General features: G+C 32.7%; 9 protein-coding genes and 1 long non-coding RNA gene across 24 annotated transcripts; 6 read left to right on the top strand and 4 right to left on the bottom strand.

The window, feature by feature from the left end:
* The first annotated feature begins 459 nt into the window (after window positions 1-459).
* On the top strand, window positions 460-36,400 carry LOC114327291 (NADH-ubiquinone oxidoreductase 49 kDa subunit). The gene is made up of 7 exons (XM_028275865.2): window positions 460-623; window positions 802-1,027; window positions 6,426-6,627; window positions 7,412-7,599; window positions 9,097-9,260; window positions 16,773-17,022; window positions 36,041-36,400. The coding sequence occupies exons 1-7, from the start codon at window positions 526-528 to the stop codon at window positions 36,314-36,316; spliced, it is 1,404 nt and encodes a 467-aa protein (XP_028131666.1). The 5' UTR covers window positions 460-525; the 3' UTR covers window positions 36,317-36,400.
* A 6,464-nt stretch (window positions 36,401-42,864) lies between these two features.
* Window positions 42,865-73,439, bottom strand: LOC114327272 (peptidoglycan-recognition protein LB). 2 transcript variants are annotated; one of them, XM_028275826.2, is made up of 3 exons: window positions 73,198-73,439; window positions 47,400-47,738; window positions 42,865-43,212 (listed from the first exon to the last, which is right to left on the bottom strand). In XM_028275826.2, exons 1-3 carry the CDS (start codon window positions 73,259-73,261, stop codon window positions 42,893-42,895), a joined length of 723 nt encoding a protein of 240 aa, XP_028131627.1. In that variant the 5' UTR covers window positions 73,262-73,439; the 3' UTR covers window positions 42,865-42,892. The 2 variants fall into 2 exon arrangements, with proteins under 2 accessions (XP_028131627.1, XP_028131644.1); XM_028275843.2 differs by lacking the exon at window positions 73,198-73,439 and adding an exon at window positions 55,522-55,737.
* Window positions 73,440-132,237: 58,798 nt separating this feature from the next.
* Window positions 132,238-275,588, top strand: LOC114327244 (DNA ligase 1-like). 7 transcript variants are annotated; one of them, XM_028275789.2, is made up of 12 exons: window positions 132,238-132,496; window positions 177,391-177,590; window positions 188,125-188,220; window positions 205,440-205,699; window positions 229,611-229,789; window positions 234,445-234,628; window positions 243,584-243,724; window positions 243,788-244,021; window positions 246,313-246,481; window positions 254,784-254,855; window positions 260,599-260,885; window positions 267,485-275,588. In XM_028275789.2, exons 2-12 carry the CDS (start codon window positions 177,407-177,409, stop codon window positions 267,857-267,859), a joined length of 2,181 nt encoding a protein of 726 aa, XP_028131590.2. In that variant the 5' UTR covers window positions 132,238-132,496; window positions 177,391-177,406; the 3' UTR covers window positions 267,860-275,588. The 7 variants fall into 7 exon arrangements, with proteins under 7 accessions (XP_028131590.2, XP_028131605.2, XP_028131614.2 ...); XM_050648828.1 differs by lacking the exon at window positions 132,238-132,496 and adding an exon at window positions 134,579-134,603; XM_050648827.1 differs by lacking the exon at window positions 132,238-132,496 and adding an exon at window positions 136,228-136,272.
* Window positions 275,589-278,810: 3,222 nt separating this feature from the next.
* On the top strand, window positions 278,811-912,193 carry LOC114327208 (scavenger receptor class B member 1). Of its 4 annotated transcripts, XM_028275754.2 has the most exons (14): window positions 278,811-279,007; window positions 524,337-524,369; window positions 571,757-571,791; window positions 726,446-726,607; window positions 767,892-767,983; window positions 769,091-769,251; window positions 850,759-850,897; window positions 880,264-880,467; window positions 883,876-884,131; window positions 896,175-896,312; window positions 897,586-897,704; window positions 900,984-901,109; window positions 901,189-901,366; window positions 911,922-912,193. In XM_028275754.2, the coding sequence occupies exons 4-14, from the start codon at window positions 726,472-726,474 to the stop codon at window positions 912,050-912,052; spliced, it is 1,680 nt and encodes a 559-aa protein (XP_028131555.1). In that variant the 5' UTR covers window positions 278,811-279,007; window positions 524,337-524,369; window positions 571,757-571,791; window positions 726,446-726,471; the 3' UTR covers window positions 912,053-912,193. The 4 variants fall into 4 exon arrangements, with proteins under 4 accessions (XP_028131555.1, XP_028131564.1, XP_028131574.1 ...); XM_028275773.2 differs by lacking the exon at window positions 524,337-524,369 and having other exon boundaries at window positions 278,816-279,007; XM_028275763.2 differs by lacking the exons at window positions 524,337-524,369; window positions 571,757-571,791 and having other exon boundaries at window positions 278,812-279,007.
* LOC114327233 (sodium channel protein Nach-like) lies at window positions 321,949-378,318 on the top strand. The gene is made up of 10 exons (XM_028275780.2): window positions 321,949-322,083; window positions 335,967-336,173; window positions 339,186-339,363; window positions 343,729-343,886; window positions 343,953-344,070; window positions 355,718-355,867; window positions 364,231-364,432; window positions 368,302-368,452; window positions 369,462-369,559; window positions 378,071-378,318. The coding sequence occupies exons 1-10, from the start codon at window positions 321,959-321,961 to the stop codon at window positions 378,217-378,219; spliced, it is 1,536 nt and encodes a 511-aa protein (XP_028131581.1). The 5' UTR covers window positions 321,949-321,958; the 3' UTR covers window positions 378,220-378,318.
* Window positions 608,656-609,354, bottom strand: LOC126883362 (uncharacterized). The gene is made up of 2 exons (XR_007697624.1): window positions 608,993-609,354; window positions 608,656-608,783 (listed from the first exon to the last, which is right to left on the bottom strand). It is a non-coding gene; the product is annotated as an uncharacterized LOC126883362 (long non-coding RNA).
* Window positions 727,070-729,097, top strand: LOC126883359 (piggyBac transposable element-derived protein 4-like). The gene is made up of 2 exons (XM_050648829.1): window positions 727,070-727,359; window positions 727,421-729,097. Exons 1-2 carry the CDS (start codon window positions 727,135-727,137, stop codon window positions 728,897-728,899), a joined length of 1,704 nt encoding a protein of 567 aa, XP_050504786.1. The 5' UTR covers window positions 727,070-727,134; the 3' UTR covers window positions 728,900-729,097.
* Window positions 912,194-923,566: 11,373 nt separating the features above from the next.
* Window positions 923,567-949,641, bottom strand: LOC114327174 (uncharacterized). The gene is made up of 4 exons (XM_028275711.2): window positions 949,531-949,641; window positions 949,340-949,473; window positions 945,488-945,687; window positions 923,567-923,848 (listed from the first exon to the last, which is right to left on the bottom strand). The coding sequence occupies exons 1-4, from the start codon at window positions 949,543-949,545 to the stop codon at window positions 923,649-923,651; spliced, it is 549 nt and encodes a 182-aa protein (XP_028131512.1). The 5' UTR covers window positions 949,546-949,641; the 3' UTR covers window positions 923,567-923,648.
* Window positions 949,642-956,192: 6,551 nt separating this feature from the next.
* LOC114327198 (metacaspase-3) lies at window positions 956,193-970,028 on the bottom strand. Its single transcript, XM_028275736.2, has 3 exons — window positions 969,794-970,028; window positions 969,581-969,703; window positions 956,193-958,996 (listed from the first exon to the last, which is right to left on the bottom strand). The coding sequence occupies exons 1-3, from the start codon at window positions 969,864-969,866 to the stop codon at window positions 956,244-956,246; spliced, it is 2,949 nt and encodes a 982-aa protein (XP_028131537.2). The 5' UTR covers window positions 969,867-970,028; the 3' UTR covers window positions 956,193-956,243.
* Window positions 970,029-970,305: 277 nt separating this feature from the next.
* LOC114327157 (TBC1 domain family member whacked) lies at window positions 970,306-1,024,912 on the top strand. Of its 5 annotated transcripts, none has more exons than XM_028275690.2 (8): window positions 970,306-970,526; window positions 996,650-996,937; window positions 1,003,146-1,003,338; window positions 1,003,918-1,004,132; window positions 1,005,780-1,005,977; window positions 1,009,242-1,009,354; window positions 1,011,440-1,011,552; window positions 1,015,231-1,024,912. In XM_028275690.2, the coding sequence occupies exons 2-8, from the start codon at window positions 996,673-996,675 to the stop codon at window positions 1,015,232-1,015,234; spliced, it is 1,101 nt and encodes a 366-aa protein (XP_028131491.1). In that variant the 5' UTR covers window positions 970,306-970,526; window positions 996,650-996,672; the 3' UTR covers window positions 1,015,235-1,024,912. The 5 variants fall into 5 exon arrangements, with proteins under 5 accessions (XP_028131491.1, XP_028131498.1, XP_050504779.1 ...); XM_028275697.2 differs by lacking the exon at window positions 970,306-970,526 and adding an exon at window positions 970,809-970,821; XM_050648822.1 differs by lacking the exon at window positions 970,306-970,526 and adding an exon at window positions 973,647-973,681.
* The last annotated feature ends 815 nt before the right edge of the window (window positions 1,024,913-1,025,727 follow it).

Raw genomic sequence — 1,025,727 nt, 5'->3', positions numbered from 1 at the left:
CATATCAAAATAGCGTGTACCAAAATATAAAGTCACTGAGCACGCTAAATAATGACGTCACTGGCTTGATGAAGTTTAATTCGCGTGTACCTAACTTTTTTATTTGCGTACACGTTAGCGTGTACCTAGACACAGCGTCTATTTTAACGGGCAAAATATCTGGAAAGAGGGGTACCGGTCCAAGAAGAATAGGGCTTCGCAACATAATTGAGTGGTAATCAAAATTCGTCGTCTCTATAGAGTTGTAATAGCTCATTTAAGATAACTAACGTCTAACGTACATTAATGGAATTAGCACGTAGGGAGCTATGTTTATGCATCTATTAAAAACAATTGTTCTTTAAAAATGAGCTAGAAAAAGGCTTAACATCTGAATTGTCATCAATGACGTAACTATATACGTCACTACCAAGTGAGTACTGTCACCGGTACTGTGTACAAAAATGTGTACTGTTTGGTGATGTCAATTGTCATTTTGTCAATGTCAATTAAATAAATGTCACTCGGCTGTCAGTGTCAGTGGCAATGGCTACAGCAATAATGAACACAATTTTAAAGAAAACCGTGGAATTACTTCCATCAAAATTATTTTTGAAAAATGGAGCTGCCCTGATCCACACCAGGTAATATTTTCCTAATTAAATAATCGTCGTTCGAATGTAGCTAGATGATATTATGCTATTATATAATTGTACAGGTTAGGTGTACCTATTTTGCACAGTTAGACTGGAAGTTTAGCCAATAATTGAATATATAAACATGTTACTGTAATCTTATTTAAGTATACAATTTTTGTTTTAGCCAAAAAGTAAATGCTGGTAAATGGTATCCAGATACAGAATGGATAAAACAATTTGATGGCCCTGTGATGTATCCAGATGAGATAACCAAGAACTGGGCTCTACAGCCTTGGAATGCTACTAAAGCACCAGTAGAGAAGGAAGTTAAAAATGTTACGTTAAATTTTGGTCCTCAACATCCTGCTGCTCACGGTGTGTTGCGTCTAGTGCTAGAATTAGATGGGGAGGTATGTATTAGTTTAATCCACTTGACTTTTTCGTGAATATAGAAGTATTTTAACCCATTCGTGGACACAACTGCATATGCAGACACTTACAAAGGGAAATTACTGTTTGCATGTGCAATTGTGTCAGTGAATTGATTAAACTAACAAGTTGTTACAACATAGTTTTTAAACAAGATTACCTGGAAATTTCATATGAATGGAGATCTCCCAGCTTAAACCACCATTGCTTCATTTGATTAGATTCATTAACAAATTTTTGTGTGGCAGCTGTAGCGCAATGACTATGTTACTACCTTAACAAACTGGGGGACCTGGGTTTAAATCCAGACACTAAATTTTTCAATTTCTAATTAACTGAGCTGCCACCTGCTTAGAGGGCATATAAAGCTGTCAGCCATCAGCTATGGCTACGTAGGTAGCTGTTAAGTCATGTTAGGGGTGCTTGTACTACCATAATACAGTAGACTCCCTCTATAACAGGAACTGAAATGGCAGACTAGTTATATCAGACAACAATAATATTGTGCGTACCACCACCACTGAAATATTTTGATGCCTCTTACGAAGTTTATTAGATGTCGATAGTCGACATCAACAATGAAACTTGGCTATTGTAAATTGTAAATTTCCTGCAATATTCAACATCGGTCGATAGATAAACAGGAAGGAAGAAGTTTATTATAGGCGGTGGAGTTTATTACAGCACTGGCCTCGATAAGCACACAGATGTTGAGCATTCCTGTATACAGGCAGTTGGGGTATTTATTTATAGCCATTACTGCACTAAAAACAGGTAAAGAAACATATTCTTCAATTTCATTTTTCCTCGTTAAAACCAAATATGCCTCGTTATAGTTCAATAGGAATTTCATGGGACATCTAGTGTACCTCGTTATAAGCGAAACCTCATAATACCCGTGTTCGTTATAGAGAGAGTCTACTGTACTAGGTCTTCACCAGAAGGTTACATGAACTAACATTTTGTACCAAGTTTTGTTCAATATTATTTCCCCTACATACTGTTGAGTTACATTACAATTTGTTGGATTGAAAGATCTATTATTCAATTCATGTATTTTGTGCCATCTGATCTGCTTATGTTTGTGATACTGTGGATTTGCTAACAGATTACCAATGTTCAATGGTTCTATTCGTACTGTCACATAAATACATTATTTCTATGGAGATGTAAATGCTTCAAATATGGCAGGTTATTTTTCTACTAATGTGATGTAGCTACTGTCTTTTGGCTTTGACACTCATAGTTTGACTCAGGTAAGACCCAAAGTTTTTTTTCTTGAATTATTAAAACATTTCATTTTTAGATTTATTAATTCTTACAAAAGTAAATTAACTATTTTTATTGTGAAATATAAAATAGTTAATTATAAAAATGCCACAAGGAAATAGCTTCAGAACAATACAAAAGTAAAGTTTCGATGAGATTTTGCATGCACAATTTTTCTGTTTTTCTGCTTTATCCTTTTACTTTTCCTAACTTATCCAATTAGTATCTCCTGGTTTGGTAATTATCTTCTTCTTTCAGTAGGTACCCTGTTCGATTATCGAACGTTGGTGATCATATTGGCAATAATAACTTTGTTTACAAGAAAGGCCTCTGCTTCAGGCAATCTTGTCCTATATTATGAGCTGTAGAAGGTTATATTTGCTGGATGCCTCATTATATTGCCGAAATGTTGTAACTTTCAGAATTTTATTGTTTTCAATACTCCTGTACACTTTTTCAATCCTTGTAAAGACTCTCATTTTATCTAACAATAAAACACTGAAAACATTTGTTTTCTATACTTTCACAAAATTTATTACAACTATGTGACTACAGCTGTTTCAGCAGAGTGCCTTTCTCAAGTGATTTAGATTACTATGGGTTTGCCTTTTTAAGGTACTAGTACACTTTAAAAGACCAAAAATAAGCATTTTTTCAAGATTTTTTTCTCAGAATCTTAAAAATGAACATAAAACTTTTTACATATTAATATCTAACTCTTAGAGAATACAAAAAACATTTTTTTTTCATTTATGCATGTACACTAATATTGTAGAGGGCGCCAAAGTGGAGGCATCGAAAAATTGGAGTTCTGGTGGCAGACAGTTAATCTCAGGATTGGGATCTCTAAAACAAAAAAATCGTATGGCATTTAAAAAAGGAAGGTTTCTTACGTGACAATTTACCACCGTTAATGAAAAATTCCGCAAAAAAAAATTTGACGGAAATTTGAAAAATTTTTGTGAAAAAATCACTTTTTGCGAAAAAAGATTTGTTTTTCTTCATTTTTTCATGGTTAAAAAATATTGATTTTTTATTTTTTGGTCAGATTATGGTAAATTGTCTTATAAGGAATCTTCCTTTTTCATATTCAGTACGATGTTTTTGTTTCAGATATCCCAATCCTGAGATTACCTGTCCGCCATCATTTTCGAGGCCTTGAGTTTTGCGCCCTCTACAATATTAGTGTACATGCATAAATGAAAAAAGATATATTTCTTGTACTCTCTAAGAGTTAGATATTAATATGTAAAAAGTTTTATGTTCATTTTTAATAAGGGTTCTAAGAAAAAAATTCTTGAAAAAAATAATTATTTTTGGTCTTCTAAAGTGTACTAGTACCTAAGTCTTTAACTGAAGAGGTTGAGGAGTACAGAGCTGTTTGTCTCGAGTTGGTCATTCAGAATTATATCTGTATTTTTCAATTTATTAATTTCCATAGATTCTAATAAAGATAGCCTTTATTTTGAATATGCAGAATTTGAAACTGTTCATTAAAAGAATGATTATGATCTAGAAGGTGAAGTGCGTATGTAGAAGTGTCTGTTTTTCTATTGTTGAAAGCCCTTTTGTGTTCTGCTATCCGTCTGTCAAAGGTTCTGCCAGTTTGATCGATGTAAGTTTTCGTACAGTTACCTCAAGTTAGTTTGTAAACACCACTCTGTATTTGTATTCTCTTTCGGCTCTTATTGTTTTTAATATATTTGCTTAAGTTGTTGTTAGTTCTGAAAGCTGGTGTTATTCCTTTCTTTTTTATGTATCTGGCTATTTTTCTTGTTATCTTGCCAGTATATGTGATAGAGCAGAAGGTACTGGGCTCTTTCTGTGGTGGTGGATAGACTAATTTCAGAGCTTTCTTATGGAGTTCTTGGTTTAAAATTTTGTTAATTGTTTGTTCGTTATAGCCATTGTTTACTGCTATTTGTTTAATGATGTTCAGTTCTATCTCGAAGTTATTTTTTGACATGGGAATTTCTGTGAGTCTATTTCTAGACTGACAGAAATTCCCATGTCAAAAAATAACTTCGAGATAGAACTGAACAAACAATTAACAAAATTTTATACCAAGAACTCCATAAGAAAGCCATGAAATTAGACTATCCACCACCACAGAAAGAACCCAGTACCTTCTGCTCTATCACATGTACTGGCAAGATAACAACAAAAATAGCCAGATACATAAAAAGAAAGGAATAACACCAGCTTTCAGAACTAACAACAACTTAAGCAAATATATTAAGAACAATAAGAGCCGAAAGAGAAAACAAATACAGAGTGGTGTTTACAAACTAACTTGTGGTGACTGTCCGAAAACTTACATTAGTCAAACTGGCAGAACCTTTGACAAACGGATAACAGAACACAAAAGGGCTTTCAACAATAGAAAAACAGACACTTCTACATACACACTTCACCTTCTAGATCATAATCATTCTTTTAATGAACAGTTTCAAATTCTGTATATTCAAAATAAAGGCCTTAAGCTATCTTTATTATAATCTATGGAAATTAATAAATTGAAAAATACAGATATAATCCTGAATGACCAACTCGAGACAAACAGCTCCCCACTCCTCAAACTCTTCAGTTAAAGACTTTAAAAAGGCAAACCCATAGTAATCTAAATTACTTGAGAAAGGCACTCTACCGAAACAGCTGTAGTCACATAGTTGCAATAAATTTTGTGGAAGTATAGAAAACAAACGTTTTCAGTGTTTTATTGTTAGATAAAATGAACTTCCACCAAGTAACGGTCGAACCCATCAACTCTTTCATTTCTTATTCAATTAAACTTATGTATCCGTAGTACTAGTGGTTACATCCATATCTCAAAGGTCTCCAGCAATGTGGAGAATATGTAGCAGAAAATTGTTCTGTATAAAAAATTTATATATAATCTTATAAGGTATACACATGCTAACAATGCAGCTATCATTTTAAAGCATTCATTTTTTTGTGAATTTGATGGCCTTGGTCGAGGCAATTAGCCAGATATCTTGTTATTTTAAAAACAAACAAATTTTTTTTTCAATCAGAGGAATTTTCTCTATTTCTAACTCTAAATACATAACAAACTAACGTATTAGTTATTGTACCTACAATTATTATCTAAATAATACACTGTTTTGGTTGTTAATATTTTTTTGTAAATATTTATTTTTTTTTGTATTTTTTTATTATATTTTTAATTTGTTTTTTATTATTATTTTTTATTAATTGTTTTTTTTACTACGCTAAGACATAAACCCGATTCAACATCTCAAGGGTTTACATCTTCTTAGTTTTTTTTTTGTTTTTTTTTTCTTTTTTTTTTACCTTTTTTGCTTTTTTTGCTTTTTTTTCTCTTTTTTGGGTTTATTTTTCTCTCTTATTTTTTTCTTGTTCTTTTCTTTTTTCAATTATAATATACAGTAATTACTTAAATCTACAGGGTTTAAAAAAAATAACAACAAAACAAACATGTTTGTTTTGCTTTAACAAACATGCTTGCTTTGCTTTATCAAAATTACTTAAATACAGGCAAATTTTATTGCTACAATTTATATTTACAGTTTTTGATATGTTCGTAAAGTGTAAAATGTATTAATATCTTCAGAAAAAATCAAATTGTTCAGGTAGACGGGAAGTGGAATTTTTAATATATTAAGATTATCATAAAATTTGTTTATATTTACTAATTGATGTGAACATTCTAGGAGAATATGTAGTAGATCACCTTCTTTTCCACACTCACAGTTAGGTGACTCTGTGAGACCCAAACTGTACATATAAAGGGGGTAAGGGCGTGATTACATCTCAATCTATTTATAACTCTTATGAAATGGCGATTTGATACAGAATGAAACCATCTTTTAATGGGAATTTCAGGCTGCATTTGTTTATAATTACTTCCAGTTCTCGTGTTTCGATAATACATTTGCCAATTTTCTTTTTGGTGTCGTCTATTAATAATGTCAATATCCGAAATAGGTAGTAAGTTCATGGGAAGTTCTTCGTCTATTTCTAGGGCAGATTTGGCTAGCCTGTCTACTATTTCGTTACCCCTAATGCCTGCATTGAAAGGTGTTATAACCGACTCTTATGACATATATATTCTTGTATGACTTCCAGACTGTCAAGAGATCAGATCCCCACATTGGTCTTCTACATAGAGGCACAGAAAAGCTGATTGAATACAAAACCTACACTCAAGCCTTGCCATACTTTGACAGATTAGATTACGTCTCTATGATGTGTAATGAGCAATGCTATAGCTTAGCAATTGAGAAACTTCTTAATATTGACGTACCTTTAAGAGCTAAATACATTAGAGGTAAGTACATATTATACTGATTTATTGTCGTTTTTAAAGAATGTCAGGTATAAATATAAATTGTTTTATTGTGAGAGATAGTTTAAACATGGTGCACAGATTTAGTGACTAATTTGGTGTTAAAAAGTCATAAAAAATAAAGGTAGAAGGCTAACAAGTTGTTGTTACAGTAGGTAGGTTAACAACAAGTACAGTGTAACCTAGATAAGTCAGATTAATCGGGACCGCGGCCGATCCGGGTTATCGAAAATCCAGGTTAGTCGGAGAATATGGTAATAATTAATAAAACACTGTATAATTACAGGTAAACTTCATTATAATTGCGAAAACATGAATTAAATATGGACAATACATCTAAATTACGTACAGTTGTATATGTAAGTATGGTATTGTTCATTTCTTGGTAAAAAACTCAGTTAAACTGAAAAAATGTTTGTTTTGTCTGATGAAAATGTTTGTCCGGCTTAGCCGGATTTCCGGGTTATGGGAGGCCGACTTATCTGGGTTCCACTGTATTTGTCAATAATAAAACCTGAGCCAGAAGGTTATATAAATGGAAGATTCTTTTTCATTCTCATTTAACTCTTCAAATAAAAGCTTACAACCTTTCTTTTTTTCTCTAGAGAGATAATAGAGGCCCTATCTCTGACTATAGGATCTATTCATCAGCTGACTCACTTTTACAATCAGTTTTTATACTGCTGTGTTTGAAAAATGTCTGAATGGTAGTGAGGTTGACAAAAGATTTTTACATACATGTATTATCAATTTTTGGTTCTTTCAGTTCTATTTGGTGAGTTGACTAGGATTTTAAATCACATTATGGGCATCGGAACCCATGCTCTTGATGTAGGAGCCTTGACACCATTCTTCTGGCTCTTCGAAGAGCGTGAAAAGATCATGGAGTTTTATGAAAGAGTTTCTGGAGCTCGTATGCACGCTGCATATGTTAGGCCAGGAGGAGTATCTCTGGTAAGTAAAACTTAGTGAATAATATATGTCGATATTTATTTTATGTATACACTACATATAAATATTTCAAGCAACGAGAAGTCAGGAGACTTTCTAAGCTACTGAAAGCTATTGGACGATGTTTGCCAATTGAAACCTCTATACTCTGGGTATTGAGATTTTTGAAGAGAAAGAACTGACGAAATAGGGGAAAAATAGAAGAGAAGAGATTTAAGACTCTAATGCAGAGTGGCTTAGCTCAGAAGAACAAATCAAATGGGCAGAGACACTAAATCTCAAGTGAGTATTCGGGCTAGCTTCAATACACTGAATATTGGCTTTATAGATATAAAAACAGATAGATGGGATGATGAACTGATGGAAACAAGGAAGAAAATGAGACCTGTTAATACAAAACTTAATACAACTAGATAAGATCACTGGAAATAGACCGATATGAAAAGGATGATAAGTAGAGAAGAAGAAGAAGGGCGCCAACTCAACAATGGTTGAGATTTTTGAAGTAACGAATAACAGGAAATGAATGACACTGGATACAATCACCTGAAATACAAAAATACTCAATACTAACCTTGTCTTGCTATATTATATACTGATAATAGAAACTGAAATAAGAAACCAACCTTACTAATAATAAATATATTTATAATAAATATTTTATATATTATATAAACAATTAACATATAACGCAAAACTGAATAGCAGTGGTAGTTGGTGGGGTAAAGATCGAACAGGACCTAATAGCCACTTAACAAGCAAATAACCACTACCACTGGGCCAAGCAAAGGTATTAATATCACAATCTTAAACAAAGTCCGTTAGAACAGCACAAAGTCCTTACAACTAAAAGTTAGTAATATTACCTAAATGAACTCGACTAGAATGAGATACACAAAAAGAACATCTACGGTTACCAAAATATAAGTATCTCACCTAGCAAAAATAATAATTATATAATGAGTTGGTCAGTACTCTTTATATCATATTTGAAAAAAAACATATATTCCCTATTTAAAAATTATTTTATTCCGACAATATATCTACAGTTTACCCGTAAAAAGCACCATCTTTTGGACTCTTTACATAAAGAAAAACGTTGAAATGAACTGTAACGGCCCTATAGTTGAGAGCATTTCATTGATATATACTTTCATATAAATATTTACTTATATGAGTTAAGGGGAAAATGCTCTACTGTTCTGTTTTAATTCCTGTCCAATGACTAGTCATCAGAATTGGCTCACAGATCAATCAGTGACATATTGAGAACATATTTCATTTTATTTAAGAAACTAGATAGGCTAGCAACACTTGTTGAGGTGACTATACCTAATAACAACAATCTGCGTGTTAAATACAAGAAAATTGCCAAATATATGCAGATATATTGATGTAGAAATAAAGAGACTGGAAAACATAGGGCGTCTAGGTGACATTAATAATTCTATCGAATAATATGAAAACTATTTATTTATAGTAAATATTCATATTTTCTAGGATCTTCCTTTGGGTCTGATGGATGATATTTACGAATTTGCTTGCAAATACAATGAACGAATTGATGAAGTAGAAGATGTCCTCACCCATAACAGAATTTGGGTTCAAAGAACCAAAGATATTGGAGTGATTTCTGCTGAAGATGCATTGAACTATGGATTTAGGTAAAAAATATTTATAGTGTATGTTCATAGAGCAACAAGTAACAAAGGTTGCTAAACTTTTGATTTCTGATGTGCGTATTAGATCAATAGAAGTTATCAATGTAATAAAGTAAAGTTGAAATTCAGATTTTTCTATAAATCAATCCGAAATATAACGGTACACTCATTATTATCATAATTAGTCCATCCATGTACTTGTCTTCTTTATAAATCACCTGTTTAATTGCCCTTGTCTATTCTAATTTAGTGTCCAACGTATATGTATTAATTAATCAACAAGCTCTACTTCATTTTTCTGAATTTTTAAATTGTTACCGGGCACGAGGTTCGTCATGTATTTTGTTTTGGGATAATTTATTTTTAAACCGATTTCTCTGCGCTCTTTTTCAGTTCTAACAGGTGTTGACTTCGCCTAGGTAATCTCCTATTAAAACATTATTAAATATAATAAAGTGCGATCTTTCCCCGTCTACACTTATCCCTTTATTATCCCAATCAAGGGTTTTAAACGCACATCCTAGGGCGGTTATAAAAAGCTTTGGTGATAGTGTGTCATCCTCTGACACTTCTTTGAATTTCGTGTAACTTTATTACGCTTGTCGAATTTATATATTGTATACTAATTTGAAATAGCGTCCATCACTGGGAGTTTCATTTAATGCTTCAATTACGTTATCTAGTTTTACCAAGTCAAACACTCTGTGGAAATCTAAAATTGAAGAAAAAGATCTTCTGTGTAAAAGGTATATTAGTTTGAAAACCCCAATAAAGGGCTACATTAAAATACAGAACGTTTTCGCTCTAAAGAGCGAACTCATCAGTGTTCTAAGCAAGCTCTACATGTTGGATTTTACCTTTCTCTTTGTGAAGACAGAGAAATCAACTCAACCACCCACATGCATGTGGTATAGTCATATGGTGCCTTGAGGTATACCCTTTAAATTTCACTCATCGCCAGGGTTTCATAAATAATATGCCAATGTAAGACCTTTGGTCGGCATTTTAAGGATTTTAACCCATGTATTTTTGGTGGCTTAGCATGTAGAGCTTGCTTAGAACACTGATGATGCTCTCTTTAGAGCGAAAACGTTCTGTATTTTAATGTAGCCCTTTATTGGAGTTTTCAAACTAATATACCTTTTACACATAAGATCTTTTTCTTCAATTTTTATAAACACTAATACCATAGACCTGTTGTATTCTATGGATTTTTCAAGAACATGCCTAGTTTTTTATGCAATCTCTTTCTTATGATTCTTACGAAGAGTTTATATGGCTTAACAGGCTAATGGGTCGATAATTTTCTAGGTCAGTTTTATCTCTTACAGTCTTATTCCATTTAAATAGGCAGTATCCACTTTTCTCTTAAGCATCAATATTAAAAAGTTGTTGTAGTTTGTGGATCAGAGTATCACTTGCTTATTTCTTTATTTCGCTTTATATCTTTATTTCGGCTAGTCCCGGCTACTACTGTATAGTTCTTAATAGAAATGTTCCACAGTTTTTAACCAGACAGTCCTGTTGATTATTATTTCAGCCTGTTTGTTTATTGATTTAATTATTTGACCCTTTTCAGTTTTTAATTTTCTTTGAAGTACCTTTAAGATCTTTGTTGTGAAAACAACAGTTGAATTATTTCGCATTTGTGTAATAAATCTCTCTTGTAAATCTGTTGGGACACTGTATTGTGTTTGAAAGATTAAATTATCTGAAAACTGTTAGTGTTGTGTTAGGGCACAAAAGCTAACGGACATATGGTTGCTGCTTTGGCGTCTTCGGTGGTCGCAAGGGTATAAACATGTGTGGATGCCATGGATACGCTCTTGTTAAGTGACATTCTTACCCTTAAACAAAATATTGCAGTTTTAGAATAAAAACTGAGTTGTCTATCGCCAGCCTCTCTAAGGCGAGGTGTTAAGTGTGTGCTCCTGTTTTCGTCGTGAAAATACGTTACGTTTTCGCAATAATTACTCCTCTTGCTAATTGTCAACACGGAAATTTGTATAATAGACTCTTTCTCTCTCTTTCGCTACTAAGACAATTTATCGTTAAGCCGCTTATTTATCAAACTCGTTGTTGTTAATAAATGTTTTTGTCGCTTATCACTTTTATTTCTCGTGTGCGCAACCCTTCATATCGTGTTAATTAGTAACTATAAAACCAGACCAAATAAATTCTCAGAACCAGTCGCTCTAAAAGTTCACTAGTTTGTTAACATCGAAGGACTCCCCGCTTTGGGACATATGCGTGTGGTCCTAAAATATTCACCTATGTCCAATTAGGCAGAAGGTAATAGGTTTAAATAATTAAACCATTTTCGCCACTGTTGGGGTGAGATTCAATAAAAACTCACACCAATCTTATTTGCCTGAATCGTTTGTTTGATTCTTCCGTGATTATATTTTCTCAAATCTGTTCTGATTGCTTTGTGAACTTATTGATTCATTAATGTTTTGGTTTAACTGCCGTGTTTCTCTTTGTTCTTTATATTTGGGCAATGTTTCTTTTGGTTTTCTCGGATATTTTCTCGAACAATCTCCTGTTTATTTTTTATCTCTTGTCTATGAAATATTAAATGACGAAAAAGTCATTAAAAGTCCACCTATGTTTATTAATGCCGTCCAGATGCAGTTGCCGATAAAACGAGAAATATTTTCTTTATCGCTGTCTATAAACCCAGAAAACAATGTATCCTACACTAAGCACCAAAATTAATGCACCCCTTAAAAATGGGACATTTTTGATGTCTTGTATTTCCTAAACCTGTTGTCCGATTTTAGTGATTTTTTTAATATGTTATATAGGTCTGGATCCCGCGTATGAAAAATAAGTTGATTAATAGCAAGCTGAAAATTTGTTAATAGCTTAAGGGTGTCTAGTCGGATAAACTTTGATATATGGGAACACTGGAACAGGGGCAATTTTAATTGTGGAACAAGTTAAAAATTTGGAACGGTCAGACCACGAAAACGGCACATTTATTTTGTCCGACAGAATAGACTTAAACTCTCCGAACAGAGATTAAACTCTTATGCCAAAATCAGACTGCTATTTATCACCTGTCATAATTCCTGTCATTTGACATATTCTACATGTTCCACTCATTAAAACGCCCATTTGGTGATAAATAGCAGTCTGATTTTTGCATGAGAGTTTAATCTCTGTTCGTAGAGTTTAAGTCTGTTCTGTCGGACAAAATACATGTGCCGTTTTCGTCGTCCGAACGTTCCAAATTTTTAACCTGTTCCACAATTAAAACTTCCCCTGTTCCAGTGTTCCCCTATATCAAAGTTTGTCCGACTAGACACCCTTAAGCTATTAACAAATTTTCAGCTTGCTATTAATCAACTTTTTTTTCATACGCGAGATCCAGACCTAATACATAGCTGTATTCTCCAAGAATATCGATGTAATAATATTGTTGTTAAACAGATAAGTGTCATTGTATACCGGGTGTAACAATGATAGTGTGTTTTTTCCTCGAAGTTTGGAACACCCTGTGGAATATTCTGGCGTATATAAAATATTGAAATTAAAACTCAACTGTAGCCTTATGCTGTTTAACATTACACTTTTTGATTCATTAGCTTATGTTGGAAAATAAAAAAGTTAGGTACTTTAATAACTAACAACGTTCTTCATCAATACAGGGTGTTTCTAAATAAGTGCGACAAACTTTAAGAAGTAATTCTACATGAAAAAATAATGACCGTTTCCTTTATAAACATATGTCCGCAAATGCTTCGTTTCCTAGATAGGGGATGTTAAATTTTTTGTTACAAATTGACGATTTATTTATTGCTCTAAATCCGGTTGCGATATGCAAATGAAATTTGGTAGGTTTTAAGAGGTAGTTATTGCGCATTTTTTGGCATACAATTAAGAATTTTATATTCACCATTGGCGTGCATACGGGTAATATGACCGGGTAATATGACCCGTATGCACGCCAATGGTGAATATAAAATTCTTAATTGTATGAACAAAAAATACGCAATAACTACCTCTTAAAACCTACCAAATTTCATTTGCATATCTCATCCGGTTTTAGAGCAATAAATAAATCGTCAGTTTGTAAGAAAAAATTCAACATCCCGTATCTCGGAAACGAAGCATTTGCAGACATATGTTTATAAAGCAAATGGTCATTATTTTTTTATGCAGAATTACCCCTTAATAGACGGAGAGGCAGCGCTGAAAAATCTCTTTGAATTTACTAAAGCTAGATTTTTCACAGTTGATTACTGTTAGTGTGTAGAGAAATATACTGGGGTCGGTCAAGCGAAACGTAGAACATGGGTTACTGAGAAGGTGTCAAAGTTGCTTTCCTACGAAGGTAATTAATCCATTTACTAAGGCTGAAAATCAGTACACACATTCTAAATTAAATATAAATAAAAGTTATTATAGTCGGTCAGCTGTATGACGGGACAGAGCCGGTAGTTTGGCCCCAATAATCGATTGAGGAAATGAAGCATTTTGGCTCGCAATTTTTTCGTCCAGCATGGATTTACTTGAAATTTTCACAGAAGGTAGGGAATAGTCCAAGAATCATTTTCTATATCATGCTGCTATCATACGCTAAAACCTTGGTGGTGGTTGCGACCTCATCTCGGGGGGGGGGTGGGAATTTTTGAAGTTATACTTCTTTACCGGTGATAGAGGGTGATTTTTTTATATGTTAAAACCTATCAGCCCGGCGCATGCGCATTATAACTTTGTTCTGATTGGATGTTCAAATGACATGTCAAAAATTATCCGATATGGCAGCTGTGGTTTGGAGGTAAAGGTAAAGGTAAACAAATGTATAATATATTAGTTTTATTGTTGTGAGGACAGAAACAAAAAAGTTTATAATATTGTAGTGACTTTTAAATAGTTTTTAAAAGCAACAGGTACGTAATAATTGTTAATGTATCATGGGTATAAACCTACCTATTTGATCTGCCAAAATACATAGTATGTAATACTTTTATTTATATAATTTGATTACCATCAAAATTTCTATCAATATTCACCTAATATATTGTTTTTTTATTCTATGTTTTGTTGTATTTTTTCAATTCTAAATCATTTCAATTCAAAATTAAAATAATTTGATCAATTTTCAAAACATCAAAATATCACAAGTTTAATCCGTTTAGTTAGTCGATCTTCGTAAATAATGACACATAGTGTCCGTGGCTAAGCGGAGAAGGCGAATGAATTCCAATACCAACAGCTCTTATCAGCGCTGGTTCGAGTCCCAATAGAAACTTTCTTTTTTGTTTTTTTTTAATACATTTTATGATTGTAAGTATATTTATTATATAATTGTATTCTCAGAAAATACGTATTTAGTTAAAAAAATTTTCGACAATTAATGTTCAGACATCATTTGTGGCTTGTTTAATGTGTTTGTGTGTGTTTTATTCTTTTATTCTTTTAATTTTTGGCACTGTTCTAATAAAAATGTTTGAGAAGTAGTAAGTATAAATTAGTTTAATATTTAAACAAAATATAAATAAAAAGTATATTAATTTCGTTTAAATCATATAATAGAAGTATAACTTCTTACGTGCGTACAAAGTACACACACATTCTTTTTTTATTACATTTTAACCATGTAATTCGATGGAAAAAGTGATTCTAAGAAAAAAATGTTTATTAAATTTTCTTCGTAAAACTAATATTTTTTGAGTTATTCGCGCTTGAAAATAACAGTTTTTCGACGAAAAAATCGACTTTTTAACGGGTTTTTTGAGAATACCTCGAAAAATATGCATTTAATAAAAAAAAAACTGTATATATCAAAATTTTATCTTTTAGTAACACAAACCAAATTCTTTTCCATTAATATTTTTAAGACCAATACAAACCGAGATACGTCATGTTAAAGGTTAGCTTATTTCGTCAAATGCATAATTTGAAATATTCAAAGCCAAATAATGGGAAAAATTTGCATTTTTCGAGGAAAACCTAAATAACCTTTTTTCAAGTGTACAATTAGCCCTTTCAAAAAAAATAACAAAAAGTTTGTAGCATGAAAATTGGGCGACTTATAATTGATAAAATGTCGGTACCTGCTTTTCTATACGAAAAAATCAGTGAAAACAACCCCCTAAATTTTTTGCAATTTGGTATTTTTCACCTTTTACTTCAAAATATATCCGAAAATACTGAAGATACGAAAAAAATTATAAACTACTAAATTGTAGCTTTTTTAATGTCTAAAATTATCCTGTGCATAGATTTTCATCACAGTGAATAGTTAGCCAGATATAGCTGTTTAAAACCTCTGTTTACCAACAAACACCCCCTTATTCAAGCCCTTTAAACCCGCCCCAATTAAAAACTAAGGGATCTTATGGAATTTAATTTACACAGTCTTATAGCTCTTTAAAAATCCTAAAAAATAATTTTTGAATAAACTTTTTACCGCCAAAAATATATAGAATATTATTCGAGGTATTCTCAAAAAACCCTCTAAAAAAGTCGATTTTTTAGTCGAAAAAGTGTTATTTTCAAGCGCGAATAACTCGAAAAATATTAGTATTACGAAGAAAATGCAAAAACATTTTTTTCTTAGAATCACTCTTTCCATCGAATTACATGGTTAAAGTGTAATCAAAAATTCCCACCCCCGAGATGGGGTGGCAACCACCCCCAAGGTTTTTGGCGTATAATAGCGGCATTATATAGAAAATGATCCTTGGACTATTCCCTACCTTCTGTGAAAATTTCAAGTAAATCCATGCAGGACGAAAAAATTGCGAGCCAAAATGCTTCATTTCCTCAATCGACTATTGGGGCCAACCTACCGGCTCTGCCCCGTCATACAGCTGACCGACTATAATAACTTTTATATATATGTATTTAATTTAGAATGTGTGTACTGATTTTCAGCCTTAGTAAATGGATTTAATTACCTTCGTAGGAAAGCAACTTTGATACCCTCTCAGTAACCCCTGTTCTACGTTTCGCTTGACCGACCGCAGTATGTTTCTCTACACACTCACAGTAATCAACTGTGAAAAATCTAGCTTTAGTAAATTCAAAGAGATTTTTCAGCGCTGCCTCTTGGTCTATAAAGTTTGTCGCACTTATTTAGAAACACCTTGTATTGATGAAGAACATGGCTAGTTGTTAAAGTACCTAACTTTTTTATTATCCAACATAAGCTAATGAATCAAAAAGCATAATGTTAAGAAAGCATAAGGCTACAGTTGAGTTTTAATTTCAATATTTTATATACGCCAGAATATTCCACAGGGTGTTCCAAACTTTGAGGAAAAACCACACTAGCATTGTTACAACCCGTATACAATGACACTTATCTGTTTAGCAACAATATTATTACATCGATATTCTTGAAGAATAAAGCTATAACATATTTAAAAAAATCACTAAAATCGGACAACAGGTTTAGGAAATACAAGACATCAAAAATGTCCCATTTTTAAGGTGGTGCGTTAATTTTGGTGCTTAGTATATGTGTTACTGTGCCAGTTTTAACTAAACTTTTATTTTCAGCGGTGTGATGTTGCGAGGTTCCGGTATCAAATGGGATTTGCGTAAACAACAGCCTTACGATGCATATGATCACTTTGAATTTGACGTTCCCATCGGTACCAATGGTGACTGTTACGACCGTTATTTATGCCGCATAGAAGAAATGAGACAATCTTTGAGAATCATAGATCAATGTCTCAACAAAATGCCTGCCGGGGAAGTAAAAACCGACGACGCTAAGTTAACGCCACCTAGCAGAGCAGAAATGAAGGTAAGGATTTGTACACGATCATTTAATCTGTCTCTTTATTAGCTTTTTTAATCCTTCACAAATTGTTTAGAATGTTGTCTTTTATTTATCGGTAAGCTGCCGATTGAGTATGTTGAGCTGCCGTCTTTAATACGAATGGTACTATCTTTAACAAATCAGTACAAATCGTCGGATACGCAGATGACATAGACATCATAGGTAGGTCCACAGAATCTCGGTCATTAAGAGCATCTGCACAGAGAATGGGAATATATGTAAATATTCAAAACACCAAATGTGTGGCACTAGGTCAAACAACCCGACACCTACAAGAATAATAATTGACGACGTGGAACTGTAAGGTGTCGACATCTTCATATACTTAAGCTCGTTTTACTATGGCTTAAGAAGACCGATGGCCTCAAAACTACCTAGAAAAATTAAATTGACCGTCTATACAGGGTGTCCCGAAAAGATTGGTCATAAATTATACCACACATTCTGGGGTCAAAAATAGTTCGATTGAACCTAACTTACCTTAGTACAAATGTGCTCATAAAAAAGTTACAGCCCTTTGAAGTTACAAAATGACAATCGATTTTTTTCAATATATCTAAAACCATTGAGATTTTTATTGAAAATGGACATGTATCATTCTTATCGCAGAAACATCTTAAAACAAAATTATACTAAAATTTGTCCACCCCATAAAAATTTTATGGGAGTTTTGTTCCCTTAAACCCCCCAAACTTTTGTGTACGTTCCAATTAATTTATTATTGTGGTACCTTTAGTTAAACCCAACGTTTTTAAAACTTTTTTGCCTCTTAGTATTTTTTAGATAAGCCAGTTTTTATCGAGATGCGGCTTCTTTTTTAATATATTTACATAAAAATTGTATGGGGTTTTTGTCCCTTTAAACCCCCCAAATGTTTGTGTACGTTCCAATTAAACTATTATTGTGACACCATTAGTTAAACACAGTGTTTTTAAAACTTTTTTGCCTCTTAGTCTTTTTTTGATGTCACCTTTTTTCGAGATGTGGCTTCTTTTTCAAAATATACCTATTAATTTAAATTATAAATAAATTTTCAGATTATTAACAGGTCTCTATAATCGAACTTGACAAATATTCAAAATATCTCGATAAAAACTGTCTTATCGAAAAAGTACTAAGAGGCAAAAAAGTTTTAGAAACATTGTGTTTACCTAATGGTGCCACAATAATAGTTTAATTGGAACGTACACAAAAGTTTGGGGGGTTTAAGGGAACAAAACCCCCATAAAATTTTTATGGGGTGAACAAATTTCACTTTAATTTTTTTTTTAAATGTTGCTGCCATAAGAATGCCTTATGTCCATTTTCAATAAAAAATCTCGTAAGAGTTTTCGATATGTGAAAAAAAAACGATTTTCATTTTTTAAATTCAAAGAGCTGTAACTTTTTTTGTGTGCACTATTATATATAGGTAAGTGAGGTTCAATCAACCTATTTTTGACCCCAGAATCTGTGGTATAGTTTATCACCAATCTTTTCGGGACACCCTGTATATAAAGCACTAATAAGACCAGTGCTAACATATGGTTCAGAAACTTGGCCACTTACACAAAATGACCAAGAACTGCTCAAACGTTTCGAGCTAAAAATTCTAAAGCCGGACTCAAACGACTCGTGTACTAGGCGAATAATTGTCACTTGCTTATACTTGCCATGTCGTCTGAGTGGGTTACTCGTACAATTATTTGTCACTCGTTCGTCTTCCAACTGTTGTCGGTAAAAATGACCCGAGTCAAAGGGATCACGATTATTCGCACACTTGTGAAGTACATACTTGTCTATACTTGCAGAGACGGTCAAACGAAATGTATAAATAATTGGCATTTACTGCGACTATTCATTTAGACCAGTGCATTTAGCACTAAAAACATCGGAATAAATCGATTTTTAAATACACCACCTAGAGACTTATGCTAGTTTTGCATTGTTTTCAGGATGATGTCAGGAAAAAAGTCTACAATAGAAAAATGGGTGGAAATCCCTAATTAATAATTGCTTTTTAAAGTTCTTAACATGCAGTAAAAAGTGCATAAACATGTCAAAATAAGCATATTAAGTTTTGTTACTCGCGGGGTTTTTGAGGTCGCTGAACATGACTACGCTATCAGAACCTACCCCCGGAGCACCTGATGCCCACGGTCACTGCTAGGGCACGTCATCTGGAGGTTCGAGGGCTAACGTCCCTAAATTGTCGCAGTCAGTTTACTTGGAGGTTTGTGGAGTCGCTGAATACGAATATGCCATCAGAACCGACCCCGGTAGCCCCTGGTGTCCAGTGTCACTGCTGTAGCACGTCATCTGAAGTTTCGGTGGATTTCGGCACTAAATTGATGCAAATAGATTACTCGGGGTTTTTTGGAGTTGCTGAACAACAAGAATTCCAAGGCACCATGTGGTTCGGGTGTCAGTTATGATGGCGTATTCGTATCCAGTGACATCAAAACCGCCTAGTAATCTATTTGCATGCATTTAGTGCCGACAACCTTCGAAACTCCAGAAGATGACGTCGTTCTTGGCAGTGATCGTGGGCACTAGGTACTCCGGAAGACGGTTGTGATGACGTATTCGTGTTCAGCGACCAGGGCCGTAACTACGATGTTGGAGGCCTCTGGGCAAACGTGATCTGGGGGCCCCTTACGGGGAGCCTGGGGAGTTTACCCCCCAGCGGAAGGGAGGGGTCCGGAAAAATGTTTGACATCATTCGCTTGAAAACGCATTTTGATGCATTCCGTGACTGAAGATTCTTGTACCTACATAATTTTAATTGACCAACACAAAAAAATTGAAATCACCTTATTTTAGGCTAAATAATTTTGCCAGTACCATCAATATAACATATTTTCTGTTTTCATGAAAAATATGCTATAATGTTAATTACGATGTTCGGTTAAAATGTAGGTTAATAATCGCGTTATATTGCCTCTATCAGTATAAAGCGATACCAACTTACAGTGAAGCCGAACAATGTAAAAGGCAATGTGCCTTTTTACAAATATGTTGTTATTATTATGTTCGTCTCTTTCATTTTTTTTGTTACTTGTCAGAACAAGACTTAAAAGGCACTTCAAAACATTGCAAAATCGTATTTCAATGCATTGACTGCTTCAAATCTTCCAGCCCAGCGTGTTGGATTGAGAGGATTTACAGTCACTTTCGCAGAACACCTTTCAGATTGGTATGAGAACTTCAGTGCCTCCTAACGAATGACACTGTGGCCAAAAAAACAAACACTTTGAACAGTTTAAAAAAACTGACAGATGTCTATCGTCTACAGCATCTTTCAACACAACATTCAAATTATGCGACGCGCAATGAACAAAAAAGACAAGGTTAAGACAAAGTAGCTGGGAAAGGCGACCCTATTCCGGTTGCATTTTAGTTTTTTTTTCGCCAAAATAACTAATTTCCTCAGTAACAATTTATATCTTTACGAAAAGTCTCGGGGGCCCCGGGCCCCCTCTTCCAATGGTATTTTAGGTTTTATTACGCCGAAATAACTAATGTCCTAAGTAATAATTTAATTTTTTATATTAAGGTGCCGGGGCCCCAGCTTAGCTCATGTCTCAGGTACCCGTGTTGTGTTTCAAGAGCAATAGACTAATTTCACCAGAGAAAAATTAAAACTTTATGTTGAGGTTTACGGTGCCCCTGTAAGATCTTTTTAAAATTGTGTCATTTGAAAATATTTCGTTGGGATCGACTTTTAAAATACATATTTTTATTTTCGTCGTTAAAATCTATGCATTGTAAACCAAACGGTGGCCCCTGCGGGGCCCCCCCTTTTCCGGGGGCCCCGAGGCACTGCCCCGGTTGCCCCAATGGTAGTTACGGCCCTGTCAGCGACTCCAAAATCCAAGTAATCTTGTTTTCGAGTTTCGAGGGATTTTGGTACTAAATTAATGCAAACGGATTATACAGGGGTTTGGGTACAGTAGAACACGAATACTCCATCATAACCGGCCCCCGGAGCACCTTGTGCCCGTGGTCACTTCTACTTCTAAGGCACGTCAACTTCTGGGGTTTTTAAGGTTTTCGGCACTGGATACATGCAAATAGATTAAGTAGGCGGTTTTTGGGGTCGCTGAATACGAATACGCCATCAGAACCGACCCTCGACGATGCACCGACCACCTGGTACACCATGATAAGGCATGTTATTTTCAGGAGTTTGGAGGGTTTTTAAGCATCAGGTCCAACGGGGAGTCGGTTTTGATGGCGTATTTTTGCTCAGCTACCAAAAAACTCCCGAGTAATCTGTTTGCATAAATTTAGTGCCGAAAACCCTCTAAACTCTAATGACGTGCTTTAGCAGTGAACCTGGATACCACAGGTGCCCCGATGGTCAGTTTTGATGGCGTATTCGTCCTCAGCGACCCAAAAACCCACGAGTAACAAAATCTGGCCCTGATACACTTATTTTGACATGTTTATGCACTTTTGCATGCATATCCATGCACTTTAAAATGCAACTATGCATTTCCAGCCATTTTTCTATTGTTGACTTTTTTTTCTGGTGTCATCCTGAACACAATGAAAAAAGTTGTAACTTTCTACGTGCTGTATTTAAATATCGATTTATTTTTTCCTAAATGTCCTGGTCTATTTATTAGTAATCACACCACTGATTCATTTGTCAAGGTCATTAAGCCAAATGTTTACGCTCGCGTACTTGTAAAGGTCACGTCATATTATAATTAGTGTGACCAACTAGCCCGAAAAATCCGGGACATGGCCCGAATTACGAAGTCGTGTCCCGGCGTCCCGGACATGGCTTCCGGGCCATCCGAATTTTCAAAGTTTTCGTAAAATTCTATTTTGAAATTTTGAATACGTTATTCTTCTAATAATTCACATCAAATTGAATTGGTGGGACGAAATGAAGTCAACAATTTCTAGCGTGTAATACTAATACCACATCCAAAACGTCCACATTTTATATCGCGGTATTATAGTTCTACGAAAACTCAAACTCTGGACTAGTCCGTCCCGTTTCTGTATTTTAATTATCGTCTTCTGAAAAGACGATTCAAAAAGATGGATATTAAATAATCATAATTATATTTTTATATTAACCTTTATTAAAAGGTTCCATTTACATGGAAATCCAACATCAGTTAATTTTTTCCTTTTTTGAGAACGATTTCCGGATTGGAAGTCGAAACATCAAAAACTAACAAAAATGTAATTATCATTACAACCCATCCCACCAAAAAAAAAAATTGTTAAGATAAAAATGTTAAATAATCAATAAAATTATTATATTAAAGTTGTAGATATATTTAAAAAAAAATAGCCCGTTTTTCATTGAAAAGTCCCGGATTTTAGGTATATTTTTTCAGCCGTGTCCCGAATTCGACAGAATTGGAGTTGGTCACACTAATTATAATGCACGTCGCGTTTTCGGCACGTAGCGTTTGCAGACCGTCAATCGGACTGCCCATTCACATTATCATACATAGAACGTTTACGTTGGTTTCAGTTTGGTGTGGTGCAGATGTGTTTATTGTCACAACACATGTTTACATGACAAATTGCCTCGAAAACTACTTTTTAAATTAGACCGGGCAGTATCGTCGCCCCGGCTAGCGAAATTATTCCGATTCGATATTTTTAAACAAACTTACTCAAAAAGAAGTCCTTATAACATATCCACAGGGTGCCGGGCGGTACCGTGGTCGAAAAATTGTTTAAACATTTTTTTTAAACAAATTCACAAAAATATTTTTTTCATTTCGAGCAATATTTTTTTAGATAAACTGGGTCATTCTGGGCAAAAAAGGTCTCTTGTCATTTTTCTCTAAAATTGACTGTTGTCGAGTTACATGCGATTAAAAATTTGAAAAATGCGAAAAGGCCATTTTCAAGGCTTAATAACTCGATTAAAAGTATTATTATGAATTTCAATAAGTGACCAAATCAAGTTTCAAACCCCTTCTTCAAGGTCCCAAAGAGATTTTTGTCATTATTTTACTACAAAGCTGTTATTTAACAATTAGCGCTATAGTCCAACTGTATCGTCGCCCCCGTTAGCGAAACTATTTCGATTAGATGTTTTTGCACAAACTTACTCAAAAAGAGTCCTTATAACAAACACATCCACAGGGTGCCGGGCGGTGCCGTTGTCAAAAAATTGTTTTTACAATTCTTATTAAACAAATTCACAAAAATAATTTTTTCATTACGAACGATTTTTTTTAGATAATTTGGGTTATTCTTAGCAAAAAACATATCTTGCAAAAATGCGGAAATGGCCATATAACTCGACAACAATCAATTTTAGAGAAAAATCACAAGAGACCTTTTTTGCCCAGAATAACTCAAATTATTATTAATTTGGGTTTAATTAAATTATTAATAAAAAATTATTTTTGTGAATTTGTTTAACAAAAATTGTTTAAACAATTTTTAGACCACGGCACCGCCCGGAACCCTGTTGATGTGTTATAAGGACCTCTTTTTGAGTAAGTTTGTGCAAAAAAATCTAATTTCGCTAACGGGGGCGACGATACATTTGGACTATAGCGGTAATTGTTAATAGTTAAAAATAACAGCTTTGTAATAAAATAATGACAAAAATCTCTTCAGGACCTTGAAGAAGTTGTTTGAAACTTGATTTGGTCACTTATTGAAATTCATAATAATAATTTTTAATCGAGTTATTAAGCCTTGATTTTTCGCAATTTTAGAGAAAAATGACAAGAAGCCTTTTTTGCTCAGAATTACCCAAATTATCTAAAAAAAATATTGCTCGAATGAAAAAATATTTTTGTGAATTTGTTTAAAAAAGATTGTTTAAACAATTTTTCGACCACGGTACCGCCTGGCACCCTGTGGATATGTTATAAGAACCTCTCTTTGAGTAAATTTGTGCAAAAAATCGAATCGGAATAATTTCGCTAGCGAGGGCGACGATACTGACCGGTCTAAATACTCGGTATCAAATTCAAAGAAATACCTACATAAACAACAAGGGGAAACGACCCGTATCTGTCAACATCCGAAAAATATTGTTTTCGAATGAACCGAACGCAGACGTAACGTGTCTTATACGCTACGTTACGTGTCTTATACGCACAATATGAATGGTTCAATTTAAAAACCATTAAATTATATTTTTCGCAAACGAAACGCTACGTGACGAAAACGCGACGTGCATTATAATACGAGGCGACCTTAAATATTCAAAACACCAAATGTGTGGCACTAGGTCAAACAACCCGACCTACAAGAATAATAATTGAAGACGTGGAACTGGAAGGTGTCGACATCTTCATATACTTAAGCTCGTTTTACTATGGCTTAAGAAGACCGATGGCCTCAAAACTACCTAGAAAAATTAAATTGACCGTCTATACAGGGTGTCCCGAAAAGATTGGTCATAAATTATACCACACATTCTGGGGTCAAAAATAGTTCGATTGAACCTAACTTACCTTAGTACAAATGTGCTCATAAAAAAGTTACAGCCCTTTGAAGTTACAAAATGAAAATCGATTTTTTTCAATATATCTAAAACTATTGAGATTTTTATTGAAAATGGACATGTATCATTCTTATCGCAGAAACATCTTAAAACAAAATGATACTAAAATTTGTCCACCCCATAAAAATTTTATGGGAGTTTTGTTCCCTTAAACCCCCAAACTTTTGTGTACGTTCCAATTAATTTATTATTGTGGTACCTTTAGTTAAACCCAACGTTTTTAAAACTTTTTTGCCTCTTAGTATTTTTTAGATAAGCCAGTTTTTATCGAGATGCGGCTTCTTTTTTAATATATTTACATAAAAATTGTATGGGGTTTTATTGTCCCTTTAAACACCCCAAATGTTTGTGTACGTTCCAATTAAAATATTATTGTGGCACCATTAGTTAAACACAGTGTTTTTAAAACTTTTTTGCCTCTTAGTCTTTTTTTGATGTCACCTTTTTTCGAGATGTGGCTTCTTTTTCAAAATATACCTATTAATTTAAATTATAAATAAATTTTCAGATTATTAACAGGTCTCTATAATCGAACTTAACCATATACAAACATGTGGTGGATTCGACAAATATTCAAAATATCTCGATAAAAACTGTCTTATCGAAAAAGTACTAAGAGGCAAAAAAGTTTTAGAAACATTGTGTTTACCTAATGGTGCCACAATAATAGTTTAATTGGAACGTACACAAAAGTTTGGGGGGTTTAAGGGAACAAAACCCCCATAAAATTTTTATGGGGTGAACAAATTTCACTTTAATTTTTTTTTAAAATGTTGCTGCCATAAGAATGCCTTATGTCCATTTTCAATAAAAAATCTCGTAAGAGTTTTCGATATGTAAAAAAAAACGATTTTCATTTTTTAAATTCAAAGAGCTGTAACTTTTTTTGTGTGCACTATTATATATAGGTAAGTGAGGTTCAATCAACCTATTTTTGACCCCAGAATCTGTGGTATAGTTTATCACCAATCTTTTCGGGACAACCTGTATATAAAGCACTAATAAGACCAGTGCTAACATATGGTTCAGAAACTTGGCCACTTACACAAAATGACCAAGAACTGCTCAAACGTTTCGAGCTAAAAATCCTAAAGCGGGACTCAAACGACTCGTGTACTAGGCGAATAATTGTCACTTGCTTATACTTGCCATGTCGTCTGAGTGGGTTACTCGTACAATTATTTGTCACTCGTTCATCTTCCAACTGTTGTCGGTAAAAATGACCCGAGTCAAAGGGATCACGATTATTTGCACACTTGTGAAGTACATACTTGTATATACTTGCAGAGGCGGTCAAACGAAATGTATAAATAATTGGCATTTACTGCGACTATTCATTTAGACCAGTGCATTTAGCACCAAAAACATCGGAATAAATCGATTTTTAAATACACCACCTAGAGACTTATGCTAGTTTTGCATTGTTTTCAGGATGATGTCAGGAAAAAAGTCTACAATAGAAAAATGGGTGGAAATCCCTAATTAATAATTGCTTTTTAAAGTTCTTAACATGCAGTAAAAAGTGCATAAACATGTCAAAATAAGCATATTAAGTTTTGTTACTCGCGGGGTTTTTGAGGTCGCTGAACATGACTACGCTATCAGAACCTACCCCCGGAGCACCTGATGCCCACGGTCACTGCTAGGGCACGTCATCTGGAGGTTCGAGGGCTAACGTCCCTAAATTGTCGCAGTCAGTTTACTTGGAGGTTTGTGGAGTCGCTGAATACGAATATGCCATCAGAACCGACCCCGGTAGCCCCTGGTGTCCAGTGTCACTGCTGTAGCACGTCATCTGAAGTTTCGGTGGATTTCGGCACTAAATTGATGCAAATAGATTACTCGGGGTTTTTTGGAGTTGCTGAACAAGAATTCCAAGGCACCATGTGGTTCGGGTGTCAGTTATGATGGCGTATTCGTATCCAGTGACATCAAAACCGCCTAGTAATCTATTTGCATGCATTTAGTGCCGACAACCTTCGAAACTCCAGAAGATGACGTCGTTCTTGGCAGTGATCGTGGGCACTAGGTACTCCGGAAGACGGTTGTGATGACGTATTCGTGTTCAGCGACCAGGGCCGTAACTACGATGTTGGAGGCCTCTGGGCAAACGTGATCTGGGGGCCCCCTTACGGGGGGCCTGGGGAGTTTACCCCCCAGCGGAAGGGAGGGGTCCGGAAAAATGTTTGACAGTATTCGCTTGAAAACGCATTTTGATGCATTCCGTGACTGAAGATTCTTGTACCTACATAATTTTAATTGACCAACACAAAAAAATTGAAATCACCTTATTTTAAGCTAAATAATTTTGCCAGTATCATCAATATAACATCTTTTCTGTTTTCATGAAAAATATGCTATAATGTTAATTACGATGTTCGGTTAAAATGTAGGTTAATAATCGCGTTATATTGCCTCTATCAGTATAAAGCGATACCAACTTACAGTGAAGCCGAACAATGTAAAAGGCAATATGCCTTTTTACAAATATGTTGTTATTATTATTATGTTCGTCTCTTTCATTTTTTTTGTTACTTGTCAGAAAAAGACTTAAAAGGCACTTCAAAACATTGCAAAATCGTATTTCAATGCATTGACTGCTTCAAATCTTCCAGCCCAGCTTGTTGGATTGAGAGGATTTACAGTCACTTTCGCAGAACACCTTTCAGATTGGTATGAGAACTTCAGTGCCTCCTAACGAATGACACTGTGGCCAAAAAAACAAACACTTTGAACAGTTTCAAAAAACTGGCAGATGTCTATCGTCTACAGCATCTTTCAACACAACATTCAAATTATGCGACGCGCAATGAACAAAAAAGACAAGGTTAAGACAAAGTAGCTGGGAAAGGCGACCCTATTCCGGTTGCATTTTAGTTTTTTTTTTCGCCAAAATAACTAATTTCCTCAGTAACAATTTATATCTTTACGAAAAGTCTCGGGGGCCCCGGGCCCCCTCTTCCAATGGTATTTTAGGTTTTATTACGCCGAAATAACTAATGTCCTAAGTAATAATTTAATTTTTTATATTAAGGTGCCGGGGCCCCAGCTTAGCTCATGTCTCAGGTACCCGTGTTGTGTTTCAAGAGCAATAGACTAATTTCACCAGAGAAAAATTAAAACTTTATGTTGAGGTTTACGATGCCCCTGTAAGATCTTTTTAAAATTGTGTCATTTGAAAATATTTCGTTGGGATCGACTTTTAAAATACATATTTTTATTTTCCTCTTTAAAATCTATGCATTGTAAACCAAACGGTGGCCCCTGCGGGGCCCCCCCTTTTCAGGGGGCCCCGAGGCACTGCCCCGGTTGCCCCAATGGTAGTTACGGCCCTGTCAGCGACTCCAAAATCCAAGTAATCTTGTTTTCGAGTTTCGAGGGATTTTGGTACTAAATTAATGCAAACGGATTATACAGGGGTTTGGGTACAGTAGAACACGAATACTCCATCAGAACCGGCCCCCGGAGCACCTTGTGCCCGTGGTCACTTCTACTTCTAAGGCACGTCAACTTCTGGGGTTTTTAAGGTTTTCGGCACTGGATACATGCAAATAGATTAAGTAGGCGGTTTTTGGGGTCGCTGAATACGAATACGCCATCAGAACCGACCCTCGACGATGCACCGACCACCTGGTACACCATGATAAGGCATGTTATTTTCAGGAGTTTGGAGGGTTTTAAGCATCAGGTCCAACGGGGAGTCGGTTTTGATGGCGTATTTTTGCTCAGCTACCAAAAAACTCCCGAGTAATCTGTTTGCATAAATTTAGTGCCGAAAACCCTCTAAACTCTAATGACGTGCTTTAGCAGTGAACCTGGATACCACAGGTGCCCCGATGGTCAGTTTTGATGGCGTATTCGTCCTCAGCGACCCAAAAACCCACGAGTAACAAAATCTGTCCCTGATACACTTATTTTGACATGTTTATGCACTTTTGCATGCATATCCATGCACTTTAAAATGCAACTATGCATTTCCAGCCATTTTTCTATTGTTGACTTTTTTTTCTGGTGTCATCCTGAACACAATGAAAAAAGTTGTAACTTTCTACGTGCTGTATTTAAATATCGATTTATTTTTTCCTAAATGTCCTGGTCTATTTATTAGTAATCACACCACTGATTCATTTGTCAAGGTCATTAAGCCAAATGTTTACGCTCGCGTACTTGTAAAGGTCACGTCATATTATAATTAGTGTGACCAACTAGCCCGAAAAATCCGGGACATGGCCCGAATTACGAAGTCGTGTCCCGGCGTCCCGGACATGGCTTCCGGGCCATCCGAATTTTCAAAGTTTTCGTAAAATTCTATTTTGAAATTTTGAATACGTTATTCTTCTAATAATTCACATCAAATTGAATTGGTGGGACGAAATGAAGTCAACAATTTCTAGCGTGTAATACTAATACCACATCCAAAACGTCCACATTTTATATCGCGGTATTATAGTTCTACGAAAACTCAAACTCTGGACTTGTCCGTCCCGTTTCTGTATTTTAATTATCGTCTTCTGAAAAGACGATTCAAAAAGATGGATATTAAATAATCATAATTATATTTTTATATTAACCTTTATTAAAAGGTTCCATTTACATGGAAATCCAACATCAGTTAATTTTTTCCTTTTTTGAGAACGATTTCCGGATTGGAAGTCGAAACATCAAAAACTAACAAAAATGTAATTATCATTACAACCCATCCCACCAAAAAAAAATTTGTTAAGATAAAAATGTTAAATAATCAATAAAATGATTATATTAAAGTTGTAGATATATTTAAAAAAAAATAGCCCGATTTTCATTGAAAAGTCCCGGATTTTAGGTATATTTTTTCAGCCTTGTCCCGAATTCGACCGAATTGGAGTTGGTCACACTAATTATAATGCACGTCGCGTTTTCGGCACGTAGCGTTTGCAGACCGTCAATCGGACTGCCCATTCACATTATCATACATAGAACGTTTACGTTGGTTTCAGTTTGGTGTGGTGCAGATGTGTTTATTGTCACAACACATGTTTACATGACAAATTGCCTCGAAAACTACTTTTTAAATTAGACCGGGCAGTATCGTCGCCCCGGCTAGCGAAATTATTCCGATTCGATATTTTTAAACAAACTTACTCAAAAAGAAGTCCTTATAACATATCCACAGGGTGCCGGGCGGTACCGTGGTCGAAAAATTGTTTAAACATTTTTTTTAAACAAATTCACAAAAATATTTTTTTCATTTCGAGCAATATTTTTTTAGATAAACTGGGTCATTCTGGGCAAAAAAGGTCTCTTGTCATTTTTCTCTAAAATTGATTGTTGTCGAGTTACATGCGATTAAAAATTTGAAAAATGCGAAAAGGCCATTTTCAAGGCTTAATAACTCGATTAAACGTATTATTATGAATTTCAATAAGTGACCAAATCAAGTTTCAAACCCCTTCTTCAAGGACCCAAAGAGATTTTTGTCATTATTTTACTACAAAGCTGTTATTTTTAGTTATTAACAATTAACTGTATCGTCGCCCCCGTTAGCGAAACTATTTCGATTAGATGTTTTTGCACAAACTTACTCAAAAAGAGTCCTTATAACAAACACATCCACAGGGTGCCGGGCGGTGCCGTTGTCAAAAAATTGTTTTAACAATTCTTATTAAACAAATTCACAAAAATAATTTTTTCATTACGAACGATTTTTTTTTAGATAATTTGGGCTATTCTTAGCAAAAAACATATCTTGCAAAAATGCGGAAATGGCCATATAACTCGACAACAATCAATTTTAGAGAAAAATCACAAGAGACCTTTTTTGCCCAGAATAACTCAAATTATTATTAATTTGGGTTTAATTAAATTATTAATAAAAATTATTTTTGTGAATTTGTTTAACAAAAATTGTTTAAACAATTTTTAGACCACGGCACCGCCCGGAACCCTGTCGATGTGTTATAAGGACCTCTTTTTAGAGGTCAGTAAGTTTGTGCAAAAAAATCTAATTTCGCTAACGGGGGCGACGATACAGTTGGACTATAGCGGTAATTGTTAATAGTTAAAAATAACAGCTTTGTAATAAAATAATGACAAAAATCTCTTCAGGACCTTGAAGAAGTTGTTTGAAACTTGATTTGGTCACTTATTGAAATTCATAATAATAATTTTTAATCGAGTTATTAAGCCTTGATTTTTCGCAATTTTAGAGAAAAATGACAAGAAACCTTTTTTGCTCAGAATTACTCAAATTATCTAAAAAAAATATTGCTCGAATGAAAAAATATTTTTGTGAATTTGTTTAAAAAAGATTGTTTAAACAATTTTTCGACCACGGCACCGTCTGGCACCCTGTGGATATGTTATAAGAACCTCTCTTAGAGTAAATTTGTGCAAAAAATCGAATCGGAATAATTTCGCTAGCGAGGGCGACGATACTGACCGGTCTAAATACTCGGTATCAAATTCAAAGAAATACCTACATAAACAACAAGGGGAAAACGACCCGTATCTGTCAACATCCGAAAAATATTGTTTTCGAATGAACCGAACGCAGACGTGACGTGTCTTATACGCTACGTTACGTGTCTTATACGCACAATATGAATGGTTCAATTTAAAAACCATTAAATTATATTTTTCGCAAACGAAACGCTACGTGACGAAAACGCGACGTGCATTATAATATGAGGCGACCTTAAATTGTACACGTCGTGTGAGTGCCCTGTTTGTCATTGCAATCGCAAACTCGTATACTTTCCAAGTAGGCGAATAATTCTGTACTTGCGAAGTACACGAGTCGTTTGAGGCCGGCTTAAGAATAATATGTGGAGGGATTAAAGAACAAGGTTTGTGGCACAGGCGTTACAACTTTGAGTTGTATAGACGTTTTGGAAAACCTGACGTTGTAAAATTCATTAAGGTAGCACGCCTTACATGGATAGGGCATGTAATCAGGCGAGAAGATGTAATCAGGGCCGATAGGACAACGAGCAAGAGGAAGACCGAGACTTAGGTACCCAGTACCCAGACAACTTAGAGAATTATTTAAAACATGTTGGAATTAGAGCATGGAGAAGAGTTGCCAGAGAAAGGGGCGAATGGAGGATTGTTTTGAAGAGCTCATATGGCTTTGGCTCATAAAGAGCTGTGACGGCACTGATGATGAATAATAATCGAAAATTACTTAATGGTACGCCGTAGGTATGATCGTCCAAGTTCGGCTCATGGAGGCACCCTGATTATCTCTAGAAATAATGATTTTTCTCTGGTAACAAAATATGACTTTTTGTTAAGTGAATCCTTCTTTGAGTTTTCCTTAGTTTATAATAAAAATCTTAATCTTTACATTATTTGCATTTATAGATCACCTGATTCTACCGTGGAACTATTTTTTCAGAACCTGCTAAATTTGTTAGATGACCTGCCTCATAAAAGCAGAAAAATTCTATGCGGTGATTTTAACATTAATTATGCTGCTGCTAGTGCTACCCAAGTGTCCCTGGCAAACATATTTGAATCGTATGGTCTCTCAATGCACGTTGATTCTCCTACAAGGATTACAAAAACTACATCTACCATAATCGATTATATTGTCTCAGATTTCTCACCCCTTGATGTCTGCTCTACAGTTATTAATGCGGGACTATCTGATCATGAAGCAGTGTATACGAAGTTTAACATCTTCAGCAAACCCTCCTCAAAAACCCGACGTTTAGGTAGGATTTTTTCCGCCCGGAATTTTCGTAAATTCCAAAATTTATGCTTAACTTCCGAGTGGCAATTTCCTTCTATCGACGTGGACTATAATTTCAGTGTTTTTCTAGATAAGCTTCTCCACATCTTCAATAAGGCATTTCCTTTAATTCCTATTAAGCCAAAACATCGGAAACCTTGGGTTACGAAAGGTATTCGCATACCAGCTAAGAATATGCGTTCACTACTATACATCAAGAAATTTACTACCAATGTTGCTGTCACTGAATATATAATGAAGTACAGGACAACATATCTAAAACTTGTCAGGTCAGCTAAAAAAGCCTATTATCAAAATCGTCTGGGAAGCTCTAAAAGTGTTGCAAAAGAAACTTGGTCTATAATAAACGATCTTCGAAATAAAACTCACAAAGCTCAATCATTTTCCCTTCCAAATCCTGAAAGTCTAAACGACTACTTCGTTAATGTGAGTAAAAATATAACATCAACAATTTTGCCGCAACAAGATCCTATTTCCTATCTTCCTAATTCAAGACAGGTCTCGAATTCATTCTTTTTACGACCAGTCGATAACTCTGAACTTATCCAAACAATCAATTGTATCAAAAGCAAATCATCCTGTAGTACTGATGGACTATCTATAAAAATTTTCTCTAATCTCACAGAAAATGTGTTGGAAATCCTCCTCTCACTAATTAATGATTCCTTCGAAAAAGGTAAATTTTCAGAGTGCCTAAAGACAGCCATTATTATTCCTCTTCATAAGGGTGGCGAAAAATCTGATGCCTGCAACTATAGACCTATTGCCTTACTACCGGTACTCTCCAAAATTATTGAGAGACTCATTAAAACTCGACTTATGTCCTTTATCGTTGATAACAACATTTTATCACAAAATCAGTTCGGCTTTTTAACAAATAAATGTACCACTGATGCCATGTTTTCTGTACTACATGAGGTTTACCAAGCACTAAACAATAATCTTTATACTGCCACTGTTTTCTGCGACTATGCCAAAGCTTTTGATTGTGTAAATCACGACATCTTGATTACAAAACTAAATTTCTATGGAATTCGAGGTATTTCTTTGAATTGGTTCCAATCCTACTTGAATAATCGGAAACAACTAGTTAGAGCAAATGATACTGACTCTAGTCTCAAAAACATCGTCTGTGGAGTACCACAAGGTTCAGTATTGGGTCCTATACTGTTCCTTATCTTTATAAATGACATTACTAATTTAAAAATCAATGGGAAAATTTTTCTTTTTGCTGATGATACCAGTATCACTTGGAGCAACTCAACTATTGCATCTCTTCATGAAACTATAACTTCGGATCTACTGACGATAAAGACCTGGTCTGACTCTAATTTACTCTCTTTTAACGTAAATAAAACAGTAGCATTATCCTATAAAGGAGCTCTTCAACCTTTGCCACTTCATAACAGCCAGATCAGTACCGTTGATTCTCTAAAATTTCTTGGTATTTTTTTAGACAGCAACCTCAAATGGTCCCTTCATATCGATTCGTTAAGTAAGAAACTCGCCTCAGCTTGCTATGCAATACGATCTGTCTCAAGGGAACTCAATTTAGCATCTTCTAAAATAACATATTTTTCGTTGTTCGAGTCTCATCTTCGATATGGTCTTCCTTTTTGGGGTTCTAGTACAGCTGCTCAATTTGATGTCATTTTTAGATTGCAAAAAAGAGCAATAAGATATTTGTTTGGCCTCAGAAGATCTACACATTGCAGAAGTTACTTCAGAGATCACGAAATTTTAACACTTCCATCTTTATATATTCTAGAAACGGTTTGTTTAATTCGTAAACACCTTCATGTCTTTCCATCAAGGCCCAATCATCTTTACTCCACCAGAAATTCAATCTTTGATATTTATTTACCGATTCCATCCACTGAGTTAGTAAAGAAATCTATATTATATTCCGCAAAGAAACTGTACAATCATCTTCCGTTACAACTTAAATCTGCAACATCTTTCCCTAAGTTCCGAAAAATGACAAAAGCCTATCTATCCAAAAGACCATATTATTCAATAGAAGAATTTCTTAATGAATAACTAAGAAAATTGGGTTCCAGCATAAACTTGTCAGTTCCTTATGTTGTACCTATTTTATTTTATTTGTTGTATGTTCAATTTGCAAATTATATATGTTCTGCAATAAATTGTTTTTGTCTTGGCTTTTATATCTTATACTGTACATTGTTGACGATTTATCTAATTTTAGTAAATTGTAGTTGTTATTTGTTATTTATATTATGTTTTTCTTTTGACTGTATGTAAGCTTTGTCCATAAAATTGTAAAAATTTTCAGTGGCAATAAAGCATATTTCTATTTCTATTCTATTCTATTCTATTCTAATCTTGATGCCTTCATTTTATTCTTTCAGTGCCTCTTGTTTACGATTTAAATTCATTTGTTATATTTTATTTAATAGTTGTTTAAATCCCGCTGCGACGGGCCTGGACTGTTTTTTGTCACAACATATAGATCCAAAATCTAGTGCCGAACCAGCCGGTTTTCATATATTCCTATTTTTATGTATAATGACTTGGCCTCGAGACTGTGAAGAATAAACACGTTCTTTGTCACGCATTTTGTAAAATTGTACAGTAGTCAGTTCTTAAATAAATTGTAAAAACTGTTATCTACGTTATTGTCACTCAACTGAAGTGAACGAGATTTATTCTCATCAACCAATGGTCCTTCGAGCCGGTGTAGGACAATTGCCAGTAGGTAAATCAATCGCTGACGATACCGTACTTTTAGCGGGAACACTAGAAGAATTGCAACACCTTGCTCAACAACTAAATATACATTGCAACGATTATGGACTAAAAATAAATTTGAAGAAAACCAAGTTCATGGTATTTACAAAAGCACAAAACATCAGAGTTAGACTAGTACTGGATAATACAGAAATTGAGCAAATATCTTCGTACAAATACCTTGGAGCATGGATCACAGAAGATACTGATCAGACAAAAGAAATAAGATGCCGCATTGAAATTGCACGATCCATTTTTAACAGAATGAGGAAACTTTTCTGTAATCGCAATATCAATATAACGCTCCGGATAAGAATGTTTCGTTGTTACATTTTCTCCACCCTTTTGTATGGGGTTGAGGCATGGACACTAAAACAATCCCACATTAAAAACCTGGAAGCATTCGAAATGTGGTGTTATAGACGTATTCTGAAAATATCATGGACAGATCGTAAAACAAACGCACAAGTGCTCGAACAACTAGGAAAACAATGCGAAGTTTTAAATTCCATAAAAATCAGGAAGTTGGAGTACTTGGGGCACATCATGAGAGGTGAAAAATACGAACTATTAAGGAATATAATGCAGGGCAAAATCAAAGGCAGAAGAAGCGTAGGAAGACGTAAAATCTCGTGGCTACGCAATCTCCGTGAATGGTTTGGATGCAGTTCAATTGAAGTGTTCCGGCGCGTAACCAACAAAATTATAATTGCCAGAATGATTTCCAATCTTCGATAGGAGCGGAACTTTAAGAAGAAGAGAAGAAATCAATCACAGACAGTCGTCATATTATGGCTGTCTTTGTTTGATGTATGCTGTTAGCTATGGACAGGTGGTTTAAGTTAATCGTTTCAGTTTTTGTTAGTAGGAAAGAGACGTAATATAAAAAATAATTCGTGAATAATGTCATACTGTGCAAAGATCCAGCGGATGAACCGCATAGCACATATCATCGTTTATTTTATTTTCATATATCTTTAAAAAATCTTTACTTACAATAATTTTGTTTTACACAGACATCCATGGAAGCTTTAATCCACCACTTCAAGCTCTTCACCCAGGGATACCAAGTACCTCCTGGTGAGACATATACAGCCATAGAAGCTCCCAAAGGAGAATTCGGCGTGTACCTCGTGTCCGATGGAAGCTCGAAACCCTACAGGTGTAAGATTAAGGCTCCAGGATTCGCCCATTTGGCCGCCTTAGACAAAATAGGAAAGAACCACATGTTAGCCGATATTGTCGCTATAATTGGTACTCTTGACGTTGTATTCGGTGAGATCGATCGATAGGTTATTTTTAAATTAATTCAATTGTTTATTTAAGGTAAAGAAACATTTTTGTTAAGTGTAAATAAATAAAATGTATAATTCCAACTGGGCTGGTCTTGTGATTTCAATTATTACCCAATTTGATACCACAAAATCCGATTTTTCAAATTTTATGTATATCCGGTTTTATTATGTGGAATGGAGGCGTGGACAATAACCGCAACTTTAATGAAAAAAGTAGAGGCCTTCGAAATGTGGGATTGCCGACGTATATTACGTACATCCTGGCAGCAAGTAACCAGCGAGGAGGTACTACGCCGGATAGGTAAAGAGAGAGAGGTAGGAATAACTATAAAGAAAAGAAAGTTGGAATACTTGGGTCACGTTGTTAGGCACAGTACATATAAAATACTTCAGCAATTATCCAAGGGAAAATAGACAGCAGAAGTGAGAATTGTAAGAAACCAAATAGACTATGTATTAATTAGACAAACCTACAGGAACGCAATTATATCTCCAAAAACAAGTAGGAAAAACAGTAGGTCCAGACCAAATCCCAGTAGAAAGCTTAAAATGCATAAATGATGAAACTTTAGACATTATAGTAGACTAGTTTCGCACAGTGTACAAAACATAATACATACAGTCGGAAAAATGAAAGAATACCTATCAACGATCATATCAACCACATATTATTAACATAATTGAGGGGGCCAGACGTAAAAGGGTTTATGTGTAGTTTTGATAGTTCTGAGATAATCAGCTTCAAAGTTTGAGTTTTATAAATTCTAGGAGTCATTAAACTAAAATATGTCTAGTGTACAATGTACTATAAAATGATAAAAATATAAGGGTACATTATTATCTTACTATATCCTCCCTTTTTTCAATTATTAAAAAAATGTACTTGAATCAGTACATGGTGTTGAAAAGAGTTACTGGTAAAACGGTTCAAGTGCAGATGTTAACTACATATTACTATCATTTTTGTCCCAGCTGTTATCCACGGTGTAACTACAACTGGCACGTTGCATAATATACTTCGTCTAATTTACTAACCGTTGCACGTCATCTGCGTCATAGCCTGTGATGTCGCATGATACCAACACGAAATATTTAGGCGGTAGATGTGTTCTTTTTTAGAATCACTTTGCCGAGTACATTGGAATTACAGCAACTAGACATATTTTATTATATACGCGTAGAAATAATATTTGAAGATTTCTATTAATGTTTTTTTTTCTTTTTTGGCTTGGACTATGGTCATTCAGCCAGTCTCAATCAAAAGTAAATGTATTAAAGATATTGCCAATTAGTGAAACTTGGTTATTATAATATTATTACAATTTTTTACTTCTTATTTACCTACTCATTACAGCTAATATTTATTAATGTTAACCTAAAGAAATACACAATAACATGTTTCATTTAATTTGTATAAATGGATTATAAAGCGTTTTTATGAAGCAGATTTGTTCGGATCACACTGTAACTGTAATCGAACGAAGGTGACATTTTAGAATAAATTGGTACCATTTATTTGACAGTTGCGGTGATGACACTTCATATTTGTTTATATTCTATAAGTATCTGTTTTATTTATTATATTTACTGTTTTTATTATTTATTTTACTATAAAAAGATCCTCTACTATAAAAATATAAATTTCACCTAATTTTATCACGACTTGGAATAATCGAGGTATCTGACAACTTTTTTAGTTGTTATTGTAGACATATACAAAGAAACCTACCGGCTTTTTGCCAAGAGTTCGGAGCCGTTTTTTAATTATTAACAATGCAGTGCAAAAACGCTTGCACTGCAAATCTTAAAAGATTATAACTTACTTCTTGTTATCTATTTCTTAAGTTTTTACTTATTTACATTGAATATTAATTTGTTTTGTTGTATAATCCACGTTTACAATAATTATGTGATATATTTGATTTAAAATGGATTCACGATTTTTTTATACTTTGGCAACTATGTCAACTTAGATCTCTGGCGTAGATGATGACGTGCAACGGTAAGTAAATTAGATGGACTGTACTTAATTTTGGTCAAAATTTGTCACAAATCTAATATTTATTTAGTGGAAATTAATACTGTATTAACATGTGTTTACACATTACAGAATACTAAAAATAGTTTTGTGGTAAAATGGTTCAAGCGCACTTAAACCCTTTAATACTATTTGTTTTTACAGAATACTAAAAATAGTTTCGTGGTAAAACAGTTCAAGCGCACGGTTAAACCTATTTACTACCAAAGCAAAACTGCAGTTGTTTTCAGTGAACTAAATGTAATGGCGGTAGATGGCGACTATAGTGCGAAATATGCTTAAATCGTTTTACTACCAAGTTCTAATACCATTTAAGTATGCGAATTTGCGATCTGTATTTAGAGTAAAATTTTAAAAAAGTGCCCTTAAACCCTTTTACTTCTAACCCCCTCAATTAATAATCTCTCTCTCGTTTGTTATTTATAGAAAAAAAAAACAGCAAATACAAAATATGTGATTGTATGTGATTGATATGAGCGTTCATGGGTATTCTTTCATTTTTCCGACTGTACCTAAACAAGTGTTACTATCAGTGGCGGAGCATCCTTAGGGGCCAGAAGGGCCGGGCCCCACCAAAAAATATGTAATATATGTAAATTTTTAGTTACGATTCTATTGTATAATATTTTATATAAATATGCATTAAATAATTTATTTGCTCATGCATATAGTTTTTTCTCGAGATATAACAATAATATATTGCCAGTGGCGGTTCCTCCATAAGTGCACATGTGCACGTGAACCCCCAAAATTATTTTCACACCAACATTCATATATGTAATATTTATCATTCTATAAATAACATTTTAATCTAACTATACAGTAATTGAAATTCGAAATAACAGATCCAAGGAGTTTATAAGTATCTAATACGTAACATTTAATTATTTTTATTCTATTTCAAAGGAGAAAGTTCACGGATGCGAGGCCTTAGACACAACCCCGCGTTCACCGCTCTCACAGTGGTTCCTATACCAATGACTTTTCATACTACAAAATACAACTCACCACCCACCCCGCTACCCGCTATAGCCCGCAAGTTTAGATGGCTTCAGGATCACAAGTTGGATGTGATCATATGGCATGATCTTTGGTGTTTTCAACGTGCGCGGCACACGTATGTTTAAATTTTGCTTTCATGAAGTTCGAATTTCGGAACTATATTAAGAATGGAAGGATTTGTGGACGTAAATGTTAGCGTGGAATATTTAAAATCAATTAAATTTTCTTCATTACATTTAGAAGAAAAATTAAAAATGCCGAAACCAAATTTGTTAATTAAGAATGTACCAAAGTGCAAACGTCGGGATTATAAATGATTATTTAAAGTGGAGATTTGTGTAAAAACTTACAAATTGTGTAGGTGTGAAGCACATATTTGGAGAAGAGGAAGCATAATGAATAAAATAGAAGATACGATTTTAACTATCCAGTTGGAATTCCAGATTGGAATTCTCCAATTATGTACTTGTTACGATGCCAGTGACAACTGCAAAAACAGAACGATGTCTCTGCATTGAAACATATCAAAACTTTCCTTAGAATAGCTATGGGCCAGGATCGATTAACTGCACTCGCAATGTTTTCAATAAAAAAAAAATGATTCAAGAAATTCCAAATTTTACTGAATTTGTTTGTGAATAATTTATCTAAAAAATAACAGGCGACTGACTTTCGTTACAAAACTTTCTTGTAACATTTAAACAGTAAATTATAATTTTAAGTAAATAAAATAATTATTTATTGTAATTTTTAATAAGGTCCTTTGATTTTTACAATGTGAAGACACTCAAAAACCTTTACCTACGGAAATAGGGTCTCAAGGTCTTTTTATATGTTAATATTATGTGTGCACCCCCAATATTTTACACCAGGCGCCGCCACTGTATATTGCACAATCACTCACCGTACTAAGTAGAATCTTCTCTATTAATTGTCACCATGCGCTGCACTGGCCGCATAGAACCGTCCAATGGGCCCGTTTACCCTGGCCCTTGCTTCAAACAATATTTTATTTCTTTGACTAGTCGTTGCCGTTGCAGTCACGTAGGTACCGGCTGTATTGCGTTGCATGTTCTTCGCTGTCGTCAATAATTCAATAATCCTAGGCAGGCCGTATAAGATGTTTAGGGGCCCGTTCTGTGTGGCCCTTCTGTGTAGTTAATACGCTGTTTCGGTGTGATAACGTTAATTTAAAATGAACAAAGTAGACTATTTATTACAAAGTCCTTTTTATACGTTAGGGATAGAGGAAAAGAATGAAATTAAACGATTAGGTGTAATAAATAAATAAATAAAAGATTAAGTAATAAATAAACTAAGTCATTCGTTCTTCTTTTGCCCTTTAGTTCGTCCAATTTTGAACCTAGGCGTCCCCCAGTTTCCTCCATTCGTTTCTGTTTAGTGCTTCTGTTTCCAGTGCGTTCCTCCTATCTTTTTAATGTCATCTCCCCATCTCATCTAGGGTCGTCCTCTTGCTCTCTTTCCTGCTCATGGCCTCCATTGTTGTATCGTGCTATTCCACCTATTGTCCGTTTGTCTGGCGTTATGACCTGCGAAGCTCCATTTTAGCCTGGCTATAATATGTTGTCCTGCGTCTTTGACTTTTGTTTTATTTCTTACCCAGTTGTTTTGATTTTTGTCAGTATTTTACTCCTAACATTGCTCTCTCCATGGCTCTTTGTGTTTTCATTATGTTATCAATGTTTGCTTTGGTCAAGGTCCACGTTTGGCATGCCTATGTAAGAATTGGGAGTATGCACTGGTCAAACGCTCTTGTTTTTAAGTATTGCTGTAATTCGAACAACAACTGTCATTAATATGAAGAAAAACTTTTATAGCTATCCATAAAGTCAGGTGGCTTAACCACATAAAGTAATAAGAGGATATCCCATTACTTAGGGCATCCAAAGTAACGTTCGGTACAAAGCCTCCCCATTTGTTATGTCCTTCGATGGGGAGAGGTGGTGGTATAGCTTGAGGGTCAGATAGGTACCACTTCATTATAGAGTGTGACCGGTTTGATCTTCGGACATGTGGGTCCTACTGTTCCATTGGAACACATATCTCTCGAAGCTGGGGTTGTACGAGTATGTGTGTGCGTGTTATTGGGTCAGTTCAGTACAGTACCTGTATATATATATTTTTTGAGCCATGTTTTTCATACTTCAATTTTCTTATTGTCGTCAAATTTATATGCGGCCCAGGCCCCACTAACTGAAATTGTCACGAGCCGCCACTGTTTACTATCCACAAAATTCCTAAAAATACAAACGCTAAAGACTACAGTGAATACCGAACAATATTATTAAACGACATTTTGGATGCCAATTAATGTTTGCTTCTTAATTTTTTACGTTTGGAATATATACAGCGTGTCTACTTGAGTTGGAAACACATGGGAAACTTTTTTATTATTCATTTTACGAAAAAAAGTTATTCTTTATAAAAAGTTCTGCATGCCCCAAAACCTAAGATTCAATTATCAGATATCAAATTTTCTCAATATTATACGAGGTATGTCAAAAAATATGAATTTCGGCTAAGGGTAAAGTACCTTTATTTCTCTCAATATCGAAAATTCTTATTATGAAAAGTTGTTTGGAAATAAAAACCAAGCTCAAATATGTAATTACATGCTTCTAATTGGAAAAAAATATTTTCCAAATTTTTCTCAAATTTATTGATACTAACTTCGTTTTTATTCATTACACATACGATAACTCTTTTATTATTACTTTTACGAAAAAAAGGTATTCTTTATAAAAATCTCTGTATGTCCTAAGACCGAAGATTCAACCAACAGATATGACATTTTATTAATTTTATACGAGTTATGTCAAAAAATATGAATTTCACTCAAGAGTAAAGTACCTTTATTTTTCACAATATTGAAAACGGTTATTAAAAAAGTTGTTTAGAATTAAAAACTATGTGTCAATATGCAATTACATCCTTCTAATTGAAATACTGTGAAATATAAAGGTGCTATAATATTGAGCGAATTTCATATTTTTTGACACACCTCGTATAAAATTAATAAAAGTTGATATATCATGGTTGTGTCTTAGATTTTAGACCATGCAAAGTTTTTTATGAAGAATAACTTTTTTTCGTAAAATGAATAATAAACGAGTTATGATATTTGTAATAATTAAAAACGATGTTGGGTATCCATAAATTTGAGAAAAATATTTTTTTTTCAATAAGAAGCATGTAATTGCATATTTCATCTTAGTTTTTAATTCCAAACAACTTTTTATTATAAGAATTTTCGATATTGAGAGAAATAAAGGTACTTTACCCTGAGCCGAAATTCATATTTTTTGACATACCTCGTATAATATTGAGAAAATTTGATATCTGATAATTGAATCTTAGGTTTTGGGGCATGCAGAACTTTTTATAAAGAATAACTTTTTTCGTAAAATTAATAATAAAAAAGTTTCCCATATGTTTCCAACTCAAGTAGACACGCTGTAGAATTGAGGAAAATAAAAATCACAAGAATAATAAATAAAATGTATTACTTAAATCTAAACAGTTCTTTTTTCTAACCTATTAATACCATTGTCATTATTGTCTTCATCTTTATCTTCCTTATCCCTACTATTGTCATGTACAGTTTTTTTAAGGAACCAAGTGTTGTTTGTCCTTACTGCTATCTCGTCTGGTTGTTCACAAAAATTCTGCCACTTGTGTATCTCTTTGAAGAGCCTGTCACCCGGACATTCGGTACCTTGTCTAACCTGCCTATGGCCTACCAATTTGTAGTCCTTCTGGATGTACCCTTCTCTCACTCCTTTTTGTATTAGCTCATGAACTGTCGCTAGCTGATTTTCTGGTGGAAGTTCAACTGGAAAATAAAAAATAGCATTAGTTGAACAGGTTTATACTAGAATCTGTTATATGGAATATAACAGGGGTCGCCAAACTCCATGAGAGTCCGACCCATTTTTCAAAATTTGAAATTTCTCCCGAGCCGCAATTGAACAATTATTTAAAAAGTGTAAAAATCTATTAAATTTTTCTCTCAGAGTTTAGAGTTCACGAATTTTAAAGTGACATAAAATGTTTCACATAGTTGTTTCAAATATGCAAATAATTCTACAAGCAGCTTTTGCTAGTTCAGAATACTCTTTCAGAATATCATTCTCTTTCACCTGTCTCTCAAAAACACTGTTTTAAAGACTCTGTCTTCCTCTGATCTTATCATATGACCTGCACATTTTATCTTAGCTTTTTGATATATCTGAATCTGACGATGATTTCAGTACCATACAGTCACCAATTCAGCTGTCAATTCTCTTTGAGGGCCAAATATCATTCTGAGAACTTTCCTTTCACGTACGATGTAGAGTCCATGTTTCACTTCCATATGTAACAATTGGACGATCAATAGACATGCACAGTCTTAATTTAGATTGTCTTTTTATCAGCTTAGATCTTAATAATGATGGTAGGGAATATAATGCTCTTTCCCACGCAGCTATCCTTGATGAGAGCTCTTTTTATATGTGGTCATCATCTGTGATTACTGCCCCTAGATATTTAAACTCTTACTACTTCGAAGTTGTGGTCATTAGTTATCTCTTCTCGTCTTCTCTTCGTTTATTCGAAGCCCCAGACTACCCGTTTCTTCCTCGAGTTGTGAAAACACCTCTCCCACGTCTCTTGTAGAATGAGCGACTGCACCTAGATCATCAGCAAAGACCAACAATAGTTTTGATCATCGATTCGCAAGGCCCCTGTCAGCTCAGATGATACTTTACTTATATTCTAAGGCCAAATTGAATAGCAACGGTGATAAGGGGTTTCCTTGTCTAATTCTTGATGTTACACTAGTCTTTTATATTTGTTGTTAGTAATTTAAGACATTTTGAAACACAAAATTAAAAGTAACGCAGGTAGATTTATTGAGAGCCACAAATTATCCTTCAAAGTTCAAGAGCCACATGTGGCTCGCGAGCCACAGTTTGGCCACCCCTGGAATATAATAAGGTTCTTGAACTCCTAAGTGAAGCATAGAGTTTCAGTGAAAATGCGCCATCGGGTTCTATTTTGCGCTAAGGCCTTCACATCATTTCAAGACTTTCCATGACCTCTTATCTCGTCCATGATCTTCACCAAGTTTGTGCTGAGCAACCTCTTTTTCCTTGGGAATTCCACTCTAGGTCAGTCTTTGCAATACTGGAGCTATTTTTTTGGAGTGTGTGATCGATACAACCCCACTTTCTGAACTTTATTTCATTTTCTACAATATTTTCTTTGGCTAGGTGTAGTAGATCTTCGTTTCTGATGATTTTAGTCCAGAAAATAAGAACAATTCTTCGTAGACATTTCTTAACAAAGACCTGCAGTTAGCCTGTTAGGGTTTGTTTTTGTTTTTGTCACTTTCCAGGTTTCACATCCGTAGAATAGAACAGACATGCCATTTGACTGGAATATTTGGATCTTTGTCCTTGTAGTATACTCGCCTGACCTCCAAACAGGATTGAGTATGCTGAATGCTTGTTGAGCTTTTCGTATTCTCATACGAGTGACGTATTCTCATATGGTCTAGAAAAAGGTGGAAAAATGATCCTCTCAAAAGGGGACTGGAAAAAATAGGAGCAAGACAAGGGGAAGTAATGAAAATTTAAAATGAGGGTTTCCTCAAGAAGAACCTGAAGAACCACAAGAAGAATGAACCTGTAGAAGAATTATGAGGGTTTCCTGGGTAGATAGAGTTACGAACAACGAAATACTAAGAAGAATAGGTAAAGAGAAGGAAGTTGAACTTGCAATTAAAGAAAGAATACTACAGTATCTCGGACATGTGATGCGGGGCGAGAAGTATGGCATCCTGCGACTCATAATGTAATGAAAGATAGATGGCAGAAGAAGCATCGGAAGAAGACGAATTTCATGGCTGAAGAACGTGCGAGAATGGTTTGGATGCAGCTCAAAAAAACTATTTAGAGCTACTGCCTCAAGAATTAAAATAGCTATGATGATTGCCAACCTCCGTAGCGGAGATGGCACCTGAAGAAGAAGAATGGGAAGTAGTGGCACTGGATCGATAAAAATGGAAGGCAATAGTAAACACGGAAAAGTCTAACAAAGACTTGTAACGCCATTGATGACAATTTGAAAATAAATTCCAGTATATTAGTGCAGTCACTGAAGGTTTTCACCTCCGATTTCGTTGAACCTCCCTCGATTGTCGTGAAAATTGGTGAGCAGTTAGAGGATACTTCAAGGAACAAAGGTGACATGATGCTAACTTGCGCTTTTACCCTGGGGGTGGATGCCACCCCTTTTCGGGGTTGAACATTATTTTATTAAAAATAATACCACAAATCGATAGAGGGACAAATTCTCTGCAAAATTTGTTATATAAAGTTATTAACATAAATGAACACTTTTTGAGTTATTAACGATCAAAGATTTTATTTTTTTCGTAAAAAAATGCATGTTTTAAAGCTGTTTTTCACGTAGAACTCACAAACAATGAGCTTTTACAAAAAAGTTATTATTACCAAAATTGAAGATAATAAAAAATTGAACACACTCTTCACTTAAAGAACTAAACTAATGTTAACTCAAAGTGAGTTATGGCTAATTGAATGTATATTTTTTTCGACGATTACTCAAATCTATGTATTCGAGCTTAAATAACGGGAAAACGATGCATTTTATAAAATACACTTGCTAAACACACTTGTCAAAGTACATAATTCGAATACCTATCAAATGAGCTCCAGAGGAAGTTAATAGCATTAAAATTAGACAAGTTATGATGAAAATAAGAGAACCCCTTCGAATTCTTTAGGAAAAAGTGAAAATAAAACGTACGCCATTTCCACAAAAATTAAAATTTATAGTACCTAATCCTTACAAGAATTTCTTTGTATTAGCATAAGTAATGATTTTAACAATTTTCGCCGTTTTAGAGGGCATATTTTTGAAAAAAAGATATAATTTAAAAAAATCAGAATTTTTAAAATTATCGTCATTTTAATTTTCTTTCGATAATAACTCCAAAAATACTCAATATACGTGAAAACTCATATTTAACCAAATTTTAGTTTTTTCCATATCAAATATTTTAACTTTTTTACTATTTCTCTAGAGTGAAACATAACTGAGATAGAAACGTTAAAGCTTAAATTTTTCTGCGAGAACCATGCAACCGTGGCCATATAACCTTTGATTTTTAAAAAAATGATGGGTTTGAAAGATTAAATTCAACGTTTTTTAATAGTTCTTGGAATTATCTTTTAAATCGTTTTTAGGTAAACCTGATATCGTAAAAATTAACGGAGTTAAGAGATAAAGTTTGAACAATTTTTGGAGCATAACTTTTAATGCTATGAACTTGTTCGGGATTGCATTTGATAGATATTTCTATGTACTTTCACAAATATTTAATAAGTTTATGTTATAAAATGCATCATTTTCCCGTAATTTAAGCTTGATTACCTAGATTTGGGTACTCGCCGAAAATAATATACATTCAATTCCCTATAACTCACTTTTAGTTAACATTAAAAGGCTTTTTTTAGTAAGGAGTTTATTTAATTTTGTATTACCTTCAATTTTGATAATAATAACTTTTTTGTAAAAACTTATATTTTTTGAGTTATTTATGAAAAATTGGTTAAAACATGTATTTTTCTCACGAAAAATTAAAATCTTTGATCTTTAATAACTCAAAAAGTTTTGATTTATTTTAATAACTTTATATAACAAATTTTGCTTAGAATTTGTCCCCCTATTTAACTACGGGGTGATTTTTAATAAAATAATTTTCACCCCCGAGAAGGGGTGGCATCTACCCCCAGGGTAAAAGAGCAAGTTGACACCATGTCACCTTTGTTCCTTGAAATATCCTCTAACCACTCATTAATTTTCATGCAAATCGATGGAGGTTGAACGAAATCGGAGGTAATAGCTCATATCCACTTTCAGTGACGGCACTATATGGCTAAACCATCTAAACTATAATACTTATTTGATAGTACATTTATTAGCTAATGTTATCATGAAAATAGCTTTTACCTGTCCAATCTCCAATGATACATATTCCAATACTTTTGCTGTTGTAATAGGGAGCATGAGCACCAACTCTGGACCATCCCCTTCCTTCGTAGGCTCTACCATCTCCGCCAACACCAAAGTTGTAGCCAATATCCGCCCAACCGTTGGTGTCTTGGTGAAGGTCTTGCATCCAACGCATGGCTTTGAAACAATCGGTTAAATTGTAACAAGCTGGTGGTAGATAACTGTGGTGGATAACGACGTAAGGTACTGGGTTCGCCATATTTTCTATGTTTTTAGGAGCGCGGGCCCCCCATTCTTCTCTGGAGACTATAACTGGGTCTGAAGATGCTGATGTAACTAAAAATAAACAATTACAATTTATTCGAAGCCACACAAAGATCACAGTTAGAATTGATACAAATCAAATTACTGTTTTGTTATAGGTATTGACACAATTTTAGAATACGAATAGGTTGCTTTATATAATTTTTTAAAATAATCTAATTTTATAACCGTTTGGGACAAAAGAAATAATCCTGGATATCCCATACGTGGTACGCATCATAAAATTCTTCATTTTGGAACCCTTAACAGCATTTTATTTAAGTTGTTTAACTAGACCCTTTCTTACGTAAAGCATGGCGAAAAAAAATTGTCACCCAAGAAAATATCAAAAAAAATACATAAAATAATTCTAGATAATCGATGATTTAAATAAGACATGTGTTAGGCCCGTACTGACATACGTAACTGAGTGATATCAGAGAGTATCACACTCAGAGATAGAATACGAAACGAAGACACATTGAGAGAGCAAGGCGTTCAAGACGTAGTGAGATGGACAAGAGCACGACGACGCATGTGGAGAGACCACGTAGATTGGATAGGCCCTCAACGTATGGCGCATTGGGCGAAAACACAGAAGCCTAACACCAAGCGACCCATAGGAAGACCCAAAAAACGATGGTACGAGATCTGGAGCTCCGGATCGCAGCAGAGACTATAACAGAAGAAACAGGACATAGTTCTATTAAAAGAAGATGATTTAAAAGACTCTGTTAAATTTATAAAAAATCTTCCAATAAGAACTTTCGAACTTTGCCAGTTTGTAGCCGCGATATTGTTCAAGCTAGGTACACCTGTAAAATTGGCTATCATTTAGTCAGTCTACTTTGTTAAATCACCTGACTGTAAGAGTGGACAGGAGAATTCGAGGCAGTCAATTTTACATTACTCACAATAACTTGGCTTGCCACAAGTCACAACTTGTCGAATTTTGCATCGTGACTTGGGCTTGTGGTTTGTAAAGGGGTGGTGAAGTGCAATACATGATGCTTTATCCTGTTGGCATCATTTAGCTTCTCCTACCTTATTCTTATCATCACCAAGTTCGTATACACGGGTAACCTGAGCAACCCCAGTGGAGATTGGGTAATCAACTCCCAGTGGAAGGTAGGGTCGGGGCTGATGAAGAAAGGAGTCTTGGTCCTCCGATGAATAGGGGGTTGAGCGAAGGACTAACAACACCCTTGTAAAACCCAATTATTACGCATACTATTGAGATAAATGGATGGATTTCACAACAAAGAACTCGACAAAGAAAAATGGACATGATTATAAATTTATAATTTGGAACCTGAAGAACCTGGCAGAAGACCTTGGAATATCATCATCATCAATGGTGCTACAGCCCTATGAAAGAGCCTCGACCTTCCCAAGTCTATTACGCCAGTCAGTCCTATCCATTGCCAACCGTTGCCAGTTTGCTGCGCCTTGGAATATATGTAGTTGAAATATTTGCCTTCAGGAAATCAGATGAAAGAGCCAGGGAGAAATTCGTAAAAATAAATTTTCAAACGAAACCAGACAAGGTGAAGAGAAGTAGGGTTTACAATAACCAAAATACTGCGAAAATTCATTATCGCATTTACACCAATATCAGACAGAATTTGCACCATAAGCCTCAAACGTAAACTAGATGACGTGGCAGTGGTTAATTTATATGCACCGATGGAATATGAAAGAGGCTGATGAAGAAGAGGTTTAAAGACAATGGACAGTGTTGCACAATTCGCAGCAGCAAATAATTATGTAGTTGTCAGTACTAACTTCCAAGGAAAAGACATCCATAGAGGATCGTGGAAAATACCAGGAACCAATGAAGCAAATCAAATTGACCACATATTCATCTCAAAAAGTGGACAACAGACATAACTAATATAAGAACATATCATGGGATGGGGCGAACTCTGACCCTTTGAAGACAAAATTGCGGCAGAAAATCGCGACAGTGGCAAAAGAGATAAATAGTTGAATTAAAAGATGTAATGTTGAAACAACAATACCAAAATTCTCTTCAAGTAAAATTGAATGGAACCAGAGAAAAAGATACTTCAAAGGAGAAATGGAGACAATTAAAAGCAATAATAATGGAATCTGCAGAGGAAACTGTCGGAAAAGCCAAGAGACAAAGAAATGCGGAATGGTATGATGACGAGTGCAGAACTGCAGTATAGGAAAAAATGTATTCTGGAATTAAGTAACTTCAAGTAAATACCAGAAATAGCAGGGAAACTAACAAAAAAACACTGAAGAGAATACTCACAAGCGACTAGATGATTAGAATATGCAGAAGAAAAAAAGAGAGGCTTTAAAAAACAAGTACAAGAAATCCTAGAGCATAACAACAGATAAGACAGTAGAAAATTCTATAAAATAATAAAAGAAAGCACACAATCAATTAGACAAATATTGGCGATATGCAAAGACAAGGACGAAGAACTACTAACAGATAAGTAAAAATTTATAAGGAGATGGAAAGAAAAGAATAAATCGAACAAAACCTAAACGCATCAAAATGAATAAACCAAGATATCTTATAAATCGGAGCAGAACATTGAAAATCCGAGTTACGAAGAAGAGGTTCAGATAATAAAAAAACTAAAAAACAATCAAGCACCAGGGACGGACTGAATTTTGGCAGAATTATTAAAACATGGAAGATCCGAACTCTGGGAAGAATTCATTATCTAAAATAATTTTGACCAGTGGCGCACCTAGAATTTTCCTCTGGGTGTGGGTTGGCTTGGGCACCGAATTTTTTTGTATTTTTAAAGACAAGTTACAGTAAATAATTGATGGATTCGACCGTTACTTGATGGAAGTTCATTTTATCTCACAATAAAACACTGAAAAACGTTTGTTTTTCTATACTTCCACAAAATTTATTACAACTATGTTATTACTACAGCTGTTTCGGCAAAGTGCCTTTCTCAAGTGATATATTTTACAATGTGTTTGCCTTTTTAAGTCTTCAACTGAAGAGGTTGAGGAGTGGGGAGCTGTTTGTCTCGAGTTGGTCATTCAGAATTATGTCTGTATTTTTCAATTTATTAATTTCCATTGATTCTAAAAGTGATAGCTTAAGGCCTTTATTTTGAATATGTAGAATTTGAAACTCTTCATTGAAAGAATGATTATGATCTAGAAGGTGAAGTGCGTATGTAGAAGTGTCTGTTTTTCTATTGTTGAAAGCCCTTTTGTGTTCTGCTATCCGTTTGTCAAAAGTTCTGCCAGTTTGACCGATGTAAGTTTTCGGACAGTCACCACAAGTTAGTTTGTACACACCACTCTGTAGTTGCTTTCTCTTTCGGCTTTTATTGTTTTTAATATGTTTGCTTAAGTTGTTGTTAGTTCTGAAAGCTGGTGTTATTCCTTTCTTTTTTATGTATCTGGCTATTTTTGTTGTTATTTTGCCAGTATATGTGAGAGAGCAGAAGGTACTGGGTTCTTTCTGTGGTGGTGGATACACTAATTTCAAGGCTTTCTTATGGAGTTTTTGGTTTAAAATGTTGTTAACTGTTTATTCGTTATAGCCATTGTTTACTGCTATTTGTCTAATGATATTTAGTTCTGTCTCGAAGTCATTTTTTGTCATAGGAATTTCTGTCAGTCTATGTATCATGCTATGGTAGGCTGCTAATTTGTGTTGTGTAGGATGGGATGATGAATTGTGTATAGTTGTGTCAGTATGGGTAGGTTTATGATATACGGAGAACTCATGTTTGTTGTGTAGTCTGGTAATCGTTACATCTAGAAAGTTTGTGGAATTTATTTATGAACCAACTTGAAACAACAATTTCTAAACACCCCTTCTTTAAACAGTTCTTATATTGGTGGAGATACGTGGATGACATACTAGTCTGCTTTACAGGAACTAACAGACAACTTGACCAATTTCTATCATACATTAATTCACTTCATAGTAATATTGAGTTCACAATAGAAACAGAACAGAATAATTCCATAAACTTTCTAGATGTAACGATTACCAGACTACACAACAAACATGAGTTCTCCGTATATCATAAACCTACCCATACTGACACAACTATACACAATTCATCATCCCATCCTACACAACACAAATTAGCAGCCTACCATAGCATGATACATAGACTGACAGAAATTCCTATGACAAAAAATAACTTCGAGACAGAACTAAATATCATTAGACAAATAGCAGTAAACAATGGCTATAACGAACAAACAGTTAACAACATTTTAAACCAAAAACTCCATAAGAAAGCCTTGAAATTAGTGTATCCACCACCACAGAAAGAACCCAGTACCTTCTGCTCTCTCACATATACTGGCAAAATAACAACAAAAATAGCCAGATACATAAAAAAGAAAGGAATAACACCAGCTTTCAGAACTAACAACAACTTAAGCAAACATATTAAAAACAATAAAAGCCGAAAGAGAAAGCAACTACAGAGTGGTGTGTACAAACTAACTTGTGGTGACTGTCCGAAAACTTACATCGGTCAAACTAGCAGAACTTTTGACAAACGGATAGCAGAACACAAAAGGGCTTTCAACAATAGAAAAACAGACACTTCTACATACGCACTTCACCTTCTAGATCATAATCATTCTTTCAATGAAGAGTTTCAAATTCTACATATTCAAAATAAAGGCCTTAAGCTATCACTTTTAGAATCAATGGAAATTAATAAATTGAAAAATACAGATATAATTCTGAATGACCAACTCGAGACAAACAGCTCCCCACTCCTCAACCTCTTCAGTTAAAGACTTAAAAAGGCAAACACATTGTAAAATATATCACTTGAGAAAGGCACTTTGCCGAAACAGCTGTAGTAATAACATAGTTGTAATAAATTTTGTGGAAGTGTAGAAAAACAAACAAGTTACATTATCCTACTATTCTTTATATATTTTCTATGTGTGCGCCACTGACAGGACCGACGAACAAATTGAATGAAGAGCACGATATTGTAAGATTTTTTAATAAAAGTCAGAGAGAGTCATGGCTGGAACATGTCTATAGGGGAAAGAAGATACAAAATCAACAAAGAAAATATTATAACGGAAGTCGATAGGTTGACGAAAAAAGGAAAATCCAGAACGAGACAGTTGGATGACGTGGAAGACGACCTGGAAATGATGAATGTAAGACAATGGAGGAGAAGGGCACAAGAGAGATCTGAATGGAAGGACATAGCCAGACAGGCAAAGACCCATCCAGGGTTATGATGCCAAAAGAAGATAAATAAGAAATTTAATGTAGTGAAGAAAAGGGCTAGGCAGTGCAGATAAAGGCAAGAAAATACTTAGGTATAGGTACATCATCGAGTTAGTAACTCGATGGTATACCTACATACAGGGTGTCCCGGAAAATAGTGCGTTCCTTAAAGGTATAGGTAGAAGGCACCATGTAGAACAAAAAACTCTTATAAAATTTTTTTCTAAATGCAACCGTTTGACCAAAAAATTAAAATGTATTTTGGTAGGCAAATTTAAATCTGACAACTATGTGCGGTACGCAAATTTAAGCATAGACGGTCCCATGTAAATAAATAGATAGAAGATAGATAGTAAACAGATAGTTTTAAGAATCCTGTTTAGTGTCAATGCCGAAAATGTTTTCGAATAGTGAGTCTATTACCTATTATGTTATTACCTATGAATGGTGTTTGTGAAAGGTTACTTGAAACATCTATTCGGTATAATAATTATTTTCAAGTAAGTACAACTTAGTTATTTCAGTTCACATGTAAACAAATTACTGAGACATTATCTGGTGTATTTAAGTTCCACTGTAAACTATTAAAACTATGTAATTCAGTTAAAGCCCTCAGCAATACTCAGCATTCAACCCATTTAAACCTTACTAAATACATAATACTAGTTCAGTTAAAAGATGTGTTTTTATGTTAAAAGATGTGTAATTCGTTTAAAATTATGCAATAGGTATTTCAATACATTTCAAAAGAAAATAATTTTAGTAAACAAATAGTAAATACATAAGTATTACCTACTATTAGGTTGGATTATTTTAAATACTGTTAATCACAATCACAAACGAGTTTTTATTATGTTATTATTCCGTAGTGCGTACGATGTTGCCAGTTTATTAAAATTTCCAAACATTAAAATACAGGTATATGGAAAACAATGTTAACTTTTTTTTGGAAACGGTTAACTTTAGAAAAAAATGGTATAGGACTTTTTTGTTCCAAATTGTGTATTCTCTCCATACCTTAAAGGAACGCACTATTTTCCGGGACACCCTGTATTATACCACATGGTCTAGAAAATTACAAAATCGGAAATGGGAAATATACAGAGTTTATGATAGTTTCGGAAAATGAGAGTTTATGACAACGGAAATACCAATTATGTAAACATTGAACGAGGAGTGCGTCAAGGGTGTATTCTCTCCCCTCTACTATTTAACGTCTATGCCGAACATAATATCAGAGCTTGTTTTGAAGATCCAGATCTTGAAGGTGCCAGAGTCAATGGCATTATCATTAACAGTGTAAGATATGCCGACGACACCGTAGTATTAGCGGAAACAGAAGACCAACTAAAAATAGTGATGAACATACTATCAGAAGAAAATAACAGACTGGGCTTGGATATTAATCTTTCCAAAACCAAAATCATAGTGTTCCACAAGAACCCCGACAAATTACACCCAACATACAAATCAATGGTATCACCCTTCAGAGTTCACAAAGCTTCATATACCTGGGCAGAGAGCTAAACAGTCAGCTAGACCACTCAAAAGAAATTAGAAGACGCATTGAAATAGCAAGATCTGGCTTCATGAACATGCGTAAAATGCTCTGTAACCCCAAGCTATTAGTCACAATAAGATTGACAACACTAAAGTGTTAATGTGTGGTTTCTATTAGTATATGGCTGTGAGACCTGAAACCTGGACATTAAAACAGTATGACGTCAACAAACTGAATTCATTCGAAATGTGGATGTACCGCCGAATGCCAAGAATAAGCTGGACCAGCAGAATTACAAATGAAGAAGTTCTGGAAATAATGAACACACGTCTTCATCTGGTCAATACAATCAAAATTAGAAAGACGTCATACCTAGGACACGTAATGCGCCATAGGGAATTTGAGCAGCTCCAGGTAATATTAGAAGGCAAAAGGGGTATAGGAAGAAAGACAAAAACCTGGCTTTGAAACATCAGAGATTGGACCCATACGATAGGGAATGACTTAATCCATCAAGCCCAGAACAGGGAGAAATTTGCCATATTGATTGCCAACCTCAATAGAGAAGGCACTTAGGAGGAGGGATGATAGTTTAAGAACTACCTACTTACTTAAAATATGAAGAACATATAGAACCAAGAACATATTTTAATATTACACATAGATAACTAAACGGTGCAGGAGACAATAATGATTTGTGCTCCCCATTGAAAGAACAAATTATAAATTCATAGAGAATGGTCTAGCAAGCTTGACAATCTTGAGGTTCTGTTGACCTTAAAGCAAGGTAAATCTAAATTTTCATTGAACTTGAATTACAAACGACTTATGTCTAAATAAACTAAAATTTTGTATAAAAAAATCCCAATTGAATATATAATGACACGAGATAATCTATTATATTGATACTCGGGAAAATATAACATCAATGTTTAATTTGATAATTACAAATAATTGTCAAAACTATTTATATTACGCTTTAAATTTAAATTATACTATAATTATTATTATAAGTATTTGTATTGAGTTAGGTATATACGCAACCATAAAAATCCTTGAAGTGTATTAGCAAAACAAGTGTTACATACCCATTTTATTTATATATTTAAAATTTAGCAGATAATGATACTGATAAAACACACACGTGAACCACGGAATCACAGTTACTATCACAATATATTTTATTAGTTAAAAATCAATAGTTTCAAGAGTTTTTTACGTGTTTTCGGTCCCTACAAACTACAACAAATTACCACAATACAAAACGACGTAAACGCGAGTGGTATTTGGTATCTCCTCTTGTCTTGATGATCTGTATACTTGTTTATTTATTATTAAAAATACATGTCTGCGCGGGTCGCGAAGGTAATTCCCCATGATAATGCAGTCCACAACATTATAGGCGAGGCAACGAAGCAATATACAATATAATATGTACCTACCAAATTTTTGCAGTTTCGATAGAACTTTTTGCGTTCAATTCGTAAGAGCCTTAGGAAACTTTGTGAACTAAACTGATGATGAAGAAATGAAAATTGCATTATTGTACAAGGAAAATGCATTTTCCCAAATTTATTTGAAAGTGATGAGAAATGATAAATTTGCAGTTCGAAGATACTTGATCTCCAAATCTCGATCTCCAAAGATTAACACACATCTTCAATACAACAGCCAAGAAATACAATATGATAATATCAGCAGAAAAAACCAAATGTATAACAACATCTAAATACCCACTACGACGTAAAATCGAAATTGATGGGAAAATAATAAAACAGGAAGCAAGGTTTAGATATCTGGGAATAGATATAATCAGTTACGGAGATATTGAAGAGGAAGTACGACAACAAAGCTTAAAAGCAAGTAAAGCGGCGGGATCTCTTAATGACACAATCTGGAAGAACAAACATCTAAGACAAGACACAAAAGCAAGAACCTATAAAGCAGCAATTAGACCTATATTAACATACACGGCGGAGAAAAAACCTGACACATCTAAAACGAGACGACTACTAGAGATGAAAATACTCCGACCGATGAAAATACAACAGAGATGAAAATACTCCGACGAATATCAGGGAAAAGTCTGTTGAATAGGGAGAGAAGCGAAAACATAAGAAGATCATGCAATGTAGAAGACATAAATGGATGGGTGACAAAACGGAAACAAGAGTGGAACGAATACATTAGTAAAATGGCAGATAGGATAGTACGAATAGCACGAGATAAGTCACCAAATGGACGAAGAAGTATTGGCAGACCAAGAAAAATATGATGCGATAACTTAAACAATTTAGGAGGCTAATATTGAAGAAGAAACAGGCTTTAAAGCCTACATAAAAGAAGGAAGAAGAAGAAGGAGATACTTGACAAAAATGAGTTCAATATTGGTCGAAAATGACCAGAACAACACAATAAAAGTAAAAGTAGAAGATGAACTAACTGACCCAATTGAAGCTGGAAATGGGATTAAGCCAGGGGAGGGTGGATTACTTGAATCCTTTATCGTTCAATCTAATCATGGATGAAATAATAAAAAAAGTAAGAACTAAAAAAGGATACCAAATGGGAGAAAAACAATTTAAAATAATCTGCTATGCAGACGATGCAATACTAATCTCTCAAACTCAAAGTGAAGATGTTTTACAACGTATGCTGCACCCAGGGCCGGATTTAAGGAGGGGCAGACTGCGTAGCTGCCCGGGGTCCCCACATTCCGGGGCCCCCACAAAGCCCCAAACGTAAGAGGTCTTCATTTAAACAGATATTGGCAGGAGATCAGGAACTCGAAAATGTACGACAAGTATGTTAAAAGAAAGGAGAGTAAGGGCGAAATAATACATTGATCATGGTTATGTTTTTCAGCTTCCACCGGGCGAGTGTATTGCTTCGTTTAAATTGTTATCTAATGTTTGTACACCTTTTAGCCACAGCGGATTCTGTGATTGGAAATATGTAGGTAGTAGGCTTATCGATCACGAAATGTTTAAAGTACACCTTAATGCAGTCGTTACAGTGGCCTGTAATGCGACAGAATTGGGGCGCATTGACACTGAAATAGCAAAACAGGCCGAAGAAATAGAAAATTATTGAAAAATGGTAACTCAAAAACTAACTAATGTTATAAAGTTTGTGAACGAGGTTTAGCATTTCGCGGCGAAAATGAGTTGTCGGGTTCAGCAGAAAATGGAAATTATTTGGGAATATTCGAGTTATTAGCTGAATATGATGAATTTTAAAATAGTTTTAAAGATTAAGAAGTCAAAATATTATTCAGTTTCTCTTGACTCGACAACTGATGAATGACATACCTATTAATTAACTAGAATATTTCATTACATAGGTTTCATTCCTGTTGAAAGGTTTATCATATTTTTGTCAAATCGCAGTCATAAAGCAAAAGATATATTTAATTCTCTAATGACATTTTTGCAAGAACATGATATCGATTTGAAAAACTGCAGGAGACATTCCTACGATACTGCGTCAGAATATTGACCTTAATTCAGGAGTTACGGCACTTACATCACTAAAATCATTTATACAGTCAAGACGTGACAATTTTGAAAGATATGAGAATATCAGAGAAATTTAGGACTCAAAATTTTATCGATATTATATATCACTTCATTACCTCTTTAAGTTAGAGGCTTTCTGGATATAAATCCATCCATTCCAATTTTGAATTTTTACATCTTTTGGAAAATTTAACTCTCAATGAAACTGAAGTTCTCTCATTAAAGCTTACCAACATTTTTATAGCAATGATTTAGATGAAAACCTAGGTGTCGATCTGGTACAACTTGTAAAATTGTTCAATTTATTTAAAGAGGAAATCGGCTCGTCAAATATAGGCAAAGAACTTCAAATGTACCGACTGCTAAAAGAAAAGAATTTGAATAATGCGTTTCCAATTTCCAAACGTTGAGGTGACACTTCGTTTATTCTGATGCTAACTAACTGCAGTGGGTAGAGAAAATACTCAAAACTTAAGTTAACTAAAAATTGACTTCGGTCTATGATCATCTCTGTATAATGAGCATTGAACACTATGTCTTAAAGTAACTAGACATGTCTGACATAATCAAGGAATGTGCTATTAAAATATCTCAAAAAGTACCCAGACTTTAACATCTTACTATATAGCAATACCCTGAACTTACGCTATAGGTGGGACCGAGCGATAATCGCGTAAGTCGGGGTATAATTTCGTATATATGTATGTTTCGATGACATTATTACTCTTTCAAGTCTTCTTAGATATAAAACAAAAAATCCCTTTATAAAAGTAACAAACACCCACTCCATTAGACAAAACTGTAGATGAGAAATACCTAAAACGGGCTCCACACTCTCGGCGAAGTTACTTCGCCAAAGTTGACCGAAGTCCGAAGTACCCTCTCTACACACTCGGTCGAAGTGCGATACCGACAAAGAGCGGTGCGATACCGACAAAGATCCCTTTGACCAGACCGACAGAGAATGGAAGTAGATCGAAGTCAGGCAAAGTTACACAAGGTGGCCGTCTACACTCTCGTACTTGTTGAACCTTGATCGACTTCGGCGAGAGTGAAGTGCGGGCTAATACAAAATAAAATCGCTGATTCCGTATTCTGTGTGAAAAGTCCAAACATGTATTAATACATTGGATGAGCAATAGTGTGTGCGGGTGGTAATTCTATCTCGTCGATAACTAAACGATTGTGTGGCGCTTAAATAATGAATCGACAAGATTTTAAAATCGCATATCAAATAACAAATCGACAAGATTTGAAAATCGCGTAACTCTGGGTTCGCGTAAGTCGAAGTATTACTGTATTTATTTTTATTATTTTACTATAACAAGTTGGAGCTCTTGTATTTTTTATTATTTAAAGATATATTTCTGAAAGTAGATCAACATTTTTTTAATGGTAGGAGTTATGGTCCCCACACCATATCTGTCCAGGAGCCCCCACTGCCTTAAATCCGGCTCTGGCTGCACCAATTTAATATAATTGCCAGAAAATTTAACATGTTAATTTCCCCCAAAAAGACAAAACAGCAAATCCAATAAGATGCAAATTGGAGCTGGAGGATCAGATAACATAACAAGTGATGGAGTTTAAATCACACTCTACGGAAAGCTCAAAACAGAAGTGGAAGATCAAGTGAATAGAGCAAACAGAGCCGCAGGTTGCCTGAATGACACAATAGGGAGAAAAAAAATATCGGAAAAGAAATATAAGGCAGAATTTACAAAACAGTCATCAGACCATATGCGGCAGAAACACGACCTGACACAGAGAGGACAAAAAGAGTGCTCGAAACAGCGGAGATTAAAACCCTTCGAAAATCGAAGTAAGATTCTATGGGACAGAGCTAGGCTAGAAGTACCTACAAGTATACGACGGAGATGCAAGGTGGACAACAAAAATTTTATAGTTTTATTGCTTCATTTCCTCGCCTATAAAAATTAAATCGTCAATGTCGTTGCATCATCCAATTCCGGCACAGCGAAAATATTTATAATAAATATTATGTGCATTTTTTAAACCCATTAGTCCAAAATTATTTTTCCCAAAAGATTTTGGTAATTTGTATATTAAAAATCACTTACATCGGTGAAATTTGTGAAATACAGAAGTTCGTAATATTTTGTAATAAATAATTTAAATTAAACCAATAAAAGTTAATTGATACCAGGGTATAATAAAAATGAATAAAAAGATTTGTTTTTTTTGTAAAGGATAAATCGAAATTTTTTCTAAGTATATATTTTTATATTATTTATATATTAGTCATAAAATGTGTTCAAATGAGTTGATCTTCTACTTCTTTCAAAACAAACATCTATGCAATTAATCAAGGCAAGGGCGGATTCACGACCGATTTTCGAGGGGGGGGGGTTCTGTGGCAAAGTGGTGAGTTTTACGGCACTTTCCACCCACACATATTTGAGTGCCATAAAGACATTTAAAACTTATCATTATTAAAAACCATCATTAAAAACCAGCAACATTTTTAAATTCTGGGGAGGGGTCATGGCCCCCTTTCTGGATCCGCCCTTGAATCAATGCCGTTATCAACATATTAGGACTGAAGCAGCAAAAGTAGCAATTTTAGGTCATGTCAATTTGGAATTTACCTTGCTATTAAAGAAATAGCTGACTGTTTTTTCGCATGCTACTTTCCAGAGTATCGTAACATTAAAAATTTTATCCCTACAAGATAAAAAATGCAAATCACACAAAAAGAAGATACAAGCAGCCGACAACAAATGCTTGAGAGACATAGCGAAAGTGCCAAGGTACGTAGCTGAACACTTCTTGTTCATAGACCTGAAGCAGTACTTACTGGAGATAATGGAAGAAAATTCAGGGAAAAATTCGCTGAGCTTGAAAATCATCCAAATCGGATCGTACTATGCTCTGTTTTTACACCAGGAGGAGTAATTCAAATTTACCGCGCCGTAATGCTTGTTTGTAATTGGTCCAACCTCAGGCAAGTTTACTCCACTTTTATGAAATTTTGTCACTATTGACATTTATGAAATTTTGACACTGTTGGCATTTCATAGGTTAATTAAGTTTTATCGGCGATTTTTTGTGTTTTCGGCGTTATTAATTTATTACTTTAATTTTTAGATTTTTAGTCTGCTTTTATATAAAGAACAGTTGTTTTCAGAACTCTTTAGCGACGTATTAGTATAACAGTAGCGGATCTACGAGGAGGGAACATTCCCCTCGAATTAAAGAAAAAAATTGTTGAAACATAAAAATACAGGGTGTCCAGAAACTCTACCGACAAACGAAGACAGGAGATTTTTTAGATAATTTTAAGATAATTTAACCCAATTCACCTAGTCCGAAAATGCTTCCCAAGGGAGCTAGAGCTCTTTGAAGATGGCGTCATGTAATTAGTTTTTATTAAATAACTCCAGAACGCTTCCATTTAGAAAAACGAAAATTGGGGTGCGTATTTATTTTCCAGAAATGAATCGATTCCATCCATTGTGAATTTCTAGTACCGGTCATAGGCGTCCGTTTTGGGTAGAGCAACGGGTATTTTATCACATAACTCTTTTGTCTTTAACTTTTAAGCATTTTTGACACTGGATTATTAAATTGTGAGGTATTCTAGTACTAAAAGGTACTCTTGCTTTAGGTTGGAAGGACACACCGTTTTCTAGAAAAATCGATTTGAAAGTTTTTCGTTTTTGGAATTTGAAAAAAATTGAAAAAAAAAATTAAAAAAAAAAACGATGTATTTTACTAACTTAAAGCAAGAGTAACTTTTAGTACTCGAATACCTCATAATTTAATAATCTAGTGTTAAAAATGCTTAAAAATTAGGGACAAAAAAGTTACGCTATAAAATAACTGTTGACCTACCCAAAACGGATGCCTATGACCGGTACTAGAAATTCGCAATTAACGAAATCAATTCATCTCTGGAATATAAATAAACGTGCCAGTTTTCCTCTTTCTAAATAGGTTTTTTTTGATGTTTGATTTTTGAAATTGATTTTTCTAGAAAACGGTGTGTACTACCGGCTTAAAACAAGAGTACCTTTTAGTACTAGAATACCTCACAATTTAATAATCCAGCGTCAAAAATGCTTAAAAATTAAAGGCAAAAAAGTTATGCAATAAAATAATCGTTGCCCTGCCCAAAACGGACGCCTATGATCGGTACTAAAAATTCGCAATTGGATGGAATAGATTTACCTCTGGAATATAAATAGGCGTACCAATTTTTGTTTTTCTAAATAGAAGCGTTCTGGAGGTATTTAAGAAAAACTCATTACAAGACGCCATCTTCAAAGAGCTCTAGCTCCCTTAGGAAGCATTTTCGTACTAAGTGAATAGGGTTAAATTGTCTTAGAATTATCTGAAAAATCTTCTGTCTTCGTTTGTCGGTAGAGTTTCTGGACACCCTGTATATTAGCTGACATGAAACTTCACGGCAGACAAGCAAATTTAATCCAATAAACACGATAGTTAGGAAAATTAAGGGAACTTAATGCATATAAGTTATTAGTATGTATGATAAAATTGATCCAAATAATGGCATAACCCAGACATCCAAAGTGAAAGTTATCCTCCAACACAAAATTGCTCTATATGGTCCACATAATGTTCAGAAAAAAGTCACACCATTTTGAGCGTCGGGTTTGGGGGGGGGGGAGAGGGGGGAGTAATCGGTAAATTAGTAGTTTTTTAGGTTTTTCGTCAATATTTCTAAAACTTCGTAGTTTTTTAGGTTTTTCGTCAATATTTTTAAAACTATGCGGTTTAGCATGAACAACCTTCTATACAAAAATATTCTACATTAAATTTGAAATAAAAAAGGCCCTATGCATAATCCTTCTAAAATGAACGGTTTTAAAGTTACGGAGGTAGTATAGTATAATTGGTCCAAAAAAGGCCTAACCCAGACATTCAAAGTAAAAGTTTTCCTTCAACACCAAATTGTTCTATATGGTCCACATATTATTTAGTAAAAAGTTACACCTTTTGAGCGTCCGGTTTGGAGGGGGGGGGAGATGGGGGAGAAGTCGGTAAATTAGTAGTTTTTTTAGGGTTTTCGTCAATATTTCTAAAACTATGCTTAAGCGTAAACAATGTTCTATACAAAAATGTTCTACATAAAATTTAAAACAAAAAAGGTTCTATACGACATAATTGTTATAAAATCAACGGTTTCAGAGTTACGGAGGGTGAAAAGTGGAGGTTTTCGATACATTTTATCTTATTTGGGCAATTAATGATGATTTTGGGTGGGGAGGTTGACGTATCTTCAAGGGCTTATCACTATTACAAAACCCAATCCTGTTAAAGAAAATTTCTATAAATTGCCCAAAGAATATAAAAAGTATTGAAAACCTCCACTTTTCACCCTTCATTAGTCTGGAACCGTTGATTTTATAAAAATTATGTATAGGATCTTTTTTGTTTTAAATTCCATGTAGAACATTTTTGTATAGAACATTGTTTAGGCTAAAGTATAGTTTTAGAAATATTGACGAAAAACTTAAAAAAACTACTAAATTACCGACTTTTACCCCATCTCCCCCCCAAACCGGACGCTCAAAATGGTGTAACTTTTTACTGAACAATATATGGACCATATAGAACAATAATTTGGTGTTGAAGGAAAACTTTTACTTTGGATGTCTGGGTTAGGCCTTTTTTTGGACCTATTATACTATAGATACTACCTCCGTAACTTTGGAACCGTTCACTTTAGAGTGATTATGCATAGGACCTTTTTTATTTAAAATTTAATGTAGAACATTTTTGTATAGAAGGTTGTTCATGCTAAACCGCACAGTTTTAGAAATATTGACGAAAAACCTAAAAAACTACGAATTTGCCGATTTCTCCCCCCTCGACCATATAGAACAATTTGGTGTTGGAGGATAACTTTCACTTTGGATGTCTGGGTTTGGGTCTAGTTATACCATACTATATTATTTATGTCTTTTATGTAGTTTTGGATTTATCTTTTTTATGTCTTTTGGTTTGATCCGCCACTGTAGTATATTATAATATTTATGGATTATCATCGAAGGCCGACATGATCAACCAAAAAAGAAGATGTATTTGGTGATTTTTCTAGTGACTTTATTGGGTGTGAATCTGTCTTTTTAGTTTACTCCTCCTGGTTTAAAACCAGGAGGCATAGAACCAATAGGCTGTAGAGTGTAGAGTATTCTATAGATGGAAACATAGAAGACCAAAGCAACAAATATAATAGTAAATGCTTAAACAAATAATAAGATGACAAAATAACCACGTAGGTCTACCTGAAGTATCCATGAAGTTTAAATCGCAAGAAGATAAACACTTTAACCAAAGTCAGGCATCATTAAGATAAATATATTTAGACGCCCCCCTCCAGAACATATATTTTAAGCAAAGAAAAAACCGGCCTAAACAAAACTAACAAAACGGCGCAAGCAAACGGATTCCGCTAATTTTTTTTTATTATTTTAGGGTTTTCTTTAGTATTTACACAGTCATGCAAAGGTTTATTCAAACTTTTTTTTGTACTTATACCGGGTGGAACAAAAGAAATATTTTTATGTAGACATCGAAATTGTATTGTAGTCTTATGTTTTGTGAACATTTTGTTTTCTGAATGTTCCTGATATCTTTAGAAACAAAAAAATAGACGGTTTTGTAATTTAACATGCGTTTTAACCGAAACCAAAGTTAGAGACACCTTGTAGGGAGGAAAAGGCTCAAAGGCGAGTATACAGTATACCTCGATGTTATGTTGTAGTCTCATATTTTGTGAATTTTATTTATTTAATTTTTCTGATATCTTTAATAATAAAGAAACTAGACGGTATTACTCTTTAATATTTGTTTTAACTGACGACATGCGTCACACATGTTAAACATAGAAACACATATTAAAGAGTAATTCCGTCTAGTTTATTTGCTATTAAAGATATCAGAAAAATTAAAAAAATAAAATATTCAGAAAATATGAGACTACAACATAATATCGAAGTATTTCTCACCTTTCTGCCTTTTTATCCCTACAAGGTGTCTCAAACTTTTGTTTCGGTTAAAACACATATTAAATTACAAATCCGTGTATTTTTTCTGTTTCTACAGATATCAGGGACATTCAAACAACAACATATTCACAAAATATAAGGCTACAATACTATTCTGATGTATACTAACATTTCTTCCTCGTTCTTCCTACAGGATGTCTCAAACTTAACATAAGAGAAACATTTCTTTTCTTCCACCCGGTATAAGTACAAAAAATAAGTTTGAGTAAACCTTTGCACAACTATGTAAATACTAAAGAAAAATCTAAAATAATAAAAAAATAGCGGAATCCGTCTGTTCACGAAAAAATTAACTATGAAAATCAGCATAATTTTCTATATCCCTGACTATTGACGGGCAGTTTATTTTGAATTATGAAGTCCAGTTTATTTGTTACGTTTAATAAAGTTTCCTATTAATGTTGCAAATTTCGTTATAATGTACTTTTGACGTGACGGGAAAAATTGAAAAATTTTAGCTAAACATTGGCGTTACATTTGGTTTTAAAGAAGGCAAAACTTTTGATAAATTGATACTTTTCCATAAGAATATAGTCAATATGGAAAAAATCATGGATCCCTGAAATCTCCAGCGAAATACCCCTCTAATAATGTGCCACATATGGTATATTCCCTATTTAAAATACAGGTTTGTGGTACTGGACATCATTCAGAAAACTGTACTTTATTAGAGGACAAGAAAACAACAACAATAACAAGAAAAAATAACAAATACACATAGATACATGGAGAGACAAATGCAAAACTAATAGATAGAAAAAGAAATAATTGGATCTGCAACAAAACAAAAGTGTGGAACATCTCAAAACAAGTAGCAAATTCGCAGGACACACCCTAAAGCAAAAACACGAGGGATGTAATAAGATACTTATACGGTGGAGACCGTGGAACCACAAACTAAAGAGAGGGAGGCTTGGGCAATAGAGTAAGAGTAGGCTAAAGGAGGTAATGAAGAAAGAAGATGACGTTTTTGGTATTATTTTACGAAAAATCAACCTCGATTTCATTTGCCTTTCAAAAGTCCCTATTTTTAAAGCTTCTTAAAATAGTTTCATTGAAACATTTGTTCAAAATATAATATTATTTATGCCGTTCCAGGCGTTTTTATCAAGATCTAAGAATTCGCTAAACATAGAACAACATATCAAATAAATATAGACATACTTATTTTTCCATTAACTGTTCTCTTCTTCTAATATAAAACATTTTTTGGTATTATTTCTCCTATTTTTTTTATTTATTTTGGTGCTTCAAAAATAATATAGCTACTTTTTTTGTTGAATTTAAAAGTAATTTAAGTTTTTTGTCTGGTTTGCCAGGTGTATTAATTTTTCATTAATCACACTTTTTTGCTAAATCATAATGATTAGCTGAATAAATTCTGATTGAACAATTCTAAAAACACAATTTTTTGTTATTATTCCGCTTACTTGTTGTTTATTTTGGCACTTGATATTATGTATTTTTTATCGAATTTATAGATAATGCCACAAGTTCTTTGTTTGGTTTGCATTGCTATTGATTTTTTATTTGATGATAATATCTGACTCAATCACACTTTTTTGATATATCATAATATTTAGGATAAATAGAATATATTCAATAGATTGTGAGTGAAATTAGTGTGACCTATACCTCTAACCCCTTCGGAAAAAGTTATAGGGGAAAAGAAAAATCACTGTAGTGTGTCTTTTTTCTTGTTTTTCTTTAATTGATTAAAGTTTTATTAATATTAGGTTTTTTCTTGGGATATGTAGATATTTACTTTCTACCTTTGATTTAGTGAGAAATCTGAGAAAACTAAAACAATGTTGTTCTGAAGCTATTTCCTTGTGGCATTTTTATAAATAACTGTTTAAATGAGAAATAAGCCACAATTAAATTGAAAAAAAAAATATTAACGTTTCGACGCCCAACTCGGTTGTCGTTGTCAAAATACAAAATACTACTAAATTAAACAAAAATGTTGTTGCTCAGTAAAAAATTTTTCTAATAATTTATTTAAACCCACTCATTTATATCGGCAATTCAGACATATATTATACGTTTTAAAGTATAAGACTTTAAAATGATATTGCTAATATTTATGAGTTGCAATAACTAAAACAATAGGTAGTATTCAGTAAAGAACCAGTCAGATGTAAAACGGAGACTTGGGCAAAGAAGTGAGAAATCAAGTATAAAAAGCAAATAGACTGGCAGGATGCCTTATCACTTGACTATATGGCGAAACAGATATATTAACAAGATGAAGTCAAGAATTAATAAAACCAGTATAAGACCAATAATCGCATATGCATCAGAAACAAGACCCCATACAGCCACAACACAAAGACTACTGGAAACGCTGAGGAAAGGAAATACGCTGAGAGATCGAAAGAGGAGTAAAGACATTAGAAGAAAATGTAACATACAGTGTATAAACGAATGGACACTAAATAAAAAAAAAGAATGGAATAATCACATAAGAAGAATGCGGGAGACACATGTGGTCAAAAAACAAGAGGTAAATCACCAATCGGTAGAAGAAATATCGGCCAACCGCGCAAAGAATGGAATGACAACGTTCCATACTATTCCATAGAGGTAATTCCCATTAAGGTATTAATCCACCAATGAACACGCAGAATTGCTTATAAAGGGGAAGAAGAAGAAGAAAAAGAAGAAGAAGAAGAACTAGAAGGAGAAGATTTGGTGAGCGCTATTTTCTTTCCCACTCTCATTGACGTAGCAGGTAGCGGTGACTAACATGTTTAGGTCATTAATGTTTAGATTTTCAAAAAGTTTTCACTTTTTGGTAATATTTCCTCTATTTTGTCTTTTATTTTGGTTTTTCTAGTGTCAGTTTGTCCATCTCTAACCCATCATGTATCATCCTTAATTAGTCGATAATTCAAAATTTTAAAACGATACAATCAGAAAACTTATTATTAATATTAATATGAAAAATGAGGAATGACGCAAAATGATAACTAAAATTGGAGTTATATTTTTAACCCGCCAGTGGTCGCTATATGAGATTTTCTCTCACGGTTTCACAAAATTGCGCACAACTTTTTTTCTGGGAAATTATACGCGCTGTAGTTCCTTCTAGTCTCCTAACTATTCTCCCTCGACAATCTATTAGACTCATCCGCTCAGATAGTGACTCAGTTTACTTAGTATCACCACATTATTGAGTCAGTGCGCTTCATGTGAGAGATTCTCTCATCAAGCGACCACCGGCGTCACCAACTGTGTATAAAAATTAATTTTATTTTTCCCCTTAAAACCTAAAATAATATTCTTTTACAATAAAACCTGCCAATAACGGTCACTAAAAATGACAGAACTATTGGCCGATATAAAAAAGGTGGCCGCTAATACCAGGTTTTGTAGTCCACAAATTTTGGTTTGGGGAACTTTGAAATTGGCCAGCTAGTACAGGTGGCCGGTTTTGACAGGTGGTCGTTAACACAGGTTTTACTAATGTAATAAAAGGCGCCGCACGCCGTGGACGTGGTCGATGATATGAAAATCCTATATTCTGTTTCACGGGTTAGTTGTAGATGGTCACTTACCATATATTTCTCAATGTTAAATATTGGCGGCATCAATAGTCACATTTTATATAAAGATAATAATAATAAAATAGAAAAACGTCGTGTCTTTTTAAAGCAAATGGCTTTATCGTTGATGAAACCTCATCTTTTTTGTAAAATTTTGTAAAGAATGGCAAAAGTTGGATATGTGAGAGAAAATCTCACGCGCGACCACTCGCGTAACAACCTACCTAGCGACCAATGCCGGGTTAAGAACAGTGAAATGAATTACATATTATAATATGACTTAATATATTGATAAATGAAAACATAAGACAAGAACTGGATGTCTATTCGATCAAAGAAATACTTATAAACCAAAAGGAAGAAGAACTGTAGAACGCTTATGAAAAGATAAAGAAAGTTCGATCTTGAAATATGGATGAAAGTAGATGAAATTAAAAAATATAAAACAAGCACGAACCTTCCAATACCTAGAAGTAGAAAAAAAAGATGAACAATAAATGCAAATGAAATAACAAAAAAAATTAATGTTTCAGGTCAATATATTTTCTTCTTCAAGTGCCCTGTCTGTTGCGAACGTTGGCTATTAACATGGCAATTCTGATTTTGCTTACGGCAATCCTGAATAGTTCGACTGATGTGAGCCCGAACCACTTCCGCAGGTTTTGGAGCCACGAGTGTCTTCTCCTGCCTGGCCCTCGCTTACTGTCTATTTCCTCCTGGACAATCGTGTACGTATCGTATCTCAATATGTGGCCTAGATATTCAAGTTTTTTTTTGTTTAATTGTGCTCACGATTTCTTCCTCTTTGTCAATATATAGGACCGTATTAACCTTTGGTTGCGAGTAGTAGGTTCTAATAGAAAGACACAAGAGTAAAATACAGGCAGTAGAAATGAAGAAGAAGTAGTAGCGAATAGATACACTTATACGATCCCGGTGTAAGTCAGATCTATTTCAGGGACGCGAACCTGCTCACGCAAGCCATGGCTATCCCCCAATTCCAAATAGGGGAGGTCATGTCCCGATCCAAGTTTCCTGCCAAATATCCAAAAAGCCTTTCCGATTATCCAACCCACAGGAGTAAACCTAATGCGTCAGAAAAATCATTGGGGAAGGCAACGGGAAACCACTCCAATTATTTCTCCCGAGTAAAGTTAACATGGTGCAATCCAAACATAATCAGAGTATTACTGATCGTGGATCTGGGAAACCAAGATCCGGTAGGGAAGGGCGCGCACCAGACTGTAGGGCCTTCCCGGTCGTCACCACACGAAACCCCTACAATTTAAAAAGTACGACAACTTTAAAAATGTCTAGCAGTACAACCAGATTAGGCACATGGAATGTTAAAAGCCTCTATGCAGCAGGCAAGCTCAGTAATTTAGTTCAAGAGGTTAAACGCTTAAAAATTGATATAATGGGCATAAGTGAGCTCCGGTGGCCTGGAGCGGGAACATGTGAACAAGATGAAGGCACACTATACTATTCTGGAAGTGTAGAAGATGACGTACATCATAGGAGTGGATTTGGCATATTTATAACATCTAAATTCAAGAAATATGTGAAAAATTTTGTACCTGTGAACGACAGACTAGCGATACTCCAATTAAATAGTAAACCATTTAATGTCAATGTTATCCAGATATATACCCCTACTTCAGAAAAGAAATATGACAATGATTTTGAGTCATTCTATAGTCAATTAAAACAGACACTTAACAATATAAAAAGTAACGAAATTACATATATTATTGGAGATTTTAACGCGAAAATTGGTCAAGGACGAAGATCTGACCTGGTAGGTGAATATGCACTAGGGGAGAGTAATGAAAGAGGCGATAGATTATACCAGTTCTGTCAAGAACATTACATGATAATCGCAAATATATGGTTCAAATTACACAAAAGAAGATTATACACATGGAAGGGACCAGGAGATAACTCACTTCATATAATTAGAAATCAGATAGATTATATTCTAGTAAACAAGAGATTTAAGAATGGTGTCAAGAGATCAACGACATATCCTGGTGCAGATATCGGTTCAGACCATAACCCTCTAACAGCTGACATCCAAGTGAAGCTAAAAAAGTCCAAGAAAGCCCCAAAAAATCAAAATTACATATCTCAGCATCCAACAAAACGCTAATAGAAAATGACCTGAATAATCAGCTAAAGAATTCAACAAATGAAAACAATACAGAAATATGGAACACGTTTAAAGATCTTACCTGGAAAGTAATGGAAAAATATACAACAACGATGCAGAGGCATAAAAAACAACAATGGATGACTGATAAAATCCTGGAATTGATGGAGCAGAGAAGAAAACTGAAAGATAACAAGACAGAATACAAAGAAAAACAGAAACTAATTAAGCAAAAAATAAAGGTGGCTAAAGAAAAATGGATGGAGGATAAATGCAAGGAATTAGAAAAGTTGAATGAAAAACATGATACGTTTAATATGTTTAAAAAAGTTAGAGAAGTAGCTGGTCTTTATCATAAGAAAACTCCACATACTATAACCGATTCGTCGGGAAAAATGCTAATAGACGAACACGAAATTCGAACTACCTGGTATAATTATACAAATGAACTGTATAATGATGATAGACCCGAAGACTTTAGATGAAGGTGAAGGACCAGAAATACTAAAATCAGACTATACTATATGCTATAAAATTGGCAAAAAACAAGAAAGCCGATGGTCCCGACAACATACCTATGTAAAGAAATGTCAAAGCTCATAAATGAGGAAAACATTGGAATACTAGTCAAACTTTTCAATGATGTTTATTCGACTGGTGATATCCCTGAAGATTCGTTAAAGTCCGAATTCATAACCCTACCAAAAAAACAACGTCCGAAAAACTGTAGCGATTATAGAATGATAAGCCTTATGAGCCACACTTTGAAAATCTTTCTACGTATCATCCACAGTAGAATCAGAGATAAATGTGAAGAAGACCAGGATGAAACACAATTTGGCTTCAGAAATGGACTGGGAACTCGGGACGCACTCTTTGCACTAAATGTATTATTGCAGAAATGCCGAGATCAAAGGAAAGACGTCTTTGCTATATTTATTGACTATGAGAAGGCATTTGATTGAGTGCAACATCACAAATTAATTAAAATATTAAAGGAAAAAGGAGTTGATAGTCAAGATGTACGAATCATAGAAAAATTATACTGGCGTCAAACAGCGACAGCTTGCATAAATGGAAAATCAACAGAAATATGCAAAATACAAAGAGGTGTCAGACAGGGTTGTATACTGTCCCCACTGTTATTCAATTTATATTCAGATATAATATTTAAGGAAGCGCTGCATAATTTGGAATGGGGTGTTAAAGTTAATGGAATTCTGATAAATACAATCAGATATGCAGACGATACAGTTATTTTAAGTGATGATATGAATGGATTACAACACCTTTTAAATGCCATTGACGCAGTGGGAAGAGAGTTTGGCCTAAACATAAACTGTTCAAAAGCAAAATACATGGTATTTAGCCGTTTGGCCGATCAAGATTCACGGTTATATGTTGATGGTCATATAATTCAAAGAGTACCCAGTTTTAAATATCTTTGTTACCATATTACTGAACAACTAGATGCAGATAAAGAGATAAAATGTTGAATCGAGATAGCCCGCACATTTTTAAAAATGAGGTCATTCTTCTGTAATGATAACTTGCAACTTCAACTTCGAAAGCGCATGATTAAAGGTTACTTTTGGTCAGTCCTCTTGTATGGTGTCGAAGCATGGACATTAAAAATATCCACCATTAATCGTTTGGAGGCCTTTGAAATGTGGCTGCACAGACGTACACTGAAAATACCATGAACGGCTATGGTGACAACTGTGGCAATCCTTAAGAGAGCAAATGCTGCAGGCGAGCTGCTTGATAACATCAAATATAGAAAGATGGCCTATTTTGGACACGTAGTAAGGGCAGACCGGTATAATATTCTTCAACTTATTATGATGGGTAAACTCGAAGGACACAGAGGAATTGGTAGAAAGCAGGCCTCATGGTTGAAGAATATCAGGGAGTGGACAGGAATAAAGAAAGCAGAACAACTATTTAGAATAGCTCGAGACAGAAACAGTTTCGCCATGTTAATCGCCAACGTCAAGGGGAGTTGATAGGGCACGTTAAGAAGAAGAAGAAATGAAGAGTTACTAAAAGAGATAGACTACGGAACACCCAAATAAGAGATGTCGAAATAGAGTCAAATTAGAGTATATAGAAAGAAGGCTACTCAGTTTGTGGGGTTACCTTCAGAGAATAAAGAATACAAAACCTGCGAAAGAAATCTGACAGGAAAAAGCACAAAGAAGAAAAAAGAAAGGTAGGTCGCGATGAACATGGGATATAACCCTAGGAAACATATTCAAAAAAGGGGAAAACATGGACAAAAGCAAGGACGCTGGTCAGAAATAGGAAGGAATGGTCAAAATTGTACATAATATAGATATAGAAGGATATTAGTTAAGTTTACAAATAAAATAAAATTAAGTTTGTTATTAATATTAAATTGTTTTTGTATTATGCTGTATTGTTGCTCTACACCACTAAGGGTTTTAAAACTAATGTTACTTTCAAAAATACCTGGAAAATTGTTTCAACTCACCTCCCAGTACACAACACAATGCTTGAAGCATTTTCAAAAAACTGAATATGTTCAACCGGCTCATATCTTTGGTATAGAAATTTAAAATTTAAATGAAAACAAACACAATATACATAAAGCTATTAAGTACCGACACAGTCACTTCATAAATATAAATTATAATAAATCGGCGATAACAAGTTTTTTGTCCGCGCACAGATTTCACGCTGTGCTTTGTATAAAATCTGATCATATTTTATAGAAAATCATCACCGTTAAAATGAGATAAAAAGTGTATTACGGCAAGGAAGGCACGCCATTGGCGGTTTAGCCCGATGTAGCGGGGAGCCCCGTTCCCCATGGGGCGTTCTAGGAAGGGAATTGGTTCTTAGAGCCAAGGTGGTTCTTTTTTTCCCAATCACCTGCAAGGCAAGATTTATGTGTTCTGGTTCTAGTAGCATGTGATACAATTTATTCTTTCGGAAACTTTGTTCTTTTACAATTTTCGTAACTGTGCCATTGTGCCAAGCAGGGTAATTCCCCTACAAGTTATTGGAATTTTTGTAGGTACTTTTTCCTCTTTCTGTGTTCTTCTTCTTCTTCTACGCCACAACAGCCCAAATTGAGCCTTGGCCTCCTTTATTTTTTGCCTCCACCCTTGCTTGTCTGTGGCTGCTCTTCTCCATACACGGACTTAAAAGAGGCTTGTGCGTCGCTGTTTACTGTGTCTTCCCAGCGCTTTCTTGGCTTTCCAACCGGTCTCTTTCCCTGCATTCTAGCATTCAGTGCTCTTTTTGGTAGCCTATCCTCTCCCATTCATATCACATATCCGGCCCATTGCAATCTTTGTATTCTAATGAAGTCTGACAGGGGGTGCTTCCTTATAAAGTTGATAAAGTTCGTTGTTGTATCAACTTCTGAAGATTCCGTTTTCCCTCGCAGGTCCTAGTATTCTCCTCAGTACTATCCTTTCGAATGTGTCGAGTTTGTTTTTGGATGTTTCTTTCAGGACCCATACTTCACTGCCATAGCATGATGCATGATATTGGTCGAATTAAAGTTTTATAGATTCTCATCTTTGTATTTCGGTGGACACTTTTAGACCGAAATATATGGGAGAGGGCAAAATAAGCTCTGTTTGCCTGCGTTATTCTCTTCCGTATTTCTCCATCTTCTGATCCGTCGGCATATATTTCTACTCCCAGGTATGTAAACTTTCCAACCGTTTCAATGTCATCTTCATGTATAATGTTTTGTAGGACCATATTTCTTCTCGTCTGAGTCATTATTTTTGTTTTCTCTGTGTTAATTTCTAGACCTAACATTTTTGTTTGTGTTTTTAACTCTGCGTATGTTTCCTGTGCTCCTGTTGATGTTCTACTTATAATATTAATGTCATCCGTATAAGCGGCCAGTTGAACCGTTCGGTTGGTCAGTAGGTTTCCTCGTCCAGTTTGCATTTACCTAACCGCATAGGTACTCCAGTGCTAGATTCAACAATGTTGGGGCCAGCCCATCTCCCTGCTCCTGCTTTAGTCCCTGCGAAATTTTGAAAAAGTCTGTCCGGTGGTTTTGTATTCGTACACATGCCTGAGTTTCATCCATTGTGGCTTTAATGAGTCTTATTAGTTTGTGTGATATTGCTAATTCAGCTAATATATAGTATAGTTTGTTCCTTTTGACTGAGTCGTATGCCTGTTTGAAGTCCACAAACACGTTGTGAACATCAATATAGCGTTTCCATGATTTCATCAAGATCTTTCCATGTTATATGGAGTAATTATAGAGTAGCCCGATGTAGTGGAAGCCCCCTTCCCCATGGGGCGTTCTAAGAAGGGAATTGGTTCTTGGAGCCAAGGTGGTTCTTTTTTCCCGTCACCTGTAAGGCAAGATTTATGTGTTCTGGTTCTATTGACAAGTGACACTATTTATTCTTTGGCCAAATTCGTTCTTTTACAATTTTTTTTCAACAAAGAAATGGATATATGAACGGTACTTCACTTTTTAGTCGTTGTAGATGACCCCACCAACGTAACTGCCCTTTTTCAACATACTTTGCCATCGACTCTATTTTAACTCCATTCATCTATTCTAACACCATTTCCAACCAAATCTGTTCTAGTCACTTCCTATCTATCTCTATATTTCCTTCCCTCCATAAGGAGTATTGAGCGCTCTTGTGTTACTTAACCAAAAGTGAGAGATAGTGTGTTGGATCAACGCATCCTCTTAGAAACTGTCTTTCGGTCCTTTTCCTAGACGAAGAGAAGGTAAATGCGTGGCCTAAGTGTCCTCTATTTGCTTTCTCCTATTTTCGTCGTCTCTGTGCTTATATATTGTAAAAGCCGGAGATACAGGATGCAGCCAGAAAGCAGTTTATTAACGAAAAATCTTAGATTTAAAATATTGTTTATTATATTTTTATTTCAATTATTCTAATTGTTTAAAAAGTAATAAACTTTGTATCTAGGGCTTTTCGTTGTTTTCCTCGTAATACGAGAGATATCGCTAGATTGCGTCTCAAAAGGTGGAATCATTGTATCGCGATGGTTTCCCTTAAATAGGCAGATTGTTGATATTTCTTTCAGAGTTGTGACTGCATAGCTTCACTGAGGATGCATGAGGATGCTGAAATAGCTATATGGAGATGGTTGTGATGTTGGGGGTTGCTGGACGAAGACACTCCCGAACAAACAAACTTAAACTTTTTACATATCTTTATTCTTATAAGGTTAAAGGTACAGTTACAACTACGTCGACCGACATTATAGTTAGGATAGGTCAAGGTGACCCATATCTCGGTAACTATATCCCCTGACCACGCGCCAGCAGAGTTCAGCGAACACACTGATACAACAATGAATGTCTCAGGTACTCGACCTTCCCACTTATATCTTATTATATTAAAAACAATGCCCATATGTATTACCATATATGGTTATGCTATACGTATTTCAATAATGACGTGTGCTGTGTTTGCAGTCTTGCGAATGAGTTGAATACTTTGAACTTTGCTACTATCGTAATAAATTATACAAATTGCAACTATAATATTGACCTTATTCTTATAACAAATAAATTAGGAAAATTCCGTGAGGGTTGTCGTGTACCATCACATCTCTCTGGGCGGGGAAAAGATGAAAGGGAACTTCAGTAACAATTTCCTTTCATCTCTATTTTATATTATTTATGCTGACTGACGTCTCTCCTTTATAAGAAAATTAAACAAACATATTAAAGAAAATGAGAAAAGAAAAAAAAATGAGATATATAAATATTTACACTGAACCTTAAGTACTAGTAAAAGTCTTATGGTGGACTATTATTACACTTTTACACTATAACACTTTTCAGTACTTATTCTTTTTATATATTATACAGCTTAACGTTATTCTTATGTATGACTACTTGTTTACCCTTTTTCTCAATAATTACGTTAGGCGTTTCATCTTTAATTACGGTATATGGACCCGAAAACAAACAGTTAAGTTTTGTGTTTGGCTCCTTTTTTATTAATACCTTATCTCCTGGTTTATAAGTTATTTTACTCGTTTTGGCATCATATATTTTTTTTTTGCTGTGTTTTGTATGTGTTAGTGTTTCTCTGGCCTCCTTTGCGGCTACTTGTAGTCTGTATTTCAGTTCCATGGGATAGTCGTCAAAATTATACAGGGGTTCTATTTCGTTTTGAACATTTGTCGGCAGTCTACATATTTTTCCGAACACTAATTCGAACGGAGTATAACCCGTTGCTGAGTGTACTGAAATGTTATACGAAAAACAGAAATATTGCACCCATGTACTCCAATTTGTAGGGAATTTTGATAGTTGTATCCTAAGGTACGCATTTAAATGTTTGTGAGTATTTTCTAAAGCTCCTATTGTTTCGTGGTGATATGCTGTTGAGTTTAGTTTCTCTATTTGCAATAATGAGCATGTTTCCTTAAATGTTCTTGCCATAAACTCTGAGCCTTGGTCTGTGACTATTTTTCTGGGTACTCCATACCTCAGAATAAAATTTTCTACCAATGCCTTGGCTACTGTTTCGGCTTCTTTGTTCTTTATTACATATCCTTCTATGTATTTACTTAGCTCACATTGCAGTGTCAATATATATCTATTCCCACTGTCATCCATCTCAAATGGTCCTACTAGATCTATAAATATTGTGTCGAATGCGCAGGTGGCAGTCGATGTGATAGTTAGAGGTTGTTTGGTTATGATAGAATGCTTATGTCTTTGACAATCGTCGCATCTCTTCACAAATTCCTCGATATCTTTTCGTAAACTATTCCAAAAATAATATTTCCTTATATTTTTGTACATTCTATTTATTCCGGCATGCCCTCCTGTTGGTAACATGTGAAAATCATTAATTATAATTCTTCTTAATTTTTCATCTGCTATATTCTGTTTGTCTTGTACTATACATATTTTGATATCTCTTTCTTTAAATATTTTAGGATCCTTTCTTATCTCTTCAATAATTGGCTGATTCTTATTATTCTTTACTAGTACTAGTTCCTTTATATTCTTTTGTGCGCACATTTGAATCAAGGCTCTCAACGATGCTCGTAGCGCAGACGTTGATCGAGGTTCTTGATATGTCGAGTTTCTCAACGACGCTCGTAGTGCAGACGTTGATCGAAAATCTCGAATCAGATAAATAATATCGTCTTCTTCATTGTACAATATACTACTATTTGTATTTTCTTCAGCCGAATCTAGCTTCATTGTTTTGCAATCGTCCTTGTCTATCAGTTTTACCTCTACCGCACTTTTCGGGAATTTCAACAATTCGACTACGTCTGGTTGATCAGTCCATTCGTTCTTCGAATCGGTGATTTCCTCCTGCTTTTTCGTTTGTGCTCTCGTCATCACTAATATACTTTTCTCTGAGTCCTTATTTAGTTGCTTTAGTTCTTCTGATGTAACTTCTATTCGTGATAAGGCGTCAGCTGTTACATTTTCAGCTCCTTTCACGTATTTAATTGTAAAGTCGTATTCTTCTAACTTCAATCTAAATTTGGTTAATCTGCTGGAAGGGTTTGTCATACCAAATAGGTACACCAATGGTCGGTGGTCTGTCAAAATAATAAATTCTTTCTGTAGAAGGTAATGTCTCCATTTAGCAATGCTCCATACTATTGCCAGTAATTCTTTTTCTATCGTAGGATAATTCATTTCCGCTTTATTAAGTGTTCTACTGGCATATGCTACCGGTTTGTCATTCCCGTTTGACAAAGTTGCTCCTAGTGCGATGCCAGATGCATCTGTCCGTAGAATAAACGTGTTCTCCTCCGATAAATCTGGGAATTCCATTACGGGGGGGTTTGATAATGACGTCTTGAGGCTTTCAAAAGCTTTTTGGCATTCTGTTGTCCACTCAAATTTTACATTTTTCCTTGATAGTCTATTTAGAGGTGCGGCTATTTCTGCAAAATGATTGATATGTTTTCTGTAATAATTTGCAAAGGCTACGAATCTTTTTGCTTCTTTTGCATTTTGTGGTATTGGATATTGTTCCAATGCGGTGATCTTTTCCGGATCTGGTGCTACACCTTTATTCGAAATCTTGTGTCCTAAATATAATAGTTCTTTTTTCATAAACTCGCATTTAATTGGATTTAATTTCAGATTTACTTTCCTTAGTCTCTCTAATACCTTCACTAAATTCTGATTATGCTGTTGTAGACTGTTGCCAAAGACTATCAAATCATCAAGATATATAAACATGTTTTCATAATTTAAACCTGACATTGCCATAGTCATGGCTCGTGAGAAACATCCTGGGCTTGTCTTTAACCCCATCGGAAGTCGTGTCATTTGATATTGACCTCTATCGGTTGCGAATGCTGTGTACGGTCTGGACTTAGAATCGAGTTCTATTTGGTAATATCCTTGGTATAAATCTAAATGTGAAAAATATGTTGCTCCTGATAAAGCGTCTAGGATTTCTTCTATGCATGGTAATGGAAATCTGTCATTCTCAATTTTGTTGTTTAGTTGTCTGTAATCTATCACAACTCTCCATTTCTTGTTTCCATTTTCATCGTTTTTCTTTGGCACTATAAGTAGTGGAGATGAGAATTCTGATATTGCATTTTCAATAATCCCGTCTTTTAACATTTTGTCTACTTGTCTATTTATTTCCGTTTTTTGTCCGTGTGGTAATCTATACGGTTTTGTATAAGCAGGTGATACTCCTTTTTGCAATTTTATTTTTGCTTTGTATACGTCCGTCGTTGTGCATGGATCGTTTTCTAAGAAAAACACATCGGAATATTTTACACATATTTTTTCTATTGCTCTTTTTTCCTCTAGCGATAAATTTTTTGTGTTTATTATATTCAAAAGTCTTTCGGCACGACTCACCGATTGTTTTGATTCTCCCATGTGGAAAACGTCGAACTTGTCTAATCTTTCGACCTTCGGTCTAAAATTCTTAACAATTATTTCTCTATCATTGATATTTAATATCCTTATTGGTATTTTTCCGTCGACTGGTTTTGAGACTGTTCCTGCCGAGAAAATTCCTTCCGCTATCTCCTGTGGTATAGTTACAAAATCTCCGTAGTGTGTCCCGATCTCGAAAAAAAATAATTTTTCACATCTCCTAGGTATTATTATCGTATAAATTTCTCCCATAGATAGCATTTTAAAATCTCTTCTCATTCCTTCTACATGTAACGATAATTTTAAGGATTCGTAATCTATTGTAGCAAAATATTGGTATAAAAAATCGCTACCAATAACCCCATCGACTTTATTTGTGAAACTCTTCATAACTGCAAATTCCTGTGTCAACGTTATCTTCTCTGAGTTATCTAATATTTCAAGGTCACACAATAAGGTTCCCCTTGTATATATAGTTTTTCCGGTAACACCTCGCAAGCTAATACGTCGGGTTTTGTTTATGTCGGTGTAGTTTTTATCTAAACATTCTTCAAATAAAACGCTGACTGTTGCGCCATTGTCAATTAATAGTTTTTTGCGTTTTCCTCTGTAATAAACATTAATATAATTTAATCCACTTGCTGTGGAATTATCTGCCTCCATTTGATGGGCCACGAAAAAAATCTACTTCTTGTATTGTGCTTGTGTGTGGCTGCTCTTGGCGGGGCTGCTCCTCTGTTGCGAAATATGCTCCTGGTGAATTTCTGTTGCTGGGGTTTCTACCTTGCGACCAATTATTATTTCTCCCTCGATGACCATGTCCTGCTCCTCTGTTTCTTTGAGACCTACCTCTGTTATGATATTGTCTTACTTCGTTTCCATTTGTATTTCTATTATTATATGTCTTGTTACCTTCTTTTCTCCTGTCAAAACTATTTTTGTATCCGTTTGTTGTATTTCTTCTTCCGCCTCTATATGTTTTATTCATGTGGTACATTCCTGCAGTTTCCGTTCGAGTTAGCGATTCTTCGTTCTTTGCGCTTGTTATCGCTTCCGCTAAAGTGCTAAAGTTCTTGGCTTTCAAAATTGTCTTTATCTTGTCATTTTTTAAACCGTTAGTAAACACGCTTATTGCAATTTTTTCGTTTACTTTGGCCAGCACTTCTTCTGCATCTCTGTTTCCCTCTGCTTGTGCTATTGTTAATTTAGCCATGAGCTCCTCTAAACTTCTTCCAAATTTTTCTATTGACCTATTCTCTTGTTTCGCTGAGTTGATCTCCGCTGACAGAACAGGGATAGATTGTTTTACTAGAAACTTTTCTTTAATATCGGTTATTAGTGCCGCGTTTGAGTTGTAAGTGGTCTTCAGTCGTAATTTTGCTGCTTGCGTTAGTTTCACCTTCAACAGGTACTTTGTTAGTTGCGGTTTTCCTTCATCATCTAAAAATTCATCGTACAGTTCAATTGCGTCTATGAATGCTCTAATTGATTCTTCGGTGTTTCCTATGTGAGGGATCAGGTTCCCTGCTGTTTTCAGTTCGAATTTCTCTCCCATCTTGTCGTTGTTATGTTCAACTTGTCTTTTCCGTAGTTCTGTTTGGACTTTTCCGATCTTTTCTCCAATTTTTGCAATAATATCTGCAATGAATTTGTCTTCTGCTGCCTTACAGCTGTCACCTTTGTATATTTTATGCACCGTCCTAAACTGTTCCGTGATAGTCCTGAGTTTTTCCCATCTTACGTGTAGAGCTGCATACCTCAATCTATATGCGAACCAGAAAACTCCATTCTTTAACTTAAGGCACGGGTCGCCATGTGATGTTGGGGGTTGCTGGACGAAGACACTCCCGAACAAACAAACTTAAACTTTTTACATATCTTTATTCTTATAAGGTTAAAGGTACAGTTACAACTACGTCGACCGACATTATAGTTAGGATAGGTCAAGGTGACCCATATCTCGGTAACTATATCCCCTGACCACGCGCCAGCAGAGTTCAGCGAACACACTGATACAACAATGAATGTCTCAGGTACTCGACCTTCCCACTTATATCTTATTATATTAAAAACAATGCCCATATGTATTACCATATATGGTTATGCTATACGTATTTCAATAATGACGTGTGCTGTGTTTGCAGTCTTGCGAATGAGTTGAATACTTTGAACTTTGCTACTATCGTAATAAATTATACAAATTGCAACTATAATATTGACCTTATTCTTATAACAAATAAATTAGGAAAATTCCGTGAGGGTTGTCGTGTACCATCACATGGTGGTCCAACTCTGAATCAAATATAAACAAAAACTGCCTTTATCTTTCTGCATCCTCTTCTGTTTTATTCTTTCGAAATTTCCTCTACAAGTCTGTTCCCTTCCTCTCTTCTTCTTCTAAAGTGTCTATCTTCTGGAGATGTTGGCGACCACATTGACCCATTTTATTCTATTTACGGCAGCTCGAAATAGATCAGTTGACGTTAGACCGGTCCACTTTCTAAGATTGGCCAGCCAGGAGATACGTCTACGTCCAGGGCCTCTCCTGCCCTCAATCTGGCCTTGTAGAATCAACTGTAGCAGTCGGTATTTTTCATTACGCATAATGTGGCCGAAGTAAGCCAATTTTTTGCTCTTTACGGTGTTAATTATTTCTTTGTCTTTTCTTAGCCTCTGGAGAATACTTGTATTAGTTGGGTGGTGTATATATGAGACCCTCAACATATTGGTGTATATATGAGACCCTATGTAGCACCACATTTCAAACGCCTCTAACCGTTTTATGGTATCTTCTGTCAGGCTCCAGCTTTCAACTCCGTAGAGGAGGACACTAAAGACGTAACATCTAAGAATTCTTATGCGTATATTGATACTTAAAGACAAGTTGCACAGAATTTTCCTAAGACTGTTAAAAGAGCTTCTGGCTTTTTCAATACGAGTTTTTATTTCGTAGCTATGATCCCAAGTATCCCTAATGTTGCAGCCGAGATAGTATACTTTCTGTACTCTCTCTAGGGGTGTATTGTTTACTGTAATTTGGGCGTTTATGTTGGTGTTTTTACTAATGATAATTATTTTTGTCTTCTTACAGTTTAGTTTTAGGCCGTATTTGTTATATGCTTCTACAACATTATCCATGATCTTTTGGAGCCCCTGCGCACTATCTGCCAGCAATACTGTATCGTCTGCATATCTAATATTATTTATAAGTTGTCCATTTACTGCAATACCATCTTATCAGGTCCAAGGCCTCTCTAAAGATGTTTTCAGAGTATATGTTAAATAGTGCTGGTGACAGTATGCAACCCTGACTAACTCCTTTTTTACTGTGAAATTATAGTAGTTTAGTAGTATAAGTATAGTAGTATATGTAGTTTTCCCGAAATTATAAGTCTCTCAAGATTATCATCACTTCTTGTTGCAATATGGCCAAAAAATTTTAAGACTGTGGAGAGGCAAATAGAGGAAAGTCAAGTCTGAATATTAAGCTCTTGGAGGATTGAGTGATTTGTTCTGTGTTCCGTCCATGAGATCCGAAGCATTCTTCTCCAGCACCACATTTCAAAGGCGTCAACCCTTTTTCTGTCGTCCGATTTCATTGTCCATGTTTCGGATCCGTAATTAAATATGGGAAAAATTAAGGCAGGTACTAATCTTATTTTGGTGTTCTTCGACAAGGAGCGATCTTTCCAGATTTTCGATAATCGACTCATAGCGTTTTTGGCCATGCCTATTCTCCTACGTATTTCTGTTTCACAAGATCCTGTATTACTGATGTAGGACCCTAGATAATTGAACTCTATAATAATCTACTATCATAATTTTTCTTTTTTGTTTATTGATCTTGAGATCACATCTATTGCTTTCGGTTTCCACTAGCTGCAGCAGGCTGGACATTTCTTCTTCGAATTGAGATCAAGAACAGATAAATGAAACAGAGAGGAAGGCCACCATACGCTGGCAAGATGATTTGCAAAAGATGCCGAAATATGGAACTATACTGCAAAAGACCTTGCACTCTGGATACAAACAGGGGATGCCTATGTTCTGCAGTGGAGTTAAACAGGCTCACGATGTTGAGAAGTCGTTTTTTCTTAATGCCGTTTTCACATGCGTTTCATGCGTTTGTTCATTTATATTTTCTGGGTCTTCTTAACATTCTCTATTTATACAGGGTTTTGGTAAAGAATAGGCCAAAGGTTAACCGTAAATTCCTGGAGTTAAAATAGGTGGATTTAAGCTAACTTACCTTAGTACAAAAGTTGAAAATAACCGAAATACAGGCTGTCAAAGTTAAACTTTTATTTTATTTATTTTTGAATATTTTCTGACAGGCATGGAACAACAACACGGAATTTGGTACGTGGTGCTAGTACTGTACCCACTACTAAATTATGACAAACGTTTCTGGCTACTACAAGAGGCGTACGACGGGGGGGTTGGTTGACCCTTCTCAAATTCTACGCCACTGGCGGAATTTCTATTTTAGTGCAATTTTTGGCTTCACCAATACTTTCCATGTAAATAATATACTCGTCATTCGTAACGATATAGCGATTAGTTTTCGAGATATTTGAAGCTAAAAACGATGGAGCTAAATACATTAATCAAAAAACTGTGCCTTTTCATTTTTAACTTCAAATATCTCGAAAACTAATGACTTTATCGTTACAAATGAAAAGTATATTAATTGCATAGAAAGTATTGGTGAATCTAAAAATTATGCTAAAATAGCAGTTACGTCAGTGGCGTAGAATTTGGGAAGGGTCAACCCTGCACTTTCCCCTGTCGAACGCCTCTGGTATTAACCAGAAACGATTGTTTAATATAATTTAGTAGGGTGTACAGTACCTACACTTTCTGCCAAGTATCATAAGGATATGTCAAATAGTTTTAAAGTACCTGGAAAAATAGTTCTTATAGGTTTAAAAATAAATAATAAATTATTAAAAAAAAATAATACTTTCAAACAATTTGACATATCCGTCTCATACTTGGCAGAAAGTGTAGGTACTGTACACCCTACTTCTTCTTCTTCAGGTTCCTTCCCCTATCGGAGGTTGGAAATCATCATCGCTATTTTAATTTTATTGGCCGCACTTCTAAATAATTCTAATGAGCTGCAACTGAACCACTCTCTCAAATTTCTTAGCCAGGATATTTTGCGTCGTCCTGGGTTTCTCTTCCCTTGTATCTTCCCTTGCATAATTAACCTAAGTAATACGTAGTTCTCGCCCCTCATTATATGACCCAGATATTGAATCTTTCTAATTTTAACAGTTTTTATGACTTCACATTTTTTCTTTATTCTTTGTTACACCTCTATATTAGTTACTTTTTCAGTCCACGATATTCTGTGGATTCTCCTGTAGCACCACATCTCAAAGGAGTTTAATTTTTTAATTTCAGACTGTTTTATTGTCCAAGCTTCCATGCCGTATAGTAAAGTAGAAAAAACGTAACAACGTAGCATTCTTGTGCGGATCTCTAGATTAAGGTTACGGTTGCAAAGTAAGTTCTTCAATTTTATGAACGTGTTTCTTGCCATTTCTATTCTAGATCTGATTTCTTTTGTTTGATCTCCATCTTCGGTTAGCCACGTTCCTAAATATTTATATATTGTTACTCTTTCGATTGTTGTATTATTGATGATCAGGTTATCTACATTTTGTGGTTTTTTTGAGAATATCATTGATTTCGTTTTCTTGAGATTCATTTGCAGTCCGTACCTTTCACATGCATTGTATACATGTTGTATTATGTACTGTAGATCTTCCATGTCACTTGCAAATATGACCGTATCGTCCGCATATCTAATATTATTAATGCTATTTCCGTTGACCAAAATACCTTCCACAATATCCAATAAAGCTTCTTGAAATATCACTTCACTGTAGACGTTGAATAAGAGTGGTGAACACCCTACTAAATTATGTTAAATAATCGTTTCTGGTTAATACCAGAGGCGTACTACAGGGGAAAATGAAGGGTTGACCCTTCCCAAATTCTACGCCACTAACGTAACTGCTATTTTAGCAAAATTTTTAGATTCTGCAATACTTTCTATGCAATTAATATACTCTTCATTCGTAACGATAAAGTCATTAGTTTTCGAGATATTTGAAGTTAAAAATGAAAAGGCACACTTATTTTGATTAATGTATTATGCTCCTTCGTTTTTAGCTTCAGATATCTCGAAAAATAATTGCTTTATCCTTACGAATGAATAATATGTTATTTACATAGAAAGTATTGGAGAATCTAAAAATTATACTAAAATAAAAATCTTGCCAGTGGCGTAGAATTTGGGAAGGATCAAGCATTCACTTCCCTCGTCGTACGCCTCTGGTAGTAGCCAGAAACGTTTATTTAACATAATTTAGTAGGGTGTACAGTACCAGCACGACATACCAAATTTCGTGTTGTTGTCCCATGCCTGTCAGGAAATATTCAAAAATAAATAAAATAAAAGTTTAACTTTGACTTTGACACCCTGTATTTCGCTTATTATCAACTTTCGTACTAAGGTAAGTTAGCTTAAATCCACCTATTTTAACTTCAGGAATTTACGGTTAACCTATGGCCCATTCTTTACCTAACACCCTGTATATTTATATATCTGTTTGTCATATCGAATCGTCTGTTTTGATTTTGTGTTTAATTTTTTATAATCCGATCCTGCTTATCATATTATTATTACAGTAGGTACTGTATAAGAGTTAATCTGGTTTTGGGATTAGCCTAAAATTGTTTTGTTGTTTATTATATCTGTACGGTTTTTCACATTTGAAATTTGATTTGCAATTGCGGTAACATCAATTAGTACATCTAATTGTCAGGAGATAGTGTTAATATGATTATTTTTCCATGGGGTGGTGACAAAAAAGTACTGGTATTAGTTTTTGATTAGACTAGATTATTGGTCCCATGGGTTTACATAAACAAAAATCCCCGTGAAATATATATCGGAAATTTAATTGAATACAGGTTATTTCTAAGATAATAGTCTTGGCATATTATCCAAAAAGGGTATTTTTGGGAAAAGTTTTTTTCCAGCAATTTTATTGCTTGAATCGAATCTTAAGATTGCATATATTAGTAATATAGGTATGCAAAGTCCACTAGACGAAGCAACGAAGCATTAAACCTAGGAAGTTTGTGCAGTAAGATGAATCGACATGCAACTTTTTGCATTCGATCAGAGAGAGTGTCAGGCAACTTTGTGAACTAAATTCATCTAGGGCAGGGGTTCCCAAACTTTTTTGTACCACGCCCCCTTTTGTTGAAATGAAAGTTTCTCGCGCCCCCCCCCTTTACAATAAATTTTATGCGCCTTAATAGGAACAAAACAAAAACAAATAAGTATTAGCTTGAAAACGAAACATTTATTTATTCTGCCATAAGATACAATGATATCAGTTTCCATAAAATACAAAAATTATTAATAGAAGAAAAATATATTAGGTTGGTTAGTGAGATGGATGTAGGGTTTCCAATCCCGCAGCCTGAGTTCAATCTCGGTATTTGCGGGACTACGAATTTTCAATCCCGCGAGATCTCGGTATTTGCGGGATCCCGCATATTGAAAATAGTCATATTTTCATATAGTCATATATTCAAACAGTAACAAATACTGAAAAAACAAAAAATCTATCTTCTTCAAAAAATACACCAAAAAAATTTTAAAAATCAACCAAACAAACCCATTTTCAACTGAAAATTAATATAGTTTACTACTTTAGTTGCTATATTACTTAGGTATCTATAAGTTACTATTATTTAGCTAAAGCTTTAAATTGAAAATGTTTGCAAAGGAAACACAACATAGTATTGGATGGTATGAATAAAAACGGGAGTATAAACTCCGAGTACGTTCTCATGAGTATGAGCATAAAGTATAACGTATAACTTTATAGTACATCTCATATGAATAAAAATATATGTTGATGTGGTGAGTTTCTACTCACCGTACATAAGAGTAGATACTACCGCGTGGAGTATGTACTCCAAAATTTGGAGTATAAACTGCATTCTCATTTTTATTCATACGAACCAATATCTAAATCTAAACTGTCATCTGCCAAATTCCTGCGTATTTTAGACACAAATTTTGTTGTAATTACAGCAGTAACGTACGCTTTTTTCAGTCCCGCAAATCCCGCGGATCCCGCATCACGCGGGATTGGAAAATGACGCGGGAACCCGCAATACCGAGATCTCGGTATTGCGGGATTGGAAGCCCTAGATGGATGTGCTTGCATTTTATTTACTAGTGAGCCTATTCGTGGCTGAGTTTTAGTAAGTGCACAGCACAAGTCACTAGCAACATCAAGTTTATTCCGATAGTTTTGTTTTAATTGCCACAAGTTTTGACTTAGTTAAAGTATTTGTAAATAACACAAATAGTTACTTGAAAAAGGTAAATATAAATGAAGAGCTTCCTGTGATACACTAAGATACACTTTGAAATATTTTAACCAAAATGAAGGTTTGTCCATTATAACAAAGTATTTAGCAGAGGAATCATTAAAAAAATAATTTGGATTTATTTGCAAAGCATCTTCTTGAACTGATTCAGACAGGGAGTCTATGTTGACATGGAATGGATCAGTTGACATTCTGTAAATAAAATTGTCGCAAGTGTTTGAGAAGTATTTCTGGAACCCTTCAATTAGGCTCTCCAAATGGTTTGATATTTGGATATTCAAACTTGATCCTTCTTAAATGTCCTTGAAGCGTGTTTCTTCTGAGATTGGCTCTACTTTAGAGAAATTTGAATAATTTTAGGGGTTTGCTGATATTTTACGCCTCCAAAGTTGAATTACTAAGCCTCCATCACAATGAGTAACTACTATATTTGAGTCTCCACCCTGCAGTTTTCGGTTAAGGCTGTTCAACGAGTCAAATATATCTGACAAATAAGCCAATATTACTTGGGTACAATGTTTTTGAAGGCCATGTTTAGCTCATTAGCCATTTGCTTTTAATGTTCCAAGGTGATTACTTCATCTCAAAGGTCAAATAATCTTGCCAACATGTTTCCTTTTGAGAGCCATCGTACTTCTGTATAAAGTAGCAGTGTTTTGTGCTCACTTTATAATTCTTCACAAAGAGTTTTAAACAGTCGAGTATTCAACGCACTGTTTTTCATGTACTTTACTATTTTAATACACAACTTCAAGACAGCCATAAATTCATTTGGAAGGGTTTTTGCCGACAAGGCTTGTCGATGTATAAAACAATGTATCCCAATCACATCAGCATTTTTCTCTATTACTAATTGCAAATAGCCTGAGCGAAAACAAAGCATTGAAGGTGCGCCATTTGTACATAAACTGATCAGTTTTTGCCCAGAGAGTTCATGTTCGTCAAAAAGCTCTCACACTGCTTTCATAACATTAATAGCTTTTGTCGTGGACTCCCGTCTCCAACTCTGTAGAAAAGAGTAGCTTGTCTTTCATTCTTTCGTTTTGAATATACCGAACAACAATTAACTGATAACATTGTGCTATGTCAGTACCCTGGTCTAGCTGAATAGCAAAAAATTTTATTATTTAGGCGATTATTTTACTGCATCAACTACCTGGTTTTGTATGCCTTCGGTCATATTATCAATGTTATCAAAATCAATCACAGTGTTGTCAAAAAGAGGTATTTGAGATAACTCTTGCTTACTCTGCGTTACTAGACACAGTTTAACAAGCGGTTAATTTTGAATTTTAGAAAAATAACTAAATTTAATTTAATGTTCAACTTGTCTCGCGCCCCCCTTGATATGTCCTCACGCCCCCAGGGGGGGCGCGCCCCCCAGTTTGGGAACCCCTGATCTAGGGCAAACATTTTTGTGCATAAGAAAATGCATTTTAAAAGTGCAACTCGAAGGGGTGAAAATGAAAAATTTAGAACTCGGGCAATATTGATGAAAATGAGTTGAATTTTTATAATCGGGGGTTTTGGGGATCGCTGAGCACGAATTTCATATCGGCGATGGTCTCCAAGGTACCTGGTGCCCACGGTGGAACTCGTCGCCTAGAGTTTTACGTTATAATTATTAAAAATCAGTTAATATCCATTACTCGGGGGGTTTTTGGTGTCGCCGGCCATGAATTTAGTGTTGGCGATGGTCTCCAAGATACCTGGTGCCCAGGGTGGAACTCGTCGCCTGGAGTTTTATGTTATAATCATTCAAAATCTGTCAATAACGATTACTCTGAGGATTTTGGGGGTCGCTGAACAAGAGTTTCATGTGGTCGATGGTCTCCAAGATACCTGGTGCCCAGGGTGGAGCTCGCCGTCTGGAGTATTATGTTATAATTATTCCAAATCATTTAAAACCATTACGCGGGGGTTTTGGGGGTCGCTGAGCACGAATTTCATGACGGCGATAGTCTCCTGTGTACCTGGTACCCAGGGTGGAATTCGTCGCCTGGAGTTTTATGTTATAATCATTCAAAATCAGTCAATAACCATTACACTGAGGATTTTGGGGGTCGCTGAACAATAATTTCATGTGTTCTATGGTCTCTAAGGTACCTGGTGCCCAAAGTGAAACTCGTCGTCTGGAGTTTTATGTTATAATTATTACAAATCATTTAAAACCATTACTCGGGGAGTTTTGGGGGTCGATGAACATGAATTTCATGACGGTGATGGTCTCAAAGGTACCTGGTGCCCAGGGTGGAACTCGCCGTCTGGAGTTTCTTGGTATAATCATACAAAATCAGTCAATGACCATTACTATGAAGGCTTTAGGGGTCGCTGGGCACCAATTTCATGTTGGCGATGGTCTTCAAGGTAGGTATACAATAATCTAAAAAATACGTGGTAAATTTAATGTTAGTGCACGTATTCATAATCAATTTATTTGTATATTATATTGAAAAAATTAATAAAAAAGTAAAATAAAATAAAAAAATATATTCATTTACTTGAAGTTACACAAATTTCTCTCTTCCGCAATTTCGAAAACTAAAATTTTAAAACAGCGCAGCTATAGACTGTAGATAATGAAAATTCTTTTAATACCAATCTTAAACGGCTTGATATTATAATATTATTATTTATTCTGTAATTAACAAAACTAATAAGTATAAAATATATGACTTTTTCAAAACACCAACAGTAAAAACTTACTTTGCTTTAAATACGGTATCACTTTTTAGATGTTTTTTTATAATTAATTAAAAATTTTTAAAAGAACAGAACTACATAAAAGTGTAGCTTGGAGGTATTCACATATATACTATGCTTTGTTTTTAAACCAGGAGCAGTAAAATAAAAAGACAGATTCAAACCCAAGAAAGTCAATACAAAAATCACCATATACATCTTCTTTTTTGGTTGATCATATCGGCTTTCGACGGTAATCCATCAACATTATATTATTATTAATACGTCGGTGAAGAGTTCTAAAAACCACTGTTTTTTTATATAAAAGCAGACTAGAAATCTAAAAATTAAAATAATACCGCAGAAAACACAAAAATTCGCTGATATAACTTAATTATCCTTGAAATGCCAATTATGTCAAAATTTCATAAATGTCATTAGTGTCAAAATTTAACGACAGCTGCTTTAAAAGCGACAAAATTTTAAAATAATTTTTAAATACATGAAGAGAAGTATCCATTCTCAAATGTGGTGTCGAGGTAAGGAAGTACAAAACTCAAAGAAGTACCACAAAATGTAAAATGGGCGTTATCACCACAAGCTTAAAATTTCCATTTTACATTGTAGGTCAGTTTTGTCTTTGCTCCTGTATTTTTAAGCTGATGATGACTCGTGAAGAGCCGAAACGCGTCAAAAAAAAATACATTTTGTGGTACTTCTTTGAGTTTTGTACTTCCTTAATTTTTAAATAGGTAATTTTTTAGGATATAATACAGAAGTGTTTTAAGAAAAATTATTAATGAAAAATATATTTAGCGACCCCCAAAACACCGAAGTAATGGATATTGACTGATTTTAATGAATATAACATAAAACTGCAGGCGACGAGTTCCACCCTAGGTACCAGGTACTTTGGAGACCATCGCCGACATGAAATTCGTACTCAGAGACCCCAAAACCCCCCGAGTAATGGTTATTGACTGGTTCTGAATGGTTACAACATAAAACTCCAGGTGACGAGTTTCACCCTGGGCACCAGGTAACTTAGAGACCATTGCCGACATGAAATTCGTACTAAGCGACCCCCAAAACTCCAGGCGACGAGTTGCACCCTGGGAACCAGGTACCTTGGAGACCACCGCCAACATTAAATTGTGTTTAGCGACTCCAAAAACCACCCGAATAATGGTTATTGGCTGATTTTGAATGGCTATAACATAAAACGCTAGGCAACGAGTTCCAACCCTTGGCACCAGGTACCTTGGGCACCATCACCGACATGAAATTCGTACTCAGGGACCCTCAAAACCACCAGGGTAATAGTTTTTGACTAATTTTGAATAATTATAACTAAAAACTCCTGGCGACGAGTTCCACTTTAGGAGCCAGGTATCTTGGAGACCATCGCCGACATTAAATTCGTAGTCAGCGACCCCAAAAACTGCCGTGTAATGGATATTGACTGATTTTTAATTATTATAACATAAAACTCCAGGCGACGAGTTCCACACTGGGCACCAGGTACCTTGGAGACCATCGACCACATGAAATTCGTACAGCGACCCCCAAAACCCCCAGGGTAATAGTTTTTGGCTGATTTTGGATAATTATAACAAAAAACTCTAGGCGACGAGTTCCACCCTGGGCACCAGGTATCTTGGATGCCATCGCCAACATTAAATTCGTGGCCGGCGACTCCAAAAACCTCTCGACTAATGGATATTGACTGATTTTTAATCATTATAACATAAAACTCTAGGCGACGAGTTCCACCGTGGGCACCGTACCTTGGAGACCAGCCGATATGAAATTCGTTCTCAGCGATCCCCAAAACCCCCGAGTATAAAAATTCAACTCATTTCCGTCAATATTTCCCAAGTTCTAAATTTTTCATTTTCACCTCTTCAAGATGCACTTTTAAAATGCATTTTCTTATGCACAAAATTTTTTGCCCTAGATGAATTTAGTTCACAAATTTGCCTGACACTCTCTTTAATAGAATGCAAAAAGTTCCATGACGATTCATCTTACTGCACAAAATTCCTAGGTTTTGGGCTTTTTAGTGCTTCGTTGCTTCGTCTACACAGAAAGTGTGCTATTTTGTTTATAAACAAATTAGCGCTCCGAAATCTCCTTTTTTTTCAATTCTTGATCTCTAACTCCTAAGATTTTAACTTTAAATCAAAAACACAAAAAAAATTCACTGTAATTTAATTCTGCGCAGAGGTATTTTTTTTATTTCCTTCGATGAAAATTTTCCACGGAAAGAATCTTTGAACAATTACCTCTTATTTCGTTCCAGTTTGTACAAACAAATTTTTATATTTTCAAGAGACTCATAACGTATATTATAATAATAAATAAAAAAATGTGAAAAAAATATTTTTAAGAAACGCTTTTCTTTAGTTACGAGTGACTAAAATTAAACATATTATAAAAAAATCAACCAAAAAGCAAAAAATAAAAATTGAAAAAATCTAGCACATTCGTCAAAGAAAAGCCTTCATCGAAAAGCCGTCTTCATCGAATAAACGGTTTTCGCACCACGCTTTTCTTTAACGAATGTGTTAGATTTTTTCATTTTTGAAGTTATACTTCTTTACCGGCGATAGAGGGTGATTTTTTTATATGTTAAAACCTATCAGCCCGGCGCATGCGCATTATAACTTTGTTCTGATTGAATGTTCAAATGACATGTCAAAAATTATCCGATATGGCAGCTGTGGTTTGGAGGTAAAGGTAAAGGTAAACAAATGTATAATACATTAGTTTTATTGTTGTGAGGACAGAAACAAAAAAGTTTATAATATTGTAGTGACTTTTAAATAGTTTTTAAAAGCAACAGGTACGTAATAATTGTTAATGTATCATGAGTATAAACCTACCTATTTGATCTGCCAAAATACATAGTATGTAATACTTTTATTTATATAATTTGATTCCCATCAAAATTTCTATCAATATTCACCTAATATATTGTTTTTTTACTCTATGTTTTGTTGTATTTTTTCAATTCTAAATCATTTCAATTCAAAATTAAAATAATTTGATCAATTTTCAAAATATCAAAATATCACAAATTTAATCCGTTTAGTTAGTCGATCTTCGTAAATAATGACACATAGTGTCCGTGGCTACGCGGAGAAGGCGAATGAATTCCAATACCAACCGCTCTTATCAGCGCTGGTTCGAGTCCCAATAGAAACTTTCTTTTTTGTTTTTTTTAATACATTTTATGATTGTAAGTATATTTATTATATAATTGTATTTTCAGAAAATACGTATTTAGTTAAAAAAATTTTCGACAATTAATGTTCAGACATCATTTGTGGCTTGTTTAATGTGTTTGTGTGTGTTTTATTCTTTTATTATTTTAATTTTTGGCACTGTTCTAATAAAAATGTTTGAGAAGTAGTAAGTATAAATTAGTTTAATATTTAAACAAAATATAAATAAAAAGTATATTAATTTCGTTTAAATCATATGATAGAAGTATAACTTCTTACGTGCGTACAAAGTACACACACATTCTTTTTTTTTATTTTTTGCTTTTTGGTTGATTTTTTATAATCTGCTTAATTTTAGTCACTCGTAAATAAAGAAAAGCGTTTCTTAAAAATATTTTTTTCATATTTTTTTATTTTTTACTTTTTAGTCTTATACTTTTCAAACATTAAAATATATCGTCATGTTTATTAAAATATGTATAAAACATATCATATACAAACATGAAAAGTAGTCAGAATCAGAAAAAAATTTGAAACTTTATTGTTTAGTTATGAAGCATAACGTAAGCAATTAACGTAAAAAGTGAAATTATGTATAGTTCATATAATTAGCTACAATCTGTAAAAGTTTCAAGTTTCTTCATTGTAAAAAACAAGAGAATTTAAGCATTTTCCGTTAAAATCGTTTTTTTTTATTTAAACAATTAATAACCAAAAATTTTTTTTATTGACTATTCGTGTATTGTTCCCGCGAATGCATAATATGTCTGCAAATTTTTAGTCATTTGCATTGAAGAAAAGGCAGTCAAATTAACGTCCAAAGATTTGACCCAAACGATTGAACTAAATTACGACAAAACGAATTCTAATGTTAATTGTAGCACAAAACGTCTCTACCGGTGGTTTTTCTAAGGCTACGATAAAAACATGAATTTTTTGAATTCGAGTTTTGGTTGAAGTTTTGTTTCGTATCGTATTGAAATTTGACACGAATAAACGCCGATTTATATATAAACAAATATATGAGCGTTCAAAATTTGAAACTTTATTGTTTATTTATGAAGCATAACATAAACAATTAACGTAAAAAGTGAAATTATGTATAGTTCATATCATTAGTTACAATCCGTAAAAGTTTCAAGTTTCTACATTGTATAAAACAAGAGAATTTAAGCATTTTCCATTAAAATCATTTTTTTTATTTAAACAATTAATAAACATAAAAAAAAATTTATTGACTATTCGTGTATTGTTTCCGCGAATGCATGTCTGCAAATTTTTATTAATTTGCATTGAAGAAAAGGCAGTCAAATTAACCTCTAAAGATTTGATGTAACTATTTGATGTAAACTATTGAAGTAAAGAAAAGCGTTTAAAAACATCGTTATTACGATTGAAAAATACCACAATTACCAAAATCCCAATCAAAAACGGTCATCATTGGCCAAAATACGCACTATATCGTATCTTCGGTATCCAATCTCCTTTCATTTAACGCCATATTTGTTTTTTCTATGAGAACGGTATTCGCCATCCCTTCCGCTTTCCAACGAGCCCTCCTACGTCACAATCAGATGAGCCGTTTTATCCCCACCACAAAAGGCTAAAAAAATGACTAGAATGAACCTTAGTGATTTTAATCGTTTTTCCATAAGAAATAACATGGGACATGGAGGCTTCCATCAAATATGCAGAACTATTGCTGTCTGTTTCAATGAGTTCAATGGGTTCTCTCTCTTCAATCCTGACCCCCGGAGGGAATGTAGTGGTCTACGTGATGTCGTGTATTGCCCGTCTCCAAAATTTCTGTCTCTAGTCATTTCTTTTAATAGTCTGGGCTGATTATCGGAGAATAGGCTATTTTTGGGAAAAGTTATTTACCAGCAATTTTGTTGCTGGAATCGAATTATAAGATCCTATATATTAATAATATAGGTATGCAAAGTCCTCAGATAGTGTGCTACTTTTTTTATAAACAAAATGGCGCCCGAAAATCGTGTTTTTTTCAATTATTGCTCTAGAACTCCGAAGATTTTAACTTTACAACAAAAACACTCAAATAAAAATTCACCGTGATTAAATTCTGCATAGAGACGTGTTTCTCCCGATCTGCTCCGACGAAAATTTTCCTCGGAAAATGTGGGTTTTCCCAACAAAATCTTTAATTTTCAAATAAAGTTTTAGGTAAGTAATTATTTACCAATAATTAAATAATTTGGTGACTTAAAAGCCTTCTTGGTAGAGATTATAGTTCCAGAAGCTGGTGAAAATTAAACGAATATTTTAGCAACAATTCAATTGTTAATTAATAATTTACGGTCGCAATAATAACCAAAATAATTATGATACATTTATCAAACTTTGAAATCTTATAAAGATGAGATGCCTATTTAACATTTTGTTGACAAAATATAAATTTTTTATTTTTTTCCATAATCTTTAAATGTTTTAAAAAAAATAGTTATAAACAAATTAACGTTTCTCAGAAAGTTTTTATTATATTATAATTTTAAAAAATAGCTAAAATGCGCATTTCAAATATCTCGAAAATAAATGCTTTAAAACTTTTTTGCAACCATTTGCAAAAAAGTTATGAAACAGCAAAGTAAACATACGATTACTACGGTGTTAATATATTTTTTTAATTCTTTCAAAGCGTAGAAGTGAGTTTAAAGTACAAGCTAATTATTTATAAAACAATATCGATTATCAGCTTAATGGTTATATTTTAATTAAAGATTATAAATATATTTTTTTGTAATTTACACGCGCGAAAGTAGAATAATACAGTACCGTAGCTACCCGCCCACATACACAACTCACGCGAGTTTAAGCGTGTCAGTCGCTTCGAGTGAACATTTTATCTCCGGCTCTGTATCAAGCCTACTTTCGCGCTAAAAATTACAAAAAAAAGTCTTATTAATCTTTGATTAAAATATAACCATTGCACTAATTTTTGACATTCTTTGTGAGTAATTAGATTGTACCATAGACTCACTTTTAAGCTTTGAAACAATTAAAACAAATTATAAACAATGGAGATATCGTATATTTATTTTGCTGTTTCCTAACTTTTTTGCAAATGGTTGGAAAAATTTTTTAAAGCATTCATTTTCAAGACCTATGAAATACGCATTTTAAGTATTTTTTAAAATTAGAATATAATAAACAATTTCTAAGAAATGTTAATTTGTTTATAACAATTTTTTTTTAAACATTTAAAGATTATGCAAAAAAATGAAAAATTTATATTTTGTCGACAAAATATTAAATAGGCATCACACCTTTATAATCTTTCTAAGTTTGATCAATGTCTCATGATTATTTTGGTTGTTATTGCGACTGTAAATTGTTAATTAACAATTGAATTGTTGCTAAAATATTCGTTTCATTTTAACCGGCTTCTGAATTTATAATCTATACCAAGAAAGCTTTTATTTCACTAAGCTATATAATTATTGATAAATATTTACTGGCCCAAAAAATTTATTTGAAAATTCGAGATTTTGTTGGGAAAACCAACATTTTCCGAGGAAAATTTTCGTCGTAGCAAATCAGGAAAAACGTGCCTCTATGTAGAATTAAATTGGGGTGAATTTTTATTTGAGTATTTTTGGTGTAAAGTTAAAATCTTTGGAGTTATAGAGCAATAATTGAAAAAAATACGATTTGTCGGCGCCATTTTGTTTATAAAAAAAGTAGCACACTATCTGTGGACTTTGCATACCTATATTAATAATATATAGGATCTTATAATTCGATTAAAGCAATAAAATTGCTGGTAAATAACCTTTCTTTGTACTTTACTAATTAGACCAACGTATTATAACTATTTTTTTTTCAAATTTTAAAGATTATGCAAAAAAATAAAAATTTATATTTTGTCGATAAAATATTGAACAAGCATTTCGTCTTTATAATCTTTATAAGTTTGATCAATGTATCATGATTATTTTGGTTATTATTGCGATCGTAAATTGTTAATTAACAATTGAATTGTTGCTAAAATATTCGTTTAATTTTCACCGGTTTCTGGAATTACAATATATACCAAGAAATCTTTGATATCACTAAGTTATTTAATTATTGATTAATAATTACTTACCTAAAACTTTATTTGAAAATTATAGCTTTTGTTGGGAAAACCCGAATTTTCCGAGGAAAATTTTCGTCGGAGCCAATCGTGAAAAACATATCTCTATGCAGAATTTAATTGCGTCAATTTTTATTTGGGTGTTTTTGTTGTAAAGTTAAAATCTTCGGAGTTATAGAGCAATAATTGAAAAAAATACGATTTGTCGGCGCCATTTTGTTTATAAAAAAAGTAGCACACTATCTGCGGACTTTGCATACCTATATTATTAATATATACGATCTTATAATTCGATTCCAGCAATAAAATTGCTGGTAAATAACTTTTCCATGAATTTTGCTAATTAGCCCAGAGTATAACTCATGCATAGGTCTTTTGCATATTCCTGTAATTTGATCGATCCATCTTGTTGGGGATCTTCCTCGTGATCTTCGGCCTTCAGCCTTTCCTTGTATAATGAGTCTTTCCGTGTTTTCTGTGTTTGCTCTCATAACATGTCCAAAGTATTTTATTTGTTGGAGATGGACTTGACTGGAGAGTCGTTGGCTAACTTCTAGCTTAAAACTGAATTATTTGTACTACGATTGGTCAAAGGCATTCGTAACATTCGTCTCCAACAGAACATTTCAGTGGCGTCTATCTTTCTTCTTTCCTATTGTCTCAGGGTCCAAGATGCAAGATCAACCTCATCCTTATCGCTCTTGAAATTTAACAGTCCTTCCATATTTTGGTTATTGGTAGTGTGACCAACTCCAATTCAGTCGAATTCGGGACAAGGCTAAAAAAAATGCCTAAAATCCGGGACTTTTGAATAAAAATCGGGCTATATTTTTATATATTATAACTTTAATATCATCTTTTTATTGATTATTTAACATTTTTATGTTGACAATGATATTTTGATGAGATTAAGCCACCATTGTTTGTAATGATAATTATTACATTTTTGTTAAGGCCCATTTAAATCAAAGCGAATACGAACGAACGAACGAATTCGTTCGTTAACTTTATTTTATTTGTACAGCGAATCGAGCACGACCGAACGAATTCGTTCGCATTCGCACATGTTCCAACTGATGTCGGTAAGTGAGCGAATCATCAAAGGAAATCGTTGTTCAATGTGGACAGTGGATAGACGGTAGCGAACGAATTCGTTTAGAAGTACTGATTTAATTTATTTACAAACATTAGTTTGAGAGGGTTGTTTATTGTGTAGTTGTGAAAACATAATTTTGCATTATGGAATATGCCTATGAAACCCAAAATCAAAGCTATATAAAATAATAAACAGAAAAACTGATGCTTGTTTTAACATTTCTATAGGAATGGGTTGTGATGTCTCTGAACTAAAAAAATGAATTAGCTTCTGGCATCATTTAGGCGAGAAAGACAAAAAGAGGGTTCGAAGTGGTTTGCTTTTAAAAGCCTAATGTTTTTATTGGATAAATTTCAACCCAGAAACACTAATGAGGTAACCAAATCAAAGTAATTGCTAAAATTAATTAAATGCAAATTTATTTTGATACACCAATTTTACAATTTATTATTTAAACATAATATAGTCATAATATCAAGAGCAAGTAACTTTTTCGAGGAAGAATTTTAAGAAAGCTGGTTCTTTATTATGTTATTTTCTAAGCTCCCTCAAACAGCGTATAATACCTGCTACCTGCTATTTTTGTAAGCTATTATTGTATTAAAATTTACCCAGCAAGACACACGAAAATAAACTTAAACACAATGTGTGACTGGCACTGGCCCATCTTAAAAACATCTGCGGGCAATATGCACTCCCGATCATCAACGAATGCGAACGTTCGCTTCAATGTAAATGGCCCTACTTTGTAGCGAACGAATGACCAAGCGAACACCTACGAATTCGTTCCTTCGTTCGTTCGTTCGAGTTCGCTTTGATTTAAATGCGCCTTTAGTTTATGACGTTTCGACTGGTTTCGACTTCCAATCCGGAAATAGTTCTCAGACACCAAAAATTAGAAAATCAACTGATGTTGGATTTTTATGCAAATATAACCTTATAGGTCTGGATCCCGCGTATAAAAAAAAGTTGATTAATAGCAAACTGAAAATTGGTTAATAGCTTAAGGGCGTCCAGTCGGACAAACTTTAATATATGGGAACACTGGAACAGGGGAAGTTTTAATTGTGGAACAGGTTAAAAATTTGGAACCGTCATACCACGAAAACGTTACATGTATTTTGTCCGACAGAACTTCCAATTGATTGGTTACCCTTTCATTAAATTCTAATGCAAAAATCAGACTGCTATTTATCACCATATGGGCATTTTAATAAGTGGAACACGTAGAACATGTCAAATGACAAGAATTATGACAGGTGATAAATATCAGTCTGATTTTTGCATGAAAGTTTAATGAATGGGTAACAAATCAATTGGAAGTTCTGTCGGACAAAACACATGTGATGTTTTCGTGGTCTGGCCGTTCCAAATTTTTAACCTGTTCCACAATTAAAACTTCCTCTGTATCAGTATTCCCATATATCAAAGTTTGTCGGACTAGACACCCTTAAGCTATTAACAAATTTTCAGCTTGCTATTAATCAACTTTTTTTTCATACGCGGGATCCAGACCTATTAGGGTAACACAAAAATGTAATTATCATTACAACCAATTGTGGATTAATCCCTTCAAAAATATAATTGTCAAACATGCCACAAGAAAACATCTTCAGAACATTTTTATGCTAATTCCTTCTTACTATCATATTTGTCGAACGATTCAATTTGCTTAAAAATGAAAAGAATTCGATTTGATGTGAATTCTTAGAGGAGTATCGTACCTGTTTAAATTTGAAAATAGAATTTTGAGAAAACGTTGAAAATTCGGATGGCCCGGAAGCCTTATCCGGGACGCCGGGACACGACTTCGTAATTCGGGCCATGTCCCGGATTTTTCGGGCTAGTTGGTCACACTATGGGAAATAAAGACTTGTATTTTTGAAATGTACTTCGTGTCCAATTAGGCATCCGTTTTCGAAGGGGAAATCTAAATTTTGGATTTAGTGCAGTCACTGAAGGTTTTCACCTCCGATTTCGTTGAACCTTCATCGATTTTCATGAAAATTGGTGAGTAATTAGAGGATACCTCAAGGAACAAATGTGATATGATGCCAACTTGCGCTTTTACCCTGGGGGTGGATGCCACCCATTCTCGGGGGTGAAAATTGAGGAGCTGAGTATCAAAGAGGGACTACTCCATTTTGTACTTTTTTCAGGAAAGCTGAAAAACTGTAGCGCCTTACATTCTCGACATCCAATTGTGATTTTTTTTATGAATATACCTCTAGCGTCTCTGAATACTTCTCAATAACGAAAATGTAAATATATTTATGGTTTATTCCCTAAAATCAATAAAGAAAATGGAGTTGGCCGATTTTGCAACCAAGCTCTGGAGCTGTCCGTTTTTGAACCCAATGTTGACCATTTTTGTCAAATAATTTCTTCCTGGCTTAATTTTTAGGTGCTTCAACTACGTTCACTTGCATTTTTCGGAAAAATAACGCGAAAATATTTAAAAAACACACAAAAACGGTTAAAATAACGTCGTAAACTGTTGCAAACTTAAAACGCAATGGCCACTCTCAGTAGGTTTATTCTAGTGCGCATGACAACGTGACGGAAATACTACCATTCGATTGGCTGTAACGGAGTAGTCCGATTCTGCTACAAAATCAAGTTGGAGCTGTCCGTTTCTGAAACTGATGCTCGTTTTAAAATGCAATTTTTTGTATTTTCTAGCCGCTTTTGAAACTAAAGCAATTCAGATTTGAATTCCCCGGAAAAAATCCTATAAGACTGTACATTTAACTCAATTTTGATAAAAATGGAGTTGTCCGTCTTTGATACTAAGCTCCTCAATTATTTTATTAAAAAAACTACCATAAGTCAATAGAAGAACAAATTATAAGCAAAATTTGTTATATAAAGTTATTAAAATAAATCAACACTTTTTGAGTTATTAAAGACCAAAGATTTTATTTTTTCGTAAAAAATACATGTTTTAAATCAGTTTCTCATGTATAAATCAAAAACTTTAAGCTTTTACAAAAAAGTTATTATTACTAAAATTGAAGAGAATAAAAAATTGAATACATTCCTCACGTAAAGAACTAAACTAATGTTAGTTCAAAGTGAGTTATTGGCAATTGAATGTGTATTTTTTTCGACGAGTACTCAAATCTAAGTATTCAAGCTTAAATAACGGGAAAATCATGCAATGTATAAAATATTCCTGCTAAACATTTTGCCAAAGTACCTACTTAGAATATCTATCAAATGAGGTTCAGAACAAGGTAATAGCGTCAAAAGTAAGCAAGTTATAATGAAAATAAAAGAACCGTTTCGAATTTTTTAGGAAAAAGTGAAAAATAAAACATACGCCATTTCCACAAAAATTAAAATTTATAGTAATCCTTACAAGAACTTCTTTATATTAGCATAAGTAATGTTTTTCATAATTTTGACCGGTTTAGAATGCATATTCTTGACAAAAAGATATAATTTAAAAAAATCATAATTTTTAAAATTCTAATTCTCATATTCTTTTGATAATAACTCAAAAAATACTCAATGTACGTAAAATATTATATATAACCAAATTTTAGTTTTTTCCGTGCCAAATACTTTACCTGTTTTACTATTTTTATAGGATAAAAAATAACCGAGATAGAAACGTTTAAATCTTAAATTTTGCTGTGGGAACCATGCAACCGGGGTCATTTAACCTTTTATTTTTTAAAAAAGTAAGAGGTTTAGAAGATTAGGTTCAACGTACTTAAATAGTACTTGGAATTATCTTTCAAACAGTTTTTAGATGAACCTGATATCGTAAACACGAACGGAGTTATTAAAAAAAAACAATAACATTCTTTTGAAAAATTTTTAAAAGATAAATTTCGAAAAAATTTTGGACCATAAATTTTAACGCTATCAACATGTTCGGGTGCTCATTTAATAGATATTTTTAAGTACTTTGACAAATGTTTAATAAGTTTATGTTATAAAATGCATCAATTTCCCGTTATTTCAGCTTGAATACTTAGAGTTTTTTACATTCAATTACCTATAACTCACTTTTAGTTAACATTAAAAGGTTTTTGTAGTAAGGAGTTTATTTAATTTTTTATTATCTTCAATTGTGATAATAATAACTTTTTTGTAAAAACTTACACTTATTGAGTTATTGATGAAAAATTGGTTAAAAACATGCATTTTTCTCAAGAAAAATTAAAATCTTTGATCTTTAATAACTCAAAAAGTTTTGATTTATTTTAATAACTTATAACAAATTTTGCTTGAAATTTGTCCCTCTATCGAATTATGGGGTTATTTTTAATAAAATAATTTTCACCCAAGAGAAGGGGTGGCATCCACCCCCAGGGTAAAAGCGCAAGTTGGTACCATGTCACCTTTGTTCCTTGAGATATCCTCTACTCCTACTCTAACCACTCACCAATTTTCATGCAAATCGATGGAGGTTGAACGAAATCGGAGGTAATAGCTCATATCGACCTTTAGTGACTCCACTGATTCAAGGGACCGATTTGAATTGTTGTATGGACTCTTTGTGCTCTCAGTTTGAGAGAATGTTCCCAAATAATAACAAGAACCCTTTCATATATTATGAGCGATTTTGTGAACTATTATTAATAATATCATTATTTACTACAAAGTATGGTATAATCACCTTAGTTACCCAATAGTTTTGTGGGTAATTAACAGATATAGTTTATTATATATAATTAGACAAAAAGTACCTACATAACAAACCGATAATAATGATTTTTTCCTTGAAATTCATGTTTACTGACACAAGTTTTTATAATAATATTTGCAATTAATTAATAATAAAATAAAGTACCGATTACCAAAAATATGTAATTCCCAATCCCAAACCTTTTTCTTTCTAATGAGGTTGACAGATTCCTTAAGCCGGTATTCAGTGGCAGCGTTAGAAATTGATACAATTTGTTAAGATCCTAAATAAATCTGCTAAGAAACTAGACAAAATAGACGAACATCCTACTACTACGAATGATTGCCGCTCTTACTTAGAGCTCTCTGATTGGCTTATTGCAGTGAATCACTCCGCATTCCACTTGTGTGTTGTCAAAGTTTGTTGTATGACTTTAACAAGAATAAAAAACCACCAAACGCCGTAAAAATGAGTGGCGCATACAATATTCCAGCTACAAAAGATCTGATATGAATATTACGTGGTGCGAAAATGTATTTTTATTTTGATGCAAAACAAAATTCTAGTTTTATTTTAAAATTTTTTTCCATAATATTTGCTAAATTTGAAGTAAAACGCGCCACAAAAGAGTAACTTTGATACAGTTTGAATTTTGAAACTCTTTTGTGGCGCGTTTACTTCAAATTTAGCAAATATTATGGAAAAATATTTTAAACTAAAACTAGAATTTTGTTTTGCATCAAAATGAAAATACATTTTCGCGCCACGTAATATTCATATCAGATCTTTTGTAGCTGGAATATTGTATGCGGCACTCATTTTTACGGCGTTTAGCGGTTTTTTATTCTTGTATCAGGAGTTTTTCAAAGTTACTTATAAATTAAATGTATGAAGTTGAATGCAATGTTCCTCTATTACACGTTAAGCTTTATAAATGGTCACCTTTGTTGCATTATCAGTAGTAATTGCACAAGAGCTCTAAAATTATTGAATTTTTCCCGAGTGACACTTTGACAGTTTTAATTTATGTCAAAGTGTCACGAGGGAAAAAATTCTATATTACTTTTAGAGATCGAGTGCAATTTATTGCGATTATTTCATGAATAAAACTGTTCAAAACCAAAATTTTATTGTAATTTATTTATGTAAGTACAAATTAGTACAATTAAACACACAGTTGTTATAAATATTTGACGGTAAAAAGTCTATTTATTAGTGTATGTATAATGTATAATCCCTCTGGGGCTCAGTGGAGAATGTTGTTCAGATGAAAACACCAATAGCGATAAAGGAATTTATTTATAGAACCGACACTAGGGTATTTTTACCCCGGGAGAACTTTTGAACACTGACTTGTTGCTGGTACGCGTTTAGTTGAAGACTGATGAAGACTCTATTTGAAGTTACATCTTGACAGCTTGAATTGATTCTTGAGACTCATTCTAAATGAGTATACTTTCTCAGCGGTGGTACTTAGTATTGGTGTCAAGCCACGCGCTGAGTATATTTACAAATATTGAGAACAAAGAAATATATTTGATCATCAAATTAAATAATGCGATTGCCCCAATTATTGTTTACAATTTACAATTCGTGAACTAAATTAGAAACCCGTACATGTAGTATACCATAACCATATACCATAATTGGCTCATGTGATATACGGGGTGATAAAAATATACTGTTCAATATCGGATATGAATAATGAATGTTTGATATTGGATAGTAGTCCTGTCGCCATCATCTCATTGTTTGATTTGCTTGTCTAGAAAAATGCTTTAGAAGAAATGCGAACAATGTGTTTCCCTGTTTAGGATTTTGTCCTCTTCAGGGTTTGAGGTGAATGTTTAGTGTTGGCAGCAAAAGCAAACAGTCCGAAAAACACACTGGGGCAAGCGCCGTGTCCTGGTGTTCTTGGATCCTTGGTTATGCCGGACGGTGGTGTCCAGAAGGCTAAGAAGTCAACAGAGAAGAAAGTTTGATGGATTGTTGTTGGTTCCATAGACATTTACGTGTACTGTCCGTGCTTTGCTCTCGACCAGTCTCCCTAGAAACCATTGTACAACGACAGGCGAACCTGCGTCCCTCGTCGGCGGTCAGGAGGTGGCTTTGAGCGCAGCGTGGACAGTGAGCGTTCGAGTGGAGAAAATAGTTGCGGCTATTTTCTTGGGACGAACAGGTATAATTGTGCAATGAAGTTGGGAAACCGCAAAAAACCAACTTCTCCCTGTTCGGGGTAGGGAAGAGGAAATGTTAGAGGTGGGTACGGTAGGCTAACGGGGTAGCCTCAAGGATGTTTTCGTACTCCACCGGGAGTTCGTCAATGCATGTTTGCATTAGAGCGGACGGTACATGAATCTTTTTGCGTTTGGGCTTTCGGTGGAGTACGTGGCCGGAAGATGAACAGGAACATTTGAGAGATTCTTCTGTGTCGGAAGGGGGGCCGTTGATTACTTTGATTGTGAAGTTCCTGTTCAGAGAGTTTATTCTCTCGGTGATTTTGGGGGTGTTCGAGATGTTATGGATTTCGTTTGAGGGATATCGCCAGTGCTCATAGTTACATCTACGCAAGATTCTTCGCTCCGTCCTCAACAACCTCTCTTGTTTTTGTCTTGAGCAAAGAGAGTAGATACATGATTTGTACTCCATGACGGGTCGAATAAAGGTCTTGTAAGTGTGAATGAGAGTCTTCTTGTGTGTCTTGCCAATTTTTCCCGAGAGAGCGTTGAGAAGTCTGGCCCTGTTCCTTACCCTATCTAAAGTTGCCTTTAGATCTGCGTCCCAATTGAGAGTCCTGGTAAACAGTACTCCCAAATAGTTCACAGTCGGGCTAACAACAAGCCTTTCTCCCAACAGACTCAGGGGATGTTGGTCGTCATCATTACAAATGATTCTATTTGACACAGAAGGGGCGCGAAACACAATTGTTGTTGTTTTGTTCGCATTCAGCGTGACTCTCCACTTACAACACCATTCGCCGACGCCGTCCAACAGAGCCTGGGCTCTTCTGAAGAGGAGTCTTGGGTTGTATCGAGAGGTAGTTGAGAGCAGAGTCGTGTCGTCTGCATAGAGAAACAGCCGAGTACCTGGGATATTTTGGTTAGTGATGTCGCTGTTGTAGATGATGTACAACAGCGGCGCTAGGACTGAACCCTGGGGAACTCCAGCTTGTGGAGTGAAGGGGGTGGACTTTTGATCGCCTATTTTAACTCTGACAGTACGGTTGTGGAGGTAGGAGTGTACAATTTTGGTAAATTGCAATGGTAGCCCGATGTCCAGAAGTTTCCGAACAAGCCCGTCGTGCCAGACCTGGTCGAAAGCCTTCTGCACATCCAGAAATGTGGCTATGGCGATTGAACCATCGTTGATGGTTTGAGTAACTTTGGTGGTGAAATCTATTAATGCATGTTTAGTAGATTTACCTGACTGGAATCCATATTGGAATTTTGGTATGATATTGTGGTTTTCGAGAAAGTTATTGAGCCTCTCTTTTAGGATTAGCTCAAGAACTTTACCCAGAGTATTGATTAATGAAATTGGTCTGTAGGATTCAACGTCGGTTGGGTTTGCCTTTTTTCAAAAGCATGATGGTGTTGGCCACTTTCCAAGGAGTAGGAAAGTGGCTGTTTTTGAGACATGCATTGAATATTTTAGTTAGAAGAGGAATGATACTCTCTGGAAGTTTTTTGAGGCACCTTCGGTTGATGCCATCAGGTCCGGGAGCGCTGTTTTTGCCGATTTGGCAAAAGCTCTACGTTTCCCTGTCGGTGAGGGGGTCCATGATAGGATCATAGACTGGAATGTAGTGGTTGAGAGTAACATTTACTATGTATTCTGTGTTGAATTTAAATATGCGATCAAAGTTCGGGTTATCTGGCGTTTGAAAATTGTTTTGAAGCGAATTTCTGAATGCTTCGGCTTTCCCTTCTGGGGAATTGACTATGTGATTGTTGACCAACAGATGAGATGGTTGAGATAATTTTTGTTTTGTTAGGACTTTGAATTTTTGCCAGAATTTACCTCCGTCTCTGTAGTCCAGTTTTGAGGTAGCATCTTCCCACCGGCGAGCCGTTAGGACAGATATCTCCCTCTTTATCCTGGCACAGATCCGGTTGTACTCTGTTTTGATTAGTGGGTTTCTGTTGGCCTTGTATTGACGTAGAAGACGTCGTTTTTGTTGAATTTTGGCAATGATGTATTGTGGAAGTGCCGGTGATGTATAGGTTATTTGTTTGAGTGGAATTGCGTGCGTGATCGCCTCAGTGATGAGGTTCTCGATATCGGTTGCACTTGTGTCGATACTTTCGTTAGTATCGAGTTCGCCTAACATAGGGAGATTTTGTGTGATGAAGTTTTGGAATTCAGTCCAGTTAGCGTGACGATAGTCTCTTATAGATCTTGGAGGGTTTGGTTGTTTTGGAATGAGTATGTTGGTGTCGACAAGAAGAGGTAAGTGGTCTGACGTTATCGAATCGCCTATGTGGCATCTATCCCCGAACCGATCCAGAATGTTACTAGTAACTAGGATGTGGTCGACAATAGAGGCCCCATTGGCATTCAAAAACGTGAATTCAGTGTTGGTGATTCTTGAAATAGGAAGGTCTAGTAGATAATCCGTGAGGCGGATGCCTTCTGGGTTTTGACGGTGATCACCAAACTGTGTGTGTCTACAATTTAGATCGCCCATCAACACAGCCTTGCCGAGCCTCGAAAAGTACTCTAGCAAATGCCTGTTGAGTGGTTGATCCGGGTGTTTGTAGTAAGAGACTATCGTGAGGGTTTCGTTATTGGGGATGTGCACGTCAATTGCCAGGAAGTCCACATCAGGTGGACGAAAATTTTGTGGGAATGTGTGTGTGTTGTGCGGTATTCCGTGTTTCACGAGAATACCATTCCCACGTGAAACCTGACAACGGCTTCGATGGATGATCGAATATCCTGCGAAGTGTGGATCGTTTTTCGACAGAGTATCTGTGAGTGCGAGGATCTGGATGTTATGCTTCGACAGGATATTCTTGATGAGGGGTCTCTTTTTGGAGAGACCCTGACAGTTGACTGTGCCTAGGGTGAAATCCATAAAGGGAGGGTGTTTAGTGGTTGGGGCGGAATGTCACCGTGACATTGCTCCCGTACCCGTGGACCACTGTCGAGTGGTCGTAGACTTGGCTAATCAGATTAGCCGTGATTGCAGCGATATGCTCGCGAAGTTCGGGCAACAAGTTGAGCAACAGAGCAGTCTGAATAGACAAGATGTTCTTTGTTTCTGTAGGGAGTTCGAAAGGGGGAAATGATCTTTCGATCGTAAGTGGCTGTATTTCGTGTTGGGCGGAGGGGATAGTGTGTCTTTGTGGACACTTGTTGGAGTATGCGGGGTGGTCACCACCGCAATTCGGGCATTTGGGTTCCTGCTGTTTGGTGCAGGCGCTGGACTTGTGGTTGCCGCCGCAGTGGGGGCAGACGAATGCTTTTTGAGGGCATTCGTCGATGGAGTGTCCGTTTATGCAGCATTTGCTGCAATATTTTGGAGTGGGGATTGTAGGGTCGGAGCCATGAGGAAGTTCGGCATTGTAGATTTCGCCATCTAGAGTTATGCCTCGGCTCAGTGCTGACGTGAATCTCTCCAAGGATTTGGTCACCACCTTGATCACTTTAGAGTCCTTGCCTGTTTTATAAGCTTTGACTCTCCACAGTCTTTCGACCGGGAATTGCTGTTCTGTGAGCAAGTCGGTGACCTCCTGCTCGGAGTAATCTACGTCGATTCCAGTAATGCAGAGGAGGTAGGTGGGCTCTTTAGCGGAAGTGTTAGCATTTCTGCTACGGCTATGGACCGTAACCATGGTTTGGCCAGTTGCTGAGTGGATAGCTTTCTCGATATCTCCTGCATTTATAGGATTGAAAAGTCGAAGATGTGCGATTCCATGTGAGAGAACTTTGCAAGAATGTATTTTGTTGGACAGAAGAGTGGTGGCATTTATTTGCCGAAAGAAGGTACGTTTGTTACAAAGATCTTTTGGGAGATCTTTGATGAGATACTCGGACAGTGTGGGATCGTTTATGGCGTTAATGACGTTTTGGTTTCTGGCTTGGGTTTTGGGGCGTGGATTGGCTGCGGCATTGGCGTAAGACATTTGTCTTATTTGTCTTCTTTGGAAGACGAAATCGTTGGGTTCAGGATTGTTTGCAGTGCTGATGGTTGCTTGTTGTTGAGAAGAGGGTTGCTGTTGAGATGGTTGTTGTTGCGAAAGTTTGGGTGCTTGTTTTGACGTTTGGGTTGGGACTTTTGGTATGTCACCATGTATATTCCGAGCGCTCTGACGCTGAGGACCAGCCTGTGCTGGTGTTCTTAGAGGCGGAAAATCGTTAGCATATCGCTGCAGAAGGGGGTTGGAGGCGTCGTCCTGCTCGATGCGAAGGTAGGCCTCGCGATACTTGTTGCGGACGATTTCCATCTCCGCGCTAAGCGTCTCGAGGTCTAGCTCCGCCGTGAGCCGGTTGTAACCTCTGGATGGGGGTACAGTGCCTTCCTGTTGTAAGGAAGAGAACTGGTTGGCAGTAGTGGTGGTGGTGGTGGTGGCAACGCTTGTCGAGGTCGTCGTCCAAGGACGAAGCGACCGGGTGGAGCTGACTGACCTTACAGATGAAGGCATGACAAATGGGGGAGGATGCAAGTCTAGCGATCGGAGGGCACCTCAGCCTCAAGGTGTTCTGGGGGGTAAACCCCAGGGATAAAGGTGGCTTGTCCACCCCTCCGTGCTTTTCCGGCGTTAGACAGTGACTATACTACCTGATGGGTGCAGTTTACCCTGCTGCTGGTGGGTCCCTCGTTGAAAGCCTTTTTCGCAGTTAGTTTGGCCCCCTTACTCGCACTTGTTCTTGTAACCGTGTGTGAACACTAGGTAGAGTTCGGGGCGAGCGAACTCGCTCGAGCCCAGGGCCAGAGTATTCCTCTGAAACCCCGCAATCCGTCTACCTTTTTGGTTTACACGGCCAAGCGTCGTTGGTTTTTCACTCTGGTTCCAAACTAATAGCTTAGGGCTAACCGTGCGCCGCTTCTTCAGCACTTGGTGCTCTCAGGCTTCTCGCTGTTCGTCGGTAAGAGTGGGGTGTGCTAGCAGTGACCTTACTCTTCGACGTCCGGGACGAGAATGGCCTGTCGCCAGGGGGGTACAACGGCCTCCTTTATTCAGATGGACTAACCCAAGTTTTTTTTATGTATTTTGACCCGTAGAACACGAATTTTTTGGGTAACAGTTGATCCGGATGTCGATAAGATTGTTATAAACAAAGAACTTGAGGAATTACATAACAGCGATTTCTCGCAACACAAAACATTTTTTTCGTATTTTTTGGGTCATTCTAAGCAAAAAATGTTTCTACAAGTTTTTTCGTAGGATTTATAGTTTTCGAGATAACCGCTATTAAAATTTCAAAAAATCGAAAAATTGCAATTTTTGAACCCGAATAACTTTTGATTTAAATATAAAATAGCAATTCTGCTTACCGTATTTGAAAGTTCAAGTTAAATTATATCGGTTTTGATTATTTTCATTGCTAAAAATTTATTTTTTTATTGTCAAACAAAGCTATAAACACATAGTGTTTCCCGTACCTAATACATGCGTTTTAATACATCCTACGTAGATATTGGGTGGAATGCATAAAACGTAGTAGCTGCTAATGCTTCAAGTACGTACTACATTTTTGAAGAATTTGCTACACTTACAAAGCATTTGCTTTCCTCCGTAGCATCTGCTACTATTTACCAGATACATAGAAGGATGTACTACGCTTCTGAAGTATTTGCTAGTTTAGTAGAATTTGCTTCAGTTTAGGTGAAGTTGGTGGATGAACGACTTCGGCGTATGTGTTTTTTGTTAAAAAATTGCAGCATTTATGAATGTATTTAGGTAATTATCATGAATCGTGCACTTTTATTCATACAGTGTTCTAGAATATTAACTATTACTTCCCATATTAAATCATTTATTTTTAGTATATAAGCAAAACGCTCGTAGAGGTCAATGTTTCGAACTTTACGCAATCCCTCTTCAGGTGACAGTCATAACTATGATTTTTTAAATGGGAAAGTACATCATGTGACACCCCATTTAAAAGCTTCTGAAATACTGATTACTAAAATGTATAATACTTGGGCAAAATTTCGGTCAAATGCTTTTTAAATGTATTAATTTTTTTCAAATCCTGAGAAAACTAATTTAGTATTTTTGAAAAATTTAAACGCAGAATGAAAGATTACATTATTACCGAGGGCCAAAAGTCCCTTAGACTTAGAATAAACAAAAAGTTTCTTTTGAATGATATATTTGAAATTAAAAATCATACTAAATTTTCTCTTCGTTTCCCCCCTGTAACTTATTTAAATAAACAATATAGAAGTTTTTAGGGACTTTCGGCCCTCGGTAATAATGTAATCTTTCATTCTGCGTGTAACATTTTAAAAATTTTTATTAGTTTTCTCAGGATTAAAAAAATGAAAGCATTTAAAAATCAGTGGACCGAAATTTTGCACAAGTATTATAAATTTTTGTAATCACGTATTTAAAAAGCTTTTAAATGAGGTGTCACATGATGTACCAACTTTCCCATTTAAAAAAATCAAAGTTATGCCTGTCACCTGAAGAGGAATCGCGTAAAGTTCGAAACATTGATGCTATAATATACTATAATTATTTTAAAAATCGACATGTCCAAGCGTTTTCCTTATGCCGAAGCTTCTGCCGAAGACTGTTGAGCTCGAGCACAAGAAATTTGAGCTTCGGCTGCTTCAATTTGTTTTCGTAAGCATATCTTCTGTAGTTCAATCAGCGACTCCTCCTTCGCACTAGGATATTTGGGAGCTCTGCCTGTTAGTTTTTGACAACCAGAATTGGAGCTAAAAAGAACGTTTTCATCATTATTCTTTTTGTGATGAAACCCCAATCTCCTCTTTTACACGGACTGACAAGCACCTGGTACCCTGTACAAGACTGGATTTTCTCCAATGTTCCATAACTCATAATTTTATTTGCCAGTCAGTTAGTCCGATTTTTTTGTTACCAGTTTTTTTACGTCAACAATTTTTTTAACTTTTGTTTTCATGTTGTTGAATTTCTTCAAAATCTGTTTTGAATCCAGGTTTTTTCGATTATTTTATTAACGGCAGCAGTTAATTTATTCAATGCAGCTTCTTTTTCATTTTTAATTTTTGGGATCATTCTTTTATCAAATAAAATTTGATAATTTTCAAGAAGATTAACAAACAATAGGGCACTACGGCTGACGCTATGTTTAGTAGCTGATCCTTCAGGTCAGCAGCAGGTACTTCGGTTGTGTAGTACGGTCTTCGCAACAAAGCACCTACTTTTATGTAAAAGAAAATGCTACAAATTAGATACTATTTGCTGAAGCAATAGCATCTACTACGTTTTATGCATTCCACCCATTGCCTCGCTTGCACTAGTACCTACTCTACCTACTTGTTCGATTTTAAATGAGAAATCATTGAAAACATCACTCACGCACTAGGTGTTTATTACTGTTTATAGCTTTGTTTAAGAATAAAAAAATTAATTTTTAGCAATGCAAATAATCAAAACCGATAGAATTTGACTTGAACTTTCAAATGCAGTAAGCAGAATTGCTATTTTATTTTTTAATCAAAAGTTATTCTGGTTCAAAAATTGCAATTTTTCGATTTTTTGGAAGTTCAACCGCACTTATCTCGAAAACTATGCATCCTACGAAAAAACTTGCCAGAACATTTTTTGCTTAGAATGACCCAAAAAATACAAAAAATATTTTGTTTTGCGAGAAATCGCTGTTATGTAATTCCTCAAGTTCTTTGTCTATAACAATCTTATCGACATCCGGATCAACTGTTACCCAAAAAATTCGTATTCTACGGGTCAAAATACATGAAAAAAACTTGGGTAAGTCCATCTGAATTAAGGAGGCCGTTGTACCCCCCTTGGCGACAGGACTAATAGTGTATGTGTTAGTGTAAGATTGACAACGTTTGGATCAAGACGGGTCGATTGTATAATATGTATGTTAGATGTTTATGTGCAGCTGTAACCTAAATTGTTAAGGTCAGTTCTTCTTGATGTTTTAATGAAAGGAGTAGTGGTCGTATAAGGGATGGCCAATCAGAAAGCTTAAAAGTTGTAGCTAAAATATTAAATTAGCAGTCATATAATAGAAACAGTAATAAATGTGAATTGATAGACAACAATGTAGGTAGGTACATGAAACTGAGATATAAATTAAAGGGTGGAGAATTAGAGTAAAAAGAAAGATATGAACTAAAATCCAGTTGAAAGTAATTACAACAGTACAGTAATTACTTTCAACTGAATTTTAATTCCTATCTTTCTTTTTACTCTAATTCTCCACCCTTTAATTTATATCTCAGTTTCATGCACCTACATTGTTGTCTATCAATTCACATTTATTACTGTTTCTATTATATGACTGCTAATTTAATATTTTAGCTGCAACTTTTAAGCTTTCTGATTGGTCATCCCTTATACGACCACTACTCCTTTCATTAAAACATCAAGAAGTAGGTACTGACCTTAACAATTGAGGTTACAACTGCACATCCACATCTAACGTAAATATTTAGAGTTCGGATTTAAAAGCATAAAGAAACGCAAAAAAAGCATAACAATTTTACGAAAAAAGCATTTTATTATACAAAAAAGCATAAAAATAAGCATATAAATTTTGACAAACTTTTTTTTAAGAAAATATAAATATATACCTAATTATCTCTAGGCTTAGCTTAAGTACTAGTCAAGATATATTATAAATGTAATAATAAAATAGAATAAACAAAAAAAAAAAAAAAATAGATAACTGAATCAAAAATGCTTTAACCTAATTTTTACTGACACGCTTTAGATGAAGGAAAATATATAATTTTTGTTTAAAGCGTGAAATAACTAATTACTCATTTAAATGTTCCATCGTAAAGTTTCGGCACCTATCACTCAAAACAGTTTTGTATGCATTTTGTATTTTTTACAATTTTTATGCATTTGTATTTTTGCATTTTTGTATTTTTGTGTTTTTGTATGTATTTTGTATGCTTTAAAAGCTTCTTTCAATGTCCACATCGGTTATCGGTGCATACTTATACTTTGCCACTACTGCTGGATCCATATTTATATCTTCAACGTGTTCTCAATTTAAAATTGAAAATATTTTCTTCATCTTTTGAAATCCTTCGTTTTTTGTTAATACATCTTTGAATTTTGTTAATAGTATCTGACCAATTTTTCCAGGGATACCTTCCATCTTTTTTTTCAAAACTGTTTTTTTTTGATCGACTCAACTAATGACATTTGCTGTTTCTCCAAATATTTTATTGTTTCACTCACAGAACAAAAGTTGCTTTTGATAAAAGCAATATTGTTTTGTAATTCTGCTTCACCTAAAAGATCCTGACAATATTTTGTCGATTTGCTAGCAGTCTCTTTAAGTTCCAATACGAAGCTTTTAAAATTTTCGAAATAATCGGCGTAGTATAAAGCTGCATCTAACCATCTACCCCACCGAGTTAACACTGGTTCCGGTGGTAATGGAGTGTTAGGGAATCTGTCTCTAAAAAGTTGCACCCTTAAAGGAGCTTTAATTAAGTTTTTTCCATTTTTTATTAACTCATTAACAAGTGGAAATTCGTATAGTCTCAGCAACGCGATTCAGGCCGTGTGCTAGACACGTACAGTGAATTATAATTGCGATAAAACACTTTTAAGATTTTATGCTGTTTTGATCATATAATATGGTGCAGCGTCGAAAAACATTAATACTATTTTGTTGGTGGGCACAGCCTCAGAAAGATAAAAATAAAGCGTCATTTACGAATCTTGGAACTGTATTGTTATTATTGCTTCTAGTTCTTTTGAGCACACTAAATAACCCTTCGTCAAGTTTTTTTCGTGAAGTACGCCTATGATTAAATTAGCGACGTATCTTCCATAAATATACGCAGTCTCGTCCACAGCAAACCAGATTTAATTGTTTCCCACTAGTGTTTTACTTTTTTCTGGTTTTATTGTAAATGCAATTAACACATTTTTTCGCAGAATACTTTCAACTGGCACATGTCTTCGATAGTAGGTACTTTTCCAAAAATGATTTAAAACTTTCATTTTGCAATTTATTTACTGGGAGATCAGAGTCCACAATTGCACTACATAGATCAAAATTAAATTTCTGCTGTTCGCAAGTGCAAAAAATGATAATAGTATATAAAAAGCACCAAATAAGCACAAATATTCAAAAAGGCATAATAATTTTAAAAGAGCAAAAAAAGCATAAAAAAGGGCTGTCAAAATGACTTATTTTTGCATGTTTCGTTCATATTTAAAAAGAAAATAGTCCTGCTTGTATTATTTACCACAAGCATTATGCTTAGAAATCCGGACTCTACATATTACACATTCGACCCGTCTTGATCCAAACGTTGTCAATCTTACACTAACACATACACTAATAAATAGAAGTCTTTTAATAAATATAAATAAAAACAAAATCTTTTAATAAATAGAAATAAAAATCTTTAAAACCATTAAAACCATCACATTTAAAAAAATTGTATATATGACATTCACTGACTTAAAGTTTTTCCCTTCTTGGCATCTTGTTTTCCCAAATAAACCATAGACATTCACTGTAGTTTATTTCACAAACATAATAACAGGCACATATTTATTGGTTGTGTTTCAACAACTATCTATTCACCCTCAAGAATTCTCAAATCTCATAAACTTGTTTACCTTTGCAACATTCTCCGTCTATTCCACCATATCCCGTTAGCATAACTTAAGCAAAAACATCATGTTAATGAATACTGAGGTAGTAGCTCCTTGTATCCGAATGTAAGTATGACACGTTATAGTTGCATGATTATAGACGGCTTACATCTGCATGTGTTTGTAAGCTTGGGGACGTTTGTTACCGCCCCCGATTTTCACTACTTTTATGTATGTTGTTCAACATTGGCTTGATCTTATGGATCTTTAGCATCTTTTACAACCAGACATTGTTCTAACTCTGGTTTTTTTATTTGTAGCATTTAGTGACTTGTAACCGTTGACCTGAAGATGCTCTGCATACTTTAGAGAGCAAAACCGGTCGTCGGAAGTTACAATAAATGATTGGGAGTACGTCTGTCTTTTACTTAATTTAAAATGAACTCTCACATGCAACCCATTCAACATTTAAAAAAATTGGACCTTGTCGGAGGGATTCCCCTATTTCCCCCTCGTAGATCCGTCATTTCTATGCATTCTGATTAGGCAGAGATGGAAATTCTTATAATAGTTTACGTTTAAATTCGCGACCCCGCCAATGGCCAATGACAACTGTCGTGTTTTGTAATATATTTCAACTTGAGGTTGGCACTTACAAGAAGGTAAACGATTAAGTAAATATCTAAATTGAGGAAAATATAAATACTCGAATGGTAATTATTTACGCGTTATTTCGTTTTTGAGGGGAACTACATCGCTATTACATAAAAGGGTACCACCGTTGATTGATAAATATACAAGGTACCACAGTTAAACAAACAGCCTTGGGCCATGGATTTTTATAGGTACAGCATTTTAGGTATATAAAAGCTTTTAACATTGTACAGAGAGGTACTACTGAAAAACACAAACAGCATCATAAATCTTCCTGAAAAAAGAAATCGCTGAATTTTTGGTGATTATCTGCAATTGTTACGTAAACAAAGCTCGAAATTCTTTAGAAAATATTCCAAAACTACATCATATAGTACATATTGTTCCAACTCTTTTTATTATTGCCGAATAGTCAGCTGCAATTTCAGAATTATTTTTAGGAATGTGTCACTCTTTCAACTGTATTTTAACATTTTAACTCCAAATCCTGTCGTAAAATTAAACCAATATACACTTAAACACTATCAAAATACACGTAAGAGTCCATTTTGTCTACGCTTTCTATCTTCAGCCTTTGGACTAATTTTTCGTGTCTTACTTTTTTCAAATTATTTTTCAAAATCAACGTAACAAACTGGACATCCATGTTCATAAATATCCATGCAGTTCTGAGCTATCACAGTAACAGTAGAAGCAAATAACCCCTCTCTGGTCAGTTTCTGAAACCGAACTAACTACCACCTACCAGAGTGCATGGAACGATCATATCGAAAGATCAGATTCAAATACATTTTGATTTATTAGTCCACTGAAATATTCTCAACTGCCCAAAATTGGCAAAGAAGACGAAACATTTTGCAAATATGTTTTCGACCCACAGGAATCCGAATCTGAAATTAGTTTTGCGAGAAAATGCCAGGAAATCCGAAAAAATAGTAAAATAGAGATTTTCCGCAATTTTCTCGAAAACTAAAGTAGCTAGCAGAAAATTAATTAAACCATCGTGCTTATTGAATGATTTTACATAATAATAGATTTTTTTTGCGAGAAAATGCCGGGAAATCCGAAAAAATTGGAAAATAGAGAATTTTTGCAAATTTCTTGAAAACTACAATAGCTAGTGGAAAAATAATCAAACCATCGTGTTTATTGGACGATTTTACTTACAAATAGATATGTTTTTTGCGAGAAAATGCTGGGAAGTCCGGAAAAATCGTGAAATAGAGATTTTTCGCAATTTTCTCGAAAACTACAGTAGCTAGCGGAAAAATAATTAAACCATCGTGTTTATTGGACGATTTTACATAAAAATAGATGTTTACTATATTAAAAAATAGATAAAATCTAGTAATAATTATATAGGGTGTCCCAAAAGTAATGGGACGATCGAATATCATCGCATAAAAAAAATGAAAAATACGTTTTCAATCATTTTCAAACATCTATCGAATGGCACTGTATACGAAACCCGCTTCCACACCTTAGAGGTGTGGTGGAGGGTAACTTTACAATCTTAAATAGGAACCCACATTTCTTATTGCAGATTTAAAAACCTCATTAAAAAGTAAGTAACTTTTACAGGAGACATTTTTCGAATTGTGGATAGATGGCGCTATAGTCGGAAAAAACTATTTATCGTAATACTCTAGTTGTAGTAGATAAATTATAGAAACGGTCTAATATCTCGATAACTACACATCCAAGTGAAAAACAAAAAAATACGTGTTTCATATTTTTCAAAAACCTATCGAATAACACTAAACGCGACCCCCCACTCCATCCCATGTAGGTGGGGTGGGAGTAACTTTAAAATCTTAAATAGGAACCTCCATTTCTTATTGCAGATTTGAATAGCTCATGAAAAAGTAAGTAACATTTATTTGAGACAGTTTTTAGACTTATTGATAGATGTTGCCAATAAATCGTATTTTTCCAATTACAGCGTCATCTATAAACAATTCTAAAAAATGTTTCGAATAAATATTTTTTATTTTTTCATGAGGAATCCAAATCTGCAATAAAAAACCGGGTTCCTATTTAAGACTTTAAAGTTACCCCACCCCATCACCATGGGATGGAGTGGGGATTGATTGTGTTTAGAGTTATTCGATAGGTTTTTGAAAAATATTGATCACATGTTTTTTTTATTTTCACATGGAAGTATAGTTCTCGAGATATTAGATAGATAGATAGATAGATTTATATAGGTGTCTTTCTGGCCTATTCCATTGCGACCTTTTCAGATCTATTGTGGTCTACTAGACCTATATAACATTCTCTAGTCTAACCCTTTTTAAAAAGTTTAATAGCTTTGAGACTGAACCTTCCGTGATTTACCGGTGGATTTTTTTCTCCAAATGCAAAGAACCACACATTTCTGCTTTTTCTTCTTCCAGGTGACAAAATCTGCACAGGTAATCATCTGACAATCCCATCAGCTTCAAGTGCCTACTCAGCTTATAGTGCCCTATTAGTAGACCTACTATGGCTTAGACTGTTTTCCTTTCTTTGCTCATTAAGTCTGCCGTAAATTTTGGCGAATGTTCTGTAATGAGCTGTTTCGCCTGTCTTTGTCCTGGTGAATTCCTCCACCATTGCAAGGATTCGTGAGCTATCCACTTCCTTGTAGCCATTCTTGTTACTGCCTTTGCAACGTCGCAGAAGGGTTACAGTCCAACGAATGGCATTGATGAGCCTTGTTTGCCTATTTCATCGGCTTTTTCTTTGCCCTTTTGACCCTCGTGCCCCAGTACACAGCCTACCGTAACCTTGCTACGGTCTCCTAGTTTATTTAGGACACACACATAATCCCATACTAGCTTAGAATTGACCTCTGTAGAATTGAGTGCCTTAAGCGCTACTTGACTATCTGTGAAAATGGAAACTGAACTGAACGTTGTTTTCTGCCTTTCTGTATCTTCCACGCAGTGATGGATTGTCCCTATTTCCGTCTGGAAAACTGTGAGATCCTTTGATAGACTAACCGGGAAATCTATCCCTTGATTTGTCCCTAATATACCGGCTCCCACACCTTCTTATGTTTGTGAGCCATCAGTGTACCAGGTAGCATCAGCTTGTGTGGTTACACTTTCCTTTCAGTCTTTCCTGCCTGGTATATTAATTATGAACTTATTGTCAAAGCTATATATCACAGCTGTTGCATTGATAGGCTGCCCCATGTCAATATCGTCTTTTAGCTCCTTAATTAGCTTCCTGTTGTCAGCACCATGCACCGGGCTTATATGTAGCTGACTATGCATGAATCTGTACATCACTGATCTGGCTTCGCCCTGAACAAAGAAATAAAGTGGTGGTTGATTCAGCGAGACTTCAAACGCTGCTGTAGGAGTTGTTTTTATGGCCTCTGTAATACACAGGCATGCTTGCCTTTGTCTATTTCCTAGAAGCCTTATTGCTCCAACTTGCTGCGTCTTTGTCCATCACGTAACCGAGGAATAGGTTATCATGAGTGTAATAACCCTTGTTTATAATCATAGAGTCTTTTTGAGGTTAAGCCCCAATTCTTACCGCACATTCTTCTACATCTGCCCAAGGACATAGTACCCTAGATAAATTATAGAAACGGTCTAATATCTCGAGAGGGGCCGACGGATACGCTCTTTTTCTAATGGGCGTAAAGCTAAGCGGGGAAAAAACTAATCTCAGGGGACGAGCTTTGCACGGAGAGTCTTAGGACTTTGCAACTCCTTAAACCATCCCAAGATCGCTAAGTACTCCCTTGATGATTGGGGGTGTGTAATTAAACTTTGATTGCACCCTTCTCGTGGTAGCCCTGTTGAAACTAAACTCAGCGGATCTAGACTAGACAGTCGATAAACAATCCCCAAGCCTAGCCATGCGATTTTAAGTGAAAACTTCTTTAGAGAGGTTGTGCACTTTTTGGATGGGAAAAAAGTATTCAATTAGCGACCGTCATCACTTCGACGAAATAAATTTTTGAAGTGAAAACTTCTTTAGGGACGTTGCGCACTTTTTATATGGGGAAAAACTATTGAATTTGCGACCGTCTTCACCTCGCAGAAATAAATTTTGTACGTGTATATTTATATGTGTATGTATATGTACAAAAATAGCATAGGACGTAGGCAACGGGTATATAATATGTATAGGTATATCACTTTTTTTGGATGGCGAAAAAGCATTGAGCTCGTAATTGATATACTATAAGAAGTTTTCACTTCTGTCGGCACTCTCACGAGTGCCCTAAATTTTTATTAGCTACAATTTTATTCTTAATGTTTTTTTCTATAAAATTAATTTTTTTTAAGTTAATTATGAAAAACGGTTATAAAATGTGAGTTTTTGCGATGAAAAATGCATAGTTTTAATCGCTAATAACTTGAAAAGTATCAACTTTGCAAAACAATTTTATAAAATAAAATTTACTCAAAATTGGTCACTCTATCGACTTGAATAGTTATTTTATTTGAATATAATTATTATAATCCCCTAGATGGGGTTGTTTTCATCCGCACGGTAAAAGTTCGATTCGGCATAGGGTAGGTTTTGACAACGGTTATAATTACTATCCAAATCCAAATGTTCAAGGAAATCGAAATGGCTGTTGAGTGGACTACCAATATTTTTGCCATCAAGACGATCGTACAAGTCGATAAATCACATTTTTTAGTGGAACTATAATTTTATTTTACATAAACATAAACCTACATATATATTGCCTCACAGCGAATATATTATAACAAATTAATAATCAAATCATAACTACATCATAAAAAATATCATAAATCGTATCATATCAATATCGTAAAAATACATATAATGGGTACGAATGTAGGTGCGGGAGGTACGATAAAACCGCCCCAATATTTTTGCTATCAACACGATCGTAAAGTCGATAAATGCTTAAAACATTTAATAAGATAGGTCTATATATTTTCGGGTACAACTATGTTAAAATAATTATTCAATTGTTAACAGAATCTTCTCGTATTCCCGTCATCCTTTGCCAAACCTATCTGTCCAAGGCATCGTCTTCTTGTAAATTGTGGTCATACATCGATTTCCTGACGCTCTCATTACACGACCTTCACTGTCTACCCCGCTTTCTTCTTCCTGGTGGTCTCCACTGAAATATTTGTTTAAACCAACGTTCTTCTAAAAACAAAAACAGTAACAATCCAATTTACCAAAATTACATAAATCGTCAATATATTTAAATAATAATAATAATAATGAAGTTAAAACAGAAATAATCAATTGCAAAAATTTAAATAAATTGCACCTAATAATTAGTAAAAAAGGTTTAAAAGTTAAAAAGTTAAGCTGCTGCATATATGACACCCAAATCTAGATAAAAAAATAATAAAAATACTACTTGTGCAAAGGGTACTGTAATTTCTTAGTTATTGACTAAAAAAATCTTCTACTGAATAATATGGTCTTTCAGACAGGTAGGCTTTTGTCAGTTTACGGAATTTGGGGAAAGATGGTGCAGATTTTAGTTGTAGGGGGAGATGGTTGTACATTTTTTTTGCGGAATATAATATCGATTTCTTTACTAACTCCGAGGACGGGGTCGGCAAATAGACGTCAAACGTAGAATTTCTCGTGAAGTAGTCATGATTAGGTCTTGGTGGAAAGACATGTAGATGTTTACGAATTAAGCAAACAGTTTCTAAAATATACAAAGATGGAAGGGTTAAAATTCCGTGATCTTTGAAGTAACTTCTGCAATGTGTTGTTCTTCTGAGGCCAAACAGATATCTTATTGCTCTTGTTTGTAATTTGAAAATAACATCGAATTGGGCAGCTGTACCAGAATCCCAAAAAGTAAGACCATAACGAAGATGTGACTCGAACAAAGAAAAATATGTTATTTTGGAAGATGCTAAATTGAGTTCATTCGAAACAGATCTTATAGCATAGCAAGCTGAAGAGAGTTTCTTCCGTAACAAATCGATATGGAGGGACCATTTAAGGTTGCTGTCTAAAAAATACCAAGAAATTTTACAGAATCAACGGTACTGATCTGGCTGTTATTAAGAGGTAAGGGTTGAAGAGTTCCTTTATAAGACAATGCTACTGTTTTATCTACGTTAAACGAGAGTACATTTGAGTCAGACCAGGTTTTTATTGTAAGTAGATCAGAAGTTATAGTAGCATGAAGAGTTGCAATATTTGAGTTGCTCCAAGTGATACTGGTATCATCAGCAGAAAGAAAGATTTTTCCATCGATTTTTAAATTAGTGATGTCATTAATAAAGATAAGGAAAAGTAGAGGACCCAATACTGAACCTTGAGGTACCCCACATACAATGTTTTTGAGACTAGAGTCTGCATCATTTGCTCTAACCAGTTGTTTCCTATCATCCAAATAAGATTGGAACCAATCTAAAGAAATGCCTCGAATTCCGTAGAAATTTAGTTTTTTTATCAAAATGTTGTGATTTACACAATCAAAAGCTTTGGCGTAGTCACAAAAAACGGTGGCAGTGTGAAGATTATTGTTCAGTGCTTGATAAACCTCATGTAGTACAGAAAACATGGCATCAGTGGTGCATTTATTATTTAAAAAGCCGAACTGATTTTGTGATAAAATATTGTTTTCAACTAGAAAGGACATAAGTCGAGCTTTTATGAGTCTCTCAATAATTTTGGAGAGTATCGGTAGTAGTGCAATAGGTCTATAATTGCAGGTATTAGATATTTCACCACCCTTATGAAGAGGAATAATGATGGCTGTCTTCAGGCACCCTGGAAATTTACCTTTCTCAAAAGAATCATTAATTAGTGAGATGAGGACTTCTAACACATTTTCTGGAAGATTAGAAAATTTTTTTATCGATAGACCATCATTACTACAGGAAGATTTGCTTTTGATACTATTGATTGTTTGGATCAGTTCAGATTTATCGACTGGTTTTATAAAGAATGAATTCGAGACCTTTCTTGAATTAGGGAGATAGGAAATGGGATCTTGTTGTGGCAAAATAGTTGATGTAATATTTTTACTCACATTAACAAAGTATTTAGATTTTTAGGGTCTGGAAGGGAAAATGTTTGAGCAGTGTGGATTTTATTTCGAAGATCGTTTATTATGGACCAAGTTTCTTTTGCAACACTTTTGGAGCTTCCCAGACGGTTCTGGTGTAGACTTTTTTAGCTGATTTTATAAGTTTAAGATAGGTTGCCCTGTACTTGGTGATATATTCAGTGATAGAAACGTTGGTAGTAAATTTCTTGATATAGAAAAGAGAACGCATATTCTTGGAAGATATTCGGATACCTTTAGTAGTCCAGGGTTTGTGATGTTTTGGCTTAATTGCAATTAAAGGAAATGCTTTATTGAAGATACAGATAAGCTTATCTAAGAATTCACTGAAATTATTATCCACGTCCACTCAGAGGTTAAGCATAAATTTTGGAATTTACGAAAGTTTCAGGTGGAAAAAATCCTGCCTAAACGTCGGGTTTTCGAGGAGGGTTTGCTGGAGATATTAAACTTCGTATAAACTGCTTCATGATCAGATAGTCTAGCATTAATAATTGTAGAGTGGACATCAAGGGGTGAGAAATCTGAGACTGTATAATCAATTATGGTAGATGAAGTTTTTGTAATCCTTGTAGGAGAATCAACGTGCATTGTTAGACCATACGATTCAAATATGTTGACCAAGGATATTTGTGTAGCACAAGCAGCAGCATAATCAATGTTAAAGTCCCCGCATAAAATTTTTCTACTTTTATGGGGCAGGTCATCTAACAAATTTAGCAGGTTCTGAAAAAATAGTTCCACGGAAGAGGCAGGTGATCTATAAATGCAAATAATATAAAGATTAAGATTCTTATTGTAGACTAAGGAAAACTCAAAGGAGGCTTCACTTAACAGAAAGTCATATTTTGTTACCAAAGAAAAATCATTACTCGTAGACAGAATTAGTGTCCCCCCATAAGCTGATCTTGGACGATCATACCTAGCAATTGTGGTGTATTTATCTACAAAAAAGGCTCGTTGACTTCAACTTCAAGGCTCGGATCTTCTTTCTATTCTATTCATTCGTGTTCTTACTTCTTCGTTAGTTTTCCTTTCCCATCTTGAAATTCTTACATTTCTTCTTATATAGTCCATTTCTACGGTTAGTACCTTTTTTCAGATCTGCGTTGAGAGTCCATATTTTACCGAATACCGAATGCACTGTTGCTCTGCCCACGCTTTTCTTGCTTTTATTAGAAATATTCTTATCCCACCAAAATTAATTCAAGCTTCCCTTCCTGCCTTTCCGGATTCTCTGCTTTATCTTTGCTCCCCCTAATCCTAGTTCCTAAATCCCAAGGACAGGGAGCTTATTAGACGAGCGACACACCCCTAATTTGAGGCTTAAGGCGCATTTAAATCAAAGCGAACACGAACGAACGAACGAAGGAACGAATTCGTTGGTGTTCGCTTGGTCATTCGTTCGCTACAAAGTAGGGCCATTTACATTGAAGCGAACGTTCGCATTCGTTACGTAAGCGAACGTACGCAGTCACACATTATATTTAAGTTTATTGTCGTGTTTCTTGTTGGGTAAATTTAAATAAATAGCTTATAAAATGCAAAGTGTGTTCTGTAAGGAAAAAAATATGTCATATTCATAAATATAACTTATATTTATACATATAAGTATAAATTTTGATACGACTTCAATAATTTCATTTTTTTCTGTCTCTATTCTATAATTATTTAATTTGAAAAATTTGATTTTATTAATTAAAATAAAATAAAAATTATTTCCAGACTCAAAAATAATTTATCCAGGTATTTTTTATTATTTTGTTGAAAATTTTGATAAGTTTTATTTATTAATATTTTATTTAAATCTGGCATAATCAACTAAAGTTTGAGATGAATAAAACGTCCAAAAATGTCTAGCAATTATAAATTCATATTTCTTCTTCTTCTTAAGATGCCGTGTATTTCTGCGTAGGCGTCCACCGTACATTGTCTTGTTTATATTGTCCTTTTCATGATCATTTTTCAGTGCGTAACAAATAATAGGAAAAAGGGTAAGTCCGTGATAATACACATTTATGACATTTATTCTAACATGACATTTTAGTTAAATCTGACAGTTGTTACATTTTATTTTCAATTTCTGCCCCTGGTAGGAGTTCGAATCCTACCAGGGGCAGAAATTTTTCATTTATTATAAATTAATAAATGAAAAATAGTTTCTGTCTTTGTGGGATCGGTACTCACCGGAGGGACCGCAGACGTTCGGAAACAATTAGCGTCTCTTTGCAAAGACAATGACGTCGACTTTTGCAAAGTAACAAGACACTTACTCAACACACACACTACACATTACTCCCCTGACTTAGTAATAAGTTATACAATTACGTGGCTAAAGGTTCTAGTTCTAAACTAAAGCCAAAATCAGAGAGAAAAAAAAAAGAAAAAAAAATTTGGAATAAAAACAAATCAAATGTGTTTCTTGCATTTATAAAATGGTATTTTCTTTGATTTGTATAGTCTTATAAATTATACAGATTATATTTGTAATATTATTATCTAATTAAAAAAAAATTATTTTTTTATTATGGCGCCATCTATCGACAACTAGAATAATCACCGAACTAGAAATAATTACCGAAGTAATCACCGACGTGCCTTTTTTTCTGTCATATACAATTTAATACGTTAGAAAGAAATCGAAAAAATGTGACGCACTGAAAGATGATCATGAGAAAAAGAATAAAATGCATTCTATGATCGCTGCCTGTGGTAAAGCTATTAAGGACTGTGACATCGTTGAATATACAGGGTGTTTCATTAATAATTGTCCATATAGTAACTGGAGAAACCTTAACACAAAATATGAAGATTTAACCTAAAACACTTAAATAAAATGTGGTTCCTTACTGAGTTACAGGGTTTTTTATCTAAAAATTTAAAAACTATTTTTGCTCAGCATTTTAAAACTATTCGACGTATCCTTTTCATACTTGGCAGAAAGTGCGACTACTAGACATCCTACTAAATAATGATAAACAAACGTTTCTAGCTATTACCAGAGGCGTACGACAGGGGATGGTAAATGGCTGGCCCTTCTCAAATTCTACGCCACTGGAGGAATAACTATTTTAGTACTATTTTTAGATTCTCCAATACTTTCCACGTAAATAATATACTCTTCATTGGTAGCGATAAAGTCATTAGTTTTCGAGATATTTGAAGTTAAATATGAAACGGCACAGTTATTTTGATTAATTTATGATATGATTCATATATGTAGTGTGACCAACTCCAATTTAGTCGATTTCGGGACAAGACTGAAAAAACTACCTAAAATCCGGGACTTTTCAACGAAAATCGGGCCATTTTTTTTAAATTTTAATTTTCATATCATCATTTTATTGATTATTTAACATTTTTATGTTGACAAAATTTTTTTTGACGGAATGGGTTGTAATGATAATTACATTTTTGTTTTTTGACATTTTGTTTTTGACGTTTCGACTTTCAAGCCGGAAATCGTTCTCAAATAACGAAAAATTTGAAAATCAACTAATGTTGGATTTCCATGTAAATTGAACCTTAGGTTAAAATATAATTATCATTATTTGATATTCATGTTTTTAAATCGTCTATTCAGGAGACGATAATTAAAATACAGAAACCGGAAAAAGTCCAGAGTTTGAGTTTTCGTGGAACTATAATACGACGATATAAAATTCATGCGTTTTGAATGTGGTATTAGTATAACAGTCTAGAAATTGTTGACATTTTTTCGTCCCACCAATAATTCAATTTGATGTGAATTCTTAGAAGAATGATGTATTAAAAATTTCAATATGGAATTTTACCAAAACGTTGAAAATTCGGATGGCCCGGAAGCCTTGTCCGGGACGCCGGGACACGACTTCGTAATTTGGGCCATGTCCCGGATTTTTCGGGCTAGTTGGTCACACTATATCATATGATTAAAATTTAAAAATTATTTGTACCCAGTACTTTAAAACTATTTGCCGTATCGTTATCATACTTGGCAGAAAGTGTAGGTACTGTACACCCTACTAAATTAAGATAAATAAAGGTTTCTAGCTACTACCAGAGGCGTACGACAGGGGATAGTGGCTGGTTGAACCTTCCCAAATTCTACGCCACTGACGAAATTGCTATTTTAGTGTAATTTTTTGATTTCACAATACTTTTTATGTAAATAACATACTCTTCATTCGTAACGATAAAATGATTAGTTTTCGAGATATTTGAAATTAAAAATGAAGCGACACAAAACATTAATGAAAATAATCGTGTCGTTTCATTTTTAACTTCAAAGATCTCGAAAACTAATGCCTTTATCGTTACGAATGAAGAGTATATTATTTTCATAGAAAGTATTGGAGAATCCAAAAATTGAACTAAAATAGCAATTTCGCCAGTGGCGTAGAATTTGGAAAGGGTCAACCATTCACTTTCCCCCGTCGTACGCCTCTGGTAATAACCAGAAACGTTTGTTTAACATAATTTAGTAGTTTGTACAGTACCTATACTTCCTGCCAAGTACGAAAAGGATACGTCGGATAGTTTTAAAATGCTGAGCAAAAATAGTTTTTACATTTTTAGATAAAACACCCTGTAACTCAGTAAGAAACCACTTTTTATTTAAGTGTTTTAGGTTAAATCTTCGTATTTTGTACTAATGTTTCTCCAGTTACTATATGGACAATTATTAATGAAACACCCTGTATATTTTTTGTCACTGATTATGTAGTCTATCTCGTTTCTGGTCTTACCATCTGGGCTTTTCCACGTCCATCTTCTGTGATCTTTTTTAGAGAAGAAACTATTCAAGTTTCTTGAACTGATGCCAACGATCAAATAGCATCGGGCACGTAATGAGATAATTAGACAGATAAAAAATAATTTTGGTTGATCTTTGAACGAAAAATTCAGGGGAAAGGGTTAAAAGGAAAAAGATGAACTTGCGAAAAACTTGTAAACTTGTGAAAAAGATGTGTTCTTAATATGGCCTCATGGAGTTGTTGAATATTCCTCAATAATTAAAAGGATAAAGAAAAGATATTTAGCATGGAAATGGAATATAATAACACACTATCTTTTCCCCAAACCACCTTATGATGGTCCATGATTTTTCAACATCATCCGCAGTTGCCATACAGAGAACCTATTGTTTATTTCCTCTATATATGCCTTTTTGTATAGTTGTTTTTTAAGTTTTCTAATTTTTGACGATGCCCTCTGGTTCTTGTATATTTTTTATCAATCAACGCCAATAGTCTGCAATATTAATGGTGATGTCAACTTGGAGAAAATTTTCAGAAAGTAAAAAGAACAGTTTTTTTTGTGTTATAGAAATAACCTTGGTGTATGTAATGACTTATTCAAAAAATAATGTTACCAGAAACAGAAGTATCGTATGATCGATAAAATAATATTTGCACTTTCCAATCGTTACATTTTTTCCAAAATAGTCTAGTAAAATAAAATTACACTACATGTATGTAAATCAAAATGTAAATTCGTACAGGTTGAAATAAATTTTATATCAAAGTTTAGGTGGGTACAAAAGATATTTTCAAAAAAGTATCCAAATCATACAAGGGGATCATTGTTTAAATAATTAAAAAGGGGTCATTTTTGTAAAAAAATTACTTTTTTAACTGCTGAGGTCATTCAATTATTAATGAAGGTCTATAGGATTGTTTTCTGTAAAGTTGAATGGTAAATATTTTACATAAGACTTACTAAATTAAATTTGACCCCCTATTTATTTAAATAATTATACATAAAACTTTAAAAACAAATTTGCAAAAAATTATTTTTAGCTTTTTAAATAAGCACTATAAAATATCTTATTTTACAGGATAAGTTGCGCTATCTTATCAGTATTATTAAAAAAAAATTGGTCCAAAAATATTTAATATTTTTTGAGATATTGAATTTGTTTATTAAATGTTACTCTATTTTCAATTGAAAAAACGCGGTTGTTACCAAAGAAATAATTACCTGTCTTAAATCTTATTATTTTTATTTTTATGTATATTTTCGACAAATGTATTGATAAATTCAAATTTCAATTAAAATTCCCCCTAAAATGGCATTTGAAAATAATTCAAATTTGTTTATAATTTATTTTTTTAATAACGTCGCGGGGATTAAATATTTTGAAATGCCGTTTCAATAATTGGGTTCCTGGGAATTTTTCACCAATTAACAAATTTTTTTGTCTTTTTTTCCTCTTCTTTTTTTTTTCTTGGCATTATATTACTACGGGCCCTTTTTGGGTTAAGTTTCATTAAGAATGTCGAATCTCTAAGTTGTAGATTCTAGACCTAAAAATATTAAGATTGGTCTAAAATCACTTTAATAAAATGTGGCTACTTACTGAGTTACAGGGTGTTTTATTTACAAATTTAAAAATTATTTTTACCACGTACTTTCAAACTATTTGACATATCCGTATCATACTTGGCAGAAAGTGTGGGTACTATACAATCTACTAAATTGTGATAAATAAAAGATTCTAGCTACCACCAGAGGCCTACGACAGGGGCCAGTTAATGGTTGACCCTTCCCAAATTCTACGCCACTGAGGAAATTACTATTTTAGCGAAATTGTTAGATTCTACAATACTTTCTATGTAAATAATATACTCTTTACTGGTAACGATTAAGTCATTAGTTTTCGAGATATTGGTCGTTAAAAATAAAACGGCATAGTTATTTTGATTCATTCATTCATTCATTTTAAATTTCCAATATCTCTCAAACTGATGACTTTATCGATACCAATAAAGTTATTTACATACAAAGTATTGGAGAATCGAAAAATTTCGCTACAATAGTAATTCACTCAGTGGCGTAGAATTTGGGAAGGGTCAATCATTCTCTATCCCCTGTCGTACGCCTCTGGCACTAGCTAGAAACGTTTATTAATCACAATTTAATAGGGTGTATAATAGCCACACTTTCTGCCAAGTATGATAAGGATACGTCAAATAGTTTTAAAGTATTTGGTAACAATAATTTTTAAATTTTTAAATAAAACACCCTGTAACTCAGTAAGTAGCCACATTTTATTTAAGAGATTTTAGTTAAATCTTAATATTTTTAGGTCTAGAATCTACAACTCAGAGATTCGACATTCTTAATAAAATTTAACCCTAAAAGGGCCCGTAGTAATATAACTCAAAAGAAAAAAAAAAGAAGAAGAAAAATGACAAAAAATTTTGTTAATTAGTAAAAAATTCCCAGGAATCCAATTATGGAAACGGCATTTCAAAATACTTAATCCCCGCGACGTTATTAAAAAAACAAATTATAAACATATTTGAATAATTTTCAAATGCCATTTTAGTGGGGAGTTTAACTGAAATTTGAATTTATCAATAGATTTATCGAAAATATACATAAAAATAAAAATAATGAGATCTTAAACAGGTGAATATTTCTCTGGCAACAACCGCGTTTTTGCAATTGAAAATATAGTAACATTTAATAAACAAATTCAATATCTCAAAAAATATTAAATATTTTTCGACCAATTTTTTTTTCCTTAATACTGATAATATATCGCAACTTAGTCTGTAAAATAAGATATTTTATATTGCTTATTTAAAACGCTAAAAATAATTTTTTGCAAATTTGTTTTTAAAGATTTATGTATAATCATTTAAATAAATAGGGGGTCAAATTTAATTTAGTAAGTCTTATGTGAAAAATTTACCCTTCAACTTTGCAGAAAAAATCCTATAGACCTTCATTAGTAATTGAATGACCTCAGCAGTTAAAAAAGTATTTTTTTTGCAAAAATGACCCCTTTTTAATTATTTAAACAATGATCCCCTTGTATGATTTGGATACTTTCTTGAAAATATCTTTTGTACCCACCTAAACTTTGATATAAAATTTGTTTAACCTGTACGAATTTACATATTGACTTTTTTATTTTATTAGGCTAAAATCCTCGTAGAAATATTTTGGTAAAAACTTGTTTGGGTTTTTGTTTTAAAAATAAAACCGAAAAATAAATCTATTCGATCTAATATTGAAGAAAAGTCCGGAGACGAAATGAAATATTTGAAATCAGTTACTGAGAGTATGCTAGTGAGAAAAACGCGTCACACTTTACAAAAATAGTTACAGCTATTTCGGACCGGCACTCTGAAAATGTCTGCCGCACTGAAAATCAGGAATCGCGAAAATATCCACACATTCTGAACGTTACGAATAAAAAAGAGTTTTTTTTGACGAATTTTCGACCATTGTTTTTTCGGTAGTGAGTGCTCTGTAGTTTTGTGAGAAAGATATTGTGATATTTACTAGGTACTTAATAGATAAAGGATATTCAGTTACTAAAGGTAGGAGTCATAAAAAATAAGAAATTATTTATATTATTGTATAACTGTCTTTCACGCGCCTTGTTCTATCTGAAAATGAGCTAGCACTATCTGATAGCATTCTTTATTTTGTATTTATGATTTTATGATTTGTATTATTTATTATATAGGGTGTTAGTAAATAATAAATTTTAAGTCGAATGGTATGAATTTCAGCAGGAATTCTTTCCTCTAGTTCGTCGATATTATTGTATGGTGGCATATACTTTTCTCACAAAAAAATTAAGCGGGGTAAGGTCTGGCGACCTAGCTGGCTATTCTTTAAAGCTTCTACTTCCAATCGATTGATTTGGAAATATTTCGTTGAAATAAGAAGCTCAGTCTTGTTGATACTACAAAGCTTCATTTGGGATGTTCGGGTAGTATCTGGTACTATTTGCTGTATAAACGAGCCTAAATATTTTGCATTAGAGAGTGCACTAAAAATCAGCAATCTCGAAAATATCCAAGAATTCTGAATGTTACGAATAAAAAAAAAGTTTTTGACGATTTTTTGACGATTGCGACTGTTGTTCTTGCGGTAGTGAGTGCTTTTAGTATGGTATAACTAGACCCAAACCCAGACATCCAAAGTGAAAGTTATCCTCCAACACCAAATTGTTCTATATGGTCCACATAATGTTCAGAAAAAAGTCACACCATTTTGAGCGTTGGGTTTGGAGGGGAGAGGGGGGAGAAATCGGTAAATTCGTAGTTTTTTAGGTTTTTCGTCAATATTTCTAAAACTATGCGGTTTAACATGAACAACCTTCTATACAAAAATGTTCTACATTAAATTTGAAATAAAAAAGGTCCTCTACATAATCCTTCTAAAATGAACGGTTCAAAAGTTACGGAGGTAGTATAGTATAATTGGTCCAAAAAAAGGACTAACACAGACATCTAAAGTAAAAGTTTTCCTCCAACGCCAAATTGTTCTACATGGTCCACCTATTGTTCAGTAAAAAGTTACACCATTTTGAGCGTCCGGTTTGGGGGGGGGGGGAGATGGGGGAAAAGTCGGTAAGTCGGGGGTTTTTTTAGTTTTTCGTCAATATTTCTAAAACTATGCTTTAGCGTAAACAATGTTCTATACAAAAATGTTCTTCGTGAAATTTAAAACAAAAAAGTTCCAATACATAATTGTTATTAAATCAACGGTTCCAGAGTTACGGAGGGTAAAAAGTGGATGTTTTCGATACTTTTTATATTCTTTGGGCAATTTATAGAAATTTTCTTTAACAGGATTGTATTTTTTAAATAAAATTTACTATTTCAGTGGCCGATGATATGCTAGTGATAAGCTCTTGAAGAAACGTCAACCTCACCACCAAAAATCATCATCAATTGCCCAGATAATATAAAAAGTATCGAAAACCTCCACTTTTCACCCTCCGTAAATCTGGAACCGTTGATTCTATAACAATTATGTATACGACCTTTTTTGTTTTAAATTTTATGTAGAACATTTGTATATAGACCATTGTTTACGCTAAAGCATAGTTTTAGAAATATTGACGAAAAACGTAAAAAAAAACTACTAATTTACCGACTTCTCCCCCATCTCCCCCCAAACCGGACGCTCAAAATGGTGTAACTTTTTACTAAACAATAGGTGGACCATACAGAACAATTTGGCGTTGGAGGAAAACTTTTACTTTAGATGTCTGGGTTAGGCCTTTTTTGGACCAATTATAATATATTACCTCCGTAACTTTGGAACCGTTCATTTTAGAAGGATTATGCATGGACCTTTTTATTGCAAATTTAATGTAGAACATTTTTGTATAGAAGGTTGTTCATGCTAAATCGCATAGTATTAGAAATATTGACGAAAAACCTAAAAAAATTTCGAATTTACCGATTTCTCCCCCTCTACCCCCCAAACCCGACGCTCAAAATGGTGTGACTTTTTTCTGAACATTATGTGGACCATACATAGAACAATTTGGTGTTGGAGAATAACTTTCACTTTGGATGTCTGGGTTATGGCATGATTTTGATCAATTATATCATACTATTTGTAGTTTTGTTAGAAAAATATTGTGATATTACGACTTAACAGATAAAGCATATTCAGTTACTAAAGGTGAGACTCACAAAAAATAAGACATTCTTTACCTTATTGTATAATGCTATGAGCTCTGACTTTCACGCGCCTGTTCTATCTGAAAAACAGCTAGCACTATCTGATAGCATTCAATATCTATCTATGAGTTTGTATCTTTGATTCTATGGTTTGTATTTATTATATACTATAGGGTGTTATATATATAATATATAGGGTGTTAGTAAATAATACTTTTTAGGTTGAATGACATGAATTTCAGTTCGTCGATATTATTGTATGGTGGCATATATTTTCTCACAAAAAAATCCAGCGGGGTAAGGTCTGGTGACCTAGTTGGCCATTCTGTAAATCCTCTACTCCCAATCAATTTATTTAGAAATATTTTTATTAAAATAAGTAGCTCCGTGTTGTTTATACTACAATTTTTTACATTATTGTATAATGTTGTGAGCTCTGACTTTCACGCGCCTTGTTCTATCTGAAAATAAGCTAGCACTATCTGATAGCATTCTTAATTTTGTATTTATGATTTTATGGTTTGTATTTATATAGAGTGTTACTAAATAATAAATTTCAGGTCGAATGGTATGAATTTCTATACGAATTCTTTCCTTCAGTTCGTCGATATTATTATATGGTAGCATATATATTTTACAAACAAAATCCAGCGGTGTAAGGTCTGATGACTTAACTGGCCATTCTATAAAGTCTCTACTAACAATCGACTGATTTGGAAATATTTCGTTGAAATAAGTAGCTCCGTCTTGTTGATACTGCAAAGATTCATTTGGGATGTTCGGGTAGTATCTGGTACTATTTGCTGTATTAACTAGTCTATACATTTTGCACTAGAGAGCCGCACTAAAAATCAGGAATCGCGAAAATATCCACACATTTTGACGTTACGAATAAAAAAGAGTTTTTTCAACTTTTCAACGATTGTGACTATTGTTCTTTCGTTACTTAGTGCTTTGTAGTTTTGTGAGAAAGAGATTGCGATATTTACGACTTAATAGATAAAGGATATTTAGTTACTAAAGGTGAGACTCATTCGAAAATACGAAATTCTTTACGATATTGTATAATGCTATGAGCTCTTAATTTCACGTGCCTTGTTCTATCTGAAAATCAGCTAGCACTATCTGATAGCATTCAATAGTTTCTATTTATGATTCTATGGTTTGTATTTATTATATAGGGTGTTAGTAAATAATACATTTCAGGTCGAATGGCATGAATTCCTGTACGAATTCTTTCCTTCAGTTCGTCGATATTATTGTATGGTGGCATATATTTTCTCACAAAAAAATCCAGCGGGGTAAGGTCTGGTGACCTAGCTGGCTATTCTTTAAAGCCTCTACTTCCAATCGATTGATTTGGAAATATTTCGTTGAAATAAGAAGCTCAGTCTTGTTGATACTACAAAGCTTCATTTGGGATGTTCGGGTAGTATCTGGTACTATTTGCTGTATAAACGAGCCTAAATATTTTGCATTAGAGAGCGCACTAAAAATCAGCAATCTCGAAAATATCCAAGAATTCTGAACGTTACGAATAAGAAAAAAGTTTTTGATGATTTTTCGACGATTGCGACTGTTGTTCTTTCGGTAGTGAGTGCTTTGTAGTTTTGTGAGAAAAATATTGTGATATTACGACTTAATAGATAAAGGATATTCAGTTACTAAAGGTGAGACACAAAAAATAAGACATTCTTTACATTATTGTATAATGCTATGAGCTCTGACTTTCACGCGCCTGTTCTATCTGAAAATCAGCTAGCCACTATCTGATAGCATTCAATATCTATCTATGAGTTTGTATCTTTGATTCTATGGTTTGTATTTATTATATACTATAGGGTGTTAATATAATATATAGGGTGTTAGTAAATAACACATTTCAGGTTGAATGACATGAATTTCAGTACGAATTCTGTCCTTCAGTTCGTCGATATTATTGTAAGGTGGCATATATTTTCTCACAAAAAAATCCAGCGGGGTAAGGTCTGGTGACCTAGTTGGTCATTCTGTAAATCCTTTACTCCCAATCAATTTATTTAGAAATATTTTTATTAAAATAAGTAGCTCCGTGTTGTTTATACTACAATTTTTTACATTATTGTATAATGTTGTGAGCTCTGACTTTCACGCGCCTTGTTCTATCTGAAAATGAGCTAGCACTATCTGATAGCATTCTTAATTTTGTATTTATGATTTTATGGTTTGTATTTATATAGAGTGTTACTAAATAATAAATTTCAGGTCGAATGGCATGAATTTCTATACGAATTCTTTCCTTCAGTTCGTCGATATTATTGTATGGTAGCATATATATTTTACAAACAAAATTCAGCGGTGTAAGATTTGGTGACTTAGCTGGCCATTCTATAAAGTCTGTACTAACAATCGACTGATTTGGAAATATTTCGTTGAAATAAGTAGCTCCGTCTTGTTGATACTACAAAGCTTCATTTGGGATGTTCGGGTAGTATCTGGTACTATTTGCTGTATTAACTAGTCTATACATTTTGCACTAGAGAGCCGCACTAAAAATCAGGAATCGCGAAAATATCCACACATTTTGACGTTACGAATAAAAAAGAGTTTTTTCAACTTTTCAACGATTGTGACTATTGTTCTTTCGTTACTTAGTGCTTTGTAGTTTTGTGAGAAAGAGATTGCGATATTTACGACTTAATAGATAAAGGATATTTAGTTACTAAAGGTGAGACTCATAAAAAATACGAAATTCTTTACGATATTGTATAATGCTATGAGCTCTTAATTTCACGTGCCTTGTTCTATCTGAAAATCAGCTAGCACTATCTGATAGCATTCAATAGTTTGTATTTATGATTCTATGGTTTGTATTTATTATATAGGGTGTTAGTAAATAATACATTTCAGGTCGAATGGCATGAATTTCTGTACGAATTATTTCCTTCAGTTCGTCGATATTATTGTATGGTGGCATATATTTTCTCACAAAAAAATCCAGCGGGGTAAGGTCTGGTGACCTAGCTGGCTATTCTTTAAAGCCTCTACTTCCAATCGATTGATTTGGAAATATTTCGTTAAAATAAGAAGCTCAGTCTTGTTGATACTACAAAGCGTCATTTGGGATGTTCGGGTAGTATCTGGTACTATTTGCTGTATAAACGAGCCTAAATATTTTGCATTAGAGAGCGCACTAAAAATCAGCAATCTCGAAAATATCCAAGAATTCTGAAAGTTACGAATAAGAAAAAAGTTTTTGATGATTCTTCGACGATTGCGACTGTTGTTCTTTCGGTAGTGAGTGCTTTGTAGTTTTGTGAGAAAAATATTGTGATATTACGACTTAATAGATAAAGGATATTCAGTTACTAAAGGTGAGACACAAAAAATAAGACATTCTTTACATTATTGTATAATGCTATGAGCTCTGACTTTCACGCGCCTGTTCTATCTGAAAATCAGCTAGCCACTATCTGATAGCATTCAATATCTATCTATGAGTTTGTATCTTTGATTCTATGGTTTGTATTTATTATATACTATAAGGTGTTAATATAATATATATGGGGTGTTAGTAAATAACACATTTCAGGTTGAATGACATGAATTTCAGTACGAATTCTGTCCTTCAGTTCGTCGATATTATTGTAAGGTGGCATATATTTTCTCACAAAAAAATCCAGCGGGGTAAGGTATGGTGATCTAGTTGGTCATTCTGTAAATCCTCTACTCCCAATCAATTTATTTAGAAATATTTTTATTAAAATAAGTAGCTCCGTGTTGTTTATACTACAATTTTTTACATTATTGTATAATGTTGTGATCTCTGATTTTCACGCGTCTTGTTCTATCTGAAAATGAGCTAGCACTATCTGATAGCATTCTTAATTTTGTATTTATGATTTTATGGTTTGTATTTATATAGAGTGTTATTAAATAATAAATTTCAGGTCGAATGGCATGAATTTCTATACGAATTCTTTCCTTCAGTTCGTCGATATTATTGTATGGGTATGGTAGCATATTCTTCTTCTTAACGTGCCCTATCAAGTCCCCTTGACGTTGGCGATTAACATGGCGAAACTGTCTCTGTCTCGAGCTATTCTAAATAGGTGTTCTGCTTTCTTTATTCCTGTCCACTCCCGGATATTCTTCAACCAAGAGGCCTGCTTTCTACCAATTCCTCTGCGTCCTTCGATTTTACCCATCATAATAAGTTGAAGAATATTATACCGGTCTCCCCTTGTACGTGTCCAAAATAGGCCATCTTTCTATATTTGATGTTATCAAGCAGCTCGCGGGTAGCATTTGCTCTCTTAAGGACTGCCACATTTGTCAGCATAGCCGTCCATGGTATTTTCAGAATACGTCTGTGCAGCCACATTTTAAAGGCCTCCAAACGGTTAATGGTGGATATTTTTAATGTCCATGCTTCGACACCATACAAGAGGACTGACCAAATGTAGCATTTAATCATGCGCTTTCGAAGTTGAAGTTCCAAGGTATCATTACAGAAGAATGACCTCATTTTTAAAAATGTCGTGCGGGCTATCTCGATTCTACATTTTATCTCTTTATCTGGATCTAGTTGTTCAGTAATATGGCAACCAAGATATTTAAAACTGGGTACTCTTTGAATTATATGACCATCAACATATAAACGTGAATCTTGATGGGCCAAACGGCTAAATACCATGTATTTTGTTTTTGAACAGTTTATATTTAGGCCAAACTCTCTTCCCACTGTGTCAATGGCATTTAAAAGGTGTTGTAATCCATTCATATCATCACTTAAAATAACTGTATCGTCTGCATATCTGATTGTATTTATCAGAATTCCATTAACCTTCACACCCCATTCCAAATTATGCAGCGCTTCCTTAAATATTCTATCTGAATACAAATTGAACAACAGTGGTGACAGTATACAACCCTGTCTGACACCTCTTTGTATTTTGCATATTTCTGTTGATTTTCCATTTATGCAAGCTGTCGCTGTTTGACGCCAGAATAATTTAATTTTTCTATGATAGCATATGGTAGCATATATATTTTACAAACAAAATCCAGCGGTGTAAGGTCTGGTGACTTAGCTGGCCATTCTATAAAGTCTCTACTAACAATCGACTGATTTGGAAATATTTCGTTGAAATAAGAAGCTCAGTCTTGTTGATACTACAAAGCTTCATTTGGGATGTTCGGGTAGTATCTGGTACTATTTGCTGTATAAACGAGCCTAAATATTTTGCATTAGAGAGCGCACTAAAAATCAGCAATCTCGAAAATATCCAACAATTCTGAACGTTACGAATAAGAAAAAAGTTTTTGATGATTTTTCGACGATTGCGACTGTTGTTCTTTCGGTAGTGAGTGCTTTATAGTTTTGTGAGAAAAATATTGTGATATTACGACTTAATAGATAAAGGATATTCAGTTACTAACGGTGAGACACAAAAAATAAGACGTTCTTTACATTATTGTATAATGCTATGAGCTCTGACTTTCACGCGCCTGTTCTATCTGAAAATCAGCTAGCCACTATCTGATAGCATTCAATATCTATCTATGAGTTTGTATCTTTGATTCTATTTTTTGTATTTATTATATACTATAGGGTGTTAATATAATACATAGGGTGTTAGTAAATAACACATTTCAGGTTGAATGACATGAATTTCAGTACGAATTCTTTCCTTCAGTTCGTCGATATTATTGTATGGTAGCATATATATTTTACAAACAAAATTCAGCGGTGTAAGGTCTGGTGACTTAGCTGGCCATTCTATAAAGTCTGTACTGACAATCGACTGATTTGGAAATATTTCGTTGAAATAAGTAGCTCCGTCTTATTGATACTACAAAGCTTCATTTGGTACTATTCATCTGGTACTATTTGCTGTATTAACTAGTCTATACATTTTGCACTAGAGAGCCGCACTAAAAATCAGGAATCACGAAAATATCCACACATTTTGACGTTACGAATAAAAAAGAGTTTTTTCAACTTTTCAACGATTGTGACTATTGTTCTTTTGTTACTTAGTGCTTTGTAGTTTTGTGAAAAAGAGATTGCGATATTTACGACTTAATAGATAAAAGATATTTAGTTACTAAAGGTGAGACTCATAAAAAATACGAAATTCTTTACGATATTGTATAATGCTATGAGCTCTTAATTTCACGTGCCTTGTTCTATCTGAAAATCAGCTAGCACTATCTGATAGCATTCAATAGTTTGTATTTATGATTCTATGGTTTGTATTTATTATATAGGGTATTAGTGTGTTAGTAAATATTACATTTCAGGTCGAATGGCATGAATTTCTGTACGAATTCTTTCCTTCAGTTCGTCGATATTATTGTATGGTGACATATATTTTCTCACAAAAAAATCCAGCGGGGTAAGGTCTGGTGACCCACCTGGCCATTCTATAAAGTCTCTACTCCCAATAGATTGATTTGGAAATATTTCGTTGAAAAAAGTAGCTCAGTCTTGTTGATACTACCAAGTTTCATTTGGAATGTTTGGGTAGTATGTGGTACTGTTTGCTGTATTAACGAGTCTAAATATTTTGCACTAGAGAGCCGCACTAAAAATCAGGAATGGCGAAAATATCCATCAGTTGTGAACTTTACGAATAGAAAAGAGTTTTTCAACTTTTCGACCATTTCAACTATTGTTCTTTCGGTAGTGAGTGCTTTCTAGTTTTGTGAGAAAGATATTGTGATATTTACGACTTAATAGATAAAGGATATTCAGTTACTAAAGGTGAGAGTTATAAAGAATAAGAAATTCTTTACATTATTGTATAATGTCATGAGCTCTGACTTTCACGCGCCTTGTTCTATCTGAAAATAAGCTAGCACTATCTGATAGCATTCTTTATTTTGTAATCATGATCTTATGGTTTGCATTTATTATACAGGGTGATAGTAAATATATGCGATAAACTTCAAGGGTTCTATTCTATGAATTTACATACTAGTGATGTGCAATGGAAATATATCAAGCCATGATATTCTCGGAATATGCCAGTGAAACGAGAGAATGATAAGATGGGACACTTTAGTTTGAAAATTAATAAAGTCAAAAATTACTCTTCGAGTATTTGGTGACATTAGGAAATTTATAACCAACAATCAGGAGATAAGAGGGGGCATCAGAAAAGCTAGATCCACCTTCAACTGGATAGGAGTCTTCTTTAAGAGCCACCAGTGGCGTACCGATAGATCAGCGTGCCCTGGTTCCAGTGGGGATGCGGGCCCGCCCGCCCTATAAAAACACACATTGCATATCAAAAGTTTTTAACAAACATTAATAATAAATCATCGTAATATATGTCAAAAATATAATCATATGTTTTTTATAAATTGGATTGGAAAGACTGTAAGACTTGTACACACTTCTAAGTAGGTTAAACCGGCAAACGAGTGTATGTTCTCAAAAAAATTGATAGTGTGTAAAAAATGTTTTATTATCAGCTAAGTAATTTCAACACATAACGTGCCATCATCAGAGCTTCATCCTCTTATAAATTTTTTATAAAGACTCAAGCTAATTTATAGTTCATTTATTCACAGTTTTTGCTCCACATTTTAAAGAACCGCTTGAATTGACATGAAAGGCATACACAATATACACATAGCTAACATGTCAAACAAAAAAAAGTGATACCTATTGTGCCGATGTGTGCTTTTGTCTTGGGGGTAACTTTCACCCCTTCTTGGGGGTGAAAAACCTACGTTCAAGATAAGTCCAGAATTGGATAAACTGCCTAATTCTAAGCAACTTTAGTTCTATAGAGTTTTTTCACTAAGTCAATACTTTTCGAGTTATTTGTGAATGAAAATATTCATTTTTAAACAAAAAAAAACACGTTTTCGAATATTTCAAATATTGTTTCTTAATAAATTTTGTTTTCAAATTTTTTGATGAATAGGTACATATAAGTACCGTTTGGGTTGACATGAAAGGCATACACATTATACGCATAGCTAACATGTCAAACAAAAAAAAAGTGATACCTATTGTGCCGATGTGTGCTTTTGTCCAGGGGGTGAGTTTCACCCCTTCTTAGGGGTGAAAAACATACGTTCAAGATAAGTCCGGAATTGGATAAACTGACTAATTCTAAGTAACTTTAATTCTATAGTTTTTGATTCACTAACTCAATAGTTTTGAGCTATTTGTGAATGAATATGTTCATTTTTCAACAAAAAATAAGAATATTTCAGAATCAGAATTTTCGAATATTTCGAATATTATTTCTTAATAAATTTTGTTTTCAAATTTTTTGATGGATAGGTACATTCAAGTACCTACACCAAAACGAAAATAGATTAAGTAGTTACATTTCCTAGTGTGTACTTGTGTAGTTCAAAATATCCCCATCAGATTAAAAACAAAAGAAGCAAAACGCGCGTTAGCGGGCGGGGAACCGGGCCCTGGTTCCACGGAACCCGCGGAACCATGCTCTGTGCGCCACTGAGAGCCACAATCTCTCTTGGTGTAGAAGTAAGAATACTGCGATATTACGTCTTCTCTGTTTATTTTTATGGTGTTAAATTGTGGACCTTGAACGAATATATGTGCAGAAGATTGGAAGCATTTGAGATGTGGCTATATCGGAGAATACTTAAGATCCAGTGGACTGATCGAGTCACAAATGACGAGGTCTTCAGGAGAAGAAGTGAGAGGTACTGACCACCATTAAACCTCGAACGATACAATACTTCAGACACATTATCCGGATATGCCCTCTTACAAGCCATCCTGCAAAAGAAAAATATTTGGAAAGTGGGGTCCAGGAAGAAGAAGAACATCCTGGTTAAAGAACCTTTAAACCTGGTTTAACACAACATCTCTGCAACGTTTCCTCGCTCCTGCAGCTAAGATAAAGATTGCCATCCATGATCATCGCCACCATTCGTCACGGAAAGGCACATCAAGAAGTAGGAACCATACTTATTAATTTTCGAAAAAAATATATTAAAATGAAAAATGATTTTTGCTGTGTCTTGCCCATAATGCTGGTAATATGTGTAATAGGGTGGTGCGAAAAAAGTCAAGTTGATAATTCCGTATCGCTATAGTGCGGAAAAGTTGCAACTGGTAATTACAAGAAAAACAAAAAAGAATTATTCAAATCGGACTTTATCTTCCGATCCTGCAACTGACCTAAAATTATGAAAAAAATGAAATTTTACCTTTTTTTCAAAAATTTTTATTTACCCTTCGAGTACGTTTTATTTATCGCTATAGTAGCATTTATTTACACTTTGCACGGTTGAGTACTAAAAATAGTACATTATATACCGCGGGACTGAAGTAGTACATTTAATCCTGAAGGTAAAGTTTATGGCCCGACCGCAGGGAGGGCCATAATTTACCTGAAGGATTAAATGTACTTCAGTCGCAAGGTATATACGATACTTTTCGTACTTCCGGTATGATTTTATTAATTATTTCAATAATTTCAATCAGTTTTTTCTCTCTTCAACTCATTTAATAAACTGTCTTTAAAATAAGTTACCATAGTAACATTGCGTTGTGACAGTTATAATTTAGAAACATTGTCATTACTAGTGTCATTGTAAAGAAACATTGTTATTGATAATTATTGGTATCATGAGTGAAGAAGGTGTATCTGATATTGATAAAAGAGCAGCCGAAGTAGGTGAAGAATTGTTACCACCGAAATCTAGAAAACTATACGAGCAGCAGTACGATGCTTTTAAAAAGTGGTGCCGCTTAAAAAATGTGAGACAACCTACTGAAAATGCGCTGTTAGTCTACTTCGATGATAAATCAAAAGCGGTTTGTGCCTCAACTCTCTGGGCACATTACTCAATGCTGAAATCGGTTATTAACATTAGAGAAGATATTGATATAAGTAAATTTCCAAAATTATTAGCTTTTTTGAAGAGAAGAAATGAGGGATTTAAGCCAAAGAAGTCAAGAATTCTCACGTCTGAGCAGGTAGATCAGTTCTTACGGGAGGCTCCGGATGATAAATATTTAATGCTTAAGGTAAATTTGGAAATTTGTTTATATTCAGAAATTTTAAGAAATCAATTTTTTTGTAGGTTGCACTTATTTTGGGCGTTGCGGGAGCTTGTCGTGGAAAAGAGTTGGTTGATTTAGAAATCGACGATGTGAGAGATTTGGGCGATTCCTTCCTAATTGCGATTAGAAACACCAAAAATAAAATTGACCGAAATTTTGTGATCAAAAATTCAGAAAACAGTGCCATCAGTTTTGTGGCGATATTTCGGAAATATGTGGCATTGCGAAAGACAGGGACAACTCATTCAAAATTTTTTGTTCAATACATCAACAAAGAATGTACTACGCGAGTAGTAGGAAAAAACATGTTTGGTACAATTCCACGGCAAATAGCAGCTTTCTTGAAATTAGAAAATGCGACGTCTTATACGGGACATTGTTTTAGACGCACATCTGCGTCTTTGTTAGCTGATTCGGGAGCAACAATAGACGTGCTGAAGAGACATGGAGGATGGAAATCCTCCAACGTGGCCGAGGGATATATTGAATCGTCTATTAAAAATAAACAAAAAATTTCAGATAAAATATTTGGTCAAGTCGCCGATTCGTCCACTATAGTTATGCCACAGTCCTCATTCTCGCTTCCTGTTTCCGCAGGATCTTCGAAACAAACACCAGTTCAATATGAAAAGGACCTATCTGTTACTCGTCAGTTACCTGCTGCATTAACCCAGGAAAGACTGGTCAATATGACGAACTGTCACAATATTAATTTGAATATTAACGTTAATTACCATTCTAATTAATTATATTTTTCAATAAAATATCCCTTAAATTCGTTTGTTTGTGATTTAATCAGTCCGGGAGTTTCGTCAATATTTAATCCCGGAGGGATTAAATGTGACACTTTAGTACCTGTCACAAGGGAGTGAAGTTGTCACTTTAGGCCCGGAAGTACGAAAAATTGTTTTATGCATTTAATGGATATTTTCCGATCCCGCAAGGTCAATCAAAATCTATAAAAAATTGAAATTTTTGATGATTTTGAAAAATTAAAAAACATTTAGTTATCTCATTTTTTTGTTACATTGTGAAGCTCTTCGCTTGTTTATATATTGTATGACAATATTTAAACAACCCAGATCTCAAAACGAGGGGGTGGTTGCACTTCTAGCTCCACAAGCACCCTTGTCTCCAATCAACCAATGAGTGTGTGTTTTTTACATTATTTACAGTGCCGGCAAAAGAAATCTTTAAATTTTCAAATAAATCACCAAATTTGAAGACAATTTGCATGCGTTCTGTCTGCGCTTGGTGGGAGGGTAGGGGAGGGAGGATAGCGTACTTGCGACGGCAATTATCTGTAGTTTACGGACCACTTGGCTTATTTAGGGTATTCTGCGCGTTTGCACTGTAAACATTTGGCTTTGTGCGGGTAGCCGGTGTTAAACTTCGTCTAATTTACCGCGTAAAGTTTGAGATCGTCAAACTCTAAATTGAACTGACAAATATGGGTCGAAAGAAACTCACAAAAGAGGAGAAGGTTCATGCTTTAACATTACTGGAGAAAGGAGACTCTGTAATTACCGTAGCACGTGATATTGCTACATCAAGAGGGGCTATTTATCAACTGAAACGTTGCAGCCGAGCGTTTCAGTTGATAAATAGCCCCTCTTGATGTAGCAATATCACGTCCTACGGTAATTACAGAGTCTCCTTTCTCCAGTAATGTTAAAGCATGAACCTTCTCCTCTTTTGTGAGTTTCTTTCGACCCATATTGGTCAGTTCAATTTAGAATTTGACGATCTCAAACTTTATGCGGTGAATGAGACGAAGTTTAACACTGACTACGCGCACAAATCCAACTGTTTACAGTGCAAACGCGCAGAATACCCTAAATAAGCCAAACGGTCCGTAAACTACAGATAATTGCCGTCGCAAGTACGCTATCACTCTCCCCTACCCTCCCCTGCAAGCGCAGACAGAACGCATGCAAATTGTCTTCAAATTTGGTGATTTATTTGACAATGTAAAGATTTTTTTGCCGGCACTGTACATATGTACATTTCTTTTTTATCTGTTTGTGTCCAGCTCTCAAACACCAACTTTGCATTGTGATTTCTTGATATAATCTGGCAGCATGGACCTTGATTTAAGTGTTGTCTTGATGCATCCATCTCTTGATTGAGGCCCACATATATTAGCATTAGACGATGCTTCCGTGGCCAACTTTAGACACCGCTCATCAGTTGGCTTGTGGCAGGGATAATTTTGTACATACATTCCAGTCTGACATGTCGACCGATGTAATACAGGGAGTTATATCTTCATTTGAAACTCTTCGAGGAAGTGGTGGAGAAGATAGTTTTGCATCATTCCAGTCTATTATTTTAGTTTAGTCCTGTGCTTCAAAATTTCAAGTAGTAGGAAGCAAGGAAACACATTATAGAGAACTAGGGCCAAGAAGAGTGTTAAAAGCCGGACAGACTAAAGCCAAGGGCAAAAGTATTAGAAATTTCATCCCTCCCACTTTAAATTTTCAAGCACAGGACTACACTGAAATAATAGACTAGAATGTTACAAAACTGTCTTCTCTACCAGTTACTCGAAGAGTTTCAAATGAAGATATAACTTCTTGCATTACATCGAGAGACATGCCAGACTGGAATGTACAAAACTATCCCTGCCACATGCATGCTGACGAGCGCTGTCTAAAGTTGCCCACGGAAGCATCGTCTAATGCTAATGTATGTGGGCCCCAATCAACAGATGGATTCATCAGGAAAACATTTAAATCAAGGTCCATGCTGCCAGATTTTACCAAGAAATCACAATACAAAGTTTATGTTTCAGAACTGAATACAAACAGATAAAAAATAAATGTACTTATGTAAATAATGTAAAAAACACACACTCATTGGTTGGTTGGATAGAGGGGTGCGTGTGGAGCTAGAACAGCAACCACCCCCTCGTTGTGAGTCCTGGGTTGTTTAAATATTGTTATACAATATCTAAACAAGCGAAGAGTTTCACAATGTAACAGAAAAATAAGAACTAAATGTTTTTAATTTATCAAAATCATCAAAAATTTAAAATTTTTATAGATTTTGATTGACCTTGCGTGATCGGAAAATATTCGTTAAAGGCGTAAATCAATTTTTTCTACTACTCTACCATGCAAACTGTAAATAAATTTTAATATAGCGATAAATAAAACGTACACGAAGAATAAATAAAATTTTTTGGAAAAAAGGTAAAATTTCATTTTTTTCATAATCTTTAGGCCTGTTGCGGGATCGGAAGATAAAGTCCGATTTGAATAATTCTTTTTCTGTTTTTCTTGTAATTACCAATCGCAACTTTTCCGCACTATAGCGACACGTAATTATCAACTTGACTTTTTTCGCACCACCCTAATTGGTCCAAGAGCTGTGAGACATTTTTGAGTAGGTATTTTAGGCAAGCTGAAAATTTTTCAGGTGACTCTTCCATAATAGCCTAATACAAAAATGCCGGTCTGGCTGGAGGGTAGCGGTTATTTTCCCCAAAAATCCCCCCCAAAGTTAAAAAAAAGGTAAAAATTGTTATTACAAAAAATATCATTGACGTGACTTTAAAGTAAATTCAAATATTCAAATATTAGGAAAATAAACAAGCCAGGCGATTTGAGGGCGATTTTAGCTCTGCAAGATACTTGCATGGGCGTCCCAGGATTATTTTCAGGGGATGCATATTAACTTCAGAAGATTTTATCTGAATCTGTACATACTATTAACATGTATAAAATATACAACTATACATGCATAGCTATGTATATTCCTTCTGGACAGGGAGGTACAATTGTTATTTTGACAGGGTATTTTTTAATATTAAAAATAAATATTCTAAAAAAGGCAGCTTTTTGGTGAAATTTTCCAACTGCCATGTGATCAAACAAATTACGGGTTCATATAAATGAAAAGCGCTATAGGTAAGCAGCAGTGTGAGAAAGAGCGTATACCGATAGCTGTTTGCGTCCTCTGTTCTAGCGAAGTGAGTCCGTTCGCTCGAGAAAAATCACGTGACCTGGTGATACCCATGTTGTTGTGCCTCGAAACGTTAGAGTAATTGTTATATATTATAGTTTTTTAAGTAACTTTTCCTTAATTAAAGGAAAATAATACGTACTATACAATAGATTTTGCAAATATGATAGGAAATGACAAATTTATTATTATAAATATATAGGTAGAAAATTATAAAACTATAAACTAAATAAATTCTGTGTCCGAATCTTGTACTTCTTCTTCAAACTCCTCATCTGAGCTTAAATATTCATTCTTTTCTTCTTCGTCAGACTCCCCTCGAGACTCAGATTATTCTTCTACATGAACTGTAGATAGTTGTAATATGCATTTAGAATTTATTAAAAATTAATTACTGATTAATTAATTGATTTGCTACGTATTCTCTGTCATTTTGTACGGAGTCGAAGCCTGCACAACCACGGGCGCATCTGAAGAAAGACTTGCCATTGTTGAGATGTGGTGTTATCGAATAATGTAAAAAAATAATGTACACAACACGTAACAAACGCGGAAACATTAAGAAAGATGAAAATTAGACAAGAAATACTCAACACTATGAAGGAAAAAAATGAGCTACTTTGGTCATATACTAAGAAATAAAAAACCTGATGTGATTGGTTATATAAGGAAAAGTATTAAGTATTGGTTTTAAAAGAAAGAATACGTAGCAACTCAATTAATTAATCACTAATAATCTTTTAATTAACTCTAAATACATATTATAACTATTTACAGATTAGGTAGAAGACGAATCTGAGTCTTGAGGGGAGTCTAACAAAGAAAAAGAGAATGAATATTTAAGCTCAGATGAGGAGTTTGAAGAAGAAGTACAAGACACAGAATTAATTTAGTCTATAGTTTAATACTTTTCTACCTATATATTTATAATAATACATTTGTTTTTTTTTCTATCATATTTGCAAAATCTACAGTGATGAGCGCGCTAATAACCGGCAAAACAGCTCAAAAGATGGAAAACATAATACATCTCGAAACAAAAAGAGATGAAACTCTTTTTGTTTCGCAATGTGTTATGTTTTCAACCTTTTGAGCTATTTTGCCGGTTATTAGCTTGCTCATCACTGTATTGTATAGTACGTATTATTTTCCTTTAATTAAGAAAAAGTTACAACAACATGGTTATCGCTAGGTCACGTGATTTTTCTCGAGCGAACGGACTCGCTCAGTTAGAACAGAGGACGCAAACAGCTATCGGTATACGCTCTTTCTCACATTGGTGCTTACCTATAGCGCTTTTCATTTATATGCACCCGTAATTTGTTTGATCACATGGCAGTTGGAAAATTTCACCAAAAAAAACCTGTCTTTTTTAGAATATTTATTTTTAATATTAAAAAATATATATACACCGTTCTTAAGCGTCAACGCCCTTCGGTAGGGATCTATGGGGGAGTATCACCGAGCCGCAAGCCCTTATCCCTTGCCGTACTGCTCCCTCATAGGTCGATCAGATGCCCGCATATTCAGGTCTAAGCGCCAGATTCATATTTAGAATTTTATACTGACGCGTTAGCCTTTTTGTTTTCCGATGGCCTGGGCTGGGCTTGAACTCTCGTACCTCACGGCGAAGTGAAGTGCGGGTCAGCCGCTAGTCGCACTGAGCTATCCGATCGACTAATATTAAAAAATACCCTGTCAAAATAACAATTGCACCTCCCTGCCCGGAAGGAGTGTACATAGCTATGCATGTATAGTTGTATATTTTATACTCGTTAATAGTATGTACAGATTCAGATGAAATCTTGTGAAGTTCAGATGCATCCCCTGAAAATAATCCTGGGACGCCCATGCAAGTATCTTGCAGAGTTAAAATCGCCCTCAAATCGCCTGGTCTGTTTATTTTCTTTATATTTGAATATTTAAATTTACTTTAAAGTCACGTCAATGGTATTTTTTGTAATATCAATTTTTGCCCTTTTTTTAACTTTGGGGTGGATTTTTGGGGAAAATAACCGCTACCCTCCAGCCAGACCGGCATTTTTGTATTAGGCTATCATAGAAAAGTCACCTGAAAAATTTTCAGGTTGCCTAAAATACCTACTCAAAAATGTCTCACAGCTCTTATACTAAATGTGTAAGTCTCTGGGGTAAGATAAAGATTATAACACATGATAATTGTTTGGATCCGCAGAACTCGCAGACGTGGATGGTTTCGTCGTTATCATCGCCAATGTCTGCATAGCTATTATATACCATTTGATCACACAATTTATGCATTAGAGAGATATCACACAATTTAAGCCCTAAGTTAAAAGTTCCTTTATTACAGGATCTTTAAATAAAGAACAAATACAGGATATGTCTAATTAGAGTTATCGGAAACGCAGTTTTAAGGAATCTCTTATTTTGACAAATGACACATTTAAATATTTTTGTAAATATAAAAATAACCTATAAAATTCTATTTGTTGATAAAAATATAAATATAAGTGAAGTTAGACGCCTTTCTTTTCTTGTTTCTTCACATAATTTGACAAATTTGTCACATTTTTGACACGTTACGTCAAAATACAGGATCCTTTATTAAAAGATTTTTGTCCTCTATTTTTCCTTAAATACGGGCGGCCTGTATTTTACTACAGGACAAAAATAAAGGACCTGATACTGCGCTTGCGTATATGTATGTCAAAATAAAGGATCTTTTATTAAAGAACGATGTTAAATGGGGTTTCGATATCTCTCTATTCTCTCTTCAATGGAAATTAACTACAGGTCCATATAATACATACATTCTGATTTTTCTTTCCATTTTTTCCATTTTTTTCTTATTTATTGGGCATATGTTCGGATTTTTTTAACCTCTCTTGATTGGTTTTTGTAAAGGATTTTCCATGTCTACTTCCTCATTTTGTGGTGTGGTTTTAGATTTCTGTTTCTTCCGTGACTTATGAAGACCTATAGCAGTGGTGCCAGCCCTATAATTAGCAGGGAGGGCACCACACATTTAGTTTCTTTATTTTATCTCTCTTCTGGTTGTGGATGTTCGTACTCTTGACATTGTTTGCATTGTCGAATCAATTTTGGTTTTCTGAAAGTTTGTATGGTCATTTCATGTGTACAGTTTAAATAAGTTCATGTACTTTTTTCGTACTTTTTAGTAATTGGGTTACGTTTTGTATTTTATATCCCTTAATTTGTAGATCATCCCCCACGTCTTTAGCTTGACAAGTAGGATGCAGTTTCCTTGCAAACAAATTCAGCGGCCTATTTTGTTTATCTTCAAAAGAGTATCATTCAAGATCTGTGCCATTTAGTGTCTTTGTTAGATTTCTGTACCTATTTTTGTCATTAACATTAATTATTATATTTCCACTTGCTAGCATACTAGTTTGTTGATATTTACTTACCTGATAGGGTGTAGTGTCGTATTTTTCCAATATGTTTACAATGACTGGTGGTGGTTTACGTGCCTTTTGAGTATCTTCTGAATAATTCTTCTCTTTTGGTAGGAGAGGGGCTGAAATTTCTTTTTTTTTGCGTTTTGAACTTGAATCCATACGGTTTCTTGAACCCCGTTGCCTTAGAATAAATTGATTCGAATCTCAGTAAAAAAACTTAAAGAAACAAAACTGGTTTTTCTCTTCCGGGTCACAGTTATTTTTATTGTTCATATGTGCTTTTTGTTTTTACTCTTTGTTAAAATACATACTACGTTTTTTTTCTAATCAACACTAACTTATAAATGATAATGAGATATTTTTGAAGACCCACCATATAATTTTCATTTCTGTATTATTAATATCTAATACTTTTATCAAAAATAAGTAAAAGTGTACTTAATTTGTCATTAGAATCAATATAGCATTGAATATGGCATTCGACATTTATCACTCTAATAAAAACTCAAAATTCGCTTTGATACATTTTTTTTGGCAAGCTTCGCGATGTATTTATCTGTGCCCTGGCCTTGTTAAAAAATAATAAAAAATGATTATAAATAGAAGTCGAATTACACAAATATTGATTTTGGTACATTGGATGGATCGGAGTGGTGGAAGCTGCACAAGATTCTTTTAATAACGTCAATCAGGATAGTTTACTCAATATTTGTGGTTATTATAGGTATCAATTATTATTAAAAATATATGTTGTGTTAAAAAATACCATAAGCTTGCCAATAAGCATCATACTATATCCTACCATACTATAAGCACCAAAAAATGGTAACTTACAAATTCTAATAATTTGAGGATATTACTATATCATTACTACTGTGAAAGAAGAGAGAGATCTTCTTTGAGAATATGTTCTTGCCATTATCAAGTTTTTCGTTCCTATTTCCTATATTCCTGTTTTGTTATATACTGTACTTCTTTTGCCTCTTGGTAAAAGTGTCTTGTAGTTTTTGTCATATGTATGCCTCATTTCTTTTTTCTACGAGTCTTTTTTAAAATCGTCATGTCAGTTTTGTATTTTCTATTAGAACCCTCACCCTCCAGATATTCGGAGCAGTTTGTAAAAACGGAATATGGACATGTATAGTCCGTCCGCTATAACTTCCATGCGGTACGATTCATTTTCAATCAAATTAAGTCAAAACAGAAAGTGAAACGTACGCCGATGTGTGTAGTATATAGTATACAGTATACAAAATGTATATACACATCGACGTTCGTTTCAATTTATGTTTTGACTTACTTTGATTGAAAATGAATCGTACCGCATAGGAAAAGTTATAGCGGACGGACTATAGATATAACTTTGAACTCCAGAATATCTACAAGCATAAGATTGGTGGAATCCACTATAACCATAACCACTATAATCAGGCGAAACCATCTGTAGTTGAAGGACATGTAGTACGGGTACAACAGTGCACCCATTGGGTATGGGTAGACAGAGTAGATGAAGGCTGAAATGGATAGATGGGTAACACAGGATGCCGAGAAGATAGACGGAGAGGCAGCGCTGAAAAATCTCTTTGAATTTACTAAAGCTAGATTTTTCACAGTTGATTACTGTGAGTGTGTAGAGGAACATACTGCGGTCGGTCAAGCGAAACGTAGAACAGGGGTTACTGAGAGGGTATCAAAGTTGCTTTCCTACGAAGGTAATTAAATCCATTTACTAAGGATGAAAATCAGTGCACACATTCTAAATTAAATATAAATAAAAGTTATTATAGTCGGTCAGCTGTATGACGGGACAGAGCCGGTCGGTCGGCCCCAATAGTCGATTGAGGAAATGAAGCATTTGGGCTCGCAATTTTTTCGTCCAGCATGGATTTACTTGAAATTTTCACAGAAAGTAGGGAATAGTCCAAGGATAATTTTCTATATCATACCGCTATCATACGCTAAAACCTTGGGGGTGGTTGCCACGCCATCTCGGGGGTGGGAATTTTTTATTACATTTTAACCATGTAATTCGATGAAAACGGTGATTCTAAGAAAAAAATGTTTTTACATTTTCTTCGTAAAACTAATATTTTTCCAGTTATTCGCGCTTGAAAATAACAGTTTTTCGACGAATAAATCGACTTTTTTAGAGGGTTTTTTGAGAATACCTCGAAAAATATGCATTTAATCAAAAAAACTGTAGGTATCAAAATTGTATCATTTACTAACACAAATCAAACTCTTTTCCAATAATATCTTTAAGACCAATACAAACCGAGAGACGGCATGTTAAAGGTTAGCTTTTTTCGTCAAATGCATAATTTGAAATGTTCAAAGTCAAATAATGGGAAAAATTTTCATTTTTCGGGGAAAGCTTAAATAATTTTTTTCAAGTATACAATTAGACCTTAAAAAAAAATAATAAAAAGTTTCTAAAAGCAAATTAAGCGGCTTATAATAAAAAAAATGTCGGTATCTGCTTTTCTCTACGAAAAAAAAAAAAAAACAGTGAAAACAACCCCCTAACTACCTTCCTAATTCAAAATTGGTCTTCACCTTTCTGTAATTCCTTTTATATTTATATTATCAATACACTCAAGGAGTTTGACCTATGTATTTAAAATGCCTAATTTTGGAAAAATTGGAGTTCAAAGAAAAATTTTTACTTCAAAATATCTCCGAAAATACTGAATATACGAAAAAAATTATAAACTACTAAATTGTAGCTTTTTTAATGATTAAAATTACCCTGTATATATTTTCATTAGAGTGAATAGTTAGCCAGATATAGCTGTTTAAAACCTCTATTTACCAGCAAACACCCCCTTATTCGAGCCCTTTAAACCCACCCCAATTAAAAACTAAGGGATCTTACGGAATTTAATTTACACAGTCTTAAAGCTCTTTAAAAATCCTACAAAATTATTTTTGAAGAAATTTTTTATCGCCAAAAATATATAGAATATTTTTCGAAGTATTCTCAAAAAACTTTCTAAAAAGTCGATTTTTTCGTCGAAAAACTGTTATTTTCAAGTGCGAGTAATTCGAAAAATATTAAATGTTATGAAATAAGGAGTCTAATGCTCATAATCTTTTTGAAGGTTTTATTAACTACAGTTTGTGGGCGACCGGTTTCGGCGTTTACAATTTGTACGCCATCATCAGGCCCTTAGAAACTAAACAAAGCTAAAAATAAATGAAGCTGTGTCAAAATAAAGTTGCCCTAGGTTAAGTTATAGATGTTAGGTTTAACAATAGGTAATAGATAATTAATAAATAATAAAACACAGAAGGTGTCGGTGTGGTTATTATTTATTAATTATCTATTACCTATTGTTAAACCTAACACCTATAACTTAACCTAGGGCAACTGTATTTTGACACAGCTTAATTTTTTTTAGCTTTGTTCATTTTTCGATGGCCCTTCAAGGGCCTGACGATTGCGTACAAATTTTAAACGCCGAAACCGGTCGCCCACAAACTGTAGTTAATAAAACCTTCAAAAAGATTATGAGCATTAGACTCCTTATTTCATAACATTTCACAATGTGCTCATACCAGCAGCTAGTTCATCATTCGAAAAATATTAGTTTTACGAAAAAAATGCAAAAAACATTTTCTTATTACAATCACTTTTTCCATCAAATTACATGGTTAAAATGTAATAAAAAATTCCCACCCCCCGAGATGGGGTGGCAACCACCCCCAAGGTTTTAGCGTATGATAGCGGCTTGATATAGAAAATGATCCTTGGGCTATTCCCTACCTTCTGTGAAAATTTCAAGTAAATCCATGCTAGACGAAAAAATTGCGAGCCAAAATGATTCATTTCCTCAATCGACTATTGGGGCCGACCGACCGGCTCTGTCCCGTCATACAGCTGACCGACTATAATAACTTTTATTTATATTTAATTTAGAACGTGTGTACTGATTTTCAGCCTTAGTAAATGGATTTAATTACCTTCGTAGGAAAGCAACTTTGATACCCTCTCAGTAACGCCTGTTCTACGTTTCGCTTGACCGACTGCAGTATGTTTCTCTACACGCTCACAGTAATCAACTGTGAAAAATCTAGCTTTAGTAAATTCAAAGAGATTTTTCAGCGCTGCCTCTTGGTCTAAGATCGGTATTGTTAGCTGGAAATCGAAGCAAGGGACAGAATGTACGAAAAGTCATCGAAAAATACCGAAATAAATACTCACAAAGTATGGAATGTCAGAAAATGTATTAGAACACAGGAAATTGACAGTTCGAAGAACAGCAGTAAGTACTTGAGTTTTTTGAATAGTTGTCGTTGGGTAAACGTTATCCAGTATTGTTATACAGGGTGTTAGTAAATAAGTATGAAAAATTTTAAGGGCTAATTCTACATGAAAAAATAATACCAGTTTGCTCTTTAAACATATGTCCGCAAATACTTAGTTTCGGAGATACGGGGTGTTGAAATTTTTATTTCAAACTGCCAATTTATTTATTGCTCTAAGACCAGTTGTGCTATGAAAATGAAATTTACGAATTTTTTGACATACAATTTAGAGTTTTGCATTCATCATTGGCGCGCCTACGAGCAATGGTCTGAATTTTTTTAAAGAAAAAAATAGTACGCCACTGAGATATTTCGAGTTAAAAATTATTTTTAAATTTCACGTCTAATTTATAATAAAAAACCTTTCTTGCCTTTTTTTCATATGATGTACCGTTTTTATGCAGAGAAATAAAACATCCTGGCGCGTATTTCTCATTTCTTAATACATCATCAAGAACTATCCAATATAATAATACTAAACTAGAACAATAACAGAAAATATTACCAATAAGATTTCAACTAGGTGCAAAGCTGCAAGAAATGTTTAAAATGATCTCCTTTACAGATAACAGAAGAATTTTATATTCATCATTGGTGCGCGTACGGGTAATGGTCTGAATTTTTTGAAGAAAAAAATAGTACGCCACTGAGATATGTCAAACTAAAAATCATTTTTGAATTCCTCGTCCAATTTACGACAAAAAATCTTTCTTTCCTTTTTTTCATACGAGGCGCCGTTTTTATACAAAAACATCTTAACGCTTATCAAGTATTTGAGGTAGTTTCCATATTTTATGCATAGAAACTTAGTTCAAATACTTTGTAAACGTTAAGATGTTTAATTTTTTTTGCATAAAAACGGCGCCGCATATGAAAAAAATACAAGAAAGATTTTTTGTCGTCAATTGAACGAGGAATTCGAAAATGATTTTTAGTTTGACATATATCAGTGGCGTACTATTTTGTTCTTCAAAAAATTCAGACCATTACCCGTAAGCGCGCCAATGATGAATATAAAATTCTTCTTTTACCTGTAAAGGAGATCATTTTAAACATTTCTTGCAGCTTTGCACCTAGTTGAAATGGTATTAGTAATATTTTCTGTTATTGCTCTAGTTTAGTATTATTATATTGGATAGTTCTTGATGATGTATTAAGAAATGAAAAATATGCGCCAAGATGTTTTATTTTTCTGCATAAAAACGGTGAATCATATGAAAAAAAAGGCAAGAAAGGTTTTTTATCATAAATTAGACGTGGTATTTAAAAATAATTTCTAATTCAAAATATCTCAGTGGCGTACTATTTTTTTCTTTAAAATAATTCAGGCCGTTGCCCGTAGGCGCGCCAATGATGAATACAAAATTCTTAATTGTATGTCATAAAATTCGTAATAACTACCTCCTAAAACTCACCAAATTTGATTTTCATAGCGCAACTGGTCTTAGAGCAATAAATAAATTGGCAGTTTGAAATAAAAATTTCAACACCCCGTATCTCCGAAACTAAGCATTTGCGGACATTATGTTTATAGAGCAAACTGGCATTAATTTTTCATGTAGAATTAGCCCTTAGAATTTTTCATACTTATTTACTAACACCCTGTATATTTTGCTTTTTTTAAATTACGAATAAGTGTAGCAATATTTAAAATGTCATTAGTCATTACAATCGTTAAAAATGATACATTTTTGTAGTACATCTTGACAACTTAATCTAATCACTTTAATTAATGATAATTATCAGCAAATTGTTTAATTTTTCTTTGTTATTAGGATTACTTAAGATGTTTGTTTTTGTTCTGTAAACAAAAATATTGCTAATTTACATCTATGTTAGAAATTCAAAAGCTTAGATTACTGAAAAAAACATGTTTTGCAGCTAAAGAATGTGGTGATATCTAAATTTTCATAAGATAAAAAATAGTCTTAACTGGTCATTGACTTTAATAAGATATATTCGAGATATCCAAAGACCGGTAACAATTTTGGCAAATTTGTCTCTGTCTTAAGTCTTCATAAGCAAATATTTTGAGCCCAAGCTTCTCCCTAATTGTCCTAGGACAAATGTTTCTCTCTCTAAACCTGTATAAAAATTCAGTCTTTTTAAATTAATTTTTCTAACGGTAACGGTTAAAAACTTATTCTAATTGTTTTTAAGTAAGCAAAAAATCGACATGTTCTTGCAAAATAATTTTACACTATTTAAAATTACTTTTTGTCATTTTTTTTAATTGAGTGAATAGAATAAATGTTCTTCTTTCATACATTGTCCGAAGTATTACTGTAACCTCATCCTTTTCGGACATCTTGGATTTTAAAGCGCCCTATGTAACGCACAGCCAGCACAGCTGAATGTGACTGAATTTTTATGTTTGTGCATCACAGTGTTGCCATGCTGTTTTCTATATATTTCTTTCATAATTTCAATCAACGTTAAATGTACCTTCAAGAATAATAGAATAATAACATTTACTTCTCCGTCATTATACTAGGTATAATGACAAATGAGGTGTCAAATTAAAGCTTATAATCCAAGGATAGTACTAAAGGTAAGAAATTAGACCTAGGTTGTCTGTCCGTCTGTCTGTCTGACCGCGAATATAACTCCTCCGTCACTATACCAGGTAGAATGACAAATGAGGTGTCAAATGAAAGCTTATAATCCAAGGATGGTACTGAAGGTGAGAAATTTGACCTAGGTTGTCTGTCCGTCTGTCTTTCTAACCGCGAATATAACTCCTTCGTCACTATACCAGGTAGAATGACAAATGAGGTGTCAAATGAAAGCTTATAATACAAGGATCGTACTAAAGGTGAGAAATTTGACATAGGCTGTCTGTCCGTCCGACCGCGAGTATAACTCATCCGTCACTATACCAGGTAGAATGACAAATGAGGTGTCAACTGAAAGTTTATAATCCAAGGATAGTAGTAAAGGTGAGAAATTAGACCTAGGTTGTCTGTCCGTCTGTCTGTCTGTCCGCGAATATAACTCCTCCGTCACTAAACCAGGTCGGACGGACAGGCAGACAGACAGCCTATGTCAAACTTCTCATCTTTAGTACCATCCTTGGATTATAAGCTTTCATTTGACACCTCATTTGTCATTCTACCTGGTACAGTGACGAAGGAATCATATACGCGGTCGGACAGACAGACGGACAGACAGCCTAGGTTAAATTTCTCACCTTTAGTATCATCCTTGGATAAGCTTTCATTTGACACCTCATTTGTCATTCTACCTGGTATAATGACGGAGGAGTTGAGTTTGCAAACAGATAAACAAGACGGACGGACAGACGGACGTGGACAATTCAATGTTTTCACATTTTTTCAAAATTGGTGAAAACAACAACATAATAAACTTTACTTAATTGGTGTTTCAAAACTAATTACTTTTAACACATTAGGTACACAATATTACAAGGTTTCTAGCAAGTTAAACGTCACAATGATTTAAAATAATCAAGTAAAAACCTATGTATACATAACATATTAGAACATACCTAAAATACACAAAAATGATACATTTCACACACAAATATGATATCACAAAAAATTGTAACGTGATAGTATGAAAAAATAGAGGATACGGCAACGGTGTTACATGTGACGGTCGGACCGGGTCGGATTTAATGCCAATATCTACACAGACATATTAGGGTGCTTTAATATCCAAGATGTCCTAATTTTCTTACTTATAGTGTTACAAAAAAATGAATTTGGGATAAACAAATTAAATAACTTTTAAACTATTTGACCAATTGCTTTGAAATTTAAAATATAATTTAAGTACAAGAAGTCTCAGCATTCCGTGTAATAAGAAGGTTCTAATTTAATTTTTACAAATGTTATGAACATTTATGCAATCTCAAAATTTATGACCCATTTTGCAATTTTCTAAACAACAAATAAGGATGGACACATTCAGCGAACGCCATATTAAAGTTTTTTTATATGATTTATGAGTTTATTATTCTCAAATTTGTTTAGAATGCTTCATTTTTTAGTAATAGACAAAAAAGCGAAAATTTACCGTTTTTTGATCTTCATTTGTTTATAACCAGTGCTGTTTTTGTAACAATATAGGTTCCGGTACGCAATGTTCCGGGGGATCTAGCGAGTGTTCATAAGGGTAGTCCGCCCCGGCGAAATTTTTTTAAATTTAGCCTCAGTAAGGGCGTTTTGAAGCTATTTGGGAGCAAGAAAAAAATTCAGGAATTTTTCTATAACTTTGTTGTTTTTTTTTATTTTTTGTCTCAAGAGGTACCGGTACGGCGTACCGGCGCGTACCGTCACAAAAACAGCACTGTTTATAACTATGTATATCATCAAAATCGGCTGCAGGAAACATATATAGGTTATTAATATAGATGTCCATACTACTCAAAAAATTTTGTTTCGCCCTGGAGGGGGATGTGTCACGAGAAAGATCTTATTTCTCTGGACTAATTCTTTATCCGCAAGTTTATGCACTTAGAAAACTAATTATTATGAGAAGATTGAATTTACTGTTGCATCAAACAAAAATAAATATCCACACCTACACCAGACTAACCTCCGGCCGATATGTTGCGAGTTGCAATTTTCGAAAACGCCAAATCCTGTTTTATATATATTTTTTTGGAAAATTGAGTGATTCTCTCTAAAATTAGACCAAGTATTACTTCATTCACCACGCTCTGGCCAACTGTTGCCAGCTATCTTTAAATCTTATTCATAGAATGCGTATGTTTGTAGATGATGATGATAATAATAATTATAATTCAATTCAGACGGTTAATTATACGCAAAGGATTTTAAAAAGATTGTTTTGCAAAATAATTTTATTATGGTCTTTTTAACGAAAAACGTCTTTAAAAAACCAAAGAAAAAACGAAAAAAAAAACGAATACATCTGGAGAAGAACCAAGGTGACTGACGTCTTCGAAAGGAGAGCCAGACTAAAATGAAGTTGGACAGGACACAGGACTAGCTGCAGGTATGACCACCAAAAATGACCAGGTACTGACCACGGAGAGGTGAATGGCCAATTTTAGACATACTGTATGTTTTTGCCGGTGCTGAAAACGAAAATGAGATTTATTTTGAATTTCACGTGGGGGAACATTCTCAAAATCGCAATTTTACCCTAAAAATAAATGAAAATAAAAGCATGTTTTTTTGCGTTTACCTCGCTACAACTCTGATCCATTTTAATATTTTTTTCTGAAATTTTTACAGTATGTCTAACATTTCTGAAGACAACGGTATCTGTTTCAAACTTTAGTTCTTATTCTGATAAAGGTTATGAATTTTTCAAAGGAAAAGGTGCGGAGTTGTGCATTGCAAAGTTTAATCGCAAAACTTGAGTGACGAAATTTACAATTTAGCCTTTTAATCTGGTTTATGTTAAAATAGAGAGTACATACAAGGAAGTTTTCTGAAAATTTTTAGATCAAAATGTTTTATAGAAAAAAAAATAGTGCAACTTTTATTATCGACATTAGAAATTCCCAATATAACGCTTATTCTTCGAGATACTGACCTTGGGTGGTGACTGGCTAATTTTGGTCTTAGATTATGTTTTTGACGGTGGTGAAAACGAAAATGAAATTTATTTAAAATTTTAGGTGAGGGAATATTGTCAAAATCGCAATTTTACCATAAAAATAAAAAAAGTGAAATCACGTTTTTTTGTGTTTAATTCGCTACAACTCTGGTCTATTTTAATATTTTTTTCTAAGGCTTGTACACTATATATGTTGCTCACTTTTTTGAAGACAACGGTATCTCTTTTATTCTTTTAGTCTTATTCTAGCAAAAGTTATGAATTTTTTAAAGTACAAGGCGCAAATTCGTGAATTGCAAAGTTTAATCGCAAAGTTGCAAAATGACAAAAGTGGCAAAATTTAACATTTATCATTTTAGTCACGTTTACATTAAAACATAGAGTACAAAAAGTTTTCTGGAAAGTTTTAGTTACAAATGTTTAATAGAAAAAAATGGTGCATTTTTTTATATAGACGTTAATCCCCAAAATAACGCTTATTTTTCGAGATACTGACCATGGGCGGTGAATGGCTAATATTGGTCTTATTTTATGTTTTAGATGGTGCTGACAATGAAAAAGAGGTTTATTTTGAATTCCATGTGAGGAAATATTGCAATTTTAACCTAAAAATGAATAAAAAGTGAAGTCACGAATTTTTACGTTTAACTCGCTACAACTCTGTTCCATTTTAATATTTTTTTCTAAAATTTCTACCGCATATATCTCTCACCTTTGTGAAGACTATGAAAGCAACTGTAGTCTTTCAGTATTTTCTTCATAAAAGTTATGAATTTTTAAATATCAAAGGTGCAGATTCGTGAATTGCAAAGTTGAATCGCAAAAATTAAGAGAAAAAATTTAAAATTGATCTATTTGTTTACGTTTATGTTAAACCATAGAGTTCAACGAAGTTTTATTTGCAGTTTTAGGTCTAGATGTGTTATAGAAAAAATATAGTGCGACTTTTAATTTTAAGAAAAACGTGGTTTAATATTTTTTTATTCTTAGGGCAAAATTGCGATTTTGGCAATGTTCTCCCACCTAAAATTCAAAATAAACTTATTTTCGTTTTCAGCACCATCAAAAACATAAAGTACGACCAAAATTAGCCAATCACCACCAATGATCAGTATCTCGAAAAATTAGCGTTATTTTGGGGATTTATAACGTAGATGTTAAAAGTTGCACCATTTGTTTTCTATACAACATTTTGATCCAAATCTTTCCAGAAAACTTCTTTGTGCTCATGTTTTATTTTTGAATTTGATTTAAAATCTATATTTCAAAATTTGTCAGTGAAATTTTGCGATTAAACTTTGCAATTCACCAATCTGCACCTTGTACTTTAAAAGATTCATAACTTTTATTAGAATAAGACTAAAAGCTTAAAGCAGGAACCATTGTTTTCAAAAAAGTGGACGATATAATACTGTACAAACTTTAGAAAAAAATATTAAAACGGACCAGAGCTGTAGCGAGCTAAACGCAAAAACGTGATTTCATTTTTTTTTTATTTTTAGGGTACAATTGCAATTTTGACAATATTTCCCCACCTAGAATTTAAAGTAAATTTTATTTTCGTTTTCATCACGGTCAAAAACATAATCTAAGACCAAAATTAGCCATTTACCACCCATGGTCAGTATCTCGAAAAATAAGCGTTAAATTGGGGATTTCTAATGTCGACATTAAAAGTTGCACTATTTTTTTTCTATAAAAATTTTGATCTAAAACTTACCAGAAAACTTCTTTGTACTCTTTATTTTAACATAAATGTGATTAAGAAGCTAAATTTTAAACTTCGTCACATAACTTTTGCGATTAAACTTTGCAATGCACAAATCCGCACCTTTTCCTTTGAAAAATTCATAACCTTTATCAGGATAAGAGTAAAAGCTTGAAACAGGTACCGTTGTCTTTATAAAGGTTAGAGCTATATACTGTAAATTCAGGAAAAAATATTAAAATGGAACAGAGTTGTAGCAAGGTAAACGCAAAAAACGTGATTTTATTTTTTTTTATTTTTGGGGTAAAATTGCGATTTTGACAATGTTCCCCCACATGAAATTCAAAATAAACTTCATTTTCGTTTTCAGTACCATCAAAAACAGTATGTCTAAAATTGGCCATTTACCTCTCCGTGGTCAGTATCTCGAGAAATAAGCGTTTTTTGGGGGTGTTCCGCTCGTCTACAAGGCGTTATGGGAATGGAAACCAAGAGAAGACAAGACAAACGTATCGGTCGACCCCCGACAATATTTAAGACGGCTAAATAAAAACTAGATGAGAGCGGCGCAAAATAAACGAGGTTCGAAATACTAGGAAGTAGCCTATGTTCAGCAGCGGACTTTTGAGGCTGGATGATAATTGAGAAAGGAACTAGACCAGTGGGATGGAGGAATCACTATAGGAGACAGAAAAATTATTAAAAAGCTGAAAACCCCGTCCATGTTGCACAGAATTGTAGCCAATTGAGACAGCAAGCAATATTTAAAAGGTAACCACGCCCTAGTCGCACTCTTCATAGACTTTAAACAGGCATTCGACAGAATGAAAAGAAAATAAGTATTTAAAGCACTCATTAGCTAAAAATTAGCAAGAAAATGACTAAAATAATAAAAATAACATTAGATAAAATAGAAAACAAAGTCAAGGTACATAACAGCCTAACCGAAAAATTTGAAGTCAGAGAAGGAGTGCGACAAGGGGGCCCATTGTCATCGCTGTTGTTCAATATATTAGAAAAAAACCTACAAGAGGTACACATAAACAGGCCTCGTATATTCCAAGAAACGCCAGTGCCTAGCATTTGCAGACGATATTGTGATCATAGCCAGAAGTAAAATAGAATTAAGAGAGACAGTGAGAAGATTAAAAGAAAAGGAAAATAGCAAGGGCTTGTATCTTAATGAAAGGAAAACCAAATATATGGAATGGACAGACGAACCGTTCATTAATGGACAGTACCAAATGCTGACTACATCAAAGAATCAAATCTACAAATTTGAAAAATATCAAGAAATTTGAATACCTGGGAGCGAAATTCTCGTGTGAACCTGGTGACAGTGAGGAGATACCAAAAAGAGTTATGGCTGGAAATTGCAGTCTGTATGTCTTAAATAAAGTGCTGAGAAGTACTCACATATCTAGAAGTGCCAGAATCAGGATCTACAAAACCGTAATCAGACCTATGCGAGTGAAACATGGACACTAACAGCAGAAGAACAGTTGAAACTTCGGATATGGAAACGAAAAGTGTTGAGAAAAATATACGGCGGAAAATCCATAAATGGCATATGGACACGCAGAACAAACTAAGAATTAAAAGAACTACACAAAGAGCATAACATAATAACAATTATAAAGACACACATATTAAAATGGATGGGACACTTGCAGAGAATGCCTCAAAACAGTATACCAAAGTAGCTCCTAACTAGTGCAATTCGCGGTGTGCAAGTACTTGGAGGGTATACGAGAAACGATCGTGCGCGAATAGCGGAGAAATATTGCAACTTTCTTAAATAATTCATATTGTCAATTGAAATTGTCACATTGACGTACATTTCATACCTACTGTCATTGAAGAAGAAAAATTATATATTGCTCCACAATATTGATACGATAATATGCAATTATTATATAAAGGTAAATTTAATTAATTTTATTTTGCTTGCAGTACTGCATTTTAATAACTAATTTTATTTACTACATACAATTGTTTACTTTTTAATAACATAACCTGAATCTTACTTTACTTTAAAATGTTATGTGTATCCTGTATTACTATATGGATGTGAAACCTGGATCATGAAGGTTAACATGATGAACAAATTAGAAGCCTTTGAGATGTGGTCGTATCGTAGAATACTCAGAATATCTTGGGTTCAACGCATTTCAAACAGAGAAGTCTTAAACAGAGTAGGTCAAGGCGAAGGTGACTTAATGAAGATGATAAAAAAGAGAAAACTTGAATATCTGGGGCATATAATGAGAGGTAGAAGATACAGGATGCTGCAGTTAATACTCAATGGAAAGATCGACGGAAAAAGAGGAATTGGTCGAAAGAAATATTCATGGCTCCGAAACCTTCGTCAATGGACTGGCTTATCGGCAGATCAATTGTTACATGCCGCACAAGATCGAGAACGATATCGGCAAATTGTTATGGAAGCTACCCACGCCTAAAAATTTGGGCACGGTACTTAAAGAAGAAGAGAATCTTACTTTGTCTTCTTATTATTTTTTTTGACTATCGCCTTGACAATTATCCAGTAACCAGGACTAATATAATTGGCCAATATAATTAAAAGTGCGAAGAAAGTTGCTTAGCGTAGAGACCAGGTGTCGCTTTACCGAACTTGCACGGTCCCAATAGGAGGAAAGAGGAGAATAGGAAGATCAAGGACAAGGTGGAAAGTGGAAGTGCAGGAAGATATAAGAAGATTAAAAGGTACCAACTGGGAAAGAACAGCAAGGAACAGAAACGAATGGAGAAGAATAGTCAACCAGGCCGTGAGCCGCCTAGACCTGTAGTGCTAATGTATTATTATTATCAACCAAGCCCTAACCAGGGCTCAAGGAATGAGGAGGACGCCTGCGAATTTGATAGCTGGGAATTCTAAGAGTGAAAACATGCCTCAGATAAATGGATGAGCGCGGTGTACGTCACGATCACGGTCGCTACATCGATATCAAAACAAACCTTCATTTTCTTATGAGATCGCACATTGCGATGTGTCACCCGTTCACCCTCGCGACCTTGCATCGCGGTTTACAGCGATTTCGATGCCAAAACAGGATACGGAAAGTATCTTCGGTATGTTCTGCCCGTCATCGATGTTAACCTCGACCGCGATCGCGACCTACACCGCGCTCATCCAAGTATCTTCGGCATGTTTTTACCCTAAGACGGTGTAGTTGATTGTGTATTAGCAGCGCTGCATTTATCACATTACCACTTTAATACATTAACACACCATTGGTTCATTGATTTGTTACAAACTCCACGAACAACTTGTATTCTATGTAGGTTACACCTAGCTTACAAAGCCGTCTGGTTTAATTGTGTGGTCCTCTATCAGACTAGAATTTCTAATGTTTGGGCTCCATTCGTCCACCCAGTGTTCGTCAGTAATGAAATCAAAGAGTTTTAGTTTAGAGTTTTAATATTCGAATATCTGGATCTTAGTTTTAACTCTTAACTGTCTTTGGCATAGTTCAGTCACAGTATAAAGAGGGACAGTAGAACCACTCTCCGAAAAATTGGAAGTAAAATCTGTAGTCGCGCATGGCGACCGCGCAATGTTCTTAGTCGCTTTTGCCCCACTCTCGCATTGCTAGTCGCATAGAAACGTACGGATTTTAACAGGGAAAACCCGCATCCACCACTGGTGAATTACTAATTGCGTACTGCCGGTATTACTTCTTGAGATCAAAGCGCCGACAGAGGAGTGGTTTTACTGTGGAACCTCTATATACTGTGGTTCAGTGACGTCTGTATTTATGGGAAGTGCTGCGTTTTGTTGGCATTTTTGATCTTGAATTTTGATTGTAGCTACGCTAGTCGTCTTGTTGTAGGTGGAGCGATGTTGCTCAGAACTGGAAGCAATTGTGTTGGTGTGGACTTCATAGTGTAGACTTATTATAATAAAAGTATGATACGAGTAACAGAAATGAACATAATAAGTTTTAGCAGGCAAACTTTTCGGATTGTGACAAACCTATACTGTGGTCAAACAGCAAGAGCAAAAATTGGCAACGAACTTACTGAAAGTATGGAGATGAAAAGAGGTGCCCGGCAGAGGTGTATCTTATCCCCACTCCTATTCAATATTTATTCCGAGGAAATATTTAAAAAATGTATGGAAAATGCAAATGAGGGCATAAAAATAAACGGTGAATTAACCAACAATATAAGGTATGCCGATGATACAGTGATCCTTGCTAGTAGCATAGATGAATTACAACAGGCAATGGAAAGGGTTAATTCAGTTAGTGATGAATACGGACTCAGCTTCAACTTCAAGAAGACAAAATGGATGCTGATAACCAAAAAGCAACAATCTGCTCGACAGTTACGGATAAACAACATACTAATTGACTATGTAGAATCTTATGTATACCTTGGCACCAACGTAAATGCAAAATGGGAACAGGGCACAGAAATTAATAACCCGGTCTATATAGACATTTCTAATAACAAAAATTGCCGGAGAGCCAAATTTTGGTGGAGAGCTAGGGTATACCATAACAAATAAAGTATTAAAAGTCCCCATCGATCCCATGTGTGCAACAAAAGTTATTCGGGGTCAAAGTCAAAATTTGAGATTTTTTGGATTTTCTTCGAAAACGGTCAGTTTTATCAAAAAAGAACCTTAAACCAAAGTTGTAGATCTTAAAATTCTCTACAAAAATAGTCCTTACTATTTTTTCCCTAAGAGTTGCTATTCCTGAGATATCGCGTTCTAAGAGTCACATTATACATGATATGCACACGTTTCCACACCACCTGCGAGGTAGTGTACTCGGCGCGTTTTTTTTTACCTTGGTTTCCCCTGTCCCTGTAGGCCTACTCCACTGACTGTTTTGAGAATTTTAGGATGTATGTATATACACCGTTCTTAGGCGTCAACGCCCTTCGGTAGGGATCTATGGGGGAGTATCACAGAGCCGCAAGCCCTTATCCCTTGCCGTACTGCTCCCTCATAGGTCGATCAGATGCCCGCATATTCCACCGATGTTGTAGGAAGACATGATAGTTGTACTTGTTTCTTGCTTCGCGTATTTTTTACAAAAGTTAAGTATCGGTATTTATCAAGACAACTAATTTTTTTTGGAGCTCCATAAACCGCAAGAAGAAAGCGAATTCCTTCAGTAATTATTGTTTTCGGTGTGGAATCAAGTTCTGTAAAAACTTTACAGCAGTCAGTCAAATCTTTTTTTTTCGAATAATTTAAGTACTGACGTTTTGCCCCTTCTGTGCATTGCTGACGTAGTGTCGCAGCCGGTTATCGCATGTAAAAATAAAATGTACTTTTGGCATTTGGGATAAGCCGAAAAACTTTTCGAAGAATATATCTCTGTTCGCTGTTGAGCCCTTCCAGGTTTCAGAAAATAAATAACTTTATCTACTGGAGTCCTTGCAGTAAGCAGTACTAACAAATCAACATCTTCACCAAATACAATTGTGTTGGTTGCCTTAAATTTTTCAATTGCTGTCTCAATTATGGTAGGACGTCTGCGTCATTTTTAGCTTGTTTCACTTCAATATTCGCAGCTGTTAATTTGTCAGTTAACATGGAAATGAAACGAGATTTATTATTGATGTTAGCGAAAAACTATTGTTGATTCGCTGGAACTGTTATATCTTCATCAAAGATAATCTCGGAACCCGATGATGTTTTTGTAGTTCGACGACGTTGTTCTGCAGCTTTAATATTCTTTGTCGAGTCACTGTAGCCGTCAAATACAACTGTCACTGTAAGCCCGTAATGTCTGCTAAATGATAGATGCTTGTAATAAGCGTTTTATATTCACTTGAACTGAACCTTTAGCACTAAAAGAAACAGATAATATGAACAAAACCTACGGACAATACTGTAGTCATTGTTTACAATAGACAATCTGTTCTTTTTTAAACAATGGTATAGCCAAATGTTTTTCAAGGCCATGTGGGTAGAGGAAATTCAGTTTGGGACTGATTATCTTTTGAAGAAATATTTTCGGAATAGTATAATATATAAAAGAGATACTTGTCTTAAGTGCCCCATTATGCATATACGTGGCTTATATGTATAATGTATAAAGTAACTTTTAAAATTGCCATATCTCAGGAATGGTAACTCTTAGGACAAAAATTGTAAGGACTATTTTTTTAGAGAATGTTAAGATCTACAACTTTGGTTTGATGTTTTTTTTTTTGATAAAACTTACCGTTTTCGAGAAAAATCCAAAAAATCTCAAATTTTGACCTTTGACCCCGAATAACTTTTATTACACACATGGGAACGATGGGGACTTTTAAAACTTTATTTGTTATGGTAAACTCTAGTTCTCCACCAAAATTTGGCTCTCAGGCAATTTTTGTTATTTGCCAACTATTTTGATGTCTAAGTTGACCGGAATATAAGGTGAGAATAGAAAAAGCATTTAACAATATGAAAAAGCTCCTCATATGACGCTGACGAAGAATCTAGAAGCATTCGAAATGTGGGTGTACCGACGGATTCTTCGTATATCCTGGACCGAATCTGTCACCAACATACAGGTAATCCACAGAATCGGAAAAGACACAGAAATCGTGAGCACAATTAAACAAAAAAAACTTGAATATCTAGGCCACTTGCATATCTAGGAGGAAATACGACAGTAAGCGAGGGCCAGGCAAGAGAAGACACTCGTGGCTCCAAAATCTGCGGAAGTGGTTCGGGGTCACATCAATCAAACTATTCAGAAGTGCCGCAAGCAAGATCAGAATTGCCATGTTAATAGCCAACGTTCACAACGGACAGAGCACTTGAAGAAGAAGAAAGCAAACTTAAGGGGGACCACATATGAAACAAACACATAAGAGTGCAGTCCGGTAATATAGTAAGGTAAGAAGAATGGACTTGAATGGAAGACATTTTCTCTTATTTTGTTTAAATACATTTTTTTTAGAAAAATCAGTGATAATTACAAACGAAGATGACAGTAATTTTTTCACGCTACACGTATTTTCGCTTCTCGTTTGCCATGTTGCCATTGTTCGCTTTGGAACATACTTATTTCTGTGTTCAAAACATTTATTGTAGGTATGTGGGCCGGCGTGTTACGATCACTTGCTATTTTTGTGAAATAAAAAATCGGCTACGTAGAAACGCAGTTTGTTATGAACGCGCGATGATTGGAAATAAAAATAATAAGGAAAATATTTAGAGTTGGTAATTTTAATTGTTTCCCCACACGTGCAGATGTGAATCGCCATTATTCCAGGCTGTAGCTTCGCAACCGTTAGGTAAATTATTTAGATTCGATTTTATTGCACAAACTTACTCAAAAAGAGGCCCGTATAATAAATCCACAGTGTACCAGGCGGTAACAGAGATGCAGAGACGTAAATTGCGACGTATACGCATGCCTGGTTGATTACGAGAAGGCGTTTGATCGAGTACAACACGTCAAGATGATGCAAATACTAAAAGAATCAGGAATTAACAACCAAGATCTGAAAATAATTAGAAACCTTTACTGGAATCAGACTGCAAACCTCAGAGTTGACGGTGAACTCACCGAATATGTCAAAATCATGCGTGGAGTGAGGCAAGGCTGCATTTTGTCCCCCCTAATTTTCAATCTTTACTCTGAAAGAATATTTATCGAAGCTTTGCACGAAACTGAAAAAGGTATTTTACTAAACGGGTACCGGCTAAATAATATCAGGTATGCAGATGACACCATAGTATTTGCGGACAACCTAAAAGACCTACAAGTCCTCATGGACAAAATCACGTATTACAGTCAACAATATGAACTCAATATAAACGTAAAGAAAATAAAGCTTAAGATCGTCAGCAAGAAAAAGGTAACAGAGGGTCAACTCTATATCAACCACACCTCTGTAGAAAGAGTGAGGTACTACAACTACCTCGGCACCATAATAAATGAAGAATGGACCAACAACCAAGAAATAAGAGCGCGCATCGGAAAAGCTAGATCAATCTTCAACCGTACGGGGGCGTTTTTCAAGAGGCACAACCTTTCTCTTGGTATAAAAGTAAGAATGCTGATAGACGGAGAGGCAGCGCTGAAAAATCTCTTTGAATTTACTAAAGCTAGATTTTTCACAGTTGATTACTGTGAGTGTGTAGAGAAACATACTGCGGTCGGTCAAGCGAAACGTAGAACAGGGGTTACTGAGAGGGTATCAAAGTTGCTTTCCTACGAAGATAATTATTTCCATTTACTAAGGCTGAAAATCAGTACACACGTTCTAAATTAAATATAAATAAAAGTTATTATAGTCGGTCAGCTGTATGACGGGACAGAGCTGGTCGGTAGGCCTCAATAGTCGATTGAGGAAATGAAGCATTTTGGCTCGCAATTTTTTCATCCAGCATGGATTTACTTGATATTTTCACAGAAGGTAGGGAATAGTCCAAGGATCATTTTATATATCAAGCCGCTATCATACGCTAAAACCTTGGGGTGGTTGCCACCCCATCTCGGGGGTGGGAATTTTTTATTACATTTTAACCATGTAATTCGATGGAAATAGTGATTCTAAGAAAAAAATATTTTTTACATTTTCTTCGTAAAACTAATATTTTTCGAGTTATTCGCGCTTTAAAATAACAGTTTTTCGACGAAAAAATCGACTTTTTTAGAGGGTTTTTTGAGAATACCTCGAAAAATATTCTATACATTTTTGGCGACAAAAAGTTACTTCAGAAATCATTTTGTAGGATTTTTAAAGAGCTATAAGACTGTGTAAATTAAATTCCGTAAGGTCTCTTAGTTTTTAATTGGGGCGGGTTTAAAGGGCTCGAATAAGGGGGTGTTTGCTGGTAAATAGAGGTTTAAACAGCTATAACTGGCTAACTGTTTACTGTAATGAAAATCTATGCAAAGGGTAATTTTAGTCATTAAAAAAGCTACAAGTTAGTAATTTTTTATTCTTTTCGTATCTTCAGTATTTTCGGAGATATTTTGAAGTAAAAGGTGAAAATACCAAATTGCAAAAAATCAATTTTTGTTTAAACTCCAATTTTTCCAAACTAGGCATTTTAAATAGGTCAAACTCCTTGAGTGTATTGATAATATAAATATAAGGAACTACAGAAAGGTGAAGACAAATTTTGAATTAGGAAGGTAGTTAGGGGGTTGTTTTCACTGATTTTTTCGTAGAGAGAAGCAGGTACCGACATTTTTTGATTATAAGTCGCTTAATTTTCATGCTAGAAACTTTTTATTATTTTTTTTTAAAGGTCTAATTGTATACTTGAAAAAAGATTATTTAAGTTTTCCTCGAAAAATGTAAATTTTTCCCATTATTTGGCTTTGAATATTTCAAATTATGCATTTGAAATCAAATTATTTATGAAATTATCAGAAAAAACCTAACCTTTAACATGCCGTATCTCGGTTTATATTGGTCTTAAAGATATTATAGGAAAAGAATTTGATATTTGTTACTAAAAGATACAATTTCGATATCTACAGTTTTTTTTATTAAATGCATATTTTTCGAGGTATTCTCAAAAAAACGTCTAAAAAAGTCGATTTTTTCGTCGAAAAACTGTTATTTTAAAGCGCGAATAACTCGAAAAATATTAGTTTTACGAAGAAAATGTAAAAATATTTTTTTCTTAGAATCACATTTTCCATCGAATTACATGGTTAAAATGTAATAAAAAATTGCCACCCCTGAGATGGGATGGCAACCACCCCAAGGTTTTAGCGTATGATAGCGGCTTGATATATAAAATGATCCTTGGACTATTCCCTACCTTCTGTGAATATATCAAGTAAATCCATGCTGGACGAAAAAATTGCGAGCTAAAATGCTTCATTTCCTCAATCGACTATTGGGGCCGACCGACCAGCTCTGTCCCGTCATACAGCTGACCGACTATAATAACTTTTATTTATATTTAATTTAGAACGTGTGTACTGATTTTCAGCCTTAGTAAATGGAAATAATTACCTTCGTAGGAAAGCAACTTTGATACCCTCTCAGTAACCCCTGTTCTACGTTTCGCTTGACCGACCGCAGTATGTTTCTCTACACACTCACAGTAATCAACTGTGAAAAATCTAGCTTTAGTAAATTCAAATAGATTTTTCAGCGCTGCCTCTTGGTCTATGAGATGTTACGTCTTCTCTGTACTTTTTTATGGTGTTGAATCATGGACCTTGAACGAGGATATGTGCCGAAAATTGGAAGCATTTGAGATGTGGCTATATTGGAGAATTCTTAAAATCCCATGGACTGATCGGGTCACACATGAGGAGGCTCTTAGAAGAATGGGGAAGAACCGAGAAGTACTAACCACCATCAAATCTCTAAAGTTGGAATACTTTGGACACATTATGCGAAATGAATCCAGATATGCCCTCCTACAAGCCATCCTCCAAGGAAAAATATTTGGAAAACGAGGTCCAGGAAGAAGAAGAACATCCTGGTTAAAGAACCTCAGAACCTGGTTCCTCAGAACACAACATCTGTGCAGCTTTTCCGCGTTGCTGCAGATAAAGTGAAGATTGCCATGATGATCGCCAACATTCGTCACGGATAGGCACATCAAGAAGAAGAACCAGGAGGTAACGTGGTCGAAAAATTGTTTGCATAATTTTTTTAAACAAATTCACAAAAATAATTTTTTCACTTCGAACAATTTTTTTTTGACCAGGTGAATCATTCTGAGCCAAAAAAGTCTTGTGTGATTTTTCTCTAAAATTGATTGTTGTCGAGTTATACGCGACATTGTTTCGAGTTATACGCGTTTTTTGCGTTTAAAAATTGAAAAACGCGAAAATAGCCATTTTCAAGTCTTAATAGCTCGATTAAAAATTATTATTATGAAAGTCTTAAGAAGTGACCAAATCAAAGTTTAAAGTCCCCCCTAAAAGATCCTGCAGAAATTTGTGTCATTTTTGTATTGCCAAGCAGTTATTTTTAATTATTACCAATGAGCGCTAAGCGCGTATTAGGCGGCCGTCAATGGTGAGTGCGAAAGAGATGCACCATTCCGGCCGTCCAATGGTGAATCTCACTCGCACTTACATTTACGGCCGCCTCAATACGCTCTTAGCGCTTATTGTTAATAACTAAAAATAACAGCTTAGTAATAAGATAATGACAAACATATCTTCAGGTTTCAAACTTTGATTTGGTCACTTTCTGACTTACATAATAATGGTCATTTTCGCATTTTTCAAATTTTAAATCGCATTTAACTCGACAATCCTTAATTTTAGAGAAAAATCAGAAGAGACCTTTTTTGCTCCGAATGACCCAAATGATCTAAAAAAAATTTGTCCAAAGTAAAAAATTGCTTTTGTGCTTTTGTGAATTTGTTTAAAAAAATTGTCTAAACAATTTTTCGACTACGGTACCGCCTGGCACACTGCAGATTTGTTATAAGCAGGACCTCTTTTTGAGTAAGTTTGTGCAAAAAAGTCGAATAAAAATAATTTACCTAACGGGGGCGACGTTACAACCTGGACTACACGGCTAAGACTACGGGCTAACACCGAAAATAAACTGTTGGATAAATTCATGAAATAACGTCAAGATCAAATTGAACGGGTTTAAAGAAAATTCATGAGTTCACGAATTAATTCATGAAAAAATTCGCAGAATAGAACGCGTCTTATTTTCGTCAGTTTATTGACGTGAATTCAATGTTATCAAGCTATGTCGTCTCGGAAAAGCTAGGGTTGAGGTTTATTACTTTGTTTATTTGTGGTTTTTTTCTTGTTGTTTAGCCACACGTCGCGCATCGATGTTTTATTTTATAAACTTGTTTATATTCGGATACAATTCAAACCTAAATTACCTTAAGTCATTTTAAATAACAGTAACAAGCTAACTTCTTCTTCTTCTTCTTCTTCTTCTTCTTTTTCTTCTTCTTCTTCTTCTTCTTCTTCTTCTTCTTCTTCTTCTTTTTCTTCTTCTTCTTCTTCTTCTTCTTCTTCTTCTTCTTTGTCTATTCTACTAGTAATTTAAATTACCTACCTTTAACTTTTTTCTTGTTCATGTTCTTCAACGCCTTTTCTCCCCTTTCCCTTCCTTTTCTTGTCTACACTTCTCCTTCAGCTCTTCCTTTTCTTGCCTTCGCTTTTCCTTCAGCTTTTCCTCTTGTTTACGCTTCTCCTTCATATCCAAACGTTTTTCCTTTTCCTCTTCCATGTTTAAAAACCGTGCAGAGGGTCAGGACGTATTAATTTCTTTATAAAATTCAGAAGAGAAAGAGAAATTTCTCTTCCTAGAAAATTTTGAAGGTCACCCGTTTATGTCTTTTCAAGTTAGGTTGTTCTTTATTAGTAATGAACTCGGCAATTTGCGGCAGGTTGTTATTCGAAAGATAGTTAGACTCAAAGTGTGATTTTCGTCTAATAGACGGGGTGTTAGTGTTTGTGTCTAAATCGTCATTACACTTAATGTACCCCAGTTCGTTAAAAAACATCAAATAAGGGAATAAAAACTATGAGGAAATTCTTTTGAAATGGTTTGATGAGGTAGAAGACGTCATAAGCGAAGTGCAATCAATTTGTGATTAAAATGTTGCCACTGACTACCATTTCTACACTGTACTAACAACTATAGTACCTGTCAGTTTTTTTTTGTTTTAACATTTTTTAAAAACCTTTTTATTTTTATGTTTCTACTCTTTGTTTAACTCGATTATAAATTTTGTTTACGATTCTTGAATTTGTTTAATTTTTATCACACTTCAGGAGTAAAAAGGCACTCAAGTAATCCTTATATTCTTGTTATAATGTTTTTTATTTTAATAAATACAGAAAAACTAGATTAATTACTGTGTTTTTTAGATAATCAATACTTTCCGTAAGTCATCAAGATATTTTTTTGCATTAAAATATTTAACAAAAACAAAAATTACCACTAAAATGTTAAACCAGTCTGTCAGGCGGTTAGTTAGTGTTTACGTCATTGATTTAAGATGTTAGTACTTAAGGTTTAAGGTACTAGTACACTTTAGAAGACCAAAAATAAGCTTTTTTTCAAGATTTTTTTTCTGAGAACCTTTATTAAATATGAACATAAAACTTTTTACATATTAATATCTAACTCTTAGAGAATACAAAAAAATATATCTTTTTTAATTTATGCACATACTCTAATATTGTAGAGGGCGCTAAACTCGAGGCCTCGAAAAAAAGTAGTTCCGATGGCGGACAGTTAATCTCAGGATTGGGATCTCTGAAACAAAAAAATCGTACAGCATTTGAAAAAGGAAGGTTTCTTGTGTGACAATTTACCACCGTTAGTAAAAAATTCCGCAAAAAAAATTTTACGAAAATTTGAAAAAAATTTGTGAAAAAATCGCCCGTTTTTCTTCAGTTTTTCATGGTTAAAAAATATTTATTTCTTATATTTTGCTCAAATTGCGGTAAATTGTCACGTAAGAAACCTTTCTTTTTCAAATGCCGTACGATTTTTTTGTTTCAGATATCCCAATCCTGAGATTAACTGATCGTCATCATTTTTCGAGACCTCGACTTTTGCGCCCTCTTCAATATTAGTGTACGTGCATAAATGAAAAAAGATATATTATTTTTACTATTTAAAAGTTAGATATTAATATGTAAAATGTTTTATGTACATTTTTAATAAAGGTTCTAAGAAAAAAATTCTTGAAAAAAATTATTATTTTTGGTCTTCTAAAGTGTACTAGTACCTTAAGTATTTTATAATTTTCAAAGCTATTTCGTTGTGGCATACCTTTAAAATTTTTAACATTTTTAAACACTTGTTACTACCTATTTACTTTTTTCAAGTATCAAATATTTCGTTATTGTTACAGAAACTCCTGAGGAGCTATGCCTGCAGGTAAAGAAAGTGATAGTGATACGGGGACGGTAAAAAGAACGACTTTCAGGCCACCATGGGTGAAGGAAGGTCCCAATCCTTTGCCGACTCCAGCAACACCATGGACTCTCAAATCTTCACCAAGGAAGGAGAGCGTTACAGAGACCACAGAAAAACAGGAGTATAATCCATTGGGTAAGTTGTGTTTAATTAATGGAGAAATAAGCTCAATGAGTATATGTTATTGGTACCCTAGTTTTTCTAATTTCGTGTTTTGCCTTTATATACAGGGTGAGGCAAATAAAGGGTCTATTAGAAATATCTCGAGAACTAAAGGCAACAGAATCATGAAAATTGGAATAAAGGGGTTTTGAAGGATGATCTATTAAATAAAAATATTTTCATCTCTTTGCAACTTCCGGTTATACCGGAAGTTGATTATAACTTCGTTTTTTTAAAAGGGACACCCTGTATATTTTCACATTTTTGGATTCTCTTCGATGTCTTCTTTCTTAAAATATGAGATTTTGTAATATTATACAGGGTATTTTAAAAGATAATTAAGTTTTTTTTATTAATTTCCTAACAAAATTAACACCCTGTAGAATTGTAGTAGTTTGATATCTAAAACTCTACTTACGTTCAAATAATTTTTAATATACTCTACTATTGTTAAGAATCATTAGTATAGCTAAATTTTTAATTTTAGTATACAGGGTTGGTCGAAACTCGGAATGAGTATTTTCTGAGTTTTCTGAAATGGAACACCCTGTATTTTAGTATTGCAATGAAATGATATTTTATGGTACTTTTTTATTTCTAAGACATTCCCTATACCTAACTGCTTTAATTTGTGCTTAATTGTTAATCGCACCAACAATCTTAACTACGTAGGTATTTTGATAGCTAAACCATTATTGGTAATTTTAAGGACCAGTCTGGATTAATATGTATTTATTTCTGAAAAATGATTTGGGATTGAGTATTTTCACGGCCAACCTAATAAAATTTTACGTATTTTCTGTTGCAATTAATGTTTAGCTTGAATCACCAATAACTCACAAATTAAAGCAGTTAGGTACCTATAGGGAATGCTTAAGAAATAAAAAAGTACCATAAAATATCGATTCATTACAACACAAAAATACAGGGTGTTCCATTTAAGAAAACTCAGAAAATACTCATTCCGAGTTTCGACCAACCCTGTATACTAAAATTAAAAATTTAGCTATACTAATGATTCTTAACAATAGTAGAGTATATTAAAAATCATTTGAACGTAAGTAGAGTTTTAGATGTCAAACTACTACAATTCTACAGGGTGTGAATGTTGCTATGAAATTAATAAAAAAACTAATTATCTTTTAAAATACCCTGTATAATATTACAAAAACCTCATATTTTAAGAAAGAAGACAATGAAGAAAATCCAAAAATGTAAAAATATACAGGGTATCCCATTTAAAAAACGAAGTTATAAGCAACTTCCGGTATAACCGGAAGTTGCAAAGAGATGAAAATATTTTCATTTAATAGATCATCCTTCAAAACCCCTTCATTCCAATTTTCATGATTCTGTTGCCTTTAGTTCTCGAGATATTTCTAATAGGCCAGTTATCTGCCTCACCCTATATAGATAAGGGATTTAGCACTAAAACACTGTAATACATCGATTTTTAAATACAGCCCCTAGAGATATGCAACTTTTTGCATTGTGTTCAGGATGACCTCAGGAAAAAAGTCTACAATATACAAATTTGTGGAGATTCAAAATTGCATTTTAAAGTGCATAACATGCATCCAAAAGTGCATAAATATGTCAAAATCAGTATATCAGGCCAGATTTTGTTATTCAGAGGGCTTTTGGGGTCACTGAACACGAACACAAAGAGGAATAAAAAAATACAACAATACAGTGGAACCCCGATAAGTCGGCCCCCGATAACCCGGAACTCCGGCTAACCCGGACCGATTTTTATCAGACAAACATTTCAACAATAAAAATGTATTGCTGTTACAAAATCTCGTGAACCTAATTCATTCATTTGGTGACGTCAATATACGAACGAAACGATTGAATCCGACATTACTGAAAATATCAGGGTGCAGATGGGACCCTGTCGCGCAATTCGCAGCAAATAAAATAGTCGTATGTTTTTGGCTTCATTTTATTTCGGTTATACATACATACGCATTTTCAAGGTTCACGAGGTTTTGTACCAACTCTATGTAATATAATATTTGAGAGATAATGGGTATTTGTGTAATTTGAACTACATATACCATAGTAAAAATTACTCATGGCACACCACATTCATTGTCGTGTTATCGAAAACAACAGGCACCTGTATTATCCTTTATTTATTTGAAACTTTCTTAGCATTGTTTAGAAAAGACTATTAAAACTCTTTTTTTAACAATGGTCTTAGTCATCACTGTTATTAAATAACATAACATCAGAGACGGTATTGTGTGTAGTAAAGCCGTAGTGTTCGCTTCCGTTCTAAATCGTTCGTAAATCTATTCAGATTTTGTGTGCGTGTCGTTTGTATATAAGGGCAACAAAACGTAAAAATGTTGTAGTGACAATGGAAAAGAAACTAGAAGCATTAAGTAGAATTGATAAAGGTGAATCTTGCAGCATTATATGGTGTCGGTACATCTACAGTATCGGATTGGAAGAAAAATAGAACTAAAATCGAAGAATTTTTTTTTCAAAATGATAACAAAAGACAGTTTGGACAATCGGTGCAAAGCTAATAAAGCTAAGAATAAGACTCTTGATGACGCTTTGTATGTGTGGTTGTGTGTGGAATGCGAACGTGGTTTACCAGTGTCTGTGTGACAATTATAACGGAGTTTATCTGTAAGCATACCATATTTTATTAATTTTTACCATTATCTCCGGCTAACCCGGATTTTCGATAACCCGGATCGGCCGCGGTCCCGATTAATCCGAGTTAACGGGGTTCCACTGTACTTGAGTACAAAGACAAGAGAGTTTGACCAGTGCATACTCCCAATTCTCACATACGCATGCCAAACATAGACCTTGACCAAAGCAAACATTGATAAAATAATGAAGACACAAAGAGCGATGGAGAGAACGATGTTAGGAGTAAAATTAAAAGATAAAAAGCAAATCAACTGAATAAGAAATAAAACAAAAGTCAAAAACGCAGGACGACACATAGCTAGGCTAAAATGGAGTTTCGCATGTTATAACGTCAGACACAGACAAAACGGACAATAGGTGGAATATTGTTCTGAAGCTATTTCTTTGTGGCATTCATGTAATTTACTATTCTAATTGGGAAATAAGCCACAATTTAACTTGAAAAATGATTTTATTGACGTTTCGACTCCTACTTCGGAGGTCGTTATCAAAATACAAAATATTAATAAATTAAAATCAACAACATTTTGTCTAATTTAATAATATTTTGTATTTAGATAACGACGTCCAAAGTGGAAGTCAAAACGTCAATAAAATCATTTTTAAAGTTGGATTGTGACTTAATTCCCAATTAGAATAGTAAATAGGTGGAATACCACCATACAACAAGGAATACCAAGGACAGGAAAGAGAGCAAGACGACCCCAGTTAAGAGATTGGGAGATGACACTAGAAAGATAGGAGGAACACACTTGAAATAGAAATCACAAAACAGAAGCAAATGGAGGAAACTTCTTCTTCTACGGCACTACAGACCAAATTGAGCCTTGGTCTCCTTTATTTTTTGCCTCCACACTTGCATGTCTGTGGTTGCTCTTCTCCATACACGGACTCCTAAAATGGCTTGTGCGTCGCTGTTTAATGTGTCTTCCCAGCGCTTTCTTGGCTTTCCAACCGGTCTCTCTCCCAGCATTCTAGCATTCAGTGCTCTTTTTGGTAGCCGATCTTCTCCCATTCTTATCACATGTCCGGCCCATTGCAATCTTTGTATTCTAATGAAGTCTGACAGGGGTGCTTCCTTATAAAGTTGATAAAGTTCGTTGTTGTATCGACTTCTGAAGATTCCGTTTTCCCTCACAGGTCCTAGTATTCTCCTCAGTACTTTCCTTTCGAATGTGTCGAGTTTGTTTTTGGATGTTTCTTTCAGGACCCAGGCTTCACTGCCATAGCATGTTATTGGTCGAATTAAAGTTTTATAGATTTTCACCTTTGTATTTAGGTGGACACTTTTAGACCGAAATATATGGGAAAGGGCAAAATAAGATCTGTTTGCCTGCGTTATTCTCTTCTGTATTTCTCCATTTTCTGATCCGTCGGCAGACATTTCCAAACCTAGCATTTTTGTTTGTGATTTTAACTCTGCGTATGTTTCCTGTGCTCCTGTTGATGTTCTACTCATAATATTAATACCATCGGCATAGTTGAACCGTTCGGTTGGTCAGTAGGTTTCCTCGTCCAGTTTGCAATTGCCTAACCGCATACTCCAGAGCCAGGTTAAACAATGTTGGGGCCAGCCCATCTCCCTGCTTTAGTCCCTGCGAAATTTTGAAAAAATCTGTCCGGTGGTTTTGTATTCGTACACATACCTGAGTTTCATCCATTGTGGCTTTAATGAGTCTTATTAGCCTTTAGCCCATCTCCCTGCTTTAGTCCCTGCGAAATTTTGAAAAAATCTGTCCGGTGGTTTTGTATTCGTACACATACCTGAGTTTCATCCATTGTGGCTTTAATGAGTCTTATTAGCTTGTGTGGTATTGTCAATTCAGTCAATGTATAGTATAGTGTGGAATCCATATAAATGGAGGAAACTGAGCGAAGCTTATGTTCAATATTGAACGAATTAAAGGGCAAAAGAAGAAGAAAGATAAGAAAGAAGAACACAGTTACGCAATCAGAACCGACCTCCGATGCACCTGGTGCCCAGGGTTACTGCTAAGGCACTTTATATGAAGTTTCGAGGGTTTTTGGCACTAAATTGATGCAAATAGATTACTCGGGGGATTTTGGGATTGCTGAACACGAATACGTCATCAGTACCGAACCCCGGAGCACCTGGTGCCCAGGGTGACTGATATGCACGTCATTTTCTGAAATTTCGAGTTTTAGTTTTAAGTAGCTTTTCAAGTAAGTTACTAATATTAATAAACGCATATACTTAATACATTGCGGTCTAAATGGTGTTAGCGTTATAGCTCTTTCCTTCTTCGTTGCCTCTAATCAAGACATTTTGACATCAAAAGAAATTGAGTGAGTCACTAAAACATGTTAACTAGTTTCGTAAATAGCCCAGGTATCATTAATATAAGCCAAAGGTGTACGCCATCGGAAAAAATAAAGTAATTTGGCAAAAACAAGTGAAGTGCTTGATTTGTCATCAACCCACTTTCATTTTAATTAAATCAGTGGCGTAACAATTATTGATTAAGCTTGTTTTACCAGTGGTAGTTATTCGTAGTGGAATAAAACATTTTCGAAATTGATCTTCTTTGTCTAATAAGTCAGTTAGCTCGGAGTTTTGTGGATTTTGTCGAAACCTAGAAATTATATTCTTTTATTTTCATTAAATCAGTGGAGTAACAATTACTTATTAAAAGTGTTTTTCGGTTAGAGGCAGTTATTCGTAGGGGGAAAAGAAACTTTCATTTTCTTTGTGTAATAAGTCAGTATTACTTTGAGCTCTGTGAACATTTTATCGAAATCTAGAAAAATAATAACAAACCTTGATCATATAACGTCACTTGCAGTCCATTGAGAGATTAAGTAGCTCAGTGGGCTGTTGTCGATCTCAAGCCCGGGTACAAGAGGAGGGTTGGAACAGTGGGTTAGCATCTCATTTTTCGTAAAAACTACATACGCTAAATATATTTATGAATCTAGATGGAGATACGGTACGACAAAGAATCAGAAAAACATTCCGGGGCTGAGAACCAAAGAAATAGAAGTATTTGAAGAAGTAAAGAATAATAATATAAACTCCTGGACAAAATTAACACACCACTCATATTTTTCTCAATAATCTTTATTTAATTGATAATTTGACTGTACGACAAGTTGCCTATGGACCTTGTTTGACAGTGACAGTTGTTATGTAAGCTAATAATAGTCTTGTTTTAACAATAATTTGTATTAAACTTCGTTTAAGACTAAAAGTTAGTTAAACTTTTCATAAAAAGTGCCGAGTAAAGCAAAGTGTTTGTGAGAAACAAGGTTTTTATTGTGATATTTTTCATCACATGCATGTTTGGAAGTTCATTTGCACAAAAATCAAATAAAAAAATGAACCGCCAAAGAAATTTGTCAATAGAGGAGGCAGTGCGAGCATCGACTCGCCTAGATGAAGGATATTCAATGCGATACGTTGCAGGTTGTTAGGAAGACATCATTCCAGCATCAGTCGCAAGGTGAGGCGATATAATGAAACAGGGTCGTACCATCGAAGACCAGGACAAGGGCGAAAACGTTGCACTAATCAAATTGATGATCGTTTTTTGAGACAACGTGCTCTCAGAGATAGGAGTCACCAGCAATTTGCTAAAAAATGAAATAGCAGATGTTCGAAATGTCGCGATATCGTCTCGAACAGTTAGAAGACGTTTACATGAAGCAGAATTGAGCAACAGGAAACCGGCCAAAAAACCCTTGCTTACCAGAAACCACAGGGTTCAGAGATTGAATTTGGCAAGACTGCATCAAAATTGGACCATCGATGATTGGAAACGAGCTTTTTTCTCCGATGAGACTAGAGTAAGCCTAAAAGCTCCAGATGGTCGTGAGCGTGTCTGGCGAAGGCGAGGAGAAAGGTTTGCCAGCTGCAATATCTCTCCAAAGTACCTTTTGGTGGTGGCTCTAAAATGTTTTGTGTGTGGGGGGAGGAATTTGTTTTGAAGCTCGTACGGAGTTGGTCCCCATACGTACGATGTCTATGAATGCCCATTATTACTTAGATAACATAATTGTCGAACATGTAATGCCTTTTGCTCGGCTTCTTGGACCTAATTTTTATTCATGCAAGACATTGCTCGTCCTCATGTGGCTGGACAGGCTATTGGCTACCTAAATGATGTTGATATTCCATTATTAGAGTGGCCACCTAACAGTCCGGACATGAATCCTATAGAGCATCTATGGGACTATCTCAAAAAAAATATTCGAAGTCGTAGACCCCCTATTGCCAATCACAACCAACTCATTGAGGCCGTTATTGAAGAATGGGAGAATATTCCGCAAGCTTTTGTTGAACATTTGATATCAAGCATGCCTCGACGCATAAATGCAGTCATAATAAGTAGAGGAGGGCCTACACGGTATTAGTGTTGGCCCAGATGCATTTTATTGTGTTACTTTACTGATTTTTTTCTTTTTGCAATTTGGAGTTATGCTAGCTTATTTACGCATTTCCGGCAAAAACAAATTTTTAAAGAAACAATAAGGCAAATTAAGGCCATGATAAAGTCATGTTGGACTTATTTGTAGGTGTTTATTATTATTTCAATGTAACTTAGTTTTATTTTGTGTTCATATTGTAAATATTTAGATTAACTAAAGTGGTGCGTTAATTTTGTCCAGGAGTTTAGATCTATGATCTCTCAAAAACAAAGGAAAAGGGAAAAGGAAATGAAGCTAGAGGAGAATATATTGTGTTGTTATATGCACCGCCAGCATGTTGTGATCCTTAGGTCTTTAGTTTGGGACCCTAATAAAATAAACTGCATATAGACTTCAACTGATTAAAATGATATATGAATGCCCCGGCATGAACCGTAATCAATATAATAATCAATTGAGTGTTTTTCATACTTTCTATTTAAGTGTAACTATTTATCGGAATAGTCGTGTCTTTTGCAATGCTATATCGCCCAACGCGTGTTTATTTAACATTGCTCAATATGTGTTTATTTACTGGTGAATGTCAATGCCTCAATTGTCAATGGTCTCTCTATGATTCAATCAAGTTCAATCTCATTCCAGAATAATTAATCTCAACACAATATCCATTTCTATAATGCTGTATGGATATATTGGTGAATATTGCCCAATATTAGGGTGGATTCTATTGAGTGGCCGACCTTGTACACCAAATTTGTTGAAAGACTGTCGATTATTTTATAAAATTTATAGGCTATTGATTATATTCAAAAGAAGATAGCTAAAAGGAACTACAACATTAACGGGGTTTTATTATTTATTATGGTCAATGGACATCTATATATGAAAAAACCGCGGAGTGCTACTGGGTGCGTTTTTGAGAAATGGGTGAATTAGTCCCTGGGCACAGGTTACATTAGGGCGAGTTCTATGCACTTTTGGTACAAACATGTCTACATAAAAATTGTTTCTGGTTAAATTTTCTATCTAAATATCACTTTTTAAAGTCAATGATACTTTTTTTTACAAAAATATATTCAAAAGAAAAAGCACAAAGACACCCAAAAGAAAGAAATTTTGTTTTTTGTCCCATAACTTTTGTCCACGAGGATATAGGTATAGCCATTGCTTTACAGAAAAAAAACCCACATATTTCTTCTCTAAAATGTTGTTTAGTAGAGGTAATTAGGATTTATAGTTTTCGAAATATGATTTTTCAAACTTCGCCACTCACAGCAATTTTAGGCAATTTTCCTTGTTATTTCGCAAATATTGTTCTGTAACTTTTTTCTACGTAACTTTAGGTATATGCAATGGTACACGTAATAGGAATAGAAATCAATTACCTTTAAAATGGTTTACTGTATAACGTTGTACGACTTTTTTTTAAAGAGATTATGTTTTTTCAAAATTTTAACGATTTTTTCTAATATAATATAAAAACAAAATAATAATATTCTATAATATATTATATATTATATAATATTATATTATATATTATATATTATATAATACCTAATATAAAAAAATTATTTTTTACATTTTTTAGGAATACTTTTGAAATTTCTGACCTTTTTTTTTCTTGTATATGAATATATTACATATTGCTCAATAAAGAGGGCTTACTTTCTGTTCTTTGAAATGGTGTATCATCTATATTTAAATATGTAATGGAAACTGGAAACCGAGTGATTCTTTGAAATTTTTTTACCTGTATTATATAAATTTTTTCTTTTAAAAAAATTACATAAACATTAATCTTAGAAAACATCACTTTAGTTAAAATTATTTAAACGTTGAAATTTAAAAAATTTTCAAAATCAAAGTCCATCTCTTTGTTAGCATTAGCTTCAATATCTTCCTCTGATACCTCAGTTATCTTAGAGTTCCCACAATTAGTACCCATGCACATGCACCCTTTGCAGAATATTGAACAACTAATTCCTATCTTCCTACAACCGCAGTTTTTTGTACATCCTTTGGTATTTTTTAATAAATGTTTTTTAATAAAAAAAATAGCATGTAAATGGTATAAAAATACCATTTACATGCTATTTTTTCAAGCAAAGCTTGTGGTGCAGGAGCTTTGACAGTAAATATTGGATTTAATCCATATTTTGAAGTTTGCCCGGCCGAGTCAAGTGGATCCTAAGTATTACCTATAAAAAATAAGGTTCAATCATAACACATAATCACATAAAAAAGTTATAATGAGGAATTTAAAAAATAATCCTAAAATCAAAAATCGTTGCAAGTACTTATTACATTTTGAAAAAGCATATCTTATTCAAAAATAATCATAGAATTTTTTATAATACACCATTTTAAAGTAAATAGAATAAGCTTTGGTCTTTATTATATAATATATACCTAAATGAAGAAAAAAAGGTATAATGGGAAATTTAAAAAATAATCGTAAAAAATATAAAAACTCGTTAAAAGTATAAAGTCTTGAAAAAGATAACCTCTTTAAAAGAAGTCGTACAACATTATACAGTAGACCATTTTAAAGGTAATTGATTTCTATTCCTCTTACATGTACCATTGCATATGCCTAAAGTTACGTAGAACAAAGTGACAGAACAATATTTGCGAAATAACAAGGAAAATTTCCCAAAATTGCTGTGAGTGTCGAACTTTGAAAAATCATATTTCGAAAACTGTAAATGCTAATGACCTCTACTAAACATAATTTTAAAGACAAAATATGTAAGTTTTTTTTCTGTGAAGCAATGTCTATACCTATATCCCCGTGGACAAAAGTTATGGGACAAAAAACAAAATTTCTTTCTTTTGGGTTTCTTTGTGCTTTTTATTTTGAATATATTTTTGTACTAAAAAGTATCTTGGACTTTAAAAAGTTATATTTAGATAGGAAATTTAACCAGGAACAATTTTTATGTAGAAGTATTTGTACCAAAAGTGCATAGAACTCACCCTAATGTAACCTGTGCCCAGGGACTAATTCACCCATTTCTCAAAAACGCACCCCTTTAAATGGTAGCACTCCGCGGTTTTTTCACATATAGAGATTCATTGACCATATGAAATAATAAAACCCCGTTAACGTTGTAGTTCCTTTCTATAATACTTAATCAATAGCCTATTAATATAATTCATATTATTATTTATGATAATCGTATGTGTAATCATTGTAATTGGTTGCAAATTTTTATTTTTTTACACTTATTGTAAATGTGCAAATGATCCTAGTTATTGAGACACGTTAATATAAATAAAAAAACAAGGGTATCGATAAAAAATAATACAATTCTGAAAGTTATATATAAAACAGATATATTGCTTGCTTCTAGAAATATAGTTATAGATAATTAATATTTTAGTAAATCCATCGCTTCTACATTACATCATACATTAAACAAATCAACACTTTGCAAACATTTTTTAGCCGAAGTTCAATTGAAACCTACCAAAGTGAACAAAAAACCGCCACCGCCAGAAGAAAACGGGGAGGAAGGGGTGGTTAGAAAACATAAATTACTAGGTAAGGTATAACCATGGAGAGGTTTATGGTGACAGTCAGTTTTTCAACAATTTTTATAATTTTTTATATTTTTGACTTATATTTTTGAATTATATAGCATATTTATAATTTTTTTTAAACAAATTACTGTTTTTATTGGGAAGAAGCCACAATTTTCGTTAAATATAAGTTTATTTTGACGTTTCGATTTCCACTTCGGAAATAATTCTCAAAGTACAAAACATTTTATACAGGATGATTGATTAGTGGGGAAAATCTCAATAGATCCGCTATAGTAATAGATAGCAATAAAAGTTAATAACAAAAATTTTAATTGATGGATTCGACCGTTACTTGATAATATTGAGTTCACAATAGAAACAGAACAGAATAATTCTATAAACTTTCTAGATGTAACGATTACCAGACTACACAACAAACATGAGTTCTCCGTATATCATAAACCTACCCATACTGACACAACTATACACAATTCATCATCCCATCCTACACAACACAAATTAGCAGCCTACCATAGCATGATACATAGACTGACAGAAATTCCTATGACAAAAAATAACTTCGAGACAGAACTAAATATCATTAGACAAATAGCAGTAAACAATGGCTATAACGAACAAACAGTTAACAACATTTTAAACCAAAAACTCCATAAGAAAGCCTTGAAATTAGTGAATCCACCACCACAGAAAGAACCCAGTACCTTCTGCTCTCTCACATATACTGGCAAAATAACAACAAAAATAGCCAGATACATAAAAAAGAAAGGAATAACACCAGCTTTCAGAACTAACAACAACTTAAGCAAACATATTAAAAACAATAAAAGCCGAAAGAGAAAGCAACTACAGAGTGGTGTGTACAAACTAACTTGTGGTGACTGTCCGAAAACTTACATCGGTCAAACTGGCAGAACTTTTGACAAACGGATAGCAGAACACAAAAGGGCTTTCAACAATAGAAAAACAGACACTTCTACATACGCACTTCACCTTCTAGATCATAATCATTCTTTCAATGAAGAGTTTCAAATTCTACATATTCAAAATAAAGGCCTTAAGCTATCACTTTTAGAATCAATGGAAATTAATAAATTGAAAAATACAGATATAATTCTGAATGACCAACTCGAGACAAACAGCTCCCCACTCCTCAACCTCTTCAGTTAAAGACTTAAAAAGGCAAACACATTGTTAAATATATCACTTGAGAAAGGCACTTTGCCGAAACAGCTGTAGTAATAACATAGTTGTAATAAATTTTGTGGAAGTATAGAAAAACAAACGTTTTTCATTGTTTTATTGTGAGACAAAAATTTTAGACAACTTTGAGATTCATATTACAAAATTAGTTAGAATGTTACAGGGTGTCCGATAACGGAGTGGAAGACCAAACATGTTTTTTTAAATGGAACACCGTGTATTTTATTTTATATTCGAAATCTTCTTAACTTCTCCATTACAAAAATATAAATAAAAATATGCACAACGGCAAAGTTTTATTGATGCCAATTTTTTATTTATTGTCACAATTTTAAAGAATGGTTGATACTGCTAATTTTCTTTATATCGAATACAGGGTGAGTCAAAACGCAAGTACCTTATTTTCTCAGTAATTTTAAATGGAACACCCTGTATTTTATATCACTATTGAAAAGTACCACTTACTAGACAAGGCGAAAACGGCGGGTTCGTTGGAAAAAATATTCCCATGAGATTTTTTTGCACAATCACATACTTGAGACACCCCAGAATAAGGTTCAAGAAGTCGCCCACGCGAAAAGTGGTCCAGTTTTTTTAACATTTTTTTTAATCAAATTGCAAAAATCAATATTTTTGGCCCGGAGAAATTTTTTTTTAGATTTTTCGGATCATTCTAGACAGAAAAGGTCTTTTATTATTTTTTCTCTAAAGATGATCGTGTTCGCGTTATAAGCAATTTAAATTTAAAAAGACGCGAAAATGGCCATTTTTAAGACTTAATAACTCGGTTAAATATTATTATTATGAAAGTCAGAAAGTGACTAAATCAAATTTAAAGCCACCCCCTTCATGATCCTGAAGAAATTTGTGTCATTAATTTATTACTAACCTATTATTATTAATTATTAATAATGAATGGTAAGATCGTATTGACGCGGCTGTAAATGTGAGTGCGAGTGAGATTCGCCATTGGACTGCCTGAACGGCATCTATTTCGCACTCATCATGGACGGCCGCCTAATACGTGCTCATTACTTTTACTTAAAAATAACTGCTTAGTAATCAAATAATGACAAAAATTTCTTCAGGATCTTGTAGGGGGGGGGGGCGGAGGCTTTAAACTTTGATTTAGTTACTTTCTGACTGTCATAGTAATAACTTTCAACCGAGTTTTTAAGCCTTGAAAATCGCCATTTTTCGTTTATTTCAATTTTAAAATACTTTTACCTCGAAAACGATTACCTTTAGAGAAAAATTATAAAGACATTTTTCATCCAGAATGGTCCAAAAAACCTAAAAAAAATGTGTTCCGGCCAAAAATATTGATTTTTGCAATTCGATTAAAAAAATTGTTAAAAAAAATTTGGACTACTTTTCGCGTGGGCGACTTCTTGAATCTTATTCTGGAATGTCTCACGAATGTGATTATGCAAAAAATCTCATGGGAGTATTTTCTCCAAAGAACCCGCCGCGCCGCTTTCGCCTTGTCTAAACGTACTTTAATTTGTATACAACATTCCCTATGTCTAAATTTATTAGTTTTCGAGATATTTTCATTTTTCACTGGACCAGTAGCGTGGCCACCCAGATCACCAGAATTTAATAAACTGGACTGATTTTTTTGGGGTTACGTTAAGAATGAAGTTTATAAAATGCCTCCAACAACAAGGGATGAGATAAAAAATAGAATACAAAGTGCATTTCGAAGTATGAATTTACAAACGTTTCGTAGTGTAAGTAACTCATTCAATGACCGTTTTTAGGCATGCATAAATGTGTTAGGAGGTCATTTTGAACAACTTATGCAATTAAATATTTAAAATATTTTATTAAAAGTAGCTTTTAATTTTTTCAAGAATGTTGTATTTTGTGTTCATGTAAAATTTTTTACTGATAAATTATTGTTCGTTCTTTATTTGTTACATTGCTACATTTAAGTACATAAAAAGTAGTTTTTAATTGTTTTCACAAAATGTGTATTTTGTGTTTGTGTTTTTCTTGTAACATTTATAACTAATAATTTTTCTTTCTTTCTTTATTTGTTACATTTACATACAACAGTATGTAGTTTTAAATGTTTCAAAAATGTTGAATGTTGTGGTTGTGTTTTTTTTTTGTAAAATTGATAACTAATAAATTATTTTTCTTTTTTTATAATTTGCTACATTGTTACATTGATTACAGGATTTATAATCTTCTTCTTTAAGTACCGTGCCCAAATTTTTAGGCGTGGGTAGCTTCCATAACAATTTGCCGATATCGTTCTCGATCTTGTGCGGCATGTAACAATTGATCTGCTGATAAGCCAGTTCATTGACGAAGGTTTCGGAGCCATGAATATTTCTTTCGACCAATTCCTCTTTTTCCGTCGATCTTTCCATTGAGTATTAACTGCAGCATCCTGTATCTGCTACCTCTCATTATATGCCCCAGATATTCAAGTTTTCTCTTTTTTATCATCTTCATTAAGTCACCTTCGCCTTGACCTACTCTGTTTAAGACTTCTCTGTTTGAAATGCGTTGAACCCAAGATATTCTGAGCATTCTACGATACGACCACATCTCAAAGGCTTCTAATTTGTTCATCATGTTAACCTTCATGATTCAGGTTTCACATCCATATAGTAATACAGGATACACATAACATTTTAGGAACTTGATTCTTAGTTGTAAGTTCAGCTGAGAGTTGCTCAGAATAGATCTAAGTTTCATAAATGCTCCTCTTGCAATTTCTATACGAGTTTTAATTTCTTCATCCGGATTTAGTGTCTCGTTTATCCAACATCCTAGGTATTTAAAATGGTTAACTTTTGTTATTGATTCATCATTGACAATTAGTTGCATAGGGCCGACGTCTTGTTTATTAACCACAAGTAACTTTGTCTTTGTTGCATTTATGTTAAGTCCGTTATTGGAGCATTCTCTAGTACTCTAGTGACTCGATCTATAAGGAATTGAAGATCTTCGATATTTTCAGCCATGATCGCGGTGTCGTCTGCATATCTGATGTTGTTAATAGTTTCTCCCCCGATTCGAACTCCACATTGGATTTATAATAAGTAATCGTAAATTGTCAGTTTTAGACAATTCAGTCATGGCTTACTTAAAATTTGGAAAGATTTTGACCCCTAATTAATAATTTGCTCTGAAAATGAAAATATCTCGAAAACTAATAAATTTAGACATAGGGAATGTTATATAAAATTAAAGTACGGTAATGGTACTTTTCGATAGTGATATACAATACAGGGTGTTCTATTTAAACTTACTGAGAAAATAATGTACTTCCGTTTTGACTCACCCTGTATTCAATATAAAAAAATAGCAATATTTTTTTTGAAAATTTTGACAATAAATAAAAAAATATGGCATCAATAATCCATTGATGTTGTGTTTATTTTAATTTATACAGTGAGTGGAACTTGTTACGATTTTCATATAAAATTGGATATAACTTTGTAAATACCCTGTATAACATAACAAACCTTTATATTCTTGCAATGGAGAAGTTAAGAAGATTTCGAATATAAAATAAAATACAGGGTGTTCCATTAAAAAAAAAACATAAGTTTGGCCTGCCAATATGTTACCAAACACCCTGTAATATTCTAATTAATTTTAATATACGAAGCTCAAAGTTGGCTAAAATTTTGTAATTAACTTTTATTACTATCTATTACTATAGCGGATCTATTGAGCTTTACCCCACTAATCAATCACCCTGTATAAATAGGGTGTTCTTTCAGTAAGAATTCCGAAATGTGTTGATTAATTATTAAAAAAAGCATATTGTGGCTTGTAATACCGATTAACAGAACCTATTAAATGTTATTAAATTATATTAATTATGAAGGTTTATAAACAATTTTAAACTAATTTATTTAATACTAGCTGACCCGGCAGACTTCGTACTGCCTCAATAGATAAGAACAAACTTTTGTAAACAATAAACTTAAAATAAACAAAAGGAATTCGTAATTAATAAACAAAAAATGCTCGATGTGAATGAGTTTTTATTATTTTTAATGAATTACACATAATGTTTGAAGAAATAAAGTTTAGTTAGAAAAAGTTTGCAGTGCAACAGTTGCAATCTTAAATTTGTTTTTCTTATAATGAATATAACAGCTTTATTTTATTTACATTCAAAAAAACCCTGTATTTATAATTGGGTTCGGGGTTGTCCAACTATATAGGTGTTGAAAAATAAAATAAAATTAAAATTAAATATCATTAAATAAAATGAAACAAAATTTCATAAAATTGAATAAAAGTCAATAAAAATAAATAAAACTGAATAAACTTAAATAAAAATAATAAATAAATTTAAAAAAATAATAAAATAAAAAAAAAATAAATATAATCTAATAAAAATAATTAAAATTTAATAAAATGAAACAAAATTAATTAAAATTAAATAAAATTTTATAATTTGCTGCTTGTTCTTTTCGTTTGCTCAGAACTTTTCTTCTGCTTGCCGTTCGTCAGAAAAGTTCGGTAGAGATATTTTTTGAAAGTTTCGAAAAATTAAGAAATTCATATTTTGCCCAAATTAAGTCCAAAAGTTAAACAGTTGCACTTTTCTTCGATGAAATTTGTTGCTCGTTCTTCTTCTGTCTTAATATTTCTAAGGCTTAAGATATTGTATTTTGGACACCGATTGAGCTAGAAAAAAAATTTAGTAAGGTTCTGTTCGGAATTTAGCAAGGAGTACACCGAATTAATTTCGTATTTTTCACGTCACTATTGTGAGAGTTATGACGTCACACGCAACCCCCTTATGACGTAGAGGTATAAAATATCGACATAAACCTACTCCCAGTCCGGTCGAACATAGCTGCCAAATTTCATAAAAATCGGTCAAGTCGTTTCGGAGGAGTATGGCAACAAACACTGTAAAAAGAGCATTTTATACATATAGCTGTAGAAATTTTGGTGGCTACTAAAATGACAATATAAAACCGTATAAACCTTCCCTGAACTTCCACAAATAATTCAACATCAAAATTAGCCAAATCGGTCCACACATTCTCGAGTTTTAGCGAGACTAACGCACAGCAATAGATTTTTATATATAAGATGCAAAACTTTAGATGGCTATTAAAAAATAACGGTCGAAGATAGAAAAGTGAAAATTTAGGGTTGTATTTACCTTTGCCTTCCACATCACATAAAATTAAGAAAAAACAGTTTGACCAAAAAAATAAAAAAATATTTTAGGGGGGCAGCCCCCGTTACGACGTACGGATATGAAAAATACGTAACAATCTATTCTCGGTCCGGTCAAATACACGTGGAAAATTTCATAAAAATCTATTCAGTCGTTCTCGAGTTATGTGTTGGTAACTGTCACGACTTTCTTTTGTTTATATAGATGTAAAATATTTAAATGGCCATTAAAAAATAACGGTTAGTGCTGGAAAAGTGAAAATTTAGGGTTGTATGTATCTTTACGTTCCACATCATATGAAATTAAAAAAAAAGAGTTTCTTTGAACAAATAGAAATAAATATAAGGCTGGCAAGCCCCCTTAAGACGCACGGGTATGAAATATAGATAACAACCTACTACCGGTCCGGTCGAGTACACTTGCAAACTTTCACAAAAATCGGTCAAGTCGTTTCGGAGGAGTATGGCAACAAACACTGTAAAAAGAGCATTTTATACATATACCTGTAAAAATTTTGGTGGCTACTAAAATGACAATATAAAACCGTATAAACCTTCCCTGAACTTCCACAAATAATTCAACATCAAAATTAGCCAAATCGGTCCACACATTCTCGAGTTTTAGCGAGACTAACGCACAGCAATAGATTTTTATATATAAGATAAATTTTTTTTTGAAATTTTAATGTTTTTTGGTTTGATCAACTTTATTGTTGAAATACTGATGAGTAAATATTCTCCAAAGTGGTTATTTCTAAAAATTGGCATACAATATTACTAACGCGTTATCAGAATTATTTTCTGAAATAAATATAATATAATAATAGTTGTTATAATATTATAATGTTATGTATTATGTGCTGACTTCCTGTTATTTATATAAAGGTAGGTATTAGATGACTAAAGATAAATTCCACATATGTAAATGATTCATTTTTTCTACCAAAGAGCCAGCGATCTGTGAAACTAAAGAAGAAATGTAATTCGGCTGCATTTGTTCATACCAAAATGTAGTGATAGCCCAGAAAGCCACTGCGCATCCGCTAGGAAAAATATTCTGATTCGGATTTTTGCACAATCTTACTCAAAAAGGAGCCCTTTTAACAAATTTGCATGTTGCGAGGACCAAAAGGTGGTCAAAAATTTTTTAAACGTTTTTTTTTGTTTTTTTCCTAAAATTATTTTTTTTGCATGGAAAAAAGTTTTTTTTTAGGTTTTTGGATCATTCCAAACAGAAAAGGTCTTTATTGACTTTTCTCTAAAAATGATAGTTTTTGACATATAAGCGATTAAAAATTGAAAAATTGTGAAATAGGCCATTTTTAACCCTCAAAAACTATGTGAAAAACTGAAAATTTGAATGTTGCCAAGGTAGGTAGATATTCTTTAAACATCGATTGATGAAATTCCGAAGAGTTTTTCGCAATACAATAATCAAAACTCCTTTGTTTTTTAATTGCTAATCAAGCGTGCGCGACACTACTTTCCACCGTTGCATGTGTATACAGTATGGTGCAAATGAAAGGAATAAATTCGTTTTTTCGTAAACCGGCGACTTTAAGGAAAAGAGGTCGATTTTTATTTTTAAGTTATGATATTGTGGCATATATGGTATACTAGTGACGTCATCCATCTGGACGTGATGACGTAATCGATGATTTTTTTAAATGAGAATAGGGGTCGTGTGCTAGCTCATTTGAAAGGTTATTCAATTTTCTATTCAGTAATATAAAAATTTCAATAATTATTCATACAAGATGTCCAAAAAAAATTTTTAAATAAATTATTTGAAAGAAAAGAAGAATGTATGTAATTTATTTAATTCAAAATACATTTTACTGTTATCCGAAAACTAAAAAATGTTTATTTCACAAATAAACATTGCTTTTCGATTAAATTCAATGTTCAAACCAGCTCCCGCCAGCCACCTCTTGGAAGTTTGAACATTGAATTTAAGCGAAAAGCAATGTTCATTTGTGAAATTAACTTTGTTTTCTGATTTTTGAAAGCAGTAAAATGTATTTTGAATTAAATAAATTACATACATTCTTGTATTTTTGTCAAATAATTTAATTTAATTAAATTTTTTTGCACACGCTGTATAAATAATTATGTAAATGTTTATATTACTGAATAGAGAATTGAAGAACCTTTCAAATGAGCTAGCACACGACTCCTATTCTCATTTAAAAAATCATCGATTACGTCATCACGACCAGATGGATGACGTCACTAGTATACCATATATGCCACAATATATGGGACGACTTAAAGTCACCGGTTTACGGAAAAACGAATTTATTCCTTTCATTTGCACCATACTGTATACATATACAACGGTGGAAAATAGTGTCGCGCACGCTTGATTAGCAATTAAAAAACAAAGGAGTTTTGAATATTGTATTGCAAAAAACTCTTCGGGATTTCATCAATCGATGTTTAAAAAATATCTACCTACCTTGGCAACATTCAAATTTTCAGTTTTTCACATTGTTTTTGAGGGTTAAAAATGGCCGATTTCGCAATTTTTCAATTTTTAATCGCTTATATGTCAAAAACGATCATTTTTAGAGAAAAGTCATTAATACCTTTTCTGTTTGGAATAATCCAAAAAACCTAAAAAAACTTTTTTTCATGCAAAAAAATAATTTTAGGAAAAAAAGAAAAAAAAAACGTTTAAAAAATTTTTGACTACCTTTTGGTCCTGGCAACATGCAAATTTGTTAAAAGGAGTCCTTTCTGAGTAAGATTGTGCAAAACATCCGAATCAGAATATTTTTCCTAGCGGATACACAGTGGCTTTCGGGACTATGAATTGTTAATTAAAATTTATTAAAATAATTGTATATGTCATGACCGAAAACTCATTATTTTCCATACCTGTTATTTATGTGCGTTATATCGGTTATTATCTACCGCTGTCAACTTGTTCTGTACTAGTTTTATTTTGAATAGCGTCTTTCTTGGCGCGTTTTTCCATATTCAAACCTGTTGGGAAAAGTAGATGCTACTAATATTTATCTGTAAGGTTTAGTATAGTTTTCAGTTCATGTACAATATGTGTCTGACAGTTATAATTGTGATGTAGAAGTTTTTTTATTAAACTTTAAAATATCGTTTTTGATTTAATTTTATATATTAAAATTAAAATCCTAATTAAACCCAAATATCTTTGATTAAAACTTTCAAAGCAAAAGGTACTCTAGTACGATGCCCTTTTCTGAAACCTGTCTGTATATTTCTAATAATATAGATATCTCACTTCTGACATTTTTAAAAATATCTTTGGTAGATGGTTTATTAGCCACGTATCAAATCTTTTTGCATTAACTTTTGCATATTTTCGTTCAAACTAAAATTTCAATAATTTATTTTTACTTCTCTCTTTTTAACAAGCGCTCCCTTATTTACTTTAATACGTTTTCTCCTTACAAAATACAGTCAACTCCCATTTATTCGTGGGTTTTATTGGTATGGTATTTACTGCGGATAATAACATTGCGGATAAGCCGCTAACTGGTTAAACGCAGTCAAATAAAAGCCGAAAGTAAAATTTAGTTTCACCTCAAATATCCTTCAGTATCTTAATTCTACAGTGCATTTTACACATCATCAGTTTTTCATTGAGGAATGCGTCGTTCTGCTCCTCTAGATACACTACTCTAGAAGTTTACACTTTACCCTTTATTTTCTCCTTGACATTTTCTTAAGATTTCTTCATCTGTTAGCTGCTCAAATCCCGGGTCGGTAGTATCGCTGTTTAGCCATTCCTGCAAGTTTCTTGCGTCCACGTTCTCTCCCCCAAGAACTGAATTCACTAAACTTGTAAAGTCAAGTACCGAGATCATTTTCATCTTCTTGAGATTGTCGTTAAAAATGGCTTCTACAGAGTCATAGATGAACGGGAGTTGGGTATGTATTCCTCGAAACGCATTTTCGCTGGCTCTTGGACTATAATCTACACTAGCACTATGCATTTTGTCAAATCATTAGTAACAGCCAATAGTTTGCAAGCTTTGCAAAGTAGAATTATATTAATTTAAACTTTAATAATTGCCAATACTAACATTTTAGCTTGAAAATATTTTAAAATCTCTAAAGCTGTCAGACCTGACATTAGAAAATACAAGGAGGAGAAAACTATAACAATTTGAAGAAAAAAAAAGCATGAAAGCATTGAGGAGAAAAATCACAAACGGCAAAAAGGAAATCTTCCAACTTAAAAGCAATAATGGAAATACAGTCTTAGATAGGCCAGGCATATTACATATTGTTCGTCCGCTATAATTTTTCCCATGCGTCACGATTCATTTCAAACAAATTAAGTCAAAACATAAAGTGAAACGTACGCCGGTGTATGTAGTATATAGTATACAGTCTACAAAATGCATATATGGTCTATACGCTGTGAGCTCGTAGGTAGAGGGGATAATTAAAAATTCGCGAGCGCCAGTAGCGACATGTTTGTAAACCTTTACTGGAAATTTGCTTTTTGACGTTCTGCATTAAGAGTTGCATATTATAGCTTTTAAATGTCTCACGAAAGTTGTTGTATTAAAGAGTGTCGAAATACTGGTTAAAATAGTAACTGTGTAAATATTCTACAACTTTCCTGTCGCTAAACATAAGGTGATTCAACGATAAAAATGGATTGATGCAATTAGAAAAAAGTAAGTAAACACAATTTTAATTTTAAAACGGTAGAAAAATTTGAGCTAGAGGATCAGTTAGCACACTCTCGAATTTTGGAATTTTGACGGTTTCAATTTTACAATCCAATCCTGAAACAAAATTTGAATGCGTGAAGATAACGACCAATCACAGCAAACGTAGGATGCCGTTAACTGTCATTCATAAGTTAATATTTAAGAAGTATTATACTATAATTATATTAAATTATTATACTTTTTTGCAGAATAAATTTTTTCTAATATTAGTTTTCAACATAAACGTCAAAACGATAAGCAAAGTCTTAAAAATAATCATAATGAATACCTAATAAATTATGTACTTACTGCTATTAATTATCGATTACAATCCAATTACTTCTTTACGTTGTAAATATTACACGATAAGAATTAAATAATAAGTTTGAAACAACTATTATTTTCTTTTCTACTGTCCTCTTTAAAATTCCGGCCGAAATAGGAACACTAGTCAACCGTTAGATGGCGATACCAGCCATACCAGCGAAACTCACAGAGTATAGGCTACACTTTTTTCTTTTCTTTCCAGAAAATTTCCGTTAAAAGTTATACTAGTAATCCTGTAGGTAGGTGGCGATACCAGCGAAGCTCGGAGCGTATAGACATTTTTCAGTGCGTCACAAATGATAGAAAAAAAGGTAAGTCCGTGATAGTAAACATTTATAACATTTATTCCAACATGACATTTTAGTTAAATCTGACAGTTGTCACATATTATTTGCTTTTTGGCATAAAAAAAATCAATTGTGTTTATTGCATTTATAAAAAGGTATTTTCTTTGATTCGTATAGTTTTATAAATTGTACAATTATATTCGTATACTTCGTCTAATTTACTAACCGTTGCAGGTCATCCGCGTCATAGCCTGTGACGTCGCATGATACCAACACGAAATATTTAGGCGGTAGGTGTGTTCTTTTTTAGAATCACTTTGCCGAGTACACTGGAATTACAGCCACTAGACATATTTTATTATATATGCGTAGAAATAATATTTGAAGATTTCTATTAATGTTAACCTAAAGAAATACACAATAATATGTTTCATTTAATTTGTATAAGTGTTTTTATGAAGCAGATTTGTTCGGATCACCCTGTAACTGTCATCGAACGAAGGTGACATTTTAGAATAGATTGGTAACATTTATTTGACAGTTGCGGTGATGACACTTTATATTTGTTTATATTCTTTACTATAAGTATCTATTTTATTTATTATATTTACTGTTTTTATTATTATTTACTTTACTATAAAAAGATCCTCTACTATAAAAATATAAATTTCACCTAATTTTATAACGACTTGGAATAATCCAGGTATCTGACAACTTTTTTAGTTGTTATTGTAGACATATACAAAGAAACCTACCGACTTTTTGCCAAGAGTTCGGAGCCGTTTTTTAATTATTAACAATGCAGTGCAAAAACGCTTGCACTGCAAATCTTAAAAGATTATAACTTAATTCTTGTTCTCTATTTCTTAAGTTTTTACTTATTTACATTGAATATTAATTCGTTTTGTTGTATAATCCACGTTTACAATAATTATGTGATATATTTGATTTAAAATGGATTCAGGATTTTTTTATACTTTGGCAACTATGTCAACTTAGATCTCTGGCGTAGATAATGACGTGCAACGGTAAGTAAATTAGATGGACTGTAGATATATTTTATAATTCGTAAATAATTTTTTTCGATTATAGCGCCATCTATCGACAACTAGAGTACATGTTATAAATGTCTGTAATCACGGAACTGCCTTTTTTTTTCTGTCACATACAATTTAATGCGTTAGAAAGAAATCGAAAAACTGTGACGCACTGAAAGATGCCTATGAGAAAGAGATTACACATCGACGTTCGTTTCACTTTATGTTTTGACTTAATTTGTTTGAAAATTAATCGTGACGCATGGGAAAAGTTATAGCTGACGAACTATATAGTGGAAAGTTTCTATGAAATGTTAAATCATAGTCAAGTTATACCACAGTTCACCAAACAGCCAATACGAGAAGTCCATAATGTATGATCGGAGGATATACCAGATATATCACGGGAGGATATTCAGATGATCTCAAAAATAATATGAAGAATAAATGAGTTCCGAGGGAAAATGGTGTAGTCATCAAAACAATAATTAAACTAGCTTTTGATGTCACCAATACAAACACTTTTTAATCTATTTCTGCATAACGAAAACATTCTGAATAAATGAGAAAATTCAGTTCATAAAAAAGGAGATTAATTAGAGTAAAATTTAGATTGGTCAGAAACCTTAACTCCCACAAAATCATCAGCGGAATAATTGAATCGCTTATTGTATAAAGGGAATAAGTCCATCTCAGTACGACTTTTAAATAAGATATACATTTTGTTAAATTAACGTCGACGGATCAATGAGCCTATAAGGGAAATTGGTATCTCTTACCAGACGCGAAATATCGCAGTTGCAATGCGAATGCAAAACAATCTTACTTTTCAATCAGAATACGGAGCGCAGTCCAGTCCTCTGAATCGCGATTTTCGGCTCTTATTGGAGCCTCATCGGAGAGAACGTAGTCTTGTTCTCCATACTCCAATTGATCAGCACCGAGAGCTTTTCCCACCCATTGCAACTAAAGTGAAAATATTAGGTGACTAGCGTCATCTGGCTATTAAAAGATGAAGTTTTCGATCCTAATAGCATTATTAATAATATTTAAAAAATATTAAAATATTACTAAAAGATTTTTAAATTGAAAACTTATTGGTCCATTTCCTTGGTAACACCTCCAAGGCTTCTAAAATTTGCAAACCAAATGGATGCTGAAGCGAAGAAGACAAGAGGGAATTCAAAAAACTTACAATTCACGACCCCGTCTGTTCAGCTGGTAAATTCCAAAGCAGACCTAGTTACTCGAAGGAGTAAAGACCAATATAAAAATAAAATAAAAAATTTATTTTTAATTCAGTTGCAATGCGAAGGCAAAACAATCTTACTTTTCAATTAGAATACGGAGCGCAGTCTAGTCCTCTGAATCGCGATTTTCGGCTCTTATTGGAGCCTCATCGGAGAGCACGTAAGCTTGTTCTCCATACTCCAATTGATCTCCATACTCCAAGTGAGTATGGAGAACAAGCCTACGTTCTCTCCGATGAGGCTCCAATAAGAGCCGAAAATCGCGATTCAGAGGACTGGACTGCGCTCCGTATTCTGATTGAAAAGTAAGATTGTTTTGCATTCGCATTGCAACTGAATTAAAAATAAAATTTTATTTTATTTTTATATTGGTCTTTACTCCTTCGAGTAACTAGGTCCATTTTCTGTTGGAATTTACCAGCTGAACAGACGGGGTCGTGAATTGTAAGTTTTTTGAATTCCCTCTTGTCTTCTTCGCTTCAGCATCCATTTGACTTGAAAATTTTAGAAGCCTTGGAGGTGTTACCAAGGAAGTGGACCAATAAGTTTTCAATTTAAAAATCTTTTAGTAATATTTTAATATTTTTCAAATATTATTAGTAATGCTATTAGGATCGAAAACTTCATCTTTTCATCTATTAATATTTATTTTTATTTTAAACAATATTCATTAGCTTCGTGTCTGATATCTCTGATGCAAATGGTGAAAGTATTAAATTGAGAAGAGAAGAGAAACGGAAAAGGGGCAAGCGAAACCCTGAAAAATATAAGAATGATGTAAGTATTAAAGCTCGATTACTTGGAAAAAGTGATGTTAGTCAAAATTACAAAACCTGATCGACAAACAGAACATAACTGCAGGTGTGTACTTGTACAAGATTTACGACTATGTACAGGTTGGCGCCTTTTCATATAGATGAAGGTTATATTGGGAGGAAATCTACTCACTACTTACTTAGAAAATGTACCTTAATATATATCTATTACCTATGTTTTTTTTCACTTACATTCCCGAAGAAGATAAAGAATTTTTTGAGCAATTTAAGGACTGACCGAGGACAAATAAAGAATATGATAGTGATTAGTTTTTTAAGTAATAAGCTTTAAGATTTACTTTAGGACTTGTTTGTAAAAATAAACGTATTTTTTATACATAGATTAATAATTATTATCAACTATTTTCAATGGGAAATAAGCCACACTTTTACCAAAATTAGGATACATTCCTAAATATTATAAACGATCATGAAGAGACAATAAAATGTACAATGGAAAAGGAATATAATAACACTCTAGAGGAAGTCAATAGAAAGAAAATACCACGAGTAGTAAGTCAGTAACATATCGAGTTAGTACATATTTTATATTTTAGTATTATTTATATAATATCTATGTATTTTTAATATTATTTATAATTTAAAATAGCATATATATTATATTAAAGTCAGAATTTGGTATTAGTTTTGAGAGTAGATTAAACTAAATGTAAGCCCAAATATTTACGATGTCGGGATATTACCTATCACGAGGTTTTTTCCTGGTTTTCCCTCGTGATTTACTATGGAATCTCTAGCGCGAAAATTTTATTGTCACCGTTACATTTGGTTGTCTTTTAAAAGACAGATCACATGCTATGATTTTTTGTGGCGGATATTATTGAGTTGGGTCGATTTCATGTAATCAAATAAACTACCTTTTAGTAAGTCGCCCCAGGAACGCAACTCATCAATATTGGCAATATCATTTTAAAGTCTTCTACTTTAAAATGTATAATACCTGTCTAAATTACCGATATAAATGAGTCAGATTAAATAAATTAGAAGATTTTTTTTACTAAGCAACAACATTTTTGTTTAATCTAGTATTATTTTGTATTTTGACAACGACACCCGATTTGGCCGTTAATAAAATCATTTTTTTGGTAAAAGTGTGGCTTATTTCCCATTGAAAATAGTTGATTATAAAAATGCCACAAGAAAATAGCTTCACAACAACATTAATAATTATTACCTGTAGAGCAGCAGCATTATTTCGCCTTTCCTTCATTTATTTTATAAAGGAAACAGGTCCCACCCCCTAAAACCGTCCTTTTGGCCTTAATAGTTTTCAAAGCCAAATTTGTTGTATCACAGGACACTCTACTAGCTTATTTCATATGTAGAACATTTGATAGGTCAAGTTTTTAAACTAATTAGTTTTTTTGAGTTTTCTCAAAACTAAGTACATGCGGACTTATATCCTTTATACAATAAGCGCTTCAATCGTAAGGAACACAACGTAAAATAGATGGACTGACGACCTCAAAAGAATAGAAGGAAATATTTAGATGAGGCTATGTTCAACAATGAACAAATCTATGATGATGATGGTGATTCTATTTGAGTTAAAGTTTGTTTAGCAGTAAATGGTTGACTTCAATTAGTGCGGTCGTAAATATTATTAAATTTATCTGACTTGGCCCATTGTTAAGACCGGTCCGCAGCGATACGCAAACGAGGTAGACAGAGTTGGTCTTTTGACAATTAATACTGACTAAACGGTACTCCTATAATAAAGCAAAGGATCCACAAAATTTACAATAATTACTACGACAAAAACAAAAAAACGGATGTAAAATATATTGCTTTGCCTTATATACCCGAAATTAATGTTTTCAAATGAGTTTTAAAATAAATTAAATCTATTTTAATTGCTAAGATTATAGAAAAACCAACATTCAAACATATGTAAATTTTACCTGAAACCGGGCCTTTTATACTATTATCGGTTAACTCAGGATGTTTATAATTGGTACTATTTGAAGTCAACCATTTACTGCGAAACAAACTTTACCTACTATCTTCATGTAGATTAACTGGTCTTATGGTGGCATTGTATATAGGATCTACTTCGATTTACGAATTCATTGCATTGTTCGTGAAGACAGTCCATGGCTGTTTTTTGACTGATTCGCGCACCTGAGGGGGTGCGCTTTCAAGCGAAAACGGAACTGCGCATGTGAATCAGTCAGAAATCAGCCAGAAACCAGTTATGCACTGTCTCCACGAACAAAGCTCATTTCAATTATATAATATTGTTATTATTATTGTGATATGAGCTTCGATTTTTTTGCGACTAATTTTCAATTCTATTTGGTAGAATTTTGTTCTTCTATCATCTTTTCCAATTCGTTCCAATTGGATTCATACTATGTAGGTACTAAATCATATATAGGTATTTTAAAAGCATCGTAACGTTACAGCTGGAGTCCAATTAAAGAAAATTAAAAAAGCAGAACCCAAAGAACCTCAGGAAAATGGAGCGAAAGAAAGTTTCTTTCAGAAGCCAGCGCTCAAACCGGTTCCACAGAGGGAAAAATCTCCCCCTAAAAAGGATCACAAAATTCACAATCTTCCGACTTTACAAAAAGCTTCGGAAAGAGTGTTGAAGAGTCCTCCAAGGAAGCCGTCTTTAGCTAGAAGTGATACATTGACGTCCGACGATGACGTTGAAATTGATAAGGTGAGTGCATTGCAAAATATAGGTTGATTCATTTTTTAAGCTCATGAAAATGATGAAAATATAATGACAAACACTCACAGGCACAAAATTCCGACACTTAAAATTTTTCTTGCGCCAGTTTGTAGGTACATGTATTGATATCGTTTGGTATTATTCCGGTAACAAAAAAATATGCTTGCATGGCATTATCCATACATGGGTCAATGGAAGCATTGTATTTTCTCCTAACTTTAAAAAATTACGTGGAAAAATGGAATAGCTGATTTTGTTTCATAGGCCTGTCATATTATCCTGGAGGCATCAATAACATTGTGTTTTTTGAATTATCCGAATATCTCTATTCTTGTAAGAGCTGTACCATTTTTTGTAAATAAAAACACTGATTGACTCATAAAATAGAGGTTGGATTGATAAGATTAGAATGGCCCGCATGCAGCACAGATCTCAATCCTATTGAGCATGTATGGGATGAATTAAAAAACCTATTCGCTCCTAGGCCTTCAGAAAATTTGGTACAGGTATGACCCTGGAAGAGGAATATCGGGCTATTCCCCAGGCAAGGATAACACATCTTTATTCGATGCTAAACAGATTGCGAGCAGTCATTGCTGCAAGAGGTGGACATACCCGCTATTGGATTATTTTGTTTTGTTGTTAATTTTGTTTTGTTTTGTTAATTTTAGTGCGTTTGATATTTTTGATTAAATGAACCTTCAAAGCAGTGTTTTTATTTACAGCTCTTACAAGAAAAGAGATATTCGGATAATTCAAAAAACAAAACGTTAGTAATACCTCCAGGATAATACAAAAGGAGTATGAAACAAAATCAGCAATCCAATTTTTTCACAGAATTTTTTAAAGTTAGGAGAAAAAACAACGCTTTCATTCACCCCCGTATAATGCCATTTAAGAAAAAAATTTTTGTTACCGGAATAATCAATACATATTACATCAATACATGTACCTACAAACTGATGCAATAATCTTGAAAATCGGAGTACAAATAATAAAGTTATAAATTGTCAAACTTAATCAAAAAATTTTAGTAACGGAATTTTGTGCCGGTGAATGTATAAATACATTATATATATGGGTGTTTATAAACAAATAAATGCTTCGAAATCTTCTTCTTTTCAATTATTGCTCTGTAAATCTTTAATATTGAACATTTTAGGGACGTAATTATTCATCAATAATTAAATACATAGCTTGGTGACATAAAAAAGCTTTTTTGTAGTAGATTATATTTTCTGATGCCGTCGACAATATAACAAATAGTTTAGTAACAATTAAATTGTTAATTAAAAATTTACGGTCGCAATAATAACCAGAATATATGATACACCAGAATAACTATGATATTCATATAAAAAGACTATACAGATCTAACATACATACTATAGAGAATTCAAATTTTACTATTTCAGCGGCCTCAGGAATGTTTTAAAGTTATAAACAATTTTTTGAACTATAAAAAAATATAATATCTCAGCAACTATTAGATTCAATTAAGAAAACGGCATTGGAAAGGACGCGGTAGGACTCTTCTTTTAAAAGAAAAAAAAGTTGAATTGCGAGGAGGGGTTCCTGATATCCAACCGGTCAAAGTTGACCAGCATTTGCGACGAAGTTATAAACAATAGGATGGTAATCTTCGAACTATTACCTTTTTATGTCGGTCCTTTTATAAATACAAATTTTCATATCTTCAAGAGACTTATACTTCACATATATTATAATAATAATAACGATTGGTATTACGCGTCAAAGATACCAAAAATACCAAAATCCCAATCAAAAACTAGGTTGGAGAAAATAGAATTTCAAAGTTCAAAATCGGTATACGTTAAAAAATATATTTTCTCGGCTTCCCATAGAGCAATTTTCTTAATCTTTTTTAATCAGAAGTAACTCGAGTAGAGCCACCTAACTGATGTACATATTACTAAATGTCAAAAATGCTTTAGTTTTGTTATAATAAATTATTATCCTGATTTTTCTACGCTGTAATGGTTCCCTTTGGAACTTTCTTCATAACAACTTAAAAAACAAATAATGGACGGATTATTTTTCTCTTTGTAGTGTCTTTTACTATTTTTAGTAGATTATTATGAGTTAAAAACTGCAGTTAATAATTAATGTTTTTCACCATCTTCATTCTAATTTTATGTACCTACCATCTTCATAACAACTTCGAAAATAATTTCCCGTCTGGCTTACTTTTCTCTTTGCAATTTCCTTGACCTTATTCAAGTGAATCACGATTGAGAATGAAATGATTTGCGTTGCAATTATCCAATCAATCACCTCTTGAGCATTTTAAGTTGCCAAAGTCTCTAAATTTAAACAAATCCACTCGATGGCAGAGTAGCGTGTGCGATCGCGTGGATCATTTTTTGTGAAATCAACTTCTATTCTGAATCAGAATTAGTTTAAAGAGTTGGTATAATCTTTCAGGTAAGTCTTCAAGTTGTTTAGTTATAATTAGTACAATAAATAATACTGTAATAAATTTATTCCTAATAAAACTATTGTTATACTAGGGCGACTATTCAAAAGTCGTATTAAGTCAATACAGCAATGCAATAAAGTTGCTCTGTTTTGGTTTCGTAATAGGGATTTCCGTTTATTGCTTGTTCTTAGAGTGCCGTCTCCCAATTTGGAGGTCACCATCACTATCTTTACTTCAATTACCGCTGCTCTGAAAAGTTCTGTTCTGTTCTGTCAAAAAATGCTATTCTAAGCATCCTTCAGTAACATCACATTTGAAATGACTGTAGCTTATTTAGTGTTCTTGCTTCATTCTCCAGCTTTCAAGTCCATTTTTACTCTGGGCTAATTAGCAAAATACAAGGAAAAGTTATTTACCAGCAATTTTATTGCTGGAATCGAATCTTATGATTGTATAATATAGGTATGCAAAGTCCGCAGAGAGTGTGCTATTTTTTTTATAAACAAAATGGCGCCCGAAAATCGTGTTTTTTTCAATTTTTGCTCTATAACTCCAAAGATTTTAACTTTATACCAAAAACACCAAATAAAAATTCACCGTAATTAAATTCTCTATAGAGACGTGTTTTTCCCGATTTACTTCGACGAAAATTTTTCCCAGAAAATGTGGTTTTTCCAACAAAATCTTTAATTTTCAACTAAAATTTTAGATAAGTAACTGTTTATCAATAATTAAATAACTTGGTAGTATAAATGCTGTTTTCGTATAGATTATAATTCCAGAAGCCGATGGAAATTGAATGAACAGTTTAGCAACAATTGAATTGTTAATTAAAAAATTACGGTCGCTATGATAATCACAATAATTATGATACATAAGATGAGTTTTGTATAAAAAGACACTGTACCTATCTAATGTACTTTACAGAATTGAAATTGGACTATAGTGCAGCCGATACGTGAAACAATTGTGCATTTAATGATAGAAGTATATAATTTGGACCACATATTATTCTGCACATATAAAGGTTCAAATTTAGATATGAGGCCATCTCAGATTTTGCCTTTTACAAAAATGGCGAGGATTCAAAATGGCAACTATACATTGTGACTAATAGCCTGATAACTTTTGAACGAGACTTCAGCTTTCAACCAAATTTGGTATATAGGTTCTTTTTTTGATGTATAAGATCGAGGTCTCGAACCGGAAGAATCGGTTTATGAGAAGTTGTGTTTTTCCTGGTTTTTATGTAAAAATATGCTGTTTTTGAAGTTATACTTCTTTAGGCGCGATTGGGGGTGAATTTTTATTATTCTGCGCGCATGCGCACACAGACAGTATGGAGTTCGTTGCTAAATCCAAAGAATATATTAGATATACTCTCTCTTAACGTCTATATTCTTTGCTAAATCTATTAAGGTATGTATTTATCAGTCCAAAAATGGTGCGAAAAGAATATATTAGTGTTTTTAGTAAATATATTTATTACAATTTTTGTGTCTTTGGATATGATTTGCTCGGGAGTAAGATAATAAGAATTATTAAAACATATTTATTTTTATACTTTACTTGATCTATTTGTCACCGTGATTATAATTATGTCCGAGAAGTGATGTAAACAGAACCGTGATAGGTTATTGGTAGAGCATTCGACTACAGATCGAGAGGTCCCGCGTTCAAATCCGGACAATTCATATTCCTTCTTTTTTTCTCCTTTTTTTAATTGTTGGTAATGTTTTAAAAAAAAATTTTGAAAGTGGTAAGTATTAAAATTAGTTTAATATTTAAATAAAATACAATTAAACTGTTTAAAGTATATTTTTTTCGTTGAAATTATATAATAGAAGTGAGGCGTGTAAATGCAAAACCGGACATGTCACAGTTAAGTAGTTTAGAGAAAAACTCAAAAAACTGTAGAATAGGTAAAACTTGATGGGTATTTTTAACGTTTTTTTACTATGAGGAAGATTGCACACAAATTTTTATAACTGAAAGGAATAATTAGCCTATCTTTACTGATTAATAATCTACACGGTTATTAAGGTTACTTGCGTTCGAGTTTGCAACAAAAATTTGGATATGTCTTGCTTTAAAACTTATATGACACATATAAGCGATGGGAAAATTAATAATGAGATTTTTTACTTTGACAGTGTATTCTATTAAAAAGGCAAAATGAACAAGATTTTTTTTTTGTTAAAAAAGAACAATTTTTATATTAAACATGGAATATTATTTTTCTTCTAAATATTCGCATGGTGGATTGTTATCATCATTATTGTTATGTTCAGTGGTGTGTTGGTCTTGAACACTATCGAGAATGTTTTTGTAAAAATCACATTCAGGCATAGATGACCAATCATTTAAAAAATGACAGCATAATAATGTCTCGATATCCTTCTTCTTTTTAAAATTCAGTGGAACACCGATTGGCAGTTCTGCTGGAGTAATTTGGGATATTTTTTTACCTTTTTTAGTAATAGGCAATGCATTTGACGCAGAAGAATAATAAAATCTAAAATCTCTAAAATATTGTAACAAAGCACTGTAACGTACTTATTATAATTCGAAACTAGTAATGATCACGCTGCCGGGAATAACAAAACAGACACGTGCTGCGCTACGTCATGTGATTGCAGTCCATTGGTCGAACGTCGATGTCCGATTTTGCAACCAAGACGCTTGGGCTTTGTCCGCTTTTGAAACTACAGCAATATTTGATTGTAATATTTTACGGTAAAAGACGTGTTTTGCAACGAATTTTCATTGTAGACTGATGAAATAGGTTATAATGAACATGAACAGAATCCCGGTGTTAGTTTCATTTCGACCAAAATGTGACATGTCCGGTTTTGCATCTACACGCCTCAAGTATAACTTCTTACGTGCGTACAAAGTACACACACATTCTTTTTTTTTTCAATTCCTTCACCCTGTATATAATAATTTCTCAAAAAGGTGATACCGGCGTTGAAAAGTGCAATTTAGTTGTGTTCGTTATAGTTAGTTTTGGTTATGTTAATTACCATTTTAATAAGGCAAAACGTATCTTCACATGTTCCTATATGCGGCAGATTCGTGCAAATATTTTAAGAATTATTGTGCATTTAATGATAGAAGCATATAATTTGGACCACATATACTACACATATAAAGGTTCAAATTTAGATACGAGGCCATCTCAGTTTTTGTTCCTTTTATAAAAATGGCGGGCATTCAAAATGGCGACTATACATATTATGTGACTAATAGCACGATAACTTTTGAACGAAACGACAGATTTCAACCAAATTTGGTATATAGGTTCTTTTTTTGATGAATATTATCGAAGTCTTGAACCGGAAGAATCGGTTTATCAGAATTTGTGTTTCTACTGTTTTTTTTATGCAATAATATGTTATTTCTTTTTCAATTCTTTCACCCTGTATATATAAATTTTTCAAAAAGGTAATAACGCCATTAAAAAGAGTACAAATATATTTTTTAGGAAATATTTTGAATGCTTTAGTTGTGTTAATTACCATTTAATAAATGCATAACGTAGGTTCACATGTACCCATGGGCGGCAGATTCATTTTGAATATCCGCCATTTTTGTAAAAGACTGAATCTGATATATATGTATAGTATGTGTGGTCCAAATTATATGCTTCTACCATTAATTGCACAATAATTCTTATATTATTATTTGCACGAATCTGCCGTACATAGATACATGTGAAGATACGTTATGCATGTATTAAATGGTAATTAATATTACTAGAGTTCAAAATATTTCCTAAAAAATATTTTTACGCCCTTTTCAACGCCGGTATCACCTTTTTGAAAAATTAATATACAGGGTGTCCCGAAAAGATTGGTCATAAATTATACCACTGATTCTGGGGTCAAAAAGAGGGTGATTAAACCTCACTTACCTATATACAATAGTGCACACAAAAAAAGTTACAGCCCTTTGAAGTTACAAAATGAAAATCGATTTTTTTTAATATATCGAAAACTCCTAGAGCTTTTTTATTGAAAATGGACATGAGGAATCTTTATCGTAGCAACATCTTAAAAAAAAATATAGTGAAATTTGTGTACCCCATAAAAATTTTATGGGGGTTTTGTTCCCTTAAACCCCCCCAAACTTTTATGTACGTTCCAATTAAATTATTATTGTGGCACCATTAGTTAAACACAATATTTTTAAAACTTTTTTGCCTCTTAGTACTTTTTTGATAAGCCAGTTTTTACCGAGATATTTTGAATATTTGTCGAATCCACCACCTATTTGTATATGGTTAAGTATGATTATAGACACCTGTTAATAATCTGAAAATTTATTTATAACTTAAATTTTTTGGTATATTTTGAAAAAGAAGCCACATCTCGATAAAAGTTGACTTACCAAAAAAAGACAAAGAGGCAAAAAAGTTTTAAAAACACTGTGTTTAACTAACGGTACCACAATGATAGTTTAATTGGAACGTACACAAACATTTGGGGGGTTTAAAGGAACAAAACCCCCATAAATTTTTTATGTAAGTATAGTAAAAAAGTAGCCGCATCTCGATAAAAACTGGCTTATCGAAAAAATACTAAGAGGCAAAAAAGTTTTAAAAACGATGTGTTCAACTAATGGTACTACAATAATGAATTAATTGGAACGTACACAAAAGTTTGGGGGGGTTCAAGGGAACAAAATCCCCATAAATTTTATGCCCGTTTTCAATAAAAAATCTTTGAGAGTTTTCGATATATTGAAAAAAATCGATTTTCATTTTGTAACTTCAAAGGGCTGTAACTTTTTTTATGAGCACATTTGTACTAAGGTAAGTTAGGTTCAACCGAACTATTTTTAACCCCAGAATGTGTGGTATAATTTATGACCATTCTTTTCGGGACACCCTGTATACAGGGTGAAGGAATTGAAAAAGAAACAACATATTTTTACATAAAAAAAACATTAAAAACACAAATTCTGGTAAACCGATTCTTCCGGTTTAAGACCTCGATATTATTCATCAAAAAAGAACCTATATACCAAATTTGGTTGAAATCTGACATCTCGTTCAAAAGTTATCGTGCTATTAGTCACATATGTATAGTCGCCATTTTGAACCCGCCATTTTTGTAAAAGGAACAAAAACTGAGATGGTCTCGTATCTAAATTTGAACCTCTATATGTGTAGTACATGTGGTCCAAATTATATGCTTCTACCATTAAATGCACAATAATTCTTATATTATTTACACGAATCTGCCCGCATATATAGATACATGTGAAGATACGTTTTGCACTTAATAAATGGCAATTAACATAACTAAAAAGCTAAAAATATTTACTAAAAAATATTTTTACGCTCTTTTTAATGGCCGTATTAACTATTTGAAGAATTAATATATACAGGGTGAAATAATTGAAACAAAAACAACATATTTTTTACATAAAAACCAGGAAAAACACAACTTCTCATAAACCGATTCTTCCGGTTCAAGACCTCGATCTTATACATCAAGAAAAGAACCTATATACCAAATTTGGTTGCAATCTGAAGTCTTGTTCAAAAGTTATCGTGCTATTAGTCACATATGTAGAGTCGCCATTTTGAATCCCCGCCATTTTGTAAAAGGCAAAATCTGAGATGGCCTCCTATCTAATTTTCACCCTTTATATGTGTAGTATATGTGGTCCAAATTATATGTTTCTATCATTAAACGCACAATTCTTATAATATTTGCACTAATCTGCCGCACTACTACTTAAGCGGCCTCGAGAATATTTTAAAATTATAAACAATTTTTTGGCTTATAAACTAATAGAATATCTCGGGAAATATTAAATTAAATTAAATCAAAACATCAAAACGGTATTGGAAAAAAAGCGGCAGGGCTCATTTTATAAAAGAAAAAACGTTTAATTGTGATAAGTGGTTCCTGAGATACTACCGGCCTACCGGTTGAGAAAGTTGACCGGCATTTACGGCAAAGATATAAACAATAGGATCATAATTTTCGAACCATCACCTTTTTATTTTTATCCTCTTTCTTCACACCAATTTTCATATCTTTAAAATAATCATAACATATATTATTATAATAAAAACTATCAATATTACGAGTGAAAATTGCCAAAAATAGCAAAATTCCAATCAAGAATCAGGTTGGAGAAAATGTAATCTCAAAGTTCAAAATCGGTATACGATAAAAAAATGCATTTTCTCGGCTTCCTATGGATCTTCATTCTTTTTTTGTTCCCAAGTATCTCGAGTAGAGCCATCTAACTAACGCATTATTAAATGTCAAACTTGCTTTTGTTTTGGTATAATAGATTAATTTATTTATAAAAAAAGAAAACTACATATTTTTCCAGTTGTAGACTTTTTTTAGATAAACTTACTACAAGTATATCTTTTAACTGCACAAATTTTCTCATTTGAAAGCTGTATAATTATTTAAACAATCTTTATTTAAACAAATTAAAAATTTTGTTATAACAAATAAATTAAATTATTATAACAAAACAAAAGCAACTTTGACATTTAATAATGCGTTAGTTAGATGGTTCTACTCGAGTTACTTGGGAACAAAAACAGAATGAAGAAAATTGCGCCATGGGAAGCCGAGAAAATGCATTTTTTTAACGTATACCTACCGATTTTGAACTTTGAGATTACATTTCTTCAACCTAATTTTTGATTGGAATTTTGCTATTTTTGTCAATTTTCACCCGTACTATCGATAGTTTTTATTATAATAATATATGTTATGATTATTTTAAAGATATGAAAATTGGTGCGAAGAAAGAGAATAAAAATAAAAAGGTGATTGTTTCAAAATTATTATCCTATTGTTTATATCTTTGCCGTAAATGCCGCTCAAATTTGACCGGTTGTATCTCAGGAATCACTCACAACAATTAAACGCTTCTTCTTTTAAAAGAAGCGTCCTGCCGCTGTTTTTCTAATACCGTTTTCGGGATTTAATTTAATTTAAAATTTCCCGAGATATTCTATTTGTTTATAAGCCAAAACATTGTTTATAATGTTAAAATATTCCTGAGACCGATTAAATAGTTCAATTTCAATTTTGTAAAGTACATTAGATAGGTACAGTGTATTTTTATACAAAATCAAAGTTATTCTTACGTATCATAATTATTGTGGTTATTATAGCGACCGTAAATTTTTATTTAACAATTCAATTGTTGCTAAACTTTTCATTCAATTTCCATCTGCTTCTGGAATTATAATCTATACGAAATGAGCTTTTATGCTACCAAGTTATTTAATTACTGATAAACAATTACTTATCTAAAATATTAGTTGAGGATTGAAGATTTTGTTGGAAAAACCGGCATTTTCCGGGGAAAATTTTCGTCGAAGTAAATCGGAAAAAACACGTCTCTATGAAGAATTTAAGTACGGTGAATTTTTATTTGAGTGTTTTTAGTGTAAAGTTAAAAAAAACATGATTTTCGGGCGCCGTTTTGTTTATAAAAAAAGTAGCACACTATCTGCGGACTTTGCATACCTATATTATTAATATATACAATCATAAGATTCGATTTCAGTAATAAAATTGCTGGTAAATAACTTTTCCCAAAAATGGCCTGTTCTCCGATAATCTGTCAAAAATCTATTTGTAGTATCAAAAACATGTAACATCTCAGATTTCTTACTCTCATTTCTAATCGAAGGTTTCTATTGAAGAGAATTGTTTTCATTTTTACATAAGCATTTCTTACTATTTTTATTCTGACCCTTAATTCTGTTTTTTACTCATTATTTTCTGAAAACTAGGTTCCCAGCCTATTTGTGTTTTTCAACCCTTACTATCGGTAGGTACATCTTTCAAATGTATGTTTGTTAGTATAATTGTTTTCTTTGTTATTATCATATATTTTGTCTTCTTTCTATTTATTTTTAGTCCATTTTTCACAGAGACCAGAGACTGCTTGTACTGTTTAGTAGTTGGAGTTGTTCAGCAAACTTGTAGTCCATGTGCTGAGACCGCTCCCGTCTGAAAAACATTTCTAATTCGGTTTCTCTGCGGATTAATATTCAAAAATGTCCCCTTTAAAGAAATATGAAGGGTGCCGGACGGAATTTTTGGGCAGAAATTGTTTAAACAATTTTTTTAAACAAATACATAAAATCACCTGTTATTGCTCCAAAAGATATATTTTTAGGGTTTTTGGGTCATTCTAAACGAGAAAGGTATCTTGTGATTTTTCTAAAAAATTGACAGTTTTCGAGTTATAGGCAATTTAAAATCTAAAAAAATGCGAAAATACGCAGTTTAGAGGCGTAAAAACTCATATTTAAATTAGTATTTTTAAGGGTGCCAATAACTTGGATTAAAGTTTAAACATTCCTTTTCAAGATTCCGAAGAGTGATCGGGTCTAACTTCAATTTAGACCGTAGTTTTGTAATTGTTAATTATGCGTGTCTATCCGGTTTTTTACCGGTGCGGCGCGCAATATTTTCAAATATTTCCAATTTTCCTCCAAAAAATATTTTTTCTAGATTCTTTGGGACATTCTAAATAAAATAGGTTTCTTGACATTTTTCTCAAAAGTTAATAGTTTTAAAGTTATAAGCGATTTAAAATCCGAAAAATGACAGAAAAACACATTTTCACATTTTAAATCGCTTATAACTTTAAAACTAGTAACTTTTGAGGAAAATGTCAGGAAACTTATTTTATTTAGAATGTCCCAAAGAATCTATAAAAAATATTTTTCGGAGGAAAATAGGAGATTTTTCAAAATAGTGCGCGCCGCACCGGCAAAAAACCGGATGGACACGCATAATTAAAAATTAAAAAACTACGGTCTAAATTGAAGTTAGACCCGATCACTCTTCGGAATCTTGAAAAGGAACGTTTAAACTTTAATCCAAGTTATTGGCACCCTTAAAAATACTAATTTAAATATGAGTTTTTAAGCCTCTAAAATGCGTATTTTCGCATTTTTTAGATTTTAAATCGCCTATAACTCGAAAACTCAATTTTTGAGAAAAATCACAAGATACCTTTCTTGTTTAGAATGATCCAAAAAACCTAAAAATTAATTTTTTGGAGCAATAAAAGGTGATCTTATGTATTTGTTAAAAAAACTGTTTAAAACAATTTCTGCCCAAAAATTCCGTCCGGCACCCTTCAGATTTGTTTAAAGGGGACATTTTTGAATATGAATCCGCAGAGAAACCGAATTAGAAATGTTTTTCAGACGGGAGCGGTCTCACCACATGGAGTATTGCTATAATCACGGTGTTATCTGCATTGTCATAATGTTGTTAATAATTTTTTATTATATAGTAATGCAGACATAACACATTCCTTTTAACTCCTCTTCTGATTTCAATTTCTGAATTGGGTTCGTTATCTATTAGGTACAATTTGTGATTTTTAATTCCAGTAAAGGTTTGTTATGCTAAGCCCTTTTTGTGCATGTTGTTTACAAAAATAATATAAAAGACATAAATAATAACTTATATTATGCATTAATTTCTCCTTATTTTCCTAACTAGCATGTTTATTGGGTTGAATTTGTCTGTCTGTGGTTTAAGCTTAATGTCAGCTAATATACAGGTCCAGCGATATTTAAACGGGTCATAGCCAATACATGTATTTCGGCTCTAGGCGGTTGGCCAACAAAATATTTTCAAATAATTATTATATTATACAAGTACAATACCTCAGTCGACTGCTGGATTCTGAACTAAGCTACGTAAATGCAAAAGCTCGCCTACATTTACCATTTCATTCTGTTTTAAATCAACCGAACGAGTCTAGAGGTGGGCTAATTTACGATAGTGATATTTTATTCATTGTGATTTTTGTCTGTAACTGAATCAGTCATTGTGAAAACAATACATGTTACAATGTGTAAACTTTTAAGGAAACGTAAAAATATTTTCATTAATAGTTGGATATTCCGAGATAATACAATATTTTAAAAGTGAGCACGTAAAGGTTGGAATAAATTCATTTTCTCGAGAATGGACGATTTTGGTAAAAAAATCCCAAAACAGGTCAATTTTTATTTTCAAATTGCGACTTTTTGACATATGTATCATACTGGTGACGTCACCCATCTGTACGTGATGACGTCATCTATAATTTTTTTAAATGAGAATAGTCGTGTGATAGCTTATTTGCAAGGTAATTCAATTCTCTATTCAGTAATATAAACATTAACTAATTATTTATACAGGGTATCCAAAAATTTTTTTTTTGAATTATGTAAATTTATTGACAAAAAGAAGAATTTGTGTAATATATTTAACTTAAAATACATTTTACTGCTGTCAGAAAAACAGGAAATAATGTTTATTTGACAAATAAATATTGTTTTTTGAATAAACTCAATATTAAAGCCGCCACCCACCTTCCTCTTAACAGTTTGAACATTTGATTTAAGCGAAAAGGAATGATTATTTTCCAAATAAACACTTTTTCTGTTTTCTGAGAACAGTAAAATGTATTTTGAACTAAATAAATTACATTCATCCTTCTTTTTATGTCAATAAATTTAATTCAAAACAATTTCTTTTGGACACCCTATATAAATAATTATGTAAATGTTTATATTACTGCATAGAGAATTAAATTACCTTTCAAATGAGCTATCACACGACCCCTATTCCCATTTAAAAAAATAATCGATGACGTCATCACGCCCAGATGGTGACGTCACTAGTATGATATATATGACAAAAAGTCGTAATTTAAAAATAAAAATTGACCTCTTTCGGGATTTTTTTCCAAAATTGTCCATTCTCGAGAAAATTAATTTATTCCAACCTTTACGTGCTCTCTGTATAAGTATTATGGGTTATAAATGAATCTTTCTGAAAGGCAAAACAAGTTTAAATGTTTATGTATATATTTATATGTAAATTTAATGGCGTTGAAAAGCGTCGTCATTTTACCCAAAATATGGTCTTAGATTGTTTTCGCAATGACCGATTCAATTGTGATTTAACAGAGCAACGAAATATTCGTCCTAATAAAAAGTGTTACCACTGTGGACCATCGTAAAATTCTACACGTATTATTATTTTGTTTAGGTCACTATTACAAAATTGGGTTTGCTATTAGAACGCATACCATGCCATTAGTGCCAAACAAAAATAGAAAAATTTAGTAGTTTATGGAACGTTTTTATATAAGTGGATGATAATTATGCATCATGCAATATTTGTAAGATAAAGCTGTCTTATCAAACTTAAAGAACGTAGAAAACAAAATTTTAATACATTATTGTTTCCTATAATGCACAAAATGTTAAAGGTGGTACAAAATGATGTGAATATGAAACATTTTGGATGCTTTGCACACACAATAAATAAACTTTATTGTGAACGATGGCTTAAAGGATGAGGAAATCAGCCACAATTTAACTTAAAAAAATGATTTTATTGACGTTTCAACTTCTACCTCAGATGTTGTTATCAAAAGTGATATAAGAAAATCATTAAAAATTTAACCAAAATAAAAAATACCATTAGCCACTTTAAAAAGAGTTCTACAAGCAACTGCTAAACTTTTAGATTTTGAAAAAATCCAGGAAACGGGAATCCTCTCAAATTACTGCAAGATGTTTCCACATGTTGTCATTCGACATTTTATATGTTGCAAAGATTTATTCAGCTAGAAGAAATTGTTAAGGCTATTATAAGCATAACAAATATGTACGTAAACACTAGTTCAACAATGTATGAGTATTTTATTAAACTGTCGATAACTGTCGATTTCAACTTTTCTTGGCAGAATAAGGTTTCGACTAATTCCTTTTAAGGATCCAACAAATGCGGAAATAGCACAGAAAATAGAATCGCTCTTATTGCAGAAAAACTTGGAATGGAACAAAAAGATAAAGGATTTACGACTCAAATTTTATTAGAACATGAGAAAACATCTGCAGATCCCGATGATATTATGGGATCGCAGGATCAGCCACGAGGCACTACGACAAGCAGGGCAATAATAGAAATGCAAAGATTTAGGGAATGCGATCGGTTGCCGCGAAATGAAGATTCGTTAAAATGGCGGAGAGAAAAATAAATATATTTTTCCTTATCATGCACAAGTAGCTCAAGAACGAATTAGTGTCATTGGAACATCAGTGCCTTGCGAACGGTTATTTCCAAAGCTGGTCTAATTATTTCTGATTGAAGAACTCGAGTTAATTATAAAAAGGCTAAAAAGGCTGCTATTCTGAAATTTTAATTTAAAAGTACCAAATAGTAACTAATAAGTATTTGTAGCAAATACTGGTATTTAAAGTTTACTTTGTATTTCGTTTTTAAGAGGGTAGGCGCAAAATTTCGGGACAATGCTATTTAAATGCATTTATTTCTTTCGAATCCTAAGAAAACTAGTAAGTATTTTTGAAAAATTTAAAAGCTGAATAAAAAATTACATAATTACCGAGTGCTAAAAGTCCCTGAAAACTTCTATAATGTGTATTTTAATAAGTTACAGCGGTAAAAAGAAGAGAAAATTGAGTGTGATTTTTAATTTCAAATATCTCATTTAAATGACACTTTTTTATTCTAATGGACTTTCGGCCCTCGATAATAATGTAATCTTTCATTCCGCGTTTATATTTTTCAAAAATACTTATTTTCTTAAAATTCGAAAAAAATGAATGCATTGAGAAAGCATTGGCCCGAAATTTGGCGCCTATGCTCTTGTTAGATTTTCTAATAACAATTAAGACAATGAAAAAAACATGAAATTATTTATTAATGCAATATTATTTTCATTACAACAACAACTTTTTGAATAAAATTGTTTCCTACCTAGACAAAATAATAACACCTGTTGAATTTTTTTGAACATTTTTAATTAGGAGTTTAAAATACGACTATTTTGTTGCTCTGTTAAATCACAATCACATGTAAAAATTACGATGGGTTACCGTTACATGATTGCAAATACTTCTAGCCCACCTCTAGGTCAGAATCAGGTATAAGAATTATTATACGACCGGTTCCTATTTAAGGGTCCGCCTCGCGATCGCGCCAAGGAATAGAACCGAACCGACCGGCGACCTGACTACATGCAGAAGGCGATTGCAGAATTTGCAGATCCTTCTAGCTTTTTGTGCATACGCGGTACGAATAGATTATTTTATTTTTATAAGTTTAAGTTTATGGATACGTCCCTATTTAAAACATACTTTTTCACCTAAAATATTGTCTGAAGCTATATCTTTGTGACGTTTATGTAATTTATTATTCTAAATACGAAATAAGCCACAATTTAACTTAAAAAATTATTTTGTTAACTTTTATTTCGAACGTCATTGTCAAAATACAAAATATTCATAATTTAAACAAAAATGTTGTTGCTTAGTAAAAAAAATCTTCTAATAATTGCCGATATGAATGAGTTAGAATAAATTATATTATTAGAAGAAATTTTTTTTACTAAGCAACAACATTTTTGTTTAATTTATTAATACTGTGTATTTTGACAACGACGTCCGAAGTGGAGGTCGAAACGTTAACAAAATCATTTTTTAAGTTAAATTGTGGCTTATTTCCCATTTAGAAAAATAAATTACACAAACGCCACAAAAAAATAGCTTTAGAACAATATACATAATATTATGTATAATGCCAATCATCATTATCCATAAATAGATACACATGAAATATTTAGCACTATAAATATTAAAATAAATATTTTAGGTTAAATTATATGTTTTAAATACATATCCAAAAACTTATAAAAATAATAACCCATTCGTACCGCGATCTGCAATCGCCTTGTCTGTGCATGTAGGTAGTGGGTTCGGTTCGGTTCTATTCCTTGGCGCGGTGCGGACCCTTAAGTCCGATTATGTACCGGGTGTCCCAATAAGAATGGCTCTCGGCCATATCTCAGGAACCGTTTATAGTAAAGCTTTGAAATAAAAATTTTTATAACAAAAGTTGCCTCAGGAAAAGCCTGGAAATTATTTTCATAATTGTGGGACCACCGCTAGAGGGCGTAATTGAATATCAAAAATTAAAAAATCTAAATTTTACAAAATTTTCCTAAGGAAGGGGCACTGGAAATCCGATCGTCGTATTCTTCATAAAATTCTACGCATATTTGATTTGACAAGTTTAGGTCTACCTTTGGAAATAAGAGGTGGGGGTGAGTGGGAACCTTGTTATGAAAAACTGGTTGTGAGTCCGGTTCTGCTTAATCAAATTTTGCAAACTTGGTCTTGTTGAAGACAGATCTTTTTCGTCAATGTAAAAGTTATGATTTCGAACCAACTTACTGAGTAATATGCCAGCTAGAAGGCGTTATTTAATTTTTTTCAGAAATCTAGTGTTCCTTGGAAAATATTAAATACAAACATGCATTTTTAATACCATATTACAAAATTAGACAAAATTAGAATAGAATAGCGAAAACCGCATGTTAATACCTTTTTTCTATCTCGAGATATCTTACAAAACGTGTAAATTTAAAAACATAACTGTTACTGTCACCGGTAAACGAAATAATTCATTAAAAGTAGTGTGCTATGGAAACAACAAAGAAACATTTTCCAGCTGTCAACGTATATTAGGTCTTTTCAACGCTTCTCATTTGTTTCGAGCCTCGTTCATATCTCGTATATTAATATTATACACGGATTATACGGCATATGACAGAGGCTCGAAACAAATGAGAAGCGTTGAAAAGCCCTATTACAAAGAAATAAAAACAACTATTTAGTGATGACATAAACGTTCAAATTTTTGCCCATCATTTTCGTTGCAAACATTTACTCTTTCAAGAGTAGATTGAACAGCAGTCTCAATTTCTGCTCTCCATATGCTTTGAATGGCGTTTAGTATTATCTGGATAATGTATTCTAGAGTAGTATATGATGGGCAACAATTTGAATATTTAGGTCGTCACTAAGTAGTTCTTTTTGTTCTGTGTTATATTTAATTTTAATAGTATTGTTTCTCTTTATATTGTTGTTTTAATTAATTATGTTTTTATACGTTGACATCTGGAAAATGTTATTTTGTTTTTTTCCACAGCACACTACTTTTCATTAACTTAGTTTACCGGTGATAGTAACAGTTATGTATAAAATTTACACGTTTCTCGAGATATCTTGAGATAGACAAAAGGTATCGACATGCGGTTTTCGCTATTCTATTGCTAATTTAATCTAAATTTATAAAGTATGATTAAAAATGCATACTTGTATTTAATATTTTCCAAAGAAAACTAGATTTCTGAAAAAAATTAAATAACGCCTCCCAGCTGGCTTATTACTTATTAGGATGGTTCAAAATTATCAGGCTTACATTGAAGAAAAAGATCTGTCTTCAACAAGACCCAGTTTTCAAAATTTGATTTAGCAGAACCGGACTTACAGCCATTTTTTCATAACAAGGTTCCCACTCACCCCCACCTCTTATTTGCAAAGGTAGAGTTAAACTTGTTAAATCAAATATGCGCAGAATTTGATGAAGAATACAATAATCGGATTTTCAGTGCCCCTTCATTAGGAAAATTTTGTAAAATTTAGATTTTTTTATTTTGATATTCAATTACGCCCTCTAGCGGTGGACCCACAATTATGAAAATAATTTCCAGGCTTTTCCTGAGGCAACTTTTGTTATAAAATTTTTTATTTCAAAGCTGTACTATAAACCGTTCCTGAGATATGGCCGAGAGCCATTCTTATTGGGACACCCGGTACTTTCGGCTCATTCGGCTGGGCTTGCTATTTTAGTAAACTCCCAAAAAGAGAGATAGAAGTAGGAGGTTCTAGTTCAAAGATATTTTCTACATGCCAATGTTAATGTTGCTATGATTTCTGGTTTTAATGTCTGGAACTTTTACATCGGTCCACTATCTCAAATGCAGTTCAAACACTGTGTCTTAAAAAGCTATGTTCCATATTTCTTTAATTTATACTGTTATTTTTGTTTCAATAATATTTTTCACCATTTTTCCTTCCCATAGATCCGCCACTGGTTGTTTGTCTTTAGAATTTGGACTAATAATTTTCCCTTAGAATAGCTCCACAGATTTATATTTTGTGTTCCAATGTAATTTTTTAAACCTAATTTGTGCATTTATCTCCTGATATTCTGAAATTTAAAAATTTAAATTTTAATAGTTTTTAATATACGTTATTTCACCTGAACAGTCGGCAACTTTATTATCGCATTAGTGAAATAAGTGTTGTGTGGCAAGACAGCCATCATAGAGAATTCAAGATGATGAAGAAAAATTTAATTCATAAAAATGAGTATGAATTTAAAATTATTAATATATTATATAATATTCTAAGTGACAGTCATAAAGATATATTGGCTACATTTATTATATAAATTATTATTGAAATTTTAATTAAAGCGAAATAAATTAGAATAATTATTAGTTTATAAAATTCATGCGATGTTACAAATTCATTAAAATGGATTTTCAGTTTTTGTAAATGTTAAGTCGACTTTACACTACATGATTTATCATGTGATTTGTCATATGATTTTTCCCATGACGAGCCGCATGACAATGCTTATGACAAAACGAGCCGTATAAACAATGCAAAATCATATGACAAATCACACAGTGTAAACATGTAAATTTCACTCCATGACCAAATCATATGACAAATCACATGATAAATCATGTAACGTAAAGTCGACTTTAGAAATTCACATAAAATTGAATTTTCATTTATATTTAAATCATAGTAGATCTATTGTGTAAGTTATTGTTAATGAATCCCATTGTGCACCTATATACCTAAATCAAAATGGAAAAAGGTTCACAAAGACCAGAAACAATAAAAAATATCTAGGTATACAGGAGAATCGTAGGGTAGGACAGGAAAGACTGTGAAGTTTATCGAAAAGATCGGCTTCCAGAAAAAAAAATCGTAGGATGCCAATTCAGGGCTGATTACATCACAGGGCTGATGCCAATAAACGCTGCAGATGAGGGGCTAACCAGAGCCAGAATTTTAAATAATAAGAAAGAAAAGAGACAAAAAAATGAAAGATATGAAATTAGAAACTTAAAGTTAACAGCAAAAATGCAGAACATAAAGTGAATATAAAGAAGACTATGTAGAAAACAAACAAAAAGACGAGGAAATTAACAAAAAATGGGAAACGTATAAAAACATCAAACAAGAAGCCGCTAAAGAAACTCTGTGTATTCAAAAAAGGTAAAAACAACTGTGATATGTATTGAAATACATAGCGTAGTAGGATGCTTTTACTTTTATTTTATATTACAAGAGACTACAAGAGACACTCTTAACCTAAAAACTAAGCGCGATTTTCATCCTCGACATCCGTCATCTGTCACGGCTCGCAAGGTGGGTTCCGTTATACACAACAAACTACAGGGCAGTGATTTGACGAAGAATGTTGTATTGTCATCATCATAATCAATCAGCCCCTAGCATCCACTACTCGATATAGGCCTCCTCTATTTCCGTCAACTGTCTTCTGTCCTGGGCGCTTTGAATCCAATTATTAGTGGTCATTCTTTTTATCGCCCGTCATTCGCGTGGGCGGTCTTCCTTTACTTTAGTCACCTGACATATAGTCCAAGTAATGAAGCTTAAAATAGGACAAAACCTCGCAATTTTTACAGAATGGATCGATTTGCTTGAAAATTTGAGAATAAGTAGTGGATAGTCCAAGGATCAAAATCTATATGATGCCAAAAGGCGCTTTTACCATGGGGGTGGTTGCCACCCCATGTCGGGGGTGAAAATTTTTTATTATATTTTAACCACAAAAGTTGGTAAAAACATTCATTCTAAGCAAAAAATGTTCTATACATTTTTTTGATAAAATTAATAGTTTTCTATTTATTCGCTATCGAAAATGTTAGTTTTATATTAAAAAAATTAATGTTTTTAATCAGTTTTCTGCAATTAACTCAAAAAGTTTTTGTTTTATCAAAACAACTTTGGTTAACAAAAATGTACCTTTTGAAAAAATCAACAAAACCGTTTTTTTAAATTTTCTTTAAGACCAATAGTAATCGAGCTATACTTTATTATATGTTAGGTCTTCTTCGGCAAATGGTAAATATTGTAGTTTCAAAGTCAAAAGACGGGAAAACTATGCATTTTTCGAGGATCACTTGTTTAAACTAATTTGAAGTATTTAAAAAGGTCTATCTTCAGAAATAAAAAAGTCTTTAGCTCAAAAATTAGGTGGCTTATAATGAAAAGAATGTCAGACCCTATATTTTTCAGCGAAAAAGTGATCGAAAGCAAACCCCTAATCACCACCCTGATTAAAATTAGTCATTGACCTTATTGCGTCTTCTTTACTTATGTATTATTAATAGGTTCTAGAAGTTTAACTGGTTTAGAATGATTAGTTAAAAAAAAATGGAGTCAAAAGCAAATATCGAATTTTTGAAGTTTGGTAAAATATTCCCTTTTCTTCAGAATAGAAAGATTATCATCAGAGATACAAAAAATATTTAAATATAAAATTGTAGCTTATTTAATTCTCAAGAACATGGTTTGCAAAAATTTTCTCTATGGTAAAAATTAAGTGAGCTATTGACAATTAAAACTTGTAATAACATGCAAAAATCACCTTTACCAACCCTTTCAAAGTCACCACTTTTTGCGACTGAGTATTTTAAAAGGATTTGGTATTAACACTCTTATAGATCTTGTAAAAACCTACAAAATTATTTTTTAATAAACTTTCTAAGATAAAAATTAAAAAGGTTACGGTTAAAAAATCAATATATTTTTTTCAAAAAAAAAAAAAAGAAATCCAATTGGAAGCATAATAATGTAAGGTAGCTTTGCTTTTAGTCATTGGCCTTATTAATTCTTCTTTATTTATGTATTATTAATATATTTTAAAAGTTTGACTGGTTTAGAATGATTAGTTTTTAAAAAACTAGAGTTAAAAGCGAATAACGACTTTTTGTAGTTTGGTAAAAAATGCAATTTTTTTCAAAATAGAAAGATTAGCATCAGATATACGAAAAAATGTTTTCATATGAAATTGTGGGTTATTTAATTCCCAAGAACTTGGTTTGAAAATATTTTTTCTACGGCAAAAATTGAGTGAATGGTAAATGAGTATATATCGAAAAACATTGATTTTTTCTATATAAAACTAACATTTTCGATAGCGAATAAATCGAAAAGTATTAATTTTATCAAAAAAATGTATAGAACATTTTTTGCTTAGAATTAATGTTTTTATCAACTTTCGCAGTCAAAATATAATAAAAAATTTTCACTCTTGAGATGGGGTGGCAACCACCCCATGGTAAAAGCGCCTTTCGGCATCATATAGATTTTGATCCTTGGACTATCCACTACTTATTCTCAAATTTTCTAGCAAATCGATCCATTCTGTAAAAATTGCGAGGTGAAATGCTTCGGTTCCTGGACTAATACAACATATATGACTTCTGTTCTTAATCGTAGTTCTTCGTTTGTTATATGGTTCCGCAATGACACACCAATCATCGACCTCTCCATCTTACGTTGAGCAATTCTTAACTTCTTAGCTTCTATAGGTCGCATATGGTTGTATTGTACAGAAAGAAAAAATAGTGCATACAGACGATTACAACAACGGCATAGAACACGGCTAGCAGAAGAAGAATATAGAATGCCAAGAAGAGAAAAGAGGATAATAAAAAAAAGAAAAGGAAAAATATAGAAAACGCTTCTAGCCCAAACTCTAACCTTTAGGTTGGGAGGTTGAGGGTTGGGATGGGTCAAATTTTTAGCAACTAAAATTTCTAATTTTGTTTATTTAAAACCGCTATATTTTTAACGTAGTCCTGATTGTAAGTACCTAACTTGTGTATCTGGTAAAAATTAAATAAAGAATTAAATAAAAATAAAATGCAATAAGGTAGTAGCTTCAGAAAAAATTCCTAGTTGTATTAATTTCAAACTGCTGTTTTTTATCTACAATATTTCACTAAATCTCAAAAACGGTACCCAGTCAAAATAGCCCCGTCGAAAAAGCTCCGACAAAATAGCCCCGGCATACTATCCCGCATACAAAATAGCTCCGACAAAATAGCCTGCAGACAAAATAACCACGGAGCACTAGTTCACCCACAAAATAGCCCCGACAAAAAAGCTCCCTTCAGAATTCCTTTCGGAAATGGTAATTATCCTCTATCCAGATGTTTATCTCAACCACATTAAATAAAAATAGTTTTTTCAGAGAACTATCCTGTGTCTTCTGTTAGGAAAAAACAAGGAAAAAATTCCTGGTTTTTCCTCGTAATTTACTATGGAATCACTAACACGAGAATTTTACTGTTACCATTGCGTGTGGTTGTCTTTTTGACGGATCACATGCTATGATTTTTTTGTGACGGATATTCGTAAGTTAAAGTTGGTTTCATATAATCGAATCAACTATCTTTCAATAAAGTCGTCCCAGGGACGCAACTCATAAATATTGGCAATATCATTTTTAAGTCTTCTACTTTAAAATGTATAATATATTATGTCCGAATTGCCGATATGAATGAGTCAGCTTAAATTTAATTATTAGATGATTTTTTTTTTACTTAGTAACAACATTTTTGTTTAATTTATTAATATTTTTTATTTTGACAACGACGTCCGAACTGGAGGTTAAAATATTTTTTTAAGTTAACTTGTGGCTTATTTCCCAATTAGAATAGTGATTTAAAATAAATAATACTCCGTTAAAAGGTAAAACTTTTTTTGGGGGTGTTTTCGCCGTGGCTGTTTTAGTCGGGGCTGTATTAACCGGGGCTATTTTGTTTGCGATCTATTTTGTCGGGGCTATTTTGTTTACGATCTATTTTGTCGAGGCTATTTTGTATCCGGGCTATTTTGACGGGGCTTTTTTGACGGGGGTGTTTTGACCGGGCCATTTTGACGGGTCACGCTCAAAAACAGCTAAGAAAACATTTATCAAAACAAAATTCTTCCTCTATTTAACATTGCTAACTTACAATCGGGGTTCCCATCTGACATTATGCGATAGCGGCTGCATGCACAAGAGCATACTGAGCAATAGAAATCAGAACTCTCAATGGTCTTCAAAACGTATGTATGTAACAATGTATCTAGAAATAAAAACCTAAAACGTACAGTAGCTCAACATTTTCATTTACATGTAGCTTTACATATACATTTATTTACCCTTAATACGACCGTTTTGATATATGGAGCTGAAACATGAAGTTCATCCCAAAACGACGAGGTACTACTTGGTATCTTTGAGAGGAAAATGGTAGATGATGAACTTTTGTGGAGCAATAGATTTGATTCCCAGTCCTAAACAAAAGCTTAATACGACTGTAATAATTATTGGAATTTTACTTTCTATTTATAGTTGTATTACTTTATTATGAATTTATTATTCCAGTTTTGATTTCAATAAGTATTTATTTACAAAAATTCAATATAAACTGTAGTAATCTTACGTATGTTTACTTGCTATATTTCCATTTCAGGAAATACCCACAAAAAGAAATGCCCTCGTGAGGGAGGCGTCTATGAGAAGACTCTCACATTCTAACGTACCACCACCACCTCCACCACCAGGAATGCCTCCTCCTCCTCCTGCCATGCCGGGTGCAATGCCCAAGAAACCATTGACTGACAAGCAGCTTTCAAGATTAAATAAATTAAAGTAAGTAGATTTTTTGTAATTTATTTGCATTAGGAGTGTAACCTAGATAAATACCACTTGAAATTTCTAGAACATCAAACTCTGGCTAAATGTCTCTCAAAACCTCTCCCCTCAAGACATACAGTTTACAGTTGCGTCACTACAACAGTACATAGAATGTATGTCTAAGAGCTTTCGATGAAGATATTGGTAGGTACTATTTCATCAGGCAACAATTACACATCTGCAGTTCCAGAAGAGTCGCGTAGTCCTGCTGAATATATTGATAATATGAGTGTTTCAATTGAGTTTGGAAGCCAGGATTATCCCTAGATACTTGTCATAATTGTTTCAATTTAGTTCCTCCCCAAATAATTGAACTCACTCAGTCCAGTAAGCTTCCTATTGTTACTAATTTAGTTTTGGAAGGGTTCACAGAGAGGTTCTTGTTCAGACACCAATTCTCTATGTAATGGTATATTGCTCTGATCCGTAACAGTACTGGGAAATTTCTCTACAGTCACTATTAAAATGCCGTCTGGGGAACCATGGAACCAGATTCCTTGGCTGCTAAGTCCATGAATCAGGTCATCAACGACTATGTTTCATAATGTTGGTGACAATATACTACCTTGAGGGCACTTCTTAGTTGCCTTCAAGTTAATGGATCTTCATCCGTAAATGTGGACATTATTCTGCACTGAATAGAAATTAGCAAGCTAAGAAACAGAGCTGGAAAAGAAACTACGAACAGAGATGAAATATTAACAACAGTCGAAGAGTTCTACACAGAGCTATATAGAACAAGAGAAAGAGATAACAGTACGTAACCTTCAATTACAATAAAAACTGGGATCTTAAACCTTAAACCACGGATCAGATTTAACGTCCTATATAACAAAATCTTGTTGATATTAATCTTTAGTCCGACCTCTAAGGAAGCGTGATATAACTTGTTCAACATTATTATTGCATCATCCATACAATTGTCTATAAGGACGATGTCATCTGCGAATCTCAAATGACCGAGCTTCTCTCCATTTATATTGATACCATATCCGTTCAGATCTGCCTTCTTAAAAGTGTGTTCTAAAAGGGTTGTCAACAGCTTTGGTGTGACGGTGTCTCCTTGCCGTACTCCTCGCTGAATACAGAATTTATTAGTTTGTTGATTAGAGAGTCTTACGCTAGCCGTTGCATTGGGGTAGATATATTTTATCATGTTAGTGTAGCGATGGTCTATTCGGCATTCTGTCAATGCTTTTAACATTTTCTGTTTATTTATGGTATCGAACGCTTTCTCATAGTCCACGAATATCAGTGCCAATAGTTTGTTGTATTCCGCCGACTTCTCTATCAAGTTTTTCATTACCAGTAAGTGGTCGTTAGTGCTATATCCGGATCTAAACCCAGCTTGTTCATCTAAATAGTTGATGTTATATTAATATGATTAAAAATGTAACATCAACTATTTTGCCGCCCCATTTCCTATCTCCCTAGAGATAGAATTCATTCTTTTTAAGACCAGTCGATATCTCTGAACTGATCCAAACAATCAATAGTATGAAAAGCAAATCATCCTGTAGTACTCACGGACTATCTATAAAAATTTTCTCTAATCTCACAGAAAATGTGTTGGAAATCCTCGTCTCATTAATTAATGATTCCTTCGAAAAAGGTAAATTTCCAGAATGCCTAAAGACAGCCATTATTATTCCTCTTCATAAGGGTGGTGAAAAATCTAATGCCTGCAACTATAACCTATTGCCTTACTACCGGTACTCTCCAAAATTATTGAGAGACTCATTAAAACTCGACTTATGTCCTTTATCGTTGATAACAACATTTTATCCATGTTTGCTGTACCTACTACATGAGGTTTACCAAGCAGTAAACAATAATCTTTATACTGGCACTGTTTTCTGTGACTATGCCAAAGCTTTTGATTATGTAAATCACAATATTTTATTAAAAAAACTCAATTTCTACGGAATTCGAGCTATTTCTTTGAATTGGTTCCAATCCTACTTGGATAATAGGAAACAACTGGTTAGAGCAAATGATATTGACTTAAGTCTCAAAAATATTATATGTGGTGTACCACAAGGTTCAGTATTGGGTCCTCTACTTTTCCTTATCTTTATAAATGACATCACTAATTTAAAAATCGATGGAAAATTTTTTCTTTTTGCTGATGATACCAGTATCACTTGGAGCAACTCAACTATTACAACTCTTCATGAAACTATAACTTCGGATCTACTGACGATAAAGACCTGGTCTGACTCTAATTTACTCTCTTTTAACATGGATAAGACAGTATCATTAAACAGCCAGATCAGTACCGTTGATTCTGTAAAATTTCTTGGTATTTTTTTAGACAGCAACCTGAAATGGTCCCTTCATATCGATTCGTTAAGTAAGAAACTCGCCTCAGCTTGCTATTCAATAAGATCTGTTTCAAGGGAAATCAATTTAGCATCTTTTAAAATAACATATTTTTCGTTGTTCGAGTCTCATCTTCGATATGGTCTTCCTTTTTGGGGTTCTAGTACAGCTGCTCAATCTGATATCTGTTATTTTTAAATTTCAAAAAGAGCAATAAGATATCTGTTTGACCTCAGAAGAATTACACATTGCATAAGTTACTTCAGAGATCACGGAATTTTAACACCTCCATCTTTATATATTCTAGAAACGGTTTGTTTAATTCGTAAACATCTTCATGTCTTTCCAGCAAGGTCTAATCATCTTTACTTCACCAGAAATTCAATCTTTGATATTTATTTACCCATCAAATCCACTGAGTTAGTAAAGAAATCTATATTATATTCCGCAAAAAACTATACAACCATCTCCCTTTACAACTTAAATCTGTAACATATTTCCCAAAGTTCCGTAAAATAATGACAAAAGCCTATCTATCTAAAAGACCATATTATTCAATAGAAGAATTTCTTAATGATTAATTAAGAAAATTGGGATTCATACGCAGTAGCTTAAACTTGTTAGTTCTTAATGTTGTATTTTATTTGTTGTATGTTCAATTTGCAATTTATATAAATTTTGCAATAAATTGTTTTTGTCTTTGGTTTTATATCATAATTACTGTATATTGACGATTTATCTAATTTTAGTAAATTGTAGTTGTTATTATTTGTTATTGATATTATTTTTCTTTTGACTGTGTGTAAGCTTTGTCCATAAAATTGTAAAAATTTTCAGTGACAATAAAGCATATTTCTATTCTATCTTAGAAATGACTTTGCGAGAACAACTAAAAAAAACGAAGATATCGGGAGAATAACCAAGGTGACTGACGTTATACATATAAAGGTTATCCAGACTAAAATGGAGATTGGTAGAATTCTAGCACACATAGCTAGAATGACGTATGGGAGATAGAGGTTATTGGAATGGGGATAAAGAGGTTATTCGAATGGAGAGAAAGGGAAGATAAGAGAAGCATCAGTCGACCATCTACAATCTACAAGGATAAATAAAAACTGAATGAAAGCGGCGCAAGATAGATAGTGTTGGAAACACGAGAAAGAGGCCTGTGTTCAGCAGTGGACTTTTGATATCGGATAATGTCTTATCATGCACCTTATCTTATAAAATGCAGATGTCTTTATCTGCATTTTATGCTATTTGACCCTACGTTAGGCGCGTCGCTATTGCTGACAAGCTTAGGCGCGTGGTTTACGATTGTAGACCAATAGTTTTTTGTCATATAATACCGGATTTTGACAAAATTAACAAATTAGTGGTTAATAACATGTTTATTTATGTTCGCACTTTGATATTAGATATGTTTTGTTCCTTGGCTTATCTCATTTTGACAGTGGTAAAATTAAAAACGAGGTCATGATTTTTTGGGTCTTTATTCGCAAGTAAATGAAAATGGTCACAAAAATAAGCTCAATTTAGTAAAAAACACAAATATTTTTTATCTTTGAACTTATAGAGTGACCAATAGGGATAAATAATAAAGAATAGAACTAAAAAGTAAAAAAAGAACAAAACTATTAAATGGTCAAAATGGCACAATTTTAGTCCGTCAAACATTCAGTGCAAATATCCCCAAAATGATCCTTGAATGCAAATGTGTCACATCTTTGGCATGCCCTTCTTGACATATTGCAAATTCATGCACAAATACAATATCGTCCTACGTAATTTGTTGGAATATTAGGGGAAGGGGGTACGACTTCTTGAACTCCGAGCAGTACGCGAGCTCGTCGTCTAAGTTCTCTTAGGAGGAAAGGCATAGTTGATCCATATTTAATTTGTTTGATTAGTTACCATGCTAAGTTTTCAATGAAGTCGCTTCTTGAAACATTTTGATTTATGTTTTTAGCTTTATATACACAGCAGGCTACATATTAGTTTTATATATATGTACAACTAAAAACTGGAACGCGCTTAGTCGCGTGGTCTACGGTTGTAGACCAGTGCTCTTTGAATAATGGTAAAAAAATAATGCAAACAGATCGGCGGCGTTTAGCAAACTGAAGAGTAAGTTGGAAGTATTAGTGACAGCTACTAAGCGGGATGGGGGCGTATGTGCAGTTTTATGCAATTGGCGACCACTTAAAGGAGAGTGGTCTACGATTGTAGACCACGCGCCTAACGGAGGGTTAAATTAATATAACTAACCACATTTTTATTTTCAGGGCTAGACCGAAACATAGGCCAGACTGGAACAACTTACTAATTGAAATCGAATCTAAAAAAGCGTTAAAACATGTAGTTTGTAATGACAGATCTAGTCCTCTTTTACCAGAAGCAAAGACAGCTGATGAACACATGATATATAAAAGTGAAGAGCCTAACGTCCACAATGAATTGCTTAAACAGGTGAGAAATTACTTTTACCGTATTTATTAAACAGGCACGTTTATGGGTCATTCCACTTCAAATCACTCAATTTTGGGGCAAAAAAAATTTTGGACCTCCGATTTGTCTGAATATTGGTATATAGCTTCTGCGGGACGTAAAAATAAGATATTTAAGGTCAAAAAATCGGCTTCTTCTTTTTTTCTCAAAATGTTATTTTATGCGATTTTACAGTGATTTGGTGTTTATTTATACAAATTTGCATTTTCTATCGTAAAGTATCAATGGAAAACATAATATTTTAATAGAAGGGACTAAAAAATGTCATTATATGGCATTATAACAAGTTACTTTGATTCAAAACAAACTTTTGATCAAATTTTATTGTGTAGAAAACGTTAAAATACCGTTTTTTACATTTTTCTCAATTCCCAAAATACATCACAATCGATTTGGCTGAAAATTTGCCCACAGATAGACAAAACATAGGACTTTAAGTGGTGAGAAGGATTTGAATTATATTACAATAACAAAAAAGTTACATGCAATATTATAGTCAAAAATATAGGCGTCTACTGTAAGTACAATTAACTCGAAAATATCGACCTCACGATAAAAATTGTTAAAAAGAAATTGTAATAATTGTAAATACAATTTATTTGGAACAATTTCAGTTCCTACCATTTTTGTCGAAAAGTTAAAAATGGCGGAGATATTGAGCAAAACAGGTTCTCCTTTAAAATCAAGATGGCGGCTAACGTAACGGAGGAATTCATTCGTGACTTTAAATTTAGGCTACTATTGACTCCTATAAAGATCAGAAAAATAAAATTTTGGGCAGCTCGGCATTCAAGGTCAAATGCTATCCCGACTGGGCTAATATATACTTTTGAGTCTGATATTACTGCATGTAACTTTTTTGGTATTGTAATATAATTCAAATCCTTCTAATCACTTATAGGCCAGGAACTCAAGCTTTTCACCTCGCAATTTTTACAGAATGGATCGATTTGCTTGAAAATTTTAGAATAAGTACTGGATAGTCCAAGGATCAAAATCTATATGATGCCGAAAGGCGCTTTTATCATGGGGGTGGTTGCCACCCCATCTCGGGGGTGGAAATTTTAAATTATATTTTGACCGAAAAAGTTGATAAAAACGTTCATTCTAAGCAAAAAATGCTATATACATTTTTTTGATAAAATTAATAGTTTTCGATTTATTCGCTATCGAAAGTGTTAGTTTTGTATAGAAAAAATCAATGTTTTTTGATATATACTCATTTACAATACACTCAGTTTTTGTCGTAGAAATTTTTTTTTTAAACCAAGTTCTTGGGAATTAAATAGCCTACAATTTTATATTGAAATAATTTTTCGTATCTCTGATGCTAATCTTTCTATTCTGAAGGAAATGGCATTTTTTACCAAACTACAAAAATTCCTTATTTGCTTTTAACTCCATTTTTTTCAAAACTAATCATTCTAAACCAGTGAAACTTCTAGAATATATCAATAATACATAAATAAATAAGAATGAATAAGCCCAATGACTAAAAATACCGCCAACTTACATTATTATGCTTCCAATTGGATTTCTCCTTTTTTTTTCAAAAAGATATATTGATTTTTTAATCGTAACTTTTTTATTTTTTATCGTAGGAAGTTTTGTAAAACATAATTTTGTAGGCTTTTACAATATCTATAAGGCTATTAATATTAAATCTTTTGTAATCCTCAATCGCAAAAAGAGGTGACTTTTAGAGGGATGGTAAAGGTGGTTTTTGCATGTTATTACAAGCTTTAACTGTCAATAGCTCACTCAGTTTTTAACGTAGAAATTTTTTTTATAAACTGTGTTCTTGGGAATTAAACAAGCTACAATTTCATATTTAAACACTTTTTCGTATCTCTGATGCTAATCTTGCTATTCTGAAGAAAAATCCATGTTTTTCCAAACTACAAAAATTCGTTATTCACTTTAAACTCCATTTGTTTAAAAACTAATCATTCTAAGCCTATCAAACTTCTAGAACCTATTAAAAATACATAAATAAAAAAGACCAAACAAGGTTAATGACTAATTTTAATTAGGGTGGTGATTAGGGGGTTGCTTGCGATCACTTTTTCGATGAAAAAAATGTGGACTGACGTTCTTTTCATTACAAGTCACTTAATTTTTGAGCTAGAGACTTCTTTTTAATTTCGTGATAGATAATTTTAAGTACTTTAAATTACAAAAATACCAAGTTTCTTGTAAAAGGTATATATTAAAATACCCTAAATAAGGGTCACAATACAAAACGTTTTCGGATTAAGGAATCCATCATCAGTGTTTAAAAGCCCTAAAATTAAGTATAACCTAATTAAATGAGATAAAAGTTAAAATTGACAGAGGTTTTCAAGAACAAGAGGTCATACTTACAAAATTTGCATGCCTGAGCCACCAAAATGTATCGGGTAAAAACCCTTTAAATGTAAATAATAAGGATGTTTTACATATTTATATAAAATTCATTGGATGGTATAGATAAACCTGGATGTTACCCAGGGCAACACAGGACTCTCCCCACGTGGTTGGAACTTTTTTTGGAGAAAACCTCACATATTGGATTTCAATGGCCAACTGACAAGTGAATTCGAGAGCAACCCAAAATGACATCAAGAACTGTCAATGTAACCTAGTTGTAATATTACTTCAGCCACAACATTAAAGATTAATTTAAATGTTTTAAGATAAAAAACAGTATCAAATTTACAAATAGTAAAAATAAAAGATGTTCACAAAATATGAAAGATTTTATTCTAAAAATAATGCATTATTAAATTAATCTTTAATGTTGTGGCTGAAGTAATATTACAACTAGGTTACATTGACAGTTCTTGATGTCATTTTGGGTTGCTCTCGAATTCACTTGTCAGTTGGCCATTGAAATCCAATATGTGAGGTTTTCTCCAAAAAAAGTTCCAACCACGTGGGGAGAGTCCTGTGTTGCCCTGGGTAACATCCAGGTTTATCTATACCATCCAATGAATTTTATATAAATATGTAAAACATCCTTATTATTTACATTTAAAGGGTTTTTACCCGATACATTTTGGTGGCTCAGGCATGCAAATTTTGTAAGTATGACCTCTTGTTCTTGAAAACCTCTGTCAATTTTAACTTTTATCTCATTTAATTAGGTTATACTTAATTTTAGGGCTTTTAAACACTGATGATGGATTCCTTAATCCGAAAACGTTTTGTATTGTGACCCTTATTTAGGGTATTTTAATATATACCTTTTACAAGAAACTTGGTATTTTTGTGATTTATGGTATACAGCCAGCTACAGGAAGTTTATTTTCCTCCTGGATTTTTTACTTTAAATTAATTTGAATAAGTTGTCTTCCATAGATTAATCCATTAATGCATAGTTTTCCAGTCTTTTGACTTAAAATCTAGAATATTTAGCATTTGACGAAGAAAAGCCAACATATAATAAAGTATAGCTCGATTACTATTGGTCTTAAAGAAAATTTAAAAAAACGGTTTTATTTATTTTTTATAAAGGTACATTTTTGTTAGACAAAGTTGTTTTGATAAAACGAAAACTTTTGGAGGTATTAGCAGAAAACTGATTAAAAACATTGATTTTTTCGATATAAACCTAACACTTTCGATAGCGAGTAAATCGAAAACTATCAATTTTAGCAAATAAATGTATAGAACGTTTTTTGCTTAGAATGAACGTTTTTATCACCTTTTGCAATTATAATATAATAAAAAATTTCTACCCCCAAAGGGGGTGGCAACCACCCCCATAGTAAAAGCGCCTTTCGGCATGATATAGATTTTGATCCTTCGACTATCCACTACTTATTCTCAAATTTTCAAGCAAATCGATCCGTTCTGTAAAAATTGCGAGGTTTTGTCCTATTTTAAGCTTCATTACTTGGACTATTAAAGTCCTATCTTTTGGCTATATGTGGGCAAATTTTCAGCCAAATATATGATGATGTATTTTGGGAATGAAGGAAAATGTAAAAAACGGTATTTTAACGTTTTTTACACTATAAAATTTGATTAAAAACTTGTTTTGATTCAAAATAACTTGTTATAATGCCATATAATGAGATTTTTGAGTCCTTTCTATTAAAATATTATGTTTTTCATTGATACTTTACGACAGAAAATGCAAATTTGTTTAAATAAACACCAAATCACTGTAAAATCGCATAAAATAACATTTTGAGAAAAAAAGAAGAAGAAGATTTTTTGACCTTAAATATCTTATTTTTACGTCCCGCAGAAGCTATATATCAATTTTCAGACAAATCGGAGATCCAAAATTTTTTGCCTGAGTGATTTGACATGGAATGTACCTTATACAACTTCTATTCACTTCTTGGTTTTCTTAAGGCGCATTTAAAGCAAAGCGAACACGAACGAACGAACGAAGGAACGAATTCGTAGGTGTTCACTTGGTCATTCGTTCGCTACAAAGTAGGGCCATTTACATTGAAGCGAACGTTCGCATTCGTTGATGATCCGAAGTGCATATTGCCCGCAGATGTATAGATGGGCCAGTCACATTGTGTTTAAGTTTATTGTCCTGTTTCTTGCTGGGTAAATTTTATTCTTGTTGGGTAATAGCTTATAAAATGCAATGTGTGTTCTGTAAGGAAAAAAATATGTCATATTCATAAATATAAGTAAAAATTTTGATACGACTTCAATAATTTTCATCTTGTTCTGTTTCTATGCTATAATAATTATCTATGTATTTAATTTAAACAATTTGATTTTAATAATTAAAATAAAATAAAAATTATTTCCAGACTGAAAAATAATTTATTCAGGTATTTTTTATTATTTTGTTGAAAATTTTGATGATAAGTTTTATTTATTAATATTTTATTTAAATCTGGCATTATCAACTAAAGTTGGAAATAAATAAAACGTCCAAAAATGTCTAGCCATTATAAATTCATATTTCTTCTTCTTCTTAAGATGCCGTGCATTTCTGCGTAGGCTTCCACTGTACATTGTCTTGTTTATAAAATATTACTGCAATTTATTAAAATATTATATTTTTAGCATTGCAAAGCATTTCATAGCCGTGGATTCTTGTCCACTGGGGATTACGCAGCCATGACATCTTTTTCCCAGACCCCTCTTACTATCCTGTAAACCCGCTCTTCTTAGTACTTAATCGTTTCTGACTCTGTCCGTCCATGATATTCTAAGCATTCGACATAGGCACCACATTTTAAACACTTCAAATTTGTTAATGGAATTGGCCTTTAACGTCCATGCTTCCATTCCGAACAAGAGCACAGGTCAAATGTAACACTTTTTAGCATATAAATTACTGACAAAAGATTTGTAATCATATTTCTAATAATGACAAAAGTAATGACAAAAAAAATTACCTTCTTAAAATAATTTTGAATTCAACATATCTAGGTAGGTAGGTAGTACCTGTATAATGTGCTTCGAACTAATGCACGCAATCTGTATCAGGAGACAGGTAGTTGGTATTATACGCTGTTTGAGGGAGCATAGAGAATAATATATTAAAGAACCAGCTTTCCTAAAAATCCTTCCTCGAAAAAGTTGCTTGCTCTTGGTATTATGACTATATTATGTTCAAATAATAAATTGTAAAATTGGTGTATCAAAATAAATTTGCTTTTAATTAATTTTAGCAATTAATTTCATTTGCTTACCTCATTAGTCTCTCTGGGTTGAAATTTATCCAATAAAAACATTAGGCTTTTAAAAGCAAACTACTTTGAACCCTCTTTTTTGTCTTTCTCGTCTAAATAATGCCAGAAGCTAATTCATTTTTTTAGTTCAGAGACATCACAACCCATTCTTATAGAAATATTATATCAAGCATCAGTTTTTCTATTTATTATTTTATATAGCTTCGATTTCGGGTTTCATATGCATTCTTCATTTCTATATAACTCAATTAATTGAAGTATCTATTCATTGGTCCATTCCATATTGCAAAATTATGTTTTCACGTCTACACAATAAACAACCCTCTCAACCTAATGTTTGTAAATAAATTAAATCAGTACTTTAAACGAATTCGTTCGCTACCGTCTATCCACTGTCCACATTGAACAACGATTTCCTTTGATGATTCGCTAACTTACCGACATCGGTTGGAACATGTGCGAATGCGAACGAATTCGTTCGGTCGTGCTCGATTCGCTGTACAAATACAATAAAGTTAACGAACGAATTCGTTCGTTCGTTCGTGTTCGCTTTGATTTAAATGCGCCTTTATGCAATCCACTAATGGATGTTCGCGATCACGTTTGACCATTTTTCTCTATCCGTTGTAGTGTGTATTAGGTCTCCTACGTTTCTTAGCCCTGTCCATTGTTTGACATTACGGAGCCATGCCATTTTCTCCTTGCCCACCCCTCTTCTTCCTTCGATCTTTCCTTCAATTACGGTTTACAGAAATTGCTATCTTTCGTTTCCAATTACGTGCCCCAGGTATACCGTTTTTCTCTGCCTAATTGTGCATAGCAGTTGTCGTTCTGTACCAATTCTTCTCAGGATTTCTTCATTTGTTATTCGTGCGGTCCAGGGAACTTCAAGGATTAGTCTAGTACGGGATAGTGCCTTAAAGTAGCATTTTTAACGCTCCTATGGGGTGTTAAAAATTGCATTTTTAACACGGTTGTAGAAAAAAAATATTAAATACATTCTAAATAAACAACTAGGTATTCAACGATTTTATCTGCATCAAAACTACTGATTTCGTGCACAATGCATTTTAAATGGATGTTTACTCTTTGCACCAAAGCCATCAACTGAAGTCCCATCTCCTTGATTTGTTACCTGATTGATCTTAGCGGTTCAGATATTTCAGAACAATGGTAGGGGAGCCCAGGCAGGGATTTTTGCAGTTACTCTAGCGCGTCAGATTATCATATGGGGAGATACCTGGTACCCTGCAGATGTACTCCTACCATATATTGGCTCTTAACACAGGGGAGTTCGTTAAGGGAGGCCCGAAAAAAAATCTATCCTTAAAAAAACTCGAAATTATCAGATAAGGTAAGTTAAGTACATGCAGAAGAGTGTATATTTCAAAAACTGACGATTTGAGCCGGGCGTTAGGCAGGCCGCACATCAAAGAAACATGAAACGTAAATTACTTTTCATGGAAATAAACCACTGCTAAACAAATATACGTCCGGCCATTTATAAAACTCTCCGAAAATAAAAAAAAGAATGTGTGTACTTTGTACGCACGTAAGAAGTTATACTTCTATTATATGATTTCAACGAAATCAATATACTTTAAACAGTTTCTCTACTACTTTCCAAAAATTTTTATTAAAACAATATCAAAAATTAAAAAAAATAAAAGAATAAAACACAGACAAACACATTGAAAAATGCCACACATAATTTCTGAACAATAGTTGTTGCCAAAAATTTTAATTAAATACGTATTTTCTGAAAAAAATTATATAATAATATACTTACAATCATAAAATCTATAAAAAAAAATAAAAAAATGATATAACTTGCATTGGGCTTGAACCTACTTCCCGTGTATCCCGCCGTACGAGAGTCGAAGCGATTTCAAACTGCACCACCTTCGCGTATATGTCATGTGGGAATATACACAAACTGAACAACTTTTTGACATTTTGTTTATATTAATTTTTATTAGTTTGATTTTTGTCGAATTAAAATACAACAATATATAGAGTAAGAAAACGATACATTAGATGAAAATTTGTAGAAAGTTTGTTTGTAATCAGATTATGTAAATTAAAGCATTGCCTACTAGGGGTATAGCATATCAAGTACTAGGTAAGTACATTCTTTTTTTTTACATTTTCCAAATAGGTATGAAGATAATTTTTTATTGGAATACAACTGAAACATTTAGAATTACGTACCTGTGGCTTTTCAAAACTATTTAAAAAGTCACTATAATTATAAATTTGATTTTATTTCTCTCCTCACAACAATAAAAACTTATATATTATACAACATTTTTGTTTACCGATAACCTCCATATTGAACAATTATTGACAGATCATTTCAACACCCAATCAGAGCCCGTATAAAGACTAATACCAAACTGTCGGTGTGCGCATGCGCGCAGATCAATATAAATTCACCCTCAGTCTTAATCGCGCCTAAAGAAGTATAACTTCAAAAATGTGTCATGAGCATGAATCACACTCGTTTCATTGGTAGGCGGACCTTGAGATTTGTTTAGCAGTGTTTTCTTTTCATGAAACATGTTTTTCGTTTCATGTTTCATGTTTTTCGTTTCATGTTTCTTTGGTGTGCGGCTTGCCTAAGGAAATGGATGAGTCCCAAAGTTTCACAAGAAAAAAGGGAATATTTCGCGAAATGAATGACAGATCGAAAAACTGTAAAATACACTTATTCAATATTTTTTAAAAATCTATCGAATGATACCAAACACGACTTCCCACGGAGAGGGGTGGGGGTAAATTTAATATTTTAACTACGAATCCCGCGATATTTCGCGAAATGAACATCAGATCGAAAAACTGTAAAATGCACTTATTCAATATTTTTGAAAAATATATCGAATGGCACCAAACACGACCCCCCACGGAGGTGGGGTGGGGGGTTACTTTAAAACCTTAAAAACTTTTATTCGAAACATTTTTTCGAATTATGCATAGATGGCGTTATAATCAGACGATTGTTGGAAATGGAAAATTAAATTAAAAATGGCAAGCGCCCACTAAAATGGAAAACTTTACTTAACTTTTTTTGGTTTTAGGACCTACTCTTCACAACCCAATAGGTCCCCATAACGCTCGAGTGACTGCACATTTAGCATACTTTGCTCCCCTACTACCAGTACGCATGTACTTGTTCTTTATTTTTACTGGTGACACTGATATTTGATTTATAGCGAGAGACTTATTTGAATATTGACTTTTCAGCTATTTCAATGTGTTTCAGATTGAATCAGGTATAAGGCTCAAGAAGGTCAAAACTAACGATAGGAGTAAACCCGTCCTCGATGGTTTGAGGAAGTTCAGAAGACAAATGACAATAGAAGAGCAGATCCAGAAGTCAATGTCAATGGCTAGTATAGCTCCAGTAAGTTACATCCAAATTAATTTTTGAAATTAAATGTCGTTCTAATGATATATATCGTTACAGGAAGAAATTGCGACAGACGAAATAGATGAAATGGACGATATAGACAAAGTGCGGGATGATCTTCAGAGTACCAAACAAATGTTGGCTTTAGAACTAAGAAATAAAGAAGCTCAAGAGAGAGAAAATAAGAGATTACTGTCTAGGATCCAAAATCTTCAAGCGGAGTTGGAGAAAGAGAAGAGCGTTAACAAGGACGGTGGTAACACTGCTGCCCATAGTGCTGCAGATGAAAAGGTAAATCTATTAATTACCTACATCAATACGTCTATAATAGGGGAGTGCAATTAGAACGAAAATATGCATTGTTTCGGAAACATTCAAACAAGCTTATATTTTTCTAAAACTTTTTTTTAGTTTATATCCATGTTAAAGTAAAAAGTTCTACTCGCAGATTTGGCCGCTAATTGTTTATTAATTGTTTAAACAATAACAATTGTTTTGTATAAATAATTTTAAAAATATCAATAAATTCATTATTTTACTTTGATCAAATATGTTTCTATTTTGTTTTTGATTATGCTGAATCCAAATATGGCATTGCAATTTAAAAATTATTATACAGAAGCTCTTATACAGTGTGTCTGCATAGCTAGGAACCACATGGAAAACTTTTTTATTATCAATTTTACGAAAAAAAGTTATTCTTAATAAAATGCTCTGGATAGTCAAAAATCTAAAACTCAACAATCAGATATCAAATTTTATCAATTTTATACGAGTTATGTCAGAAATATGAATTTCGTTAGATAGTAAAGTACCTCTACATTCCAGAATATTAAAAAATGCTATTATGAAAAGTTGTTTGAAATTAGAAACTATGTCTAAATATACAATTACATCATTCTAATCGAAAAAAAATTTTCAATTTTTTCTCAAATTACTGATACTCATCATCATTTTATTACAATTATGATAACTATTTTATCATCATTTTTACTGAAAAAAGTTATTCTTCATAAAATGCTCTACCTGGTCTAAAATCTAAGATAAAATCATCAGATATCAAACTTTTTAAATTTTATACGAGGTATGTAAAAAATATGAATTTTTCTTAAGAGCTAAGTGCCTTTATTATTCGCAATATTTTAATTAGAAGGATGTAATTGAACACTAAAACAAATTTTTTAATTCCAAACAACTTTTCTTAATAACAATTTTCGATATTGTGAAATGTAAAGGTACCTACTTGGTACCTCTCTTGAGTGAAATTCATAATTTTTGACATACCTCGTATAACATTAATTAAATTTGATATTTGCTGATTGTGTCTTAGATTATATACGATGCAGAGTATTTTATAAAGAATAACTTTTTTTCGTAAAACTGATAATAAAAAAGTTATCAATAGGTTCCAAGTTACGCAGACATACTGTATAAGAGCTAAAAAAATTTTTTTTGCTGAACATTTATTATTGTTGAAGCTTATTATTGAATGTATTTTAGGTAATTTTCACAGAAAAAAGTTTTGATCACTTTGTATAAACATTTTTTTAGCTGGTTATTTTCGGTTTTTGTATTACATTTTTGTTATCTTTCTTAATTTTCTTAAAAATAAATAGTTTATTTCATTTCTAAAGTAAAATAATTCAGTGCATTTTAAAGATTACATCATAAGCTTCAAAAAGTACTTATAAAACTGTAATAGATCTGTTCAAACATGAGTAATTCCGTCTTAAAATGGTTGTAATTCTATAAAACTACGAAGATTTCAAAAATTACAATTTTTCAGACGTCATATCATTTGAATTAAATTTTTGAGATTTTTTTTGAATGAAACATCATTTAGTAAGATGATTGAAAGGTAAGTTCTGCAAAATTGAGAGTTTTATAAGAAAAATTTTATTAGTTACACATTTTTAAATCATTTTTAAACAAAATTCAAGTAAGGCTCACTTTCCGCCCACACCGTACTTATGCCCATACATTTGATTTATTTCTGTTATAACCATAATATAGCTTATTTATTTTACTTTTATGTTCAATTTGTAAAATTTTATTTGATCGATTAGTTAAAGAATTACATTAAAATAACTGAACCGTGCACTTCGCCGTACGTTAGTTTACAGTGCGCCAATGTTTGTGAGAAGGGTGACTTTATCGTTATAAATAAAAAATTATAGAAGATACAGATTTAATTTTAGAAAACTCTTTATATAGGGTTTTTTTTAATTTTCTGAATTTTTCAATGATCAAGTCAGTTTTCATCAAGTCAGAAAAACATCTAATTTCGTAGTTCATTTGTTTAATAAAAAATGAAGTACTTACCCACTTCTCGAATAGAACTTTTTGATATGTTGTTTATTAGACATTTCTTAATGAAATTACAAAAAGTTCTATCTTGTTTGATTTTTTCCGAAGTGAAATTCTATATGCACTCCCCTATAAGTATTGTTATGTTTGTCAAAACCAACGAGAGATTATTCATCTTTACACAATCAAATCTGCAGAAAAACCAACAAACTACATATATTTATATCTACAAATAACTTTGGCAATGAAGTCTACAGTTGAATGATATTTTCTAGGTAATTATTGGATTAAAGAAAGAAGCTGAGCAGGCCAGAAAAACTTCTCAAGATCTGGAAAAGAAGTATACGACAGCTGCAGAGGAGCTGGATGCGACTAAAGCAAAAATGGAAGAACTAAGACGCCAGAATCAAGCTCTCGAGAAACGAGTACAGGACGCAATGATGGGTAAGTTTTATATTCTTATAACAATCTGTAAATATATTTTACTGTGTATAACTGTAGAAAATAATAAAAAAAGTAAGAACAAAAAAAATTAATCTCTTAAAGTAAAGATGATTTACAATGTATTATCATCATTCTCTTTGCCTTATCCCTATGCGGGGTCGGCTTCCCTAATTGCATTTCTCCATACAATTCTATCTTGGGTCATATCAATATTAATCCGCTTTACCAACATGTCCTGCCTAATCGTCTCCCCCGACGTCTCCTACTCCTTCCAGGAATCTGCACTTCAACAATTCTTCGTATTGGGTGATTAGCGTCTCGACGTTGAACATGACCAAACCATCTCAACCTATGCTCTCTCATTTTGACATCAATTGTTGCCACACCTAAACTTCCCCTAATAAACTCATTTTTAATTTTATCCTTTTTTGTCATTCCACTCATCCATCTAAGCATTCTCATTTCCGACCCATGCATTCGTTGTTCCTCTTTCTTTTTCACTGCCCAACATTCAGTTCCGTACATCATAGCCGGTCTTATAGCTGTTTTATAGAATTTTCCCTTCAACTTCATTGGAATTTTCCTGTCACACAGCACACCACTCGCTTCCTTCCACTTCATCCATCCAGCCCTAATGCTACTGCATGCATCTCCATCTATTTCTCCATTACTCTGTAATACCGATTCCAGGTACTTAAAAATTATTGCTTTTTACAATCTGTTCACCATCCAAAGATAACATTTTATTTGTAGTAACTCCATCGTTACATGAACATTGCAAATACTCTGTTTTTGTCCTACTAAGTTTTAAACCTTTTTCCTCCAGAGCTTGTCTCCACTGTTCCAGGTTTTGTTCTAAGTCTCTTTCACTATTTCCTACTAACACGACATCATCAGCATACATTAAGCACCATGGAATGTTACCCTGTAGTTTCGCTGTTATCTGGTCCAAAACTAATGAGAATAAATACGGACTAAGTACCTAGCCTTGGTGCAATCCTACTTTCACACGAAATTTATCAGTCTCTCCCACACCTGTCCTAACACTAGTCGTTACTCCTTTCTTATTGAGTGCCCACCACAGAATCTCTCGAGGAACTCTATCACATGCTTTCTCAAGATCAATGAATACCATATGAGCGTTTTTTTCTTTACTCCTGTATTTTTCCATCAACTGCCTTATAATGAAAATTGCATCTGTTGTTGATCTGCCCTGCAAATTGATTCTCGGATATTTAGGTCTCTTCACGTATCCGTCTATCAATTACTCTTTCCCATATTTTCATGGTGTGGCTAAGCAATTTTATAGCCCTGTAGTTTGTTCATTGTTGTATATCTCCCTTGTTTTTGTAAACAGGTACCAGTATACTGCTTCTCCATTCGTCTGGCATTTGTCCAACTTCCATAATTCTATCAAATAGACCTGCTAGCCACCTTGTTCCTGTCTCTTTCAAGGAATATCATCTGGTCCTACCGCTTTTCCTTTCTTTATTTTTTGAAGCGCTTGAGCCACTTCCTCGTTGGTTATTTTGGTGACCATTGCTGCTACTGTCTCCGTTGACTCTACGTCTGTCAAATTCTTCATTTAATAAGCTGTCAAAGTACTTTCTCCATCTCTTTTTGACATCCTTTTCGTGAACTAGTATTTAATATTTTCATCTCGGATACATCTAATCTGATTAAAATCTTTTGCTTTCTTTGCTCTCTGTTTGACTATTTTATATAAATATCTTCGTTTCGCCTTCCCTGGTATCAAGTTGATCGTATAAGTTTGAATACGCTTCTGTTTTGGCTTTTGCTACTGCTACTTTCGCTTCCATTTTCGCCACCATATAGTTTTGAAGATCTGTGTCGGATCTGGTTTCTTTCCACTTTTTATATAATTTTCCCTTCTCTTTTATTTTTCCTTGCACTTCGTTTGACCCCCACCAAGTCTATTTATCCTCAAACTTTTTTCCTGACGTTTTCCCAAATATTTCAAAAGCAGTCTCTGTAATACTACTGGCCATTTTTCTACAAATTGTACTAGGGCTTCCTTTCATGTTCCAACATATTTTGTCTACTATTCTTTCCCTAAATAGGCCTTCCTTCTCATCTTTTAGCATCCACCACTTGATTTTTTGTGGTCCTCTCCGATATTTTGGCTTAGCTTCCCTTTTTACTTCAATGTCCAGAACAAGCAGCTTATGTTGTTGGCTTACTGTCTCACTAACTATTACCTTGTAGTCCTTGCATTCACGTATGTCTGCTTTCCTTATCATGAAATAGTCTATTTTGGATTGATGTTGTCCACTTTTGTACGTAATAAGACGAGTTTCTCTTTTTTTAAAGAATGTGTTAACAATGGCCATCGAAGTTCTGGACATCGAAGCCGTTCTGGACATCGAAGTAAAAAGCGAAACTAAACAAAAATATCGGAGAGGACCACAAAAAATCAAGTGGTGGATGCTAAAAGATGAGAAGGAAGGTCTATTCAGGGAAAGAATAGTAGAAAAAATATGTTGGAACATGAAAGGAAGCCCTAACACAATTTGGAGAAAAATGGCCAATATTATTAGAGATACGGCTATTGAAATACTTGGGAAAACGTCAGGAAAGAAGTTTGAAGATAAAGAGACTTGGTGGTGGTCAAATGAAGTACAAGGAAACATAAAAGAGAAGAGAAAATTATATAAAAAGTGGCAAGAAACCAGATCGGACATAGATCTTCAAAACTATATGGTCGCCAAAAAGAAAGCGAAAGTAGCAGTAGCAAAAGCTAAAGCAGAAGCGTATTCAAACCTATACGATCAACTTGATACCAGGGAAGGCGAAACGAAGATATATAAAATAGCCAAACAGAGAGCAAAGAAAGCAAAAGATTTTAATCAGATTAGATGTATCCGAGATGAAAATAATAAAATACTAGTTCACGAAAGGGATGTCAAAAAGAGATGGAGAAAGTACTTTGACAGCTTATTAAATGAAGAATTTGACAGACAGCCTGTAGAGTCAACGGAGACAGTAGCAGCAATGGTCACCAAAATAACCAACGAGGAAGTGGCTCAAGCGCTTCAAAAAATAAAGAAAGGAAAAGCGGTAGGACCAGATGATATTCCTGGGGAAGTATGGAGAGCATTGGGAGAGACAGGAACAAGGTGGCTAGGAGGTCTATTTAATAGAATTATGGAAGTTGGACAAATGCCAGACGAATGGAGAAGCAGTATACTGGTACCTGTTTACAAAAACAAGGGAGATATACAACAATGTACAAACTACAGGGCTATAAAACTGCTTAGCCACACCATGAAAATATGGGAAAGAGTAATTGATAGACGGATACGTGAAGAAACCGAAATATCCGAGAATCAATTTGGCTTTATGCAGGGTAGATCAACAACAGATGCAATTTTCATTATAAGGCAGTTGATGGAAAAATACAGGAGTAAAGAAACAAACGCTCATATGGTATTCATTGATCTTGAGAAAGCATATGATAGAGTTCCTCGAGAGATTCTGTGGTGGGCACTCAATAAGAAAGGAGTCCCTGGTGAATATGTAAAGATTGTGAGGGATATGTATGAGGGAGTAACGACTAGTGTTAGGACAGGTGTGGGAGAGACTGATAAATTTCATGTGAAAGTAGGATTGCATCAAGGTTCTGTGCTTAGTCCGTATTTATTCTCATTAGTTTTGGACCAGATAACAGCGAAAATACAGGGTAACATTCCATGGTGCTTAATGTATGCTGATGATGTCGTGTTAGTAGGAAATAGTGAAAGAGACTTAGAACAAAAACTGGAACAGTGGAGACAAGCTCTGGAGGAAAAAGGTTTAAAACTTAGTAGGACAAAAACAGAGTATTTGGAATGTTCATTTAAAGATGGAGCTACTACAAATAAAATGGTATCTTTGGATGGTGAAATGATTGTAAAAAGCAATAGTTTTAAGTACCTAGGATCGGTATTACAGAGTAATGGAGAAATAGATGGAGATGCATGCAGTAGAATTAGGGCTGGATGGATGAAGTGGAAAGAAGCGAGTGGTGTGTTGTGTGACAGAAAAATTCCAATGAAGCTGAAGGGAAAATTCTATAAAACAGCCATAAGACCAGCTATGATGTACGGAACTGAATGTTGGGCAGTGAAAAAGAAAGAGGAACAGCGAATGCATGTGGCGGAAATGAGAATGCTTAGATGGATGAGTGGAGTGACAAAGAAGGATAAAATTAGAAATGAGTATATTAGGGGAAGTCTAGGTGTGGCACCAATTGATGCCAAAATGAGAGAGCATAGGTTAAGATGGTTTGGTCATGTTCAACGTCGAGACGTTAACCACCCAATACGAAGAATAGCTGAAGTGCAGATTCCTGGAAGGAGTAGGAGAGGAAGACCAAAGAAGAGCTGGGGGGAGACGATAAGGCAGGACATGTTGGTAAAGGGGATTAACATTGATATGGCCCAAGATAGAATTGTGTGGAGAAATGCAATTAGGGAAGCCGACCCCGCATAGGGATAAGGCAAAGAGAATGATGATGATGATGATGATGTGTTAACAATGGCCATATCTAGTCCTGTTGCTAATTCAAGCATATCATCTCCAGCTTCATTTGTAGTTCCAAAGCCTAATCCCCCATGTATTGCTTCGTATCCTGCCTATCCTTGGCCTTAGCTTGGCCTTCGATTTACAACGTATGCTGCACAAATTTAATATAACCACTGGAAAATTTAACATATTAATTTCCCCAAAAAGAACGGAAAATCTACTAAGATGTAAATTGAAGCTGGAAGGTCAGAAAATAGAACAAGTGACGAAGTTTAAATATCTAGGCATCGCACTATCTAGCTACGGAAAGCTCCAAACAGAAGTGGGAGATCAAGTGAATAGGGCAAATAGAGCCGCAGATTGCCCGAATGAAACAATATGGAGAAACAAAAATATCGGAAAAGAAATGAAAGTCAGAATTTAAAAAACACTAATCAGAGCAATAATGACATACGCGGCAGAAACACGACCTGATACAGAGAGGACAAAAATAATGCTAGAAATAGCAGAGATGAAAACCCTTCGAAAAATCTATGGAAAAACACTATGGGACAGAGCCAGAAGTGAAGCTATACGATGGAGGTGCAAGGTGGACAACATTAATCACTGGGTAAAAAACAAGAGTAGAACGGAACTTTTCAATGATGTTTATTCGACTGGTGATATCCCTGAAGATTGGTTAAAGTCCGAATTCACAACCCTACCAAAAAAAAAAACAGCGTCCCAAAAACTGTACCGATTATAGAATGATAAGCCTTATGAGCCACACTTTGAAAATATTTCTACGTATCATCTACAGTAGAATCAGAGATAAATGTGAAGAAAACCAGGATGAAACACAATTTGGCTTCAGAAATGGACTGGGAGCCCGGGACCCACTATTTGCACTAAATGTATTATTGCAGCAAAGCCGAGATCAAAGGAAAGACGTCTTTGCTGTATTTATTGACTTTGATCGAGTACTACAGCATCACAAATTAATTGAAATATTAAACGATAAAGGAGTTGAAACATGTTAATCGCCAACGTCAAGGGGACTTGATAGGGCACTTTCAGAAGAAGAATGGAACGATCACTTAGGGCGAATGACAACAAATAGAAAAGTAAGAGACACGGTTTCCCAATAGGAAGACAATCATTGGGACGACCTCGAAAGCGATGGAACGACAACTTACTGGAGGAACATTGAAAAAACAGGCAGTCATGTCTATACAAAAAGAAGAAGACCTTATGAGCAATTTTCTTGACAAGGCTCACAGTTTGTAGATGGACAATTTTTATAAATCCGTTGGTTTGTCAGAACAGTTGTTGGGGCGAAACGCTTTCTGCAAAGGAGCATTTAAGTCCGATAGAGAGAGAGAGAGAGAGAGAGAGACCTTTCGAAGTGAACAATGTAAAATTAAAATAGTTGATTTAAAAATAAAAATATATACCATTTTTATTCAGTTGCAATGCGAATGCAAAACCGTCTTATTTTATTTTTTACTTAGTATAGAGAGTGCAAACCAGCCATGGCTTCTAAAAATTGCAAGCTAGATGGATGCTCCTATAGAGTTAAATAGGTCCATTTTCCGTTGGAATTTTACCAAGCTGTAGACGAGGTTGTGAATTGCAACTTTTTAGAATTCCCTCTTGTCCTCACTGCATCCATGTGGCTTGCAATTTTTAGAAGCCATGGAGGTGTCACCAGGAAAATGATCCAAAAATTTTTCAATTAAATATTTTTTAAAAATATTTTTCAAATATTTTTATTAGGTTGAAATACTTTCACTTTCATTTAGCAGATGTCGCTAGGCACCTACTCCATAACGTCAGTTGCAATGCGAGCACGACTCTCGGTAGTTTGTCACTTGAGGTATCTATACTAAGGGCCGGTATTTCCAACCTCACTTAAGCCAAAGCTTACTTTAAGCCTTTGCTTAAGCTTAGATGCCTGTATTTCCACTTCAATTTGAGGCTTAAGCCTAGGCTTAAACCAAATAATTTTAAGCTCGCGCGGGAGTTGGTTTAAGCCTTTGCTTAAAATTTGTTTTCTGTTTTTTGAGGATATTTCTATAGATTATTAATTATAGAGTTGTTTTGAAAACCAACTTTTAAGTAACAACGTTATTATTGGATTATTAAATAATAATCTATTAATTTATTAAGAGGAAACAGTAGCGATCAACAGGTAGCGAAAACGCGTTCCAAGATTGCGGCTGTAATTTTGAATATTTTTCCGAGATATTTGGCACACGTATTCGTAATATAATAAAGAATGGCGGTACATAGCCCAATTTGAAAAATATATTAATATGTGGAAATTACTCTGTAATTAAATAAAATATTAAAAAACGAGCCTGTACCGCCATTAAGAAGAACAAAAAAATACACTTTCTTCAAATAAATTTTTTATCCGATGCCTAGATTTTGTGTCATTTTGGAACTACTAATGAAATAAAAAATTTTAGTAGTTCCAAAATGACACAAAATCTAGGCATCGGATAAAAAAGTTTATTTGAAGAAAGTGTATTTTTTTGTTCTTCTTAATGGCGGTACAGGCTCGTTTTTTTAATATTGTATTTAATTACAGAGTAATTTCCACATATTAATATATTTTTCAAATTGGGCTCTGTACCGCCATTCTTTGTTATATTACGAATACCTGTGCCAAATATCTCGAAAAAATATTCAAAATTACAGCCGCAATCTTGTAACGCGTTTTTGCTACCTGTTGATCGCTACTGTATCACCTTAATCGTAATAACGATTATTAAAATTCTTACTACTTTTGGAAGGTGTAGGCACATGAAAATTGTTTATTTCTACAATGCTTGGTAGGTATATTTATTTTACAAAAATAAACTTACATTCCAATTTTACATTTTAAGGAATATATCCAATAAACAAAATTACAAAGACGGATCTATTGCTTATGCAAAATAACAATAAAAATATAACCAGAGAAAATATAGACAATAAACTAAAAACACATGTACCATATATACAAAATTAAGTGAAGTAAAAATAACATTGATACAGATGACAAGATAAAATTAAATGTCAACAGTAGTGGTTTTTACCTCAGAACAGTTAGCTTTGGCACTTTGACGTATTCAGAGGTACCAAACCAATTAACTTTACAGCTGAGCATCAGTTCAGTTAAGAGAATGATGGAAATACGGCACCCAGCTTAAGCTTCTCCTTAACTTTTGACACAGGCTTAGCTAAGCAAAAGCTTAAGTAGCTATTGAAATACCGGCCCTAGTGATAAATAAGGCGGTTTTGCCTTCGCATTGCAACTGAATAAAAATGGTATACATTTTTATTTTTATTAGTATTACTCCTATAGAGTAATTAGGTCCATTTTCCGTTGGAATTTTACCAAGCTGTAGACGGGGTTGTGAATTGCAACTTTTTAGAATTATTCCCATAGAATTTGTCTTCACTGCAGCATACATCTGGCTTGCAATTTTTAGAAGCCATGGAGGTGTCATCAGGAAAATGGTTCAAAAAGTTTTTCAATTAAATATCTTTTAAAAATATTTTTGAAATATTTTTATTAGGTTGAAAAACCTTGATTTTTTTATAGTTGATTTAGTTCAACTGTAAAGGAACACGCGTTTTCGTTGTAGCGGAGAGAGGGATAGTTTTTAAGCAAATCCTGTCATCGAAAATAAATGTTTATTGTAATTATTCTGCTCTATTTTTATATGACGTTAAAATTTTCGCGCTATTCAACTTGTAAATATCATTTTTTATGTCAATTTTTATTTACACTGCTGTTATTAATAATTAGGAGTAAAGAAATCAAGTTCTTCCGGCGGATTCTGGTTTGAATCTGATGATGAGTATGAATATAGGAACGCAGGCGAGTAAGATATCTTTATATGTACTTATTGGCGTCGTCCCCGTAACAGATATGTTCATCGCAATTTGGTACTTGCCCATTTGTTATTAATATGTCTATTTTGTTATTCTAATGAGAAAAACCATTTTATATATACTTTTGATTGATATTTTTACGTTTTTTATATGATATATTTAAAACATTATTTGCAAAATGTCAGTGGCGGCTCGTACCACTTTAAGAAGGTAGTGCCACAACTCGGGCAGCCGCCAAAATTTTTAGTGACGGATTCACGATATTGTCAAAAAAAGGTATACTGACAACAAAAACTAAAAAAAATATGCGCGGATACTTTTATCTTATGTACATATCTCAAGTTTATTGATCTGAGGTGCCAAGCAATTGTCCAACATTGATCAAAACAGTTCCGTAAATTAATTAATAATAAAAACCTCTTAACCTACCACCAGCATTTACTGCTGATAGTGCTTGAAAATTGTTATTACGATTTAGTCTCTATTTACCAATTTATAAAAATAATACTATTTCATTATTCACACACATGCACAAATTTTTGTAATGTCACTTTTAAAGTTTACGATATATGAAGTTCATTCTTCTATTTTTTGGTTGCAAAGTTTTCAATGACTTTATAATTAAAATTATCAATACAATTTACAAAATGCTTTTCTGCAGATAGCATACCTAAAGCACTAGGTTTCGATGTAAACATCGAAAAACAGCGTTCTGCTTCAGATGTTGATATAGGAATGGTAACTAAAATACTTAAAAGTTTAATAGTTTCTTCAAATGTGCTTTTTGAACCTTCCCTCTACAATAAAACCGATAGCGAAACAGCCCCAGAGGTAGTACTTAATTCGTCTCGCTAATACAGTACCTACTTCTAATTCAGTTTTAAACCGAGTTTTGCTTAAAAATTAAAATTGTCTCCAGTCTCCATGGTTCATTAAGAAATGATTCGGAGAACTGATGCTTATAAGCAGAAAACTTCTCCGACATAAATAAATTAGAAGCAACTAAATGTCCGGAGAAGGTAGACCTTTGAAAGATCTGGTACTTTGAATAATATGAACCTTTAAGTCGTTGTCTAATTCGGCGCTAAAATTGACCAGCTCCTTAAATATGCCTCTATTTTCTGAATTTTCTTTTTCGTCGTGACCTCTTAAAGCTAACTCGAAAGCTCCACAACACCTTATAACATTTGTAGTTTTTTTTTCTAGCGAAAAACCACCAAAAAAAATTTTAAAATACTAATCTTTATTGTCAATTAATAAATTAAACTTAAGAAATAATCAAAATATTATCAAAATACCCACGATCATGATGCACCAAAAGTTTAATTATTAATACAAAAACTTTTTAACAGAAAATATACATAATAAAAGCGACAAACCAGCACGTAAAGAAACTCAAAATAAATAGACCTGGCTTCATACCCTCGTGCCTGGCACAGAGATTCTAATGTTAAGGTATACTAATAGTCCAATATAGCTCTTTCTCTGTCACTTACATATAATGCTCGTAAAATCTTTCTCTCTTTACTCGTGCCAGTACTGACTTCGGCGCGAAGGAGATTCTCCTGTCGAATACTCTCCGCTGTCGGCAGGGATTGTATTGCGCCCATAGTTGCCATATTTTATATAATTTATGAAGATCAAAAGAAATACACACAAAAAAATTAATAGGAATTAAAAAGTTTTGAAGATAAAAAATATGTTTATGGATAGTTAGCAAGGTAGTGCCATGGCTCTATGGCACTACCTCACGGGCCGCCACTGCAAAATGTTATATCATGTTCAATCATAACTGTATTATCTGAATATTGGCTCACATACATGCCGTATTATTGTATTTTGTCGGGTTCCCACTGGATTAGCCAGGTATTTTACAAAGAAAACAACAAAACAACACTCAGGGCCCCCGCAATTAAATTTCCCCTTAAATTTTTGTGAATCGCGAAATGTCAAAGTAGAAAAAAAATTAAAATACGACTTACAACTTGTTAACCACACTGTATATTTATTTTATATTTAACACCGGATATTTTTTAAGGTATCAAACCATTTAATTTATTTACAGTTATAAAAAATCCAGGGCCGGATTAAAAAATATTGGAAAAATGTTCCTACCCAAAAAACACTCCGTGCATTAAATTTTTTTAAAATGGATTTTGCATTTGAAAATAAGATGAAAAACTAAATTTAGTGGTATACTTTAAATATTCGGCAAAATGATTTTTCTGGTAAAATTTTGAATTTGAATTCTGAAATTATGTGAATTGCAAGAGCTCGAAGTAAGAACAATTAAAATTTGACTTAATTTTAATTAATACCATTATTTAATCGAAATTCTTAAAATGTTTACATTTTAGCATTTTTTTATTATGGCGACAAATAATTCATAACAAATATTCACCTTTAATTAATGAATAAATAATAAAAAGTCCACAAAAATACATATGTAACTTTAATCAACAAACTACATATCTTAAAAATTAAAAAACCGAAAAAAAATTGCTGAAAAATAACGAAAAGTAACGAGGAAACAAATAGTAGGGATGAACTTCTTGACCGGATTCGAGACTCCTTTTAAGAAATGAAGAGTAAGCCTGAGGAGATTAGGAAGTCAGTCAGACAAATAACAAAAAGGGTAAGATTTTGTATTCCACAAGGTGGTAGCCATTTTGAACAATTACTATAGTTTTGATAAGTTATTTTTTGTAAATTTTTGTTTAATTTTTAAGATAGTTCGTAGATTAAAGTTACGTATTTTTTGTGGACTTTTTATTAGTTATTCATTAATTAAAGGTGAATATTTGTTATGAAATATTTGTCGCCATAATAAAAAACACTGAAATGTTAACATTTTACCAAGTTAGATTAAATAATGGTATTAATTAAAGTTGAGTCACATTATAATTTTTTTACTTCAAACTCTCGCAATTCACATAATTTCAGAATTCAAATTCAAAATTTCACCAAAAAAATCATTTTGCCGAAAATTCCTTTCCACTAAATTTGTTTTTGGTCCTCTCTTTAAATGTAAAATCCATTTAGAAAATAAATTACTGTACAGGGTGTTTTTTTGGGTCGGAGCATTTTTCCAATATTTTTTAATCTGGGCCTGGATTTTTTATAATTGTAAATAAATTAATTGATTGGGCACCTTAAACAATATTCGGTATTAAATATAAAATAAATATACAGTGTTTAACAAGTTGTAAGTCATATTTCAATTTTTTTTCTACTTCGAGCTTTCGCAATTCACATAATTTCAGAATTCAAAATCAGAATTTGATCAAAAAAAGATGATTTTGAGTATACCACTAAATTTATTTTTTCATCCTCTTTTCAAATGGAAAATCTATTTTAAAAAAATTTAATGTACTGTGTGTTTTTTTGGGTCGGAAAATTTTTCCAATATTTTTTAGTCTGGACCTAGATTTTTTACAATTTTAAATACATTTGTTTATTGTACACCTTAAATAATATTTGCGTACCAAATATAAAATAAATATACAGTGTGGTTAAAAAGTTATGAACCAAATAAAAAATGGCAAAATAGATATAACACCCAGTATCTTTGTTATTAATGAAGTAAGACCCATTAAGTATGGTATTTTTGAGACCGCTTCTACAGTTAACGTATGTTACTTTCCCAATGAAACACCCTGTATAGTTTATTTTATATAAGTTAATTCTCTGAGCAATTTGATTGGTAACAATTAATTTTTTTATTTAAAAAATAAGGATATATTTAACGTGTTCTTTCTCATTAGAAACTGCAAAAGTAACAAAAACAGTGTTTGTATAAAAAACCGCTCAATTGATCGTTGTCTGTTATTTATTTCATGATATATTTAAAACCTATGCCTACCGGAAATGCAGGCGTCGTTTTCCCTTGCGCAGTTCCATCCTGTTTTTATGTGATATATAAATACGTTTACAGGCTTACATCGGTCAAACAGGAAAAACCTTTAACATACGTTTAGTAGAACACAAAAGGGCTTTTAATAATATGTAGAAAAACAGATTTTACATTTGCATGTCACTTTCTAGATCATAATCATTCTTGTAATGACAAGTTTCAAGAATGAAAGAAAAAAAGTACTAGAATAACATAAATTTTGAAAATTTTACAGCCTGAAACCCTATTAATATATCACAAATATTAAGTAATAATATTAGAAAATATATTTACTAAACTATGTAAGATTTCTTTCTCATTTGTCGCTCTTTCTCACACATCTGAAACAAAACGATAAATTAATAATAATAACGAATTTCTAGTTGTTCCTTGAAGTTGGTAAGATAGCTAGATGGTTGCCGCATAAGAAAAGGTCTCAAAAGCCGTTATTTCTCTGTAAAAATGTCCTCTTCCACAACTAACTAATCTTCACATATTTGTGTTGAGCTTTTTGCCCACTAGACTACTCTAGAGTACCACCTATCATCGCAGGACTTGTTTCTCGAATCATTTGCTCTCTTATCCTTAAAATTTTATCTTAGAAACTAGCGCTTGTAGACTTTACTGCGATGATTCTTATGTCGTCTGCATATCTGAAATTATTTAAACGTTCTCAAATTATCAGTAGGACCTAACCCCTGTTTAACACCTATATCCATCACCATGTCTTCGCTCAGTTGGTTGTCTGTCCTGATTTTAGCTGTTGGTGATTATTCTGTCATGGATGCCAGTACTCCTTACTCCGTTATTAGTATAAATATAAATTTATCGTGTCTTACTCTAGCAAACGCTTTCTGATAGTCGACAAAACACATACCTGTATCACACTTGACATCTTTGCAGTATTGGCACAGAACTTGTGTCGAAATCTTACACGCGATAAAGATATAAACTGGATCTTCAAGGTTTATAGATTTCTGCAGATTTCTTTTACTTTTTGTTTATAAAGATTTAACGAGTCTTTGCTCCAATATTTCAATTTATTTACATTGTTTACCCATTCATTTAATTGTAGCGTGATTAATAGCACGCCTTATCTCTTTATTAATTTTCTTGTATTCTGCTTGTATTCTTATCACCATTCTCCTTTTTATCACATCCAGTGTTACACCAATTATCCACAGTTTCTTCTTCTTTCTTCTTGTTCTCAAATATTTACCTTTGATTTTCTGAACCATATCGTTTATTATTGCGATTTATTTTTTTTCTTTCTCATCTATTCTCTATCAAGGGGTCGCTGTTCCTTTCTTTTCTTCGCTACTCATTTCTGTTCATTATTTCTTCTTCATTTACCCCGTTCTCCTCGATGTTTTTATCATAGATTACCCCTCTCATTCATTTCCAGTTAAACCCCCAGTTATGTAGGTGCCAAAGTATTTAAATTATCCTATTGGTTCTATTTTGCCCCAAGCTTTTCGATGTTACCAACCATTCCTTTTCCTACTAACTACATACACTTCGTTTTCGACCTACCAACCTTAAGTCTTTCTTCTTCAATAGCCTTTCTCCTACACTCCAACTTCTCCTCCAGCATTACTTTCCTCAACTACCACTATATTATCTGTCAATATATCCATAAAAAGATTAGATAGGTAGGACTCAGTGAAGAGCATTGATGGAAATCAGTTGTCACTGGAAAATCTTCGGTCAATCGGACAAAAGTCCGGACATTAATAAAATAATATTTTCTAATATAATTACAGTGAAAAACAAATTATTTATATCACCAAAATTTTTTTGAGTTTCTGAAAGATTCTTAAACCTTTTTCAATTTCAGGCAAAAGATTCTCCATCTCCGACCGCAAACAAAGCGGAGCTGCCCAAGGAAGCGACGACGAATTCGAGTTGGAGGAGCCAGAAGAAGAGAGCGATGGAGAGGATACTGAAGAGAAGAGGGAAAAGAGGCTAGTGAAGGAGGTGAAGATGTTGAGGAAGAAGTTGCAGAGTCTGAAAACTAAGGAGGATAATTCGAAGAAGGAGAGAGTCGCGTTACGGGAGATTATTAAGAAGCACCAGACTGAAATGAAGGATGAGAAGAAGAAGTATAAACAATTGAAAAAAGAGGTAGATGTATTGCTTTTAACAATCTTTTTCTATTCATCATCATCATTCCTTAACCTCTTGCATCCACTGTTGTGCTGTATTGTGCCTTCTGTATCCAATTTTCCACTACTTTTCCCAAGTCATTCATCCATCTTCTTTGTGCTACATGTCCAACCCATCTCCATTTGGCTTATGCAATTCTTTCTATGACATCTGTCACTTTAGTCCTCTCTCTCACTATCCTATTTGGTACCATGTCTCTTCTTGTTATTCCCAACATTGCTCTTTCCATTCTTCTTTGGGTTATTCTCAATTTATTTGCAGAATGTTTAGTCAAAGTTATGGTTTTGGAACCATATATGTTATTACCGGCAGTATGCATTGGTTGTAAACTTTTTTCCTTCAAGCAAATCGTTAGCGTTCCTTTTAGAATATGTCGCAACTTGCCAAATGCTGCCCATCCCAAGCCTATACGCTGCTGAATCTCATAAGTTTGATTGTCTTTTCATATTCTAATTTCATGCCCTAAATGTACAGTATGTCTCTGTAAGTTGTATCCATATGGAAAACTTTTTTATTATTAATTTTACGAAAAAAAATTATTTAAAGTTATGTCAAAAAGTTTGAATTTCACTCAAGAGTAAAGTAGCTTTATTTTTCACAATATTTAAAATTGCTATTATGAAAAGTTGTTTGGAATTAAAAACTATATTCTAGTATGCAATTACATCCTTCTAATTGATTTTTTTTTGAAAAATTATGGATAACTAACATTATTTTTAGTTATTTCAATTCAGATAACTCTTTTATTATTAATTTTACGAAAAAAAGTCATTCTTAATAAAAAGTTCTGCATGGTCTAAAACCTAAAATACAACCATCTTACAGTGCCTCAGAGCTTAAATGGTGCAGTCCCTACTCAATAAAACTAGCTTGTGTCAGTAGCTCAATATTTATTAGAAAAAAATTACATACTAAAATTAAATAACTATTAGGCTTATAAAATAGCATAAGTTATATTTAGGGTTTCAAATATATCAGACTTAAATAACAAAAAATATTTCATTATTTTATGTATGATTTTAATGTCACAGCTAAAATGATGCAAATACGATAAAGCATTACACAACTAATCAATTTGAAATTTGCGAAGTAGGCGTTAGATTAAATTCATACTGCAGTTATTTCTGTTTAATTTGACATTTGACATTTCAAAATATTTAATTGTTAAATAACAAAATTATTTAAAAATGTGCCGCCGAACTACGATTAATGAAAGAAATTTAATTATTACTCACCATAGAAATGGATATAGCCAAAGAAACATATCCAAAATGGTAAATAAATGTTCATCAACACTTCAGAACATTATTGAACGTTATCGAAATGAAAATAGAGTTGAAAATAAATCAAGGCTGGCGCCTAATAAAATTTTTACCGACCGCGAGGAAAGATGGATTCTTAGAGAAATAGCAAATAATCCTAAAAAAAGTGCACCAAAATTGCGAGATGAGGTGGAAAGGCAGTTTGGAAAAAGATGTAACCCCGAAACAATTAGACGAATATTACGAAAAAATAATCTGCACGGCCGAACTGCTAGAAATAAACCTTTTATTAGTCAAAGAAATTGGCGTATTAGACTGGTGTTCGCCAGGGAGCATGTTAATAAAGATTTGAACTTTTGGAATTCAGTAATATTTGCCGATGAAACCAAAATAAACTTGTTTGGATCCGATGGAAAAGAAAAATATCAGTGTGGAGAAGGCCGAATGAAGAACTAAAATTAAAAAATATGAAAGCTACGGTAAAGCACGGTGGAGGTGGAGTGATGATGTGGGGGTGTATGTCGTCTGCAGGAGTAGGTAACATACATTTTAGTGAAGGGAATATGAACCAATACATGTATTTGGAGATACTAAGGCAGCATCTCACCACTAGTGCTCAAACATTAGGTATCAATAACAATTACCGGTTTTATCAGGACAACGATCCAAAACACACGTCAATATCTGGTTCGTACTTGGTTGCTTTGTAATTGCCGAAATGTCATTAAAACACCAGCCCAGTCGCCATATTTAAATGTTATTGAAAATTTGTAGTTGAAATTAAAAAATAAAGTAAATAGTGCCACAATATCAAATCGAAATGAATTAAAAGTCAAAATTACTGAAGCTTGGGACACAATTTCCCCATAGTACACTAGAAAGTTGGTGGAATCCATGCCTAGACGACTACAGGCTGTAATTGATAATGAAGGAGGACCTACAAAATATTAGCAATAATTTTTCAATGCTTAACGCATTTCGTTACGCGTTTGTTTTCTTAATTATAACATTAGCAGAAGAACAACAAGGTTTTAGGTCGGGAAGGTCATGCACTGACGCTATATTTATAATCAGGCAAGTTCAAGAGAAATCGTTGGAATACAACAAACCGGTATATTTATGTTTCGTGGACCTTAAGAAAGCATTTGACAGGGTCACATTAAAGGACGTTATATATATATATATATATATATATATATATATATAGTGGCTAAACACCCCTTTAGGGGTTACGCCGCTTACGCTCTCTAGATCTATGTTTTGAGGTAGATCAGTCCTCATGTTCGTTATTTAATTTTCTCTGTTATTTTTCTCCACTCTTTCCTGTCTCTGGTTTTCCCTTTCCAATGTCGTATGCCCGCATTGTTGAGATCACTTACTACTTCTTGTAACCATGTAGATCTTGGTCTTCCACGTCTTCTTTTGCCAGCTGGTGTCCATTCCAATATTGAGTATATCGTCGTAGTTGATCCGGATCTCCATATGTGTCCTAGCCATTTTGCTCTTTGCTGTTTTATTTTACATACTATATCCTCCTCAATTTCTTCCAGTAACTCAAGGTTCGTTCTTTGTCTAAATTCATTGTCATTTATTTTTATTGGTCCTAATATTGCTCTTAGTATTTTTCTTTCTTGTATTCTAAGGTTTTCCTCTTGTTTTTTTGTCATGCTAAGAGTTTCGGCTGCATACATCATCGTCGGTCGAATTATTGTTTTGTATACTTTCATTTTTGATTTCTTACTCAATAACTTATTTTTAAATAATTTTTTATTTGCATGGAAGCTCTTATTTGCTGTAATAATCCTTTCTTTGATTTCGGTTTCTCTTTCTCCATTGTTTGTTATTAATATTCCTAAATATTTAAATTTTTCGACTTCTTCAAAAGTGTATTCTCCTACTCTAACCTTTCTGTTTTCAAAGTTTTTGTCAAATCTCATTATTTTGGTTTTCTCTTGGTTTATTTTTAATCCCATTACTTTTCCTTCTGTTACCATTTCGTTTAACATTCGTTCCATTGTTTTTCTATTTTTTGTTATTAGCACAATATCATCAGCGTATGCTATTATTTGTCCTTCTCTCGTTCGGAGGGTGCCTTTGTTGATCTTCCTGACGACGTATTCTAGGGCAAGATTAAACAGAGTTGCTGATAATGAATCTCCTTGTCTCACCCCTTTATTGATGACAAATTCTTCTGTGTCGCCTACTTGAGTTTTTATACTAACTACAGTTCTACTCATTGTCATTTGTATTAATCTTCTTAATTTATGTTGTATTCCCATTTCTTTCAGAGCTACCATTAGTTTTGATCTATTTATTGTATCAAATGCTTGTCGAAAATCTATAAAAAGCAGTTCAATTTCTATTTTATATCCATGAGCTTTTTCCATAATTTGTTTAACTGTATGTATGGCATCTGTTGTAGACTTTCCCTTAACAAATCCGCATTGATAGTGTCCTATGATATTCGTGGTAGCTTCGGTCAGTCTTCGTTGTATTAAGGCGGACATGATTTTATATGCTGTGTTTAATAGCGTCAGTCCTCTGTAGTTTTTACACATCTGTTGATCTCCTTTTTTATGAATCGTGATAATTTGTCCTTTGTACCATTCTTCCGGCATTTTTTCTTCGTCCCATATGTCTTTTATTAAATTGTATAATCTATCTTTTAATTCTTCACCACCATATTTTATAAGCTCCATATTGATACAGTCCGATCCTGAGGCTTTACCATTACGGCTGCTATTAATAATTTCCTCAACTTCCTCTTTTGTTGGTATTTGTAGCTGGTTTCCTAACATCATTGTCTCTTCTCCTCTGTTTTCATTTAGGTCTTGATCTTGTTGTTCTGTTAATAATTATTTAAAATAGTTAGTCCAAATTTCTTTATACTCTTCATCGTTTTCTGATACTTTTCCATTTTTATCTTTTATGCTTTTTATCTTTCCTTTAAACGTTTTGTTCTGCTCACTAATTTTCTTATAGAATTCTTTTGTGTTTCTGTTCTTACTCTCTTTTTCTATTTCTTTTATCTTATCATCCAACCACTCACGTCTAATTTTCCTTATTTTTTTCTTACATGCATGCCTTATTATATTGTATTCTTCCCTATAATCCTGTCTATTTGTTCTTATCCACATTTGTCTCATTTCTACCTTCTTTTTTAACATTTTATGGCATTAAAGGACGTTATCCACTTGTTATACTCGAGAGAGGTACCTCTGGGAATAATTAAAACGATAGAAAACATCTACCAGAACAACACAATAAAAGTAAAAGTGGAAGATGAACGAACTGACCCAATTGAAGCCGGCAATGGGATAAGACAGGGGGATTCCTTGAGTCCTTTATTGTTCAACCTGATCATGGACGAAATAATAAAAAAAGTAAGAACTAAAAAAGGATACCAAATGGGAGAAAAACAACTTAAAATAATCTGCTATGCTGACGATGCAATACTAATCTCTCAAAGTGAAGATGATTTACAACGTATGCTGCACCAATTCAACATAATCGCCAGAAAATTTAACATGTTAATTTTCTCAAAAAAGACAAAATGCATGGTTATAACAGCAGATCCAGTAAGATGTAAATTGGAGCTGGAAGGTCAGATAATAGAACAAGTGATGGAGTTTAAATATCTAGGCATCACACTATCTAGCTACGGAAGGCTCGAAACAGAAGTGGAAGATCAAGTGAATAGAGCAAACAGAGCCGCAGGTTGCCTGAATGACACAATATGGAGAAATAAAAAAATCGGAAAAGAAATGAAAGACAGAATTTACAAAACAGTCATCAGACCTATAATGACATACGCTGCAGAAACACGACCCGACACAGAGAGGACAAAAATATTGCTCAAAACAACGGAGATGAAAACCCTTCGAAAAATCGATGGTAAGACTCTATGGGACAGAGCTAGAAGTACAGATATACGACGGAGATGCAAGGTGGATAACATTAATAACTGGGTAAGAAACAGAAGAATAGAATGGAATGACCACATAAGCCGAATGACAACAAATAGGGTAGTCGGGACAGCGAGAGACGGTTCCCCAATAGGAAGACGATCAGTGGGAAGACCACGAAAACGATGGAACGACAACTTACTAGAGGCACATTGAAAAAACAGACAGAATCATGTCTATACAAAAAGAAGAAGAAGAAGAAGAAGTTTGTTTTCTTTAATAATTTTCTTCTTTTAAAATGTGCATCATTTAACTGTGACATCAAAATCATACATAAAATAATTAAATATTTATTGTTATTTAAGTAAAGTATATTTGAAACCCAAAAAATAGCTCATGCTATTTTAGAAAACTAATATGTAGTTATTTAATTTTAGTATGCAATTTTTTTCTAATAAATATTGAGCCGCTGACACAAGCTAGTTTTATTGAGTAGGGACTGCATCATTTAAGCTGTGAGTCACTGAATATCAAATTTTATCAATTTTATATGAGGCATGTCAAAAAATATAAAATTCGCTCCAGAGTAAAATACGTTTATTTTTCACAATATGGAAAATTTTTATTATGAAAAGTTATTTAGAATTAAAACTATGTGTAAAGGTACTTTACTTTTGATCTAAATTTATCTTTTTTGACATACCTCGTATAAAATTGATAAAATTTAATATAAGATGGTTGTATTTTAGGTTTTAGACCATCCAGAACTTTTTATTAAGAATCACTTTTTTCGTAAAATTAACAATAAAAGTGTTATCAGAATTGAAATTAATGAAAATAATGTAAGTTATCCATAATTTTTCAATTTTTTTTTTAATTAAAAGGATGTAATTGCATATTAGAATAAACTTTTTAATTCCCAACAACTTTTCATAATAGCAATTTTCAATATTGTGAAAAATAAAGCTACTTTACTCTTGAGAGAAATTCAAACTTTTTGACATACCTCGTATAAAATTCATAAAATTTAATATCTGATGGTTGAATCTTGGGTTTTTGGCCATGCAGAACTTTTTATAAAGAATAAGTTTTTTTCGTAAAATGAATAATAAAAAAGTTTTCCATATGGATACAACTTACAGGGACATACTGTATATAGCTAAAAACCTGATGTACTTCGTGCCCACCTACCCTCATAACATCACTTGGAACGAAATTGGTCATGCATTTTGTTTTTTAAAGTTGATTTTCACGCCTACTTGCTCTATTGCCTCTTTTAGTTCTTCCATCATTTTGAGAGCTTAATTTAATGATGGAAGAACTAAAACAGGCAATAGAACAAGTAGACATGAACATAAACTTTGTAAATAATTTTCCTTCCAAATTTCAGGTTGATAAAATGGCTAATCTCATGAAAGACACGGACGAGGACGAGGAAGATGAAGAAGAAGAAAAGGAAGAAGCCGAAGAGGAAGAATCCGAGGAAGAGGAAGAAAGCAGCGAGGAGGAAGAATCGGAAAGTGACAGCGAAGATACCGATTCCGAGAAGAGTCAAAGTGAAGACGAAGATGCTCCCAGTGACAAACACAAGACGAACTTGACCGCAAGAACGAAACGGCACGAGAACATATTAAACGCATTAAAGAAGGGCAACTTCTTATTGAAAACAAACGCGGAGAGGCTGCAAGACGACCTGAACAAACAGAAGGAATTGACAGCTTCTTTGCAAGAGGATTTAGATTCGGTTCTCTCAGAGTTGGGTTAGATTTTGTTGTTATTTCGCGTTTTTGTTTATAATTTTGTAAAAACAAATTGTATAAAAATAATTTATAAATACATAGTGTATATACCCGCTAAGTATGGCATCTGAATTTCAGTTATTTACAAAGTGAATGAGGTTTTTTGTACATTATCAAGGATTACAATTTTATATTTTATTTTCAAATATGTAGATCCATTTCGCATTTTGCATTTGCTTAGAACAGCTCAGCGAATTGGTTACGTATGATATTGTCAGTTGTTCAGCTGTCTCATCTTTGCATAACTTATAAATTTTTTATTTCTTCTTTTAACACTACAGTCAAATCCGCTTATTAGAATAGCCTTCGTGCCAAGCAAAAATATTGTTATAAGCGGGATATTCTAATAACTGATCATTGGTAACTAGCTGAAATAAGTGTACCGAATATACGTTATAATAGTACATACTATGTCAATATTTATATTATGGTTTTAGGTCTTTTTATGTCAATAAAAATTTATAATCTATTTACAAATATAATTACGAAACGATTAGACAATAAACTGGAATTGGTTTTTTCGAAATAACTTCCGAACAAAGAACAAACGATCAACTATTGGTAATAAATAATCTTATAGAAAAATGCTGTTTCTAAAAACAGCCAAGTGTGTGGCAATGTACCTATAGAAATTTGTAGACAAATAAAATTATTTTATGACCTTGTCGGCATACGATTGAATTTTCTGTGGGAAAGGAGCGTTTACTCAAAACACAGTAATAAAGTGTTTATTAGGTACCTGACAAACCGTAATAATATACAAAAAAGCAGGCTTTCGAAGCTCTTACCGACAAACCATTATATCAGGCAAATTTAAAATTTTTAGGAAATTGTACGAAAAAATTTATTTTGTTGACCTGAAAAAATTATTCTAAAAAGCGGTATTAGGTTACTAAACCATATTCCAATAAACGGATAAATTTATTTAAGGGTAAATGGAAACGTTTCGGGACCTCGAATTTATATTCCATAAACCGGGATATTCCTATAACCGGTACTCTAATAAGCGGGTTCGACTGTATTTGTTGTATGTCAAATATCAAAGATCTTGCTTTCCATATTTATTATTTTAGTTTTTCATTTTCTTTCATTAGTTCTTTATTCTCTTGAAAGAGTTGTTCTATATTTCCTTGTTTTCATTTAATTTTGTCCTTTATTTTATTTCATTTATTAAATGTTCCACTGTTATAATATTCCTGATTTCCAATGATTTATCGTTTTTTGGTTTTAATGACAGTCCAACATTATTAGTGTAACTTTTTTGAGTTATCAATTTCTTTTGAATGATTTCTTTTTATCCTTATCTAGGTCTTCCTTTCTTAACTTTGTTTTCATTTCCTCTTCTTTTTTGCAGCATTGCTGTCAAATTTTCTACTATTTCGTATATTTCGTTCCAAGCATTGAATTATTTATAAAAAATAGAGCTGACCAGAAATTATATACACTTTTGCAACGTCGCTGTTCTTGTGAATGAGAGAGGGAGTTATGAGAATAGATAAAGAAATACTATAGCAAGTTGTATTGCTCACACTTACAAAAAAATGGAACCGATGAGTCCGATATAGCCAGAACGGGAAAGCAAACCAAAAAAATTAAGAAAATACAAGAGACAAAAATAATCTGAGGTAGAATAAATTGCAACAGGAAAGAAAACATTGAGAAATTCCATTTAAAAGGCCGATTTAAAAGGCTTTTCACTTAACGATATATGATATTGCAATCGTAACTGATTATTCTCTGTGGAGAGCCACTAAGAAATTAAATTGACCTATCTTGCAAAATTTTTAATTAAGAAATACAGATAAAACGTCACACAGGAAGAAAGTGAAATTAAACTAGTCACTCCAAAAGAAATTCCCAACGAAATTAAAGCTGGAAAAATTCCAGGAAAGCACCTAGGTTTGATTTAAGCACTGGTGAAATTTAAAACAACACAGTTCAGTTCACTTTTGATAAAGTATGGCACGACAGACTTAAACATAATTAATCAGGATTTTGCCAATATACAGAACTATTTCAATCATACATTAAAATCATACATTTCAGATAGAGTTTTGGGGTTAAGTAAGAAGAAGCCTACTCGAAATTAAAGGAAAACAATGCAGGTATACCATAAGGTATTGTGATAGGACCAGACCTGTATCTACTATACATTAGTGATATCCCTGAATTAGATCAAAACACAATAGCTACCTTTGCTGATGATACTGCTGTGTTGACCGCACGTAAAGATCATGAAGAAGTAACCAGGAAACATTGGACTAAATGTTGGCGAATTAAATTAAATGAAATGAAATCGATGCATATTATTTGTAAAAACCATAAAAAGCAACACAGTCCTGCTAATGTAAATAATACTAGGCTACAGTGGAGGGCTCATCTTGAAAAGAAAAGAGAACAGCTTAACATCAAGTATAAAAAAATGCATTGGCTATTTGGAAGACAATCCACTCTCAATCTATCTCAACAAAATACTTTTATATAAACAGATTCTAAAACCTATATGGACATGTAGCATTCAGCTGGGGTTGTTCTAGTAAGTGCCCACATAACAATGATGTTCGTATCATGTTCTAAGCATATACTACCAACATTCGTCGGAGTATATTCTTTTTAGTATATGCTTAGTACAAGCATAGCATGTACCTTAACAAACATTCTAAATTTCATGTTATTTGCATATACTTTAAAGTATATTCTCGTACCGAATATACTGAGTACATTCGTGTACGTATTAACTCGGAATATTCGTAAAAGTTTATTCTTAGAATATACCTTTATCGAATATGCTTAGCACATACTTATAAGTACATTCTTAACACATACTTATAAGTAGATACTTTTAAAATATCTTAAAAATAATATGTATGTATAGGAAGTATAATATTAACCTTATAGATGATCAACTTCGTTATATTTTAGAATAATTAATAGAATTTATGTATGTAGGTAGTATTGGACGAATTCCATTTGAAAATTGTTGTATGGTAAAAAAGTTTAAACATTAATTGTATTAACGTTTATTATTAAAAATTCGTTTTCATAATTGAAATAACTTTACCATTTCGAGTTTATCATGAGTATTTTTACATCGTTGGAATTTGAATTTAGGTACATTCAATTCAATACGGGAGGCTGTGATACGGGCCATTCCAGAACCAGAGCATGCCAAAACCCACAACCAAAGGCTTTGGTGTGACCAACCATCAAGTAAGCTTTTTCCGTCAACCTTAAAAATTCCCACTTTTATAAAAAAAATCCCTCCTGTTTACAAAATCTGAGAAGATATGTTTAATTATTTTCAAATATTTTGATTTTTTTTAATATTTTACAATTTGGACCGGAACAAAAATTCCCTTCTGAGTTAACTTTTCCCTTTATCACCTTTTATGTTGAAAATTCCCGCAAAAAGTGAAATTTCCCTCCGTTTGGCAACACTCAGCGGTGCACCGATATTGTTATTCCACTTCCACAATACATATCCCCCTAACCCCGTCTTGTCTTATTCTGACCATTTCTTACCTGAATGGATCAGGGTAGGAAACAACGGTAAAATATGAAATCGAAAATATGTATCTATCTATGCAGTGTGGCAGTGTTAAGGATGAAGACCAATGATAATAAAGTATTAGGACTAAAGAACATACATAATCTCTTTTGTTTGCGGTGCTTCAAAATAGGTATAACATATTTTGGTAACTCAATATTATTTAATAAATACATATAAGTAAGTACATATACCTCGTCCAATTTACTTACCGTTGCACGTCATCCGCGCCATAGCCTGTGACACGATACCAACACGAAATATTTAGGCGGTGGGTGTGTTCTTTTTTAGTATCAAAATGATTCTAAAGGGGAACACACCTACCGCCTAGATATTTCGTGTTGGTATCGTGTCACAGGCTATGGCGCGGATGACGTGCAACGGTAAGTAACTTGGACGAGGTATATAAGTATATAAATTTTAGTTACCCATACATAGTTTAGTTTAGCTAAATATTATAATATAATAGTTTATATAGATAACTAAAATTTATAAATATGTACTTACTTTTTAAGTAATATTGCAGAATATAGGTACCAGCTACATTCTCATTTGCCATTAAAATATGTAAATATAATAGGTATTTGGTAGAACCAGTAGAACCTAAGATGAGATTAGGTGATGCTGAAAACATACTTCTGAGCAATATAGCACTTGATAGCACTTTCTTAGAATATCCTTAAAAATATATTCTTCTAATACAAAGATGTGCAGTAGTACGTTCTAAGTATATAAATATAAGGTTTATAGCACTTCCTTGGAATATTCTAAAAAGTCCGTTCTTAGTATAAACTAAAAAGATGTGCGGTAGTACATTCTAAGTATATTCTTAGTATATACTGAAAAGAAGTGCGGTAGTACATTCTAAGTATATACATAGAACGTTTAAGTACTGTAATGTAGTATATACTCAGTATGTGCTCTGCACATTCGCAATGGTAATTACGCATATTCTTAGTATATACTTTTTCTGAAAAGTATGTTCTATGAATCTACTAAGAACATGAAATTGTTATGTGGGTGTAAGTTAGACATTATCCAGCGATTCCAAACAAAGTGCTAACCTCCATATGGGACCTAGAAATGGATACTGTTATCAAGACCATTGAAAAATTTGCCACGAATCAGGAACAACGACTTCTTCAACATGGAAGTGTTGAGGCCATCCAGCTTCTTGACAACACAGATCTGGCTAGAGGACTTCAGAATTTAATTTCATTGAGTTAATTCAAGTGAAAAGTAGAGTATAGTGCAGGTGATGGCTCATGCTAATATTTGTGCAATAACTAACAGAACCTAAGGGATACTGATAAATGAATGAAGTAAACATTCAACATTTAGATAAACATTCAACATTTTAAAACCCATTCAACATTTGCATACTGATAAGTTTGCCCTTAGTTACCAGTTTTCAGTACTAATTTAGGCTAAAAAAAATTTGCTCATTGATCATATTGCAATACTGTTTGATCAGATGTTAATGTTCTAAGCATCTTGTTGATGTTTATTTAAAAAATATATCAGCATAAATTTCATTCACTTTGTAAAATAATGGTCACAGCTTGATAAGCTGCACATACCGCATCAGAAAAAACGCTTTTTTAAGACTTAAACACGTATTTATTTCATACTTTACTGATTGTATTTATATTAACATATTCAGTTGTTTGTATTGCTTAAAGCTCTTAGGCCTGGATCCCACGTACCAAAAAAAAGTTGATTAATAATAGGCTGAATATTTGTTAATAGCTTAACGGTGTTTAGTCGGACAAACTTTGATATATGGGAACACTGGAACAGGGGAAGTTTTAATTGTGGAACAGGTTACAGGTTTCGAACGCCAGAGTACGAAAACGTCCCATTTATTTTGTCGGACAGAACAGTTGAGTTGTTACCCTTTCATTAAACTCTCTCTCATTAAAAACGGACTGCTATTTACCACTAATATAAATCCCGTCATTTGACATGTTCTACGTGTCGGACTTATTAAAAGAATTCTTTAGCGACATTCTGACTACAGCTATGCTACCCCCAGAATTCAAAAGAACAAAAATTATCGCAATCCAGAAGCCTCGCAAAGACAACAAGCTGCCTGAAAGTTACCGGCCTATCGCCTTACTCAGTTGCTGTTATAAATTACTAGAACGACTCTTATATAATAGAATATGTAACACCATTGAGGACGCTGTACCAATTGAGCAAGCTGGATTTAGAAGAGGACGAAGCTGCTGCGACGAAGTGCTGTCCTTAACTACATTCATCGAAGCTGGCTTTGAAAGACGTGAAAAATCTGCCATAACATTTATAGACCTTACGGCTGCCTATGACAATGTGTGGAGGGAGGGCCTTATTTATAAGTTGATGAAAATCATATCCTGTCTCAAAACTTGTCAGCTGATAAACAGTCTACTAACTAACAGACTGTTTCAGGTATACATAAATGATGTACGGAGTAACGTTAGAAAACTTAACAACGGCTTACCTCAAGGCTCAGTGCTAGCTCCTTTATTCTTTAACCTTTATACGGCAGATATACCTGAAACAAAATCGAGAGAATTCGCTTATGCAGACGACCTGGCCATTGGCTTCCAAGATAATAGTAAGGAAGCTGGAGAACGAGCTCTAAACGAGGACCTAACTACACTAAGTAACTACTTTAAGAACTTTCGCTTACGTCCTAACAAAAGCAAAACTAAAACCTGTCTCTTTCACCTGTCGAATCAACTTGCGGGCGATACTCTCAATGTAACTCTAAATGATGCAGCTATCCAACATAACAACAACCCCAAATATCTAGGCGTCACACTTGATAGAACACTCACCTTCAAAAGCCATCTTACAAATGCAGCCGGTAAACTGAGAACAAGAAACAGTATAATAACAAAACTTGCTGGAACAACTTGGGGTGCTTCTGCAGATACTCTTCGGACCTCTGCTCTAGCTTTGGTTTTTTCAGTGGCAGAATATTGTGCACCAGTATGGCTAAATAGTGCACATACAAACAAAATCGCTGTCCAACTTAATCAAACCATGAGAATAATCACTGGAACAATATAATCAACCCCAGTGAGATGGCTGCCTACTTTGAGCAATATTGCTCCACCAGATCTACGCCGTACAGCATCATTAGTGAGAGAATACCAGAAAATTTTAGCCAACATACAATTACCAATCCATCAAGACATACCAGACATTGGTATGTATCGAACAATTGGTGATTCCTATGATATACAAAGGCAATGGTCCACAAGATGGATGCCAACAATAGCAGCAGACTATATTCAGATATCCACCCTAACCCAGGGTTTCATCGGATCGGGTCTGCCCCGGTCCACCTGGGCGAGGCTTAATCGCATACGTACCGGACATTCTCTGTTCAAATGGGGTCGTGCGGAAAGTCCAGAGTGCGATTGCGGATCACCTAGACAGACTATAAGTCATTGTGTTTCAGATTGCCTAAATCGTGCCTACCGTGGAAACCTCCAGGACTTTGTGGAATGCTCCCCAGAAGCAACTGAATGGCTATGTAAATTGGACATTAATATTTAGGTTCAATCATTATATTTTAGTGTTTGAATAATATATGTATTATATTTGTGTATTTATCGTACTGTGAAAGTCCATACGCTAAATAAATAAAACAATAAATAAATTAAAATGCCTAACATATTTGTCGGACAAACATTTTCTTCATATGTTACATAAAGTTTTCTATTGAATAAACTTAAAAACAACCTGCTAGTTTTCACAATCATAAACTTGTCAGGATGAAAAGTTCCACAATTAAAATCACGTCCCACAATTAAAACTTCCCCTGTTCCAGTATTCCCATACATGAAAGTTTGCCAGACTAGACACCGTTAAGCTATTAACAAATTTTCAGCTTGCTAATAATGAACTTTTTTTGGTACGCGGGATCCTGGCCTATCTTCAGTTACTTTCTAATGTACGATTACCTATTACTTGAGGAAATAATGTTTGTAGAATAGGCCAAATTGCAGCTTAAAATTTTGCGGAATACGTAATCAGTCTGAAGCACTAGAAAGTAACGTTTTTTTGAAAGAATGGGCAATGATATCTGATTTCAGAAATGTTTTTCAATTAGTAGAAGTTATATTCTTTTCGAAATAAATAAAATATTATTTAAATTTGGTTTTATTGAAGTGCAGTATTCCTTGACTTAGAAAAGGTATTTGACAAGGTGTCGTATAAAGAGATAAAGACCAACGAAAGAGGAGGAACCCTGATTGGTTTTCTTCTTCAAAATAACTTATTCCAAATGAACAGCTTTGTCCACAAAAAACAACAAAGAAGGTAGAACTGGCAAATCCATAACAAAATCAAAAACAAAGTGTTAGTAACTATATTACTAACTATATTTAGTTAGTAACAAAACAGAAATCATGAAAGATGTTACTGTTTTAAACAAATTATACGCAGTTTCAAACAAATAAACAACACATTTTTTGACCACAAAGACCAACACAAAAATATACAGGGTATTTGGTAAATAATGGGCCATAGCTTAACCTTAGATTCCTGAGGTTAAAATAGGTAGATTTAAGCTAACTTACCTTAGTACAAAAGTTGATAATAACCGAGTCAAAGTTAAACTTTTATTTTATTTATTTTTTAATATTTCCTGACAGGCATTTGACAACAACACGAAATTTGGTAAGTGGTGCTGGTACTGTATACCCTATTCAATTATGTTAAACAATCGTTTCTGGCTACTATCAGAGGCGTACGACGGGAGAACGTGAATGGTTGACCCTTCCCAAATTCTACGCCACTGGCGGAATTGCTATTTTAGTGCAATTTTTTGATTCTCCAATACTTTCTGTGTAAATAACTTACTCTCCATTCATAACGATAAAGCCTTTAGTTTTCGAGATATTTGAAACTAAAAACGAAGGATTTGAAACTAAAAACGATACATTAATCAAAATAAATGTGCCTTTTCATTTTTAACTTCAAATATCTCGAAAACTAATTACTTTATCGTTACGAAAAAAGAGTATATTATTTGGATAGAAAGTATTGGAGAATCTAAAAATTATGCTAAAATAGCAGTTTCATCAGTGCCGTAGAATTTGGGAAGGGTCAACCCTTCACTTTCTCCTGCCGTACGCCTCTGGTAGTAGCCAGAAACGATTATTTAATATAATTTAGTAGGGTGTACAGTGCCTTCACTTTCTGCCAAGTATGACATGAATATGTCAAATTATTTTAAAGTATTCTTGTTTTTTAATAATCTATTCTTTATTTAAAACTTTAAGAATTATGTGTGCCCGGTACTATAAAACTATTTGACATATCCTTATGATACTTGACAGAACGTGTAGGAACTGTATATCCTACTAAATTATGTTAAATAATTGTTTCTGGCTACTACCAGAGGCGTACGACAGGGGAAAGTGAATGGTTGACCCTTCTCAAATTCTACGCCACTGATGAAACTGCTATTTTAGCATAATTTTTAGATTCTCCAATACTTTCTATGCAAATAATATACTCGACATTTGTAACGATAAAGTCATTAGTTTTCGAGATATTTGAAGTTAAAAATGAAAAGGCACACTTATTTTGATTAATGTATTATGCTCCTTCGTTTTTAGCTTCAAATAGCTCGAAAACTAATGGCTTTATCGTTACGAATGAAGAGTATATTATTTACATAGAAAGTATTGGAAACTCAAAAAATCGCACTAAAATAGCAATTGCGCCAGTGGCGTAGAATTTGCAAAGGGTCAGCCATTCACGTTCCCCCGTCGTACGCCTCTGGTAGTAGCCAGAAACGTTTGTTTAACATAATTTAGTAGGGTGAACAGTACCAGCACCACTTACCAAATTTCGTGTTGTTGTTCCATGCCTGTCAGGAAATATTCAAAAATAAATAAAATACAAGTTTAACTTTCAGAACCAGGCTTCACTACCATAGCATGTTATTGGTCGAATTAAAGTTTTATAGATTCTCATCTTTGTATTTCGTTGACACTTTTAGACCGAAATATATCGGAGAGGGCAAAATATCCGGCTGTTTGCCTGCGTTATTCTCTTCCGTATTTCGCAATCTTCTGATCCGTCGGCATATATTTCTACTCCCAGGTATGTAAACTTTCCAACCGTTTTAATATCATCTTCATGTATAATGTTTTGTGGGACTATGTTTCTACTCATCTGAATCATTATTTTTGTTTTTTCTGTGTTAATTTCCAGACCTAGCATTTTTGTTTGTGTTTTTAACTCTGCGTATGTTTCCTGTGCTCCTGTTGATGTTCTACTCATAATACTCTCGATTAATATCATCGACATAAGCGGCCAGTTGAACTGTTCGGTTGGTCAGTAGGTTTCTTCGTCCAGTTTGCATTTGCCTAACCGCATACTCCAGCGCCAGGTTAAACAATGTTGGGGCCAGCTCATCTCCCTGCTTTAGTCCCTGCAAAATTTTGAAAAAGTCTGTCCGGTGGTTTTGTATTCGTACACATGCCTGAGTTTATCCATTGTGGCTTTAATGAGTCTTATTAGCTTGTGTGGTATTGCCAGTTCAGCCAATATATAGTATAGTTTGTTCCTTTTGACTGAGTCGTATGCCTGTTTGAAGTCTACAAACACGTTGTGAACATTAATATCGTGTTCCCATGATTTGCTCAAGACCTGTTTGACTGTAAATATTTGATCCAGTGTCGATCTTCCCCATCGGAAGCACGTCTGATACTCTCCAATAATATTTTCTGCTAGTGGTTGGAGCCGCTGGTTTATATGCTGTACATAGTAGAGAGATTCCACGGCAGTTTTTGCACTGGAGGTTGTCTCCTTTTTTATAGATCGGGCATACTATAGTTTTCTTCCAGTCGTCGGGTATTTTCTGTTCTTGCCATATGTCTTTGATGAGAGCAATATAAGTAATAGCAATAGGAAAAAAGCAAAGGGATGAAGAATAGCGAATACTATAAGCGAGGTGATGTATGAAAGGATATTGATTAGAACTTAAAGAGCGCCAAAAAGAAGGGAAAGTATATGTTAAATACATCTCGAAGGAGAGTAAAAAGGAAAGGGACGATAATTTAAAGCAGATACGATCGCACTGTTCAAACAAGTAGTATTAAGTTTGAACATTTGTTTCCGAACTGCTAATAGTAAAATCGAGACATGTTTCTTTTGTGTCCTGCTATATTATTAGCTACAAATACATCAATAATCAATCACTGGCTTTTCTTCTGAATACATATTGACGTTACCTAATGTACATACAACTAAATAAACAGACAGCCGATTCTTAAAACATTTTTAATCTACCTTAACCTTGTACCTTAGTCTTTGATACTAAAATGTAGCTTGCAATAAAACAATTAGATGCTTTTAGCCTATGCCACTATTCCATCCATCATTTGGCCAACAGTACTGGAAAAGGTTTCGGTGAAATTGTTAACGATTTTCGCGACAATTAATCAAAAGTGTTTTGCGCGATACTTTGGATTAATCGTTTTTAGAGTGCGGTAGTCTAAAAAAATAATATTTTTCTCGGTGTTTTGAGTGTTTTTGATTCGAGAAAATTATTTTTTTGGTAAGTTTAAGTTGTACGTATATTTTAGGTTGCAGGATTTTTTAAGTGTAGTAATTATTTTAAAGACAAATCTTTGAATAATAGATATTTATGGTATGTAAATACAATAGATTGTTTATTTTATGTACGCTTTAAATTTTCTTGGAAAAGAACATTTTCTTCTTTTTTATATTGGCTTTATGAGAGTACCATTTTCGGCATTATTTCCTTTCCCATTCTTTCAATGTGCCCTAGTAGTCAGACAGAAACAGAATTTGTGCTATTTTGTTTATTATCAAATTAGCACTCCGAAATCTTGTTTTTTTTTTCAATTAGGTACTGCTCTGTAACTTCGAAGATTTTAACCTTAAACCAAAAATACCCAAAAAAAACACCGCAACATAATTCTACAGAGATATTTTTTCTGATTTCCTTCGACGAAAATTTTACTCAGAAAATTTTAATTTTCAACAAAAATTTTAGGGAAGTAAAAGCAAAAACAACACGAAACAAAGCAGTTTTGTTTTTTGCGCCCTAAATTTTTTCCACGGGGATATAGGTATAGGCATTGTTAACTGAAGAAGAACTTACATTCTTTTTCTTTAAAATGACGTTTGATAGAAGTGTCTAGGATTTATAGTATCCGAAATATCATTTCAAAGTTCGCCACTCACAACGACTTTGGGCCATTTTCCTTGTTATTTCGCAAACATTGTTCTGTAACTTTTTTCTCCGCGGCTTTAGGTATGTGCAATTAATAGGAAGAAAAGTCAATTACTTTTAAAATGGTCTATTGTAGAAGGCTGTATGACTATTTTTAAGCAAGATATGGTTTTTCAAAGTTTTATACTTTTAATGATGTTTGATATATTTTACGATTATTTTTAAATTTCTCATTATAACTTTTTTATTAAAAGAATTATAGACCAGAACATCCCACTCCCTGTAAATATTCTCTATTCTGTCACTGAATAAAAAGAAAATTTTTGACTGTTTGGTATCTTTCTTGTCGGATAGTAAAATATTATTGTAATTAGTTATAAGTATTTGTAAAATATGTTTAAAAAAATAAAAAAAAATAATAAAAAATAAATTAAAAAAAAAATAAAAAAAAAATAAAAACATGAAACAAAAAAAAATAAATAAAAAAAAATTAATAATTAAAAAAAATATTAAAGAAAAAATCACTAAGAGGATTTAAACCTCCGCGGGGATGAACCGGGTTGACATCCTATCGTAGTGACAAAAAAAAACAAAACAAAAAACAAAACAAAAAAAAACTAAAATAAAATACAAAAAAGAATGCATTTATTTTAATATTAAGATTAATATTTTTATTTGTAAAATGTATACACTATGTGTTCTTGATAAACATTAAGTAATATAATATATTTATATTTATTAACATAGTATGTACATTAGCTGTAATGAGTAGGTAAATAAGAAGTAAAAAATTGTAATAATATTATAATAACCAAGTTTCACTAATTGGCGATATCTTTAATACATTTACTTTTGATTGAGACTGGCTGAATGACCATAGTCCAAGCCAAAAAATAAAAAAAAACTTTTTTATTGTATATTTAGGTACATACAGTGCACTGGAATAAGTGTTACCCACCCTTATTTTTATTTTTAGCAGATAAGCAAAACGCTCGGACAGGTCGATTTTTAAAATAATTATAGTATATTATAGCATCAATGTTTCGAACTTTACGCGAACCCTCTTCAGGCGACAGGCATAACTTTGATTTTCTTAAATGGAAAAGTACATCATGTGACACCTCATTTAAAAGCTTTTGAAATACTGATTACAAACATGTATATTACTTTAATCCTTGTTGAGAGAGTAGGCGCACAATTTTGGTCGAATTATTTTTAAATGCATTCATTTTTTTTTAAATTAACAATGCTAAAACAACTTCCTAAAAAAGGTATGATGAAGTTATTGTACATATTAAATGCAATCTTAAGACTTAATTATTGGCTTATATCACTAAAAATTCTAAAAATTGCCCAAGTAATTATGATACCGAAACCTGGTAAAGCTTTAACAGATGTTTCATCATACCTCCCAATAAGTCTACTGCCAATAATGTCAAAACTTCTTGAAAAACTGTTACTTAAAAGAATTATGAGCGACCTAGAATTCCAAAACTGGATCCCAGAACACCAATTTGGATTCCGGCAAGCTCATTCTACAGTGCAACAATACCATCGCATATCAAATGTAATTAATAGAGCTTTGGACAATAAACAGTATTGCACAGCAGCCTTTTTGGACATCAGCCAAGCATTTGATAAGGTATGGCACCCAGGATTACTTTATAAAATCAAAAAATCTCTACCCAACAAATAGTTTGACTTATTAAAATCATATCTAAATCACAGAGAATTTGAAACTAAAGTGGAGGATGAACTATCAAACCGTAACAAAATTCAATCAGGAGTCCCACAAGGTAGTATATTGGGTCCACTTCTTTATGTACTATACACATCCGATTTACCAACCTCTCCAAAAACCACCATTGGAACTTTCGCTGATGACACAGCAATATTTGCAACTGAAGAGGTTCCAACAGCTGCAGTATTAAAACTTCAAGAACACCTAGACCAAATTGGACAGTGGTTAAAGAAATGGAAGATAAAAGCTAATGAAACTAAGTCAACACATATAACTTCCATACTAAGGAAAGACCAATGCCCAAATATTAGCCTTAATCAAGTCAACATACCACAACAGAATATCGTCAAATACCTGGGGCTTCATCTTGATTCTAAATTAAATTGGAAACAACAAATTTTAAAGAAGAAGAAACAAATTGAGTTGAGAGTGAAAGAAATTAATTGGCTTATAAGTAGAAAATCTCGATTCTCAATTGAGAACAAACTGCTGATTTATAAAACATTCATCAAACCTATATGGACGTACGGTATAGAACTATGGAGTTGTGCCAGCAAATCAAACACAAAAATTATCCAAAGAACTCAATCAAAAATTCTACGCACCATCGCAAATGCCCCGTGGGACATTTCCAACCAAACCCTTCATAGAGACCTAAACATCCCGTTAGTCAGCACAGTAATTCAAGAAAGAGCCAACAGACACCACGAGAAATTGGAAGGCCACCCCAACCAATTAATATTACCACTACTGCATGCAGCCACTAAACAACAGAAGATTGCGAAGATTATGGCCCATAGATCTTCGCTGAAACTGAGGTGAAACCGCTGGGTGATGTACCTCATAACGCCATTTTAGTGTACAATACTATAGTTGATATAAGTTATTGTACTTGTTATCAAATTAACTCATAGAATATGTAATTCTTGCTTACAAAAAAAAAATTAATTTTTTTCGAATCCCGAGAAAACTAGTAAGTCTTTTTGAAAAATTTAAACGCAGAATGAAATATTACAGTATTATCGATGGTAGAAAGTCCCTAAGAACTTCTATAATGTTTATTTTAATAAGTCACAGGGGTGAAAAGAAGAGAAAATTTAGTCTTATTTTTAATTTCAAATATATCATTTAAAAGCAACTTTTTGTTTATTCTAAGGGACTATTTGCCTTTGGTAATAATGTAATCTTTCATTCTGTTTTTAAAATTTTCAAAAATACTTACTAGTTTTCTCGGGATTAAAAAAAAATAAATGCGTTTAAAAAGAATTCAACCGAAATTTTGCGCCTACGCTCTAAAAAATGGTTAAAGTAATATACATTTTTGTAATCTGTATTTCAAAAGCTTTTAAATGAGGTGTCACATGATGTACTTTCCCATTAAAAAAAATCAAAGTTATGCCTGTCACCTGGAGAGGGATCGCGTAAAGTTCGAAACATTGATGCTATAATATACTATGATTATTTTAAAAGTCGACCTGTCTGAGCGTTTTGCTTATGTGTTAAAAACAAATAAGTTAATAAGGAGGGGACACTTATTCCAGCGCACTGTATATAGATTGTGCATTAAAAAAATTTAAAAAATAGAAAAAAAGAAATTTAAAAAATAATTAAAATATATTAAAAATCAATAAAATTATTAAATTTTGAAAAACCATATCTTGCTTAAATATAGTCATACAGCCTTCTACAATAAACCATTTTAAAGGTAATTCACTTCTCTTCCTACAATGTACCATTGCGTATACCTACAAATGCGAGGAAAAAAGTTACAGAACAATGTTTGCAAAATAATGGGGAAAATGGCCCTAAAATGCTGCGAGCAGCGAACTTTGAAAAATCATATTTCGGAAACTATAAATCCTAGAGACTTCTATCAAACGTAATTTAAAGAGGAAAGACGGAGGTTATTTTTCTGTGAACCAATGCATATACCTATATCCCCGTGGAAAAAAGTTATTTTTGTAAATATTTTTGATTTTAAAAGGTGATATTTCGGTAGCAAGTTTACCCTGAAACAATTTTTCTGTAGATGTGTTTGTACCAAAAGTGCATAGAACTCACCCTAATTCTCCCTGTGGCTAGGTTCTAGGTCACCCCTTTCTCAAAAACGCACCCCTTTAAATGGTAGCACTCCGCGGTTTTTTCATATTTAGAGGACCATTGGTCATATGAAACAATAAAACCCCGTTAACGTTTATTTCCTTTTATCTCTCTTATTTTGAACATAATCAATAGCCTAATATTGTTGTTGCCCGTTTCGTACTGTTCAGTGGTTGTTATATTCTCATTAATTGAGTCCCCTAGAACACAAGGAGTGTAAGTGACAATTTTTAGGAAATTGGGTTAAATACAAAAATGGACTCCCAAACACATAGAAAACATGGTGGCTTCAAACGTTCTACATAAACTATCAATAACATGATCAAAAATGACATGTCATTGAAAACAGGCTAAGTAGTACATAAAGTCGGTTCGCTAAACTCAGACACAACTGGCTAGTGATTTTAGTAGTTAATTTTTTGTTTTTGACCAATTTTGCCAAAATTGGCAAAATTACTAACTATAGTCTGTTCGCTAAACTCAGACGCAACTTTCTAGATATTTTAGTCGGTAATTTTGCCAATTTTAGTAAAATTGGCAAAAAATAATTACTAAATAGTTAATAATCACTAAATAGTTAGTAATTTTGCCAATTTGTGCAAAATTGGCAAAAAATAAAAAAACTATCGACTAAATTATCTAGCCAGTTGCGTCTGAGTTTAGCGAACCGACTATATTTAGTAATTATTAACTAATTGATGGATTCGACCGGTACTTGATGGAAGTTCATTTTATCTCACAATTAAACACTGAAAAATGTTTGTTTTCTATACTTCCACAAAATTTATTACAAACATAGTTGTAATAAATTTTGTGGAAGTATAGAAAACAAACGTTTTTCAGTGTTTTATTGTGAGAATTATTAACTATTTAGTAATTATTTTTTTGCCAATTTTACCAAATTGGAAAAATTACTTACTAAAATCACTAGCCAGTTGTGTCTGAGTTTAGCGAACCGACTATACCTAGATTTTTTAAATTTGTCTAGAACTTTGAACATAGTTTTCTCGAATCTTGGCACTTACACCCCTTGTATTTTAAGGGCCTCAATTATGTTTTCAGTTTCGACATGAAAGTATATTCGTAATGATTCAATAAAATTGTGTTTTGACTGGGAAAGTTTTGGGGTAGTTCTGATTTCTTTCATTATATATGGATTTTGGGCTGCTGAATCCGAATATGAGGTTTGCGGATAAAATTTCTTGCCGGAACATTGAAAAAATCGCGAAAAAAGTGAAACATTTCAGCTTTTTTCCGCTTTTTTGCTCAAATCTCGAAAACTATTAACTTTTAGTAAATGATCTGTTAGCAGAAATTAAAGTACTTAAAATTATCTACAAATATCACTAATCACTTTTTTTTTCAGACGAACGGTTCTGTCTAAAGTACAAGTTGCTTTTTAAATTCGAAAACTTTATTTTTTATTAGAATGCAGTCATTTGATAAATTTCTACTAGTTTTCTGTACAAATAATAAATGTTAGTTCATAGGTATGGTATGTCTCTTGTGACAGCTTCCATGAGTCCATTCCGTCCTAAGAGGCCGCGAATGTCTCTGCTTTCCCCTTAGAGCCACAGAAGATCAGTCACAGATAGAGTCACAGTTTCAGTTGGTGTGAAAATTTCCTTCGGATCTGTTATCTTGATTTCTGATAAACCTTGAGGTTTTGTCCTTTTAAAATGAATTAGCTGAACAGCTCCCTGACTTCCATAAACCTCAGGCGCGGTTTTCTTTTTTATCCGAGGAATGGATTGCTTAGGAGCTACTGCATGTTTTGGTGCAATACAAGAAATGCCACATATGATGTGAACAGTGTGGTATTCGTCAATTGTATGTACGTTAAAATCAGCGTTATCGTACACCTGCTGTGTAAAGCACGGCAGGCCAATTTTTTGCGGATCGCCTGCGAATACTGACACTTCCAGGCGAACAGCTTCTGTATAGGATGGACAAAACCCCAAAGAAGAAACTACATCAACCTATTTTCTTGAGCCGTACTATTTGTAGAGAAAACGGTCAATCCGGCAAGGAATGGTGAGACCAACTAACTACCTAGGCCTTACTGCCGCCACAAGACTTTGAGCAAGCGCGTTGCTTATCTGGAAGTGTCAGCAATCGCAGGCGATCCGCAGAAAATTGACCAGCCGTGCTTTAAACAACAGGTGTACGAAAACGCTGATTTTAACCCTTTCTATGCTAGGCCTTAACTTGCAAGTTGGTCCCTTAATCCCAAAGGTTTTTTCATGCTTAGAGTCCCATTGCCTTATATATACGTCGCATATAAATAAACAAATAAATGACCAAAACATGTTCTTTAATGAGTTTTTTAACCAACTTAAACGTTTTCTTTTCAAAAGTACTCATCAGAGAGCAAAACCAACTTAAAAAAATGTAACTAATTTAAAAAAAAAATAATGTAATGTAAATTAACATTAAAAGTTTTCTTTTGTGTGGTACTCCTCAAAACATGACACTACGCAAAGACCGACTCCGCATCTTGCACACATGTATCTCGATTCACTTCTTTTTTTTTTGCCTTTTCTGTGGCTACAAACGCTTCACCTTCATGGGTCCGCGTGACCTGTCTTAGGTGCCAACATTTTGAGGCTTTGGGAACAGTAATCTAACATTTTCGGACATATTTCTTTCGCATTGGGACACCAATGAGTCTAAAATTTTATAAGCAACGCATATTTTCGGCTTTGGTAAATTGTGACCATAACACCTTGAATGTATATATACGGCGGCTGGGAATACAGACCCACTTTTTCAAAAACATATATATGCAGCGTTGGGACAGAAAGGGTTAACGTACATACAATCGACGGATACCACACTTTTTACGTCATGGGTGGCATTTCTTGTATTGCACCAAAACATGCAATAGCTCCTAACCAATCCATTCCTCGGCTAAAAACTAAACCCGCACCTGAGACTTATGGAAGTCAGAGAGCTGTTCAACTAATACATTTTGAAAGGACAAAACCTCAAGCTTTATCAGAAATCAAGATCCGAAGTGAATGTCCACACCAACTGAAACTGTGAGTCCATCTGTGCCTGATCTTCTGGGCTCTAAGGAAAGGGAAAAGCAGAGACATTCTCGGTATTTTAGGATGAAATGGATTCATGGAAGCTGTGAGAAGAGACATACCATATTCATATTATGAACTAACATTTATTATTTGTACAGAAAACCAGGAGAAATTCATCAAATGACAATATTCTAATAAAAACTAAAGTTTTGGAATGTAAAAATTGGATTTTGCCGAGACCGTTAAAAATTGGCAATTTTCAACTTTAGACCGAACGGTTCGTCTGAAAAAAAAAGTAATTAGTGATATTTGTAGATAATTTTAAGTACTTTAATTTCTGTTAACAGACCATTTACTAAAAGTTAATAGTTTTCAAGATTTGAGCAAAAAAAGCGGAAAAAAGCTGAAATTTTTCGCTTTTTTCGCGATTTTTTCAATGTTCCGGCAAGAAATTTTGTCCGCAAACCTCATATTCGGATTCAGCAGCCCAAAATCCGTATATAATGAAAGAAATCAGAACTACCCCAAAACTTTCCCACTAGAGGGCTCGTAGAGTAGAAATTCACTGAATCATAACAGAGGGGCGTTATGAAATCAGCCCCGAATATAATGCGGACGCTTACAACAAATAGACTGACAGTAAAATTTAGTGCAATTGGTTAAATATATTTTAATGAAATAAGATGTATTTTAATACAAGTTGCAACCGAAAAGCGAATAAAATTTCAACAGAAAAGTGTGAAGATGTTAATTGTTTCTACGTTAATTTTCTAGGGAGCCCCGTAACCCTTCCTAACCAGTCGCCACTGTTATTATCTCAAGTCTACTACGATTTTTCTCGTATGTTAACAAGCTAACACGCTATTACTTTTTTGTTTGACTTTTTGGTAATTATTTTAATGGATGAATTGTAATTTAGTTTAGTTATTCAGTTTGATGTTTTGTAAAGTACCATTTATTTAAAATTACAGTTTGAATAAATTTTCTTCAATTATTTGATTAATTATTTATTTGTTTTTTTTTTACTGAAATAAATGTGTCTCGACAGCTACGGCCATTGGCACGTTTACTTAAACGTGTGTTGTGTTTTATTTAAATTAAACACAATAAGTCACATTAGAGATAGTTAAATAGGGTCTGTTACAACAAAAATCACTACCATGTATGAATCTATTATAGTACCTATTGTTTTTTTAATGAAGTTTTTTTATGTAAGATGACATAATCCGCAATATTTTAAAAAGTCGATTAATAGGGGAGTTCAATTAGAACGAAAAGATACAATGTTTCGGAAAAAATCAAACAAGGTTATATATTTCTAAAACTTTTTTTGTTAGTTTATAAATATGTTAAAGTAAAAAGTTCTACTCACAAATTTCGTCGCTAATTGTTTATTAATTGTTTAAACAATAACAATTGTTTTGTATAAATAATGTTAAGAATATGGGTGAATTCAACATTTTATTTTGATAAAAAATGTTTTTATTTTAGTTTTGATTATGGTGAACCCGAATCTGACATAACAATTTGCAAATTCAAAATAGCGGATTTTTTCCTAAAAATCCTTAAAAAGTAGTTGTAAAATCCGAATTTTTCTATAAAACATGTTTGTTTACACATATGTGGATATTTTTGAGATGTTGCTGAACCTGAATCAAATTTTGATAATTTAAATTATAAAATGGCAGATCCAAAATGGCGGATAACTTAAAAAATAGTTGTAAAATCATAATTTCTTTACAAAATGTATTTATTTCTACATATATTTATTTTTGAGAGCTCTGATAAACCTAACTTAAATGTTAACTTTATAAACTATAAAATGGCGGATCCAAAATGCGGATTTTCTAAAACGAACATAAAAAAGAACATTTTTCTAAAACATTTATTGTCTTTATTTTTAACAGGTTGTTGAATCTGAATTAAAGATTCAAAATTTAAATTTCAAAATGGCGGTTCCAAAATGGCGAATATTTAAATGAAAAACAAATAGAATCCAATCAAATAAATATGGAATTTCATTCCTTAAAAAAAGATAAACAAATAATTTTCACAATAATATTAAAAATTAAAATGTATTAGAAAGAAAGAACAAATTATTCAAAATCTATCTCTTCAATATTAAAAAAATTGTTGCAACGGGATCATAAATAAAAAAAGATATTCTTAGTCAAAAGCTCTGCATATTCTAAAACTTTAAATGCAATCATAAAATATCAATTTTTATCAATTTTGTACAAGATATGTCAATAAATAAAAATTTCAATTAAGAGTAAAATACGTATATTTTTCATAATACTGAAAATTGTTATTATGGAAACTTGTTCAGAATTAAAAACGATGTGTCAATATGCAATTACACTCTTCTAATCGAAATATTGTGAACTATAAAGGTACATATTTATTGCGCGAATTATAATTTCTTTACATACCTCGTATAATATTGATAAAATATAATATTTTATATTTGCATATTAAGCGTTAGACCATGCACAGTTATTTACGACGAATAACTTTCTTCATAAAATTAATAATAAAACAGTTATCATAAATAATACGTTATATAATATTTAATTTATTAATATTAATATAATATTAAAAAAAAACAAATTTTTGATTAGAAGGATATAATTACATATTGGAACATAGTTTTTAATTCCAAACAACTTTTCTTTATAAAAATTTTCGATATTGTGAAATATAAAGGTACTTTACTCTTGAGTGAAATTCATATTTTTGAGATACCTCGTACAAAATTAACAAAATTTGATGTTTGATGGTTGCATCTTATGTTATATACGATGCAAAGTATTTTATAAAGAATAATTTTTTTCGTAAAACTGATATTAAAAAAGTTATCAATAGGTTCCAAGTTACGCAGACATACTGTATAAGAGCTAAAAAAAATTTTTTTGTTGAACATTTATTATTGTTGAAGCTTATTATTAAATGTATTTTAGGTAAGTTTTACAGAAAAAAGTTTGGATCACTCTGTATACACATTTTTTCAGCTGGTAATTTTCGGTTTTTGTATTACATTTTTGTTATCTTTCTTAGTTTTCTCAAAAAGAAATTGTTTATTTCATTTTTAAACTAAAATAATTCAATGTTTTTTAAAGATTACATTCTAATCTTTAAAAAAGTATCAAAAAAATTGTATTAGATTTATTCAAACTTGAGTAATACCGTCTTAAATTGGTAAGAATTCTGTAAAACTACGAAGTTTTTAAAAATTACATTTTTTGAGACATCGTATTATTTGAATTAAATTTTTGAGATTTTTTTGAATGAAACATCGTTTAGTAAGATGATTGAGAGGTAAGTTGTGCAAATTTTAGAGTTTTATAAGTAAAATTCTATTAGTTACACATTTTTAAATCATTTTTAAACAAAATTCATGTAAGGCTCAATTTCAGCCCACACCGTACTTACGTCCATACATTTTATTTCTTTCTATTAAAACCATAAGATAGCTTATTTCATCTTCTTTCATGTCCAATTTGTAAAATTTCTTCTGACCCATTAGTTAAAGAATTACATTAAAAAAACTCAACCGTGCACTTCTTCCAACGCTAGTTTACAGTGTGCCAATGTGTGTGAGAAGGGTGACTTTAGCGTTATAAATAAAACATTACAGAAGCTAGAGATTTAATTTTAGAAAAATCTTTATATGAGGTTTTTTTTGTAAAATTTTCTGAATTTTTCAATGGTCAAGTCAGTTTTTTTTCTAAAAATTATATTTTCGGAGTTATTTAAAAAAACGTCTAACTTCGCTGTTCATTTGTTTAATAAAAAATGAAGTACCCACTTCTCGAGTAGAACTTTTTGATATGTTGTTTATTAAACATTTCTTAATGAAATTACAAAAAGTTTTATCTTGTTTGATTTTTTCCGAAGTGAAAATCTAAATGCACTCCCCTATAAAGTACTTTACACATTTGGCAAACTAAGTAGGTACAGTCCATACAATATAGATACCATTGCACGTCATTTTTCTACGCCAGAGATTTAAGTTGACATTGTTGCCCAATTACAAAAAATTGTTGGATTCATTTTAAATCAAATGTATCACATAATTATTGCGGAAGTGAATTATCCAACAAAATAAATTAATATTCAATGTAAATAAATAAAAACATTAGAAATAGAAAACAAGGATTAAATTCTAATCTTACGTTAAAGTAAATAATAAAAACAATAAATATAATAAAACAAATACTTATAGTAAAGAATACAAACAAATCTGAAATGACATCACCGTAACTGTCAAATAAATGTTACCAATTTATGCCAAAAATGTCACCTTTGTTCGATTGCAGTTAGAATGTAATCCGAAGAAGTGTGCTTTATAAAAACGCTTTATAAAACACTTATACAAATTAAATGAAATAAGTTGGGGTATGTTTCTTCAAATTTACAATAATAGAAATCTTCCGATATTATTTCTACGCGTATCTATTGTTATGATCTGCTTTATATTACTTTTATTTTAATTGAGTATTTATTTAATTAATTATTGAATTGACGCAAATCATACATAAACAATTAATAAAAAATCTCAGGGTGCCTTTTTGTCATAAAAATTAACTAAAATTATCTTAGGTTATACTTATCCTTTCTCGTGGCTTCAGTATCTCTTAGTTGATCCTTATCGGGATAAAATAGGAAAAGGAAATAAATAGAAAAATCATAAATAAGCACATACAAATACCTTTATTATCAAAAGCAATGCTCTGAAAATCTATCAATTAAATCCTGTGGGCATAATTGTCCAAATGAAACTTTTACCATATAATTAATCTAATTTAAAAAAATATTTATCGCTTTGTTCCTGATACCATTTATAAAATAAGCTAAACAAACAAATTTAGGTATTTGCAAAACTACTTATACTTCCTATTAAATTATTGAAATGTTGGAATCTTAACTCATATGCTTTTACGCAAATATTTTATCTTCTGATTATAAAAAACATCTATCACATAAGTTATCGACTGACCTTTTTAATTCACACACAATGATGTCTCCTCTTAACCCAAACAGCTCTTCCTTGTTGATTATGTTAGGCTGCCAATCAAAGCCCTCTCCGTTCTCAGCATCAATCCAGCAGCATACCAGCAACTATTTCTCCAAAACACAAGCCAGGCCGTTTTTGACCAGTACTCGTTCAATAAACTCCAAAACTCTCTCCTCTCTTTCTCTCAATAATAATCTCCTGAGACCCAAGTATCTTTTTTACTTGGTGTCACAAATAATTTTAATAACTATAGTTCTTGTAACTTACTCTCTTGGACTTTACGGAATCAAAGAGGTTTTTCTTATCGATTTGATTTGTCTCTCGTTCCACTTTTCAGCTACTCTCCATTATCAAACAACCCTAGTACTTGCTTCTGAACTATCCGCGAAAACTTTTCGACTGCCTCTCTCGGATGTCGACCACACAATAATTTTTCTTTTCCAAACAGTCTCAACATTCAAACTTCCCTTTCCCCATTCTAAATTGCCAGGCCAATCAGAAACATTTCTCATTCCACATTCCTCTTTTTCATTCGAAAAAACCCAGGTATTCTTTCAAACAATACTTGTACTCATCCTAATCACTTTCCGGAAATTATACAAATACTCTTGTGCTTAAAACAAACAGCCTTAAAATTTCAAATCTCTCTACCTTTATTTTTATAAAAACTAATAATTACAACTACCTGTGGATTTTACCTTCCCGTAACAAACAATCTTTTTAAATTATAATCCGAAATAAATTGTCATTTCACTTCACTGTATTTACAAATGTCTTTAAGTCTTCAGGGAAAAACTCATTAGGGAGAAACCCACTGCGTAAAAACTACCTTCTACTAAATAGTTACAAATCAATATACAGGGTGTATCAAATTTATTTGCCCGCGTTATAATTAAAAATTTAAATTTTTACTCTATCTTAGATTGATAAAGTGATACATAATACTATATAATAAAATATGTCTAGTGGCTGTAATTCCAGTGTACTCGACTAAACGATTCTAAAAATGATCAGACATAAATATCACTTAAATATTTCGTGTTGGTATCATGTGACGTCACGTGTTATGACGCTGATGACGTGCAACGGCATGTATATTATACGGACTGTATCTGGTTAAGTTTACCGTTTATATTGGAATCACGTTTATTCTAGCATGTAGTTTTGTATGGTTTGACACCAGATTATTGTACTGCTTTACTGCGCATGTTCAATCCACAAACTGCTAACAAACTGTTTTTTATTAGAACTCGTTTTTATCTGAGTAAATACCAACGTCAAATGTGAAATAAAATTTCTCTTCTGTGACTGATTCAAGTTTGTTTTCATTTATATTTTGAGGTTAGATTACAAATAAATTTTTCTTATAAGTACATATCCAAATTTTCAAGATTTATGATAAATTTTGAAAATTAATGTTATAAACGTAAATAATGGTAAGTATTATAGTCAAAACATATTAATTTCATTTAAAATTTGTCTTTAAAAAGACAACCAATCACATGCAATGATGACAATAAAATTTTCCTGTTAGTGATCCCATAGTAAATCATGACGAAAAAACCAGCAAAAAACTCCATGTTGCTATCCCGACATGGTAAGTATTTGGTCTTACATTTAGTTTACTCTCAAAATTAACACAAAACACTGATCTTATATGTATGTTATTTTAAAACATAAATGATGTATCCTCGATGTAGTCCAGAGAAATAAGGTTTTTGTCGGAACATTTGAGCAGCCAGGTTGCAAATGGGTTTTTTGGGTAATATATACCTAATACATCATAAATACAAAAATGCCGGTCACAGTTCACACGAGAATTTTAATTATTTTGTCGCAAATTCAATACAAAGAAAATACCACTATTAGTAAGCCAATATCACATTACGCCAGGGAAATAAGGTAAAAATATACCATGTTCGTGACACATGAGCAGCCAGATTGCAAATGGGTTTTTTGGGTGCTGTATACCTAATACATTATAAAAAATACAAAAATGCACGTCACAGTTCGTACGAGAATTTTAGTTATTAACAAATAAGTGTCAAAAATGGCAGTTTTTTCATTTAAATCGCCACAGGTAAAAATAGGGTAATTAAATATCTTATTTATCCATCTTTTAGTAGATGAGCAAAAGTTTAAAATGGCTGTTTTTGAATTTTGGTCTGATCATTTGTTGCTTCAGAAATTTCAAAATAAATCTAAAATTTCGAAAATAAAAAAAATTGCTATAACTTTGCTAAAATGACCTTAAGACTTTCATATTACACGAAAAGTTGAGTCAAATAGTCCAAATAATGCACAAAAAATTTTGAGACGATTCGTCAATTAGTTTAAATTTTATTCAATTTGTTTATTCCAAAGGGCTTTTTTTGCAATGTTATTGTTCAGAAAATAATAATGACATAGCAATTTTGTGGAAACCCCGTGAAAGAAGAATAGTTACATTTTTAAAGTATATAATTAAATCATTAAAGAGTCATTTTTATCATTCCGAAAACATTTTACTAAAGTAGAGTCATTTTTGGCTTATAAACAATTTGAATAACTTTGGTAATATTGACTCTAGTCTAAAACTACTTTAGGATTTAAAAAGCTGGTATTTTTACACGAATTTTCAAAAAAAACTTTTCGCCTAGGTTAATTACAGTCAAAGTTAGCCACTTTTTTTTTATTAAATTCACAGCTACTTTGTTTATAACACTTAAGCAACCTAACTAGAGCCACTTTGAAGATCAAGGTGCGTAGTTTATGTGTAAAAGTTTGAGTAAACTTTGAACTTCAACAGAGTGGTTAATGAAGCTTTAAAAATGACGTCCTAACGAAATCGATTCGTGGTCGGTGAAGGGAAACTATTAAAATCCGTGCACCCAAAAAATGAAATTGATTCCTCAAACATATGCTGCAATTAATATCTCCGGAGCTTGTTGATAGATTTTGATCATAATTTTTTAAATTTGTATGTCTCGTAGTTTTGTAGAGTACGTTATGTACATATATCCCCACAGAACATTACAAAATGTTAGGGGGAACCCCCTTACTACTCAGGGATATGAAAAATAGATTACGACCGATTTTAAGGCCTACCGAATATAATTTCATAAGAATCGGTCAAGCGGTCTCAGAGGAGTACTGCAACTAACACTGTGACAGGAGAATTTTATATTTTAATATTTTATAAATAGGGGTTGGTGGAAGAAGAGTGAAAATTAAGGGTTGTATGTATTTTTTAATTCTACACCATATAAAATTAAGGTAGATAATTTTGTCCAAAAAAATAAATAAAATGTCAGGGGGTAACCCCCCTTATAATTTATGGGTATGAAAAATAGATTGAAGCTTATTCTCAGTCCTACAGGATATACGTATAAAATTTCATAAAAATCGGTCAAGCCGTTTCGGAGGAGTATGGTAACTAACACTGTTATAAGAGAATTTTATGTATATAGAAGTAATTGTGAATTAAATAATAAAAGTGGCTAACTTTGACAGCAATTAACCTAGGCAAAAAGTTTTTTTAAAGTCGTGTAAAAATACCAGCTTTTGAAATCCCAAGGTAGATTTACTCTACAGTCAATATTAACAAAGCTATTCAAATTGTTTTTAAGCCAAAAATGACTCTACTTTAGTAAAATGTTTTCGGAATGATAAAAATGACTTTTTATTAATTTTTTTAAATGCTTTGAAAACACAAGTGTTCTTCTTTTATGTGGTTTCCACATAATTGCTGTATCATTATTATTTTCTGAACAATAACATTTCAAAAGCTCTTTGGGATAAACAAATTGAATAAAATTTAAACTAATTGACGAATCGTCTTGAAATTTTTTGTGCATGATATGTACTAGTTTTCTCAACTTTTATATGCAATATCAAAGTCTTAAGTTCATTTTCGCAAAAGTTATAGCAAAATTTTTATTTTCGAAATTTTAGTTTAATTTTGCAATTAGCGAAGCAACAAATGATCGGATCAAAATTCGAAAACTGCCACTTTGAACCTTTGCTCATCTGCTAAAATATGAATACTCTAAATAAGATATTTAATTACCCTATTTTTACCTGTAGCGATTTCAACGAAATTTTTTATTTAACATTTAATATTAAAAATCATTTAACATTTCCCACCAAATTAAAATGCCATAAGAAAAAATAGCTTCAGATCAAAATTTATAATTATTCTAAGTTGATTTGTTACTCCTTATTTCCCGAGTTTTTGACAACCCTGTATATTAAGGGCATTACATATCACTATATCACTTACCTGAAAACAATTTATTATCGTAAAACTATTCTTTTATGGTACAGGCTCAGAAGAAACGTAAAATACAATGTCATCTTTTGTAGTAGATTTTTATTGTCCATCAGCAAGTCTATAAATCGTTTCAAAGTTGGTCATTGTTCGTTTATTATTTACTACATACAGCTTGTTTGCAATATAATGACAGGCGTAAAAAGTAATGTTTGAATTATAAATGGTAAACACGCTTTGAGCTGTCTCTTAATTACGATGGGTAAACTTTTAAAACCATACCAAAACGGAAATGATGGTCGGTAATATAGGTCAATGATAGCTAATTTTTAATAAATACAAAAAAAAAACAATTTGTTACTTTTTACTCATTTCTTTAGGATTGATTTAGGCTTACCATAATTGACGGAACGCAGAAGAGGAAGAGGCTCATTTTCGTTTTGCTTTTCGCATTTGTATTTTTCTTATTTGAAATGAAATGCAAAAGAAGATAAAGTACAATTAATACGAACAACACTAAAAATTTGTCCAGTTTTATTATTCGCTGACGCTTGTTTAATATTTTTTACTAGAATGCACATTCTTCAGAATATTTTTGTCGTGCTTGTCGTGCCCCTATCGCGCATCAGCGTGCTGTAGGGGAGAAAGGGATGGCCCGGAGCATTGGAGCGCGGTGGAGTGACTCTGTCTCTAGAGATACGAAACAATCGATAGTAGACACCATCGATAATTATCGATATTTGGTCTTCGACCATCGATAACTATCGATTGTGTTCTATAGTGGTTTCGTATTCACACAGATGTCACCGATGAGTGATGACAGATGATTTATTTTGACAAATGACATTAAATTTTTTTGTAAATATAAAAATAACCTATAAAATTGTATGTGTTGTCTTTGTTGATACAAATTAATATTATGAATTATATTAAGATCATTGAAAAGAGTAAAACGTTGAATTGAATTATGTTTTCATTTAAAGAACAACATAACCCATACTATAATATTCATCGTACAATATGCAAGTTCAATTACTAGTAGAAGTCCTATTTTATAAGTTGTTTTTGTTTGAATATAAAGTTGCTTTATACAAATCGGCAACCCTAAAATAACAAAATGGGACACAGAACTCTAGAACACACTATCTAAATTTCAATAAGCGATCAGCTCATCAAGGCCGCGTCCCACCATCAATTAATTTGATCAAACTGGTTTGAGCAAACTGAAAGTGACAAGAAAGTGAAGGCCCCGTCTCACCATCAAATAATTGACAGTTATTTGATCAAACTTGACAGTTAGTGACACAAACTATACATACTAACTGTCACTATCTGTCAAGTTTGATCAAATAACTGTCAATTATTTGATGGTGAGACGGGGCCTTGACAGTTAGTGACGTCACATCCTGAGTGTTCATTGTGGATAATAATGAAAAATTTTAATTTTAAAAAAAGTACAAACAAGTTAGACAACTCAATACAAAAAATTTGATCAAACTAGACTGATAGTGAGAGCACAGATTTTTAGAATTTCAAAAAAACTGCAATTGTGACGTCACTTTGACGTACTTCCTTAAGTATGTCAAGTTTGCTCAAACTGTTTAAAACTTTACTTTAAATTATTTGATGGTGAGACGCGGCCTTCAGCTTGATGACATGACATGTAAATTGTAATTTGTAAACTCAGTAAACAAACAACTAACCATAACCAAACTGTAAACTGTTTTTGTTTTAGTAAACCAGTAAACAAAACAAAACAACTGGGGTGCGGCTTGGCTCAAAATGAGCGTGAGCGGAAACAGAAGTTCACTATCGAAAACTATCGATAGTTTGACAGAACTATCGATAGTTTTCGATTATTCGAACTATCGATAACAATCGATAGTCCCATCGATTATTTCGTATCTCTATCTTAGACTCGGGTTAATACACCTCGCTCCAATGAATTGTTACACCCGAACGTACTTCCTCAGGGGTGAACAAGTCTCACGGGTCGGGTTGAATCAAATTGCTTGCTTGCTTGCTTGTCAAAAAAATCACTGCATGACACCTGATGACACGTTCAAGTTGAATTTGTATGTAAGCAAGGCTTCCACAACGCATTTTTCCATCCTCCCCCGATCGTCAGACCATATGTTTTTCATCTGTGAAAAAATTCTTTCCACTGGCGTTGAAGTACCGGGTAGCATATTTACAGATGCTTGCGTGTGTAGACACCAGGGTGTTGAAATCAGTTAGGGTTTGGAAAAACAGTACATTTACACATGCTAGCGCGTGTAGACACCAGGGTGTTGAAATCAGTTAGGGTTTGGAAAAACAGTACGTTTACAGACGCTAGCGTGTGTTGACACTAGGGTGTTGAAATCAGTTAGGGAATCAGTTTGGAAAAAAAGTACAGTTACAAATACTAGCAGATTTGGACACCAAAGTGTTGAATCCAGCTAGCTTTTTTAGTAATTAATATACATGCATAAATGCTAACGGCTATTGACTTTAATTTTATATACCTACTGCTGTGGAAAAATATTGAAGTGATTTAGGTATTACTAAATAATTAAACGTTGTTGGGATATAAACAATAATATATTAACACAAAAGAACAACATAAAAAATAATGTTGCTCTGAAGCTATTTGCTTGTGGAATTTGTATAATTCACTATTTAGATCGGAAATAAGCCACAATTAAATTGAAAAAAAAAAAAATTTATTAACGTTTCGATGCCCAAATCGGGTGTCTTTGTCAAAATAAAAAATACTACTGCAGGGTGTTTGGTAAAGAATGGGCCATAGCTTAACCTCAGGTTCCTGAGGTTAAAATAGGCCGATTTAAGCTAACTTACCTTAGTACAAAGTTTATAATAACCGAGATACAGGGTGTCAAAGTTAAACTTTTTTTTATTTATTATTGAATATTTCCTGACAGGCATGAGACATCAACACGAAATTTGGTATGTGGGGGTTTTTCGGGACGAGAAAACTAAATTCCCTACCAAAAGTTATGTGTTGCCCAGAGGGCGCCACATACGCCTTTCAGCACTCATTTAATACGTTCAATTTTTTTTATCCGTCACTCCGCATAATTTTGACATTAAAATTTGTATTCCCCTATTAGTTTTACTTAAAAAAGGTAAACTCCCTAAACTCAACCGTTTACGAGATAAACACATTTTAAATCTGCGGTGCAACATAATTTTTAGCATAATATCATTGTAGTTACACCAGAAAAATAACTTAAAACCATAAAATTATCCAAAAATGTATCGCAAATTTCTTCAAATGAAATTTACGATGCAATGCCATAAATTTGAGAACTGGCACAATTATTATGGTTTTAAGTTATTTTTCGGGTGTAACTACAATGATATTATGCTAAAAATGATGGTGTATCGCAGATTTAAAATGCGCTTATCTCGAAAACCGTTGAGTTTAGAGAGATGAAAGAAGTATAGCTTTTTTAAGTAAAACTAATAGGAGAATAAAAATTTTAATGTCAAAACTATACAGAGTGAGGGATAAAAAAAATTTAACGTAATAAATAAGTTCTGAAAGGCGTATGTGGCGCCCTCTGGGCAATATATAATTTTTGGTAGGGAATTTAGTTTTCTTGACCCAAAAAAACCTCACATACCAAATTTCATGTTGTTATCTCATATCTGTCAGGAAATATTCAATAATAAATAAAAAAAAAGTTTAACTTTGACACCCTGTATCTCGGTTATTATAAACTTTGTACTAAGATAAGTTAGCTTAAATCGGCCTATTTTAACCTCGGGAACCTGAGGTTAAGCTATGGCCCATTCTTTACCAAACACCCTGTATATTAAACAAAAATTCTAGTAATAATTTTTTTAATCTGACTCATTTATATTGGCAATTCATACATATATTATACATTTTAAAGTATTTTTTACTAAACAACACCATTTTTGTTTAATTTAGTAGTACGTATTTTGTATTTTGACAACGACACCCGATTTGGGCGTCGAACCGTTAATAAAATTATTTTTTTTAATTTAATTGTGGCTTATTTCCCATCTAAATAGTTAATTATAAAAATGCCACAAGCACATAGCTTCACAACAACATTATTTTTTATGTTGTTTTTTGTGTTAATATATTATTGTTGTTGTTATATATATTGATTGTATAAATCACTTAAATATTTTTCCACAACAGTAGGTATATAAAATCAAAGTCAATAGCCGTTAGCATCTATGCATGTATAACCACTAAAAAAGCTAGCTGGTTTCAACACTCTTGTGTCCAAATCTGTTAGTATTTGTAAATGTACTGTTTTTACAAACCCTAACTGATTTCAACACCCTAGTGTCAACACACGCTAGCGTCTGTAAACGTACTGTTTTTCCAAACCCTAACTGGTTTCAACACCGTGGTGTCATCACACGCTAGCATCTGTAAATTTACCGTTTCTCCAAACCCTAACTGATTTCAACACCCTGGTGTCTACACACGCAAGCATCTGTAAATATGCTACCGGCAAGACACATACATAGCCACCTTTACTTTACAAGCCATGAAGAGAAAAAGGCAACGTCGCAATTGATGACGTCCGTAGTCCGACTATCGGACTACCGCTTTCGAAACTACGATTTTAAAGTACAAATTCTGGTAAAATTTATAGTATTTTTTGAGTCGAATAAGAAAATATTATTAATTAGAAGTTTGTACAAAATAATATTAAAAGTAATTCCTTGTAAGTAACGTTTATTATACAAAAAAAAGCAATAACAAGAATATAAACGGGATTCATTTTTTTCGAATCCTAAGAAAACTAATAAGTATTTTTGAAAAATTTAAACGTAGAATGAAAGATTACGTTAGGACCGAGGGCCGAAAGTGTCTGAAAACTTCTATGTTTATTTTAATAAGTTACAGGGGTGAAAAATTAAGAAAATTTAATGTGATTTTAGTTTCAAATATGTCATTAAAAAAACATTTTATTCATTCTAACGGACTTTCTGCCCTCGGCAATAAAGTAATCTTTCCTTCTGCGTTTAAATTTTTCAAAAATACTTATTAGTTTTCTCAGGATTTGAAAAAAATGATTACATTTAAAATACAGGCGTCAAAATTTTACATTTTGTTCCTTTCCACTTAAAGTTTGTCGCACTTATTTAGAAACACCCTGAATTGATAAAGAACAAATCTAGTTGTTAAACATAAGCGAATTAATAAAAAAAAACAGAATCTTAAGAAAACCGGAGTCTATAGTTGGGTTTTAATTTCAGTATTTTATAAATGCCCGGTACACCATAAAAATTTAACTGGTTAGCAACAATATTATTACAGCGGTATTGTAAAAGAATTATAACATATTGAAAAATCACTTAAATCTGCCAACAGATTTAGGAAATATAAGACATTAAAAATGACAAAATTTTTAAGTGGACGGATTTCTACATGCACGCAAGTTTATATAAAAATATATTATATTGAACTAAAATCATCTTAATAACATACCTTTAAATGTTCTTTATAATTTGGAGCAAATATTGTAAAATATTTCAGTTTCTCTGTAAATACAGTGAAAATTATTTAAAAACAAATGAGAACTGTCAGAATTAATCGGTCTACCAATAAATGTTGCCAAATTTCAACTTCATGGCTTGTTAAGTAAAGGTGGCTATGACACATAGCAAACTCTACAATGTTTTTTTTAATTTCTCACCTCAACTCAATGCTGCTTGTAAAAATGGGTACAGAGCTGGCGCCATTTCTCGGAATAACTAGCTTCATTAGAATTTTGGAAGTAGCCTTTTGCTAATAACACCTCATCAAATAGCTCATCAATCATTATTTGGGATTTCGATTGAGGTTTTACATTTTGTTTATATTTTCTGCTGCTTTTTCGATTACATTCCAGTTAAGCTCATTTTTTAAGCATATCCACTCAAAATTTTCGGCCCTGTCGAAGCTCTCTTTCTACAATTCTAAATACGAAATGCAGCGGTCATAAAAAGCGTCAGCCTCACTCATGAAGTTTCCGACATTTATGAAGAACTAAGAACACTCATGAAGACATGAAGAAATTTGTTTTTCCCTGTTTTGAAGATGAGTTTTTAACTTTGGCAACTCCATACCTACATCTGTCGCAGTTGAGCTAGTCTTCTCCATAGACTAAATGGTTTTGTTGAATACAATTAACTGTCCGAGCCCAAACCAAAAGTAAAGTGCTCAAATTTCTGTTGTGAAGAACTGTTGCAATACGAGATGGCAGTTTACTTGAGCAAGAAAGTAAGATTTCAGGCCTTCGTGCAGCTGCAGGATCCTTTCCACCGCTGGTAATAATGCCGGAAATTTTGTATTTCCTTGTTTCACTAATTTTTTGTACTCAATGTCAGCTGTCTCACAAAACTAACTTTGGAACGCGTACGATATATTTACAAAAATATTTTTGTATATTTTTACAACGACAGCCTCTATTTCGACAGGACATGTAGTATAGTATAGTTAATCCAAAAGATGGCATAACCCAGACATCCAAAGTGAAAGTTATCCTTCAACACCAAATTGTTCTATATGATCCAAACAATGTCCAGAAAAAAGTCACACCATTTTGAGCGTCGGGTTTGGGGGGGAGAGGGGGAGAAATCGGTAAATTCGTCGCCAAAATTTCTAATACTATGCGGTTTAGCATGAGCAACCCTGTATACAAAATTGTTCTACATTAAATTTGAAATAAAAAAGGCCCTATGCATAATCTTTCTAAAATGAATGGTTCCAAAGTTACGGAGGTAGTATAGTATAACTGGTCCAAAAAAAGGCCTAACCCAAACATCCAAAGTAAAAGATTTGCTCCAACACCAAAATGTTCTATATGGTCCACATATTGTTCAGTAAAAAGTTACACCATTTTGAGCGTCCGGTTTAGGAGGGAGATGGGAGAGAAGCCGGTAAATTAGTAGTTTTTTTAGGTTTTTCGTCAATATTTCTAAAACTATGCTTTAGCGTAAACAATGTTATATACAAAAATGTTCTACATGAAATTTAAAACAAAAAATGTTGTATATATAATTGTTATAAAATCAACGGTTCCAGAGTTACGGAGGGTGAAAAGTCGAGGTTTTCGATACATTTTATATTTTTTGGGCAATATTTATGATATAACTATACCAAAAACCCAGACATCCAAAGTGAAAGTTATCCTCCGACACCAAATTGTTCTATATGGTCCACATAATGTTCAGAAAAAAGTCACACCATTTTGCGCGTCGGGTTTGGGGGGTAAAGGGGGGAGAGAAATCGGTAAATATAAAAAGTATCGAAAACCTCCAATTTTCACCGTCCGCAACTCTGGAACCGTTGATTTTATAACAATTATGTATAGAACCTTTTTTGTTTTAAATTTTATGCAGAATATTTTTCTATAGAACATTCCTTACGCTACAGCATAGTTTTAGAAATATTGACGAAAAACGTAAAAAAACTACTAATTTACCGACTTCTCCCCCATCTCCCCCCCAAACCGGACGCTCAAAATGGTGTAACTTTTTACTGAACAATATGTGGACCATATAGAACAATTTGGTTTTGAAGGAAAACTTTTACTTTGGATGTCTGGGTTAGGCCTTTTTTTGGACCAATTTTACTATACTACCTCCGTAACTTTGGAACCGTTCATTTTAGAAGGGTTATGCATAGGGCCTTTTTTATTTCAAATTTAATGTAGAACAATTTTGTGTAGAGGGTTGTTCATGCTAAACCGCTTAGTTTTAGATATATTGACGAAAAACTTAAAAAGCTAGGATTTTGCAGATTTCTCCCCCCTCTCCCCCACAAACCCGACGCTCAAAATGGTGTGACTTTTTTCTGAACATTATGTGGACCATATAGAACAATTTGGTGTTGGAGGAGAACTTTCACTTTGGATGTCTGGGTTTGGGTCTAACTATACCATACTAATGTTAAATTGTATTGTGAACGATGTATGCGCTGCAACCAATGCATTTTATGTTACCGTCGAGACCTTCTTTTAGCCTGGAATATACGTTGTTGGCACTTCTTATCAGCAAAGCAAGCAGCCACATTGTTTTCAATTTCGTGTTATTTTGCCAAGATTTCAGACGTTTCTCTGCAGACAGATCCAAAATCCAGTAATTACAGATATACCTCTCTCTCCTCTCTCTGATACAAAGTACCTAATAACTATCAGTGCCAATTTAACATCATGTCTGTTTGATATACTCAGTGACATTAGAAGTGTTACTCCCAGAAGGAATCATTTCTGGAACTTAATTTTTTTGGCAACATGGTACATTTTCATCAAGAATGAAACGATAACATTGGCAAGACTTTTTATTGACATGTAATCTAAAAAAAATTAATAATGTGTTTGGCGACCCCCTCGCTGAATACACTCCTGTACACGTCTAGGCATTGACAAAATTAGATGATCGATGTCTGCTTGTGGCACCTCGTTCCAAGCAACTTGAATTTCATGGAATAACTGTGCCACAGTCTGTGGAGGATGGTGCAAAGTGGACAGTTTCCTCACCATCATATCCCACGCATGTTCGATAGGATTTAAACCCAGTGAACGGGGTAGCCACGGCAAAAAATTAACGCCAGCTTCTTGGAGAAAGTTCATAGTTCGACGAGCAATATATGGGGATGCGCGTTGTCTTCCTGAAAAAGGGCATTTCGATGGCCGTCTACATAAGGCAGTACAGTGGTTTGTAAGATGTCATCAACATAACGCGCATCTGTCATATTACCTCGAATAAACAAAGTGGTGATCGGCTACCATAGGCAATAAGCCACCAAACCAATACTCCAACTGTCCTGTGTAGATGCCTCTCAACAGCAAACCCGATATCTCGTCGCTCTTCACGGCGGCGTCTTATCATCTTATGACCATCATGGATACCTAAACAAATTCGCGATGCATCGCTGAATGCTGCATTATGCCATTCTACCACCAAATGCTGCCGTTCTCTGCACCAATTCAAACGTTGACGACAGTGGTCCGCAGTCAAAGAAAGCACTCGTTGTGGGCTGAATGAAACCAGTGCAAAGGCTCGAATGTTACGGTATAGGGTACGTATAGTAACAAGTCTACCTTCTACTCCAAACCACTGGTCAGCAATTTGACGCGTAGTAGCAAAACGGTCTAGCAGAGCCAGGAGTCTAAAGCGCCTATCTTGACGCCCTGTGGTACGCCCCGTTTGACCAGTTGGTCTTGTTCGTGTTCCTCTACCTTCGTTTGTCCACACACAACACACTCACATAACTGTCATTGCCGTATAATTAACACGACAACCAATTCCGCGTTACGACAAACCCATGTCTCTATAGGCAATAATTCTGCCCCTGTCAAAATCACTAAAATGGTGGTAATTTTGGTGTCTTCAAACTCGAGGCATATTCTTGATTCTTGCACTGAATACAATTAGACTGAGGAATAAAAACTAAAAATTTCTGTACCAACCGGTCTTAATAAATTGGTTTTTTCAGAAAAAAATTTAAAGATAAAACTTCATTTTTACAAAAACTATAAAATATAAAACATTGATATGGTTATCATAGCATGCTTTAAATATAGTCATTGTGCTGCCAAAAAATTAAGTGCAATAAATAATGCCTTCTGGGTGTAACACTTCTAACTAATGTCACTGAGTATATATCTGTTGAAATCCTCAAAAATTGCATTCTTTTAGACCCGTGTTGAGCTGGCCCCCCCCACTTGCAAAAATTAAAAAACAAATAGCCCTGATTTATGAGCTATTTATGAGCTCTCATATTCCGCAAACTAAAAATTTTGAGCTCGTTCCACTGAGCAGGAATTTAATACCCTAGTATTTAATATTTAATACCCTAACCTAGTAAGTCAGCCCCCCCCACTACTTAAAAATAGGAATATTGAATCGGTTTTTGCGGCAGAATTACGAGCTATTTATGACCTCTTGAAATTATATAGTTTCGATTTTTGAGCTCATCCCCTTCACCCCCAAACAACCCGTTAATTGATTTAACTTAAGAGAAAGATGCTGAGAAAACTTAAAATATATCGTATTGCGAATATAATTCCTACAGCTTATATACTCTAAGAATAAACTATTAAATCAAGAGCATTTCGATTATTGAGCTACAACCCCTTCGCCAGAAAACCACCCTATCTTCCCGGCTTAAGAGAAAGTTGTACTTAAAATGCGTTAAACTAATTATTTGGCGACTACATATCATTTAATAATTTATAACCTTCCAAATTACGCGCATTTAGATCAGTAAATTGCAATTTATTTTGTATAGTGCAGTCACTGAAGGTAAAAATAAACGATTACCTTCAATTTCGGTGAACCTTCATCGATTTTCACGAAAATTGGTCAGTGGTTAGAGGATACGTCAAGAAACAAAGGAGACATGGTACCACCTTGCGCCTTTACCCTGAGGGTGGATACCGCCCCTTCTCGGGGGTGAAAATTATTTTATAAAAAATAACTGCACAAAACAATAAAAGAACAAATTAAAAGCAAAATTTATTATATAAAGTTAATAAAATAAGTAAATACTTTTTAAGTTATTAAAGATCAAAGATTTTAATTATTTGTGAAAAAAATGTATGTTTTGAAGAGGTTTTTTGTAAATCACTAAAAAACTGTAAGTTTTTACAAAAAAGTTAATAGTAGTTTAATTCGTATAGCTTATATTCTAAAAATAAACTCTAAAATCACGCGCCTTTCGATTATTGAACTACAACCCCCTCGCAAGAAAACCATCCCATATTCCCGGCTTAAGAGAGGGTTGTACTTAAAATAATTTAAATTAATTATTTGTCGACTATATATTGTTTAATAATTTATGAGCTCGCAAAATATACGCATCTCAATTATTGAATTGCCATTTTCTTTCTATAGTGCAGTCACTGAAGGTAAAAATCAACTATGACCTTCGATTTCGGTAAATCTCCATTCATTTTCACGAAAATTGGTGAGCGGATTTTGATACTATCAACTTTTTCTGGATCTTATTTTTCATAGGTATTTCTAAGTACTTTGACAAGAATTTAGTACCTAAGTGTTATAAAATGCATCTCTTTCCCGTTATTTAAGCTTGAACCCTTAGATTTGAACAGTCGCGGAAAAAAATATACATTTAATTACCAATAACTTACTTTAAATTAACATTAAAGGGTTTTTCAAGTAAGCAATTTATTATATTTTTTATTAGCTTCAATTTTAGTGATGAAAACTTTTTTGTAAAAACTTACAGTTTTTGCATTTTCTTTCCAAAAATTAAAATATTTGATCTTTAATAACTAAAAAGTATTGATTTATTTTAATCACATTATATAACAAATTTTGCTTACAATTTATCCCTCTCTCGATTTGTGGGGTTATTTTTAATAAAGTAATTTTCACTCCCGAGAAGGGGTGACATATACCCCAGGCTAAAACCCTAAGTTGTTATTGTCAATTCGTGAAAATAAATGGCCGATTTACCGAAATCGAAGGTAATAGTTGATTTTTACCTTCAGTGACTGCACTATAGAAAGAAAATGGCAATTCAATAATTGAGATGCGTATATTTTGCAAGCTCATAAATTATTAAACGATATGTAGTCGCCAAATAATTTATTTAAATTATTTTAAGAACAACTCTCTCTTAAGCCGGGAATATGGGGTCGTTTTCTTGCGAAGGGGTTGTAGCTCTATAATAGAAAGACGCGTGATTTAAGAGTTTATTCTTAGAATAGAAGCTATACGAATTAAACTACTATTAACTTTTTTGTAAAAACTTAAAGTTTTTCAGTGATTTACAAAAAACCTCTCCAAAACATGCATTTTTTTCACAAATAATTAAAATCTTTGATCTTTAATAACTTAAAAAGTAATGACTTATTTTATTAACTTTATATAATGAATTTTGCTTTTAATTTGTTCTTTTATTGATTTGTGCATTTATTTTTTATAAAATAATTTTCACCCCCGAGAAGGGGCGGTATCCACCCTCAGGGTAAAGGCGCAAGGTGGTACCATGTCACCTTTGTTTCTTGACGTATCCTCTAACTACTGACCAATTTTCGTGAAAATCGATGAAGGTTCACCGAAATTGAAGGTAATCGTTGATTTTTACCTTCAGTGACTGCACTATACAAAATAAATTGCAATTTACTGATCTAAATGCGCGTAATTTGGAAGGTTATAAATTATTAAATGATATGTAGTCGCCAAATAATTAGTTTAATGCATTTTAAGTACAACTTTCTCTTAAGCCGGGAAGATAGGGTGGTTTTCTTGCGAAGGGGTTGTAGCTCAATAATCGAAATGCTCTTGATTTAATAGTTTATTCTTAGAGTATATAAGCTATATGAATTATATCCGCAATACGATATATTTTAAGTTTTCTCAGCATCTTTCTCTTAAGTTAAATCAATTAAAGGGTTGTTTGGGGGTGAAGGGGATGAGCTCAAAAAGCGAAAGTATATAATTTCAAGAGCTCATAAATAGCTCGTAATTCTGCCGCAAAAACCGATTCAATATTCCTATTTTTAAGTAGTGGGGGGGGCTGACTCAGCCCCCCCCACTAGGGTATTAAATTCCTGCTCAGTGAAACGAGCTCAAAATTTTTAGTTTGCGGAATATGAGAGCTCATAAATAGCTCATAAATCAGGGCTATTTGTTTTTTAATTTTTGCAAGTGGGGGGGGGGCAGCTCAACACGGGTTTCTTTTAGCTCGTTGTGTAGTAGTTCATCTCTTGCCATCGCGCATCGGTGCGATCAGTCCCGTGACGACCGCTTCGCACTTGGTAGTGGTACCGCAGACCCGAATTTGGGCTCACACAGCTTCGATAATAATTTTAAGGAGTAATCAGATGTTATAAAACTTACATCGTGCATTGCTGTAGGGAATGCAAAAGAAGCTTCTTTAGCAGCTACTATTTTCTGCGGGTTAGGCATTTTTGAAAAACGATATTATCGTATATGAACTTGCAATGGTACTTCTGCTGGCCTTGTGTTTCAAGCACTTTATATGGTCCTTGATCAAATGCCGGGGTGTCGGTGTTGTTCAAGTTTGACCGGGACGCTAATGCAAACCGTCCGGGACAAGGGTCTCAAACCGGGACGTATGGTAAGCCTAGGTATTAAGTATTAAACTCTACAAAATATTAACGATTATGACTACGTCTCTCTTGCATCCGAGTGATAATAGCAACCTGACTCTCTGTCCTTTGACTCTTTGCAAAATTAGACATTTTCCGTATATTATATCCCTTACTTTTTTTATTTGTTCTTCTTAGCAAGTTTCCGTATGTTGTCCTAACGCCAGCGAAAATTCCTCACAATAGGTTCATTTCCCAGATCTCGATTTTCATTTCATCTTTGTTACATATTCATTGTCCAAGACCCACAAGCATTTATTGACTCCAAAAGTTTTTTTAATGATCCCAATGTTCTGCTCCCTTTTAGTAGTCTCTTTTCTATTTCTTTTTCCTCTTTGCCTTTATTCGTTATTGTTACTCCCAAATAATCTAACTGCCTGACATTTTCAATTTTGTAATTATTTTTTCTTACTCAAAGTTTTGCTTTTAAGTAATCTTTTATTTGAAAAATAAGGTTTCTTCGGTTTTGCGTATTGCCACTCCAAGGTATTCGAAGGTACTACTTAAAATTCAGGATTAAATAATTCTGTTTTTCTACGGCCGTGCTAAAACCGCCACTTTCCCGCACGCATTTCGTTTCGAAAGTTGCACTTTTCCGCACGGCGTGCGGGAAAGTAAAATACCTTGTAATATGGCATTATAATATATTATAATACGTGCAATAAACTGATAGTTAGATACTATTTACTAATTTATTTTAAATTTATCTTATTTTGTTTATATTTTAATGAAATTAACGCGATTATTTCATTCATAGGAGATTCTGAACAATAGAAAGCTACATAAATCTAAATTAAATCGATTATTTTTTTATGATTTTAACTTCCAATTGTATAGTAAGATATTTGATCACGTGTTTAATTCTGTCCAATCAGATTAAAATTATACTGAGAATTATCTACTGTAGAAAATTACCGATAGAATTTTTTTAAGTAGATTGTTTCTGTTTAATGGCAACCAATTTCCTAGTTTTGACAATTGTCACATTTAAGAAAATATCCATAATATACGTATTAAAAAATAATCTTACGAATATCACACGATAGTAAGAATAAATAAGGAAATAATGCTTCATTTTTACTCAAATTTGTTGTTATTGGGCAATAGCCACTCGAGCCCTGCGGGCTCTCGTGTCTATTGCCAGACAACAAATTTTCGAAAAACTGTCGCATTATTTTCAATTTATTCTCTCTTGTGATATTATACCCGATAATTTTTGATAATTTCCCGTCGTCAAGTATATTACGTCAGATGCCCTTCGTTGCTACGAAAAAATACATTCAGTGACATTAATGACAATTAATGTTTTAAAAATTATAAAAGTGATGACTTTCAACCGTCAAATTAATATTTATAACAACTGTTTGTTTAATTGTACTAATTTGTACTTACATAAATAAATTACAATAAAATTTTGGTTTTGAAGAGTTCTATTCATGAAATAATTGCAACAAATTGCACTCGATCTCTAAAATTAATATAGAATTTTTGCCCTCGTGACACTTTAGACATAATTTCACTCGCCTTCGGCTCATGAAATTAACACTGTCAAAGTGTCACTCGGGAAAAATTCAATAATTTCAGAGCTCTTGTGCAATTACTACTGATAATTCGTTGAAATAGAATTATTTTGACATAATATTCAAAAAGTCAAATCAGTAGACCATAACAATGGTTTTGAATCGTCATCATGGAAACCAATATCGTCGTTATGGTAACCAATTATATTGAAAGTTTGGTTTTGACAACCTTGTCAAAGAATTAATTTGTGTATTTTCACTCCAAAATAAAAATTGATATAACTCTGTTTTTTGTGGCTTTTTTCCAAACGTACGGCCCTAGAAAAAATTTTGTTCCTAACTCATGCGTAAAGTGTCTTCCCCGCACTCGACTCGACTTGCCCGAACTCCGCTATCGCGTCCTTCGGGTCAACGGCAGTCTCGTGCGTGAAAGTATCACTTTCCGCACTAGTTAGGAAAATAACTATTTTAGCAGAATTGCAAAGCTGTGGATTCCTGTCAATGGGCGAATATTGCGCAGCCATGACATCTTTTTACGTTCCAGACCCCTCTTACCCTCTATCTTTCCGTCGAGTATCAGTTGCGGAAAAGTGTATCTTCACAGTGTTCTTACTTTTAACATAATTAAAAAGTTCCCTATCCTTTAAGACCTCTCTTCTTAGTACTTCCTCATTTCTGTCCGTCCATGATATTTTAAACATTCGACGCAGGGACCACATTTCGAACACTTCAAGTTTGCTAATGGAACTGGCCTTTAACGTCCATGCTTCCCTTCCGTACAATAGCACAGGCCAAACGTAACACTTTAGCATCTTGTATCGGAGGTTGAAATTCAACTTGCGATCAGGCAGAAATTTGCGAAGTCTCAAAAAAGCATTTGTGGCTTGTTCTACTCTGCTCTCTATTTCATTCTCAGGGTCCCAACCCTCGTTCAGCAGACAACCCAAGTCCTTCAATGGTCTGACTTGTTCGATTTGTTCTCCAGAGGCACAATCTTTGCGTTGAGGTAATTATTTCTACTTATAATAATTGTTTTTGCCTTCTTCATATTTATTTTCAAACCCGAGCTTCATTTGCAAGAGTTAGATCATTTAAAAGGCATTGAAGATCTTCGATGTTAGATGCCACTATTAGCCCGGGAGGTAGTGTCAAATTTGACCGGAGCATTTTAGCATGGCTGTTTTCTTTTTATTTAGTTAGGTGTTCCAAAGCTTATTAACAAATGATGTGTCAGCTGGCCCAAAACCGGGGATTTTAGGCAAGAAAAGGTAAACTGTGAAACTTGATGGAAAAACACTACAACTTATATGTCAAATATTTATCTCCGTGACTTACGTGTATAATAGCCAAGAATACCTAGCTACTGGCTTTCACGCAGACGACTCAGGTTCAATTCCTGGCCCTGAAAATCTTTTTGAAGTTATACTTCTTTAGGCGCGATTGGGATTGAGGGTGAATTTATATTGATCTGCGCGCATGCGCACACCGACAGTATGGTATTAGTCATTATACGGGCTCTGATTGGGTGTTGAAATGATCTGTCAATAATAAATAATTGTTCAATATGAAGGTAAACAAATGTATAATATATTAGTTTTATTGTTGTGAGGACAGAAACAAAAAGTTTATAATTGTAGTGACATTTAAATAGTTTTTAAAAGCAACAGGTACGTAATAATTGTAAATGTATCATAGGTACTTACCTATTTGAACCTACCAAAATACATAGTATGTAATACTTTTATTTACATAATTTGATTACCATCAAAATTTCTACCAATGTTCACCTAATATATTGTTTTCTTACTCTATGTTTGGTTGTATTTTTTCAATTCTAAATCATTTCAATTCAAAATCAAAATAATTTAATTTAATTCAAAAATGTCAAAAGCTTAATCCGTTTAGTTAGTCGATCTTCGCACATAATGACACATTGCCTCCGTGGCGAAGCGTTTAAGGCGAATGAACCCCAATATACCAACCGCGCTAATAGCTGGTTCGAATCCCAATAAAAACTTTAATTTTTTTATTTTTTTATACATTTTATGATTGTAAGTATATTTATTATATAATTTTATTTTCAGAAAATACGTATTTAGTTAAAAAATTTTCCGACAGTTAATGTTCAGAAATCATTTGTGGCATTTTTAATGTGTTTGTGTGTGTTTTATTCTTTTATTATTTTAATTTTTGGCACTGTTTTAATAAAAATGTTTGAGAAGTAGTAAGTATAAATTAGTTTAATATTTAAATAAAATATAAATAAAAAGTATATTAATTTCGTTTAAATCATATAATAGAAGTATAACTTCTTACGTGCGTACAAAGTACACACACATTCTTTTTTTGTTTTTAAAATTGACATTTTGATTTGAAAAATAATTATTTTTTGGTAATACCACGTTTTTATTATTTATACGACACAATATAAAAAAGTCTCTTATAGAATCGTAAACTATGCATTTGATCATAATATGATAATATTATAATATTATTATGATTGACCTCCTTAATAAACAAAGTTGTTGTACATAATCCCCTAAAGCTTCCTTAGTTAGTACGCCCAATCTAAGTAAAAAAGGGGGTTGCCCCCTCCCCCCGACGTTATTTTTTTGGACCCTAATTTTTCACTTTTCTATCACCAACCCCTTATTAATCTAAATATTTCCTTGTTCTCTATAATATATAAAAATGAATGTTTGTCTGTATGCCCCTTATCGAATCGTAAACTATGCATTTGATCATATGATGACCTCAAGCAAAGTTGTTGTACATGAACCCGGGAAGGTTTCTGAGTTAATACGACCAATCTAAGTAATCATTATTTAAGCAGACACCACAAAAACAATATTGTTTATTAGAAAAAAAAAGTATACGCAATATTTTTGAGTATTTTATGGCTTTCTGGTAATTTTTAGGTATTTAACTTTTAAACATTATTATTTAGTTTTAAGGCGGTACGAAGTTTGCCGGGTCAGCTAGTTAATAATAAAAAATATGCTTGAACTATGTAGTTTGGCAAGGATTAAAAAGTATAAATCATTAATTTATGAATTTTAGATTGTAAGAAAAATGCGTCAACTGAATATATTATGATCGAATGCAAAGTTTACGATTTTATAAAAGACGTACAGACTTTTTTATATTGTGTCGTATAAATAATAAAAACGTGGTATTATCAAAAAATAATTATTTTTCAAATCAAAATGTCAATTTTAAAAACAAAAAATATTTTCAGGGGCAGGAATTGAACCCGAGTCGTCTGGGTGAAAGCCAATAGCTAGGTATTCTTAGCTATTATAGACGTAAGTCACGGAAATAAATATTGGACATATTAGTTGTAGCGTTTTTCCATCAAGTTTCATATTTTACCTTCTCTTGCCTAAAATCCCCGGTTTTGGGACAGCTGACACATCATTTGTTAATAAGCTTTGGAACACCTAACTAAATAAAAAGAAAACAGTCATGCTAAAATGCTCCGGTTAAATTTGACACTACCTCCCGGGCTGTATCGCTGTGTCATCGCCATACCTGATGTTAATAATAAATATGCTAACTTAATACGCTTATTAGAGTCTACCACTGCTTCTGTGGAGGCTTTTTCGACATATAAACTGAACAACATTGGAGACGGTATACAACCTTGTCTTACTCCTTTTTTAATTGACAAATCTTCGGTTTCGTTGAAATTTTGAAGACGTATTGTTGCTGTCTGGTTAAAATACAGATTAGCGATAATTCTTATGTCTTTGGCACCCAATCCCAACTCTTGTAGTAGTCCAGTCGGGTTAGACGAATAACAGGCCTAACCTTGCATTAGGAGCTGCCCCAAATTTTATTTTTCTAATCTTTAGGGAGGGTCAATATTAGTATAAATTTAAAATCTCGACTGAATTCCACCGTTGCGTTAGCCGCCATCTTGATTTTAAATGAGAACCGTTTTTGCTCAATATATCCGCCATTTTCAATTTTTTGACAAAAAGTGTAGAAACTGAAATTGTTTAGAATGCGTTTTCTATAATTTTATTAATTATAAGTTTTTTCGTGCGGTCGATATTTTCCGAGTTATGAGGGGAAAATAGTGAGAGTTGGAGCATAATTATTGAATTATTGAATTATCTCGTTTATTATTAGTTTTACAACAAATATGTACCTATATAAAAATGAAGAGAATTAAATTCTACACAATTTTGATCTCTTTAATTTTTTTGCTAAAATTAATATTTAAGGTAGTACGTATGCGGTAATGGCGTATGCGGAAACACGTAGTGCATACCAACTTATTAAACATTTAAGACAGGGATACAAACCGAAGACTAGCCTCTGCAAAAATAAGAAGGGTGAAATCATTAGCGATATGGACGAAATTAAGATAACCTGGATGACATATTTTAAGGAAGTATTAAACAAAGGGGCACAACCACCATTACAACAACAGAGGCAGCAGCAGGCACGGCAGGAGGTACAACAACAAGAGCTGGGGGAAGATGGAGAAGAAAATGAATTAACTAGACCCCCAACGCTAGAGGAGGTCCAAACGGCAATCCACATACAAAAAAGCCATAAAGCACCGGGAATAGATAAAATACCGGCAGAACTACTCAAGCAAGGAGGAAGGAATTTGACACAACAGATGTATCAGCTAATACGAGAGATATGGATAGAAGAAAAAATCCCCCAACAATGGAAGAAAAGTATAATCTGCCCTATTCATAAAAAAGGAGACAAACTGTTGTGTCAGAATTATAGAGGCATCTCTTTACTTTGTTCGGGATACAAAATATTCACAAACATCCTTAATCGAAGACTTCAACCTCTCACGGAAAAAATCATCGGGGAATATCAAGCAGGGTTTAGGCAAAATAGATCTACCATTGACCAACTATTTACAGTTAAACAAATACTAGCCAAAGCATGGGAATATGACATGGACGTTTACAATCTCTTTGTAGATTTTAAACAAGCCTATGATTCAATAGATAGAAGAATTCTACCTAATATATTGGAAGAATTTGGCATACCATCAAAATTAATACGACTAGTGCAAATGACAATGACAGAAACAGAAGCACAAGTATGTATTCAAGGACAAATCACTGATGCGTTTACGATAACGCAAGGACTGAAACAAGGCGACGGACTGGCTCCAACGCTTTTTAATCTTGTTCTTGAATATGTAATTAGACGGTTGACGGTAAGCGGAAATAACATACTTACAAACAAATCTACCCAATTAGCAGCATACGCGGATGATATAAACATAATGAGCAGAACAATGAATGCAGCGGAAGAAACCTACGTTGAGTTGAAACAGAGTGCAGAAGCAGTAGGGCTAGCAATAAACACAAATAAAACAAAACTACTCATACAAACCAGATCAAATAGACCGGCGCAACAACACTTTATTGACGATATAGAACATGTGAATAGATTCACGTACCTAGGAATGGATCTGGTTGCAAGGAATGAAGAAGAACCGGAAATAAATAGAAGGCTTGTGCTGGCAAATAAAGCCTATTTTGCGATGGGCCACATATTCAAATCGCGAGACGTACACCGGAAAACAAAACTCCGGGTATATAAAACAATAATCAGGCCCATAGTAAGTTATGGCTGCGAAACATGGGTGGTAACACAAAAATCTGCCAATGCATTAGATGTGTTTGAAAGAAAAGTATTACGTAGGATACTGGGCCCAATAAGTGAAAATAACAACTGGCGAATTAGGTATAATAGAGAAATATACGAGCAATATAGCGAACCAACTCTAGCACAACACACTAAACTGCAGAGATTACGGTGGGCAGGGCACGTGGTCCGCATGCATGAGAGTAGAATCCCCAGAAAATTGCTTAATGCAAGAATGCAGGGAAGAAGACCTGTTGGAAGACCTAAAAAGAGATGGGAAGACGAAGTCGATGAGGATGCCAGGAACTTTCTGGGAACGCGTTCATGGAAAAGAACAGCGGTAAATCGAAATGATTGGAGAAGCTTATTGAAGGAGGCCAAGGCTCGATTTGGGCTGTAGTGCCATTGGATGGATGGATGGATGGTATGCGGTAATGGCGCGAGCGTAAGACCGGATTGATTTTATAGCAATTGTATTTGTTCAATATTTACGCCATTTTCAACTAAAATTGTTCAAAATAAAATTTCCTACAATTTCTTTTTAACAATTTTTTTCATGCGGTGGATATTTTCCGAGTTACATGGGAAAATAGTAAAAAGTGGTGGGGGAAGCATAATTATTGAATGGAATTTTGTTTCCGAGCTGCCCCAAATTTTATAATTCTATCCTTTAGCAGAGATCAATAGTAGTGTAAATTTAAAATCTCGACTAAATTCCGCGGTTGCATTAGCCGCCATGTTGATTTTAAATGAGAACTGTTGTTGCTTAATATCTCCGCCATATTCAACTTTTCAACCTAAATGGTGTGAAAGAAAATTGTTGAAAATGCAATTTCCTACAATTTCTTTGGCACAATTTTTTTATACTATCAATATTCTCCGAGTTAAGAGGGAAAATAATGGAAGCGGAGGGGAAGCATAATTATTGAATTGTCTCATTTATTATTAACTTTACGACATAATTGTACATAAACAAAAATAAAGAGAATTATATTTTATACAATTTTTGAAACTTCCAATGAAACATCAACCAAACTAAATATATAAAAGACATAAAAAGACATTATATGCATTAAGTTCACTTATATTTATTAACTAGCGGGTTTTAGTGGTTGAATTTGTCTGTCGATATTTTAAGTTTCATGTCAGCTAATATATTTTTATTTTCAATAATTTTTTTTTAATTTTGGACCCTGTTGGGGGAATTTCCCCATTCCCTCTCCTCGTAGACCCGCCACTAGTTCTCTCGAAAAATTGTAGTAAATCGTAACTGCAACAATTTCATTTCTTACACTTTTTGTCGAAAAGTTGAAAATGGGGGAAATATTGAACAAAAACAATTGCAATTTACCGCATACGTACTACCTTAAATATTGATTTTATCAAAAAAATGAAAGAAATCAAAATTGCATAAAATTTAATTCTCTTCATTTTTGTATGAATAGATATTTGTTGTAAAACTAATAATAGACGAGATAATTCAATAATTCAATAATTATGCTCTAACTGTCAATATTTTCCCCCAATTACTGACGTTATCATTAATATTTTGTTTTTATAAGGACACATTTCAACCTACAAGGCAAACAACTGTTTTTATTCAAATTTATTAGTCCTGTATGTATTTCTGTGGATTCAGTGTAATAAAAATTCTAATTTATAACTAGAATCCTGTTCTAGTTCTTCGTTCTAAGGAACTGTTATCTTCATCTATATTTATGATGATCTGAATCTTAGACTATAAATTAATAAATCTAATCAGAAACCAGAATATACCAAAAACGTTTATTAATTATTAAAAAAAAATAATTTATTAGTTTATAACTTTTTTATTTTCCATTTTACGATAAAAAGTAACATAAATAAAGTTGTAGACATTTTAATTTGCTATAAAATGTCGTATAATATTTTCTGTAGGGTTGCTAGTCTACGAGATGCAGTGCAAAAACCCTTTGCACTTCTTTTTCCAAGATAGTGGCCACGGCAAACTTGACCTTAAGCGTATACTAAACCCCCTACACATCAAAAAAATAAAACTGCGTCCTCGAAAAAATGCATCCTAAATGTAACTTTTTTTTACTTTACGGGCACTACGGGCACTTTAAGGCTCATTCGCCGGTACCTACACCAATTTTGCTCATTTATTTTAGAATATAATTATCCTATACTTAATACATATTATTTCATATCCTACTTATTTATGCTACTTAATTTATTTAAGGATTGACCACTGTTTAGTAAAGCGACTACATTAGGAAAAATCATAGTTGTGCGTTTATAGTATATATACATTTTAATTCCTATTGGTAAGGGAGCAAGCCCAAGCGGGGATTTTTGCAGTTACTCGAACGCGTCAGAAAATCACATGGGGAGAAACTTGTACCTTGAAAATGTACCTTTACCATATATTGGCTCTTAATGCAGGGGAGTTCGTTAAGGGGAGCCGAAAAAAAATCTATCCTTAGAAAAACTCGAAATCGTCAGATTAAGATAAGGTAAGTTAAGTACATAAAAACAGTGTATATTTCAAAAATCTGACAATTTGAGTAAGGAAATGGGGGAGTCCCCAAGTTTCACAAGAAAAAAGCGAATATTTCGCGAAATGAATGACAGATCGAAAAACTAAAAAATACGTACTCAATATTTTTCAAAATTATATCGAATGATACCAAACACGACTTTCTACGGAGAGGGGTGGGGGGTAAATTTAATACTTTAAATACGAATCCCGTTATATTTCGCGAAATGAACATCAGATCGAAAAACTGAAAAATACACTTATTCAATATTTTTGAAAAATCTATCGAATGGAACCAAATACGACCCCCCACGGAGGTGGGGTGGAGGGTTAATTTAAAATATTAAATGGCAGCCCCCATTTTTTATTGTAGATTAAGATTGCTTACGTAAAAATAAGTAACTTTTATTCGAGACATTTTTTCAAATTATGGATAGATGGCGCTATAATCTAAAAAAACGATATTGTTGGAAATGGAAAATTAAATTAAAAATGGAAAGTCCCCACTAAAATGGAAAATTTTACTTAACTTTTTTTGGTTTTAGAACCTAATAATCACAACCCAATAGGTCCCCACATCGCTCGAGTTACTGCACATTTAGCATACTTTGCTCCCCTACCATATCTTAACGTTAATTAATTTACAATTTAATTTTTATATTTTTAATGTGTTCTATAAACAAGTGCATTAATTCTGTATTATTAGTTTGTGTTAATATATAAAATATGTTTAAAGGGGCAACTAATCATGTGTTCAGCATCTCCTATTTCTCCGCATTGACAATATGGATTGTCCTTTAAATGTGTTTCATGTAGGATACAATGGATTGAAATCAATGCATGGTTAAATCTCAGACGGCATATTTGTCTCACTATGTAACTTTTCGATGGACTAATATTCTAGTCTGTTATGTAATTATAGCAAAGACATGGACAATGAACTTTGGTGCTATAAGAAAATGTGCCTTCAAGATGTGGGAGTTTAGAAAACTCATGAAAATACTTAGGGTTGTTGATGGAGGGAAAATTGAAGAAAGCAGATGTCCAGATAGGAGATGTTTATGGTTGAAAAACATCAGAGAATGGACGAGTCTCGGTACTCAATCCTTACTGATAGCCGCACAGGATAGAGAAAGATAATGTAAGAATTGTTGCGGATCTTTAGAGATTTAAGAAATTTTTAACTGAACTAATAGTCCTGGGGCCCACATATAAAATTATTATTTACGACCACAGCGTCAAAACTTTTTGTACTTGTTATTTGGGTGGAGTCGGACAAATTTGGAGCTTGGCGCATTATGGTAGTGGGGCGATTGTCTGTCAAGCTGTCACGAAGTTGTCAACTTTATGCAAGAAAAAAATGTATAACCACATTGGTCATTTTATTTTAATCGATGTTTTTTATCATATAAACAGCGAAAACAATTATGTCGGACAAAAATAATGGGCCGTATGACGCGTCGAACACTTATCTCTGATTCTACTGTGGATGATACGTAGAAAAATTTTCAAAAATGACCTATATTAGTAAAATACCAGCTTTCTGTAAAGCATTGTTTTCATGCTGTAGATCTTTAGAAACAAGGTTGAATTTTGAAACAATGATGAAAAAAAGACAATAAGCACTATAAAATCGAAATTTTCCAAAACACTAATTATATTTTTACACTTATCACGTTCTTATTTTTTATTAAATGAATTTGTATGAATTAAATTAAATTTAATTCATACAAAGTGTTTATTTCAAATAAATATTTTTTTATAGCCGATAAAGCATCGTACGTTGAACACCATCTAGTAGGGCATACTTTCTTGAAAGTTATTTTACATATTTTATACAGTGCGTCCATAAAGTAACGCATAAATTCATTATTTCGTAAACCGGAGACTTTAAGGAGAAATCCCGAAACAGGTCGATTTTTATTTTTAAATTACGATTTTTTGGCATACATATCATACTAGTGACGTCATCCATCTGGGCATGATGACGTAATCGATGATTTTATTAAATGAGAATAGGGGTCACGTAATAGCTCATTTAAAAGGGTATGTAATTCTCTATTCAATAATATAAACATTAATATAATTATTTATACAGGGTGTCCAAAAAATGTTTTTTTAAATTAAATTAATTGGTACAAAAAGATGAATGTATGTAATTTGTTTAATTGTAAATATATTTTATTGGTGCCAGAAAACAAAAATGTTTTATTTAAAAAATAAACATTGATTTTCGCTTAAGCGTAATGTTAAACTTCCAAGAGGCAGGTGGGTGGCAGCTCTAACATTGAATTTAAGCAAAAATCAATATTTATTATTTGTCAAATAAACATGTATTCCCGTTTTCTGACAAAAGTAAAACGAATTTTGAATTAAATAAGTTACATACATTCTTCTTTTTGTCTCAATTAATTTATTTAAAAAAAATCTTTTTGAACACCCTGTATAAATAATTATGTTATTGTTTGTATTAGTAAATAGAGAATTAAATACCCTTTCAAATGAGCTATCATATGACCCCTATTCTCATTTAAAAAAATTATCGATTACGTTATCAAGCCCAGATGGATGACGTCACTAGTATGATATATATGCCAAAAAATTGTAATTTAAAAATAAAAATCGACCTGCTTCGGAATTTTTCCTTAAAGTCGCCGGTTTACGAAATAATGAATTTATGCTTTACTTTATGGACGCATATATACATACATAACGTTTGTTTTTATTTAGAAAATTTACACAATTCTATATTTTGTCACATTATTCAAAATAAGAGTTTTCAGCTTTTCTTCTGTACTGCAATCAGCTACTGATATGAACCCCAAAAAGACCCGAAAAAATATTTTTATTTCTTTGGTTACACACTCATTGTTTTCTGCTATTGACACGTATCGAAAAACTATAGAAAATTAGTCAGTTCTTGACAAGTCTTGAGTTGAATCCAAATAATCGCCATAAATGGAGCTTTTTAAAATTTAAGAGGCAATTGTTTTCTTAACTGCATTACCTTATTTACCATAAGACTTAATACGGAAATATTGTGGAATATTCTTTTTAATTTTTATAAATTGAATTTTAGTTTCAAGATGTCGGGGACCCCTGCATCTTGGGGGCCCCGTTTAATTGGCACGGTTGATGCGGCGGTAGCTAAGCCTCTAGTAACTCTATTTTTATAATATCTTTTATATCAGCTATTATTATTTTGTTAAATCTTGGAATATTCAACTTATAATAAAAAAATCCAACTTACATCGTTGACCTGGCCTATTACAACTTGATCATTACACAGGTAAACATTCTCCCAAACTCCTCCTACTTCCCGTTCCCCGATTTTCTACACCTGTTTCGATTTTCAATCGTTTGTCAAGTTCATTGCAAACATCATGAAACACAAGATTAAGCATGAAAATATCGAGAATATGCCTTTTAAAAACACATACGAAGAGTATGTTTACCATTCTAGTTTGGCTGGGTTTGTTCATCTTAATTCACCGGGAGCTATTGAAAGGTATGATACTTTGATTGTAATATACATTTAAATAGAAAAATTGTAGATATGTTCATAAATACAGTGCTAGTCAGAATTCCCCATCCCCCCTCGTATCTTTTGAACGATTGTACCTATAATAGTAAAATTTGGAGGGAGGAAATAAACGGACGTACTGTCTCTCAACTCAAGTAATCATAACAGGTGATGTAATACCTAGTAGATAACGTTGTACATGTCATTGTGACCGATTATTTCATTCATAGGATATTCTGACCAATAGAAAGCTACGGAAATCTAAATTAAATCGATAATGTTTGATAATTTCCCGTCGTCAAGTATATTACGTCAGATGCCCTTCGTTGCTACGAAAAAATGCATTCAGTGACATTAATGACAATTAATGTTTTAAAAATTATAAAAGTGATGACTTTCAACCGCCAAATTAATATTTATAACAACTGTTTGTTTAATTGTACTAATTTGTACTTACATAAATAAATTACAATAAAATTTTGGTTTTGAACAGTTTTGTTCATGAAATAATCGCAGCAAATTGCACTCGATCTCTAAAATTAATATAGAATTTTTGCTCTCGTGACACTTTGACATAATTTCACTCGCCTTCGGCTCGTGAAATTAAAACTGTCAAAGTGTCACTCGGGAAAAATTCAATAATTTTAGAGCTCTTGTGCAATTACTATAGGTCTGGATCCCGCGTATGAAAAAAAAGTTGATTAATAGCAAGCTGAAAATTTGTTAATAGCTTAAGGGTGTCTAGTCGAATAAACTTTGATATATGGGAACACTGAAACAGGGGTAGTTTTAATTGTGGAACAGGTTAAAAATTTGGAACGGTCACAGCACGAAAACGGCACATTTATTTTGTCCGACAGAACAGACTTAAACTCTCCGAACAGAGATTAAACTCTCATGAAAAAATCAGACTGCTATTTATTACCTGTCATAATTCCTGTCATTTGACATATTCTACATGTTCCACTCATTAAAACGCCCATTTGGTGATAAATAGCAGTCTGATTTTTGCATGAGAGTTTAATCTCTGTTCGAAGAGTTTAAGTCTGTTCTGTCGGACAAAATAAATGTGCCGTTTTCGTGCTGTGACCGTTCCAAATTTTTAACCTGTTCCACAATTAAAACTACCCCTGTTCCAGTGTTCACACATATCAAAGTTTATTCGACTAGACACCCTTAAGCTATTAACAAATTTTCAGCTTGCTATTAATCAACTTTTTTTTCATACGCGGGATCCAGACCTACTACTGATAATTTCAAATTGGACCTTACGGCAAGTGATAACTCGTTTGAAAGATATTGAACTTACCTATTCAATTATACTAATTTTCAATGGCGGCTCGTGATTTTTACAATAGGGGAGGCTATACCTAACTGTAAAATATCTAGACAAATTTGCACTAGCAAAAAAAATCTGCCAAAAAAATATAATTTAAGGCCCCATTTTTTTGACCATTTTTTATTTACATTTTATAATATCATCATAATTCACAATTTGATAATATCATATCATTTTAAAAATAGTTAGTCTAATTGTAAAAGTGTATTACCAAAGTTTGTGTCGTTTATTTGTTAACAATCTTATCTCTGTAAGTAGATATGCATATCAAAATAAATACAGATTTGAAGTTTTGCAGTCCATTCAGGTTGAAGGTTCACATTTTTTAAGATACTCAACTGAATTTTTTTAATTCTAAAAGCGGCCTACTGCGAATCCAAAAACACGGTAAATTGCCGATATTTTTCTTTGCATTACAGATATCGGAAAAAGATAGATATTTGAACAAGTTGTTCCAAATATTATTCTAATCCTACATACCAAATTTCATCACAAAATTCGCACTTTTAGTTTTTTCATTATTTGCCGGGCAGCGTGTGCGTTAAGGCTATGGGTACATAATTCGCAAATATTTTACATATATCCCTACTTTTTCTGTCTTTACACGGCAAATTACGTGTAGTAAAATTCACACTGGTATGGATATGTAAACATTACTAGAATGTCATTCTACTTGAAAATGTCATCATTAATTTAAAGAGATGGCTTTTGAATGTTCTTGGATAACTGTTATTTTTATAATTGCAAATTATTAATTCAGTTAATAATAAATGTGATAATTTTTTCACTAACTATGTAGTGGAGTCAATGAAGGCTTTCACCTCCGATTTCGTTGAACCTCCATCGATTTTCATGAAAATTGGTACGTATGTAGAGGATACCTCAAGAAACAAAGGTGACATGGTGCCAACTTGCGCTTTTACCCTGGGGGTGGATGCCACCCCTTCTCGGGGGTGGAAATTATTTTATTAAATATAATACCACTAATCGATAGAGGGACAAATTATAAGTAAAATTTGTTATATAAAGTTATTCCAATAAATCAATAGTTTTTGAGTTATTAAAGATCAAAAGTTTTGATTTTTCCTGAAAAAAATCCATGTTTTAAAGGAGTTTTTCATAAATAACTCAAAAACCATAAGTTTCTTCAAAAAAGTTGTTGTTACCAAAATCGAAGATAATATAAAAATAAATAAGCTCCTTATTCGAAAAATCCTTTATTACATATACGAAGTGAGTTATATGCAATTGAATGTATATTTTTTTCCGCGAGTACTCAAATCTTAGTATTCAAGCTTAAATAACAGGAAAACGATGCACTTTGTTAAATAGAGATACTAAACATTTTAATAAAGTACTTAAAGGTAACTATCAAAAAGCTATATAAGAAGTCGATAGCATCAAAATTAAGCAAGTTATGATGGAAATAAGAGGACCCTTTCAGATTTTTTAGGGAAGAATGGAAAATGAAACCTACGTCATTTCCACAAAAATTAAAATTTATAGTAACCCATTTAAAACTTTATTTATTTTAACATAAGTAATAACTTCAACAATTTTAACCGGTTTAGAATGCATATTTTTGAAAAAAAAAGTACGATTAAAAAAATTAGAATTTTTCAAATTTTAGTGAATTTCATTTTCTTTTGATAATAACTCCAAAAATACTCGATATACTTAAAAAATGGTACAGAACAAAATTTTAGTTCAAACTTTATTTAAGCTTTTTCTTTTTTTAATATTTTTTTACGATAAAAAATAACCGAGATAGAAACATTTAAACGTAAATTTTACTGCGAGAACCATGTAACCGGGGCCCTTTCACCTTGTATTTAAAAAAAAATAAACGATTTACAAAATTATGTTTAATACAGTGTTATAGACCTTTTACTTAGCTTTGTAATGGTTTTTGGATAATTCTCATATTTTAAAAATTAACGGAGTTATTTAAAAAAAAACCAATAACATTTTCTTTGAAAAAATTTTATAGCGGAGATTTTGTATGTATACAGGTTGTGGGAAGTCCAATTAGTCGTTTGTTGTAGGAGATATGAAAAAAGTTTATTTAGGTAAGATTGGGGTATAGATAATATCAGAATTTAAATACATTTCCAAATATACAGGGCCACCCATATTGACAGGGTGAAACAAAATTATCTTTTGTTTAATGGAACAGCCTGTATATTTTTACATTTTTGGATGCTCCTCTATGTTTTATTTCTTAAAATATCAGGTTTTGTGATGTTATACGAAGTAGTTTAAAAGATAATTACGTTTTTTTTTCAAATTTCATAGTAATATTCACCCCCTGTATAATTGTAGTGATTTGACATCAGAAAATCAATTTATGTTCAAGTGCTTTTTAATATAGTCTATTATTGTTAAAAATTATTAATCTAGCAAAACGTTTAATTTTAGGTAATACAGGGTTGGTCGAAACTGAATGAGTGTTTTCTCAAAGTTTGAGAGTATGAGTTTTCTCAAACGGAGCAGCCTGTAATGCCTGTAATGAGCATTGTAATGAAATGCTATTGTATGGCACTTTATTATTTCCCACCCTGCCAGTGAGAACTGAATTTATTTTTGAAATTCCTAACTTTATATCTTTAATTATTTTAAATATTGTAAACGATTAAAAAACAATCAAATTAAATTGAAATGAATAACCAGTGTATATCTTCCACATTTACTTCATATTTAACGTAGCCTGTACCATAACATTGCACAGATTATTATCCCTGTATAGCAACGATATACCATGAATGTGAATTCATACTTGAGAAATGTCCTATATCCAGTCTCACAAAAAAAGGGATTCCTCAAACATAATATATATGCAGACAAAATCAGCCAAAGTGATTTGCGATATCTAATGAAAGGTATGTTCCGTTTGTTTGTAGAATTATATTTAATTAGATTTGCTTTAATTACTAAAATAAATAAATTTTCAATTATATTTTATGTATTTGTGGAAAAGGAAACCTAGCATTAGTGGCCACATTTCTATAACGGCCAATTGTTTTGTATTTTTAGTGGCCGTTATTGACAGGTTTTACTGTACCAATAATATTTTATTAAGTTATGAAACATTATTTAAATAAAAAATTTATAAACTTGATAAAATAAAGTTCGCTTAGAATTTACTCCTCTATCTAATTATGGGGTTATTTTTAATAAAATAGTGTTCACCCATGAGAAGGGGTAACATCCACCCCCAGGATAAAAGCGCAAGTTGGTACCACGTCACTTTTGTTTCTTGAGGTATGCTCTAACTACTTACCAATTTTCATGAAAATTGATGGAGGTTCAACGAAATCAGGGGTGAAAACCTTCAGTGACTGCCTTTTTGGAAATATAAAAGAATAATTCTTTTTCGTGATTGTCAATTTGCTAATTTTCTGATTTTTGGTTGCTATAAGGTTTGAAAAATTAATAAAAATTATAAATCATGCACATAAATGTAAAAAAATAATTATTTTACTTAATTAAACGAGATTGCTTGAGCCAGAATGCTGAAATCTGCATTTTTATCATTAAAAAAAAGGTGGATTTCACCCCTAAAATGCAGAAAGCGCAACTTGGTGCCATATTACTTTTGTTTTTTGAGGTATCCTCTAACTACTCAACAATTTTCATGAAAATCTATGAAAGTTCAAAGAAATCGTGGGTGAAAACATTCAGTGACTACACTTGAAATATAGAAGAATAAGGTTTTCGTGATTTTCGACTTGTTAATTTTCGGATTTTTGGTTGCTATAAGGTTTGAAAATTAAAAAAAAATGTAATTCATGCACATAAATATAAAAAAAATATCTATTTTTCTTAATTAAACGAGATTACTTGCGCCATAATGCGGAAATCTGCATTTTTTACAATTTAAAAAGTAGGGGTGTATTGCACTCCTAAAAGGCAAAAGAGCAAGTTGATGCTACATAAATTTTATTTGTTGAGGTATCCTCTAACTACTTACCGATTTTCATGAAAATCGATGAAGGTTCAACGAAATAGGAAGTGAAAACTTACAGTGACTGTACTTTCAAAAATCTAAAAAATAATTTTTAAAAAAGGGGTGTATTTCACCCCTAAAATGCAAAAAGCGCAAGTTGGCACTATGTCACCTTTGTTCCTTCAGGTATCCTTTAACCACTCACCAATTTTTATGAAAATCGATGGAGGTTCAACGAAATCTGAGGTAATAACTCATATCTACCTTCATTGACTCCACTAATGTATTCAGTGATTGTAATAATTTATTTGTACAACAAAAACTAATACTCAATCGAGAAAAGAGGAAAAGTGTTAAAGTGATTTTTCAATAATATATTGTTATGGAACGCTTACAATTTTGAACATCTTTAACAACAAAATACTTGGATCACAGAATATATTATCCTGATGTATTCTCTGCTTGGATCTTCCACAAATAATACACAATAAATAACTTTTTATTAAGTTCACGTCTTAAATCAATTATTTATCAAATACACTATATATCAATAATATTTAATCAATAACTTAAAATATTCCCGATGCAATGTCAAATATTTAAAATGGTCACTGATTGTCAGTGTCTGACTGACAATATATGCTGACAATATTATATTCGGCTGAGTGCGTTGTAAGACAAAGATAGATTTGGAAAATATTACCACGGCATTGAGTTCATTTTTTTCGAATCCTGAAAAAACCAATAAATATTTTTGAAAAATTTAAACGCAGAATGAAAGATTAAATTATTACCGAGGGCCGAAAGTCCCTTAGAATAAATAAAAAGTTTATTTTGAATGAGATATTTGAAATTAAAAATGACACTAAATTTTCGCTTAGTTTTTCACCCCTGTAACTTATTAAAATAAACATTATAGAAGTTCTCAGGGACTTTCGGCCCTCGCTAATAACGTAATCTTTCATTCTGCGTTTAAATTTTTCAAAAATACTTATTAGTTTTCTCAGGATTCGAAAAAAATGAATCCCCATTTGAATAGCATTGCAGCCGAAAATACGTACCGATCCTCTTAAGCGATAACCCAGCTCTAAGCGAACGGCTCCACGGGCGAGAAATTGACGCTAGCAGTAGCAGTAAAATGAACTTAAGGTTCCGCGGAACGGAATAGGAATAGCCGAACTGTACCGACTACAGGACTTGTGCGTAGTCGGTTCAGTTCGGCTATTCCCATTCCGTTCCGCGGAACCTTAAGTTCATTTTAGTGCTACTGCCAGCGTCAATTTCTCGCCCGTGGAGCCGTAGCCTTAGGAGACCGGGTCTCCTTAAACTACCATGCTTAAACGCTGCTGGGCTGCGCGGAGCATTAGCAAGTGAGATTTTCCGGCCAGCAGCCTCCTCTGCGATTTTAGGATCCTGACTACAAATAATAAAAAAAGTGCGAATTTTGTGATGAAATTTGGTATGTGGGGTTAGAATATTATTTGGAATAACTTGTTCAAATAACTTTTTCCGATATCTCTCACGCGAAGCAAAATAGCAAAAGTAAACAAAACAGTGTAGCACGTGTAAAAAATTTATGGGGAGGCTAAGCCTCCCTTGCCTCCTCTGACCAGCCGCCACTGCTAATTTTGTTTGGGTTTAAGTGGGTTTAAGCTAATTTTAATGAATAAATTAAATAAATACTAATGATCTCCCTTTTCCTTTTATACGGCTTTGAGTTTATAGTAGGGTAGTCTGCTATCCCTAGGGCCTACGGTATACACGGAAGGTAACATGCCCAGTGCTACGCTTTAATCCCCTATTATTACCTCTGGTTTTACCCTAGATTCTCATTTTATTCAGGCTGAGTCGACCTGGAGTCTATACGTAAATATTTAAAAATATCTAGATGTTTTCGCCGGCGCTGGAAATTGATCCCCAGCTTTCTGCGTTGCAGTAAGAGATCCTACCGTCTGAGCTATCCGGCTAATAAATTAAATCTTCTTCTTCTTTTACTTCTTGGAGATCTTTCGATCTGTTTAATTCTGAAGCTGCCTCTAGTTAATTTCCTGGGAGGTAGATTGCCAACTATCCCTCCATCTTTTAGGTGGTCTTCCGGAGGTCTTGAATCGGGCGGGTTGTTTTCTAGGCCAATTTTTGGGAGTCTATTCTCATCCATTCGTCTTACATGGTTGTACCACATCCGCTTGCGCTGCCTTCCCCATCTTACAATATCTTGAATTTTGCATTGCTCTCTAATGTCTGTATTTCTAACTCTGTTTCTTCTTGTTTTCCCGACTATTGCTCTTAGGGTTTTAATGTCGGCAACTCTTAGCATCTGTTTCATTTTGTTGGTGTCTTTGCGCACTTTTATGCCATATGTCATGATCGGTCGTATGCAAGTCTTGTATATAGATTCTAATTTTACTATCTGTGCGCATATACGGATTTGACCAGACTATCTCCCGCAGACATCCTGACAAGGCAGATGCTTTGTTGATCTGACTCCTCAGGTCCTTTACTGGGTCGTGAGAGCTTGATATATCTATGCCCAGATATCTGAATTGCATCACCTGGTCTATGGGGTTGTTCTCAACCACTAACTTACATATGAGCGGATCTTTTGCTATTGTCATACATTTAGTTTTGTTGGTAGAAATGTTCATATTTAGTTGGCGGCATACTTGAAAGAACTGAAAGAGCTGTCTCTGAAGATCATCTTCTGATTCAGCAATAATTGCTGCATCATCTGCGTAACACACCATACCATTTCTTTTTTTGCACATTCTATATCCGCGTTTAAGAGATGTTACTTTGTTTATAATTATTTTGTCCACGAGTAAATTAAACAAGAAGGGGCTTAAACTGTCTCCATGTCTAATTCCTCCCGGTGTTGGAATATTTTCAGTGACCTGGTCTTCTGCTCTAACTTTGGTTACGTTGTTGTTATTTAGGTTATGGACTATCTTTGTTATGCTGGTCGGTGTTTTATTTTCTATTAATATATTTAGAATGTCTCCCAGGCGAACTCTGTCAAACGCTTTCGTCAGATCAATGAAGCAAATATACTCTGGCATGCCGAACTCTATAGCTTTCTCTTTTATTTGTTGTATTATAAATACTGCGTCTGTTATAGATTGCCCCTTTGTAAAACCTTTTTGTTCTTCAGCATTAGTGATTTGTCTTTCCAGTTAGTCCTTAAGAATACCCGTGAAAAGTTTCATCGTTGTATTTAAGAGGGTTATTCCTCTGTAGTTTTGTGGCAAGTTTTTTGTCCTTTTTTAAATATGGGGATTGTGATGCTCTTATGCCATTCCTCTGGTGTTTCTGTTTCGTTTAAGATTTTTTTTAAAGAGTTGCGACAGTTTACTTGCAAGTTCAGGGCCCCCATATTTTAAAAGTTCATTGGGTATACCATCCGTTCAGGTGATTTTCTGTTTTTTAGCTTCTTGATTGACTGATTTTTTGCTTCTACCTCTTCGTCATTGATTGTAGCATTTATGTGTGTTTCGTATTCATTTATATTCAGCGTTTCTTCAGCATCATATAGCTCTTTAAAATGCTGTTGCCATGTCTCTATAGGTACTCCCTTGGTCTGTACGAACTCGTTAAGTGGTTTTTTCCTGTTCCGAAGCATTTTTCATACTTTCTTTTGGGCACCATATAGGTCGTAGTCCATGTCGCTATTGAATTTAGCTCAATGTTCTCTTTTAATTGATTTAATTCTTGAGTTTACTTCGTTTCTTACTTGGACATATTCTGCGAGAACTTCTTCAGATTGTGTGCTTTTAAATCTCAGGCAGCATTTGCGTTTTAATTCAGAGAGTTCTTTTACCTCTTGACAAAACCAAGGTTTGGTGGGGTTTGTCGCTCTAGTGTTAATTTTCCGCTTTCTAATCGCTTCTTCTGCTGCTTCGTTGATGTATTTCTTAATTTTTTTGCAGGTATCTTCTACTGCCCATTCTGTTTGTAAGTCGATCTCTTTAAGTCTGCTAGTAATCCTGTTCTCATAAAGGAGTTTTTTACTCTCTATTGCTAGCGACTCAATATTGTATTTTTCAATGAACATTGGGGATTTTCTGCTTCGTCGCCGACGTTCTAGTAGCATCTTACATAAAATAAGGTCGTGATCGGTCCCCAGATAATAATAAATTAAATAAATACTAAAATTATAATTTCGCATTTAATTAATAAAGAATCTAACGTCCGCCTCTGGTTATTTGTCAAAAAAGTTGACTTTTTTAATTCTCTAGTTGTTTTCTACTTTGGTAAGTATTTGCAAAAGTGTCTATACCTTGAATATTGTTAATTATTATTTAACAAGACCACATAGAGGTACCGCAATCATCCTATCTTCTTCAACGTGTTTTCATCCACTCCTGGACAAAGGACTCCCCATGAGTTTTCCACTCTTCTCAATTTTGTGTTATTTGGTGTCAGTTTCTTCACATTTTTGCTTTGATGTCGTCTAGCCATCGTTTTTGTGGTCTTCCTCTACTACGACTGTGCTCGCGTGGTATCCAATGTACTATGTTTCTCGTCCACCTTTTGATGTTTTGTCGTGCCACGTTTTCTACCCAGTTCCATTTCACTTGAGCAATTCTTCCAATTACATCTTCCACCTTCGACCTTTTTCGCACGTCCTCATTTCATATATATCCCTCAAAGATACTCCTAACATAGCTCGTTCGATCGCCCTCTGTGTCGTGCTCAATCTATTGTCTGATACCTCTGTAAGTGCCATGGTCTCCATTCCATAGGTCATAACTGGTAGAATACAACTGTTGAATACCCTTTTCTGTAGATTTATTGGTATCTTTTTGTTTCTCAACACATCTCTGAGTCTTACTATTGCTGCCCAAGTCATTTGGATTCTTCCGAATTGGAATTTGATCCTCGGCAACTTGGAAATAACGTTTCAACAAGATGGTGCTCCTTCACACTATTATGGTGCAGTAAGATGTTACCTAGATGAGAAATATCGTGGTAGATGGATTGAACGACGAAGTCCAATATAATGACAAGCTCGGTCACTACCATTAGATTTTTTCTGTGGAGGTACTTGAAATCTAATGTTTACGCTACAGTCAGGGCCCCCGCTACCGTATGTGCAAAGTGTGCAATACACACGGGCGCCATTCTTTAGCGGCGCCAAAACCAAGGGTCAAAAATTGAAAAAAAAATTTGCAAAAAAAAACAAAAATTAATTTTAAAACAAAATTTGGATTAAATAGGATTAGGTATGAGTACACAAGAAACATATTTAAATTAAGTGACAGCGATCTTCTAAAAGGTTGTTTTGTTCTTGAAGAAGTTATTTGTATTACCTGATGGATATTGATTCCTTAAGTATTTTACGAGATTCGAATATCTGGGAGTCGAAATATGTAGTTATGGAGATGTTAAAGAGAGCGTCCGAAAGCAAGCAAATAAAGCCAATTACGTGTCAGGATGTCTGGGGGATGTCATCTGGAAAAACAAGGATATGAGGCTGGAAGGGAAAGTACGCATATACAAATCATGTGTAAGACCGATCATGACGTACGCGATAGAAACAAATTGTGACACAGCAGAAACCAAGAGGATACTGAGAACATCAGAAATGAGAACGTTGAGGTCAATAACTCTGAACACACTGAGAGACAGAATACCGAACGACAGAATAGGAGATCTCTGTAACATACAAGATATAGTACGGTGGGGAAGACAGAGAAGACGAGAGTGGAATCAGCATGTGACGAGAATGGATAGCGAGAGAATAGCCCGTATAGCCGAAGGTCAACATCACAGCAACGAGTACAAGCTCAACATCGGTTAAGAACAGGCCAAGAGGCCTAATATAAGAAGAAGAAGAAGAAGTATTTTACAATATATATTTGAAAACAATTCAATTTCTACCCTTCCGAACAAGCATTTCACTAATAATTATTTTGACATTGTCTGTATCTGTAGCTTTTGGCAAGCAATCTTTTTCAATGTTAAAAATATTAAAGGACAATGCTTCAAGAAAGATTGCCTGGACAATATTAGCAATTGAACAAGAAATTTTTGATGGTATATATTTTAGCGATGTAATTAATGGATTTGCAACAGCAAAGTCTCGGAAAATATCGCTACTACAATAGGTATTTTTTATTTATCTATTGCACCTATAGCCCAGTAAATAAACGTGAAATAAGGCGATATTTCATGAAAATGTGGATTTAGTTTCTACTTACCCTCCACTTCAAAGTTAGACTTGTGTAGTTGGTTGCTTTTGCTCGGAGGGTGAAAAATATAAGTTTCAAGTAAGTCCTGGAATGGATAAATTGACTAATTCTAAGCAACTTTTGTTCTATAGAGTTTTGTAACTAAATCAATACTTTTCGAGTTATTTACGAGTGAAAATGTTTATTTTTCAACAAAATAACACGTTTTTAGACGGTTAAACTCAAAAACTAAGTATTTATCGAAAAAATATTGTTATCAAAAATGTAGCTTATAAAAAAAAACGAAAATATGGTGTATTCATATTGTTCTGAAAAATGGTGTATTCGTGAAGTCTATAAGACGTAGTAAAAAAATTGAGGCTCATGAAAAATACGATCCTATTCGTCAAATTACAAATCGAATATTTCAACGTAAAATAACCAAAAAAAAAGTACTTTTCGGGTAAAAGTCATTAAAATTTATTATGACTTCTAAAGTTCAGTTTTTTGCTTTATTTCAAGCACCTATCTACCTTCAAAAAAATAAATAAATAAACATGAACCAAAATGCCCCAAGGGGCGCCAAAATCCTTTTTTGCACACAGGCGTCAGTAACCCTTACGGGCCCTGGCTGCAGTACCCGATAGTATTGACATTTTGAAATAACGAAATGTTGAAGAATACAGTTCTTCTAACACATTTGAATGAGTACAAGAGTTTAGTGTCAGAAAGTGTATAAAGCCTATTTTGAACACTTAATATAAGAACTGGTTCTTATATCTCTTTTAATTAAAATACGAAACTACAATAATTTTAGTATCTATTTAATTTATTCATCAAAACTAGCTCAAAGCCAAACAAAATTACGAGTAGTATGATTGAATAGGTATTTTCAAAATCTGTCAAATGAGAGACCACTTGCATTAGGTTTCGTTTATAATTATCGGTCACAGTGGCCCGGTACCGTCATCTAAGACTATTACGTCACCTATTATGACTAGTTGAGAAGCCTAGGAACAAGATCCAGTGGCGTACCGATAGATCAGCGGACCCTGGTTCCAATTGGGATGCGGGCCCACCCGCCCAATAAAAACACACATTGTATAACACGAGTATTGAGCATCTAGCCTATTGTATTGGGATTATTTTTATGACTCACCGTTTAAAACTTGCATTGAATATCTCAGTTTCCGAATTTCTGCAACTTTGTAGTTTACCTATAACTTATTCATGGATCGTGCTAATGTAAACAAATACAAGTGTTTGAGTTAGCACGTGTAGGCAGGCAGCGGCGGTTAATTTTTAAACAAGGACTTCGGCAAGCAGGTAAAACGAGCAAGGTACCTTACAAAAGCGTTCCCTGTGTTTCTTAATAAATTCTGATTTCAAATTTTTTGATGAATTGTTATTCTTCGTTTTTATTATTAAGTACCTACACAAAAATTAATTTATTAAGCAGTTACATTTCGTAGTGTGTATCTTCTTGTGTAGTTCCAAATGTCCCCATCGAATTAGAAACAAAAGAGGCAACAACCGCTTTAGAGCGGGCCCCTGCGGGGCCCGGGCCCTGGTTCCGCGGAACCTGCGGAACCATGCTCAGTACGCCACTGACAAGATCCATAGACCAGGTAATTGCCTATAAATATCTAGGTCATGAGATTTGCATAGGAAAAGATAACCAAACCGTTGAGTTTCTCCGTCGTATAAGACTGACTTGGGCAGGCTTCGGCAAGCTGAATCATATTTTCAAATCATCTGACATACCAATGTGCCTTAAAAGAAAATCCTTTAATCAGTGTGTTTTGTCAGTGTTGACTTATGGAGCGGAAACATTGACCATGACAAGGAGAACAGTGCAAATGATCCGTGTGTCTCAAAGCGTGCTATGTTGCGCATTTCGCTACGAGACCAGATCCCAAACCGCTAGCTACGACAAAGATCAGGAGTGGCTGATGCAGTAGAGAGAATAGCAACACTGCAATGGAACTGGGCAAGTCACGTGGCTCGAATGACAGATAACAGATGGACAAAGCGGATACTGGAATGGAGACTAATAGATGATGCCTACCGAAGCAGAGGTCGTCCACAAACTGATGACCTAAATCGTTGACATTGGAATTGGATGCAAGAGGCACAATATCGAAATAGATGGAAAATTATGAGGGAGATCTATGTCCAGCAGTGGACAAGCGAAGACTAAATGATGGTGAGAAGCCGACGTCCGTTTGTTTCCTTCCTTCAAATTTTACTATTATTAATATAACAGTACAAAAGACACGGATGGGGGAGGGGGTTTTTTTGATACTAATTCTAGTCACGTAAATTTATTACCTTATTGCTGCTGAATATAGACACCAAAATTTCCTCAATATAGCAATCATCTACAAGATAATTATATTGCTCTACTAATTTTTAGATATATTTGGTACATAATTCATCTTCTAAGTTTGGCTTGTACATGTTTTTTAATAAATTACACCTGGCAGAACTTTATGAAGAATCCAACGATGACGACTGTGGAAGCAATGGGTAGTAGACTGGCAGAAATACCTATGCCAGGAATATCAATTTGTAACATTAACAAAATTAGTCGAAGAAAGGCACAAATTTATGCCGACGAATTGTAGGTATCTTTGAAAAATAACTATGTAGTATCAATAACTAAATCGATAAATACAAAATTTTACCAAAACCAAAAAAAAATCAAAGATGAGAATTTGGAAATAGCCAAATAGATAGTTTAAAGGGTTTATTATACAGAATGGGCCAAAGAAAACAGTCCACCTCGATAGTTGGCAGTATTTATTAGATTTTAAGGAAATGACGAAACAGGCAGATTTTTGATCTAAGGGGGACACATTTTTACGGTAATAGGGGTCGTGTGCTAGCTCATTTAAAAGGTTATTCAATTCTCTATGCAGTAATATAAACATTAACATAATTATGTATACAGGGAGTCAAAGAAAAAAATATTTTAATTAAATTAATTGACACAAAAAGAAGAATGTATGTCTTCTTCTTCTTCCTTCTTGTATGTAGGCTTTAAAGCCTGTTTCTTCTTCAATATTAGCCTCCTAAATTATTTAAGTTATCGCACCATCTTTTTCTTGGTCTGCCAATACTTCTTCGTCCATTTGGTGTCTTATCTCGTGCTATTCGTACTATCCTATCCTCTTCCATTCTACTAATGTGTTCGTTCCACTCCTGTTTCCGTTTTGTCACCCATCCATTTATATCTTCTACATTGCATAATCTTATGATGTTTTCGCTTCTCTCCCTATCCCACAGACTTTTCCCTGATATTCGTCGGAGTATTTTCTAGTAGTCGTCTTGTTTTAGATGTGTCAGGTCTTGTCTCCGCCGTGTATGTCAATATAGGTCTAATTGCTGCTTTATAGATTCTTGCTTTTGTGTCTTGTCTTAGGTGTTTGTTCTTCCAGATTGCGTCATTAAGAGATCCCGCCGCTTTACTTGCTTTTAAGCTTTGTTGTCGTACTTCCTCTTCAACATCTCCGTAACTGGTTATATCTATTCCCAGATGTCTAAACCTTGCTTCTTGCTTTATTATTTTCCCATCAGTTTCGATTTTACATCGTAGTGGGTATTTAAATGTTGCCATACATTTGTTTTTTTCTGCTGATATTATTATATTGTATTTTTTGGCTGTTGTATTGAAGATGTGTGTTAATCTTTGGAGATCGTCTTCTGTCTCGGCGATTATTGCGGCATCGTCTGTTTAACATAATATTTGGATTTCTTTGTTCCCCATTCTGTAACCATGACCTTTACGTACTGCTTTTATTATTTTGCCCATTATTATATTAAAAAGCAGTGGGCTTAATGAGTCACCTTGTCTGGGTCCGCTTTGTATTGGTATAAACTGCGTTAATTTTCCATTTATCTTTGCCTGTATTCGATTATGAAAATAGATGTTTTCGATGGTTTGTATAATATTGATTGGTATGTTTCTTCGATACAGTAAATGTAAGACGTCTTCGACTTGGATGCGATCAAAAGCCTTTGTCAGGTCTATAAAACATAGATATGTTGGTTTATTGTACTCAATGGCCTTTTCTGATTTGTCTCAGTACAAATACGGTATCTACGCAGGATCTTCCGGATCTGAATCCTTGCTGTTCAAAGAATGTATGTAATTTATTTAATTCAAAATACGTTCTACTGCTGTCACAAAACAGAAAAAAATATTTTTGATAAATAAACATTGCTTTTCGCTTAAAATGTTCAAGCTGCCACCCATCTGCCTCTTGGTAGGTTGAATATTGAATATAAGCGAAAAACAATATTTATTTGCCAAATAAACTTTTTTTCTCTTTTTTTTGTCAAGTTTTTTGTAAATAAATTGCATAAATTCTTTTTTTTGTGTCAATTCAATTCAAAATAATTTTTCTTGTAATTAATTTTCTCTATAAATAATTATGTTAATGTTAATATTACTGAATAGAGTATCGAATAACCTATCAAAACCCCTTATTCCCTATTTAAAAATAAGGGGTGGGGGATGTGGAAGGGAGGGGTTGACAAATGACAGATGTATGTACCGTAAAAATGTGTCTCCCTTAGATCAAAAATTGACCTGTTTCTTCATTTCCTTAAAATCTAATAAATACTGCCAAATATCGAGGTGGACTGTTTTCTTTGGCCCACTCTGTATAAAAAACAGTTAACAAAAAAAGTAATAACATTTTTATTGGAAACTACTATCGGCATGACTTTACCTTAGAAATTTTCCAAAAAAATGTTTTTATAGTTTCAGTAGTTTCTGGCGAATTTTTATGGCGAAAAATATTTATTGCTCTCAAAAACTGTATGTGTTTGTCGTTAATAATATTTTTCTAAATTAAATAATTTTTAATTTACTATGCAAATTAATTAGTATTAAAATTGATATTCTTTTAGAAGTTATACTTCTTTAGGCGCGATTGGGAAAAATGTTGAGAGTTAATTTTTATAAAAATGACAATATGAAGTACGTGCACAATCACAACGTCAGCATGAAGTTAGTTGCTAAACTTTTTAGTTTAAGATGGATATGAGTTTAACTAAAATAACTAATTTTTTAATTTTTGGTAATGTTTTAGTAAAAATTTTTAAAAAGTAGTAGGTATTAAAACTAGTTTAATGTTTAAATAAAATACAAATAAACTTTTTAAAATACATTTATTTCGTTGAAATCATACAATAGAAGTATAACTTAGTGCGTACAAAGTACACACACATTCATTTTTTATATATATTATATGACCTTTTCGTAAATTTTTACGTTTAGTAATTGTCTCAAATTATTGATTAAAAAATTAGTTTAAAAATGTTTAATTTTTTATGTGCGCGTGCACCCAATAGGTAAAACAAATTAGCAGTTAGAAAAAGGGCTATATCTTACAAACTACTAGAGGTATAAAACAATCATTTTTTTCAAATTTTTAAGATAAATCATTCCGACAATAGTTTTCTAAAATGATTTTATTTTCATTATTTTATGAAATACAGCTCAACATAATATGAAAACTCAATCTTTTTTGCAAAATTTTTGAAAATCGGAGGTACTTTAGGAATTTTTTCTCGAGCTATATTTAACGAGTAAGAATAAAAAGCTTAAGATTACAAACATTTTTAGAGCAGCACGGTCTAGGGTAAGTGCTGAGGAAATTTTGTCCAATATTACGTTATTGGGATACCTATATGAGTACAATCTGCCTGTCAAACCGGAACGTATAATATACTTTCAGAATTTTTTGGAAAAATGGGATTCAGCTGCTAATGGTTATTATAATACCACAGATCGACTGTACAGAGTATGTATATGTTCAAAATGGTTCCATGCATCTCGTAACGCGACAGTTCGTAACCAGACAACTAGTAACGGACAATTCGTAACAGCAACAGTTCGTAACGATGACACTTTGTAACGGCGACAGTTTGTAACTATACAAATTCGTAACGGACAATTCGTAACGTCCAAATTGAATTATTTTGTTTATTTTTGTTTGGTGGAAACTATTATTACAGTTATAAATGAAATTATGTATATCAATTTAACGAATCAGTATAAGGATAAACATTTTTAAGGCATTTCATATAAGTATTAAAAGCCATCCCTCTTATCAACTATAACCGTTGATTGAATACCCCAACGCTATAACCAATAATCTTTCCAGAATAATTCAATTTTGACGTTACGAATTGTTCGTTACGAATTTGTATAGTTACGAACTGTCACCGTTACGAGTTGTCCGTTACGACTTGTCCGTTACGACTTGTCCGGTTACGAATTGTCGCGTTACAAGATGTCTGGTCACGGTTTAAAATATAGCACAAAAATAAAGCACATAGATAGTCCAGAAAGCCACTGCGCATCCGCTAGGAAAAATATTCTGATTCGGATCTTTTGCACAATCTTACTCAAAAAGGACTCCTTTTAACAAATTTGCATGTTGCCAGGACCAAAAGGTGGTCAAAAATTTTTTAAACGTTGTTGTTGTTTTTTTCCTAAAATTATTTTTTTTGCATGGAAAAAAGTTTTTTAGGTTTTTTGGAACATTCCAACCAGAAAAGGTCTTTAGTGACTTTTCTTTAAAAGTGATAGTTTTTGACATATAAGCGATTAAAAATTGAAAAATTGCGAAATCGGCCATATTTAACCCCCAAAAACTATGTGAAAAACTGAAAATTTGAATGTTGCCAAGGTAGGTAGATATTCTTTAAAAATCGATTGATGAAATCCCGAAGAGTTTTTTGCAATACAATAAATATATAATAAACTCCTTTGTTTTTTAATTACTAATCAAGCGTGCGCGACACTATTTTCCACCGACATGCGACATCGCGACAGTATGGTGCAAATGAAAGGAATAAATTCGTTATTTCGTAAACCGGCGACTTTAAGGAAAAATACCGAAACAGGTCGATTTTTATTTTTAAGTTATGATATTGTGGCATATATGGTATACTAGTGACATCATCCGTCTGGGCGTGATGACGTAATCGATGATTTTTTTAAATGAGAATAGGGGTCGTGTGCTAGCTCATTTGGAAGGTTGTTCAATTCTCTATTCAGTAATGTAAACATTTACATAATTATTTATGCAGGGTGTCCTTCTACTTTTTTTGTCAAATAATTTAATTTAATAAAAATTTGTTGGACACCCCGTATAAATAATTATATAAATGTTTATATTACTGAATAGAGAATTGAAGAACCTTTCAGATGAGCTAGCACACGACCCCTATTCTCATTTAAAAAAATCATCCATTACATCATCACGTCCAGATGGATGACGTCACTACTATACCATATATGCCATAATATCATAACTTAAAAATAAAAATCGACCTGTTTCGGTATTTTTCCTTAAAGTCGCCGGTTTACGAAATAACGAATTTATTCCTTTCATTTGCACCATATTGTCGGTGAAAAATAGTGTCGCGCACGCTTGATTAGCAATTAAAAAACAAAGGAGTTTTGAATATTGTATTGCAAAAAACTCTTCGGGATTTCATCAATCGATGTTTAAAGAATAGCTACCTACCTTGGCAACATTCAAATTTTCAGTTTTTCACATAGTTTTTGAGGGGTAAAAATGGCCGATTTCGCCATTTTTAATCACTTATATGTTAAAAACTATCATTTTTAGAGAAACGTCACTAAAGACCTTTTCTGTTTGGAATGATCCAAAAAACCAAAAAAAACTTTTTTCCATGCAGAAAAAATAATTTTGGGAAAAAAAACAAAAAAAAACCTTTAAAAAATTTTTAACCACCTTTTGGTGCTGGCAACATAAAAATTTGTTAAAAGGAGTCCTTTTTGAGTAAGATTGTGCAAAAAATACGAATCAGATTATGTTTCCTAGCGGATGCGCAGTGGCTTTCTGGACTAAGAGCACAAGTTTTTACATCGATATGCATTAAAAACAGTGAATTTAAAATTTAATCTAAAAATCTTTAAAAACCAACTACTTCTAGCTTTAGCTTTAAGTTTAGTTTTAAGCCTGCTTAGTAAGTAAGTTTTTTATGGTCTGGAAGGTCATAGTATGGCTATGGTGAGACCTCCATAGTTTTTAGCTCGTCGGTCGTCTTCCACGTCATCTAATCATCTCGTTTTGGGTTTTCCTTTTTTTTCCGTCTTCTTATCGACTTTCATCATTGTAATATTATCGTTGTTGATTTTGTATCTTCTTGTCTCTAGACATGTCTCAGCCATGACAATATCTGACTTTTAACAAATTTATCATATCGTGTCCTTCATTGAATTCATTAATCGTTTCACCTGATTCTCCTTCCTCTTACACTGGTTCGTATACTGTTTCTTTCTCTCGAATGTCTTGAGTTGCGCTTAGCTTTTTGTCATTAACCAGGTTTCACAACCATAGGTTATACAAATCTAACAAATCTTCTTCTTCTTCTTCTTCTTTCTATTTTATAAATATGCTCATTTCTGTTTTATTTCGGTTTTTAGCCTCAATTTACCTTGTCAGACCATCTTTCCCTCGGTCGTCCCAATGATCTTCCATTTGGCGATTTGTCTCTTGCTTTTCTTACTCTTTATTTTCTGTCATTCCTTTTATGTGTTCATTCCATTTTACTTTTCTTCTTTTGGTCCACATGTTTATTTCCTCTATACAACATCTCGCTCGTATTTCCTCACTTCTTACTCTGTCTTTTAGAATTGTAATTTTTCGTAAGACTTTCATTTTTGCTGTTTTCAGTATAGGTCTGGATCCCGCGTGTGAAAAAAAAGTTGATTAATAGCAAGCTGATAATTTGTTAATAGCTTAAGGGTGTCTAGTTGGATAAACTTTGATATATGAGAACACTGGAACAGGGGCAGTTTTAATTGTGGAACAGGTTAAAAATTTGGAACGGTCAGACCACGAAAGCGGCACATTTATTTTGTCCGACAAAATAGATTTAAACTCTCAGAACAGAGATTAAACTCTCATGCAAAAATCAGACTGCTATTTATCACCTGTCATAATTCCTATCATTTGACATATTCTACATGTTCCACTCATTAAAACGACCATTTGGTGATAAATAGCAGTCTGATTTTTGCATGAGAGTTTAATATCTGTTCGGAGAGTTTAAGTCTATTCTGTCGGACAAAATAAATGTGCAGTTTTCGTGGTCTGACCGTTCCAAATTTTTAACCTGTTCCACAATTAAAACTGCCCCCGTTCCAGTGTTCCCATATATCAAAGTTTATCCGACTAGACACCCTTAAGCTATTAACAAATTTTCAGCTTGCTATTAATCAAATTTTTTTTCATACGCGGGATCCAGACCTAGTAGTCTTTGTGTTTTCGCCATATCTGCTCTTGTTTCCGCTGTGTACGTCATTATCGGTCTTATTTGATTTATATATCCTGGTTTTCGTTTCGGTTGTGAGGTATTTGTTTCTCCAGATTGTGTTGTTGAGACATCCTACTGCTCTGTTCGCCATGTTTACTTGTTTTTGTACTTCTTCTTCCAATTTTCCGTAGCTTGAAAATTTTATTCCCAAGTACTCCGTTTCCATTACTTGTTCTATTATTTTCTTATTTACGACCAGTTTACATCGTCTTGGTTGCGCCGATATCACTATCGATTTAGTTTTCTCTGTTGAGATCACCATGTTGTATATAAGCGCCACGCCGTGTCTTCGAATTCTGTAATTAATCTTTGTAGGTCATCATTATTTACGGCTCTTATTATGGCGTCGTCGGTGTAGCATATTATCTTTATTTTCTTTTCTCCCATTCTATATCCTCTTCTTTCTAACTTTCTTTATGATTTCACCCATTATCAGATTAAATATTAATGGGCTCAGCGAATCTCCTTGTTTAATGCCAGTTTCATACTTGATAGGTTGCGATAGTTTTCCTTTACAGAGATAGATCTAATAAATGTTCTGTAAATAGTCATTTTGGTCCTTCTGTCTAATAGTTTCGATGTCATCAAATTTCTGTGGCCAGATATTTGAAGGCATCCACAAGTACAACGTCATTTTTATGAGGATGATACAGCTGTTAGGCATTCCTAGATTTCGAATATCTTCTAGCATTTTGTTTATTTTCACACTCTTCTTTTATTTGCACTCTTATTTTTTACATATTTTTTCACGTGAACACGATTCACTTTTGTCATAGATATAAAAAGTCGCTGTAAGAAACTCTTGATTTTAGTTACAACCCACGTGCTTTGAAGTCGTAAAAGATTGTATATGGAACGGAAAAAGGCGTCCCTGTGAGGACATATTTGTGACTGAGCTCACAATGGACGGCTATTGTTGTGTTTTTAATTATGTAGCCCATTTATCTACAACAAAAATCTCACCCATAGTGTAGGTTACTTTGCTCTTCTTGTTTGAATCTGTTAATTGAATAATTGTTGAAATATTCATTTTTAGCATTGCAAATGATAATAAACCAATTTCTTTTGGACCGACTGCTGCTCTTGATTTTACTATCTTATCAAATTCATCAGATACGTTTTTTACAACCATAGCTACAGAAGCTCCCGTTAAAGTACGTATGATTTACTGGTATATAAAAAAAAACACTCAATTTAGTCGTTGACTTCATCATCACTAAGTATTATGATATGTAAAATGCGATACAATTAAGAGCATTTTGAATATTGAGAAAAGCCTTTAGTAAATAGATAACAGTCAAATTTCAACAAAACATTTCGTATATCAAAAACAAGCTTATAGAAGAATTCTTAAAATACATGTTCATCAAACAGGGCTGGGTAAGAATGAAAAAATATAGCTTTCTATGATCAATCAGGAGACACAATGAGAAATATTCCAAAAGAGGAGCAAGTTATAATAGGAGCGGATTTTGATGCACATCTGAACCAATCCAAGACAGGATATGAAACAATACATGGGGACTAGGCTTTGGAATAATATGAATTAGCAACAGCATTAGATATGACGATTGTTTCGATTGACGATTCAAAAAATATAAACTCAACTTATTACGTACAAAACTGGACAAAATCACTCTCAAATGGATTATTTCATGAGAAGAAAAGTAGATATACATGAATGTATGGACTTCAAGGTAATAGTTAGTGAGACAGTAAGCCAACAGAATAAGTTGCTGGTGCTGGATATTGAAGTAAAAAAGCGAAATCAAACCAAAATATCGGAGAGGACGATAAACCATCAAGTGGTGGATGTTAAAAGGTGAGAAAGAAGGTCTATTCAGGTACTCATATAGAATAAATGTGTTGGAATTTGTGCTAGTACAATTTGGAGGAAAATAATCACTACTAAGAAATAACTACAAAGATATAACGTTCAGTGGTTCAAAGACGGAAATGAAAGTACTGAAGAATATAAGACCAAGTTAAGAGGATTATATAATAAAGCAGCAGAAGAAACGATAGGAATACAAAAAAGAAGTAATAAACCATGATTGTCGAGAAGCACTTGGGAAAAAATAAAAGAAAGGAAACTACTAAAATGTAAAATGTTAAAAAATGATCTAAAAGATAGAGAACAAATGAAGAGAGAATATACAGAGAAATATAAATAAGTTAAAAAAAGTGCGAGAAACGACAAAAGGCAATATAACGAAGAACTGTTAGATAATAGAAGCAGAAACAGTAGCAAAAAACAACATGGGAACTCTATATAGAACGACGAAAAACTAAGCTCATGTCAAAGACAAAAATGGGGAAATATTGAAGAATGAAAAGGAAATATCTGAGAGATGGATTGAACATTTCAGGAACATTTCTATTTGAAGAAATAAAGGAAGAACTAAGTTTCACCGAATCGGAATTCATAAAAAAAAGTAAGTAAAGCAATACAACGGCTGAAAAGAGAGAAAGCAGATGGAATAGATAACATTACTACAGAACTACTGAAAGCAGATAGAGAAACATCGGAAAAAATCCTGTATGTAATAATAAACAAAATATAGCAGGAGGAGAGAATACCTCATGATTGGAAAAAAGGTATAATTGTAAAGATACCCAAGAAGGGAGATCAAACGAATTGCAACAATTGGCGAGCAATAACAGTACTATCTAGAGTGAGTATTAGTGATGTTGATTATAGTTACTTTCGAGTATTCATTACAAATCGTTACTTTTGTATAAAGTAATCATTTACAGTATTCGTTACTTTGATTACTATGATTATTTTGTTACTTTTGTATTTGAGTACCGGTGATCATATCGAGAATCGTATTTCTCAGTAGGTAGGTATTCTTTATAAAGTAATAATTTACAGTATTCGTTACTTTGATTACTATGATTACTTTTGTATTTGAGTACCGGTAATCATATCGAAAATCGTATTTCTCAGTAGGTAGGTATTTTGTATAGGTATTCCGATATAACAACGACCTTCACCAATCTGTTTAAGGGATAAAAATGATTTGATTACTATGATTACTTTTGTATTTTGTAACGAAGTAATCAGAGTAATCTAAGTAGATACAATAGTCGTTACTCGCTCTGATACGATTGGTACGAAGTAATCAGAGTAATCAAAGTAGATACAATAGTCGTTACTTGCTCTAATACGATTGGCACGAAATAATCAGAGTAATCAAAATAACGATTTGCCTCTCTGTATAGTAATCATTACTTTCGGTATTCGTAAGTAACGAGTACTTTGTAGCGAATAGTTACTTTTTCAACATCACTAGGAGTATCATGACAAGGGCGATACTAGAAAGGATGAAAGAAACTATAGGCAAGTTTTTAAGACCAAACCGAGCGGGATTCAGAAGTAATAAAGCATGCACATATCATATTAACACATTAAAAAAACATTGTAGAACAAGAAATATAATGGCAGAGCAAAATCTATATAAATTTCATTGACATTATATAAGCTTTTGACTGGAATAACAGAAAAAATAAGGGATATATTAAAGAGATATGGAATTCCATTAAAATACATAGGAATCATCAAAATTTTATATGAAAATTATACCGCACAAATCATGCACAATGGGAAACTCACAGAACCAATCAACACAGACAGTGAAATTAGACAAGGGTGTATTTTATTTCCAACCATATTTTTGATCTTAATCGACTGGGTCATGAAGAAAGCAAAAAAATAAAACAGGAATTAGATGGAATGCTTTTGGTCAGTTTGAAGATCTAGATTTTGAGGATGATATTATGTCTGGTGTCCGAAAAAAGACAACAACAGAAACGATGACAAAAGAAGCAAAAAAAATACGATTAGAGATCAATACAAGAAAAACCAAATTTATGAAGATAAGTTCGGTTCATTCATAGGCGTAACCAGGATGATCCTAAGGGGGGGGTTACAACTACCTGAAAGGGGGGGGTTACAACTACTGGAAGGTCTCTGAGGGCTATGGTGTTAAGCGTATGGAGCTCAAAGTACATCCCAATGGGGGGAGTTACAACCCCCAAAACCCCCCCTGGTTACGCCTATGGGTTCATTGAAGGGAGAAGAAGTAGAAAATGTTCAAAAGTTTTGCTATCTGGGAAGAAAAATTGACGCTAGCGGTGGAATAGAAGAAGAAATTAATGAAAGGATAACTAAAGCCCAGAATACGTTCTATATGCTGCAGAAAATATGCAAGTCCAATAAATTAACAACCAAAACCAAAATCAGAATATTTAATACAAATGTAAAGAGCGTTTTGCTATATGCAGCAGAAACTTTTAAATTAGAGAAAAAGATTATACAAAAGGTTCAAACATTTGTAAATAGATGCCTCAGACGAATATTGAAAATATATTGGCCAAATCGGATAAGTAACAAGGAACTTTGGAGAAAAACTAATCAAGAGCCTATAGTCTAAAGTCTAAACAATAAATAAGTAGACGCAAATGAAAGTTTATTGGACACACCTTAGGGAAAAATGAAGATGATAAATATAACCAAACAAGCTCTGGATAACCAACCAACTGGAAAATAGTATGGTATAACTAGACCCAAACCCAGACATCCAAAGTGAAAGTTATCCTCCAACACCAAATTGTTCTATATGGTCCACATAATGTTCAGAAAAAAGTCACACCATTTTGAGCGTCGGGTTTGGGGGCAGAGGGGGGAGAAATCGGTAAATTCGTAGCTTTTTACGTTTTTCGTAAATATTTCTAAAACTATACGATTTAGCATAAACAACCTTCTATACAAAAATGTTCTACATTAAATTTAAAATAAACAAGCTGAAAATGCGAGCATTATCATAACGAAAACTTTGTTTATTTACGTATTTTAATTCATAATATGGAAAATCGCTATTATGAAAAGTAGTTTAGAATTAATAATTATGTTTTAATGTGCAATTATATCATTCTAATTTAAATGTTATGAACTATAAAGGTAGTTTACTCTTGATTGAAATTCATATTTTTTATATACCTACCTCGTATAAAATTAATAAAATTTTAGATATGATGGTTGCATCATAAATCTTAGAACATGAAGAGCTCTTTGTGAATAACTTTTCTTCGTCAAATTAAAAATAAAAGAGTTATAAATAATTGATGGATTCGACCGTTACTTGATGGAAGTTCATTTTATCTAACAATAAAACACTGAAAACGTTTGTTTTCTATACTTCCACAAACTTTATTATATCTAAGTGACTACAGCTGTTTCGGCGGAGTGCCTTTCTCAAGTGATATCGTTTACAATGTGTTTGCCTCTTCAGTTGAAGACTTAAAAAGGCAAACACATTGTAAACTATATCACTTGAGAAAGGCACTCCGCCGAAACAGCTGTAGTCACTTAGATATAATAAAGTTTGTGGAAGTATAGAAAACAAACGTTTTCAGTGTTTTATTGTTAGAGTTATAAATGAAAATGTTGTTGGTATCCATAATTTGAGAAAAATCTTCAGTTGAAGACTTAAAAAGGCAAACACATTGTAAACTATATCACTTGAGAAAGGCACTCCGCCGAAACAGCTGTAGTCACTTAGATATAATAAAGTTTGTGGAAGTATAGAAAACAAACGTTTTCAGTGTTTTATTGTTAGAGTTATAAATGAAAATTTTGTTGGTATCCATAATTTGAGAAAAATCTTCAAATATTTTTTCCATTAGAAGGATGTAATTGCACATATCAGACCATAATTTTTTATACCAAACAATATTATTTCATATACTGTCGGTTCGCTAAACTCAGACACAACTGGTTACTGATTTTAGTCAATAATTTTGCCAATTTGGCAAAAAAAATTACTAATTAGTTAATAATTACTAAATAATTAGTAATTTTGTCAATTTTGTCAAATTCGCAAAAACAAAAAAATTACCTACTAAAATCACTAGCCAGTTGTGTCGACTTTAGCGAAGCGACTATATTTTAATTTCATAGCAAATGGAACAGTTCATTTATCATAAAGGGGAGGCCGTATACTCGTATAAACCATTTTAAAGCTGTTAATAAATTATTGCTTTTAAAATATACTCAAATTGTATTTTTGAACATTTTATTTATTTTATATAATATTTAAATTCACTATCAAAAGTCATTGATATTTTATTAATACTTAATTTAAAATTTAGTTTGACATTCACGAGGTGTCAAACTCAAATGTAAATAACCTATGCTTTGCTTAACAAATCGAGATTAAAAAACTAGCCTACTTAATAGCAACGATTTCAGCTGGACGTGTAGTGTGTCGGAAGAAAATAAAACGATTGTGACGTCACATTTTAGACTTTGAGGTCGATTATCTCGAAGACGGTTAGAAATATCGAAATGCCGTTTTCAGATTTGGATTCAGAAGAAAAAACTACATAAGAATCCATCGATAAATCTGATCTGAGTATTGCAGGAGCGGCAACGCAATAACACACACACTTTTGCGAATTTATAAACGAAATGTTTTCGTTGAAAAGGTCCTATGCATAATCCTTCTAAAATGAACGGTTTCAAAGTTACTGAGGTAGTATAGTATAATTGGTCCAAAAAAAGGCCTAACCTAAACATCCAAAGTAGAAGATTGTTCTATATGGTCCACATATTGTTCAGTAAAAAGTTATTACACCATTTTGAGCGTCCGGTTTGGGGTGGGGGGAGGGGAGATGGGGGAGAATTTGGTAAATTAGTAGTTTTTTTACGTTTTTCATCAATATTTCTAAAATTATGCTTTAGCGTAAACGATGTCCTATACAAAAATGTTCTACATAAAATTTAAAACAAAAAAGGTCGTGTACATAATTGTTACAAAATCAACAGTTCCAGAGTTACGGAGGGTGAAAAGTGGAGGTTTTGATATTTTTTATATTTTTTGGGCAATTTCCTACTGATTTTCTTTAACAGGATTGTGTTTAATAAATCAAATTTGCTATTTCAGTGGCCGATGGTATGTTAGTGATAACCCCTGGAAGAAACGTCAACCTCATTACCCAAAATCATCATGAATTGCCGAAAAATATAAAAAGTATCGAAAACCTCTACTTTTCACCCTCCGTAACTCTGGAACCGTTGATTTTATAACAATTATGAATTAGACCTTTTTTGTTTTAAATTTTATGTAGAACATTTTTCTATAAAACATTGTTTACGCTGAAGTTTTGTTTACGCTAGTTTTAGAAATATTGACGAAAAACGTAAAAAAACTACTAACTTACCGACTTCTCCCCCATCTCCCCCACCCCAAAACTGGACGTTCAAAATGGTGTAACTTTTTACTGAACCATATGTGGACCATATATATATATATATATATATATATATATATATATATATATATATATAGCAATTTGGTGTAGGAGGAAAACTTTTATTTTGGATGTCTGGGTTAGGCCTTTTTTGGACCAATTATACTATACTACCTCCGTAACTTTGGAACCGTTCATTTTAGAAGGATTATGCACAGGACCTTTTTTATTACAAATTTAATGCATTTAATACATTTTTGTATAGAAGGTTGTTTTATAGAAAAACGTAAAAAACTACGAATTTACCGATTTCTCCCCCCCAAACCCGACGCTCAAAATGGTGTGACTTTTTTCTGAACATTATGTGGACCATATAGAACAATTTGGTATTGGAAGATAACTTTCACTTTGGATGTCTGGGTTATGCCATCTTTTGGATCAATTCTATCATACTAAAAAGAAAACCAGGCAGACCAATGACATCCAGGAAAAGAAATATTAACAGAGAGCTAGAAGACAACGGGTTAATGTGGAAAGAGGTGAAGGCGCTGGCCTGAAACAGAGATAGCGGTGCGTCAAATATATATAATGAATATTCATAACTAGACTTAGGCAAATATGCAAATAAAAAGGTATGAAATATGCGCATAAATATGCAAGTTTATGTAGAAAATATGCCTGTAGTAAAAAAATATTTGCAATATTTTTTAATTTATAAAACTATTTACAATATCTTCACATGTTCTACACTCACCGGCACAAAATTCCGCCACCCAAAATTTTTGATAAAGTTTGATAATTTAAACTTTATTATACGTACTCCGATTTTTAAGATTCTTGCACCAGTTTGTATAGGTCTGGATCCCGCGTATGAAAAAATAGTTGATTAATAGCAAGCTGAAAATTTGTTAATAGCTTAAGGGTGTCTAGTCGGATAAACTTTGATATATGGGAACACTGGAACAGGGGCAGTTTTAATTGTGGAACAGGTTAAAAATTTGGAACGGTCACACCACGAAAACGGCACATTTATTTTGTCCGACAGAACAGACTTAAACTCTCCCAACAGAGATTAAACTCTCATGCAAAAATCAGACTGCTATTTATCACCTGTCAGAATTCCTGTCATTTGACATATTCTACATGTTCCACTCATTAAAACGCCCATTTGGTGATAAATAACAGTCTGATTTTTGCATGAGAGTTTAATCTCTGTTAGGAGAGTTTAAGTCTGTTCTGTCGGACAAAATAAATGTGCCGTTTTCGTGGTGTGACCGTTCCAAATTTTTAACCTGTTGCACAATTAAAACTGCCCCTGTTCCAGTGTTCCCATATATCAAAGTTTATCCGACTAGACACCCTTAAGCCATTAAACCCTTAAGCCATTAACAAATTTTCAGCTTGCTATTAATCAACTTTTTTTTCATACGCGGGATCCAGACCTAGTAGGTACATGTATTGATATCGTTTGGTATTATTCCGGTAACACAAAAATGTTGCTTGCATTGCATTATACGGGGGTGAATGGAAGTGTTGTATCTCCTTCTAACTTTAAAACATTCTGTGGAAAAATGGAAGGGCTGATTTTGTTTCATAGTCCTGTCATATTATTCCGGAAGCATCACTAAAATTTTGTTTTTGAAATTATCCGAATATCTCTTTTCTTGTAAGAGCTGTACCATTTTTTGTAAATAAAAACACTGATTGACTCATAAAATAGAGGTTGGATTGATAAGATTAGAATGGCCCGCATGCAGCCCAGATCTCAATCCTATTCAGTATTTATGGGATGAATTAAAAAAGCTATTCGCCGTCATCCTAGGCCTCCAGAAAATTTGGTACAGTTATGGCCCTGGTAGAGGAATATCGGGCTATTCCCGAGGCAAGGATAACACATCTTTATTCGATGCCAAACAGATTGCGAGCAGTCGTTGCTGCAAGAAGTGGACATACCCGCTATTGAGTTGTTTGGTTTTGTTGTTAATTTTGGTTTGTTTTGTTAATTTTAGTGAGTTTGATATTTTTAATTAAAAAAACCTTCAAAGCAGTGTTTTTATTTACAGTTCTTACAAGAAAAGATATATTTGGATAATTAAAAAAACAAAATCTTAGTAATACCTCTAGGATAATACAAAAGGAGCATCAAAAAAACAAAATCAGCCCTCCAATTTTCCACAGAATTTTTTAAAGTTAGAAAAAAAAACACGCTTTCATTCACCCCCGTATAATGCCATCTAAGCAAACAATTTTTGTTACCGGAATAATACCAAACGATATCAATACATGTACCTACAAACTGATGCAAGAATCTTGAAAATCGGAGTACAAATGATAAAGTTATAGATTGTCAAACTTAATCAAAAATTTTGAGTGGCGGAATTTTGTGCCGGTGAGTGTATTAATATGTGTATGTATTTTATGCTAGGGGAGCCCAAGCGGGGATTTTTGCAGTTACTCGAGCGCGTCAGATTATCATATGGGGAGAAACCTGATACCCTGCAGATGTACCTCTACTATACAGGGTGTCCAGAAACTCTACCGACAAACGAAGACAGGAGATTCCTCAGATAATTTTAAGACAATTTAACCCAATTCACCTAGTCCGAAAATGCTTCTTACGGGAGCTAGAGCTCTTTGAAGATGGCGTCATGAAATTAGTTTTTCTTAAATACCCCCAGAACGCTTCTATTTAGAAAAACGAAAATTGGTATGCATATTTACTTTTCAGAGCTGAATCGATTCCATCCATTGCAAATTTCTAGTACCGGTCATAGGCGTGCGTTTTGGGTAGAGCAACGGGTATTTTATCGCATAACTTTTTTGTCCTTAACTTTTATACATTTTTGACAACGGATTATTAAATTGTGAGGTATTCTAGTACTAAAAGGTACTCTTGATTTAAGTCGGTAGGACACACCGTTTTCTAGAAAAATCGATTTGAAAGTTTTCGTTTTTGGAATTTGAAAAAAAATTGAAAGAACTTTTCAACAAAAAACGAAGTATTTTACCAACATAAAGTAAGAGTAACTTTTAGTACTCGAATACCTCATAATTTAATAATCTAGTGTCAAAAATGCTCAAAAATTCAAGACAAAAAAGTTATGCTATAAAATAACTGTTGACCTACCCAAAACGGACGCCTATGACCAGTACTAGAAATTCGCAATTAATGAAATGGATTTATCTCTGGAATATAAATAAATGTACCAGTTTTCGTCTTTCTAAACGGTTTTTTTTTTGAAATTTTTTTTTAATTCAAAAAGCGAAAAGTTTTCAAATCGATTTTTCTAGAAAACGGTGTGTCCTACCGATTTAAAACAAGAGTACCTTTTAGTACTAAAATACTTCCCGATTTAATAATCCAGTATCAGAAATGCATAAAAATTAAAGATAACAAAGTTATGCGATAAAATAACCGTTGCCCTACCCAAAACGGACGCCTATGATCGGTACTAGAAATTTGGAATGAATGGATTAGATTTATATCTTAAAGATAAATAAGCGTACCAATGTTTGTTTTTCTAAATAGAAGCGTTCTGGAGGTATTTAAGAAAAACTAATTACAAGACGCCATCTTCAAAGAGCTCTAGCTCCCTTAGCCAAGCCGCACACCAAAGAAACATGAAGCGAAAAACATGAAACATGAAACGAAAAACATGTTTCATGAAAAGAAAACACTGCTAAACAAATCTCAAAGTCCGTCTACCAATGAAACGAGTGTGATTCATGCTCATGACACATTTTTATTTTCGGAGAGTTTAATAAATGGCCGGACATATATTTGTTTAGCAGTGGTTTATTTCCATGAAACGTAATTTACATTTCATGTTTCTTTGATGTGCATTTTCGTGCCTTTGCCTTTGATGTGCCTTAGGAAGCATTTTCGGACTAAGTGAATTGGGTTAAATTATCTTAACATTATCTGAAGAATCTCCTGTTTTCGTTTGTCGGTAGAGTTTCTGGACACCCTGTATATTGGCATTTAACACAGGGGAGTTCGTTAAGGGGGGCCTGAAAATAAAAATATATCCTTAAAAAAACTCGAAATTGTCAGATTAAGATAAGGTAAGTTAAGTACATGCAAAAGAGTGTATATTTCAAAAATCTGAGGATTTGAGCCGGGCGTAAGGAAATGGGTGAGTACCAAACTTTCACAAGAAAAAAGAGAATATTTCGCGAAACGAATGACTGATCGAAAAACTAAAAAATATGTGCTCAATATTTTTTAAAAATCTATCGAATGATACCAAACATGACTTCTCACGAGAGGAGTGGGGGGAAAATTTAATATTTTAAATACGAATCCCGCGATATTTCGCGAAATGAACATCAGATCGAAAAACTGTAAAATACACTTATCCAACATTTTTGAAAAATCTATCGAATGACACCAAACACGACCCCCCACGGAGGTGGGGTGGGGGGTTACTTTAAAATCTTAAATAGGAGCCGTAATTTTTTATTGCAGATTTGGATTCCTTACGTAAAAATAAGTAACTTTTATTCGAAACTTTTTTCGAATTATGGATAGATGGCGTTATAATTGGAATAAACGATTGTTGGAAATGGAAAATTAAATTAAAAAATGGCAAGCGCCCACTAAAATGGAAAACTTTACTTAACTTTTTTTGGTTTTAGGACCTACTCTTCACAACCCAATAGGTCCCCATAACGCTCGAGTGACTGCACATTTAGCATACTTTGCTCCTCTACCATTATAAACTAAGCTTATGTAATTAAATGCTGTTTTTTTTTCTAACAGAAACATATGGCTTCTATCTGAATACTAACTTTTTTCGACATCAACTAATGTAACTGGGGCATTTTTCAAATTCACCATAATAGTTGGCTCTAAATTAAGTGGTTCGGAACTAGTACTTGAACCACTTCAGAAAGAACCTGGTAACTACTGTTTTTTCCATGGTTGTTTAAATTTTTCGAAAGTTTACTTTCCAATATGATTACTGTTAACGTTTTGACACAATGATTCAAATTCTTTTATTAAAAATGTACTGTCTAACAATGATAATTTGGAGAAATCCAATTTGGAGGAATCCAGTTTTCTGAACAAAACTATAGTTTGATTTTATGAATGACACTGAACTGTTTATTTTCGGCATTTTCTAAGCACAACAATTACAGTGATAGGTGTTTACGGCTTATTTTACAACAAAAGTGAGAAAAGGACCGTCAACATAAAAAATTTTACCTAGAGATGTAAACTGGCAGATTTTGGAACCCTTGTAGGACAAAACGTGACAAAACTATGTATATATCTTTTATATCGCTATATCTTTTATTAGTTCCGATACCAAAAATTTGAATACCAAGACATTACAAAACAAAATTAAATATTGAGATTTCCAAGCTATTTGTTACATGAATATAAAAATGTATATAACCAAAATTTCAAATTATATGAATTTTATGCTCATTTATATAAAAATATGCAAAATTTGATATTTTTGAATTTTTTATGCATAAGATGCAAAATACGCAATTTGCATATTTACCTAAGTCTATTCATAACTTAACAAAAATTTTTAGATTTTATTCTCTATACCTACGGATTTTCCCGACACTACTTCGGGAGGTTTAGTAGAAAAAATAATAGACAGGGGGACAGAAATTTTCCTTCAAGTTTCATCGATAAACACAGTAGCCACTGATGAAGTTAAAAAATATCCCCCGAGCAAGGTAAGGACCTCCGAGGCCACAGCGGTGCGTCATCAATATTAATTCGGGAGAAGGTATCACCCGCTTTTTCGAAAGTTCTGCGAAACTTTGACTACAGTGCGTCGGCATTATTTGACACTATCTAAAATGCAGGCTCAATATTGTGACAATATATTCACAGGTGAACTAAATGGAAGTTATAAAAACAAATTTATTAATAGTAAACAAATATTTATAAAAATAAACCAAAATAGGTAAAATTTTATTAAAAGCATGTATTTGAATTTTTTTATTTGAATTTAAAATTTTAATTTTAAATTATTGATGATATTTCTAAAATAAAAAATTCTCCAAAAACTTTATATATTCACATTAGAGTTCGAAATATTTTTACGTAAAATATACTTAACAATAAAACTCATTAGTATTAATAATAATATATTTTTTTAATAAACCTCGACACCGTAAGGTACAAGAGGACGGCTTAAGTAAGTAAGTATATTTTTTTAAATAGTCCGACAAATAAACAAACACACACTACTTCCCTAATATGGATCAATACTAACGAATTCCAATATCTTAGAAAATAATACACTACTGCACTGAACAGATAGTCCACTCTTTCACGGTTTTTGCTCTAAATTTTAAAGAACCGTTTGGATTGACATGAAATTTGGCATAAGCATAGCTTACATGTCAAAGAAAAAAAGTGATATTGTGCCGATGTGTGCTTTTGCCCTGGGGGTGACTTTCACCCCCTTTTGGGGGTGAAAAAATATAAGTCTAAAATAAGTCCGGAAATGGATAAACTGACTAATTTTAAGTAACTTTTGTTCTATAGAGCTTTTTCGCCAAGTCAACACTTTTCGAGTTATTTGCGAGTGAATATGTTCATTTTTTAACAAAATAACTACATTTTTAGATGGTTTTTCTCAAATAACTCCAAAAGTAAGTATTTTGTTGAAAAAAACGTTTTTAGCAAAAATATAGCGTGCAAAAAAGTAAAAAAAAAATGGTGTACGCGTTAGGTCTCTGGACCTCGTAAAACCAGAGTTATAGCCAATGAAAAATAGATTCATATTCACCAAATTTCAAATAGAATATTTCGAAGTGATATATCCAAAAAATTAAGCACTTTTAGGGGAAAACCCATTATAACTTTTTAAAAATGTTTAAAAACATACATGTTTAAAAACTTTATTTCTGTTTTTGTAAAAAGTTTCTAGCATTACATTTAAGCAAGTTACGCTCAAATTAAAGTTTGTCGCTTTTGTTTTGACTAAAAAAATCGGGAAGACCACCCCCTAATTAGCAACGTAAATGAAATTAATCGTTACTGCTCCACAAATTATTTTACTTATGTTGTGTTTATATGATTTGTAAGTCTCATCGATTCAAAGTGCTTATTTTGGAAAAAAAGTGGTTTTAAAGTAAAATTTTTAAAAATTTTAATTTTGAAAAATATGCTTTTTTTCAAAATAACTTAAAAATTGTTAGAGACATCAAAAATATCGAAAAACAAAAAAAGTCAGCATTGCTTTTCTGAATATCATGAATTTTTTTGTTGTTCTGTTAGACAAAAATTGATTGAGGTTTGGTGTTTCTAAATTTGCATACATTCGTGATCAGTGACCCGTTCAACCCCTTTTAACTACTGCCCTTTCAAAAATAAGGACTTTGAACCGATGAAACTTACAGATCATATAAACAATACATACACGGGTCAAAAAACTGGTGAAGTCGTAACGATTAAGTTCATTTAAGATACTAATTAGAGGGTGATTTTCCCGATTTTTTTACCAAAAAAAAAGGGACCAACTTTATTTTGAACGTAACTTGTTTACTTTTGATGCTAGAAATTTTTTTTTATAAAACAAAAATGAAGCTTTTTTAAAAAACTTTAAATAAGTTGTAATGAGTTTTCCCGGAAATGTGCTTCATTTTTGGTTATTTCACGTTAAAGTATTCCATTTGGAATTTGACGAATATGAACCTATTTTTAATTAGCTATAACTCTGCTTCTACTAGGTATAGAAACGAGATATATACACCATTTTTTAAAATTTTTTACAGGCTATATTTTTGCTACGAATGTTTTTTCGACAAAATACGTACTATTTGAGTTATTTGCAAAAAACCGTCTAAAAGTGTGGTTATTTTGTTGAAAAATGAACATATTCACTGGCAAATAACTCGAAAAGTATTGACTAAGTGAAAAAACTCTATAGAACGAAAGTTACTTAAAATTAGTCAGTTTATCAATTTCCGGACTTACTTTGGACGAATACTTTTTCACCCCCAAGAGGGGGTGAAAGGCATCCCCGAGGCAAAAGCACATATCGGCACAATATCACTTTTTTTCTCTGACTTGTTAGCTCTGTGTATGCCAAATTTCATGTCAATCCAAGCGGTTCTTTAAAATTTAGAGGTTTTGCAATATTTTACCGTTAAAGAACGGACTAAGATATCGATACAGATAAAAGAACAGATAATAGAATCGTGCTATTACACTTAGAAAACTGACGCAGGCTTGTAAAAATGACAGTGACTATTTCTCTATGTTGCCTAATTAGTTAATAGTTATAATATTTTCGATTTCTTGTTATACGATAAACAATTTTAGTAGTTTCAATGTGTAAAAGTTTATTTGAAGAAAGCGAATTTTTTTGGTCTTCTTAATGGCGGTACAGGCTCGTTTTTGTGATATTTTATTTAATTATAGAGTAATTTCCACATACTAATATATTTCTCAAATTGGACTCTGTACCGCCATTATTTGCTATATTACTAATATATATGTTATAGTCAAAGCCCGAATTTCAGGCACTCCTAGGTTTAACTAGGCAATCCTCTGCTCTGGTCTGACTGACGGTCCTAGTCAAAACCCAAAATAAATTACAGTTTCGGCCTTTGACTAGTCAAACCTAGCTAAGTTGGTTAGGCAAAGGTCGAAATTTAATTTTATGAAATCGGCGTTTGACTAGTCAAACCCCGATCAGCTATAAAAATGTCTTAATTTGTTAGATTAGGTTTAATAAAACGTCATTTTTTAATTTTATATTGTCTTAATTAAAATTAAAAAAAAAATAGTGTTTATTCTCACATGTTGAGGCATTATGGCATTTATGCCTGGTTGCACCAACAAATCTTAAGCTCCAGCTTAGCCCAGCTCAGCTTATAGATAGGGCCGCTTTAAGTCTCACTTACATTACACCATAATTTTTTATTCTTATCTAAGCAATCTACGTGGCAATCCATTGTAGTAAGCTGTAAGTTGATGTAAGACTCAATGGTGCAACGCGTATGGTTCATAAGCTGAGCTTAAAGCACATCTTAAGCTAAAGATCTGTTGGTGCAACCATACGTGCATTAGAGTTGCACAATACGTTAGACCTTATTTTACACTTACGAGCCCCTTCCCATAGCAGTTGGCCCAATGTAGATTTAAAAGAAATTCCAATTTTATAGAACAAAAACAAAAGTCCAGCATACCTAAACTTTGAAAGTTTTAATTCGTCGATAATTTTTGGATTTCCAGAAGTATAAAAAATATGTTGTAAATTAATAAGAACGATTAATTAAACGGAATAATAAGAAATTAAAAAAAAAACGCAAAAAATATCTAATTTTAACAAAACAAATGTGGAAGTTTACAACTAAGTGACATCTTTTTTATTTTGAATTACACTCAAAATTCTTCGAGGCATAGTTTTTATAAAGTTCTGACAACACTCTGGTGTAAATGGATCCCATATTTTTTGCAACTTTTGCTTCAATTCTTTGACGAATCTAGCAAGATGTTGTTTTTTTTATTTCGAGTAAAAAAGAGGCGCAAAAGATTTTCTCGGGGACAAGTCGGGACTGTTAGAAACGTATTCCAGAAGTAGTATACCGTGGTTACCAATCCAGTTTAAACTCTTTTTTGAGGTATGGCAACCTACGCCGCGCCATCTCGTTGGAAGATAAAATCTTTCGCTGATTTGAACTTATTGAAACGACTTTGTTCCATAATCGGTAAGAAATTATTTAAAACCTTCAAATAATATTTGCCCGTATTTAAGATTCCGTCGATAAAATGCAATTTTTCCAAACTATTCGATGACATGCTGCTCCAGACCATGATAAACCTAGGAAATTTGACCTTTCTGTTAAAACATTAAGCTGAAACGCTTTACTTTTCCTGCGTATAACTCGACTCCTACTGTATCCAACTCGACTCCAAAACAAACTTCAAATCTGGATTCATCACTCCATTGTATTGTATCCCTTAGTGAATTGGTCCAACCTCAATGCTCTTTTGACCATTTTAACTTATTTTTCTTGTGATGTAATGTTAAGGCTGGATTTTCGTTAGTCTGAGATAAAAAAAATTTTCACAAATAATTCGTATTGATTTTTTTTAACTTTATCAATCACTTTGTAAGTAGAAAATCTTAATTTGTGGACTCTCAGTGACATGTCGATCTAGAAATGTGTGTTCCAAACAGTTTACTCCAAAAACTATTTAAATCTAGATAAGTTGCACATCGCGTCGGTTTTTCAGTATAATGCGTCTTATTCTATCTGCTTCGCTTATTTTATTTTTCCTACATTTATAGGTTTTGTGATGACAAAACCTGAGGTTTTGTATCTCCCTAACTATATTTCTTACACTATAATGTGACAATTGAAACGTATTCGCGATTTTCGAACTGATTTTCGAGAATTAAAAAATCTATTGATAATTGAACAAATGTTCTCATCCATAACTTTACCTTCACTCATTCACCCATCGATGACTTTATCCCGACAAACGGCAATAGGCCTTATAATATCACAAAATCTATTTGACATTAATTGGCAATTGTTTTGATATCATTTTCCATAGCCTAACTCTGATTTTAAGATAATTATGAAAAAATCAATGTATGTTGATATACCTAATTGAATCAAAAGCCACGATTTAGCGATTTTTTTATTATTATTTTGAAATAAATAAAAACCGTAAGAGTAATGTTTTCAATAAATATTAGTAAAAAGTGCAATAATAATTAATATGGGAACTTATAAAAATATGTTGATTATCACTTGTTTATGGGAATCCTCATAAACTGCAAATTCTAAAGGTGGGCCAACTGAAATGGGAAGGGGCTCGTACATAATTTTGAAGGGCATTTCCTATTGCAGTAGCATTTTATAAGGCCTTGTCCTCCAAATTTAAAATCTGTTGTACTATTTTCTCTTAGAGACAGCTTAACGTCTGGAACATCTTCGAAATTAAGAAAATTCTCTTTGGATTCTCTTATTTGATTTCTTAAAAAAGGTGTATTTATTGCTTCGTATTTTGTACCAACTCTATACAAACCGTCAATTGTTTTATCTTGTATGATACCCAAAATATTTCGAGCCTCTCCTTTTGCTCTTGGGATAGGACCAAAGCTTGGGATAGGTATTGTTACAGTTTTTCCGATCGAAATTGAAGGATTTTTTTTTACTTAAATGTAACTATCTTCGCCAAAAAAATAATTACTACAATTATTAGACAGTTGTGTCTGAGATTAGTGAACCGACTATACTAGTTAAAAATTTAAATAAAATAAATTCGCTAAACCGAGATTTATTTTGACAGATTCAGAGTAGGGAACATACAACACAAAAATTCCTACTTGACACTGTTAACAGCTCAAATAAACTCATTCTTTCATTAAAAAAGAAGAATTATTTTAAAAAGTTACATTAAAATTAAAAAATTACGTGTTATTATAACTAATCTAACAAATTACGACATTTTAATAGTAGCCCAATAAATGACCGTTTTGGAATGTAATTTCCAGGGGCAACTCCGAATTGCATGAAAATTTGGATTTAGGTTCTACTTCCCCTCCACTTTAAAGTTGAATTTCTGCCGTTGGTTGCTTTTACTTGGGGGGTGACATTTACCCCTTCTCGGGGGGTGAAAAACGCGTGTTTAAAATAAGGCCGGAAATGGATAAATTGACTTATTTTAAGCACCTTTTGTTCTATAAAGTGTTTTACGTAAGTCAATACTTTTCGAGTTATTCGCGATTTAAAATGTTGATTTTTCGACATAAAAACTACGTTTTCAGACCGTTTTTCCCAAATAACTCAAAAAGTAAATATTTTATCGAAAAAAATATATTTAGAAAAAGTGTAACGTATAAAAAACGAAAAAAATGTTGTACAAGTAAAGTCTACAAATTGAGTAGAAGCAAAGTTGTAGCTCATGAAACATACGTTCTTATTCGTCTAATTTTAAATCGAATAATTCAACGCGAAATCACCCAAGAAAGAAGCGTTTTTCGGGAAAACCTTATTAACATTTTTAAAGTATCGAAAAAAAGCTTATTATTTGTTTTTTACAAAAGTTTACAGCATCAAAATAAAACGAGTTACACTGAAAAAAAAAAGTTGGCCCCTTTTTCTGTTAAAAAAATCGTGAAAACCTTCCTCTATTTAGCACCCTAAATGAAATTAATCGTTAAGCTTTACCATCTGTTTTAACTGTATATGTATTGTTTATATTATCTGTAAGTTTGATTGGTTTGAAGTGCTTATTTTTAAAAACATTTGGTTTTATAGTAAAAAAAAATTTCTAAAAATTTTCGAAAAATTTCATTTTTTCAAAATAACTTAAAAAGTATTAGTGATAAAAAAATCTTGAAGAGTAAAAAAATGTAGGTTTTGCTATTATAAATGTGCTAGTTTTATTTTGTTTCTCCATAAGACAAAAATTGGTTAAGATATGGCTGTTCAAAATTTGCATACACTCGTGATTAGTGACCCATTCAAGCTTTCTCAATTCAAAAATAAACACTTTAAACCGGTGAGACTGACAGATCATACAAAAAATAGGTAGGTAAGTAAATTGTTTGTAAAGCGGTAGCGATTAATTTCATTTGGGGAGCTAAACACGGCGGGTTTTTCATGATTTTTTACAAAAAAAGAAGAGGGCCAACTTTATTTTGAGCGTAACTCGCTTATTTTTAATGCTAAAATTTTTGTTAACAATTAAAACAAAGCTTTTTATAAACACTTTAAAAAAGTTGAAATGGGTTTTTCCCGAAAAGTGCTTAATTTTCGGTGATTTCACCTTGAAATCTTCGATTTGGAATTAGACGAATAAGAACGTATTTTTCATGAGCTACAACTTTGTTTTTATTTGATTGATAGACTTTAATGATACACCATTTTTTTGGGTTTTTTAGAAGCTACACTTTTGCTAAGGATATTTTTTTTGATAAAATATTTACTTTTTGAGTTATTTGCGAAAAACCGTCTGAAAACGTAGTTTTTTTCGAAAAATCAACATTTTCAATGGCAAATAACTCGAAAAGTATTGACTTACGTAAAAAACTCTATAGAACAAAAGTTGCTTAAAATCAGTAAATTTATCCATTTCCGGTCTTATCTTGAACGTATGTTTTTCACCCCCGAGAAGGGGTGACTGTCACCCCCCAAGTAAAAGCAACCAACGGCACAAATTCAACTTTGAAGTGGAGGGTAAGTAGAACCTAAATTCAAATTTTCATGCAATTCGGAGTTGCCCCTGGAAATTACACGGTATCGCCGAATTTCCCGTTCATTTACTGGGCTATAGACGATCGGGGTTTGACTAGTCAAACTCCGATTTCTTAAAATTAAATTTCGACCTTTCCTGACCAACTTAGTCTCCCCTAGGTTTGACTAGTCAAAGACCGAAACTATAATTTATTTCGGGATTTGACTAAGACCGTCAGTCAGACCTGAGGGTTGCCTAGTCAAACCTAGGAGTGCCTGAAATTCGGGCATTGACTATAACATATAAGCCAAATATCTCAACAAAATATTCAAAATTAAAGCTGCAATCTTGGAACGCGTTTTCCGTTTTGATGACGCGCTGGTGTAGCCTCTTAAAAATACAAATGTCAATATAAATCGTATTTAGTTATAATCTTAAAGCGTCTACACACATCCCGATCTGACCATCTGACACGACGGAACTCACCGACCATTCATGTCAGGGTCAGCTTTACACACGTCCCGACCAAACTAAATAACTCATTTCCGTCAATATTTCCCGAGTTCTAAATTTTTCATTTTCCATCTCTTCGAGATGTACATACATACATACTTTGAAAATGTATTTTTCTTATGAACAAAATGCAATTTTCATCTCCCCGAGATCAATTTAGTTCCCAAAATTTCCTGACACTCTCGAATCGAATGCAAAAAGTTGCATGGCGATTCATCTTACTGCACAAAATTCCTAGGTTTTGGACTTTTTAGTGCTTAGTTGATTCTCCTGAGCTATTTCCTTTTTACTGTGAAAATATCAAGAAAATTGATGCATTAGGACGAAATTCTGAGCCGCATACCCTCATTCACTGGACTATAATATGTTTTAGAGAGGTTGCATCTTTAGTGATGAAATTAAGACGTTATTCGGAAGCTACAGTTACAGCGACTGTATTATGGATTGCAAGATAAGAAGTATTGTAGCGTTATGTCAATGCGTTCCTTTCAATTTTATAAATGTATTCAACAATCCGAACGACCATTATTTTCAATGTACTTTGGGAGATTTACAGTGCTTAAATGCGTATACAAGTAAGAGTATTTTATTATTCATGCACTGCAAATTGTTATAATCGTTTCGTTGATTCTTTGTACATGTCACATGTATCATTCGTAATTGCAGAGGCTTATTCACTCATTTTAGTTGGCAAAAAAAGAGAAGTCAGATTCAACAGTTCACTACAAATAAATGATAAAGTTTATAAATAAACGACTACAATGGTGTGATACATACAAAACAATTTGTAGTTTTTTGGATGTGCTAAAAACTATAAAGTTTAACAACATTTAGAGAAAGCAAGCTTATAATACGAGCATTACCATAACGGAAACTTTGTTTATTTAAGTATTTAAATTCATCAATTAAGTACTACTACGTAAAGTACGTCAAAATACGTCGTATAATGAATTAAGTAAGTTTAAAAAATAGTTTCTGTGCGATATGTAACCCGAATTTACATGATATATCATAGTCACACCATGTTAGATTGCCCAAAAACTTACATCGGTCAGACTGGCAGAACCTCTGAGAAACGCATATCAGAACAAAAAAGGGCTTTCAATAATAAAAATACTGATTTTACGTATACACATCACCTTCTAGATCATAATAATTCTTTTAATGAAGAGTTTCAAATTTTTCATATTCAAAATAAAGGCCTAATGCTATATTTATTAGAAATCTATGGAAATTACTTAATTAAAAAAGAATATGTGTGTACTTTGTAGGAACGTACGAAGTTATACTTCTATTATAATATAATCTAACTTCATATTATGATTTCAACGAAATCAATATACTCGTACCTATCTACTTTAAACAGATTTTTGTATTGTATTTAAATATTAAGCTAATTTTAGAAAGAACAAAAAGAATACCAAAAATTAAAAAAAAAGGATACGACTTTGTCAGGATTCGAACAGGGGACCGCTCGATCCCTAGGCGAGCTCTACCGATCAGCTACCACCGCTTTTGTATTCAGTCGATCATTTCTCGGGCATAATTACAATCACGGTGACGTATACATTAATTGAAAATAAACATTTTCAATAATACTTATAAGGAGGAATTACAGAATTTCAATTTCTGACATAAATTTAATTAATAATAACGTAAATTTTGTACGACATTTTTAATAATTAAAGTAAATAAATTTTAAGTTCACTCAAATAAACAATCGATTACTGCCATCGTAGGCTATTGATTATTTTCAAAATAAGATAGCACAAAAGGAACTACAACGTTAACGGAGTTTTATTATTTCATATGGTCAATGGACACCTATATATGAAAAAACCGCGGAGTGCTACCATTTAAAGGGGTGCGTTTTTGAGAAATGGGTGAATTAGTCCCTGGGCACAGGTTACATTAGGGTGAGTTCTATGCACTTTTGGTATAAACATACCTACATAAAAATTGTTCCTGGTTAAATTTCCTATCTAAATATCGCAAAAGAAAGAAATTTTGTTTTTTGTCCCATAACTTTTGTCCACGAGGATATAGGTATAGACATTGCTTTACAGAAAAAAAATCTACATATTTCTTCTTTAAAATGTTGTATAGTAGAGGCAATTAGGATTTATAGTTTTCGAAATATGATTTTTCAAAGTTCGCCACTCACAGCAATTTTGGGCAATTTTCCTTGTAATGTCGCAAATATTGTTCTGTAACTTTTTTCCACGTAACTTTAGTTATATGAAATGGTACACGTAATAGAAATAGAAATCAATTATATTTAAAATGGTCTACTGTCTAACACTTTTTTTTAAAGAGATTATGGTTTTTCAAGATTTTATACTTTTAACGATTTTTTATAATATAATATAAAAATAAAATTATATTATTATATGATATATTGTATATTATATAATATTATATTATATATAGTATATATAATATAATATTGTATTATATAATATATAATACCTAATATAAAAAAAATATTATTTTTTGCATTTTTACGATTATTTTTGAAATTTCTCATTATAACTTTTTTTCTTCTACGTTTAGGTATATATTATATTATATAATAAAAAAAGCTTATTTTGTTTACTTTCAAATCTTGTATTACAAAAAATTCGAGGATTATTTTTGAATAAGATATTATTTTTCAAAATGTAATAAGTACTTGCAACGATTTTTGATTTTAGGATTATTTTTTAAATTTCTCATTATAACTTTTTTTTCTTGTACATGAATATACTATATATTGCTGAATCAAGAGGGCTTACTTTCTGTTCTTTAAAATGGTGTATCACCTATATTTAAATAATGGAAACCGAGTGATTCTTTGATATTTTTTACCTGTATTATTTAAAATTATTTCTTTTACAAAAATTACATAAACATTAGTCTTAGAAAACATCACTTTAGTTAAAATTATTTAAACGTTGACATTTAAAAAATTTCAAAATCAAAGTCCATCTCTTCGTTAGCATTAGCTTCAATATCTTCCTCTGACACCTCAGTTATCTTAGAGTCCCACAATTAGTACCCATGCACATGCACCCTTTGCAGAATATTGAAAAACTAATTCCTATCTTCCTACAACCGCAGTTTTTTGTACATCCTTTGGTACATTTACATGCTATTTTTTCAAGCAAAGCTTGTGGTGCAGGAGCTTTGACAGTAAATATTGGAATTAATCCATATTTTGAAGTTTGCCCGGCCGAGTTAAGTGGATCCAAAGTATTACCTATAAAAAATAAGATTCAATCATAACACACAATCACATAAAAAAGTTATAAGGAGAAATTTAAAAAATAATCCTAAAATCAAAAATCGTTGTAAGTACTTATTACATTTTGAAAAAGCATATCTTATTCAAAAATAATCCTAGAATTTTTTATAATACACCATTTTAAAGTAAACAGAATCCATCAATTATAAACAGAATAAGCTTTCTTTTTTATTATATAATATATACCTAAATGTAGAAGAAAAAAAGTTATAATGGGAAATTTAAAAAATAATCGTAAAAAATATAAAAACTTGTTAAAAGTATAAAATCTTGAAAAAGGTAACCTCTTTAAAAGAAGTCGTACAACATTATACAGTAGAACATTTTAAAGGTAATTGATTTCTATTCCTCTTACATGTACCATTGTATATGCCTAAAGTTGCGTAGAAAAAAGTTACAGAAAAATATTTGCGAAATAACAAGGAAAATTGCCCAAAATTGCTGTGAGTGGCGAACTTTGAAAAATCATATTGCGAAAACTGTAAATCCTAACGACCTCTACTAAGCATCATTTTAAAGAGAAAATATGTAAGTTTTTTTTCTGTGAAGCAATATCTATACCTATATCCCCGTGGACAAAAGTTATGGGACAAAAACAAAATTTCTTTCTTTTGGGTTTCTTTGGGCTTTTTCCTTTGAATATATTTTTGTAAAAAAAAGTATCTTTGACTTTAAAAAGTTATATTTAGATAGGAAATTTAACCAGGTACAATTTTTATGTAGACGTGTTTGTACCAAAAGTGCATAGAACTCACCCTAATGTAACCTGTGCCCAGGGACTAATTCACCCATTTCTCAAAAACGCACCCCTTTAAATGGTAGCACTCCACGGTTTTTTCATATATAGAGATTCATTGACCATATGAAGTAATAAAACCCCGTTAACGTTGTAGTTCCTTTCTATAGTACATAATCAATAGCCTATCGACCACGTACATTCAATCTCAGTTTATTTTGATTAATCGCGGCAGGTAAAGTAAAATTCTTCTTTCAGTACAATAAAGTGTTACTTTACTGCCGCAAATGGTGTCAAATGAGTACAATAATAAATGAATTTAGTGACGGTTGGCGATAAAAATATTTATAATACTTAGTGCTTACATTATAGTTAATTCGAAACAATTTTAAGTTACCTATTAATTTAATAAACATAATTTTAAGATAAGTGGAAGACCCTGTATCCTAGTGACTTTACCGGAACAGGTTTAGAACGCGAAAAACAAGATTCAATTCAATGTGAACACTGTATTCCCACTTGTTCTGATACTATGTATGATGTATCCAGCGAATTTGCTATAATCTATGAAAATGGGTGAGAATATATTTTTATTTTATCGGATACCTTCCAACACATGGTTTAAATATACAACTAACTACTGGTATTTTATGTTGTCTTTTATTTTTCTTGCATTTCTTTTCTTTTTATTGTCTTTATTCTCGACTTTTATTCGTTTCCTCTTTTCTTTTCTCTCTACTTTTGTTTTTGATTGTTTACTTGTTGTTTGTTTTAATGTATAATAGAAGCTTGGAAAAGACTGCCAGTAAAATATCTAACAGGACCAATAATCTAAAAAAGTTTTATAGTCCAGAGAAATAAAAGGTATTTCCGCGACTTTGACCCAGTCAGGTGTTTGACAACTTCTTTGAGTTTTATGGACTTCGTTAACCCAAACCTCTATTTTTCCTTGCAGTGGTTTTGGAGGAGTTCTTAAATTATATATTAACATTTTAGGCCAAAAATGCACCAGTTTAAGAACTATTATCTACCAGTAGAAAGTAAAGGATTTAAAAAAATGGTACATTCTTGACATTAAATTGTTAATAATTTAAAACGTCCAACAAACGCACTGCAGGAAACATAGAAATTTTGGTTAGTGATGACCAAAAACTCAAAAAAAATCTTAGATATCTGGCATGGGTGTCTGGTAAAAAAGTCTCCATTAAAAGACTCCATCCAATCGAAGGATTTTGCAAACGTAAATATGATAGAGATTGAATTTTTGCATTTTTTATGTTCTAAGTAAATTTTTTATATTATTGTTATTGTTATTAAATTTTTGTAGATCATTTTTGAACACACCTATGATGTTGAAAGGAAGCTATAATTAGCTTACCTTAGCTTAGTACCATCTTTTTAATTTCAGTACTTTAATTACGTCTCAACAGCAACTGAACTAATTTTTCTTCGTTATTGATATTTTATGCACTTTCCGGCATTTAAATTTTATTCTTTTTGATATAAGAGTCATGCTGATTGACATAGAGTCCATGCCAGTAAAAAAAGTAAACATTTTAATAATCACAAAAATCATTGTTTTTAGGAGCGTTGCTAATTATAGCCTTGTCCATATATCATACGAAAAGTCACTAGGAATGTTTAATAAACAAGACGCTTACTTTTATTGGTTCGACATGCTAAGTAAGTGTTTATTATTTTTCTTTTTGTTTTTGAGTTTTGTAAAGCACTTCTATAGATACGTGTTTTCACATGGTCTCACACAGTGTCTTCTTTCATTTTGCATTGTCAGTAGCATGGTTCATTCACCTTACCTAGTTTGTATTGGTGACCATCTTGATCTTTCGTTTATTGAAGTTCATCAAATTATTCCAGAGTTTTTATCATTATTTTTGATTATTTTGATGAAAATACTACTTCAACATAATTGTATTCTATTAAAGAGCTGCTTTCTTTCTCTTCTGAGATCAGACATCTCAGTATTACAACAAGCGGGCGACTTTTTTTAACGGACAATTTTCCTCATATGCGACGAGTATTACATGTTGCAAACAGTCTACTTCCATCTCAACCTCAACGTTGTTTTTCAGCCTTTTAGGATAATTTCGTCCTTTGTTTTAAAATCCTTCCCAAAGAATTCTAAATCGGTCAGCTTAGGGTCTTTATAAAACATAAAATATAAAGGAAAAGATTCCTCTCATTGGCTGTATACCATAATAAAAACTTACTAATGAAGTAAAAACCTCACATGTAGGTAGGTGGTATATAATGTATTAAAAATTTTTTTCTAAAAATGATCCAAGATGGATAAAATCACAAACGTTTTCGGACCAATCAGTCCATCATCAGGTGGTAGAAACCTAAAATAAGCAAACCACTGTATTAAAAAAGCCAAGATGAAATTTGACTGTCTGAAAGTTAGGAAAATTACAACATGTGGTTACTTACTTCAGATCCAAAGTAGTTGGAACTAGCTACCTATTTAGGCCAAAAGACCTTAATGTAATAATAATTATGCCATTTAGGCTACAAAAATGTCGACAATAAGTCGATGTCACAAGAAATTAAATTGCAACGGTATTACAAAGTGCAAAGTAGCAAAATTTTCTTTTTATTTTATTTTTATTTTTCTTCAGTTTATTTTTCTTTTTGTTCTTCTTTTTACCAAGTGACGTCATTACCTGTTGGCAAAATTTTCGCTTTCACCGCCATGAAATTTTCATAAATAATTTCATGTGACTATTAATTTAAATTGTTTATTCTTACTCATTTATTTAATATCTAATTAAATTCATTCAGTTAAGTAATAGCTATTTGTATAACAAGGGAGGAAAGTGTAACTTTTCCTCCCGAGAATGAAGTTTACTGCCCGACGCGTAGCGGAGGGCAGTAATCATTCAAGGGAGGAAAAGGCACTTTACTCCCATGTTATACATATGGGTTTTCCACCTTCCTCAAATAACAAGTCATTTTTTAATTTTTACTTAATTTATTTATGTAACTAACCAACAAAATGTATTAGAACTAAAACAACAAGTAGGTACAATATAACTGTCAACTGTCAAATATAAGTCAAATTATTAATGTAAACATTGTTAAATCAAACTAACAATTTACTGTTTTTTACCATTCTGCAAAATACAGGATGTTTTATAAATAAACGTTAAAATGTATAGATACTTCGTAATAGAAAATAGATATTATACAGGGCGTCAATAAGTTATATTTCATGAATGAAATACCATGACGTCACTTTTACTTTTCCTCCCTAGGGAGGAAAAATATTTTCCTCCCTAGGGAGGAAAAGTACAACTTTGCTCCCTACAATCAGGTCCGGAAAAGTATACTTTCGGTAGAGGTAGGTGGAAAAAATATTTTTTATATTCTTTGCATTTCTAAAATACAATATAACTACATACACATAAAATTCCCTAGAAGGTCTTGTCAATATCCGTTCAATGTCATATCTTAGTCTGTCAGTTTGAGGCCAAGATGAAGACCACTTGTAATACCGTTGCAATTTAATTTCTTGTGACATCGACTTATTGTCGACATTTTTGTAGCCTAAATGGCATAATTATTATTACATTGAGGTCTTTTGACCTAAATATGTAGCTAGTTCCAACTACTTTGGATCTGAAGTAAGTAACCACATGTTGTAATTTTCCTAACTTTCAGACAGTCAAATTTCATCTTGGCTTTTTTAATACAGTGGTTTGCTTATTTTAGGTTTCTACCACCTGATGATGGACTGATTGGTCCGAAAACGTTTTGATTTTATCCATCTTGGATCATTTTTAGAAAAAATTTTTTAATACATTATATACCACCTACCTACATGTGAGGTTTTTACTTCATTAGTAAGTCTTTATAAAACCTTTGTTCCGATTTTACTGAGTTTATCTTAAGCATGTGTATGCATGATCCGATAGGGATAACGCATTCGACGTATGCCAATTAGATATCATGTCTCCAATCCTCATAGAACATAGGCTTAGGTTGATCAGTGGTTCTGCTCATGATGTTCTGAAGGTGGGTTTATTACCCCTGTTCAGCAAATCAAGTTTAATGGGCTTTGGAACCTACTCCAATAATAACTTCTGTGCGCTTATTTTTGGTACATTTTAGAAGGTTTTGTAAGTTAGTTCATGGAAGTTGTTTTTTAGAATCAATAATAAGGTAAAGAGAGGCAACAATCGTCTCTATAACCAACCCATTGCAGTTCAGTTTCTCCTTCATTTATCAACGGTTCTTGAATAAGCATCACGTCAATATTCTTCTCAGCTATTCTAGGACAACTAGAGCTTCATGATACGATACAATATTGATACTTTTTAAGTACTGAGTATTGTATTGGTTTTGCCAATGAAGTATCGTATCCTGTATCGATATCGGGAATACTTTTTTATAAAAATATCGTATTGGTATTGATTATTGATACTCGACAAAAAATTGACATAAAAAGAATTAGATTACTCAAAAAACGATTCTTGGTCATTTGTCACTATATTTATTAAAAAAATTTCTTAAAATATACAAGAAATGGGATAAATTACATTGTAAACTCACAAATATTATCCTTTAAAGAGCTTTTCATCCATCTGTTCACACAAATGAGTTCTTTGATACTTTTATCTTTTAAAGAGCATCTTTATTTGTTAGTACCAGCGCTGCTTCACAAAAAAGCCACTTGACTGGCACGGACGTCGCTTGGACACACAAAAAAATATCCCTAGCTTCTTCTTCTTCTTTATGTGCCGTCTTCTACCGAAGGTTGGCGACCATCAAACGATAAGTTTCTCTGTTTTGTGCCGCATGTGTTATGTTCGCAGCTTCTGGTATTTGAAACCATTCTCTCAAGTTTCTCAGCCAGGATTTCTTCTTTCTGCCCAAACCTCTTCTACCTTCAATATTGCCTTCGACGATAAGCTGTAGCAGACTGTACTTATCATTACGGAACACATGGCCCAGGTATGACGCTTTCCTCCTTTTAACAGTTGTTAACAATTCCAACTCTTTACCCATTCGTCTCAATACCTCTGTGTTGGTCACTCTGTCTGTCCAAGGAATTCTCAGTATGCGTCGATACAGCCACATTTCTAGAGCCGCTAACTTCTTTATAGTTGCTGCTGTTAACGTCTACCCTTCTACTCCGTAAAGTAGCGTAGAGAGTACATAGCATTTTGTGGCGCGCCATCGGAGGTTAACGCTTAGGTTGCGGTTGCTTAAGAGCTTTCTCATTTTTATGAATTTGGATCTTGCTATTTCAATTCGGATCCTAATCTCTACGTCTGGGTCCCACTTATCATTTACTGTATATCCCAGATATTTAAATCGGTGTACTCTTTCAATACGTTCGGCTTCAATATTCAGGTCGATATGTTGAAGGTTCTTTTTACTGATCACCATAAATTTAGTTTTCTTTCTATTGATCTTCAGTCCAAATTGATTGCCAGTTGTATTTACTCTATTTAGCATCATCTGTAAATCTTCGATGTTATCGGCTACTATAATAGTATCATCTGCATATCGAAAATTACTTATTGGTACGCCATTAATCTTGATGCCCTCATTGTACTCTTCTAGTGCCTCTAGAAATATTTGTTCCGTGTACAGGTTGAAAAGCAGTGGCGAAAGAATACAGCCCTGTCTAACCCCTCTAGAAATGGTTATGTTTTCACTCACCATATGTCCATTCTTTATGTGGGCTGTTTGATTCCAATATAGATTTTTTATAATCTGGAAGTCCTGAAAGATGTAATAGTTCTATGTGTTTGTCATGTTTGATAGTATCAAATGCTTTCTCATAGTCGATAAAACAGGCGTAAACATCTTTCTGTTGATCCAGGCATTTTTGAATCAAGACTTGTATTGCAAATAGGGGCTCTCGAGTTCCAAAACCGCATCTAAAACCGAACTGTGTTTTACTTATGCTGTGTTCTAATTTTGCTCGTATTCTGGAATGGATAATACGCAAGAATACTTTAAGGGTATGACTTATTAAACTTATAAGGCGATATTCGCTACACGTCTTAGAATTGGATTTATTTCTTGGAAAGGGGCACAAATGTAGATTTCAGCCAGTCCGATGGAATTTGACCAGTATCGTATATCTTATTGAACAGTTTCAATACTACATTCATGTTGTTCTCGTTAAAAACTTTTAAAAATTCGACTGGTATTTCATCGCATCCTGTTGCTTTCCCATCTTTCGTTTGATTTATAGCTTTTATCACCTCAGTTTTCAATATTTTTGGTCCATTCAGATCAAGAGTGTTCGTAGAAATATGACGATAATCCGTAAACAAATCTTTTATGTAAATTGCCCAAGTCTGTAACTGTTCTTCTTTATGTACAATAAGTTTGTTGTTCTCGTCTATTAACTTACCAAACTGTTTTTTCTTGTAAGTATAAGTAAACCCCTTAATTTTTTTATGCATGTTAAAACTATCGTGTCTTCGTTCTAGCTCTTCTATCTCTTGACATTTTTCTTGTAACCATTTCTCTTTGGATTCTTTAATCTTTCTGCTGACAGTTCTATCCAGTTCTTTATATTGTTCGGGATTATTCTTATTTTCCCTCCTTCTGTCTATGAGGTGTAATATTTCATCTGTCATCCATTCGTTCTTCTTCTTCCGCTCGTAGTCACCAATTACTACTTTCGCACCGTTGCATATAGCGTCCCTTAAGTTGATCCAGTCTCTTTCAATATCATCAGTATTGGTTGTTAAAGCAACATTACTATTAATGCTATTTGTAAGCTTGACTTTTATCTCGGGATTTCTAAGTTGATCCATATCTAATCTTTTGTTATTCTGTTTCTGGATTAAGGTTTTTAGTCTGACTCGTAATTGGGCTACAAGAGGATTATGGTCAGAGTTTATATCAGCTCCAGGATATGTTTTGGCTGATATTATTGCGTTACGGAATCGTTTGTTGATTGTTATAAAGTCTATCTGATTTCTAACGATGTACCCAGACTTGTCCTGTGGTGCCCTAGCTAACCGAGATAAAACGGGAAAACACTACTATATGATTTCCACCATAATAAAATATTTGTGTCTGGTCCAGTGAGACTGCAAGTAGTTTTCAGTTTCCTTTTTAAAAACATCGATATTATCTGATGATTTTAAAAATAAAATATCGAAATTGATGGATTTATCGTTCTTCTCTCTCGCACTAATGGAGAGCATACGCGCTTGTGCGTCTTATAATTCTTATAATATGTAGTTTAACTGTAAAATAGGGCTTATGCAGGACTCACGTGGCGTTTTATTTTTTTCTCGATATCGATATTTTCAATAATATCGAGGCAAGCGTATCGACAATACAAGAGTATTGTATTGATTTCAGATAATGAGTATCGTATCGACATTATTAAAGGTATGTACATTAGGGTGGAACGAAAAATTCGAAGTCATTATTTTTTATGGAGCTAGTGCGAAAAAGTTGTGTTTTGATGTATAATAATACTGTAAGAAATCTTTTTTGTATTGGACCCTATCTTCAGGTTTCATATTAAATTTAAATTTTTGGGAATAACAAAAAAAAAATTTTACAAATTTATTTTTTATCAGTTCTTTTAATCTAAATAATTGTTTTATGATACAATATACATTTTAAGATGGGTAGTCTGACTTTGTGTTAAAAACGGCATAATATTTCTAGACGGCAACCTTAAACGAATAAAGCCATCCCTTGATTCTGGTCCACAAACAGCAGCTGATGCTTCAGTTATGTACTAACTTAGCAGTTCTTGCCACGGATTTTGTATGACAAGGGCAATTTAAGACCTCTATGTTGTTGTAATTCCCAGAATCAATCATATCCCTTACATCTTCATTGGAAATATGTTTTAGCAAAGGAGGAGCCGTAACTTTGAATCCAGAAATAGAAATTAAGTCATTATAATCTGCAGCACTAAAATTTAATGTTGGTATTTTGAATCTCCGGATCTTTTTTTCTTTCTGACTTTCTCTAGCTTTCAGCACTCTGCGTAGTCCTAGCTCCCGTATATGTTTTCGTTCATCTTTCATCATACCGAGTAATACATTTTCGGGATGGGCAAAATAAGCATTCCTTTGGATAATGGCATCGACAATTTTTCTTTGGTCAACTGGTAGAAATCGTGAATAATGGATCATTCGCCATAAATGTTTTGAACCATTAGAACAGCTAGGATACAGTATTATATAAAACCAAACTGGTGCATACACTTTTTGGATGAAACTTACTCACATAATTAATTGGGGGCTGGGACATTCAGTTACAACATACAATCGAAGCAACCGATTATCAACTGTCAGCCTTTATCAATTTGCGTGTGATATTTTTCCAGGTTTTTTGAAGCTCAAATCATTAAGACATTTTCCTGCAGCAACTGCTTGACTGATTTGGTACAAGTACTTCTGATCGGTACTAAGGTCTGTTGTTTCTAATAATATTGCTAGGTTGATTTCTATCGCGACAAAATCGACAACAGCCTTCTGTTCACAGCGTTCCAGAAGTTTCCCTGAAAAACCAAGTTTCCCCATTGGCCCTGAAAAATCAAATTGTCCACTGGTGCGTACATCTAACTGTTGAATTAAATGACGTAGAGGTAGCTCATTGCAATGAAATAAGCATACTAGCCATTGAAGTGAAATGCCGCAGTATTTGTGACGTAGATGGTTGCCAACTGTTGACAAAGGAGCAATGAATTCTTCTTCATGATCATCTGCATCAGAAGAATTTGAGTCCGACAAGCTGCTACTTATCGAAGGATTAGAGGAATCAACGGTACATCCTTTAAGAACAATTTTGTCAGTATTATATTTTTGAGAACTTGCCTTTGCCTTCATGGTTCTTTCCATTTTCTTCCTTATTGCTGAGATAGAGAAGCTGCTACTTATGAAAGGATTAGAGGAATCAAGTACATCCTTTAAGAACAATTTTGTCAGTATTATATTTTTGAGAACTTGCCTTTGCCTTCATAGTTCTTTCCATTTTCTTCCTTATTGCTGCAGACAATATCCACTGGTCCAATTGCCATTTTTCGACAGGATCGTTGATCTTGAAGAAAAATTCGCTCATTTTGTGGTACTTTCTTGATTTTATCACAAGTACATACACACAGTTCCAGTAATGTTGCACTTGCAAGCCGCGATATTCAATAACTTTTTACACTCCTTTCGAAACTGGTGTACCTATCGCTTAAGATTTTGATACTCTGTAGAAATATTTTTAATCATATCTTGAATGCACTTATGCGATCATACTGGAATAGAAGCTTTTATTCATATCTGTTCTACTTTCGTTGCAACGGCATTCAAGACGTCGGCGATAGATAGACCTTTATTATTATTTGTCAACTTAGGTTCATTACGAATAAAGTGAAAGCATTTTAGAACGTCACACTTAGTTGGTAAAACACGATCATTGAAATTTGATGAGAGCCATATTGATTTTTTCGACAAAAATAATTTTTTTGTTTTTTCATTTTTCAAATTCAATATGGAACCTCAATAAATTTTTTTATTTCAAAATGCTCTCGCACCCATTGTTTTCATCACCTGACACAACTTTTAAACGATAGCCACAAGAATTTTTCTTTCCTTTTATTTTTTTGTCCTATTTCGTTCAACCCTAATGTACATATTGTATCGGTATCATTTTGATTTTCGATACGATATCAATACAATATCGATATTTTTATCGAATATCGTAAAGCTCTAAGCACAACAGTTCTGATGTTGTTTTTTGTGCTGCAAATTGATCTGCACGATCTTACCAATTAAAATTCTTTAAAGCAATTGAGTTATTTTTGAGGCCTCAGACCCTTTGGTAATTTCTTCCACCTGCGTAGATTCCCTTTTGGCCTCTTGCGCTTTGGAAGTATTGGTTGCAGGATTTGGTTCCCCAATGTTTCTCGCCTGTTTTTTGCTCTCTTCCAACTTTTTGCACTGAACTAATGAATATGATAGAAAAATATGGAAAAGAACAAACGTGGTTATATTTTTCACATTTTGGGTTTATATGACTGTGGGCATTCGCCAATTTTACGTTTTCACATTATACACAAAAAATTGTCAGAAAAGCTCTTTAATTGTTCAGCTTTTCTGTTACCGACTAATTATATAATTTGCACTTGAAGTTTTAATGTTATTTGATAAACTTATTTTACAATAAAAAAAAACTTTTAATCCTTATTTTTAGGTATGTTTGGGGGAATATGCAGTATCACTATGGGTTTAAGTTTTGTCTCTGTAGTGGAAATCTTCTATTTCTTAATCTTCGTGGGTATAAAGAAACATTTAAGAAAAAAGCGTAATAAAGGATTCCACGATGAGCACGTTTTAGAATGAACTAATATACAGGAAACAACTCAGGGAAAATATTACTTAGTAGTACAAATTTTAGTGTTAGTAGATGAAATTTGTTGAATAAAGTTTATGCACTCTTAATTAGTATTATTAATTAGCACAAATACACTACTAATTAGTATTATTAATTAGCATTAGGTGTGCTAATTATATACCACAAAATATGTTTTAAAATACAAAATACCACAATTTTTTATAATTAGTAATAGTCCATTTACTCACGGTTTTTGCTAAAAATTTTGAAGAACCGCTTGGATTATCATGAAATTTGGCATCATAGTATGTCAAAGAAAAAAAAACGGGATATTGTGCCGATGTCTGCTTTTGCCTTGTGGGTGACTTTTATGGAAATGGATAAACTGCCTAATTCTAAGCAACTTTTGTGCTATAGCGTTTTTTCACTAACTTAACACTTTTTGAGTTATTTGCCAGTGAATATTTAAATTTTTCAACAAAAAACCACGTTTTTAGACAAATTTTAGACAAACCACGTTTTTCACAAATAACTCAAGAAGTAGGTATTTTATCGAAAAAATATGATGTACATATGAGGTGTCTAGACCCAGTAGAAGCAGAATTGTAGCTAATGAGAAATAGGTCCATATTTGTCAAATTCCAAATCGAATATTTCAACATAAAATAACCAAAAAATACTCATTACAACTGTTTGTGTTAAAAGTGTTATAAAAGCTCTATTTTTGTTTAGTTTCTAGCATCAAAAGTAAGCAAGTTACGCCAAAAATAAAGATGGTCCCTTTTTTTTGGTAAAAAAATTGAGAAAATCACCCCCAAATTAGCATCTCCAATGAAATTAATAGTCACTGCTTCACAACTTACTTATGTTTTATTCAAGCGATCTGTAAGTTTGATAGGTTCAAAGTAGGTACTTTTTTTTGAAAAAAACAATGGTATTAAAGTAAAAATTTTTAAAGTTATACTTCTTTACGATCGAGAGTGAAATTTTATAATACCGGGCGCATGCGCACACAGACAGTATGTAGTTCGTTTTTAATCTTTCAAGATATGTATGTATCAGCGCTGTCATCGCAAGTCATTAAAAGGATGTATTAGTGTTTTTAGTAAATGTATTATTTATTATAATTTTTGTGTCTTTGGATTTGTCTTCCTCGAGAATAAGATATTTTATAATAATAATGAGTATATATAAAGTATTTTTGTATACTTCACTTGGTCTATTAAATTTGTCAGTATGTATGAGAAATCTTGTAACCTGTCAAAGCGAAGGGAATATAGCTCAGTGGGAGAGTGTGTGACCGGAGATCGAGAGGTCCCGAGTCCAAATCCCGGACGATTCATATTCTATTTTTTTTTTAATTTTTGGTATCGTTTTAATAAAAATTTTTTAAAAGAGGTAGGTAAGAAAGTTATTTTAATATTTAAATAAAATTTAAATATGTAACCTGTTAAGTATATTAATAGAAGTATAACTTCTTACGTGCGTACAAAGTACACACACATTCTTTTTTAATTTTTAATTTTGAGAAAAATACTTTTTTTCAAAATGTCTTGATGGTACCAAAAAATAATCTCAAAGAGTAAAAAATGTAGGTTTTGCTTTTCTGAATAGTATGAATTTTTTGTTTTTGTGTGGGGCAAAAAATGTTTAAGATATGGCCGTTCAAAATTTGCAGACACTAGTGATAAGTGACTTTTTTATGTCCTTTCAACTACAGCCCTATCAAAAATAAACACTTTGAACCGATGAAACTTACACATCATATAAACAATACATACTTACACGAGTAAAGCAACTTGTGAAGCGGTAACGATTAATTTCATTTGGGATGGTAATTAGGGGGAGATTTTCACGATCTTTTTACACAAAAAGAAACTCACTTTATTTTGAGCTACCTCGCTTACTTTTGATGCCAGAAACTTTTTTAAAAAACAAAAATAAACCTTTTTAAACACTTTAAAAGAGTTCAAATGAGTTTTGCCCAAAAAGTGCTTCATTTTTGGTTATTTCACGTTGAAATATTCGGTTTGGAATTTGATGAATATGAACCTATTTTTCATTAGCTACGAGTACAACCCTACTTCTACTGCGTATAGAGACCTCATACATACATTTTTTTTACCTTTTTTTTTGTTCTTTATTTTTCCAAAGAATGGAGTTCTTTTTAAAAAACTGTCTAAAAACGTAGTACTCATATTGCTTTGTAATCACATTGTCTATGCGCCCTGGTCTATTAGGTATTAATTGATTTTGTTATACATAATACATATTATAATTTTCTCAAATTATAATCTAACATTTTAAGGGCCGGTTGTTCGAACGCTAATCAACAATGATCACTATCAAATATTTAATTACTGTCACGAAACTGTCAATGTCAACTTTGTTTGAGTTGCTGAAAACATAATTGATTACAATTATGAGATTTATTCATCAATTATGTTAATTATTGTTATGTTAATTGATTAACAAGTCTCATAATTGCAATCAATTATGTTTTCAGCAACCCAAACAAAGTTGACATTGACAGTTGATGACAGTAATTAAATATTTGATAATGATCATTGTTGATTAGCGTTCGAACAACCGGCCCTTAATCTAATATATCTGATAACTCTACTCAAAAAATTACATTTTTAATTTATAAAAACAACATAACCTAAAATTTATGGTATGTCAAATTTTCTGTCCATTTCATGTCAGTTTATGCACCGTGTAATCACTTTATTGCAGAAAGCTAGTTGCAACTTATTGCAGAAGTTCTTGCTGCAAGAACTTGTGCAATAAATTTCGCAATTACTTGCATCGTGTAAAGTGGCTATTGGTGCCGTGCAAGTTCGGAAAAGCGACACCTGGTTTCTTAGCTCTGCACTTTTATTCGCACTTTTAATTATATTGGCCAATCATATGGTCCTGGTTACTGGATAATTGTCAAGGCCATAGTCAAAAAAAAATAAGAAAAAATAAGATGTACGTTACGTTATTAAAACGTAAATAATTGTATGTAGTAAATAAAATTAGTTATTAAAATGCAGTACTGCAAGCAAAATACAATTAATTAAATTTACCTTTACATAATAATTGCATATCATATCGATATTGTGGAGCAATATATAATTTTTCCTCTTAAATGACAACAGGTATGAAATGTACGTCAAATTGGCAATTTCAATTGACAATATGAATTATTTAAGAAAGTTGCAATATTTCTCCGCTATTCGAACACGATCGTTTCGCGTATTCCTTCCGAGTACTTGCACACCGCGAATTAGAAAAGACAGCAAGAGACGGTTCCCTAATAGGAAGACGATCAGTAGGAATACCATTAAAACCATGGAACGACACCTTAACATTGAAAAACAGAAAAAGTGATGTCTGCACAAAAAGAAGAAGAAGACAGAGAAAATAAAGTGAAATAAAAATAGATTTGGGAAGGTATGGGCTGCTCTGTGCATCGAGGTGTAACGCCGATATCAAGGAGGTCATTGGTCAATATCCACTTTGAGTGGTCTAGCCTTCTTTGTCTGTCACATGCGCGGGATTGCTTGGTTAAAAGAGATAGATAGACACCTATCGACTGCCCGCGCGTTACGCTATTTTGCTCAGTATGCCTTGTCTATCCTTAATATGTCTATGGTTTTAATACGTCTACATCTTGACGCAAAAGAAAGACGAAGACGGAAATGAAACAAACAATTATAATGAATCCGGAACCAATTGAATAGATTCCAAATACAACCTTAATGGATTTTTCTTAGATATGCAATAACAAATTAAGTTGATTACATACTAAGAAAATAATAAAAAATAATTTGTTGTGGAACTATACCTCTGTATCGTTAACATTAATAAATGACAAAAGTTCAAAATAAAACATCAATTTCCAATTAAACACTATGCGCAAAAAAATAAGTGACACCAATTAGAGTGACAGTAAAATAAATCATTCTAGCAAATGATGCATGTTAATTAATATTCATATTATAATCCAATGTTCGATACGAATCGAACTTTTGTGAACTCGAGTAATTTATCGGTAAACAAAAAGGTTGTAGTGGAGTCAATGGAGTTTTTACTTACGGAAAAAATCAAACAAAATATATTTTTTTATAATTTTATTAATGTCTGGTTGCACCTTCTTCTTTATGTGCCGTCTTCTACCGAAGGTTGGCGACCATCAAACGATAGGTTTCTCTGTTTTGTGCCGCATGTATTATGTTCGCAGCTTCTGGTATTTGAAACCATTCTCTCAAGTTTCTCAGCCAGGATTTCTTCTTCCTGCCCAAACCTCTTCTACCTTCAATCTTGCCTTCGACGATAAGCTGTAGCAGACTGTACTTATCATTACGGAACACATGGCCCAGGTATGACGCTTTCCTCTCTTTAACAGTTGTTAACAATTCCAACTCTTTACCCATTCGTCTCAATACCTCTGTGTTGGTCACTCTGTCTGTCCAAGGAATTCTCAGTATGCGTCGATACAGCCACATTTCTAGAGCCGCTAACTTCTTTATAGTTGCTGCTGTTAACGTCCACCCTTCTACTCCGTAAAGTAGCGTAGAGAGTACATAGCATTTTGTGGCGCGCCATCGGAGGTTAACGCTTAGGTTGCGGTTGCTTAAGAGCTTTCTCATTTTTATGAATTTGGATCTTGCTATTTCAATTCGGATCCTAATCTCTACGTCTGGGTCCCACTTATCATTTACTGTATATCCCAGATATTTAAATCGGTGTACTCTTTCAATACGTTCGGCTTCAATATTCAGGTCGATATGTTGAATGTTCTTTTTACTGATCACCATAAATTTAGTTTTCTTTCTATTGATCTTCAGTCCAAATTGGTTGCCAGTTGTATTTACTCTATTTAGCATCATCTGTAAATCTTCGATGTTATCGGCTAGTATAACAGTATCATCTGCATATCGAAAATTACTTATTGGTACGCCATTAATCTTGATGCCCTCATTGTACTCTTCTAGTGCCTCTAGAAATATTTGTTCCGTGTACACGTTGAAAAGCAGTGGCGAAAGAATACAGCCCTGTCTAACCCCTCTAGAAATGGTTATGTTTTCACTCACCATATGTCCATTCTTTATGTGAGCTGTTTGATTCCAATATAGATTTTTTATAATCTGGATGTCCTTAGTGTCAAGTCCTGAAAGATGTAATAGTTCTATGAGTTTGTCATGTTTGATAGTATCAAATGCTTTCTCATAGTCGATAAAACAGGCGTAAACATCTTTCTGTTGATCCAGGCATTTTTGAATCAAGACTTGTATTGCAAATAGGGGCTCTCGAGTTCCAAAACCGCATCTAAAACCGAACTGTGTTTTACTTATGCTGTGTTCTAATTTTGCTCGTTGGTTGCACCAACAAATCTTAATCTCCAGCTTAGCCCAGCTCAGCTTATAGAAAGGGTCGCTTTAAGTCTCACGTTGAACCATAATTTTCGATTCTTATCATTCTGGCAATCCACTGTGGCACGCTGAAAATTGATCTAAAACTCAATGGTGCAACTCATAGGTTTCATAATAGTTCACAGAAATAAGAAAAAAAATATCCTGTTGGTGACACAACCTCCTTCAGGCTGAAACCAAATTGTTTGAGTAATATGGACATCTATAATAATAACCTATATGTTTCCTGCAGCCGATTTTCATGATATACATAGTTATAAACAAATGAAAATCAAAAAACGGTAAATTTTCGCTCTTGTCTATTACCAAAAAGTTAAGCATTTTAAACAAATTTGAGAGTAAGAAACTCCTAAATCGTATAATAAACTTCAATATGGCGTTCGGTGAATATGTCTATCCTTATTGGTTGCTTAGAAAATTGCAAAATAAATCATACATTTTGAGTTTTTGTAAATATTCATAACTTATGTAAAAATTAACTTAGAACCTTATTACATGGATAGTCAAACAATTGGTCAAATAGTTTAAAAGTTATTTAATTTGTTTATCCCAAATTATTTTTTTTTGCAACACTATAAGTCAGAAAATGATGAAATTACAGTAACTCTTTGGATAGTTTATGAAAGAAGAAGATTTACACTATTAATTTAATTTAAAAAAATGACAGAACATGTGAATTAAAAAAAACCGGGGGGGGGGCTAACTTCTTTCCTAATTGTCCTACGACAATAGGGAACTTGCATAAATTTTTAAATTCGAAAAAAATGTTATAAATCACAACAGAACATAATTTAAAGCATGTATCAAAGATAAAAAAAAGTTTTGTTTGTCTTTCGTTTGGCCCCTAAAGACGATTAAAAATTCAAATTGAAACAGGTGGTCCAAAACGCATAGTGACGTCATATAGTTGTGCATGTACATTCTGCACCAAGAAAGTAAACAAAATTGTATATAATTTTAAATTAGACATTATAAACGTCAGTAGAAAATACAGTTATGTAACGTCACAAGCGTTTTTGATCGTTTGAACTATTTTACATTGGCTAAGGGTTCTTCTAAACCAAGGCCAGAAAACAGAAAAAATATATAGATTTTAAATTATCTTCTGAGTTATTATGAGGTTTTATCGCGTGAAAGTTTGGTAATATTATTTTTAAAGGAAACTGAATAATATTACGTAATAAAAAAATGTGTAAGTTCCCTCATAGGTTTGGCATTCGTTTTGACACTGACACTAAGTTTTATAAATATATTTGATAATTTCTATTTCTGATATATTTGAGTATTTTTAAGATATATTTTTTAAAATGACCGAAGAGGGTTTTTGTAAAGGGCAGTCTGATAACTTACCTATAGTTGATATGTGTATGGTGGCTACATATTTTCAAAAAAGTGAAAATTTTTCCGTCGGAGAAGTTCGGGGAGTTAAAGCAGATAAGTAAGTACATATACAGTAGGAAAAATGAAAGAATACCCATGAACGAACATATAAAACACGCTGTATTTTCCTCTCACCGTGTCACACAAAAAATTGGCCAGCGCAAGTACATGTAATAATTATTGTTACATGTACTTGCACTGGACAATTTTCTTTGTGACACGGTGACAGGAAAATACAGCGTGTTTTATATGTTCGTTCATGGGTATTCTTTCATTTTTCCGACTGTATATTATGTATACGCTGTGAGCTCGTACGTAGAGGGGATATTTACAAATTCGCGAGCGCCAGTAGTGGCAAGTCTGTAAACGTTTACCGGAAATTTGACATAAATGTCAAAGTCATTAATTTAAAATTAAAATTAAAAACATTAATTATAAAAAATATTAGTTGGTTAAAGCTGTGGTATATATTTTTACCTTAAATATACTTACGTTTTAAATGTTGAATTTAAGTTTATTTAATGTTCCGTAATATGTAATTATAAATTAATCTGCGCCATCTACACGATAATTGAGAAAGTATCCGAAGTAAGAAATTCATATTTTATCAATAGAACGTCAAAATGATTAGCAAAATCTTAAAAAAATCGATTACAATTTAATTAATTTTTTGCGTTGTAAATATTAAGCGATAACAATTAAATAATAAATTTAAAAATTACCAGTGAAAGTTGAATTAGTAATCCGCCAGGAGCGACACCAGCGAAGCTCAGAGCGTATATTATACTCCCATTATATCTACTAATTTTATACCGTGATTTTATTCTGATTATTATTCTCATAAGTATTTAACGATAAAACTTAGTAGGTACACACTTCCTATTAAGTATAGTGGCAATATTATAAAACACAGAAATAATATGAAAAATATACTTGTTTTATTTAACACTATTAAGCAGACAAAAGACTACTTACGATAAAATGATCTTGACATACATGAAGACCTTGTGTATTATCTGAAATATATTTTTTCGACATGCAAATAACCACTTTAAACGGCGTTTTTTATCCCCTGGTAATCTAATAAATATTTTATTGGGGTTTTGAATGCTTGTACTTGTACAGAATGGCACTAAACAATACTTATAAAGTTTTTCTTTATTTTCCATATTAATCTTTCTCTTTTTTCCTTCAAAAACTGTAAACTCCAATCCCAACAAACTGGTATATTTTTTATATTATTACAATGACATACGATAAAAAAATGTCATTACAATATAAATATTTTCCCATATTTCGCGACGATGCTGTGGCCAAATACCCAAGTAGGTGGAGGCCAATAAACTAAAGAAGAAGAAGGAGAATATACTTACATATAACCCTCCCACATCACTGATATGGATATAACCATATAAAAAACTAATGTAAAACTATGTGACGTCACGGGCCGTCTGAACTACTTTAAAATAAAGAAGACTTTAAATTTGTATTTCTAAGTTATTATGAGTTTTTGAAGCGGGAAATTTTGGAAATCTCATTTTTATACAAAACTGAACATTATTATGTAATAAAAAAAAATGTGCAAGTTCCACATTGTTTTTCTTTCTAAATGTGTATAAAAATTCAGTCTTTCTAAATGTAAAAAAATAATTTTTCTACGGGTAACGGTTAAAAAGTTATTCTAATTGTTTATAAGTAAGCAAAAAATCGACATGTTTTTGCAAAATACTTTTACACGGTTTAAAATTACTTTTTGTCGTTTTTTTTTAATTAAGTTAATAGTATGAATGATCTTCTTTCATAAACTGTCCGAAGTATTACTGTAACCTCATAATGTTCTGACTTATAGTGTTGCAAAAAATGAATTTGGGATAAACAAATTAAATAACTTTTAAACTATTTGACCGATTGTTTTAAAATTTAAAATATAATTTAAGCACAAGAAGTCTCAGCATTCTGTGTAATAAGAAGGTTCTAACTTAATTTTTATATAAGTTATGAACATTTATAAAATCTCAAAATTTATGATTTATTTTGAATTTTCTAAGCAACAAATAAGGATAAACATATTCAGCGAACGCCATATTGAAGTTTTTTGTATAATTTATGAGTTTATTATTCTCAAATTTGTTTAGAATGCTTCACTTTTTAGTAATAGACGAAAAAAGCGAAAATTTACCTTTTTTTGACCTTCATTTGTTTATAACTATGTATATCATCAAAATTGGCTGCAGGAAACATATAGGTTATTAATATAGATGTCCATACTACTCAAAAAATTTGGTTTCGGCCTGGAGGGGGATGTTTCACGAGAACAATCTAATTTTTTTGGACTATAAGCTGAGCTTAAGGCACGTCTTCAGCTTAAGATCTGTCGGTGCAACCTGGCATAAGAAATGTATAATAAACAACATATCAAAGATTCTACTCCAAAATTAGGTGCTTAATTTTTTGTTAAACAAATGAACTGCAAAATTAGTTGTTTAGTAAAATACCTACGAAAATATAAATTTTAGAAAAAAACTGGTCTGGCCATTGAAAAATTCAGAAAATTTTACACAAAAAAATCACATTATACAAAGATTTTTCTAAAATTAAATCTACAGTTTCTATAATTTTTTATTTATAACGGTTGAGCTACCTCTCTCACATTGGCGACTGTATGGGAGCTTTCGGCTAAGCGCGGAGATAATTCCACATAGCTTTTTAATGAATTAATCAAATTAAATTAACAAATTAATAATAAAAGAACAAGCTGAAAATGCGAGCATTATCATAACGAAAACTTTGTATATTTACGTATTTTAATTCATAATACGGAAAATTGCTATTATGAAAAGTAGTTTAGAATTAATAATTATGTTTTAATGTGCAATTATATCATTCTAATTTAAATGTTATGAACTATAAAGGTAGTTTACTCTTGATCGAATTTCACATTTTTTATATACCTCGTATAAAATTAATAAAATTTTATATACGATAGTTGCATCATAAATCTTAGAACATGAAGAGCTTTGTATGAAGAATAACTTTTCTTCGTCAAATTAAAAATAAAAGAGTTATAAATGAAAATGTTGATGGTATCCATAATTTTAGAAAAATCTTCAAATATTGTTTCTATTAGAAGGATGTAATTGCACATGTCAGACCATAATTTTTTATACCAAACAATATTATTTAACTCCGCCTCCGGTAAGTGCTGGGTGGATTGAGTAGCTCAGTAAATGCCGGTGCCGGTCCCAAGCCCGGATAAAGGAGGAGGGTTGAGGCGATGGGCTAGCAACTCGTCCCTTGTCAAAAGAAATAAATGCTACAAATTTCGACAAAACGCCTCGGAATGCGGACGGATCAAAATAAAGACGACTAATGCAACGGAAAAGGAAAATGATATTGGCTACATGGAATGTGCAAGGACTTAAAACCAAACAAGCAGAAGTATTCAAAGAATTAGCGGAAAGAAAAATAGATGTATGTGTTCTTATCGAAACCAAGAAAAAGGGAAAAGGAAATGAAGAGATAGGAGAGTATATACATACAGTCGGAAAAATGAAAGAATACCCATGGAAGAACATATAAAACACGCTGTATTTTCCTGTCACCATGTGACAAAGAAAATTGTCCAGTGCAAGTACATGTAACAATAATTATTACATGTACTTGCGCTGGCCAATTTTTTGTGTGACACGGTGACAGGAAAATACAGCGTGTTTTATATGTTCGTTCATGGGTATTCTTTCATTTTTGCTACTGTGTCTTCAGTGGAGTGAGCAAAGATAACAGAGCTAAGAGAGGAGTCTCTATTGCTATTCGAAAAAATCTTAAAAATAATATTAAATCGTGGACTGAAGTAAATGAACAACTGCTGATGCTGGAAATGACAAAGAATGGGCACAATATCGTAATTGTCGGAGTGTATGCCCCAAATGAAGATGCAGATCCAGAAAGTAAAGACGATTTCTACGACAAGATGAATGAAATAATCTCTCAAGTTAAAGATCACTGTGAAATCTATGTACTAGGAGATTTAAACGGCAGAGTAGGTAGGGAAGAAAATAATAGAGTCGTAGGAAGATATGGGGAACAAATAACCAATGACAACGGAATGCGTCTTAGAGATTTTTGTGAAACAATGTCTCTCAAGATTATGAATGGATTTTTTCAACATAGAGACATCCACAAATTTACATGGATACAACCTACTAGGAATCTGCGCTCGATAATCGACTATGTAATTCAACGTCAAACTTCCCAGCTGAAAACCACTGACGTAAGGGTATACCGTGGATCAGAATGTGGATCCGATCATCGCTTACTTATGGCCAACGTGATAGTTAACTATCGCAAAAACAATAATACTCAGGTACAGAATATAGAAAAGGGACAAGAAGTAAGATCTCATAAATATAACCTAGAAAGCTTGAAAGAAGACTCAACGAAATTTCTATATAAATTACGACTGGCCACAAAATTACAAAATGTGGGACGAGAAAATATAACAGCGGAAGAATTATACCAGCAAATTAAAAAATACATTCATGAGGCTGCAAGTGAAGCTTTGGGGTATAAATACAAACATGAAATAAAAAATACAGAATGGTGGTCGGAGAATATGCAAACGTTAGTAAACAAGAAGAAAACTGCTTATCAGAAATGGATGTCAACAAGAAAGGAGGAAGATCACAAGAGATATGCAGCATTAAATCGAGATGTAAAAAGAGAAGTAGTGAAAAGTAAAAATGAGATGTGGGACCGAAAATGCGCAGAAATGGATAGGTATATGGGTGGAACAAGAGTTGGGCAAGCGTGGAAGGTAATAAAGTCTCTCCAGAGGGAAGGAAAGGAAAAATCTAACATAAAGTTAATAGATCTTAAACAGTGGAAACACCATTATGAGATTTTACTGACAGAAGATAGATGTAAATTTCAAGAGATCGAAATGGAAGAATTAGCCGAACATACACAAATAGTTGAGATAACAACCGGAGAGTTAAGCGAAGCCCTCAAAAGATTTAAAAACGGTAAAGCAGCAGGACCTGGAGACATCCCAATTGAGTTGGTAAAGTACGGACCAAACATATTACATGAGATGTTGGTTCAACTATTTAATAAATGCTTAAAAGGACAAAATATCCCTGATGATTGGAATGTTGGATACATCAGCTCAGTATTCAAGAAAGGGGATAAACGCATATGCTCTAATTATAGAGGAATAACTGTTACCAGCTCAGTAGGGAGGTTGTACGGTCGAATAATAAAGAAAAGAATAGAATCAGAATACGAAGACATGGAAGAACAAAGTGGATTTCGTGCAGGAAGATCGTGCACTGATAATATATTCGTTCTGCAGCAGGTAATAGAAAAACGGAAGGCAAGGAATCTATCTACCCACCAATTGTTTGTAGATTTGGAGAAGGCATACGATCCGGTACCTTTGAAAAAACTGTTTCAAACATTAACGAAGGTAGGTCTCAGTAGAGAGTATGTGGATGCTATCGCAAATATATACAAAAATGCAAGAAGTGTCGTTAAAGAAGGAAACTTTATATCTGAATCATTCCCTATATCAAAGGGGCTTAAACAAGGATGTTGTCTGTCTCCGACTTTATTTAAAATATATATTCAATCATCGCTAGAGCAGTGGAGGAAACAAGTATCCGGAATGGGAATAGACATAGGCAGTGGTAAAAGTCTAGCAACTTTGTTTTTTGCAGATGATCAGGTAGTCGTAGCGAATGATGAGGAAGACATGGACTACATGTTTAGAAAACTAAAGAAAGAATATGAAAAATGGGGCCTCAATATGAATATGTCAAAGACAGAGTATCTTAAAATAGGGGATGATAAAGAAGATCCACAGTTAGAAATTAGAACCACGAAAAGATGTAATGAATATAAATATCTCGGATCTATAATATCTAAAGAAGGCACTACCAAAAGAGACATCGAAAAGAGAACGCAGCAGGGCAAAAAAGCGGTAAACATTCTGAGCTCTCTACTGTGGTCTAAAGATATAAGGCAAGAAAGGAAATTGATTATCGTACCTTGGTATAGCCTATTATGACTTATGGGGCAGAAGTTTGGCAGATGACAAAAAAAGATAGGAAAAGAATTGAAGTAGTAGAAATGGATTATCTAAGGAGAGCGTGTCGTATATCTAAAAAAGATCACATCAGGAATGAAGATATTAGAAGGAGGACACATACTGTATATTCCAGTGTAGATAAAATTGAAACTAGACAACTAGTGTGGTATGGTCACGTGAAACGAATGAATGAAGATAGATGGCCAAAGAAAGTTTTAAATTACATACTACACCAAAGAAGAAGGGGAAGACCTTCAGTTGCCTGGGAAGAAAATGTACGGCACATCATGAAAGATAGAGTCATCAAAGAAGACGAATGGATGGACAGAAAACGATGGCGGTCGAAATGCGAGAAGCGGCAGAGGCTGTAGGAACCTCGCTGATAGATAGAGACAATATTATTTCATATACTGTCGGTTCGCTAAACTCAGACAGAACTGGCTAGTGATTTTAGTCAATAATTTTACCAATTCGACAAAAAAATTATTTCTAAATAGTTAATAATTACTAAATAATTAGTAATTTTGCCAATTTCGGCAAAATTCTGAAAAAACAAAAAAATTACCTACTAAAATCACTAGCCAGTTGTGTCGAGTTGACCGAACCGACTAGGTATATTTTAATTTCATAGCAAATGGAACAGTCCATTTATCATAAAGGGGAGGCCGTATACTGGTATAAACCCTTTTAAAGCTGTCAATAAATTATTGCGTTTAAAATATACTCAAATTGTATTTTTGAACATCTTATTTATTTTATATAATAATTAAATTCACTATCATATGTCATTGATGTTTTATTAATACTTAATTTAAAATTTAGTTTGACATTCACGAAGTGTCAAACTCAAATTTAAATAACCTATGCTTTGCGTAACAAATCGAGATTTAAAAACTAGCCTACTTAATAGCAACGATTTCAGCTGGACGTGTAGTGTGTCGGTAGAAGATAAACTGATTGTGACGTCACATTTTAGAGTTTGAGGTCGATTATCTCGAAGACGGTTAGAAATATCGAAATGCCGTTTTCAGATTTGGATTCAGAAGAAAAAACTACATAAGAATCCATCGATAAATCTGATCTGAATATTGCAGGAGCGGCAACGCAATACCACACATACTTTTGCGAATTTATAAACGAAATGTTTTCGTTGAAAAAACGTTAAAAGTTTTTATAGTTATATTACAAATAAGGAAAAATAAGTGCATAAGTACAGTGGGGCGGAAAGTGGGACATGAATTTTGTTTAAAAATTATTTAAAAATGTGTTACTAATACAATTTTACCTATAAAAATTTTAAACTTGTACATTTTACTTTTCAAATATCGTACTAAACGATGTTTCATTCAAAAAAATCTCAAAAATTTTATTCATATGATACGAGACGTCTCAAAAAATGTTATTATTGTAACTTCGTAGTTTTACAGAATTACTATTACATTTAAGAGGCTATTATTCAAGTTTAAAGGGATTTATTACAATTAAATAGGTGTTGTTTTAAAGCTTAAGATGTAATATTTAAAATGCACTAAATTATTTTATTTGAGAAAATAAACAAAATTTAAAAAATGTAATGCAAAACCCAAAAAAAAAATATAAATTAAAAAAATATTTATAAAAAGTCATAAATTTTTTTTTCTGATCTGATATCATCTGATAGTTGCACGAGATTTTAGACTTAGACCGTGCAGAGTATTTCATGAAAAATAACTTTTTTTTCGTAAAATTGACAATAAAACAGTTTCCCATATGGTTTCAAGCTACGCAGACATGCTGTATAACAGCACATTTTTTGTTATAAAATTGTAATGTTAGAATCGAATTCAGCATAATCAAAAACAAAATAGAAACATTTTTGATGATTTACAAAGTAAAATGATGAATTATCCGTTATTTTTAGAATTGTAGGGGAGCAAAGTATACTAAATTTGCAGTCACTCGTTGGGGGCCTATTGGGTTGTGATTATTAGGTCCTAAAGCCAAAAAAAGTTAAGTAAAATTTTCCACTTTAGTGGGGACTTTCCATTTTTTAATTTAATTTTCCATTTTCAAACAATCGTTTTTTCCGATTATAGCGCCATCTATCCATAATTCGAAAAAATATCTCGAATAAAAGTTGCTTATTTATACGTAAAAAATCCAAATCGGCAATAAAAATTTTGGGGTACCATTTAAGATTTTAAAGTAACCCCCACCCCACCTTCGTGGGGGGTCCTGTTTAGTACCATTCGATAGATTTTTGAAAAATATTGAAGTCGTATTTTTTAGTTTTTCTATCTGACGTTCATTTCGCGAAACATTCGCTTTTTTTTGTGAAACTTTTTGACTCGCCCATTTTGTTACGCTCAAATCGTCAGATTTTTGAAATATATACGCTTTTGCACGTACTTAACTTACCTTATCTTAATCTGACAATTTCTAGTATTTTTAAGGATAGATTTTTTTCTCGTGCCCCCCTTAACGAACTTCCCTGTGTTAAGAGCCAATATATAGGGTGAGGCAGATAACTGGCCTATTAGAAAGGTCTCGAGAACTAAAGGTAACAGAATCATGAAAATTGGAATAAAGAAGTTATGAGGAATGATCTATTAAATGAAAATATTTTCATCTCGTTGCAACTTCCGGTTATACTGGAAGTTGATTATAACTTGTTTTTTTTTAATGGGACACCCTGTATATTTTTACATTTTTGGATTTTCCTCAATATCTTCTTTCCTGTAATATGAGATTTTGTAATATTATACAGGGTATTTTAAAAGATATTTACGTTTTTTATTAATTTCGTGGCAATATTCACACCCTGTATAATTGTAATAGTTTGACATTAAAATCTCTGCTTACGTTCAAATGATTTTTAATATAGTCTGCTATTGTTAAGAATCATTAGTATAGCTAAATCTTTAATTTTAGTATACAGGGTTGGTCGAAACTCGGAATGAATATTTTCTGAGTTTTCTTAAATAGAACACCCTGTATTTTAGTATTGTAATGAAATGATATTTCATAGTACTTTTTTATTTTATAAGTATTCCCTATACCTAACTGCTTTAGTTTGTGAGTTATTGGTGATTCAAGCTAATCATTAATTGCAACAAAAAATACGTAACATTTTATTAGGTTGGCCGTGAAAATATTCAATCACAAATAATTTTTCAGAAATAAATACATAATAATCCAGACTGATCCTTAAAATTACCAATAATGGTTTAGCTATCAAAATACCCACATAGTTAAGATTGTTGGTGCGATTAACAATTAAGCACAAATTAAAGCAGTTAGGTATAGGGAATGCTTAAGAAATAAAAAAGTACCCTAAAATATCATTTCATTACAATACTAAAATACAGGGTGTTCCATTTAAGAAAACTCAGAAAATACTCATTCCCAGTTTCAACCAACCCTGTACACTAAAATTAAAGATTTAGCTATACTAATGTTTCTTAACAATAGCAGACTATATTAAAAATCATTTGAACGTAAGTAGAGTTTTAGTTGTCAAACTACTACAATTCTACAGGGTGTGAATATTGCTACGAAATTAATAAAAAAACGCAATTATCTTTTAAAATACCCTGTATAACATTACAAATTCTCATATTTTAAGAAAGAAGACATAGAAGAGAATCCAAAAATGTAAAAATATACAGGGTGTCCCATTTAAAAAACCGAAGTTATATAACCGGAAGTTGCCAAGAGATGAAAATATTTTCATTTAATAGATCATCCTTCAAAACCCCTGTATTCCAATTTTCATGATCCTGTTGCCTTTAGTTCTCGAGATATTTCTAATAGGCCAGTTATCTGCCTCACCCTGTATAGTAGAGGTACATCTGCAGGGTACCAGGTTTCTCCCCATATGATAATCTGACGCGCTCGAGTAACAGCAAAAATCCCCGCTTGGGCTCCCCTACCATAATTATTTACACAAAATAGCTTTTATTATTTAAACAATTAATAAACAAGTAGCGGATAAATCTGTCAGTAGAACTTTTTACTTAATATTTATAAACCAACAAAAAAGGTTTTAGAAAAATATAAGCTTGTTTGAGTTTTTCCGAAACAATGCAAGTTTTCGATCTACATTGACTCCCCTAAGGATAATACCTATATTTTCAATGTAGTACAATTCTTGTGTGCTTTATCTTTTATTTTTAAACCTTTGGTTCAATAAAAATTTACTATTTTTAAAGTTCTGTAAAATTAATAAACTTCTAAGGAAAATCAATAAATTCATTTAAACTTTTGGTGGAGGTTCTAGGTAGAGTCGCCATAAATATAAAAAATATTTTTTAGAATAACGACTAAAAATAAAAGCTTTTATTTTTTTTCTAATTTTTAGTAAACTAATAATTGTTTTGCTTTTTTTTTATATCTAATTTTTATAGTAACCCAAAACTTGTATCTATAATTTTCTTTTTTTTTTAATATTTTATATTAGCGTAAAAATATTGCCTTCAATAAAATAACTAGAATTTTGTCTACTTGGTAATTCCTCATATATCTGACAAGTGTCACCCAACTATGCATTCAGTGTGTCTTGCACTTGGAGATATATTGGACAAATACGTCGAACACCGAAAATTTAAATTATTCAATAAGAATTGAATTAATCAATTTGAATATGATTTTAAATTTTCTCATGATATCTTAATTGTAAATTTGTATCAAAAATACATGTTTTGAAAAATTGTCCAGCTCTCTTTACCCACCCTTATATCTTTTCAAATCTGACTAAAAAAGTTTTCAAATAAGGTTCATTTTCTTTAATAGCAGATAAGGTTAAACTGAAAACTTATAATAAGACAATCCTATTCAAACAGGTAATCTATTGGTTATACAAATCTTTTGTGACCTCTCTCTCCATAACCTAGAAAGACAAGAACTTCTATTTACAGTGCTAGTCAAAAGTCAGTACCCCCCACGTATCTTTTTAACGGTTATACCTGTAATAGTGAAATTTGGAGGGAGGAAATAAACGGACATAAGCCTCTTAACTAGTCATGACAGGTGACGTAATTATGACAGATGACTTTACAGCGCCACTGTGACAGATAATTTTAAATGGGACCTTATGGCAAGTGATACCTCGTTTTAAAGGTATTGAAAATACCTATACGCTGTGAGCTCGTACGTAGAGGGGATATTTACAAATTCGCGAACGCCAGTAGTGGCAAGTCTGTAAACGTTTACCGGAAATTTGACATAAATGTCAAAGTGGTTAATTTAAAATTAAAAGTAAAAACATTAATTATAAAAAATATTAGTTGGTCAAAGCTGTGGTATATATTTTTACCTTAAATATACTTACGTTTTAAATACTGAATTTAAGTTTTTTTAATGTTCCGTAATATCGTTGATTGAAATAAACGGTAATCTTAGCGCCATCTACACGATAATTGTGAAAGTATCCGAAGTAAGAAATTCATATTTTATCAATAGAACGTCAAAATGATTAGCAAAATTTATAAAAAATCGAGTACAATTTAATTAATTTTTTGAAATGTAAATATTAAGCGATAACAATTAAATAATAAATTTAAAAATTACCGGTGAAAGTTGAATTAGTAATCCGCCAGGAGCGCCACCAGCGAAGCTCAGAGCCTATACGCTGTGAGCTTCGCTGGTGTCGCTCCTGGCGGATTACTAATCAACTTTCACTGGTAATTTTTAAATTTATTATTTAATTGTTATCGCTTAATATTTACAACGCAAAAAAGTAATTAAATTATAATCGATTTTTTTAAGATTTTGCTAATCATTTTGACGTTATATTGATAAAATATGGATTTCTTACTTCGGATACTTTCACAATTATCGTGTAGATGGCGGTAAGATTAATATATTAATTTATAATTAGATATTATGGAACATTAAAAAAACTTAAATTCAGTATTTAAAACGTATTGTATATTTAAGGTAAAATATATAACACAGCTTTGACAAACTAATACTTTTTATAATTAATGTTTTTAATTTTAATTTTAAATTAATCACTTTGACATTTATGTCAAATTTCCAGTAATCGTTTACAGACTTGCCACTACTGGCGCTCGCGAGTTTGTAAATATCCCTTCTACGTACGAGCTCACAGCGTATAGGGCTTTTCCTCGATTGTCATTTGTTTCGAGCTTCTGTCATATGTTATATAATCTGTGTATAATATTAATATACACGGATTATACGACATTTGACAGAAGCTCGAAACAAATGACTGTGAATGAAAAGCCCTATTCAGTCATACTATGGTTTGTTTTTTAACCAAGAGGAGTGATTCAAATTTACCGCACTGTATTGCTTGTTTGTAATTGGTCCAACCGCAGACAAGTTTACTCCACTGTTATAAAATTTTGACATTAATGAAATTTATCAAATTTTGGCACTAGTGACATTTCAAAAGTTAATTAAGTTATATCGGCGATTTTTGTGTTTTCTGTGTTATTCCTTTAATTTTTAGATTGTTAGTCTGCTTTTATATAAAAAGCAGTTGTTGTTGGAACTCTTTAGCCACGTATTAATTTAATATAATATTTATGGATTACCGTTGAGGGCCGACTAGATCAACCAAAAAAGAAGATGTATTTGGTTATTATTCTAGTGAATTTTTGGGCGTGAATCTGTCTTTTTAGTTTATTCCTCTGGTTAAAAAATAAACTATAATTTTGTTTGAGTTTAAGCTAATGTTGATGAATAAATGAAATACATACAAAATTGTAGTTTCGCATTTAATTAATAAAAATTCAAAATTCCGCATATGATTACTTGTCAAAAAGGTTGACGTTGACGTAAAAACTACTAGAGAATTGAAAAAGGTCAACTTTTTTGACAAAAAATCCATAGGCGAACATTTCAATTTTTATTAATTAAATGCGAAACTACAATATTATATTTATTTAATTTATTCACCAAAATCAAAATCAACTAAAACCCAAAAAAATTAGTATGAATGAATAGGTATTTTGAATACCTTTTAAACGAGGTATCACTTGCCATAAGGTCCCATTTAAAATTATCGGTCACAGTGGCTCTGTAACGTCATCTGTCACTATTACGTTACCTGTCATGACTCGTTAAGAAGCTTACGTCCGTTTATTTCCTCCCTCCAAATTTCACTATTATAGGTATAACCGTTCAAAAGATATGAGGGGGTACGGACTTTTGACAAGCACTGTATAATATCGAATTGAATCGATTCAAAATAAATTCGTTAGATATCTGCGGTATAGATTAGGTACTAGAGGAATGCAATTGAATTCCAGCCAGGTCATGCAGATGTTTCATTTGCACCGAAAATATCGAATTGAATCGATTCAAAATAAATTCGTTAGATATCTGCGGTATAGATTAGGTACTAGAGGAATGCAATTGAATTCCAGCCAGGTCATGCAGATGTTTTATTTGCACCGTCTAGAGGATCGCAGGCGATACTTTGACCTTAATTTCGTATTTAAGGTGTTAAATGGTATTATTGTTGCACCTAGCATTCTGGGTCGAATAGATTTTTATGTTCCAGCTAGGAATTTGAGAAGATGTCCCTTGCTATCCGCTAGATCGTGCAATACACGTCATGCAGAAAATATGCCTTTAAATAGAATTGTTTCTAGTGTAAATGAGTTTCCAAATATAGACTTTATGGGAGTCACACTAAATGCTTTTAAAAGTCCACTAGGAAGAATTTCCTGTAGCTGGCTGTATACCATTAATTACAAGTAAAATTTAATAAAAAATTTTGGTCTTGGTAAAAGGTATATTATTTTAAAAAGCCCTATAGGGCTACAAACATCGAACAGAACGTTTTCGCTCTAAAAAGAGCATCATCAGTGTTGCCTAAAATAAGTATAACCATATTAATTATCAAAATGTTGAACTTAAAGTGATGACCAAGGTAGAATCAAAGTTTGGTTATACTTACAAGAACATGGTGAGCCAACCAAAAAATACGAAGGTCAAAGCCTTTCAAAAATGGACTAAAAGTCACATCAAAATGCTAACATAGCAAATTCCAAAGGATGGATATAATCCCTAAGGATATGGCCCTAGGATAACATATGACTCCCACACGTTGTAAGTGGGTCAAAGGTAACAAATTAGGTCATTATGTTACAAGAGCTGACAGGCAACTAAGATGTGAGATATCAAAAGCGAATCTGTCTGATGTCAAGACAACAATTGTCAATGGAACTTGAAGTATCATGAAAAATTGGTTACACAGCTACTAAATTTATAGTTGTTTATAGTACAAGCAATGATAACAGCTAACATCAGTGTGTTGGAATTATAAAAATAAAGAGTTAGCTAGAATAGATTATCTAGATGTAAAATAGAAGGGGGGAATTTGAGTACCCACAATCATCAATGAAGTGTACGTAAATTGATGAAGAAAGGTAGGCAAAACAACATACAGATAATGTAATGTATGGTTTATGTTTTGAAATTAGATAATTTATATTTGTGAACCAACACAAATGATGGCTGAGAGACTGGCTGAAAAACTAGAGACAAATTAGGGGTCGTGATATCAAATGCTGAAAAAGTTGTAAATGCAAAATCTTATTTATAAATTAATAAAATATAGATGGGTTCATCAACACAAATTTACAAGACTGAAAAGGTTGTATTACAAGCTTAGTCCAAATTTCTTTATTCTGTCCTTTTATGTTAAATAACATCTAGGGCAAAGAAAAATTAATAACTTGGATAAAAGTGTCTAAGCTACAACTAAAGTGGGGTCAGATGAAGATAAGTGTTGAGTAAGATTATTGAGTATATGAGAAAATTAAAAATTGTGTTTATTTGAGATAGATGAGTTTGTGGTATATAAAGTAAATTTGACATCACTATTGAGACTAATGAACATTATTGAGAGACTGGGGACTCCAGAGACCAGGCAACCAAACAAACCAAATGATGAATGAAAGGTTGGCTGAATGGAATAACTACTAGATGTGTGAAACTTGAAAGATATATTGTACAGTATTATTGGTTGATTTAGTTTAGAATGAAATAGTTATGATTGGACACTAAACGAAAAACGGTTTGAAAAGATGATGTGGAGAGAATGGGATATATATTGAATAGATATAGTTGTGTACAAGTTGTGACAAATGGATGTTGCGGATATAGTTGAAATTGATTTGTTTGGGAGAAGAAAAATTTTTTGAAGAAAGGATTAGATGATTTCTAATCATCTAATCCTTTCTTCAAAAAATTTTTCTTCTCCCAAACAAATCAATTTCAACTATATCCGCAACATCCATTTGTCACAACTTGTACACAACTATATCTATTCAATATATATCCCATTCTCTCCACATCATCTTTTCAAACCGTTTTTCGTTTAGTGTCCAATCATAACTATTTCATTCTAAACTAAATCAACCAATAATACTGTACAATATATCTTTCAAGTTTCACACATCTAGTAGTTATTCCATTCAGCCAACCTTTCATTCATCATTTGGTTTGTTTGGTTGCCTGGTCTCTGGAGTCCCCAGTCTCTCAATAATGTTCATTAGTCTCAATAGTGATGTCAAATTTACTTTATATACCACAAACTCATCTATCTCAAATAAACACAATTTTTAATTTTCTCATATACTCAATAATCTTACTCAACACTTATCTTCATCTGACCCCACTTTAGTTGTAGCTTAGACACTTTTATCCAAGTTATTAATTTTTCTTTGCCCTAGATGTTATTTAACATAAAAGGACAGAATAAAGAAATTTGGACTAAGCTTGTAATACAACCTTTTCAGTCTTGTAAATTTGTGTTGATGAACCCATCTATATTTTATTAATTTATAAATAAGATTTTGCATTTACAACTTTTTCAGCATTTGATATCACGACCCCTAATTTGTCTCTAGTTTTTCAGCCAGTCTCTCAGCCATCATTTGTGTTGGTTCACAAATATAAATTATCTAATTTCAAAACATAAACCATACATTACATTATCTGTATGTTGTTTTGCCTACCTTTCTTCATCAATTTACGTACACTTCATTGATGATTGTGGGTACTCAAATTCCCCCCTTCTATTTTACATCTAGATAATCTATTCTAGCTAACTCTTTATTTTTATAATTCCAACACACTGATGTTAGCTGTTATCATTGCTTGTACTAAAAACAACTATAAATTTAGTAGCTGTGTAACCAATTTTTCATGATACTTCAAGTTCCATTGACAATTGTTGTCTTGACATCAGACAGATTCGCTTTTGATATCTCACATCTTAGTTGCCTGTCAGCTCTTGTAACATAATGACCTAATTTGTTACCTTTGACCCACTTACAACGTGTGGGAGTCATATGTTATCCTAGGGCCATATCCTTAGGGATTATATCCATCCTTTGGAATTTGCTATGTTAGCATTTTGATGTGACTTTTAGTCCATTTTTGAAAGGCTTTGACCTTCGTATTTTTTGGTTGGCTCACCATGTTCTTGTAAGTATAACCAAACTTTGATTCTACCTTGGTCATCACTTTAAGTTCAACATTTTGATAATTAATATGGTTATACTTATTTTAGGCAACACTGATGATGCTCTTTTTAGAGCGAAAACGTTCTGTTCGATGTTTGTAGCCCTATAGGGCTTTTTAAAATAATATACCTTTTACCAAGACCAAAATTTTTTATTAAATTTTACTTTTAAAAGGACTATTTCACGTGAATTATTTTAATTTGATTTTAATTTTTTGATGTCGTTAGTTTAATTGTAAGTAATGTAAGTTAACTTGTGTTCAATGTTTAATTTTGACTTTTAATTTTAATTGTAAAATGGAGTTTTCCGTCAATAAATATTAATTTAATTTAATAACTGGAGCCTTGAATATTACAGAAACGGTATTTGTAGAGGTCATCACAGGTCTCTCTCCAATAGAGTTAGGTATATATTTCGGCGGTAGCCTTTATGACCATCCTGAGATTTAAAGCAAACAATACACCATTCAAAGAACAAAAAATCCCAAATATTTATAGGGACTTAATATGGTTCACTGGTGGATCTAAAACTGCCCATGATACTGGATGAGGAGTCTTTGAACAAACATGTAATTATAATAAATCTTACAGTCTAAGTTGATTTACAACTAGGTTCCAGGATAAGGTTTTTGCTTTGGTGGTTTGCATTGGTGAAATCTTGGATGAAGAGCCCAAAGCAAAAATGATCATTATTTATAAAGATAGTCAAGCAGCTATTTTGGCAGTAAAGAATTCATTCTCCAAATCAAAACTGGTGAGAAAATGCAAAGATCTCCTCTACATTTTGGCAAAACATAATAAAGTGTCTTTAATATGGTTGCCGGATCATAAAGGGGTGTACGAGAAACGAGAATGAATGAGCAGATTTGTTGGCAAAATTAGGCTCGAAAAAAACCTTTGTAGAACCATTGTGTGGCGTCACCAAAGATGATGCAAAAACGAGGTTCAGATGTGCCTTATAAGGAACCTTCAACGGAAGTAGAGAGCCAATCAAGGCAAATCCAGACGAAGAAATTATCTCGAATCTTGACAACTGCTCTATGAACCTCAAGAAACGAGAGATTTAAACGGTTACTGAAATGGCGAGGAAAACAGATATACTAACTAAATAAGGCGCAGAAATTGCTAAATAAAAGAAGATCCTGCTACATCATTGCAATCTGCTAAGTGATATCAGGAAGGAGTTCACTAAATCAACTGAGAATTGAACCAGAAGGTATCTTAAAACTGGCAATAAGAAAACTGTTTGCATTCGTTAAAGGCACGGGACTTGTTAAAGTTTATGAAAAAATGAGGTATTGTACCAAAGACCAACGACCAAGTTCCAGAGATTAACGCATCTCGCCTAAACCAAGAAGAAGAAAAAGAAGAAGTTTCATTTTCCACTACTCTTACAAAATATAACCTATTTTTGTCGTATATTTTTATATCCTCCAATCTTATCAAACGTAATAACGTTTTCTAATTTTCTTGTAATTATAAAAATACGAACTTGAAAGATAAGAAATATTTTTGTTTGAGAGTACTAGAGAGTGAGTGAGTGAGAGAGAGAGAGAGAGAGAGAGAGAGAGAGAGAGAGAGAGAGAGAGAGAGAGAGAGAGAGAGAGAGAGTGTTTGAAGTAATACCTGTTTACTCTGATTGGAGCACGAAGGGAACCATTCTCGTTGGAACTTTACCGCGCTGAGAAAATAGGACGTGAATTATAAATTGTAAAATTCCCTCATCTTTTTTAGTCTCAGCATCCGTTATGGCTTGCAAATTGTAGAAGCCTCGGAGGTATAACCAGGGAAGGTTCCCATTGTTTTTCAATCTGGTAGGATGTAGAAGTGTAGAAGTAGAGTAACATTTTTGGATGTTGTTTTATGTGCTATTAGATTGAAAATTTAGTATTTTATTTATTTATTTATTTATTAACCATACAGAATAACTGTCTCATTACATGGTTAAAAAAATATAAATTTACAATTCTATATTGTTAAATAGATGATTTTCTGAGTTATATAAAAATTATACAAATTATCTCATTATCATTTTCAGCATTGTAGCGGTTGAATACTTTTTTACACAGAGGTGTTTAAAATTTGACTTAGTATCAATTTATAAAACTTTGTCCGATACAGGAACCAATCTACATCGACCAAAATGTTTAAATTGTTTAATAACTTAAGTGCATTGGTAAGGGAAGATCTTGCGGCAACAAGATTGTGAGGTATATTGAACATTAATGAAGATCGTGTCCGACGAGGAGCAATATTGAATGGAAAGAACGAAAGTATATAAAATATGGGCTGTTAATCTTATTGTTGTCTTGAAGCAGCTAAGACAAAAGAAAACACATAGATTAAGAAATATAAGAGACAAAGAAGGAAATATATATTAACTACAGAAAGAGAAATAATGCAAAGATGGAAGCAGTACTTTGAAGAACTAAGAGAATGGAAACAATATCAACAAGAAAGAGAGGAAGACATGATCGAAAATACAGGGGAAATGTAACAAATAACAAAAGAGGAAATTGCGGAAGCCATTGACAAATTAAAAGTGGGAAAATCTCCAGGCCAAGATGAAATCACAGCTGAAATGTTAAAGTACATGAGTGGAAATTCAAAAGAAAAATTCCGAGAACTACTAAATGAAATAATCACAGCAAAGGAAATACCATCTGATTGGAAAACAGATATAATAGTACCACTGTTTAAGAAAGGAGACGCAAGAAATTGCGAAAATTATAGGGGTATTACATTGACAAGCGTTCCTGCCAACATATTCAATAGAATAATTGAAAAAAGGCTAAGGGAAAAACTAGAAATAAAATTAGAAGAATCCAAGCATGGCTTCAGAAAAGGAAGGAGTACCCAAGATATGATTTTCATATTGAGACAAATAGGGGATAACTATTGATGAAAGGCAAAGATATACATATATACTTTATTAATCTGAAAAAAGCTTTTGATAGAATAAGAAGGGAAGATATATGGAAATGTTTAAAGAAAAATGGAATAGAAAAGGATATGACAGAAATAATTAAAGCCTTATATAAAAATAATAAAATAAAAATAAGGACGCACCATCAAAAATCTGATGTATTCCAGGCAAAGATAGGACTAAAACAAGGCTGCGTACTAAGTCCATTACTTTTCTCAATGGTACTAGATGACGCAATAAAGCAATGCAAGGAGAAATCTAAAGACATGATATTGGGAAAATGGAAAATGAACAATATACAAATACAAGAATTACTATTTGCAGATGATATGGTATTGTTAGCTGACACGGAAGAGAAACTGCAACAAATAATAAACACTTATACAATAGAACTAAGAAAAATGAACATGGAAATAAACACCGATAAAAGTAAAACAATGGTTATGGCAACTACAAAAAAAGTGATAAAAATTAAGGTAGAAGAACAAGTGTTGGAACAAGTAAACAGCTACATATACAAAGAAATAAACAATAAAATAGGAAAAGCAGGGACAATTTATAATACATTAAGAAATACGTTCTTTGGAAAGAAAGAGTTACCCAAAGAAGTCAAAACACAAGTGTACCAAAAAGTGGTTTGACCATCAATCGTCTATGGGAGTGAGTCGTGGACGCTAACAAAGAACAACAAAAGAAAAATCAAAGCTACAGAGATGAGATTCTTGAGAAAAATAGAAGGGGTCACACGAAGAGACAAAATAAGAAACGACACAATAACTCAAGCTCTAAAGATAAAACCCATAGAGACAATTATAGGGGAACGACAGTTAGGATGGTTGGGCCACATCCATAGACTAAACGACACAAGAATAACGAAAAAAGTATATGAAGTCAGAGTACAAGGGAAAAATAAAGTAGGTCGCCCAAGAATGAGATGGGAAGAACAAGTTAGACAAGAAGCAGAGAAGAGAGGACTGTAATGGAGTATGGCAAAACAATTAGCTCAAAATAGAACAGCATGGAAGAGAAGTATCAAAAAGGCACCACAAGATTAAAACATATGGACAGAAAGATGGGTCAAATAAGTAATTTATATTCATTAAAATTGTATTGTTAAAATAAGTATTGTATAATTATTAAAATATATTGAAATGTAGATATTGAACTAGTTGTAAGTAGCCCAACACCGAAAGGTACGAATGGGCTTAACTGATTAAATTAAATAAAATCTCATTGTTAATTATATTGTATATAAACATAATGACCATTAAGTCTTCATTAGAGACAATATTTTAAACTCGTTTCTTAAGTGTGCTGACCTAACAGAATTATAATCAGGTCAGTTTTTGCTTATTTTAAAATACAAATACCGAAGAACTTTATTTTGTACCTTTTCTAATTCTTTAAGTGTTGACATATACTCACAAAACCATATTACGCTTGCAAATTCCAATTTAGGTCGCACTAAAGTAAAATAGAGAAATTTTATTGTATTAATGTTTGTAAATGCCATTGTCTGTCTTCTAATAAAGCCAAACAGTCTGTTTGCTGCTGAGATCGACTGATTCATAGGTATCCCAAACGAAAAAACTTAATTGTATGTTACTCCTAAGTCTTTTACTTCAGTAACCCTAGTATATATATAGTCAATTTCTCACCTCCCATCTCATAATAAAAAATAACTGGTTCCTGTAACCGAGTTATCGTCATAACTTTACATTTATTGATATTAAGCTCTAACTTATTAACTATCCTCCATTCGTAAATACTAGCAATGTCTTTCTGTAACTTAATACAATCAAGTACTGACTGAATAATTTTGTACATTTTTAAATTATTTTCAAATAAAAGACACTCAGTATATTTACAAATAGAAGGAAGGTCGTTAATGAATATAATAAAGAGAAGAGGCCCTACATTTGAACCCTGAGGAACTCCCGAATTAGCGTAAAACTTTCCTGATACATTACCTTTGTGTCTAAAAACCTCTGTTTTGACGAGTTCAATAAACTTATTAGACAAGCCATATGTACTTAACTTTTAGTAACACATCCTGATTAACGCAGTCACAAGCTTTTCTAAAATCCGTATATACCGTATCAAGTTGTAATTTAGTGCTTAATGTGTCAGCAACCTGGTCTGCAAAAATAAATAAATTTGTATTTGCTGACTTGTTTATCACAAAACCGTGTTGTTGAGACATTATGTACTTTTCTATATAGGGTGAGCCAGATAACTGGCCTATTAGAAATATCTCGAGAACTAAAGGCAACAGAATCATGAAAATAGGAATAAAGGGGTTTTGAAGGATGATCTATTAAATGAAAATATTTTCGTCTCTTTGCAACTTCCGGTTATACCTGAAGTTGCTTATAACTTCGTTTTTTTTAAATGGGACACCCTGTATATTTTTACATTTTTGGATTCTACTCAATATCTTCTTTCTTAAAATATGAGGTTTTGTAATATTATGCAGGGTATTCTAAGAGATATTTACGTTTTTTTTTTTAATTTAGTAGCAACATTCACACCCTGTAGAATTGTAATAATTTGCCGTTAAAGACTCTGCTTAAGTTCAAGTGGTTTTTAATATAGTTTACTATTGTTAAGAATCATTAGTACAGCTAATTTTGAAATTTTATTATATAGGGTTGGTCGAAACTCGGAATGAATATTTTCTGAGTTTTCTTAAATGGAACACCCTGTATTTTAGTATTGTAATGAAATGATATTTCATGGTACTTTTTTATTTCTTCAGCATTCCCCATACCTAACTGCTTTAATTTGTGAGGTATTGGTGATTCAAGCTAAACATTAATTTCAACAAAAAATACGTAAAATTCTATTATGTTGGCCGTGAAAATATTTAATCACAAATAATTTTTCAGAAATAAATACATATTAATCCAGACTGATCCTTAAAATTACCAATAATGGTTTAGCTATCAAAATAACTACGTAGTTAAGATTGTTGGTGCGATTAACAATTAAGCACAAATTAAAGCAGTTAGGTATAGGGAATGCTTAAGAAATAAAAAAGTACCATAAAATATCATTTCATTACAATACTAAAATACAGGGTGTTCCATTTAAGAAAACTCAGAAAATACCTATTCCGAATTTCGACCAACCCTGTATATTAAAATAAAAGATTTAGCTAAACTAATAATTCTTAACAATAGTAGACCATATTAAGAATCATTTGAACGTAAGTAGAGTTTCAGATATCAAACTACTACAATTCTACAGAGTGTGAATATTGTTACGAAATTAATAAAAAAATGTAATTATCTTTTAAAATACCCTGTATAACATCACAAAACCTCATATTTTAAGAAAGAAGACATCGAAGACAATCCAAAAATGTTAAAATATACAGGGTGTCCCATTAAAAAAAAACGGAAGTTAAAGGAAACTTCCGGTATAACCGGAAGTAGCAAATAGATGTAAATATTTTCATTAAACAGATGACCCTTCAAAACCCCTTAATTCAAATTTTCATGATTCTGTTGCCTTTAGTTCTCGAAATATTTCTAATAGGCCCTTTATTTGCCTCACCCTGTATATGAATATAACTTGTTATGTATAATCTGTTCAAAAAGCTTGGCGGGAACAAACAGATTTATGTATTAGTGTAGTAACTAAAGTTTTCCAAATTGAAGCAAAGACTTTAGAAATAATTATGGTATTAAAAATATGTACCATCGGTTCAATCAACCACTCACTACTTTTGTCTATTCATATTACTTTTATTTACTATTTTTACTGGGAATAAGCCACAATTTTAATGTCAAAAATTAACTTATTTTAAAGTAAAATTGGGGCTTATTCCAAAAAAAAAAATACTATTTAAATACCTCGACACCGTAAGGTACAAGAAGACGGTTTAAGTAAGTAAGTTAAATGCCGTAACTTTTATATTTCTTTAGCGGCACCTATTTGTGCAAAAATAAATACTGTCAGTATTTGAAGAAATAGAATTGAACTATCCACGTAACCGACCAACAAACAGGTGATAAACAATCGTCGCATAACAACATCCAGTTTGAAATGCGAACTTACGAAATTTTCGTCCGTCCTACATTATAAGCACAAGCTCGAGTACCCACCGTCCCCACTTGGCCACCCATTTGACTTGTTTGTGGTGTCTTATCAAAGTGATAGAGAGTACCCACCTTTACCATTCGATAGTGTTTTGTTCTGCAGTACTTTCTTGGATTTCTTCGCGCATTTAGCATAACAAGTAGGTCGTGGATGACCATGCCAGCGACGCCTGTCGTACTATCATCCCCGTTGTAGCTACCAGTGGCTATTTTCACGCGAAAATTTTTAGGAAAAACTTTTTTTTTCGTCAAATTTTGAAAAAAAAGATCGTGAAATCTTTTATAATTTTTCTTATTTATTTTTGTGAACTTTGCAATAAATACATTTATACAATATTCAGTTAATGTTAGTTCGTGGTGATACATAGTGATCCCAGTGATAAATTTTTGGATTCTTTGTTTTGGATTTTTTAAAATTATGTTCCAAAAATATCTTTGAGGTAAGTGAACCTGATTTAGAAAATTTACTTTTTTTATTGAAGAAACCGGTCTATATATTTTTTATATTTTTGAACTTTCTGCCTTTATATGAATATAAAATAATAATCCAAACGGAATCTGTTTTGAATTGGATATTTTACATAATAGTCTATTTATAACATGCGTCAGTCGTAAACCGCTCAATTTTTTATTTATCAAAATATTTAAAAAATATAAAATTTTTGCTTTTTACGCCCATATTTTTACCAACTAGAACTCGAAAATTTAATGTTTATTGCTTAAAAAATACGGGGATATAAAATATTGGGGAAAAATTGCAAAAAATAGAGTTTTGATATTTCTCCTAGAAAATCTTCCTAATGCTACTTCAACGTGTGTTAAGTTTCATTAGGATCGGTGTAATAGTTTTTGCATAATAATTTTGCAATCCATGGTCCGCAAAAAATTGCAAATTTTCAAAATTATACTGCGTCCAAAATAAACACTTTAAATAGTTGAAATTTTTGTTTACATATAAAGAAAAAAACTAGTTTTCAAACAAATGTTGAGAAATTGAAATTCATCAACTAGGAGAGCGTACTATTTGTTTTAAAGTTATAAATAATTTTTTGACATAAATAAATAAAATAAGTTAGCGAGACTTAAACATACCAATTTCAAAATGTGTACACATATTATACAAGTTTGAAAGATGCTTCTTAAAAAAACAATGATAAAAACAGTGATAGTGGGCTCGTAACCTTCCGATGACCAACCTTTTTTTGTTACACGGATGACCAACGGGGGTCAAAAATGACCCCAGTCAAAAATGACAATTGACAAAAAAATTAAGTTGTTTTAAGAAATAAAATAATGTATTCGTAATTTTAATGTTACTATTGTATCAATAAATAATAAATAAACATTAGTAAAACATATTTTTAATTACAACTGAACACAAACAAGAATCATCGTTCTGAACTTAGAAATAAAGAAATTTTAAAATACATATACTAATTATTTACGTCGCCACAGGAAAATTGATAATTTCGTCTTTGACTCCAAATTCAGGAAAAATTTATTTTTTTTTCGTAAAATATAGGGAATTTTTTTTATTACAAAATATGAGGGTATCTAGAATGATATTAAAGTCAAATAAAAAAAATAATGAGTTTAAAATTGAAAATATTTCTTAATTTTGTTAAATAAAACATGCATTGGGGTCAAAATTTACCCCCTTGGTCATCCGAAGGTTAAACCAATACGTTTGTTTTGTTAAGTATTTTTTATTTAAAAATTGTTGCGTGAAGCGTTTCGTGATAACATGCATAAAAAAACAAAAAAAAAAAATTGTTTTTGCGTAAAAAGTCGGTCGAATGCATGAGAAGTGCATGAGAGGTAGGGTGGGTGAAATTGTAATTTTTGGGCAGAATTAAATTTTTTCAATTTTTGCATTCTCTGTGGTTAAAAAATAAGACTCAGCGCAACTTTAGTTCAACACTCCATATCCCAATTCCTCCCTTTACCACAAAAAACGTAATTTTTCTTTTTTTTTTCGGTGGGTTGCTGGCAATTTAAAAATTTCAAAAAATTCACATGCATAGTTGAGGCTTTTTCAAAACGTTCCTTTTTTTGTAGACTCGTAGTTTGGGTGTACATACCTAAAAAAATGCTTGTTTTTCGAAAAAAAAAACGCAACTTTTAATGGAGATGGCTGCAAGTCTAATTTATTTATTTTGTGTATTGTATCAAAAAAATATATTCCTTTTTGTAAATTTTTTTTCAGCTTTTTTAAGTAAGGTGTGCCACCTTCAAATGTTTTAGGGGATATTCTTTATTTTATAGACTTTAAAAGATTTCAAATCAAGGATTTTTTGGAGATTAAATTATATAATTTGAAGTAACTAAGTTCTTTAGCGCATTTCACAAATTAAACAAAATAACTTTAAACCCAAAAACATGGTTATCACAGTGTTTAAGATTTTTTGCAAGTTTTGAAAACAGGAAGCACAAGTTTTGAAGGACTCATTTATTTTAAATTATATATATTCTATAAAAAAAACTTGAATTGATCTTTTTTGAAGTCTATTAAATTGAAAAATCTCCAAAAAAAACCCCAAAAACAATTTTTTTGAAATTTTGAAGGTAGAAATATATTTTTTGAGAAAATACAAAAAAAAAATACACCCGCAGCCATCTCTGAAAAAAGTTACACGCTTAAAAAAAATGCATTTTTAGGTTCCTAAAAAGCATTAGGTTCCCTGCACTAAACCTACAGATCCATAAAAATTACAAATTTTTTGTAAAAGCCTTAACCATGTATGCGAAGTTTTTGAAATGTTTAAATTGATTGAAACTCATGGGAAAAATGAAAACATAAAAATTATGTTTATTAATCAAATAAAAATTACGAGGGTGGGGGATGATGGGCTAAAATTACGCTTCTTTTATTATTCTTATTATTTAATCACATTGAAGTGCAATGGAATTTGACTACCGATAGGAGATGCGATACTCTACACGCTGCACTATGCAGATGACCAAATTGTAATTGCACAGGACAAGGAAGATCTTAAATATATGCCAAGGAAACTAACAGAGGAATATAGAAAATCGGGTCTGGAGGTGAATACCAAGAAAACACAATATCTATGCATAGGATGGGAAGAAACGGAGAACCTGAACCTGCAACAGGAGACAATTACAAGCTGCAATGAATGCATTTATCTGGGAATAAAACTAACTAGTACAGGACGAAACGAAGAAAGTATTAAGGAAAGGATAGTAAAGGGAAAACAGGTGATAGGAGCCCTGAATTCGGTACTGTGGCAAAAAAATATAAAAACAGAAAATAAAAAACGAATTTACAACACAATATTAAAACCAGTGTTAACCTATGGAGCTGATGTCTGGCAATTAACCAACAAGTACAAAGATAAATTACTAGCCACTGAGATGGATTTTTGGAGAAGGTCAGCAAGAAGATCTAGACTAGAACACATAAGAAACGACGACATTAGACAACAAATGGAAATAGAAAAAACAATCATAGATGACATCGAAAGACAACAGCTAGTTTGGTACGGACACTTAAGACGAATGGACGAAAGGAGAATCCCCAAAAGGTGTTAGAATGGACCCCCACAGAAAAACGAAAACGAGGAAGACCAGCAACTACATGGATAAAGCAACTACATCTCCAAGGCGATGTCTGAAAGAAATTTAAGAGAGGAAGACTGCCACAATAGAAAGGAGTGGCGATTAGGAATGGAAAGGCGTAGAACGCTATAAAACCGATATAATATATATTTAATCACATTTAACGTAAAAAGAATGAATTAAAAATTCGTTAATAAACAAACATAAAATTTCATTAAACCACATATAGTACAACGCGCTATAATAAGTAGTCACTTCTGTCGGCACTCATCAAATGCCACGCGCTGTTTTTAACGGATACATCTAAATATTAGCTATTTTTTGTTACTGGAACATTCTTTTCTGAAGCTTGATTTATTTTTGATAAACCGTAATAGTTGTTTACTATAATTTTTTTATTATTATATATTTTATTTAAATAAATTATAATTTATTAGCTGACATCGTAAATTCAATTCCGAATATTATATCGGACAACTTAATATTTTATTATCGTCCATAGTTATTTAAAGGTTTACCAAATTGACAAGCTTTATAAATCAAGTTCAATGTAAAATTTTGCGTAAAATCTTCAAGACACGTGTAGAATAAAATAATATTTTAAATTTAAATCACTTAATTTGAAGTGTATTATAAATAATATATTGGAATGTTATTTAATACATCATCATCATCAGTGGCGCTACAGCCTTACGAAAAAGAGCCTCGACATTTCCAAGTCTATTACGCTAGTCAGTCCTATCCATTGCCAACCGTTGCCAGTTTGCTGCGCCTACTTTTCTCTCATCCTCATCTACACCATCCTTCCATCTGAGCCCTGGCTTACCCCTGTTTCTACTTCCCACAGGTTGTGGCATAAGAATTCTTTTAGGAGTGTTGTTCTGCTGTGATCTTGCTACATGTCCCACCTATAGTCTTCCTATTCTTATAAGAGATACTACGTTTTTACCACCAAATTGTTGTTTATATCTGTGGTATACCTCGTAGTTGTACCTCCTCCTCCAAACACCATTTTCACAGATACCACCGAATATTCCTCTCAGGATCCTTCGTTCAAATATAAGCAAAAGGTTTTCATCTGCTTTGATCCATATGTCAACACTGGTTGTATAAGGGTTTTGTACGAGTATATGGTTATTTTTGTTTTTTGGCTTAAGTTTCTGCTTCTCATATGTCTACTCAGTACAAAATAGCATTTGTGTGCTAGGATTATCCTTCGCTTGATTTCTTCCGTCATGACGTTCTCCTTGGTGATCAGGAAGCCTAAGTATGTGTTATTTAATACATAGTTGTAGTAATTTTTGCGCTGGACCCGCTGGACCGCGCTGGACAGGCGAGGAGTAAAGGTCGCAGCATATTATAATGCAGGTAGCGATTCCAGCAAGTAGCATTTAGTTTCCAAAAATATGATTTATTGGTTTTAAATATGAACAATTCACACTGTCTGGAACGTATCGTATCAGGCCTCCTCCTCTATCTGTTCTCCTTCGTAAGGATGTAGTGGCGTCATGTAAGTCGTTTGACTATTTCTATCCAATCGTCTCTCTCATGTGCGTGTTGTTTTGCTTCGGAGAACGAGTAACCAGTCATGTCCCTTATTTGTTCCGACCATCGTAATGGAGATCTTCCTCTGGATCTTCTGCCCTCTACGTTGCCTTTAACTATCATTCGTTCCATGCCTTCCCTTCTTCTAGTTATATGTCCAAAATATCTCAGCATATTTTGGTTGATATTTGTGCTGAGTCTAGTTTTTATGTTAAGTTCGGCTAATATTGAATTATTTGTGCGATGTGCGGTCCATGGTATGCGCAACATTCTCCGGTAGACCCACATTTCAAATGCCATTATACGTTTTGAATCTGCTTTTTTGATGATCCAAGTCTCTGAAACGTAGTTGGCGATAGGAAATATTAACGCTCGAACAAGGTGTAATTTTGTGTTTTTTGTAATGTCAGTATTCTTCCATATTTTTGTGAGTTTGGCTGTTGCCGATCCGGCCATTATTATCCGTCTTCTCATCCTCCACTATTAGTAATAACGGAGCCTAAGTAATTAAATTGTCTGATCACTTCGTAACCTGCCAAGTCTCTTATCTCCGGTTGGTTGTTTCTGATTCTATCGATGATCATTACTTTGGTTTTCTGTATTTTTATTTTCAAACCATATTCTGTACTCACCGTTCCTAGCCTTTTTATAATTTCTTCCAGTTCTTCTGGCGAAGACGAAAATATAACAGTGTCATCAGCATAACGTAGGTTTTTTATTTTTCTTCCTCCTATCGTTGCTCCACCTTGCCCTTCCTCAAAAACTTGACGCATAATGTGTTCACTATATATATTGAATAGAATGGGGGATATTTTACATCCCTGCCGCACTTCAGATTTTAATTTGAAGTTTTTCGAAACCACATTATTAACTCTTACATTAGCGGTGTTATTTACATAAAGTGCTTGTAATAGATAGATTAGATGTTCTGGTGTACCCATTTCTCTAAGTATATGCCACATTTTATCCCATTTTACGTTATCGAAGGCCTTGGAGTAGTCAACAAAGCACAAATATGTTTCTATGTTAAACTCTCGAGATTTTTCGATAATTTGACGAATATTAAGAATGTGTTCTCTTGTTCCCCTACCTGGGACGAATCCGCATTGTTCTTGTGGAATTTGCGGTAAGAGAATGGATTTTAATCTTTCATTGATTATTGTTAGAAATACTTTGCTCGCGTGAGATATCAACGCTACTGTACGGTAATTACTGCAATCTGTCGGAGAACCTTTTTCGTATATGGGAATAAACGTGAGTTTACCCCAGTCATTTGGCCACTTTCTGGTATTCCAGATCTCATTGCAAATTCTAAGCATTACTTCCGTCCCTAATTCTCCCATTTCTTTGAGCATTTCAGCTGTTATTCCATCCTCTCCTTGTGCTTTTCTACATTTTAGCTTTTTTATTGCCGACTCAATCTCAGATTTCAATATTTGAGGTTCTTTTTCATAACTTCTTTTCTCTGTATTATGGTCTGTGTCGTTGTTAGATTTCACAATATTTTTTCCAAACCTCTGCGATACCGTCTAGGTTTGTTATGGTATTTCCACTATTATCTTTGATGATCTGTGTCTGTGGTTTGAATTCTCTCGCTAGATATTTGACTTTGGAGAAAAGTTCTCTAGATTCTTGGCGGTCCATATATAATTATTTTTGTCCCTTCTGCACAAGTGTTTTATAGTTGTATTTATGGTGCTTATCTCTATTTCTTTTTGTATTGAATTTGACGTGCCGTTTCTAAGTTTTCGTCTTTCTTCTACAAGGTTGAGAGTTTCTTCAGTCATCCAATGTTTTTTCCTATCTATTTTTTCTTTGGGATTTGTGTTGTTGATGGCTTCGGTGATCAACTTCTTTGTGTATTCCCACGTTTTCTCAGGGTCTCCGGTAGTAACTGGTAGGTCAGCTTTTGCTAGTGCCTCTCTAAACTTTTCCGGGTGTTTTTGAACCAATTTTTGTGTTTTTTTGCAATTCTTTTACTCTGCACCTTAATGCGAAATTCTGGCGTATCAGGCACATTTCAGTAAACTTAGGTTTTTCGGAGCATACGCTGCGTGCTGGAATCGCTACCTGCATGATAATATGATGCGATCTTAAGATGCAACTTTTAGATCTCCCTCCGCCGTCTTTGCCCTAGCAAATCGTTGGTTTGCAAATTTTAGAAACTAAGAAGACGTTACCAGAAAATTGGTCCCCATAAAGTTTTATTTTAAATAAATAATTATTTATTTTAATTATATTAAAATAATTATTTAATTATTAATATTTATTTTAAGTTTATTAAAAATAAACTCTCGTTTGTTGAAATTAATTAAATTTGTAGTGAAAATTATTCATTGAAAAACACTTCATAATATTTTGTTGATGTTATTTTAGTATAAAATATCTATAAGACAACTAGAAAAAAAATTCTAAGGAATAAAAGATCATTTGTTCAAAACATTTTTAGTTATTTTTGTTTATACCTTTTTAATTTTTCATTTTATGATAAAAAGTAATAAGAATAAAGTTTATATTATATACAGTGCGGTGGAATAAGTGTTGCCCCCTATTAACTTGTTTATTTTAAGAATATAAGCAAAACGCTCCGACAGGTCAATTTTTAAACTAACCATAGTATATTATAGCATCAACGTTTCGAACTTTACGCGATCCCTCTTCAGGTGACAGGCATAACATTGATTTTTTTAAATGGGAAAGTACATTATGTGACACCTCATTTAAAAGCCCTTAAAATAATGATTTCAAAAATGTATAATACTTTAATCCTGTTTGAGAGCGTAGGCGCAAAATTTCGGTCAAACTATTTTTAAACGCATTTATTTTTTTAGAATTCTGAGAGAACTAATAAGTATTTTTGAAAAATTTAAACGCAGAATCAAAGATTAGATTATTACCGAGGGCTGACAGTCCCTTAGAATAAACAAAAAGTTTTTTTTGAATGATATATTTGAAATTAAAAATCACACTAAATTTTCTCTTTTTTCGCCACTGTGACTTATTAAAATAAACATTATAGGAGTTCTCAGTGAGTTTGGACCATCGAGAATACTGTAATATTTCATTCTGTGTTTAAATTTTTCCAAATATTTCTTACTTTTTTCAGGATTCGAAAAAAAATTATTGCATTTAGAAAGAATTCGACCGAAATTTTGCGCCTACTCTCTCAAACAGGATTAAAGTATTATACATTTTTGAAATCAGTATTTTAAGAGCTTTTAAATGAGGGGTCACATGATGTACTTTCCCATTTAAAAAAATCAAAGTTATGCCTGTCACCCGAAGAGGGATCGCGTAAAGTTCGAAACGTCGATGCTATAATATACTATGGTTAGTTTAAAAATCGACGTGTCCGAGCGTTTTTCTTATATTCTTAAAATAAACAATTTAATAGGGGGGGGGCAACACTTATTCCACCGCACTGTATAATAATAGTACATAAAGACAGTTTACGAAATATGACGCGAAAACAATCTGCACCGGTCTTTCCAAGATGGCCACTAGGAGACATGAAATATATCATACAAACAAAGAAACATAAAAAAAAAACAAATTGCGTCCCCTGAATAACGGGCATTTTACTGTTATTGGGATTATCCCGTTAAAAAATAAATAAATAAATAAATAGTATTCATTTAAAAGGTTACCAAATCAACAAGCTCTAAATCAAGTTCAATGTTTTTTGCGTAAAATCTTCAAGCCACGTGTAGAATAAACTTAAAAATTTTAATATTAAATCACTTAATTTGAAGTGTATTATAAATAATATATAAGAGTGTTACTTCATTCAGAATCGATTAATTTTTGATAGTTATTGACTACTAACCTCAAGTTCCAAATAGTGAGACGTGAGACCATGAGACGATCGCTATTAAAGAAAGTAAATATTTCGTTGTCTAGATTTATCTAAGACAGACACATCTGTCAAATTCACCTTGACGACATTGTTTTTTCTGTTTGGTCAGATATTTACTTTCATCGTTTGATGGTGGCTATCTGTAACCAAAAGTTCACTATAATATTTCTAACAATGATAATTTTATTTGTTATTGCTTTGAAGAGTCCCGTTGAGGTCATTTCTTTAGTCACGACATTTGATTTCTCTCGAGGCCCCCCTTTAACCGCTTAACGCACCGATTTATTTGCAAAAATACGTCACAAAATTTTCTATTTATTTTATTACAGTAAAATAAAGTACGAACAAGACACCCGTGTTGAGCTGGCCCCCCCTACTTGCAAAAACCAAAAAACAAATAGCCTTGATTTATGAGCTAGTTATGAGCTCTCATATTCCGCAAACTAAAAATTTTGAGCTCGTTCCACTGAGCAGGAATTTGATACTTTAGTGGGGGGGGGGCTGAGTCAGCCCCCCCACTACTTAAAAATAGGAATATTGAATCGGTTTTTGCGGCAGAATTACGAACTATTTATGAGCTCTTGAAATTATATAGTTTAGATTTTTGAGCTGATCCCCTTCACCCCCAAACAAACCTTAGTTGATTTAACTTAAGAGAAAAATGCTGAGAAAACTTAAAATATATCGTATTGCGGATATAATTCCTATAGCTTATATACTCTAAGAATAAACTATTAAATCACGTGCATTTCGATTATTGAGCTACAACCCCTTCGCAAGAAAACCACCCTATCTTCCCGGCTTAAGAGAAAGTTGTACTTAAAATGCATTAAACTAATTATTTGGCGACTACATATCATTGAATAATTTATAAGCTTCAAGCTTCCAAATTACGCGCATTTACATCAGTAAATTAGAATTTATTTTGTATAGTGCAGTCACTGAAGGTAAAAATCAGCGATTACCTTCAATTTCGGTGAACCTTCATCGATTTTCACGAAAATTGGTCAGTGGTTAGAGGATACGTCAAGAAACAAAGGTGACATGGTACCACCTTGCGCCTTTACCCTGAGGGTGGATACCGCCCCTTCTCGGGGGTGAAAATTATTTTATTAAAAATAACTACACAAATCAATAAAAGAACAAATTAAAAGCAAAATTTATTATATAAAGTTAATAAAATAAGTCAATACTTTTTAAGTTATTAATTATTCGTGAAAAAATGCATGTTATGAAGCGGTTTTTCGTAAATCACTGAAAAACTGTAAGTTTTCACAAAAAAGTTAATAGTAGTTTAATTCGTATAGCTTATATTCTAAGAATAAACTCTTAAATCACGCGCCTTTCGATTATAGAGCTACAACCCCTTCGCAAGAAAACCATCCCATATTCCCGGCTTAAGAGAGAGTTGTACTTAAAATAATTTAAATTAATTATTTGGCGACTACATATCGTCTAATAATTTATGAGCTGGCAAAATATACGCATCTCAATTATTGAATTGCCATTTTCTTTCTATAGTGCAGTCAATGAAGGTAAAAATCAACTATGACCTTCGATTTCGTTAAATCTCCATTCATTTTCACGAAATAACAATAATAACTTGGGGTTTTATCCTGGGGTATATGTCAGCCCTTCTCGGGGGTGAAAATTACTTTATTAAAAATAACCCCACAAATCGAGAGAGGGACAAATTGTAAGCAAAATTTGTTATATAATGTGATTAAAATAAATCAATACTTTTTGAGTTATTAAAGATCAAATATTTTAATTTTTCTGAAAGAAAATGCATGCTTTAAAGCGATTTTTCATAAATAACTGTAAGTTTTTACAAAAAAGTGATCATCACTAAAAGTGAAGCTAATAAAGAATATAATAAATTGCTTACTTGAAAAACCCTTTAATGTTAATGTAATGTAAGTTATTGGTAATTAAATGTAGGTTTATTTTTGTCTGCGACTGTTCAAATCTATGGATTCAAGCTTAAATAACGGGAAAGAGATTCATTTTATAACACTTAGGTACTAAATACTTGTCAAAGTACTTAGAAATACCTATCAAAAATTAGCTCCAGAAAAAGTTGATAGCATCAAAATCCGCTCACCAATTTTCGTGAAAATGAATGGAGATTTACCGAAATCGAAGGTCATAGTTGATTTTTACCTTCAGTGACTGCACTATAGAAAAAAATGGCAATTCAATAATTGAAATGCGTATATTTTGCGAGCTCATAAATTATTAAACGATATCTAGTCGCCAAATAATTAATTTAAATTATTTTAAGTACAACCTTTTCTTAAGCCGGGAATATGGGATGGTTTTCTTGCGAAGGGGTTGTAGCTCAATAATCGAAAGGGGCGTGATTTAAGAGTTTATTCTTAGAATATAAGCTATACGAATTAAACTACTATTAACTTTTTTGTAAAAACTTACAGTTTTTCAGTGATTTACGAAAAACCGCTTCATAACATGCATTTTTTTCACGAATAATTAAAATCTTTGATCTTTAATAACTTAAAAAGTATTGACTTATTTTATTAACTTTATATAATAAATTTTGCTTCTAATTTGTTCTTTTATTGATTTGTGTAGTTATTTTTAATAAAATAATTTTCACCCCCGAGAAGGGGCGGTATCCACCCTCAGGGTAAAGGCGCAAGGTGGTACCATGTCACCTTTGTTTCTTGACGTATCCTCTAACCACTGACCAATTTTCGTGAAAATCGATGAAGGTTCACCGAAATTGAAGGTAATCGTTGATTTTTACCTTCAGTGACTGCACTATACAAAATAAATTGTAATTTACTGATGTAAATGCTCGTAATTTAGAAGCTTATAAATTATTCAATGATATGTAGTCGCCAAATAATTATTAGTTTAATGCATTTTAAGTACAACTTTCTCTTAAGCCGGGAAGATAGGGTGGTTTTCTTGCGAAGGGATTGTAGCTCAATAATCGAAATGCACGTGATTTAATAGTTTATTCTTAGAGTATATACGCTATAGGAATTATATCCGCAATACGATATATTTTAAGTTTTCTCAGCATTTTTCTCTTAAGTTAAATCAATTAAAGGATTGTTTGGGGGTGAAGGGGATGAGCTCAAAAATCGAAACTATATAATTTCAAGAGCTCATAAATAGCTCGTAATTCTGCCGAAAAAACCGATTCAATATTCCTATTTTTAAGTAGTGGGGGGGGCTGACTCAGCCCCCCCACTAAAGTATTAAATTCCTGCTCAGTGGAACGAGCTCAAAATTTTTAGTTTGCGGAATATGAAAGCTCATAAATAGCTCATAAATCAGGGCTATTTGTTTTTTAATTTTTGCAAGTGGGGGGGGGCAGCTCAACACGGGTGAACAAGACTACTGTAACTAGATAATCTAAAGTAAAAAAAACGTATATCTTACTGGAATTATCTTCTTCTTTTGCCCCTTAATTTGTACAATTTTGAACATAGACTTCCCCCAGTTTCCCAGTATTGGAAAAATATAAAATAATAACACTTTTATAAAAAATAACTTTTTTATAGAAAACCTTTTTATTATTTATAGGAGAGAATATAAAATAATTTAGCGATATTAAATGCTTAAAATTCCAAAAATTACACTGTAATAAAAAAGTACTTTTTATACTACCACGGTTGTTTAAAATAGTATGTATAATTTTAAGTATATAAACTTTTAATTATTTATTAAAACAATTAAAAAAAGATACGCAACGGCCGGGTTCCAATTCGGGACCGCTCGAGCTGCAGTCTAATGCCACTGAGCCACCATCACGTTTTATGTAGCAGATATCGATTTATTAACGTACTTTAAAATATCATTGCATTAGTCACATTTTTAAAATAGTTTGAAATTAAAAAAAATCGATTTATCCATATAGTGTGATTGGTTAGTGGGGTAAAGCTCTGTAGATCCGTTATAGTAATAGATAGTAATAAAAGTTAATAACAAAAATTGTAACTTTGATTATAGATTGATAATCAGTAATCGTAAATTGTCAGTTTTAGACAATTCAGTCATGGCTTACTTAAAATTTGGAAAGATTTAGACCCGTAATTATTCATAATTTTGCTCTGAAAAATGAAAATATCTCGAAAACTAATAAATTTACACATAGGCAATGTTAGGTATATAAAAATTAAAGTATGGTAATGGTACTTTTCGATGATATAAAATACAGGGTGTTCTATTTAAAATTACTGAGAAAATAATTTACTTGCACTTTGACTCACCATGTATTCAATATAAAGAAAATTAGCAATATCAATCATTTACGAAAATTTTGACAATAAGTAAAACAATATGACGTCAATAAACCATTGCCCTTGTGCTTACTTTTATTGTTTTCACCCATTTTGAAAAAATGTGAAATCTTTGTATTATCCACGTCCGTCTGTCCGTCTGTCCGTAACCACAACTCCTCCGGCAATATAGCAGTTAGAATGACAAATGAGGTGTCAAATGAAAGCTGATAATCCAAGGATGGTACTAAAGGTGAGATATTTGACCTTGGCGGTCTGTCCGTCGGTCTGTACGACCGCGAATATAACTCCTCCATCATTATACCAGGTAGAATGACAAATGAGGTGTCAAATGAAAGCTTATAATCCAAGGATGGTACTAAAGGTGAGATATTTGACCTAGGCTGTCTTTCCGTCGGTCCGTACGACCGCGAATATAACTTCTCCGTCATTATACCAGGTAGAATGACAAATGAGGTGTCAAATAAAAGCTAATAATCCAAGGATGGTACTAAGGTGAGATATTTGACCTGGGAAATCTTTCCGTCGGTCCGTAGGACCGCCAATGTAACTCCTCTGCCATTATACCGGGTAGAATCACAAATGAGGTGACAAATGTCAAAGTTTAGTAAGAATGACTCGTAACATTAGTAAATTCGTATATCAATCCACGCAAAGTTACACGTAAAATTCAAATATCGTCTTCCAGTTCTACTTTCGATTACTTTGGGTGAAAACCTAGGACTTACGAAGTCCAATTACTTGTTTATACAGGGAGTTGAGCTTGTTACGATTTTCATATAAAATTGGTTATAACTTTGTAAATATCCTGTATAACATACCAAACCTTTATATTTTTATAATGGAAAAGTTATGAAGAGTTCGAATATAAAATAAAATACAGGGTGTACTATTAAAAAAAAAACATAAGTTTGGTCTGCCACTGTATTATCGCCTACCCTGTAACATTCTAACTAATTTTTTAATGTGCAGCTCAAAGTTCGCTACAATTTTTGATATTAAGTTTTATCGCTATACATTACTATAACGGGTCTACGGAGCTTTACCCCACTAATTAATCACACTGTATAATAGCAGTTAAATATTGCATTGTTAGCTAGTTCTGAGCTTTTCTGAAAATTTCAAGTGCCTAGGTAGCCTAGAGCTATTTTTAAAATGGATTACAAAATTTGCGAAGTCCGTGACACCAACCAAGCCAAGTATATAAAAAGGTTTTAACAATATTCAATAGTTTTCACAAATAAAATATGAAATTAATATGACATATAAAGTAACGCCATCTATTAAAAGTAAACATCAACCGAGTAAACTAGTAGTGTCATCTTTTGTATAAAGCCGCGGCAAAATAACAAGAACCAACACTGCGGTTTCTGTCGTTGTAATATGGTCTTTCAACCAATTATGAGATATATCAGATTTTTATCAACATCCTAAGTGCTCTTAACTTTGTTGCAAACATACGCTAAACACAGTTACTCGAAATAATATATAGTGTAGTTTAAACTCCGAGGTCCAGATTATAATTCCACACCTGACACTAGTATAAAAAAGTACTTTTTATAATACCACGGTTATTTAAAATGGCATATATAATAATTAACTTATAAAGTATGGATTTTAAGTATATTAACTTTAAATTATGTATTAAAAAAATTAAAAAAAGGTAAGCGAGAGGTAAGATTTGAACTCAGGACCAGTAGATCTCCGATCTAATGCTCTACCACAGAGCTATCGGCCCTCGACGTGTTGATGTACGTTAAAATGGAATTCAAATGTCATAGTTAATATAAAATGTCATAAAAATTACATTTTTAAAACAGTTTGAAATTTAAAAAAGAATCCATTTATCCATAAAATAGCAGTTAAATATTGCATTGTTAGTCAGCTCTTAGCTATCCTGAAAATTTCAAGTACCTAGTTAGTCTAGAACTATTGTTAAAATGGATTACAAAATTTGCAGAGTCCTTGACACCAACCAAGCCAAGTATATTAAAAAGGTTTTAATAAATAGCATGATGCGCCCACCCGAGTTAACTCGGTTATGCGAAAATAGAAACGTATTTCAATACCGAGTTAACTCGGGTGAGTGCGTTAAGCGGTTAAGTGTATTTATATTTCCTTCATCATCATGGCATCTACACTCCTAGCCCAGTGATTACCGCCCTCTTTGGGCTCTTCCGATTCATTTGTCGTGGGGAATCAGTCCTCATTAATAGTTTGGTTTTACAATTGTCTGTGTGACTTGTGTCTTCTACAATATTATTTATCCATTTGTTTCTATTTGTGCTTATGGTCATTTATTGTCTAACTCCCATCTTCTTAAGGTCCGCAATTATCTGGTTCTCCCATCTTGTTTTCAGTCTTCCTCGTGTTCTGTCTGATTTCTTTCCATTTTCTAATTTTCTTCATAACTGCTTCTGGATTTCTCCTTATTATATGTCTCATCCATTTGAGTCTTTTTTCCTTGATAAATTAAAAAATGATAGAATAAATTATAAAATCTAAAAGTAGAAGATACAGATACAAAGATGACCTGGGGACCCTTAGTTAAGATACATCGGTAAAAAGAAATGATATTGTTATAACCAAAATAAAAACTTATCGGGTAATGTAATTAATGAGGAAGGAATACCCCACAAGGGGATATTGATAAAGAGAAAGATGATGTACTCGCCAATTTCATGAAGCAATATGAAAAAGAGATTTTAATTGAATTGATTATATCAAGATATTTTGCCGAGAGAAAATCGCAATAATTAGTAAACATAGTGTTTAATTATGACGTTGGTCACTTATATCAGCATTTTACCTAAACTGTTTACTCATTATGGCATTGGCAAACCTTGATTAATTAATTTATTGTTTCTTGATCATTAAGATACCTGCTTGTCACCAAAATAAACATTACTGGAAATTTTCCTGACGTGCAAATGTTTTAACATTAGCATTTTAATTATTATTTTTATATTTTTAATTAATTTTCTTCTTCTTCTTTAGGTGCCGTGTCTGTATTCAGACGTTGGCCGTCATCATGTTTACAATTTCCTGAAATCTCTCTCTATCGGCTGCTGCGCGAAATAATTCTTCTACTGTGCAGCCACACCATTGTCTAATATTACGCAGCCATGAAAGTTTCTTTCGACCAATCCATCTCTTTCCCTCCACTTTTCCTTGTATTATAAGGCGAAGCAGATGGTATTTAGGTCCTCTAATTATATGGCCGAAGTAGCCGAGTTTTTCTCCTCTTTATGATGCTTATGAGCAGACGTTCCGAATTCATCATTTGAAGAACATCTTCATTGGAAGTGTGTGAAACACACGATATCTTTAGGATTCGTCGATAGCACCACAATTCGAATGCTTCTATTTTGTTTAGCATTGTGGTTTTTAACGTCCATGTCTCACAACCATACAATAGGATAGACCACACATAACATAATTAATTTTACAACTGGCTAATGCAAGTCCTTTTCTTTTCTACTTGTAACAATAAGGTATATTGACAGCAGGGGCTATCATTATTATCATTAGCAATTTTGAGTCAACAACTGAACATAGGCCTCCCATAATAGTCCAGGGCGCATCTGTTTTGAGATGGACGTTGGGAGGTGACTCAAATTTTTTTGTAGAAATTGCTTGAAAATAACTTAAATAATAATATTTGAGTTATCCTCCCACTCAAAATGGTCCGTAACATTGTTTAAATAATCAAAATGTCAAAATATGAAGGAAAAATTCGATTTTTTATTGGTTTTTTGATTATAACTTTAAAACTGTTCATTTCTGAGAAAAGTTGTACTGACATAAAGGTTGCGTATTTAAATTTCCTACAATACAGAATTGGTTATAAATTTAAAAAATAGTCACCCTTGTTGCAACATAGCAATAATTGCGAAAAAAAAACCATACAAAAACAAGTATTGGCATTTTACGTTTTTCAACAATTTGTGCTACACCTAGGACCTTTATATTTTACCCAGAAAAACTATATGATATATTAAAACAACACTGTAAATTTAATTAAGATCGGTTTAATAGATTTTGCAAAATAAATTTTGCAATCCAGCTTTCGCAAAAAAAATTCATTTTTTTAAAATGTTGCAGGACTGAAAATAAAGCAGATAGCATGTTGAGTTTTTTTTGCTTATAGAAGTGTACTGTACCTTTCATTTGCAATTTGCAAAATTAAAATCGATTAATTAGCACGGCGTCAGCAAATTTTTTAAATAGGTAAACATTAATTTTTGGTGCTACGCGCAGGACAGCGGTGTTCGATTCACACAAGTTGATTTCCACCAAAATTTCTTCCAATCTTTATCTAATATATTATTTTCTTACTCTATATTTTGTTGTATTTTAATATTTTAATTCCACAAAAATCAAACTAATTTTATTATTGTTTGTGAAATATTGTTTAAACAATTGCATATGTTTAAAAATAATAAAATTTTATTCTATAAGTTAAAATATATGAACAAAGAAAGTTTTTGCTAACAAAAGTGTTATTTCAAAGGATAGAGTATGTGTTTTTATTTTGCCATAAACAAATTTATTTATTTATATCGAAATGTAATAAAAATTAAAATGTATCAATCATTATCAAAGGTCATTGGAATGCCAAATCAGAGCAAACTATCCGCTATCCTGCGCGTAGCACCAATAATTAATGTTTATTGAAAAAAATTCCTGGCGCCGTGGTAGTTAATCGATTTTAGTTTTGCAAATTGCAAATGAAAGGTACCGTACACTTCTATACGCAAAAAAATTTTCAACTTGCTATCTGCTTTATTTTCAGTCCTGTAACATTTTGAAAAAATGATTTTTTTGGGAAAGCTGGATTGAAAAATTTATTTTGCAAAATCTATTGAGCCGATCTTAATGAAATTTACAATATTGTTATCATAAAGTTTTTCTGAGTGAAATATGAAGATCCTAAATGTAGCATAAATTGTTGAAAAACGTAAAATGCGAATACTTGTTTTTGTACGGTTTTTTCGCAATTATTGCTATTTTGCAACAAGGGTTAAAAAAACTAACTAAATACTAAAAACTAATAAACTAAAAATAAAAAAAACTAACGAATTATTTATTAATATTGAAACTTATGGTACAATTTGTTAAATTATTTAATGAAATCCCACTTGTTTGGGCTGTGGTTTCACTTCTAACAGAAACTCCTGCAGAATCGCATACATTAGTAGTATCCAACATTTTTTCTCTTCAAATACGCGATCAAAGTTAAAAACTTGGAAATATCAATGCCATCATAAAGAAAAACGGTGGATTTAATTATTGAATATTCTGCCCAGAGGCTTCCAGGAGCTTTCAACTGCATATGTCTTTGAACGAAATATGCCAATAGATAGGTCTGGATCCCGCGTATGAAAAAAAAGTTGATTAATAGCAAGCTGAAAATTTGTTAATAGCTTAAGTTTGTCTAGTCGGACAAACTTTGATATATGGGAACACTGGAACAGGGAAAGTTTTAATTGTGGAACAGGTTAAAAATTTGGAACGGTCAGACCACGAAAACGACACATGTATTTTGTCCGACAAAACAGACTTAAACTCTCCGAATAGAGATTAAACACTCATGTAAAAATCAGACTGCTATTTGTCACCAAATGGGCGTTTTAATGAGTGGAACATGTAGAATATGTCAAATGACAGGAATTATGACAGGTGATAAATAGCAGTCTGATTTTTGCATGAGAGTTTAATCTCTGTTCGGATAGTTTAAGTCTGTTCTGTCGGAAAAAATAAATGTGCCGTTTTCGTGGTATGACAGTTCCAAATTTTTAACCTGTTCCACAATTAAAACTGCCCCTGTTCCAGGGTTCCCATATATCAAAGTTTATCCGACTAGACACCCTTAAGCTATTAACAAGTTTTCAGCTTGCTATTAATCAACTTTTTTTTCATACGCGGGATCCAGACCTAAGAGTCTTTTCTTCGATTCTTAAATTCTTGCCTTCGCACCATTTTTTTAAACTTTGGTAGGTATTTTGATAACGGATTTTGGATTTTTCGGGAATAATTGCGGAACACCCTTCTTCCCAAGCCCGTTCAATTTCTTCAAATTCACTTTCGCTCATATTTTAATTTATAATAATCAAAATTTTACTTAAAATTATTGACAACTAAATAAAAACTCAATTCGCCATTGTTGTTATGCACCCTAGTTACTACCTAACAACCAAAGTATCTATCTTGATAAAATGAATGAAATTAGTCAATATGACGAAAATGTTTAATTTTATAATTTATAATGGTATCAATCGTGCAAAAAACGTTGTAAGCATGTCGAACGTTAAGGGTAACCGATCTCAGACAATAATTGGAGTCGTCGCTCCGCTCCTCCTCCAAACAATTGTCTTCGATCGGTATAAAACCCTTACCGTTCTCCATACTTAATATACTATTTCGTATCAACGAAGGGTATCTGACGTAATATACTTAACGACGGGAAATTATCAAAAATTATCGGGCATAATATCACAAGAGAGTGAAAATAAATTGAAAATAATGCGACAGTTTTTCGAAAATTTGTTGGCTCGAGTGGCTATTGCCCAATGACAACAAATTTGAGTAAAAATTAAGCATTATTTTCTTATTTATTCTTACTGTCGTGTGATATTCGTAAGATTATTTTTTAATATGTACGTATATTATGGATATTTTCTTAAATGTGACAGTTGTCAAAACTAGGAAACTGGTTGCCAACAGAAACAATCTACTTAAAAAAATTCTCTCGGTAATTTTCTACAGTAGATAATTCTCAGTAGTAATTGCACAAGAGCTCTAAAATTCTATATTAATTTTAGAGATCGAGTGCAATTTGTTGCGATTATTTTATGAATAAAACTGTTCAAAGCCAAAATTTTATTGTAATTTATTTATGTAAGTACAAATTAGTACTGTTAAACACACAGTTGATATAAAATATTTTACGGTTGAAAGTCATCACTTTTATAACTTTTAAAACATTAATTGTCATTAATGTCACTGAATGTATTTTTTCGTAGCAACGAAGGGCATCTGACGTAATATACTTGACGACGGGATATTATCAAAAATTATCACCTTAATTTGCATTTCTGTAGCTTTCTATTGGTCAGAATCTCCTATGAATGAAATAATCAATATAATTTTAATCTGATTGGACAGAATTAAACACGTGATCAAATATCTTACTATACGATTAGAAGTTAAAATCATTAAAAAATAATCAGTTTAATTTTTATTTCTTTAGCTTTCTATTGGTCAGAATCTCCTATGAATGAAATAATCATATTTTTATTAACTGAATTATTAATTTGTAATTATACAAGTAACATTTATCCAAGAAAATTCAAAAGCCATCTCTTTAAAGTTAATGATGACATTGTCAAGTAGTAATGTTTACATATTCGTACCAGTGAGAATTTTACTACACGTAATTTGCCGTGTAAAGACAGAAAAAGTAGGGATAGCCGTAAAGTATTTGCGAATTACGTACCGATTGCCTTAACGAGAGAATCAACCTTGAAAATGAGCATATTTTTGGTGGTGCAAAACTTTTGGGGGTAGGTTTACTAATAATATTTTTATTTGTCACATTTGGCTTATTTGTTGACACCTAACATGCTGTGAATAAATAGAACACCATTCGTTTAGTCGAATATAATGTTGATCTTTTTCACGCTACTGAGTCACGACTTTTATTAAAATTAGTTTTTTATATCCACCTTTTGCATTCCGTGATTTATTAATATATTTTAGTATCAGTTGAGACCTCTTATTAATTTAAGTGGCAATAAATTACCTGAATTTAAAAGTTCATTGACTACTGTATCCTCAGGACATAGAAAGTGATAGTAATATGACTGATTGAAAATAACAATATGCAGTTTTACTGTTGCTTTTTTTAGTTGCACATTTGCTAGGATAATAATATTATTTAGTACTTTTTTCCTATTAAAAAGTTATTTTAGTATCTTCTAAATGACCTTGTTCATCAGTCTTCTCTGTATGTTAGTCTAGAGAAATAAGGTAAAAAAATGCCCTGTTGGGAACTTTGATCCAGCCAGGTATTCACTTTGAGAACTTTAATTCATTCTCAACATTTTTCCCAATCGCTCCCAAAAAAGTATAACTTCAAAAATTAGTGGAATTCGTTAATCCGTTAACGAGAAGATCAACTATGAAAGTGAGCATATTTTTGGTGATGCAAAACTTTTGGGGGTAAGTTTAGTAATAATATTTTTATTTGTCACATTTGGCTTATTTGCTAACACCTAACATGCTGTGAATAAATAGAACACCATTTTTGTTTTAGCCGAATATAATGTAGATCTTTTTTCACGCTAGTGAGTCACTGACACTGACTTTTATTAAAATTAGTTTTTTATAACCACTTGCTGCATTCCGTGATTTATTAAGTTATTTCGGTATCAGTTGAAACCTCTTATTAATTTAAGTGGTAATAAATTACCTGAATTTAAAAGTTCATTGACTACTGTATCCTCAGGACCAGTGGCGTAGCGTGAGTGTCGGCTGCCCGGGGCGGATGACAATTTTGCCGCCCTCTTATTTAGGTATTTTAATTTAATGTATACTATACATTACACACATTAATTATAGAGAACTTTTCGGCGAGAATAGTCATCATTATTTTGCATTATACAGGTCAGATTTTAAATAAAAAAATTATCTAAGTTTTACAATCACGTTTATTAATATAAAAATGCTTTTACTTAAACCAATTAGATTTATTGATCATTGATATAACTTAGGTATGGTCCTTCACAGAGGCATTTTTCAGTACGTCACAAGCGACCGAAAAAAAGGTATACTCTTTCTCAGAGGCATCTTTCAATGCGTCACAGTTTTTCGATTTCTTTCTAACGCATTAAATTGTATGTGACAGAAAAAATGGTACATCCGTGATCACAATCATTTATAACATTTATTCTAGTTGTTGATAGATGGCGCTATAATCGAACAAAAAATGATTTACGAATTATATATACGACTATAATCTGTACAATTTATAAAACTATACAAATTAAAGAAAATACAATTTTATAAATGCAATAAACACAATTGATTTGTTTTTATACGAAATTGCAAATAAAAGGGTTATACTGCAATACCCTTTTCATATTTGGCTGATTACGATTCTGAAAACGGTCACATTTAACTTAAATGTCATGTTACAATAAATATTATAAATGTGTATTATCACGGACTTACCTTTTTTTCGGTCACTTGTGACGTACTGAAAGAGTAGGACCATAAGTCAAGTGAGTCTGCATTAATTAATTTATTTTCGTTGCCTGTAGCAGCAACGAAAGTCCGCAGTCGAAGTCTTTCCAGCTTGAAATCCTGCTAGTCAATTTAGTCAGATGCGTAGTCTAGACTACATTCAGTGATGTCTGGATCTAAACAGCTTTCGTCTCAACTCATTTTCACAAGACAAGTTAGCATCTCTAGTTCCGTCATCAAAAATATGCTTTCTTGTTATGCGCCTCTGAGGTGTTATGGAAATTCCAAGTTCTTCACACATATTTTTTGCAGAACCTACAGCGCCATTTGCCCATTCCTCTCTTTTCTCTGTCAATATGATCTGCAAAGCATTTACTTTCTGAGTTCACACTCTTATGTCAAGTCCCCTTGTTTGTAAATATTTTTGTGCATCATTTACTTCATGTAGCACCGGTTGCCACAGGCCCAAAAAACAAAGAAAGGAAAATGACTGCATCGAAACTAATAGTAAAGCACCTGCATCTGTCCTAGTGTTTAAGCTTTCACCTGCCTCTGTCAGTTTTTACAAAGTGACGAGATTGCCTTTGTAATGATGCCATGTCACATTTACGGCATCGCCTCTTGCACTCCACCGCGTGTCTTGAACCCTTTTTAAGCTTTTGCCTTTAGCTGCTATCAGTACTTCCCAACGGTGTGTCGATAAGGAAAAAAGAATAGGAGCGCTCTAAAGTGCCGAAAAAAGTTACTGAATCCACCTCAACTGAGGCAGCGTGTAAACAAACTAGGTTTAACGAATGATTTGAGCAAGGTACGAATTCAGCTTTAGGGTTTATTTCTTGAATCCTTTGCTGAACTCCTGAATACTTTCCAGTCATAACAACAGCATTATCATGTGCTTGGCCTCTACAGTTGCTTATATCTAGGCCATCAGATTGAATATTGTCCAAAATCATCTTTGGAATGAGTGTGGAGACGATCCACAACATGAGTGGTTTGTGTCTCACTGGTATTCAAACACTTAAGTATTTTCTTTGTTCCACACACTGAGTAACGTATAGGGTAGTAAAATAATTGCCGATGTATGTAATAGAAGTCATTCTCGCTGATTGTTAGTCATAAACGGGGAATTCCCACAAATCAGTATAGACGTTGTTGCCAGTCGCTACAAAATATCATTCAAAGAAAAGGAATTCTCCGAATTCGTCAAAAAGTAAGTAATGAAAAATTCCGTGCTCCTTTCAATCGGTCCGAATTTGTAGTTGCGATAAAAATATAAAATGGTTCAAATATTTACAAAACATTTTTATTATTTATTGTTAAATTTTGCCGCCCCTAAAAAGTGCCGACCGGGGCGCACCGCCCCTGCCGCCCCCACTACGCTACGCCACTGCTCAGAACATAGAAAGTGATAGTAAAATGACTGATTGAAAATAATAATATGCAGTTTTACTGTTGCTTCTTTAGTTGCATATTTGCTAGAATAATAATATTATTTAGTACTTTTTTTCTATTAAAAAGTTATTTTAGTATCTTCTAAATGACCTTGTTCATTAGTCTTCTCTGTTAGTCTTCATTATTATTATTAGCCTAGAGAAATAAGGTAAAAAATGCCCTGTTGGGAACTTTGATTCAGCCAGGAATCTGACAAGTTTTTGACTTTTGTGGACCTCAGTAACCAAAACCTCTATGTTTTATGCAGTGGGTTCAGTTGACTTTTAAAATTATTAACAATTGTAACCCTAAAATGAACCATTTTAAGAACTTTCGTCTACCACTAGAAAGCAAAGCATTTCTATCGAATTTGAAGGTAACTATTTGATAAACCACGTTTATAGCTTTAAAATGGCAATGTTTAAATTATTGATGTACCAATATGTTGTTTAGAACACTGTAAAAAAACTTAAGAAGGCTTAATTCCCAAAAAAGTATATGAATGTCCATATGAAATATGAAATATGAAAACCATCAATTTTTTTCGTACTTTTACACGAGGGTTGCCCCTTAAGGGGACTTACATGCCTATAAATTATTATTTATATCTTTTATGTAATCTGAGCTTATCTTTATTATGTATTTTGGTTGGTTTTTCATTGGAAGTTCCCCCTAAGGCAAATTTCCCCTCCCAATGCAAATTTCTAGATCCGCGACTGCCTGTGGCGAAAAAAAGTCTTTAGGCAGACGGTGGATCTGTCTGACTCCTTCAGCATTCCCTACATGTACGCATCTGGTGAGTGGCAACTCCCAAAATGATCGCGCTGTATTCGAAAAGACTCCCTGGGAGTGTAACAGGTTGTGCTAAAACCATTGTTGAAGTTTTGACTGTTTTCGTGGCCTTTTCCGTATGACCGAAAATATTACTCCACCATAAAAAATTGTTCTGCCATACTGAAAACTATTAATTCTGAAGCACCTAACATTATCACGACATTCACATAGTACGTTATAACAAAGTTCGGAAACCACTCAGTACATTTTAGTCCAGAGAAATAAGGTTTTTCTCGTGACACATCCCCCTCCAGGCCGAATCCAAATTTTTTGAGTAGTATGGACATCTATATTATTAACCTATATGTTTCCTGCAGCCGATTTTGATGATATACATAGTTATAAACAAATGAAGATCGAAAAACGGTAAATTATCGCTTTTTTCGTCTATTACCAAAAAATTAAGCACTTTAAACAAATTTGAGAGTAAGAAACTCATAAATCGTATAAAAAACTTCAATATGGCATTCGCTGAATATGTCCATCCTTATTGGTTGCTTAGAAAATTGCAAAATAAATCATAAATATTGAGTTTTTATAAATATTCATAACTTAGGTAATAATTAACTTAGAATGTTCTTATTACACGGAATGCCGAGACTTCTTGTACTTAAATTATATTTTAAATTTCATAGCAATTGGTCAAATAGTTTAAAAGTTATTTAATTTGTTTTTTCCCAAATTAATTTTTTTTTTGCAACACTATAAGTCAGAAAATTATGAGGTTACAATAATACTTCGGACAGTTTATGAAAGAAGAACATTTATACTATTACCTTGATTAAAAATAAATGACAAAAAATAATTTTAAACAGTGTAAAATTATTTTGCAAAAACATGTCGATTTTTTGCTTACTTATAAACAATTAGAATAACTTTTTAACCGTTACCCGTAGAAAAATTATTTTTTCATATTTAGAAAGACTGAATTTTTATACACATTTAGAAAGAAAAACAACTGTTCTAGAAGATTAAGGGACAAAGTTAGCCCCCCCATTTTTTAATTCACATGTTTTGCAAAATTATTTTGCAATATTTATAATTATTTTTTTGTCATTTTTTTTTAAATTAAATTAATACTGTAAATTTTCTTCTTTTATAAACTATCCAAAATATTACTGTAACTTCATCATTTTCTGACTTACAGTGTTGCAAAAAAAATTAATTTTGGATAAACAAATTAAATAACTTTTAAACTATTTGACCAATTGCTTTGAAATTTAGGGTATAATTTAAGCACCATAAGTTTCAGCATTTCGTGTAATAAGAAAGTTCTAAGTTAATTTTTACATAAGTTATGAATATTTATAAAACCTCGAAATTTATGATTTATTTGGCAATTTTCTAAGTAACCAATAAGGATAGACATATTCAGCAAACGCCATATTGAAGTTTTTTATACGGTTTATGAGTTTATTACTCTCAAATTTGTTTAAAATGCCCAATTTTTTAGTAATAGACGAAAAAAGCGAAAATTTACCGTTTTTTGATCTTCATTTGTTTATAACTATGTATATCATCAAAATCGGCTGCAGGAAGCATATAGGTTATTATTATAGATAACCATATTACTCGAAAAATTTGGTTTCAGCCTGGAGGGGGATGTGTCACCAACACGATATTTTTTTTCCTTATTTCTCTGAACTATTTCGGCCGTGACACATTAGACCAGGGCGGATCTGTGAAAAAACATCTATTTTTGGATTTTCGAGGTGGCATTCGGATTTTTGCAGATAAACTTAGGTGACAACTTCAACAATAATAATTGATTAAAAAGGGTTCAAGGCAGGTTTTGTTTATATTCGATTCAGAGTTGGACTACCATCTCCATATAGCAACTATTTCAGCATCCTTATGCATCATCAGTGAAGATTGTGCAGTCACAACTCTGAAGGGAATATAAACATTCTGCCTCTTTTAAGGCAAAACATCGCGATGCAATGAACCCACCTTTTGAGACGCAAATCAGCGACATCTCTCGTATTACGAGGAAAACAACGAAAAGCCCCAGATACAAAGTTTACTACTTTTTAAACAATTAGAATAATTGAAATAAAAATATAATAAACAATATTTTAAATCTAAGACTTTTCGTTAATAAACTGCTTTCTGGCTGCATCCCATATCTCCGGATTTTACAATATATAATCACGTAGAGACGACGAAAATAGGAGAAAGCAAATAGAGGACACTTAGGCCACGCATTTACCTTCTCTTCGTCTAGGAAAAGGACCGAAAGACAGTTTCTAAATACTCAAAAACTGAGTAAAATGAAAAAGATTAAAAAGGGTTCAAGGCAGGTTTTGTTTATATTCGATAATAATATCGAAAGTTTTGTTTATAAAGTCAATAATAATTGACTTATGCTCCTTCTCAAATATACCCGGAACATTATAAAAAAATTAAAATATTTAAAAATTTCGAAAACCATCGATTTTTTTTCTATTTTCTTTGATTATAACTTTAAAACGATTCATTTTGGAACAAAGTCATACAGAAATAAAATAAAGATAATTGAATTTTGTATGATAAACGACTGGTTAAAAGTGTCTTAAATTATTACCCTTTCTGCAAAATAGCAATAATTACCAAATAAGGGGGCAAAATAAGCCTGTTTTTATTCAATATTTTTCAACCACTTTGGTTGCACTTAGAACTTTCGTAATTCGCTTAGAAAATTCTAACAATATACTTAAATCGTTCACCAAATTTCATTAAAGTCGACCTGATAGATATTGCAGAATAATTTTGTAATCTAAATTTTTTTAAAAAAAGTTCAAATTTTTTAAAAACATTGTGAAGAAAAAGTAGATCATTTAGAAGTTTGCTAATTTTTTTTACAAATAAAGAGGTTCCCTACCTATCTAATAAACTTTACAGAATTAAAATCGGATTATTTAACCGGCCTCAGTACTGTTTTAAAGTTATAAACAATTTTTTGGCTTATAAACAAATACAGTGAGGATGTTTAAGTTGGCATAAATTCATTTTCTCGAGAATAGGCGTCTCTGGAGATACATCCCGAAACAGGTCGATTTTTATTTTTAAATTCTAATTTTTTGGTATATATATCATACTAGTGACATCATACATCTGAGCGTGACGACGTAATCGATGATTTTTTTTAACGAGAATAGGTGCCGTGTGATAGCTCAATCAAAAGGCTATTCAATTTTGTATTCACTAATATAAACATTAACATAATTATTTATACAGGATTTGAATAAAAAATTTTTGTGAATTAAATTAATTCCAATATTTAAAACAGTGCTGAGGCCGCATAAATAATCCAATTTTAATTATTTAAAGTGTATTAGATAGGCAGAGAACCTCTTTACATGTAAAAAAATTATCAAACTTCTAAATGGTCCACTTTTTGTTCAGAAAGATTTTAAAACATTTGAACTTAAAAAAAAAATAGATTGAAAAATTATTATGCAAAATCTATTAGGTTGATTTTAATGAAATTTGGTAAACGGTTTAAGTATGCTGTAAGAATTTTCTATTTAAGTCAATTATTAAGGTTCTAAGTGCAACCAAAGTGGCTGAAAAACATTGAATAAAAACAGTATTTTTGCCCCCTTATTTTCTATTTATTGCTATTTTGCAGAAAGGGTAATAATTTAAGACATTTTAAACCAGTCGTATATTATACAAAATTCAGTTATATTTATTTGTATTTATAATTCATTTATTTTCCTTCATTCATTTCATTCATTCATTTTCCTTCCCAACGACTTTGTTCCAAAATGAATCGTTTTAAAGTTATATGCAATTAAAGTAGAAAAAAATCGATATTTTTTGAAATTTTTAAATATTTAAATTTTTTTATTAATGTTTCGGGCATATTTGAGAAGGAGCATAAGTCAATTATTATAATTATTGAAGTTGTCACCTAACTTTATCTGCAAAATCCGAATGCCACCTCTCACATCCACCTCAAAACAGATCCGCCCTGGTCTACATACAAATTTGAGGCATACGAATTTCAGTACTGTTTATTTTGACGAATACCATATTATTTACTTCACAGATTTTTTTAATATCATTTTGAATACAACAAAATATTCCACAGTTCGAAATATCTATTAATATAATATAATAATTTTAACACATTTCCTGCATAATTGCGTAATAGTGTTATATCCTCTTCAAATAATTCATTAAATATGCATTAAATAATCGGTAGCTTAAACAAATATTATCAGGAATAATTTGGAGGAAGATTTTTTCAAATATAGAAATGTTTATTTAAAGAACAGTTAAAATTATTAGTTATAGGTGCGTTGAAAATAATATTAAACGCAATATTAAATGCCAGGAATAAGCAATCCGAGCAGATCTACAGAAGAATTTTAAGTGATATGATTGAAGAAGGACATAAATAATATATGGAGTAATATGGAGCAATATACAGGGTGTTTGGTAAAGAATGGACCATAGCTTAACCTTAGATTCCTGAAGTTAAAATAGGTCGATTTAAGCTAACTTACCCTAGAACAAAAATTGATAATAACCGAAATACAGGGTGTCAAATTCAAACTTTTATTTTATTTATTTTTGAATATTTCCTGACGGGCATGGGACAACAACACGAAATTTGGTAAGTGGTGATGGTACTGTACACCCTACTAAATTATGTTAAACAAACGTTTCTGGCTACTACAAGAGGCGTACGAAGGGGGAACGTGAATGGTTGACCCTTCCCAAATTCTACGCCACTGCCGGAATTCTAGTTTAGTGCAATTTTTTTATTCTCCAATAGTTTCTATGTAAAAACATACTGTTCGTTCGTAACGATAAAGCCATTAGTTTTCGAGATCTATACGGAAGTCTCAGAAACTACTGTCAAGACCGATATGCAAGCCTAAGCTGTCCAACAGGAAAAAAGACAAAACATATCACAAAAGGATGTCCACAAGGATCAGTATGTGGACCTATGTTCTGGGATGTAATGCTAGAGGAACTGTTGGAACAATTGACTATAGATCCTGAAGTGCTTGGAAGCATAGCATATGCAGATAATTTGTTGTTGATCATAGATGCAAACTCAAGAAGAGAATTAGAAAATAAATCAAATGAAGTCTTAATAAGAGTAAATGATTGTATGAATAAAGTAAAATTAACAATATCAGATTCAAAAACAACATATAGTTTAATAAAAAGACATTTAGAAAGAGATCCAATTATAAAAATTAGAGGGAAAACAATAAAAAGGAAAATGGAGACAAGATATTTAGGTATTATAATAGACGAACAAAAATTATTTACAAAACACATGAGTTGTGTCTGTGAAAAGGCAACAAAGATCATGCATAGCATTGCTAGTCTAGCACAGAAGGAATATAGAATTTCGTTCCGACAGATGAGAATATACCTAAGTACAATACTTGCATTAATTGTAGGGTATGGTTCAAGTGTATGGGCACATAGATTAATAAATAAAAAAAATGCAGAAAAATTAAATAGAGCTCAGAGAGGATTTCTTGTAAGAATGACGGGAGCATTTGGAACAACTGCAACACAGGCACTCACAGTTTTAACTGGAGTAATGCCAATGCATTTAGAAACACAAAAAAGAGCATGTAATTATTGGCTAAAAAAAGAAAAATATGAAAAAATAATACAAATAATAGGATTAGATATAAGAAATAAAAGAGAATTAAAAGAAATAATAAATAGAAAAAGACAAAATGAATAGGAAAATTCAACAAAATCTAGACGTTTATACAATTTTATACAAATATTAGAAAACATTCCAAATTATTTTAATCCAAAACAAGGTTTAGTACACTTTTTAACAGGACATGGACCGTACCCAACATATTTGGAAAGATTTAACTTAAAAGATGATGCATATTGTGAATGTGGAGAACTAGGTACACCAGAACATATAGTGATACATTGTGAAAATAGTATAGAAAATGAAGAACATAGAGAAATAAGAAGAAGATTAGAAAGAATTGAAATAAGAGATATATTACAAAATGAAGAATATTTTGGAATATTAAACAATCTAACAGAAATAATATCTAAAAAACAACAAGAAATCTATAATAATAGAAGATAACAAATAATCCAACCCTGATGAATTTGAGTAAGATAAAGTTAAATAAATAAAATAAAATATAAATTCAAAAATAGATATTTACAATAATAATAATAATAATTCAATATAAAATAAATAAATAAAAATAATAATTCAATAAATAACTCATTAAATTAAAAAAAAGACTACCAACTCTCTTCTGAAAATAGAGTCTGTCTTTATAACTTAGAAGGGAGTTGATGGTACCAAAAATATTTTAACAAATGTATATTGTTTATTTAAATTTGTTAAATTTATTTGTTAAATGTAATTAATAGATTATGGCAAATTAGTTAATAAATTGTAAAAATAGATTTAGTAGTATAGTAAAAAATGTAAAAATATAAAAAAATATCTGTAATCCCATCAGGAAAAAACGACCTGGATTAGTCACTAGAGGCCAGGTCATATGTATAAACAATAAATAAATAAAAAAAAAGTTTTCGAGATATTTGAAGCTAAAAACGACGGAGCATAATACATTAATCAAAATAAGTGTACCTTTTCATTTGTAACTTCAATTATCTCGAAAACTAATGACTTTATCGTTACGAATGAAGAGTATATTATTTGCATAGAAAGTATTGGAGAATCTAAAAATTATCCTAAAATAGCAGTTTTATCAGTGGCGTAGAATTTGGGAAGGGTCAACCATTCACTTTCCCCTGTCGTACGCTTCTGGTAGTAGCCAGAAACGATTATTTAACATAATTTAGTAGGCTGTACAGTGCCTACACTTTCTACCAAGTATCACACGGATATGCCAAATTATTTTAAAGTATTCTTTTTTTTTTTAAATAATTTATTCTTTATTTAAAACTTTAAGAACTATGTGTTCCCGGTATTATAAAACTATTTGATATATCCTTATGGTACTTGGCAGAAAGTGTAGGTACTTTACACCCTACTAAATTATGTTAAATAATCGTTTGTCGTTAATACCAGAGGCGTACGACAGGGGAAAGTGAATGGTTGACCCTTCCCAAATTCTACGCCACTGATGAAACTGCTATTTTAGCATAATATTTAAATTGTCCAATACCTTATATGCAAATAATATACTCTTCATTCGCAACGATAGAGTCATTATTTTTCGAGATATTTGAAGTTAAAAATGAAAATCCACACTTATTATGATTAATGTATTATGCTCCTTCGTTTTTAGCTTCAAATATCTCGAAAACTAATGGCTTTCTCGTTACAAATGAGGAGTATGTTATTTACATAAGAAGTATTGGAGAATCAAAAAATTGCACTAAAATAGAAATTCCGCCAGTGGCGTAGAATTTGGGAAGGGTCAACCATTCACGTTTCTCCGTCGTACGCCTGTGGTAGTAGTACGTGTGTTTAACATAATTTGGTAGAGTGTACAGTACCAGCACCACTTACCAAATTCCGTGTTGTCCCATGCCTGTCAGGAAATATTCAAAAATAAATAAAATAAAAGTTAAACTTTGACACCCTGTATTTAGGTTATTATCAACTTTTGTACTAAAGTAAGTTAGCTTAAATCGACCTATTTTAATCTCAGGAATCTAAGGTTAAGCTATGGCCCATTCTTTACCAAACACCCTGTTTAATCTACTTAAATCAGATCGCAAATCTCGGAATTGAAGTTGAACATACCGAATACGTAAAAATCATTCTTAGAGTAGTACGTCAAGGACTCATTTTTGTCCTTTTTTTATGGTGGTGAGTCGTGGACCTTGAACGAAGATATGTGCATAAAATTGAAAACTTTTGAGAAAGAATACTTAAGATCCCGTGGACTGTCATTACTCAGAATAATGAAGAAGAATGGTACTGAATTGTACTGAACCAAATACCTATACCTCACCTGCAATACTTCGGAAACAATATGCGAAATGAATCCAGATATGCCCTATTATAAGCCATCCTGCAAGGAAAACTATTTGGAAAGCGAGGTCCAGGAAGAAGAAGGACATCCTGTTAAAATAACGATTGTCATGATGATCGCCAACATTCATCACGGATAGGCACATCAAGAATATACAGGGTGAGTGGGGAGGAACGCGCCAAATTTTAAGACTGTATAATATACGTAAAAATAATCAAAAATAACTCATATGTTGTTATTCGATTTGCATTTGTTTCCGAGATACGGGGTGTTAAAATTTTTATTTCACACTGACTTACTTAGTTATTGCTCTAAAACCGGTTGAGGTGTGCAAATGAAATTTGGTGGATTTTAAGACATAGTTATTGCGCATGTTTTGACATACAATTAAGAATTTTATATTCACCATTGGCGCACGTACACGTAATAGTCTGAAATTATTTAAAGATAAAAATGGTACGCCACTGAAATATTTCAAATTAAAAATCTTTCTTGAATTCCTCGTTCAATTTGTGATAAAAAATCTATCTTCACTTTTTTCACGCGACGCTTAGTTTTCATGCAAAAATAAAATATCTTAACGCTTACAAAGTTTTCGACGAAGTTTCTATATTATGAATGTGCATAAACTTATTTCGAATACTTTGTAAGCGTTAAGATATTTTATTTTTTGCATGAAAACGAAGCGTCCTATGAACAAACATGAAGATAGATGGTTTGTCAGAAGTTGAACAGGGAATTGAAAAATAATTTTTAATTTGAAATATCTCAGTGGCGTATTATTTTTTTTTCTTTAAAAAATTTCAGAACCTTATCCGTACGCGCGCCAATGGTAAATATAAAATTCTTAATTGTGTGTCAAAATATGCGCAATAACTATGTCTTAAAACTCACCAACTTTCATTTGCACACCTAAACCGGTTTTAGAGCAATAGATAAATCGTCAGTTTGTAAGAAAAATTTTAGAACCCCATATCTCGGAAACAAATGAAAATCGAATAACAACATATTATGAGTTATTTTTGATTATTTTTACGTATATTTTACAGCCTTAAAGTTTGGCGCGTTCCTCTCCACTCACCCTGTAGTGTTCTGCTTGATAACATAATTAATGCATGTAAATGTATCTTAGTCAAAATGATTTGTGAATAAACTAAATATTAGACCTAATTCTTACTGGATCTACATACGCGATTTTTTTGGTTTTTTTCTGATACTTTACAAACACATTCTAAAATAATTTTTCTGTGATGATTAGACATGATTTGTTGATAGATGAGATGATACACACTTTACGATTCAAACTGCAAAACTCATCAAAGTCACAGATCATCGTCTGTACTACCAAGATACTTGATGACACCTGTGTTTTCAGCCAATATTTTAAACTGTCGCACTCTGAACTTTTTGTGGGTGCCGGTTATGTAAATATTAAGTGAGAGTGTTGACGTAATACGGCCACCAAGGTACAATAAAGGTATTTTCCAATGTATGTACTGCATTACAATATATTATGTATATGTGAAATTCCTTGTTTATGAATGACAATGGGTAGTCAATTTTTGTTAAAACCTTTGTTAGCAGGTTTTTTTCCTGAAATGCCTTTTCAATGTAGCAGGTGTTTTGGACTCTATTATATAATGATTTGATAATTTTTGAAGTTATACTTCTTTACGATCGAGAGAGAAAATTTATAAATGCCGGGCGCATGCGCACACAGACAGTATGTAGTTCGTTGCTAATCTTTCAAGATATGTATGTATCAGCGCAAATAAGTCATTAAAAGGATATATTAATGTTTTTAGTAAATGTATTATTTATTATAATTTTTGTGTATTTGGATTTGTCTTCTTTGGGAATAAGATATTGTATAATAATAGTAAGTACCTATATTTAAAGTATTTTTGTAGACCTCACTTGGTCTATTAAATTTGTCAGTATGTATGAGAAATCTTGTAACCTGTCAAAGCAAAGGGAATATAGCTCAGTGTTAGAGCGTGTGAACCGGAGATTGAGAGGTCTCGGGTTCAAATCCCGGACGTTTCATATTCTTTTTTTTATTTTTGGTATCGTTTTAATAAAAAAACTTTAAAAGTGGTAGGTAAGAAAGTTAGTTTAATATTTAAATAAAATACAAATAACCTGTTAAGTATATTTATTTCTTTGAAATTATACAGGGTGTAACAAAAATACAGGTCATAAATTAAAGTACATATTCTGGGACCAAAAATAGTTCGAGTGAACCTAACTTACCTTAGTAGAAATATGCACATAAAAAAAGTTACAGCCCTTTGCATTTACAAAATAAAAATCGATTTTCTCGAATATACCGAAAACTATTAGAGATTTTTTATTGAAAATGGACAGGTGGCATTCTTATGACAGGAACATCTTGAAAAAAAATTATAGTGAAATTTGTGCACCCCCTAAAAATTGTATGGGGTTTTGTTCCCTTAAACCCCCCCCCCAAACTTTTGTGTACGTGCCAATTAAATCATTATTGTGGTACCACTAGTTAAATTCAATATTTTCAAAACTTTTTTGCCTCTTAGTATTTTTTCGATAAGGCGGTTTTTATCGGGATGCGGCTTCTTTTTTAATATGTTTACATAAAAAATTTATGGGGGTTTTGTGCCTTTAAACCCCCCCAAGTGTTTGTGTACGTTCCAATTAAAGTATTACTGCGGTACCATTAGTTAAACACAGTATTTTTAAAATTTTTTGCTTCTTTGTATTTTTTCGATAAGGCACCTTTTATCGAGATGTGGTTTCTTTTTTAATATGGTTAAAAGTATACCTAAAAATGTAAATCATAAATAAATTTTCATATTATTACCAAGTTTCCATAATCGTACTTAAAACCATATACAAATATGTGGTGGAGTTGACAAATTCTAAATATCTTGATAAAAACTGACTTTTCGAAAAAGTACTAAGACGCAAAAAAGTTTTTAAAACATTGTGTTTAACTAATGGTACTACAATAATAATTAAATTGGAATGTACACAAAAGTTTGGGGAGTTTAAATAAACAAAACCCCCATAAAACTTTTAAGGGGTGTCCAAATGTCACTATAATTTTTTCTTAAGATACTACTGCCATAAGAGTGCCATATGTCCATTTTTAATAAAAAATCTCTAATAGTTTTCGGTATAATGGAAAAAATCGATTTTCATTTGGTAACTTTAAAGGGCTGTAACTTTTTTTATGTGCATATTTGTACTAAGGTAAGTTAGGTTCAATCGAACTATTTTTGGTCCCAGAATATGTGTAAATTTATAACCTGTATTTTTGTCACACCCTGTATAATAGAACTATAACTTCTTACGTCCGTACAAAGTACAGACACATTTTTTTTAAATATAATATCTGCTAATAATGCAGATAAGCATCAGCCCATAGCTAGTCCGAAATTTTGCTTATAGTAATCATTGATGAGTAGAAAAAGGGTATTTTTGTGCAAGTGGTAGTAGCTCAATCATGATAGTTGATACATTCAATTTGATTTTTGTTGTCAATGTATCGTCCTTCGTAATTACTTGTTATTATTTTTAGCGTTTTTTCCAGGGGTACATTGGAGAAAGGCTGGTGATGTCAAAATTGACTTGCATAATTGTTGTAATTTTAACGTATTTAGGTTAGTTTTTGCAGGAATTGTTGTGAGTTCTTAATTTATATTGTTGAATTGTGTGCTAAAGTCGTATTATGTCTAGGAGGAACTTATATACAGTCTGCTACAAGGATAACTTATGCTACTAAAAATTAGTTTCGGAGAAACGTTTTATTTATGAAATTTTGAAACTCCGTTTAAGTGTGGTGTCAAAGTCATATAGTTGGTCTGTAATTATACATATCGAAGAAAAAGATCACGATAGTGGATAGATTACATAACAATTATCCACACATGACCACAATTAATCGGTTTGAGGTTGTGAGCTCATACTTATATCTGGGATCATTGAAAACAAATACACAGGGTCACTACAGGAAGATATTAAACGTAGATGTGAAGCAAATGTTGCCACTGCAAAAATAACCAAAACATGGAAGGATTGTCAAATTTCAAGAGGTTTAAAGATGAGGTTGATCAACTGCTTAATATTCTCAATACGGATGTGAATCATGGACCTTGACAATCGGAAAGAAGAAAAATAGACGCCATTGAAATGTTCTGTTAGAAACGAATGTTACGAATTCCTTGAACCGACCGTAGGACAAATAATTAGGTGTCGACAAGACAAGAATTCTTGTCTTGACAACAACTTCTTGTCTTGTCTTGAGAAAAAATCAAGAAATTTTAAAAAATCTTGTCTTGACGTTTTCTTGATATCTCATATTTTGTCTTGACTCAAGAAATTTCAAGATCTTGAAATTTCTTGATTACCCGGTCCGGTGATCCACCGGCGACCTTTTTATTGCGTTGCGTACTAAGATCAAAGCAGCTGTTATGGAATAAAAATTTCAGGATTTACCCCAGGCTGTGGGTGAAAAATAGGTAGATTTCAGGATATAATTCAGGAATTTTTGAAACCTATCAGGTGTTGTAAAGGACGATGCCAGGAATAACTTCTACTAAAATGTAACCAAAAATATTGTGCGCTTTTTTTATTGCGATTTTCATTTGTTAAATTTGCAATTTTTAATGATTTTTAATTTTGCAGCTTAGGATATTGATTTTAGAAAAAAACTTTTTAATAGAAAGTTGTAGTAAATTAAAAACCTACAATTTGAGGTAGGTAAGTTTGACTTGGTTTATTGGTTATTGCAAAACAGCATGCGAAAAATCCAAAATGGCCGTTTTTTACAATTGCATTATTTATTGTACAAATAATTTTTTTTATTTTTTAAAGCTTTAAAATGAAGATCTTTCAATTACAAACATAAAGAAAAATTGTAAAGCCAGATTAACGAATTTGTTGCTTAGATATTATAAATTGTTTATTCCAAGAGGTCAAATGTTGAAGGCTATAACTTTTTGAAAAAAAAAATCGTAGAGAGTTGGTGAAACATCTAATCTCCTTCTAAAGAGTTATATCTTCATATTCTGATGTAAATAAATGCGTAAAACATTTTTAAACCTCTAATTTTTGGGTTTGAAAATAAGGCGGCAAATTTCGTTACAAACATTTAGCGCTGAAGCAGCCCTGTACATCCTATGAGTTTTTAACTTACAGATTGTTGTTGCTGAAGACGAAACGAAGATTTATATAAAAATAAAAATTTTCTACAACCAACTGAAGCCGAGATAATTGTTTTTTTTTCTAAGTCGTAGTACCTTTATTTATAACAATTAAGAAATTATTTTACAGTCATTGACTAAAGAAAGACTTATATTATCTTAAAATAAAAATTATTATAAAATATAATTACATTTAATTATTAAAAATTATTTTTAAAATCGGTGCTTTTGCGAGCGGCCAAATTTTGCAAATCGCCAGGCTCGCTTCAAATCCGCGCCGTCGGAAAATTTTTACGTAACTTGTATTAAATTTTGACAGAAAACAATTTAATAATATTACCATTATAATATACAGTCTATTTACCACTGTATTTGTTTTTCTTGATAAGCTTTTATATGTGAAATTTCATTTCTGAAGAAATAATATTACAAAAATGATACATATATATGAAATATATAACACTATATTTTTAATTTTTTCATTGTTAGATAAATATAATAATAATAATGTTACTTCTTACTATAATATACAATATAAAACTTTTTCTTCTTGTAGTGACTATTATTTTTGGATTTCACATTTAAAAGTTTATCAAGAAAAACAAATACAGTGGTAAATAGACTGGTATTATAATGGTAATATTATTAAATTGTTTTCTGTCAAAATTTAATACAAGTTACGTAAAAATTTTCCGAGCGCGCGGATTTGAAGCGAGCCGGCGATTTGCAAAATTCGGCCGCTCGCAAAAGCACCGATTTTAAAAATAACTTTTAATAATTAAATGTAATTATGTTTTATAATAATTTTTCTTTAAGATAATATAAGTTTTTCTTTAGTCATTGACTGTAAAATAATTTCTTAATTGTTATAAATAAAGGCACTACGACTTAGAAAAAAAAACAATTATCTCGGCTTCAGTTGGTTGTAGAAAATTTTTATTTTTATATAAATCTTCGTTTCGTCTTCAGCAACAATAATCTGTAAATTAGAAACTCATAGGATGTACAGGCCCGCTTCAGCTCTAAATGTTTATAACGAAATTTGCCCCCTTATTTTCAAACCCAAAAATTATCTCGGTCAGTTGGTCGTAGAAATTTTTTATTTTTTTATAAATCTTCGTTTCATCTTCAGCAACAACAATCTGTAAGTTAAAAACTCATAGGATGTACAGGGCGCTTCAGCTCTAAATGTATATAACGAAATTTGCCCCCATATTTTCAAACCAAAAATTAGAGGTTTAAAAATGTTCTACGCATTTATTTACATCAGAATATGAAAATATAACTATTTAGAAGGAGGTTGGATGTTTCACCAACTCTCTACGATTTTTTTTTCAAAAAGTTATAGCTTTCGACATTTGACCTCTTGGGATAAACAATTTATAATATCTAAGCAACAAATTCATTAATCTGGCTTTACAATTTTTTTTATGTTTGGAATTGAAATATCTTAATTTTAAAGCTTTAAAAAATAAAAAAAAATTATTTGTACAATAAATAATGCAATTGTAAAAAACGGCCATTTTGGACATTTCGCAGGCTGTTTTGCAATAACCAATTAACTAAATTAAACTTACCATAGCTCAAATTGTAGGTTTTTTAATTTACTACAACTTTTTATTAAAAAGTTTTTCTCTAAAATCAATATACTAAGCTACAAAATTAAAAATCATTAAAAATTGCAAATTTAACAAATGAAAATCGCAATAAAAAAAGCGCACAATATTTTTGGTTACATTTTAGTAGAAGTTATTTCTGGCATCGTCCTTTACAACACCTGATAGGTTTCAAAAATTCCTGAATTATATCACGTTTTTTCACCCACAGCCTGGGGTAATTTATAAGACTATAATAAGACCAACAGCGATAATGGATGTGAGACATGGATTCTCAACCAAACAACAAAAGAAACAGTAAGAAGATGGGAAAGGAAAATACTGAGAAGAATATTAGGAGGGAAGAGAACAGAGGAAGGATATATAAGAAGGACAAATGAGGAAATTTATAATATTTACAAAGAACCACAAATAGATAGCGTAATAAAATCAATAAGGTTGCAGTAGCTGGGCTAAATACAAAGAATGAACGATAACAAAGTGGTCAATAAAATAGCATAGAGTCCATAGAGAGTACCAGATTATAAAAGAAAGAGAGGACAACCACGAAAGCGATGGAGAGAGGCAGTAGTAGAATAAATAAAGGAAAAGGGAATAACAGACTGGAAGAAGTTAACAAGAAGCAGAAAGCTATGGAAAAGAACAACAAAGCTCTGGACCTAAAAGGCCTGTAAAAAAGCTACATATATAATAACACGGCCTCCATTGCCACTGGGGAGTTTCCGATCTGCATTTGTTTCCTGACGAAAGCAAAATTGATATATAGTTGCATGCTTAAAATAAGCGCTTTGCTTGTTTCGCACATATTCTAAACTTAGCTGTCCAGGAATTCATAAAAATTGTAGAACCAAGTCGAAACAATTTAAACATCGAAAAGGATTTTGATTATTTGGATAATAAAATCGAAGTAGAAAATGATGTTTGTTACTGCTTAAGGTTTTAACTCTCCTGTAAGTAAAATTGAATATATTATGTACATCGGTTTAGAACGTTTTTGGATGGAACGTTGTCTGATGTCTAACTTTCACGTCTTTCTATCAACCCATTGACCATTTCTAAGATCCTTTGTACTCATTGCTTTGGTTATCCCTTTTTTCCATGTATTTTTGGGTCTTCCTCGTTTTTTTCGGTTTGGTGGTAGGTACCCACTGCATAATATTTTTGGGCGATCTTGTGTCTTCCATTCTTTGAACATGACCCAAAGCAACTGTTTCCTCTCAATGTCTGTTGTTAAGTAACCATCTATTCCAATTCGTCGTCTTAGTTCCTCATTTCGAACTCCTTCCCTGCGGGATATACCTAACGATCTCCTAAACACATCCATTTCTACAGCTTCTAAATTTTTTTCTGTTGTTCTCTGTTACTCTCCACGTTTCTGCTCTGTAAAGTAGGCTGCTTTTAATCAGTATTCCTATTTCGGAGCTCCAGAGTATTCCATTTGGGCAGTAAATTGTTCTCTTCTAGCTTGTGTTACTCTATTCTTTATTTCCTCATCGTTCTTTCCTGTTCTATCGAATATTACCCCCAGGTACATGTATTCACTATAGCATGTGATTTTTTCATTATTCTCTAGTTCGATATTGAACTCAGCTCATATGGGTAGATATTTAGTTTTTTCCACATTAATTTCCAAGCCCTCCTCTTCATATTCCTCCTTTAGTTTTGTTGCCACATACTCTACATCGTCGTAAAATTAAATACCTTGTCAACAAAAAAATAAAAAACTCAGGTCAAATGCAACTTAACAGTGCTGATAATCTTGGAAGTATGAAATTGAAAAATACTTAAATGAGCCTAAAATTCAATTTTAAGAGAACTAAAAGTTAGCCAACGACTCTCCAGTAAAGTCCATCTTCAACAATTAAAATACTTTGGTCATGTTATGAGAGCAAATGCAGAAAACATGGAAAGGCTTATTATACAAGGAAAGGTGGAAGGCCGAAGATCACGAGGAAGATCCCCAACAAGATGAATCGATCAAATTACAGGAATATGCAAAAGACCTAAAAGCATGAGTTAAAAGAAATGACCAGAGACAGAGATCTTTGGAGACGGACAATACACGACATCACGTAGACCACTATATTCCCTCCGGGAGTCAGGATTGCAGAGAGAGATCATTGTGGTGTCCTACTGTAGTGTTAATACATCTCTTTGGTAGTCTGTCAGTTGTTCCTTAAATACGGACCAGGCAACACTCCTTATGAAAAAGTGGTCCCGGTCAAATTTGATGAAAATTTGGTCAATGATACTTCTTGATGTGTAGATTAAAAAAGTCCATAGCACCTAGGTCTGAATAACTACTATTCTCGAGTTACAGCCTTCTGAAGTTATTGGATTCGAGTGCTCGTTTTACGTTAAGTGCACTAATTTACGGTCAAGTGAACGAAAATATTTATTATTAGAAGAAGAGAAACTCATGTTCTTCATACATACTTGCGTGTTGTATATGAATTTGTGGTCAAAAATAGTTGGATCGTGTTTTAGTCTTCAGAAAACCTCCGAAAAGTCTTCAGAAAACTAAAGAAGTGCGGTATAAAATGTGCTGCTAGATCGATATAAGCATTATCATGTTTTCATGAATGCTTCTCAGTTATGGAATACCAGCAAAACTACAGTTCCGCCTTAGCTTTAGAAAACTACTGAACAGTGGCGGATCTAGGGAGAATGGGGGTAATTCCACTCGTAACATGTTCCAGAATAATTAAAGAAAAAATTGTTGAAACATAAAAAAATACATTAGTTGACATGAAAGTTGTGCCGCATATCAGATATAAGACAGGTAGAGAACATGGACTTGATTTCAATACAAAAAAAAACAAAGTAAATGGTAGTTTGTAAATGCTAAATATTAATTACAATTGTCTATGGAAAAATCGGGTTTAAATCATCTTTGTCTATTCGTATGTTAACATTTTGCTGATTTCGGTTAGATGCATCATACGTCGTGTTAACTAACGACCTATCAGGATACTTAACATTGGGTTCATGTCTTGCAAAGCCTAGAAACCATAACACACTGGTGATATGAGCACAAGTACCTACAGTTCTCGCACCAGATTGACACGTACAGTAGTACCCGTTAATCGGTTCTTCTACAGGCTCATCTTCATCATTATCTTCATCAATTTTATAGGAAATGAATACTTGGTGTTTTGTAGCTTGCCGAAACCTAGAAAATATTCGAACTCTTATGAATCCCGGTTCATCCATATTCTTATCAATTTGAAACTCTTCGTCATTTTCTCTTATTATTTTATCTTGTATGTAAGATGGTGCCAGTTTAATTTGATATATCCCAATCGTAAGGTCTTTTAGGTAGTCTAAGTCGAAAACAGGAAAGTAAGCAAAATCATGATTATGAAGCCTTCTCCATTGACCATTTCTTCTATATGATTATACCTAAGTATGAATATTATAGTTGTTACAAAAATAACCCTACAAAATTATTCTCCAAATTTTGTATTAAAAAGCTTATCATCATTGGCTGTACCTGGTGGACCTCGGTCTGTTCGAGAATCAGCTTCCATTCTATCCTCCGCCTTGGTTTTTAAATTTCGTACTCTTAACACCCGTACCTAACTCATCTTCTCTGGTCCTTAAATCGTACTCTAGGCCATGGGCGCCCATACCCATGGACAGGGGGGGCCGTGACCCCCTGGCTTTTCGGGTGCTTTGAATTATATATGGTTATTCAAAGTATACAAAATATAATGTGCAACATCTTCACGTTTGCCAGCCCCCTAAAAATTTTTATATGGGCGCCCGTGCTCTGGGCTTCCGTCTTTTCGTCACACTATCCGCTCTTTGGTTATAAATGTGTTTTGATATCTCCATCTCGTTCATTTTCGTTAAATAAAGTTATTTCATTAATTCTAGAACATGTTACCGGTGGAATTACCCATATCCTCCCTAGATCCGCCACTGTTCAGTAGTTTTCTAAAGATAAAGCCGAACTGCAGTTTTGCTGGTATTGCATAACTGAGAAGTATTCATGAAAACATGATAATGCTTATATCGATCTAGCAGCACATTTTATACCGCACTTCTTTAATTTTCTGAAGACTTTTCGGAGGTTTTCTGAAGACTAAAATACGATCCAACTATTTTTGACCACAAATTCATATACAACACGCAAGTATGTATGAAGAACATGAGTTTCTCTTTTTCTAATAATAAATATTTTCGTTCACTTGACCGTAAATTAGTGCACTTAACGTAAACCGAGCACCCGAATCCAATAACTTCAGAAGGCTATAACTCGAGAATCGTAGTTATTCAGACCCAGGTGCCATGGACTTTTTTAATCTACACATCAAGAAGTATCATTGACCAAACTTTCATCAAATTTGACCGGGACCACTTTTCCATAAGGAGTGTGCAATGTTCTGTATATTTTGTTTTCCAGTGGAAACAAAATATCTTTTTTGAAAACGATTTCTGTAGTGGAAATCAACTGTGTTGTGGAATTTGTTAAGCAAAGCATAGGTTATTTACATTATTTGAGTTTGACACTTCGTGAATGTCAAACAAAATTTTAAATAAAGTATTAATAAAATATCAATGACATTTGATAGTGAATTTAATTATTATATAAAATAAATACGATGTTCAAAAATACCATTTGAGTATATTTTGAAAGCAATACTTTATTAACAATTTTAAAAAGGTTTATACGAGTATACGGCCTCCCCTTTAATGGGAGTACCTAATGATAAATGGACTGTTCCATGAAAATGAAAATTGTTATTATAGTCGGTTCGCTAAACTCGGACACAACTGGCTAGTGATTTTAGTAGGTAATTTTTTTGTTTTTTGCCAATTTTGCCAAAATTATTTAGTAATTATTAACTATTTAGTAATTATTTTTTTTTGCCAAATTGGTTGGCAATTGGACTAAAATCACTAGCCACTTGTGAAACGTAGAAACGATTTCTGGAGTGGAAATCAACTGTGGCTAATCTCATATAAACACACTACCTATACAGGGTGTTTCATTGGTAAAGTAACATACGTTAACTGTAGAAAGAGGATACTTAGGCTGTCTCAAAAATACCATACTTAATGGGTCTTACTCCATTAGTAACAAAGATACTGGGTGTTTTATTTATTTTGCCATTTTCCTAATTGGTTCATAACTTTTTGACCACACTGTATATTTATTTTATATTTGGCACGCAAATATCATTTAAGGCTTACAATAAATTAATTTATTTACAACTGTAAAAAATCCAGATCCGGCTTAAAAATATTGGAAAAATATTCCGACCCCAAAACAACACCCTGTACATTAAATTTTTTTAAAATGGATTTTTCAGTTGAAAAGAGGATAAAAACTAAATTCAGTGGTATACTTTGAATTTTCGGCAAAATGATTTTTCTGGTGAAATTTGGAATTTGAATTCTGAAATTAAGTGAATTGCGAGAGCTCTAAGTAGAAAAAAATTGAAATACAGCTTACAACTTGTCAACCACACTGTATATTGATTTTATATTTAACACGCGAATATTCTTTTAGGTGTCCAGTCAATTAATTTAATTATAATTATAAAAAATCCAGGTCCGGTTTAAAAAATATTGTATGAATGTTCCAACCCAAAAAAACGCCTTGTATATTAAATTTTTTTAAAATGGATTTTGCATTTGAAAAGAGGATGAAAAACAAAATTAGTGGTATACTTTGAATTTTCGGCAAAATGATTTTTCTGGTAAAAATTTGAATTTGAATTCTGAAATTATGTGAATTGCGAAGCTCAAAGTAAAATAAATTAAAATATGACTTAATTTTAATTAATACCATTATTTCTAATCTAAATTGGTAAAATATTAACATTTGCACACATAACAATAATTTTTGATGACCCCCTCTGTGGTTCAGTAGTAAGAGCGCCTACCTTTGGATCGAAAGGTCCGAATGGTCGTGAGTTCGAATCTCACTAAGGTCAGAAATTTTTCGTTTATTATAAATTAATAAATGAAAATAGTTTCTGTCCTTGTGGGATCGGTACTCACCGGAGGGACCGCAGACGTTCGGATACAATTAGCGTCTCTTTGCAAAGACAATGACGTCGACTTTGCAACGTAACAAGGCACTTAATCAACACACACAGTACACAGTACACATGACGCTAGGTACCTAACTACAAAAATTTACCGTACCTACGTATACAAAAAATTATTTTTGATGGTGGTAATTTTGAATAAGTACTTTAGTTTTGAATAGTGATTATGCTGCAAATTTTCGCTGTTTTGTTATAATTTTTAGCTATTTTGTTGATTAAAGTGATGTATTCTTTATTGACCCTTTATTATTTATTCATTATTTAAAGATGAATATTCGCCAAAAACTAGTTTTCACACAATAAAAAACACTAAAATATTAACATTTTACCAATTTAGATTAAATAATGGTATTAATTAAAATTAAGTCGCATTTTAATTTTTTCTACAATAGCTCTCGCAATTGACATAATTTCAGAACTCAAATTCAAAATTTTACCAGCAAAATCATTTTGTCGAAAATTCAAAGTATACTACTAATTTTGTTTTTCATCCTCTTTTCAAATGCGAAATCCATTTTAAAGAAAATTAATAAATATACAAGGTGTTTTTTGGGTCGGAATCTTTACACAATATTTTTTAAACCGGACCTGGATTTTTTATAATTGTAAATAAATTAATTGATTGGACACCTATAAGAATATTCGCGTGAAAGCTGTATTTCATTTTTTTTTACTTAAAGCTCTCGCAATTCACTTAATTTCCGAATTCAAATTCAAAATTTCACCAGAAAAATTATTTTGCCGAAAATTCAAATTATACCACTAAATTTAGTTTTTTATCCTCTTTTCAACTGAAAAATCCATTTTAAAAAAAATTAATGTACAGGGTGTTGTTTTGGGGTTGGAATATTTTTCCAATATTCTTTTACAATTTTACAATTTTTACAATTGTAAATAAATTAATTTATTATGCACCTTAAATTATATTTGCGTACCAAATATAAAATAAATATACAGTGTGGTTAAAAAGTTATGAACCAATTAAGAAAATGGCAAAATAGATAAAACACCCAGTATCTTTGTTATTAATGGAGTAAGATCCATTAAGTATGGTATTTTTGAGATCGTCTAAGTGTCCTCTTCCTACAGTTAACGTATATTACTTTACCCATGAAACACCCTGTATATTAAAAATTTAAATATTTTGTCTGTTTTTTGTAACTTTTTTGTTCGATAATCTGGTTAATGTTGGTAAAAATATTATTTACGCAAAAGTTTGTTTGTTTATTTTTACTATTGTATAGAATAACATTTCTGCGATAAATATCGATACATTTCTTCTTGTAATTATTGCTGCGTTCGATAAATTTCAGGTCGAATACGCAGTGCAGTAGTCGTAAAAATGGATTAAAACCAGAATTTCACAACATACTTTACAAGAATTCCTTACATAAGCATTCGCAATAGCCGCAAAGTTGCTAAGTCGCAACTTGAACGTATTTACAGGTGTATCCCAAAGTGTTTCTACCACCAGGAAATGCAACGTTATGAAATTATACGTAAATACACGTGCGGCCAGCTTGAATTTTTAAAGGGGTAATTTCTCGAAAAAAATTTAAATTAAAAAACAAGAATGTGTGTGTACTTTGTACGCACGTAAGAAGTTATACTTCTACTACATATTATGTGATTTTTAAGACAATACCAAAAATTTTAAAAAATAAAAGAATAAAACGCAAACAAACACATTGAAAAATGCCACAAAGAAAAAATGATTTCTGAACGATAATAATTGTTGGCAAAAATTTTAAATACGCATTTTCTGAAAAAAAAATATATAACAAATATACTTACAATCATAACATGCATAAAAAAATAAAAAAAATAAAACTTGCAACGGGAATTGAACCCGTGAATTTCGTGCCGCTTTGACTCGTAATCGAAGCGTAGACTCACTCGTCCAATCCCACATTATTTATCATGTGGAAAAATACGGTAACTGAACGTTTTACTGTTTGACAGTTGTTTTGAAAATTAAATTATGTATGTAGTTTAAATTTTGTGGAAGAAAATATAAAAATATAACAAAACAGTAAGAAAACAATATATTAGATGAAGATTGGTAGAACTTTTGTTGGTAATCAAATTAAGTCTGTAAATCAAAGCCTTACATACCTACTAGATAAATAAATCTACGCCAAAAAATCATAATTTAAAAATAAAAATCGAACCTAATTTGGGATTTCTCTCTAAAATCCGCATTCTTGAGAAAATAAATGTATGTATTTCAACCTAATCCAAATGTATAATTACAATATGATTATAATAAAAACTACTTACCAAATTAGAATGAGTTTTCCTTGTCCAAAATAGTCCAAAAGTCCAAAAATATAGGTATATGAAAACTATTTAAAAAGGCAGTATAACTATTAACTAACTTTTGTTTGTTGTTTCTTTTCACACAAATTTTAAAACGCAACAACCATAAATAATCTAACTACAGCTGTGCCACAGCCGCCATATTGAATAATTTTTGACATGTCATTTGAACATCCAATCAGAACAAAGTTATAATGCGCATGCGCCCGGTCGCTAGGTTTTCCCATATAAAAATTTACCCTCTATCGCCGGTAAAGAAGTATAACTTCAAAAATTTGAAAAATCGATAAAATATATTCTATTTTTTTTTAAACGTACTGAGAAAATTTAAGCGTGTTAAAATTTAATTTATTTTATTTTTGTAGATCATCAGTAGAATTCATCAACAATGAGATTTTTTCTCTTTTATCTGAACTTTTTTCTTAGCGTTTTCTAACGGTTATCTAAATAATCTTATAGCGTTTGCCAATAGTAATTCGACCAGGATATTACACTTTCCTCCTCTTCTTCTTCTTTGGCTTTTTGTCATTATTCGGTTCACCGTGTTCGTCCTCCTCAGCACTCTATTCTCCCAGTCACCTTCTCTGAGGTCTTTATCTATCGTAGCATTTCCTATGAACGTTTTTCATCTCATAAAATGTCTTCCTCTCCGTCCTCTCTACGGCGGATCCCAGTCAATATTGCCACCTGTGCTCTGGCATTCTTTGTACATGCCCGTACTAGTGCAGGGCTTTGTTTTTCCCTTTTTTTATTTCCTCTGTTCTTATTCTATACTCTCTGGTGATTTGTAGACATCTTCTCATAAAATCCAATCAAACTATTAACTGTTCTTATTTTATTTCGTATTGTTGTTGTCGATGGCCATACTTCCGCACTATATAAGTTAATATTCAGCACTATACTTTGAAAGATCATTTTTTTTTAAAAGACTAAGTCTTCAATCTAATAGCACATAAAAAAAAACACCAAAAAATGTTGTTCCACATCCTACCAGACTGAAAATAATGGGAACCTTCTCTGATAACACCTCCGAGGCTTCTATAAGCAAGCCATAACGGATGAATAACCATTTTTAATTTCGTTCTAACACGAAACTACAGCCGCATCATTATTCCAGTTCAATCAGAGAGTGCAGCAAGCACCTCTACCGGTTTCGAAACTTATTAGTCTCTCATAAGGAGGCACATATGCTGCTCTCTCTGACAAAACTAGGACAAACCCCGGCGTGCAGTCACGGATTGCAACGAACGAAATGGCAGAGATGCCTTAGCGGCAACTGATAGCAAAAGACTCATCTTCCTTAGTCTCAGCATCCGTTATGGCTTGCAAATTGTAGAAGCCTCGGAGGTGTTACCAGTGAAGGTTCCCATTGTTTTCAGTCTGGTAGGATGTGGAACAAAATTTTTTAAGTTATACTTCTTTACGATCGAGAGTGAAATTTTATCACATGCCTGGCGCATGCGCACACAGACAGTATGTATTTCGTTGCTAATCTTTCAAAATATGTATGTGTCAGCGCTGTCAGCGCAAATAAGTCATATTATATCATATAAAAAGATATATTAGTGTTCTTAGTAAATGTATTATTTATTATAATGTTTGTGTCTTTGGATTTGTCTTCCTCGGGAATAAGATATTTTATAATAATATTAAGTACCTATATTTAAAGTATTTTTGTATACTTCACTTGGTCAGTATGTATGAGAAATCTTGTAACCTGTCAAAGCAAAAGGGATATAGCTCAGTGGTAGAGCGTGTGACCGGAGATCAAGAGGTCCCGGGTTCAAATCCCGGACGATTCATATTCTTTTTTTTTATATTCTTGGTATCGTTTTAATAAAAAAATTTTAAAAGTGGTAGGTAAAGAAAGTTAGTTTAATATTTAAATAAAATACAAATAACCTGTTAAGTATATTAATTTCTTTGAAATCATAATAGAAGTATAACTTCTTACGTGCGTACAAAGTACACACACATTCTTTTTTTTTGGTATTGTTGAAGTTATACTTCTTTACGGGCGTAATGACGGTGAAATTTTATACGGGAAAACCTAGCGACCGGGCGCATGCGCATTATAACTTTGTTCTGATTGGATGTTCAAATGACATGACAAAAATTATCCAATATGGCAGCTGTGGCACAGCTGTGGGACTGTGTTTGGTTATAATGTATGCTTGTTGCGTTTTAAAATTTGTAGGAAGAGAAACAACAAACAAAAAGTTAGTTAATGGTTATACTGCCTTTTTAAATAGTTTTCATATTATATTTTTGGACTTATTTACATAGAAGAGATGATTGTTGCATGCCAATGTGAAAGCTCATCAAACTGTGCCTAGTATGAGTGCCGCAGATCTCGCTTATTCAAAGCTAAAGAATCTTTCACTGGTAAGTGTTTTATAAATAGTTGATCAAATTTTGTTATGATATTTGAACATAGCCACTTTGCACGACGCAAGTGATTGCGAAATTTATTAGTCGTTATACGGGCTCCGATACCTTCCTTGAACCTACCAAAATACATAAGTAGTATGTAATACTTTTATTTACATAATTTGATTCTTCTTACTCTATGTTTTGTTGTATTTTTTCAATTCTAAATCATTTCAATTCAAAATCAAAATAATTTGATTTACATAAGTTAAAAATGTCAAAAGATTAATCTGTTTAGTTAGACGATCTTCGCACGTAATGACAAGCTGTCTCTATGGCGAAGTTTTAATGCGGGTGAAACCCAATACAACGCAAATACCAGCCGCGTGGTAAGTTGGTTCGAATCCCAATAGAAACTTTTATTTTTTTATTTTTTTTTTATACATTTTATGATTGTAAGTATATTTATTATATAATTTTATTTTCAGAAAATACGTATTTAGTTAAAATTTTTTCCGACAATTAATGTTCAGAAATCATTTGTGGCATTTTTAATGTGTTTGTGTGTGTTTTATTTTTTTATTATTTCAATTTTTGGCACTGTTTTAATAAAAATGTTTGAGAAGTAGTAAGTATAAATTAATTTAATATTTAAATAAAATATAAATAAAAAGTATATTAATTTCGTTTATAATCATATAATCATATAATCATATAATAGAAGTATAACTTCTTACGTGCGTACAAAGTACACACACATTCTTTTTTTATGTGCTATTAGATTGAAGACTTAGTCTTTTGCTAGCAGTTGCCGCTAGGGCATCCCTGCCATTTCGTTCGTTGCAATCCGTGACTGCACGCCGGGGTTTATCCTAGTTTTGTCAGAAAGAGCAGCATATGTACCTCCTGATGAGAGACTAATAAGTTTCGAAACCGGTAGAGGTGCGTGCTGAACTCTCTGATTGAACTGGAACAATGATGCGGCTGTAGTTTCATGTTGCAAGGAAAGTTAAAATGGTTATTCATTTTTGATAATTTTTTTTTGGTTTTCTTTGTTTAGAGTGTTACTCCATATTACTATATGGAGTGCTTTCGTGACTTGTCTCCGTGCTATTTTCATTTCTATATCTTTCATACCAGCACCATCTAGGATTATCATTGACCCAAAATATTTAATCTCTTACAACTTTTAATAGTCTCTTCTTTTAAACTTAAGATCAAATCTGCAACTTCGGATCCAATACATACATAAGTACTGTCTTACACATAGTTATCTTGAGTTCCCATAGCTCATATTCTACCTTTAATTTCCTTATCATATATTCCATGTCCTTCCTGTCTTGACCAAAAATGACTCGGTCCCTGTTTCAGGCCTTTTATGGCGGTGATTTATCTTTGTTATTTAATTATCTAACTTTATTCGCACCTGTGTTTCTTTATAAAGTCTTTTTGTTATATTCACCCATTTATCTCAAATGTGCATTCTTGTGATAGCCTCCCAGTTGATTCCCGGGTAGGCTATCGTATGCTTTTTCCAAGTCAATAAGGTCATGTGTTTCAATATTCTTCTCTTTGTTCTTTTCTATCACTTGTCTCTCATGATGAATATATTAGACTAGACATGATCTGACTTTTCGGAACCCTGCTTGTTATTCGTCATAATGGATCATGGCTGTTCTATTTTTTTCTTTTATTACTGTGGAAAACATTCTTGCTATTGAAAGAATTCTTGCGTTTTTGAAAATTGAGGACATCTATGATAGATTCGACTCATCTGGAATCTCTTCTCCTCTTTCAATTTTATTGAACAAACCTTCCTCTTCTAGATTGCTAAATTTATTCTATGCGTTTTCCCCTAACCTAAGAAAAAGTAGATTAGTATTTTGTTTTATATAGTAGATACGAAATATTCGTCTATAGAAGTACATTTAACAAGTGTCAATCAGAAGTTCTAATGATAGTCTGTATTTATTAGAGGCAGGAAGGAAATGATAAGTTTGGAAATGATAGAGAATAGATGACAATATGTAACAAATACTTGCCATAAACTTTTCAATCAAATAAGAGGAACAAGAGTTGTTTAGGTGGCTTTTAATAAATCGGATTATTTCCTTAGAAATAAAGAAGACCTGTAATAGTCAAAAATTATGTTATGTCATGTCAATTTTATTTGCACTCTTTTTTTTCTTAATCGTCAAAAGTATGAATTTTCTTTTATTCATAATCACTAGGTATCTGCACTCTGTATATAGTAGAAGAGAAGAAATACAGTATAGTTTTGTTTGCAAAAAAGCAATATAATTTTTCAGATACAAATACCTTCTATACTAAAACACTGACGACGAATAGCAAAAACTGTTTTAAACTTTAGGGGTCAAAAAACTCATCTTGTGAAATTGCGATAATTATGATTAGGTACGTTAATATCAATGATTTTATAAACACATAAAGACAAGAACTAGTCAATTAATCTAGAGAAAGTAAGTTTTTATCTTCTTTAAATGTTTAAGATATTCATTGATATTTAATAAACAGTTGGCATTATTATACTCAAAAGAAAATTAAGCAGCAACAACTAACATTTCATTAATTCTATTTCATTTCAGGTAATTGGAATCGTTTCAGTCGTTAGTTGATTCTAAATTGTGGTTTTTAAATGAAATGAAACTTAATGAACTTCCTCTAGTTATACATTATAATATAGAAAGGTCCGACTGTCCGACATATCTTTTAGAAGGGAAAAATGAAAGGAGACAATTTTTTTATCGGATAGTTTGCAAAGCCATTTTAAAGATAGATTACCTTTATTAGATAGATTAGAAAATTAAATAAATTTGTATTCTGTATATATATATATATATATATATATATATATATATATATATATATATATATATATATATATATGAAAATTACTAAGTTCTCGGGAAGAACCGCGTTGAGAATTTATAACTCGACGTTTCGGCACCCTTTTTGGAGCCATTATCAAGAGGGGTATGGTTCCGTTCGAGTTCGGGGTCTCAATCTGCCTACTCCCCTCACTCGTGACGTACCAGTAGTGTCTTGTTCTCTAGGAGAACGGTCAAGCGGCACTGAGGTCTCAATCTGCCTACTCCTCAGTGTCGAGTGACGACCTGTCTTCGCCTGTGTAGCTCCTTTTATACTCTCAGTGCGCGCGGGAACTGTATGCGCGGGAGAGGCCTGAGTGGGATCGACTGACGTGGGGATTCGCCGAAGCAGCGGTCGCCATGTTGCCGGCAGTCTTTTGGCGTCATCGCGTGTGTTTAGGCTGTGAGGGCGTTTTTCAATTTCGATGGCTTCACGGATGATTCTCGATTTTAAGGAGCGGACAGGGGCGATGGTTTTTGCTTTCTCGAAATCTATTTGGTGACCTGTCTGAATATGATGTTGGGCAAGGGCTGAAGTAGTGTCGGAATGTTTTACAGATATGGAATGTTCGTAGATACGGTTTTGGATTCGTCGGTTTGTCTGTCCTATGTATGTCCGTGGGCAACTGGAACAAGGTATCTCGTAGACACCATGGTCTTCATTGGGGATTTGGTCTTTTACGGATCTGACAAGATTGCACAACTTGGAGTGAGTAGTGAAGACGGTTTTGATATTTAGAGGGGTAAGAATTCTACTAATCTTGTCAGTGACACCTTTGATAAAAGGTAGAAAGATTTTGGGTTGATCGGGCGGCAAGTTTTCTTTATTAGATGGAATGGGATTTAGATGTTTCTGAATGCTCCTATTGATTTGGGTTTTATGGTAGCCGTTTTGTAAGAGTGTTTGCCTTATTGAATTTATTTCAGATGGTCTGTGATTGTCGTCACTAAGCCTTATAGAGCGAGAAACAAGAGTGTTGACAACTGAACTGAGTTGGGCGGGGTGATGATGTGACTGGGCATTGAGATACCGATTTGTATGGGTGGGTTTTCGGTACACGGAATAGGAAAAACTGTGAGGTGGCTGTTTTTGAATAAGTACATCAAGGAATGGTAAAGACTCCTCAGACTCAACTTCCATCGTGAATTGAATACTGGGGTGTATTCCATTCAGGTGGGAGAGGAAGAGATCTAACGTATCTTTACCATGGGGCCAAATGACAAAAGTGTCATCAACGTACCGTAACCAGCAAGTGGGTTTGAGATTTGATGATGACAGGGCTATTGTTTCGAAATGCTCCATGTAGATATCAGCTATTACGGGAGAGAGAGGGGATCCCATTGGGGCACCTTTGATTTGACGGTAGAATTGATTTTGGAATGAAAAGTATGTGTTAGACATGCAATGTTTTATAAGCGATAATGTCTCTTGGGGGATTTGATGTTTGGAGTCCAAGATGGAAATGGTTTCATCAATAGGAATGTTGGTGAATAAAGAAACAATGTCAAAACTGACTAGAATATCTGAGGATGAGATAGAAATATTTTTCAGAAGATCAATGAAATGGAAAGAATTTTTGACGAATGACAAGGCGTTTTCGGCTAGTGGTTGTAGGGATGAGGCGAGATGTTTTGCCAATTTCTGAGTGGGGCAATATATATATATATATATATATATATATATATATATATATATATATATATATATATATATATATATATACATCCCGCTATTAAATTGGCATCTTTTCACGTTGCAGTCATTTGGCATCACCTAGAAATGCTATCATTTTCTAGGTATAATCCGTGAATGTTCGCTTAGTACACTTCTTTAAGCTTGGCACCGTTGTCGGATTTTCAGTAATCCGATTTATTTATATATTTTATTCCTTACACTATAACGACAATTTGACCCCCGTAGGTCAAAAACATTGCTTAAACATCACTTTGGCAACAACAGGATGTTGCCAAGATATACATTTTTACGGAAAAGACAGTACCTAGTTAGATACATAATATCGATCGCTTCACGTTACAAGTCTTCCACTCGCACTCAGGTAAAAACCAGTTGTAGGCTCTTTTGTCTGAACGGGTCCCTGAATGAGTTTAATAATTCACTTTTATTGTGTATTTTGTTTCGTTTAGTTGAAATATCAGATTTTGTTTGTAACGAATTTCATAATAGATATTTAAATTATTTTTTTGTTAACAAAAACAAATTTTAAAGTTTGACATTTGAAAAATTAATTTTATATTGCCATTTTCATGACATGGTCAATGGTTAATTGCATTTATAATAATTTAATGGGTCATTGCGAAACAATATACAGTGCGTCCATAAAGTAACGCATAAATTCATTATTTCACAAACCGGACACTTTCAGGAAAAATACCGAAACAGGTCGATTTTTATTTTTAAATAACAATTTACTGGCATACATATCATACTAGTGACGTCATCCATCTGGGCGTGATGACGTAATCGTTGATTTTTTTAAATAAGAATAAAGGGCATGTAATAGCTCATTTGAAAGGGTATGTAATTCTCTATTCAATAATATAATTGTTAATATAATTATTTATACAGGGTGTCCAAAAAATGTTATTTAAATTAAATTAATTGGTATAAAAAGATGAATGTATGTAATTTGTTTAATTCTAAATATATTTTATTGGTGCCAGCAAACATAAAAATGTTTTATTTAAAACCTAAATATTGATTTTCGCTTAAGCGTAATCTTAAACTTCCAAGAGGCAGGTGGATGGCAGCTCTAACATTTAATTTTCTGACAAAAGTAAAACGAATTTTGAATTAAATAAGTTACATACATTTTTCTTTTTGTCTCAATTAATTTAATTAAAGAATTCTTTTTGGACACCCTGTATATATAATTATGTTATTGTTTGTATTAGTAAATAGAGAATTAAATACCCTTTCAAATGAGCTATCACATGACCCCTATTCTCATTTAAAAAATTCATCGATTACGTTATCAAGCCCAGATGGATGACATCACTAGTATGATATGTAATATGCCAAGAAATTGTAATTTAAAAATAAAAATCGACCTGTTTCGAAAATTTTCCTTAAAGTCGCCGGTTTACGAAATAATGAAATTATGCGTTACTTTATGGAAGCACTGTATGTTACAATGTGTAAATTTTTCAGGAAACGTAAAAATCTTTCCATTAGTAGTTAGAGATTCTGATAGTAATACTATATTTTATATAAGTATTATGGGTTATAAATGCATCTATTAGGTCTGGATCCGCGTATGAAAAAAAAGTTGATTAATAGCAAGCTGAAAATTTGTTAATAGCTTAAGGGTGTTTAGTCGGATAAACTTTTATATATGGGAACACTGGAACAGGGGCAGTTTTAATTGTGAAACAGGTTGAAAATTTGGAACGGTCACACCACGAAAACGGCACATTTATTTTGTCCGACATAACAGACTTAAACTCTCCGAATAGAGATTAAACTCTCATGCAAAAATTAGACTGCTATTTATCACCTGTCATAATTCCTGTCATTTGACATATTCTACATGCTCTACTCATTAAAAGGCCCATTTGGTGATAAATAGCAGTCTAATTTTTGCATGAGAGTTTAATCTCTGTTCGAAGAGTTTAAGTCTGTTCTGTCGGACAAAATACATGTGCCGTTTTCGTGGTGTGACCGTTTCAAATTTTTAACCTGTTCCAAAATTAAAACTGCCCCTGTTCCAGTGTTCCCATATATCAAAGTTTATCCGACTAGACACCCTTAAGCTATTAACAAATTTTCAGCTTGCTATTAATCAACTTTTTTTTCATACGCGGGATCCAGACCTATATCTGAAAGACCAAAAAAGTTTAAATGTTGCTTATTTTTTTGATATTATGTTTTAAAGTTTGTGGACTTATGTTGTTTTCGAAATGAAACCATAATTGGTAAAGTTTTTTCTTTATTCTCAACAAGAAACAGTCATAATACGGACAACGCACACATCTTATGGAAAATATAATGTCACTCAAATTCAATAAAATTTATACGAATAGATCCGTTTTAATTTACCGATCAAATCTTATCATTGCGCCAACTCTTAATTATGATTAATTACGGCGCAAATTGCAATTAAAGTTTATCGAAATCACATTTTTGGAGTCCATAAAGTGTTAAAAGTGTTAAAGTTACAATCATTATTGCTCCGAGTGCTATTCATAAGAGCTTAAATCCCGCTGGGCCTAAGCGGATTAGTGAAACTAATCCGCTGATTTATGGAGTACCGAAAATCTGGGTAGTTTAAAATATTTTTTCTCTCTCTAACTTATGTACCTACCCATTTGATTTCAGATTTATTTGTATCAATTTCTGCTCTTATTTTTGAAAATAGAGAGTTGGCGCAATGATAAGATTTGATCGGTAAATTAAAACGGATCTATTCGTATAAATTTTATTGAATTTGAGTGACATTATATTTTCCATAAGATGTGTGCGTTGTTTTCGAAATGAAACCATAATTGGTGAAGTTTTTTCTTTATTCTCAACAAGAAACAGTCATAATACGTAGAAATTTATACTAAATTTAAAATCCAGATTCAGTAGAAATAAACAAACCAAGACACGTTAAATGCTACTAGGAGCACTCCCGAATCATAATTATTTACAATGTATTGTTATATTTCTATTTGATATGAAAATTAAATTTTGATGGTTGTAAACAGGATTCAATTTAATATAAAATATTTTCAATTTTCTCAACCACGGGCATATAAATTTAGAACACCCTGTATACAACAAATTGTTATATTTAATTTTAAGAAGTGATTAGACGGAACTCGGGACAGTGCGCTTAAAATAAACAAAGTGAATGACGCGTACCATTATCGTTCTTCTCGGAAGGTCGATCATTAGCCTATGCTAAATAAAACTCAGTGAAATAGATGATAGTTCATTATCGTTTTTCGCGGAAGGTTTCGATCATTAGCCTATGCTAAATAAGACTCATTTGAAAGAGATAATAGGTCATTAAAATTTGTAAATAGTAGAAAGTGATTTTAGAATGGGAATTAAATATTTTCTTTTGAAATCCATTAAGCATATTTAGAAAGATTAAAAATTGGTTTTTGAGGAATACTGAGAATGAGAGTTGGTGGTGGAAGGTTGATTTGTGAATCTGGAAGGGATATTGAGAAAGTAGGTGAATGAATGACAAAGTGGGATCAGAATGTTTTGAGCTGTCGAGAAGTGAAGTCGAGTAGTAGACGGTAGTGTTCGAGGAGTGAGAAAGCCGGTAGTTCCGTGAGTGTGGAGTATCTATCGTGGAACGAGAAGTAGGCCAGGTCGAGAGTAAAAGAACCTCCTTGAGCCCAGAGTGTCCCGGTAGCTGATAGCAGTTTCGAAAAAGGTAGAACACAGCATCACGACAAAAGCAGGAACGAGAGCTATTCGAGCTAGTTTTTCAAAGGAGAACATCACTGGAAGCCAGGACGAGGTTTGATCGCAGCCAAGGATAGCAGGAAAGGGTTTTGTGTGAGGACATTTTCAGTTCACCAGGAAAAGGTCAGTCTCATTTGTTTGGACATGAATGTATGGGTTTTTCGTATTAAATTCCACATAAAAAATTGAATAACATAATCAATAATATCAGAAAAGCTTCATCAAACTTAAATAGAGTTGTCCCTAATAACTCCTAATAGTTAAATGTTAATAAAAACTTTCAATAGAAAACCAAAAGGAAATAAAATTCCCAGTTGTAAATGTTATGTTTAAGAATAATAAGAAATAGCAAATATTAAGCATTGATTGCCTTTTGAATAAAATAAAAAATATTTTGATTATAATTGTAACCCATATTTGTATTTTTTTTACTCTTTTCTTTTCTATCCCGATTAGGAACCATTAAGAAATATTCAGAAGCCACGAAAGTAAGTAATTAATTTATAATTCGCCCTGAGATTGAAAACATATTGATATGTGATCTGGTTAATTAATTAGATTAGTATTAATACATTGATTAAATTAAGTGACATATAAGAATATTATCTCATATCAATAATCAAGATCACATCAGTATATACATTGTAAATTCCAAGTCATGATTTCCAAAGTTTACACATTGTAAATTATGATTCGGGAGTGCTCCTAGTATCATTTAACGTGTCTTGGTTTGTTTATTTCTACTGCATCTTTACTGTTTCTGTTAACTAATCTAAACGTAGAGATATTTTTTGAGATTCTTTAACTCTTTCAATGCTGGGGTTTGTCACATCCCACCTGTCTGTTAGTGGCAAAAAAGTTCACCTGTCGGATGCCGGGTTAAAACATGACAAATTAGATGTGGAATGAAAGCTTATAACCCAAAGATGGTACTAAAGGTGAGAAATTTGGCCTCCGACTTCAGGATAAAGAGTTGCAACCCGAAGTATTGTTCTAAATTCGCAGAAATAGTACAAACTATGTATTACTCGACGCGCCTTAGAAAGACGAGAACAAATATTTATGCCTGTCCGGTTTTATGCCTGTCTGTCCGTCCGTCTGTCAGATATAATCACAGAGGTTGAATGAAAGATTATAACCCATAGATGGTACTAGCGATTAGAAATTTGACGCGCATTAGAAAAATGAGAACAAAGAAATACTTTTTTTAGTTTTACACCACTTCCGGTTAAAATGGTGTACCCGGAAGTGACACACATAGTCACAGAAAAATATACTTGATCAATTTACGTGTATTAAGAGGTCGAAACCGAATTTTTTTAATTCTGGTTTTGATGTCATATGCGGTTAAAAAATTGTCTGGAAGTGGAAGAAACCAGTTTAATAGTTGTCCCCTTCGAGTAGCGAAAAATAAACAATACTTTGTAAAAACATTCAACATTGGTTGATATTCCGCTGTTTTCATATTATTTATTGACCTAAGTTTTTGTAAAATGCACTAGTCTTTTTTAAAGATATCATTGGACAATTTACTCACTGTTTTTGGATTTTACAAAATCGCTTGGATTGGCATGAAATTTGACATAAGCATAGCTAACATGTCAAAGAAAAAAGTGATATTGTGCCAGTGTGTGCTTTTTTCTGGGGATGAGTACCACCCCCTTCTCGAGTGTGAAAAAATATAGGTAAAAATATGTCCGTAAGTGGATAAACTAATTAAATTCCTTGTATTTTTTGATTTTAGATGGTTTTTCGTAAATAAATCAAAAAGTAAGTATTTGATCGAAAAAACTATTCTTAGCAAATATAAAGCTTATAAAACAGTAAAAAAAATTATGTATGTATGAAGTCTGGACACACAATAAAAACAGAGTTGGAGCTGAACAACAGTTGGTTCTTATTCGTCGAATTCCAAATCGACTAGTTCAACGTAAAATATCCAAAAAATAACGCACTTTTCGGGAAAAACTCGCCACAAATTTTTTAAAGTGTTTAAAAAAGTTTTATTTTTGTTATTTAAAAAGTATCTATTCTATCACCATCAGCATCAAAAGTAAGTTACGCTTTAAATAAAATATGTCCCTTTTTTTGCTAAAAGAAATCGTGAAAATCACCACCTAATTAGCATTCCATATGAAATTAATAGTTACCGCCCTAGTTAATTTACTTATATTATACTGTTTATATGATCTATAAGATTTATTGGCAAGAAATGCTTATTAAAAAAAATTGGTTTTAAAATAAAAAAATTTTAATTTTGAAAAAAAATGCCTTGGTTTAAAATAACTTAAACATTAGTGATACTAAATATCTCAAAGAGTAAAAAATGTACATATCACATAAACAATACATAAGTAAATTAGGCGGTGATTTTTACATTTTTTTAACAAAAAAGAGACTTCATTTTGATGCTAACTAACTTTTGATGCTAGAAACGTTTATAAAAATACAAATAAAACTTTTTAGACATTTTATAACAGTTGTAAGTCATGAGTTTTTCCCGAAAAGTGCTTCGTTTTATGGTTATTTCATGTTAAAATATTCGATTTGTATTTTGACGAAGTAGAACCTGCTTTTCATTAAGGTGATACAGTAGCGATCAACAGGTAGCCAAAACGCGTTCCAAGATTGCGGCTGTAATTTTGAATATTTTTTCGAGATATTTGGCACACGTATTCGTAATATAATAAAGAATGGCGGTACAGAGCCGAATTTGAAAAATATATTAATATGTGGAAATTACTCTGTAATTAAATATAATATTAAAAAAACGAGCCTGTACCGCCATTAAGAAGAACAAAAAAATACACTTTCTTCAAATAAACTTTTTATCCGATGCCTAGATTTTGTGTCATTTTGGAACTACTAATGAAATACAAAATTTTAGTAGTTCCAAAATGACACAAAATCTAGGCATCGGATAAAAAAGTTCATTTGAAGAAAGTGTATTTTTTTGTTCTTCTTAATGGCGGTACAGGCTCGTTTTTTAAATATTGTATTTAATTACAGAATAATTTCCACATATTCATATATTTTTCAAATTGGGCTCTGTACCGCCATTCTTTATTATATTACGAATACGTGTGCCAAATATCTCGAAAAAATATTCAAAATTACAGCCGCAATCTTGGAACGCGTTTTCGCTACCTGTTGATCGCTACTGTTTCCTCTTAACTACAACTCTACTTTTACAGGGTCTACAGACTTCATACATACACCATTGTTTTCACTTTTTTATACGCTATATTTTTGCTAAGAATATTTTTCGTTAAAATACTTTTTGAGTTTTTTTCTAAAACCGTCTAAAAACGTGACTTTTTTGTTGAAAAACGAACATAATATATTCACTTGCAAATAACTCAAACAGTATGTTAAGAAAAAATCTATAGAACAAAAACTAGCTTAGAATTACTCAGTTTATCCACTTTAGGACTTATTTTGAATGTATGTCTTTTCACATTATAAAAGTGGTTGTACTAACTCCCAAGGCAAAAGCACACGTCGGCACAATATCACTTTTTCTTTGACCTGTCAGCTATGTGCATACCCAATTTCATGTCAATCCAAGCGGTTGTTTAAAATTCGGAGGTTTTGCAATATTTACCGTGAGTGGATGGACTACAGATATATGTATATTAGATAAAAATTATAGTCTCAGCGAATCTTTGAAATATCTCAATTCCTTTGAAATGTTCCATTTTTTAAGCCTTGAGGGAGTAGGCGCAAAATTATGACCAATGCTATTTAAATGCATTCAGTTTATTCGAATCCTGAGAAAACTAAGAATTTTGGAAAAATTTAAACGCAGAATGAAAGATTACATTATAACCGAGGGCGAAACTCTCTAAAAACTTTTATGTTTATATTGATAAGTGAAAGGGTGAAAAAAAAAAGAAAATTTAGTGTGATTTTTTATTTCAAATATTTAATTCAAAAGAAATTTTTGTTTATTCTATTCTTTTTGACATGAGGCTGTATTTGATTTCTCTATGTCATTGTATGCTATTGGTTAGTTCCTATCATTTCAGCCGACGTACGTCACGATTGGATCAATAGGGCCGAACATACATAACTAAGGCCCTTTTGGCATGATGCTGTATTATTTTGAAGTCGATACAGCCTGAATATTTTTTTTTATTTTTTTACGTTCTATGTGATTAAAAAAATTAAGAATCACCGCAATTTTAGCCCACCACCCCCTTCCCCTTTCCCCACATCAAAAAATGTCAATTTTTCGATTTTATTTTTTTTTAAGTTGGTTTGCAATTAAATTATAAATTACAAAAAATTCACACGCACAGCTGAGGCTTTTACAAAACATATATTTTTATGGACCCGAAGGTCGAGTGTACATAACCTCAATGTTTTTTGTTTTTTTAATAGGTACGTATAACTTTTTTTGGCGATGGCTGCATGTCTAATTTTTTTGCGTTTTGTGAATTTTATCAAAATCTGTATTTCTGACTTTTTTCAGATTTATTCGTAAGGTGCGCCATCTTCAAAAATCCGGAAAACTGGTTTTTTCGGTAGTTTTTTGGGATTTTCTCCATTTTCTATACTTCAAAATAGACTAACTCAAGGTTTTTTATAGGTTACGTATATATAATTTGAAATAACTGAGTTTTTAGGGATATTCAAAAATTGTGTAAAACACCTAAACCCCCCAAAAACTATGTTTTTTCAAATTCTTAAAAGTTTCTTAATTCTTTCGTACCCCATGAAGTTAAATTACAAAGCCATTAAAATATAACTAGAGGTGATTCATACCTACTTACCATCTCAATTGAATGCAATCATCGGCAAAGCCATCTTTTAGTGTCATTGTGTCATCCCCAAAAATCTACCTGGGTCTTAAAATGCAGGTATGCATACTTGTTCCGTTATAACTCTTATCTTTTAAAATTTTGTAGTAAAAGCATTTCTATAGCTATAGTGAGTTTATTGCCCTACCTCTTTATGTGGCTTAATGATTTGGATTGTAAACACAGATAAGAAAGGGTGTGATAGACCAGAGAAATTAGCAAATAAATGGCCTCTTTCGTGACATCCGTTGATACAGGTATCTAAGAACTGCTTATGGCATTAGGGTAAATTTAGTTACAACAGTATCCAATATAAAAATTATGCAAAAAATCAAACGTACTTTTTAACTTATAAACAATATATAAACAATTAAAGATCGCTATTTGATTGTAAATATTAAAGGTGGAGACCGGTATACTGTATGGAAAGGTGATACAATTTTACTGAAGAGCATAGAAAATTCTTTAAAATGAGTGTTTGGAAAGTTCTTTTTGTTAATTTGTTGCTTAGTTATTGGGAAAATAGCTTCAAAAGTCGATTTTTTGAAAATAATTAATAACTTTTCTAAAAATACACTAAAAGCTTTATTTTCGCGTAAGTAAAGGAACAATATTAGAAGTATTCAGCCGTTAAAATTTCAAGAAGTTTTACCTAATAGTTATTGCAAAATTGAAATTGTTTATCCCAAAAAGCTTCTATCTACAGCGTTATTATGCATAAACTATTAGGTCAACATAAATTCTAAAGACATCAAACCAAAGAGAAAGGTTCAATTTATCAAATTAGATCAAGTCTTGAATAAAAAGTTTATAATAAATATTATAAATAATTATAAAATAATTTTGAAAAAGTAGTGTTATTTTAAGCTTATTCGCGAACTCAAGCGAGGGTGCTGCCGCTTATTTTGAACTAGAGGAATTGGGATGAAGATTTAAACAAAACATCCGTTAACCTATATATCAATGTCGATTGAATGCTTGTCTGGTGTGTTCATTTAATGAATGATTTATTTATATTAATTAATTACATCAATAAAAATATTAATTATATCAAAATGCATTATCCCAATTACATCGGCCATTTTCATGCAACTGCACTGCCACCTATAGTCGATTGAGTTCGCGAATAAACAATTAAAATAACAACCGCATTAACATGTGGGAATTAACTAATTTTGATGGGAAATAAGCCACAATTTTACTAAAAAAAATGGTTTTATTTTGACAACGACACCCGATTTGAGCGTCGAAACGTTAATAAAATCAGTTTTTTTAGTAAAATTGTGGCTTATTTCCCATCAAAACTAGTTAATTCCAAAAATGCCACAAGAAAATAGCTTCAGAACAACAACACGTAGGAAGTTAATTTTTTTTATTCGACATGTTGGTATTCTTATAGAAACTGAAACAAAAATTTAATGCCCTACAACCCTTAAAACCCGAGTTAGCCACTTTTTTCAAAAATTCACCGGGGCTTTGTTTATAAATATTAGAAAATTTGAAAAGCAACATTTAAACGAATGAAAGAGCATGTTTATACAAAAAAAAATTAAAACGATTCTTTTAAAAACGAGCCGTCCATGATGCGCCAAAAGTGAAGAGTTTAAAAGTAAAGCGATTCTTACCCTCTTGATTTTATTATCAAAAACTTAATTCACAACTACACATTTATAAAAGGCGCAATACCTCCGGTAAGATTTAGGTACAAAATTAACAAAACCCAAAAAAAAATATATAATACAATATTCCAGTTACCCGTCGTTTGTCACCATTAATCCCTTTATCCTAAAGATAAATAACAGTTTGTCGACGAAAATTCCATTCGATCAAATGTTCGTCGATGAATTGTCCATTCGATGAATTGTGCATTCGACCAACTGTTTGTCGACCAACTGTTGTCGACCAATTTTCCGTCGACGAAGTGTTCTCGACCAGCTTTCCGACACCGGATTTGGGTGTCATTGTATTCTGTTGGTTAATTCCTACCATTTTAGCCACCGTACGTCATGATTGGAAAAATAGCAGCGAATATACGTAACTAAGGCCCTTTCAATATTTTACTGTAATTGATTTTTCTGTGTCATTGTATTCTGTTGACTGATTCCTATCATTTGAGCCGCCGTACGACACGTTTGGACCAATGGGAGTGAAGATACGTAACTAATACCTAACAAGAGGTTTACTCAAACTTCTTTTTTGTACTTATACCACTCGGTAAAAGTACAAAAAAAAGTTTGGGTAAACTTTTGCACAACTGTGTAAATACTAACGAAAAATCTAAAATATTAAAAAAAATTAGTGGAATCCGTTAATCTGTTCTCGAAAAAATTAGCTATGAAAATGAGCATAATTTTCTATATCCCTAACTTTTGACGAGCAGTTTAGCTTAAATGGGGAAAAGCGGTAAGCTTAGACCAAACACCAGTAGGAGGCATTCAATTAATTGAGGAAAAAAATTAAATGGATAACAATATTTATTTCAGTTACACAAAAGGCATTGTCCCGCTAGAATGTTTGAAATCACAATTAATAGTCCTACAAAAAAGACAGGCGTTTAAAAGTGATAAGACCATTGAACAATAAGCCTGTGAGCTACCTTTTAAACACATTCTTAAAAATAATCCATAACACAATTAAAAAAAGGTTTGTTAAGAAATTCTTTTATAGACTTCAGAAATTCAACAACTTCTCCTGATTATGTTTAAAAAACGTACGGAATGCACTAAATGAAAAAAAAAAAAAAGAAAAAGATTTATCATACCGTTATACTATAATATAGGGTCTAGGACATTTCGGCGTCGCCGTTTCGGCGTGGCCATTTCGGCGTGGCCGTTTGGGCGTAGAGCCGTTTCGGCGTAGGCCGTTTCGGCGTCGGCCATTTCGGCGTCAGAGATTTTATTTTAGTTGACTAAATACCTACATTGGAGTCTATTAGTAAGACATTATTTTGAAAAAAATCTTTTAATATAGTTATTTAAATAGATACATTGGAGTCCATTGATCACAAAATTTTAATATTAATGGTAGATTTGTATATGTCAATTTTATACTTATGTGTGTGTGCTTGTTATTTAGCTCATAGTTAATGTAATATCTGTAATTGGCTTCTAGCTGTAGATATTATATATAAATAAATGAATAAACAAGATTTTGGAAAAATGAATATTTTATTTTAGTTATTATTTACATGTTATAATTAGATATGTGCTAGTCCAATTAAAAATCCTGAAACATTTATATTTACATACAAAACATTTATATTTAACCTACAAAACTTATTCACGAAATATTAATTAAAATAAAGTATTTACATGTTATAATTAGATATGTGCTAGTCCAATTAAAAATTCTGAAACATTTATACTTACATACAAGACATTTGTATTTAACCTACAAAACTTATTCACGAAATATTAATTAAAATAAAGTACCTACTTACATATTATAATTATGTGCTAGTCCTCTTAAAAATTCTAAAACATCCCCGTTTGCATCAAAATTTCCCACAAGCCGTGAAATGCGATCATCTGCGTCTCTGTATTTTCTTAATTTCAATGGTGGGAGATTACCTGCCACAAGTTGCTCGAAATAGACATCTCGACCTTTCTGCACCTGACGCAGGCCATCTATAAATTTCCATATGGTTGGATGATCTGCTCCCAATTCCATCTTGAGTCTTCTATGGGCGGCCTCAGCGTGATTATTTGTCCGGTCTTCTCCATCCAGAGTTCTCTGGTAGAGGTTCCACATCCTTTGGGGAAATAAACTTGGTCTTCTGCCATTTCCTCTTCTGTTCATACGTCCAATATAGTAGTCTTCAAACCAGTCTACAAGTGGTTGGTGTTCAGCAGGTAGAGCTTCCGCTAGAACGGCAAAGGCATCATCTAAATGTTCGATAGGAACAAATGCTAATGCTGTCAACATTCTGCAATTTAAAGCGAATTGTGGATCAGCATTATACTCTCTCGTATATCCCATAGCAGCCACTTGTTTCTTCATATTTTGTGCCAAATGGAAAAAACATCCATTGATGTCGACGCCTGGAAAACAATCTTCCATTGCCTTAAATGCCGCCTGTTCGAAATCGCAATGGATTGCTCTGGGTTGCAAATTTGGTACAATTTGTCTGATCAATTCAAACATACGGGTATATGTGGATCTTGTTTTATTCGGCAGCATGGCATAAAATATTGGATGGACTCCATTATATTTTGTGGCCATAACTGTGTATACTTGTAAAAATAGAGATGGTGCTATAGCAAATGTACCGTCACCATACCACACATCTGAGGTCTGTAGATGTTGCAGCCACGATTCTCTCCCGAAAATCAAAATTCTTTGCAATCCTTCTCCATCATCTGCTAATAAAAAATTTTCTTCTACACCATCTTGTAACGTGTAAACACGATAAGACTCGGGAATTACTAACTCTTCAACAGTTGTCGGATTTGATGGGGCTGCATGAACTTCGTTACGTTTTCGTCTGATGAATTTTCTCATCGCGCCAGTGTTTGGGAGCCGACCATGACAAGCTTGACTTGTATTTCTCAGGCACTCATTGATTACCACTATTGTCCCTTCGTTTGTTTCTGTAGCACGCTTTTTCATTTTTGTAACAACTTGTGCTACTTCCACGTCCATCGCCGAGGAGTCGTGAGTGTGAACATTTACTTTCTTGATGACTTCACCATCTCTTGTATGTATTCTTGCTTTGCACGTTTGTTTCCTCTCACACCTCCAAAATTTTAGGGATTCATCGCTTTTACTAACAGCGTCAAAAACATACATGAAACCATCAGTGGTAAATTTCTCTCTTCCTCTGGTCGATAAAATTTTTCGTTCCATAGCTTAAAAATTCTTCGTCTGTATATCGTATAAATACTACTATGAAATATTATAAGACACTACATAAACTCTTAAACTGATCTCTGTTTATATAGCTGTACCCTCAATAATCCAACCAATCAAATCAATAATAGGTAGGTACCTACTTAAAATTTCCCTTAAGATTAAAAATCAACAAATTACTTGCATCTCTCGTTAATGACATTATAATGTAATTTTTGAAATCAACAACTAATTTAGTTTTCGAATATTTAAAATCAACAAATAACTTGCATCTCTCGTTAATGACATTATAATGTAATTTTTGAAATCAACAACTAATTGATACATGATAATGTCATTTGGAATTAACAGGTAATTTAGTTTTCGAGGAAATGTTAATAACATTATTATGTGATTTATAGAATTTTGTATTTAAATTTTCGAAGAAACTGCAATAAATATAGGGATAACTATTATTATACTAACTAATGGTAAATATTTTAAAAGCAGATTCCTTTCAAGAAAATATTGTATAATTTAATTTTTTTTAAAAATATACATTCTGCAAATATTTTTGCTTAAAAAAGATATTTTAACAATATTAAAATTCTCCGTCTATATACCATATAATGTATGTCTAATTAAAGTTGAAAAATGTCAGTTATCATCTAATTAGCTCTGGGACAATTAAGAGAACAGCAATTATTATTAATATGCATTAATAAAAAATCCAATATAGGTATTTGCAGAATAAAATATAACAAAATGTTTATAAAAGAAATATATTTAGTTTATTTTTCTACTTGACCATTAATGTTAAAATTGTGTGACCAATGAACTCCAATGTATTTAAATAACTATATTAAAAGATTTTTTTCCAAAAAATTGCCTGACCAATAAACCTCAATGTAGGTATTTAGTCAACTAAAATAAAATTTCTGACGCCGAAATGGCCGACGCCGAAACGGCCTACGCCGAAACGGCCTACGCCGAAACGGCTCTACGCCCAAACGGCCACGCCGAAATGGCCACGCCGAAACGGCGACGCCGAAACGTCCCATTCCGTATAATATATCCTTACGTTGAATATTTGATGCTTCCCTGTGGAGTATAAAACGGACAGTTGTATTTTTCCCGTGATCTGCCTTGTTTAGTCTTCTTTGTCGTTTTATTCGTTAAATCCTATCCTCTTAAGTCACAGCGTCAGAAAGCAGTGGGTATATGCAGTGAACGGGAGGCCTATGTCGAACAGTGAACGTTGGGGCCCTTTCGCGTTTATCATATGTAGAGAAGTCGCTTGTCAAAAACTGGACGTATGTAATCGTATTCTATTTGTTAAATACTCTCACATAATATGTCATACCATGTGCGTTAATCCATTTTATTTCTACAATTTTAAAGTGTTATTACATGCCGTCATTTTCATTTGTCTACACCATCGTATTCTGCCAGTTAAATCCCATCGTTTCAGGCGCTGTACGTCACGATTGAACCAATAGGACCGAAGATACATAACTAAGGCCCTTTTGACCTGCTGCTTGTTTGATTTTTCTGTGTCATTGTCTTCTATGATGCCTAAGGCATATTTATGACATGTCTTATTTTTAAAGAAAACAAGTAATTGGACTTCGTAAGTCCTAGGTTTTCACCCAAAGTAATCGAAAGTAGAATTGGAAGTCGATATTTGAATTCTTCGTGTAACTTTGCGTGGATTGATATACAAATTTACTAATTTTGAGTCATTTTTACTAAACTGTTTACACAGAAATAACTCTAAAGATTCAAACCTTTCAATACGCTTCGATTTATGTGTTCGTATACTATTTCTGAGTCTATTGGGACCGTGCAAGTTCGGCAAAACGACACCTGGTTTCTACGCTCTGCAACTTTATTCGCACTTTTAATTATATTGGCCAATTATATTAGTCCTGGTTACTGGATAATTGTCAAGGCCATAATCCAAAAAAATAATAAGAAGAAAAAATAAGATTCAGGTTATGTTATTAAAACGTAAACAATTGTATGTAGTAAATAAAATTAGTTATTAAAATGCAGTACTGCAAGCAAAATACAATTAATTTAATTTGCCTTCATATAATAATTGCATATAATATCAATATTGCAGAGCAACATATAATTTTTCTTCTTCAATGACAGTAGGTATGAAATGTACGTCAATTTGACAATTTCAATGGACAATATGAATTATTTAAGAAAGTTGCAATATTTCTCCGCTATTCGCGCACGATCGTTTCTCGTATCCGTTCCAAGTACTTGCACACCGCGAATAATGGCATTTCCGGTTATAACTTTTTAAGCGGAAATTACGTAAAAACCAAAATTTTACATTTGTTCTCATCTTGCTAAGCCACGTTGAATAATATATCACTTATTCTCTTTCGGCAACTTTAAAATAGTAAATACTTACGGTTGCAACTCTAAAACCGGAACTCCGACGTCAAATTTCTCATCTTTAATAATACCATCCTTAAGTTAAAAGCTTTCATTCGACACCCGATTTGTCATTCTATCTGTATTAATAACGGAGGAGTTGTATTCGCGGATGGACAGACATACGGACAGACAGCCTAGGTAAAATTTTTCATCTTTAATACCATGCTTGAACTATAAGCTATCATTTGGCACCTCATTTGCCATTATACCTGGTATAATGACGGAGGATTTATACTCGCGGTCGGAGGGATCGACGGACAGACAGCCTAGGTCAAATTTTTCACCTTTAGTATCATCCTTGGATTATAAGCTTTCATTTGACACCTCATTTGTCATTCTACCTGGTATATTGACGGAGGAGCTATATTCGCGGTCGGACGGACCGACGGTCAGACAGCGTAAGTCAAATTTCTCACCTTTAGTACCATCCTTGGATTATAAGCTTTCATTTGACACCTCTTTTGTAATTCTACCTGGTATAGTAGAGGAGTTATATTCGCGGTCGGACGGACCGACGGACAGACAGCCCAAGTCAAATTTCTCACCTTTAATACCATCCTTGGATTATAAGCTTTCATTTGACATCTCATTTGTCATTCTACCTGGTATAATGACGGAGGAGCTATATTCGCGGTCGGACGGACAAACGGACAGACAGCCTAAGTCAAATTTCTCACTTTTAGTACCATCCTTGGATTATAAGCTTTCTTTTGACACCTCATTTTTCATTCTACCTGGTATAATGACGGAGGAGTTATATTCGCGGTCGGACGGACCGACGTCTCACCTTTAGTACCATACTTCGATTATAAGCTTTCATTTGACATCTCATTTGTCATTCTACCTGGTATAATGACGGAGGAGCTATATTCGGGGTCGGACTGACCGACGCGATGGACAGACAGCCTAAGTCAAATTTCTCACCTTTAGTACCATCTTTGGATTATAAGCTTTCATTTGACACCTCATTTGTCATTCTACCTGGTATATTGACGGAGGAGCTATATTCGCGGTCGGACGGACCGACGGTCAGACAGCGTAAGTCAAATTTCTCACCTTTAGTACCATCCTTGGATTATAAGCTTTCATTTGACACCTCTTTTGTCATTCTACCTGGTATAGTAGAGGAGTTATATTCGCGGTCGGACGGACCGACGGACAGACAGCCCAAGTTAAATTTCTCACCTTTAATACCATCCTTGGATTATAAGCTTTCATTTGACATCTCATTTGTCATTCTACCTGGTATAATGACGGAGGAGCTATATTCGCGGTCGGACGGACAGACGGACAGACAGCCTAAGTCAAATTTCTCACTTTTAGTACCATCCTTGGATTATAAGCTTTCTTTTGACACCTCATTTTTCATTCTACCTGGTATAATGACGGAGGAGTTATATTCGCGGTCGGACGGACCGACGTCTCACCTTTAGTACCATACTTCGATTATAAGCTTTCATTTGACATCTCATTTGTCATTCTACCTGGTATAATGACGGAGGAGCTATATTCGGGGTCGGACTGACCGACGCGACGGACAGACAGCCTAAGTCAAATTTCTCACCTTTAGTACCATCTTTGGTTATAAGCTTTCATTTGACACCTCATTTGTCATTCTACCTGGTATAATGACGGAGGAGTTATATTCGCGGTCGGACGGACCGACAGCCTAAGTCAAATGTCTCACCTTTAGTACCATCCTTGGATTATAAGCTTCTATTTGACACCTCATTTGTCATTCTACCTGGTATAATGACGGAGGAGCTATATTCGCGGTCGGTCGGACCGACGGACAGACAGCCTAAGTCAAATTTCTCACCTTTAGTACCATCCTTGGATTATAAGCTTTCATTTGACACCTCATTTGTCATTCTACCTGGTATAATGACGGAGGAGTTATATTTGCGGTCGGACAGACCGAAGGACAGAAAGTTTAAGTCAAATATCTCACCTTTAGTACCATCCTTGGATTATACGCTTTCATTTGACACCTCATTTGTCATTCTACCTGGTATAATGACGTAAGAGTTATATTCGCGGTCGGACAGACCGACGGACAGATAGTTTAGGTCAAATTTCTCACCTTTAGTACCATCCTTGGATTATAAGCTTTCACATTTTTTCAAAATTGGGTGCAAACAACTTGATGCCAGAATGATTTGTTGATGAAAATAATATATACATTCTCAAATTGCCTATTTTTCGTTGTGGATAATATTGTATTCAACAGTGATGCCAAATTTCTGATGCCAAAATGATTGATAATGAAAGTGGGATATACGTTTTCATGTATATAGCGGCAGCGACAAAACGGTAAAACACTGAACTAAATGTATATAATATTTTCACTGTGCCATCATTTTGAACTCAAACATTTTATGGAATAAACTTATATAAGTCAGTAAGGAATAAACAAAGAAAGCTGATATATTAAAGTAACATCAAGGAATCAAATCTCTAACTACAGAGTTGATTAGACTTCTGCTAACAAGTACAGGAAAAAAGTTATTAAGGTAGTGTAAAGTGGCATCGATATACAGATGCCACTTTGCAAGACGATGCCAAATTGATGGTAAATGCATAATGTATCGATGCCAAATTGATAGTAGGATTTATATATATATATATATATATATATATATATATATATATATATATATATATATATATATATATATATATATATATATATATATATATATATATATATATATATATATATATATATATATTATATATAAAGGGTTGTCTACAGCTAATGTCGTTTCCCTTCCGTCAGCCAGGACTTCCATTTTTTTCGATCTTCCCAGTCTCCGTCTTCCAATCCTTTCTTAGACATGGCTTCGTCGACTTCATTTTTCCAAGATCTTCTAGGTCGTCCTCTTCTTCTCGTTCCTCTTGGGCTCCATTCCGCAACCTTGTTTATCCAAGTGTTTTCTACTCTGCGTACGTGGCCGTACCATTTCAGTCTTCTCTCGTCTATATATTGCAGGGCATCTTTTTCCACTTGCATTCTTCTCCTTATCTCCTCATTTGTTATTCTGTCTCTTCTGGTGAGACCACAGCATCTTCTCCAGTATTCCATTTCGGTTGCCAGAATGCTTTTTTGGGTTTTTTTGTTTATGACCCAAATTTCTGCGGCATATGTCATGATGCTTCTTACTATTGTTTGGTATATCATTCTTTTTGTTTTTTCCTTGATGTTCTTATTCCAGATTACATTATGGAGTTGTCTGATGCAAGATCTTGTTTGTCCCAATCTACTTTTTATTTCTGCTTCTGTTGTTCCATTTTTCGACATTATAAAGCCCAAATATTTAAAATTCTTCGTTCCTTTTATTTCAACTTGTTCTTCTACTTCTAAGTTTTTTACGTCTTCTTCCGATATTACTAAGTATTCCGTTTTCTTCATATTTATTTCCAGGCCCACCTTTTTGTATTCCTCTTTTAGTTTTCTTACCATGTAACTGATATCCTCTTCATCTTGAGCCATCACCACCTGATCGTCTGCGAAACACAATGTGTAGAGATAATCGTCCCTTATCGGTATTCCCATACCCCTACACTTTATTCTGTATTGCACATTAATAGAGTACTATTTCTAAATAAATCTTCCTTCTGTATGAATTAGACCCCCCTATAATATTTGTCGTTATCTTTGCTAAAGCGGCGGTTTTATCCAAATCTCTCTTGACAACCCTTTCTATATATTTTGTGAAATTAAATCGGCCATCGAGTTGAACCCTCAGATACCTTGAATCTTTTTTCGATATAATTTCAACCTCATCTTGGTTGAACTTTATAAAGTATCTCTTTCTTTTTCTTTTTAAAATGGCCACTTCTGTCTTCTCCGGCATTAACACCAATTTCTTTTTTAACCCGTATGGATATTTTGTTTAGAGCCTTGTTTCCTTTTTCTAAAATCCTTTAAATTCTAAATTGTATTAACTTTCATTATGATGGCTAACGTGAAATTCACACTGGGATTGCAATACGGTTAAGATAGGAATGCGCATTCAGTGTTGCCACAGTTCCTGTGCGACGCTCTTAAAAGAGCAGTCAACAACTGGTGAAGATTAACAACCCTGTGCGTTTATTCCCCATTAGAAATGTATTGCCCTATCTTAGCCGTACTGCTTTCTCGGTGTGAATTTCTCAATAGACATCTACAAAAGCGACTGTTTTCACTCCTTTCCTCAAATTTAAGTCTAACACCATGTTTAGATGATGTTCCATAATATCGGTCCCAACACCGATCCCTGAGGAACTCTCGACTTTGTGTCCATTTACTGGCTACTTTAATTTTTCTTTTTGATGGATAGTGACACATAATGCTTGTTATACATGGTGTCCCGAAAAGATTGGTCATAAATTATACCACAGATTCTGGGGTCAAAAATAGATCGATCAAACCTAACTTACCTCGGTACAAATGTGCACATAAAAAGAGTTACAGCCCTTTGAAGTTACAAAATGAAAATCGATTTTTTTCAATATATAGAAAACTATTAGAGATTTTTTATTGAAAATGGACATGTATCATTCTTATGGCAGGAACATCTTAAAACAAAATTATAGTGAAGTTTGTCTACCTCATAAAAATTTTATGGGGGTTTTGTTCCTTTAAACCCCCCCCCCCCCAAACTGTTGTGTACGTTCCAATTATACCATTATTGTGGTATTGTCCTTTTCATGAGCATTTTTCAGTGCGTAATAAATGATAGGAAAAAGGGTAAGTCCGTGATAATACACATTTATGACATTTATTCTAACATGACATTTTAGTTAAATCTGACAGTTGTCACATTTTATTTTCAATTTGGAATAAAAACAAATCAAATGTGTTTCTTGCATTTATAAAATGGTATTTTCTTTGATTTGTATAGTCTTATAAATTATACAGATTATATTTGTAATATTATTATCCAATTAAAAAAAATTATCTTTTTATTATGGCGCCATCTATCGACAACTAGAATAACTAGAATAAATGTTGTAAATGTCTGTAATCACGGACGTGCCTTTTTTTCTGTCACATACAATTTAATGCGTTAGAAAGAAATCGAAAAACTGTGACGCACTGAAAGATGATCAAAAGAATACCATTAGTTAAACACAGTGTTTTTAAAACATGTTTGCCTCTTAGTATTTTTTGACAAGTCACCTTTTATCGAGATATGGCTTCTTTTTCAAAATATACATAAGAATGTAAATTATAAATAAATTTTCAGATTATTAACAGGTCTCTGCAATCGTACTTAACCATATAAAAATATGTGGTGGATTCGACAAATATTCAAAATATGTCGATAAACACTGGCTTATCGAAAAAGTACTAAGAGGCAAAAAAGTTTTAAAAATATTGTGTTTAACTAATGGTGCTACAATAATAATTCAATTGGAACGTACACAAAAGTTTGGGGGGGTTTAAAGGAACAAAACCCCCATAAAATTTTTATGGAGTGAACAAATTTCACTTTAATTTTTTTTAAGATGATGTTTCCATAAGAAAGCCACATGTCCATTTTCAATAAAAAATCTCTAATAGTTTTCGATATATGAAAAAAAAATCGATTTTCATTTTGTAACTTCAAAGGGCTGTAAATCTTTTTATGAGCACATTTGTACTAAGGTAAGTTAGGTTCAATCGATCTATTTTTGACCCCAGAATCAGTGGTATAATTTATGACCAATCTTTTCGGGATACCCTGTATAATGTAGGATGTAGGTATATTCATGTATTTCACTCTATCGATTATCATGGCCCAATTTGCTGGATTAAAAGCATTTTTTATATCTAGCATTACTATAACTAACCATTGTTTTTTGCTATATTTGACTTGTTGCAAACTGTTGTTTCGACATTTGTTTACCTTCATCCACCAACGCCTTTTGTAACTTGTTTTTTTTATAAATATTTTGCATATTTTTCCAGGGTGTCCAGAAAACAAATTGGTTTAAACGACTTTATCTCCTCCATTAACCATCCCGGTTTTAGTAATAGTACCATGGTTGCCCAGTAAAATTTCCAGGTTACCCTGGAAAATTTGAGATCATCTGAATAATTTTTTTGCTTAGCAAATTATAACACTTCTGGTATATTTTTGATTAGTTTTTATTAACTCCGGTGGTATCCTATCTGGATCTGGTCACATTGGCACAATGGTGCCACAACCTTTTCGTGAGTCTTTGCTGCGTTTACTATTGCCTTCCATGTTTGACGGTTCTGTTCCACTATTTCCCATTATCTCAATCTTGCACTGCATCTTTCCACCTTTTTCTAGGCCGACCTACAACAGACCTTCTTCTTTATGGTCTTTCTCAAAACATATTCAAAGAGTAAATTGATTTATATGAAAATAAAATGCATTACATGTCTATACATTCATCACCCTTTATTCCTTGCAATTTTTAGAAGGATGGGAATAGGTACAAGAGAGAATCTGTTTCCGAATTAAGAAATCCAAAGATTATATTATTTTTAAACATTTATTTGTTTGAAAATGGAGTCTTTTGGGTTTCGACATTCATTTTGATTTATATGAATTCATTTTGTTGGGATTCTACTAAATTTACGAAATACGATTAGGCAATAGGGATGCTTGTCAGTTATCTTTGGATCTCATTTATTGGAGTAACTGTTTTTAAGAGGACCCGTTTGCAATTAGTACCTTATGTAACTGACCTTCGATATATTATTTTCTAGACTTTAATCCGATTGAAAATAACTGAAAAATGTTACCTACAAGACTAAATGTTAAAAATTGTACAAAATACTGAACATATAAAAAAATTTTAATTCAATTACGTATACATAATATATAAATAATTTTTTTGTTTTGTTCTTTTGGCCTTGATTTTGAACCTTTAGCAAGGTAATTATATATATTAGTATTCATTAATAGTATTAATTAGTGAATTAATAGTGAATAGAGAATTGTACAGAGAGGACACTTTTTTGCTAGATCTCCTCAATATTTTCCATGTACTTCTGTTTTGTGCAGTTTGCATCCAATTTTTGTCGATCTGTTTTATGTCATCAGACTATCTTGTTGCCGGACGACCTCTACTCCGATATACTTCTTGTCTCGGTCTTTAGTATATTATTCGCTGTGCTCACCTGTTATCCGACATTCTAGATATGTGCCACGCCCAGTCCCACTTCAGGGTCATAATTCATTCTATGGCATCTGTCACTCCTGTTCTCCGTCTTATTTCCTTGTTCGTAATCCGTTCCCTATGAGAAATGCCTAACATTGAGCGTTCCATGGTTCTTTGGATAAATCAAATTTTATTTCTTATTTTGTTGGTTACTGCACCATATGTAAGTACTGGCAACACACACTGATCAAATACTTTTCTTTTGAGACATATAAGCGGTTCTGATTTAAGGACATAGCTCAGCTTGCCGAATGCCACCCAAGTGGCGTTCGTGGCATCTCATGCCCTAAGTACTCATAAGAGGTGGCTTCTTCAATATCTATGACATTTACTGAAATCTGTTCGCTTAACACAATATTTGTCATGATTTGTGTTTTTGTGTGGTTGATTTTTAATCCAACTTGCATGGAGGCTAGGTACAGTTTTCTAGCTGCGATACTGCATCATCGATGCTGTCATCAAAAAGAACAATATCGTCAGCGAACCTGAAATGACTGAGCATTGCTCTGCTGACATTACTTTTTGACCCCTTTTTTACTTAGATTTGCGTTCTTTAACATATTATGCTCTAATAATGTTGTTGCATCGGATGGGAGAAGTCACGGAAGTCGTCAGAACAGTTAAAAATCGAAAACTTGAATATTTTGGCCATGTTATGCGACACCCAGAGAGATATAATATACTCTATTTAATAATACAAGCCGAGGTAGACAAAAGAAGAGGGCCAGGTCGAAGAAGAACGTCACGACTTAAAAACCTGAGAGAATGGTTTAACAGATCCTCTGCATCCCTTTTCCGAGCTGCCGTCAACAAAATTACTATAGCCAATTTGATAGCCAACGCTCGAAAATCAAGCACGGCACATGAAGAAGAAGAACAATGTTGTAAATAATTTTGGCGAAATAATGTTTCCCTGTCACACTCCCCGTTTTATTTTAAATGCGTTGGTCTTTTTCAGAGCCGTGCGGTACATCTTTTCAATATGATGCAAGTCTTCGAAATGCCGCCCCTTAAATATGATTGAAACTTAACTTTTATTTTTATTAAATGAACCTACACAAAATAAAGGTCAACTTTTATTTTAAAGACAAAACCTACTTTAAATTAAATGAAATATGTATTAACGTTAAATAACATTTACAAAAATTACAATTTTGCCCTTCTTTACTGACTTTAATTTTAGCAAACTCGTCAATCACATTTGCTAAAGTAGCAGCTAGTGAGGACTCTATTCAAATGAGTGCTATATTTTTTAGTTTTTTTGTCTTATGGACTTTAGTAAATAGTTTTTAATAATTTTTAAGTTGAAAAACTCCTTTACCCACTAGCTACCGAGACAGGGAGTGTTAATAAAATTCTTAGTGGTACAACTATATTTGGGTATAAAGAAATTGGGTTATTTTGGCACAAACAGTTCAAAATCTCCAAACCTTAGAAAAAGTTTTCATGAAGTACGGTATCATTAGAAATACATCACGCAATTTTTCTAGAATATCATTTGACTCTATATGATTCTTATTTTTTTCTATTGAAAGTATCGAATGAAGATTCATACAATATTTTTCTAGTGTTTTAACATCTATTTTTCTCCATTAAAAATATCATATAAAAATTTAAAATTTTTATTATGAGTTTCTAGAAGCGAAAATCGGTCATTCAAAGAATTAATGGCAATGTCTAAAATATAGATGAACCATTATTTATTTTAAATTTATCTTCCTCCGCTAAGAACTCATCCGCAGATTTTTCGTAATCAAATTTGCGATTTTTTCTCCTGGCTCTAATTTCATTTTTAGCTGGAAATTCGGAACTTATATCAAGACTTTCTGCAATTCCATTAACAATAATTGTCATTTGGTCTTAGCCAGATTGTCTGTAACTTTTTATTTTTTCTGTTGTTTCTGACAACATTTTTACACAATCTGACAAATTTCTAGTTACATGTTACAACATCTTCGAGACTGAATTTATATGAAAAAGCCAAATGCCAAATAACAACACCGAATATAAATTTATAATTTTTAATAAGTAGTTGTTGCTAATGCTCTTGCTTTGACTTTAGTTTCTGGATCTTTGTTGCTATCTTCTATTGTTTCGAATAAGGCATCATATATTTTACAAAACTTAAATCTTAAAGATTTCAATGCATCTATTCGACTTGACCATCTAGTAACACTCAACGGTTTTAGAGTTAGTTTGAAACATGTATTTTCAGAACTTTCCAACGCTTTGTATAACCAGAAAAAAGTGCACCTACAGTTCTTGTATAATACAAAAAAGGTAGTTGTTTCTATAGAAGAAGACGCTGCGTCAATTATGACTAATTATAAAGAGTGGCAAGCGCAGGGAATCTAAAGCGCCTCGGATATTTTTCAAGCAGATATTCTATTTTGCACACCTTTTCTTATTCCTTTCATATCGGTCCCGTTATCATAGCCTTGTCCTCTAAGCCATTCTAACTCAAGACCTAACTTTTCCCCATTTGTCAAAATAAGTTCCGTTAAACCTTCACTGGTAGAATCACTAGCTTCAAAAAAACCAAAAAAAAATCCTTTGGTATTATAGGTATTTGTTCTGACAAGAATTAAAAGCGACAACTCTTATTGTCAATGCGAGCTGTTCAATATGACTTACGTCTGGGGTACAATCGGCAATTATCGAAAAATATTTGGCGATTTTTGTTATTTCGACCATTTTGTTTAAGATAATATTACCCATTAAACTTATCAATTCATCTTGCCTACTGTTGCTTAAATAAGTCACAAATCATGTATCAGACTCTGTTTGAACTATCCTGATATACATATGTTCTTCCATTACTGGATTAAACTCAGAGAGCAATTGCACTAACTTAAAAAAGTTTTCATGATTAGGTATGAGTTGTTTCACGAAAAGCTAAACATTGTGAGGCCAAAGGTCTAATTCTTTTCAAAACTTCTCTCCAATAATGTTGAATTATATATTACTATATTAGATTTTTTATTATTACTATATTAGTATTTTGTATTATTACTATATTAGATTACACGGAAGTACTGCGAGAAATGGGTAAAGAATGCGAAATAATAAACACAATAAAAATAAGAAAGTTATAATATCTGGGACACGTAATGAGAGGACCGCGATATGAAATGCTAAGACTGATAATACAGGGAAACATAAGAGGCGGAAGGAGTATTGGAAGAAGGAGAATGTCACGGTTAAAGAATTTAAGGGACTGGTTTAGATGCAGTTCTATAGAACTCTTTAGAGCAGAGGTGGATAGATTAAAGATAGTGATGATGATATCCAACCTCCGATTAGGAGACGGCACTTGAAGAAGAAGAAGATATTAGATTTTACTGATTATGCCGCCCCCCTTGTGATGCCGCCTGATGCGGCTGCCTCACCGCATCATAGAACGGCACGGCCCTGGTCTTTTTATCTGCCTGCTGTCTATTTATTTTATCAAACAATACTTATACATAAAAGAAAACCATATTGTTCGCAAACGTGAAACCATAAGTTAATTATATATTCATAATTTTCTACAAAATCCACTTGAAATTTTGCAAACCATCGCATGCGTCTAATAAAAGATATTTAAACTTTCCCTATTGTAATTGACTTAGATTTTTTCGAATAGAACACGCTAATCGACTCAATTTCTTTGTAATTGCTTTTTGCACTTTTCATCGCTAGCACACAAACACAGATGCATGGCTCGACCGTATGACTGATGTCCTTTTCAGGAAATTTTAAATTATTTTCACTATCGTGGGCTCGTTTCTAATTTCTCCGTTGGGAAAAGATTTAAATTGACGGCATTTTAAAATTATACATGATTTAGGTCTGGATCCCGCGTACCAAAAAAAATTATTAATAGCAAGCTGAAAACTTGTTAATAGCTTAACGGTGTCTAGTCGGACAAACTTTGATGTAAGGGAACACTGGAACAGGGGAAGTTTTTAATTGTGGAACAGGTTACAGCTTCAGACTACGAAAACGTCCCATGTATTTTGTCGGACAGAACTTAAAATTGATTTGTTACCCTTTCATTAAACTCTCATGCAAAAACCGACTGCTATTTACCACCAACATAATTCCTGTTATTTGACATGTTCTACGTGTCGGACTTATTAAAATGTCCAACATATTTGTAGGACCAACATTTTTTCATATATTATATTAAATTTGCTATTTTTTTATTTAATGGCATAGACATTAGTCATTCAGCCAGTTGCAATAAAGAATATACAATCCTATCCCTAATACAAAATTAAACAGAAACAATATAGTGATACAATAAATAATACAATACAATAATAATACAATAAAGACAATAATGGATCTCTTATAAAGTGATATAACATTTATGATAAAAAATGATGCAAATCTAAACTTAAATCATAAAAAATATCATGCCCGAGTACAAATCTTATAAGACCATGCGTGTATCTGACAAGAAATTTATAATGATATTGTATATTTGTTGTGAGCCTGTAGCCAGCAGAGACTGGATATTGAATGGTGCATGCATATCAAGTTTAATTAAATTTTTATAGAAAGAGTTTGAATGCTGTTGAAACTTAGTACATTCAAAAAAGATATGATCAAGATCACCCTGCTTTCCGCAATGTTTGCAATTATCGTCTTCAATCACATTTATTTTATATAAATGACTTGGATAGCAAGCATACCCAAAACGTAGTCGATTTATAGTCGTTATATATTTACGTGGAGCTTTAAAACTCTTAAACCAAGTACTTTGTGGAATCACTGGTTGTAAAGTGGTGTATCTTGTGGGGTTTGTTAAGCAGTAAATATTCCATTGATCTTTCCATATCGATAGTTGGTTTCTTTTAAAAATAGTAATAATAAAATTGATATTGAGTAAATTAAAAAATAACCTGCTAGTTTTCACAATTAGTCCAGGAGCTTTTCACCTCGCAATTTTTACAGAATGGATCAATTTGCTTAAAAATTTGAGAATAAGTAGTGGATAGCCCATGGATCAAAGTCTATATGATGCCGATAGGCGCTTTTACCATGGGGTGGTTGCCAACTCATGTCTGGGGTGGAAATTTTTTATTATATTTTGACCGCAAAAGTTAATAAATACATTCATTTTAAGTAAAAAATGTTCTATACATTATTTTGATAAAATTAATAGTTTTTGATTTATTCGCTATCGAATGTGTTAGTCTTATATCTAAAAAATCAATGTTTTTCGATGGTATACTCATTTACTATTCACTAAATTTTTGCCGTAGAACAAATTTTGTCAAACTAAGTTCTTGGATATTAAATTATTTACAATTTCATATTTAAAAATTTTTTCGTATCTCTGATGCTAATCTTTCTATTCTGATGAAAATGGCATTTTTTACCAAATTGCAAACATTCGTTATTCGCTTTAAACTTCAGTTTTTTAAAAAGTAACCATTTTAAGCCAGTCAAACTTCTAGAATCTATTAACAATACATAAATAAAGAAGAATAAATAAGGCCCATGACTAAAAACACCGCTGACTTATATTATTATGCTTCCAATTGGATTTCTCCTTTTTTTTTTCAAAAAAATATATTGATTTTTTAACCGTAACTTTTTTATTTTTTATCTTAGAAAGTTCGTTAAACAATAATTTTGTAGGTATTTACAAGAAATATAAGGTTATTATATGAAATCCTTTTAAAATTCTCAGTCACAAAAAGAGGTGGCATTTAAAGGGTTGGTAAAGGTGGTTATTGCATGATATTACAAGTTTTAATTGTCAATAGTTCACTCAATTTTTGTCGTAAAAAAAATTTTTGCAAACCATGTTCTTGAGAATTAAATAAGCTACAATTTCATATTTAAATATTTTTTCGTATCTCTGATACTAATCGTTCTATTCTGAAGAAAAGGTTTTTACCAAACTACAAAAAATTTTTATTTGCTTCTAACTCCATTTTTTTTAAAACTAATCGCTCTAAGCCGATCAAACTTCTAGAACCTATTAACAATACATAAATCAAGAAAACAAAATCAGGTCAATGACAAAATTTAATTAGGGTGGTGATTAGGGTGTTGTTTACGATCACTTTTTTGCTGAAAAAAATAGGGACTGACATTCTTTTCATTATAAGTCAATTAATTTTTTTAGCTAGAGATTATTTTTTTATTTCTGGAGATACATATTTTTTAATACTTTAAATTACGTTTCGACAAGTTATCCTCGAGAAATGCATAGTTTTCCCGTCCTTTGAATTTAAAACTACAATATTTAGCATTCAACGAAGAAGAGCCAACAAATATTAAAGTATTGCTCGATTACTGTTGGTCTTAAAGAAAATAAAAAAAAACGGTTTTGTTTATTTTTTCAAAGGGTGTATTTTTGTTAAGTAAAGTTGTTTTGATAAAACGAAAACTTTTTGAGTTATTAGCAGAAAACTGATTAAAAACATTGATTTTTTCTATATAAAACTAACACTTTCGATAACGAATAAATCGAAAACTGTTACTTTTATCAAAAAAATGTAATGAACATTTTCTGCTTAGAATGAATGTTTTTATTAACCTTTGCAGTCAAAATATAATAAAAAATTTCAACCCCCCATTTTATTTATCTTTTTGGTACAGTAGTTGCACTAGGAAATCGCTTTTGGTGCCCATGCATGGGTAAAAATATCTTGCAAAATCTTATATATAAAGCATATTAATAAAGGGCATTGTGTGTGAAGGATTCCAAGATAAACACTTTATTTATTAATTTTTTGGGGTGGTTCCGGGGAAAAAATGGGGGTGCAATTTACAAATTTGTAAATAGCACCAGTACATGGGTAATTGCTAAAAGTATTTTTACTCTAGCATAAACGGTTCAGATGGTATAAAAAGGGGTTTTTTAAAATGTAACACCCTGTAATTAAAAAAAGGGCAATTACCCTTAAGTGTAACCTATACCAAAAAATCAATCAATTATTTGTCAATAATTGCCGTAGGATTCCTTCCTAAGTTCCGTTACAGTTTGGAAAAAATATATATTTTTTAAAAACATCTTTTTTAAAAACTTGTCAACTTTGGGGCGCCACCCCCGCTAAACGGTGGATGATAGACAGATGCTGTCGGGAAATAAATCGTAGAAAATATAGTCCTCTTCATATTTCTATAAAAGAAATTTTTTGTAGAAGATATAGGAAGGGCTACGTTCCGCAAAAACTATAAATTACCCCCTTTAAAGGGGTGAAAAGGGGGATTCCGGGGTGAAATTTTTTTCAGAAAAAATTAGTCTTATATACCCCTTGATATACCAGAAAAAATTAAAACCGGACTTGTGTCCATTATGCAAGGTTCAACCTTTGTTTCCTACACTAATATTTTTTGTCCTTCATTACTTGGACTAAATCATAAACTTGTCACAAGTTTATGTCACAAGGATGACAAGGTCCACAATTAAAATCACGTTCCATAATTAAAACTCCCCTGTTCCAGTGTTCCTATTCATCAAAGTTTGTTCGACTAGAGACCGTTAAGCTATTAACAAATTTTCAGCTTGCTATTAATAAACTCTTTTTTTTTCGTACGCGGGATCCATGCCTAATTATTTTTGATTCTTTTTTAAAAATATATAAGGGGATGAGGGTTTAGGGTGTGAGAGTTAGGATATATTATAGGGGTTTTGCTCGTACTCGAACTTCAGCTGTAAATAATGGGAAGCACCTACACATCGGGGTTGAATAATAATAAGCACAAACTTTACTGTGAGCGGTATAATCACCGAAAGAAATAGAAACAAACTACATTATTAAAACTAATAGTTCAATGGCTTGGAGTACAATCAGGCACTCTTGAAGCAGTCTCCACCATGTCAGCTGTCAGCCGTCGGGAGAACCTACGTCACACGGTCGGCAGGGTTGCCAAGTATAATTCTTGTTACATCCTCCCCCTTTGGATCAGACGTAGAGTATGGCTGATACAAAACGGAATAACTGGTTATTGGCGAGGGCTTGGAACAGACCTCGGGTATCATACATGAGCATCTTGATAGCGCTTAGGAGGGCGCTTGGAACGTCTGGGTCTCTGTATGGAACAATCAATCTGCGTAGGCAACGAGGTACTACTGGAGTCGCTGGTTGTGGTTACAGGTACACTAGAACCTGTAGATCGCTGCGTTGTCTTAGGATGTCGTTTAGGGATAGCCCCTCTGCTTTTGGCTGCCACATCTTTCTGCAACGTGGTTGAAGGTCGACCTCTACTACGTAACTCATGTAGAGGAGTTACAGGCGAATCGGAATCATCTTCCACAAAAGGATGGAGAGCAGACACGTGGTATTTTCCGATCGATACATCTGGGTGCGTTAGAGTTGCTAACTCGTACGAGGTGGGAGAAAGTTGGTTAAGGATAAGGTATGGGCCATCGCGACGAGGCGCAAATTTAGAAGACAGTCCTGCATCACTTTTACTAAGGATGTGAGTCTTTACTAGAACTTTCTGTCCCTTGTTAAACACAACGGTTTCGCGAAAATGTTTATCTGCATACAATTTCGAAGAGTCTTGGCGTAACTCATTATTTTCTCGCGCACTTAATAAAATGTCAGTATGCCTGCGCAAGTAAGGTGTTATCTCGGGAATAACCGTTTCACTCGCGATAATAGCTCGTAAGTCTTTATGCACATCTGTGGGCGTACGTAGCTCACGCGCAAAGTTCAAATAGGCCGGGGAATAACCGGTAGCTAAATTTGGTACGGTATTCATAGAAAAACGTATACTGGGTAGCACTTCATCCCATTTAGTATGGTCCCTTTGAACTAAAATGGAAATCTGAATTTTAAGATCTCGATTTTTACGTTCCTCCGGATTTGAGGCAGGGTGATAAACAGGAATGAGTGATTGCTGAATACCTAGGCAGTATGTAAACTGCTGCATTATTTTACTAACGAATTGGGGTCCGTTGTCACTTATTATTCTACGAGGGGTGCCGTATCGTAAACATATTTCACTTATTAGTACTTTTGCGCACTCCTCTGCAGTAGCTTGTTTTAACGGGAATATTTCTATCCATTTCGTGGAAGTATCTTCCACTGCAAAATCCATCTGTTTCCCTTTTCAGTCACAGGTAGTGGACCCACTAAATCAATTGCAACGCATTCAAAGCGTTGTGCCAACACAGGAGTTTGAATTAGACCTGCTGGTTTTAGATTCAAAGGTTTATACCTTTGGCAGTCGATGCATTTCTTTATATGCTTTACAACATCTCGCCTAATGGTAGGCCAGTAATAACGAAGAGCAATTCTTTGGATTGTCTTTTCGACACCATAATGTCCTGCAATGGGCATGTCATGGCACTCTTTCAAAACCTCAGCTACTTTATTTTGAGGCACTACTAACTGAGCATCCTCACATTCAAGGTCCTGATTATACCGATACAAGACTCCTTGATTCATGACATATCCGCGATCTGTATATCGGTTGATGTCTACTAATTCAGGTTCTTCAGATTCAAGGCAATCAATAATTGTTTCAAGCTGTGAATCAGTCAACTGTTCCTCTCTAAGTTTTTTATTGGTTATCGTTGGTACATCCATTGCGATAGTACAGAGGTCACAAACATCTTTCGTGTCTGGACCACAGATAGGCCTTGATAACATATCGGCGATTCGATTCGTCCGTCCAGGAACATATTCGATTCGTAAGTCGTAACTTTGCACTTCTAATGCCCATCTAGCAAGTCGGCCAGTAGGAGATTTTAGTGACATCAACCATTTTAGCGGTTGATGATCTGTTTTGACAATAATAGGCGAACTTTCTATGTAACCCCGGAATTTATTAATTGCATATACTATAGCTAAAGCTTCTCGCTCTGTCGTACTATAGTTACGTTCAGCCGCTGTGAGTAAGCGACTTGCATACTCTATCGGCTTTTCATTTTCTTCCTCCCCCTGGAGGAGACATGCGCCAAGTGCATATGAACTTGCGTCTGTTTTAATTACAAAAGTATCTGTAAAAGTTGCTTGCTGCAGAATGGGAGCTTGCGTAAGCAATCTCTTAAGAGTTTCATAGGCCTGGTTTTGTGCCGGTCCCCAAACAAATGCTACATTCTTCTTAGTTAGATCCGAAAGAGGTTTGGATATACCTGCGAAGTTTGGCACAAAACGTCGAAACCAACTACAAGTTTGCAAAAATGACAAAACATGTTTAGCATTGCGTGGAATAGGCATTTCAGCAATTGCTGATATCTTCCCTGGATCAGGAGCGATCCCATTGGGCGTAAGAAGGTGCCCTAAATACTTTACTGAAGAGCGCACAAAAGTACATTTTGCTCTATTTACACACAGTTTGAATACTTGTAATCTTTGAAACACACTAGCTAGATCATTGATATGATTTTCAAATGAGCTAGATAAAATAATAATATCATCTAAATATGCCAAAATAGTAATACCTGGTAATCCGCTACGAAAACGGTCAATAAGCCTTTGAAAAGTAGCAGGCGCGTTTCGTAGACCAAAAGGCATACGATTAAATCTAAAAATACCAAAAGGGGTAATAAAAGAAGTTTTATCTCGATCTGATGGACGAACACTTATTTGATGGTAGCCGCTTTTCAGATCTAGTGTTGTCATAAATAGTGTCTGTGTGGTGGCATGCAACAGATCGTCCATCCTCGGTAGAGGATATCTATCTGGTACAGTTATTTCGTTGAGGCGTCTGTAATCAACGCACATGCGAAAGGTACCGTCTTTTTTAGGAACGAGCACAGTTGGTGCAGCATAAGCTGAGTCGCTTTCATCAATGATTTCCATTTCCAATAAATGATGGATTTCATTTTTGAGTATCTCTGCTTTCTGAGGTGTTGTCCTATAAGGGGGCACAGCGATTGGAATATCACTGGTTAAATTAATGCAATGCTCAGCAAATGGTGTAGGTTCATTATGTTCCATAAAAACGTCACCGTACTGATTTATCAAGCACTGTAAAGTACTACGCTCAGAAGTATTTAACTGTGAAGCTTCGTCCTGTCGTAAAGTAAGTTCAAGAAGGTTAATTGAAGCATTGCAGGAGTTAGGTTCCCGTAATAGTTTATGTTGAATATCAGGAGAATCAGCAAATGAGAATTTCATTTGAGATATTAATAATAATATCAGCATTTTTTAAGAAGTCTATGCCAAGAAGAGTTTTAGCTGATGTGTGTTCAGGAAATGCCACAAAAGTAGTAGGTATGGATCTATCTAATAGGAGAACCAAACACTCAAAAATATGAGCTGTTACCGTGCGGCTTATACCGTCAGCAAGCACTAAACTCATTTCCTTGGAAATATAGTGTAGACCTTTGTTTAAAAAATGATTGTATAGTCTAATTCCAGCTATAGTACATTTAGCTCCAGTATCAACATATGCGCAACCACTCAAACCTAAGACACTTATTGGTAAGAGGGGACGATTATTCAAATTGTTAGTTTCTGCTAAAAGAAGCTCTACAGAAGAAGCTGCTTCTGTGGTAATAGGATTTACAGAAATTTTACAGTTAGGACAATTTGTGCGAACATAACCAGGAGTATTGCAACCGTAACAAACTACACTGGAAGAACGTTGAGAAGGTACATTTGAAGTGCTAGGATTCGTATTTGGACGACTAGGAGGTACAGAGGTGCTAACTGAATCATTAGAATTAGATTGCTTAAATTTTCTGCATTCCGGCTGAGTATGGCCAAAAATTTTACAAAATGTACACTTTGGTCTGAATTTTGGTTTAACAGAATCCTTGTCTTCATTCGATTGAGGTTTTTGTCGACGATCAGAGTCGGTAGCAACTAAACCTTCCTTTAAGGATGCTTCGATTTCTCGAGATTCCCTTAAAAGTTCCTTAAAGTCTCGAAATTTATTCCTTGGTAACCTTTTTCGTATTTTACGCGCCATTAAGCCATAAACCATATCCAACTGAACCTCTTCGGTTAGGGTATAAGGTAATTGTGCGAGCAAAGCTCGAATACGAGAAACAAACAGTTCGGTAGGTTCCTTAGAATTTTGTTCACGCGAGAATAATTCTCGAAATATTAAATGAGGAGGAAGTTTTCTCGAATAGGCATCTCTCAAGGCTTGTACAGCGTCTTCCCATGTGAGAATGGTATTTTTGACACCTTGCCACCATGTAGCAGCACTACCATTAAGAAGCATGGATAAACCACGAAGAGCATTTTCATCACTTATTTGGGAACAGTCCTTAAAAGTGATCACATTGTCGAGAAAAGCTTCAACATCAGCGTTAACAGTACCATCAAAGCGAGCAGTACATTTAACGAAGTTTCCTCCTAACGTATGTGTAGGAGTTCTATTAAGGTCTCTGATTTGTACCAGAATATCTTCAGATACTTGTTTGTTAGAATTAGCAAATACCGAAAGTAATGAATTAAATTGATCTTGTGACATTGTTACCATAGCGGGAGCAGAACATTCTCCTGCTGTAGGATTTTTTGAATTACCTTTTGACATTGTACAAAGTATAGCAGATAACCAAATATTACTAAATGTGTAACAGACACAGGCAATAAAAGTGATTTTATTGTAAAAATTAGATAGTTATATGTATATACAATAAAAGTTATTTTATTGAGAAATCGTAATATAATTACATGCAATAAAGTTATTTTATTGAAAAAGTATATAATTATATGCAATAAAGTTATTTTATTGAAAAGTTATATAATTATATGCAATAAAGTTATTTTATTGAAAAGTTATACAATTATATGCAATAAAGTTATTTTATTGAAAAAGGTATATAATTATATGCAATAAAGTTATTTTATTGAAAAAGTTATATAATTATATTTTAATTTAAAATCCGAGCAAATTCGGTAAAATTTTAAATTTGGCAACAAAATGTTGAAAAAATTTGAAGAGCTACGAAACAGTGTTAGACATAGGCAACACCGCGCAGAACGACAAGTAAGCGAACATCAATTCGAATAATCGAAATACGAAATCGATTCCCCGTACTCAGATCGTGCATGCAAAATCGATATATACCGGTGAAACATGAAAATCGGCGCAAAATACATGCCACGCCACGATATGAAAAAGTAGGGTTATTGATTTTAAAATACTACTTACAGCGAAATTCTGGTATTAAAAAGCACTTTAACACTTACGAAACAATGTCTATAATTCCTAGCCACAAAGTTGGGACGCCAATATAAGGGGATGAGGGTTTAGGGTGTGAGAGTTAGGATATATTATAGGGGTTTTGCTCGTACTCGAACTTCAGCTGTAAATAATGGGAAGCACCTACACATCGGGGTTGAATAATAATAAGCACAAACTTTACTGTGAGCGGTATAATCACCGAAAGAAATAGAAACAAACTACATTATTAAAACTAATAGTTCAATGGCTTGGAGTACAATCAGACACTCTTGAAGCAGTCTCCACCATGTCAGCTGTCAGCCGTCGGGAGAACCTACGTCACACGGTCGGCAGGGTTGCCAAGTATAATTCTTGTTACAAATAGAATTTTATAAGCATATGAAACAAAAATATTTTTTTTTTACAAATTAGAGTCGGAGATCGAGCACAGTTCTTTATTAAATCTCCTCCACAAAATTAAAAAAAAAAAGAAAAAAGGAATTATAATGATCGATATATTATGTATCTCGCCATGTACCCAATGGTTACGCGGCAAAAATTCTTCGGGGGCGTGAGTGTAGCATTTGTTGGCAAAAGCTGCTTTATATTTCTAGGATTCCCATTTCTTTCGTCAGAAACAGTGGACATACTGCTACTACATGTCGGTTTATAACTTTTCCACCGTTCTTCCACCTCCATTCGCTACTTCTCCCGGTTGTTCCATATAGGTCCTCTTCTATGTTTCTCTCCTAGCTCTTTGTATATTCCTTCGCTTCAACTTTATCTTGGTCTACCTCGTTTTTCTTTCCTTTTGGTTGCCATTTCAGTATTTCCTTTGGTTTTCGTTGTTCATCCATTCTTTGTATATGTCCGAACCAGACAACTTGTTTTGTTGATAAGTCATCCGTGACTTCGTTTGATTCCCATTATTTCTGTAATGCGTTCCGTTGCTCTCAGCGTTGCCAGTGTTCTTTCTTACAGTGCTTTCTTACAGATACTTTTCACTATACTTTCATATCTTCTCTTTTTATTTTCTTTGCTAATGGATTGGTCCCTTAAAATACTGTTTAAAATTATGATGGCTTTTTACCTCTGGACATTACTCGTAGTTTTATTACAGTATGGGAATCGGCAACCATATATACTGTCGCTGTAGATTCTGTACCAATGTTAAACCACTGCCATTAAGTATGGAATGTAATATCGTTTAAAGGTTCGCCGCGGCTTCGCATCCATACAAAATGTCCCATTCTGCACTTTTCCTTTTACTCTGCTTGTTTAATTTTTCCATTGTGTACTTGGTTTTAAGCAAAACTAATTTGTAGCTTGTTCGGATAGATCTACGACTTGAGAAAACGCTACAAGAAAAAATCTCATGGAGTCAAATTCTAGTTCACATCACTCCACATGAGATGACTATAGTTTCAAATTGCTCGTGCAGAATTTCCAATGAGCTGTGAGCTGAGTGGCACATAGCGCCGTTCTGTTAAAACCACATGTCGTTAGTGGCATCCAATCATCCAATTCAAGGGTTCTAGGTCAATTGCTCGAATGCAATTGCTCGAAAATCAATTGCTCGACATGAAAATTGCTCGAAATACAAATTGCTCGAATAAAATAAAATAAAATAGAATAAAATAAAATAAAAAAGAGAAGTATATATCTAAAATATTTATTCACAATAATCCACAAAATATCCACAAAAATCCAATACATACCCAATAAAGAAACATTGGTAATGGGTAGGGAGCGGATTTTATGCTTAATGCATATTGCATGCATATTTCGCATATTTGAGAACTTTACTAAATTTTGCATATTTTTAAAGAAACATGCATATTTGTTGCCTATTTAAAAACATTTAAGTCCAAAAAAAATTTTCATTTTTTAATTCGACACAAAATATTTCCCCGCACAGTCTGTCCTATCTATTAATTCGAGAACTACCTGAAGAGAGACGGCTCATTCACTGTCTTTTCATTTTTTCTTAGAAAATACCCAATGATTGTAGGATGTTGAAAGGTTAAAATTCTTTTATATCCCCTTTATATATATATAAATATATCCCCTTATATATTTATAAATAAGATTCTTTTAGAACCCCTATTGTTAAGAGAATTTACACTTTTAACCATAGTTTTACGATTTTCTAACAGAAATTGAAATATTCATGCTTTAGATCAGATCCCGTCTTAAAACGGCTTTAAAACTTTGGAGGACATATTATGCGAAATTTTTATGGAAATTTTGAAATTCATTTTGGTGCAGAATTTTCGGTTTTAACAAGTTATTTTAAATACGCCCCAATTACTTCTGTTGATGTTGAAAGGAGTTTTTCAAATTATAAAAATATTTTATCTGATCAAAGAAAATGTTTCCTCGTAAAAAAATTGGAAAAACACATTGTAGTGAATTATAATCGAAGATATAATATATAGTGATATTGTTGTTTTATTTTAAATAGGTAACTATTGGTATCAGTTTTTGTAAAAAATGTGAATAAATTGCATATATAAAAATAATGATTTTATTTGAAAGATAATAAATAAGATTGCCGCCCCCTATAGGAGAATCCCCTGGAATAGAATAGAACAGAAAATTTATGGTTTCTCGAAATGCGCCTTTTTTGAATTTTTGTGCATATCTTGCGCATATTTCGTAATTTTTTACTGCATATGTATGCGCATATTTTATCAAAATTGATTGCATATAAATCCGCTCCTTAGTAATGGGTAAGCATGTTAATGGGTATTTAAGGATTTTAATCTTTCCCTAATACCTGGAAATTATTATAATACCAAATTATCATAATGAGAGAAAATCAAAACCGTTATTTTTCTTATTATTTTAAAAGTTCAAAGATAGTTTAGATTTGTAATAAATACTTTTCCAGCATAAATTAATATACCATTATATATGTGACATAGCACATAATTTGTCCTAATTCAAGAATCTTTCTTATGTCTATATTTTGTATTATTTTGAATAAATATTTTAGATATATAATTTTCTTTTTTATTAGAGCAATTTGTATTTCGAGCAATTTATTTTCATGTCGAGCAATTGATTTTCGAGCAATTGCATTCGAGCAATTGCATTCGAGCAATTGACCGGTTACCAATTCAAGGTGCTCGTCGTTGACGGTGATGGTAAAATGGATGAAGCGCGCGAAACGTTATCAGAACAGGACAGCCATTTTGATAAAACAATTTTTTTCAGTTGCAGTTGATTTTGTACCCATATGCATCTATGCTGGTGACTTGCCAAAACAAACTAAATACATTTTAGCTAATTTGACAGATGCAGCTTCAACAATATGACCGCTACCGACGTGTAAGTTCAAAAGTCCCTATTGGAAGACCGTTTCATTTACAGTACAAATTCTCTTCTATTTCAAGTTGCATCTACGCGACGGAGGTCGGCAATTATCATAACTATTCGGACTTTAGAGACGGCTGCTCTGAAAAGTTCATTTTTGATGAACATCCGTACTATTTTCTCAGGTTGCACAGCCATGATATTCCACGCCTCTTTATGCTTCCTTTTCCTTGTATCTTTTCCTGCGTAATAAGTTGGAGCAAATTGTATGTCTCTCTACGTGTAATATATTCGAAATATTCCAATTTTTTGTTTTGATTGTATTTAAGACTTTCATTTCTTTATTGATCTTTCTCAGAACCTCTTTATTTGTAATGCGTTCTGTCCATGTTATTTTCAGAATTCAACTATACACCCACAGCTCGAATCCAAGGTCCAAGCTTCCATCCAATAAAACAAAGTCGAGAAAACGTAGCTCTAAGCCAACTTAACTCTTAGTAGTCCAGGCCGCATCCGTTTTGAGATGGACGTTGAGAGGTGACTCATATTTTTTTTCAGAAATTGCTTATAATTAACTCATGTAATAATAATTGAGTTATCCTCCCACTCAAAAAGGTCCGGAACATTGTTTAAATGATCAAAATGTCAAAAAATGAAGGAAAAATTCGATTTTTTCATGGTTTTTTTATTACAATTTTAGAAGTGTTCACTTCCGAGAAAAGTTGCAGTAAGATAAAAGTTGCGTAATTAAATTTTCTACAATATACGAGTAGGATTGGTTAAAAATTTTAAAAATTGTCAACCTTGTTGTAAAATAGCAATAATTACGAAAAAACCATAAAAAACAAGTATTCGCATTTTACCTTTTTCAACCATTTATGCTACACTTAGGACCTTCATACTTTACGCAGAAAAACTATATGATATAATAAAACCACACTGTAAATTTCATTAATATCGGTTTAAAAGATTTTGCAATCCAGCTTTCGCAATAAAAATTCATTTTTAAAATGTTGCAGGACTGAAAATAAAGCCTATATCAAGTTGAATTATTTTTTACATATAAAAGAATACTGTACGTTTCATTTGAAATTTGCAAAATTAAAATCGGTTAACTACCGCGGCGTCAGACATTTTTTTAAATAAACATTAATTTTTGGTGCTACGCGCAGGACAGCGGTGTTCGATTCACACAAGTTGATTTCCACCAAAATTTCTTCCAACCTTTATCTAATATATTATTTTCTTATTCTATATTTTGCTGTATTTTAATATTTTAATTCCACTAGTAATCAAACTAATTTGATTATTGTTTGTGAAATATTGTTTAAACAATTTCATGTGTTTAAAAATAATAAACTTTTATTCTCTAAGTTAAAATATATGAACAAAGAAAGTTTTTGCTAAAAAAGTGTTATTTCAAAGGACAGAGTATGTGTTTTTATTTTGCAATAAACAAATTTATTTATTTATATCGAAATGTATTGAAAATTAAAATTTATCAATCATTATCAAAATCATTGGAATGCACAATCAGAACAAACGTATCCGCTGTCCCGCGCGTAGCACCAAAAATTAATGTTTATTTACGAAAAAATCCTGACGCCGTGGCAGTTAAGAGGATCGGTACGTATTTTCGGCTGCAATGCAATTCAAATGGGGATTCATTTTTTTCGAATCCTGAGAAAACTAATAAGTATTTTTGAAAATTTTAAACGCAGAATGAAAGATCACGTTATTAGCGAGGGCCGAAAGTCTCTGAGAACTTCTATAATGTTTATTTTAATAAGTTACAGGGGTGAAAAGCTAAGAGAAAATTTAGTGTGATTTTTAATTTCAAATATATCATTCAAAATAAACTTTTTATTTATTCTAAGGGACTTTCGGCCCTCGGTAATAATTTAGTCTTTCATTCTGCGTTTAAATTTTTCAAAAATATTTATTGGTTTTTTTAGGATTCGAAAAAAATAAACACAATGCCGTGGTAATATTTTCCAAATCTATCTTAGTCTTACAACGCACTCAGTCGAATATAATATTGTCAGCATATATTGTCAGTCAGACACTGACAATCAGTGACAATTTTAAATATTTGACATTGCATCGGGAATATGTTGAGTTATTGATTTAATATTATTGAAATATAGTGTATTTGATAAATAATTGATTTAAGACGTGAACTTAATAAAAAGTTATTTATTGTGTATTATTTTTGGAAGATCCAAGCAGAGAATACATCAGGATAATATATTCTGTGATCCAAGTATTTTGTTTTTAAAGATGTTCAAAATTGTAAGCGTTCCATAACAATATATTATTAAAAAATCACTTTAACACTTTTCCTCTTTTCTCGATTGAGTATTAGTCTTTGTTGTACAAATAAATTATTACAATCACTGAATACATAGTTAGTGAAAAAATTATCACATTTATTAACTGAATTAATAATTTCCAATTATAAAAATAACAGTTATCCAAGAACATTCAAAACCCATCTCTTGAAATTAATAATGACATTTTCAACTAGAATGACATTCTAGTAATGTTTACATATCCATACCAGTGTGAATTTTACTACGCGTAATTTGCCGTGTAAAGACAGAAAAAGTAGGGATACACGTAAAATATTAGCGAATTATGTACCCATAGCCTTAACCGATTTTAATTTTACAAATTGCAAATGAAAGTTACGGTATTCTTCTATAAGTAAAAATAATTTCAACTTGCTATCTGCTCTATTATCAGTCCTGCAACATTTTGAAAAAATGAATTTTGTTTGCGAAAGCAGGATTGCAAAATTTATTTTGCAAAATCTATAAAACCTATCTTTATGAAATTTACAGTATTGTTTTGTTATATCATAAAGTTTTTCTGGATGAAATATGAAGGTCCTGGGTGCAGAATAAATGGTTGAAAAACGTAAAATGCGAATACTTGCTTTTTTTATAGTTTGTTCGCAATTATTGCTATTTTGCAACAAGGGTGACAACTTTTAAAATTTTTAGCTGATCCTATATTGTAGGAAATTTAATTACGCAACATTTATGTCAGTGCAATGTTTCTTGGAAATGAATACTTTTAAAGTTATAATAAAAAAACTAGGAAAAAAATCAAATTTTTCCTTCATTTTTTGACATTTTGATGTTCCGGACCTTTTTGAGTGGGAGGATAACTGAAATATTAGTGTATGAGTTATTCTCAAGCAATTTCTGCAAAAAAAATATGAGTCACCTCTTAACATCCAAATGTACTAATATTTTTACAGATTTGCCCTGGTCTATAGCTCTAACTTCAAATCTCTAGTGCAAAGCACTATTCTTATTTTGTTAAAATCTACTCTGGCCTTTTCTATTTTACTTTTAATTTCCTTTAAGTAATCATTTGTGATACTTGTATATATTATTCCATACTCATTTTTTATAAAGCATCTCTTCAGGTAACTAAACTAACAACTAACTCTCATTCATTTCTTGGTTCGTTTAGAATTTTCCTTTGCAGTTTATTTAATATCTTAGCTAATTTCGTGATAAAGATGCAGGATGCAGCAATAGGTATAGTTGTCACCTATAATTAATTTTATTAGTATCTTATTATTCTCATACGAATATTCAAACTTTAAGATCCATCGTGAACGAAACTCTGATATTTTGTAATCGACGAAAGATGCAACTTGCGGTATTACCATCGTTACATAAGATCTCGCCAGACAAAAAGGTGTGCGTAGATGTATATACGACAATAATTACTTGTTTAAAGAGCTAAAGCGTCTCTTTAGCAAGATTGTTGTTGAGGTCGCTTGCCGGGATCTACTTTTCTTCAACTTTTGGTACGATTGCGTAACTGAGGTTTCGTTGGTGAAGGTCAGGTTGACGAGTATTATGTTCTTTCTCAAAAATTTTGGACGTTGGTAGAGAAATCAGTATATTTCAAGCGATAATGAATGTGTTTTTTCAACTTTTAGGGATAATATATTGCTTAAATTTTTTTAATTGCGTAAAATTGTTGGTAATAATATGATGAGTAGGCATATATTATTGTTAAGTAGCACAAAACATGGTGACATTAGTTTGTGTCATTAGTGGATAATCTCTATGTAATTAGTACATGTTTTAAATTATTAGAAAATAAAAAATGTTAACCTAGATTTAATTTTTTTCTTTCATTTGGACCATTAAGTGGTCAAATTAACATCACGATTATAGCATATTTAAGCCGTATGAAAATAAGTAATTAAAGTCTGCAAAGATTAGTCCACAGATTTAACATAAGAGCAAAAGAATTCAATATGACAATTTCTTCTCAGAAAACCAAAACAATAGTAATCAGTAAAGAACCAATAGGATGCAAAATAGAAATTGATGGTATCAGTATTGAACAAGTAATGGAAGTAAAATACCTTGGAATTACTTTGTCAAGTTACGGAGACCTAGACAAAGAAGTGAGAAATCAAGTACAAAAAGCAAATAGATTGGCAGGATGCCTTAATAACACTATATGGCGAAACCGACATATTAACACTGAGATCAAGTCAAGAATTTATAAAGCCAGTGTAAGACCAATAATGACATATGCATCAGAAACAAGACCCGATACAGCCACAACACAAAGACTACTGGAACTGGAAACGGCAGAAACGAAAGTACCTACTGAGAAGAATTACAGGAAATACACTGAGAGATCGAAAGAGGAGCGAAATATTTTTTTTAGCGAAAATACCATGGACGGCCATGATGACAAATGTGGCAGTCCTTAAGAGAGCAAATGCTGCCCGCGAGCTGCTTGATAACATCAAATAGAGAAAGATGGCCTATTTTGGACACGTAGTAAGGGGAGACCGGTATAATATTCTTCAACTTATTAGTAGAAAGCAGGCCTCTTGGTTGAAGAATATCCGGGAGTGGACGGGAATAAAGAAAGCAGAACACCTATAATATAGAATAGCTCGAGGCAGAGACAGTTTCGCCATGTTAATCGCCAACGTCAAGAGGACTTGATAGTGCACGTTAAGAAGAAGAAGGACAGGAATAAAGAAAGCAGAGCAACTATTGAGAATAGCTCGAGACAGAGACAATTTTGCCATGTCAATCGCCAACGTCAAGGGGACTTGATATGGCACGTTAAGAAGAATACAAATAGTAAGAATAGTGTGTTCGACACTGCAAATAACAAAAGTTGAGGTGAAAAGAATTGCAGCTTTCTACGAAAAAATAGAGCACATATTTTCTAACAAGTTGCAAGTGCAACAAAACATTACATAGTGTGACCGCACTGTACCTTTAAATTACTGTGGTTATGAATTTTAAAATACATAATTATATAAAATCAATTGTGTCAATTGGGTGAGAAGGTATGTTTTGAAAAACAGCAGATATTTTGCCAAATTCCATCGATTTTCTTGCCACAACGTGTTATTAGAACTATTCATTGATCATGCCTTAATGAATATCATTATTTTGATGTCCGTAATTATAATTTTACATCATTGATTATTTTAATGGATTCTCATGCCTACTTTTATGAACAACACAATAATTTATCTAGCGATTTTTTGTGCTATTCGTAGCTGTATTATACAGTATGGTGCAAGGAATACATTGGTTATTTCGTAAGCAGGCGACTTTAAAGAAATATTCTGAAATATGTTGATTTTTATTTTTAAATTATGATTTTTGGGAATATATATCATACTAGTGACATAATCCATCTGGGTGTGATGACGTAATCGATGATTTTTTTAAATGAGAATAGGATCGTATGCGAGCTGATTTGAAAGGTTATTCAATTCTCTGTCAAGTAATATAAACATTAACATAATTGTTTAAACGAGTGTTCAAAAACATTTTTTAAATTACATTAATTGACAAAAAGAAGAACATATGTAATTTACTTCATTCGAAATACATTTTACTGCTATCAGAAAACAGAAAAATGTTTATTTTACTAATAAACTTAAATTCAGTGTTCAAACTGATAAGAGGCAGATGGATGGAAGCTAAAAATAAAAAAATTTCACCAACCGAGATATTGATTTAACTCTACGATATCGAATGATAAAATGTTGCATACACAGTATCCTACTATAACTACATCTGTACATGGAATGGAAGCCACGACACTGACAATTAGCTGATTACGACGGACGCCCTGGAAGCTTTAACATGTGGATACTTCGCCGTATTCTAAAAATTCCGTAGACTGACAATGTTAGAAATGAAGAACCTATAAACGTATAAATAACGATCGTGGACTTGTAGGAGATGAAAAACGAAAAACATTTTAATTTGGACATATACTCAGACACAAGAGATATAACTTCCTTTAACTAGTAATGGAAGGAAAAATCGAAAGAAAGCGTGGTTCTGGGAGACGACAAATGACCTGGCTCAAAAGGACAGGACAGGACTCGATTTATAAACGTAATAAGAAAAACACGCACAGTATTGAGATGAATTTGAAGAAGTTCTGAAGCTATTTCCTTGTGGCATTTTTGCAATCTATATAACTAGGGAAATAAGCCACAAATTAAGTAAAAAAGAATGTGTGTGTACTTTGTACGCACGTAAAAAGTTATACACACACCCAAACTTATATGAAATCATCTGATATTTCTTACTATTCCGTGCGAATTTAAAAAAACAAACACATGAAGTTAAACAATATTTATTTTAAAGAAATTTAATAACAAATACATCGCAATTAAATAGAACAATAAAGTATTTAACAAAAAAATTGAAAGTAGTTGTTTTAAAGTCAATAGCATACAAAATTTCAATGTAAAACAAAACTTATTTATTTTTTTGAAGTTATACTTCTTTACGGGCGTAATGACGGTGAAATTTTATATGGGAAAACCTAGCGACCGGGCGCATGCGCATTATAACTTTGTTCTGATTGGATGTTCAAATGACATGACAAAAATTATCCAATATGGCAGCTGTGGCACAGCTGTGGGACTGCGTTTGGTTATAATGTATGCTTGTTGCGTTTTAAAATTTGTAGGAAGAGAAACAACAAACAAAAAGTTAGTTAATGGTTATACTGCCTTTTTAAATAGTTTTCATATTATATTTTTGGACTTATTTACATAGAAGAGATGATTGTTTCATGCCAATGTGAAAGCTCATCAAACTGTGCCTAGTATGAGTGCCGCAGATCTCGCTTATTCAAAGCTAAAGAATCTTTCACTGGTAAGTGTTTTATAGATAATTGATCAAATTTTGTTATGATATTTGAACATAGCCACTTTGCACGACGCAAGTGATTGCGAAATTTATTAGTCGTTATACGGGCTCCGATACCTACCTTGAACCTACCAAAATACATAAGTAGTATGTAATACTTTTATTTACATAATTTATATTTATATTTACATAATATATTGTCTTCTTACTCTATGTTTTATTGTATTTTTTCAATTCTAAATCATTTCAATTCAAAATCAAAATAATTTAATTTACATAAGTTAAAAATGTCAAAAGGTTAATCTGTTTAGTTAGACGATCTTCGCACATAATGACAAGCTGTCTCTGTGGCGCAGTTTTAATGCGAGAGAATCCCAATACAACGCAAATACCAGCCGCGTGGTAAGTTGGTTCGAATCCCAATAGAAACTTTTATTTTTTTATTTTTTTTATACATTTTATGATTGTAAGTATATTTATTATATAATTTTATTTTCAGAAAATACGTATTTAGTTAAAAAATTTTCCGACAATTAATGTTCAGAAATCATTTGTGGCATTTTTAGTGTGTTTGTGTGTGTTTTATTTTTTTATTATTTTAATTTTTGGCACTGTTTTAATAAAAATGTTTGAGAAGTAGTAAGTATAAATTAATTTAATATTTAAATAAAATATAAATAAAAAGTATATTAATTTCGTTTATAATCATATAATCATATAATAGAAGTATAACTTCTTACGTGTGTACAAAGTACACACACATTCTTTTTTTGTATTTTGTGGTAGTCAGTGTTATCACCTCTAGTCCTTATGCAAGCTTCAGTTTGCGTGGGCACGCTCCTAATCAAATTATCAACATTTTGTTGTGGTAGGTTGCTCCATCCTTTAAAAGCAGCTTGTATTAGCCGTGCGGTGTTTTGTGGATTATCCCGTCGAGCTCTAATTTTTCTTTTAAGCATATCCCACAAATACTCTATAGGATTAAGCTCGGGTGAGCAAGCAGGCCACTCCAAACAAGGGATACCTTCTGCTTCAATGATGTCTGTATTCACTCTAATGGTATGTAGAGGTCCATTATCATGTAATAAAGTTAAAATTTCTCCTGTTGCACCTCTCCAGAGCCTGACTACAGGTTATAAACATACCTGTGAGCAGTTAAAGTTGATTGGATGAAAATTAAAGGAGTTTTTTTACGGACCACAATTCCTCTCCAGAACATTACACTTCCCCTTGTATATTTGTGAACAGATCTGACAGTTTTCGTTCTTGCTTGTCTTCCTCGACCTCTAAATATACGATTTCGTGGGTTATCTGATTTTCCATCTGATTACATTAAATCCTGACTGTTTTTGAAAATAGCACATTTTGTTAATTCCCAATGTTCCAGTTTTGGTGGTGAAGACACCAATTTAGGCGATCAATCTTGTGCTGCCTGGAAAACTCGGAAACCCATAACTGTCTCCTGCTGTATACTTCTTGGTACGAACTCTTCTTCTTATCGTTTCAACTGAAACAGTTACACCTGTAGCTTCCAAAAGCTGCCTTTGGAGCTGCAGGTGAGAAATGGTTGGGTGTCTTCCAGATGATTGGATAGCTTAATGGTCGTGGAGAGCCGTTATTACTTTTGGCGACTTTTTCTTGCCTTATTTTTGAGCTTTCCTAGTTCCTCTTACCTAGCATATGTGTTGGACAGAACGCCCTGTATTACGCCTAGCTCTGCAGCTATGTCCATCTGAGAACATTACTTTCTCCACAAGACCAATAATCTTTCCTCGTTGTAAGTTTTATAACCCCATATGACGCATATTTTCGTTTTTGGACGCAAAAGTGAGTTTATTTATTTTCGGTCAATTTGCAACTCAAGCACATAACCTATACCGTACCGAGCTGTACTATCTGATTTTCTTATATATTTGTTTATTTTTAATAAAAACCTTTAATCTTCGCAACACTAACAAGTTTTTTCAAGAGAAATAAATATTACTTTGAAATACATATTGATTCCATATAAGTTTGGGTTTGGGTACTTCTATTATAATATAATTTCAACGAAATAAATATACCTACTTAACAGTTACAATACAAAAAATTAACAATAATTACCAAAAATGAACCAAAACTTAACAATGCCAAATATTAAAAAATGAAAAAAGAAAAAAGTATGAATCGTCCGGGATTTGAACCCGCAATCTCGCGATTTTTTGATCTCTGGTCCAATGCTCTACCAACAAGGCCATCAAGCCGCATGCTACTTACCTTTCAGATATAGATAATTATACATCACGGTGACAAGTGAAATATAAAAATAGATGTTTTATTATTTTACGCCCAAGGAAGACAAATCCAAAGACAAAAAATTATAATAAAAAACCTTTTAAACCACCTTTTTCAAATTGCGCAAGTTGTATTATTAATATTAATGTTAATATATGAAATATAAATATTTTGACGTTTCACAATTTGACAATTCACTTTTTAACTGCAGTGCCTTAAAATTTTTAAAGCACTAGTGCCTTAAAGTAGCATTTTTAACGCTCCTATGGAGTCCTAAAAATTGCATTTTTAACACGTTTGTAGAAAAATATATTTAAAAACACTAATATATTCTTTCCACACCTTTTCTGGACTGATACATACATAAATTAAAACATTTTGAAGTATAACTTCAAAAATATAATATGAAAACTATTTAAAAAGGCAGTATAACTATTAACTAACCTTTGTTTGTTGTTTCTCTTTCCACAAATTTTAAAACGCAACAACCATACATAACCAAACCGTCAACCGTCCAAACCACAGCTGCCATATTGGATAATTTTTGACATGTCATTTGAACATCCAATCAGAACAAAGTTATAATGCGCATGCTCCCGCATCATAGGTTTTAACATATAAAAATTCACCTTCATATCGCGCGTAAAGAAGTATAACTTCAAAAATTATTTTATTAACGTTTCGACGCCAAATTTTTTGAAGCCAATCGCTTTCAGAGACGACAACTAAAGAAGAAAATAAAAAACAAAACTATATGGCGAATAGAGAGTACATATGTTTTATAATGTATAAAAAATTACAACTTATGCAACAAGTACTTTACGGAAGTTTGCAGTTTTGTTATTTCTATTATTTTTTATTCCTAGGAGGATAATTTTTTACAACGAAATTTTTAATGTAATGTTGATTTCATTTCAAAGCTTGGCTGACCTCTCGTGCTTCACTGTCAAGGCATAAATATACATATATAAACTAATAATAATAAACGGATTTTTGTCATAATACTATTCCGTATTCCTGATGTATGTGATAGGACAACCAGAACTTCCTCACTTCCTGAATTCACTTCTTGTCCAATTTCCTTAATAAATTCACTGCAGCGTGCAAGCGCTTTTTCCAATTAAAAAAAGTTAGTCGTGTGAAACATTTTCCTTTATATTCAATCCAATCAGTGGCGGCTGGTCAGAGGAGGCAAGAGAATCTTAACCTTCCCTTAAATTTTTTACATTGTTTTGTTTATTTTGAATCGCGAAAAACAACAAGTACTTTTACTATTTACTCCATTGAAATGTTACATTTAGGTTGCATTTCTTAGAGGAGTCAATTTTATTTTTTTAAAATGTGTAGGGGGGTTCAGTAGAAGCTTAAGTTCAAGTTTTTGGGGTCGCCACCCTTGTCCCCCGGCCGCCATATTGGAAAAAGGGGTGCAAAGGGCTTTCGCACTGTATCTCCTAAACTAGCAATCCTACAGAAAATTTAATAAAACATAAAATGTAGCAAATTAAATTTCTACAATTTTATATCTATTAGGTACTTTTTATCGTGAAAGTCGAGGTTTTCGATACTTTTTATATTTTTTGTGCAATGTATGGTATAACTATACCAAAAACCCAGACATCCAAAGTGAAAGTTATCCTCCAACACCAAATTGTTCTATATGGTCCACATAATGTTCAGAAAAAAGTCACACCATTTTGAGCATCGAGTTTGGGGGGAAGAGGGGGGAGAAATCGGTAAATAAAAAAAGTATCGAAAACCTCCACTTTTCACCCTCCGTAACTCTAGAACCGTTGATTTTATAACAATTATGTATAGTCCCTTTTTTGTTTTAAATTTTATGTATAACGTTTTTCTATAGAACATTCTTTACGCTAAAGCATAGTTTTAGAAATATTGACGAAAAACTTAAAAAACCTACTTATTCACCGACTTCTCCCCCATCTCCCCCCCAAACCGGATGCTCAAAATGGTGTAACTTTTTACTAAACAATATGTGGACCATATAGAACAATTTGGTGTTGAAGGAAAACTTTTACTTTGGATGTCTGGGTTAGGCGTTTTTTTTGGACCAATTATACTATACTACCTCCGTAACTTTGGAACCGTTCATTTTAGAAGGGTTATGCATAGGGCCTTTTTTTATTTCAAATTTAATGTAGAACAATTTTGTATAAAGGGTTGTTCATGCTAAACCGCATAGTTTTAGAAATATTGACGAAAAACCTAAAAAATTACGAATTTACAGATTTCTCCCCCTCTCCCAAACCCGACGCTCAAAATGGTGTGACTTTTTTCTGAACATTATATGAACCATATAGAACAATTTGGTGTTGGAGGATAACTTTCACTTTGGATGTCTAGGTTTGGGTCTAACTATACCATACTATAAGTCCCATTTAAAATACATTGTTACTTCACGCACACTGTAAACACTTCACGCACTGCTATCTATAACGACAGTTTTCACAAACTAAAAACTTATACATAATATGACATAGAGTAGATAAACAATAATTTTTATACACATTGGCGAGAAATGTTGCCAAGCCAGTGACGTTCGATTTCTTGTTATAAAAAAATCGATTTTTAGTAGTTCCAATGTGACACAAAATCTAGGCATGAGATAAAAAAAGTTTATTTGAAGAAAGTGAATTTTTTGTCTTTCTTAATGGCGGTACAGGCTCCTTTTTTCAATATTTTATTTAGTTATAGAGTAATTTCCACATACTAACATATTTCTGAAATTGGGCTCTGTACCGCCATTCTTTATTATATTACGAATAAGTGTGCCAAATATCTCGACAAAATATTCAAAATTGGACCCGCAATCTTGGAACGCGTTTGTTGCTACCTGTTGATCGCTACTGTTTGCTCTTAAATTACATTTTTTGGCGCATTTTTTTCCTAGTGCAAATTTGTCTAGATATTTTGTAGTTACATATTGTAAAAATCACGAGCCGCCACTGAATCCAATTGTATGCATGCATTGTATGCAGTTTTATGAAACAAAATATAACGAAATACTTTACATATTAGTACTGAACTAAATCAGTACGTGATAAATGTTAAAATATTTTGAATGCAATTTGTTTTTATTTGGAATAAGTCACAATTTTACTTTAAAATAAGTTTATTTTGACATTTCGATTTCTACTTCGAATATCGTTCTTAAAATACAATAAATTTGTAAATTTAACAAATTTTTTTTGTTACTTGGTAAAAAAAATCTTCTATTTAATTCTATCTGACTCATTGATTTTGGCAATTCTCTTAACTTAGCTCTGCACACCTAGAAGGCCCATGACTTGGTTTACTATTCTTTGCCATTCTTTCCTCTTTGCTGCTTTATTTGTTTAATTTGGAATCTTTAGTTCATTTATATTTTTATTAACATCCTGCTTCCACCTCGTTTTCGGCTTACCTTTCTTCTTCTTTCCTCCTATTCCTTCCGTTAGTATTATTTTGTGTAGTCTAGTGTTTGGCATCCTTTGGATATGTCCTAACCATCTTAGTATTTGTGATTTTATGATTCCTACGATATTCGGATCTCTGTACATGTTCTCTAGGTCATTTGGTCTTTTTATCCACATTTCATTCCACGACTTTTCTTCAAATATTATCCTGAGGACTTTTCTTTCCTACACTTGGAGCATGACTTGTTCGGATTTGTTCATCGTCCATGTTTCATTGGCATATAACGTTATTATAGTTCCATTTTATCTTTTCCCATGCGTCATGATTCATTTTCAAACAAATTAAATCGTAAAACCTACGTCGATGTGTATATACATTGTGTATACTAATATACTATATACTACACACATCGACGTACGTTTCACTTTATGTTTTGATTTAATTTATTTGAAAATGAATAATGACGCATGGGCAAAGATAAAATGGAACAACTATATACGGGGTTGATTGGCCCAATCTTTGAGTTCGTTGCTTAAAGTTTACTTAAATCCTGAAATAACCTATTTTATAACTTAAAACATTTCTGAGATATCCTTACATATAAGTTCTTACAAATACCTGTTTTACTAAAATAGAAAATTACCATTAGTCCAGGGCGCATCTGTTTTGAGATGGACGTTGAAAGGTGACTCATATTTTTTGCAGAAATTGCTTAGAATTAACTCATATAATAATAATTCAGTTATCTCATTCAAAAAGGTCCGGAATATTGTTTAAATAATCAAAATGTTAAAAAATGAAGGAAAAATTCGATTTCTTTCTTCGTCTTTTGATTATAACTATAAAAATATTCACTTTCGAGAAAAGTTGCACTGACATAAAAGTTGCGTAATTAAATTTCCTACAATATAGGATTGGCTAAAAATTTTAAAAATTGTCACCCTTGTTACAAAATAGCAATAATTGCGAAAAAACTCTATAAAAACAAGTATTCGCATTTTACGTTTTTCAACCATTTATGCTACACTTACGACCTTCATATGTTACCCAGAACAACTTTATGATATAGTAAAATAATACTGCAAATTTCATTAAGATCGGTTTAATAAATTTTGCAATCCAGCTCTCGCAAAAAAATTCATTTTTTTAAAATGTTACAGGACTAAAAATAAAGCAGATAGCAAGTTAATTTTTTTTTACATATAGAAGAATACTGTACATTTCATTTGCAATTTTTAAAATTAAAATCGGTTAATTACCACGGCGTCAGAAATTTTTTTAAATAGACATTAATTTTTGGTGCTACGCGCAGGACAGCGGTGTTTGATTCACACAAGTTGATTTCCACCAAAATTTCTTCAAATCTTTATCTAATATATTATTTTTTTACTCTATATTTTGTTGTATTTTAATATTTTAATTCCACAAAAATCAAACTAATTTGATTATTGTTTGTGAAATATTGTTTAAATAATTGCATATGTTAAACTTTTATTCTCTAAATTAAAATATAAGAACAAATAAAGTTTTTGCTAAAAAAAGTGTAATTTCAAAAGACAGAGTATGTGTTTTTATTTTACAATAAACAAATTTATTTATTTATATCGAAATTTACTAAAAATTAAAATTTATCAATCATTATCAAAGGTCATTGGAATGCCCAATCAGAGCAAACATATCCGCTATCCTGCGCGTAGCACCAAAAATAAATGTTTATTTAAAAAAATTACTGACGCCGTGGTAGTTAACCGATTTAAATTTTTCAAATTTCAAATGAAAGATACAGTATTCTTCTATATTCAAAAAAAATTCAACTTGCTGTCTGCTTTATTTTCAGTCCTGCAACATTTTGAAAAAATGATTTTTTTTTGCAAAAGCGGGATTGCAAAATTTAATTTGCAAAATTTATTAAACCGATCTTAATGAAATTTGCAGTATTATTTAACTATATCATAAAGTTGTTCTGGGTGAAATATGAAGGTCCTTCAATCTTCTGAAGTAAAATGCGAATACTTGTTTTTTTATGTTTTTTTTTTCGAAATTATTGCTATTTTGCAACAAGTGCGACAATTTTTAAAATTTTTAACTAATCCTATATTGTAGGAAACTTAATTATGCAACTTTTATGTCAGTGCAACTTTTCTCGAAAATGAATACTTTTAAAGTTATAATCTTAAAAATGAAGAAAAAAATCGAAATTTTCCTTCATTTTTTGACATTGTGATTATTTAAACAATGTTCCGGACCTTTTTGAGTGGGAGGATAACTCAAATATTATTACATGAGTTATTTTCAAGCAATTTCTGCAAAAATATATGAGTCACCTCTTAACATCCAAATGTACCAATATTTTTACAGATGTGCCCTGGTCTACATTAACAAACGGCCCGATCTTTTCAATCCTTTTTAGGTTGAGGTATGTTCTGCTATTATTAGCTCTATATGATACGACAAAAGGAAAATGTTACTTATGGTGATAAACAGACGTAACTAACTATTTCAAAGATAAAAAATACGTCTTACTTTTAATTGTGATGCGTCTATACAAGACAAAAAACATGAATATTAGAACCATATCTTAGTGTGTTGGTGGTCGATCAATTTTTCATCAGAAATTTATAACAAGTGCGATAAATTCAATGAGGAGGAATGTAGAAGAAGGAACAGAACAATTGAACAAATTGCCTGTGCGTTTTAAGAGTTTAGAGATTCGGAGCACTGATTTGAGAGAAGCTTATATCCCTGAATGTTATGTATTTCGACAATATCATCGAGACCTGGAAAATACGAAATAAATTTTTGATTGATAATATGTGATAAAGCACTAAGGTTTGTTTGGAAAACCAAAAGACTTTTGGTTCCAGAGAGCCAAAGGATTTCTTCTTATGGAGAGTACCTGTATATTTGTACCTAATTTTAAAATGCGAAGATTACAGCTACCTCCTGTATTTGTAAATAACTTTATTTGATATCTCCTCTAATAACAGATATAACGTCACAAATTTGATCACCCTGTGTATTTATTGTAATGCTTCAGTTCAAACAATGTTTAAATTTTATTCTTTAAAAAACAGCAATTTTCAGTGTTCTATATTCTATATATCTACTGAACGTTCATCAAATATCGGTCAAATCCACCAGCCGTTAGTCAAATCCATGCTTATCTTGAAAGGCATCCATTGCACTTCATACCTACAATCTCACTTCTCGCTATGTCGTTAATTAGCAAGAGGAATTCCATATTTAATTGACTTTTCCTTTCGACCAGTATGTGATTATTCAGATACTAAATAGAGCAAAGAAGGTTCGAATGCGAAAACAACTGTATTTTCAGTTTTCTTAATTATGCTGCAAGATGCACTCAAGACATGACTTTCGTCTTGTAATAATAGCGTTAACAATTAAACTGAAAAATTGCGAATTTTAATTATTTCTTAGTGAATCTTAAGTATTCCAAAGCTATTGACGTAGACTCAAAAAAGGTTAAACTTTTTATAACAATTTAAATTTTGTAACAATAAAAAAAGTTTAGTAGACAAGTTGTTTATCATCATTGTTACTCATTTCTTGTGTCTGACATTTTATATCCTCCTGCAATTATTTTTGTAATTCCTTTTCTTCTTCGTTGAGAATATGGTTATACTGATCTTTCTAGGTATATGACTTAATCTGTGTAAGTTTTTTAATTGTTTTGAAGTTATACTTCTTTAGGTACGAGGGTAAATTTTGATTTTACTGGGCGCATGCGCACACCGACCGTTTGGTATAAACGTTATACGGGATCTGATTGGGTGTTAAAATCATCTGTCAATAATCAATATGGAGATTTTTGATAAACAAATTAATATTGTGTATATTAGTTTTTATAGATCCGAATATTCCAGTCAAATGTTATATCTGTTCTACTCTATGGATGTGAAACCTGGAAAGTGACAAAATCCCTTACAGACAAATTGCAGGTCTTTGATAACAAATGTCTACGAAGAATTGTGCGTATTTTCTGGCCAAACACCATCAGAAACGAAGATCTGCTACACCTGACCCAACAAAATAGGGTAGAAAATGAAATAAAATCCAGAAAGTGGGGGTGGATAGGTCACACACTCCGAAAAGATAGTTCCAGTATTGCAAAAACTGCTCTAGAGTGGAATCCGCAAGGAAAAAGAAAAAGAGGTCGCCCAGCACAAACTTGGAGAAGATCCATCATGGACGAGATAAGAAGTCAAGGAAAGTCTTGGAATGAGGTGAAGGCCCTAGCGCAAAATAGAACCCGATGGCGCGTTTTCACTGAAGCTCTATGCTCCACTTAGGAGTTCAAGAACATTATATATATTAGTTTTTATTGTTGTGATGGAAGAGAAAAAAGTCTATAATTGTAGTGACTTTTTAAATAGTTTTTAAAAGCGACAGGTACGTAATAATAATTGTAAATGTTTCAGTATCCTAATAAAAAATGTCATAAGTACTTACCTATTTGGAAAATTTAAAAAGAACCTACCAAAATAGTATGTAATGCTTTGATTTACATAATTTGATTACCATCAAAATTTCTATCAATATTCACCTAATATATTGTTTTCTTACTCTATGTTTTGTTGTATTTTATTATTTCAATTCTAAATGATTTCAATTCAAAATCAAAACAATTTGATTAAATTCAGAACTGTCAAAAGTTTAATCCGTTTAGTTAGTTGATCTTCGCACATGATGACGCATGGTCTCCGTGGGTAAAAGTTTAAGGTGAATGAATTTCAATACTAACTGCGCTGATAAGCGGGCTCGAACCTCAATAGGAACTTTTGTTTTTTTATTTTTTTTATACATTTTATGATTGTAAGTATATTTATTATATAATTTTTTTTTTCAGAAAATACGCATTTAGTTAAAATTTTTTTCGACAATTTATTGTTCAGAAAACATTTGTGGCATTTTTCAATGTGTTTGTGTGTGTTTTATTTTTTTATTATTTTAATTTTTGGCACTGTTTAAAAAAATTTTTGAGAAGTAATAAGTATAAATTAGTTTAATATTTAAATAAAATATAAATAAAATGTTTAAAGTATATTAATTTCGTTGAAATCATATAATAGAAGTATAACTTCTTACGTGCGTACAAAGTACACACATTCTTTCTTTTTATCCAGTAGTTATTTTGCTGTGTGCAAACGAACTTTTTTTATTTTCTATTAGGGAGTTTTTGTGCACACAAATACGTAAACGTAACGCATCTTTTTGACATATACGCTTGCGCATTAATGGTCGAACTCCCGTATCGCGATACGTATTACCTAAGGTTACGGGCTGGTACGTTAGGTTCATACGCATCCCTATCGAGCCGAATGCACACGAGGATCTTGCCCGATTACCTACCAAATGAACATTTTATCAGCGTACTACTTGTTTATAAACATTTTAAGGTTATATTGGTTATTGGTTTAGTCTATTTGAGTAAAATTATTCTGTGTTTGTAATTGGAAATTGGAGCTTCATAATAGATTTAAAATTTTATTGTTTTTAAGTTGTCTATTAATAAAGCAAAACAAACAAATCTTGCATTAATTTAAGAAATACAGTGATCACCACAATTAATAACTAGATAAACAAATGACCTAGTTTCAGTAAAATTTTCAAATAAATATTACCACACTATTTACATTATACCTACTGGAATTCTGATGTAGGTATACAATAATTTACAACTAAAAAGTAGGTATAAACAAAAATAAAACAATTTTAACCTTAAACAATTAAGGAGAAATAATATTTTTATATTTAAATAGAAGCAATTAAAACCATACAATTTCATCATTCATTTATCTTTTTTTACATTTGTATATTAATTGTATATTGTGTGAACATTGTTTTATTTTTTTAAATGTCAACGGAATTTAAAAATGACTTTACGATTTGCTTTACGTTACGTTAAGGCAGTTACAAAAACTACCTATTTTAACATTCATCCTCTACGACACGTTAGTTGCTTTACGTATACGGAGATGCGTACGTTACGTAGCAACAAAAACTCCCTATTATATCATCATCAATGACGTTACAACACTTCGTGAGTCTTTGCGCGTTTACTATTGCCATTCATATTTGTCGGTCCTGTGCCACAATTTGAAATTGTCTCTCTCACATTTTCTCCAGATCATCTCTGACTGCATCTTTCAACCCTATACTAGGCCTTAATACAGACATTCTCCCCTCTGGTCATTCCCTTGTTTATAAGGAAATTATCGTTACTGCGTATCACATGCCCTCTGCCCATCTGTCTATTGGCTTTTATATTGTTACAAAACTTACCATTTCTATGATCTTTTAGGCACTAATGTTTAGTTTTATTTGACTATTTATTTTTAATAACTTACATCTAAACAAATAAAATAAACACTGAATTTATATCATTTATTTTACAAACTAAGATATCTAATTTATTTATTACACTAAATTTAATAATTTATCTAATTACAAATTCAAAAATATACAATATAATAAAAGGGAAAAGATTCCTCTCATTGGCCGTATACCATAATAAAAAACTTACTAAGGAAGTAAAACTTCTCTTGTAGGTAGATGGTATATAAATTTATTACAAATTTTTTTCTAAAAAGATCCAAGTTGGATTAAAGTGGGTACATCACTAGTACAAAACAACAAACGTTTTCGGACTAATCAGTCCACCATCAGGTTGAAACATCAGATCAAAAGTAGTTGGAACTAGCTACATAGTTAGGTCGAATGACCTTAACATTACAAAAATTAAGCCATTTCGGCTACAATAAGTCGATGTTGACGTATTGTATTGCAACATCGACTTATTGTCGACATTTTTGTAGCCGAAATGGCTTAATTTTTGTAATGTTAAGGTCATTCAACCTAATTATGTAGCTAGTTCCAACTACTTTGGATCTGAAGATTCAACCTGATGATATACTGATTAGTCCGAAAACGTTTGTTGTTTTGTACTAGTGATGTACCCACTTTAATCCAACTTGGATCTTTTTAGAAAAAAATTTTTTAATAAATTTATATACCATCTACCTACACGAGAAGTTTTACTTCATTAGTAAGTCAAAAATATACCGCGACCGTTACACATCAAAGTACACCGACGTTTTCAAATTCACAACTGCCTTGCTAATTACAAAAACTTACTATTTATACAACATTAAATGTCTAGAAATAAATAACATCTGGAATAGTATTTACAAGAAACAAGAAAGAATTTACTCCAAAAGTCGAGAAGAAATAGAACATCATAAATCATAAAAAGGGTCTTGGTAAACAACTCGGGTCTGTTAGGCCGGGAGCTGAAAACAGTCTGTGACATAATTATGTCACAATATATTTGACTAAATTTTTCCTTTCCTAAAAGAGACTCTAACTTGTGTCTTGATATTGAAAAAAAATCTAAATCACGTGTATTGTTTTTGTTGTCGTATTAAAAAACAGACATGAAGTTTAGTCTAGATTCTAGATATTCAACTTATTATCTTTAATAAGTACGTCGGAAATGAAATATTACAGTTACCGTTCTTAATGCTTTTACGAAATGATAATGACGGGTTCTTTATTTTTACCGAACCAAGTCCATTCCTTTAATTTAAACAACAAATAGAACAAGTTGTGAATTTCTAGAGTTCTAGAGGAACCTAACTTTAAAACAGGAAACATATGGAACCACGTTTTAAAATTTAAAATGATTTATTATAAAAAGTGAATTCAATTAATTAATATCTAAATAATTCTTAATTCTTAATTAAACAATGTAGCCACTTGGAATTTGATCACTAATAGCTACAATTAAATGCTTTTTAATATCATTGATCTTAAAACTTTTGTCTTCGATTACTTAAGGGCGTGGGCGCAAAATTTCGCAATGTGTTTTAAACGCATTCATTTTTCTCGAATCCTGAGAAAACGAATAAGTATTTTTGAAAAATTAAAACGCAGAATGGAAGATTGAATTATTGCCGAGGACCGAAAGTCCTTGAAAACTTCTATAATGTTTATTTTAATAAGTTATAGGGGTGCAATATAAAAAAAGATAAAATTTAGTGTGATTTTAAATTTCAAATATTATCTTATTCAAAAGAAACTTTTTGGTTTTTCTAAGGGACTCCTTTAAGAGACTTGGCCCCTGTTAGTAATGTAATATTTCACTCTGCGTTTAAATTTTTAAAAATACTTATTAGTTTTCTCAGGATTCGAAAAAAAAAGGAATGCATTTAAAACACATGGCCGAGAAATTTTACGCTCACACCCTTAAAATAAATGCGCTTACACCGTTAAAATAAATTTGTACATTGAAAATGAACATTCTATATCGACAGATGTAATTAAAGAATATTTCAGGGCGGATAATAAATCTGGCTCAATTTGTAATTCCTTGGAAAATGTCGCATTCAAAACTTGAGTAGCATTAGATAAAAACGACAAACCTTCAAAATATATTAATTTTTTTAAAAATTAATTGACTATTACTGCTTATTAATTTTATTTCATTGTAGTGTTCAAAATAAAAAAATATTATTTTGTCAAGTTAAACACAATTTTTTTTGTTGGTCTACTGTTTGGTTTTGCTGTACTATTACTTGCTAATATTTAAGCACATTTTTATCTGTCGTATTAATAGTATTTTTTTCTTTACAGGTACGTACGGAATAACTATCTCTCTAATTTTCAGTAAGTATTCAATTTCACTTTATAATAGTAGGGGGGGGGGCAAGTATACTAAAGCAATTATTCGAACGTTATGGGGACCTATTTTGTTGTTGTTTTTTTTTATTTATTTGCTAAGTTCTAGATCTGGTCTTTGACCAATGAGTAACTTTTTATCTATCCTATCCTACTAACTACTTAATATCTAAAAGTCACCCTTTGATGTCTTCTTAGTTGTCTTTATTATTACTTGCGCAATTTTTGCTTGCGCACTATCACACAAAGCACTGCTTTTCACTTTATCACGCACTACACCAACACGTTGCTTGCACACTAGTCGCGCAATGCTCCGCTATTAGCTTTTTCGCACACTACACCAACTCGTGAGGTTTGGTCCTCTTCAGTCTTCTTTTCTGGTTTGAGTTGTCCAGGAGCTGGATGGCCTCAATATTTTCGTGGAGAAGAAGTCTTTTTTCATGACTTTCTCGTGTTTTCGGATTTCTTTGTCGACGGGCTCCATTCGTAGATCCTTGTGGAAGTCGTCGTTACGGATGTACCAGGGTGCGTTAACTATGCCCCTTAATACTTTGTTTTGAAAAGTTTGTATTGTTTTCAAGTTTGTCTTTTTTGTACATCCCCAGAGTTGTATACCATACGTCCATACTGGTTTTATAACTTGTTTGTAGATTAGAATCTTGTTATACGTTGACAACCCTGAGTATCTTCCCAGTAGCCAGTACAATTTTTTATATTTGATATTTAATTCTTCCTTCTTTTTCTTTACGTGGGCTTTCCAGCGAAGCTTCGTGTCTAGGGTTAAGCCCAGGTATTTGGCTGTGTTGGCATAAGGAATGTCTTGTCCATTAATTTTTATTGGTGCGTACAGAATTTTTTTATTAGTGAAATCAACATGTACTGATTTGCATTCATTCAATATAATCTTCCACGTCTTAGTCCATTTTTGGAATTTGCTCATCGCATTTTGTAGTTTATTGGCTGTTTCTACGTTATCTTTACCTACTGCTAATATGGCGGTGTCGTCGGCAAAGGTAGCTAAACAGTAGTTATCGAATTCTGGTAGATCACATGTATGAAGGAGATATAGGACCGGGCCCAATACGCTACCCTGGAGGACTCCGGCTTCTATTTCTTTAAGTTGAGAATAAGCATCATCTTGCTTGATTCTGAAATATCTATCAGTTAAGTACGATTTAATTATGTCTGTCATATGTTAAACTCTGTCAAATGCCTGGGCAACATCTAAGAATAAAGCTGAACAAACTTTTCTATCCTCTCGTGCATTTTCTATAATATCGGTGACTCTGTGGAGTTGGTCTATAGTTGAGTTTTCTGCCTAAAGTCAAACTGGTGATTTGGAATTCATTTTTTGTTTACTATAATTGGTTGCAATCTTCTGAGGAGAAGTTTTTCAAATAATTTAGACATTGTGGGTAGCAGTGATATTGGTCTATAGGAAGAGGTTATATGTGGTGGTTTGCCTGGTTTTGGTATCATTACTATTTCTGCCACGTTCCACAATGAAGGAACATATTTTAATCTGATCGCAGCATTAATTAAATAGGTCAACTTGACAATTGCTTTTCTTGGAAGTTGTTTTAATATTTGTCCTGTTATTAAATCAAAGCCAGGAGCTTTTCTCGGTTTTAAATTATACTTGATTTCTTGTATTACTCCTTCTACAGTTACTGGCATTATGTTCTCTTCTTCTTGCAAATGGTTGCTCTGTAATGCTTCTTCTTCTTCTTGTTGTTGTTGATGCGGTTGAAATATTTTCTCTAGATGTGTAGCAAAGCATTCTGCTTTTTGTTCGCTGCTTCTAGCCCAAGTGCCGTCTTCTTTTTTTATGGGTGGTATTTGCATCATTGGTCTTTTTAATCCTTTGGTTGCCTTCCATAGTGAGTATTCTGTGGATCTATCATTCGTTAGGTTGTTTAAGTATGTCCTAAGGGATTCTTCTTTAAATTCTTTTATCTTTTTTTTTAGTTGTTGGGTGAGATTATTTACAATTGTTTTATCTTGAGGAGCTCTACTTTGGAACCATTTTCGTCTTGCTCTCCGTTTTTCGTATACCAGCATTCTAATTAAACTAGCAGAAATTTTCTGCCGAGTAGTTGCATCCTTTTAGGCGTCTTTTGATGTTTATTGTGAAGATTTTTTGTTGTGAAGATCTAGTGGGGACTTTCCATTTTTTAGAACCATCTAAATTGGCCTTGTTCGATTGTTGTAACTGGGTGTATTTTCAGATTTTCTCTAAAGGTTTGATTTCTAATTTTATCTTTCCTTGTTTTCCCCTCTATTGTTCTCAAAAATCTCATTTCTGTGCTTATTAGTCTATTCTCTTGCTTTTTTGTTAATGCCCAAGATTCACAGGCATAGGTTAGAGTGGGTTTCAAAATTTTTTTTACCATTTCCGTTTTTATATTCTTAGGTATTTCTTTTTTTTTGAAAAGTTACTCTTAATAATATTGTACAGCTTACCAGTCTTTGCAATTCTTCCATTTATCTCACCTTCTAATTTTCCATCCCGGCTTATGATTACCCCCAAATACTGTCTACCTGTTCAAGTTGCTTGCCATCTACTTCTATTTCATGTTTTCCTTTTTGTCTTCCAATTATCATTGTTTTTGATTTTCTTTGTTTATTTTCATGTTTATGATTTTTAGCTCTAAAGCAATAAAAATATTGCCTATTTTTAGCAAAAAAAATTATAAGTATTTTATTTCGTCCAACGCCAACATTTTTATTTATAATGAGGAAACCGTTTTCAAAAAAATTTTGAAATGAAAATTATGAAATTTTCACAATTTTTTGAAATGCGTTTCAAAAACTGTTAAATATTTTGCTAAATGAATTCACACATAGCATCGAAGATTTTGGTTACAATAACCAATATTTTATTTTCAAGAAATTCTAATTTTTATTACAAATTAAGTTTCCAGGTTACTTATAGTCGATAGCTTTCCTATAATCAAAACCAGATTGGTACTATCGGTACTTTCACTTTCAGTTATCAACATTATTTTAAATATCGATGTAATGAAGTAAACAGAAATGAGAATATTGGGTCATTACCATCTTCCGTATACTCTTTGGGTTTCCGTAGTAAGAGAAAAAGAAAAACTGATTGAAATGAGCTTTTAGTACCGTACAGCGAGGCTATTTGTAAGGTCATGCAGATTATATGACTTTTTTTTTAGATGTTTGTCGAAACATAGTAAATAATCGTAAAATTAATGAAGATATTTTGTACCCTCTAGGGAAATATCTTACAAATAAAACACATACGTTTACTCTGCTTTGTCATTTTTTTTTGTATTTTTCTTGATTTTTTTAAGTTCTATTTGACGAGCACATTTTTAATTAAAAAATGGATTCCTCTGCTATGTTTATTTTGATGTTAAAGTTGTATATATTTCTTTAATCATTTATATATCTTCTATTTCTTGGACATACACTCACCGGCACAAAATTCCGCCACTAAAAATTTTTGATTAAATTTGGCAATTTATAACTTTTATATTTGTATTCCGATTTTCATGATTCTTGCATCAGTTTGTAGGTACATGTATTGATATCGTTTGGTATTACTCCGATAAGAAGAAAATTTTCCTTGCATGGCATTATACAGGGGTGAATGGAACCGTTGTATTTTCTCCTAACTTAAAAAAATTTGTGGAAAAATTGAAGAGCTGATTTTGTTTCATACTCCTTTAAAAAAAAATAGAATATCTCTTTTCTTGTAACAGCTGCACAATTATTTGCAATTTGTATTTATTTAATAAAAACACTGATTTACTTATAAACATAAATATCTTAAATTGAGGTTGGATTGATTAGATAAAAAAGGCCCGCATGCAGCCCAGATCTCAATCCTATCAAGTATTTATGGGATGAATTGAAAATAGCTATTCGCCGTCATCCTAGGCCTCCAGAATATTTGGTACAGTTATGGCCCTAGTAGAGGAATATCGGCAGGACTGCTCTATCCATTAGGCAATATAGGCAGTTGCCTAGGGCAGCAAATTGTGAGAGGGCGGCAAAAATACTGTACAAAAAAATATTTGTATATAAAAATTAAAATCGAATAACAAGTATGCATGTTCATCCATCAATGAAATAGAAGTGGGCATTCATTTCTAAATAGAATAAAACAAATTGCATTCATAACAAAAATAAAACAAACATAGCATTCTGTTATCTTAACACTATTCATTCAAAAAGTACGGAAGTCATAAATTTAGTGATTATTAGGCCGCCGGCAGCTGGGCAAAGGCGGTGGGCCATTGAACACTTCAATATTGCACATTTTGCAGAAACTAAAGATTTGACTTGTCTACAGTAGGACATTGAGTTATGAGTTGGGATTTTCAAACTGTATCATTACAAGTAGATAAGGTTCGTTTCGTCGCACAGATATACTCCAGGGAAATAAGCAAGAAATAGACCATATTCGGGACACTGAAATATCGAGGTAGCTGACTACTTTTTTAGTTATTGTTGACTGTTGACCTATAGGATGAAAACCTACATATTTCCTGCCTAGAGTTCACGTCCGTTTTTTAATTATTAACAATTTAATGCAATTAACGCGATTTTTTCCATTTTTTGCACTCAATTAAAAAGCTAAAAAGTTACAACGGCCTACTTTATCCAGATGGACTTACCCAAGTTTTTTTATTAATTTTGTCCCATAGAACACGAATATTTTGGTTAACAGTAGTTGATCCGGATGTCGAGAAGATTGTTATAAACAAAGAACTTGAGGAATTACATAACAGCGATTCTTAGCAAAACAAACCTTTTTTTTCTATTTTTTTGAGTCATTTTAAGCAAAAAATGTTGTTACAAGATTTTTCGTAGGGTGCATAGTTTTCGATCTAAATGCGGTTGAACTTTCAAAATATCGAAAAATTGCAATTTTTGAACCCGAATAACTTTTGATTAAAACATAAAATAGCAATTCTGCTTACCGCATTTGAAAATTTGTCTGAATTTGAATTTGAAAGATGTCAAATTATACCGGTTTTGATTATTTGCATTGCTAAAAATAATTTTTTTTATTGTTAAACAAAGCTATAAACACATAGTGCTTGAGTAATATTTTCAATGCATATCTCATTTAAAATCGAACGAGAGGCGCGCCTACAAACAGGCAATTTCTACGTATCATGCGTTAAAACGCATGCATTGGGCACAGGTCAAAACGCTCAAACATACTTATAATAGTAATACAGTGGAACCTCGATAACTCGGATTAATCGGGACCGCGGCCGATCCGGGTTATCGAAAATCCGGGTTAGCCGGAGAATATAGTAAAAATTAATAAATAACCTCCATTACAATTACAAAAACATGAAACACGTATGCACAGTACACATCTAAATTACGTATAGTTTTATAGAGTGTAGAGTTTTGTTCATTTCTTGGTAAAAAACTCAGTCATACTGTAGAGATGTACCGACACCATAATATGGTAGGTCTGGATCCTGCGTACAAAAAAAAATTGATAAATAGCAAGCTGAAAATTTGTTATTAGCTTAAGGGTGTCTAGTCGGACAAACATTAATATATGGGAACACTGGAACAGGGGAAGTTTTAACTGTGGGACAGGTTAAAAATTTGGAACGGTCAGACCACGAAAACGGCACATGTATTTTTTCCGACAGAACAGACTTAAACTCTCCGAACAGAGATTAAACTCTCATGCAAAAATCAGACTGCTATTTATCACCAAATTGGCGTTTTAATGAGTGGAACATGTAGAATATGTCAAATGACAGGAATTATGACAGGTGATAAATAGCAGTCTGATTTTTGCATGAGAGTTTAATCTCTGTTCGGAGAGTTTATGTCTGTTCTGTCGGACAAAACAAATGTGCTATTTTCGTGTTCTGACCGTTCCAAATTTTTGACCTGTTCCACAATTAAAACTGCCCCTGTTCCAGTGTTCTCATATATCAAAGTTTATCCGACTAGACACCCTTAAGCTATTAATAAATTTTTAGCTTGCTATTAATCAACTTTTTTTTCATACGCGGGATCCAGACCTATGGTAGCATAATATCATATTATGATGCTGCAATAAATTTATTTTAAAGATTCGTCTTTATCAATCCTACCTAATGTTTCTTTTCCATTGTCACTGCAACATTTTTACGTTTTGTTACCATTACGTAGACAAAGAAAACACAATCTGAAGCACGATTACATTACAGAACGGAAGTGATTAATAGGCTGTACTACACACAATACAAGAATTTTTAAATAGTCACGTCTTTTTTTAACAATGCTAAGACAGTTTGACATAAATAAATAAAAAGGAATACAGACAGGTGTCTGTTCTTTCCGATAAGCTGAGACGGTCGCTCTGGCTGCCGCCGTGTGCATGAATCATTTTTACTATTGTACTTATGTGTTCAAATTACACAAATACACATTATCTCTGAAATATTATTTGGCCTACATACATTTTTATTTGATAAAATTGTTAAATTGTTTATTTGTTAAATTTTTGTCTGATGAAAATCGGTCCGGGTTAGCCGGACTTCCGGGTTATCGGGGGCCGACTTATCGGGGTTCCACTGTATGTAACATTACGCCTGATGTAAAATAAAGAATATTTTTAACACATTTCCAAACATTATTTGAAGAACCTAACATTCTTATTTAAATAAAAAATTCTGCTTGCATTTTTTTTTCGCAAAAATGGTACATGTTTGAAGGGCGGCTACTAGAGAATTGCCTAGGGCGTCATTTGACCTAAACGCGGCCCTGAATATCGGGCTATTCCCCAGAGTTTTTTAAAATTAGGAAAAAATATACCGCTTCCATTTACCCCCGTATAATGTCATCTAATCAAATTTTTTTTTACCGGAATAATAACAAACGATATTAATACACGTACCTACAAGCTGATGTATGAATCTTAAAAATTTATAAAGTCAAGTCAAAGAGTACAAATAATAAAGTCAGGTATAAATTATTGTCCATCTTAATCAAATATTTTTAGTGGCGGAATTTTGTGCCGGTGAGTGTATTTATTGATTAGGTATTACTATTGCATTATCTACGTTTTACGTATATTCGTATGATATTCTTTTTAAAGCATATTAAAGAATAAAAATAAAAAATAGTAAATTAAAGCAGTAAAAATACATCACGGATAAATTTTCAGTGGATAACAGTTTAAAAAGTGGACGATGAAAATTTAAGGAATCGGACGAGAACTTAAAAACGCGATCCTATAGGTAAAGTGGAACCCCGATAAGTCGGCACTCGATAACCCGGACCGATTTTCATCAGACAAACATTTCAACAATAAAAATGTATGTAATATAATAAGAGTATTTGAGAGATAATGTGTATTTGTGTAATTTGAACTATACGATAGTAAAAATGACTCATGGCACACGGCGGCAGAACGACGTGCATTGTCTCGGATTATCGGAAACAACAGGCACCTGTATTCATTTATTTAATTCAAACTGTCTTTAGCATTATTTAAAAAAGACTAAAAGACAATTTAAAAAATTCCTTTTTAAATAATGGTCTTAGTCTCCACTGTTCTTAAATAACATAACATCGCTCCGATTGTGACCGTACTGTTTGCAGTACCGAGTTTTTTGCCAAGAAATGAACAATACTCTATACTCTATTATACAACTATACGTAATTTAGATGTGTACTGTGCATATATATTTCATGTTATTTCAATTATAACGGACTTTATCTGTAAGTATACCGTATTTTATTAATATCTACCATATTCTCCGGCTAACCCGGATTTTCGATAACCCGGATCGACCGTGGTCCCGATTAATCCGAGTTATCGAGGTTCCACTGTACGTTTCTTTCATACACAACAATTTTGGTACAATTTTGAACAAGATACTAAGATACGTGCTCTTCCCAAACCGATAGAAGGAAACCTAGGTTATCATGATCCCGAAGCCTGAAAAATACAATACATTTCCGCAGAACTACAGGCCGATTAGATTACTTCTAATAGTCTGCAAGATAACAGAGAGAGAAAAAGCGGCACAACCTAGCCAATAGTTTCAGAAAAAAAAAGAAAATTATATACCTACCTTCTCTTCTCAAAAAGGGCTGATAATTTACGTAGTCGAAGTTCTTTGTCATGCTTTTCATTGTCACTAAAGAGTAAATTGGCAAGTAATAATAATTAAAACCATTACGCTTGAGACCTATAATCCGTATAATGTTTCTTCGTATTCTTTGTTTCCGTATAATGGATTTTTCGGTAAATACGGATACAACTTTGGTAATCCTTGCAATCCCATCCACTCAAGAATGGACAACAATGACAACCCAAAAATACATGAATTGTAACTTTTGGATCCATATTCAACATCCGATATGCATATCGATTGGTTTGATATCCGAGTTTTGAACACTGAATATTTTTCAGGTTCTAGCAATTTACATTTTTTCGTATGAAAGGTGTTATGATCAATTATTACAATGTCTTCCTTCTCTGAAGAACTTTAGTAAACTGGCAGTTAATTGGGAAATAATATTCAATAATGGCATCTACTGTTCAAGAGTTTAGTGATGTTGAAGATATCTACATTTCGTTTTATTAATTACGTTGTATTTTTTGTCTATTGCATTCAGAAAAATTGTCATTTCGGAAAAAATTTCAATATACCGGGTGTCCACTTATATTTTCACCCATTTTAACTACCTATAACTTCTAAACTGCTCAAGATAGAAATATGCGGTTTCTGCTGAAATGTTTTATTTTAGTAAGAGTTTTGTTTAAAGGGATTGAATTTTTTATATAGCTTTTAAATAAAAAATGGCGGATTTTTGAAAAAAAAAACGTTGTTGACTTTTTTTAATGAAACACCCAGTATATGTTTTTGCGAGTTGAAAAAACGGTCATTCACCGATGCAGCGATATAAAGTTTTTCAAAATCGGTTGTCAAATGACTGAGCAATTAATTTTTAAAATGAGAGATGCAATGTGGAAATCACATAACCTAATATTTGACAACCGATTTTAAAAAATCTTTATATCGCTGGATAGGTGAATGACCGTTCTTTCAATTTACAAAAAAATATACTGTGTATTCCAATAAAAAAACTCAACAACGTTTTTTTCAAAAATCCTCCATTTTTTTCGTAATTGAAAGCGATCTAAAAAAAATTCAATACATTTAAACAAAACTTTTACTTAAATAAAACATTTCAGCGAAAACCGCTATTTGTATCTTGAGCCGTTTAGAAGATATAGGCAGTTAAAATGGGGGAAAATATAAGTGGACACCGGGTATTAGGGTGGAAGGCACTTATGGAATAAAATTATTTTTGTCCTTGTTTTAAAATATCATAAATAACGCTGAGACCCGTCGATTTTTATATATAAATGTGCGCGTTATAAACACAAATCTAAATGTACAGGGTGATTCACGCAAGCCTAGCATAGGTCATAAACTTTATTTTTATTGGAACACCCTGTATATATTTATATTTTGATTTCAATAAACTATATCACGTAGGTTGTATTATGAATAATACAGGGTGAAGTTTTGAAATTAAAGAGTATGGAAACCACTTATATGGAATAAAATTGTTTGTGTCCTTATTTTAGACAATTATAAAAAAACGTTTTAATACAACAACAAAACTTTAGTTTTAGTGAAACTCCCTATATATTTTTGTTTTTAGAAGCTACTTAAAAACCTAATCTCAAAAAAGTGTATTATGTAGAGTGTGTTATGAATAATACAAGATGCAATTTTTAAATTATGTATAATTTTCGTCGAGACATAAAATGCATAACATTTTAAAATTAATAATTTATCGCACTTTAATAAGGGTAATTTTCTAAACTAAGTGACTATGGGTTTTGTATTTAATATCTTGACGAAATTTATAACATAATTTCAGAAGCTCACCTTGTATATTCATAATAGACCCTACGTAATAATAGCTTGTTAAGATCAGGTTGTTAAGGAGTTTTTAAAAACTTAAAAATAGATGGGGTGTTTCATTAAGAATAAAGAAGATGGACTATGCTAGACTTACGTGAATCATCCTGTACATTTAAATTTATGTTTAAAAAGCGTACATTTAAATTTAAAAGTTGACTTGTAGCAGTGTTTTTTATTATTTTCTAAAATAAGGACACAAACAATTTTAATCCATCAGTGGTTTTCACAGTGTATAATTTCAAAATTTGCCCCATTAATATTCATAATAGATCCTAGATGATAGAGTTCGTTGAGATCAATTTCTTATGCTGGGGCCACAGTAACGTCTAATGCCGTTAATTAACGCGTTATTTGACATTAAAGAGAGGTGTAGCCACGACTTAGCGCGCTAATTTGTTATTGCCATTATTAATGCCGTTAAACGTTAGGCGATAGATCGGGTGGCGGTTTTTTTCGACACTTCAAAGGAGTTACTCCGTTACTTATCGCGTTGTTGTGGCTACACTTGCACTGTTTCAACAAGTTCTAGCTTGTAGCGCAGCAGAGTAATTAGTTTGGTGAAACAGGTACATACTATTCTACGAAAATGGGGGTCTAGGACATTTCGGCGTCGCCGTTTCGGCGTGGCCATTTCGGCGTGGCCGTTTGGGCGTAGAGCCGTTTCGGCGTAGGCCGTTTCGGCGTCGGCCATTTCGGCGTCAGAGATTTTATTTTAGTTGACTAAATACCTACATTGGAGTCTATTAGTAAGACATTAGATTATACCTACGTTACTTTTTTAGAAATTTAAGAGGCTCTTGATTTATATCTATACCACACTAAAAAAATATATTAAATGTTATTTTTTCCAACTTTTGTAAATGTAAGCTATTTAATTGCACATAATTAATTAAAAAATTAATATATTATATATATTATATATTATACAGTACAATTTTCAAAGGAGGAAGACCTAACCCTTCGGTCCAAACCTAACTTTCGGGTATTATTTTACATCTTCTAAAATTAAAATGTCGAAAATTGTTCTCCTGACTCTACATTTTTTGTTAAAGAAAATTTCAGACTATCATACATTAACAACTATTTTTTTTCTCTCTCACTTTGCCAAAGTATCTGTCGCCGAATCAGCCGGCGCCGAATCGGCGGGCGCCGAATCGGCGGGCGCCGAACCGGCAGGCGCCGAAATGGCCGACGCCGAAACGGCCTACGCCGAAACGGCCTACGCCGAAACGGCTCTACGCCCAAACGGCCACGCCGAAATGGCCACGCCGAAACGGCGACGCCGAAACGTCCCATTCCGCGAAAATGGGGTGGAGTAATGAGAAAATTATTGAATTTTTAAGAGTGATTGAAACAGAACCTTGTTTATGGTATCCCCGACAAAAATCACATAAAAATCGTGGTGTTCATGGTGACGCTTGGCGTCGAATTGTGCAATCATTATCTTTTCCAGCGACGGTAGAAGATTTGAAAAAGAAAAAGATACACTTATGGGATAGGTACTATAGGACCCATTTAAATAAATATAAAAAATCGTTAAAATCTGGCATGGGAACGAATAAGGGATATAAAACAAGCTGGTTTGCATTTGATGTCATTACCGTGTTCGTTTTCTGTGCATTTTTATCATCCACCATCTTCCTTCGAGTTTTGGTTTTTGCTTGATCCGTTTATAAAATAATAAATCAATAAAATAATAATTAGCACTCATAAAATATAACACGTAGCAGCTTCGACTTACATCTTGAAATTATTGGATTAAAAAACGCGCTTTCTGCTGACTACGCGCTAAAATAAGTGTGGCCAGTCACTTCAACGCGCAGTTTATTCCATCATTTTTGGTGTGTTAATTAATACGATAATGGACGTTAGACGTTAACGTTACTGTGGCTTCAGCATTAAGGAGCTTTTAAAAATATAAAAATATACAGAGTGTTCCATTAAAAATAAAGTTTATGAACTATGCTAGGCTTGCGTGATTCACCCTGCACATTTAAATTTATGTAAAAAAGCGCACATTTTTTATAATTTTTTAAAATGTGGACAGAAATAATTTGATTCCATAAGTGCCTTCCACCCTGTATAAAAGTTACAACATGTTCATTCTTGTATTAAATAATTCTAAAAACCACTAAACATAAACATGTAAGATTTTGTTCGTCAACTGAAGAATAAATATTTATACTTCATAAACTAATACTGTAAAAGTGTGTAATATTTTGGAACATTAAATTTTTTTGCAATCCATTGTGGCGTTTAACGTATTATAAGATTTAAATTTTAAATACAAAAGAACAACCCTGCGTGTTCATAATGGTATGTAAAAATTGTTTAAAATCATTCCTTTTGATTAAATTAATCCAATCACGATATTACAAATAGATAATCATAAATCTTTTCATGCATTGTGTCAGACGGTGTAAAAGTTGCATTTAATTAATCGATTGCACTATCTCCTATCATAAAATATGATGTGGTGATTACCGAGTCAAAAGAATAAACAAGCAATAATCCAATTATGAAATTAAAGCCATTAGTTTCTTTCGTGCAATGGCATCAGCTAGAAAGTACTTAATTTATATATAAATTGCCTAATTGGCAACATTGGGAGAAATTAGAACGTAAGATTGAGTAGGTATTAGCAGTAATGACGGGGAATAATCCGATAATGTCCTTCAAGTAAGCAGAAAAGAGTTTTGTGGGTCATTTTGGGAATCCTTAAAGAATTTGGACCATTGCAGAATGCTATAATTATATTCTGTAATGAGATTTAATATGCATTTGAATTACTCTTGTAAACGATTTTTAGCAACGACAAATGTTTAATGATATGCTACAATTTAGTATATCATAACATAGTTTGACCATGAATGACTACTCGTACTTCATCTCGAAAACCATACGAATTAAGTAGTCGAGATAAAACAGTCTGTTTCTAAATTACAAAATCGGCGACTTCTGCAAGTCATGATAGTTATAAAGTTTAGTAATTTTGACACAATTAATTGATTAGAATAGAAATATGCTTTATTGTCACTGAAAATTTTTACAATTTTATGGACAAAGCTTATATACAGTCAAAATAAAACCTAATATCAATAACAAATAACAACTACAATTTACTAAAATTAGATAAATCGTCAATATACAGTATATAAGATATAAAACCAAAGACAAAAACAACTAATTGCAAAATTTATATAAATTGCAAATTGAACATACTTACAACAAATAAAATACAACATTAGGAATTGACGGTTTAAGCTACTGCCTGTGAAACCCAATTTTCTTAGTTATTTATTAAAAAATTCTTCTATTGAATAATATGGTCTTTAAGGCAGCTGCACATCAAAGAAACATGAAACGTAAATTACGTTTCATGGAAATAAAACACTGTTAAACAAATATACGTCCGGCCATTTATGAAACTCTCCGAAAATAAAATGTGTCATGAGCATGAATCACACTCGTTTCATTGGTAGGCGGACTTTGAGATTTATTTAGCAGTGTTTTATTTTCATGAAACATGTTTCACGGTTCATGTTTCATGTTTTTCGTTTCATGTTTCTTTGGTGTGCGGCTTGCCTTAAATAGATAGGCTTTTGTCATTTTACGGAACTTTTGGAAAGATTTTGCAGATTTAAGTTGTAAAGGGAGATGGTTGTAAAGTTTTTTTGCGGAATATAATATAGATTTTTTACTAACTCAGTGGATGGGATCGGTAAATAAATATCAAAGATTGAATTTCTGGTGGAGTAAAGATGATTGGGCCTTGCTGGAAAGACATGAAGGTGTTTACGAATTAAACAAACCGTTTCTAGAATATATAAAGATGGAAGTGTTAAAATTCCGTGATCTCTGAAGTAACTTCTGCAATGTGTAGATCTTCTGAGGCCAAACAGATATTTTATTGCTCTTTTTTGCAATTTAAAAATAACATCAAATTGAGCAGCTGTACTAGAACCCCAAAAAGGAAGACCATATCGAAGATGAGACTCGAACAACGAAAAATATGTTATTTTAGAAGATGCTAAATTGAGTTCCCTTGAGACAGATCTTATTACATCGCAAGCTGAGGCGAGTTTCTCACTTAACGAATCGATATGAAGGGACCATTTGGGGTTGCTGTCTAAAAAAATACCAAGAAATTTTACAGAATCAACGGTACTGATCTGGTAGTTATTAAGAGGCAAAGGTTGAAGAGCTCCTTTGTAGGATAGTGGTACTGTTTTATCTACATTAAAAGAGAGTAAATTAGAGTCAGACCAGGTCTTTATCGTCAGTAGATCCGAAGTTACAGTTTCATGAAGAGGTACAATAGTTGAGTTGCTCCAAGTGATAATGGTATCATGAGCAAAAAGAAAAATGTTCCCATCGATTTTTAAATTAGTGATGTCATTTATAAAGATGAGGAATAGAAGAGGACCCAATACTGAACCTTGTGGTACTCCACATATAATGATTTTGAGACTAGAGTCAGTATCATTTGCTCAATCTATTGTTTCCTATTATTCAAGTAGGATTAGAACCAATTCAAATAAATGCCTCTAATTCCATAGAATTTTAGTTTGGTAATCAAGATTAAAATGTAATTCAAATCACTCCTCCTTTTCTTTGGATTCTTTATTTCTGTCGTGTTCCTTCACAGGTTGTGATTCCGACCGAATGGTGATTAAGCTCTATTCCTTCCTATTTTCATTTTTGTTTTCTAGTTAGGTATTTTTATTCTGTTGGTATCTTCTATGACCTGATCTTCTCATCTACGCTTTCTCCTCCTCCTGGGCCTTGTATTTGTAGGTTTCCACTTTATTATGTACTCACCTGATGGATCACAGACGTTCGGATTCAATAAGCATAATCTTTATATAAACAATTGTAACACTAGCGAATGGGCACCAGGGCGCCATTTGTATAACAGCCCCACGAATGGAAGCCATTAGTATAACAACATTATTATTAACACGTTAAATGCCAAATTAAACAGAATATAAAAATATACTTGGCGCTACTTAACTTTTTGATGTACCTCGGTAGCTCTAAGTCTTCAGAGACCTAGGGGTGTGGATTCTTAATAGATGTTAAATAAAATAGAAATTCAAATGCTAAAGGGGCGCCATAATTAAAAAAGAAAATATTATAATATATGCTTACTTATAAAAAAATATAAAACTAAGAATGCCGGTTATTTGAAATATCTGGACTTACCGTAGGCTACTTTCATGCGTGATTAATTTATAAGAAGGATAGAGATTGGTAAAGAAAATCTAATAATTAAACATAATTCTTACTTTATTGAAAACGAATAAAAATTTAGTAAATTTGTTATCAAAAAAAGTCTTTAGTCATTTTACCAATTGGCGAGAAAACGTAAGAGTTCAACAATTAAAAAAAGCGCAAGTACCTTGTTGTGTTCTTTATCCGTGGGTGATCCATAGTCCATCCATGCGGCAGTTAAGATGTTAAACATTGTCCTGATGTTACGGCACATTTGTTGTCACGGCACATAACGACTTTCATTTTGACAGATAAAGTGCAGCTATTAATTATATTAGAGAAGAAATTCCATTGTTTGTTTATTGTATACAACACTTGGATACTATTATTAGTATTATTATTGTTAATTATTAAACTTAATTGAAAGAAACGAAGAACTTTTCGACAAAAGAAAACCAATGGATCTCTTTAATCCATCACTAGAAACACAAAATACAGTCGAGAATCTACACTCTCTACGACCACAGCAGCCACTTAAGCCTACTTCGGCTCTGGAACAAAAACTGGACTGAACTAAATACAAACAACTATCTCCATTGAACTATTATCAACAATTTTCTCCATCAGCAAGGCAAAGAGCCGGCTGACGGAAAGGCACCAGCTTCTTACTCTCGACTACCAGAACTGATCTCGAATCTCTCCAGAACTCTCTCCTACTCAACCATGTCCAGTTTTACCAATCAAAAAATTCACCAATTTCCACTCTTCATTTCAAAACGAATAGAAAAGATTTAAGCAAATTTCAACCATGCCTTCAAAGGCTGTAACTCTTTCTCTCGCAAATAGGATTAAACCAAACGAAATCCTGACGTAAGGGACTTCGTACCCTTACACAATGGAGTCGACTTTACTAAAGTAACAAGATATTTACATACTTAGCAGACATACTACACATTACTTCCTGAGCCAGTCAGGCTCAGGGAGCCTGACTGGCTCAGGGAGCCTGACTGGCTCAGGGAGCCTGACTGGCTCAGGGAGCCTGACTGGCTCAGGGAGCCTGACTGGCTCAGGGGGTCTAACTTATACTCTAAAAAATCATTATAAAATTGACTGGCTAGTTGGTTGTGAAAACTAGTGCCAATAAAACCCAAAACTCACACACTCACATACACTTTATAATTTTATTTATTAATTTATCTTCTTTCCGTCTTAATACATACCCGAGCCAATTCAACTACAACTAGATCTTCTCCATTTATTTGATTGTTTATCTCGTTAAATAATCGTTAAATCTCTCCGTCTTAGTTTTTTTATTCCAAGATTTCTTATAAGGATCTTCATTTCTATTATTCTTAGCTTCTCTTCGTTTCTATTAGTCAGGCACAATTGTCTCTGCTGCGTAGGTTATAGGTTATTAAAGATCTGATGGCTGTTGCATATATTTTCATTTTGGTATTTTTGCTGGTATGTCTATTCTTAGGTAGCTTTGGTATTTCCAATATGTTATATTGCCAGCTTTTACTTTTCCAGTTGTCTCTACACTGCTGTCGTTTGAACTGTCTACTGCTATACTAGACATTTAAATCTCTCTACTTTCTGGAATATACGTGGTTAGTATATACTACCCTACCATATACATGGTAGTATATTCTTCGTCTTTTCTCCATTTATTCTTACTCTTCTGAATTCCGCTCCTTCTATCAGTCTCATCAGTGCGTATTCTAACCTTTTTTCTCTTGCGGCTATTACTGTGTCACAGCATAATAAACGCAGACAGCCTGTTGTAGACACCTTACCAAACTGATATTTTTATATTGTCACAGCCTCTTCTACACAGTTGTCCATTGTCATTTTCGCTAATCTAATGAGTTTTGCTGTTTTAGTTTTCTTTAAATATTCTAATTTTCTTGTTTTGAAGCTTTATTAGTATTGTCCTAGTATATTTTCGGTGTATAGACCTATTATATATTTTTTTAGTTAGTGAATCAAGTAGTTAATGAATCAGTTCTCCTCCTCCATTTTCCGTTTCTTGGTATCATTGGAATTATTCGTTAAATATTCTTGTTCGAGATTGAAATCACTATTTTACTTTTACCAGAGAACGGCAGTTCTCGTCAGTGGCGCACAATACCCCTACAAGCGACACTATATATACAAGAAAATTTCCATTTTCTTAATCTGACTCAAATGAAAATTGGGCCAAATCCCATCGTAAAGTGTAGGAAAAGACTCGTCCATCCATATGTCAACTCACCATTTTGGTCCAAGGGTGTGGATTTTACGGCCCTTCCCATTTAGGCTTTGTTTTTCGTTCTCGTCCCCAGACCTCCCAAAAATTTCAAAAATTTAAGTTCGACCTTTGCGGCTTCTGATAGCACTAATCACATTATCTTTCCAACACATGTCTAATTTTGAAAATCGGTTATACCATTCAAAAGTTACCGAGCTCAGAATTATGACTCAATTTTTATTTAAAAAGGGGATAATGTTAGTGGATATGTATGAATAGTCCGTCCGCTATAACTTTTCCCATGCAATCTGATTCATTTTCAATCAAATTAAGTCAAAACATAAATTGAAACGAACGTCGATGTGTATATACATTGTGTATACTGTATACTATACTATATACTACACACATCGGCGTACGTTTCACTTTCTGTTTTGACTTAATTTGATTGAAAATGAATCTATATATTTATGTATGAATATGTATGAATGACTATATGTATGTATGTGTATGTGTGTGGAAAAGTTACATCGATAAACCACGAAATGGTTTTTATATTTTTATAAAATGTATCTAAATTATATTTCTCGGTTTAAGTAGTGTTTGGTGCGAAAAAAGTTTTTTTTCATATTTACATTTCTTGATAGATATTCGTAGCTAAATTTCTTTTCTCATGTTACATCACAAATAAACGGTATAGACACAATGTCCAAATGTTTTTTTCCATTTATAACGCAACAAAGAAATTACAATTTCTTGTATCAAATTGAATTACCTAAAAATTCAATTTTCTTGAGAGAATAGACGTGCGTGATATACATATTCGTGACCTTACAGGAGCAAAGACATTATTATAAAAAATTTCCAAAACAGTTTCTTCGAAACTTAATGACCAATATTTAACTTTACTTTATATGAGGAGGCTATTGTTTAGTAAATTAACATTTTAATAAATTACTCGACTTTGTCGTTTTTATTAACCTTCTATTGATGATTTTTATTACTATTTACTGTTACTGTAAAGATATAATTAGGAATAACGTACAATAAAACATAATAAAATATCTATTTGAAAAAACGAATCGCGAATGATATATTATAATTTATACGATTATTTCATTCATAGAGATTCTGACCAATGGAAACCTACAAGAACAAAAATTACAGCGGTTATTTTTTTCGATATCTTCCTGTCGTTAAATATTACGTCATATGCCATTCGTTGCTGCACAAAAATACAATCAGTGACATTAATGACAATTAATGTTTTACAACTTGTCACAGAGAAGACCAAGAAATAAGTTTAGCAAGTATTCAGGCGAAGATATCAATAAAATATTAGTTGAAATGATTTAAAAAGACAATTTCATTCATGAAATTAAAATAAAAAAATTATTTAATACATGAGTATTACCATATTACCAGCCATACATCCATCCAAACTCTATATTACCATCCAAAAAATTAAAAGACTACAATAAGTATATACCTGAATTAAGTAAAATTATGGAATATGTACAGTAGGAAAAATGAAAGAATACCCATGAACGAACATATAAAACACGCTGTATTTTCCTGTCACCGTGTCATACAAAAAATTGGCCAGCGCAAGTACATGTAATAATTAATATTACATGTACTTGCGCTGGGCAATTTTCTTTGTGACACGGTGTCAGGCAAATACAGCGTGTTTTATATGTTCGTTCATGGGTATTCTTTCATTTTTCCGACTGTATGTAAGAATTTCTTAGTTTATCTCTTATCATTCTATCTTTAAAATTTATACTACAATCCTAATTTTTGTAAACTTTATCGTTACTCATCTTTATTTTTCAGTGCTCATATATTTTGGTGACAGTGGCGGATCCAGGGGAGGGCGATGGGGGCGATCGGCCCCCTCTCAAACACAGTTATACATAAAGATTATAAAAACATTCATTCGTTCATTTATTTTTCGTAGAAATTTAGTCAATCGGTCCCCCTCTTGACGATGCTGGATCCTGCTCGATCTGCCAATGATTGGTGAATCACATTTTGCTATCCAAGTTAAAAAAAGATAGTAAAGAATTAAAATGTTCTACTAAACAGTTACAAAACTAATTCATTGTAAAAATACAAGCAATTTTTGGTAATAAAAATAAGGTTATTGTAAACTAATGTTTTTCTACAACTGTTCAAGCGAAACGCAAGTGAAATTATTCTAGATGAAAAAATATGCAAAAGAAAAAAGTTGGACATACGATCAAAAAGGAAAAAAGACAAAATCGACGGTCTGTTGAGCACTACCCTACTTTGTTCGTAATTAATAAGTTTCATATAAATAAAATCAGGAGCGTTTTTAGGATAATTTTAAAATGTAATTTTTTTCTTCAGTTGCTAAACTTCACTGCCATATGTGATTAAACTTCTAAGTATAGTATTGTATATGAGATGTTTGTTCACTTTAGATATTGTTTACATAGATACATCATGTATATGGCTTTTCTACCCTGTATGTTTCTGTCTTTCATAGCAGCATCGAGAGTTCCATCTTGAGTTACCTTCATGCTTAGGTACTTGTATTCATCACAGTGTTTAATTTCTACCCCATCGTCTAATGGAATGGACAACTTTGTCACTCCAATATAAAAGGGTTTCATTTTCTTAATGTTGACTTCGACTCCATTTATTATATTCTTCTATTAGCTTCCGCATTATGTAACTCAAGTTGTCATGATTCTGAGCAATCAGAATTTGGTTATCAGCGAAACATAAAGTATAGAGTTTGGCCCCGTCATTGAGAGGGGTTCTCGTGCCATTACATTTTCTTTTCCACTGTGCTTGAGTGCTTATTCCAGATAAATTTTGAAAAGGGTATGCGAAATACAGTAACCCTGCTTCAATCCTTTCGTGACTGTAAATAGGCCGGGCCGAAAAAGGACAAAAAAATTTTTTTGGGAATTTAAAACGGGCTAGTAAAAAAAAGATATGTATGGTAGTCCTAATACTGTGTACAAAACATAGACCGAATTAAATTAGTTTTGACCGGGCCCCTGGGGGCCTAAAAAATTTATTCTTTTTTGCTTTATTTTTGGGGCAAGCTAGTGTCTAAAATATTAATATCGATGCTACTATCTCGTTAAAAAATGTTCATCATGATTTAAAAAAATTTAACCGGCCCCCAGGACTAAAAATATAAAAGAGGGGTACACAATGCATATTTATTTACGATTCTTGCGCTATGAACTATGCAGCTCTTTGCTTGAATCAATATTCGGCACGAAATTTTTTTACATTCAACTATTATGCACATATTTAACACTATTTCGTATAGTCATTTAACCCAGAACTGACCACGATGAGGTAGCTGTAAGGCGAGTTCCACCCGACCACCCTCCTTTGCTCAACATTTTTTACTTACTCATTTCTTGAAGCATAGTACCGACATTTACTTTCAAATATCGGCTAATTCTTTCTGGCATCAAGTTTAGCTCGGATGTAACCATCTCTAAGATTCTTCACCACACCCTTTTATTGAAGCATCAGTAATTATCCTTACACGCCTCTCCACCGATTGAGTATGGCAAGGAAAAATGTCAAAACTTTGGAATTTGTTTCACCATGTCCCACAATTCCTAGTCGTTTAAATGCTGTATTAGAGGAGGATCTGTTACAGTACTATTCATCCAATCTATGAGATCTATCTAATCTGCATCGAAATTGATTTAGGGATTTGGGATACTATGAAAACGCAATTTTTATACCAGCTTTCCTACATTTTAAAATTTTTCTGACAGCAATCATAGGTTCGCAAATGCTTCGTTTCAGAAATACGGGATGTTGAATTTGTTCGTACAATTTGACGATTTATTTATTGCTCTAAAACCGCATGAGATATACAAATGAAATTGGGTAGGTTTTAAGAGGTAATTATTGCGCATTTTTTGGCATACAGTTAAGAATTTTATATTCACCATTGGCGTGCATACGGGTAATATGACCGGGTAATATGACCCGTATGCACGCCAATGTTGAATATAAAATTCTTAATTTTATGTCAAATATGCGCAATAACTACCTCTTAAAACTCACCAAATTTCATTTGCATATCTCAACCGGTTTTAGAGCAGTAAATAAATCGTCTGTTTGTAAAAAAAATTCAACATCCCGTATCTCGAAAACGAAGCATTTGCGGACATATGTTTATAAATGAAACGGTTATTATATTTCATGCAGAATTTCCCCTGAAGGTTTGCTGCACTTATTTAGAAACACCCTGTATTGATGAAGAACGTTGCTAGTTGTTAAAATACCTAACTTTTTTATTATCCAACATAAGCGAATGAATGAAAAAGCAAAATGTTAACAAAGGCGAAGGCTATAGTTGAGTTTTAATTTCAATATTTTATATACGCTAGAATATTCCACAGGATGTTCCGAACTTTGAGGAAAAAACACACTATCATTGTTACACCCGGTATAAAATAACACTTACCTGTTTAGCAATAATATTATAACAGCGATATTGTGGAAGAATACGGCTATAACATATTAAAAAAATCACTTAAATCGGCCAACACAGGTTTAGTAAATACGAGACTTCAAAAATGACCAAATTTTTAGGTGGGCTGATTTCTATGCAGTTTAGAGCGAGTGTGTAGAGAGGGTACTTCGGACTTCGGTCAACTTTGGCGAAGTAACTTCGCCGAGAGTGTGGAGCCCGCTTTAGATTTCGAATGAACCTCCAAGCTTCTAAGGATCTGCTTCAACCTAGGTGACAGTCCACTCCCTTACATGTCTGTTCCCAAGAATCGTTACCATTTTTTGTTAATATTTTTTTTTTTATATTTAGTTAATAATAATTATTCGCGGTATTGGGTTTTATCATGTATTTTATGATTTCAACCATTTATGATACTTCTGTTGCTTTATTTGTTTCTGTTGTTCAATATTTCATCCCTTCAGATAACGTTATTATTTCTCCTAGTATTTGTTATCTCCTCAATACCTAATGCTTCACTGGCTGCTTCCTAAATATATACTATCTAAGATAAAAAATATATTAGTATATTAATATATTAGTAATAGTATATCCATAATAAACGATAAAATTCGTAATAAAACTCACACAGCTTAAACATTTTCCCTTCCAGACCCAGAAAATCTAAATGAATACTTTGTTAATGTGAGTAAAAATATAACATCAACTATTGTGTCACAACAAGATCCCATTTCCTATCTCCTTAATTCAGGAAAGGTCTCGAATTCATTCTTTATAAGACCGATTGATATATCTGAACTGATCCAAACAATCAATAGTATCAAAAGCAAATCTTCCTGTAGTACCGATGGACTATCCATAAAAATTTTCTCAAATCTCCTAGACAGTGTGTTGGGAGTCCTCATCTCTCTAATTAATGATTCTTTTGAGAAAGGTAAATTTCCAGAGTGCCTAAAGACGGCCATCATTATTCCTCTTCATAAGGGTGGTGAAAAATCAAATGCCTGCAATTATAGACCTATTGCATTACTACCGGTACTCCAAAATTATTGAGAGACTCATAAAAGCCCGACTTATGTCCTTTCTCGTTGATAACAATATTTTATCACAAAATCAGTTCGGATTTTTAAATAATAAATGTACCACAGGTGCCATGTTTTCTTTACTACATGAAGTTTATCAAGCATTAAACAATAATCTGCACACTGCCACTGTTTTTGGTGATTATGCCAAAACTTTTGATTGTGTGAATCACGACATTTTAATAAAAAAACTAGATTTCTATGGAATTCGAGGTATTTCTTCGAACTGGTTTCAATCTTACTTGCATAATAGGAAACAACTGGTTAGAGCAAATGATACCGACTCTAGTCTCAAAAATGTTGTATGTGGGGAACCACAAGGTTCAGTATTGGTGGGTCCTCTACTTTTCCTTATCTTTATTAATGACATCACTGGCTTAAAAATCGAGGGTAAAGTTTTTCTTTTTGCTGATGATACCAGTATCACTTGAAGCAACTCAAATATCGCAACTCTTCATGCTACCATAACTTCTGATCTACTCAAAATAAAATCCTGGTCCAATTCAAATTTACTCTCTTTTAACGTAGATAAAACAGTAGCATTATCCTATAAAGGAGCTCTTCAACCCTTCCCTCTTCATAACAGCCAGATCAGTATCGTTGATTCTATAAAGTTTCTTGGTATTTTTTTAGATAGCTACCTTAAATGGTCCCTGCATATTGATGTGTTAAGCAATAAACTATCCTCAGCTTGCTTTGCAATAAGATATGTTTCGAAGGAAATGAATTTAGCCTCTTCCAAAATAAATATTTTTCTTTGTTCGAGTCACATCTTCGATATGGTCTCCCTTTTTGTGGTTCAGGTACGGCTGCCCAATCTGATGTTATTTTTAAATTACAAAAAAGAGCAATAAGATATCTGTTTGGCCTCAGAAGAACAACACATTGCAGAAGCTACTTCAAAGATCACAAGATTCTAACACTACCTTCCTTATATATTTTAGAAACTGTTTGCTTAATTCGTAAACATCTACATGTCTTTCCAGCAAGACCTAGGCATGACTATTCCACCAGAAATTCTACCTTTGACATCTATTTACCGATCCCGTCCAGTGAGTTAGTAAAGAAATCTATATTATATTCTGCAAAAAAACTTTACAACCATCTCCCTCTACAACTTAAATCTGCAACATCTTTCCCCAAGTTCCGTAAAATGACTAAAGCCTATTTATCTGAAAGACCATTTTATTCAACAGCAGAGTTTCTTAACCAATAACTAAGAAAGTATAGTATTCTTATTTATAAGTGTAATCTTAATCTATATTTGAGTGTCATATGCAGCAGCTTAACTTAACTTATTAAGTTTCTTAAGGTAGATTATGCAATTTTGCAAATTTTTTTAAATTTCGCAACAGATTGTTACTGTTTTTTGTTTCTCTTCATTATATTTTATTTATATAGACGATTTATATCATTTTAGTAAATTGTATTTGTTATTTGTTATTGTTCTTATTTATGATTCTTGTAAACTTTGTCTATAAAATTGTTAAATTTTTCATGACAATAAAGCATATTTCTAAGGAAATAATCAAAGCAAATATCCAAATATTGTGTTTTCGCTCTCCTGTAAAATTTTAATATTTTTGTCTGAATTTTGTTTTCTAAAACCTGCAAAATATTTGTTTGGTTCATCCAACTTTATAATTTCTTGCGACGCCACTGTTCGAAAAATCAGTACATTCCTTTTTGTGCTATGACATTTTACATGAAAGTAGTACATTTGTGCATACATGTGCATTATGTAGAAATCGACAAAAATGTGATATAATAATGTATATAAAAGTTGTAATTGGGTAAAAGTTGAATAAGCAAACTTATATTCTTGAAAGTATTGCATTCAAGGATAGTGAAATTGTTGCAAATTCGAGTACTTACTTTTTAAACGGGTTTTGTTTTTGTACTTAATATTGCTTATTACTGTAATAAACTGCTTCCCAAATATTAAATTATCCGAAGGTAGTTATTTAACATGATAATAATATGCATTTGGTTATCTGAAGTTTGTACAGGCAAACTAATACTTTAAATAACACATGGAACATAATCCAAAATCATGATCACTGACGCTTTCCTTTCTTGGTGAAAAGATTGTTACATACTTTTTTCTTAAAATTCTTCAGATTTGTTTATTGCGATGAATAACTCTGCATTCTTCTTTTTCCAAAAGGTTGTTTTACTTTAGTTATTATTTTCAATTTAACACCGTTGTCTATAATTTCTCATTTTCATCGTTTTATGCCACTTTCATTGTTTTTAACTACTGACGTGAATGTTTCAGGACGTTGACACTGACATGCGGTATGTCATACCGTTGTCTATTCTCCTTTGTTTTCAATATGAATTTGTCTTATATCACTGCATTTGTTTTTTATTTCAACTACGGAATTATTCTTTATATACCAGGGCGCATCTGTAAAAATATTAGTACATTTGGACGTTGAGAGGTGACTCATATTTTTTTTTGCAGAAATTGCTTGAAAATAACTCATATAATAATATTTGAGTTATCCTCCCACTCAAAAAGGTCCGGAACATTGTTTAAATAATCAAAATGTCAAAAAATGAAGGAAAAATAGATTTTTTCTTCGTTTTTTGATTATAACTTTGAAAGTACAGTAGACTCGCGATTATCCGAGGTAACTGGGACCGTGACTACCTCGGATACGGAAAAACTCGGTTAACACTGACATTGGTTATATTGATCGAAAAACACGTGAATAATCATAACTGTGGATATTTTAATGACAAAATTAATACAGTACTGTCTATAAAAGATAAATACATTTACCTTAATAATGTTACTGTTTAAAAAAGTATTTGATTTTGCATAAGCTTTGCTCCTCTTTTTGATTTTGAGGCGGCGATGTTGCGGCATGGTTGAAAATTGTAACTCACCTGTTCTGACTTTTGCCTCGGTTAACCGAGGGGTTCGGATAACCGAGACTCGGATAATCGCGAGTCTACTGTATTTATTTCTAAGAAAAGTTATACTGACATCAAAGTTGCACAATTAAATTTCCTACAATATAAAATTCGTTAAAAATTTTAAAAATTGTCACCCTTGTTGCAAAATAGCAATAATTGCGAAAAAACGATAAAAAAACAAGTATTAGCATTTTACGTTTTTCAACCATTTATGCTACACTTAGGACCATTATATTTTACCAAGAAAAACTTTATGATATAAGAAAACAATACTGTGAATTTCATTAAGATCGGTTGAATATATTTTGCAAAATAAAGTTTGCAATCCAGCTTTCGCAAAAAAAAATTAATTTTTTCAAAATCTTGCAGGGCTGAATATAAAACAGACAGCAAGTTTAGTTTTTTTACATATAAAAGAATACCGTACCTTTCGTTTGCAATTTGCAAAATTAAAATCGGTTAACCACTACGACGCACAGTGGTTCCAAATGCCGAAAACGTGGTTATGAACCTTTAAAATCGTATATTGTTTATACATTTCGGAATTACTTTCGTTCTTAGGGGTTTTTGACATCGTTGATTACGAATCTGACATTATCTTTTCTGAAAAACAAAATGGCGGATCCAACATGGCGAAAGGAAATTGAAAGTATCAATCAAAACGCAAATTTTTTTGTCAAATTTGGTAATTTAAAGTCATTGATTACAAATCTAATATTACTTTTTATTAAAACAAAATGGCGCATCCAATATAGCCGAAAGAATTTCGAAAATTTTATTTTAAATCCATATGTGTTTAAAAATTTATATTATAATAGATTCTTAAAATTGCTGATTAACAATACATTTTGATTATGAAGTACAATATTCAGAACCTATTACTTATGTACAACCACCAATAAATACTCCACAATTGCCAGAATCATGTACCTAATATGCGTCATTTTCCACTTTTGTATTCAAACAACTGCCAGCAATGCATAGGCAGTTATAGGAAGCTAAACCAAAATGATTCTTACAATATATTTTAAGACTAATAAACATTAGTCGCAGAATTATGCAGAATTTTGTACTTTTTGAATGTATCTTTACAAAATTTTGATTATTTCAAGTATATTTTCACTATTTATGTAGTAACAAATTTAAGGCATTTATTGTTATTAAAACTTAAGTTAACTTACATCTTACATTACTACATACTTAAGAAAGAAGAATCTGCTTTATAGCGATAAAATTGATAAACCACATAACGTTTTACAGCGTTTTCAATATACGCGTTCTTTTAGACTTTCTCTGCCGGCCAAAATAACCTCGGACATGGCTCACTCCTTCCTGAGCTGTGAACCACAATACATCCAGTCTGATCCTTATACCTGCGTATTACGACTTTACGATAGTATGAGAAAACAACTACTCTGTAAACATGAAAATCCCCAGATAGGGACGTTTTTCTTCGCCTCGTGACCACGTTTTCAGCATTTGGAACCACTGTGCGATGCCAGGAATTTTTTTAAATAAACATTTTTTTTATGTTACGCACAGGACAGCGGATAGTTTACTCTGATTGGGCATTCCAATGACCTTTGATAATGATTGACAAATTTTTATTTTTAGTATATTTCGATATATGTAAATAAATAAATTTGTTTATTGCAAAATAAAAACACATGCTCTGTCCTTTGAAATAACACTTTTTTGGCAAAAACTTTCTTTGTTCATATATTTTATGTTAGAGAATAAGAGTTTATTATTTTTAAACATATGCAACTCTTTAAACAATATTTTACAAACAATAATCAAATTAGTTTGATTTTTTTGGAATTAAAATATTAAAATACAACAAAATATAGTGTAAGAAAATAATATATTAGATAAAGATTGGAAGAAATTTTGGTGGAAATCAACTTGTGTAAATAGAACACCGCTGTTCTGCGCGTAGCACCAAAAATTAATGTTTATTTAAAAAAATTCCTGACGCTGTGATAGTTAATGGATTTTAATTTTAAAGATTGCAAATGAGAGGTACGGTATTCTTCTATACGTAAAAAAAAATTCAACTCGCTATCTGCTTTATTTTCAGTCCTGCAACATTTTGAAAAAATGAATTTTTTTGCGAAAGCTGGATTGCAAAATTTATTTTGCAAAATCTATTCCACCTATATTAATGAAATTTACAGTATTGTTTTAGTATATTATATAGTTTTTCTGGTTAAAATATGAAGTTCCTGTGTGTAGCATAAATGGTTGAAAAACGTAAAATGCAAATACTTGTTTTTTTTATGGTTTTTTTCTCAATTATTGCTATTTTGCAACAAAGGTGATAATTTTTAAAATTTGCAACCAATCCCATATTGTTGGAAATTTAATTACGCAACTTTTATATGGGCACAACTTTTCTCGAAAGTTAATACTTTAAAAGTTATAATCAAAAAACCAAGAAAATAATCGAATTTTTCTTTCATTTTTTGATATTTTGATTATTTAAACAATGTTCCGGACATTTTTGAGTGGGAGGATAACCCAATTATTATTATAGGAGTTAACTCCAAGAATTTCTGCAAAAAAATATGAGTCACCTCTCAACGTCCATCTCAAAACAGATGCGCCCTGGACTATTACACTGCTGTAGAATAAAATACAGCTCCAAATAAAATAAACTTTATTTTTTCAAGAAAATTATGAACGCATGTATAATATTAAAAGAACGGTGGATATTTAAAAAAATCCTTTATAAACTGAATTTAAAAAAAAACTTGAGTATTGAAAACTAAAATAGTAAAACAATAACTCAAAGACTAAACCATACTAAAACTAAAACATACTAAACCATACTAAACCATCCTAAAACCGCAGCAGTTAAGAGCAGTTGAAAGTACACAGACGGTGTTCTAGGAATCTTTTATAAAATACGTTTTACAGCAAAATTTATTTTCGGCACGGTATGGCATACCGCATGTCAGTTGTTAAGGATTAAAATTAAAATAGATAGAACAAAAAGGATCCTAAATAAGAAGACCGAAATATGGATTTTTCCAGAAGATATAAGACACTAAGAAGAAACCATGAATACTAGTTTGGCTACACATTACTTATAGGCCAGGGCAATAAGACAAAAATATACCCTGTTCGTGACACTCGAGCAGCCAGGGTACTGAAGCGTTTTTTCGACAAGTAATACCTATAAGAACAAATTGTAACTATTTCCTGCGTAGGATCTGGCGGCCATTTTTATTTATAAACAATTAACTGTCAAAAAATGGCATTTTTCCCTTTTTTTTCAAATCAATGGAAAACAGTGAAACTTATGATTTTTTTAGTACAAACATCTTTGAGATTATGGAAAAAGCTTTAAAATGACATATTACAAAGTTTGATATACTCATTTATTGTTAATATAATTGCGAAAAAAGGTCGGAATTGCAAAAAAAATTATTTTCGCAATAACTGCTGTAAAAATTAGTGTACAAGTTTGAAATTTTTGTCAAATGAGGGTTCTTTGGTGCTTAATATATGATAAAAATTTAAAAGCGATTCATTCAATTGTTCAAATTTTATTCGAATTGTTTATCTCAGTGAGCATTTTTTTTGCACTAACATAAGTCAGAAAAAAATGACGTTAGAACCATTCCACAGGTGTCAAATGGAAGAGCATGAACTATATTTTCAACTTGGTTTAAAAAAAGCGAATAAAAAATGCATTTATTAGTAATAAACAATTGTGCAAAAGTATCGTAAATCTTTCCTTATAAACTTATTGAATAACTTTTTCCAAAAAAATTAACTTTTTTACCCTGTTTTAAGTGCACAACTACCAAGTAATGTTATTTATATCAGAATTGATAAGAAATTGTAATAAATATATATAATTTCTTATATAACAAAATAAAAAGTTTATAAGGAAAGATTTACGATACTTTTGCATAATTATTTAGTACTAATAAATGCATTTTTTATTCGCTTTTTTTAAACCAAGTTGAAAATATAGCTCATGCTCTTTCGTTTGACACATGTGGAATGGTTCTAACGTCATTTTTTTCTGACTTATGTTATTGTAAAAAAAAATGCTCTCTGGGATAAACAATTTGAATAAACAATTGAATGAATCGCTTTGAAATTTTTATCACATATTAAGCACCAAAGAACTCTTATTTATATGACAAAAATTTCAAAGCTGTACACTAATTTTTACAATAGATATTGCGAAATTAATTTTTTTTGCAATTCCGACCTTTTTTCGCAATTATATTAACAATAAATGAGTATATCAAACTTTTTAATACGTCATTTTAAAGCTTTTTCCATAATCTCAAAGATATTTGTACTAAAAAAACCATAATTAAGTTTCACTGTTTTCCATTGATTTGAAAAAGAAGGGAAAAATGCCATTTTTGACACTTAATTGTTTATAAATAAAAATGGCCCCCAGATCCTACGCAGGAAATAGTTACAATTTGCTCTTATAGGTATTGCCTGTCGAAAAAACGCTTCAGTACCCTGGCTGCTCGAGTGTCATGGAAAAAACCTTATTATCCTGGACTATTAAAAGATATCAGCATCAATGAAATGAACAAAAATATACTCAGTGACATTAGAAGGGTTACACCAGGAAGGAATCATTTCTGGAACTTCATTTTTTTGACAACATGGTACATTTTCATCAAGAATGAAATGATAGCATTGGCAAGACTTTTTATTGACATGTAATCAAAAAAAAAATAATGTGTTTGGCGACCCCCTAGCTGAATACACTCCTGTACACGTCTAGGCATTGATAAAATGAGATGATCAGTGTCTGCTTGTGGCACCTCGTTTCAAGCAACTTGAATTTCATGGAATAACTGTGCCACAGTCTGTGGAGGATGGTGCAAAGTGGACAGTCTCCTCCCCATCATATCCCACGCATGTTCGATAGGATGTAAACCCAGTGAACGGCGTAGCCACGACAAAAAATTAACGTCAGCTTCTTGAAGAAAGTCCATAGTTCAACGAGCAATATGGGGACACGCGTTGTCCAGTGGTGGATTTAGGGGGGGCTAGAGGTGCTGTAGCACCGGGCCCCCAGGTTGAAGGGGCCCCCAGAAGACCTACACATTTGTCTAAAATTACGTATTTGGCATTCTGACGCGCCGTCGTACTTACCCTACCAAACTCCTCTTATTTATTGTAAAAATTACTTTGAAATTATTGTTGTATTCACAATTTCATATAATCTTTTTTCTGAGAGAAAAGGAAAGGAACACCCGATAACCATCCTTTTATGACATGACATAAATGGCAACAGATTAGCAGGTATACCTTTACATCCCCTTTTCGGAAATCTTACAATACAATGCTTTTAAATCGCTCTGAAAGTTAAAGGTGTTTGACAAAAATAGATGTCTTTCAATTGGTGCCATTTTGAAAGTGTCATAAAAGCATTTGTTGAAAACAAACAAAGAAAAAAGCGTTACCTTGTCTTAGCCTTGTATCTGCTGCATAATTTTAAATGTACTGAAGTTTATATTGCTTTAATTTTTAAAGTGCCTTGTCAAAAAAGAGTTAGAATTAGCACCGGGCCCACTAATAAATAAATCCGTCCCTGGCGTTGTCTTCCTAAAAAAGGGCGTTTCGACGGCCGTCTAGATAAGGCAGTAAAGTGGTTTTTAAGATGTCATCAACATAACGCGCATCTGTCATATTGTCTCGAATAAACAAAAGTGGTGATCGGCTACCATAGGCAATAACCCCTCAAACCATTACTCCAACTGTCCTGTGTAGATGTCTCTCAACAGTAAACTCGATATCCCGTCGCTCTCCACGGCGGCGTCTTATCATTTTACCACAGCATAATAAACGCAACAGCAGTGACACACTAGAAGGCGGGAAATGTTCGCGCACTATTACTGCGCAGATCGTCGGCCATTTTTCGCGTAGTACCAGACAGTGTAGAAGATCGACAGTGTTGCCGATTTGTACATAATTATCAGATTTACTTAATTTTTATGACATTCTAATAATAAATATATTTTAACATAATTTTATACGTATGCCTGTGGGAATTATGTCAATAATTGGGACATAACACAAAATATTGACGATGAATGGCGATTGTATATATTTGCAGAAATTCCAGAAAATATTCAAAAAGAATCTGTTAAGGGTAATAAAGTTAGTGCAATAACTGAGACTGCAGCAATGCAGAAATAAAAAAAATCACGTTTTCTTAGATATGGTTGTCTGTCGACGTTTAAATGAGATCTGTGAGCAAATATTAAACTAGTGTTAGCAAAAGTGAAGGATTAAAGGAATGTTACTCCTTTCAAACAGACAAAAAATGTTAAAATATTTTAATCACATAAAGTCTTCATTTCCACAAGATGAGGATGAGGAAATTTTATTTGAAAGCGTTCCAGATGTAGTTTTATTATAGTATAATATATTACATATAATTTTCTTACAAGTATTTTTGAATTAACAAATTGAATAAAATAACTTTTTTCTTAATGTATTTTTATTACCCTTAGAAACTACCAAGATCAAAAATTTTAACATAACTTTTGGCAAATTCTGATCATTTTAGCAGTGGCTTAATATAATTTCATATAGTGACATCGGCAACACTGATGAACAAACACATCACATCACCACAGAGATGTACTACGCACAAAATGGCGACTCTGTACTTTTCAACTTCAAAGGCGGCATCTGGGAGTGTCCTTGCTGGTCTCGTTTATTATGCTGTGATTTTACAACCATCATGAATGCCTAAGCAAAATCGCGATTCATCGCTGAATGCCGCAATATGCCATTCTGCCACCCAATGCTTCCGTTCTCTGCACCAATTCAAACGTTGATGACTGTGGTCCGCAGTCGCAGTCAAAGGAAGCACTCGTCATGGGCGGAATGAAATCAGTCCAAAGGGTCGACTGCTACGGTATAGGGTACGTATAGTAACAAGTCTACCTTCAACTCCAAACCACTTGTGGTATTATAATATCACCCTGTACAAAAGATGTGTTATTCAAAGAAAAACATATATCATTCATCGTTCGCCCTTGACCAAGGCCGAGCGTGAGGTTGCGAGAGTTCATCATGTATATAAGTGAACACCCGATGATACGGATCATCGTTATCGTTATAATTATTTATAGTAGTTAGTAATTGAGCAATGTGACGGTAGGTCATTACTGTGATATATAAACCCATTGTTATGGTTAATCGTAGACGGAGTTAAAGTAAATAATATAATGTATTTGAACTAAGAAGAGAGTTTTAATTAATTACGACCTAGAAGGCAGTAACATCACACTATTTATTACACACTGGTCAGTGATTTGACGCGTAGTAGCAAAACGGTCTCGCCAAGCCAGAAGTCTAAAATTTGGTAGTTTTTAAGACATAATTATTGCGTATTTTTTTACATGTAATTAAGAATTTTATATTCACCATTGATCATATTACCCGTATGCACGCGAATTGCGAATAAAATTCTTAATTGTATGTCAAAAATGTGCAATAACTACGTCTTAAAACCCACCAAATTTCATTTGCATATCTCAACGGATTTAAAGCAATAAATAAATCGTCAATTTGTAAGAAAAAAATCAACATCCCGTATCTCGGAAACGAAGCATTTGCGGACATACGATTATAAAACAAACTGTCATTATTTTTTATTGCAGAATTACCCTTTAAAGTTTGTCGCACTTATTTAGAAACATCCTGTGCTGATTAAGAACATGACTAGTTGTTAAAGTACCTAACTTTTTTATTATCCGACATAAGCGAATGAATAAAAAACAGAATGTTAAGAAAACCTGAGGGTATAGTTGGGTTTTAACTTAAGTATTTTATAAATGCTAGAATATTCCAGAGGGTATTGCGAACTTTGAGAAAAAAAAACACAGTTTGATTCGTACACGCGGTATACAATGAAAATTTACCTGTGTAGCAACAATATTATTACAGCGATATTACTAAAGAAGAAGACTATAACATTAAAAAAAAAATATTTACATCGGACAACAGGTTTAGGAGATACAAGACATCAAAAATGACCCATTTTTTAGGGTGTCCGTTTTTTCTGACACGCAGTATATTTATCGTTTGTATTTTTTTTTGTTCCTTACGTTTTCCACTTTACTTTTGAAGCAGTGTATTTTAACATGTTATAGTAACAGGTATTGCTAAATAATTTATTAATTAACCATAAACTATCTACCTGCTAAAAGCTCTGGAGCGGTTTATAATTTCTCTTGGTTTAATCATTTTTTCTGCCTTTGGCAATACTGTCCATAAAGCATTTAATATCTCACGGTAGACTGATTTACTGCTAATATTGCTTGTTTAGCAATGTATTTAATCCTTTGGTGCACTGCATAAATGCATAAAAGATAAACATTCATTTTATAATTTCCGGAATGATAATAAATTTATCGTAGCATAGTATTTCTTGTGGTGCATTGTAAATTCGTTGTCCAACATACTGAAAAATGCTTTGAAAAACCAAAATTGATTTTTTCTTTATTTTTAATGGTTTATTTGCATTTTATACTTAAAATGAGCATTTTACGAAAAAAAAATACAATAATAACTTTTTTCTTAGAAAAACCACAAACTATCAAAAAAAGTTTTTGAAGGTTTGACGTGAAGAAATAATATTTTTATGATTTGCGTAAATTGTTCTGAAGCTGTTTTAGCCCAATAAATGACCGTTTTGGAGTGTAATTTCCAGGGGCAACTACTTACCCTCCACTTCAAAGTTGAATTTGTGCCGTTGGTTGCTTTTACTTGGGGGGTGACGTTTACCCCTTCTCGGGGGTAAAAAACGCGTGTTTAAAATAAGCCCGGAAATTAATAAATTGACTTATTTTAAGCATCTTTTGTTCTATAAAGTTTTTTACGTAAGTCAATACTTTTTGAATTATTCGCGATTTAAAATGTTGATTTTTCGACAAAAAAACTACGTTTTCAGACCGTTTTTCCCAAATAAATCAAAAACTAAATATTTTATCGAAAAAAATATTTTTAGCAAAAGTGTAGCCTATAAAAAAACGAAAAAAACGGTGTACCAGTAAAGTCTACAAATTGAGTAGAAGCAAAGTTATAGCTCATGAAAAATACGTTCTTATTCGTCTAATTCCAAATCGAATAATTCAACGCGAAATCACCGAAGAAAATAGCGTTTTTCGGGAAAACCTTATTAACATTTTTAAAGTATCGAAAAAAAGCTTATTATTTGTTTTTTACAAAAGTTTACAGCGTCAAAAATAAACGAGTTACACTGAAAAAAATTTGGCCCCTTTTTTGGTAAAAAAAATCGTGAAAACCTCCCTCTATTTAGCACCCTAAATGAAATTAATCGTTTGGCTTTACCATCTATTTTAACTGTATGTGTATTGTTTATATGATTTCTAAGTTTGATTGGTTTGAAGGGCTTACTTTTAAAAACATATGGTTTTATAGCAAAAAAAATTTCTAAAAATTTTTGAAAAATTTCATTTTTTCAAAATAACTTAAAAAGTATTGTGATAAAAAAAAATCTTAAAGAGTAAAAAAATATAGGTTTTGCTATTATAAATATGTTAGTTTCATTTTGTTTCTCCGTAAGACAAAAATTGGTTAAGATATGGCTGTTCAAAATTTGCATACACTCGTGATTAGTGACCCATTCAAGCTTTCTCAATTATAACCCTTTCAAAAAGAAACACTTTAAACCGGTAAGACTGACAGATCATATAAAAAATAGGTAGGTAAGTAAATTGTTTGTAAAGCGGTAGCGATTAATTTCATTTGGGGAGCTAAACACGGAAAGATTTTCATGATTTTTTACAAAAAAAAAAGAGGGCCAACATTATTTTGAGCGTAACTCGCTTATTTTTAATGCTAAAACTTTTGTTAACAATTAAAACAAAGCTTTTTATAAACACTTTAAAAAAGTTTAAATGGGTTTTTTCCGAAAAGTGCTTAATTTTTCGGTGATTTTACCTTGAAATATTCGATTTGGAATTAGATGAATAAGAACGTATTTTTCATAAGCTACAACTTTGTTTTTATTTGATTGATAGACTTTACTGATATAATATTTTTTTGGGTTTTTTTATAAGCTAGACTTTTACTAAGAATTTTTTTCCGATGAAATATTTACTTTTTGAGTTATTTGCGAAAAACCGTCTGAGAACGTAGTTTTTTTGTCAAAAAATCAACATTCTCAATGGCAAATCACTCGAAAAGTATTGACTTACGTAAAAAACTCTATAGAACAAAAGTTACTTAAAATCAGTCAATTTATCTATTTCCGGTTTTATCTTGAACGTATGTTTTTTCACCCTTCAGAAGTGGTGCCTGTCACCCCCCAAGTAAAAGCAACCAACGGCACAATTTCAACTTTGAAGTGGAGGGTAAGTAGAACCTAAATCCAAATTTTCATGCAATTCGGAGTTGCCCCTGAAAATTACACGGTGTCGCCGAATTTCCCGTTCATTTACTAGGCTATTTTCTTGTGGCATCTTAATGCAATTTACTATTTTTTTTTGGAATAAGCCACAATTTTACTTTAAAATTAAGTTTATTTAACGTTTCGATTGGCAGTTCGGAAATACATCTCAAAATAAAAAATATTATTAAATTATATAATATCTTAAATGATAATAAATTTATCGTAGCATGGTATTTCTTGTGGTGCATTGTAAATTCGTTGTCTGACATATTGAAAAAGGCTTTGAAAAAGCCAAATTTGATTTTTTTCTTTATTTTTAATGGTTTATTTGCATTTTATGCTTAAAATAAGCATTTTACGAAAAAAAAAATACAATACTAACTTTTGTCTTAGAAAAACCACAAACTACCAAAAAGAGTTTTTGAAGGTTTGAGTTGAAATATAAATGATTTGCGTAAATAGTTTTGAAGATGTTTTCTTGTGGCATCTTAATGCAATTTACTTTTTTTTTTGGAATAAGCCACAATTTTACTTTAAAATTAAGTTTATTTAACGTTTCGATTTGCACTTCGGAAATACTTCTCAAAATACGAAATATTATTAAATTAAACAAATTTTGTTATTTGTTACTTGATAAAAAAATTCTTTTAATAATGTAATTTTTTAGCTGACTCATTCATATTGATAATCATCATCAATGGTGCTACAGCCCTATAAAAGAGTCTCGACCTTCTCAAGTCTATTACGCCAGTCAGTTCTATCCATTGCCAACTGTTGCCAGTTTGCTGCGCCTATTTTTCTACCATCCTCATCTACACCATCCTTCCATCTGAGTTTTGGCCTACCCTATTTGTACTTCACAAAGGTTGTGACATACGCATTTTTCTAGGATGGTTGTTCTGCTGTGATCTTGCTAGATGTCTTGCCCATCTTAGTCTTCCTATTTTTATAAGAGATGATACGTCTTTACCACCAAATATATGTTTATAGACTGGGTATTCTTTTAGAAAAGAGAGAAAGAAAAGAGAGAAAAGAATACCCAGTCTGTGAGAAAACGCCGAAATAATACTTTTACACAAGAAAGGAGACACTACTAATATTAAAAACTACAGACCTATAAGTTTGTTGTCACACTTATACAAATTGATAACAAGAATAATAACCAACCGCATAACACAAAAACTTGATTTATATCAACCAGTTGAACAGGCGGGATTTCGAAAAGGGTTTGGTACTATAACGATCACTTACAAACCATCAGAACACTGGTCGAAAAACCACAGGATATAATGTACCTTTACATATGGCATTTATTGAGTTTCACAAGGCTTTTGATAGTATTGAAACCTGGTCCTTTTGTCAGCCCTAAGGGATGCTCGAATAGACTCACGGTACACTACACTCATTAAAGACATTTATGAACAGACTACAATCCACATCAAAATCAATGAAGACGAAAAACCGAAAAAATACGCCTTGGTAAAGGTATTAGACAAGGTGATACAACAAATTTCACCAAAACTTTTTAACTTAGCATTGGAAAATGTATTCAAACAGCTCGAATGGGACGAAAAAGGTCTAAACATTGATGGTGTACGTTTGAGTCATTTGAGGTTTGCGGACGACATAGTATTATTCAGTACAGATATCAAGAAACTGGAGCAAATGATGAAGGAATTAAACCAGCAGTCAAATAAAATAGGTCTCAAAATGAATCTTCAGAAAACAAAAATAATGAGTAATGTACAAACTAATCTTGTTATTGACAACATCAGTCTTCAAAATGTAGACTACTATATATATTTTGGACATACCATTAAAATCGGCAAAGAAAACCAAATAGCCGAAATAAAAATATGTATGCTTAGACGCATACAATTGTCTTGGGTAGCTTTCGGCAAGTTAAGATTTATCTTGAAGAATAAAGATATACCAATGTATACCAAGATATACCAGTTTCTAACAAATGTATCTTGCCTGTAACCACATATGGACTGGAGTCCATGGCCTTTACAAAGAAAACCTTAGAGCAGCTCAGTACAACCCAAAGAGCGATGGAGAGGGCCATGCTAGGGATTAGTTTGAGAGACAGAATTCGAAATATCGACATTCGTGAAAGAACAAAGATTACTGATGTCGCAGAACGTATAGCAAGTAAGTGGCAATGGGTCAGACATGTCGGGCAGATGATATCAAACAAGTCGCGGGCAAGCAGTGGATGAGAATTACTAAGAGTAGAAATCGATGGAAGCAAATGGAAGAAGCCTATGTCCAGCAGTGGACGAACACAGACTGAAGAAAAAGAAGAAGAATATGTTTATATCTGTCGCATATCTCGTAGTTGTACCTCCTCCTTCAAACACCATTTTCACAGATGCCACCGATATTGAAAATTCAGACATATATATTATACATTTTAAAGTAGATTACCCCAAAATAATATCATTGTTATTGAGTAGCATTCCTGGGACGATTTTATTGGAAAAACTTTAGAATTCCTGTCAAAAAAAACATAACATGTAATTTGTCTTTAAAAAGACAAGATAGTAGAACCTCCTGTTAGTGTCCCCAAAGATAATTATAGGGAAAAACCAGGAAATAAGCTCTGGATGCTATCCGGCCATGGTAATTATTGGCTCTTATATTAAGTTTACTCTGAATATTAACACCAAACTCTGATTTTAAATATATTTTAGTTTCCATTTACCCATCTCTTCCATTCTTTTCTAAGTACGGTCATTGTTTTCAATTCCTCGATTGATTTTTCTTTAACTTTTCCCGCCTCTACTAGTTGTTGTGTTCATTTTTTTCTTGGTCTTCCTTTTTTTTTTAATTTTTCCGTCATTAGTAATCATGCTTCCCAGGTATTCGTAAGTTGTAACTATTTCCAGTTCTAAGTTTTTGCAATTTATCTTTATATTATTATTTTCTTTATCTGCTTTACCGTTGATGTTATCATTATCTTACTTTTTTCCTCATTTATTTCCATTTTTAGTTCTTCCATTTGCTCTACACATATATCCATTAGTTTCTGAATTTTGTTCTCGGAATCTGCTATTAGTACTATGCCATTCGCATACATTAAGGACTCTATTGCTACCGCTTGTAATCTATGGTATCCTATTATGAATGGTACGGGAGCAAAGTATGCTAAATTTGCAGTCACTCGAGCGTTATGGGGACCTATTGGCTTGTGATTATTAGGCCCTAAAATCAAAAACAGTTAAGTAAAATTTTCCATTTTAGTGGGCGCTTTCCATTTGTTAATTTAATTTTCCATTTCCAACAATCGATTTTTCCGATTATAGCGCCATCTATCCATAACTCGAAAAAATGTCTCGAATAAAAGTTGCTTATTTTTACATAAAGAATACAAATCAATAATGAATTGCAATAAAAATTTGGGGGTCCCATTTAAGATTTTAAAGTAACCCCCCACCCCACCTCCGTGGGGGGTCGTGTTTGGTACCATTCGATAGATTTTTCAAAAACATTTTGAAAGTGTATTTTGCAGTTTTTCGATCTGGTGTTCATTCTGCGAAATATATCGCGGGGTTTGTATTTAAAATTTTAAATTTACCTCCCACCCCTCTCCGTGGGGGGTCATGTTTAGTACCATTCGATAGATTTTTAAAAAATATTAAAGACGTATTTTTTAGTTTTTCGATCTGACGTTCGTTTCGCGAAATATTCGCTTTTTTTGTGAAACTTTTTGACTCACCCATCTCCTTACGCCCCGCTCAAATCGTCAGATTTTTGAAATATACACTCTTTTGCATGTACTTAACTTACCTTATCTTAACCTGACAATTTCGAGTATTTTTAAGGATAGATTTTTTTTCGGGCCCCCCTTAACGAACTTCCCTGTGTTAAGAGCCAATATATGGTAGAGGTACATCTGCAGGGTTCCAGGTTTCTCCCCATATGATAATCTGACGCGCTCGAGTAACTGAAAAAATCACCGCTTGGGCTCCCCTACCATTATTATTGTCTCTAGTTGGTTGGTTCTTACTTTAGTATTTTTGATTAATTCGTTCATTACATGAATAGCAAAAGGCTGAGACTATCTCCTTGTTTTATATAAAATACCTCTCTTCCCTTTATAAAAAAACTCATTCCCACAAAAAATAGTTAATTGCTAAAAAATTGTTTTAAATAAATAATTTGCCGAGGAAAACATTTGGTATATTTTAATATTCGGTAAACATTCGAAAACATTTTTAAACATAGCCCATAGCCTACTGGCATCATAATCAGATCTATCGATTAGAATAAGTTTCAGCCTTTGTGGTCTATTTCGTTGACTGTTTCCCTGGTTGACCTGCAGAACATTCATAATCATCCTTAACAACCATTCCATCCATCGTTGAATGCAAGTCTCCTTTAGGTGTGTCCACGGTGTGTCCATTAATTTATGTTTATTGTTCTTTTGCATACATCATTGTCAAAAAAAAACAAAAAAATGAACAAAAAATTTTGATACGTTGAAATATTTCGTCATGATGTTGGCAGCTGTTTGAAGATGTCATTCAATCTATAACATTCATCAATGTTTGTTTGACTGGTTTTTTGAATATTTAATTTTTTTTCATTACGAATATTTACAAATTTGATACGAATGTTTACAATATTAATAAAGTTTTTTTGTTTTAAACAATCCAATTAAAAACGAGATTTTTGTCACAAATTATTATCAACTAAATTTGGGAAAAAATTATAGATGTTTGTGTTTTATAATTTTTTTATGCAAATGAAGTGGAATTCGCATTAAAATAAAATACACGGTGTCCCAATGAAAATGTATGCCCTCTTAAAACACGGCAAAATAAATATTTTAACAAGAAAATCCACCTCCGACGCCCCTGAGGGGCATAAGGAGTTTCGAGAAAGAAGAAGAAGACAAAAAAATCCAAAAACCGGTTGATCTTCACTTTTTTCATTATTGCCGTGAATTTTTGTAATTGTTTTCTAAGCGGGGATTTCTGCAGTTACTCGAGCGCGTCAGATTATCATATGGGGAGAAACCTTGTACCCTGTAAATGTACTTATACCATATATTGGCTCTTAATACATGGGAGTTCGTTAAGGGGGGTCCGACAAAAAAATCTATCCTTAGAAAAACTCGAAATCGTCAGATTAAGATAAGATAAGTTGCGTACATGCAAAACAGTGTATATTTCAAAAATCTGACGATTGGGAAATGGGCGAGTCACAAAGTTTCACAAGAAAAAAGCGAATATTTCGCGAAATGAACGACAGATCGAAAAACTAAAAAATACGTGCTCAATATTTTCAAAAATCTAATCTTAATTTAAAATTTTAAATACTAAGCCCGCGATATTTCGCGAAATGAACATCAGATCGAGTTATTTGTAAATATTTTTATCAAACAATCCTGCAAAAATCAGTTGTAAGGATATACATTTTATGACTCTTTATGATGTGTGTGCTCCCGCCCCCTCCATATCGGATTCGCACTATTGAGGCATAAATGATGATTTTTTTGCAGGTTTGTTTGATAAAAAAACTTACAATCTACTATTAAATATTGTTCGTCAACTTTATAAGGGTACTGAAGTTGTGTGACTCGACATGAATAACTGAATAAAAAATGTTTCATAAGGGAGGTAATAATTTTTTGTGTAGGCCCAAGGTCTATAATGAAAGAGCTATAAAAATAATCCATTTTAGTCTAGAGCCAGGGGATTGAGTGTGCACTTTTGTGTCCCCTGGGTACCTTGCCGGTTTCTTTTTATGTTTTTTGGTGCGTAGCTCCAAAGGTTAGCTCCTATTAGAGCTATTTAATTTTACCAAGATGACAATTGTTTCTTTTGAAATAATAAACAAAATGGCATTTCGTAAACTTTGATCCGACTGTTAGAACCGGATTTATAACAAGTTTCATGAAAAACAATTGCAAATTGGGCATTCGATGGAGTTCTTCCAAGTATAACTCAGCTTTCATATTGTGCGATTAACCTTTTTAAAACCCCCCATTTTAAAGGTAATTGTTTCAGCTATAAAAAGAAGTTTTCAAAATTACTTTATCTTTATTAATAAAAAAGTTATAACAATTAAAACTGAAAACCTTTTTTAAAATATAAGTTATTTGCTTGTCGGCACATTTAAACATTTTTTTAGGGGGTCGCAATCCTCAGTGCAGGGTTAAAATTGCAAGAATTAATTTTGCAAACAATTTTATTTGCCGTGTCTTAGTAGAGTTAAAATTTTCGTTGGGACACCGTATCTACATATTATCAAAATATGTACCAAACAACTTTGTAATTTATCTAAACATTTGCATTTTTTAAATTATACTTTATATAACAAGATTCTATGCTCGTACCGTTAAAAAATGACATAAAAAATTATTCGTCAAACAGTTAAACATAATAATTTATAGTTGTTATTAAATTTTAGATACTTCTGGAAAAAAACTTGGTATATCTTATGTAGTTGTTGCTCGAAAACTGGTATACTACGGACGCTACATTTATAATGAGGCAATTTAAGAGAAATGATTGGAATACAACAAACCGGCATATTAAATTTATGTTTCGTGGACCTTAAGAAAGCATTTGACAGGCACATTAAAGGACGTCATCCATTTTTTATACTCGAGAGAGGTACCTCTAGGAATAATTAAAACGATCGAAAACATCTACCAGAACAACACAATAAAAGTAAAAATGGAAGATGAAATAACTAACCCAATTGAAGCCGGCAATGAGATAAGACAGGGGGATTCCTTGAATTCTTTATTGTTCAACCTGATCATGGACGAAATAATAAAAAAAGTAAGAACTAAAAAAGGATACCAAATGGGAGAAAAATAACTTAAAATAATCTGATTTACAAGTGAAGATGATTTACAACGTATGCTGCAACAATTTAACATAACCGCCAGAAAATTTAACATGTTAATTTCCTCAAAAAAGACAAAATGCGCGGTTATAACAGCAGATCCAATAAGATGTAAATTGTAGCTGGAAGATCAGATCATAGAACAAGTGATGGAGTTTAAATACCTAGGTATCACACTACAGGGTTACGCAATTGAACTGTTACCTATTCAAACGACCATAATTTTTGGTGTGAAATTATTTTTTATTGATTCAAATGACAAAAATCTGTGAAAATAATCAAAATTTCAGAATCCACTCATTTTAGCTCGATGTGGCCACATTTTGCCTTGAATATGGCCTCCAAACGATCAAAAAACGAGTTGCATGCTGCACGAATGTGATCGAATGTGATCTTCCGGTATTTTGGCCATTTCTTCAGCGCATCCATGCTGGCATATTTTTTAGTCCTCACCTTGCTCTCCAAAATGGACCAGATGGAATAGTCCATCGGATTTGCGTCTGACGAATTCTAAAGCCATTGTGTGGATGAAATGAAGTGTGGAACATGGTTTTTTTAACCATTCTTGGTTCACACTAGCTTTATAAGACGGTGCCGAGTCTTGCTGGAACGTCCATGATCTACAACCGAAATGTTTGCATGGCCATGGCTCTAAAGCAGCTTCTAAAACATTTTCCTGATAATAAGTTGCATTGACTTTGACACCAGATTCAATAAAAATGATTGGAGAGCGTCCATCAGCGGTTACAGCTGCCCATACCATTACTTGAGATGAGAAATTGCTTCGGGTGGTCGTACGTAGGCTCAAACTTTCGTAGGTGCGTTCGGTCAAGTAAACATGATCATTTTGAGAGTTTATGAACTGCTCAATAGGGAAATTTTTCTCATCAGAGGACACTATGTTCGGAAATTCGCCACGTTCGTGCAAGCGTAACAACTCCTTTGCTCTTTCAAGCCGAATTTTTTTTTGCTTTGATGTAAGATTGTGTGCTTTTTGGAACTTATAAGGCTTGACCTTGAGCTCCTGTTTCAATATTCGTTGCATGCTTCACTGGGATATTTTCAGTTCTTTGGCCATTTGATTACCACTACGACATGGATTTCGCTCAAGTCGAGCCTTCACTTTCCGAACTATTTCAGGTGATATTGCTGTTTTTTTTTCGTCCACCATCATAGCGTTTGGCAATGCTACCAGTATCATTATAACGAGTTATGGTGCGATACACAAACATTTTATTCACTTTGAGGTGTTTGAGCTGACCAACAATAGCTGGTTGTGATTTTCCCGCCAAATATAACGCAATTACACTATTAAATTTCATTGCGACTAACTTTTCTTGTATGTATAAAAGATGCAAATGCTTTTGACGGCTTATTAAACAATAATATACTGAAGTGTTATCAGAACAACTTTGACGTATCGATTATCGATTTGCCAGATATATCGATGTGAAGTTGGTAACAGTTCAATTGCGTAACCCTGTATCTAGCAACGGAAGGCTCGAAACAGAAGTGGAAGATCCATTGAATAAAGCAAACAGAGCCACATGTTACCTAAATGACACAATATGGAGAAATAAAAATATCGGAAAAGAAATGAAAGGCAGAATTTACAAAACAGTCATCAGACCAATTATAACATACGCGGCAGAAACACGACCCGGCACAGAGAGGACAAAAAGATTGCTCGAAACGGCGGAGATGAAAACACTTCGAAAAATCGATGATAAGACTCTATGGGACAGAGCTAGAAGTACAGATATACGATGGAGATGCAAGGTGGATCACATTAATAACTGGGTAAGAAACAGAAGAATAGAATGGAATGACCACATAAGCCGAATGACAGACGGTTCCCCAATAGGAAGACGATCAGTGATAAGACCACGAAAACGAAGGAACGACAACTTACTAGAGGCACATTGAATATACAAAAAGAAGAAGAAGATGTTATTTGTTTCAGCCGTCTAAGGACCTCTCCTCATTTCTAACTGTTAATCAAGCTTATTCTCAGTTTTCGTCTTTATACCAATATTTCAAAGGCTTCCGAAATTTTAAGCATACCTACTCTCACAATAGCTTTGTTTTGAGAATGATTTCCGAAGTGGAAATCGAAACGTCAAATATACTTATTTTGAAGTAAAATTCTAGATTATTCCCAACAAAAGTAGCAAATTAAAATGTCTTCGATATATCTTCTAATTCTCATCCTGTTTTCCTCAGTACTGTCCTGTTTGCTTGACGTCAACTGGTCATTCCTTGCTTTACAGTACCATTTGACATCCTTTATCTATCAATAGTAACCGTTTGCTTTTTTATTCATGTCACAATTTGTGATACTGGGGAATAGTTTGGTTTAACAATAAACATAAAGAAAACAAAAACCATGGTTATCAGTAAGAGGGGCAAAGTTATTACAAGGATCCAGATAAAAAATGAAGATATTGAACAAGTGGACAAAATTAAATACTTAGAACTCTGGATTACAGAAGTTCTAAATCAGAAATCAGAATGTCGATAAAGTCTACAGCAATCCAGAATCCAGAGCAGCTTTTTTGAAGATGAAGAAATTTCTGAGTCACCAAAGACTCAATCTGTAAATCCGATATCGGATGGTAAAATACTATATCCACTCTATTCTTCTTTATGATGTCGAAGCCTGGACTGTTAATGTTGACTTAATGAGAAAGCTGGATGCTTTTGAGATGTGGCTTTTTAGGAGACTTTTGAAAATACCATAGACCGATCATATTACGAACGAAATGGTATTACACAGAATGGGAAGAGACAGAGAACTTTTGACCGCCATTAAAAGGCGAAAGACAGCATATTTGGGCACATATTCAGAAATGATAAGCAGTGCCGGATTTACCACTAGGCCGACTAGGCCGCGGCCTAGGGCCGCAAGCAAATGGGGGCCGCAAGCAAATGGGGGCCGCAGCGTTTTGTAAAAACAAACTTTTTTGGTAAAAAAATTTTACTAATTGAATTGAAATCAGTAAACAATTTTTCAAATAAGAGAGTGGCTATTCTACTAAACACGTGGTACGGTATTTTACAACGTTTTGACAAGAGTAGTATATATTTTCTATCTTCTTCTTAAGGTGCCTTCTCCATTACTGAAGGTTGGCTATAACTACAGCAAATTGTTCTCTATCTTGAGCGGTTTTTAGTACCTATCGAATTTGTGTCCATGCCTGTCCAGTCTCTCAAGTTCTTCAGCCAAGAGCATTTTCTTCTTCCTAAACCTCTTCTTCCTTCCACTTTCCCTTCCATTATGAGTCGTAAAAAGTTGTATCTTTCTCCTATGTAAATTATTTCCTAGATCACTCGTTTTTCTGTTTCTTACAATATTTAGGAATTCTCCTTCAGTCTCCATTCTTCTCAGCACCTCGTTGTTGGTCACGTGATCTGTCCAAGAGATCTTCAGCATCCTTCGAAAAACCAACATCTCAAAGGCTTCTATAAATATAGAATTATTTTTTTTCTTTTTTCGAAATTTCTATAAATATAGAAATTGTTAGAGCTGTTTTGGGGTTTTAGCCAAATTTGCAAACCAAGATTATTTAATAATTTAACCTATAACCAATAATTTCAACCTATTTATGTTCGTATTCAAATAGAACATTAAAGGCATTTCTATTCATTTATGTTATACTTTGTATTACGAATTTTAAAAAGTAAAATTAAAATAAACGTTTTAATTATTATTATTATTAAGTCTTTATGTTTTAATTAATAATAATAAACAATTTTAATAATAAACAATCGTGAAGTTATCGGGGGCCGCTCGGGGTAATTTGGCCTAGGGCCGCAAATACCCTAAATCCGGCACTGATGATAAGTACGAGTTGTTGAAGCTGATTGTGAAGGGTAATATCGCACGAAAAAGGGATCCTGGTAGACAACAAACTTCCTGGCTGAAAATCATTCGCGACTGGACCGGGTTAAACATCCAGACGTTTTTAATAAAAGCAGAAGATTATTAGTGAAGTCGGCACTAAAGGAAGAAGAATATTCATACTTGCAACTCTTTTCAATCTCAGGTTTTTTTTCATACCTAAATAAGGTGATCAATTGGTACATCTACAAACACTTGGGTATGTTTTGACTAATACTATCTTTTAAATCATGGAGGATTTTTTATTTTGCTGTAATATTACTTGTGAACATTTAAGTATATTTTCAGATCTCATAATAATAATATTTTTTTTATTTACAGGTACGTACCAAATAATTACATCACTCGTATTTTCAGTAAGTATATACTTTATATGAAAATTTTTGTTTTATTGTAATGTTCTATCATATTTTATCTCTATTGTATAAAATACCACATCTTTATAAATTGCAGACGAAAATTTTTGTATGATAATGATAACCAATAATTACCACTTCTTCTCCTTTTTATAATTTATCTTCCACAGTTCTTCTTCTACTACTTATTTAAAATTATCAACATAAGTTGGTATATTTTTTTACAAATGTATACTTATACTAGTATGTTATATTCATACTCTCCAAAAAGATCGTTTTGCTCTCTTTCCTCTCTTCATTGCAAAAAAAAGAAAATTGAACTGATTTTCTGCATATAAATGTACCATTTTGGATGCAAAAATTTTGTTTGTGTTTGACCCTTTTATATTTGAATTTCTTAGAGATCGTATAAAAATCTGGAAGTTTGGTTCCAGTATGTTTCGATGTTCAGTAGTCAAAAAGCTATCTATAATACTGGGGCCACAGTAACGTCTAATGCCGTTAATTAACGCGTTATTTGACATTAAAGAGAGGTGAAGCCACGACTTAGCGCGCTAATTTTTGTTAATTGCCATTATTAGGGAGTAGTCTGGGCTGATTATCGGAGAATAGGCCATTTTTGGGAAAAGTTATTTACCAGCAATTTTATTGCTGAAATCGAATTATAAGATCCTATATATTAATAATATAGGTATGCAAAGTCCTCAGATAGTGTGCTACTTTTTTTATAAACAAAATGGCGCTCGAAAATCGTGTTTTTTTCAATTATTGCTCTAGAACTCCGACGATTTTAACTTTACAACAAAAACACTCAAATAAAAATTCACCGTGATTAAATTCTGCATAGAGACGTGTTTTTCCCGATCTGCTCCGACGAAAATTTTCCTCGGTAAATGCGGGTGTTCCCAACGAAATCTTTAATTTTCAAATAAAGTTTTAGATAAGTAATTATTTACCAATAATTAAATAATTTGGTGACTTAAAAGCCTTCTTGGTTTAGATTATAGTTCCAGAAGCTGGTGAAAATTAAACGAATATTTTAGCAACAATTCAATTGTTAATTAATAATTTACGGTCGCAATAATAACCAAAATAATTATTATACACTGATCAAACTTTGAAATCTTATAAAGATGAGATGCCTACTTAACATTTTGTCGACAAAATATAATTTTTTTATTTTTTTGCATAATCTTTAAATGTTTAAAAAAATAGTTATAAACAAATTAACGTTTCTCAGAAAGTTTTTATTATATTATAATTTTTAAAAAATAGCTAAAATGCGCATTTAAAATATCTTGAAAATGAATACTTTAAAACTTTTTTGCAACCATTTGAAAACAAGTTATGAAACAGCAAAGTAAACATACGATTACTACGGTGTTAATATTTTTTTTTAATTCTTTCAAAGCGTAGAAGTGAGTTTAAAGTACAAGCTAATTATTTATAAAACAATATCGATTATCAGCTTAATGGTTATATTTTAATTAAAGATTATAAATATATTTTTTTGTAATTTACACGCGCGAAAGTAGAATAATACAGTACCGTAGCTACCCGCCCACATACACAACTCGCGCGAGTTTAAGCGTGTCAGTCGCTTCGAGTGAACATTTTATCTCCGGCTCTGTATCAAGCCTACTTTCGCGCTTAAAATTACAAAAAAAAGTATTTTTAATCTTTGATTAAAATATAACCATTGCACTAATTTTTGACATTCTTTGTGAGTAATTATATTGTACCATAGACTCACTTTTAAGCTTTGAAACAATTAAAACAAATTATAAACAATGGAGTTATCGTATATATATTTTGCTGTTTCCTAACTTTTTTGCAAATGGTTGGAAATTTTTTTAAAGCATTCATTTTCAAGACTAATGAAATACGCATTTTAAGTATTTTTTAAAATTAGAATATAATAAACAATTTCTAAGAAATGTTAATTTGTTTATAACAATTTTTTTTAAACATTTAAAGATTATGCAAAAAAATGAAAAATTTATATTTTGTTGACAAAATATTAAATAGGCATCACACCTTTATAATCTTTCTAAGTTTGATCAATGTCTCATGATTATTTTGGTTGTTATTGCGACTGTAAATTGTTAATTAACAATTGAATTGTTGCTAAAATATTCGTTTCATTTTAACCGGCTTCTGAATTTATAATCTATACCAGGAAAGCTTTTATTTCACCAAGCTATATAATTATTGATAAATAATTACTGGCCCAAAAAATTTATTTGAAAATTCGAGATTTTGTTGGGAAAACCCACATTTTCCGAGGAAAATTTTCGTCGGAGCAAATCGGGAAAAACATGCCTCTATGTAAAATTAAATTGGGGTGAATTTTTATTTGAGTATTTTTGGTGTAAAGTTAAAATCTTCTGAGTTATAGAGCAATAAATGAAAAAAATACGATTTGTCGGCGCCATTTTGTTTATAAAAAAAGTAGCACACTATCTGTGGACTTTGCATACCTATATTAATAATATATAGTATCTTATAATTCGATTAAAGCAATAAAATTGCTGGTAAATAACCTTTCTTTGTACTTTACTAATTAGACCAACGTATTATAACTATTTTTTTTTCAAAATTTAAAGATTATGCAAAAAAAAAGAAAAATTTATATTTTGTCGATAAAATATTAAACAAGCATCTCATCTTTATAATCTTTATAAGTTTGATCAATGTATCATGATTATTTTGATTATTATTGCGATCGTAAATTGTTAATTAACAATTGAATTGTTGCTAAAATATTCGTTTAATTTTCACCGGCTTCTGGAATTACAATCTATACCAAGAAATCTTTGATGTCACTAAGATATTTAATTATTGATGAATAATTACTTACTTAAAACTTTATTTGAAAATTATAGTTTTTGTTAGGAAAACCCGCATTTTCCGAGGAAAATTTTCGTCGGAGCAAATCGTGAAAAACATATACATATGCAGAATTTAATTGCGGTGAATTTTTATTTGGGTGTTTTTGTTGTAAAGTTAAAATCTTCGGAGTTATAGAGCAATAATTGAAAAAAATACGATTTGTCGGCGCCATTTTGTTTATAAAAAAAGTAGCACACTATCTGCGGACTTTGCATACCTATATTATTAATATATAGGATCTTCTAATTCGATTCCAGCAATAAAATTGCTGGTAAATAACTTTTCCATGAATTTTGCTAATTAGCCCAGAGTAGAGCAGATTTATATGCGATCAATTTTGATGAAATATGCGCATATATATGCAGTAAAAAATTACGAAATGTGAGCAAGATATGCACAAAAATTTAAAAAATGCGCATTTTGAGAAACCACAAATATTCTATTCTAGGGGGTTCTTTTATAGGGGGCGGCAATCTTATTTATTATCTTTCAAATAAAATCATTATTTTTTATATATGCAATTTATTCACATTTTTTTACAAAAACTGATACCAATAGTTACCTATTTAAATAATCACTACAATGTGTTTTTCCCAAATTTTCTACGAGGAAATATTTTCTTTGATCAGATAAAATATTTTTATAACTTGAAAAACTCCTTTTAACATCAACAGAAGTAATTGGGGCGTATTTAAAATAATTTGTTAAAGCCGAAAATTCTGCACCAAAATCAATTTCAAAATTTCCATTAAAAATTCCATTAAAGACGGGCTCTGATCTAAAGCATGAATATTTCAATTTCCGTTAGAAAATCGTAAAACTATGGTCAAAGGTGTAAATTCTCTTAACAATAGGGGATTTAAAAGAATCACCAGAATTATAGGTACCTACTAAATTGGGATACAAACTGTACTAAATATAATAAAAGTAAATAAAATTCGGATTTCCCGATAAACCATCCTTCATCATTTTAATATCCTACAATAATTATATACCGGCGTACTATAAGCACTATAAGTACTTTGTGTTAAGATCGGGTATTTTCTAAGAAAAAATGAACAGGCAGTCAATGAGCCGTCTCTCTTCAGGTAGTTCTCGAATTAATAGATACGACAGCTTGTGCGGGGAAATATTTTGTGTCGAATTAAAAAATTTAAATTTTTTTTGGACTTAAATGTTTTTAAATATGCACAAAATATGCATGTTTCTTTAAAAATATGCAAAATTTAGTAAAGTTCTCAAATATGCGAAATATGCATGCGATATGCATTTAGCATAAAATCCGTTCCCTAGCCATTATTAATGCCGTTAAACGTTAGGCGATAGATCGGTTGGAGGTTTCTTTCCACACTCCAAAGGAGTTACTCCGTTACTTATAGTGTTGTTGTGGCTACACTTACACTGTTTGAATTTGTTCTCAACAAGTTTCAAGTTTCTCTGCAGCGCAGCAGAGTAATTTGTTTTGTGAAATAGGTACATACTATTCTACGAAAATGGAGTGGAGTAATGTGAAAGGAATTTTTAACAGTGTTTGATACAGAACCTTGTTTATGGGATCCCCGACAAAAATCACATAAAAATCGTGGTGTTTATGGTGACGCTTGGCGTCGAATTGTGCAGTCATTATCTTTTCCAGCGACGTCGACGGTAGAAGATTTGAAAAATAAAAAAGACACACTTATGGGATACTATAGGACCCATTTAAATAAATATAAAAAATCGTTAAAATCTGGCATGGGAACGAATGAAGTAGATAAAAGCTGGTTTGCATTTGATGTCATGCATAGTTTTCTTCAGGCGGGTTTTAGGAAAAACTTTGGCACTAACGACCACCTACACTGCATAAAAGGAATTATAGAAAAATCTATCGAATACAACCGACCATTGGTCCTGGCTTTCGTAGACTTTCGCAAATCATTTGATACGATAGAAATTAACAGCATAATGAGAGCATTGGAGGAAAGTCGTATAGATTATCGGCACTCCAAACTGATAGCGAACATATACAATAATGCAACCATGACCGACCGAATACACAAAGACACCAAATCTATAAAAGTCAAAAGAGGAATTAGACAGGGAGACACGTTATCTCCCAAACTCTTTAAGCAGTACTTGAACATGCTTTCAAACAAATGAAGTGGGACGCCAAAGGAATAAATGTCGACGGTGAAAGGCTCTCCCACCTACGATTCCCAGACGACATTGTTCTTATACAACTTAAAAGAGATTAGAACTATGCTTACTGAGTTAGATGCCGCCTGTGAAAAAATTGGTTTAAACATAAATTTTGGAAAGACACAATACATGACAAGCCTGGTACCAAACGAAAATCCAAAAGTCGACGTCAACGAAATAGCATTGGTCCATAAATATAAATACTTAGGGCATGAAATCCAAATTGCCAGGGACAATCAAACTGCTGAATTACAGAGAAGGGTCACCTTAGCATGGGCCGCATATGGAGCTCTATCAGACATCTTCAAGAGCAATTTGCCAAATTATTTGAAAAGGAAGACGTTCAACCAATGTGTGCTTCCAGTCATGATTCACTACTTGGACTGACTCTCAGAGATAGGGTCAGAAACGAAGAAATCAGAAGAAGGACAGGCGTCACAGATGTCACAGAGCGAGTAGCATGGCTGAAGTGGAATTGGGCGGGCCATGTAGCCAGAATGAAGGACGGGAGGTGGACCCAAAAAATTAGAATGTGGAGACCAAGAGAAGACAGAAGAAGTAGAGGTAGACCACCTACACGATGGACAGACGACGTCAAAAGGATTGCTGGGAATTGGTTGCAGAAAGCCCAAGATCGAAAAAACTGGAAGAAATTACGGGAGGCCTATGTTCAACTTTGGATGCAAAAGGCTGGATGATGACTACGCGCTAAAATAAGTGTGGCCAGTCACTTCAACGCGCAGTTTATTTCATCATTTTTGGTGTGTTAATTAATACGATAATGGACGTTAGACGTTAACGTTACTGTGGCCACAGCCGATACGTAAAATATAGACGTGAAGATTAAGTTTATATGGATAAGTCCCATTTGAATCATTTTAGTAATTCCCTAGCTATTTAATCCCGAGTTAGTTCTTCTACTTGTACTTATATTTTGTTGTCTGGATCTTTTCGATTGCAATTGATTAACCTTAGAAATATTTATTGTATAAAATAAGTGGATATCGTCCTTTACTTTCTTAAAGTCCACAAAACATAAATAGGTATGCCATATTTTTTGTATGTATTCAAATGATCTTGTACTTGCATCATTATAAAAATATATCATCGGTGCATGATCTTTCTGACCTAAAAATATATTGTTCTTCTGCTAGTGTTATAATTTCATTCAGTTCATTTGTCATCATTTTGGTATGGTAGGGGAGCTCAATCGGGGATTCTTGCAGTTCCTCGAGCTCGTCAGATTATCATATGGGGATAAACCGTACCCTGTAAATGTACCTCTACTATATATTGGCTCTTAATACAGGGGAGTTCGTCAAGGGGGGTCCGAAAAAAAAACTATCCTTAGAAAAACATGAAATCGTCAGGTTAAGATAAGGTAAGTTAAGTACATGCCAAACAGTGTATATTGAAAAATCTGACGATTTGAGTGGGGCGTAAGGAAATGGGTGAGTCCAAAGTTTCATAAAAAAGTGAATATTTCGCGAAATAAACGTCACATCGAAAAACTAAAAAATACGTTTTCAATATTTTTCAAAAATCTATCGAATGACACTAAACACGACCCCCACGGAGGTGGGGTGGGGGTTACTTTAAAATCGTAAATAGGAGTCCCTCTTTTTTATTGCAGATTTGGATTCCTTACGTAAAAAAAATAACTTTTGTTCGAGATATTTTTTCGAATTATGGATAGATTTACTATGGATTTTTCGAGTAACTGCAAATTTAGCATACTTTCCTCCCCTACTATAGGTATTCTGTTTTTTGTATTATCCGTCCGATATTCTGTTCTCTCCTGTTGATATTCTATTTTTTAATTTCCTTAATGTTTCTTTTACCTCTGCCTCCTCAATCTTTATTTCTTTGTTTTCAGTTTTTAAATGGCAATTTTAAAACAGGTAATCAGTTTTTAAATGCCTTGTATCATACTTCTAATATAGACCGGTTTAGTTAGACTCAAAAATAGGAGTGAGGCTACAATAATTACCATCAAGCTGAAAATTGGCAGCATTGTTCAAAATACCATCATAAATGAAATCTAAAAAGTCCTCATAAATCCGACCCGTGCTAAAAAATTTACGCGGGGTCAAAGGTCACCAAATATGGTTTTTAGCGATTTTCAGCGAAACGGTAAGTTTTATCGTAAAATTAGTTCTAACAAAAAATGTAGGTTAGATAATTATCTATAAAAAATATCTTAATAGCCTTTTCCTAACAGCCACTGTTTTTGAGATACAACGATTCAAAGAGTTGAAAGACTTCTAATCGTCATAAATGTATTAGTACACCAGGTATATACATCACTGAAGCTGGAATACAAGTAAACATAATATTCTATCGGTCAACTTAACTTATACTACACATAATAATATAAGAATATAAATATGATAATGTTTCTACTATACAGCTTGCGGTCTACCGAGGGATGCAATGTATAAGCTGTATTATATTACAGTGCCAAAAAAAAAAACTTTACAAAGTGAATGTAACGCGAAAATAATAAGAGTTATTTAGACAAGGCGGAAACGGCGGGTTCGTTGGGAAGAATATTCCCATGAGATATTTTTGCATAATCACATTCGTGAGACATCCCAGAATAAGGTTCAAGAAGTCGCCCACGTGAAAAGTGGGCCAACTTTTTTTTAACAATTTTTTTTTATTCAAATTGCAAAAATCAATATCTTTTGCCCTGACTAATTGTTTTTACGTTTTTTTGGACCATTCTGGACAAAAAAGGTATCTTATAATTTTTCTCTAAAGTTGGTCTTTTTCGAGTTATAAGCAATTTAAAATTTGAAAAACGCGAAAATGGCGATTTTTAAGACTTAATAACTCGGTTAAAAATTATTATTATGAAAGTCAGAAAGTGACTAAATCAAAGTTTAAAGTCTCCGCTACACGATCCTGAAAAAATCTGTGTCACTAATTTACTACTAAGCTGTTATTTTTTATTTAACAATGAGGAGCGGTTAGATCGTATTGGCGCGGTTGTAAATGTGAGTGCGAGTGAGTGCCAGTGAGATGCACAATTGGACTGCTGGAATGGCTTCTCTCTCGCACTCAGTATTTACAGACGACGCACACGTGCATTGTGCTTATTATTATTACTTAAAATAACAGCTTAGTGATAAAACAATGACAAAAATTTCTTCAGGATCTTGTAGGGGGGGCTTTAAACTTTGATTTAGACATATATTGACTTTCATAGTAATAACTTTTAACCAAGTTATTAAGCCTTGAAAATCGCAATTTTTCGTTTTTTTCAATTTTAAATTGCTTATAAGTCGAAAACGATCAACTTTAGAGAAAAATTATAAGAGATCATTTTTGTCCAGAATGGTCCAAAAAATTAAAGAAAAAATTGTTCGGGCCAAAAATATTGATTCTTGCAATTTGATTAAAAAAAATTGTTTAAAAAAAATTGGCCCACTTTTCACGTGGGCGACTTCTTGAACCTTATTCTGGGATGTCTCACGAATGTGATTATGCAAAAAAATCTCATGGGAATATTTTTCCCTTCGAACCAGCCGTTTTCGCCTTGTCTAATTTGAATTTTATGGCTTAATCCCAACAAAATAGTAAATTGATATGACAAAGTATTAAATTATAATAATTCTTTTTATTTATGCGCCTTAGTTCAATTTGTAAAGATGGGTTTTGTCGGAATAAACACGTTCGTCGGCTAATCTAATCACCCTACCTATTCTTTTCTCAGAAGGGTTTGAACATAATAATGAAAGACAACTTTATTTGATGGCTATAATGATTTTACGAGAAATATTAAAACTGCAGAACAAGGTCGTGGAATTTCAGCAATTTCTTTATCTTCTAATATTTTATTTGATCAATCTATGACAGTATCTACCACTCAACAGAAACTTCTTGCAAATACTGACAACAAATCTCGGTTCATTTCAATGCTGAAAGATAAGTTTATTGCTGAAAATATATCGGTAAAACAAGCTAATAATGATGCTGACGTAATGATAATTGAAACAGCCATAGAGCAATTCAATTTAACAAATACAACTATTGTTGTAGGTGAAGATGTAGACTTGCTCGTATTACTCACTGGTAGAACTCCAATCGAAAAAACTATCTTTTTTTTTTAAAACCTGGAAAAGTTCAGCACCATCGGAAATATATTCATCGAAAAGTTTATCTACTTTTGCAAAATGTCAAAATCATATACTATTTTTACACGCAATAACTGGCTGTGATACATCTGCATTTTTCAGAAGGGGTAAAACCACTGTTTTTAAAATGTTTGAAAAACAAGACTTACTTAAATGTGCTGAAGTTTAAAAAAAAAACTAATTCAACTCCACAAGAAGTTATTTCGGAACGCAATTAGCTTTCTTCTCTCTATGTATGGAGCGCCTAAGAAAACTACGTGCTTAGATAAGTTTCAACCTCAGCGGCTGCTCATCAACATCTTTTTCGGGTATATTACCAAGTTCAAGTGTGGCTTAGTTATCAGCTAGATCCAAAAGACTGAGGATGGAAATTAGTCCACAGTTCAATAGAACCAATTCAAACTTTACTCCCCCTGCGCCAGAAAAACTCCTGAACACAATTTTTTGCAACTGTAAAAAGGGATGTAGCGCTAAATGTAGTTGCAAAAAAGTTGGACTGTTTTGTTCGGTAGCATGCACTTATTGTCAAAACCGGTCGTGCTCCAATGTTGAATCACCAACAATTGAGGATTCATTTGATTTTATCGAGGAGCCATGCGATGTGTCATTATTGGGAAAATTTAATTGCACCCAGGATGAACAAGAAGAACAAGAACAAGAAGAAGAAGAAGAACTAGAAGATGAAGAAGAGGAAGAAGAACAATGAGAAGAAGAACAAGGGAAGCAGAAGTATTAGAAAATTATGAACCAATTTGATAAAGTTCCCTTTTTTTAATTTATACCGCTTTATATAACTTTTATCATTTTTAACCCTTGCCAATATCAATTATTAAATAGCATTAAATTAAACAGAATCATAACAGATCCGTGGAATAGGCCGACTGGGGAAACCACGTTAAAAAAACGCTCTAAGTACACTACCTCAAAGGTGGTGTGGAAACGTGTGCGCATATTATGACGATTACCACTTTTTGAATCGTTATATCTCAAAAACGGTGACTTTCAGGAAAAAAAAGTAATAAGACATTTTTTATAGATAATTATCTAATCTACAGTTTTTGTTAGAACTAATTTTACGATAAAACTCACCGTTTCGCTGAAAATCGCTAAAAACCATATTTGGTGACCTTTGACCCCGCGTAAAATTTTTAGCACGGGTCGGATTTATAAGGACTTTTTAGATTTCATTTATGATGGTATTTTGAACAATCCTGCCAATTTTCAGCTTGATGGTAATTTTTGTAGCCTCGGATGCGTAAGTTGACCGGAGTAATAGTAATATCTCAGTCTGTAATAAAGGTAAATTATTAGTATTACTAATGAAGAAACTTTATTGCATCCTTGTAAATTCGTAAAATCATTGTACGTATTTTCTTCAGGTAATGAAACTGTATCAATTACAACACAAGCATTTTTTCAGCCTCGATAAGTTTATTACTTTTGCATAATTTTGTATACATACCTAGAAATGTGCACAAGAATCTAAAGGTACGTATCCATACGTTGGTGCTCTGTGCTCCGTGTAGCAGCTCCAGATAGTGGATATGTTGATGCTCGCCGCTCGGCGCTCACCCTTGGGAGCGCATTACTTATCCATTGGAGCAGCTACACGCAGCACGGAGCACTAACGTATGTATACGTACCTTAATATACGTCTATTTAAGGTACTAGTACACTTTAGAAGACCAAAAATAAGCATTTTTTTAAGATTTTTGAAGATATTCTTCTTTAGCGGCGAATCGGTTGAGGGTAAAATTGTACATTTACCGCGCGCCTGCGCACACTGACAGTATGTAGTTCATTGCTAATCTTTCAAGATAGGTATGTATGTATCTGTAACCGTGCAAATAAGTCATTAAAAGAATATATTAGTGGTTTTAGGAAATGTATTATTTATTATAATTCTTGTGTTTTTGGATTAATAAAATATTATGTAAGCATAACATTTTTACTCTATATGTCGCCGTGTTGTGTAATTATATCCGAAACTTACATATCTATTTCTAGAGCCTCGATGGAGTAGTTAGAAATGCGTTAGCACTGAGATTGGAAGGTTGCGGGTTCAATTCCCGGGTGATTTTTTTTTTATTTTTGGTTGTTTTAATAAAAATTTTTTGAAAGTGGTAGATAAGAAAGTTAGTTTGATTTTTAAATAAAATACAAATAACCTTTTAAGTATATTTACTTCGTTTAAATTACCTATTATATAATAGAAGAATATCTTCTTACGTGCGTACATAGTACACACACATTCTTTTTTTTTCTCAGAATCTTTATTAAAAATGAACATAAAACCTTTTACATATTAATACCTAACTCTTAGAGAATACAAAAAATATATCTTTTTTCATTTATACACGTTCACTAATATTGCAGACGGCGCCAAAGTCGAGGCCTCGAAAAAAAGTAATTCCGATGGCGGACAGTTAATCTCAGGATTGGGATCTCTGAAACAAAAAAAATCGTACGGCATTTGAAAAAGGAAGGTTTCTTACGTGACAATTTACCACCGTTAGTGAAAAATTCTTAGTCCTGTCGCCAGGGGGGTACAACGGCCTTCTTAATTCAGATGGACTTACTCAAGTTTTTTTTTTATGTATTTTGACCCGTAGAACACGAATTTTTTGGGTAACAGTTGATCCGGATGTCGATAAGATTGTTATAAACCAAGAAGTTGAGGAATCACATAACAGCGATTTCTCGCAAAACAAAACATTTTTTTTTATTTTTTGGGCCATTCTAACCAAAAAATGTTCCTACAAATTTTTTCGTAGGATGCATAGTTTTCGAGATAAACGCGGTTGAACTTTCAAAAAATCGAAAAATTGCAATTTTTGAACCCGAATAACCTTTGAATAAAAAATAAAATAGCAATTCTGCTTACCGCCTTTAAAAGTTTGAGTTAAATTATATCTGTTTTGAATATTTGCATTGCTAAAATTTTATTTTTTGATTGTTAAAAAAAGCTATAAACACATAGTGTTTCCCGTGCCTAATATATGCGTTTTAATGCATGCTACGTAGAAATAGCCCCGCTTTCACTTTTACCTCTTCTACCTACTCGTTCGATTTTAAATGAGAAATCATTGAAAACATCACTCAAGCACTAGGTGTTTATAGCTTTTTTTAACAATAAAATAATAAATTTTTAGCAATACAAATAATTAAAACCGATATAATTTGACTTGAACTTTCAAATGCGGTAAGCAGAATTGCTATTTTATTTTTTAATTAAAAGTTATTCGGGTTCAAAAATTGCAATTTTTCGATTTTTTGAAAGTTCAACCGCGTTTATCTCGAAAACTATGCATCCTACGAAAAAATTTGTAGGAACATTTTTTGATTAGAATGGCCCAAAAAATACAAAAAAATGTTTTGTTTTGCGAGAAATCGCTGTTATGTGATTCCTCAACTTCTTGGTTTATAACAATCTTATCGACATCCGGATCAACTGTTACCCAAAAAATTCGTGTTCTACAGGTCAAAATACATAAAAAAAACTTGGATAAGTCCATCTGAATACAGGAGGCCGTTGTACTCCCCCTGCCGACAGGACTATCTGCCAAAAAAAGACTTTAAGGTAATTTGAAAAATTTTTGTGAAAAAATCGCCCGTTTTTCTTAAGTTTTTCATGGTTAAAAATTTTTTATTTTTTATTTTTGGGTCAAATTGTGGTAAATTATCAGTAGTAATTGCACAAGAGCTCTAAAATTATTGAATTTTACTAGAACTCTACTAGAATTATTGAAAAATTCTATATTAATTTTAGAGATCGAGTGCAATTTGTTGTGATTATTTCATGAATAAAACTGTTCAAAACCAAAATTTTATTGTAATTTATTTATGTAAGTACAAATTAGTACAATTAAACACACAGTTATTATAAATATTTGACGGTTGAAAGTCATCACTTTTATAATTTCTAAAACATTAATTGTCATTAATGTCACTGAATGTATTTTTTCGTAGCAACGAAGGGCATCTGACGTAATATACTTGACGACGGGAAATTATCAAAAATTATCAGTTTAATTTAGATTTCTGTAGCTTTCTATTGGTCAGAATCTCCTATGAATGAAATAATAGGGTATAATATTACAAGAGAGTGAGAATAAATTGAAAATAATCCGATAGTTTTTCGAAAATTTGTTGTCTGGCAATAGACACGAGAACCCGCAGGGCTCGATTGGGTATTGCCCAATGACAACAAATTTGAGTAAAAATGAAGCATTATTGTCTTATTTATTCTTACTGTCGTGTGATATTCGTTTAAAGATTATTTTTTAATACGTATATTATGGATATTTTCTTAAATGTGACAGTTGTCAAAACTAGGAAACGGGTTGCCATTAAACAGAAACAATCTCCTAAAAAAAAGTATATCGGTAATTTTCTACAGTAGATAATTCTCAGTATAATTTTAATCTGATTGGACAGAATTAAACACGTGATCAAATATCTTACTATACGATTGGAAGTTAAAATCATCAAAAAATAATCAGTTTAATTTTTATTTCTGTAGCTTTCTATTGGTCAGAATCTCCTATGAATGAAATAATCACGTAAGAAACCTTCCTTTTTCAAATGCAGTACTATTTTTTGTTTCAGATATCCCAATCCTGAGATTAACTGTCCGCCATCATTTTTCGTGGCCTCGATTTTTGCGCTCTCTACAATATTAGTGCACGTGTATACATGAAAAGAGATATATTTTTTGTACACTTTAAGAGTTAGATATTATTAATATGTAAAAAGTTTTATGTTAATTTTTAAATAAAGGTTCTGAGAAAAAAATTCTTGATAAAAATGATTATTTTTGGTCTTCTAAAGTGTACTAGTACCTTCAATTTGGAGCAAGAATAGAAAATACAATTATTTTGAAATAATAGATATAAAATTAAGTGTTTTTAATTTTATTTGGTTTTGATATTTATTGATATAATCATAGCAATCTAATTAACAGCTGAGAAGAAAAATAGGTTCAAACTTATGGTACATTTAAGTTAATTTTAGAAAAACATAAATTTTTTAGAAATTTATAAAAACTCCTGATAGTTCGTAAAATTACTTGTTTATTGCCTATAAACTGTGTTATTCAATAACCGTTAAGGCATTATAATTGTGTAACACTTTCACTAAATAAGTATAAAGTTGTAAACAAAACCGCAGAATAGTCAACTGTGCGACAATATTACAGTCTCAGATTTTGCAGTTATTAAATCACATTCATTAAGATGTTTTGTCTTTAAATTAGTGTGAACGAACAATATAAAGACATAGTAAATGGACTCTTTATATATACTTTGTTTTACAATTAATGCTTTCTGTTTTGTAATTAATTTGAATATTATCATTAATAATTTTTCAGATTTAATTGTAGGAACATTCACTCGAAGAGGAAACAAAACGTCAAAATAAACCTATTTTTTAATGTACTGAAATTGTGATTAATTCCCATTATAATAAAGAATCCTGGGGATTCCTGGGGAAGTATGGAGAGCATTGGGAGAGACAGGAATAAGTTGGCTAGCAGGTCTATTTAATAGAATTATGGAAGTTGGACTAATGCCAGACGAATGGAGAAGCAGTATATTAGTACCTGTCTACAAAACAAGGGAGACATACAACAAAGTACAAACTACAGGGCTATCAAACTACTTAGCCACACCATGAAAATATGGGAGAGAGTAATTGATAGACGGATACGTGAAGAAACCAAAATATCCGATAATCAATTTGGCTTTAAGCAGGGCACATCAACAACAGATGCAATTTTCATTGTAAGGGAACTGATGGAAAAATACAGGAATAAAGAGACCAACGCTCATATGGTATTCGTTGATCTTGAGAAAGCATATGATAGAGTTCCTCGAGAGATTCTGTGGTGGGCACTCAATAAGAAAGGAGTCCCTGGCGAATATGTAAAGATTGTGAGATATATGTATGAGGGAGTAACGACTAGTGTTAGGACAGGTGTGGAAGAGACTGATAAATTTTAGGTAATAGTAGGATTGCACCAAGGCTCGGTGCTTAGTCCTTATTTATTCTCATTAGTTTTGGACCAGATAACAGCGAAATTACAGGGTAGCATTCCATGGTGCCTAATGTATGCTGATGATGTAGTGTTAATAGGAAATAATGAAAAAAACTTAGAACAAAAACTGGAACAGTGGAGACAAGCTCTGAAGAAAAAAGTTTTAAAACTTAGTAGGACATAAACAGATTACGTGGATTGTTCATTTAAAGATGGAGTTACTACAAAAAAAATGGTATTTTTGGATGGTGAAATGATTGTGAAAAGCAATAGTTTTAAGTACCTAGGATCGGTATTACAGAGTAATGGAGAAATAGATGAAGATGCATGCAGTAGAATTAGGGCTGGATGGATGAAGTGGAAAGAAGCGAGTGGTGTGTTGTGTGACAGAAATTCCAATGAAGCTGAAGGGAAAATTCTATAAAACAGCCATAAGACCGGCTATGATGTACGGAACTGAATGTTGGGCAGTGAAAAAGGAAGAGAAACAACGAATGCATGTGGCGGAAAAGAGAATGCTTAGATGGATGAGTGGAGTGACAAAGAAGGATAAAATTAGAAATGAGTATATTAGGGGACTCTAGGTGTAGCACCAATTGATGCCAAAATGAGAGAGCTTAGGTTAAGATGGTTTGGTCATGTTCAACGTCGAGACGTTAATCACCCAATACGAAGAATAGCTGAAGTGCAGATTCCTGGAAGGATTAAGAAAGGAAGACCAAAAAAACCTGGGGGGAGACGATAAGGCAGGACATGTTGGTAAAGGGGATTAACATTTATATGACCCAAGATAGAATTGTGTGGAGAAATGCAATTAGGGAAGCCCACCCCGCATAGGGATAAGGCAGAGAGAATGATGATAGTAAAGAATATTAAAATATTACAAGAAATGTCCGATACGCAAAATTATTTTCAATTTTTCATATTTCTGCTTAAATAGGAAGCTTGGATTCGTTTCGATTCAGAGGTGTTCATGTACTCCCACTGAAGAGGTCTGGAAAGGCCGAAACTGACTTATGGGGATGGTGGATCATCTCTGAACGGAAATGAAACATGGGTTATTTTTTAATTTTTCGTTTTACCCATATTGAATACGCGGAAGCAACTTTCGTTGGAATTTTTCCTAGGCGAATAGACGGAATGTGACTGCATATTGTAGAGACCCTTTCATTTCCTTAATTCGTCGTTTCCGTGCCTTATAAATTTTAAAAGGCAGAGATTAAGGATGTTACTAGAAAGGGGTTCCACGAGAATTTTCAGATTCATTGTTTAGAACGGGGACTTCTCATTTATGTAAAAAATGATTTGTTCACTTTAGATGATTGTTTGAAAAAGAACGAAGCAAAATTAGTTGTACGTCTTCAAGAATTTGTCATAAGCTATCTCTCATAATATACTTTTAGAACCTTCAAAAATCTGTGTATACGATTTTTTTCAGCTGCTTTTTTCTTTACTTGCCTACCTGGGGGTCAAGTCTGAAGAAACACTGAAAAGTCGTTCATCAAAAGAAAGGATGGTAATATATTCGTCTAAGAACACCGCACATTGAATAAAAGTTACATGAATATATTCATCTCGAAATAACAATCGTTTCATACCATTGCATCAACTCTAAATTTTCATTAATATCGGCGTAAATTGATATAAATAAATCTCGTATATCAAATGGGTAAGTACGTAAGTTAGACAGAGAAAAAATATTTTATAATTCGGTAAATAATAAGGAAAAAGCCGAAGCATTTGCAAATCACCTCACTAATGTATTCCAGCCATACCCCATGGAAGATGGTGACACAGAGGAAGAAATAAATGATTTCCTGGAATCGCCCTACCAGATGGACTTACCTATATAAAAAATCACCACTAAAGAAGTTAGAAATATTATTCAGCATGAAATCAGTCCAAAAAAAGCTCCAGGGTATAGTCCTGTCGCCAGGGGGGGGGTACAACGGCCTCCTTTATTCAGATGGACTTACCCAAGTTTTTTTCATGTATTTTGACCCGTAGAATACGAATTTTTTGGGTAACAGTTGATCAGGATGTCGATAAGATTGTTATTGACCAAGAACTTGAGGAATTACATACCAGAGGTTTCTCACAAAACAAAACATTTTTTTGTATTTTTTGGGTCATTCTAAGTAAAAAATGTTCTAACAAGTTTTCCCGTAGGATGCTCAGTTTTCGAGATAAACGCGGTTGAACTTTCAAAAAATCGAAAAACTGCAATTTTTAAACCCGAATAACTTTTGATTAAAAAATAAAATAGCAATTCTGTTTAGCGCCTTTGAAAGTTCAAGTCAAATTATATCGGTTTTGATTATTTGCATTGCTAAAAATTTATTGTGTTATTGTTAAACAAAGCTACAAACACCTAGTGCGTGAGTGATGTTTTCTATGATTTCTCATTTAAAATCTAACGAGTAGGTAGAATAGGTACTAGTGCAATCGAGGCTATTTCTACGTAGCATGCGTTAAAATGCATGTAAAGGCACGGGAAACACTATGTGTTTATAGCTTTGTTAAACAATAAAAAAATAAATTTTTAGCAATGCAAATAATTAAAACCGATATAATTTGACTTAAACTTTCAAATGCGGTAAGCAGACTGGCTATTTTATTTTTTAATCAAAAGTTATTCGGGTTCAAAAATTGCAATTTTTCGATTTTTTGAAAGTTCAACCGCGGTTGTCTCGAAAACTAGCCATCCTACGAAAAAAATTGTAGAAACATGTTTTGCTTAGAATGACCCAAAAAATACCAAAAAATGTTTTGTTTTGCGAGAGATCGCGGTTATGTAATTCCTCAAGTTCTTGGTCAATAACAAGCTTATCGACATCCGGATCAACTGTTACCCAAAAAATTCGTATTCTACGGGTCAAAATACATGAAAAAAACTTGGGTAAGTCCATCTGAATAAAGGAGGCCGTTGTACCCCCTCTGGCGACAGGACTAGTATGACCTGATCAACGGGAAAGTACTGCAGCAATTGACATGCAAAGGTGTGAAAATGATAACGCAAGTATTTAATGCAATATTTAGGCAATGTTTAGAACAATGGAAAGTTGCTCAAATTATTCTCATACATAAGCCAGGGGAAAAATAAAACTCGGGTGACTTCATACATACCAATAAGCCTGCTACCTGTTCTATCAAAAATCTTGGAAAAACTTATCCTTAAACAATTATCCCCAATTATAGAAGAAAGGAAACTAATTCCCTACACCAATTTGGGTTCATAACACAACATGGAACGATAGAACAGGTACATAGACTGGTAAAACACATCAGAAGTGATCTAGAAAATAAATGGTATTGTTCTGCTGCATTCCTGGACATTGGTCATTCCTTCGACAAGGTATGGCATGCTGGTATGCTCTTTAAACTAAAGAAAAACCTTCCCCATCCTTTTTATCAAATCCTTAAAAGCTATATTTCCAACTGACATTTCCTAGTCAAGCAGGATAATGAATACACAAGCCTAAGACCAATAAAAGCCGGAGTACCACAGGGAAGTGTCTTGGGACCGATATTGTACTTGCTCTACACTGCTGATCTACCCACAAGTAACAGAACAACGTGTGCAACTTTTGTTGATGACACTGCTGTACTAGCCTCTCACCATGATCCAAATACAGCATCCAGAACCCTTCAGAAAGACCTTAATAATATACAAAGATGGCTTAAAAAAATAGAAGATAAAGGCGAATGAGAGTAAATCCACCCATGTAACATTCACCATGAAAAGACAAACATGTCCATCTGTTACACTGAATGAAACGCAACTCCCACAAACCGATACTGTCAAGTACCTAGGAATCCATCTTGATAAGAGATTAACTTGGCAGAAGCACATTTTTACAAAAAGAAAACAACTAGGAATAAAATTCCAAGAAATGTACGGGATCATCGGTCGTAAAACTCAACTACCTCTTGAAAACAAACTGCTGATATATAAAACTATATTAAAACCAGTGTGGACCTATGGTATCCAACTTTGTGGGACAGCCAGTCAAACTAACCTAGAAATACTGCAGAGATTCAAGAACAAAGTCCTTAGAACATTGCTGAATACCCCCACGGTTATTAGACTTTATTACGGTTGTCTTGTCCGACGGTGGTGGGGAGACTTATATTTTTGACTTTACGTCACAAGAGTTTATATTCCCATATTTTTAAATTATTTTCGATCATTGAATGTGTGTTATTGTGTATATATGTGTATTATTTGTGTTATTATGAAATAATAAGACAAATAGTACACATTTTATCTTATACCTCGTGGTGAATCGTAAAAAGGGCCATAGGAAACCCAATGTAAAATTCTGAATTGTTGAATTCCTGCTTCCCTAATTATTCTACATCAAAAGTCGTGACAGAATATTTGTAGAGAATTAAAATCTGTATTTAAATCAAAAGTTAAAATTGTTCTACGATTTAAATGCATTCCAAAATTTTTAAAAATATGATACATTTGCCACAATAGGTATGCGTGTAAAAGTATATAAGGCCACACGTTACTATTTAACTGACAGTACTCACACCATTGACTGAATAAAAAAACTTTATTATTAATCCTGTCTCCGCAACTGAGGGTATCTTATTAACTGTATTGTTTTTAAACAATAGAAGATAAAATAAAAATATTGACAGTTCAAAATGTGAACATTATTGCATTGTGTGTGGCCTAAGTTTGGGCTGAAAACTAAAATGCATTACATTTTTACAAAATTTTGGAATATGTTTAATTACGTAGACCAATTTTAACAGTTATTTCCAATACAGATTTCAATCCTCTTCAAATAGTTTCTAATGTCTTTTGATGTAAAATAATTATTAGGGAAGCTGGAATTCAACAGTTCAGAATTTTACATTGAGTTAATGCAAAACTTTGACGTATGTCAAAATTCTCAATGTATTTTAATTGTATTAATTTTTTTCGAATCCTGAGAAAACTAATAAATATTTTTGACAAATTTAAACTCAGAATGAAAGACTACATTATTACCGAGGGCTGAAAGTCCCTGAAAACTTCTATAATGTTTATTTTAATAAGTTACAGGGCTGAAAATAAAAGAGAAGTGTGATATTTAATTTCAAATATTTCATTCAATAGAATTTGCTTGTTTATTCTAAGGGGCTTTCCGCCCTCGGTAATAATGTAATCTTGCATCCTGCGTTTAAATTTTTCTAAAATACTTGGTTTTCTCAGGATTCGAAAAAAATCATATTACGATTCAAATGACAGTAAACTCTCGTGACGTAATCTCACCCTTAATGTTCATTGGTTAGTCGATTTAGGCCACCGTAGTAATGTCTAAGAACCGTGGAATACCCCTTGGTACGTGCCAAACTATGTGATAGAGCAAGACGTCAATGTGCCATCCATAAAAACAGTAATAACAGAATATTACAAAAAATATTCCAAGAGACTAGAATCTCATCCAAACGAGTTAGCCAGCAACCTCACTGATGACCACAATGATGTACGACACCTGAAGAGATTCAAAGTAGTGGACCTAGCAAGAAGATTCGAATAATTTGTGATAACTAAACTGTTTTAACTTGTTTTAATTTAATTTATGTAAAGAGGGTGATCACTGGATCTCCCTCTACAGGTCAAATTTTAAATTTTTGTCAGATAATTTACCTATTGTTCTTAGTTAAGAACGGATTGTAAATATTACAACATTAAAAAAATAATTGGGTATTTCATAAATCTTCTGCAGGTTAGTTGTATCTACCAAAGTATTCCCTCTAAACGGCTTAGCTCACGCTGAGCTTAAGCTGTTTTGAATAGCACCTAGACTAATAGTATTTATGAATGACATTTTTATGGACTTCAAGTGATTTCGATAAACTTTAATTACAATTTGCGCCGTTATTAATCAAAATTCAGATTTGGCGCAATGATATGAAATGATCATAATTTCGAGACGAATCTATCCGTGTAAATTTTATTCAATTTAAGTTACATTATATTTTCTATAAGATGTGTACAGTGGTCTTTTAGAAACTCGGCAAAATATATATTGCATATAATTGTGAAATAGAATGCTGTTTATGAGCTAGCAACAACGTTCTGTGCATTACTGTTCTTATCGATATAAACATCAAAGCATACAATATAAATAACTCGTTAAGAGAATTACTATATAGACTTGGAAAGTGCCATAACCAGTTCATTCATAATTTTTACTCCCATTACTATAATAAATAATAGGTTTGATAACCATCGAATACGGCAATTAAAAAAATAACGTCCGGCAACAATACTTGCTAAGTAGGTCGTCTAATAGTTTAATACTTCTTAATATGCTAGGAAATATATTTTAGGAAACGTTTAAGCAACGTTTAAGCAACTTTTAAGTTTCGGCAATGGACGTGGTTGGATATTTCGTCGACATCGACAGTTTAAAAGGATATTTCGATAGTTGTACTCAAAATATTTTATAGTTACGTCTACAATTACTTTGACAGGTGCTTATTATAATTGTCGAATTATTGCCGAAAGTTTAACAAAATATTTACTAATAAAGGTGCAGGCAGATCGTTAAAATTATTTATAGTTAAACAGAATGTAGTAAATACAACATATTTTAGTGTATGTGTTTTATACACCTACTACAAGGGATAGAATACAATAGAATAGAATAGTTGTATTCACTCGATTTTTTAATTATTTGCTCCACTGTATGTATGGAATTAATTGCCGATCTTCCCAGCCTGAACCAGTTCTGGTATTCTCCTAATATTCGTTTATATTAGCACATAATTGAAGTCTCATTGTTGATATGTTTGCTAGAATTTTATATGTGGTATTTAATACGGATATTGCTATGTAATCCTTGCACTTCTGCTGATATCCTTTTTTATATATACATAAGTAAGTACTATTTATAACACCTTTGTTAAAATCATCTGGCAGTGTTTTGTGTCCATATTTATTGTATTAGCCTTTTATTTATTTATTCTCTTCCTCCATATTTTGTTAATTCCGCTGTTATGTCATCTCCTCCTGCTGCTTTTTCGTTTCGGAGGATTTAAATTCTTTCTTGTACTTTCTTTGCTGTGGGAATTTCTGCTTCGTCGTTATCTTGTACTGTTGGTCCTACTTATTTATCGTAGTATGTTTCCTTCGTAGTGAATAGCATTGTTTCGTAACATTCTTCCTATATTCTGCTGATCTGTATTCTTCAAATACGGTTTCTCCTTTCTCTTTTTTAGTGTTTTTGTTTTTTTGATTGGTGTATTTTTTGTGGCTCTGACTTATTTGTAATTTTTTTTTATTTTATCTTTACTGTCTTTCAATATCAATCCGATTTTCATTTTTTTAATCAGCCACTTTTCTTCTTTTATTTGTTCTATGGCTTTGCTTCTATTAGCTATTTTGTATTATTCCCTGTTTTGCTCTGACGGGTTGTTTTTTATTTAGCTTACGGGGAAAGGAACAAAATGCAAAATTTTGACGCCTGTCAAAATTTTCAATATATTTTAAATGTACCTAATAATTTTTTTCGAATCCTGAGAAACCTAATAAGTATTTTTGAAAAATTTAAACAAAGAATGAAAGATTACTTTATTACCAAGGGCCGAAAGTCCCTTAGAATGAATAAAAAGTTTCTTTTTAATGAGATATTTGAAATTAAAAATCACACTAAATTTTCTCTTAGTTTTTCACCCTTGTAACTTATTAATATAAATAATATAGAAGTTTTCAAGGCTTTCGGCCCTCGGAAATAACGTAATCTTTCATTCTCCGTTTAAATTTAAAAAATACTTATTAATTTTTTCAGGATTCGAAAAAACTGAATCCCATTTAAATAGCATTGAAACCGAAAGTTCGTACCCATCCCCTTTATGCCTCGACAACAATCACTATTGGCATGGTACATTTTATTTTTTTAATCAGATACCTAGTGTAGTGTGTAGTGGAGTAGCTCAGCAGGGACTTGACCTGATGCATGTGCTTTATTAGAGAGTTTTTAGACCCTCTACTTTTTGACGTAACGTTAAACGTAAAACGTTATACTCGTCATGCGCATTGAGTGGTCAATAAGGGATAACGTGTTTACTTAAAATAGTTTTTGCATCCTTTCAGAAAATACGCAAACAAGTTAACGTTAATTGACATTTGGCAAACGTAACCTATAAAACGACAGTTGTGTGCTATAACCTATTTTATTGAATTATTAGCATCATAATGGAAGAAAATGTATTGAGACGTTCACCAAAGACAATGTACTACTTTAAGTAGTACTACTAACACAAAACATCCATCCTAAGTATAACAAGACAATTCAGTCAAGTGTCAGATTTTTCAAGAAATGGTGTAATTTAGAATTGTTCTACCAGGGTTGCCAAGTAGATTATATTCAATTATATTATATGTTTATTACCTGATAGTTTTTAAGAAAAACAAATTTTGATTACAATTTTATACATCGTTACTATATTTTTTATTCTAGTTGTCTTTGGTTCTGGTCATATGACTTTTTTTCGCTTTTTATGATTTAGATAAATATGACATTTGGCAATCCGACAAATACGTAATCCCTTAATAACGTGAACCTTATTTCTACCTAAATAAGGGGATACCATGGACGTATAAATAAAGATAATCTTTATTTATACGTCCATGGGGGATACCTTATCCGCTAATAAAGTAATACGTTATTTTTCAGTTAATGCGCATGAGCAGAATAACGTATACGTGTAACGTTTAACGTTGCTGAAATAAAAGGCTTAAAAACTCTCTATTATTTTTAGTTTGGTGTATTGCTTTGATTCTGATTCCTGATGTCAGTATACTGGGACCTCTGTCTAACTAGCTGTCACAGGTATTATGAGTCGATGCAGAATTTTCTCGAGCAGCATCGTCAAAAAGGACACTCTCACACATCTCTCCCATTCTTTGGAATGTTGTTTGTAATGACAAATTTTTCCGTCTGCGTTTAAAGTACGTGAGCATTTTTCAGTTTTTTAATTCCGGAGGTATATTTAAGTTTCTTGTGGAGGTTGAAAATATTGTGTTTTTTTGAGGTCATCTTTATTTTTTCTTCTATTAGTTCTGTGATCTCATAGCCTGTCCTAAATTCCTTGTTGGTATTTTTAATTCTTTAACCAAATCTGTATTTCAGGTTTAGCTTAGCCATACTTGTTAGGTTTTCAACGGTAATATTAATGTCTCCAATCATTTTTTATTTATTCTCTAGTTAGTAGCGGAAAAATTGTTACAAATTTTTGAGGAATGGCTTCAAACCATCCACTTATTAATATATCAATTGTGAAAGTATTTCTTTGTTTAAATTTGGCGAAAAATTATAAGAATCCGTTTGTAATATATTTGATGTGTCATGGTCTGAAACGCTCATTTTTGTTAGTTAATTTGTATATTTGAAGAACAATTAGGTTGACTTAGAAGGTCAAGTTGGACAAATCAGAGCAGAAAAGTTTGCAGACAGGTTCATATTTAGAAATATTTGGAATAATAAGTACGGATTTGTTTTTATCTGTGCAATATCTCAATGAATTAATGCTGCATTGAGGAATAAAGCGGTGATAATATCACTAGATGTACAAAAACCATTAATACTGTCAAACAATAATTATGAAGTGCCCGCATGAAAATATTCAGCTTTTATAGATCTTTAACAGGTGATGCCAGGTTTATTCCCGCATTTTTAACAAATTTCAGTTAACAGTTCATCTTTATTATATTCTTTCTTCTTCTTTTGGTGCCAAATTAGAGTCATTTCAAAACTTCAGCCTGCAGTTTCCTACACACAGCTGTTATTTTTCCCTGTAAATCTTCCAAATCTCGCGGTTGTGTTTTATAGATATATAACTTTAGATGTCCCCATAAGAAGAAATCTAGAGGTTCTAGGTGGAGTGATTTTGGTGGCCATTCTATAACTTCTCTTCGACCAATCCATCTGCACGGAAAGCTATCATTCAGCCACTGTCTAATTGGAAGAATATAATGTGGTGGAACTAAATCTTGTTGAAAGTGAATTGGATCTTCTTTCAAAATCATGTTACCAGTCACATCAATTTGATTTTCCAAAGTAGCTGTTATTAAAGGGACTATTATTTCTTCAAGCAGATTTAAGTAGGGCTCACCAGTTAGATTTTCCTCAATGCATAAAAGTGCAATAAGAATATTCCTAAAAATACCAGCTTAAATCAGTTTACGGGGATACTGTCTATGGCTTTCCCTAAAAAGTCCAGTAGCGACAATTTTGATTTAACATGTCCATTAAGAAAAACGTACACTCTTCAGTAAAGAAGTAAAGCAAATGCACTCGACCAAACTTATATGAAATCACTATTTATTTGAAAACTGCAGTTTTTAGAAGCTAGAGGTGTAAGTTTGGTTGAGTGTATTGTGTAAAATATTTTGGTTTTCAATAATTATAAAATCCATCATTGTTTCTCAAAACTCAATCCTTCATGAATCCAGATTCTCGATGAGTAAGAATAATTTAAGTTCTTTCTTTAAGTGTATATACCATTTTTAAAAATAATTAAATAAAAGTACAATTTTTAATTTATTACAAAACTAATTTTACACTACAGTAATTTTGAAAAAAAAGATGGTTTCGGGAATGGCGAATGATGATAAATGAGAAGATTAATCTAACAAAAATGTCAAGAATGCTATATATGGATTTTTTTTTCTACGGTTTAACTTTATTTCAATTTTCATCAGATTTCTTACGAATTGTTAAAAAGAAATGACAAGTATTTATATAAAATGGAACAAGTTGTTCCATTTTATCTTTGCCCATGCGTCACGATTCATTTTCAAACAAATTAAGTCAAAACATAAAGTGAAACGCACATCGATGGGTATATACATTGTGTATAGTGTATAGTATATACTATAATCAATATACGTTTCACTTTATGTTTTGATTTAATTTGTTTGAAAATGAATCATGACGCATGGGCAAAGATAAAATGGAACAACTATAATGACTTTATTTGACATAAATGCTCCCCAAAGCACAGGTCATTATGTTGACTATAAACAAACAAATAAGGAAAAATTAGAGCTGGTGTTTAACATAGCTTAAGATAGTAGCTACCAATAATACATAGTACCAGGCCATGAGTTCTGAGCTCGATCCTTAAATATATTTACGGTTTTAGTTGATTTTTCCAAAAGTACTGAAAAAAAATATAATGTGTGTGGTATTTTTGAAAAGGTAGTTGAACGACCTTTAAAGTAAGGTATCACTAAACCCTACTTTTTATTAACGATTTTTGGGGGTTGTGTCCGCCCCCACTAGAGGGTTAATGTAATTTAGTTGAAAACTGGTTTACAAATAAATTGACTTAATGATTTTTTATAGGGAACGAATTATATAGGGTGGCACGTTTTCAAATCGAGACACTGTAAGAAGTGTTACATATGCAGAATCTGACATATACGTTCAAGATTAAATTGATATATAGGAACTGCAGAAAAAATTGTCTGTGTATTAGACGACCAAGGACTTTCAGTACGTTAATCCACAATGCCAAATATTTCTGGTATGCCACACAAAAAGGAAACTAAACCATTTTATTTGTAACTTTAGCCTCAAAGCATTTACAACATACAACAATAATTTTTACCATACATCTCATTATCATCACATCTACTTATGATAAAACAAGTCGATAACAAGTGGGACACGCATATTTAACATATTTAGCATCTTTTGACCATTACACCGACAAATAATTTGGCGGACTACGTAATTTGTCCACTTCAATTGATGTAATTATTACATATACCTATCTACAAGTACTTACATCAACGCATACATTCATATAACCGAGAAACCAGAAATAATTGTGCAACAAATAAAACTTTGTTTATAAATAAATAGAAAATAATGAAAAATTTGTGGAACAGGAGGTTATCTGGCTTCTTAAAACTGTTGACTTTTGGCATGTTTGAGTTAAATGTTATGATTATATGGGAGTAGCCACAGTTGGGTTGTCCAAAAGATATTAAGGATAATAATTTATATAAGGTGTGTGCAACCACATCCGCCAAATTGTTGTTATTGTTGAGGTCGTGTGACCTCTGTCAATAAGAGATTGCACTTTGCCTATGATGGTTGTAGGCAATAGCCAGTTATGGCTGGAAAGGTAGGATGTTGGATGTTTTTATGCTCTGTGATACATCAAATTCTGATGAATTTGTGTTTTTGTGCAATAATTCTGCTTGCTATGTGATTCTGTGTTTGTAAGTGTTCGTAATACATAAGTTTTTGGGGTTTTTGAGTTTTTGAGGTAAGTTAGTTTTATGTAGGTATTGTATTATTATGCAGATTATGATTAGTTAAAATGATGCTAACACAAAAGTTAATTAAGTGCTAACATAAATACAGTTAATAAAATCATGATGGAAGATTAAGTTAATAAAAGATTAAAAGAGGGAGACTCTTATCAACAGACTTATTCAACCTAGTACCAGATAATAATTAGAAATTAGGGAAGCTAAGATCCAAACAAGCGGCACGATTCTGAACAGAAGATAACAGTGCATAGGTTTCGTGGATCACTTGATGTTTCTGACACGCTCAAGAATAGAACTTCTAAAATTGGTCACAACATTTGAAGAAAAAGCTAGAAAATATGGCTTGACTATAAAGACAAGGAACCAAAATTTGAGAATAGTTGCCCTTTTCGTGTAGCCATAGTTGGTTCCCCTTTTCATGTACCGGGCCTATTGAGCCTAAGCTCTAGTCGTCAGGTATTGGTCCAGATACCGTGCAGATAATTACATGTTTTTTTGCTTTAAAATATCAAGTATTTGAAATAAAACTCTAAAATCTTGATATTTAAAACGTTAAAAAACTTCAAACTGACATAATATTCTAAATTTACCAAATTAATTAAAATAAGTATGTATGTCTTATAAAAAGTAGGAGATCTAACACGAAAAATAAAGCAAATAATTATAATAGCTCAAATAATTTTACAATACCGAAATGTACGTAATTGGCGCGATATATCAAATTAAGTTAAGTTGGGGTGAACAAATTAATATAAAAGTATAATAATAATTCTGGAAAGAAAAAGCGCAAAAATTTAGTACCTACACATTACGTGTATTATAGGCCCTGGTGGCTTGCTCATAGCCATATAATAATTGACTTATCTTTCATATTAGGCACATTATACATTCATTAAAAACCAGTCAAATTATAGACCAAGGAAATGAAAATTCATCAAGACTGTAACGACTAGCTAACAATAATTGTTTTATTATGAGTAGAATAACAAAAGTTACGCAAAATCCTCCAAATGTTTTTCTTATATTTGTATTCATTAATAACATTGGGCTACAATTAAAATATAATATTTTGTCCTAAAAGTTTTATTGGCAGATTCTTATAGTACCTTTTACACTAAATCCAAAAATCAATATTTTAGTTTTTTCTATCACGTATGGTTTTCTTGTGACAATCAAATACAAATAATAAAAAAATATGAAAAAAATTTTTTTTAGAAACGCTTTTACAGGTGACTAAAATTAAAAATATAAAAAAGTCAACTAGAAACAAAAAATAAAAAAATTGAAAAAATCTAACACATTCGTCAAAGAAAAGCGTGGCGCGTCTTCATCGAATGAACGGTTTTCTCCCCATGCTTTTCTTTAACGAATATGTTTTAGAAGATTTTTTAATTTTTTTTTATTTTTGCTTTTTAATTGACCTTTTTATAATATTTTTAAATTTAGTCACTTTTAGTCAAAAAGCGTTTCTTAAATTTTTTTTATATCTTTTTTTACTTTTTAGTCTTACACTTTTCAAACATTAAAATATATCTTCATGTTTATTAAAATGTTTATAAAACATATGATGTACAAACATGAAAAGTAGTCGGAATCGGCAAAAAATTTGAAAATTTATTGTTTATTTATGAAGCATAACGTAAACGATTAACGTAAAAAGTGAAATTATGTATAGTTCATATAATTAGCTACAATCTGTAAAAGTTTCAAGTTTCTTCATTGTAAAAAACAATAAAATTTAAGCATTTTCCGTTAAAATCGTTTTTTTTTATTTATACAATTGAATAGTGGGCTGGTAACGAAAGGGTTGATTATGAAGCGAAAGAAGCTTGTAAATCAGATAAATTCGTAAAAATATTTTCACATACCGACTTAAGTACTAAATTAAAAAAATCTATTAAAGACAGATGGACAGAATCTTACAATAATTTTAGCAAGACATCGAAAAATCTTTATTTTCAGCTTTATCCACAACTTCCAAATAAAATACCGCATACGACTTTTGATTATATCAAAAGACATACTTCAGTTATAACTCGCTTAAAATTGAATCACGGCCGTTTTCCGGCGCACCTTCATAAATTAGGGATACTTAACTCCCCGTTATGTGACTGTGACAACATGTCCATAGGTGACATTAACCACATGTTCCTGGAGTGTCAAAAGAATAGCACAGCTATTTTTAAACTATATAATTCCTTAATAGAACACAACACACCTCTCCCTCTCAACATCGGTTCCCTGTTATCTAGCAATAATAAACTCGTCTTCGATGCTATAATAAATTTCGTTAAAGAAGCTAATATCGATATTTAATCTTATATACATCTAATATAAATATGCGTATGAATAAAAATAAATTCTGTGGCTAATAGACTGCGTCTAAGGCCATCCCTTTCCTCTACACACACACACAATAGTGGGCTACAACAATGTTGTAAGCGACAGAATCGAGATTATGCAGGAGATGAAAAAAACACATTGACAAGCCATTTATGAACATACGGATACCAACATTGCGGTACGAAAAACTCAGGGAAGGCAAAATATTTTTAGCCAGATTGAAAGATGCTCACATTGGTCTTTGGATATACAATAATATTGCATTAAAACCTCACTTTGACCCAATATGTCGCTTACAACATTGTTGTAGCCCATAAAATTTTATGTTTATTAATTATTAATAAACATAAAAAAATTTTTATTGACTTTTCGTGTATTGTTCCCGCGGATGCATATGTCTGCAAATTTTTAGTCACTTGCATTGAAGAAAAGGCAGTCAAATTAACGTCCAAAGATTTGATCCAAACGGTTGAACTAAAGAAAAGCGTTGTAGCACAAAACGTCTCTACCGGTGGTTTTTCTAAGACTACGATAAAAACACGAATTTTTTGAATTCGAGTTTTGGTTGAAGTTTTGTTACGTATCGTATTGAAATTTGACACGAATAAGCGCCGATTTTATATAAAGAAATATATGAGCGTTCAAAATTTGAAACTTTATTGTTTATTTATGAAGCATAACGCGGAGTGTCTCTATTACCGTCCCTTTCAAAACTATTAGAATGGTGCGTAAATAAACAATTACTTCTTTTTTTAAATAAACATAAAATTCTAACAACTTCTCAATATGGCTTTAGATCTGATATGAGTACTACAGATGCAGCATTTTCTCTAATCGAAAATGTGCATAAAATCTTGGAAGCAAAACACCATCCTCTTGGTATTTTCTGTGATTTATCGAAAGCATTCGATTGCGTAGACCATCAAATACTACTGGACAAGATCTACTACTATGGCATTAGAGGTACACCACATAAATGGTTTCAGACATACCTATCACACAGAAAAATGTGTGTTAGAATAAATAATTCTGATAGTAGCTGTGAAGCATCCTATTCAAATTTCGCAGAAGTTCAGTGTGGAGTTCCACAAGGGTCTGTTTTAGGACCAACACTGTTTCTTATCTATATCAATGACTTGGTAGCTAGTTTCCCGAATACCACATTTTCACTTTTTGCAGATGATACGAGTATAGTAATTAAAGGCGATAGTTCTGATACATTAACATCCTGTGCCGCTACTACAGTTGAAGAGATATCAGACTGGTTTCTCGCCAATAAATTGGTTCTGAATATTAGTAAAACACAAAGTATCCGTTTTAATTTGTATCAAAATGTGGAAGATGTTGTTATTAAAGTAGATCAAGAAAGCATTACTTCTTGTCATACAATTAAATTTTTAGGCATAATCATAGACAGCAAACTTGATTGAAGTTACCACATAACTGAACTTAATAAAACCCTCAGCAGAGCTACATAATACATAAGAGCAATTAGACAAAATACAAATTTTTGTGTGGCAAAAATTGTTTATTTTGCTCAATTTCAAAGTATTATGCAATATGGTGTGGAATTTTGGAGCGCGGCTAGCACAGCAGAATCCACATTCGTGCCTCAAAAACGAGCAATTCGAGCACTATTCAACTTAACAAATAGAACTTCATGTAGACCTCTCTTCAAATCATGAAATAACGACGCTCATTAATATTTATATTTATAAGATGTCTCTACTTATACATAGAAAACGACATGAATTGTTAAAACCTTCTGATATACACAGTCACAATACACGCAGGCAAGATATAATTCTTCCCAATTATAATTATAGACGTACTCGAAATGGTCCATTGTACTCCGGTGTTAAAGTATACAACCATTTGCCCACTGGGATTAAAGCACTTTCAATATGTAAGTTAAAAAAAAAAATTAAAAAATTGTTAGGTCAATATGTTTTTTATAGTCTGGATGAATTATTTTTAATAAATTTTAATGATCTAGACGGTTCCAACGCTTAGGCTAAAATCACATATTGTTCTTGTACAAATATTTTTGTTAAAATTATATTTATTGTAAATTTGTGATTTTTTGAAATAAAGATAACTAACTAACTAACTAAACAATTAACGTAAAAAGTGAAATTATGTATAGGTCATATCATTAGCTACAATCCGTAAAAGTTTCAAGTTTCTACATTGTAAAAAACAAGAGAATTTAAGCATTTTCCAGTAATTTTTTTTAATTTAAACAATTAATAAACATAAAAAAAATTTATTGACTATTCGTGTGTTGTTCCCGCGAATGCATATGTCTGCAAATTTTTATTCATTTGCATTGGAGAAAAGGCAGTCAAATTAACGTCTAAATATTTGACGCAAACTATTGAACTAAAGAAAAGCGTTTAATAATAACAATGTATATTTGAGATCATCACAGTCCCTGCTCGGGCGCCACTGTGATGATCTCGGGTAACAAATACAGTCAAAGACAGGATTCGTTTTTTAAGACATATATGATAAACAAAATTATACAAAAAGGAAGGTAATTAGCGTTAATTATAATTACTTGTTAATTTCGTTATAAAAACATATTTTTTACGATCTACATATCGGACTTTCGTAAATCTCGGGTCGATGTGACTATATTTGATACATGAATAAATGATACTAAACGACGATCAATTGGATTAGGGATAGCATTTAGTTACTAACGCGAAATGGACATATAAGTAGAGGAAATCTCGCTCAACTCACCAGAGATAAGACATGCAAGTATCTACGCTCAACTCGCGTAGGGGGTGGGGTTGTGAACCATCGACATCGCTCAGATCGCCAAGACGACGGGGTTCGGAAGGTTTCGGAATATGGTCGGGATATATTTAACTCACATTTCAAGTTTTGCCTTTACCTTAAATTGCAAAAAAAAAACCATTTTCAAATCATCACTTGGTAAAGCTTTAAACGTAAAGGGTTATTGAGCGAGACTGGGAGAATATTGGGTAGTCAGAATTTAAAACAATGAAAGTGAAATTACAACTTCAAATTTAAATAGCTTGTAATATCTTGGAGTATATAAAGCACTAATTCGCTCTAAATTAGATTATGGTAGTATTGCTTATATGTCTGCTTCAAAGAGAGATCTGGATTCCTTAAACTCTATCCATAACACAGCCCTTCGACTATGTCTAGGTGCATTTCGTTCCAGTCCATCTGAAAGTGTCTACTGTGAAGCCGGTGAGCCTCTTCTCTGGATTAGACGGCAATATCTTCTTCTTTCCTATGCTGCATTTGTCTCTTCTAACCCCCTTAATCCTGTATACCGTTTATTCACAACAACCTATACCACCCCCTCACCAATAATAAAACCTATATTTTCTATATTGTCCACAATAACAAGCGACATCAATTTTAGACTGACAAATCCCATCCCCTTTCATCGAATTCCTCCTTGGATTATGCAGACCCCTCAAACTAACACAAATTTAACAAAATTCAATAAATATGAAACACCTAAAGAACTCAAGATAAAAGCTTTTTTTGAAATTATACACAATAACCACTTTGATCAAGTAATATACACCGATGCTTCCAAAACTGATTTGGGGGTTGGCTGTTCAGTCACCTCTCAAAACAATATCATTTGTGCTTCTTTTATTCCTCTTCTGTGCAGCGTACATACTGGAGAATTATATAGTATCTTACAGGCTGTTAAGAATATTAACCTACCGAACATAAATGTTGCCATTTGTACAGACTCTCTAGCTTCCATTTTATGCATTCAGGAATTATTTACCGATCATCCTCTTGTCCAAAATATCCATAATTGTTACCACCACCTTTCTACTTTAAACACTAAGATTCCATTTATATGGATTCCGTCTCACATTGGTATACCTAGCAATGAACTTGCAGATCAGCATGTTAAAACGGCTTCAACAGATACCACGTCAACAATCCACATCCAAATTTGTAAAGATTTGAAAACAGAAGCGTACAGATTCACATGGAGATTATGGCAAACCCACTGGAGCTCCTTAAATACATCTTTACGTGCAATCCAGCCATCAGTATATAAGCCACTTTACACTGGCCCCACAGGACTCTCTAGACAAGACCTTAGAATTATAAGAAGAATCCGTATAGGCCACACCAAACTTACTCACGGCTTCCTGATGTCATCAGATATCCGGCCTATCTGTCTAACATGCCAGTGCCAACTTACCGTGAACCACATTATTACCGAATGTCATCAGTTCAGTGTAGTAAGACAACAGCTCAAACTCAAACCGCAGCTATGTGACATTCTAAGTGATACCAACCAGTTAGACAGAGTTCTTTAGTTAAAAAAAATATCATTGTATCATAAACTTTAAATTTTTTTTTATGACATAACTTGTTAATGCTCTTTAATAATTATACCTCTTGTAATCTTGTTTGTAATCGTCCCGTGCGAGTGGCCATAGTTGCCGAGCACGTTAATGTAAATAAAAAAAAATCTATCTTGGAAATGATTTAATTATTCTTGTTCATAATTAGCGTTTATTTTTGCGTAAGTTTTATAATTTTTATTTAATAAAAATTAGTTTATGAATTTTATGTAACTACATAATATACTATGTAAATAATATTTACCGTTCTTTATTATTTATAAAAAAGGTAAAAAAATTGTTATTTTGAAGAAAAATGTTTATTATGATAAAATGATTCAGCAAATTAGTTAAGTAGGTAATTTGCAATTCAAAGAAAAATATAATTGCATATTTTAATAGTATATGTAAACCTAATACTATACACAATATTTTAGTAAACCTAATATTATTATACACATTATTTATTATACACAATATTTTTAAAACTTGTCAGTTTTTAAGCCAGTGTTTATCGACATATTTTGAATATTTGTCGAATCCACCACATATTTGTATATGGTTAAGTGGTTAAGTACGATTATAGAGACCTGTTAATAATCTGAAAATTTATTTATAATTTACATTTTTAGGTATATTTTGAGGAAGAAGCCACATCTCGATAAAAGGTGACTTGTCAAAAAAAGACTAAGAGGCAAAAAAGTTTTAAAAGCACTGTGTTTAACTAATGGTACCACAGTAATAGTTTAATTGAAACGTACACAGACATTTGGGGGGTTTAAAGGAACAAAATCCCCATACAATTTTTATGTAAATATATTAAAAAAGAAGCCGAATCTCGATAAAAACTGACTTATCGAAAAAATACTAAGAGGCAAAAAAGTTTTAAAAACGTTGTGTTTAACTAATGGTACCACAATAATGAATTACTTGAAACGTACACACAAGTTTGGGGGGGTTTAAGGGAACAAAACCCCCATAAAATTTTTATGGGGTAGACAAACTTAACTATAATTTTGTTTTAAGGTGTTCCTGCCATAAGAATAATACATGTCCATTTTCAATACAAAATATCTAATAGTTTTCGATATTTTGAAAAAAATCGATTTTCATTTTGTAATTTCAAAGGGCTGTAACTTTTTTATGAGCACATTTGTACTAAGGTAAGTTAGGTTCAATCGAACTATTTTTAACCCCAGAATGTGTGGTATAATTTATGACCAATCTTTTCGGGGCACCCTGTATATTTAAAAAAAACGTCCATTTATGTTAAGTAGTTTTAGAGATATTACAATCTTCTTAAATTTGAAGCTTTAATTTCACTTTTCATTGTTTTGCATTTCCGCCACTAGTGTACGATGCCGCGATGGTCTATTCTGCATTCTGCCAATGCCTCTGCAAAACCAATTCTTTAAAAAATTGCTCCATTGAGAAGGGATTTCTCCTTGTTAGATGTATTCGGTGAAAAGTTTGGCCAAAGCCTGGACAATTTTATTTCCATCTTATTTGATCGCCTCGATCACTACTATCATCGCCAGGGGATTTGTTATTTTTTCCATTTCTCAAATTGCGTTTTTAACTTCGTATGGTGTTATTACTAGCAATAATTCTGATCCCCGGTTTTTTATTTTCGGCAGGTATAGTCGGTATGGTATAGTCGGTATGGTATAGCAGGTAAATATAGTCGGTCAGGTATGGTCGGTAAGGGACTAATCTTGCCTTTCGTTGCTGCTCTCATACATTTCACGTTAAAATGGTTCGACAATATTGAGGATTTCGTTCCTATCTGTAGCAAAGTTTCCGTCTTTGTTTCTTATCCTATACATAATTTTGTTGCCTACGTTGTTCATATTTCGCCTAAAAACTTTTTAAATTTTTGTTTTTAAACGCTTTTTAGTTCAATCGTTTGGGTCAAATCTTTAGACGTTAATTTGACTGCCTTTTTTTTCAATGCAAATGAATGAAAATTTGCAGACATATGCATTCGAGGGAATAATACACGAATAGTCAATAAGTTTTGTTATGTTTATTAGTTGTTTAAATAAAAAAAAACGATTTTAATGGAAACTGCTTAAATTCTCTTGTTTTTTACAATGTATAAACTTGAAACTTTTACAGATTATAGCTAATTATATGGACTATACATAATTTCACTTTTTACGTTAATTGTTTACGTTATGCTTCATAAATAAACAATAAAGTTTCAAATTTTTTTGCCGATTCCGATTACTTTTTATGTTTGTACATCATGTTTATAAAAATCCTAAGCGGCGAAGATTTTGAACGCTCACATCTTTTTTTATATAACCCAGATAACAATATAAACTTGTTTCAAACTTGCAACAAGTTTGATACATCAAACATGAAAGCTTGCTGCAGGTTTGCCATGGCAACTTTGCAAACTTGCAGCAAGGTTAAATCAAACTTGCTAGTTGGTATGTGACAAACTTGCATGAAGTTTGTTTTTTCAAACTTGATACAAACTTGATGTAACAAACTTTCTGAAGGTTTGTTTTTGTTTTGTTGCATGAAGTTTGTTTTTTCAAACTTGATACAAACTTGCTTAAGGTTTGTTTTGAGATACTAGCCACAATTTGAATAAAACAATGTGAATAAAAAGTACAATACCATTTTATATAACTATTTATTAATCACTCGACTAAAATACAATCTATTGTATAAAATTATTCATTGGAACTTACATTAAACACCCTAGCTTCAGATTCCGATGCTTGGTTTTGTCTATATCAGCTCTGAAACAAATAGAAATTGTTAAAAACTCTTGCTGTGTGAACAGAATTAATCTATGTTATTAAAAGATGTAAAAATATGTTAAAGTAACAATTTTACAATAAAACCTAAAATTTATTTATTATATCTACATATTTTATAATATATAATTTATTTTAAATAGTATGTGAGTACAGTTAGAAGCTACAAAAAAAAACATAAAAAGACTTACCTCTACCTCAATGCCACCAGAGTTGGCCAGAGCAAAATGAGTAGGTACTAATCTGTAATGCAGTAAGCATGCAGTTTGGTCTATTAACAATGAAGAAAATAGGCTTCAGCTTAGTAATAATAATTAAGGTAATAGCCTCGGAGAATTGTACGGAAAATTTAAGTTGTAAAAAACTGGATAACCACAACAACAAACTGTCACCGCATACGCGTAGCAGATTTTTTTCCCGTGTTGCCAGCCATCGAGTAAGCTTTTTCCCTCAACTTACCTTAAAAATTCTCACTTTTATGAAAAAATTCGTTCCTATTTACAAAATCTGCGAAAATATCTTGAATTATTTTCAAATCTTTTGATTTTTTTAAATATTGTGCAATTTGGACTGGAGGAAAAATTCCCTTTTGAGATAACTTTTTCAATTGTATGTTGAAAATTCTCGCAAACACAGAAATTTCCCTACGGGTGGCAACACTTTCGTTGTCGTGGGCGGGACATCAGTCGGGGCGCCGAACGAAAACCGAATCGAAGCGGGCTGTGCAAAGCTAAGCTTGAAGCAAAGTTGCTACAAACTTGAATAATCATCTTTGTCATAACAATATTGCAGCAAACTTATCACAAACTTGCCTCGTCATATTTGACGCAGCAATGAAAAATCAAAGAAGAATCAAACTTGCTACAAGTTTACATGCTATCTGGGAAACATCTGCGCTTGTTCGTGTCAAATTTCAATACGATACGAAGCGAAACTTCAACCAAAACTCGAATTCAAAAAATTCGTGTTTTTAACGTAGTCTTAGAAAAACCACCAGTACAGTCGCTACAATAACATTAGAATTCGTTTTGGCGTATTAATTCAAAGTTTGTTACGAACCCTTAAGGGATGGAGTGGATATTAACAGGGTCTACACCGTGCAATAGTTAAAGCATTAGAAAAGATGGAAAGACTGCGAAAACTGTAATAGTTGTAAATAAAGATTTTGATTTAAGAAATGTATGAAGAAATTACAAAAAATGTAAGTACAATGTATGTATCAAATGTTGAAATAAATGCAAAAAATATATCTATCATATACATCATTTTTTAAACATGGCGGTGTATTTTAATGTTTGAGAAGTGTAGGACTAAAAAGTAAAAAATAAAAAAATATGAAAAAAATACGGGTGACTAAAATTAAAAATATTATAAAAAAAATCAACTAAAAAGCAAAAAATCAAAAAATTCAAACTCGAAGTATTATTCGAAAAAAAAAACTGTCAGACAGATTAAATATACATAAATCTCACACATTCGTTAAAAATTGAAAAAATCTAACACATTCGTTAAAGAAAAGCGTGTGGCGCGTCTTCATCGAATGAACGGTTTGAGGATAGATGGTTTTTTACTTTTCGCGCCCCACGCTTTTCTTTAACGAATGAAAGTGTAAGATTTTTGTACTATATTTAATCTGTTTAACAGTTTTTTCGAATAATCCCTCAAGTTTGATTTTTTTTTATTTTTTGCTTTTTAGTTGATTTTTTACTTTATCGTACTATATACGTAGTATAGTATAATAGATAAAGTTATAGGATCGTGCAAAAAAATTTTTTCAGATTTCACTTTTTTTCGACGTTTTGAGTCCCCCTGAGTCTAAAAAGCAAATAAAAAAACATGTCGGAAGTATGTACGTACGTACGTACGTATGTCGCCACCGCCCAGCAAAAACTACCGAACCGATTTTGATGAAATTTGGTATGAGTAAGTTTAAGAGAATTTTGTCGAGAAACTAAGCTTTTAAAAAAAACCTCTCAAAGGGGGGCCGAAATAGGGGGGTTATTTAGGGCCAATTTTTGCAAATTTTGACCGAAATGAATGAAATTCAACTCAAAGTAAGATCATCGATAGGTAAATAAAAATACGGAATTTGACATTTCCAAATTCAAAATGGCGGCCAACATGGCCGACCGCCCACCCGACACATTTCCCTACCTATCTAAAAACTTGTTTAAGATAAGTTTAATTTGAAAAAGTCGTTATATAGCCTAAAGATGGGGCTATAAGAAGGATGTTATCGTTTTTCAGAAAAAGTTACGGGTTGCCTATATTTAAGGGGTCAAAATTTGACATAAATTTGAACTAGATTTTCTCAAAAATGGCTCCAAGGAATTTTTTTATTTTTTGACATATTTTTGATATCCTATCGTTAAATTGAATGACATTAGTCAGATTTCTTAACTCCCCATAGGAGAAGAGTTATGAATTTTTTATAAAAAAATATTCGAGTGCCCGTAACTTCCTTCTTAATAGAAACTAAAATTTGAAATTTTGCAGACATATATGGTACTTTATTATCTATTATCACAATAAATTTTACCAAAAATATGGCTTCCGGTTGAACCGGAAATAAATAATAAATCTTAATTTTTTAGATACGCCCTGTATATTTTTAAATATTTTGAAAGAATGTAAAATTACCTTTCCAATGGCATAAAATTCATTGCTGTAGCTCAAAAACTCAAAAAGTTACGCTAAATAGAAATTTTGCTATAATCTTATGTGTGTCCTCTCTCACGCGATCATAGGAGAGCATTATTGTAGGGCAGTCAATGAGGGTATTTGGCTCCGAATTCCATCCTACTACATTGATGTACTTGATATTTTCACAGTAAGTAGGGAATAGCTCAAGAAACAAAATCTACCCTATATACTATGACGCTTTTATCTTGGGGCGGTTCCCACTTCTTCAAGGGGGTGGAAAATTTGTTGGTCAAAATAAGCACGGAAGTGGCTAAAGAACCTATTTCTAAGCAAAAACTGGTCTATATTTTTTTTGAGAACTCAATACTTTTTGAGTTATGCGTAGTTGAAAATTGGCCATTTTCATTGAAAAATGACACCTTTTCGGACGGATTTTTTGTGAATACCTTAAAAACTATGCATCGAACTAAAAACACTATATAAAACATTTTTTAGATTATAAATAATAAAGAGATTCGTTCCTTCGTAAATGTTCTATTTATAATACAAAAAGAGATATGGTAGGTGAAAATAGTTTGTTTTTTGGTGCATGCTCAAATTGGTGTATTCAACTTGAAATAACAGAGGAACGGTAGGTTTTAGGTGTATGATGCTACCAACACCTTTTGTAGTGTTTGAAAAGGCCTTTAAAACGAGCACCGTTAAATGCCGGTTACATACAAATTAAGCGAGATATGGTGCAAAAAATATATATGACTAATGTACTTTAAGGAAAAATGAAAAGTATATACATTTAACTCCCCATCCACCATAATTTAAATGCATTGTTTTTCTTTTGCAATACCTTTTAATATAGTGTTATTTCTACTTTCAAAAAGTTGAACGGATTTAAAATGAATGGTTTTTGTAAAAAATGTGATCAAATTATAAAATGAATTTTTAAATTTTCTTAAAAATCTTCCTTTTTCTCCATGTAATTCGAAAATAAAAATATTTCACCCCTGAGAAGTGGTGGGAACCGCCCCCATGATAAAAGCGCCATAGTATATAGGATAGACTTTGAATTAGGAGATTGGGCTACTCCCAAAATTTCATTAAAATCCATGCAGTAGGATAGAATTTGAAGATAATATCTTGTTCTTAATATCGCGCATTGACTAGCGTAATCGAAATAGAATGAAATGCAAATATTGTAAACTATTAATTTCTCAGAAAAATGAACTAATTTGAAATGAAAGTATGACTATAATATTCTATTGATGCAATAATCTATAAATCTATAGTGTATCCCCGAAATATGGCATCGAACATTTTCTCAAATGCAGGAATTAATGATGCGTGGAACCATAAAATACTTTCAAGTACAGAAAGTGTTTCTAAAATATCAAAATAACGAGTAACTTTGTTATTTTTATAGAATGCCAGTATCTAGTACCATAACGATAATAGATCGGTACGATAAAGTTCTCGGGCGGCCCTTCCGTTCAGCGTTTTTTTATAATAATTTTAAATTTTAGTCACCGTAACTAAAGAAAAGCGTTTCTCAAAAATTTTTTTTCATATTTTTTTATTTTATAATTATTTTAGTTAATTCTCTTGTATTGTTTTCTGTTATCGTGTTGGTGTAATGTCAAACATGAAATTTGTTATGTGGTCGATATTCTCTGATGTTATAAATAATAATATTAAAGTTTCTATGCCAAACCATAAATAATTCTAAAACGCCAAACAAACGCACGATAATTACTACGTAGATAGACCCATTTAATCATTTCCTCCAAAAGATATTATTAACTTTTTCCCGTGCTTGAAAGTGCGTGTCTGCTGCTACTGGTCGCGAAAATGTGGTTTAATAAACTCGATAAAGAAATATTTATTTTTTGAATAAGTAGGTTTCTCGTGCTAAACGGATTACGTAACACTTTCACGAGATACGAGATGTTATATGAAGTTGGTGATTTTGTTTGTATTGGAATTGGGACCTGGTTCTCGTGTCTGCACACTGCAGTACCAGTCGTCGATACCAGTTCGTATCGGTACTCTTATGTAATATTCACAGGTTGTTCGATTACAATTAACCCGGTATATTATGCATTAATTGATTGTAAGCGATTATGCAGTTTTTTGTTATATACGAAGCGAATGAAAAGACAGGGGAACACTGGTAAACCAGGAGAAATGTCGTTCTTTCTTTCTTTTTTTCTTTCTTTCTTTCTCGCCTTCCTTATACCCTTTCAGGTGTTGGATTTGGGTTTAGTTTAGCTACATAGTTAATACATGTCCCATATTTACATATTATGAGCAAGCTTCAATTGGGTCAATTAGTTCATCTTCTACTCTTACTTTTATTTTGTTGTTTTGATGGAATGTTTTCCTTTAATTTTACCCTGTCAAATGCCTTCTTAAGGTTCACGAAACATAAATCGGGCCAGAGGCTCTCTTGGTTGTAAAACAGTAATCCTCGGGAACATCTACTTAATGTCCATGGTGCATAAATATATATTATGTGTTTTTCACAGATCGTAAAAGTTATTGTTTATGGAAAAACAAATAAGGTTAGCATTTAGCATTTTAGGGTTAAAAAAGCATAGAAAGTAGAAAGCATCCACTTTCCTACTTCTAGGCATATATAATTGTCTACATTTATAATTAATTATAGTAAATCAAAGTGATTTATCCTCTTAGGTCATGAGTATAAGCAAATACTGAAGCTTTAATAGGCTTGTTCATCGTTAACACTCTCGTGCGACTAAAAAATCCAACATCCTACTCAATCTAGCACGTAAATAGTCAATTTCCCACTAACATTAAACTTTGTGCATAAGTTCGCAGGTTCGACCTTCACCTGGCCTTTCGTTTGTTCATAATTTCAATTGACGAAGAGAAAAGTCTGCAGGGTATATTCTCAACAAAATTGTGTCAGTAACAGGTAGTCCAGTTACTGTGGCGTTTTCTCTCTAAATTTTTTATGACTGCACCGATTTTTCTGAAATATTTACAGTTGATAGAAAATTACTCAAAAAATATAAGTTATATGGTATAGATGTGCGTTTCTACCCCTGGTGTAGTTGGCACCCAATCTTGGTGCTTGAAATTTTTACACTCAAAATAACCCCGGAAATTGATTTTCTTCTTCAAGTGCCATCTCCGCCGCGGAGGTCGGCAATCGTCATAGCTATTCCGACTTAAGAGACGACTGCTCTGAAAAGTTCATTTGATGTACATCCGTAAAACTCTCTCAGGTTGCGCAGCTACGATATTCTACATCTCCCTTGATAGAGAATCAAATTTTAACCAAAAAATGGCATATAATTTTTTTTTTCGCTAGGTCAATACTTTTTGAGTTATTCGTACTTGAAAAAGTATATTTTTCGTAAACTCAAGAACAAACCGTTTAATTTGTTTTTTTTATTTTTTTTTATTTAGCTAATGCCTCGACAATTAATGGCCATTGGCATGGTAGGTACGGTAAATTTTTGCAGTTAGATACCTAGTGTTATGTGTAGTGTGTGTGTTGAGTAAGTGTCTTGTTACATTGCAAAGTCGACGTCATTGTCTTTGCAAAGAGACGCTAATTGTTTCCGAACGTCTGCGGTCCCTCCGGTGAGTACCGATCCCACAAGGACACAAACTATTTTCATTATTAATTTATAATAAACGAAAAATTTCTGACCCTGGTGAGATTCAAACTCACGACCATTCGGACCTTTCGATCCAAAGGTAGGCGCTCTTACCACTGAGACACAGAGAGGGTAAACCGTTTTATTTAAAAATGTGTAATGAATAAAATAAAGCTTATAAAAAAACAAATAAATAAAGATATTACTTTTGCATTAGAGCTAAGTACAATACTAAGCAATTGTTTGTAGATGACTTTTTATTTTTGGGGTAATATACTCGATGTATTTAATATCAAATAATAAGGTAATAAGGTAAATAATAAGTAAAAGGCTTGAAAATACCTTCTAATGAGCTATGCTAAAAGTCATTTCGATTAAAACGAAGCAGAATACGATGGAAAAAAGTTAAATTACTCTAATGTTTAAAAAATGAGCAGTGTAAGTAGGTAACACTATTTTTATTAGAATTGGAATTAAACGTATATCTTCTACAATTAATTTTAATATACAGTGTGACAATTTGAAAAGTTCCCACCCTTTATAATTTGGTCCCTATAGAAAATCTAAAACTATGCAAAAAGACGTCAAATTTATTTATGAGGGGGGCATTTTGTAGACCAGATTCAACTAAATTACATCAACACTCTAGCGGTGGCGGACACAACCCCCAAAATCTTTAATCTAAAGGGGGTCGAGTTAAATAATTTTTAAACGCAACAGGTATGTAATTTTAAATGTTTCAATATTGTAATAAAAAATTACATAGGTACTTACCTATTTGGAAAATGTAAAATGTACCTACCTGCTTTGATTTATATAATTTTATTACCAACATTTCTACCAATCTCCATCTGATATATTGTTGTCTTACTCTATATTTTGTTGTATTTTAATATTCTAATTACACAAAAATCAAACTAATTTGCTTAAATTCAGAACTGTCAAAGTTTAAACTGTTCAGTTGGTCTATCTTACCACATGACGGGCGTGTGTAACTGGTTAAGTTCTGAGGTGATTGTATTTTAAATCTATACCACCCTAATATCCGCGGGTTCGATCCCAAATGCAAATTTTTATTTTTTGAAGTTATACTTCTTTGGGCGCGATTGAGATTGAGGGTGAATTTATATTGATCTGCGCGCATGCGCACACCGACAGTATGGTATTAGTCGTTATACGGGCCCTGATTGGGTGTTGAAATGATCTGTCAATAATAAATAATTGTTCAATATGAAGGTAAACAAATGTATAATATATTAGTTTTATTGTTGTGAGGACAGAAACAAAAAAGTTTATAATTGTAGTGACATTTAAATAGTTTTTAAAAGCAACAGGTACGTAATAATTGTAAATGTATCATAGGTACCTACCTATTTGAACCTACCAAAATACATAGTATGTAATACTTTTATTTACATAATTTGATTACCATCAAAATTTCTATCAATGTTCACCTAATATATTGTTTTCTTACTCTATGTTTTGTTGTATTTTTTCAATTCTAAATCATTTCAATTCAAAATCAAAATAATTTAATTTAATTCAAAAATGTCAAAAGCTTAATCCGTTTGGTTAGTCGATCTTCGCACATAATAACACATTGCCTCCGTGGCGAAGCGTTTAAGGCGAATGAACCTCAATATACTAACCGCGCTGATAGCTGGTTCGAATCCCAATAAAATTTTTTATTTTTTTATTTTTTTTATACATTTTATGATTGTAAGTATATTTATTATATAATTTTATTCTCAGAAAATACGTATTTAGTTAAAAAAAAATTCCGACAATTAATGTTCAGAAATCATTTGTGACATTTTTAATGTGTTTGTGTGTGTTTTATTCTTTTATTATTTTAATTTTTGGCACTGTTTTAATAAAAATGTTTGAGAAGTAGTAAGTATAAATTAGTTTAATATTTAAATAAAATACAAATAAAAAGTATATTAATTTCGTTTAAATCATATAATAGAAATATAACTTCTTACGTGCGTACAAAGTACATACACATTATTTTTTATACATTTTATGATTGTAAGTATATTTATTATATAATTTTTTTTCAGTAAATACGTATTTAGTTAAAATTTTTGCCAACAATTATTGTTCAGAAATCATTTCTTTCTAGCATTTTTCAATGTGTTTGTGTGTGTGTTTTATTCTTTTATTGTTTTAATGTTTCGTATTGTTTTATTAAAATTTTTTGGAAAGTAGTAAGTATTAAAATTAGTTGAATATTTAACTAAAATATAAATAAACTGTTTAAAGGATATTGATTTCGTTGAAATCATATAATACACGTTTAACTTCTTTACGTGCTTACAAAATACACACACACATTCTTTCATTTTAGTACTTTTCGAAAAATCAACTAAAATCGTATAGTCCAGTCGGGATAGAGCTGCAAACCTTGCAAGCCGAGCTGCCCAAAATTTTATTTTTCTAATCTTTATCGAGGTCAATAATAGTGTAAATTTAAAATCGCGACTGAATTCCGCCGTTACGTTAGTCGCCATCTTGTTTTTAAAGAAAAACCAAGATGCCATTTTTGCTCAATATCTTCACCATTTTCAACTTTTCCAGAAAATTATTCCTCACACTTTTTTTCTTAAAGTTAAAAATGGCGGAGATATTCGACAAAAACGGTTCTCCTTTAAAATCAAAAAGGCAGCTAACGCAAAGGTGGAATCAGAAGCGATTTTAAATTTACACTACTTTGGACCCCCCTAAAGATTAGAAAAATAAAATTTTGGGCAGCTAGGCATGCAAGGCCAAATGCTATGCCGACGGGACTGTACGATTTACTTGATTTTTCCAAAAATACTGAAAAAAATATAGTGTGTGTGGTATTTTTGAAAAGGTAGAAAAGTGAAATCTTTCCATTAAAGATTGTAGGGCTTGTGTCTGCTTGAGGGTTGATGTAATTTAGTTGAAAACTGGTCCATAAAATGGCCCGCCCCCTCGCAAATAAATTTGACGTATTTTTGCATATTTTTAGATTTTCTATAGGGACCAAATTATAGAGGTTTTACAACTTTTCAAATTGAGACACTGTAGGGTTTATAAGCTCCAAAAGTTTAGCCGGATTAAAATGCGTATTATTTGAATAAATCAAGTTTAAATTTTATTTCTCTTTTAATTACTGATCTACTAAAAATTTGCATTTTTTTAGAATAAATATAAAACTAGTATACAAAAGTAAAGAAGAGGTATTTGAGAGCCTGAATAAATTAAAGTTATATACAATTAGGAACAATATTGTCTTATCAAAATTTACTTGGATGACAGTTTTGAATATTGTAGTGTAAATTTTTTTACCAAATTTTCACTTAATATGTTATACATACACTTAATAATAGTCATTACGTACCAGTAGTATTTGCACTATTGCCTAATAAAACCTCCATGTCGTATCTTAATTGTTTTAAAACAATTAAAAGTAAATGGAGAACATTTTCCATAGGAGTCTATTTTTTCCTGGAATCGCTTCAACATGTGCCTTGTATCAATAATCATGATATACAGGGTGAGGCAGATAAAGGGCCTATTAGAAATATCTCGAGAACTAAAGGTTAGAAAATCATGAAAATTGATATACAGGGGTTTTGAGGTGTGAACTATTTAATGAAAATATTTTGGTCTCTTTGCCACTTCCGGTTATACCGGAAGTTGATTGTAACTTCGTTTTTTTAAATAGGACACCCTATATATTTTTACATTTTTAAATTCTCCTCGATTTCTTCTTTCTTTAAATATAAGGTTTTGTGATATTATACAGGGTAGGTTAAAAGATAATTACGTTTCCTTATTAATTTCGTAGCAATGTTCACACCCTGCAGGCTTGTAGTAGTTTGACATAATAAACTCTACAGTCGAAAAAATGAAAGAATACCCATGAACGAACATATAAAACACGCTGTAATTTCCTGTCACCGTGTCACAAACAAAATTGCCCAGCGCAAGTACATGTAATTATAATTATTACATGTACTTGCACTGGGCAATTTTCTTTGTGACACGGTGACAGGAAAATACAGCGTGTTTTATATGTTCGTTCATGGGTATTCTTTCATTTTTCCTACTGTATTTATGTTCAAATGATTTTCAATATAGTCTACTATTGTTAGGAATTATTGGTATAGTTAAATTTTGCGTTTTAGTATACAGAGTTGGTCGAAACTCGGAATGAGTATTTTCTGAGTTTTCTTAAATGGAACACCCTGTATTTTAGTATTGTAATGAAATGTTGTTTTATGGTACATTTTAATTACTTAAGCACTCCCTATACCTAACTGCTTTAATTTGTGAGTTATTGGTGATTCAAGCAAAACATTAATTGCAACAAAAAATATGTGAAATTGTATTAGGCTGGCCGTGAAAATATTCAATCACAAATAATTTTTTGGAAATAAATACATATTAATCTAAAATGATACTTAAAATTGCCAATAATGGTTGAACTGTCAAAATAACATCGAAGTTAAGATTGTTGGTGCGATTAACAATTAAGCACAAATTAAAGCAGTTATGTATAGGCAATGTTTAAGAAATAAGAAAGTACCATGACATATCATTTCATTACAATACTAAAATATAGGGTGTTCCATTTAAGAAAACTCATTCCGAGTTTAGACCCACCCTGTATACTAAAATTAAAAATTTAGCTATACTAATAATTGTTAACAATAGTAGACTATATTAAAAATCATTTGAACATAAATAGAGTTTATTATGTCAAACTACTACAATCCTACAGGGTGTGAATATTGCTACGACATTAATAAGAAAACGTAATTATCTGTTAACCTACACTGTATAATGTTACAAAGCTATATATTTTAAGAAAGAAGAAATCGAGGAGAATCCAAAAATGTCAAAATATACAGGGTGTCCCATTAAAAAAAACGAAGTTATAAGCAACTTCCGGTATAACCGGAAGTACCAAGTAGATGAAAATATTTTCATTAAATAGATCAGTCTTCAAAACCCCAATATTCCAATTTTCATAATTCAGTTACCTTTAGTTCTCGAGATATTTCTAATAGGTCCTTTATCTGCCTCAACCTATATGCACCAGTCGCAAACTGTGCTTGATGTTTTATTTAACAAAATCTGAAAAAACTCGAAAATTTTTGCTTTTTGTGCCCATATTTTCGCCTATAACCAGAAAGATATATTTTGCACACGCAAAAAAAATTATACAAAGTAAAAGTTTTTCTTTTTTAATTTTACATAATATTGAGCTAGCTATAAATGGAAAATTTAATGTTTATTAATAAAAAATAGCCATAATTGGAAATACAAAGTACAAAAAGTAAAGTTTTTCCTTTAAATTTTTTTGACCCCTAAATCATAACATGCAAGGTCTGAATCCCGCGCACTAAAAAAAAGGTTAATAGCAAGCTGAAAATTTGTTAATAGCTTAATAGTCCAGGGCTCATCTATTTTGAGATGGACGTTGAGAGGGGACTCAATTTTTTGCAGATATTGCTTAAAAATAACTCAAATAATAATATTTGATTTATCCTCCCACTCAAAATGGTCCGGAACATTGTTTAAATAATCAAAATGTCAAAATATGAAGGAAAAATTCGATTTTTTATTGGTTTTTTGAATATAACTTTAAAACTGTTCGTTTCTGAGAAAAGTTGTAGTGACATAAAAGTTGCGTAATTAAATTTACTATAATATAGGATTGGTTAAAAATTTAAAAAATAGTCACCCTTGTTGCAAAATAGCAATACTTGCGAAAAAAAACATACAAAAACAATTATTTGCATTTTACGTTTTTCAACCATTTATGCTACACATAGGACCTTCATACTTTACCCAGAAAAACTTCATGACATAGTAAAATAAAACTGTAAATTTCATTAAGATCGGTTTAATAGATTTTGCAAAATAAATTTTGAAATCCAGCTTTCGCAAAAAAAATTAATTTTTTAAAAATGTTGCAGGACTGAAAATAAAGCAGATAGTAAGTTGAATTTTTTTTGCTTATAGAAGTGTACTGTACCTTTCATTTGCAATTTGTAAAATTAAAATCGAATAATTACCACTGCGTCAGGAAATTTTTTAAATAAACATTAATTTTTGGTGCTGAGTGCAGGACAGCGGTGTTCGATTCAAACAAGTTGATTTCCATCAAAATTTCTTCTAATCTTTATTTAATATATTATTTTCTTACTCTATATTTTGTTGTATTTTAATATTTTAATTCTACAAAAATCAAACTAATTTTATTATTGTTTGTGAAATATTGTTTAAAAAAATTGCATATGTTTAAAAATAATAAACTTTTATTCTCTAAGTTAAAATATATGAACAAAGAAAGTTTTTGCTAAAAAAACTGTTATATCAAAAGATAGAGTATGTGTTTTTATTTTGCAATAAACAAATTTATTTATTTATATCGAAATGTAATAAAAATTAAAATTGGAAAGAAATCCTTTGTAAAAGGTATAAAAATTTTTTATTAAAAATCCCTTAAAAGGGCTACATCACAACAAAACGTTTTCGATTTTTATAAAAAATCATCATCAGTGTTCGATAAACTGGATGCTAGCTGAGCCACAAAAGAAAAATATCTGGGTAAAAACCCTTTACATAAAACCCAGATATTTTTACCCAGATATTTTTCTTTTGTGGCTCAGCTAGCATCCAGTTTATCGAACACTGATGATGATTTTTTATAAAAATCGAAAACGTTTTGTTGTGATGTAGCCCTTTTAAGGGATTTTTAATAAAAAAATTTTATACCTTTTACAAAGGATTTCTTTCCAATTTTGTGATTGATGGTATACAGCCAACTACAGGAAAACTTTTTCTTTTCCTTGTGGATTTTTTAAAAATTAAAATGTATCAATCATTATCAAAGGTCATTGAAATGTCCAATCAGAGCAAACTATCCGCTGTCCTGTGCGTAGCACCAATAATTAATTTTTATTTAAAAAAATTCCTGACGCCGTGGCAGTTAATCGATTTTAATTTTGCAAATTGCAAATAAAAGGTACAGTACACTTCTATACGCAAAAAATTTTCACTTGCTATCTGCTTTATTTTCAGTCCTGTAACAATTTAAAAAAACGATTTTTTTTTGCGAATGCTGGATTGCAAAATTTATTTTGCAAAATCTATTGAACCGATCGTAATGAAATTTACAGTATTGTTTTACTGTATCATAAAGTTTTTCTGGGTGAAATATGAAGGTCCTAAGTGTAGCCTAAATGGTTGAAAAAACGTAAAATGCGAATACTTGTTTTTGTATAGTTTTTTCGCAATTATTGCTATTTTGCAACAAGGGTGACCATTTTTTTAATTTTTAACCAGTTCTATATTGTAGGAAATTTAATTATGCAACTTTTATATCAGTACAACTTTTCTCGGAAATGAATAGTTTTAAAGTTATAATCAAAAAACGAAGGAAAAAATCGAATTTTTCCTTCATTTTTTGACATTTTGATTATTTAAACAATGTTCCGGACCTTTTTGAGAAGGCCAATAACTCAAATATTATTATTTGAGTTATTTTCAAGTAATTTCTGCAAAAAAATTTGAGTCACCTCTCAACGTCCAAATGTACTAATATTTTTACAGATCCGCCCTGGTCTATAACGGTGTCTAGTCGGACACACTTTGATGTACGGGAACCCTGCAACAGGGGAAGTTTTAATTGTGGAACTGGTTACAGGTTTCGAAAGTCAGACTACGAAAACGTCCCATGTATTTTGTCGGACAGAACTACTTTTAATTGATTTGTTACCCTTTCATTAAACTCTCATGCAAAAATCAGACTACTATTTATCACCAATATAATTCCTGTCATTTGACATGTTCTACGTGTCGGACTTATTAAAATGCCCAACATATTTGTCGGGCACACATTTTTTCATACAGTATGTCACTGTAAGTTGTATCCATATGGAAAAAAGTTATTCTTTATAAAAGTTCTACATGCTCCAAAACCCAAGATTCAACCATCAGATATCAAATTTTATGAATGTTATACATTATACGAGGTATGTCAAAAAGTTTGAATTTCACTCTCAAGAGTAAATTAGCTTTCTTTTCCACAATATTGAAAATTGCTATTATGAAAAGTTGTTTGGAATTAAAAACTATATTCTAATATGCAACTACATCCTTCTAATTAAAAAAAAATTTTTTTGAAAAATTTTGGATAACTAACATTATTTTCAGTTATTTCAATTCTGATAACTCTTTTATTATTAATTTTACGAAAAAAAGTGATTCTTAATAAAAAGTTCTGGATGGTCTAAAACCTAAAATACAACCATCTTATATCAAATTTTATCAATTTTATACGAGGTATGTCAAAAAAGATAAATTTAGATCAAAAGTAAAGTACCTTTATAGTTCAGAATATTTCAATTAGAAGGATGTAATTACATAATGAAACATAGTTTTTAATTCTAAATAACTTTTCATAATAACAATTTTCGATATTGTGAAAAATAAACGTATTTTACTCTTGAGCGAAATTCATCTTTTTTGACATACCTCGTATAAAATTGATAAAATTTGACATAAGATGGTTGTATTTTAGGTTTTAGACCATGCAGAACTTATTAAGAATCCCCTTTTTTCGTAAAATTAATAATAAGATAGTTATCTGAATTGAAATAACTGAAAATAATGTTATCGATAAGTTTCCAAAAAAAAAAAAAAATCAATTAGAAGGATGTAATTGCATACTAGAATACAGTTCTTAATTCCAAACAACTTTTTATAATAGCAATTTTCAATATTGTGAAAAATAAAGCTACTTTACTCTTGAGTGAAATTCAAACTTTTTGACATACCTCGTATAATATTCAAAAAATTTTATATTTGATGGTTAAATCTTAGGTTTTGGACCATGCAGAACAACTTTTTATGAAGAATAACTTTTTTTTCGTAAAATTAATAATAAAGTTTTCCATATGGATACAACTTACAGGGACATACTGTATATTATATCTGTACCTCAGAGCTAAACTGTATTAACTCCATTTTTTTGAAAAATTATATTATTTCACTTTCTACATAACACACTTCACATCTTTCATATGCGATACGACATAAAATCCTATTTAATGTGGTTCCGAAGATAGACAACGTTAAAGTGTATTAAGTCCCTCCGTAGCTCCGAGCTAAACAGTCGTTTACACTTAATACCCAGCAAAATAAAAGTATTAACTCCATGGAGCGATGTAAAACCGCGGCGTGCTACTGGTATTCAGTATTCTGTGGAAAATAAATGAAAGTAAAACTAAATGACTTCAAGGAATCTAAGACTCTTTAAAACAACAACTGTTTTAACTGAACACCTTTTATTATAAGGAACAAACTCAGCAGAATACAGACTTTTGTATGTCAGATGTTGTCCACTTGGAAGTATGTATGTAGCGATAATTTGGGATTACTTTTTTCAAAACTAATTTTAGTTCGGAAACATTCCAATCTGTTGATCTTAATAGAAATCCTAGGCATGTTGAGTTTCCTGCGGCTCTGCCTGTAAATCTCGATAAGCCAAAGGAATTTCATAATTTTTATAAAAACTCCAATAAAGTAGATGAGGATTTATAATATTTTTCCAAAACAATTCTAAGTGAACAACACTCATGATCCTTTGGGTTTCGTTTTTCTTTAGTTTTGTTTACTCATTTTGTTTTATAGATATTGTTTATTTCATTTAATTTAAAGAAAGAAGTATTCTTGACTAAATTATGTTTCATGTATCGTATTATCTCCAGATTATTTATTCACGTGTGTCAACTTACCATTATATTAACTCCGGAACATGGTAATTGTTTTCATGCCAAACAGTATTAACTCCACGTTTTTTCAAAAAATTAAAGAGGTATAAAAATAACAAATACAGTAATATATGGGATCATTTATACTGGAGGGACGCCGGTGTTCAACATTCCTCCATGGAGAGTTTGGAGTAGTTCCAATGTCTCTTTCCAGCGTTTTGCACTTGCAGTAAGTTCAATGTGTCGCTAAGCCTTCGATAGCTAAGAGGAGAACTTTTAATGAACCGTAAGATGCTGTAATTCTGGCCTGTTGAATTGTTAATGTAAATAAAACACTTTCTATTTTGCTATGACTGTAATGAAGTTGAAAAGGGCAAGAAAAAAAAAATTTTACATGTGAACAATTGAGTTAACAACTTATCCGTGAAAGACGCCACTACACATATATTTACACTTTGTACCGGCTTTTTGCTAATTGCGGCGTGAAGAATTCTCTTCGAAAAAGCGTAAATGAAAAGAGGTTTTTGCGTACGTTCTTAATGAGTGTTGATAGTTGACTGTTGCACCCAGGGTTGCCAGATAAAATTTCAGAATATCCCTAGACGGCAGCTTCAATTTCCCCTAGAAATCCCTAAATCGTATTAATTTGACCTAAAAAAGAAGAAATTGGCAGATGACAGCTGTCAATTTAATTTATAACCTATTAAACACTATGTTTAATCCACTTTAATCATTGATTAGGTAATGTTTTAATGTTTACTTAGGAATATTTATGTCAGGGAACAATAAATAATGACAATAATAGTAATATTTGAACAAAAAGATATTTAATAACAACAAAAAATGGCGCCAGCATAGTTTAATAAATCCCTAGATTTCAAAAAAAATCCCTCCAGAGCTCCAAAAGCTTAAAAAAATCCCTAGATTCGGGGAAAATCCCTAGACATGGTAACCCTGGTTGCACCCCGCTCTTTCATCCCGTTAACAAATATTTCCGTTGGGTGCTTTGGGTAAAAGAGAGGGCGGAGATTAACATTCTTGGAAGTTTTCTTCAGGCACTGCGTAATGAAATTATTTATGGTTGTTACAGAGGCGGCGCGGAAATTTGTTGTTGGTGAAATAGAATTTATTTTGGGTGGAGAATACAGTTCTCCAACATATACTTATCAAATAGTGTTTATCACATATTTGAAGAAAAATAAATAAAAATTGTATTTAAAATTTACTGTTTATATTTCTCTTAAACTGCTCTCCTGTAAAATTTCAATTTTGTGAGTTAATGCAGTTTAGCTCTGAGGTACAGATATAAAGTCTACTATTGAATAAACTTAAAAACAGCCTGCTTGTCAGGATGACAAGTTCCACAATTAAAATTACGTTCCACAATTAAAACTTTCCCTGTTACAGTGTTCCCATACATCAAAGTTTGTCCGACTAGACACCGTTAAGCAATTAGCAAAATTTCAGCTTGCTATTAATAAACTTTTTTTTGGTACGAGGGATCCAGGCCTATATATCCTTCATGTTCTGCCTAGAAAACTTTATAATAAGGCTGAAATGTGTGCTAAATTTCGAATGGAACGGATTATAGTTTTTGCGTAATAATTTTTCAATCCAGGATCCGAAAAAAAATTGAAAATTTGCAAAATATTGCTAGGCCCAAAATAAGCAATCTGAATAGTTAAAAATTTCAAACGCTCTTTGAAAAATTACAGTCGGCCAACTATGAGAGTAATTTCTTAAAGTTCGCAGGTTCGACCTTCACTTGACCTTTCGTTTATTCATAATTTCAATTACCGTCTAAGAGAAAAGGCTTCTAGGTATATTCTCAACGAAATTGTGTCAGTAAGAGGTCCTATTCAAAGCAATTTACTTTCGTAGAAGGAAATTTTTAAACTGATCATTCGCGAGATGATTACCGTGCCCAGGTAAGTATGATCGATTGGATTGGTATTTATATAGAGATGAATAAAAAAAGGTACTTTCACAGATTTCCAATCTTTAAGTGTATTTGTAGTAAACCTCGTCAAACGCAGCGCAGTTTGATCAAATTGATAATATAGCAGATTTATTTTTCCTTACCGCATTAATATTCGTCTACATTGGAGTTTTAAAAAAACATACAACAATTATATACAGGGTGTGAGACATTTTTCGAATTATTGATGAATAATTTTGGTGATGGTGATGAATAACTCTAGGAAAATTTTGGAAACGGTCTGATATCTCGAGAAATACAGTTTCAAAGAAAGGAAAATATATATCCATACTTCATAAATGTGGTCTAGAGGAAATAATGTACTTTCTTTAAGATGAACCATACAATTAATCAACAACTATATAAGATTAAAAAGCTTTGAACGCGTTTAGGCTCAATACGAGCCATCAGCAACTACAGAAACAGCAAACCAAACAGGAATGAGAAAGAATCAGTTGGCTCAGTCCAGTTAAAATACAATATAAACATTAAAAAAAATACTACTTCACACTTTGTAGTTCTGAAATTATAATTGATGGAAAAATCATTTAAGGAAGTACATTTGTAGAGAATCCATCTTGTGAATGAATTTGATTGCATGTGGAAAGTTGCTATACATAATAATAATTGTAATATAAGCTGGCAAAAATCCAAATGAGGTGTCATCATGACGTTCGATCAGTCTTCTACCAACTCTCGCAAAGCTTTTTGAAAAGATCCTTTAGCTTAAGGCTGTATGACACTATGCATTTTCTTGTATCATTTCTAATATCGTTTCTGATATCGTTTCTTGTATACATTTTCTTGTATCGTTTCTTGTACGTACATTTGTGCCCTGTATGACACTATGCAAGTTCTTGTATCGAAAATTGTATGAAATTCGGCACGTTATTGGTCGAAATTTTGTTTGTCACCCTGTCACGTTACAATTGGTATGGTAATTTGGTAGTACTGCGTCTGCAGCTGATTTTAAGGATTTTATAAAAAATTTTAAACTTTTAAAAACATAAATTTACCATTTTAATGGTAACCAGAATTTTTACGTTGACTGTTGATTATTTGTGTTTTTTATTTTGTTTTGATATTTGTGCTAAAATATTTGCATTAGAATTATCTTCAGTTTGATCCAAATTAGGAACTATTGTATTTTCCTCTATTAAAAAATTATGCAACATGAAACACAAAGTTATACATAGTTTGAACTTTACTAGGAGCTAAATATATGGTTATTAGTAGAACAGTAGTCCATACCAAACGGTATATTAAGTATCAATAAAAGATTTATAAATAATACCTACAAAAACACAAATAAATTCATCAAGACATAAATCATATGATCTCATTTTCAGCCGCCATTATGACATTTAGATGTTTTACCAGCAGCCGCCAGCTGGTTTTACGTTTTTGCTCTTTGCGCAGAAATTGGCGCAGTTCTTGTATAAGAATCTGTGCCTGACACAAATTTTTGTATCGTTTCTGATATCGTTTCTTGTATCTGTGTATGACACTATGCATTTTTTTGACATATCAGAAACGATATTAGAAATGATACAAGAAAATGTATAGTGTCATACAGCCTTTAGAATCGAATTACATCCTTCTTAGTTAATCGTCACTAAGCTTTCACTTCCCCATATATACGATCTAGGCAGGAGTCCCTCAAGTTAGTGTACTCGGTTCAACCATATACACACACCCAAACTTATATGGAATCACCATGTATTTCAAAGTAATATTTATTTCTTTTAAAAAAAACTTGCTATTGTTGCGAAGAATAAAATTTTTTATTGAAAATAAACAAATATATAAGAAAATCGGATAGTACAGCTCGGTACGGTATTGGCTGTGAGTTTCGACGGTAGCGCAATCTCGCGGTTTGAAACTTATACTTTTCTGATAAAATTTATGTATGTGAAATATACAAAACGAGAAAAATAGATACTTATCTAGAAAGACACAAATTATGAACTGAAATATTATTGTAACCTGATTACTAAATGAATACACAGAATTAATAGTAAAATTAATTATGTTTTTTTATTTTATTCATTATAATTTTAATATTTAATATATAAGTTCGTGCGACTGGATGACTGATTACGCAAGAGACCATTGAGAAAAAGAATAAGTTTAAATGAATTATTTAACATTTTAAATGTTACCTCTGTTTATTTTTGTGTGCTTACTGATTTGCTTATTAAAATTTGTAATTTGTATGAATTGTAATTTGTTTGAATTCTATCAAAATGGATATTAAACATATTGGATTCAAGTCTTATTTCCCATGATATCCAATTTCAATCAGCAACACCAAAAAAGGAAAGGATTTAGTTGATGCAGGACATGTACGCAATGTTTCCGAATATAATAAATGCATCCAGTACTGTTATATTCAGTATTTTTACATGAATCAATACAACAGCTGCAATATCCTGTTTTCTTTTTTGAAAAATCCGTTTTATCCGCCATTTCAGTTTATAAAGTTTATCAAATGCACAAAACAAAACTGCCAACTGCCACTAACACAGCGTTGCCACATTTTATTTAGAAAATCTACTGTAGGTTTAGCTTACTAAAATCTACTTATCAAAAACTAAAATACAATATACTATAAAACTTTATTAATATATTTGTATATAATTTAGAACTTTCTATAATAAAAATAACAGCTGACTAACTAGAAATTTTTTTATTTAGCTAATGCCTCGACAACTAATGGGCATTGGCATGGTGATGGTACAGTGGATTTTACCAGTTAGGTAGCTAGTGTTATGTGTAGTGTGTGTGTTTAGTAAGTGTCTTGTTACTTTGCAAAGTCGATGTCATTGTCTTTGCAGAGACGCTAATTGTATCCGAACGTCTGCGGTCCCTCCGGTGGGTACCGATCCCACAAGGATAGAAACTATTTTCATTTATTAATTTATAATAAAAGAAAAATTCTCTACCCTGGTGAGATTCGAACTCACGACCATTCGGTCCTTTCGATCCAAAGGTAGGCGCTCTTACCACTGAGCCACAGAGGGAGTTTAACTAGAAATTAATATGACTGTTTGTAAACAAAAACCAAACTTTTTTATATTTTAAGTGGGGAAAAAATGACCAACTATTATTAATTTTTATCAGTTTTATATTTAATATTTGTATATAATATTTTGTCATCCACTGATTTTAACATCTGCATGTCTGGATCATATTCTTCAAACAATTATTTCGCATGTTACATTAGAAACACGCAAACACAACATTTGTTGTTTTGCAAAGTTACATATATTATAATTTTAATATTTAGATATTTTAGTTTTCCATCGTTAGCTTCTAACAGGCTCACCGAATGCCAGAACTCTTCAATAACACCTGAAATAGGTACTGATTGCACTGCTACTTGAAATCTACAAGTTTGTTACACCAGAATCCAGTTTCATTTCTGTTTAATATTCATCATATACGTCCTGGAGCTAGATTCCGTGCACTGTAGATATCTACACTGCGCTTTCTATCGATGTCAATTGTCGTGAAAATATTTGAATTTTTAGCTCTAATTGAATTATTTTCTAGTTTTGCTAGTTGATGCTGAAGTGACACTTAGTAAAACCAGAAAATATTTGAATTAAAACTAAAAATTCAAATATATTGACATTGATAGAAAGCGGTCGGCGGTGTTAGCGATTGTACACAGAATCCCACCCCTGAATCTTATTTTCGGTAATGACATTGGGAAATTGTAACAAAATGTCTAAAAATTAATTTAGAAATGGGGTAAATACTATTAAAAAGCAAATTTTATTTTTGTCATAAGGAAATGTTGAAATATACCAAAAATCTACTAAAAAATATTGCCTACTAGAATTTTTTAAAAAATATCAAACATCTACCAAAAAAGTAGAAATCTACTAAATGTGGCAACGCAGCACTAACAGCGCTGGAGAAAACCGTCAAATCCCCTCTCCTCTACCCATGGCGCGCCATTTAAATTTATCAGATAAATGCACAAAACTGCCACACAAAGCGTTCTGTCCAAAACTTATGCTAGGTAACAGGAACTAGGAAAGCTCAAAAATAAAGCAAAGGAAAGTCGCTAAAAGTAATAAGGGCTCTACTAGATCGTTTAATTGTCCATTCAGCTGGAAGACACCCAACCATTTCTCACCTGCAGCTCCAAAGGCAGCTTTTGGAAGCTACAGGTGTAACTGTTTCAGTTGAAACGATAAGAAGAAGAGTTCGTACCAAGAAGTATACAGCAGGAGACAGTTATGGGTTTCCGAGTTTTCCAGGCAGCACAAAATTGATCGGCTAAATTGGTGTCTTCACCACTAAAACTGTAACATTGGGAATTGACAAAATGTGCTATTTTCAAAAAGAGTCAGGAGTTGTGTAAAATCAGATGACCCACGAAATCGTGTACTTAGAGGTCGAGGAAGACAAGCAAGAAAGAAAACTGTCAAATCTGTTCACAAATATACAAGGGGAAGTGTAATGTTCTGGAGAGGAATTGTGATCCGTAAAAAAACTCCTTTAATTTTCATCCAATCAACTTTAACTGCTCACAGGTATGTTGATAATCTGTAGTCAGGCTCTGAAGAGGTGCAACAGGAGAAAATTTAATTTGATTGCATGATAATGGACCTCTACATACCATTAGAGTGACTACAGACATCATTGAAGCAGAAGGTATCCCTTGTTTGGAGTGGCCTGCTTGCTCACCCGAGCTTAATCCTATTGAGTATTTATGGGATATGCTTAAAAGAAAAATTAAAGCTCGCCGGGATAATCCACAAAACACCGCACGGCTAGTACAAGCTGCTCTTAAAGGATGGAGCAACCTACCACATCAAAATGTTAATAATTTGATTAGGAGCGTGCCCACGCAAACTGAAGCTTGCATAAGGACTAGAGGTGTTAACACTGACTACCACAAAATACAAAAAAAATTAATAAAAACAATTTAAACATTATTCGTTTTACATTGAAATTTTGTATGCTATTGACTTTAAAACTACTTTCATTTTGTTTGTTAAATACTTTATTGTTTCATTTAATTGTTATGTATTTATTATTAAATTGCTTTAAAATAAATATTGCTTGATTTCGTGTGTTTGTTTTTTTAAATTCGCACGAAATAGTAAGAAATATCAGATGATTCCATATAAGTTTGGGTATGTATTTACTGTACACAGCTGACATCCCTACTACAAATAATACTACGATTGCTACGTATGCAGATGATATTGTCATAATGACCACTCATGTGAATCCAAGATTCTTCTTCTTACGGTGCCGTATCCTTAAGGATGTTGACGATTACTCATCATCATCATCAACTAGCCTATATTTGTCCACTGCTGAACGTAGGCCTCCCGTAAAAATTTCCACCTATTTCTATCTTGAGCTTCTTGCATCCAATTTGTGGTGATGCGCTTGATATCATTCGTCCATCTAGTCGGTGGTCGTCCTCTGCTTCGATATGCCTCCTGCCTTGGTCGCCATTCCAGAATCTTTTTGGTCCATCTGTCATCCGTCAGTCTGGCAACATGTCCTGCCCAAGCCCATTTAGCCATTGCTATTCTTTCAACTGCCTCCGTGACTCCTGTTCTTCTTCTTATTTCTAGGGTTGGTACTTTATCTCTGATGGTAATACCTAACATTGATCTTTCCATAGCGCGTTGTGTAACTCTTATTTTATTTATTGTTCTTTTTGTCAGAGTTAGTGTTTCTGCACCATATGTAAGAACCGGCAAAACACACTGGTCAAAAACCTTTCTTTTTAAACAAACTGGAATATTAGACTTGAAAATGTTATTTAATCTACCGAAGGCAGCCCATGTGAGACCTATCCTTCTTTGTATTTCAGTTGTCTGGTTATCTCGGCCTAAGCGAATCTCATGCCCTAGATATTTGTAAGCTATTACTTGGTCGATGCTATGACTCTCAATCTGAATTTTATCGCTGACTACAAGGTTGGTCATAAATTTTGTCTTTGAGGTGTTAATTTTAAGACCAATTGTTTTTGACACTTTATAGAGCGTGTGCAGCATTTTTGTAGCTTTATCAACTCTATCAGATATTAAAACGATGTCATCGGCAAATCTTAGGTGGTTCAGATCCTCCCCGTTTATATTGATTCCCATATTATCCTCTCCTTCCATTTGCTTGAACATATATTCAAGAACAGCTGTAAACAATTTCGGGGAGATAGTATCACCCTGTCTAATTCCACGTTCTATTCTAAATTTCTTGGTATCTTCATGAAGTCGAACACAAGCTGTACCAGTTTCGTAGATACTTTTAATCAAGGCGATATATCGGTAGTCAATGCGGCAGTCTGCCAATGCTCGAAGCATTTTATGATGATCTATAGTATCGAACGCCTTTTCATAATCCACGAATATAAGAAAGATAGGCTTGTTATACTATGTGCACTTTTCTATTAGCGTTTTTATAACTTGTAGATGATCGTTTGTTCCGTATCTGGAGCGGAACCCAGCCTGTTCACAAGGTTGGTAACTATCCAGTTTGTTCACAAGCCGTTTTGTTATTATCTTCATGAATAGCTTGTATGTATGGGAGAGCAAACTAATAGGTCTGTAGTCCTTCAGATCTGAAATGTCACCTTTTTTATGCATTATGGTTATTATTGCATTATGCCACTGAGAGGGGGTTACGCCTCTTGTCAAACAAACATTGAACATCTTTTTCAACACATTTATTAACGTTTCTCCTCCTTCTTTGATGTGTTCAATGACTATCCCATCTTCTCCAGGTGATTTATTGTTTTTCATCTCCGAGAGAGCTGATTTCATTTCCTCTGTTGTGATATCTGGGATGTCTTCTGAGCCTACATTTTGAACTTTTGGTATTTGACTTTGATCAGGATCTGGAAGTTCTTCTCGCTTATACAATTCTGAGTAAAAATTTTGAGCAATTTTTAAAATATCTTCCTTATTTGTTGTTATTTCTCCTTTTTTATTTACAAGTTTACAAATATTTTTCGATCCTTCAATCATTTGTCGGCGCAGTACCTTTAAACTCTTATTTTTATCAATGGCTTGAGTTATGTGTTCAGTGTTGTAATTTCTGACATCTTTTCGAATGGATTTTGTGATATCTTTGTTTAACTGTCTAAGTGCTGCAAAATTATCTGTGTATTTGTTTTTTAATTCTCTTCTTTTGTTTATAAGGTCTTTAGTAACTTGAGTAAGTTTATCTATCTTGTTTTTTCTTTTTTCCTTATATTTGCTAGAGGCGTTTCGAATCGCACTGTTTATTCGCATGTTTGTCACCTCTATATCTAATGCATTTTCATTTAGATGTTCTACTTCTTTCAGTTCTGAAGTTATGAGATTCTGATAAGCTACACTATCTTCTATCGATTCCCATTTATTAGAATGCCTCTCTGTTATCATTGCTGCAGAGAGGACAGCAATGATGATTACTATTGCTAATTTAATCTTATTTGCAGCCGCCCTGAATATTTCTATGGAGGTCATATTCGTCCAAGGTTAGTATTTAAAGCCAAGAGTTGCGTCTTCTTCCTGGTCCCCTTTTGCTATTGATTTGCTTTCGATTATAAGTTGGAGCAGTTCATACTTTTGTTTTCTTATGATGTGACTAAAATATTGTGTTTTCCGTTCTTTTATTATAAGCATAATATTTATGCCCCATTCTAGTTTATTTTATTTAATGCCTTTTTCTTATGACGTGGCAACATGGTAATTTTATATCGATATATCCACATGTCCTCATACGATAGGGGCAGTCGCCAAGCAGCAGTCGCCCAAGAAAGGTTCGTAAAGCATACGTGTCGAGTCACCACGACCAAATCATATGGGTGAAACAATCCCTTAGCGTGCATCGTAATCTCTTCAAAGTGATCGTGTCGTGTTTATCCAACTTTAGACAGTTCAAAGTGTAACGGACTTATCCTATATTTTACTGTTTAATTTAGTGTTTTAGAGTCAATAAATTCATATCTTTCACACGTTTTGTATCACTTGCAACCAGCATCTTATCAAAGTTTTTAACGCGTCAAATTCACATAAGCTCTCTTTTCTTGTTCATCCTCCACAACACTTCCGCATTTGTCGTATGGCTTATGTAGGATATAACGTTATTCTTGTTACTCTTTCCAGATCTGTTCCGCCGACATTTACCTTCACCCTTCTGTTTTGTTGCTTGCTGATGTCCATCGTTTTTGTCTTCTTTGTATTCAATTTCATTCCAAATTCTCTACAGGCTTTCGTTACTCAGCCCATTAGGCGTTGCAGTACTTCAGAATTATCTGTCAGCATGACCCTGTCTTCAGAGTATCGCAGGTCATTTATACATTACTCATGGTCCATAATTATACCATCCGAGGTGTCTTCCAAAGCTCTCTTAAATATCTTCTCAATGTAAACCTTGAACAGCATAGGTGACAGGACACATCCCTGTCTTACTCCTTAAGTCTTTATCGTCGATATTAGATGACCTTAAAATATATATTAATTTCTCATGTTTCAGTAGGTCAAAAGCCTTCTGAAAGTATATAAAACACAAGTATACATAATAGTAAAACAGATACTGGTTTATGAATTGGGAGTCATTAGTATTCAAATTACAGTGGAACCCCGATAAGTCGGCCCCTGATAACCCGGACTAATTTTCATCAGAAAAACCTTTCAACAATAAAAATGTACGTAATATAATATTTCAGAGATAATGGGTATTTGTGTAATTTGAACTATACGATAGTAAAAATGACTCATGGCACACGGCGGCAGAACAACGTTCATTGTCTCGGATTATCAGAAACAACAGGCACCTGGTATTCCTTTATTTATTTCAAACTGTCTTAGCATTGTTTAAAAAAGACTAAAAGACTATTTAAAAAATTCTTTTTAAACAATGATCTTAGTCTCCACTGTTCTTAGATAACATAACATCGTTCTGATTGTGACGGTATTGTGATTGTGATTGCAACTATACCGTATTTTATTAATTTTTACCATATTCTCCGTCTAACCCGCATTTTTGATAACAAGGATCGGCCGTGGTCCCAATTAATCCGAGTTATCGAGGTTCTACTGTACTTCAAAAGAGTATCACCCCATCCAAATACACTCAGCAATGACCTCTTAACTCCACCACTGCTTAGACGACTAAAAAAGGTTTGATTCCCTCTACTAGATCCACCACTAGGAACTAGATAGAAGTTACTCATTTGTATAAAAAAATATAAAAGTCATAATTTGATAATGTTAACTAAATATAGGTACAGGGTCCTAACACTGCCTGGGTGTAGCTCCCACTGTGCCATCTTTTCTATATATAAAAAATACTGTTTTCTTCTTAATCTTACCTCATTCTTATTCCGAAAACGTTTTGTCTCATTGTTACCCTTATTTACGGTATTTTAAAATATACCTTTTACAAAAAACATAGTATTTTTGTGATTTATGGCATACAGCCAGCTACACGAAGTTTATTTTCTTCATGGATTTTCTATATATGTCAAACATTTTGTTTGTTTTTATATTGAGAATAGATCGCAATAAATCATCATCATCAGGGCTTTTCATTCCAGGTGGAATGTTTGCCGCTCTTACTTAGAGCTCTCAGATTCGCTTATTGCGGTGAATCACTCCGCATTCCACTTGTATGTTGTCAAAGTTTGTTGTATGACTTGGCTTTCGTTACTATATTCTTCCACTCATTTCGATATGTGCATAGTTCCCTCCAGTTTCTCACTTCCAGAATTTTGATATCTCTCATGACCTGGTCCTCCCATCTCTCTCTGGGTCTTCCTCTTGGTCTTTCAGTTGCCGGTTTCCATCTGGTGATCTTCTTAATCAGTCGGTCGTTTTTCCTTCTTTCTATGTGTCCCAGCCATCTCAGCCTCTGTGATTTAATAAATCTAACTATATCTTCTCCCTTCATTATGTCTCTTAGTTCATGGTTCATTCTTCTTCTCATTTCTCCGTTGTCCATTCTTATCGGGCCCATGATGCGTCTGAGGATTTTCCTTTCGAATATTCTCAATTTTTCTTCATCTTTTTCCGTGAGGCACATTGTCTCAGCTGCGTACGTAACTACTGGTCTGATTGCAACTCTGCATATTTTCAGTTTTGTATTTCTGGATAAGTTCTTGTCCTTCATAAGCCTATGATATCTCCAGTATGTTTTGTCGCAATAAATAAAAGAAGCTAAAAAACAAATTGTACGGCATTCCGCAAAAAGAAAATATAAGATGAGTCACTTTTGTTTAGATTACTTAATACTACGATTACTAAATAATCTGAACAAATTGAACTATTAATTAACAATCACTAATGACAAGAAAAGTATATGTAATATTGTTGTATTCACTTAACCTAGACCGTGTTTATCTAAAAACAAAAAATGTAGCCCACGGCAGAATCCGGATTCCACTCCATTTATCTTCATTAACTCTCATCTAATGACTTCCAAATATCACACCACGTAATAATGAATGTGCCTTATGCATGTTCCCGTTTTGGTTTAAAGAATTTTTAATAAAAAAGTAAGTAGGTGACGGTCAGGCCATCGCTACATTAATTTCGATCCTTCGAGAAATCGGATGTATCTTATTTTTTTTGTCATTATGCAATTTTATACGGCGTTCTTGAAAGCGGCAAGTGATTGCAGGTAATTAGATATGAAAAAATGTTGCATGTCATCGGATTCGCTACGAACATTAGCCATAGCCATATAGTCAAAAGTACGTGTATGAAGATAGTGATGGATGTACACTGCACAGTGTACAGTTCACAAGATTGTTTAATATGTTCATTATATCTCTCTCTATTTTATGTCTGTTTATTGTTTATTCTTGAAAGAGTGTGTTCACTTTATGCCACCGGTGTATGCCATTAAAGCCCATAAAAAGGAAAGATTAATTCGCTTTAAGATTTGCACAATTATTGTTTAGTAACTTTAGAGTCACTGAAAAAATTCTTGATCACATAACATGACAATTATAGTTTGGCATTGTCACTGTAAAGTTTTATTAGGCATACATTTTAACAAACATTTTTGGGAACATTGTAAAAAGGTTATTCAAGTTAGCGACTTCATAGCAACAGATTATTACTTCGTGAATAAGTTTTTTACGTAAATAAGATTTAACTAAATAATGTACAATAGTTATTTATGTACCAAGTCAGTAAAGTGACTCTTTATCGAACGTGTATATTATGAGCCGAGCGAGTGTAGCGAGCAAGGCGAATAACAGACAAGTTCGATAAAGAGTTTTTACTGACGTGGTGCATACAAAATTTTATCGCCAATCATAAAAAACATTAACACTTGCTTAACACTTACTTAATTATATCTTTCTAATGAAAAAAGAGTGTGTGTACTTAGTCCTTATAATATCTAAGTATGTCAATAACCATTAATATTAAACAAAAAAAGTTTTCCTTACGGGGGATTCGAACAAAGTACTGACAAGTCCGTAGCTAGATACACATACCGCTAGCCTACGCAACCACTTGCTAGACACGGCCGGTATTAAGTAAAAAAAGAACAAATAGGCAAGTAAAAAATCGAGTTATTAAGCCTTAAAAATGGCCGTTTTGTCATTTTTTAAATTTTAAATCGCGTATTATTCGACAACAATAAATTTTAGAGACAAGAGACATTGTTTGCTCAGAATGACCCAACTTATCTAAAAAAAATTTGTTCGAAATGAAAAAAAATTTTTTGTGACTTTGTTTAAAACAAGTTGTTTAAACAATTTTTCGACCACGGCACCTGTGGATTTGTTATAAGGACCTCTTTGTGAGTAATTTTGTGCAAAAAAATCGAATCGGAATAATTTAGCTAACGGGGGCGACGGTACAGCCCCATCTATATGGTTTTTCCGTATGTAGCATCGAAAACTATAAAAAAAAGAAAGGAAGACAACATAAGACAGCACTAAAAAAGAAAACAATTTAAAATATAAAAAATCTATAATATAAATAAAAAACAAACAACTAATTATATATCTTTGTAAAATTAAAGCAATATTATGATTGTATACCTACCTAACAAAAGAGAAGAAAGCACAGAGCTTTCATTTAGAGCTTCCGCACAAAAAATACAAAATAATTCAGTAAACCTAAGAAATGACATTTTTTAGGTGAACACACTTTGCTTTCTTTGTGACATGTCTTTGATCAAATAATGCAAACTGGTGAAAGCTACTTAATAAGCAAACATAAAAGATAAACTAGTAAGATAAACAATGATTGAAAACCTCAATTATAATCAAACACAAGAAAGTTCGTTTATTATATTTCAGAAAAAAATAAACAAAACGCTGTAAAAATGCACTAACGAAAGGAGTGACGTTGATTCAACAATCTCAACATACTTTCTTTGATTTATTATTTCAGATATGATATAATAGTAATAACCTCTATATACGGCGCAGATCATTCATGTGGTACAGCTTGAAAGCTATGTTGATTTCACCAGTAAAATTTGCAATTAAGAGTTGTAAAAATAAGAAGAAATTGACTTTATATTTTGATAAAGTCAATCTCAATCTCGGCTACGTGATACCACGCGCGAAAGTGTCAGGAACCTGGCGACTAGCGAGCTTCCCACGAAAAGATTAGATATTTGAACGAGAAGAAAGCTTGGTAGACATTATATTTGCATGAATTTTTAGCGTGATACAATTTTGGATAAATTATATACAATTTTGGATAAAATATATAGGCCTGGATTCCGCGTACCAAAAAAAGTTTATTAATAGCAAGCTGAAAATTTGTTAATAGCTTAATGGTGTCTAGTCGGACAAACTTTGATGTATGGGAACACTGGAACAGGGGAATTTTTAATTGTGGAACAAGTTAAAAATTTATGACGTCAGATTACAAAAACGTTCCATGTATTTTGTCGGACAGAACTTCTAATTGATTTGTTACCATTTCATTAAACTCTCATGCCAAAATCAGACAGCTTGCTATTAATCAAATTTTTTTGGTACGCGGGATCCAGGACTAATATATTATACATAATACGTATGCATGGTAAAAATGGTAGACAACTGTATTGGAACATGAAAGGAAGTCCTAATAGAATTTGAAGGAAGATGGCCAGAATTATTAGAAGTTAGAAAATAAATAAATCTGATTGAAGATCGAAGTTCAAGAAAAAATAAAAGAGAAAATAGTAAAAGCGATTTAAAACAAAAACTGGAACAGTGGAGACAAGCTCTTGAGGAAAAAGGTTTAAAACTTAGTAGGACAGAAACAGAGTATTTGGAATATTCAATTAAAGATGGAGTTACCCTAAAGAAAATGATAACTTTGGATGGTACAACGAATGTCAAAAGTAATAGTTTTAAAAAAAAATACTAGCTTTGTTGTAAAAGGTATATTTAAAATACCCTAAATAAGGGTCACATTAAAACAAAACGTTTTCGGATTAAGAAATCCATCATCATTGTTTCTAAAAGTCAGAAAATATCATGCCTGAGCCACCAAAATGTATTGGGTAAAAACCCTTTAAATGTAAACTATTATGTTATGTTACATGCTAGAATAAAAGTTTAAAGATGTTGCAGATATGCCTGGATATTACCCAGGGCAACATAGGACTCTTTCCACGTGGTTGGATTTTTTATGGAGAATTAAACCTCACATATTGGATTTCAATGGCCAACTGACAACATTTCAACAGTCATGCCTGTGTTGCCTTGGGAAATATCCAGGCATATCTGCAACATCTTTAAACTTTTATTTATTATCTTTAAAGATGTAACATAACATAATTGTTAACATTTAAAGGGTTTTTACCCAATACATTTTGGTGGCTCAGGCATGCTATTTTTTGGATTTTAGAAACACTGATGATGGATTTTTTAATCCGAAAACGTTTTGTTTTAATGTGGCCCTTATTTAGGGTGTTTTAAATAAAGATGGCGGTTGTTGACAAAACACCGGTTTTCGGTGTCCAAAAAACCGGTTATTCCAAAAACCAGTTTTTGGTTTTTTAGTCAATAGCCAATACCCAATAGGTTACATTTATATTGAGCTTTAGTTTGCGATACTCCATTCTAATCAATGTCAATCCATATCAGTATAGAAATCAGTCATCAATGTTGTCATATCGGTTTCGGTCAGCTTAAAATTTCTCATTCTTGCGTGTGGAAGTAAAAATTTTCTCAATTTTTTTTCTGAATTCAATATTTTTTCCACTTATCCGGTTTCTGACCGGTTATTACTTTAAAATGAAAAAACCGGGTATAACCGGGACAAAAAACAACCGGTAAAACCGATTATTGCGTATTAAAAAAACCGGTTTTAGATTATAACCGGTAGGTTTTTTCCATCACTAGTTTTAAATATACCTTTTACAACAAATCTAGTATTTTTGCGCTTTATGGTATACAGCCAGCTACAGGAAGTTTATTTTCCTCGTGGATTTGTTTAATAGATTTAAGTAACTTGGATCGGTACTACAGAATAATGCGGAAATGGATGCAGATACATGCTGTACGGTTGGATGGATGAAGTGGAAGGATGCGAGTTATGTGTTGCGTGACAAAAACATCACAATAGAACTGCAGGAAAAATTCTACAAAACAGGCATAAAACCAGTTGTGATATACCGAACTGAATGTTGGGCAGCTAAAAAAAGAGGAATAACGAATGCGCGTGGAGGAAATAAGAATTCTTAAAAGGATGAGTAGAGTGACAAAGAAGGATGAAATTAAAAATGAGTATATTAGTGTTAGTCTAGGGGTGGCACCGATTGATACCAAAATGGAAGAGCATGAGTTAAAGATGTTTGGTCATGTTCAACATAGAGACCTTGTACATGAGGCATCACCCAATACGAGGAATTGTTGATGTGAGGCCTCCTGGTAAAAGTAGGAGAGGAATACCAAAGAAGACATGAAGGAGACTGGAATTGATACTGGTGCGAGGTAAAACCCAAGATAGAAACTTATGGAGACATGCAATTAGAGAAGCCGATCCCAGATAGGAAAAAAGGCAAAGCAAATGACACTGTGAACAATAAATACACACTAATACCACAAATAATTAAGCGGATACAGGAATAGAGACCAAGAGATGGAAGCAGAGGTCGTCCACCAACACGTTGGACTGATGATCTAAAAGGTTGTCATTGGAATTAGATGCAAGAGGCACAAGATATAACTAATAGTAAACTGAACCTTGTAAGGGTACAGGTACGTACACAATAATTTTAGACACCAGAAAATGAAATTCGGTCATGAGTGTTCAGTAGGTATGGAACACCGTAAGTTGGTTTTAATTTCTTCTGCAAAATTTTGATTTTTTGACCTGTTGATTGTATTTTTATCTTTTATTAAAACTATACAATGGATTCTAAAAAAAAACAAAGCTCTACGAAAGAAATAAAGATAATTTTGAATCAGTGCATCAATAATATTAATAACCCGTTCCTACTTCGTTCGAGCACCAAAAATCCTTTTTTTTTAATTTTTTTGGGCTGTGTAATTATTCATCGTGTATAAAAAAATAAAAAGTTTAAAAACAAATAAAAATAATGATCTTATTAATAACAGGACAATAATATTAATTATAAAGATGTCATCCCAAAATCAAATAGTTAATTGGGAATCCCAAAATCCCTTTATATAATAATTAATGGTTCCAGTTTCAACCAGTTTTTTGCCGAATATTTAGTGTCAAATCACTTAAATTTATAATTACTTCTCATTAGTTATAAGTTATACACCTTATGGAATATATCTTCACAGAGTTGTTTCCACCAAAACAACCTTTTGTTTTGAATCAATAATTTAAAGATGTTCATGCAGATGATATCAGTGTTAAAAATATTTTTTCATCGCTTGGAAATGCGACCAGCACGAGATTGTTGTTTGCTAAATAAACTAAATCCGCATCGCTAACTTAGGAACAGAATATTTAAAGCCTGATAATAAATTTAAAGGACATAAAAATATTACAGTCGAACCCGCTTATTAGAATCCCTGTTATAGGAATTTCCCGGTTTATGGAATATAAATTCAAGTTCCCGAAACATTTCCATTTACTCCTTAATAAATTTATCTGTTTATTGGAATAGGATCTAACTAGATAATACAGCTTATTAGCATATTTTGCAGGTCAAAGAATATTTTTTTTTACAATTTAATAAAAATTTAAATTATGTTTGGTATTATGGTTTGTCGTCAACGGCCGGTAGTGCTGGATTAGATATTATTAGGGTAATAAATATTTATTACTTTGTTAGGAATACCAATTCGATCTTTAGCATAGCCGACAAATGCATGGGTCATAAAATAATTTTTATTTGTCTACACAAAGGCACTGTTGCCTGTTATAAAATTGTTAGAAGCAGTTTAGTTAGAATTCACTCAGAGAGTACCTACTTGTTTGCAAGATGGAATTATGGCTTTGTTAAATTCGAAAAGAAGAGAAAAGAACAAGAATGTAACAATCCATTTCTTGACGCCAATAAAACTTCTATTCAACCAATGGATTAAGGATGACCACACGGATTAACAACGAAAAAGCTATAATTACCAATAATTTCTCAAGAAAAAAAGAAAGTAATTTTGTTATATAGGTATGCATTTTAATAAGAAAATATTTACATATCTACATATTGCATACATTTCATATTAATTATATAATGTATTCATTCACATACATGTAATGTAATTTGGTATTTAACACATACATAGATAAGTACTAGTTACACTACTGTATTATTGACGTAAAAAGACCTAAAACCATTTACATACACTGAATATGTAGGTACATATAATATGATATACATATTGGCATAGTATGTAATAAAACTACATATTGGTATAGTATGTAAAACTACACATTGGCACAGTATGTAAATAATATTATTACGTATATTCGGTAACACTTATTTCGACTAGCCACCAATGATCGGTTATTAGAATATCCCGGTTATAAGAATATTTTTGCCTTGCACAAAGGCTATTCCAATAAGCGGGTTCGACGTATATGCAGAAGAATTAAATTTTCAATCTTGAAAGTAACTTTTACAACCAGATGAAAAAATATTATAAAACTTACATAGAAGTAAAAACTGGGACTTTCGGACTAATAACCACTTAAAATTTTATCATTAATAGCTAGAACTAAATGCTTTTCAAATTTTTCAGTCTTAAAACTAGGGGTCATTTGTTCGAACGCTAATCAAGAAGTTGATTATAGTTAAGTCACCTTAACAACCATCAAATAACAAAATCCGTTGTTCGTACGCCAATCAGTTGATTGTAATCAATTGATTGATTAATTAATTATTAATTATTAATTAACATAACAAAATTATTAACAACTAATCAATTAATCTCATAATTGTAATCAATTATATTTTCAGCAAACCAATCAAAGTTGACATTGACAGTTGGTGACAGTAATTAAATATTTGATAATGATCAGTTGATTCCATTTTTGATTAGCGTTCGAACAACCGGCCCTAGGTCTTCGAGGTATTTAAAATTAATTTATTATTTTATTATTTAGCTTAATGCCTCGACAACTTATGCCTTTAGCATGGTACAGTGGATTTATGCATCATTACCTAGTGTAATGATGCATATAAAAATGATCAACGCCAAGAACCTGTTAACCAAATCTCTGATGAGGTAGAATAACAACCTGATACACTTGAAAATGAAGTAAGACTCGCGATCATTAAGCTCAAATATAATAAAGCACCAGGTCCAGATATGATAACAGCAGAAATGCTCAAAGCCACAGAAGAAACTGGCGTAAAATCACTTCATCTACTCTGTAACCAAATATGGCATTCTAAACAATGGCCTGAAGACTGGACAAAATCTACAATAACAAAAATTCATAAAAAGGCAGCTTCCATAAATGCGACAATTATAGAACTATTTCTCTTATATGTATTACATGCCAGTAAAATGAGAGACTTAAAACTTTCCTTCAAAGAGAAATTCCACAAGAGCAAACTGGATTTACCAAAAGTAGAGGTACTCGAGAACACCTGTTAAATATAAGACAGATAATCGAAAAATCTAGGGAATTCAATATTCCACTGTACATATGCTTTATAGATTATCGTAAGGCGTTCAACAGGGTCAAGTGGAGACACTTATGGTGAATACTAAAAGAAGTAGGCGTACCCCAACACCTTATTTCGCTTTTAACTGAACTATGCGAACACACTACTGGATCAGTTAAAGTGCTTGACACACTTTCAAACGAATTTCATCCAGAACGGGGTGTCAGACAGGGATGTATACTATCTCCACAATTATTCAATATATATGGAGAGCATATTATGAGAAGAGTACTTGAAGGATGGAAAAAGGGCATCTCAATAAATGGTCATAAAATAAACAACCTACGTTTCGCAGATGACACAGCCCTTCTTGCAAATAGTCAAGCAGAGCTGATTGATCTTACATGACTGGTTGAAAACGAAAGTCAAATATTTGGTCTGCAATTAAACATATCAAAGACAAAGATCATGATAGTGAATAGACTACAAAACAATCATCCACACATAACCACAATTGATCGGTTTGAGGTTATGAGCTCATACTTTTATCTGGGATCTGGGATCATTAATCACAAACACAGGGTCACTACAAGAAGAAATAAAACGTAGATGTGATCTAGCAAAAGTCGCCACAGCAAAAATGACCACAATATGGAAGGAGTGTCAAATTTCAAGAGCGTTTAAGATGAGGTTGATCAACTGCTTAATGTTCCCAATACTGACCTACGGATGTGAATCTTGGACCCTGAGAAATTCGGAAAGAAGAAAGATAGACGCCACTGAAATGTGCTGTTGTAGACAAATGCTAAGAATTCCTTGGACTGACTATAGAACAAATATTTCAATTTTAAGAGAGCTAAAAGTTAGCCAACGACTCTCCAGTAAAGTCCATCTCCAACAATTAAAATACTTTGGACATGTTATGAGAGCAAACACAGAAAAAATGGAAAGACTCATTATACAAGGAAAGGTGGAAGGCCGAAGATCACGAGGAAGATCCCAAACAAGATGGATCGATCAAATTACAGGAATATGCAAAAGACCTATGCATGAGTTAAAAGAAATAACCAGAGACAGAGATCTTTGGAGACGGACAATACACGACATCACGTCGACCACTACACTCCCTCCGGGGGTCAGGATTGAAGAGAGAGACCTAGTGTAATGTGCAGTGTGCGTTACTTAGCAAAGTCGACGTCATTGTCTTTACAAAGAGACACTAATTGTATCCGAATGTCTAAAACTATATCTTAAATCACTTAAAATTAATTTGTACATTGAAAATGAACATTCTACATCGATAGATGTAATTGGAGCATATTTCAGGGCGGATAATAAATCTATGTCCCATTGAAAACTTTAGCGACATTAAAGAGTGTGAGGACTGACGTGGACATTTACTCACGTCGAATATTGCAGCAGAAGTATCTCGGCCAATATTTCCAGCAGCAGTAGGAGCTGTGGCAAATGATGAGAGTCAATCCGGCATTAAAGGCATCAATCGGAAAAATAAGTGAAACCAACGGCGTAACCAGGATGGCCCTAAGGGGGGTTACAAGTACCTAAGGGGGGGGTTACAACTACTGGAAGGTCTCTAGCGGGTATGGTGTTAAGCGTATAGAGCTCAAAGTACATCCCAATGGGGGGGTTATAACCCCCAAAACCCCCCCTGGTTACGCCTATGAATGAAACTATATCCTGACAGATTGAGCAAGAAGGTCAATGCCAAATTCTGAAGAAATACTCTTAGACATTTAGTCTTAGACATTTTTGGAGACTGAATCTGAAGATGAAGACTGAATGTGAGAAAAAATCTCATAGAGTAATACACTAGCATTCTCCGTATTATACTACTCCTACTACCACTATTCGTTATATTCTACCTGCACCATATATTTTGGGCAGACACTTCAATTTGGTTATTTTTTAATAGCGATTTCAAGCTTCATTTCTTCTTCATCGTCAAATGTAGAAACTAGGATTTTTATAAATAAATACATCATATGGATTTTTTCTTCATTTCTTACAATTATTAAAAAAATGTCTACCATACTGATTATTTCGTAATGATTTAAGTTTGTTACAGTGATCTTGCCAAATCGATCAGACCCATACCATAAAGACTACCCAATATACCCAAAAATGATACTCTCGTTAAAGCACTTAGCACCGAATTCACAACATAATTGGATTAATACACTCGAAAACCTCAAAATCTGATTTCGAAAGAATTTAAAGTACCGAAATTATTGAAGCAAGTTTAAAATTAAGCAACTGATACAATAACACGGGTTACGCATAAACAGATGCTAAAATAGCAAGTAAAAAAATTACGACAAAAATATCTGTCCATATGGTTGGAGATTATTTACCGAGTACCTAGACTTTGCTGTCATTGACCTGAAAAAATGCTGCATTTCGATTTTTCTTTATTCAGCTGTATTCGTCTATTTTATAAGGTGCTTATGTCCTAATCATTATTGTTAGCTGGTTACATAAGAGTATAAAATACCATTCATCGCTAACATATTTACTGCCATGCATTTAGGTGTTAACTATTATTGTACTCTTTTATATACCTACCCGATAAATTAAAAAAATGTTTAGGTTTTTTGTGTGTAATAAATACAGATAGAATGCAACCGTAGATAGGTACGTATAGTCCGTCCGCTATAACTTTTCCCATGCGGTACGATTCATTTTCAATCAAATTAAGTCAAAACAGAAAGTGAAACGTACGCCGATGTGTGTAGTATAATTATAGTATACAGTATACAAAATGTATATACACATCGACGTTCGTTTCAATTTATGTTTTGACTTAATTTGATTGAAAATGAATCGTACCGCATGGGAAAAGTTATAGCGAACGGACTATATTTATTCTAACTCGTTGGTCGTCAACAGTACCGTGTAGCCGTAGGCAAGTTAGAAAAAGGAACAAATTAACTTGGGAAAGGATCACTATAGGAGCAAGTGCCGAATTTCGGAAATAATGTCATAAGATCCCGTTGGATTCAGGGCTACAACTAATACAGCCACACTTGAGGGCTACTGCTACCTGAGGAAATAAACGCTAGGATGTTTTAAACATAAAAAGGATGTTAATTTATGCGAACTCCCAATATAAGTATAGATAATAATTGTTATAGTTGGTATACTTATTGGTTAAAAATACATTAAAAAATTATAACTAAAAAACAAAAAAAATATCACCAAAACCTTAAGTGGTACAATGTTCTAAGATTAGGTTGATATGTAAAAAAAATGTTCTGAAAATAAAGCTTAGAGAAAATATTAATTTGTTTGAGCTCGTGAGAATTGGAGAAGGGGAAGACACAGAAAGAAATAGATACTTAGATCATATCGAAGAAATAGGGAGAAATAAGGGAAAAATTAAAGAATGACAGAGGATGACCAAAAAGAGAAATGCAATCTGTAACAATCCTGTAACCAGGATGATCCAAAGGGGGAGGGTTACAACTTCAAACGGACTTGATTTGTCAGCATCACATAATGGTGTTAAGCCAATAGAGTCCAAAGTACAGCCCAATGGGGGGGATGTTATAACCCCCAAAATCACCCCCCGGTTACGCCTAGGGCTTTGTAGATCCAAATAAATACTTTGACTGCATTGTATTATAAGATGTGTTACAATTACTACCGTTTTTCGTGTTCCCACTACTTATTTTTCCATTTCCCCCTTTTTTTTGACAAAAACAAACAACTAATACATTTCGGTCGCTATATAAGTAATTGATCTCCAATTCAATAGAATTTTGTTATTAGACCGCGAAATTATATTTTATTAGCCAATAATGCGACGTCGACCAGTTTGCAGATCACACCATACTATTAGTTCGATTTGGCAATATTGCCAATCTTTCCTTGACCAATAAATGCTTCAGAATTCTTCGGATTGTATTAAAATTTATTTACTTATTGACTAGACTTCTAAGATAGTCCGTTCTTATAAATACGCGGAAATTCACGTTTTCAAAAAGTGATATTTTTGATTTTATCTAGTAAGTTATAAGTATGTTAAATAAGCAGCAAACGTAACCTGTTTAATTGGAGTATTCGATACTTTCACGATTCTCAAAGCTGTACCGGGACAACGATGAGACAAAGGACAAAAAATGTGTAATTTATAAAATAATTATATTGTTGTTCGATAAAATCTTTTAATGATACTACGAGTATTGACTGAAATTATGTGAAAATTACTTTAACTATTTTATTACTTTTTTATGAATTGTTGAAATAAATCATATTTTCTATTCTTTACGAATCTTCACCATTTAGAAATTTATTAAATAATCCTGTTAATAGCACATAATATTTGTCAATGCCATAATTTAATAATTATTACAACCCAATAAGTTTCGGGCTCCTATAAAATGACTGGAACCAACCTGTCGACAAAATGATAGAAATTTTATACAGAAAATCAGACGAATTGGGGATTCCCGAAGTAGGTACTGTAACAACCAATGCAAGAACTTATGCAAAGGATTACAATATCAAAGAATAAAAAAGCAACTGGAGCAAACCAAATAAGTATGGTAATTTCTAAGACACGCGAATTTCAAGCAAAATAAAAAAACTTATAAAACATAAATGGTGAACTAAACAAAAAAATACCTACTATATTATAAACTGAAAGGAAGAAGTGTGGCACATCTTGTAGATAAAATTAATATCTACACTAGGACGAACATGTAGAACGCCCTAAAAAAAAAGAGGGAGAGAGAGAGAGAGAGAGAGAGAGAGAGAGAGAGAGAGAGAGAGAAAGAGAAAGAGAAAGAGAAAGAGAAAGAGAAAGAGAAAGAGAGAGAGAGAGAGAGCCTCTATCGGAGCCCGTATAACGACTAATAAATTTCGCAATCACTTGCGTCGTGCAAAGTGGCTATGTTCAAATATCATAACAAAATTTGATCAACTATTTATAAAACACTTACCAGTGAAAGATTCTTTAGCTTTGAATAAGCGAGATCTGCGGCACTCATACTAGTCACAGTTTGATGAGCTTTCACATTGGCATGCAACACATCTCTTCTATGTAAATAAGTCCAAAAATATAATATGAAAACTATTTAAAAAGGCAGTATAACCATTAACTAACTTTTTGTTTATTGTTTCTCTTCCTACAAATTTTAAAACGCAACAAGCATACATTATAACCAAACCACAGTCCCACAGCTGTGCCACAGCTGCCATATTGGATAATTTTTGTCATGTCATTTGAACATCCAAACAGAACAAAGTTATAATGCGCATGCGCCCGGTCGCTAGGTTTTACTATATAAAATTTCACCGTCATTACGCCCGTAAAGAAGTATAACTTCAAAAATCCTCCTAAAACTTTATATACTCGCATTAGAATTCGAAATAATTGTACGTAAAATATACTTACCTACCTACATATAATATAATTAAAACTCACAATTATTAACAGTAATCTATTTTTTCAAATAAGGCAACAACTTAGTTCTATTATATAAAAATGTAATAAATTAATTATAAATAAACACTACTTTCCTATGAAACAACAATAACGAATTCTTAAAATAATACACTACTGCACTGAACAGATATCGATAAAGATAACAGAACAGATAACAGAACTGACGCAGGTTTGTCAAAATGACAGTGACAATTTCTCTATGTTGCCTAATTAGTTATTAGTTATAATATGTTCGATTTCTTGTTAAAAATAAAACATTTTAGTAGCTCCAAAATGACACAAAATATTATTAGGCATGGGATAAAAAGGTTTATTTGAAGAAAGTGTTATTTTTTGTTCTTTTTAATGGCGGTAGAGGCTCGTTTTTTAATATTGTATTTAATTACAGAGTATTTTCCACATACTAATATATTTCTCAAATTAGTCTCTGTACCACCATTCTTTATTATATTACGAATATGTGTGCCAAATATCTCGACAAAATATTCAAAATTACATCCGCAATCTTGGACCGCGTTTGTTGCTACCTGTTGATCGCTACTGTTGCCTCTTACATACGTGGAATAAAGAAGAAGGAAGAAGTGGTTGTAAGAGTTAAAAGAAACTGGATGAGGTTATTCTTAGAACAAATTAAGTATATTTTCCTGCATACCCACTTATTAACTTTGTTATGTAAATAGAGAGAAAAATATTTTTTATGTTATGGTGTAATTAAAAACTATCGATTAGTGGAATAAATTAAAATCATGCTTTTTTAATTTTTATTGCTGAATATTATTACTTTCTCGTAATTGTTTAACCAAATACACTGTTAAAATTAGTCAATCGAATTTGTAGACATTTGTTTGTAGTATTCACCTATATAGACCAAGGCGCATCTGTAAAAATATTAGTACATGTGGATGTTGAGAGGTGACTCAAATTTTTTTGCAGAAATTGCTTGGAAATAACTCATATAATAATATTTAAGTTATCCTCCCACTCAAAAAGGTCCGGAAGATTGTTTAAATAATCAAAATGCCAAAAAATGAAGGAAAATTTGATTTTTTTTCTTTGTTTTTTGATTATAACTTTAAAACTATTCATTTCCGAGAAAAGTTGCACTAACATAAAAGTTGCGTAATTAAATTTTCTAGAAGATAGCATTGGTTAAAAATTTTAAAAATTGTCACCCTTGTTGCAAAATAGCAAAACTTGCGAAAAAAAGAACATAAAAAACAAGTATTCGCATTTTACTTTTTTTAACCATTTATGCTACACTTAGGACCTTTAGAATAGATTTTGCAAAATAAATTTTGCAATCCAGCTTTCGCAAAAGAAATACATTTTTTCAAAATGTTGCAGGACTGAAAAAAAACAGATAGCAAGTTTAAATTTTTTACATATAGAAGAACGCCGTACCTTTGATTTGCAATTTGCAATATTAAAATCGGTTAATTAGCACGGCGTCAGGAATTTTTTTAAATAAACATGAGTTTTTTTGCTTATAAACAAATAAAATACATTTTAAATAAAGTTGAGTGACATTTACAACAAACGTATAAACAATACATGAATTTTTCTTAATGAAATTTCTAGTGTTGTTTAATTATATCATAAAGTATTTCTGGGTGAAATATTAAGGTCCTAAGTGTAGCATAAATGGTTGAAAAAAGTAAAATGCGAATACTTGTTTTTTTTTTTCGCAATTATTGCTATTTTGCAACAAGGGTGACAATTTTTAAAATTCTTAACCAACTCTATCTTGTAGGAAATTTAATTACACAACTTTTATGTTAGTGTAACTTTTCTCTAAAATGAGTACTTTTAAAGTTATATTCAAAAAACGAAGAAAACAATCGAATTTGTCCTTCATTTCTTGACATTTTGATTATTTAAACAATGTTCCGGACCTTTTTGGGTGGGAAGATAACTCAATTATGATTATATGAGTTATTCCAAGCAATTTATGTAAAAAAATTTGAGTCACATACTCTCAACATACATCTCAAAACAGATGCGTCCTGAACTAATAAAGGTACTGTTGTTCTGAAAAGCTATTTCCTTGTGGCATTTTTGTAATCAACTATTCTAAATGGGAAATAAGCCAAAATTTAACTAAAAAAATGATTTAAACGTTTCGACCCTCACATCGGATGTCGTTGTCAAAATACAAAATATTAATAGGTACATTAAACAAAAATGTTGTTGCTTAGTAAAAAAATTCTTCTAATAATTTAATTTAATCTGACTCATTTATATCGGCAATTCAGACATACATTATACATGATTTAAAATGATATTGCCAATATTTATGGCAGACACGCCTTAGCTAGACCAGAACAAATATATACTTCCGGTTTTATACTATTTCCGGTTACAATGTTTTAGTGTAGGTACAAGTGCCATATTATAATTGCAGAAATAGTACATCTGATATGTCAATCGACCCGTATTGAAAAGCTAAACTCGAATATTTAGTTCCGGTTCTGATGTTATATCCGGTTAAAAGGTTATGGCCGGAAGTTTGGTACAAATTACTCAAAATTAGTGAAATCGTATATCAATTCGTGACCCGTCAAAATAGCCCGGTCAAAACAGCCCCGTCAAAAAAGCCCCGTCAAAATAGCCCGAACACAAAATAGCCTCGACAAAATAGCCCGCAAACAAAATAGCCCCGACAAAATAGATCGCACACAAAATAGCCCCGGTCAAAACAGCCCCAGTCAAAACAGCCCCGGCTAAAATAGCCCCGGCTAAAACAGCCTCTTATAAACAATTATATAATTATTTATACAAGGTGTTCAAAAACTTTTTTTTAATTTAAATTATTGGACAAAATGGAAGAATGTATTTAATTTATTCAATTTAAAATGCATTTTACTGTTGCCCAAAAACAGAAAAAAATGTTTATATCATAAATAAACATTGATTTTCGCTTAACTTAAATGTTCAAACTTCCAAGAGGCAGGGAAGACAGGACTCGAGTTCTCTGAAAAGACCATTCTTATTTAATGTGATTAAGATAAACATCTGAATAGAGGATAATTACCATTTCCGAAAAAATGTATTTTTAAGGAATTATTTCATGATGAATTCTCAAGGGAGCTTTTTTGTCGGGACTATTTTGTCGGGGCTATTTTGTCGGCGGGCTATTATTCCGCTGCTATTTTGTTTGCAGGCTATTTTGTCGGAGCTATTTTGTGTGCGGGATATTATGTCGGGGCTATTTTGTCGGAGCTTTTTTGACGGGGCTATTTTGACGGGGTACCATATCAATTGATGCAAAGTTACACGAAGGGTTCAAATATCGACTTCGTTTATACTTCTGGTCTTCACTGGGCAAGAACCTAGGACTTACGAAATCCAATTGCTTGTTCAGTTATACTATGCGTTGCTAATAGACGGTTTACAAGGATTTTGCTTGCTAACGATATGAAAGGCCCTGTGGTATATTTCTGCTATTCCTCTCATGCCAGATTTAATCTCTGACAACCTTGATCAGTAGTAGATTTTTGATATGTACAGCTATCATCATTGTTACTTAAGATTGGCAATCAATTCTACAAGGCAGTCCAAATGACCGATTAGATGAAAACTCATACAAATGATTTTGAAACTTTCAAGAGAAAACAACAACGAAAAACCGACGATTTAAAAATATTTAGAAGTCATTAATTTTATAATTTTCTTTAAAGATTGTTTAGAGTTTCAAATATATTATAAGTTTTTTCCTTGTCTAGCAGTGTAGTATCTGGGAAATCAGCACAAACAACATAAAAAGTGTTCTAATTAACAAAGTAAAGTGTTATTCCTGTAATATTATCAACAACAATTTTCCCTTGAATATATTACATACAATTGCTTGTAAACGTTGGTTATGATTATGATTAATTATTGACTTAATTGTTGGTGTAGTTTGAAACCTCCAAGTTCTGTTTACTGACGTATCTGGTACAACGTCCTAATAACAGCGCGTGTATGAAATTTGTAGAACCATCTTAACGTTGAACCAATTAAAAAATAAATGATTAAAGTTCACCTGAATAATTTTAACTAGATTATTAAAAGCCATTCCTGACAGTAATGAGCATGTTATTACAGGGGCAGTGAATCGTTACCCGTAAGCGTACATTCATACTTAAATCATCATCATCATCATTCAACCCGGATCTATCCACTGCTGGATATAGATCTCTTTCAGTATTTTCCATGTATTTCTGGTTTGTGCTGTTTGCATCCAATTTTTTTGGTCCTTTTTATGTCATCAGACCATCTTGTTGGCGGACGACCTTTACTCCGATATGCTTCTTGTCTTGGTCGCCAGTGTATTATTCGCTGTGTCCATCTGATATCCGACATTCTAGCTATGTGCCACTCCCAGTTCCACTTAAAAGTCATAATTCTTTCTATGGCATCTGTCACTCCTGTTCTCCGTCTTATTTCCTTATTCGTAATCCGATCCCTACGAGAAATTCTTAACATCGAGCATTCAATGGCTCTTTGTAGCCCTTTGCACAACGGGTGGAATGCATAAAACGTAGTATCTGCTAATTCTTCAAGTATGTACTGTATTTTTCAAGTTTTTACTACACTTACAAAGCATTTACTTTCCTCAGTAGCATATGCTATTATTTACCAGATACATAGAAGAATGTACTACGCTTTTGTAGTATTTGCTAGTTTAGTAGTATTTGCTTCAGTTTAAGTGAAGTTGGTGGATGAACGACTTCGGCGTAGGTGTTTTTTGTTACAACATGGCAGCATTTATGAATGTGCGTCGTAGAAAAATCTACATACTAGGAAGAAGATACTTAATTTTTGGGGCCATTCTTTTATCAAATAAAATTTAATAATTCTCAAGAAGATTAATAAATAACCATTGCTCATTTTTATCCTCGCTTAACTCTTTTGTCGCTTTGGAATCTGAGTCACTCATTTTTACTCATGTACAATAATTGTAATAATAATTAACGTAAAAATGTGAATTCACAAATCACAAGCACATGGAAAACTAGTTCCATCAGGATTGGTGTGATGCGAACACGGCTGGAAATTATTTTATTAAAAATATCCCCAGAACACGATAGAGGGTCCAATTTGAAGTAAAATTGGTTATATAAAGTTATGTCAATAAACCAGTAGTTTTTGAGTTATCAAAGATTTGGATTTTTCATGAACAAAATGCAGGTTTTAACACGGTTTTTCGTAAATAACTTAAAAACAGTAAGTTTCTTCAGAAAAGTCATTACCAAAATTTAAGCTAATAAAAAATCAAATAAATACAAACCTTTTAGTGTGTACACAAAGTGAGTTATAGGTAATTGAATGTATGTTTTTGAAGCGTTTTACCTGTCTGCTCTATGGGGACAAGGAAAGACTATCTTTAGAGATACTGGGGAGTCGAAATGGGGCTACCAGAAGGAACAGACACGCAAACCTTCATTGCAAGACGGCAGCTCATTTTTTGTGCGGTGGCGGGTCGTAGATTCGTTGGGAGGGGTAGGAGGGTTTAAAGAAGACTAACTACATAACCAAATAAGCAAAGGATACTTACACAGACTTGAGGACTTTCCTACTATTTAAACAAATTGGGACGCCGTTCGAAAAATCCTCAAATTCTCATATCGAGTACTTACTGGAAACCAAATGGGAGACATTCATCGTAGATTCCTCGTTGGGGTTATACTGGGCTACAAATTATCATCATATGGCTTCTATGCCATATCATTTTCTTCTGTTCTAAAACTTAATTCGCTTGTATTAGCTATCTGTTAACAATTTTTTAAAAAAAGAGGTTACAGAAATAAAGATGTGTACATTTCATAATGTTTATTTAAACCTTTATACCTTTTTATTTTTATTTTGAGAATAAACACATTCTCAAACAAGAAATGAATAATAATAACAAAATACATGATTTTACAATTTTTAACCTTATTTTTAGCAGTGTACCAAAACAAAAATTTGACATGGCTGTCAAAAGTCACTGTCATTTATTTACATAAAACTTTCCATGTTGAAAACAAATTATTTAAATATGTAAAACCTTTACCAAATTAATATCCACTTTTGAATTTATTTAAAATAAACATTATCCATACCTCAAAACAAAAATCCATGTCACAACACTTGGAACTTCAAAATTTTCCATTCGAGATTGGGGGGAGGGAAGACATTCAAATCATTATAAAACTGGAAACAGGAACTTACGGGAATTCTTACTGGAACATGTACAAATCCAAAACATCATCAAAAAAATAGCAACAGCTACATAAAGGACAGGAACCAGGAAACCACGCGCTTCTTTTTTACCGGCAAATCAAACTGCATAACAATAAAACTATTTCACAATAATATATCCATGTAAAATGCAGTGAAACTATTGTTATTATATTCCTTGACAAGTTAAAAATCCATCAGTTCTACTATAAGAAGAAAACCATTTTAAAAGCCGGCAAAGTGCGTTTCTTTGTGAGTCTGTTAGTTGAGTTCCACACAAAAAGATGTTTACTCTTCTGACATGTTTTTGGAACTATTTTATTTTCAGTGGCATATGTACCGCGTACCTAACCTTCCGAAAATTCTCGTACGCTTCAAGCCGATCATTCGTTCGGTTTGACATTTGATCAATCGGCGGAGAGAACTCAACGATCTTTCAAAATTCTGACCAATAATATCATAGGGTTTTTAGCGCTCAAAACTTGAGGGAAAAATACTGGGACCTAACGAATCCTTCCAGAACAATAAATGTTGATACAAGTAAACAGGAAATTTCCTAACCTTTACAATGCGAACAGGAGCGGCTTAGGAAATTTTAAAGATATATAAACTCGCAAAATATATTAGAAAAATAAATATTTTTCTTGGGATAGGATTAAAATTAATGGATATTTTTTTATAAAACATTGTAGTAGAAATCCATCTGCTACATTTTTTATCGGCGAGTACTCAAACCTAAGTATTAGATTTGAGTACTCGCCGATACTTAGAAATACCTATTAAAAAGCTACAGACAATGCCAATAGCGTTCAAATTAAACAAAAGTTATGATGAAAATAAGAGGACTCTTTCGAATAATTTAGGAAAAATTTAAAAATAAAACATTATTAAATTAGTACCATTTTGTCATTTCAACAAAAATTAAAATTTATAGTAATCCCTACAAAACTTTCTTTATTTTAACATATGTAATGACTTCAAAAATTTTGAATGGTTTAGAAGGCATTTTTTTGAAAAAAAATATGATTTAAAAAAATCATAATTTTTCAAATTTTTGTAAATTTCATTTTCCTTTGATAATAACTCAAAAAATACTCGATATACGTAAGAAATGTTATAAGTACGTATAACATTTCGTAACATTACGTAAATACGTAAATATTAGTTTTCCGTTTGATAAAACTTTTACTTATCTTTAATTTTTATATGATAAAAAATAACCGAGATAGAAACGTTTAAAGCCTAAATTTTACTGGAAGTACCATGTAACCGGGGCCCTTTAACCTTTTGTCTTTTAAAAAACAATGGATTTAGAAGATTAAGTTTAATACAGTGGTAAAGCCCTTGCAATTTTCTTTGAAATTGTTGTAGGATAAACTTGATATCCTAAAAATTAACGGAGTTATTGTAAAAAAACCAATAACATTTTTTTGGAAAAATTTTTGTAGCGATTTTGTATGTATAAAGAGTGCGGAGAAGTCCAATTACTCGTTTGTAATAAGAGATACGAAAAAAAATTATTTAGATAAGATTGGGGCATAAATAGGATCAGAATTTAAAAATATTTCCCAATATACAGGGCCACCCTTATTGAAAGAATGAAACAAACATCTTTTTTTTAATGGAACACCCTGTATATTTTTATATTTTTGGATTCTCCTCGATATTTTCTTTGTTAAACTATAAGGTTTTGCAATATTATACGAAGTAGTTTAAAAGATAACGTTTTTTTTTTGTTAATTTCATAGGAATATTCACACTTTGTATTCCAAGTATTCCACATACCTAACTGCTTTTATTTGTGGGATATTGTGGATGATTCTTGCCAAACATTAATTGCAACAACAATATATTACGTGAAATTTTATTAGATTGCCCGCGAATATATTCAATCAAAAATATGTTTTTTATGATTTTCGATTACAGGGATGGTTGCTAAAAGGGCTGAAAAATTAATGAAAATTGTATAATCATGCATATAAATGTTAAAAATATTTATTTTATTTAATTAAACGAGATTATTTTCGCCAGAACGCTGAGATTTGCATTTTTACCATTAAAAAAAGGGTGGATTTCACCCCTAAAATTTAAAAAGCGCAAGTTGGCACTGTTTTGGCTTTTAGGAAAACGAAATGGAAAAAATTTAATAATAATAACTTACCGAGATTTTCTTAGATTTTCTTCGTGTTGTTAAATGTTGAAGCACTATTTTCGGTGGCATTAAGGAAAATGAAGGATGGGATAAAAGAAGGGAACTTACCGAAAATTTGTTGTCTGGTATCGTCAATTTGTCTCACGGAAAACACACACAAAATCAAATTAAAATTGTCAAAGTGTACTATATGTTCCGACCGTATGTCTGTTAACGACTGACTGACTTAACATAAAGGACAGAAGATTATGCTTACTTAGAACTGTGTTGCCAAGACGTTCCCGAATTAAAATAAATGAAATATATATTCATATTGGCGCAAACATAGCCCCCGCCCTGAAAAACCCATTTTTCAGCCAAATCTGTATGCAATTTGTGCCGAAAACACAATAAAAAAAACTAGTTCCAAATAAATACTCAAAGGACCAGGCATAAATTAATATACCAAAATTTTCAGAGTTAATTACCGTAACTCAAAAAAAAATAATCGAAAAAAAATAAATAAATTCTAATGAAAAATACCTATAACTATATACAAAAGATATTACTGTAAATTTATTGATTCGGAAGAGGGCATAACTTCAAAACTGGTCGTGTAAATGTCCCTTTCGAAGTTTTCACAGTAACATTTCTAACAACTCCGTCTTTACCCGGATGAACCTCAGTAACAATGGCCAACGGCCAACAAAGTGTAGGTACATTGTCTACCTTTAAAATAACAACCGTTCCGATTTTAACATTAGGCAAATCTATATTCCATTTTTCTCTAGTTTGTAAGGTAGTCAAATATTCCAAACGCCACCTTTTCCAGAAATCTTGCACCATTCGATCGATTAACTGGAACCTATCTAACCGGTTTATATTTAAATCTGTTAAATCGTCGGCCGGCAAACTTCCTAACGGTGTTAAATTTAAAAAATGTGATGGAGTTAATACCGATATTTGAGATGAATCAGTTGGTCGACGACAAAGAGGTCTCGAATTTAAGATTGCCTCTATTTGAATTAATAGAGTATTTAACTCTTCATATGTTAACAACTGATCCCCTATGACCTTATAGAGATGCGACTTAGCGCTCTTTACATTACTTTCCCAAAGACCCCCGTGACTCGGACTTTGTGGACTTACAAATTTCCATTCCACACCGTTCAAATTTAATTCACATAACAGTGCATTTTGATATTCTTCCGAACTAGCAAACCGATTAATTTCACTTAAAACCGTTTTCGCACAAACAAAAGATGATCCCTGATCAGAATACAAAACCTTGCATGGGCCCCTTTTTGCTAAAAGTCTTTTAAATGCTTGCATAAAATGTGGTGTGCTTAAAGAACTCACCAATTCTAAATGAACCGCTTTTGTGCTTAAACAAACCGCTAATAAACAATACGATTTATGAACCGCCGCATTACGTTTTTTACCTAATGTAATATTTATTGGCCCAAAATAGTCAACCCCTACGTGTAAAAAGGGTTTAGTAGCAGTAACCCTCGATACCGGTAAATCTGCCATGAGCGGTGTCAAAATTTTCGGTTTATTTCTAAAACAACGATTGCATTTAAAAACCCGATTTCTTATAAGATTTCTTGCCCCAAGAATCCAATACCTTTGACGCAATAAAGCTTCAAGCAAATATGCCCCCGTATGCATATAAATTATATGATAAAAATCAACAATCCGTTCAACTAACGTTTCTTTTCCCGGTAAAATTAGTGGATGTTTTCCCGAAAAACTAAGGGATGAATTATTAAGTTGTCCCCCCACCATAAGTAAACCGTCTTGTAAAAATGGCCGTAATTTCTTAAGCTGTGTTTTACATTGTTTGTTTTCTTTTATCATTTTTATTTCAGTTTCAAAATGTTTTAACTGAATTAACTGAATTAAATAACATTCTGCTGTTCTTAGCGCAGTAGCCGTAATTAATTTTTGCACAGGAATTAATTTTAACAACATTAAAACCCGAACCGTAATCCGTAAAATTTTATGCCAGCTAGAATGACGTTCAACCAATTCAAGTAAGGGATGAATTTTTTCACCCTGCTTCTCCTCCTCAATAACCAAAACCTTAACCTCCGAAATATCCGATTCTAATATTGAAGAAGGCCAGTCCGATTCCCGTAATTTTATCCAACTAGGACCTTGTAACCAAAGTTCATGATTTATTAATTGTGAGGGTGTCAACCCTCTTGACAAGCAGTCCGCGGGATTATTTTTACCTTCAATATGTTGCCATGAAATATTAGGAAGGTTTTCTTTAATTTGCTGCACTCGATTAGCTACAAAAATATTTTTGGTATTTGCCGAAGTTAACCAACTCACCACCGTGGTCGAATCAGAATACGCAACTAGTTGTGAAATATGAGTAAGTTTGCTATAATTTTCAAATATTAATTTCAGCAAAGATGATAACAACAAAGCCGCGCATAATTCTAGCTTCGGAATGGTCATGGTCTTTTTTAAAGGTGCACATCTCGATTTTGCAGCAACCAGTCTCACACTCACTTCACCGCTAGAATTTACAACCCTTAAATAAACTACCCCACCGTAACCGTCTTGACTTGCATCCGCAAACCCCAAAATCATAATCGGAACATCCCCCATGGCTCCTACATGTCTAGGGACCTCAAATTTTGAAAAATCTTGCCATTCATTGCATACCTTTTCCCATGATTTTTTAATCGTATCCGGGGGTGAGTCATCCCAACCCAATTTTAGTTGCCATAACTCCCTGATCATTAACTTTAAATGCAAAATAAATGGAGCAATCAGACCAATAGGATCATAACATTTTGCAGTAAGAGATAAAATCTTACGTTTTGTACAATTTTTATCGGGGGTGGTTAACCTATAGTTCAAAACATCCCTCTGCGGATCCCATTGCATCCCTAAAACTTTAGTCTCCGATTTAAATGTAACCGAATTTTGTAAACGTTTTTCCAGCGGAATTTCTGATAACAAATTGTCCAAATTAGTCGACCATTTAACTAAGTCAAAACAACCACCTTTGAAGAGCTTTACCGATTGATTATATAATTCTTTAGCTTCAATTTCGTCCGGAACACTCGTTAAAAAATCATCCATATATAGCCCCGAAGAAATATATTTTTTAGCTAAAGGATAATCTTTGCCATCTTCATTTATCAATTGCTGAACCGTCCGTAGCGCTAAAAAAGGTGACGACCTTAAACCGAACGCAACCACCGTAAATTCATACGTTTTTATTTCCTCGTTTGGATCAAATCTCCATAATATTCTTTGAAACCGCCAGTGATCTTGTACTAATTTTATTTGTAAAAACATCTTTTTTAAATCCGAACTCAATGCTACTGGAAAAAGCCGAAAATTTATTAATAAAGTGCATATGTCCGCCTGCAGTTTAGGCCCGCTATGCAATAAATCATTCAAGGAGACATCACTGTCTGAAGGGCAACATGCATCCAATACGATACGTATAGGTGTACTTAAACTCTCTAATTTTATTACAGGGTGATGACTAATATAATAGGATAAGTCACAATCTTCTTTTTCCAATAATTTTAAGTATCCTTGATCCAAAAAATCCTGCATAATTTTATTGTAATCCGCACGCAAGCTGTCCGATTTTGTTAACCGTTTTTCCAAGGTTTTTAACCGATTCTCCGCCGAAACTCTTGCATTTCCCAAATTTTTTGGTGAACTTTTAAAAGGTAATGCAACAGTAAACCGGCCCGATATATCCCTGGAAACCGTGGTTTTATAAATATTTTCACATTCTATAGCGTCTAAATCCGGAATTTCCCGTTTTGGAACCTGCTCTAATTCCCAAAATTTTGTCAAAATTTGTTCAATCGATGTTTCTTCCCTTAAAGTGAGCAAATTTATGGGAGTGGAATATTCCGTATCCACCTGACCCATAATAATATACCCGAACGTTGTTTCTAAAGCCGCCCCTAAACCTGAAGAACTCAAAATCCGATTACCGCCGAAAAGAATAGGAAAAAACTGCGCACCGATTATGCCATCGATTGATTTAGGTTCAAAAAACTTATCGTCCGCTAATTGTAAATTTTTAAATTCCGATAAAGTTTGCAAATTTAATTTCGTTTTTGGCAATTTATCTGTAATATGATCAATAACTAAAGCTTGAACATCGTATTTTTTAGTCTGATCAAAACGCGAAGCGATAATAATGTCCGTTACTCCCCTTACCGACTGAGAGTTTTGTCCCAAACCTTGTACCGAAGAATTAATTTTTGTATATCTAAGACCTAGTTTTTTACAACATTCCGTGGTCAAACGATTACACTGACTACCGTTGTCCAAAATAAACCGCGCCGTTGCATTTTGTAAAGGACTATTTAACACACATACCGTTACCGTTGCTAATAGAACCGTTTTTTTCCTGATTTCTACTCAAAAAACTAGAATTTTGAAACGCACAATTAACTGAACCCGAATTGTGGTTATTGGAACCCGTTTCTGGAATACCGACACCAGAATTTGGTTGATTATTTTGATTATTTTCCTTCGCACCCCTTATTTCCGATTTTCCTGCGCATAAAAGAAAATGATGATTCTTGGCACACTGGGCACACGGTCTTTTTAAGCACTGTCTTACACCATGTGACTGGGAAAAACACAGAAAGCATAAATTATTATTTTTTACCAAATCGTACCTTTGTGTAGGATTCATAGCCTTAAATTTATCACACCTACCCAAAAAATGTGACGATTTTTTACATAAAACACAAAAAGGCATTCTGTTATTGTTTTTATTCTCATGCTGGCTTACAAAAAATGATTTCGAATTTTTATTTTTATGATAGCCACCGGAGCTAGCCTCTTGTGAGTCACTATTATGCAAAATTTTTGTTTGATCCTTAACAAATTTAATTAAATCCGTGTAAGTAGGAATAACCGTTCCGCGCATGTGATTTTCAAAAGATTTTACCGTTTCCCTGTCCAGTTTTGAGAGTGCATGATAAAGTAAAATAAAATCCGTTAAATCCGGGACATCCAACTTTTTTAAGGCATTAACCGAGGCGTCAAAGATTTCTAAAAAACTGTTTAGATTTTTTTCAGATTCCGATTGCAAGGATTTAAAATTAAAAATTTGTTGTAAATAAGTGTTTGCTAACAACCTTTTATTATGATATTTTTCTAAAAGTGCTTTCCATAACGTGTCATAATTATCCCCAGAAGTAGCTATTCCCGCACAAATACTAAGGGCCGATCCCTTTAAATGTGAAACCAAAAGCCGAGCCTTATCTGCATCCGTCAGCTGGAAATTATCGTGTACCAATGGTTTGTAAATCGAATAAAAAGTTTCCCATTCCTTTGTTTCTCCGTGGAAATCTGGAATAGTGATTTTTGGCAAAAGACTGTGTACATTACACTGTTGTTGTGTACTTTGCTGTAAAGTTGGATTTACAATATTGGTGCTTGGTTTTAATTTTGTATAAGCCGCCCTTGCTTCACAACACATTTCGTTAATAACAGACATCACCTGAAAATCTGGTTTATAGTTTTCATCAACGTCAAACCCGACTGCGTTGATTTCATCCAAAATTTTGAGAATTTCTGTCCTTGTCGAATCCATCGACTGATACAAGTTTGTGAATTTTTTAATGGTGTTATCCGTAGTTAAGTTTTTCGATAAGTCATATAAAGTCTGAATGATTGTATAAAGCGTTTCTTTTTTAGCCGTTAATATTTTAAATTGCCTTTCGTAAGTAGTCATTGTTACTGAAATCAATCCGCAAAATCAGAAAAAAAAACAAAGTCTACTTTAAGAAAACTGTAGCATATAACAAACCAGGTCTGAGTATAAATTTTGAATAAAATTAATTAATTATAGAGATTTGTTAAAAAACAAGCCTTCCGGGCAGTTATTATGCAAACTCTTTATTTTGTTTAGAACCGTGAATCAAATTTAGTATTTGTTTACAAAATAATTTTTATTCATACATCCGAATTTTTCCGTAACCGATTGAGTCGAAAAATATTCACGTTTGACAACACCGCAAATATTTAAAAAGCTAACTTCTTTCACGCCCGAAGCCCAAGTTGTTCCGAGAAACAAAAACGATACAAATACAAAAATCAGCAAAAAGTTATCACAGAGTTTTTTTTTTCCGATACGTGCCGACATTAAATTTGACCGAACAATTTGTTTCTAAATAATAATATTATTATTTAATAATACAAAACTAAGCAAAGCAAACTGTAAACCTACGCTGAATATCTGAGCTCGAAATTGACCAATTATGTTTTGGCTTTTAGGAAAACCAAATGGAAAAAATTTAATAATAATAACTTACCGAGATTTTCTTAGATTTTCTTCGTGTTGTTAAATGTTGAAGCACTATTTTCGGTGGCATTAAGGAAAATGAAGGATGGGATAAAAGAAGGGAACTTACCGAAAATATGTTGTCTGGTATCGTCAATTTGTCTCACGGAAAACACACACAAAATCAAATTAAAATTGTCAAAGTGTACTATATGTTCCGACCGTATGTCTGTTAACGACTGACTGACTTAACATAAAGGACAGAAGATTATGCTTACTTAGAACTGTGTTGCCAAGACGTTCCCGAATTAAAATAAATGAAAATATATTCATATTGGCGCAAACAGGCACCATATCACTTTTGTTTTTTGAGATAGCCTCTAACTACTCACCAATTTTCATAAATCGATGGAGGTTCAACGAAATCGGAGGTGAAAATCTTAAGTGCCTGCACTTTCAGAAATATACAAAATAATAAAAAAAGGTGAATTTCACCCCTAAAATCCAAAAAGCACAAGTTGGCACTATATAAATTTTATTTCTTTAGGTATCCTCTAACTACTCACCAATTTTCATGAAAATCGATGGAGGTTCAACGAAATCGGAGGTAAAAACCTTCAGTGACTGCACTTTTAGAAATATAAGAAATAATTAAAAAAAAAAGGATGGATTTCACCCCTAAAATGCAAAAAGCGCAAGTTGGCACTATGTTACCTTTGTTCCCTGAGGCATCCTTTAACCACTTACCAATTTTCATAAAAATCGATGGAGGTTCAACGAAATCCGAGGTAATAGCTCATAACCACCTCCACTGACTGCACTATACACTTACAAAGCATTTACTTTCCTCCGTAGCATAGGTATGCTACTATTTACCAGATACATAGAAGAATGTACTGCGCTTTTGAAGTATTTGCTAGTTTAGTAGTATTTGCTTCAGTTTAAGTGAATTTGGTGGATGAACGGCTTCGGCGTAGGTGTTTTTTTATTACAACATGGCAGGATTTATGAATGTGCGTCGTAGAAAAATCTACAAACTAGGAAGAAGATACTTAATTTTTGGGGTCATTCTTTTATCAAATAAAATTTAATATTTCTCAAGAAGATCAATAAAAAATAATAATTGCTCATTTTTATTATTACATAATAATATTCAGTTTTATTTAAAAATGAGATTTTCCGAAATTTCACGCTTCAAAAACTCATAATAACTTAGAAGTACAAATTTAAAGTCTTCTGTGATTTAACATAGTTCAAACGACCCGTGACGTCACATAGTTGAACTTCATGGTTATATTTATATTTATGGTTATGTTTAGGTATATTCTTCTTCTTATTCTTTAGTTTATTGGCCTCCACCTACTTGGGTACTTGGCCAGCTTATCGTCGCGGAATAAGGGAAAATATTTATATTCTAATGACATTTATCCTATGCCATTGTAATAATATTAGCAGTTTGTTGAGATTTGAGTTTGATACAGCTTTTGAAGAAAAGGAAAGAAGGTTTACTATGGAAAATAAAAGAAAACACTATAAGTGTTGTTTAGTGCCATTTTGTAAGAGTACAAGTTTTCTATGTAATTAATATAGTTCAAACGATCAAACGTATTTTCTACTGACGTTTATAATGTTTAATTTAAAATTATATAGGGTGAGGCAGATAACTGGCCTATTAGAAATATCTTGAGAACTAAAGGCAACAGAATCATGAAAATTGGAGTAATTAAATTAAAATATTTTTATCTTTTTGCAACTTCCGGTTATACCGGAAGTTGCTTATAACTTCGTTTTTTTTTAATGGAACACCCTGTATATTTTACATATTTGGATTCTCCTCTGTATCTTCTTTCTTAAAATATAAGGTTTTTTTATTCTTTTTTATATTTTTTTAATTAAAGAGATATTTACATTTTTTTATTAATTTCGTAGCAACATTCACACCCTGTAGAATTGTAATAGTTTGACATTAAAATCTCTGCTTAAGTGATTTTTAATATACGCTCTGAGCTTCGCTGGTGGCGCTCCTAGCGGATTACTAATTCAACTTTCACCGGTAATTTTTAAATTTATTATTTAATTGTTATCGCTTATCATTTACAACGCAAAAAAGTAATTAAATTGTAATAGATTTTTTTAATATTTTGCTAATCATTTTGACGTTCTATTGACAAAATATGAATTTCTTACTTCGGATACTTTCACAATTATCGTGTAGATGGCGCTAAGATTTTTAGATTAAATTTTAATTATATATTACGGAACATTAAAAAAACTTAAATTCAGTATTTAAAACGTAAGTATATTTAAGGTAAAAATATATACCACAGCTTTGACCAACTAATATTTTTTATAATTAAAGTTTTTAATTTTAAATTAATCACTTTGACATTTATGTCAAATTTCCGGTAAACGTTTACAGACTTGCCACTACTGGCGGTCGCGAATTTGTAAATATCCCCTCTACGTACGAGCTCACAGCGTATAGTCTATTATTGTTAAGAATTATTAGTATAGCTAATTTTAAAATTTTGTTATACAGGGTTGGTCAAAACTCGGAATGAATATTTTTTGAGTTTTCTTAAATTGAACACGCTGTATTTTAGTATTGTAATGAGATGATACTTTATGGTACTTTTTTATTTTATAAGTGTTCCCTAACTGCTTTAATTTGTGACTTATTGGTGATTCAAGCTAAACATTAATTGCAACAAAAAATACGTAAAATTTTATTAGGTTGGCCGTGAAAATATTCAATCACAAATAATTTTTTAGAAATAAATACATATTAATCCAGACTGATCCTTAAAATTACCAATAATGGTTTAGCTATCAAAATACCTACCTAGTTAAGATTGTTGGTGGGATTGACAATTAAGCACAAATTAAAGCAGTTAGGTATAGGGAATGCTTAAGAAATAAAAAAGTACCATAAAATATCATTTCATTACAATAATAAAATACAGGGTGTTTCATTTAAGATAACTCAGAAAATACTCATTCCGAGTTTCGATCAACCCTGTATTCTAAAATCAAAAATTTAGCTATACTAATGATTCTTAACAATAGTAGACTATATTAAAAATCATTTGAACGTAAGTAAAGTTTTAGATGTCAAACTACTACAATTCTACCGGGTGTGAATATTGCTACGAAATTAATAAAAAAAACGTAATTATCTTTTAAAATAACCTGTATAAAATTACAAAACCTCATATTTTAAGAAAGAAGACATCGAAGAGAATCGAAAAATATAAAAATATACAGGGTGTCCCATTTAAAAAAATAAGTTATAAGCAACTTCCGGTATAACCGGAAGTTGCAAATAGATGAAAATATTTTCATTAAAGAGATGACTCTTCAAAACCCCTTAATTCAAATTTTCATGATTCTGTTGCCTTTAGTTCTCGAGATATTTCTAATAGGCCCTTTATCTGCCTCACCCTGTATACAATTTTGTTTACTTTGTTGCTGCAGAATGTAAACAAAAAACCATATGACGTCACGACGCGTTTTGGGCCAGCTGCAATAATTTGAATTTAAAATCGTGTTTAGGGGCAAAACGGAACAAAAAAAACTTTTTTATCTCTGATACATGTTTTAAATTATGTTCTGTTGTGATTTATAACATTTTTTTCGAATTTAAAATTTTAAGCAAGTTCCCGTAAGAATAATTAGTACATAAGGATGTGAATTCACAAATCACAAGCACATGGAAAACTAGTTCCATCGCGATTGGTGTGATGCGAACACGGCTGGCGCTACGCTTAGTAGTAGATACTTCAGGTCAGTAGTAGGTACTTCTGTTGTGTATTATGTTCTTCTCAACAAAAGCACATACTTTTATGTGAATGAAAATGCTACACAGTAGATACTACTTGCTGAAACAACAGCATGTACAGTGGAACCTCGATAAGTCGGCCCCCGATAACCCGGAAGTCCGGACCGATTTTTATCAGAAAAACATTTCAACAATAAAAATGTATGTAATATAATATTTGAGAGATAATGGGTATTTGTGTAATTTGAACTACATATACGATAGTAAAAATGACTCATGGCACACAACGTTCATTGTCGTGCTATCGGAAACAACAGGCACCTGTGGTATCCTTTATTTTTTTCAAACTATCTTAGCATTGTGTAAAAAATACTAAAAGACTATTAAAAAATTATTTTTTAAACAATGATCTTAGTCTTCACTGTTATTAAATAACATAACATCGTTGCGATTGAGACCGTATTGTGTGTAGTACAGTCGTATTGTTCGCTTCCGTTCTGTAATCGTTCGTAAATCTATTCAGATTTTGTGTTTGCGTGTTTTTTTGTCAACGTAATAGCAACAAAACGTAAAAATGTTTTAGTGACAATGGAAAAGAAACTAGAAGCATTAGGTAGAATTGATAAAGGCGCTTCTTTAAAAACAATTGCAGCATCATATTTATGGTGTCGCTACATCTACAGTATCGGATTGGAAGAAAAATAGAACTAAAATCGAAGAATTTTATTTCAAAATGATAACAAGAAACAGTTTAACGCGAACGTGGTTTACCAGTGTCTAAACCAATTATTCTCATGCCCTAGCTAGATATTTGTAATCTATTACTTGGTCGATAATATGGCTTTCAATTTCAATTTTATCACTAACTAAAAGGTTTGTCATAAAATGTTTGAATATCTTTAACAACTCTATCAGATAATAAAATGATGTCATAGGCAAATTTTAGGTAGTTCAAATCCTCTCCATTTATATTAATTCCCACATTCGTTTGAACATTTTATATTCGAGTACAGCTGTAAACAATTTCGGGGAGATAGTATCACCCTGTCCAATGCCACATTCTACTCGGAACTTTTTGGTATCTTCATGAAGTCGGACACAAGCTGTATCAGTTTCGTAGATACTCTAAGGCAATATATCGGTAGTGAATTCCACAGTCAGCCAATGCTCGAAGCATTTTATGGTGATCTAGGTATCTGCAGTATCAAATGCCTTTTCATAATCTACGAATATAAGAAAGGTTGGCATGTTGTTTTCTATTCGGAAGTATCTATCTGTTTCTGTATCTAGAGCGGAACCCAGCCGCTTCGCAAGGTTGGTAAGTATTCAGTTTGTTCACAAGCCGTTTTGTTATTATCTTCATGAATAGTTTGTTTGTATGTATGGGAGATCAAACTAATAGGTCTGTAGTTTTTTAGGTCTTTAAATATCTACATTTAGACACAACCAGTGTGAATTTTTGACATCATATTGGTACCATTGATTTATGGCATCATTGAGTAGGTCACGTGCAACCATAATTATGTTGCTGTTAGTATAATGATATCTGAAAAAGCATGATAATTGGCTTGAAGAATTCTAAAAAGATTTATTGCTCTTTTTTATGTTTCACAAACAACGAAACAACTCACACATGTAAAAAATGCCAGAATTAAACAAAGATTCTTTTAGATGTTAATGAAAATAGTAAACAAACGTTTCTTAAACTTAGCGGCACGACAGACATTTGAGTAACAACAAAAGTCGATTTAGATAAAATTCCACTTTACGCTCGGTGGGTTTGTCGATCGCATTTTTTTGTCGAAGACTTTTGATCACCTACTTCCATAAATAATTAAAAATTTCATTATTTTTATCGGCTTATAGACGCGGATTTTATAAAATCAATTTATATTGTCATCGAAAAATTCCGTTAGACAAATATTAGGCAGTTTTAAACTGTTTGTAAGTTTTTTAGCACTAACGGTTGTTTTAACCCGGTTGTACCAACAAATCTTAAGCTCCAGCTTAGCTAAGCTCAGCTTATAGATCTATAATTTTTGATTTTTATCCAAGCACGTCTAAACTAAGACAACGTTTAAGATGTAATCCACGTGGCAATGCATTGTGGCAAGCTGAAAAAGCCATAAGAGCCGTAAAAATAAGCGCGAAAATGGGTCCTACGGTGAGAATAGTAGATGGCCAGATTGAGCTGTAAAATATCACGCAGCAACATCGAACCGGCCGGCGGCCCATCTTTGACGTCGTGTCGCAAACGAAGGGACGAATAATTCATTTTATTGGTCGTCGCGTAGTCCGTGGCCAGACAAGCGTGTTTGACTGCGAGTTCGTTAAAAAATTAACTAAACCCATTTCGCCGGAATTATTTTGTTTTCAAATTTTAAAATTTTACTTATACATAATTATCAGTAATCTTGTTTTGTTCTAATTTCTCAATTTGTTATGTAAAGTGGCAAACTTTCCACACCTACTTCTCTCACTTATTATTGGATGAATCCACCATTTCCTTCGCAATATAACGATTGTTAAATCAATAATGTCCATGATTAAAAAACGATAAATGCACGAAACAAAAAATAAACACCAAGATACCTAGTATGCAGCGTACTGAACGAAATTTCTAGCAGCTCATCTAGCCACAACAACGACCAAAAACCTGTACATATTTTCATCTCGCGACTCGCCGTAATTTACATCCACGTGTGGCCATGCTTTTTACAGCGCTTACTGCCGCGTAATTTTACGGCGCTTACTGCTCCAACGTGCCGTAAATTATCACCCGTGTGGCCTTTCGCTAACGCTTTGGCCACACGGGCGATTTTTTACGGCGCGATAATTTACGGCGCCCATTGGTTTAACTACCTCCTCCACCAATTTTAGATGAAATCATTTCAACTAAAATAATCCTTACACACTTTCAATATCCGTTCATAAATTTCCTTTACTTTTAAACCTTCCAAAAATAAAAACTCAATCACCACACTTTCGGTTTCTTAACATAAAACTGGTTTCCAGATCATAAAAGCCTTGCGTAATATTTCGATCTCTTTATGATGTTTATGAGCAGATGTTCTGAATTCATCATATTTTAAGATCATCATCTATTAATGTCTAGAGATTTTGTCAATATTCTGCAATAGATCATCAGCGTATTTGATATTGTTGATTATTTCTCCGCCTAGTTTTAGTTTTACTCCCTGTTGTCTATCATCCAAAGCCTTCTTAAAGATTTCTTCAGAGTTTAGATTAAAAAGACTTTCTTGACAAAACACAACTCTGTCTAAACTTACCCAAAATTAAAACATTGAATGCAAAAAACCTACTCGTCTACGGAATCAAAATTGCGTTCCTTCTATGTCCATTTTGCGTGTTCTGGAGTTCTTCTGTTTTGAAAGACAAGAGAACGTTGTGGTCAGCCATTCATATACCACAAATCTTGTGATCTTCGTTGATATTGAAATTTACATTCTGATTTGGTAGCGGCATAGATCCATTTGCTATTATAATCCTATCATTGCGAACAACCTTGTTATTTCGTTTTTTATAAAGTGTTGTTTTACGTCTAGAAGTACGACCAAAATACAGTAAATATAGCCAAACAACGAATTCTCAAGGATTAAAAGAAAATGAGTACAAATGTTTATTTGCATTTATGACCTTCTCAAAATAAAAAGAAACATAGTTAGCATATAACTTAAGCAAGATATCATGTTAATGAATACTCAGGCAGTAGCTCCTTGTAACCGAATGTAAGTACGACACGTTATCATTGCACGATTACAGACGGCATACATCTGCATGTCTTTGTGAGCTTGGGGACGTTTGTTACCGCCCCCGATTGTAATTGTACATGCATATGTATTTGTCTGCTGTCTTAACTACTTTTATATAACAGGCGGGCTGAAATGTTCGTAAGCTGACATAGAAAGAATTTTTTTTGATAAAATTTGATTTTATTATTCAAAATAATTTCCTTCGAGGGCTCTACAACGATTATGGCGGTCATACAACTTTTCAATGCCATTTTTATAATACAATTTGCCTTTAGCCACAAAATAAGCCTCAGTTTCGGCGATTAACTCTCCATTGGTGCTAAATTTCTTTCCAGTGAGCATTCTATTGAGGTCAGCTAACAGATAGTAGTCGCCGGGAGCCATATCTGGTGAATACGGTGGCTGCGGAGGCAATTCGAATCCCAATTCATGAAATTTTGCCATAATTTTCATTAATTTGTTACACGGTGCGTTACCTTGATGAAACAGCACTTTATTTTTCTTCAAATGGGGGCATTTTTACACGATTTCGTCGTTCAAACGCCCCAATAGCGCAACTTAATAGTCGCTGTTAATGTTTTTTTCCTTTTCAAGTCACTCAATGAATACTATACCATGCGCATCCCAAAATACTGATGCCATAACCTTGCCAACCGACTGTTGCGTCTTTCCACGGTTTGAAGTCGGTTCATCACGTGCAGTCGACCCGGCAGACTGTCGATTAGACTCCGGTGTGAAATTATGTAGCCATGTGTCATCTATTGTAATATATCGACGCAAAAATTCGGTCTTATTACGATTGAATAGCTTCAAATACTTCTCAGAAACACCAATTCGTTGTTGTTTTTGATCGATTGTGAGCTCTCGCGGCACTCACTTCGCACAGAGCTTTCGCATACCCAAATATTCATGCATATTATATCCAACACGTTCCTTTCATGTTTTTAAAGTCTCATCTTTCTCAAACAACTTCACTTTATGGTCATCCAAAATTATTTTGTGGACTTTTTTGATGTTTTCATCGTTAACAGCCTCTTTGGGGCGTCCACTGCATGCATCGTCCTGGGTGCTCATTTCGCCTCGTTTAAACTAAGCAAACCATTCCTCAACGGTTGATTTTCCTCGTACAGAGTCCGAATATTGTTTATCAAGCCAAAATTTGGCTTCAACATTATTTATTTTCGCCAAAAAGCAATCAAATATTAAGGTACGAAATTCCTTTTTATCCATATTTTTTAAACTAACATAAGTGGCTTCACTTAAAATGCTATATCTCATAAACTAATAGTTCGACAGCTGTCAAATTTATAAACGGATCTTTTGAAGGTTAGGGCTGACTAGAGCTGTGTAGTTCGTGAACGAACTAGTTCAAAAGATCGACTCTCATAACTGAACTAAAAGATTCAATCACAAATATTAAAAAGATCGAATCATCGAACTAAACGTACTGACTGCAACTGCAACACACAAACACAACGCAACGGACAGAGCGAGAGAGGCAACGATGGAACGATGTCGATATTTTCGATTGTCGATCTCGATCTTTCAACGATTTCAATCCATCTCGCCAACCGCAAGCAAACGTTTGTCGAGGTCGAGCTGGATCGAAGTAAATTAATATTTAAACATTATTTAAAGAAAAAGCGTCATAATTTAACCCCACGAGGAAGAGTGAGATGCAAATTCGGTTTACTGTTACCGAGTTTGATTATTTGATTTGATATTTGATGGATTTAGTTACGACCTACTAGCGAAATAGAAGTAAAGGTTGCGTTAAGTAAGGGTTCTTTTTCTTTTTCATTTTATGAAAATGAGATGCATGGAGATGCGATGGAGGGTTAAAGAAAGAGATGCTGAATAATGTCCTATACTTTTCCATTAAATTTTTTAATAACCGTTATTTTATAAAAGAGTTATATTATATTGAAAGATTTATTTCGAGGAAAAACTGAAAACGTGAAAACCCCAAGAAAACACAGACTTTTAGTAAACAGTAACAAAACAAATACAATTTTATAGATTACTTTTTATTTTTTTATATTTACAAAAATATTTAATGTCATTTGTCAAAATAAACGATTCCTGATTGATCTACTTTGAACTAATTTATATTTGATTCTCCCATCTTAAAGTATGTCGTATGAATCATCAGTGAACTAAATGAACTAAACGAACTACTCTTTTGTACTATTCATTTTAATGACCGAGATCGAAAGATCGAAATCCACGTAGTGAACTATACTTCCCAGCTCTAGGGCTGACTAAAGGTTCGTTCCAAGACGACACATTTGTACGATCCCTTGAACCGCCACGAAATCGATTGGACTGTTTTAATGCGCAGAATCGCCCTTGAACGGTTTTCTTTCGATCTCGATCCGATTACCGGTACGTAACCCTCTTGGAACGAATTGGTGTACCATTTCAAGTTCGAGTTGCGCCTGAACCATTTTCAGTACGAGTCACGAGTACCACTGTACCACTAGTAGTTTGCTAGATGGTTAGAAATTAATATTTCTAATGTCCACTTTACATCAACAATAAATTGACAAAGTTATTCAATACCAAATTTGACGAGTACAAAATGTATGGTTTGTAAAAGAAAGTGAAATAATTTGATGAAATAGAACAATTGGATATGTTTTATTTTGTAAATTTTCTTTTTATTCACGGCAAGATTGGATGTAGAATTGTGTTTTGTATAAGCCAAATTTGACCGTGAATAACTTTGTCAATTTCTTGTTGATGTAAAGTGGACTTAACATGTTCATTAAACATCACTTCAGCTTCAAAACCTTCCCCAGAATCGATATCTGACATTAAATCGTTGTCTTCTATGAAAAAAGAAAATAATAAATTATCCATTTTTATAAGATTAATTTGAAAAAAAAAAAGAATTAATAATTATTTAAACGGAAATCAAGATTCACAGGTACTAATAGCGTAAATTGTGGATTATTCTATTATTGAATCATCAGCTGATCTCCTAGCAGTGACCAGTGACCAGTAAAAATGAAAACAATCCTAACTGCGCAAGTCAGTACAAATAGTTTCTGCTTGAAGGCATGTATCAAAAGGGCCGTTCAGTTACCGATTTCGAAGCGGTACATGGATCGCTTGGAACAACACGGTGTACGATACCAATCATCGTTCATGTTCGCTTGGAACGCATTTTTTATAATGCGCATGACGAGGGCAGTACGAAGGACGGTTTTCATGTCACTTGGAACGCGCCTTAAAAATCATATAGATTTAATACCAGTAAAGCCATATACAGTATGTCCCTGTAAGTTGTATCCATATGGAAAACTTTTTTATTATTAATTTTACGAAAAAAGTCATTCTTCATAAAAAGCTCTGCATGGTCCAAAACCTGAGATTCAACAATCAGATATAAAATTTTATGAATATTATACGAGGTATGTCAAAAAGTTTGAATTTCACTCAAGAGTAAAGTAGCTTTATTTTTCACAATATTGAAAATTGCTATTATGAAAAGTTGTTTGGAATTAAAAAATATATTCTAATATGCAATTACATCCTTCTAATTGAAATTTTTTTTTTTTTTTGAAAAATTATGGATAACTTACTTTATGTTCAGTTATTTCAATTCTGATAACTCTTTTATTATTAATTTTACGAAAAAAAGTGATTCTTAATAAAAAGTTTTGCATGGTCTGAAACCTAAAATACAACCATCTTATGTCAAATTTTATCAATTTTATACAAGGTATGTCAAAAAATATGAATTTGGCTCAAGAGTAAAATACCTTTATTTTTCACAATATCGAAAATTGTTATTATGAAAAGTTATTAAGAATTAAAAACCATGTTTCAGTATGTAATTACATCCTTCTTATTGAAATATTTTGAACTATAAAGGTACTTTACTTTTTATCTAAATTTATCTTTTTTGACACACCTCGTATAAAATTTACATAAGATGGTTGTATTTTAGGTTTTAGAGTATTTTAGACCATGCAGAACTTTTTATTACGAATTAGTTTTTTCGTAAAGTTAATAATAAAAGAGTTATTAGAATTAAAATTACTAAAAATAATGTTATCCATAATTTTTCAAAAAAAAATGTTTTTTTTTTCAATTAGAAGGATGTAATTGCATATTAGAATATAGTTTTTAATTCCAAACAACTTTTCATAATAGCAATTTTCAATATTGTGAAAAATAAAGCTACTTTACTCTTGAGTGAAATTCAAACTTTTTGACATACCTCGTATAATATTCATAAAATTTAATATCTGATGGTTGAATCTTAGGTTTTGGACCATGCAGAGCTTTTTATGAAGAATAACTTTTTTTCGTAAAATTAATAATAAAAAAGTTTTCCATATGGACACAACTTACAGGGATATACTGTATATGTCAGCCTACGAACTTTTCAGCCCGCCGATTATGTTGTTCCATATTGGCTTGATCTTATGGATCTTTAGCATCTCTTACAACCAGACATTGTTCTAACTCTGTTTTTTATTTGTAGCATTGAGTGGCTTGTAACCGTCGACCTGAAGATGCTCTGCATACTTTAGAGAGCGAAACCGGTCGTCGGAAGTTACAATAGATGATTGAGAGTACGTCTGTTTTATACTTCATTCAAAATGAACTCTCACATGCAACCCATTCAACATTAGAAACACATCATTTTTCCAGAATGGTTGTTTAATACACAAGTCTTTAGTAGGCAGGTTAATCCTCAGCTTCATGGCATCTATACTCCTAGCAGAATGATTGCCGCCCTCTTTGGGCTCGTTCGATTCGTTTATCGCGGGGAATTAGTCCACATTAACATTTTGGTTATACAATTGAGGCCCTTTGAACACAAGGGTTATAAGTGACAATTTTGGAAAATTGGGTTTTAAATACAAAAATGAACTCTCAAACACATATAATAGAAAACAAGGTGGCTTCAAACTTTCTACATAAACTAACAATAAAATGATCAAAAATGACATGTCATTGAAAACATGCTAAGTAGTACCTACCTAGATTTTTTAAATTCATCTAGAACTTTGAACAAAGTTTTCTCAAAACTTGGCACTTATACTCCTTGTGTTCTAAGGGCCTCAATTGCATATGGTTAACCATTTTTTAACTCCCATCTTCTTAAGGTCGTCAATTATCTGGTTAACCCATCTCGTTTTCAGTCTTATTCGTGTTATGCCTGATACTGGTTTCCATTTGGTAATTTTCTTGATAACTGCTTCTGAATTTCCCTTTTGAAACTGGTGTAGAAATAATAAGGAAAAAGCCGAAGCATTTCCAAATCACCTTACTAATGTATTCCAGCCACATCCCATGGAAGATGGTGACACAGAGGAAGAAATAAATGACTTCCTGGAATCGCCCTACCAGATGGACTTACCTATACAAAAAATCACCACTAAAGAAGTTAGAAATATTATCCAGCATGAAATCAGTCCAACAAAAGCTCCAGGGTATGACCTGATCAACGGGAAAGTACTGCAGCAATTGACATGCAAAGGTCTGAAAATGATAACGCAAGTATTTAATGCAATATTTAGGCTAGGTTACTACCCAGAACAATGGAAAATTGCTCAAATTGAGTTGCAAGTTGCAAATGTCAGTGACGATTTGAAGTATTTCTATTTCCTTCTAAATCATTGACAGACTAAACGTGGTTCAATGAAGACCTAATCACAAAAAATATTTTAACGTAGAGAAGTAGAGCATCATGTTGCTGGAAGTAATCCATTGGCATCCAATTTAGGCCAAATTCTTTTATAATTTTTACTATGTAGTTGGAACATAGAACTTAACCAGTGTTTGGCATTGTGTCTATTTAGCAAGGACAGGGACTAAGTAATCTTAACCACACTTTTCAATTTTTTAACAGTCAAAATTTCACTCTGTTCAATTTTACTAAGTGGGATTACTTACTTTTAGGTTCACTGATGATGGACTGGTAAGTCCGAAAACGTTCTGAACGTAATCCTGTTAGATTTAAAAAAAAAATTTTTATTAAAATGTACCAACTACACCAGAGAGTGTTTTACTTCACGTTAAATTTTATTCAGGTTAGTATTTTGAACCAGCTTCTTATTTTTGAGGAAGGTGTTGTATTTTCACTAGGTAATGTTTCCTGTCAGGATTCTTTCATTGATTACTATGCTTCTATCGTAAGCTCCATTAGCTGAGACACCAAGATATTTAAAGTGTTCTATCTTTTCAAACTCATATTCGTCAATATGATAAGTGCACTTAACATCTTATTACACAAAAAGGGCGATCCAACAGACCTCGAGAATTACCGGCCCATAAGCCTATTAGACCACCTCTACAAGTTATTCACAAGAATAATAACAAATAGACTGGAAACAAAATTTGATTTTTACCAACCTAGAGAACAGGCGAGTTTTAGGAAAAACTTTGGCACTAACGACCACCTACACTGCATAAAAGGAATTATAGAAAAATCTATCGAATACAACCGACCACTGGTCCTGCTTTCGTAGACTTTCGCAAAGCATTTGATACGATAGAAATTAACAGCATAATGAGAGCATTGGAGGAAAGTCGTATAGATTATCGGTACTCCAAACTGATAGCGAACATATACAATAATACAACCATGACCGTCCGACTACACAAAGATACCAAATCTATAAAAATCAAAAGAGGAATTAGACAGGGAGACACGTTATCTCCCAAACTCTTTACGGCAGTACTTGAACATGCTTTCAAACAATTGGAGTGGGACGCCAAAGGAATAAATGTCGACGGTGAAAGGCTCTCCCACCTACGATTCGCAGACGACATAGTTCTTATAACAGACAACTTAAAAGAGATTAGAACTATGCTTACTGAGTTAGATGCCGCCTATAAAAAAGTTGGTTTAAACATAAATTTTGGAAAGACACAATACATGACAAACCTGGTACCAAGCGAAAATCCAAAAGTCGACGTCAACGAAATAACATTGGTCCATCAATATAAATACTTAGGGCATGAAATCCAAATTGCTAAGGACAATTAAACTGCTGAATTACGGAGAAGGATCAACTTAGCATGGGCCGCATATGGAGCTCTATCAGATATCTTCAAGAGCAACTTGCCAAATTATTTGAAAAGGAAGACGTTCAACCAATGTGTGCTTCCAGTCATGGCTTACGGCGCCGAAACATTATCGTTAACCCAGGCCACAGCAACGAAACTTAGAGTGACCTATAGAAGAATGGAACGGTCACTACTTGGAGATGCTCTCAGAGACAGGGTCAGAAACGAAGAAATCAGAAGAAGGACAGGCGTCACAGATGTCATAGAGCGAGTAGCATGGCTGAAGTGGAATTGGGCGGGCCATGTAGCCAGAATGAAGGAAGGGAAGTGGGCCCAAAAAATTACAGTGTGGAGACCAAGAGAAGACTGAAGAAGTAGAGGTAGACCACCTACACGATGGACAGTCGACGTCAAAATGATTGCTGGGAATTGGTTGCGGAAAGTCAAAGATCGACCAAACTGGAAGAGATTAGGGGAGGCCTATGTTCAACTTTGGATGCAGAAGGCTGGATGATGATGATGATGATGATTCATCAGTATTTTAGCTTGTCACATTAACTGTATTTTTTCTTGAGTACATAGAATAGAATAGAATAGAAATATGCTTTATTGTCACTGAAAATTATACAATTTTATGGACAAAGCTTAACATAGATTCACGAAAAAGATATACATAACAATAACAAATACAATTTTATAAAATTAGATAAATCGTCAATAAAAAAAATATTAACAAGTTAAAAAAGTGAAGTAAAAAAATAAAAACCAATATATTGCAAAATTACTATAAATTGCAAAATTGAACATACAACATAATATAATAAAACACAAACAAAGGAACTAATAAGTTTAAGCTGCTGTATGTGGCACCCAAATATAGATAAATACACTTTAGTTACTTGTACATTATTGTGATTTCTTAGTTAGTCATTAAGAAACTCTTCTACTGAATAATATGGTCTTTTAGATAAATGAGCTTTTGTCATTTTACGGAACTTGAGAAAGGATGTTGCAGATTTGAGTTGTAAAGGGAGATGGTTGTATAGTTTTTTGCGGAATATAGTATAGATTTCTTTACTAACTCAGAAGACGGGATCGGTAAATAGACATCAAAAGTTGAATTTCTGGTGGAGTAGTCATGATGAGGCCTTGCTGGAAAGACATGCATGTGTTTACGAATTAAGCAAACAGTTTCTAAAATATACAAAGATGGAAGGGTTAAAATTTCGTGATCTTTAAAGTAACTGCTGCAATGGGTTGTTCTTCTGAGGCCAAACAGATATCTTATTGCTCTTTTTGTAATTTGAAAATAACATCAAATTGGGCAGCTGTACTAGACCCCCAAAAAGGAAGACCATATCGAAGATGAGACTCGAATAGAGAAAAATATGTTATTTTAGAAGATGCTAAATTGAGTTCCTTCGAAACAGATCTTATGGCATAGCAGGCCGAGGCGAGTTTCTTACTTAACAAATCGATATGAAGGGACCATTTGAGGTTGCTGTCTAAAAGAATACCAAGAAATTTTACAGAATCAACGGTAGAGATCTGGCTGCTATTCACAAGCAGGGGTTGAAGAGCACCTTTATATGATAATGCTACCGTTTTATCCACGTTAAAGGAGAGTAAATTAGAGTCAGACCAGGTTTTTATCGTAAGAAGATCAGAAGTTATAGTTGCATGAAGAGTTGCAATAGTTGAGTTGCTCCAAGTGATACTGGTATCATCAGCAAAAAGAAAAAATTTTCCATTGATTTTTAAATTAGTGATGTCATTTATAAAGATCAGAAAAAGTAGAGGACCCAATGCTGAACCTTGTGGTACTCCACATATAATGTTTTTGAGACTAGAGTCAGTATCATTTGCTCTAACCAATTGTTTCCTATTATCTAAGTAAGATTTGAACCAATTCAAAGAAATACCTCGAATTCCATAGTAATTAAGTTTTTTAATCAAAATGTTGTGATTTACACAATCAAAAGCTTTGGAATAGTCACAGAAAACAGTGGCAGTATAAAGATTATTGTTTAGTGCTTGGAAAACCTCGTGAAGTACAGAAAACATGGCATAAGTTGTACATTTATTAGTTAAGAAGCCGAACTGATTTTGTGATAAAATATTGTTATCAAAGAGAAAGGACATAAGTCGGGTTTTTATGAGCCTCTCAATAATTTTGGAGAGTACCGGTAGTAGGGCAATAGGTCTATAGTTGCAGGCATTAGATTTTTCGCCACCTTTATGAAGAGGAATAATAATGGCTGTCTTTAGGCATTCTGGAAATTTACCATTTTCAAAGGAATCATTAATTAGTGACACGAGGAGTTCTAACACATTATCTGTGAGATTTGAGAAGATTTTTATGGATAGTCCATCAGTACTACAAGATGATTTGCTTTTGATACTATTGATCGTTTGCATCAATTCAGATTTATAGATTGGTCTTATAAAGAATGAATTCGAGACATGTTCTGAATTAGGGAGATAGGAAATGGGATCTTGTTGAGACTGAATAGTTGATGTTATATTTTTACTCACGTTAATGAAGTATTCGTTTAGATTCTCAGGGTTTGGAAGGGCAAATGTTTGAGTTGCGTGGGTTTTATTTCGAAGATCGTTTATTATGGACCAAGTTTCTTTTGCAACACTTTTGGAGCTTCCCAGACGATTTTGATAGTAGGCTTTTTTAGCTGATTTGATGAGTTTTAGGTATGTGACTCTGTAATTGGTGATATATTGAGTGACAGAGACGTTGGTAGTAAATTTCTTGATATAAAGTAGTGAACGCATATTTTTTTGCTGATATGCGGATACCTTTGGTAGTCCAGGGTTTGCGACGTTTTGGCTTAATCGTAATTAAAGGAAATGCCTTATTGAAAATACAGCAGACCAGCTTCTCCAAAAAGTCGCTGAAATTATAGTCCACGTCCGTAGAAGGAAAATGCCAGTCAGAAGTTAAACATAAATTTTGAAATTTATGAAAATTCCGAGCGGAAAAAAAATACATCAGGTATTTTGTTTTATTTTGATTTATTGCCAAACACCTCTTGGATGCTTCCTTGTACAACTTTGCAAATTCTTCCTTGATATTGAAATTCACGGCAACGCTATAGATTCATTTTCTACTAATCATATCATTATGAATATGCAACCTTGTCATATTATTGTTTATAAAGTGTTGTTTTGCGACCAAAACAAAGTAAATATAGCCAAACAACGAATTCTCAAGGATTAAAAGAAAATGAGTACAAATGTTTATTTTAATTTATGACCTTCTTTAAAAAGGAACACATAATTTTTCAAAAATGGTCATTTAATGCTCAAGTCTTTAGTAGATAGATTTAATAGATTTCTTAATAAAGACGTAATTTAAGTAATACATCATAAAATACGTCTTTCAACTATTATAATAACTGTTGAGGTGTTTGATAATGTAAAAGCTGACGATGACAATAATTTATTTTAGAATGATTCAAATATTGTAAAATTTTATTTGAAAATTTCTACATCTTGAAGTTACGACTATCAGAATAGTCAAAAATATTGTTAATTGGTGTGTGTTGAGGTTACATAACGGAAAAAAGGATTTGGAATAGCCCATGCTTACTTGTTATATTATTTTTTGATGTTATAATACTGCAGATAGTGTGGGTTGGTACTTAAATCTAACGGAATTTTAATGTCTTTCTTAAGGTAATAAAATGAGGAAAAAATAGGTGATCTTATGTAAACAAATGGGTCAGTCAGTATTTATACAGGTATAAACGAAATAATTCTTTAAATGTAAACACAAAGGTGTTAAAGGTAATAAATAGAATTGAGACATAAGGTAAGTGTTTATGCAGAGCTAGGATTTATTTGCAAAAAAATTTAAGAAAGAGGCAAAGAAGATTTTTATTAAAAAAGACAGAAATCTTAACATAAAGGCAATATAGGCAAATAACTTACTATTTATTAATGTTTATTTATTATTTATCACTATTTAAAAAAATATTATCTCCTTTTCCGAAACTTTTGGGCAATATTACCAGTTAATTATTGTAAGTATTTTTATCAAACAATCCTGCAAAAAATTCATCATTTATGACTCCATAGTGCGCCCAGCAAGGGGGAAAACCTAGGGTGTTCTGAAAAAAAAAACGAAAGTTTAAAATGTTGATCTCCCCGGAGTAAAACATAAGTTAACCGAAACCTTTTTAACAGAAACATCGTCTAACAGAAATTGTTGACAGTTTCAATAATTTCGACAATAAAAAGTAAATTTAAAATAAGCAATAAAATTAATAGTCCATTCATTAACGGTAAAATATTGCAAAACCTTTAAATTTTAAAGAACCGCTTGGATTTACATGAAATTTGGCATACACATAGCTAACAAGTCAAAGAAAAAAAGTGATATTGTGCCGATATGTGCTTTTGCCTGGGGGTGGTTTTCACCCCCTCTTGGGGGTTAAAAAATATTCGTCCAAACAAAGTCAGGAAATGGGTAAACTGGCTAATTTAAAGTAACTTTTGTTCTATAGAGTTTTTTCACTAAGTCAATACTTTTCGATTTATTTGGCAGTGAATATGTTCATTTTTTCAACAAAATAACCACGCTTTTAGACGGTTTTTCGCAAATAACTCAAATTGTAAGTATTTTGTCGATAAAGCATTCTTAGCAAAAATATAGCCTATAAAAAATTTAAAAAAATAGTGAATATATCACGTTTTTTTATTTAGTAGAAGCAGAGTTATAGCTAATGAAATATAGGTTCATATTCGTCAAATTCCAAGTGGAATACTTTAACGTGAAATAACCAAAAATGAAGCACATTTCGGGGAAAACTCATTTAAACTTATTTAAAGTGTTTAAAAAAAGCTTCATTTTTGTTTTATAAAAAAAATTTCTAGCATCAAAATTAAACAAGTTACGCTCAAAATAAAGTTAGTCCCTTTTGGTTTTGGTAAAAAGATCGAGAAAATCACCACCTAATTAGTATCTTAAATGAACTTAATCGTAACGACTTCACAAGTTTCTTGACTCGTGTATATATTGTTTATATATGATCTGTAAGTTTCATCGGTTCAAAGTCCTTATTATTGAAACGGCTGTAGTTAAAAGGGGTTGAACGAGTCACTGATCACGAATGTATGCAAATTTAGAAACACCAAATCTTGATCAATTTTTGTCTAACAGAAAAACAAAAAAATACGTGATATTCTGAAAAGCAAATCTGACTTTTTTTGTATTTCGAGACTTTTGGTATCTCTAACAATTTTTAAGATATTTTGAAAAAAAGCATATTTTTCAAAATTTAAATTTTTAAAAATTTTACTTTGAAACCAAATTTTTTCAAAAATAAACACTTTGAATCGATGAAACTTACAGATCATATAAACACAATATAAGTAAAATAATTTATGGAGCGACAACGATTAATTTCATTTAAGTTGCTAATTAGGGGGTGGTCTTCCCGATTTTTTTTTTTGCAAAAACAAAAGGGACCAACTTTATTTTGAGCGTAACTTGCTTAAATTTAATGCTAGAAACTTTTCGTAAAAACAGAAATAAAGCTTTTTTTAAACACTTTAAAAAAGTTAAAATGGGTTTTCCCCAAAAAGTGCTTAATTTTTTGGATATTTCACGTCGAAATATTCTATTTGAAATTTGGTGAATATGAATCTATATTTCATTGGCTATAACTCTGGTTCTACGAGATCCAGAGACCTAACGCGTACACCATTTTTTTTTAAATTTTTTATAGGCTATATTTTTGCTAAGAACGGTTTTTTCGACAAAATACTTACTTTTTGAGTTATTTGCGAAAAACCGTCTAAAATGTGGTTATTTTGTTGAAAAATGAACATATTCACTCGCAAATAACTCGAAAAGTGTTGACTTGGCGAAAAAGCTCTATAGAACAAATGTTACTTAAAATTAGTCAGTTTACCCATTTCCGGAGTTGTTTTGGACATATATTTTTTCACCCACAAGAGGGGGTGAAAGTCACCCCCAGGGCAAAAGCACACGTCGGCACAATATCACTTTTTTTCTTTGACATGTAAGCTATGCGTATGCCAAATTTCATGTCAATCCAAGCGGTTCTTTAAAATTTAGAGCAAAAACCGTGAAAGAATGGACTATAAGGAAACTGAACATGTTTAGAGTGTTTTTTAAAGAAATATTCTATTATCTTTTGTGTTTTTCTTTGACAACAATGTTTTGCAACTATATCTCTCCAATACTATGTAATTTGACACAAGAAGGATACAAAAAACAACGTAATTTTTAACCGAAATTCTTGTTAAACGAAACGGTCTCCCCCCAATTATTTCGGTTAACGGAGGTTTTACTGTAATAGTTAGGTACAGTTGAGTCCGGGAATCTTTACCCGTGCGTCATCATTTAAAGCATACTAGTCTAGTAAAATAAAATTACACTACATGTAAATCAAAATGTAAATTCGTACAGGTTGAAACAAATTTTATATTAAAGTTTAGGTGGGTACAAAAGATATTTTCAAGAAAGTATCCAAATCATACAAGGGGATCATTGTTTAAATAATTAGAAAGGGGTCATTTTTCCAAAAAAAAAATACTATTTTAACCGCTGAGGTCATTAAATTACTAATAAAGGTATATAGGATTATTTTCTGCAAAGTTGAAAAAAGCTTTCACATAAAACTTACAAAATTAAATTTGACCTCCTATTTATTAAAATAATTATACATAAAACTTTAAAAACAAGTTTTCAAAAAATTATTTTTAGCGTTTTAAATAAGCACTATAAAATATCTTGTTTTACAGGAGAAGTTGCGCTATGTTATCAGTATTAATAAAAAAAATTGGTCCAAAAATATTTAATATTTTTTGAAATACTGAATTTGTTTATTAAATGTTACTCTATTTTAAATTGCAAAAACGCGGTTGTTGCCAAAGAAATATTCACATGTATTAAATCTTATTATTTTTATTTTGATGTATATTTTCGACAGATGTATTGATAAATTCAAATTTCAATTAAACTTCCCCCTAAAATGGCATTTGAAAATTATTCAAATTTGCTTATAATTTTTTTTTTTAATAACGTCGAGGGGATTAAATATTTTGAAATGCCGTTTCGATAATTGGATTCCTGGGAATTTTTTACTAATTAACAAATTTTTTTGTCTTTTTTTTCTCTTATTTTTTTTTTCTTGGAGTTAAATTACTAGCCCTTTTAGGGTTAAGTTTCATTAAGAATGTCGAATCTCTAAGTTGTAGATTCTGGACCTAAAAATATTAAGATTGGTCTAAAATCATTTAAATAAAATGTTGCTACTTACTGAGTTACAGGGTGTTTTATTTAAAAATTTAAAAAATATTTTTACCAAGAACTTTCAAACTATTTGACGTATCCTTATCATACTCGGCAGAAAGTGTAGGTACTATACAGTCTACTAAATTGTGGTAAATAAAAGTTTCTAGCTACTACCAGAGGCGTACGACAGGGGATAGTTAATGGTTGACCCCTCCCAAATTCTACGCCACTGAGGGAATTACTATTTTAACGAAATTTTTCGATTCTCCAATACTTTCTATGTAAATAATATACTCTTTACTGGTAACGATTAACTCATTAGTTTTCGAGATATTGGACGTTAAAAATGAAACGGTGTAGTTATTTTGATTCATTCATTCATTCATTTTGAACTTCCAATATCTCTCAAACTGATGACTTTATCGATACCAATAAAGTTATTTACATACAAAGTATTGGAGAATCGAAAAATTTCGCTAAAATAGTAATTCACTCAGTGGCGTAGAATTTGGGAAGGGTCAATCATTCACTATCCCCTGTCCTACGCCTCTGGCACTAGCTAGAAACGTTTATTAATCACAATTTAGTAGGGTGTATAAGAGCCACACTTTCTGCCAAGTATGATAAGCATACGTCAAATAGTTTTAAAGTACTTGGTAAAAATAATTTTTAAATTTTTAAATAAAACACCCTGTAACTCAGTAAGTAGCCACATTTTATGTAAGAGGTTTTAGTTAAATCTAATATTTTTAGGTTTAGAATTTACAACTCAGAGATTCGACATTCTTAATAAAATTTAACCCTAAAACTGCCCGTAGTAATAGAACTCCAAGAAAAAAAAAACAAGAAAAAACGACAAAAAAATTTTGTTAAATAGTAAAAAATTCCCAGAAACAAAATTATCGAAACGTCATTTCAAAATACTTAATCCCCGCGACGTTATTAAAAAATCAAATTATAAACAAATTTGAATAATTTTCAAATGCCATTTTAGGGGGGAGTTTAATTGAAATTTGAATTTATCAATACATTTATCGAAAATATACATAAAAATAAAAATAATGAGATCTTAAGCAGGTGAATATTTCTTTGGCAACAACCGCGTTTTTGCAATTGAAAATATAGTAACATTTAAAAAACAAATTCAATATCTCAAAAAATATTAAATATTTTTCGACCAATTTTTTTTGGTTAATACTGGTAACATAGCGCAACTTATTCTGTAAAATAAGATATTTTATAGTGCTTATTTAAAACGATAAAAATATTTTTTTGCAAATTTGTTCTTAAAGTTTTATATACAATAATTTAAATAAATAGGGGGTAAAATTTAAGTTAGTAAGTCTTATGTGAAATATTTACTCTTCAACTTTGTAGAAAAAACTCCCATAGACCTTCACTAATAAGTGAATTACCTCAGCAGTTAAAAAAGTATTTTTTTTGCAAAAATGACCCTTTTTAATTATTTAAACAATGATCCCCTTTTATAATTTGGATACTTTCTTGAAAATATCTTTTGTACCCACCTAAACTTTGATGTAAAATTTGTTTTAACCTGTACGAATTTACATTTTTACTTTTTTTATTTTATTATCCTATACGAAATAAGTCGGAAATGTACTAAACGCAACAGCAAGTGACAGTAAATGACTTGCTGTTGCGTTTAGTAAATTTCAATTTCCGACCTATCATCGACTTATTTCGTATGCTTTAATATATAAATGATGAAGCACGGGTTAAGATTCCCGGACTCAACCGTACTTTTAAGATATCTTGAGAAAGACCAATAAACGTGAAAAATGAGTAATTTATTATATTTTAATCCCCATATTAAACTTGTTAACATGGCTTATGATTTTTTTTCTGAACATACAGGGTGTTTGGTAAAGAATACATAGCTTAACCTCAGGTTTCTGAGGTTAAAATAGGCCGATTTAAGCTAACTTACCTTAGTACAAAGTTTATAATAACCGAGATACAGGGTGTCAAAGTTAAACTTTTTTTTTATTTATTATTGAATATTTCCTGTAGTATCAAAAATATTTAAGAATCTTTGAAAAACCCAAAATTTTTGTTTTTTGGGGGCCTTGGGACAAGGGTTATGGTTAACAGTTTGGGCTGAAATTTGAAATTGAGGGTTTATAGGCTACTTATCACCAGAAAACAGCCAGAGAGATCAAAATAAGACAAGAGAAAAATAATTAAATATCTTTGAAAACCCCAAAAGAAAATTTTTTGGAGGGCTTGGGACAAGCTTGGGGGTTAGGGTTAACATTTTGGGCTGAAATTTAAAATTAAGGGTTTATAGACTATCCATCATCTGAAAACAGCCGAGGAGATCAACAGTTTTAAACTTTGTTTTTTCGTTTTGTTTTTTTGAGGGGAACACCCTCGGGCGCACGCATCATATCATAAAAAGTCATAAAATGTATTCCCTTATAACTTAATTTTGCAGGATTGTTTAATGCAAATATTTACAATAAACTGGTAATATTTTGTGCACCAAAGTTTAAAAACCGCTATATTTACAAAACGCCCCCTTTCGAAAATTTTCCGAAACAGACGTTGTCCGACTCGACATGAATAATTGAATAAAAAAAGTCAATAGGGAGGTAATATTTTTCAATGGTGGTTCCAAGACCTAATAGGCGAGCGGGAGATACCCCTAAAATGACCAGGTACTGACCACGGAGAGGTGAATGGCTAATTTTATTCATACTTTATATTTTTGAAGGTGCTTAAAACGAAAATGAGGTTTATATTGAATTTTATGTGGGAGAACATTGTCAAAATCTCAATTTTGACCTAAAAATAAAAAAAATCACGTTTGTTTGCGTTTACCTCGCTACAACTCTGTTCAGTTTTAATATTTTTTTCTGAAATTTTTGCAGTATATAGCTCTAATATTTCTGAAGACAACGGTACCTGTTTGAAGCTTTTATTGTTATCCTGATAAAGGTTATGCATTTTTCAAAGGAAAAGGTGCGGATTTGTGCATTGCAAAGTTTAATCGCAAAAGTTAGGTGACGAAATTTAAAATTTAGCCTTTTAATCACGTTTATGTTAAAATAGAGAGTACAAAGAAGTTTTCTGGAACATTTTAGATCAAAATGTGTTATAGAAAAAAAAAATAGTGTGACTTTTATTATCGACATCAGAAATCCCCAATATAACGGTTATTTTTCGAGATACTGACCATGGGTGGTGAATGGCTAATTTTGGTCTTAGATTATGTTTTTGACGGTGCTGAAAACGAAAATGAAATTTATTTAAAATTTTAGGTGGGGGAATATTGTCAAAATCGCAATTTTACCATAAAAATAAAAAAAGTGAAAACACGTTTTTTTGCGTTTAACTCCCTACAACTTTGGTCGATTTTAATATTTTTGTCTAAGGTTTTTACACTATCACTATATGTTGCTCACTTTTTTGAAGACAACGGTATCTGTTTTAAGATTTTAGTCTTATTCTAGTAATAGTTATGAATTTTTTAAAGTACACGGTGCAGATTCGTGAATTGCAAAGTTTAATCACAAAAGTTAAGAGGCAAAATTTAAAATTTATCTTATTAATCATGTTTATGTTAAAACATAGAGTACAAAGAAATTTTCTGGAAAGTTTTAGTTACAAATGTTTATTAGAAAGAAAAATGGCGCAACATTTAATATAGACGTTATACATCCCCAAAATAACGCTTATTTTTCGAAATACTTACCATGGGAGGCGAATGGCTAATTTTGGTCTTATTTTATGTTTTCGATGGTGCTGACAATGAAAAAGAGGTTTATTTTGAATTTTATGTGACGGAACATTGTCAAAATCGCAATTTTAACCTAAAACAGAAAAAAAGTGAAGTCACGAATTATTGCGTTTAACTCGCTACAACTCTGTTCCATTTTAATATTTTTTTCTAAAATTTCTACGGCATATATTTCTTACTTTTGTGAAGACTATGAAGGTAACTGTAGTCTTTCAATCTCTTTTTATAAAATTTATGAATTTAAAAAAATAAAAGATGCAGATTCGTGAATTTCAGAGTTAAATCGCAAAAATTAAGTGACAAAATTTAAAATTTATCTATTTGATGACGGTTATGTTAAACCATAGAGTTCAAAGAAGTTTTATGGGGTATTTTAGGTCTAGATGTGTTATAGAAAAAATATGGTGCAACTTTTAATTTTAAGAAAAACGTGGTTTAACTTTTTTTATTTTTAGGGCAAAATTGCGATTTTGACAATTTTCTCCCACCTAAAATTCAAAATAAACTTGATTTTCGTTTTCAGTACCATCAAAAACATAAAGTAATATCAAAATTAACCATTCAGCACCAATGATCAGTATCTCGAAAAATTAACTTTATTTTGGGGATTTATAACGTAGATGTTAAACGTTGCACCATTTGTTTTCTATAAAACATTTTGATCCAAAACTTTTCAGAAAACTTCTTTGTACTCATATTTTATTTTTGAATTTGCACCTTGTACTTTAAAAGATTCATAACTTTTACTAGAATAAGACCAAAAATTTAAAGCAGAAACCATTGTCTTAAAAAAAGTGAGCGATATATAGTGTACAAACTTTAGAAAAAAATATTAAAACGGACCAAAGTTGTAGCGAGCTAAACGTAAAAAACGTGATTTTTTTTTTATTTTTAGGGTACAATTGCGATTTTGACAATATTTCCCCACCTAAAATTTAAAATAAATTTCATTTTCGTTTTCAGCGCCGCCAGAAACATAATCTAAGACCAAAATTAGCCATTCACCACCCATGGTCAGTATCTTGAAAAATAACCGTTATATTGGGGATTTCTAATGCCGATAATAAAAGTTGCACTATTTTTTTTTTCTATAAAACATTTTGATCTAAAACTTACCAGAAAACTTTTTTGTACTCTCTACTTTAACATAAATGTGATTAAGAAGCTAAATTTTAAACTTTGTCACACAACTGTTGCGATTAAACTTTGCAATGCACAAATCCCCACCTTTTCCTTTGAAAAATTCATAACCTTTATCAGGTTAAGAATAAAAGCTTGAAACAAGTACCGTTGTCTTCAGAAATGTAGCTATATACTGTAAAAATTTCAGAAAAAAATATTAAAATCGAACAGAGTTGTAACGAGGTGAACGCAAAAACAACGTGATTTCATTTTTTTTATTTTTAGGTTAAAATTGCGATTTTGACAATGTTCCCCCACATAAAATTCAAAATAAACTTCATTTTCGTTTTCAGCACCCTCGAAATTATAAATTATGAATAAAATTAGCCATTCGCCCCCTCCGTGGTCAGTATCTCGAAAACTAAGCGCTTTTTTGAGGGTGTCCCGCTCGTGTATAATACTATAATAATATTTTTAATATACATTTAAAGTGTACAAACATTGTTGCAATATGTAAACAAATACTGTTGGTTTTTCCTTGTCAAAAACTCTTCTTACTAAAACAATTTTTACCTGGCAAATTCAAATTCCTCTAATTTATTAAAAATATCAACCCTGAACATTTACATAATTTTTCACATTAAAAACGCTTAACTAATTAAAAAATACCCAAAAATACCGCAAAAATCCGATGACACATATAGATTCATTGTCTAATAGTTTATGTAATTAAACAAACAACTTCAAGGTAAAAAACCGTATAGCATACATGCAATAAATTATCTTGGAAGTGTCCAATACTTTCATTAAAGAAATTTATAACTTTTTTCGCGGTAACAAAGCTTTATTTTATTACTTTTAAATGATATTGTTAAATGGTTTTATAGTTAATACCTACGTTATTATGCTTGTTCCATTTTATGATAGTGGGGTTCACAAGTGTATCTTAGGCGCCATATACTTCCTCGAGTGAAGAATGTTTTAACCTTTAAGTTAACCATTAATATTTGAGTACACAAATATTTTTTATCGCCAACCGTCACTAATGTCATTCATTATTGTACTCATTTGACGCCATTTGCGGCAGTAAAGTAACACTTTATTGTACTGAAAGAAGAATTTTACTTTACCTGCCGCGATTAATCGAGATTGAATTATTTATTTTTATTTATCGTATGGCATAGATACAACAAGAACACATAATTTTAAAAAAAGTAAGTATATAAAACATTACATGAAGTATCACAAACGAACATCTAATGTATTAATATACTGTAAAACATTTTCGGTCGCATTCAGGAACTCATCGAAAACTCCAGGGTATCGCCTTAGGGGGCATTCCTCAATAATGTGGCGGACGGTCTGCCGTTGCGCACCACAATCACACTCAGGAGTAAGGGCCTTTCCCCATCTATGCAAGCTGTCAGCACATCTACCGGTCCCTGTTCTTATTCTGTTCAGCGCCGTCCATGTATTGCGGGGCAGTTCAAAGCCTGGCGGTTTCTGATCGATACAGGCCATTTGGTGTGATTCCTGTGGTGAGTCGCTCTCCCATTGTCTTCTCCAAGCGTTGGTGAGGTCGAAATGTTCCTGATGTAGGGAGGTGGCCCTTAACAATGGCGGATATCTGGAGCGCAGTCTGTTCATTTCGATATCAAGCTTATCATGGTGGATGGGTAGTTGATGGTTAGCCTCGATTTTTCGATATTCTCTGAGAAGAGAATGACTTCTTCTTAGTTTAGGCGGTGGAATGTGACTCAGAATGGGAAGCCAATAGTTCGGTGTTGGTCGAATTGTACCTGAGATCATTCGCATTGTCTGGTTTAATTGGGTGTCAATGATCTTCGTGTGTTTGCTATTGAGCCATACCGGCGAAGCATATTCAGCCGCCGAGTATACGAGTCCGAGAGCGGATGATCTGAGTACGGAGGCTGAGGACCCCCATGTGGTGCCACATAGCTTTTGGATTATATTATTTGGCGTCTTCAGTTTTTCTGCCGTTCTTTGTAGGTGTTCCTTAAAACTTAAGGTTCTGTCAAGAGTCACTCCAAGATATTTTGGTGTTGAGAGTTATGAGCGAGTAGTCTGTTTTCAAAGTGAACGGAGAGTTTTTTGTTGGCTTGGGCATTATTCAGATGGAAACAACACACTTCAGTTTTCGTTGCATTGGGCCGTAGCCTCCATTTGCGAAAATATTCACTCATAACAGCAAGGTCATCCGTCAGTATTGTTTCTGTAACATTTATGTCTTGCTGTAATGGCCCAATCGTCAGCGTACCCAAATTTCTGCGAAGTTGTCCTAGGTAGGTCCGCGATGTATAAATTAAAGAGTAAGGGTGCCAAAACAGATCCCTGTGGCAGTCCATTGCTGAGCTTCATTTGGACACTTCTTAAGTTGCCCATTGTGACGTGAAAAGGTCTGTCGGTGAGCATGCTATCAATGAGTTTGGTTACCTTTTGGCACGGGATGGCACGGATCAGTTTGCAGATTAGTCCTTGTCTCAAGACGGTGTCGTATGCAGCTGATAGGTCAATGAAAGCAACGGATGTTTTTTGCTTTCTTTGAAAACCTGCTTCGATATGTGTTGTTAGGGATAGGATCTGATCTGTGCAGCTGCGGTTAGGTCTGAACCCTGCTTGCTCAATAGGTATCATCCCCAATATGGTGTTACTAATTCTGTTGTGGATTAAGCGTTCCAACAGTTTATAGACACAGCTCAGCTGTGCAATCGGTCGGTAGTTTTGGGGTTGATCATTTGCTTTTCCTGGTTTCAATATGGCTATAATGGAGGCCTTTTTAAGGAAATGGGGGATTTCTCCTGATTTTAATATATCTGTGTAGAAATCAGCCACCCATTTCCTAGCATATTTGCCACAATGGAGTAAAAATTCTGGATGTATTTTATCGGAGCCGGGTGCCTTTCCAGATTTAATTTCTGATATTGCTGAGGTAATTTCTTCTGGAGTAAACTCGTCAGAGTATTCAGATGTAGGCGGGCATGCAGACTTTAGTATTTTTAGGTCTTGTTTTACTTTGGTGGTGTGGTCACGATCTCTAGGTGCCCTTGAGTTTGCTACAATGTGGGAGGCCGCTCTGTTGGGAACTATTGGTGCTTTGTCTCTAGTTGAGTGTCTGCTACTACCAAGTTTTCTAAGTAAGGACCACGCTTTTCTGCTTGATTTACTAAAGTCTAGTTTTTCCACAGTTTCCATCCATTTTTGTCGTCTGGCTGCATCCAAACTGTGCAGCAGTTCGTCCGCAATTTCTCGGTCTTGGCTTTCGTTGTATTCTTGATACAATTTTTCGCATTTTTCATCCCATCCTGGGACATAATCTCTACGATATCCTCTGGGTATAGTTTTCTTCGCTGTAGATATAACTGCGCCAAGAAACCTCATATAGTTTGTACGTGTTGGGGTTATCCATCCGAGACATTTGTCCAATCTCGCAGTAAAAGTCGCCCAGTCTGCTTTTTTAAAGTTCCACCTAGGTCGAGGGAAAGATGTTATTATTGGTATTTTGATGCCAACTTCTATTACAACTGGTCTATGTTGGCTATGTGGAAAATCTGGGAGCACTGTACGTGAAGCTGCCAGGGGTTGATTGTTTTCGTTTGTGGAGACAAAGCATAGGTCTGGGTTGTATTCTCGCCTCCAGGCTGCAGATCGAAAAGTTCCCCTATCTTTAGCGTCAAAGACTAAATACGTGCCAGCCCCTTCGCTCCAATTTATCAAAGCCTCGCCGTTTTGATCACTTTGTCTATACTTCCAGAGTTCGTGATGGCTGTTAAAATCTCCAACATACACTGAGGGGTGTGGGTGGGCGTGAATAACATGCGGAGGCCACAGGACTGCCGGTCGTTTATAAATATTGCTGACAGTAATTTCGCCAATTTGTATGGTAACCGTATGAATGCTATTTATGTCTAATGTAGAACATACGTGTGCATTTTCTATTTTGTTTCGGACATAGGTTGCTACTCCATAAGCTGGATGGTAAGTTGCACCCAGCAAATCGTAACCACGAATTCTTCCTCTAGCGAGAATTTGTTCCTCGTTTTCTACATGGGTTTCCTGAATTGCGACTACGTCGATATTATTTTCAATGAGTACCTTTTGAAGGTACTCACATTTACTTCTACTAATACCTTCTATATTTAAATGGCATATTCGGACGCTTGGTCCGAGTCGTTTTGTTGCTTGGTCCTGAGAAGGTCCCTTTAAGTTGTTGGTTGGAGGCATATCTTATTATTTTAATTATTTTAATGTGTTCCTTGCCAGGAGATCTAGAGATTCTAGATTGTCTGGCTGCCTATTGTACTAGTTCATTTAGCATTACCCAGGGTGCACGTGTAGTATTCTACTACGGACACGAACTAGCTTTACACCCTTTATTGAGATTGAATGTAAGTGGTCGATGGCATTGATTCATTCGAGTTAACTTACAATTTATGTACTTTAATTATTAAAAATATTGTACAAACTTTACATTGTAAATTAAATGTATGCCAAAAAGTTAAATTTTGTAGTATTTTGTAATTATATTCATATAAAATAAATCAAAACTTGACCGATTTAGTAATTATTTATTATTGATAACTATCGATTAAAAATCGAAAGCGGCCATCATGCAAAAGTCATCTGTCATCACTGTCATAAAATTTTTATTACGTCTAAAATTTAAAAAACTCTTAAATTTTAAATTGTAAGTAAGTGTTAACCAATAACAAATTGTTGGCGATAAAATTTTGTATGCACCACGTCAGTAAAGACTCTTTATCGGACTCGTTTGTTATTCGCCTCGCTCGCTAGGCTCGCTCGGCTCATAATATCAGACTCGTTCGATAAAGAGTAACTTTACTGACTTGCTACATAAATAACTATTACATATTGGTATTTTTGGTAAATTCCAAAACTACAGATCCTAACGGTCATCATCATTCTCCTTGCCTTATCCCTATGCGGGGTCGGCTTCCCTAATTGCATTTCTCCACACAATTCTATCTTGGGTCATATCAATGTTAATCCCCTTTACCAACATATCCTGCCTTATCGCCTCCCCCCAGGTCTTCTTTGGTCTTCCTCTCCTACTCCTTCCAGGAATCTGCACTTCAGCTATTCTTCGTATTGGGTGATTAACGTCTCGACGTTGAACATGACCAAACCATCTTAACCTATGCTCTCTCATTTTGGCATCAATTGGTGCCACACCTAGACTTCCCCTAATATACTCATTTCTAATTTTATCCTTCTTTGTCACTCCACTCATCCATCTAAGCATTCTCATTTCCGCCACATGCATTCGTTTTTCCTCTTTATGGCTGTTTTATAGAATTTTCCCTTCAGTTTCATTGGAATTTTTCTGTCACACAACACACCACTCGCTTCTTTCCACTTCATCCATCCAGCCCTAATTCTACTGCATGCATCTCCATCTATTTCTCCATTACTCTGTAATACCGATCCTAGGTACTTAAAACTATTGCTTTTCACAATCATTTCACCATCCAAAGATACCATTTTATTTGTAGTAGCTCCATCTTTCAATGAACATTCCAAATACTCTGTTTTTGTCCTACTAAGTTTTAAACCTTTTTCCTCCAGAGCTTGTCTCCACTGTTCCAGTTTTTGTTCTAAGTCTCTTTCACTATTTCCTACTAACACGACATCATCAGCATACATTAAGCACCATGGCATGTTACCCTGTAGTTTCGCTGTTATCTGGTCCAAAACTAATGAGAATAAATACGGACTAAGCACAGAGCCTTGGTTCAATCCTACTTTCACATGAAATTTATCAGTCTCTCCCACACCTGTCCTAACACTAGTCGTTACTCCCTCATATATATCTCTCACAATCTTTACATATTCACCAGGGACTCCTTTCTTATTGAGTGCCCACCACAGAATCTCTCGAGGAACTCTATCATATGCTTTCTCAAGATCAATGAATACCATATGAGCGTTTGTTTCTTTACTCCTGTATTTTTCCATCAACTGTCTTATAATGAAAATTGCATCTGTTGTTGATCTACCCTGCATAAAGCCAAATTGATTCTCGGATATTTCGGTCTCTTCACGTATCCGTCTGCCAATTACTCTTTCCCATATTTTCATGGTGTGGCTAAGCAGTTTTATAGCCCTGTAGTTTGTACATTGTTGTATATCTCCCTTGTTTTTGTAAACAGGTACCAGTATACTGCTTCTCCATTCGTCTGGCATTTGTCCGACTTCCATAATTCTATTAAATAGACCTGCTAGCCACCTTGTTCCTGTCTCTCCCAATGCTCTTCATACTTCCCCAGGAATATCATCTGGTCCTACCGCTTTTCCTTTCTTTATTTTTTGAAGCGCTTGAGCCACTTCCTCGTTGGTTATTTTGGTGACCATTGCTGCTACTGTCTCCGTTGACTCTACAGGCTGTCTGTCAAATTCTTCATTTAATAAGCTGCCAAAGTACTTTCTCCATCTCTTTTTGACATCCCTTTCGTGAACTAGTATTTTATTATTTTCATCTTGGATACATCTAATCTGATTAAAATCTTTTGCTTTCTGTGCTCTCTGTTTGGCTATTTTATATATCTTCGTTTCGCCTTCCCTGGTATCAAGTTGATCGTATAGGTTTGAATACGCTTCTGCTTTGGCTTTTGCTACTGCTACTTTCGCTTCCTTTTTCGCCACCATATAGTTTTGAAGATCTGTGTCGGATCTGGTTTCTTGCCACTTTTTATATAATTTTCTCTTCTCTTTTATTTTTCCTTGTACTTCGTTTGACCACCACCACTACAGATCCTAACGGTGCGGTGTTTATTTTGAATTTTACTCACATTTTTTGCTCAAACTTTAAATAACCGCTTGAATTGACACGAAATTTCGCATACACATAACTAACATGTCAAAGAAATAAAGTGATATTGTGCCGATGTCCGATGTGTGGTTTTGACCTGGAGGTGAGCTAAAATCTAAACATTTGTCGAGTTTGCTAGAGGGAGCTGGTCAGTTAATATTTTCTGAAGTTTCATCTGGCTCTTGGAAACAATTTTATAACTGGGATTCTATTGCAAAACAAAATGCTTGGAAACAATTTTATGACTGGGATACAAAAAAACCCCTCTTACTAAATTTCGTGTTGGTATCGACGTAAGTTAGCTTAAATCGACCTATTTTAAGCTCAGGAATCTAAGGTTAAGCTATGGCCCATTCTTTACCAAACACCCTGTATATAATCCCATTCGTTTTGCTGCTGCTACTAGCTCGGTTACGACTTCCGTGATTATCCCCCTGGTTCTTGTACTAATGTCGTTAATGTCAATGTCCACGTCGCCGTCAGTATATCCTAGAATTTGTACTGATCTGTTAAACGCAGTTTCCCTACTATCTAAATTAGCGTATAAGATGACTAGCGTCTATGGTTCGTCAAAGGTGTACGGACAAGCAATCCCTGGACAAATAATCCTGGACAAAAAATCTCCACAAATTGTTCCTAACCAAAAAATCCCCAGACAAAAAATCCCCACAAAAGTTGCTTACAAATGATCCTCGGACAAAAAATCCCCTCAAATAATCCTCACAAATTTTTTTGGACAACATATCCCCACAAAAAGTTCCGGACAAAAAAACCCAAGAAATATTTGCTGCCGAGTAGTTCTCAAAAGTTAAACGCAATCGAGGCAAATGTTTTTTAGCCTCAGTGCATAAGAGTATAGAAATCGCCATGAAGCCGCTTTTGGCACTGTAATTTCGATTACTAAATTTCGAATGCCAATATCTTATTCCAACGGGTTTTCCCCAGTACGGAGTCATGCCGAAAACTTCAAATTTTACATGTTATAAGAGTTGTGAGATTCTTCAAAAATCGTGGAAAATATAAGAAATTAGCTAATGATTCAATAAAATTGTGTTTTGACAAGGAAAGTTTTGGGGTAGTTCTGATTTCTTTCATTTTATATAGATTTTGGGCTGCTGAATCCGAATATGAGGTTTGTGGACAAAATTTCTTGCCAGAACATTAAAAAAATCGCGAAATATGCGAAAAATTTCAGCTTTTTTCCGCTTTTTTGCTCAAATCTCGAAAACTATTAACTTTTAGGAAATGGTCTGTGAACAGAAATTAAAATACTTAAAATTATCTACAAATATCACTATTTACTTTTTTTTTAGACGAACCGTTCGGTCTAAAGTACATGTTGAAAATTGCCAATGTTTAACGGGCTTGGCAAAACCCACTTTTTACATCCCAAAACTTTATTTTTTTACAAATAATAAATGTTAGTTCATAGATATGGTATGTCTCTTGTGACAGATTCCATGAGTCCATTCCGTCCTAAGAGGCCGGGAATGTCTCTGCTTTTCCCTTAGAGCCACAGAAGATCAGGCACAGATGGAGTCACAGTTTCAGTTGGTGTGAACATTTCCTTCGGATCTGTTATCTTGATTTCTGATAAACCTTGAGGTTTTTCCCTTTTAAAATGGATTAGTTTAACAGCTCCCTGACTTCCATAAACCTCAAGCGCGGGTTTCTTTTTTATCCGAGGAATGGATTGCTTATGAGATACTGCATGTTTTGGTGCAATACAAGAAATGCCACATATGACGTGAAAAGTGTGGTATTCGTCGATTGTATGTACGTTAAAATCAGAGTTATCGTACACCTGCTGTGTAAAGCACGGCAGATCAATTTTCTGCGGATTGCCTGCGAATGCTGACAATTCCAGGCGAACAGCTTCTGTATAGGATGAACAAAATCCCAAAGAGGAAACTACATCAACCTATTTTCTTGAGCCGTACTTTTTGTAGAGAAAACTGCCAACCCTACAAGGAATGGTGAGACCAACTGTCTGGGCCTTACTGCCGCTACAAGACCAGCAATCGCTGGCGATCCGCAGAAAATTGACCAGCCGTGCTTTACACAACAGGTGTACGAAAACGCTGATTTTAACCCTTTCTATGCCAGACATTAATTTGCATGTTGGTCCCTCAATCCAAAAGGTTTTTTCATGCTTAGTCCCATTGCCTTATATATACGTCGCATATAAGTAAACAAATAAATGACCAAAACATGTTTTTATTGAGTTTTTTTTTTAACCAACTTAAACGTTTTTTTTTTTCAAAAGTACTCATCACAGAGCAAAACCAACTTGAAAAAATGTAACTAACTTAAAAAAATAATGTAATGTAAATTAACATTAAAAGTTTTCTTTTGTGTGGTACTCCTCAAAACATGACACTATGCAAAGGCCGACTCCGCATCTTGCACACATGTATCTCGATTCGCTTTTTTTCTGGTCTTTTCTGTGGCTACAAACGCTTCACCTTCTAACAGCTACCTATAAGCGTTGCCACCAGTGCTACAATATAGCATATATCTAAAATATGTGAACAAATATATACGGCAATGGATCCGCATGACCTGTCTTGGGTGCCAATATTTTGAGGCTTTAGGAAGAATAATCTAACATTTTCGGACATATTTTTACGGCATTGGGACACCAATGAGTCTAAAATTTTATAAGCAACGCATATTTTCGGCTTTGGTAAATTGAGACCATTACATCTTGAACGTATATATACGGTGGCTGGGAATACAGACCCACTTTTTCAAAAACATATATATATGCAGCGTTGGGACAGAAAGGGTTAACGTACATACAATCGACGGATACCACACTTTTTACGTCATTTCTTGTATTGCACCAAAACATGCAATAGCTCCTAATCAATCCATTCCTCGGCTAAAAACTAAACCCGCACCTGAGGTTTATGGAAGTCAGAGAGCTGTTCAACTAATACATTTTGAAAGGACAAATCCTCAAGGTTTATCAGAAATCAAGATAATTATTGATCCGAAGGGAATGTTCACACCAACTGAAACTGTGACTCCATCTGTGCCTGATCTTCTGTGGCTCTAAGGGAAAAGCAGAGACATTCTCGGTATTTTAGGATGGAATGGATTCATGGAAGCTGTGAGAAGAGACATACCATATTCATATTATGAACTAACATTTATTATTTGTACAGAAATATAGGAGAAATTTATCAAATTAGAGCATTCTAAACGGGAAAACTTTTTAGTCTGGACTGATTATATCGGAGAATAGGCCATTTTTGGGAAAAGTTAATTACCAGCAATTTTATTGCTGGAATCGAATCTTATTACTGTTTGTATTAATAATATAGGTATGCAAAGTCCGCAGATAGTGTGCTACTTTTTTTATAAGCAAAATGGCGCCCGAAAATCGTGATTTTTTCAATTTTTGCTCTATAACTCCAAAGATTTTAACTTTACACCAAAAACACTCAAATAAAAATTCACCGCAATTAATTTCTGCATAGAGACGTGTTTTTCCCGATTCCCTTCGATGAAAACTTTCCCCGGAAAAAGCAGAGTTTTCCAACAAAATCTTTAATTTTCAACTAAAATTTTAGATAAGTAATTGTTAATCAATAATTAAATAACTTGGTAAGGTGAAAGCCCTTTTCATATAGATTATAAGCTCAGAAGCCGATGGAAATTTAATGAACAGTTTAGCAACAATGGAATTGTTAATTAAAAATTTACGGTCGCTATAATAACGACAATTATTATGATGCATAAGAATAACTATGATTTTTTCATAAAAAGACACTATACCTATCTAATGTACTTTACAGAATTGAAATTGGACTATTTAAGCGGCCTCAGGAATATTTTAAAAGTATAAAGAATTTTTTGGCTTATAAACAAATAGAATATCTTGGGAAATATCAAACAAAATTAAATTGTAAAAACGGAATTCGAAGAATAGCGGCAGGACACTTCTTTTAAAAGAAAAAACGTTTAATTATGATGAGGAGTTCTTGAGATACAACCGGTCAAAGTTGACCGGAATTTACGGCAAAGATGTAAACAATAGGATCATAATTTTCAAACCATCACCTATTTATTTTTGTCCTCTTTCTCCACACCAATTTTCATATCCTTAAAATACTCATAACATATATTATTATAATAAAAACTATCGATAATACGTGTGAAAATTGCCAAAAATAGCAAAATTCCAATCAAAAATTAGGTTGGAGAAAATGTATCCCTCAAAGTTCAAAATCGGTATACGTTAAAATATGCATTTTCTCGGCTTCCCATGGAGCAATTTCTTTCATTCTTTTTTTGTTCCCAAGTAACTCGAGTAGAGCCATCGAACTAATGCATTATTAAATGTCAAACTTGCTTTTGTTTTGTTATAATAAATTTATTTATTTATTATAACACAAAATTTTAATTTGTTTAAATAAAAATTGTTTAAATAATTATGCAGCTTTCAAATGAGAATATTTATGTTTTTAACTTTAAAAGGTACACTTCTAGTAAGTTTATTTAAAAAAAAGCCTAAAACTGGAAAAAATATGTAGTTTTCTGTTCTTATAAATAAATTAATCTATTATAACAAAACAAAAGCAAGTTTTACATTTAATAATGCGTTAGTTCGATGGCTCTACTCGAGTTATTAGGGAACAAAAAAATAATGAAGGAAATTGCTCCATGGGAAGCCGAGAAAATGCATTTTTTTAACGTATACCGATTTTGAACTTTGAGGGTTACATTTTCTCCAACCTAATTTTTGATTGGAATTTTGCTAGTTTTGGCAATTTCCACACGTATTATCGATAGTTTTTATTATAATAATATATGTTGTGAGTATTTTAAAGATATGAAAATTGGTGTGGAGAATGAGGACAAAAATAAAAAGGTGATGGTTCGAAAATTATGATCCTATTGTTTATATCTTTGCCGTAAATGCCGGCCAACTTTTACCGGTTGTATCTCAGGAGCTACTCATCACAATTAAACATTTTTTCTTTTAAAAGAAGCGTCCTGCCGCTGTTTTTTGAATACCGTTTTTACAATTTAATTTAGTTTAATATTTCCCGAGATATTCTATTTGTTTATAAGCCAAAAAATTGTTTACAATTTTAAAATATTCCTGAGGCCGCTTAAATAGTCCAATTTCAATTCTGTAAAGTACATTAGATAGGTATAGTGTCTTTTTATGAAAACATCATAGTTATTCTTATGCATCGTAATTATTGTCGTTATTATAGCGACAGTAAATTTTTAATTAACAATTTAATTGTTGCTAAACTGTTCATTCAATTTCCATCAGCTTCTGGAACTATAATCTATACGAAAAGGGCTTTCACACTATTAAGTTATTTGATTATTGATTAACAATTACTTATCTAAAATTTTAGTTGAAAATTAAAATTTTGTTGGAAAAACCCGCTTTTTCCGGGGAAAGTTTTCATCGAAGTGAATCGGGAAAAACACGTCTCTATGCAGAATTTAATTGCGGTAAATTTTTATTTGAGTGTTTTTGGTGTAAAGTTTGAATCTTTGGAGTTATAGAGCAAAAATTGAAAAAAACACGATTTTCGGGCGCCATTTTGTTTATAAAATAAGTAGCACACTATCTGCGGACTTTGCATGCCTATATTATTAATACATACAATAATAAGATTCGATTCCAGCAATAAAATTGCTGGTAAATAACTTTTCCTTGTATTTTGCTAATTAGCCCAGAGTATTTGTGAACTATTTGGCAGCAAACACTTCTTGGGGATTTTTTGGGTTCAAAAAATTTTGTGGGGATTTTTTGTCCGGGATTATTTCTTTAGGGATTATAGGATCAATGTGCATAACTGTGACCAAACTAATCGGTACGAAGTGCTATCAATAGTTTAAATCGGAATAAAATTTCCATTACATAACGTTTTATAAGATATAAATAATAATTTGGCATTATAACACAGTTTAAAAAGAATGGAAATTAAACAATCTTATCATTATGCTTATGCTAATAATAGGCAATTTTTTAAATTCGCCATATTTATAGAATAATTTGTCCTTGCTCTTCTTAGTCCTTTGTCAGGAAATATGTTTTCCCTAACTGTATATTATTATTAGAACAAACCCAACAACGTTCTAGATTTTCTTGAACCAAAGTAAACATGATAATAATACACCAATTACATGGATTGTACCAAATAACCTCAAGTCGAAGGATATTAGTCACAAACAAAAACCAGGGTTATAAATAACAAAAACCAGAAATATAATTGTCAAATTGTGAAGAAATTCTATTGGCATCATTTTTTTATTCAACATTTTTTTCTTAGACACTGTTTCTATTCTGGTGTAATGTTGTAAATATATAATTTAAATTGGTAATATAATATTATTTATAATAAATAATCAGATGAGTATTAAAGTGTAATTATTAAACAGACGCTCATTGAATATTTTTCCCAAAGGAAAGACCTCATTTGTTGAAGAAAAAATTGATATTTACGGAGACAATAACCGTGTAATAATAGTTCGATGAAAACTTTGACTTGAAAAATTGAGCTTTGAATTGCTCCTGTATCCACCCACCTTATAGTCCGGATCTGGCTCCCAGCGATTACCACCTTTTTCCGATTGTAGTAATAAATGAGTTGGTATTCTTACTGATATCTAGTTATACAAAACAAGCCGTGCTTTACCATTGTTTTGTTTAAGTTCAACTCAGATTATTGATATTGGAGTATTAAAGGATTAAATTATATTTCAAATTAATTATATTTAATTTTCACCCATTTTGAAAAAATGTGAAAACTTCGAATTATCCACGTCCGTCTGTCCGTAAACACAACTTCTTCATGATTATGCCAGGTGGAATGACAAATATGAGGTGTCGAATGAAAGACTATAACCGAACAATGGTACTATAGGTGAGACATTTAACCTCGGACTTCCGGTTTTATTGTTGCAACCGGAAGTACCTACTGTTTTAAAGTAGCTGAAATATAACAAGCAATATATTATTCTACACGCCTTTGCAAGACGAAAACAAATATATCTCCGGTTTTTATATCAATTCTGGAACCGGAAGTGTCACGTTATAGTCGCAGAAATAGTTCATGGGATATAGAATCATCGCGTATTGAAAAGTTGGGGTCGAATATTTAGTTCCGGTTTTGATATTATTTCCGGTTAAAAAGTTATTACTGGAAGTTTTGCAAAAGTGACTCAAAACTAGTGAAATCGTATACCAATCGACTCCAACTTAGGCAACCAAATAGCGTTTCCAAACGTTAAAAAGGCGTCATAATTATTACCAAACCACGTCAGTTTATCACGTTTTTTCGACGTCGAAATTCACGTGAGTATGTCCCACCATAACTGATTTTATCACGTTTTAGATATGTGATATCAAAATAGTTATTTATGAAACAGTTCGTGAAGTATGCTTTTTCCGAACGCACGCGATTTTTAGAGCACGAGCGACAACGGAGCGAGTGCTATACATCGCGTAAATTCGCAAAAAGTACTTCACGCACAGTTTCATACAATATTTTACCTACGATAAACAAATAAAAAAACTGCAACTCTTCGTCACTGGAATTTATTTCTATTCTACAATTTTTAGAACTTTGACATTTAAAATCCTAACTACTTTCAAACCACAAAACTGTCAAAAATTTTGTTGTAAGTCATTGCTCATATTGTCATCACCATGACAACGCGAAAGTTAAGGATATTTGATTATATGAAAGTGTGCCAAAAAACCCATTGAAAGTGTGCGAAAAAGTAAATCCCATTTAAAATACATTGTTACTTCAGGCACACTTTAAACCCTTCACGCACTACTATCTATGACAGTTTTCACAAACTTAAAACTTATACATAATATTACTTTTAATGGGAAATAAGCCACAATTTGACCAAAAAAATTATTTTATTAACGTTTCGAAGCCCAAATCGGCTTTCGTTGTCAAAATACAACATAATACTAGTATTTTGTATTTTGACAACGAAACCCGATTTGGGCTTCGAAACGTTAATAAAATCATTTTTTTTTTTTGGAAAATTGTGGCTTACTTCCCATTAAAAGTAATTGACTATAAAAATGCCATAAGAAAATAGCTTCAGAAAAACATTATACATAATATGACATAGAGTAGATAAACGTAGTTTTTATGTCGTTTTTTTAGACTATTTTTCATTTTATGGTTTTAAAAATACACAATAATAATTATTCGTATGGGCATTGTTGGTATTGCAATTTTTTATTTAACTGTTTTAAATTTAGCTTATAGGCTAAAAGTAAAACTAAGAAAGACGAAGATAACATTTGGAAACCAAAGATAAAATGAGAATTACAATAAAATTAAAATACCCTCAATGCAACATTATACAATTTTCACTTTTTATATAGGTACTTACTGTGTCAAAACTGAAACAACATAATATAAACTAATAAATAATTTATTAACAAATTATCCAGCATAATCGTGAACAACACATAATAATTAGTTCATCAACAGAAAATAAACACCAAAACACCAAAAGCCATACTTTGCCACACAAAGCAGGTAAACAATAAATGAAGTTTGAAGTCAATGTCAAATGTCAATATACAACATTAACATTATAAGCATTAACTCTTTAAATTTCTCCCATTTTTGTGACGTGAGACTTGGGCTGTCTGAAATGAAAACGTGTTTTTAAAAGGTATTTTACCATCATTAATCTTACGTATTTAAAATCACCTACAAAAGACGTTTATACGACGTAATGTTCAAACACGTGTATATATTCAACCAAAACCTAACGTTTCCTCGACGTTATTGACGTCACTTGGTTGCCTGGAAAGTTACACGAAGTGTTCAAATATCGATATATGGTTCCACTTCCGGTCACATTGGGTGAAAACATAGGACTTACGAAGTCCAATTTTGCCTGTTATTGTAAGCTGTTACTTACTACCCTTTTTAGCTATTATTTAAGAGTAAACCACCCTAAAAAAGTTTATTTTGATAAACAAAGAATAACTTTTGCAAAAAATATTGTTTGCAACTAAGTTGGACCCGAGATTTACTGACCGACGTAATAAAAGATTCTTCTGTAACACTAAATTACTTTCTGCATTAATTAAAAATATAAAATTCAAATATGATTTCATAATAATACAGCAAGCATCTTGTTTCTTGGGAAAGATAAGCATCAGTTTAAAATGTCATCCAAATCAAATAAACGGTTCTAAAAGGAATATTTTGGTTACATTGAACGTCATATAAGGTTAACGTTAAGAAAACACTATTGTTTATATTGTAATCATTTTTGTTTTTGATCAAAATACAATCGTACAGGTATTTTAAAAGCAGAAACAAATGTTAAAAATGTCCTTTAACCATAAAAATTAATTTTAATTTTCCGTTAAAAACATCTTAAAAACAAGTTGTTAATTATGTTGACAATAACACACAAAACCATTAGGATTGCAGTACAAAGATATTTTTATGGATGCCAACTATTTTTGGTCACAAAAAAAATACATTCAAAACGTTGCTTATTAAGTGCAAACAATATCAAAAGTTTGCAAATAAAATGTTGTAGATACTATGTATAAAAATCTATAACTTTTTTGCATAATATTGTTATTCCAATTTTTACTTAGTATTTTTGATTATTTAAAAACCTCAAAATTACGTGGCGCGTTTACTTCAAATTTAGCAAATATTATGAAAAAATCTTTCAAAATAAAACTAGAATTTTACTTTGCATCAAAATGAAAATACATTTTCACGCCACGTAATATTCATATCAGATCTTTTGTAGCTGGAATATTGTATGCGCCACTCCTTTTTACGGCGTTTAGAGGTTTTTTATTCCAAAGTTATTTATAAATTAAATGTTAGTCTGGGCTGATTATCGGAGAATAGGCGATTTTTGGGAAAAGTTATTTACCAGCAATTTTATTGCTGGAATCGAATTATAAGATCCTATATATTAATAATATAGGTATGCAAAGTCCTCAGATAGTGTGCTACTTTTTTTATAAACAAAATGGCGTCCGAAAATCGTGTTTTTTTCAATTATTGGTTTATAACTCCGAAGATTTAAATTTTACAACAAAAATTCTCAAATAAAAATTCACCGTGATTAAATTCTGCATAGAAACGTGTTCTTCCCGATCTGCTCCGATGAAAATTTTCCTCGGAAAATGCGGGTTTTCTCAACAAAATCTTTAATTTTCAAATAAAGTTTTAGATAAGTAATTATCTACCAATATTTAAATAATTTGGTGACTTGAAAGCCTTCTTGGTTTAGATTATAGTTCCAGGAGCTGATGCAAATTAAACGAATATTTTAGCAACAATTCAATTGTTAATTAATAATTTACGGTCGCAATAATAACCAAAATAATTATGATACACTGATCAAGCTTCGAAATCTTATAAACATTAGATGCCTTTTTAACATTTTGTCGACAAAATATAAATTTTTTATTTTTTTGCATAATCTTTAAATGTTTAAAAAAATAGTTATAAACAAATTAACGTTTCTCAGAAAGTTTTTATTATATTCTAATTTTAAAAAATAGCTAAAATGCGCATTTCAAATATCTTGAAAATGAATGCTTTAAAACTTTTTTGCCACCATTTACAAAAAAGTTATGAAACAGCAAAATAAACATACGGTTACTACGGTGTTTATACATTTTTTTAATTCTTTCAAAGCGTAGAAGTGAGTATAATGTACAAGCTAATGATTTACAAAAAAATATCGATTATCAATTTAATGGTTATATTTTAATTAAAGATTATAAATATATTTTTTTGTAATTTACACGCGCGAAAGTAGAATAATACAGCACTGTAGCTGAAATTTTCACTCGGAGCGACGACCGGCCGCGCGAGACGTACACTTTTATAAATAATATAATGCTGCGTGTCAGTCGCTTCGAGTGAACATTTTAGCTCCGACTCTGTATCAGGCCTACTTTTGCGCTAAAAATTACAAAAAAAGTATTTATAATCTTTGATTAAAATATAACCATTGCACTAATTTTTGACATTCTTTGTGAGTAATTATATTGTACCATAGACTCACTTTTAAGCTTTGAAACAATTAAACAGATTATAAACAACGGAGGTTTCGTATATTTGCTGTTTCATAACTTTTTTGCAAATGGTTGTAAAATTTTTTTAAAGCATTCATTTTCAAGGCCTATGAAATACGCATTTTAAGTATTTTATAAAATTAGAATATAATAAACAATTTCTGAGAAATGTTAATTTTTTTATAACAATTTTTTTTAAACATTTAAAGATTATGCAAAAAAGTGAAAAATTTATATTTTGTCGACAAAATATTAAATAGGCATCACACCTTTATAATCTTTCTAAGTTTGATCAATGTCTCATGATTATTTTTGTTGTTATTGCGACTGTAAATTTTTAATTAACAATTGAATTGTTGCTAAAATATTCGTTTCATTTTCACCGGCTTCTGAAATTATAATCTATACCAAGAAATATTTTATTTCACCAAGCTATATAATTATTCATAAATAATTATTGGCCCTAAAAATTTATTTGAAAATTCAAAATTTTGTTGGGAAAATCCACATTTTCCGAGGAAAATTTTCGTCGGAGCAAATCGGAAAAAACATGCTTCTATGTAGAATTAAATTGGGGTGAATTTTTATTTGAGTGTTTTTGGTGTAAAGTTAAAATCTTTGGAGTTATAGAGCAACAATTGAAAAAAATACGACTTGTCGGCGCCATTTTGTTTATAAAAAAAGTAGCACACTATCTGCGGACTTTACATACCTATATTAATAATATATAGGATCTTATAATTCGATTCTAGCAATAAAATTGCTGGTAAATAACCTTTCTTTGTACTTTACTAATTAGACCAGCGTATTATAACTATTTTTTTTCAAAATTTAAAGATTATGCAAAAAAAAGAAAAATTTATATTTTGTCGATAAAATATTAAATAAGCATCTCATCTTTATAATCTTTATAAGTTTGATCAATGTATCATGATTATTTTGGTTATTATTGCGATCGTAAATTGTTTATTAACAATTGAATAGTTGCTAAAATATTCGTTTAATTTTCACCGGCTTCTGGAATTACAATCTATACCAAGAAAGCTTTGATGTCACTAAGTTATTTAATTATTGATTGATAATTACTTACCTAAAACTTTATTTGAAAATTAGAGTTTTTGTTAGGAAAACCCGCATTTTCCGAGGAAAATTTTCGTCGGAGCAAATCGTGAAAAACATATCTCTATGCAGAATTTAATTGCGGTGAATTTTTGTTTGGGTGTTTTTGTTGTAATGTTAAAATCTTCGGAGTTATAGAGAAATAATTGAAAAAAATACGATTTGTCGGCGCCATTTTGTTTATAAAAAAAGTAGCACACAATCTGCGGACTTTGCATAACTATATTATTAATATATAGTATCTTATAATTCGATTCCAGCAATAAAATTGCTGGTAAATAACTTTTCCATGAATTTTGCTAATTAGCCCAGAGTATGTGTGAAGTTGAATGTAATGTTTCTCGATTACACGTTAGGCTTTATAAATGGTCGCCTTTGTCGCATTATCTCCCAAAAATGATCTAGTGTACATCGAATATACACTAGATTTTTTTTCTATTCGAAATATATTGAAAAAAAATATTGGGATGGCCGGTAAATGAACTCGGATTGCCCGTTTCCCGATTAAATTTAGCGTTGTAACCACTACAACTACATAAACCATTTCGGGGATAATGGTTAATTGGATTATATTTTGTAGCTTAATAACTTCTAAACGGCTTAACCGATTTTGATCACTAAACTTGAGTTTGAAACGCATTGACAAGTAGTATCTGATGCATCTAAGTTCAAGTATGATAACTGAAGGTATTACAGGAAATATTGAGCTTCAAAAACTGTTTTTCCCATAGGAAATAGATTTAATCATACTTATGAAGCCTATAACTTAAAAATTCGAATTTTCCCCGATATGAGGTATACACCGTTAGATGCGCCTAGAGCCATTCTACAAACGCTCAGTTATTAGCGCAATTCGTAGGTTGAAATTTTGAGTAATTGTCGAAAAACCAAAATTTTTAAAGTTTAGTTTTTCAGTTTTTCAGCTATACTGAGCGGCGTGTATATCTGATCCTGACAGCATAGACACTATTTGAAAGATTAACTCAACACTATTGATTTGGTGTATTTGCGGTTCTCCTGTCTCTTCTTGAACCGAAGATGTATACCCCTAAAAATATGCTGTTTTGTACCTACCAACCCCTATAGCTGGCTTATGGGTGGTCAAAAGTCAAAAACTACACCGGTTCTGAATCGGCCCTGACACCCTTTTCAAACATAGAAAAAAAATTCAGTTCGGTTTAACTTTTCCACATACATACACACATATCCACAAACATTTTCCCTTTTTTAAATAGAAATTGAGTCATATTTCTGAACTCGGTAACTTTTGAATGGTATAACCGATTTTCAAAATTAGACATGCGTTGGAAAGTTAATGATGAGTACTATCAGAAGCCGCAAAGATCGGACTTAAATTTTCGAAATTTTTGGGAGTTTTGGGGACGAGAACGGAAAACAAACCTTAAATAGGAAGGGCCGTAAAATCCACACCCTTGGACCAAAATGGATGGGTGAGTTTTTCCTGAATTTTAAGGTGGGATTTGGCCCAAATTTCAATTCAGTCAGGTTTAGAAAATCGAAAATTTCGTGTATATATAGAGTCGCGTGTAGGGAGGCTGTGCGCCACTGGAGAGAACTGCCGTTCTCTTAGGATATTGTCCCTGTTCAAATTCCCTGTCCGTTCACTCCATGTGCTTTTAGCCTGGATCCCGCGTACCAAAACACGTTCATTAAAAGCAAGCTGCAAATTTGTTAATAGCTTAACGGTGCCTAGTCGGACAAATTTTGATGTACGGGAACACTGGAACAGGGAAAGTTTTAATTGTGGAAAAGGTTACAAGTTTCGAACGTCAGACTACGAAAACGTCCCACCTATTTTGTCGGACAGAACTTCTAATTGATTTGTTACCTTTTCATTAAACTCTTATGCAAAAGTCGGACTGCTATTTACCACCAATATAATTCCTGTCATTTGACATGTTCTACGTGCCGGACTTATTAAAATGCCCAACATATCCGTCGGACAAACATTTTTTCATATATTATATAAAGCTTGCTATTGAATAAACTTTAAAACAACCTGCTAGTATTCACAATCATAAACTTGTCAGGATGATAAGTTCCACAATTAAAATCACGTTCCACAATTAAAACTTTCCCTTCCCAAACATCACAGTTTGTCCGACTAGACACCGTTAAGCTATTAACAAATTTTCATCTTGCTATTAACCAACTTTTTTTGGTACGCGGGATCCAGGCCTATTTAGTTTTTGTTGTTTCATTTACATAAAGTCATTTTTCTCGAGCTACCATTTCTGGTCGTTCCACTACCTCTTTTAATTATTTCATGGACAGTATTTCTACATCATCCCCGAATACCAAACATTGATATTTTTAATGATATATGTATATGACCTGATATGTTTATAATAGCCTTTTTTATTGCCATTTCCATTACTACATTAAATAACAATGATGACAACATATCCCCTTGTCGTACTTCTTCTTTCACTTGTTTCATTTATATAGAGTCCTTTTTCTCAAGCTACCTTTTCTAGTCGTTCCACTACCTCTTTTAATTCTTTCCTCTTTTAATTCTTTCTTGCTTCTGGACAGAATTACTAAGATCATCCGCGAATGCCAAACAATCATGTATTTGATGATATATACGTTTCCTGATATTATGTTAATATTAGCCTCTTTTATTATTAGGTCTGGATCCCGCGTATGAAAAAAAAGTTGATTAATAGCAAGCTGAAAATATGTTAATAGCTTAAGGGTGTCTAGTCGGACAAACTTTGATATATGGGAACACTGGAACAGGGGAAGTTTTCATTGTGGAACAGGTTAAAAATTTGGAACGGTCATACCACGAAAACGGCACATATATTTTGTCCGACAGAACAGACTTAAACTCTCCGAACAGATATTAAACTCTCATGCAAAAATCAGACTGCTATTTATCACCAAATGGGCGTTTTAATGAGTGGAACATGTAGAATATGTCAAATGACAGGAATTATGACAGGTGATAAATAGTAGTCTGATTTTTACATGAGAGTTTAACCTCTGTTCGGAGAGTTTAAGTCTGTTCTGTCGGAAAAAATAAATGTGCCGTTTTCGTGGTCTGACCGTTCCAAATTTTTAACCTGTTCCACAATTAAAACTTCCCCTGTTCCAGTGTTCCATATATCAAAGTTTGTCCGACTAGACACCGTTAAGCTATTAACAAATTTTCAGCTTGCTATTAATCAACTCTTTTTTCATATACGGTATCCAGACCTATATTATTTCCCATACATACGACATTAAATAACAATGATGACAACGGATCGCCTTGTCGTACTCCTTCTTTCACTTCAAATTTTTCTGTTACTTTATTATTTACATTTTACTTTATTTTCTGTTTTGGTAAGTGTTAACTTTATCATTCTTTTATATTTCTTTTCCCTTTATTCTATCATCTCTTGCTTAAAATCTGTGAAGAGTGCCATTGTCAGTTTATTATATTCATTACTCTTATCTTGTATTTCTCTTAAAGAAATAACTATTCTATATTCTTGCTATAGTTATATATTAATGGAAAAAAATATGTTGCTTTACCAATTACTAAATTACTTAATTATACACCAAACACTTCTTGCATAATATTGTTATTAAAGTAAAATGTAATAGATCACAATCTTTCGTTCATAGAAGTTTGCATTGTTTTCAAGGACACTTGTTTTTGAGGTTGAAGGCCAGATTTGCGGTGTATAATGTTTCGTTTTTGCATCTTGAAATAGTAAAAGTCGGACAGAGAATCGGCTAATGAAACACCTTACGAAATTTAAGATGCAGTGGCTTTGAAAATGTGATTAGCATCCGTTTGCTTACCGAAATATGAAAGATTTAGTGTTACTCACAGCAATTAGGCAAAACTACTTAAATGTCATTTTTAATAGGAATTGGAATTGGATTTGTAACCAACTCGTGTCTTGAATGGATGTTTGTGTGATGTATAATTGGACTTATTGTGGTTTGGTGTTTTAACCACTTCTAAAGAATGGCTTTAATTTAGTCGCTTTTTGTATGTTTGAAGTTTTTAGTCAAGAAAAATAACGTAAAAATATACCCTGTTGGTGACTTTTATTAGATCGGGCAGTATGGTCGCCCCCTCTAGCGGAATTATTCCGATTCGATTTTTTTGCGGAAACTTACTCAAAACGAGGTCCTTATAACATATCCACAAGGTGCCGGGCGATGCCGTGGTCGAAAAATTATTTAAACAATTTTTTTAAACAAATTCACAAAAATAATTTTTTCATTTCGAACAATTTTTTAAGATAATTTGGCTTATTCTGAGCAAAAAAGGTCTCCTGTCATTTTTTTTTTCTAAAATTAATTGTTGTCGAGTTATATGCGATTAAAAATTTGAAAAATGCGAAAATGGTCGTTTTCAAGGCTTAATAACTCGATTAAACATTATTATTATGAAATTCAAAAAGTGACAAAATCAAGTTTTAAACCCCTTCTTCAAGGTCCCGAAGAGATTTTTGTCATTATTTTATTACAAATCTGTTATTTTTAATTATTAACAATTAGAGCTATAGTCCAGGATATATCGTCGCCCCCGTTAGTGAAATTATTCCGATTCCATTTTTTTTTTGCAGGAACTTACTCAAAACGAGGTCTTTGTAACATATCCACAGGGTGCCGGGCGGTGCCGTGGTCGAAAAAGTGTTAAAACAATTTTTTTTTAAACAAATTCACGAAAATATTTTTTTATTGCGAACGATTTTTTTATAGATAATTTGGGTTATTCTGAGCAAAAAAGGTCTCTTGTGACTTTTCTCTAAAATTGATTGTTGACGAATTATATGGCAATTTTCGCATTTTTTAAATTTTAAATCGCGTATAACTCGACAAAAATCAATTTTAGAAAAAAAAATCAAAAGAGAATTTTTTGCTCAGAATGTCCCAACTTATCTAAAAACAATTGAAAAAAAAAGTGAAAAAATTATTTTTGTAAATTTGTTTAAAAAAAATTGTTTAGACAATTTTTTGGCCACGGCACCGCCTGGCACCATGTGGATATGGTATAAGGACCTCGTTTTGAGTAAGTTTCTGCAAAAAAATGGAATCGGAATAATTTCACTAACGGGGGCGATGATACATCCTGGACTATAATGCTAATTGTTAATAATTAAAAATAACAGCTTTGTAATAAAATAATGACAAACATCTCTTCAGAACCTTGAAGAAAGGGTTTGAAACTTGATTGGGTCACTTTTTTAATTTCATAATAATAATGTTTAATCGAGTTATTAAGCCTTGAAAATCGCCATTTTCGCATTTTTCAAATTTTTAATCGCATATAACTCGACAACAATCAATTTTAGAAAAAAATGACAAGGGACCTTTTTTGCTCAGAATAAGCCAAATTATCTAAAAAAAAATTGTTCGAAATAAAAAAATTATTTTTGTGAATTTGTTAAAAAAAATGATTTAAACAATTTTTTGACCACGGCACCGCCCGGCACCCTGTGGATTTGTTATAAGGACCTCTTTTTGAGTAAGTCTATATCCGGCCAGGTATCTGACGACAATTTTTTTTTACGAATGAACCTCAATAACCAAAACATCTATGTGTCCTGCAGTTGGTTCGGTGAACTTTTTAAATTATTAACAATTCAAGGTCAAGAATACAACATTCTAAGAACGTTTCAGAAAGTAATTTTAAAGCTTTAAAATGGCGACTTTAAATGTTAATTTACTGATGTGTTGTTTAGAAAATGTGTTTCTTAATGCGTTGCTTAAAAAACTATACAAAACCTACTAATTTTTAATTTTCTGTAAAATGTTAATAATTATTGGAAAAAAAGCGTTCAACCTTGATATGGCGTGGAAAGTTGGGTCCTATAATGTTAAAAAGGTGATTACAGTTCTCCAGAGTGATTTATCAATTAGTTTAAAAGTTATTCAATTTGTTTATAGGCTATTGATTATGTTCAAAATAAGAAAGCTAAAAGGAACTACAACGTTAACGGGGTTTTATTGTTTCATATGGTCAATGGACCTCTAAATATGAAAAAACAGCGGAGTGCTACAATTTAAAGGGGTGCGTTTTTTCGAAAGAGGTAAATTAGTCCCTAGGCACAGGGTGCATTAGGGCGAGTTCTATGCACTTTCGGAACAAACACGTCCACGGCAAATTGTTCCAGCTTTTTACTATCGAAATATCTTCTTTTAAAGTCAAAAATATCTTTTTTTACAAAAATATATTAAAAAAAAGCAAAAAAAAACACGAAAGAAAACAATTTTGTTTTTTGACCCATAACTTTTTTCCACGGGGGTACATATAGGTATAGGCGTTGCTTCACAGAAAAAAGCGTATATCCTTCCTCCTTAAAATGACGGTAGAAGTCTTTAGGATTTACAGTTTCCGAAATATGATTTTGCAAAGTTCGCCAGTCACAGCATTTTTGCGTCATCTTCCCTATTATTTCGCAAACATTATTCTGTAACTTTTTTCTACGCATCTCTAGGTATATAATATACAATGGTACATTTAGTAGGAAGAGAAGTCGATTAGCTTTAAAATGGTCTATTGTATAAGGTTGTGCGACTATTTTTAAGCAAGTTATGGTTTTCCAACATTTTATACTTTTAATGATTTTTGATATATTTTACGATTATTTTTATATTTCCCATTATGACTTTTTTTCTTGTACACTTAGGTATATACATTGTGCAGTAAAAAAGAAAGCTTATTTTCCTAACTTTAAAATGGTGTAATAAAAAAATTTTCCATAACTATTTTTAAACAAGATATGCTTTTTCAAAGTGTGACATATATACATGCAATATGTCCCACTAAGTTGGAACCATATGGAAAACATTTTTGTTATTAATTTTATGAAAAAAAAATATTCTCCATAAAATGCTCTCCATAGCATAAAACCTAAAATGCAATCATCAGATATCAAATTTTATCAATAGTATACAAGGTATGTTAAAAAATATGAATTTTGCTCAAGAGTAAAGTACCTTTAAATTTCACAATGTAGAAAAGCATTATTAAGAAAAGTTATTTGGAATTAAAAATTATGTTCTAATACGGAATTATATTATTCTAATTAAAAAAAAAATCAAAATATTTCTTAAATTACGGATATCCTTGAATACCTTAAGGATATCTTGTTTAAAAATAGTCCTAGACTTTTTTACAATATATACACCATTTTAAAGTAAAGAAAATAAGCTTTTTTTTTTATTCGACAATGTATATACCTAAATGTACGAGAAAAAAAGGTATAATGAGAAATTTAAAAAATAATCGTAAAAAAATCAAAATTCGTTAAGAGTATTATATTTTAAAAAGCCATAACTTGCTTAAAAATAGTCGTATATCCTTGTACAATAGAGCATTTTAATGGCCATTGACTTCTCTTCCTACTAAATGTACCATTGAATATGGTACATTATACCTAGAAATGCAGGGAAAAAGTTGCAGAACAATGTTTGCGAAATAATGGGGAAAATGGACCAAAAATGCTGTGAGCGGATCATATTTTAGAAACTTTAAATCCTAGAGATTACTACCAAACGTCATTTTAAACAGAAGATGCAAGTTTTATTGCAGCGAAGCAATGCCTGTTGTACCTATGTCCCCGTAGAAAAAAGTTTTGGTACAAAAAAGGAAATTGCTTTCATTCGTTATTTTTGCGCTTTCTTTTGAATATAATTTTGTAAAAAAAATAGTTTTGACTTTAAAAGGTGATATTTCGATAGTAAATTTCATCTGGAATAATTTTTCTGTATACGTGTTTGTACCAAAAGTGCATAGAACTCACCTTAATGTACCCTGTGCCTAAAGACTAATTCACCCCTTTCTCAAAAACGCACCCCTTTAAACGGTAGCACTCCGTGGTTTTTTCATATTTAGAGGTCCATTTACCATATGAAACAATAAAACCCCGTTAACGTTTTAGTTGCTTTTTAAGGTACATAATCAATAGCCTATTGTCCCAAACAACTTTTTTTTGCAATAACATACGTCAGAAAAAAATTAGCTGGAATAACTTGATTTAATCATTTTAGGGATTGCATACGCAAGAGAAATATTTTCATCAAAAGAATTAAAAAAAAGTTGGAAAAATTCATTTTCAACATAAAAAAATTTGACACGAAAATTTGAATTAGTTTTTCTTAAAAATTAATTAACGTTAAAAAAGTTATCCTACGTTTATCCTAAATAAAGTTAATCCTTTTTTCAAATCGGCGATATCGAAAAATAAAATATGAACTTCAAATCTACTATTATAGTTTTGGGATTAACCCACAATTTACAAGTTGACTTTGAAATTAAGGTTATTTGACATTTCGATTTCCACTTCGAAAATTTTTGAAAATATTGAAATAGCTTCAGAACAATATCAACTTCAAACTCGACTCTCAGTTAGAGTTGACTATTCGTAGTTCAAGTCAACTCCAACTAAAACAAGTAGTAAAATTTGAAAAATTTAATTCAACTTTTATTGGTTTGAGTTGACTATTCCTGGATCGATTCAGTAAATGTTGATTATACGAGTATAATCTCACGTGCTTTTTTGGTGACAGTGCGTCTCTTTGTTTTGACCGTTTCAACTACTTATCATGATTTGAATATATAGGCCAGGAAATGAAGCTGAAAAAATGGCAAAATCTCGCAATTTTTTCGTCCAGCATCGATTTGTACAAAGAAGAGATAATGGCTCATTTTACCCTCTAGTTAATTTTCTATATTGAGCCGTTGTACGCTTTTGGTTTTTAACCCGGCACCTGCCATGTGGGGATCTACCAGCACCCCATAACATATTTTTATCAAATATTTGGTATTTCAAGTTTGGTAAGCGAGCTGTGCGTCATAGTAGCTTTCTATAATATTATATAGTATATATGTGTTAGTGTTTAAAGTGGTTATTTAGTGTCATTCGGAACTTATAGCTCTAAAGTCGAATTGGGGTGTCATCATCTGGCACTTTATGTTTTAAATTTTTTTTGTATTTTTGATATAAACAGGTCAAATTTACATTTTGTATTGAAATAACTGATTTAAATTATTAATATAGACTCTATACTCACTATATCTTAATTTTTTTAGATATTTTACTTGACTTCATTTATTATGGTTTGGTACTTGCTAATTTGCTTATAACACCTTTTTCATTTTATTTTTCAACTTTTATAACATATTAGTGGCTAATAAGTTAATAAAACATGTTTATTTATATTCTTGTGTTACTCAACACATTATTTTGTTTTTTAAACAAGTGGATCACAGAAAATTGTTAAGGGGTGCTGTGAGATCCCCACGTGGCAGTTGGCGCCTTGCAAAGCCACGTGGCAGGTGCCGGGTTAAGGGTGATAACTACACCTAATCATTGTAAAAAATTATAAAATAGCATTTTAAACTTTAATATGGTCAACATTGAAATTACAGCATGGAGAAGAGTTGCCAGAGACAGGGACGAATGGAGGAATGTTCTGAAGAAGGCTTTGGCTCATAAAGAGCTGTAACGCCACTGATGATGATGATGATGATCAACATTTCGTTTTTATTAGTTAAATAATGATTATTTTATGCTTTAGGATATAATATCATAATATTTCAACTCCTAGAACCACCCTTGTTGGAGCTATATTATATAAAAAATTATTTATCCTAAAAGAATGATTTCGGCTTGCATCGATTTGCATAAAAATTTGGGATTAGTATCATCTCACCCTGTACTTCATATTATATATCATGCTCAAGGGCGTTAATTACTTTTAGGGGCGTAAACTACCCCTCATTGTCAAAAATTATATAAAAACATTTTTTTAAACCTTAATATGGGTAAAAGTTGGTATTGATTGGTTAAATAATTATTGTTTTATGCTTTAGGATACAGTGCGTCCATAAAGTAACGCATAAATTCATTATTTCGTAAACCGGCGATATTAAGGAAAAATGCTGAAACCGGTGGATTTTTATTTTTAAATTCCGATTTTTTTGCATATATATCATACTAGTGACGTCATCCATCTGGGCATGATGACGTAATCGATGATTTTTTTAAATGAGAATAGGGGGCATGTGATAGCTCATTTGAAAGGGTATTCAATTCTCTATTCACTAATATAAACATTAACATATTTATTTATACAAGGTGCTCAAAAAAACATATTTTTCAATAAAATAATTGAGACAAAAAGAAGAATGTATGTAATTTATTTCATTCAAAATACGTTTTACTGTTGTCAGAAAACAGGAAAAAAATGTTTATTTGACAAATAAATATTGTTTTTCGCTTAAATTCAATGTTAAAGCTGCCACCCACCTGTCTCTTGGCAGTTTGAACATTTCGTTTAAACGAAAATCAATGTTTATTTGTCAAATAAATTTTTTTTCTGTTTACTGACAGTAGTAAAATGCATTTTGATTTAAAATAAATTACATATATTCTTCTTTTTGTTTCACTTATTTTAATTTAAAAAATGTTTATTTGAACACCCTGTATAAATAATTATGTTAATGTTTATATTATTGGATAGAGAATTAAATATCCTCTCAAATGAGCTATCACATGACCCCTGTTTATATTTAAAAAAATCATCGATTACGTCATCACGCCCAGATGGATGACGTCACGAGGATGATATATATGCCAAAAAATCGTAATTTAAAAATAAAAATCGACCTGTTTCGGGATTTTTCCTTAAAGTCACCGGTTTATGAAATAACGAATTTATGCGTTACTTTATGGACGCACTGTATAATATCATAATATTTAAAAAGTAGGTACCGACCTTATTTTGATCATAAATCGCTCAATTCCTATGCTAGAAACTTTTTTTTGAAAGGTATAATTGTAGTTAAAAAAATATTCTTTAAGTTTTCCTCTAAATATAAAGTTTTTTCGTTATTTGGCTTTGAATATTTCAAATTATGCATTTGACGAAAAAAGCTAACCTTTAAGATGCCGTATCTCAGTTTGTATTGGTTGTAGAATAATTATAAAAAATGCTTTTGCCTGTGTTTCTAAAAGATTCAATTTTTAAAGCTACAGTTTTTTTATAAACTGTATATTGTTATTCTCAAAAAAACCTCCAAGAAGTCGATTTTTTCGTCGACAAACTGTTGCTTTCAACGGCGAATGCCTCGAAAAATATTAGTTTTACGAAGAAAACGCAAAGAACATTTTTTTAGAATAACATTTTCCATCGATTTCCCTGGTTAAAATGTAATGAAAAATTCCCGCCCCCGAGATGGGGTGGCAACTATCTCTAAGGTTTTAGCGTACAGCGGCATGCTATAGAAAATTATCATTGGGCTATTCCCTACCTTCTGTGAAAATTTCAAGTAAATCCATGATAAACGAGAAAATTTCGAGCCAAAATGCTTTATTTCCTGGCCTATTATCCGGTAACATTTAATTTCTAGAATCGGTTGTTTCTGTGAATCAACTTTTTTTAAATGGCATTGGGAAGAGTATAGTTTAACTAGTTGGAGTCTACTTTTACTAGTAAATGTTGAATAAAAATCTTCATTTTATAGTTATAATCAACTTTTACTGAAACCAGCCGTTTGAGTTGACTCGAACTAGGAATACGAGTAGTCAACTCCAACTGGATAATCAACTTGAACTGTAACATATCTACTCTTTGTATACATTACCAATATGCCGTTTGTTAATAAATTTAATGTTAAATTACGCTGTGTCTAGGTACACGCTAACGTGTACGCAAATAAAAAAGTTAGGTACACGCGAATTAAACTTCATCAAGCCAGTGACGTCATTATTTAGCGTGCGCAGTGACTTTATATTTTGGTACACGCTATTTTGATATGTTTTGTTGTTTGTTTGATAGAAAATATTTTTAATAAGGGAAGGGGAAGGGAAGCAAACTTAATATGTATATAAAAGTATATATTCAGGTTAGCAAAATAAATATTAGTTAACATGATATATACAAAATATTGCTAAAATAATTTTTTTACGTAAATTAATTATACCAGTTTACATTGGTGTTAATTTTTGCTGTGGTGATTATTTTTATTTATACAGGCGGGAGTTGAACTTGTTACGATTTTCATAGAAAATTGGTTATAACTTTGTAAATACCCTGTATAACATAATAAACCTTTATATTTTTGTGATATGGAAGTTAAGAAGATTTTGAACATAAAATAAAATATAGGGTGTTGCATTTAAAAGAACATGTTTGGTCTACCACTATATTATCGAACGCCCTGTAACATTCTAACTAATTTTAGTAATTTTGTAATATGAAGCCATTGTTTATCATGAAGCTCAAAGTTTGCTAAAATTTTTGTTACTAAATTTTATTGCTATCTATATAGCGGATCTACTGAGCTTTATCACACTAATCAATCGCCCCGTATATTTTATCTTATTACTTCTGCTACCTAATCACGCATTTTTGTCTCTTATCTTTTTCATACTGTTTTAGAATGTTGTTAAACTCATTAAAAGAACTAAATAATTGTCCACACTCCATAGTTAATTAAAAAAAATACTAAACAAATAAAAAATAAGGAAACTCTTTATAAATCAATACTAAAGTGTAAACATAAAGCGATTAGACAAATTCTAACCACACTCTAACGCTCGCGATACTTATACAGATACTTAATACCACAGCATACACGCGGCTCAAATTAGCGTGTACCAAAAAACCCAGTCATAGTACACGCTAAATAATGACGTCGCTGACTTGATGACGTTTAAGCGTGTACCTAACTTTTTTATTTGCGTACACGTTAGCGTGTACCTAGACACAGCGGTTAAATTAACCTTGAAAATGGTTTAAACATTTTATGACAAAATAAATTTTACGATATTTTTAGTACGATTTTTGTTGAAAAATTATAGGAATAGATCATTTCCCACTACCATCTACCAGTTACCGTTACAGTTACCGTTCTTTAATTCCTTCTGAATTTTTAATCTGTTATTGCTTATGTAGGTGGTTTGTCCTTTCTCTCTCCCTCTCTCTCTCTTTCACTTCTCATTAAAAAAAATTATTAATTGTCATCCCCCATTTAATTCGTTCTCTATTGATAATAATATATATTCAACGGTTATAGTATCTAATTTTCATGCAAATTAAAAAGTACCCACTTCATTTAATATCTACAGAAGCATAACTGTCTAACTGAATTAACGTACTAACTCGATAATAAGGTGTACTGATTTAAAAGAGGACACACTAACTGCTCACGTCCTATCATTAGTACGTCCAATATTTTCATTTGAAAAATTTCTCTTTTCTTAATGCGAGCTCTTTTCAGATTAAGTAGATAATAATGAACAAATAGAACGTAAAGCTGCAAAGTACCGACCAACGGTACAATTTATGTATAATAATAATTATTATATTTCGCATATGAAATATAGGTAGCTTTTAGTTTGGTAATATGAACAAGGTGACATTAAAAAGTCAAGAACAAAATATATTTCATCAAAAATCAAATATGTACTAAGGATTGCATTCGAAAACGTCTCATTTCTTTAGATTGCTCAATATAATATATACTAAAAATACTCCACCTAAATTTATTTTTTAAACCATTGCTTGACCTTGTAGTAGACTATCAATCATATTACGATATTATTTGTAACCATACGTTTTATAGACACATAATTTAAAATAGAAATCAAAAATGAATATCCATTTTCAATTTCGTTGCAACACGAAACTACAGCCGCATCATTATTCCAGTTCAATTAGAGAGAGCAGCAAGCACCTCTACTTGTTTCGAAACTTATAAGTCTCTCATCAGGAGGCACATATGCTACCCTCTCTGACCCAACTAGGTCAAACCCCGGCGTGCAGTCACGGATTGCAACGAACGAAATAGCAGGGATGCCCTAGCGGCAACTGTTAGCAAAAGACTAAGTTTTCAATCTAATAGCACAAAAAACAACACCAAAAAATGTTACTCTACATCCTACCAGACTGAAAACAATGGGAACCTTTTCTGGTAACACCTCCGAGGCTTCTACAATTTGCAAGCCATAACGGATGCTGAGACTAAGGAAGATGAGGGAATTTTACAATTTATAATTCACGTCCCATGGTAAAGTTCCGACGAGAATGGTTGCCTTCGTACTCCAATCAGATTTAACATGTAAATCAAAAATGAATAACCATTGTATAAAACAAATACATAATTTATGTATACAATAATTATTTATTACAATTTATGTTCGACATTTATAACACGCGACATTAAGAAAACTATTAACTCCGTATCATAGAATTGATAGAATGTCTTTTATTTATACTATTTACTGTCGGTTCTGGAATTTTCGTTGGAGGCGACGATCAGTCTGGTAATGTTTCTAGTCTTTTCGACGCGAACGTCGAATAATACGGAATTAGTAGACCCCAATCGATAGGAACCAATCGATTGGAAGCAAAATTTGAGCTGTACCAACCAAAAGAACAGGCTGGTTTTCGCCCCAACTACGGTACAAATGACCACCTACAGTGCCTCAAAGTCTTGATTGAAAAATCAATTGAATATAATAGACCTCTAGTTCTAACGTTTATAGACTTCCATAAAGCGTTTGATACTATCGAATTACCCGCACTACTTAAGGCATTGGAAGAGTGTCGAATTGATCATAGGTACACCAATATTATAGAAAATATATACAGAAATGCTACAACAACTATAAATCTGCACGGTCCTACCAATAAGATATATATCAGGAGAGATATTCGACAGGGAGATACTATGTCGCCTAAGTTGTTCATTACTGTACTTGAACATGCTTTGAAATCACTGGAATGGGAAAATAAAGGAATAAATATCGATGGTGAGATGCTCAGTCATCTACGATTCGCAGATGATATTGTTCTGATTTCAGATGACCTAAAAACTGCCAATGATATGTTGAATGAACTCCGCAATGCAGCACGTAAAGTAGGTCTAAATATTAATTACCAAAAGACCAAAATGATGACGAATTTAGTTCCGAGCCATCCTTTAAAGGTAGAAGACGTCGAAATTGAAGTTGTTGACAGCTACATATACCTTGGACATACGGTAAAAATTAGCAGAGACAATCAAACTGCTGAGCTGCTAAGAAGAATAACTCTGGGATGGGCAGCATATGGAAGACTACGTGATATTTTTAAAGGTGATATACCTATCAGCTTAAAAAGAAGAGCCTTTAATCAATGTGTCCTGCCTGTTCTTACATATGGCGCAGAGATACTTACCCTAATAAGGACATCTGCACGAAAACTACAAGTGACGCAACGTAGAATGGAAAGATCATTGTTGGGCATAACGTTAAGAGATAGGGTAAGAAACGAAGAAATTCGTAGAAGAAGTGGTGTAGAAGACATAATAAAACACATAGCCAAAATTAAATGGAAGTGGGCAGGACACGTCGCTAGAATGAGAGATGATAGGTGGACCAAAAAAATCTTGGAATGGAGACCGAGAGCGGATAGACGAAACCCGGGAAGACCACCCACAAGATGGACTGACGACATAAAGAGGATTTGTACCAACTGGATTGCAGCAGCGCAGGATAGATCTGAATGGAAGTTTTTCGAGGAGGCCTATGTTCAGCAGTGGACGACTATGGGCTGATGATGAGTAGACCCCAACTACCTTACAACAGGTACTTGACGGTTGTTTACTATTCATAGAGGGTCCGATTTAGCCGTCATTTACAGGTGACTAACGTAACACTGTTTACCAAAAAATATTAAATGAACTTAAAAAATAACAAAAACTGTAAACAGTGACTAAATTATGTTTACTCTTGTTACAGGTCATACCCTTAGCGGGTAACGAACGATGGGACTTTATAAACAGTACTTTAGACTAACGCGATATGCCAAAAACCAGTTCATTGGAATCAGCAACTCGCAGAAAAAAAGTGGTCAAGATGACGTTCCACTTCAAATGCTCGTATCACAACACTTTAGTCACAGTAAGTATTCAGTTTTTATCTTATTTAACCCTTAACACGTTCAATGCCAATAACGCGCTGGCGCGTCGATACATGACTTTAGCTAGGTGCCGACGACGCTCTCGCGCGTTCAGACTTTCATCGATTATTATCTTGGATTATTTCACTGGCGCTGCAACAGGGCTTTTTATATTTTAAAGGCAGGTAACTAGAGGTATCAATTCTCTAATTTTGTTCTTGGTTTTTCGATTTATGACTTTTTGTCCCGATAGGATGTGTATATCTGTTGGCTTTGTATTAAGTGTAAATATCAGTAATAGCACATATAATTCTGCAAATGCTTATTAATTTATCGGATTACTAACCGTGTAAAAATTAAACATTCCCAGATTTCGGTATTTCCCCTATTTTCTAGAGTCGCTAATCGTAAAGCTTGGTAATACCCGGATAATTTCGGTGTTTCCCCTAAATGTTATTTGAGTTCTTTTACATCTCGTTTGGTTATTTTATATTTGAATGGCATAGGGTAAGCATACGGAAGTGCAAAAATGAATAACACTGACGATATTTTACAAAGTGGCTCAAATTCAAATAAAAAAATAAAATTAGATATGAAAAAAAAATTAACAGAGGAAGAACTTTTGAGATTATTAGAAACAAGCGATGAAGAATTTAGTGACTTTCTTGATTCAGACAGTGAATATTTACCAGAATCTGAGGATGAAATTGAAAATACTTTACCTACAGCACTTATTGAGGATACGGAAGATACGGTATGTTACAAAATTAAATGCAAATATTAACTTTTTATTAAAACATATTATTTAATTGTAGCCTAATCTACTCGTTGATGTTGATGAAAGCGATAAATGGAAAGAAAATTTTGATGGTATGAAAAATTTTCCTTTTTTAAAACACCAAGAGTTACTAGTAGAAGTTTCCGATAATAATCCAGTTGACTTTTTTCGGATGCTACTTACAGATGAATGTTTGCAGCAAGTATGTGATGAGACAAACAGGTATGCCGAGCACATTTTCTTATCTAATGCAGGGGCGACACATTCTAGGATTTTCGATTGGAAAATTTTGACTTCCGAAGAACTGCTAGTCTTTTTAGGATTAGTTCTACACATGGGTCATATTTCGTTGCCTAGGATTGAGGATTATTGGAAAAAGAAAGATCCTCTTTTTGCTAATGCAATTTTTTCCACTTTTATGGGCCGGAACAGATTTATGGTCATAATGCGATGTTTGCATTTTAATAATAATCCAGAAGAGGGAGAACAAGTACCTGAAGACAGAATTTATAAAATTAGACCGATGATAAACTTTTTCAATAAGAGAATGGAAGAAGTTTATTATCCTGATCGTAATTTGAGCTTAGATGAGTCAATGGTATTACACAGAGGACGACTTAATTTTAGACAATACTTAAAAAACAAAAAACATAAATATGGGATTAAGTTGTATATGTTGACCGAACCAAATGGTCTAATTTTAAAATTTTTAGTTTATTCTGGAATGTTTGACGATTCAGGTGGAAAAGGACATGTTAATAAAGTGGTTTTGCACCTTTTAGAAGGGAAACTAAATGTAGGCCATTGCGTTTACATGGACAATTTTTACAACAGCTTTGATTTAGCTAAAAATTTACTTGAATTTTCCACTTACTGCACAGGAACTCTTAGAATTGACCGTAAAAATAATCCGGCAGAAGTAAGGCAAGAAAAACTTGCTAAAGGTGCAACAATTGCCCGTTGCCGAAAAGGGGTATTAGTTGGCAAATGGAAGGATAAAAGGGACGTTTACTATATAACAACAGAATGTCAAAACACTTTACAAGAAGTTACAACAAGAAGAGGTCAACATGTAATAAAACCAGAGCCTATTATCAGATATAATAAAAATATGTCTGGTATTGACCGGCAAGACCAGATGCTTGCCTATTATCCGAGTCAACGAAAAACTGTACGATGGCCAACAAAAATATTTATACATGTTATACAGATGATGGCTATAAATGCCCACATACTATACAACAAGTACTCTGGAAAAAAGATTGGTCTTTACGAATTTCGTTTACAACTCGTTAGATCCCTTTTAAAAGTTATTAATTCTGAAGCCAAACTTGTTCCAAAAGATCATTCAGTAACAAAACGAGAGGTAAAGGATGTAAAGGGAAAAGTTATGAGAAAACGCTGTAAAACTTGCAGTCAACAAAATATTCGTAAAGATACAATTTACGAATGCAAAGCCTGTCCCGATACCCCTGGATTTTGTCTGGATTGCTGTCAAATATCCCACAAAGTTTAATGTTTTTTTATTTACTTATAATTTATGTTATTTTGTATTTCTTGTTTTGTTTTGTATTAGTAAATAAATGTTCCTACTGATTTTTATCAATATTATTTACAAAACGCACCAGCGCGTCGAACGGCGTATGTATACAAATACTAGAGTCGAGCGCCACTGACGCTCTGGCGCGTTCACCACCAACTCCTCTTGTATATATGTGCATTTAGTTTAAAAATACTTACTTTATTCGGACTTTTCCAGAAACTAATAAATAAACGTTTTTGTATCAAAAACAGTAAGCGGCTCCTGGTGAAAGCCTACCCAGAATGGACCGGCAGTTAACGTGTTAACCGGTCACATGCCCTCTGACAGACTGTAGCATAAACATATTCTAAAGATTATTGCGAAAAACTCCACCCATCGGCATTAAGCTTCTTCTTCTTCTTCTTTCTCCCTTTCCCTATACCCTTTCAGGTGTCGGATTTGGGTTTAGTATTTGATTTATTATTGTTATTACTACTACTACTACTTATACTATCTATACTACCAATATTTCCACCACCCATCCTATTTCTATTGTTATGTTTAACATTTGAATTCCTAAACCTAATCTTATCACTAATCAAGTCTATACTTTTATTTTCATTGTCCAGTGTATTCGTAATTTCCTTGTTTTCTGATCCTTGTCTGGCCTCTACTTCGGCTCTTCTCTGTCGCCCTGCTAGTTTTTTGGACTCGCTACCTCCACTACTTTTTCCTCATTGTAGTTCCATCTCCATTCCTTACCATCCACTGTAATTTTGTTGTACCCAATTTTCACTGTTTTTCTTTTATCTCTCATCTCCCTTGCTTTGTCTCTTAGAGATTTTATTTTTTCTATTATATCCATATTATCCATATTTTCTTGGGTTCAACATTCTTTAGTTTGTTTCAATTTCGTAGAATGGCTGTTTTCTCTTCTCTGTTTCCTAGTTCTATTAAGCATGCTCTAATTCCAATCTGCTCTTTTAATATTAATATTTACTCTTAAATGCTTTCCAATCATATTTGTTGCTCTTTCTTTCAGAGCTGCTGAATCACCAGTATCTATTTCTAACCCATTAATAATTCAATTATTTTTCCTTTTGTCTTTATCCAGTATTTCTACTGTTCGTTGGAGTTCCTTTATACCTTCGGTTATCTTTTTATTTTGTTTTTTAATCAATTCATTTTCTTCTATCAAGTCTTGTCTTTCCTTAGTCCATTCATTTTTCATTTTTTGGATTTCTAGTTTTATATTATTTATTTCTTCATTATTTTATTTTATCTCTTCTTTTAGTTCTTTTGTATCACTTCTGGTCTCCTTATTTTCTTCCTCCATTTCTGTTTTTAAGTTATTTATTTCTGTTTCGTGTAAGTCGGCATCAAGCTTCATATATTCCTAATAATATTGGTTGTTTAGCAGTCGGTTCATTTGGAAGGAGAAATAATCACTCCTTGCAAAGTCTTAAAAATTCAGTTTTTAGTAGTCTGCCAGGCGGAATGTCTCTGTTCGTGTGACTAAATTGATGACGTTAAATGCGTGTTCAGTACATGTTTTATAATATCAAGCTGTTTTTCTTATTTCTGTTTAAGTTGGACAAATTTCCAGCGCTATCGCTTAAAAATACGTATTTGAACTATTTCCTTTTTTTCTGTAACGATAAATGAAAAGCTACGCATTTTTAGGGGTTATACTCTCAATACAGAGTTACTGTCAATAATCTTTCCACTTTTACATATATCTTAGATTTATTTACTGTACCTTATAATCAACCAATATGTAGATATGTACATACCTATACGGTACTATATTAATAAGTACCTAAATTTAAAAAAATTATTTACGCGGTTATCTCCTTTAAACTGTCAGACGGCATGTCTCCGTTCGTGTGCTAAAATTAGGCCTCTCCAGTTAAGGGTTAAAAAATCAATGTATTTTGTATACTATATGGGGAAACCACGTTAATATTAGCAGTCCACAGTCCATAGTATTTGATATTAGTTACATTTTTACTGACACATCTGTCAGTCGTCCAAGAAACAAACAGATAATTAGTTATGTATATTGGTGTAAGTTTAGGAGACTAGTCTTTATCTTTAATGTCACACACACATTTATAATTGGAGTTTAATCTTATTTAATATTGAGAGTAAACCAGCGCCGGTTTAACCAGGGGTCTTTTGGGTGCTGTAGCACCGGGCGGTTGAAGGTTCTAGGGCGGTACGCGCGAAGCGCGTGCTGTTCCGAAATTATATGATTATGGTAAAATAAAATTTGCATACAAATCCACATGATATAATAATAAAAAATTTTCTGTTTTATCATTAACTTGAAAACTTAACAATAATTTATAAATAAATTATTATTATTAACGTCGACGTACCTATATGGTTTATGCACTGTGTTCAGTTTATGTTATCTAAATGTCAGATAACGTACAAACATGCCGCGCGCCCTAAAATTATATCATTCTACAGCGGTTAAGAATAATGTGCGAACACCGCAAAATCAGTGTTGCCAATCTGCGGATAATTATCCGATTTGCGTACCTTTTGGAGAGTTGTCGTATCTTCTTCGTACCTTTAAATAAATCGGATATTTGCGGATATTTTTCAATATATCTACCATCGACTAAAACTTTCTCATCCATATACATATTCCCAACACCAACAACACATTAATTTTGTTTGGTTCCACACAAATTTTTATAAATAGCCTATACTTGATGAATGTTAGCGACATCCGATACTTTTCATCTTTTGACAAAAGGGACATGTGCCGATTCTTTTGTTTAGAATTTAAATGCACAAGTGCATCCACTTAAGGCATACTAATCCAATTCAAATTTCAAAAACCGTTATACAGTGTGAAAGGCACTTACGGAATAAAATTATTTGTGTCCTTGTTTTAAAGAACTATAGAAAGCGCTGGGACCAGTCGATTTTAATATATATAAATGTGCATTTTTTAAATATAAATTTAAATCTACAGGGTGATTGACGCAAGCCTGGCAGAGTCCATATGTTTTATTTTTATTGGAACACCCTATATATTTTTATATTTTTAAAAGCTGCTTAACAACCAATTTTAACGAAATATAATTAACAATAATACAGAGTGAAATTTTGAAATTAGAAAGTATGGAAACTACTTATGGAATAAAATTGTTTGTGTACTTATTTTAGAAAATTATTAAAAAATGCTGTGACCCGTTAACTTTTAAATTCAAATGGGCGCTTTATAAACATAGATTTAAATATACAGGGTGCGTCACGAAAGTCTAGCATAGTCCATGATCTTTAGTTTTAATGAATCACCCAGTATATTTTTGTGTTATTAGAAGCTAATGTTTTACCTAATTATATTTATGATTTTTTTGATGAATGTAATGGTACTATGCAGAAAAGAACTTTCTGGCACAGAAACGTCACTTTTCTGCACACTACTGTCAGTTATTCTGTGAGAACATATTAAGTTTGTTAACATACAATTGTGCAGAAAAATGCATTTGGAATAGTGGTTGTAGAATAATCTACTTATCTGAAACTAGTAATATCTAGATATCTACTAATTAACTCAAAGATCCTTCAAATTTTTTGCCTATAAAAATTATTTAGCCGGACATTTAACGTTGAAGGCACCACGGGTATTATGGATAATAACTTTGATACCTTAATAACTACAAGACTGTCAAATACATTTCTATTGTTTTAGTTGTAATAAATCTTTAGTTGTTAAAAGAGCGTAGGCGCAAAATTTTGGACCAATAATCTTGAAACTTATTCATTTTTTTCGAATCTTGAGAAAACTAATCAATATTTTTGAAAAATTTGAACGCAGAATGAAAGATTACATTATTATCGAAGGCTGAAAGTCCCTTAGAATAAACAAAATGTTTCTTTTGAATGAGATATTTGAAATTAAAAATCACACTCAATATTCTCTTTTCCTTTTACCCCTGTAACATATTAGAATAAAAATTATAGAAGTCTTCAGAGACTTTCGGCCCTCGGTATTAATGTAATCTTTCATTCTGCGTTTAAATTTTTAAATAATACTTATAGCTGTCTCAGGACTCGAAAAAATAATGCATTTTAAAAGCATTGACCAGAAATTTTGCGCCTATGCTTTTAATGTAGCTGTAGCGTTATATTAATAAATTAATATAACGATCCAAATAATGAAATATTTATATTTATTTATTTATTTAGAATTTAACACTTACTATAATACAAAATACGAATAATATAATAATAGTAAGTAAATAGTATTTACATACATGAATTAGGTAATAATCAGCTAGGATACAAGATTTTCATCTATAAACGAAAATTTTTGAACTTTGAAATAGAGAATCCAGTATAGTAGATTAAAGGGCCGGTTGCGGTTGTTCGAACGCTAATCAGAAATGGGATCAACTCATTATTATCAAATATTTAATATTTAATTACTGTCAATGTCAACTTTGATTGGGTTGCTGAAAACATAATTGATTACAATTATAAGATTAGATTAATTAATCAATTATCTTAATAATTGTTACGTTAATTGATAATTAATAATTAATTAATCAATCAATTATGGTAATTATCATAATGATAATTGATTACAATCAACTGATTGGCGTACGAACAACGGATTTTGTTATTTGATGGTTGTTAAGGGGACTAAAAGAATAACATTGGCAACATTGATTTTAATAACAGAATAATTTTTGACCTTGCGTACCTTTTCGTGACAAATCGGATATTTTTCGAGCGATTATCGGATAATCTAGAGAAATGCGATTGGCAACACTGCGCAAAATACACGTTTGGGTTGGCAGACGGCCTGACGGGTGCCGACCGGCGCGCCGCGCCGAAATAATAAAACAGAAACTGCTTACTACTTGAACACTTGAACCAGAAAACAATAAGGCGTAGGTCGGTAGAGTTGATTAGTAAAATTTGTTCTATCCTATTAATACAGACCAGGCAGTTGTATAAATACGAGTAGAAATAGAAATACCTACAAACGTACAACTAAATTAAGGTAAGATGTTTGACTTACATTTGAAACTGTATAGGTAATTATAATTTGTAAATATCAATATAATCAATATTATAATTATAATCAATATTCAATAGAAAAATATGGAAGGGCGGAAACAACCTGGATCTTTCTGGAGTAAAAGGAAACAAGAAAAGCAAGAAAGACAAAATAAAATTTTGAAAGGTATACCCAAAATGACAGCATTTTTTACACCTGATGGAAATCAAGAAGACGACACTACAAATATTTCCCAACCCGGCAGTAGTTCTAGTGCTACTAGTGATAAATATATTCATATTCAACCACATGAACTTATTTTGGAGACTTCAGAATTAGTACCAGAGCCAGAGCACTTAGTATCACCTGTTTCAAAAGTATTAGAATATGAAGAAGCAACCACCAGTAACTCGGGTAAGGCATATTTAATTTTTTTTAACGAGGCTAAAATGCAAAAAGATAAAGGTGCCTTTACAAATGGTAAATAAAACAGGACAATGACAAATATTTTTTTTATTTCTTGTCAGATCCAAAACAGGATTTACTTAATTTTAAAGATCCGGCACTTTGGCAAGATTCCCATAATTATGCAGAAATGATTCTAGAAAAATGGGTCGAACAGAATCTTACAGATATGGACTTTTCAATGTCAAAAAGAAATTTCGGGGAACAACACAGGTATGCCGGTAAGCAAATATTTTATAAAAGACTTGTTAATGGAGAAGTGGTTCGCCGCGATTGGGCAATTTACTCCGAGAGCACTGGCAATATATTTTGTCTTTATTGTGTATTATTTGGAAATAAAAAGAACCAATTTAAAACAGGATTTTCATTATGGAATAAAAGTAAGGAAAGATTAGACGAACATGAAAGATCCAATGATCATATAGATAATCTGAAAATGTATATGACTCGCTTGTTAAAGCAAGGAAGAGTTAATGTAGAACTCGAAAAGGAAATTAGCACTGCGAAAGAATATTGGGTGAAAGTACTAGAAAGAATCATAAGTGTAATAAAGTTTCTGGCTACCAGGGAATTGGCATTTAGAGATACTCATGAAAGAATTGGCGAAAAACGGAATGGAAACTACTTAGGTTTACTGGAACTATTGTCAGAATATGATCCATTTTTGAAAGATCATATTAATAAACGAGCAAATTTAGGTAAGGGCACAACGTCATATTATCTATCAAAAGATATATGTAACGAATTACTGAATATTTTATCCAATCGAGTCATTGATGAAATTGTTAGACAAATTAAGGCAAACAAATACTATTCTATAAGTGTAAATTCAACACCTGACATAACACACCATGACCAACTTACAGTGATTTTGAGATATTGTGACAATAAAGGGAATCCCGTGGAAAGATTCGTGGGATTTTATAAAAACACTGGGCATAGCTCACAACAACTTGAGGAAACAGTTATTGGGATGTTAGAGTCTTTGAAATTAGATATTAAGAACTGTACAGGCCAGTCTTACGACAATGCCAGTAATATGAGTGGAAAGTATTCTGGTTTAAAAGCACATATTAAAGCTTACAATGATTTAGCTCTCTTTGTGCCGTGTGCAGCTCGCTCTTTAAATTTGGTTGTCCAAAATGCAGCAGATTGTTGTTTGGAAGCAACATCTTTTCTTATGTTGGTACAAGCTATCTACAATTTTTTCTCCGTGTCTACACATAGGTGGGAGTTATTGTCTCGTGCAATAAAGGATTCGGCTGAGTCGGGGCAGACACTGTTACCTAAGAGAGTGAATACAACCCGTTGGTCTTCTCGTTTTGATGCCGTAAAAGCGTTAAAAAGCAATTATGGTTTGATTAAAACATGTTTGATTGGAATATCAACGGATATAAATGAGAAAAACATAGTAAGAGTTGAAGCAGCTTCTCTATCGGAAAAACTTGATTTGTTGGAAAACGGAATAATTTTATCATTTTGGCTTGACGTTTTACAAAGGGTTAATGAAGTGAATAAATCAGTACAAAAGAAAAATATGGATTTAAGCACAACCGCTCATCTGTTATCATCTTTAGCAGATTACTTTGATTTCTTACCTGATCGTTTTGATCACTACGAGGCCTTAGGAATGTTGTTAACAGGGAACGAAAATTATGCTGAGAAGAGGATTATCAAAAAAAAAAATTGCAATTAGGAGAAATGAATTCGGAGGCAAGCTTAAGCCAAAAAGAAAAAATGCGAACACAATGTTATGTTTTTATAATAGACAATCTTAAGTCGGAGATTATTCGCCGATCTGATAGTTATAAATCTTGTTCAAGAGCATTTGAATTTTTGTTTAAACTAAAAGCTACGGAAGATGAAGATATTTTCAGATCGGCAACCGAATTCCAACAAAACTACAAGGAGGATTTGGACGAGTATTTTCCCCAAGAATGTGTTCATTTAAATCATTTGTTAGCGTCTCTTCCCCAATTAAAAATAGACACTCCTATAGAATTGGTACAGGCTTTATACGAAAATAAATTAATATCTTCATTTAGAAAAGTTAATATTTTCCTGCGTATTTTTTCTCCATAATGGTCGCAAATGCAAGTGGCGAACGCTCTCTTTCGACACTAAAAAGGGTAAAGACCTACTTAAGAAATGCAATTTCCCAAGAAAATTTGAACTCCTTAGCAGTCTTATCCATTAACGAGGACCTGCTCAATGAATTAAATATAAGTGATATCATCGAAAACTTTGCTTCAGTAAAATCAAGAAAACAAGCTTTTCAATAGTAAAGGTATTTGCTTACCTACCTGATGTTACCTGTTTGAATGTTATTAAGTAAATTTTTATTTTACTTTGTGAAGTTCGCCCTTAATTTTTTCCTTGTATATTGTTAGTTTTCATTTAAGTTTGAAACCAAAAAAAGTTGTAATTGTTTTTTTTATTTTAATAAACTTGTATTCAAAATATGTTTTGTTGAATTGAAATAAAGTTAAGAAATATTTTTGAGCCTGGGTGTGGCATCCGTATCAGCACCGGGCGGCAGACTGTGTTAAACCGGCACTGGAGTAAACTAAATGCAAGCCCAAACACTTACCATCAAAAAGTATCAAAAAAAATTATTTTTGACATACTGAAATATATACCAGGAAAAACTAGATAATATATTAAAACAAACAGCGGAAAATGGAAATATCTGAAAAAAGCATAATAATAGCAGTGAAAGAAACCTGCTGAAAGACTAAAATATCAAATAAGTATAAAAATAGAAGAACCGAATGGAAGACAGAGGAGATACAAGCAAAAGTAAAGAGGAAAAAAAAAGAAAAAATGGAAGAGACACTTAATCACGAAAAGACTCCCAACCCTCCCCATTACAGTTAGTTGGTATCAGAAATATAAACGAAGTATCACCTCAACATTTGGAAACGCATCATTCACATTCATTTCTTCTAGCAATCGGTATGATAGCAATCGGTATCATACATTTAAAGTTCTTTGCTTATACTTAATGAGCAGATTTCCTCTTTGAAAAATTCCACAAATTGTATTAGTTCGACACCTAGGATTTTATCTAAATCATTGCTACAGATGTCAGTACCTAAGCTTTGATAGCTCTGAAGCTAAATGATGTCTTCTTCTTCATCTCTATCGGGCCAGCTCTATCGAGCATTGGCTATCAAATTGGCTATAGTAATTTTGTTCACGGCAGCTCGGAAAAGGGATGTAGAGGATCTGTTAAACCATTCTCTCAGGTTTTTAAGCCATGACGTTCTTCTTCGACCTGTCCCTCTTCTTCTGTCTACCTTGCCTTGTATTATTAAATGAAGTATATTATATCTCTCTGGGTGCCGTATAAAATGGCCAAAATATTGTACATATTATATGCATGATCAAAATATATCTAAATGATGTAAAAATTTAAAGTTGGAATGAATGGATTTATATGCAGAAAGCCTCTGACTTAAAGAGGTAATGAGGTGATCTATAATAGCGATAAAATTTTGAGTCCTAAATTTCTCTGATGTTGTCATTTCAGTCTCTTGTGATGTTCGATAATCCAGTGGAGTTAGTCGAATATTCCGTAGTCATTTTCTATGTGTCGAATATTCTTGACTTCCGCTTACATTCGCGCCTCGCGTCTCATATGTTTTGAAATTGTCACGTCTTGCTTTACTGTATAAATTCTTTAAGTAATCTAAGTGCTGCCACAAGGGCAATATTTGGATTTTAGAGAATACGACTTGAACTGTTTGTTTTCTCTAAGATTTCATTCCAAAACATTGCAAATATTCCTGTTTGCAGTAAGCGCATTCGAGTATACAAACAATTTGTATCCCTATGAGTTTTAAATTGTTGCTTCTGAAATTTTGAATAAGTCTACTTTAGCCTGATTATAATCTTTCACTACTGCCTTTGCGGTATCACTTCTGGATGACCATCTAGTATTAGTATTAACTCTTTTAGGAACAACAATATTTCTGCCACGGTCTGCGTTGCTGTCGCTTAAAGATGTACCTTTTAAACATTTGATTAACAAGTTGTATCTATATGTAGAGGAAGTGAAAATACATATAGTTCTTTTAAGAAATCAGATAATGCTGTAGCAGCAGAACAACACTCAGCTGCAGCTTTTGCAACTAAATTTAGAGAGTGGACGGCACAAGTGTTTGTATAAAACCAAAATAATTGTATGTTAATTTGCTGACATTTTTTGCGTTTGAGGCTTTGTGGGGGCCCCCGGAATGTGGGGTCCCGGGCAGCTGCCCAGCCTGCCACCCCTTAAATCCGGCCCTGTCCGTATTTAAAATAAAAGCCTTGAGCTATCCCTATTAAAATCTGTGGAAACTAATAAATTTAAAAATACAGACCTAATTCCGTATGAACAGTGACGGTTTAAGGCATCATGAGGCCCTAGGCGGCCATAAGAAGTAGGCCCCTTTATAGCGACCATTTATGTACTTAAAACAAATTTACAGATATTTATGTTATTACGACAATGTAAAAAAGAGCATTTTTCTTTTTTTTTATATTTCGCAACAACCTCTCGTTAATAGTCCATAGCTCATATGCCAAAGAAAAAAAAGGGATATTGTGTCGATATGTGATTTTGCTCTGGGTATGAGTGCCACCCCTTCGGGGGTGAAAAAACATACATTCAAAATAACTGCGGAAATGGATAAACTGATTAATTATATGTAACTTTTGTTCTATCAAGTTTTTTCACTAAATCAATAATTTTTGAGTTATTTTCAAGTGAATCTGTTCATTTTTTAACAAAAAAAAAACACATTTTTAGACAGTTTGTCGCAAATAACTACAAAATTAATTATTTTATCAAAAAAATATTCTTAGAAAAAATATAGCGTATCCAAATTTTAAAAAATGGTGTATGTATGAAGTATGTAGACCCAGTATAAGCAGAACTGGAGCTAATGAAAAGTAGATTCTTATTCGACAAATTCTAAATCAAATATTTCAACGTAAATAACCAAAAAATGAAGCACTTTTCGGTGAAAAATCATCAAAACTTTCATCACAAGTGTTAAAAAAGTTTTATTTTTTTTTTAAACAAGTTTCAAATATCAAAATTAAGCAAGTAAAGCTTAAAATAATAATGATTCCTTTTTTTTTGGCAAAAAAATCTTGAAAATTTATGAAAATCTTGAAAAAACTTTATAAGTACCTATATTATTTACATGATCTGTAAGTTTCACCGGTTCACAGTGGTTATATTTTAAAACATTAGGATTTAAAGTGAAACAAATTTTTTGAAATTTTGAAAAAAAATGTCTTTTTTTCAAAATAACTTAAAAATTATTAGTAGTACCCAAAAACTTAAAGAGTAAAAAATGTAGATTTTGCTTTTCTGAATATTTCAGATTTTTTATTTTTTGGAAGATAAAAATTGGTTAAGATATGACTGTTCAAATTTTGCATACACTGGGTAGAGAATTTTTCATTTATTAAAAATTAATAAATGAAAATAGTTTCTATCCTTGGGGGATCGGTACTCACCGCAGACGTTCGGATACAATTAGCGTCTCTTTGCAAGAACAATGACGACTTTGCTAAGTAACAAGACATTTACTTAACACACACACTACCCATTACACTAGGTACCTGATTGGAAAAATCCAATGTACCATGCCAATGGCCATTAGTTGTTGTCGAGGCATTAAGCCAAATAAAAAAAATTGCATACACTCGTGATTAGTGACTTGTTCAAGCCCTTTCTACTACAGCCCTTTTATAAATAAGCAATTTATACCGATAAAACTCACAGAGCATATAAACAATACATAAGTAAAGTAGCTTGTGAAGCGGTAAGGAATAATTTCATTTGGGATGCTAATTAGAGGATTATTTTCACCAGTTTTTTTTACCCAAAAAATGGAATCAACTTTACTCTGAGCGCATCTTGCTTACTTTTTATGCTAGAATTTTTTTAAAAAACAAAAAAACAATAATAATTGTTTTTTAAACATTTAAACAAGTTATGATGAGTTTTCCATGAAAAGTGCGTCATTTTTTGATGATTTCACTTTGAAATATTCGATTTTGAATTTGACAAATAATAAGAACCTACTTTTCATTAGCTACAACTCTGCTTCTACTGGGTCTACAGACTGCACACATACACCATTAGTTATTTGCTAAAAACCGTCTAAAAGCCTGTTATTTTTCGTTGAAAAATTAAGATATTCACTTCCAAATAACTCAAAATGCATTGACTTGATGAAAAAACTCTATTGAACAAAAGTTGCTTAGAATTAGTCAGTTCCGGACGTATTTAAACGGTATATTTTTTCACCTCCGAGAAGGGGTGGACTCAACTGTAGAGCAAAAACACACATTGGCACAATATCACTTTTTTCATTGACATGTTAGCTATGCTTATACCAAATTTCATGTCAATCCAAGCTCTTGATTCCCTCAAATTGAGGGAATGATTGGAACATGGAATATAAAAATGCCTTTGAAGATAAATGCTTAATTTGTCTTGAAGTCGGTTGTATTTTCCTGATATTTGACAGAAGACAAAGCAAAAAACTGAGTTTGATTGGAAATCATAAATTAACTATTCTCTTTTTTTGATTTTTGATTTTTTTAACATTTAAATTTTTTTTTAATTACTGCTTAAATAATTCAATATTAATTAATGCATTTCTGTGGGATGCGGGCCCCATGTAGTGCCCGGGCCCTAGGCGGCCGCCTAGTCCGCCTAATGGTTAATCCGGCACTGCGTATGAACAACTTGAGGCAAAGAGCTCCCCTCTCTTCAACGTATTCAGTTAAAGATTATAATAGACACACACTAAAATACATCACTTGAGAAAACAACTCTGCAGAAACCACTATAGTGACATTAATTTGTAATAAAATTTGAGGACGTATTGAAAAAGTTTTCAGTACTTATTTTATTCTTAGATAAATCTTCATAACCTTCTTAGATAATGTATTGAAAAAAAAAGTTGTTACAAAAGGATTTACAGTACATAATTAATATTTATTATTAAAAGCCACTGTCACTGCATAAAACATACTGAAACATTTGTGCATTCTTCTTTAAAGTTTACGGTCATTAACAAATCATTTTAATTATATAAATGACTTATTTCACAACCAATAGTTTAAGTTTAAGTACTCCTCTGGAGAACGACGTGTCAAATCTCCTGTAGCAATATTGATATTTCGCACATACTCATGGATGCATTATGTAAGTCCATTAACCGAAGATATTCACCTTGAAACCACTGACCGATTATCAAAATTTTCTCTCTGTTGGGCTAAGCTAAATATAAGTTACATAAACATAATTAAATAGCGGAAAACACATAGCCCATGTGTAACTTAAACGCCGCAGGTAAAATAACTTACGAAAAAACTATTAGATAATAATTAACAATATTTTCTAGGACCGTTACATATACCTATAAAACTATATAATGAAAATGTTACATAAAAAAACTATAATACTCTGGGCTAATTAGCAAAATTCATGGAAAAGTTATTTACCAGCAATTTTATTGCTGGAATCGAATTATAAGATCCTATATATTAATAATATAGGTATGCAAAGTCCGCAGATAGTGTGCTACTTTTTTTATAAACAAAATGGCGCCGACAAATCGTATTTTTTTCAATTATTGCTCTATAACTCCGAAGATTTTAATTTTACAACAAAAATACCCAAATAAAAATTCACCGCAATTAAATTCTGCATAGAGATATGTTTTTCACGATTTGCTCCGACGAAAACTTTCCTCGAAAATGCGGGTTTTCCTAACAATAACTCTAATTTTCAAATAAAGTTTTAGGTAAGTAAGTATTAATCAATAATTAAATAACTTAGTGACATCAAAGCTTTCTTGGTATAGATTGTAATTCCAGAAGCCGGTGAAAATTAAACGAATATTTCAGCAACAATTCAATTGTTAATCAGCAATTTATGATCGCAATAATAACCAAAATAATCATGATACATTGATCAAACTTATAAAGATTATAAAGATGAGATGCTTATTTAATATTTTATCGACAAAATATAAATTTTTCTTTTTTTTGCATAATCTTTAAATTTTGAAAAAAAAATAGTTATAATACGCTGGTCTAATTAGTAAAGTACAAAGAAAGGTTATTTACCAGCAATTTTATTGCTGGAATCGAATTATAAGATCCTATATATTATTAATATAGGTATGCAAAGTCCGCAGATAGTGTGCTACTTTTTTATAAACAAAATGGCGCCGACAAATCGTATTTTTTTCAATTATTGCTCTATAACTCCGAAGATTTTAACTTTACACCAAAAACACTCAAATAAAAATTCACCCCAATTTAATTCTACATAGAGGCATGTTTTTCCCGATTTGCTCCGACGAAAATTTTTCTCGGAAAATGTGGGTTTTTCCAACAAAATCTCGATTTTTCAAATAATTTTTTTGGGCCAGTAATTATTTATAAGTAATTATATAGCTTGGTGAAATAAAAGCTTTCTTGGTATAGATTATAAATTCAGAAGCCGTTGAAAATGAAACGAATACTTTAGCAACAATTCAATTGTTAATTAACAATTTACAGTCGCAATAACAACCAAAATAATCATTAGACATTGATCAAACTTAGAAAGATTATAAAGGTGTGATGCCTATTTATTATTTTGTCGACAAAATATAAATTTTTCATTTTTTTGCATAATCTTTAAATGTTTAAAAAAATTGTTATAAACAAATTAACATTTCTCAGAAATTGTTTATTATATTCTAATTTTAGAAATACTTAAAATGTGTACTTCATAGGTCTTGAAAATTAATGCTTTAAAAAATTTTTCCAACCATTTGCAAAAAAGTTATGAAACAGCAAAATAAATATACAATTTCTCCGTTGTTTGTAATTTGTTTTAATTGTTTCAAAGCTTAAAAGTGAGTCTATGGTACAATCTAATTACTCATAAAGAATGTCAAAAATTAGTGCAATGGTTATATTTTAATCAAAGATTAAAAATACTTTTTTTTGTAATTTTTAGCGCAAAAGTAGGCCTGATACAGAGTCGGAGCTAAAATGTTCACTCGAAGCGACTGACACGCAGCATACATTATTTATTAAAAGTGAACGTCGCGCGGCCGCCGGTCGTCGCTCCGAGTGAAAATTTTAGCTACAGTACTGTATTATTCTACTTTCGCGCGTGTAAATTACAAAAAAAATATATTTATAATCTTTAATTAAAATATAGCCATTAAACTTATAATCGATATTTTTTTTGTAAATAATTAGCTTGTACTTTAAACTCACTTCTACGCTTTGAAATAATTTAAAAAAATTATAAACACCGTAGTAATCGTATGTTTACTTTGCTGGTGCATAACTTTTTTGCAAATACAGTGGAACCCCGATAAGTCAGCCCCCGATAACCCGGAAGTCGGGCTAACCCGGACCGATTTTCATCAGATAAACATTTTGATTTTCAATATTTTGTATTTTTCAATTTAATTGTGGCTTATTTCCAATCAAAATAGTTAATTATCAGACATACCTTTCAACAATAAAAATGTATGTAATATAATATTTGAGAGATAATGTGTACTTATGTGTGTAATTTGAACTATAGGATATTAAAAATGACTCATAGCACACGCCGCAGAAACAACAGCCACCTGTCTGTAGTATCTATTCCTTTTTATTTCAAACTGTCAGCATTGTTTAGGAAAGACTATTTAAAAAATTCTTTTATAAACAATGGTCTTTAGTATTGTGTGTCTTGTATTGTTCGCTTCCATTTGCTTACGTTTGGGTTTGGTGTTTTTTTTAGTAATTTTAATGAGTAGGTAATACTGTGCATATATATTTATAAATATATTTCATGTTATTTCAATTCTAACGGAGTTTATCTGTAAGTATACCGTATTTTATTAATTTTTACCATATTCTCCGGCTATCTCGGATTTTCGATAACCCGGATCGGTCGCGGTCCCGATTAATCCGAGTTATCGAGGTTCCACTGTAGTTGCAAAAAAGTTTTAAATCATTCATTTTCAAGATATTTGAAATGCACATTTTAGCTATTTTTTTAAATTATAATATAATAAAAACTTTCTGAGAAACGTTAATTTGTTTATAACTATATTTTTTAAAACATTTAAAGATTATGCAAAAAAATTAAAAAATTTATATTTTGTCGACAAAATATTAAATAGGCATCTCATCTTTATAATATTTCAAAGTTTAATCAGTGTATCATAATTATTTTGGTTATTATTGCGACCATAATAATTATTAATTAGCAATTGAATTGTGGCTAAAATATTCGTTTAATTTTCACCAGCTTCTGGAACTATAATCTAAACCAAGAAGGCTTTTAAGTCGCCAAATTATTTAATTATTGGTAGATAATTACTTATCTAAAACTTTATTTGAAAATTAAATATTTTGTTGGGAAAACCCGCATTTTCCGAGGAAAATTTTTGTCGGCAGATCGGGAAAAACACGTCTCTATGCAAAATTTAATCACGGTAAATTTTTATTTGAGTGTTTTTGTTGTAAAGTTAAAATCTTCGGAGTTATAGAGCAATAATTGAAAAAAACACGATTTTCGTGCGCCATTTTGTTTATAAAAAAAGTAGCACACTATCTGAGGACTTTGCATACCTATATTATTAATATATAATATATAGGATCTTATAATTCGATTCCAGTAATAAAATTGCTGGTAAATAACCTTTCCCAAAAATGGCCTATTCTCCGATAATCAGCCCAGACTATAAACAATTTACTAACGCTGAACTAAATGGATGATTGATAAGTAAATATTTATAATTTAAACAAACTCTAACATGAAGTAAAGCCACTTCTATGTAATACGTATATTTAATAAAATCTTAAAAAATCCCAATGGATTGAATAAAATATGTTCATTCAGAACGTTTTCGGACCTATGAGTCAATCATCAGTGAATTCAAATACTTGAAATGGTTGTAATTATAATTCAATCTATGGTTGAAGGTTGGCTGGTTAAGGTTCTCGTTTAGAGTTTCACCATGTTCCCAGAGGTTATCTATTAACATGGACGTTTAGCCTTTGCAATATTACAACATCATAATGTAGACTGAATCATAATTACAACCATTATTTGGTTCTGGGGATATTTAGCAAGTATTTGAATTCACTGATGAGGGACTGATAGGTCCGAAAACGTTCTGAATGGACATATGTTATTCAATCTATTGGGATTTTTTAAGATTTTATTAAATATACCTATTAAATAGAAGTGGTGTTCCGTCATGTTAAAGTTTGTTTAACTATATGGTATACAGCCAACCCAGGGAACAACCCCTTTTTAGTTTAAATATTTATAATTTATACATGGCGCCATTTTTGGACCATAGGAGCCATAGGTTTATCTTGTCTTTTTCATTGATCTCTTTATGATGGTCTGTTGTCTCCCAGTTAGAATTTTTTATTAAAGGAATAGGAATAATGTACATAATCCTATGACTAACTAGAATTATACATTTAATATAATCTTCTACTTGTCCTAGGTATTCCCAATGTTTCAGCTAAGAATTTAATAATTATTACTTATTGTGGTGCACTTCACTGTTGTAGTTAGATTCACTGCCCTAATATAAAGTAATATTTATACATTTATCACTATCACAAAAGTTGAAAGGTTTGGTGCATTTGAGCCTGGGTCTTGGTTTTCTAACAGTTCTAACACTTTCCTGTTTGTATGATTAGGGAGTCGCATTGTGTGACTCTTCACAATCTTCTTTATTTCTTCTATAATTGACAATTGTTCTATAATTGATCATTCCTTGATTAATATTGTTGACAACGTGTTCAGTACTCTTATCATCAGCGTTTTTAGCTTGACCATTATTTTCCATTTCGTGATTTTGGAATACATAATCTGAGTGTAAAGTGAACATATTTTCTTTCCACAACGAGTAGTCAGTGGTTTGGTCATCTGTCAGATCGTTTAGCTATTGGTTCATTGATTCATTTTTGATTATATATCTTTCTCTTTTTAACTATTTGGTTAGGTTGCTTAATACTATAAATTTTTTTCAATTCTGCTTTTTGCCATGTTTTCTTTGGGATAATTTTGAGCTTTGGTATTTCTGATAATGTAGTTGTTTTTCTTCATCAAGTTGTTCATTAGTTTTTATTCGTATATTTAAGTCAATTATGTCGTTTAACACCTGCCTAAAGCTACCCCAGACCGTTCTGTTATGAGTAAGGTTGGGTTATTTTCTCTTGGCTCACTAATTATATTAGTATTATTAGTGAGTGGTCAAACTGGGACTATCAGCTTTGTCTATTTTCATAAAATTTTGTTCAATACGTGTTCAAAGTATAAGACCAATAGTGACGAATGCATCAGAAACAAGACTCGACACAGAATAAGAAGTGACGAGATCAGAATTTACAGGGTATAAACGAGTGGACACTAAATGAAAAAGAAAATGAAACAATCCTGTCAAAATCGCAAGAGACAAATCACCAAGTAATAGAAGAATTATCGAACGACCGCGCAAGAGATGGCGTGACAATTTTCCATAGAAGCAACAATCCCCCAATGAATAAGTAAAATTGCTTATCTAAGGGAGGAAAAAGTAGATAAGCTTCCTTTTCAAGGTCTAGCAGTTTCCTCATTTTCGTCACTTTCTTCTGATCTTCAGGCTCAAAATAAAAGTATTTATTGTTCGACCTTTTGGAATAATTAAAATATTTTCAGTTTCTCAATCTATCGAGACTATTTTTACGACTATTTGCGAGGAATTCGCTTCTTACTATTATTCTTCGCCGACAAGTTTACGTACCGAAAAACTTCGAAGTGTGCAATTACGATCAGTTTTGTGAATTGCACTTGAGCATCAACGAAGAACTTTCACCACGACACCTCCGCAAAGCTGTAGAACACTGGGGGGATTGAGAGGATTAAAATACAAACGTATTTTAGATGCAACTGTATCTTTGATTAGGATATCAAAACGAATATTCAAGAAAATATATAACAAATAGCTTTACTGACAGAATGGTGTACAAAATAATATACTATTCAAATAATACAGTGATGAGCGCGCTAATAACCGGCAAAATAACGCAAAAGATGGAAAACATAATACTTTGTGAAATAAAAGAGATGAAACTAGTAGAGGTGGAAATTATCGATATAAACATATAAGTTAACATTACATTACATAGTTCTCCCTCTTCTTTTTGTTATTGGTCTCGCTGCAAGGCGATTACCAGCAAGATTTAAAGGCGATCTTGATATAGTCTGGCTCTAAGCCACACCAAAATCGCTGACTATGTTCTTGTAAGAAGCTTTTGATGAGGTGTGAGGTGTAATATAATTAAATGAGATTAATTGGGTCAGGTTAGGTATGATTAAAACATAAATTAAATGACAAATAGCAACATATAACACGAATACATATAAGCAGTTGAGCCTTGCCATTTGTAAGCTTATTTTGTTAATTGCTAGAAAACGCATTGCAGTTTATAAGCTTATGTGGTTAATTGTAAGAAAACGCATAATTACATTGACTGATTCTTCCGTTAAAGAGCTTTAAATATTGTATATAGAGAGAGGTGTTTTGAAGTTCATGGAAATGAATTTTGTGTATATATCAAAATTAGGGATCACATTAATCGGGCATTCAAAAAAGATGTGATTTTGGATCATGTGCGCATTCTAATGATGGTGGTAATGTGTCTTCTTTTTCTATATGGAAAATTTGAATACCAAGGTTTTGTGGGAAAGAAGTCTTGAATTGTTTTGTATTGCGAAGTCTTCTTCTGGACTAAAGATTTCCAGTTTTCTTGGTACTCTTTTGTAATTTTTCCTCTGATGACTGATAGGGCATCCTGGAAATTCAGTTTTACTTCCATTGGTACATTCAGGTCTCTTCCTATTTTTGCCAGTATGTCAGCCTTGGTGTTACCAAATATATTAGTGTCCAGGTATCCAGGAAAGGAGAATTTTGGTGCCATTCTCATTGGCTGAAGATATAAGTTTTTTTGTTTTTAGGGCCCTTATATCTGCTGAAGCAGATGTTACATGTTTTAATATTGGTTATTGCATTGAGCAAATCAGAAAAAATTATAGCTTTCTTTAGATGTTTTGTAGTTGCTATTTCCAACGCTTGATGTATTATTATACTCTCTGCTTTGCTTATGCTTAGAGCTCCAGGAAGTCTTGAGTAGAAATTATGTTCAATTACATTACATAGTTTCCCACCTTTAGACGGCTGTGAGTGGAATATTTTATAAAAATCTCCTGCCACAGCGGCAGTTGTCATACTGCTCCGATACGTCTAAAATTGGGAAACGATGTAATTTAATGTTAATTTATACGTATATATCGATAATTTCCACCTCTACTAGTTTTATCTCGTTTTACTTCACAATGTATTTATTCTATCTTTTGCGTTATTTTGCGCTCATCAGTGTATAGTAATAGGAGAAATACAATAATGAGAGGATTAAAGAGTAATCACTTGAACACATTAAAAACTAACTAGATATTACTTATTATTTATGAATGTGGACCTAAAATGAAGATTAACGTGATGATCATTGATAGAAATGGAAATAGTCAGTCGGAAATAAGACAATGTAACAGAATATAAAGTGGTAAGTTGTTTCAATTACTTTGGCTTTGTTACCACAAACAGTGAAGAATGTGAAGAAGAAATACATCAACGTCTTTTTTGGCTTGGACTATAGTCATTCAGCTAGTCTCAATCAAAAGTAAATATATTAAAGAAATTGTCAATTAGTGAAACATGAAAATAAATATATTAAAGAAATTGTCAATTAGTGAAACACCAACGTCTTAGAATGGCTAAATCAGCAATGGTCGAACTTATTAAAATCTGGAACGATCACAACTAAGAACTTGGAACATCAAAAAGTCTAACAACGTAAACGCCTTTGAAATGTGGATATATCGTAGAATAATGCGTATTCTAGGCAGCACACCGCACAAATATCTCAATATTAATCAGACTTGACATCACCACTAGGCTTACCACATTCATCAACGATATCTATTATAGACCAGAGCGCATCTGTAAAAATATTAGTACATTTGGACGTTGAGAGGTGACTCATATTTTTTTGCAGAAATTGCTTGAAAATAACTCATAATAATATTTGAGTTATCCTCCCACTCAAAAAGTTCCGGAACATTGTTTAAATAATCAAAATGTCAAAAAATGGAGGAAAAATTCGATTATTTTCTTCGTTTTTTGATTATACCTTTAAAAGTATTTATTTCCGAGGAAAGTTGTATTGACAAAAAAGTTGCGTAATAAAATTTCCTATAATATAGAATTCGTTAAAAATTTTAAAAATTGTCAGCCTTGTTGCAAAATAGCAATAATTGTGAAAAAACTATAAAAAACAAGTATTCGCATTTTACGTTTTTCAAACATTTATGCTACACGTAGGATCTTTATATTTTACCCAGAAATACTATATGATATAAGAAAACAAAACTGTGAATTTGATTAAGATCGGTTTAATAGATTCTGCAAAATAAATTTTGCAATCCTGCTTTCCCAAAAAATATTTATTTTTTTAAATGTTGCAGGACTGAAAATAAAGGAGACAACAAGTTGATTTTTTTACATGTAGAAGAATACTGTACCTTTCATTTTCAATTTGCAAACTTAAAATCGGTTAACCACTACGGCGTCAGGAATTTTTTTAAATAAACATTATTTTTTGGTGCTACGCGCAGGACAGCGGATAATTTGCTCTGATTGGCCATTCCAATGACCTTTGATAATGATTGATAAATTTTAATTTTTAGTACATTTCGATATAAATATATAAATTTGTTTAAATCAAAATAAAAACACAATACTCTGTCCTTTGAAATAACACTTTTTTTGACAAAAACTTTCTTTGTTCATATATTTTAAGTTAGAGAATAAAAGTTTATTATTTTTAAACATATATGCAATTGTTTATACAGTATTTCACAAACAATAATCAAATTAGTTTGATTTTTGTGGAATTAAAATATTCAAATACAACAAAATATAGAGTAAGAAAATAATATATTTAGATAAAGATTGGAAGAAATTTTGGTGGAAATCAACTTGTGTGAATCGAATACCGCTGTCCTGCGCGTAGCACCAAAAATTAATGTTTATTTAAAAAAATTCCTGATGCCGTGGTAGTTAATGGATTTTAATTTTAAAAATTGCAAATTAAAGGTACAGTATTCTTCTATACGTAAAAAAATTTAACTTGCTCTCTGCTTTATTTTCAGTCCTGCAACATTTTTAAAATATGATTTTTTTGCGAAAGCTGGATTGCAAAATTTATTTTGCAGAATTTATTGAACCGATCTTAATGAAATTTAGAGTATTGTTTTATTATATCATATAGTTTTTCTTGGTAAAATATGAAGGTCCTAATTGTAGCATAAGCATAAATGGTTGAAAAACGTAAAATGCAAATACTTGCTTTTTATGGTTTTTTCGCAATTATTGCTATTTTGCAACAAGGGTGGCAACTTTTCTTGGAAGTGAATACTTTGAAAGTTATAATCAAAAAACGAAGAAAAAAATCGAATTTTTCCTTCATTTTTTTACATTTTGATTATTTAAACAATGTTCCGGACATTTTTGAGTGGGAGGATATCTCAATTATTATTATAGGAGTTAATTCCAAGAAATTTCTGCAAAAAATATGAGTCACGTCTCAACTTCCATCTCAAAACAGATACGCCCTGAACTATTAGAGTATTTTGCACACATAATCCGAGGAAGAGAAGGTATGGAGATATTGGTGATTAAAGGAAAAGTAGTTGGTAAAATAACTCGAGGATGATCGCGACTTCGATGGTCAGTCAGATAAAGAACACCACCGGTTATTGTCTCTCTGTCTCTCTTTCTCTCTTTATCCCTCTCTCTTTCTCTCACTGAGGCAGCTCAATCATGCGCAGGAGAGAGAAGAATGGATAGCAATTATACGCTAAAAGCCATAACGTCCTTTTCTTCTTATTGCGCCGTCTTCTTTCGAAGGTTGGCGATCCAAATGACAACTGTAGCTTTGGAAACTGCTGCACGAAAAATTTCTGCGGATGAGCGGTCAAATTATCCTCTCAGGTCCTTCAACCACAAGTTCTGACGTCTTTCTACTGATCTTTTGTCCTGTACTTTACCTACACTACATCCTTACGAAGGATAAAGGACATAGAAGGAGTAACGAAATAGAGCAACTACTTTCTTTGATATTTCTAGAAGGAAAAGCAGATGGAAGGAAGAACTCAAGAAAGATGGCCACTTCGATGGCCATACCAAATAAAGAATACCATCGGTTACTCGTTACCCCCACTCTCTGAGGCAGTCCACACGCCTAGGAGAAGGAAGAATGGATAGCAACCATACGTCGACTATCATAACGTCACCATATCCTCACGAAGGATAAAGTTGATAGAAGGAAAAAAAAGGACAAAGAAAAGGAAAGAAGTAAGGAAATAGATATTTGCAACATTTTTGTTATGACATTTCTATGTTTCTAGTACATTTTATGAAAATTGAAAATAAATAACAATTTTAACTGACGTTCATTATTTATTGCACTTGTTATATGTGAAGCTTCTTCTCCTTCAAGTGCCATCTCCGCGACGGAGGTCGGCAATCATCATAGTTATTCGGCCTTTAGAGACGGCTGCTCTGAAAAGTTTTTTTGATGTACATCTCCGCGACGGAAGTCGGCAATCATCATAGCTATTCGTATTTTAGGGACAGCGGCTCTGAAAAGTTTATTTGGTGTACATCAATTCTCTCAGGTTGCGCAGCCACGATATTTTGCGTCTCTCTATGCTTATTTTCCTTGAATCTTTCCCTGCATGTGGAAGCTAAGATGCCTGAAAAGTATGAATGGGCGTATGTTACTTTATTTAATGTTTTGTATGAAGTAAAGAAATGTCTGGTTGATTACGAGAAAGTATTTGATCGAATGCAGCACGCCAAGATCCAGCACGCAAATACTAAAAAAAGCAGAAATTAACAACCAACATCTCAAAATAACTAGAAACCTTTACTAGAATCAGATGATAAATCTCAGAGTTGAAGTGAACACAATGAATACGTAAAAATAATGAGTGTAGTGAGACAAGGCTGTCTTTTGTCTCACTCTTTACAAGGGCGGATTTAGGACCGATTTTCGGGAGGGGCCGTGAACTTTTTTTGGAGAGGAGTACCAGGGGGTCTGGGGGTAATTTTTAAAAATAAGGGTTACAATGACGAGTTTTAAGGCACTTTTGAGGGCCATAAAGACATTCAAAACTTAACGATATTAAAGTATTATTAAAGTCCGTACCGATTCCTACACATTTCTTCGGATCCAAGTGCAGTTCTTTCAATAAGTTTAATACTATTTTTTCCAATGCTTCTCCTGTGAGGCCTTCTTTTTTTCCCCTTTCTTGATTTTTACTAATTATTTTTATGTTCTCATAAGCATCAATGAACTTGACAAAGTCTTCACGAATGTTATTATTGTGTATTTACCTCAGATGTAGAGAAAGCTGTTCCATATGTGATAGGTACGTCGGTCGTTTCGTCAAATATGGCAGAGTAATAATTTGCACTTTGAACTTGATTCATTATTTGTTTAATTATTTCTTCACAATTTGTTATCAATTGATTTTGAATGGTGCTACTAATGTATGTTGCTCGGGAAGACGCTGTGGATAGGTGTTGTTTAAGAGTCTTATCTCCTGATGCGAATTTAAACCTTAACAATTTCCCTCATTGCTAGGTGCAGCATCTTCGTCCAGAAGCAGAAGGCCATTATCACGATGGCCTCTTAGAGAGAGGAATATTTTGTCGACCTAAGAGCCCTATATTGGTCATAGTCTTTCTCAATTTTCTTGTATCTCTTTAGACCTCTGAGAGTCTATCTGGTTAATGACTGACTTTTGCGGGTTGCGATAACTTTGTAGAAAATCAAGCCAAACCTGAACGAACTCCTTGTGGTATGATGTTTTTTCATGAGTTTGTATGCCTCCGTCTTTGCCCATGAGTTTGGCGAAAGATGATAAAGGTTTAGTGACAAGGCTTTGGGCTGCCATCCTTTTATTGTGACCACATTTTTATCATTGGAAAAATAAAAAGCAATACTTGCGAAAGTACCAACCAACTCATTTTTCGCTTTATTTCTTTTTATTCTGTATGTGTACCTACAGAATGTGGAAATTGATACGATTTTAAGGGCTGCCAAGATCGTTCTAAAAATCGGTGCTCTGTAAAATTATCAACATTTTGATTTACCAAACATCCTACGCAGTGGCGGCTGGTTGGGTAAAATTTTGGGTAGGCCACGACAGCAAATTACAAGTAGCTATGTATAATACATAATATGCAAATAAAAATTTATTTTTATGTATAAAAATACTTAGAAGGTAACTGTAACAGATTTACATTTAATTATAATTTTTAAAACTAAATAAAATTATGAACTAAAATATACAAATAGTTTACATATTTTATTATTTATAGAGCAGGTTTATTCTTCTCTCTTTGCTTTGTGCAAATTTGTCAGTTACAATTCGATAATTATGTTACAAGTGGCAACAAGGCTTGGCGAAGGCCCGTTTCAATCGGGCCTATACACCAAGCATAACACGGCAATATAAAAATCATTCTCCGGCAAGCTGCTTAACTTCAAACGCTTTTTGTACGGAGATCTTATGTGAGCGAGGTCGGCCACGTCCGAGCGGGCCTATTAATGATATTTAAAATGCCTGAATACAATTCGATGCTTTCTGTGATAATATATTATAACAAAGTTGTCTTAACGGACACTGATGTATTGAGTGATTTACTACATTTAAAAGTTATTTACATGCTTTAACATAATTTTTAAATATCTATATCTTTTTCAATTTTAAAGCTCTTAAAATTATTGGGTAGGGCCGGCCTATCCTGCCTACACCCAAAAGCCGCCACTGATCCTACGTCACTCTTCTGAACCTTCCGTTACTGCTTTTGTTCAATTCTAGTCTAGAAGACATATTTATCGTCTGTTTTATACATATATGCGTGTTTGAAACTAAAAACATTTGAACTGCAAATATTTAAAATTTATATTTTTTTAATTTCTCGGAGGGGGCCATGGCCCCCATGGCCCCCTGCCTGGATCCGCCCTTGACTCTTTAATCTCTACTCTGAAAAATATTTAACGTAGCTTTGCACGAAACTGAAAAAGGCATTATGCTAAACGGGTATCGGTTAAAAAACATCAGATATGCAGATGACACCATAGCATTTGAGGACAAGCAAGAAGACCTATAAGTCGATAAGAACAAAATCACGTATTACAGTCAACAATATGTACACAATTGGCACAAGGACATGGTACATGAAGAAGAAGAAGTTCTTGAGACGACTTTATTTGAAGATAGTTCATTCAATGTGTTGAAGTCATATTTATAAATATAGCCGAAGGAATTGATTGAATTGAACAACAAATAGAAGCAATTTCTTTGCAAACAATGCAGTACATTTAATTCGATTTTTCTCCCAATTTAAAAAACGATAAGTCCTGTCTCTGAAAGTCGTTGTCTCGTTGTCTTTGTATATCGGCCAACGAACGTCCTTGGTTCTACTTGTGCATTTTTCCTCTAAGTTTATGTCGCTGTGTATGCCCATAACATCAACACGGGAGATAAATACTTTAAATGTCGTAACTACTCGTTTTTAATGCTATCGATATGCTTGAGGTTGCAATACAATGAATTTTGGCGACGTTGGCTATTGCGACTAGTTCTAACGATCTAATCAACTGGAAATTGTATAATACCTACTCCAAACAATACTCATAAAACTTCTTGAATTGTAGTAATTTGTTGTATCAGATCGACAACTATTTTACAATCACAACTCAGAGTTTGTAAAAACGTCATTGCTATAGTTTGTCGGAACAGGGCTCCCGTAACCGGGCGTGCGTGCAACGCGTGCGACGCACTCGGGCGCAACCACAAAAGGGCGCCAAACCGAAGGTTTGGCAAACAAGAAATTATTTTATTTTAAATGAGATAATGATTTTTTATACAATTTTAATTTTTTCATGAACATCGAGAGAAATCTTAAGAATCAAATATTGTGTTACTACTGAAAAAAAGAATGTGTGTGTACTTTGTACGCACGTAAGAAGTTATTCTTCTATTATATAATTTCAACGAAGTAAATATACTTAACAGGTTATTTGTATTTTATTTAAATATTAAACTAACTTTCTTATCTACCACTTTCAAAAAATTTTTATTAAAACAACCAAAAATTAAAAAAAAAATATATGAATCGTCCAGGACTCGAACCCGCGACCGGTGTGATCTTCCAATCACTGACCCAACGCTCTACCAACTACGCCACCGAACTTCTTTAAATGACACGTAAGTTTCGGATATAATTACACAACACGGTGACAAATAGACATATAAAAATGTTATACCTACATAATATTTTAATATCTTACTACAGAGAAAGACAAATCCAAAAATTATAATAAATAATACATTAACTAAAAACACTCATATATTCTTTTAATGACTTTGCGCTGATACAGATACATACATACCTATCTTGAAAGATTAGCAACGAACTATTACTGTCTGTGTGCGCATGCGCGCAGATTTATGAAATTTTACTCACAATCGCATCGCGCCTAAAGAAGAATAACTTCAAAAATAATTAAAATTTTATTTTATATTTGGTGTTAATAATTTACGATTATTCTATTTTCAAAACAATATAATATCCGAATACCTATTTTGCAGTATCCGTAAATGATATAATGAATGTCTTCTAAAGTAAAAAATAACATTTTGGGTATGGTGCATAGTTCCAAATATTATTCAATAATTATGCGCTGTATAGCTTATTTTTTAGCTTTTCACCTAATATTTGACAATACAATGTAAGGACTATTTAATTTTGTAGTTGAACTATTACAAAATTTTTAAGGGCGCAAAATTTCACGCCAATGTGTTTTAAATGCATTCATTTTTTTTTTCGAATCCTGACAAAACTAATAAGTATTTTTGAAAAATTTAGACGCAGAATGAAAGGTTGCATTATTACCGAAGACCGAAAGTCCCTGAAAACGTCTGTAATCTTTGTTTGAATAAGTTACAGGGATGATTCTAAGGGACTTTCGGCCCTCGGTAATGCATTTAAAATACATTGGCGCGAAATTTTGCTCCTACGCCCTTAAGTATAAAAGACACGAGAGGTCAAGTGTATGATAAGCGTGCCAATATGCGTGTATGATAAGGGTAGAATAACCATCGAGCTTTTTTTGTTCCACACACCGCACGTAGCTTGAAAGTAGTGTATGATGCTGCTTAAGTGTCAAAGGAAATAGTAAACTCTTTTAATATTGTACAAGAACTTTACGTATTTTTCTCTTTCTCCACAAATATAAGTATTATAAAAGTCATGTTCCTGAGTTAAATCGAAAACCCCCAAGTGATACAAAATGGTCGAGTAGAATAAAAGCTTTAAAAGCATGCACATTTCATATAATTAAAATTTGTGAGAATCTTATAGACATAGCAGATAATGACACCTTTAACATAGAAAATAGACAGTATAATGTATAATAGAATAATAATTGATCAACTACTAAGTTCGTTAAATAGTAGATTGATATGATGCCTGATTATGATAATGTTTTTGGTTTTTTAGTGATATGTTTACATTACGTGACGATAATATTTTGAAAAACTGTCTTTCTCTTCAACAAAACCTAGCTAATCCAGTAAAAACGGAGGCGGATATTGATGCAACTGATTTATTTAGTGAGATAAAAGCTTTAGAATTATTTTCATTACTTGAGTCATCAATTCCTTTTAATATTCTTCAATAGATATTTGAAAATAGCTTCATCTTTACCAAATATCACTATTTCATTAAGAATTCTTTTCACTTTAACTGTGTCTGTTGCTTCTATGGGAGATAATTTTCAAAATTACAGTTAATTAAAAATTATTTGAGGTCTAATATGGTAGAGGAAATATTAGGTTTTGCAATATTAGCTATTTAGCACAAGCTCGTCAATAGAATTGACTTTGAAGATAATATAAAAGATTTTGGTGCAGTCAAATCTAGAAAAACACCCATTTAATTCAATTTTGATTTAAGATCGATTTCTAGATTTAACTAATATATTAATGTTTTGAAATGACATATAAAAGCTGTATTTTATAAAAAGTATATTAATGTTTTACTGTTTTATTTTGCCATCATCAGCAAAAATTTGAGCTCTTGCAACTTCTGTTGTTTTATTACAAGTAAAAAATAAAAAATTATAGATTTTTTTCTTACGTACTCTCATACACCATAGGGTAAAACAAGTAACTGATTATATATGTATTTCTTAAGTGGATATAGTAGATTTAAAGGGCGCTAAAATATGTGCCGCATGCGGGCGGCGCTCAGCCTTGCGGGGGCCCTGTGTCGGAAAGTAAATATACCAACCTAGATATAGTCAAAATGGAAATCGGTCAGAATGCGCAACAAAGTGGCAGTATATGTATTAATATTTGGTAAAAATATTGTTGATATCCTAGAAGACTCGGTATTCACCCAATGTTGCCAAACTGAATTTTGTTATATTCGGTTTAAATTTTCTATCCGATTTCCGAGCGTATATACCAACGAATACGTCGCCATAGATAAAACTTGAAGTCAGTGTAATTAATTAGACTAAAACCTTTTGAAGGTTTAAAAAAAATACCTTGGACTGATTCAGCCTATAGTCATTACCGAAATAGATAGACTAGACAGATCAGTTTTAAGAGGAATAGAAACAGACTAGAAAAGAGCAGTTTTAAGAGGGTCTATTAAGTTTGTTTTGCTATTTTAATTACCAATAAGAAATTTATCTTGGGATAATGTTGGTATATTGCTACCAAGAGGAGTAATTCAAATTTCCCGTGCCGTAAGCTTGTTTGTAATTGGTCCAACCTCAGGCAAGTTTACTCCACGAGTTTACTCCACTGATATCAAATTTTGACACTAATGAAATTTATATAATTTTGACACTATTGGCATTTCATAGGTTTATTTAAGTTATATCAGCGATCTTTTGTGTTTTCTGCGTTATTCCATTAATTTTTAGAATTTTAGTCTGTTTTTATATAAAAACAGTTGTTTTTAGAACTCCTTAGCGACGATTTAGTATAATATAATATTTTATTGTTGTTCTGAAGGTATTTTTTTTATAATCAATTACTTTTAATGGGAAATAAGCCACAATTTTACCAAAGAAATGATTTTATTAACGTTTCGAAGCCCAAATCGGGTTTCGTTGTCAAAATACAAACTACTACTAAAATAAACAAAAATGTTGTTGCTAAGTAAAAAATTTTTTCTAATAATTTATTTAATCTGACTCATTTATATTGGCAATTCAGACGTATATTATACATTTTAAAGTAGAAGACTTTAAAATGACATCGCCAAAAAATGATTTTATTAAAGTTTCGAAGCCCAAATCGGGTTTCGTTGTCAAAATACAAACTACTACTAAAATAAACAAAAATGTTGTTGCTAAGTAAAAAAATTCTTCTAATAATTTATTTAATCTGACTCATTTATATTGGCAATTCAGACGTATACTATACATTTTAAAGTAGAAGACTTTAAAATGATATCGCCAATATTTATAAGTTGCATTCCTGGGACGACTTTACTAAAAGATAGTTCATTCGATTACATAAAATCAATCCCAACTCAAGAATATCCGTCACAAAAAAAAATCATAGCATCTGTCTTTAAAAAGACAACCAAATGCAACGATGACAGTAAAATTCTCGCGTTAGAGATTCCATAGTAAATCACGCGAGAAAACCAGGAAAAAACGTCGTGATACTATCATGACATCGTAGTATTTGGTCTTACATTTAATTTACTTTCAAAAAACTAATACAAAATTCTGCCTTTAATATGTTTAAATTATAAATAATATTAATAATACATAGACATAGATATACAATAAGTAATACTAAAATATAAAATTTGTATGTTACTAACTCGATATGTTATTGACTTACTAATCGTGGTATTTTCTTTCTATTGACTTCCTCTTTCAGTATGGGTAACCACATCTTACTGCATTCTACCGAGGAATTTGCGACACAGCTGGTTTCATTTAGCATAACTAGAGCCGCTTCTTTGATTTTTCTCTTTTTACTGATTCTTTCAGGACTATACTTGAATCTCTAAACTGAACTCTATGTTCATTATCCCATACATGTTGACATATTTGAGATCTATCAAATTCTCTATTTTTAATATAAGACTGATGTTCACTTATTCTAACGTTTAATGGTCTTGCTGTTTCACCTAAATAAAATTGTTCAAGACTGGATCGAATAGAACAGAACAACGTAGAACGGGATCGTATAACATCCACAAGAAATAATACGAGGAAAATATCAATACCATATATAAAAGGACTATCCGAGAAACTTAAAACAATAGGAAATAAATTCAACATTTCAACAACATTCAAAACAACAAACACATTGAGATCTATTCTATCTAAAACTAAACCTAACAATGAACAAGAAAGAACAAAGAATTGTATTTATAAAATACCTTGTGAATGCGAACAATTTTATTTAGGTGAAACATCAAGACCATTAAACGATAGAATAAGTGAATGTCTTATATTAAAAATAGAGAATTTGATAGATCTCAAATATCAGTTTAGAGATTCAAGTATAGTCCTGAAAGAATCAGATAGTAAAAAGATAAAAATCAAAGAAGCGGCTCTAATTATGCTAAATGAAACCAATTGGGTCGCAAATTCCTCAATAGAATGCAGTAAGATGTGGTTACCCATACTGAAGGAGGAAGTCAATAGAAAGAAAATACCACGATTAGTAAGTCAATAACATATCGAGTTAGTACAAATTTTATATTTTAGTATTACTTATTGTATATCTATGTATTATTATTATTTATAATTTAAACATATTAAAGTCAGAATTTGGTATTAGTTTTTTAAAGTAAATTAAATGTAAGACCAAATACTTACGATCTCGGGATAGTATTACGAGGTTTTTTCCTGGTTTTTCCTCGTGATTTACTATGGAATCTCTAACGCGAGAATTTTACTGTCGTCGTTGCATTTGGTTGTCTTTTTAAAGACAGATCACATGCTATGATTTTTTTTGTGACGGATATTCTTGAGTTGGGATTGATTTCATGTAATCGAATGAACTATCTTTTAGTAAAGTCGTCCCAGGAACGCAACTTAGAAATACTGGCGATATCATTTTAAAGTCTTCTACTTTAAAATGTATAATATACGTCTGAATTGCCAATATAAATGAGTCAGATTAAATAAATTATCAGAAGAATTTGTTTACTTAGCAACAACATTTTTATTTATTTTAGAAGTATTTTGTATTTTGACACGAAACCCGATTTGGGCTTCGAAACGTTAATAAAACCTTGTTTTGGTAAAATTGTGGCTTATTTCCCATTAAAAGTAATTGATAATATTTTTTGGATTACCGTCAAAGGTCGATATGATCAACCAAAAAAGAAGATGTATTTTGTGATATTTCTAGTAACTTTGTTGGGTGTGAATCTGTCTTTTTAGTTTACTCCTCTTGATTTAAAAACAAAGCTTAAAAAAGAACAATTTTCGGGAACTATTTTTAGAAAACTGTATTTGACGTCTATAAATGTCAAAGTGGCAATGAAGGCAGATAAATATTTTGACAAAGTTTTTAATGTCAATATTTTTATTTTATGATTTATTGTTAAAAAAAATAAAGTTGATAAAATATACTCAGTTAAGGAAATATCAGCAATAATGTTTTATTTAAGCAAGGGTAAGTTAATTCTTTTGTCTTAACTTATATTATTGCAAAAAGCTTTTTGAGGAAAACAATAACTTGAAACTAATTGAAGAATTACCTACTTATAATTTTAAGGAAATTTTTAACACTAAAAGCCCCAATTTTTCTAGGTTCCTAGGTTTGTTCCTAGGTTCCTTTTCTAGGTTTTCTAGGCCCCCAATAACAATATTGTACGTTTATTGTATACTTAAATCAACACATACTGAAAATTAAGAATTCTTAAGTTTTTTACTTGAAAAACTTTTCACTGGAATATGTTGGTTGTTTTCAGGTGCATAGAATCCTATCACATTCAAAGGTTTGACATGTATTTTATTTTTTACGCTGTTTTCGAAGATATATTTACGTTTTTGTAGTTGATACAGGACATAAATAAGCCAAATCAGCGATTAATAATTCATAGTCAGCAACACATAAGCCAGGTGCTGACCTGACAGTAGCTTGTTCAGGGCCGCGTTTAGGTCAATTAACGCCCTAGGCAATTTTCTAGTAGCCGCCCTTCAAGCATGTAACTACCATTTTTGCGAAAAAAAAATTGCAAGCAGATTTATTTATTTAAATAAGAATACATAAAAATTGTCATTCCAGTTCGAAGATTTCATCAGATTTCTTTCTTGATTTTTCTTTGGAAAAATCATCTTTGTTACGCCACTTTCTATGGACAAAATCGACAAATTGTTAAGACGTTCTTGCGTTATACTTGATCGCAAATTATTTTCATGAATATTTTAAATTCTTGACATTTTCGAAAATGACCTTTCAGCGGACACGTTAGTCGGCAACTGGGAGGCACAAATAAATGCGCAAAGCAATATCAAAATTAGGGAAAATATCTTAAAATCCACTCTTCTTTATATTTAAATATGTCAACTATTGGTGATTAGTGATTTTATTGTGGTATCTAAATGAACCTTTAAGTGAATGCATCCATGTAAGAATGATAAAGGTATCTATTAGTGCAGTCAGTGAGGGTATTTGGCTCCGAATTCCATCCTACTGCATCAATTTACTTGATATTTTCACTGTAAGTAGGGAATAGCACAAGAAACAAAGTCTACGCTATATCCTATGACGCTTTTAACTTAGGGGTGGTTCCCACCCGTTCTCGGGGGTGGAAATGTTTATATCAAACTAACACCGGAAGTGACCAGAGAACCTAATTCTAAGCAATAACTGTTTTATAAATTTTTTTGTATAAATTTTCTGTAGAAAGCTACAGAAATAAAAATTAAAGTGATAATTTTTGATAATAGCCTGTCGTCAAGTATATTACGTCAGATGCCCTTCGTTTCTACGAAAAAATACATTCAGTTACATTAATAACAATTAATGTTTTAAAAATTATAAAAGTGATGACTTTCAATCGTCAAATATTTATAACAACTGTGTGTTTAATTGTACTCATTTGTACTTACATAAATAAATTACAACACAATTTTGGTAAAACAGTTTTATTCATGAAATAATCGCAGCAAATTGCACTCGATCTCTAAAATTATTATCGAACTTTTGCCCTCGTGACACTTTGACATAATTTCACTCTACTTCGGGACGTGAAATTAAAACTGTCAAAGTGTCACTCGGGAAAAATTCGATAATTTTAGAGCACTTGTGCAATTATTACTGAAAACTCAATACTTTTTGAGTTATTCGTGGTTAAAAATTTGCCATTTTCATTGAAAAATGACACTTTTCGGAGACTGTTTTTGGGAATACCATAAAAATTGTGTATCTGACGAAAAAAACTATATAAAACATTTTTGTAGTTTATGAAAAATCAGAGAGATTCATTTTTTCATAAATCTTCTAGTTTTAATAAAAAAAAGAGATGGTAGGTGAAAAAAGATTTTTTTTTGGTTCATGCTCAAATCGGTGTATTCAACTTAAAATAACAGAGAAATGTCGATTTTAGGGGTATAATGCTACGAATACCTTTTATAGTGCTTGAAAAGACCTTTAAAACGAGAACTGGTTAAATGTCGGTTACATTCAAACTAAGCGAGATATGGTGCAAAAAACTTATGACTAATGTATTTTAAGGAAAAATGAGAAGTATAGTTAACCCCTCCTCCACCAGAATTTAAATGCATCGTTTTTCTTCTAGAATACCTTCTACTATTTAGAGTGTTATTTCTATATTCAAAAAGTTGGACGGGTTTAAAATGAATAGTTTTTTTTAAGAATAAGATCAAATTATAGAGCGCATTTTTAAATTTTCTTAAAAATCTTTTTTTCCCCATGTAATTCGAAAGTGATAAGAGATACGTAAAAAAATACCTTACAAAAATGTAGGTTTTCTTTTAAATAACAATTGTATTTTTCTTTCATTACTGTATCTCATTATCATTTTCGAGTTACATGGAGAAAAAGGAAGATTAAAAAAAAATTAAAAATGCTCTCTATAATTTGATCTTAATTTTTTTCAAAAATCATACATTTTAAACCCGTCCAACTTGTTGAACATAGAAATAACACTATAATAAAAGGTATTATAGAAGCAAAACGATGCATTTAAATCTAGTGGATGAGGGGTTAAAATATACATACTTCGCATTTTATCTTAAAATAAATTAGTCATCCTATTTTGTTGCCATATATCTCGCTTAGTTGGAATGTAATCGAAATTTAACAGTGCGGTCGTTTTAAAGGTATTTTCAGGCAGTACTTACAAAAGATATTGATAGCATTATACCCTTAAAATCGACCATTTCTCTGTTATTAAGTTGAACACACCCATTTGAGCATGCACAAAAAAAATTTCTTTTCACCTACCATATCTCTTTTTATGTTATTACTAGAAGACTTATGAAGGAACAAATCTCTTTGATTTTTCATAAGCTACAAAAATGTTTTATATGGTGTTTTCGTTAGATGCACAATCTTTAAGGTATTCTCAATGAAAATGGCAAATTGTCAACCACGAATAACCCAAAAGGATTCAGTTTAAAAAAAATTATAGAACAGTGCGCCCCCGCCTTTGCGGTGCTGCCGACTGCCCAATAATCCCTAAATTTACGACTTCTGTCCTTTTTGAATGAATAGTGTTAAGAAAATGCAATTTGCTTTCTAGAAATGAATGCCCACTTATATTCCATTGATGGATGTACGATGTACTTAAATGTTATTCGATTTCAATTTTTTATTCAGTATTTTTGCCGCCCTCTCATAATTTGCCGCCCTAGGCAACTGCCTATATTGCCTAATGGATAAAGCAGCCCTGAGCTTCGTTACTGACAATAGGAAGCAAATTGAGGAGCTAAAAGCAGATATTGTAATGGAACACCCCATCGATGCAACAACTACGAGAGATATTTGCTTTGACAATAAATTCAAAATTAATATGCCAGGCAGGCAAGACTGGAAGGAAGGTGTACCCCTACCAGGGTGTAGGAACCGGTATAATAGGGACACGGCAGGAGATACAATTCCCGGTGAGTGTATCTAAAGATATCACAATTTTCTAGGTGGAAATAACGAGAATCCATTACAGCCTGGAAGACATAGAAAGGCAGAAAAGAACGTACCGTTTAAGTGGCATCTTCACAGATAGCCGGCAGCGTTTAAGACACTCCATCCTATAGAGATCAATCCTAAGCTTGTATGGGATTGTGTGGGTGCCCTAAATAAACTAGGTACCGTGGCAAAGTAACGGTATCCAGAATACCGGAGGATCATAAGGAGAGTGAAAAAGCAGTTGAAAGATCCAAACAAGGCTGATGGATGCTATTCATTGGCCGGAATCCTTCGGCGGCTTGCAAAGGCAGTAACAATAACAGCTACAGGAAAGTGGGTAACTCACAAATCTCTGGAATGGGGGAGGAATTTACCAGAACAGACGAAACAGCCCATTACAGAATATTTGCCAAAACTAACGGCCGACCTAATAAGCAAAGACAGAAAAACAATCAATGCCATAGTAGGTCTGCTAAAGTGCTAACAGGGCACTGTAAGCTGAATAGGCAGTTGAAGCTAATGCGATTGGCAGATGATGACTTATGCAGATTCTGTCACCGCCTAGACGTAGAAACGCTAGAGCAGATTTTATGTCAGTGTGTCAGCCTGCCAAAAAAACTGTAATTGGGATGCCCTTCAGTACTGGTTGGGATAATCTCAGGGAGCTTCTTCCAAAGCTCCAAAACCTCACAGCCCAGCTTCTTCTTCTAGATCGTAGAAGATGCTTCCTCATCTGCTTGGTTCGGCGGATGGCCTACGGCAGTGGCGCACCCAGGGGGGTTTTGGGGGTTAAAACCCCTCCCAGGGCATATAAAGGATAATTGATGGATTCGACCGTTACTTGATGGAAGTTCATTTTATCTCACAATAAAACACTGAAAACCTTTGTTTTCTATACTTCCACAAAATGTATTATTTACAACTATGTGACTACAGCTGTTTCGGCAGAGTGCCTTTCTCAAGTGATATAATTTACAATGTGTTTGCCTTTTTAAGTCTCTAACTGAAGAGGTTGAGGAGTGGGGAGCTGTTTGTCTCGAGTTGGTCATTCAGAATTATTTCTGTATTTTTCAGTTTATTAATTTTCATAGATTCTAAAAAAGATAGCTTAAGGCCTTCATTTTGGATATGCAGAATTTGAAACTCTTCATTGAAAGAATGATTATGATCTAGAAGGTGAAGTGCGTATGTATAAGTGTCTGTTTTTCTATTGTTGAAAGCCCTTTTGTGTTCTGTCGAACGAGAGGCTTACAAAACGAGTGTTCGAAACGAGAGTGCAGGGGAAAAACAAAAGAGGAAGACCAAGAGCTATGTGGGTAGATGAAATCAGGAAAGAAGTCGAGAAGAAGGGATTGACATTGGAAAGTGCAAGAAACCTAACGCAAGATCGGAAATCATGAAGACTACAATGCCAAACTCAACTCCACCAGCCTTAGACCTAAAGGTAGAAAGGCTTAGGACTAAGTAAGTAAGTAAGTAGTTTTAATGCTGCTGTCAATAATGCCACTCAGTTTTAATGTGAATCTAACCTAAAATCGAGGCGTCGTAGTGCTGTGTGTGTGCGTTGTATTCTTCGAAAAATAAGCCACTTCCACTTTTTACAACACATTACACCACTGTTTCGCTCTAAAACAAACGGCCGACCATTTTGGACATGAAAGAAGAGGGGATGAGTTTAGTTTTATTGTTTCTAACAAGAAGCATAGTTTAGTCTTTACGATAACGAAATTGATTCAGTTAACCCGGCACCTGCCACGTGGGGTGCTACCAGCACCCCATAACACATTTTTATCAAATATTTGGTATTTCAAGTTTGGTAACCGAGCTGTGCATCATAATAGCTTTCTATAATATTATATAGCATATATGTGTTAGTGTTTGAAGTGGTTATTTAGTATCATTCTGAACTTATAGCTCTAAAGTCGAATTGGGGTGTCATCATCTGGCACTTTAAGTTTTAAATTTTTTTTTATATTTTTGATATACCGGTCAAATTTACATTTTTTATTGAAATAACTGATTTAAATTATTAATATAGACTCTACACTCACTAAATCTTAATTTTTTTAGATACTTTCTTAACTTCATTTATTTTGGCTTGGTACTTGCTAATTTGCTTATAACACCTTTTTCATTTTATTTTTTAACTTTTATAACATAATAGTGGCTAATAAGTTAATAAAACATGTTTATTTATATTCTTGTGTTACTCAACACATTATTTTGTTTTTTAAACAAGTAGATCACAGAAAATTTTTAAGGGGTGCTGTGAGCACCCCACGTGACAGTTGGCGCCTTGCAAAGCCACGTGGCAGGTGCCGGGTTAAGAGCGTTTGGTTTTAATACAGCCTACTAATTGCTTTTAAAAAAAGCAACTTTAAAGTAAACTAAAAAATAGTTTTAAGGCATATGTTTTACTGACATAATAGTGTTGAGATCAAGTAGTTTTAATAATAGGTTTTATTAGTCATATTAGGAGAATCTTTAAAACTGCAATAAAACTAAAAGGTCACAAACTAGAATCTAATAAAACCAAACAGTCCGGAAGTTCTTCATAAAACTGAGTAGTTTTAAAGCGAACTGATAATAAACCATTTTAAAACTACAATAAGGCAAATGATCTATTAAGATTAATTAGTCTTATTTGATACTCTTATTAGATAATTTAAAACTAGTGACAAATGATAGTTTTAAAGTTCTGGCAGTGTATCTACAAGGTAACTTTAAAACCATTATCTTCTTATTTATCACAATAAAACCTTTATAAACCTTAAATAAAACTAAAATGTTTTTATTGTGCTACTTGGGCGGTTCCAATAGTTTTCCCAATAGAATTCGTAGTGTAACAGTACCTAACTGTTCTTTTACCTATTTTACTAAGATAAAAACTAGCATACGCTGAACTTCAACTAATTTCTAATTTAGAAAGAACTCATGCAAGTCATCATTTCTAAAATATCAACTGTTTTAAAGAAAGTTTTTTTGAATTTCTAGTAATAAGTCTAGTGTAACTGAACATACCTGTACCTGTACATCTTCGGTAAAAGACAAATACTCGAATCATTGCTCTAGTAATTTCTGCTAAATTAACTATACAATGTTGAGGACATTTTTCATTAATTTTTTGTTTGTTCTACTTACAGGTCGGCTGGCTGTTATATTAGTAGGATTATTTACATTAGCGATAGGTATAATTTTATCTTCAATTCCATGGTTAGACTATATAATTTTAAAGGTAAGTTACTTTTTCTTTAAATTAACAACTTAAATTTTGGTTAAATAAAAGTATAGTATAAAAAATGGACCAGACAGAAACTTTAATGCAGTAAACAGCAAAATTAAGGCACCACATTAACCCGCGAGCAGTCGCGCCGTTAGATAAAATCTAACATTTTCTCATTCTTCGCGATAACTTGATGAAAAATTTTGCAATTTTGAAAAAATTTCGTAAGTGCCTCGAGGAAGGGTGTAGTAATGCGTAGGTATTTTTTTTTCTTCTTCTTCTTTTTGTGGAATTTATGGCTTTGGGGATAGCCAATTAGCTTTAATAATTGTTAGAAATAATATTTTTAACATAGCAACTAAATAAAAATACTATAAAATAAAAATTTGTTGTAAATTCGTATTTAAATTCGTATTGTGAGATAACATCTAACACGCGACTGTTCACGTTACAGAAGTGAGCGCGACTGTTCCCGGGTTAATAATGGTACATTTTTGATGTCTCGAATTTCCTAAACCTGTTGTCCGATTTGAGTGATCCTTTTAGTATGTTGTAGCCGTATTATTTAAGAATATCGATGTAGTAATATTGTTGCTAGACAGATAAATGTCATTGTATACCTACTGGGTGTAACAATCATACTGTGTTTTTTCCTCAAAGTTTGGCACACCCTGTGAAATATTCTAGCATATATAAAATATTGAAATTAAAACTCAATTGTAGCCTTAGGCTTTCTTAATATTCTGTTTTTTATTCATTCAACCAAAATCCGCAGTTTCCTGTGTGAACTATTGGCAAAGATTCTTTAGATTCTTTATTTTCTTTGGTTTGAGTTTCATGTCTGCTAAAACAAAATTGTGGTTACTTGCTATACAGTCGGAAAAATGAAAGAATACCCATGAACGATCACATCAATCACTTATTTTGTATTTGCTTTTTTTTTTCTATAAATAACAAACGTTTGTTATAGAAAAAGATAGCAAATACAAAATAAGTGATTGATGTGATCGTTCATGGGTATTCTTTCATTTTTTCGACTGAATATGCCCTTGGGTAAGCTTTAGTCTAAACTTTGGCATATAAGTTTGCCTTATTCACTTATTCATGTTTTTATTTTAGAATTTACGATTATCAGACGGATCCTTAAGTTATCAGTATTGGCAGAAACCTGGCGTGATTCGACTAACCAAAGTGTATATATTTAACGTTACTAATCCTGACACATTCCTCACCCAAGGGGAAAAACCAAGGCTGCAAGAAGTCGGGCCTTTTGTATATCGGTAAGTAGATATTTTATATAATTTTTTTCTAAGCAATTAGCCATTTACAGATATTTTTCGGTTGTAGTGATTATGGTCTTGTTTTTAATAACTTCTATTATAAGTATACAGGGTGTTTGGTAAAGAATGGGCCATAGCTTAACCTTAGATTCGAGGTTTATATAGGTCAATTTAAGCTAACTTAAATTAGTACAAAAATTGATAATAACCGAAATACAGGGTGTCAAAGTTAAACTTGTATTTTATTTATTTTTGAATATTTCCTGACAGGCATGGGACAACAACACGAAATTTGGTAAGTGGTGCTGGTACTGTCGACCCTACTAAATTATGTTAAACAAACGTTTCTCGCTACTACCAGAGGCGTACGACGTGGGAACGTGAATGATTGACCCTTCCGAAATTCTACGCCACTGGCGGAATTGCTATTTTAGTGCAATTTTTTGATTCTCCAATACTTTCTATGTAAATAATATACTCTTCATTCGTAACGATAAAACCATTAGTTTTCAAGATATTTGAAGCTAAAAACTAAGGAACATAATACATATACATATACATAATACAATCAAAATAAGTGTGCCTTTTCATTTTTAACTTCAAATAACTCGAAAACTAATGACTTTATCGTTACGAATGAAGAGTATATTATTTGCATGGAAAGTGTTTGAGTATCTAAAAATTATACTAAAATATCAGTTTCATCAGTGGCGTAGAATTTGGGAAGGCTCAACCATTCACTTTCCCTTGTCGTACGCCTCTGGTAGTAGCCAGAAACGATTATTTAACATAATTTAGTAGGGTGTACAATGCCTACACTTGCTGCCAAGTATCATAAGGATATGTCAAATACTTTTATAGTACCGGGCACACATATTTCTTAAAGTTTTAAATAAAGAATAAATTATTTAAAAAAAAAGAATACTTTAAAATAATTTGACATATCCATATAATACTTGGCAGCAAGTGTAGGCATTATACACCCTACTAAATTATGTTAAATAATCGTTTCTGGCTACTACCAGAGGCGTACGACAAGGGAAAGTGAATGATTGACCCTTCCTAAATTCTACGCCACTGATAAAACTGCTATTTTAGCATAATTGTTAGATTTTCCAATACTTTATTTGGAAAAAAATCTACTCTTCATTCGTAACGATAAAGTTATTAGTTTTCGAGATATTTGAAGTTAAAAATGAAAAGGCACACTTATTTTGATTAGTGTATTATGCTCCTTCGTTTTTAGCTTCAAATATCTCGAAAACTAATGGCTTTATCGTTACGAATGATGTTATTTACATAGAAAGTATTGAAGAATCAAAAAAATGCACTAAAATAGCAATTCCGCGAGGGGCGTAGAATTAGGGAAGGGTCAACCATTCACGTCCCCCCGTCGTACGCCTCTGGTAGTAGTCAGAAACGTTTTTTTAACATAATTTAGTAGGGTATACAGTACCAGCACCATTTACCAAATTTTGTGTTGTTGTCAAATGTCTGTCAGGAAATATTCAAAAATAAATAAAATCAAAGTTTAACTTTGACACCCTGTATTTCGGTTATTATCAACTTTTGTACTAAGGTAAGTTAGCTTACATCTACCTATTTTAACCACAGAAATCTAAGGTTAAGCTATGGCTCATTATTTACCAAACACCCTGTATACCTATGGTGGGGCAGATAAACGGCGCCTATTAGAAATATCTCGACAACTTATAGACCAGGGCGCATCGGTAAAAATATTAGTACATTTGGACGTTGAGAGGTGACTCAAATTTTTTTGCAGAAATTGCTTGAAAATAACTCAAATAATAATATTTGAGTTATCCTCCCTCTCAAAAAGGTCCGGAACATTGTTTAAATAATCAAAATGTCAAAAAATGAAGGAAAAATTCGATTTTTTTCTTCGTTTTTTGATTATAACTTTAAAATTATTCATTTCCAAGAAAAGTTGTACTGACATAAAAGTTGTGTAATTAAATTTCCTACAATATAGAATTAGTTAAAAATTTAAAAAATAGTCACCCTTGTTGCAAAATAGCAACAATTGCCGAAAAAAGCGTACAAAAACAAGTATTCGCATTTTACGTTTTTCAACCATTTATGCTATACTTAGGATCTTCATATTTCACTCAGAAAAACTTTATTATACAGTAAAATATTACTGTAAATTTCATTAAGATCGGTTCAACATATTTTGCAAAATAAATTTTGCAATCCAGCTTTCGCAAAAAAAAATTCATTTTTCAAAATGTTACAGGACTGAAAATGAAGCAGATAGTAAGTTGAAATTTTTTTTGCTTATAGAAGTGTACTGTACATTTCATTTGCAATTTGCAAAACTAAAATCGATTAACTACCACGGCGTCAGAATTTTTTTTAATAAACATTAATTATTGGTGCTGCGCACAGGACAGCGGATAGCTTGCTCTGCTTGGGCATTGCAATGCCCTTTGATAATGATTGATGCATTTTAATTTTTATTAAATTTTGATACCTATAAATAAATAAATTTGTTTATGGCAAAATAAAAATACAAACACTATCCTTTGAAATAACACTTTTTTTAGCAAAAACTTTCTTTGTTCATATATTTTAACTTAGAGAATAAAAGTTTATTATTTTTAAACATAAGCAATTGTTTAAACAATATTTCACAAACAATAATAAAATTAGTTTGATTTTTGTGGAATTAAAATATTAAAATACAACAAAATATAGAGTAAGAAAATAATATATTAGATAAAGATTGGAAGAAATTTTGGTGGAAATCAACTTGTGTGAATCGAACACCGCTGTCCTGCGCGTAGCGCCAAAAATTAATGTTTATTTTAAAAAATTTCCTGGCGCCGTGGTAATTAATCGATTTTAATTTTGCAAATTGCAAATGAAAGGTACAGTACACTTCTATGAGCAAAAAAAAATTCAACTTGCTATCTGCCTTATTTTTAGTACTGCAACATTTAAAAAAAAATGATTTTTTTTGCGAAAGCTGGATTGCAAAATTTATTTTGCAAAATCTGTTGCATCGATCTTAATAAAATTTACAGTGTTATGTAACTATATCATAAAGTTTTTCTGGGTAAAATATGAAGGTCCTAAGTGCAGCATAAATGGTTGAAAAACGTAAAATGCGAATACTTGTTTTTGTATGGTTTTTTTTTTCGCAATTATTGCTATTTTGCAACAAGGGTGACTACTTTTTAAATTTTTAACCAGTTCTATGTTGTAGGAAATTTAATTACGCAACTTTTATGTCAGTACAACTTTTCTCAGAAATGAATAGTTTTAAAGTTATAATCAAAAAAACCAATAAAAAAATCGAATTTTTCCTTCATATTTTGACATTTTGATTATTTAAACAATGTTCCGGACCATTTTGAGTGGGAGGATAACTTAAATATTATTATATGAGTTATTTTCAAACAATTTCTGCAAAAACATTTGAGTCACCTCTCAACGTCCATCTCAAAACAGATGCGCCCTGGACTATTAAGTAAGGCAACAGAATCCTGAAAATTGGATTGAAGGGGTTTTGAAGAGTGATCTATTTAATGAAAATATTTTCGTCTACTTTCCACTTCCGGTTATACCGGAAGTTACTTATAACTTCGTTTTTTTAAATAGGACACCCTGTATATTTTTACATTTTTCGATTCTCCTCGATGGCTTCTTTCTTAAAATATGAGGTTTTGTAATGTTGTATAGGGTAGTTTAAAAGATAATTACGTTTTTTTTATTAATTTCGTAGCAATTTTAACACCCTGTAGAATTGTAGTAGTTTGACATCAAACATTCTATTTATGTTCAAATGATTTTTAATATAGTCTACTATTGTTAAAAATTATTAGTATAGCTAAATGTTGAATTTTTGTATACAGGGTTGGTCGAAACTCGGAATGAATATTTTCCGAGTTTTCGTAAATGGAACACCCTGTAGTTAAGTATTGTAATGAAACGATATTTTATGGTACTTTTTTTATTTCTTAAGCATTCCCTATACCTAACTGCTTTAATAAAATAAAACTAGAAAATAAAACTTCTTAAAAAATAAGTCGTTTTACAGTTTAATTTGAATAAACACATTTGGAGTATTATTATTTATTACTAGTTTTGATGGGAAATAAGCCACAGTTTTACTAAAAAATTATTTTATTAACGTTTCGACGTCCAGTCGGATGCCGTTGTCAAAATACAAAAAATATTAATGAATTAAACAAAAATATTGTTGCTTAGTAAAAAAATTCTTCTAATAATTTATTTAATCTGACTCATTTATATCGGCAATTCAGACATACATTATACATTTTAAAGTAGAAAACTTTAAAATGATATTGCCAATATTTATATTATTTTATTAACGTCGAAACCTTAATAAAATTATTTTTTAGTAAAATTGTGACTTATTTCCCATCAAAACTAGTAATTATAAAAATGCCACAAGAAAATAGCTTCAGAGTAACATTATTATTTATAATTAATAATATATATTTATATAAATATAATATATATTAATTAATAAAATTTAAATATTTCTTGCAAAATAATAGTAAATTTCAATATCTTTTCTATGGAAAAAATTAATACTTCTTTTTCCGATTTTTCCAAAAGGTGAAAATAACCCAGTTCTTATACTTTTCTCGAGCTACCCCAATTTTAAAAAATTAAATGTTCTTAGTGCCATAAAAGCCGAACTATTGCAAATTTTTACAGCACGCTGTATTTTGAAGTTCCATTTTCAAAAACGGAACTCGGAAAATTCTCCCCTCCACTTTAATTTGGCGGCATTTTATGAAAACGATCACTTTAATTGGTTATAACATTTTATTCCTTCGCCGTCCATAAATTACATCATACAATATATTATCTTCAATGGCATATACAATATATGTTTAATGTTAACATTTTAAGAAAACATTATATCTTGGTTCCTATTTTTCATAGAAGGTTATTTAAAAAAGATGTGTTTTTTCACCAGCTCTTTAGTGAGTCTACTTACAAATGCATAATATAAAATATTATTATAAATGTTTATAAGCTAAAAATGCCCTTTTAAAACGGCCTTTTTTATTTTAATAACAATTTTAATAAATGTAATACGTATATCTTAAAATTGAAGCCCCAAAAAATCGATTGATGTGCTAAAAACCTCTAATCACTGTTTGGGCACATACAATTGTTTCATACACATAATAGATCTCTGGAATAAACAAATTAAATAACTTATATAAACTATTTGGTCAATCCTGCTGAAACCTAGATAGTCCAGAAAGCCACTGCGCATCCGCTAGAAAAAATAATTCGATTCGGATTTTGTGCACAATCTTACTCAAAAAAGACCCCTTTTAACAAATTTGCATGTTGCCAGGTCCAAAAGTGGGTCAAACGTTTTTTTTTTTTGTTTTTTTCTTAAAATTATTTTTTTTTGCATCGAACAAAGTTTTTTAGGTTTTTTGGATCATTTGAAACAGAAAAGGTCTTTAGTGACTTTTCTCTAAAGTTGATATTTTTTGACATATAAGCGATAAAAAATTTAAAAATTGCGAAATCGGACATTTTTAACCCTCAGAAACTATGTGAAAAACCTGAAAATTTCGATGTTGCCAAGGTAAGAAGATATTCTTTGAACATCGATTGGTGAAATCCCAAAGAGATTTTTGCAATACAATATCGAAAACCCCTTTGTTTTTTAATTGCCAATCAAGCGGGAGCTTGATTGGCAACCGTTGCAGGTTATGTAACATCATCATCATTCTCTTTGCCTTATCCCTATGCGGGGTCGGCTTTCCTAATTGCATTTCTCCACACAATTCTATGCCCTGCCTTATCGTCTACCCCCAGGTCTTCTTTGGTCTTCCTCTCCTACTCCTTCCAGGAATCTGCACTTCAGCTATTCTTCGTATTGGGTGATTAACGTCTGGACGTTGAACATGACCAAACATGTAACATGCGTAAATATATGTGCGGAAAAATATTTCGATTCAATTTTTTTTTTCACCATCTTGCTTAACAAATTTTATATTGCCAGGATCAAAAAGTCAAAAAAATTTTTAAACGTTTGTTTTTTGTTTTTTCCTGAAACTATTTTTTTTGCATCGGACAAATTTTTAGATTTTTTGGATCATTCCAAATAGAAAATATCTTAGTGACTTTTCTGTAAATGTGATAGTTTTCGAGATATAAGCGATTGAAAATTTAAAAATTGCAAAATCGGCAATTTTTAACTCTCAAAAACTATGTAAAACACCGAAAATTTCAATGATGCCAAGGTACGTAGATATTATTCTAAGAATATCGATTAATGAAGTCCCGAAGAGCTTTTTGCAATACAATATCGAAAACTCCTTTGTTTTTTAATTGCTAGTCAAGCGGTCGCTACACTATTTTTAACCGTTGCATGTATACAACATTGTATGTAATATGGGTAAGTATATGCGCGGAAAAATATTCTGATTCAATTTTTTTTTCACCATTGCTTAAAAAGGTTCCCTATTAACAAATTTGCATGTTGCCAGGGTCAAACATGTGTCAACAAAAATTTGAAACATTTTTTTTAAACTTAAAATGTTCTCCGATTACAACATATTATTATACAAATGCAACAACTGCAACGGTTGAAAATAGTGTCGCTCCGCTTGATTAGCAATTAAAAAACAAAGGGGTTTTCATACTGTATTGCAAAAAGCTCTTCGGGATTTCATCAATCGAGATTCTTAGGATATCTACGTAATACCTTGGTATCATTGAAATTTTTGGCGTTTCACATAGTTTTTGAGGGTTAAAAATGGCCGATTTTGCAATTTTTAAAATTTCAATCGCTTATATCTCGAAAACTATCACATTTACAGAAAAGTCACTTAAGGTCTTTTCTATTTGGAATGATCCAAAAAACCTAAAAAAATTTGTCCGATGCAAAAAAATTAGTTTTAGGAAAAAACAAAAAACAAACGTTTAAAAAAAATTTTTGACTTTTTGATCCTGGCAACATACAAATTTGTTAAGAGGGGATATTTTCAAGCAAGATGGTGAAAAAAAATTGAATCGAAATATTTTTCCGCGCATATATTTACGCATGTTACATATTATACATAATGCAACGGTTCCCAATCAAGCGCCCGCTTGGTTGGCAATTAAAACACAAAGGGGTTTTCGATATTGTTTTGCAAAAGACTCTTCGGGATTTCATCAATCGATGTTCAAAGAATATCTTCTTACCTTGGCAACGTCGAAATTTTCAGTTTTTCCCATAGTTTCTGAGGGTTAAATATGGCCGATTTCGCAATTTTTAAATTTTTAACCGCTTATATGTCAAAAACTATCAACTTTAGAGAAAAGTCACTAAAGACATTTTCTGTTTGAAATGATCCAAAAAACCTAAAAAAACTTTGTTCGATGCAAAAAAATAATTTCAGCAAAAAAAACAAAAAAAAAACGTTTAAAAAAATTTTGACCCAATTTTGGACTTGGCAACATGCACATTTGTTAAAAGGGGTCATTTTTGAGTAAGATTGTGCAAAAAATCCGAATCTGAATATTTTTCCTAGCGGATGCGCAGTGGCTTTCTGGACTAAGCACACTTCAATAACTTCAATAACCACTATTTCAAGTAATTATATTACATGTCATTATGCAAAACAACCAAAGTTATTAACATTTATAAATTAATGCAAAAACAAGGGTTTTTTGCAATTATCTTGCTTAATCATTTATGAATTTTAATTTAGAAAATCGCTAATTAATTTCGCAGTTTTCTCTAAAAGGTATACGAAGTGTTTTATAGGCTAAAGGTGATTTTCTTTCACTTTTGGTGACGGTTAAAACACAAAGCAAAATGAGACGTACGTCTTCAGGGATTCGTTAGAAGCTACCCCCTATATACCTTTTAGAACTTTCAAGTAGCTGAAACACAACCAAACACAGAGAGGACAAACAGTAGAGGCCCTTCGAAAAATTGATGGTAAGACTATATGGCGCAGAGCTAGAAGTATAGATATACGACGGAGATGCAAGGTGGACAACATTAATAACTGGTAAGAAACAGAAGAATAGAATGGAATGACCACATAAGCCGAATGCAACAAATAGAGTAGTAAGGGGCGGCAAAGACGGTTCCCCAATAGGAAGACGATCAGTGAGAAGACCAAAGAAATGATAGAATGACAACTTACTGGAGGCATATTGGAAAAACAGACAGAGTCATGTCTATACAAAAAGAAGACGAAGAAGCAGAGAAGAAGTAGCTGTATAAATCCTCCTCAGTCCATAGGTCCTGCCAGCTGGACAATGTTTACTAATTTATTACACGGTGACTATTCGGGTTGGGCATCGCTGCGTCCTATATTGCAGCATATTGGACTTCCTATTTATCAGTCAAATTTACTCACTTAAAAAATTTGATAACAGCGCCTACCTCGGTAGTTTGTTGTTACATGTGGTGAAACTTTTTAAGTTATGATGGTGGCTCCACAAAAATACAGTAAAGTTGTAGTGTTTTTCTGTACTTTAAAGTATTGATTGTTTTTAATGTATGTTACTTGATGATTGGACGTGTGGTAAATATATATTTGAAAATAATTACAACTGGACACGTTAGCGGTCCTCTAAACTTTTTGTCCAGCAATTTGGAAATTGGGACTTAGTTAGCCAAATAGGTTACCATACTCACATTTTTTAAGTTTAGTTACAGATAGTAAAAGGATATTGATGGAAAGTGCATTGGAGGCTATTTTGACAAATAACGATTTTTTCGTCAGTGAAGATAACGATAATGATCAAAGGAAATGGATTTACAGGAATTTAAGCTGTATGTTGGAAGGTCACTAGCTCTAGGTGGTAAACCTGCAAGTGGGAGACAAGCTAGTGCATCTATTTCAAGAAAACCGGAGACATCTGAAGATCAAGTGCCCATAAATCCTGTAAAAAAAACTACAAGAAAAACCAGTAAGGACCATTTGCAAATATGCTCTGTCAGCAATAGATATTCTTATCGCGTTGCCTAAACCTGTTGAATGCACTAAGAAGACGAGATTCTGTTGTACAAAATGCAAAATGTATATGTGTATTTCTCCTGAACCAGAATGTTTTTTCAGTTTCATACTTAAATTATATGAAAGCTAAGTCCTGATGTCCATTATGCTGGACCGACCTGTCATATTATGTCTGTCAAATTTTTTTTCTATAGTTTTTATAGATTTTCGTTTATTGTTTTCACAAATGATGAGAGAAAATGAAAAATATTGTTAAAATAATAAAAACTTTTTTCTTGGGGCTGAAGAGGATAAGGTTTTTGCGTGAAACCGATAATTTTTTTTCACAGATAGACTGAACTAATTTATGTAAATCCTTATAGCTTTTCTTATCGTTTTTTTTTTATTCAAACTATCTAGGTACATCTTACTACTGGTACCTATTGTAACTTTCACTTTTTATTCAAATTAAAATCTTAAAAAGTGCATTTAAATATATGTCAATAATTGTCATGTTTGCAGAAAGTTTCTTCGTGTTATTTACTTGTTGCGATCGGAAGTAACGGTACTAGTAGTACACGAAGAGAACATATTCTGACCTTTACTAACCTTGGCAGAGAATTCTTGGCCTAGGTCGGTTTCTATGTTAAACCGTGATATTTAATAATACATATCAATAATCATTTTATTTACCCATGAAGATCGTATCTTAGGAAGTGGGCGTGTTAATTCATGGGAAAATTATATTCGCAAGAAATTATTGTATGGTTTTTGATTTTTTTTTACATAAATTAGAGGCTACTTTGCTTATTAAAAATTAACAGGAATTTGAAAACACTTTCTATGAGTTAAGTTTTTAACAACAGTTAAAAATTTTACGTTTTCTTTTCCTTGCGTTTCTTAATTTGTATGTGAACTCTAAAAAGTTTGTTTTTTCTTTTCTAATTAATATCCTTCAATTAGTGATCAGGTCTTTGTATACTTTGTTTGAGATAAAGCAAAATTATCTAAGCGACTTGTCTAATTTCTGTCTTTTAAAAAATTTATGGATAACCGCTATTGGAGATATTAAGTCACAATGTAAGTATTTAAATTGTAAAAATTATTGTAAAAATGGATAAAAACATTCAAAAAGTAATGATAATTCTCTTAGAAAACGAACTACCTCCAGAAGAGTCCCATAGGAAATGTTTTACCATACACTTTCCTGAATTATATGAGATATTTTCGTAGGTCCGATAAACAACATCTAAAAGTAACTAAATTAGTAAGAAGAGGAGCCCAAATTTGGAGACCAATGAACGAAAAAACTTTATTTATTTGATTCATTTTTGTAAATTTTAAAATTAATTAGTGTTTAATACAATCAAAATTTAACTCTCACGCACAAGTTGTACCTACAACTTCAGTGAGAAACTGAGTTTATTTTGTTATGTACAATTTATTTGCTACGAATAAACTCCATTATTATTATTATTATAATAACGACCACTCGTGGATTTCGGCTGAAATAAAATTGAGGCCTTTTTTCTTTTTATTTCCCTGTTATAATGGGGGTCTTTTTATGTCAAATCGTTTTTAAAATCGTTGTCAGTATTTTCGAAAATCAATAAAGTGAAAAATTTAGTACTCCCATCGATTAATCTACCAGCATCAGTAGAATCAAAAAGAACGTGTTTGTCCTAAATGTACTCCAAATATTCTGCAACACATCATACAAATAAGAACACTTTTGATAAAATGTTTGTAAGCTTTTAATTAAATCTTTTGTATTAAAATTTATTAATTATATTTATTTTCGAAAATACTGACCACGATTTTAACAATGATTTGACATTAAAAACCCCCATTATAGCAGGGCAACAAAAAGAAAAGACGCCTCAACTTTAGTTCCGCCGAAATCCACGAGAGGTCGTCATTGTGACTTAACATCGCCAATATTCAGTGCTGCTATTTGTTTCATCATATTATCTCCAGCAAAGTAACTTGAGTATCAAAAGGGTTCTTAACCCCTAAATTCTCAAAACATACCCATTATGATTCAAACTATAGCAGCTGTTTAACCAAAAACAATCTCATTCGGAAGACTACTAGCAGAAATTTTCAGAGAATCTAGATGAATACCTAACGTCAATGGAGCCAGACCCTACAAACTACAATTTTGTGAAGGTAATCAAATTTGCCTCAAGAGAGGCCATTCCGAAGAGGAATGAATAAAGAACCAACTATTTCAATGGAATGACTCAGAACAATTGCAAATTGTACTAAAACTACTAGCTATACCTATAATAAGAACTCCTTATCTCCAAAGACGATTGAAGTAGTCGAAGACTTGTTCGCGACAATCTCAGAAACTAGACGCTATCCATGGATACAACAGTTGAAAACATAAATGTAACACATATTACGGTTGAAAATTTGTTAGTAACGTTTTGGTTATTTAGTAACCGATTATTTTGTCATTGGAGGATGTATAGTTTGTATGTTTGGATGTATATGCTTTTTGTGTGAGTCAGTGAGAGAAGATTTTTGTTGTAGAGTTTTTGTTTTTGAACGCCTTGGTAGAAAATCAACAACGTTCATTCTTTTTCAATAAAGAAATTTTGAGAAAGGACTTGAAGCCTGGTCGGCGATTTGAATTCTCAGTTTTTAATTGAAAATTGTAGTTTTTCGATCCTTTGATGGGATGTGCTGAGAATTCTTTTATTGAGGTTTCCGTTGGTGTGCTGGAAATTTGGGACACGTGAAGATTTTTGTTTGGAAAAACCTCAAAAGATTAATTTGATGTTTGTTAATGGCCAGGCTGAAAGTTTTAATGTACCCTTTTGCATGTTAAAGGTAAGCTGAAGTCATTTTTGGTCAGTTTATTGGTTTCGAGTTTTAAGAGGTTAGTTCAGTTATTTTTATTATTTTTTTCTCTTGCTAGGGTGTTCCGGTAGTACAATTTATGTATGTATTTATCGATCCTGTTTGAAGAAGTTGTAATATAGAAGTACATTTACATTTAACAGATTTAGTACATTTTGAAGTTTTATGTTTGACGTTTAACCATTTGACATTTTGACAAAATTTAAGGAAGATTGCACTGTGTTTATCCAGGCAAATGGTTTGTTATTGAAGAAAAAAAGAACGGTAACAGATATTATTTTAATTTATGGGAGAAAACAATAAGAAACAAGGTACAATTTAGACTGGGTTAAATGGGTCTAAAAAGGGGACTAAAATAACAAGTTTTTATATTTATGTGAAGGAAACAGCTGGTTCTGGTTTACTTTTTTTTTAATTAATTACTTACTTTTATACTTATTAGCTGTTGAAATCAAAATTAATTATTTTTATTTAAAAGGGAATTTAAATTAAGGTTGACATTACATTCTCTAGAGTTATCTAGTGTTTTATTTGAACTGTCATGTCTCATGCTCACTCTAAATCTAACCAACTAATTAAAAATAATAATTCCGACTGAGAAATAGCTGTGGTACACAGAGTAGCAGCAAAGGTAGGAAATGAATAAAGAGTCTGGCCGGAGACAAGTGTGATCTATCTACGTGAATGTCATCTTCAACTCAGATAGCTACACAACTTCTACTGAACGGTAACCCATGCAAAGGACAAAAACAAACCAAGTAGTTTAGAAAGCAAGGCCAGTACCTGAAATCTGCATTCGAGAGGAAATTTACAATAGACGAACTGGACATCGCCATTTCAGAACTTAAGATAGGTAAAGCAGCAAGCCTAGATGACATCAGAAATAAAAGAAGAATATAAGAACATCTTATGGGCGAGCTTGAATACGTTGTCAACATACTACCGAGAAAATCAGCTGTACTCAAATGCACAAAAGAACACATATTATTAATGTCAATGTAACACAATTAAAACACATAATCTCTTCCACCGTAACAACAGGAAAGCTACAAAAAACCTTAACGTCCAATGGAATGGAGTAACATTGTTCATTTTCCAAGTATCTCGGTCGCTAGATAGAACATTCAGCTAGAAGCAGCACATTGAAAATACTAAAGCTAAGATGCTACAAAGACTAACATCATCCACACGAAGAGCTAATTCAAGTGTGTTACGAACACTGGTACTAGAATTCTGCCTATAAACAGCAGAATATGCCTGCTCTGTTTGGAAGGGATCAAAACACAAATTCTGATATGGACAAATTAGTCTTGTTAGAGTTTTGCACAAATAAGTTGTTATTCTTACGGGTCTTTGATCAAAGCCTAGATCAAGTACAATCCGACAAGGGAGAGCTGGCGGATGACCTCGTATGGTGTATTTCTCGTTGTATATTTTCACGCAAGGTCACCCGCCAACTCTCGCTTGTCAGATTGTAACTTGTTTTTAAATTTTGTTATGCTGCATATTCTTTGTGTGAGTTATTCGTAAGGGGATTTTTCCACATTCTCTATTTCATTTGTTTTATTCTTGTAGTGTTAATATTTTTTCTAGGAACTGTATTAATTGCTTTCGAGCAAATACCTTGCTAGAAATTTTTGAAACAAAATTGACTGCAACATTAATGGTCTTTGCATTTCTAATCTCTATATAATAACAGTGATTTCATTCAATTTTTTACAACATTATTGCCATTATCTTAACATTGAGTGACGTTGAGCGATTGGTAGAAAAAATCAATTAAATAATAATTAAAAATGAAAATACTGGAGACGCGATTCTACCATATAATTATTAATTATCGAGAGAAACTTAAATCGTTCATAGAGGAAGTGCATTTTAATGTATAACCTATTTGTCTTGTTTTTCTAACTACTACAGTTAAGTAAGTGAAAATTAATGCAAAAATAATTAAAAAAGTTGATATTCATGGAATATTATTAAATCATAATCAATAATTAACAATAAATGTAAATAGAATAAACATATTTATATTGATAAACCCGTTAGAGGTTTAGGCGATTTTAGTGCTTTATATCCTCACCTAATATAGTTAAGTTATTACGCTAATTGCCATTCTTCTGAAGAAAGCAATAAGCTTTTAATTACATCTATAAATCTAATTACCACATACAAAGTAACACTGCAACTGCAACTGCAGCCTAATACAAACTATTTATGAAATTTTAAAACGTCAAGGAATGGATGTTTGTAGGTCATAGTATGGTTTCCGGCTACTAGATCTAGTGCTATCTGTTTACATTTACTTTCTTAACCTAGTTAGGAGAATCGGCTGAACGAGAGGTCACTGAATGGAAGAAAGTGAGAACGAGAGAACGTATAGCACGTACCGTTCACGGTACTTATCATCTTCGTTAGGACGGCAGTCAATTGCTCATGATATGATTAACATTACCGTCATTACCTACAATTAATAGTATTAAGTTATATAAATAATAATATATTGTTGTGGAATTGTTTTTTTTAAGGAAATTCAAAAAAATTAAATTTATATCAACGACCATAAAATCATAGTTTTTCATCACCCTGTATATCACCAAAATTGTTTAGAATCTAATTTTGCTATTAACAAGTGTTCCGGGAAAAAGTGAAACGACTAATAAGTGATTCGACGAAATGCACGGGACATGAACAAACAAATTCGGTGATTAGAGAGTTGGACATCGTTGACGAAAACAAAGACGTTTTTAAGATCATTCCGGGAAGGTATTTTAATGTGGTAAACAAACTGTATTAGCTTTTAGTTTTAAAAGTAGAAAGTAGTAAAGAACTAATTATGATATTCTTTGAAATTTGACAGATTGTAAAAGTTGTTGGAAGAATATTTGGTTTCTTAAGAAATAAATGGTTTGAGAGAGGTTGTTGTCTATTGGATGGAAAATATCAGGAGAAGGAATAATGATTGTGAGAGTATGGATTTGAGAGAAAAATAAAGACACTGTGTAATTGACATCGGAAGAGAGCAGTCCAAATTTTTATAAAGTGTAGAATCAGTGTAGAGTGGTGTGATCGGCCTTTGCGAGCAGAATCAAGTTGAAACCAAATCGTCGACCGGTTGAAGAGTTAATTTTCCTGGTCCGAGGGAGATTCCTTTGTTTTGTCTAGAACGAGTAGCTGATTATTATCCGATTGTGCACAAGATATTCGAGCAAGTCCTGTGTGTTTTTCTTGGAAGCAGTTTGGATGAGAGGGACTTTTTCGCAACATCCAGAGAGTACGTGTAGGGAGAATCAAAGACGGCGCAATCCAGAAAACGAGGGAGTGAAGAATAAAAGGTTAGTCAAATCATTTGTCGGAATTGAGAAAATTTATTTATATCAAAACCATATTGTTTATTTGTTTATTGAACAATTTTTTAACGCAGTCAGTCATTTCAAATTTGAGAAATCAATTCAAAAGAAGAAAAGTAAAATTCATTCAATTTAGTATGAGTAAATTAGAAATTAATCAAATAAATATTTGTCAAAACAAGGAGATATCAGAGTTAGAGTTTAATTTATTTAGTTAGAGATTGTTGCAGCAAAGTTAAATTTTATTATCTTTTTGAATCTTATGTACACGGCTTATTGATAAAAACAATAGATTACATTTATATGATTTTGAGTGTTTTCAATTTCCCTGTTTCTACCCTGGAAGAAGTAATCAACCAGAAATACTAGAAGCCACAGATCACAGGTATTGTATCAAATACAAGATTAGCCCTGAGAATAAAATTGATTGGAAAATTTAATTGGAATTTAGTTGTGTTTTTACATAGGCAAGAAATAAAATAATTGAATAATTAATTAAATTAAGAATTTGCTAATTAATCTAAATAAATAGAAAAAGTAGAGCATAACAATATAAATAATAAATAATTGACATTGAAAAGGAGGTAAGTGTTAAAATTTACAAAACGTCCTTTGTGCATTGGAAATATAGTTTAAACCACGGCCAATGTCATTAATAGGGTGACAAATAACTTTCTCGTATCTCTTAGTTATAACAAACGTCAAGAGGCAACACTGATGATAAAAGTTTTTGCTTTTCCTGTAAAATTTTGCTTTTGTCAATCACCTCCTTCATTGTCAATGTCTCAATTATTAATACTATATTAGACTTTGGACAAGATTCTGACAAGTAAACATACCAAACTTAGAAAATCCTTAAAACTCAAAGTTGCTACATAACGCCAGATCCCTAGTGAGAGAAGAAAAAATCATAGAGCTGGAAGAAGAAATGTCAAAAATTAAATGGGCTGTGATAGCCGTTAGCGAGGTAAAAGAAAGAGGGGAGAGCATGAAAAAACTGAAATCAGCTCACTAATGTTGTTTTTATCAAGGAGTTAATGAAACAAACAATGGGAGGCGTTGGCTTCTTTGTGTACAGAAAACATGAATACCGTACAAATATAAGATACATACTATTAAGACAAACAACTGTAAGCATAAAGTGAACAAAACCAACTAACTCTTAAAGATAACAAGGGTCTCAAAGTTCTAAAGAGAAAATTAACAAATGACAAAAAAAAAATAACGAAATTAAAGTATTGGGACCGTGCAAGTTCGGAAAAGCGACAGCTAGTTTCATAGCTCGGCAACATTTTTCGCACTTCGAATTATATTGGCCAATCATATTGGTCCTGGTTACTGGACAATTGTCAAGGCCATAGCCCAAAAAAAATTATAAGAAGAAAAAGTAATATTAAGGTTATGTTATTAAAATGTAAACAATTGAATGTAGTAAATAAAATTAATTGTTAAAATGCACTACTACAAGCAAAATACAGTTAATTAAATTTACTTTTATATAATAATTGCATATCATATCAATATTGTGGAGCAACATATAATTTTTCTTCTTCATTGACAGTAGATATGAAATATACGTCAATTTGACAATTTCAATTGACAATGAATTATTTAAGAAAGCTGCAGGATTTCTCCGCTATTCGCGCACGATCGTTTCTCGTATCCCCCCCAAGTACTTGCACACGGCGAATAAAGATAGACACATCATCACCAACACAGATGAATTACTAAGGTTACTCAAAGATTTTTATACAGAATTATACAGATGTCAACGAAATCGTGATGAGAAACTAGCAGAAAAATTCAGAAAAAAGATCAACCAAAAGTTCAGTCAAGGATCGGAATTGATGCCTGATCAGTTTTAAAACCCTATGATGCCTGATATATCAATAGATGAAATAAGGAACGCACTGAAGAAAATAAAAGGAATAAAGCTCCGGTAGAAGATAATATCGTGATAGAAGCTGCAAAGATTTTAGGAGTTAAACTTTTAGAGAATATAAAGGTATTGTTTCAATTTATGTATGCATCAAGGTGGAACACCTACAAGATGGCACAGTGCATTTACCACTTTATTACACAAAAAGGTCGATCCAACAGACCTCGAGAATTACCGACACATAAGTCTGTTAAACCATCTCTACAATTTATTCACAAGAATAATAATAATAAATAGACAACAATAAATATGGAAACAAAATTAGAATTTTACCAACCTAGGAAATATGCAGGTCTTAGAAAAAACTTTGGCATTAACGACCACCTCCATTGCATGATATAGCGCTGTCGCCAGGGGGTACAACGGCCTCCTTTATTCAGATGGACTTATCCAAGTTTTTCTTATGTATTTTGACCCGTAGAATACGAATTTTTTGGGTACATAATATTTAATCCGGTTGTCGATAAGATTGTTATAAACAAAGAACTTAAAGAATAACTTTTGATTAATTATTTGATTAATTAAAAATTGAATAATTCTCCTTACCGCATTTGAAAGTTCAAGCCAAATTATATCGGTTTTAATTATTTGCATTGCTAAAAATTAATTATTTTATTGTCAAACAAAGCTGTAACCAAATAGTGTTTGAGCGTTTTGACCCGGGCCCAATACGTGCGTTTTAATGCGTACTACGTAGAAATTGCCTGTTTGTAGGCGCGCCTACTCGTTCGATTTTAAATAAGAGATGTATTGAAAACATCACTCAAGCACTATTTGTTTATAGCTTTGTTTAACAATAAAAAATTAATTTTTAGCAATGCAAATATTCAAAACCAGCATAATTTGACTTGAAAATGTGGTAAGCAGAATTGCTATTTTATTCTTTAATCAAAAGTTACTCGGGTTCAAAAATTGCAATTTTTCGATTTTTTTAAAGTTCAACCGCGTTTATCTCGAAAACTATGCTTCTTACGAAAAACTTGTAATAACATTTTTTGCTTAGAATGACCCAAAAAATACAAAAAAAGTTTTGTTTTTCGAAAAATCGCTGTTATGTAATTCCTCACGTTCTTTGTTTATAACTAGACTTAGGCAAATATGCAAATAAAAAAGTATGAAATATGCGCATAAATATGCAGTATTTTATGCAAAAATATGCAGTATTTTATGCAAAATATGCATATTTATCTAGAAAATATGCATCTAATAAAAAATATTTACAATATTTTTTTATTTACAAAAATACTTACAATATTATAAATACTTAACATATAAAATTATTTTAACATATAAATATTATTTTGAATTGTGGTAACAATAGATTATCAAATGATGTTCAAAATTTTCTAATAAAAACTTATGGCTCCTATCTGAATACATATATTTGTAAATAGAAAAACTTCTTTCGACATCAACTGATGTAACTGGGGCATTTTTTAAATTTATTATAATAGATGGTTCTAAATTAAGTGCTTCGGAAAATGTCCCAGCTAGTACTTGAACCACTTCAGAAAGAACCTGGTAACCACTACTTTTTTCCATGGTCACTTTAAATTTTTGAAAAATTTCCTTTCCAATAGTACCTTTAACGTTTTGACACAATGACTCAGATTCTTTTATTAAAACTGTACTCTCTAACAATGATAATTTGGAGGATTCTAATTGAGTTATAGTTTTCTGGACAAAACTATAATTTTATTTTATGAATGACAGTTGCTGTTGGAGGATGTTATTTTGGAAGGCTTGCTTAGCTTCCAATAAAGATTGGCAACTATCACCTGTTAAAAGGTTAATTATTTTTTTTTAATCAACAAAATGATCAGCATAGAAATTAGCTGCTTCTAACCATGTTCCCCAACGTGTTAAAATGGGTTGCGGTGGCAGTGGAACAGCAGGAAGCATATATCTGTAACATTGTATTCTTGCAGGTGATTTCAGGAATACATTTTTGACGCTCGCTATTAAACTGTTAACTAGTGGAGATTTTTTTCTTACTTCCTCCGCAACTCTGTTTATTCCATGTGCCATGCGATAAACAAGTGACATGTATTAAGTTTGGATAAAATATTTTTAAATTTTGTCCTGCTTTCACCATATTATATGGTGCGGCATCAGATAAAATAAGCAATAATTTATCATTAGGCACAGCAGCAGGAAGAAAAAAGTTTGCTAATGCTTCTTGTAAAAAGCGTGATATTGTTAGAGCGTTGGTTTTTTCCACTTGCTTACAGGAAATTAAATACGATTTTGGAAATGTTTCATCGCTAAGTACACGAATCAATAAGTGCACAATGTATCTTCCTGACGAGTCAGTGGTCTCGTCCACACATAAAATATGTAAAGGTAATTATTACCTATTTCGGCTTTTATGTTGTGGATAACTGAGTATAACAAATTGACATTATTTCTCTTTATAGTTCGTTCACTGGGAATGTTTTGTTTGCAATATTTTTTTTAAAAAAGAACTAAAGTTTTTATTAGATAAATTTGAAAGCGGTATATTAGAAGATACTAAGGCACGACACAAGTCTTCGTTAAAAGTTTCTTGTTCGGTTTGTTTTTTGGAACTTGACTGAAAGCATTTGGACACTGAAGGTTGATATTTTTCACCGGATGTGGTTTTTACTTTTTTAGCTAAATGTTTCGCGGTTCTGACATGCTGATCTATTTGAATTTTTTTTTTTCAGATGAAATCTAAAAAAGAATATAAATATTCTATAGTTGTACCTATTTTTAAAATCAAAGATTGAATAAATAAACTAAAAATGAACCATTTTTTAATAACAATTAAAATATTTAAATTAAATCAAATAAAAATCGGTGTAGTAATCTTGAAAATGTCAAGAAATGACTGTGCAAGAAGGAAGAACCCCCAAATATTTACAAGAGGCTCTTGGTCTTTTCTGTTTACATTTAAAGAAAAAATACTGTGAGCATAATTTAAAAGCACTTAATTAATTAATTAGGTCCAATATATGATATGTTTTTGTTTTTAGCAAAATTAAAGCAAACTATGCTATTGTTAGAAAAAAATGTTGGCGACCTTTCAGTAGACTATTGAATGATTTGAATTTTAAATAGGTATCCTATTTTAAAAAATACATCGATTTATTGCAAACTAGCCTTGTGTCGGTACATTTCTTACACATAATCTCCAATTTTAAAATCTTTGATTGTACCACCGTGTAAATTTTTAAAATAAAATAAAAAATAATACGTATGTACTTACGGTTTTGCCACAACATGAGCAATAAACTTTATCCATATCCATAGATAGCTCTTTGTAAGGTTTTATCCAAAAGTTGAAACATTGCTTATTTTTGGCATTTTCAAAGCACAATAATTATTCACAATTAGAAATACACGTTGTTTACGCCTCCAATGTTACAACAAAAGTGAAACCAAAAACCAAGTGAAACTGACCGTCAAAATAAAAATTTTTACCTAGAGACATAAACTGGCAAACACAAACCCTTAATTTCATGACAAAACGTGATAAAACTATAAGCCGCTGTCCTTTATTAGTTACTATACCAAGAATTTGAATACCAAGTGATTATAAAACAAAATTAAATATTGGCATTTTCATGCTATCTGTAAGTTTGAGTATAAAAATATATAGTTAACACCAAATTTTCAAGTTACATGCACTTTATGCTCATTTTTATAAAAATATGCAAAATTTGACATTTTTGCATTTTTATGCATTATATGCAAAATATGCAATTTGCATATTTGCCTAAGTCTATTTATAACAATCGTATTGACATCCGGATCAACTGTTACCCAAAAAATTCGTATTCTACGGGTCAAAGTACATAAAAAACCTTGAGTAAGTCCATTTGAATAAAAGAGGCCGTTATATACCCTCTGGTGACAGGACTAATATGAAATATAAAAAATCCATTAAATATGTACAACCGACCATTGGTCCTAGCTTTCGTACACTTTCCCAAAGATAGTAATTAACAGTGTAAAGAGACCGCGTTGGAGTAAAGAAGTAACTGATCGCGAACATAATATATATACATTAATGCAACCATGACCGTAAGACTACAAAAAGATACAGAATACATAAAAATCAAAAGAGGAATCAGATAAGGAGACACGTTATCTCCCAAACTCTTTACGGCAGTTCTAGAACATGCTTTCAAACAATTGGAGTGGGATGTCAAAGGAATCAATGCCGACGGCGAAATTCTCTCCCACCTACGATTTGCAAACAACATACTTAGTTCTAACAACGGATATCTTAAAAGAGATTATAACTATGTTTACTGAGTTAGATATTAGTAAGTAATTTGGATTGAGCATAAATTTTGGAACAGGGCCCCCGCTACCATATGTGCAAAGTGTGCAATGCACACGGGCGCCATCCTTTAGGGGCGCCAAAAAGCAGGGTCAAAATTAAAAAAACAAGAATGTGTGTGTACTTTGTACGCACGTAAGAAGTTATACTTCTACTACATATTATGTGATTTTTAAGACAATACCAAAAATTTAAAAAAATAAAAGAATAAAACGCACACAAACACATTGAAAAATGCCACAAAGAAAAAATGATTTCTGAACGATAATAATTGTTGGCAAAAATTTTAAATACGCATTTTCTGAAAAAAAAAATTATATAACAAATATACTTACAATCATAACATGCATAAAAAAATAAAAAAATAAAACTTGCATCGGGAATTGAACCCTTGAATTTCGTGCCGCTTTGACTCGTAACCGAAGCGTAGACTCACTCGTCCAATCCCACATTATTTATCATGTGGAAAAATACGGTAACTGAACGTTTTACTGTTTGACAGTTGTTTTGAAAATTAAATTATGTAGTTTTTTGTGGAAGAAAATATAAAAATATAACAAAACAGTAAGAAAACAATATATTAGATGAAGATTGGTAGAACTTTTGTTGGTAATCAAATTAAGTATGTAAATCAAAGGATTACATACCTACTAGATAAATAAATCTACGCCAAAAAATCATAATTTAAAAATAAAAATCGAACCTAATTTGGGATTTCTCTCTAAAATCCGCATTCTTGAGAAAATAAATGTATGTATTTCAACCTAATCCAAATGTATAATTACAATATGATTATAATAAAAACTACTTACCAAATTAGAATGAGTTTTTCTTGTCCAAAATAGTCCAAAATTCCAAAAATATAGGTATATGAAAACTATTTAAAAAGGCAGTATAACTATTAACTAACTTTTGTTTGTTGTTTCTTTTCACACAAATTTTAAAACGCAACAACCATAAATAATCTAACTTCAGCTGTGCCACAGCCGCCATATTGAATAATTTGTGACATGCCATTTGAACATCCAATCAGAACAAAGTTATAATGCGCATGCGCCCGGTCGCTAGGTTTTCCCATATAAAAATTTACCCTCTATCGCCGGTAAAGAAGTATAACTTCAAAAATTTAAACAAAAGTTGAGAAATTAAATAGGATTAGGTATAAATACACCCGAAACATATTTAAATTAAATGACAGCGATATTTTAAAACGTTGTTTAGTTCTTGAAGAACAACTGACAAATCAGGATAATGAGGATATATACTCCAATCATTTGTTTATTGAAATTAAAGCGCTAAAGATATTTTCGTTACTTGATGATACTGCCCCCTTAAGTATTTTACAATATATATTTGAAAACAATTTACTTAAATTCCACCCTTCCAAACGTAAACATGTCACTAAGAATTCTTTTGACATTGCCTGCATCTGTAGCTTTCGGCGAGCGATCTTTTTCAAACTTAAAAATCATTAAAAATCATTTAAGGACAATGCTGCAAGAAAGATGGTTTGGGCTGGCAATATTAGCAATTGAACAAGAAATTTTTGATGGTATAAATAATTTTAGCGATGTAATTAATGAATTTGCAACAGCAAAGTCTCGGACAATATCGCTACTGCAATGGCTGTTTTTTATTTTTCTATTGTACCTACATATAGCCCAGTAAATGAACGTGAAATACGGCGATACCCTGTAATTTTTAGGATCACCACCGAATTGTATCAAAATTTGGATTTAGGTTCTCCTTCCCTTCACTTCAAACTTGGACTTGTGCCGTTGGTTGCTTTTGCTAGGGGGTGAAAGTTCCCCTTCTCGGGAGTGAAAAAAGATAGGTTTAAAATAAGTCCGAAAATTGACAAACTGACTGATTCTAAGCAACTTTTGTTCTATAGAGTTTTCTAACTAAATCAATATTTTTCGAGTTATTTGCGAGTGAAAATGTCTATTTTTCAACAAAAAAAAACACGTTTTAGACGGTTTTTCCCAAATAACTCATAAACTAAGTGTTTTATCGAAAAAAAAAGGTTATTAAAAATGTAGCTTTAAAGAAAAAAAGCGAAAAAATGGTATATTCATGAAGTCTATAGAGCTAGTAAAAACAAAATTTCATAAAGCTCATGAAAAATACGTTCTTATTAGTCAAATTCCAAACAGAATATTTCAACGTGTAATAAACAAAAAACGAAGCACTTTTCGGGGAAAACTCGTTAAAACTTATTATGACTTCTGAAGTTCAGTTTTTTGCCTTATTTCAAGCCACCTACCTAAAATATCTATCATCTGAATACAGAAACATGAAACAAAATGCCTTAAGGGGCGCCAAAATCCTCTTTTGCACACAGGCGCCAGTAGCCCTTACGGGGGCCCTGTTTTGGAAAGACAAAATACATGACAAATTTGGTACCAAGCGAAAACCCCAAAGTCGACTGCAATTAAATAGCAGTAGTTCACAAATAAATTCTTCGGTCATGAAATTCAAATTGCCAGGGACAAACAAACCGCTGAACTGCAAGGAATAATCACTTTAAATTACTAAAAATCTGAGCATGTACTAGGGATGGGAAAAACCTGCCGGTTTTGACCTACAACCGGTTTTTTTACTTCGCAATAACCGGTTTTACCGGTTATTTTTTTGTCCCGGTTATAACTGGTTATTCTTTTTAAAGTAAAAACCGGTTATTAGGTTTTTACGGTGATTAGGATTAGGTTAGGTATTATTTTGAATCCCAATCATAATTATTATTCTCAAGTAATTATTCCAAACAAGACCATAATTCAAATTTTATTTTATAAATACAGAAGCAAACTGAAAGTGCAAACTCACATCAGCCAAAAACAATTAAGTGTTATTATAATATTTTGTTGAAAAGGTAGGTATTTATAATCATAATATTTACATAAGTAATGATCTGGTTGAAGTAGACGCAAAAATCATCTATTTTTCACATTTAACTCTTGACATTGAAAGTGGGTGAATGACTTTTTCTGATTACCAAAAATAATGTTCTGACTATGAATATCGAATTACCGATTACGAATACGAATTTCCAAGGATTTCCCTACGATTTCAAAACGATACACCCATACAGAAAGTATTAAATGAGTTAAAGTGTAACTTATTCTACAAATATACAAACGTGTTAAAAGAAATACATAATACATTTTTTTGATGGTAGTAAAAATAAAAGATAAATTGCATTATCCAATTTATTTTTAAGTAAAATATTTAGTTCATATTATTTTTTGTAAATCCCATTTTAAAATTTTTTTGAAATTTTTTATAAGTTGAATTGGTTGGGTTAAATTGTATATTATTGCAATATGTATATATTAATCTTACTCTATATTATATTTAATAATAATCAAAAAATATATAATAATAATAACAAAATAATAAATAAATATAATAATAGAATAAAATGGTTTTATTAAAAATTGTATTTTATTTATATTGATATTGATGTTCTTTCGATAGTACTAATTTTGATCATATTGATATCGAGTATCGAGTCGAGTGGAGTATCGCAAACTAAAATGCATTGTAAATGTAACATTGTAACCGATTGGATTAAATAAACCAAAAAACGGTTTTTGGAAAAACCTGTTTTTTTTTTGGCCGGTTATAACCGCCAGGTTAAACCGTAAGCAAAAAAAACCGGTATAACCGAAAACCGGTGTTTTGTCAAAAATCGCCATCCCTAGCATGTACGAATCGTTGGGCACTTCTGTGATGAGGAGGATCCATTCTTGGTACCTTTCATAGATAGAAATTTTGTATGTCATATTTTCACACATTACGGTGAAAGGATTTAATGTCTTCTAACTATTAAGTCCAATTGACAATTTTCTTTCCCATTTTACTCACCTGGTTAAATCTACGTGTTCATGCTCACGCCAAATTAAAATGAATGAAGCTGAAAATAAAGTAATACGTTGGTGTGAGAGTTTTAAATAACGGCGCGGCGCCTAAATATTAGTATTATTATGCAGTTTTTTTGATTAATTTTAGAATACGATGATATAATAATAGATGAAAGTTTTAAAGGATTTGGTAGTGAACTTGAACTTGACTTCGTAGATTTATTATGTACTATTATATAAAAGTAGTGGGTATAATATGTGGAACCCAAAATCTCGTTTTCATTGACGATTGATGAAACTTTCGATTGTTTTGTAATGTTTATTTAACATTTTTTTAAAGTAGGCTGCCAAAGATGGTAGATTTTTCCGAAAAAACTCTTTATGTGTACTATTAGGATTTGGAAAAAGACTACGACTTGTACACACTTCTAAGGGGCTAAAGTGGTATATTCTCTTCAAAAGGGGTACAACTTGTCAAAGGGGCAACAGTGGCATATTCTCAAAAAACTTTGATGGTGTGTAAAATTATTTATTAAAATCAGCTAAGTTTTTTCAGCATATCACATGCCATCTTCAGAGCTTCTGTGTTGTTGGAGCACCAAATAATATCATCCGCAAACTAGTATAATACAAAATGGAAACCACAACCACACCCTCTCCGCACTTCTGCCTTAGCATTATGTTTTTCGGCCGCGGAGTTTGTAGCACCAGTGTGGGCAAACTCTGCTTATGCAAATAACGTCGACGTGGCTCTAAATGAATCGGTTCGTATAATATCGGGTTGCCTGAAACCGGCACCTATCGAAGAGGTCTGCCGTCTACCTCATAGTTGGGATTGCTCCCCCTCCCCTCCACCTATCAGGAGACAGGTCACGTCACAGATAGAACGGCAGGCGACGGACCGAATACACCCCTTGTCCCTTGTGTGACCCCCAGACTCAGCCAAGTAGACTAAGATCTCGAAAAAGCTTCCTAAAAACGTTAAGATCCATCCCCGAAGCGCCAGAGACATGCCGAATACACCTATGGCAAGCGTCAGCTACCACAACATATTCTTTCCCTCAGAGGAAATGAACGCTGAACCTGCCTGCAGACTAAGAACCGGCGTTTCAAGTTGTGGTAACCTGAAAAAATGGGGATACTTAATTTTAGTATCCCCATTAGAAGACTTAATTTTAAGAAAAGAAGACTTAATTTTAGAAAACGACAGGGCCATCTATATGGCCATTCATTGGAAGTACAAAATTTAAAGTTGTTGGTGTTCCGAAAACTGAAAGTGGGTAAGTTCAGAGCTTCGTCTTATAGGAGGTTATAAATGCCCCATGGAAGAGTAATTATTTTCGATAATTATTACGGTAATTTTTTACTAAAAAATAGATTTGCAGCCATTTCCAAAAAAAAAGTTATCATCATCATCAATGGTGCTATAGCCCTATGAAAGAGCCTCGACCTTCCCAAGTCTATTAAGCCAGTCAGTCCTATCCATTGCCAACCGTTGCCAGTTTGCTGCGCCTATTTTTCTCCCATCCTCATTTACACCATCCTTCCATCTAAGTTTTGGCCTACCCCTATTTCTACTTCTCACAGGTTGTGACATAAGGATTCTTCTAGGAGGGTTGTTATGTTGTGATCTTGCTAGATGTCTTGCCCATCTTAGTCTTCCTATTCTTATGAGAGACACTACGTCTTTACCACCAAATATATGTTTATATCTGTGGTATACCTCGTAGTTGTACCTCCTCCTCAAAATACCATTTTCACAGATGCCACCGAATATGCCTCTCAGGATCCTTCGTTCAAATATAAGCAGAAAATTTTCATCCGCCTTCGAGATGGTCCATGTCTCCGATCCATATGTCAACACTGGTTGTATATGGGTTTTGTACACGCAACCTGAGAGAATGGTACGGATGCATATTAAACGAACTTTTCAGAGCAGCCGTCTCCAAAGTCCGAATAGCTATGATGATTGCCGACCTCCGTCGCGGAGATGGCACTTGAAGAAGAAGATATGGTTATTTTGGTTTTTTGGCTTAAGTTTCTGCTTCTCATATGTCTACTCAGTCCAAAATAGCATTTGTTCGCTAGGATTATCCTTCGCTTGATTTCTTCCGTCATGACGTTCTCCTTGGTGATAAGGGAGCCTAAGTATGTGAATTTGTCCACCACTTCAAAGGTAGAGTTATCAACAGAGAATTGGTGACCGATGTTTCTGGCTCTATTGTTGGGTGTTGATGCCATCATCATAGTTTTCTCCTCGTTTACTTTCAGGAGAACGTCTTATAGGAGGTTATAACTGCCCCATGGAAGAGTAATTATTTTCGATAATTATTACGGTAATTATTTACTAAAAAATAGATTTGCAGCCATTTCCAAAAAAAAGGTATACTTACACGTTTTTCCAAAATAAATTAAAATATATTTTGGTGTTATGTTTATGTACACTCATGTTCATCTATCAACCTAGGCATTTATAAAAACTAGACCTGTTTTTAAAGCCTCATGCGACTTTTTGAAATTTTTAAATTGATTGCAATTCACAAAAAGAAATAAAAATGAAAACGTTTGGTGGTAGCGGTTGGGAAGGAGGGGTGGTGGGCTAAAATTGCGCTGTCTTATTTTTTAATCACATGGAACGAAAAAATGAACAAAATTGAATTCTAAAGTGAGTGCATTTTGCTTATGTTTGCTTATCATTTGCTTATCTTAACGGCGGGTAGGTATACATGGCATCAAGTTATTTTAAAAAATCTTAATCTTAATCCTATTACAAAGTCATTTGTATTTGAATGGTGTGATTAAGTTTTAGACACAGGTAGCAATTAATAAATTGTAATATTACATTGTCGTGTAATATAATGACTTTGTAATAGGATTAAAATTAAAGTTTTCTAAAATAATTTGATGCCAAGTATACCCTTTGATTTCGTATTCGGTGTGAGTTTTTCATGGCAGATGAGACAAGTCATTCTAGAGCTTCCGACGGACTGACGAAAATTACGACTCGTGTCATGGCGGAGGGTTGCGGTGAAAAACTAAACTTTTTTTGATAAAATAATAATATTTTCTTATGGAACTAAAGACCTCCAGTTTCACATCCAAAGAGACGAATGTGGTTCGCGAGCCGCAGGTTGCCGACCCTGGAATAAAAAAAATTAAACTAGATAAAAACGTTTCAGCTTATCTGTTCGTGTCAGTTTGTTATCGGGAAGTTTCTAAGAAACTACGACTGAATTTTCGTAAAAAATCAAAAGTTTTTTACGCTAAAATTAAAAACTCTTATGGGATTTGCTCAGAAAACATATATGTCATTTTACTCTACAAATATAATTTATATGCGAATATATTATAGAATAATTAGTGTAATTAATATTTTATAAGCATTTGAAGTACATGTCAAACACATATAAATATTGGGAAGGTTAAATACACATCCATTATTTATCACGCAAAAACAATTAATTTTGGTAATATTCTAGCAGAACAACGACTAGTATTGGACACAATAATTGTTGGTTCTTTTTTCACTTAATTAGATTTTAAATAATTAGTGTTTCCAAATTTAATTGGCTGCCAAAAAAATGATAAGAAACTACGGTGGTCCGCAAATCGTATTTTTGTTACTGGAATTTCAAATCTATGCAGCAAAAAATTGTTAGACACGTTTAAAAAAATTAGTTATGTTAATTTTATGTTAGTTAGGTATATATCAATACGCATAATTGCCATGTTTTTAACGATAGTTATAGGAAATAAATAATATTTTTTAGATAAAATCTAATAACAAAGGGTGTCCCAAAATTTACGGAAGATTTGAATTTAAGACCATCGGTACATAATTCGCAATTATCTTACGGCTATCCCTACTTTTGTTGTCTTTACACGGCAAATTACGTGTAGTAAAATTCTCACTGGTATGGATATGTAAACTTTACTTGATTATTTCATTCATAGGAGATTCTGACCAATAGAAAGCTACAGAAATACAAATTAAACTGATTATTTTTGATAATTTCCCGTCGTCAAGTATATTACGTCAGATGCCCTTCGTTGCTATGAAAAAATACATTCAGTGACATTAATGAAAATTAATGTTTTAAAAATTATAAAAGTGATGACTTTCAACCGTCAAATATTTATAATAACTGTGTGTTTAATTGTACTAATTTGTACTTACATAAATAAATTACAATAAAATTTTGGTTTTGAACAGTTTTATTCATGAAATAATCGCAACAAATTGAACTCGATCTCTAAAATTAATATAGGATTTTTGCCCTCGTGACACTTTGACATCATTTCACTCGCCTTCGGCTCGTGAAATTAAAACTGTCAAAGTGTCACTCGGGAAAAATTCAATAATTTTAGAGCTCTTGTGCAATTACTTCTGATTATTTCATTCATAGGAGATTCTGACCAATAGAAAGCTACAGAAATCTAAATTAAGCTGATAATTTTTGATAATTTCCCGTCGTCAAGTATATTACGTCAGATGCCCTTCGTTGCTACGAAAAAATATATTCAGTGACATTAATGATAATTAATGTTTTAAAAATTATAAAAGTGATGTTTGTTTAATTGTACTAATTTGTACTTACATAAATAAATTAAAATAAAATTTTGGTTTTGAACAGTTTTATTCATGAAATAATCGCAACAAATTGCACTCGACCTCTAAAATTAATACAGCATTTTTGCCCTCGTGACACTTTGACATAATTAAAACTGTCAAAGTGTCACTCGGGAAAAATTCAATAATTTTAGAGCTCTGATGCAATTACTACTGATTATTTCATTCATAGGATATTCTGACCAATAGAAAGCTACAGAGATGCAAATTAAGGTGATAATTTTTGATAATCTCCCGTGGTTAAGCATATTACGTCAGATGCCCTTCGTTGCTATGAAAAAATACATTCAGTGACATTAATGACAATTAATGTTTTAAAAATTATAGAAGTGATGACTTTCAACCGTCAGATATTTATAATAACTGTGTGTTTAATTGTACTAATTTGTACTTACATAAATAAATTACAATAAAATTTTAGTTTTGAACAGTTTTATTCATGAAATAATCGCAACAAATTGCACTCGATCTCTAAAATTAATATAGGATTTTTGCCCTCGTGACACTTTGACATCATTTCACTCGCCTTCGGCTCGTGAAATTAAAACTGTCAAAGTGTCACTCGGGAAAAATTCAATAATTTTAGAGCTCTTGTGCAATTACTTCTGATTATTTCATTCATAGGAGATTCTGACCAATAGAAAGCTACAGAAATCTAAATTAAGCTGATAATTTTTGATAATTTCCCGTCGTCAAGTATATTACGTCAAATGCCCTTCGTTGCTACGAAAAAATATATTCAGTGACATTAATGATAATTAATGTTTTAAAAATTATAAAAATGATGTTTGTTTAATTGTACTAATTTGTACTTACATAAATAAATTAAAATAAAATTTTGGTTTTTAACAGTTTTATTCATGAAATAATCGCAACAAATTGCACTCGATCTCTAAAATTAATACAGCATTTTTGCCCTCGTGACACTTTGACATAATTAAAACTGTCAAAGTGTCACTCGGGAAAAATTCAATAATTTTAGAGCTCTTGTGCAATTACTACTGATTATTTCATTCATAGGATATTCTGACCAATAGAAAGCTACAGAGATGCAAATTAAGGTGATAATTTTTGATAATCTCCCGTGGTTAAGCATATTACGTCAGATGCCCTTCGTTGCTATGAAAAAATACATTCAGTGACATTAATGACAATTAATGTTTTAAAAATTATAAAAGTGATGGCTTTCAATCGTCAAATATTTATAAAAACTGTGCGTTTAATGGTACTTACATAAATAAGTTACAAAAAAATTTTGGTTTTGAACAGTTTTATTCATGAAATAATCGCAACAAATTGCACTCGACCTCTGAAATTAATATAGAATTTTTGCTCTCGGGACACTTTGACATAATTTCACTCGCCTTCGGCTCGTGAAATTAAAACTGTCAAAGTGTCAATCGGGAAAGATTCAATAATTTCAGAGCTCTTGTGCAATTACTACTGATAATTTTTGATAATTTCCTGTCGTCAAGTATATTACGTCAGATGCCCTTCGTTGTTATGAAAAAGTACATTCAGTGACATTAATGACAATGTTTTAAAAATTATAGAAGTGATGACTTTCAACCGTCAGATATTTATAATAACTGTGTTTAATTGTACTAATTTGTACTTACATAAATAAATTACAATAAAATTTTGGTTTTGAACAGTTTTATTCACGAAATAATCGCAGCAAATTGCACTCGATCTCTAAAATTAATATAGAATTTTAGAGCTCTTGTGCAATTACTACTGATAATCAACTATTTTCAATGGAAAATAAGCCACAATTTTACCAAAAAAATAATTTTTTTTGTAAAATTGTGGCTTATTTCCCATTGAAAATAGTTGATTATAAAAATGTCACAAGGAAATAGCTTCAGAACAACATTTACTTGATAATGTCATCATTAGCTTTAAAGATGGCTTTTGAGTGTTCTTGGGTAACTGTTACTTGTATAATTAATTGCCTTAATTATTAATTCAGTTAATTAATATGATAATTTTTTCACTAACTATGTATTCAGTAATTGTAATAATTTATTTACTGTACAACAAAAACTAATAATCAGTCGAGAAAAGAAGAAAAGTGATCAAGTGATTTTTTAATAATATATTGTTACTATGAAACGCTTACAATTTTGAACATCTTTAACAACAAAATACTTGGATCACTGAATATATCTTGGTGTATTCTCTGCTTGGATCTTCCATAAATAATAAACAATAAAAAATTTTTTATTAAGTTCACGTCTTAAATCAATTATTAATCAAATACACTATCAATATTATTTAATTAACAACTCAAAATATTTTCGATACCATGTCAAATATTTAAAATTGTCACTGTCTGACTGACAATATGCTGACAATATTCTATTCGACTGAATACGTTGTATGACAAAGATATATTTGGAAAATATTACCACCGACATTGTGTTCATTTTTTTCGAATCCTGAAAAAACCAATAAATATTTTTGAAAAATTTAAACCCAGAATGAAAGACTAAATTATTACCGATGGCCGAAAGTCCCTTAGGATAAATAAAAAGTTTATTTTGAATGAGATATTTAAAACTAAAAATCACACAAAATTTTCTCTTAGATTTTCACCCCTGTAACTTATTAAAGTAAACATTATAGAAGTTCCCAGTGACTTTCAGCCATCGCTAATAACGTAATCTCTCATTCTGTGTTTAAATTTTTCAAAAATACTTATTAGTTTTCTCAGGATTCGAAAAAAATTAATCTCATTTGAATAGCATTGGAGCAGAAACTACGTACCCACCCCCTTAACAGGAAACATTGTTTTTTTTACATTATGTTTTTTATTTTATCATAAAATACATAGGATCAGGCACATTGTTTCCACGACTTTGCTGGTACATATGCACTCTTGTGTCGAAATTTGATAATGAATAGTACATAAATGTGACTGAATTTCGTTGAATTTCCTCTTTTGATGCACGAGCGATTGCAGGCTTTTTGGCATAGACCTTTTAGTTTAAATAACCTCATTCAGAAAAATCTAATGGTGTTAAATCACATGATCTATGGAGCCAATTCTGATTACCGAAACGAGAGATTACACGCCCAGGAAATGTCTCATGTAGTAATTGAATAAATTTCACGGGCTTTATGACATGTAGCATCATCTTGTTGAAACCACATGTGATCTACATCAATTTAGGCAGTAATAACTGTCTTATCATGTTGCGAAAGTTATTTTCAAAGAAGTGTGGTCCAATGATGCCTCTAGCCCAAAAGACACCTCAAACGGGGACAAGTTGTGGAAGAATATTTTTTTCGACAGTTATATGTCATGTGGGTTCTGAGAACTAAGAACCACAAAAGCGGTAATTTTGACGATTAACATAGCCGTCAAGGTGAAAATGTGCTTTAATTCTTATGTCAATTGATCTTTGTAAGGATGTAGATGTAGAGATGTAAATGCTGAGTTAGTATACGCTGTAGAGGGCTTCTTGAAATTTGTAATTCTTGTCCACGACGCCAAATTGATGTTCCTGGAGTTTCGCCCACACAAACATGTAAGTTTTTCATCACAAACTGACTTGCGGTGACTGTCCAAAAATTTACATCGGTCAAACTGGCAGAACCTTTGACAAACACATAGCAGAACACAAAAGGGTTTTCAATAATAGAAAAACAAATTCTACGTACGCACTTCACATTCTAGATCATAATCATTGTTTTAATGAACAGTATCAAATTCTTCATATTGAAAATAAAGACCTTAAGCTATCTTTACTGGAATCTATGAAAATTAATAAATTAAAAAATAAAGCATTTAATTCTGAATGACCAACTTGAGTCTTGAGACAAACAGCGCCCTACTCCTCAAGCTATTCAGTTAGAGATTTTAGTGTAGACGTATAGTAAACACATCACTTGAGAAAAGTACTTTGCCATAACAGCTGTATAGTACGGTCTTTAACGGTAAAATATTTCAAAATCTCTGAATTTTATAAAACCTCTTGGATTGACATGAAATTTGGCACACACATAGCTACCAAGTCAAAGAAAAAAAGTGATATTGTGCCGATGTGTGCTTTTGTTCTGGGGGTGGTTTTCGCCCCTCTTGGAGGTGAAAAAATATACGTCGAAAGTAAGTCCGGAAATGGATAAACTGGCTAATTTTAAATAACTTTTGTTCCATAGAGTTTTTTCATTAAGTCAATACTTTTAGAGTTATTTGCCAGTGAATATGTTCATTTTTTCAACAAAATAACCACGTGTTTAGGCGGTTTTTCGCAAATAACTCAAAAAGTAAGTATTTTGTCGAAAAAAAAAACATTCTTAGCAAAAATATAGCCTGTAAAAAATTTAAAAAAATGGTGTACATACCACGTCTCTATACCTAGTAAAAGCAGAGTTATGTCTAATTAAAAATAGGATCATATTCGTCAAATTCCAAATGGAATACTTTAACGTGAAATAACCAAAAACTAAGCACATTTCGGGGAAAACTCATTACAACTTATTTAAAGTGTTTAAAAAAAAGCTTCAATTTTGTTTTATAAAAAAAATTCTAGCGTCAAAAGTTAACAAGTTACGCTCAAAATAAAGCTAGTTCTTTTTTTTTGGTAAAAAAATAGGGAAAATTACCTCCTAATTAGTATCTCAAATGAACTTAATCGTTACGACTTCACAAAGTTTTTGACTCGTATATGTATTGTTTATATGATCTGTAGGTTTCAATCTGTCGGTTCAAAGTCCTTATTCTTTAAAGGGCTGTAGTTAAAAGGGATTGAACGAGTCACTGATCACGAATGTATGCAAATTTAGAAATACTAAATCTTAATCAATTTTTGTTTTACAGAAAAACAAAAATACAGGATATTCAGAAAAGCAATGCTGATCTTTTTTTGTTTTTAGAGATTTTTGGTATCTCTAACAATTTTTAAGATATTTTGAAAAAAAGAATATTTTTCAAAATTCATTTTTTCAAAAATAAGCACTTTGAATCGATGAAACTTACAGATCATATAAACACAACATAAGTAAACTAATTTGTGGAGCGGTAACGATTAATTTCATTTAAGTTGCTAATTAGGGGGTGGTCTTAAAGATTTTTTTTGCCAAAACAAAAGGGACCAACTTTATTTTGAGCGTAACTTGCTTAAATTTCACACTAGACACTTTATATAAAAACAAAACTAAAAAAGCTTTTTTAAACACTTTAAAAAAGTTATAATAATTGATTTTCCCCAAAACGTGCTCTATTTTTTGGATATTTCATGTCGAAATATTCTATGTGAAATTTGGCGAATATGCACCTATTTTTCATTGACTAAACCTGGTTCTACAAGGTCCAGAGTCTCCAGAGACCTCACGTGTACACCTTTTTTTTACTTTTTTACACACTATACTTTTGCTAAGAAGGTTTTTTTCGACAAAATATTTACTTTTTGAGTTATTTGCGAAAAACCGTCTAAAAATGTAGTTATTTTGTTGAAAAATGAACATATTCACTCGCAAATAACTCTAAAAGTGTTGACTTGGCGAAAAAGCTCTATAGAACAAAAGTTACTTAAAATTAGTCAGTTTATTCATTTCCGGACTTATTTTGGACAATAATTTTTTCACTTCCAAGAGGGGGTGAAAGTCACCCCCAGGGCAAAAGCACACATCGGCACAATATCACTTTTTTTTCTTTGACATGTAAGCTATGCGTATGCCAAATTTCATGTCAATCCAAGGGGTTCTTTAAAATTTAGAGCAAAAACCGTGAAATAATGTACCTACTAGTAGTGACATTAATTTATAATAAATTTTGTGGCAATATTGAAAACATCAGTCTTCATTGATTTATTGTCAAATTCAAAACATTCTAAAATTGTTGCAAAAACTACACAAATTGAAAATGGAACTAGACGAAATCGTAGACAGTTTGATTACCAAACACAAAATAAAACATTAAAAATCTTTTAATAAATTAAAACAGTTGAGATATTTTTATTACTGTGGAATCACAATTATTTACACATATAAAAGCTCACGTGGCACCTTCAAATTATTTTACAGTAAATACACAATTTACTTTTATATGTTTATATATCGTTCAAAAAGATGAAAGAAAGATAATAGTAAGTGAGACATGCAAGAAAACTAGATTCATTCCGATAATTCGTAACGTTATATCTTAATATCACATTAATAACTGATTTCAATCTACAACATATATAATATAATATATAGTACCAAACGTGGTGCCACCAGAACGAGACCGTACCAAGGAGACCGTAGACGATAATCGCATAGTAGCAATTCACAATGCATGTACTTTCATCTTTTCGTAACAGTGCCTCCTGTCTTAAACATAGACGTAGATACCCTAATAAAATAAACTTACTAATTATAGTCTAGTAAAATAAAATTACACTACATGTAAATCAAAATGTAAATTCGTACAGGTTGAAATAAATTTTATATCAAAGTTTAGGTGGGTACAAAAGGTATTTTCAAGAAAGTATCTAAATCATACAAGGGGATCATTGTTTAAATAATTAAAAAGGGGTCATTTTTGCAAAAAAATTACTTTTTTAACGGCTGATGACATTCAATTACTAACGAAGGTCTATAGGATTGTTTTCTGAAAAGTTGAAGGATAAATCTTTTACATAAGACTTACTAAATTAAATTTGACCCCCTATTTATTTAAATAACTATACATAAAACTTTAAAAACAAATTTGCAAAAAATTATTTTTAGCGTTCTAAATAAGCACTATAAAATAACTTATTTTACAGAACAAGTTGCGCTATGTTATCAGTATTTATTAAAAAACAATTGGTCCAAAAATATTTAAGATTTTTTGAGATATTGAATTTGTTTTTTAAATGCTACTCTATTTTCAATTGCAAAAACGCGGTTGTTGCCAAAGAAATATTCATCTGTATTAAATCTTATTATTTTTATTTTTATGTATGTTTTCGACAAATGTATTAATAAATTCAAATTTCAATTAAAGTTCCCCCTAAAATGGTATTTGAAAATTATTCAAATTTGTTTATAACTTGTTTTTTTAATAACGTCGCGGAGATTAAATATTTTGAAATGCCGTTTCGATAATTGCGTTCCTGGGATTTTTTCACTAATTAACAAATTTTTTTGTCTTTTTTCCTCTTCTTTTTTTTTCTTGGAGTTATATTACTACGGGCCCTTTTAGGGTTAAGTTTCATTAAGAATGTCGAATCTCTAAGTTGAGATTCTAGACCTAAAAATATAAAGATTTAACTAAAATCACTTAAATAAAATGTAGCTACTTACTGAGTTACAGGGTGTTTTTTATTTAAATATTTAAAAAATATTTTTACCAAGTACTTTCAAACTATTTGACGTATCCTTATCATACTTGGCAGAAAGTGTGGGTACTATATAGTCTACTAAACTTCGATAAACAAAAGTTTCTAGCTACTACCAGATGCGTACAACAGGGGATAGTTAATGGTTGACCCTTTCCAAATTCTACGCCACTGAGGAAATTACTATTTTAGCGAAATTTTTCGATTCTCCAATACTTCCTATGTAAATAATATACTGTTTACTGGTAACGATTAAGTAATTAGTTTTCGAGATATTGGACGTTAAATTGAACCGGCATATTTATTTTGATTCATTCATTCATTCATTTTAAACTTCCAATATCTCTCAAACTGATGACTTTATCGATACCAATAAAGTTATTTACATATAAAGTATTGGAGAATCGAAAAATTTCGCTAAAATAGTAATTCACTCAGTGGCGTAGAATTTGGGAAGGGTCAATCATTCACTATCCCCTGTCGTACGCCTCTGGCACTAGGTAGAAACGTTTATTAATCACAATTTAGTAGGGTGTATAATAGCCACACTTTCTGCCAAGTATGATAAGGATACGTCAAATAGTTGTAAAGTACTTGATAACAATAATTTTTAAATTTTTAAATAAAACACCCTGTCACTCAGTAAGTAGCCATATTTTATTCATGATATTTTAGTTAAATCTTAATATTTTTAGGTCTAGAATCTACAGCTCAGAGATTCGACATTATTAATAAAATTTAACCCTAAAAGGGCCCGAAATAATATAACTCCCAGGAACCCAATTATCGAAACGGCATTTCAAAATACTTAGTCCCCGCGACGTTATTAAAAAAACAAATTATAAACAAATTTGAATAATTTCAAATGCCATTTTAGGGGGAACTTTAATTGAAATTTGAATTTATCAATACATTTATCGAAAATATACATAAAAATAAAAATAATGAGATCTTAAGCAGGTGAATATTTTCTTGGCAACAACCGCGTTTTTGCAATTGAAAATATAGTAATATTTAATAAACTAATTCAATATCTCAAAAAATATTAAATATTGTTGGACCAATTTTTTTTTAATAAATACTGATAATATAGCGCAACTTAGTCTGTAAAATAAAATATTTTATAGTGCTTATTTAAAACGCTAAAAATAATTTTTTGGAAATTTGTTTTTAAAGTTTTATATACAATTATTTAAATAAATAGGGGGTCAAATTTAAATTATTAAGTCTTATGTGAAAGATTTTCCCTTCAACTTTGCAGAAAAAAATCCCATAGACCTTCATTAATAAGTGAATTACCTCAGCAGTTAAAAAAGTAATTTTTTTTGCAAAAATGACCCTTTTTTAATTATTTAAACAATGATCCCCTTGTATGATGTGGATACTTTCTTGAAAATATCTTTTGTACCCACCTAAACTTTGATATAAAATGTGTTTTAACCTGTACGAATTTACATTTTGACTTTTTTTTTATTTTATTAGGCTATTATATTAATATACACAAGCAGTATTGTATAAAACAAAAATATCGGGAAAGAAATAAGAGGAAAATGGCCAGCAGAGGACAACATACCGAACGATCTCCTAAAGTTTAAAAACCAGATCTGACAAAAACATAGCAATGAAGATCAATCATGCTTCATTCAATGAAAATCAAGAATGAAAATTAATTTTTCTTACAAACTGACGATTTATTTATTGCTTTAAAACCGGTTGAGATATGCAAATGAAATTTGGTGGGTTGAAATATGACGGCTGATATTACCCGTATGCGCGCCAATGGTGAATATTAAATTCTTACTTGTATGTCAAAAAATGAACAATAACTACGTCTTAAAACCCACCAACTTTCATTTGCATATCTCAACCGATTTTAAAGCAATAAATAAATCGTCAGTTTGTAAGAAAAATTTCAACACCCCCTATCTCGGAAACGAAGCATTTGCGGATATACCGTTTATAAAGCAAACTGTCATTATTTTTTCGTGCAGAACTATCCCTTAAAGTTTGCCATACTGACTTAAAATGAAAATACATTTCATAAATACACCCTGTGTTTATGAAAACATGGCTGGTTGTTAAAGTACCCAACTTTTTTATGGTCTAATGTAAGCGAATGGATCAAAAAACAAAATGTTGAGAAAACATGAGGCTATAGTTGGATTTTAATTTCAGTATTTTATAAATGCTAAAATATTCCACAGGGTGATGCGAACTTTGAGAAAAAACAATGTTTGATTGGTACACCCGGTATACAATGAAAATTTAACTGTTTAGCAACAATACTATTACAGCGATATTGTTAAAGAATAAAGCTATAATATATTAAAAAATCACTTAAATCGCACAACAGGTTTGGAAAATTCGGGACATCAAAAATGACCCATTTTTAAGGTGTCCGGTTAATTTTGCACCCCAGTGTATATTAAAAAAAGGTTATTCTTTATATTTTCATGGGACAGTAGAATATTAATACATGTAACAATCAACTATTTAAAGAAAATAAGCTTAAAAAAAACTAAGTTTTCAACCTAATAGTACATAAAACAACATCCAAAAATGTTACTCTACATCCCACCAGATTGAAAACAATGGGAACCTTCTCTGGTAACACCTCCGAGGCTTCTACAATTTGCAAGCCCTAACGGATGCTGACACTAAGGAAAATGAGGAAATTTTACAATTTATAATTCACGTCCCATCTGCTCAGCGCGGTAAAGTTCCAACAAGAATGGGTTCCCTTTGTACTAAAATCAGAGTAAACATGTAAATCAAAAAAATCAAAAATGAATAACCATTTTCAATTTCGTTGCAACAAGAAACTACAGCCGCATCATTATTTCAGTTCAATCAGAGAGTGCAGCAAGCACCTCTACCGGTTTCGAAACTTATTAATCTCTCATCAGGAGGCACATATGCTGCTCTCTCTCTGACCCAACTAGTACAAACCCTGGCGTGCAGTCACGGATTACAACTAACGAAATGGCAGGGATGCCTTTAGCGGCAACTGCTAGCAAAAAAACTAAGTTTTCAATCTAATAGCACATATAAAAACATCCAAAAATGTTACCAATCCTACCAGATTGAAAGCAATGGGAACCTTCTCTGGTAACACCTCCGAGACTTCTACAATTTGCAAGCCACAACGGATGCTAAGACTAAGGAAGATGAGGGAATGTGATGGGACGTGAATTATAAATTGTAAAATTTCCTCATCTTCCTTAGTCTCAGCATCCGTTATGGCTTGCAAATTGTAGAAGCCTCGGAGGTGTTACCAGAGAAGGTTCCCATTGTTTTCAATCTGATAGGATGTAGAGTAACATTTTTGGATATTGTTTTATGTGCTACTAGATTGAAAACTTAGTTTTTTGCTAGAAGTTGCCGCTAAGGCATCCCTGTCATTTCGTTCGTTGCAATCCGTGACTGCACGTCGGGGTTTGTCCTAGTTGGGTCAGAGAGAGCAGCATATGTGCTCTCTGATTGAACTAGAATAATGTAGTTCCGTGTTGCAACGAAATTGAAAATGGTTATTCATTTTTAAAATAAGCTTACTTTAATCTTATCCGCCAGAAATTCGACAAACTTTGGTTGGAGACCGAAAAGTTACTTGACATTTACAAAGTTGACGTTAGGCTTTTTGTCGGAAATCTGCTTTACTTACTAGGTCGTATAGTAAACTCCAACACTTGGACTTATTTTTGCCTTTCTCTACTAGGTAGCCATAGTAGTAAGGCATTCCATTTAAAAAATATTTTAAGGTGACCACTGTGCCTTTATGTCCACTGAACTCCGGTTTCCCTGCGATTTTAGTTAAACTTCTTTTGAAAATCCACAAGGAAAAATTTTTCCTGTAGTTGGCTGTATACCATGTAATGCAAAAAATAGTAAATCCTTTATAAAAGGTATATATTTAAAATCCCTAAAAAGGGCTACATCACAATCACATAACTAGTTTTCGACTGGTTTACCAGTCATCATCAGTGCTTACCTAAAATGAATATAACCTGATAAAATAATGCAAAGATTGAAATTTTGATTATGGTTAAAAAAACTGTCGGTTATACTCACGTAAAGTTTACATGCTAACCACCAAGATATAGTTTAACAAAAATATGTGGGTCAAAGCCCTGTATAAGTGGTCCGTTAAGGAAACATCAGTTAAAAATGCCAATTAAAGCATGGATGTTTAAACTATTTTAAAATTATGGCCCAGGTAATATCTGAGCTGTGGTGTGACTACATTACATGGTGAAAGTCTGGTAGCAAATGACAATGAAATAGGTGGAGACCTCAGAACGATGACAAGACAGAAATGACAGTTCCACAGGAAGTTGAAAAATTAGCCTGTCATATTTAAAGACTATAGTTTACAATTTGTTAAAATTAGAAATGATGTAACACATTCCACTGTGAGCATTATCGTTTGAAATTCAGTAACCTAAATGCTGTTAAAAATGTATTTGCGTATACTGTTAGTGGACATGGATAGGCAACCCACATTACACAAATGTTAATACATATTCGATAACTGAAATCAGTAATAAAATATTTTTGACAAAAAAACCTAAGATTTAAAAAAGCAATTTTGTGTTAATGTAAAGTTATCGAATTTATTTAATTTATTGACAGCTGTTGGGATTTGTGTAAATTTAAAAGGAATCACAATGGGGGTGGCTGAGGTCCCGTTCATGTTCTTTTCTCATTACCTTCCTCACAGACGTTTCATATCCCCAGCCCCTATTGTCATCATCTTACGACGGTTTTGGTTTTTGGACCCTTAGGGATCCGGGCAGCCTGCGAAGTCTTCAGGAATTAGTCGCCTCAGTTTGAGCTTGTGCTTTCCAATGATATATCACCCTAGATTATTTAAGACTTTTTTACACCTCAGCCACCCCCATTGTGATTCCTTTTAAATTTACACAAATCCCAACAGCTGTCAATAAGTTAAATAAATTCGATAACTTTACATTAACACAAAATTGCTTTTTTAAATCTGAGGTTTTTTTGAAAAAAAGATTTTATTACTGATTTCAGTTATCGAATATGTATTAACATTTGTGTAATGTGGGTTGCCTATCCATCTCCACTAACAGTATACGCAAATACATTTTTAGCAACATTTAGTTTACTGAATTTCAAATGATAATTCTCACAATGGAGTGTGTTGTTACATCATTTCTAATTTTAACAAATTGTAAACCATAGTCTTTAAATATGACAGGCTAATTTTTCAACTTCCTGTGGAACTGTCATTTCTGTCTTGTCATCGTTCTGAGGTTTTCACCTATTTCATTGTCATTTACCACCAGACTTTCACCATGTAATCTAGTCACACCACAGCTCAGATGTTACCTGGGGCATAATTTTAAAATAGTTTAAACATCCATGCTTTAATTGGCATTTTTAACTGATGTTTTCTTAACGGACCACTTATACAGGGCTTTGACCCACATATTTTTGTTAAACTATACCTTGGTGGTTAGCATGTAAACTTCACGTGAGTATAACCGACAGCTTTTTAACCATAGTCAAAATTTCAATCTTCACATTATTTTATCAGGTTATATTCATTTTAGGTAAGCACTGATAATGACTGGTAAACCAGTCGAAAACTAGTTATGTGATTGTGATGTAGCCCTTTTTAGGGATTTTAAATATATACCTTTTATAAAGGATTTACTATTTTTTTAACTTCTTTTGCTTTAGTTTTTGTAGAAAGTGTAGAAACAATTTATTTTTAAGTAGCTCTCTTTAAAAAACTTCCTTAACTGAATCTAAGCTTAATAAAATTGAAAGCAATGAATAAATATATCGCCTTTTCTATAATCTTCTTGAGCCACCTATGTATACCTCGATAGGTTGGGTTAGAATATTATTATATTTTATATGTGGTGAAAATATGCCGGATCTGCTTCAATGCTTTTTTCGGTACAGTATCAACTAAATAGCTGGCAATTATACAAGGTGCATAATTTTATCGATTTGCTGGAAAAAAATATAGACACAAAGTTGCGACAGTCTCTTATATAATTATGAAGTCTCAACTGACCTGTTTCAATTTTTAATACGTATGTGAGGTGTCAATAGTTCGTTATGTTGGTTTTTACCTGTAGACCGAAAATTTAGATACAATTATCATATTTTTTAACCGTGACCTGATAAGTAGTTGTTTTAATAAACACCAATAAAATACTTAGAAACATTACCATCTGATCAAACAATCTTTAAAAATATTAAATGAAATAAAGGAAATTAGGTGTATGCCACCGCCAACCTACTTTTATTCAGCACCTTCAAGAAAACCCTTCTTTTAAAGGTGCCTATCTTCTAGAGCAGCGGTGCTCAAACGGTCGATCGCGATCGACCGGTCGATCTCCAAAGTTTTTGAAGTCGATCGCGATTCACGGAAAAAATACACATGGAAAAGGTGGAGACTGCGCTAACTTGTGGATGACATGAAATGCGATGAACTTCATGAAGTGCATTAACATCCAAGTAAAATTAAGATGAAAACATCTCTAATTACAACTCTCTGTAGTTACAACGTTCTATCAAATAGAAATGTGAAATAAAGCTTTATATTTTCTAATTTTTTTTTACTAGTAGTCGATCGCTGGACGCTTGCAGTTTATTTGGTAGATCCCATGCAGTGTTAGTCTGAGCACCACTGTTCTAGAGATACTGGCGACTAGTGGCGACCACATTGACCCATCTTATTCTATTTACAGCAGCTCGAAATAGATCAGTTGACGTTAGACCAGTCCACTTCCAAATATTGGCCAGCCAGGATATACGTCTACGCTCAGGGTCTCTCTTGCCCTTAACCTTGCCTTGTAGAATTAACTGTAGGAGTCGGTATTTATCATTACGCATAATGTGGCCAAAGCAAGCCAATTTTCTGTTATTTACGGTATTAATAATTTCTATCTTGTCTTAGCCTCTGGAGAATAGTCATGTTAGTTGTGTGGTGTACATATGAGACCCTTAGAATACGTCGGTAGCACCATATTATTTCAAATGCCTTTAATTAATCGTTTTATGATATATCTTGTAGGATTCCAGCTTTCTACTCCGTAGAGGAGGACAATGAAGACGTAACATCTAAGAATTCTTACGCGTTTATTGATACTTAAAGATAAGTTGCAAATAATCTTCCTGAGGTCGTTAAAAGAGCTTCTGGCTTTTTCAATATGAGTTTTTATTTCGCAGCTACGATCTTAAGCATCCTTAATATTGTAGCCCAAATAGCTATTTTCTCTACTCTTTATAACGGTGTATAGTCCAGAAAGCCACTGCGCATCCGCTAGGAAAAATATTCTAATTCGGATTTTTTGCACAATCTTACTCAAAAAGGACTCCTTTTAACAAATTTGCATGTTGCCAGGACCAAAAGGTGGTCAAAAATTTTTTAAACGTTTTTTTTTTGTTTTTTTCCTAAAATTATTTTTTTTGCATGGAACAAAGTTTTTTTAGGTTTTTTGGATCATTCCAAACAGAAAAGGTCTTTAGTGACTTTTCTCTAAAAATGATAGATTTTGACATATAAGCGATTAAAAATTGAAAAATTGCGGCCATTTTTAAACCTCAAAAACTATGTGAAAAACTGAAAATTTGAATGTTGCCAAGGTAGGTAGATATTCTTTAAACATCGATTGATGAAATCCCGAAGAGTTTTTTGCAATATAATATTCAAAACTCCTTTGTTTTTAATTTCTAATCACGCGTGCGCTACACTATTTTCCACCGTTGCATGTGTATACAGTATAGTGCAAATGAAAGGAATAAATTCGTTATTTCGTAAACCGGCTATTTTAAGAAAAAAACCCGAAACAGGTCGATTTTTATTTTTAAGTTATGATATTGTGGCATGTATGGTATACTAGTGACGTCATCCGTCTGGGCGTGATGACGTAATCGATTATTTTTTAAATGAGAATAGGGGTCGTGTGGTAGCTCATTTGAAAGGTTCTTCAATTCTCTATTCAGTATTATAAACATTTACGTAAGTATTTATACACGGTGCCCAAAAAATTTTTATTAAATTAAATTATTTGACAAAAAATAAGTAGAAGGACACCCTGTATAAATAATTATATAAATGTTTATATAACTGAATAGAGAATTAAAGAACCTTTCAAATGAGCTAGCACACGACCCCTATTCTCATTTAAAAAAATCATCGATTACGTCATCACGCCCAGATGGATGACGTCACTAGTATACCATATATGCCATAATATCATAACTTAAAAATACAAATCGACTTGTTTCGGGATTTTTCCTTAAATTCGCCGGTTTACGAAATAACGAATTTATTCCTTTCATTTGCACCATACTGTCGGTGGAAAATAATGTCGCGCAAGCTTGATTATCAATTAAAAAACAAAGGAGTTTTGAATATTGTATTGCAAAAAACTCTTCGGGATTTCATGAATCGATGTTTAAAGAATATCTACCTACTATGGCAACATTCAAATTTTAAGTTTTTCACATAGTTTTTGAGGGTTAAAAATGGCCGATTTCGCAATTTTTCAATTTTTAATCGCTTATATGTCAAAAACTATCATTTTTAGAGAAAAGTCACTAAATACTTTTTCTGTTTGGAATGATCCAAAAAACCTAAAAAAACTTTTTTCCATGCAAAAAAAATAATTTTAAGAAAAAAACAAAAAAAAACGTTTAAAAAATTTTTGACCACCTTTTGGTCCTGGCATCATTCAAATTTGTTAAAAGGAGTCCTTTTTGAGTAAGACTGTGCAAAAAATCCGAATTAGAATATTTTTCCTAGCGGATGCGCAGTGGCTTTCTGGACTAGTATGGTGTATCGCTTATTGTAATTTGGACGTTTACGTTGGTGTTCTTGCTAATGATCATAATTTTTTTCTTTTCACAATTTAGATTTAGGCCGTATTTGTTACATATTTCTGCAACATTATTCATCATCCTTTGGAGCCCCTACGCACTATCTGCAAGCAATACTGTACCATCTGTATATCTAAAATTGTTTATAAGTTGGCCATTTACTGCAATACCATCTTCTAATTTGTCCAAGGCCTCTCTAAAGATGTTTTTAGAGTATGTATATATGAAATAATGCTGTATGTGACAATACGCAATCCTCTCTAACTCCTTTTCCGACTGTGAAGATTCCTGACAGTTCAGTTTTCAATCGCACTGTAGCTTTTTGTTGAAGATATATGTTTGAGATTAGTCTTATATCCTTACAATCGAGTCCTGATTTTTTTAGGATATCGTTTAGTTTCCCATGTGGGACTTTCTCAAGTGCCTTCTCAAAATCAATACACATCGCAGTTGACATACCTAGTTCTCTGTATTAGGACTTGCAAGAAAACCCTATGGCATACAAATAAATGAGAAAATGCAGGGATAAAAAATGGTATAACTAGTCATAGGCTAAATTCTAGACGATTCAGCGTGTCATGAAACATGGGGCTACGCTCAACATCAGGCTACAATATCACTTACCTAGTACATAAATTTAACACATTACACTGTTACTAATAAACCAAGTATAAAAGTTATACTGAGAATAAATCAGGTATAGGCAAAATCACTACCAATAAACATGGAATAACTTAGATATAGGTTATACTGGGTATAAGAATTAAGTCCAAGTTTATACCGACCCACACCCTTGTTTAAGTCTGGTATAACCTATTTTATGATTGTCAATGTCATCAGAGGCAAAAATATATTATCTTTTGATTTGTTTTGTGAGTAATTATATAATCAAAAAATGTGTTAAACGGGTGTTGCCGCTGTCGAAGAAGTTGATAATTTAATTAACATGATAGAAAATACACGAAAAAGGAAACTTCTCAAAGATAGTATAAATCCCTTTTCACAATACACTGATAAGGAATTCAGAATTAAACATCGGTTTTTAAAAGATGGTTTAAAGTTTTTAGAAAGCTTAATAGGTGATTCCCTTATTTGAATTTGATATTGCATGAAAAGTTGAGTCAAACAGTCCATATAATGCACAAAAAATTTCAAGATGATTCGTCAATTAGTTTAAATTTTATTCAATTTCTTTTCCCCTAGGAACTTTTTTGCGATGTTATTATTCAGAAAATAATAATGATACAACAATTTTGTGGAAACTATGAAAGAAGAATACTGGTATTTTAAATGTACCTATTTAAAAAAATCAATAAAATCTCATTTTGATAATTCCGAAAACATTTCGCCTAGTTTAATTTGGTTTGTTAGTTACAAAGAAAAATCAAAATTGACATATTTGACACAATATATCGTTGTTCTATGTATTTGAGCAGAAGATTGCAACGTTGCCAAACTATTATTTCGGAATAAAGTGGGAATACTTATATCTAACTTATACCGAGTTTATTAGTAACGAATTATTTTCGTACTATATCTACTTTATACTTAGCATAACTATTCGAGATATAAGTAAGGAATAACCTTAGAATACGAGTGTTTTATTAGTAACAGTGTTAGGCTACAATATCACTTACCTACAGGCGCCGATACACAGGGGGGTCAACGGGTCTATGGACCCCCTATTGTATTCAGTCTATAAGCATTTTTTTATTATTTATTATTTTTTTCTACCATCTCTTATTGTCAAACGATCAGTAAGTAAGTCTGGACTCCCCTATTATGAATTTCTAGATCCGTGCCTGCTTACCTAGTACATATATTTGACCAGCGCATCCTTCCTGTTCTGACGTATGGCAAAGGCCAACATAAACAAAATAAAAATAACTCAGAGAAAAATGGAAAGATCCCTGTTGGGAATAAAACTGCAAGACAGTCAGGAATAAAACTGCAAGAAAATCAAACAAATGGATAAGAGAGAAAACACAAGCAAAAAATGTAACTGAACATATAATAGGGTTAAAGTGGAAATTTGCGGGCCGCAATGCGAGACAGGAAGATAAATGATGCAATGCTGAAATACAAAACTGGAGACCGTGGACAGGAAGAAGAGGAAGAGCAAGATCTCAGATGCGATGGAAGGACGATATTGTAAAAGCTGCAGGAACTCACTGGAAAAGCGCAGCCACGGACAGACGGAAATGGAAAGATTTGGGGAAGGCCTATGTCCAAAGTTGGATAGAAATGGGCTAAAGAAAAAGAAAGAAGAAATACATAAATATGGCGAAAAACAACCAATAGAAATAAATGGATAGGATTAGAGAAAAAGAAGGAAGGATTAGATCCAATTCAGTTGCTAGTTAATGTCCGTGATGTGAGGATCCATTCTCTGGACGAAACAACCCACGTGAGGGGAGTCCTGTGGTGACTGATGTTAAATCCAGGAATATTTTAAACGTCACTTTAATTTTAATACAATAATGTAAATATTTTATAACTATATAAGATCTAAAGGGTTTTTACCCACAATATCTTGGTGGTTCAAGCATGTAAAGCACGTCGTGTTCAAGCTTTAACCTGTAAAAAACACTGATGATGGAATTGTTATTCCGAAAACGTTCGGTGATATAACCCTTTAAGGGATTTTAATACAATATACCGTTTATAAAGGATTTTAGTAATTTTTTGATTCGACGATGCTGATGCGACGATGAATAGCTGTGTCTCGAGTGTCTCCTCTTCCCTGGACCCCTTCTGCATAAAAAAGTCATAAAAAGACCTCTTACATAAGAAATTAAGAGCAATAGTAACAGTTAAATATAATTTACTACTTATAGACAGACAATACTTATAGATTGGGCCACTAAATACTTTATTGTACACTGTACACAATATTTAGTACATATTAAGAAACGTTTTTAGTTAATGTTACACTTCATCTGAGCTGTTATTAATGGTTTAATTTCATACAGATATATCGTTACGTGATATTTCCTGGATATTATACTATATAATTATTGTATTAACTAGGTAGAAAGTGAAAAAATGTGTTTCTGTTGTTATACATCTCTATTAAATAGCAAAACACGGTGTAATATATATTTAAAACACCAGTTTAATGAATTGCTGACACGAAATTATGCCTAATTGCTTAATAGTCCATGTGGTGAGACCGCTCCCGTCTGGAAAAATTTCTGATTCGGTTTCTTTGTGGATTCCTATTCAAAAATGTATTTAAGATCCAATTTAAGATTTGCTGATGACACTACACTTATAGCAGCAAATGAGCAAGAAATGTTTGATCTTCTGCGAAGAGTTGAGTACGAAAGCAATAAAGTTGGTCTGAAAATCAATAAAGCTAAGACAAAAATAATGGTGGTCGACAGATTTGACACTATTTAACTGACTAACATATTACAGGAATACCAGATAGTAAACACCTTTGTCTATCTCGGGTCTAGTATAACTAACGATGGTAACTGTGAAGCAGAAGTTCGGAGACGTATTCTTCTTCTTCTTCTTCTTCTTCTTCTTCTTCTTCTTCTTCTTCTTCTTCTTCTTCTTCTTCTTCTTCTTTTATATAGGCAGTACTGCCTGTTTTTCTTCATCGGTGCCTTTCATTCTGCCCCTAAGTTGTCATTCCATCTTTTCCTTGGGCGTCCTATACTTCTCCTGCCTAACGGTGACTTGTCCCTGGCTATTCTTACTATCCTTGATTCAGACATCCTGCTTATGTGCTCATTCCACTCTTCTTTTCTGTTCTTTACCCAGGTATTTATATTGTCTATTCCACATATGCGTCTGATTTCCTCACTTCTTACCCTATCCTGTAGTCCTTTTCCAGCAATCCTTCTTAAGATCTTCATTTCGTTGGTTTCCAGATGTCTTCGTGTTTTGCTTGTATCTGGTCTTGTTTCGGCCGTGTAAGTCATAACTGGCCTAATAACTGACTTATATATTCGGGCCTTTGTTTCCAATCTTAGGTGTTTGTTTTTCCAAATTGTGTCGTTTAGGCATCCGGCCGTTCTGCTGGCTTTAATTATTTGGTGTTTTACCTCTTCTTCGATATTGTTGTCGGCTGATAGATTAATTCCCAGATATTTGAAAGTCATTACTTGTTGTATAATTTGATTGTCTAACTCCAATTTGCATCTTATTGGTTCTTTGGCAATTACTAAGCTTTTTGTTTTTTGGACTGATATTTTCATATTCATTTCTTTTGCGTTAATGTTGAACTCGTGCAATAATCTTTGTAGGTCGTCTTCGCACTCTGCTACTAACACGGTGTCATCAGCGTAACAGAGTATTTTTATCTCTCTATTGCCCATTTTGTACCCTCTTTTTTTCTTCACTTGTTTTATTATTGCATCCAATATTATGTTAAACAGTAGAGGGCTTAGTGAATCTCCTTGCCGGATTCCTGTGTTTGTTTCTATGGGTTCTGTTATTATTCCATTGACTTTCATCTCTATTTTATTTCTTACATATATGTTTTCTATCAGTTTTATGATATCCAGTGGTAAATTTTTCTCGTATAGAAGGTGTATCACATCTTTTAATTGGATTCTATCAAACGCTTTCTCTAGGTCTATGAAACAGAAAAAGGCTGGTTTGTTATATTCTAATGATTTCTCCGCTATTTGCCTTATCACAAAAACTGCATCGTTACATGATCTTCCACTTCTAAATCCTTGTTGTTCATCCGATATATTTATGCACGCCATTATTTTCTCCATAAGTATTTTTGTTGTGAGTTTCAGTATAGTGCTCAGTAAATTTATCCCTCTATAGTTACTGGGGTCTGCCCTATCACCTTTCTTAAATAACGCTATCATTTGAGTGGTTCTCCATTCTTCTGGAATTCTTCCTGTACTTATTATTTTACTTATAAGGATATTCAGTTCTTTGTGAAGTCTATCTCCTCCGTACTTTAAAAGTTCATTAGCTATTCCATCTTTCCCAGGAGCTTTTCGATTTTTCATCTTTTTTAAGGCGTTCTTTATATCTTCCTCTTTAATTTCTGTTTTCTCATCCGATTCTAATCGTGGTGTTTCCAGTTCTTTGTGATTAGCTGTTTGATAAAGGTTTTTTAGGTAAGTTGTCCATGTATTTGTATCAATATGTTTTACTTCTATCAATTCCTTCATCTCTGCTCTTTGACTTCTTATCATTTTCCACATTTCCCTTTGCATCCCATAAAAGTCGTGCTCCATCTCTTTTGAAAATGCTTCCCAATGTTCTGTTTTCTTCCTTCTTACTATTGAGTTTAATTCATTTCGTACTCTTTTATATTCTTCATATGTTTGTCTCGTTCTTTTGGACTTGTATTCTAGGTAGATTTTCTTTTTTTCTTGGCATTTTATTTTTATTTCTTCACAGAACCATGGAGTTCTCCTTTTCTTTCGTATATGTTTACTTATCTTACGTTCTCCAAGTGCTTCCGTTGCTGCCATTTTGATATTATCTCTGATCTTCCTCCAACTTTCTTCTATGTCTTCATCCGGAGACGTATTGGTATGGCAAAAAATGCGATGAGTCGCCTAACTAAAGTTTGGAAAGACAGATCTATCTCTCAAAATATCAAGATGAGACTGGTGAATGCCCTTGTATTCTCAATATTTCTATACGGAGCAGAGACTTGGATTCTTCGCGCATGCAAGCGCCAAAAAATTGATGCCTTTGAGATGTGGTGCTGGAGAAGAATGCTGCGCATACCTTGCACAGCTCATAGGACAAACGTTTCCATTCTAAATCAACTCAATATTAAAAAAAAGGCTGTCCACAATATGTCTGCAACGAATTCTGCAATTCTTTGGTCACGTGGTTCGCAGAGGTGACGACAGTTTGGAGAGATTAATTGTTTATGTAAACGTTCCGGGGAGAAGATCAAGAGGACGATCACCAACTAGGTGGTCTGACCAAATAAAGCATTCAGCTGTAAACTCATTCTGCGAAGCTCTTAGAGCAGCTGAAGATAGAGACCAGTGGAGAAACATTGTTAGGAATATTGGAAGAAATCACGATCCTGAGTAATGGGGAAACGACAGGAGAGAGAGCTTCAAAAATGTCCCCTTTAAACAAATATGAAGGGTGTCGGGCGGAATTTTTGGGCAGAAATTGTTTAAACAATTTTTTTAAATAAATACAGAAGATCACCTTTTTTGCTCCAGAACATATGTTTTTAAGTGTTGTGGGTCATTCTAAACAAGAAAGGTATCATGTAAATTTTCTCAAAAATTGATAGTTTTCGAGTTATAGGCGATTTAAAATCTGAAAAATGCGAAAATACGCATTATCGAGGCCAAAAAACTCATTTAAATTAGTATTTTTGAGGTTGCCAGATACTTAAATTGAAGTTTAAACATTCAGCTTCAAGATTCTGAAGAATGATTGCGTCTAACTCTAATTTAAACCGTCGTTTTTTAATTGTTAAATATGCATGTCCATCCGATTTTTTTGCCGGTGCGGCGCGCTCTATTTCAAAAATCTCTAATTTTCCTCCGGAAGATTTTTTTTCTAGATTCTTTGGGATATACTAAATAAAATAAGTTTCTTGACATTTTTCTCAAAAGTTAACAGTTTTAAAGTTATAAGCGATTTAAAATCCAAAAATGCGCTTTTTTGGCATTTTTCCGATTTTAAATCGCTTATACTTTAAAACTATTAACTTTTAAGAAAAATGTCAAGAAATTTATTTTATTTAGAATATCCCAAAGAATCTAGAAAAAATATCTTTTGGAGAAAAATTGGAGATTTTTGAAATAGAGCGCGCCGCACCGGCAAAAAATCGGATAAACACGCATATTTAACAATTAAAAAACAGCGGTATAAATTAAGGTTAGACGCGATTACTCTTCAGAATCTTGAAGCTGAATGTTTAATCTTCAATTTAAGTATCTGGCAACGTCAAAAATTCTAATTTAAATATGAGTTTTTAAGCCTTGAAAATGCGTATTTTCGCATTTTTCAGATTTTAAATCGCCTATAACTCGAAAACTATCAATTTTTGAGAAAATCTACAAGATACCTTTCTTGTTTAGAATGACCAAAAAAACCTAAAATTATATGTTTCAGGTCAATAAAACGTGTTCTTTTGTATTTGTTTAAAAAAATTGTTTAAACAATTTCTGCCCAAAAATTCCGCCCGGCACCCTTGAGATTTGTTTAAAGGGGACATTTTTGAATAGGAATCCACAAAGAAACCGAATCAGAAATTTTTTCAGACGGGAGCGGTCTCACCACATGGACTATAATAAAAATGGCAAACAACATTAATATATTTATTAGGGTGATAAATAATAAATTACATCTATAATAAAATCAACTGGAATATTATCATTTTTTGTGTATATTATGTTTATTCATGTAAAATCTAGATTTAATCTAATTATAATAAATACTATTTTTAATAGCATTGATTTATTTTATATACGATATATTCAAAATTTTATCGTTTTGTTTTCTTCCGCAATTTACCTACACACAATGATTTATGTATTTAATACCAGGACCAGAAATATTATTGACTTTTGAACTTATTCAGTTAAACGTCCACCATCTTCATCATTATCAGTAGCACGACAACCCTTTGTTGATCTTGGCCTGTTCTTCATCTATATATTTTTAAGTATTTTAGGTCTCTTCTACCTGCTCCATATATCTAATGGTCTTTCTTTGGTCTTCTTGCCATTGTATTGGTGCCTGCCTTATGATTTTGTTGAGGGATAGGTCTTTCCTCATAATTTTCACCCTATCCAGGAAGACTGTGAGAACAAGCGTCCCAAGCGAGGTTAGAAAGTATACAAAAGATTATTGAAGAACTGCAAGAGCTGAGAGAGACGGTAACTGGTGTGTTGAGGTTGACTAAGATCAATATCAAGACACAAATACGTCTGCACTACAAGCGTGAAAAGGCAGACGATAACATGGCTAAGTGCGACAAGCAATGTCGAAATCCAGGATAAACTGTAGGAAGAGTTCTCAGAGAAGGAACGACTGGCAAACATTGAACGAAGAATTAGAAGGGGGCGAGTGCAAGTGTGGAAGAAATAATCGGGGTAATCTGTGAGGATTGGCCGGAAGCTCTGTTCAAAATGACCATCTGGAAAGAAAGGAGTCCTTTTCTGCGGGATCGACGTGGCTGGGGCCATAATTAATTACGCTGGCGATGCGGGGGTATTTGGGGGGATGCTGGCCTGCAGGCGGTGTATTAAGAGTCCAGCATGTCAAGGAGGAGAATGAGCGAGTCTTCACCGAAAATTGCGCACACAAACTCATCCTCGGTAAGGGTGAGGAACCGGGCGATGTCAAATATAAAGCGTCCGGTATACCTGACAGCGCCTGGTTCCTGTCAGCGCTAATACTGTTGACGGAAAGAATAGAGAATAATTGGAGGAGCAGCGTGAATGTGCGAGCTTCGACAGCCTTGGGAATGGAGGTATCCCGCAATTCATCGGAGTGGGCAGTGAGAGACAGGGGCCTGAGAGCATGCCGTTAAAAACGGAGCAGTCGTGCTGAGTAAGGCCAAGAATAAATTCTTTACGGATATGGTCAGAGGACTCCACCCGGGACTAGGAGAGAGAAAAGATGTAGTGGTAAAGCGCACCAGGATAACTAAAAATGAGAGCCTGGTTTTGGAACAGGGCAGCGGAACAGAAGATAAGTAATATTATAATAATATACGTTTATTCAAATCAATAGTTATTACAATAATTTACAATTTCAGTTTACTTACAATAAAATAAACGTAAAGAAAAGTCTTAAAAGCATAAACATGCTTGTTGGCTTAATCTGTCTAATATTGACAGGTTTATGTTTATTGTTTTTTTTTACAAATCATTATTTTATTTTTACAGTTTCTAATCTAATTTCTATGTTTTTTTTTTATCTAGTATAATTTAAATTTATTAAATTGTTACACAACTCCCTTTTTTCTTTTATAGTGTAGGAAACAAAGGTTGAACCTTGCAAAATGGACACAAGTCCGGTTTTATTTTTTTTTTCTGGTATATCAAGGGGTGCTTATTATAAGACTAACTTTTTCTGAAAAAATTTCGCCCCGGAACCCCCCTTTTCACCCCTTTAAAAGGGGTAATTTGTGGTTTTTGCGGAACGTAGCCCTTCCTGTACCTTTTATAAAAAATTTCTTTTATAGAAATATGAAGATGACTATATTTTCTACGATTTATTTCCGACAGCATCTGTCTATCATCCACCGTTTAGCGGGGGTGGCGCCCCAAAGTTGACAAGTTTTTAAAAAAGATGTTTTTAAAAAATATATATTTTTCCCTAACCGTAACGGAAATTAAGAAGAAATCCTGCCCCTATTATTCACAAATAATAAATTGATTTTTTGGTATAGGTTTCACTTAAGGGTAATTGCCCTTTTTTTTAATTACAGGGTGTTACATCTTAAAAAACCCCTTTTTATACCATCTGAACCGTTTATGCTAGAGTAAAAACACTTTCAGTGATTACCCATGTACTGGTGCTATTTACAAATTTGTATAATGCACCCCAATTTTTCCCCGGAACCACCCCAAAAAAAAAGAAGAATTAATAAATAAAGTGATTTTCTTGGAATCCTTCACACACAATGCGCTTTATTAATATGCTTCATATATCATTTTGTGCACGTTATTATTACCCATGCATGGACACCAAAAGCGATTTCCTAGTGCAACCCCTGTAGCCAAAAAAAATAAATAAATTGGGGGGTTGAATTTTTTTTTGTTTTTTGATTTTTGATCCATATGGGCATATGCTTCATCAATAGTGCTTTTCAAAAATATATATGGTTATTGCAACATCCCTGCGGAAACCACCCCTATCGTTGAAAATATAACGCAGACACTACCCCTATCCCTTGGCGAGGATGTTTTTACGATTTTCTTATTACCTATGCATTCTTTTTAAACAAAACTTATACAAGGTTAAAGACCACTATTTACTCTAGTGGGATTTTTGTAGGATTTTTGAAGAGTTATAAGACTGTGTAAACTAAATTCCGTAAGATCCCTTAGTTTTTAATTAAGGTGGGTTTAAAGGGCTCGAATAAGGGGGTGTTTGCTCGTAAATAGAGGTTTTAAACAGCCATATCTCGCTAACTGTTCACTGTAATGAAAATCTATGCACAAGGGAATTTTAGTTATTAAAAAAGCTACAATTTAGTAGTCCATAATTTTTTCGTATCTCTAGTATTTTTGGAGATATTTTGAAGTAAAAGGTGAAAAATGGGATATTCTAAAAAATTAATTTTCCTTTAAACTCCAATATTTCTAAAATTAGGCCTTTAAATAGGTAAAACTTCTTGGGTGTATTGATAATACAAATATAAAAGGAATTCCGGAAAGGTGAAGACCAATTTTTAATTAGGAGGGTAGTTAGGGGCTTGTTTTCACTGATTTTTTCATAGAGAAAAGCAGGTACCGACATTTTTTAATCATAAGTCGCTTAGTTTTCAGGTTAGAAACTTTTTATTATTATTTTTTGAAAGGCCTAACTGTATACTTGAAAAAAAATTATTTAAGATTTCCTCGAAAAATGCAAAGTTTTTCCGTTATTTTACTTTGAATATTTCAAATTATGCATTTGACGAAAAAAGCTAACTTTTAACATGCCGTATCTCGGTTTGAATTGGTCTTAAAGATTTTACAGAAAAAGAATTTGGTCTGTGTTACTAACAGATACAATTTTGATATTCACAGTTTTTTTGATTAAATGTATATTTTTCGAGGTATTCTCAAAAAAACCCTCTAAAAAAGTCGATTTTTTCATCGAAAAGCTGTTACCTTCAAGCGTGAATAACTCGAAAAATATTAGTTTTATAAAAAAATGTAAAAAACATTTTTTTCTTAGAATTATTTTTTACATGGGTTTACATGGTTAAAATGTAATAAAAAATTCCCGCTTCCGAGATGGGGTGACAACCACCCCAAGATTTTAGCGTACAGCGGCATGATATAGAAAATGATCCTTCGAATATTCCCTACCTTCTGTGAAAATTTCAAGTAAATCCAAATGCCAAAATGCTTCATTTCCTCGACTATACAATTAGTTTAGGAAACCATTTCTGAGTATTTTGAAGGGTCACCAGATGGCAATCAGCTTCTCCACCCCATCCTAAAATCCCATATACAAGATGAGATTGTACTAGAGACAGGTAAAGCATTTTAAGCTGTTCAACATCCAAAAACTCTTTTAAACAGCGGAATTTTGGTAGCAGTCCTCGTATTTTTCTTATAATATTTTTTATTTGAAGTCCCATTTAAGTTGCCTGTCAATTATGACTCCTAAATATTTTATGTACTCTGCTTTAAATATTTCTTGTTTTTTTTTATTTATTTTTAATGAATTAAAAGTTGGCAGAGAATTTTTATATATTGCAAAAGCTATATATTTAGTTTTTTCATAATTTAATGTGACTTTGTTTTTTTGCAACCATGTTTTTATAATTTGGAAGTCTTGTTCTGCTATAATTTTAAGATCTTCCCAATTATCGGCCTTATAAAAGGTAATAAATAATATCTAAACTGAATCGATAAATTATCATTTTTTGTGTATATTATGTTTATTCATGAAAATCTAGATTAATATTCAATTATAATAATAATAAATACTATTTTTGGGTTTTTTTAGGACTAATTTATTTTATACACCATATATTCAATACTTTATCGTGTTGTTTTCTTCAGCAATTTATACAAAATGAATTATATAATACCAAAAGTTTATATTGACTTTTTGTAAATGTTTTATACTTGTATCATATACCTACTCTAGATATGTAATATTATACTTAGATGTAAAAATTGTCTGGCTAATTGGTCTTTACCAAAGCCATCAAATTAAATAAAAAAAAATATTGACTTTTAGACTTAAAGTTTTGGACAGTTAAACGTCCACCATATTCATCATTATCAGTAGCATACAGTGGCGTAACTATAAGTTGCAGCACTAGCAAAATGCCACGTGATCCCGGTCCCAGAGACTGCGAGCTCAGAAGTTTAGTAAAAAGAAGAAATTTAGTAAAAAATTATATACTTAAAATTAATTACAGTTAGACACAACCAAGGACCCTATACAAATTCAAATAAATAATTCAGATTTAACCTTTAACCACTAACATGCATTATGCCATACCGTACCGAAAATAGATTTTGTTCTAAAACTTGTTATAAAAGATTTCTAGAACACCATCTGTGTTCCTTCAAGTGGTGTGTAATTGTACGTGCTCTCATTTGCTGCAGTTTTAGTATGGTTTAGTCTTTGAGCTACGTTGACGTAAAGTTTTCTTGCGGTATTATGTACCGCACGTCAATCGTTTTCTATAGTTAAAAGCAGTTTAGTGTATTTTTTCGCTATTAGTATGGTATCAAGTTTATCCAGTTTTTCTATTTAACTGCAATCAAAATTATTTTACTATTTTTTAGTTACCATTACTTAAGTTTTTTGTAATTTAGTAATACAGTGGAACCTCGATAAGTCGGATTAATCGGGACCGCGGCCGATCCGGGTTATCGAAAATCCGGGTAAGCCGTAAGATATAGTAAAAATGAATAAAATACGGTATCCTTAGAGGTAAACTCCATTATAATTGCAAAAACATGAAATACATTATGCACAGTACATGTGAATTACGTACAGTTATATACAGTATTGTTCATTCCTTGGTAAAAATTTCAGTCAGTTTCGGTTGTCAATATTACGTTTTTATTGTTGAAATGTTTGTCTGATGAAAATCGGTCCGGGTAAGCCGGACTTCCGGGTTATCGGAGGCCGACTTAACAGGGTTTCACTGTATAGGAGATTGTAGGAACCTCCACCAATTTTTAGTATGATAGATTTAATCTGTAAAAAAACGTGTATTTTTGGATGTGAGAGGTGGCATTCGGATTTTTTCAGATAAAGTTAGGTGACACCTTCAGTAATAATAATTGACTTATGCTCCTTCCCAAATATGCCCGGAACATTAATAAAAAATTTAAAATATTTAAAAATTTCGAAAAACATCGATTTTTTTCTGCTTTCTTTGCTTATAACTTTATAGTGCAGTCATTGAAGGTTTTCGCCTCTGATTTCGTTGAACCTCCATTGATTTTCATGAAAATTGGTGAGTAGTTAGAGAATACCTCAAGGAACAAAACTGACAACTTGCGCTTTCATCCTGGGGGTCGATTCCACCCCTTCTCGGGGGTAAAATTTATTTTATTAAAAATAATACCATAAATCGATAGAGGGTTAAATTCTAAGCACAATTTATTATATAACGTTATTAAAATAAATCAAAACTTTTTGAGTTATTAAACATCAAAGATTTTAATTTTTCGTGAGAAAAATCCATGTTTTTAACCGATTTTTCATAAATAACTCAAAGTTTAAGTTTATACAAAAAAGTTCTAATTACCAAAATTGAAGCCAATGAAAAACGAAATAAACTTCTCTCTTAAAACACTAAACTAATGTTAATTGAAAGTGAGTTACGGGTAATTGAATGTATATTTTTTTAGACGAGTACTCAAATCTAAGTATTCAAGCTTAAATAACGGGAAAACCACCCATTTTATAAAATATACGTGCCATGCACTTATCAAAGTACTTCGGAATACCTATCAAATGAGCTCCAGGAGAAGTTAATAGCCTCAAAATTAAGCAAGTTATGATAAAAATAAGAGAGCCCTTAAAATTTTTAAGAAAAAAGTGAAAAATAAAACATACGTTATTTCCACAAAAATTAAAATTTATAGTAATTCTTATTACAATTTCTTCATATTAGCATAAGTAATTATTTTAATAATTATGACCGGTTTAGAATGTATATTTTGAAAAAAGCTATAATTTAAGAGAATCAGAATTTTTAAAATTATTGTAATTTTCATTTTCTTTTGATAATAACTCCAAAAATACTCAATATATGTAAAAAATGATATTTAACCGAATTTTAGTTTTTTCTGTAACAGATATTCTACCGTTTTTACTATTTCCCTAGGGTAAAAAATAACCGAGATAGAAACGTTTAAAACTAAAACTTTGCTGCGACAACCATGTAATCGGGACTATTTAACCTTTTATTTTTAAAAAAGTAAGAGGGTTAAAAGGATAAATTTGACTTGACTTGGCTTATTATCCCTTGAAATTAGCTTTCAAATGGTTTCTAGGTGAACCTGATATCGTAAAAACTGACGGAGTTATTAAAAAAAAACAACACCATTTTTTGGAAAAATTTTTAAAAGATAAATTTTGAAAAATTTATGGTGCATAAACTTTTAACGCTATCAACTTGTTCGGGACTCATTTGATAGATATTTTTAAGTACTTTGACAAATGTTTAATACTTTATGTTATAAAATGCATAATTTTCCCGTTATTTAAGATTGAATATTTGGATTTGGGGACTCGCCGAAAAAAATATACATTCAATTACCTATAACTCACTTTAAATTAAAACTAAAATTTTTTCTTAGTAATTACTTTATTTCTCTGTTTATTAGCTTCAATTTTGGTAATAATAACTTTTTTCTAAAAACTTACAGTTTTTGAGTTATTTATGAAAAATCGGTTAAAAACATGGATTTTTCTCACGAAAAATTAAAATCTTTGATGTTTAATAACTCAAAAAGTTTTGATTTATTTTAATAACTTTATATAACAAATTTTACTTATAATTTCTCCCTCTATCGATTTATGATATTATTTTAATTAAAATTATTTTCACCCCCAAAAAGAGGTGGAATCCACCCCCAGGATAAAAGCGCAAGTTGGCATCATGTCACCTTTGTTCCTTGAGGTATTTTCTAACTACTCATCAATTTTCATGAAAATCGATGGAGGTTCAACGAAATCGGAGGTAATAGCTCATATCCACCTTCAGTGACTCCACTATTAAAACGGTTTGTTTTGGAACAAAGTCGTACAGAAATAAAATAAAGATAATTGAATTTTATATGATATACGACTCGTCAAAAATGTCTTAAGGTATTACCTTTTCTGCAATATAGCAATAAATACAAAATAAGGGGGCAAAATACGCCTGTTGTTATTCAATGTTTCTTAACCACTTTAGTGGCACTTAGAACCTTAATAATTCGCTTAGAAAATTCTTATAACTTACTTAAATGGTCTACCATATTTCATTAAAATTGACCTAATAGATTTTGCATAATAAATTTGCAATATAAATGTTTTTCAAAAAGTTGAAATTTTTTAAAATCTTTCTGAACAAAAAGTAGACCATTTAGAAGTTGTCTAATTTTTTTACATATAATGAGGTGCTTTACCTATCTAATACACTTATTTCTTATCACTTATCGGATTATTTAAGGGGCCTCAGCAATGTTTTAAAATTATAAACAATTTATTGGCTTATAAAAAAGTAGCTTTGTTTAATAATAACAAAATTAAAAAATAATTTTTAGCAATGCAAATAATTAAAACCGGTATAATTTGACTTAAACTTTCAAATGCTGTCAGCAGAATTGCTATTTTATTTTTTAATCAAAAGTTAATCTCGTTCAAAAATTTCAATTTTTCGATTTTTTGAATGTTCCACCGCGTTTATCTCGAACAAAACTTCTACAAAAAAACTTGTAAGAACATTTTTTGCTTAGAATTACCCAAGAAATACAAAAATATGTTTTATTTTGCGAAAAATCGATGTTATGTAATTCCTCAAGTTCTTTGTTTATAACAATCTTTTCGACATCCGGATCAACTGTTAACCAAAAAATTCGTGTCCTACGGGTCAAAATACATAAAAAAACTTGGGTAAGTCCATCTAAATAAAGGAGCCCGTAGCACCCCCTCCTGGAAATAGCACTAATTTGTTTATAAGCCAAAAAATTGTTTATAATTTTAAAACATTGCTGAGGTTGCTTAAATAATCCGATTTCAATTCTGTAAAGTGCAATAGATAGGTATAATGCTTCTTTATATGTAAAAAAAAATTTACAGATCTTTGTATCTTCTAGTTTTTGTTGTGCAAGATTTTTAAAAAAATTTATTTTTTAAAAAAAGTTTAGATTGCAAAATTATTATCCAAAATCTAGTAAGTCAATTTTAATGAAAATTTGGTGGACGGTTTTAGCACATTACAAAAATTTTCTAAGCGAATTAGGAAGGTTCCAAGTGTAACCTAAGTGATGGAAAAACATTGAATAAAGACAGGCTTGTTTTGCCCCCTTATTTTATATTTATTGCTATTTTGCAGCAAGGGTGTTAAATTAAGACATTTTTAACCAATCGTATCTGATAGAAAATTTAATTATCTTCCTATTATATTCCTATACGACTTTGTTCCAAAATGAATCGTTTTAAAGCTATAAGCTAAGAAAGTAGAAAAAAAACGAAACTTTTGAAATTTTTAAATATTTTATTTTTTTTATTAATGTTTCGGGCATATTTGAGAAGGAGCATAAGTCAATTATTATTAACGAAGTTACCACCTAACTTTATTCACAAAAATCCGAATGCCACCTCTCACATCCACCTAAAAGCAGATCCTTCCTGGTCTATGATGCATGCGTTCATAATTTTAATGAAAAAATAAAATTTATTTTATACATAAGTGATGATGAAGGTGAAAACATACCCCAATAATTTCCGTAATACTTGTGGACTGTGTTTTAGTAATTCGTTTGGAATACCATGCTTTTCAATTTTTCAGAGTTTCTAATTGCAACCTCGACTTTCCGTATTTTTTCTATTAGTTCATCGTAGGTATTCCACTTCATAATATGTTGTTGTAATTAATTCGTGAATTGTGATCTTGTTTCAGTCAAGAGTTGTGAGTAATGTTCGATCCAAGATATTTCTTCTATTTTTTACTTACTTACTTAGTCCTAAGCCTTTCTACCTTTAGGTGTAAGGCTGGTGGAGTTGAGTTTGGCATTGTAGTCTCCATGCTTTGCGATCTTGCGTTAGGTTTCTTGCACTTTCCAATGTCAATCCCTTCTTCTCGACTTCTTTCCTGATTTCATCTACGCACATAACTCTTGGTCTTCCTCTTTTGTTTTCCCCCTACACTCTCGTTTCGAACACTCGTTTTGTAAGCCTCTCGTTCGACATTCTACACACGTGCCCGAACCATCTTAGTTGTCCCTCCACTTCTATTTTTTAATCTATTTTATTCGCTTCTTTCCTGTTTTTTCTCAGGATTTTTAGTGTTTTTCATGCTTCTCTTGATTTTTTTGGCCCTAGGTATGAGTTGAGCCCTTCGCATTTACTTTACTAGCAGGTATTTTTTGCTATACCTTGTTACTAGATTTTTTGCTTCTTTTTATGATCTTTAATAACTGCTTCATTCTTCTTCTTCTTCTTCCTTCTTGTACGTAGACTTTAAATTTAAAGCCTGTTTCTTCTTCAAAAAGTATTCTTCTTAAAGTGCCGTCTCCTCAATGAAGGTTGGCTACTACAATTACAAACTTTTCTCTGTCTTCAGCTGTTCTTATTAGCTGTTCAAAATTTAGTCCTGTCCATTGTCGGATGTTTCTGAGCCACGATAGTCTTTTCCTTCCTAGTCCTCCCCCTCGATCTTTCCTTCCACTATAAGTTGAGCATATTGGTACTTATTATTTCTCAGTATGTGGCCTAGGTATGATGTTTTTATAACTTTCACTCTGTTGAAAAGTTCTATTTCCTTGCCTATTCTATGCAACACTTTTTCGTTTGAGGTATGCGATGTCCATGAAATTTTAAGGATTCTCCGGTAGATCCACATTTAAAAGGCCTCCAATTTATTTACGGTTGATGTTTTAAGGGCCCATGTCTCAACTGCATAGAGAAGATAATTGATGGATTCGACGGATAGATTCGATGGATAGAGAAGAGTCGACCGGACGTAGAATTTGGATAAACATAGTCGAATTTCCAGTTTTATTCGAGAATCACAAAGTAGTTTTTTGATTTTTCGAAAGATTTTCTGGCCTCAATGTTAGCATCCTAAATTGTTTAGATTATCGCACCATCTTTTTCTTGGTCTGCCATACTTCTTCGGTCATTTGGTGACTTATCTCGTGCTATTCGTACTATCCTATCTTCTGCCATTCTACTAATGTGTTCGTTCCACTCATGTTTCCGTTTTGTCGCCGATCTATGTATGTCTTCTACATTGTATGCTCTTCTTATGTTTTCGCTTCTCTCCCTATCCAACACACTTTTCCCTGATATTCGTCGAAGTATTTTCATATCTGTTGTTTCTAGTAGTCGTCTCGTTTTAGATGTGTCAGGTCTTGTTTCCGCCGTGTAGGTCAATATAGGTCTAATTGCTGCTTTATAGATTCTTCCTTTTGTGTCTTGTCTTATGTGATTGTTCTTCCAGATTGTGTCATTAAGAGATTCCGCCGCTGTACTTGCTTTTAAGCTTTGTTTTCGTACTTCCTCTTCAACATCTCCGTAACTAGTTATATCTTTTCCCAGATATCTAAACCTTGCTTCCTGCTTTATTTTTTTCCCATTAATTTAGATTTTACATCGTAGTGGATATTTAGATGTTGTCATACATTTGTTTTTTTTTTTTGCTGATATTATCATATTGTATTTCTTGCCTGTTGTATTGAAGATATGTGTTAATCTTTGGAGATCGGCTTCTGTCTCGGCGATTAATGCGGCGTCATCTGCATAACATAATATTTGGATTTTTTGATCCCCATTCTGTAACCATGACCTTTACGTAATGCTTCTATTATTCTTAGTAGGGTATAACCAGATCCAAACCCAGACATCCAAAGTGAAAGTTATCCTTCAACACCAAATTGTTCTATATGGTCCACATAATGTTCAGAAAAAAGTCACACGATTTTGAGCGTCGGGTTTGGGGAGGGGGAGGGGGAGAAATCGATAAATTCGTAGTTTTTTAAGTTTTTCGTCAATATTTCTAAAACTATGCGGTTTAGCATGAACAACCTTCTATACAAAAATGTTCTACATTCAATTTGAAACAAAAAACGTCATATGCATAATCCTTCTAAAATGAACGGTTCCAAAGTTACGGAGGTAGTATAGTATAATTGGTCCAAAAAAGGCCTAACCCAGACATTAAAAGTAAAAGTTTTCCTCCAACACCAAATTGTTCTATATGGTCCAGATATTGTTCAGTAAAAAGTTACACCATTTTGAGCGTCCGGTTTGGGGGGAGATGGGGGAGAAGTCGGTAATTTAGAATTTTTTTTATGTTTTTTGTCAATATTTCTAAAAATATGCTTTTGCGTAAACAATGTTCTATACAAAAATGTTCTACATCAAATTTAAAATAAAAAAGGTTTATACATAACTGTTATAAAATCAACTATTCCAGAGTTAGGGAGGGTGAAAAGTGGAGGTTTTCGATACTTTTTATATTTTTTGGGCAATTTATAATATTTTTACTGATTGAAAGAAATTTTCTTTAACAGGACTTGCTACTTCCGTGGCCGATGGTATGTTAGTGATAAGCCCTTGAAGAAACGTCAACCAACCTCACCACCCAAAATCATCATCAATTGCCCAAAAAATATAAAAAGTATCGAAAACCTCCACATTTCACCCTCCGTAATTCTGGAACCGTTGATTTTATAACAATTATGGATAGGACCATTTTTGTTTTAAATTGTATGTAGAACGTTTTCATATAGAACATTGTTTACGTTTAAACATAGTTTTATAAATATTGACGAAAAACCTAAAGAAACTACTAATTTACCGACTTCTCCCCCATATCCCCCCCCCCAACCGGACGCTCAAAATGGTGTAACTTTTTACTGAACAATATGTGGACCATATAGAACAATTTGGTGGAGGAAAACTTTTACTTTGGATGTCTGGGTTAGGCCTTTTTTGGACCAATTATACTATACTACCTCCGTAACTTTGGAACCGTTCATTTTAGAAGGATTATGTATAAGGCCTTTTTTATTTCAAATTTAATGTAGAATATTTTTGTATAGAACGTTGTTCATGCTAAACCTCATAGTTTTAGAAATATTGACGAAAAACGTAAAAAACTACGAATTTACCGTTTTCTCCCCCCTCTCCCCCCAAACCCGACGCTCAAAAAGGTGTGACTTTTTTCTGAACATTATATGGACCATATAGAGCAATTTGGTGTTGGAGGATAACTTTCACTTTGGATGTCTGGGTTATGTCATTTTTTGAATCAATTCTATCATACTATCTGTCCATTATTATATTAAAGAGCAATGGGCTTAACGAGGCACCTTGCTTGACTCCGCTTTGTACTAGTATAACTGCTTCATTGATTTTATTTATTATGTCTCGGTAGGTATTCTGGGCTAAGGAGTGGATCAGGTTAGTTAATTTTTGGCTAAGCTGTAACTTATATCAAAATTAAGTTGAATTGTTTAAAAAGTAATAAGCACATAAAAAGGTTTGAAGTCTCCTTTTGCAACTGATTATTTTTTACCCTTCGGACTTACTACACTAAATCATACCATTTACGACTTTTTTGATGGAAACTTTATACTTTCATATGTTAATGCTTAAGTTGTTTTTTGTGTAATGTTGTGTAATGACACCTGGTACATTTGATTCCTGACAGGAAGAAAATATATTGTGTAATTAGATCTGCTCAAAGTACTTTACCTACACATAAACATATTTACATTTACCATTTTTCCTAGTGCTAAAATTACGCTTTAAATTTAATTTATGTGTTTTCCTGATTGGATTATTTGTCAATGACGTAGATTTTTTATTTTGGTAAACAAATCTCACATTTACCTGTCTAACAACATGTAATTTTGTCTAGTACATATCTATTTATCAATTTTAGTAATTTTCCTTAGACAATTTGGTAATTATTTCGGATTTGAAGAAGAAAATAAGCATTTTACTCATCGATAATAATAGAATATTACAATAATGTACTTACAAGTTTAGCCACTGTAATTTATTGTATTCAAGGTATGTAAACGTTTAATATTAATAATTTTTTTCGTTCCATTTTAACGAAGTAGATAGTTTTTGTATTCTTATTCTTGAATATGAAATTAGTGACATACGATTTGGCTTTAGAAATGGTATGCTCAAAATAGGCGAGCGGCATAAAACATGTCTATTTTCTTATAGATAGTAGGTTGAGTGTACATAACTTCAAAAAATAAAAAAATAAATTTTGGAAAAAAGCGTATAACTTTTTTTGGAGACGGTTGGAAACCTATTTTTTTTCTATTTTGTGTATTTTATCAAACACCATGTTTTTAATTTTTTTCAGATATTTCCGTAAGGTTCGCCACCTTCAAAAATCCAAAAAAAACTGTTTTTTATGGGGGTTTTGGGTGTTTTAACGTGTTTCTCCCATGTTTAAATGTTATAAAGGACTCAGCTACTTGAATTTACATATAACCTATAATAAGAACATTGATTTGATCTATTTTGAAGTCTATAAACTAAGAAAAATACCCAAAAACCCCCAAAATACAGTGTTTTGGATTCTTGGAAGTGGCGAACCTTACGAAAAAATCTAAAAAAAATTACATAATGTTTTATAAAATACATAAAATAGAAAAAAATTAGACTTCCAGAGATCTAAAAAAAAGTTATACACTTTTTTCCAAAAAAAAATTGTTTTAGGTTATGTACACGCAACCTACAGATCTATAAAAATTAGACATATTTTGTAAAAGCATCAACTACGCCTATGAATTTTTTGAAATTTTAAAATTGATTGCGTCGTACCTAAAAAAAATAAAACCGAAAAATGAAGTTCTTGATGGTGGTGGAAGGGGGAAGGTGTGGTGGGTTAAAATTACGCTGAGTCTTATTTTGTCATCACATATAACTTAAAAAAATGAAAAAAACTGAATTTTGGGACTGATAGAGGGTAACTTTTAATTTAGTTATCCCGTCTTTACACGTTATACGTTTTCTTTTAGGTTCTACTATTTAAGTTATAGGGTCTTTTCGTGCCTAAAATGATTAGCAAATTTCACCTATATCGGCTCTTAGTATATAATTAAAATGTTCATTTATCAATAAACTGATGAACAGTGATTAATTATCGTAATTCTTCTCGATATCATTGAGTACTTCAAAGTACCTGCTTAAAACAAAGTTAACATTCAAAACGTTTTTCTGGTCTATAATAAATAGTCTGTTGTGACGTTTCCATAAAATATTGCTCATTTCGATGATTTTTCAAATATTTTAATGAATTTCACGACAGTAAAAGTATGCAAAGTACCAAGTCCTCTTGAAATATGTGTCCATTTATCTTTTATAGTACAAAAAATATCAATTTTACGTTTTAGGTTCCAAATCTCAAGTAAAAAAAAAACTCCAAGTGTACAAGGTTATGAAATGTTAATTTTGTGTTTACTAACAACTTTTTCATAATTTTGACATTTAAACCATGTTGAAAAAATGGAGTATGTTGCATATATACATTTTTAATTTTTAATAACGTGATATCAACTGACAAAAATATTCATAATAATGATGACATAAACCAAAAAAATAAATAGCCTAGACTAGATTGTAAACTAAGACAATTAGGCCAGTAAAGAAAAAACAGCCGAACAAAACGTATACAGGTCTTTAAGGTTCTAAAAGATATGTGAAGGGAAGCTAATGATCAATCCTTAAAGACGTACAGCTAATTTTGTTTGTTTTCTTAACAATCATAACAAGTGAAGAAATTATTTTTTGCCTACAAAACATTTCTTATAAATTGTTCAAATAAAAGGTGTAGATTTTAAAAAGATCCTTATTTGTGCGAATTTCTAAATCAAAATACAATTAATCGAGACCAGAATCTTGATAATGAATGTTTAAACTTCAATTTAAGTACTTGGCAACCTCAAAAATACTAATTTAAATAAGAATTTTTAAGCCTCGAATATGTGTATTTTCGCATATTTTATAGTCCAGAAAGCCACTGTGCATACGCTAGGAAAAATATTCTGATTCGGATTTTTTGCACAATCTTACTCAAAAAGGACTCCTTTTAACAAATTTGCATGTTGCCAGGACCAAAAGGTGGTCAAAAATTTTTTAAACGTTTTATTTTTTTTTCCTAAAATTATTTTTTTTTTGCATGGAAAAAAGTTTTTTTAGGTTTTTTGGATCATTCCAAACAGAAAAGGTCTTTAGTGACTTTTCTCTAAAAATGATAGTTTTTGACATATAAGCGATTAAAAATTGAAAAATTGCGAAATCGGCCATTTTTAACCCTCAAAAACTATGTGAAAAACTGAAAATTTGAAGGTTGCCAAGGTAGGTAGATATTCTTTAAACATCGATTGATGAACTCCCGAAGAGTTTTTTGCAATACAATATTCAAAACTCCTTTGTTTATTAATTGATAATCAAGCGTGCGCGACACTATTTTCCACCGACATGCGACAGTATGGTGCAAATGAAAGGAATAAATTCGTTATTTCGTAAACCGGCGACTTTAAGGAAAAATCCCGAAACAGGTCGATTTTTATTTTTAAATTGTGATATTGTGGCATATATGATATACTAGTGACGTCATCCATCTGTACGTGATGACGTAATCGATGATTTTTTTTAATGAGAATAGGGGCCGTGTGATAGCTCATTTTAAAGGTTCTTTAATTATCTATTTAGTAATATAAACATTTACATAATTATTTATACAGGATGTCCAAAAATTTTTAATTAAATTAAATTATTTGACAAAAAATTAAGTAGAAGGACACCCTGTATAAATAATTATGTAAATGTTTACATTACTGAATAGAGAATTGAAGAGCCTTTTAAGTGAGCAACCACGTGACCCCTATTCTGATTTAAAAAAATCATCGATTACGTCATCACGCCCAGACGGATGACGTCACTAGTATACCATATATGCCAGAATTTCATAACTAAAAATAAAAATCGACCTGTTTCGGGATTTTTCCTTAAAATCGCCGGTTTATGAAATAACGAATTTATTCCTTTCATTTGTACCATACTGTCGGTGGAAACTAGTGTCGCTCACGCTTGATTAGCAATTAAGAAACAAAGAGTAGTTTTGAATATTGTATTGCAAAAAACTCGGGATTTCATCAATCGATGTTTAAAGAATATCTACCTACCTTGGCAACATTCAAATTTTCAGTTTTTCACATAGTTTTTGAGGGTTAAAAATGACCGATTTCGCAATTTTTCAATTTTTAGTCGCTTATATGTCAAAAACTATCATTTTTAGAGAAAAGTCACTAAAGACCTTTTCTGTTTGGAATGAGCCAAAAAACCTAAAAAACTTTTTTCCGTGCAAAAAAAATAATTTTAGAAAAAAAAACAAAAAAAAACGTTTAAAAAATTTTTGACCACCTTTTGGTCCTGGCAACATGCAAATTTGTTAAAAGGAGTCCTTTTTGAGTAAGAGTGTGCAAAAAATCCGAATCAGAATATTTTTCCTAGCGGATGCGCAGTGGCTTTCTGGACTATTAGAGTTTAAATCACCTATAAGTCGAAAACTATCAACTTTTAAGAAAAATGTAGATACTTTTCTTGTTTAGAATGACCCCAGAAATCTAAAAAAATATTTTCCAGGGCAAAAAGGTGATCTTTTCTATTTGTTTAAAAAAATTGTTTAAACAATTTCTGCCCAAAAATTTCGAACGGCACCCTTCAGATTTGTTTAAAGGGGACATTTCTCAATAGGAATCTGTAAAGAAACCGAATCAGCTTTTTTTATTAAGTAAGACTATTAAGTCATTCAATTTGTTTATCCCGGAGTTCGATTATTTAAACAACTGTATAAAACTGTACTTGCCAAAGAGTGACTGTAGATGCGTGTAGCAGATCGCAATCAATTCTTTGAGGCCTTCAGCATTTCAATTGAGATCGCTATGAATTTTACGACATATTAAAAAGTGTTAACAGTTTATCAAAAATGATAGGTATTAAAAAAAACCGTTTGAAAAAGGTTTGCTAGGAGCGACAATCACCGCAGAAAAAGGCACGTATCCATTACGTTGGTGCTCAGTGCTCCGTGTAACTGCTTCACATAGTGGATACGTTGGTGCTCCCGGAGCGGCCCTCACTCTCAGCGATCCAATCGGTGGCGGTTTATATCCATTGGAGCAGTTACACGGAGCACGGGGCACCAACCTAATGCATACGTGCCTCAAAGATATCACGGAAGTGATAAAAGGGAGAATTCAGGCAGCAGACAGATATAATATGTATTATATAGCCTCCACAACTACACTTGAGAGCAAAATAATCCTGTTGATGAGCTGTTGTCCGATTTGAGTGATTTTTTAGTATGTTATAGCCATATTATTTAAGAAAATTGATGTAATATTATTGTTGCTAGACAGGTAAAGGTCATTTTATACCGGGTGTAACAATTATACTGTGTTTTTTTCTTAAAGTTCGGAACACCCTGAGGAATATTCTAGCACATAAAAAATATTTAAATTAAAACTCAATTGTAGCCTTAGGCTTTATTAACATTTTCTTTTTTGATTCATTTGCTTATGTTGGATAATAAAAAAGTTAGGTACGTTAACAACTAGCGATATTTTTTAACAATAAATCCTCATTTTCTGCTTAGTTTAATAAACAAGCCTAAAGTAGGCTATGAGAAATTAACAATTTAATGGATATCAAATGGTTAACAGTCAAAAAGTGTCTGGTTTGTTGTGAAAATTAGTAGATTTATTATTTAAAGTTTCAATTAATCCGTAGTATTTTTTGTTATTTGGTGGAAATGGAATGCGCTACAAGGAATTTGACTCGCGATGAGTGTGTTCAAGCAGTGATATTACATAGCGAAAGACATAACTACCATGCTATCGGCTCCTTATATTGGTAACAATTTTTTGCTAATTCACGATAAGGCAAGACCTCGCGTTCACGAACTGTAACCGAATATTTACAACAGGTAAATCATCCGGCTTCGCATTGGCTATCGCATAGTCCAGATCTTAACCGAATCGAACATTTGTGGGACATAATTGGTAGAAGACTACGACAGCGTTTGCCACCTCCTAGAACCTTACAAGAGGTAGAAACAGTAGCTCTAGAGATTTGGAATGATATTGATCAAGACTAAATAGCATACCTCATTTGTAATATAAAAGTACATAACTCTTTTATTATCGAACATAAGCGAATGAATCAAAAAACAATGTCTAAGGCTACAATTGAGTTTTAATTAAAATATTTTCTATGTGCTAGAATATTACAAAGGGTGTTCCCAACTTTACGAAAAAAACACAGTACGATTGTTACACCAGGTATAAAATGACCTTTACCTGTCTATCAACAATAATAGTACATCGATTTTCTTAAATAATAAGGCTATAACATACTAAAAAAATCCCTCAAATCGGACAACAGGTTTAGGAAATTTTAGACTTTTAACGTGTACAATTCTGCAAGTGAGTCGATTATTTCGCTCTCAAGTGTATATTAAATCTAAGTGCCTAACACGAACATCAAAAATCAGGATATATAAAACAATAATTAGACCGCTGCTTATGTATGGGTGTGAGACGTGGAAGCTAACAAAAGCAATGGAAAGAAAACTTAGATCTCTTGAGAGAAAATTCCTCAGAACTATCTTTGGACCTTATCACGACCCGAATACTATGAGAATACCACACCAGAGAATAACAATACCGAATGAGAATAAATGCTGAGGACAAAGAGACATATAACGCTAGCGACGTCGTCCAAGAAGTTAAATCCCAACGCCTAAGATGGGCTGGCAATGTCCATAGACTTCCTAATAACCGCCTTACCAAATTAATCTGGCAGGAAGCTCCGACAGGAAAAAGGCTCTTAGGACATCCACGAATGCGATGTAGAGATAGTATATGTTCAGATTTAAGAACAATGGGCCTACACACTGACCCAACTGGACAACCTTTCGAGATGGAAGCGAGTTGTGCACTGTCCAGTCAGCCTAGACCAGGGCCCCCGCAAGGCTGATTGGCGCCCGCGTGCGGGACATATTTTAGCGCCCTTTAAATATACTATACATATAAAACTATAAATATTTTTGAAAAATTTCAACCCAGAATGAAAGACTATATTATTACTGAGGCCGAAAGTCCCTGACAACTTCTATAATGTTTATTTTAATAAGTTACATGGGTGAAAATAAAAGAGAAAATTTAGTGTGATTTTTAATAATTGCAAATACTTAAGGGGATGGGTACGTATTTTCGGCTGCAATGGTATTTAAATGGGGATTGATTTTTTTCGAATCCTGAGAAAACTAATAAGTATTTTTGAAAAATTTAAACGCAGAATGAAAGATTACGTTCTTACCGAGGGCCGAAAGTCCCTGAAAACTTCTATAATGTTTATTTTAATAAGTTACAGGGGTGAAAAACTAAGAGAAAATGTAGTGTGATTTTTAATTTCAAATATCTCATTCAAAAGAAACTTTTTATTCATTCTAAGGTACTTTCGGCCCTCGGTAATAAAGTGATCTTTCATTCTGGGTTTAAATTTTTCAAAAATACTTATTAGTTTTCTCAGGATTCGAAAAAAATGATTACCTACATCTAAAGTACATTTAAAATTTTGACAGGCGTCAAAATGTTCCTTTCCTCTTAATTCAAAAGAAACTTTTTATTTTTAACAGACTGTCGGCCCTCGGCAATAATGTTATCTTTCACTCTGCGTTTAAATTTTTTAAAATACTTATTAGTGTTCTCATGATTGGAAAAAAATTAATACATTTAAAACACATTGAAAATTTTGAAAGGCGACAGTTTGCGCCTTTCCCCTTATATATTTGGCAACATTAATGAAGCACCCTTGCATATTAAATTAAAAATATACATTTAAGTAAATAAACAATAATATTTTGTAATTTCAAAGTTTTCAAACAAATTTTATACAGGGTGTCTACATAACTAGGAACCATATTTATGGGAAACTGTTTTATTATTAATTTTACCCGAAAAAGTTATTCTTCATAAAAAGTTCTGCATTGTCTATAACTCGCAGAATGCAACCATCAAATATCAAATTTTATGAATCTTATACGAGGTGTGTCGAAAAATATGAATTTCGGCCAAGAGCAAAGTACGTTTAGTGTTCACAACATTGAAAAGTTATTATGAAAAGTTGTTCAGCATTAAAAACTATGTTTCTATATGCAATTACATCCTTCTAATTGAAATATATTGTGATCTAGAAAGGTACTTTACTTTTCATCGAAACTCATATTTTTTTACATATATCTCATATAAAATTGAAAAAATTTGATAGGATTTGATGGTTGCATCTTAGATTTTAGACCATGCAAAGCTTTTTAGAAAGAACTTTTTATCGTACATTATTTGTACTTTTCAACTACGCTTTCTTCATTTATTAAAATAATGTGATAAGTCTTTTATTATTAATAATTAGCCCTTTTCATTTATTACAAATAATGTGATAACTCTTTTATTATTATTAATTAATTAATCAATAACAATAAAAGAGATCGCATTTTTGAGAGAGAAAAATTTCAATTAAAAGAATGTAACTGCATATTAAAACATATAGTTTTAATTAATTCCAAACAACTTTACATAATAATAATTTTCGATATTGTGAAATATAAGGTACTCTTGATCGAAATTCATATTTTTGATACTCATAAGATTGACACAATTTAGTTTTTAGACTATGCGAAGCATTTTATGAAGAATAAATGTTTTCCGTAAAATTAATAATAAAAAAGTTTCCCATATGGTTCCCAGTTACGTAGACACAATATCTTAATTATTTTCTTTTTTTTTTCAAAATAAATTGTAAATTATTGTGGATTTTATTATTAGAGGAAACCCGATTATAATCGACTATTTAAAATGAATTATTATTAATCTATGCAATGATTATGATATTTACCATTTTCAAAATTAATTTAATTTCCACACCACTTAAAATAACAACAAATAAAAAAGATTGTCCAATATTTTTTACACGAAAACAAAAGTTTAAAATCAGGGCAGAACAAACCCAACGGATATTGCAATAATAGTCGTAGTGGTAGGTAATTATTAACACCAATATAAAATAAAATTTTAAACCTTTCACTACAGGAAATCACCCGTTCATCAGAAACAGTAAATAATGTTTGTGCCTAATAAACACATAGACAGAAGGGAAAAGATACTCAAGTCAAATACATAATCATAATTCATAGATTATTTGTTTACTTAAGAGTAATTTTCATAAATTCGAGTAAAATATTCACTTTATATGAGTAAAACTGGTTGATCCTGCAAGTTGTGTTTTTGTTGTAGTAAAACTGCTAAGTTGCGTTTTAGGGGTGTTAATTTATGTTTCTACTCGTCAAGGGGTGTGATTTGATGTTTATTCTATTGTTATGAGTGTCGCTTTAATTTACAACATAAATCGATTGGATGGTATGCCAAGCGTAATTCAATCTACTTCAAAGAAAAAAATTAGGAAGGAAGAACAAAATATTTTTGACACAATATTTAAGTTCAACATTTCAGGACGGGAATAATTATTTTTTCAGTAATAAGACAATATTTCATTTTTGAGATTTCTCTAGCTGTTCATGAAATAATTAAAATTGTATATAAAAATGATTATCTCATTTAAAATAAATATTTCTTATTTACCAAATCTTCGGTTTGGCGCCCCTTTGTGGTTACGCCCGCGTGCGCCGCACGCGTTGCACGCCCGGTTACGGGGGCCCTGGCCTAGACCCACCCTGGGTTGTAGTGCTACGAGAAGAAGAAGTTTGAAAAAGAACTGACGTTTTAGCTTATAAACATTTACATATAACACCTTTAATATTCTTAATGGAACACGCTTGTAAGTAGGCTAGCTGAAAAGATGGTGAAAAAACACAATTAAAAAAGAACCTTCTATGTCTTATAAGAACCACGATCACAATTTTTTCTTAAAATAATATTTTTATTAAAATAAAAATAAAAATGTATACCATTTTTATTCAGTTGCAATGGGAAAGCAAAACAATCTCATTTTTCACTTAGAATACGGAGCGCAGTCCAGCACTCTGAATCGACGATTTTCGACTCTTATTCGAGTCTCATCGGAGAGACGTAGGCCTGCTGCTCTCTACTCGAAGTGACTAACCATGAAAGTTTATCCCCATATTGCAACTAACGTGTATGGATTATTTGTCCATTTTGGACAAACTTATTTGTCCATTTCTCTGGTGACACCTCCAAGGCTTCTACAATATGCAATTTTACATACCTTTTACAACTTTATCTTTTACCTTTTTATATTTTTATTGTTTATTAATTTCAAAAGAGCTGAAAATTGAACAGATTATATCCAAAGATCTAAATTTTTTATCTAGTTTATAAATCACACAAAAGCAAGACACAAAAGCAAGGATCTACACTCACCGGCAGAGAAAACGGGCACCCCAAAAAATGGGTCATTTTTAATGTCTTGTATTTCCTAAACCTGATGTCCGATTTAAGTAATGTTTTTAATATTTTATAGCCTTATTCTTTATCAATATCGCTGTAATAATATTGTTGCTAGACAGGTACATTGTCATTGTATACAGGGTGTACAAATCAAACTGTGTTTTTTTCTCAAACTTTGGAACACCCTGTGGAATGTTCTAGCTTTTATAAAATACTAAATCTAAAACCCAACTATATCCACAGATTTTCTTAACATTCTGTTTTTTTATTCATTCGCTTATGTTGGATAATAAAAAAGTTAGGCACTTTAACAACTACCCCTGTTTTTCGCCAATACAGGGTGTTTTTCAATAAGTACGGCAAGCTTTAAGGGGTAATTCTGCATGATAAAATAATGACAGTTTGCTTTATAAACTTATGCCCGCAAATACTTCGTTTCTGAGATAGGGGGTGTTTAAATTGTTCTTACAAACTGACGATTTATTTATTGCTCTAAAACGGTTTGTGATATGCAAATGAAATTTGGTAGATGTTAAGAGCTAGTAATTACGCATTTTTTGGCACAATTGAGAATTTTATATTCACCATTGGCGTGCATACGGGATATATCTAAAATATTTATACCCGTATGCACGCCAATGGTGAATATAAAATTCTTAATTGTATACCAAAAAAATGCGCAATAACTACCTTTTAAAATCTACCAAATTTCATTTGCATATCACAAACCGTTTTAGAGAAATAAATAAATCGTCAGTTTGTAAGAACAATTTCAAGACCCCCTATCTCGGAAACGAAGCATTTGCGGACATACGTTTATAAAGCAAACTGTCATTATTTTATCATGCAGAATTACCCCTTAAAGTTTGCCGTACTTATTTAAAAACACCCTGTATTAACGAAAAACAGGGGTAGTTGTTAAAGTGCTTAACTTTTTTATTATCCAACATAAGCGAATAAATCAAAAAGTTGAATGTTAAGAAAACCTGAGGCTATAGTTTGATTATAATTTCAGTGTTTTATAAAAGCTAGAACATTCCACAGGGTGTTCCAAAGTTTGAGAAAAAAACACAGTTTGATTCGTACACCCTGTATACAATGACAATGTACCTGTCTAGCAACAATATTATTACGGCGATATTGATAAAGAATAAGGCTATAACATATTAAAAAAATTACTTAAATCTGACATCAGGTTTAGGAAATACAAGACATTAAAAATGACCCATTTTTTGGGGTGCCCGTTTTCTCTGCCGGTGAGTGTATAAAGCAGCAATTAGACCTATATTGACATATACGGCGGAGACAAGACCTGACACATCTAAAACGAGACGACTACTAGAAACAACAGAGATGAAAATACTCCTACAAATATCAGGGAAAAGTCTGTTGGATAGGTAGAGAAGCGTAAACATAAGAAGATCATGCGATGTAGAAGACATAAATGGATGGGTGACAAAACGGAAACAGGAGTGGAACGAACACATTAGTAGAATGGCAGAGGATAGAATAGTACGAATAGCACGAGATAAGTCACCAAATGGACGAAGAAGTATTGGCAGACCAAGAAAAAGACAACTTAAACAATTTAGGAGGCTAATATTGAAGAATAAAGAGGCTCTAAAGCCTACATACAAGAAGGAGAAAGAAGAAGAAGAAGTTTATAAATGACATATACCGAGAAGGACTAAAGGGTATAAACCGTTAAAGTTACGGTACTCGTAAAATACCGCTTGCCCTAGCACGTTACGTGCCACATGCCCTTCTCAAAAAGTTTCATGGGGCGCCACACCAAAAAAGTTGTTCAACTCTTGGAGGCCAAGTCAGACAGATATGACTGACGGGCATTTTTACGATGAGGCCATGTCAGTCATATATGGCTGACACGATAGCTTTTGAGTACCCTTCTATCAATCAAAATTACGTGAGAGTATATGGATCCTTATATGCAATTTTGTTGTGGTGGCGTCCAGTGATGCTTCATTAAAACATTGGTGGCTCTCCAAGAAAAAATAATGAAAAATTAAAAGAAAAAAATAGTTTTTATTTTTGCCATTCAATAGCGAAATAAAAACAGGAAAATATAAATTTATTACGTATGGATATTTTTCAAGCAGTCCATGCACATATAAGGTTGATCAGGACAACCACATAGCAATAAGTCATTACTTTTTTCACCTTCTTTCTGGCTTCGGATCTTCCAGAGAACCAATCAAGTGCCTGTAACAAGGCTTGCAAATATGACGATTTTTTTTGTCTTTGGTCAATGCATGTCCTGTTTTTCATGATCCAACTCTTTGATTTTCTCTCTGATCTAACCAAAGCAAACCCCGGCGTGTAGTCACAGATTGCAACGAATGAAACGGCATAGATGCCCTAGCGGCAACTGCTAGCAAAAGACTAAGTTTTCAATCTAATAGCATATAAAACAACATACTGTTGCTCTACATCCCACCAGACTGAAAACAATGGGAACCTTCTCTGGTTACACCTCCGAGGCTTCTACAATTTGCAAGCCATAACGGATGCTGAGACTAAGGAAGATGAGAAACTAAAAAATATTCGTTTATATGGCACGCACACCGAGAGAAAAAAATTCTTGACACAAAGAGACTTTATTAATATTTAAGAAAGATCGACTTGGCATATTGCCTAAGAAATATATCTTTGTATATAAGATATAATTTTCTAAAATATGTCAAATAAATTCTACTATAGCCAAAGAAATATATCTTAAACATGATTGAACTATCACTTTCTGGCAAACTTCAAACCCATTTATCACAAAGAAATTACACTTGATGTTAATTAATTTTATTAGTCATAAAAATATATTTTCTACACATTACAAAACTATTCTTTCTGAGCAATAATATTTCTTAGTAAGGAATATTATTATTTTACTATTAATAATTAATGTATTTAATGTTAAGAAATATATTTCGCAGAGATAAACGTATATTTAGAGTTAAGTTAATATTTCTTGAAAATAAAGTGATGTTACATACGGCGAAATAAATCATTGTGTTAAGGTAAAATTGTTATTTATTAATAAAACAAGATATAAAACGTTATTATTACATACAAATATTTTCTCCACTCTTAAACCACTGGCTTCTACACAACAATAAAGGGACGGAAAGGCAAATCCAACTTCCTCAAAATTTCCTTCTTTTGTTAATAGCACTTTGTATATCAGCAATTCACTAAAACAAAATCGTTATGTAGAAAGAGTAAACTTACTTTAATAATTTTTTTTTAAAGATATAGATATTTATTTTGACAAATTTAGGAAATACAAAAAAAAACAAATACACGGCCCCACATAAGAACTATTAATACTAATAATAATCAATCATATTTAGTTCAAACATGGCATTATTTAACCTACACATCTTTGTTTATTTTTTTCTTTTTGTTAGTGAAATATTAATTATTTATCTGCATAATATTAAGTCACACAATACACATTGTTTAGCTAAAACAAGAGGGAAAATACAACCAATATAAAGCATTGAGGCAGACATAATAATATGTAATATTCTTAATTTTTATAATCTAAAAGAGACAGCATACGTAATCATTAAGGAATTTTATTATGGGAAAGTAATATTAGTTTACATCTAAGTCATTTAATACATATTAACTAATTCACGGTTTTCGGCAATAACATTTCTTAACCATAAACATATATTTCTTTTAGACTAACTGATTTCTTTATCTCAAATAAATTAACAGAACACATCCTCAGCGTTGCACCCGCCATGTTTTATATATCGTTGTATTGTATATTTTTATAGAAAACGATACATTCAAGAAACCTATTATAGTTGATACATAAGTATACACATTTTTAAAAAGGTACTTACATGTATGAAGTTTTACCATTTCTGGAAGGCCCCGCAGTTGGTTAATAACTCCTTTCTTAATATTGTTCTGAAGCTATATATTATATCATTCTGTCCCAGCTTTAAATTGTGGCATATTTCCCAGTTAGAATAATAAGCTCCTTTATTTCAGAGTCGTCCATCATTATACCTAAAAAGCATATAAAGATACTATTATGTTTCTCTTTTAACCATTCGGATACGCAACAATATTATTATTACACCTTAAATTACTCAATTTACTTTTATTTAATACCTATATATTGTACGTACCTTCAAAATATCCGTTAATTTTTAAAGAACACTGATAAATCCAAAACCATCTATATGAACATGAACATATCACGCCATCTTGACAAACACTGACGACTAAATCATAAATAGTTAATCTGCGCAATTCTTTTGTGGAAGAAAATCTCTTTGCAAGTAACATTTCGGCATTAATGACAAAGTTTTTATTTTATAACCACAGTTACTACAGAAGGTATTTCTGAAGAATTATTTCTTGTGGTTTAAAATATTTATTTGATTGCAAGAAAATTTCTTGTTCACAAATATAAATATGGATTAACTTAACATTATATTTCTTATACTGCAAAATATTTGTAGTTTTCAGTTTAAGAAATAAAAACTTTAGGATAAGAAAATTAAATGTAACCATTAATGCATTTCTTAGTATTGAAGAAATTATCTGTACGAAATTATTGAGTTATACTGCAAAATATTTGTAGTTTTCAATTTAAGAAATAAAAACTTTAGAATAAGAAAATTAAATGTAACCATTAATGCATTTCTTAGTATTGAAGAAATTATCTGTAAGAAATTATTGAGTTGTGTTTAAAAAACTCGTTTCTTTATATGTGAACCGGCATGTTTAAGTTAATAGGATATGTTATCTTTTAAGAAATATTGCTCAAAGAAATCGGTGTTTTAGGAGAAAAGAAATTGTTCTCTCGGTGCAGAATCTTGATTTTTTTAAAATTGTAGCTCGACAAAATAATAAGAAATGTGACATTTTCAGCTCCCGGAAAGTCTGAAAATCCCGGAAAATCAATTAATAAAATTTTCTCAAAAAAAATTTGAATTGTACCATTATTATAATTATAATAAATATTTCAATTTTATTGATTAATGATTAATGTATTATTTTTATAAATATATCTTTCTTATCATTCTATATTCTATGTTCTTTTACAGAGAGGAGATGGAGAAAGTCAATATCCAGTTCCACGATAATGGCACGGTATCATTTCAACACAAGAAAATTTTACAATTCGTTCCTGAGTTGTCTGTAAATAAGAATCAAAAAATTACAGTACCAAACATTCCACTATTAGTAAGTACCAGTAAAAAACAGTATTTAATAAAAAAATCCTAAATTTTAAATTTATTCATAAAGGATGTATGTAGTTCTGAAGCTATTTTCTTGTGGCATTTTTACAATTTTAACTATTTAGAATGGGAAATAAGCCACAATATTATTAAAAAATGATTTTTATTAACGTTTCGACGCCCAAATCGGGTGCCGTTGTCAAAATACAAAATACTATTAATATAAACAAAAATGTTGTTGCTTAGTAAAAAAATTCTTCTAATAATTTATTTAATTTGACTCATTTATATCGGCAATTCAGATACATATGATGATACATTTTAAAGTAGAAGACTTTAAAATGATATTGCCAATATTTATGAGTTGCGTTCCTGGGACGACTTTACTGAAAGATAGTTCATTCGATTACATGAAATCAACCCCAACTCAAGAATATCCGTCACAAAAAATCATAGCATGTGATCTGTCTTTAAAAAGACAACCACATGTAACGGTGACATTAAAATTCTCGCGTTAGAGATCTCATAGTAAATCACGAGGGAAAACCAGGAAAAACCTCGTGATACTATCCCGACATCGTAAGTATTTGGTCTTACATTTAATTTACTCTCAAAATTAATACCAAATTCTGACTTTACTATAATTTTGTTTAAATTATAAATAATATCAATAATACATGGGTATATAAGTAATACTAAAATATAAAATATGTACTAACTCGACTATTGACTTACTAATTGTGGTATTTTCTTTCTATTGACTTCCTCTTTCAGTATGGGTATCCACATCCTACTGCATTCCACCGAGGAATTTGCGACACAATTGGTTTCGTTTAGCATAATTAGAGCCGCTTCTTTGATTTTTCTCTTTTTACTGTCTGTTTCTTTCAGGACTATACTTGAATCTCTCCACTGAACTCTATGTTCATTATCCCATGCGTGTTGACATATTTGAGATCTATCAAATTCTCTATTTTTAATATAAGATTGATGTTCACTTATTCTAACGTTTAATGGTCTTGATGTTTCACCTATATAAAACTGTTCGCATTCACAAGGTATTTTATAAATACAATTCTTTGTCCTTTCTTGTTCATTGTTAGGTTTAGTTTTAGATAGAATAGATCTCAATGTGTTGGTTGTTTTGAATGTTGTTGAAATGTTGAATTTATTTCCTATTGTTTTAAGTTTCTCGGATAGTCCTTTTATGTATGGTATTGATATTTTCCTCGTATTATTTCTTGTGAATGTTGTAGGATCCCGTTCTATGTTGTTCTGTTCCATTCGATCCAATCTTGACAATTCCTTATTTATAAACGATAAAGGATAATCATTTTTTAATAAAACAGATGTTAAGAATTGTTTTTCTTCTAAAAAGGAATTTTCGTTAGAACAAGTAATTTTGGCTCTATCATATAAGGATTTTATGATTCCCTTTTTAACGTTGATGTTGTGATTTGATTTGTAATTGAGATATCTGTTGGTATGTGTTGGTTTTCTATACACTTGAGTCTCATATCCAGTATCCTTCTTTAAGACTAAAACATCGAGGAAAGGCAGGGTGTTATTATATTCCTTTTCCATTGTAAATTTTATTGTCTCTTCTTGATCTACTTGTTCTAACGAAAATTCCTTTTTAGAAGAAAAACAATTCTTAACATCTGTTTTATTAAAAAATGATTATCCTTTATCGTTTATAAATAAGGAATTGTCAAGATTGGATCGAATGGAACAGAACAACATAGAACGGGATCCTACAACATTCACAAGAAATAATACGAGGAAAATATCAATACCATACATAAAAGGACTATCCGAGAAACTTAAAACAATAGGAAATAAATTCAACATTTCAACAACATTCAAAACAACCAACACATTGAGATCTATTCTATCTAAAACTAAACCTAACAATGAACAAGAAAGGACAAAGAATTGTATTTATAAAATACCTTGTGAATGCGAACAGTTTTATATAGGTGAAACATCAAGACCATTAAACGTTAGAATAAGTGAACATCAATCTTATATTAAAAATAGAGAATTTGATAGATCTCAAATATGTCAACACGCATGGGATAATGAACATAGAGTTCAGTGGAGAGATTCAAGTATAGTCCTGAAAGAAACAGACAGTAAAAAGAGAAAAATCAAAGAAGCGGCTCTAATTATGCTAAACGAAACCAATTGTGTCGCAAATTCCTCGGTGGAATGCAGTAGGATGTGGATACCCATACTGAAAGAGGAAGTCAATAGAAAGAAAATACCACAATTAGTAAGTCAATAGTCGAGTTAGTACATATTTTATATTTTAGTATTACTTATATACCCATGTATTATTGATATTATTTATAATTTAAACAAAATTATAGTAAAGTCAGAATTTGATATTAATTTTGAGAGTAAATTAAATGTAAGACCAAATACTTACGATGTCGGGATAGTATCACGAGGTTTTTCCTGGTTTTCCCTCGTGATTTACTATGAGATCTCTAACGCGAGAATTTTAATGTCACCGTTGCATGTGGTTGTCTTTTTAAAGACAGATCACATGCTATGATTTTTTGTGACGGATATTCTTGAGTTGGGGTTGATTTCATGTAATCGAATGAACTATCTTTCAGTAAAGTCGTCCCAGGAACGCAACTCATAAATATTGGCAATATCATTTTAAAGTCTTCTACTTTAAAATGTATCATATGTATCTGAATTGCCGATATAAATGAGTCAAATGAAATAAATTATTAGAAGAATTTTTTTACTAAGCAACAACATTTTTGTTTATATTAATAGTATTTTGTATTTTGACAACGGCACCCGATTTGGGCGTCGAAACGTTAATAAAAATCATTTTTTAATAATATTGTGGCTTATTTCCCATTCTAAATAGTTAAAGGATGTATGTAAATGTCTATAATAAAGTGTTTACGAAATACCACATAGTGCCATAGTCATGGCCACTTTTAGGCTGATGGAGCATAGTTCAGAGAAATAAGGGATTCCCGTGACTTTGACCCGGCCAGATATTGTATCTGACGGTTTTCTTGTGAACCTCGATTAATCAAACATCTACGTTTCCTATAGTGGATTTGGTGCACTTTTTAAATTATTAATAATTTACAAATAATGAACACACGTCCTCATCTGGTCAATACAATCAAAATTAGAAAGACGTCATATCTAGAACTAGTGTTGCCCAAATGCAAGACCAAGACGAGACTTAGACAGTCTTGGTCTTGATCTTGCGTCAGTACATCTGGTCTTGGTCTTGGTCTTGGTATTGCGCTCCCGATCTTGGTCTTGGTCTTGCAGCAAGAGTCTTGCAAGTCTCGCAGACTCGCAGTTGCCCATTAGCCTATTGCATATCTTATAACAACGTAACGGAGAGGTACATTTTAAGCTTGAATATCACAGCCATAGTAAAGACTAGCCAAATTAATAAATATCTAAACAACTGACACCGGGTGTGGTTTGAACCCACGATCTGAGTGATACCTGGCTTTGTTCTAACTAACTAAAGTTAAAACTACCTCTTAAAACCCACAAAATTTTATTTGCATATCTCAACCGGTTTTAGAGCAATAAATAAATCGTCAGTTTGTAAGAAAAATTTCGACCCCCCAATTTGGGAAACGAAGCATTTATAAAGTAAACGTTTATGAAGCAAGCTGTCATTACTTTTTTGTGCAGAATTAGGTACCCATTAAAGTTTGCCATACTTATTTAAAAATATCCCGTATTGATGAAAAACATGGCTAGTTAAAAAAGTACCTAACTTTTTTATTATCCAATATAAGTGAATGAATAAAAATACATAATGCTAAGAAAATATGAGACTATAGTTGGGTTTTAATTTCAGTATGCTATTGCATGCTTGAATAATAAGTTAGCATAATGCTAGAATATACACTTTGATTGGTACACCCGTTTGATTGGTGTCACATTAGGTGAGCTCCACACTCTCGCCGAAGTCGATCGAGGTTCAACAAGTACCAGAGTGTAGACGGCCACCTTGTGCAACTTTGCCTCGCTTTGTTCTACTGCCGTTCTCTGTCGGTCTGGCGCGTCCGACTCAAAGGGATCTTTGTCGGTACCGCACCTCTTGAATGTGTTGCTCGCAAAGTAGAACGAGTGTGTAGAGAGGTACTAGAAAACTAATAATGAAAAAAATTAATGACTTATGTACTTATTAAGTATATTTTCTATTAGCTAAAACGCCGTCTACACTCTCGACGCAGTCGATCGAAGTTAAGCAAGTACGAGAGTGTAGACAGCCACTTCTTGCAACTTTGCCTCGCTTAGTTCTACTTCCGTTTTCTGTCGGTTTCGCGCGTCCGAGTCAAAGGGATCAAAGTCGGTATCGCACCGCTTGAATGTGTTCCTCGCGAAGTAGAACGAGTGTGTAGTGAGGTACTTCGGACTTCGGTCAACTTTGGCGAAGTAACTTCGCCGAGAGTGTGGTGCGTGCTTAAAGTGACACATCTTTAAAAAGTTTGTATACGATATTCGATATTACTGTAGGCGTCGCAACGCAGTAATGTTATGTTATGATTAGAAGACGACTATTCTCAAAAACTGGACAATTCATTTTAGAGCGAAGAAGTCGGCTGCTGGGAAAGCATGTACAAAATATTTTATTTTTACATTATAATAATGACCTCTGAGTACATGTCAAATGTGTCAAGTGTTTTTTTAATGGATATTTTGATTCGCTATGTATGTTTATGGTATTGTTCGTAATGCGCATAAATCCAATTTTTTTTTTTACAATTTTTTTCGTTTCTCATAGAGTATGTAAGAATATAGCCGAATTTATTCACTCCCTAAAACGACCCTCAGTTCTGACTGCAATACGCAAGAGTCTCGCAGGCTTAGTATTGTTCTTGCTTAAGTCTTGCACGGTAAGTCTTGGTCTTGACTCGGTAACAAGACCAAGACTGCAAGACCAAGACCGATTTTGGGCAACACTATCTAGAACACATAATGCGCCATAGAGAATTTAAGCAGCTCCAAGTAATATTAAAAGGCAAAATCGAAGGTAGGTATGGAAAAAGAAAAAATCCTGGCTCCGAAACATCAGAGATTGGACCAACACAACAGGGAGTGACTTAATTCATCAAGCCCAGAACAGAGAGAAATTTGCCATATTGATCGCTAACATCAATAGAGAATCAATCCACTTATTAGAAGGAGAAACAAAAAAAATCGAATTATCGATGGTTTTTCGTGGGTTTTTTTTTTGTCAGTAAATATAGAAACTAATCCCTTAGAGATTCTACCGAAAAATATACAGTTAGATGGGTAAATTTCAGTTCCGTCACTCCTGTCTGCAAGTATCCACAAATACCGTTAGGTGAAATAAGTTTTGTCTATTACAGATCACACAGAAAACACCATAGTATATATTTCTTCCTATTGAAATATTTCTCTATAACAAGAATTATATTTTCAATTTAATTTCATTTTTTCGCTGTAGTACAAGATGAAGTGAATTTCGACTAGTGTGTTTTCGAGACCCTTGTTAAACGATGAGATATTTTTTATACCTTCTCGTATTCCTTATATTTTGATCTTTTGTTACTTCATCTATATTACTTTGTTTTTTCTCTCATTTAATTAGAGACGTGGATTAATGCAAAGTTAATCCAAACGAGGTCCAATGTAGGCCCAAATGTAATTCCAAAGTTAAATCCGAAGTTAATGCAGAGTAAATTCCAACGAATGTTTAAAGTTAATTCCAAAGTTAGTACCAAGTCTATCTCAGGTGATTCCGTTGGAAGTCCCAAGTCAATCTCTAAATGTAAGTTTACCCTCAGCTAAGTATAGAGCCTCTCGTGTATTCAAGAGTTGATTACACGGAAGATCAATGTCTAGTTGATCTGCTCTATACCACAATCTGAATTATTATGATTAGTTTTCTTTCCGTTCTTTATGTTCTTCAAAACAAGCCCATCTCTTTAAATTTCTTGCGGTATCTTCAAGTAATCCTTCTTTATTCCTAGAAAAAAAATTAAATTGTGTTACTTGTGTGTCTGATTTTCATGGAAACTTTTTTATTTCTTTGCTAATATACTCTTTTATTGTTTTTATTTGACGTTCTAGATCTTTTCTCGGTGTTTGCCTGTAAATTATATTATCGTCTATTATTTTTCTCATGATTTTTGATTATTTCTCATTGTCAAATTTAAGTCGCTATTCATACCATACTATATTATAATGTACTATATTATAGTCCATTAAAATGTTACATTTAGGTTGCATTTCTTAGAGGAGTCAATTTTATTTTTTTAATGTGTAAGGGGGTTCAGTAGAAGCTTAAGTTCAAGTTTTTGGCGTCGCCACCCTTGTCCCCCGGCCGCCATATTGGAAAAAGGGGTGCAAAGGGTTTTCGCGCTGTATCTTCTAAACTAGCAATCCTACAGAAAATTTAATTAAACATAAAATGTAGCCAAATTAAATTTTCTACAATTTTATATCTATTACTTTTTATCGTCACGTGACCAACAAAAAAGTTATAAATAAAAATATGAGAAAATTTTGTAAGAAGTTTCTTTTTGGAGGTTATAACTTTTTTTCCGTTCATTTCACAATAAAATAACATCATAGCGATTTTGTAGAGGATTTTTCAATGAACAATTGTCGCTATAAAGTTGTTTAGTTTTATTTACTATCTAGGTTTTGCAGCGCTCAAATCTTGACCAGATTCTCGAATTCTCATAGGAATACAATAAAAAAAATACTTTTCTATCTATATATTGGTCGAGCGGCAGCAATCTTTATGCCGACCAAGAAAATCAAATTTAAGGTGAATGACCAATTTTGGTCTATTTTTATGTTTTCGAGTTCGTTGAATCCGAATATGAAGTTTATTTTTATCTAGATTTGGTGGAACATGTTCAAAAATCAAATTTTATCCAAAAATGCCGAAAACCAATTTTGATGATTTTTCAAATTTACCTCGCTGTATCTTTGGTCGCTGTAAATATTTCCTTTTGAAAATTTTACTGTTTATTCTCTGAAGTATGTAGATAGCAATGGGATTTGTCCTAAATATTTAAACACATTAAAAAAGGAGTTGTTAGTTTTTAAACATTTTGTCATCATATTTCGTTAGTTTCATGTTTACTTAAAAAAGTTGAGTGACAAACTTTCTAGTTTATAATTTTTACCAACACAACAATAAAATATAATTCATGAAGAAGTTTTTTGGAAAATTTTAAGTCAAAATATACAATAGGAAAAAAGTTATGTTACTTCATAAACAAGCGACACACCCCAAAAAACGCTTATATCTCGAGATCTTGACCACGGTGTGGTGAATGGCTAATTTTGATCATACTTTATTATTTTGATAACAAAAATTCGTTTTTTGCTCTTCTTAAGAATTTTGCAATATGCGGTTGCGTCATTCTTCTGAACCGTCAAACAACTTCTTGGGCCGTTTCTATATATGCTTCGGGTTATAAGTTTTATAGTGGGGAGAAAGGTCAAAAACAGATTAATAATAGCATAGGAATGTTAAAATCATAGTAAATTGTATGAATAAAAAAGAATGTGTGTGTACTTTGTACGCACGTAAGAAGTTATACTTCTATTATATGATTTAAACGAAATTAATATACTTTTTATTTATATTTTGTTTAAATATTAAACTAATTTATACTTACTACTTCTCAAACATTTTTATTAGAACAGTGCCAAAAATTAAAATAATAAAAGAATAAAACACACACAAACACATTAAACAAGCCACAAATGATGTCTGAACATTAATTGTCGAAAATTTTTTTAACTAAATACGTATTTTCTGAAAATACAATTATATAATAAATATACTTACAATCATAAAATGTATTAAAAAAAACAAAAAGGAAAGTTTCTATTGGGACTCGAACCAGCGCTGATAAGAGCGGTTGGTATTGGAATTCATTCGCCTTCTCCGCTTAGCCACGGACACTATGTGTCATTATTTACGAAGATCTACTAACTAAACGGATTAAACTTGTGATATTTTGATATTTTGAAAATTGATCAAATTATTTTAATTTTGAATTGAAATGATTTAGAATTGAAAAAATACAACAAAACATAGAGTAAAAAAAACAATATATTAGGTGAATATTGATAGAAATTTTGATGGTAATCAAATTATATAAATAAAAGTATTACATACTATGTATTTTGGCAGATCAAATAGGTAGGTTTATACCCATGATACATTAACAATTATTACCTACCTGTTGCTTTTAAAAACTATTTAAAAGTCACTACAATATTATAAACTTTTTTGTTTCTGTCCTCACAACAATAAAACTAATATATTATACATTTGTTTACCTTTACCTTTACCTCCAAACCACAGCTGCCATATCGGATAATTTTTGACATGTCATTTGAACATCCAATCAGAACAAAGTTATAATGCGCATGCGCCGGGCTGATAGGTTTTAACATATAAAAAATCACCCTCTATCGCCGGTAAAGAAGTATAACTTCAAAAATATATATAGATAGAAAAGTAAGCCTAACTTTTGTTTATATTATATCCCTCTGAGCATTCGAGAATCTGGTCAAGTTTGGAGAGCTGTAACACCTATATAAATAAATAGAATTAAACAAATTTATAGTGGAAATTGTTTGCTGAAAAACCCTCTACAAAACTGCCATAATGTTATTTTATTTTAAAATGAACTGAAAAAAAGTTATAACCTCCAAAAAATCTTGTTAAAAATTTTTTACATATTTTTGTTTATATCTTTTTTGTTGGTCACTTGACGATAAAAAGTAATAGAAATAAAATTATAGAAAATTTAATTTGCTACATTTTATGTTTAATTAGATTTTACGTAGGGTTGGTAGTTTCCGAGATATAGCGCGAAACCCCTTAGCACACCATTTCCAAGATGGCGGCTGGGGGACAAGGGTGGCGACCCCAAAACACATTAAAGAAATAAAATTGACTCCTCTAACAAATGCAAGGTACGGCTTAAAAAATGTAACATTTTAAAGGAGTACTACTCTACTCGTATTTATAAAAATTCCATACTGAACTGTCAAATCTTCTTTTGTTAATAGCGCTATTCAAAAAACGTGTTCTTCCGTTTAAGACTTCAGTTTTAATAACCTTGAACTGTACTTTGCTGTCACGCATATTTTTTTACCAGAATTTATCACGCGAATGACGACAAACTAACATCTTAAGTGAATTTATTAATACTTATTATTTATATTTTTTGTATCAAGCTAAAGACATGAAAATAACAAATAGTCATGGTCACTTCTTTTAGACATAATATGGGGTTCCCGTTCAGAGAAATAAGGGATTCCCGTGACTTTGACCCGGCAGGTATCTATTTTCAGTTTTATGGGCCTCGATAAACCAACCTCTGTTTCTTGTAGTGGATTCGGTTTTTCAATTAATAATTTTATGGGATGCAAATGGTGATCTCTCTGAAGCCTGCCTGTTCTTTGAGTTCTTTGAAGCCTCTTTCAGTTTATGAGCCAGAGCCTTATAAACAATTAAATTGTTTATAACAATTTTTTAACCGCTTGGATCGAAATCCACCCTCGAAATTCGTAATCAGCAGCAAAAAATCCATAAGAAATCGTTGAGTTTGTCCATCAGAATTCAAAAGGACACGGTGACCCCTCTACTACCCCTAGACTAATCCCAATCTTAGTTATTATGATTGCTCTTCCTTCTATTCTTCATATTGTTCAAAATATTGTGCCCATCTCTTTAATTTTCTTGCAGTATCTCCAAGTAATCCTTCTTTATTCCTAGAAAAAAATTTCCCTGTGCTATTTGTGAGTTTGATTGTCTTCATGGTATTTTTTTTTATTTCTTTACTAATATACTGCTCTTTTATTATTTTCCCCGCTGTTTTCCAGCAAATTTTTTTAACTTCTCTTCTTTTTCTCGTGATTTTTGATTAATTCTACCTAATTGTATTTTAATGTATAAAAAACGATACTGTTCGTTGGGAGTTGGAAAAATATGAAGATATGAAGGTTTATTTAGAGAAAATGCAGTAAGAAGTAAACCAGATTGCTGAGAAGATACAGGAAATTGAAAAGGTGGAACAAAATTCTAGAATGCGTTAAAACTCGATAGAGAAAAAGTGGAAGAAAAATTGAAGAAGATAGGATAATGTCAAAAAGGATGAGACCGTGAGAAAGTAATTGTATACAGCTCTAGTGAGAGCAGAATTCAATTTGGCGGGGATTTAATTTAGAAAACGATATCCGATACCTTTCATTAAAATCTTAGAAAACAAATTCCAACATACACTGAACTTCGAAGACTGCAAAGAAATTATAAGAAGCCATCTAAAAAACGGAGCTGCTTTGTGCTTTAAAAGCAAAGAAAATAAGGTGCCTTTATGGAGAGATTTTGAGATAAATTTTTTTATAGTGCAGGTGAAACAGGTTAAAAGCGATCATTGAAGTTGTTAGAATTAATATGCCGTGTACTTATTACAATCGGACAACTCGAAGTAGAACTTGACTGAAAGTACTTTAAAAAGTTTATTTGACCTCGTTACAATCTATGCACGGCCAACCAAACGGGGGCCCCTGCAGGGGCCCTCTTGGCCGGGGGCCCCGGGGCACTGCCCCGGTTGCCCCAATGGTAGTTACGGCCCTGGTGACCCTTCTACTACCCCTAGACTAATCCCAATCTTAGTTATTATGATTACTCTTCCTTATATTCTTCATATTGTTCAAAACATTGTGCCCATCTCTTTAATTTTCTTGCGGTATCTCCCAGTAATCCTTCTTTATTCCTAGAAAAAAATTTCCCTGTGCTATTTGTGAGTTTGATTGTCTTCATGGTATTTCTTTTATTTCTTTACTAATATACTGCTCTTTTATTATTTTTAAATGAGTTTCTACTTTTCTAGATCTTCTCCCGCTGTTTTCCTGCAAATTCTTTTAACTTCTCTTTTTTTTCTCGTGATTTTTGATTATTTCTATCTAATTGTATTTTAATGTATAAAAATTGTATACTGCACTGTCAAATCTTCTTTTGTTAATAGCGCTATTAAAAAAAACATGTTTTTCCGTTTAAGACCCCAGTTTTAATAACCTTGAACTGTACTCTGCTGTCACGCAGATTTTTTTACAAGAATTTATCACGTGAATGACGACAAACTAACATCTTAAGTGAATTTCTTAATATTTATTATATATATATTTTTTGTATCAAGCTAAAGACATGAAAATAACAAATAGTCATGGTCACTTCTTTTAGGCATAATAATATGGGGTTCCCGTTCAGAGAAATAAGAGATTCCCGTGACTTTGACCCGGCAGGTATCTGTTTTCAGTTTTATGGACCTCGATAAACCAAACCTCTGTTTCTTGTAGTGGTAGTGGATTCGGTTTTTCAATTAATAATTTTATGGTATGCAAATGGTGATTGCCTCCCTGAAGCCTGCCAGTTCTTTGGGTTGTTAGAAATCAAGTATTTTATTGAAAACTTAGTGCACAGATATTTACAAAACCCACAAATTGCATTATTGCTCGACTAGTCCAGGGTAATTAGTGGAGTCACTAAAGGTGGATATGAGCTATTACCTCCAATTTCGTTGAACCTCCATCGATTTGCATGAAAATTGGTGAGTGCTTAGAGGATATCTCAAGGAACAAAGGTGACATGGTACCAACTTGCGCTTTTACCCTGGGGGTGGATGCCACCCCTTCTCTGGGGTGAAAATTATTTTATTAAAAATAACCCCATAATTCGATAGAGGGACAAATTTCAAGCAAAATTTGTTATATAAAGTTATTAAATTAAATCAAAACTTTTTGAGTTATCAAAGATCAAAGATTTTAATTTTTCTTGAGAAAAATGCATGTTTTTAACCAATTTTTCATGAATAACTCAATAAGTGTAAGTTTTTACAAAAAAGTTATTATTATCAAAATTGAAGCTAATAAAAAATTAAATAAACTCCTTACTACAAGAACCTTTTAGTTTTAACTAAAAGTGAGTTATAGGTAATTGAATGTATATTTTTTTCGGCGAGTAAAAAACTCTTAAGTATTCAAGCTGAAATAACGGGAAATTGATGCATTTTATAGCATAAACTTATTAAATATTTGTCAAAGTACTTAAAAATATCTATCAAATGAGCACCCGAACATGTTGATAGCGTTAAAATTTATGGTCCAAAATTTTTTCGAAATTTATCTTTTAAACATTTTTCAAAAAAATGTTATTGTTTTTTTTTAATAACTCCGTTCGTGTTTACGATATCAGGTTCATCTAAAAACTATTTGAAAGATAATTCCAAGTGCTATTTAAGCACGTTGAACCTAATCTTTTAAACCCCTTACTTTTTTTGAAATAAAAGGTTAAATGACCCCAGTTGCATGGTTCCCGCAGCAAAATTTAAGATTTAAACGTTTCTATCTCGCTTATTTTTTACCCTATAAAAATAGTAAAACAGATAAAATATTTGGCACAGAAAAAACTAAAATTTGGTTATATCTAATTTTTTACCTACATTGAGTATTTTTGGAGTTATTATCAAAAGAATATGAGAATGACAATAATTTTAAAATTACGATTTTTTAAATTATACAGTCGGAAAAATGAATACCCATGAACGAACATATAAAACACGCTGTATTTTCCTGTCACCGTGTCACAAAGAAAATTGTCCAGTGCAAGTACATGTAACATTAATTAATACATGTACTTGCGCTGGCCAATTTTTTGTGTGACACGGTGAGAAGAAAATACAGCGTGTTTTATATGTTCGTTTATGGGTATTCTTTCATTTTTCCTACTGTATCTTTTTTTGAAAAATATGCATTCTAAACCGGTCAAAATGATGTAAAACATTACTTATGCTAATATAAAGAAGTTCTTGTAAGGATTACTATAAATTTTAATTTTTGTGGAAATGGCGTATGTTTTATTTTCCACTTTTTCCTAAAAAATTCGAAACGGTTCTTTTATTTTCATTATAACTTGCTTAATTTTGACGCTATTACCTTGTTCTCAACCTCATTTGACAGGTATTCTGAAGTACTTTGGCAAATGTTTAGCAGGAATATTTTAAACATTGCATGATTTTCCCGTTATTTAAGCTTGAATACTTGGGTTTGAGTACTCGTCGAAAAAAATACACATTCAATTGCCAATAACTCACTTTGAACTAACATTAGTTTAGTTCTTTATGTGAGGAATGTATTCAATTTTTTATTATCTTCAATTTCAGTAATTATAACTTTCTTGTAAAAGCTTAAAGTTTTTGATTTATACGTGAAAAACCGATTTAAAACATGTATTTTTTTACGAAAAAATAAAATCTTTGGTCTTTAATAACTCAAAAAGTGTTGATTTATTTTAATAACTTTATATAACAAATTTTGCTTATAATTTGTCCCTCTATTGACTTATGGTATTATTTTTAATAAAATAATTTTCACCCCCGAGAAGGGATAGCATCCACCCCCAGGGTAAAAACGCAAGTTGGCATCATGTCACCTTTGCTCCTTGAGGTATCCTCTAATTACTCACCAATTTTCATGAAAATCGATGAAGGTTTAACGAAATCGGAGGTGAAAACCTTCAGTGACTGCACTAAATAAGAATTTTCTCGGGGCACTCAAAGATCCAGGTAGCTGACTACTTTTTTAGTTATTATAGACCTATAGGAAGAAAATCTACTTGTTTCCTGCCTAGAGTTCGCGTTCGTTTTTTAATTATTAACAATTTAGTGCAAAAATCGCGATTTTTTTGATTTTTTGCACCCCATTCAAAAGATAAATAGTTGACATAAAATTACAAAATTTAGTTTTTTAGAACATTAAAAAACCTTCAAAATGCCGATTTTTGAAAGTTAAAAAGTTAATTTGTTGCTACGCAAACCGCAAAATCGTTAAAAAGTAAAAATCGTTATTTGTTAATAACTTTTACTAAAACTACTTTAGAACTTTAGTGTTTCACCCGAAGTTGAGTATTGGCGTACTTCAAATCTTTACAATTTGAGACCAATCCATTAATTAGTTTAAGAGTTATTCTATTTGTTTATCCCAGAGACCTTCGTTTTGCAATAAAATAAGGCAGAAAATAATGAAGATAGAGCAATTCTGAGTATGCCAAATAAAAGTAAAAGAGTGATAGTATCAAAATGTATTAAAAAAATATAAAAAATAATCAATATAGTAAAAATCCGAATGCCAATTTTTTGAAATTTTGTAGTTTTTTAAACATTTAGAATAACTTTAAAAATGTTGTCCGTAGAAACACTCTTTTTATATATGTATTCAAAAAGATAGTATTTTAACACGAATTTTCAAATAAAAAAATTTAGCCTGGGTTCATTTGGGACAAAGTTAGCCCTATGTTTTTTTTTAATTCACAGCTAATTTGTTTATAATAATTAAGGAATCTCATTAATGCCATTTTAAAGAATAGGATTTCTATTTTTTCTTAAAAAATTTGCACAAACATTGTAGCTTCACAGCACCCTCTACGATTTTTCAAAAATGTAGTTCAAACGATTACTAGAGGGAACCTACAAGTCCACCGAGTTAATACCGAAAAAGCAATTTCAAACGAATATAATTTTCTGTATCTCCGGATTAACTCAATGGATTTTAATCTTTCTTTTTTAATTTGCATGTAATTTCTACGTACATTACAAATATGCAATTTGTTTATAAATTTATTAATTAATAAACAGTCTAATTTGTTTAAACAATTCTTGAAAAAATATTTTTTTTACAAAGATCTATTTTTTTAATCATAGTATCATTAATGATCATAGAAAAAGTTAAAGTACACTTTAATAAATAAATGATTTTTATTAGATAATTATTTATTAAAGATAATTTATTTATTAAAGTATACCTTAACTTTTTCTATGATTAATAACGATAGTATGATTAAAATCATGGATTTTTGGGAAAATATTATTTTTTCAAAAATTGTTTAAACAAATTAGACACTTTTTAAAATGTCACTTATAAATGTTTAAATTGTAAAAATTATTGTAAAAATGGATAAAACACCTTCAAAAAGTCATGATAATTCACATAGAAAACGAAGTCCACCAAAAGAATCTCATCAGTAATTTTTCGGAATCCTTTCTTCAATTTTATGAGTTTCGTAGATTCCATACACAAAATTTAACAGTAAATGAATTAGTGAGAAGAGCAGCCCAAATTTGAAGACAGATGAGCGAAAATATTTGATTCCTTTTTGTAAACTTGAAGATAAATTAATGTAGTTTAATATAATCAAAATTTAACCCTCACGCACAAGTTGTAGTCCATGTGACAAACAACTTCAGTGAGGAACTGGGTTTATTTATAATGTTATTATTTGCTACAAATAAACTCTATTATTATTATTACTTTATTAATTAATAAATATCTAGACAAATTGCATATTTGTAAGGTACAGAAAAATTACATACGTTTTAAAAAAGGAACGATCAAAATATATTCAGTAGATCCCGAGATATAGAAAATGATAGTAGTTTTAAGTTGCCTTTTTTAGTTTTTGAACTCGTGCATTTGTCGGCTCCCAGCTCCCCCTTCACTTACTACGACTAGTCACCAATTGAACTACAATACTACAATTTAAAAAATTCGTATAAAATACCAGCTTTTCTAATATGTATAATGATTTTTTCTACAGACAATATTTTTAAAGTTATTCTAAATGTTTATAAACTACAAACTTTCACAAATTTGTCATTAGGATTTTTGACTATACAGTGGAACCCCGATAAGTCGGCCCCCGATAACCCGGAAGTCCGGCTAACCCGGACCGATTTTCATCAGACAAAAATTTAACAAATAAACAATTTAACAATTTTATCAAATGAAAATGTATGTAGGCCAAATAATATTTCAGAGATAATGTGTATTTGTGTAATTTGAACACATAAGTACAATAGTAAAAATGATTCATGCACACGGCGGCAGCCAGAGCGACCGTCTCAGCTTATCGGAAAGAACAGACACCTGTCTGTATTCCTTTTTCTTTATTTATGTCAAACTGTCTTAGCATTGTTTAAAAAAGACGTGACTATTTAAAAATTCTTGTATTGTGTGTAGTACAGCCTATTAATCACTTCCGTTCTGTAATGTAATCGTGCTTCAGATTGTGTTTGCTTTGTCTACGTAATGGTAACAAAACGTAAAAATGTTGCAGTGACAATGGAAAAGAAACTAGAAACATTAGGTAGGATTGATAAAGACGAATCTTTAAAATAAATTTATTGCAGCATCATAATATGATATTATGCTACCATAGGTCTGGATCCCGCGTATGAAAAAAAAGTTGATTAATAGCAAGCTAAAAATTTATTAATAGCTTAAGGGTGTCTAGTCGGATAAACTTTGATATATGAGAACACTGGAACAGGGGCAGTTTTAATTGTGGAACAGGTCAAAAATTTGGAACGCTCACTCAAACGAAAATGGCACATTCGTTTTGTCCGACAGAACAGACATAAACTCTCCGAACAGAGATTAAACTCTCATGCAAAAATCAGACTGCTATTTATCACCTGTCATAATTCCTGTCATTTGACATATTCTACATGTTCCACTCATTAAAACGCCAATTTGGTGATAAATAGCAGTCTGATTTTTGCATGAGAGTTTAATCTCTGTTCGGAGAGTTTAAGTCTGTTCTGTCGGAAAAAATACATGTGCCGTTTTCGTGGTCTGACCGTTCCAAATTTTTAACCTGTTCCACAGTTAAAACTTCCCCTGTTCCAGTGTTCCCATATATTAATGTTTATCCGACTAGACACCCTTAAGCTAATAACAAATTTTCAGCTTGCTATTTATCAATTTTTTTTTGTACGCAGGATCCAGACCTACCATATTATGGTGTCGGTACATCTCTACAGTATGACTGAGTTTTTTACCAAGAAATGAACAAAACTCTACACTCTATACAACTATACGTAATTTAGATGTGTACTGTGCATATGTGTTTCATGTTTTTGTAATTGTAATGGAGGTTATTTATTAATTTTTACTATATTCTCCGGCTAACCCGGATTTTCGATAACCCGGATCGGCCGCGGTCCCGATTAATCCGAGTTATCGAGGTTCCACTGTACTACACTTAAGAGCAGATTAATCGACGCACTTGCTGAATTGTACACGTTAGATGTCTCGAATTTCCTAAACCTGTTGTCCGATTCGAGTGATTTTCAACGAAAACTTTTCGTTTATAAATTCGCAAAAGTGTGTGTGTGTTATTGCGTTGCCGCTCCTGCTATATCTAGAGGCCACCTAGCGATGGATTCCTATGTAGTTTTGTCTTCTGAATCCAAATTTGAAAAGGCATTTCGCTATCTCTAACCATCTTCGAGATATTCGACCTCAAAGTCGTCATTGGGACGTCACAAGCCTCCTTTAAATTGTCATTTTCTTCCGAAATAGAAACGTCAACTCTGCTTTGTTTTCGTTTGACGCAACTAAACGTCAACATAAAATTGAAATGTCAGATAAACAAATTTTATTTATTTATGTTAATGTAATCTTAAATTACACTATTTTCAAGGAAAACTGTTTTTCTGTGGATGCTATACAATGTGCAACTTCTCTCACTACTTACATACATTCAAAACGAACAATTTCTTAGGGTGTGAGAAAAGTCGGCCATTGCAGTGAGAAATATTTTTTCTCACGGGTTCCATACGTAGAATCGCGGTTTCCATGGTAACATGCACAATACAAACACAAATATATTTGTCAAATAAAATGTGTCAAATCAAAACTTACGAGGAATTACCTTTGAAAACTGTTCAAATATAACTGGTAACTATAATTTTAAATAAATAAAAGTGTATAAATATTAAGAATATTAAATACCTACATATGTATATAATATGTATTTTATTTCAATTTTGGCATATAATCTACATAATAGCACCTAAATTATTTAATTTTGAAGATTGAACTCTTGAAAAAAACGCATCCATAGAAAAAGTACAGTGTACAACACGTGAGAAAACGACATATTTCTCCCTCGCTTGATTTGCGGCACTCGCCTCGTACCTCGGCTCGTGCCAACAAACTTCTGCGCTCGTGAGAAATATGTCTTTTTCTCTCTTGTTGTACAATATACTATTATTTTGTATTTATTTATTTTTACTAGATATCAAATCTATATTATACGAGGTATGTCAAAAAATATGAAGTTCGATCAAGATTAAAGTGTCTTTATTTTTCACAATATTGAAAAGTGTTTTTATAAAAAGTTGTTTGGAGTTAAAAACTATGTTCTAATATTCAATTACTTGTATATCCTTCTAAAGATAAAAAAAATATTTGAACATTTTTCTCAAATTACGAATACCAATATCATTTTCATTCATAACTCTTTTATTATTAATTTTACGAAGAAAAGTTATTCTTCATAAAAAGATCTGCATGGTCTAAAATCTAAGATGCAATCATCATATATCAAATTTTATCAATTTATTCGAGGTATGTCAAAAAATATAAATTTCGCTCGAGAGTAGAGTACCTTTATAGTTCACAATATTTAAATTAGGATATAATTGCATATTAAAACATAGCATTTAATACTAAACAACTTTTCATAATAGAAATTTTCCATATTATGAATTTAAATACGTAAATAAACAAAGTTTTCGTTATGATAATGCTCGCATTTTCAGCTTGTTTTAGTATGTTACAGCCTTATTATTTAAGAAAATCGATGTAATATTATTATTGCTAGACAGGTAAAGGTCATTTTATACCGGGTGTAACAATGATAGGGTGTTTTTTTCTTAAACGTACCCAACTTTTTTATTATCCAACATAAGCAAATGAGTCAAAAAAGAAAATGTTAATAAAGCCTAAGCCAGCAATTGAATTTTAATACTCCACAGGGTGTTCCGAACTTTAAAAAAAAAGCACAGTATGATTGTTACACCCGGTATAAAATTACCTTTACCTGTATAGCAACAATAATATTACATCGATTTTCTTAAATAATAAGGCTATAACATACTAAAAAAATCACTCAAATCGGACAACAGGTTTAGGAAATTCCACGTGTACAATTATTCAGCAAGTGAGTCGATTATTTTACTCTCAAGTGTAGATAATTTTTTTATCTTTTTTTAGTACATTTTGATAGCATCAGATTTCTACTTTCATTTGGCATACGCAGATGTGCCCTATATTCATTATTTTCTGTCTTATGTTATTGCAAAATAAAGGTCTCTGGGATAAACAATTAGAATAACTCTTAAACTAATTAATGGATCGATCTCAAATTTTGAGGGTTTGTTAAGTACCTACTCCAATACCCAATTTTGGATGAAACACTAAAGTTCTAAGGTAGTTTTAGTAAAAGTTATTAGCAATTAACGATTTTCACTTATTTTGCAGTTTGCGTAGCAACAAATTAACTTTTTAACTTTCAAAAATCGGCATTTTGTAATTTTATGTCAACTATTTAGCTTTTGAATGGAGTGAAAAAAAATCGAAAAAATCGCGATTTTTGCACTAAATTGTTAATAATTAAAAACGGACGCGAACTCTAGGCAGGAAACAGTTAGGATTTCTTCCTATAGGTCTACAGCATGATACTGTGACAAGAAGATAAATCAACGCGCATGATGGTCTTGTATCCCTATCGTTCACTGTGACGTAAACCAGAGACAACTTTCCTTGCGCCAAGTTGAATTCTTTATTTGTGTTCATGTTCATTCGTGTTAATAAAATAGTTATCTCTCACGTATTGCTTCAAAACGTATTGAATGAGATATTTGTTTATTCGTTTATGTAGTAAAAACTTTTATATTATATAGTTATATAAATTTTGTGGTGAAAACGTTCAGTTTACTGTGTTAATATCACCTAATTTGCTTATCGAACGCAAGTTGCTCTCGGCTATCTGTACCTACTTTATAAAGAAGACTAATTTTTGTTTCCCATGTATTGTGCAGTAGTGGGTTGTTTGAACAATAACAATAAAAAAAAGTAAAACTTTTTCGAAGTGTCGTTTTTTCGTGTTTCCTAGAGGCAAACACATATGTAAAGTGTGGGTCTCCAAGTGTTTTCAGCGTTACCCACTCGAATCCAGTTTTAGAGTTACTTAATAATACAGAAAAACTAGATTTAAATATTGCTCACAAAATAAATAAAGACTTTTTGACTCACATTGTCAAAGGTGCTCAACGCCAAAAGGTTAAATTTCCACTAAATTATTTTCACATACAGTTTCTTGAGCCATTTCTAGATTAGGAATTTTAGGTTTATATAAAAATAAAAACAACAATTGGCTTGAGTGCTCTGACTTCTTCAAAACTGTTAATGATTGGTTTGATATTTTTAACTCCAGAGTATCTCACAGTGACTCTAGAAATCATATGAAAGCGTATGGGTTGGCTTTGAGGGAACAAAATGAAATTTTAAATAAAATGGAGCAGAAAATATTATCTGTAAGAAAGATGGGATCTAAATCTTTCAATCTACTTCCATTTCAGCGAGGTATAATAATATCAATAAGATCTTTAAAACAACTTTTTGTTGACTTAAAAAGGACTTTGATATAAAATATATATTATCTTACAATCTTAATCAGGACCCTCTAGTAGGACTATTTTCAATTATAAGAGCAGTTGGTGTTCTACATGATCATCCAACTGCTATGGAATTTAAGTATAGATTAAGAAACTATATAATGGGTAGAAATGATAAAATTATTTCAGAATATGCAAACGTAAATGATGTATCAGAGTCTGCGAATGTTACTATTACCAATTGTGAAATTGTCACTGAAGAGACGTTTTCCTCACTAAACCTGCCTAGTGGTGATACAGAAATTGATCACGAAAGTTTAGTTGGTAGTGAAGGAGATTTTATTAGTCCGAAAATAAAAGACCTGGAATGGGATGGATTGAAGAATTTAGCCGGCTTCATTGCATTTAAGTTAAAAAAAAGAAAAACTTGGATATATTCCGGATGCTAACGATAAATCGTTTACTTGGGTAAGCCACGTTTCTGAGGGTGGTTTACTAAAACCAACCCTGGAATTTGTAACTAAATGTAGTGAACTGGAACATATTTTTTGTACTTATAATCGCAGTACATTAAAAATTAGTAAACATTATCTGAAAAACCTATTAGAAGCCGCAAAACAAGTAAATCTCAGTGACGACGTAAAATTACTTTTTTTAGATGTAAAATGCATTTTAAAATAAGGATGCTAAATAAAAATATTAAAGATAAATACAATATCCGCAAGAGAAAAATCATAAAAATTGTCAGATAATATCATAAATAAATAAATAAATAATAAACAATATTCATAAAGTCTGAAGTATGACACGCTTTTCGTTTATTTTTCAAATTATTTACGTTTTATCGGCTTTGTATAATATTTAATTTATGTCTTATACCTTTATTTATTTTGTTTGTAATGTACACAATCAAATCGTAGATTCATATATTTCTATAATTAATTTTACAAATTAATTATGCATTTTCAAACCACGTATTCACATAAAGTAACTAGTTATGAAGTCTTAGTGCAACATATGGCATCAAGGGCCACTCACCGTTAACAGTTCAAGTTTCAAGTTATTCATTTATAGTAATGAAACAGCGTTGCCATATGATTCATCGTCAAAATAAGCTACAGACAAGTTCCCTGGTTTAGTCTCGCAGTGACGTCATGCGCCAGTCGATTGAATTTAGAATTGCAAGTGTGCATATCTTCCTGTCATAGTATCATGGGTCTACAGTAACTAAAAAGTAGTCGGTTATCTGAATCTTTGAGTGTCCCGAACATGGTCTATTTCTAGCTTATTACCCTGGAGTAGACAGTTTTGTTCGACGAGCAAGTCTGTTCGACCGGAAATGACGAACAAGAGTTGCACAGTTGCACACACACTTTAGTTTTGTTAGTATCTGTGTAGAGAGGGCCAAACCAGACTGACCACTCTGCAGCGCTACTCTGTGGATCCACAGAGTGGCTCAGTGGCGTGCTGGCCATATAAATGAATCGGTGCAATCACCGAGAGGCCGCGGCCTCTTGAGGCCGGTCAAATAAGTTTTTTTCACAAAAAATTTAGATGTAACAAAATTTTTTTAAATTTATAATTAAATGATATTAACAAAACAATTCAAAAATATTAAAATTTTTTTAATCGTAAAAACAGTTTAAGTAAATGAATAAGACTTCATGATTGTTACAGATAATATTTATTTTCATACATAGATCACTAACCAAAAATGAGGTGCAACAAGAAATTCAATATTTAAACACTAGAAAAGCTCTTGAGCTGGATAAAATAACACCCAGTTTGATAAAGAAACTACCAGATAAAGCAATCACACTGATAACTCATCATCTTCAATGCCATTCTACGCTCAAACTACTGGCCAAAGCTCTTTAAAACGGCTGAAATAATATTAATCCCAAAAACAGGAAAAAATCTAAACGAGGTTTCATCATATAAGCCAGTAAGCCTACTAACAATCGTATCCAAAATACTTGAAAGACTACTGTTACAAAAACTGAACTCAGACCCCAACACGGAGGAATAGATATCCAACCACCAATTTGGCTTTCGAAAAAAAACATTTAACGATACAGCAGGCTCATATAATAGTACACACGATAAATTCTGCAATGGAAAGCAAACAGTACTGCACGTGCACAGCTGCCTTTCTAGATGTTAGTCAAGCCTTTGACAAGGTTTGGTACACAGGCCTGATTTTCAAAATCAAGAAATATCTTCCCATCACCTAGCTGAAACTGTTAAAATCCTATCTAAATAGGAGAGAATTCCGAACAAGAGTGAATGAAAGTTATTCCAATAATGTTCCTATTAAATCTGGTATCCCACAATGCATTGTTCTTGGACCAAATGTATACCTGCTATACACAGAAGATCTACCTTACAATAATGAAACAATCACTGGTACATTTGCAGATGATGCTGTCATCCTTGCAGCCAATGAAAATACAATTATAGCGTCTAACATTCAACAGGTACAACTGAATGAAATCGAGACATGGTCAAACAAGTGGAAAATTAAAATTAATGAAACAAAATCAGTCCAATTGACTTTTACCTTGAGAAGAGACCAGTGTCCCCCAGTTTTACTTAATAATATCCAACTTCTTTAATCCTCCGCACCAAATACCTAGGAATACATCTTGACTCAAAACTCAATTGGAAAGAACATATTTTTAAGGACCGAAAACAAGTGATGAAAGTGATGACCTAAGAATGAAAGATCTAAACTGGCTAGTAGGTAGGAAATCGAAAATGACCCTAGAAAATAAAGTTTTTGTCTACAAAGCTGTCATAAAACCTATCTGGACGTACGGAATCTAACTTTGGGGATGTGTACGAGCAAGTTAAATACAGCCATAATTCAAAGAAGAATCGAAAATACTGCGAATGATAACTTATGCACCTTGGTGTGTGCTTCATGAAGATGTAAGACTCCCGTTCATACAGGATGTGATCACTAAATACAAGCATCATGAAGGACCGGAATCACACAGTAACCCCCCTACTTCAACCTCTATTAGAACATCATGGCAATGACAATAGGGACTCAAAAAATCTGGCCAGCTGAGCGGGCCTTACACGGTCTGCGGGCCATCTAGTACTCAAAGTTTGTCATTAAATATAATCATATATTATGATACAACAAAAATCAGTCCATAACTTATTGTGACCTTGTGACGCATCATGTCTGGTTAGCACAGAAATATTTGCATGAACCACAGAGAACAGGTTGGACATAACATTAAATCGATAAATGAGTATAGAATATTAAAAATCAATTCAAATTCAAGAAGCTGTTTCAATACGATCAAGTTACAAAAAAAATAATACAAAATTCTGATAGTAAAAGGTAAAATAAGAATGGGAGGCCGCTTTTCTATAAAATCACCGGGCCGCTTGAAAAGTTCCAGCACGCCACTGGAGTGGCTGAAACAGGCGATTTTCTAACGCCGGCGACTACGCTGCAAAGTGGATCGTTTGGTAGGTTGCGGCGTTTAATGTAATGGGTGAGAAAAAACAGTAAGTTTGTTCAAATGATTGAAAACTTGCCGGCTAATATTTTTTTTAAGTGTGTTCGTCAAAATCAGTGTTTGTAATGTCCATAGTTTTAAATATTTTATAAAATTTCAACAAATAAACTCCATAAATGGAATTAAGAAGAACCAGACAAAAACAGATACAGTCGAACCCGCTCATTGGAATAGCCTTGGTGCCAAGCAAAAGTATTCGTATAACCGGGTTATTCTAATAACAGATCATTGGTTGTTAGTAGAAACGTTTCGGGACCTCATATTTCTATTCCTTAAACCGGGATATTCCTATAACAGGTATTCTAATAAGCGGGTTCGACTGTATATCACAGAAAGAAGCACATAAAATCAACCAGTGCATCTGGTATCCTACAGGCGTAAAATAGTTTGATATTACAACCTGACAACTGAGTGAAAGATAACCCCCTTTTAACTGATATCTTAACGTTTTGCTTTCAACAACAAACAACAAAATCTTTTTTGACCTAGGATGGGACCCCACTATTTAACATAAATAAACAAACAAGATTGTGAGTATTTGTTTTGTTCAGTTCAAATACATCCAATGTATAATAAAATGTAAATATAAAAAATAGAGAAAACATTGCTTAAATTTATTCTTTTCGATAGGGCTACCTACTTTAAAATCAGGAACAAATAATTCAAAGATGGCGTCCCACGCTTTTCCTTTTAATGCCCTATAAATATGCCCTCGGGTTATTGTATCCCATATAACCGGTCTGTTTTGCACTTCAATCAAAAACCGTTCCGAATCGAAATTAATTTTAGGTGCTCACCCTATAAACTCTCGTAAACATCTGTGGCAGCTACAAAAGTGGTCCGTCTGAATGGGTTTTGCCACTAGTGGACGCTAGTGATGTTGATTATAGTTACTTTCGAGTATTCGTTACAAATCGTTACTTTTGTATAAAGTAATCATTTATAGTATTCGTTACTTTGATTACTATGATTACTTTTGTATTTGAGTACCGGTAATCATATCGAGAATCGTATTTCTCAGCAGGTAGGTATTTTGTATAGGTATTCAGATATAATAACGACCTTCACGAAGTACGTAGTACCTATTCAGAGTAATCAAAGTAATCAAAGTAGATACAATAGTCGTTAGTCGCTCTGTTACGATTGGTACGAAGTAATCAGGGTAATCAAAGTAGATATAATAGTCGTTACTCGCTCTGATACGATTCGTACGAAGTAACGAAGTAATCAGAGTAATCAAAGTAATCAAAGTAGATACAATAGTCGTTACTCGCTCTAATACGATTGGTATGAAGTAACGAAGTAATCAGAGTAATCAAACTAGATACAATAGTCGTTACTAGCTCTGATAAGATTGGTACGAAGTAACGAAGTAGGTAATCAGAGTAATCAAAGTAACGATTTGCCTCTCTGTATAGTAATCGTTACTTTCGGTATTCGTAAGTAACGAGTACTTTGTAACGAATAGTTACTTTTTCAACATCACTAGTGGACGCCACTAGCAGTGAGGTTCGGCGACTGTGGCTGGCCACAGTCGCTCGTCTGGGGTGCAACGTCCACTTCACATAAGAACCCACATCCAATCATCGGAAGCTGCTTTGTGGATCCACAGAGTAGGTAGCACTGCAGAGTGGTCCGTCTGGTTTGGCTCTAACGGCGGCGTTTGCCATAGAATCCAACATCGTCGTCTTCTTGGGTATTATTTACATTGCCATAAGAATCATAGTCATTCTCTTCATTTAATACACTCGAACGTGTGGTTTTGTTGTCCTTCAAAAGTGACAGATCATCATAATACCACAGATTTAGTACATATAATATGTCATCACTTCCAGCGCCACTATGTTTTATGCCTGGTTGCACCAACAGATCTTAAGCTCCAGCTTAGCTAAGCTCTACTTATAGATAGGGCCTCCTTGAGTATCACTTACGTTGCACCATAATTTTAGATTCTTACCTTATTATCAATTATTATATTATGGTATTCTTATTGTAATATATTATAATTTATATTAATTCTTATGATATTCTTGACTTAAGCTTAAGATCTGTTGGTGCAACCGGGCATTAAATCTATTAACTTTTTCTAATTTTCTTCTGTAGCCTGCTCTAATGCCTGGTTGCACCAACAGATCTTAAGCTCCAGTTTAGATGAGCTCAATTTATACTTTACTACTATGGCCAGACTAACATCTAATACCGTTAATCATCGCATTATTTGCATTAGAAATAATATGTAAAATAATGTGATAATTAAAGGCATTAGACGATAGTGTGGCACCAGCATAAGTAATTACATTTATATTTAAGCTTAAGGTACGTCTTAAGCTTAATATATGTTGGTGCAACCAGGCATTAATGAATAAATATTTTTCTTTATTGTTTCTTTTGTTGCATCAGCATACACTACTTTTAACTTTGCCAATAGACTTTCTTAGGTCGATATCTGTACTCGCGACTTTAAGGTGATACAGTAGCGATCAACAGGTAGCAAAAACGTGTTCCAAGATTTCGGCTGTAATTTTGAATATTTTTTCGAGATATTTGGCACACGTATTCGTAATATAATAAAGAATGGCGGTACAGAGCCCAATTTGAAAAATATATTAATATGTAGAAATTAAAATACAGTAATTAAATACAATATTAAAAAAACGAGCTTGTACCGCCATTAAGAAGAACAAAAAAATACACTTTCTTCAAATAAACTTTTTTATCCGATGCCTAGATTTTGTGTCATAGTACTAAAATTTTTTATTTCATTAGTAGTTCCAAAATGACACAAAATCTAGGCATCGGATAAAAAAGTTTATTTGAACAAAGTGTATTTTTTTGTTCTTCTTAATGGCGGTACAAGCTCGTTTTTTTAATATTGTATTTAATTACAGAGTAATTTCCAAATATTATTATATTTTTCAAATTGGGCTCTGTACCGCCATTCTTCATTACATTACGAATACGTGTGCCAAATATCTCGAAAAAATATTCAAAATTACAGCCGCAATCTTGGAACGCGTTTTAGCTACCTGTTGATCGCTACTGTTTCCTCTTAATCTTTTATACATATAGACCAGGACTAATCTGTAAAAAAAACGTGTATTTTGGATGTGAGACGTGGCATTCGGATTTTTGCAGATAAAGTTAGGTGACACCTTCAGTAATAATAATTGACTTATGCTCCTTCTCAAATATGCCAGGAACATTAATAAAAAAATTAAAATAATTAAAAATTTCGAAAAACATCGATTTTTTTCTGCTTTCTTTGCTTATAACTTTAAAACGGTTCGTTTTGGAACAAAGTCGTAGAGAAATAAAATAAAGATAATTGAATTTTGTATGATATACGACTGGGCAAAAATGTCTTAAGGTATTACCTTTTCTGCAATATAGAACTAAATATAGCAAATATATTTTCTGCAATATAGAACTTTCTTAACCACTTTGGTGGCACTTAGAACCTTAGTAATTCGCTTAAAAAATTCTTATAACTTACTTAAATGGTCTACCAAATTTCATTAAAATCGACCTAATAGATTTTGCATCAAAAAAAATTTGCAATATAAATGGTTTTAAAAAAGTTCAAATTTTTTAAAATCTTTCTGAACAAAAAGCAGACCATTTAGAAGTTGGCTATTTTTTTACATATAAAGAGGTGCTCTACCTATCTAATACACTTTACAGAATTAAAATCGGATTATTTAAGGGGCCTCAGCAATGTTTTAAAATTATAAACAATTTTTTGGCTTATAAACAAATAGCCTTGTTTAATAATAAAAAAATTAATTTTTAGCAATGCAAATAATTAAAACCGGTATAATTTAACTTATCCTGTCAAATGCTGTCAGCAGAATTGCTATTTTATTTTTTAATCAAAGTTATTCTCGTTCAAAATTTCCAATTTTTCGATTTTTTTAATGTTCCACCGCGTTCATCTCGAAAACTATGCATCCTACGAAAAAACTTGTAAGAACATTTTTTGCTTAGAATTACCAAGAAATACAAAAAAATGTTTTATTTTGCGAAAAATCGATGTTATGTAATTCCTCAAGTTCTTTGTTTATAACAATCTTATCGACATCCGGATCAACTGTTATCCAAAAAATTCGTGTTCTACGGGTCAAAATACATAAAAAAAACTTGGGTAAGTCCATCTAAATATAGGAGCCCTTAGCACCCCTCCTGGACACAGCACGAATTTGTTTATAAGCCAAAAAATTGTTTATAACTTTAAAATTTAATCTTCTTGATATAAATTTAATCTTTTTGATATAGTAGTCATGTTGTGACTGGTTGATTGACATAAAGTCCATGCCATAAAAAAAACTTTAAAACATTCCTGAGGCTGCTTAAATAATCCGATTTCAATTCTGTAACGTGCATTAGATAGGTGGAGTGCTTCTTTATATGTAAAAAAATTGACAAATCTTTTTATGTTCTAGTTTTTGTTGTGCAAGATTTTAAAAAATTTTAATTTTTTAAAAAAAGTTTAGATTGCAAAATTATTACTGCAAAATCTAGTAAGTCAATTTTAATGAAATTTGATGGACGGTTTTAGCACATTACAAAAATTTTCTAAGCGAATTAGGAAGGTTCCAAGTGTAACCTAAGTGATGGAAAAACATTGAATAAGGACAGGCTTGTTTTGCCTCCTTATTTTATATTTATTGCTATTTTGCAGCAAGGGTGTTAAATTAGGACATTTTTAACCAATCGTATCTGATAGAAAATTTAATTGTCTTTGTTTTATTCCTATACGACTTTGTTCCAAAATGAATCGTTTTAAAGTTATAAGCAAAGAAAGTAGAAAAAAAAACGAAATTTTTTGAAATTTTTAAATCTTTTATTTTTTTATTAATGTTCCGGGCATATTTGAGAAGGAGCATAAGTCAATTATTATTGTTGAAGTTATCACCTAACTTTATCCGCAAAAATCTGAATGCCACCTCTCACATCCACCTAAAAACAGATCCTTCCTGGTCTAATACGGAAAACTACGATGCAGTTCATTCAATTCTAATAAAGACATTCTATTCACCTAGCAAAGATCCGCCATATTGAAACATTTCGTCGAGAAATAGACTTTTAACCCGGGAAGCATCGCGTTCTTTTCTGTCACTGAGTTCTGTAATTTAATGAGGAGTTAATTCCTCATAAAGCTACTTAAATTGAATGTTTTTTCTACTTCCTGAAAAAAGTTGATTTGTGGGTTACAACCTTTTACCTTTCAACCGTCGATATGTATATTGTTAATAATATATTCTTGTTTTTTTTTTTCTACTAAATTTACATTGTTTTCTTTTTAATTTTAGACTTTATCGACAATGTCCAACAACCTAGGCTACTTTGTCCAGAAAGGCATATCAGTGATGTTAAGCATTGGTAGTTACAAACCTTTTATCAGTATTACGGCAGATGAACTAGTGTTTGGATACGACGACAAGTTGGTTTCTCTGGCTCATCAGTTTTATCCGAAGTACAAACGACCGGCGGAGAAAATGGGATTGTTAATTAACGTAAGTCCTAATGAACATTTTAAATATATATCTCAAAATACTGGCTGGGTAAAGATCATACATCCGAAGATATACGAATCCGACGGAGAGTGCGACAGGGTTACGTCTTATCACCGCTATTCTTCTTCTTGGTGTGCCTATCCGTGACGAATGTTGGCGATCATCATGGCAATCTTTACTTTATCTGCAGCAACGCAGAAAAGCTGCTCAGATGTTGTGTTGAACCAGATTCTGAGGTCCTTTAACCAGGATGTTCTTCTTCTTCCTGGACCTCGGTTTCCAAATATTGTCCCTTGCAGGATGGCTTGTAGAAGGGCATATCTGGATTTGTTTCGCATAATATGTCCAAATTATTCCAACTTTCGAGATTTTATGGTGGTTAGTACCGCTCGTTTCTTCCCCATTCTTCTTAGGACCTCCTCATTTGTGACCCGATCAGTCTGTAGGATTGTAAGAATTCTCTGATATAGCAACATCAAAAATGCTTCCAATCACTGCTATTATTTAATCTGTATTCGGAGTATACAGTGATGAGCGCGCTAATAACCGGCAAAATAGTTCAAAAGATGGAAAACGTATTAAGTTGTGAGATAAAAAGAAATGCAACTAGTCGAGCTGGGAAATTTAGCGATATTAACCTAAAAATTTACATTATAATATTTGTTTCCCATCTTTAGACGTATTGGACGAGTTTGGCAACTGCCACTGTCACAGTGACAGTTTTAGTTGATACGCTCATCTGGTACGTGTAAAGGTGGGAAACAATCAATATAATGTGAATTTATATGTTAATATCGCTAAATCTCGCAGCTCGACTAGTTTCATTTCTTTTTATCTCACAACTTAATACGTTTTCCATCTTTTGCGCTAATTTGCCGGTTATTAGCACGCTCATCACTGTATATTCAGAGAAACGTTGCACGAGGTCCAAGACGGAATCAAGATTAATGAAACCACCATAGACATCAGGTACGGTGATGATATCTTCCTTACAGCAGTTAACACACAAGAACTACAAAATATAATAAATGAGGAAGTTCATCATACCAAATTGTTCTTATAAAAATAGCAAAAGACAATCTTTAATCTTTCACACAAACAATCATGTCTGGTTGATTACGAGAAAGAGTTTGATCAAGTACAGTACGTTAAGATGATGCAAATACTAAAAGAATCCTTTACTGGAATCAAACTGCAAACCTCAGAGTTGACAGTGAACCCATAGAATATTAGTATGGTATAACTAGACCCAAACCCAGACATCTAAAGTGAAAGTTATCCTCCAACACCAAATTGTTCTATATGGTCCACATAATGTCCAGAAAAAAGTCACACTATTTTGAGCGTCGGGTTTGGGGGAGAGGAGGGAGAAATCGGTAAATTCGTAGTTTTTAAAGTTTTTCGTCAATATTTCTACAACTATGCAGTTTAGCATGAACAACCTTTTATACAAAAATGTTCAACAGTAAATTTGAAATAAAAAAGGTCCTATGCATAATCCTTCTAAAATGAACGGTTCAAAAGTTACGGAGGTAGTATAGTATAACTGGTCCAAAAAAAGGTCTAACCCAAACATCCAACGTAAAAGTTTTCCTCTAACACCAAACTGTTCTGCATGGTCCACATAATGTTAAGAAAAAAGTCACACCATTTTGAGCGTCGTGTTTGAGGGGGAGAGGGGGGAGAAATCGGTATATTCGTAGTTTTTTACGTTTTTCGTCAATATTTCTAAAACTATGCAGTTTAGCATGAACAACCTTCTATACAAAAATGTTCAACAGTAAATTTGAAATAAAAAAGGTCCTATGCATAATCCTTCTAAAATGAATGGTTCCAAAGTTACGGAGGTAGTATAGTATAATTGGTCCAGAAAAAGGCCTAACCCAGACATCCAAAGTAAAAGTTTTCCTTCAACACCTAATTGTTCTATATGGTCCATATATTGTTCAGTAAAAAGTTACACCACTTTGATCGTCGGGTTTGGGGGGCGGTGGGGGAGAAGGCGGTAAATTAGTAGTTTTTTTAGTTTTTCGTCAATATTTCTACAACTATGCTTTAGCGTAAACAACGTTCTATATAAAAATATTCTACATAAAATTTAAAACAAAAAAGGTCGTATACATAATTATTATAAAATCAACGTTTCTAGAGTTACGGAAGATGAAAGTGGAGGTCTTCGATACTTTTTATATTTTTTGGGCAATTTATAATATTATTACTGATGAAAAAAAAAATTTCTTTAACAAGAAATTTTCTTTTCTTGCGTTTTGTAAATAAAATTTGCTATTTCAGTGGCTGATGGTATGTTAGTAATAAGCCCTTGAAGAAACGTCAACCTTACCACCCAAAATCATCATCAATTGTCCAAAAAATATAAAAAGTATCGAAAACCTCCACTTTTCACCCCCTGTAACTCTAGAACCGTTGATTGTATAACAATTATGTATCGGATGTTTTTTGTTTTAAATTTCATGTAGAATATTTTTGTATAGAACATTGTTTACGCTAAAGCATAGTTTTAGAAATATTGACGAAAAACGTAAAGAAACTACTAATTTACCGACTTCTTCCCCATCTCCCCCCAAACCGGACGCTCAAAATTGTGTAACATTTTACTGAACAATATGTGGACTATATAGAACAATTTGGTGTTGAAGGAAAACTTTTACTTTGGATGTCTGGGTTAGGCCTTTTTTGGACCAATTATCCAATACTACCTCCGTAACTTTGGAACTGTTCATTTTAGTAGAATTATGCATAGAGCCTTTTTTATGTCAAATTTAATGTAGAACAATTTTTTATAGAAGGTTGTTTATGCTAAACCGCATAGTTTTAGAAATATTGACGAAAAACCTAAAAAACTACGAATTTACAGATTTCTCCCTTCCCCCCAAACCCGTCGCTCAAAATGGTGTGATTTTTTTCTAAACATTGTGTGGATCATATAGAACAATTTGGTGTTAAAGGATAACTTTCACTTTGGATGTCTGGGTTATGTCATCTTTTGGATCAATTATACTATACTATTTCGGAGGACCTCCTCATTTCTGACTCAATCAGTCTACGGGATTTTAAGTATTCTCCGATATGGCCACATCTCAAATATTTTATGCACATATTTTCGTTCAAGGTCCAACATTATGTAGACCATATACAAGAATTTGGTGTTAGAGGATAACTTTCACTTTGGATGTCTGGGTTTGGGTCTAACTATACCATACTAAAAAATGAAGAAGAACCGAGATGTACTGACCACCAAGATAAGCGGTGGTCTCACCACTCTCGGAGATTTTAGAGCCAGGATGTTCTTCCTCGGCTTTAACCTCTCCTTCCGGAGATATTGCCCTGTATTATGAAGTGCAAAATATGTAATATGTAGGTATGTAGTAATTTATATTTTATTTTTAGCGTAACGGTACTCTGCCAGAAGTTCACAATATTTATACGGGTTCAACAGGAATGCACGAATTTGGAATCATCGATAAACTCAATGGAAAAGATAGTCTAACGTACTGGGAAGACGCTCCTTGTAACGATTTGCGATCCAGTGAGGGATCTTTCTTCCCACCGAGACATTATACCAACGAAGATCTTGTTTACCTTTACGACAAAGACATCTGCCGAACTCTTCCTTTGAAGTACAGAAAAGCTGTGTCCAAGCATGGTAAGTAGTAAAACTATACTAAAATCACAACAAAGATCACTAGAAATAAACAAACCAAGACACGTTAAGTTCTCCTTGTAACTAGGGATGGTGGTTTTTGACAAAACACCGGTTTTCGGTTATACCGTTTTTTTTTGCTTACGGTTTAACCTGGCGGTTATAACCGGCCAAAAAAACCGGTTTTCGGTCTTTTTAATCCAATAGGTTACAAAGTTACATTTACAATACAGGTTTTTGGAAAAACCGGTTTTCGGTTTTTTTAATCCAATAGGTTACAAAGTTACATTTACAATACACTTTAGTTTGCGATACTCCATTCGACTCGATATCAATATGATCAAAGTTAGTACTATCGAAAGAACATGTATTACTTTTAACACGTTTGTATATTTGTAGAATAGGTACATTTTAACTCATTTAATAATTCCTGTATGAGTGTATCGTTTTGAAAACGTAGCGAAATTCTTGAAGTTTCGTATTCGTAATCAGTAATTCGATATTCATAGTCAGAGCATTATTTTTGGTAATCAGAAAAAGTCATTCACCCACTTTCAATGTCAAGAGTTAAGTGTGAAAAATAGATGATGTTTGCGTCTAATTCAACCAGATCACTTCTTATGTAAATATTATTGAAATATTATGATTACAAATACCTTTTCAAGGAAATATTATAATAAAACTTAATAATTGTTTCTGGCTGATATGAGATTGCACTTTCAGTTTGCTGCTGTATTTTATAAAATAAAATAAAATTTGAATTATGGTTTTGTTTGGAATAATTACTTGAGAATAATAATTAGGATTGGGATCCGAAATAATACCTAACCGAATCCTAATCACCGTAAAAACCTAATAACCGGTTTTTACTTTAAAAAGAAAAAACCGGTTATAACCGGGACAAAAAAACAACCGGTAAAACCGGTTATTGCGAAGTAAAAAAACCGGTAGGTTTTTCCCATCCCTACTTGTAACATTCAACGTGTCTTGGTTTGTTTTTTTTTTTCTAGTGCATCTTTGTTGTGATTTTAGTATAAATTATATGTGTGGTCGGCGGACAAAAGCAGATAAGTAAATTTTTGAGAATTTTTTTTATTTATTAAAATCATCTAAAAAAATTATCTACCGCTGGAATAAAACAGACAAGTCAAATGGTGTGCCTGTGGTTCCATATCAAATAGTGATTTTTTTCATACTTACAATTTTATTCATTTTACAGATGAACTCAACCAATCAAGTCCTTTTATTTGGTTTAGATCGGCGCGCGGCGTACCAAAACATTTGACTTAACTGATTAGGTACATTTGTAGATTTATCTAGTTATAAGTAAAGTTATAAGTGAAATGCTCACTAAAACTGACTCATGACGGAGTCATAAAAAAAGAAATATGTTTAAATGATTCATTTAATATAATTTGGGAATTGATTACATTATGTTTCTCACTTTCTTATCTCTTTCAATGTTTTGGTTAACAATATACAGTGTATAATGTGTAGCAAGCACGTTTCATGAAAATATTCATTAAAAGCTAAATACTTACATTAATACATACACAAAATCAATATATAGATATTATGTTTGAAAGTAACGACTTAAAAATGAAATTTTTAACAGGGCAGGGCAGGGGAAACTATGTGTAGAAGTCTCAACAAAAACACTTTTAGAGGAAGTAAAGTGATATTTTTTATTGAAGTTATACTTCTTTACGCGCGCTATGAGGGTGAATTTTTATATGTTAAAACCTACGATCCCGGCGCATGCGCATTATAACTTTGTTCTGATTGGATGTTCAAATGACATGTCAAAAATTATCCAATATGGCAGCTGTAGCGCAGCTGTGGTTTGGACGGTTGACGGTTTGGTTATGTATGGTTTTTGCGTTTTAAAATTTGTGGGAAGAGAAACAACAAAGGTTAGTTAATAGTTTTACTGCCTTTTTAAATAGTTTTCATATTATATTTTTGAAGTTGTACTTCAAAATGTTTTAATTTATGTATGTATCAGTCCAGAAAAGGTGTGGAAAGAATATATTAGTGTTTTTAAATATATTTTTCTACAAACTTGTTAAAAATGCAATTTTTAGGACTCCGTCGGAGCGTTAAAAATGCTACTTTAAGGCACTAGTGCTTTAAAAATTTTAAGGCACTGCAGTTAAAAGTGAATTGTCAATTGTGAAACGTCAAAATATTTATATTTCATTTATTAACATTAATATTAATAATACAACTTGCGCAATTTGAAAAACGTGGTTTAAAAGGCTTTTTATTATAATTTTGTGTCTTTGGACTTGTCTTCCTTGAGCGTAAAATGATAAAACATATATTTTTATATTGCACTTGTCACCGTGATGTATAATTATGTATATCTGAAAGGTAAGTTGCATGCGGCTTGATGGCCTTGTTGGTAGAGCATTGGACCAGAGATAAAAAAATCGCGTGATTGCGGGTTCAAATCCCGGACGATTCATATTTTTTTATTTTTTTTTTTAATATTTGGCATTGTTACGTTTTGGTTCATTTTTGGTAATTATTGTTAATTTTTTGTATTGTAACTGTTAAGTAGGTATATTTATTTCGTTGAAATTATATTATAATATAAGTATAACTTCTTACGTGCGTACAAAGTACACACACATTCTTTTTTTAATAAGTGTAGATATGCTTTTTATTGTACATTTAATGTAATTTTATTGTACTCAAAGATACTAGTATCCTATCCAAATTTATTCATAGGAATTTAAAAAGCTTAACCTTGGATTTAAAAATCAAAAACTTGATACATGTTTTTTTTAGATACCTGCAATAAATTTATTCTGCAATTAGAAATTTGTACAAATGACCAGAATAAAAAGAATGTGTGTGTACTTTGTACAGACGTAAGAAGTTATACTTCTATTATAATATAATTTCAACGAAATAAATATACCTACTTAACAGTTACAATACAAAAAATTAACAATAATTACCAAAAATGAACCAAAACTTAACAATGCCAAATATTAAAAAAAAAAAGAAAAAAATATGAATCGTCCGGGATTTGAACCCGCAATCTCGCGATTTTCTGATCTCTGGTCTAATGCTCTACCAACAAGGCCATCAAGCCGTATGCACTTACCTTTCAGATATACATAATTATAAATCACGGTGACAAGTGAAATATAAAAATAGATGTTTTATTATTTTACGCTCAAGGAAGACAAATCCAAAGAGACAAAATTATAATAAAAAACCTTTTAAACCACCTTTTTTAAATTGCGCAAGTTGTATTATTAATATTAACGTTAATAAATGAAATATAAATATTTTGACGTTTCACAATTTGACAATTCACTTTTAACTGCAGTGCCTTAAAAATTTGAAAGCACTAATGCCTTAAAGTAGCATTTTTAACGCTCCTATGGAGTCCTAAAAATTGCATTTCTAACACGTTTGTAGAAAAATATATTTAAAAACACTAATATATTCTTTCCACACCTTTTCTGGACTGATACATACATAAATTAAAACATTTTGAAGTATAAGTTCAAAAATATAATATGAAAACTATTTAAAAAGGCAGTATAACTATTAACTAACCTTTGTTGCTTCTCTTCCCACAAATTTTAAAACGCAACAACCATACATAAACAAACCGTCAACCGTCCAAACCACAATTGCGCTACAGCTGCCATATTGGATAATTTTTGACATGTCATTTGAACATCCAATCAGAACAAAGTTATAATGCGCATGCGCCGGGATCGTAGGTTTTAACATATAAAAATTCACCCTCCTATCGCGCGTAACGAAGTATAACTTCAAAAACTCTTTGCTAAACAACCTCATATCAAAAAGTGTATTATATAGGGTCCATTATGAATAATACAAGGTGAAATTTTGAAATTATTTATAAATTTTGTCAAGACATTAAATACAAAACCCAATAGATTTAATACTTAGTTTAGAAAATTGATGCCTTTATTTAGTTAATTTAAAATATATACCATTATTTAAAGCAAATAAATTATTAATTTTAAAAAATGTTATGTAGGTATTTAATATACTGCCGAAAATTACACATTATTTTAAGATTTCACCTTGTATTATTCATAATAGGTAGGTATACACTCTTTTGATATGAGGTTGTTTAGCAGATTCTAAAAATATGAAAATATATAGGGTGATTCATTAAAACTAAAGATCATGGACTATGCTGTACTTGCGTGAATCACTCTGTATATTTTAATTTATGTTTGAAAAGCGTCCATTAGAATTTAAAAGTTGATGTGTCCCAGTATTTTTTATAATTTTTTAAAATAAATACACAAACAATTTTATTCCATAAGTGGTTTCCATACTCTTTAATTTCAAAAGTTCACCCTGTATTATTTATAAAACACCCTACATAATATAGTTTGTTGAAATCATATTGTTAAGCAGCTTTTAAAAATATAAGAATATACAAGGTGTTCCATTAAAAATAAAGCTTATGGTCTCTGTTAGACTTGCAAGGATCACCCTGTACATTTAAGTTTATGTTTAGAAAGTGAACATTTTTATTTAAAAATCGACGGTTTTAGCATTTTTATAATTTTTTGAAACAAGGGCAGAAATAATTTTATTCCATAAGTGCCTTCCACCCTATATATCCATGTTCTTCAAAAAGTAGTTTAAAATTAACATAAAAGTTCTTAAAACAATTCAAATTTTCATATACAAAACTTCTAAATTTTAATTTTAATGGGATGAATGATATTGCTTTTGTTTCTTCCTTGAATGTTATAAAAAAAGCACGTAATTTTCGTGCAACCCCTAAGTGATCTAAGTATACATATTATTCACTAATTCACTTACCACCAGAAAAATGTCATGGAAACCAGATCAAAATGTCTGATCAAAGTTTATTCACTACAATCACAGCTACAATAAAGTTATTAATTACTAATATCAAACCAAACACCAATTACACTTTTCGAAAACTACTCATCATCGAAGAAATTATTTCCCTATCCAAAAAGTCTTTCTAACACGAAATTTAACAATTTCATTATATTAAGGACGCGTGTAGGTACTAAGGTCTAATAATTGCTGAAAACTAACGACACTCTGTGCTAACGAGTCTGTCTAGTTTTTATTGGCATAAAACTATTGCAAGCAACGTTGCAGTGATAAAACACCAAATTATGATAATGGTAGAAAGATGAAAAAAACCTGAAGAAAGAATTTCGGGTTTTTTCATTACTTGGATTGGATCCTTTAAGTTGTTTTACTGCAATAATTTTGAAACAATAGGTACTTAGTTATTGTTGAATTCTTTCTGTGGAAATATTTTATTTAAGCACAATAATTACAATTTGAAATTTAGTTTTACCAGTTATTTGAAATTTAGTGGATGTGTTATAGTCCAGGGTAATAAGGTTTTATCCATGACACTCTAGCAGCCAGGGTACTGAAGCGTTTTTTCGACAGGTAATACCTATAAGAGCAAATTGTAACTATTTTCTGCGTAGGATCTGGCGGCCATTTTTATTTATAAACAATTAAGTGTCAAAAAATGGCATTTTTCCCCTTTTTTCAAATCAATGAAAAACAGTGAAACTTATGGTTTTTTTAGTACAAATATCTTTAAGATTATGGAAAAATCTTTAAAATGACGTATTACAAAGTTTGATATACTCATTTATTGTTCATATAATTGCAGAAAAAGGTCGGAATTGCAAAAAATATTAATTTCGCAATATCTATTGTAAAAATTAGTGTACAGCTTTGAAATTTTTGTCATATAAGGGTTCTTTGGTGCTTAATATGTGATAAAAATTTCAAAGCGATTTATTCAATTGTTTAAATTTTATTTAAATTGTTTATCCCAAAGAGCATTTTTTTTGCAATAACATAAGTCAGAAAAAAATGACGTTAGAACCATTCTACAGGTGTCAAATGAAAGAGCATGAGCTATGTTTTCAACTTGGTTTAAAAAAGCGAATAAAAAATGCATTTATTAGTAATAAATAATTATGCAAAAGTATCGTAAATCTTTCCTTACAAACTTTTTATTTTGTTATATAAGAAATTATATATATTTATTACAATTTTTTATCAATTATGATATAAATAACATTACTTGGTAGTTGTGCACTTAAAACAGGGTAAAAAAGTTAATTTTTTTGGAAAAAGTTATCCAAAAAGTTTATAAGGAAAGATTTACGGTACTTTTGCATAATTATTTATTGCTAATAAATGCATTTTTATTCCCTTTTTTTTAAACAATTTGAAAATATAGTTCACGCTCTTCCATTTGACACCTGTGGAATGGTTCTAACGTCATTTTTTTCTGACTTATGTTATTGCAAAAAAAAATGCTCTCTGGGATAAACAATTCGAATAAAATTTAAACAATTGAATAAATCGCTTTGAAATTTTTATCACATATTAAGCACCAAAGAACCCTCATTTGACAAAAATTTCAAACCTGTACACTAATTTTTAAAACAGTTATTGCGAAAATATTTTTTTTGCAATTCCGACCTTTTTTCGCAATTATATTAACAATAAATGAGTATATCAAACTTTGTAATATGTCATTTTAAAGCTTTTTCCATAATCTCAAAGATATTTGTACTAAAAATATCATAAGTTTCACTGTTTTCCATTGATTTGAAAAAAAAAGGGAAACATGCCATTATTTGACAGTTAATTGTTTATAAATAAAAATGGCCGCCAGATCCTACGCAGGAAATAGTTACAATTTGTTCCTGTAGGTATTACCTGTAGTACCCTGGCTGCTGAAGTGTCACGAACAGGGTATATTTTTGTCTTATTACCCTGGCCTATTAGCAAATACTATGGACTGTATTTGGTGTTAGTATTCTTTGGTTTTACGTTACTTGGGATACAGACTGGGATTCGTCAGAGAACTGCGCAGAATAGGTTGCGCATTTGTCTTGACACTCGTTGTTTTAATCCAGTCACAATTTAAAAAAAAAAGTATTGTATTAGCGGTATTAGGTTTAGGTGAATAGACCAGGGCATTAGAATAAAAAACACTGGAATAAATCGATTTTTAAATATACTTACCTATTATCGACTTATAACTTCTTGCATTGTGTTCAGGATGATGTCAGGAAAAAAGTCTACAATAGAATGGATCAGATCAGCGTTTCACACAGTTTAAGAAATGCTATAATAAAGCAAGGAAATATAATTTCGAGAGGATGGTCCATTTTACGTATCTGGGGGTTATTATAGATGAGAGAGGTCAGGAAGAATGGTAACTGAATGCCAGATTGGCAAAGGGAAATAAAAAGATGGGAAGTCTAAGACCACTGATAACATCCAAATATGTATCGAGAAAAACAAGCAAAGGATATACAGGGTGTCCAGAAACTCTACCTACAAACGAAGACAGGAGATTCTTCAGATAATTTTATGATATTTTAACCCAATTCACCTTGTCCGAAAATGCTTCCTAACAGAGCTAGAGCTCTTTTAAGATAGCGTCTTGTAATTAGTTTTTCTTAAATAACTCCAGAACGCTTGTATTGAGAAAAACGAAAATTGGTATGATAAGATTGATCCCAAAGGTGACATAACCCAGACATCCAAAGTGAAAGTTCTCCTCCAACACCAAATTGTTCTATATGGTCCACATAATGTTCAGAAAAAAGTCACACCATTTTGAGCATCGGGTTTGGGGAGCAGAGGGGGGAGAAATCGGTAAATTCGTAGTTTTTTGCATTTTTCGTCAATATTTCTAAAACTATGCGGTTTAGCATGAACAACCTTTTATACAAAAATGTTCTACATTAAATTTGAAATAAAAAAGATCCGATGCATAATCCTTCTAAAATGAACGGTTCCAAAGTTACAGAGGTAGTATAGTATAATTGGTTCAAAAAAAGGCCTAACCCAGATATCAAAAATAAAAGTTTTCCTCCAACACCAAATTGTTCTATATAGTCCACATATGGTTCAGTAAAAAGTAACACCATTTTGAGCGTCCGGTTTGGGAGGGGGGGAGATGGGGGAGAATTCGGTAAATTACTAGTTTTTTTAAGGTTTCCGTCAATATTCCTAAAACTATGCTTTAGTGTAAGGAATGTTCTATAGAAAAATGTTCCACATAAAATTTAAAACAAAAAAGGTTCTATACATAATTGTTATAAAATCAACGGTACCAGAGTTACGGAGGGTGAAAAGTGGAGGTTTTCGATACTTTTTATATTTTTTGGGCAATTGATGATGATTTTGGGTGGTGAGGTTGACGTTTCTTCAAGGGCTTATCACTAACATACCATCGGCCACTAAAATGGCAAATTTGATTTATAAAACCCAATTCTGTTAAAGAAAATCAGTAGGAATTGCCCAAAAAATATAAAAAGTATCGAAAACCTCCACTTTTCACCTCCTTAACTCTGGAACCGTTGATTTTATAACAATTATGTATAGAACCTTTTTTGTTTTAAATTTTATGTAGCACAATTTTGTATAGAAAATTGTTTACGTTAAAGTATAGTTTTAGAAATATTGACTAAAAACTTAAAAAAAACTACTAATTTACCGAATTCTCCCCATCTCCCCCCCAAACCGGACGCTCAAAATGATGTAACTTTTTACTGAACAATATGTGGACCATATAGAACAATTTGGTGTTAGAGGAAAACTTTTACTTTGGATGTTTAGGTTAGGCCTTTTTTTGGACCAATTATACTATACTACCTCCGTAATTTTGAAACCGTTCATTTTAGAAGGATTATGCATAGGGCCTTTTTTATTTCAAATTTAATGTAGAATATTTTTGTATAAAAGGTTGTTTATGCTAAATCTTATGGTTTCAGAGATATTTACGAAAAACGTAAAAAACTACGAATTTACCGATTTCTCCCCCTCACCCCCCAAACCCGACGCTCAAAATGGTGTGACTTTTTTCTGAACATTATATGGACCATATAGAACAATTTGGTGTTGGAGGATAACTTTCACTTTGGACGTCTGGGTTTGGGCTTAGTTATACCATACTATCCATATATTGCAAATTTCTAGTACCGGTCATAGGCGTCCATTTTGGGTAGGGCAACAGTTATTTTATCGTATAACTTTTTTGTCTTTCATTTTTAAGCATTTTTGACTCTGGATTATTAAATTGTGACGTATTCTACTAAAAGGTACTCTTATTTTAGGTCTATAGGATACACCGTTTTCTATAAAAATCGATTTGAAATTTTTTTTTAATTTCAAAAATTAAAAAAAACTATTTAGAAATCCGAAAACTGGTATGTTTATTTATATTTCAGAGATAAATCGATTTCATTAATTGCGAATTTCTAGTACGGGTCATATGCGTCCAGTTTGGGTAGGTCAACGGTTATTTTATTGCATAACATTTTTGTCTTCCATTTTTAAGCCTTTTAGACTCGAGATTATTAAGTTATGAGGTATTCTAGTACTAAAAGTTGCTTTTGCTTTAAGTTGGTAAAATACACCGTTTTTATTTGAAAATTTTTTTTTTCGATTTGATCCGTTGTCAAAAATGCTTAAAAGTTAAAGACAAAAAAGTTATGTGATAAAATAACCGTTGCCTTATCCAAAAGGGACGCCTATGATCGGTACTAGAAATTGGCAATAGATGGAATCGATTTATCTATGGAAGATAAATATACGTACTGATTTTCGTTTTTCTAAATTGAAGCGTTCTGGAGGTATTTAAGAAAAACTAATTACAAGACGCCATCTTCAAAGAGCTCTAGCTCCCTTAGGAAGCATTTTCGAACTAGGTGAATTGAGCTAAATTGTCTTAAAATTATCTGAAGAATCTCCTGTCTCCGTTTTTCGGTAGAGTTTCTGGACACCCTGTATAAAACGGTAATAATGCCCACGTAGGGCAGTCAATGAGGGTATTTGGCTCCGAATTCCATCCTACTACATCGATTTACTTAATATTTTTACAGTAAGTAGGGAATAGCTCAAGAAACAAAGTCTACCCTATGCCGATGTGCGCTTTTATCTTGGGGGTGGTTCCCATCCCTTCTCCCCAAAAACTACTCTATAATTATTTTTTGAAAACTCAATACTTTTCGTGTTTGAAAATTTATCATTTTCATTAAAAAATTACACCTTTTAGGACGGATTTTTGCGAATACCTTAGAAACTATGCATCTAACAAAAAAACTATATAAAATATTTCTGTAAGTTATAAAAAACAAAGAGATTCGTTCCTTCATAAATATTCTAGTTAAAATACAAGGAGGGATATGGTAGGTAAGAAGAGTTTGGTTTTTTTGCTGCATGCTCAAATCGGTGCATTCAACTTGAAATAACAGAGAAACAGTCAATTTTAGGTGTATAATGATACTAATAACTTTTGTAGTGCTTGAAATGGCCTTTAAAGTGAGCAATACTAAATGTCGATTACATTCAAACTAAGCGAGATATTGTGCAAAAAAGTTGAATATTAATGTATTTTAAAAGAAATGAGAAGTATATTTAACCCCTCATCCATCAGAATTTAAATACATCGTTTTCCTTCTACAATACTTTTTATTATAGCGTTATTTATATGTTCAAAAAGTTGGACTGGTTTTAATTGAATGGTTTTTGAAAAAAAAATAAGATGAAATTATGGAGCGCATTTTTAAATTTTCCTAAAAATCTTCCTTTTTCTACATGTAACTCGAAAATGATAAGAGATACGAAAAAAAGAAACCACACAAAAATGTGGGATCTTTTCAAATAAAAATTTCCATTTTATTTCTCATTACTGTATCTCTTATCATTTTCAAGTTACAAGGAGAAAAAGAAGATTTTTAAGAAGATTTAAAAATGCGCTCTATAATTTGATATTTTTTTTTTCAAAAACCATTAATTTTAAACACGTCCACCTTTTTGAACATAGAAATAACACTATAATAAAAGGTATTGTAGAAGGAAAACGCTGCATTTACATTTTGGTGGATGGGGGTTAAAATTACTTCTCATTTTTTCTTAAAATACATTAGCTATCAATGTTGTTTGCAGCATATCTCGCTTAGTTTTAATGTAATGGACCTTTAATATAGCTCATTTTAAAGGTCCTTTCAAGCGCTACAAAAGGTATTAGTTGCATTGTACACCTAAAATCGACCGTTTCTCTATTATTTTCAAGTTGAATACACCATTTTGAGAATGTACCAAAAACAAACTATTTTCACCACTACCATATTTCTTTTTGTATTATCATTAGAAAATTTACGAAGGCAAGTGTCTTTTTGTTTTTTATAACCTACAAAAATGTTTGATGTAGTTCTTTAGTTAGATGCATGTTTAAGGTATTAGCAAAAAAACCGTTCGAAAAGGTATTATGTTTCAATGAAAATGACCAATTTTAAACCACGAATAACTCAAAAAGTATTGAGTTTTCAAAAAAATATATAGAACAGTTTTTGCTTAGAATTAGGTTATCTAGCGAATTCCGTGGTAATTTACATACGCAGCTGAGACAATGTGCCTCACAGAAAAGAAAATTAAAAAAATTAAGGATAAGAATGGAAAACGGAGAAGTGAAAAGAAGAGTGAACCATGAACTAAGAGACATAATGAAGGAAGACGATATAGTTAGGTTAATAAAAGCTCAGAGACTGAGAAGGCTGGGATATATAGAGATAAGGAAAAACGACCTACTGAATACTGATCACCAGATGGAATCCAGAAACGTAAAGACCAAGAAGAAGACCCAGCGAGAGATGGGAAGACCAGATCATGAGAGATATCAAAGTCCTGAAAGTGAGAAACTGGAGGGAACTATGCACATATCGAAATGGGTGGAAGAAAATTGTAACGAAAGCCAGCTCATACCACAAACTTTGATAATGCACATCAAGAATACGGAGTGATTCACAGCAATAAGCGAATCCTAAAGGTCTAAGTAAGAGCTGCAAACATTCCATCTGGAATAAAAAGTCTTGACGATGATGATATTATTGTATTATACCAATTGTATTTTTAGCCCTAGGGCTTTAAGGTCTGTTGCGCTTTATAAATAGAATAGTACATTGTGCATATTTGACTGGATACTAATATTAAAAATTATTTTTAGGTATTGCGGCCGGCTTATATACTCCACCAGAAAATATATTTGAATCTGTAGAAAAGAACTCCGACAATAAATGTTATTGCCCAGGAAACGAATTTTGTCCTCCTAAGGGTTTGCAGAATATCAGTCCTTGTCAATTCGGTAAGCATTTTAAAATATTTATGCCACTTTACTCAACACATTTTCTATAAGCCTCTCAAATGTCGCAGAAGCATTACAGAGTCCAAATGGCATAACGTTGGATTGCCACAATCCAGATCCTGTGGTGAAGGCTGTCTTCTACTTATCCACTGGGTCCATTTCTACCTGTCGATATCCAAACTTCAAGTCCAACGTAGAAAACAACTTACTTCCAGCCAATATATCCAAAGTGTCGTTGATCTGAGGCAGAGGATAACTATCTTTCTTGGTAACATTGTTCAACAAACGGTAGTCCACACAGTACCCCGTTTAAAATAATACCGTTATTAATTACCATATTTAAGGTGAAGCGATTTGAATGCTTGCTCAGATGGAGATAGAGGTTAATAAAAACTACTTGGATACTAGGTCGAAATGGGGCTTTAAAGAGGAAGGAGTAGAACATTCAACCATTCGATGCAATCCGGCGGCTCATATTTTAATTCGGTGGCGGGCAGTGAGTTCGTTTTAGGGGATGAAAGAGTCTGGGGAGAGCTAACGACCATTACTAAATGAATAAAGGATACTTACACAGACATTGTAGGACCCTCCTTCTATTTTAAATGGACGCCGTTCGGAAAAGGTACTCTATTCTCTATCGGATACTTACTGGATAGATACTTTCAGATACTTACCTCTTTCGGGTCTAAATTGCCAACTTACATATTTTTAGAGGATGAGAACAATGTGTTTTTGGAGTCACTGAATAGTCTCCAAAAAGTCTTTGGCGCATGCGATCTAATCCTTTGTAGTCATGAAAGATATGGTTGACTGCTTTAAGCCCTCTGCTACAGAGCCTGCAGCTTAAGTATTCGTAAAACAGTCCCATTGTAAGTTCGTCTCTCTTGGTTGGCACATAAGAAAATCTGTTATCACTCTGAGCTGAGGGCTGGAACCCATACCACTATGACACTGTTATATTCCGTCAGTCTGTCGAATACCTCTCGGTATCGCTAGACTATCCTAAAGTCTTCTTCTTCTTCTTCTTAAGGTGTCGTATTCTTTCGAAGGTTGGCGATCATCATGATTATTTGGATTCTGTTTACAGCTGCTCTAAAAACTGGTTAGGCGAGCAGTTAAACCACTCCCTGAGATTGCGCAGCCATAATATTTATCGCCTTCCAACGCTACACTTTTCTAAAATCGTTCCCTGCATGATATTCAACAGAAGCTGGTATATGCCTAAAGTCTAATGGGAATTAAATTAATATTACTTTTTATGTTTTTGTTTCAGATTCGCCAGTATACATTTCTTTTCCTCATTTTTTGGATGCGGATTCTAGCTTATCAGAACCATTCGAAGGACTTACGCCCAACAGAGATAAACATGAATCATATTTTAAAATTCAACCGGTAAGTAAAACAGAAAATTGGCAAATCCAGTACCTACCGTGACAGTGACATACAGTGGGTGATCAAATTATTAGAGCCACCTAGTAAAATGCAATGTTTTACAGAAAGAGTATAATTAAGCTGTATAATATATTAATGCGTTTCGTTTCCATTTGACTATCTTGTTACACTTTATAAAAGTGCAATAAATGTCTGGCACAGTGGCAACACGCGTGCGTGGCAATACGTGACTCAGATGCCATTGTTTGTCAGTGCTGCCCAGTAGGGTGTCCCGAAAAATCGCTTTTTGTTTTTGTTTAATACAAGACCTCTTGAAATTGGAGTAATTGCTCGTAAATTATCACAATAATTTAAAAATAAATTATAACAATATATATTTAGGGTTCTACCGAACTTTAAAGTTCTAAAAAAATTGTCATTTTTATTGTAATATTTCACTATACTTAATTTCGAATCCTGAACTAAATATAAAACATTATTTAATGCAAAACCTCTTAAAATTTATGTAATTGCCAATACATTATCACAGTATTTTTAAAAATAAAATAAAAATATATCTTAAGGGTTCTACCAATCTTCAAAGTTTGGAAAAATTGTCATTTTTGTGATAATATTTTTTCGGCTCCTGAACTAAAATAAATTGAGATTGTATTGTACTACTGCATAATACTGCGTCGTATTATACGTTCCGTTAAAGTTTAGAGAATTCTTGATAAGAAATAAACTACCAGATTCATGAAACGACAGCAGAGAAAAATAGAAGAATCAATGAGGGCGACAAAAAAGTTGTGTGCTACTCAAACAACCGATTCTATATCAGCAAATTGTGATGAAGAAGCAGTGTTTGACTCTTTCTCGACAGAGACACCGTCGACTTCCACGTTTAATAGAAATACGTTGCCGTTGCCAACAGTTGCTAAAGTCAGTGATAGATACGGTTTATCGATGCGATCTGTGCTGCTGTTGCTTCTGCCGTTTTGGTTGACGTGGGTTTGGTTTCTACCGAAGATCTGACACTGGTTATTGATAAAAACAAAATCCACAGAGCTGTATGTAAAGCCCGAAGAGATGCTTCAAAATATGTTGCAGATATTATGGTAAATATCATTTACTTTGATAGACGAAAGGACAAGACCCTGATAAATGAGAAAATAGGGAATCGTTACCATCGCAAAGAGATTTTGGAAGAACACATCTCATTGTTATCAGAACCCGGATCAATTTTTTTGGGACATACAACTCCTAGTCGTGACACTGCAAATGGAATTTTTACTTCGATCACAACTTTTTTTGAGGGTCAAAGTTTCAATTTAGATGATGTAAGTTGCGTTGGATGTGAAGGAACTGCAACTAATATTGGCGGGAAGGGTGGTGTGATTCAATATTTAGAGGAGTATTTGGAGAGACCGTTACAATGGTGCGTTTGTTTGCTTCATGCCAATGAGTTACCGTTTCGTCACTTGTTCCTGACCATAGATGGTTCTACTTCGGGTACTAGAGAATACTCCGGACCTATTGGAAAACAGTTAGTTGCTTATGAAAAAAAACCCACCGTGACTTTTTCTGCTGTGAATGGTAATTTGCCTGACTTGCCAGAAAATGTGGTCAATAAATTAAGTACAGATCAAAAATATTTATATGAAATATGTCAAGCAGTAGTAACCGGTTTCTGTACTCCTGAATTGGCCAACCGTCAACCTGGAAAAATGGCACACTCCAGATGGCTTACTACTGCTAATCGTCTACTCAGACTTTGTATAAGTACGCTTAATCCATCAGAAAATTTACAATTGCTTGTAAACTGTTGTTAAAGTATATGCTCCGATGTGGTTCAGAATTAAGCAAAAAGCGTATTTTAAGGATGGATCAAAGCATATTTTCAACTAATTATGTACTCTCGATTTCTACCCGAAAATCTAAGATCTGTTGTGGATACCGTTATCGAAAGAAATGCCTTTTGTGCCCACCCAGAAAACTTACTTGTGAGTATGTTGTTTGATGATAGAGATCACATTAGGGAGCTGGCATAGCGAAGAATAAAAAAAGCTAGAGACACTGAAAGTAGCGATAAACGCAGAATATTTAAAATACCAAAAATTAACATCTCTGCTAAAGATTACACCGATATTATTATGTGGCACGAATCACGAATGTCAGGTTACAACACCGCCGGTTCTTCGGCATATTTCTACTGAGGACCTTCACATCATGGTAAAAGATAAAAGCTTGGATCTTTTTGACTTTCCCTGCCACATACAATCTGTGAAAAGATGTGTGAAACTGATTACAGAGGCCTCGCAGAATGTTACTGATGCTACTTCTAGAGATAGCTTTATCAGAACCAGGTTGCAGTCTCGGGCAGAAATGCCAAATTTTGGACACAAAAATAAGTTCAAATTTTAAGTTTTTGTCATCAAATATAGGATATATTTTGTTTGTTAAGTTGTTTTGAACCTTTTTCATTAATTTTAATAATAAAATATCTTTTAAATTCAATTTGTGTATTATTTGAAGTATATGATTTAGGTCTGTACAAACGTAAAATTTACGTAACTTTAAAGTCTAGTAGAGCCCTGAAGCTGACATGCTATCGTATTTATTTTACATTTTTCATAATCTCTGAAAAAATACGCAAATTTGGATACATCTTGCTATAGTGTAGCTCAAAAAAAAATTATGCAAAGACGGGACACCCTACTGCCCAGCCTAGCTTGCAACTCGTGTGCCTATTATTTTGTATTCTTGGTGTTTAGAGTTATAATAAATTTTGAGAGTTTTCATTGCTGTCTAGTGTTATTTTGACAGTCCTATACTATTTTTTGTGAATTTTGTAAACATTGCATGTTCGTTACATTAGGGGTACCAGAACATCATGGGGACAACCAAAGACATCTCACCAAGGAAAACAGCAGAAATAAAACTTTATTATTCAACACTAATCACTCCAATAGAAACATAGCTTCCATTTAAGTTTCAAAGCAACTGTGGACCGTATAAAGAAAAAACTTAGGTACATACCATTATAAAACAAAAGGTAAAATTTTCTGAGGTGGCTCTAATAATTTGATCATATCAAACACATATTGATTTGATCACATATTTTGAAATTATAGTTTTCAATAAGGCTTTAAATGACACTAGTTTTAAAGAAAGCTAAAGCGGTTTTTATAAAAAATACTATAAGAAATATATTACCTGATTTGCACCTACAATATTTTGAATACTACAAATATAAATTATGAATATATGAGAATTATTAATAATTATTTTGGTTTTCAGAAACTTGGAGTGCCACTAGAAGGCCAAATCAGAGTACAATTGAATCTAAAAGTAGATCAAGCCCCTTATGTCACATTAGTTAAAGATTTTCCAAGTATAATTTTCCCAATCATGTGGCTAGAAGAGGTAAAATGCTTTTGTATTTGTATATCACATAAATATTTTATCCTGTTTGTGCTGATTACAATGAGGTTCTGTTTTTTAGGGTATAGAGGATTTGACGCCATCTATCAGAAGATGGGTGTACTTGGCCACGACATTCGCTGATGTAGCTTGTCCGTTAATGACGTATGGGTTCATTTTTACCGGAACTTGCATTATTTTGGGAGTTTTCGTGAACGCTTACAAATCTTTAGTGTTTACTAAAGAAACAATTGAAATTGGTAAGATAATAAATTAATTTTTATTTGTTATTTAATCAAAATAATAATAATAATTATCATCATCAGTGACATCACAGCTCGTTCCCACATAACAATTTCGTGTTCTTAGTAGATTCATAGAACATCAGGCCCGGACTGGGCCGCCGGCCCACCGGCCCGCGGGCCGGTGCGCCTTTTGCTTTCATTCATATTCCATTAAAAATTTAAACGCTGAAATTTTTTTTAAAACTTTACACAAAGATTCCTTGAAGCAAAGATCAATTAAGCATAGTGTGGTTGCAAAATACAACACGTATCAGGTATCAGGTAATCAAAGTCTAGCACACATAGCTCGAAAAAGGCATCCAGTGTTTTGTGTTCATAGCTTAGATGTGACGCGCGGCGCCCTCGAAGACCTTCGGGCGCCTTTCGCCTTACTATATTATACATACAGGATTGTTGCGCTCCAGAATCATACATAACGAAGCCAGCGGATACAAAAAAATACAACTCGTATCAGTTATCAGATAATCAAAGGCCAGCACACATAGCTTGAAAATGACATCCTGGGTATTAAGTTAATAGCTTAGATACGACGCGGTGCGCCCTCGAACACTTTCGGGCGCCTTTTGTGGGTATCAATACCCGCCGTTTCTGTTATAATAATATAAGAGTGTTACATCCTACAATTAGCTTAAAATATACAGGTACAGTTTTCAGCAAACATAGCTCGAAAATGGTATCCAGGGTTTTGTGTTAATAGCTTAGATGTGACACGCGGCGCCCTCGAAGACCTTCGGGCGCCTTTCGCCTGACTACATTATACATACAGGATTGTTGTACCCCAGAATCATACATAACGAAGCCAGTGAGTATAACAAAATACAACTCGTATCAGATAATCAAAGACCAGCATATATAGCCCGAAAATGGCACCCAAGTTTTATGTTAATAGTTTAGAAACGACGCGCGGCGCCCTCGAAGGTCTTCGGGCGCCTTTTGTAAGTATCAATATCCGCTGTTTATATTATAATATAAGGCCGTGAGAGCCAGAGTGGCCTAACAACTCTGGAACAAGCACTCAAGCTCTGGAAAAATGGCATGGGAATTCCTCTCAATGACGAGACCACATTATACACTTTATGTTTCGCTGATGACCAAATTCTGATTGCTCAGGATCATGACGACTTACGTTACATGACGTGGAAGCTAATAGAAGAATCTAACAAATGGGGCCTCGCAGTCAACATTAAGAAAACTGAAGCCATGTGTATTGGAGGGACAAAGCAGTCCATTACATTAGATGATGGGGTAGAAATTAAACACTGTGATGAATACAAGTATGAAGATAACTCAAGATGAGATACTCGATGCTGCTATAAATGACAGAAACATACAGGGTAGAAAAGCGATATCCATGATGAACGGCATTCTGTGGGACCAAACAATATCTAAATCGAACAAACAGATCATATACAATACCATACTTAAAAGTGTAAACAAAAGTCTCCACAAAATGGAGACCTTACGAAAATGGTACGGCCATATACAGAAAATGCCAGATGACAGGATCCATAAACAGATTTTGGCGTGGACACCACAAGGGAGAAGAGAAAGAGGAAGGCCGAGAAGAAGCTGGAGGGAGAGAATTGAAATAGAACTAGAGGAAAGTCCAGGTCTGTGATTAAACAGAGAAGAATGGCGGTTATAAGTCGGAAGGCGTCGGAGGGCTCTGTAAACCGATAGTAGTAGTAGTAGTAGTAGTAGTAGTAGTATATTATTCTGTAGCAGTAGTTGAAAAATTACCCACACGTTTCAAAAATTGGTTTCGAGTCTCCAGAGCGTACCAAAGAGTGTAACGGATTAAAAGGGATAGGCACCTACTGGGAAACTGAAGCTATATTTTTGTGGCATCTTAATAAGTTTATTCCAAAGTAAACTTAATATAACGAGCAAAATGAACTAAAGCACAGGATATCAAAAGGTAACCGAAAGGTCGACAGTTTAAAAAAAATATTATAGTCAAAATACCTATCGAGAAAGACGAAAACCAGAATATACAAAACCGTAATAAGAGCAACAGTCACCTACGGATGTGAGACATGGGTGCTAAACAAAACAAGAAGAAATGATAGATAGGTGGGAACGGAAGGACGAAGAGCTATTTTCGGGGGAAAAATACAGAAGACGGTTGGCAAAGAAGAACCAATCAACAATTAAGGATGCTTTACAACGAACCAAGTATAACAAGATACACAAAGGCACAAAGCATCAGGTGGGCAGGTCATGTCGAGAGAATGGATAGAGCAAGAATGCCAAGGAAGGTACTGCTAAGTAGGCCAGTTGGGACAAAGAGACGAGGTAGTCCAAGAAAAAGATGACAAGAAAAGTTTCAGAACGATATATGATCGATGGAAATTACAGACTAGAAAGAAAGAGAAAGCGAAAAATAGGATACAGTGGAGAACCATAGTGCAGCAATTTTTACATAGAAATTAAATAAAATTAAATATAAGACATTAGTATATACTACCATGTGTATTATATAAAATTGTAAAGTTGTAATTGTAAAATTGTAAAGCCCTAGGCCCACAAGGCCTGTAGTGCATATTAAATAAATAAATGAAACTTAATATAACTTAAAAAATTTACAAGTAATATTCAATGCATTAGGATTTCAAAAAAGTTTAGGAGGGGGGGGGGTGGTCGGGCGCCTTAGTTCAGAGATTAGGTTGGCGCCTTTTTTAGAATTTGGGTTGGCGCCTTTTTGATGAGCCAGTCCGGCCCTGTAGAACATACTTTTCAGAAAAAGTATATGCTGAGGACATGCGTAATTACCATTACGAATGTGCAAGTATATACTACATTACAGTATTTAAACGTTCTATTTATATACTTAGAATGTACTATCGCACTTCTTTTCAGTATATACCAAGAATATACTTTTTAGAATATTATAATATGGAAGTGCTATAAACCTTCTATTTATACGTATACTTAGAATGTACTGCCGCACATCTTTTTAGTACCTATATGGGAAGAATATACTTTTAGGAATATTCCAAGCATGTGCTATATTTCTCAGAAGTATGTTTCAGCATCACCTAATCTCATCATAGGTTCTACCAAGTACATATTATATTCAGATATTCTAATTGCATATGAGAATGTAGTTAGTATATTCTACAATATTACTTAAAAAGTACGTACTTATAGGTAGTATTTATATACAAATTTTAGTTGTTTATATAAATTTAATACCTAAATATAAATATTATATAATATTTAGATAAACTAAACTATAACTAAAATTAATATACTTACATACTATTTAAATAATATTGAGTTAAGATACCAATTTCTACCAACATGAATTTATTAAACGAAATAAAGATATGTTATGTTCATAGTCCTAGTACTTTATCCTTCGTCTTCATCAGACCACAGCATAGACACAAATGCCTGTTTTCTTTTTCTTCATATTATACATATATTTTGCCTTATAAAAACAATTTTTTTTTTCATGAATACAATTAATTTTTAATCTTTATTTACCATACAATTCAACACTGAATGTCTAAATTTTTATCCTGTTCAAGAAACTGAAATAATTCTAGCCAGCAAAAAATTAAAAAATAAAATGACTTCTGGACCTGATAAAATACCCTCTTTTTTTATTAAAGATTGCATGGGTGCTTTAACTAAGCCATTATTAAAAATTTTCAATTTGTGTTTATTATACAAACAGTATCCAAGTATATGGAAGGAATCAAAGGTATGTCCTGTTTATAAAAATGGGGAAAAATGTTGTGTAGAAAATTATAGGCCCATATCTATTATATGCAATTTATCCAAAATTTTTGAAATCATACTTTATAATCGTATATACTCTTTCACTCGTAATCAAATTTCACAATATCAGCATGGATTCATTGCTAATCGATCCACAGTTACAAACTTATTGGGAATAACACAGTACATATCTGAAGCGTTGGATAGGAGATCCCAAGTTGATGTTATATATACTGACTTTTCAAAGGCCTTTGACAAAATTCATCATGGAGTTCTTCTTTCCAAATTGTCCCTTTTTGGTTTTTCTAAAGATGCTGTCGCTTTCATAAAATCCTATTTGTCTGGTAGAACTCAATTTGTATCTTATAATGGTTATAACTCTCACAAATACATACCTTCATCTGGAGTCCCACAAGGATCAAATCTAGGCCCACTCTTGTTTGTGTTATTTATTAATGACTTATGTGAGAAAATTTCTGTACCCTGTTTGTGTTATGCAGATGATTTAAAAGTTTACTTAGAAATTAACGATATCAATGATTGTCACACTATCCAGAATGAACTGAGTGGTGTGCATGAATGGTGCAAAGAAAACTATTTAAATCTTAATGCAAATAAATGCAAAGTTGTAAGTTACTCAAGGAAACATAATAGTATAAACTATGTTTATGCTATTGATGGTAGCGAACTGGAACATGTGAATAAAATTAAAGATCTTGGCATAATTTTCGACTGTAAACTTTCATTTACTGAACATATATCTTTAAAAGTTTCTGAAGCACTTAAATCATATGGATTTGTAGTCAGAAATAGCCGAAATATTACTAACATAAAAACTGTCAAATTACTATATTTCTCTTATGTACGTTGTAAATTAGAATATGCGTCTATAATTTGGTCTCCATTTTATAATTCACATGTTCAGTTGATTGAGAAGGTGCAGCGTAAATTTTTGAAATATTTATCATTTAAGATTAACGGCATATATCCAGAGAGAGGCTGCATAAATAGTGAGCTGTGTAATAGTTTAGATATGGTTTCATTAGAAATGAGGCGAAATTGTGCTTCACTAATATTTTTATTTAAATTGCTGCATAATTTAATTGACTGCCCCGATATTCTCAAACAAATAAATTTTAATGTACCTTCTTATCCTGTTAGAAATGTTTCCACGTTCAGAACTACACAAGCTAGAACAAACCTGATATTAAACTCCCCCATATTTGTTATGTGTGAAAATTATAATTGTTTGGTAAACTATTGTGATATATTCAACTGTAGTATAAGTCAACTTGTCAGAATGGCTAAGTCTCATTTGAATTCTTAATTCACTTGGTAATTATCTTTTCTTTTTTCTTTTCTTTAAAATTTAAAATTTAGTTTATAATTAGTGTAAAATTGTCCTATAAATGGATACCTGTTGGACAATAAAGCTATTATTTATTTATTTATTTATTTATTTATTTATACAATTAAAACAATTAAGAAATGAACTATTAGTCCAATAGTAGGTAGTACCTACATATTATTTAAGTAGTATCTACACACTAACTAAATTTTATTAATTATTCTAAAACTATCCAAGTTGGTAATCTATAAGGCTAACATTATTCTTCCTATACATACGTACCTACATATTCTTCTTAAGACTGTATTTTAAAAGTACTTAAAAGTATGTACTAAGCATATCCGTTTAAAGAATATTCGATAAAGGTATATTCTAATAATAAACTTTTACGAATATTCCGAGTACATTCGTACATTCGTACACGAATATGCTCAGTATATTCGGTACGAAAATATTCTTCTAAGTATATGCAAAGAACATGAAATTTAGAATGTTTTTATGGTACATGCTATGCTTGTACTACGCATATACTAAAAAGAATATACTCTGACGAATGTTGGTAGTATATGCTTTGAACATGATGCAAACATCATTGTTATGTGGGTTATGAGTCAAAGCCTTCTCCAGAATCACTCTCCATGCACCCCTGTCTCTGACAATTCTTCTCCATGCTCTAACCGAAATAAATTTTAAATCTTCCTCTAAGTTATCTTGATACCTAAACCTCGGTCTTCTTCTGATTCGTTATCCTAATGGCCTTCTTCTGTCTCTTTGTTCTGACGATCTGGCTAATTTCTAAGCTTTGTTTTTAAACCAAGAGGAGTAAACTGAAAAGACAGATTCACATACAAGAAAGTCACTAAAAATATCACCAAATACAACTTCTTTTTTGGTTGATCATATCGGCCTTTGACGGTAATCCATAAATATTATATTATACTAATACGTCGCTAAAGAGTTCTAAAAACAACTGTTTTTTATATAAAAACATACTGGAAATCTAAAATCTAAACGAATAATGCAGAAAATACAAAAAAATCACTGATATAACTTAATTAACCTATGAAATGCCAATAGTGTCAAAAGTTTATAAATGTCATTAGTGTCAAAATTTGATAACGGTGGAGTAAACTTGCCTGAGGTTGGACCAATTACAAACAAGCTTTGCGGCGCGGGAAATTTGAATTATTCCTCTTGGTTTAAAAACAGACTATAGTTTCCGGTATAGCTCACTGATCTCTGCATTTTTTCGTCTCCTTCAAACATCTTCATCGTCTTTTACTCCCCCGAATATCTTCCTTAGAACACTCCCCTCCTAGATGTTCAGCATATTTACTTAATTTTTGTTCATAACTTATGTTACTCTTCCGTAAAGAACTCTGGGCTAGATCACTGTTCGGTATAGTCTCAATTTTGCCTCTCTGGAGATGCTTTTTGCTCTTAAAGTCTTCCCTTCTCTCGAAATTCGCTTCTTAATTTCCTGGCTTTCTTCCCCTTTACTTGTTTGAGCTACTCCTAGATACTCAAACTCCGTCACCTTTTTGAAGCAATACTCTTTATCCCCGTTGTTTGTGGTAGTCTTCAGTTATGTGCCTTTATATTATATTGAAGCGTTTTACATGTCTGCTCAGATGGGGTCAGGGATAAAAGTAACTATATGGATAGTGGGGGTCGAAATGGGGCTAAAGTAGAAGGAACAGACACTCAAATCTTCTTTTGCGAAACGGCAGCTCAGTGGTTATTCGGAGGCGGGTCATGGAATCGTTTTAAGGAATGGGGGGTTTTAAGAAGACTAACTACCATTACCAAATAAGCAAAGGATACTTACACAGACTGGAGAACTTTCCTACTATTTAAAGAAACTTTCGACGCCGTTTGAAAAATCCTCTTATTCATTACTGGGTACTTACTGGACATATCACTGTACTTACGGATACCAAAATGGGGACATTTATTTGAGATTTTTCTTTTGGGTCTAATCAGGCTACTCTTAACTTCATTCTTGGCTTCTATGCATTTTCCTTTTTCCTTTCCACTAAAACTCAATTTCAGTTGTATTAAAAATCTTTTTAATAATTTTCCAAAAGGTTTCAGAAATAAAAATAAGTACACTGTTATAATGTTTATTTAAACTTCAAAATTTTATTTTTCATTATTTAGAAAAAACCTATTCTCAAAAAAATACAGACTTTACCATTAGGAATGACAATAAAAAAACTATAACTTGTATATGACTTTTACCAATACATACAAAAATTTAAACTTTATTGGGCAGTGTATTACAAAACAAAATTTGACCTACATATTTTAAAGTCATGCAGCTGTCAAACATCGGTTATTAGGGCTTTATTTTTAAACAAATAATACTTAGGAAAGCTAGAATAACAAAACACAACATATTCAGATATTAAACGTTTTACAATTATTCACTTTACAAAAAAAACTTTACCATATTGAAAGCAGTCTCTATAAAAATAGCAAAAATATTTTACCAACTGCAAATTTTAATATTTACTTGGAATTTAATCACCTTTTAAAAACAAAATCGTACAGTACCTTTTTTATTAAAAAAATAGACATCTTCTTGTCACACTGCACAAAACAAAAACTTCCATCTCCATGTGTCAATCAACAGGGGGGGGGCTTCTTATGACGAAAACAGGCTCCTTAGAAAATGGGAACAGAATAAAAGCTGGAACAAAACCAGACATCTCATCGGTAACTTCATATTATTAAAACTGGAACATTTGACTATACAGGGCTTCAAAAAAGGAACAGAAACTTCCACCACCTACCGGTCACAACTCACAACTGCGTCACACAATTTATTTGTACTGCGTATCTGATTTTCACCTTAAAAATCCAACATTATGGAGTCAAATTCTTCATGGATATTCTTCAATAGACACAAAATCAATTGTACACCATTCAATCGACTTCACATAGAGACAACAGCCAATCTATGCCGGTAGGTGTGGCTTCCTGTGAGTTCTATGGGAACCACCTGTGGACGGCTCAAAAATCCATTTCGAACTCACTCTCCCTTCATATTCTTCTAGCGCGTCGAGCCGATCACTTTTCTCAGCCGAAGACATTGACCAATCGGCTGAGAAAACCAAGAGAACTTTCAAAATCTACTCCAATAGTGGCATGGGATTCTTCGCGCTCAAAAGAAAAGAAAATTGCGTAGACTGTTTCAAGGAATTTCAACGAATTATTTAGAATAACAAATACAGTAGAACCCCGATTATCCGTGCTCCTCGGGACAGGACGTTGGCACGGATAATTGAAATGCACGGATAATCCAAACATGTATTTCTCATATATTATAATGCATATGTACGTATATACATACATATGTACCTACTATATATGGATAACAGAAAAAATAAATATTTAATTGTGAGTAGAGAGCGGAATATATGCAACACAACATTACCAAAATATGCGCATATATATGCATTACTTTTACTACAAATATGCAGGTATTTTTTCTAAATTTGTCTAAATATGCAAATGCATATTAAAAATACTCAAAAATAAAACAATATATTATATATAAACATTTATGTTTAAAAAATTCAACCTACATTTATGTTTAATACATATTTATTTCTCACATAAAAACAAATGAAATGACACACAAAAACTGATATTATAATTAAATTAAGAATCTAAATTATAGTATGAATTTATAATCAAATATTTTTCAAAATTTTCAACTAGCAACTTTTGCCTTCTATCACTAAAAACTTGTTTGGACACAGAAAAAGTTCGTTCTACATCTACTGATGTTATAGGACAATATTTTAATTTAGGCAGTAAACTAATTTGCCAAGTCGTAAGATCTTCAGAAAAGTTGCCTTCAAAAATACGTACAACTTTCCTCAAATTTTTTTTAAAAACATTTTTTAATTTATTTCTAATTGTAATCCCTGTATTTCCGGGAATTATTGACAATGAGCAGAAAAAGTGTTAACAAGATTAACCGAATCACTTAATTGTAAATTCCTTTGTTCTAATGACTTTATTAGATCTGGTAAAAAATGAAATGTGAAAATGAATGTAACTTACGATTTTGGAACAGGCCTTGCAAAATACTTTGTCTCCACTTAGCTTTAACTCGGGAAAACACTTTATCCAAGCACTTTTTTGAATGGTAGACATATTTAAATTTAATATATACCAATCACTTCAAAAACACTAAATACGATACAACGTTTACTTTAAACAAATGTTGGCCGGAAACTGACAAAATAAATATTAGACCCTTAAAAGCAGGTAGGTACCTACGACTTGCTACGCCAATAAAATAATATTTTTCTGGGAACACCCATAATTGTTAAATTCAGGTAGTAATGGGAAACTCCAGATAGATAATAATGAGCGATAGATAGATAAATAACGAGCTCGTTCATATCGAAGTTATAAAATTCCAACTAAGAGAGGAAAATTTTAAACTTTTATATAATTTATTTTTAAAATATGCAAAATAAATCGTGTTTAGCTTAAATATGCAATGTTGTGTTTGTTGTCTGAAAATATGCAATATATGCATCTATATGCACTTTGCATATACAGTGGAACCTCGATAAGTCGGATTAATCGGGACCGCGGCGGATCCGGGTTGTCGAAAATCCGAGTTAGCCGGAGAATAGGGTAAAGATTAATAAAATACATATAAATAATAAACAAATACTCATTATAATTGCAAAAACATGAAATACATATGCACAGTACATCTAAATCACGTACAGTTGTATACAGTATTGTTTATTTCTTGGTAAAAAACTCAGTCAAGATTAAAATTGTCTGTTTTGTCCGATGAAAACCGGTCCGGGTTAGCCGGACTTCCGGGTTATCGAAGGCCGACTTATCGGGGTTCCACTGTATTCCGCTCTCTAATTATGAGTCTCCTTCTCGGCGTATAGGGTTTAAGTCGAGTGATTTATGGTCACGCTACTATGATAAAACCTCAAAAATGCAATTTGAGTAATAGGGGCGGTTTAGGATTTTTTAATGAATGATATTACCAACACAAAATACAAGGAATAATTATATATTAGGCGGGTTTAAAACAAAACATTGTAGCGGAATTTGTAATGCTACAATATTGTCTGCACCATTTCCATATACTTTGTTTTTTGCTCATTAATAATCGGTCCATATTGCTTATCTTTCGCCTCAAAGAGTTTGAAAATTCTCAGCAGTTCCCTTTCAGTTCTTGCCATTAACACTACATCGTCCGCAAAGGCATGGACGTGGCTTCTGTTGCCATAAATCATACCCTTCATTCGTACTCCACTCTTTTAATATTGACTCCAACAAGAAATTGAAGAGTACTGTGACAGCGGATCTCCCTGCTTTAATCCCCTTTTAACTTAAAATTTTCCTGTTAGGCTCTCTTTTTTTAATTTTGTCTTTTTTTAATTTCAGGAATGAAGAAATTGCAGAGACGAGGCAGCGCATACCTCTATAGTTCTTCTAACCGTTTCATCAACCGACGTGACACCTACACGTTGCTCAAAGTAAACGAAGACGGAGATGAAGAAGTTATCGGCATGTGACGATGTCGTAGGCCATCGACAACTGAACTTGTTGTATATTTTATTTCTGTTTAGTATATTTTTGACTTGCCCAATGCCCAATGTACTCCTCGCCTTCCTTACCTAAGTGCCTGGGAGTAGTTGGTATTTATATTATATAGGGTGGAACGCACTTATGAAATAAAATTATTTCTGTCCTTGTTTTAAAAAATTATCAAAAACTCAGACCTATCACTTTTATATCATAAATGTGCGATTTTTAATCATAAATTTAAATGTACAGTGTGTTTTGAGCAAGCCTAACATAGTCCATAAGATTTATTTTTAATGGAACACCCTGTATATTTTAATATTTTCAAAAACTGTTTAACAACTTTATTTCAACTATACAGGGTGATTGATTAGTGGGGTAAAGCTCAATAGATCCGCTATAGTAATAGATAGCAATAAAAGTTAATAACAAAAATTGTAGCCAACTTTGAGCTTCACATTACAAAATTAGTTAGAATGTTACACGTTGTTCGATAACACAGTGGCAGACCAAACTTATGTTTTTTTTTAATGGAACACCCTATATTTTATTATATATTCGAAGTCCTGTTAACTTCTCCATCACAAAAATATAAAGGTTTGTTATGTTATACAGGGTATTTACAAAGTTATAACCAATTTTGTATGAAAATCGTAACCTGTATAAATAAAAATAAGCATAACAACAATGATTTATTAACGCCATATTTTTTTATTTATTGTCAAAATTTTCAAGATGTATTGACATTGCTAATTTTCTTTATATCAAATACAGGGTGAGTCAAAACGCAAGTACATTATTTTCTCAGTAATGTTAAATAGAACACCCTATATTCTATATCACTATTGAAAAGTAACATTACCTTACTTTAATTTTTATATAACATTTTTCAGAGCAAATTATTTTAGGTGTCTAAATTTATCTAAATTTTAAGTAAACCATGACTGAATTGACAATTGACGATTACTGATTATCAATCCGGTAACCAATGTAACAATGTAGCAAATAAAGAAATAAAAATAATTTATTAGTAATACATTTTACAAAAAGAACAAACCACAACATGCAACATTTTTGAAACAATTAAAAACTACTTTTTTATGTAAATGTAACAAATAAAGAAAGAAAATTAGTAATAAATTTTACAAAAAAAAACACACAAACACAAAGTACAACATTTTGTGCAGAAAATTAAACACTACTTTTGTATGTAAATGTAACAATGTAACAAATAAAGAACGAAACATAATTTATCAGTAATACATTTTGCAAAAAAACATGTTTGAAAAAATTAGAAGATACTTTTAATAAAATACGTTTAATATTAATTACATAAGGTGTTCAAAATTTCCTCCTAACACATTTATGCACGCGTAAAAACGATCATTGAATGAACTATTTTGTATTCTATTTTTCATCTCATCCCTTGTTGTTGGAGGTATTTTATAAACTTCATTATTAACGTAACCCCAAAAAAGTCAGTCCAGTTTATTAAATTCTGGTGATTTGGGTGGCCACGCTACTGGTCCAAATTTAGACATAGGGAATGTTATCTAAAAATTAAAGTACAGTAATGGTACTTTTCAATAGTGATATAAAATACAGGGTGTTCCATTTAAAATTAGTGAGAAAATAATGTACTTGTGTTTTGACTCCCCTGTATTTGATATAAAGAAAATTAGCAATATCAATTATTCTTGAAAATTTTGACAATACTTAAAAAATATGGCATTAATAAACCATTGATGTTTTGCTTATTTTTATTTATACAGGGAGTTGAACTTGTTTCGATTTTCATATAAAATTGGTTATAACTTTATAAATACCATGTATAACATAACAAACCTTTATATTTTTGTGATGGAGAAGTTAACAGTATTTCAAATATAAAATAAAATATAGGGTGTTCCATTTAAAAAAAAAACATAAGTTTGGTCTGCCACTATTTTATCGAACACCCTGTAACATTCCAACTAATTTTGTAATGTGAAGCTCAAAGGTGGCTAAAATTTTTGTTATTAACTATTATTGCTATCTATTACTATAGCGGATCTATTGAGCTTTACCCCAGTAATCAATCACCCTGTATCATACAATGTGTATTAGAAAGGATGAAATTTTGGAATTATAAAGTATCGAAACCATTTATGGAGTAGAATTATTTGTGTCCTTATTTTAGAAAATTATAAGAAACGCTTAGGATAGATATGTCAACTTTTAAATTCAAATGGGCATTTTATAAACATAAATTTAAATGTTCAGGTTGATTCACGCAGGTCTAGCATAGTCCATGATCTTTAGTTTTAATGAAAAACCCTGTACATTTTTATGATTTTAGAAGCTACTCAAAAACTTTGTTATGTAGAGTCTATTATGAATAATACAAGGTGAAATTTTGAAATTATGTATAATATTTAATTTTTGTCAAGACATTAAATACATAAAATTTTGAAATTAATAATTTATCTCACTTGCCCTAAGGTAAATAATACCTATTATTATTAGGTATTATTATTATATTATTATATTATTAAGGGTATTATTTTTTAAATTAGCTAAATAAAGACGTCAGTTTTATAAGTATCAATATATTAGGCTTTGTATTTGATATCTTGACGAAAATTATACATAATTTCAAAATTTCACCTTGCATTATTCATAATAGACCCTACATAATACATTTTTTTAGACGAGATAGCTTCTAACGAGGTAGCTTCTAACATACAAATATACCTAAGCACCAAAATTAACGTACCACCTTAAAAATAGGACATTTTTGATGTCTTGTATTTCCTAAACCTGTTGTCCGATTTTAGTGATTTTTTTAATATGTTATAGCTTTATTTTTCAAAAATATCGATGTACAGTGGAACTTGGATATTACCGTATATTACGGCCTCGGTAGTTACGTCATCTCGGTTGTAACGTCAATTTTTAATAAGTTCGGACAAAACCTATTCAATAACATTATTAAAAACCTGGTTTTATCGGCTAAAAATAAGGTAACCCTCGTCTATAGCGTCATAAAATTTTAAAGACGGTTGTCATTTTTTTTTATTTTATGAAGGATAAAGTGCAATGAGTTTCCGGTTTGCAAACTTTATTTTTCGGAAAGGGTTGTGCAGAAGAAAATAATTGACTTTTTTCAGCATTAGAGAACTTTGTCAAAAAATGTAAGTTTTATATACGTAATAGGTTTTATTTCTTATTTTTTTTATCCTAAATGCAGCAATAATGCTGTAATAAAATTTTGCCTCGTTAAAATCTCATTTTTTTTTCTACCTCTTGTATAGCGTCACTCTGATATAGCGTCATTTTTTTACTTGACCCTTCAATGACGCTATAAGCAAGTTCCACTGTAATAATATTGTTGCTAAGAAGATAAGTGTCATTGTATACCGGGTGTAACAATGATAGTGTCTTTTTTCCTCAAAGTTTGGAACACCCTGTGGAATATTCTGGCGTATATAAAATATTAAAATTAAAACTCAACTGTAGCCCTATGCTTTCTTAACATTACGCTTTTTGATTCATTAGCTTATGTTGGATAATAAGAAAGTTAGGTACTTTAACAACTAGCCATGTTCTTCATCAATACAGGGTGTTTCTAAATAAGTGCGACAAACTTTAAGGAGTAATTCTGTATGAAAAAATATTGACCATTTGCTTTATAAACATATGTCCGCAAATGCTTCGTTTCCGAGATACGGGATGTTGAATTTTTTCTTACAAACTGACGATTTATTTATTGCTCTAAAACCGGATGAGATATGCAAATGAAATTTGGTAAGTTTTAATAAGTAGTTATTGCGCATTTTTTGGCATACAATTAAGAATTTTATATTCACCATTGGCGTGCATACGGGTCATATTACCCGTATGCACACCAATGGTGAATATAAAATTCTTAATTATATGCCAAAAAATGTGCAATAACTACCTCTTAAAACTTACCAAACTGCATTTGCATATCGCAACCGGTTTTAGAGCAATAAATAAATCGTCAGTTTGTAAGAAAAAATTCAACATCCCGTATCTAGGAAATGAAGCATTTGCGGACATATGTTTATAAAGCAAACGGTCATTATGTTTTCATTCAGAATTACTCCTTAAAGTTTGTCGCACTTATTTGGAAACACCCTGTATTGATGAAGAACGTTGCTAGTTGTTAAAGTACCTAACTTTTTTATTATCCAACATAAGCTAATGAATCGAAAAGAATAACATTAAGAAAGCATAAGGCTACAGTTGAGTTTTAATTTGAATATTTTATATACGCTAGAATATTCCACAGGGTGTTCCAAACTTTGAGGAAAAAACACACTATCATTGTTACACCCGGTATACAATGACACTTATCTGTTTAGCAACAATATTATTACATCGATATTCTTGAAGAATAAAGCTATAACATATTAAAAAAATCACTAAAATCGGACAACAGGTTTAGGAAATAGAAGATATCAAAAATGTCCCATTTTTAAGGTGGTGCGTTAATTTTGGTGCTTAGTGTACAAGGTGTTTCAATAAAACTAAACTTACGTGAATTACCCTGCATATTTAAATTTATGTCTAAAAAGCACCCATATTTGAATTTAAGAGTTGACATATCTTAGTGTTTTTTTATAATTTTCTAAAATAAGGACACAAATAATTTTATTCCGTAAGTGTTTTCCAAACTTTATAATTTTAAACTTTCACCGATTCACGAGTTGGCCGTCTTTGCAAACAGACGTGTTTTATTTAAATTCAAATGGGACATGTTTTTGTTAAAGTGGTGATTAGTGTATGGTAATTAACAACTAGGAAATCAGTAAGTAGACTTTTTGTTGAGCAGATATTGGTATAATATCTGTAAATTTAATACCTTTATTTTTATTTTATTTTCAAGTGTTGCGATTTTGGCATCCAGAATCGCAATATGTCTAATCAATCTCACGTCACCTCTGATTTAACCTCCAAAAATGAATCTCAATCTACTTCTTTTCTACCACCTCAAAACCCATCTCCATCTAAAAACAAAAATCAACGATCTTATGCAGCTGCTACTCTCACAAAAGCTCCTCCACCCACTACTCCTTCCCGTGACCAAGCTATCATAATGCCATCCGCTCCCAACACTGTCATTTTTGATTACATTAAAGAAATCGGCAAAATTGTTACACCCAAAAATATCCATTTTGCATCACGCGTTGCCTATGGTCGTATTTGTATATATTTATCTTCTTCTGAGCAAGTAGATAATCTATTAAAAACCACTCAAAATATTTCAATTAACTCTCAAATTATCCCTATTCGCAGACTTGTATCCCCATCAAAAAGAATTTTAGTGTCTAATGTTAGCCCTTCTATCCCACATGCTGTTATCGAAAAAGCTCTCTCTGATCTTGGATTAAAGACTATTACACCTCTCACTCATGTCAGATGTGGTACAACTGACGATGAATATGCACACATTATGAGCTTCCGAAGGGTAACTTATATAATTCCGGAACGAGAAGACTTTTCCCTTCAAACGTCGGTTCTAATTGTTCATGAAAATATCCCACAAAGAATATTTATATCAACAGATAAATTGGAATGCTTCCTTTGTAAACAGCCAAATCACACTGCCGACTCCTGCCCCAACATATCCAATCCTATTTCCTCTCAACCGAATGAAAAAACTATTGATCATATCTCTCACATTTCTCATACTGAAAGTGCCAACAATGTTCAAAATTTTACTGACGACTCTCAGAACCTTCCCGCCACGTCTATATCTACACAATCACCGGAACCCGGTGACAAAAGACCTCACTCCAACGATAGCCGTCTAGAAACTCCAACCCCTAGCTTACCAGAAAATCTTTCCGATCCAAATAATCGAGATCACTCTGAAACCAATACATCTCAAATTATTCATCAACAACCTAAAAAGAAAACCAAAAAATCTAAGTCAAAAGAACATGGAAATCAAATAATAAGTGATATAACTCGCTCTACCATTCAAAATTTATATGCTAAAGCTGACACCTCATTCTCCCTTCAAGAGACGCAGCTAATTGCCTTTCTTGAAAATACTTTCGGTAACTCTGACCCTTTAGCGGAAGCATACAAATTTACTACAGACATTCCCTCTCTTCTACAAGATTTAAATAAGCTATATAATGCTTCCAATGAACGTTCCTTAAAAAATCGTCTAACTCGTCTTCAGAACAAAATTAAATACAAACTAGACCCCGACTCTTACACATTCTCTGGAGATCCTACTACTGACGAATGCTACTCTACTGACTCGTCCTTACATTAACCTTCTTTTTTAATATAACGTTCACCATTCTCCAATGGAACTGCGATGGATTCTATCCTCGCATAGAAAGAATACAAAAACTTATTACAATCCACAATCCTGAATTTATCTGTTTTCAAGAGACTAATTTTAAACAAAATCACTGTGGTCGACTTAAAAATTTTGAAGGGTATCATCGCATTCGTACTAACTGTTCTAGAGCTAGTGGCGGTGCATCGATATTTGCCTCAAGCGATATATACTCCTCTCTACTACCTCTTACCACTAATCTCGAAGCGGTAGCAATAACTGCTTGGTGTCCAACCAAACTCACTATATGTAGTTTATATATTCCTCCAGACTATAAATTAAAAGAAGAAGAATTAGTTGATCTAATCTTTCAGCTTCCACAACCTTTCATACTTACTGGCGACTTTAATGCTCATAACACCATGTGGGGTTCCATTCGTACATTTGGAAGAGGTAAAATTGTTGAAAACGTTTTAAGTGTGTCTGGTTCTTGTCTTTTAAATACGTCCTCACACACTCACTTTAACTTATCATCCAATACCTTTTCCGCTATAGATCTTACCATATGCGACCCTAAATCAGCACCCTTTCTTTCCTGGAACACTTGCGATGATCTGCACGACAGTAATCATTTTCCCATCATAATATCTTCATTCGCTAATCAGGAACATCCTATCCGCAATTACTGGAATCTAAAATTTGCTGACTGGCCTAGATACACAATTGAAACGGAAAACATCCTCTCTACTCAAACTTTCCATACAGACGCAAACATCGCTCTTAAACAAATAACTGACTGTATAATTACAACGGCTAACAAGTATGTTGGTAAAAAAACATCATCTTTCACCCGCAAAACAGTCCCTTGGTGGAATTCAGCATGCGATGAAGCTGTCCGCAAATCCAAATCCGCTCTAAACAAATTGCGCCACAATAACACCCCGGCCAATCTTATACTCCACAAAAAACTTAAAGCCAAAGCCAAATATATCATAAAACAAAGCAAAAAAACTTCCTGGCAAAATTACGTCTCAACCTTAACAATCCATACCTGCCCTAGTCAGGCCTGGAACCAAATAAAACATATACAGGGTCGCAAATCTAGTAATAAGGTTCCTAATCTTATCATAGACGACAAAGTCATCTGTGATAGCCAATCAATTTCAAACGCTTTCGCCCTTCACTTTGAAGAAAAATTTAAAAATAAAAATTCCCATTCTACATTCAATTCCTCTCTTGTCCCTCCCCTTATAAATAATTCTATTGACCCTCTTGATATCATATATGTAAATGAACCTTTTACCCTACATGAACTAAAATTAGCCTTATCCTCTTGTAGAAGCCATGCAGCTGGTCCTGATAAAATCCCATACATTTTCATAAAAAACCTCTCCGATATCTCCCTTTGCAAACTACTGGATTTTTATAACCTTGTATGGAATTCCCAACAATTCCCAACGAAATGGTGTGACTCTACCATTATTCCGATAAGGAAAAAGGATCAATCCTCCTCATTAGCAAAATCTTATCGTCCTATTTCTCTTACTAACACTTCCTGTAAACTTCTTGAGAAAATGATTAATAAAAGACTACTATGGTTTTTGGAAAAATATTATCAAATTTCAAATTTTCAATCCGGATTTCGACGTAATCGATCCACTAGGGACAACCTTGCCCTTCTACAAACCCACATAGCAACAGCACTCAACGGTCAACAAGATATGGTCGCAGCTATTTTTGACATTGATAGTGCCTATGATACAATCTCTAGAAAATCCATATTAAACAAATTACGTCATTGTAACCTTAACGGAAATATTTTTCACTTTATAGAAAAATTTCTACAATCTAGATCCTTTAAAGTATCTGTAAATGGTAAGTCCTCTAGAATATGTTCTCAGCGACACGGAGTACCTCAAGGTTCTGTTATTAGCCCTACCCTTTTTATTCTTGCTATAAATGACATATGCAATAACTTCCCCAAGCCTGTTCAATACGTTCAATACGCCGATGACCTTATTATATATTGCCATGGCAAAAACGTTAAGACCTCCTGTCAACTGTTACAGCTTTCAGCTGACCTCCTTCAAAACAAAATTCAAGACCTAGGATTATGCTTATCTCCAAACAAATCTAAAATTATTAAATTCAGTAGAAAAGCCACCTCTTCTGCCCCACTAATCTCAATCAACAACAACCCCGTACCTGTAGTGGATAATTGTAGAATTCTGGGAATGATTTTTGATTCTCGACTAAACTGGAAACATCACATAAATACTACTAAAGGCTACTGCCTTAAGCAACTGAATCTAATAAAAACTCTTTCACACTTTTGTTGGGGTGCTCATGAGAATGTACTTCTTACAGTATACAGATCTCTGATACGTTCCAAAATAGATTACGGCTGCTTTATCTACATGTCTGCTTCCAAAAATGACCTAAAGCTATTAGATTCTGTTCATAATACTGCTCTTCGTCTATGCCTCGGAGCTTTTCGCTCTAGCCCGCAGGATAGTCTTTATTGCGAAAGTAACGAGCCCCCTCTCTCCCTTCGAAGACAACATCTACTTCTATCATATGTTTCCACTACGTCAAGTAATCCTACTAACCCTATTTACCATCTTACCACCTCTATACCTGACTACTCCATTAGCAACCCCTCTCAAAGAGTCATAGAGCCTTTTCCAATATCACTAGGCCGTCTATTAAAGAACACAGACCTATCTCTCACCCTGCCCATCCCTTCTCCAGTCACTCCTCCCTGGACCAAACACCTCCCTTTATTTAACACATCCCTTACCATTTACAACAAACATGACACACCCCCTGCTCTTATAAAGAAAGCATTCCTAGAAATACTAGACAGAACATCTTTTGATTTAATACTTTATACTGATGCTTCCAAAAATTCTTGTGGTGTAGGATGCGCAGTTACTACTTTGACAGATCTTATAAGTTCCTCTCGGTTGCCCTCATCATGCAGTATTCACACGGGAGAGCTGTATAGCATTCTCCAAGCCTTTAAATCCATCTCCACATCATTCAAAAATGTAGCAATTTGTACCGATTCGCTTTCCTCCATATTCTCATTAAAATCAATGTTCACTGATCATCCACTAATTCAGAATATACACGATATATACCAATCTCTTCATGCTCAAGAAACAAGGGTCTCACTTATCTGGCTCCCATCGCATATTGGCCTTGAAGGTAACGAAACTGCTGATCACCATGCTAAAGAAGCGGTTACTTCATCTATTAGCCAAATAACCCAAACAACAATCCAAATAAGCAAAGACCTTAAATCCAAGTTCAAAAAGTCAATCCTACAATCTTGGCAAACTCGTTGGGATAACTGTGACACAGCCTTACACAGAATTCAACCTACACTTATTACTCGGCCAAGTCTTAACCACCTCACCCGCAACGAATCAAGGGTAATAAGAAGACTTAGAATCGGTCACACAAGACTGACACATGGACACTTAATGTCCTCCAATAATGAACGTCCAACATGTCAAAAGTGCAACACAACCCTTACAGTAAGCCATATTTTAACAGACTGCCAAATGTACACCAGATATGCCAGAAAACACAACATGAAGACGTCGCTTCGAGATATCCTAAACGATACAACTGAATTCTCCAAAGTGCTACAATTCCTGAAAGACATTAATCTCTTTAATAAAATTTAATAAATAATATCAAAGTGCAACACAACCCTTTCAGTAAACCATATTTGAACCGACTGCCAAATGTATGAACACCAGAAACCACAACATGAAGACGTCGTTTGAAGACATCATAAAGGGTATAATACTCGTGAAAGACATTAATCTATTTAATAAAATAAAGTTTAATAGCTAAGTAATATCTAATTGTTATTTTTTTGTACTATTAAAAATTTTTGTTATCTTGTAATCTGTAATAATTGTTTAAATTAACTGTACCATGCCAATGGCCTTAGCTGTCGAGGCATTTAAGCTAAATAAAAAAAAAAAAAAAAAAAAAAAAACTTTCACCATGTATACTTCATAATACACCTTACATCATATAATAAAAATATAAAAATTTACAGGGTGTTACATTAAAAATAAAGTTTATGGACTATCCTAGACTTACATAAATCACCCTGTATATTTAAATACATGTTTAAAAAGGGCACATTTATATAAAAATTGATGGGGGGTCAGCGTTTTTATAATTTTTTAAAACAAGGACACAAATAATTTTATTCCATAAGTGCGTTCCACCCTCTAGATACGGACAGACACGGTGGATTGTGGTGAAGTTTAGTCCATTTTGTGACGTTAACCCAATTATGACATTCTATATCAGCCGAAATTAGCCAAAATAGATGTTTAGTAAAAGATTTTGGCGATATGTATACCTATTGTAACTTTGTTATTTGTAAATAACGATATTGTTGAATGTAAAAGGAAATAAAAAATGTATAAAAAGACCAACGAGACTATCCATTGCTCAATTTTAGAAATGTAATGTGATCAAATAGGTGCAAAAAATTGCATTTTGTACATTTTATTATAAAATAAAATATATATTTATATTACTTGTTATTTTAATGCCCCAACTTGCATGAGCATGATATAAGAAAATCCTAGAAAACATTTTATATAAGTACTAATCAAGTACTAAAAGCATATTCTTAACAACAGTGTATGGCAAAATCTACACATTAACAATGAGATGAAGTCAAGAATTTATAAAACCAGTGTGAGACAAATTATGACATATGCATCAGAAACAATACCCAACACAAGCACAATGAAAATGTCGTTGTTGGTGCTGACAATCGAACTCGTGCGCTCTAGCTTATGAAGCCAGTACTTTGCCGCTGAGCCACGGTCGTCCACCTTGGTAATTTCCGCCTAGCCACGAAATTACCAAAGTCGTATTATATAGTCAACTTTTTAGAGCAGCAGTGAACAAAGTTCAACTAATCATAATGATCACGAACCTTTGACAGAAGACAGCACCTCAAGAATAATAAGTGTCATCTACTGCGCAAATCACTCGATGTAGAGCAAATGTCTCAGCCTGCATCCAAAAATAAGTTCTTAAAGTAGCAATCTGTTTTTCTAATTGCTCACAAAAAAGTTTGACACTTCTAAGGCCACATTCTAAGAAATGGCAAATTGAAGAAAAAGAAAAAGTTACTGTAAATTACATGGATTAAAACATATTTGAGTAATCATATAATTGTATAAGGATAATGTATAAATTGTATGTACATATTTTATGTAACTTCATTAATATACAGTTACTCAAATCTTCTCATTCTGGTACTTTTTGGCATCTTCATATGTAGGAGGATCTCCACTCGTACTGGCCGTGGTTTCAGTGTTGTTTTCAACCGAAGTCAGTTGGTTATCGCAGTGAATTTCAACGGTTTGGGTATCTTGTCTTCTTGGCATCTTTAACGCATCTCGGTACTTCGGTGGAGCATCTCCACTTTTTGAAAGTTCTGCAAAATAGATAAAAACGAAATAAATTCCAAATGATCTTGATTATACCCGGCTTGTTCAATTGAAACCCATCTTGATTGTTAATAAATGCTTACAAAAAAAAAATCTTTGGCTCAGAAACAAATGATTGGCACCTAGATCTACAATTAATTACCACTACAATTATGGCACATAAGTACCCCATTATTTTACTATGCACCCTGATTCAAAAATTCTTGTGGCTGTTTTGTATTTCTTGGTCCGACTGAAAATGAAAGTGAAAACTTCTTTAGGGACGTTGTTTGATTTTTGGATAGGGAAAAAGTATTGAATTAGCGACCGTCATCGCCTTGGCGAAATAAATTTTTGAAGTGAAAACTTTTTTAGGGACGGTGTGCACTTTTTAGATGGGGAAAAAGTGTTGAATTAGCGACCGCCATTGCTTCTGCGAAGTAAATTTTTGAAGTGAAAACTTCTTTAGCGACGTTGTGCACTTTTAGATGGGGAAAAAGTATTGAATTAGCGAGCGTCATCACTTCAGCGAAATAAATTTTTGAAGTGAAAAGTTATTTAGGGACGTTGTGGGGTTTTTAGATGGGGAAAAAGTATTAAGTAAATTAGCGACCGGTATTTGTTCGACGAAATAAATTTTTGAAGTGAAAACTTTTTTACGGACGTTGTGCACTTTTAAGATGGGGAAAAGTGTTGAATTAGCGACCGTCATTTGAAATAAATTTTTGAAGTGAAAACTTCTTTAGGGACGTGTTGCACTTTTTCGATGGGAAAAAAGTATTAAATTAGCGACCGTCATTGCTTCGACGAAATAAATTTTTGAAGTGAAATCTTCTTTATGGACGTTGTGCCCTTTTTAGATGGAGAAAAATATTGAATTATCGACCGCCATCGCGACCGTCATTGCTTCGACGAAATAAATTTTTGAAGCGAAACCTTTTTTAGGGACGTTATAATACACTTTTAGATGGAGAAAAGTGTTGAATTAGCGACCGTCATCGCTTCGGCGAAATAAATTTTTCAAATGAAAACTTCCTTAGGGCCTTAGGGACGTTGTGCACTTTTTAGATGGGAAAGAGGTGTTGAATTAGCGACCGTCATTGCTTCGACGAAATAAATTTTTGAAGCGAAAACTTTTTTAGGGAGCTTATATACTTTTTAGATGGGGAATAAGTGTTGTTGTATTAGCGAACGTCATCGATTCGGCGAAATAAATTTTTCAAATGAAAACTTCTTAGAGACGTTGTGCACTTTTTAGATGGGGAAAAAGTATTAAATTAGCGACCGTCATTGTTTGACGAAATAAATTTTTAAAGTGAAAACTTCTCTAGGGACGTTGTGCACTTTTTAGATAGGAAAAAAGTATTGAGTTTGCGACCGTCGTCACTTTACCGAAATAAGTTTCGTACGTACATAATATATGTTATGTATATGTATACATAAATAGCATAGAACGTACGCAACGCTTATATAATATAGGTATAGCACTTCTTTTTGGATGTGGAAAAGCTTTGAGCTTGTAATTTATATACTTTATAAGAAGTTTTCACTTCTGTCGGCACTCCCATGAGTGCTTTAATTTTTTTTAACACCTTTTTAATTTATCAGTGGCCCAAAATGTGAAAATTGCAAGGAAGTAAATCGTAACAATAGGGTGGATGCTCTATTAATAGCCTCCATCCATTTCATTGTAGATGTTCATTCAATACTTAAGGCAACATAAGGTTGAGCATTGTACAGCATGAGAAATAATGACACCACATGGGAGCTTTCATGCACTTTAATTTGACGTTGCTTGCAGAAGGTTGTAGTTGTTTTTTAGCGGAAAATTTGGGTGTTTTTGTTGTATCAATGACAGCTTACTGGATAGTTCAAAATAATGACACCAAAATTCGTCGCCAGCAATTATTGATGAAACAGTTATTACCGTTTTGCTTGAATTATGTGAGATGTCACAAAGATAAACCCATTCGCAAGCTTTTTGGCTCTCTGATAAAAGGTGAGGAACCCATTGAGCACAACTTGGCTGTAATCAAATTTGTGTACGATACTATGTATTTCTCTAATCAATGCTTTCTAACTTGCCACATTCCTTCCTGTTGATGCAGTTCTACAATGTACAGTTACGGTCATTGAATAGTTTACAGGCTTACGTATCTAGGAGCAGATTTTTTTTAATTTTTACCTCGTGTAAATGCATCTTTTACGTCAAAGTGACGTTACCAGCGGTGTACCTAGTATAGGTTGATTAAAATTAAAAATCAAAATAATATAAAGTTATTTTACAAAATTTAACAAAATGGAAAGTATAGAAAGAAGTTTTTTTGAATACAATGGATTATGGTGTTAATAAAGAAAATAAGGAAGCCTGGTTTTAAAACATACATTTTAAATCTATTTTATATTAAATAATGATATAAACAATAATTAATATTTGGTGGAAGACCCATTATGGTCAATAAAACTTTGCAGTCTTCTGTTCATAGATAGCACCAATCCCCATGTTTTAGTCAACTAGCTCTTCCCATGCCTGCTCAATTGCTTCCCATATTTTAATTCAATTCCGTGGTATAAGGTTTCTTTCATTCAGTTTCTTTGTTAACTCTGCCCACACATTTTCGGCGGGGTTAAAGTCTACACTCCGGGAAGGCCACGGAAGAACATTAACATGGAACTTCCAGCCATTCTCGAACAATTTTACTCATATGCACCGGGCAATTGTCATGTTGGAAGATGAAGTCATTGTTGGGAATCTCTGGATCACTGATGACAACATTGTGTTCTCCAGAATATGTTTGTAATGTAACAATGTTAATTTTTTTCCTATATGACAATAAACGCCCGGGTCTTCAGCACTTATCCATCCCCCATACGTTGATCTAGAATCCTCCACTATTTTTTTAAATGATGCAAATATTGTTCATCATACCTATGATTTCTCGGCCTATAAACTCTTACTCGACCAGTGATATATGACTGAAATACTTTTTCATCGGAAAATGCAACCCTAGACCAAAAGTTGTCTTCGCGGTTTATGAATTCATTACAAAATGCAACTCGTCTCCTCTTGTGATCCTCAGTCAAAAAAGGTTTCCTTGCAGCTGCACAATTTATCAGTCCACTTGCTTGAACTCTTCTACGTGCCGTGCAAATATTGCCCGGAGACGATGTCTCTTCGAGCTGTAGCCAAAGGAGATTCTCTCAAATAGTGTACTAACATCCCATCCTGTTGATCTGTGGAGATCTTCTGCCCTCTTGAACCGCCTCTTTGATTGCATATGCACATATGGTTCACGTTCAAATCTGCAGCAACTTGCCTTAGTGACCAACGTTTTTCAAGTTTGGCAATTGCTTTTGCTTTTTGCGCATCATTCAAATTCATTCTAACTAACCATTTTGGAGGAATTTGATATCGTTTTATTTTATTTTTCAACTCTCACAAATTTTTTGACAAGCATTGGCTTTTTGAAACTTTTTGACTTTTCGACATCTATCAAATCCGTACGGCACTGCAATTTTACAGTATTACAATATAAAAATTAAGGTGTAAACTATTCAGTGATCATAACTGTACCTACCTTGTCGTTCCTTATCATTCTGGTATGAACTTCTACTCTTAAGAGGATCGGAACGTATTTTCGGCTGCAATGCTATTCAAATGGGGATTCATTTTTTTCAAATCCTGAGAAAACTAATAAGTATTTTGGAAAAATTTAAACGCAGAATGAAAGATTACGTTATTAGCGAGGGCCGAAAGTCCCTGAGAACTTCTACAATGTTTATTTTAATAAGTTACAGGGGTGAAAAAACTAAGAGAAAATTTAGTGTGATTTTTAAATTCAAATATCTCATTCAAAATAAACTTTTTATTTATTCTAAGGGACTTTCGGCCCTCGGTATAATTTAGTCTTTCATTCTGCGTTTAAATTTTTCAAAAATATTTATTGGTTTTTTCAGGATTTGAAAAAAATGAACACAATGCCGTGGTAATATTTGTTTAATATATATAGCTGTGTAACAGCGTAGCAAGGGGCTGCGTGCTAGACATGACATGGCTAACTTCAAGCCAGTCAACATGGTTGTCACTGGTACAGTGTTACCAGGTCTAGTGAAATTTCACTAGATCTAGTGATTTTTTAAGAATCTAGTGAAATAGTGATAACATTTCTAAATAGGCACAATTCTAGTGATTTTTTGGAAATTTCCATTATATTGAATATTTTTACTACATTATACCAAAAAAAAATATTTTCAGTAGTATTTTTAATACGTTTGTATTAAAATTAATTTAATACTTCCCTGTATTGTTTAAAAATTTCTTTGCAAACAAAGAAAAATCTCCAGAAATTTGTGATGGCAATTTAATACCTAGTCATAACATACCATAACGTTAACATAAACATGGCAATCCTTAAAAAGTGATGACTGTGCAGTGTTACCAGGTCTAGTGAAATTTCACTAGATCTAGTGATTTTTTAACAATCTAGTGAAATAGTGATAACTTTTCAAAAAAGACCCAATTCTAGCGATTTTTGGAAATTTCCATTATAATGAATATTTTTGCTACATTGTAACAAAAAAAAATATATTTTCAGTAGTATTATTTTTAATACGTTTGTATTAAAATTCATTTAATACTTCCCTGTATTGTTTAAAAATTACTTTGCAAAGAGAGAAAAATCCCCGAAAATTTGTGATGGCAATTTAGTACCTAATCATAGCATACCTAAATTAACATAAACATGACAGTCCTTAAAAGTGATGAGTCAATTCACGATTACGACACTCTCCTCAACTCAATAGTTTCAAGTGTCAAGAGAAGAAAAATTACATAAATAAAAAATAATGGTTGTGCGGCTTTCTTTTACTGTGAACTTAATCCATACCTAACTATAAGGGAATCACGTTTGTGGTATCTATTTCAACCAGATGAAAAGTGAACTCTTAATAAATATTATGATCTTATGCATGATTTCCTAGTTACCGATTCCCGCTAATTCTCCAAAATAAAATGTTTCATCATAATGGCTGACCTTGATAAAAATCACTTTAGCAAGCTCTTTATTTATCAATTAAATTTGAATTATAGGCCTGGATCTCGCATACCAAAAAAAAGTTGATTAATAGCAAGCTGAAAATTTGTTAATAACTTTGGACAGACTATCGGATAAACTTTGATGTATGAGAACACTGGAACAGGGGAAGTTTTAATTGTGGAACAGCTTAAAAATTTGGAACGTCAAATTACGAAAACGTTCCATGTATTTTGTCGGTCAGAACTTAAAATTGATTTCTTATCCATTAAACTCTCATGCAAAAATCAGGCTGCGGTATTATCACCAACTGGGCATTTTAATTTTAATAAAACACGAAGAACATGTCAAATGACAGGAATTATATTGGTGATAAATAGCAGTCTGATTTTTGCATGAGAGTTTCAAATCAATAATTGGAAGTTCTGTCCGATAAAATACCTGGAGTGTTTTCTTACTCTGACGTTCCAAATTTTTAAACTGTTCTACAATTAAAAATTCTCCTATTCCAGTGTTCCCGTACATCAAAGTTTGTCCGACTAGACACCGTTAATTAAGCTATTAACAAATTTTCAGCTTGCTATTAATCAACTTTTTTTTGGTACGCGGGATCCAGGCCTATTATGGTTGTTTGGAATAATTACTTCAGCATAATTGTAAGGTCTTTTTGCGTTTTAACCTGGATAATTCAAAAATAGGGAGATCCCCTGAAAATTTTAGGAAAGCCCTATCCCTACTACGCATAATTATATGTTATTGCGCATGCGCGTAATCTAGTGAAATTCTAGTGATTTTTTTCAGTAAAATCTAGTAACTTTTATAAATTTGACCTGGCAACACTGTGACTGTGATGAGTCAATTCACGATGATGACACTCTCCTCAACTCAAAGAGTTTCAAGTGTCAAGAGCATGCCCTGGAATCTTATATGAACAAACTGGGGAATTTCCCCCATCACTTTCACTACGGTCAGCTAATAAAGAGAAATGACAGCCTATCTCGCTCACGAAGACTTTAACCAATCATTTATGTTAACGCCATATCTGAATGTCACAAATAAAATAATCAAACGAGGCTTAACTCGGCAATGTCAATTCTGTCAAAAGTAATAACAATGAAAGTTAGTGGAAATAATTTTCCATTAGTTTACAGTTTTTATTGTATTATCTTTAACGATTTGTTCTTAGTAATTTCAATTTAAGTTGGTTCCTTATCCTTCGTTGATAAAGTGTAGTTTTGTTTTAGTTACGAAACGAAAGAAGTTTTGTGTTGTGTTAATAAAAAACTGAACATGGTTTATTATTGTTGTGTACGGTTGTGTACAAATCATAGAAAAGTTAGAAAAATGCATAGATAGGTAAATAGTAATTAGTTTATAACTGTTTTATCTGAAACGAAACAACAAATAAATACACGTAGGTACCTATATTTACAAAAACATTGTCTAACTTTTTTTATATCCCTTTTCCTTACTAAATTTGACAGCAAAAATAACATATACATTTTGTAACTTGGGAATTCCGAATAAGTTATAAGTAGTACTTAGATATTATTTAAATAAAATACTTTAACAAGCTTTGTAAGTTCTGGTATTTTATTTTAATAATATAGGTGAGATTATTTCTCGTAAAATAAGAAGATATTTTAATTAGTAACAAAAGGGCCCGCAAGAGGCGCTGAACGGATGAAATTAATGCTTGTCCATTTAAATTTCCCGCCAAATGGTGATTAGTTAACACTACGGTCGCATGTGGCGAAAGGAACCAAATTTTTACAGTGAGTTGCCTATCTATCCGGTAATACTATATTATTTATCTATGGTCAAGAGAAGGACATAAATAAAAGATAATAGTTGTGCGGTTTTCTTTGACAATCCATTAGCCCAACTAATAAGAAAATCATGTTTGTCTTATCTATTTCAACGAGATGAATAAATAGGTAACCTTACTTTGTAAGGTCTTTTTGCGTTTTAACGAACCTGGGCCCTGATTCTAAATCAAATTTCGACCAAAAACAAGTCGCTTTCAATATGGCGACTGTCGAAATTATTTGACACGGAGACACAGCATAGAAAACGCAAACGTAAAACGTTTCGTTTATTATGCTGTGACGGAGATGAATGAATGGCCAAAAGCGAGGTTAGGTTTAGTTTAGATGTGTTTTGTTTATTTCTTGCAAGGAAAACTAAATCAAAAGGTATTATAATATAGCTGGGTTTAATTGAAATTTGCTTGTTTTGAGGAATTAGATAGAATAGTATTAAATTAGAAATATAATAATTGAGAATGTCCACAACATGAATCATCAACTCAATGAAAGATGTGAGGTAATAATCTGGGAAAATTAGTAAAAAACAAGGAAAATTAATTACCAGCTATTTTATTGCTGGACATGCTGAAATCAAATCTTAAGATTTCCTATATTAGTAATATAGCTGTGCAAAGTCCACAGAAAGTGTGCTATTTTGTTTATAAACAAATTAGCACTCCGAAATCTTTTTTTTTTATTATTGCTCTATAACTCCGAAAATTTTAACTTTAAACCAAAACACTCACATAAAAATTGACAGTAATTTAATTCTGCACATTGATAATTTATTCCAATTTCCTTCGACGGAAATTTTCTTCGGAAAATTCGGGTTTTCCAAACAAAATCTTTAATTTTCAACTAAAATTTGAGGGAAGTAATTATTTATCAATAATTAAATAATTTGGTGACAGTGACATAAATCTTTTTTGTTATGAGTGTCTTGAAGATATGAAAATTTGTATGTACAAAGAGGACCGGAATTAAAAGGTATCTAATGGTTCAAAGATTAAAATCCTGTTGTTTATAACTCTGTCGCAAATGCCGGTCAAATTTGACCGGTTATACCTGGAATCACTCGCAATTCAATTTGTTTTTCTTCGAAAAGGACACAGAAGCCGTGCTCTTTTCAACAGCGTTAACTTAATTTAATTTAATCTAATATTTTCTGAGGGGTTCTATTTGTTTATAAGCCAAAAAATTGTTTCTTTATAACATTCCTGAGACCGCTCAAATGGTCCAATTTCGCCAATTTTAATTATTGCTAAACTATTGGTTAGATTGTCGCCGGTCTCCTGATATACAGAGAGGGGCTAAATTATGGAATAAATTCATTTTCTCTAAAATGGACGATTTTAGAGAAAAATCCCGAAACAGGTCGATTTTTATTTTTAAATTAAATTTCTTGGCATATATTTCACACTAGTGACGTCATCCATCCGAGCGTGATGACGTAATTATTTTTTTAAATAGGAATATAGGTTCGTGTTGTAGCTCATTTACAAAGGCGTTCAATGCTCTATTCAGTATTATAAACATTAATATCATTATTTATACAGGGAGGCCAAAAAAAATTTTGAATTAAATTAATTGACGCAAGAAGAAGAATGCATGTAATTTATTTAACTCAAAATACATTCTATTGCTGTCAGAAAATAGAAAAAAATGTTGATTTTGCAAATAAACATTGCTTTTAGCTTAAATTAAAAGTTCAAACTGCCAATAGGTAGGAGGGAGGCTGTTTGTGATTTAATTTAAGCGAAAAGAAATGTTTATTTGTGAAATAAACCTTTTTTTCTATTTTCTGACAGCAGTACAATGTATTTTGAGTTAAATAAATTACATACATTCTTCTTTTTGCGCCAATTAATTTAATTCAAAATTTTTTTTGGCAACCCTGTATAAATACCTAATGATATTAATGTTTATATTACTGAATAGAGAATTAAACGCCCTTTCAAATGACCTACCACACGACCCCTATTCCCATTAACAAAATTATCGATTACGTCATCACGCTCAGATGGATGACGTCACTAGTATGAAATATATGCCAAAAAATTGTAATTTAAAAATAAAAATCGACCTCTTTCGGGATTTTGCTCCAAAATCGTCCGTTTTAAAGAAATGAATTTATTCCATAATTTAGCCCCTCTGTATAATCTACTATAATAAATCTTTCATGTCTTCAATTATTTAATTATTGATAAATAATTAGGTACTTCCCTAAAATTTTAATTGAAAATGGCAGATTTTTTGGGAAAACTCGGATTTTCTGAGTAAAATTTTTGTTGAAGGAAATCGGAAAAAAAATAACTTTGTGCAGAACTAAATTACGGTGAATTTTTATTTGAGTGTTTTTGGCTCAAAGGAAAAATTATAGGAGTTACAGACCACTAATTGAAAAAAAAAAGAAGATTTAGGAGTGCTAATTTGTTTATAAATAAAATAACACACTTTCTGCGGACTTGTCATACCCCATATTACTAATATATGCAATCTTAAGATTCGATTTTAGCAATAAAATAGCTGGTAAATAATTTTTCCCAAAAATGGTATTTTTTCGATAATTTTCCCAGACTATCAACAAAATCCAAGAAACCGAAGCGCCAACCCAAATTCTGAGCAGTCTCAACATGATAAGGTTAATATCCCCAAGAATCGCTATACTCTCCGGCTGTCATGGCGGTGTCGAAATGAAATTGCGACTGTCGAAATGAATTAGAATCAGGGCCCTGGGCCCTGATTCTAATTCATTTCGACACCGCCATGACAGCAACTGGGGATATTAACCTTATCATGTTGAGACTGCTCAAAATTTGGGTTGGCGCTTCGGTTTCTTGGATTTTGTTGATAGTCTGGGAAAATTATCGAAAAAATACCATTTTTGGGAAAAATTATTTACCAGCTATTTTATTGCTAAAATCGAATCTTAAGATTGCATATATTAGTAATATGGGGTATGACAAGTCCGAAGAAAGTGTGTTATTTTATTTATAAACAAATTAGCACTCCTAAATCTTCTTTTTTTTTCAATTAGTGGTCTGTAACTACTATAATTTTTCCTTTGAGCCAAAAACACTCAAATAAAAATTCACCGTAATTTAGTTCTGCACAAAGTTATTTTTTTTCCGATTTCCTTCAACAAAAATTTTACTCAGAAAATCCGAGTTTTCCCAAAAAATCTGCCATTTTCAATTAAAATTTTAGGGAAGTACCTAATTATTTATCAATAATTAAATAATTGAAGACATGAAAGATTTATTATAGTAGATTATACAGAGGGGCTAAATTATGGAATAAATTCATTTCTTTAAAACGGACGAATTTGGAGCAAAATCCCGAAAGAGGTCGATTTTTATTTTTAAATTACAATTTTTTGGCATATATTTCATACTAGTGACGTCATCCATCTGAGCGTGATGACGTAATCGATAATTTTGTTAATGGGAATAGGGGTCGTGTGGTAGGTCATTTGAAAGGGCGTTTAATTCTCTATTCAGTAATATAAACATTAATATCATTAGGTATTTATACAGGGTTGCCAAAAAAAAATTTTGAATTAAATTAATTGGCGCAAAAAGAAGAATGTATGTAATTTATTTAACTCAAAATACATTGTACTGCTGTCAGAAAATAGAAAAAAAAAGGTTTATTTCACAAATAAACATTTCTTTTCGCTTAAATTAAATCACAAACAGCCTCCCTCCTACCTATTGGCAGTTTGAACTTTTAATTTAAGCTAAAAGCAATGTTTATTTGCAAAATAAACATTTTTTTCTATTTTCTGACAGCAATAGAATGTATTTTGAGTTAAATAAATTACATGCATTCTTCTTCTTGCGTCAATTAATTTAATTCAAAATTTTTTTTGGCCTCCCTGTATAAATATTTATATTAATGTTTATAATACTGAATAGAGAATTGAACGCCTTTGTAAATGAGCTACAACACGAACCCATATTCCTATTTAAAAAAATAATTACGTCATCACGCTCGGATGGATGACGTCACTAGTTTGAAATATATGCCAAGAAATTTAATTTAAAAATAAAAATCGACCTGTTTCGGGATTTTTCTCTAAAATCGTCCATTTTAGAGAAAATGAATTTATTCCATAATTTAGCCCCTCTCTGTATATCAGGAGACCGGCGACAATCTAACCAATAGTTTAGCAATAATTAAAATGTTAATTAAAAAATTTCGGTCGAAATAATAACCAGAAAGATTATGATACACCAGAATAACTATGATTTTCATATAAAAAAGCACTATACCTATTCAACGTACCTTACAGGATTGAAATTGGACCATTTGAGCGGTCTCAGGAATGTTATAAAGAAACAATTTTTTGGCTTATAAACAAATAGAACCCCTCAGAAAATATTAGATTAAATTAAATTAAGTTAACGCTGTTGAAAAGAGCACGGCTTCTGTGTCCTTTTCGAAGAAAAACAAATTGAATTGCGAGGAGTGATTCCAGGTATAACCGGTCAAATTTGACCGGCATTTGCGACAGAGTTAAGGCTGTATGACACTATGCAATGCATTTTCTTGTATCATTTCTAATATCGTTTCTGATATCGTTTCTTGTATACATTTTCTTGTATCATTTCTTGTACGTACATTTGTGCCCTGTATGACACTATGCAAGTTCTTGTATCGAAAACTGTATGAAATTCGGCACGTGATATGGTCGAAATTTTGTTTGTCACCCTGTCACGTTACTACATTGGTATGGTAGTACTGCGTCTACAGTCTACCAGCTGATTTTAAGGATTTTATAAAATTTATAAACTTTTAAAAACAAATATTTTAATAAATAAAAATAAATATTTTAATGTTATAATAACTAGACTTTTTACGTTGACTGTTGATTATTTGTGTTTTTTATTTTGTTTTGATATTTGTGCTAAAATATTTGCATTATAATTATCTTCAGTTTGATCCAAATTGGAACTATTGTATTTTCCTCTATTAAAAAATTATGCAATATGAAATGGTTATTAGTAGAACAGTAGTCCATACCAAACGGTATATTAAGTATCAATAAAATATTTATAAATAATACCTACAAAACACAAATAAATTCATCAAGACATAAATCATATGATCTCATTTTCAGCCGCCATTATGACATTTAGAAGTTTTACCAGCAGGTTTTACGTTTTTGCTCTTTGCGCAGAAATTGGCGCAGTTATTGTACAAGAATCTGTGCCTGACACAAATTCTTGTATCGTTTCTGATATCGTTTCTTGTATCTGTGTATGACACTATACATTTTTTTGACATATCAGAAACGATATTAGAAATGATACAAGAAAATGCATAGTGTCATACAGCCTTTATAAACAACAGGATTTTAATCTTTGAACCATTAGATACCTTTTAATTCCGGTCCTCTTTGTACATACAAATTTTCATATCTTCAAGACACTCATAACAAAAAAGATTTATGTCACTGTCACCAAATTATTTAATTATTGATAAATAATTACTTCCCTCAAATTTTAGTTGAAAATTAAAGATTTTGTTTGGAAAACCCGAATTTTCCGAAGAAAATTTCCGTCGAAGGAAATTGGAATAAATTATCAATGTGCAGAATTAAATTACTGTCAATTTTTATGTGAGTGTTTTGGTTTAAAGTTAAAATTTTCGGAGTTATAGAGCAATAATAAAAAAAAAGATTTCGGAGCGCTAATTTGTTTATAAACAAAATAGCACACTTTCTGTGGACTTTGCACAGCTATATTACTAATATAGGAAATCTTAAGATTTGATTTCAGCATGTCCAGCAATAAAATAGGTGGTAATTAATTTTCCTTGTTTTTTACTAATTTTCCCAGATTATTACCTCACATCTTTCATTGAGTTGATGATTCATGTTGTGGACATTCTCAATTATTATATTTCTAATTTAATACTATTCTATCTAATTCCTCAAAACAAGCAAATTTCAATTAAACCCAGCTATATTATAATACCTTTTGATTTAGTTTTCCTTGCAAGAAATAAACAAAACACATCTAAACTAAACCTAACCTCGCTTTTGGCCATTCATTCATCTCCGTGTCAAATAATTTCGACAGTCGCCATATTGAAAGCGACTTGTTTTTGGTCGAAATTTGATTTAGAATCAGGGGCCTGGTTAAGTCAAAAATAGGGAAATCCCCTGAAAATTTTATGAAAGTCCTATGGTTACGAGTATGCTCAGTAACGAAAAATGTGTTACTGCGCCTAATTATACGTTATTGCGCATGCGCGTAATCTAGTGAAATTCTAGTGATTTTTTTCAGTGAAATCTAGTAACTTTTATAAATTTGACCTGGCAACACTGCACTGGTATGATTTATTGTATGTAAGATGTTTAGTAAGTTTTATAAAAATATATAAGTTTACTCAGTACTATGATTGTTTGACTTATAACCCATTAAATAAAGTAGTTTAAACATGGCGCAGTCAAACAGCTAGTTGGGTTACAGTTTACAGTCGAAAAGCTAAATTTATAGCAACTTGTACACACGAGGTACCATACATAACCTACAATGGCAGTGATGGGAATAAATGTAAAATTACCACCAGATTTTGACCTGCAGGATCAAAATGCTGCAAGCGAATGGAAGTTCTGGAAGACTAGTTTCGAAGATTATTTACTAGCAACGGGACAAGACCAGTCAGCAGATAAAATGAAAATGTCAATTTTAAGAAATATAATTGGGGCTGAGTCTGCCAAAATTATGTCCACATTCGAGATCCCAGAAGCCGAAAATAACAAGTATGACTTGATGATATCACTAATCGATAAGTATGTTAATCCAAGGATGAATGAATCATTTGAAAGATACAATTTTATCATGAGGGTCCAGAAAGAAGGAGAGTCGTTTGAGCAGTTTCTTACTAGTTGTAGACATTTGATTCGAACATGTAATTATAATGAAATTGATCCAGAACAAACAGCCGAAGATAAAGCTCTGAGAGACAAAATATTAATGGGCATCAGAGATCCAGTTACTAGAGAAGCTCTATTGAGAGTGGACAAACTTACCCTACAAAAAGCCATCGAATTTTGTAGAACTAGTGAACAAAGTAAGAACCAAAATTTGAAATTTCATACCGAAAGAAAAGATGTAGACATAGGAGAAGTTCGTAAAGATAGGTACCAGGGCCATAGAAATTATAATAACTCTAGAAGTAAAGCGAATACCAATGAAAAATTCAAGTGTAAAAGATGTCAATCAACTCATGGGGCCAGAGAATGTCCAGCGTATGGAAAGAAATGTAAGAAATGTGGGCTTTTAAACCATTTTGCAAAGTCGTGTAGAGTGAAGAATATTGATGTCATAGATGAAGATAGCAGTGATGGATCAGCTGATAGTTTTGTAGGAAATGTCAATAAAGTATACCAAAATGTAAGTAGTCAAAATATTTGGGATGAAATTATAGAAATTGAAAACAAGAGAATTAAAGTAAAACTTGACACAGGTGCAGATGTAAGTATAATTCCATTAAAAATTTTTAAGAAAATTGATAAACAATTTAAAATTAGGGATAATCATTATGTACTGAAAGGGTTTGAGGGTACTCAGGCTAAAACAATGGGTGTCGTAAATTTATTTTGTAAACATAAAAATAAGTATGTTTACGAGGATTTTACAATTATTAATGGGGCAACTCGAGTTCTTTTAAGTGGTAAATTATGTATTGATTTGGGGTTAGTTAAACGAATCAACAATATTGAGAGTTGTGGTACTTTAGAATTAGCAGAAAGGGATAAATTTATAAACCTTAACCCTGAAGTTTTTAGAGGTCATGGTAAATTTTGTGGTAAACATAGGATCACTACAGTAGACAAATTTGAGCCAGTAAGTTACCCACCTGTAAATGTACCTGTCGCAATTAGAGATAATTTAAAAAATGAATTAGATAGGTTGACAAAAAGAGGGGCAATTGTCAAAGTTAACGAAATTGACCCCAGGGCAAGCATAAACCGCATTGTTATTGTGGAAAAGCAAAATGGTAAGTTACGTTTATGCTTAGACCCATTAGATCTAAACAAACAAATAGTCCGCAAACCAAGAGTAGTACATAAATTGGAAGATGTTTGTGCACAAATGATAGGTAAAAAGATATTTTCTGTATTTGATCTCTCTGAAGGGTATCATCATTTAGAACTTGACGAGACATCATCATGGAAATGCTGTTTTGCAACTTCTTATGGAATTTTCAGATATAAAGTATTGCCATATGGATTATCAAATTCCCAAGATCTGTTTCAAGAAGTAGTAGAAGATAAATTTAAAGGTATAGAGAATTTATTGATTTGTCATGATGATACGATTGTTATGGGAACAACAAAAGAAGAACATGATACAACTGTTAAAAAAGTGTTAGAAAGGGCTAAAGAAGTAGGAGCAAAGTTTAATGGGGACAAATTTCAATATTGTAAGAAGAGGTCAGATTTATGGGTCAAGTTTTTTCACATAAAGGGATGCAAATAGATCCTGACAGAGTGGAATCACTTTGTAAACTTGAAAAACCAAATAGTAAAGTAGAATTACAAAGAATTTTGGGCGCATTTAATTACGTTAGACGGTACATTCCGAACATGGCTGAACATATTCAACCTCTTTGTCAATTACTTAAAAATAATGTAGAATGGGTGTGGCTCCCGTCACATCAAAAGTGTTTTGATAATTTAAAGAACATAATTTGTAAATCACCAGCGTTAGTCCCTTATGATCCTAATCAAAAAATTATTTTACAATGTGATGCATCTAAAAATGGTTTAGGTGTTTGTATGTTCCAGAAATATGATTCTATTTTAAAATTAGTAGCTTGTGCATCACGAAATATGAATGATAGTGAAATAAATTATAGTCAGACTGAGAAGGAACTATTGGCAATTTATTATGCTACTCAAAAATTTCACAATTTTATTTATAATTTTGATGTTGACGTTCAATCAGATCACAAACCTATAATCTCCATTATGAAGAAGCCAATTTCCAAAATTGGATCAGTTAGACTCCAACGTTTAAGGCTTAAACTTCTCAAGTACAGATTAAATGTATATTTTGTTCCTGGGAAAGACATACATTTTGCTGATATGCTATCTAGGTCCAGTTTAAATATAGAGACACATGACCCAGAAATGTTTGAAATGGTCCACTCAGTGAGTAAACATTTACCTATGAGCCAGGAAAAGCAATCTGAGTTAAGACTAGCTACTAGCCAGGATGAGGCATTAGCAGTAATTTTTGATTTTTATTATAATGGGTGGCCAAAAGAAAAAAATGTTCCTCAAGTGTGTAAAAAGTACTATGGTATAAGAGATTCACTGTATTTTGAAGCTGGCATCGCATTTATTGATGACAAAATAATTATTCCGAAAAAACTTAGGCTTGACATGATAAAATTGCTTCACAAAGGCCATATAGGAGTCAGTAAAACTATAAACAAAGCCAGGAGTATATATTATTGGCCAGGACTTAATGATGATGTGACAAACTATATAAAAAAATGCAGGATATGTGAGAAATACAGACCAAATAATTTTAAAGAACCAATGATGCCTCATGACATTCCCAGACTAAGATTCAATAAAGTTGGTACAGACATTTTAGAGTATGGTTCAAAAGCATATTTAGTAATTGTAGACTATTTTTCGCATTGGTTGGACATTTCAATATTAAAAGATAAAACCTCCAGTTCAGTAATCAACTCATTTCAAGATACTTTTAGTAGATTTGGATATCCAGAAATTTTAATTGCAGATAATCTACCATTTACTTCGGTAAAATGTAAAAATTATTATAGAGAAAAAGACATTACAATTATGACATGCACTCCACATTACCACCAGAGTAATGGACTTGCAGAAAAAGCAGTCAATATAAGCAAACAAATTTTAAGAAAGAGTAATGAGGAAAATGTTGATTTTAGAGATTTGGTGATGGAATATAATAATACCTGCATAATAAATCTTGATGCATCTCCAGCTCAAATTTTACAGAGCAGGATCCTGAGAGGACAATTACCAACTACAGCTAATAAATTAGAACCTACAATCCAGAAACAAGTATATAAGAATTTATGCAAAGAAAAAGAGAAATTACAAGTACGTTATGATAAGACAGCACGAAGAAAACCAGTAGAGTTTAGAAAGGGAGATAGGGTAGTAATAAGAAGTTCAAAAGATAATTATTGGCGTAAAGCAATTGTGTTAGAAAAGGCCAATGAACCTAGATCATATTGGGTGAAAAAAGAAGATAACAATAAAATTATTAGACGGAATTCACACCAAATGAAACATTCCTACACCACAACACTTGAAAAAGAACTCATTTTAGAACCCGAGTTGTACCCTGATATTCAGTCACAAAGTGTTCATAAAGATACCACTCACATTAACGTAAATGATAGTGTTAATAAAACCATTAGTTGCCCAAGCCCAAATGTAAAATCAGTACCTACATTGAGTCATAAAGTCAACCCAAATATTGAGACTTCTAACAGTTATAAGACGAGAGTTGGTCGTAATATAAAGACCCCTTATAGATATCGATCTTAGGGGGAAGGTGTTTAATATATATAGCTGTGTAACAGCGTAGCAAGGGGCTGCGTGCTAGACATGACATGGCTAACTTCAAGCCAGTCAACATGGTTGTCACTGGTATGATTTATTGTATGTAAGATGTTTAGTAAGTTTTATAAAAATATATAAGTTTACTCAGTACTATGATTGTTTGACTTATAACCCATTAAATAAAGTAGTTTAAACAATATTTTCCAAATCTGTCTTTGTCTTACAACGCACTCAACCGAATATAATATTGTCAGCACATATTGTCAGTCAGACACTGACAATCAGTGACAATTTTAAATATTTGACATTGCATCGGGAATATTTTGAGAAATTGATTAAAAGTTATTGATATATAGTGTATTTGATAAATAATTTATTTAAGACGTGAACTTAATAAAAAGTTATTTATTGTGTATTATTTGTGAAAGATCCAAGCAGAGAATACATCAGATATATCCTGTGATCCAAGTATTTTGTTGTTAGAGATGTTCAAAATTGTAAGCGTTCCAAAATAACAACATATTATTAAAAAATCACTTTAACACTTTTCCTCTTTTCTCGATTGATTATTAGTTTTTGTTGTACAAATAAATTATTACAATCACTGAAAACATAGTTAGTGAAAAAATTATCACATTTATTAACTGAATTAATAATTTGCAATTATAAAAATAACAGTTATCCAAGAACATTCAAAAGCCATCTCTTTAAATTAATTATGACATTTTCAAGTAGAATGACATTCTAGTAATGTTTACATATCCACACCAGTGTGAATTTTACTACACGTAATTTGCCGTGTAAAGACAGAAAAAGTAGGGATACACGTAAAATATTTGCGAATTATGTACCCATAGCCTTAAATAAAAATTGAATGATTTCACGATTATTATATTGGGTCTATCTATTAGGTTTGTTCCAACACAACTAGTGGAGTCACTGAAGATTTTCACCTACGATTTCGTTGAACCTTTGTCGATTTTCATGAAAATTGGTGAGTAGTTAGAAGATACTTCAAGGAACAAAGGTGACAAGATGCCAACTTGCGCTTTTACCCTGGGGGTGGATGCCACCCCTTCTCGGGGGTGAATTTTTTTTATTAAAAATAATACAAGACATCGATAAAGTGGCAACTTCTAAGCAAAATTTGTTATATAAAGTTATTAACATAAATCAATACTTTTTGAGTTATTAAATATCAAAGATTTTATTTTTTCTTAAAAAAATGCATGTTTTAAAGCGGTTTTTCACGTATTACTCAAAAACTATAACCTTTTGTAAAAAAGCTACTATTACCAAAATTAAAGATAATAAAAAATTTAATACACTCCCTACTTAAAGAACGAAACTAATGTTATTTCAAAGTAAGTTATGGGTAATTTAATGTATATTTTTTTCGTAGAGTACTCAAATCTAAGTATTGTATAGGTATTTGATTATGTGTCTGTGACTATATTGTGTTGTATATCTGACGTGTATATCCATCTTTATGATGGCAGCTGTAAAGCTATACCAATAAAGTATTCTATTCTATTCTATTCTATTCTATTCTATTCAAGCTTACATAACGGGAAAACGATGCATTTTATATAATATACTTGTTAAGCACTTGTCAAAGTACTTCGGAATATCTATCAAATCAGCTCCAGTAGAAGTTAATAACATCAAAATTAAGCAAGTTATGATGAAAATAAGAGAATCCTTTCGATTTTTTTATGAAAAAGTGAAAAATAAAACATACGCCATTTCCACAAAAATTTAAATTTGTAGTAATCCTCACAAGAATTTCTTTAGGTTAACATAGTTAATGATTTCAACAATTTTGACCGGTTTAGAATGCATATTTTTGAAAAAAAAAATATATAATTTAAATAAATCAGAATTTTTAAAATTATCATACCATTTATTTTCTTTTGATAATAATTCAAAAAATACTCAATATACGTAAAAAATTATATATAACCAAATTTTAGTTTTTTCTGTTCCAAATACTTTAAGTATTATACTGTTTTCGTAGAGTAAAAAATAACCGAGATAGAAACATTTAATATTTCAATTTTGCTGCGAGAACCATGTAACCGGGGCCATTTAACCTTTTATTTTTAAAAAAGTAAGAGGTTTAAAAGACTAATTTTGACGTTTTTTGATAGCTCTTGGAATCAACTTTTAATTACTTTTTAGATGAACTTTATATCTTAAAAATTAATGGAGTTATTTACAAAAAAACAATAATGTTTTTTGGCAAAATTTTTAAAAGATGCATTTTGAAACATTTTTGATGCATAAATTTTAATGCTATCAACTTATTCGAGGGCTTATTTAATAGATATTTCTATGAACTTTGACAAATGTTTAATAAGTTTATGGTATAAAATGCACCATTTTCCCGGTATTTAAGCTTGAATACTTAGATTTGGGTACTCGACGAAAGAAATATACATTCAATTACCTATAACTCACTTTTAGTTAACATTGAAAGGTTTTTCGAGTAAGGAGTTTATTTGATTTTTTATTAGCCTAAATTTTGATAATAGTAACTTTTTTGAGAAAACTTATAGTTTTTGAGTTATTTATGAAAAATTGGTTAAAAACATACATTTTTCTCACGAAAAATTAAAATCTTTGATCTCTAATAACTCAAAAAGTTTTGATTTATTTTAATTAATTTATATAACAAATTTTGCTTATAATTTGTCCCTCTATCGAATTGTGGGGTTATTTTTAATAAAATAATTTTCACCCCCGAGGAGGGATGGCATCCACCCCCAGGGTAAAAGCGCAAGTTGGCACCATGTCACCTTTGTTCCTTGAAATATCCTCTAACCACTCACCAATTTTCATGCAAATCGATGGAGGTTCAACGAAATCGGAGGTAATAGCTCATATCCACCTTCAGTGACTGCACTAAACGAGAAACCGTCCATGTAACGATCACCGTCCTGCACAGTACCATGGAACGCATTATTTCGTTCCCATGGAACCCATGGAACGTTATAGGTCTGGATCCCGCGTATGAAAAAAAAGTTGATTAATAGCAAGCTGAAAATTTGTTAATAGCTTAAGGGTGTCTAGTCGGATAAACTTTGATATATGGGAACACTGGAACAGGGGCAGTTTTAATTGTGGAACAGGTTAAAAATTTGGAACGGTCACACCACGAAAACGGCACATTTATTTTGTCCGACAGAACAGACTTAAACTCTCCGAACAGAGATTAAACTCTCATGCAAAAATCAGACTGTTATTTATCACCTGTCATAATTCCTGTCATATGACATATTCTACATGTTCCACTCATTAAAACTCCCCTTTGGTGATAAATAGCAGTCTGATTTTTGCATGAGAGTTTAATCTCTATTCGAAGAGTTTAAGTTTGTTCTGTCGGACAAAATAAATGTGCCGTTTTCGTGGTGTGGCCGTTCCAAATTTTTAACCTGTTCCACAATTAAAACTGCCCCTGTTCCAGTGTTCCCATATATCAAAGTTTATCCGACTAGACACCCTTAAGCTATTAACAAATTTTCAGCTTGCTATTAATCAACTTTTTTTTCATACGCGGGATCCAGACCTATTAATTATCTAGTAACGTGATTTTTACATGACGGTTCTGCGTCGTGTTGGAACAAACCTATTGTTAACAATAAACGCCATTTAAGTCACAATACTTAAAAGCGCTTCTTCTTCTGTGTGCCGTGCTTGTTTTCAGGCGTTGGCTATCGTCGTATTAACAAGCTGATGAAATGTTTCTCGGTCGGCAGCTATATGAAACAATTCCTCGACCGTTCGACCTGTCCATTGTTTAATGTTACGCAGCCAGGACAGTTTTTTCTTCCAACCTAGCGTTTTCCTTCGATTTTGCCCGGAATGATCAACCGGAGTAAGCGATATTTAGGTTTAGGTCCTCTCAATATATGACCGAAGTATTGAACCTTTCTCATCTTTATGACGTTGATCAATTCTCGCTCTTTCTGTATGGTCTTCAGCACACGTTCGTTGGATATGTGTGCTATCCACGGGATTCTGAGCATTCGACGGTAAAACCACAACTCGAATGCGCTTAAAAGCACAGTCAACCATAAATGATGGGAACTGAGAAATGCGACGTTTACAAACAACTAACATTTCAGAACATCATTTGAGTGATTACAATTATTGTTTCTAAGGCTAACCTGCCAAAAGATGGGTTTCAATAATTGAACAAGCATATATTAAATACAGACTTACTTGTCGAAGAAGCATTTTCCCTACAATTGAACAAATCGACAATATGACCTTGTGTTCTTGGAGAACCATTTATCGAATTTGTACTTAAAAACATATTTCTGCTCAGAAGATTCCTTTGGCGTTTTTTTCGACTTTCCTTGAGTATCTTACAAAACCACCAGCAACAATACAAGAATGCACCAACAATAAGTAATATTAACCTAAAATCAAAAAGTAGAAGTTTTAGAAATTATAAAAACAAGTCAAATCTTTTAAGTGAGATGAATGAAGCTCCGTTAAAAGGAATTGAACCGAAACTTAAAGGATCGAAGGGGGTACGGTCTCAGGAAAATGCTGCCCAGTACAACCTATATGGAAAAATACGGACAGGCAGTAAATGCGATAAGGGTAGAAATAGGTACTACTCCAGAACTATTCAGAGAGTTATTTTTCACTTGGTGGTCACTTAATGTCACTGTCGATGATGAATGATGAAGCCACAGTTGAATGACTAAAAAGCATAATTTAGGGATTGCAGTTACAAGAGGGTATCTTACTTTAGACTCGCAGAGACCAATAACATTTGCCATAGCGAGATTCTTATGAAATATTTTCCTAATAGCCTGAACAATCCAAGACTCAAGATTTTCATATTCTTAGACACATAATAATAGTCTTGATACTAAAAATTAGAGAATTTTGAAAAGAAACTACAAAGGCCCTACGATAGAACTGACCCTCTCTGGATCCTAACGCCATAGGTTCTAAATAAGGATGGCTATATGGTCAACTATAAAAATTTGGTCTGCACGAATTTTAGTAGTACCTAAATCGTGACTTCTGAAAAGAGATTTTATCTTTACGAACGCTGATTTTGTGCGTTGTTTTATTTCAGTAGAGTGGTCCCATTAGCTGTTTATGTTGGTACCAAGGCACAGCATAGAAAACAAAAATGGCTCCTGCCTAAACGTGAAAGTAAAATTAGATAGACTACACATGAGAATATTTGTTAATGAGTGCTTAATTAAATGTAATAGTCACCGGAATTATATCTTTAGATATGTAGGTAATATAATGTAGAAAGCAACGCACTTAAAAGTACAAAGTACCAAAAAATAGAGTCAAACAATTCTAAATACAACAACTTTTCATCAAACAATGGCATCGAGGTAAAACGAACTGAGAATGTTAAAATAACGACTGAGAACAAGTTTTCGTCATTGTCCGATTGATAGCAGCACTAGTTGGGTCTCTAGGCTAGGTATCCCGTTTTATCCAACTCTCCCCTACAGTGTTTTTTTTTTTATATTGACATCCAGTCCACATTCTCTACTTATTCGCCGTGTACAAGTACTTGGAGGGGATACGAGAAACGATCGTGCGCGAATAACGGAGAAATCTTGCAACTTTCTTAAATAATTCATTGTCAATTGAAATTGTCAAATTGACGTATATTTCATATCTACTGTCAATAAAGAAGAAAAATTATATGTTGCTCCACAATATTGATATGATATGCAATTATTATATAAAAGTAAATTTCATTAATTGTATTTTGCTTGTAGTAGTGCATTTTAATAATTAATGTTATTTACTACATACAATTGTTTACCTTTTAATAACATAACCTTAATATTAATTTTTCTTCTTATAATTTTTTTGGATCATGATTGGCCAATTTAATTAAAAGTGCGAAAAATGTTGCCGAGCTATGAAACCAGGTGTCGCTTTTTCGAACTTGCACGGTCCCAATATCTGATCCAAGCTATCTACAAAAACTAATGCCTCGTTGGCATATCAAATATTATTTAAATGCACTCCGTTGACTAATAGGCATTCCTTAGTTCTTCCAGAGCTTTCTCGAAGACAATGTTAAATAACACCGGGGACAGAGTGCATCCTTGTCTCACTCCTCTATCCATGGATGTTGCCTCTGTTAACTGGTCATCCACAATAGGTGGGGGTTCAAAACCGCCGGTCACTCTAAGCGTTGTTTCTGAGAGAATGGTTTATTCTACACAAAAAGTGCTAATAAACATTTTTTTTCAAAATCATCTCAGCTATATTATTTCTTGTTTCAATCATTTTTCCTAGGGCGTACAGATTCTTGGTAAATTGATGTTTTCCCTCCTTACGAGAAAGGTTTTAAGGGGAAGCCTGGGGATATGAATGGCAAACATTTTTACATCTTTTTTGGGGTTCTGAAATTGACATTTTCCGTAAAAGACCGTAAAGACGTAACGACTAAACTCAATACAAAACTAATGGAATTGACCAAACAATGAAAAACAGTCACAATGAACATAAGTAAATTGCGGAATATTCACGAAAATTAAATTATTATTAACAATGTTGAATAGGGACGATAGAATAGAGCAGGTTAAGTAAAAAGGGAAACTAAATAAGGAAAACAGATATAAAAATCTATCAAAGTTTAAACCAAACAATTAGGTTTAGAAATGGGATAACGATGCAGAAAAATTTCAAATTGGTAAAAACCGTTCAAAAAAGTAGTTCTATATAAAAGCAGCTCTACGAAAATGTAACTAGGTCTTACCGATAGAAGCTTATGAATTATAAATATAAAAAAAGCTGCTAAATACTAGAAAATTGTATATGTATCTTTGTCCCCTGCTGGCGCTATTTCTCTTGTTTCTGAGGGTTTTAGTTATTCTGTACTTATCCTGTTTCAGGTCATTCTTCTTTAGCACATATTACAAACCTTTGTCGTCCCTTTTTCTAGCGTGGCAATAATTTCTCCCTAAATTCTCTTTCTTCTAAAGTTTATATTTTTTTATATTCGCTTCATTCGTTTGCGCTCCGATTTATTTCTTCTCCACTGACACTTCTTCACGCCACCAAGAATCTTAGTAATGAGATAAACTATTCTAAATGGGAAATAAGCCACAATTTAACTAAAAAAAAATAATTGTATTAACGTTTCAATGGCTAAATCAAGTAATATTTTGTATTTTGACAACGAGATCCGATTTGGGCGTCGAAACGTTAATAAAATTATTTTTTTTTAGTTAAATTGTGGCATATTTCCCAATTAGAATAGTTGATTGCAAAAATTCCACAAGGAAATAGCTTCAGAACAACACTTAGTAATGAGATAGTCGCCTACGCACTTTGGTGTATGGCATGTTAAGAAGAAAAAGACACTTGTTCACTAGGTTTTTCTTTATACAACTGGATCTTGTGATGCACTTGCTTTGACTTGTGCCGCTTCTGAATCATCTTCTTTGTACCATTAGTCATTAAGTATAAGAGAATTTCTGGAATGAGTTTGTGTTCATTCTCGACAGTGTTTTGTAACAAAATAAATTAAGATCAAGTCATTTACAAAAGACGTGGTTGCATAAATTGCTTTTTGTTTACATGTGATGAATAATGAATATAATGTAAAACGAAAACCTGTTTATGATCTGGTGAAAAAAGCTTATCTGGCTTATTTTGGCGTCCACTTGGGAGACCAGGATAAATACTGAGCTCCACATTTGGTTTGCAAAACATGCTTTAAACATGTTTGGCAATAGTCAGTGGAAAATAGTAAGTGCCTTAAGTTTGAGAAATCAAGAAACCATTAGGTAAGATGCCTGTTATTTTTGCATTTTAATATCAGATAGGTATACCTAATATGACGGGGAAAGTGGAATACGAGAAGCATCTGGGGAAAGGAAATAAAACTAGGTAGAAATCTAGACATATTAGTAACTCCTTAAACACAGAAAGAAAAAAAGTATCGAGGAGGAAAAAAAGCATAAAACCCATCAGAATAACGGCAAAATCGCTATATCTGTTATTTGCTCTGCCTTCTCCCTGCCCTAATGCCTAAAGGATCAAACAAAAACAAGAATTATCTTTACTTACCAAAAAGACCATGATTTAAACTGTTTATAAACAAATGGAGTGCAACATCCAGTAAGACAACATTGTTCTGTAGCGTAACAAACGTATTGAATCTGTGAATTTAGAGATGGGCATAGTTTCCAACCGGGATCTGGCTAAAAAAGAAGTTTAACAGAGTTTCATAGTTTAGTTTTAAGAAAAAATCAGCTTACGAATGAAGAATTCATTTTGTAAACATCCTTAAAATTTTCGTAGAAATGACGTTGAAACGTACTAAGTGGGACATCAAAAAAATCTGTCAAATATTAATTATTTGGACCGAGAAAAAAGCACGGCAAATACGATGTGTCAACATCAATGTCGGTAAAATTGAACGACTAAACAGCGCAAGTTGAAGGAATTTTATTCTTTCATTTAATTGACCTCTAAAAATGCCACTTTTCGATTTTTTTGCTATACCTAACACAAAAACTACCTATTCATTTTAAGTTTTCTGAATTTCCTTTCCATCAAACGGAAATAAGGACCAGGATATAAATAGCAAGAAATGCGTTTATAAAAATGAAAACAATTGTATGCAACAAAGACCTTATATTAGAACTGAGAGTAAGAGCTTTGAGATGCTATACGTGTTCTCGATAGAGCAACATGGACTTGAAAGCTGGACATTGAAGCAACAATACATAAATAAGCTAGTAATCCAAGTAATGAAGCTTAAAATAGTACAAAACCTCGCAATTTTTACAGAATGGATCGATTTGCTTGAAAATTTGAGAATAAGTAGTGGATAGTCCAAGGATCAAAATCTATATGATGCCGAAAGTAGGGATTGCAATCCAGCAGCATTTTCAATCCAGCTGGATTTTTGCAAGATTGGGCTGAATCCAGCTGGATCCAGCGCGGATCCAGCAAATTGTGAAATCACAATAAAAATACGATTTTAATGTTTTCTTTGTCCGTATTCTAAATTTTTTAATTTCTAAATGTTTAAACATGAATTATTTAGTTTTTGGAAGTGAGACCTTAAAAAACATAGGCCTAACCTACTTCGCATAGAACTGCACATATAGCCGGTTGCGGAGAAAGCCCTTCCGGCCTCTGTGATGGTCTGTTTTAATGTTTTAAGATCATCAAATAGTCATAACCCATTGACAAATGATCGCCTTCCATTCCTTTGGCCTCATAAACTGCCAGTTCCTTTTCCAAAATCATTTCGTAATCTTTTTGAGAACCAATTTTTTTTTTGTTATAAAAGTTTCCTATTTCTCGTTTCAATTCAATCTCAAGTCCTTGTTCCAAAGTAAAATTCACGGACTCCGGATTAGTTGGCCCATCTTCTTTTATTAGGTCCTCTTACACTGGTTCCGCAGTTACTTGTGTTATTTATACGAATCAACAAATTTTTCATCTCTTGTGGCATTACATTCTTTTTCGGCATGGGGAAATAACCAGGATTGTTTAGTCCTTCGTCATACTTTTTTGATTTTGTAAGTACAATAATGTACCTTTAATTTCAGAGAGATACTGTTCCTCGATTATGTTGCGTAGTGCTTCCGATTGGCGTTAAGGCTAGTGTCCTGGCTATTTAATTTGTCTAAGGCAAATGTCATGGTTGTGTCGGCCGTTATCAAAGTAGACTCTCTTCTGCAAAGAGCTTCTACAGTCAGTTTTACCGGTTAGAGAGTGGCCATCAACTCGTTGATTATTGACCACTCCTCGCCAGCAGAGAATTTTATCGCAGAATCAATGTCTATCAACGCTTTATCGATGCAAACTTTTAGGCTGTAGAAACTTTCCAGCATACTGAGCTACTCCTAGGGGGATATAATGGCAAGTTGCCGACTCACAGCTTTGAATAAAGAGGATAATGAAGACATTCAGTAACTTATTTCGAATTTGACACGTTTGCGGATCCGCGCTGCTGGATCCAGCCCGGTTTACTGGATCCAGCATGTAAACAAAAGCGCTGGATTGCTGGATGCTGGATCCAGCAATTGCAATCTCTAGCCGAAAGGCGCTTTTACCATGGGGGTGGTTGCCACCCCATCATGGGGGTGTAAATTTTTTATTATATTTTGACCGCAAAAGTTGGTAAAAACATTCATTTTAAGCAAAAAACGAGCATTTTTTTGATAAAATTAATAGTTTTCGATTTATTCGCTAGCGAAAGTGTTAGTTTTATATCGAAAAAATCAATGTTTTTAATAAGTTTTCTACTAATAACTCCAAAAGTTTTCGTTTTATCAAAACAACTTTACTTAATAAAAATGTATCTTTTGAAAACAAACAAAACCGGTTTTTTTAAGATATTCTTCTTTAGGCGCGATTCGATTGAGGGTAAAATTGTACATAAATCTGCGCGCCTGCGCACACAGACAGTATGTAGTTCCTTGCTAATCTTTCAAGATAGGTATATGTATCTGTATCCGTGCAAATAAGTCATTAAAAGAATATATTAGTGTTTTTAGTCAATGTATTATTTATTATAATTCTTGTGTTTTTGGATTTGTGTTTCTCTGTAGTAAAATAATAACATATTATGTAGGCATAACATTTTATGTGTTGTGTAATTATATCCGAAACTTACATGTCAATTAGAAGGACCTCTCTGGTGTAGTTGGAAAGGCGTTAGTTCTGTGATTGGAATGACGCGGGTTCGAATCCTGGGCGATTCAATTTTTTTTTATTTTTGGTTGTTTTAATAAAATTTTTTTGAAAGTGGTAGATAAGAAAGTTAGTTTAATTTTTAAATAAAATACAAATAACATGTTAAGTATATTTACTTCGTTGAAATTACCTATATAATAGAAGAATACCTTCTTACGTGCGTACAAAGTACACACACATTCTTTTTTTTTTAATTTTCTTTAAGACCAATAGTAATCGAGCTATACTTTATTATATGTTAGCTCTTCTTCGTCAAATGCTAAATATTGTAGTTTCAAAGTGTCAAAAGACGGGAAAACTTGTTCAAACTAATTTAAAGTATATAAAAATATCTATCTCAGGAAATAAAAAAAGTATCAAGCTCAAAAATTAAGTGACTTATAATGAAAAGAATATCAGTCCCTATTTTTTTCAGCGAAAAAGTGATCGAAAGCAACCCCCTAATCACCATCCTAATTAAAATTAGGCATTGACCTTATTTGGTCTTCTTTATTTATGTATTATTAATAGGTTCTAGAAGTTTGACCGGCTTAAAGTGATTAGTTTTTAAAAAAAAGAAAGTATGTGTACTTTGTACGCACGTAAGAAATTATACTTCTATTATATGATTTCTTAAAAATAAATATACTTTAAACAGTTTCTTTTAATTTTTTTTAAACACCAAACTAATTTCGTGCTTACCGCTTTCAAAAAAATAAAAAAAAGTATAGGATTGCACTGGATTCGAACTCAAGACCTCTCGATTCTCGATCTCTAGCCGAATGCTATCAAATGCGCTACGAGGACTGTGTCTGTATCGGTTCGGACGTACCTAATGACAATTCACAGTAAACAAACAGACAAGGTGATGTATAATAAATATACAATAAAATGTTTTAATAGTACTCATCTTACTCCTGAAGAAGACAAATCCAAAGACACAAAAATTATATGTGTTGTTCTGAAGCTATTTTCTTGTGGCATTTTTACAATTTTAACTATTTAGAATGGGAAATAAGCCACAATATTATTAAAAAATGATTTTTATTAACGTTTCGATGCCCAAATCGGGTGCCGTTGTCAAAATACAAAATACTATTAATATAAACAAAAATGTTGTTGCTTAGTAAAAAAATTCTTCTAATAATTTATTTAATTTGACTCATTTATATCGGCAATTCAGATACATATGATACATTTTAAAGTAGAAGACTTTAAAATGATATTGCCAATATTTATGAGTTGCGTTCCTGGGACGACTTTACTGAAAGATAGTTCATTCGATTACATGAAATCAACCCCAACTCAAGAATATCCGTCACAAAAAATCATAGCATGTGATCTGTCTTTAAAAAGACAACCACATGCAACGGTGACATTAAAATTCTCGCGTTAGAGATCTCATAGTAAATCACGAGGGAAAACCAGGAAAAACCTCGTGATACTATCCCGACATCGTAAGTATTTGGTCTTACATTTAATTTACTCTCAAAATTAATACCAAATTCTGACTACTATAATTTTGTTTAAATTATAAATAATATCAATAATACATGGGTATTATTATATAATATACCCATGTATTATTGATATTATTTATAATTTAAACAAAATTATAGTAAAGTCAGAATTTGGTATTAATTTTGAGAGTAAATTAAATGTAAGACCAAATACTTACGATGTCGGGATAGTATCACGAGGTTTTTCCTGGTTTTCCCTCGTGATTTACTATGAGATCTCTAACGCGAGAATTTTAATGTCACCGTTGCATGTGGTTGTCTTTTTAAAGACAGATCACATGCTATGATTTTTTGTGACGGATATTCTTGAGTTGGGGTTGATTTCATGTAATCGAATGAACTATCTTTCAGTAAAGTCGTCCCAGGAACGCAACTCATAAATATTGGCAATATCATTTTAAAGTCTTCTACTTTAAAATGTATCATATGTATCTGAATTGCCGATATAAATGAGTCAAATTAAATAAATTATTAGAAGAATTTTTTTACTAAGCAACAACATTTTTGTTTATATTAATAGTATTTTGTATTTTGACAACGGCACCCGATTTGGGCGTCGAAACGTTAATAAAAATCATTTTTTAATAATATTGTGGCTTATTTCCCATTCTAAATAGTTAAAATTACAAAAATTATAATAAATATATTTACTAAAAACACTAATATATTCTTTTCACACCTTTTCTTGCACTGATATATTTATACACATATCCTTATTCCACGAATATACGTCCGTTTTGGATTATTTCGACAATGAATATTTTATTGTGCAAAATATGAAGAACGAAAATAAATTGCAAATTACATTGCTGTTTATTGGAATAATTGTTAGAGCCATTTACTTTCTTACTTCGTATGTTGCACACTGAAATATTCGTTGTCGCGATAATCCAAAACAGACGTATGTTGGTGGAATGAACCATAACTTGAAAGATTTAGCAACTAAACGCCATACTGTCTGTGTGCGCATGCGCGCAGTATTATGAAATTTTACTCTCAATCGCGCCTAAAGAAGTATAACTTCAAAAATGGAGTTATAAGCGAATAAAGAATTTTTGTAGTTTGCAAAAAATGGCCTTTTCTTCAGAATAGAAAGATTAGCGTCAGCGATCCGAAAAATTGTTTAAATATGAAATTTTAGCTTATTTAATTTCCAAGAACCTGATTTGCAAAATTTTTTTCTACGGCAAAAATTGAGTGAACTATTGACAATTAAATCTGGTATTAACATGCAAAAACCACCTTTACCAACCCTTTCAAAGCCATGTCTTTTTGCGAGTGAGGATTCTAAAAATATTTAATATTAATAGGCTTATAGATCTTGTAAAAAGCTACAAAATTCTTTTTTGCCAAGCTTTCTAACATAAAAAATAAAAAAGTAACGGTTAAAAATTCAATATACTTTTTTTGAAAAAAAAAAAGGATAAATCCAATTGGAAGCTTAATAATGTAAGTTAGCGGTGTTTTTAGTCATTGGCCTTATTCATACTTCTTTATTTATGTATTATTAATAGATTCTAGAAGTTTTACTGGCTTAGAATGATTAGTTTTTCAAAAACTGAAATTAAAAGCGAATAAGGAATTTTTGTAGTTTAATAATATTTTCTTCAGAATATAAAGATTAGCATCAGAGATACAAAAAAATGTTTAGATATGAAATTGTAGGTCATTTAATTTCCAAGAATTTGGTTTGAAAAAATTTTTTGCACGGCAAAAATTGAGTGAATCGTAAACGAGTATATCGAAAAATATTGATTTTTTCGCTTTTTTGTGAAATTTTTATATTTTTATTTAATGAAATAAAAAATTTTAGTAGTTCCAAAATGACACAAAATCTAGGCATCAGATAAAAAAGTTTATTTGAAGAAAGTGTATTTTTTTGTTCTTCTTAATGGCGGTACAGGCTCGTTTTTTAAATATTGTATTTAATTACAGAGTAATTTCCAGATATTAATATATTTTTCAAATTAGGCTCTGGACTGCCATTCTTTATTATATTACGAATACGTGTGCCAAATATCTCGAAAAAATATTCAAAATTACAGCCGCAATCTTGGAACGCATGTTTGCTACCTGTTGATCGCTACTGTATCACCTTAAGTCGATGTATTGCATTTCGGTTTAATGTCCATGATTCAGCTCCATAGTAAAGCACAATGTGCACATAACATTTAATTAGCCTTATTCTGAAGGCCACTGTCAGATCTTCGCTGCATAAAATCGTTTTCATTTTCACAAAGTTGGTACATGCTTTTTCAATTGTCTTATTTCTGCAGTATAACCGTTATTTTCTCTGATTATCGTTCCCAAGCAAGTATATTTTTTTACACTGTCCATCTACTGGCCTCATACCGTTAATATTTCGTTCGTATTGTTGTTCTTGCTAATTTTCATAAATTTGGTTTTTTTGATGTTAAGAGAGAGAATACGAGAGAGTATATTCTCCACTATAACTTTGTTCATTATTCTTTCTAAGTCTTCCAATTTGTCGGCTATTATGACTGTACCGTCGGGATACCTAATGATATTAACTAAACTTCCATTCACTTTTATGCCGACTGTCTCGTTTACCAAACCTTCTTGTATGATTTCTTCAGAATAAGCATTAAACAATAACGGCGGCAGTATGCAACCTTGCCTGATCCCTCTCCATATCTCCATTTCTTCTGACATAATGGTTCTAGTTAAATTAATTAAAACAACAGAAAAAAATTACAATCACTTTAATAAATATACATAATACATAAAATTACAAATCTCTAAACTTTATTTGTATTCTTTGTGGCATATCCTTTAAGTTCATGCAAATTGGTATTTTTAAATTTTACCAATATGTCCCCTTTAATCAAATGTTTATATGATTTCTTAGCTCCCACTTTATTTAACATGTAAAAAGGCGTCTTAGTTTCCATATTGGCATATTTAAACTTCAACTTTGTTCCATCTGCCAACTTTTCATTTTCCCCATGAGGATTCCCCACCTCACCTACCATTAAGTCTTCTGCCGTAAATTCCGTTAATTCCTTTGTTTTTTCTTCGTTTATATCATTTTCTATTTCTGCTTGGAAGTCATCCAAGGTCCTTGCTATGGTATCAACATTTTCATCCAAACTTGTTTGTTGTTTATCAAAATTGAAGTTATCTAAACCTTTCTTTTTCTTTTTTCCCTTTTTACTCATTTCTTTCAATTCTTCGTTATTTGGGATAATAAACTCTTGTGTCACATCACTAAACCTTACACTTCGTCTGCTCTTTACACTTTCCACCCTACTAACAGAACCTACGGAACTAACAGTTTTCTTTTCTTCCGTTCTCACTGGAGTAGAAACGATGTTTAGCATAAGATCACATTCAACTAAATCAACACTTTCTTCTGCCTTTGGAGTATTTAGATCAATAGCGGGATTGACCACACCAGAATCTTCACTTGTTGCCTTCTTTTTTTTCTTTGGTTTGACCTCATATGGATTCACGCTATCGATAGGAGTTTCTGGATTATCTACAAAACCAGCATTATCGTTAGCCAACTTCTTATCTTTCTTTTTCTTCTTCTTTTTATTTAGTTTTACTTCATACGGATTTTCTTCTATTTGAGATACATTTATTGAATCTTCTTGCGTATCATCAAAATTTGGATTGTCAATTTCTAGATTTTTCGACTTTTTATTCTTCTTTTTCACCTTCACTTCATAAGGATTTTCTTCAATTTCAACACAGTTTGGAGCATCTTCATTTTCAGTTGCATCAAAGTTAGGATTATCTATCGCAATTTCTATATGTGTACTAATTGTTTCTTCTGTATTACCTACATTTTTCTTCATTTTCTTTTCTTTTTTTAGTTTCACCTTCACTTCATAAGGATTTTGTTCAATTTCCGTACAGTTTGGAGCATCTTCATTTTCAGTTGCATCAAAGTTAGGATTATCTATCGCAATTTCTATATGTGCACTAATTGTTTCTTCTGTATTACCTACATTTTTCTTCATTTTCTTTTCTTTTTTTAGTTTCACCTTCACTTCATAAGGATTTTGTTCAATTTCCGTACAGTTTGGAGCATCTTCATTTTCAGTTGCATCAAAGTTTGGATTATCTATTGAAATTTCTACAGCTGTACTAATTGTTTCATCTGTATTACCAATATTTTTCTTCTTTTTCTTTTCTTTTTTTAGTTTCTTTGTTGATACCTCATAGGAATTGTTTTCGGTATCTGCTGCCTGGGTATTTTCATCTATTTCACAAAATGTAGGATTATTGAACTCACAAACATCATTCGTATTCTTTTTTCTTTTTGATTTTTTAACACTTTCTACAGATTCATCATTTAATTGTTCTATGTTAGTAGATAAATTATTTTTCTTTTTGCTATTGGAATTATTCATACTGTCATCTATTTCTGTGATACTTTCTTCAATTACATCCAAAGAATGCCTTTGTATTTTCAGAGGTGTGCCCATGGGAGCAAAGGCTGGATTTGCAATACCTTCCAAATTTTGTTCAACCTTCTTAGATTTCTTTGTTACGACTTCACTAGCACCTTCACTAGTGTCTATCGAGGTATTCTTTTTGTTTTTCTTCTTTTTTCTTGAGCTGTCCTCTAAATTATCTAAGGAGCATTCTAAATTATCTTCCTTTTTACTTTTTTTCTTTAAACTATCCTCAATTTCAGTTGAGACTTCTTCAATGGGATTTAAAGAATGTCTTTCAACCTTAACTGGTGTGCCCATGGGATTAAAACTAGGATTTGAAATGCCAACTACTGTACTTTCTTCATTTTTCTGTTTATTCTTTTTGGACTTCTTTTTAGGAGACAGTACCACCTCTTCGTGTTCTTCAGCTGACCTTTTAACAGGTGTTTCAGAAATATATGATACGAAAGACATTTTCGAAGATTCTTTCTTAGGTTTAGAGCTTGCAGAGGAACTAAATCCCAAACCGAATGAAGGTCTCATCTCACTTTCGGATTCCGACTTAATTTCTTCTTTAACATTAAAACCACAAGCTGGTCTACTTTCAGTATCTGGTTCAGCTTCTTCTTTGACATTAAAACCAAAACCAAAAGTTGGTCTACTTTCACTCTCTGATTCAGCTTCTGATTCTTTCTGTAGAACTCCATTGCTACCAATAACATAACCATTAGATTTCCCTAAATTCGGTAATTTCAATTTCTTTTTAAAGTAATCTCTCATAGAACCAGCATTTACTAACATATCATTACTTGTCACATTTTCTTTCGAATCGTAATATTCTTCTTTTACCTCAACTTCCTTTTTTGGCTTCTTAAGTGACTTTCGTCCAAATATATTAGCTAAGTCCTTCTCGGAATATTGGCTTAAATCTTTGCCTCTTGTAAATTTCTTATAATGCACTCTAGCTCTTGATGTTTGTGATTTTTGTTCTAGTGAAATAACCTTTTTCTCAACATTTTTTTCGTCGCCTGTTAACGACTCTAGAAGGGCGCTAAAATGGGTTTCATGCTCTGTCCATTGATCATTTGATTCTTTGTATCCCATACCTAAAAAATATATAAATTTAATCATAACTAAAATATAAATAAACAAATAAAAGAAATATAGAATAGACAATCACAACGAGCTTCCTTTATTTTTTTCTATTAAAAAAAATAAAGGAGGCCAACGCTCAATTTTTGCTGTAGTGCCGTAAATAAATAAATAGTTTATTTACGGTTATACCAATTACAATAATTACACTCATTAAATAATTCATATATTAACAGTTTTAGAACTCAATAATAATTACATACAATTTACACAAGACAAATGAATAGAATAAATACCTAAATGACAGTTTACAGTGACAGCCTACATTGTGTATTAAAAAGATTTTTTCAGCTTTTTTCGAAAACTATTCAGAGAGCTAGAAAAAAAGAGTACATCTAAACCATTTCCAGATTGACACATTCGTCTTATAGGTCTATTTAGACAATAGTTTGTTTGTTGGAATTCTAAGTGAAAAACGTCCTTAGATCTTGTGCACCTTTGAGGAACCCTAAGACCTACTCTCTGCAAAATTTGAGGCGAATCTATCATTCTGTTTACAATCTTGAAACGAAAAACCAAATCTAGCATTAAACGACGATTTTCTAATGTTGGTATATTAAGCAATTTTAAAATGTCACAATACACTATATCTTCTGAAGAAATCCCTAATTTATAGCCTACAAAGCGTAGAAATTTTTTCTGAACTTTCTCAATGCTTTCAATGACATTTATATAAAGGAGACCAAATAGTGCTGGAATATTCCAGAACTGATCTAACCATAGAACAATTTACACTTTTAAAACAATCGACATTATTGAATTCTGACAAGGTTCTTTTCAAAAATCCAAGTAATTTAAAAGCTTTATTACAAATAAAATTATAGTGATTTTTGAAACATAAAGTGGGATCAAAAAATACATCTAAATCTTTGAAAGTGTTTGTTGGTTCCAGAAATATATTATTTATAGAGTAATTAAAACAGATAGGTTGTGAGTTTCTAAAAAAGCGCATTATTTTACATTTATCGATATTAAATGAAAGGTCATTCTTTGTACACCATTGTGAGAAATTGTTTACATCTTTTTGCATTTTTACACAGTCTCTAACATCATTAATAATTCTAAAAATTTTCAAATCAGCATACAACAAAATAACACAATTTTCAAAGATTTCTAAAATGTCATTTATGAAACAAATAAAAAGAATAGTCGATAAATGACCACCCTGTGGGACGCCAGACCTAACCAAAATTTCTTCAGAAAGACAGTTCTTGACTTTGACAACCTGAAGCCTGTCTGTCAGGTAGCTCTCTAACCACTCAAGTAGGGATCCATGAATTCCTAGTGCGTCTAGTTTTTTTATAAGAATCTTGATGTTAACCCGATCGAATGCCTTTGAGAAGTCGGTATAGATCACATCGACCTGAGCCCCCTTCTCAAAGGCATCCAAAATGAATTCTTCTAGGATCACTAGATTTGTGGTTGTAGACCTACCCGGCATAAAGCCATGTTGTTCAGGAATAATTAAACTTTTAATTGAAAAAAATATTTTTGAAGCAATAATTGACTCAAAAATATTTGCAAAAATAGAAATTTTGGAAATGGGTCTGTAATTTTCTATACATGTTTTACTACCATTCTTAAAAATATGAGAAATATAACTTTTTTTCCACTCTTCTGGGAAAATGCCAGTACTTAATGATAAACGAAAAATCTTTAGTAATTTTTATTTATTTAGCGTATGGACTTTCTCAGTACGATAAATACACAAATATAATATATATACATATATACACATATACACACATATATACACATATACACATATATTATTCAAACACCAAAACATAATGAATGAATCTAAATATTAATGTCCAATTTACATAGCCATTCAATGACTTATGGTCTGTCTAAGCGATCCACAATCACACTGTGGACTTTCTGCACGACCCCATTTGAACAGAGAATCAGCACATTTACCATGTCCGGTACGTATGCGATTAAGCCTCGTCCAGGTGGGCCGGGGCAGACCCGATCCGATGAAACCCTGGGTTGGGGTGGATATCTGAATATAGTCTGCTGCTATTGTTGGCATCCATCTTGTGGACCATTGCCTTTGTATATCATAGGAATCACCAATTGTTCGGGCAGTTCTGATTGGAGGATTTCTAGACCTCAGTCGCTGGTGCTCTTTTGAGATGTCTGGTATGTCTTGATGGATTGGTAATTGTATGTTGGCTACAATTTTCTGATACTCTCTCACTAATGCTGCTGTACGGCGTAGATCTGGTGGGGCAATATTGCTCAAAGTAGGCAGCCATCTCACTGGGGTTGATTTTATTGTTCCAGTGATTAATCTCATGGTTTGATTAAGTTGGACATCGATTTTGTTTGTATGTGCACTATTTAACCATACTGGTGCACAATATTCTGCCACTGAAAAAACCAAAGCTAGAGCAGAGGTCCGAAGAGTATCTGCAGAAGCACCCCAAGTTGTTCCAGCAAGTTTTGTTATTATATTATTTCTTGTTCTCAGTTTACCGGCTGCGTTTGTAAGATGGCTTTTGAAGGTGAGTGTTCTATCAAGTGTGATGCCTAGATATTTGGGGTTGTTATTATGTTTGATAGCTGCATCATCTAGAGTTACATTGAGGGTATCGCCCGCAAGTTGGTTCGACAGGTGAAAGAGACAGGTTTCAGTTTTGCTTGTGTTAGGACGTAAGCGCCAGTTCTTAAAGTAGTTACTAAGTGTAGTTAGGTCCTCGTTTAGAGCTCGTTCTCCAGCTTCCTTACTATTATCTTGGAAGCCAATGGCCAGGTCGTCTGCATAAGCGAATTTTCTAGATTTTGTTTCAGGTATATCCGCCGTATAAAGGTTAAATAATAAAGGAGCTAGCACTGAGCCTTGAGGTAAGCCGTTGTTAAGTTTTCTAACGCTACTTCGTGCATCATTTATATATACCTGAAACAGTCTGTTAGTTAGTAGATTGTTTATCAGCTGACAAGTTTTGAGACAGGGTATGATTTTCATCAACTTATAAATAAGGCCCTCTCTCCACACAGTGTCATAGGCAGCCGTAAGGTCTATAAATGTTATGGCAGATTTTTCACGTCTTTCAAAGCCAGCTTCGATGAATGTAGTTAAGGACAGCACTTGGTCACAACAGCTTCGTCCTTTTCTAAATCCAGCTTGCTCAATTGGTACAGCGTCCTCAATGGTGTTACATATTCTATTATATAAGAGTCGTTCTAGTAATTTATAACAGCAACTGAGTAAGGCGATAGGCCGGTAACTTTCAGGCAGCTTGTTGTCTTTGCCAGGCTTCTGGATTGCGATAATTTTTGTTCTTTTAAATTCTGGGGGAAGCATAGCTGTAGTCACAATGTCGCTAAAGAATTCTTTGAGCCATTGTCTTGTTTTTGTACCAGTGTGGACTATAAACTCAGGATATATTCCATCGAAACCAGCTGCTTTTCCCGTTTTGGTTTGGTTAAGCGCTTCGTTTATTTCATCCAATGAGAAGGCACGTGAGTATTCTGATGTTGTGGGGGTATTTGATTTAAGTTGTTTAAGAGCTTTTTTTACCATCGATGTATGAGTTTTCTCAGATGGAGCTCGAGAGTTCTCAATTATTCTATTGGCTATCTTATTTGGCTCAATTGTTGATTTGTTTAAGTGTTGTGCTCTGCTTGCTTCGCCCAGTTTGCGGATCAGTCCCCATGCCTTCCGACTGGAACGGGAGAAATCAATATGTTCTACGGTAGATTTCCATTTATTAAGTCTAGTTGAATCCAGTGACTTGAGTAAGTTGTCACCGATTTCGGGATCTTCTGATTTCAAAAATTCTTCATATAGTTTTTGGCTTTCTTCCGTCCAGCCTGGGATGTACTCCTTTCGAAAACCTCGGGGGATATGTTTTTTGGCGATAGAGATAACCATTCCTAAAAAACGGTGGTAATTGTTGGCCTTTGGGTCAATGAAGCGAATGCAGGTGTCCAGCTCTTTGGTGTATTCAGGCCAATTTGCTTTGTTAAAATTCCAACGGGGTCTCGGCGTGGATTCAACGATAGAAATTTGTATGCCTATTTCGATTATGACAGGTCGATGTTGGCTGCGAGGGAAACTAGGCAGTACAGTTCGGGAGCTTGGGAGTGGTTGTAACTGTGAGTTACTCGAAACCCAGCATAGATCAGGGTTGTAGCCTTTGCGCCATCTTCTAGAAAAGAAAGTAGGTTTATCTTTTAGACTATGGATAAGGTGGATATTGTTTTCTTCGGCCCACTCCAGGAGTTTTTCCCCATTTTCATCATTGTTTTCATACCCCCATTTGTTGTGGTGACTGTTAAAGTCCCCTATGTAAACTGTAGGTTGGTTGTCCTCAGTTTTGATTACATTTGTTGGCCATTTAGTTAATGGTGGTTTGTAGATGTTCTTTATGGTTATGTCATTCACTTTTGTAGAGATTATGGATACACTATTTTCGCAGCTGCAGTCCTTCACCTTGGAATTTTGTATACTGTTATTCACGTAAGTTGCAGTTCCGTAAACATTGCTGTAAGTGGCTCCAATCATGCTATATCCCGGAATTTTACCCCTCTTAAGAAGCTCGGTTTCTGATGGTGCGTGAGTTTCTTGAATAGCTATGACGTCAACGTTATTTTCGATTAGTATTTTTGAAAGAAATTCAGATTTTGATCTACTAATTCCCTCTATGTTTATTTGACATATACGGAGGGTTGGTCCGATACGTCTCGTCAAATGGTGTTGATAAACACCTTTGTAGTTTTCCATATTCCTATATGGAGATTCCTTTCCTTGCTTTTCTTTATCGTACTGGTTGCCAGGAGAGCTTAGCGGCTAGTTTGGCATCTTTAGTAATACAGGAGACAGAGCAAAACGACATTTATGTACAAAATAAGGTGAAATTTCATCAGAGCCACTACTAAGTTTTAGATTTATTTTTTCTTACTTAGAAGAAGAAGAATCACAACAAGCTTAAGCTATCTATACCGCATGTCAGACATTAGATTCAGTGTACGGAGGATAGAGGCAATACAAACTAAATGAGAATTTTCTTGACAATGTTGAAGCTCTCAACGGCAACAGCTGTGAAAGGTAGTATTAGGCAAGTACTTTTAGAGGATTATCGCTGTTAACTGCTGCGAAATACTAAAGGAGGATTTATTTATGATCATTCACAGAATGGCAATCCAGCGTTCAATATACAACCATACTGATTCTAATGTTTGAAACGGAGATAAGATTATGCTGAACATATCTACCTCTTAGGACAAAGGTTCTAAGATGTGGCTGACCAACTGAAAACACTTTCCACTGAAGCCAATAAAATAGGTTTGAAAATCAATATTAATATGTACAGGGTTATTCACTATATTTTGACCCCCCTGTAAACTGCTTTATTTACAGGATTAGAAAAAAAAATGGTAAATACAAAAGTTATTCGATTTTTAAAATATGATCTTTTGACATATTATATAACATACTAGTGACGTCATCCATCTGGGCGTGATGCCATAATCAACTATTTTTTTAAATTTGAATAGGGGTCGTGGGCTAGCTCATTTGAAAGGTAATTCAATTCAATATAAACATTAAGATAATTATTTATACAGGGTGTCCAAAAATAATTTTTTTTAATTAAATTAATTGACACAAAAAGAAGAATATATGTAATTTATTTAATTTAAAATACATTTTACTGCTGTTAGAAAACAGAAATAACAGTTTATTGCACGAATAATCATTGATTTTTGCTTAAATTCAATGTTCAAACTTCCAAGAGGCAGATGGGAGGCAGCTTGAACATTGAATTTAAGTGAAAAGTAATGTTTATTTGTTCAATAAATATTTATTTCTGTTTTCTGACAGGAGTGTAATGTATTTTGAATTAAATAAATTACATACATTCTTCTTTTTGTGTCAATTAATTTAATTTAAAAAAATATTTTTGGACACCCTGTATAATTAATCATGTTAATGTTTATATTACTGAATAGGGAATTGAAGAACCTTTCAAATGAGCTAGCACTCGACAGCTATTCCCATTTAAAAAAATAGTCGATTACATCATCACGCTCAGATGGATGACGTCACTAGTATGACATATATGTCAAAAAATCATAATTTAAAAATCGAATAACTTTTGTATTTAACATTTTTTTCTAATTCTGTAAATAAAGCAGTTTACAGGGGGGTCAAAATATAGTGAATAACCCTGTACAGTCGAACCCTCCTTTTAGAATACCGTTTATAGGAACATTCCGCTTTAAGGAATAGAAATTTGAGGTCTTGAAACATTTCTACTAGCCATTAACGATCATTTATTGAAATAACCCGGTTATAGGAATACTTTTGATTGGCACAAAGGCTCTTCCAATAAGCGGGTTCGACTGTACAACCAAATCCATGAGAATAAATGCAAGAAATAACATACTATTTACTATTAACAACATGTAGATTGAAAATGTGGAAAATTTTACTTTTCTTGGAAGTGCCATAACAGGAAGCAGAGATAAAGAAGATGATTTTTGAACGAGAATACCAAAAGCTCAACAAGCAATCAGCTTGCTCAACCCTATTTGGACGTCTGGCCAGTATAGGTACTACAAAGACAAAGATCCGAATATTCCAGTCAAATGTTATATCTGTTTTACTCTATAGATGTGAAACATCGAAAGTGACAAAAACCCGTACAGACAAACTGCAAATCTTTGTTAACAAATGCCTACAAATGATTGTTCATATTTTCTAGCCTAACCTAACACTAACCAGTAACGAAGATCCGCTACACCTGACCGAACAAAAGAGGGTAGAAAATGAAATATAGTCCAGAAACTAATTTTGAGAGTACCTGACAATAAAATCAGAACTTGTATCTTTTGTAGATCTGACCTTAACCTGGTACCAGTTATGGAGCTCTGTAGGGGAGACATGACAGCTGCCAGAATTAAACTGAATTGCAATGGGTTGGTTACAGAGTTGATTGTTGCGTCTCTTTACCTTCCTATTGACACTAAAGAACAACTTCCAGGGACTAACCTAGAAAACCTTCTAGAATACACCAATAATAAGCATACAGAACTTATCATTGGAGTTGACTCCAACGCTCACCACATCATTTGGGGGAGCAGAGATACAAACAATAGAGGTAAGTTAATTTTTGAGTACCTTTGCACTACTGAACTTGATCTTCTGAACAGGGGTAATAAGCCCACCTTCAGGACATCAAGAGCAGAATCACTAATCGACCTAAGCCTATGCTCTATGGGGATTGGGAACATAATATCTGACTGGAATATGTCGGATGCGTTATCCTTATCGGATCATGCATACATATGCTTTGAGATAAACTCAGTCAAGGTTCTATAGAGACCCTAAGGTGACCGATTGGGAATCCTTTAAGAGGAATCTTGGATCAAGGGTACGGAATTATCCTAAAAGACCAAAAAACAACGTTGAGGTTGAGATGGCAGTAGACTGGTTTTGCATCTGCACTGGATGCAGCATGCAATAGTCGTCTCATATGAGGAAAACTGCCCGTTAAAAGAAAGTCGCTCTCCCAGGCAAGTAACTTGGTGGAATAAGGAGCTGTCTGATCTCAAAAGAGAAACAAGACGGCTCTTTAATAGGGCAAAGAAATCAGGTGATTGGGAAGCATATAAGGCTAAACTGAAAACCTATAATAAGAAAATCCAATCCGCCAAGGAAAGATCCTGGAGAGAATTCTGTGAAATCATTGAAAGTGTACCTGAAAGCGCCATGGTTAACAGAATCCTCAAAATAGATAACATTAACAAACCCAAGTCAATGAAATTGCCCAATGGGAAGTATACGGACACAGAGAAGGAGGCTGTAGAGCATCTTTTAAGTGTTCACTTTCCAGGGTTGACGCAATTGACTGGTAATAACAATCATCAAGCAAACAATAACCCAACCAAAAGGGACTGGCTGACCTCTGACGAGATCTTTGGCTCTCACAAGGTCAGATGGGCTATTGAAACTTTTGAACCTTATAAAACTGCGGGACCGGATGGTATATTTCCTAAGCTTCTCCTCCAGGAGGCTCTCGAAATAATCTAGGGGCCCCTGATCACAATATTTAGAGCTAGCCATGCTCTGGGATACATTCCCAAAGCTTGGAGAAGGGCAAGGGTGGCATTTATTCCCAAACCAGGAAAAAAGATTACACCTTAGCAAAATCCTACAGGCCTATAAGTCTGACCTCATTCATGTTTAAAAACCATGGAAAAAATCTTGAATGAACACATTAAGAAAAACAATTTAAATGAAAATCCACTGCACCAATGGCAATGGGCATATCAGGCAGGGAAATCAGGTGAAGTTGCCCTGCACAATCTAGTGTCGGAACTCGAAAGGAGTCTGCATCAGAAAGAAGTCGCCCTTGCTGCATTTTTAGATATAGAAGGTGCATTTGATAATACCTCAATCGAGTCTATACAAAGCGCACTGGTGAGGCAGAAAATCAACAACACAACATGCAAGTGGATTATTCAGATGCTTCAAAGCAGAATAATATCCACAGATACGCATGAAGATACCATAAATTTGAAGGCAACTAAGGGATGCCCTCAAGGCGGTGTATTGTCACCGTCATTATGGAACATAGTGGTTGATGATCTGATTCATGGGCTAAGCGCCCAAGGAATCTGGGTCCAGGATTTCGCAGATGATATCGTAATAGTAACTAAGGGAAAATTTCCCAGCACTGTTGCGTATCAGATGCGATATGCCCTTCACTACACAGAGAACTGGTGTCTGAAAGAGAACCTCTCTGTGAACCCTTCTAAAACTAAACTGGTAGCCCTTACAAATAAGAGGAAGTTTACTGGACTAAGTGAGCTGAAATTATTTGGAGAGGTACTGGAAAGAACCAATGAGGTTAAGTATCTAGGGGTAACCCTGGACTCAAAACTCAATTGGAATACTCATATTACCAATATAACCAATAGGGCTAAGCGACTCTTCTGGAACTGCAGACGAGTTGTAGGTAAAACCTGGGGATTGAAACCAAAGGTGATATGTTGGTTGTACACATCAGTGATACGACCAACAGTCACTTATGGGTCAGTACTCTGGTGCAGAAAGACGGCTTTGCAATCTTGTCGGACTACTCTCACCACCTGTGTATAAGCCTATATACCTGTATATACCTGTATATACCTGTATATAATAGGAGCCTTGAATAGTACAGGAACGGCTTCATTAGAGGCTATCACAGGTCTCCCTCCTCTGGAATTATATATTTCGGTGGTAGCCTTTATGACCATCCTGAGACTCAAAGCAAACAATACTTGGAGGTCAAATTATGTATTGAATAGCCACACAAACATTACTCGGACTATACTTGAGGAATCCATCTTTATGATGAACTCAGATATGATGACACCAGAACTAATCTTCACTGAGAAGATTAACACAATTATACCATCTAGCTAGAGAACAAAAAGTCCCAAATATTAATGGGGACTTAATATGGTTCACTGATGGATCTAAAACTGTCCATGGTACTGGATCAGGAGTCTTTGGGCAAACATGTAACTAATAAATCTTACAGCCTAGGTCAACATACAACGGTGTTCCAGGCTGAAGTTTTTGCTTTGGTGGCCTGCATTGATGAAATCATTCATGAAGACCCTAAAGCTAAGAGAATCAACATTTACACAGATAGCCAATCAGCTATTCTGTAAGTCGGTGAGGAAACTGCAAAGATCTCCTCAATAATCTGGCAAAAGACAATAAAGTGTCTTTAATATGGGTGCCATGTCATGAAGGGGTGCATGGGAACGAACGAGCAGATATGTTAGCGAAACAAGGCTCGAGAGAAACTTTTGAAGGCCCAGAACCTTTCTGTGGCATCACTAAAGATGCTATGAAAAACGAGGTTCAGAAATGGCTGATAAAGAATCATCAAAATAAATGGAGAACCACTCAAGGGCAAATCCAGACTAAAAAAATAATCCCGAATATTGATAAAAAACTCTCGAATAGTTTGATGAACCTCAATAAACGAGAGATCAAAACGGTCACTGAAATGGTGACTGGACATTGCCGTTGAATGAAATGTTCAGGTGAATGAACCATGGTGCAGAAAGTGCGAAATGGAAGAAGAAACTGCCATACACATACTATGCCATTGCAGTGTGCTAGGTGATGTAAGGCGGGACTTCACTGGTCAAATAAGGTTTGAACCAGAAGAGATCCTAAAACTACCAATAAGAAAACTGTTGGCCTTTGTTAAGGCCACAGGACTTATTAAAGTTTAAGGAGAAGAACAGGGTTTGGTACAAAGGTCTTATGACCAAGTGCCAGAGACTAACGAGTCTCGTCTGAGTTAAGAAGAAGAAAGTCCAGAAAGTAGTATTGCAAAGACTACCCTAGAGGTCTAAAAAGAGCACAGAACAAACTTGGAGAAGATCTTGGAGAACAAACTTGGAATGAGGTGAAGACCTTAGCCCAAAATGGAAGTTGATAGTGTGTTTTTACTGAAGCTCTATGCTCCACTTAGGGGTTCAAGAAACTTATACCTATAAATAAACATTTTACTTATTTAACTCACCTTTACTATCATTTTTATAGGATATCTTTATGTGCTCTTTAATACCATCTTCTTTAGCTCCTAATCCTTTACCAGATTGCCAACCCATTTTTTCCAACATTTTTTGGCCAAATTTGTTTGCATCTACAATAAACATCAAAACTTTAGTTTTAAAACTCATTGCTAGTAGTCTTAAAGATATATAAGGGTGGTTTACATAAATTAATATAATACCTTGGGACCATTCTTTTCCTCTGGGGTTCAGGGACCACTTTTGTTTGCGTCTTGGTTCGGCCAACATCGACATCTTAAAGTGTGCTAAGTGTTTCTTAAATAAATAGTTTTTGTTTCTTGGATCAAAATTTGTAGTCTTTGTTATGGATTATTATTTAAAAAGCCATTTTAACGGTTAGGTTAACAGATGCACATGGCAGTTGTCATGTTGACATTGTAAAAGGAATCACCTTGAAATTAGACAACCAACATAACACCTATTCTGCACTATGATGGTATTTCAGCCACTTGGTTAATTATTAGGAGTAAATAATAAGATAACATCTTATCAATTAATATTAATACCAAGTATAATATATTTCAAATTAATTTTTCTCCATATTTGGCAAGTTAGTTAAATAGAATAAAATAAAAACTAGAAAAAAACTCGTTTGTGTTTGCGTCAAAGTTCTGGGTCCTTGAGAATTTTAGAAGAAAGTAAAAGAAGAAGAAGTTTATTGTCTCACATACGTCATTGAATTGTCAAGTCAAAAGAAACATGACAGAAGTGGAAGCCTCGCCTCTATTAGTTCTGGCAGCAATTTGTTAAAAAAATAATATTTGTACAATTTAGTTAGTTGAAGTGGAACAATATCTTTGTTGTTATTTAAAAGTGGTGAAATTTTCTCTTATTGGTGTAAAAAAGGCTGTTAACGTTTGAAAAGTCTGTCTTTTCCAGTCGAAAATTTTATTGGTAAGTAAACATCTTGCTATTTTTATTTACTGTAAATATTAGTGTAGGTGTTGGATATGTTTGGTATCTATAGTTTAAACATTCAATTAGGAACCAGGTCAATTAAAAACATTTTTAAAACGGGAAGACGATTCGGCGGTTGCACAGATGTTTTTGAAAAATTGCATTGAATGGTGGGATTTCACACAAATGAATCATTGAATCATTATGAATTTTAAATTACATGATTACCAAACGTCGCGGAATAATTAGGTGTGTGAGGAATTTTCGTACCTCGGTTCTATCATTAACTTATGTAAGTGGCTTCTATTGTTTAATTAGTAAATTAATTATGTTTTGAATTAGGCAATAGTGATAGTGATCAGGTTTTTATTATTGGAAGTCTGCAGTCAAAAATCATTCATAAATAATAGGTATATTTATTTGCTGTTGCGGAATGCTGTTTTTAATATATATGTGCATCATATTAGCATTTTTCACCAATAATTTTGATTTATAAATAATCCTGACTATAAAGTAATAATAATTACAATCAATTCTTTAGGACTTTAGGTTTTAGGACTGTTTTAGCGATTTAGGTATAGTTTGATTCTTTTTCATGCGCCATCTCCTCTAAGAGGGTTGGCAATCATCATGGCCATTTCACACTTTTGATACTGTTGCTCTAGAGAGATGGCAGAAGTGCAGTTAAACCAAGCTCTCAAATTGTTTAACCAGGAGATGTGTCTTCTTCCAACGACTCATTCTACCCTGTATGCTTCCTTGTATGATTAATTGCAACAAGTTATAATGCTCGCCCCACATTACATGTCCCAGATATTTCAGTTTTCTGACTTTAATTGTATTTAAACCCCCTCTTTCTTTTCGCATTCTTCTCAACATTCGTGGCTCTATTCGTCCAACTTATTTAATATCCTTCTGCAGGCCCATAGCTTGAAGACTTCTAATATGTACAAAACATCTTTTTTAATGTACAAATCTTCAACCCATAAAATATTATGGAGAGCACATAGCATAGCACATAGCTTGAAAGAAATTGTAATATCCCTGCTACAGAATACTTTTTCAGTTTGTTGAAAAGTTGAAAGCATTTCTTGCTTTTTTGGTACTGATTGATAAACATGCTTTAGATTTTATTTTGTTTTTCATATCAGTCTAAAATTCAGTTGTAGAATAACTAGATTAGGTTTGTAACCTTAATTGTCTTTCTATTGATTATATCGTCGGTATATTGCAAAAACCAGATAAATGACAAATTTTAAAATATTGAGTTAAGTATACCAAAATTTTCAGCTTTGTACGCTCTACATACAGGTAAAACCCAATAAATGATACAACTTACCATTCAGCAGATAATTTGTGTAATAAACAAATAAGTTACACCTAACCAACTTTTCATTTTCAAATAAAACAATACATCGCTACTTACTTCCATAAAATCAAAGTTCTGTTTCATGTAAAACCAACTAAGCGCGCATATATATTTGCCGGACAACAATATATTTCTACTGCTGTATATCTACCATATTCAGTAAAAAGGTGATAAGTGTCTTTAATACAGTGTGATTTATTTTGATTTACAGGCAAAACCAGGTAAGTGATCGCACCTCGATCTTAAATTTAGGTTTAATCAGCTAGGTCTCTTAACTATTTCAAACTAATGATAGAATATTATTTCGGATATATGCATCTTTCACTAGCATATCGAATATCAAACACAACTGGTACGCTTAATTCAAAATAAAGCACTAAACTTTAAAAACGTTTTTTCTCGATTTCGGTATTTTGACATTTATCTGGTTTTCGTAGTATACTGATGATATACCTATCTTACCGTGGTCGACCCAGTATTTGTTTAAAAAAAAATGCTCAGAAAGACCCTTGGGTAAGTAAAGTGTGACCCTTGTCCTTATTCCAAAATTGTTATGATTAACGTGAACAATATTAATGTGAACAATAATAGACAAATGTCTATTTTATCAATTCTAAGTACATACCTCAGTCTATCAGTGAAAAATCATCCATTTCCTATAAAAATGTTATAGACGTTTTTGAAGGTCTTTAAAGTCACACATGGGATAGCTGATGACAAATCCTTTTAGACATACAGTTGATTTTGCTTTCTTTTTTTTAACAAATATACAAACTGAAAAAAAAAATCATATTTTGGCTATAAGATCTTAAAAAGTTCTTTAATTTGCGAGTTTCTAAATTAAAATACATTACCAATTGACTGAGATAATTGTAAAAAGCACTTATTTTGAAAGTTATGTACAGCTCCCAGAGCGAACCATGCCGGTGACAAATGCTGTCGTTGATCATACATCCACCTAAACTTTACGCAGACAGGAGTTCTCTTACCGGCCATGGTTCGGTCAGAGAGCTGTATAAATATTAATAACCTTGTTTTTTGCATAATGACACATAATATAACTTCTTGAAATCATGCCAATGAATGAGTTCTTAAAGTGTGCTAAATCTCAGCAAACCAGAAACAAATCTCAGATGAAACAAATTTTGTAAGTTGTTTCATCTGTTTATTCTCGAGAGCGATTATTTTAACAACTGTACTTGCTCAAACTTGAGGTTTGAGGCAAAGAAGCAACAGATTCTTTGATTACCAAATGTCATGGAATAATTATGTGTGAGGAATTTTCGTACCTCGGTTCTATCATTAATTTATGTAAGTGGCTTCCTGGCTTCTATTGTTTAATTAGTAAATTAATTATGTTTTCAATTAGGCAATAGTGATAGTGATCAGGGTTTTATTGGAAGTCTACAGCTAAACAACCATCCGTAAATATATTTACAGTATTTTGCGGAATTCTGTTTTTTAATATAATATTTGCATGATATTAGCATTTTCCACTATGATAGATGATATAAATAATAATTTTATATTTTAATAATCCTGAATAAAGGATAATTAAATGCCATTCATTGGGTATACAATTTTAGATTTGAGTATATTTTGATAATGAATAGTTTTTTATTTAATAAGAATTATTGTGTACTGATAGGATATCAGTAGATTAAAAAAATATAAACATATGTACCTACATTTACACATATAGTTTTACAATCATAGACAAAATTGTATTTTATAGAGACATCCCAAACTTTTACATATGTAGATTGAAAAAATAAAAAACAAAGTAAGTAAAAAACAGCTACTAAATCAAAAAAGTAAAACAAATGATTCCAATGATAAGAAAATGTAAAAAATTAATAAAAATAAATGAATATCGGAAAAAATAAATTCACAAGAAACAAGTTGTATAATGCAGTTTTTTTAGAACCAAAGTCAAATATAATTTGCAAATATTACGTATTACCCAATATAAAAGTATCAATTTAATTCATTCTGATAAGCAATATTTTTTGCTGTACATAAATATAAAACGATGGCGGTTTTTCAATGCACAATTAATTATTTTTCTTGCCCGAAACATGGACACTCAAAGTGTATTCCACAAACTCCCAAAAAACCAAAAAAGTCACTACTACGCTCGATACATACATAAACAAATATATTGCTGTTTACTGAGTAAGAAGTGACACCGGTAGATGCCTGGCGTGGATTACTGGTCTAGTCATAATTAGTCAATTTATAGAACACTGTTAAAAATTATTATATTACTAATATGGCTATTAAAAAATAGGGTTAGGTGATAAAAGAGAGAAAATTAAGTGTTGTATGTATTTTTAATTATTCTTCTTCTTTTGACATCATAACCATGGATGGGTCTTTGCATGTCTTGCTATGCCCTCACATTTAGACCTTCCTTATGTCCTTATCCATTGTCTTACATTCATAGTTTTCAAGTCATCTTCTATGTCTAACAACCATCTCGTTTTGGACCTGTCTTTTTTTTTCGTGTGCCTGTCAGCTTCTATTGTAATATTTTCGTTATTATCTTTGTATCTTCTTGTCTCTAGGTATATCCCAGGTATATATAGCCCTCTTTAACTTTTCACAAATCTTACAATATCGCACAATTTATTTAATTTTAATTTGTTAATTTCTTGGATCCTCGACAAAGCTCCCGCATCCCACCGCCCTCCCCCGTGACAACGACAACTTTGATTAAGGTCATCATATGATGAAATGCATAGTTTGAGAGTCTATAAGGTATACATGCAGACATACATACAGTTGAGTCCGCGAGTCTTTACCCGTGCGTCATCACTTAAAGCATATGAAATAAGTCGGAAATCTATTTCACGCAACAACAACTGACAGAAAGTGGCTACTGTTCCGATTACGGGTTTTATTATAAAATTTGACGTTATCAAATATATAGAATGTCAAATGTAAGTTTTGCTTCAAAATTTTTGCTTCAAAAATATTAATAAATAAATAAACAATTTATAAAAAAATCCAATAACATATTTTATTTTTGTTATTTTATTCACTTTGACGGAAATCTAAACACAGTCATTTCTTTACTGTGTGAATGACGTTAGCTTTGTATGTTTTAAATATTAATTGCCTAAATATAATTATTTACCTTAAAATTTCAAAGCCCAATATAAAATTAGTTGTGAAAACAACTGTTTGTGTAATATAAAGAAACTTCAAAACGCAAAAATTCGACAAAAACCGCAAAAAGTTCAACTGACTGACAGCCACAAAATTAAACAAATCAGAAACGTCAAACAAATTGTGCTTAAAATATGAAAACATACCGAATCGTCTTTTTTGGACCTATCTCTTTTCAATGCACTGAGTCTCGATGGTTCATAAAAATAACATGTGTTGTTACTTAATAACAAACGGCAGCTGGTTTGTCATGAGTGTCATGCATGGAAGAGAATGATGCTAGATAAAAAGTATGTGTTTTATCTCGCCAGGTATTAATGACGCACGGGTAAAGACTCGCGGACTCAACTGTACATACAAACATTCATTTTTATTTATATAGAAGAGGCAAATATTTAGATGGCTATTAAAAACTAAGGGTTGGAGATAGAAAAGTGAAACTTTAGGACTGTATGTATCTTTTGGTTATACATCATATAAAATTGAGAAAAAACAGTTCATCCAAAAAAATAAAAAATAAATTCGGGGGGCCCCCTTTTCAGTGTTAGCTTGATCGTACCAATTCAGAAACCTTCCCAGGTTCATGCACAACAACTTTGATTAAGGTCGTCATATGATGAAATAATAATAATCATAGCGAGTCTATAAGGTACATACACACATACAAACATTCATTTTTATTTAGGTATATAGATTTGATTCTGCCATCTGTTATACTTAAATAGGCAGGTGGCTTTTGTTGAAAAGGTTGAATGAGCTGAAACTTGTTTTAATCAATAAATTATGATGCCAATATGCTATATCAATTTAAGGGAAACGGAGCTTTCCATAGGGTGCCCATGCTAGGTTTATTCTTCTTTGTAGTTCGCATGTTTGGTTGTCTCTTGTGATCTTTATTTCGTGTCCAAGGTATATGTATTTTTCTACTAGCTCTACTTCGTTGTCTCCAATATTGATATTTCCGCTAGGTACTAGGTTTGTCATGAATTTTGTTTTGGAGATGTTTATTTTAAGACCTACACTGGCACACACTAACTGAAGTTCATGTAGCATTGTACATATTTCCTTGAGGTGGTCAGAGAATAAAACTATGTCGTCTGCGAATTTCAAATTTGTTAATCTTCTACCATCAATATTCAGGCCTCGCTCTTCCCAGTTAAGTTTTTTACAAGCATATTCTGGTACTGCAGTAAAAAGTTTAGGCGATAAGGTATCGCCCTGTCGGACTCCTCTGCCGATTGGGACATGGTCCGTGTTTTTGTGTAGTTTCACCGATATAGTTGCGTTCTTGTATGCATTGTAAATTAACCTTGTGTATCGGTAGTCAATGCGGCATGCTTGTAGTGCTTCCAGAATTTTGTCAAATTCTACCGTGTCAAAGGCTTTATGGGAATCTACAAAAGCCAAAACGAGTGGTCGATTGTATTCGATAGTCTTTTCTATTACCATTTTAATGTTCTGTAGGTGATGATTTGTTCCAAATCCGGTACGAAATCCCGCTTGCTCCATTGGCTGGTTGAAATCAAGTTTTTTCTCAAGACGATTCGTTACTATCCTTGTAAAGTGTTTGTATAAGTGACTAAGAAGGCTTATAGGTCTGTAATTTTCTAATTCATGGGGATCTCCTTTTTTGTACAATAGAATTACTTCAGCATTGTGCCATTTGTTGGGTATTACTATCTAAAAGGCACATGTTAAAAACGTTTTTTATTTTCTTGAGAAGACAAGTGCCTCCGATTTTGATTGCATCAGTAACTACACAATCTTCGCCTGGAAATTTGTTATTCTTAGCTTTTCTTAGGGCTAGTTTTATTTCATCTATTGTGATTTCCGGTAGAAGTTCTGATCTTTGGTTGACAATGCCCTTTTTCCTTGTTAATATTTCTGGTACTTGATCTTCTTTGCTATTTACTTTGTGTTGGCTTGTGTACAGCTTTTTGTAGAAGTCTTCAACTATTTTAAGGGCTTCCTCTCTGTTGGTTGTAAGATGACCATTTCTATCTTTAATCTTTATTATCTGCCTTGTCCCCGCTAAGGGGACACTAACATTAGGGGGACCTAATATGGCACCGAAAGAAGAAGATAACGGAAGAAAAATTCTGGACAAGCACTGCATTGAGAGGATGTTTCTTAAGAAACCTAAGGAATCAGAAAAAGAATATACATTTTTTAAGAAACAAGAATAAACAGATCTGTATACTATAAAGTATAAACTATTCTTTGATTAATTATAATATATTTTATTAACTTTATGTTGCAAAATGTTGTTTTCTTTGTGTTATTAAAAGATCCTATATATTAATATTATTGTTTGAGATCATCTCCAACTTTACACTTATTTGAGATAATAACATTTTATATTAAAATAGATAAAACATTATTCGAATGATTAACAGTTTTTAAACATATCAGAAATCATCTTTCCGAGAAATCGCGTTTTGTTTACCTCAAGGTTCATTTATAAAATATCCTAGATATTTGGAATGTTGTGGTGTGTAAGTACTTAATCAGATGTGACTAACCTCACGACTGTACACAAACATTTACATTTTTATCAAAATTATTGGTTTTTATAGCGAGGTCAACCATAAAAAAGGAAAAAGGTACGGAAAAGGGGAAAATTAGTTGTCATTCTCCTAATAGTCTCGTTGTACCCCATTTTCCCTTTCCAACTCTTCTTCTTAGGGGTCTGTAAAGGCAGAAACGCATTAGAGAGTCGCGGACGCGACTCGACTAGTCGCGAACTAGTCTAGCTCAGATTCTTTACGTTTTTTTTTAATCTTCATTTTAAGGCCTCTTTTTTTCAGGATTGAGGCTAACGCATAGGGATCAATCCAAGCCAAGTGGTCCAAAGGTGGTTGCTTGACTATTTTCAATATTTTTGAAGTTATACTTCTTTAGGCGCGATTGAGAGTAAAATTTCATAATACTGCGCGCATGCGCACACAGACAGTAAGGCATTTAGTTGCTAAAATCTTTCTAGTTATGTATAAATATATCAGTGCAAGAAAAGGTGTGAAAAGAATATATTAGTGTTTTTAGTAAATATATTTTTTATAATTTTTGTGTCTTTGGATTTGTCTTCCTCAGGAGTAAGATGAGTATTATTAAAACATTTTATTGTATATTTATTCACCTTGTCTGTTTGTTACCGTGAATATTGTCATTAGGTACGTCCGAACCGATACAGACACAGTCCTCGTAGCGTAAGTATTTGGTATAGCATTTAGTCGAGGCATTGAAGTGTCGATTTTTCGAATGTTTTGTATAAATGTACCTATTTACGAATGTTTCTTCTAAAATTTAGGAGTATATTAATTTTTTAGGTAATACATTTAAGTATGTAGTAATTTTCTTTACAATTTTTACTTACCTATTTGTTTTTGTTTATACCTAATATCGCCCGTGTCTAGCAAGTGTCTGCGTAGGCTAGCGGTATGTGTATCTAGTTACGGACGTGTTAGTACTTGGTTCGATTCCCCATAAGGAAAATTTTTTTGTTTATTATTAATGGTTATTGACATCTTAGACTATTATATGGACTTAAAAATTATTAAAAATAATTAAAATAATTAATCGGGATGTTGCCCAACTATTTACCGAGTTGCAAATTTATAATAATTGCCTATTTCAAAATGCACTTTTGAAATGCATTTTTCTTATGCACAAATGCAATTTCAGATTTCTTATTCATTACATTAGTTCACAAAATTTCCTGACATTCTCACGAATCCAACGCAAAAAACTGCATTAAAATCCGTCTTACTGCGCCAAAAATCGACAGTAAGGCCTTTTTTTGTGCTTCAATGCCTCGAATAATTCGGCCAGAGATCGAGAGGTCTTGAGTTCGAATCCAGTGCAATCCTATACTTTTTTTTTTATTTTTTTGAAAGCGGTAAGCACAAAATTAGTTTGGTGTTTAAAAAAAATAAAACAAACTGTTTAAAGTATATTTATTTTTAAGAAATCATATAATAGAAGTATAACTTCTTACGTGCGTACAAAGTACACACACATTCTTTTTTATTTTTCTACCTTTTAAACTTCAGTCTATAGAGAGTAAGAAATTACAATCATTTTATTTTTAAAAAAGTTAGTTTGCCGATGACGGCCATTTTTGTTAAAGCGTGTCGATCATTTTCACGGAAAACATGGACTCGCTCTTTAGCCAATATTTTTACTGAGGTTTGTCCTAGAACAATAAATCAAAAACCAAACTTTTTAGAAAAGTATGAAAAAAATTGCCTGTAGCATTATTTAATTTTAAACTACCCGTAAGGCCTTAAATGAACCTCAAAGTTGGAAAAGGTAAACTGATAAAATTCCATTTTCAGCATTTTTTTAACAGCATAAGGCAAGCCGATAATCGTTTGTAATTTTTTCTGGAAAAGACATACATACATACTTTAAATAAAAAGTTTGAGCTTTGAGACTTGAGTAAATTTTTTCAAAAAAAATCTCAAAAATGTAATTTTTTGAAAAATCTCAAAGTTTGACCCGTTATATCCCTGATGGGCACGGCTGAAAAAATTTGAAATTTGGCTGAATGTTAGCCACTAGCAAGTAGAATAAGAAGTAAAAATTTGAGTTGCAGACTTTCGGCATATAGGAGTAACAGGCCTGAAAAATGGTCAAAAATCAAAATGGTCAAAATTTGAGCGTTTGCGGGCAGGGTAAATAAAATTGAAATAAACTGTCTAATGAAATAAAAATTAATGTATTTTCACCAGATTTCACAAAGAATACAAATTTCTACAGGGTGGGCCAAAGAAAAGAGTCTACCTGGATATTTGACAATAGTTACTTATTAGATTTTAAGGAAATGCCGAAATAGGTCCATTTTTATTTTTATTATATTGCAACTTTTTGGGATACATTTCATACTACGTGACGTCATCCATCAGAGCGTGATGACGTAATCGATGATTTTTTTAAATGGGAATAGGGGTCTTATGACAATTAAAAATACATTGTACTGCTGTCAGAAAATAGAAAAAATGTTTATTTCACAAATAAACATTTCTTTTCGCTTAAATTAAATCACAAACATCCTCCCACCTACCTTTTGACAGTCTGAACATTTAATTTAAGCGGAAAGCAATGTTTATTTGCCAAATAATAATTTTTTTTTCGATTTTATGGCAGTAATAAAATGTATTTTGAGTTAAATAAATTACATACATTCTTCTTTTTGTGTCAATTAATTTAATTCAAAAATTATTTTTTGCCACCCTGTATAAATAATTATATTATTGTTTATACTACTTAACAGAGAATTGAACCCTCTTTCAAATGAGATAACATACGACCCCTATTTCCATTAAAAAAAATCATCCATTATGTCATCACGCTCAGATGGTTGACGTCACTGACGATGACACGTCATGGAGACGTATGAAATATATGCATATAAAAAAATTGTAATTTAAAAATAAAAATCGACCTGTTTCGGCATTCCCTTAAAATCTAATAACTGCCAAATATCAAGCTGAACTCTTTTCTTTGGACCACCCTGTATAAATTTGTATTCATTGTGAAATCTGGTGAAAATAGATTAATTTTTATTTCATTAGACAGTTTATTTGAATTTTAATTACCCTGCCCGCAAACGCTCCAATTTTGACCATTTTTATTTTTGACCATTTTTTCAGATCTGTAACTTCTATAATATGAGGTAAGTCTGCAACTCCAAATTTTTACACCTTACTCTACTTGCTAGGGGCTAACATTCAGCCAAATTTCAAATTTTTTCATCCGTGCCCATCAGGGATAGAAGGGGTCAAACTTTAAGATTTTTCAAAAAATTACATTTTTTAATTTTTTTTTTGAAAAAATTTACTCGTCTCAAAGCTCAAACTTTTTTTATTTAAAGTATGTACGTATGTCTTTTGCAGAAAAAATTGCAAACCATTATCAGCGTGCCTTATGCTGTTAAAAAAATGCTAAAAATGGAATTTTATCAGTTTACCTTTTCAAATTTTGAGGTTCATTTAAGGCATTAAGGGTAGTTTGAAATTAAATAATGCTATAGGCCGTTTTTTTTAGAGCATAGTTTTCTAAAAAGTTTGGTTTTTGATTTATTGTTCTAGGACAAACCTCAGTAAAAATATTGGCTAAAGAGCGAAGCCATGTTTTCCGTGAAAATGATCGGTACGCTTTAACAAAAATGGCCGTCATCGGCAAAATAAATTTAAAAAAAAATAAAATGAATGCAATTTTGTACTCTCTATAGACTGAAGTTTAAAAGGTAGAAAAATAAAAAATATTAAAAATAGTCAAGCAACCAACTTAATTTATATTGGACCACTTGGCATGGATTGACCCATAGTATAATTTGTTTAATTTCTTTGTTCTGTTTCCCATTTCCCAGTCTTTTTTCCGTTGCGTCGCTAATAATTATTATACTTTCCAGGTATTCGTAAGGTGTAACTATTTCCAGTTCTGAGTTTATACATTTTATCTTTATTTCATTATCTATCTTAGCTTCTTTGCACTGATTATCATTATCTTACTTTTTCCTCGTTCTATTTATTTTGTTCTACCCATATATTCATTAGTTTTTGCATTTTATTCTTGGAATCTGCTATTAGTACTATGTCGCCCGCATACATTAAGGACTCTACTGTATTGTTACCGGTTGTAGTGTTGTTAAATGACGACTTCCAGTAGCGACAGACAACCACAAACGTCCGACTTTTTGCTACCGACTTCGACTTCAAAAAGTGGTTCGTCTGTAAATGGCGTTACTCTAGTTATAACATTTTATATTAAAATAGATAAAATGTACGAATGATTAAGAGTTTTTAAACATACCAGAAATCATATTGTTCATTCATAATACGTTATTTATAAAATATCCCAAATATTCGGAATTTTGTGGTGTGTAATAACAATAACGTATTTTACTACTTAATCAGATGTGATTAACCACACGGCTGTACGCAAACATTTACATTTTTATCAAAATTATTGTTTTTTAAAGCGAGGTCAACCTTAAAAAAGGGACGGAAAGGGGGGAAATTTTACATATATGTAAAAGTTAAAACTTTGAAGAGATGTGTTTTTTTTTTCAATTCCGGAAAATGTGATATTGATTATACGCGCATCAACAAGGTCAATGAATATGTTATAAAATCTTTAATAACCTTATTTGTTTTGGAAAATGGTTAATGTTTTCTTCATTTTGTTACAGCGTACATAAAATATTTTTAGTAGTAAAATAGTTATCGCTGTACGTCATAGATTCACTGACTTCATAGATAATTGCTGTATAAAAATAAACATATATTTCTAAATTTAGTTATTTTAGAGTGATATTATACTAATCAAAAACACATTTTACGATATTGTGTGGAGACTGAAATGCGTTCATATTTCGATGTTAAGTCGGAATCAATACTCTGTAGATTCGAACTACAAGCCATTCATGCGGCACTGAATCAAAGGCCTTCTTGTAATCAATGAAGGTAGTAAAAAGGTTCTTTTTGGAATATGCCTGGTTAGAAATGACTGAGTCGATGATGAGTTGTATTAAATAAGCGGTTCAGTTAGGAATGATGGTATTTCCTGCGGATTAGAAATCATCATCATCATCATCTTGGTGCTACAGCCCTTAGAGGGCCTCGAACTTCTCAAGCTTTCTGCGCCATTCTGTTCTGTCCCTTGCTTGCATTTTCCAGTTGCCGACTCCGATCCTCTCAGCATCTTGTGTTACCCCGTCCATCCACCTCAGCTTTGGTCTACCCCGTCTTCTCATTCCCACGGGTTGCGCTGTTAGAATCTTTTTTATCCTGTTCGATTCAGGGGCCCGGGCTACATGTCCTGCCCACTGCAGGCGGTTTCGCTTAATTATAGTGATTATTTCATTCATAGGAGATTCTGACCAATAGAAAGCTACATAAATCTAAATTAAATCGATAATTTTTGATAATTTCCCGTCGTCAAGTATATTACGTCAGATGCCCTTCGTTGCTACGAAAAAATGCATTCAGTGACATTAATGACAATTAATGTTTTAAAAATTATAAAAGTGATGACTTTCACCGTCAAATTAATATTTATAACAACTGTGTGTTTAATTGTACTAATTTGTACTTACATAAATAAATTACAATAAAATTTTGGTGTTGAACAGTTTTATTCATGAAATAATCGCAACAAATTGCACTCGATCTCTAAAATTAATATACAATTTTTGCCCTCGTGACACTTTGACATAATTTCACTCGCCTTCGGCTCGTGAAATTAAAACTGTCAAAGTGTCACTCGGGAAAAATTCAATAATTTTAGAGCTCTTGTGCAATTACTACTGATAATATCTTTTCCACCAAAAAAAGTATGCTTGTAGATATTCTGCAGTTCAAAGTTACATCTACGCCTCCACATTCCGTTCTCATAGACCGCTCCGAATATCTTACGTAGCACCTTTCTTTCAAAAATCGATGGAGCGGATTCATCTGTTTTAGTTAGCGTCCATGCCTCTGATCCATATGTGAGAACTGGGACTATCAATGTTCTATACAGCCTTATACGAGTTTTTTGAGACCGACGTTTGTTAGTCTATCAAAGTACTTTGATAGACTATGATAACACCTGTTTGCAATTATTATTCGTCTTTTTATTTCCCCTGATGTGTTATTATTGGGGTTAACCGATGTCCCTAGATATATGAACTCTTTGACCGCTTCGAAGTTTTGGTCATTGATGATTAGATCTGCGTCAACATTTCCAGCTCTTGTGTTTGTGTTAGTCGCCATGAATTTGGTTTTATTTCGATTTATATGTAACCCCATTCGTTCTGCTGCTGCTACTAGCTCGGTTAGGATTTCCGCAGTTCTCGTTCTGGTTCTTGTTATAATGTACACGTCGTCTGCATATGCTAGAATTTGGACAGATCTATTGAATATTATTCCCCTGTTATCTATATTAGCGTCTCGTACGACCTTTTCTAATGCTACATTAAAAAGTTGACACGCCAGCGCATCTCCCTGCCTTAACCCCCTATGTATTTCAAATGGGGTTGACGAGTCGTTTTGAATTTTTACTGCTGATATCATCTTCGCCATTGTCACTTTTATCATACATATGAGTTTTTTTGAAATTCCTAACTCATTCATAGCGTTGTAGAGACTTAGTCTTAGACACTGTCATATGCAGCTTTAAAATCGACGCGGATTAGAAATAACATGATTAATTATTGATAAGCAATCATGAACACTCCAAAACTTCTTGAGCCAAAAGTTTTGAACTCCGTCTGGTCCAGGAGATTTCCAGTTATGAAGCTCTTTGATGATATTTGAGACTTCTTCAGTAGTGAAGGGTTCGTAGAGAGTAGTAATGTAGTGTTGGCAGCTCTGTGTCGTATCTTCTGTCCTTCCAGCATTGTTGTTAAGAGCAGCTGGTGTGGAGAGTTGATTTCCCCAAAACTCATGAATTTCTTCTTGGCTTGAGTAAGACTTATCGACACGTTCTACGGTGGAATTGAGTTTTAGATAGAACGCCTTCTCAGAACTCTCAAAAAGAGCATTGTCGCTTTTGCGGTTGTTACTAACTTTGTACCTCCTTAGTCGTCCTGAATAAACGGAGAGTTTTTGTTTTAATGTATCCAGACACTGTTGGGCTGTGTTGTTTTCTGGATCATATCTTAAGTGTCTTGCGATACTCATCATTATTTCTTCAGCTCTTCTGATGACTTTTCTACTTGTTACATCTCGTATGTATTCTGTAACTATACCAATATCCCTACGTAGTAATTCAATCTTTCCGAGCAGTCTTTTTTCCCAGGGTGCAATTCTGTTACTAGTTCTTCCGTTGTTAGTACCCCGTCGTGTTCTGATCTTAACGCCCATTACATTAGCATTTCGATGGCTAAAGTGTAAAACCTATTAAGTCGAATTTTATAAATTTTACAGGAGAGACAAAAAACTGATTACTTTTTTTAATAAGGCGTTCCCGTTTTGGTGTTAGCGATATAAAAAATTATAATTACACCTCTTTTTAATGGTATGCAAGTACATTAAATTGGATTTGATTTTTCAAAAAAAAATCGACTTACGAGGTTTTGTTGTATTTTTTTTTAAATCATTTTTCAACTTGCGATGTTTTGACATGAAAAGTATTATCTGGTTAAGGATTTGAATACAATATTTTGTTTAATTAGATGATTAAAAAATATTAATGAAACAATACGAACACAACTAAAAACTTTATTCGACAGAAATACAAAAAAAAATAAAAAAAAGTTTGAGTTAGTGAGATAAGTTGTCGTAGAATAGCCTAAAATCTTCTGGAATATAGTTTTTTAATTCTTGAAGATGTTTAAATTTATCAGGCTTAATTTTTAGAGGAGCGTTATGCAATTGGGGTATATCCAAATTATCTTGAATTGCTCTTGTACGCCTTGGTAATGGTGTCCAATGGTCCTGGTATAATAATTTATACTCAATCGCACCATCACAACGGTATGCCAGTGCTCTAAGATCAGTTACTTTAGGATCTCCCTTAGTATTGCCAGGACGAATTGAAGAAAATGTTTTGATTACCGAGTAATCTTTAAAAAAGGAATAATTTAAGTAGTCAACTTCATAAGGATCTTTTGCCTTAGCAGACCTACAAATGTCAACATAGCATCCCGGTACATACACGACACGATTTCTAAGTTTACGCTCAATACACGCGTGAATCGAGTCACACTCCATTTGAGTATGACCCTTTTCTAGATAATATTGAAATATTTCTACACCTGATGTTCTTGATAAGTAAGAAAGAGCATTCGAAAGCGTAACATTTCGAGTTTGGTAGCAGCATCCGTCGCTGAAGCAAACAACGGATTTAGTAGCAGGAGATAAATTTCTTTTGATATAATCTATGATAATGGAAGTGAACTCGTTTGCTTCAACCCCACCTGAACCCTCATGCCATACATAGCAATGGCCTTTGCCAGTGGATAAATTATAGAAGCTATAGTTGTGAACATTTAGCTTCATTTTATAATATGCAGCTGATACTTGTAATCTTGGTGCTGTTAATATTGCCTGTGCATCCATAGTCAAAACAAGTTTACTGTTGTCCTTACTAGCCTCTTCTTTTAGTTTTTCCTTTTCAGCACGAGCTAAATTTTTTTTCTCCAAATGCTGCTGAAACTGTTCATCATTTATTTTGCCGACAGAATACCCAGTGCAAGTGTCGCACTGATCTTTCCTAAAAAATAAAAATTCTTGTAACAAAAAAAAACGTTTTCTATTGTTCTGTATGCTTAACTTACTTTGGCTTAAATAAGGCTATACGTTGCTTATCGAGCTCCTGACGAAAAGTTGTATTATTCAGTTTGGCTATCTTTGCAGCCACACACTCATTGGTATAAAATTTGTATAGTTCATTAACGCTGGTCCACTGTGTATCTAAATACAATTTATTAGTGTCTTTCCTACAGTAGTGGCTCTCCATTTTTGGAATTTTCTCTAAAAACTGGATTAGGAAGGCTTTATCTTCGGATATCTTGCCTTTTCTTGAACTCTTTGTAGTTTGAACTGCAATGTTTTGTTCTCCTTGACTAATCCAATTTTGCACACTCCATTCGCCTATACCTAATGTTTGCAGAAACATTTTCTTGCATACCCGTTTTCGAGAATTAGATTTCTTAAGGAAAAAAATATACGAAGTACTTCGTTGCTTTTCTGGAGTAACTGAAATGCAATGAAGGTTTGTAAAATGTGATTTACGGAAACAAATCTTTATAAATACCTGTTCGATGATACTTCACCGGTTCTTTATCTACAAGGCTGGTAACATAAATTTTCTTCTGATTCCAGTCCATATTTTTCCAAAACATATTGAAAATATTTTTTCTGTCGTCGTCTTCAAAAATATTGCAAAAAAATTTTAGAGATCTTTGCGAATTCTTACATTGACATGGAGGTCCCATCTTTCGCTCGTCTCGTTCAATTTTTTTATACTTGTTGTCATCTTTATCTAGTTGACAGGATTGGTATGATTCTCCCTTCATTCTTTTCAGTTTATTTTTATTTCGTTCCCAGTTTAAATAATTGACGTCAGATTTCCTTGATCTTTTTCTCATTATGGGCGATGTTACTGTTTCTGTCTCATTTAGTAATTCATTTAGCGACTGGTTATGTGTTTCTTCATCTGATTCATTGGACTCGGTTGATGCCATATATTCCGATCCACTATCTTGGAAAGGTTCGCTATCGGAATTTTCATCTTGAAAATTTGGCATATCAGTGGTTATGTTTACGTTATTTGATACCGCTGATGGTGGTTCCTCGACCACGCTATTAACTTCTTGAGGTTCATCTGAGCTGCTACTCTGTATTGTACTGTAAAAAACATCAAATTCATAACCAATAAATTATTAAAATATGAAATTAAACTAAATTAAGAATACCTATCTTAAAAATTTAACAATTATTTTAAGAACTCAATCATCAGAAGATTGATAGTACATAGTTGAATTCATTAATAATTAATTTAACTATTGATAAGAACCTGAGTTCTTGAAACATTTGTCAAGATTTTAAGATAAGTATACCTAATTTAGTGGAATTTTACATTTCAATAGTCATAACAATCACTATAAAATTCATAACCAATATTTTCATAATCTATTTTATAATTCAATGGCATAACGTTAACTCTTATAATTCACGTTTGCATAAAAGTATTTTATAAACAATCATTATTTGCTTTATTGTAATTTACACCATGCCCTACTTTTTCAGTGAGAAAGAAAGCAGACTTAACCTCAAACGATAAATAATAATAAAAATATAAGAAAAAGGCAAAAAATCACTTACCCATATGTATCAGCTTGCAACACTAAATTCAAAATTGTTTTTCCACGACTACAAGACATATTTTTCAAAACAAAACAACAAAACTGCGTTTATTCACAAGAGTGAAACACAAAACCTAAAAAAACACTTGCCGCATTCCGGTAAAACCTCACAACATTGTATTACTACATAAAATATCCGAGCAAATGTAAATATAAAAAACTCGTAAGTCCTACTTAATAGGTTTCTGCTTTACACTTTTTGCTAAAGAGTTTTTACTAGTTTTTGATAGATGTCACTAGAGGTCTTAAGTTGAAATAGACTTTTATGAGGATTTGTAGTTTAATAGATAGCAATATATAAAAATTATTGGTAAATTAATCCCAAAACTGGAAAATTTTGACTTACGAGGTTTTGCACTTTAGCCATCGATTTGCTGTTGCTGCACAGTAGATTAGCATATGCAGATACTCCAATGTGTGGGCTTCTACGACATAGTTGGGTAGGACTTCAGTGTTCACAGTTTGTAACAGCGCACCTAGTTTCTTACAAGAGTTTATTCGTGGTAGCGGTGGTCTGCTAAGTGGGTTTGTTCCATTAAACTCTGTACGGCACGAAGAACTCTAAGAACACAAAACTTTCTATCTGTTAAATACGCGTCGATCCATTTCAGTAATTGACCACGGATACCAAACTGTTCCAATTTATGTAATAGTCTTCAAAATAGCTAATAGCTTTATATATATTTATTTTGTTAATAGCAAAATCGAGGTAAATAATGTCTACCGGGGTGTTTCTGTCTAATGCTCTTGACCATTCATTGACACATCAGAAAAGGTTTGTCATTGTAGAACGTCCTTTGACAAAACCATGCTGCTGTTCTGGTATAACCAGTTCGTTTTGCAGAAAATCAGAGATTGTCTCGGCAATAATAGATTCAATTATCTTACATATTGTAGGTGTTAAGCTGATAGGACGGTAGTTATTAGGATCCAATTTGTTTCCTTTTTTAAAAATCTGTGTTACAGATGCGGTTTTCCATATGGGAGGCAAAATATGTGTATTGACTGACAAGGACATAATCACATTTATAGTGGGTAAGCTAAACCATCGGCACATTTCTTTAAAAATAAAGAAGATATTAAGTCGACACCAGGAGACGAATTATTTTTTAAGTTTTGAAGATGATATTTAACTTTTTCAGGAGTAAGGCTAATGATTATATTTATAGGAGTATGTAATGTGATTTGTACGTCTATATTTGTTCCACAACTTTCTTTTATGCTTGATCAGATATATTAATTCCCCATTAATCCAAGGGTTTATGTTATTTTTGTATATGGTTTTTTGGAAGGTATTTTGTTTTCCACTGTTTATTAACCCGCCAGTGGTCGCTATATGAGATTTTCTCTCACGGTGTCAGAAAATTGCGCACAACTTTTTTTCTGGGCAATTATGCGTGCTGTAGTCCCTTCTAGTCTCCTAACTATCCTCCCTCGACAATCTAATAGACTCGTCCGCTCAGATAGTGACTCAGTTTACTTAGTATCACCATATTGTTGAGTCAGTGCGCTTCATGTGAGAGATTCTCTCATCAAGCGACCACCGGCTTCACCAACTGTGTATAAAAATTAATTTTATTTTTCCCCTTAAAACCTAAAATAATATCCTTTTATGATGTAACAAAAGGCGCCGTGGATGTGGTGGACGATATGAAAATCCTATATTCTGTTTCACGGATTAGTTGTAGATGTAGGCCAGGAACTGAAGCTTTTCACCTCGCAATTTTTACAGAATGGATCGATTTGCTTGAAAATTTGAGAATAAGTAGTGGATAGTCCAAGGATCAAAATCTATATCATACCAAAAGGCGCTTTTACCATGGGGGTGGTTGCCACCCCATCTCGAGGGTGGAAATTTTTTTATTATATTTTGGTCGCAAAAGTTGATAAAAACATTCATTATAAGCAAAAAATTCTTTATACATTTTTTGATAAAATTAATAGTTTTCGATTTATTCGCTATCGAAAGTGTTAGTTTTATATCGAAAAAATCCATGTTTTTCGATATACTCATTTACGATTCACTCAATTTTTGCTGAAAAAAAATTTTTTTAAACGAAGTTCTTGGGAATTAATTAACTTACAATTTTATATTGAAACATTTTTTCGTGTCTCTGATGCTAATCTTTCTATTCTGAAGAAAATTGCATTTTTTACCAAACTACAAAAATTCGTATTCGTAACTCCAGTTTTTTTTAAAACTAATCATTCTAAGCCAGTTAAACTTCTAGAATCTATTAATAATACATAAATAAATAAAAATCAATAAGGCCATTGACTAAAAACACCGCTAACTTACATTAATATGCTTCCAATTGGATTTCTCCTTTTTTCTTCAAAAAAATATATTGATTTTTTAACCGTAACTTTTTTATTTTTTATCCTAGAGAGTTTGGTAAAAAATCATTTTGTAGGGTTTTACAATATCTATAAGCCTATTATTATTAAATCTTTTTAAAATCCTCAGTCGCAGAAAGAGGTGACTTTGAAAGGGTTGGTAAAGTTGGTTTTTGCATGTTATTACAAGCTTTAATATTGTCAATAGCTCACTCAATAATTTTTGTCGAAAAATTTTTGCAAACCAGGTTCTTGAGAATTAAATAAGCTACAATTTCAGATTTAAACATTTTTTCGTATCTCTGATGTTAATCTTGCTGTTCTGAAGGAAATACTATTTTTTTCCAAACTACGAAAATTCGTTATTCGTTTTAACTCAATTTTTTTAAAAACTTATCATTTTAAACCGGTCAAACTTCTAGAACCTATTAATAGTACGTAAATAAAAAAGACCAAATAAGGTCAAAGACTAATTTTAATGAGAGTGGTGATTAGGGGGTTGCTTGCGATCACTTTTCCGCTGAAAAAAAATAGGTAGTGACGTTCTTTTCATTATAAGTCACTTAATTTTTGAGCTAGGGACTTTTATTTCTGGAGATAGATATTTGTAAGTACTTTAGATTAGTTTAAACAAGTTGTCCTCGAAAAATGCACTGTTTTCCCGTCTTTTGACTTTGAAACTACAATATTTAGCATATGAAGAAGAAGAGCCAACATATAATAAAATATAGCTCGATTACTATTGGTCTTAAAGAAAATTTAAAGAAACGGTTTTGTTTATTTTTTCATAGGGTACATTTTTGTTAAGTAAAGTTGTTTTGATAAAACGAAAACTTTTGGAGTTATTAGCAGAAAACTTATTCAAAACATTGATTTTTTCGATATAAAACTAACACGTTCGATAGCGAATAAATCAAAAACTATCAATTTTACCAAAAAAATGTATAGGACGTTTTTTGCTTAGAATGAACGTTTTTACCAACTAATGCAATTAAAATATAATAAAATATTTCCACCCCCGAGATGGGGTGGCAACCACCCCCATGATAAAAGCGCCTTTCAGCATCATATAGATTTTGATCCTTGGACTATCCACTACTTATTCTCTTTGCAAGCAAATCGGTCCATTCTGTAAAAATTGCGAGGTTTTGTCCTATTTTAAGCTTCATTACTTGGACTAATGGTCACTTACCATATATTTTTCAATGTTAAATATTGGCGGCATCAATAGTCACATTTTATATAAAGATAATAATAATAAAACAGAAAAACGTCGTGTCTTTTTAAACAAATAGCTTTATCGTTGATGAAACCTCATCTTTTTTGTAAAATTTTGTAAAGAAAGGCAAAAGTTGGATATGTGAGAGAAAATCTCACGCGCGACCACTCGCGTAACAACCTACCTAGCGACCAATGCCGAGTTAATATTAAGAGCTGAAAACTGAACGAATTCTAAATTAAGATCTATATTTTATGATCCAACTTATAGATGACACATACAGTGAAGGAGTTATAAACCGTTAAAGTGATGGTACTCGTAAAATACCGCCACAAAAAGTGGAGGGGAGAACTATTTGGTCGATAGTTGAAATTTAGCATACTTTAATTTAAAGTTTTAAGTTAAAGTTATTAACATTTATAAATAATGGATTTTTGTAGTTATCTCGGTCAATTGTATATGTACATATTTTAATTTGGAAACTCTCAAAATTATAGAACTTTTTATGATCTACAACTTTTATTTGACCATTTTTCTTTAAAATGTATAAGAAAAGTTTTATAGGCAAAAAATATGTTTTCACTTTTTATAATTATGTAAAAAAATACAAAGCAAAATCAGCTGTACATCTTTACGGATTTTTTATCAGCATCCCCTCATATGCCTTTTAGAACCTTCAAATATAAGATGTTTTTATCTTTTTTTCTTCCTTCAGTGGGGTAGGTATAATATGTTTTACAGTATGTTAAACCGTACGCTAAAACAAATTGACCATGCTGTTCTTGTTATAAAACCATAATAATATCAAAATGCAAATTATTTCTATGCTTTATAAGCAACTACCTCTTGTTATCAACCGCGGCGTACTGTTATCTTGTGTTATTCTGCAATGTTTACCGAAAAACTGATAAAAGTGGTAACTTTGCTTCAGTTTCACTTAACAATTCCGTTCATTTACTAAAAGAATGCCATTCGACGTTATATAATTAAAGAAAAGAAAATCGAAGGCATCGTAAAAGTGGTGAGATTTCTCGAATAGGAACATATACAATTGAATACATCGCTTGTAGTGTGTGAATTTCAACAAAATGACTTATAAAATAGGTATATTATACTCTTACGTTTTTTAATTTACTTCAATCATACCGTATTAACTATTATTATAGAAGCATTTTAAATTATATACTTGTGACTTTAAATCTTTTCGAAGTGACTTGCGACTTTTGTTTTTATGTTATCGTAATTATAGTTTATTCTTCCGTTTAAAAGACAAAGGATTCCGTTTTATTTAAGTTTTTATTTAAGATGTACTCTCATACCCTCTTTTGGAACTTTGCTTCTCAGGGATACCTCCAGCAGTTTCCTCTGGTGTTCCATATAAATCCAGTTCCAGTTCTAATCATCTTAATGTCATCTTCACGTATGCTAGAAGTTGTATTATACATTATCCGTGATTGTTGTTCTGGCTCAACATATGGTATAAGTATATAATGGATTTATATACATTTATCCATCATGTACGGATACGCTGCAGCTATTAACTAACTTTATCATATAGGTACTATTGGATTTTCGTAATTTATGTACTTATCAACGACTGATTATTATTAATACTTATTATGACTGAGTTTAGGGGACTTATCAGCTTTTGAACTTCTTTAAAAATGTCTAAAATTAGCACGATAAAGGATGAACTCGTCTGCAGTGTCGGTTATCAGGACAACTACTACTATCTCACCTGTCCCAGTTCGATTCTTAACTATGTAACTATATATATAACTATACAGGGTGTCCCGAAAAGATTGGTCATAAATTATACCACAGATTCTGGGGTCAAAAATAGGTTGATTAAACCTCACTTACCTATATACAATAGTGCACACAAAAAAAGTTACAGCCCTTTAAAGTTACAAAATGAAAATGGATTTTTTTTAATATATCGAAAACTTCTAGAGGTTTTTTATTGAAAATGGACATGAGGAATCTTTATGGTAGCAGAATCTTAAAAAAAAATTATAGTGAAATTTGTGTACCCCATAAAAATTTTATGGGGGTTTGGTTCCCTTAAACCCCCCCAAACTTTTATGTACGTTCCATTTAAATTATTATTGTGGCACCATTAGTTAAACACAATATTTTTAAAACTTTTTTGCCTCTTAGTACTTTTTTCATAAGGCAGTGTTTATCGAGATATTTTGAATATTTGTCGAATCCACCACCTATTTGTATATGGTTAAGTATGATTATAGACACCTGTTAATAATCTGAAAATTTATTTATAACTTAAATTTTTTGGTATATTTTGAAAAAGAAGCCACATCTCGATAAAAGTTGACTTATCAAAAAAAGACTAAGAGACAAAAAAGTTTTAAAAACACTGTGTTTAACTAATGGTACCACAAGAATAGTTTAATTGGAACGTACACAAACATTTGGGGGGTTTAAAGGAACAAAACCCCCATAAATTTTTTATGTAAATATAGTAAAAAAGTAGCCGCATCTCGATAAAAACTGGCTTATCCAAAAAATCCTAAGAGGCAAAAAAGTTTTAAAAACGTTGTGTTCAACTAATAGTACCACAATAATGAATTAATTGGAACGTACACAAAAGTTTGGGGGGGTTCAAGGGAACAAAATCCCCATAAATTTTTTATGGGGTGGAAATATAATAATATAAATATAATAATATTTTTTTATTTCACTATAATTTGGTTTTAAGGTGGGCCTGTCATAAGAATGATACATGCCCGTTTTCAATAAAAAATCTTTGAGAGTTTTCGACATATTGAAAAAAATCGATTTTCATTTTGTAACTTCAAAGGGCTGTAACTTTTTTTATGAGCACATTTGTACTAAGGTAAGTTAAGTTCAACCGAACTATTTTTGACCCCAGAATGTGTGGTATAATTTATGACCATTCTTTTCGGGACACCCTGTATAACTCTCCCCATATACCTTACAGTCATGTTTTCACCGGCCGCTGTCTCCAATATGGGAGGTCTTGATATTGTTCTTGTAAATGACTAAATGACTGATCCAGGAAACGTTTGCTCATCACTGGCCTTGTTGCCCGAGTATCGATGGTAAAATTGCAGTTGTGGCCATTGAGAAGTTTATCGGCAACTAAACTGTCGCTGCTTGCGTCAGCTCTAGATATTGAGAATCTAGAGGCTTGGGACAGATCAGCCAATGTGTTGACGTTGGCTTGAATAGGATAGGCTTTGACATGGACAAAGAATTAGCTATCGTAATTCATGGACTTTGCATTGATGGCGGGACACGTTCTTCACGGCTTCATACTCCAAGGCTACCACAATGGCGTTCTTCAATATTTGGTAGCATCCTCTCCCTACTCGTAATGTTGCTGGATGTCTACATCGAGTTGGATGTTAAATTGATGCAGAAACTCTTCCGGGGCTGCGGACCAAGCGAGTCGTGCTATCTTTTCTACTTCCGCTCCGTATGCTTGTACATATTCGTTGTAGCCTTGGATAAGCAGTTTCAGTTGACTCTGGTATACCTGTTTCAAATATTGACTGCCGTATCTTAGTTCTAGACCCGATAAGATGGTCTCATAGCTTTTTTGTGCGTAATCTGGGTACTTTTGAAAGATTTCGTTAGCTTAACCTCAAAGTGCTTCATCCTGACGTTTCTCTTCAGCTTCTTTTTTTTCAGACGACGTCTCCCTTTAGCTTCCTTTTCTTCTTTCACTTAATCCCATACTTCTGACACTAGTTGTTACTTTTTGCTGTGGGTTCAGAGATCAACTAAAGCAAACGTGCATTAATAATTATTATCGTTTACAATTCACACGGATATCACTTACACAACAGTTCGCCCATACTTATCTTCAAACTACGCTTGGCCGCTGTAAAGAGTTGAATTCGGTTTCTCAAAGTACTCTACATTAGGGCCTCAATTAGGAGTGATCCAACAATATCTATAAATTTAACAAATTTAAATTAGCAATTAAAAGTAAAAAAGAGTGTGTGTACTTACGTACAACTTCTTACGAGCGTATGAGCATAGAGACGAAAATTGTTTAAATCAGGATCTAGTTAATCTTAAAGAAAAGCCAAATTAATCACCTTATCAATTTCATGAAAAGGTGCTAGATTTATTAAATTCTATACGTAAATATATCGTTTTAGACCATCTTGGTCAAGCACGTCCATTGTACATATAAACGAAAATTTTTTAACAAACAAGCATTGAAAACATTTTTAGCAGGTTTAAGAGAACCTCTAGTGCCCATAATTCAGGAAATGCAACCACAATCTATCGAGCAAGCTCTACAATTCATTAAAGGAGAAGATAATAATAAATACTACCAAACAAAGTCAAAACTTTAATACAAATATTAACAAACGCTCTAGAAACGCAAGCTACAGCTTTCATTCATATTCCCAAATAAATTGTTACAATGTTCGACATTATAATTTATAATGTAAATAAATTATACATATAGTATTTTTACTACAAAAGCAAGATTACGTAGGTCAAAATTTTTGACGTATGAGCACTGTCAAAACATTAGAATGTGACTTTTCATCATGGCCACGTTTATGTCATTACTTGTCAGATATTTTTCTTTGTTTTTGTTTACTATAAAAATAATATCTATAATTCTTTATTCTAATTAATGATGTCAATCGGATTTCCAGGCCTATAATATTCAAAATAAATATATTTACAATTAACAAAACACCAATATATTTTTTTGACACTGTTTATTTGCACTGATACGCAACTTATGAAAGATTTAGCGACTAACTTCAGACTGTTGCTTTTTTCTGTCGGTGAGCGCGCGCATTGTAAAAATTCACTCTCAACATTTTCCCAATCATTTATATGGGAAATAAGCCACAATTAAAATGAAAAAAATAATTTTATTAACGTTTCGACGCCCAAATCGGGTGCCGTTGTCAAAATACAAAATATTACTTTATATTTTGTATTTTGACAACGGCACCCGATTTGGGCGTCGAAACGTTAATAAAATTATTTTTTTCATTTTAATTGTGGCTTATTTCCCATATAAATAATTAATCATAAAAAATGCCACAAGGATATAGCTTCAGAACAACATTTTCCCAATCGTGCCAGCGCCAATAGAAGAATAACTTCAAAAGTAATAATTGTTATTCTGATACTATTTACGTTTTTTTCAGGTGTCGAAAATGTATCTCGACCGATGATAGCCTTTCCCGCCAACATGACGTCGGCCGATACGATTTCCGTCTGCTCAGAAGCGTCGACGCTCATAGATGGCAGCGTCATTTCGACGGTACCCGATCGGCACGGGTTCCTGGGAGGCGCGCAGTACTCCCCCGAACCCAGGAACGGCCCTCCCGCCGAAACGGTGCTAAGACGAGAGAGAAAATGGCTTAAGATGTTATCTCAATGGAGTTTTTATATGGATTCGAATTATAGGAAGGTGAAGGAACGCTGCAGGAAAGGTATAGAGATTGTTTAAAAATTTATTATTTATAAGTTTCTTTTCTATTTATCGATACTATTTCTATAGTAGGGGAGGAAAGTATGCTAAATTTGCAGTTACTAGAGCGTTATGGGGACCGATTGGGTTGTGAAGAGTAGGTCCTAAAACCAAAACAGTTAAGTAGAGTTTTCCATTTAAGTGGGGGACTTTCCATTTTTTAATTTAATTTTCCATTTCCAACAATCGTTTTTTCCGACTATAGTTCCATATATCCATAATTAGAAAAAATGTATCGAATAAAAGTTCTATAAGATCTATAATCTTATAGATTAAAATCTACAAGATTTTAAAGTAACCCACCACCCCATCTCCGTAGGGGGTCGTGTTTGATGCCATTCGATAGATTTTTGAAAAATATTGAATACGTATATTTTCCAGGTTTTCGATCTGATGCTCATTTCGCGAAATATGGTAGGGGGGGGGGGGTTCGTATTTAAAATTTTAAATTTACCTCCCACCCCTTTCCGTGGGGGGTCGTGTATCATTAGATAGATTTTTGAAAAATATTAACACTTATTTTTTAGTTTTTCGGTCTGACATTTCCTTACGCCCCGCTCAAATCGTCAGATTTTTTAAATATATACTCTTTTGCATGTAGGTACCTAACTTACCTTATCTTAATCTGTCGATTTCGAGTTTTTCTAAGGATATATTTTTTCCCATTTATGTTGAATCACCGCGATTGTCTCAATGCACATCGTCTTTGTACGTTGTTCGAGGTATAATAATGTTTATGGGCTAAATTTGTTGTTTATAAATCTTTTCAAAAATCATATATTTTAACCTCCAAGTTTTAAATTTTATCTTTGCCAACAAAAACTCATGACTGAAAGGGCTGAAAGGGTTAAAACTATTTTAGTTACAATTTTCAATTTTTTAGCATTTTGAGTTGACCTGTACCGAGGACAATCCATCTTTCTTTTTTATTTTTTTATGGGCGTCGATATATTATGTACTTTTTCCATCTCTTCGTCTTGCCAAATGGATAGCTTACAAAAAAATATATTTAATGAATAGAAATTTGCTGAGAACCAAGACTCATAAGTTACAAAACAAAGACGAACCTATAAAAGACCTTAATAAAACCTGTTGTTACAATATGGGATGGAAAGCAACGACAACAAGAAAGAGGAAGATAGCCTTCTGAAATTTGAAAGAAAAATAATTAGAATGGGCCACAATGTAACAAGAGAGGGAGAGAGAAGAATAAAAACAAATGTCGAAATTGAAGAAGAATTAAATGAAGAAAATATAGTCAGATACATAAAATCTCTTCGCTTAGAATGGATAGGACATATACAGAGACGCCCACACTCAGATACGTTGAGAAGAATAACTAACTGGACACCACTGAGCCCAGATATAGAAGAAGGCTTAGAAGAAGATGGCTGGATGATGTAGAGGAAGATAAGAATATTGAATGTTAAAGACTGGAAAGTTCAGTGCAAGGACAGCAAGAACTGGAAAAGAGTCACGACAGCAGCAAAGATACACAGCAAGCAGGGCCGCGTTTAGATCAATTGACGCCCTAGGCAATCCTCTAGTAGCCGCCCTTTAAACATGTAGGTACCATTTTTGCGAAAAAAAAATTGCAAGCAGAATTTTTTATAATACACTAAAAATGGATTTAAACTACGATGTTAATATACTTATAACAGAAAAAATGATTGTCATTCCAGTTCGGTCACATTAGAGATTTCTTTCTTGATTTTTCTTTGGCAAAATCATCTATAATGTCGTCGTAATTTATCGCCTTTGTTACGTCACTTTCTATGGACAAAATCGACAAATTGTTAAGACGTTCTTGCGTCATACCTACTTGATCGGAAGTTATTTTTAATTCTTCTGCGGACACATTGGTAACTGGGATGCACAAATAAATGCGCAAAGCAATGTCAAAATTAGGAAAAATATCTTTCTATCCACTCTTCTTTAAATATTTAGATATGTCAATTGGTGACCCCTTAAACGAACGCATTCATGTATGAATGATGTACAAGGTCGTCTTTATAAATCTGTATCAGATTTTCAGCTTCTTAATAATTTCTTCATTGTTTAATTTTGGCAAATCTGTTATAACACGAGAACGTTGATAAATAAGTCGATAATATTCTAGATGTCCAGCTTTCTTATTTCTTTATATGTTTTATTTGGGTACAATTTTTTGGCTTCCTCTTCGTAAATGGCAAAATTATTTCTGATTGACGTAAAGTAATTTGAAAGAGCTTCCTTCATACTCTTTAACGACAGAACCCAGATCAATTGCAGGACATACTTATTGGCTAGGTTCACTCTTTCTAAAATATGTTGCCAAATGACACCTAATAAAGCCATTTCAAAATGTCCATTTTGTCAAATATAGAAAGTGTTTGATGTTTCACAGCTGCAGTTTGACATTGTTTGACAGTGTATAACGCTTTAGTTGCGTCCGCCCTTGCGGACCATCTAGTTTCACTAAGAGATTTCACAACAGGTGATTTTAAGTTGTCAGTCAAAATTTTCCATCTATATGTAGAGAAAAATTTATATAATTCTTGTAAAAAAATGAAAAAGGAAGTGGCGTTCAGACAGGATTCTGCTCCTAAAGATCCTACCAAATTGAGAGAATGTCCAGAGCAAGGTACGTACTCAGTAAGTTTATTGTGATTTTTTATTCTGGCCTGCAGTCCTGAATATTTGCCAGACATATTGGATGCGACGTTATCATATGACTGTCCGCGACAATCACTTAAATCAATGGTACATTCCTCTGAAGTCGAAATCACTGTATATTACAAAGCCTCAGATTTGTGACCTTCAGATGGAATATATTTAATAAATACCTAATCTTTCAGTCGGCGTACCATCACCAGAAACATAGCGAACTAAAAATGCTAGCTGATCAACATGAGACACGTCTGGTGTCGAATCAACTATTATAAAATTTGCCAAAAATATTTCTTTTTACTTTTCATCCCATCAAAACTACTTACTAGTTCCTCGCATGTAGTGTTTGACAGATAATTACAGTTCCCTTGACCAATATTTCCAAATTTAGTAAGGTGCTCTCCTATAACCTATAAAGGATCAAATTCTGCTATGAGTTCTAAACAACCTAAAAAGTTGCCGTTTTGAATTGATCCTACAGCCCGCCGCCTTTGCGGTACTGCCGGTGGCCCAATCATCCCTAAATTTACGACTTCCGTCCTTTTTGAATGAATAGTGTTAAGAGAATGCAATTTGTTTTCTAGAAATGAATGCCCACTTCTATTCCATTGATGGTGTACTTAATTGTTATTCAATTTTAATTTTTATATTCAAATATTTTTTTGTACAGTATTTTTGCCGCCCTCCCTTAATTTGCCGCCCTAGGCAACTGCCTATATTGCCTAATGGATAGAGCGGCCCTGACAGCAAGCTATAAATAACTTAGAGGAATAATCGACCTTACTTGGAATAGGATTTTGAACGCCATGATGTTAGCTATAATCCCTAGGGTGTTTAATGAATGACTGAATTAATCAAAACTATTTAAATTATATTCTTTTCCCCTTTTTCTTTGCAAATAACTAATAAATGGTGTTTATTTGAAATTATTATTTGCGTTCACGTCAATTCACACAATACTGTACGTGACAATAATTTCGTCCCCCTAAAATTTCTAAATTATTTAATTGAATCGGTCATTGAAGCGTGACAGACTGCGGTTTGTTGTTTTATTATTTCCTTCTTGAGATTCTACGAAATGTAGGCTGATTCGAAATAACCATTACACACTTAGGATGGATTAATCATGGTATGTATTACTTTTAAAATTAGCCCAACCATAAATCTTCGTTGCGTCACAAGAGGTATTTTAATCGGCAAAAGATGAATTACGGTTTTTTAAATGGATTCCGATTGACGAATATCAGAGCTGGGTAGTATCCGGATACTTCTGTGTCCGGATACAATATCCAGATACTTTTTATGTATCCGAAAGCTGTATCCGGATACTTTTTAAATTTTGTATCCGGTATCCGTATCCGTGATCAAATTTTAAAGTATCTGGCATCCGGATACTTTTTTTGATATTCGGATACTTTTAAATATTTTTTAAAATATGGAGGAGAACATCTAGCAAAAATGTGCATTAAAAGCTTAAATACTCGTTTTGCAAACATTTTAAATTTGGAATGGGAAGATCCAATTATAGCTGCAGTTCTTCTTCCTAAATTTAAGCTTAAGTGGTACAATGTCGTAAAAAATCTCAAAAAACTATAGAAGATATAAAAAAATGCATTATAACTGTCACCAAAACAAAAATGGAATTGGAAAGTTGCAATGAATCAGATGAAAGTGGAGATCAAAATTTGGATGACTTTTTTGATTTTAGCAATTTTCGAGACCAGCAAGTCGACAACAGCTGTACTATTAATTATACACAGAATGAACAGGATTCCAGCATCAATAATAAAGCTTCAAAAGTACAGTTGGAGTTGCTAAGATATTTGGAGGACAAAAGAACCAATTTGAACATCTTAAATGAATAGCCAATCTTAAAAAGGGTGTCAATAAAGTACAACACATGCTTACCTTCGTCAGCACCAGTTGAAAGACTTTTCTCTTTTGCAACTATGATTGATACGCCTAAAAGAAAAGCTTTACGCGATGAACACTTTGAGGTATTGGTACTTACAAAGGCAAATTCAAAGGCACTTCACTTCTGACTTCGTCAGCAATTGGAATACTTTCTGTATTAGTACGTTTTTATTTTAATTTAGTGTTTCATTATAAGTTTATGTTCTACATAGTTTTATTATTCATAAGCAATAAACAATTTTTTTGAGTACTTTCTGATTTCTTTCTCCATCATTTAATGTATTTTTATTATTATATATTACATTAAAAATACATGCACATCACATAGTTGTAATACTAATAATTTATGTCCTTCTTAAAAAAAGTATCCTTCAAAGTATCCTAGGAAGTATCCGAAAAAAATATCCGGATACTTGTATCCGAATACATTTTTAAATGAAAGTATTCGTACTTTTTTAAAAACTATCCGGATACATTTTGAGTATCCGTATCCGGTATCCGGATACTTTTTTTCAGTATCCGGCCCAACTCTGACGAATATGAAGTGGTCGATAATTGTATATATCTAGAAAATGTCCTTTATCTATAAGCGAGGTTCCTACAGTCTCTGTCGCTTCTCGCATTTCGACCGCCAGCTTTTTCTGTCTATCCATTCGTCTTCTTTGATGGCTCTATCTCTCATGATGTGCCGTACATTTTCTTCCCAGGCAACTGAAGGCCTTCCCCTTCTTCTTTGTTGTCGTATATAAGTTAAAGCTTTCTTTGGTCATTTATCTTCATTCATTCATTTGACGTGACCACACCACACTAGTTTTCTCGTTTAATTCTATGTACACTGGAATATACAGTATTTGTCCTTTTAATATCTTCATTTCTAATGTGATCTTTTTTGGATATACCACACGCTCTCCTTAGATAATCCATTTCTACTACTTCTATTATTTTTCTATCTTTTTTCGTGATCTGCCAAACTTCTGCCCCATAAGTCATAATAGGCTCTACCAAGGTACAATAGATTGTCAATTTCGTTTTTTGTCTTATCCCTTTAGACCATGGTAGAGAGTTAAGAATGTTTACCGCTTTTTTGCCCTGCTGCGTTCTGTTTTCGATGTCTCTTTTGGTAGTGCCTCTTTAGATATTATAGATCCGAGATATTTATATTCTTTACATGTATTTGTGGCTCTAATTTCAAAAACCTGGATATTCTTCATCATCCCCTATTTTAAGATACTCTGTCTTTGACATATTCATATTGAGACCCCATTTTTAAACATGTAGTCCACGTCTTCCTCATTCGCTACGACTACCTGATCATCTGCGAAAAACAAAGTTGTTAGATATTTTCCACCGCCTATGTCTATTCCCATTCCGGATACTTGTTTCTTCCACTGCTCTAGCGATGATTGAATATATATTTTAAATAAAGTCGGAGACAGACAGCATCCTTGTTTAAGCCGCTTTGTTATTGGAAATGACTCAGATATAAAGTTTCCTTCTTTAACGTACATAACGTACTTTAAACTTATGTAAGAGGATGATGGTCGCCTCTGAAACGGATTGAAATATAAACTGTCATTCATTTTTTTTATACTTTTTTACTTTTGTAGGAATCCCCCAATCGATGAGGCCTAGAGCATGGCTTTATCTGTGCGGAGGAAAAGTATTATTAGAAAAGCAACCCGATAAATACGAAGAATGCTTACGAGCCGAAGCGGATCCTAAATGTATAGATGACATAAAGAAGGATATACACAGACAGTTCCCCTTACATGAGATGTTTTCTTCTGAAGATAAACCAGGGTAAGAATATTAAAGTTCTTTATTTTGTTTGTTATAATGTAACGTGTCCAAAACTTACTTTATGAATTCCTTCCCTGAAGTGAGAATCTGAGAATACTGTATTACCTCATCATTTGATTGAAAATGCTTTCCACGCATGGATTTCTTTTAGGTATGGAACAGGTGGAAGTCGCTAGGAGCCAAGTCCGGTGAATACGGTGGATGCTCCAATAATTCCAACTTCTATTCATGGATTTTGGCCATCGTCAAATTGCTAATGCATATGTTATTATCTTTTATGTACTTTGGATTTACCTTTTTTGTCTTTTGGTAGATGTTTCATTGGAAGTCCCCCTCCCCAATGCAAATGTTTAGATCCGTCACTGCCACAGCATATTAAAAAGTAGACTTGTCTTAATAACACAGTCACACAGATTACACAGTCACCACTAAGGACAGTACTAAACTGATTATAACAACCTGGATCTGTTGTTGATATAAACGATGGATTAATATTCAGAGATCCGGCTCAACGGACCAGAACGTATCACGCATATTTTAGCTGTATTTTAATACGTTTTTATTTTTTTATTATTTTAGTCAGCAAGAATTGTTTAACGTTCTGAAGGCATACACAGTCCATTTCCCCGACATAGGCTACTGCCAAGCGCAGGCGCCCGTGGCAGCTTTTCTGTTGATGCACATGCCTTCAATCCAAGCGTTTTGGTGTCTAGTGTCGATATCTAACAAATACCTCGAGGATTACTACTCGCCTTCCATGGATGTCGTGAAAAGGGACGGACTCATTCTAGAAGGTCAGTTGCACCTATTTTAGTTAATTATTAGTTAGCGTACAAAGGTGCCATCTATTTTGATGGCCATGAACGAAAATAATTGAATACGAGGGATGTCTTTTTAGTTTTGCATATAGAAATAAAGACAAAAAATATATACTTAAAGTACGTTATTGCTTTTCAAAACATGACAGTTCAAGATCGATACACTTTTGTATACGTTTAAACCAATTGGTAAAACAGTTATTCCAGTCTTCAGTTGACACTTGCAAAATCGCTGTTTTAAAGGCATTGGTGGCTTCTTCTGGCGACTGGAATCGCTACCCACGCATTTAATTCTTGATCTTTGGGAACGTGAAGAAGTCGTTGGGGCTTAGGTCGGGGCTATATGGTGGATGGTTTAACAATTCCATGTTTTGAAGCTTCAAAAACTCTATTGTCTTTTGGGCAGTGTGAGCACTTGCATTGTCCTGATGTAGGATGATTCGCCGTTGTGTGTTGCTTTGTCGGAGTTTCGCGATAACTTCTGGTAAACAAACGGGTATATACCAATCCAAAGTAACCATTCTTCGATTTTCTAAAGCAATTGTTGCCAAATTTTGAAACAAAAGTTGCGACCATTTTCTTTGGCATACTTCGAGAACGGATCACTTTTGTTGGTTTTTCCTCATCGTGAAACACCCACACAGGGGACTGGGGTTTATTTTCCGGTTCGTAGGAGTAAATCCAAGATTCATCGCAACTAACCAAACTATAAACGTTTTTTGAGCTTCATTTATTGAACCGTTACAATGTTTTCCACATCAATTGACGCTAACCGCTTTTTGCGCTTCTGTGAACAAATGAGTGATCCAACTGATGAGGGAAACCAACTTCGTAACATCCAGTTCTTCATGTAGGATCTTTTGGATGGAAATCTTTGAAATGCCGAAAGATGCCTCTATTTCCTGGTATATTACAAGGCGGTTATCCGCCGGTTCCAGCGTCAATGTTTTGCTGTGTGACTGCTATTTTGGTTAGACCTGGCCTGGATTTGTCATTGAGACTGGAACGACCACGTTGAAATTCGCAATACCAGCGGAAATAGTTGACTGGTGTGATGCTTCATTCCCAAACACAGAAACCATTTCAGCGAGACATTACTGCTGGGATAATCCTCTCTGAAAATTGTAAAAAATTATTGCTTGATAAGGTTCTCGGCTAAAATCTATTTTTCGACCGACTTGCTAATTTCAAAAATTCACTGTATCTACACGGCTTGTTGTATCCTAATAAAACTCGGATTTGTTCAACAAAAGATTGAGGTTACCTTCAATACGCCGGAAGGTTTTATTAGTGGCTCCCTCTAAGCGGCTGTATGCAAAACTAAAAAGACAAACCTTTGTCCTTGGCGCTATACGAAATGTGTAAAAGTTTTCTCTTCTAATGAAAGCTTGCTATTGCTTTGATGTATTAAAGCCCGTATATGGCTTAGGAGCACAATTTGTCAAGCTTTCGTGTTTGAATTGGTAATCAACACAGCGTTATGACGTCGCTGTCTCCCATGACCCCATCAGATGCTGGGGCTGAATACAAAATCAAACACAAGAGGTCATCGAATGTCTCCTACAAATGGTTAGCGTATAAAGGCGACATCTACTCATTGACTCATTTTTTTTTTATTTGTAGGTCTTTTGAAGAAAGTATGTCCTCCAGTGTACAGGCATTTAAAAAAAGTTAACGCAGAGCCGATGTTTTATTGCACCGAATGGTTTTTATGTGCGTTTACTAGGACGTTACCGTGGGATACACTTTTAAGGGTCTGGGATGTTTTTCTGTGCGAAGGAGTTAAAGTGCTATTTAAAACCTCGTTAGTCATACTCATTGGTAAGATATGATTATATTTGTTTTATTTTTTGATGTGTAGGGGTGTTATGCTTTTTCTCATGAGGATCTTTCAGTGCGTCACAGTTTTCGATTTCTTTCTAACGCATTAAATTGCATGTGACAGAAAAAAACGCACGTCGGTGATTACATTTCGTCGGTGACATTTATAACATTTATTCTAGTTGTCAATAGATGGCGCTATAATCGAAAAAAATTATTTACGAATTATATAATATATCTACGAATATAATCTGTTCAATTTATAAGACTATACAAATCAAAGAAAATACCATTTTATAAATGCAATAAACACAATTGATTTGATTTTATGCTAAATTGCAAATAAAATGTGACAACTGTCAGATTTAACTAAAATGTCATGTCACTAAAATGTATATTATCACGGACTTACCTTTTTTCTATCATTTGTGACGCACTGAAAAATGCTCATGAAAAGAAGCATAGTATAAGATTAAGTTCAAGTTTGTGTGGTCACCACCCTTGTCCCCCGGCCGCCATCTTGGAAAGAGTGGTGCAAAGGGTTTTCGTGCTGCATCTCATAAACTGGCGACCCTATAAAATTTTTGGGCATTATTTGTAGTAAATTAAATTGTCGACAACTTAATTTGTATTAATTTTTATCGTAAAATGGAAAAGAATAAAGTTATTCTGAAAAAGTGCACCCTAAGGCCTTTCGCACACACAGCTACTAAAAAGAAACTAAACTAGTTGGTAATCAGAGTTATCAACGGGTTATCAACTATGGCTCGCACATTACGCTACCGAAAATTAATAAAACGAGTCATTTCTTGACTGTACTTTGTACTGAGTAGCTTTGTTAGGCGGTGTTTAAGTTTATATATTATGTTGTCCTGAATTTATTTTCTTGTGAAATTTTTGTAATTAACTAGTTTTTGATGGGAAAGAAGCCACAATTTTACTAAAAAATAATTTTATTAATATTTCGACGTCCAAATCGGATGCCGTGTCAAAGTACAAAAAATATTAATGAATTAAACAAAAATGTTGTTGCTTAGTAAAAAAGTCTTCAAATAATTTATTTAATCTGACTCATTTATATCGGAAATTTAGACATATATTATACATTTTAACGTAGAAGACTTAAAAATCATATTGTTGTTATTATTTATTGTCACCGTTGCATGTAGTTGTATTTTTAAAAACAGATCACATGTCATGATTTTTTGTGACGGATATTCTTGAGTTGGGGTTGATTTCATGTAATCGAATAAACTATCTTTCAGTAGAGTCGTCCCAGAAACGCAATTCATAAATATTAGCAATATCACTTTAAAGTCTTCTACTTTAAAATGTATAATATATGTGTGAATTGTCGACATAAATGAGTCAGATTAAAAAAAATACATAGAAGAATTTTTTACTAAGCAACAACATTTTTGTTTAATTCATTAATATTTTTTGTATTTTGACAACGGCATCCGATTTGGACTACGAAATGTTAATAAAATCATTTTTTTTAGTAAAATTGTGGATTATTTCCCATCAATAAGTACTAGTTAATTAAGTTTATATAGGCACGGATGTTTTCCACTTCTTGCACTAATTTTATATTAAACGATTCCGCTGATTTTGCGTGTTAAACTTTAACAAAATATGACACTTTTTTCTCTGAGATAGGTAATAAGGTTTACTGCAAATAAGAAATTATATCGTTAAGAGCCTTATTAATTTTACTGTATAAGAGCAATAATTCACACAAAATAATTTGGCTTAGCTTAATTTACTGCAAAATACTAGCTTTGAAATATCTACTAATAAAAAAATTTTACACGCATAATCCAAACAAACCATGTTCATATCTTAAGCTTATTTAAGATATCAAAAATAACCATCTTTTATTGAAGTTATACTTCTTTAGGCGCGATTGAGAGTAAAATTTCATAATACTGCGCGCATGCGCACACAGACAGTATGGTATAAACGTTATACGGGATCTGATTGGGTGTTAAAATCATCTGTCAATAATTGTTCAATATGGAGATTTTCTATAAACAAATTAATGTTGTGTATATTAGTTTTTATTGTTGTGATGGCAGAGAAAAAAGTTTATAATATTGTAGTGACTTTTTAAATGGTTTTTAAAAGCGACAGGTACGTAATAATTGTAAATGTTTCAGTATCCTAATAGAAAATTTCATAATTACCTACTTATGTATTTGGAAAATTTTAAAAAGAACCTACCAAAATAGTATGTAATGCCTTTATTTACATAATTTGATTACCATCAAAATTTCTATCAATATTCACCTAATATATTGTTTTCTTACTCTATGTTTTGTTGTATAGTAATATTTCTTTCAATTCTAAATAATTTCAATTCAAAATCAAAATAATTTGGTTAAATTCAGAACCGTCAAAAGTTTAATCCGTTTAGTTAGTTGATCTTCGCACATGATGACACATGGTCTCCGTGGGTAAAAGTTTAAGGTGAATGAATTTCAATACTAACTGCGCTGATAAGCGGGTTCGAACCCCAATGGAAACTTTTTATTTATTTATTTATTTTTTATACATTTTATGATTGTAAGTTTATTTATTATATAATTTTTTTCAGAAAATACGTATTTAGTTAAAAATTTTTCCTACATTGTTCCGAAATCATTTGTGGCATTTTTCAATGTGTTTCTTTGTGTGTGTTTTTTCTTTTATTATTTTAATTTTTGTCACTGTTTTAATAAAAAATTTTGAGAAGTAGTAAGTATTAAAATTAGTTTAATATTTAAATAAAATATAAATGAACTGTTAAAAGTATATTAATTTCGTTGAAATCATATAATAAAAGTATAACTTCTTACGTGCGTACAAAGTACATACACATTCTTTTTTTTTTAATGTAAACAACAATAGAACATGTAAACCAATTCCCACTATTTCTTTACCTATATCCGTAATAAATACCTACCTCTCGCTGAGCACCAAAGTTCGACCCATTCAATCCTTTATGCATTTTCCAAATGTTTACGAACTAGTCCCCCAGCGACCTGCATGTCCAGTCCGCTGTCGACTGATCATTCTCGCATTATAGACCGACTGCTAACTAGTAGTGCTGTGTGAGGACGCTCATTAAAATACATGGACAGTGACTGCTAAGTAACTGATTGGTAACTAAAATTACCAACTGGTTTCTTTTTAGCAGCTGTGTGTGCGAATGGCCTAAGGCCTAAAAAAAATATAACATTTCAATGGACTACCTAATTATTTTATTTGTATTTTGCGTTTTAGGGTGTTTAGGTACACCGAAAAGTAGGAGACAATGTCCTGGACTATGTGAAACATTAGCTAGGATACGAAATCCGCCAGAAAGTATTTTAGCAGAAGAAAATTTAATTTATAATGTAAGTTTTTTCATTTACTCTTTTCGTAAAACAACAGTGTTAGACAACTTTTTGTAGTGAAATGATTTTTAACACTTAATTTATGCAGTTTTCATTTTAATTTATTTACAATTTATTTCTACAACCCTAGTTACACTAAAAATATAATTTATATAATACCTTTATCTCCCGACTATAGAAGCGTGCACTGTTCACATCCAGAATGAATCCTACATTACATATGCTCTATTTAAATACTGTCCGACTGTCCCCCAATTCTCTATGAAAAAAATAGACCTAGAATTAAATACTCACAGACATGACGGCGTCAATCACCGGATATTTGGGTTCTCTTCTATTCTCGAAGCAGATATTCTTAGCTATATCGTTAGATATGGGGGAGAGTAGGGTCCGCATTACAATACCATAGTTGTCTCTTAATTGTTTTCTGTACAGTTATTACTTTCAAAATCATTTAAATTATTTTTTAAGATTAAGATTTTGAATTTTAATGTATGTAGCTGGCTTATTATGTTTACTAATATAGTGGTAGGGGAGCCCAAGCGGGGATTTTTGCAGTTACTCGAGCGCGTCAGATTATCATATGGGGAGAAACCTGGTACTCTGCAGAGGTACCTCTACCATATATTGGCTCTTAACACAGGAAAGTTCGTTAAGGGGGGCCCAATAAAAAATCTATCCTTAAAAATACTCGAAATTGTCAGATTAAGATAAGGAGGTTAGTTAAGTACAGTGGAACCCCGATAAGTCGGCCCCCGATAACCCGGAAGTCCGGCTAACCCGGACCGATTTTCATCAGATAAACATTTTGATTTTCAATATTTTGTATTTTTCAATTTAATTGTGATGGCTTATTTCCCATCAAAATAGTTAATTATCAGACAAACCTTTCAACAATAAAAATGTATGTAATATAATATTTGAGAGATAATGTGTATGTGTGTAATTTGAACTATATGATATTAAAAATGACTCATAGCACAGGCCGCAGAAACAACAGCCACCTGTCTGTAGTAAAAATACCTATTCCTTTTTATTTCAAACTGTCTTAGCATTGTTTAGGAAAGACTATTTAAAAAATTCTTTTATAAACAATGGTCTTTAGTTTTAGTTTTCACTGTTCTTAAATAACATTACATTGTTGTGACTGTATTGTGTGTCTTGTATTGTTCGCTTCCGTTTGCTTACGTTTGTGTTTGGTGTTTTTTTTAGTAATTTTAATGAGTAGGTACTGTGCATATTTATAAATCTATTTCATGTTATTTCAATTCTAACGGAGTTTATCTGTAAGTATACCGTATTTTATTCATTTTTACCATATTCTCCGGCTATCTCGGATTTTCGATAACCCGGATCGGCCGCGGTCCCGATTAATCCGAGTTATCGAGGTTCCACTGTACATGCAAAAGAGTGTATATTTAAAAAATCTGACGATTTCAGGGGTGGGGGCGTAAGGAAATGGGCGAGCCAAAAAGTTTCACAAAAAAGCGAATATTTCGCGAAATGAACGTCAGATCGAAAAACTAAAAAATACGTCTTTACTATTTCAAAAATCTATCCAATGGTACTAAACATGACCCCCCACGGAAAGGGATGGGGGGTAAATTTAAAATTTTAAATACAAACCCCGCGATATTTCGCAAAATGAACACCAGATCGAAAAACTGCAAAATACACTTATTCAATATTTTTGAAAAATCTATCGAATTGTACCAAACAGGACCCCCCACGGAGGTGGGGTTGGGGGTTACTTTAAAATCTTAAATGGGACTCCCAAATTTTTATTGCAGATTTGGATTCTTTACGTGAAAATAAGCAACTTTTATTCGAGACATTTTTCCGAATTATGGATAGATGGCGCTATAATCGGAAAAACGATTGTTGGAAATGGAAAATTAACTTAAAAATGTAAAGTCCCCACTAAAATAGAAAATTTTACCTAACTTTTTTTGGTTTTAGGACCTAATAATCTCAACCCAATAGTTCCCCATAACGCTCGAGTGACTGAAAATTTAGCATACTTTGCTCCCCTACCATGTTTTAGTTTCGGAAACGTCAAATATGAAGTTTTTCTTTCATTTTTAGATTAATAGACTGGATATAACTGAAAGAGACTTCCAAGAGCAGCACCAAAAACAAACAAAGCGATTAAGAATTGAAGAAGCTAATGCCAAAGCGGCCGCCGAAGACAAACTAAGGTGAGTGTATTATTTTTTAATTCAATTAATATTTCATTTAAATCACCCGAAAAATTGGCTGTCCCAAGTCCATATCAATTATTAAGTCCATATCAATCCAGATATGCCCTCCTACAAGACATCCTGCAAGGAAAAATATTTGGAAAGCGAGGTCCAGGAAGAAGAACATCTTGGTTCAACACAACATCTGTGCACCTTTTATTTTTCGCTGCTGCAGATAAGATTGTCATAAGATTGTGATAAGAGTGTCATGATAATCGCGAACATTCGTCACGGATAGGTACATCAAGAAAAAGAGAAGAAGTCCATATCAATGTCAATTAGAGGAAAATCCATATCTGGTTGACTACACTTGGCACCGAAGCTGAAAACCTATATAAATTTGGCGACAGCTTCAATCTCCACCAGAAAATTAAGAAAATTGCTAGGATCTTTAACAAAAAATCAAGTAACTGGTATCTGGTATACATAATTACCAAGATGAACTCATAGTAGACCCTCGCGATATACTTAATACCTGGAGAATTTACACAGCTAATTTGTTCCATTTGAAAGACCATGTAAATGGCCCAAGTATTTTGAAAGCCGAGTTTGTACACGCTATCAAACTATAAAAGTGACGAAGCCTCAGAACCAGTTGATCTGTATGTAGAAACAATCAAGTTATCAATTCATGAAGAAAATCTAGACATTATTGTGAAGCTATTTATTGATATCTAGAATACAGACCAGATTCCAAAAGGTTGACTTTGGTCAAGTACCACCAGCTAATAAGCCTAATAGGCCTGGATCCCGCATACCAAAAAAAAGTTGATTAATAGCAAGCTGAAAATTTGTTAATAGATTAACAGTGTCTAGTCGGGTCGGACAAACTTTGATGTACGGGAACACTGGAACAGGGGAAGTTTTAAAATAATTGTGGAACGTGATTTTGATTGTGGAAAGTGTCTTCTTGACAAGTTTATGATTGTGAAAATTAGCAGATTGTTTGTAAGATTATTCAATAGCAAACTTTATATAGAAAAAAATGTTTGTCCGACAAATATGTTGGGCATTTTAATAAGTCGGACACGTAAAACATGTCAAATGACAGGAATTATGTTGGTGATAAATAGCAGTCTGATTTTTGTATGAGAGTGTAATGAAAGGGTAAAAATTCAATTGGAAGTTCTGTCCGACAAAATACATGGGACGTTTTCGTAATCTGATGTTCGAAACCTGTAACCTGTTCCACAATTAAAACTTTCCCTGTTCCAGCGTTCCCGTACATCAAACTAGACACCGTTAGCTATTAACAAATTTTCAGCTTGCTATTATAAACTTTTTTTGGTACGCGGGATCCAGGCGTATAAGGAGTCACTTTTTAAAACTTTTCTACAGAATACTACACACAAGAATATTTAAGAGATGTAAAGGCATCGTGGCACATAACATCGAAGAGCTTCCTATTAAATGATCTAACTCTTACACGTGAAAATGACTTATACAGCTTTGGGTTTGCAAAATAAATATCTTCTTCTTCCTGCTTCCTTAATAGGCTCGCGCATGTTTCATCTTCGGATGCCTCCTCATCAGATGTCCAGGTTGTCACTTCATCTCTTCCTTGGCCTTCCTATACTCCTTCGGCCGTTTGCTAATCTGTCTCGTGCTATCTTTACCAGTCTCCCTTCTCCCATTCTGCTTATATGGCTATACCATTCTTTTTTCTTTTCAGTATCCGCAGTCATTTAAGTTCTATACAGTGATGAGCGCGCTAATAACCGGCAAAATAGCTCAAAAGATGGAAAACATAATACATTGCGTAACAAAAAGAGATGAAACTAGTGGAGGTGGAAATTATCGTTATAAACGTATCAATTATTAACATTACATTGCATAGTTTTCCACCTTTAGACGTATCAGAGGAGTATGACAACTGTCACAGTAGAATTTTATAAAATACTCCTGTCACAGACGTCTAAAGGTGGGAAACTATATAATGTAATGTTAATTAATACGTTTATAACGATAATTTCCACCTCCACTAGTTTAATCTCTTTTTTTTCGCAATGTACTATGTTTTCCATTTTTTGAGCTATTTTGCCGGTTATTAGCGCGCTCATCACTGTATAATACAGCTTTGCCTGAGGTCTGTGCTACGTTGTCTGTCCCAAAATGATTTTCCTGTGATATCTCCGACTATTTTCATTTCACACCTTTCCATCAGTATTTTTGTTCTTGTGGAAAATAAATATCAATAAGACAAAAACAATAACTATACATATAGGTAGAAATGATTACCCAAATGCAAAGATATCTAGAGGTATCTAGAGAAGAAATCGAGCAAGTCATGTAGTTTAAATACATGGGTTGTCTGCTAAACACTAGTTGGGACGCTGGGATTGAAATAAAGAGCAGAGTAGAACAAGACAAAAATGCTTTTTTTTTAAACTTCGTAAATTTTTGACTGATGCAAGTTGGACTTCAACCTAAGATACAAGATGCTAAAGTGTTACCAAAGAACATATACTCTCCTAGAAGAAGAGTTTGAATGGAGCAGATGGTCACGTTTATTTGTCCCTTTAAAATACCGTAAACATTGTCAGGCCACATGCACCTGCTCAGTTGGTGCACAAAATCCTATGCTGAAACGTTACAGGGCAGTACCTTTCTATAAGGTCTATATTATTTGGTGTTACGTTTGATCTGGTCCCTTTTACGGAATGAACTAGTACCTACTATAAAAACAGTCTGTTTTTAAACCAAGATGAGTAATTCAAATTTCCCGCACCGTAAAGCTTGTTTGTAATTGGTCCAACCTCAGGCAAGTTTACTCGACTGTTATCAAATTTTGACACTAATGACATTTATAAAATTTTGACACTATTGGCATTTCATAGGTTAATTAAGTTATATCAACGATTTTTTGTATTTTCTACGTTATTCCTTTAATTTTTAGATTTTTAGTCTGTTTTTATATAAGAAACAGTTGTTTTTAGAACTCTTTAGCGACGTATTAGTATAATATAATTTTTATGGATTAACGTCAAAGGTCGATATGATCAACCAAAAAAGAAGATGTATTTGGTGATATTTCTAGTGACTTTATTGGGTGTGAATCTGTCTTTTTAGTTTACTCCTCTTGGTTTAAAAACAAAGCTTAAAAGACTAGAAGGAAATATAGAGGGTAAGAGAGGTCTAGGACGTAAAAATATGTCATGACAGCATAAGATTTGCCGATGGACACGAATCCATAGTTACGAAATGCTTCGCAATGCTGCTAAAAATAGAATAGTTTTATCCTGAATATCTAACATCTCATCTTACAAGACAATGTACGGTGGATGCTTACGCCGAAGTGCACAATTTAAAGAAGAGGAAAGTAAAATTTTTATTGATTTTCGCTAATTGGAAGCTTCTTTTCATCGGCCGTTATTGTACGAAGCTAGTTTGACAGTATCTAAGTAAGAAAACGCAAAATTTGAGCTATTTTTCATAACACAAAAAACTTTTTCCAGCGCTTTTGTCATTTAGTAGAAGTTTCGAGCCATCTTATGCAATTTTGAAAAGAGATTATAGTTACACGGTGCTAAATCTGGAGAATATGGTGGTTGGTTTTATTAATTCGTATCTATTAATTACGTGTTGCTTGAAATATGGTTTTTATGAATTCTAATTGCACATTTTCCTTATTTTCAGGTAATATTTCCCAAATGTTGGTTTCGGCAACCAAGTCGTCGTCAGTATTTATTGTCGTTTGGTGGAAAATCGACAAAAACACAGAATCGTACCTATATCTACTTACAGATTTATTTAAGAGAGAATATTTGTAATTTACAAGTGATAATATATTTTTAACAATAAATTCTTCGCTTAGTCATAGGAAGACTCAAAGAAAATTGCTACAATGTTTGATACTCTTTTGCATCTATTTTGAAAAATTACAAAAAAAAACTTTTTGAATTGAGAATAAAAATTTATTTTGTTGTTGTGAAAACTATTCTTTACTTTATTTTATTGTAATATTTTCGCCGGTAATGGATCACTTAACTCAGACGTCACACGAGGGATGAACAACAGATCAGATCTTTCACAACAAATGTATATTATTAACATTTTAAATTCATTTTTAAGTGCTCTAGCGTGACAGCATGTGAAAAATGTGACTAGTGTCTTTTTGGTTTTAGTTTGTTGGGTTTCTCTATAACTTTTAACCAAAGAGTGTTCAAAAAATGGTTCAAAGCATACATATTACAATATCTTCTTCAATAATGATTCTGGTAGGGTATAAAATGCAAAGAATCATATATAATATAAAGTGTGTTCTTGGGTTATGCAAATTATTTGGATAAACACTTTCTCAAAAACTTCTTGGCATGTTTTTGCTAATTTAATTGGAAATGTATATTGGTTGTTTCGTTCTCGTGTGACGTCATGGATATAGTAGTTCATTTGGTTCTAGTCGATGTTTCGGGACCAACGCAGAAGTGTAACCAAATCCAGTATTTTGTTAATTCCATTGCTCTTAAGATAAAGACGTACATGAAAACTGTTAAAATTTGTCGATTAAGTCCAAATATTCCTTACATTATTTAATAGTTAGTCCAGCAGTTGAGTTTATTTTTCAGTATATTTAATAAATATACTGGGTGGGCCAAAGAAAACAGTCCACCTCGATATTTGGCAGTAGTTATTAGATTTTAAAGAAATGCCGAAACAGGTCAATTTTAATTTTTAAATTACAATTTTTTGATACCTATATATTTCATACTAGTGACGTCATCCATCTTGATGTGATGACGTAATCGATGATTTTTTTTAAATAGGAATAGGGTTCGTGTGGTAGGTCATTTGCAAGGGAGTTCAATTCTCTATTCAGTAATATAAACATTAATACCATTATTGATACAGGGTGACCAAAAAAATAGTTTTTGAATTAAATTAATTGACGCAAAAAGAAGAATGTATGAATTTATTTAACACAAAATACATTCTTTTGCTGTCAGAAAATAAAAAAAAATGTTTATTTGATAAATAAACATTGCTTTTCGCTTAACTGCTAAGAGGTAGGTGGAAGGCTGTTTGTGATTTAATTTAAGCGAAAAGAAAAGTTTATTTGTGAAATAAACATTTTTTTCTATTTTCTGACAGCAGTACAATGTATTTTGAGTTAAATAAATTACATACATTCTTCTTTTTGCGTCAATTAATTTAATTCAAAAAAAATGTTTTGGTCACCCTGTATAAATAATGATATTAATGTTTATATTACTGAATAAAGAATTGACCACCCTGTCAAATGAGCTACCACACGACCCCTATTCCCATTTAAAAAAATCATCGATTACGTCATCACGTTTAGATGTATGACGTCACTAGTATGAAATACTACTGCCAAATATCGAGGTGACTGCCTTCTTTGGCCCACCCTGTATATTAGAGCTGTCAGTAGATACAGCACAACTCCCTCTCTGACTTCGCAAGCCAGATGTCACAAACCGTGTCGTCTAGCTAGAATGTACTGAGGCGTTGTTAAAAAGAACGGGAAACTGTTGAATGAATCAACAAAATGAGAACAAGCCTTCGAAAAACAACTGAAAACTTCGATTTGTTAATCCGCGGTTGTCGCTCCTCTTAGCAATCGTCGCGCAAAGTCTGTGAGATCCAAGCTTTGCAAATTAATAGTTTTATTATATATTAATATTTCTTCTAAAAATTGTGTATTTCGTATTTTATCGCAATTTAAACAAAGTAACATTTAAATATTGCTGTTATAGATTATTGTTCCAAATTAAAACGCTGTACAGTGTGGTGTTTTACATAAAAAGGTAGCCAAAAATGGAACTGGCCAGGTAACTGGATATGACGTCGTGTGGCACCACCCCCACCGCAAATAGTAACACGGTTTGGCTGCGTTTAATTGTAAGATTTTGCTATACTTTTTGTAGTAGGAATTTTAGAGAACTATCTGTAAGGGGTCAGAAATCACTGTGGATTTATAAGAAATTAATTTATAATATGTTCTAATCTGTTTTAAATCTGTTTGAATGTGTGGGTCTATCTTAAGAGCAATGATTTACACTAAGTTTGTTGAGAAATATAGCTTTATTCATGAAAATTGGATAAAAACTATCATACAGAAAATAGCACAACGCTTAATGAATTCATTTCTAATTTTTTTTATTTGTCGTCGTAGTTCTTTGCAAATTATGGCATAAGGAACTTAAAGTCCTTCTAAAGTAACAGTTATATTAAATAAAGAGTTATTAAATTGTTATAAGAAGTGTACATGAAATTTAAAGGCTTTAATGTACGTAATTGAGTCACAGGCATACTTCAGTGTAATCTAAGACTCAGATCTACTGTACCAGAAATGACATTGTGCCATAATACAGGAACATCACTACAATTCAGGAAACTTCTGTTAGAAGTTATTAATAAATAAATCATGGACTAAAACCCTATTTTTCGAATTGTATAAACTGTTTTGACGTGTCATTTGGTTATCGTGTAATTTGGCTTCTCTCTTCTATTTAAACTGGAACAAAAACCTACAAGATTTCTCCAAAACCTATAATTTCCCATACTTTGATCAAAAAAATCGATCGTTGCGGCGTTTGGAGGCCGTCCACAATGGACAGCCTAAGTCTGACGTCACAAATGTCACAAAATTGGGAGGAGCTTATATTGACTCTAAAGAATTTTGTTTGTAACGTTAAATGGTCATAAGGAATTTTTCATTTACGTGCTTTGTGTGGCAAAATAAGACTTCATTTAAGTATTTCGTTAAAGAAACGTGTTAAGAGATTTTTATTCGGTTTTGGTCAGGTGGTTTTTATTCCTTAGTGGTTGGAAATAAACATAACCTCAAAACTGTTTACGTTCTAATCATTGCATTAAATTAACTCACCTGGGCAAAAACGAATAAAAATCTCTTAATTGACACGTTTCTTTAACTAAATACCTAAATGAAAAGTCTTATTGTGTCATACAAACCACGTAAACAATAAATTAAAAATTCCTTATGAGTGTTTAACATTATAAACAAAATTGTTTGGAGTCAAATATAAGCTCCACCCAATTTTGTGACGTCAAGACTTAGGATGTCGATTACTACTGTACCACTTCCACAAGATGGTGACTGTAGACGTTTTTTGACATTTAGCATATTCCTGGCTTGCCGATTAGTCAAACGTTTTATTTCTCTGCTATCTTTTGAGCGTAACCTCTGTGGCCTGTACAGAGGAATAACAATTAAGTGATTATTAGCACTCATAACGTCTAAGTAACCAATGAAACGCCTGTAACATGTACTTGATTTATACCTTGAGGCAGTGGCGGCTGGTCAGAGGAGGCAAGGGAGGCTTAGCCTCCCCATAAATTTTTTACTTTGTTATTGCATACACTACACTGTTTTGTTTACTTTGTTATTTTGCTTGGCGTTAGAGATATCGCAAAAAGTTATTTGAACAAGTTGTTCCAAATAATATTCTAACCCCACATACCAAATTTCAGCACAAAATTCGTACTTTTAGTTTTTTCATTATTTGTAGTCGGGATCCTAAAATCGCAGAGGAGGCTGCTGGCCGGAAAATCTCACTTGCCAATGCTCCGCGTAGCCCAGAGCGAGCGTTAAGGATGGTTTAAGGAGACCCGGTCTCCTTAGGAGCTGCATCGCTTAACGCACACGCTGCCCGGAGATCGGGCAAGTGAGATTTTACGGCCAGCAGCCTCCTCTGCGGATTTTAGGATCCTGACTACAAATAATGAAAAACTAAAAGTGCGAATTTTGTGATGAAATTTGGTATGTGGGATTAGAATAATATTTGGAACAACTTGTTTAAATAACTTTTTCCGATATCTGTAATGCAAAGCAAAATATCGGGAAGTTACCTTGTTTTTGGATTCGCAGAGTAAGCCGCTTTAAGAATTAAAAAAAAATCAGTTGAGTATCATCTTAAACAATGTGAACTTTCAACCTGTATGGACTGCAAAACTTCAAATCTGTATTTATTTTGATATGCATATCTACTTACAGAGATAGAATTGTTAACAAATAAACGACACAAACTGGTAATACACTTTTACAATTATACTAACTATTTTTAAAATGATATGATATTATGAAATTATGAATTATGATGATATAAAATGTAAATAAAAAATGGTCATAAAAATGGGGCCTTAAATTAGATTTTTTTGGCGGATTTTTTTTGCTAGTGCAAATTTGTCTAGATATTTTACAGTTAGGTATAGCCTCCCCTATTGTAAACATCACGAGCCGCCACTGCCTTGAGGACCTTCAAATAATATAAAAGTAGTCTTTGGTACAAATAAAGATTTTTCACTTAAAATATTTAGAAGAGCATCGCAATAACTTGGTATTTTCAACCTTTTCTTGCATTAATGTCTAATATACGGTGCTAAAATCCACACACGAGTTAATATTCGTACAAAGTGAGAGCTACAATTTTTCTTTTTGCTATATATTGTTGGGAACTTATTTGCACACATGGTTTTTATCTAATTTTGCTTCAATTTCACCTAATCTTCAATGACAAACTTTATATAGCATTTACTGTGTGAATACAACAGAATCAATGACTCTAGTGTTTTTCTATGACCTTGAGAAAGTCAAGCAAATTTATTGTGTTGTAGTCTACGAGAAATCCTGATATGTCGTTTTTTTTCAATAGGTTTGTTCCAACATACAATTTTTGTACGGTCCAAAAATCATCACGAAACTGCTTGTACCGTTTTTATGCGCAGGTCAGCCCAACGAGTACTTGCGTTTATCCTTATACTGAAATGATCGTGACGAAAGTTTCACTGGCCGATCACAATTTTTGTTGGAACACACGGAAGGACGATGCGATGAACGATCATCTGTTTGTTGGAACATATTTTGTTTACTGCGCAAGAGCGTGATCATTACATGGTGGTTTTTCGTTGTGTTGGAACAAACCTATTAAGAGCGCAGAATCAGTTCGCTACTTTTAAAAAAAATTCAGACGAGGATACTAAATGCCAGATACATAATTTGCGACGGCTGCAGTATCGAATTCACAGGCATGCTCGTCAGTATGTAAACATTAACAGTGCAGTGCGGTTATATTTTTGATACAGTAATCTGACGATAGTAATCTTGCAAAATATAGAGAAGCGTTTAAACAATTGATCGCCAACCTTCGTTAGAAGACGGCACAAAAAGAAAAAGAAGAATCTGGCGATGCTGTATCCCATAGACAGGGATTTGGATGTACCAAACAAATGAATTTGTCATTATCAAATACAGCACGCTCCATTACTTAACACAGTATAATTCAAAGAACACCTTTTTTCCTTTCGTTGCTCATTCACAAGTATTCGACAGAAAATCATGCGTCTATGGAATGTGGTGCAAAAGTATCCTCGTCTAAAAGCACTCATTTGACGTAATGTTTCTTTTGCATCTGCATACACATTCAGTCGCCGGTGACAGGAAGGTCCGAGATACAGAATTCGGAATCTAGTTTACTGTATGCGTCGTGCGTCCTGTGTGAAAAGCTCCATTTATGTAATATCTGCATCTCGGATACAGTATCCTCGTCTGAAAAGGCTCTAAAGGCAGCAAAGGTCTTCTAGAGGGAACACTAGCGTTTGTTGAGTTTCATTTTGTCAACTTACGTGCAATTTTTCTTATATATTTATATTTTTTATGAATGAAGCACCTGAGAAGAAATCGTAACGTACACATTAGTAGGTACATATATTTTATATACCAAATGCTTACCTAGTAGGTAGCTTTTGTTTTTTTACGGGATCACTGCAATGTTTTGTAACATTTTTCACGTTTGTGGGACAAAAAATATATTTAGCTGATTCTTGAATAAAACTGTACCGATAGGATCAAAATGTGCTTAAATTGGTTTCGTTGTTTAGAAAATGCCAAAAATTGTTTAAATTAGTGTTTTGTTATGGAAAATTGAGTTTTTAGATGTGAAGAAACAAAAATTTGAGGATTTTTGTATATTTATTGATGTTTAAAATCGGGACATCTTAGTTTTGATCCTGGATTAGGCAATATATCAATTAATTATCCTTTTATATCCAAATATAAAATTCATAATATTAAACCGCAGCTCAAATAACTGTTCCTGATATTATTCACTCGGCTGTGATTTACATCCTGTGGAAAATCCTTCAGGAAAATCTTTAACGCTAAAATGAAAACATCTAAACTAAATTTCAATCAGACGTGCACTGCATGTAAACAACGATTTTAGTTGTTAAAGGTGTTCAAAATTTATCTACTCGTTCCATAGTAACAGTATATTATTAATGTTGTTCTGAAGCTATTTCCTTGTGGCATTTTTATAATTACGTATTTTTTATGGGAAATAAGCCTTGTATTTTGTATTTTGACAACGAAACCCGATTTGGGCTTCGAAACGTTAATAAATTAATTTTTTATAAAATTGTGGCTTATTTCCCATAAAAAATACGTAAGTATATTATTAAAATCACCTTTTGCTCTTTCCTCGATTATTAGTTTTTATTGTATAGTATATAAATTTTTGTAATCACTGAATACGTAGATAGTGAAAAAATAATCCGATTAATTAAATTAATGAATAATTTACGCGATTATACAAGTAACTGTTATCCAAAAATATTCAAAAACAACGGAATATCCATCCCGTTTGTTGTAGATGACGAGATCGCTGTCAACTGCTGTTTACATCTAGTGCATAGCTTATGCGAATAAACTGTAGTGTGTATATTAATAATAACAGCATTCACAGTTGTTTTTGTGACTCAGGCCAGTAAAACAAACATATCTTTACCTTAAATATTTTTTTTTAATATTGTTTGTAAGAAGTTTGTAATAAGTTTGAAGGAAATATTATTTGTTCAAGAATCAAATACTATTTTTTGGTTCCCACTGTTCGCCAACATTTGTATATCTCACACCGAAAGTTGTTGAAATAATTATCTACTGTATGGTTTATTATTTGCAATTTTTCGCTAAACACAAGACTTTCGATTGTAAGTCAAATTGGTAATCAATCTTTGACGGTACAGAGTTACTGAAAGTATTAAAAAAAATACTGTAGTTGGTCAATAAGAGATTTTATTCAACTTTTTCAAAAATGTTTTTGGTTTAAACCTAATACGCTAGTAATAGTACTAAATATTCCGCATTTGTACCCATATTTTTAAGAAACTACAATCAAAAACGCTAAAGTTGTGTCTTAACGGAGGATTTAAATTATGATACAAGTTATGTACTGAGCATACAGGGTTGCCAGATTGGGGTATTTTCCCACAACTTTGGGGTAATTTGAAAGCGTCTAGGGGAATTTTTCTAAGCAGAAATAGTTGGGGGATTTTATGTGGAATTATAAGGGGTTATGGTGAATTAAATTTGCGAGTGTACATAGAACTGTAAATTATACTCTCATATAATCGAAGACGATAGGGCGCCCTCTGTTGATAAGTAGTATAATTTTGGTTTACTGTTCGTTACATATGACTACTAATTTATTAAAATACGACATAAAATTTAAATTTGGCGAAGTTGAGCTTCAATTTGAGGGAATTTCAGTTTCTAAGTGGGGGATTTATAAAATCACATCTGGCAACTCTGACCTCATATATTATCATCGACATGACATACAATAGAAAAGGGGGCCATAAATACGGAATATGCAGCTCTTTGTGTACTACAATTTTACGGCCAATTTTTCAATACAATCAAGATGATAGTTCCTCTTGTTGGGGTTTTATAATGCATTTTGATGTTCCAATATACTCTAAACCGGTACTTTTTAGAATGTATGATCGGTAAACTAGCATCTTGAAAAACACCTCCATTCATAAAAACCTAAATGTTTATTATGTTTTCATACTACCAGTTTGTACCTACGGCTTGGAGGCACTACAAAATAAAAATAGAAATTCTTGGAATGTCACTGAGAGACAAGATTAGAAACACCGAGGTAATACGTAGAACGAAGATCAGGGATAAATCATGGAAGAAATTACAAAAATGAAATGACTCTGAGCCAGTCACATAGCCAGATATAATGATAACAGGTGAGCACAAAGAATCCTAGAATAGAGACCAAGGAGGACTAGAAGAAGCATGGGAAGACCTTCGAAGAGAAGGGTAAATGACATAACAGCAGAAGCCAGCTAACAGTGGATTATTGAAAGATGGATGCAATTGGGAGATATACCTATGTACATTCAGAAGTGGAGGGAAAATGGTTGACGAAGAGAGAGACCTGGTGTGAGCAACGGATCTTTAGGTAATCTAATTCCTCGACGAAATGTTAACCAAAAATAATTGCAAATCGGAAACGATTGTATATTATTACATTTAAGGGAGGTTTACATAAGCTGCCTATACTCATAATTTAGTATCGCACATTAAAAAGAAGTATTGGCATTGGAAAAGTTGTGTGGTATTAAGGAATCCGCATTTTGTACCAATTCTTTGTTTCCAATTTAGCAACTCTGTTAGAAGTTAGATAAAATGTAATATATTGTTAAGTTGTTGCGGAGCATATTTAAATATTTCCTGTACAAACATTGAAGAAAAAAATCTTCTGTGTAAAAGGTATATTTATTTGAAAACCCCAATAAGGTGCTACATTAAAAAACGGAACGTTTTCGCTCTAAAGAGAGCATCATCAGTGTTCTGTGCAAGCTCTACATGCTAAACCACCAAAAATACATGGGATAAAACCCTTAAAGTCTTACATTGACATGTATACTAAATCCTGACGATGGATGAAATTTAAAGAGATACCTCAAAGCATTATATGATTAATCCGCGAAGCATGTGGGTGGTCGAGTCGATTTCTCTGTGTTTACAAAGAGAAAGGTGAAAGCCAACTCATTATTGGGGTTTTCTTATAGGTATATATACCTTTTACACAGATTTTTTTCTTTAATTTTTGTAATTAATGGTATACAGCCAGCTACAGGAAATTTTTTCTTTATGGATTTCCTTTGCATCATCAACAGAATGATACCAATTTTGACTTATCAAAACTTACAAAAAAAACATTTTTTAGTTGCATTTTTTCAATGTTTTGATATTATTTTATGATTCTCAACTATGTCAAAAGCTTTCCTCTATCATTTTAGTTTACTTTTGACACCGTGGTATAATTATGGCATCTTGTTTCTTAGTTTAGCTAGTATGTTTTTATTCGTTTTATTTTGCACCCCAATTGCTATTGTATATTTTTATTCCGCACCGCGTTCTTTAAGTTGTATATTTATGTTTGGTTAACAATTTTCAGGTGTGTGAGATTTTCTTATTTGTATAGTCAGAAATTAACTCTAGTTATTATTTGTAAAATAATTTAATATATATTTGAAAGATAAAGTTGTTTTAATTCATATATAAGTGATGACGGGAAATTTGAAAAATACAAAAAACAAATTCAAATGCTGCCACCTCGAAATTAAAAAATATCGCCAAAACCTTTTAGTAGGGGAGCCCAAGCGGGGATTTTTGTAGTTACTCAAGAGTGTCAGAAAATCACATGGAGGTAAACCTTGTACCCTGTAAATGTACCCCCACCATATATAGACTCTTAAAGGCCCATTTATACATACCCGGGCCGTGTCCGTTCCGGGTCAGTGCCGAGTCCGGGTATTTTTAATGCAATATTTACATACAAACGGGTTGTGGCAGTGTGCGTACCGGGCCGAATAAGAGAGGAAAACGTTATTACATATCTCTGTGTAAAAGATAGTTGAAATATTTAGGCTTGGATAGAAGATCTCACCTCACAATATCTATTGCTTGTCTGTTTTCCAGCAGCCGCGTTCACAAAACAATAAAATCGTGTTTATACAAGTCCCTGCGATCCGTGTCATTTTCGTGCATCGCCAGTGCCGACAGCAAAAATATCGGCTGGGATTAATTTCAGACCGGGCCCGGACGGGCCCCGTCCGGGAAACGCCAAAGTACATATTGTTTTTTTCTTTGACCGGACCCTGTCTTAACACTGAACGGACACGGCCCTGATATGTATAAATGGGCCTTAATACAGGGGAGTTCGTTAAGGGGGGCCCGAAAAAAATCTATCCTTAGAAAAACTCGAAATCGTCAGATTAAGATCAGGTAAGTACATGCAGAACAGTGTATAATTAAAAATCTGACAATTTGAATAAAGAAATGGGTGAGTCACAAAA

The sequence above is a fragment of the Diabrotica virgifera genome, chromosome 4 (genome assembly GCF_917563875.1).
Source record: "Diabrotica virgifera virgifera chromosome 4, PGI_DIABVI_V3a".
Lineage (NCBI taxonomy): Eukaryota > Metazoa > Arthropoda > Insecta > Coleoptera > Chrysomelidae > Diabrotica > Diabrotica virgifera.
This window is presented reverse-complemented; position numbering and strand designations above follow the sequence as displayed.

Excerpts from the sequence above, each read along its gene's own strand:
- LOC114327291 (XM_028275865.2), top strand. The coding sequence starts at position 526 with ATGGCTACAGCAATAATGAACACAATTTTAAAGAAAACCGTGGAATTA. Across the intron at positions 6,628-7,411 it reads AAGAGCTAAATACATTAGAG|TTCTATTTGGTGAGTTGACT; the intron begins GTAAGTACATAT and ends TGGTTCTTTCAG. Across the intron at positions 7,600-9,096 it reads GGCCAGGAGGAGTATCTCTG|GATCTTCCTTTGGGTCTGAT; the intron begins GTAAGTAAAACT and ends CATATTTTCTAG.
- LOC114327272 (XM_028275826.2), bottom strand. The coding sequence starts at position 73,261 with ATGAGCCGGTTGAACATATTCAGTTTTTTGAAAATGCTTCAAGCATTG. Across the intron at positions 47,739-73,197 it reads ATTGTGTTGTGTACTGGGAG|TTACATCAGCATCTTCAGAC; the intron begins GTGAGTTGAAAC and ends GTTTATTTTTAG. Across the intron at positions 43,213-47,399 it reads TATCATTGGAGATTGGACAG|TTGAACTTCCACCAGAAAAT; the intron begins GTAAAAGCTATT and ends TTTATTTTCCAG.
- LOC114327244 (XM_028275789.2), top strand. The coding sequence starts at position 177,407 with ATGCCTGCAGGTAAAGAAAGTGATAGTGATACGGGGACGGTAAAAAGA. Across the intron at positions 188,221-205,439 it reads TAGAAAACATAAATTACTAG|CTGGAGTCCAATTAAAGAAA; the intron begins GTAAGGTATAAC and ends GTAACGTTACAG. Across the intron at positions 254,856-260,598 it reads GTATGAATATAGGAACGCAG|GCAAAAGATTCTCCATCTCC; the intron begins GCGAGTAAGATA and ends TTTCAATTTCAG.
- LOC114327233 (XM_028275780.2), top strand. The coding sequence starts at position 321,959 with ATGAAACACAAGATTAAGCATGAAAATATCGAGAATATGCCTTTTAAA. Across the intron at positions 336,174-339,185 it reads CAAATTTATGCCGACGAATT|AGCAGCACGGTCTAGGGTAA; the intron begins GTAGGTATCTTT and ends AAACATTTTTAG. Across the intron at positions 369,560-378,070 it reads TTATTGGTTCGACATGCTAA|GTATGTTTGGGGGAATATGC; the intron begins GTAAGTGTTTAT and ends CCTTATTTTTAG.
- LOC114327208 (XM_028275754.2), top strand. The coding sequence starts at position 726,472 with ATGGGACTTTATAAACAGTACTTTAGACTAACGCGATATGCCAAAAAC. Across the intron at positions 767,984-769,090 it reads TAGACTATATAATTTTAAAG|AATTTACGATTATCAGACGG; the intron begins GTAAGTTACTTT and ends TTTTTATTTTAG. Across the intron at positions 884,132-896,174 it reads AAAAGCTGTGTCCAAGCATG|GTATTGCGGCCGGCTTATAT; the intron begins GTAAGTAGTAAA and ends AATTATTTTTAG.
- LOC126883359 (XM_050648829.1), top strand. The coding sequence starts at position 727,135 with ATGAATAACACTGACGATATTTTACAAAGTGGCTCAAATTCAAATAAA. Across the intron at positions 727,360-727,420 it reads TTGAGGATACGGAAGATACG|CCTAATCTACTCGTTGATGT; the intron begins GTATGTTACAAA and ends ATTTAATTGTAG.
- LOC114327174 (XM_028275711.2), bottom strand. Across the intron at positions 945,688-949,339 it reads TTTAAATCATGGTCTTTTTG|GTTAATATTACTTATTGTTG; the intron begins GTAAGTAAAGAT and ends TTTTGATTTTAG. Across the intron at positions 923,849-945,487 it reads GGAAAATGCTTCTTCGACAA|AACTTTCAAAAAGTGGAGAT; the intron begins GTAAGTCTGTAT and ends TCTATTTTGCAG.
- LOC114327198 (XM_028275736.2), bottom strand. The coding sequence starts at position 969,866 with ATGTCGATGTTGGCCGAACCAAGACGCAAACAAAAGTGGTCCCTGAAC. Across the intron at positions 969,704-969,793 it reads AGGAAAAGAATGGTCCCAAG|ATGCAAACAAATTTGGCCAA; the intron begins GTATTATATTAA and ends TGTTTATTGTAG. Across the intron at positions 958,997-969,580 it reads CTATAAAAATGATAGTAAAG|GTATGGGATACAAAGAATCA; the intron begins GTGAGTTAAATA and ends TATATTTTTTAG.
- LOC114327157 (XM_028275682.2), top strand. Across the intron at positions 996,938-1,003,145 it reads GAAGGAACGCTGCAGGAAAG|GAATCCCCCAATCGATGAGG; the intron begins GTATAGAGATTG and ends TTACTTTTGTAG. Across the intron at positions 1,009,355-1,011,439 it reads AAGAAAATTTAATTTATAAT|ATTAATAGACTGGATATAAC; the intron begins GTAAGTTTTTTC and ends TTTCATTTTTAG.